At 39.6% G+C, this 1,153,433-nt stretch overlaps 3 protein-coding genes and 2 pseudogenes across 8 annotated transcripts; 2 read left to right on the forward strand and 3 right to left on the reverse strand.

Moving 5' to 3' along the window:
• Positions 1-16,087: 16,087 nt before the first annotated feature.
• SPR (sepiapterin reductase) lies at positions 16,088-21,795 on the reverse strand. The gene is made up of 3 exons (XM_067704726.1): positions 21,306-21,795; positions 20,445-20,735; positions 16,088-16,904 (listed from the first exon to the last, which is right to left on the reverse strand). Exons 1-3 carry the CDS (start codon positions 21,625-21,627, stop codon positions 16,714-16,716), a joined length of 804 nt encoding a protein of 267 aa, XP_067560827.1. The 5' UTR covers positions 21,628-21,795; the 3' UTR covers positions 16,088-16,713.
• Positions 21,796-103,314: 81,519 nt separating this feature from the next.
• EXOC6B (exocyst complex component 6B) lies at positions 103,315-815,500 on the forward strand. 5 transcript variants are annotated; one of them, XM_067704728.1, is made up of 22 exons: positions 103,315-103,631; positions 189,546-189,711; positions 193,834-193,881; positions 195,555-195,645; positions 195,758-195,803; positions 208,847-209,051; positions 378,731-378,907; positions 400,274-400,342; positions 457,765-457,848; positions 458,211-458,257; positions 459,615-459,735; positions 473,448-473,519; positions 474,221-474,318; positions 475,909-476,014; positions 476,891-477,000; positions 511,327-511,438; positions 524,308-524,442; positions 538,079-538,258; positions 621,042-621,183; positions 646,934-647,007; positions 807,637-807,749; positions 811,891-815,500. In XM_067704728.1, the coding sequence occupies exons 1-22, from the start codon at positions 103,519-103,521 to the stop codon at positions 812,015-812,017; spliced, it is 2,436 nt and encodes an 811-aa protein (XP_067560829.1). In that variant the 5' UTR covers positions 103,315-103,518; the 3' UTR covers positions 812,018-815,500. The 5 variants fall into 5 exon arrangements, with proteins under 5 accessions (XP_067560829.1, XP_067560831.1, XP_067560832.1 ...); XM_067704730.1 differs by having other exon boundaries at positions 208,847-208,901; XM_067704731.1 differs by lacking the exons at positions 807,637-807,749; positions 811,891-815,500 and adding an exon at positions 658,859-658,882.
• LOC137205623 (general transcription factor IIE subunit 1-like) lies at positions 165,731-167,128 on the reverse strand (annotated as a pseudogene).
• On the reverse strand, positions 223,123-224,957 carry LOC137206113 (dnaJ homolog subfamily A member 1 pseudogene; annotated as a pseudogene).
• A 27,923-nt stretch (positions 815,501-843,423) lies between the features above and the next one.
• Positions 843,424-862,373, forward strand: CYP26B1 (cytochrome P450 family 26 subfamily B member 1). Of its 2 annotated transcripts, none has more exons than XM_067704733.1 (6): positions 843,424-843,666; positions 847,160-847,384; positions 856,115-856,390; positions 856,636-856,791; positions 858,241-858,525; positions 858,908-862,373. In XM_067704733.1, exons 1-6 carry the CDS (start codon positions 843,463-843,465, stop codon positions 859,298-859,300), a joined length of 1,539 nt encoding a protein of 512 aa, XP_067560834.1. In that variant the 5' UTR covers positions 843,424-843,462; the 3' UTR covers positions 859,301-862,373. The 2 variants fall into 2 exon arrangements, with proteins under 2 accessions (XP_067560834.1, XP_067560835.1); XM_067704734.1 differs by lacking the exon at positions 843,424-843,666 and adding an exon at positions 843,812-844,192.
• The last annotated feature ends 291,060 nt before the right edge of the window (positions 862,374-1,153,433 follow it).

A 1,153,433-nucleotide genomic window follows, 5' to 3' on the forward strand; every position in this document is an offset into this window, starting at 1 on the left:
ATGAACAATGGATCATGTAACAACATGGATAGATCTCAGATATATTATTGGGTTGATAGAAGTCAGAATAATGGTTACCTCTGAGGGATTCCTGCCTGGAAAGTAGCAGAGTGGAACATTCTGAGGTCCTAGAAATGTTCTGTATTTAAATGTGGGGACTTCCCTGGTGGCGCAGTGGTTAAGAATCCGCCTGTCAATGCAGGGGACACGGGTTCAAGCCCTGGTCCGGAAAAATTCCACATGCTGTGGAGCAACTAAGCCCATGAGCCATAACTACTTAAGCCCGCACGCCTAGAGCCTGTGCCCCATAACAAGACAAGCCACCGCAATGAGAAGCCTGAGCAACACAACGAAGAGTAAAGCCCGCGTGCAGCAGCGAAGACCCAATGCTGTCAAAACTAAATAAATATTTAAAAATAAATAAATAAGTAAATAAATTTTGTGGTGTTTACATGGATACACACATATGTAAAAATTCATCATGGAGTACACTTAAGATTTATGCATTTTACAATATGTAAATTACCTCGGTATAAACAAAAGGGACCTAGTCAACTTGGAAAGGTATAAGGGAGAAATCCAAACTAAAATCACTGAAATTAGGGCTTCCCTGGTGGCGCAGTGGTTGAGAATCTGCCTGCCGATGCAGGGGACACGGGTTCGAGCCCTGGTCTGGGAAGATCCCACATGCCGCGGAGCAGCTGGGCCCATGAGCCACAACTACTGAGCCTGTGCGTCTGGAGCCTGTGCTCCGCAACAAGAGAGGCCACAACAGTGAGAGGCCTGCACACCACAATAAAGAGTGGCCCCCACTCGCCACAACTAGAGAAAGCCCTTGCACAGAAACGAAGACCCAACACAGCCATAAATAAATAAATTAATTAATTTTAAAAAATCACTGAAATTAGAAACTCAATTTATAGGAAATAAGTAGATTAGACATAGCAGAAGAGAGAAATCATGAACTGAAAGACCTAACGAGTTGAAGAAATACACCACAAAGAGAGGCAAAGATGTAAAAATTATTGAGAGGTTAAGAAATATGTAGGGTGGTCCATGAAGATTACATAATCAGGATTCTAGAAGTAGAGGATAGAGGTCATGGGGCAGAGGCATCATTTGAAGAGCTAATGGCTAAGAATTTTTCAAAATCGTTGAGTGACACCAATACTTGCATTAGGGAAGTCCATCAAATTTCTACAAGATAAATAAAAGAAATCCACACATAGACAATGTAATTGCAGAATACATAAGGAAAAGAGATTTTAAAAGTAGCCAGAGGGAAACAACAGATTATTACAAAGCGATGACGATAGGGCTGACAAGCGACTGTCAACAATGGGTGCCAGGAGAGAGTGGAATATATCTTCAAAGTACTGAGAGAAATTAACTTACAATCCAGAAATGTATTGCTGGCAAAAGTGGTCTTTCAAGAAAAGGAGTGAAATAAAGACATATTGGGGCAAATCAAAAATGAAAATTTCTACCAACCGACTTTCACTGAAGGAATTTCAGGCAGAAGGAAAATTATTGCAGAAGGAATGTCTGAGATGAAAGGATGAATGGTGAGTAAAGTTAATATAACAAATACTGGCTGATTCAAAAATGGGCAAAGATTTGAACAGACATTTCTCCAAAGAAGACATACAAATGGCCAACGAGCACATGAAAAAATGCTTAACTTCACTAATCATTAGGAAAATGCAAACCAAAACTACAATGAGACAGTACCTCATACCCATTAAGATGGCTACTATCAATAAGACAGAAAATAACAAGTGTTGGCAAAGATGTGAAGAAATTGGAAGGCTTGTGCACTGCTGGTAAGAATGTAAAATGCGGTAGCCTCTGTGGACGACAGCATAGCAGTTCCTCAAAAACTTAAAAAATAGAAGTATTATACAATCCAGCAAGTCTACTTCTGGGTGTATACCCAAAAGAATTGAAAGCAGAGTTGTGAAGAGATATTTGTACATCCATATTCATTGCAGCATTATTCACAATAGCTAATACGTAGAAGCAATTCAAGTATCCATCAACAGATGAATGAATAAGCAAAATGTGGTATATACATACAATGGAATATTATTAAGCCTTAAAAATGAAGGAAATTTTGCAATATGCTAGGACATGGCTGAACCTTGAGGACAATATGCTAAATGAAATAAACCAATCACAAAAATTAAACACTGCATGATTCCACTTCTATAAGGTACTTAGAATAGTCAAAATCATAGAGACAGAAAATAGAATGGTGATTGCCAGGGACTGGGGAGAAGGGAAAACAGGGAGTTATTTTTTAATGGGTAGAGAATTTTAGTTTTGCAAGATGAAAAGAGTTTTGGAGATGGATGGTGGTGGTGGTTGAACAACAGTATGAATGTACTTAATACCTTAATGACCTGTACACTTAAAAATGGTTAAGGTGGTAAATGTTATGTTATGTGTATTCTACCATAATAAAAATAATTTTTAAAATAAATAATAAATAAATGGTGGCATAGCAAGTAGTGTGTGTATATCCTAAAATATGTCTTTCTGGCAAAATAAAAACTTTGCAACACACCAATCTAAAATATAAATGTTGACTATAAAACCTTAATGTTCCTGTATAATTTGTAGGACTAAAAAAACTCTAAATATTGAACAATAAATAGCACATTAGTTGGGGTGGAGTGGTAACCAATTAAAGCATATTTGGATCATGTATTTTTCTGAAGAAAGGTAAAGAGAGTGATTAACTTTAGATATTTGGAAGTTACATATGCCTGATAAGATGTCTAGGGTAACCACCAAAAGAACAGAAACAGTGTATTATTTCCAAATTAGTAAGAGAGGAAAAAATAGAATTTTCAAAATCTAGGATGAAAGATAATTAAAGAACAATAAAACATCTTCTTAATAAAAACTGTAGTCAGTGGGAAAATCTGAAATCCATGGTTTCTAGGCTATTGCAGTAGAATGCCACTAGGCTGAAAGAGCCCTGCTTTGGGACATTAATCTGGTTAGAAAATAACTGAGAAAACATGGAAAGTGTCATAACAAGAAGTGTTAGAGAATCTGTCATTGGCATTCTCTTCTTGGAGATGGAACACAATCACTGAGCTATTCTAAATAAATACTTAAATCACAGGAAATTAAAACGTGATGTCAAAACAAAAGTTTGAGTTTCTATATTTCTCAAAAATTTCTAAGAGTTTACCATCAAATTATGATGCCAATAGTACTGTGAGGAGTAATCACGTATTTCACCATCAAGAGTTAATCAGGGTTGACATGAGGATTGGTATAGAGAGTAACACATTTCAAGCCAAGGTTCTGTACATGGTTTGAAATTTATGAAAGAAAGTAATAAACCTTTTCAATCTGAAACCACCTTCAAAGTACAAAAACTTCAAGGAGAATTAGAATATTCTTTTAAAACCTTTGTATCCAGACTGCTGATAGATGGGACAGAGCATTGTAAAAGATGTGCTAATTTTTACCCGTTCTATGGAATGGGTATTTTTTTTATTCTGCTAACAAGAATTCAGGAATGAAAAAACTTGAAAAAATTACTGGAAATTTCAGACAACCAGAAACAATGTGGTATAGTTTTTTAGTAAACATCTACTTTTTGGTGACACTGTCTCTTATAAACTTTTATTTGACTAACTGAAGCATAACGAGGAAAGTAGAATGTATCGACAGTTGAAAATGAAAACTGTGTGTATCAAGGGGATAGGGAATCTAATCTTGAACAAAAGGAATTGTTTTGAATTGGAAATCAAAGAGAAATATCAACTAATTTAAGCTGGTTTCTACAAACTGTGCACACTTAATATGAAACTTAGGCAAGTTGCTTAATCTTACAGTGCCAGCTTCCTTTTTTGAAAAATGGGAATAAATCATAGAACCTGCCTTGAGAATATAAACGCAAAGCACATAAAATAATATCTAGCACATAGCAAGTATTTAGAATTATTAATAAAATAATATAGACATTGTTTCCTTAAATTACTCATGAGATACAATAAGACAACTGATGGTATAATAACACTAAACTCTCAACCTGTGCAAGCTTCCTGCAGAAAATGTCCCAGGCCATCTTAATTAAGCAGATGTTCCTGGGTGCCACGGCTATAGATGACATCACGGGAAGGCTCTTACATGGGATTATTATGGAAGTTGATTTTAATAAAATGCGTGGCTATATCTACATGGGAGCTGCTGACACCAGTGAAAGATTTAATGTTGTTGCCACAACGTTTACGGAGGATGAGCCAAGAGCTTTATGCACATATTGTCATGCACGTCTTGGGGATTTAATGGTGTTGAGGTTTGTTGGGATATGAAAGAAGTCCGCAGTGATCTCAGTACTGTCAATTCTTTGCATGACAGTAGTCATGCATCTCTGAAAAGCTGGCAAATTTTCAAAACATTTGTAAGCGGAGTGAAGGCATAACATACAGGAAGTTCCAAGGTTGTTGAAAACATGTTGGATTGTTGGTTATGACTGAGGGACTTCTGCAGATTATTCAAACATGGGAAGTTGTATCAAGCTATTCTTGAAATGCGCAGGTGGCTGGTGCGGTGAGGTTGGCTTTGGTTTCCAAATCTGAATTCACCTTTGTTTACAAATTTTAACAAATTTTAAACAAAGGGATAAGCACTGCAGGCATTTTTTTTTTCCCTAAAAAGCGCTTCCAATGAAGCTATAGACATTTTTCTCTGCATCAAAGTTAGAAGCAAAATTTTATGGTTTATCATCTGAGAGAAGTGATAAATATTTCAAAACCATTTGGGATAGAATGGAGAAGTTATGCCAAAAAGTAATCCCCAAGGATTTCAAAGTGGGAAAAGTTGTTTTAAGAAAAAAAAGTTCACGGTAATTCAGGTAAGACGTTTCCGCTACTACATAAAAAAGTATAATAAGTGTTTATTTCTAATAAATAGTAGTCATATTGCTAAATTTGTATTTTTAAAAACCAGTAATAGCTGGTTAATAAAATGAAAGAAATTTCAGAAACACTATCTTGTGGAACAGTATATTAAATGAAGCTAAAAATGTGCAAGAATTTTCAGTGTGCCTGCCATGCCCGCCCTTCCATACATCCATACTGTCCTGGGTGAACCACGGGCCCTCCTGCTGGCCACAGCTGATTGGACTTAGGTGGTCACCATAAGCTTGCTCGTGACCTTGATTTGGAGCTGGGCTCAAACAATGAGATTGTCTCTCAGGCATTTGAGTTAAGTGACTCAGAGGGAAATGACACCTGGTAGTGGGCAGAGGGGCAGAGAGTACAGCAATCCGGAAGGTGGGGACAGTGCCTGGAGCCCCTGAAGGCTGGGCCTCCGAGTGAGCCCAGGGTAGCAGCCCATGCAGAAAGGCCATCCTGGCTTCAGGCCGAGGGCCTGTTGTACTTAAGGTCAGGAGCACAGGCGTATCGTGGGACTGCTCCCCCTGTGTCTGTCTCCTTTAGTCTTTGAGAGCACTCATGTTTTGTTATCTCGTGTCCTCCTACTGCAGATGTTCACCAGGCTTCTTGGTAAATGGATTAATTAGGATAAGAGGACAGTTAGGAAATTTGCTGGGTGAGTGATGTGATGAGTGTGATAGATACTTCAGGAGAGGACTCTCGACCTAGTACTGGATCCCCTGGCAGGTGGCCTTGAGTATTGGTGATATCAGTGGCAGGGAGGGGCCTGGAAGAAGACCGTGAGACAGACTTGAGAAGTCTCAGGAACCTGGGGCTGAGGATGGGGGCCTGTTAATGTAGACACTCATCCCCAGGAGAGCAGCCCCGTGTGAGCCCAGTGCCTCAGCCCCAGTGCTTCAAAGACATCGGCCATGTGGCCTCATCCACTCTTAATAGACCATGGGCCACCCAGCTAGCTGGTGTCCCTGTCCTCACACACCATACCCCTCGGTGCTTCTGCCTTCCACCTCCCATCGATGCGAACCCTGCTCAACTTTCAAGGCCTCTTCTAACCTCACTTCTCCCAGGCAGCCTTCCCCACCCTCCTTCCCCTAAATGGTGCCCTTTGGAGTCTTCAGGCCTCCACTCACACTTGAATTTGTTAACTCAGAAAAGGCATGTGGCACAAACCCAGGACTCCCCGGGGCTATAGCATGAAAAGAACAAGGCAGCCACTGCCCTTGATTCCCCCACCAGCCACTTAGGCCCTCCTCAACCCCCTTTTTGCCTCATTCCATGACTCGTCCCCCAACGAGATAGGAGAGCCAGAAGACGTTCTTTTCTCCCACATCCATGTCTGGGTTTCTGGACCTCCACCTCCCATGTCCAGGGGGCCTGTGGTTTGAGGTGTTCTCTCTCCTTCTGCCTCTGCAAAGGCACAGGATGCTTCTCCCAGGCTGCAGCCCATCCACTCACCTCCACCCAGCCCCAGGGACACCCTGTCTCTCCTTGATGCTGCAGCGTCAGCCTGGGTCCACCCCCAGCACCCGGTAGCCAACCACACTTTAACGAGCACATTAGCGCTCAGGTGTGGCGAGCCCACAACTCTCAGTAAGCTGGGGTGAGCCTCTCGTTATCCTAATGAGCTGGCTGGCAGCTCTTCTGGAGACCCCCTCTCTTTCTCAAGGGATCACAGACTTTGTCCTCTCAGTTACACCACTGGGTCTGCATTGCCCTTCCCACCCTGCTGCCACCTGCCGCTCAGGTCTCAACATTGCTGCTCCCATTCCCTGTGTTCTGGGAGGCTGATTCCAGACCTTGACCCGTCTGATGTGCTCAGTGCTGACACTGTGGTTGGTGGAATTTCTGGTTGCTTAGACATGAACCACGAAAAAGGCCAGGACATGCTAAGACAAGCTTTCTCTTGCTGCAGTGGAAGCCCTATCTCACTTCTTTCAGTGCAATGTGCTCTTCCTCCAGGAAGCCTCCCTGATTACTCTAAATCTAACTCAGCCTGGATCTACCACCTCTCTCCAGAGAAGCCTGACGCTCACAAATGATTCTGTAACACGTGTTCGCCTTTTGCATCTCTGTAAGACCTTTATAAATGTATATAATGGTGTGATTATGCACTTTCCCAATATTCGACAGATATTTACTGATCACCCACTACGTGCCAAGCATTGTACTTGGTGCTGAGAACAAAGCAGTGCGCGAAACAAAGCATGGTTGCCCTGTCATGGAGCTTAACTCGTAGCATGTTGGGTGAAACAGAACAGGCAACCAGACACTGATGGTACGGTGTGAGCTGTGTTGAGTGGGTGGCGGGAGGTGTTTTGGGAGCAACATGGTAGGAGCACAATATCAAAGATGCCAACCATTCCTTGTTCCACCCAAACCCCGATCTGAGGAAACTTTGGTCCAAACAATCATAGTCTGCACTGTGTGAGCCATACAACCCCAAAATGAAGGAGACCCAACAATACAGGCCCCTAGGCCAAGCTTAAGCAAGGAGTGGGATAGGTCAAGGGAGGCCGCCAGGGATGTGAAGAATCGGGAAGACTTAGTCACCCAGGAGAGGAGAGGGAGGGAGTTTCCTGGAGGTAAGTGTTTGTCACGGTGTAAGACCTCCAGGGGTCTTACAACTGCACTCACTGCAGCATGAGCAAAACAGTAGACATTTGATAGAAAAAACAGCAGAGCTGCATTTGTTTTGAACAGTATAAATCCTTCCTTCCCTCCTTCCTTCTTTCTTTCTCTCTCTTTCTGTTTATTCTCTCATTACATTTAATTCATATTGCCAAGGAAATGAATTTTCACTGTGGAAAATTTTTAATATATTGTAAAGCCAAAAGTGCTACATAAAAATTCTTCAAAATTCCACCACTCAGATATCATTATTGTAAAAATCTTACTGTTATTAATAGTAGCTAATATTTATTGAGCTCTTTCTAGGTACAAGGCCCTATTCTAATAGTTTCCATGCATTATCCTCACGACACGAGTAGATGAGTACTCTTTGTAACTCAACCTAGCAGATAGATGAGGAAACTGAAAGATGGTCTGAGTAGGAGACAAAACTGCGACATGAATCCAGGCAGCCGGTAAGCAACTTGAATGATAAGCAGTGTTAACTTTTTGTTGTACATATTTATGGTCTTTTAAAAAAGATCATAATCAAATATGAACTCCTTTTCTGTTTCTTCTTACAAATATACTTTGAAGAAATTTCAAGTGACATATAGTCATACTTAATATACTTTATATCGATCAAGTCATATATTTGTGTTGGAGAAAGTAAAAAATACAGATGATTGTAACACGGAAAACAAAAATCATTTGTGATCCTCCCACCCGAAAGACTGCTGTTTACATTTAGGATCTATCCTCCATTCCTGGAATGAATTTAGGATTAGGAACATAGCTGCAGCCTAAACCAGGCAACATCACCCAGGGAGCCTTTTAATGAGCTGGGAGGCCACGTGAGCCTTCGGCAGTCGGGCACGCACTGGAGGATGTGAATTATGTTGGAAACCCTGAAGAACACTTCTGTCTGATGCAGATGAGTATGTCACAGACTGTAAGGTTAAACGCTGCACAGAGTCTTTATAAACACCCTGGTGGCAGCAGAAAGGGAGCTGGGCCAGGGGTCAATAGAGCTGGACTCTCCTCCAGAGATGCACTAGCAGAAGTCATTTCCTGTCTGAGCCTCAGTTTCCTCATCTGTACAATGAGCTGCTACATTTCGAGGAATGAGTGAATGTCAGCAGAGTTTCATTTCTGGGTTATCTGCTGCGTTTTGGACGATTCCTGACACAGTTCCCACCCAGCTCTGGTACGAAAGAGAAGAGGGCCAGTATTATGAAAGAAGCTGGGGTCAGGGAACACCAAAGGCTTAAGGATGCCCAAAGGAGGGTGTGAGCTCTATTTTCCTGGAGGGCTGGGCCAGCCGAGCCGATTAGGGGCCCGGAGCAGCTGTGGGCAGAGGGAGGCTGCTGGGAGTGAGGGGATTCAAACGGCTCTTTCCCACCCTCTCCCCCACCAGCCTGCTCTGTGTAAAAATTCCAAACTCCCAATCAAACCCCCATCTCTTTTCTTCTTTCATTCACCTGCCCATCTTCCTCTCCTCTTCTCTCCTTTTCTATCCAAACTCATAATTAATCGCTCAAGGCAAAAGTAATGAATGTTAATTGGCCATCTGTAGGAAGACTAATTAAAATCTACCACGCTGGGGTTTCAAACATACCTATAGCAACGGAGTGAATCGGGAATGAGGCGAGGAGGGACTGAGGTAACAGCTGAAAGACTGCAAAACACCATTGGGCTTAGGTGTGAGGGAACAACGCCAGAGAGGGGCTGAGATGCTGGAGAGAGGGAGAGAGAGGAGGGAGAGAAAGAAAGGGAGAGAGAGAGAGAGAGAGAGAGAGAAACTTACTTGATTTAATCTTACCACTGCAGGACCTGGCATTTTGTTGCTTTCTGTTTTGTATTTAACAAACACATTTATACATTTCCTTCTCACTGGACATGGCTTAAGGGGTGGCTGGAGTTTGTGAGCACACAATTGTCCCTCAGTCACAGGCCCGAACACACCCCTTGATTCAAGTACACCTGCATTTGTCAAAATCACACACACACACATGCTGGTTAAATCTCATGCACAGCTTTGCCCAGGTTCAGGCTTGCAAGGTCATACCCTGTCTCATGTATACATACGCACACCCAGTTATAAGCTGAGAGCAACCAGGGACGTGTGGTTACACACAGTCACACGTAATCACGTCTGCACATTGCTGTAGGCATACATGGTTTAAACATACAAACCAACTGTGATGCAAATATAAATGCAGGGGTGCACTCACAGTGGTTTACACTTACACTCAAATTCATACAGTTGCCTTCTAGGTATGTGTGGACAGACACCCAGACCAACATTTGCATGCAAACATTGTTATCTGGCAAGTTTTACATCAAAACTTTTATACACAGGTATACACACAATTACACAAATTCCCCCTCCTCGCATAAGCAGAGCCAAATAGTCAAGCATCCATATAACCAATATTGATACTAAGGCGGCAAACAGTGACCACACACACGTTTGGCTGGGGCCAGGGCAGGCCCATGTGTCTTCATATGTGTCCATATGTGTGCATACAGAGACCCTAGCCCCAGGAAAGAACACACCCTGCATGATGACCACTAACCCTCCTGAGAACACAGGTCTGGAGCCACAGATGCAAGGGCTTAGGCCTCATGTCCTCTCTTGGAACACCCTGCTCTGAGCAACACAGGCACCTATAGCCTGTCTACAATGTCCCATCCAACCTTTGGGCAGAAAGGGTGGTGATCTGGGGAAAGAGGGAGAGATAACCTGGGGGTCATGATGGACTTTGATGAGGCAGGTCGCGGGTGAGGCTGCCGGTGGGTGGGATGGGTGGCAGGGCCTTTGGACTCCCCATATCTTGACAGGGTCAGTTCTGTGGGTCTGGGGAGGCTTCCACTAGTGGGCCTGGAACTGTGGGAAGAGCTTTGACCCAGGGGCTGGGTCCCTTTGACCAGGGTTCCTGTTTTCTTAGGCTGAAAAGGCTGCTCTCCTTTCTGAATAGTTTCTGAGGCCTCTTCCTCATTGCTGTAAAATCTCTTTACAATAAGTTTAGATGAAAGCAGGAGGGCGTGCAAACACAAAAAAGAACTTCCTGACGTAGCGGGCCGGGGATGAAAACCTGGAAAGGCTCAGCAAAGAGAAGGGAGACAGAGCTCCACCCGGGGGTCCTTACCAGAAAGGGGTAAGCCTCCCTCGGCCTTATGCCCACTCTCCCTGCTCAGGATCTGAGGTTCTCAGACCTCTGTAGCCCAGAGTCAGTGTCCAAGCACATCCCCGGGCCCAGCAGGGAAATCAGCTGGGAGAAGAGCCAGCCAGAGCAGGGCAATGGCCTCAGTGCTCACAGAGGGAGCTGCATGCTGGGTGCATCCCTGGAGGTCAGGAGTAAGCCACAGAAGGAATCCCCAGCTATAATAAGAGGCTGCAGAGGATCCCTGAGATCCCAGGAGCAACAGACACGCGTGAGGCCAGCACTCATCACCACCCTTGTGGGATCCAGGGAGCTTGGCTACTTTACATCCCCACCTGAAAAGTGAGGACACCCAGCTGCTCCGGCTGTCCAGGGCCATGTGGCTGTAAGAGGCCAAATCAGGCCACAGACGCCAAGTCTGGTGCTGGGCCTCTCCCCGTGCGGGCCAGGAGGGAGTGGGCCTGCTTCTCTGGGTGTGGACTTCCTGGAGAGCCTCCGGGCCCTTGGGATCTCCGAAGGCCTCAGCATCCTCTGGGAGGAACAGGCGCACACACATGCACACGCTTTCACACTCACACACACAACCCTATGACAGCTTCTACATTTGGAGCTGACAGATGTGCAAGGTAACAGCTCGGCACCGCCTGTGCAGCTGAGGCCCTGTGTCGGAGTGGGATTATTTCCAGCGAGGCTCAGGGCGGCTGCGTGAGCGCACGACCGGGTGTGTGTGAGTGTGTGTGGCTTCTCTTGCTCTCTCTCCCTCCATCTAAATCTGTCTCACTATGTTTCAAATCTCTCTGTCTCTGTCTGTTTTCCTCCCTGTGTTTCTCCATCTTTCTCTCACTGTCCTGTTCACTCTGCCTCCGTCTTTCACCCTCGCTGTGTGTCCTGGATGCTCCAGAGAGGAGACCTGCCTCCTCTCCGCTCCCTTGCTTAGCCTGGTCCCTTTCCTGTCACACCCGGCAGGCCTCAAGGACAGACCCTTAGAGAAAGCCCGCTTTGTTTCAGAGGACAATGCAGCTGCCCCTGCCCTGGGCACAGGGCTCCTGCCCAGGGGGACAGAGTGGTGGAATCTGGAGCCATCCCGAGGCCAAGAGAGCAGCTCCTCCCTCCCTGCCTTGGTCACAGTCTTCAGGCTTGGCCTTCTTCTCCTACTGAGCCAGCTTACCCTGCCATTCATCATTTATGTGCAGGCCTCTTTTGCTTCCCAAAGTTGTCAATCTCCCTCTTGTTATTCCCAACTCCCAGCACAAGCTAAGCCTAGCCATGGCCCTGTGCTGATCCCAGATCTGGACTCACAATGACCCTGACCTTGGCCATACGTTGCTCACTAGTTCTGACCTCAGACTAACCCCAACCCTTAAGCCTGACTCTGTCCCTTGAACTTCCCTTTCTTTGAGGGGCTGGCTCCTTTGATCTCTGCCAATACCACCTGGGTTTGCAAGGTTCACAGCTCACTTTTTAAATTAATTAATGACTTTTCACAGCTCACTTTGTAATGCTGTAGCGCAAGTGGGGACATATCTAGATCCACTGAATTGGAGTCTGCGGTAAAGGAGAAACAATGGGAGAGCGATTTTTTTTAACTCGCTGGGTGATTCTGACACAGGCCAGTCTTACCTTTGTCCACAATACATACATGCGGGCTTTCCTTTAGGGATTCCAAGGGGCAATCCAAGGGGGGCTTGAACCCCCGCATGGGATGCCTGGGCTGGGTGGGGGCTTGTCTGCAGGGACCTGACTCCCAGGCACCGGTCATCACACCCAAGCCCTTTCAAATGCTTTACTATACACCTGGCAGTGGGCCACTAGAGCACTGACTTGTTCACTCTCTCATTCATTTTTCATCAAACACTCAACAAGGTCCCAGTGGATTAAGTCTGGGTAAGGTCTGTGGGATACACACAGCCCGTTGAGCCTGAGACCTTGGATCCCCAGGGTCAAGCTGGGCCTTGGAAGGGCAGGGCCTGGCAGGAAAGACCTCTGCAGCAGCTGGACCAAGACCTGAACCAGAGTATGGGCCAGACAGACTCCTGTGGCCCCAAGAGGAGGCACCGGGCCTGGAAAGTGGGAGCTAGGCCCCTCTCTTCCCTTGCCCTGGGGGTGGGGTTGGGGGACATGGGCCTTGGGCTAAGAGACCACTAGACAGCTTGCAGGTCAGTCAGCTGAGGAATCATCTGAGCCCGTGGAGTCAGCTGGGGGTGGGCCTGAGAGGTGGATCCCCCAAAGGAAAAAGGAAACTTCCATCTCCCTTCCTTTCTTTTCCTGACCCCTTCCTGAAAATCAAAGGTCAGGGCTCTCCCAGCTCACACTAAGGACAGTTAGGGCTGACGGGATGGGTGAAATGGGAGACAAAGGGGGTGCTAGGGGAGTCTTTCTGTGAGTAACAATAATTTGGGTGGGGCTGGGGAGGTGGGCTTTACTTCAAAAGTCCCAGAGAACGTCCAGCATTAGCCCCATCTCCCAGCACTGCAGGCAGAAGACCTTGGGATCGGGGCAGGGGAGCACGGACGGCTCATTCCCTCCTCTCTCCAGCCACGCTTTGACCCTCCCCATGCTGGTCCCAGAGGCTCAGAGTGAATCCTCAGCTAACGTCCCTGCAAGCTGCCTAGTGGCTTCAGGTCCACACCCCTTCGCTCCTCTACCCCAGATCACTGTCAGTTGCTCTGGGGGCCCCACCCCGGCCACTGGCAGTGCCCTTCGCCCACCTTCCTGTCACCACATAGGACCCCAGTGGTGAGGGCGCATGGCTGGGCACTGTGAGTGGGAATTACTGCACACACATCAGCACAGGGGGCTCTGTTCTGTGGGGAGAGACTGGGGGAGGGGAGGCCGGAAGGCAGTAGCCCAGAGCCCAGCTCTGAGGTGAGACACGGAGAGAGCAGGGTGGAGCACCGCCCCACGGGGTTTTCCTGAGTGGTGAGGTAGGAGCAACTCTGCACCTCCAGCCTCAGCTAACAGTGAACTCAAGCACCAGCCTGCATTTTATTCAGGGGACAAAGGACAGGAATTGGGGGTGGGGAGGGAGCTTCTGACCAGCCCAGTCCCAGCTGGTCATGCTCACAGACAGAGGTGCTGGAGCTCCCTGGGGTGGGCCTGGAATATTCCCCTCACTCTCCTGCTCCCACAGGCCAGCTGCTGGCCTCCAGCTCAGGGATATTAAACACAAAACAGAAAAACTACCAGCTCGTTCACGCCACAGACAAAGAAACCTTGTTTGTCTTTCGGCTAATCCAAAGCCCTGAACGGCAAGCAGCTGAGCTCTGGGCACGTGCAGGCATGTATTGTGTGTGTGTTCGCGTGCACTCCTGTGTGTGGTGGCCGAGGCCAGGCTGTGCACTCTGAGAACACTCGTGGCTTGTCCCTGGAGGCTGGCAAGAAAGTCTCCCTGCCCCAGTGGTGCAGGACCTGGGGAGGCTGAGTCCAGGCTAAGGAGCAAGATCTGGGCCAGAGCCCATGGATCACTTAGGAGGCCTGGGAAGCCTGCCGGGGAGAGTGATCCCAGCTCTTTCTGCCTCCCCAGTTCCCTGGGGGCCCCTGAGAGTCCAGAAGAGAGACAGGTCCAGGGTCTTTTCCAAGGCTCTTAAATCTCTGAGCTCAGAGAGGCTATGTCAGGTGTGGGAGGGCCTCGCCACCTTGTGGGGACATGTGGTACTCCTCATGAAGTCCCGGCCTTACCTCCTCCGAAGTCCTGGCCAACCAGCCCTCTGGAGAGGGAGTCAACCCCACGGGACATCACGTAGGGTTGTGCTTACTTATAGCGCCCTTACACTCCCATGGGAGCAAGGGCCAGGTGAGGAAATCTGTCCCACACCCACCAGATAGAGGGGGTAGCCCAGGCTGCACAGCCCCACCTGCAGTGGCAAATCTGATGCCAGCAGATGCAGCCTGACCACACTTAGAGAAAGGTTTGTAGCAAAGAATCTTAGAGCTCATCTGTTCTACGGAAACCGAAGCCCAAAGATAAGGCCCTGCCCAAGACCCACAGTATCTCCGACACAGAGCGAAGTGGGGCTAAGGGTTCGACTCCAAGGCTCAAGCGTTTTCCTGAGGGTCTGGTGAATCCAGGACCAGCTGTCCACACTGAACCCCAGTCCCACTGAGGCCCGGATTAGAGGCGGCGCAGTGAGAGTTCTTGCCACAGGTCAGCAAGGGGGAGGGCATCTGGGCCATGTGGAGATGAGGCTATACAAATGGGGCTCCAGGACGATCTGGATCTTGATATTAAAAAGAAATAAACTAGCATTTATGGGCACTTACTGCAATGCCAGCACTGTGCTAAACATTTACAAACATGAGGTCATTTAATACTCACAATGCCCCTTTGAGGGAGGCACCAATATAATCCACTTTTTTCAGACAAGGAAACTGAAGCAAGGGGAACAACTTGCCCTGGGTGGCAAAGCGGGGATCTGAGAACAGTGATTTTGACTCCACTGAGGGCAAAGGCTCTGCTGGACGAAGAAAGAGCATGAGTTGCTCACTCTCTCCCAGGGAACCTAGCAGGGCACTGCCAGCTTTGGCCCAGGGCTTGCCTCCAGAGATAGGCCCTGCCACTGGTTCTCCAGGAGGCACGGCCTCGGTGCGCCCTCTGCCGTGCGTGAGGAGGAACAGAGAGTTCTGTCCTGCTATCTGATGCAGGGCTGAGTCCTGAGACGGCTGGCAAGGACCATGGTCTCTCTTTCCAAATAAGGAACAGGGACAATGGGCTGGCTGGCTGTAGACCACCACCACTGCAGAGCTCCCAGCCTGGCCCACATCTACTGATCCACAGAAGGATGGGTTTGGTCGCACCCCTGGTTTCTCAGGGCTTCTCCCTCTTAGAATCTTGTCCACCTCCCCCAAAGGCATGTTGGTCCTAAGTCCACCCCACTGAGGACCAGGACCGTGGGCCAGATGGACGTTACCAGGAGGGCCCACGAAAGGCCCCCTTAAGAGCTGGGATCCACTCAGAGCATTGCCATGTGGATAAAGGGCAGAGCTGGGAATCCAAGCGAGCCAGGGAAAGTACCCTTCCCCAAGGGCTGGGGTAGCTGCGAGTCAAGCCCTGAATGCTGGATACTCTTTAAACAGGTGAAGGGTGAGGAAAGGGTAATAAAGACTGGGGTAAGAATAGGCAAAAGCATAAAGGAGGAACAGGTGTCTGGGCAAGTCACCTAGGCCAACTTTGTTTGAACTTGGGCTTACTACTGAGTGGAGCTCAGTGAGAAAAGGCAGATAGCCCCAAGACAACGCTGCAGGACATAAGGGCAGCACCCCAAGTTTGGATTAACTGCTTCAGGAACACCCCTTGGGTCCAGCAAACCAGGGACTTAGTCATGGGACCTGTACCAGAATCGAAAGCAGGCATTAATAAAGGACAATCCAAAAAATAAAATAAAACAAAATAAAAAATAAAGGACAATCCATGTTTTATTTGTATCTGCCTTTAACATGTACATAAACTCTCGGGGCCCTTTCCCCCATCTGGTGGATACATGGTAGGTTCTGGAGGGAGGAAGCATTAGAGTTAGGATACAGAGTTCACCTGAAGGTCCTGCTACCCTGAGCAAGGAGCTTCCCTGTGGGCTGAGACTTGCGCTGTCCTCCCTTCCCTCCAGGCCATCTGTGAATCGACACAGGCCCTCCTATTTGGCCCTAGCTCATCCCCTCTTCCCCATGGACTCTTCCCTCCTGCCATGGGCAGAACCATCCTCCTTTTTTCAGTGTTTTAGCTTCTTGTCCTGTTTTTCCCATCCCTAAAATTCTATTCCTGGGGAGAGAGAACACCAGCAGCCATAACTTGTCTCTCCTAAGCCTACTCCTAACTCAAGGTGGTCAATACAGACTCCTGAGAACTGGGAACTCCAGCCCCCTGGCACCCTCACAGCTGGCTGGATCCGAGGGCAGGACAGTAAGCATGAGTGCTTATCTGCGTAAGGCAGTGTTGGCAGTGCCACTGTGGCAGGATGTGGGGAGGCACAGGACTCCTGGGCATGCCTGAGAGGGGAAAGAAAGTCCTAAGAACCAAGGACGTGGGCTTATTCATCGTAGAAATCGACATGGGCTCCAGACTTGAACTTGTCCTTTTGCAGCAAATTCAGAAGTTTCTGGGCTGATATCCTGCAATCCACAAGTTCCCCTTTTGTCTTCAGATCCTGCAGCCTTTTTCGCAAGTCTGGGTCCACAGAGGTCTCCCGGGCTAACTGCTGCATGTCTGTGTCCAGGGGACCTAGGGGATGAAGAGAAGAAGATGAGGCAGGGGCCCATGATGTATGTGTGGAGTTGGGTGGAGTCAGGTGTGGCCAGAGGCAACGCCTCATCTTGGCTGACACATGGTCAGGATCACCAAGGCTCCACACTGTCACCACTGAGCTCCAGACTCAAATTTCACTGTCCACTAAACATGGTCCCTCTAGACCACCAAATCTACAGATTCACACTACCCTATCACCCCTTCCCCAAGCCCCAGCAGCCAAGTGCAGAGAGAGACACCATCCCCATGGGAGAAGAAGACTGAAGTGAGCACCCAACTTCCTTGGGGGCTCCCGAGTCAGCCTGACTCCAGCACCAGGCCAACTCCCATGGCCCTAGGTGGCCCAGGGCCTGCCTCCAGAGATAGGCCCTGCCTATGAACCCAGGCCTCTAGCTCATCCTGACACCCAGCTCCAGTGGTCCCAGCAGCCCCAGGCACTTCCCAAAGCCCCAGGCAGCTCCTGGAACTCCAGGCTCCTAGAGGGCCCCTGAGAAGCCAGGCCCCTGATCCACTCCAGCACCAGCTGGCTCCCATGGCCTCAAGTGGTTCCCATGGCGCCAGGCTCCCATGAACCCAGGCTTCTGGCACACCCCAGCACTAGCCAACTCCCGTGGCCCTACATGGCTCCTGTAGGTCACAGTGTCTGTGAACCTAGGCTTTAGGTGGGCACTCTCAAACCAGACTCCCAGTTGGTCTAGTGCCAGGATGACTACTGTGGACCCAGGCTTTGTACCCACCCCAGCAACAGGCTGCCTTAGGACTCTAGTGGCAAAACTGCCACAGACATCACCAGATGGCCCACCCAGAATCACTAAAAGAGTTGACTGGTGAAGGGCTCTGCCTACTGAACTCAGTCTATAAAGACTGGAAGAGGTGTCTACTTCCTCAAATGTACAAATACCAACACAAGGCCACAAGATCATGAATAATCAAGGAAACATGGCACCACTGAAGGGAAGTAATACAACTCTGATGACGGACCCTAAAGAAATGAGATGTATGAACTGCCTGACAAAGAATTCAGAATAATCCTCTTAAAGAAATTCTGTGAACTCTAAGAAAACACAGACACCTAAATGAAATTAGGAAAACAATGCATGAACAAAAAGAGAAGTTCAACAAAGAAACAGAAACCATTTGGAAAAAAACAAACAAAAACAAACCAAAATCTAGAGTTGAAGAATACAATGACTGAACTGAAGAATTTGATAGAGTTCAACAGCAGACTCAACCAAGCAGGAAAAATTAGTGAACTAGAAAACAGGGCATTTGAAATTATCTAGTCAGAGGAGCAAAAAGGAAAAAGAATGTAAAAGAGTGAAGAAAGACTACATGAACTAAGGATTACCATTAAAAGAAACAATCTCTGTATTATGGAGTCCCAGAGAGAAAAAAGGAACAGAAAGCTTAAAGAAATAATAGTTGAGAACTTCCCAAATCTCTGAGAAGAGATTTGCACATCCAAGTTTATGAAGCTAATATTTCAACCCCAAATTATCTTCTCCAAGACACCAGGACTAGATAGTTTCACTGGTAAACTGTGTCTGTTTTTTATGCCAATACCGTAATGTTTTGATTACTGTAGCTTTGTAATATAGTTTGAAATCAAGGCGAGTGATGCTGGAGAACTTTGTTCTTCTTTCTCAAGATTGCTTTGGCTCATGAGGTTCCATACAAATTTTAGAATTGTTTGTTCTATTTCTGTGAAAAATGCCATTGGAAATTTGATAGGGATTGCATTAAATCTGTAGATTGGGTGGGATAGTATGGACATTTTAAAAATATTAATTCTTCCAATCCATGAGCATGGCATCTTTCCATTTTGTACCTTCTTCAAATTCTTTCATCAATGTCTTATAGTTTTCAGTTTACAGGTCTTTTACCTCCTTGGTTAAATTTATTCCCAGGTATTTTATTCTGTTTGATGCAACTGTAAACGGGACTATTAATTTTTCTTTCTGATACTTCATTATTAGTGTATAGAAATGCAACTGATTTTTTACATTGTTTTGTATCCTGCAACTTTACTGAATTTGTTTATTAGTTCTAACAATTTTTTGGTGAAGTCTCTAGGGTTTCCTATATATAATATGTCATCTGCAAATAGAGACAGTTTTACCTCTTCCTTCCCAATTTGGATGCCTTTTATTTTTCTTGTCTAATTGCTCTGACTGGGACTTCCAATACTATGTTGAATAGAAGTGGGAAGAATGGCTTCCTTGTCTTGTTCCTGATCTTAGAGGAAAAGCTTTTAGCTTTTCACCATTGAGTATATTAGTTGTGGGTTTGTCAACTTCCTCACGATGTCCAGGGCAGCCCCCTGAAATGTAACCCAGTCACATGGCACTCTAGAGTTTGCTCTGCTCCTGACTATGGTTTCCATTTGCTCTCTGTTGACTGAGTGAGTCCTAGGCTGAGCTCAGGGTGGGTGCTGAGTTGAATATTAGCTGCAAGAATAACTGTATTACGTTAGGGAGGGACAGAAGGAGGATTGGGTACTAGAGAGCATAAGGAAGTAGAAACTGCATTGATCATGGCCTTGGAGGCAAGGTTTGATCCTGGCTATGCTGCATCTGGACTTTGGTCGGGTTAATCTACCTCTTTGCCGCTAGGGTTCCAAGGGGAATAGACTACTGGATCTCTATCTAAGTTGCTCAGACATCATGCAACAGCTATGTCACCACCTTCTAATTCCAGCAACCTCAAGCTGAAAACAGAAGCCTCACTCTTAACAAAGGTGTACAGTGGCATCATGGTAGGATGATGAGAAACCAGACCAAGTACCACAAGACCCCCTACCCTTTAACTTTCATGAGGACGGGGCTCTATCTTATTTATCTCAGCATTCCCCAGTGTTCCAGCACAGTTCAGCATGGGATGGTCAGCATTCAACAATGTCTGTCTGCTCTTCATTCAGCTAACATTCACTGCGGACTGGCTCAGTGGGGTGCTTTACTAGGTGCTGGGGATATAAAGATGAATAGTGCATAATGCCTGCTTTCAAGGCTTTCCTATGCAGAGAGAGAAGTAGAGAAGTATATACAGATATAAAGATAATACAGTGTGATAAGTCCTATCTAACAATTACAAATGCTAACAATTAGATAGCCCTTCACAGTTTGGGATCACTTTTACATGTTTTACCTCATTCAGTCCTACAAACTGCCCTGTGAGACAGGTAGCATCTTCCCCGTTTCACACGAAGAAATGAGGTACAGGCCTGGAATTCAAATCCTAATCATCTCTCAAACTTTAACATCTCAGACTTTCTGGCCCCACCCCCAAGTTCAGGCAGCTGCCCACTCTCAATCCATACCTGATAACTACAGCTCCCTACCCCTGCCAGCACTAACTTTCTTGCAGCCTATATTTCCCTTAAGGAGTGATGGGTCATGATTCAAGGACAAAATATTCTATGGGTCCTTTCCTGGAGGAGACAGAGAAGGCTCCTTGCCCAGTCTCCAAAGGGTAACCAGCCGGTTCTGGGGACAGGGATGGCAGTAATGCTTCACCTACCTGGGGCATAGCTCAGCACCCTCACACTAGGTTCCTCTGCGGCCAGAACCTGGAACATCATGTTACGGGCAGCCTTCCCCGCACAGTACGGTGCCCAGCCCTTGAAGGGCTGCAGGGCACAGACGGACGAGATATTAACCACAGTCCTACTGAGCCCAGGACTGTCCGGGAAGGCCTTCAGAATGCTGGAAGTCAGACAGAGCATGGAGGTCAGGTTCAGAGCCCAGTAGTTGTTCACTTCAGCTGGGTCAGCCAGGTCTACGAAGCGTTTGGACACATCTCCAAGACTGCCTGAAAAAACAGACCTTAGGAATCACTCAGGGCAGGCGGGGTTTTCTCTTCTCCCAGCCCTCTTCAAACTCTTCCAGACACCTCCTTCCCATCCAGACCTAAAGGAGGAGTCTCCCTAGTGCTTCTGAAGACACCTCCCTCTTCCCAGCTCTGCAGACACGAATACCTGGGGAACCCACTCACCTGAAGCTTCAAAGTGAGAAAGCGCACGCCCTTCTCTGGGGCTGGGGTTCGGGGGAACTCTGGGGGCCATTTGGAGAAGTGGGGGAATTTACTTCTGCTGGGAGACCCCATGCCCTAACTCACGCCTCCGCCAGAGAGCGCTGAGCAAGACGATCAGAAAAGTTCTTGGCGTTGAAAGGTGAGGGGGGGAAGAAGGGGGAGAGAACGAGCCCCAGACATCACCAGGTCTTCCTCCACACCCCGCTGAAACTAGGGCTTTCAGGCGTCTTTTCAGACTTCTGGGAGTCACCTTTAAAGCTCTAAGAGGCGGGGGTGGTGAAAGGGAGGGAAAACAGAACTGGACGCTAAGCAGTATGCCAAGCGCTCACACGCCGGCGGGCGTCTTACCGGCATTGTTGATGAGCAGCACTCGCTGCAGGCCTTCGGGCCTGGGGAGCTCGCGCAGGGCACCGAGCAGCTGCTGCAAGCCGGCCTCGGCGCTCAGGTCGGCGGTCACCCGCACGAGGCGCAGGCCGGGCCACTCGGCGCCCAGCTCGGCCTCCAGCTGCCGCAGCGCCTCGTCACTGCGGGCGCTTAGGACCAGCACGGAGCCAGGCGACAGCAGCGGGGCCAAGAGATGGGCCAGCGTCCGTCCGAAGCCACGGGAAGCCCCGGTCAGCACGCACAAAGCGCGCCCCAGGCCTCCCACCTCGCCGACGCAGCCCTCCATACCTCCTACCTCGGCAATCTTGAGCCGCGTCCCAAGACCCGGAAGTGACCGGGGCGGCCTCGGTGGGAGGGGCCGCGGTGGGAGGAGGAGGAGGCCCCGCCCGGTGCGGGCGGGAACCTAAGGCTTCGGGCAGAGACCGGCCGCCCCTACTTTCTTTTGCAGTTGGCAGTGGAAGTGGAGTTGTCTGCAAACTCCGACAGAGCGCGAAAGCACTAAACCGGAAGGGCGGGAGGCGCGGCCCCCACCGGAAATCCTAGCCCAGTGCTGAGCGCGGGCCTCGTCCTTTACCCTGCTAGTCAGTTCAGTACCCCGCTGGGATGCATTCTCCTCCGAAGTCCAGACCCAACTTTCTTGCATAAGTGACTTCCTCCAGGTCAGGCCATCTTGCTCCTTGCTGGGCATCCCTGCACGTGGCACGTGCCAGTTTAGGGACTGGGGACCCTACTGGGCTAGGGAAACTCACCGCCCCCGGGAGCGACCTTTGGGAGAACACAAGTCTCCCCTCCATCAGATGTAAGAACCTCTTTTCCCTACTTGGCTCTGTGATCGCACTGATTCCCCTGCCTCTGAGATTTCTCACTCCTTCTGTCCCTAACGGTCTGTGTTCCCAGGGATCCTGCACCCACTCATGCTACGCTCTTCCTAGTAGGCAATTCCATCTACTCCCACATTCGAGTTTTCGCAAATGATCATCTAAGTCTGTACGTCCAGGCCTGTGCTTCAGAAAACGCACATTTCCAGCTTTTTTCAAGGAGAGAGGGAAGATGGGAAAGTTGGTAGACAGCCCCAGATCTCCTTAAAAAAGGAGTCTCTTAAGAGATTAGCAAGGGCAGCAAGCAACCTCCATAGCGCAGCCCAAGTCCTCACAGTGCTGTTCCTGTCCTGGGGACAGACAGCAAAATTGCCTTTCAAGGCTCCTAGCAAAATGCGTTTTGCTCCCTTGTTCTTTGGGCTGTCATTATAAACACCAGAACAATTTGAGGGAAGCTTTTCACTTTCCACTTAGGTGCCTTTACCACAAGCTTTTTGTAAAATGTACAGCCCAGACTGTACATCACTGTGGAACATATTCTAAGAAAAAATGAAACTGCAAAATTTAGTAGATTATTTGTTAACATAGCATAGTATTATTTTGAAACTATTTTATGTAAAATATGACAAAGAAAACAAGTGATTATGCTAACTGATGTTAGGAGCCAAGATTTTCAGTGTTAGAGAAAAGAGACCAAGAATGAATTCAAGAAAGTTAAGGGAACAATCTCTAAGTTGTTTGAATTGGAAACCAGAAAATTGTAGAATTTACTTTTACCATTAAATTAAAATTACTTTTAATGTATTACTTACATTAAAATTAAATTAATGTATTACATTAATTTAATTTTAATGTATTACTTACATTGTATTACATTGTAAGTAATACATTGTAATTACTTACAATGTATTACTTACATTAAAATTACTTTTACCCTTTTCTCTTCTGATGTGTTGGTTCTCCAATACCTACTGTAACAGAGAAAAACAAACCTAACTCCATATTGATTCTTCCTTTAGCTCTGACTTTTGTCCTCTGTTTGTTGCCTGTGCTTTTGTCATGCTGGCTCTGCACCTTTTGTAAAAGAATGTTGCCTGTAGCCTGAAATATACAGGATTGCCCATTCTCAAGACTCTGACCTTTAAAGGTATATCACTCTTATTCACATAGAAATAAAAAGCTGCAGAACAGAGAATAACATTTGTCTTGTTGGAAGTTTATAGAAACATTTAGACCAGACCTACTGGACACCCACAAGGACAAAGGATTCCAGCACCAAGAAGTTTGCAACAACCAGCCACACCCCCCACCCCTTTTAGTATAAATGAAACCTGAATTCTAACTCTGGTAAGATGGTTCTTTAGGACACTAGTCCACCATCTTCTCAGTCTGCTGCCTTTTTTCTTTTAAGTTTATTTTTATTTATTATTTTTGGCCGTGTTGGGTCTTCATTGCTGCACGTGGTGGGCTTTCTCTTGTTGTGGCGAGTGGGGGCTACTCTTCGTTGAGATGCATGGGCTTCTCATTGCGGTGGCTTCTCTTGTTGCGGAGCATGGGCTCTAGGCATGTGGGCTTCAGTAATTACAGAATGCAGCCTTCAGTAGTTGTGGCATGCAGGTTCAATTGTTGTGGCTCGCAGCTCTAGAGCACAGGCTCAGTAGTTGTGGAGCACGGGCTTAGTTGCTCTGCAGCGTGGGGGAATCTTCCTGGACCAGGGCTTGAACCAGTGTCCCCTGCATTGGCAGGTGGATTCTTAACCACTGCGCCACCAGGAAAGCGCCCTCTGCTGGCTTTCTGAATAAAGTTGCTATTCCTTGCTCTAACACCTCTACTCTCAATTCATTGGCCTTTTGTGCAGCAAGCAACATGTGCTTGGACTCGGTAACACTATGACAATCCTTTTTAAGAGTTCTCCCTGCAACAGTGGTAGACATTAAAGTGGTGCTGGATTAAGTCTACAATTGTGTTTTGTTTGGCCAATAGGGCTTTCTTTTTTCTTTTAAAATTTGAGGTGACATTTCTAAAGTGGAAGATTTTACATAGTATCAGAATCTCCAGCTTCTTTTGAGTAATAGGAATGTCTGGCAAACTGGGTTCTGATTGAGGTAAGCAATAGTGCCTCTTGGAAAGGAGACTGTCCTCCAGTTTGCCAAGATTTTCATCACTCATGGGTGTAGGCATTTTTGTTTCCCACTAATGATGCATAGCTGAATTCTTACCCAGTGGTGATGGTCAAAACATTTAACAGCCAGGGCATTGTGCTGGATTGTGGAGGGGTGGGTCTCAGGAGAGGTGAGGAGGCTTTTGATGTTTTAACACAAGTAGGACTATGTATAGCTGTATATCATTTGAGGCTTTCCTGCTTTTCACTTATCTATTAAGGATGGAAGATACAGATTTTAAATTTGATTGCTCCAAAGCTAAACTCTCCTGTACTGCCCCAATGGCCTACTCTTTAAATAAATTTTAATAGCTTTTCCCTGCTCTCAGGCCTCAGAAAATAGGTTGGTGAAAGCACAATCCCATCCATCCATTCATTGGGCATTTATTGAATTTCTACCTTGTGCCAGGCTTTGAAGAAAGGAGGGAACAATGAAGGGATGGCTAAAAGTCAAACCTAGCCTCTTCTAAACCTAGCTGCTTGTAGGAGGAACCATTTGGAAATAGCACCCGAAGAGAGTGTGGTTTGCCTTGACTGGGAGAGAGACTGGAAAATTTTTCTTTTCTGAGAAAGATGATTATCTGCCATACACCTCCTCCCACTGTCAGTCTTATTTCAAGTAATATTTCAGTAATTTGTGAATAATATTTCAGGGGCAACACAACCCATAGAATTCCTTTAACAGTAGCACAGTGGTTTCCAGATTTGTCTACACATTGGAGTCACTGGGGAACTTCAAAACACTGATGCTTCTGTCCCACAGGCCTGGATTTGGGAATTTTTTATTCAATTTATTTAACCTAAAAAAACAAACAAACCCAGTTCACCCATTTCTCCCACCTCCACCCCCAGCCTCTTGCAACCACCAATCTGTTCTCTGTATCTCTCAGCTTGGTTTTTGGTTTTGTTTTGTTTTGTTATTAGAGTCCAGATATAAAAGAGATCATATTGTATTTGTCTTTGTCTGACTAATTTCACTTAGTATAATGCCCTTGAGGTCCGTCCATGTTGTTGAAAATGGCAAGATTTCATTCTTTTTTTTACAGCTGAATGATATTCCACTGTATATATATGCCACAATTTTTGAATCCATCCTTGGACACTTAGATTGTTTCCATATCTTGACTATTGTAAATAATGCTGCAATGAACACAGGGGTGCATATATCTTTTCAAGTTAGTATTTTTGTTTTCATTGGATAAATACCCAGAAGTGGCATTGCTGGATCTTATGGTAGTTCTATTTTTAATTTTTTTGAGGAACCTCTATACTGTTTTCTGTAGTGGCTGCACCAATTGGTATTCCCACCAACGGTGCACAAGTGTTCCCTTTTCTCCACATCATCACCAACACGTGTTTCTTATCTTTTTGATAATAGCAATTCTAACAGGTATGAAGTGATATCTCATTGTGGTTTTGATTTGCATTTCCCTGATGATTAGTGATGTTGAGCATCTTTTCATGTGTCTGTTGTCCACCTGTATGTCTTCTTTGGAAAAATGTCTATTCAGATCTTCTGTCCATTTTTTAATTGGATTGTTTGGTTTTTTGCTTCTGAGTTGTGTGATAGTTTGTTTTAGCCCCTTATCAGATATATGATTTGCAATTATTTCTCTTGTTCAGTGGGTTTGTGTTTTTGTTTTGTTGATGGTTTCCTTTGCTGGGCAGAAGCTTTGTTTTTTGAGGTATGCGGGTCTCTCACTGTTGTGGCCTCTCCCGTTGCGGAGCACAGGCTCTGGACGCGCAGGCTCAGCAGCCATGGCTCACGGGCCCAGCTGCTCTGCGGCATGTGGGATCTTCCCAGACTGGGGCACGAACCCGCGTCCCCTGCATCAGCAGGCGGACTCTCAACCACTGCGCCACCAGGGAAGCCCCAGAAGCTTTTTTGTTTGATACCATCTCACTTGTTTATTTTTGCTTTTGTTGCCTTTGCTTTTGGTGTCAGATTTAAACAATCATTGCCAAGACCAATGTCAAGGACCATACAGCTTATGTTTTCTTTTAGAGATCTTATGGTTTCAAGTCTTACATTCAAGTCTTTAATCCATTTTAATTTCATTTTTTGTGTATGGTGTAAGATAGTGGTTAAGTTTCACTCTTTTGCATGTGGCTGTCCAACTTTCCCAACACCAGTTATTGAAGAGATTGTCCTTTCCCTGTTGTGTATTTTTGGCCCGTTTGTCATAAATTAATTAACCAAATTTATGGGTTTATACCTGGGCTCTCTGTTCTGTTCCATTTATCTGTGAGTCTGTTTTTATGCCAATACTATACTGTTTCAATGATGATAGCTTTGTGATATAGTTTGAAATCAGGGAGCATAATGACTTCAGCTTTGTTGTTTTTTTCTCAAGAATTTTCTCTAGAAATTTTTAAAAGCTCTCCAGGTGATTCTAATGTGCAAACAAGTTTGGGAACTACTGCAATAGCAATTGGCAGTAACATTTTTTTTAAGGGTACAAATGCCTGAAAGGTAAGAAATATGTTAAAATAAATTTAAAAGCTTAAACCTGATAAAGGCCTTTAGAAGAAAAATTAGTGAAATTTGAATAAGATCTGTAGGTTAGTTACTGATATTGTATCATTTCCTGATTTTGACCATTGAACTATTGTTATGTAAGAGAATGTCCTTCTTTTTGGAAATATACTAAAGTATTTAGAGGTAAAGGGCCCTTTATATATAACTTAGTCTCAAAAGTTTCAGAACAAAAATAGAATGAATAAAGCAAACGTAGTAAACCATTAACATTTGGGAAAGCTGGGTTAAAGGTATATGGTTCTTAACACTATTTTTGCAATTTTTAAAGGTCTGAAATTATTTCTAAATAGAAACTTAAAAAAAATTAACCATACTTACAACTCAATGTTAAAAAGACAAATAAAATTGAAGAATAAATTAACAAAGCAGGAAAATCCAGAATGTGAGACTTTCTGCAGACATGACAACTCAATTAAAAATATGGATCTTGTTTGGATTCTGATTCAAGCAAACCAATGTAAAATATATATTTTAAATAACTGAGGACATTTCAATATACTTGGTATTAGATGATGTCAATGATTTATTGTTATTTTTTAGGTGTAATAATGGCATGTGGTTACATAAGAAAATGATGACATTTTTTGGAAAATGAAGAAAATGATGAAATTTATTTTTATTTCTTCTGTGAGTTGATTACTCATGCTCTTTGCCATTTTTCTATTAGGTTTTCTACTTCTGGTCTTCTTTGTGGTTTTGTTTTGTTTATTTATTTTTCTTTGTTCCATTTTTTCCCCTATTGATTTGGACGTTACAGATTCTGTTTTTAGTCTACCAATAGTTACTTTTGAAATAAAATTGTAAAAGTGTGAACTTTTATTTTTCTATCAGTATTAAAACCAAAACATTATACTTTGGGGAAAACAATGTGACTGAATTTTGGAGGCAAACAGACCTGGTTGGAATCCCGGCTCTATCTCTTACTGTGAAAACTTGGCCAGGTCAAATGACATGTTTAAAGGTCGATTACTTTATAGACTTGTTTACTCAACATTGCACAAATATTTGTTAAGTGCCTAACATGAACCAGGAAATGGGCTAGGCTCTGGAGATGTAATGATGAGCAACTCAGACAATCTCAGTGTTCATAGTGGGTAGAATAAGGCAGCTAAATATAAAGCACTTAGTCTATTGCTTTATAATACAATAAATAGTAGATATTATTATTATTACATCTCCATATTATGAGAGATTTAACATATTTTAATTCCTCCACACCTTCCCATGCACCAGCTTTTCAAAAACAATTTATATGGCCTTTAGATTCAACTTAATAATATTTATTTCATACATTATGTCCTCTTCGGGAATTATTTTTGATATCTTTACTGTTTTATCAGCATGGAAAAGAAGTATTTAAACACTAACTCTGGCTGAGTCAAGATGGCGAAGTAGGAGGATGCAAAGTTCCCGTCTCCCCACAACTAGGGCACCTAGGAGATGCTGGTGGGGGACCTCGACACCCAAGGGGTTGGGAGGAACCCCGAATGACCAGGTAGGATATGGGGGGTTGGGAGCGAGGGGGGAGGAGAAGAGGAGGCCAGATGGGACCAGTGCCCCTGAGGGGTGGCTAGGGGAGGGGTTCCTGCACCAGGCGGGATCCTTGGGGATTGGAGGATCAGGGAGGGAACGCAGCTGTTTCCCCCGCCCATGCAGGCCCTGGGAAGCCTGCTGGGCTCCCGGGCCTGGTCCTCTGCCTTCCAGGGCCCCCTCCGGCCGTGTGGGTCCTAGGGTCATGGTTGGGGGGGGGAAGAAGAGGAGAGGTGGATGGGGAGGGACCCTCTGGAATCAGAGGATCAGGGGAACTGCAGCTAGCATTTCCCTGCCCATGGAGGCCCCGGAAAGCCTGCTGGGGTCCCAGGCCTGGTCCTCAGCCCTCCGAGGCCCCCTCCAGCCACATGGGTCCTAGGGGCGTGGGAGTGAGGGGGGGAAGAAGAGTAGAGGCAAACAGGGGAAGAACCCTCCAGGACCAGAGGATGGGGGGGGGGGAACATTTCCCTCACCCACTCAGCCCCCAGGGAGTGTGCTGAGGTCCTGGCCTGACCATCTGCCCTCAGAGGCTGGAGGCATTCTAGGGCCCCTCTGCCCACACTAAGACTAAGCCCCACCGCCAACCCCCAGGGCCTTTGGTGACCACAAGGGTCCTAAGCCTAGACCCCGCTCCCCACCTAAACCACCCACCCACCCAAGTCTCTCCCACCCACAGCCAAGGCCTTTTCTGGCCTTTATTTTTCCTTCTTTTTTGCTTTTGTGGCTCTGTTTTACCTTCCAGTTGTTGTTTCATCTATATTTTTATGTGTTTTTTTGACAAATCTGTTAGTTTTCTAACCTTATTTTATTTTTACTTTTTGTTATTGTTCTGCTCGTTTTTTCTTTTCTCTTTTTTTTCTTTTTTGCCACCCCCCTCCCCCAAGGCTTGCAGGATCTTGGTTCATGGGCCAGGGGTCGGGCCTGAGCTCCTGTGGTGGGAGGAAACTGGACAGCTACATGTAAAAGAATGAAATTAGAACACCATCTAACACCATACACAAAAATAAACTCAAAATGGATTAAAGACCTAAATGTAAGACCAGACACTATAAAACTCTTAGAGAAAAATAGAGGAAAAACACTCTTTGATATAAACCACAGTGAGATCTTTTTTGACCCACCTCCTAGAGTAATGAAAAGAAAAAGAAAAAGAAACAAATGGGACCTAATTAAACTTAAAAACTTTTGCACAGCAAAGGAAACCATAAACAAGACGAAAAGACAACCCTCAGAATGGGAGAAAATATTTGCAAATGAAGCAACAGACAACGGATTAATCTCCAAAATATACAAACAGCTCATGGAGCTCAATATTAAAAAAACAAACAACCCAATCAAAAAATGGGCAGAAGACCTAAGTAGACATTTCTCCAAGGAGGATATACAGATGGCCAAGGGGCACATGAAAGGATGCTCAACATCACTAATTATTAGAGAAATGAAAATCAAAACTACATTCTGACCTCACACTGGTCAGAATGGCCATCATCAAATGATCTACAAACAATAAATGCTGGAGAGGGTGTGGAGAAAAGGGAACCCTCTTGCACTGTTGGTGGGAATGTAAATTGATACAGCCACTATGGAGAACACTATGGAGTTTCCTTAAAAAACTAAAAATAGAAGTGCCATATGACCCAGCAATCCCACAACTACTATATACATACTACTGGGCATATACCCTTAGAAAACCATAATTCAAAAGGACACAAGGAGAGGAGCTTAAAGATGGCAGAAGAGTAAGATGCGGAGATCACCTTCCTCCCCACAAATACATCAGAGATACATCTACACGTGGAACAACTCCTACAGAACACCTACTGAACGCTGGCAGAAGACCTCAGACTTCCCAAAAGGCAAGAAACTCCCCACGTACCTGGGTAGGGCAAAAGAAAAGAGAAAAAACAGAGACAAAAGAATAGGGACAGGACCTGCACCAGTGGGAGGGAGCTGTGAAGGAGGAAAGGTTTCCACACACTAGAAGCCCCTTCGCGGGCGGAGACTGCGGGTGGCAGAGGTGGAAGCTTCAGAGCCATGGAGGAGAGCACAGCCACCGGGGTGCGGAGGGCAAAGTGGAGGGATTCCTGGTAGAGGATCCGTGCCGACCAGCACTCACCAGCCTGAGAGGATTGTCTGCTCACCCGCCGGGACGGGCTCGGGCTTCAGAGGTCGGATTCCAGGGAGAGGACTGGGGTTGGCTGCGTGAACACAGCCTGAAGGGGTTAGTGCGCCACGGCTAGCCGGGAGGGAGTCCGGGAAAAGTCTGGAGCTGCCGAAGAGACAAGAGACTTTCTCTTGCCGGTTTGTTTCCTGGCGCGCGAGGAGAGGGGATTCAGAGCGCTGTTTAAAGGAGCTCCAGAGACAGGCGTGAGCCGCGGCTCTGAGCGTGGACCCCAGAGACGGGCGTGAAACGCTAAGGCGGTCACTGCCGCGACCAAGCAGCCTGTGTGCAAGCACAGATCACTATCCACACCTCCCCTCCCGGGAGCCTGTGCGGACCGCCACTGCCAGGGTCCCGTGATCCAGGGACAACTTCCCTGGGAGAACACATGGCATGCCTCAGGCTGTTGCAACGTCATGCCGGGCCTCTGCGGCTGCAGGCTCGAGGCCTCTGCAGGCTCACCCTGCACTCCATACCCCTCCCTCCCCGCGGCCTGACTGAGCCAGAGCTCCCGAATTAGCGGCTCCTTTAACCCCGTCCTGTCAGAGCGAAGAACAGACGCCCTCAGGCCACCTACACACAGAGGAGAGTCCAAATCCAAAGCTGAACCCCAGGAGCTGTGCGAACAAAGAAGAGAAAAGGAAATTTCTCCCAGCAGCCTCAGGAGCAGCGGACTAAATCTCCACAATCAACTAGATGTACCCTGCATCTGTGGGATACCTGAAGAGGCAACCAATCATCCCAAATTGAGGAGGTGGACTTTGGGAGCAACGATATATATTTTTTTTTCCCTTTTTCTCTTTTAGTGAGTGTGTATGTGTATGCTTCTCTGTGTGGTTTTGTCTGTATTGCTTTGCTTTTACCAATTGTCCTAGGGTTCTGTCCGTTTTTTTTTTTTTACTTAAAAAATTTTTTTCTTAATAATTATTTTTTATTTTAATGACTTTTTAATTTTATTTTATCTTCTTTCTTTCCTTCTTTCTTTCTTTCTTTCTTTTCTCACTTTTATTCTGCACCGTGTGGATGACAGGCTCTTGGTGCTCCAGCCAGACGTCAGGGTTGTGCCTCTGAGGTGGGAGAGCCAAGCTCAGGACACTGGTCCATAAGAGACCTCCCAGCTCCACGTAATATCAAATGGCAAAAATCTCTCAGAGATCTCCATCTCAACACCAAGACCCAGCTCCACTCAACGACCAGCAAGCTACAGTGCTGGACACCCTATGCCAAACAACTAGCAAGACAGGAACACATTCCCACCCATTAGCAGAGAGGCTACCTAAAATCATAATAAGGCCACAGACACCCCAAAACATACCACCAGACGTGGACCTGCCCACCAGAGAGACAAGATCCAGCCTCATCCACCAGAACACAGGCACTAGTCCCCTCCACCAGGAACCCTACATAACCCACTGAACCAACCTTAGCCACTGGGGACAGACACCAAAAACGAGAACAACGAACCTGCAGCCTGCGAAAAGGAGACCCCAAACACAGTAAGTCAAGCAAAATGAGAAGACAAAGAAACACACAGCAGATGAAGGAGCAAGGTAAAAACCCACCAGACGTAACAAATGAAGAGAAAATAGGCAGTCTCACTGAAACAGAATTCAGAATTATGATAGTAAAGATGATCGAAAATCTTGGAAATAGAATGGAGAAAATACAAGAAACATTTAACAAGGACCTAGAAGAACTAAACATGAAAAGATGAAACAAACAATGATGAACAACACAATAAATGAAATTAAAAATTCTCTAGAAGGGATCAATAGCAGAATAACTGAGGCACAAGAACGGATAAGTGACCTGGAAGATAAAATAGTGGAAATAACTACTGCAGAGCATAATAAAGAAAAAAGAATGAAAAGAATTGAGGACAGTCTCAGAGAACTCTGGGACAACAATAAACACACCAACATTCGAATTATAGGGGTCCCAGAAGAAGAAGAGCAAAAGAAAGGGACAGAGAAAATATTTGAAGAGATTATAGTTGAAAACTTCACCAATATGGGAAAGGAAATAGTTAATCAAGTCCAGGAAGCACAGAGAGTCCCATACAGGATAAATCCAAGGAAAAACATGCCAAGCCACATATTAATCAAACCATCAAAAATTAATTACAAAGAACAAATATTAAAAGTAACAAGGGAAAAACAACAAATAACATGTAAGGGAATCCCCATAAGGTTAACAGCTGATCTTTCAGCAGAAACTCTGCAAGCCAGAAGGGAGTGGCAGGACATATTTAAAGTAATGAAGGAGAAAAACATACAAAGATTACTCCACCCAGCTAGGATCTCATTCAGATTTGATGGAGAAATTAAAAGCTTTACAGAGAAGCAAAAGCTAAGAGTATTCAGCACCACCAAACCAGCTTTACAACAAGTGCTAAAGGAACTTCTCTAGGCAGGAAACACAAGAGAAGGAAAAGACCTACAATAGCAAACCCAAAACAGTTAAAAAAATGGTAATAGGAACATACATATTGATAATTACCTTAAATGTAAATGGATTAAATGTTCCCACCAAAAGACATAGACTGGCTGAATGGATACAAAAACAAGACCCATATATATGCTGTCTACAAGAGACCCACTTCATACCTAGGGACACATACAGACTGAAAGGGAGGGGATGGAAAAAGATATTCCATGCAAATGGAAATCAAAAGAAAGCTGGAGTAGCAAGTCTCATATCAGACAAAATAGACTTTAAAATAAAGACTATTACAAGACACAAAGAAGGATACTACATAATGATCAAGGGATCAATCCAAGAAGAAGATATAACAATTGTAAATATCTATTCACCCAACATAGGAGCACCTCAATACATAAGGCAAACACTAACAGCCATAAAAGGGGAAACGGACAGTAACACAATCATAGTAGGGGACTTTAACACCCCACTTTCACCAATGGACTGATCATCCAAAATGAAAATAAATAAGGAAAAACAAGCTTTAAATGATACATTAAACAAGATGGACTTAATTGATATTTATAGGACATTCCATCCAAAAACAACGGAATACACATTCTTCTCAAGTGCCCATGGAACATTCTCCAGGACAGATCATATCTTGGGTCACAAATCAAGCCTTGGTAAATTTAAGAAAATTGAAATCATATCAAGTATCTTTTCTGACCACAACGCTATGAGACTAGGTATCAATTACAGGAAAAAATCTGTAAAAAATACAAACACATGGAGGCTAAACAACACACTACTTTTTTTTTTTAACATCTTTATTAGAGTATAATTGCTTTACAGTGGTGTGTTGTTTCTGCTTTATAACAAAGTGAATCAGTTATATATATACATATGTCCCCATATCGCTTCCCTCTTGCATCTCCCTCCCTCCCATCCTCCCTATCCCACCCCTCTAGGTGGTCACAAAGCACCGAGCTGATCTCCCTGTGCTATGCGGCTGCTTCTCACTAGCTATCTATTTTACGTTTGGTAGTGTATATATGTCCATGCCACTCTCTCACTTTGTCCCAGCTTCCCCTTCCCCTTCCCCGTATCCTCAAGTCCACTCTCTAGTAGGTCTGCAATTTTCTTCCCGTCTTGCCCCTAGATTCTTTGGACCTTTTTTTCTTCTTTTTTTAGATTCCATATATATGTGTTAGCATATGGTATTTGTTTTTCTCTTTCTGACTTACTTCACTCTGTATGACAGTCTCGAGGTCCATCCACCTCACCACAAATAACTCAGTTTCGTTCCTTTTTATGGCTGAGTAATATTCAATTGTATATATATGCCACATCTTCTTTATCCATTCATCTGTTGATGGACACTTAGGTTGCTTCCATGTCCTGGCTCTTGTAAACAGAGCTGCAGTGAACATTGTGGTACATGACTCTCTTTGAATTATGGTTTTCTCAGGGTATATGCCCAGTAGTGGGATTGCTGGGTCATATGGTAGTTGTATTTGTAGTTTTTTAAGGAACCTCCATACTGTTCTCCATAGTGGCTGTATCAGTTTACATTCCCACCAACAGTGCAAGAGGGTTCCCTTTTCTTCACACCCTCTCCAGCATTAATTGTTTGTAGACTTTTTGTTGATGGCCATTCTAACTGGTGTGAGATGATATCTCATTGTGGTTTTGATTTGCCTTTCTCTAATGATTAATGATGTTGAGGATTCTTTCATGTGTTTGTTGGCAATCTGTATATCTTCTTTAGAGAAATGTCTATTTAGGTCTTCTGCCCATTTTTGCATTGGGTTGTTTGTTTTTTTTGTTATTGAGCTGCATGAGTTGCTTGTATGTTTTGGAGATTAATCCTTTGTCCGTTGCTTCATTTGCAAATATTTTCTCCCATTCTGAGTGTTGTCTTTTCCTCCTGTTTATGGTTTCCTTTGCTGTGCAGAAGCTTTTAAGTTTAATTAGGTCCCATTTGTTTATTTTTCTTTTTATTTTCATTACTCTAGGAGGTGGGTCAAAATGGAACTTGCTCTGATTTATGTCATAGAGTGTTCTGCCGATGTTTTCCTCTAAGAGTTTGACGGTGTCTGGCCTTACATTTAGGTCTTTAATCCATTTTGAGTTTATTTTTGTGTATGGTGTTAGGGAATGTTCTAAATTCATTGTTTTACATATAGCTGTCCAGTTTTTCCAGCACCACTTATTGAAGAGGCTGTGTTTTCTCCACTGTATATTCTTGCCTCCTTTATCAAAGATAAGGTGACCATATGTGTGTGGGTTTATCTCTGTGCTTTTCTACCCTGTTCCATTGATCTATATTTCTGTTTTTGTGCCAGTACCATACTGTCTTGATTACCATTGCTTTGTAGTATAGTCTGAAGTCAGGGAACCTGATACCTCCAGCTCTGTTTTTCTTTCTCAAGATTGCTTTGGCTATTCGGGGTCTTTTGCGTTTCCATACAAATTGTGAAATTTTTTGTTCTAGTTCTGTGAAAAATGCCAGTGGTAGTTTGACAGGGATTGCATTGAATCTGTACATTGCTTTGGGTAGTAGAGTCATTTTCACAATGTTGATTCTTCCAATCCAAGAACATGGTATATCTCTCCATCTGTTTGTATCATGTTTAATTTCTTTCATTAATGTCTTATAAATTTCTGCATACAGGTCTTTTGTCTCCTTAGGTAGGTTTATTCCTAGATATTTTATTCTTTTTGTTGCAATGGTAAATGGGAGTGTTTTCTTAATTTCACTTTCAGATTTTTCATCATTAGGGTATAGGAATGCAAAAGATTTCTGTGCATTAATTTTGTATCCTGCTACTTTACCAAATTCATTGATTAGCTCTAGTAGTTTTCTGCTAGCATCTTTAGGATTCTCTATGTATAGTGCCATGTCATCTGCAAACAGTGAGCTTTACTTCTTCTTTTCCAATTTGGATTACTTTTATTTCTTTTTCTTCTCTGATTGCTGTGGCTAAAACTTCCAACACTATGTTGAATAATAGGGGTGAGAGTGGGCAACCGTGTCTTGTTCCTGATCTTAGTGGAAATGGTTTCAGTTTTTCAGCATTGAAGATGATGTTGGCTGTGGGTTTGTCATATATGGCCTTTATTATGTTGAGGAAAGTCCCCTCTCTGCCTACATTCTGGAGGGTTTTTATCATAAATGGGTGTTGAATTTTGTCAAAAACTTTCTCTGCATCTTTTGAGATGATCATATGGTTTTTGTCCTTCAATTTGTTAATATGGTGTATCATGTTGATTGATTTGCATATATTGAAGAATCCTTGCATTCCTGGGATAAACCCCACTTGATCATGGGGTATGATCCTTTTAATGTGCTGTAGGATTCTGTTTGCTAGTATTTTGTTGAGGATTTTTGCATCTATGTTCATCAGTGATATTGGCATATAGTTTTCTTTCTTTGTGACATCTTTGCCTGGTTTTGGTATCAGAGTGATGGTGGCCTCGTAGAATGAGTTTGGAAGTGTTCCTCCCTCTGCTATATTTTGGAAGAGTTTGAGAAGGATAGGTGTTAGCTCTTCTCCAAATGTTTGATGGAATTCGCCTGTGAAGCCATCTGGTCCTGGACTTTTGTTTGGTGGAAATTTTTAATCATAGTTTTAATTTCAGTGCTTGTGATTGGTTGTTCATATTTTCTATTTCTTCCTGGTTCAGTCTCGGCAGGTTGTGCATTTCTAAGAATTTGTCCATTTCTTCCAGGTTGTCCATTTTATTGGCATATAGTTGCTTGTAGTAATGTCTCATGATCCTTTGTATTTCTGCAGTGTCAGTTGTTACTTCTCCTTTTTCATTTCTAATTCTATTGATTTGAGTCTTCTCCCTTTCTTGATGAGTCTGGCTAATGGTTTATCAAATTTGTTTATCTTCTCAAAGAACCAGTTTTTAGTATTATTGATCTTTGCTATTGTTTCCTTCATTTCTTTTTCATTTATTTCTCATCTGATCTTAATGATTTCTTTCCCTCTGCTAACTCTGGGGTTTTTTTGTTCTTCATTCTCTAATTGCTTTACATGTAAGGTTAGGTTGTTTATTTGAGATGTTTCTTGTTTCTTAAGGTAGGCTTGTATAGCTCTAAACTTCCCTCTTAGAACTGCTTTTGCTGCATCCCATCGGTTTTGGGTCGTCGTGTTTTCATTGTCATTTGTTTCTAGGTATTTTTTAATTTCCTCTTTGATATCTTCAGTGATCTCTTGGTTACTAAGTAGTGTGTTGTTTAGCCTCCATGTTTTTGTATTTCTTACAGATTTTTTCCTGTAATTGATATCTAGTCTCATAGCGTTGTGGTTGGAAAAGATACTTGATATGATTTCAATTTTCTTAAATTTACCAAGGCTTGATTTGTGACCCAAGATGTGATCTATCCTGGAGAATGTTCCATAAGCACTTGACAAGAAAGTGTATTCTGTTGTTTTTGGATGGAGTGTCCTATAAATATCAAGTCTATCTTGTTCTTGTTTAATGTATCATTTAAAGTTTGTGTTCCTTTATGTTCATTTTGGATGATCTGTCCATTGGTTAAAGTGGGGTGTTAAAGTCCCCTACTATTATTGTGCTACTGTCAATTTCCCCTTTTATGGCTGTTAGCATTTGCCTTATGTATTGAGGTGCTCCTATGTTGGGTGAATAAATATTTACAATTGTTATATCTTCTTCTTGGATTGATACCTTGATCATTATGTAGTGTCCTTCTTTGTCTCTTGTAATAGTCTTTGTTTTAAAGTCTATTTTGTCTGATACGAGAATTGCTACTCCAGCTTTCTTTTGATTTCCATTTGCATAGAATATCTTTTTCCATCCCCTCCCTTTCAGTCTGTATGTGTCCCTAGGTATGAAGTGGGTCTCTTGTAGACAGCATATATATGGGTCTTGTTTTTGTATCCATTCAGCCAGTCTATGTCTTTTGGTGGGAGCATTTAATCCATTTACATTTAAGGTAATTATCAATATGTATATTCCTATTACCATTTTTTTAACTGTTTTGGGTTTGCTATTGTAGGTCTTTTCCTTCTCTTGTGTTTCCTGCCTAGAGAAGTTCCTTTAGCATTTGTTGTAAAGCTGGTTTGGTGGTGCTGAATACTCTTAGCTTTTGCTTCTCTGTAAAGCTTTTAATTTCTCCATCAAATCTGAATGAGATCCTAGTTGGGTAGAGTAATCTTTGTATGTTTTTCTCCTTCATTACTTTAAATATGTCCTGCCACTCCCTTCTGGCTTGCAGAGTTTCTGCTGAAAGATCAGCTGTTAACCTTATGGGGATTCCCTTACATGTTATTTGTTGTTTTTCCCTTGTTACTTTTAATATTTGTTCTTTGTAATTAATTTTTGATGGTTTGATTAATATGTGGCTTGGCATGTTTTTCCTTGGATTTATCCTGTATGGGACTCTCTGTGCTTCCTGGACTTGATTAACTATTTCCTTTCCCATATTGGTGAAGTTTTCAACTATAATCTCTTCAAATATTTTCTCTGTCCCTTTCTTTTGCTCTTCTTCTTCTGGGACCCCTATAATTCGAATGTTGGTGTGTTTATTGTTGTCCCAGAGCTCTCTGAGACTGTCCTCAATTCTTTTCATTCTTTTTTCTTTATTATGCTCTGCAGTAGTTATTTCCACTATTTTATCTTCCAGGTCACTTATCCGTTCTTGTGCCTCAGTTATTCTGCTATTGATCCCTTCTAGAGAATTTTTTTTTTTTTTTTTTTTTTTGTGGTACACAGGCTTCTCACTGTTGTGGCCTTTCCCATTGTGGAGCACAGGCTCCGGACGTGCAGGCTCAATGGCCATGGCTCATGGGCCTAGCCGCTCCATTGCATGTGGGATCTTCCCGGACCGGGGCATGAACCCGCGTCCCCTGCATCGGCAGGTAGACTCTCAACCGCTGCGCCACCAGGGAAGCCCCTTCTAGAGAATTTTTAATTTCATTTATTGTGTTGTTCATCATTGTTTGTTTGCTCTTTAGTTCTTCTAGGTCCTTGTTAAATGTTTCTTGTATTTTCTCCATTCTTTTGCCAAGATTTTCGATCATCTTTACTATCATTATTCTGAATTCTTTTTCAGGTAGACTGCCTATTTCCTCTTCATTTGTTAGGTCTGGTGGGTTTTGGCCTTGCTCCTTCATCAGCTGTGTGTTTCTCTGTCTTCTCATTTTGCTTAACTTACTGTGTTTGGGGTCTCCTTTTCGCAGGCTGCAGGTTTGTTCTCATTGTTTTTGGTGGCTGCCCCCAGTGACTAAGGCTGGTTCAGTGGGTTATGTAGGCTTCCTGGTGGAGGGGACTAGTGCCTGTGTTCTAGTGGATGAGGCTGGATCTTGTCATTCTCGTGGGCAGGTCCACGTTTGATGGTGTGTTTTGGGGTGTCTGTGACCTTATGATTTTAGGCAGCCTCTGTGCTAATGGATGGGTTGTGTTCCTGTCTTGCTAGTTGTTTGGCATAGGGTGTCCAACACTGTAGCCTGCTGGTTATTGAGTGGAGCTGGGTTTTGACATTGAGATGGAGATCTCTGGGAGATTTTTTGCCGTTTGATATTACGTGCAGCTTGGAGGTCTCTTGTGGACCAGTGTCCTGAGCTTGGCTCTCCCACCTCAGTGGCACAGCCCTGACACCTGGCTGGAGCACCAAGAGCCTGTCCTCCACATGGCTCAGAATAAAAGGGAGAAAAAAAAGAGAAAGAATGATAGAGGAAGATAAAATAAAATAAAGTTAAATAAAATAAAATAAAGTTACTAAAATAAAAATAATTATTAGGAAAAAAATTTTTTTAATGTAAGAACACCCCCAAAAAACAAAAAGAAACGGACAGACAGAACACTAGGCCAAATGGTAAAAGCAAAGCTATACAGAGAAAATCACACCCAGAAGCATACACATACACACTCACAAAAAGAGAAAAAGGGAATATATATATATATATATATATATATATATATATATATATATATATATATATATATATATATATATATATATCGTTGCTCCCAAAGTCCACCTCCTCAATTTGGGGTGATTGGTTGCCTTTTCAGTTATTTCACAGATACAGGGTACATCTAGTTGATGTGGAGATTTAATCCACTGCTCCTGAGGCTGCTGGGAGAAACTTCCCTTTCTCTTCTTTGTTTGCACAGCTCCCGGGGTTCAGCTTTGGATTTGGATCCGCCTCTGAGTGTAGGTCGCCTGAGGGCATCTGTTCTTCACTCAGATAGGACGGGGTTAAAGGAGCAGCTGATTCGGGAGCTGTGGCTCACTCAGGCCGGGGGTAGGGAGGGCTACGGATGTGATGCGGGGCGAGCCTGAGGCTGCAGAGGCCGGCATGACGTTGCAACAGCCTGGGGAAGTTGTCCCTGGATCACGGGACCCTGGCAGTGGTGGGCTGCACAGGCTCCTGGGAGGGGAGGTGTGGATAGTGACCTGTGTTTGTACACAGGCTTTTACGTGGCTGCAGCAGCAGCCTTAGTGTCTCATGCCCGTCTCTGGTGTCCGCGCTTTTAGCCACGGCCCGCGCTCGTCTCTGGAGCTCCTTTAAGCAGTTCTCTTAATCCCCTCTCCTCGCTCACCAGGAAACAAAGAGGCAAGAAAAAGTCTCTTGCCTCTTCGGCAGCTCCAGACTTTCCCCGGACTCCCTCCCGGCTAGCCGTGGCGCACTAACCCCTTCAGGGTGTGTTCATGGCGCCAAGCCCAGTCCTCTCCCTTGGATCCACCCGAAGCCCGAGCCTCAGCTCCCAACCCCCACCAGTCCCAGTGGGTGAGCAGAAAAGCCTCTTGGGCTGGTGAGTGCTGGTCGGCACTGATCCTCTGTGCGGGAATCTCTCTGCTTTGCCCTCCGCACCCCTGTTGCTGTGCTCTCCTCCATGGCTCTGAAAATTCCCTCCTCCGCCACCTGCAGTCTCCCCCATGAAGAGCCTTCCTAGTGTGTGGAAACGTTTCCTCCTTCACAGCTCCCTCTCACTGGTGCAGATCCCGTCCCTATTCTTTTGTCTCTGTTTTTTTCTTTTTTCTTTTGCCCTATCCAGGTACGTGGGGAGTTTCTTGCCTTTGGGGAAGTCTGAGGTCTTCTACCAGCATTCAGAGGTGTTCTGTTGGAGCTGTTCCACATGTAGATGTATTTCTGTTGTATTTGTGGGGAGGAATGTGATCTCCGTGTCTTACTCTTCCGCTATCTTGAAGCTTCTCTCCCCAACACACTGCTTAGTAACCAAGAGATCATTGAAGAAATAAAAGAGGAAATCAAAAAATACCTGGAAACGAATGACAATGAAAACATGACGACCCAAAACCAATGGGATGCAGCAAAAGCAGTTCTAAGAGGGAAGTTTATAGCAATACAATCCTACCTTAAGAAACAAGAGAGGGGGCTTCCCTGGTGGCGCAGTGGTTAAGATTCCGCCTGGCAATGCAGGGGACACGGGTTCGAGCCCTGGTCCAGGAAGATGCTACATGCTGCACAGCAACTAAGCTTGTGCACCACAAATACTGAGCCTGTGCTCTAGATCCTGCAAGCCACAAGTACTGAAGCCCGTGTGCCTAGAGCCCCTGCTCCACAACAAGAGAAGCCACCACAATGAGAAACCCGTGCACCGCAACAGAGAGTAGCCTCCACTCTCAGCAACTAGAGAAAACCCGTGCACAGCAACGAAGACCCAATGCAGCCAAAAATTAAATAAATGAATAAATAAATAAATTAAAATTAAAAAAGAAACGAGAAACATCTCAAATAAACCACCTAACCTTACACCTAAAGCAATTAGAGAAAGAAGAACAAAAAAACCCGAAAGTTATGGGCTTCCCTGGTGGTGCAGTGGTTGAGAGTCCGCCTGCCGATGCAGGGGACACGGGTTCGTGCCCCGGTCCCGGAAGGTTCCACATGCCACGGAGTGGCTAGGCCCGTGAGCCATGGCCGCTGAGCCTGCGCGTCTGGAGCCTGTGCTTCACAACGGGAGAGGCCACAACAGTGAGAGGCCCGCGTACCACACACACACAAAAAAACCCCAAAAGTTAGCAGAAGGAAAGAAATCATTAAGATCAGATCAGAAATAAATGAAAAAGAAATGAAAAAATAGCAAATATCAATAAACTAAAAGCTGGTTCTTTGAGAAGATAAACAAATTTGATAAACCATTAGCCAGACTCATCAAGAAAAAAAGGGAGAAGACTCAAATCAATAGAATTAGAAATGAAAAAGCAGAAGTAACGGACACTGCAGAAATACAAAGGATTATGAGAGATTACTACAAGCAGCTATATGCCAATAAAATGGACAACCTGGAAGAAATGGACAAATTCTTAGAAAGGCAAACCTTCCGAGACTGAACCAGGAAGAAATAGAAAATATGAACAGACCAATCACAAGCACTGGAATTGAAACTGTGATTAAATATCTTCCATCAAACTAAAGCCCAGGACCAGATGGCTTCACAGGCGAATTCTATCAAACATTTAGAGAAGAGCTAACACCTATCCTTCTCAAACTCTTCCAAAATATAGTAGAGGGAGGAACACTCCCAAACTCATTCTACGAGGCCACCACCACTCTGATACCAAAACCAGGTAAAGATGTCACAAAGAAAGAAAACTATATGCCAATATCACTGATGAACATAGATGCAAAAATCCTCAACAAAATACTAGCAAACAGAATCCTACAGCACATTAAAAGGATCATACACCATGATCAAGTGGGGTTTATCCCAGGAATGCAAGGATTCTTCAATATACACAAATTAATCAATGTGATACACCATATTAACAAATTGAAGGACAAAAACCATATAATCATCTCAATAGATGCAGAGAAAGTTTTTGACAAAATTCAGCAGACATTTATGATAAAAACCCTGCAGAAAGTAGGCAGAGAGGGGACTTTCCTCAACATAATAAAGGCCATATATGACAAACCCACAGCCAACATCGTCCTCAATGGTGAAAAACTGAAACCATTTCCACTAAGATCAGGAAGAAGACAAGGTTGCCCACTCTCACCCCTATTATTCAACATAGTGTTGGAAGTTTGAACTACAGCAATTAGAGAAGAAAAAGAAATAAAAGTAATCCAAATTGGAAAAGAAGAAGTAAAGCTGTCACTGTTTGCAGATGACATGATACTATACATAGAGAATCCTAAAGATGCTAGCAGAAAACTACTAGAGCTAATCAATGAATTTGGTAAAGTAGCAGGATACAAAATTAATGCACAGAAATCTTTTGCATTCCTATACCCTAATGATGAAAAATCTGAAAGTGAAATTAAGAAAACACTCCCATTTACCATTGCAACAAAAAGAATAAAATATCTAGGAATAAACCTACCTAAGGAGACAAAAGACCTGTATGCAGAAATTTATAAGACATTAATGAAAGAAATTAAACATGATACAAACAGATGGAGAGATATACCATGTTCTTGGATTGGAAGAATCAACATTGTGAAAATGACTCTACTACCCAAAGCAATGTACAGATTCAATGCAATCCCTGTCAAACTACCACTGGCATTTTTCACAGAACTAGAACAAAAAATTTCACAATTTGTATGGAAACGCAAAAGACCCCGAATAGCCAAAGCAATCTTGAGAAAGAAAAACAGAGCTGGAGGAATCAGGCTCCCTGACTTCAGACTATACTACAAAGCTACAGTAATCAAGACAGTGTGGTAACTGGCACAAAAGCAGAAGTATATATCAATGGAACAGGATAGAAAGCCCAGAGATAAACCCATGCACATGTGGTCAGCTTATCTTTGATAAAAGTGGCATGAATATACAGTGGAGAAAACACAGCCTCTTCAATACGTGGTGCTGGGAAAACTGGACAGCTACATGTAAAAGAATGAAATTAGAACACTCACTAACACCATACACAAAAATAAACTCAAAATGGATTAAAGACCTAAATGTAAGGCCAGACACTATCAAACTCTTAGAGGAAAACATAGGCAGAACACTCTATGACATAAATCACAGCAAGATCCTTTTTGACCCCCCTCCTAGAGAAATGGAAATAAAAACAAAAATAAACAAATGAGACCTAATGCAACTTAAAGCTTTTGCACAGCAAAGGAAACCATAAACAAGCTGAAAAGACAACCCTCAGAATGGGAGGAAACATTTGCAAATGAAGCAACTGACAAAGGATTAATCTCCAAAATTTAGAAGCAGCTCATGCAATTCAATATCAATAAAACAAACAACTCAGTCCGAAAATGGGCAGTAGTCCTAAATAGACATTTCTCCAAAGGAGATATAAAGACTGCCAACAAACATGAAAGAATGCTCAACATCATTAATCATTAGAGAAATGCAAATCAAAAGTACAGTGAGATATCATCTCACACCGGTCAGAATGGCCATCAACAAAAAATCTACAAGCAATAAATGCTGGAGAGGGTGTGGAGAAAAGGGAACCCTCTTGCACTGTTGGTGGGAATATAAACTGATACAGCCACTATGGAGAACAGTATGGAGGTTCCTTAAAAAACTAAAAATAGAACTACCATATGACCCAGCAATCCCACTACTGGGCATATACCCTGAGAAAACCATAATTCAAAAAGAGTCATATACCACAATGTTCACTGCAGCTCTATTTACAATAGCCAGGACATGGAAGCAACCTAAGTGTCCATAAACACATGAATGGATAAAGAAAATGAGGCACATATATACAATTCAATATTACTCAGCCATAAAAAGAAAGGAATTGAGTTATTTTTAGTGAGGTGGATGGACCTAGAGACTGTTATACAGAGTGAAGTAAGTCAGAAAGAGAAAAACAAATACCGTATGGTAACACATGTATATGGAGTCTAAAAAAAAAAACAGAAATGGTCATAAGAACTTCGGGGCAAGATAGGAATAAAGACGTAGACCTATTAGAGAGTGGACTTGAGGATACGGGGAGGGGGAAGGGTACGCTGGGACAAAATGAGGGAGTGGCATGGACATACATACACTACCAAATGTAAAATAGATAGCTAGTGGGAAGCAGCTGAATAGCACAGGGAGATCAGCTCAGTGCTTTGTGACCACCTAGAGGGATGGGATAGGGAGGATGGGAGGGAGGGAGACGCAAGAGGGAAGAGATATGGGAACATATGTTTAGGTATAACTGATTTACTTTGTTATAAAGCAAAAACTAACACATCATTGTAAAGCAATTACAGTCCAATAAAAATGTTAAAAAACAAAGGAAAAAAATCATACACATTTACTCTTGCTTCCTCCTGAAACATCACTAAAACTATCATAATGTTTTGTTGTTCTTTTTAAAGATACAAACATACTTGGATTAGGAGATGGGAAAGGGGCTCATTACAAAATTTTGGAGGCTAGAAATAATATGGATGACTTAGGAGACTCAAGGAAGCCAAATTGTTGGTAGCAGTGGGCAGAGCTGAGATCCAACTTAGTCTACTGGCAGAATTCTAAAAAGGATCAGGAATTGGCAACACCAACTATCTCTAGATTAAAGGTAAGGAGGCAGGCTACAATAACAAGTGGGTAAAAGCTATGTAAAACCCAGTGAGGTCCTAAATTCCCTCCCTCACTCCACACCTATAACTGATTAATTCTCCCTTTCCCCAGATGAAGACTTACGGACTGAAAGTTTTTTTCCCCCTAAAATTCATATGTGGAAATCCTAGACACCAATGTGCGATGGGAAGCTAATTAGATCATGAGGGTGGAGCCGTTATGAATGAGATTAGTGCCCTTCTCAGAAGATACTCCAGAGCTTGTTCTTTCTCTCTGCCATGTGAGATACAGTGAGAAGATGGCTGTTTGCAAACCCTCACCAGACGCTGGATCTGCTGGCACCTTGATCTTGGATTTCCCAGCCTCCTGAACAATGAAAAATGAATATTTGTTGTTTAAGCCACCCAGGCTATGATAATTTGATATAGCAGCCTGAACTGTCAAAGACAAAGACTAAAGGTTTATTTTCTGGAAAGGGAAAAACATAAGATCTCTGGACTAGAGAATACCAAGTACAGCTGAGGGCACGAACACCCTAATAAATGGGGAGGAGGGAATGAGGAGGCAAGATTAAGTGGATAAATGAGACTGAAGGCTGGGACCCCCAGGCTTCTTTCCCCACTGAGCCCTGAGAATGATGGCACCCAGACCTTGATACTTCACACTGCAGATTAGAAAAATCTGATCACCCCAAGAGGAAATACCTAACATCAGGAGTTCACCATCAGATGGCCTAGCCAGATCACCTATGATGAAGTTCAAAGTCAACAAGCCCCATTCAGTTACTCAGCGCTTTCAGATAAATTTTTAGTTCCCTTGCCCCAAATATAAAATATCCTATGAATGAAACAAGAAGAAGATACTAAAAAAGAATGTTCAGAGAACAGAGAAGTTGTTGGAAATTAAAAATATGATAGCAGAATTGTTATAAAAATTAACAGACTGTGTTTAACAGACTGTGTGATGAATTGGAAGATTGGGATTGACATATGTACACTAAAATGTATAAAATGGATAACTAAAAAGAACCTGCTGTATAAAAAAATAAAATAAAATTCAAAAAAATTTCTATTAAAAAAAAATTAACAGACTGGTAGGAAGATAAATTTGAGAATATTTTTCCAGATAGTAGAGCAAAAAAAGATAAAATAAGGCAAAAAGAAAGCAAGAATGTTAGTGGACCAATCCAGGAGATCCAAAATCTGAATGATATTTTATAAAGAGAGACAGAAAGAAAGGAAAAGAGAAAAGGAAATCATTAATGGAATAATTCAAGATAAATGTTCCGAATTAAAGCACATGAATTTCCAGATCAAAAAGGACATGAATTTTCACTGAGTACCCAGCACAAGGGATGAAAATAGGCTACAGCAAGGCTTATCATTATAAATTTTGAACAATGAAGGTAAAGGAAAGATCCTACAAGCTTCTAGAGAGAGAGGTAAAAGCAAAAAAAAATCATATAGAAATAAAGGATGGTAATCCGAAAGTCTTTGGACTTCCAGACAGCCACACCAGAAATTCTGAAGGAAAATGATTTCTAACATGAAGTCTATACCAACACAAACCATTAATTGTGCATGAGGGTAGAATAAAATGCCTTTCCAGATACACAGGTCTCAAAATATTTCTCTTACATACTCTTTATCAAGAAGTTCCCTGATGATTATGACACTAAAATAAGATAAACAGCAACAACAAAAAACGGCATAGGATATAGAAAAGAAGAGATAAAATACAGGAGAGAGGCAATAGGATCCCCCATGATAATGGTTGAATTACTTGACGGCAGATGGAAATGTATTTCTCTCTGTCAGAAGTAGGTGTGTTCTCCTGGGAAGGTAGGTTGCTCTCTCTTCCATAAGATTGTCCAGGGGCCCAAATCCTTCTATCCTGTTGCTTGGGCAACAAGATAGGATGTTGTCCTCATCTACATGGTCCAGTCTGGCTCACCAGCACTTCGTATACATTCCAGCCTTCAGGAAGAAGAGGGAAAACAGCTCTCACTCATATCCATTAACCAGAATTGATTACATGATATATGTGCTAGGAAGAATGGAAATCACATGCTCTTGAGCTGGGTTATGGAAGTGGACTTTCCTTCCCTAGAGCAACATTCCAACTTCACTGCTGTCATTGCCAGACAGCTCCTACCTCTCTTTAGTGGCTTGAGAAAAAGGGAAAGAAATCAGAGCCAGTCCCTCTGCCCTCCTCTCTGCCAAACCATGCTTGTCATTACTCTTCAAAACTCACCTTTTCTAGACAAATATCATATGATATTACTTATATGTGGAATCTAAAAAACATGATACAAGTGAACTTATTTACAAAACAGAAACAGACTCACAGGCATCGAAAACAAACTTATGGTTACCAAACCAGAAAGGTGGGGGAGAGGGATAAATTAGGAGTTTGGCATTAACATATACACACTATTATATATAAAATATATAATCAACAAGTACCTGATGTATAGCACAGGGAACTCTACTCAATATTCTGTAATAACCTAAATGGGAAAAGAATCTGAAAAACAATAGATATATGTATACATATAACCGAATCACTTTGCTGTACACCTGAAACTAACACAATGTTGTAAATCAACTATACTCCAATATAAAATAAAATTTTTTTAAAAACTCACCTTTTCTTTATTGCTTTCTTTGACCTGAGATTCCTTAATAGTTTGCCACCTGGTGACAGCTGCTCTATGTGTATTCTTTGGCTTCATTCATTCAGCAACTATTTATAGAGTGCCTATGAAGCATCAGCCTTCCAAGACATCACATCCACCCTGCATTTAGGTGCTGGGGATACATCAGTTTAAAAAATAGGCTGAAACAAATATGACATTGTAAGTCAACTGTACATCAACTATACTTCAATTTTTTAAAAAAAAAGGCAAAAATTACTGTCTTCCCAAAGCTTCCTGTAGGCTGGTAGGGAGAAACACACACACACACACACACACACACACACACACACACACACACACACACACACACTCATTCACACAAAGTAAAACCTGTAGTATGTTGGATGGTGATAAGCTTCAAAGAAAAATAAAACAAGGATGGTAAACATCAGTGCTGGGCTGAAAGGAGCTTGCAGTTTAATATAGAGTGACCCCAGAATGCCACACGGAAAGCACAATACTTGAGAAGAGAACTGCAGGAGGTGATAGAGTGATCTGTGCAGAAATCCAGAGGAGGAATATTTCAGGCATATATATTCCTTCATGTAAGTGCAAAGGCTTTGAAGTGGGAGCGTGCCTGGCTTGTATGAAAAACAGAAAACGGTCAGGGTAGTTTTATTAGTGTTAGAAAGACAGAGGGAATCTGGAAGGGAGATCAGAGGAATCATGGAAGGCCAGATTTGTATAGGACTTGTAGACTTTGTAGACTTTTCCTTTTATTAAGAGAGCATTGGAAAAGCACTGGAGGGATCTGAGCAGAAGACACCTGCTTGGACTCAGGATCATTCTTGCTTCAATTTTTAGAATAAAGTATAGATTCTAGGAAGAAGCAGGAAGACCATTTAGGAGATTATTTCTGTAATACAGATGAGTGATTGTGGAGTTTTGGACCAGGGTGATTTAGGAGGACGGTGGTGAGATGTGATCTATTTGAGGATATATCTTGAAGATAAAGGCAAAAAGTATTTGCTGAGGAAGTAGATATGGGGCATATGAAAAAGGGGATAATCAACAGTGACCCCAAGGTTTGGAGCCTGAGCAACTGGGAGGATAAAATCTCAGGAGATGGCAAAGGCTGCAAGACGAACAGGATTCTTTGCAGGGAGATCAAGAGTTTGGTTTTGCATATGCTAAGTCTAGATGCCTACTAGACATCCAAGAGGTAGATATTAAGTAGTGGATAATGTTTGGATTAAAGTGGAGAGGTCTGCACTGGTGATATAAATTTGAGAGTATTCAGCAGATAATTTTAAAACCTCAAGGCAGGATGAGTTCGCATAGAGAGTGAGTATAGATGGAGAAGAGAAGAAGTTGAGGAGATAAGGAGGAACAGCAAAAGGAAACAGAGATGGGGTTGCCAGATGAAATAAAGGACACCCAGTTAAATTTTAATTTCAGATAAAGAACATATAATTTTAGTATATTATTATCTCATGTAATATTTGGCAAATATTTATATAAAAATTATTTGTTGTTTATCTGAAATTCATCTTTAACTGGGGATCCTGTATTTTGTTTGCTAAATCTGACATTTCTAGACCACGTAAGGTAGGAGGGAAATCAGAGTGTGATGTCTTAGTAGCCTGGTTTAAAAAGTACTTCAAGGAGGAATGTGTGATCGACATGTCACAAGCTCCTGATAGGTCAAGTAGATAGAGAATTGGTGACTGGATTTAACAGCATGGAAGTCATTGGCGGCCTTCACATGAGAAGTTTCAGTGGAATGATGGGTACACAGGCTTAATTGAAGTAGGTTCAAGAGAGAACAAATGAGAGGAATTGAAAAATGCTGAGGACAGAATGTAGATTGTCTAAGACCTACTCATCATCCAGTTCTGTTATTGTTGAATCTTCATCTTCCATTTATAGATGAAATGCAACATAAAGTCCTTAGCCCCCAGGATCATCCAGGGTTTCCCTGTTTGTAACAGGCTTTCTCCTTATGGATCTGTTTGATTATGGAGCACCTTATCCTTCTCCCACTGTCTGATTCTATGAATCTATGGAATCTCTGTCCTTACTTACAACACTTTCTTCAGGGATCCCACATCCCAGATTAGAAGATGCCAGTGTTAACCTCCCTGAAAAATGTAGGTCAGCTTGACAACGTCAATAATACAAATGGAGCACATCATTTAGAACTATTGCAAAATTTAACTTAGAGTGGAAATATCATTCATTATATGCTTTATATGTTAATATTCTCTTACACTTTAAAGTATTATTGCAGGAGTAAAGTTCTGAGATAATTAACGGTGACTGTAAAAGCTGTTAATTTTAAATATCAAAACAGTTGTTACGAGATTTCAAGTAAAAGGGGGAATAGATTGAATTGGTACAACGTTAAGAAAGTGTGGGGCTTCCCTGGTGGCGCAGTGGTTGAGAGTCCGCCTGCCGATGCAGGGGATATGGGTTCGTGCCCCTGTCCGGGAGGATCCCACATGCCGCGGAGCGGCTGGGCCCGTGAGCCAAGGCCACTGGGCCTGCGCGTCCGGAGCCTGTGCTCCGCAATGGGAGAGGCCACAACAGTAAGAGGCCCGCGTACCGCAAAAAAAAAAAAAAAAAAGAAAGTGTGTAAGATAAACAATTTAGGTATAAAATTGTATCCTTTTTCGTCCAATAAATCTTTATTTAAAATGTAAGTATATACAGGCAAAACAATAGAGATTACAATCGAAAACTGCTAAAAGAATAAGAAAATTTTGTAAGGTTAGTAGTACAAAATAAATTTTCTGAAATCAATGGTTTTCATAGTTAAATGATAATTAGTTAAAAGACATAAATAGGAGACCATATATGATTGGTGCATAAAAGAGAATACATACGTATAAACTTGAACAAGAAATATGGAAAGCATACATAAAGAAAGCTAAAACTTTCCCCCCAAACACAAAAATAGACCAGAATAGAAAAGTATAAATTGTTCTTGAACAAGAAGACATCACAAAGATGTTAATTCTCCCTAAGCTAATAAAATATTTTAATAGAATCTCGATAAAAATACAAAGAAAAAATGTTTTTGAATGAAACAAGCAATACTAGTTAGAAAATAAATGTGTGCCTGATGCTAGACTGGATCTTGTACTGGAAGTGGGAGAAATGGGGGAAAGGGCATCATTAGGTCAAATGGCAAAATTGAAATATGAATGGTAGAACAGGTAAAAGTGTTATATCAATGTACATTTATGAAGTTGATAATGGTACTGTGTCTATCTAAGAGATTATTCCTATTCTTGGGAAATGCACAGTTAGGGACATCTAGGGCTAAAGAGCCATGGTGTGTGAAACTTGCCCTCAAATGGCTCAGCAAAAAAGATGTGTGAGGGAAAAAAGGTGAAATAATAAAGCAAATGTTAACAATAGGAGATTCTGGGTAAAGGATATATGTTTATTCTTTGTACTATTTTTATTTCTGTAATTATTTGTAAATTTGAATTTATTTACAAATACAGTTTTTTTGTTTTATTTGTTTGTTTGTTTGTTTTAAGGAAAAGAATGAACAGAAAGATACCGAGAAAAAGATCAATAGAAGGAACTTGGTCCTACCACAAACACACTACTGAAATTGTGTGCATTGGGCACCTGAATAGACACAGAAGAGGAAGTAGAATAGAGCAATCCAGAAAAAGATGAAAAGCATAGGAGAATTTAGTCTATAATAAAGAAGATATCTCAATGTTAATATGTTATGTTAGGACAACCAAATATCTTTCTGGAAAAGATAAATTGGGATCCATACCTCACACTATATACATCAAGACAAGCTCCAAATAGAGCAAAGATTTATGTGGAAAAAAGTAAAACTATTAAAGCAGTAGAAAAAATATGAACAAATTTCTACATTGGTGTGAGAAAGGCCTTTCTATGATTCAAAGTCCAGAAGCCAAATAAGAAGGGATTGATATATTTTATTACCAAAAAAAATCAGATGGCAAAAAGCATAGACAAAGCTACAAGGCAGAGAAATAGGAAATATTTGCAACTCAGAAAACTGACAAAGGGCTAATCTCCTCCATATATGAAGAGTTCCTTGATATCAAGACATAAAAGAACACAATATGAAAATAGGCAAAGCATATGAACAGATGATTATCAGAAAAAAATTATAAATGACTTTAAACACATGAAAGATACTCAATTTCACTTATAATATGAGAACTGGAAATTAAAACAAAATTGACATACCATTTCTCATGTATAAAATTAGCAAAAAAAATCCAAATTTTGATAGCACATACTTTTGGCAAGGAACCCTTATGCATTGCTGATTGGGGCCCAATATATTACAACCCTATGAAACGCAATTCGGAAATATCTTTCAAAATTACAAATGTTAGGGACTTCCCTGGTGGCGCAGTGGTTGGGAGTCTGCCTGCCAGTGCAGGGGACGCGGGTTCCATCCCTGGTCTGGGAAGATCCCGCATGCTGTGGAGTGGCTGGGCTCGTGCGCCACAACTACTGTGACCACGCACCACAACTACAGAAGCCCACACGCCTGGAACCCGTGCTGTGCAGCGGAGGGGGCCACCACAATGAGAGGCCCGCTCAGTGCATCTTAGAGTGGCCCTCGCTCGCTGCAACTGGAGAGAGCCTGCGCACAGCAGGGAAGACCCAACACAGCCAAAAAATTACAAAAAAAAAATTACAAATGTTTTTACTCTTTGACCAGTAATCTCACTTATGGAATTTTACCTCAGATAGACTTTCCATGTATTAAATAACTTACGTTAAAGGTTTTGCATGGTAGCATTGCTTATAACAACAAAAGATTGGAAAAGATCTAAATGTTATAAACAGAGACCTGGTTAGATACACTATGGTGCATCTGCAAAATGGAATAATATGCAGGTGTAAAAATGAATGAAACTTTCTCTATGCACTGATGTGAGAGGATCTCCAGAATATACTGAGTGAAAAAGGTAAAGCGAGGAACAGAAAAAAGTATATATTATGCTATCTTTTGTGCAATAAAAGGGGAGGATAAAAGTATATGCTTAGATTTTTTTTACAGTCACATATTAAATACTAGAAAGGTCCCCAATAAATTATAAAATTGGTTAACTATAGAAGAGGGAGAGGAGACTTGGGGTGGAAGTGAATATACTCAGAGTGCACCTTTTTTAAATTATTTTGATTTTTTAAACCATGTAAACGTATTCTGTACTCAGAATTAAATTAATTAAATAGATTCTTGAATGAAGACAAACTGTACTAGAAAAAAAGAATAAAGACAGATTATATCATAATTTGAATCTTTATAGACTTGATTGGCATTTTAGCATTCATAACATTAAACAAAATAATCTTTAAGAACTAAATTTAATTCTTAGTTATTCAATTTTATTTAGCTTTGAGTCTTTCAAGAAAACGGACTATTTGGGAATTCATCACATCACGTAAGAATGACTCACAAGAAGAACATCAGCTTTGCCACCACAAAACTTTATAAGAAGGAAAACTCTAAAATCCTGTAAAGCAACATCCATGCTGAAACAACTTTGACCCAGATATAACAAAGAATATAGACTATGAATAAAAGGAGAAAGTTTCAGAGAAAAATGTGATATCCCAAGCCCACTCTGCTCTTAACTAATCAAATTTCAAAACAACAGACTTTATAAAAACATTTCAAGAACATAGGTCCTTCTATTTTTGAGTCTATGCAAAACTTTAAACAGAAAGCTTAACAAAAATATTGCTATAGACTGCCAACTATTTTTAGTGCTAAAAGATGAAGAATTTTTGACAATTGATGAAGATAGAAAATTCCTTCTATAAAATATGTTACTAAAAACATTTTTTAGAATTAAAAGCTGCTGTGTATAAAAAAGTTAATGATATTATTAAATGTGCTTCTTTTGTATCCTGTACATCAGACACTTGAAAACGCAGAAACAACCAAGTCTTTAAAAAATATAAGATAACACTATGGATTGGAAATAAACAGAGTAGACCTTTTCCTTACTCTTCTCCAGATAAAGCAAACAATGTGATACACAAATACCTGGAATTGCTTTGTCATGTATTTAAGCAAGATGTTCAAACAAGGTGAAATAGCAGTTATTATACATCAAGAGGCTGTTGGACTGAAAGAAAGCCTTGACATTTTCTTTGCAGATAACAGTAGCAACACAGCAGCAATTCTTGGTAGCTTGAAGATAAAGCTCAAAGTTCATTTGCTGGAACCCGCCAAAGTAATCAACTCAATTGTCTTGTGAAGGCAATGCTCCTTTCACTGTCTGAAACCTGCTGTTGGAGTGGGAATTTACCAATAAACACAAGCAGGGGGGAAGGCTAGAATGAATCATGTGATAATGGATTAGCATTGGCGGTATCAGTTTGAACTCATATTTAGCATAATATAAACACAGAAGAATAAATAGACAAATAATTATAGATATGTGAGTATACGTATTTCCAAACTCTCTTTTGAGAGGGTCAAGAAGCAAAGATACCACAGTAGCAGCGAGTACACCCAGTGTCCAGATCTTGGTTTGTAAAGCCATTCTCCAGTAAAAAGAACGAGAGCTCCTTAGAGGAATGGCTGATTTTAGAACTTGTGCAGAAAATGGTCTGGAGCATCTTGTAGTGCCAGAAAGTAAAAAAAGTGCTTAAAAAAAATAAAAGCACTCACAATGATAGGGGTAGGTCAAAGAGACACAGGAAGCAACTGAAAGTGCTCACAGTGGCCAAAGTAGAACAAATTGAGCAACAAACCCAAGTAGACTGGATTGTGACTCAAAGCATAAAATAATTTTCCATGGGGCTTCCCTGGTGGCGCAGTGGTTGAGAGTCCGCCTGCCGATGCAGGGGACACGGGTTCGTGCCCCGGTCCGGGAAGATCCCACATGCCGCGGAGCGGCTGGGCCCGTGAGCCATGGCCGCTGAGCCTGCGCGTCCGGAGCCTGTGCTCCGCAATGGGAGAGGCCACAACATTGAGAGGCCCGCGTACCACAAAAAAAAAAAAAAAAATTCCATGAATCTACATGCTATAAATAAATGATTAAGTAAATAAACAAATGGAGGCGAACAGACAAATTTCTCATACAGAAGAATTCCAAATAATTCATGTAGATACTACCACCGTAAGGAGGTGCATCATAACTCCCCACTTCTTAAATGTGGCTGTGCATAGTGAATTCCTTCCAAATTGTATAGTATAGAAAAGGGTTGGGGGAGAAGACATTACAGTGGCGAAACCTGACAAAAACTATCTCAGCCTGGATATCAAGGGCAACATCAACAGTGATGAGTCATGTTGCTAGCATGTACCCTTGATAGGATGTGATGCAAATGTCACTTTACCACTAAGGTCTTCCTCCCCCAAGCCCATAATCCCAGTATAATCATGAGAAATATATCAGTCAAACCTAAATAGAAGGACATTCTACAAAATACTTGGCCAATACTCCTCAAAAATATCAAGGTTATCAAAAACAAAGAAAGTCTGAGTAACTGTCATTGTCAAAAGGACACTAAGTAGACATGACAACTAAATATAATATGGTATACTGGAAGGGATCTTGGAACAGAAAAAGAATATTAGGTAAAAACTAAGGACATCTGAATAAAGTGTTGATTTTAACTAATAATAATGTATCAATATTGGTTCATTTGTTGTGAACAAATGTACCACACTAATGTAAAATACTAATAATAGGGGAAGCTGCATGTATGTATATTGTCACAATTTATTTTGTCAATCTAAAATTACTCTTAGGGCCTTCCCTGGTGGTGCTGTGGTTAAGAATTCGCCTGCCAATGCAGGGGACATGGGTTCGAGCCCTGGTCTGGGAAGATCCCACGTGCCATGGAGCAACTAAACCCGTGCGCCACAACTACTGAGCCTGTGTACCACAACTACTGAAGCCCCATGTCTAGAGCCCTTGCTCCACAGCAAGAGAAGCCACCACAATTAGAAGCCCGTGCACCACAATGAAGAGTAGCCCCTGCTCACTGCAACTAGAGAAAGCCCATGCACAGCAATGAAGACCCAATGCAGCCAAAAAGAAATAAAATAATTTATTTAAAAAAATTACTCTTAGGAAAAAATCCACTCATCAACCCTTCTGTTCTTTTAAAAAATTGCTTGAACTTAGGTCCAAGTAATGCATCCAAAAAATTATATGGATTAATGGAAGGATAGAGGGCTAACTAGAAAAATAGGCATGTGATAAAAACAACTATAGTAAATTATTAATAATAGAATCTAAGTTGTTGAGCAGCAATTCCACTCCTAGGTATCTACCCAAGAGAAATGAAAACATATGTCTCCACAATGACTTGCATGCAAATGTTCACAGTAGCATTATTCACAATAGCCCCAAACTGGAAACAATTTAAATGTCCATCAACTAGTGAATGGATAAACAAAATGTGGTATATACATACAATGGAATACCACTCAGCAATAAAAAGGAACAGTCCTGATACATGCTACAACATAGGTGAACCTCATGAAAGAAGCCAGAAATAACTACATATTGTATGATTACATTTATATGAAACTTCTAGAAAGAGCAAAACAATAGAGACAGAAAGCAAATCAATGGTTATCTAAAACTGAAGGTAGAAGCAAGAATTAGTTGCAAATAGACACTAGGGAACTTTTTGGGGTGACTGAAGTGTTCTAAAACTGGATTGTGATGATGGTTGCATAATTGTAAGAGTTTTCTAGTTTTAGTTCTTAAATTTAAGTTTTTGATCCATTTGGAATTGACTTATGTGTATGGTGTGGGGTGATGGTCCAGCTTTGTTTTTTTTGCCTGTGGGTATCCTGTTTTCCCAAAATACTTTGTTGAGGAGACTGACCTGTCTCCCACAGAATGGTCTTGGTACACTTGTCAAAAATCAATTGACTGCAGATGCGAGAATTTATTTCTGTGCTCTCAACTTTATTCCATTGGTCTATATGTCTATCTTTATGCCAGTACCACACTGTTTCGACAAATATAGCTTTGTAGGAAGTTTTTGAAATTAGGAACTGTGAGTCCTTCAAGTTTGTTCTTTTCCTTCAAGATTGTTTTGCCTATTGAGGGTCTTTTGAGATTCCATATGAATTTTAAGATGGGCTTTTCCATTCCTGAAAAAAAAGACCAAAAAATGCCGTTGGAATTTTGATAGGAATTGCATTGAATCTGTATATCAGCTTTCCAACCCATGAACATGGGATATTTCCATTTATTTAGGTTTTCTTTCAGCAAAATGTTGTAATTTTCAGTATATGTCTTATGCCTCCTTAGTTAACTTTATTCCTAAGTATTTTCTTTTTGATGTTATTTTCAATGAAATTGTTTTCTTAATTTCCTTTTTGGACTTTCACTCCTGGTATATAGAAATACAACTGATTTTTATGTGTAGATTTTGTATCCTGCAATTTTGCTGAGTTTGTTTATTAAGCTCTAACAGTTATGTATGTGTATGGTATGTGTATTCTTAGGGTTTTCTACAGATAAGATTATACCATCTATGTACAGAGATAACTTCACTTCTTTTCCAATTTGGATGCCTTTTATTTCATTTTTGTAACAGAGAAGAATGAACCTGCCTCAATATTGGATCTATTCCTTTAGCTCTAAAGTTTATGCTCTGTTGCCTGTGCTTAGTCATGCTGGCTCTGTTGCCTATAGCCTGAAATATACATGATATCCCGTTCTCAAGGCTCTGCCTCCCAGGCTTGAGCTTTAAAGGTATAACACTTTTCCATTCATATAGGTGCAGAAAATAACATTTGCCTTGTTGGAGGCTTATAGGAACATTGTGGCCAGACCTACGTGGACAAGTGCAAGAATTCCAGCACCAAGAATTTTGCAAAAACCAGCCACACTCCATCCAGTTTCAGTGTAAAAGAAGCCTGAATTCTAACTTGGGTAAGATGGTTCTTTGGGACAATAGTTCACCATCTTCTCAGTCTGCTGGCTTTCTAAATAAAGTCACTATTTCTTGCCCCAATACCTCTTCTCTCAATTTATTGGCCTGTTGTGTGGCAGTACAGGCTTCGGCTCGGTAACATTTTCTTGTCTAATTGCTCTAGCTAGAACTTCCAGTACAATATTGAAGAGAAGTGGTAAAAATTGACATCTTTGTTTTTTTCCTGATGTTAGGGAAAAAGCTTTCAATCTTTCACATTGGGTTTTTTGTTTATGGCCATTATCATGTTGAAGAAGTTCCCTTCTATTCTTATTTTGTTGAGTGTTCTTTATCTTGAAAGAAAGTTGGATTTTGTCAAATAATTTTCCTGCTCAATTGAGATGATCATGTTGGTTTTTCCCCTTCATTCTATTAATGAGGTATATAACACTGATTAATTTTATATGTGGAACGAACCTTTCATTCTTGGGATAAATCCCACTTGGTAATGATTATAAAATCCTTTTATATTCATAAAGGAATATTAGTCTGTAGTTTTCTTGTAGTGTCTTTGGCTTTGGTATCAGGGTAATAGTAAAGGAGACTTGAACAACACAGTTACAAGTTTGACTTAAAAGATATATACTGTGTGCGTGTGTGTGTGTGTGTGTAGAGAGTCAGCGAGAGAGAATATTTTGTATCCACAACTAAACAACACCAATCTTTTTTTTCCTTTTTTTTTTTTTTTTTTGCAGTATGCGGGCCTCTCACTGTTGTGGCCTCTCCCGTTGCGGAGCACAGGCTCCAGACACGCAGGCTCAGCGGCCATGGCTCACGGGCCCAGCCACTCCATGGCATGTGGGATCTTCCCGGACCGGGGCACGAACCCGTGTCCCCTGCATCGGCAGGCGGACTCTCAACCACTGCGCCACCTGGGAAGCCAAACAACACCAATCTTTTAATTACCCAAAGAACATTTACAAAACTTCATCGTGAACATAGAAATCTCTATAAATCCCCTAAAAGTCTCTTACCACAATGTAACAAAATGAAAAAATAGCAAATGATATTTTAAAAATTCACTTGAATTTCTAAAAACATCTTGCCAGATAACTCATTTCAAAGTAGAAATAGGGCTTCCCTGGTGGCGCAGTGGTTGAGAGTCCACCTGCTGATGCGGGGGACGCGGGTTTGTGCCCCGGTCTGGGAGGATCCCACATGTCATGGAGCGGCTGGGCCCATGAGCCATGGCCGCTGAGCCTGCGCGTCCAGAGCCTGTGCTCCACAACGGGAGAGGCCACAGCAGTGAGAGGCCCGCGTACAGCAAAAAAAGTAGAAATAAAAATATGTTCATTAAATAATAACAATGAGAACACTACTTTGTATACTAGCAAACTCTTCTCAGAGGAAACTTTATATTACTAAATATTTTCTATTAGAAAGCAAAAAAGACTGAAATGAATGAAGTGAGTTTATTGAGTTAAGGATATTTGTTTGCAAAAAACAGAAATCAAATCAGACAAAATAAAACAAAAAAATAAATTTTGGTTTAGCTCACAGCACTGAAAGAGAAAGCTATAAAAACAGGTCCATAAAGGGCAGAAACCCCAGGTGGCTCTGGGGTTGCTTTCTGAACCAGGAAACAGAAAGCCGTGAACCAGTACAGAATGAATCAGCTACTAGATGAATCAGCTCCAGCTGTTTCCAGTCTTATCATTTTGCTTAAGATTTAGTTGCCATGGAGAGAGCATAAAATTACCCTACATCAGGTTTCATGTCTACTTCTTAACCTAGAAAAGTTCAGTGCATCTTCATTGATAGTTTCACCAAGCAGTATCCAATAGGGAAAAGTTAGTTCCCCATGAAAAATTGGAGTAGTACTATCAGAGGAAGGGGCAATGAATATGGGGTGGCAAAACAACAAATTGTCCATTACACACCCTTTGAGGGTAGATTTTTTGCTAGGATGTTCACTATAGCATTTATTTATAGTACCATAAAGTTATGAGTTCTCAATATTAACTGAATGGATAAATGAAATATAGTGTTGCGACTTCCCTGGTGGTCCAGTGGTTAAGACTCTGTGCTCCCAGTGAAGAGGGCCCAGGTCTGATCCCTGGTCAGGGAACTAGATCCCACATGCTACAACTAAGAGCCTGCATGCCACAACTAAAAGATCCCACATGCTGGCATAAAGATCCTGCATTCCACAGCTAAGAGCCAGTGCAGCCAAATAAATAAATAAATAAATAAAGAGAGAGAGAGAAATATAGTATGCTTAAGATGGTCTATGATGCATCCACTACAACTATATTTTGGATTAATATTTAAAGAACAAAAACACTCACTATGGAAAAATAGAATAAAATCTGTTTAGAGTCTATGAATTAAATTCAGTTTAAAAGTTTTATTTATGCATGTAACTAACACCTGAGAAAAATGGGAAATGTGTGTGTGTGTGTGTGTGTGTGTGTGTGTGTGTGTGTATCCATAACCTAACACCTGAACCTGTGAATACGCCCTTATTTGGGAAAAGGGTCTTTGTAGATGTAAATATAATTAAATTAATAATTTTGAGATGAGATCATCTTGGATTATCCTCATCACTTAAATCCATTGACCAGTGTCCTTAAAAAAGACAGAAGAGAAGACACAGACTCAGAGAAGGCCATGACCATGTGAAGACAGAGATTAGAGTAATGCAACTACAAGCAAAGGAATGCCTGGAGCCACCAGAAGCTGGAAGAAGCAAGAAACTATTCTCTTTTATCTTGAAGGGAGTGCAGCCCTGCTATAGACTGAAAGAAAAAATACACAACCTAAAAGTTGCAAGTTATGTTTTTCAGGGACCTTACTACTCAGGACTATAGCGCAGGAATGCAGTTCTCAAATAGCTCCGAGGAATTTTTCCCAAGAGGTAAGGGAGGAGCCAGCATGTATAGGAGTTTTTGCTGAAAAAAAATGTTGTTGAACATCAAAAGATTACTGCTAATCACAAAAAAGTCTTAAATTAATGATTTTAGTGCTTTTTTATGTATGGGAAGATGCAAGAGTCTAGGCTCATTGAAATTATCCTTTTGATATGCATCTTGACTATTGAGGGCCAGTATCCTGTTTTTTTCTCCATCCTGAATTCCCCTCAGGGTGGCTGCAGTGCCTGACAGCTCGATGACTGATGGCTTGATGGCGGACAACATCCTTTGTTTACTGAAATGGCAGGCAACATTTTTTTGTCCACACTGCTGACACCTTGATTTTAGACTTTGGCCTACCACAACTGGGAGAGAACAAATTTCTGTTATTTTAAGCCACCCAGCTTGTGGTAATTTGTTATAACAGCCATAGGAAACATACACACACACATACACACACATACACAAATAAGAGTAATCGCACTAAATAAAGATAGGTGGATAGATATAGAAAATATATAAAATATTTTCCCCAAATTTTCATATTTTTTTCACAGTAAGCTATATTGTTTTAAAATGTAAGTATATAGAAGGCTAGCAAATTTTACATCAGACAAAATAAATTTTAAGCCAAAAAATTAAATGTGCCTATATTCGCAGGAGCAATTCCCTTTGAAAATGCTAGCCACTGTAAATCAGGGAGCCCCTCCAGCCCTGTCTCCTGTTTGCTGCTTTGAATGCTTGGGCTCTTGTAGGGTCTTCCCACCTCCTTCAGGCATCTGTTTCTCTCTCCCTTCCACTCCTTCCCTTGGGCGTTAGGGTCAGCTGGGTAGACGGGTTGGGGTTGGGTCTTGCTCCTCTGTCTGCTGCCTTGGTTCCTGCCATCCCCACCTGTCTGGGAAGGGGGAATCAGATATTTACAAACAGGGGCTATTACCACTTTTCGGGTGCCTACAGCACATGTGGAGTTGTTAGGGGAAACACTGACTGAAACCACCCGCAGGGAACAAGCAAGATAGTAGCCACTTGCATGAGTTCGCTCACAGCAGGAGGTCCTGGTAAGGAACACAGAACTAACAAGCTACCACCAACTGGAAGAATTCCAGAAAGGTCAAGAGGAGAAAGGAGACGCCAGTCCACACGTCCTACCAACCTCCTAGAATCCTTCTAGCTGAAATCCATCTTGACTGAGTGCTGCATGCGCCACCAGGAAGAACCCTGAGTCAGAATGATTGGCCAGAGACAACCAGGAAACTAATCCCGTCACCATAAAACCCAAGACTAAAAGCCATGTGGCAGAGCAGGTCTCCTGGATTCCCTTACCCTACTGCTCTCTGCTTGGGCCCCCCTTCCCAATAAAGTCTCTTGCTTTGTCAGGACGTGTGTCCTAGGACAATTCATTTCCGAGTGTTAGACAAGAGCCCACTCTCGGGCTCTGGAAGGGGTCCCCCTTCCTGCAACAGAGCGATGATGAGGAAACCCCCACAGTAACACGCTCGCACTACAGTGTGAATTACAATATAGAGCAATGTGGTGAATGTTTGCTACTCTCTAAGGGCCAAGGTGGGGATTAAAGTTATCTTTCTTGGTAGGGTCGGGGAAAGGTCAGGCGGTGAAAACGCAGACCACCTTATTTTGGAAACCGGGAAGTGGAAGGTCGCGTCCTCAGTATTCTTGGTGCCCAGTGTCGCAGATCACCCAACAAAGCAGGCGCCATCTAACTGGGCAGATTCTGGGAAGACCCGTAGCTCTCAGAGATGTCCCAGGCAGGTGGAGGGTCATTTGCAAAAGCGCCATCATCCCAAACAGGGTTTAAGCCCGGCCTGTCACACCACCACTGGGTGGTGCCAAAGCGCAAGCAGACCTGGTGGATTTGGATCCAGCAGCCTCAGACTAGACATGTCAGTAAAGCAGAACCAGACACTGCTGTAGGTCTCTTGAGAAAGGGCCTTCCCTGCCCTCTGTCCGCAACCCCCAGGGTCGGAACTCCCCTTAAGGGGATATGAACACCCCCCCTTTGCAGCCCCCTGTTAGGGATGTGAGATCCAAAAGTGGAGATTCTCTGGGCAGAACAGGGAGGCAGCAAGTCTTGCATAAATGAGTCCAGGCAGCCTGGCAAGGTATCAAGATTGTCAAGGGACTAGAGAACCTGAGAATGCAAAGGTTCCACAAAGGTGGCTGGGAGAGGGCTGGAAGAATGGAAGTGGCCTTAAGGTCTGGGCCAGAAATGTATGTACCAAAACTGCAAAGTGTAGGAAACAGGCCACTAAGCTAATGTCTGCATAGTCTGTGGCAGGTGACAGGCTTGGGAAGGGAAGTCGATGTACATCTCAAGGGATGCCGAAGTGGGCAGGTGATGAACAGAGCATTCAGATGACCCTCCCGTAATGCTACAAAAGTTCCTCCTGACTTAGATGCAACCTCCTGTAAGAAGGTGGGAAGGGGAAAATTATAATTGATTGGGAAAATCCTGAAAAAGCAGAACTGGCTGAGTTTACCTAGAAATGACAAATATTTATGTGTGGTTGGTGAGTTTTTTTTTTTTTTTTCATGGCCATTAGGAGTAATAGATAACTCAAAATAGAGGAAAAGTTCTGTAACATAAAAAGTTACATATTGTTTTACCAAACCTGAATCTGCCTGTGAAATGCATATCAGCTACAAATATTCATCAAAGTGGATTGCATAAAAAAACCTTAATACATTCCAAAAGCAGAAATTGTATAGACTGAATTCTGTAGCCACTCTGTAACCAATAAACATGTCAAAACAAAACAAGAAAATCCAGACACTTGGAAATCATAAAAGGGGGAAAATATCCTAAACAGCACTAGAGTCATAGAGAAATCAAGATGACAATATAAGATTTTTTAGAGAAAGAATAAGTAAGAAAGCACAACATAATAAGTCTAAGTATATGGACAAAGTTGTGTTTTCACATATAAATTTGTAGTTTTAAATGCTTTTGTTAGCTGAGAGAGTCAACTAAATATTCCGCTTAGAATTTTAGAAAAACAAAAAATCATTTAAAAAGGAGTAAAGAAATAACTACAGAAATAAATTAATCAGAAAAAAGTACAGAGATAGGGTAAAAAAAAAACTAATAGACAAATTACACTAAGAGAAATGCAAAATACACACCTCCTACTTACCTTGTCCTTCAGAAAACACTAAGCCATCCAAGGGCCCTTTCGTCCCTCCAATTTGCCCACTGTGCCCCTCAAAGGAGAGTCACAATACACCCTTCCTTGTAGGTTAGAGCTTGCTCCCGCAAGGTTTAAAGTAATCTTTAAAATCCCAAAGTTCCCACACCTACAGAGCCCAGCTGAGACAGGGAACAGTCCTCCTGCAGGATGACAGCAGGATGATGGGAGTTTCCAGTTGGAAAGTGCTTACAACTTTGTATGTGTGCCCAAGTATGAGTGTGTGTGGTTTACTTTCACTCCTAGAATTATTCTAAATTGTTGAATCCAGATAGTCTCTAACCATACAATCCCAACACAAAAGTACATTTTTTTTTTTTTTTTTTTTTTTTTTTTGCGATACGCGGGCCTCTCACCGTTGCGGCGTCTCCCGTTGCAGAGCACAGGCTCCGGACGCACAGGCCCAGCCGTCATGGCTCATGGGCCCAGCCGCTCCGCGGCATGTGGGATCTTCCCGGACCGGGGCACGAACCCACATCCCCTGCATCGGCAGGTGGACACTCAACCACTGCGCCACCAGGGAAGCCCAAAAGTACATTTTTTATGTGTCCCATGACCAGTGATGAACATGCATTATAAATCAAGGATTCTGATCAATTCAAATTGTGCACCCAAAATTTTTTTAAAAAGACTCCCAGAAAGGAACTACCCTGATTTCCTTGGCTACCTATAATCAATCATCTGTAGCAACTGAGCACCATATACTAAGGACTCAGTGCCAAACAATCATTATCTCAGCTAACCTCTTATCATGCAGGAAATACTGTTATTATTACCATGCAATACACAGGGTTCATGGATGGGTTAAAGTGACTTGCCCTGCATCACATAGCTAGCCCAAAGTCAAGCCTAAATAAGGTTTGTATGGCTCTAAAGATACTGGTCTTATCATTATGCTACGAAAAGTATTATAAGTATTTTTATAATAAAAGTAATTTTAAAGTATTTTTCTCCCATGCTTTTAAAAGTGTTTTTTCTCCATTCTTGTTGTATGCATATACAAAATAATATGTATGTCTGCGTTGGACGTTTTGGCCCTAAAATCAGGAGGCCCAGCACAAGAGCTGGGACACCGTGTTGTGGTCTGACCGCCATAAGGTGGCAGCAGAATCTGAAGCTTTTTCACTGACATGCAGCCCAGCCCCTTCTTGCCCTACAGGAATCTGCCCAGGTAGAGGAGCCCTCCTTGTCCTCATTATCCTTTGATCACTAGTCTGGCTTCAAATTTTGCTTTTCATCATCCCACTGCGCTGCTCCTCACAAGTGAGCAAACACAGAACTGGCTTGCAATAAAACACCACTGTTGGACTTCCCTGGTGGCACAGTGGTTAAGAATCCGCCTGCCAATGCAGGGGACACCAGTTCGAGCCCTGGTCTGGAAAGATCCCACAAGCCGTGGAGCAACTAAGCCTGTGTGCCACAGCTACTGAAGCCTGTGCACCTAGAGCCCGTGCTCTGCAACAAGAAAAGCCACTGCAATGAGAAACCTGTGCACCGCATGGAAGAGTAAAGCCTGCATGCAGCAACGGAGACCCAACGCAGCCAAAAAAAAAAGACACCACTGTTGCTAACACACTGAATTTTCTGTACTTGAGTCCTATTCAAGATGTAACTTATAGGGCTTCCCTGGTGGCGCAGTGGTTGAGAGTCCGCCTACCGATGCAGGGGACACAGGTTCGTGCCCCGGTCCAGGAGGATCCCACATGCTGCGGAGTGGCTGGGCCTGTGAGCCATGGCCACTGAGCCTGTGCGTTCGGAGCCTGTGCTCCGCAACGGGAGGGCCACAGCAGTTTAGAGGCCCGCATACTGCAAAAAAAAAAGATGTAACTTATATAAAACCAAGGGACTTGGTTTTACCCTGGGACTTCCCTGGTGGTCGGTGGTTAAGAATCCACCTTTCAATGCAGGGGGCACAGGTTCAATTCCTAGTCGGGGAACTAAGATCCCATATGCTGCATGGCATGGCCAAAAAATTTAGAAAATAAATAAATAAAAGAAGCTGTATTGAGGACTGCTAGTCAGAACATCCTTTTAACACACAATGAAGCTGAACCTATGACAGTCCTGTGGAACAGCGAGATACTGAATTTGAAGGTTCCTGGAGCTGGCACCAGGGGCAGTGGAATGCTACCCCTCCTCCATCCCTCCCCACTGTGCTCAATTCTCACCATCTTCATGAAGGCAATGAGCTCTGGCTAGATACAAGTACCTGTGGCTCTGGAAAAGACTCTCGGGAGTGTAGCCCCAGAAGGAAAAAAAGCCAGAAGGGTTATCTAGACTGTTTCAGAAAAATTCTGCCGCTTCTCCTATGTTTGATTAGGGCAGAGGGTGAGTCTCCTTGTGGCCCCTTCTCTCCCATGGTGCTCTTTCTGACCAGGGCTCCTTTGGGTCTCTGCTCCTGACCACGATGCTCTTCCATAGCTGGGTGAAGCCCCACCCTACAAAGGTCCTTGTTGTCAATGCAACCACCCTCTCATGACACCTCAGACAAACATTTGAGAAATTATGCTCTTGCAGTGCGGGATGGACAGAGAGCGGGTGACCCGACTTTGAAGGAGGGGGGCCTCACTGTGGCAGCCCCTCCTACTACCATCATCTCCCCATAGCCCATTGTCCCAGCCCTTGACAAGCTCTAGGGGTTTTTCCCCTCTGAATTTGACTGTTGAGGGAAATGACCCCGCAATGTTACATTCATTTAATAGACCCCTTAGTTGGTCTGAAGGATGAAGGGGAGTGAAGAGATAGGTGTTGCAGTGGAGGGAGAAACACCCCAGGGTAAGGGGCCAGCGTGAGGGACAGCTGAGATGGCTGGAACTTTGACAGTAGGAGCAAGAAGCGCAAGATAAGATCAGGGGTTGATGGGGTTAAAATTTTTGATCTTTGTCATGATAGTGATGGAGAGCCATTCAAGAGTTTGAAACAGATTAGTGATATAACCTGATTTGTGTTTTAAAAGATTATCTGTCTGCAAAATAATGTGGAGCGGGGTAAGCATGTTAGAAGGATATAGCTGTGGCCTAAGTGAGAGATGATGGTGGCATGAGGGTGGTGGCAGCCTGGATGAAGAGAAGACCTATTTAGAATCTGGGGGGAGAGGAGTGAAAGATGCATTTACAACACAAAGATAAGGTTATTTTCCTGTGACCATGCTTACCCTTCCATACACACTCACACCTACATTTATACTTTCTCTCCACCTTGGAGGGAAGATTTTCTCTGTCAATCATCTCAGAGGGAGAACTCAGGGACCTGGTGGACTGGGGTAAGGAGATAAACATACAATAGGTGAGATGAGAAGAGTGAGACCCCAAGGTGTGGGTCACTCTAGGTCAACAAATCTATTCAACTTCATCTCTCCAGGCCCTCCCTCAGAACCCTGGAGAAAAGCCAGCCAGCTGCTTCCCAGGAAACCAAGCAGCTCCCTGAGTCCTGGTCCCTAGAGAAGCTGCACCAGAGTGCCATGGCAACAGCGGTCATGTGACACACATAGGCCCCCACCTCCATGTCCCCAGGACCCGGGGAGTAGGACCCAAACCTCCTCAAGCAGGGCCTCTTAACTATCTTGGTGACAGACACAGCTGAGGTGTGATGTTTTCTGACTTTAGCTCTCCACAAGGGGCTAATCTAGCCCAGCCAGAGGGAAGGGTTTAGGGGGGCTACAGGCCAAAGGACAGGAAAAGCTGGAGGCCATGGAGGAAGAAGCCAGGTGCCAAGAGAGGGAGGTTGGCCACTGGCCTCCAAGCAATAGAATCAAAAGTAAGAAAGTGCTCAAAAAACAACAGGATGGGGGCGTATCAAAAGGACACAGGGGGGCTTCCCTGGTGGTGCAGTGGTTGAGAATCTGCCTGCTAATGCAGGGGACACTGGTTCGAGCCCTGGTCTGGGAGGATCCAACATGCCGCGGAGCAACTAGGCCCGTGAGCCATGGCCGCTGAGCCTGCGCGTCTGGAGCCTGTGCTCTGCAACAAGAGAGGCGGCTATAGTGAGAGGCCCACGCACCGCGATGAAGAGTGGCCCTGCTTGCCACAACTAGAGAAAGCCCTCGCACAGAAATGAAGACCCAACACAGCAAAACAAAAAATAAATTAATTAATAAACTCCTACCCCTAACATCTGCTTTAAAAAAAAAAAAGAACACAGGAACTGATCTAAAGGAGCTCCCAGTGGTCAAAGCTGGAACAATGTGAGCAATAAAATAAATAATATAGTATTGAATTATTATCCAAAACATGAAATAAACATACATGTGTTCATAGTGATAAAAATATATGTTTGAATACATAAGTAAATGGGGGCAGGAGAGAAATCTTCCCCCTGAAAATTCATTTATCATACGCCAATTTTCCCTTCTCTAGGAGGCAGAGATTAGCTCCCCTTCCACACCTGAGGGTAGACTTGACACTGGCTGTATGCCAAAGAATAGAGTTTGGAAAGGGAAAAATAGTAACATTACTATCAGGGGAGGAACCTGGCAAACACTGCCTTAATCATGTGATCAAAGTAAACATCATGGGTGATGTGTGGATTTATATGTCCCCTACTGTGATGCAATGAGAAGCGACTTCACCACTGTGGTATTCTTTCCAGAAACTCATAACCTCAGTCTAGTCATGAGAAAAACATCAGCGAAACCTAAATTGAGTGGTATCCTACGAAATACCTGACCGGTATTGCTCCTCAAAACCACCAAGGTCGTGAAAAAACAAGGAAAGCCTGAAAAATTGTCACAGATTGAAAAAGACTGAGAGACCTGATGACTAAATGCTATGTGGTGTCCTGGATTGGATTCTGGAGCAGAAAGAGGTCATTAATGGAAAAACCCAGTGAAATCCAAATGAAGTCTGGAGTTTAGTTAGCAGAAATGTCCCAATATTGGTTTCTTAGTTTTGACAATGTACTATGTAATGTAAGATGATAACGTTAGGAGAAACTGAAACTGAGTGAGGAATACACAGGAACTCTCTGCACAATTTTCACAATTTTTCTGTAAATCTAAAATTACCCTAAAGTTAAAAGTTTATTAAAAATATGTATCTCAGTACATAGAGAGCTTCCTCACTTGTTTTTACTACTGTATAGTCTCCATTGATGGATTTACTGTAATTTATTTAACCATTTCTTTACTGATGGACATTTAGGTTGTTTCCAATCTGTTTGCTATTACAAACAACGGCACATGAATGATATCACACTTACACATGTGCAAGAATATCTGTAGGATGAATTCCTGGAAGTGCTATTGTTAGATTAAAAAATATTGGTGAAACAGGAGGGAAGGGGACAGGGCACAACTTTTAAAAGAATGACATAGCCATAGGACTTCCCTAGTGGCACAGAATCTGCCTGCTAATGCAGGGACACTGGTTCGAGCCCTGGTCTGGGAAGATCCCATATGCTGTGGAGCAACTAAGCCCGTGAGCCACAACTACTGAGTCTGCACTCTAGAGCCCATGAGCCACAACTACAGAAGCCCGTGCCTAGAGCCTGTGCTCTGCAACAAAGAGAAGCCATCGCAATGAGTACCCCACGCACTGCAATTAAAGACATCCTGAGCACAACAATGAAGAACCAGTGCAGCCAAAAACAAAATAAATAAAGAAATAAATTTATTTAAAAAAAAAAAAAAGAATGACATTGTCACAGTATATGATGAAAATTAGTGAGAACCAACTAGGTCCAAGAAGTTGGAAGATTCAACTTCCAGTAGACCTTGAGCCTCATTCATTGTACGCTCATTGTAATACACTGGCATGCTAAATGACACACCCACATGCTCAATGACAGTTTTGAAGGTAACCATAAAAGGTCAAAAAGTGGGCGGTGACCCAGTTCCTGGAAATCCCTGTCCCTTCCCCCAAATAGTTGGAATAATCCTCCCACTCATTAGCCTATGAGATTATCCAGCCCATAAAAACTAACCATGCCATATTTCAAGGCCTCCGAGATGGCATGCACTCTGCCTGTGGAGTGTTTCTCCCAAGCTCTCTCACCTTCCGAGATGGCACACACTCTGTCTGTGGAGTGTGCTTCTCTCTAAATAAATCTGATTTTTACCTATCACTTTGTCTCCAAATTCTTTTGTGATGAAGAAAGAACCTTAAGTTCACCGGCTGCGTTGGCACTTGTCATTTTGGTCAATACAGTGAAATTGCCTTCTCTAGATGTTGAACCAATTTATACTCCTGCCAGCAATGTAGGAAATGCCTCTTTCCCCACATCCTCCCAACATTGGTTATAATCAAACCAGCTACAGATCAGAGGTTCCCATAAACCCCTCCTCAATTAATTTGCTAGGGCAACTCACAGAACTCAGGAAATAAGTTTACTTACTAGATTACCAGTTTGTTGCAAGGGATATTAAAGGATACAAATGAAGACATACACAGGACCTTCCACCCCAGTGGAGTTTGGGGTGCACTGCCCTCTTGGCACATGGATGCATGCTGGTTCACTAACCTGGAAGCTTTCCAAACCCCATAGTCCAGGTATTTTTATGGAGGTTTCATTAGGTATGATCGCTGAAATCATTGGCCATTGGTGATTGAACTGTCTCCAGCCTTTCTGTCCTCTCTGGAGGTCAGAGGGTGGGGCTGAAAGTTCTAACCTTGTAATCACATGCTTGGCTCCTCTGGCTACCAGACTTTATCCTCAGGTTGCCTGGAGAGCCTTATAATAGTCACCTTTTAACATGAACTCAGGTGTGGTTAAAAGGGCTTGTTACAAATAATAAGATATCAATTTCACATTTATGTTTCAGGAACTGAGGACAAAAGATCAAATATTGGGCTTCCCTGGTGGTGCAGTGGTTGAGAGTCTGCCTGCCGATGCAGGGGACACGGGTTCGTGCCCCGGTCCGGGAAGATCCCACATGCCGCGGAGCAGCTGGGCCCGGGAGCCATGGCTGCTGAGCCTGCACGTCCGGAGCCTGTGGTCTGCAACGGGAGAGACCACAACAGTTAGAGGCCCGCGTACCTCAAAAACAAACAAAAAAAACAAAAGACCAAATATTATCACAAAAGATGATGTCATTGTTCCAATCATTTAGGAAATTCTAAGGATTTTGGGAGCTGTGAGCCAGGAACCATGGTGGAAGACCAAAATGTATATTTATTATAAATTACAATATTACAGGTTTATAATAGTGTGTGGTATGCAGAATAGTGGCCTCCAAAGATGTCCATGTCCTAATCCCTAGAATCTGTGAATGTTATCTTATGTGACAAAAGGGACTTTGTAGGTGTTATTAAGGATCTTAGATGGGAGATTGCCCAACATGTCCTAGGTGGGACCAATGTGAAGCTGAAACTGAGCAGGACCCTGTGGGGCCTTCCTGGGTACAAAATCCCCTCTGAGTCTCCCATTTCTTGCCTGTAGGAAAAAGGCTTTAGTTTCCTTGGTCTTTTCTGAGTTCCAAAGAGCAGGCACACAGGCAGTTACTAATTAGGGAAGTGAGGGAATGCAGAAACAAAGGAAAAGCAGTTAATCAAGAAAGGTAATGACAATAGTTCAGCAATAAGACAGAGTCCTAGTTTCTCCTCAAGGGATATACATAACAATCTGACACAAATCTTCAAGGTGTTCTGTAGGGATTAAGACTTGCCCCCAACCCATGCAGGTGGAGGATGGTGACCTCATGCTGAGCACAAGCACTAGACCCCAGACTAGCTGGAACAAGAAGGTTGATGATTAAAATTCCTGAAACATTACCCTGTTACCTCACCACCAGCCAACCAGAAGAAAGTCATGTATCCTGCAGCCCTCACCTCAAATGTTGTCTTTAAAAGCCCTTCTCTGAAATCCATCAGGTTGTTTGGGGCTTTTGAGCATGAGCTTCCCATTCTCCTTACTTCGTGCCTGCAATAAACACTGTACTTTCCTTCACCACAATCTGGTGTCAGTAAATTGGCTTTGCTGCCTGGTGGGTGAGTGGACCTAAGTTCAATTCAGTGACTTGACCCAAGTTCAACACGGTGACTTATAAGGGGCCTTATTGTAACAGGGAAGAGCCAATTCTGACTCCATGTTACATCTGTTTCTTTTACTTTATCCTTTGCTTTTTATTGTTTTTGTTATTATAATCACTGTCTATAGCTTTAAGCATACATAATGGCCTGCCACAGGGAACCCTGCCCCTCTGCCTGACTGTTAAACTAAAAAGCCTTTATTCAGTTTACAGAGAGACATTCTGATCCTGCCCACCTGTGAATGGCTGCAGAAAAGAAGAAATTAACACATTCCCTCCTATTTTGCAAGATAAATGGCCTTTTTTTTTTTTTTTTTTGGGCTTTTTGCTTTACTTCCTCACCTCCTCCCTGTCTCTGTTCTATAAAAGAAACTGGCATCCAGACCCTGATATGAGGACCCTAGTGCACCATCTTCTTGGTCTGCCTGCTTTCCAAATAAAGTTGCTATTCCTTGCCTCAGCACCTCGTCTCCAAATTTATTGGCCTGTCATGTGGCAAGCAGAGCAAGCTTGGACTCGGTAACAAATTGTGTTTCTACCTTATGACTTTGCACTCTCTGTACCCTTTGCCTGTACTGCTTCCCCTTCACCCACAATCTTTACATGGCTGGCTTTTTCTTGTTATTCAGAGCTCAGCTTAAGCATCACTTCTTCAGAGATGCCTTCTCTAATGATCAATGTAGAAATTACCTGTGTGGCCTCTGCTGTGTCACTCCACTTAAAAACATATTTATTTATTTTTATTGTAGTAAAATATACATAACACAAAATCTACCATTTTAACCATTTTTAAGTGTGTAATTCAGTGACATTAAGCACATTTACACCGTTGTGTAACCATCACCGCCATCCATCTCTAGAACTTTTTCATCTTCTTAAACTCTGTGTCCATCATACAAAAGGTCCCCATTCCTCCTGCACCCCCAACCCCTGGCAACCACTATTTAATTTTTGTTTCTATGAATTTGCCTATTTTAGTACCTCATATAAGTGGAATCATACAACGTTTGTCATTTTGTGTCAGCTTATTTCAGTTATCATGTCTTCAAGTTTCAGCCACGTTGTAGTGCATGTGTCAGAATCCCATTCTTTTTTAAGGCTGAATAATATTCATATATATAATGCATATATGTTATATATATATATATGTAAAACAGATAAATGGAAAAATAAAATGTGATACATTTTGCTCATCCATTCATCTGTTGATGAACACTTGGGTAGGTTCCATCTTTTGGCTAATGTTAATAATGTGACTATGAACATGGCAAGTATCTGTTTGAGTTCTTGGTTTCAATTCTTTTGGGTATATACCCAGAAGTGGAATTGCTGGATCGTATGGTAATTCTATGCTTAATTTTTTAAGGAACTGTTATACTGGTTTCCACAGTGGCTGCACCATTTTCCATTCCCATCAAGAGTCACAAGTGTCCCAGTTTCTCTGCAACCACACCAACCCTTGTTATTTTTTGTTTTTTGGTAATAACCATACTAATGTGTGTGAAGTGGTATATTATTCCATTTCAGTTCTCTACATAGCCCTTGTAACTAGCTGAGATTTTATACACACATACATTTTTGCCTCTACCAACTATGTTGTAATCTCCATAAGAACAGGGATCTTGTTTACCACTGTATTACCAGCACCTAAGAGTGCCTGGCAAGTAATATGAGCAACAACAATAATGACAATAGCTACAACAAATAAAATAGCCAACATTATTATGTGCCAGGCGCTATTTTATAACAATATAACAGTTCTATAGGAGAGGTATTATTATTATTATCATGATTTTACAGATAGGAAAATTGAGGCACAGGGAATTAAGCAACTTGCTCAAGGTCACACAGTGTCACTTTAGTTGCTCAAAAAATATTTTTTGAATAGAAGAGTAAAGGAATGAATGATGGGGAAGGAGGATTTTAGGAAAATAAGTTGGTAGACTATTGTCCCGGCACAAGTTGTTAGACCTTGACTTCTGGTACTAGCAGTGGTGATAGACAAAGGGTGGGCGGATTCAGGCCACTGCAGAAGGAGAATAAATGACAAGTTTCATGGTGTAAATGTGTATTCAGGAATGTCTCTTTAATGTACAAGAAAATTAGATTGTCTGGGATAGGCACATAGGTTGTGAGAGGGGGCTTAGAGACAGACCTCAAGGAGGTGAAGGGAAAACTAACCTCAAACACTCCTGATGACGCCATACATTTTAGTACTTGGTTATTTTCAATTTAGCACATTGTTGTATTCTGTCTTTATGAATTTTCCTATTTGATGTAGAGCAGAATAATGTAATTGAGCTTCTACTTTGTCTTTCATTCTTCTGATTTCCTTCTCCCATTCCTAGGGGGCAGTCTAGCTTTGGGTACCATTGCCTCAGAGCCATTTGTATGTCAAGACAGAAATGAAAGTAGTCAGAGGCAAGTTTAAGATCCTTGATGGTTGATACTAGACTACAGAAAGAGGGAGCATGTTAGTGTCTGAAGGGATAAGGCTAAAGTGGAGAGGGCAGAGGGGAAGAAAGAGTTCTGCAAGATTTTGGGGCTAACTTAGGGGTTCTTAAACATGTAAGAGCCCTGTCCCATTGGGGCATCCTGAAGCGGTGGTGAAACAGTGGAAAGGAATAGCACACAGTGCACCCCAGGCTCCAGGGTTGCCAGCCCTACAATGCTTCCTAAGGGGAAAAGTGGTCTGGAGGCTGTGGAGCTACTTCACAGGTCCCCCAGGGCTGGAACAATGAGCATCTCAGTGCTGCTCCCAGAAGGCCTCCTGGGCCTTTGCTCAAGACTGGATTGAGATTGAATTTTCACTAACCAGAAGGTTCAGAATTTGGAAGCAGATTTAATTTGACTGAAGGGAATTAAATTAATGCACTATTTCTTGCTTACCCAGTTTGTAAAGCAAAGTTTATGCCTGCTTTAGGTGTGCTAGTCAGTTTCCCCGAATAGAAGAGACACTCTCTAAATGCAAGGATCACTTTTTATCATTCATTTGGCCAAGAAAGATTTATTGAGCACCTTCTATGTGGTAGGCACTGATCTAGGTACTGGGTATACATTAAATTCAGACATGGTCCTTGCCCCCTTGGATTTACAGCCTAGTGAGGGAGAAAGAAAATAAACAAACAAACAAACAAGTATATAAGTATAAATTGGGATGAATTCTATGAAGGAAAAGAACAGGGTCTTCATCTTAGTAGCAAAGTATCTAACATAGAAGCTGGCCCCGAAGCAGCACTGTCAGGGAGAAGAACTTGATGCAGTAATGTAGCCCATGCATCAGCTCCTCTGCTGGAGCAGCACCTCGACTGAACCCCAAGTCCTCGGGACTGATGCTGCCTTTTGCAATGGACAGACCTGCCAGATATTTTAAATTTGAACTTTTAATACTCAAACACCATGCCCAAGTCATCAGTCACATTCTGTTTGCTACTCTCTCTGAGGGGTAACTAACCTAAGACCTACTAACTTTGACTCATCCTGCAAGTCTCAAACATAAATTGCAAAGCCTGAAGTGGTCAAGGTTTTGGTGTGTTTGAGGGACTGAAAGATGGCTGATGGCACTGGAGCGGTTGAACACAGGAAGAACAGGGCCAGATAAAGCTGGGGTAGCCGGGGGGAGGTGTCCCGGGCCATGGTTTAAGTTCGAATTTTTTCCTAAGTGCAATGGAAACAATGTGAGGATTTTAACCTGAGGAGTGCCTATCTAATTTTTCTTTTAAACCATATCCCATAGTGCTAAATATTAGGGGAAATGATTATCTATTTGGTTGTTTGATGATTCCTTGCCAAATTGAATTAAACTAGGGGTTGGTAGATGGAGGGAAAGAATCCCTTTATGGAGATGGCTTCCTTATGGCTAGCAAAGACTGGGAAGTTAAAAACCCAAAAGTTCAGTGTTGAAGCCCTTTTACGTTTCCAAGCCTGTGAGAGTCAGAGCCTGGAAAATTTGACAAGTTGTTCTAATTTTCTCTTCCTCAACTTTTCCATTTTCCAGTCTGAAGAAAACACTGAGGAGTGTTTTTTTTTGTTGTTGTTGCTGTTTTTGGATAATTCACTGTGTTTCCTGATTTATATTGGTGTGTCAGAGATTCCAGGCAGTGTGTGTGTGTGTGTATGTGTGTGTGTGTGTGTGCATAGCAAAGTATTGAGCGAAGCTTACAGTTTTAGGTGCAGGCAAGTTATGGTGAAAAACAAAAAGGAAAACTGTCCATACATAGAAAGAGACTTCTGGGCAAAGAAACGGATCCCTAAAATCATGGTTAAAAGTTGTCTTAGGCAGGGACGTGTGGGTCTGAGTTCCTAAGAAGCCCCATGGAATCAAGGGTGACGTCAGTGTGATTATGACCTTTGGGGCCTGGCAGAGCAGGAGGCTGACAACACCGCCCAGAGGATCCAGTGAGCTCAGATTCCAGGGAGGCCTCGTCACAGTCCCCAAAGATGCTGGAGCAGCAAACATGACCAAGGGGACCCAGGGGACTGAGCTGCTTTCATCTGCTGTGCAATTATTATCCTTTTCCTTCATGCTTCCACCAGTATAGAAGCCTACCTCAGCACTGGTGAGGGAGAAAGAAGGAAGGAACATTGATGCTCTGCTCCCTGTAAATTTTAGACCTTATGGGGAGACGTATTTTTTCCCATAAGAGAGCCATCTGCTGGGACAGGTTCCTGCCCACAAGGAGCTCATGGTATAGGTGATGAGACGGACTTGAAAACTAATAAAAGCAATAAAAGGAAGTGTATGAGCTTTGAGGTTAGGCCTGGCTACTAACCTCAGTCTGTCAATTAGTGATTAGCCATTTGACCTCGGGCAAGTTATTTAACCACACTGGGCTTCAGTTCCTTCATCAATAAAATGGAGACAACAATTTTTGTCCTATAGCAGAGTAACTGTGAAGATGAAATGAGAGAAATTGTATTATGTTCCTGGAACCCAGCAGGTATTAATAAACGATAGCTGTTATTACTGCCACTACTCAAGGTCACACCGTGTGACAGAGACAATATAGAGTCATCTATTAATACAAGATAGAGATGTTGACAAAGGATCCATTGTTCGACTGCCTGTGTTAGGAAGGGAAGGCTTCTCTTCACAGAAGAAGGTCACACAAGCTGGATCTTGAAGAATGATTTCAGCAAGTGAGCAAGGAGGAAGAAGGGGAAGTGTATTTCATATAGAAGGAAGAGAATTGCATATACAAAAACTGAAAAAAAGCACAAGCAGCTCAGTTCAGTTCAGTTCAGGTCCACTCAAGCTACATGAGCTAAGTGTCTTCTATTCCAAGTACTTAAAAGAAAATTTTATTGGAGTATAGTTGATTTACAATGTTGTGTTAGTTTCACGTGTACAGCAAAATGAATCAATTATACATATACATATATCCACTCTTTCTTGATTATTTTCCCATACAGGCCATTACACAGTATTGAGTAGAGTTCCCTGTACTATACAGCAGGACCTTATTAGTTATCTATTTTATATATAGTAGTGTGCATATGTAAATCCCAATCTTCCAATTTATCCCACCCCCGCTTACCCCCGGTAACCGTAAGTTTGTTTTCTACATCCGTAACTCTATTTCTGTTTTGTAGATAAGTTCATTTGTACCTGTTTTTAAGATTCCACATAGGGCTTCCCTGGTGGCGCAGTGGTTGGGAGTCCACCTGCCGATGCAGGGGACACGGGTTCGTGCCCCGGTCTGGGAGGATCCCACATGCCGCGGAGCGGCTGGGCCTGTGAGCCATGGCCGCTGGGGTTGCGCATCCGGAGCCTGTGCTCTGCAGTGGGAGAGGCCACAACGGTGAGAGGCCCGCGTACCACACACACAAAAAAAGATTCCACATATATGCAATATCATATGCTATTTGTCCTTCTCTGTCTGACTTACTTTGCTCAGTATGACAATCTCTAGATCCATCCATGTTGCTATAAATGGCATGATTTCATTCTTTTTGATGGCCGAGTAATATTCCATTGTATGTATGCACCACATCTTCTTTATCCATTCCTCTCTTGAAGGAGTTTGCTTCCATGTCCTGGCTACTGTAAATAGTGTTGCAATGAACATTGGGATGCATGTATCTTTTCAAATTATGGTTTTCTCTGGATATAAGCCCGGGAGTGGGATTGCTGGATCATATGGTACCTCTATTTTTAGTTTTTTAATGAACCTTCATACTGTTCTCCATAGTGGCTATACCAGTTTACATTCCCACCAACAGTGTAGGAGGGTTCCTTTTTCTCCACATCCTATCCAGCATTTATTGTTTGTAGATTTTTTTTAAACATCTTTATTGGAGTATAAGTGCTTTACAATGGTATGTTAGTTTCTGCTTTATAACAAAGTGAATCAGCTATACATATATCCCCATATCTCTTCCCTCTTGTGTCTCCCTCCCTCCCACCCTCCCTATCCCACCGCTCTAGGTGGTCACAGAGCACCAAGCTGATCTCCCCGTGCTATGTGGCTGCTTCCCACTAGCTATTTATTTTACATTTGGTAGTGTATATACATCCATGCCACTCTCTCACTTTGTCTCAGCTTCCCCTTCCCCTTCCCCGTGTCCCCACGTCCATTCTCTAGTAGGTCTGTGTCTTTATTCCTGTCTTGCCCCTAGGTTCTTCATGACTATTTTTTTTTTACACACTATATATATGTTTTAGCATACAGTATTGGTTTTTCTCTTTCTGACTTACTTCACTCTGTATGACAGACTCTAGGTCCATCTACATCACTACAAATGACTCAATTTCGATTCTTTTCATGGCTGAGTAATATTCCATTGTATGTATGTGCCACATCTTCTTTATCCATTCATCTGACGATGGACACTTAGGTTGCTTACATGTCCTGGCTCTTGTAAATAGAGCTGCAATGAACATTGTGGTACATGACTCTTTTTTTTTTTAACATCTTTATTGCAGTATAATGGCTTTACAATGGTGTGTTAGTTTCTGCTTTATAACAAAGTGAATCAGTTATACATATACATATGTTCCCATATCTCTTCCCTCTTGTGTCTCCCTCCCTCCCACCCTCCCTATCCCACCCCTCCAGGCGGTCACAGAGCACCGAGCTGATCTCCCAGTACTATGCGGCTGCTTCCCACTAGCTATCTACCTTATGTTTGGTAGTGTATATATGTCCATGCCTCTCTCTCGCTTTGTCACAGCTCACCCTACCCCTCCCCATATCCTCAAGTCCATTCTCTAGTAGGTCTGTGTCTTTATTCCTGTCTTACCCCTAGGTTCTTCATGACATTTTTTTTTTCTTAAATTCCATATATATGTGTTAGCATACGGTATTTGTCTTTCTCTTTCTGACTTACTTCACTCTGTATGACAGACTCTAGGTCTATCCACCTCATTACAAATAACTCAATTTCACTTCTTTTTATGGCTGAGTAATATTCCATTGTATATATGTACCACATCTTCTTTATCCATTCATCCGATGATGGACACTTAGGTTGTTTCCATCTCCTGGCTATTGTAAATAGAGCTTCAATGAACATTTTGGTACTTTTTTTTAATGAATTATGGTTTTCTCAGGGTATATGCCCAGTAGTGGGTTGCTGGATCGTCTGGTAGTTCTATTTTTAGTTTTTTAAGGAACCTCCATAATGTTCTTCATAGTGGCTGTATCAATTTACATTCCCACCAACAGTGCAAGAGGGTTCCCTTTTCTTCACACCCTCTCCAGCATTTATTGTTTGTAGTTTTTTTTTTTTTTTTTTTTTTGCGGTACGCGGGCCTCTCACTGTTGTGGGCTCTCCCATTGCGGAGCACAGGCTCTGGATGCGCAGGCTCAGCAGCCATGGCTCATGGGCCCAGCCGCTCTGTGGCGTGTGGGATCCTCCCAGACAAGGGCATGAACCCATGTCCCCTGCATCGACAGGCAGACTCTCAACCACTGCGCCACCAGGGAAGTCCAGTGTTTGTAGATTTTTTGATGATGGCCATACTGACCAGGGTGAGATGATATCTCATTGTACTTTTGATTTGCATTTCTCTAATGATTAATGATGTTGAGCATTCTTTCATGTGTTTGTTGGCAATCTGTATAGCTTCTTTGGAGAAATGTCTATTTAGGTCTTCTGCCCATTTTTGGATTGGGTTGTTTGTTTTTTTGATATTGAGTGCATGAGGTGCTTGTAAATGTTGGAGATTAATCCTTTGTCAGTTGCTTCATTTGCAAATATTTTCTCCCATTCTAAGGGTCATCTTTTCATCTTATTTATGGTTTCCTTTGTAGTGCAAAAGTTTTTAAGTGTCATTAGGTCCCATTTGTTTATTTTTGTTTTTATTTCCCTTTCTCTAGGAGGTGGGTAAAAAAAGATCTTGCTGTGATTTATGTCATAGAGTGTTCTGCCGATGTTTTCCTCTAAGAGTTTGATGATCTCTGGCCTTACATTTAGGTCTTTAATCCATTTTGAGTTTATTTTTGTGTATGGTGTTAGGAAGTGTTCTAATTTCATTCTTTTACACGTAGCTGTCCAGTTTTCCCAGCACCACTTATTGAAGAGGCTGTCTTTTCTCCATTGTATATTCTTGCCTCCTTTATCAAAGATAAGGTGATCATATTGCGTGGGTTTATCTCTGTGCTTTCTATTCTGTTCCATTGATCTATATTTCTGTTTTTGTGCCAGTACCACACTGTCTTGATTACTGTAGCTTTATAGCATAGTCTGAAGCCAGGGAGCCTGATTCCTCCAGCTCCATTTTTCTTTCTCAAGATTGCTTTGGCTATTCGGGGTCTTTTGTGTTTCCATACAAATTGTGAAATTTTTGTTCTAGTTCTGTGAAAAATGCCAGTGGTAGTTTGATAGGGATTGAACTGAATCTGTAGATTGCTTGGGGTAGTAGAGTCATTTTCACAATGTTTATTCTTCCAATCCAAGAACATGGTATATCTCTCCATCTATTTGTATCACCTTTAATTTCTTTCATCAGTGCCTTGTAATTTTCTGCATACGTGTCTTTTGTCTCCTTAGGTATGTTTATTCCCAGGTATTTTATTCTTTTTGTTGAAGTGGTAAATGGGAGTGTTTTCTTAATTTCACTTTCTGATTTTTTCCTCATTAGTGTATAGGAACGCAAGAAATTTCTGTGCATTAATTTTGTGTTCTGCTACTTTACCAAATTAATTGATAGCTCTGGTAGTTTTCTGGTAGCATCTTTAGGATTCTCTATGTATAGTATCATGTCATCTGCAAACAGTGACAGCTTTACTTCTTCTTTTCCAATTTGCATTCCTTTTATTTCTTTTTCTTCTCTGATTGCTGTGGCTAAAACTTCCAACACTATGTTGAATAATAGAGGTGAGAGTGGGCAACCTTTTCTTGTTCCTGATCTTAGTGGAAATGGTTTCAGGTTTTCACCATTGAGGACGATGTTGGCTGTGGGTTTGTCATATATGGCCTTTATTATGTTGAGGAAAGTTTCCTCTATGCCTACTCTCTGGAGGGTTTTTATCTTAAATTGGTGTTGAATTTTGTCAAAAGTTTCTCCGCATCTATTGAAATATGGTTTTTCTTCCTCAATTTGTTAATATGGTGTATCACGTTGATTGATTTGGGTATATTGAAGAATCCTTGCATTCCTGGGATAAACCCCACTTGATCATGGTGTATGATCCTTTTAATGTGCTGTTGGATTCTGTTTGCTAGTATTTTGTTGAGGATTTTTGCATCTATGTTCATCAGTGATATTGGCCTGTAGTTTTCTTTCTTTGTGATATCTTTGTCTGGTTTTGGTATCAGGGTGATGGTGAGCTCGTAGAATGAGTTTGGGAGTGTTCCTCCCTCTGCTATATTTTGGAAGAGTTTGAGAAGGATAGGTGTTAATTCTTCTCTAAATGTTTGATAGAATTCGCCTGTGAAGCCAAAGAAAGTGTATTCTGTTGTTGTTTTTGGATAGAATGTCCTATAAATATCAATTTATACTACAAAGACTATACTACAGACTATACTGCAAAGCTACAGTAATCAAAACAGTATGGTAGTGGCACAAAAACAGAAATATACATCAATGCAACAGGATAGAAAGTCTAGAGATAAACCCACACACCTATGGTCACCTAATCTATAACAAAGGAGGCAAGAATATACAATGGAGAAAAGACAGTGTCTTCAATAAGTGGTGTGGGAAAACTAGACAGCTACATGTAAAAGAATGAAATTAGAACACTACCTAGCACCATACACAAAAATAAATCCGAATGCTTTGCTGAACTGCTGGAGTCCCAGGGGTGAATAATAGTATGAATATTAATACTTATTTTAAGTGCTTTGTATATATTAATTAATTTTAACTCCATGAGGTAGGTAGTATTATCTTCCCCACGTTATGGATGAGGAAACTGAGGCATAGAAAGATGAATAATTTGCCAATCACATAGCTAGAAACAGGTAGAGTCAGGATTTTCATCTATACTGTCTGACTCTAGAGTGTCCTAATTACTCTGCTATAAGAGACTAAGTTATCCTGAGGGCAATAAATGGTAAAATCATGTGGTAACTCTTGGGACTGACAAATACACAGGAGACTGAGAGCCCAAATGGAGGGATGAGATCATAGAGTAAAGACTCCCCATAGGAGAAGGTGACTATGGAGTTAAGTCTTAAAGAATGAATGTGTTGTTCCTGGTAGAATGAACAACATTAACAAGAATGGGGGCAATTAGATTGGCTATAATAGTCCTGATATGAGGTGCAAGGACCTGAATTATGTAGGGCAGGGATAGATGCAATAAAGAGAAGTGAACAGATGAGTAAAATTAGCAGGGCTTGGTGCCTATTGGATGTAAGATATGAGGGGAAAGAAAGAATCTAGAATGACTCCTTAGTTTCTGGTGTGAGCACCTACTGTCATTAACTGAGATGGATTTGAGAAGGGAGAGAGTATAAAATCAGTTTTGAACAAATTGAGTTTGAAGTATGTGGGAGATGTTTAAGATCAAATATCTATTCAACAATAATAGTTGGAGGCTTCATTACCCTACTTTCAATAATGGATAAAACAGCTAGAAATAAGGGAAAAGAAAACTTGAACAACAGCAGAATACACATTTTTCTCAAGTGCACATGGAACACCCTATAGGATAGACTATCAGTAAATGTAAGAGGAAATAATACAAGGTATGTTTTCTGTACCGCAATGGAATTAAATTAGAAAATCAATTTGGGAATTCACAAATATGTGAAAATTAGACAGCATATTCTTAATAACCAGTGGGTCAAAAAATCTCATGGGAAATTAGAAAATAATTCAAGATGAATAGAAATGAAAGCACAATTTACCAAAATTTATGGGTGCAGCTAAAACAGCACTAAGAGGGAAATTTATAGCTATAAATGCCTATATTGGAAATGAAGAAAGTTTTCAAATCAATAACTTGAACTTTCACCTTAAGAAACTAGAAAAAAGAAGAGCAGACTAGATCTAAATCAAGCAGAAGGGAGGAAATAAAACAGAGTAGAAATAAATAAATAGAGAATAGAAAAATGATTGAGACAATCAATAAACCAATAGTTGGTTCAAAAGTTCAACAAAATTGAAAAACTTTTAGCTAGACTGACCTCTTCCCCAACTGCAAAACAAAGAGAAGACCCAAATAAAAAAAAAATACTTAAGAATAAATTTAGTAAAAGAAGTGTAAGACTTGTACATGAAAACTACAAAACGTTGTTGAAAGAAATTTAGAAAGACCTAAATAAATGGAAAGATATCCCATGTTCATGTGTTAGAAAAGTTAATATTGTTAAGATGGCAATACTCCCCAAACTGAACTATAGATTCACAAAAATCCCAGTCAAAAGCCTAGCTTCCTTTTTTTTTTTTTCTGCAGAAGTTGACAAGGTTATCCTAAAATTCAATTAGAAATGTAGGGACTGGAATAGCCAAACAACCTTGAAAAAAACAAAGTTGGAGGACTCACTCACCCTTCCTAATATCAAAATTTATTACAAAGATATAGTAACAAAGACAATGCTGTAGTGTCATAAGCTGGACCTATGGATCAATGGAATATAATTGAGAGTCTAGAAATAATTTATGGTCAATTGATTTTTAAGAAGAGTGCCAATACAATTCAATAGGGAAAGAATAGGTTTTTTTATATATGGTTCTGGGACAAGTGGATAACCACAGGTAAAAGAATGAAGTTGGAGCCCTACCTCACACCATTTACAAAAATTAACTTAAACTAGATCCAGACCTAAATAAAAGAGCTAATACTATAAAACTCTTAGATGAAAACATAGAATAAGTATTTATTACCTTGGGTTAGGCATGGTTGTTAAATATGATATCAGAAGCATGAATAACAAAAGAAGAAATAGATAAATTGGACATCATTGAAATTAAAAACTTTTGTTCTTCAAAGAACACTATAATGAAAGTGAAAAGACAATCCACAGGATGGGAGAAAATATTTACAAATCATATGTGATGAAGAATTTATAAAGAATTTTTACAACTCGATAACAACAGAAAAAATGTAAATAAACTAATGGAAATATGGGTAAAGGACATGAATAGACATAGCTTTAAAGAAGATGTATGAATGACCAATAAGCACATGAAAAGATATTCAACAGCACTGGTCATTAGGGAAATGTAAATCAAAACAGTAACAAGATGCTACTTCACGCCAACTAGGATTGCTAAAATGAAAAAGATATACAAAAACAAATGTTGGCAAGAATATGGAGAAGTTGGAACCCTCATATACTGCTGGTGGGAATGTAACGTGGTGCAAACACTTTGGAAAATAAACTGACAGTTCCTAAAAATGTTAAACATAGGGTTACCATATGACCCAACAACCCTGCTCCTAGGTATATACCCAAGAGAATTGAAAACATATGTCTGCACAAAAACATTTACATAAATGTTCATAGCAGCATTATTCATAATAGTTTAAAAATGGAAAACATCAGATGTTTATCAACTGATGAATGGATAAACACAAATGGTATGGCTATATAATGGAATATTATTTGGCTAAAAAAGGGACGAAGTGTTGATATACGCTCCAACATAGATGAACCTTGGAAAAATTATGCTAAGTAAAAAAAGCCAGCCACAAAAGACTACATACTGTATGATTCTATTTATATGAAATGTCCCATTAGGCAAATCTGTAGAGGGAGAAAGTAGATTAGTGGTTGCCCAGGGCTGGGGAAGTTTGGTTGAAATGCAGATTATTGCTAACGGGCACAGGGTTTCTGTTTGAGGTGATGAAAATGTTCTAAAACTAATTGTGCTGATTGTTGCACAATTCTTTGAATATACCAAAAACCACTGAATCAAGGAATCTGTGAGAGTAAGAAAACTGTTGCTTTATGCTGTTTTGTAACATAGCAATAGTAAATGGAACAAAGCAGTTCTAACCTAATAATGTCTTTTATTACCATATTTTTTAATGAAGGGGAGTTGTGGCAATCGTGTGTGTATGTGTGTGTGTGTGTGTGTGTGTGTGTAGTGGAGTTTTAGGGATTGAGAAGATTATTGAAGTGGCAAATGATTGCTGAGGAAAATGTGAGAATTGACTAAGGATAGGTAAAAGAGAATTGCGGGGTGGGGGGGTAGGCAACTCACAGATCTTTGCTGAGATTGGTACTTTGGGTTGGTGGCAACAACAGTTTGTATGTTTGCACTCTCTTCTCTAGTTGCCCTTGGCACTTCAGGTGTAGGAATGAAGGGTGATTGATTCACAGTTGGGGTTTGTAAGGCAGTACAGTGGACGAACGAGAGCCAGGCATGGAAGAATAGGATGGAAGAATAGGACTGTCAACCTTGCCTCAGGAAGGCTCTAAGGAAGGTAGTGTCCTCAGAGGGAAGTCAAAGCTTATTCAAGGCAGGAACTGGCAGGACTGTTCTGGGAAAACGTGAGGGAGTCTGACTTAAAGTAGAGGTCAGCACTGGGTAAGAATTCTAGAGAAGTAAGGGAGTGAGACAGTCCGAGGCTTATGCAATTTGAAAAGTAGTCAAGAGTGATTAGGATCGAAAGCAAAGAAGAAATTGTTCTGGTTCTACTCTCTGAATGAAGCTCAGAGGGTAAGCTTCTGGAGGTTGATCTCTGACCCAATCATGCTGGCAGAAGGCATCCAATCTGTGGGTCACCTTAGGTGCAGCTATTCACCCCAGGTGTCCTTGGCTTTGTCAGGACTGAGATGGACCTATACAAGTTTATTGGTATTGATTAAATAGTGGGTGGTTTTGTTATCTGTCAGAGGGAAGGTGGGAAAGAGTAAGAGCTGATTTTATCAAGAACTTTAGAAATTTGTTTAAAATATTGAGTTTGAAGTAGTAGGAGCATATTAAGCAGCAATATCCAGAAGGTAACCATAAATCTGGGTCTGAAGTTTTGAGGAGAGCATTAGGAGTCAATAGCAGAGATTATATTTGATCCTCGAGGATTAAATGAGATGACTCAGAGAGAGACAGTGTGAAAGGAGGTTGAGAAGGGTACCAAGAGGATACATAGAATAAAAAAAATTGGTGAAGAAGATTAAGAAAATGCAAGGACAGTAAGAGTGAGCCACGAGAGTTAAGTGTCCTACAAACTAACGGAGGAGACACTTTTATGAAGGAAGGTAGGTTGTATTACATAGCTATTGTCTCAATAAAGCTGTGTAACCAGCCAACCCAAAAGGCATGGCACACAACAAAAAGTATTTATTTCTCACTTATGAGTTTGTGGTCAGCTGCAGTGGCTCTGTTTCAGGCTACAGTGTGTAGATTAGCTGGGTAGCTCTGTTCTATATGTCTTTCTTTCTTCCTGGACCAGTGGGCTTTTTAGGCATGATTTTCTCATAGTCATGCCAGAAAGGCAAGAGGGTAAGCCAACCATGTAAGTACATTTTAGGCCTCTGCTTATCACTTGTTTGTCCCATTGGCCAAATCAAGTCCCATGGCTGAGCCCAAAGTCAAGGATCAGGGAAACACACTCTACCTGTAGTGGGAGGAATTGCAAAGTTACATGGAAAAGTGAAGCACTGGGAAGAATAATGCAATGAACTACATACAAGTAGTCAACTAGGCCTGCTCCCTAATATTTTGTGAAGACCTGAGATAAGGGTTTGAAAGGAAGTCTACTGTCCTCTCTTCCTATTTCCTGGCTCCACTCAGCACCTGGGGTCAACATTGTCAAATAACGGATAGAGACCAGGTAGGATGAAGGCTGGAAAAAGCCTTTGGATTTGGCAATTAGAAAGTTTACGATTTCCTTTGAAAAGCTATTTTCCAGGAATGATTCAAGACATTAAGGATAAGGGGGAAGTGGAGAGAAAGAGTGAATATAAAATACATTTCCAAGTAGTAAGGGAAATGGAGGAAGTGGAGTAGCTCAGGGATGCAGGACTGAAGGGAGAGACTTTCTTTTTAATTTTAATTTTTCTTCCAGCTTTATTGAGATATGACATTGTGTAAGCTTAAGGTGTACAAAGTGATGGTTTGATGCACTTGTATATTACAAAATGATTACCACCATAGATTTAACTAGTAACTGCATCATGTCACATAATTGCCATTTCTTTTTTGCCATGAGAACATTTAAAATTTACTCTCTTAGCAACTTTCAGGTATACAATATAGTACTATTGTTATCAAGTCCAAGCTCTTTCTGATCGTCACATGACAGGCTGATACATTGGGAGACAAGGTGTTGGAACAAGGAATAACTACTTTATTCGGAAAAGCCAGCAGACTGAGAAGATGCAGACTAATGTCTCAAAGAACCATCTTCCCCCAGTCAGAATTTAGGCTTTTTTAATATAAGAAAGGGGATGGGAGGGGGTGTGGTTGGTTGTTGCAAACTTCTTGGTGCAGAAATCCTTGTTCTTGTAGCTGTTCATGTAGGTCAGGTCATGGTCAGGTCACGATGTTCTTGTAAACCTCCAACAAAATAAATGTTATTCTCTGTTCTGCATTTTTTAATCTAAAAGTGTAATACTTTTAAAGGTCATAGCCTTGAGAATAGGCTATCCTGTATATTGCAAGCTATAGGCAGCATTCTTTTGCAAAAGATACAGAGCCAACAAGACTAAACACAGGTGACAGAGGACAAAGGTTAAAGTAAGGTTAAAATAAAAAGAACAGGTCTAGTGTTGTCAGATTTGTTCTTCCCTATTATATTATTAATTATAATCACCATGCTGTACATACTCAGAACTTATTCATCTTATAAACAGGAACTTTGTACCCTTTCACCAACATTTCCTCATTTTCCCCATCTCCCATCCCATCTCTGTTTCTATGAATTTCTATGAATTTGGCTTTTTAGATTCCACACATAAGTGATATCATATAGTATTTGTCTTTCTCTGTCTGACTTATTTCACTTAGCATAATGCCCTCAGGTTTTATCCATGTTGCTGCAAGTGGCAGGAATTCTTCCTTTCTCATGGCTGAATTAATTTTATATATATATATATATATATATATATATATATATATATATATATATATATCTCGATAGATAGATATAGATATAGGTATATATATAATATATAGATATAGATACATCTTCTTTATCCATTCATCTATTTCCAGACACTTAGGTTGCTGTTTCCATGTCTTGGCTATTGTGAACAATGCTGCAAAGAACATGGGAGTGTAAATATCTCTTTGAGATCCTCTTTTTATTTCCTTTGGATAAATACACAAAAGTGGGATTGCTGTATCATATGGTAGTTTTATTTTTAATTTTTTGAGGAACCTCTATACTGTTTTCCTTAAAGGTCATACCAATTTCCGTACAAACTAAAAGTGCACAAATATTCCCTTTTCACTACATCCTTGCCAACACTTGTTATCCATTGTCTTTTTCTTTTTTGCGGTACGCAGGCCTCTCACTGCTGCGGCCTCTCCCGTTGCGGAGCACAGGCTCCGGATGCTCAGGCTCAGCGGCCATGGCTCACGGGCCCAGCCACTCTGCGGCATGTGGGATCCTCCCGAACTGGGGCACGAACCCGCGTCCCCTGCATCGGCAGGCGGACTCTCAACCACTGCGCCACCAGGGAAGCCCCCATTGTCTTTTTAATGATAGAAATTCTAACAGTGTGAAGTTATATCTCATTGTGGTTTTGATTTGCATTTTCCTGATGATTAGTGATGTTGAGTGCCTTTTCATGTATCTCTTGGCCATTTGTCTGTCTTCTTTGAAAAAAATGTCTATTCAGAGTGGACTGGCCAATATGACAGAGTAGGAAGACCCTGAGCTCACCTCCTCCCAGATGAGCGCACCAAAATTACAACTATTTATAGAGCAACTATTGATGAGAGAAACTGGAAGACCAGCAGAAAAGATCTTCTACAACAAAAGATACAAAGAAGGAACCACAATGAGATGGGTAGTAGGGGCAGAGTTATGATCTACTTAAGACTCATACTCCTGGGTGGGTGACCCCAAAATGGGAGGATACTTACAATTGCAGAGGTTCTCCCCACGGAGTGAGGGGTCCAGGCCCCACATTGGGCTCTCCAGCACAGGGGACCTGCTCTAGGAAGACAAATACCCAGAAAGTTTGGCTTTGGAGGCCAGTGGGGTTCAGTTTTCAGAGAGCCATACAACTGAAAGAAACAGACACGCCATTCCTAAAGGGTGCACACAAAATCTCACATGCTCTAGGAGCCAGGGCCAAAGCAGTAATTTGAAAGAAGCCTAGGCAAACCCACCTGCTGATCTTAGCGAACCTCCTGGAGAGGTAAGAGGCAACTGGAGCTCACTCTGGGGACATAAACATTGGTGGCAGCCGATTTGGGGAGCTCATTCTGTCATGTGGACACTGGTGCTGGCAAGTGCCATTTTTGGACACTCCCTCTAGCTTATTAGCTCCAAGGGCCCAGCCCCGCCCACCAACCTGTCACCACCAGTATTGGGATGCCTCAGACCAAGCAACTAGCAGGCAGGAGACACAGCCCCATCTACTAGCAGGTCAGCTGCCTTAAGTCTCCCTGAGCTGACCACCACCCCAGGACTGGGTCCTGTCCACCAGAGGTCACAGGACCTGTCCCCACACAACAGTGTGCTTTCACTAGCCCCAGAACCCCCAGGGCCCTGTAGCCAGAGACCCTGGGACCCATCTCCACCGACCAATGGGCCAGCACTAACCCCAGGACCAGCCTCACCCACCAGCCTCAGGACTCCTGGGCCTTAGCCCCACCAACCAGTGTGCAGGCACAAGCCCCAGGACCCCTGGGCCCTGGCTCTGCACACCAGCAGGCCAATGCCAGCTCTGGAACATTTTGGGTCCCTCAGCCAGCTGCCCCAGGATCCAGTCCCAACCACCCACCAGTGGGGCTGACACCAGCTTTGGGACACACTAGACCCCACAGCCAGACATGTTAGGAATTGGCCCTGCTCACGAGCGGGATCTGGGATTTCTAGGGAACTGCAGCCAGAGACCTGGAAACATAGATCTACCCACCAGTGAGCTGGCTGGAGCCTCCAGATATCCTTGTCCCTGGCCGTGCCTACCAGCAGGCCAACACCAGCCCTGGGACCTTCCCCCATCCTAAGCCCTGCCCACCAGCCTGCTGAAACCAGCTCTGAGACACTTTGGACCACTCAGTTGGCCAACATCAGATTTGGGAAATACCAGACCCCACAGCCAACCATGACAGGAACCAGCTATGCCCACCAGCAGGCTGACACTAGATCTGGGACCACCAGTCATGCAACTACCCACTCCAGAACCCAGCTCTGCCTATCCGTGGGTCACCAGCACTGGCGCTGGGACACCTGGGGCCCTTCAGCCAGCAGCCTTATGACCCAGCACTGCCTACCAGTGGCCACCAGCTTCAGCATGATGCAAGGTTTGGCAACCAACTGGACTGGGAACTAACCACACCTACCAGACCACTCATAGTAGTCAGCCTACCACAAAAGAAACCACACAACTCAAATAGGGGTCACCCCTAGAGCATATAGCTCTGGTGACCAGAGGAGAGTGCACTGCTGGGACACACAGGACATTTCCTACAAAAGACTACTGTTCCAAGGTTGGGAAACATAACCAACTTACCACATATATAGAGTGAAAACAGCAAATTAGGCAAAATGAGGCAACAGAGGAATATGTTCCAAATGAAGGAACAAGAAAAAAAAAACCCAGAAGAAAAACTAAGTGAAGTGGAGATATGTAATCTACCTGACAAGAAGTTCAAGGTAATGATCGTGAAGATGTTCAAAGGACTTGGGAAAAGATTGGATGAACAGATTGAGAAGTTAAACGTTTTAAACAAAGAGTTAGAAAACATAAAGAAGAACCAAACAGAGATGAAGAATACAATAACTGAAATGATAAAAGAATCAACTAGAAAGAATCAACAGTAGATTAGATAAAACAGAGAAACATATCAGTGAGCTGAAAGACAAGAGTCATAGAAATCACTGAAGCTGAATGGAAAAAAAGATAAAGAATAAAAAGAAATGAAGACAGTTTAAGAGACCTCTGAGACAACATCAAGTTTACTAACATTCACATTGCAGGGTCCTAGAAGGGGAAGAGAGAGAGAAAGGGGAAGAGAACATATTTGAAGATATAATAGCTGAAAAATTCCCCAACCTGTGGAAGGGGACAGACATCCAGGTCCAGAAAGTACAGAGAGTCCCAAAAAAATCAACCCAAAGAGGACCAACCAAGACACATTGTAATTAACATGGCAAAAATGAAAGATAAAGAGAGATAAAAGCAGCAAGGGAAAAGCAACAAGTTATGTACTAGGGAACTCCCATAAGGCTATAAGTTAAATTTTCAGCAGAAATTCTGCATGTCAGAAGGGAATAGTATGATATATTTAAAATGATGAAAGGGAAAAAATCTATAATCAAGAATTCTCTACCTGGCAAGAATTCCATTCAGATTCAATGGAAAGATAAAAAGTTTTACAGACGAGCAAAAACTAAAAGAGTTCAGCACCACCAAACCAGACTTACCAGAAATGTTAAAGGGACTTCTCTAAACAAAAAAGAAAAGGCACCAACTAGAAAAATGAAAAGTATGAAAGGTAAAATCTCATTGTAAAGGCAAATACACAGTAAAGTAGTAAGTCAACCATGTATAAAGGTAGTAGGTAGGTTAAAAGACAAAAGTAGTAAAATCATTTATATCTGCAATAAGTAGTTAAAGGATATACAAAACAAAAAGATGTAAAATACAGTGTCAAAGACAATAAACATGGGGGGAGTAAAAATGAAAGGTTGTTAAAATATATTTGAAATTAAGAGATCAATAACTCAAAATAATCATGTAGATAGATAAATAGATATGGATATAGATACAGATAAATAGATAGGAGGATAGCTATGTATAAACCTCATGGTAACCACAAACTAAAAATCTATAATAGATACACACACAGGGCTTCTCTGGTGGCGCAGTGGCTGGGAATCCACCTGCCAATGCAGGGGACATGGGTTTGGGTCCTGGTCTGGGAAGATCCCACATGCCACGGAGCAACAAATCTTGCGAGCCACAACTACTGAAGTCCAGGTGCCTAGAGCTTGTGCTCCACAACAAAGAGAAGGTACCGCGATGAGAAACCTGTGCACCACAACAAAGAGTAGCCCACTCGCTGCAACTAGAGAAAGCCCACGTGCAACAATGAAGACACAACACAGCCAAAAATAAAATAAATAAATTTTAAAAAATAGATACACACACAGATAAAAGAAAAGAATCCAAACATAGCACTAAAGATAGTCATCAAATCACCAGGGAAGAGAACAAAAGGAACAAAAAAGGAACTACAAAAACAACCCCAAAACAAGGAAAAAAATGACAATGAGAACATACTTATCAATAATTACTTCAAATGTAAATGGATTAAATGTTCCAATCAGAAGACATAGAGTGGCTGAAGAGATATAAAAACAAGACCCATATATATGCTGCCTACAAAAGGCTCACTTCACATCTAAAGATACATACAGACTGAAAGTGAGTTGCTGGAAAAAGGTATTTCATGAAAATGGAAATCAAAAGAAAGCTTGGGTAGTAATACTTATACCAGACAAAATAGACTTTAGCACAAAGACTATAATGAGAGACAAATAAGGACATTACATAATGATCAAGGGATCAATTCAATAAGAAGATGTAATAATTGTAAACATATATGCACCAAACATAGGAGCACCTAAATACATAAGGCAAATATTAAGAAAATAAAAGGAGAAATTGACCATAATACAATAAGAGTAAGAGATGTTAACACCTCACTTACATCAATGGACAGATAATCCAGACGGAAAATCAGTAAGGAAGCACTGGCTTTAAATGACATATTAGACCATGTTGCTTAGTAGATATATATAGAACATTCCATCCAAAGCAGCAGAATAAACATTCTTTTCAAGTGCTATGGAACATTCTCCAGGATAGATCACATGCTGGGCCACAAAACAAGTCTCAATAAATTTAAGAAAATTGAAATCATATCAAGCATCTTTTGTGACTACAAAGCTATGAGACTAGAAATCAACCATAAGAAAAAAAAGGGGACTTCTCTGGTGGCACAGTGGCTAAGAATCTGTCGGCCAATGCAGGGGACATGGGTTAGATCCCTGGTCTGGGAAGATCCCACATGCTGCGGAGCAAATAAACCCATGTACCACAGCTACTGAGCCTGCACTCTAGAACCCACAAGCCACAATTACTGAGCCCGCGTGCCACAACTACTGAAGCCCGTGTGTCTAGAGCCTGTGCTCCGCAACAGGAGAAGCCACCTCAATGAGAAGGCTGTGCACTGCAATGAAGAGTAGCCCTTGCTGGCTGCAACTAGAGAAAGCTTGTGCACAACAATGAAGACCCAGCACAGCCAAAAATAAATAAATTAATTTATTAAAAAAAAAAAGAAAAGAAAAACACAAAGATGTGGAGGCTAAACACTATGCTACAACAAATGAATCACTGAGGAAATCAAATAGGAAATAAAAAAATACCTGGAGACAAATGAAAATGAAAATGCAATGTTCCAAAATCTATGGGATGCAGCAAAAGCAGTTCTAAGGGGGAAGTTTATAGTGATACAAGCCTACCAAAGGAAACAAGAAAAATTTCAGATTAATAACCTAACCTTACACCTAAAAGAACTAGAAAGAGAAGGACAAATAAAAGCTAATGTTAGTAGCAGGAAAGAAATCATAAAAATCAGAGCAGAAATAAAAGAAACAGAGACTAAAAAAAAAAAAAAGAAAAGGTTAATGAACCAGACAAAGATATCAAAAAAAAGAAAATTACAGGTCACTATCACTGATGAACATACATTAAAAGATCCTCAACAAAATACTAGCAAACCAAATTAAATAATACATTAAAAGGATCATACCATGATCCAGTGGGATTTATCCCAGGGATGCAAGGATGGTTCAATATCTGCAATGTTAATGTGATATACCACATTAACTATTTGAAAATAAAAATTGTGTATCATCTCAATAGGTGGAGAAAAAGCTTTTGACAAAATTCAACTTGCATTTATGATAAAAATTCTCAACAAAGTGAGTATAGAGGGAACATACTTCAACATAATAAAGGCCATATATGATAAGCCCACAGCTAACATCATGCTCAATGGTGAAAAGTTGAAAGAATTTCCTCTAAGATCAGGAACAAGACTAGGAGGCCCCGTCTCACTACTTCTATTCAACTTAGTATTGGAAGTCTTAGCCATAGCAATCACTGTTTGCAGACAACATGATACTATACATAGAACATTTTTAAAACAGTACCAACAAATTACTAGAGCTCATCTATGAATTTGGTAAAGTTGCAGGATAGAAAGTTAATATACAGAAATCTGTTGTGTTTCTATACAATAACAACAAACTATTGGAAAGGAAAATTAAGAAAGCAGTCTCTTCTACAATTGCATCACAAAGAATAAAATACCTAGGAATAAATCTAAGGTAGTAAAAGACCTGCACTCAAAAAACTGTAAGACACTGGTGAAAGAAATTGAAGACAACACAAACTGATAAAAAGATATATCATGTTCATGGATTGGAATACTTAATAATGCTAAAATGACTGTACTACCCAAGGCAATCTACAGATTCAATGCAATCCCTATCAAAATACCAACAGCATTTTTCACAGAACTAGAAATAATTCTAAAATTTGTATGGAAACACAAAGGACCCCAAATAGCCAAAACAATCTTGAGAAAGAAGAACAAAACTGGAGATATCATGCTCCCTGGTTTTGAACTATACTACAAAGCTCCAGTCATCAAAACCATATGGTACTGGCACAAAAGCAAGCGCACAGATCAATGGAACTGAATAGAGAGCCCAGAAATGAGCCCAAAGTTATATGGGCAATTAACCTACAATCGAGGATGAAAGAATATACAATGGGTAAATGACATCCTCTTTAATAAATGGTTTTGGGAAAACTGGACAGCTACATGCAAAAGAATCAAACTGGACTACTCTCTCATACCATGAACAAAAATAAATTCAAAATGGATTAAAGACTTAAATGTAAGACCTGAAACCATAACACACCTAGAAGAAAAAACATAGGCAATACTCCCTTTGACAGCTTACTAATATTTTTTTGATATGTCTCTTCAGGCAAGGGACTCAAAGCCAAAAAAAAAAAAAAAATCAAAAAAGAAAAAAACAAGTGGGACTAAAAAGCTTTTGCATAGCGAAGAAAACTATCAAAAAAACCAAAAGGCCACCTACTGAATGGGAGAAGATATTTGCAAAAGGTATATTAAATAAGGGGTTAATATCCAAAATATACAAGGAACTCATATAAGTCAACATCAAAAGAACAAACAACTGGATTAAAAAATGTGCAGAGGATCTGAAGAGACATTTTTCCAAAGAAGATATACAGATGGCACGTGGCCAATAGGCACATGAAAAAATGGTGAACGTCACTAGTCATCAAGGAAATCCAAATCAAAACCACAAATGAAATATCACTTCACACTTGTCAGAATGGCTATTATCAAAAAGACAAGAAATAACATGTGTTGTCAATGATGTGGAGAAAAGAGAAACATTGTACACTCTGGTGGGAATGTAAATTGGTACAGCCACTGTGCAAAACAGTATGGAGATTCCTCAAAAAATAGCAATTTCACTCCTGGGTATTTATCTGAAGAAAACAAAAACAGTGATTAGAAAAGTTATATGCACACCTATGTTCATTGCAGCATTATTTACAATAGCCAAGATGTGGCAGAAACCCATGTGCCCATGAATGGATGAATGGATAAGAAGATGTGGTATATATATATATATATATATATATATATATATATGAATAATAAAAAAGACATACACATATATATAATAAACACACACATATATATCTTGCTATTTGTGACAACATGGATGGACCTAGAGTATTATGCTAAGTGACATAGGTCAGACAAAGACAAATACTGTATGATTTTACTTATATGTGGAATCTGAAAAATAAAACAGAGGAACAAATATAAGAAAACAGAAACAGGGCTTCCCTGGTGGCGCAATGGTTGAGAGTCTGCCTGCCGATGCAGGGGACACGGGTTCGTGCTGCGGTCCGGGAAGATCCCACATGCCGCGGAGCGGCTGGGCCCGTGAGCCATGGCTGCTGAGCCTGCACGTCCGGAGCCTGTGCTCCGCAACGGGAGAGGCCACAACAGTGAGAGGCCCGCGTACCGCAAAAAAAAAAAAAAGAAAACAGAAACAGACTCATAGATACAGATAGATACAGAGAAGAAACATGGTTCTACCAGAGGGGAGGGGTATAGGGGAGGAAAGAAATAGGTGAGGGAGATTAAGAGGTACAAACTTCCAGCTGCAAAATAAATGAGTCACAGGTATAAAATGTACAGTGTGGGGAATATAGCCAATAATTTTAGTATGTTTTTATAATGACGTAGTGCAACTAGACTTACTGTTGTGATCATTTTGAAAAGTATAAAAACACCAAATCACTATGTCATTAAACAGGAACTAACATAGTGTTGTAAATCAATTATACTTCAAAACCAACCAAACAAACAAACTCATATTAAAGGGGATCAGATATGCGGTTACCAGAAACAGGGGATAGGGGGAGGGGGAATTGGATGAAGGTTGTCAAATAGCACAAACTTCCAGTTATAAGATAAGCAAGTAAAAGATATGTAATGTAAAACATAATAAATGTAATTAACATTGCTGTATGTCATATATGAAAGTAAATCCAAGAGTAAATCCAAGAGTAAATCCAAGAGTTCTCATCATAAGAAAAAAGTTTTTCTCTTATGTCTTTAATTTTGTATCTATATGGTATGATAGATATTCACTAATCTTATCATTTCATGATGAATGTAAATTAAATCATTGTGCTGTACACCTTCAACTTATACAGTGTTGTACATCCATTATATCTCAATAAAACTGGAAGAAAAAAAGTCTATTCAGATCTGCCCATTTTTCAATTGGTTTTTTTATTGTTTGTTTGTTTTGTTTTGTTATTGAGTTGTATGAGTTCTTTATTTTGGATATTAACCCCTTATCAGATATATGATTTGCAAATATTTTCTACCATTTGGTATGTTACCTTTTCATTTCAATGATAGTTTTGTTTTTGTTCTGCTTTTTTTTTTTTTCTGGGCAGAGAAAAAAATCATTAGTTTGATGTAGTCCCACTAGTTCATTTTTGCTTGTTTTGCTTGCACTTTTGGCATCACATCCAAAAAAAATTGTTACGAAGACCAATTACTCTGTGTTTTCTTCTAGTAGTTTTACAGTTTCTGGTCTTACCTTTAGGTCTTTAATCCATCTTGAGTCAATTTTTGTGTCTGATGTAAGATAAGGGTCCAGTTTCATTCTTCTGCATTTGGTTATCCAGTTTGAAAGGAGAGATTTTTATTTGGAAAGACTCAAGCATATGTATACTGATCAACGTAAAGAAAAGAAGGAACGTCTGAAGCTGTAAGAGGGAAGGTAAATAGTTGTGGGAACTTTTCCCAGAGGAGAAGTTGACTTCAGCAGGTGACAGTGATCCCCATTTCTCTTACACAGGAGATGAGGAAGAGTTGGATGAAAAGATGGTGAACAGTAGGGAAGTTGAAGTTTTCATAATGAATGGTGGTCATTTCAGTGAAGTGGGAGGCAAATGCCTTTTCTAAGAGCAAGAAGGATAGAAGCAGGTCTAGGATTTTAAGTAGAGAGGAAAGGATTATAAATGGGTGCTGTGAGCGGAAATAGAAGTCAAAGGATGGTTGAATAGCCTTGAGGGTCCAAATGATACTGAGCAACACAAATGTGCTGTGGTGCTAGTTGCCATGGTCACAACCTTTTGTCTCCATGACAGAAGGGGGAGGAATTGGCAGTGTTGGTATGATGAAGATCAAGATGTTAAAGGAAGCTAAAGATTTAGAAATGGTTTAGTCAAATTGGTGGCTCATGGAAGTATGGAAACACGGGGTGAGTAGCTTCTAACTTTTATTCTGCCAAGCCCTGTTTTGGGCCCCTTACATTAAGTATTCTTAATACTTACAAATGCCTAAGGTAGATATTATAAACTCCATTTTATACCTGAGAAAACTGTAGCTTATGGAAGCCACATAACTTACTCAAACTCACCTGCTGATTAATGGAGAAGCCAGGGATCAAACTCAGATCTCTCTGAATCGGAAGCTTAGATAGAAGAAAATTCAGGATAGAAGGGGAAAATGCCAACAGATTTTATAAAAATCAGAAATGAAGACAAGGATTAGAGTAATGTGTAGGCCCCATGGAAATTAAGCAGAGGAAGAGGTGGATGGAAAGGGGGCACAGAGAGGAATTTCAGAGCTTGTAGCCTTGCCAATAGAGCAATGTTAATAGAACGTAAAGGAAAAAGTGAGGCTGTGAATGCATTGCCTAAGTGGCATGAGGAACATGGTTGGCATAGTTGGGATCCATGAAGTCAAGGTATTGGGTGGGTTATCCATGTTGATGTTGAAGTGTCTCAGGATGATGGCAGAGAATGAGGTGGATAGGGAATCTGTGAGCCAAGTGGTTAAATTTCTGAGGAGCATGACCACAGCTCAATCTGGTGCCCTACTTCATCAGGAAGGCTGAGAAATTAGGGGGTCAGAAGAACAGTTTAAACATGGCAGTGAAGAGTATTGAGAGGCTGTAAATCTACTGAGGCAGGAGACGAAAAATCGGTTCATTTACAGTGAATGAGGAGAAAGAGGTAGTTCTTTGAAGAGGGCTTCAAAGTGATCAGGAAGGGGTCTGAGAAATGATACAATCCATTACACTAATGTGGAAGCAGATGCGGAGAGGCAGAATGATTTGCTTAAGTTCACACAATAAATGCGTGGCAATGGAGGGGGTGGGTGGGACAGTATGGTTGAATGGTCAGGAAATAGAGTTTGGAATGAGATTGACTTGAGTTTGAATATCAGTGTGATCACTTACACTGTGAGGCTTGAGGTATTACCTAATCTCTCAGCTTTCTCATGTGTAAAATGAGATATATAATATCTATAGCAAAGGATTGTTGTAAGGACTTAATGGTGAATATGAAGTGCTTACTTTCTGTATTGTGCTTGGCACCAGAAAGTGCCCAATACATTTTAACTGCTAAACTGGAACTGAACTAAAGGGCCCCAAGTCTTAGTCTGGTACTCTTCTGGTCATTCCACACTGACCTGACATTCTATTTAGAGGGCATTCATGTTAGGCCATCTTCATTCGAGTTTCCTACACTAGTCACTCCAAACTCACACACCCTTGCTGGTAAGAACTCATGTGAGATCTCTGGCTTCTGAGGGGGCTAAAAAAAACCCCTGCTGACAGTGGCAGAAGCTAGTTTAACCACTACTATACATTTCTGGTCTACATACTCGTCTTCTTCCTGTGATGTACACACAAAAAGCTTTTTGCCGAGTGAGACGCTAAAATTGATGATTGAAGGGATCTTCTTTCATATATTTCAAGAGGTCTTTAAAAATACGGAAGGCTCCATACTCTCCCTACCTCTCCTACGTCTGTCTGAAATTGTTTAAGCATGAGTAATGAAACAAGGTGAGGACAGCCAGAGATTATCTAGAAACAGACAGGTTTAGCCACTTGCTCAGTTCCTTGCAAACCAGGACTTGTAATCCATTCTCCTCACTACTGGTTTATTTTTAAAATGTATTTTTAATTAATAACTACAATTTTTTTTGTAGTTATTAACTACAAAAAGCAGTACATACATGAGGGAAAGAATTCCAAAAGTGCATACATAGTAAAAATTATCTTCCTCCTACTTCAGGACCCTTCCTCCCAATCTCTCTCCTGGCTGCCACTACTGTTGACAGTTCCTTGGATATCCTTTCAGAAATATTCTATCTGTGTAGTATTTTATGTATATATAGGCATATATATGAATTTTTTCTTTGTGATTAAAAAAAAAAATTATTTATTTATTTATTTATTTGGCTGCCCTGGGTCTTAGTTGTGGCACTTGGGATCTCATTGTGGCGAGTGGGATCTTTAGTTGTGGCATGCAGGATCTTTAGTTGCGGCATGCGGGCTCTTAGTTGAGGCATGCGGGATCTAGTTCCCTGACCAGGGATCGAACCCAGGCCCTCTGCATTGGGAGTGTGGAGTCTTAACCTCTGGACCACCAGGGAAGTCCCGTGATTTTTTAATTGAGGTATAAATGACTTACAACATTAGTAATTTCTGGTGTACAACGTAATGATTTGATATTTGTATATGTTGTGAAATAAGTGTAGTTAATATCCGTCACCATACGTAGTTACAGAACTTTTTTTTTTTCTTGTGGTGAGAATTTTTAAGATCTAGTCAATTAGCTACTTTCAATTATGCGATACAGTATTCTTTTTGGTTTTTTCCTTTTTTTTTTCAACAAATATATCTGTTCAGTTTTTTATTCAACCAAACAAAAAGATTCTACAATCAATTCCACTTGCATTTTTTCCTTGAAATATAGTTGATTTACAATGTTGTGTTAATTACTGCTGTACAGCATATATACATTCTTTTTTTAAAAAAAAAAATTTATTTATTTATTTATGGCTGTGTTGGGTACTCGTTGCTGTGCGTGGGCTTCCTCTAGTTGTGGCGAGTGGGGGCCACTCTTCGTTGTGGTGCGCGGGCCTCTCACTGTTGTGGCCTCTCCTGCTGTGGAGCACAGGCCCCAGGCGTGCAGGCTTCAGTAGTTGTGGCACGTGGGCTCAGCAGTTGTGGCTCGTGGGCTCTAGAGTGGAGGCTCAGTAGCTGTGGCACACGGGCTCAGCTGCTCCGCAGCATGTGGGATCCTCCCGGGCCAGGGCTCGAACCCATGTCCCCTGCCTTGGCAGGCAGACTCCCAACCACTGAGCCACCAGGGAAGCGCCTACGTTCTTTTTCTAAATATTCTTTTCCATTATGGTTTATCATAGGATATTGAATATAGTCCTCTGTGCTATACAGTATGACCTTGCTGTTAATCTCCTTTTCTCTTTTTCCTGAAGTATAGTTGATGTACAATATTATATAAGTTTCAGGTGTACAACAAAGTGATTCACAATTTTTAAAGGTTATATCCCATTTATAGTTATAAAATATTGGCTATATTCCCTGTGCTGTACAATATATCCTTGTATCTTATTCATTTTATACATAGTAGTTTGTACCTCTTAATCCCCTCCCCCATCTTGCCCCTCCCCACTTCCCTCTCCCAACTTGTAACCACTAGTTTGTTCTCTATATCTGTGAGTCTGTTTCTTTTTTCTTGTATTCACTAGTTATTTTATTTTTTTAGATTCCACATATAAGTGGTATCATACAATATTTGTCTTTCTCTGTCTGACTTATTGCACTTAGCATAATACCCTCCAGGTCCATCATCCATGCTGCTGCTAATGGCAACATTTCATTCTTTTTTATGGCTGAGTAGTATTCCATTGTGTATGTGTGTGTGTGTGTGTGTGTGTGTGTATACCACATCTTCTTTATCCATTCATCTGCTGATGGACACTTAGGTTGCTTGAATTTTTTTTTTAAATGAAAACATGCTCTATATACTGTTTCATGCATTTTTTCACTCTACCCTACAATTTGAAGACAGTTTCATATCTGAATATAGAGTCTTTTCTCTTTCTCCTTGATGATTGCATAATTATCCGTGGCATAAATTATTTAGCCTCAACTTCCAGTTTGGTTCTTACATGCCTTTTTTGGTTGATGGCACCATTCTCCCGGTTACTCTGCTCCAAACCTTGGAGTAATACCAAACATCCTCCTTCCCCATACCTAGTAAATCATGCCAATTCTGCTTTTACAATGCTTTTCCTACTTGTCCATTCTTTTTCATTCTCATTGCCACTTCCCTGGTTTAGGCCTTAACATTTTCTATAGCATTTTCCTGTCTCCAAATTTTCTATTTCTGTCCACCTTGCACACTTGCTTTAGATCAAGTTTCCTAAGGCCAAGATTTGGTTTGTGTCACTACTCTTCTTAAAAACCTTCAGTGGATTCCCAGTCATTGTGTTATATTTTAAAACTCAAGCAGTGATCAATAAATATGATTTAAAAATTCTAATCTGGTGAATTTATGAAATGCAGATGCCTGGATAAGAATGTCCATATGTAGGACCTTTGGTCTGTATTAAAAAAAAGGATCCAAGGTGCTTTTGATGCAGTTGGTTGTTGGACCAGTGGAGCCATTAGAATAAAGTACAAATTTCTCTTCCCAGTATTCCTTTTCCAAGATGCTTTTCCAGCCGCATCTCTTGCTACTACTTCTCTACACACCAGTGCAAATGAAGTTTTTGTTGGCCTTCTGGGTGCTCCTCACACCTTGCAATCACATCTTTAAAAAATGTTCAGGCTTAGTCTCTCAATGAATCCTTCGCAGCCAGAATTGATCACTGTGCTCGATTCTCTGAACTGGCTTACAGGTACATTATGCCTTATCTCTTAGTTTCGGATTTCTTAGTTTTGAGCTTTTCCTCCCTGTTAACTTGTAAGATCGCTGTCCGCAGAAACCTAGTTCGTCCTTTCTTAATATTCGTGCCTATAGAGGCTTTTGCACTTTGAGGCATGGGTCTTAAGAATTTGTAGGTTTAGTGCCATTGCCGGACTTAATCTCCGTTGCATATGAAGTCCTTAACTGTTCCTGCCTTAGAGCGGAGCTTTTAACACGTTTGCCGATTCAATGAATAACGTGTGGAACCCCATCTCCCAGAGAACTACAATCCCAGCGGGCATTGCGCGGAACGTCTGCGGACGCGGGGACGTTAGGGGGCGTGCCGCATGTGAGGGAGGGGTCGTCCTGCGGGTAGCAGGAGGCTCAGGAGGCTCAGGAGACTGGGGTGAGGGAGAGGAGGGAGAGAGAGAGAGAGAGCGAGAGAGAGGGAGAGAGGGAGAGAGAGAGAGCGCGAGCGAGCGAAAGGTGAGCCGAGCTGAAGGAGGGCACGCGCTGCCGGGCACCCCCAGTCTATGGAGCGGGGTAAGATGGCGGAGGCGGAGAGCCTGGAGACAGCGGCGGAGCACGAGCGGATCCTCCGAGAGATCGAGAGCACCGACACGGCCTGCATCGGGCCCACGCTCAGGTACCCTGGGTACCGGGGTCACAGATGGGCGGGCACGGGCGGGATCCGGGGGCAGGCTTCCTCCGGGCTGTGCGCCGGGCCGGCCACCCTCAGGGCCAGCGCCGGCCCCTCCCTTCGGAGAGCCAGGCGAGCGACCTCCACCCTCGGTGAGGCGGGTCCCCCTCCGCAGTCTCGCCGGGGGGTCCCTTCACGACCGTCGGCGCCGGCAGCCCCGTTACTCTGTAGGCTCCTGCCTCCCTTGGGGCTGGGGCAGCCGTCGTTCTCCCTCAGAGGCTAGACCGGCGCGGGCAGCGGGAGCGCGCCCGGCAGGTGGTGGCTTTTAGCAGAGCTTTCCCACTGAGGACATCACCCTTCTGTCTCCGACTCAAACCCCGTCCTGCCCTAGACCCAAGACCTGCTCTTCAGGCAAAACAGAATTCACCCCACCGTCTCTTGCTCGGAAATTAAACTCTTGCCTCAGAATCACAACCACTTCTCAGATTCGAGTTCTTGAAAATCCTAGGCCTGGAAGGAGGGAAGTTTCCTTCAGCGTCTCCTGTGAGCGGGTGCTCGCTGAGCCCTGTCAGGAGGACGACCTCCCCAAGTGTGCAGCCTCCGGGTACTCCTCACCGAAGAGACGTTATCTCCCCTCCGTTCCCTGTGACCATTACTTTGCCCACACACCCCCATTTTATTTGGAGTTGTCAAAACAAGCCGCCACCCACCTCAACTTATTTAACAAAACTTAGGTACCACTTACTATGTAAAGTGCAAGACATTTATTAAGCGATTTACAAGTATAACTTATTCAAACTGCACAACAGCCCTATTAGGAAGGTACTATTATTGCCCTCCTTTTACAGATGAAGCACAGAGAGGTTAAGTGACTTGCCCAAGGTCACAGAGAAAATAAATTAGGAGAGTCGTGATTCCTGCTCACGCATTCTGGATCCAGAGTCTGCATTCTTAATCTCTGTTTTTCTGCCTCAGTTGGGGATCACCATCTACCAGTACTTTATGTTAATTACTCACCAAGCGCAATTTCAAACTACCTTTTTCTTTCCCCTCAGTTTATTAGTGCCCTAGAACTGACTTATCTTCGTCCTTCCTGTGGCACCTTCTGGTCTCCATGCAGCCAACAGAGAGAATTATCTTACCCACCTTGTACAGTCTTGGGTCGCTGTTCCTCCCCTCAAAAAAGTTATTACTCACTACTTTGTTTTTTCATGGGGAGAGTTGCCTCATGAAAGTGTTTGAAGGAGGGGCAGGCTGGAGACTAGACTCCTCATTTCCACCCGCACAGCTTCCTTCTCCAGGGCATATTGTTAGCACAGTTTTACCAGTGCCATCCCTGGACGTGGGACATGACCATCCTTAGTAGTTTGCTTTTTGTCTCTTACTGCATTATGATCATGACCGTCATGCTCCTCTCTTTTTACATTTTCTTGAGTTCTTAGGGGTGAATGACCCTCATTTCATTATCTTTACTTTTATAAAAACTAAGGACTACTTACTGATATTCTATGTACATTATTAATGGTTATTAATATTTGGTTTTCATGAAACAAAATGTTATTAGAGTTACTGAGGATGCTGTTTCAGTGTTCTACTAAGAAATTTGGCTGCTGAGCTATATAGTTGGCAGCCAAGCAAAGCTCCTGCTGGAACAGTTGGGATTACCAGAGTTTTGAGGAAGGATTCTTCATCAGAACACCATTAATGTTGTCTTGAGTTGGTTGCGGTTTTTAATTGCTGTCGTTCTTGGTTTATAGGATAAATGACTTAATTTAGTGTTATCAATTTAGTTGTGATTTGTTATGTTAGCTCTCCACTGAATAGTAGTGCATATTTGTTCAACTGAATTTTGGCCTGTAATTTTCCATTATCTTGTCTGAAGAGTATACATATTATGTTTAAAATATGTTACCCATTCTCCCGCAGATTTGCCTCATTGTTATCACTGAGTTCTTTTTTCACTGGAAAGTCAGGTTTTGTTGGGGTATATGGATTAGGGATCTTTTGTCCTAAGGGGACATGGTAAAAAAAAAAAGTTTTGAAAACCGCTGCACTATCCTACTACTTTTAGTTGCTTTTCTTGACTCCCTTTTATCATTATTAGGGGCTTTTCATTTTCGGCCTCGTCTGGTCTTTGGTGGATAACCCTAAATCTTACTATCAGACCCAAGATTCAATTACTAGAACATCCTATAATACAAGTAATATACACTGTCTCTGTCTTTAGTCTAGCTTGTTCTTCCCATATTCACAGGGGACGATCTCATCTTTCTTTCTTATTCCATTCAGAGGCAGCAGCATGCACAGACTTGATGTTTCACATCTCTTGCTTTACCCTGGGTGCACTTCCATAATCATTATCTCCTGGTTTTCCATCACAGTTATTAAACAGGTTTGATAAAGGCAGTAGGCTCTCTTCCCTAACTTTACTCTTAACTGTAAATCTCAAACTCTATCCCTCTTCATAGTCTTTCCTGTTTCTTCTGAGGTAGCATTTTTAAGGCACCGGGTTCTTAGCTGTTCCTGAGAAAGGTTTTGTAAGTGAAGAGGAACTAGATAATAATAATTTGTGGTACCGAATTATTCTTCCAGTTTTATCCCTTTTTGTTTGAGGAGCCACAGTGGCTTGACTTTTTCATTATATAACTAACCTTATTTAAGCTTGAACAGTAAATGCAATGTTAGTTGATTCCCATGTATCATAAGGAGTGCCTTTCCTTACTTACTGTAATTCTGAAAGTCCCAAGCTTATCCATGCATATAGAGGCTGTTGCCTAGCAAATTCTTTTGGGAAAGCAGCCATCTCTTTCTTCTCTGTCTTCATCTCAAAAATTATTTTGTTAACTACAAGTCCTGATTTTGCAGATGAGGAAAGAGGCCCATAAGATGTTAGGGCATGTCTTGTTTTTAAAATAATATTGATTCTTGCCTTGTAGTGCTAATACTAAAATAGTGATCACAAATCACTCATGAACAATAGCTTCATAGTTTCATTTTTCAAATCACGTTTACATATCTCTAGTCTTCTTTCACATCAGTTATTCAGAATAATCCATTTCCTCACTTTGCTCTCTGGGTGCTAGCAATTAACATTCAGTTTTAATTGCTATTTAAGATTTTAAAACAGACTTTTAAATTTAACAGTGAAATACATTACCTTTAAAACAGTAGCTTTATTGGGATATAATTCATATCCCATACAGTTCACCCATTTAAACTATACAATTCAGTGTTTTTTAGTGTATTCACAGAGTTGTGTAACAGTCACCACAGTCTAATTTTAGAACATTTTCATCACCCCCAAAAGAAACCCCATACCCATTAGCACTCACTCTTCATTCTGTCCCCCTTCCCAAGGTAGTCACTACTTTCTGTCTTTATGGGTTTGCCTATTCTGTTCACTTTGTATAAATGGAATCATACAACATTTTGAGGAACTGCCGAACTGTTTAACAAAATGTCTGTACCATTTTGCATTCCTGCCAGCAATGTGTAAGTGTTCCAGTTTCTTCATATCCTTGTCAGCACTTGTTAGTATCTTTTTTATTTTAGCCATCCTAGTGGATACGAAGTTGCGTCTCACTGTCGTTTTGATTTGCATTTCCCTAATGGTTAATGTTTTCATGTGCTTATTATTATTATTTTTGCGGTATGCGGCCTCTCACTGTTGTGGCCTGTCCCGTTGCGGAGCACAGGCTCCGGACGCGCAGGCCCAGCAGCCATGGCTCACGGGCCCAGCCGCTCCGCGGCACGTGGGATCCTCCCGGACCGGGGCACGGACCTGTGTCCCCTGCACCGGCAGGCGGACTCTCAACCACTGCGTCACCAGGGAAGCCCATGTGCTTATTATTTATTTATCTTTTTTGGAGCAATGTCTATTGAGATCCTTTGCTCAGTTTTTACTTGGGTTGTCTTTTTATTATTGAGTTGTAAGAGTTCATTATATATTCTGGATATAAGTCTCTTACCAGGAATAGGATTTGCAAATACTTTCTTCCATTCTTTTGGTTTGTTTTTTCATTTTTCTTGTTGCACAAAAGTTAAATTTTGATGTAAGTCCAGTATATCTAGTTTTTATTTTTTTGCTTGTGCTTTTGGTGTTGTATCTAGGAAGCCTTTGCTTTACCCAAGATTATGAAGATTTCCTCTTGTTTTTTTCCTGAGTTGTATAATTTTATTTTTACATTAAGGTCTGTGATCCATTTTGAGTTAATTTTTGCCTATAGTGTAAGGAAGGGTGTTCATTTTCATTCTTTTACATGTTGATATGCAGTTCTAGCATCATTTGTTGATTGCCATTTTTCTAACCCAGATATGTTTCTGGTTGATTTATCTTGGTCTTTTTGCCATTAAATTTATATTCCTTATTTGTAGCAGAAATGTAACCTTCAAGACCCTGTCATTGTGTTTGTTTGACTTTGCTGTTCAGCTTGACCTCCCTTGTTGAGTGCTCTCACCTGGGAAGAAGTTTGCTCTAATGTTTTCAGGTAAAGGTTTTCTCTTTTTTAGCTTAGTTGCTGCCTTCCATTTCTGAGGTTCTTGTGTTATAAGAATGATGTGATTGCTATATTTGATCTTGGTAAAGCACTTTACTTTAGGGACTGATTCTTGTCTTACCTCATGGAATGGTTTTGTGTTATACTGCTTAGCTTTAAGATTAACATAAGGTGTATTAATGGTAGAATCTTATCTATTTGATCTTTTTCATTGTTGAAACATTAAAAAAGCTATTATATCAACATTTTAAAAATTTTGGAAGCTATATTAAGAATTACTTACACTCCTATAACACTGCTGCTGTTGTTTTGGTGCATTTCCCTTTAGACCTTTGCTTTATGTATTTTGTTGTTAAAAAGCTGTATTCTTGGTGCAGTAACAATTTTCTCTCTTGCTTATTTAATTGTGTGTAAAGCTGCCTCTTACAGAAAAGAAATATGGGAAATATTTTCAAAAGCTGTTTAGCTCAGTGTCATTTGATAATTAAATATGGGGAACTGGCTTCCCCATTACTACTTCTGTGCCTTTGGCCACATGGCTTTGTTTTCCATCCTCTGCCCTCCCCTGTTACCTAAGTTGTACAGAAACCAGTTAATCATAATCCTTGGTTTATGACACTGTCTCATTATTGGTCACCGCATGGACCTCTTTAAACAATTAATTACTTGTTTTTATAAGCAATTTACCACCCTAGTAGGCAAATTTTTCTCATCTTTAAAATGGGGATTATACCACCTACATTGCAGGAACAGTATCAAAAAAAAAAAAAAAAAAGAAGATAAAGCATTCTTCACTGTACCTGCTAGGTAGTAGTAACTCCGATAATGTGAATCATCTGCCTTTTACCCTTGAGTTTGCTATGTGGACTTAGGTATTTCTGTTTTTGGAGTTATGTTAATTACAAAACTTAGTGTTTGGAGTGGTTCTTGACTTTTTTTTTTCCCTTCCACTCATACAGCTGAGGGATATAATATTCATCAATAATCAGACCCTGGAAGTGGTTACTTTGATATAGACTGGAGAATGGAGGAGGAGATGGGAAACAATTTTATAAAGGCAGTTCAGGTGACTGATATACTCCGTCCTTGACAATCAGTGAGGGGAAAGAAATGATCTCCCATTGCTAATTGCTTATTTTTTAGTAGTAGCTCGCTTCTAAAAATAAAATTTTTATATTTTAATTTATAAATGTAAGGTAATGACTTGTAAAAAGAAGAAACAGACAACAAAAAACTTAATCCTACCACCCTGTCACAATCTTATATTTGTATATTTCTTTTAAGCTTTTTCCATATTTATTACATTAGAAGAATATTATCATGTTGTGTCTTGCTTTTTCAGTTAACATATTATATACAGTTTTATACATTGTTATATATTATATATCTATATTATTTTGGTGGCTTCATTCATGAATTAATTTATGCATTCATTCTACAAATATTTATGGAACAACTTCTATGTGCCAGGTACTCTTCCAGGCTCTGGGGTACAACAGGGAACAAAATAGACATGTCCCTGCCCTTTTGGACCTTACATTCTAGCGGAGCACTCACAGAATAAACAAACACATAGATACATAAAATAATAGTGTTATTTAGTTGTTAGTGTTACATATGATGGGGTATTAGTTTTGATTAGGTGATTAGAAAAAGTTATTCTGGCAAAGGTTTGAAAAGAGTGAAGGAGCAAGCCATATGGCTCTCTGGGGGAAGTACCTTCCAGACAGCAGGCACAGTGTGAAGACTCAGGAGAAGCATAATGGGAGGTGATGGTAGGAAATTAGTGAGGGTCCAGATAGTGTACACAAAGAAAGAGACTGATTTTATTTCTAAGTGTTATGGCAAGGTACAAGAGAGTTTTGAGCAGGAAAGTGACATGCTGTAACTTAAGTTAAACAAAGAACATTCTGGCTGCTGTGTGAAGATTGGAGTAAGAGAAGAAACAGGAAAACCAGTCAAGGGATATTTGCAGTAATAAGAACTAAGAGATGGTTGTAGCATGCAGTAAGATGTTGGGGAGGAGATGATGAGAAGTAGTTGGATTTAGAATATGTTTTGAAAGCAGAGCCAAAATATTGGATTAGTTATAGGGGTTAAAGAAACAGAGGAATCAAGCATGATTCCAAGGCTCTTGGCCTAAGTAAATGGGTGAATGGTGGTGCCATTTATTAGAATAGAGAATAAAGGGGGAGGAATTTTATTTTTCTTCGTGGCACTTACTATTGCCTGACGGATATAATTTTTAATTGTCTCCTTCATTAGAATGTGTATTCCAGGAGGGGAGGAATTTTGTTTCTTTTGTTTGCTGCTGTATCCTGGAAACCTGAAAGAGTGCCTGGCGTACAGTTGGTACTCAATAAATATTTGTTGAATGAATAGAAGAATAAAATAATTGTACCATGAACTGTTAATTATTTGGGGGTTAATTAAATGATTTGTAGATTAACTGTCTTAAAAAATATGACTAGGCTTTTGAGGAAAAAATAAAACTGCTGAAAATCTTGAAAACCTCGGCGTGTTGGAAGTGTTTATTTTTTGGAATTACGTATGATTTTAGAGTTCCTCTTTCTCTTCAACAAAAGCGTAATCTAAAATAATTGGCCTCTAATGCCTGTGAATCTTAAATATTTTTGCAGTATTGTTAAAATTTTTCAAATATAAGTATGATAACTTTAGTGACTAAAATGTTATGATCTAAGTACACATTGTATAAATAAAGCTTAACATTTGGTAATAAGTTAAAATTTTTGTACATTTGGGAAAAAGGGGGTGGACAGTGTTAAATAAGTTTCAATTACAATATGGAATAGGATAATGAATTTTTTGTGGTTTAATAAAGAAAAGTTAGGTTTTATTTTAATAACTTCATTGACTTGTCAAGCAAATTGAAAAATGAAAAACTGAAAAAGCCCTCTTGTAGCTGATAAGACAGTGCTGGTTTGGTTCAATCAGCATTGGGCTCCAAGTCTGATTTTATTCGAGCTAAATAAACAAAAATTTTCATTGAAGCTCTTCCAGTGGAAGGTTATTCTGGTGTGTTATCTGATCAGTTAGATTCAAGCCATAGAAAAATTAGTAGTCACAGAGGGAAATTAAATGGGAGAGTAGCATTTGGCAATCATTCCTATGTTGAATTTGAAGAATTTATTAGTTATCATTAGATCAAATATATAGTGCTGGTGAAACTCATCTGGAAATTTTACCTAGTATAATTCTGAAAATAAAATATGAATGGGTAAATTATCTTTATTTGTATGGGTTTGAAATATTTAAAAAGTGGAAAGAAAATGATATGAACCATAAATCTAGTATTTTTCCCATTCCCTCTATTCCTCATTTTATTAGTTTGTTGTTTATTCTTCCATTGTATTTTTAATGCAAATATAGGCATATATGATTTTATTTTCTCCTCCCCTTTTACAAAAGAAGCAGTGTACTGTATATGCAGTTCTGTAGCTTAGTGTTTTATATTATTTCATCAATATATTTTGGAGATCTGTCCATATCAGTATGCAGAGATTTCCCTTATTCTTTTTTACAGCTACATAGTGTAAATATACTATGGTTTATTCAGCCAGTTCCCTATTTCTGTATACTTGGCTTATGTCCAGTCTTTTGTTGGACAAAATAATGCAGCAGTGAATAATCTTGAATGTCTGTAATTTCTTATTGTACATTTCCTACTGTATCTGTAGGATCGATTCCCAGAAGTGGGATTGCTGGGTAAAATAATGAGTGTACCTGTACTTTGGTAGGTATTACTTTCTACAGGGGTTGTACCATTTTGTTCTCCTTCTAGCCGTCTATGAGATTGCTCATTTCTCCATAGCATTTTCAGCAAAGTGTGTTTTAGACTTTTGAGTTTTTGCTAATATGATAATGACAAATGGTATTTCATCGTTTTTATTTGTACTGTATGAGTGAGGCTGAACATCTCTTCATATGTGTAAAGACTGTGTGTGTGTGTGTGTGTACTGTCTGTCCGTGTCCTTTGATTATTTTTCTATAGGGTTGGTATTTTTCTCTTTGATTTGGGAGCACCAGTAAAGAACCTTTGATAATTATGCTTTGCTTAAATGCATCAGGAGTGTACAAACTAAAATGGGTTGTGATTACTAAAACAAAGAAACTATTGTTTTTTATGGAATGAAAGTTTCAAACCTGCCTTTCTGTTGTTTTAGTTATAAAGGAACATGAATAAACAGACATTTTAAAAGAATTAAAAAAAATCTTATACCAAGAGGCTATGATAATTTGAAATCAGAAGGTTTTTTGGGGGAATGCAGTAACATTATTAGATAATGCTGCTTCACATACAAATACAGTTCTTAGCAAATCAGAGGATGTCAACATTTTAATAAATTCTTTACGTTAAAATGTTCTGGTATGTATTCACATGTTTACATAATTTCCAGCATTTACCTAATTAGTATATGAATTAGTTGCAAAAAATTATTGATAAAGACAATTATTTAGTATGGTTTTGGAAGCAGTTTAGAATTTTAGAGGACTTTTATGACGTAGCTTTAGTTTGGAATATGATATGTATGAATATTGATTAGGTCATTGAGGAAAATAAAGATATTTTGATTCTTTACATCGTTGGATTTGATAGATTTTAGTATTCGCTAATGATGTAGTAATTTATTTACTCACATACAAAATCAAGCTTCCAGCTGAAAACAACTTGAAGAAATAAAATTAGTGAGTAGCTTCTCTATGAAACATGTTAATCTGGGTTGAGATGCTGAGCAACTATGACATTTAATATTTGCTTGGGGGAGATAGCAAAAATAATGAGGGGGGAGGAGTTAGTAAAAACTGAGTTAAAAATAAAGCTGAGCTTAAACCTGATGTGATTAATAGCTTATTTCTTAGAGATGTCTGCTATGGCTGTGGGAAAAAAGAGTAAAGCCTTTTTTTGCAGTGTAGTAGTATCTGCTGGAGTATTTAGAAAACAAGACAGTTTGCTGACTAGCTGATGTTACATGGACTTTGTTTGAATATTTGAGGTAAGGAGAGGTCAGTTAAGAGATAGTGATAATGAAATATTTTATTATTTTGGCTATTTTAGAAAGCAGTTTGTGATGTGTATCTGTAAGTTATATTTATGTTATATTTTACGTTCCTCGATGTCCTTGGAATGTTAAATGTTTTCTTTCAAATTGCGGGTAACATTAATATTTCCTTCACATTTTGACTGATTTTTTTGAAGGGTGATTAATTTTGTCTTAACTCTGTTTTGGGGTTATTCTCAGTCTCCTTCCCCTCTTATTCTGGTTGACAATTGACTGTTTTCTCTTTCTGTCTCTTTTTCTCTGATTTTCCCCTTGCCTTGTAGAAAGGAATTAGATGGTTTCCAAAAATCTACATGATTTAAAAAGATATTGTAATAGATACATCAAAGGTGGTGAGCAAATTGGGGGGAGGGAAAACAAAGGTAGGAAAGAGAATATGAAGTCAAGAGTGAGAGCTGTTAAAAGATTATGTTTGTTAAGGTAGGCCATCAGTTTGGCTCTAGGCTTTCCGGCAGCTAGTGCAAAAACGAGATATGCTTTGTTGTTTGAGTTATGGTGTAAACTTAAAAAGTAGTTACTTTGGAGAAGCACAGCTATTCTTGGTTCTGAGAACTGTTTCTCCCATATGTCCTCACAAAGAAGGCCCTGTATAATGTAACTTTAATAGCCATATAGTAAATGCAGCAATATGTGACAGGCTGTTTCTTATATTGTCCTTTAGTGAAAGCATATGGCATAACCAAAGCACAATTTAGTAAAAGCAGTTCTGCAGGGAGTCAAGGGAATGCAGTTGTCTGCTTGTCTTGGCTTAATCAAGGCATAGATTTTATAATACCTACAGTGGAAGTTCATGGTGCATTATCCCGCTTACCCCCTTTTTTGGATTATTGATCACTTTGAGAATCTTTTGAATGCTATACACCCTTTCCTTAGTAAAATGCATGTGACCAGTCTTCATAATTTCTAGTCTAGAAGAGTGTATGCCTTGCATGTACGTTAAGTCTTCATAAATACTGCTTTTAGTAGTCAAAGTTTTTGATAACTGACAAGTATCCGTGAGTTCAAGATTATATTTTTTTGCCTTTCTTTGTGAATGTATCACTTGCATGTGTTCTAGGTTAAGTAAGACCTGTATGTGCTTTAAAAGTAAACCAGCTGTGGGTTGGAATATTATTTTTTTATGAAAGTTGAAGAACCTGGATAAGCCACTCTATTCCTTCAAAAGAAGTAGAGTGAGAGAGAGTACTTAAGGATAGGGCCAAGGTTCTTTAGAAGTTATTTGGGTTGTGTTCTAGAAAGAAAGAAATGCCGTTAAAGCCACCAAAATTTTATTCCTAACAGTCTTAAATTTGATGTTAAAGACCAACCCACCTTGGCCATTTAAAAAACTGCCAACAAATAAAGTAACCATAGATGTTTTGTCTGTGTAATTTAGAGTATACTTCCTGGAAAATGTATGCCTTATTAAGGAGGTTATTTACCTGGAATGTCTGGAACCTACCCTGTTCTGGATTTATAATTAAAAAAAATTGAGATGTATAAGTCTCAAGAGCACAGAGATTGATAAAATAAAATTTAAGCGTGTAATATATATTTGCATAAAAAAACTTTAAAACATGCATCGCCCGGTTAAACATCTAAGTGAGCAAGAATTATCACATTGCAACCAACTAGGTTACCTTAATGTGATTTGTGATGATACATATGGACTAGGACTCTGTTAAAATACATGCCTCCCATTCACAGTCTTGGAGATCATCAGATTGACATGTATCTTGCACTGTAGTGAATTTACTTTCAGGTACTACTGTGATTTGATAAAAGCAAAAGCAAAAACAATGACAATAGCAAACTTTTTAAAAGAACAATTCTGTCATTTTTTGGGTATTTAGATGTTTCCAGTGTTTAGGAAGCTGGACAAATGTTCTGTTGTATATTAGATAAGTGACAAGGCCATTTGCCAAAAATGATGATTTGGATTAAAATAAGGCTCTTTTGCATATTTGTTTTTGATTAAAAAACTGTGGAGTAACACAGGCTTTGAATTTTGATTGTGTTTTTATATACTTGGAACATGACAAACTGGGACGAAAGTGTATCTTTTGGCATTGTGATTTTGTATAGTGGAGCACTAACGTCTTGTTGCATGTCAGAACCTTTGCTTTTATTGTTCTCAATATCTCTATATTTAAAAAGTGTTTCTTTATGTTTTTTTCCTTTAAAAATTGTGGCTTTGTTTCTTTCCTCATATTTGTGCTTGCTTTTTGTATCTCCCTTCTGCTTTCTGTGAAACATCTAAGCAAGCAAGAATCATTGCAGTGCGACTAACTTTCACTTTCTAGGGAAGCTCTGGTGCCAATAAACAATAACATTTTAAGGGTATTGATATGAAATGTGATCTTACCAAGAAATATGAATGAATAAAAACAGCAGACATTGAGCTTGACTGAATCCATGTTATGAAACATTTTTGGTATGGAGTTTGATGTTAGGAAAGACATGTTTGTATAACACATTAAAAAAAAAAAAGGAAAGAAATAAGGGAGCTAGCCAAACATTTTGTTTTTGATGAGGTAAAAGAATTACTTGACATTTGTAAGGGAAAAGTGTACAACAAAGATCTTTTGGCATTGGAATAGCAAAAGAAAGAGGAAAGTGAAATGAGAAGAGCTCTGGAAATAGAAAAATAGGCTATTGGAAGCATTTTTAAATGGTAAATATGGATCTGACTCTATACATTTATTATTTGATTTTTTTTAAATGAAACTTTGCATTTTGAAGTAATTGGAAGTTCACTTGTAAGAAATTATACAGAGATCCCCTGTACCCTTTACACAGTTTCCTCCACTAGTAGCATCATGAGAAACTGTAGTACAATATATCAGGACTAAGATATTGCCATTGTGACAGTCAAAGTACAGAATATTTTCATCATCACAAGCATCCCTCATGTTGCCCTCTTACAACTACAACTATTTTCCTTCTGTCCCTATCTGCTCTTTAGCCCCTGAAAACCACTAAACTGTTTTCCATTTCTATAATTTTACCATCTCAAGAATGTTATATAAATGGAATCATACAGTATGTAACATTTTGGAATTGGCTTCACTCAATGTAATTTCCTGGAGATTCATCCAAATTGTGGTGTATCAATAGTGTGTTCCTTTTTATTGCAGAATGGTATTCCATGGTATAGCTGTACCACAGTTTTTTAATCATTCACCCATTAAAGGACATCTGGCTTATTTCCGGATTTTGGCTATTAAAATGAAACTGCTATAAATACTTCTGTAAAGGTTTTTGTGTGAACAAACATTTTCACTTCTCTAGGGTATATAGCTAGTGATGGAATTGCTGGGTCATATGGTAACTCTATGTTTAACTTTTTGAAGAACTACTAAACTTGTTTTCTGAAGTGGTGGTACCATTTTACGTTCCCACCAGCAATGTAGGTGGGTTCGTTTTTCCAGATCCTTGCTAGCATTTGGTATCACTATTTTTTATTTTAGCCATTCTGATACAGGTGTAGTAGTATCTTATTGTGGTTTTAACTTTTTTAACTTATTGTGGTTTGTATTTTTCTAACTGCTAATGATGCTGAATATCTTTTCATGTACTTACTTGGCATATGTATATCTTCTTTGTTGAATTGCTTCTTCATGTGTTTTGCCCAGTTTCTAATTGGATTTTTTTAACTGTTGAATTTTGAAAATTCTTTATATTTTTAGATACTAGTCCTTTATTGGATGTGTGGCTTGTAGACATTTTCTCCCACTCTGTGGCTTGTCTTTTCACCCTCTTAACAGAGGTCTGTTACAGATCAGAAGTTTTTTATTTTGATGAAGTCCAAGTTACCAATTTTTCTTTGTATGGAACATGTTTTTGGCGTCAATTCTAAGAACTCTTGCCTAGCCCTAGATCTTGAGGATTTTCCCTGGTGATTTTTTTTATCCTAAAAGTTTATAGTTTTACAAAAATGAAAAGTCTGTGATTCATTTTTAAAAAAAATTCATTTATTTAATTTATTTTATTTTTGGCTGCGTTGGGTTTTCGTTGCTGCGAGCGGGCTTTCTCTAGTTGTGGCGAGAGGGGGCTACTCTTCGTTGCGGTGCGCGGGCTTCTCATTGCGGTGGCTTCCTTTGTTGCGGAGCACAGGCTCTAGGCACGTAGGCTTCAATAATTGCAGCACGCAGGCTCGGTAGTTGTGGCTCACGGGCTCTAGAGCGCAGGCTTGATCGTTGTGGCACATGGGCTTAGTTGCTCCGTGGCATGTGGGATCTTCCCGGACCAGGGCTCGAACCCATGTGCCGTGCATTGGCAGGTGGATTCTTAACCACTGAGCCACCAGGGAAGCCCCTGTGATTCATTTTGAAATGATTTTTGTAATTTTTGTATAAGCAATGAGACTTCAAAATTTCTCCCTCCTTTTTTTTTGGCCTATGGATATCCAATTGTTCCACCACCATTTATTGAAAAGGCTGTTTTTCGTCTAATGAACTGCTTTTGCACCTTCGCCAAAAGCCACTTGGGCTTATTTGTGTTGGTCTGTTCTGGGGTCTCTCTTTTCTGTTGATCTATATGTCTATCCCTCTGCCAGTATCACAGTCTTGATTACTGTAACTATATAGAATAAGTCTTGATAATGGGTAGACTGATTCCTTCCACTTTAATCTTCTTTATCAAAATAATTCTAGCTCATTTAGTTCCTTTGCCTTTCCATATAAATTTTAGAATAATTTTGTTTATATCTACAAAAGTATCTTGCTGAGATTTTGATAGGAGTTGTATTAAACCTGTATATCATTTTGTGGAGAATTGACTTCTTTACTTCATGAGTCTTCCAGTCACAAATATGGTATGTTTATCAATTTGTTTAGCTCCCTTTTGATCTCTTTTTATCAGCACTGTGCAGTTTTTTGCATACAAACTCAGTCCATATTTTGTTAGATTTACACCTCAGTATTTCTTTTTTAAAAAGTGATTGTAAATGGTACTGTATTTTAAATTTTGGTGTCATTATGTTCATTGCTAATATGTAGAAATACAATTAATTTTTGGATGTCTATCTTGTATCTTTGTAACTTTCTTTATTAGTCTAGGACTTTTTTGTAGATTCCTTGGAGTTTTCTATGTTGATAATAGTGTCATGTGCAATAGGGACAGTTTTAGTTTTTCTTTTCCAATCTGTATGCCTTTTCTTTAACTTTGTTTCACTGGCTAGAACTTTCAGGACTATGTTGAATAAGACTGGAAAATGTGGACATCTTTACCTTGTTCCGAGTCCCAGAGAAAGCATTCAGTCTTTCCCCCATTAAGTATAGTGTTAAGTTATAGAATTTTTGCAAATGCTGTTTATCAAGTTGAGGAAGTTTCCTTATATTCCTATTTTCTGAGAGTTTTTATCATGAAAAAGTGTTGAATTTTGTCCAGTGCTTTTAGTGCATTGATTGATATGATCATGTGATTTTTCTTCTTTAGTCGTGTGGATTACATTGATTGATTTTGAATATTGAATGAGCCTGCCTTCCTGGAATAAAGCTAACTTAGTCATTGTGTATATTTCTTTTCATACCTTGAATTCTCCTTGCCCATATTTTCTTAGGGATTTTTGTGTTTATTTTTATGAGGGATATTGTTTTGTAGTTTTATTTATTTATTTGCTGTCTTTGTTTGGTTTTGACGTTAGGGTTGCTTCAGAAAAATGAATTGGAAGGTGTTTCCTCCCTCTTCTATTTTTTTCCCTCTTCTATTTTCAAGAAGAGACTTTAGAATTAATTCATAATTAGATTAATTCTGCTTTAAACATTTTGTAGAATTCTCCAATTAAACCATCTAGGCCTGGAGATTTATTTTTTGGGAGATCTTACAAATTCAGTTTCCTTCATAGTTCTGGGGCTATATAAATTACTGTTTTCTAGTGGGTGAATTGTGATAATTTGTGATTTTTGAAGAATTGGTTTATTTCATCTAAGTTGTCAAATTTATGTCAAAAGAGTTTATAGTTCTCTTTTATTATCCTTTTTTTTTTTTTTTTTGCGGTACGCGGGCCTCTCACTGCTGTGGCCTCTCCCGTTTCGGAGCACAGGCTCCGGACGCGCAGGCTCAGCGGCCATGGCTCACGGGCCCAGCCGCTCCGCGGCATGTGGGATCCTCCCGGACCGGGGCACGAACCCGTGTCCCCTGCATCGGCAGGCGGACTCTCAACCACTGCACCACCAGGGAAGCCTTATTATCCTTTTGATGGCTACAGGGTGTGTAGTGATGTCTGTGCTTTCATTCCTTATCTTGATAATTTGTTAGGTATCTGTCAATTTTATCGGTATTTTCAAAGAATCAGACTTTTCATTGATTTTATGTATTGTTTTTCTGTTTTCCATTATACTGAATTCTACCCTCATATTTATTATTTCCTTCCTACTGTTTGTTTTTGCTCTGTAGTTTCTTGAGGTGTATGGGGGCTTCAAAGATTGATTTGAGGTTTTTTTCTCTTTTCTAATGCTATAAAATATCTCTAATGCTACATATCTCTATATTTATAATGCTGTAAAATATCTCTAGTGCTATAAATATCTCTCCCAGCACTGATTTACCTGTGTCCTATAAGTTTTGATATGTTGTATTTTCATATTCATTCAGTTCAGTGTATTTTTGGATTTCCCTTTAGATTTCCTGTTTGACCCATGAATTATTTAGAAGTGTGTTGTTTAGTTTCCAAGTGTTTGAATATTTCATGTTATCAATTTCTAGGTTGATTCCATTGTGGTTGGAGAGCATACTGTGTATCATTTCAGTTCTTTTGAATTTGTTGAGGTTTGTGTTATGGCCCACAGTATGGTCTTTCTTGATATATGTTCTGTGGACTCTTGAAAAGTATGTATATTCTGTTGGGTAGAGTGTTTTATGAATGTCGATTAGATTCCCATTGGTTGATGGTGTTGTATTTTTTCTGTATCGTTGCTGACTTTCTGTCTCAATTGTTGAAAGAGAGGTGTTGAAGTCTCTTAAGTATAATTGTGGAATTGTCTATTTCTCCTTTCAGATCTGTCCACTTTTGCTTCACATGTTTAGCAGCTCTGTTGTTTGGTACATATACATTTAGAATTGCTATGTCTTCTTAGTGGATTGAGTATTTCATTATATAATGACCTATGTTGTCTCTGGTAATTTGCTATGAAATCTACTTTATCTGATGATAATATAGTTACCCCTGTTTTCCTTTGATTACTGTTTACATGATATATCATTTTACATTCTTTTATTTTTAACCTGCCTATATCATTATATATTCATTTGAAGTGACTTTCTTGCTCATAGCATACAGGTGTGTTTTTTCATCTATGTTGTCAGTCTCTGTCTGGTGTAATTAGAACATTTGCATTTAATGTAATTATTGATATGCTAAGTCTTAATTCTATTGTTTCATTTGTTGTTTTCTGTTCTCTCTTATGTTTTTCTATTTTCTTTGTCAAAGTAATTCTTTGAATTACTTGAACATTTTTAGAGAATTCCATTTTGATTCATCTAATGTTTTTGAGTGTACCCTTTTTGGTGGTTTCTCTAGCGTTAGTGTTGTTTTTATTTAACTTCCTGCATTTTACTAGTGTCATCATTTTCCACTTTGAGTGAAGTATAGAAAACTTACTCCCCTTGGGACTTCCCTGGTGGCGCAGTGGTTAAGAATCCGCCTCCCAATGCAGGGGACATGGGTTCGAGCCCTGGTCCAGAAAGATCCCACATGCCGTGGAGCAGCTAAGCCTGTGTGCCACAACTACTGAGCCTGCGTGCCACAGCTACTGAAACTCGTGTGCCTAGAGCCTGTGCTCCGCAACAAGAGAAGCCACCACAATAAGAAGCCTGTGCACTGCAATGGAGAGTAGACCCCGCTCACCGCAACTAGAGAAAGCCTGCGTGCAGCAACGAAGACCCAACGCAGCCAAAAATAAATAAATAAATAGATCAAATGTTAATTGTAAAAAAAAAAGAAACCTTACCTCCCTTTATATCCCTTTATTTATCCACATTTTTGCTTACTGTGTCCTTTTTTCCTTTCTGATGTTCCAAGCTTTTCTTTTCTATCTGTCTCCTTTTTAAAAAAAAATCATTTCCTTTCCATTTAGAAAACATCCTACAGCCATTCTTTTAGAGTAGGCGTACTGGCAACACATTTTCTTTACATGGGAATGGCTTAGTTTTCCTTTATGTGAGAATGTTTTGATTTCCCCTTCATTCCTAAAGGGTATTTCTCCTGGGTGTAGGATTCTGGTTGAAAAGTGCTGTGCTGCTTCTTTTTGGCCTCCATGGTTTCTGATGAGAAATTTGCTGTCATTCAAATTATTTTTTCCTTGTAGGAAAGATGTCATTTTCCTCTGGCTACTTTCAAGATTTTTTCTGTCTTTAGTTTTCAGGAATTTAATTATGATGTGTCTTGGCATGGATTTCTTTGGGTTTTTCCTGTTTGGGATTTGCTGATCTTTTTTAATCTGTAGGTTTATATCCTTTGCCAAATTTGGGAAGTTTTTAGCCATTATTTCTTCAAGTACTTTCTTGCCTCACCCTCTTTCTACTCTCCTGGGACTTGGGTAACATGAATGTTAGATTTTTTGTTATAGTCCAACAGCCCTTGAGGCTCTGTTCATTTCTTTCACTTTATTTTCTCATGTTGTTCTGATAATGTAATTTCTCCTGTTCTGTCTTTCATTTCGCTTGAGTTTTTCCTCTGTCCCTTCCACTCTGTTCTTGGGTCCATCCACTGAGTTTTTAATTTCAGTTATTGTATTTTTCAGTTCTGAACTCTACATTTGGTTATCATTTCCTGAATTTCTTTGCTGAGGCTCTTTTTTTGTTTCAAGCACGTTCATAATTGTTTGTTGAATCATTTTTATAATGACGACTTTAAAATCTTCATCAGATAATTCTAACTTCTCTGTTGTCTCAGTCTTGGCACCTAGTGATTATCTTTTTTCATTAGTTTGGCAACTTCTTGGTTCTTGGTATGAAGAATGATTTTTAATTGAAATCTGTACATTTTTGTATTATGTTATGCGACTCTGGCTCTCATTTAAATCTATTCTTTTAGCTGGCTTTCTCTGACACCACTTTGGCAGGAGAAGATGTGGGTTACTGCTTCATTATTGCTTGGCAGAGGTAGGTGTCCACTTGGTGTCTGTTGACACCTGAGAGGGGCCCCTCATTACTGCTGGAGATAGCAGTTCTGATTCCATACTTGGTCTTTGCTGACACCGTGGTGTGGGTTGTAAACATCTGGTGGGGATGCAAGTCCCAGATCGCTTCTTGGCCTTCTCTGACACCCTGACTGAGGTGTTGGGTGCTTTGTTATTACCTGTGAGGGTGGAAGTCTAGGTTTTCTTTCTGCCTGTGGTGATGTGGGTATGGGCGGGGCACAGTCTCCCCCCGCCCCGCTCCCGCCCACTGTGGTGTTTATCTTGAATGGAAGGGTGATTGTATAAATATTTTCTGTCTTAGGCTGCCTTTTTTGTCATCTTTTGACTAGAGAGAGCAAGCTTTTGTTGGGGCTTTTTTTTATTTGCACCTGTTCGTGTTTCTGGGTTGCCAGCCTCTTCAGTTCCAAGTCTGGGATATGAGGCAAAAAGAAAACAGAGGAAACTCACCATTGTGTCATTCTTTTTGTCCTGAGGTCCCAAGCCAGTTAGTTTGCTGCCTTCTTTCCACCTTTCAGACTTTTTAATTTTTGTTTTACATATAATGTCTAGAGTTTTTAGTTATACTTATTGGGAGGAATAGGAAAAACTATGTCGCTGCATCTTTCCAGAAGTGGAAGTCTTATTATAAGCCTTTTAATTTTCAAATTATTTTTCTTTCTATAAGTATGCTGCATGCTTATTAGTAAAAATAAAATCAAGCAGTACAGAAGAGTATAAAGAAGACACAAGTACATATCTGGCAGAAATCTGTTTCTGAGAAATAACCATCATTAACTTTAGGTGATCATCATTCCAGATCAACATCACGTCACACAAATATACAAATAGAAGGATGAGAAGAAGAAAATAATTTTCATGAAAATTGGATATACTATAATGCTATTTCTAATAAAAAGTATTACATTTAATTTTACTTGAAAAGGAAACTGAAATGAAACATATAATTATTGAATTTCAGATAAATGTATTTTCATCACAAATAATGTTCCTTTTTAAAAGATCTTTTAAACTTAGAGTAAAAAGTCAGCTTCTATATTTGTGATTAAAAAATTACATTCAATTTTAGGCAGTATTAATTGATTTCCCATTATGGAAGAAAAGGAAAATTAGTCCTTTTTCTTTTTTCACAAGAGCTTTATTGAGATATAGTTCACATACTATACAATTTACTCGTTTAAACTGTACAATTCAGTGGTTTTAAATATATTCTCAGGCTACGTAATTTCTCCAGAGAAAAATCCCCTGATACCTTTTCAGGTGTTTGGCTGCTGGAATACCCATGTATGGGGTGCATGTGTAGGGGTCTGACTGTTCTGTATTAAGTCTTTCATTTAATCTGTTTGTTTTCAGTGCTTCCATTATTCTTGGCATTCTAAATCCTGACCTTCTCCATGGTTATGGCTGGTACCCAGACTCCCTTTTGGATTTCATTCCCTTGGCAAATACTCTAGGCTCTTTTTTGTACTATTCTGCTTCATCCTTACTGCCTTTGGACAGCTTTTCTTCCAGAAATTTGTTGCTATATCTTGTTAGCTACAGGTTCTTTTCTTGTTCTTTTCCTTTAATGGGGTCTCAGAAGGGAGGAAGATAAATGCATGTGGTTGTTTCATCACACTGAAATAGAATTCTGGAAGCCAGAGTTAACTCATGCTGGCTCAAGTTGTTATCCTCTAGGCTGAAGCCAGTATATGTTAAATAGTGGATATTCACTAGAGTTTTAAAAATGAAGGAAAAGTCTAAAGAAGATTTTCCATAGCTACTAACTGCCCTGTCCTGTCCTCCATCCCTCATTTTTCAATATTGTTTTCATACGATGTGGTGACCCTCTCCCATTTATGGAACTCTTTCACTATCTCCTAAGTTTCCTTCCACATATTTTCTGTCTTTGTTCCCTCTTCCCTTGTTTTTCACTGCTAGTCATTTCTTATCCAGTGTACCTCAGTTTTCTCTATCCATGATTATCCTGTAGAAGTCTTATTCATATATGTGTCCCAGTGTTTGCATTTCTTCTTTTTCTTTCATATTTTTGAAACAAACTTTTCAAAAGTTTATTGGTTTAAATGGTTTTCCTTTAAACTTTATTATTTCTATTTTATGTGAAATTATTTTGTCATATCTGTGAGTGTGCGACAGTCCCTAGGCAATTCTTTTAAAATTTTCTCTCATTAATTGAGTAACTTTTATGTTCCAGGTACTTTATTTTTAAACTGTAATGGCTTTTTTTTTTTTCCTGCATTGGGTCTTCGTTGGTGCATGCGGGCTTTCTCTAGTTGCGGCAAGCGGGGGCTACTCTTCGTTGCAGTGAGCGGGCTTCTCATTGCAGTGGATTCTCTTGTTGTGGAGCATGGGCTCTAGGCACGTGGGTTTCAGTTGTTGCAGCACGCAGGCTCAGCAGTTGTGGCACGCGGGCCCTAGAGCGTGCGGGCTTCAGTAGTTGTGGTGCATGGGCTCAGTAGTTGTAGCTCATGGGCTCTAGAGCACAGGTTCAGTAATTGTAATGCACAGGCTTAGTTGTTCCGCAGCATGTAGGATCTTCCCGGACCAGGGCTCGAGCCTGTGTCCCCTGCACTGGCAGGCGGATTCTTAACCACCATGCCACCAGGGAAGTCTTGTAATGGCCTTTAAATATTTTACAATTTTATAAGTTTATTATAAAAAAGTAACAATTTAGAAGTATATAAGTAAACTTTCCTCTCTTCCCCATTTTAAAGTTACCCCTTCAAAGCATTATTAGTAGTTTGATGGGTAGTATTCTAGACTTTTTTCTCTGCTTATATAAGCATGTGTATATACATACATTTATATATACATACATAGTCTTATAGTTTTTCTTTTTAGCTGGGAATTACCATATACATTTTGATACACATTTATTTTTTTCTACTTAACAACATATAAATATGTCTGGTATTTTTATGAATTGAAACTTCTGGCTCTACTTTTGTTCTTTTTAATGACTGCAGAATATTCTGTTGTAGGAATTACATACTCCTCTCTTGATGGACATTTAGATGGTCTCCTTTTCCCTCCCCACATTGTTCTTACAGAAAATTTTGTATTCTCATAAATATCTGTTTACATATTGATACTGGTATTTCTGTAGGATAGATTCTTAAATGTGGGCTTGTTGAATATAAGCTTTGTAAATTTAAAACTTTGATAGGTACAGTCAATTCTTGCCCTATTCTTTTTTCTTTCCAAATTAATTTACTGTGGAAAATTTAAAAAAAAATTGAGACAATAGTACAATAAATTCCTGTGTAACCTTCTCACAGTCTTAACAGTTATCAACACATAACAATCTTGTTTCATCTAATTCTGTCACTGCCTACCCCTTCTCCCCATGGCAACCTTGGCTAATTTTGAAGTAAATCCTAGACATCATATCAGTTCATCCATAAACATTCAGAATCAGCTGTATTACTTCTGGAAATTATTGCTTTAATTTACAAATATTTGCTTCATACATACGCTCCCAGGAACTTATTTATTAAGTGAATCAGGGACTGCCTGTAGTTGGTCTGAAATTATCCTTTCTGGCAATAATTAGGCAGCAAGGTCAGTTTTCTGAGGTCACACCTAAAACTGTTTAAGCATATAAGATACAGCTTTTGTTTCCATTCTCTTTGGGGGTGGGGATGGGGAAGGAAAGAAAGGGGAAGAAAGGCATACATTCAGCTCAACCAAGAGAGTTTTCAAATTTTTAGGGTATAAGACTAAATAACAATAAAAGAAGTCCTTATTTATCTCACTGAAAATTATCATCTGATGTTTCAGAAGACTTTGTCTATAGTTCCCAGCTCCTGTGCCAAATTTTAGGAATAGACTCTAACTACTTTTTTTTTGAGCTCATAAAGTTTTTACCGAGAGTCTTAAGGGTCCATAAAAGCCTCATGCAATTGATATTCTTTCTTATGATTCATTGCATTCATTGAGGATGCTGGCATGTAATTGTAATGAATTATTTAGTATGTATAATACTAATGGATTATTTAGTAATGTACTGCTTTTTTTTTTTTTTCTTTACTGAGGATGATCAAAATGTTGTTCTTTAAAATAGTGACTCAGGCCCTACTGTCCAATCAGAAAGACCATTGTGTGGAGGAGGTAAATTGGCAAAGTGGTTCTTAGATAATTCTGGAGGAAGAAAATCTTTCTAAGGCTTTATTTAGCTTGAAGTTTTAAATCAGTTGTACAGTATGGGGGCATGTGACCAGTACTTTGAAGTGGCCTCATTTCAGTACACAAAGTTCTGAGAATTTATAAAGCTGGGAAAACAACCTCCCAAAGGTATACCAGATTTAAACTGTCATTGTCTCCATTATCAAATTTGGACAGCATGACCCAGAATTTGCCCTTGTTAACCAGACTTGTTAAAAAAAAGTCAGAAGTTTATAATAAATTAATTCTTTAAAAAGTTCCCAGGTATCCTTTTTGTGGTTTTATTTCCTATGTCATTACGTAAACTTGGTCAGAAGTTTTACATTTTGCTATCTGGCAGTCTTTGACAAAGTAGGAGGACAAATTCCATGTCACTTCCAGTTAGTAGTAGTAGTATTTTTTTGGCCGCACCCTGCGGCATGCGAGATCTTAGTTCCTCAACCAGGGATAGAACCTGCGCCTCCTTCCTTGAGAGTGTGGAGTCTTAACCACTGGACCGCCAGGGAAGTCCCTCAGTCAGTGTTAAATAACCACAGTTTGTTGATCGAAGAAGCAGGGAGAAATTTCTCAAGATACTTGAGGTAGAGTTGTAAAAGTATCATTGCATTACAAGTTGCTAGAAAGACTTTGAAAGACTCCCTTGATCCTTTTGGTTTTCCTCAGTTTGCTAGTCTTCTAAGGCCAATCATACATGGAGATGGCTCTGGAATAGCTCTTTTAAGAGTTAAATGAAGAAGAAATGCTCATCTGTCTGGTCTGGAGTAAAGTGGGGCTGCAGAATACTGCAAATTGCTATATACCCGAGCAGATTTACTTTTGGTATTATGGTTTTGCACCATTAGGTTCTGTTCATCATATAAAAAATTTAAAGAATATTTCATTCAAGTTAGTATATTGTCAGTAAAATAGCTAGTTGCTAGCAATCAGACCACTCATTTCTCTGTGGCCTTAGGATGGGCTGTATCAGACCTTTGTCTATTGTGGTATTCTTGTTTTTAGAGATATAACAGACTAAATAGGCAGCCAGACCTATTAAAAAGTAAGTAAAAATTAAATAGACTCAGAAGCAGATGAAGAATATGAATCTGCAGCAGAATTCTCAACTAATTTTGCTTTTCTATGTACCAGAATCCATAGTCTAAGCAGCATCATCCTGTTTGTTGGAAAAGCAAAGCGTCAGAGAACTACCTGCTGTTCTTTATCCGCTTGAGGCTGGAACCCCAGAGCTATATAGTTTTATCATTAGTTACTTGGAAAGATGAGGTTATAGGTTATGTATGTAGTGGGGAGACTCCTGTCAGTCTGTCCTCTGTCAGCTTTATGGTCAGACCTCTTAAAGATTTCTGATTCACTGTGGAGGTTCAGATATGGTCTAAATTAGGCTAATTCTTAAGCGTGTTTGCTTTGCACACTTGTGCAGGTTGTATAGTGCATAGCTGGGCCATATCAACGATGATACCATTTATAGCATATATAATGTAGGTTTATACATTCATTAGGACAGTTTTCCAGCAGATGGCAGGCAAGTATCTTGAAGAGGGGAAAGATACCATATGGACAAATGTAGACCCTATTTTTAAGTATATAAAAATTTCTTGCAAAACTGTAAATGAGAACTCTTTTTTTAAATTGTATTTATAGATGCAATAATTTTAAGTGCACTGTCCATATATTTAACCCCTCTTTGCTGTATTTATTATTTCTCCCACATTTTCCTTATTTTAATACTGATGGTGTTTTTTTTCCCCCCCTTCTGCTGGAGAAATGAGCTCTTAAGTGAATTTACTGTGAAAGTGTTTCAGACTTATTTTTGATGTGTTTAGTTTGTTCATAATTAAGTAACTCTGAAGCCTTAATATGGACGTTCTTGACATTTTGAGATGACTTAATGCTTGGATCCTGTTAATAGCTCCATTGTATGTTGAATAAACCTTATATCTTTGCCAGAGGGCTGGGTATTACTTAGTTGTGATTCTATCAGTGTGTTGTCAGTTAGGATTCCAAGTCCATTTGTTATTGCTTAGAGTTTTCAGAAGGTTGCCCTGGGTAGCACTAGGCTTTTGATAGTATTCACCATCTGGAGCTGTTGTTTCTAATGTTGGGCTTGGAAGTTTTGTTCTGTTTGCAACAGGATTAGTCATAGCTCAGGTGGGATTGCTGCTTCATTTCTGATATTTCGAGTATTTTTCAGGTCTTTATTCCCAAATTTTATCAGCAAGAAGGCTCTCCTGGGGGCTTCCCTGGTGGCGCAGTGGTTGAGAGTCCACCTGCCGATGCAGGGGACACGGGTTCGTGCCCCGGTCCGGGAAGATCCCACATGCAGCGGAGCGGCTAGGCCCGTGAGCCATGGACGCTGAGCCTGTGCATCCCGAGCCTGTGCTCTGCAACGGGAGAGGCCACAACAGTGAGAGGCCCGCGTACCGCAAAAAAAAAAAAAAAAAAAAAAGAAGGCTCTCCTGATGGAGACATCGCCTCCATTTGTTTGGATTTATGTGGCACTAACAATACCAAGAGGTGTTTAAATTGGCCTTTCAGATCGCCAGGTTTTGAGTTCATCTTAAACACTGGTTCTCAAACTGGAGAATGGATCAGAACCAACTGGATACAGATGTGGGCTCCACCCCTAGATTTTCTAGTTCAGTATGTCTGGAGTGGGGCTTGAGATTTTGCATTTCTAACTAGTTTTAGGTGATGCTGATCAGCTGCTAGTCACTTTGAGAACCACTGCTCTAAGATAAAATTGTCTTATTCTTCTCTAAATTTATAGTACTTAGCATCTGTTATGAAAAGAAATAGGTTCAGGTCTTTGAAAAAAGTATCCAAATCTTAGAATTCTTTCTTTATAAGATGAAAAGGGATTTTTTTCTCTGATTTTGAAAATAATATATGTATATAGTAAAAAATTCAAACTAAAAAGAAACGTTTAAAGATAAAAGTAAAAAAATACTTAAAATCCCATTATCAATACAGTAAACTAATTTTGGTATACTTCATTCCAGATGTTTTTCAATCCATTCATATACATTTACAATCTCACTTAAAATGATTCAGTTTATACCTGGTATTTTGTAATCTATTTCTAAAATTCAGCAATATACATAGACACAGATGTACATCAAATTAGTATTCCATTATATAGATTGCACAATTTATTTAATCAATGATTGTGGTAAACATTTAGATTGTTTCCAATTTTCTAGCAGTTTTAAGTTTTTATATTACTTTTTTGTACATATGTCTAATCATCTTATGAATTATAAGAAATGGTATTGCTAGGTCAAAGGAGATGTACATTTAAAATTTTGATATGTATTGCCAAATTGCCCTTCAGTAAGGTAGTGAATTAACACTTCCAACAAGCTTCCACAGGTTTTGCCTGGAAACTGAAATGGTTTTAAAGATAGTAACTTACTTTATGCCATTCTTCGTATGGTAGAAAATGTTTTTTCTAAGATGGACAATGTCTATTCTTGGAGCAAATAAAAATTCTAATAGTTCTGGGATTGAGAGTCTTTAGTTTTCTATCCCTTCAAATTTCATCATAGTTCTGATAAGATTACTTAATGTTGGTGAGTGGCAGAACACTGTCCCAGATGTACCTTTATATTCATGATACCTTTATATTCATCCCCTTCTGGGATGACAACTGCATTATTTGTCCTTCATTCAAGTTTTGTTGAAAGTTTCTGAGAAGGACCTTTATTGCAGGGTAGGGACAGTCAACATGGTGCTTTAGGAATTCATCTGGTGACCAGTTAAACAACTAAAAATATCCTGAAACTTTAGGGTGTAAAAGGAAACCTTTAAAATAAAAGTCAAACCATCTTTACAGTGATGTAAAAAAAAATTTTTTTTGCTAGTTGTCTATTTTTTGACCATGTATTCCTATCAGTAAACAATGAGCACACTTACCCTCTTTAAGTATATTTATTTATAAATTATATGCAAGTACTAAAATATTGTATGTATATATTTTGTAAAACATACACAGAAAAATAGAAATTTAAAAGAATGAGATTAGGATATTGATAGTAAGGATGCTAATGTTTTTTTTCTGTACTTCTATAGAAACTGCTGCTCTATGCAGGGTTTATTTCTTAAGCATCATTTTCTACAGAGAACAAGGGGCTTCCTGATTTGAGGCATATACCTGAACTGAATTTTTATACCTATCATAGTCCTACCAAGCCCAAATACCTATTTTGATATTTTATTCCTGAACCTTATAATGCAATTTATGTTTCTTTAGCTACTTCTGAAAAACTGCAGTTACTTGTAATCACCACAGTGGAGAATGAGAAGGAAGAGGATTTTATTTGTTCCGTTAGGTAGATGGATTTAAAGTCTTTGATAAAGCATATGTTACTTTTTTTTGTTTGTTTTTGGTACGCAGGCCTCTCACTGTTGTGGCCTCTCCCGGTGCGGAGCACAGGCTCCGGATGCGCAGGCGCGGTGGCCATGGCTCATGGGCCCAGCCGCTCTGCGGCATGTGGGATCTTCCCAGACCAGGGCACGAACCCGTGTCCCCTGCATCGGTAGGCGGACTCTCAACCACTGCGCCACCAGGGAAGCCCAGAGCATATGTTACTTTGACTTTAGATCCAGTTCTATTCAAAACCATAGAGTTTATAAAAGTATTGTGGAAATCATCTCTTCTCATTTCTCTTTATTACCTGAGTTTTAGTGTGGTGGTTTAGAACCCAGTCCCAGACTCTGGAGTTAGACTAGTTGGATTCCATTTCTAGCTCTGTTGCTTATTCACTGTGTGATCTTGGGTGAGTTACTTTCCCTTTTTGTGCCTTACTTTCTTTACCTGTAAAATGGGGCTGTAAGAGCATTCATCTTATGAGGGCTATTGTGAGAAATAATGTAGTCAGGGCTTCTATTAAATGTTTGCTATTGTTACTACTATTGATTCATTGTTATTAAATTAACTTCAAAGTAATATGAAAAGGAATATTTAACTTAAAATTAAAACTTGACAAATTCACTTATAAATCTCCCACCAGATATTTTGGTATTTTATGACAGGCAGAATGGCATATCTTTCTGGAATTCTGCTTGGGTTTGAACCCTGGCTTTATTACTTACTAGCTATATCACCTTGGTCAAATCAACTTGTGTTTGCCTCTGGTTATTTATCATTTAAGTGAGTGATAATAATAGTGCCTTAAAGTTGTCCTAAGAATTAAATGAACTGTTACATGTATAGAGGTTAGAAGAATGCCTGGGTATGATAAGAGATCAATGAAATCTATATATTTTATTCTTTACAGTTACTTGAAAGCATATTTGTAAATTTCAATTTTTTTTTTTTTTTTTTTTTTTGCGGTACACGGACCTCTCACTGTTGTGGCCTCTCCCGTTGTGGAGCACAGGCTCCAGACGCGCAGGCTCAGCGGCCATGGCTCACGGGCCCAGCCACTCCATGGCATGTGGGATCTTCCCAGACTGGGGCACAAACCCGTGTCCCCTGCATCGGCAGGCGGACTCTCAACCACTGCGCCACCAGGGAAGCCCTGTAAATTTTAATTTTTAAAGCAAATTATTTCGTAAATTCTTTTTTTTTTTTTTTAACATCTTTATTGGGGTATAATTGCTTTACAATGGTGTGTTAGTTTCTGCTTTATAACAAAGTGAATCAGTCATACATAAACATATGTTCCCATATGTCTTCCCTGTTGCGTCTCCCTCCCTCCCACCCTCCCCATCCCACCCCTCCAGGCTGTCACAAAGCACCGAGCCAATATCCCTGTGCCATGCGGCTGCTTCCCACTAGCTATCTACCTTACTGCGTTTGTTAGTGTGTATATGCCCATGACTCTCTCTCGCCCTGTCACAGCTCACCCTTCCCCCTCCCCATAACCTCAAGTCCGTTCTCTAAGAGGTCTGCGTCTTTATTCCTGCTTTACCCCTAGGTTCTTCATGACATTTTTTTCTTAAATTCCATATATATGTGTTAGCATACGGTATTTGTCTTTTTCTTTCTGACTTACTTCACTCTGTATGACAGACTCTAGGTCTATCCACCTCATTACAAATAGCTCAATTTCGTTTCTTTTTATGGCTGAGTAATATTCCATTGTATATATGTGCCACATCTTCTTTATCCATTCATCCGATGACGGGCACTTAGGTTGTTTCCATCTCCGGGCTATTGTAAATAGAGCTGCAATGAACATTTTGGTACATGACTCTTTTTGAATTTTGGTTTTCTCAGGGTATATGCCCAGTAGTGGGATTGCTGGGTCATATGGTAGTTCTATTTGTAGTTTTTTAAGGAACCTCCATACTGTTCTCCATAGTGGCTGAACCAATTCACATTCCCACCAGCAGTGCAAGAGTGTTCCCTTTTCTCCACACCCTCTCCAGCATTTATTGTTTCTAGATTTTTTGATGATGGCCATTCTGACTGGTGTGAGATGATATCTCATTGTAGTTTTGATTTGCATTTCTCTAATGATTAATGATGTTGAGCATTCTTTCATGTGTTTGTTGGCAGTCTGTATATCTTCTTTGGAGAAATGTCTATTTAGGTCTTCTGCCCATTTTTGGATTGGGTTGTTTGTTTTCTTGTTATTGAGCTGCATGAGCTGCTTGTAAATTTTGGAGATTAATCCTTTGTCGGTTGCTTCATTTGCAAATATTTTCTCCCATTCTGAGGGTTGTCTTTTGGTCTTGTTTATGGTTTCCTTTGCTGTGCAAAAGCTTTGAAGTTTCATTAGGTCCCATTTGTTTATTTTTGTTTTTATTTCCATTACTCTAGGAGGTGGGTCAGAAAGGATCTTGCTTTGATTTAGTAAATTCTTTTAATGTTTTTATTTTGTTATATTTATAATTTTTAATGTCTACGTAGTATTCTATAATTTTGAGATACTATGAACCCTAAACAATAATTATTTTGCTTCTTTGTTAGAAGTAAGTTGTTTTTTTTTTTTTTTTAATTTATTTATTTGTTTTTATTTATTTTTGGCTGTGTTGGGTCTTCGTTTTTGTGCGAGGGCTTTCTCTAGTTGCGGCGAGCAGGGGCCACCCTTCATCGCAGTGCATGGGCCTCTCACTGTCGCGGCCTCTCTTGTTGTGGAGCACAGGCTCCAGACGCACAGGCTCAGCAGTTGTGGCTCACGGGCCCAGTTGCCCTGTGGCATGTGGGATCCTCCCAGACCAGGTCTCGAACCTGCGTCCCCTCCATTGGCAGGCAGACTCTCAACCACTGCGCCACCAGGGAAGCCCAGTTGTTTTGTTTTGCTTGTCCCATTTCTTCAAAAAGAAAAAATTCTTTGTTTTTTGCTGTGCCACGTGGCTTGCAGGATCTTAGTTCACTGACCAGGGATTGAACCCATGCCCCCTGCAGTAGAAGCGCGGAGTTCGGAGTTCTAATCACTGGACCACCAGGGAATTCCCAAGATTATTCTTCTTGTAAACATTTCAAAAATAGTTTCTTTTAGACTTCCCTGGTGGCACAGGGGTTAAGAATCTGCCTGCCAATACAGGGAACACGGGTTCGATCCCTGGTCCAGGAAAGTCCCACATGCCACGGAGCAACTAAGTCCGTGCACCACAGCTACTGAGCCTGCGTTGTAGAGCCCGTGAGGCACGTCTACTGAGCCCATGCACCACAACTACTGAAGCCTGCGCACACTGGGGCTCGTGTGCTGCAACTACGGGGCTTGCGTACTGCAACTACTGACCCGTGTGCTGCAACTACTGAAGCCCACGCACCTAGAGCCCATGCTCCGCAACGAGAGAAGCCACTGCAATGAGAAGCCCGCGCATTGCAACGAAGAGTAGCTCCCGCTTGCCACAACTAGAGGAAGCCCATGCACATCAACGAAGACCCAAAGCAGCCAAAAAAACAACAAAAGGAGTTTCTTTTACATACATTTTGACATTAAAATGCAATTTTAAACCTTAATTTAGAACACATTTCAAATGATATTGAATGTTAGGCCAAATGACTACATAAAATAATACTTGGAAATAAATTCATTGCTGTTTTTATATTACTGTCAACTTTTTCTCATTTACCTAGTTGCATAGGCTTTTATGGCAACATTTCATTCTTTTTTTATGGCTGAGTAGTATCCTATTGTATATATATGCCACATCTTCTTTATCCATTCATCTGTTGATGGACACTTAGGTTGCTTCCATATCTTGGCAATCGTAAGTACAGTAAGTCCCCTACATAAAAATGAGTTCTGCTCCAAGAGCCTGTTTGTAAGTCCAGTTTGTTTATAAGTCCAACAAAGTTAGCCTAGGTACCCAACTAACACAATAGGCTATATAGTACTGTACTGTAATAGGTTTATAATACTTTTCACACAAATAATACATTAAAAAACAAAAAATAAAACATTTTTAATCTTACAGCACAGTACCTTGAAAAGTACAGTAGTACAGTACAACAGCTGGCATACGGGGCTGGCATCAAGTGAACAGGCAAGAAGAGTTACTGACTGGAGGAGGGAGAGGAGGGGGGAGATGGTAGAGCTGAAGGATCATCAGCAATAGACAGAGGGCAAGCTGCAATTTCACTCACGCCTTATGTTGATGGCACAGGTTCTGGTTCCTTGCTGAATTCAGTTCTATCTGCCCTCTTGAAAAAATGATCTAGTGATATCTGGGTAGTAGCTGTTTTTTTCTTGTCATAGATGACATGGTAGCACTGGATTGCATTCTGAACGGCTGCTGCAACCTTCGTGTACTGTTCTACGTTCAGGTCCTGTGCCTCAGAAACTAACAGTGCCTCCTCAAATAGAACTAACTTAGTGATTGGACATGCGAACACACGTTCGTGTCTTTGAAAGTTCACAACTTGAAGGTTCGTATGTAGGGGACTTATTGTAATGCTGCTATGAACATTAGGGTGCATGTATCTTTTCGAATTAGTGTTTTTGTTTTTTTCAGATATATACTCAGGAGTGGAGTTGTTGGGTCGTATGGTAGTTCTATTTTTAGTTTTTTGAGCAACCTCCATACTGTTTTCCCTAGTGGTTGAACCAATTTACATTCCTACCAACAGTGTACAAGGGTTCCTTTTTCTTCAAATTCTCGCCAACATTTGTTATTTGTAGCACGTTGTTATTTTAAGTCAACGTGCTACAGATCTGAGTTTAACTTTTTAAAAGTTAAAAGTATTCAATTTTTATATGCTTTTTTTCTTTTGAATTTATGTAAGGTGAATTGATTCATAAATTAAATTTGTGATAAAGTTAAGAATTGTAAAAATCATATATACTTATTTTTCTTTGTTCCATAGAGTTACACAAAATGGGATTCTAATCTTTTATGTTTGTCTTTTCCAACAGGTAAATTTTTGGGGTGGAAAATGGCAAAGTTTACTAAGTTTACATCTCTAGAAGTGTTCTTTTAAATTTAATTGTTTGGTTTATAAATGTTTCTTAAATGTCTACTCTGTCAATTACTGTTAGTCCCAAGGGACATGAAGATAAAAATTAGAGAACATAGTTTATTGGGAATTTCTTTGGCAGATTCTTAAGTTGAAAAATTACGTTTGAGTAATTTTTTTATAATGTCAGAATTTTTTTTCATGGAAAACAACTGTTCACAAAATATAAATATGGGAAGTAAAATTAGTTTTATCATCCTTTTTGTGGTTAGTTTTTTTCTGTTGGGGTGGGGATGAGGATGAAACAAAATTCTCCATATGCTGAAAATTAACTGAAGCTGGATGATAGGTACATGGTGAGAGATTCAGTTAATCCAGAACTTGAATCAAATGAAATATTGTTTTGACAGATATAGTATTTTGATCCAGTTTAGTATGTCTAGAAAATGTATTGGTCTAATTTGTGGTAAATTTATTCTTTGTGATTTAGCATTTGACTCAGTTTGTGTTTTGGTAAAATTAATATTTAGTTCTGAATTAACTGAATAATGAGATGAGAAAATAGATTATTAAAAATGAACATGGAAATAATATGTTACTTAACATTAAGCATGTTTTCCTTTTTCTTTTCAATACACAGAATATATTAAGAATTCTTCTGGTGTTTTCTATTGGCAAAGTATATTGTTTTAGCTATACTTTGTATAGCCTTGAGTTTATGATAATTTTTCCTAGTGGTGCTATGTTGGAATGACTCCTTGAGAGAGTTCTTAAATTTCTGTTTTTTAACTTAGTCTTTTCCCTCCAAATTCATCTCAAACTTAGTCCCGCCTCCTCCTCTAATAAAATATTCAAATTCTAGACCATTTACCCTTCCTCTGCTTTTGTATTCTTCTATATAGAGACCTTCTCTTATCTTTTCTTGTCTATTACCCACATTGAGCTAAACAATTTTGGGAACTTCTTTATGTCTAGCTAGAGTTTCTTCCTTTAATGAGGGAATCAGAGAAAAAAGGGACATTTTTGTCAGGACCAGGTATAGCAAGAAACTGAGATATATAAACAGCTCTTCCCTTGTCCCTTCAGATAAACCACCCTTGCTGAGGAAGAGAACCAGACTAATGCTGCTTGATTAGTATGGGAAAGGATGTACCAAAGAAAATGATGGAGTGATCAGTGGTGCTGGTGGCGTCAGGCATGATGATACCAGTTTTGGGATTTCCAGAGGAAGCCATTCCTTTGACTCAGTTCATTCCTCCCATTGTTTATGTCTAAAGTCCCCTCCTACAATTAATTTATCCTCCCAGAAGCTTAATTTATCTACTCTATACCTCTTCTCCTTAGAAGTACTGTAGCCTGAGGTATATTTGTACATTATTAGACATGCTTTTTTGGGAAGTTTACTCTGCAGTGTAGCCTTATTCCCTTTTGGTAAATTATCTCCTCTTTATGGGTGCTCTCCTCCTGTGGTCTAAGTGAAATTGCTTCTGGTTGCAAATTGAGCTAGTTGTGTCCTCTGGCAATAAGAGACCAGTGGGGATGCCTGGGAGACTTCTTCCTCCAAATCTTGACCACGTAGAGTAGCATAGGGATTGTCCTGGTAGAAGGCCTATATGTACTGGTAGGGGAAGGAAGAGGAATACAGAGACATGAAAGTAGGGGTGAAGAGAGAGATTCATTTGTTAAACAAATAATTATTTAGTGCCTAATATGTGTTCAGGATGGAGAGATGAATAAAATAGGTCCCTGTTCTTGAAGAGCACATTGTCTAGTGGGGAAGAGGATTATGTAAACATCTAATTATGATATAAGTATATGTATTTATAAGGGAAGACAGATAAAATAGTAATTAATTCTTTGAAGGAGAGGTACTTTTTGAGCTGCACCTGAGATAATGAACTCAAATTATTTTTAAATGAGGAAGCATATTAATTTCCTATGGCTGCTGTAACAAATTACCACAGATTTAAAACAGCACACGTTTATTATCTTATAGTTCTGTAGTTCAGAAGTGTGACATGAGTCTCACTGAGCTAAAATCAAGGTGTCAGCAGTTCCTTTCTGGGGGCTCCAGGGGAGAATTCGTTTCCTTGCCTTTTCCTTCTTTTGGAGGCCATCTACATTCCCTGGCTTGTGGCCCCCTTCCTCTGTATTCAAAGTCAGCAACAGAGCCCCTCTCTCTGACCCTGCTTCCATCCTCATACCTCTCTCTCAGAGTCTCATCTTCTTTCTCCCTCTTCCACTTTTCAAAACCCTTATAATTACTTTGGGTCCACCTGGATAATACAGGTTAATCACCCTATCTCACAGCTGACTAGCAACTTCAATTCCTCCTTAGTTCCCTTTTGACATGTAGCCTAGTGTATTCATGGGCCTCTTTGGGGGGGCCATTACACTGCTTACCACAGGAAAGGATAGTTTTTTTGTTTTTTTTTTTTTGTGGTACGCGGGCCTCTCTCCACTGTGGCCTCTCCCGTTGTGGAGCACAGGCTCCGGACGCGCAGGCTCAGTGGCCACGGCTCACGGGCCCAGCCGCTCCGCGGCATATGGGATCTTCCCGGACCAGGGCACGAACCCGTGTCCCCTGCATCGGCAGGCAGACTCTCAACCGCTGCGCCACCAGGGAAGCCCGGAAAGGATAGTTTTTATGTCATTCCTCTGTTTAAAAACTTGGTTACCTTATTGCTAACAAAAGAGATTTTTTGGGGGGGGCAGAATCCAAATGTGATGAAATGTATGATTCCTTTCACTATAATAATGATCACGTAGAAATTTTGTAATAGTTTTGGGATGGCCTCTTAGAGGGCTAGTTTGGCTTTGAAGGCCTTTTCAGTCTAGCCCTAGTCTAACTCTAGCTCTCCCCTTCCTCCGACCCTATCTCCCAACCCAAGTAATCTTTCTAGCTTAGTGCTTCTCAAACCTGGCTGTACCTCAGAAACATCTGTGAAATGGTATAAAATTATATATCCAAGACTCAGTCCCTTTCCAGCCAGGGTTGAGAATCACTGATTCAGCCGCACTAGATTGTTATTCCTGGAGGATTTCGTCTTTTTCCTTTATTCCCCTCACCTCCACTGGATAAACTCCCAGTATTTTTTCGAGGCCCAAGTGAGATGGCGCCTCTTCTGTGATGTTTCCCTTACTTAGTTCCTATTAGAACTTCTCTGTTATTTCTTTTCACTTAGATTTCACACTTTTTATTATTTGTTATAGCAATTAGCTCATTATGGTTAGTTCACATTTGTTTCCTGAGCAGGTTATGAATTCCTTGTTTCTAGCACCTACTACTGTAAATGAGTCATGTTAGGTACTCAGTGTTTATTTTGATCATTTGTCAAATAAAAGTCACTGAACTCATTCATCTGCTTATGTTTAGGTCATAACATAGCAGTACCTTCTCTAGGAAGTAAATAAAGGAAAGAGATTTATAAAGTGGTAGGAAATGATTAAATTGTTTTTGATTATTGGTGTACTTTAAATGAATAAACTTTCTTTTTCTGTTTGTAGCTCCGCATCTCATCAAAGTATCTGGGTGACATTCACCAAATTTCAAAATTACCTTTGGTATTGTTTGACATTGACTTTGGGGAGCTCTGGAGGGAGGATCACCTGAAAACTAGATAATCATTGCAGAGCAGCTGATACTGAGTTAGGTTAAGAGGCCCATGTGACTGCCAGTTTGGAGAGTCATGTCATACATATTTAAGATGCCATACACAGAGAAACAATAGTTTCAAATATGAGCTCCAAATCAAAGGTCAAATGATGGGTTATCTATGTTTTACCAGAATTTAGCTGCTCCTAACAAGGGTGGATGTATATAGCATGAGACAGGATTTCTCTGTTTATATCACGGCTAATGAGTATACTGAGCAACATGGCAGTGGTCAGTGGGAGGGCAATTAGTTGTTCATAAATTAGTATTCATCTCTCATCCGTAATACCAAGGAATACCTCCCTTTTGGAGTGAGATTTAGAGCAGTTTCTGCTGGTACACCATGGCTCCAGTGAAGAGACTGAGGCTGAATTTAGTTTTCTCAGTGTTCCTTCTCTTCCATTTTATTAATATGCCTTACATACTGTCTACCAACTTTTTGTCCATGTCATATTTGTTGTTCTAGGTACAAATTATTCAGGCATCTTGTTTTCTAGTGTACCTTTTTGTTTCTAGTAGATCTTTATCTTCCCAGTGGCAAAAGGGGCTCATCTCCCAGTTGAATTATCCGCCTTTAAAATAGTTTTTCCTGATGCTCTACCTAATGACTTCCTCTTACATCTCATTGACTTGTTTGTAAGGGTTGTCCTTTCAACCATTTTCCACCTCAAAACCATACCTACTCTTCAAGGCCCACTTCAGGTGTGTCATCTCTTTTTTCCTGACTCCTTTAGGTAGTTAAGTAGTTCATTTTCTTTGCTTCTAAAGAACATTGTTCGTATCTCTGTTGTGGAATTTATAACATTATTCTAACCCGTCAATTCTTTCTTCCCTTCAAGATTAAACATTTTACCCTTCTGTGAGTTTTATATTTGGAACCAATGCATCATAGTAATATGTGGGATGGGTGAGGAGTAAGCCTTTATTTTCTAAGGTTACTGTATTATAAATGTAGCCTGTTATTAGGCAGATCAGTTTTAGGAAATAGCATATATGGGTGTTAGGGTCTGAGTTGGATTCTTGAGAAACAGTATGCCCATTTACTATTTGGAAAGTTTTTGTGTGTTCTTTGTGTACTCTTTGTGTAGGTATGTGTCTGTTTGAAGGTCACTGCATAAAAGAAAGTCTTTTGCATTTACATCAGGTTACATGTCAAGGAAATGATTGCAGCATCAATGTATATAATAACTAAAACATGGAAATGATTCAGATGTACAAAAACAATAGGGTTGTTTGGTAGAACATTATATAGTAATGAAAATTGATGACTCACAGGTAAGGTAGAACAACATGGATTCAGCTCATTATTTATGTAATATTGAAAGAAGTGGCACAAAAGAATAGTCTTATATGCCATTTGCATAATATTCAAGAATAAGCAAAACTAACCAATATTGTTTATAGTGCATATGTATATGGTAAAATATAAAGGAAAACAAGGAAATGATTATCACAAACTCAGGGTAATGGTTACCTTCGGGGCAAGGAATGTGAGGTAGTGATTAGGGAGGGATTCTCAGTAGGGCAAAAGTAATGATTCTAGTGACCAAGTGAATTGGGGCAAATTATCTAACCTTTTAACCTCAGTTTCTTTAACTGTAAACTGGAATAATATAACCACTTTATGAAAGTTGCAAGGATTAAGAGAGATAAACTATATAAAGCAGTTAGCTCAGTGTCTGGCTAATAGTTAACAGTAAGTAAATGATAATATTTTCCTTATTATATTTCTCTCACCATGACTTGAAGTAGATGCTATAGGCTTTTGGTAGGGAGGATAAAGTTCAAAAAAAGTGGATGGAATTGAAATAAGAAAATCTAGAAATAATGATAAGGACAAGGAAACTACATTTAGGTGCTACTGCTGCTTTGTGTCATATGTCTTGCTAGTTGGGTACATTATTTAATCTTCAAAATAATCCTGAGACCAAAGATTCAGTTTTAACAGCCAGTTAACCCATATCTTGTGGCTTTAGGTGTCATTATTACCAGTTTATGTCAGATTGGTTAGGTAACTTTCTCAGGGTTCTACAACTAATAAGTGGTAGAGCTGGGATTTGAATCAAGATTTTTTTCCACTGTGCTGTTATTAATGATTAAATTTGACTTGAAAGTTGCCAGAAAATAGTTGGTAGTCTACATTCATTGTACATGTAAATGCTCGCCGAAGTATTTAATGGAGATATATCCTGAGAAAGTTCTATTGAAGAACATTAGATTATATCCGTTTCCAGGGAGGGACTCCATTTTTCTATGGCTATGTGGCAGAGTCTGGTTAAACTACTGTAGTTTATTCTGGGCCTCCAGGATTAATTCTCATTTAACAGGGTCCATTCTGGAATGCCAAAACTGGGATTTGAGGAAATTATTTGGAATTTTCAGTGAGTTCAGGATTACAAAGCAAAAACTTACAGGGTTGGTTGCTGAAGACCGTCTCATGTTGAATTATTGTGTGCCTCACTGTCTTAGGTGTTTACTGCAGTGAAGCCAGATGTGATGCTGTGCAATCAGATTTACAGTATACTCCAAGGATTGAAAAGATGACTTCATCAAGAATTGCTTATCCTCCACTATGTACATATCCTTTGAGTATTGACTCCTTCCCAGCTGTGTTTGTTCTCTCATCATTATTATTTCTTAATAAGCATTTATTTAGCCCTTGGTTTTAAATTTATTTTTAATTGGCCTATTTTCAGTTCAGAAAGTATGGTTAGTATTGCTTTCAATTTAAGCAGACAGATAAAGTGGCTTTTAAAAACCACCCAGAGAGGTTGCAGTGATATCAATATGTACATCCCCAGCTCCAGATTGCTTTTAGTGCCAATACTAATCCTCTGATTTTCTAGACTCTTATTTTGTTTTCTACTGAGAAGTTTTGGATTAAAATGGGCCACTTTTGTCTTGCCTCCTACATTACTTAAGAAAGGAGCTATGAACAGTTTGTTCCCTATATTCAGCTTAAAGAATTCTGGAGACCAGAGTAAGCTGAAAGCATAGCTTTTGGTGGGACTGCTTTGGGTCCCAGAAACTATTTGACAGACCTTTTTAAAAAAAATTTCTTTATTTATTTTTGGCTGTGTTGGGTCTTTTTTTTTTTTTTTAAACATCTTTATTGGAGTATAATTGCTTTACAATTGTGTGTTAGTTTCTGCTTTATAACAAACTGAATCAGCTGTACATATACGTATATCCCCATATCTCCTCCCTCTTGTGTCTCCCTCCCACCCTCCCTATCCCACACCTCTAGGTGGTCACAAAGCACCGAGGTGATCTCCCTGTGCTATGCGGCTGCTTCCCACTATCTATTTTACATTTGGTAGTATGTATCAGTCCATGCCACTCTCTCACTTCGTCCCAGCTTACCCTTCTCCCTCCCCGTGTCCTCAAGTCCATTCTCTACATCTTTGTCATTATTCCTGTCCTGCCCGGTAGGTTCTTTATAACCATTTTCTTTGTTTTTAGATTTAATTTATTTTTTTATTTTTTAGTGAATAGGCCCCCAAAATCTCTCTTTTTATTTGGAAATCAAGTTGAACAAATGTTTTTGAAATACTTTTCAAATACTCTAAGGTACCTAATACTGTTTTTTCCCTTATATTTAATTTTATTATTTTTTTATACGGCAGGTTCTTATTAGTCATCCATTTAATACACATCAGTGTATACATGTCAATCCCAATCTCCCAATTCATCACACACACCCCCCCCCCGCCTTTCCCCCCTTGGTGTCCATACGTTTTTTCTCTACATCTGTGTTGCAATTTCTGCCCTGCAAACCAGTTCATCTGTACCATTTCCTAGGTTCCATATATATGTGTTAGCATATGGTATTTGTTTTTCTCTTTCTGACTTACTTCCCTCTGTATGACAGATTCTAAGTCCATCCACCTCACTATAAATAACTCAGTTTCGTTTCTTTTTATGGCTGAGTAATATTCCATTGTATATATGTACCACATCTTCTTTATCCATTCATCTGTCGATGGACACTTAGGTTGCTTCCATGTCCTGGCTATTGTACATAGAGCTGCAATGAACATTTTGGTACATGACTCTTTTTGAATTATGGTTTTCTCAGGGTATATGCCCAGTTGTCGGATTGCTAGGTCATATGATAATTCTGTTTTTAGTTTTTTAAGGAACCTCCATACTGTTCTCCATAGTGGCTGTATCAATTTACATTCCCACCAACAGTGCAAGAGGGTTCCCTTTTCTCCACACCCTCTCCAGCATTGGTTGTTTGTAGATTTTCTAATGATGCCCATTCTAACTGGTGTGAGCTGATACCTCATTGTAGTTTTGTTTTGCATTTCTCTAATAATTAGTGATGTTGAGCAGCTTTTCATGTGCTGCTTGGCCATCTGTATGTCTTCTTTGGAGAAATGTCTGTTTAGGTCTTCTGCCCATTTTTGGATTGGGTTGTTTGTTTTTTTAATATTGAGCTGCATGAGCTATTTATATACTTTGGAGGTTAATCCTTTGTCCGTTGATTTGTTTGCAAATATTTTCTTCCATTCCGAGGGTTGTCTTTCGTCTTGTTTGTAGTTTCCTTTGCTGTGCAAAAACTTTTAAGTGTCATTAGGTCCCATTTGTTTATTTTTGTTTTTATGTCCATTACTCTAGGAGATGGATCAAAAAAGATCTTGCTGTGATTTATGTCATAGAGTGTTCTCCCTATGTTTTCCTCTAAGAGTTTTATAGTGTCCGATCTTACATTTAGGTCTTTAATCCATTTTGAGTTTATTTTTGTGTATGGTGTTAGGGAGTATTCTAATTTCATTCTTTTACAAGTAGCTGTCCAGTTCTCCCAGCACCACTTATTGGAGAGACTGTCTTTTCTCCATTGTATATCTTTGCCTCCTTTGTCATAGATTAGTTGACCATAGGTGCGTGGGTTTATCTCTGGGCTTTCTATCCTGTTCCATTGATCTATATTTCTGTTTTTGTGCCAGTAACATATTGTCTTGATTACTGTAGTTTTGTAGTATAGTCTGAAGTCCGGGAGCCTGATTCCTCCAGCTCTGTTATTTTCCCTCAAGACTGCTTTGGCTATTCAGGGTCTTTTGTGCGTCCATACAAATTTTAAGATTTTTTTGTTCTAGTTCTGTAAAAACTGCCATTGGTAATTTGATAGGGATTGAACTGAATCTGTAGGTTGCTTTGAGTAGTATAGTCATTTCCACAATATTGATTCTTCCAATCCAAGAAAATGGTATATCTCTCCATCTATTTGTGTCATCTTTAATTTCTTTCATCAGTGTCTTATAATTTTCTGCGTACAGGTCTTTTGTCTCCCTAGGTAGGTTTATTCCTAGGTATTTTATTCTTTTGGTTGCAGTGGTAAATGGGAGTGTTTCCTTAATTTCTTTTTCAGATTTTTCATCATTAGTGTACAGGAATGCAAGAGATTTCTGTGCATTAATTTTGTATCCTGCAACTTTACCAAATTCATTGATTAGCTCTAGTAGTTTCCTGATGGCATCTTTAGGATTCTCTACATACAGTATCATGTCATCTGCAAACAGTGACAGTTTTACTACTTCTTTTCCAATTTGTATTCCTTTTATTTCTTTTTCTTCTCTGATTGCTGTGGCTAGGACTTCCAAAACTATGTTGAATAATAGTGGTGAGAGTGGGCAACCTTGTCTTGTTCCTGATCTTAGTGGAAATGGTTTCAGGTTTTCACCATTGAGGACAATGTTGGCTGCGGGTTTGTCATATATGGCCTTCATTATGTTGAGGTAAGTTCCTCTATGCCTACTTTCTGCAGGGTTTTTATCATAAATGGGTGTTGAATTTTGTCAAAAGCTTTCTCTTCATCTATTGAAATGATCATATGGTTTTTGTCCATCAATTTGTTAATATGGTGTATTACGTTGATTGATTTGCGTGTATTGAAGAATCCTTTCATTCCTGGAATAAACCCCACTTGATCATGGTGTATGATCCTTTTAATGTGCTGCTGGATTCTGTTTACTAGTATTTTGTTGAGGATTTTTATATGTGTGTTCATCAGTGATATTGGCCTGTAGTTTTCTTTCTTTGTGACATCTTTGTCTGGCTTTGGTATCAGGGTGATGGTGCCTTCGTAGAATGTGTTTGGGAGTGTTCCTCCCTCTGCTGTATTTTGGAAGAGTTTGAGATGAATAGGTGTTAGCTCTTCTCTAAATGTTTAATAGAATTCGCCTGTGAAGCCATCTGGTCCTGGGCTTTTGTTTGTTGGAAGATTTTTAATTACAGTCTCAAGTTCAGTGCTTGTGATTGGTCTGTTTATATTTTCTGTTTCTTCCTGGTTCAGTCGCGGAAGGTTGTGCTTTTCTAAAAATGTTTCCATTTCTTCCAGGTTGTCTATATTATTGGCATAGAGTTGCTTGTAGTAATCTCTCATGATCCTTTGTATTTCTACAGTGTCCATTGTTACTTTTCCTTTTTCATTTCTAATTCTATTGATTTGAGTCTTCTCCCTTTTTTCATGATGAGTCTGGCTAATGGTCTGGCTAATCAATTTTGTTTATCTTCTCAAAGAACCAGCTTTTAGTTTTATTGATCTTTGCTATTTCCTTCATTTCTGTTTCATTTATTTCTGCTCTGATCTTTATGATTTCTTTCCTTCTGCTAACTTTGGTTTTTTTTTGTTTGTTTGTTTTGTTTTTCTTTCTCTAATTGCTTTAGGTGTAAGGTTAGGTTGTTTATTTGAGATGTTTTTTGTTTCTTGAGGTAGGATTGGATTGCTTTAAACTTCCCTCTTAGAACTGCTTTTCCTGCATCCCGTAAGTTTTGTGTTTTCATTGTCATTTGTTTCTAGGTATTTTTTTAACTTCCTCTTTGATTTCTTCAGTGATCTCTTGGTCATTAAGTAGTGGATTGTTTACCTCCATGTGTTTGTAGTTTGTACAGATGTTTTTCCTGTGATCGATATCTAGTCTCATAGTGTTTTGGTCAGAAAAGATGCTTGATACGATTTCAGTGTTCTTAAATTTACCGAGGCTTGATTTGTGACTCCAGATATGATCTATCCTGGAGAATGTTCCATGAGCACTTGAGAAGAAAGTGTATTCTGTTGTTTTTGGATGGAATGTCCTATAAATATCAATTAAGTCCATCTTGCTTAATGTGTCATTTAAAGCTTTTGTTTCCTTATTTATTTTCATTTTGGATGATCCGTCCATTGGTGAAAGTGGGGTGTTAAAGTCCCCTACTATGATTGTATTACTGTCGATTTCCCCTTTTATGGCTGTTAGCATTTGACTTATGTATTGAGGTGCTCCTACGTTCGTTGTGTAAATACTTAAAATTGTTATATCTTCTTTGATTGGTTCTTTGATCGTTATGTAGTGTCCTTCTTTGTCTCTTGTAATAGTCTTTATTTTAAAGTCTGTTTTGTCTGATATGAGAATTCCTACTCCAGCTTTCTTTTGCTTTTCATTTGCATGGAGTATCTTTTTCCATCGCCACACTTTCAGTCTGTATGGGTCCCTAGGTCTGAAGTGGGTCTGTTGTAGACAGCATATATACAGGCCTTGTTTCTGTATCCATTCAGCCAGGCTGTCTTTTGGTTGGAGCATTTAATCTATTTACATTTAAGGTAATTATCGATATGTATGTTCCTATTACCAGTTTCTTAATTGTTTTGGGTTAATTATTATACGTCTTTTCCTTCTGTTGTGTTTCCTGCCTAGAGAAGTTCATTTAGCATTTGTTGTAAAGCTGGTTTGGTGGTGCTGAATTCTCTTAGCTTTTCCTTGTGAGTAAAGGTTTTAATTTCCCAGTTGAATCTGAATGAGATCCTTGCTGGATAGAGTAATCTTGGTTGTAGGCTTTTCCCTTTCATCACTTTAAGTATGTCCTGCCACTCCCTTTTGGCTTGCAGAGTTTCTGCTGAAAGATCCACTGTTAACCTTATGGGGATTCCCTTGTATGTTATTTGTTGTTTTTCCCTGCTGCTTTTAATATTTTTTCTTTGTATTTAATTTTTGAAAGTTTGATTAATATATGTCTTGGCGTGTTTCTCCTTGGATTTATCCTGTATGGGACTGCCTGTGCTTCCTGGACTTGATTTACTATTTCCTTTCCCATATTAGGGAAGTTTTCAACTATAATCTCTTCATATATTTTCTCAGTCCCTTTCTTTTTCTCTTCTTCTTTTGGGACCCCTATAATTCGAATGTTGGTGCATGTAATGTCCTGGAGGTCTCTAAGACTGTCCTCAATTCTTGTCATTCTTTTTTCTTTATTCTGTTCTGAAGTAGTTATTTCCACTCTTTTATCTTCCAGGTCAATTACCTGTTCTTCTGCCCCAGTTATTCTGCTATTGATCCCTTCTAGAGAATTTAAAATTTCACTTATTGTGTTGTTCATCATTGTTTGTTTGCTCTTTATTTCTTCTAGGTGCTTGTTAAACATTTCTTGTATTTTCTCCATTCTATTTCCAAGATTTTGGATCATCTTTACTATTATTACTCTGAATCCTTATTCAGGTAGAGTACCTGTGTCCTCTTCATTTGTTTGGTCTGGTGGGTTTTTACCTTGCTCCTTCATATGCTGTGTGTTTCTCTGTCTTCTCATTTTGCTTCACTTACTGTGTGTGGGGCTTCCTTTTCGCAGGCGGCAGGTATGTAGTTCCCGTTGTTTTTGGTGTCTGCCCCCAGTGGCTAAGGTTGATTCAGTGGGTTGTGTAGGCTTCCTGGTGGAGGGGACTGGTGCCTGTGTTCTGGAGGATGAGGCCGGATCTTATCTTTCTGGTGGGCAGGACTGCGTCCAGTGGTGTGTTTTGGGGGGTCTGTGACCTTATTATGATTTTAGGTAGCCTCTCTGCTAATGGGTGGGATTGTGTTCCTGTCTTGCTAGTTGTTTGGCATAGGGTGTCCAGCACTGTAGCTTGCTGGTCGTTGATTGGAGCTGGGTCTTAGTGTTGAGATGGAGATCTCTGGGAGACCTTTCGCCATTATATGGAGCTGGGGGTCTCTGGTGGACCAATGTCTTGAATTCGGCTCTCGCACCTCAGAGGCACAGGCCTGACACCTGCCCCAAGTACCACACTGCTCAGAAGAAAAGGGAGAAAAAAAGAAAGAAAGAAAGAAAGAAAGAAAGAAAGAAAAAGGAAGTTATTAAATTAAAAAATAAAAAATAATTATTCACAATAAAGAAAAGGACTTTCCTGGTGGCTCAGTGGTTGGGAATCCGCCTGCCAGTGCAGGGGACACGGGTTCAAGCCCTGGTCCGGGAAGATCCCACATGCTGCAGAGCAACTGGGCCCATGCGCCACAACTACTGAGCCTGCGCTCTGGAGCCTGCGAGCCACGGCTGCTGAGGCCCGCATGCCTGGAGCCCGTGCTCTGCAACGGGAGAGGCCACTGCGGTGGGGGGCCCGCGCACCGCAGCGAGGAGTAGCCCCCGCTTGCCTCAAATGGAGAGGGCCCTCGCAGCAGCGGAGACCCAAAGCAACTAAAAATAAATAATAATAAATTAATTTAAAAAATAAAGAAGATAAAAGAAAAAAGAAAGAAGAGAGCAACCAAACCAAAAAACAAATCCACTAATGATAACAAGCGCTAAAAAATATACTAAGAAAAAAACAAATCCCAAAAAACAAAAAAAACGGACAGACAGAAGAACCCTAGGACAAATGGTAAAAGCAAAGATATATACAGACAAAATCACACAAAGAATCGTACACATACACACTCACAAAAAAAGAAAAAGGAAAAAAAAATACATATCGTTGCTCCCAAAGTCCACTGCCTCAATTTTGGGATGATTCGTTGTCTATTCAGGTATTCCAGAGATGCAGGGTACATCAAGTTGATTGTGGAGATTTAATCCGCTGCTTCTGAGGCTGCTGGGAGAAATTTCTGTTTCTCTTTTCATTCACACAGCTCCCGGGGTTCAGCTTTGGATTTGGCCCCGCCTCTGCGTGTAGGTGGCCTGAGGGCATCTGTTCTTCACTGAGACAGGACGGGGGTTAAAGTAGCAGCTGATTAGGGCCCTCTGGCTCACTCAGGCTGGGGGGAGGGAGGGGTACGGATGTGGTGCGAGCCTGCGGCAGCAGAGGCCGGCGTGACGTTGCACCAGACTGAGGCACGCCGTGCGTTCTCCTGGGGAAGTTGTCCCTGGATCACGGGACCCTGGAGTGGTGGGCTGCACAGGCTCCGGGAAGGGGAGGTGTGGATAGTGACCTGTGCTTGCGCACAGGCTTTTTGGTGGCTGCAGCAGCATCCTCAGCGTTTATTTCCCGTCTCTGAGATCCGTGCTGACAGCCGCGGCTTGCACCCGTCTCTGGAGCTCCTTTAAGCAGCGCTCTTAATCCCCTCTCCTCGCGCACCCCAAAACAACAGTGTCTTGCCTCTTAGGCAGTTCCAGACTTTTTCCCAGACTCCCTCCCGCCTAGCTGTGGCGCACTAGCATCCTTCAGTCTGTGTTTGCGCAGCCAACCCGGATCTGATCTCCCAGCCCCCACCCGTCCCAGCTGGCGTGTGAGCAGACAAGCCTCTCGGGCTGGTGAGTGCTGGTCGGCATCGGTCCTCTGTGTGGGAATCTCTCCACTTTGCCCTCTGCACCCCTGTTGCTGCGCTCTCCTCCATGGCTCCGAAGCTTCCCCCCTACGCCACCCGCAGTCTCCGCCCATGGAGGGGCTTCCTAGTGTGTGGAAACCTTTCCTCCTTCACAGCTCCCTCCCACTGGTGCGGGTCCCGTCCCTATTCTTTTGTCTGTTTTTTCTTTTGCCCTACCCAGGTGCATGGGGGAGTTTCTTGCCTTTTGGGAAGTCTGAGGTCTTCTGCCAGCGTTCAGTACGTGTTCTATAGGAGTGGTTCCACATGTAGATGTATTTCTGATGTATTTGTGGGGAGGAAAGTGATCTCCCCGTCTCACTCCTCCGTCATCTTGAAGGTCTCCCTGCGTTGGGTCTTTGTTGCCGCGCACGCGGGCTTTCTTAAGTTGTGTTGATCAGGGGCTACTCTTTGTTGCGGTGCGCAGCTTTCTCACTGCAGCAGCTTCTCTTGTTGCAGAGCATGGGCTCTAGGCGCGCGGGCTCTCGAGCGCAGGCTCAGTAGTTGTGGCACACGGGCTTAGCTGCTGCATGGCATGTGGGATCTTCCCGGACCAGGGCTTGAACGCGTGTCCCCTGCATTGGCAGGTGGATTCTTAACCAGTGCGCCACCAGGGAAGCCCGATGAGAGACCTTTTAATAAGCTAATTATCAAGCTTTAAATAAAGTTCCCATTTTCACATTTTTAGTTTGTTCCCTGTTTAAGAGCATAATGTGGATTAGGTCTCCTTTGAAGTTGAGGTATTGATGGGTACTAAATACACAGTTCTTTTCTTATTTCTGTTTAATGGAAAAAAAAATCCCTCTTTTGCTGATTACAACCTACTTTGTACTTACTTTTTCTACTTACTTTTGCTGGTTACAACTTACTTTTTGTACTCTACAACCATAGAAACTCACTACTTCCTGCTTCTCCATAACTGCTTTTTCTTAGGTTTATTTGATTGTACTCAGCATTTTTTCTTGATTTTAAAAATTAAAAAAATTATCTCAGTAAAGGTTTCTAGTGCTGCCTTGGAGTGGAGATGTTATTCATGGTAGAAGCTTGGGAATACACTCACCAGACCAGTCCATTTCAACTGACTGTTAGAACAGATTTATGGCTGCCAGGTGGAAACTCCTTGTTCTAATTAGCCTTCTGCTGTTCCTCTGAGTGTGGCACTCTTAAGGGGGTCTGTGAACATCTAGGTAGATTGATATAAGAGTTAATCAGGAAAAAATCAGAGAGATTTTGCTTTCTATTAATTAGATGCTATAAAAAGTAATTTTTTTTTTCTCCCCTGAACTCTGGGAGTGTTAGTGTATGAGTGTGTCAAGTACTGCTCCTCTGTCCTCTGCTGTCCCAGCTTTTTATTCAGCAAAATTCCTAATTTACAGAAAAATAGGCCAATCACCTAGATTCAATAATTAACATTTGCCATTTTTACTTTATCTATACACATTTTCCTTTTTGGCTTTTTATTACATAGTTGAGAGAAAATTCAGGTTGATGTCCACCAGTTAGTAGTTCTGATTTTCACATTATTCCTGAAATGTAGAACATTTTGATTTCTGAGTCAGAAAATGGAGTCAGAAAGTGAAGTTTTCTTCTTGATGTTAATCATGATACAAACATTAAACATATAACCACACCTACCTTTTAGGAACTTTGGAGGCACACCTAAAATGAGGAAGTAGGAGATTGATATCATTAATTTACATTCAGCCCAGAAGATGTTGAGTTGTTGTCAAGAACCCCAGTGTCTCCAAGCTGTGCCTCAGCAAATTAACCATGCACACCCATGCTAGTCTGTCCTCCAAACTTTTTCACTGTATACTCCCTGGAGGTGGGGATTAAGTAGGGAGAAGGGTAGAAAGAAACTAGCATTTATTGATTGGAGCTAGATATATATCTTAGCTCATTTAATAATAATAGCAATGTTCTTATGATACTACTATCCGCATTTTATAGCTGAGGAGACTAGGTTCAGATAAGTTAAATAATTTGCCCAGAGTCACATACTGCTAGTAAGTAGAGAAGGAGTATTTTTGAATTAAAAAAAAAAACACCTGTTATTTTTAGGTCACTGTGATGACAGTATATCAGGTACATTTAAATTAGAGATCTCAGGTGAAAAATGGTTCTTTTAACATCTTGTAGTTGGATAAATTATTTGTCTGACATGATTGGCAGTCTGGGTGGGACTTAATACTGCTTCTGAGGAGATAGTTGACAAAGGTCTTAGTTCCTTTGGGATTTCAGGGGACTTGATAGTGCTAAGTGAAGAACTTGTAGTCATGTTTTGTGCTTTTCCTCACCCTGATAAAGAAATAGTGGATCAAAAGTACAATGAGGAATCACCTCACACCAGTCAGAATGGCCATCATCAAAAAATCTACAAATAATAAATGCTGGAGAGGGTGTGGAGAAAAGGGGGCCCTCTTGCACTGTTGGTGGGAATGTAAATTGATATAGCCACTATGGAGAACGATATGGAGATTCCTTAAAAAACTAAAAATAGAATTACCATATGACCCAGCAATCTGACAACTGGGCATATACCCAGAGAAAACCGTAATTTAAAAAGACACATGCACCCCAGTGTTCATTGCAGCACTATTTACAATAGCCAGAACATGGAAGTAACCTAAATGTCCATCAACAGAGGAATGAGTAAAGAAGATGTGCTTTAACATAGTAAATTTAACATAGTAAAAATTCCATATATACAATGGAATATTACTCATTTGTAATAAAAAGGAACAAAATTGGGTCATTTGTAGAGACATGGATGGACCTAGAGTCTGTCATACAGAGTGAAGTAAGTCAGAAAGAGAAAAAGCAAATATTGTATATTAATGCATATATGTGGACTCTAAAAAAATGGTATAGAAGATCTAATTTGCAAAGTAGAAATAGAGACACAGACGTAGAGAACAAAGGGTGCGGATACCAAGGGGGAAGGGGGGTGGGATGTATTGGGAGAGGAGGATTAACATATGTATACTGTTGATACTATGTATAAAATAGGTAACTAACGAGGACCTACTGTATAGCGCAGGGAACTCTACTTAATGCTCTGTGGTGACCTAAATGGGAAGGAAATCCAAAAAAGAGGAGATGTATGTATACATATAGCTGAATCAATTTGCTGTATGGTTGAACACAATATTGTAAAGCAACTATATTCCAATAAAAATTTTAAAAAATTAAGTAATTAATAAGGGCCTACATGTAAACCATACTATGCAATTTTAAATCTTTGCTTATAATAAAGTCCAATAATTTCTCAAAAAAAAAAACCAGTGGAAAATTACAAGCTAAACCAGCCTAAATACAGCTGAATTCCACCACATCAGCATTCTTAGAAGAGGTGATGCCAAACATGGCACCACACCCAGAATCAGCCCGGCACACCCCATTAAAGAGTCTAAATCAGGAATTCAGTGGAGAGGTTGTGACTCATCCCAGGATCCTAGAGAAAAAGCTGACGTTAAGATCTAAGGAAGATGGATGGACCTAGAGTCTGTCATACAGAGTGAAGTAAGTCAGAAAGAGAAAAACAAATACCGTATGCTAACACATGTATATGGAATCTAAAAAAAAAAAAAAAAGTCATGAAGAACCTAGGGGCAAGACGGGAATAAAGACACAGACCTACTAGAGAATGGACTTGAGGACACAGGGAGGGGGAAGGGTAAGCTGGAACAAAGTGAGAGAGTGGCATGTACATATATACACTACTGAACGTAAAATAGATAGCTAGTGGGAAGCAGCCGCATAGCACAGGGAGATCAGCTCGGTGCTTTGTGTCCACCTAGAGGGGTGGGATAGGGAGGGTGGGAGGGAGGGAGATGCAAGAGGGAAGAGATATGGGGATATATGTATATGTATTCACTTTGAATTTATATTATATTTGAATTTATATTCACTTTGTTATAAAGCAGACACTAACCATTGTAAAGCATTTATACTCCAATAAAGATGTTTTAAAAAAAAATGATCTAAGGAAGAAGCTCAGGCCAAGAATGTGGTTCTTGCTCAGGGCTTTACCGGTGGTAGCATTAGTAATGTGTGACACTCTTGATATTCCTGAAGGATATATGTTGTTAAGAGTCTCCAGTTCCAGAACACTGCTAATATAAATGTTGATGTAAGGTAGTTTGCTAGGCTCATACACAGGCTAAATGACTAGCCTTCACATTCATCTTAATACCTATATTTGTATTAGATATTTTAGATAATAAGAGCAGTTAACATTTATTGAGTACTTACTTTGTGCGGGCCCTATCCTAAGCAGTTTTACACATATTAACTCATTTAATACAACAACCCTATGAGGTAGATAAGGAAACAACTCAGAGAGTAATGCAGAGATCATGGTTAGGCAAAGGAACGGAAATTTGAATCTAAGGAGTCTAAGTGTAGTGTTTTTGCTTTTGACTGCTGTGCTGTATCCAAACCATTGTGCTATATTAGAAAAACACTGTAAGGTAGGTATTATCTCATTTTTCTAATAAATTATTTTTTAAGGTCAAACTTGAATAGGAAAAATGTGAATATCAAGTATTAAGAAATTCTTTTAGTCATATCTCTCTCTTTTTTTTTTTTTTTGACTTTTGGGCACGCCGCGCAGCATGTGGGATCTTAGTTCCCCGACCAGGGATCGAACCTTTTCCCCTGCATTGGAAGCACGGAGTCTTAACCACTGGACCGCCAGGGAAGTCCCTAGTCATGTCTCTCTTATCTAGCTCAGATGACTTGATGAGTCTTCCTTTTAGTCTTTTGAACTTGTAGTGCCAAATCTTAGAAATTAGACTAGTAGTCTCTTTCTGGATCTAAGCTAAAACCTTCTTGAAGTTTGTGTTATAATTAAAAGTAAATTAAAATCTTGAATTGCCCTTAAAACTGTTATGGAATATAAGAAAGAAGAAAACCTTAGAGATTGAGGCATGAAGGCTTTTTAAAGATCTTCTGAGATGAATTCGCAGTCGGTGCTAGTTGAGAGAATTGCTTTCTAATAACATGTAATACATTGTCAGGTAGTTGTTCCTAGAGTTCTTTGTGAGGCATCTTTGTGACCAGATTGCTTCTTTAGTCTCTATAACTGTTTTCTCTAAGTTCCTATAGTTCATAGGACATAGAACTTAGCATTTAAATAAAGACTAACTCAGTGTTGATGTTATACCTACCTCCCCCTGTCATTGGCCTAATTCAGGCCCTTATGTTTTTCTTGGACAACAGTTTCCTTACTGTTTCTCTGCTGCATGCTTCTTTATTTTTTCAACAAATATGTACTAATAATGTCTGCTAGGTGTGAGACGCTGTGCTCAGCATTGGGTATATCAGCAGTAAACAAGACAGACATTGTCTTGCCCTAGCAGAATGTATAGTCTACTAATTGGTCAGTCCGTTTTCCATACCATTGCCATAAACGTTTTCGAAAATTCAGGTCTGATTTTTGCTGGTTCTCTTTTGCCTACCTCAGGCTTTTCATAGTCAAGTTGTAGCATACCATAACGGTTCAAATGACTTGTCCAATGAAGCCATCCTTGATCACTCCTTAGAAGCAGAAATAATTATTTTCTTATCCTGGTTCCCGTAGCCCTTTATAAAAATCCTTATCAGAGTATTTATTATATTTTATTATAGTTGTTTGTATCAGTTTCCTCTAATTGTTTGTGAATTTCTTGAGACCAGCGATAGTATTTTATTTATTATTGTTTTATCCTCAGTGTCGGATATAGAATCTGGAATGTAAGTGCTCCATAAAAGTTTAAAGTATAGTATAGTCTTAGTACTTTCTATATCATGTCATGTATGTATGTTTTGTTCCTCCAACTATTAGGTTACAGACTGTCTTATAATTTCTTTGTATTCCTTCTGTTATCCAGGCTGATGCAAAGAACATCCTTAAAAAATATTTACTGATTATTATTAGCCTTTCAGTATCTTCTGCATGGTAGTTCTTTTTTAGAAAAGCATTTATTGGTCCCTTGTTTTACAGAATGTCTCACTATATTTAAAAAAATCCAAATATTTTATTTAAAGGGGCCTTATTTCTATGATATGCCTATCTTAAGCAACAGCTCATTGATACTGTGACTGGTAAGATGGATCTTGCTTGCTTTCTTCTGTTTGTCTACTAGAATACTTAGAGGTAAATTTGTGGTTCACCTTCAGAAAAGATATGATATGCATCTTGTGTATCATCTTCACTTCTGGTCTTATGTTGCTGCCCTTTGTATCGATTATTGCGCTCCTGTTTTTAATTTTATTTAATGTTGTATTGTTTATGTCTTTATATGCCACTTTAGATCCTTAAACTAACTAAAAACCAGACAAAAACCTAGAAACCAGTGGTATTTTCATTTATCCTCCAAGTACTTATTGAATCCTGAGTCCTATGCCTTAAGAGATAAATAATACATAATACCTATCCCAAGAAACTGGAATTTGTTAATGTAGAAAACACTTGATGTAAGAAAGGTTAGACAAGAGGGCTTTGGGAGGTGATGGGAGGCATAGGGTTTGGAGATTTAGGTGCTTCTGGAGAAGGTGACATTTGAACTGAATCTTGAGAAATGGCTAGTATTTTGATTGGTAAAAAAGGAGAGATTGGGCATTCTAGTAGGTGGAAACAGTAAGTGACCAAGAAAATATAATTTGTGTTATTCATTAGGGTTATCCACCCAAAATTTGTTTCTCTTCCCAGTCACATGTTATGATTGCATGTCCTTGCCCCTTGGAAGTTAGGTGTGGCCATGTAAGTTGCTTTGACCAACGATGTGTGAGCTGAAGTGATCTGAGTCATTTCCATATAGAAGATTTAAGAATCCGTGCATTCACTATGCTTTCTTTTCCTCTGCCACAGTGATCTGCAGTGCTCTGATTAGCCTGTGGGCCAAATATGGTCTGCCTGTATTTGTAAATAAAGTTTTATTGGAACATAGCCATCGTGATTTGTTTATGTATTGTCTATGGCTGCTTTTGCGCTACAACAGCAAAGTTGAATAGTTGTTACAGAGAGCGTATATCCCATAAGGCTGAATATATTTACTATCTGGCCATTTATAGAAAAGTCTTGCTGACAGCTGCTCTGGATATTGGCTGCTTAGAGTGAGGATTTTGTAGAGCAGAGACTCGTGCTGACCCACAGTGGACATATGCATATGCCATCAGAAAGAAATAAATCTGTATTCACTGATATTTTGAGGTTGTTTGTTATAGTAGTATAATCCAGCTCATCCTGACAGTCAGGCTCTTTATAGGAAAAATATTTCAGTTGCTCACAGAGGAAGAAACCTTATGGACAGGAGTAGTGTGGAACAAAGATGGATAGGAATGTTAGGGTACTGTTGTGAAAGTACGAGACTGTTAAGCTCAGGTGTTTAGATTTTATTTAGAATCCTCAATATGGAATCAGGACTTAACAATTTTTTTTGAGGGACTGAAGAATAGTATGGTGGGAGCTTTATGGTAAAAAGTTTAATCTGCCAATAGTTATAGAAAGGCTGGAGCATTCGTTGAGTCAGGAATTTGATCTCTGTAAAACAAAAGTCCCTGGAAACTGGACTGACAGTGGTTTAAATGGAGTTTTTTTTTTTCCTTAATAAGTTGCAGTGACTTAATTTCTTGTGCCATTAATGCTTAATAGCAACCTCAGATTTTTTGTAATTTGAGCTGTTTATACAAGTGAGGAAACATCATTGTAAAGGGAGTTGTGATAGTTGAGGGCCAGTTTTTTTATTTCCTTCTTTTTTTCTTTGATTTCCTCTTTTTTAGGTAAAGCAAACACATCAGACACTGCCATCAACTCAGTGAAATTTGGTGTCAGGTAGCCTAAGGTAGTTTAAAGTGGAAAAATGGTCACTTTAGAATTCGGTCTTACTGCATCTCCTGTTACTTCATCTGCTATATATCTGCTGAAGGAAACCTTTGTCAGTTTGCCAAGTTACATGAATGCAGCTGAGAGTATATAGCAGTTCCTCAAGGTTAAAATATAATATTTTAGGGTACTGAATCCTTCAGGCTTCCTAAAGCAGTTTCATCCTGCATATATGATGTTTTGAAGATACATAGAAGGAAAAGAAGAATGATAATAACAACGAAAAATGCTGTAGGAAATTCCTGTATAATCAGGTTATTTTGTAAAGTGATGGACAAACTTGTTCTTCTAATCCTTTTTGGCTTTAGTGAAAGAATGTTCTTTTTTACTTGTTTTGATTTTACTGGCATAGCGGCCTTTAGAAATTTGGAAAATTCATTGCATTGCAGGCCTGTTTTGTTATTTATTAAGCTGTTAATTATTCCTTTTCTCTTGGAGTTTATATTTTAATAATACAACATCTCACATATAGACCATTTCTTTAAAAGAAATAAACAGTACAGAAATATTTTTTTGCCTTTTTATTGATTATGAAAATAATACATGTTTATATTGCTTGGGACTCTGGTTGCAAGTTATAGAAACTCTATGTGAATTAACTTTAGCAGAACAGTTTAATATATTAGCTTACTGTGAGCAGGCATCTGCAGACACAGGGTGAGCTGGTATTAGGTAAGACTGCAACATGGGACTCTTGTGTTTTTCTCTTGGCAATGTGTTTTACATTTTTGTAAATGTTTTCTGTGTAGTTGAAAAATGCATACAATGTGTTTATATAACGTGTATATTTATAAAGTTATGTATATTTTGTATTGGGGCAGCAAGTTATAATATGTACATTTCATATATGTATATTATATATTCTTTTTTTAAAAAATTATTTATTTATCTTAAGCTGCGTTGGGTCTTCGTTGCTGCACGCGGGCTCTCTCTAGTTGTGGTGAGCGGGGGCTACTCTTCGTTGCGGTGCGCGGGCTTCTAGTTGCAGTGGCATCTCTTGTTGCGGAGCACTGGCTCTAGGTGTGCGAGCTTCAGTAGTTGTGGCACGCGGGCTCAGTAGTTGTGGCTCGCGGGCTCTAGAGCGGAGGCTCAGTAGTTGTGACGCACAGGCTTATTTATTCCGTGGCACGTGGAATCTTCCTGGAGCAGGGCTTGAACCCGTGTCCTCTGCATTGGCAGGCAGATTCTTAACCACTCGCCACCAGGGAAGTATCTATATATTCTTTTTTTATGGGCAGATAGAGAAATAGATGAGTGTGGGATTCCGTGTCAGTATACTTATACTTTAATCATGGCTCTGTGACTTGGCAAATAATTTATCTTATCTGTGAGTCAGTTTCTTTGTATGTAAAATGAAAATAATACTCTATATCATGGGATGGCTTTGAAATTAAGCAAGATAGTACATACAGAGTGTTTAGAACAGTCCTTTATAAGTAGTGAACATGGACTAAATGTTATTATAAATACTGTAATGTTTATATTATATTATTAATGTACACGTGCACTATATATATATTGTGTTAATACATGGATAGATACTTATGGACTTTGTATCTTGCTTTCTTCACTAAACTGTTTGTTTTCTTTATTATATTTTTGAACTTTAACACCTTTTAGAAAACTGACAAACCTAAAGGAAATAAACTTTGGAGTTCATTGGTGATCTTAACTTTCCTCTGAAACATGGCATTTTTGGAAAACCTTTGCTTGAGCATGCTAGCCTTTAACCCAAAGATGTGATGTGTTCAGAAGGAATAGGAGATGACTAATACCCATGAATGGCTGAACGTGTTGGTTATTGAAATTTGTATATCCCTTTCCTGAATTGAAAAGATGACTTTTTGGTATAAACAGACTAAAGATCAACCAGGGACTCTTTATCAATATATAAAATGACAGTTTTTTCATTACTAGTATGAATCATATTATGACTAGATTTTAAGTCTGTTTTTATTATTGTGCTCTGCAGAATGACCGATTTGTTATTTGCACTACTTGTGTGGAATTTACTATTGCTGCCTGTTTATATTATCAGATGTAGCCTGTCGCCCTCTTAAGATTGCCAGTACTTATAAACTTTTCTTATGGGACTGAGTGGTGATATAATGAATGTGATTTTTTGAATTGTATAATGAAATATATCAACATTTGCAAAACCTGCGAAACCCAGCGAACCAGTATTTTTCAAATGAACAATACCTGATGTTACAAAATCATACATGGGTAAAAGATTCATTTGAAGTATAAGATAGACCAATGAATTTTAATCTAGAACTCATCAAGTTTTGAGGTTGTATCATAAATTTGTGTGTGTGTGTGTGTGTGTGTGTATGTATATAAAGTTTTCTGAAAAGGCTTAAAAATACTTTCTCCCCTTTCCAACTACATATGTGCAAGGCTGGGTTTTCTTTATGTACTGTAACCAAAACCCCACATTTTAATAGATTTAATGTAGAAGTGGTTATAGAGTCCAGATATCTTCTGCAGACATTAAAGATATTTGCACAAATGCAAAAGACTCTTCCAACTATTTTTTATTTGTTTATTTCAGAATATAAAATTATTTTTCATAAAATATATTATTTAACATGTAAATATTATTGGGTTTTAATATTAATGAATTAATATTTTCTAATTTTCAGTTTTAATTTCTAATATAGTAAATATTGATATATATAAATCAATGTAAACAAAAGTTCTTTAGGGTTCTTAATATTTAATAGTATAAAAATTAAAAATTGTGTTTAAAATGCTGGAGAGCTGATAGTTTAGATGAAAGGAAACTGAAGAAACATGACAGTTGAATGTAATACATGGTACTGGGCCGGATACTCTCCAGGAGGAAATGAAAACACTCTAAAGAACATTATTGGGACAGTTGACAGGACTGGAATATGGACTATGGATTAGATTATAATTGTATCAATGTAAATTTTTTGAATTTGATAATTGTATTATAGTTAGGTAAGATAGGAAATACACATTGTAGTTTTAAGGGTATAATACATGCAACATATTCTAAACATACATGTACATATATGTAGAAGAGAAAGTGTTAAAACAAATGTGGCAAAAACATTACAAATTGGTGAATTCTGTATAACGGCTAAATAGGAGTTCTCTATTATTTGTACAATGTGAAGTTATTTCAAAATAAAAATTAAAAAATTATGAAGTAATATAATGAATCTCTTAGAAGTGGATTTTACAGATTAATTGGTGAGTGTCTTTTTGTGCTTGTGAATGACTGAGAGGTTTTGAGCAGTGGATAACTGGCTATGTAAGTCCTTTGGAGTTTTCACTGCTTTTCAGAGGACACTCCTTGTGCTCTGCTGCCCCCTAGTGACTTTTATGCTCATCAGCAGTTTATTCTGCAAGTACAAGTTGGGAATTTGGATCACTGTAGTCATCATTTAAAAATAATTTAGTATCAGCTAAAAGGATTGTTTTGGGGGGGTGGAGGAAGATACTACTGTGAAGATCTCATGATCTGTTTTGTCTTATAATTTTTAAAAAATTATATTTTTGTTCTTGTGGTTCCTTTGAATTGTATCCTCAGTCTCCCCTTCCCCCCCCTTTTTTTGAAGATAGTATTTATTGGTTCCTCATCTGACAGAAACAGTAGAATTTCCTGTATTTTCTTTCCCTCTCTTTTCTGTGACCACAAGTATTAGTCAATAATATTATGTTAGTGTTTTACTTTATAGTCTTAAAATGTTTAGAATTCTGCTAGCCCATAATCTCTCATTTGCAATATGAAAATTCCAAAGGCTCTGAAACCATTTGTCGTCAAAAGCTGTCTGAATTCATTTGGCAACAAAACTTGATGTGAGTTGCTGTGAGATAGTGATAGTCTTTATATTTACCACTTGTGTGAATATTCCTACATTTGCTGCAGAGTTACTAATGTTACTAAACTAAACCCCAAGGGTTTTAGATTAGGAATTGTAGACTTGTACCTGATTTGCTTAGCTTTGACTCCCAGTTATGAGATATGAAGCATCACCAGCTTATACTACTTTCTATCTTTTCTCTCTTCTTTTTATTAGTTGTATAATTTTTATATACTATTTTAAAAATTTTTATTAGAGTATAGTTGATTTACAATGTTGTGTTATCACATACTATTTTTTTTTTCTTTCTTTTTTTTTTGCGGTACGCAGGCCTCTCACTGCTGTGGCCTCTCCCGTTGCGGAGCACAGGCTCTGGACGCACAGGCTCAGCGGCCATGGCTCACGGGCCCATGCTCCGCGGCATGTGGGATCTTCCTGGACCGGGACACGAACCCGTGTCCCCTGCATCAGCAGGCGGACTCTAAACCACTGCACCACCAGGGAAGCCCACATACTATTTTTATATACCATATTTTGTCACTCTTAATCTGATCTTTTTGTCTTAGAGTTGCAGTTAAATATGTTCCCTTATTACTTCCAGTCTTTTTTGTTGACGTTTCTCTTGTTATTTAGTTTGGTTGGAGTTTTTCTCTACCAGTTACCTTCAGATGGACTTATATAAACAATAATTTTTGAGTTCTTGTATATTCAGAATGGCTGCTCTGTAGACTGTACATTCAAAGGACAGCTTCATTGAACTTAAAACTTTGACTCGTATTTTGTTTCCCTGAGTATTGTCTTCTGGTGTTCGGTGTTGTAGAAAGGTCTGATGGCTGCTAGATTTTCTTTTCCTGATTATTGACTGTTTTTTTTCTTTTGCTGTCTTTTGGTTCTTCTTTTTCTAATCTATAGGAATTACTCTAAGGATTACCACATGCATCTTTGACTCATTAAAGTATAATATAAATTAATTCTTTTATCATTTCCTTGATACTACTAGGACCATATAACACTTCATTTTCATTTACCCTTTCCCATCTGTTAATCTATTGCTGTCATGAATTTTAATTTTACATGTCATTTAGTGCCCCCAAGACATTATTATTTTGTAGAGTCAGCATTCATTTATGTTTACCCCTTTTTGGTTTCCTACATTTCTGTGCTTTATTCTGAGATTACTTTCTTTTTACATGAAGAACTCTCTTTAGCATTTCTTTGAATGCAAGCCTAATACTGACACATTCTCTCATTTTTTTGCTTGTTTGTATGAAAAGTGTCTTTATTTTACCTTAATTTTTTGAAATTGTCGTAAAATATACATAACAAAATTTACCATTTTAACCATCTTTAAGTGTATAGTTTAATGGCATTAAGTATATTCACATTATTGTGCAATCATCACCATCATCCATCTTCAGAATTTTCGTCATGTTCCCAAACTGAAATTCTGTGCCCATTAAACAATAACTCCTCATTCTCCCCTTTCCCTTCTCCTGGCAGCCACTATTCTACTTCCTGTCTCTATAAATCTGACGCTTCTGAGTACTTCATATATGTGGAGTCATACAGTATTTGTCCTTTTGTGACTGGCTTATTTCACTTAGGATAATGTCTTCAGGGTTCATCCATGTTGTAGCATGTGTCACAATTTCCTTCTTTTTTAAAGGCTGAATAATATTCCATTGTATGTGTACCACATTTTGTTTATCCATTCATCCTTCGATGAACATTTGAATTGCTTCCTCCTTTTGGCTGTTGTGAATAATGCTGCTATGAACATAGATGTGTAAATATTTCTTTGAGTCCCTGATTTCACTTTTTTTGGGTATGTACCCAGAAGTAGAATTGCTGGATTATATGGTAAATTATTTTTAATTTTTTGAGGAACTGCCAAATTGTTTTCTGTAGTGGATGTACCATTTTACATTGCCTGCCTTAATTTTTAAGGGACTTTTTTTTTTTAAACTAGTTTTAGGATTCTAGGCTGGCAGTTTATTTTTTTTCAGCACTTTACTGTATATAATTCAATTGTTATTTGACATATATTTCCTGTTAAAAAGTTAGCTCTTAATCTTAATGTTGTTCCTTTAATATTTTTTACTATGGTTTTGTTTTTCTGCAGTTTTACTATGAGGTGCTTACGTATAGTTTTCATTGTATTTATCCTGTCGGGTTTGTAGAGCTTGAAACTGTGGATTGATGTCTTTCATTAGTTTTGGGAAATAGTTGACTCTGATGTTTTAAATATTGCCATTTCCCCATTATAGAAAGACTAGACCTCTTTCTGCAGAGTCACAAATTTAAAACTATTTTCCTAGTAACACTAAGATATTGCTTTCTTCTTTTACTCACATTCTTGCAGGAGAATATAGTGAAGTACGCCAGAGGCTATATGATATGTGAAGACAGTCGTTGTTTTAATGGCTAATGTAATATATGCTTGTGTATTCTTATGTTTAAATTTTTATTCAGCTTTAATTTTTAATGTGATAAATGTCAATAAATATAACCAAATATACAAAAGTTCTTGGGGAGATCCATATTTTTTAAGAGTATGAAAATATCCTTAAGCCAAACAGTTTGAGAACTGTTGGGGTAGGCATTTTGACTCTATCCCATATATTTCATATTTTTTATAGTCTTCTGTATTTTATATATTTTTATTTTCCTCTGTATGCTTTTTTTTAAATGGGAAGAGTATTCATTTTAATTATGCTCCAAGGTGTTACAGAGCTAGATTAACAAATTTCAGTCAGTATAAAATAGACTTATTGTCAATATTCAGTCATAATACAACCCAGGTAAATGAATCATTACTTTATACAAGGCTCAGATGTTTAAAATCTATCTTAACTTTACACATGTACTATAAAATGATAAATACTTAAAATGACAATGCAAGGGAAATATTATAAAAATACAATTGTTGTAGACCCTTGTATGAAAGTTCTTTAAAGTTCTGCCTTAAGGAATAATACCATGCTGCATATCAGAACCAAAAATAAAGCATTTTCCTTGAGGTTACAATGCTCAGCGATATACTGGATGAACTCTAAAGTACCATGCCTGACAAGAATCAGAAGAGACAAGGCCTTCAATAATTTGAGAGAAAAAAAAAGAGAGAGGAGTAATCAATTGTCATATGCTGATTTCTGCTGGAATGGCCTCTTTAAACAATTATAGCACTGTGGAAGAACTGAAGAAGGGGACCAGTCTCAGCTTTATATAAAGGATTTCCAAGTCAGCACAAACTCAGACAGTGTTAAAAGGTACTGTTCCCAGTACTCTCCACTCTTCAACCCTTTACATGGACTCCTCGTCCTAAGTCCCTGTTTTTTCTCTAATTTCTTCCTAAGGGCTTACCAAACACACTTTCTGTTTTCTATTATCCAACATACAAACCAAAAGGCATTAAGCAAAACAATATCTGTCAGTCAAGTCAGTTCTAAAGACACCAATTTTGGTATAAGTATTAATCTTGAGATTTACACATAACCATCCTTCTTCCACAGACACTCCCACCTCCCCTTTACATATTGACTCCATCCTAAACTGTGAAGCAATATGAAGTCTTAAGATTTTTTTTTTTCCTTCATCAATGATTTGCCTGTTGCCAAGCTGCTTGGTTGGCAGCAATATCAGGAGCTGTTTGGAATGCTTGGTCAGAATATATAAGAAGGATGTGGTCAGTGAATTACTGTAACCTATCAAAGTGAGCTTCTACAGGCAGACATGAAGAATTTACCTTTAGACTTCTCGCACTCATTTCAGAAGGGAGAAAATGTGTCTTAAAAGGGAAAGGAAAAAAATTAGATAAGGAAATACAGCAAAATATTAATACTGTAGTAATAGGAAAGGGAATGCTACCTACATTGTGGGGAAGTTTCTGGCATAAAAATCAAACTTTCTCTCCCATTACTCTTTGCACAAGATTAACAGTTGATTTACATCAAGAGGGGCAGAAAGCCACTAAACACTTTCTTCAAAGGTAGGGAATTTCTTTTTGAAATGAGCATTAGAGAAGGGAGGAAAAGGTGGGGAAAGCTCAGTCAAAGAGGTCCTCAAACATGCGTTGTCTCATTGCTATGTACGCTTCCTTTTCATCTGGTGTCATTTGGGCCACCAGCTCTGGCTTCTGGCTCACTTCGCTGTAGGAGAACGGACGGCCAGCCACCATGACAATGGGGTCATCTGCTCCTTCCTCAAATTCATCCTCCTCCTCATCCTCTTCCCCATGATGTGCAGCCACAGCTGCCGCACAGGGTGGAGAGTCATTGTCTCACTCACTGGTCTCACTCTCAGAGTCACTGCCATTGGCAGTGGTCACAGGAGCAGCTGCCCCCACTGAGCCTGCTGTGGCAGAGGGGGTCTTCTTCTCATGAATGAGTAGTGCTCGCATGACCTCCTCGTTATCATCTGGCCCCGCACGGCCTTCCTCACGCTCCTGAAACAAGTCTATATCTAAGCCACCTTCCTTCATCTCTTCAGAACTATGTGCTCCTTCGATAGTGCTCTCTCTTAACCAAATAGTTCTCTCTTTGGCAGATTTTCCCTCCAGTGAGGCTCGATGAAGATCGTCTTGGTCATCCATGTTAATGACAACATTCTGAGTGTATAAGTACTCATAAGACGGACCTTGGTGGCCCATGCTTCCTGGTGGTGCCCACCTGCCAGGCCAGCAGCTGCAGCCGCAGTTGCTGCACGGTCCTTGCTCTGTTTCAGGGCTGGTATTCCTGTGGGTTCTGGCTCAAGTATTTCATAGGCCAAGTTCACATCCTCTGTCTCTCAAAGCAAAGCATAAATGGGCTCAGTTTGTTCATTAAACCTTGCCAAAAGTGTGTGTGCATCTTTTTTGGGCATTGCTGATTCATCTTCTTTGACCTCTGTGTGGCAGAAAATATAGCGGAAAGTTCCTGTCATGGGATCAAAGAGCTGATTATCTTCTAAATCTGTAAAAGTACCACTGCAGATGGGACATTTGAAGGAGGCCCGGTTGGTGGAATCTCTCTCATCAGTTTCAATCCTCCTTCTCATGTGGTCCAATTTATATTTTACCACATAAACAAGAGTACAATAATTGATAAAGTAGTAGTTGTGGTGAGTGGTTTTCCCATCTGCGGCAGTTTCCACCCTCATTCTGCACTTGATGAATTTGTCTCCCTTTAAATTATTCAAGAGTGATCGAAGTTGCTTCTGATCAAACTTGAGCAGCTCCAGCATGTCCTCCTCTTTCACACAGAGGTTTCGGATCAAGATGTCCAAGGCCAAAGCATGCTCAATGCCATAAAACCCCCGGATCACATACTTGGCTAACTGCTTCAATGCTGCAGGAACCTTGGTGAGGACATCTGGATCTGCCATCTTTAGCAGCAAACTTCAACTTTAAATGTACTGACCAAAGCACATCCTGCATGGGGAGGGCCCTGTGCCACATCATTTAGCCTGTTACCTTTGCCTGAAACACCTTAGGGGACCCAGAGTGAATCCTTGAACACTCCCACTGCAGCTTCCCTCAGTGCCTCCACTACTGGCTTAAACGAGCCGTGCCACTTGTGCGACAAAGAGAACGCCCTATTCCTGCGACCAGCTTTAGAAACCACGTGCTACTTTCCTCTTTATGCTTTAATCTGGATATTTTCTATTAGTTTATCTTCACTAATCTCCTCTTGCTGATAAACTATCTATGGAGCTCTTAATTTTAAAAATAACATTTTCACTTCTGAATTTTCTCAATTTTTAAATAGCATAGATTTCAAGGCTCTGGTGAATTTTCCATCTTTCTGTCTATTTTGTTCTTTTTCCTTTTATTTTTTTTATCATATTAATCATAGACATTTCAAAGTCCTTTTCTCATAATTTCAATATCTGTGTCATCTGTGGATCTTGATTTTCAGTTATATGGTCCTCCCCCTTGGCATGCTTGGTAATTTTGGACTGCATGGAGATAAAAAACTCTTGGAGGTTCTGGGTAACCTTCTCTTCCGTAAGAGAAGGTTAAACTCCCCCCAACCCCGTCTTTTTCGGTAAGGTGGATAGAGTGGCAGTGATCTGAATCCAGTCAGGGTCAGAGCTATGCCTATCTCTGGTTCAGTACTGCCTTTTGCTATAGTCCTTCACATTTTCCAAACAGCGTTGGAGTGATGATTAGGGCCCCTTTCCTCAGGTGGACACTGCATTCTAATCTTTACTCCATACCTCAAGACTACCTAAAACTCTGTTCTGCTTCTATGCTTGTCGTTTTAGCCTCTTGCCCGCTGTAGGTTAAGAATTCAGCGCATGTATTGAGGGAAAAACAGAAGAGTGTTGTGTTTTTTACCATTTTTCCTCTCTAGGATCTTTACCTCTTGTCTCTAATTTATGTCACTTCAGTGCCACAAAACTGTCAAAAGCTGATTTCTCTACCTCTTCTGCTTGATTCCTACACTGGAAACTTAGCCTCTTGTGTGCAGACTTGGCAAATATCTTGGGAAAAAGTGACTAAAGAATGTTGGCACACCCCTTCTCATTCTTCCCCTGGTCTCCAGCATTTTGTTCCCTTAATTTCTGATCATCTTAGCAGCTCTGTAAGTCAACCAAGAAAGAACATCAAAAATAGGTATGCAGAAAGCCTGGATAGGTGTCAGTTCAGATTGGAGCAGGGGAAATGGGAGCATCAAGAGAGAGTTTTCCAGAAAAAGGGGGGGAGATTCCCATAAGAAAGGAATGGTAATCTTAGTATACAACCTGGCTTAAAAGTGAAGAATATTTATATAGTTAAACTAATACAAATGTTGTTTATTGGTTTTAAAGACAAAGTACTGGTAAACCATAAAAGACAATTATGATTCTGGAACAGAATATATATGTTATTAACCCAACCCAGTCAATGTAAAATTCACTTCAACAGTTGGAAGAAAGTGAGGAAAACAAATGAAGAGAAAGTAAAGGGGAGCTAATGCCTCACTTTGCACAATTAGGGGGTCAAGGTAGTCATAGATGATGATGTAAGAAATAAAAGCATAAGTATATTATTAAGAAATAAAAGTACAATATTAAGCATAGTATATTAAATTACAAAAATAACCTTTAGAAAAACTAAAAGTGGTATAAGTATGTTGAGAGGAGAGGGAGGGGGAATGATATGGTATGATGAGGTAAATCTGCTCTGATTATAGCAGAAAGACAATATCTAAACTGATTAAAAAAAAAGCAATATTATTATATGTTTTACAGATATGGGCTTACCTCCACAAAATTAAGACCAGAAACATTTTAAAAAGCTCCAAGTGGTTTTCTCTGGAATATTAAAATGGAAATCCAAGAAGCTTAAAGATCCTCAAGCAGGGTAAACACAAGCAACAAAACTACAGCAAGGCACCACAAAAGGAATCACAATAATAGCTCAAAAGATGGGAAGGGGGAAATGGAATTATACTTAATTAATTAAAAAGAAAGCAGGAAAAGAGGAAATCATTTACATTAATATAATTACCTATTTGACTAGGTTTAAGTCTGTTATCTTGTTATTTATTATTCATTTGTCCTATCTGTTCTTTGTCCCTTTTTTTCTCTTTTCTTACTTTCCTTAACTAAATTAGATTAACTGAATATATTTTAGGATTCAAGTTTCCCCCACTATTGTCTTATTCAGTATACCTTTTTGTTATATATATATATTTAGTGGTTGCTGTACGGTTTACAATATGCATCTTTAACTTATTACATTTGCTATTGCCTGAATGTTTTGTGTCCCTTCAAAATTCATATGTTGATACCTTACCCTTCCCCCCCACTCCCCCTGCCAATGTGATGATATTAGGAGGTGGGGCCTTTGGGAGTTAATTAATTCATGAGGAAGTCATGAGAGTGGAGCCCTCTTGAAAGGGATTTGTGCCCTTGTAAGAAGAGACATGAGAGCTTGCTCTCTCTCTCTCTGTTCTCTGCAATGTGAGGATACAGTGAGAAGATGACTGTCTGGTAAACCAGGAAGCTGGCCCTCACCAAACACTGGATATGCTGTGCTTTGATCTTGGACTTCTCAGCCTACTGAACTGTGAGAAATAAATTTTTATGAAGCCACTCAGTCTATGTAATTTGTTATAGCAGCCTGAACTGATTAAGACAACAGTTTGCCTTCAAATGATATTATACCTATTCATATATAACATAAGATCCTTGTAACAGTATACTTTTATTTCCCCCATTGACCTTTGAGTTATAGTTAGCATGTATTTTACTTCTACATATGTTATGAATTCCACAATTCATTGCTATTATTTTTGCTTTAAACTTTCAGTTATCTTTTAGATAAATTTAAAAAATGATAAAAATCTTTATATTTATCATTTCCTATGCTCTTTATTCCCTTGTATATATCCATATTTTGACCTGATTTTATTTCTTTTCACCTAAGGAACTTACTTTAATGTTTCTTGTAGTGCAGGCATGCTGGAAACAACTTCTCTAAGATTTTGTCTGAAAAAAAGAAAATCTTTGTCCTTAGGTTTTGGAGAATATGTTTGCTGGCTATAGAATTCTAGGTCTACAATTTTTCCTTCAGCACTTTGGAGATATCTTTCCATTGTCTTCTTGCTTACATAATTTGGATGACAAATCTGCAGTCGTTTTGTTTGTTTGTTTGTGTTCTTTTTTCCCTCCTCTGTATCCTTTTAAGTTTTTTTTTCCCCCTCATTTTTTTTTTTTTTTACTGTTTTTCAGCAACTCCAAGAAGCCTTTTCTGATTAATCCAATTCCACAGCAAACATTACGTTTTTATAATGCTGTACAGATTTAGGTGTACAGATTTAAACATTATATTAATTTCTATACAGATTTATAATTACCTTCAATTGTGTTTCCTTGTGTGTTTCTTATTATAGTATGTGCTTCCTCAAAGGGAAACATTCTTGTCTTCATTTTAGTAAATTCTCAATAAATGCTTACTAAGTGAGCCTATGATGGTAAAATGTCCAAACCACCTGGTATAGCCAGTTTTCTTGTTTCTGAGAAAACAGTTTTTTTTTTTTTTTTTTTTTTTTTGTGGTACGCGGGCCTCTCACTGTTGTGGCCTCTCCCGTTGCGGGGCACAGGCTCCGGACGCGCAGGCTCAGTGGCCATGGCTCACGGGCCCAGCCGCTCTGCGGCATGTGGGATCTTCCCGGACCGGGGCACGAACCCGTGTCCCCTGCATCGGCAGGTGGACTCTCAACCACTGCGCCACCAGGGAAGCCTGAGAAAACAGTTTTTGTTTAACTTGCTGTGGTCATTTTATTTTATTATTTGGTTATTTTATTACTTAGTAGTCATATTTCTCTTGCCTTTTAAAAGTTTATTTCTTCTGGTTTAGTGTATCATGAACATTTAAGAAAATTACTCCCATTTCCCCTCATTAAGTAAACAATCAAGTTACTCCTTAGATTGGAGAACTGAAGTGTGATAAGCATATTCCATAGCTTTTGGAGAGTGACCTAAACATAACCCTATGGAGAAGTAATTTACTGGTAAGCAATATTTGTTTCTTCAGTGATGTTTGGGGCCATATTAGATTGTCATTTTGTTAACTGAGAATTGACCTGTGTAGGGTGTCAGATTCTCCAAAGAAGTCATATGATCTAGGCCAGATTAACTGATAATATATAATTGATGATAGATAAGTAATGAAAATATGCATTAGGCCTCAGGTAGATATCTAACGAATTATATAACAAACTTTAATCATAGGGTCATTTCTGAAAGGCAGGCAATTAATTTTTCCCAGTTACCCATTGTAAATTACTTAATTCCTTGTATTGAACCAATCATTTGGCTTTAGTGACCTCTGTTTTCAGAAAAATGTCTCTTAACATGTTAAGCTAGTCTGTCTCCAGTCTTTTTTTTTTATCGTGTGAGTTTTGGTATCACTCATTCTGTTAAATTTTATTTTGATTGTTTTAGAACCATTTTTCCATATAAGTCCATATAGATCAAGGTTGTTTCAGATCTTTTTTTATCTTTCAAAGTATTAAAAATAAGATCATTTTAGTGTCATTTATGTAGTTGAACATGTATTTTATTTCTTGGTCTAGGCATAAAGTAAATTTATTGACTAGAGTGGATACTAAAATGACTCTATGTAGAGAGAGTTAATGACAGAAGTAAAGTCTTAATCAAAGACAGTGACCAGCATTTCTAGCCCTATCTTGGAACACAAAGGACTGTATAGCAAGGCTGACTGTGATATGCCAGGGCAATGTTTTGGGAGTATGATCCAGATCATTGGTTCTGGATGCTGACATTTGAAAATGATTTCTTGGTGGTGCATATGTGACCTTGGAATTATGAATTGTCTTAGAATTTCTTTTCAAGGGAAGGAAGCATATAAACGGGAGGGTAAACAAATATTTTGTTAATAATTTGCTGTAAAGATGGTTTATTACAGTTTAATATTAAACAGCTCAGGAGCCCTAAAATTTATCTCACTTGGTTCTAACTGGTGTTTCTTGCTGACACATGGTGTGAATCAACTGTCCTTCCAACTTGAAAAAGCAGAGAGCTCGCTGACACAACTCCTTTGTTCTAGGGAATTGTTTCCACTGTGCCTTCAAAAAAGAGGGACATTAAAAGCTTTGGCTCATAGCAAGTTCTCTCCAAGTTGGACACAGTTGGGGGGCTGAATCTTGGCTAAAGAAAGTGGGGTTGGTGATTTCTTTTGTATCTTGGATTTTTTTTTTTTTTGAAATTGAACATTTACTTTTTCAAGCTCTCTACTTGACCTTATGTGATTAACAGTTCTTCCTTCCCCCTTAAAATGGAACCAGAAAATCTCTTATATGCTGGTGTTTTCCAGGGTTCTCCTTTCTTAGGTCCTAGAGTTGCTTGGGTTTCTGCCCTTCCTCATAGTTGAGTTTTCTTTTGTGAAAATATTCATGTACCTACTTAACAAAGCAAAACATGAACATGGAAGGTTTAATGACAAAATTATGTCTCAAAAGATCTCAGGGCTTCCCTGGTGGCACAGTGGTTGAGAGTCTGCCTGCCGATGCAGGGGACACGGGTTCGTATCCCGGTCCGGGAAGATCCCATATGCTGCGGAGCGGCTAGGCCCATGAGCCATGGCTGCTGAGCCTGCGTGTCCGGAGCCTGTGCTCCGCAACGGGAGAGGCCACAACAGTGAGAGGCCCGTGTACCGCAAAAAAAAAAAAAAAGATCTCAGAAGACTGGAAAAAGGATTATAATTGTAATAGATAGTAAGTAGTAGATTCAGACTATCAACTGAATGAATATAGCAATGTATTATAAAAACAAATTAAAAGATTTTATGTGACTTTAAGCTCAATGTACAGTATAACTGCCAGAAACACTAAAGCATTAGGCTGTTTTAATAAGGCCGAGTAACAAAGTTAAAGGAGATGAGTCTTATTTTCCTAGTTTGACCATGTTTGATCTGAAAATTGCTTATATTTATAGTGTGCTTTCTGTGTGCCATGTACTGTTTTGAATGCTTTACTTACATTATGCCATTTAATCTTTATACAGCAACTGTATGAAATGGTTTTTATTATTATCTACATTTTATAGACGTGGAAACTAAACTATAGAGAAGTTTAATAACTTTCCCAAGGTCACAAAATTAATAACCAAGACGAATCCAGGAAGTTTGACTTTGAAGCCTGTGCTCTTGCCTACTGTACTACACTGCCTGTTTTGTTGCATTTTAAGAATGTTGACTACTAGAATGTGTCTAGAGGGTAAAAGCCTGAATTGAAAGGCTGTATGTAGAATAGTTGAATAATTTGGATTGTTGAGTCTGGAGAAGGGAAAGGAGGGACCAAGGACTCGTTTTTGGTGGTCCTTTGAGGGCAAAAATAAGATAATTGGTGAAAATTATAGGAAGGCAAATTTTATTTTTTATAAGAACTTTGCAACAGCTATTGAAATGGGATTGGTTGCCTTGTAATGAACTTCCCCTTACTAGAGCTGTTTCAGTGGAAGCTAGACGCAAGTATGTGATAGAGATGTTTAAAAAAAATTGAACTTGTATTTGTGAATTAAGGCCAATCATTTCTGAGGTTCCTTTTTTTGGTACATTTCTATATTTCCATATTAAAGAGAGATCTTTAAAATGGCCTAGTGTATACTGCCCTTAAGCAAATGCTTCTGTGAAAAAAAGGCACAGTAATGATTCCTAATGGAAACATGGTGTGAGAGGAGGGGGTGTGTCCTCATTTATTTTCATCTAAAACATGAAGGGTTTTTTGTAAATAGCTTTATGATATTGGTAGGGAGTTCTTTGCATATCATGTTAGTGGTATAGGAAACAACAGAAAATAGCTTACTTTTCCAATTCACAAATCAAGTTACTTAAATTGAGTAATAGATCAGAGGTTCCATGGTAATAACCATTGAGGCCCCCCTCTTCCCCTCCCATTTGAAGGATCATGAAAGAACATTAATTGGTGAGGTTCATAGTTGCTATGGAAGGGCTCTAGGAAACTGCTGTGTGAGTTTTCGAATAAAAAATTTCAGTGTGTCAAATATATGTATGTTTTAAATACATTTTGAAGTTATGATCAGTAATGAGAAGGTTAGAATATAGAAGAGATACTGAATTTTTAAAATTCCAGAATTCCCTGGCAGTCCATTGGTTAGGACTCCATGCTTCCATTGCAGAGGGGCATGGGTTCGATCCCTGGTCGGGGAACTTAGATCCCACAAGCTGCGGCAGCGTGACCAATAAAAAAACACAAATTCTGATCAGTGGTGATTGCTTCTTGGGTTTGTAGGTGATAGATTGTGAGAAGAAATTCTTCTCTATTTTTTTACATAATTGTTTTTGAATAATTATTAAAAACTAGGCCCCAGGTTACTCTGAAGTGTTTGTTCTTGTTTGGTTTTTAATTTTAATTAATATTTTATTGAGCATCTACTATGAACCAGGTACTATTCTAGACTTTTAAAAATGCACTTCCTTTTCTCAATTATAAAAGCAATACATGTTTAAGAAAATAAAAAGTTAGAGAAGTAGAAGAAAGTCACAATTGCCTTATTCAAACCATTTGAACCATTCAAACCATTTTGCCATTTGTATTATTTGTATTATTTTGGTGATTTTCTCCTCTGCCTCCTCCCTCTTGTGCTCATCTTCCTCTGTCCCATTTTCCTTTTCTTCCCTCTCATCCTTTTTCTTTCATCTTTTCCTTGATATAACTAGCAACCTGGGGAAGGTAGATGTTTTTGTGTACTGGCAATGTCAGAAAGGTTGCTTCATGTGTGAAATGATGATATTGGTAACTACTCCAGTAGGATTATTTTTGAGCAGTAAGTGAGTTAGTGTATGTAAAATGTTCAACAGAGGGCTTGGTACACTATTTTTAAAATGCTTATGTTTCCTGTTGTAATTTTGAGCTGGATTTATCCTTTAATGTTCTGGGTGATATCGGTATAGTAAGATTTCCTAGACTGAGTTGCTGGGTGGTTGAATGATTGGCCTCTAATTTTCTTTGCTTTTCTTACGAATTGGTACTATACGTAACTTTCCCCCTCATGTTCTTGAGCCATCATTACAAACTCAGACTTGCACCTCAGAGTTTTTTCAAAACCATGATCAGGTATAAATCAACTTACCTGTTCCATATGATGTGTGGTAGGATTTCTCTGCATACCCCTGTGATAACCATTTAATAGAACACTTGATCCAGGTCAAAATAGAATAATGAAAATATTCTGCTAAATAGCAGGGCATTTAGCATTGCCCTTTGTTCAGCTCTCTGTGACTGTACATTATGGTGTCTAGTCTGGGTATGAGACTAATGTTTATCATTATGGTACAGAATTCTTGACTACTTTTATGTTCTACCAAATAAAAATCTTTAACAGACTCCACCCTGCCCTCCCCCTTAAATAAAGAAAGACTTTGCCAACAAATTTTTTTCTCTCCTTTGAGAGTTAGCTTGGTAATTTGGAGCATATAACCATGATGTTTGGGAGCTGTTTCCATTGTTGCAGTCTGATTGTCCATGGTTTAATCATCAGTAGTTAAGAAAGAAAGCAAAAAATGGCTCCAGGCTGCAGAGTACCATAAAAACTTTCCACCTGGAAGCAATTTTTTTCTAAAAGCCCTTAGGGACTGCTGTCACCCTTCCCCTTCTATTGGCAACAAGGGCCAGAAATACCAGTTCCCTTCAGAGCCAGGTCTTGTTGCAATTTAATCATCTTCCTTTTCCTAGCTTCCAGAGAAGGTTTGAGGAGAGCTAGGGAAATAAATTATTCCCAGACACTTCTACAGTAGATTTCCTTGAACCTTCTAAGTCCCTTCTTCCTCTAATTCCTTCCTTTTCTATTTAGCATTTTAGCTGAAGTACAAATTATTTGCACTGCTAGAACTTGAATTTACTTTTGAAGCAAGAATGTTTATTATTAACTCTAGTGCTTGTCTTTGGAGAAAGTCTAAATGTTGAAACATTTTTGGGCACTGCTTTAGGCCCTTTGTCACTTTGTCTTCTCTGTGGGAGGTGGGCATTGTTCCAGGTGTAAACCCTCAAGGAACTCATGGTCCTGTAGGGGATATAGACATGTAAATAAATCATTACTGTGTAGAGTGCTCAGTGTAGTACCCTTTCAACAATATGAACAAATAAACATTTCAAAACAAAAGAGTATCAATTCAGCTTTCCATCAGTGAATGTCAATAGTGGTGGTGCTCATTAATTTCTAGGCTATTATCATGCATTTGTTCAAGAACTTTAAGGCAAAACAGGATGATAGTACTTCTGGTGAAATTTACCTCAAATTACACATGGTTTCATAGGTTCAAGGATGGTTCAGATTTGCACAGTGTCAAAATGAGAGACAGGTGGTAAATGAGGATACTGTGACTGTAAAGGGGTACCATTTATCTTATATGACTTATCAAGGATAGGTCTAGGTGTTTTAACAGAATTTCTTTCTTCATCTTTTTAAAATAGAATTTTAAATATATTTCTTAAAAATAGGCTATTACATGCTGTAACAGGTTTTTTTTTTATAAACATCTTTATTGGAGTATAATTGCTTTACAATGGTGTGTTAGTTTCTGCTTTATAACAAAGTGAATCAGTTATACATATACATATATCCCCATATCTCTTCCCTCTTGCATCTCCCTCCCTCCCACCCTCCCTATCCCACCTCTCTAGGTGGTCACAAAGCACAGAGCTGATCTCCCTGTGCTATGCGGCTGCTTCCCACTAGCTATCTACGTTTGGTAGTGTATATATGTCCATGCCACTCTCACTTTGTCACAGCTTACCCTTCCCCCTCCCCGTGTCCTCAAGTCCATTCCCTAGTAGGTCTGTGTCTTTATTCCCATCTTGCCCCTAGGTTCTTCATGACCATTTTTTTTTTTCTCTTAGATCCCATATATATGTGTTAGCATACGGTATTTGTTTTTCTCTTTCTGACTTACTTCACTCTGTATGACAGACTCTAGGTCCATCCACCTCACTACAAATAACTCAATTTCGTTTCTTTTTATGGCTGAGTAATATTCCATTGTATATATGTGCCACATCTTCTTTATCCATTCATCTGTTGATGGACACTTAGGTTGTTTCCATGTCCTGGCTATTGTAAATAGAGCTGCAATGAACATTTTGGTACATGACTCTTTTTGAATTATGGTTTTCTCTGGGTATATGCCCAGTAGTGGGATTGCTGGGTCATATGGTAATTCTATTTTTAGTTTTTTAAGGAACCTCCATACTGTTCTCCATAGTGGCTGTATCAATTTACATTCCCACCAACAGTGCAAGAGGGTTCCTTTTTCTCCACACCCTCTCCAGCATTTATTGTTTGTAGATTTTTTGATGTAACGGGTTTTTAATGTAGTTGAAGTTGGCTTCTTTTGGGAAAAAATGCCTAATATCAGCATATCAGTAAGCAGGAGAAAAGTAGCCTTCAGTATGAATCTTCAAAGAATGGACTCACAGTCCTATTTGGTGTAAATGTCTCCAGAGAGTGCAAGCTTAAATTCTTGCTGGCTTTATGAACAGTTTCTTAGGTTCTGCCTAGTTTGTAAGGAGGGGAGTTTCTATATTAGGGTATAGTAGTTGTAGTAGGAAGGGAGGTTTTATAGTAGGGGTGTGTTATGAGCTGAATCTTGAAGGATGAGGAGGAATTTCCCAGATAAAGTGATAATAAGGAGATTCTAGGCAGAGGGACTACATAGCACACTCAGGGAACTTCAAGCAGAGTTGTAGAGTGAGTGTGGGGAGTATTCAGAGATAAATCTGTACATGGATGGGGTCTTACATACTATGCTAGGGACTTTGGACTTGATCCTGAGGCAGGACTTAATCCTAAATTGTGGTGTGCGTGTGTGTTTGTGTGTGTGTGTGGTGTGTGTGTTTCATGATTATATTTCATTTAAAGAAGATTACTGTGAGAGAAGTATCGAACATGGATTTTTAGGAAAGTAAGGAGAGGGAGGTGAAAACAGTTGCTTGGAGGAGAGATAATGACGCAGGGCAAGGCAGTAGCAGAGGAGGATAGAGAGGAAGAAAAACATAGAAAAGCTATTATGGAATTAGATTGGGAGGCCTTAGTGATTGATTGATCAGTTGGAGGGAGGTGTGAGGTTGAGTGAGGCGTCAAGGATAACTTATGTATTTCTAGTGTCGGTAACTGGGTGGCTCTGGTTGTTTCAATTGAGATGGTGAATATAGGAGGGATGTGCAGGTTTGGGTAGAAGAGTTAATGATTTTAACTTTTGACATGCACTGTTTGAGATGTATTTGAGGATGAATGGTGGTTGAATATTCAGGTTTACAGGATTTGAAAGATATGCCTTGTTATTGATTTGGGAACCAAAGATGTTTAATTAACAGTGAAAGCTGAAGTATTGGTGATATCTCCGAGGGAATATGAAGAATGAGAAGAGATGAAGTCCAAGCAGGTATTGAGGGCCAGAAGGACGAAGAATTGTTGGAGACTGAGAAGGGGAATGTAATAGAAACCCTGGGAGTAGATATTTAAGAAAGAGGAGGTGGTTAGTGATGGCACATATGAAAGAGGAGTCAAGTAAATGATTTGATTTGACAATTAGTAGGCTTTTATTGACCTTAGCAAGAATAGGTTCATTGGGGGGATGTGGGTAAGAAACAGGTTACACTGGATCGAAGAGCAAATCCAATTTGAGGAAATGGAGGAAGTGAGTATAGACTGCTCTTTTAAGAATCTTAACTGTGAAAGGAGAAAGAGGGAAAGAGAAAGGATACCAGATTAAAATTATTGGAAGAGAGATTTTAATTTAATAGTACTTCATTTAAAAAACACAAAAAAGCGCCAAGTTATTTTGTTAAGAGGGGACATGTTTTGTTAAGAAAAAGAAGTCAGTAGAGCTAAAACATGAAAAGTACAGACATTTAAAAAAGTGTTGATGGGGTACAGGGGAAAGGAGATTTTTAGAACATAGGATTAGTCTTATAAGTAAGGTAAGTTGTCTGTTTTATTGAGATAGGAATGCACAAATGTAAGGGTAGATAGAGATATAGATAGACTTGTATATTGGAATGCAGGGAATTAAGAAGATTCATGCCTAATAAGCTTGTATTTTCTTTATGAAATTAGGTGGCAAAAGTAAGTTGCTGGATCAAGGTTGGACTCTTAAAGAGAATGGCAATAGTTTGGAATAAATGTTCTAGTCGTGGAAGAATGAGTTGGCAAAAGACACACCAGATGTTTGGATGCTGCTAACGGTTCATGTATTTGTATAATTAGCTCCATCAGTATAAGGTTCTACACACAACTGTAGTTGAGTCATAAAGAGAATGGCAGCCAGTTCTAAATGTTGGTAGATAGAGCTGAATAGAGAAGAGTGCTCTTCCTCTGTTGGGGGACTTCTTTTGGTGAGGCTTATAGGTTTGTCTTTTTACTTTGAGGATAACAACTTCCTGTATCTTTCATCAATTCTGGGAAATCCTCAGCTATTTCTCCGAATATTACATGTTTTTTTTTTTTTTTTTAAATTATTTATTTATTTAATTTTTGGCTGTATTGGGTCTTCATTGCTGCATGTGGGCTTTCTCTAGTTGCGGTGAGCGGGACTACTATTTGTTGCGGTGCTCGGGCTTCTCACTGCAGTCGCTTCTCCTCGTTGTGGAGCACGGGCTCTAGGTGCACGGACTTCAGTAGTTGTGGCTCGCGGGCTCTAGAGTGCAGGCTCACTAGTTGTGGCACACGGGCTTTGTTGCTCTGAGTCATGGGGATCTTCCTGGACCAGGGATTGAACCCGTATTCCCTGCAGGCAGATGTCAGGCAGATTCTTAACCACTGCGCCACCAGGGAAGCTGTTTGTTATTTTTTACTAGAGCTCCCATTAAACCCATCCTATTCTCCATGTTCTTAACCTTTCTTTACTGTTTCCTGCTATAGGTTGAGTGTTTTGTGTCCCATCAATATTCATATGTTGAAATCCTAACCCCCAAGGTGATGGTATTAAGAGGATTAAGAGATGGGACCTTTGGGGGTGATTATGTCAAGAGAGTGGAGGCTTCATGGACAGGATTAGTTTTCTGGGCCATTATAAAGAGGCCCCAGAGAGTTTGCTTGCCCTTTCTGCCCTGTGAGGATACAAGTTAGCTGCCCAGAAGAGGGCCCTCACCTGACCATGCTGGCACCCTGATCTCAGACTTCCAGCTCCAGAACTGTGAGAGAGAAATTTTTGTTGTTTATGTTACCCAATCTGTGGTATTTTGTTATAGCAGCCTGACAGACTAAGACATTTTACATCTTTTGTCTCTGTGCTGCATTTTGTATAAGTTTTACGCATACTTCCTAGTTAAATATTGTCCCTTCCCATTTATTAAATTTTTAAATATCAGTAATTATAGTTTTTATTCAGAAAGTTCTATCTTTTCCAGTGTGTCTGTTTTTGTTTTGGTAATTCCCTCATGTTTCTTTAAATATATTACACATTTATTTTTAATTTATACATATTTATTTTCAAGCAGGTCTGATTCTGTTGTTTTTGTTGATTCTTGTTTATATGCTTTGTTTCCTTGTGTGTTTCATGGTTTTTGATACTTGAGTTCAGCTCAAAGGAATGTTATTATTTGTGAAAATAATTAGAACTATTGTTAAGATGTATTCCTCTAGAGAAGCTTTTCCTTTTCTTCAGTCAGTTTTCTGGGGTACTAACAACCAGACTTTTAAAATAAATTCTCAATTTGAGATATCTCAGACCACACAGGTAATATTAAGTATGAACATGGGCCCTCACTTTGGGTGAGAAGGCCAGGTTGTGGCTTCAAATTATCCCAGGAGTACGTCTCCCCGCTTCCCTGCCCAAAACAAGGAAGTTTCCTTTCAGCCACCTTTTTTGGGGAAGAATTTTTCTACATCTTTCACTAAGGGTGTAGCCCTTGGGTGTCTTGGCTTTATTCACTTGGAGGCCTCTCATTGGACTCCCCGTCTCTTGTGGGCCCTAGGTTTTGTCTCTTGTTCTCTATATAGCTATAAAATAGAAGCATTAGGGGCTTCCCTGGTGGTGCAGTGGTTGAGAGTCCGCCTGCCGATGCAGGGGACACGGGTTCGTGCCCTGATCTGGGAAGATCCCACATGCCACAGAGCGGCTAGGCCCGTGAGCCATGGCCGCTGAGCCTGCGTGTCCGGAGCCTGTGCTCCGCAACGGGAGAGGCCACAACAGTGAGAGGCCTGCATACAGCAAAAAAAAAAAAAAAAAAAAAAAAGAAGCATTAGGTTATAAGGGATTGGTAGAATCTGGAGTCCTGTTCTAGTTTTGTTTTAGCCTCTGGAAATTTTCCTTATTTTCTTTTTTGCTTAGCCACGCACTAAAAAAGATTTAGAAACTTAATGCAGCAGTTTTAGAAGTTTAGTAGTAGAAAGGTTTTTCATGGTATATCCGGTCTTACATATTGTCCATGGAACTTTATCCTGTTTTGCCTACTTAGTTCTCCATCATGTTTTAGGATGGAAACTATTCTCATACCTTTTATCCGTCCTCCTTTCAGGGTCTTCATTGCTTATAGACTTAAGGTGTCTTAAATTGTGATCATTTATGGCCGTGGGGTGTGAAATTAGACCAGGAATTGAATGTGATGTTGGCAAGTCTGGTTCTTTCTCAGAAAATCAGAAAAGTATGTGCGTGTGTGTTTGTTTCATGCATGTGTGTGTGTATCACAGATGCATACATATAGCATACACACTATATAACATACATATATGTGTATATAATGTGTACTTATGTAGGTACATACATACTATACACAACATACACATTTACAAATGACGTCACATTTATTATAGTTTGATTTAGTGATTCTGGGAAACTTGGCTGGTCTAATTTTGTTAGACCCACATTAAATCTACATGCATAAGGAGACCAGGACTATTCACTTAAGTGTTTCTAATACCTGTCCCCCATTGGTTTGTTTTTCTGTGTGAATACCTTTATGATCGCTGTCACTGGAACCATAATGATAATTTTAAGTGTGGAGAATCTGAAGCATTTCTTCAATTAATAGGCAGTCTTTTACAATATTTTCATAGCTCTTCAGAGCAATTATTTAAATTAAATACTTAAATCTTTTGTAAAGGATCTTGAAGAGTTCTACTAACATACACTAGATTCAGACACATTATGATGGTGGTGGATAGTAAGTGAATCAGTAGTTTCATTTTGTTCTAGCTTTACCTGTTTAAGTGTTAAACTTGACACTTTGAATTCCATGCAGTGAAACTGGAGCTAATCTACCAGTGTTAATTATAACCCTGTATATACCAACCGTATTAGATTCAGTCAGTATCACCAGGCTGTAGATGGAGTATTTCTTTTATTTGGCAGTAGCATCTGAAACCCAACTTTTAGCTGTCAGATTTTATGACCACCACTGAAAGCTGCAATGAAATAAATCTTATTGCACTTAATGCAAATTGATACAGAGGCCAAGATGAAGCCACTAACATATCTTGTAGTGCTTTTGTGCCTTCAGTTGCTTATGCTGATTAATTGTTCTAACAGTGTGACATTATCATGGTAGTAGTTAGAGCAGTCTTCATATCCTTAATTTGGAGTTTTCTTGCTTTCGTTAGTTTATTTCCTAATAGTCTGTTGTTGATTTGACTGATGTTTTGTGACAAGGTCCCCTTCTCCACTTTCCTGTGCTATTTAACCAATACCTGGGTTTTAGTAGGCTCTTTGGCTAGGTGCCATTTGAAACTTCTCTACCCTGTTTTTATCCCTTTGAAAATAGCCATCATGGAAGTGTGGGGTTCCCTTCCTGCCTTGAGGGAGAGTTCCATCACAACTTCTTTTGGTTGCATGGGCTATCTTAGTGAAGCCAGTTGGATACCTTGGTATTTGCAAAGTGGGAAAAGGATTTGAATGTATTTGGTCTCCTGTGGCAGTACAAAAACATTTGGGTGTAGTCTTCAGCTTAGACTTCATCAATTAGCATATGCTTCCCCTGTCATGGATGGTGATATACAGTGATCTACTTTCACATTTTGCACTCAGAGCATCCAAATTACCATAGTAAGGTCTGAATTAAATTGATAGACAAACTGAAGTAAGGAAGGGAAGGGGACTTTAAAATCCTCTTGACCTCCTGCAGTTTCTCTTTCAACATCCTGCTCAAATCTGTTTTTCTACTTTATTTTTAACTTTTGGAATAAACAGAAATACTAATGATGCTTTTATGGAGCTTAATAAGAAGAAAATGTTTCAGGACTAAAACCATGACAGAAGTTAAAAAACATATATGTGAAAAAGAAAAGAACAAAAGTTCTGGAATTTTTTCTTGGACTAATCAAAAACAAAAGCAAAATGTTCAGTCTTTTGTGTCTTGAAGTTCTCCTTGGTTCTGAAAACATCTCAACAGATAAACTGTGTTTGATATGATACTCTTTTGCATCCATCTTTGAGGCAGTCAGAAACCCACATGTTAGTTTCCTACCCTTACTTCTCTTTCTCTATCTTTAGCATACATGGAGGATCTCCTCTGTGCCAGGCTCTGTGCTATAAGCTGGAGATAAAATGGGTAAGACACAGTCTCAACACACAGGAGATTAACATTTTGGTGTGGGGAAACTGACAAGTGAATGGGTAATCAGAATATAGTTAAATAGATTCTGTGATGGCATTAATAACAAAGGAGGAACACATAACAGAGTCTATGTGATTAGAGAAGGTTTCCAGAAAAAGTAAGGTGCAGGCTGAGATTTGAAGAGTGGATTGAGAGTTAACTCTTAACTAAGAAGAAAACCAGAAAGAGCAGTCTAGGTCCTGGAAACAGGATTCCTTAGCCATGTTTAGACTTTGACTGGTTGCTGGTTGTTTCTTTGATTTGCCTGCTACCTTTGAAGAATGAACAGCGTTGTGCATTTAGGATACTTTGTTTTGAAAGTAGCAGACTATTGAGACAAAGTGGAAATAGGAAGTTTCCCTTAAAATAGGAAATTTATTAATGCACATAACATGAAGGCTGGAGATAGGACTGTTTCAGGATTGGCTCATCATCAAGGACCCAGTTGTTTTCCATCTTTCCCCTTTGCAATCTTCAGATTATTGGCAATATCTCCTCTCTTCTCAGGATGGTTGCTTCATCCCTAAGCATTGTATAGGACAATGTCCAAAGTAGGAAAAGCAGTTTCTTTTCCTGCATCCTTCAGGAAAGAAACCTTTCCTTGGATCCTCACTTCCAAAATTCCCTTTACTTCCATCAGTGACTTGTGTCATCTGTTAATTGGTCACTGACAAGGGGAATGGAATTACCATGATTGGTCTAAATTAGTATTTACCCCTTGCGGTAGGATGGAAAGGTGAAATACCAGAACAAATTGGAACTCTTCCAGCAGGAAGAATGGAATAGCTGTTGTGTAGGCACAACTAATAGGGAGCAAACTCATCATAAAGTGTGTGTGTGTGTGTGTGTGTGTGTGTGTGTGTGTCTTTTAAAAAACCACTTAGCTTTGTGTCAGGCTTCATATTGCATTAGTTTTTCCTGTTTTCTTTGGGAGTCAGGCCCAGGTGTATCAGTAACAAGCAATATAATTTTGATTAAGGTATTTAACTTTTCTTGGCTTCAGTTTCCTCCATTGTACAATAAAAGCTTTGTATTCCATCCCCGAGACCTCTTTCAACTCTAACGTTTTAGGGGTCCATGTGACTTTCTTACTTTCCTTTGCTCTAAAAGGAGACAGACTGATGTACTACAGAGAACACTTTCTAGCTGTGTGGATTTGGCAAATTACTTCATCTTCTTGGGTTTTAAGTTCCTCAGTTATAAAATGGGAATAATGTCTAATTTATAAGGTGCCTAGGATTTAAATGAGATAACACATGCTCATTACATTATTTATTTATTTTCTCTTTTGACAGATTGGAGCTGATGTTAAGTTCTTGCAAGTGATATAATCCTGTAATGATTCAGTACTTGGGAATCATAAATATTTTTGTTGAATAGAATTCCTGAAGTGTTTCATAAATTAAAATCTCTCTCTTAATCTAGGTGGAATGTTTAGAAGTATGTGTCAGATATGGACACTAGGGTAAAACATTTTACTTTTTGCAAAAACCTGTGGTTTACTTGGGATTTTTTGGAAATTAGACTCCACAAGGCAGCATTTATGTAGTTGAGTAAAAATTTAGGCTATTAAAAGTTGCTAGTTTCCAAACATATCTTATTGTTTACATTTCACTAGGTACCAGAATATTCTTTGGATTATCACAAATAGTTAAAGCAGTGGTGCAGTTTATTTTGTAGTCTTGTTTAACTGTGACATACCTATGGCACACATGTCAAAAGCATATGATGGTTTTCAAGATCCTGCTTTCTATTAGAAACGGATGTTTAAACATTAGAGTACTTTATATAAAATATCATTTAATAACAAGTTATAAGACTTTGGCTAGCAAGTGTTATAGAATATAGTTTTTAGATTTTTAAGCAGCCTCTCTTTGCTTGGTCACATCAAATTTAAGTTTCAAAGCATGTTGGAAATGGGCCATCACTAGATGGCAGTCTTTCTCCAGTTTAATCCATTTATTGTGGGGGAGGGAGATAACTGTTCAGGTGCAATGTTGATTACCAATATTAGGTTAATTTCAGGAGATCTATGACTTTTCCAGAATTAAAGACTTGTTTATTTTTGTTTTTAGCATTTTATATCTGATAGCTGGTTAGCACTAAGTCTGAGATACAGGTGAAATGCTGATGTGAGTTGAACTGTTAGGTACTAATTATAGTTGCCTTTTCCTGTTAGGCAGTTTGAAACAAAACCTTTAAATCAGTGGTTTTTAACCCTTTGATAACCAGATGAAAACTGTGGATGTTTCCCTTAAAAATTACACATATGTGCTTCTGCTTATACACATAAAATCTGGAAATTGTGGTTTTCCAAATGCATACTCATGGAACACAGGTTAATTAAATATAGTCCAAAACTCCTGTTTTAGATGTGTGGGTTTTACATTTTATTCTAACTTTTAAAATTCTCAAGATATTCAGGAGATTCACTATAAATCTTTCATGTTATTCAACATTATTATAATTGAAGAGACTATTAGAATCATAAAGACCCTAAAATAGGAGAAACAGGTGGGGCCTAGTGATAAGGATGTAGAAAATTCATTAACTTGTTTTGAACTACCTCTTTACACTGTTCTGAAAAATGTATGATCTTTACATTATTGCTGACTGGACTTGAAAGTGGAAGTGAATTGCAGAAATTTAGAGCTAGGCTGATGCTAAAGAGGATTTCTAATTGATTGCTTCCTATTTTCTAATGAGAAAGCTGAGGGTGAGAGAGATTAACTGAATTGACCAAAGACTCATAGCTAGTTAATTACATTGCTAAACACCAAGGCCATGCAGTCAGGCAGCAAAAATCCACTCTTCCTTTCTTTGATTTATACTTTTTTTTTTATAGAAAGTTCAGGGAGCTAGGATAAATTATGAATTTCTTAGCTATGAGATTTTCTTCTCCTTGAGGTTATCTTTTGTCATATTAATGTAGATCTTTGGAGGGAGAAAAATAAAAAGTTTTACATTGTAGAAGGAAGTATACTTACTACCTAACTTAAAAGTATTAATGGGTCAAGATATAACTGAATTTGAAACCAAGAGGCTTGTCTCAGTATTGAATAATAATCTTCTTATGCCATTTAGACTGATGAATTTTCCGTGGTTATTCCTCTTCTTCAAATGGCAAGGAATACTGGTGCCTTTACATGGAAATCTTTCTTTTCCTTTCCTTTGGAAGGGGAAAAGTTATGCTTTTTTTTGAGGTTAGTTGAAATGTCAATAGTAGATTCTGTCTTGTGTTTCCCAATAGCTCTTCTAGGCAAGTGGTTATGCTATAGTATGTCTTAGTTGTCAAAGCCGGGATTGTTTATAATTTATTTGAAGATCTTGTCCCTTTATTTGAAATGAAGGAGAATGAATCTGGATTGCTCTGGTTTTTCTGAAGTAAGTGTTCAGAATTCTTACCGGAATCCAAACTTGTATATATATTTTCTATGGTTACTGCTTGAGTTCTGGGTAGTGGAAGTGATCTGCTGAGGAGTGGGTGCTCTCTTATCCACAGGACCAGGGTGGTGATCTGGTACCTACAAATGATTATAGAACCAGAAAATGTTGGTAATGAGCAAATGTATATTTGTTGAATAAATATCAGAGATCAAAGTGTTCTTAGAGATAACGTTATTTATTTACTCAATGAACGTTTACTCACTGCCTATTACCTGTCTGGCACTGTTGTAGAGGTACAGTGGTGAATTGGCAGACAAAGTTCTTGCCCCGGAGTTTACAATCTAATTGGGATGGGTTGGGGGGAAGATAGATAACAAACTATGGATGATGAGAAGGAGAAAGTTGCTTGAAGATATAGGGGGTGAGTGTTACTAGCCTAAGAACAGTAAAAACAAAATTCTTGAGGCAGGAAGAGGCTAAAAAAAAAATCCTCTGTAGCAGGAGCATAGAGGATGGAGGAAGGCAAGGCTAGGGGGTGGGACCTAGAGAGAAGCAAGGTTAGAGAGCTAATCAGAGGTTAGATTATATGGTATGTTATAGGCCGTGGTAAGGATTTGTGATTTTTATTCCTTTTGTAAAGAGAACGAATTGGAGCGATTTAAGCATGAGGCTACATCTGAACTATTGCTTCATAAAGACCATTTTTACTGCTGTGTGGAGAGTATCTGCATTGGGACAGGGAGTAGAGGGGATGAAGAGTGCAGAACGGAGACTTTTACTTTTAGGAGGCTATTGCATTGATCCAGTGTGCCAATGATACAGGTTTAGACTAGGGTTTTAGTGGAAATGGAGGGATGGTGGTCAATTTTAAGATATGTTTTGGAGGTTGAGTTGTCAGGACTTACTAATGGATTGGATGGGGTGTATGATGGAAAGAGGTACATGAGGAGTGATTCCTGGATTTGCATTTTTGACTTGGGCAACTGGATAGTACCATTAGCTGAGATGGGGTAGCTGAGTGGTGGGGAGCATCAGGTTTGGGAGTGGAGATAGTTTGGTGATAGATGATTTTTTTGTTTTTCTATGTTAAAATTTGAGATGGCTTTTGAAAATCCAATTGGAGTTGTTAAATTATAGCTGGGTATTTGAGTCTAGTGCTCAGAATTGAAGGTACAGATTAGGAAGTCTACCACTGTAATAGATAGTATTATAAAGACATGGGATTAGCTGGCATTTCTTGGTGAGAGGGCATAGGTAGGGAAGAGAAGAGCTTTTACGAATATTTAGAAAAAGAATAGAGGAGGAGGAGCCCAGGACGGAGATTGAGAAGGCATGTCAGTAAAAGGATGAAAATCACTTAGTGTGGTATCATTGAAGTCTAGAGAAAATGGTGTTTTAAGAAGGAAGGTATATTTAAACCATAACAAATGCTGCCTTTAGGTACAGTAGGATGGATGCTAACTAATGGGGGCTGAGGAAGTAGAAAGAAGTTTTGCTGGGAAGGGGAGCAGAGAAATGAGATGGTAGCTGGAGGGAAATGTGTAGGTAAGGACAGGTTTCTTAAAGTCATGTTTAAATAGCCATGAGAATGACTTAGTGGAGTGGGAGAAATATATAATACAGGATAGGGATAAAAGGGAATAACTGCAGGAGTAAAGTTCTTAGAGACAACAAGAATGACTGTAGATAAGAGCTTGAAATACTTTTTCCATTGTTATAGGAGGGTGGACAGAATAGGAGTTTCAGATGTAAGTAGGTTGGTTGAGGAGAGGAATTTTTTTTTCCTGTGAAGTGCAGCTGAGAGCCAGAGAGAGGGTAGACATTTGAGGAGAGGAGAAGTAAGGTTTTCACACATTTTGGAGACTACAAAGTGATTTTTTGGTGGTGGTATTTGGCGGGATAATTTCATTATTTTTAACTGGTGTCTGGCTGCCCAATTTAAATTTGTCGTAAGATAGCTAAACTGAGTCTAGCAGCACAGTTACGTGATTTCTCTCCAGCAGTGTCAGGTTCTTGGGTATAATCTTGGAGTAAATGTATAGTTGGGTTTATCCAAAATTAAGTTTTTCTAGATTAGTTTAATTGAGAAAGAAAGGCACGGAGGAATTGTAATTCAGTCCTTTTATTTTATGATGAGAATTCTGTGATGAATACTGTCAAACACTTACATATTTTTCAGTAAATAAGGAAACAAAATTTTGGATTTTCCTAAAAAAAATACTCATCTAGCATTGGGGCAACATTAATACAATTGGATTACTCTGTGGTTTATGTAACTTAAATACCTGATTTCCAAATAAATTTGCTTCTGGGTTTGTAATTCTGTTTCTATTTCTTAGATGTAAATCTGGTATAATCTCCATGCCATTTTTTTAAAAGGTCTGTCTATGATGGTGAAGAACATGGACGATTCATGGAGAAGCTTGAAACTCGCATCCGCAATCATGACCGAGAAATTGAGAAAATGTGTAACTTTCATTACCAGGGCTTTGTGGACTCTATAACGGAACTGCTGAAAGTAAGAGGAGAAGCCCAGAAACTCAAAGTAAGGAGACTCTAAGACTTGTTTCTCTCTGTCTTGGGGTTTTGATGAACATTAAGAGTGGGGAATACATTGCAGGTGACATATTTGTACTAAACATTTTTGAATAGTAAGAAAGGAGTTTATACTGCAACATAGATAACTGGGATTATGGCTTTTAGCTGGAAAGGATACTGTTTTAAGTTAAAATTTATTTGGGATAACTATGTGTGGATGAGAACCAATGACAAGAATCAGTTTCTTTCACACAGAAACTCGGTTGACTCTTCATGTCATCTGTCTGCTTCCTTGCTAGATGAAAGCCATCACTATTGGATGACAGAATTGCAAGGCATGGCTGTAGAAGTCTTTGCAGCAAGGCAATCTGAGCCAAAGGAAATATAAAATTAGTGTTAGTTGGGGAATGTCTTCTACCAAAGCATGAAGGTTCTTTCTTGATATGACAGATTTAAGTTCAGGAAAGAGGCTAGCTATATTGGTTTTGTCCCTGGCATAGCAAATTCACGTATCTTGGGTAACTGACTTTGATACAGAAATATTACTGTATTTGATTATGGGATGCTGTCCTAGTGCCCATTGTTAAATAATAAACAATATATACCATATTATCTTTATAAAATTTCCAAAATTTTGAAGTCCAAAACACATTGGGTCCCAAGATTTCAGATAAGAGTTTATGGACCTGTACAACAACTATCCAATCATCATAAGAAATATAATATTGCCAACAAAATTAAATCTCTCTTTTTTATCCTTCTCAGTGACTCTCTCCACCCTCCCCTCCAAAAGTAACAACTCTTCTGATTTGTTGTTAATGTTCTTTAATGCTTAACTATTTTAATTGAAATTAACTTAGATTCCTTTCTCAGTCAATGTACCAAATTTAATTTCAGATGAACTAAAGAGTTAAATGTAAAAAAACCCATAAAGGAACTAGTAGAAAATATAGATGAATATTTATGTGATTTTTAGGAGTGAGGGATACATTTCTAAACACAGTTCCTAAGCCAGAAAGAAAATATTGATAGGTACGACAACATTAAAATGAAAGAACTTTCTACGTAGAAGTTAAAAATGTAAAGGTAAATAATAAATAAAAATATTTACAAATACACATGACAAATGATTGATATCCTAACATAGAAAAAGCCTACAAATTAATAGGAAAAATATGAACACTCTAATAGAAAACTGAGAAATACATGTTAATATACAGTTTACATAAGAAGAAATATAAGGGGACTCTACAATTTAGAATTAAAGGAATGCAAATTTAAACAATAAAGTGCCACCTAATAAAATGACAAAAATGAAACAAATATTAAGATTGGAGATGATACCTATCAACCTGGGAATGCCTGGTTGGAATGTAGACTGTTACAACTTTTAAGGAGAGCAATTTTATTTATCAATACTAAAAACACCACATAGTTTTAAGATTTATTCTACAGCTACAGGTGCATGTACAGAGATGTTCATGTGTTTTTTTTTTAATGACTAAAACTTTAAGATGTCCCTGAAAGTGATGTACTAGAGGATTAGTAAAATAAATCATGGTATATCCATTTAAAAGAGTAATAAACTACAATATATTGTAGAAGGATATCTGACATGGGAAAGCATTAGAAATGTTTGCTTAATGTATAAAGCAGATTAAAAAGTATGAACAATTTGATTCCATTTAAAAAGTTATACTGAGTTTTGGGGGGCTGAAAAGCGTCAGATGGACAGAAGTATCTGAAATATGTGAAAACAAAGATACGGGGCTTCTGCCAGGAGCTGTGTGTGCTGTTTGTCCTCACTCAGCCATCCCAGCTTCCCATCCATCTTCACCTTGGGCTGTTCTTGATGCCTGTATTCCAAAACCTCTCCCTCTGCTCCTTGGGCTCTTTGTCCATGATGGGCAACGGGGTGCTCTGTGTCTGGTTACTGAAGTAGTCATGTGGTTAAGTACCTGAATATTGCCCATAATGCTCACCATTAACACCTGGGAGACTCTGCTCTAGGGGACATCCATTCAACCTGTGTTAAGAGCCTGTGGAACTTAGAAATTCTTGAACTTGAGAAAAGAGTTTAGAAAATGGAAAAGGTTAAGTATTACCTACTGTCAGTACTATTTGAACATAACAATGAAAAATCCTACTCTCTCTAGGATGTCCATTATTTCTTTTGATTCACAGTATGTATGTTGGTACGTGTGTGTATATATATACACACATACATATATATGTTCTCTGAAGCAACAAGTAGCATCCTAGACAGGCAGTATAGATTTCCTCCCATTGTTATGTTCAAATAGTATTGAAATAGTAATTACCTTTCTTATCAGAAGCTTTGGTTAGGCTCCTATGGATGTTTTAGAACTCTGGTTTGCATGAAATCAATTTAGTGGGCCATGATCAGTATTTTTAATAAAAATTGAAATAGAATAAAAAAGGAAGCAACGAAGTGTATTACATGCAGTAAGTCCAAACATTGTTTCTTAAAAATTTTGTTTCTCTGTGTGTGTGTGTGCACGCGTCTGCATTCCCTATACTTGTGTACTGGGTTGCAATGTAAAATATATTTCTTACAATGAGTTTGAGGTAAAAAAAATTTCAGAAATGGTAAACAAGTTATTTTAGTAGAGACAGCAATGCTGAATTTAGTAGTATTTATGGAAGGTTGAATTTTTTGAAATCTGTTTATGTGAAAAAAAATCTATTCTTGAACAATGATCACTCAAGGCAACCCACCCCATTTTTATTCACATCGCTTAAAAGCTTTTTCTTGTATTGAGCTGATATTAATCCCATTTTTGAATAACATTCATTTATTGGTTTGAATAATAAACTTTTCAATCTCACTTATTCTAGACCAAGGATCAACAAGCTATATCTTGCAGGCCAAATCCAGCTTGCCTCCTAATTTTGTAATAAAGTTTTATTGGAACACAGCAATGCCCATTCATTTATGTTATGTTTATGGCTGCATTTTTGCTACAATGGCAGTGCATGTGGTAATCTGCTCAGAAAGTGATAGTCCAGGTATAGTGTATAGTGTATAGTTTAGGGCAAAGTTTTCAAAGGTGTGTTCCTGAAAAACTAGTTTCTTAAGATGATCCTCAGTAAAAGGATGTTACATAAAATAAGTTGGAAAACACTGTATGATATCTCCTTGGGCTTCAGGAAGTCCTGAATAAACTAACCTGTTTAGTGGTATTTCCCATACATATTGGGGTGTGTGTGTGTGTGTGTGTGTGTGTGTGTACAGAGTGCAGAGTACCTTTTAACTACCATTTCTTGGTGTTCCAAGAGACATAATAGGAAATGCTGGGTTAAGGTAGTGTCTTAAAAGCGTAAGGAGTCGCAGTTATTGGTGGAAGTATGGAAAGCTTCTATTAAAGAAAGCTTTAGAAGTTAATGTTGCTCATATTTTGATAATGTTTAAGAAAGTGAGGAAATTACTATTCTATATACTTAATTTTTTTATATCAGTTGATTCTTCAAAAGTGGCTACCAAAATAAGTGGTGCCAGTTCCTTTAAATTATGAACTGTACCTAATTTTAAAGCTTGTTCACCTGATTTTGACTGTGTGATCGAGAGATTAATTTAGAAAAATGGGAATGTGGAAGTGTTAGAAACTATTAAGAATTAATAATCCAAAAAATTAAGATAAAACGTTTTCTAAAATTAGATAAGTAGAAATATTTGACCTGAGTTAAAAAGTTCAATTTATACTCAAGTTTTCCAGGAATACATTGGTGAAGTGAGGACTATCTATGAAAAAATTTGTTCTTTGTACACATAGTAGAGATGGTAAGGTTCTTTGTGGGTTATTTTTTCTATTATTTTTTTTCTTTCCTTTCCAAATGAAAGTGTGATCTTTAGTTATGTTATTTTAGTTTGTAATATTTCAAACTGAACATATTTTTTAGTAATTTTTTTTATTGTTCAAAAGGTCATACAAATGTTCAGTAGAAAAGTTGATATAATTTCATCCCAAGAGAACACCACTAAACCAAAATGTGGTGGAATATGGAAACAATCTGAATACCTATTCTTAGTCTTTTCATTTAAAATTTTGATCTTATCCAACTATTATCTAAGTGTTTTTTATGAGTTTAAATTGTCTTCTCTCCACAGAATCAAGTGACGGATACTAATAGAAAACTACAACATGAGGGAAAGGAAGTAAGGCCAGTTTACCTTTTGAAAAAATCTTTTCTGTTTCCTGTCATTCTCTTTGATAACTGTGTTCTTGATTTAGTGGCTTGTAAGACCATAAGCAGCATGTTGGAGGAACTTGGACATTATCTTTGCTTCTCCTAATGTTTATCTGAAGTAAATGAATATAGCACTAGAAAGCTTAATGAGAGTATGTAGCCGCCTTCCTTAGCTGTGTTTTTAAATCACTTGAGTAGTCATAATATGGCCAATGCTGTTTCCTCTGCCTGGAATGTTCTTTCCCACATGTTTACCTACTTCAGACTTTTGCTCCTCACATGTTACCTCCTTCATGAGGCCTTTTCTAACCACCTTATTTAGAATTGCAGTCTCATGTTCACGCCATGTATTCTTTTTATCTTTCCTGCTTTATTTTTCTCCATTGCACCTATCATGCTTTGGTATTATACAGTTTTCCTTATATGTTTGTTTTTTGTTTGTCTCTTTCCATTAGAAATTAAGCTCCATGAGGTCAGGAATTTTTTTTTTTTTTTAACTGCATTGCCATATCCCCTCTACCTGCCTAAACAGTGACTGGCACAACATGAATATGCATAAGTATTTGTTTAAAAAAAAAAAAGAATCTTTGATTTTGTTAATTGATATACTCACCATTTAAATCATCATAGTTTATAAGATTATTTTACATCCATTTTCTCACTTAATCCTCATGACAGACCTATGACAAGGTCAGGACTGGTATTATCACTACTTTATTGATTAGGAAACTAAAACAGATGATTTGCTAAAGTTTACATAGTAATTGGAAGGCTGGGACTAAAACCCAAGTTTTCTGACTTACAGTCTATTACCGTTCTCTGTATCATATACCTTCCTCATTGCCTAATACTTACTTAATGTTTAATTTTAATAATCTTTAAGATTAGCCTTTGATTGTCTTATCAGTAACTTAATCAGGACCATTCCCTTTTTTCTTTTTTGCGTAGTATCTAAGTAGATAACTTTTAGGAAAGGGTATGGGATAAATACTATAAGAGGCCATGTAGATTATTGCTTTTTAAAAGTTTGTCTCACATATTTTAAGTTTTTGCAAAGAATGCAGTTTCTTCTAGTTTTATTGTGGTATGACTTCAGATGGAAGACTTTAAAATGTTGTGAGAAGAAAAGTGAGTTACTCTTCATTAAACTGGAAATCTTGGAAAAGCCACAACTTCTAACTGTGTGGTTTATTTGTTGAAATACAGATTTAGTTGCAGATTATTTTCAAGATTCATTTGAAGCTGTATAGGAAGAACTGTTTTCCTCTAGGAGTCTAGCACTGATGACAGAAATATAGGATCTTCTTAGAAGATTGATGAAATATAAATCATGAAGAGTCTGAAGAGGGTGTGGAGCAAATATGCATGCTTTTTCTTTTCTCCTGGATAGCCCCTGAATTTTAAGATTTCATTTCACCTAGCCTTTTCTAATGTAGTATGTATGCATCTTGGGGAGAAAGTGGGAAACCATACAGGGATGTTTTACTGGTTGAGAAAAGCAGTTCCGTAGTCCACTTGGCAGATCTTACTATGAAACTGTCTGGGATTTTCTGATGAATTGAACATAGGGTGGAAAAATGTGACTGAAAGCTTTTTATTTACAGCTGTTGGCATAATTCAGTTTTTTCCCCTCTTGCTAAGCTGGTAATAGCAATGGAAGAGCTGAAGCAGTGTCGACTACAACAGAGAAATATTTCTGCCACTGTTGATAAATTAATGCTGTGTCTTCCAGGTGAGGAACTGGAAATAGAGTAGAATTCTTGATGCAATTCCTTTAGCTTTAATTAGTCTTTTCACTTTCTCTAAATAATGCTTGTGTGCTCTTTTTCCCCTTCTCTTTCAAGTCCTGGAGATGTATAGCAAACTGAGGGACCAGATGAAAACTAAAAGGTAAGATATTTTTTTGTTGAATACTTTGTATTATCTAAAATTTCTGTTATTTAGAATTTTTTTAAAAGTCCATATTTAGCATAACCTTTCAAAAAATAATTAAGTCCATATAACATCTTCTCTTGCCTTTTGTATATCTATTGATTCATCCTGAGAGTTATTTACATATGCTGATGTATTTTGTCATGTATTATGTTTAATAAAAAACACTACACGTAGTTTGATTTTTAGAAGACCCAGCTTTTTAGGGGAAAAGCATGTAACTGTTTTAGTGATAGTTAATTTGAGAAACATGCTTTGGTTTTATTATAGTAGAAAAAATAGTTACTGGTTTTGCTGGGGTGGATCAGTCAGGGTTCTCCGTTGAAATAGAACCAGTGGGGTGTGTGTGTGTGTGTGCAGAGAGAGAGAGAGAGAGAGAGAGAGTGATTTTTTTAGCAAATTGGTTCACATGATTATGGAGGTCCAAATCTGCATAGTAGGCTGATAGGCTAGTGTCAGGGAAGAGTAAATATTGTTGCCTGAGTCTGAAGGCAGTCTGCTGGCAGAATTCCGTCTTCCTCTGGGGAGTTTAGTCTTTTTCCTATCAAGGCCTTTAACTGATTTAACGAGGCCCACCCACATTATGGAGAATGTTCATCTTTACTCAGTCTACTGATTTAAGTGCTAATAATCTCATGTAAAAAAATAACTTCACAGAAATATCCAGAATAATATTTGACCAAATCTCTGGGTACTATGGCCTAACCAAGTTGATATATAAAATTAACCATCACAAGGAACAAGGTCAAGGTTAAGTTCAGAGGAGTCTTTTCCTGTGTGTTATTTTCATCTGGTTTCATTCCACAGGAAACTTGATAGTGACTCTTTGGCTCTTCTTCCCAAACTAGAGTAAGCATCTCCACCCTCTCTGCCCTGGAGTACCCTGTGGTATGATGGGGGTATGTGAAGCTATAAGATAAACAGGACACATCTTCCTGGAATGTTAATTTTACCTAGTTTTGAGAGGAAAAGTATGGAATTAAAATGTATTTAATACTGAAATAAGATTAAAAATATTGTGAATAAAAATGATAAATTCTCAAGAATTTTAACATTAAAGCATGAGGCATCAATATTTTTTGAATTTCTTAAGATTATTTCCCAGACTGCCTTCTCCCTGGGAGGATACATTCATATAAGAGAACATAGGTTGAACAGTATGAGAAATTCTGTTCAGTGAGATAGAAAGTAATATTATTTCCCTGATAACCTTTTTGTGAAGTTCTAAAATTATAGAAAATTACAGAGATTAAAAAAAAGCTTCAGTATCAACTTCTCTGAATTAACAGATAGCAACAATTCCAGTTTTGATTCATATATATGTAAATATTTATGACATATATATAAACACATATGGACAGAAAGAGGTAAAATGTACATTTTAAAAAATTATAGATAAAACTCATATCCCCTTCCTCAGTCCTATCCCTTTCCCTACTCTGTTGGGGAAACTAGTATCATAAATTTGGTGTGTCCTTCTAGTCCATGTTTTTAATACCCATAAATCATATGTTGTATTTTGTGTTTTTAGAAACATTTACATGAATAGTTCTCAGTCCTTGTTTTTTTGAGAATCATTCATTCAATAAAAATGAATTGAGTACTTACTGTGTTGTTAGGCATTGCTCTTAGTGCTGGGAATATAGCTCTGAACAAAATAGACAAAAATATCTGCTGCTGTGGGGCTTACGTATTAGTGGAGAGCTTTTAAATTTATGTATAGAGATCTAGTTCACTTATTTTAATTGCTGTATAGTAGTCCCATTATATGAACAACCCACATTTCTCCTCTTAATTTGAGTGGCTGTCATAAGTACTGTTCACCAGTATTTCTAGCTCAACCTTTTTCTGGCACAAAGAGTAGGTTTATATGTCTTGGGCTCCTTTGAGCTGTATCAACACTGCACACTGAGTTGCCCTCCTATATTGTATCCTCCTTACTCTACTTGGGCTCTCATACCCTGTGTTATGCTTCTGTCTTCCCTGAATGCCCTCCTCATCCCTCTTTGGCTCTGACATTCCATGCAATGCTGCCTTCCTATACAGACAGTCTTACCTCACTAGGTCTCTTGTATCCCATGCTGGTCCATCTTACCCCTCACCCACCAGTATGAATGCTCTCATTTATTTAGGTCTTCTTTAATTTTTTTCAGCAATGTTTTTAGTTTTTAGTGAATAAGTCTTACATATCTTTTGTCATATTTATCCCTATTATTTTGTATTTTTTGATGCTTATTTTAAATGGTATTGCTGGGGCTTCCCTGGTGGCCCAGTGGTTAAGACTCTGCCCTTCCAATGCAGGGGGCATGTGTTTGAATTCTGTTCAGGGAACTAAGATCTCACATGCTGCAGCAGTGCAGCCAAAAAAATTTTAAAAAAATGCTGTTGCTTTTTAAATTTCAATTTTCAGTCATTAATTACTAGTATACTATTAAATTTGTATATTTATCTTGTATTCTGCAACCTTACTAAATCACTTACTAATTCTAGTAGCATTTTTGTGTATTCCATTGGATTTTCTATGTAGCTGATTATCTTGTCTACAAATAAAGACAGGTATATTTCTTTCTTTCCAATTGGGATGCTTTCTTTTTGGTTTGGTTTTCTTGTTTTATTGAACTGGCTAGAGCCTCCAGTACAATGTTGAATAGAAGTAGTGAGAGTAGATATCTTTGCCCTGTTCCTGATCTTAGGGGGAAAGCATTTAACCATTAAGTCATATATGTTAGATATAGTCTTTTTGTACATGCCATTTAGAAGGCTGAAGAAGTTCCCTTCTAATTCTAGTTGTTGAAAGTTTCTATCAGGAATGAATATTGTTTTTGTCAAATGCTTTTTCTATGTCAGTGAGATGATCATATGTTTTTTTTTATATTTCTTTTTTAGTTTATTAATATGATAAATTATATTGAATGTTAAACCAAACTTGCATTCATGGAATAAATCCCACTTGGTCATGGTAAATTATCCTTTTTAATATGATGTGGTATTTGATTTGCTAAAATTTTGTTGAGGAGTTTTGTATCTATGTTCATGAGAAATACTTGTCTGTAGTTTTCTTTTTTGTAATATCTTTGTTTTTGGTATCAGATTAATGCTGGCCTCGTGAATAACTTGGAAAGTTTTCCCTCTTTGGTTTTCCAGAAGAATTTGTGCAGTGTTGGCAATTACCGTCCTTAAATATTTGGTAGAATCTAACAGTGAAACCACTTGGCCTTGGAGATTTGTTTGTTTTTGGTGAGAAAGTTGTTAACTAAAAATTTAATTATAAAAATAAATACATGGCTGCTTGCATTTTGTGTTTCTTGAGTAAATTTTGCTTATTTGTATCTTTCAAATAATTTGTCCATGTCATCCAAGTTTTTGAATTCCTTAACAAAAGTTATTCATGATATTCCTGTATTATTTTAACAGTGTAGGATCTATAGTGATACTTTCTCTTTCATTGCTTATGTTGATAATTTGTCTTTTCTCTCTTTGTTTCTGTCTCTGTCTCTCTGATTATTTTGGCTAGAGGTTTGTCAATTTTATGATTTTTTTGAAAATAGTAATTTAGGTTTTATTGAGTTTTTTTTCCTTGTTTTTCTATTTTACTGATTTTCACTGGTATCTTTAGTATTTCCTTTCTCCTGTTTACTTGGGGTTTAATTTGCTCTTACAAATTGAAGTATAGTTGATTTACAATGTTGTGTTAGTTTCAAGTGTACATCAAAGTGATTCAGTTATATATCTCATATTTTCTTTATCCATTCATCCCTTGATGGACACTTGGGTTGCTTCCATGTCTTGGCTATTGTAAATAATTTGCTCTTTTTTTAGCTTTATTAGGTGGAGGCCTAGGGCATTGATTTTGGTTCTGTTTTCTAATGTAGCCGTATAAAGCTGTACATTTCTCTCTAAGCAGTGTTTTGACTGCATCTTACATGTTTTCTGATGTTGTGGGGTTTTTTTTTACATTTATTTCAAATATTTTCTAATTTCTTTTGTAATTTTTAGAATTTATTTCACCAACTTATTTAGAAGTTCATTGGTTAATTTCTAAATATTAGGGGATTTTCCAGATTTATCAAAATTGATTTGTAATTTCACTTCATTGTGTTCATAAATGTAAAACGTATGATTGCAACCTTTTATATATTTTGAGACTTGTTTTACGCCCCAGCATATGGTCTGTTTTGGTGAAAATTACATACACACTTCAAAATAATATATATTGTTATTGAGGAGAGCATTCTTTAACTGTCATTTAGATATACTTGGTGGTGTGCAGGTTTTCTCTATCCTTATGATTTTGTATTTGTTATTTGTTGATAGAGGAGTGTTGAAGTTGCCTATTATAACTGGCTTTGCATATGTCTTCTTTCTGTTCTTTCAGTTTTTGCTATGTGTATTTTGAAGCTCTCTTATTGGATGCATATACATTAAGCATTGTTGTATCTTCTTGACGAAAGGGCCCATTTGTAATTATGGAAGGTTCTTCTTTATCCCTGAAATATGTGTTGTTTTTCTTTTTTTCTTTTTTTCTGAAATATGTGTTGTTTGGTATTAATGCAGCCAGCCACTGCTGCTTTCTTTCTAATTTTTACATTGTCTGTTTTTAATATCCTTTTTTCTAAAATATTCTTAACAGCTTCATTGAGACACAGTTTACCTACTTTTCACTTCATTCATTTAATGTATACAATTCAGTGGCTTTTAGTGTAGTCAGAGTTCTGTGACCATCACCACAATCAATTGTAGAATGTTTTTATTCTTCACAAAAGAAACTCTGAGCCCCCTGGCCATCAGCACACAATTTTCTCCTGTCCCCTGCCCCCCTTGCCAGCTACTGGGAACTACTGATTTATTTTGTTTCTTCAGATTTGCCTATTCTGGACATTTCATATAAATGGAATCATATAATATATCGTTCTTTGTGATTGGCTTCTTTCATTTAACATGATGTTTCCAAGGTTAATCCATGTTGTACCATATATCAGTACTTCATTTCTTTTTAAAATTAATTAATTAATTAATTTTGGGCTGCGTTGGGTCTTCATTGCTGCACACGGGCTTTCTCTAGTTGCGGTGAGCGGGGCCTACTCTTCGTTGTGGTGTGCGGGCTTCTCATTGCGATGGCCTCTCTGGTTGCGGAGCACGGGCTCTAGGCACGTGGGCTTCAATAGTTGTGGCACGTGGGCTCAGTAGTTGTGGCTTGTGGGCTCTAGAGTACAGAGTAGTTGTGGCGCACGGGCTTAGTTGCTTTGTGGCATGTGGGATCTTCCCAGACCAGGGCTAAAACCCATGTTCCCTGCCCTGGCAGGCGGATTCTTAACCGCTGCACCACCAGGGAAGTCCCATCTCTTTAATTGCTGAATATTCCACTGTATGGATTTACCACATTTTATTTATCCATTCATTAGTTGATGAGCATTTGGGTTGTTTACAATTTTGGGTTTTTACAAATAATGCTGCTATGCATTTTTGTTTACAGGTTGTTGTATGGACATATGTTTTCATTTCTCTTGGCTATATACACCTAGGAATGAAATTTTGCTGGATCATGGTAACTCTGTTTATCCATTTGAGGAACTGCCAGCCTGTTTTCCAAAGCAGCTGTGCCATTTTACCTTCTCCCAGCAGCAAATGAGGATTCGATTTTCTGTACATCCTAGCCAATACTTATTACTGTCTGTCTTTTGATTATGGCCATCTTGGTGGGTGTGAAATGCTATCTCGTTGTTCACCTTCATTTTGAAATATATTTTTGGTGGGCATATAATTCTAGGTTTATAGATTCATTAGTTCTTAAGATATCATTTTTTTGTCTTCTGGCTCATGTAGTTTCTGAGGGAGAAGTATATGAACAGCCTTAACTTTTTTGTCACTCTACTTAATGTGTCTTTTCTCCAGCTGTTTAAAAACTTTTGTCTGTATAATTTGTTCTCAGCAATTTGATTTTGATATGCTTTGGTGTAAATATGTTTGTATGCATGAATGTGTGTGTATATTTATACTGCTTGTGGTTTGTTTAGTTGCTTGTTTTTTTTTGAAATTTTCATAAAATCTGGAAGATGTTCAGATATTATTTTTCCAAACATTTTTTTTGTCCTTTTTCCATCCTCATTCTGAGACTTCAGTTATATCTATGTTGGACAACTTCACATAATCCCACAGGTGACTTGAGGATCTTCTTTTTCTCCAGTCTTTTTTCTTTGTGCTTTATATGGGATAGATTTTATTGCTGTGTTCTTTCTTTTTCATTGTCTAATCTTTTAATCTTATCCAGTGAAATTTTCATTTCAGATGATATATTTTTCATCGTTAGGAGTTCCATTTAGTTTTTTATGTTTAATTTCTTTTGTTAGTTTTGCATCTTTAAAAAATACCTGTAACAGAGCTCTAATTTCTGTTTTTATGTACTTCTTTGCTAGTTCTGTCACTTCTGGTATTTTGGATTTCTCTGAAGATTATTTTGTTTTTCCTAGTTACATGTCATTTTTTTGGTTCTTATCATGTCTTATAAGTTTTGATTGGATAATTGTCATTATATTATGTTGTTGAGTGTCTGGATTTTGAAGAGCTTTTTTTTCTTAGAGGGTGTTGGTCTTTGTTTTGGCAAATAGTTTAGTTGTTTTCAGATCCACTTGATCCCAATCCCATCAGACCCCATTTTTAAGCTTTGGTAGGCCCTCCTTCATTCCAGGGGTTGCTGTGGGTAGTATTCATCTACTTTGAAAAACTCAGAAACCCCCAGGGACTCTTCACGTTGGCTGTGCAGAGTTCAGATGTTTCTCTGTCTTGTCTGAGTTCCTTGAAGTGTTTTTCTTACATCTTGCTGCTGTCTGTCTGTCTCTCCTTCCTTGCCTTCTCTCCCTCCCTTCTCTTCCTTCTCTTCCTTCCCTCCCTTCTTTATGCCTGTTCATGCAGAATTTCACTTTTCCTATGCCTGGCCTAGTACTTAGCAAAGACTCAAGGGAACCCTTATGTAAATTTCTGCATTGCTTCCTTTTTTTTTTTTTGGAATTCTGCTGCACAACCTTAAGGTGCACAAGCTTTCCTGAACTCCTGTCTCTGATGCTAACTCTGCTAAGTTGTTGGGCTCTGTTTGGGTTTTCTCTGACTGTGTCCATGATCTAGAAATCACATTCAGTCAGATAACCCAGATAACTATTTTTTATTTTACTTATTTATTTTTTGGCTGTGTTGGGTCTTTGTTACTGCGCCTGGGCTTTTTCTAGTTGTGGCGAGCGGGGGCTACTCAACGTTGCGGTGTACGGGCTTCTCATTGCAGTGGCTTCTCTTGTTGCGGAGCACGGGCTCTAGACGCATGGGCTTCAGTATTTGTGGCACATGGGCTCAGTAGTTGTGGCTCACGGGCTCTAGAGTGCCGACTCAGTAGTTGTGGAGCACGGGCTTTGTTGCTCAGAGACATGTGGGATCTTCCTGGACCAGGGCTCGAACCCATGTCCCCTGCTTTGGCAGGCGGATTCTTAACCACTGTGCCACCAGGGAAGCCCCCCAGATAACTATTAAATTCACCTTGTTTGTTTCTCTTTTTTCAGAGATCACAGTTCTGTGTTACTTGATGTTCACTATGTGAAAGCAGTTGTTTTATGTATTTTAGCCAGTATTTTACTTCTTAAGAGTGAGAGTTCATGTCTGTTCTTTGTTATTCCTTAATGGCTGGAAGCCTAGTTATTTTTTTTTTTAAGCTATAAATACTCATTATACTACTAGGTTTTATGTTCCCTGAGGAAAGATATCTGACCATCTTTCTAGCTCTAGCACATAGAAGGGATTAAATATTTCTTAATGATGCTCTTTAATTAGGAAAGACACTAATATTTTCTGTGCAGAAAGATTTTGTTTTATATTCTTATCATACTCTGAATTTTAAGAAATTTCTCATGGGTAGTTGTAATCCACTTTGAAAGATTACTTATTAGAATTTTAAAAACCATCATTGTGAACGAGTTCCATACCATGACAAAAAAGTTCCAAAATTTAATTTGCCTAGAATCAACATTCCTCTTCTCAGGATAGCATTCAACCATGTCTAAGTTATTCTGACCTTAAGTTATCCAATTTTTAGGATTATTTAGGCATCTTTTCCTGCCTTATTTTAAAAAATTTCTTGCTTTTATTTCATTTACTTTCTTTCTGCTCACATCTCTATTAGGGAGCCTGCATGCGGTGGGGGGAGGGGGAGAGCTAGCACATTTCGCTTTTGATTCAGTTTTAATGTTTAGAGGTTGTCAAAAGTAATGTCAAAATCTTGTTTTAGATTTCCATGGCCCCTGGAAATAGAATTCTTTTCTTTTGGTGTCTGCTATAGAGGTGTTTAATTGGCTGTCATTCTTTAACCTGTCACTGATATTGAAGTACACTAGAAATTTGAATGAATCTTATTGATCTGTTACAGTTGGAGTATGAGTGTGTTAGGGAAAGGACAATGGGGAAATAAAGTAACATTCTTTATTGCCAGAAATCACTGGGTTTTGTACTAATTAGCCTTGAAAAATGTGGAGTTATTTGACAGACCAGATGTTTTCACTGTGCAGCCATGTGTCTCATCAGTGAATGTGCCTTGTGTCTGCAGGCAACATTGTTAGATTTTTCTCATTCTATAAACAATGTTCCAAAATATAACTAAACCCTAAAGTGTGTTTATCTTTTTGGCTTAATTTCTAGGTTTATATCCATTCTAAAGTTTCTCTCTAGAGGAAATGCATTTTATTGCACATAGCTCTTCGTACCTAATTGTAGTATAAACACCATTCTGTTTATACTAAACCATGTGAATTGTATTGTTTGTGAGTCTGTAAAATTTTAATAAAAGCAACCATTTCAGATTAAACTATATTTGTAATTTTATTTCTTAATTTAGGGGAAATAATTCTTTCTTCCCTTCATTTATTTGGACTAAGATTTTGATTTTTGGAACACAGAAGGGAAAAACATAAGCAAAGAAAACAAGTAAATCCAACCTCTAATCTTTAGTGTTTGTGGTATTACGTGCATTGGAGTAAGAAGAGTTTAAGTATCTCCCATGGAATTCATTCTTAAAACCTGAAATAGAACTATAAGTCTTTTACTTACAGGATCAAAACTGAGTTTTTCCTATACTAAATATGGGAAATGTAGAAATTAAAAACGTGAAGACGAAAACTATTACCCATAATGTTCCTATCCAAAGGAAAGAAAAATCATGGTTAACATTTTTGTATATATTTTCTTAGTCATTTTCTATGTACTTATATTTGTGTGTGTGTTTATATTTAGTACTGTGTAGCTCGTACATACATATGTATACATAATTTACACATGTATAATATTTGTAATTTTGAAAAACATTATCATACTTGTAAGTTCAATTTTTTTGAAATAATTTTCACTCAACAATATTGTAAACACTTCGCTGTTTTATTATTCTTTGAATATACATATATACTACATGGATATATCATAATGCGTTTAAACAATTCCTTGTTAATAGACTTCTAGATTAGTTTTTTATTTGTTAATATAAATAACTACAGTTCAAGAGGCTTATACATATTTTTGTACATGTAATTTTTTTGTGGGGGAGAATGCAACTGCTTAGAATACTTGTTTGGTGAAATTTTTCATTGAAAACGTGAATCATTAATATAAATATGTTTATCAGCAGGCTGTGAATTCTCATTTATTAAAACTCCTGATAATAATATCCATTATTTTTTAAGAAATTGTTGGCAGTTTGAGTGACAAAATTTTATTTTTATTTTCATTTCTTCACATCAGTTCAACTTTTTTTTTTTCGTGTTTGCCATTTTGGGGGCTCTTTTGTGGCTTTTCTTTGTTCATTGCTTAAAAAAAAAATCCCTCAAAAAAAATCTAATGTGTCTGATATTAATATAGCCATTCAAGCACTTTTATGGTTACTTTTGGGGTATATCTTATTCTAGCTTTTACTTCAGTCTGTTTGTATCTGTGATTCTAAAGTGGGTTTCTTGTAAGCAACGTATAGTTGGATCATGCTTTTTTTTTTTTTTTTTGCGGTACGCGGGCCTCTCACTGTTGTGGCTTCTCCCGTTGCGGAGCACAGGCTCCGGACGCGCAGGCTCAGCAGCCATGGCTCACAGGCCTAGATGCTCTGCAGCATGTGGGATCTTCCCGGACTGGGGCACGAACTCGTGTCCCCTGCGTCGGCAGGCGGACTCTCAACCACTGCGCCACCAGGGAAGCCCAGGATCATGCTTTTTATATTATTTACTTATTTTTAATTTTTATTTATTTTTTTGAAGATGTTGGGGATAGGAGTTTATTAATTAATTTATTTATTTTTGCTGTGTTGGGTCTTCGTTTCTGTGCGAGGGCTTTCTCTAGTTCTGGCAAGCGGGGGCCACGCTTCATCGCGGTGCGCGGGCCTCTCACTATCGTGGCCTCTCTTGTTGCGGAGCACAGGCTCCAGACTCGCAGGCTCAGTAGTTGTGGCTCACGGGCTTAGTTGCTCCGCGGCATGTGGGATCCTCCCAGACCAGGGTTCGAACCCGTGTCCCCTGCATTAGCAGGCAGATTCTCAACCACTGCGCCACCAGGGAAGCCCTATTTTTTATTTTATTTTAGCCGCATTGTGAGGCATGCGGGATCTTAGTTCCCCAACCAGGGATTGAACCCATGCCCCCTGCGGTGGAAGCATGGAGCCTTAACCGCTGGAACGCCAGGGAAGTCCCTGTATCATGCTTTTTAAATCCTGTCTGACAGTGTCTGCCTTTTGAACATGTATTTTTTTTTTTTTTAATTTTATTTATTTATTTATGGCTGTGTTGGGCCTTCTCTGCTGCATGCAGGCTTTCTCTAGCTATGGCGAGCAGAAGCCACTGTTCGTTGCTAGGGCATGTGGGATCTTCCCAGGCCAGGGCTCGAACCCGTGTCCCCTGCATTGGCAGGCAGACTCTCAACCTTCACGCCACCGGGGAAGTCCCTGAACATGTATTTTTAATTTTTTTATTTTTTTGTGGTACGCGGGCCTCTCACTGTTTTGGCCTCTTCAGTTGCGGAGCACAGGCTCCGGACGCGCAGGCCCAGCGGCCATGGCTCACGGGCCCAGCCGCTCCGCGGCATGTGGGATCTTCCCGGACCGGGGCACAAACCCGTGTCCCCTGTATCGGCAGGTGGACTCTCAACCACTGCGCCACCAGGGAAGCCCCAGTGTCTGCCTTTTGATTTGCGTGCTTATTAGTCCATTTGCATTTAATATAATTATTAATATGGTTGGGTTTTGCTCTTTACTTTCTATGTTTTTCATGTCTTTTTTGTTCTTATTTATCTTTTACTCCTTTTTTGTATTAAATATTTTGTAGTATACTATTTTAATTCTTCCGTAAACCTTTTAATGTATTTTTTGAGGTTTTTTTTTTTTAGAGGTTACTCTGTGGATTATACTCTTCTTCATTTGTCACAGTCTACTTTAGGTCATTGCTCGTGTAGTTTTGATATTATATATAGAAGTAGTTTTGCTTCAACTTAGCTCCATTTCTTCCCTCTTCTTTTGTGCTATTATTGTCATTTATATTATATCTCTATATTTTATAAACCCAACAATACAGTGTTATAATCATTGCTTTAAAAACTATTGTCTTTTACTGATAGTAAAAGAAGAAAAGAGAAAAAACCCCACATTTATTCAGTCTTTTATATTTAGCATGTATTTACTCTTTCCTATATTCTTCATTTTTTTTCCTCTGAATTCAAGTTACTATCTGCTATCAGTTCCTTTCTGGCTTTCTTTAGTATTTCTTGTAAGGCAGATCTGCTAGCAAGGAATTCTATTAGTCTTTGTTTATCTGGGAATATAATTCATTTTCATTTTTAAAGGCTAGTCATCAGCTAATGGTTGGTCCTGGGTGCTCAAAGAAACTTGAGCTGAGAAAGGTGTCTACCCTTTGTTAGTGGACTTGTATGTGGGTTAGGGAGTGCGTTCAAAATTCAGGCAAGTTTTCAAGTCTGCTGAGCTTTTATATTCTGCCAAGCCTTCTCCTATGTGCAGGCCTGCAGTCTCCTAGTCAGCTAAGGATGTGTGGAGTGCTTAGGCCCTTTTAGGTGTCCCCTGCATTTGTGCACAGCTTCTCAGTCAGCTAGGGATATTCAGAGAGCTATCAGGTTATTCTATGGGTCTCTTATTTCCAGGACTTCCCTGTTAAGTTTTTGGTTAGTCCTCCAGTCTGCTCTTTGTTCCAACCTAGACGAACTTCAGCCCATTAGAGCTGGAGGTTCCCCCCACTCTCTTCCTTTTTTAAAATGAGTTTGCTACTTTTCCTAACAACACCACTCCATATAAGATTTTCACCCTCTGCTCCAAATCATGTCAGCCCCTAACTGAAGAGAAGCTGCTGATTTTCCTGACAAGCCATAACCAGTGATGGGGTGAGGGGAGGTGGAGAGGGTGATGGAGGTAGCCCCAGGCAAGAATACCACAAAGTCCCTCTCTATTTAGCAGTTTTCATGAATAAACCCTTCTCAATTTGTTGTTCTCCTCTGCAGAGTCCTTTCCAATTTCCGGAATCTTGAAATGGTTGTTTGGGACAGTTTTGTCTAGTTTATATTTGCTTTTTGGGTAGAAGATTTGCTAAGCTCTTCTGTGTGCCATAGTTGGAAGTCTATCCTTGGGTACTTTATTTTATGGGATGATTTTTGTGGCATTGATATGATCATTTTATATTTCCCTTTATTTATTTTTTCCTAGCAATGGCCTTTATTCTTTATGTAATGAGTTTCATTGGTGGATTTTCAAAGTTTTCTGTATTCTTGGGAAAAATCTTTTTTTTGATTATAATTTATTAAGTCCTGTAATATATATATTGATTTTTAATAATTTTACATTAATTTTTCCATTCATGTTTTTATTGAAACTTAATCCTGGATTTGTCTTAATGTACAGTGAAAACTAATTCAGGCTAGAAATTTTGCCTGAGGAATATATCTGTGGCCCTAAAGAAGACTGAGTTGAGCTAAAGGTGATGCAATTCCTTTTATAGGCATTATCCTGCACTGAAAACTCTGGAACATCTAGAGCATACCTATCTGCCTCAAGTAAGCCATTATCGATTCTGCAAGGTGATGGTGGACAATATCCCCAAGCTTCGAGAAGAAATTAAGGATGTTTCTATGTCTGATCTCAAAGACTTTCTGGAGAGTATCCGCAAACATTCAGACAAAATTGGAGAGACTGCCATGAAGCAAGTAGGTCTTGGGTTTATGATAGGTTGGCCAATGACTTTGCAAGTATTCTGTTAAACACAGATTTCTTTTTGCTAAATGTCTTAATTGTTTCTTGTCATTTTAGGGAAGTCCTTCATCTTTATGGGAACACATGATTTTAATATATCTTTTATTTTCTTAGCAGAGCAGTGAATTATTTACTAGTATATTGTTTTGCTCTGTGAATATTCAGTACATACTGATTGATTGTGATGGTTTATATTGGTGCTTTGAAGAGGCTTTTCTATTTTTTGAATACTTTTCTTGACTTTGGGTATGATTTGAAGCCCAAGATTTTTTTTCCCCCCAAGATTTTTAAAAGTTCTTTCTAGTTAATGAGCTAAATTGTGCTGCAGGTACCTTTGGTTGATTATTTACTATGTAATTAAGCAAGATGTCATGTTATATATGAATATTTCTATAACTGTTATTTCTGATATCAATGGGTATCAATGAAAAAAGACCTTTTGGGAAATGCTGGGAATTATGATCACAGAAAGGAATTTGTTTATAGCTTATAAATTAACAATGTGTTGAAAGTGTTTTGATTTTTTTCTTTCAATAACTTCATCTCTAAGTTATGAAAGCCACAAGGAACGTCCAGAAGTACTTTGTCGTTATGAATAAAGAACAGTAATAATTTGCAGTATTACTTGCTCTTTTGAAATTTAAGTCACACTGCTTTTATTAAAATTTCTCAGTATACCTTATGATGTAACCTGTAACAATAAGTAGAAGATCCAGCTGTTTATGGAAAGTCTTTTTTGGTTCTATAAACAACTGTGTTCTTGAATAAGTCATTTGTAGTTCTTAATTCTGTGAGGAATGAGGGAGTAGGTCATATTTTTGGTCTCAACTAGCCTTGGTAATCTTTTAGATATGTCTTTGATTCTGCAAAAGAGATCTGCCTCTTTGGAAATCCCTTTCCTAAGGGAATACACATATTCTTTTCCCAATTCTTCTTTTAATTTCCTTATTGTTATACTTTACGAAGTGGAAAGCTTAAAACTAGTTGATGATAAACCCTGATGGAAATAATCATATCATGTCATTTTTTTTAGTGGTGAAGAAACAAAATTAATCATTGAAAATACACTTTTGCCTTGCTGTGTATATTTTGAGTACAGGAATGAAGGTATCTTGTAAGACAAGTCTTTATTGTGGTTGACAAATTTTTACTAATTTTTCAAAATATACAAGAGTATAGTACAAAGTTGCTTTTTCTAGGCCTTTGCTTGAGAAATTACTTCCTTTTTGGTGAAAGAGAGGATTCCATGAAGAATATTGTTATTTCATTTAATGTGAGATATCTGGTCTCTCCCCTAATTATCTGAAGAAATTAAGGCCTAGGCCAGGGAAGTGATTTGCTCAAGTTCAGACAGCTTGTAAAGGTCAGATTCTGTAGTAGAATTCAGATTAGACTGAGATGAATTTGTCTGCTATGGCACTCAAAATGTGTAAACTGTTAACTGTTGGCTGTATTTTTGTCATTTAAAGAAACGGTGAAGAAACCTTTCGTGAATTCAGGACTTTTTAATTAACTGATAACCCTTTATTCCTCCTATAGCATTTTTCATCTCAAGTATAGCTCTTATTGCATGTATTACTATCCTATGCTATGGGATATATAAGATCATTGAATAAGGATATCTTACACATTTTAAAATCTTGTAGTACCTAAAAAGTAAGGAAAGTAGGAGGGAGAGAAACTACCATATACTTTGTACGTAGTAGGTGTTCAGTAAATATTTGTTTGAATTCATGGATGTTAGAAAAGAGGGAGCGATCTGGTTTATTTCTCACTTACGTCAAGCCCAAAATGATGTTTCTGATTTGTGATGGTTTTCTTTGCAATGGTGATTTAAGGAAAGTTTCCATTATATGGGTCTGTCATTTTTAATATGGTTTTGAAGATTGCTGCAAAAGGGGAAAGACCAAAGAGTATTGCATGTGGTAGGGTTTTTAAGGGCTAGGCATGGATGTGACACATCATCACTTTTCTGATTTCACTGGCCAGAACTTAATAACATGGCCATAGCAACCTGTAAGAGATGCTGGGGAATATAATCTCACTCTGTCTAAGAGAAGAACACAGTTTTGGTGCATAGTAGCTAGTCTCTGGCACAGTTCTACCCTTTTGGTCATCAAATATTTCTTCACTCCTTTTTTTTAAAAAAATAAATTTATTTATTTATGGCTGTGTTGGGTCTTCGTTGCTGCGCGTGAGCTTTTTCTAGTTGTGGCAAGTGGGGGCTACTCTTCGTTGTGGTGTGTGGGCTTCTCGTTGTGGTGGCTTCTCTTGTAGAGCATGGGCTCTAGGTGTACAGGCTCAGTAGTTGTGGCTCGTAGGCTCAGTAGTTGTGGCACACGGGCTTAGTTGCTCCGCTGCATGTGGGATCTTCCCGGACCAGGGCTCAAACCCGTGTCCCCTGCAGTGGCAGGGAGATTCTTAACCACTGCGCCGTCAGGGAATTCCATATCTGTTCACTCTTCCTCTCATCCATAGAACATACTTGTCCCTTCCCTAAGGAATACAACCCAATATCCCATCTAGTTACTACATCCATCTCAAAGTACGATATCTTCCAGGGATGCTCAGTACTCTCCATCAGATCCAGATGTGGCTCTTCAGTGGGCTGATGACCAGGAACTAAGATAGGTTATCTGCACCTGTGGCCCTCCCACCCTCAGTATACCATGGAGAAGCTAGAACAGAATAGCTACAACAAAAACTTCCATTTAGAAAAGGGAAGAACAGGAGATGTGCAGTATTACCTGCTTCATAGCAAATCATGTAATCCTTTTGGGCCATCATTGGGAAATCTTTCTGCCTTAGTAGTAGGGGAACTTCCTTGTCTAGATGTTGATTCTGTGGAAAGAACTCCTTTGCGCATTGTTCTCCTGGGCTCTTGGCTGCATCTTAGTTTTTCTTTCCCTATTTTTTTCTGTGTACATTTCTGAAGTGTGTGCTGGGGAATATACCTTCATTTGAAGATTTTTTTCTCTCTCTCTGTAGATATACACATACATCTACATTTACACTTATATCTACAACCACATTTATATCTCTATCTTTCAGTGCTTACTTTCTGCTTCTACAAGTTTAGGAGCCCAAGGGTTGTTTTAAGGTTCTGAACAAAGTTTTATTTAGTCCAGATTTGTGGGGTTTTGACATTACAGTTAACTCAAAACTTAGTAGACCTCTGATCTGTCTCTTTCCAATAGGTTCTATTTAGATACCATACCCACTGTTCTTTTCTAAATATAATTTTCAGGAATGATTTTTTTTCTTCTTCCCTGTTTGGGGAGGTAGTAGAGTTGGGGGAGCATAACCCTTGCCTCATGTCTCTTTCTTACTTAGGCCCTACTTGGAGGCTATATGAAATAACGGGTAAGAAAACCATACCTGAATCTAATTTTTGCCTCAGGATTAAGTCACTTTGTTCAAGAAGGTCTTCTTTGGACTTAATTGCTCAAAATTTACCATCTTTTTCTTTTACTATTTGGGATCTATATGTGTTCAGCTTTCTAACCCTCTGAGGCCCAAGTTTCTGGCCTTGTGCTATTCCCTGTAATTTCAGTTTTCAAAGTAGGAAATTCTGTGCTCATCGTTTTTGTGTAAAACCTTGGTAAAAGCAGAAAGCAAATGCCAATATACACTATAACTCTCTCTCTACATTCACATATAGAGCTACAGACCCAATAGACATGCGGTGTGCCTTTTCATTTATTACAGGTTCCAGTTTTGCCAGTTGTTTTGCCACAATATCACAGGGCTTTTCAGGCCTTTGACTTGCTAAATATATATTCTTGTGGCCTACTGCCTGACCTCTAAACTGATGTCATTTATTTTAGGTTTTTTTGTTATGGCAACACCATTCTTCCAATGCCAGTGCCTGTTTCTTTAAATAACGATGCCTGTTGTAATAGCTAAGCTCTAAAATCTCACCGTAGAAATTTTATTTTTCGCTCATGTGACGTCCAAAATGGATGTTCCTGGTTGGGTATCTCTTCTTTAAGTGACTGTGAAGGGATCCAGGACTCTTCCAACTTGTGGCTCTATCAAGTACTTCAACATGTGGCTTTCAATGTTACAGCAGTAGAGAAAAAAGTAAATAATGCCTGGAGATTTTTTTTTTTAATTGACCAGGCTTGTAAGTGATACATATGACTGCTGCCAACATTACATCAGCAGAAGCTCATACACTGCAAGCGAGGATTAGAAATATAGTCTATCTGTGTGACCAGGAGAAAGAGGAAATACGTTTGGTGAATACCTAGCTAGTCTGCTACAACCTGCTATTACAGAGCTTAGAAAAATACACATTTCCGTGTCTCTTGTCTGTTTTTCTTCACAATTTCATCTCTTTGACATTTCTCCCCCATATGTTTGCTTTCTAATTTACTAATCCAGTTTTTAGCATTGTCTATGCCACTATTCAGAACTTTATCATCATCATCAGTTTTAGTTCAGCAACTGCAGTTTTGGCCTTAAAAATGTGTTCTTTTCCTTAAAAAAAATTCTAAGTGGCCTTTAGAATCATACAAGAAAACAGATTTGAAAATATCACTTAATATTGATAGTTGGTCTGGGAGCTTCTGGAAATTATGTAAATGATTGTGCTTTTTCTTGGTGGACATCTCCCGTTTTCTTCTTCCACTTACCCTATCCTGAGTTGCTGCATTGACCCATGGATGGGGCTTTGTCCTTAGTACAATGAAATGATGGAGGCAGTTGGTAGATTGGCTTATCTTTGGGATATACCAGTTAAACTACCAGAAGGACTCCACCCTAATTAGGGTTTAATGAGCAAATTTGGCTCCAGACTTTTACCTGAGATTATAATCTCAAACTGTTAGTTGTCCAATTTTATCAAGAGATATGATGCAAAAAATACTATTTGAGGATGATGCAAAAATACTGTTTGAGGATGACCTGAAGGATATGTAGTTTATACATTTCTCTGTATTCCAACTATTATATTGTCTCTGGATAAAGCTTTATCTGTAGGAAGCTTTTTGCTTTGATTACATGTGGGAAGCAGAATTCTAAGATGGTCCCCAGGATTCCTGCCCCCTGGTCTGTGCATCCTGTAAAATCCTCTCCCTTGAGCGTGTGAACCTAATATGTAAGGTGAGAACCTTTAAAAGAGGGTCTAGAGGTCAGATATAATGTTAGAGAGATTAAAAACTGCAGCAGATGCTTTACTATTGGTCTTGAAGAAACAGAATGCCATGCTTTGGAGGGGGCCACATGGCAGGGAACTGTAGGCAGCCTTGAGTTGCTGAGAGCTATCCCTAGCCGACAGTCAGCAAGAAAATGGGGACCTGAGTTCTACAACCACAAGGAACTGGATTCTGCCAACAATATGAGTGAACTTAGAAGACTGTGAGCTCCAGATGAAACCACAGACCTGACTGACATCATGATTTCAGCCTGTCAAGACCCTGAGCAGAAGGCCCAGCAAAAACATGTTGAACTCCTGACCCATGGAAACTTAGATAATAATTGTGTGTAGTTTCAAGTCACTAAGTTTATAGTAGTATGTTACACAGCAGTAGAAAACTAATACTCTCTGTTACTTTGGTCTTGAATAGAATTACTTTTTACTAAACTGTACATTTTTATTTTAATTTTGCCTTTGGGTCTAGGAAACAATGGTATAGTCAGTCTGGTTTAAAAGGTGTCAAGCTAGAAGTTTCTGAGTCTTTCACTTGTCTTCCAATATACAATACCTGGGAAGCTGCAGAAAAGTAAGAAAAATGTATAAGTATGAAAACTAGGATAGAAGTTCAATCATATAGCAGAATCTGAGGAGGAATTTAAAAATTGTCCATTCTACTGTGTATTACCATATCGAATTTTAAGTCAAGCGGTCTTATTTTACAAAAAAAACCGTTTCATGTTCCTGTATATATCTTTTTAACATGGTATTGTAATGAAAGCATTTAATGGACTCACCTATGAGTCTGCCATGGGAAGTAGAGCCATAGTTAAAGCAAGTAGAAAAACCCTCCCTTTTATCCTATTCCATTTTCTGTGTTGATATTCTTACAGTGTGCTTCCAAAATACTGTGTATGTCTTATTTTTGAATAATCAACTTAGCTTGAACTGTTTTATAAAAAATGTCTAAAGTAGTTCTTCGTTAATTGTCTGCTGTTTTTTAGTTCTCCTTTTGAAATTGATTTCTGTAATTCACTTGTTACGGAATTGATTTGTGCAGGAGGGAAGTTCTGTATTTGTTATTTTGGTTAGTTTGCCTTAGGCTTTGTGGGACTAAATAACATTTGTAAGGTAAACATTCTTGGCTAGGTTGATTTCTATGTGGGGCCCTTTAACAAAGGGAAGGATTTACTTACTTTTAAAATTCTAACTTGGCTTTGCCAAATTATATAGGTTATATGACTGATGCTTAGAAAAGGAACTGCTTGCTTATAAAAGAAATGGAAGGCTCCCCAGGCATTCTTCCTTTAGTAACTAGTTTTAAAGAAACTGCTCCTTGGGTGAGATTAACTGTCACCGTGGTTCTTTCAGCCCTTGACTTTCTTTGATTAAGTCTTGACTAGAGCAAAATGTGTTGTTTTATTTATTGTGTAGAACATCTTTGACTTAGATCAGGCATAGTACTACCAACTGAGTTCACATAGGCCATGCAATGACTGCCAAGTAAAAGCATTATTGCTGTTGAAATCTCTTTTGCGCTGGATGCTATGCAAAACTTCCACAGAATATGGCCTTTGGAGTCAAAGAAGTTGGTGCTCACTTGGTTTGGTGTTCCTGGATTTACTTTTTCTTTTCTTTTCTTCTTGATTTTGGTATTTTTGTGTTTGTACTAATTCTTTTTTTTTTTTTTTGGTGGTACACGGGCCTCTCACTGCTGTGGCCTCTCCCGCCGCGGAGCACAGGCTCCGGATGCGCAGGTCCAGCGGCCATGGCCCACAGGCCCAGCCGCCCCGCGGCATGTGGGACCCTCCCGGACCGGGGCACGAACCCGTGTCCCCTGCACCGGCAAGCGGACTCCCAACCACTGCGCCACCAGGGAAGCCCTGTACTAATTCTTGCTCCTTATTCTTTGATGATATGGATGGCCTGCGGGTAAGGTGGGGGAATGTGAGAGCTGTGTTATATGGGATTCTTGAAGTAGGCAACAATCAGAGTAGCTTATGATAGATAGTACAATTTTAGAATCTGAGCTTATGATAGATAGTACAATTTTAGAATCTGAGCTTATGATAGTACAATTTTAGAATCTGAGCTTATGACAGATAGTACAATTTTAGAATCTGAAGAGGATAGTAGGGATTTAGTTTACTGTTCAGTAATATGATAGTTAACAGAATAGACTTTGGAGTTTGGATTAAACTCCTAGATTTGTCATTTGCTAGCTGTATGACAGTGGGCAAGTTACTAAACATCACATTCAGTCTTCACAACTGTACAGTTGGAATTTTTAATCTTCTTTGAAAAGATGTGGAAATATTTAGGGAAATCAAGTACTTAGCTTAGTCCCAGGCTTATAATACATGTTAAATTAAAAGAAAGAAAAAAAAAGAACCATCCTAGATGAATGGTGAACGTAAATAGATTCTAAGAGTATGGAGAAGGAGAAGATTAAAATTAGAGTTAAACTTGATGATTGAACTACTTTTAGTTTTATTCCTAAAATTCAATTTTCGGTGACAATTTTCAGCCTTGAATTAGATCTCATTTTTAATCAGTTTTTTTCTCCTTACCATAAAAATTATTTCTATTGTATACACTTCTAAAATATTTTGAACCTGAGTTCAGTTAAAAAGATGACAATTAAATTTAAAAGATCAATGACCCTTGATTCATGTTGAGTGAAAGAAGAAAGAGAATTTATTCCTTAAATCTAATTTGATGGCAATATTACAGTTTGCTTTTGAGTTTTCTTCAGGATAAAAAGGAAACTATATGGTGTGTGTATATATAATAAACATATTATTTATTTGCTTTGGCTAAGCAAAGCATACCAGCTTATCAGGAGAAATTTCCTTGTTATTAAATTTTAAGAGAAAATTGTCATATGGGTTCTCAGTATAATTTGTGAACATGGATTTTTAGTGTGCTCATCCTAAAATAGACCATTACGTTAGAGGAACAGCAGCTATTGCAATACTTACACCATCTCCCACAAATATACTACATATATGCATATATATATATGTTTCAGTTATTTTAAGATTAAATTCTTTTGAGAATATTCCTTTTACTGAGCCTTGGCTTGTACTAGAAAGCAGTAATACTTAATTTAAAACAATATGGTATCATAAGAATAAACTGCTGAGTAGAACAGAATACAAGTTCAGAAATTGACCCAAATGTATAGTATAAGAATTTAATAAGTGATAAAGGTAGTGTTATACAAGAGGCATAGACACACACACATCAGTATTATGCCATATAGGTATAAAGTAACTTTTCCTCAGTAAACCTTATAGGCAGAAAGGTCAGAACAGTGCCTGAGAATACCATCTTCCTGTCATTTTGTGGAGGGACCTGATGGGTTCAACTTTGCTGTATAAACAGTGGGACATGCCTCAGGAGAAGGACCCTGCTCTTGTAATATTGATAGGGAAGCTGGGAGAAGGGCAAGAACATCTAGTCAATATGTACTAGGTGGATCCTTGCTGGTCAGAGAAATGACTTGGCTAGGGGAATTCTATCAATGCCTCTTAGATTAGCTAAAGAGACTTAGTATTCTTCAGATGAGCTGACTCAGTCTATTGAGTTAGTAACTAGTTTTACCAGTTCATTGCTAAGCTTTGAGAATGGGGAAGGTAGAGAGCCACTAGGGCCCTCCAAGGTAGCATCTTATGGCACTAGGGAATGCTGTTAGCATGACTGCTGCTTTACTTATCTGTCTTCCCAACCAGTTTATGGTCTCTGTAAGGACAGAGGTATGTTTTTTACCTTTATATCTTCAGCACCTTGCTAGCATAGTGCTTGGTCATAGTAGATAGTTAATAAATCAATTAATTACTCTTAATTGTGTATTTAATTAAATTTAATGTACCTACACCTTAACATTTTTCAGGAAAAGCCATCCTTTTTTTTAATATTCTAAGGTATATCCGCTTATTCCAATTATATTCTTAAGTATATGAAAACATTAAAATTGCACTTTGAATGGATTTTTGAAACTATCTGAAAATACTGTGGAGGTACTAAGAAGTGATCAAATTAACTTCTTGTTAAAGATAGTGGGTCGAACACATATATTTCTATCTTCCACCTCTCCAAACTCATAAAAACAACAGCTAAGGGAATTTTTTTAAAAAACACGAGCTCCCAAACATAAAGACTCTAGGAGAGCAGGTGATAGCAACATTTTTTGGAAATTGGAAAGTAAAAAGATGTGTGATAATTGTCCTAACATATCCAAGAAAACTCAGTCCTAAACCAGTAGTAGAAGAAAATGAGAACAACCCAATTTTTAGTGTTTTGCAGAACCCCTATGTTTAAGAAATTGCTGGCATCAGGGAAAGGGGGTAAAATTGATGGCCAAACAGGAAGATTGGTTGAATGTCTATTTCAGAACCAGTTAGACATCTGGATTCCTTACCCAGCTTTTTCCTATCAGTTAACTACCTGATCTCAACTCTAGCTGAAGATCAGAGAACAATAGACACAAACTGAAAACAGTGAAAGTTTATATACTAAATACTGAGATTTATCCTAAATCTCACAGCCCTCTTTTCTGATTTGGTTCCCAGAACCAGGCTTATACCCTTCAGGTGTGAGATTGGAAGATGATCTGAATACTCTGAATAATATGATTAGCCCAAGAGAAGTATCCTAAAGATATGTCCACTGAGTAGTCCCTAGTAAAAAGGGCAAGTCAGATCACTTTGAAGGCCACAGTAGACTAGACTGATGTACATTCAGTCAGCTTTTTAGTTTCCCAATTTAAAATTTGAGCAGATGGCTAAGGATCAGGAGATATTTGAGAAAAGATTCTAACATGAAAGTAGAGTCAGAACAAACACATACAAAGAAGCAACTTGGAGAAGATAGGGACTATGCAAGAAGAGGAAAACCTAAAAGGCAAAAAAACCCAAACTATCGTCAGTAGCATTAGAAAGATAATAGAAAATAAATTACATGTAAAAAGCAAGATCAGAATGCTGCATAAAAGGAGAAGTGCAGAGAACAAAAAGAATTTTAGAAATTAAAAATATGATAGCAGAAAACACTTAAAGGAGGGTTTGGAAAATAAAGTTAAAAATATATTCCAGAGAGAAGAGTAAAAAGAAAAAGAGATAGAACATGGGAAATAGAAAAGATATAAGAATATTAAGGGGCAGTCTAGGCGATCCAGCATTTGAATACTAAGCATTTTAGAAAAATAAAGCAAAAATGAAGGGAAGGAATTCATCACAGAAATAATATGGGAAAATTTCCTAAAATTCTAAGACATGAACATGCAGATTAAAGGACCCACCAAGTATCCAACAAAAGGCATGAAAAGAGGCTTATATAAAGGCATATTGTGAATTTTCAGAAGCCAGAGGTCAAAGTGAAAATCCTAAATGTCTTTAGAGGTTAAAAACAATATCTTATGTGGCTTGGCTATGTATTGCATTTATACAGTTATAATAATTAAATGCTAAAAGTTAAGATAGGTAATTAATCCATTGGTTTATCTCTGTTGTAGAGGGATATGTGAATGGGCACTGCACAGATATTTAGTGCTGGTGTGTTAAGAATGTGAAAGAGGGCTTCCCTGGTGGTACAGTGGTTGAGAGTCCGCCTGCCGATGCAGGGGATGCGGGTTCGTGCCCCTGTCCGGGAAGATCCCACATGCCGCGGAGCGGCTAGGCCTGTGAGCCATGGCCGCTGAGCCTGCGTGTCCGGAGCCTGTGCTCCGCAACGGGAGAGGCCACAACAGTGAGAGGCCCGCGTACCGCAAAAAAAAAAGGAATGTGAAAGAGACCTTAAACTCCCGTCTTCCATGGTGGAAAGTCAATAGATAATGCTTAGAACTAAAAAACCCCACAATAACCAAAAGGCAGAAACAATCCTAGTGTCCATTGATGGATGGATAAACAAAATGTGGTATATACATATAATGGAATATTTTTTAGCCTTAAAAAAGGAAATTTGGACACATGCTACAACATGAATGAACCTTGAAGACATTATGCTAAGTGAAATAAGCCAGGCATGAAAGGACAAATATTGTATAGTTCCACTTATCTGAGGTTCTGAAGTAGTCAAATTCATAAAGACAGAAGGTAGAATGATGGTTTCCAGGGGCTAGCAGTAAAAGGGATGAGGAGTTAATGTTTAATGGGTACAGAGTTTTGGTTGGGGAAGATGAAGAAGTTCTGAAGATGGGTGGTGGTGATGGTTGTCCAACAAGGTGAATGTACCTAATGGCACAGAACTGTACAGTTAAAAATGGTTAAAATGGAAAATTTTATGTCATAAATTTTACCACAATTAAAAAAACCTACAGAAATAAGCAGTAGCACACATAAGCATGGTATGTACAGATAAAGATGTAAGCATCAAAAGAGTGGTTGCTTCTGGGGAGCAGGATTTGGGGAGAAAGAGGAGAGGAGGAAACGGTTGTTTCTCATAATAAACTCTTTATGTATAACTTAACTATGCATAGTTTTGCATGTATAACTTAGGGAAGATATATTGAACACACACAAAAAGAAAAGAAACTTAAGTCAGATTAGGTGTATGTGTATAACATGGGATTTGTTGGTGGACTGGATATGAGGTAGTAAATGTTCCAACTCTCAGGGTACAGAGGAAGCGTTCCCTTATTTAAGGGACTATTTATACCTATCTATGGCATTATTGATTTTCTTTTCTGTTTTATGTGGGTAATTGAGGAGTCTCCAGTCTTCAGATTCATAGCTGTAACAAGGTGGGAAAGGAATTATTTGTTAGTTGTAACTTAAACTGAGGTCCATTCAAATCTCTGTTGTATTGTGTGCCTTATTAAAGAAGTGAACAGGTAAATTTGATTTAATAGGCAACAAAGCAAATTAAAAAAAAATATAAAAATCTGAAAGTGATGATAAAGGTTGCAAATTTGTGATAACCAGAATGTTCTCTTTCCCTTGCCTTGAATTCTTAAGTTAAATATTTACCATTGTTCAGAAGAGAATATGAGTTCTTCAATACCTTCCTTTGGTTGCAAAATGTCACACTACCTCACCCCTGCCACTGTTGCAGGTTCACACTCATTTCATACTTGGGCATGTGTTCTGGTGAGTGAGTAGTCCCTGTGCTGCTGCAGGAGAAGATGGGGAAAGAGGGAGTTAAAAGAGCAGTGAAGGAAAGTAGTGCTGATAGGCTAGCTTACATATAATTTGACTTGGCCTCAGAGTTTTGTGGGAGAGAGCCAGTGTTAACTTTCTGTTAAATTTACAATAAAGGAAAATGACCTACACTATGAAGTTTTTCTTCGGTAGTTCGTACAATAACTGAACTTCATTCCGTTACGATATTCCTGGGATTTCCTGCAGCCTCCAAGTATCATGAAAAATTGTACCACACTAATGTGGAAATGAAATTCAGGTCACTGAACTCACTTTTTTTTTTTTTTTTTTTTGCGGTATGCAGGCCTCTCACTGTTGTGGCCTCTCCCGTTGCGGAGCACAGGCTCTGGCCGCGCAGGCTCAGCGGCCATGGCTCACGGGCCCAGCCGCTCCGTGGCATGTGGAATCTTCCCAGACCGGGGCACAAACCTGCGTCCCCTGCATCGGCAGGCGGACTCTCAACCACCGCGCCACCAGGGAAGCCCCCTGAACTCACTTTTGACTTGAACTTGAGACCAGCACTTTCAATCTAACTTATCAGGTGGAAATGAATTGATCTTATTGACATAAATAAGATGCTACCTGTTTGTGTTTTTATTATATAATTTAGCCTGTGAAATATGCAATGATATGAAAGGTTATTTAAAATGATGCCTTAAATATAATATGTAAATATACAGCCTAAGTGCTGTTAAATATTACTGTACAGGGGGCCAAGAACAACCACTTTATTGTCTTTATTATCAGATTAAGTTTATTATTATTTTTTAAAAAGCCTTTATTTTCAAATTTTATTTATTTATTTATTTTTGGTTGCGTTGGGTCTTTGTTGCTGCGCGCGGGCTTTCTCTAGTTGGGGTGAGCGGGCTTCTCATTGCGGTGGCTTCTCTAGTTGCGGAGCAGGGCTCCAGGCATGTGGGCTTCAGTAGTTGTGGTGCGTGGGCTCAGCAGTTGTGGTTTGCGGGCTCTAGAGCGCAGGCTCAGTAGTTGCGGCGCATGGGCTTAGTTGTTCCGTGGCATGTGGGATCTTCCTAGACCAGGGCTTGAACCCGTGTCCCCTGTATTGGCAGGCAGATTCTTAACCACTGCACCACCAGGGAAGCCCCAAGCCTTTATTTATTTGCTTATTTATTTTTGGCCGCACAGCGCAGCTTGCCCGGGCCCTTGGCAGTAGAAGCACGGAGTCCTAACCACTGGACCACCAGGGAATTCCCATTATCAGATGAAGTTTAGATCTGTTCAGACACAGCCTCTCTCTGCCTTTCTAAATGATGAATGGAAGCAAGATGTATTTTCATCTCATTGGAATGAACTATTAAAGTTTATGTTTAATAGGTAGTGATCTCTCACTACAGGTCTGAACGAACTAGTATTCTTTCTTTTTTTTTGCTTTGTAATCAGTATATTAAGGAGACATTCATACATTTCAAGAATTGCTTAATTCTGATATCCAGATTTAAGCTTGTGAGAATATGACTTTAAACATACAATTAAAGCTATTCATAGTTTGCTATACTACTAACATTAAATTACAGTTTCTTTGGAGCATAAGTTAAATGGTTTAAAGTAAGCCTGTAATATACCTGCAAAACACCTTCCTAACTCATACATGCAAATTACTTCTTCATGTAAAGGTCTTATCACTCCAGCCTCTAAGTTACCCTGCTCCAGAAGTCACTACTCTTAAGGCTTGCTGTGGTCCAAAGAGAAGGAAAAAAAAAAAAGTAACCAGGACCAATAACTAGATATATTAAAAAAAGATGGCCCAGCAGAAGGGAATGCAGTTCAACAAATGCAAGCCCTCAAGAAGCAGCATGTTATATGATAAACCCCTTCTTTAGAAAGGTATCATTTCTATCACTGATACCACAGGCTAAATTAAATTATATAGCATGCCATCTTCAAGTAACAGTTGAGGCAATAGAATAAAGGCAGAGGCATCACAATGAATCCCACTTAATACCACTGTACAGACCAACACTTCTCTACAAATTCTCTGACTGCCAGTTAAATCCAGTTTTAACTTCATAGCTGAACAATTAAGGGTCATACACTGAAGTCAATACATATACCTGGCATTTCAGTCTAAGCTATTCCATGTACATAGCTGAAATCAGTTACAAAGTATGGCCTAACAAATGCTAGGGGAAATTTTTTAAAGTAGTTTTTACAAGTATTCAACTTATCTTGCACACTGAAGTCATCATACATACAGGGCAAAGTCAGCGCTTTTATATTTGAGTTTATTCTTCATTTAACTTTTAAAACACTACTATAGTTGAATATTAAAACAAACAATAGCAAGTAGTGAGCATCTTATGATTATAGTTCTTCACTCAATCACTACTGCAAATAAAATGCCAGCAGTGAGTGTTATTCACTGGCCCCATTAGGAGGTCTGACACTGAACACCACCCTGAGGATGATGTTCATCATCCTCATATGCTTCTCCATTGTAGTGGCACTGTCTTTCCTGATTTGGATCAAAGTCCACTAGTTCTGCCTGGTCCATTTCATCAGTCTCTTCCACTTCCTTCCTCTCAGGTTGGAGTTTTTCCAGCAAAGAGAGTTTATCAGGGGAGAGAAAGCCATTCTCAGGAAAGTTTACCTTAAATTCATCGATGATGCGACCCTTTTAATGTGGTCTACGATAAATTGGCATGCCTTCATTTAGCACACACTTGATATCTCCACACTCGACAGTCTGACCTGGATGAGAAGTGATGACTGTGGTGCGGTTGTCAAGAGTAGATATTGGCTTTTGGAAGCCACACAATGCCTCAACCAGCTGTATGTCCATACACATGAGAAGGTCTTCTCCTCGTCGAGTAAAAACAGCATGGTCCTCCTGATCTAAAATGATGATAATATCTCCTGGCTCCAGTCCTGGTTCTTGGTGTCTCCTTCACCGTGGAATGTTATCTTCTGGTCATCTTTCATGCCTTTGTTAATGTGAACTTCTAGAATTTTCTTCTCTCAAACTACCTTCCCTCCATTGCAGCTTTTACATCTATCTTTAGGACTGATCTGCTCCCCATGGCCCTGGCACTCCATGCAGACAGACTGAATTTGCTGGACCATTCCAGGTCCTATTTGATGAATTCTTATTTGCATTCCAGTACCTCGGCAATTGAGACAGCACTTTACTGCTCCTTTCTTAGCATCTCGGCCTTCACATTTGTCACAAATCACATTCTTTTGCAGATCTAGTTTTCTTTTTGCACCATAAATCTTCTAAGGTTACTGTGAGTTGATGCACAACATTTTTACCTCTCCTTTCTCTTTGCATCCTGCCTCTTCCTCCAAAAAACATATCAAAGATGTCCATGGGGGAGCCCAAACCACCACCTGCTCCACCTTCTTTAATTGCCTGTTCTCCTCCTTTGTCATATAATTCCCTTTGCATCAGAGAGCACTTCGAAAGCTTAAGAAATCTGTTTAAACTTCTCTCCTGCATTTGGATTCTTATCAGGGTGGTACTTCAAGGCCAGTTTCCTGTAAGCCTTTTTCAGTTCTTCTTGGGTGGCATTGGGTTTGACCCCCAAAACATCATAAGTGGTTTCTTTCACCGTTTTCTACAGTCGGTGAGATGAGTGGGTCAGTGGGCCGGTGCCGGCGTGGGGGAGCGGGAAGGAGCGCGTTGTGGTGCGCAGCTCGGGCAGCCGCCACTCCTCCGCCTTTTCGAGGAGCGTACTATCTTACTCTGCTTGTGTATGGATGATGTTTTCTCAAGTCAGATATAACAACTGCATGATTGAAATATGGAATAGATATTTTAAAACAAAGACTTGCTTCTCTTTTACTTGCATCTCTTTATATGGTTGGGGTCCCCCTCTCCATTTCCTTTCCTTTTTCTTCTCTTATTTTTTCTCTATTTCTCTCTTTTTTTTTTTTCTCTCTCTCTTTCTCTTTCTCTGTTTGCCTCTCTCTTAGTTCTAGAAATCCTGCTTGTAAGACCTGAGAATTCAGCTTCATCTTGAGCAGCCTTACATGCTGACCACCCCAACTGAGAATCTTTATTTTAAAAAGTCAACCATGATATAAGATCTGAAACCATAATAAAGTTTGAGAATCGTGGTATTTGCTCTCTATTATGTGTATGTTTAGCTGTGTGGATAATGGTTCTTTGGTCTAAAGAACAGTTCCAAATTTGACATTTTTAAAGGGTTTAAATTCAAGGATAAGAACTCATCAGTTCTGGTTCTTCCCAGATCTCAGATTTTCTTGATGTTCTGATATGCTTTCACTATTAATTCTAATTAGATTCTAATATCTAATCTTATATTAACACAGTGAATGTACAAAGCAAACAAGGACACTAAAGACATGTTTTAAAATGGTTGTTAAGTCTTGCATATTTTTACTTAAATGTGATTAATCCTTGGGCCCTGCCTACAGATAGTAATTTATTCTACTGTTTGAACTGCATCTTAAATTTGGCGAATGCTTTCTCACATTTCGTGCTTCTTTACCCCAAGTTTAGATCTGTTTAATATCATTTTATAAAATAGATCTCATAGAGATCTGGTCATTTGGTCATTTCAACTGTCTTTTATTTTTTAATGCTTTCATTGGGCTAGCAGGGATCATTAATACCCAAGAAAATTGGTCTCATGTAATTGACTATAAAAATTACTGTAACGTTTTATAAGTAGGAGAATTATGAGTTATAAAATGTTATAATCAAAGAGGCATTAGCACCAATCAAAGCTACTTTTACTTTAAAAAGGTTGAGTTTGATTATATTGGTTATAAGAACACTTCGAGATAGTGGTCTTAGAATGTAGACCCTTAAATGGGAGAAAGGAGACTGGATCCATTGCTGACTCTCTCAAGGACCATAGGCATTTACTTATTATCAACTTGGCTTGCACTAATTGCAGACTAGGAGAGGTGGTGCCTTACCTTATCTTTGTCATGCAGTTATAGTGATAATAGAGAATACAGAGCAGCAGTCAACTCTCTTTGTAATAATTTTTAGAGAAAATTAGCTCATATCCATTCCTAGTCAAGTCTTTCTTGTAGAAAATTTCTTTTGTAGTGTCTTCAATATTAAAGAGCATAGGTTTGGAGTCAAGAAAGCTGGGTTGAAACTTCTCACTTATAATGGGCAAAACACTTAATCTAAGCCTTATTTTCCTCTTTTATTAATGTGTCTAATAAGATCATGTATGTAAAGTACTTAGACACACAGTAGGCACTTAATAAATATGGCATTTTTGGATTTTTTTGTTTTGAGATCTATGTGATTTTATCAGGCAATTAGTCTTCAGTTGGGGTAGCTTGGGTATTGATAGCTTAATACCAGCTGTCTTTCTGCCTCTCCATCTTCTTATTAAATGATTGCAACTACATTTTTTTCATAAGTAGTTTTAAACAAACTGATTTGGGAAAGCATGAGCCACTACTTTTAGAGGGAAAAAAATTTTTTTTAACCTGAAGGTTTTCCTTATTTTTTTCAGGCTTCAGTGTTAAGAAATGCAGGGTTTTTGTTTGTTTTGTTTTTTGTACTATATTGCAATAATTGCTTTAATGTCAGTGAGAAACCAAACCTTACATCTGCTTAAATGGGCAATTCAGACCTTAGAAATTAGTGAGACTTAAATGGATATCTTTATTTTGTTGATGGAAATTGTATTTTGGGTTCTTAGTCTTTCTACAGTCTCTTGAAGTAACTTCACTATGCATGTGGTGATCGTGTTTCTCAGTTACTAGATTGAGCTATACTCTGAGCTCAGTGTATTTTCTCATCTCCTGTGCTGATACTTCTTGGTATGAACAAGTCAGTTTACTGGTATGCTGTACTTCCCTTTTGACAATTCTAGATGCCTGCCACGTGTGCAGAGTGTAGTGGAGCCAAGTTTGAGGTTTGGATTTAGAGCCCTCCCCGAATCCCCGTGGTGTGCCCTTTGACCTGGGGGATAGTTCTTACTGGCCCTGGAGAAATCCAGTTGAGAATTCCTAGGATTGTTGTGCTCTCAGTGAGTGCTTTATTCTTGTCCTCTGCCAGATGTTTTCTTTACTGAGCAAAAAAACTCCATCAAAATAATGGTAAGGGAACTGGTATGTGAGGAAATAAAAAGAAAGGAAGAAAAAGAAATATTCAAATATATTCAGGAGGGCCAGAGATGTGGACCTAAGGATGTTCTAGAACAAGAGGAATCTATTTTCTCACATCCTACTAGATCTTCCTGCTAAAAAGTTTTAGCAAGTAACCCTAGAGTAGCTTCAAAATTAAAAATATTTACATACAATATATCTTTTTTTTGGTGTCCATAACTTTTTAAACATGCATAGATTCACGTAAACACCACCACAAACAGAACAATTCCATCACCTCCCCAAATTCCTTTGTGCTACCCCTTTGTAGTCAAACCATCTCTCTATTCCTAACCCTTTGGCCATTGGTCATGAAGTTTATCAAAAGTATAGGTTGGGAAGCATATTGAACAGGTGATGAGGACTACCAGAAACTTCAGTTAATTAATTATTGCTAATTATTATCTCACTGATTGAGAATGTGACACTTCTCTTATTCCCTCTTGTTTAGGATCTCAACAGAGAAATGAACCCCAAACTAAAAACGCAGAAAAATTAAATTTTTGCAATTGAATAGTGACAGATGACCACCTAAGTTGCTGCTTTTTTAGTCTATGTGATTCTAAGCTTTAGAGGCTTTATGACCTCCGAACCTGACTGTACTGGGATGAATTCTTTCTGTCTTCATTAGGAGGTGAATGGATAAATGCCTGCACCAAGATGGCTAGGGAATAAAACTCTGGACTGGGAAGTATGGGAAGTGGTTAGATCATTAGAGGTGAATTTTTCACTCATAGACTCTTTTGTTCTTTGTTCTTTGTGAGAGGCTATTGAACAAAGCAATGGCAAGAGTTTATACTGTGAGCCGGAAGTTTTCAACTGACTACAATTTATTTGTTTTGAAAGCTTGCAAAAAAGTTGTTTTGTTGACAAGTTCAGGCTACTTTACCTTCGTGACATAATTTTCTAATTGCACATCTACAGCAGATTTAGAACAGCTTTCAATTATTACTTTGTGTGTGCATGCAGAGGAGAAAATGCTCTGCAGATTGGGGCAGTTGTCTGGGGGGAAAGAAAAGGCCTTGTCATGCTGTAGTGCCTACTTGCATGTGTGTGTTTGCTTAAACTCAGAAGTCAGCCAACCATTGAGGCCTCTAGTGTGGTTAGCTATTAAAACAGAACAGTGATAATGGATCTTTATATAAATGTTTAAGTATTTGGAAATTTTTAAAATTGAGAAAATTCTGTTTTACAAATCAGGGTGGGCTGTCAGGGGAGATGATTACCCTATACCAGTTGAGATGTTAATGAGATTGGGAAGGAAGTAGGGAATTTAAGAGCCCTTATTTTTAAAGTCTTGCAATGCCAGTGCTTAAGATGTGTTCTGTGGCACACCACCATAAATCACAGAGGACTCACTTGTAGAATACTAGGTAATAAAAGGGATCTGGGACACTTGTTTGGAGGAGGGGAACCTATAGCTAGGATAGAGTTCAGGAAGTGGAACTAAGATGATAATCATTTACTGGCATTTTCTCGAGGGCATATGTCTGAATTGGCTTCATCTTATTGTTCGCATAGAACCTAGCACACTGCTTTGTACAAACTAGGCATTCAGCAAATTTTTGTTATATTATACATACATACACTTTTTTTTCCTTTGGCAGGGCACTTATGCATTTAAGGACAGAGAATTTCCATGGATATTTTAAGAGTTTTAATATTTTCCTGGTCTTCTTAGGCTCTTAATTTGCTGATGAAACCTGTAACTGTTATGTTCAATTTTGATATCTCGAGTTGCAAATTATCTTTGAAGAACCAGCTGAAACTTTTTCACTTAGGTATAATTTTATCTTGATTCTCCTCCAGTGAAACTTTCTCACTTCTGTATACCAGTGCTATTTTTTCTTGGTAAAATAGTCATAACATAAAATTTACCTTCTTAAATCATTTTAAAACGTACGGTTTTGTGGCATTAATCAGTACATTCACACTGTTGTACAGTCATCACCACCATCCATCTTCAGGACTTTTTCATCTTCTAAAACTGAAACCCTGTAACCAGTGAATTAAAAGCTTATGATTTGTGCTCCAGTACTGACTGAACAAATAAAATCTTTTATGTATGTGTTGAGGAACTTGCGATCTCTTTCCAGGGAAGAAAAAAAGGCGAAAAGCAAAACCGGAATTCACACAATAGCTTTTTAATTTAATAAGAAATAGATTGTAGTTCTTGAATTTTATAGATAGGTTTTTCTCTTCTTTAGTTTCCTTGAGAAATTTGTTCAGAAGCAACAACTGGAGTAGCCCTTATTCTCTGAAAGTATTTCTAGTCTGTGTGTGTGTGTGTGTGTGTGTGTGTGTGTGTGTATTTTTGTAGTCTTTGTAACTAACAAGACAAATAGAAAGCTATATTTTTACCTTAGGTTTTGTTTTTAGTGTAATTACTTGCTGGCTTGAACCGTGGTGGTCTTAATCTTCTTTTGAGGGTTGTGCCCTTGAGTATGGTGATTTTATTCTGGTGTCAAAGAATTTAAGGATAAGGAGTATCTTTTTTTTCGGTACTATAATCTTATTTTTTGACTTAGGCTGAAGTCTGTTATTAATTTGTACCTTTCCCTTACTTCCCATATAAGAAAACAAGCAAATGTCAAAAAATAGTACGGCCTACTTTCCAACAGAATGACTTCAGCTCTCCTCAGTTTGTTAAACATATGAATCTCTTAGCTGCCCTGATGAAGAGGCTGTGGTCTATCTGGGCATGTGTTATGTTTGTCTTTCTTGGTAAGTCTTTAAAGCAGAGTTGGTCTTTTGACAGTGGAGAGGAGAGATATCTATAGCAGTAGTTCTTAAACATTTTAGGGACGTAAACCTTTTGAGAATCCAATGAAAGTCATGAACCCTCTCCTCAGAAAAATTATTGTGTGGACACAAATTTTTCATAAAATGTCAGAGGATTTGAGTACTCTGTGAAATATATCCTTGTGGGAGCCATCTGGACTGTTAAGATCCAGTATGAGTATTAGATTCAGTAGTGTATTCTGAGATGCTCCTTTTCTAGTTTCATCATGGTTTGTGAAGAATACATAGTGGAAAAGCTTGAATAAAATTATAACAGTCTCACAGTTCAATTTTACATCATTAGTGAAAATGGATGCTATTTTTACTAACACACTGACAGGTAGATTCAAGATGTTGGTAAATTTTTCTGACTTGCCCAGTTTAGATAGTAGATAGGTGTCTGAGAATACGTTGACCTATATTGTATACTGTGAAAGTTGGATAAGGTTGTATTTCCAAACTTTGGTTTGCCTGTGATTTCTCCTGTGCTTTTGTTACTTCTTTTTTCTTCTTACTTCTGTTGTATAGGTACTACAGAAGAAATAGAGAAGGGCAAAATAACAATGAAAATAAATTTTAACTTGAAATAGCTAGTGATAGCATAATATGAGTAAACTTAAAATGGCATATTCAGTATGACTTACACTTAAAATTGGTCATATTCAGTAGACATAAAAAGGCATTTTATAATACTTCGGTGAAGATTCACCTTTTTCTTCATAGAGAAAATACTCCTTTTTTCTGTACCTTAACCGATGTCCTAGAGAAACAGGACTTTTAAGCAGAAATTTGCTTGGCTTTCAGTACTCTTACTGCTTAATTATATGTTTCCACCATTCTTTATTGCTTCAATTCCAGTTTCAGAGGAAGAGGCTATTCCTCCTGTTTAAGACTGTTTCTTCCACTTGTGCTCAGTCTTATTTCTTTGTTCTGTCAAATGTTCCATCTTTCTCTTCCTTCCTTTTTTCTTCAACCTTTCCCTTTCACTGACTCCTTCCACTTTACAGTTGACATGCTCAGGTCTCCCTTTCATTGGCTTTACCACTGTAATCCCTCTCCCTGTCACCAAACCATCCAATGCTTTTCTTCCATATTTCCTGTCTTATTGAAAGATATCACTGTTCATCCAAGATAGAAATCTGCGATGCTAAGGAATTTGATAGTTGGGTGGTAATCTAAGTGTAGTAAGTAGCATAGTAAGTAAAATATTGTGGGATGGGGGGAGGATTCATAATATTGTAAAGTAAAAATGCATTGTATTAGTAAAAGAATATTAGAACCATGGAGATTCTTACTTCCTGGGGTAGTTTGGAGCTTGTAATGTCTGGAAATAGAGGTGGACTAAATAGCTTGATGAGGCTCTTTTTTCAACTTTTACTACATGTACTAGAGCATGACAGCTCACTGAAACTTTTCCAAAAAATTTGACACCCTTATCTTCAAACGAAATTGAACATTTATACCCAGTAGCTGTATATTTGTATTTAAAAATTATATATGTATATTAATTTCAGTAGTAATACACATATGGTTCTAAACTTTTTTGATTATGGACTGCCTTCAGTAAAACATTTTTGTGCATATATACCTTATATATGTATATGTTATTTATTATAAGTGGTATACATATGTACTACTCTTATTAGCTACTGTCTCTGGGCAGGATGTATATTTAGGGAGAGAGTCATTGTTAATAATGCATTTAAATTCCCCTTTCAAATAGTCATTTTTATATTTCAAATTTGGGGTGTTATTTTCGGTCAGATCTGCTTTGATCATCCTTATATTTGCCACATGATATATTTGACAGGGGGCTCTTACCAGGTGTATCAGCTATCAATTGCTCTTAACAAACTACCTCAAAACTTAATGGCTTAAAGATAATATTGATATATTTTTTCTTTTTAAAAAATATTTATTGAGTGGCATAGCTGAGGCTTAAAAAAGAGGTTTGTTCATGTTAATTCTCGGCTTTTTTTTTTTTTTTTTTTGGCTGTGCCATGTGGCTTGTAGGATCTTAGTTCCCCAACCAGGGATTGAACTCGCGCCCTTGGCAGTGAAGGCGTGGAATCCTAACCACTGGACCACCGGGGAATTCCCTGATGTATTTTTTCTTATGATTCCATGCATTTGTCTGCTGTCCTCACCTTGAAGTCACTCATGTGGTTAGCTGACAGTTGGTGCCAGCTGTTGTCTTGGTTCTGTACCTGAACTCTCACCCCATAGTAGGCTAAACTGAGCTTCCTCATAGCATGGTGGTCTTCCTCATAGCATTCCTCATAGCATGGGCTCAGACAGAGAAAGAGAGCTGAAGCTGCTGGGCCTCTTAGGACCCAGAGTCCAGAATTTGGCAATGTCCATCACCTTCTGCTAGCCAAAAGCAAGTAACAAAGCCAGTCCAGATTGAAGAGCATGGAGAAATGGTCTTTACCTCTTCATAGAAGCAGCGGAGTCACATTGCTAAGGGGCATGCACACAGGGAGGCTTGATTCTTGGGGACCAATATTATAATGGTCTTACCACACCAGGATGAAGACAGGTGTTAACCCTATTTTTTAGTATTATTTCAAACCACAGTGTATATCTAGGGAAACATTAAAACCATTTGCCCATTTTCTACAAGTTTAACTAAAACTAGATAGTATAATCTAATTTTATTTAACTGAGCACATGTAGTCTGCAACACATCACAATAAACTGAAAGAAAATCAACAAATGAGGGTATTACTATCAACCACTCTGCACTGTTTTTCCTCAGTATATATATTGTGAATTCCATATCTGGTACTTGACTCTTTGTCAGAGAGTGAGGGTGTCAGTGTCATTTCTTAAATCAAATATTAGTAACTTAGTTTCTTTGTTTTTTTAAGATGAAAACAAATATAAGTACTAATGTATTGTTCTTGCATAACCTTCCAGGTAGACACCGCCCCACTCTGGAGACGATCAGTCTAACTGATGTGGAACAGTTATGTGCCACAAATCTGTGCCTGTTAGTGTCCACTCTGATAGAAATCAGTGATTCAGCATGGCAGTCTTGCCACGGTACTAGACTAAGTTAGAGTCCTTCTCAGTGGACTAAGCCAGCAGTGATCTAGGCCATCTTTCACAAATGGATCATAGATGGCACATGGGATAAAATGTGGCTGTTATTCTGGTTATAAGAGATTAATTGTACTTGTGGAAGAGGTAGAATATTCATATATTTTGTAGTTGGCATTTGGGGAAGATCTTATCAACAGTATGTGTGTGTTTTGGGGGTTTGTATGAGGAACTTGGGGAGATAATGGCCTTCCATCTCTGTTTTAGTAATTGTCTTTTTTGTTTAATCATCAGTGGTAACTTTCCTTTGGTTTCCATATTCAAAGAAACTTTAATAATATTTTAATATATTGAATATTTTAAACTTACGTTTAGATAGGAGATGAAAACAAGTGTTTATGTCTAATATATGAGGTTTGTTTTAATCCTTTGTTTCTACAAAACTCAGTTCACAGTTGAAGTTTCTTGATGTATGAGAGTTTGCTGATGTGAGTTCTTTAGCTTTTGATATATGATTGTCCTATTGTACTGCTGGAGTTTTGTGCTTTTACTAAAGAGTTTACTACTTGAAAAGCGTTGTTAAAATTCTGGTGTACTCACAGCTACTTCTCTTATAGTGTGCTTTTCTGTGTCTTGGTGACTGTGGAGAGTGCTTCTTCCATGCAGCCAGCAGGATTAACAAATAGCCAAGCTGAACCTAAAGCATTCAACCTTCTTTCCTGCTTTGACCCCATAACCTCTCTTCTGGTTGGCAGTGTGCTGGTGTTGACAGTTCTCCTGGTTCAGCCAAAGGTGAAAGATAATTGCTTGTGGAGTAGCGGCTGGGATGGTATGTGTTTTTGCAGCAAGCACCCCCACCCCCGTCCCCAGGCAAAGCTTTGGATCTGGTGCACATTTCAAAGCATGTGTTAAACTTTATGTGATACTGATTAAAATAGAGGGCTCCAGGGTGAATTGGCAGAGCCCCACAACTGCATCTGCCAAATGACATACAGAGAAATGTCTTGCTACAAATGGAAGGGCTGAATTCTATCTCAGCAATATGTAAGCCCGCAGAAGGAAAGGTGACTCTGGGCACGAATACATACACAGCCTGTGGAGCATCCAGGATTCTTTAGTAACTTCTTTGTTCCTATGGCATTTTAACAGGAACGAAAGCCTTTTTATTTTCCTTCTCCTTTAAACAACAAGAGCAAAATCCACATGGAAATAATAGTTCATATTACCATGTCCTTCACTTCGCCATTCCCATTGAACATTTATTAAAAACCTAACTTGGACTAAAGACAGAGGTGGAAGAACTATCTACCTTCTGAAGCTAGATTTATGGGTCTTTGGGATGAGATTTATGAATGTCATTGTTGAAGGAAGCAAACTTTTACAAAGCAGGTAAGTTTGTGTCCAGAGGTTTTTAGGTTCAAGATCTCCTCAGGATTTCTTTCTAAAAAGAAGTATGTATTTTTATCTTATGTGTAGATCAGCACTTCCCCAGAGGGAACATAAACAACATTAGTATCTCAGGTCACATTTCCTTAGACATCTTGCCCTACTTTTATGAGTTAGGATAGAGAGACCATCAGTTCTTTCAAGAGATTTAGACATTTTGTTAGGAAAAGGTAAGGAATTTAGGGGAGTAAGAAGGGTAAGTGGCACACATGCAGGAATAAAAAACGAAGAAGGAGAAAGAATTGAAGAAATCAGTAGAAAGAGGAGGGTGAATAAAGAGATCAGTCAGGCTTCTAATTCATGGGTGAATCAGAGGGAACAAATATTAGGGATTACAAAAGGTGGAGTGGGTATGAAATATCAACAAAAAGTAGCCACAATTATATCGATTTATGGATTTAAATAACCCCGCTAGACATTGATGTATTTCATCACATTCATTCCCTGCTCTAGAGAATGAAGAATTGTTTGATCCTTTGCAGTATCCTTTTGTTTCTCAGAATGGCCCAAAAGATGGCTTTGGGGACTTAGTATAGAACTTTGTTATCACCCAGGTTATATTTGAGGTGGGGAAGCATAAGTTGAACAACTTCACAGGCAAAGAAAAGCACTGTGTAGAGCAGATCCTGGGTTGGGAAAACAAATACATTTTATTGTTCAGAACTTGCTTTTATAAACTCTATATAAAAAACAAACACAAAAAAAGCAAACACTATACATATGGATATATTTCAGTTTTCCAGGTGAGACCATCAGATCTGTTTTGCTTTTAAGTGTTTTCTATCATGTATCCTATTTCTTTGTTAAATTTTGTCCTCCCCTCCTCCTCATGCTTCTCTTCCTTTGTACTCTTTTGAAACAAGGGTGGAGAATATGCAGGGAACAGAAAGAAAATGCTGGCTGTTTGCCTACTATTTTGGAGCTTTTGTTGAATTTCATACAGTTTCTTTGTTTTCCTTTGGTATTAAAGCTCACTGTTTCAGTCATGAAGATACTTATTTCTAAAGGATATTTTCCACAGAACTTTTGAGTGGTTTGGGGTTGGGAGATTGATAATCTGTTTTTCTCTTTGCTAGAGTTTTGGTAGGGTCAAATAGGATTTGCCCTGAGGATATTAGTATTGACTTCATGTAAAAGAAGTGTGAAACCTAAGATTCCACTTAACTTCCTCTCCTGGGCTTTTGTAGCATATTTTGCACAGGGAGAAAAATGCAACTGGAATGTAGTTAGCCACCAATCTTAGTGAATGCCATTTCTTTCCAAGGATCATCTTAGAGTTTCACTGGGTCAGTTACTAAATGGAAGGTTCATTTTATGTAAAGTAATCTTAATTGATAAAGAATTCTACGAAAACAGAAGAGGAAGATTCTACACACTTCTTTGTGTAGTCAGAGTTGTAAAACAGAAGGAAGAATAATAGAAAAGGAATATGGAACTTGTTAGTAATCACATAGTATTCTCCTTATATAACACATTCATTTCACTATTTTATGTGTCAAAGATTATCCTTATTTAGAAATATCTCAGAATTTGAATAGTTTTAAAGAAGTCAAGATTAATATCGAGTGCTTACCCAGTTCCCACAGTTGTATAACGTCAAGATTAATAGCTTTACACTTCATTTATTATTTCAGTCAATAAATACCTATTGAGTGTGTATTAAAAACAAGTCAGTTTAGTTTGTCAAATAGTGATATTTGCTATGCTGAGAAATCAAGCGGGGAAGGGGGAAGGTTTAGCTGTTTATTTTGAGATTGGATAAGGTGTTCTGTCCTTTAGTGTTCTATAGCTACTTAAAAATTAAATTTTGTATTTTCAAGATTCATTGCCTCTTCACATCAGCCAAAACTCATTATCTTGTTAGAGTTTAGGCTATCTTTGGGGGGCAGCACTTAATGCTTCTGCTTCTTCAGTAGCCCAGATTCTGACTATAAGCAGCTATTTTTAAGTAAATTGGTATAAAATTTTGTATTTGTCCGTGTTTTTCATAGTACCTTTGGCTAGTGTAAAGCCAAATACAACAGCAGGTCACCAAATAATAATATCCAATTTTTAAAAAAGAAGTACTTGAAACTTTAAAGAAGTTCTTATGCATTATAAATTTATATATTAGGTGAAAAGTGGATTTGGATGTATTTCCTCTTTTTGTTGTAGTTTTTAGATGATTGGTAGACACGTTTATGTTGTACTATTTTATTTCAGGGCTGAAAAGTTTCAAACCAGTCCGTCTTTTGGTTGATACTTGCAGTTTTTACTTTTCTACTCTGTAATAGGGTTTTTGAGATGGATTTGTTGAACCCCTTGAAGTGCCTTCAATATTTTGTCCTTGTGTGTGTATGTGCATTATCTTGGTTCCTAACTTTCATATCCTCTCAAAGCCGTCTATGTATCAGTCCAGGTTTAGTCAGAGGAGTAGAACCACTAGGAGAGTACTTACCCAGTTCCCACAATTGCATAAATCAGTCCCTAAGCAGAGCTGTTATCTTTGTGTCTGATGCTGGAGTTTGAAATCCAAAGGGAAGGTAGTCAGGAAGGGAAAGAAGATATAAAATAGGGGAGAGCAAAGACAAGCTGGAACTCACAGGTACGAGCTGGAACCCAGGAGAATGGACTGAAACCCATTAATTCTGGCTGCTTTTGATTTTGATGATCTGCATATACTGCAGGAGAAATGGTGCCCTTCATCTTGGAGCTAAACACACCTGGCCTAGGAGGAGCCAAAGGCAGTTCGGGGGGAAAGTGGAGTAACTGGCAGGTTTGGCTGCTGTCCTGTGCCAACAAGCTTAACTAGCAGATAAGTGTAACATGTGGGAGCTACAGAATGGCTGCTGCTCCCTTTCCACTCCCTACATCTTGCACAGGAATATCTTTTGTGCCTCACCTTAACTAGAAACACATAGGGAGGGCAACTGGGGGACATGTAGTTTGGCCTAGCCAAGTCGACTCATTACAACTATGTGTCTGTTTCCAGGACAATTAAAAACCATTACTCTGTAGCAAGGGTTGGAACTACAGCATATGGGTGAACCACCTGTTTTTTTAAGTAGAGCTTAATTGGAACACAGCCTTGCTAATTTGTTTACATGTTGCCTACTTTTGTGTTGCCAAGGCAAAGTTGAATAGTTGCAGTAGCCACTGTATGGCCTGCAAAGCCTAAACTATTTACTATCTGGCTATTTAGGAGCAAGTTTACTGACCCTCCTTCTGTGGGAACTAAGGGATTCTTTGGATCCCAGAGGACTCATATCTAGAAATGCTTCTCAGAAGCTCTAGAACATTTGTATTTATCCCTAGGAAGCCTTGCTAGTTTATATTTTCTTTTTGCAAGCATTCCTGTTAAAATTTTGTTTATCTTTACCCTTGCATTTTAAAGTTGTCTGAAATGTTAATCAGAAATAGAATAAAAGTTATTTATAACATATTATCAATTGACATTCTTTTTAGAGCTCTGTACATTTAACTGCATATTCATCATAGTTTTTCTATAAGTTTTATAGCTAAACTGTATTGTGTGTTAATTTTTTTTTTTCTTTTTAGTGTGATCCCTCAGTTTATAGTTAAATTTCTTAAGGTAGGTGTATTAGTTTCCTAGGGCTGTTGTAACAAAGTAACACAAATAAGGTGGCTTTAAAAAAACCAGAAATTCATTCTCTCACAGTTCTGGAGGCCAGACATCTGAAATCAAGGTGTGGGCAGGGTTGGTTAATTCCTTCTTGGGGCCTTAGAGAGTCTGTTTCATGCCTCTCCTAGTTTTTGGTAGTTGCCAGAAATCCTCGGCATTCCTTGGCTTGTGGCAGTATAACTCCAGTTTCTGCATCCTTCATCACATGGCATTCTCCCTGTGTGTCTGTGTCCCTTTTCCTTTTCTTATAAGGACACCAGTCATATTAGATTAAGGCCCACCCTGATGGTCTCATCTTAACTTGATTATGTCTGCAAAGAGACACTCTCCAAATAAGATCATATTTACAGGTTGGCAGTTAGGACTTCAACATGTATTTTGGGGGGGACACAATTTAACCCACGAAAGTAGAATTTAAGTTGATTGAGTGCCTGGCATGCCCTTGTTAGCAGCTTTCTCTGTATTGTCATGCCACAAGGAATGAGCTCTAAACACACCAGAAATTTTTAGCATAAGAAACTTTGTACTTTATGAAAAATGGATAAAAACTAAGTAGGTATAACAGGCTCTATATTAAGAAACTCAGGCTAATACAGTATACACAAAGATGTCAAATTGATTAAAAAGACTGATTCATGATTTGTTACTAGTGTTCATCAACAAGCTGTGCCTAACTTCAGTCAACAAATCAGTAGTAGTCATTGACACTTTTTGTGTGACCATTAAGTACAAGGACTTATATTAGGTATTGTCAAAAGGCTCAAAAGAAAGAATCCCTTGAGAACCTTTTCAGGGAAGATGAATTGATGTATGATCAACTAATAAAACTATTGAGGCAACTTGGGAATAAAGGAATGATTAGGTTAGTTTAATTTAGAAAATAAGATACTCCTCTTTATTTCTTGTCTCATGGAAATGAAATTATTGGAATATGCATGGGGATATGAAGAAAGCCATTTGTTAACTTGTCATTAGTTAATTATAATGTTGCTCTTCTTGGCTATCATGTACCCAGATGGTACTCAAATGATGAAAAGTTTACTGATGATATGAAACATCTGTTTAGAGGTTACTGTTGGCTATTTTTGTGAAGTAGGTCAGTGTTTTTTCCTTCTCTGCCTTAGGCTGTGGGGAAAAGCAACTTATCTGGGCAGGCTGGCTATAGAACTTGATAATAAACTGATTTGAATTGAAGGTTTAATTCCTGGGTTTTAATAAACCACCTCTGCCCCCCTGGCGCGAAGATTTCAAACTTGTATAACAGGTTGTCTTGGCAGAGTCAGAGCTAGAATGAGAAGTTAGGCAATATTCCCTTGGATGTCTTATATGTGTTTTGGGCAGACAGTCTGTTTAAGACTGTCCCAGAAATCTCAGGGACACTTAAGCAGCACCTAGCTATGTCCCCTATTTGTCTGGTACATTATGGACCACATGTGCACAATTGTGCATACTTAAACTGGGATAAGGTGATCAGATTGCAAGGAGAGACATTGGAGCCCCTAGGAGAAACAAGCATGTGCATAAGGATCCTGGCACAGTGAGCCAGACTTTGGTACAGGACCTGAATATTAGAAAGGAGCATTGATCCAACCATTCTGACCTAGTCTTCTTCCTAACCTTGCTCTAGAGCCAAGCAGTTGTATACCTTAGGATATGAAACTTTAAGATTATATCATTAGGATTCCCAGTTCTTCTACTGTGAGGTACCCATCTTTAAACAAACTAGATATTAAAAGAGAAGGCATTTCTATAAAGAATAGAGAGACTCCTACAAAGTGGACTGTGAGTGAGAGTATGAGTGGCAACTGAAGTTCCCACTTTGATAAGTGAAGTTTTTGAGCCATTGGGTTTAGAGATATAATATCTTTAGAATAGCCTAGTAGGATACTTCAGTTAATGGGCTTAGGGGACATTCAGGTTGCATTTACCTTTCAGAGTTTTTTATTTATTTATTTATTTATTTTATTTTTTTAATCCTTTTATTATTCTTTTTTAACAAACGGCCCCAGGGATAGGGGACCAGGGGAGGGGGGAGGAGGGGAAGCGAGGCCCCAGCCCCACAACCCCTCCCCCCCGCCCCTTTACCTTTCAGAGTTTTAATGTTGCAGCCAGGTGTACTTTTTAGTTTTTGTTACTTAATTGTGAAATAAAGTAATGGACCTTTCTGGCCAGCTAGCTGCTCTGGGCTAAAATTCTTAGAGCTGGGAATTGGCATAATGTGAATGTGAAAGTTAGCAGGCAGTATGTTTTGAAAGTTTAAAATGGGTGCCATATGAGAGAGAAGCATGGACATATATACACTAACAAACGTAAGGTAGATAGCTAGTGGGAAGCAGCCGCATGGCACAGGGAGATCAGCTCGGTGCTTTGTGACCGCCTGGAGGGGTGGGATAGGGAGGGTGGGAGGGAGACGCAAGAGGGAAGAGATATGGGAACATATGTATATGTATAACTGATTCACTTTGTTATAAAGCAGAAACTAACACACCATTGTAAAGCAATTATACCCCAATAAAGATGTTAAAAAAATAAAATAAAATGGGTGCCATGAGTTTAACTTTTAATTTCACCTTAATTTACTTTTGGACCTTAATTTAAATTTGGACCTTAAATTTCACCTTAATTTACTTTTCGACCTAATGTATCACATTGTTGATTTAGACTCATTTTCTCGTTGGTGAAGTAGGGGTGGTTAATGATTACCATACAGAGTGATGAGGTTAGTATCATTAACCAAAATAATGTACAGCTTTGACTAGATAATTTTGTAAAAGTGCTTGATAATTTTGGGACCCCTGTCACTTACTACTAAGTTATTAGCTTTCTAAAAGACAGTTAAGAAAAGGATTCAAGAGTGAACTTCCAAGAGACAGTGTTTTACTTTGGATAAGATAGTGACACAAATAAGCTCAGTTATCATGATGGATGTAGCAAATACAGTTGTGCCCTGTTTATATCCCTTTAGACCTTACGCTTTCAGTGTGTGCCTACTGAACCTCCAGTTTCAGCACCTGCATTTCTTTGCCTAAGGGTTTTCTTTGGATGCCAGAGACAGGGAATTAATGCCACTCCTCCCACCCCAATGTCCCTGGTCCCAGTAGCCCTCAATCAATAACTGATGGAAATTGGTGTGTAAATACGTCAGCTCCCTTGACCATCAGGTGGGAGGATGGTATAGAATACTTCTGAGGTAGGTATTCTATACTATATCTGAGTACTCCACGGAATTAAGTTTCAGTTTACCTAACTTGCTTGATAATAGACCCTTTATTGGCTTCTTTCTTTTCATTGTCTCACTTCTTCATGTCCCTACTAATCCTTCCCGGTGTCTTCTCCCAGATAAATTCCTTGGACTGAAAAGCTTGTCTCTGGGGGATCTTAAAATAAGACAATAATCAATAGCAATGAGAAGTCTGGACCCTGTTTCTATACATACTCAGCAATAAATGTGAGTTTCTAGTAGATCCAAGACAAAGCATACTTACATAGCCACTTAACTCCAACTCCCATTGAAGTTGTTCCCTCTTCTGTTCCCCCCACCTGTAGGGTGATCTGGATGGACAATTTCTCTGGGGAGAAACTTCCTTTGTCAGTATCTTTTGGTGATTTTTTTTTTTGGGGGGGGGGCGGCTGGTCAAATTATCCCAAGTAGGAGCTTCTAGAATCCTTCTTGCTTGCCAGCATTTTAAGGAGTCTAAGTGGGAGGAAAAGATTGGGGATCTCAACATTTAGTAAGTAAACTCTCATGCTTAATCTCCCATTTTCAGAATGATTCTTATGTTCTCAATTGTGACAGCTATTCCCCAGTCCAGAGACTTTCTAGCCTTTTGCTGTGATGAGGGAAGGATAGGTGGTGCCCAGATGAATTTAGAAAGGGGAATCTGAGAGTCTAATTGCTTCTTAAGCATACTTTCAACTAAGCCTATTCAAGCTTCATTTTCTACTCTCCCTTCCAGAGATACCTAGTGCTACTGATATGGTGCAAGTCAGGCTGCCACTTGGTTTTCCCCATTACTTACTTTGTCTGGTTACCAACTGGGCCCTCTACTTTCCAGCTTCCAGCATTTTGTTGCTGTTTGTTCTTCTGTACTCTTTGATTTTTGTACGTTTGTGCCTTTTAAAAAAAAGGCTGTTCAGTTTTATTTTAGTGGAGTTTTGAGGAAGGAGTTTAGCTCAGTGCATGCTCAATCTGCCATCATAGAAGTAGTTTTCACTAAAGAAAATATAATAAAAGAAGGCTGTATAGCCAGCAGTATTGAATAAAATGGTAGGTTGTGTATAGTGCCCCAGTAGTTAACAAATTATATATTTCTGAGCATCTGAGGGAAAACATTCCAAGCGATTATTTCTTTTCGGACTATTCATAAAATGCTCTTGAGTAAGAAAAACACAGAAGTGAAAGCTGGGGAAGAAACTAAGATCTTACAGTTTTAGTGGCATGGGATATGTGTTCTCTATTTGTGTAGGATATTTGTGCTGAGTTTCATTGTTTGGGATGTACTTACGTATATTGTACAGGGCCTCTTTTGTAGTCGGAAGAAAGGACTATAGCAGTAGTACTTATTTACTGTTACGTATATGAGAAATTCAAAGTCTTTAAACATAAATAACTTAGAAAGTTTGGTTAATTTTATTGATGGGGTGAATAAAGAATTCAGAATCTTGCTTTGGTTACACAGAAGTCTCCAAACAGGTTACATAGAAGTCTCTAATCCTTCATTTCTGAAACCTGGACTTTTTCAGATACTACTCCTTGGCAAAAAAATCTGTGCCATATGCATAAATTGTTTTACTTTAGTAGGATTATCAGATCATAATTGTACTTTCTAAGATACCTGTTGATTAGTAATTTTTCTCTAAGAGAATATCTTTCTTCCATCACCCATGGTATTGTGTGTTTTATTCTATTTTAGACTGTATTAACTCAGTGAATTTTGTATGTGGCATATTTGTTAAGTTACAGAATTCTGTGGGTGGTTTTTCTATCATGACTCTTTTGTCTCTTAGACTTAAAAGCCTGAGCCTTCCTCAGGAAACCCACTTTCCAAAACTCTAGCTTCAAGTGTGATGGAACTTAAAGAAAAGCTCTTGGCTGAGTTTGAATGCTGAGAACCAGCTAAGTGGTTTTCTCTGTCTGGAGAAAATTGGAAAAAGGGAATTATTAAGCCCAGCAAATGTAGTTATTGATGGAAATGCTGACAGACTGGTCCTGCTTGGTGCCACTGTTGTAAGAAGTCAATCAATATTAGATGTATTGTAAGAGCTGCTGCTTATGTACAAGTTGTGTCTTGTAGACCTTGTCACACATAAATAAACCCCTTCAAAAAATGTTAAGTGATCTCTATAAAAAACATTTATTTTGTTCTCCGTCTTAAGCCAAATTCTTGTTGTTTATGGCTTCCTGTACCCAACAGTTCCTGATTGTCTCAAAAAGCAAAACATGTCCTGCGTGGATTAAGCTGCTGAAATGCCTTTCAGGCATTGTTTATGAGTCTGTGCTCTTTATTTTCAGAGAGAAAGTGAATACTTTAATGTCTTCCGTATTCCATAAATCTGTCCCATGCTGCAATTCAAAGCTGTGTGTGTTTTTGTTAGAAGGTACTTCTGGTTGTACTTAGGGAAGAAAAGCTGCCTAAGAACGTTAGTGAATATTTGGGTGGTGGTGGCAGACTCCCCTAAAGAGGATTTGTACTGGTTGAAAGTGCTCTTGATTTTTTAGCGCAAGAAAGAAGTCACCAAAGGTGCTGTTACAGTTAGTAGTAGTGTAGAAGCTCTTTGATTGCTTTGCACCAGTGAGTTTCCTGTTTGGCTCATCCTTTGGGACTGGTCTTCCCTCCAGGCATGCTTGCTGATTTACCACTTTGACTCCACTACTAAGTAGCATATTGAGTGTGCCTGTCTAATGGTCTCAGTAGAGGGAAATTGGACTTTACTTGCCCCCAAATAAGGCTATCTCTGGAGACTGAGCAAAAAGTAATTTGAGTTGCAGGTCAAAGTTTACTTTTTTCTTAACATTTTATTTTGAAAAATTTCACACATGCAGAAAAGCTGGAAGAATTGTACAGTTGTACAGTTAACACCCATATTTAGATTCTACAGTTAACATTCTACAATACTTGTTTTGTCATCTATCTATTATTCCTCAACCCATCACATCTTTTTTTATGCATTTCAAAGTAAGTGTGAAACATCAGTACACTTAATCTCTAAATACTTCAGGATGCATAACATTAGCTAGAGTTCAGTATTCATTTGATTATTCTTTTTGAGGTAAATTTAAAATACCATAATATGCACAAATTTGAAGTGAGTTTTTGATAAGTATATCCACTTGTTTAACCTAACCCCTGTCAAGATATAGGACATTACCATCTCCCTAGAAAGTTCTCTCATGCTTCTTTCTGTTCGGTCCTCTACTCTTTTCTCCCCAGAGACAACCACTTTTTCCACTATAGATTAATTTTGCCTGTTGTAGAACTTGATATAAATGGATTCATACAATATGTACTCTTTTATATAAGGCTTCTTTCACATATAATGATTTTGAGATGCGTTTATATTGTTACATGTTTAAGTAGTTCATTCTTTTTCATTGCTGAATTTTATTCTTTTACATCAATTGAACAGTGTTTATTCATTCTCCTATGGATGGACGCTCAAGATGTTTCTGTTTTTGGCTATTATGAATAAAGGTACTCTGAACACTCTTATAAGTCTTTTGTGGACATGTTTCATTTCCCAGGGTAAATATACCTGGGAGTGGACTTCTGGGTCACAATTTTGTGAGAGACTGCCAAACCTTTTTGCAAAGTGGTTGTTCCATTTTACATTCTATTAATATGTGAAAGTTTCAATTGCTCTACCTCCTTGCTAACATTCGTTGTGGCCAGCCTTTTTAATTTTTGTCATTCTGATGGGTGTATGGTATTCTCATTGTGTTCAACATTTATTTTTGTTTTAATGTGGGAATGATAAATAAGAGATGGAAGGGACATAAAACCAAATTGTAACAGCTTACCTAGTGAATTTTCTGCCCTGCTGTTGGATGTGGATGGAGCTGTGAGTAAAGAAAACACAAAGGACAGTAAGACAGAAAGGTAGAGTGATAAGGCAGGTGACAAAGGACCTGAGGGCTACCAGGGCTGAAGTCACTTCAGGGATTTGGGAAAAAGAATAGTAGTTAGCTTAGAGAGATAAATTTAGTTGACTTTTTTTTCCAACATAAAAACATTTAAATTGTTTTGATATCCATGGGAGGGATTAATATTTGTTATTTAAAAATTTCGTATACTCTATAATGATGTATGTGACCAGGAATGTGAGAATCATTCAAAAATCCCACTACTCACAGATAATCTTTTGGTGAAAAGATTTTATATTTTTAATCTATGGATAAATGAGAATCATTTGTATAATACATATACATGTGAGTATATACATATTTGCAAAAATGAACTTAAGCTATATATACAAACTATATAGCCTTTTATTCACATCTTAGACATAATGTCCATAAGTATACCAAATCATTTAAAATATTTTATATAGTATTTATATAATTATATAATAACTATACAGTTAAATAGTTATTATATAATTATATAAATACCATAATATAACTTTTCCTCTGTTTCTGGACATTGCATTGTTTCTAATATTTTTAAAGTAGCATTTTTTTTCTTAATATGCAAAGCTTTATACTAGGCACTGGGTGGGCAAGGTTAAGGAAGGCAGAGAATCTAAAATGAAAAAGACATAGTTCTGCCTTCTAGGAACTCATAAGCCAGTGAAACTGAATCAGATGCTAAAAGCTTTCAAAGTAAGTGTTTTTCTTACTTTGAGTGTGTGGTGGTTTGTGCAAAAACTCTTTAAGTCAGGTTTAATATGACTCAATTGCTTTTCAGTCCTTTGTTGATATACCTGGGCAGAAAGATTGCCAAATTTTGATAGAGTTTGGTATTCTAAGAAGTATTGTAAAAACTAGTTGCAGTTAGGAGTAAAAAACTGTTCCTGCGATTTTCATATGTGGTTCCACAGAACCCTAGAACTGCATGAGAACTTTATGGGGGTTCATTGAAAGAAAGAACAATTTTAGAGGGTGTGTCTTTTCCCGTGTTTACATATAATCCCACGATAGTATTTGAAGATCTAGGTTATAAAACAATACCACAGAATAGCTTCATAGCCTTTCTACTTTAATATGGGATCAAGATGGATTTCTTCCTTATAGTTTTCTTCTTAGTTATGTTTATAAAGTCAGAACAAAACCAGTTCACATATTACTATTTGGTAACTTTGTTACCAGATCACATAAGTCTTTTAAAATCATTGAATAAGTGAACAGTTGGTTTTCTCCTGTGCTTTCTCCTTATCTCTTACGGTTAACCTGTGGTTTATTTTCGGGTCCACCATCTCTCCTTTCAAAAGTACTCCAAAACATGTTTTCTTCCAAGAATCTTCTTACAGAGTTTTCTTACAGAAGGGATAGCAAAGGAGGTGGAGAAAATAATATAAATAGAAAAAAGATAAAATATGTCTAGGAGTTTGTACACTTCTAATCTTACTACTGTCTGAATTTTATCTGGTTTAAATTGTGATCTTCAACTCCAGGGATCTTGTTTCTTGAATGGAATAAATAATGTCAGCCTGTCCATTTGTGAAAAAGGAATCTTAGGAAGAAAGAGCAGATGGTTGGAGCCATTGTGTTTCTTACCCAGCTGGGAAGAATACTATTTTCAAATGTTATTTCCATTGTGTTTAATACAGCTCAAGGGCCTATTTCCAGCACCTTTTTTATTTGGCCATGTGTTTTTCCCAACTCATTGTGCAAAAAGAACTCTGGTCAAGACTTTGATTATAGGAATTAACCAGGCATTGTGACTAGCAAGATTAAAAGGCTTCACAGACAAATTGTGTTAGTTCTCTTTTTTTAGATACTCTAGTTTTAGAAATAACTTTATGAACTGAAATTAGGCCATCCTGTTTCACTGCTAGTGGAGAGAAGGAACTTAGAAAGTTGTCATCTCATATGGTGTATGCCTCTGGCAGCAAAAGTATTTTCAATTATTAATATTGTTTTTAATAAATTAAGAACTCAATATTGTTTTACTGGTATATATTAGGAAATCAATGAACATGTTTTTAGGGGAAATGCCCTTTCTTACCAAACTACACTGCCATCTACTTTTCCTGAGATCTTGAGGCATGTAGCTGGTTTTTAAAGATGAAAACTTGCGTGGCTAACATTTTATATACTTGGTTAAAAGTATAGATTTTACTTAAACATTAGTCCTCTGCCTTGGACAAATGCTTTCATATGCTACTCAATAGATTATCCTTTGTCTACTGACATACTGGAATTTCTTGTCAAGATTCTTATCAAGAGATTAATTCACTCAACACTAATTGAAAGCCTATATTATATCAGGTTTTGTGCTTGGAATTAAAAAACTTAAAATACATAGCTCTTGCCCCTAAGAAGCTTAAATTTTTTTTTTTTTTTTTTGGCCATGCTATGGCTTGTGGGATCTTAGTTCCCCGACCAGGTATCGAACCTGGGCCCCCTACAATGGAAGCACAGAGTCCTAACCTCGGGACTGCCAGGGAATTCCCACCCCTAAGAAGCTTAGAACCTAATGAGCATGATAGACTAATCAGTGATTATAGTATGATACCGTGGTGGAGGTGTGCATGTAGGGTTTTGCGTGCTCAGAGAGGCATTTACATCATACTGAGATAAGTTTTGAGAGAGAATATGAGTTGGCTAGATGAATAAGGGTGAGGTCCTCTTCTAGGCAGAAAAAAATCATCTGTTTTAGGGATTGAAGGTTTGTATTCAGAGAACTACGCTGAGGCCTGAGTGAAGGGTATATTTGTGGAAGTGTGTTGAGAGATGAGAACAAAGAGGTATGCTGTAACTAAATCATTATGGGCTTTATATAATAAGTTAAAAGAGTTACAATTTTATTTAAAGCTAATATTGAAGATTTCAAGGACGGTATCAACTTATCAGATTGTATGTATAAAGAATTATATGTATAAAAATCCCGCTTGACAGCCATCAGAGAATAGGTTAAAGAATGACCAGCCTGGAGACAGGGAGCCCACACAAAGGATCAATAACCTTGAAGCTAAAGATGAAAAACCATGACTTTTCCCAGTTTGTTTCTTTTTTTCTGTAATTAGCTTAGTCTAAGGCAGAGAGTGGTGGGCTGAAATGGGGCAGGAATAAGAATGATGTTTGGAAAGGAATGATAACAACAATAGTGATTAAGATTTGAGTGCTTCTTATTTGTCAGATACTGTTTTAATAAACACTTTACATGAATTATTTCATTATCATTTTATTCTTTACAACAACTTGAGGTAGTATTATATTAATCCCTACTTTACAAATGAGGAAACAGAAGCAGAGACAAAGTTAAAAAACTTATTTGTCTAATGTCACATAGTGAGTGGCAGAGCCAGAATTTGAACCTAGACAGCCACGCTCAGAGCACATAGTTTTAAATACTTTTTAAAGTAATTTCAGACTTGAAAAGTTACAGAAGTTGTACAAATAAGTATATATACACTTTATCCATATTGCCCAAATGTTTTCGTTTTACCATATTTGCTTTACCCATCTCTCTCTACATATAATTACACATATTATTAGTTTTTTCCAAACGATTAGTTGCAGACATAACTCCTCCTCTAAAAATGCATTCTCTTATATAATATATATATATATATCTTATATATATTCTCTTTTAAAATCACATTATCAAAATCAGGGAATTAATATTCATATTATCCAATCTACAAACCTTATTCAATTAAAAAATTTTAAAGATCTTATTGGCTTTATTCAGCGATTCATGAATCAGGCAGCATCCAATCTAGCAGATAGACAGGAGCTCTCTAAAATTTTATAAAAGAAAAACATTTCTTTTGGCCCCAAATCCAGTCCACGATCACCTGTTCAGAGTTTGTGCTCTTAATCTCTATACTGTACAGCCTTCCCACGGGCTGTTCACCATTGCTAGTACTATCAGAATCATTGTCTCTAGCCAAATATTGATTCTATTCGATTTTTCTTTTGAAATCTTCTGTCACCATTTATATCAATTCAAAGATTTAATAATTTCAAGGTTCTGTTTTTCTCTTTTTCAGAATTTTTCTCCAATTATAAATGTAAACTTTACCTTTTCCATCCTTTTCTCCCACATTTTATATACCATCAGTGAAGTCCCATGAAATTACCTTTTTTTTTTTTTTTTTTTTCTCGGTACGCAGGCCTCTCACCGCTGTGGCCTCTCCTGTTGCGGAGCACAGGCTCCGGATGCGCAGGCTCAGCGGCCATGGCTCACGGGCCCAGCCGCTCCGCGGCATGTGGGATCTTCCCGGACCGGGGCACGAATGCGTGTCCCCTGCATCGGAAGGCGGACTCTCAACCACTGCGCCACCAGGGAAGCCCCACCAATGTTTTAATGTTAGAAATTTTATTCTTTCTCCTGAACTTCCTTTCTTCTCTCCTGGAAAATACACTTCTAAAAACATAATCTTGACAGATTACAACTAAGAGACCCACATTTCCTTTGTTTACCTTAAAATGTCCTTTTTTAGAACTGGAATTCTTTTTTTTTTAAATTGAAGTATAGTTAATTTACAGTGTTTTGCCAATCTCTGCTGTACAGCAAATTGACTAAGTTATACACATATATACATTTTTTATATTCTTTTCCATTATGGTTTATCACAGGTTATTGAATAAAGTTCCCTGTGCTATACATTAGGACCTTGTTGTTTATCCATTATAAATGTTAACAGCTTGCATCTACTAACCCCAGACTCCCAGTCCATCCCTCTCCGTCCCCTCCTCCCCCTTGGCAATCACAAGTTTGTTCTCTATGTCTGTGAGTCTGTTTTTGTCTTGTAGACAGGTTCATTTGTGCCATATTTTAGATTCCACATATAAGTGACATCATACAGTGTTTATCTTTCTCTTTCTGACTTCACTTAGTATGATAATCTCTAGTTGCATCCATGTTGCTGCAAATGGCATTATGTTGTTCTTTTTCATGGCTGAGTAGTATTCCATTATATACACACACACACGCATGCACGCATGCACACGTGTGCGCACACACACACACACAACACATCTTCTTTATCCGTTCATCTGTCAATGGACATTTAAATAGTTTCCATGTTTTGGCTATTGTGAATAGTGCTGCTATGAACATAGAGGTGCATGTATCTTTTTGAATGATAGTTTTGTCCAGGTATATTCCCAGGAGTGGGATTGCTGGATCATATGATAATTCTATTTTTAGTTTCCTGAGGAACCTCCGTGCTGTCTTCCATAGTGGCTGTACCAAGTTACATTCCCAACCAACAGTGTAGGAGGGTTCCCTTTTCTCCACAGCTTCTCCAGCATTTGTTATTTGTAGACTTTTTAATGATGGCCATTCTGACTGGTGGTACCTCGTTGTTTTGATTTGCATTCTTTGAAAATTAGTGATGTTGAGCATCTTTTCATGTGCCTACTGGAATTTTAGTCTGTGGTCCATGATCTGTAGGTCCATTAACCCTCTGCAATATTATATGTATTTGCAAATAATTTCTGGACAGAGTGATCTTACCTTCCATTGGGATTTTAAAGTAGTTGGTAGCCCAGAATGATTTTAAGAATTTTCCTGTTAGTTTGTTAATTTCTAGAGGAGAGAAATTACATCTTTGGGGGGTTTTTTTTGTGTGTGTGTGTCTTATGAAATCCTAGTAGACAACAAAACAGTAGGTCCTAGCAAATTTTAATCAAGTGCACTTTTTGAGAATTCATACTGCATGTCAATTTGATAGGTACACATGTACATGTTAGTATTTCTATGTTCCTAATTTAAACAGACTGCTATTGTGTATGTTTTAGCTGTTAGCCTGCTTCAGTTCCTTAATAAGCAGCACTGTCTCCTTCTCATTGCCACCTCTTCTAGGGAACCAGTGCCCAACCAGCCACACTGTTTTACTACTGGGCAGTGAAATCAGATTGTACACTAGTGGCAGCAGCATTTATAAGCATTGAAACAGAAATTGGTGATTGTGTTACAAATGTTCAGCAAGCCACATTTCATGACCAGCTTTACAAGAAAAAGTTGAAAGTGTAAACAGCTGTTGGTGCATTGCATTTGCATTTCTAAAATTTCAAGTGAAGATAAAACATTAGCAGCTGTGATAGATAGATTCCTGCATTTGACCTAGCGCCTCAGGGTGTATAATACATTGATGTCATCAGGCTGTCAGGGTCCTGGTGAGAAGTATGGAGAGAGGGAGAATCTAAGAGATGAAAATAGGTTTGTTGTTCCTTTAAGTTTTTTTTTTTTTTAAATCTAGATAGACCTACTGGAATCTAGCAATTCCCATAGTCAGTGAAAGAGCTTTTGATATAGAAATTCCAATAGTTGATTGTTCTCAGACCATGTATGCCTTAAAAATATTAAAGCAGTTATCTCTCTCATGGATTGCCCATTTTAAAATTTTGTCTATTCTGGATTGTATGCCTTTATGAGATTTTAATTCTCCTTTGAATGTGTTTGGGTTTCCTCCTCTGTCTTCACTTAAGGCACTGTTGAGGAACTCTTTTATGAGATCCAAATGCTTGAGGGCAGAATGAAACTTTATTGATGAAATTACTTTAAGCCCACTTCTCATAATATTTATTAATAAATTATATTTTCTTTCTCCTCTAGGAATTATGAAGTAAACTGTCAAGGAATATACCACTGTTTGACTTTCGGGCCCACTGAAGCTCAATGTGTAATGCTTTGGAGAGGGTCCAGATAAAACTGTTAAACAGGATTAAAAGTGTGAAGAGTAGGCTTGAAGGTGTTGAGTGCCTGAAGCTGTAAAAGAAAGAATTGGAGAGGGGCTGGAAAGGATCAGTTATCAGTGTTATAAGGATCTATTTCTTATAAGTTTGAAGGTACTTAATTATTCTTTACTCTTGTGCACTCATTGTCTCCACTTTGCTGAACTGCAGAAAGGAAGGTGTAGGGTTTGTGCTCTGATAGTTGAGAATCAGGTTAGAGATTAGGGCTGTATGGATTCTGAAACACTGGAATATATTCCAAAAGTTAGCAGATTTTTGGTCCAGGGATATTAATAAGAAAGGTAAATTTAATGTTTTGTCTGGAATGGTTTTATTTTAGAAGATCCTTGAAGATCTTTTAGTCCAAGATTCTATGTATTTTGATATTCTGGTACTAAGACTTAGTGGACCTTATGGTAAGAACAGTAAGTCATTTGAATTTTTTTGGTTTGTTTGTTTCTGGCTCATTTGGATCCAAAGCAAAACTCTGATGTGTCATCATGTGGGCTAACTCAGAACTTCTTTGTTTTGGGGTTATGTTTTGTTTTGTTTTGGGTGTTTTTTTTTGTATAGTTCTTTCCCTGTTTGAGAACCACGATAGTTTTGTAGTCAGTGGTATTATCTTTTTCAGTTGTCTAGGAGGCAGAAGATCTTGTGATCTGATTGTTTCTCTGAATACAGTTGACATCTGATTAGATAAAGATGCTTTTTCTTGCCTTCTTTTAGTTAGAGCTATTGCCTCTGTTTTGGAAATAGCATTTGGTGGTTCCCCTTTTACTCTCAACCACTAGACCTGTTAATCTTATTGAAGACTTGAGATTTTATGTGCAGCCTGTGCAGGTAGCCAGATGCCATATGCTGTTAATTTCTGATTCCATGAAGGCCAGATCATACAGCTGGAAATGATCGAAAGGAAAAGCCTGTTCTTTTGTTTAACAAGACAAAGCCTATTGTGTACTCTGCTTCTGATGCTTAAAAGATGTATTTTTTTTCTTACTGCATAGTACGTAGGGCTAAAAGTTTTGAACTCTTCACTTCAGAAATTACTTTTCCAGACAAAAGAGCAAAACAATGTTTGTTTAAATTGTTCTCTGGAACATGACTGATAGTGTTTACAACATTTCTATGACATTTTGATCCAGTGGGGAGTACTTGGAGAGGTATTTAAAGTGCTTTTCACTAAATCAGATGCTTTGTAGTGTTTGAACCTTTAAAAAAAATTATTTGAAAGGTTGAGTTGAGAGACAGAAAATGGCCAGGGCATTCTCTAAAGACTAAGAATGGCTTATCATAAGCAAAGCTAATTTTTTCCCTCAAAAATAGAAAACCTACTTCTTTTTTAACTAGAATGAGATGAATACATATTGGTTCAGAGCTTTGTTTATTCATGTCAGCCCTTTCATAAGGGTTGTTTTCCAGAGTGTACCTTCTAGTCAATGAGAATTTCTTTGGAAAAAGCCATTGAGGGTGTGTGTGTTTGTGTGTGTGTTTGTGTTTAAATTCTACTGCAGAGGAAGTTATAGCTTGATTCAGGTACTAGGGACATACTAGTAGAACATAGAGGAAAGCACTATGTAGGTGTCTGTATTGAGCCAAAGATAGAGTATACGTAGAGAAGTTTGTGTTTTGCACATTGTTTTTTCTGATCCTCATGTTTGACATGTGAGTTGAAGGCATTTAGCTGCTTGAAACTGCCTCAGGGGAGCTTATGAGCTATAAAAATTCCACAACATAAGTATTTAAGTAATTGACTCATTTTGCATAATCAGTTACTTATAGAGAATCCCAGCTTTTTTTAGAATCCCAGCTTTAGGATATCAGACTAGTGGAATGTTTAAATGCTATCTTTAAACTGGGAGAGATCATGTTCAGCTTTTATTTTATTCTATTCTATTCTATTCTATCTATTTAACTTTTTAATCAGCTATAGAAATTTTGCATTATGGAATTCCAGGTATGAAAGTCAAAACAAAGTTCAAAGAACCAGTTAGTGATATGCCCTGATCATATGACATTTATCAGTAACACTCCTCAGGATTGGACTATGCTCTGTACATATCTGTATAAATTATGGCAGAGCAAGATATTTTAGTTTTGCCTGTTTTGAGTGGTATATAAAGAAACATGGTCAACCTGATTTTGTAGATGGGATATACAACTGAAGTGGCTGTTAACCTAAAGATATGAAAGGAATATATTTAAGAAGCATTCAAGTATCATTATTAAACACACTTATTGTTGTGTATTGGGCAATTTAGATAGTTAAATTGACACTATCTGTTTTCTAGGCCTTTGTAAGCTAAAACAGATAAACATTGTTTAATGTTGGTTTTCAGTCAGATGCACAGCCATTTTAAAGGTACATGAATCATTACTATTGGATAGATATAAATGATTGAAATAAATGGGCATCTGTAGAAATGCATCTTTGTGTGTACAAGAGTGTGAAAAGTAAGTGGAGAACATTGGAAGTTGAGATAGCACTGGTTCCAAGACTATTAATTAATGAAATGCTTTGGGACTCTGCATTTGAAAGAATATTGAAGGTGGAGAGCTTGATCGTCTATAAGAGACAGGACTTTCCTAATTATATAACAAGATCTGAGAGAAATCTCAGAAGAAGGGTGATGTTGTTGAAGGGAGATTGGGAATATGCTTGATTGATAGAGGTACAAAGGACCAAACTCGGGAAATAGGGAATTGGGGTAACTGGGACTTCCTAGTGAAACTCACTGAAATAAAGAAGTCATAGTTTCATAAAATCAAAGTGGTAAAGGATATCTTTTAAGTCATATAATCTAAACTTTCTGCCAATGCAAAAGTCCTTATTCAGTATTACTAATGATTGAAGGGAAGTTTTAAATGTTTAAAAAAAAAGAACTCTTTTGGTCAGTCAATAAAGACTTATTGTCTGCTATGTGTCAGACACTGTATTATTAATGTAGTTGTGAAGGAAATACAGTCTTCTGCTCATGAATTTTACTGTGTAATTGGGTGTTGATGGTGTAGAAAGAATAATCTTTAGGAACTTAAAAACTAAATACATGCTTATAATTTTGTGATAAGAATTATTTTCTTTTTTTCTTAAATTTATTTATTTTATTTATTTACTTTTGGCTGTGTTGTGTCTTCATTGCTGCGCGTGGGCTTCCTCTAGTTGCGGCGAGTGAGGATTACTCTGAGTTGTGGTGTGCAGGCTTCTCATTGCGGTGGCTTCTCTTGTTGCAGAGCACGGGCTGTAGGTGCACAGGCTTCAGTAGTTGTGGCACGCAGGTTCAGTAGTTGTGGCTCACAGGCTCTAGAGCGCAGTCTCAGTAGTTGTGGTGCATGGGCTTAGTTGCTCCACGACATGTGGGATCTTCCCAGACCAGGGCTCGAATCCCTGTCCCCTGCATTGTCAGGCGGATTCTTAACCACTGCGCCACCAGGGAAGTCCCAAGAACTATTTTCTTTCCAGTAATAGAGAACTAACTCTAATTACCTTCACAAAAAAAAGGCCGGTGGGGAGGAATTTACTGGTGTACATAGTTGAAAGTTCCAGGAATGGATCCACAGATGGATCTAATGTGCTAATTATATCTGCTTTTCTTTGTGATGACTTAGGGAGATTTTTTTCTACCAGGTGGCAAAGATGGCTGCCAGCAGCTCTAGGCTTATATAATATTAAACAGCCAATACTTCTCCAGATAACTTCAATAAAAGCTCAGAAAATGACTCAGCTTGAGTCATATGCTCAGTCTTAAACTATTACCAGAAGAATGGGGTACTCTGGCTAGCCCGTGTCATATGGGCACCGTTGGGGTGGAGCATATCACGGACAGTCACTTCATTCATTCCATAAATACCAATACCCTACACTCCAGACCAGTTGAACCTGAATCACTGAGGATGGGGCCTGGGCAATGGTATATTTTAAAAGCTTCTCAACTGATTCTAAGTATCCAGTCTTGATTAATGCTGATGTAGGCCTTGAAAGTTAGTATAAAGACTTACTTTTGAGTGAGAAGGAAGCCCCTGGAGGGTTTTGACCAGGAAAGAATTGATCACTTTTTAAAATTTATTTTATTTTAATTTATTTATTTTTGGCTGCGTTGGGTCTTCATTGCTGCACGCGGGCTTTCTCTAGTTGCAGTGAGCTGGGGCTACTCTCTGTTGTGGTGCGCGGGCTTCCCGTTGCGGTGGCTTCTCTTGTTGCAGAGCACGGGCTCTAGGCACGCGGGCTCAGCAGTTGTGGCTCGTGGGCTCTAGAGCGCAGGCTCAGTAGTTGTGGTGCACGGGCTTAGTTGCCCCGCGGCATGTGGGATCTTCCTGGGCCAGGGCTCGAACCTGTGTCTCCTGCATTGGCAGGCAGATTCTTAACCACTGTGCCACCAAGGGAAGCCCTGATCACTTTTTTGACCCTTGGGTACATCACTCTCACTGCTGTGTGGAATATAGACAGAGAGGGTAAAAGTAGAATAAGAAGACCAGGTAGGAGGCAATTTCAATAATGAAGGCATGAGAGGACTGTAGCTTAGATAAGACTGTAGTGGTGGAGAAGGCTTATACTCTGGATTTAATATATTTTGAGTGTAGAACCAGTAGGTGGATTAAGTAGGGTTGTAGCATAGAGAGATATCAAGAATGACTGTAAGGCTTTTGTTTTGAATAGCTCCAAGAATGGAATCGCTGTTTACCAAGATGGAGAAGAATGTGGGTGGAGCAGGTTTTTGGTGGGGGAGGAGGAGTTGGGAGAGGGAGTCAAGAGTTTGATTTTGGGTATGTTAAGTTTGAGATGCCTGTAAGACTTATGAGTACACATGTTGAGTAGGGAGATTTATGAGTCTGCGGTTCAGGAGAGAGGCCTCAGCTTGTAATATAATTTTGAGACTCATCACAGAACTGGATGGAATCACCTGAAGAGAAAGGGTTGATAAAGAAGATGTCTAAGGACTAAGCACAGGAACTTCTCCAAAATTGAGAGGATGAGTAAAGGAGGTGAAGCTAGCAAAACAGATTAACTATAGCATTCAATAAAGAAGTAGGAGAGCCAGAAGAGAGAGGTGTTACAGGTTCTTTTATAATGAAGAAAGTTTTCAGTATGAGGGGAGAGAGAGAAAGTTCCTAAAAAAAAATATTGTTGGGCAAATAATAGTATCATATTATATAGGGTCTTGAATGCCATTTTGAGGAATTTGGGCTTTTTCCTTTAGCTCTGTAAAATGTTTATAAGCATCAGATGGGCATGACCACGTTTGTGTTTTGGGTAGGCTTGCTGGTAAGCAGCATGATGGCCAGGTTAAACGAAAAAGGAGAGACTTGAAGAATTTCAAGGGAGAGGTGGTATAGTTTAATATACTGGTTCAACTCTGTCAGAGCTAATGCTGCCTTTTTATAAGGAATATTTTGTAATGCCCCCTTTACAGTTCTTAATAAAATAAGTAGATAATGTAATCTACCTCTGTACATAATTCAAAAACTAATATAATACCTAACTGTAATATAAAGGAGAAATAAAAGGAAAGTAACGTAATAAAATATTATCATAACATAAAAATTGTATTATGATATAACTTATTGACTTGTAAAGTGTTTTTTTTTACAACCCATCCAGGTGTGCATGAGTGACTCTGGAGCAGGCACCATTAAGACTGTATAATTCCTACAGATATGAATCTGAGCCTGTGTATTTAAAAAAATGTTTATTAAGCAGTTTACTCCAGTGGGGCTCCTACCAGACATCTCTCCATTTTGTCTCTTCTGACACTACAACCTTGAGGAAACAATTAGTAATTGGGAGTTGAGTGTTTACAAAATGAGGGTAGGAAGTATTACTGTGGTGGATCCTGCTCCTCCCTCTGTGAGGTCTTTGCTTCAGGGACGGGGGTCTTATTTTTATCCCAGCAATCTGAAGCTGTTTCCTTTTCTTAGGTCTGTTATATATTGTTTCTATAAAATATTATGAATTCTGGACATGTTTGTAAAAGAATTGCTTAAGATTTGTATAAAATGTTGTTTATGGATCTTCTAATGAATAAACACAAAAAGTTCCATAGGTGAAAAATTATGTATTTTTATCTAAAAATGCTTGAAGACATAGTGGAATATATTGAAGGCATAATGAAATGGTTAGATACTTGTTAACCTTGTATGTTATATCTATAAATGCAGACTCATACCAGCACACTGTGTGTGCAACTTAAATACCATAAGCAGCATTACTATTGATGCTTAATTTTCTGAATTGGAGAACAACTCTTTGTGAGGTTCTGGACAAACCACAGAACACAGTTTTCCCTTAATTTACATGGTCATTGCATTTGTGAAAGTTCAGTGTATGTTAAAGCTGTTTAAAACCTTCAAGTTATGGGTTCTGATAACTAATTACAGTTTTTGCTTACGTGAATGTGATTGGGACCGCAGACATTGCTTTTGTAGGACTGTTTGACACATTCAGAATGTCTAGCATCTCTGACCCTGCTCACTGATGGCCAGTAGTGTCTGGATATAGTGATAACCAGACCTCCTCCACAGATTTCTTAAATGCCTCATCCTCAACACTCACACAGCATGGAGATCCCTAGTTTAAGGCATAATAGCATGTTTGATTTCTTTGTGTCTGGTGCTCTTTCTTTTTTTATAGAACTTTGAGGAGAAAGTTATGGGGAATTATAGTGTCATGTTGGAACTTCTTATGAATCATCAGGAAATGGTACTGTTTGGTTTGGTGTTTCTATAATTGTATAGATATACATTTAAATAGTTTCTGATCCCAGGGTTAATGATATATTTATTGTAGTATTAATTCCTCATATTTTGTTTTGAGCTCTGAAACATGTAAAAACAAATTGATGAAAACAGTACCCACTCTCTTTATAAATCAGAATCATTTCTTTGACTTAGTTTTTATCTCTTATTTTATTAAAAATTGAATGGTCTTTATCTTAGATTACAGTTACATTTGGGTAAGAGAAGCTTGACAGTGAACCTTCCACTTGTTTTTTGAGCGTTGTGAGGATTTCTTGGCCTCTTGAAGTGGTTGGAACTTTTGCCTGCTGCATTGTTCTTGATCACTCATGTTCCCAGGATTTATAACTGTTTTTCTGTATTCGAATAATGGGTGGCTTCTTCTCTTTTTTCTTTTTTAAAATAAATTAATAGACTTTATTTTTAAGAGCAGTTTTAGGTTTACTGAAAATTTGAACAGAAAATACAGAGAGTTCCCATATACTCCGTAAATTCCATCATGCATTAGTGTGGTACTTTTTTTTTTTTTTTTTTACAATTGATGAGCCAAATTTATACATTATTATTAACTAAAGTCCATAGTTTACATTAGTGTCACTCTTTGTGTTGTATATTCTATGGCTTTTTTCTTCAACAGTATAAATAACACATATATAATGACATGTATCCACCATTCACTATCGTACAGAAGAGTTTCACTGCCCTAACAATCTCTTGTGCGCCACCTATTCATCCCTCCTTCACTCCCTCTTCCAACCTCTGGTAACCACTGATCTGTTTACTGTCCCCATATTGCCTTTTCCATAATGTCATGAATTTGGAATCATATAGAAATAAACTTCCCTGTAAGCACTACTTTTTCTGCAGCATACAAATTTTTTTTTTTTTTTTTTTTTTTTGCGGTATGCGGGCCTCTCACTGTTATGGCCTCTCCCGTAGCGGAGCACAGGCTCCAGACGCACAGGCTCAGCGGCCATGGCTCACGGGCCCAGCCGCTCCGCAGCATGTGGGATCTTCCCAGACCAGGGCACGAACCCGTGTCCCCTGCATCGTCAGGCGGACTCTCAACCACTGCGCCACCAGGGAAGCCCTGCAGCATACAAATTTTGATAAGTTATATTTTCATTTTCATTTAGTACAAAATATTTTTAAATTTCTCTTGAGAGTTCCTCTTTGACCCATATGTTATTTAGACGTGTGTTTTTTAATCTCCAATTATTTTGGGATTTTTCCATCTATCTTTCTGTTACTGATTTTTAAAACTCCCTTGTGATGTTCTTTTATAGTCCTCCCCCCTGAGAGCACTATAGTTTCATCTCTTTGAGAATGTCATATAAATGGTATCATACATATGTACACTTTTGAGACTGGCATATTTCATTCAGCATAATGTCTTTGATATTCATCCAAATTGTTGCATGTGTCAGTAGTTCACTCCTATTTATTGTTGAATATTACCGCATTGTATGGATGTACCACAAGTTGTTTAGTCAACTTTTGAAAGAATTTGGGTTGTTTTCATTTTTTAAATAGAGCTGCTATAAACAGTTACGTACAGGATTTTATATGGACATAAGTTTTCTAGGATAAATCTAGGAAAAATGCTATAGAATGAGATTGCTGGATTATAGGGTAGGTGTATGTTTAACTGTTTAAGAAACGGTCAGACTGTTTTTAGAATATGCCCCACCAGCAATGTCTGAAAATTCCATTTTCTCTACATCCTCCACAGTACTTGATATTGTCAGCTCCCCCTGCACCCCACCCCCACCCTCAGAAGTCTTAGATATATAGTGATATGTTATGGTTAAATTTGCCTGTCTGTACTGGCTAATGATCTTGAATATCTTTTCATGACATCCAGGTGATTTTTGTTTGGTTTGGTTTGGTTTGGTGAAGTGTCTGCTCAAATATTTTGCCCATTTTTAAATTGGGTTGGTTGTTTTCTTATTTTGGATTTTGGGAGTTCTTTACGTATTCTGGAAACAAGGCCTTTGTCAGATACGTGACTTGCAGATATCTTCTCCCAGTCTGTAGCTCATTTAAAAGTTTTTTTTTTTAACAGTGTGTTTCACACAGCAAAAGTTTTTAATATTGATGAAGTTCAGTTTTTCAGATTAAACAAATGGATCATGATTTTGGTGTCATGTCTAAGAACTCTAGGCTGTGAATATTTTCTTCTATGAAACATTTCATAGTTTTAGGTTTTGCAATTAGGACTATGATTCATTTTTAATTTTTGTATAAGGTAAAAAGTTAAGTTCAAAGCTTTTTTTGGGGAGGGGGGGCGGGGTACATATGAATGTCCAGGAGTTCCAGCACCAGTTGATGAAAAGACTATGTTTTTCTCCAGTGAATTGTTTCTGCACCTTTTTCAAAAGTCAAATGGCCATATTGATATGAGTCTATTTCTGTCATTTCTGATCATTGATGTATGTGTCTATCCCTTCACCGATAATATACTGTCTTGATTACTGTAGCTTTAAAGTAAGTCTTAAAAACCAGGTAGTATAGTTCTTCTCACTTTACTCTTCTTTTTCCAAAATAAAAAAATATTTTAGTTCCTTTGCCTTTCTACATAAATTTTAGAATCAGCTTGTCCAATAGCTACAAAAAAATCCCACTGGGATTTTAATTGTAATTGCATTAAATCTGTGGTTCAGTTTGGGAAGGATTGACGTCTTTATATTGTTGGCTCTTTTAATAATACATGGATATGGTATGTCTCTCCATTTATGTAGGTCTCCTTTGATTTCTTTCATTAGCATTTTGTAGTTTTCAACATGCAGAGCCTGTATATGTTTTGTTAGATTTATACCAGTTACTTCATATTTCAGTTACTTTAAGCTATTGTAAGTGATATTAAACTTTTTGTTTTCCAATTATTTATTGATAGTTTATAGAAGTACAGTTGACGTTTGTGTGTTGATAGTACATTCTCCAAGCTTGCCAAACTCACTTTTTTGTCGTAGGAGTTTTCTTTTTTAAGGATTCTTTTTTTTTTTTTCGGTACGTGGGCCTCTCACTGTTGCGGCCTCTCCTGTTGCAGAGCACAGGCTCCGGACACGCAGGCTCAGTGGCCATGGCTCACGAGCCCAGCCACTCTGCAGCATGTGGGATCTTCCCGGACCGGGGCATGAACCCATGTCCTCTGAATCGGCAGGCGGACCCTCAACCACTGCGCCACCAGGGAAGCCCTTTAAGGATTCTTTGATGTTTTCTAGGTAGATAATCATGTCACCTGTGAATAGCAACAGTTTTTTTTTTTTCTTTCTAATCTGTATGCTTTTAATTTCCCATTCTTGTTTTATTGCATTGACTAGCTATTTTTCAGTTCCCTGGCTTTTGTTTTTAATCCTCTAGCTAGAAAGCTGGGGCTTTTCTTGTGGGACTTCCCCACCTGCCCTCTCATCCTGAGCCAAACAGTGGGAAGACAGAGAGAAAGAAAAAAGCACTTGGTTTGGCCCCACCCTCTAAGAACCACAGCTACACTGTATGGAGGGAAAGGTTCTTCTCGCTTAAGGGTTTTAGCTCCTGTAGGATCTCATTAGTGACCAGTGCCACTGTTGTTTAGAAATTGCTTATAGGCTATGGTGGGATGGAGAAAAGAAAGAGAAAAAAGATGGGATATTTCTGTACTCTCTGAACTTTAGGTAGTCCCTTTCCTGTTTCTTGGGCCAAAATCAGAGGGCAGATCCTGAAGCTTCGTGGCCCACTTCCAAGTTTATGGTACATTGAGTTCAGGCTAGGAGATACCAGAAGGGAAAAAAAAAAAAGTACAGCCTGCTACTATTTACTTTTCAAAGTCCTCAAATAGCTGCTGTATGCCTTCTGTCCATATTTTATAGCTATATGCAAGTAGGAGAGATAGGTTTGAATATGTTTACTCCATTTTACCTGGAACTGGACTCCATTAATGGAATTTTACAGAGATTGAGCTAAGCCATCTCTCTTGTGTACAGACTAAATAATCAAGAATGAACAAACTCATGATGTTGCCATAGTTATAACAAAATATTCTGTGATAGATCAATTAATAGGCAAATACATTGATGGAGACAAAGTTGTTGTTAGAAGACATTGGATCAGAATAGCATTTGTACATTGCTCCTGAGGGGAATTTCAAGGATACTGTAGATAATTCATCTTTGTTGCGCCATTAGAAAGAGCTACGTTTCTGTAATTTTTAAAAAAGATTTATTTATTTATTTTATTTATTTTTGGCTGCATTTGGTCTTAGTTGTGGCACACAGGATCTTCGTTGAGGCTTGCGGGATCTTTTGCTGCAGCATGTGGGCTTTTCGTTGTGACGCGCGGACTTCTCTCTAGTTGTGGCTTGCGGGTTTTCTGTTCTTCTCTAATTGTGGCGCACAGGCTCCAGTGCGTGTGGGCTCTGTAGTTGTGGCGCATGGGCTTAGTTGCCCCACGTCATGTGGGATCTTAGTTCCCTGACCAGGGATTGAACCTGCGTCCCCTGCATCGTAAGGCGGATTCTTTACCACTGGACCACCAGTGAAGTCCCCATAATTTTTTTTTACTAATTAAAGAGAATAGAAAAAGCCTAATTGTCAAAAGGCTGAGAAAGGAGAGTGTTTTCTGAATACCAGTCTACAAATGTCCCTGGAAGTATGTGCAATAAGTATGTATTGTTAACTATATTTAAGATAATTAAATTATTTCAGGCTTTTTCCTCCCAGCTTTTTGATTAGATTAGTCATAGTTTTTTTTGTGTGAATTTTATTTATTTTTTTATACAGCAGGGTCTTATTAGTTATCCATTTCATACATATTAGTGAATATATGTCAATCCCAATCTACGAATTCATCACGCCCCCCCCCCCCCAACTTTCCCCCCTTGGTGTCCATACGTTTGTTCTCTACATCTGTGTCTCTATTTCTGCTCTGAAGACTGGTTCATCTGTACCATTTTTCTACGTTCCACATATATGCGTTAATACATGACATTTGTTTTTCTCTTTCTGACTTACTTCACTCTGTATGACAGTCTCTAGATCCGTCCACGTCTCTACAATTGACCCAATCTCATTCCTTTTTATGGCTGAGTAGTATCCCATTGTAAATATGTACCACATCTTCTTTATCCATTCGTCTGTCGATGGACATTTAGGTTGCTCCATGACCTGGCTATTGTAAATAGTGCTGCAATGAACATTGGGGTGCATGTGTCTTTTTGAATTATGGTTTTCTCTGGGTATATGCCCAGTAGTGGGATTGCTGGGTCATATGGTAATTCTATTTTTAGTTTTTTAAGGAACCTCCATACAGTTGATACAGTGACTGTATCAATTTACATTCCCACCAACAGTGCAAGAGGGTTCCCTTTTCTCCACACCCTCTCCGGCATTGGTCGTCTGTAGATTTTCTGATGATGCCCATTCTAACCAGTGAGAGGTGATACCTCATTGTAGTTTTGATTTGCATTTCTCTAATAATTAGTGATGTTGAGCAGCTTTTCATGTGCTGCTTGGCCATCTGTATGTCTTCTTTGGAGAAATGTCTGTTTAGGTCTTCTGCCCATGTTTTGGTTGGGTTGTTTGTTTCTGTAACATTGAGCTGCATGAGCTGTTTATATATTTTGGAGATGAATCCTTTTCTGTTGATTCGTTTGCAAATATTTTCTCCCATTCTGAGGGCTGTCTTTTCACCTTGTTCGTAGTTTCCTTTGCTTTGCAAAAGCCTTTAAGTTTCATTAGGTCCCATTTGTTTATTTTGTTTTTATTTCCATTACTCTAGGAGGTGGATCAAAAAAGATCTTGCTGTGATTTATGTGAAAGAGTGTTCTCCCTATGTTTTCCTCTAAGAGTTTTATAGTATCTGGTCTTACATTTAGGTCTCTAATTCATTTTGACTTTATTTTTGTGTATGGTGTTAAGGAGTGTTCTAATTTCATTCTTTTACATAGCTGTCCAGTTTTCCCAGCACCACTTATTGAAGAGACTGTCTTTTCTCCATTGTATATCCTTGCCTCCTCTATCATAGATTAGTTGACCATAGGTGCGTGGGTTTATCTCTGGGCTTTCTGTCCTGTTCCATTGATCTGTATTTCTGTTTTTGTGCCTGTACCATATTGTCTTGATTACTGTAGCTTTGTAGTATAGTCTGAAGTCAGGGAGTCTGATTCCTCCAGCTCTGTTTTTTCCCCTCAAGACTGCTTTGGCTATTCGAGGTCTTTTGTGTCTCCATGCAAATTTTAAGATGTTTTTGTTCTAGTTCTGTAAAAAATGCCATTGGTAATTTGATAGGGATTGCATTGAATCTGTAGATTGCTCTAGGTAGTATAGTCATTTTCACAATATTGATTCTTCCAATCCAAGAACATGGTATATGTTAAAAAATGTTTATTTATTTATTTTTGGCTGTATCGGGTCATAGTTGTGGCACGCAGGATCTTTCATTGTGGCGTGCGATCTTCTCTCTAATTGTGGTGCATGGGCTCTGTAGTTGTGGCGTACGTGGGCTCTATAGTTGCAGCACACTGGCTCTCTAGTTGTGCCTCACGTGCTCTGTAGTTGCGGCCCGTGGACTTAGTTGCCATGCGGCGTGTGGGATATTAGTTCTCTGACCAGGGATTTAACCTGTGTCCCCTGCATTGGAAGGCAGATTCTTAACCACTGGACCACCAGGGAAGTCCCAGTCATAGTTTTAAAGAATTAGGATAGCACTGCCTATCGGCAGACTGAGTTTTAAAAGCTAATCCTTCACTCTTACTCTAAAAAATGTTTACTAAAAGGAGAGGGTGAGATAGTGTTTAGTAAAGGAGACCACTGTACCAGTTTATGCTGTGATTGCTCATTTTGGGGTTTGTCCAGACTGATCTACATGGGATAGACCTTTTGCTGTTTTCAGATTGCCCTTTAGTAAGCTGAGGCTTTTAAGAGTTTAACATTACAAATACCTTAGGTTCATTGGCATATGCAGAACAAATGTGAATCAAACACAAAATTGATTCTTTCAAGAATTTTATTTATTGATGTGGTAGTGAAATACTACACTGTTTACAATAGAGAACTAAGTGGGATTTTGGGTATGCTGAGAAGTTGACAGCTTGTGGGTCTTGAACAAAATACTTTCTTTTGTGGGATAAAAGAAGAAAAGATTATGTTCTTGAAATGATTATTTATAAATTATTTGAAATCTTGTTCTGCTTCCAGCTCAAGAGGCTTTTGCCAGCATTGTGGTCACTGCAATAGAGAAATTTTGGATGCAAAAAAAATCTTCACAGAATCTGTTTGCATTTGAGTAACAAGTTAAAGAACCCTTATGTAGGCTCAGGGCAGTAAAATATAGTTGTGCTCACAGTTCTTTCACTTTCTTTTTTATGGTAAAATAATTAGGAATTGGAATTAAAAATTGTAGCAATTCAGTGAAAAGTGAATCATGGGTATGTGGAAAGGATTTTGCTTGTTATACAGTGGGTAAGAGATTAGCAGTTGCTTCATTGAGGGGATAGAGATCCCATGGAGAGATTTGCTTCTTGTGTGACTTTATCTTCTTTAGATGGGAAGATAATATCTCATTTTAGGTTGTTTTTTGGAATTTGGGCTATAGTCAAAAGACTGCATGTTTTTCATATTGTGTATGTTCCAGTTTGTTTATTAATTTATTGTATGTTTCTGCCTACTTTCAAAAAAAATTTGAGGTACGTTTGGGAAAAGGCATAGACCTACAAATACTGGGGTTAAATGAACAGTAATATAGTAATGAAAATGGTGGTGGATAGGGGGCATAATGAAAAGGAAGAGGAAATAATTATACCAGGAAATTGATCTACAGGATCAGCTAAGGTTAAAAAAGTCAACATGGGCTGCATAATTTTCATCATTATCAGATAAAAAGTATAACTTTTTCCCCTGGAAGTTTCTAAGAGAATGGAGAGGGTTTTTTTTTTGTTTGTTTGTTTTTAAACTCTATATTACTCTTGATCATTGGGGGAAGGGTACACAATAACAGTGGTTAAAAATAGTAAAGGTATATTTGTGAAAAGAATGAAAATTACTAACTCTTAATAAAAATATATACATTTATTAGAAAGTGTTTTTTTTTTCTCGATCTCTCTCTTTCTTGCCCATCAGAATTGTAACCATCAAATGGCCATTCATATACGAAAGGCAAGCAAAAGCTCTTTCTTGGCTCTAGTACCGCAGTGTCAGGGCTATGAAGGCCAAGGGATTAGGTGATGGGAGAAAGGCAGTGGGAGGGAGGGAACCTTGCAACTGGAACTGGGTCTTTGCTTTTCCCTGAATCCATTATAATATTTGAAAAAAAGAGAGCTCAGCTATGAAACTAACAATTACAAATTATTTTAAAAGACAGAAACAATTTGTTGCACTTTGCCAACAGTTTTTTTTTGGTCCTTCTATATTGTTGAACCTTTATTGGTTTAAAAATTTTCAGTTGATTTTGTATTTTTTTTAAAAACGAGTTTTGCTTTTACTGTGATATCTTTGATTTTGTCTGTCTGCTGCTCCTTCCCTTCAGTTATCTCAGGGTACATTGATTTTTTAAAGGTCAAGAACATATCTGTATTGGTTCCTGGAAGATATTTTTGTGTGACCTTCAGTATAGTGAAGGTGACCTTCACCTTTATTTTTTATAGAGAAAGTTAGAACTAAAGAGCAGGACCGGATAGTTAACCTGCTCTTTAGATATTTTCCAATACTTACTGCCTTATTTTAATTGTACATCTTTTTTTTCAGATTATGAAAGTAATACTTGTTTAGTGCAGGACATCTGGGAAGTAAATAAAATAAAAATTGCATATAATTAATACTTAGATGTTACCACTGATAATATTCTCATAGTGTTCTTATGATTCTTTATACGTCCACCTTTTAAAATCTAGTAGTGTGAACATTTTTTAATGTAAGAAAATATTCTTCTGTAAAAATAATAGCTAATATTTCTTGAGTGCTTTATTTTTCTCATGTAAAATTCTTATGGTAGGCTTTCCAAGACTAATGTAATGACTTTAGCCCACAAAATCATCAGAGACCCAGTCTTTTTCTAGCTTGCTGCTCTGTCATCTGTCAGTGCTACCTCAGGTTGAAGATGACTATCTGAATTTTATTTGTCTTAGCCATATTCCAGCCAGGAGGAGAATTGTTGAAAATGGCAAAAGAAAAAAAGGAAAGACCTAATGTTGAACAGTCATGGTAATATGGCTAAATAGTTAATAAAATAGATATTGATGTATATTGTTAATTAAAAAATAACAGGTTATAAAATAATGCGTGTATATACAGTTGGCCTTCTGATTCAACCAAATTGCAGTTCGAAAGATTTGGGGGCAACAACCACAGAAAGTTTCAAAAAAAACCCTTGAATTTGCTGTACTCTAGCAACTATTTATATAGCTAGCGTTTACACTGTATTAGGTGTTATAAGGAACCTAGAGGTGATTTAAAGTATGGGCATATCTCAGAGATATTGTGAGTTTGGTTCCAGACCACCACAATAAAGGGAGTATCACAATAAAGCAAGCCACACGAATTTCTTGGTTTCCCAGTGCATATAAAAGTTATGTTTACACTATACTGTAGTCTAGTAAGTGTGCAAATAGCACTGTCTAAAAAAATGTACATGCCTGAATTAAAAATACTTTGTTGCTAAAAATGCTAACTATCATCTGAGCCTTCAGTGAGTCATAATCTTTTTGCTGGTGGAGGGTCTTGCCTTGATGTTGATGGCTGCTGACTGATCATGGTAGTGGTTGCTGAATGTTGGGGTGGCTCTGGCAATTTCTTAATGTAAGACAACAATGAAGTTGGCTGCATTGATTGACTTTTCCTTTCACCAACAATTTCTCTGTAGCATGCAGTGCTATTTGATAGCAGTTTACCCACAGTAGAACTTCTTTCAAAATTGGACTCAGTTCCCTCAAAGCTGCTGTTGCTTTATCAATCAACTAAGTTAATGTAATATTCTAAATCCTTTGAGGTCATTTCAACAATTTACACAACGTCTTCACCAGGAGTAGATTCTATCTCAAGAAACTACTTTCTTTACTCATCTATAAGAACAACTCTTCATCCATTAAAGTTTTATCATGAGATTACAGTAATTCAGTCGCATCTTCAGGCTCCACTTCTCATTTTAGTTCTCTTGCTATTTCTACCACATCTGCAGTTCCTTCCTCCCTTCAAAGTTATCCATGAGGGTTGGAATCAACTTCTTCTAAATTCCTGTTAGTGTTGATATTTTGACCTTTTTCCATGAATCAAGAATGTTCTTAATGACATGGAGAATGGTGAACCCTTTCTAGAAAGTTTCAGTTTACTTTGCCCAGATTCATTCTAGGAATCATTATCTGTGGCAGCTGTAGCCTTACAAAATGTTTCTTAAATAATAAGACTTGAACGTTGAAATTACTCCTTGATCCATGGACAGCAGAGTGGATATTATGTTAGCAGGCATGAAAATAATGTGAATGTCGTTGTCCATCTCCATCAGGCCCGTGGATGACCAGGTGCATTGTAAATGAGCAGTAACATTTTGAAGGAGTCTTTTTTTTCTGAGCAGTAGGTCTCAACAGTGGGCTAAAAATATTCAGTAAACCACGTTGTAAACAGATGTGCTGTCATCCAGGCTTTGTTGTTCCATTTATAGAGCACAGGCAGAGCAGATTTATCATAATTCTTAAGGTTTCTAGGATTTTCAGAATCCTAGGTAAATGAGTATTGGCTTCAACTTAAAGTCACCAACTGCATTAACCCCTAAGAGAGTCAGCTTGTTCTTTGAAGGTTTGAAGCAGGCACTGACTTCTCCTCTTGAACTATGAAAGTCCTAGATGGCATCTTCTTCAATTATATCTATCCAGACCAGTAAAACTTTCTCCATATCAGCAGTGAGGTTGTTTTGCTTCCTTATCATTTGTGTGTTCACTGGAATAGCACTTTTAATTTCCTTCAAGAACTTATCCTTTGCATTCACAACTTGGCTAACTGGCACAAGAGGCCTAGCTTTTGGCCTGTTTCAACTTGTGAGATGCCTTCCTGACTAAGCTTAATCATTTCTAGTTTTTGATTTAAAGTGAGAGACATGCGACTCTTCCTTTCACTTGAACACTTAGAGGTCACTGTAAGGTTATTAATTGGCTTAATTTCAATATTGTTGCGTCCCAGGGAATAGGAAGGCCTAAGAAAAGGGAGAAAGACAGGGAATGGCTGATGAGTAGAGCAGCCAGAACACACAGAATTATTAAGTCTATTATGGGCGCAGTCCGTGGTGTCCCCAAACAGTTACAATAGTAATATTATGGATCTCTGACCACAGATCAGCATAACAAATTTAATAATAACGAAAAGTTTGAAATATTGCTGGAATTACCAAAATGTGATACAGAGACACAAAGTGAGCAAATACTACTGGAAAATGGCACCCATAACCTCACTTTGATGCAGGGTTTGCCACAAACCTTCAGTTTGTAAAAAACATATTATCTGCGAAGCACAATAAAGGCATAGCTCAATAAAATGAGGTATGCCTGTATACGGAAGGACGTACATAGGTTTTATGCAAATACTACATCATTTTATATAAGAGACCTGAGCATCCATGAATTGTAGTATATGTAGGGGGTCTTGGAACCAATTCCTCACAGATACCAAGGGACGATTAAATTAGTATATGTATGTATGCAACTGTATTTGTGCACACACACACACACACACACACACACACACACACAGATTAAAAAGGTCTGGAAGGACATACACCAAAGTGATAGTAGTACTCATCTCTGGGTGGCAGTTTTATATATTAAAAAAATTTAAAAACAGTTCTATGATGAACATCCTTGAATGAAGATTTTTTAGTTTCATTAGTAGTGAATGAATGTGGCTGTTTATCTACACTGTTGGCAGACTTTTTTTTTTGCTGAACTATAGTTGATTTACAATGTCGTATTAATTTTTGCTGTACAGCAAAGTAATTCAGCTATACATATATATACATTTTAAAATATTCTTTTCCATTATGGTTTATCCCAGGACATTGAATATAGTTCCCTGTGCTATACAGTAGGACTTTGTTGTCCTATATGTAATAGTACATATTCTATATGTAATAGTAACCCCAAGCTCCTAGGCCATCCCCACCCCCAACCACCCTCCCTCCCCCTTGGCAGCCACAAGTCTGTTCTCTGTGTCTTTGAGTCTGTTTCTGCTTTGTAGACAGGTTCGTGTCATATTTTAGATTCCACATATAAGTGATATCATATGGTATTTGTCTTTCTCTTTCCGACTTACTTCACTTAGTATGAGAATCTCTAGTTGCATCCATGTTGCAGCAAATGGCATTATTTTGTTCTTTTTTATGGCTGAGTAGTATTCCATTGTATATACATACCACATCTTCTTTAGCCATTCATCTGTCGATGGACATTTAGGTTGTTTCCATGTTTTGGCTATTGTGAATAGTCATGTTGTGGCATACTGTGAATAGTCATTCTATGAACGTAGGGATGCATGTATCTTTTTGAATTAGAGTTATGTCCAGATATATGCCTAGGAGTGGAATTGCTGGAGCATATGGTAATTCTGTTTTTAGTTTTCTGAGGAACCTCTGTACTGTTTTCCATAGTGGCTGCACCAACTTACATCCCTACCAACAGTGTAGGAGGGTTCCTTTTTCTCCATACCCTCTCCAGCATTTGTTATTTGTAGACTTTTTTAATTTTGATCTCTATTTTTTAAAAATTTACTTATTTAATTAATTTATTTTTGGCTGCGTTGGGTCTTTGTTGCTGCACGTGGGCTTTCTCTAGTCGTGGTGAGCTGGGGGGCTGCTCTTCGTTGCTGTGCATGGGCTTCTCATTGCAGTGGCTTCTCTTGTTGCGGAGCACAGGCTCTAGGCACGTGGGCTTCAGTAGTTGTGGTGCACAGGCTTCAGTAGTTGTGGCTCACGGGCTCTAGAGTGCAGGCTCAGTAGTTGTGGCACACAGGCTTAGTTGCTCCGCCAAATGTGGGATCTTCCTGGACCAGGGCTCGAACCCGTGTCCCCTGCATTAGCAGGTGGATTCTTAACCACTGTGCCACCAGGGAAGCCCCTATTTGTAGACTTTTTAATGATGGCCATTCTGACTGGTGTGAGGTGGTATCTCATTATAGTTTTGATTTGCATTTCTCTAATAATTAGTGATGTTGAGCATCTTTTCATGTGTCTATTGGCCATTTGTATGTCTTCTTTGGAGAAATATCTATTTAGGTCCTCTGTCTGTTTTTCGATTGCATTGTTTTTGTTTTTTTAAATAAACATTTTTGTGATATAAGAAGGAAAAATTGATATCTTATTTTTTGACTTGCAATTTTTTGACTATTTTATTTCTTCTTTTGTGAATTGCCTTTTTTTGGTCCCTTAAATTTATTTGTAGATGTTTTAGTTTTACGTAATCATATTTGATGAGCTTTTCCTTTGTTTTCTCTTGTGAAATCTTTCTCCATTATGAGATGAAAAAGTTATTCTCCTTTTTTTTTTATGGTATGTTTGTTTTAGTATGAGATAGAAACCTGGCATTGTATATTTTCACCAACGTTTATTCATTTATTCCATTTATCAAATAATTAACCTTTTCTTCACTGATTTGAGATACTACCTTTATAATTTTAGGCTGTTTTTGGACTTTCTAGTCTATTCATTTTTTTCTACTGTCTATTGCACACTATTTTAACTATTATCGCTTTACGTATACTCTAACATCTGATATTTTAGCTTCCCTCTCATTATTATTCAGTTCAAGATGATTTTGAGCATTTTCATCTATTTATTTCTTCATTTCCAACATTGTCTTAGAAAACATTGTCATGTTTCATTAGGACTTTGTTAGAAGTTTGAAAAGAATTACCTTATATTTCTAATTTAACTTGTGGATGAACAGACTTTGCAGTAGAGGCATCACATCCAAGAATATGTATCTTCATTTATTCTGGACTTTTTATGTCTATTAAGTTTTATAGACCAAGATATTATCAGGAAATATGTAAGTTTAAACTGGGAGCCTTTGCAAAATATCTCAGGGATAGTTAACTAGCTCAGTATTACTAAATTAGAAAGGCACTTTATACATAAAAAGAAATTTGTAATTTTGGTCATCATGCTTTCAATAATTTTTTGGAATCTATTTTGTTAAATATTTTGGTGTTCACATTCAGACGTTGGATACTAGAGTTTCTCCACGTTGGGGTTCTTATTTTGATTAGTTTTTATATATGGGAGGGCATCTTTGAATACCTTTTCATTAAGTGTACATGGAATGGAATTTACATGGATGAAAATCTTTTGGAACTATTGTATAGCTGTATAATTTTTTTTACCCCTTTTTCTTTCTCTCACAAATAACAACTTTCTTGAAAACAGAATTTTTGTGTCACATGTTTTTTCCACCTCAGAAGGTATTTATTTTCCTCCATTGTCTCATTGCATTTATGGTAGAAGGCTTATATCTGCTTGATTTTTCCTTTTAGCTTGCCTTTAAAAATATCTATAAATGTAAAGAATTAAGAAAAGAAAAGACCCTGGTTAGTTTTGAATAAGTTAGCATACAGTTATTTGTAATATGTACTTCTAAATTTTTTATTGACCTTCATATTTCCCAGCTACTGAGGTGATCATAGTTACAGTTATTTCTGCATAAACTTCACTGCTCCTAGTAGTGCTTTGTGTAGAGCAGTTACTAAAATCTGCTTAGTTGTTTGAATCATTGATCCAGTAATTCTGGATACTGAGTCAGTAAGAAAACCAGATTTGTTTTTCAAAAGATAAATATACTTGTAAGTAAAAAAAATGAAGTAATTATTTCTTACTACTTATATGTGGTACTATTTGTTTTCAATCAGTATATTCCTGTTCTTTTTTGGAAAGTGTTTAAGGTAGTTCATGTAGAGTAAAACCCAAGAAAACATGTTCAACCTGTTTTCTGCTCAATTAACCTATAAAATCATACAGCCTGCTAACTTGCTGAGAGAGTTTTGTGGTTGGAGCATTTGTGGCTATATTGATATGTGGGTGATAACAGCTGTTGAGAATTATATTTGAGGGCTTTGAATTTAAAATAATCCTGGCATAAAGTTGGGTGGTCAAGAAAGGTAAAAAAAAAAAAAAAAAAAAAAAAGGAAGAAAGAAAACGACAGAAAGCGAAAGAAAAAGAAATTACTCATCCTTGTGTTCAGCATGTAAATATTTCATGTATTCAGAAAGGAAGAAAGGCACCTAGTTGTTTAATTTTCATCTCTGGAGGAGTCAAAAATAATAAGACAAAATCAGACAAACTCTATATGTCAGTTTAAAAATATTATCTCCCCCTCAACCCAAATGATTGTTGTTAAATCCTTTGGGTTTTTTTCTTCGTTAACCTAGCTAATTATAAACATGAGAGAAATTTGGAAACTGACTTCAGTTATATGCGATATATGAACCCTTTGGGAATAAGATAAGACTTGTTAGAAGACAGTTGTTAAAGACTTCTATGTAGATTGAAAGCTGGAAGAAAATCTGATGTCTAAAAGTGTTTTTTAAAAATTAAATGCAGGATGTTGTGCAGTGGTATGTTTTCAAAGATAGCCTTACAATCCTTTCAATGTTATTAATACTTAATATCCTTTTAGATTCATTTCTAACAATGCTACAACCATTGTTTATAGAAGCTTGGAATATCGCACTGAAGCACATATATAGGAAGATTTATATTTGATAAAGCCTCTGCCAAATATTAGGCTCAAATGTTAAGTATCAAATTAATAACTTTGCTCAGCCCATTAACGTTATTCCTTCTTTAGACAGTATTTATATATTCAGGATTAGGGAGTAAAATTAGATGATTTTTAAAGTGTCTTTCAACTCAGTGTCAGTTGAAAGGTATTGCTCTCACATTGCTTTCTAGAAAACAGATTATAAAAGAGTAAGTAATTTTTCCTTTTCTCTATAGAATTACGTACACTTATATGAAATGTTTTATAATTATATATGATATATACATAATATATGTATATACAGGTTCCCCCTACTATCTGAAAATACAGCGTTCCTATGAAACCTTTGTGAGCCTAAATGTTATAAAGTGAAGAATATGTACTCTGCTTTCTGAAAGTTCACATTATACCACTTTGCTTTTAGGAAAGTATGGTAATGGCTTTTTTCCATAAAAGTGAAAATCTTCCGGTTTCTTTTGGTTAGCGAAAGTGGGCCCTCCCCTCCCCCATCCCCACCGTCCCTCTGTACACACACACACACACACACACACACACACACACTACCCTTTTTCCTTCTCTCACAAATAACAACTTTCTTGAAAATAGAAATTTTGTGTCACATGTTTCTACCACCTCATAATGTATTTCTTTTCCTCCATTGTCTTCTTGCATTTATGGTAGAAGTCTTATGTCTGCTTGATTTTTCCTTTTAGCTTATCTTTAAAAAACCTATAAATTTAAAGAATTAAAAATTTAAAGAATATGTATACATATATATATATATATATATATAGATTGTTTTTGTGGAATTTTTTTCACTTAGGTAAGCAATAGAGATTATAATTAGCTTATTTGGTGTAGCAACAAATAAGAAAAATTTTATCATTAGGTCGTTGCTGATAATTGCAAAGTTTCACTTGATTAATCAGGAAAAATTATAGGTAGGAAGAATTCTTTTTCTATAGAAACTGTCACTCTGTGTTATAATTTCCCTTAGTTTTCTAACTTTAATATTTGCAGAACAAGCAGTAGCAAGGAGTTGGTAATCGTTGTGTGGTTGGTCGGTAATTTTGTTACTGAGCTAAATAAATGTAAGTATGATATCACATTGAAGAGGCTGGCAGGTCCATCACTGGATAATAGGATTTGAACTTATTATAAAGTCAGAACAAACTAGAAAGACACATAGATGCAAACTTAATAAGAATAGAGAGAAAGGAAATGTGTATAGGTTAGGCATAAGCTATATACAAATTCAATGGTTTATTAAAAGATGATTTCATTAAAACTACATAGGGTTTGTCATAGAATACAAATCCTTAATTTTATGAAATAAGACTGTGTACCCTTTTTCTCTTTTTGTTAACATCTTTATTGGAGTATAATTGCTTTTACAATGGTGTGTTAGTTTCTGCTGTATAACAAAGTGAATCAGCTATACATATACATACATCCCCAATCTCCTCCCTCTTGCGTCTCCCTCCCACCCTCCCTATCCCACCCCTCTAGGTGGACACAAAGCGCTGAGCTGATCTCCCTGTGCTATGTGGCTGCTTCCCACTAGCTATCTATTTTACACTTGGTAGTGTATATATGTCCATGCCACTCTCTCACTTTGTCCCAGCTTACCCTTCCCCCTCCCCATGTCCTCAAGTCCATTCTCTATAAGACAGTGTACTCTTTATCGTTACCACTGTTCAACATTTAATAGAAATTCGATCACTGCAATAAAAGAATAATATGAAATGAGTTGTGTAAAAAATGAAGAAGGAACAGGATGTTTTAAACTTGCAATGTAATGCCATTTATGGGATAGACCCAAGAAAATCAGTTGGAAAATGATTTGAACTAGTAATACAGAGTAGTAACTAGCTGTAAATATATAAAATTCTATGCTTTACCATATGCAAGAAATAACAGAAAAATAAAATGGGAAAAAAGATGCCATTTACAAGTGCACTGACAAGAACTATGTGTACTCAAGTATATATTTCCTTGGAAAAAATAAGACACAATTAAACAAATTAAACTAACAAAGAAGATGCAGAATCTATGTGAAGAAGAGAATAAAACACTATTAAGGGACATAAAATAAGACTTTAATAAATGAAGAGACCATGTTGATGGATGGGAAATCATAAATTAACATAGTTATAATGAAGATTGCAGTGAAATGTGAAATTCTTTTGGATAAAATGAAAAAGTGATTTCAGAATTCACTTGGTGGAGTAACTACAGTCATATTACTGGAATCACATTACTGAATAAGGATGTATGGCTTTTGTGGTATGTATTTGTGATTTGGTGCTAACATATGAAAATATATAATGCTATAACATACAGTAATGACAGAACATAAGACTAGAATAGAAAGTACATAAACCTTAGTACGTGTAAGAAGTTGATATATGATAGGAAGCATTTTAAATTACTAGTAGGAAGACTGAAGGAGTTCACTGTGGCACACAGACACTACACGTGGATTGAAAAAGTAAATATAAAATCCACCAAAGTGGACTTCTCTTGGTGGCACAGTGGTTAAAAATCTGCCTGCCAATGCAGGGGATATGGGTTCGAGCCCTGGTCCGGGAAGATCCTGCATGCCGCGGAGCAACTAAGCCTGTGCACCACAGCTACTGAGCCTGCACTCTGGAGCCCACGAGCCACAACTACTGAGCCTGTGCACCACAGCTACTGAAGCCTGCGTGCCTAGAACCCATGCTCCTCAACAAAGAGAAGCCACCGCAATGAGAAGCTTGCGCACCACAACGAAGAGTAGCCCCCAGCTCGCTGCAACTAGAGAAAGCCCGCACACAGCAATGCAGACCCAACGTGGCCCAAAAAAAAATTAAATAAATACATAAATAAATAAATTTATATAAAAAGAAGTCCACCAAAGTAACAGACAATATGATTTATTATTAGTCTTGGGGTCAGGAGGGGCTTCTAAACTTGATACCAGAGAAAGTATAACAACGTTTGGGGAAAATTTAGTAAATTTCATTATAAAATTAAAAACCTGTGTCTTATTTATTAAAATCAAAAGTGAAAGACAAAACACATACCAGGAGAGAATATTTCATATCCAATGAAGGACTTGTATCCATAATATACAAAGAACTCTTAAAACTCAACAGTAAAACAACTCAAAAAACTGGCAAAAGAGCTGAACAGACACCTCACTAAAGAAGGCATTCACACAGGAAAATTAGCATATGAAAAGATCCTCTACATCGTATGTCATTAGGGAATTGCAAAGTAAGACAACAATGAGACACCACTACACACCTAACAGAATGGCCAACATCCAAAACACTGACAGCACCAAATGATGTTGGTGATGTCAAGCAACAGGAGTTCTCATTCATTGCTGGTAGGAATACAAAATGGTACAGCCACTTTGGGAGACAGTTTGGCAGTTTCCTATAAAGCTACACATACTCTTACCATATGATTCAGCAATCATGTGCCTGGGTGTTTACCCAAATGAGTCGAAAACTTGTGTTCGCACAAAAAAACCTGCATGCAAATGTTTATGGCAGCTTTATTCATCCTTGCCAAAAATTGGAAGCAACCAAGTTGTCCTTCAATTGATGAATGGATAAATAAACTGTGGTACATCCATACAGTGGAAAACTATTTAGCACCAAAAAGAAATGAACTGTCAAGCCATGAACAGACATGGAGGAACCTTAAATGCATATTGCTAAGGGAATGAAGCCAGTCTGAAAAGGCTACATACATATGGCTACATACATCAACTATATTTTATTCTGGACAAGGCAAAACTATGAGGGACAATAAAAAAGATCAGGGATTGGAGCTGGGGGAGAGGATGAATAGGTGGAGCATAGGGGACTTTTAGGATAATGAAACTACTCTGTATGATACTATAATAATGGATACATGACATTATACATTTGTCAAAGCCTACAGAACTGTACAACACAGAGAGTGAAACTTAATGTAATCTTTGGACTTTAGTTAATAATAATTTATCATTATTGGTTCATCAGTTGTAACAAGTGTACCACACCAATGCAAAATGTTAGTTTTAAAAAAAAATGCCTCAGAATGCTCTTTGACATAAATCACAAAAATATCTTTTTGGACCCGTCTCCTAGAGTAATGGAAATAAAAACAAAAACAAACAAATGGGACCTAATTAAACTTAAAAGCTTTTGCACAGCAAAGGAAGCCATAAACAAAATGAAAAGACAACCTACAGAATGGGAGAAAATATTTGGAAATGATGTGACTGACAAGGGATTAATCTCCAAAATATACAAACAGCTCATACAGTTCAATACCAAAAAAGCAACCCAATCAAAAAATGGGCAGAAGATCTAAATAGACATTTCTCCAAGGAAGACATACAGATGGCCAAAAGGCATATGAAAAGATGCTCAACATCACTAATTATTAGAGAAATGCAATTCAGAACTACAGTGAAATATCACCTCACACTGGTCAGAATGACTATTATAAAAAGTCTACACATAATAAATGCTGGAGAGGGTGTGGAGAAAAAGGAACCCTCCTACACTGTTGGTGGGAATTTAAATTGGTATAGCTACTATGGAGAACAGTATGGAGGTTCCTTAAAAAACTAAAAGTAGAGTTGCCATATGATCCAGCAGTCCCATTCCTGGGCATATACCCGGAGAAAATAATAATTCGAAAAGATGTATGCACCTCAGTGTTCATTGCACCACTGTTTACAATAGCCAGGACATGGAAGCAACCTAAATGTCCATCGACAGAGGAATGGATAAAGAAGATGTGATACATATATACAATGGAATATTACTCAGCCATAAAAAAGAATGAAATAATGCCATTTGCAGCAACATGGATGGACCTAGAGATTATTATACTGAGTGAAGTAAGCCAGAGAAAGATAAATATCATATGGTATCACCTATATATGAAATCTAAAAAAAAGGAGATACAAATTAACTAATATACAAAACAGAAATAGACCTACAGACACAGAAAACAAATTTATGGTTACCAAAGGGGAAAGGGGGGTGAGGGATAAATTAGGAGTTTGGGATTAACAGATACACACTACTGTATGTAAAACAGATAACCAACAAGGACCTACTCTATAGCACAGGGAAATATACTTAATATTTTGTAATAACCTATAAGGGAAAAGAATCTGAAAAAAATAGATGTATATGTATGTATAACCGAATCACTTAGCTGTACACCTGAAACTAACACAACACTGTAAATCAATTAACTTCAATTAAAAAAATGCCTAAAAAAATGAAAGGCAGAACAACTGGAATACATTTATATTGTAGAATGTAAAAAAAATAGTTAATATCTTTAGTTTTAGAGAACTCTATAGACAAAGAGCCTCATAAAATGGGCAAAGAATATGAACAAAAGAAGGCAAGTTCAGTAGAAATAATGGAAATGTACTTTAAAGTTCTAATATGATGTTATTTGCCGCCTGTGGAGTTGGCAGAGATATTCAAAAAGTGATAATGTACTGTGACCAAAATATAGAGAAACAACCTTTTTTTTACATATTTCTGATTGGAGGAAGTATCAATATTAGTGAGTAAAAGAAAATTTGAGGACACACGTCAACGCTTTAAAGCCTTTGTCTAGAATTTAAAGGTTGACAGATTATCCCAGTTAAAATGATCAAGGGTGTGTGCAAAGATCTGGTTATAAGGTTATACTCTGCCCTATGTCACTAAAAATTGGAAACCACCTAAATGTCCCACCATTAAATAAATTATTGTATGTTTATACAGTAGAAAAATATGCTGAAATGGTTTTCTAGACCAGTGATTTTCAAACTTGAATGTACTTCAGAATTACTAGATCCCCGGAACGCCATCTTCAGAAATTCTGTTTTGGCAGGTCTGGAGTGGGGGCCGTGAGTTTGCAGTTGATCAGCATCTGCTGGTCTGGGGACCATATTTTGAGAACCACTTTTTAAGAGAAATATTTAAGGAAAGAATACAGATTATAAAAGTGTTTATAATGTGATTCCACTCTTATAAGTGAAATAAGTAACATTCATTTGTAAAACTGTTGAAATAATATACAGCAAAATGCTTGCTGTGGTTGTTTTGTATGACAGAGATATGGGTGATTATTCTTCTTTTGTTAATGTGTTTTTAAAACTTTACATAATGAAATTTTTAAATAAAGGAAAAAATTGAAACAACTTAAAAAACAAAAAGGTAAGGTAGAAGAAGACTTAAATTCTTTTCAGGTTCAACATGAGAACTAAAAGCTTAAGCTATAGGTGATTCCTTTCTCCTCTGTCATCTCCCACATGCTATCAGTTGTAAAGATGTATCAATTTTACTTTCTAAATGTTTCTTTAATCTTTCCTTTGTTTGCCATTCCTTCAGCCATTACTTCAATTTGGTCTGTTATAATCTCACTGTTCCGTTTCTGGAATAGACTCCTAATCTGGTTCCCCTCCAATCCATTCTTTACTCAACAGGCAGAATAATCTTTATAAAATTAAAAATTGAATCATTAAGCACTTAATGTGTCCTTAGCTGCCAGAGTAAAATCCAGACTCTTACCTCTCTTGCTTATCTTTCATAGTTCTCCACTTCTACTTTTCCAGACATTCTGAGCTCCTTTTATTTTAAATCATGTAAGATGTATTTTAGTTTCACCATTCAGGTCTGAATACTTTTTTTCCCCCCATGATTTTTGGGGCTTATCCTTCCACTTCACCCCTGACCTAACTAACTCCTAGTGACTTCAGCATAAATGTTTCCTCTGGGGAGCTTTTTCTAAGGTGCTTCCTCCCCTACTACTTCCTAATTCTACATTAAGCACTCTTTCTGTGTACTTACATGGCATTCTTATCATAGGACCTTCCGCACTGCATTTTAGTTGCCTCTTGTCTGTATTACCCATTTGACTATAAACCTTCAGAGGGTAGGGATCAGTGCCTGGTATAGAGTGGGAGCTTCAGAAATAATTGTTGATGACTGAGTGAATGAATGAACGGATGAAAAATGAAACATGAAGATGAGATGTAGAGATGCATTGATGTACGGTCCATTAAGTATAACTCATGTAACCTGCTCTGGTTAGACTAGAATTCTCTTTACTTCTTTGTGCTACCAGAAGTTAAACTTGGAAAGAATTTGGAGAATTACCCTGATATTTAAAGAGCTAGAAAGTAGAAACAATGAGGCAAAATTAAAGGAATTAGAAAATTATGAGTAGCCTGAATGTTAGCAGTATGGTCTAAAGCTGTATTTAAGTACATGCATGCACAATTAATTTTCTAAGAATATTGATCAACTATTTGCCACCATTTCATGAGGAAAAATAATTTGATTGATTCTGTAGCAGAATTTAAATTCAATATATGGGGGAAAACTTAATGACTGCTAGTAAATCCTGGAATTATTTACTATGTGAAGCAATGGGAAGTGCCAACTTTTGTTTTAATTTGTAAAAATCCTTGTAAGTAGAGAAGTATTGTAAAATACTTGTAAACGTGGTTTCTGGTGTTTATTTTGTCAGTCAATAAAATACAGATAATCATAGTGCCTCAGATACTATGGAAATTTAAAACTAAAATTTCTCCTCCAAAAAAGCTGTTCAGACTTGAATATTGTTGATACCGAATAGTTTTCTGACTAATCTCTAAGGTAGCCTCACCAATTTCCTCTCAAGATTCAAGAAATTTTAGTCTTAAATGTATGGAGAAAATTCTGTCAAACTCTGAGATGTTAATAATCAATATATAGAGAGCTATTCTGGGGGTAACATGAGCCTAGCAGTGTTGACTTGAATGTGAGTGAGTGATGTGTATCCTATATAATCAGCAGAATGTAAGGTTTAGCTTTCTCTGCAGCTGCAGGAGACATATTTAATTAATACTGAAGCAATTATCTTGACAAGTAAATCAAACTCAATTATATCTCAATTAGAACATTAACATTTTCTCAAATATTGTATGGTTGCCAGATGGTTACACTTTTTTTTACCCCCCCCACTCCCCTTTTCTTCTTTTAAAGATTGACTTTCCCACTACTGTGTTTATGAGGTATAATCGTTTTGTTTTCTTATTTTGGGGAACAGATTTGAAATTTAATATAAGTGTATATCAAAATTCTCTTCCTAGCAATGCGTGGTTTTGTTTTATAGAAATTTGCAAAAGTAACAAATATTTACTTATTTATAAAATTAACAAATTCTAATTATAGATTTTGGATCGCTTAGGAAGAGAGATTTTTAGAAGGTATTTAATTCATAACCTTGCCAGATGCAGCCCAAATTACAACTGGATCTATGTATCACTGTGTCATAGTTATATTTTGTCTTCGAGTAGAATGGAATCATAGTTTTTTAAGACTTAATAAGCATAGGCGTCTGATTACAAACTGTAATGTAATGCCCACTAAATAAGAAATTACTGTAACATCTTCTACTAACCAGTTAGTTATACTTATGACAACTGTATCTTCAGAGGTTTTCCTTTCTAGTTCCTTTTCAAAGGTCAACTAAATTTATATCAATTCAGGTCCAGCTATTTTACCTCAGTCTTAAATTTAATTTCTTGCATCTTACTTGGTTGTTCACTCCCAGATAAAAGTGGAAGGTAGTATAGTAGAGGTAGTATTGAATCATGGAACAGAACTGCAGGTTTTGTGATCAGATTACATGAATTCTGAGTCCTGGCTTTCCCACTTCTTAGTAGTGAGGCTTTGGGCAAGTGACTTAGCTTCTGTGATCCACAGTTTAAGGTAAAAAACCTAATTTAAAAGGATAGTTGAAGGTTTAAAGCAGATAGACAGTGTTTAGTGTAATTCCTTGTGCATAGTAACACTGAGTAAAAATTGGCTGCTGTTGTTATTATTCATTTACTTAATCATTGGTTTGATTCATTCACTAATACTTGGGTAATACTAGTCTTTAGATAACATTAATTCTTAAATTTAAGGATTCTGGATTTTATTGCTTAGCATATATGTAAGATTTTCAAGAAAGATGAAATACTCTCCTAAATTATTTTCTTGTTTCTGTTTTTGTCACTCTTCTATCCATTCTCCAAATATCCTACATCAGGTGTGGGCAAATATTTTGTTTCAAGGGCAAGAGAGTAAATACTAATAGTAAATATTTTAGGCTTTGGGGGCCACACAGTGTCTGTCATAAATATATATATTTCTAACTTTTTACTTTGAAATAAATATAGATTTACAGAAAGTTGTAAAGATAATACAGAGAGGTCTCATATACCTTTCACATACTTTCTACAGTGGTTACATCTTACATAATTATATTAATTTCACATTGTAATTCACCACTTCATATATTGGTGACATTGGTATGTGTGTGTAAAGTTCTGTGTTATTTTATCACATCTGTAGATTCCTGTACCTACCACCTCAATCTGCGATCAAGATACAGAATTATCTGATCAGTTGCAAAGAACTCCCTCATGCTACTCCTTTATAGTCATGCCCACCTCCTCATCTCAGTATCCCTAACCCCTGGAAGTCTCTAATCTGTTTATATTTTTGTCATTTTGAGAATTTTATATGAATAGAATGATATAGCATGTGATTTTTTGGGATTGATTTTTTCCCTTGTTCTTGAGATATAGTGTTTTATGTTATGATACACCACAGTTTGTTTATTGTGTGTAGTTTTCGAGGAATTGGTCCATTTCATCTTAGTTTCACCTTAGTTGTGTAGAGTTGTTTGTAGTATGGCCTGCATAGTGTGTGGTGATATCCCCCGGTTCCTTCGTGATTTACTCCTTTTCTGTTTCATTGTCAGTATTGTTAGAAGTTTGTCAGTTTTACTGATATTTTCAAAGAACCACCTTTTTGTTTCATTGACTTTTCTCTATTATTTTCCTGTTCTCAATTTAGTTGATTTGTGCATTTATCATTATTTTCTTCCTTCTGCTTGTTTTGGGTTTATTTTGCTCTTTTTGTTTCTTGAGTTTAATTTATTTGAGACTTTTCCTCTTTTCTAATGTATACATTTAGTACTATGGATTTCCCCACTACTTTATCCCACAAATTTTGATGCACTTTATTTACACTTTCATTCAGCTCAGTATATTTTTGAATTTCCTTTGAGACTTTCTCTTGACTCTTGTGTTGTTTAGAAGTGTTTTGCTTAGTTTCCAAGGTGTGGGAGATTGATTATTTTCAGAGATTACACCCTGTTTCAGTTCTTTTAAAATTGTTGACATGCGTTTTATGGCCCAGAATATGGTCTGTCTTAGTATGTGTTCTGTGAGTACTTGAAAAGAGTGGGTATTCTGCTGTTACTGTGAGGAGTGTTCTATGAATGTCAGATCTTGTTGGTTGATGACATTTTGAATTCTTCTATATCCTTGCTTATTTCCTGTCTACTTGTTCTATCACTTGTTGAGATAGGGGTGTTGAATCTCTAACTATAACTGTGAATTTGTCTGTTTCTCTTTTCCATTCTATCACATGGTCTCCATTGGCACCGTGCAGGGGTTCCTTATTACTGCTCTGGCTCCCTACTCTGCCTTTTCTGACAGCATCCTTAAATGAGGGAGGAGTTAGAGCACCTCATTATAGTCTGGAGGGGTGGGAGTCTTGGCTCCTCACTAGGCCTTTGATGAGGCAGTGATGAGTGGGACTGCAGTTTTTTCTGCGGTGTTTGGCTAGGGTAGAGTGGTTACTGTGTAAGTTTTCTTTTTCTGTCTTGGTAGACTGCTCCTTTCCTAGTCCTTTGGCTAGAGACAGGGAACTTTTTGGACTTCTTTTGATCAGCTTTCATTGGCTTTTCCAGGTTGCTGGCTTCCCTAGTATCCAGTATGGTATATGTGAGTCAAAATAAAACCCAGGGAACCCACTGCCATGTTGTTTGTTGGCTCCCTAGATGGTCTGCTGCTTTCTTTCCTCCTCTCAGAATCTGTATGTAATGTCTAGAATTTATAGCTGTACTTAGTAGCAAAAGTAGGAAAAATACATTTATTCTATCTTACTGGAAGTGGAAGCCTGTTTTTTTTTTGTTTTTTGGCGGTACGCGGGCCTCTCACCGCTGTGGCCTCTCCCGTCGCGGAGCACAGGCTCCGGACGCGCAGGCCCAGAGGCCATGGCTCACGGGCCCAGCTGCTCCGCGGCATGCGGGACCCCCCCGGACCAGGGCACGAACCCGTGTCCCCAGCATCGGCAGGCGGACCCTCAACCACTGCGCCACCAGGGAAGCCCGGAAGCCTGTTTTTTGTTTTGGTTTTTTTATTAATTTTTTAAGACATTTTTTGGGGGCAGTTTTATGTTCACAGCAAAACTGAGAGAAAGCTACAGAGATTCTCCATATATGGCGCTGTCACATATGTGTAGCCACCTCCATTATCAGCATCCTCCGCCAGAGTGCACATTTGTTTCAACTGATGGACATGTATTAACACATCATAATCACTCAATAGTAGTTCAGTAATCACTTTGAACTGCTATTACATTATAGTCCACTGTTGGTATTGTACATTCTGTGGATTTGGACAAATGTATAATGATATATATCTACTCTTATAGTATCATACAGGATATTTTCACTGCCCTGGAAATCCTCTGTGCTTTGTCTATTCTCCACTCACCCCTGCAAACCTTGGCAACCACTGATCTTTTTATTAACTTCATAACTTTGCCTTTTCCAGAAGAATGTCATATAGTTGTTATTGTAAAGTATGTAGTCTTTTCAGATTGGCTTTTTTCACTTAATAATATAAATTTAAGTTTCCTTCATGATTTTTCATGGCGTGATAGCCCACTTCTTTTTACTGCTGAATAATGTTCCACTGTCTGGTTGTATCACAGTTTATCCATTCACCTAATGAAGGACATCATGGTTGCTTTCATGTTTTGGCAGTGATAAATAAAGCTGCTGTAAACACTCATGTATGTTTTTGTGTGGACATAAGTTTTCAGCTCTGTTGGATAGAAACCAAGGAGTGCAATTGCTGGATTGTATGGTAAGGGTATGTTTAGTCTTGTAAGAAACTGCCACACTGTCTTCCAAAGTGGCTGTACCATTTTGTATTCCCATCAGTAATGAATGAAAGTTCCTGTTGCTCCACACCCTTCTCAATATTTGGTGTTGCCAGAGTTCAGGATTTTGGCCATTCTAATAGGTGGGTAGTGGTATCCCATTGTTTTATAGTGTTTTTTTGTACAATCCTTAAAAATGTTAAAAAACATTCTCAGCTCTAGGACTATATGAAAGACTATGGAGTGAATTTGGGTCATGGGTTGTAGTTTGCCAATATGATAGCTGCCTCTGTTTTTAAAGTCTCATCTTGAGTCTTTCTCCTGATGACTCAGTATATTGCAGCCACTGGATTTTTTTTTTAAACCTGCCAATTCTTTCCTGTCTTTGGACCTTCAAATATGCACTTTCTTAATGGGTCTCATTCTTACCTCCATTGTTCCCCTCCATATCTCCTGTTTATCCTTTAGACTTCAGCTTAAACATCACCTTTTAATAGCAATCTTTTTTGACCCTTAGCAGTCTAAGTTAGATTCCCTACACTACTTCATAAAACTTTTCTTTTATAGTGCTTATGACGATTCTTAACTTTTATAGTGCTTATGATGATTATTCTAAACTTTTCTTTTATAGTGCTTATGACAGTATTCTAAACTTTTATTTTATAGTGCTTATGATGATATCTTATTCTAAATTTTGTAAGTGTGACTGTTTGTTTAAACCTTGTTTTTATTTTTACAAAATTGTACGTTCTTCGGGCGAACTGAACCCCCCCCCCCCACTGCCGCCAATCTGTTTTATTCACCACCTTACACTGCCCTTAGAACAATATTTCAGTGCTTAACCCGGTAGTTGACACTTCAGCAGTTTATTAAGGGGAAGTTGAAATTTTCATTTGACTCAGCTCCAAGATATTGTTCTAGGTGTTTTACCTATGTTTGCTAATTTACTATTTATATAAATCTGTAAGGCAAACATTGTTATTCCTTTTTATAAGTGAGGATGCTGAACCTCTACGAGCTAAAGACATTTAAGGTTGGAGAGGTAGAACCAACCAGAGTTGGGTGGTAGCCTGAATCCAGACTTATTTTGTTTTTAATTACACCAGCGGTTCTCACTGAGGCCTCAGAATCTTGATGGCAATAGGAAATGGAGAAGTGATATTAAAATAACAACAAGAGCAAAACCAAACGCTATATGATCCTATTTCCTTCCCCAGTTTGGGGGCAGGAAGACAGGTGGCCAGGAATGTGCTCCTGTGTTTAGAATCCCTGCACCTCCACCTGCTGGCAGACAGAGTACTTTTTGTTAAGCGGCTTAATACTTGGTCTGAGAGACAAATTTTGTGTTTTATAATTTGCTAATGAGGCAGAGTTAAATAAATGCTAAAATAAAAAAGGATATATCAATGGATATACCGAGGAGGGTACAATTCATTCTAGCTGGACAGTTTAAAGAAGTTTGTTCACATCCCATTTCCTTCTTTGGGAAGCTAGGGTGTAAATTCAGAAGGTGGTGTCTGGGATTTACTTCCTGGGGGCCGGTTAGTGTAGTCTCTTACTAGATGTAACATTGGGTACTAAGAAGTAGGGGGTAAACTAATAATGTAAGAGACTACTGTTACTGAATTTTTGCTTATTTTCCTCTAGAATTTTTGTCTCCATGGCTGTGCTTTTAAAAGCATATTCTCAATCATACTGTATATGCAGTTGTGTATCTTATTTTATACATTTACTTATAAGTATTTTCACATTGTTTATTCCATGCAAACTTCACTTTCCATGAATGTTTTGTATTCATCTAGAGAGTCATTATGCTATATATTAATTATTTTTACTAAATGATGGATATTTAGATTATTTTTTGTTTTTTTGAATATTAAAATATCAACGATGTGCCCTAGCCTTTTCCATATTAAGATCATTTCATTAAGATAGATTCTGAGAAATGGAATTATTGAGTTAAACAGTATAAATATCTTCAAGGTTCTTGCTACATATTAAAGAATTGTGTTCTAAATTGATTTTTCTCATTTTATTGATATTTTCAGAGAGTTTCTGTTTCCTTGTACTCTTGTCGGTAGAGTGTATTATTATTTTTTCAGTATTTTAAAATTTAATAGGCATTGTTTTACTTTGCACTTCTCTAATCACTAGTAAGACTAAACATTTTAACATGTGTTTATCCACTAGTTATATTTCTCTTTTGTGAATTGTGTATTCATTTCCCTTGCTCATTCTTCTATTCTGTTGGGACATAGTACCTAGGTTTTTTGTTTTTGTTTTTTTAAAATCATCAATTTATGTTTACTCCATGTAGTATCTTCTATTTTTTCTTTGGGATTTCTTATTGTTTTTATGTTTGGATATTTATATTTGATCCTATTTTTTAAAATAGTTTTGAGTGTTTTTCTCCCTTAATTTAACTGTTTAATCCATTTGGAATTTATTTTGTTGTGCGGTTAAAGTAAAAATTATTGGATTATCCTTACATTCTATTATGAATTTGACTCCTGTACATGCCCATGTGTTTGTGCATTAACTTTTACTGGTTTGATGTCAGGAGTTAGAGTAGAGCAGTAGGGTTCTATATAATGGTGATGTGGGATTATGGATAATTCACCTTTACTCATTTACGTTACATTGTTTTACACACACACAGATATACATATATGCACATACATCCATAAACACACACACATAATTTTATGCTTTAGAACTCTGAAGGAATATTAACCGTGCTATATTACCTTTTCACACTGTGATATATTTTCCATTATAAATAAAAGTTAATTTTTGTCGGATGTTCTGATTAGTGATAGTAATGCAAAGTCATGATGAATGTGCTGTTATGTAGTTTGCTATGTTAGGGCACCACTTTGGGATTATTTAGTTTCGTTTGGTGATTAGATATGGTGCCAGCATTTCTCCTTTAGGGTTGACTAGTGTAGCATTATTAGTCATATTGCTACCTCCTCCTGAGATTTTCACTTGAGCATTAGAAATTTTTTTCCAGTGCAAAAATACAGTTAATATGCTTTAGGATTGCCATTTCTCCTACTGTAATTGTTTAATTAGCTAGCTTGGGAGTTCCTTCCTCTCTTATTTAGCTTGAGAAGTAATCCTATATTTCCTAACTTCTGACAGCATTATTATTTTCAAAAATGTAAAATGTTTTATTTATTTATTTTTTCTGTTTGGAAAAACATACACACATTTATTGTACAATGAAGAAGAGTATGTAAGAGTTTGGTGATCTCAGAATAAGATTTCAGAGGTCACAGTGGAAGGGTTGGGGGAAGAGGTCATGGACATGGATAGGACTAGATTGTACCAGGACAGATATTGCATATTCAGTTAACTCCAGGAATTAAGCAGGTGTGTAAATGAGTATGGTGAGGATTGTGTGGTTCTAAGGGGATTAGCTACTATTAGCTCTAGCTGATTGTTTCAGTGGGGCTCAGTGTTACCAGATGTTGTGTGAATTCTCTTAATTTCTAAATATTGGCAGGTCATACATTTGTGATCTTTCAGGAGATCTAGAGAGCGTTTGGGGATGACAGTCTAGAGGGAGATGAATGATTAAAGAAGGTTAGGCTTCATTACTGAGGTAAATAGATGTGAGGCATGATAGAATTTGTACATGAAGCCTATGAAATGATGGTGGGTAATTAGATTTCTTGCTCTGGTCTGGAATCTTTCTTTCTGAATTTGTTGGCTCTTTGAGGCTTGGCCTGATGTAATGATACCATAGCTAAAAGTGCTTCCAAATAAAGGCTTGCAGTCTGGTGAGTATGAAACACAAGTAAAGAAGAAATTATAACAAAGTACAGTGAATGTTGTAATAGGGGAAGTGCAGCGTGTTTCTGAATCTCAGAAGAGGGATAACTAACCTAGATTTGGGTGATCAAGGAAGACCTCCCATAAAAAGAGGTGTATTAACTGAGACAAAGAAGTCTGATGAAGGTGGGGTGGTAGGTAGGGCCTGTTGTGTGTAGAGGACGGAGTTTATACAGGCCTGAAGGCTAGAGAAGATGGTGCATTTAGAAACTGGAAAGTAGTTCACTTTTGTAACTATCCCTCATTTTTAACATTGCTTTATATCATTGGCAGTTTAGTTACTGTTTATACACAGTGAACTATGAGTTGCGTAAAAAGACCAATAAATAGATAACTGGTTGAATAAAAAGTGCAGTGATAAATGAATCTGTACAAATAGAAGATGGCTGCTATTGTATAGTAGGGTCCTTTGTGCTGAGTATTGGCTTTTTCATCAGAATAAAGATGTAATGAATAGGATGAATATGAGAAACAAGATTCTGAAGGCTCTTTATAGGGTGATGAATCTGCCTTCATCCAGTAGAGTAAAATTTTGTCTTGAGTTGAAATTTTATCTTGAGTACGTTGCACTGCTCTTAAATCTATAATAATTAACTGTTAAGAAAAGTATGAGAAAATTTTGTAAGCAATGTGTGTGTGTGTAGCAATCTGGTCATTCAGAAAAGCCAAGGATGCATGAGTAGTTTATTAATGAATGAGGGTATTCTGTTTGGAATACATCTGGAATGTTATATTCAGCTTTTGGTGCAGCACTCTAATAGGCTACAAGTGAAGTAGAACATCTTCAGGGAAATGGAAAGAGAGCAGCTATCCAACAAAACACTGTTGGATATGATGAGTAGTTAAAGGACTAAAAGGTGTTTTTAATTTGGAAAACAGAAAACTTTGGGGGCCATCGATATGGCTTTGTATTTTGAAAGGGTTAATCATGGAAAATTAATTAGAATCGTAATGTTTTGGCACCGATAATGGCATCATATCAGATGGATAGAAGCTTTGGGTTTGGGGAAAGATTAGGGTGCAGGAAGAAAGCGAAAGGATAGGAACTGACATTTCATACTTTAAATGTATTACATCATATAATCCTTATAACACCCTATACATTAAATATTACTTTAAGAATAATTTTGTGTATAAACATTTTTATAATATAAAATATTTTTACAAATTTGCTAATTCCACATTTGCATAAAATTACATTTAAAAGCTAATCCTCTACATCAAATGGCTTCTACATCCTGCTTTTACAAAACTAGCAAAGAACAAAAAATGCATTACAGGAATACATTTATCACAAAAATACCGCAACAAAAAATAAGAAACCAAGGAACCTCAACCTTCTATACACTACATCTTTGTGTTTCTTGTGAGCAGATTTTCCAATCTTGGCATTTTCTGATTACAAGGACCTAAAGTACCAGGGATATGCTATATCATTTTCTTTCAAAAAAAAAAAAGACTTCTGCCAGGCCTTTGCAGAGCACATGCTTCCAAGGTAGCCAAATTATGCGTGGCAATTGAATAACAGAAGCAGAAGCAACCAGTGCTTTTCATTAACAGCTCATGTAAGAGCTTTTATTAGTAACTTTAATGATTTTTTTCTTTGAATATAAAAACATAACATATTCTAAATACTCGAAGCTAGCTCCATCCAAAAGCTTTTCTACCTCAGGAATGTTTTTTGTGGATGGAGCACTGGTTGCATAAGAGTGTACAGCATAGTCTGTTAAATTACAAAGGTTCTGTTCTATGAGTGGCGAGTTATTATACAATTGGGCAGTGATCTCTAATGTGGCACCAGTAAAGGAAGCACTGCTGAAAAGGAGAGTGTTTTTAATATGTGCATTCGTAGGGTCTTAGACTCAATTAGAGAAGGAATTTAGTTTGTAGTTTGCCCTGACTTTTAGTAACCTGAGAAGCAGAGATGAAGAAAGGAACAATTTTGCATGCAGAACAGCTAAAGAGAAATAACAAGACTCTAACTTTTCATTTTGCTTACTAAAAGCCTGTGCATGAATTCTGTCCCCACCCTATCTTCATAATAGCTGAGAGCACAGTCTCTTCTTACTCAACTACAAAACATATGATATTCGTCTGATACTGCTCTCTTCCTTAAATCTTCAATCAGCCCACCCTGTGCAGTAGAATACTCCATCAGCCTCATTAAATAGAAATTAAAATTGCTTCTGAATATTAATAAGGCATAGATCAGAATCATTTTAATTAAGATCATTGCCCAGAAGGGAGCAAACGTTAGCCCACGTATTTAAAATAAACATATTTAAGGCTTCCCTGGTGGCGCAGTGGTTGAGAGTCCACCTGCCGATGCAGGGGACACGGGTTCGTGCCCCGGTCCGGGAAGATCCCACATGCCGCGGAGCGGCTGGGCCCGTGAGCCATGGCTGCTAAGCCTGCGCGTCTGGAGCCTGTGCTCCGCAATGGGAGAGGCCACAGCAGGGAGAGGCCCGCGTACTGCAAAAAAACAAAAATAAAAACAAACATATTTAAAAATAATATAAAAGCAAAAAGAGGTTTTCTCCCATTTAAGCAGATTATAGGGTATCAGGAAGAGAAAAAGCTCCTCCTCATACTTAGCATGTTTAATAGTATGTGTAAAGTATTGTGCAAGTTAGATGCCAAAAAATTTATTAAAAGGTCATGATGTTGTCTTTAATATTATTATAGTCTATGTGGGAAGACAAAACTATTATACATAGAAAGAAACTAAAATGGTAGTATATAAATAGCAAATAAATGTTATAGGCAATGTGTAGTAAAGGTTATCAGTACAGGGAGAGATCCCTGTTAGATCTCTCTAACAGTGTTGGTGGAATGGTCAAGGAAAGCTAAATCAGAGAATTCACAGTCTCATAGTTTGAAAGGACCCCAAAAATCATTTTTTCGAATAACCCACTTAAGCGTTGACCATACAGTCAGATACCTCTAAAGATTGGAAACTTACCTCTTTGGATGAGGCTAAATCATAAAATACTCCTCAAAATAGATTTCAGAGCTATTATGCCACCTATTTATTATCTTAAGAGGAACTATATACTATGAAGAGTCTTTGGTATTCTCTTTTTTATAACCATTTAGTGTTTATTCTCTTCTTCTCAGCTAGATAAATGCTGAAAAACCCAAGCATTTCTATTGTTGAATATGAATGAGTTCATCTATAAGAATGAACTTGGGATATTTTCATATTCCATCATGCCTTATTCTTTTAAAGTGAAAAAACATGTGTTTTGGAATTTTAAATTATTTTTTTCTAGATTTGGTGAGGTGTTCTGGGAGATGGAGAGAAGTATATCTTTAAATTACTTGATTTATGCAGTAGTCCTGATTTAGGAAAGGAAGGGCTACTGTTTAAATTCTGAATGAAGGTGAATTCAGAAGAGAGGGATAGATTAGTAGAAACTTTAGAGGGTAGCCAGAACATGTAAGTTTAGTCTCTGAAACCATGGAAGAGTTATAATTTTGTAAAATCCACAGTAAATTCATTTGAAACCATTGTTTACTGTAAATGATGACCAAATGTGAATTGGAGATGAGGGTATTCCTGAAGTTAGATTTGTAATGGATCTGCTGTGGTGGTCTTGAAGCAACGGAAGGAGAATAGGAATACCCACTGATATTTATACAATTCAGTAAGACTAAGAATCCCAAGAGAATGCATGACGTTTGGGATCTTTAACAAGACTGCAGGAATTTGGAGGTAATTGGTATGGCCTGGTGCCTTTCTTGGCATATGTTAGCAAATTATGGGGAAAAAAAAAGTCCTTTTTCCAGATGTGTTACATGGGAGAGTTTTTCATGAGCTGCTGGAATGAGGACAATAGGAGAAACAAGAAACTGACGTTTCCTTGCCCTCCTTTGATGGTTAGGAGAGGGGGCCAGTCCCTCTTCGGAATCTGGAAATAAATTTTGTGTGAGAGATAACTGAAATTAGTGAACCTAGCAGAGCTATATTCAGGGTTCTGGACATGTACTTGACTATATAATTACAGACAAATATGAAAAGACTGTCTCATTTGAAATTTCATAAGTGAACGAATGTTAAAACAGTCTTTTTTTTAATGTCTCTTTTTATAGAAAAGAAAAACTTTATATGTTCCTGAGCATGGAAAAAGATATGGAAAGACAGACCACCAGGCTGTTATCATTGATTAGGAGGTAGAAGAGTGTAGTGGTTAATGTTGTATGGACTCTGCAGCCAGACAAGCTGTTTCAAATCCTTACTCTGCCACTTACATTATGTGTGACCTTGGGGAAGGTACCTAACCTCTTGGTGTCTGTTTCTTCTTTCATAGGGTTGATATGAAAATTAAATAAGGTAATACTGTAAAGTACTTAGAATGGTGCCTTGCAAATGGTCAGTACTATATATAAATGCTTTTTAAAGTAAAATACAGTAAATAAGATTTTCTGACCTTGTTCTAAGGGGAGAAAATATAGAGTTACTCTTTATATCTTCAGTCTTCATTCTACTGAGGATTGAACACAGTATATTTTTAAGTGATTGTGTCATCATATTAATGTGCCACAATTTATTGAACCATTTCTCTACTATTGGGCATTTAAATTATTTCCAATCTAAATATTAGGGTCAAATGGCTCTTTCAAAGATCTTATAAATATATTACAAAGTTGTAAAAAACAGGATCTTAATCTGACTTAAATATTCATACAGATATGCTTTTAATTTAAAAGGGGTGGGGTGGGAGGAATTGGGAGATTGGGATTGACACATGTACACTATTGATACTGTGTATAAAATAGACAACTGATGGGAACATACAGTATAGCACAGGGAACTCTACTTAATGCACTGTGGTGACCTAAAAGGGAGGGAAATCCAAAAGGGAGGGGATATATGTATATGTATGGCTGATTCATTTTGCTGAGCAGTAGAAGCTAACACAACATTGTAAAGCAACTATACTCCAATAAAAATTAATTTAAAAAAGTATCTCTGATGGTTTTAATTGAGATTGAGTAAACAAAATCAATTTTTTTAACCTTAAGAATATCTCATTTTATATTCTATCCTATTGAACTTTATTCCCAGAAATGAACTGTGGTTTTTGAAAGAGCCAGTGAATTGCAAAATTAAGAAAAAATGATAGTTATTTCCTGTGGAAAGTTTTTTTACCTTTTTTGATTCAAAGACTAATGAAGAGGATATATATGAAACTGTAGTGTTGTGCCTCCTTTCTGGACTGTATCCAAATATTTAAGCAGATAATATTTAAATAGTACATTATCACTGTTTCCATTCCTATAAATGAGACAGTAAGATTAGAGCTTTTCCCCAAATTTTGATTTTCTATTTATGAGTCTAGGTGCAAGCGAAAGATAATTTGGTACACAAAACTCAGCCCATAGAATTTGGTTACCCTGAATAATGTTTGCATCTTTATATTAATTAACATTTATTAAACATCAACAGATAACGCCATCTTTATTGATATCTAGCTTAGACCTCTTTTGACCTTTGGCTTTTTTGACCATTTAAAAAAAATCACCCTAATTTCTTTTAGTTAACAAAGAATTTTCACTTTATTTCTTTTGTCCTTTAAAAATTTTATGGAGTTTATATTCATATGCCCCTTAGATTTTTTAAAACCTGAGTCATAAAAACATAAAGTATGCAGATGAAAAATAATACAGGCACTGAATTATTTAATTCCTTCTATGTGTTTGTTGCTTTCCACATAATTTCATTAACTTCACAGTGACTCTGTGAGGTTGATATTATCTCATTTTTATAAAGGTGAAAACTGAGGCTTTGAAAGTTAAACATTACTTGATCTAAGTCACATACCTGGTAGTTAGTACAGCAAGAATTCAGACCCATCTTAAACTGGTATCACATACTTCTTTCATCATACTAGGTTCTCTAAATATCTAGTATTTTCACTGTTATAATTATTTAAAAATATTTCTTGTTTTTTGATCTTTCTTCTTTGAGATTCTTATTATTTGGACACATATGTAGAAGAGACATAGGGAAAAGAAAAGGTTAATGCTACCTACTTTCTAGGGATATTACTGCTTTTATAGTAGAACAGGGTACTGCTTTATCACATTGTGAGTGTTCCTCAGATTTTCTCAGGCTGGAGTCCTTGCTTCTCTCAATCTTCAGTACTTACTGAAATTTGCCTAAAATTTGATACTCTGATATGTTTTTTAGCCACATCATTTATATTTCCTATATTTAGTGGTATTTTGCTTTGTTTTAAATCTTAGTTTTGCCATACTGTTAATGAAACTTTATTCATAAGTGTTTGAACTTATTCCTAAGATTCCTATTGATTATAGAATAGTTACATATTACATAGACCAGCCATCAATGCTGTCCACAGCTTGTCACAGCCTCTCTCTCTTATCTCATTGTCCTTTTCTCCTTTATTCAAACATTCTCTTCCCGCCCAGATTGTCCTGTGAACATCTCAGGACCTCAGCTGGCCTCCTAAATCCTTTGCTTGTAAGTAAAACCTAGCACTATATTCAGATCCCAGTCAATTGCTACCTTCTTCATATAGGTTTCTTGGTATCCTCAGTTAACTTTCTTAAAATTTTTAAACTTTAAAATAATTATAGAATTACAAAGGTTGCAGGGATAGTTTGAAGAAGTCCTGTGTACCCTTTACCCATTTTCTCCCATTGGTCACATCTTACATAATTATAGCACAGTATTAAAACCAGCGAACTGACAGTGGTACAGTGAGTATGTATGGATGAGTATGTGTCATTTTATCATTTGTGTAGGATATAGAACTATTCCATCACCACAGAGATCTCCTGGTATCAGTGTTTTACCAATTAAAGTGTAGAAATCTCTCCTCTCCATGTCTCTACTCTCCCTTGAAGATAGTATAGTTGTCTTAAAATTTTCCTCTCTATGTGTTGAAATCCCTACCAGACAATACAATATTATATTTTTGCTTTGATCATTGAATATAATTTAGAAAACTCAAGAGGAGTAGGAAAGTCTATTGTACTTATTCATGTTTTTTCTCTTTCTCTTTTTTCTCCTTCCTTCTTTCCTGATGTTCCAAGATTCATTCATTTATCATTTCCTTTCTATTTAAGAACATCCTTTAGGCATTTTTTAGGGTAGGTCTGTGGTGACAGATTCTCTTAGTTTTCCTTCATCTTTATGTTTTGAGACATTCTGATGACAATATCTGACATGATTTTCCCTTGACTTTTTTTTTTGCTATTTATTTATTTATTTATCTATTTATTTTTTATTGAGATGTAGTTGATTTACAGTATAAAGTTTCAGGTGTACCACATAGTGATTCACAATTTTTAAATTTTATATTCCATTTAGTTATTATAAAATATTGGCTGTATTCCCTGTACTGTACAATATATCCTGTAACTTACTTATTTTCTACATAATAGTTTGTACCTCTTAATCCCCTTCCCCTATCTTGCCCTTCTCCACCTTCCCTCTCCCGGCTGGTAACCACTAGATTGTTCTTGATATCTTTAATTTTTTTTTTAATATTCACTAGTTTGTTTTATTTTTTAGATTCCACATGTAAGTGTTAGCATATAGTGTTTGTCTTTCTCTGACTTATTTCACTAAGCATAATACCCTCCAAGTTCATCCATGTTGTTGCACATAGCAAAATTTCATTCATTTTTATGGTTGAGTAGTATTCCACTATGTGTGTGTGTGTGTGTGTGTGTGAGAGAGAGAGAGAGAGAGAGAGAGACAGACATCTTTTTCCATTCATCTGTTGATGGACACTTAGGTTGCTTCCATATCTTGGCTATTGTAAATAATGCTTCAGTGAACTTTGGGTGCATATATCTTTTCATTTCCCCTTTACTCTTAAAGGATAATTTCACTGGATATAAAATTTGAGGTTGGCTGTTCTTTTTTTTCAGCACTTGGAAGATATTGTATCATTTCCTTTGTCCTCCATAGTTTCTGATATACAGTAGTATTATTTGAATTGCATTTTGTGTCTCCTGCCAAATATGGGAAGTTTTTAGTCATTATTTCTTTAAATACTTTTCAGCCCCACTGTCTTTCTCCTTTCCTCTGGGATTCCAATGCTAAGAATATATTTCCAGGTGTCCCAGGGGCTCTATTTATTTGTTTATAGTCTATTTTCTCTCTGTTGTATATATTGTTTTCTTCTCAAGTTAACTAATTGTTTTTTCCTCTGTCTTCTCCAGTTAGCCATTGAGCCTATCCATTGAGACTTTTAAATTTCTTGGTTATTGTAGTTTTTAGTTCTGAAAATGTTTTTAGCTCTCCGTAGTGAGAGGAATTAGGAGAAGTGCATCCTTTTCATGAGTTAGCTTTTGGGTAGTACTTTACAGTTGACAGTCCATTTGTTTCAAGCATGTTTATAATTGTTTGTTGAAGCATTTTTATGGCTGCTTCAGAATCCTTGTCAGATAGTTCCAACATCTGTGTCATCTTACTTTTTTTTTTTGCGGTACGTGAGCCTCTCACTGCTGTGGCCTCTCCTGTTGGGAGCACAGACTCTGGACGCGCAGGCTCAGCGGCCATGGCTCACGGGCCCAGACGCTCTGTGGCATGTGGGATCCTCCTGGACCGGGGCATGAACCCGTGTCCCCTGAATCGGCAGGCGGACCCTCAACCACTGCGCCACCAGGGAAGCCCTGTGTCATCTTACTTTTGGTGTCTATTGGTTGTCCTTTTTTTTTTTTTTTTAAGTTCAAGTCAAAAGCTTCCTGATTCTTGATATTATGCATGATTTTTTATTTATTATGTGTGTTTTACATATTATGAGGTTAGATCTTATTTAAATTTTCAATTTTAGCAGATATTTTTAGCTGTGCTGGACTGTTTCAACAGAGAAGTTGGTTACATTTTGCTGCCAGTTGTAGTAGAAATTTGGGTTCCCCACTTGGCCTCCTTTGACACCCTGGGAGGAAGAGTGCTTTGTTACTAATAGAAGAAGGTAGGATTTCAGGTTTCCCCCAGGCTTTCACTGACACTTTCTTGGCTGAGAAGGGGAGAGACACCTTGATAATGTTCCTCAAGTGGCCTGTACTGACCCTGCAGTGGGAGAAGGATTTGTTACCACTGGATGATGGTAAAAGTGCTGACTTTCCCCACTGGGCCTCCTTTGACACTACCTTGTTGGGGTGCGGGAGAGGAATACCTCACTATTACTTTATTGGGGTTGAAATCTAGGATCCCCTCATAACCTCCACTGACACCATGGGGAGGGGCCTTGTTACTGCCTGATGAGGGTGGGAGTCTCTTCCCAACTTGGCCTTTTCTGTTGGGGTGGGAGTGGAATTTGCATTTTTCCCCCAGGGTGTTTGGCTGGAGTGGGATTCTTACTTTCTAAAAGTGTACTATCTTGCTAGATTGACCCTTTCCTAGTCCTTTGGCTAGAGAGAAGGGGCTTTTCTTTGACTTTGTCTGCTTTGGTTGGTTTTTCTTGGTTGTTAGTTTCTCTTATACCTGCTCTGGGATATATGAGACCAAAACAAAACAAAAACAAAAATAATAACAAAAAACCCCAGGGAACTTAACCTCTGTGATGTTCCTCAGTTTCTGTGGTCCCTAGGCAGTCTTTCTCCTTCTCTGTACCTTTCAGAATCTTCATGTTTGTTTTATACATAATATCCAAAATTTTTAGCTCTACTTATTTGAAGGAATAGGGAGAAGCATGGTCAACTTAATCTCCCGTTGGTTAACTTTTGTACATTACTTGCAGTTGGCAAAATACTTTTATATATATCATCTCACTTGATTTCTCATAAGAATTTTATGGGGTATAGCTGTTGGTATTATTTTCTACTTTTAATAGATTTAGATTTGGGCTCAGGGGTTTAAAAAGAAATTGAGGAACAGAGCTCAGGTTAGAAACTCAGCAATTCTTGTTCTACATTTCTTTTTCCTCCACTCTACTAGTTTGCTTCCCCGTCACTCCAGTCTATAGTAATCCTCCTTCATTTGAATGAGAATAGCATTTACTCTCTGATCATTAATTTGGTAATCTTCATGTGATTTTTTAAAAATTGAATCTTATTTCTTTATGTATTTGCCTTGACTCTATAATGAGGTTTTAAATTCTTTAAATGAATGATTATCCTCCTGAGCCTCATTTCATCTTTGGTTTCTTGTCCAATGTCTTGATCATAATTGGTATTTAAAAACGTTGCATTAAATGAATAGCTTGTGTCTCCTTCTTATGTTACTGCTTCAGATTGGCTATATCAGTGTCAGTGAGGAGTACATTTTGATTCTTTTGTAGGAGGTGTTGGCAGGAAAGATGGAAGGAGTAAAATGATGTTTTTGATAAGGGCAGTTGAATGGAAACAAAGAGTTATGGGCAGAAGTGGGCTTCCTTCTTTTCATCTCCATCTCTATCTTCATCTCTATCTATTCCTCCTTTCTTTTTTCCTCTGTCTCTGTCTATCTCTCTCTTTCTTCCACTTTCCATAACCAGCTTGGTTTGGCATTGTATATTGTTCTTAATAGTCTTGTGCTAGGTACTGCTTAGGGTTTCCTAGTCTCTCTCCCACTTATGCCCCTCTGGCTGCCATGTTTTCTATTCCCCCTTTTCATTGCCTTTCCCATCTTTCCATTATTTTCTCCATGATTTCCTAGGGGTTTAAGCTATTTTAAGAACATTTAAAAAAATATATAGGGCATTTGTCCCCCAAAGGGCTCTACAACCTGGTTTGATGCACTTGTAATAATGTCCAGGTTTTGTCCTTGGCCACTTTTTTGGTTTGTACTGTAGGCTTTCTGCCTAAGGAAACATGAAAACTGTCAGGACTTCAACTATTATCTATGTATGATTGACTCCTAAATATCTTTGTCTGCTCTGAACTCTTACCTGAATTCCACTCCTGTTTTTTGACTGCAGGACAGCTTCATCTTGATGAAACTCAAAACTCAAAATGGTGCCTAAGACTCAAATTGTCTGAAATTAAACTCATATTCATTCACCCTGTATGGCTGAACAAAGCTTTCTCTTCTCTTTTCTTTCTCATTTGGTAGCTGCACTAACTAGTCTTTCAAGTTAGGGACCTAGACATTCATCTTTCTCTCTTCCTCTTTTTACATGCACTTCATTATTACAGTCTGCCCCACCATTACTACTGCTGCTGCTGCCACAGTTGCCAAACCATTTTTCAGTATTCATGCTTTGGCATGCACTATTCTGAGCTCTTTACATGTGTTAACTCATTTAATACTCACAGTACACCTATGAAGTAGGTGCATCCCTATTTTACAGATGAAGAAATTGCCCAAGATCATACAGCTAGAGAGTGGAGGAGCTTGGCAGGTTTTAAGAGCAGGTGTCTGCTCTTACCAAGTCTTGAAGATATTTTTTGAATCTTCCACCTCATATCCACCTATACTACTAATGCCCCAGTTTAGACTAGGTTATTATCCTAGGTTAACAAACTTTACAGCCTTCTGTTGTTTCCTCCTTCAGGTCCATTCTCTACATAGTCATTAGGATGACAGCACTAAAGAGCAACGTTTTTCAAATAGCAGTAGTTCCCAACACTTGGGAATAATATCCAGGCTCTTAACCCAGTATCCAAGGCTGTCCATTACTGTCTGGTTCCTGTCTAGTTCCTGTTCTTCTCCTGTCACTTCTTGTGCCTCTTTTCATTCTAGCACCTGTAAAGTTGATGGTTTCTGAAGTTATTTAGACAGAAACTGGTTATGTGAGCATTCGTTTTTTTAACTCCTTCATGGGCTCCTTTGTCATCCACTTTTGGTGTCCTGCCTTAGCCCATGAATCTCCTTTTTCTGTGTTCTTGCCATTGTACCTTTCCTCATATTCTCTCTTGTGCTTGGTATATTCTTCCCTTTTGGCTGAACAAACCTAGAAGATTCAGTTCCAGGTCACCTTATCTTAGAAACCTTCCCAGAATTCTTTCTCCCATTTCCTCCCTTTGTGGGCTAGTGTGGTACCCTGTACATACCTCTGTCATTGCACTTAGTCTTCAGTGCACTGATTCGTTTTTGTTGGTCTTGCCCAGTCAGTTGGACTATTTGAGGGTAAGACCATGTCAGTGATATTGGCATATAGCATTGACAGGGTGCCTCACACACAGTAGGTATTTAATAGACGTTTGTGTGTTTGAGCTGAATTGTTATATTCACTTTTATATTTCTAGTATTAGCCACTGTATGTGTCATATACTTGTTGCTGTCTTGGTAGGTGTTATATGAATTCAATTTGTTGATATGAAGCTGTGAGTTTTTTCACTGCACACAGAAATGAAACTAAACAGAAGTACATGTGGACAAGTTCATTGCTAAAATAGCCCATTTTGAAATGTTTCATTTATTCTTCTAAATATGGAATCAGTAATTTTAAGGTAAGTAAAATACTTTTTATAGTATTTTACCGGAAGCATGGTATATTGGATGTGGTGGTTCACATCTTGTTTCTGCTTTTCTAAGTGATAGTGGACCAGTAATATGTATCTTTTAACTTTGGTTTTCTCATCTGGAAATGCTGGCAATTAATGCGGAGAGTCTCCATGGACCAATGTAAATACATGTTATTGGAAATTGCTAGGCCATCATCAATACTTTTATAAATATTTACCTTTTGTCCTGATCTGTTCTTCGTGTATTCTCTCATACTTTGCTTTTTCTTATGATCACCTGTTCATACCACTGGGTTTCATTAAGGTTTCTTGGGAATTCATTTAGCCTATGTTTTCTTTGGTGATTCTTTCTATTTTCTATACAGGCTAATTCTTGCCCCTGCCCTTGTATTTTTGTTGTTGCTGTTGTTGTTGTTGTTGTCAGTTTTCTCCCTTTGACATTGATGACGTCAGGACTTTATTCCTGTAGTCTAACAATATCGCTACCATATCCTGCCAAATTGTTTTACAGCTCTTTGAATCTGATCAAATATACCCCCTGGGGCTTCCCTGGTGGCGCAGTGGTCGAGAGTCCGCCTGCCGATGCAGGGGACACGGGTTCGTGCCTCGGTCTGGGAGGATCCCACATGCTGCGGAGCGGCTGGGCCCGTGAGCCATGGCCGCTGGGCCTGCGCGTCTGGAGCCCGTGCTCCGCAACGGGAGAGGCCACAACAGTGAGAGGCCCGCATACTGCAAAAAAAAAAAAAAAAAGAAAAAAAAAAGAAAAAGAAAAATACCCCCTGCATTTTTGGACACTTGGCAAGTAGAACTCTGAAAGCAACCCTACACATTTGTTACACAGCTGTAATCTACTAGTGTTCGAAGTGCTTTGCATTGACAGTTTAATCCCTGTCACATCTTTATGATTTATATTGGATAGGATGAAAAAATGACAGGATTAGCCTTGTGCTTACCAAATTTGTCAGTAAGAAGAAAAAAAAGTGTTTAGCTTTCCATTCTGTGCTTACTCTGCCTTCTTTGAGAGTGGTATTATCCAAGAGTGAAATTTTTACCATATTAATTTTTACTGTTTTTGTTTGCAGTCATTTCCAATTTTACTCACATGAGAATATGTGTGAGTCAGTATATAATAGAGATTGTGTGTAGATCCTAAGCAGTTTGCACTAACATGTGAAGGAGAATGTTATGAGTGTATTAGGTTCTAGTTTTGCCCTAGTCTTGCTTGTGACTTTAGTGAAGTCATTTAAACTTCTTCAATGTGTTTTCCCAACCATCACGTGATGTGGTCACCTTCTAGAATAGATCAAAATTATGAGAACTGCCAGCAGAATCAGCAATTCTGAGAATACTTGCTAAATACTTTGAGAGTGAGAGCCCTGACCTTTTAGATCTTTTAACAGTAGATTCTAGTATAAACCTTTAGGCTCAGTCTTCACTGTCACTTGACTTTGTATTCTATTTAAATTTGGCCTTCTTATTCTTTACATGTACCTGCATTTTCTTAACATGATTTTTCTTAGCCGCAGTCTTCTTCTTATGATAACTGACACTAAAATGATTGCTTCTGTGATTTTATCCCCTTCCATGACTATGAGAATATAACATACTCCAGGGGATAAAAAGAAGGAAGACAGGAAGATGTCAACCTCTGTTTCACCTTTTATCTCTTGAGAATACCTTAGTTTTAGTAAGTTGCCTACCTGTTTTTTGACCTTTGTTGGTCTTGCATGGAAATGATAAATGCTATGTAACATCTGTAGACAGTTAATTATAAATTTGCACAATATGTTCTTTGGGGTCATGTGTTTTTGGCTTTATAAAAGACAGAAGTAAAATTTTTTTTACATCTAATTTTTTTCTACATCCAGTTTCAGTTGTGGGTGTTTGGAATAGTTTGTTACCCACATCTTTTGGTTTTTTATGGGGCTCTTGGCCTAAGAACATTGTGACCATTTCAGTATTCCACTATTTTTTAAAGTGTTCCAAAGGCTACATTATTGGAACTTCCCTTATGTAGAACATAAAAGTGTCATTGTTGTTGTTTTTAAAATTGCAACCATATTTTTTTTATTAAAATCAGTTGCAATTCCAGTGAACAATAAGTCAGAAAATTTTCCAAACATTTGCCTTGAGCTGTTGTTTCTATTTTTAATTTTATGGAAACTAACTTTTTTTCTGATTATAAAAGTAATATATGTTCATTCTAGAGAACTTGGAAAATGTTAAGAGGTACAATGAATAAATACACATCAATAATGATGTATCAGCCAGAAAGAGATTGTTAGCATTTTAACAGATTATACTTTTTTGAGAGATATATAAAGACACATATTTATTAAAAACAGACATCATATTTTTAAATAGACTATTGGATGTCTAGAGTATATTTTTCATTTGTTATAAAATATATAATGCATTAAAGTATATAATATATGAAAATATATAATAAATGTATAATATATGAAAATTATAAAACATAAAAGTAAGATAAACATCTTTGTCCTGCTCTCCAGCTTAAGATAGATATTATCAGCAAGTTTGAAGCCCTCTGAGTAGATCAATTTCATCATATCCCTGCTTCTTCCTCTACAAGATATAACTAGTATGCTACATTTTGTGTACATCATTTACTTCTGTTTTTTGTAGTTATGTGTCTAACCATATATACTGTATTATTTACTTTTCCTTGCTTTTGATCCCTACGAAAAGGGTAACATATTTGAGGCTTGTATTTTATACTCAACATTATGTTGCTACAAATCGTCTGTGTCTTTGTGGCTCATTTATTTTTTTTGCTCTATCAAAATATCATGAGGTACTTCACCATTCATCTGAAGGTGGACATTTGAGGATGGCTCAAGTTTGATAATCTCAAAGTAGTATAGTATGGTTTGGTATATAAAATTATATATATAAAGGTTATGTGTGTGTGTGTATTATATTATAGTGCTTACTATCACTTTTTGTTTTATTTAGTTTGAAGCTGTGTTATTAGGTGTTCGAATCTCATTGTAATATTATTTTTATCTCTAGTAATGATTTTGCCTGATATTTTGTGTGATATTAAAAGAACTATGCTAGTATATATGTAAGTATGGTTAGTATTTTTATTATTTTCAGTTTTTTTGAAAATAAGTTTTTAGGTGTGTCTCTTGTGAATAGCATATGGCTGGACTTTTAAAACAATCCAGTTTGATCTATTATCAGTGCTATTTATATTTATTAACAGAGGTATTCAGTCCTGTTAGGTCTATAGTTATTAACAGAGGCATTCAGTTTACATTTAGTCTACTACTAGTACATTCAAAATTTTATCTATCATTTTAATTTGTGTTTTCTGTTTTTTGGCTCTTCTCTTTCTCACCTTTTCTTGCCTCTTTTTGGATTGATTTTTAAAAATCCTTTATTCACTGTCCCTCAATTGTCTCTCCCTCTTTGAAAGTTATACACACTTTCTGTTCTTTCAGTGGTTACCCTAGAAATTACAACATACATCCTTAACTTACGAAAATCTAAAGTTAATTAAACTTTTACTTTCCTCCTGGGTAAGGACTTCAGAACACCTAAATTCCGTTTACCTTCCACCTGATTTGTGGTATCATTGTTCTATATTTTAATTTTCTTTTTATTCCTGCTTGACATTATTATAGTTTCATAAAATAAATGTTAGTTTATATTAGCCTTCCATTTGAGATCACTTACCTTCTGCCTGAAGAATGTCCTTTATAATTTCCATTGATGGAAGTCTGTCTGTAGCTAACATTTTTAGTTTTGTTTTCTGCTATTTGGCTTGAAATTTATTTCACCCTTATTTTTTTTTAACATCTTTATTGGAGTATAATTGCTTTACAGTGTTGTTAGTTTCTGCTGTATAACAAAGTGAATCAGCTATATGCATACGTATATCTGCATATCCCTTCCCTCTTGCATCTCCCTCCCACCCTCCTTTTCCCACCCCTCTAGGTGGTTGCAAAGCACCGAGCTGATCATGGCACCCTTATTCTTAAAAGTAGGAATGTAATTCTGAGATTGCAGTTATTTTCCTTTAGTACTTATCATATAGTAGCGCACTGTCTTCTAGCTTCTTTTTTTGATGGTTTTAAATTAGCTGTCAGTCTGACTCCCACTTTGAATGTAATTTTTCTTTTTTCCCCTTGTCTTCTTTAAAATTTTCTTCACGTCTTTGGTTTTCAGCTGCTTCATTGTGAAATGTTTGTGAGTAAATTCCTTTTTATTTATACTGTTTTGATTTTATTGCATGTTTGATTAGTGTCTTTCATCAGTTCTGGAAAATTCTCAGCTGTTCTTTTTTAAAATATTTTCCTTGCCTCAATCTCTCTGTTTTCTCTTTCTGGAATTTTAATTAAACGCATATTAGATTAATTTCACTCTAAACTCCATGTTTGTTATTTCCTGCTCTATATTTTTCATCATTTTTCTCTGACTTGATTCTCTATAATTTCTTCTGATCTTTCTTCCAGTTAATTAATTCTTTCTTCTGCTGTGTCTTATTACCAGTGATATACACTGAATTTAAAATTTGTGTTTTTTTCCCATTTCTAGGATTTCTATTGTTTCCCCAAGTGTGGAATCTCCCCTCCTAACAGTTTTCTATTAAAATTTTTTTTAATTGAAGTATAGTTGAATTACAATGTTGTTAATTACTGCTGTACAGCAAAGTGACTCAGTTATACATATATATGTACATTCTTTTTCATATTCTTTTCCATTATGGTTTATCACAGGATATTGAATACAGTTCCCTGTGCTATATAGTAGGACCTTGTTATTTATCCATTCTGTATATACCAGTTTAATAGTTTTCTATTTTTATAAGATATTGTCAACAATTTTATTTTCTTAAAACAGATAAAGAATAGCTGTAATATCTGTGCCTATTAATTCTAATACCTGAAGTCTTTGTGGGTATTTTTCTACTTGTTCATACTCATGGATCTTGATTTTTGCCTAGTTTCCTTTGACTCTGTCATGACTATTACCATTGGAAAAATGTGTGTGTGTGTGTGTGTGTGTGTGTGTGTGTGTGTGTATTCCTTGAGGTCTGTCAGGTACCTAGTAGCACTGCCAATAAGGGAGTTTCTTAAACCAAACTCACGTGATCCATCAAGGTATGGGCTTCAAATTCTTGTGAGGCTTTGGCTATGATTACACCTTCCTCAGCATCTTGTTTTTGTTTTCCTCCTCTACTCCCTGACCTAACTCCCTGCCTTATTTTTGTTGTTGTTGTTAATATTGTGTTCTGCTCTGCACCAAGTTATCTTGCCTTTGACTCCCCTCTGGATGGTAAGGATTTAGTGATCTATCCTTACTTCTAGGGTGTAGTTGTCCTTTGAAGCTCTTTGTGGGGAGAATCTTGGATTCTTGGATGGATTTGAGTCATTCTGCCTTCCTTGCCCTTTCAGGCTCCCAAGATGAACCTCAAGTTTCTAGAATTGTAATTGGGAAATGTCTTCAGTTCAAAATCAGTTTGGTGCTCTGGTATTCTCCTTACTTCTCTGGGTATCAGGTTTCTTCTGGAATTTGTCCTGGTGTTTTCACAGTAGCTTATTAACACTTCATTGCTTTTTTACGTGATGTTTTAAATGTTTTAGCTAACATTTACTTGTCTAAGAAGAAATGTTGGTTTGAGCAACCAAGCTCTCTGGTACTAAAAATAGAATTTCTGTTGTGATTTGTTGTTGTTGTTAGTGCTAACTCAGTTTCTTTGGACCTTTATTTATGGATGCTATAGTCCTTATGAGAAAATTGTATTAGCAGCTGCTCGTGGGGTGAGGGACATTGATTATTTAATTCCAATGTAAATTAAATTTTCAACTTGGTATTTTTTGAGCCCCAGATCTATATGCAGGCTGTGTAGTGGCCACAAATGCTCAGGGAAAGTCCTCTTCTTATTCCCTGGTCCCCTGTCCATGAATAGTTATTGTGGAAGCAGGCATGTGTCCATGCTATATGATTTTGTGGGATATATATTTCTCTAGTTCACTTGTGATTAAGTGTGTAGCCCTTTGTTGTTACTGCCTTTTTACCACATCTCCAGTTTAGTTCCTTGCCCTGTGTGAGCCAGAGGCTTTCTTTCCTGTCCCCTTTGTGTATTTATTAAAAATGAAGCTCTTGGCCAAGGGTTGGCAAACTTTTTCTGTAAAGGGCCAGATAGAAGATATTTTAGGCTTTGCAGGTCATACAGTCTCTGCTGTTGTGATATGAAAGCAGCTGTAGACAATACTTAAATGAATGAGCATAGGTGTGTTGTAAAAAACTTCATTTATGGACACAAATTTGAGTTTCATAAATTTTGTTAAGATTTCTTCTTTTTTATTTTCAACTATTAAAAAATTTAAAAACTATTCTTAGCTTATGACTATAAGCTGGATTTGGCTTGTGGGCCATAGTTTTCCAGCCCCTGCTTTAGGCCATTAAGATAGCTTTCCTCTCTGCTGCTCTCATTCCTGGCTCTTTTAGAATTTTTCTCACTTCCAGGAAAGCTTAATATTCATTTTAATATGAAATTTAAAAAGTACATTTTCTGTTTTATCCAGCATTTTAGGTGTTTTGCAGTAGGAACATTTCAGAGTATATATATATATGGCCAGATTCATGTTTATTTTATCATTTCATATTTAGTAATACATAGTGAAATATGAACAAAAAGGCAAAACATTCCCTATTTGAGATTTTATGACCCTTTCTGATCCTTATTTTACATTATTCACAATCTCCGTACTTATTATTTAATGAATATATAATATTCTTTGTCTTACTGTACTACAGTTTCTTCAGTTAACTTCCTTATTTGGGAATTGGTTTTTTTTCCCCTCAGCTATTTGTTTTTGTTGTTGATTGTAACTGAGTAGTATAGCAAATAAAAAAAGTGGAAATAGTTTCTGTCTCCCATCATGGTTCATTTTGTTAAGACAGTTTAAAGCACTTAAAGGGAGGAGCTTCTTGAAGAGAAAATAAGAGAAGATCTTATTTTATTCTTTTTTCACTCCAAATGACCTCTGCATAACAAATGCCTGCTCAATAAAATGTTTTGTTATATAAACACTACTCATTAAGTTAAAGTAAATTGAGAGGTTTAACTCTGATTTTATTGTCATTGTTTTAATAATAAAACAACTCAAGTTGTTTGTCCTTAGCCTTCCCCCAAACAAGGATGGAACAGTTCCTCTTCTACCTATCCCAGGGAACCTAAGCCAGTATTTATTGTGGCTTGAAAAATACCAAATACTACTGAGCTGAATGACTTTCTTAAAAGTAGATTTTGTTCTCTTTTCAGGACATATAATAAGAAAAATTTGGGTACAGGAATCAGTTCTTTAATGTTTGGATTGTATACATGTGCTCAGAAGAGAAAACTTGAAACAGTGGTGCTTTAAAAAAAGGTGGGGGGGTTATTTTTGTTTTGTAACACAAAGTAGGGAGGTAGGCAGTTCAGGGCTGTTGCAGTTGGGGCCCAGGCTTCTTCTATCTTTCTGCTCAGAAATCCGTAACATGTAGATTTTACCCACATGTTTTCTTCTCATAATTTCACGATGACTGTTCTGTTACCAGTGTAATGTCAAGAAGAGAAGGGTAAGAGGTAAAGGGGAACACAAACTTAGCTGGGTCTTTACCCTTTTAAAGAGTGTTCCTAGATGATTTTTGTATACAATCAAAATGTAGTTTTTTACTTAAGCACACTGCTATTTTTAATAAAACTGGAAATCTTTTAGAATGGAAGGAGAGAATTGATCGCGGATAGGCAAATGTCAAATCTGCCTCATTTAGGATGATACTTTTGTAGTAACCTCAAAGGAGAGGTCATAGAATTGAAAATTTTATCTTCAGGCATGTGGTGCTCATCATACTTGGTACACCAAGAAGAGAATTTTTTAAAATCTATTATGTGGAAAATATATAGATTTCTTTAATTTACTTTGTTCCTTTTTCTGTGCATTATTGCCAGTGTGTGTGTACATTTTATAAGATTTAGATATTACTTATACAGTTTTTAATCTTGATTTTCACACTTGAAACATTATTTAGTAAGATTTTACCACATTGTTAAAATTCCTTATAAACATTTTTGAAGGTTACACATAGTATCCCATGATATTGGTGTACCATAATTTGTTTACCAGTTCTCTTGCTATTAAACATTTATTTAGTTAGTTTGATTTTTACTAATGTAATTATAATTTTGGGGAAATAGTTTGAGATTTACAGAAAAGTTTCATAGATAATACAGAGAGCTCTTGTATGCCCCTCACCCAGTTCCCCCATTGTTAGCATCTTACATTTACACTTATCAAAACTCAGAAACCAGCATGGACACACCACTGTTAACTAAATGCCAGAGTTTATTTGTATTTCACCAGTTTTTCCATTAATATCCTCTTTCTGTTCATTGATTCAGTTGAGGGTAGCACATTGTTTAGTTGACCTGTCTCCCCATATTCCTCTGATCTGTGATAATTTCTCACTCTTTCCTTGGTTTTCATGACCTTGGCAGTCTTGACACTTACTGACTAGATATCCTGTAGAATGTGCCTCAATCTGGGTTTGTCTGATATTTTTCTTATAGTTAGACTGGGGTTGTGGGTTTGTGGAGAGAATACCACATAAGTCAACTTCCCTTTTTATCTCATCATATCGGGGAATGTGTGGTATCCACATAGCATCACGGGTGATGTGACCCTTCATCACGTGGATAAGGTGATGTTTGCCAGGTTTCTTCACTGAAGAGTTACAGTTTTTCCCTTTCCTTCCTCTTCTTTGGAAGTGAGTCACTAAGTGTAGCTTACACTTAAGGTGGTATTGTGTGTTGGGGTGGGGTGGGGAAGAGCAGATTAAGCTTCACCTTCTGGAAGGAGTGTCTACATAAATTATCTGGAATTCTTCTGTAAGGAAGATTTGTCCCTCTCATTCCCCTATCATTAATTTATTGGTTCAATCCTTTATTTATATCAGCATGGACTCATGTATATTTTATACTTTGAACTGTAATCCAAAAGTGTATTATTTATTTAGTTTCTCAAATCATTCTGGTTTAGGTCATTGTAAATTCTTTAAAGGCTGTTTTCTATATCCTGTTGATATACTCCCATTAAAATTTCTTTTTTAGCAGTTTCTTACCTTTTAGTACCACAAGATGCTCCAATCTCATCTTTTATTTTTCCTGTCTTGTCCTAGAATCATCCATTGCTCTGGGTAGCCCTGGTTCCTTTTTATTGGAGAATGGCATTTAGAAACCAAGATCTGGTTGCTCATTGCTGCTAGGGTATCATTGCTTCTAGTCCCTCGGTAGAAAGAGCTGCACTGTGTATGTGTGGAACCAATGAATACACACATGTAGATTAAGTTTCATTATGTATTTTAATTGGTTTGACCATTTTATTATTATGAAATCTACCACTTTATCTCTGGTAGTAGGCTTTGTCTTGAGATTAATTTTGCCTGATAGTAATATAGACACACTAGTTATTTTTTAGGATTACTGTTTGTGTGTTGTCTTTTTCCATCTTTTTTTAGTTTATTTTTTATTGAGATATAGTTCATTTATAAAATTATATGTTTCAGTTATTTTAAAATATTGGCTATATTCCCTGTGCTGTATAATATATCCTTGCAGCTTATTTATTATACATAGTAGTTTGTATCTCATAATCCTCTAGCCCTATCTTGCCCCTTCCTCCTTCCTTCTTTCCACTGGTAACCACTAGTTTTCTATATAGATCTGTGAGTCTGTTTCCACATATAAGTGATAACATACAGTATTTGTCTTTCTCTGCCTGACTTATTTCACAAGCATAGTACCCTCCAAGTCCATCCATGTTGTTGCAAATGGTGAAATTTCATACTTTTATATGACTGAGTGGTATTACATTGTATATATCTACCACATCTTCTTATCCGTTCATCTTGGCTATTGTAAATAATGCTGCTACAAACATTGGGGTGCATGTGTCTTTTCAAATTAGTGTTTTTGTTTTTTTCAGATATATACCCAGGAGTGGAATTGCTGGGTCATTTGGTACTTCTGTTTGTAGTCTCTCTCTCTTTTTTTTTTTTGTTTATTTTTTTGGTCGTGCCATGCATCTTGTGGGATCCCAGTTCCCTGACCAGGGATTGAACCAGGGCCCTCAGCAGTGAAAGTGCAGAGTCCCAACCACTGGACCGCCAGGGAATTCCCTTGTAGTCTTCTAAGGAACCTCCATACTGTTTTCCACAGTGGCTGTACCAATTTACATTCCACCAACAGTGTACAAATGTTTCCTTTTCTCCACAGCCTCACCAGCATTTGTTATTTGTGGTCTTTTTGACGACAGCCGTTCTGACACGTGTGAGGTGATACCTCATTGTGATTTTGATTTGCGTTTCTCTGATGATTAACGATGTTGAACACCTTTTCATGTGCCTGTTGGCCATTTGTATATCTTCTTTGGAAAAATGTCTGTTCAGGTCTCCTGCCCATTTTTCAGTCAGGTTGTTTTTTTGGTATTGAGTTGTATGAGGTGCTTTTGTATTTTGGATATTAACCCCTTGTTAGTCATATCATTTACAAATATTTTCTCGCATTCAGTAGGTTGTCTTTTTATTTTGTTGGTGGTTTCCTTTGGTGTGTAAAGGCCTTTAATTTAATTTAATTAGGTCCCATTTGTTTATTTTTGCTTTTGTTTTCTTTACCTTAGGAGAAAGATCCAAAAAAAATTTCTAGGATTTATGTCAATAAAAAAGAAAAGTGTTCTGCCTATGTTTTCTTCTAGGTCTTTCATGGTTTCTGGTCTTACATTTAGGTTTGTAATCCATGTCGAGTTTATTTTTGTATATGGGGTAAGAGAACGCTCAAATTTCATTCTCTTGTATGTACCTGTCCAGTTTTCCCAGCACCACTTATTGAAGAAACTGTTTTTTCTCCATTATGTATTCACGCCTCCTTGGTCACAGATTAATTGACCATAAGTGTATGGGTTTATTTCTGGGCTCTCTATTCTGTTCCGTTGGTCTATGTGTCTGTTTTTGTGCCAGTACCACACTGCTTTGATTACTGTGGCTTTGTAGTATAGTCTGAAGTCAGGGATGTGATACCTCCAGCTCTGGTCTTTCCTAAGATTGTTTTGGTTTCAGGGTATTTTGTGTTTTCATACAAATATTAAAATTATTTATTCTAGTATTGTGAAGAATGCCATTGATATTTTGATAGGGATTGCATTGCACCTGTAGAGTGCCTTTGGTAGTATGGTCATTTAAACAGTATTCTTCCAATTCATGAACATGGTATATCTTTGCATCTGTTTCTGTCCTCTTTGTTTTCTTTCATCAGTGTCTTACAGTTTTCTAGTACAAGTCTTTTACCTCCTTAGGAAGTTTATTCCTAGGTATTTTATTCTTTCTGATGTGATTGTAAGTGGGATTGTATCCTTAATTTATCTTTCTGATAGTTCATTGTTAGTATATAAAAATGCAACAGATTTCTGTATATTAATTTTGTATCCTGCAACTTTACCGAATTCATTGGTGAGCTCTAGTAGTCTTCTGGTAATGTCTTCAGGATTTTCTATGTATAGTTTCATGTAGTTTTCAAACAGTGACAGTTTTACTTCTTCCTTTCCAATTTGAATTCCTTTTACTTCTTTTTATTGTCTGATTGCTTTGGCTTCCAAAACTATGTTGAATAAAAGTGGCGAAAGTTGGCATCCTTGTCTTGTTCCTGATGTTAGAGGAAATGCTTTCAGCTTTTCACCATTGAGCCTGATGTTAGCTCTGGGCTTATCATATATGACCTGTATTATGTTGAGATATGTTCCCTCTATACCTACTTTCTGGAGAGTTTTTATCATAAATGGATGTTGAATGTTGTCAAAAGCATTTTCTGCATCTATTGATATAATTATATGATTTTTATTTTCAGATTGTTAATGTGGTATATCATTAACATTGCAGGTATTTAAAACATTTTTTTAATTTGGGTATAGTTGATTTACAATGTTGTGTTAGTACATAGCAGATATTGAACCATCCTCGCATCCCTGGGATAAATCCCACTTGATCATGATGTATGATCTTTTTAGTGTATTGTTGAATTTGCTTTGTTAATATTTTGTTGAGGATTTTTTTTCGTCTTGTTATCTCATTTTATTTACCTTTTAGAACTCCTCCAAATATTAGAGGAAAGAAATCAATATCAATTTTCACCTGTTACGTTCCACACTTCAATTATTATTATTATTTTTACATCTTTATTGGACTATAATTGCTTTACAATGGTGTGTTAGCTCCTGCTTCATCACAAAGTGAATCAGTTATACATGTACACATGTTCCCATATCTCTTCCCTCTTGCGTCTCCCTCCCTCCCACCCTCCCTATCACACCCCTCCAGGTGGTCACAAAACACTGAGCTGATCTCCCTGTGCCATGCGGCTGCTTCCCACTAGCTATCTACTTTATGTTTGGCAGTGTATATATGTCCATGCCACTCGCTCGCCTCGTCACAGCTTACCCTTCCCCCTCCCCATATCCTCAAGTCCATTCTCTAGTAGGTCTGTGTCTTTATTCCTGTCTTACCCTTAGGTTCTTCATGACATTTTTTTTTCTTAAATTCCATATATATGTGTTAGCATATAGTATTTGTCTTTCTCTTTCTGACTTACTTCACTCTGTATGACAGACTCTAGGTCCATCCACCTCACTATAAATAACTCAATTTCATTTCTTTTTATGGCTGAGTAATATTCCATTGTATATATGTGCCACATCTTCTTTATCCATTCATCTGATGATGGACACTTAGGTTGTTTCCATCTCTGGGCTATTGTAAATAGAGCTGCAATGAACATTTTGGTACATGACTCTTTTTGAATTATGGTTTTCTCTGGGTATATGCCCAGTAGTGGGATTGCTGGGTCATATGGTAGTTCTATTTGTAGTTTTTTAAGGAACCTCCATACTGTTCTCCATAGTGGCTGTACCAATTCATATTCCAACCAGCAGTGCAAGAGTGTTCCCTTTTCTCCACACCTTCTCCAGCATTTATTGTTTCTAGATTGTTTGATGATGGCCATTCTGACTGGTGTGAGATGATATCCCATTGTAGTTTTGATTTGCATTTCTCTAATGATTAATGATTTTGAGCATTCTTTCATGTGTTTGTTGGCAGTCTGTATATCTTCTTTGGAGAAATGTCTATGTAGGTCTTCTGCCCATTTTTGGATTGGGTTGTTTGTTTTTTTGTTATTGAGCTGCATGAGCTGCTTATAAATTTTGGAGATTAATACTCTGTCAGTTGCTTCATTTGCAAATATTTTCTCCCATTCTGAGTGTTGTCTTTTGGTCTTGTTTATGGTTTCCTTTGCTGTGCAAAAGCTTTGAAGTTTCATTAGGTCCCACTTGTTTATTTTTGTTTTCGTTTCCATTTCTCTAGGAGGTGGGTCAAAAAGGATCTTGCTATAATTTATGTCATAGAGTGTTCTGCCTATGCTTTCCTCTAAGAGTTTGATAGTTTCTGGCCTTACGTTTGGGTCTTTAATCCATTTTGAGCTTATTTTTGTGTATGGTGTTAGGGAGTGATCTAATCTCATACTTTTACATGTACCTGTATAGTTTTCCCGGCACCACTTATTGAAGAGGCTGTCCTTTCTCCACTGTACGTTCCTTCCTCCTTTATCAAAGGTAAAGTGACCATACGTGCATGGGTTTATCTCTGGGCTTTCTATCCTGTTCCATTGATCTATCTTTCTGTTTCTGTGCCAGTACCATACTGTCTTGATTACTGTAGCTTTGTGGTATAGTCTGAAGTCAGGGAGCCTGATTCCTCCAGCTCCATTTTTCTTTCTCAAGATTGCTTTGGCTATTCGGGGTCTTTTGTGTTTCCATACAAATTGTGAAATTTTTGGTACTAGTTCTGTGAAGAAGGCCAGTGGTAGTTTGATAGGGATTGCATTGAATCTGTAGATTGCTTGGGGTAGTAGAGTCATTTTCACAATGTTGATTCTTCCAATCCAAGAACATGGTATATCTCTCCATCTATTTGTATCATCTTTAATATCTTTCATCAGTGTCTTATAATTTTCTGCATACAGGTCTTTTGTCTCCTTAGGTAGGTTTATTCCTAGATATTTTATTCTTTTTGTTGCAATGGTAAATGGGAGTGTTTTCTTAATTTCACTTCCAGATTTTTCATCATTAGTGTATAGGAATGCCAGAGATTTCTGTGCATTAATTTTGCATCCTGCTACTTCACCAAATTCATTGATTAGCTCTAGTAGTTTTCTGGTAGCATCTTTAGGATTCTCTATGGATAGTATCATGTCATCTGCAAACAGTGACAGCTTTAATTCTTCTTTCCGATTTGGATTCCTTTTATTTCCTTTTCTTCTCCGATTGCTGTGGCTAAAACTTGCAAAACTATGTTGAATAATATTGGTGAGAGTGGGCAACCTTGTCTTGTTCCTGATCTTAGTGGAAATGGTTTCAGTTTTTCACCATTGAGGACAATGTTGGCTGTGGGTTTGGCATATATGGCTTTTATTATGTTGAGGAAAGTTCCCTCTATGCCTACTTTCTGCAGGGTTTTTATCATAAATCGGTGTTGAATTTTGTCGAAAGCTTTCTCTGCATCTATTGAGATGATCCTATGGTTTTTCTCCTTCAATTTGTTAATATGGTGTATCACATTGATTGGTTTGCGTATATTGAAGAATCCTTACATTCCTGGAATAAACCCCACTTGATCATGGTGTATGATCCTTTTAATGTGCTGTTGGATTCTGTTTGCTAGTATTTTGTTGAGGTTTTTTGCATCGGTGTTCATCAGTGATATTGGCCTGTAGTTTTCTTTCTTTGTGACATCCTTGTCTGGTTTTGGTATCAAGGTGATGGTGGCCTCATAGAATGAGTTTAGGAGTGCTCCTCCCTCTGCTATATTTTGGAAGAGTTTGAGCAGGATAGGTGTTAGCTCTTCTCTAAATGTTTGATAAAATTCGCCTGTGAAGCCATCTGGTCCTGGGCTTTTGTTTGTTGGAAGATTTTTAATCACAGTTTCAATTTCAGTGCTTGTGATTGGTCTTTTTATATTTTCTATTTCTTCCTGATTCAGTCTTGGCAGGTTGTGCATTTCTAAGAATTTGTTCATTTCTTCCAGGTTGTCCATTTTATTGGCATAGAGTTGCTTGTAGTAATCTCTCATGATCTTTTGTATTTCTTCAGTGTCAGTTGTTACTTCTCCTTTTTCATTTCTAATTCTATTGATTTGAGTCTTCTCCCTTTTTTTCTTGATGCATCTGGCTAATGGTTTATCAATTTTGTTTATCTTCTCAATCAACCAGCTTGTAGTTTTATTGATCTCTGCTATCGTTTTCTTCATTTCTTTTTCATTTATTACTGATCTGATTTTTATGATTTCTTTCCTTCTGCTAACTTTGGGGTTTTTTTGTTCTTTTTTCTCTAATTGCTTTAGGTGCAAGGTTAGTTTGTTTATTCGAGATGTTTCCTGTTTCTTAAGGTAGGATTGTATTGCTATAAACTTCCCTCTTAGAACTGCTTTTGCTGCATCCCATAGGTTTTGGGTCATCGTGTCTCCATTGTCATTTGTTTCTAGGTATTTTTTGATTTCCTCTTTGATTTCTTCAGTGATCACTTCGTTATTAAGTAGTGTATTGTTTAGCCTCCATTTGTTTGTATTTTTTACAGATCTTTTCCTGTAATTGATATCTAGTCTCATAGTGTTGTGGTCGGAAAAGATACTTGATATGATTTCAATTTTCTTAAATTTATCAAGGCTTGATTTGTGACCCAAGATATGATCTATCCTGGAGAATGTTCCATGAGCACTTGAGTAAAATGTGTATTCTGTTGATTTTGGATGGAATGTCCTATAAATATCAATTAAGTCCATCTTGTTTAATGTATCATTTAAAGCTTGTGTTTCCTTATTTATTTTCATTTTGGATGATCTGTCCATTGGTGAAAGTGGGGTGTTAAAGTCCCCTACTATGAATGTGTTACTGTCTGTTTCCCGTTTTATGGCTGTTAGTATTTGCCTTATGTATTGAGGTGCTCCTATGTTGGGTGCATAAATATTTACAATTGTTATATCTTCTTCTTGGATCGATCCCTTGTTCATTATGTAGTATCCTTCTTTGTCTCTTCTAATAGTCTTTATTGTAAAGTCTATTTTATCTGATATGAGACTTGCTACTCCAGCTTTCTTTTGATTTCCATTTGCATGGAATATCTTTTTCCATCCCCTTACTTTCAGTCTGTATGTGTCTCTAGGTCTGAAGTGGGTCTCTTGTAGACAGCATATATGTGGGTCTTGTTTTGGTATTCATTCAGCCAATCTGTGTCTTTTGGTGGGAGCATTTAGTCCATTTACATTTAAGGTAATTATTGATATGTATGTTCCTATTCCCATTTTCTTAATTGTTTTGGGTTCGTTATTGTAGGTCTTTTCCTTCTCTTGTGTTTCTTGCCTAGAGAAGTTCCTTTAGCATTTGTTGTAAAGCTGGTTTGGTGGTGCTGAACTCTCTCAGCCTTTGCTTGTCTGTAAAGGTTTTAATTTCTCCATCAAATCTGAATGAGATCCTTGCTGAGTAGAATTATCTTGATTGCAGGTTTTTCTCCTTCATCACTTTAAATATGTCCTGCCAGTCCCTTCTGGCTTGCAGCGTTTCTGCTGAACGATCAGCTGTTAACCTTATGGGGATTCCCTTGTGTGTTATTTGTTGATTTTCCCTTGCTGCTTTTAATATGTTTTCTTTGTATTTAATTTTTGACAGTTTGATTAATATGTGTCTTGGCATATTTCTCCTTGGATTTATCCTGTATGGGACTCTCTGTGCTTCCTGGACTTGATTAACTATTTCCTTTGCCATATTAGGGAAGTTTTCAACCATAATCTCTTCAAATATTTTCTCAGTCCCTTTCTTTTTCTCTTCTTCTTCTGGAACCCCTATAATTTGAATGTTGGTGCATTTAATATTGTCCCAGAGGTCTCTGAGACTGTCCTCAGTTGTTTTCATTCTTTTTTCTTTATTCTGCTCTGCAGTAGTTATTTCCACTATTTTATCTTCCAGGTCACTTCTCTGTTCTTCTGCCTCAGTTATTCTGCTATTGATCCCATCTAGAGTATTTTTAATTTCATTTATTGTGTTGTTCATTGTTGTTTGTTTCATCTTTAGTTCTTCTAGGTCCTTGTTAAATGTTTCTTGCATTTTGTCTATTCTATTTCCAAAACTTTGTGTCATCTTTACTATCATTATTCTGAATTCTTTTTCATGTAGACTGCCTATTTCCTCTTCATTTGTTAGGTCTGGTGGGTTTTTATCTTGCTCCTTTATCTGCTGTGTGTTTTTCTGTCTTCTCATTTTGCTTATCTTACTGTGTTTGGGGTCTCCTTTTTTCAGACTATAGGTTTGTAGTTCCCATTGTTTTTGGTGTCTCTCCCCAGTGGCTAAAGTTGTTTCAGTGGGTTGTGTAGGCTTCCTGGTGGAGCAGACTAGTGCCTGTGTTCTGGTGGATGAGGCTGGATTTGTCTTTCTGGTGGGCAGGTCCACGTCTCTTGGTGTGTTTTGGGGTGTCTGTGAACTTACGATTTTTGGCAGCCTCTCTGCTAATGGGTGGAGTTGTGTTCCTGTCTTGCTAGTTGTTTGGCATAGGGTGTCCAGCACTGTAGCTTGCTGGTCGTTGAGTGAAGCTGGGTCCTGGTGTTGAGATGGAGATCTCTGGGAGATTTTTGCCATTTTATATTATGTGGAGGTGGGAGGTGTCTTGTGGACCAGTGTCCTGAAGTTGGCTCTCCCACCTCAGAGGCACAGCACTGACTCCTGGCTGCAGCACCAAGAGCCTTTCATCCACATGGCTCAGAATAAGAGGGAGAAAAGAAAGAAAGAAAGAAAGAAAGAAAGAAAGAAAGAAGGAAAGAAGGAAGGAAGGAAGGAAGGAAGGAAGGAAAGCAGGGAGGGAGGGAAAGAAAGTAAGAAAGAAGATAAAATAAAATAGTTATTAAAATAAAAAATAATTAAGAAAACAATTTTATTTTCAAAAGAAAAAACAAAACAAAACAAAAACGGATGGATAGAACCCTAGGACAAATGGTGGAAGCAAAGCTATACAGACAAAATCTCACACAGAAGCATACACATACACACTCACAAAAAGAGGAAATGGGGAAAAAATAAGAAATCTTGCTCTCAAAAGTCCACCTCCTCAATTTGGGATGATTGGTTGTCTATTCAGGTATTCCACAGATGCAGGTTCATCAAGTTGATTGTGGAGCTTCAATCCTCTGCTTCTGAGGCTGCTGGGAGAGATTTCCCTTTCTCTTCTTTGTTCTCACAGCTCCCAGGGCTCAGCTTTGGATTTGGCCCCGCCTGTGCGTGTAGGTCGTCGGAGGGCGTCTGTTCTTCGCTCACAGAGGACGGGATTAAAGGAGTAGCTGCTTTGGGGACTCTGGCTCACTCAGGCCGGGTGGAGGGAGGGGTACGGAGTGCGGGGCGAGCATGCGGTGTCCAAGGCCAGCGTGACGTTGCACCAGCCTGAGGTGCGTCGTGCGTTCTCCCGGGGAAGTTGTCCCTGGATCCCGGGACCCTGGCAGTGGGGGGCTGCACAGGCTCCCCAGAAGGGGGGTGTGGATAGTGACCTGTGCTCGCACACAGGCTTCTTGGTGGCTGCAGCAGCAGCCTTAGCGTCTCATGCCCATCTCTGGGGTCCACGCTTTTAGCCGCGGCTCGTACCCGTCTCTGGAGCTCCTTTAAGAAGCGCTCTTAATCTCCTCTCGTCAGGCACCAGGAAACAAAGAGGGAAGAAAACGTCTCTTGCCTCTTCGGGAGGTCCAGACTTTTCCCCGGACTCCCTCCCGGCTAGCCGTGGTGCGCTAACCCCCTGCAGGCTGTGTTCATGCCGCCAACCCCAGTCCTCTGCCTGTGCTCAGACTGAACCCGAGCCTCAGCTCCCAGCCCTGCCCGCCCCGGCGGGTGAGCAGACAAGCCTCTCAGGCTGGTGAGTGCTGGTCGGCACTGATCCTCTGTGCGGGAATCTCTCTGCTTTGCCCTCCGCACCCCTGTTGCTGTGCTCTCCTCCGCGGCTCCGAAGCTTTCCCCCTCTGCCACCCGCAGTCTCCGCCCGCGAAGGGGCTTCCTAGTGTGTGGAAACCTTTCCTCCTTCACAACTCCCTCCCACTGGTGCAGGTCCCGTCCCTACGCTTTTGTCTGTGTTTATTCTTTTTTCTTTTGGCCTATCCAGGTACGTGGGGAGTTTCTTGCCTTTTGGGAGGTCTAAGGTCTTCTGCCAGCGTTCAGTAGGTGTTCTGTAGGAGTTGTTCCACGTGTAGATGTATTTCTGGTGTATCTGTGGGGAGGAAGGTGATCTCTGTGTCTTACTCTTCTGCCATCTTCCCCTCGTCCGCCTGTTGAGGATTTCTGATGTATGTTCATCAGTGATATTGGCCTATAATTTTTTATTTTTGGTGATATCTTTGTCTAGTTTTGGTATCAGAGTGATGGTGCCCTTATAGAATGAGTTCAGAAGCATTCCTCCCTCTGCAATTTTCTGGAATAGTTTGAGATGGATAGGTGTTAACCCTTTTTTAAATGTTTGGTAGATGTCATCTCAGAAGTACTGGACTTCTGTTTGTTGGAATTTTTGAAAATTTCTCTTCAGTTTCATTGATGGTAGCTGGTCTGTTCACATTTTCTATTTCTGCCTGTTTCTGTCTTGGGAGACTGTACATTTCTAGGAATTCATTCAGTTCTCTAGGTTGTCCATTTTATTGACATATAGTTGTTCATAGTAATCTCTTATGATCCTTTGTATTTCTGTGATGTCGGTTGTAACTTCTTTTTCATTTCTGATTTTATTGATTTAGGCTCTCTCTCTTTTCTTCTTGGTGAGCCTGGCTATAGGTTTATTGATTTTGTTTATCTATTTAATGAACCAGCTCTTAGTTTCGTTGATTCTTTTCTATTGGTTTTTTAATTTTTTTTTTTTTTTTAGTAACTTTGAGTTTTGTTCCTTCTTTTTCTAGCTACTTTAGGTGTAATGTTGGACTGTGTATTATAGATTTTTCTTGTTTCCTGAGGTAAGCTTGTATTGCTATAAACTTCCCTATTAGAACTGCTTTTACTGTGTCCTGTAGATTTTGGAGCACTATGTTTTTATTTTCATTTGTCTCAAAGTATTCTTTGGTTTCGTCTTTGATTTTTTTCAGTCATCCATTGATTGTTTAGTAGCAGATTTTTTTAGCTGTCATATGTTTGTGTTTTTTGCTTTTTTTTTCTCGTAGTTGGTTTCATCTCATAACATTGTGGTTGAAAAAGTTGCTTGATATGCTTTCAGTTTTCTTAAATTTAAGGAGGCTCATTTTGTGGCCTAGCATGTGACCTATTCTGGAAAAATGTTCCATATGCATGTTGAAAATAATGTGTATTCTGCTACTTTTGGATGCAGTATTCCATATACGTCTATTAAGTTTGTCTGATCCAGTGTGTCACTTAAGGGCAGTATTTCCTTATTGATTTTCTGTTTGTGTGATCTGTCCATTGATGTTAGTGGGGTGTTAAAAGTCCCCTACTATTATTGTGTTACTGTCAGTTTCTCCCTTTATGTCTGTTAATATTTGCTTTATGCATTTAGGTGCCCCTATGTTGGGTGCATATATATTTACAATTGTTATATCTTCTTCTTGAATTGATCCCTTGATTATTATGTAATGGCCTTCTTTGTCTCTTGCAACAGTCTTTGTCTTAAAGTCCATTTTGTCTGATATAAGTATTGCTACACCAGCTTTCTTTTCCTTTCTGTTTTCATGATAAAACCTTTGTCCATTACCCTCACTTTCAGTCTGTGTGTCTTTACATCTGAAATAAGTCTGTTGTGGGTAGCATATATATAGGTCTTGTTTTTGTATCCATTCAGCCACTCTGTGTTTTTTGATTGGAGCATTTAGTCCATTTACATTTAAAATAATTATTGATATGTACCTTTTTACTGCCATTTTTAAAATTGTTTTTGTAGTTCTTTTTGGTTCCTTTTCTTCTTTTTGTTTTTTTCTCTTGGGATTTGATGACTGTCTTTAGTGTTTTGTTCGGATTCCATTCCCTTTGTGTGTGTGTGTGTGTGTGTGTGTGTGTGTGTGTGTGTGTGTGTATTATAGATTTTTGGTTTTTGATTACTGTGAGGTTCTAAGTTGCTTATCTCTTAACTTCAAATGCATTTTAACAGTCCTGCATTTGTAGTTTCCTCCCCTCATGACTGCTGTTTTTTGACATCATATTTTCCATCCAATTGTTTTGTGTTTCCCTTAACTGCTTATTGTGGATATGGATGATCTTACTCCTTTTGCCTTCCTACTAGCTTTGTATGTGGTTGATTTTCTACCTTACTGTATATTTGTGTGTACTGATGAGCTTTGTTCTTTTGCAATTTTCATGTTTCTAGTTTTGGCCTTTTCTTTTTTGCTTAGAGAACTCCTTTTAACATATCTTGTAAAGCTGGTTTGGTGATGCTGAATTCTTTTAGCTTTTCCTGGTCTGTAAAATTTTCATCTCTCCATGAAATCTGAATGAGAGCGTTGCTGGGTAGAGTATTCCTGGTTGTAGGTTTTTTCATTTCATCAATTTAAATATATTGTGCCACTCTCTTCTGATCTGCAGAGTTTCTGCTGAAAAGTCAGTTGATAGCCTAATGGGAGTTACCTTATCCATAACTTGTTGTTTTTCCCTTGCTGCTTTTAATAATCTCTTTATCTTTTACTTTTGCCATTTTAATTAAAATGTGTCTAGGTGTTCTTCCTGGACTTGAATGTCTGTTTCCTTTCCCAGGTTAGGGAAGTTTTCAGCTATTATGTCTTCAAATATGTTGTCTGCTCCCCCCCCACCCCGTTTTTGTCTTTTCTTTCAGGGACTCCGATAAAGCGTTAGTATGCTTGATATTGTCGCAGAGATCTCTTAAACTGTCCTCATTTCTTTTTATTTTTTTTCGTTCTTTCTGTTCAGCATCAGTGATTTCTGCTGCTCTGTCTTCCAGCTCACTGATTTGCTTCTCTATATTGTTTATTCTACTTTTGATTTCTACTAGTGCATTTTTCATTGCAGTTATTATATTATTCATCTCTGTTTGGTTGCTCTTTATATTTTCCTACTCTTTGTTACAAACTTCTGTCTTCTCACTCTGTGTGTCCACTCTTCTCTCGAATTCTTTGGTCATCTTTATGATCATTACCCTAAACTCTTTCTGCAGTAGTTTGGTTACCTCCACTTCACTTAGTTCTTCTTATGGGGTTTTATCTTGTTCCTTCGTTGGGAACATGTTTCTTTCTTGCATCATTTTTGCCTAACTTGTTGTTTATTTCGATGTATTTGGTAGGTTGGTCATGTTTCCCAACTGTGGAGGTGTGGTCTTTTGTAGGAGACATCCTATGTTTACCAGCAGCCCACTCCCCATTGGTTACCACAGTTATATGCTCTAGGGATGCCCCCATGTGGTCTGTGTGGGTCCTTCTGTTTTGTGGGACTGACTACTATGGGTGGTCTGGTGGGCTTGGTTGGCTCCCGGTCTGATTGGTTGCCAGGCCCTGCCTTGTGCAGAGGCTGCTGGCAGCTCATTTGCAGGACTGGGTCATACTGCAGCTGGCTGAGGAATCCTGGAGCAACCCAGGGCTAGCACTGGCTTACTGGTGAGTGGAGTTTGTGTCCAGGAGATCCCAGGGCTGGTGCCTGCCCACTGGTGGGTGAAGCCAGGCACTGGGGCTAGTGCTGGCCCACTGGCAGGCAGAGTTGGGTACTGGGGTCTGGCTGCAGGGCCCAGGGGTTCCAGAGCTGGTGTCAGACTGCTAGTGGGTGGGACTGGGTCCTGACGTAACTGGCTGTGGGGTCCAGGGTTCCTGAATCTGGTGTTGGCCTGATGGTTGGTCAGCTGTGTCCTCAGGTTTTGGGGTTGTAGTTGTCCTCTGGCTGGTGTACTCTTGCTGATAGGTGAGACTACTTCTGAGGCTAGAGAAGACATGCTGGTGGGTAGGGCCAGGAATTCTGGGGCTAGTGCCTGCCCACTGGTGTGTGTAGGTGGGTTCTGTGGTCTCTGTCAGCAGGTTCCTGTGGGTCCCAGGTCTAGTGTTTGTACAGTGGTATACAGGGCTGGTCCTGGGCCCTTCTGTTGGGCAGGGGTGGCTGTGGGCTCAGGGAGTCTTAAGGCAGCCTCTCTGCTGGTGGATGGAACTATGTGCCCACCTGCTCAGTTAATTGCTTGGCCTGAGGTGTCCCAGTACTGGTGTCTATAGGCCATTGGGTGGGCATGGATCTGGATTCTGAGGCTAATAAGCTAGAGGGAGGATTCTAAAATTGTGCTTGCTAACACCAATGTCCACATGGTAGAACAAGCTCCACAGAATGGCTGCTGCCACTCTTTTTCCCCAGGGTAAGCTCCAGTTGCCTTCTACCTGTCTGGGAGACTCTCCAAAATCAGCAGGTAGGTCTTACCCAGGCTCCTTTCAAATTACTGCTTCTGCCTTGGGTACTGGAGCATATGAGATTTTGTGTGTGCCTTTTAAGAGTGATGTCTCTTTCCCTAGCATTCTGGGACTCCCAGAAGTAAGCCCTGCTGGCCTTAAAAGCCAAATGTTCTGGAAACTTACCTTCCTGGTGTAGGACCCCTGGGTTGGGAAGCCTGCTGCGGGGCTTAGATCCCTCACTTTTGGGGAGAACATCCGCAATTGTAATTATTCTCCCATTTGTGAGTCACCCACTTCAGGGTATGGGACTTGACTATACTGTGACTCTGCCCCTCCTGCCCATTTTGTTGTGGTTCCTTCTTTATATCTTTAATTATAGAAGATCTCATCTAATAGGTTCCAATCATTTTCATCAGTGGGTTCTGGAAGTAGTTGTAATTTTGGTGTGTCGTTAGAGGAGGTGAGCTCTGGGTCTTTCTACTCTGCCATCTTGACTGATCTCTTCTCCATCTTTTAACTTTGGCCTCTCTGTGTTGTTTTATTTAAAGTGTGTTTCTAGTAGATAGCAAGTTTTAGTCATTCTTTTTTTTGTTTTGTTTTAGTAAATCCATTTTGACAGTAACTTTTACATGGTATTCTTAGTTCATTTGCATTTATCATAAATCCTTATATAGTTGTGTTTAAATCTTTGTTTTTTTCTTTTTTACTTGTCATATCTGTTTTTTATTCATTTTTTCCTCCTTTCTTAACTTCTTTTGGGTCCTTTCAGCATTTTCTAGAAATGCAATTCATCTTCTCAATGGGCTTTTTGGCCGTAGTCTCAATTTTTAGCTATATACCAATTTTTTATTGGTAAGTCTAAAATTTTAATATGTATGTTTCACTTATCATAGCCTATCCCATATAGTACTAGTTAACAATTTTTGTACCTTAGAACAGTATAATTCCACTTACCTGCACTCTCATTTTTTTGTACTATAGTTGTATTTTATTCCTACATATTTTACAAATCCCTTAATATGTTATTGCTATATTTCTTTTAAAGCCAATAATCTCTTAAATAAATTTTACAGGAAGTCTTTTATAGTTATCCACCTATTTAAACTGTTTGGTACTTTTTTTTTGTCCTTCATAACTGGGTTTCCATCAAAGATCATTTTTCTTCAGCCCGAAGAACTTAGTTTAATATTTATTATTGTGCAGGTCTTCTGGCAAGTTTCTTTCTGTTTTTACTTGTCTAAGTATGCATTTATTTCACCTTCATTTAAAAGTGTATTTTTCACTAGATATAAAATTCTAGGTCAATTTAGTTTTTTTCCCTATCACTTTAATCATGTTATTTCATTGTTTTCTGCTTCCATTGTTTTTGATGAGAAGTCAGTTGTAAACATCATATATGCTTATATGTGGGATCTAGAAAAATGGTACAGATGAATTTATTTGAAAAGCAGAAACAGAGTCACAGATGTAGAGAACAAACTTATGGTTACAAAGGGAGCAAGGAGGGGTGGGATGAATTGGGAGAGAAGGATTGACATATATACACTATGTGTAAAATAGCTAACTAATGAGAAACTATTGTATAGCACAGGGAACTCTACTCAGTGCTCTATGGTGACCTAATTGCGAAGGAAATCTAAAAAAGAGTGGATATATGTATACGTATAACTGATTCACTTTGTTGTAGAGCACAAACTAACAGAATGTTGTAAAGCAACTGTATTCCAATAAAAATTAATTTAAAAAAAGTTCTATTCTAATTATTCCTCCCCTGAATGCAGTATGTGTTGTTTTTCTAGCAGTTCTTAATATGTTTTTTATTGTTGATTTTGTGCAGTGTGCAGGTGAGGGTTTTTGGATGTGTGTGTGTGTGTGTCAGTTTTTTCATTCTTGGGGTTTACTGAGCTTCTTGGATCTCGGGTTTGAAATATTTTTTTAGTTTTGGGAAACTTTTCTACAGCATCTCTTCAGATATTTTTTCTGCTTCATATTTCATTCATGTCTCTTTTCTTTCTGGGAATCCAGTTATACATCTGTCATGCTGTTAGATGTTGATCATTGATCTCTGATCCTTTTTTTCACCTTTGATAGTTTGATTTCATTAGTGCTTTCTTCTGTTTCGTTCTGTCTGCTTTTAAGACCATCTAATACATTCCTCATTTCAGATACTGTACTTTTCATCACTAAAATTTCTGATTCTTTTTTTTCTTATTGGAGTAAAATTGCTTTAAAATGTTGTGTTAATTTCTGCTGTACAATGAAGTGAATCAGCTGTATGTATACCTATATTCCCTCCTTCTTGGACCTCCCTCCCCCCATTCCACCCATCTAGGTCATCACAGAGAACCAAGCTGAGCTTCCTTTGCTTTATAGCATGTTCCCGCTAGCTATCTATTTTATGCATGGTAGTGTATATATGTTAATCCTAATTCCCAGTTTGTCCCACCCTCCCCTTCCCCCGCTGTGTCCACATGTCCGTTCTCTACGTCTCCGTCTCTATTCCTGCCCTACAAATAGGTTCATCTGTACCAGTTTTCTAGATTCCACATATATGTGTTTTTTGTTTTTCTCTTTCTGGCTTACTTCACTCTGTATAACAGACTCTAGGTCCATCCACATCTCTAAAAATAAACCAACTTTGTTCCTTTTTATGGCTGAGTAATATTCCATTGTATATATGTACCACATCTTCTTTATCCATTCATCTGTTGTTGGACATTTAGGTTGTCCTGGACATTTACATGTCCTGGCCACTGTAAATAGTGCTGCAGTGAACATTGGGGTACATGTGTCCTTTTGAGTTATGGTTTTCGCAGGGTGTATGCCCAGTAGTGGGATTGCTGGGTCATATGGTAGTTCTATTTTTGGTTCTTTAAGGAACCTCCATACTGTTCTCCACAGTGGCTGTATCAATTTACATTCCCACCAACAGTGCAAGAGGGTTCCCTTTTCTCTACACACCCTCCAGCATTTCTTTTTTCTAGATTTTTTGATGATGGCCATTCTGACCAGTGTGAGGTGCTACCTCATTGTAGTTTTGATTTGCATTTCTCTAATAGTTAGTTATGTTGATCATCTTTTCATGTGCCTCTTGGCCATCTGTATGTCTTCTTGACAGCTTTTTTTGTGTCTATTGAGATGATCGTATGGTTTTTATTCCTTAATTTGTTAATATGGTGTATTACAGTGATTGATTTGCCTGTATTGAAGAATCCTTGCATTCGTGGGATAAATCCCACTTGATTATGGTGTATGATCCTTTTAATGTGTTGTTGGTTTCTGTTTGTTAGTATTTTGTTCAAGATTTTTGTATCTATGTTCATCAGTGATATTGGTCTGTAATTTTCTTTTTTTGTGATATCTTTGTCTGGTTTTGGTATCAGGGTGATGGTGGCTTTGTAGAACAAATTTGGGAGTGTTCCTCCCTCTGCAATTTTTTGGAAGAGTTTGAGGAGTATTGGTGTTAGCTGTTCTCTAAATGTTTGATAGAATTTGCCTGTGAAGCCATCTGGTCCTGGACTTTTGTTTGTTGGAAGATTTTTAATTACAGTTTCAATTTCATTACTTGTGAAAGGTCTGTTTATATTTTCTAATTCTTCCTGGTTCAGTCTTGGAAAATTGTACTTTTCCAAGATTTTTTCCATGTCTTCATGGTTGTCCATTTTATTGGCATATAGTAGTTTGTAGTAGTCTCTTATAATCCTTTGTATTTCTGTGGTGTCAGTTGTGATTTCTCCTTTTTTATATCTAATTTTATTGATTTATTTCATAAATCAATTTTCATCAATCAATAAATTTTATTTATTTCATAAATAAATAAATTTATTTATTTATTTATCTCTCTCTTTATTTCTTGATGAGTCTGGCTAAAGGTTTCTGTCTCATTCTTTGTAGAGTTTTCATTTCTCTGCTGAATTTCTTCCAGTTTTCTAAATTCTTTACATATTCGTAGTACTTATTTTAAAATTTTTGTCTGCTAATTTGGATAATTAAGTTATCTATGGGTCTTCTATGTGCATTAGTTCTGAATGTGAGGTCCTTTTTTTTTTTCTTTTTTCGTTATTCCATGTCTCGTAATTTTTGATTCTTTGCTCTTCTAGCAGGGCTCTAGGATGTAAGAACTGTGAGGCTCTAGATTTCCCTGTGTTTTCCAATACCATCCATGTCTTCCCACATGTTGCTTACTTAGTTATGTGAGTAACTCTGTGAGCAGAGGTAGGGTGTGAAGTGGTAATCATATGGGTGAGGATAACTAGCTTTGTGTTTGGAACATCTCTAGGTTCCAACCCCTCATATCAGCCTAAGTGTTAATATTAAAAATTTGAGTGGTTTTTCCTTGTTCCAGCAATGTGCCTCTATCTGTGGTAGGCTTATTCCTCTTCTCACCTGTGACCCAGACTTGACAACTTTCCCTGCTGAGGATAATGGATGCCATTGTTTGCTAACCTTGAGAAGAGCTTGTCTCTTTCTGGTACTTTGTCCATTTAGATGTTTTTCATGCACATCTCCTGTATGTTTTTAAAGAAAAAAATACATATTAACTTTCTGGTATGTGTTTTTACTCTTGTTATTGGTATGGTGAAAGCAGTGGTCTTTTGTGGCCTTCTATAGCATAACTAGAATTGAAACTCCTTTTTTTCTTTGAATTTAGTTTTTAAAAATTTCTTTCAGATTTCACATTGCTTGTAAAAACATTAATGTACAGGGAAAATAGCCCCAAATCTCATGGCTCCTGTGTGTGTGTGTGTGTGTGTGTGTGTGTCTATGTATATACAATAAAAAATGAAATTGTAAAGGCTCTTTGGTTCAGTAATGATTTTGAGCATATGTGACTATTTTGGGGAGAAGATACGAGGCTGGGTTTCACAGGAAGAACTAAACCATTAATCTAAGGAATACAAAGATCTTACTCAGTTGTTTCTAATGAGTGAAAATTCATTAGTCAGTAAAACTACTCAATGATTTCTAAGATCAAAGATTTTTTACTCCTTACAAGAAGGACTTTTAGAATTTAATTATCTTTAGTATCTAGAAATCTTGAGACTTTATTGTTTGTCCCTTATTCTCTGCTTTTTACACCTGTTTCCCTTTAATACCTTCTTTGTGATGGTACTGAGTAACTTATTAAGTCCTTAAGGGTTTTAAAAGTTCCTTAAAGCTCTGGGCTTTTTTGTACTAAATATTACTGCTCTACTCTGAGATACATGAAACTCAAGATTTCAGGGAGAGAATTTTTAGAATCTTTTATATTGTTTTCTGTTTTCATTTATTTAGCACTGTGCATTCAGGTCTAAATAGCATTGTTTAGTTAATTTAAACTTGTTATTTTTGATGATGCCCTTCTTTCATATTTGCTGAACCTATATAAACTGTCATTTCTTTAAATAATATTCCATTTGTTTTGGCTCTTTTCTGGTAATTAATGTGTTTTGTTCACTTTGAATTAGAAATCTTTTTCTTTCTTTATAGTAAAACTTTCATACTTAGTCTTTTCATTCCATCATCCAACAGTTATGAATATTTCAGTTTTAGGCTTTTGACCACCCACCAGAAAATCTTACGATAGTTCTATCTGATGTCTTCAAAAATTGGATGTGTTGGATGTGACCTGTCAGCTAGCAGGCTAGCTTTCTAACAGTATTGTAACCAGGTTTTCTTAGGTTGTCACATTGAATACAATCAAATATTTGGCTTATCATGTGTTGGCTCTTTTTTTAAACATATATATTTCTCTCTTCACAAATGGACATTTTTTTCAGCTTTATTGAGGTATAATTGTTAAACAGAATTGTAGGATATTTAACGTGTAAAACACGATGTTTTTATATACGTACACATTGTGAAAGGATTCCTTCCATCAAGTTAATGAACATATCCATAACCTCACATATTTACTTCTTTTTTTTCCTTCTCGTAAGAACATTTAAATTCTACTGTCTTAGGAATTTCAGTTATACAGTGCAGTGTTGTCAACTATAGACATGTTATAAATTAGATCTTCAGACCTTATTCATCTTACAACTGAAAGTTTGTACCCTTTTAACAACCTCTTCCTATTTCCCCCACCCCCACCATGCAGTCCCTGGCAACCACATTTCTACTGTCTGTTTCTATGAGTATGATTTTTTTTTTTTTTTTGCGGTACGCGGGCCTCCCACTGTTGTGGCCTCTCCCGTTGCGGAGCACAAGTTCCGGACGCGCAGGCTCAGCGGCCATGGCTCACGGGCCCAGCCGCTCCGCGGCATGTGGGATCTTCCTGGACCGGGGCATGAATGCGTGTCCCCTGCATCAGCAGGTGGACTCTCAACCACTGCGCCACCAAGGAAGCCTTTTGTTTGTTTTTTAAGTTACACATATAAGTGATACCAACACATGGGCATTTAATTGACTTAGTATGTTTGAAGAATCTTAGAAAAGTTAACTTATATATACATTTTTATGAAGTTAGAAAAATTTATCATGTTATTAATCATCCAATTACCATGTAAACCTCATTAAAAGGGAAGACTGTTTTTTTTTCCCATCTGTGGACCAGGGAATGACTGACTGCACTCTAAGGTATAACATATATTTTTCAAGCATCCACCTAAAGACTTGGATTGAGCATTATAATGTATTTGTAAAAATGTTAGGTCTTGAGAGAGTTTCTAAAACATAGGTGATTTTAAAAATTGGGTGGGGATAGTCATATTTTCAATAAGTTATGAGACACAAGACTGTCCTAATTATTTGGGGAAATAACTTGAGATTTAGAGTTAGATTTGGTTCAAATCTAATGGTATTTGGGAAATAACTTTTTTATACTGTAATTTGTGTTCAGTCTCTTTCCTTAATGCTGTTCTGAGAATGGCAATATGTTTAAAATAACATGAGAAAATAATTTCACTGAAATAAATTCTTGTTTTGTTGTGTTATATGTATTAGTCAAGAGGGTGATTTTGTTAAGTTTGATACTTGGAATATTTGGTAGATTAAATCTTGGTAACATTAGGTTAAAAGAATGTGAATGTACTGTATTTATATTTTTGGGAAGTGATTATCTTCTAAACTTTATATTACAGAATCATTACTAATATTTGGTTTATTTTGGAAGGAGGGTGGGTGGAAGGTTTTATTAATATGGAGTAGATTTTTAATGTTTAGTCCATAGGCCTGTCCAGTAGTATGTGTGTGTATTTATTTGTGGAATGTGTGTGTATATATGTGTGTGTATATACAGACACACACACACACACACGTAGTATATATAAATCCCTTTATCTTAATAGGACACTGAATTTAAGCTTGGTAAATTACCTGATTGAACCCTTGAAAGATTTTGTTTAAAGAGTTGAAAGCACATAGAATGTTTTGTTTGAAATTTATGTAGATTAAAAATGAGAGCAATAACTGTTGGCCTATCTAGAAAATAAAATTGTACTAATGCATAATAATCTGAAAAATCTTTATTTCTCTTTTTCTGGTTCATCCACTGATGGCCTGTAGAGGGCATTACATGAATAGTAAATACAGCTTTGTGTTTTCAGTTTTAATCTGAAGTCGTTGTACAAGGTGAATAGGCTCTGAGTTATTATTCACATATTCTACGATATAACATAAATGCCAATATTATTGTCTTTAGTGATATTGGATTGAGATAAAAGATAGTTATGAAACTGTGAATTAATTTAATTACCATGAATTTTTGGTTATGGTAATATTTTTCATTAACTGTGATTTCATCTTTTGTGAGGGCTAAATGAAAAAAGTAGGCTTAAAGGAATTTTGAGAACATATAAATAAAGCTTCCTAAGAGATGTTTGCCTGGAATGGGTTAGTTAATGAATCAGGCTTTTTACATAGGTGTACTAGTGTAACCTTTCCTGAAATGCCACCTGAGTGATCCTTCCCACTGAAGAACAACAACAAAAAGAGTAAAGGTTTTTTCTTATTGCAGACATTTTGTGAACTTAAAATGCAAAGAAAACAGTTTAGTTCTTCTTATTTCTGAGACAAGTTAATATGATATAGTGAGAACTAGTAAAAACTTACAATATGCTTTTCCTGTGTCCTAAGAGAACAATTATGTAATCAAAATAAGAATGGGAAGAGACTATTAGATGGGACTGGAAGTTGTGAAGCCCTCCCCACTTTCTTTTCACAATATAAATTGATTAAGTGACATGCTTTCTTATCTTGGGGTTTTAGTATTCCTCTCTGTGAATTGGAGATTAATTGTAACCTTTATAGGTAGTGTTTTGCTTTCAGATTTTATGAGATCCTTAAGTGCATTAAGAGATGCTTGTGTTTTTATACACATACCACTGAATAATTAAATACATAGGGCTACCACTACTTTTTTTATGGTGTCAGTGATTGGGAAATTGAGTAAATGAATGAGTGATTCTGAAGAAATAATTTGTGTAAAGGCTTATCTTTACAGAATGGAAAGACTTTTTTCTTTTTAAATAATTTCTCTCATTCTTTGGTATAATATATGCCAGATTTGGAATTAAATAATTTTAATATAAGATAGCCTGATATGATCAGCAAGAGATGTCCAATTATTATGCACATGAGAATATAGCTGTAATGATTAAGTATACAGCCATTATTGTTAGTTTGCCTTCAAATCTTGGTTGTGCCACTCTCTGGGATTTGTAATCTGTGGTCACTTAAAGAACCTTTCTAACCTTTAGATTCCTCTTCTCCAAAGTGGGAATAACAAAAGTATCTACTTTATATAGAGTTGTTTGTGGTTTAAATAAAATTATCCAGGTTATGAGTTTAGTATAATGCCTGGTGTATAAAGAGCATACATAAACATTTTTATTATCATTATAGGATTCCTGTTTGTAATTATTTTTTAAGGCAAAAAATGATGAGATTTTCCTCATTTTAAGGGTAGAGTGAAAATTTTAAAGTATTTTTGAAGGACCCGAAACCAGAGTTTATTCACAAGTTTTTTTGTAGTGAATTTAAGACTATGAATAACACTAACTCTCATGGGAAAATCTCCAGACGTCTATGAGATCTATTTCAGTAACACTGATTTTGCATTTTGTATTATACTTCTTCCTAAGAAGGTTAGAGTCAGTAAGTCATTTGGGGAATCTAGAAGATCAGTGTGACAGAAACTTACATCAGCACCAAGTGACCAGATACTAATAAGTCTAAGATTTTTTTTTTCTGGCACAATTAATAATTGTTCAGAAACTCTCTTGATGGAACATATAAATGTAAAGAAAACATTTTAACATATCAAGAATCCATTCCTGATATTAAGGAGGGAAAATAGTCCAAGACTATAAGGGAAAAATGTAGCGGGTGGGGAAGTCCTTGAAAAGTTGTTAACTTGGGTAAGGGAAATACCAGCATCTCTGTGGTCTTTCAGGAACAAAAAACATCTTTTGCAGAGGGCCTTGTATTTGAGCCAAGATATAAACTGACCTCCATGGCTGGCTGGCTCAACTTCAGGTTTTCCTAGGAGAGTCAGTCAGCATTGCTTTAGTGCTTGACAGTGGGCAGCATATCACTTATCAGTGGGAAGCAAGGAAATGATGGTTGAAGCAGGGAATGACTGTTATTTCTCACCAGCAGATAAGTACACATCACTTGCTGAAATGATTCAGCAGTTTAAAGTTGAGAGCTGTGCGACTTTGTGAGTTACCACATTGGAAACATAGGACTCAGGAGGGTCAGCTCCATTGGAATACTTCTGGGATTGCTCTATTCCCTTCTGCTTTGAATCACAGGCTGATGTACAGTTGTAGGCTTTTTCTTCTCACTCCTAACCCTACCCCCAAGGTTCCTTAACTATTTATAACAGAGTATTCTAGCCAGCAGCAGGTAAAACTTTTCAGGTGTGGGGGGACTTAAGGGGGCAGGGGAGGGATGGGAGGAGAAGGAAGTGCTTCATCTATCCCATTGGTGTTTAAGGTACTTCCATCTTTTAAAACTGACATAATTCTGTTCCACACTCACTCCCTGGAAAAAAACAGGCCTCTTGTCTGGATCTTTTCATTTTAATGATTTCCATGAAAAAGCTTTTACCCAGGCTCTGACATGACTGTCAGAACACACATTTAAATAAATGCGAGACTGCTTTAAAGGCTATTGATATTCCCTGGTGGAAAAGAAAGTGCTTAAAAAAAATCCATCTGTCCATGTACAAGTTAACCCTGACTATTTATTATTATTTCCTTTCTCTCATTCTTACTCCTTTTTTCTTTCCTCCCTTCTTTCCTCCCTCCCTCCCTCCCTTCCTTCCTTCCTTCCTCTCTCTCTTTCTCTCCTCCTTTTCTTCTCCTCCCCTCCCACTTTTTTGGTCAAAGACTCAGTTTAAAGCCAGATCCTTGTTCTCACAAAATTCATGTGCCACCATCTCTTAGAAGCTGTCATTTTTATACATTGATGTCTCTGATTAATTTAATCCATATTCATGGATGTTGAATGGGGAGGAAGAATGCTTAATTTTGATCTAAGGCTGCGTTGCTGTTTAGTCTCTGCAGACTGTTCTTTTTGAATATGGGGCTCATTTCTGTTTGTATGTCTCAGATATGTTAGCAGAAGTCAGTAATCTGTGTGATAAAAAGATGATATATACAACAGGAATTGTATGTAGTATTTATAATAAAAAACACACTGGGCATTTAAAAAAACCACATTGGGCCTGAATTTACTAAGAGTTAGTAGGAATTAAAGTTCCTATCAGAGTGCTATACTATATAAGCAGTCTTTTATATAGCAAATGGGTTCTGAAGTAACAACCAGTTATTTGATAAGATTTTAATTAATTGACAGGCATGAGAATCTGGAGCTGTCAACATGGTTTGTCTGTTCTGTTGGTGAGAGAATGTTCTACTTACTATTAACCACTATGTTCATTGTTGCCCTCTCTTCCTCACATGAGGTATGATGGTTTTATTGAACAAACAAGAGATTTAGGCAGGAAGTTCCATAACAAGAAAAAAATTACTGCTACTGAGAATTTATTCCTGGAAAAGGTAATATAATTATCCAGATTGTATCCATTATAATCATGCTACCTGAACTCACCTAGACATTTATGTCTACTTATAAATACTTATAATTATCTCACAAGTCCTGATTACTTTTCCTGGGGTGACTATTCTAAACTTCTCTCATGTTACTCAATCCCACGACTTTACCTCTATTCTGTATTTCAGCAGGTGAGCTTTTACCTAGAAAAGGGAGGTGATTAGGTAGAAGTTTAAAAGAGATCTAGGCCATTTCTCAAGTTTCTTTTTTTCTATTTCAAATTCCCTCTGGGTCATCACCCTTCCTTTCCTGTTTCAGAGAAAGAAGTGCCTGGCTTCCATAATGAGGCTAATAGCTACAAGCTTTTTGATCTTGCTTCTTCCTGATTTTTCTAAAACATTGTTTCAATAGTATATCCCTCTTCCTTACATTTTCAGTCCCTTAGTTGGCCCTTTTCCCTCTGCCCACAAACTTGGTGTTGTACTCTGTAATAATAATAATTAAAGAATAAAAAAAGAAAATTCTTCTAGTCATGCTTCCCTCTTGAATGAAACTTTAGCTTTATAGTTCTTTTTAATGCTTTAGCAGTGATACTTTTGATGTTTTTCAGTTCAATTCTATATTTACTGAGGCCTGCATACTGTGTGCTCAGCACAAAGGTGAACGAGTTATGGCCTCTGTCTTCTACGAGTTTATGTATATTCCAGTTGGTGAAGAAGAGTACGTCTAGTTATAATATTAAGTGATAGATGCTTTAATAGAGATATGTACTCAGTGCTACAGGAGTTTACCCTGGCATTCACAGTGTGCCCACAACTTGGCTTTTCATTTTTCACAACACTCTTATTGTTGAATATTTGATGACTGTCCCAATGCAGGATAAAGAAATTAATGCTCTTATACTATATCCTTTTTCTTTTCATCTCATTTATTCTTACCTTTTTTGTTTTGGAGGGCATAATCTCTGGTTATAATTAATTGTTCTTTTTATGTAATATGAAGTTTTAAAATATATTATAATCTTTATGTAATATAAAGCTTCTAGATATAGCAGTTTCATGTTGTTTTATCAATGTGTGGTAAATTATTTAGAGCTAATTCAATTTTAAAAGAATTAGTCTTTCTACTAATCCTTTAATAGCCAACTTCTTCAGTCACAAGTACTTTATTTTAAATCAAGATTAGTTGCATTTCTAACTTCAAGTAGGGTTTTCAAGAAGGACTCATAAAATGTGATTTTTCCCCAGGGATTAAAAAATATGAATACATCCCCCTAATATATGTGATTTTAAAATAACTTCTTGGCTTTTAAAAAAATTGATAGGCTGTATTATTTTGGTAAGTTTTAGGTTTATAGAAAAATTGAGTAAATAGAATGTTCTCATATACCCCTTCTCTCCCCATTACAGTTTCCCCTGTTATTAATATCTTTTATTAGTGGAGTATATTTGTTACAATTGATGAATCAGTATTGATTTTTTGAGATGTAATTGTGTAAGTTTAAGGTGTACAATGTGTGGACTTGATCCATTTATAATATTGCAGTATGATTACCACCATAGCTTTAGCTAACACCTCTATCATGTCACATAATTATAATTTCTTTTTTCGTGGTGATAACATTTAAGATCTAGTCTCTAAGCACTTTTGAAGTTTATAATACAGTATTGCTGACCATAATCACTGTGCTATGCTCTAGTGATTATGCTACAGTGATTATTTACTAGTTGCAAGTTTGTACTCTTTTCTTAAACAATATCTCCCGAATTTCCCCCACCCCCAGCCCCTGGTAACCACCATTCTATCCTCTGGTTTTATGAATTTAGATTTTGGTTTTTAGATTCCATATATAAGTAATATTATACAGTATTTGTCTTTGTCTGACTTATCTTGCTTAGCAAGGGTTTACCTAAAGGAAATGAAAATAAGATATCAAAAAGATAACTGTACTCCCATGTTTATTACATGATTTATTCACAGTAGCCAAGATATGAAAACAACTTAAGTGTCTGTCAGTGGATGAATGGATAAAGAAGATGTGGTATGTATGTATGTGTGTCTGTGTGTGTGTGTGTGTGTGTGTGTATGTGTGTATAAATAAAGTGGAATATTATTCAGCCACGAGAAAGAAGGAGATCCTACCATTTGTGACAACATGATATATTATTATTAAATAAGATTTATAATTTAAATTAGGGCTTATTCTTTGTGTTGTACAGTTCTGTAAGTTTTGAGACATGCATAATGTCACATATTCATAATTGTAATATCATACAGAATAATTTCACCAGGCTAAAAATTTTCTGTGCTTCACAACTATTTATCCCTTCCTCCACCTCCAAATCTCTGCAACCACTGATTTTTTTATTGCCTCCATAGTCTTGTTTTTTCTAGAATGTCATATAATTAGAATCTTATGATATGTGGGCTTTCAGACTGGCTTTTCTCACTTGGCAGTATGCCTTTAAGTTTCCTCTGTGTCTTTTCATGGCATGATAGCTCATTACTTTTGATTTTACAATAATATTCCATTGTATGGATGTACCACAGTTTCTTTATCCTTTCACCTATTGAGGGATATCTTGGTTGCTTCCAAGTTTGGGCAGTTATGAATATAGCTGCTATAAACATTTGTGTGTATGTAAATTTTAAACTCTTCTGGGTAAATACCTAGGAGTAAATTCTGGGTGGATCATATGGTAAGACTATATTTACCTTTGTAAGAAACCACTAAACTGTCTTCCAGAGTGGCTGTACCATTTTACATTACCAACAGCAATAGATGAGAGATCCTATTGCTCCCCATCTTCACCAGCATTTGGTACTGTCAGTTTTTTTTTTTTTTTTTTTAAATTTTAGCCATAATAGGTCTGTAGTGGTATCTTGTTGTTGTTTTAATTAGCAACTCTCCAATAACAGATGATGTTGAGCATCCTTTCAAATGGTTATTTGTTATCTGTATATATTCTTTGGTGAGGTGTCTATTCAGAACATTTGCTCATTTTTAAGTTGGGTTGTTTGTTTTTTTTGTTGAGTTCTAAGAGTTCTTTATGTATTTTGATACCAGTCCTTTTATTAGATATGTGTTCTGCAAAGATTTTCTCCTAATCTGCGAGTTGTCTTCTTATTCTCTTAACAGGGCCTTTCACAGAGAAGATGTTTTTAATTTTAATGAACTCCAACTTGCCAATTCTTCTTTCATGGATCATGCTTTTGGTATTGTTATCTAAAAAGTTATTACCAAGCCCAAGGTCACCTGGATTTTTCTCTAATCATCTAGTGGTTTTACATTTTTGCATTTTATATTTAGATCTACGATCCATTTTGATTTTTCTTTTCTTTTTTTTTTGTGAATGTTATTAAAGTCTGTGTCTATATTCATTCTTTTTGCATGTGGATGTCCAGTAGTTCTAGTACCATTTGTTGAAATGACTCTCCCTTTTCTATTGAATTACCTTTGTTTTTTTGTCAAAGATCAGTTGACTATATTTGTGTGGGTCTATTTCTGGAATTTATTTTCTGTTCTATTGATCTGTTGGGTTGGCCAAAAAGTTCCTCTGGTTTTTAAGTAAAAATAAAAGACGTTTTTTGTTTTCACCAAGAACTTTATTGAACAACATATTCACCATTTTGTTCCACTGCCTTCTGCCATTTTTCAGGGAACTTCGTAATTCCATCTTTTTTTCTTTTAATATTCTCTTTTCCCTGACCATCAATTATACCTTTAATTTTAAAAAATTAATTAATTAATTAATTTTTGACTGTGTTGGGTCTTCATTGCAGTGTGTGGGCTTCTCATTGCGGTGGCTTCTCTTGTTGCGCAGCACAGGCTCTAGGTGCATGGGCTTCAGTAGTTGTGGCATGCGGGATCAGTAGTTATGGCTCACGGGCTCTAGAGCTCGGGCTGAGTAGTTGTGGCACACGGGCTTAGTTGCCCTGCGGCATGTGGGATCTTCCCAGACCAGGGCTCGAACTCGTGTCCCCTGCATTGGCAGGCAGATTCTTAACCACTGCACCACGAGGGAAGTCCCATAATTCCATCTTCCCAAAACTTTTTATCTTTTTGAGCAAAGAGCTGTTCTAGGTGCCTTTTACAGTCTTCCAAGGAATTGAAATTGTTTCCATTAAGAGAATTTTGTAAAGACCTAAATAAATGGAAATCTGAAGGTGCAATTTCTGGTGAGTATGGCAGATGAATCAGAACTTCCCAGCCAAGCTGTAACAGTTTTTGCCTGGTCATCAAAGAAACATGAGTTCTTGCGTTATTGTAATGGAAGATTACACATTTTCTGTTGACTAATTCCAGACGCTTTTCGTTGAGTGCTGCTTTCAGTTGGTCTAATTGGGAGCAGTACTTGTTGGAATTAATCATTTGGTTTTCTGGTAGGAGCTTATAATAGAGGACTCCCTTCCAGTCCCACCATATGCACAACATCACCTTCTTTGGATGAAGATCAGACTTTGGTGCGGTTGGTGTACTTCATTTTGCTTGCCCCATGATGTCTTGTGTTCCACATTATTGTACAGTATCCACTTTTCATCGCCTGTCACAATTCGTTTTAAAAATGGAACGTTTTCGTTAAGTTTAAGTAGAGAATTGCACGTGGAAATATGGTCAAGCAAGTTTTCTTCTCTTAACTTATGTGGAACCCAAACATCAAAGTGATGATCATAACCAAGCTGGTGCAAATGATTTTCAACACTTGATTTGGATATTTTGAGTATGTTGGCTATCTCCCACATGGTATAATGTTGATTGTTCTCAATTAATGTCTCGATTTGATCGCTGTCAACTTCAACTGGTCTACCCAACTGTGGAGCATTGTCCAGCAAGAAATCTACAGCATGAAACTTTACAGACCACTTTTGACACATTCGATCAGTCACAGCACCTTCTCCACGCACTGCACAAATCTTTTTTTGTGTTTCAGTTGCATTTTCACCTTTCTTGAAATAATAAAGCATAATATGCCAAAAATGTTGCTTTTTTTCTAACATCTTCAATATTAAAATGGCTACACAAAATTTCACTAATTTTGATAAGTTTTTTTTTTTTTTAATGCACACTGATATGACAGCTGTCACAGTACAATCTAACAAAATTGTTTCGAATGAAGTTAAATACAACTTAAGTGCTACTAGAGCCATCTTATGGAAAAAAACCGAACGAACCTTTTGGCCAACCCAATATTTGTGTGTTCTTTTGCCCATACCACACTGTATTTATCACAGTAGCTTTATACTAAATCTTGAAGTTGGACACTATCAGTCCTCTTATACTGTTCTTTGTCTTCAGTATTATGCTGACTGTTCTGTGTCTTTTGCCTTTCTACAACTTTTAGAACCAGTTTGGTGATATCCACAAAATAACTTACTGGGATTTTTATTGGTATTGCAGTGAATCTATAGAACAAGTGGTAAAGAACTGATATCTTAACAGTATTGAATCTTCCTATCAATGAACATGGACTATATCTCCATTTATTTAGATCTTTCATTTCTTTCATCAGAGTTTTGTAGTTTTCCTCCTATAGGTTTTACATCGTTAGATTTATAGCTAAGTATTTCTTTTGGGTGCTAATGTAGGTAGTGTTGTGTTTAAATTTCTAATTCCAATTGTTCATTTCAGGAATTTATGAAGCAATTAACTTTTGTACATTTACTTCTATCCTGCAACTTTTCTGTAATCACTTATCTGTTTTAGGAGGTTTTTTGGTTGTTGTTGGTTCTTTGGAAATTTTTACATAGACAATCACGTCATCTTCAAACAAAGACAGTTTTATTTCTTCATTCTTAATTTGTATACATTTTATTTCCTTTTCTTGCCATATTGCATTAGGTAGGACTTCCAATATAGTGTTGAATAAGAGGGAACATGCTTGCCTCCTTCTTGATCATAGGAGGAAAGCATATAGTTTCTCAACATTAACTATAATGTGCTATGTAAGTTTTTAATAAATGTTCTTTATTAAGTTTAGGAAGTATGTAATTATGTAATACCCTCTTTATTCTTTTCCTTGTTCTGAAGTCAGCTTTAGAACATAATATAGTTATTTCATTTTTCTTTGGATTAGTGTTAGCATGGTATATCTTTCTCCATTTCTTTACTTTTTAACCTGTGACTTTATGTTTTAAGTGGGTTTCTTGTAGGTAACATAAAGTTGGGTCTTGTTTTTTAATCCATTTTTCAGTCTCTGTATTTTAGTTGGTATATTCAGACCATTCACATTTAAAGTGATTATTGATATAGTTGGCTTAATATCCATCATATTTGTGATTCTTCAATTCATTGCATTTGTTCTTTGTTTTTGAAAAACTTCTTCTAATTCTGCTTTCTATAGTTTTGAGTATTTTATGATTCCATTTTCTCTCTTCTCTCAACAAATAATTATACTTTCTTTAAAATTTTTTTACTGGTTGCTCTAGCACTTTCAATATACATTTATAATTAATCAAATCCACTTTCAAATAACACTTCACAGGTTGGGAAGATATCTTAAAACAGAGTATTCCTAGGTCCTCCTTCTGTCCCATATATCATCATTGCTTTTGTACATTTCCCTTACCCATTAACTGTAATAACCTAATACATTTACCTATTATTATAAAATTTTAAAAAATCTTTTTAAAAAATTGAAGTGAAATTCAGATAACAGAATTACCCATTTTAAAGTGAATGATTTAGTGGCATTTAGTACATTCACAATGTTATGTAACCACCACCTCTGTTTACTTCCAAAACATTTCCATTATCCCAAAAGGAAACCCTGTACCCATTTATTCCTCATTTTACCCTCTCTCTAGCAGACGTGATGTATCATATAATAGGAACTAAGGGAAACAGGATTTTAATGAGTGTTTATGTTTATCTGGGTAGGAGTTAGGCTGTATTTAATGTTTGCTCTAACTGTAGTTGTCAGAGGCTTCAATTTTTGTCTTGCTTTTGTTTGACCTTTTGTCTTTGGGTTTCCCTACTTCCTCCTTTTTTTTTTTTTTGCGGTACGCAGGCCTCTCACTGTTGTGGCCTCTCCCGTTGTGGAGCACAGGCTCTGGACGCACAGGCTCTGGACGCACAGGCTCAGCGGCCATGGCTCATGGGCCCAGCCGCTCCGCTGCATGTGGGATCCTCCCAGACCGGGGCACGAACCTGTGTCCCCTGCATCAGCAAGTGGACTCTCAACCACTGCGCCACCAGGGAAGCCCCCTACTTCCTTCTTTTAAAATAGAGTCTTTTTCTTGTAGTTCTCTCAGTTGTAATTCACTGTAAGTACACTGGAGCCCTGTTGATGTGGTGGTAAGGTATTGGGGAAGGGAAGTAGTTTGTAGTTTGATGATTAGATCTCCATTTTTGTTTTGTTTTAGATTGGACAAAATCTCTGAGCTGTGACCTTCAGAGTTTCTTACCCTTTCTTTTTAATCCCCTCTGTGATAAAGCAGGGCTAGAGGGGGCATATTTCAAAATGGTTACTTTTCCATTTCCCCTGTCATAAGTATGAGGGAGTTTTTCTTGGATGTTCTCCATGAGAACCTTGGACGGCTTCTGGAGGTAAAACTCATGGATGTGTAGGGGCCCTCCTATCACCGGGTCCCCAGGAGTTTCAACTCTTAAGCTATCTCAAACCCAGCCTCCAGGAATTCAATTATTATTTAAGTTTTCCTACCAGTTACTGGGTAGGCTTTAGGCACTTCTCCTTCTGATAAGCTGTGATTCTCTGTGTCTACCTCTCTAATTCTTGGGTGGCAGTCTGCCTTGTGACCTCAGTTCGCTAATGGATTTAGAAGAGTAGGTTTGTTTTCTTGTTTTTTAGCTTTTTTCTTGTTATGAGGACGGGAGTGACAACTTCTAAGCTCTTTGCCCTTCAGAGCTGAAACTGGAAGTCTATTCCATTTTGGCTTTTTATATTATCTTTGAACAGGCTTTCTCTCTCCTAATGCCCCCTTATCTTTTGTTATTGAGAAGAAGCCTGAGATCTGCTTGACTTCTTTTGACTTGATAATGATAAGATCTTTAGACTTAAACTTTTGGAATCTTACTAAGCTGTATCTTGGTATTGATTATTTTGGGGGGAACGTGGTAGTTTTCTTTGACGTAGAAATTTAGAACTTTAAAAATTTTTTATCCTTCAACATTTTTATATTCTACTTGTTTTTTTCTTAATCTGAAATAGTACTTACCATTTCGTTAGCGTTTCATTGTTAGTTCTTTATATTTATCGTCATTTCACTAATTTTTTCATATCTTTGTTATCTTATGTATATGTGTATTTGTCCTTTAATTTATGTCAGTTCTCTGCTTCTTGCCCCTAACATGGTGTATTGCTTCTGGCTTCTAATATGCTTTCAGTTCTGTAATGCTTTTAATATTTTACTCACTTTCTTCCACTAACACTCATCACTCTTAAAAAAAATATTCTTCTGACATTTTCCCTTTTTTTGGCATGTTGTTTCTCTTCTTTGAGCACTTGTTTTATAGTACTTATGTTTTCTTAATGTCTCTGTTATTGTTTCTTTTACTACATCAAATTATTTTTTGAAAAAATTTTCTTTTAACAAAATTATTTTTATTTTAAAAATTATATTATTAGCCTGTCTTTTGATTTTATGTCTTTTCTTTGGTTCACTTTAATCCAATTAATGCTTAGTATGAGTCTCTACAAGGGCCTGTCTGATCCTGACTTAACCTTGTCAAAGGGTTCAACATTCATTAAGAAAGGTATACCCAAGGCCATTCCTCCCTGATGGAACTTGACTTTTATTCCTGTTTTCTAATGTTTTGGTATTGCAAAGATTGCCATTTAGCCAGTCTGTTACCCTTTCAGTATTGGTAAATGCTATCAAAGGAAAAATGGCTGCAGATGTTGGTGTCTCTTCCTCATGCCACTTCCCTTTCCTGGATTCTGGCCTACCTAATAAGTTTTCACCATCATTTAGCTTTCTGAAGTCTTTAAGCAGATGGCTTTTATATTTTGTTTAGTTAATTTTATCTAAATTATCTAGTTTACCATTGTCTGAAGTGGATATTCCTTTACAGTTGTTTATATCCGCATCTGTCTTATAAAATCTTAATATTGTATATATAAATTATATATTGATTTTTTTAAGTTAACATAATATTAAGAATATTTCTCGGGGACTTCCCTGGTGGTCCAGTGGTTAAGACTCCACACTCCCAATGCAGGGGGCACGGGTTCAATCCCTGGTTGGGGAACTAAGATCCCGCATGCCTCACAGTGTGGCCAAACAAACAAAAAAGAATATTTCTCTGTGTAACTAAATATTCTTTAAAGACATGTCTTTAAAATATTTATTGAGGGGCTTCCCTCAACCACACACAGTGGTTGAGAATCTTCCTGCTAATGCAAGGGACACGGGTTCGAGCCCTGGTCTGGGAAGATCCCACATGCCGTGGAGCAACTGGGCCCATGAGCCACAACTACTGAGCCTGCGCGTCTGGAGCCTGTGAGGCCTGCGCATCGCGATGAAGAGTGGCCCCCGCTTGCAACAATTAGAGAAAGCCCTCCCACAGAATAAAATTTTTTCAAAAAAAAATGTTGAATAATATTTCTTCACATTTGTGCTATATAATTTCCCATTAGTTTTTCTGATCCAATTCCCTATTAGTAGACATTTTATATTCCTTCTTTTTATTTGCTACATAGTGCTATTTCTAGATTCAAAATTATTTACAGACCCTCTACTTTACACGTTATAAATATAAACTTGGTCATCCTTACTGGGATAGATGTGCTGTGATGTGTGCTGTGATAACAAAATTGAATTTTTGGGGGAGGATGCCTGGGAACCTTTAATATCTTGAGAAACACCTGGCTTTTAAGTTAAAACTGGAAACAGAAGCTTGTGTAAATGTATAGTTTTACACCTAGCAATAAGAGAACACATGTCGGTCTGATCTTAGGAAGATTTCATAAGTTTCAAATGGGTCTTTGGCCCTGAGCCATTCTTGCTGTCATTTTTTATTAACTTTGTTCTCTTTTTCTTCTTATAGAATGCCTGATTTTTGTACTATTGATATTTAAAAAAAAATACGATTCCATATATACTGTAAAATGGTGTCTTAAAATAGTGTGTCTCAGCCCATTAAAAAGACTCATAAAACATCGTAACACAAAATATGCAGTAATTAGAACCACAGAGTTAATCTTAACCCTCTTCTAGCTATTCATAGTAAATCATCTTGCAATGATCATCACAAAACAGCAAATTAATTTTTTTTTTAAACTAGCATTTCTAGCTTCTTTTGTGGGTAAGAATGAGGCATTTAAAATCACATTTGTTAGATGGACAGTCCAAATTGGAAATTTTAATAATGTCATTGAGATTAAATCTTACAGTTTACTACTCAGTTTTTGTGTAACATTTGTATCAGCCTTTAAATTTATTTTCATAAACTAGATCATATTTGTAATGTTTGGTCTTTCATAGATTGGCTAACTTGCAATTATTGCTATTCTTTTTCCTATGGCACTTTCTTAAGAGTAGGAGGTCGTGTTCTCTCTATTCCATAACACTCTGCCTACTGTGGTTTATCAAAACTAAATGTTGTGGGAAATTGGGTTAAGTTTTTTAATTCGTTTTTATGAACTAGCTCATGGTTGTTACGTTTAACCGTCTTTCTTAGGGTGACTAAATTGCAATTATGCTGCTTCTTTTCCTATGGTACTTCTTAAAGAAGTGGGTAGTAGAGATATGCTCTTGCTGTCCTGATATTCTTCGTACCTGCCTAGTGTGGTTCATGAAAAACGTATCTTCTGTGTTGATAGAAAGCAATTGATAAAGCAAGGAAATGTTACGTTATGGAAGGAAGAAAGAAACTGTTATTTTTCAAATGTCATTTCACATTTTACTGTGTGCTAGTTACAGTGCTAGGGACTCTCACATAAAATGAAGAGAATGATTTGCTTAGAACCTTTGACATTTTAATGAAAACTTTCAAAGTGGTTGAAGCTTAGCTTTGGAAAGTTAATTTGTGCAGTATTTTCTTTGTAATTTTTATTGTTTCCAGCAGATGTGAATCAAGTAGAGAATAGTAACTTATGTAATTTTTTGCAAATATTCCCATACTTCATAGATTGGATCTCTTAGTAGCTTTTCTTTAAACAGTCTTTGTGTTAGAAAATGGACTTATGTTTAGTATTTTCATAACTTTCCTATTTATATTATAAACTACATTGTTATCTGTATTATTTTTCCAGATTTGCTTTATTACCAGTCATTAATACAATGCATAAATTTTAGTAGGACCATAACCAAGTTTTTCCTTCTATGGAGTTTTTCTGTATGGGTAATTGTCCTATATGTATTTGCCTTCCCCCATCCTTGGTCTCATTAGCACTCCACATAGCCAATGAATTATATCCAGTAACTTTACTACAGTCCCAAGATCATGCCCCAAAGTCAAGGTAATTTACAGGATAGGAGAAGCATACCCTGGCTTTCCTAGTAAACCACACTAAAGGTATGGGTTTCCTCTGCTAAAAATTGGCTTCCTTCATCATTCTCCTCTCTTTAGAGGGCAGTTTGGAGTATTGCCCTTCACTTTGATGTGGTCTTTAAATTTCTTCTTTGCATTGGACTTCTTACAGAAGCCTTTATTTGAAACAGAATGTGTGAATCCAAATGTGGGTTTCTAACACATCATTTTTTTCTCATTCAATACCATGTCAAGTAAGTTATGTTGGATCTGCGAAATCATTTTCTTGATGCAAAGCCATGAGGAGAAGAGCATATGTAGGTAGACATGGGGAAGTAATTCTGGTAACTCAGTGCACGTACTTAGAGCAACTTGTTTTTAGACTTCTCTTAATTTTGCTAGGGGAAAATTAATTTTTAGGCAGGCAGTATGTCTTACTGGATCTATTGGGTACAAAGTAATTACAGATATACCTTAACATCCTGCTCCTTTCCAAAATTTAAAACTTACTTTTTAAACAAAAGAATAGTTTTCTTTATCTAGACAATGTGCTTAAGTTTTTCAAATTTTCAGTGTATATTATTGAATATTTTCCATTTTGATAATATTTAAGAAACTCAGAGCACTTTGTAATATTTTGTCGAAGAAGATGGAAGGGAGAAAAATTTGCCATTTACTTAGAACTATGGTGACTATTTTTGATTCAGATTTTTTAGATATTAATTATTACAGCAGTTATTAACTTTGTATCTTCTATCTTGTCAGAAAGAGTTACGGTACTTAAAAAAACTGATCCCTTTTAAAATTTTTTTATTTTCAAAGTTGGATAATTATTCTATCCCTTTTTTAATGAGCTTATGTTGTTTCAGGTGTTGAAATAATAAATGTATTTATAATTTTCAAGCTAGAATTATCTTTAGAGACTCAAAATTTTCATTTTCTTTTCAGCAAGCAAACCAAAATCATGTTAAGTCATACAAGTAATGAGTAGTGCTTAGAACTACAAGTTACATCTCATGACTCTGTCCAGTATGTTTTTTTTTTTAGTCATGCTGTTTTGTTGTTTTGTCTTAGTAATTCCTTAATTTTAACTTGTGAAGAAATCTATCATGAAGAATAATTCTTTCTGACAGACAATTAAAAACTGGGGCCTAATTGGATTCTTCTTTTTATGATAGGTTACTACAGAGAGAAAACCCTAATGGTACATTTGAAAGGAAGTATTATACTGGATTGGAATCTTCAATATAATGTTGTTAGAATGAGAAGCATTTGTCCTTTGGGTTCTATTAGTAGTGATATTAGATTTTTTGTTTTTTAGATTTACCTAACATTTCCTCTCCTCCTACTCCCTACCCTTCTCAGCTTCCTTCTTGCTCTCACCTGTACTCAAACAAATAACAAACAATCATTAGAGTTTGGAAGGGATGAAGAAATGTGGTAACAATACTTGCCTTTGAATAAATGACTTGTACCTCAGACATTTTTGAAAAATTGGTATCTCCTCTGTTTCTGAGAGCTCTTGAGACTCTGGATTTTATTACAAATGCATTCCAGAATTTAAAGGTATGGGCAAAAGGCAAGAATTACCTAGTTTCCTAGAAGGAAGACAGTGGCTAAAGATTGATAAAGATACATAAAGAATTTTTATTTTTCTGAAAGGTCGAATCAGTAGAAGAGATAATTTTGGAATAATTCTTCCTGTTCAGGAATAGATTTCAAGTTGCTATTGATTTTACTTTCTACCACTACAGTTCTTCATTTTATCCTTGTGTTTTTGTTTTCCTTAAGTGGCTTTTGACTGTAAGTATTGTAAATGGAATAGAAAAAAAGAAGACATTTTTTCCGTAAGCCTGTCTAATGTAGAAGAAATGAAAGGTTCATTGAGAATAATAGCTTATTGTCTACTTTGGTGATATACTATGACTGTGCTACCTAGTAACACTTTCTTTCATTGAAATATAATTGACATACAATATTAGTTTCTGGTGTACAACATAGTGATTTGACATTTGTATACATTGCAAAATGAACACTGTAAGTCTGGTTACAATCCAGCACCATAGAAAGTTAATACAATATTAGTGACTATATTCCCCATGCTGTACTTTACATCCCCATAACTTATTTATTTTATAACTGGAAGTTTGTACTTCACGATCCCCCCAACTCTATCCCAGTCCTTCCTCCCTCCCTCGCCATGGTAACCACCAATCTGTTCTCTGTAGCTATGAGTCTGGGTTTTGTTTTGCTTTGCTTGTTTTGTTTTTAGATTCCACATATAAGTGAATTCATGTGGTATTGGTTTTTCTCTGTTTTACTTATTCCACTTAGCATAACTTTATCCTCAAGGTCCATCCATATTGTCACAAATGGAAAGATTTTATTCTTTTGTATGGCTGAGTAGTATTCCATTACACACACAAACACACACACACACACACACACACACACACACACACACACACCATATCTTTATCCATTGATGTGTCATCCATCAATGGACACTTAGGTTGTTTCCATATCTTGACTATTGTAAATAATGGTGCAATGAACATAGAGATGCATATATCATTTCAAATTATATTTTTGTTTTCTTTAGATAAATACCCAGAAGTGGAATTGCTAGATCATACAGTAGATCTATTTTTTAATTTATGAAGAACCTTCATACTGTTTTCCATAGTGGCTGCACCAATTTACATTCCTACCAACAGTGCACGAGGGTCCCTTTTCTCCACATTCTTGCCAATGCTTGTTATTTCTTGTCTTTTTTATAGTAGCCATTCTGACAGTTGTGAGGTGATATCTCATTGTGGTTTTGCTTTGCATTTCCCTGATGATTAGTGATGTTGAGCATTTTTTCATGCACCTTTTGGCCATCTTTTTGTCTTCTTTGGAAAAATGTCTATTCAGATTCTCTGCCCATTTTTTTATTGGGCTGCTTTTTGTTGTTGTTGAGATATATGAGTTCTTTATGTATTTTGGATGTTAACCTCTATTGGATATATGATTTGCAAATATCTTCTCCCATGCAGTAGGTTGCCTTTTCATTTTTTTGATGGTTTCCTTTCCTATGCAGAAGCCTTTTAATAAATGTAGTCCCATTTATTTATTTTTGCTTTTGTTTCCCTTGCCTTTGGAGTCAGATGCAAAAAAAATCTCTAAGACTGGTGTTTAATGAGCTTAGTACTGCCTGTGTTTTCTCCTAGGGGTTTTATAGTTTCAGGTGTTATATTTAAGTCTTTAATCCATTTTGAGTTATTTTTTGTATATGGTATAAGGTAGTGGTTCAGTTTCATTTTTTGGTGTGTAGTTGTCCAGTTTTTCCAACACCCTTTATTGAAGGGACTATCCTTTCCCCATTGTATATTCTTGCCTCTTTTGTGTAAATTAATTGACCATATATATCCATGGGTGTATTTCTGGGCTCTCTTTTCTGTTCCATTGATCTATGTGTCTGTTTTGTTGCAAATACCATGCTGTTTTTATGATTATAGCTGTGTAGAATAGTTTGAAATCAGGGAGCGTGATACCTCCAGCTTTGTTCTTATGTCCCAAGATTGCTTTGGCTATTCAGGATATTTTATTGTTCCATACAAATTTTGGAATTATTTCTTCTCATTATGTGAAAAATGCCATTGGAGTTTTGATAGGTATTGTGTTAAATATGTAGCTTGCTTTGGGGAGTATGGACATTTTAACAATATTAATTCTTCTAATCCATGACCATAGAATGATTTTTACTTATTTGTGTTTTCTTCAATTTCTTTCATCAATGTCTTTTGGTTTTCAGATCTTTTACCTTCTTGGTTAAATTCATTTCTTGATATTTTATTCTTTTTGATGCAATTTTAAATGGGGTTGTCTGATTTCTGTTCCTGATAGTTCGTTATTTATGTATAAAGACAACAGAGTGTTGAATATTAATTTTGTATCCTGTAGCTTTAGTGAATTCATTTATTAGTTCAAATAGTTTTTTGGTGGACTCTTTAGGTTTTTTGACATATAATATCATGTCATCTGCAAATAGTGACAATTTTGCTTCTTCCTTTCTAACTTGTATGCCTTTTATTTCTTTTTCTTTCCTAATTGCTGTGGCTAGGAGTTCCAATATTATGTTGAATAAAAGTGGGGAGAGTGGGCATCTTTGTCCTGCTCCTGATCTTAGAGGAAAAGCTTTCAGCTTTTCAATGTTGAATATGATGTTAGTTGTGGGTTTGTCGTATATGGCTTTTATTTTGTGAGGCAAGTATTTTAGTACCATGTTGTTTAATTTCCATGTTTTGGTGGTTTTTCCAGTTTTCTTCTTGTAATTTCTATTTTCACACCATTGGGGTCAGAAAAGATACTTGATATGATTTCAGTCTTCTTAAATTTATTGAGACTTGATTTTTGGCCTAACGTGATTGATCCTGGGAAATGTTCTGTGTGCACTTGAGAAGAATGTGTGTTTTGCTGCTTTTGGATGGAGTGTTCTATATAAATCTGTTATGCCCATCTGATCTAATGTGTCATTTAAGGCTGATATTTTCTTACTGATTTTCTGTCTGGGTGATGTATCCATTGCTGTAAGTGGGGTGTTAAAGTTCCCTACTATTGTTATATTGCTGTTAATTTTCTCTTGAAGTTCATTAGTATTTGTTTCATATATTTTGGTACTCCTATGTTGGGTGCATACATATTTATAAATGTTATATCTTGCTGGATTAACCCCCTTATTGTTACATAGTGCCTCTCTTTCATTTATTACAGTCTTTGTTTTAGAGTCCATTTTGTCTCATATGAGAATAGCTATCCCAGCTTTCTTTTCATTCCCATTTGCATGGAATGTGTTTTTCCAACCTTTTGCATTCAGTCTGTTTGTGTCCTTATGTGTGAAGTGAGTCTTTTGTAGGCAGCATATAGATGGGGCTTTTTTTTTTTGATTGGAGAATTTAGTCCAATTTATGCTTAAAATAATTATTGATAGGTGTGTACTTAGGACCATTCTGTTATTTGTTTTCTGGCTATTTTTATAGTTTCTCTCAATTCTTTTTCTCTCTTTCCTTGTGGTTGGTGATTTTCTTTAGTGCTTTGTTTAGATACCTTTCTCTCTCTTTTTTTTTTTTTTTTGAATAGATCTTTATTGGAGTGTAATTGCTTCATAATACTGTGTTAGTTTCTGTTGCACAACAAAGCGAATCAGCCATATGCATGCACATGTCCCCATATCCCCTCCCTCTTGAACCTCCCTCCCATCCTCCCTATCCCACCCCTCTAGGTCATTGCAAAGCACCGAGCTGATCTCCCTGTGCTATGCTCCTGCTTCCCACCAGCCAACTATTTTACATTCGGTAGTGTATATATGTCGATGCTACTCTCACTTCGCCCCAGGTTCGCCCTCCCACCCCATGTCATCAAGTCCATTCTCTATGTCTACCTCTTTTTTCCTGCCCTGCAACTAGGTTCATCAGTACCATTTTTTTTTTCATTTTTGGATTCCATATATATGCATTAGCATACAGTATTTGTTTTGCTCTTTCTAACTTCACTCTGTATGACAGACTCTAGACATCCACCTTACTACAAATAACTCAATTTTGTTTCTTTTTATGGCTGAGTAATATTCCATTGTATATATGTGCCACACTTCTTTATCCATTCATCTGTCAATGGACATTTAGGTTGGTTCCATGTCCTGGCTATTGTAAATAGTGCTGCAGTGAACATTGTTGTGCATGTCTCTTTTTGACTTATGGTTTTCTCAGGGTATATGCCCAGTAGTGGGATTGCTGGGTCATATGGTAGTTCTATTTTTAGTTTTTTAAGGAACCTCCATACTGTTTTCCATAGTGGTTGTATCAATTTACATTCCCACCAACAGTGTAGGAGGGTTCCCTTTTCTCCACATCCTTTCCAGCATTTATTTTTTCTAGCTTTTTTGATAAGGGCCATCTTGACCAGTGTGAGGTGCTACCTCATTGTAGTTTTGATTTGCATTTCTCTAATAATTAATGATGTTGAGCATCTTTTCATGTGCCTTTTGGCCATCTGTATGTCTTTCTTTGTGAAATGTCTATTTAGGCCTTCCACCCATTTTTTAACTGGATTGTTTGTTTTTTTGATATTGATCTCCGTGAGCTATTTGTATATTTTGGAGATTAATCTTTTGTCATTTCATTTGCAAATATTTTCTCCCATTCTGAGGGTTGTCTTTTGGTCTTGCTTATGGTTTCCTTTGCTGTGCAAAAGCTTTTAAGTTTAATTAGGTCCCATTTGTTTATTTTTGTTTTTATTTCTGTTACTCTAGGAGGTGGGTCAAAAAAGATCTTGCTGTGGTTTATGTCAAAACAAGTGTTTTTCCTAAGTTTTCCTCTAAAAGTTTTATAGTGTTTAGTCTTACATTGAAGTCTTTAATCCATTTGGAGTTTATTTTTGTGTATGGTGTCAGGTAGTGTTCTAATTTCATTCTTTTACATGTAGCTGTCCAGTTTTCCCAGCATCACTTATTACAGAGGCTCTGTTTTCTCCCTTGTATGTTCTTGCCTCCTTTGTCGTAAATTAGGTGCCCATATGTGCGTGGGTTTATCTCTGAACATTCTATCCTGTACCATTGGTCTATATTTCTGTTGGTGCCAGTACCACACTGTCTTGATAATTGTAGCTTTGTGGTATAGTTTGAAGTCGGGGAGCCTGATTCCTCCAACTCCTTTTTTCTTTCTCAAGATTACCTTGGCTATTCGGTGTCTTTTTTGTTTCCATATGAATTGTAAGATTTTTTGTTCTAATTCTGTGAAGAATGCCAATGGTAGTTTGATAGGGATTGCATTGAATCTGTAGATTGCTTTGGGTAGTATAGTCATTTTCACAATATTGATTCTTCCAATCCAAGAACATGGTACATCTCTCCATCTGTTTATGTCATCTTTGATTTCTTGCATCAGTGTGTTATAGTTTTCTGAGTACAAGTTTTTGCCTCCTTAAGTAGGTTTATTCCTAGGTGTTTTATCCTTTCTGTTGCAATGGTAAATGGGAGTGTTTCCTTAATTTCTGTTTCTGATTTTTCATTGTTTGTTAGTGTATAGAAATGCAAGAGATTTCTGTGCATTAATTTTGTATCCTGCAACCTTACCAAATTCATTGATTAATTCTAGTAGTTTTCTGGTGGCATCTTTAGGATTTTCTATGTATAGTGTCATATCATCAGCAGACAGTGACAGTTTTACTTCTTTTCCAATTTGGATTCCTTTTATTTTTTTTCTTCTGTGATTCCTGTTGCTAGGACTTCCAACACTATGTTGAATAAGAGTGGCGAGAGTGGATATCCGTGTCTTGTTCCTGATCCTAATGGAAATGCTTTCAGTTTTTCACCATTGAGTATGATGCTTGCTGTGGGTTTGTCATATATGGCCTTCATTATGTTGAGGTAGTTTCCCTCTATGTCCATTTTCTGGAGAGTTTTTATCATAAATGTGTGTTGAATTTTGTCAAAAGCTTTTTCTGCATCTATTGAAATGGTCATATGGTTTTTATTACTTAATTTGTTAATGTGGTGTATCACATTGATTGATTTGTGTATATTGAAGAATCCTTGCATCTCTGGGATAAATCCCACTTGATCATGGTGTATGATCCTTTTAATGTGCTGTTGGAGTCTGTTTGCTAGTATTTTGTTGAGGATTTTTGCTTCTATGTTCATCAGTGATATTGGTCTATAATTTTCTTTATTTGTGATATCTTTTTCTGGTTTTGGTATCTTCGTAGAATGAATTTGGGAGTGTTTCTTCCTCTGCAATTTTCCGGAAGAGTTTACAGGGAATTGATTTTAGCTCCTCTCTAAATATTTGATAGAATTCGCCTGTGAAGCCATCTGGTCCTGGACTTTTGTTTGTTGGAAGATTTTTAATTACAGTTTCAATTTCATTACTTGTGATAGGTCTGTTTATATTTTCTAATTCTTTCTGGTTCAGTCTTGGAAAATTGTACCTTTCCAAGAATTTGTGCATTTGTTCATGGTTGTCCATTTTATTGGCATATAGTTTTTTGTGGTAGTGTCTTATAATCTTTTGTATTTCTGCAGTGTCAGTTGTGATATCTCCTTTTTCATTTCTAATTTTATTGATTTGTGTCCTCTCCCTTTTTTTCTTGATGAGTCGGGCTAAGGGTTTGTTAATTTTGTTTATCTATCAAAGAACTAGCTTTTAGTTTTATAGATCTTTGCTATTGTTTTCTTTGTTTCTGTTTTCTTTATTTCTGCTCTGATCTTTATGATTTCTTTCCTTCTACTGACTTTGGGTTTTCTTTGTTCTCTCTCTGGTTGTTTTAAGTGTAGGGTTAGATTGTTTATTTGAGATTTTTCTTGTTTCTAGAGGTGAGATTGAATTGCTATAAACTTCCATCTTATAACTGCTTTTGCTGCATCCCATAGGTGTTTTCATTGTCATTTGTTTCTATGTATATTTTTATTTCTCTTTGATTTCTTCAGTGATCTCTTGGTTATTTTAATAGTGCACTGTTTAGCTTCCATGTGTTTGTGTTTTTTACAGTTTTTTTCCTGTAATTGATTTCCAGTCTCATAGTGTTGTGGTCAGAAGAGATGCTTGATATGATTTCAATTTTCTTAAATTTTTCGAGGCTTGATTTGTGACCCAAGATGTGATCTTTCCTGGAGAATGTTCCATGTGCACTTGAAAAGAAAGTATATTCTGCCACTTTAGGGTGGAATGTTCTGTAAATAGCAATTAGAACTATCTGGTCTATTGTGTCGTTTAAAGCTTGTGTTTCCTTATTTATTTTCTGTTTGGATGATCTGTCCATTGTTGTAAGTGGGGTGTTAAAGTCGCCTACTATTATAGTCTTACTGTCAATTTCTCTTTTTGTGGTTGTTAGCATTTGCCTTATGTATTGAGATGCTCCTATGTTGGGTGCAGAAACATTTGTAATTGTTATATCTTCTTCTTTGATTGATCCTTTGATCATTATGTAGTGTCCCTTCTTATCTCTTGTAACAGTCTTTATTTTAAAGTCTATTTTATCTGATACGAGTATTTCTACTCCAGCTTTCTTTTTCTTTTTTTTTTTTTTGTGGTACGCGGGCCTCTCACTGTTGTGGCCTCTCCCATTGAGGAGCACAGGCTCCGGACACGCGGGCTCAGTGGCCATAGCTCACGGGCCCAGCCACTCCGCGGCATGTGGGATCTTCCCAGACCAGGACACAAACCCGTGTCCCCTGCATCGGCAGGTGGACTCTCAACCACTGTGCCACCAGGGAAGCCCTCCAGCCTTCTTTTGATTTCCATTTGCATGGAATATATTTTTCCATCCCTTCACTTTCAGTCAGCATGTGTCCCTAGGTCTGAAGTGGGTCTCTTGTAGATAGCATGTATATGGGTCTTGTTTTTGTATCCATTCAGTGAGTTTGTTTCTTTCAGTTGGGGCATTTAAACCATTTACATTCAAGGTTATCGATATGTTGTTCCTATTACCATTTTCTTAATTGTTTTCAGTTTGTTTTTGTAGGTCCTTTTCTTCTCTTGTGTTTTTTCTTCTCTTGTATTTCCCCCCTAGAGAAGTTTCTTTACCATTTGTTGTAAAGCCGGTTTGGTGGTGCTGAATTCCCTTAGCTTTTGTTTGTCTGAACAGCTTTTGACTTCTCCATCGAATCTGAATGAGATCCTTGCTGGGTAGAGTAATCTTGGTTGTAGGTTTTTCTCTTTCATCAGTTTAAGTATATCCTGCCACTCCCTTCTAGTCTGCAGATGTTCCACTGAGAAATCAGCTGATAATCTTATGGGGACACCTTTGTATGTTATTTTTTGTTTTTCCTTTGCTGCTTTCAATGCTTTTTCTTTGAATTTAATTTTTGTTAGTTTGATTAATATGTGTCTTGGTATGTTTTTCCTAGGGTTTATCCTGTACAGGACTCTCTGTGCTTCCTGGACTTGGGTGACTATTTCCTTTCCCATGTTAGGGAAGTTTTCCACTATAATTTATATATTTGCTCAGACTCTTTCTTTTTCTCTTCTTCTTCTGGGACCCCTATAATTCAAATGTTGGTGCGTTTCATGTTGTCCCAGAGGTCTCTGAGATTGTCTTCAATTGTTTTCATTTTTTTTCCTTTATTCTGCTCCTCGGCAGTTATTTCCACCATTTTGTCTTCCAGCTCACTTATCCGTTCTTCTGCTTCCATTATTTTGTTATTGATTCCTTCTAGTGTATTTTTCATTTCAGTTATTGTGTTGTTCATTTCTGTTTGTTCTTTTTTTTTTTTTTTTTTTTTTTTGTGGTTAACGGGCCTCCCACCACCACGGCCTCTCCCATTGTGGCGCACAGGCTCCGGACGTGTAGTCTCAGCGGCCATGGCTCATGGGCCCAGCTGCTCTGCGGCATGTGGGATCTTCCCAGACCAGGGCACGAACCCACGTCCCCTGCATCGGCAGGCGGACTCTCAACCACCGCACCACCAGGGAAGCCCTCTGTTTGTTCTTTAGTTCTTCTAGATCTTTGTTAAACATTTCTTCTATTTTCTTCACCCGTGCTTCCATTCTATTTCCGAGATTCTGGATCATCTTTACTATCATTACTCTGAATTGTTTTTCAGGTAGATTGCTTATTTCCTTTCCATTTATTTCGTCTTGTAGGTTTTTACCTTGCTCCTTCATCTGTGACATATTTTTTTTTTGCTGTCTCTTTTTTTTTTTTTTTTTTGAGTGGGATTGTGTTCCTGTTGTACTGTTTGTTTGGCCTGAGGCTTCCAACACTGGAGTTTGTAGGCTATTGGGTAGAGCTGGGTCTTGGTGCTGAGATGAGGAACTCTGTGAGACCTTACTCTAATGTCTATTCCCTGGGGTCTGAGGTTCTCTGTTAGTCCAGTGGTTTGGACTCAGAGCTCCCACTGCAGGAGCTTCCGCTCGAACTCATGCTTGCAAATCAAGATCCCACAAGCCGCATGGGGTGGCAAAAAAAAGATAAAAAACAATAACAAAGTAAAAAATAAAATTAGAGTAGGAAAATAACAGATATGTTAGCAAGAATATAAAAATAAAAATATAGATGAATCAGCAATCAGAAGGTACATCCGTACCACAATAGTAAAAAAGAGGAGGAGGGAAAAAGAAAAAAAAAGGAGGTGGGGGAAAAGCCTTGGCTGTGGAGAGTGGGGGCCTAAACAAGGGCAAGGTTTGGGTGGTGGGTGGGGCCAATGCTCAGGACCCACAGGGCTGGAAAAGGCTCTGGGGGCTGTGGGGGGTGGGGCTTAGGCTCAAGGAACAGAAGGGGCCCACACATGCTCTCACCGCACCCCCCCCACCTCCCCGCCCCCATCTCAGAGGATATGGGACCTCTCCTGGGAGCCAGCAGGCTTTCTGGCCTTGAGTGGGCAGGGCAAACTCCCTCTTTTCCTCTCCTGCTTCTCTGGCCTGGCGTCTGGGAGGGCCCCTCCTGCCTGCCTCTCTTGATCTCCCCAGCCTCCCTGTTTTTGCCCCCAGGATCCACATGGCCTGGAGGGGGCTTTAGATTGCAGGGTACCAGCCTGGGAGCTCAGCAGGCTCCCCGGGCCCCAGTGAGCAGGGTAATTGCCCTCCGCTCCTCTCCCGCTCCTCCTGGATGGCCCCTTCCACCTGCCACTCCTGATCTCCCTGAACTCCCTCCTATGCCCCCATGTAGGACCCATGTAGCCTGGATAGGGCTTTGTTGGGGGGGTGGAGACTGGCTTGGGAGCTCATCAGGCCTCCTGGCCCCTGTGGGACAGGTGATCGCCCTCTGCTCCTCTCCCGCTCTTTCCGGAGAGTCCCTCCCACCTGCCTCTCCTGATCTCCCCTGCCTCTCCTGTTCTCCCCGGCCTCAGGGACACCAATCTTGTCTGGCCTCCACTTGTCCTCCCCCTTCGGTCCCTCTTCAACCTACCAGTTCACTTGGGGGGGAGGATCCTCCCATCTCCTTGGGAGTTAGAGTCCTCCACCAGTAGCTGGCAGACGCTCTAGTTGTGGGGAGACACTAACTCCAGGTCTTCCCACACAACCATCTTGACTCCTCTCTCTCTCTCTCATTTTTATTTGTGTATTTACTATAAGTTTTTTCTTTGTAGTTATCATGAGGTTCACATGTATATCCTATGTATATAACAGCCTATTTTAAGTTGATAGCAACTTAGGTTTGAGTACATTCCACAATTCTACAATTTTTACTACCCTCCACCACATTTTATGTTTCTGACGTCACATTTTACATCTTTTTATTTTGTGTTCCCTTAACACATTAATGTATTTTTAGCTAATTTTACTTCTTTTATCTTTTAAGCTTCATGGTAGCTTTATGAATGGTTGGTCTACCGTCTTATATATTTACCCTTTCCCCCGAGGTTTTTACTTTCATAAGTTTTCTCGATATTAATTAGTGCCTTTTTTTTCAGCTTAGAGAAGTGACATATAACATTTCTTATAAGGCTGGTTTAGTAGAGACCTCTTTTAGCTTTTGCTTATCTGGAAAACTCTTCATCTTTTCTCCATTTCTGAATAATAACCTTGCCAGATAGAGTATTCTTGGTTGTAAGTTTTTTCATTTCAGCACTTTGCGTATGTTGTGCCACTCACTTTTGCCCTGCAAAGTTTATTCTCAGAAATCTGCTGATGGTCTTAACTTTTGACATTTTTATTATAATATGTTTTGGTTGGATCTCTTTGGGTTTATCTTATTGGAATTCTCTGGGCTTCCTGGACTTGGATGTCTGTTTCCTTCCCTAAGTTAGGGAAGGGTTCAGCCATTACTTTTTCAAATAGTTTTGCCCTTGCTCTTTCTCTTGTTTTTCTGGGACACCTATATTGCCTATGTTATTTTACTTGATCATGTTCCACAGGTCCCTTATTTTTCTTAAAAACATTTTTTTTTTCATCTTACTGTTCCTTCTGTGTGAGTTCCATTGCTTTGTCTTCCAGTTCACTGATCTGTTCTTCTATTTCATCTAGCCTGCCGTTGAACCCCTTTAGTGTAATTTTCAGTTCATTTATTGTACTCTTCAGCTCTGTGACTTCTGTTTGGCACTTTCCTGTATTTACTATCTCCTTGTTTGAAGTTCTCACTGTGTTCATCCATTCTTCTCTTGAGTTAGGTGAGCATGTCTGTGACCATTACTTTGAATTATTTTTCAGGTAGATTACTTCTGTATCATTAAAGTTTTTCTCCTGAGGTTTTTGTCTTGTTCTTTCATTTGGAGAATATTTCTCTGCATCCTCATTTTGCCTGACTTTCTGTATTTGTTTCTTTATATTAGGTGAAACAGATAACTCTCTCAGTCTTGAAGATGTGGACTTGTGGATGTGAGGAGCCTTCTTGTTCAACCTTGCCTTAGCTGTTCGTTGTCTTTCAAACCTTTGCAGTTGTCTGAACTGCCTGATTTATTCTTGATGTGTCCTCATTGATGAGAGTGTACCAAGGCCTGTAAGTGTGTGCCCAGGGGAGGAATATCACTTAGCACCTATTTTCAGGCTCATTGGCAACCAAATCTTCAGGCAGCGGCTTTTAAAGTATGCAAATGTATACATTCCTTTGGGGCCAGAATCGTAATCCCTGCTGGCCACCAGTCCAAGAGATCTGGAACATGTCCCCTGGGTGACAGTTGCAAAATTCAGGGCTCCAGATGAGTTTATAATCTCCTTTCTGGGAGGTCTTGTTGAGCTGTATCATGGCCAGAGGGATGCCCAGGGCTTGTGTCTTTCTGCTTACATTACCTGGGAGTGCCTTCTTATCCCTGGATGTATGTGAAATCTGAAACTTGTCCCTCAGACTGAAGCTCCAGGCTAAGTAAATAGACCTTTTTCACAGGAAGACTGGAGTTGTATTTCAGTTTGCTGTCTGTGTAGTGTCCTGAGAGTGGTGACCTGCCAAGAACTGTCTCTCTGATTGTTACTGTTCTGTGGAGCTCTGTAGCTCAAGTCTCTTTGGCCACCAAGGTCAGGTAATCAAGTAGTGTCCCCTGTGTGGATTGCATGCACCCGCTGGCTTTAGCAAAGGCAGCTAATAGCTAAAAGGGCTGAGTCATGCTAACCAGCTTCAGAAAAGCAGTGAGAAAATATCTTGACTGTGTGGTACTTGCATATGTTTCTGCAGTGCTGTGGGAGAATGCCTTGTCTGTGGATGTGTGCCAGTTTTAGGCCAGGAGTGGGAGAATGCCACAATTGCTTCTACTGTCCCATCCGAGCCAGGGAGTAGGGGTGTGCTACAACTGCCCATGCTTTTCAGCTTCAGGAAGGCGACAAAATAGTGCTGTGACCGCTTGCCCCTGCCTGTCTTAGCAAGGTGGTGGGAAGGTGCTGTCCAAACTTGCCTGCCTGTGCTAGCAGGGTAGGTGGAGAATACAATAATGGCATCTACCAGTTCCTTTAATTCCAGAGAGAGAGTTTCAAGCATCTCCTGCCCCTCCTGCAGGTGCTTTTAGATTAGTAAATGAGTATCCTTCACCTATAGTCCAGGTGCTTTTCAAAGTGCTGTTTTTTTGCTGGGTCTTTGGTGAGTAAGCCCATCTGCTAGCCCTTTAAAAGGGGAATCTTGGTTCCCTACAGCACTTTGTATCCCTTTGGTTTTCTAAGCAAGATGTTTTTAGTGCTTGTCTCTCTAGTGCAGATCCCAGGGATTAAGGTGCTTGATGTGGGGCACCAACCGCTTCCTCCTCCAGGAGAAGCACTGGACTGGTGAGATCCCTTCATCTTGTGTGTTGCTGCACTGAGCTGTGGTTTTTGCCAAGACTGTGTCTCTGCCTTTCCTATCCATCTTGATGTGGTTCTTCTATCCTTTATTGTGGAGAAAAGTTCATCTCATTTTCGGATCTTTTTCATAGGGAAATGATCCATATGTAGCTGAAGATTTGGTGTGTCCACGGGAGGAGGTGAGTTCAGGATCTTCATATGCTGCCAGGTTGGACTCCCTGTAATATATTTATTAGGTGTTTACTTTTTAGATCTCCTTTAGTTTGGGTTGACTGAGAGGAGTTATTTATAAGTTATGTGAGTTGTTAAAATTGACCACAGAATAGGTGTAGAGGGATATATGCCTATAATTTTCTCCCCCAATTTTAGCAGTTGTCTTCTGAACCAAAAATAGGTTCCATAAAAGTAATACTTTTTTGGTATAATTTTATTCTTTGTTGTAATGAAAGCCTAGAAGTCAGATGGAAAATTGGCATCTTTGTTGATACCATAGTTATAATTGAAACTATTGGTTCAGTTGAAAAATGGACTGAACCAGTAGTTTAAATTAGAACTATTTCTGGCCCTTTTCAATTGAGATGGGGTGGTCCTTGGGGGAAACCTTGCTTATATATGACTTATCTTTCTTGGGAGACTCGTTTAATAAAATACTAAGAAGCTAGTACTACTTCCTACCCTAGACTATTTTTCTTCCCAACTTTACTTACATTTTTGATATTTGGGGGTCATTTTTATAATCACCTAAAAATTGACATTGGTAAAGGATGTAAAACTCAAACTGATATGTGGTAAAAAATTGTGGAGAAAAGTTAATGCTATTTTCAAAAATAATGTTAAAGATTATCTTGAAATTTACTTTATCCATTGACCAGCCTATCTTAGAATGATGCATATATGATCTCGAGTGATCTTTTAGTGTGCTAGACATTTAGCAAGCCTACCATAATGCTCCTGTCTTAGGTTATTGGCGTTCTAAAAGAATGTTGTATTTGAAAATGACTGAGGGGTTCTTGAAATATTATTAACATGGTAGATATTGTCCTTCCAGGTATTAGAATATATTATAATGTTTACAATAGTATAAAATCTGTGTAAGAATTCAGGATTAAAATATTAACTACATGTATGTCTCTTAAATCTCTACCAGTATTAAGTAAATAAACACTAATGTCTGAAACACAAATGCCACTTTATGAAAGATACTCTTCTTGATCACTCTGTATTAAAAAAGCAGCTTCTCTTTTCTTCTTTTATAATTGCTAAACTATTTTCCATTTTCGATGCCATTCATTCATTTATTCATTCATTCTTGAGAATCTGAGTTTCCATCTGGAATCATTTCCCTTCAGCCTGAAGAACTTCCTTTAGCACTTTTATAGTGCAGGTGTGTTGGTCTTAAATTCCCTTAGTTTTCTTTTATCTGAAAATGTTTTCCTCTTGCTTTCATTCCTGTATTAGTTTTCTAGGGCTGCCATAACAAAGCACCACAAACTGGGTGGCTTAATAAAAAAAAAATCTACTATCTCACAGGTCTGGAGGCTACAAGTTCAAAATCAAAGTGTCAGCAGGGTCATGCGCCCTCTGAAACCTGCAGGAGAGAATCCTTCCTTGTGTCTTCCTTTATTCTGGTGTTTTGCTAGCAATCTTAGCATTCCTTGGCTTGCAGTTGCAGCACTTCAGTATATGGCTCCGTTATCACCTGATGTTCTCCTGTATGTCTTCTCCTCTTCTTATAAGGGGACCAGTCATTATTGGATTAAAGGCTCAGCCTGCCGCAGTATAACTTGATCTTGAATACATCTGCAGTGACCCTGTTTCCAAATAATGTCACATTCTAAGATGTTTAGAACTTCAGCATTTCTTTTTAGGGGACACAGTTCAGCACATAACAATTTCTGAAGGATATTTTCTGGATTTACAATTCTAGGTCGATAATTTTTCAATTTTGTTTTCATTTCTATTGCTTTCTGGCCTCTGTAGTTTCTGATGAGAGATCAATAGTCATTTGTATTGTTTTTCCACAGTATGTAATGGGTGTTTTTCTTTCCCCTATGGCTTTCAAATTTTTCTCTTGATCTTTGATTTTCAATAGTTTGACTATGATGTTCACATTGGGATTCACTGAGCTTCTTGACTCTGGTACTTTATGTCTTTTATAAAATGTGAGAAATTTTCACCCATTGTTCTTTCAGATATTTTTTCTTCACTATGTTATTTCTCCTTTTTTTCTAGGACTCTAGTTCTACTTAGGTTAGACTTTTTGATATTATCCCCCATATTCCTCAGGCTCTGTTTTTCATGTTTGTTTGTTTTTTTTAATCTGATTTTTTCCTAACTGGATAATTCTGTTCATATATCTTCAAGTTCACTGACTCTTTTCCTTTGTTATCTCTGTTTGACTGTTAAGTGCATTAAATGATGAATTCTTTATTTCAGGTAGTACAGTTTTTAGTTCTAGAATCTACATTTGGTTGTTCTACATAGTTTTTATTTCTCTGCTGATATTTACTGTCTTTTCATTAATTCATAATGAGAATGAAGAGAGCATAATAAATCTTTGGCAGAAAGAGAGTGGAGGTGCATCTAATATCAGAGAACCTAAATATGTTAAACAATGCTCACAGCTCTGAAGGGAGAAATAGACAACAATACAATAATAACAGGGGACTTAAATACCCCACTTTCAACAATGAATAGATCATCTAGACAGAAAATCAGTAAGGAACCACAGGACTTGAACTAAACCTTAGACCAAATGGACTTAAAAAAACATATGCAGGTTATTCCGCCCAACAGTGGCAGAATACACATTCTTCTCAAGTGTACACAGAACATTCTCCAGGGTAGATTATACATTAGTTCACAAAAGAAGCCTTAGCAAATGTAAGAAGATTGAGATCATATTAAATATTTTTTCTGGTCACAATGGTATGAAACTAGAAGTCAGTAACAGATGGAAAACTAGAAAATTCATAAATGTGTGGAAAGTAAACAACAAACTCCTGGACAACCTAGCCATAATGAAACAGGAAGAAATAGGAAATTTGAAAGGATCATTTATGAGTAAAGAGATTGAAACAGTAATCAAAAACTTCCCAACAAAGAAAACCCCCGGACTGGATGATTTCACCAAACATCTAGAGAAGAATTAACATCAGTTCTTCTCAAATTCCTCTAAAAATTGACGAGGAGGGAACACTCCCAAATTTACTTTACAAGGTGAGTCTTACCCTGATACCAAAGCCAGTTAAGGGCACTACTAGAAAACAGAACTACAGGCCAGTATTCCTGGTAAATAGAGGTGCAACAACTGTCAACAAAGTACGAGCAAGCAGAAATCAACCGTATATTAATAGTATCATGCATCATGATCAAGTGTGATTTATTCCTGGGATGCAAGAATGGTTCAACATACGCAAATCAATTAATGTGCTATACCGCATTAGTAGAAGAAAAGATACAAATTATATGGTCATCTCAATAGATTCTGAAAAAGCACTTAACAAAATTTATCATCTTTTCATCAGTAAAACTCTCAGCAAATTAGAATAGAATAAATATATCTCAACATAATAGAGTCCATATATGACAAATCCCCAGCTAACATCATACTCAGTGGGGAAGGCTGAAATCTTTCTCACTAAGATCTGGAAGAAGACAAGAGTACCCACTCTCACCACTCCTATTCAACTGAGTAATGGAAATCCTAGCAAGAGAAATTATTCAAGAAAAAGAAATAAAATGTATCCAAATTGAAAGAGAATAAGTAAAATATTCTCTATTTACAGATGATATGATCTTATATGTAGAAAATCCTAAAGACTCCGTAAAAAAACCGGAACTAATAAATAAATACAATAATGTTGTAGGAGACAAAATCAATACACAAAATCAGTTGCATTTCTATACACTAACAGTGAACTATCTGTAAAAGAAATAAAACAATCTCATTTATAATAGCATCAAACATAAAAAAATACTTTGGAATAAATGTATCCAAGGAGGTGAAATATCTGTACACTGAAAATTATAAGACATTGATGAAAGAAATTGAAGAAGCACAAATAAATGGAAAGATATCCCATGTTTATGGATCAGAAGAATTAATATTGTTAAAATGTCTGTAATACCCAAAGTGACCTACAGATTATATGAAATTCCTATCAAATTTCCAATGGAATTTTTCTAAAAAATAGGAAAAAACATTCTAAAATCTGTATGGAACCACAAAAAACCCTGGATAGAAAAGTGATTCTAAGAAAGAACAAAGCTGGAGGCTTTATTCACAGTAGCCAAGATACAGAAACAACCTAAGTGTTCATTGACAGATAACCAGATAAAGAATATATATCTATATATACCTATATGTATATCTATATATCTGTGTTTCAGCCATGACACAAGGAAATCCTACCTTTTGCAAAACATGGAATGACCTTGAGGACATTATGCTAAGTTAAGTAAGTCAGATAGAGAAAAACAAAAACTGCATGGTGTCTCTTAGATGTTGAATCGATAAACCCAAACTCATAGAAATAGAGTAGAATGGTGGTTGCCAGGGACTGGGAGGTGGAGGAAATAAGGAAATGTTGGTCAAAGGATATGAACTTACAGCTATAAGATGAGTAAGTTTTGAAGATCTAATATACAGCATGGTCACTATAATTAACAATACTTTATTATATACTTGAAAGTTGTTAAGAGAGTAGGTCATAAATGTTATCACCACATACAAAAATGATAATTATACGAGGGGATAGAGATATAAGGTAACTTACTCTGGTAGTCATTTTGCAATATATACGTGTGTCAAGTCAGCACGTTGTTTAATGTTAACTTCTGTATTAATTACATGTCAGTAATATAGCTGGAAGGTAAAAAAAGAAAGTGGAGGGAAGAGTGGTAAATATACATAGTTACCACTATATATAGCAGGGTGTATTAAGCCACAACTGAAAGTATAAACAGGTTCATTTGGAATGGAGGAAACAGTTCAATACAGACAACTCCAGACAAGCTGAATCTTTGGAGGTGTGAATTATTATAGATGATGTGGGTATAAAGCAGTTAATTCCTCTACTTCTCCTCTCCCTTGCATGGAATATTTGTACTTATATTCTTAAGTGGGAGATTGGAAAATTCTTTTCTAGAGAAATTAATAAAGGACTGCCACAAAGTGCCATTTGGATTTCCCCATCAAAGAGTTGATTTCCTTTGTAGAATTCCCTAAAGTGAAGCTTGCTACTTGACAAATCTTCCTATGCCCATAGACCTTCCTGTAAACTCTTAAGTGATTTATTATTAAATATGAATAACTGGCCAAGGATCAATAGATATTTGAGGAAAATATCCAACTGGAAAGAGAGAGATAAAAATACCAATATGAGAAAAGAAGTAACAACAATAAAAAGTACCTAGATGGAGCAAATAATGCAGAAAACAAAATAATATGTCAGAAAAATTCATTGGTATCCTCAAAAATTAAGTTTGTTATAGAAAAATATTACAAAGATCATCAGGAGGTGTACCAATGTTTTCTTAGGTCAGTCTCCCAAGACAATAGAAATAAAAGCAAAAATAAACAAATGGGACCTTATCAAACTTATAGGCTTTTGCACAGCAAAGGAAACCATAAACAAAACAAAAAAATCCTATGGACTAGGAGACAATGTTTGCACATGATGCAACTGACAAAGGGTTAATTTTCCATATATACAAACAGCTCATACAACTCAATAACAAAAAAACAAACAACCCAATCAAATAATGGGCAGAAGACCTAAATAGCCATTTCTCCAAAGACGACATATAGATGGCCACTAGGCACATGAAAAGATGCTCAACATTGCTAATGATTAGAGAAATGCAGCAAAACTACAACTAAAAGTAGAGTTGCCATATGGTCCAGCAATCCTACTCCTGGGCATATATCTGGAAAAGACGAAAACTACTTTGAAAAGGTACATGCACCCCAATGTTTATAGCAGCACTATTTACAATAGCCAAGGCATGGAAGCAATGTAAATGTCCATCAACAGATGAATGGTTAAAGAAGATGTGGTATATATACACAATGAAATACTACTTAACCATAAAAAAGGAATGAAATAATGCCATTTGCAGCAACAGGATGGACCTAGAGATTATCATACTAAGTGAAGTAAGTCAGAAAGAGAAAGACAAATACTGTATAATATCACTTATATGTGGAATCTAAAATATGACACAAATGAACTTATTTATGAAACAGAAACAGACTCACAGACATTGAAAACAAACTTATGGTTAGCAAAGGGGAAAGGGGATTGGGGAGGGAAAATTAGGAGTTTGGGATTAGCAGATACAAACTACTATACATAAAATAGATAAACAAGGTCCTACTGTATAGCACAGGGAAATATATTCAATATCCTATAATAAACCATAATGGAAAAGAATATGAAAACAAATATATATAAATATGTGTAACTGAATCGCTTTGCTGTGTACCAGAAACTAACACAACATTGTAAATCAGCTATACTTCAATTAAAAAAAACAAAGATCATCAGGAGGAGTTATATGAGAATTTAGTATCGATTAGGAGTTCTAGACAAGGGGAGAAAATCATCAGAGCATTAATATAAGAAAATCTCAGGACTTGCACATGTATTGCTTACTGAGTATAATGAATAAGTTAAAGACCTACACCAAGGTACATCCCCTGAGAAACTGAGAACATATACAGTAAAAGGTTTGAAAAGCTTCCAGACAGAAAAAGTAATATATAAAGGAATGAAGATCAATATATCATTGCTTTTTCCACTAGCAATAGGTGGTAATATAGGACAGTAGTGTGAGGAATGCCTTCAATAACCTAAGGGAAAATTATTGTCAACCTTGAACTCTATAGTTTATTTGGAGAAGGATTAAAGTCATTTTTAGAATGGAAGAATTCAAGAAATTTAATTCTTAATTCTTAAGAATTATCTGAAGATGCGTGCCAACAAAATGAGAGTCTGGATTAAGTGAAATATAGATATGGAATTATTGAAACTGAAATGAAAGTAAGTCCCCTTCAGAATGACTATTTATCTGCATAATTGCTAATACATTTATATTGGTATGCCAAAAAGTATCATACTTAAGTTGTTTTTTTTTTTTTTTTTTTTTTTTTGCAGTATGCGGGCCTCTCTCACTGTTGTGGCCTCTCCCGTTGCGGAGCACAGCCTCCGGACGCGCAGGCTCAGCGGCCATGGCTCACAGGCCTAGCCGCTCCACGGCATGTGGGATCCTCCCGGACCGGGGCACGAACCTGTGTCCCCTGCATTGGCAGGCGGACTCTCAACCACTGCGCCACTAGGGAAGCCCCCATACTTAAGTTTTTAAATCTGCTTTTTGCTCAAAAATATTTCGCAAATATCTTTCTCAACAAATAAAAATACTTAACAATAATATTTGCATTGTACTACATTTCAAAGAATGGATGTTTATTTGAATATAGACTACTATAGGACTTATAGGACAATCACCCCAAGTTATGCCTTTAGGAATAATAAGGTTTGGATAGAATGTCTATTATGATGAGCTTTTTGGAAAAAATCAAGATTGTTGTAGCTAGAATATTAGAGAATTTTTTGAAAATGTAGGCAATTTGAAACTCCAAGAAAAACAAAAAGCTGTACCAGAAAGGAACTATAATCAACTATGTAATCATTGCATATATACTTGACTCTGTAGTAAGATGGTTTGGTTACATGACATGATGATTAATATTGATTATTGCTTTTACTTAAAATACTTTGTTGAGAATATAATTTAAGAAGCAGTAGTGTAAGGGAGTCTATATTTTTAAATGATCTAAGTTTTTAACAGAAATTAAGAGTATTATTAGAAACGCGGGTATAAAAATATTAACTCTACAGAGCAGGATTGGGGATTGAAAAAGGCATAAGAGGGAGTCTACTGTTTTTTATTACAATACTTTCAGTATTACTAGATTTTTTAAACCATGAAATTATATTCATTTTGCAGACATTTAAAATAAAACAAATTGGGAAAAGATAAATTGTACTGAAAAGTTGAGTTGGGGTGAATAATCATATGAGGGAGTAGTTTTCTTCCTCTAATAAAATAATTAAGGATATCCACATAATTTTAGCTCTGGAGTTAGTCTTTGCAGCAGTTATTAAATAGCAAAATATTAGAAGCAATATACATGTCCTATAGTAGAATATATTCAAATAAATATCCATTCTTTGAAATGTAGTACAATGCAAATATTATCGTAAGTATTTTTATTTGTCAAGAAAGATATTTGGGAAATATTTTTGAGCAAAAAGCAGATTTAAAAACTTAAGTATGATACTTTTTGGCATACCAATATAAATGTATTAGCAATTATGCAGATAAATAGAAAATACAGATGAGCAAAAAGAGAAATCTTTATATATGTACAGAAAATAGGCTGGGTTGTAATTCATCAAGTAACTGATTATTACTGAATGGAAATTTTAGATTTTTTTTTCCATTTTTTTCTTTATGTTTATTTTGTAATTTACAGTTAACTACAATTAACATTGTGCTTGTGGTGTATATATGTTGACGAAAGAAAAAGATAGTATTTAAAAAGTTGGGATTATCCTAATTCACAAGAGAATTCTTTTAACTTTTACTATTGCTTTATACAAATTGTAATACACTACGTCTAGTACATCTTGTTGAAATGAATTTTTTTAGTGCAAAGACTTTTTCCCCTCTATGAAATATAGGTTTAAATTTATTTATTTATTTAGAGCTGTGTTGGGTCTTCGTTTCTGTGCCAGGGCTTTCTCAAGTTGTGGCAAACGGGGGCCACTCTTCATCGAGGTGCGCGGGCCTCTCACTATCGCAGCCTTTCTTGTTGCAGAGCACAGGCTTCAGACGCGCAGGCTCAGTAGTTGTGGCTCATGGGCCTAGTTGCTCCGCGGCATGTGGGATCCTCCCAGACCAGGGCTTGAACCCGTGTCCCCTGCATTAGCAGGCAGATTCTCAACGCACTGCGCCACCAAGGAAGCCCTATACGTTTAAATATGAACTGTAGACTTTCAAACAGCTAAGGATCTCAGTTATAATGTTGAAGACGATATAGTGAACACCTTTTTCCATTAAAAAAAAATTTCTATGAATATCATAATCCTAGATTTCTCATTCTACTGATGGAAATTCTTTGGAACCTGATTAAGTTGTATGAAAAACTTTATCTCTTTTTAAAAATATTACACAAAATACACATATATAATGCATGTATACACCCCTATGTACACTAATATGTAAATAACTTTTTGGATATGGTCTTGATATGTTCTATTTCCTTCATTTTAACTCACTATCCTTGTTTTGTTTTTATTTTGTTTGAACAAGATCTGATATTGGAGCTAGTCACCAAAGAATACTAGTTGCCAGAGCTAGTGCTAATAAGCATGAAGAAACCTTTTTGAAATTACAGGTCTTGTAGTTCTTTTGATTGGTGAGAAGTGAAGATGGTAGCTTTGGAGTCTTTATATCTTGGTCTTGCCAGTTATTTTCATGGACATCCTTCAGATATGGGGTCATAATCCTACTTCATTGTATTTTTGTATGGGATATTATTTTAACTTTGATTTCCTTGGAGAAACCTGAGGAGTTGGTGTTTGAGTGGCGTATACAAGCATAAGGGTCAGGAGGAGTGAAAAGAAAAATTGTAGAGTAACTACAGTGGTACACTGTAGGGCAGTCTGGTTCCTTAATCCATTAAGATGCTATATGGAGCTCACCGTGGGAGGGATGCAATGGGGAGCATTTATCTGTCAGTTCTTTGGTCAAGGTTTGCCTCACCTCTGGGTTGAGAATCATGAGTGCTAAGTAGTTCTGGTGGGATTCCACACTGTGATGTCTGAAAAACCTCTGGGCAGGAAGCTAGAGGTGTGGTGTAAATGCTAGAGCTGGTTTCAGTTTACACTATATGACACTTCCAGGGCTGCCCAGAACAGGTTGCTGATGTTCTACGTGGAATAAGAGCTGAGGCTGAGAAGATCTGAAATGGAGCACAAGAGGTGTGCAGTACAGATATCTAATACTTGGCATGTAGCACAAATACAAAATAGAATGGCAATGTGAAGCAGTATTAGATGCCATTAATGATTATGTATCTAAGTATTGCTAGATCTTCAATTCTTCCAGAATAGACGGTGAAACAAGATTCCTATCTCATATTCAGAGGGAAGACAGGTGGAACTTAAATTTTTAGTGTCTTTTTTTTTCTTTTGACTTATCTTTTAATTCAAGATAATTTACATGTATTATCTCATTTAATCCTTGTTGCAGTTCTGAGGTACATTTTATTAACCTTTTTTTTTTTTTTTAATAGATGGGATGTTGGTTTGAAAAGAACCTGCCCATGGTTATGGAATTAATATGTTGCAGAGCTTAGATTTAAAGACCCGTCTTACTCCAAGAAGGTTTTTTTTTTTCTTCTTCTTTTTTTCTTTTCTGGTATAGCACCCTGTAATTGAAGTCCATGTAGTTAATTATATCAGGTCTTGAACCTATAAGCCTACACCTCTCTCCCTTTTCAACCCGTTTCTGATTTTCAAGCTCAATTTTATGTATTCTTGTAGTCCACTAGAGGTCAGTATTGGGCTGATAAAGAAAGGAGCCTTTGGCTTTTGATTCACAGAATTTTAACTCGGAGTCTTATTGCTAGGAACCCTTGGAAGTTGTATTCACAACAAAACTTTATTTAATAGCATGTGTAATGACAGTTGTAAAAGTTTTAGTAGCTACATTTTTAGGTGAATAGTTCAGGTTAGGTAATTCTTATGGGTTGCCACCCCCGCCCCCCCATCCACCTTCTAATAGGTAGGAGAATATCCAAATCATGTCTTTTACAGATATCCCTCTCTTTTATTGGGCCAAATCTCATTCTTAAATAAGTTTCTTTTGTTATCTTTTGCCTTTATATAGTAAACATTTATCTGAATTTACTGTGTATGTGTCACTGTATCTGAGCTTGTGGGATTCTCATAATGGTGAAGTATGTTTCCTGTCCTAAAGAAGAGAAGAGTTATACACTGAAGTGCCATACTGTTATTTTTTACTTGGATATCTGACAGGTTTATTGAACTCATCTTCTCTATCCTACCTTCAACTAATTATTTCCACGGTTCCTATTGTTTAGAATGATCCCACCATCTAGTCATAAAGACCAGAATACTTGGAGTTATTTTTATTTCCTTCCCCTCTCCCATATACTACATTTAAATCAGTAAATTCTGTTGCTTCTACTTTTTCTGTAGCTGCTGCTACCTTAATTCAAGTCCTCATCATTGTTATTTGGACTCCTTTCATGATCTATATTGGTTTTCCTGTTTCTATTTTTTATCTTCTCCTAGTTGACCATTCCTCCGCTCCTAGGGGATTTGCCTAAATTGTAAAGCTGATCCTGTTCTTCCCCTGCTCACATTCTTCTGTTGTTTCTCCATTGCCTACTAGCTAACCTTGAAACTGCCTTGTATGGCATCTTTAACTTTATCTCTTGTTAGTCCTTCATAACCTATGTTCTTATACAAAATTATTTATTCCTTGTGTGGATAATGTTATTTCACATGTGGTGGTCTTTTCTCATCTGGTTTCTTTCTTCTGGAATGGTTACCCTTTCTATGTACTTCCCTTTGGAAAAATCATATTCATCTTTTTTTTTCGGTACGCGGGCCTCTCACCGCCACGGCCTCTCCCGGTGCGGAGCACAGGCTCCAGACGCACAGGCCCAGCGGCCATGGCCCACGGGCCGAGCTGCTCTGCGGCACGTGGGATCCCCCCTGAACCGGGGCACAAACCCGCGCCCCCCGCATCGGCAGGCGGACCCTCAACCACTGCGCCACCAGGGAAGCCCCATATTCATCTTTTAAGAGCACAGTTTGCTGCCTCTTCCTCTTACATCCCTACAAGCAGATATGATTACTTTCTCCTTTGTCTAATCACTGCACCTGTATTTATTTCTATCTTTATACTCTTTGCACTGAATTTCAGCCCCTCAATTGCTTACCTACTTCTTACAATAGAATGATGTGAGGTTCAAGAGTCAGAGAATCCATCTTATTCTTTGTATACTCAGTGCAATATCTGGTGCCAAGTAGATATTCAATACATGTTTGACTGAAAGTAGGGATACAGAGAGAAAACACTGTGAGTTAGAACAGTGAGAGGAGGCTTCCTAAAGGAAGAATAATTTTACTTGGGTTTTGGAGGAAAGGTTGGATACAGGCAGGGAGAGGTCATCTAGAAGGGAAATGGCATAAGCAAAGATACAGTAGTGGAAATATTTTTAGTATATTATGAGGTAGATTCTGATCCAAGTAGAAGATTCACGTTGGAGAGTATTGGATAATACATTGGAAAATTAAGTTCAGCTTCCATTATTGTGGAGTCTTAGTGATAAGATTATGGAGTTTGAATTTGTACTTGTTCAAATTGTTTTCCCCAGTTTACCTCATGTTTAATTGGTGTGATGAATGATGTGGTTTAAGAAGAGCCTGGCTGCAATATGCATGGGAATTTTAATGAGAAGGCGATGAGTTCCATTTTAGGTATGTTGGAAGTGAAGTGATGGTAGAACACACAGTAGTAATACGAAACTAGAGATATGCTATTGGATCTTGGGAGAGGGGAAAGAGTGGTAGAAGAGTAGGGGCTGAGGAATAAACCTTGCTTAATTTCTGTATATTAGGAAACCAGAGAAGAACACATGTGAGGAATCTTGAGGAAGAGGTGGGTAAATGTGTAAAGATTATTCACAAAGAGAATGAACAACCAAGAAAAAAAAAAGCCTAAATGCTTTCTTAAGCCTATTTGTGTGCTTGATACCCTTTTACCTCTACTCCAACCTAGGCAGCAGAAATCAGTAGCTGCTTCTTTGGCTCCAAGGTTGTCTTTGGAGGGACAGAATAAATGGTCCTGGTGAGGTGGCTTAGCATGTTAGAAAAGAGCTCTGAAGAGCTTTTATTATTATTATTTTTTTATGGACTTTAGAGTCACATGTTAATTTTAATATATATTGCATATATTTACATATTTATATCTACGTTTACTCTTCTCCACTTCCTGCCAGTCCCATAGTATACATTTTGAATAGATGGTAGTTTTCCTTTGCTTCCTAATGGGTTATAACTGAGTATTTATTTAGTTGTTCTACCTGTTTTAGTATTTCCAACTTGGCCAGTTCTTTCTTGGCAGATCTGCCCTGACTGCTCATTTATAGACTGGAGAAGCCTTGATAATTTTGACAGAGAGCCCGGGTTCTCATAGAGACTTGGAATAAAACTTGCCATGCTCTCATTTCTAGCATAGGGTTTGCTATTTTAATTTGCTGATTTGGCCTAAACTGCTTTGCGCTCCATCAAATTGATTGGTAAACCAGACACACCTAAAAAGAACAAATCATAGATGATCTAAAATTACTTCCATAGGATACTTTCAGATTTGTATCATTTCAAGTATAAATGATAGTGCTTAAGTGTGGCTCCTTTTGATTGCTTTTGGTACACTGATAGTATTTTAGTGATTGTGAAGGAAAAATATTTAACTTTGGATTCAATAAAATAAGACCAACTTATGAAAGCTTTTGGTTTTGCTGTACTGAAAGAGAGGATAAAGAGACAAGTGATTACTCTCTAGTTGAGAGCTTGTTTTTTTAAATATGAAAGCGTTAGATTTCTAGAGTCCTGGATCCCTTTTTGTGTGGTTTGCATTGGAAGTAAGTGGGGGAGAACTTCTTACTTTTGAGAGAAGTAGAGTGTTCTATCTAATTTGAGGTCTCAAATGTTTGGAGGGTATGTATGTCTTGTGTACAAACATAAATGTGCTTGGATACCTTCTCCCTCAGTTTTGTTACTGAAGCCATGTATTTTATGTAAGTCAAACCAAAATATCAACAAGTACTATGCAGAGAAACAAGTTAGTCCATTGATTCAAATCTCTGGAATGTAGATTCTTTTCATTTTCTTGGCAGAAACTAGCTCACATAGTTCAAGTTTTTCTCTGTCTTGTTATAATTGTCTCATTTAACCAGTACCTGGACTAACACCTTATACTGAATATTTATCTAGAATTCCTTAATCTCATTCAGAATATTTGGAGATTCTGATTTTTCTCCTGAACTAATTTCTACTTGTCACTGAGTAGAAATATCATATATTGATTAAGCAATGTATATTCTGGGAGGTCACATTTCTTAAGCTTTGTATCTTCATGATACTAAGTATTGATGATACTAAGTATTAGTATTATTTCTTCTGAAAAGGAAAGTTCCACTGTGAAATACTTTTGGAATGTGCTGGGTTAAACCATATTAAAGAAGTTTCCTTAAAATAGGACTTCTCCCAGTTTTTATTCTGTTAATGTGCATCGTATATCTACAAGAAGGCTTGTATAACCTGCAGTGTTTCCCGTTTATTTGACCACAGAACTCTTTTTTTTGGGGAAACATTTTCGTCATGCTTTGAGGGACTGTTGGTATAGTGGGAAGATCACTGATATGGAATTTAGGAGATCACACTTTGGGCTTCTGATTTATCACTTACTAGCCTTGTAGCTTCAAACAAATCCTTTGTCTTCTAGCCTATTTCCTGAGTGGTGACTAAGGTCCCTTCCAGCTCTAATACTTTGGTTTAGCTTCTTTTGTTGAGTCTGTATAGTCACACTTTCCACCTCTTTGGATCTATGGAAACCACACCATCATTTGAGTCTATTTTGTTAAGTTGAGGGAATTATACTTTTCTATAAAAGTTTAGAAAAAGAAATGCTTAAAACTCTGTTTTCCACAGACTAAGCTCATGAAATCCTGTTTAATTAGTTAGTTCAGATTACTCTATTAAGATATTTTATTATCCTGATTAAAATTTATTTGTCTCTTGTATCCACATATGTGTTTCTAAGAGTCCCCTAAGCTTAAAGGCTCCTGTCCCTCTTCTCCCAAACACAGTGGTTCTAGTATAGCACTTATCTTTCAAGAGATAAATATTCAGTCATTTTTACTAATCTTTTGGTTACTTAGGTACAAATCAGTAGATTTCTTTTTTGTGATGACTTAGTGTTTGTATTTGAAAAGTCTCATGATAATATTGACTGATTATCTCTTTTTCTATGGAAACTGGGGAAACGAATAAAGATAGGTAGCTCCAGGGTTAAAAATCTATACATTAATATGTTTGGTTTTATTTCTGGCACTAAAACTTTATGTATTAAGGGATTTTGTTGTATTTTTTTTAAGATACCAATTAGTTCAAAATTAGAAGTTCTTTGAATACTTAATTAAGTTCTGTTTCTTTTGTTTCTTTTTTTGTTTATTTGCGTGTATGTGTTTCTATCCTAGGCCCAACAACAAAGAAACCTGGATAACATCATCTTGCAACAACCCAGAATAGGTAGCAAGAGAAAACCTAAGAAAGATGCATATACAATTTTTGATACAGAGATAGGAAGCACTAGCCCCAAGTCTGAACAGGATTCAGGAATTCTGGATGTTGAAGATGAGGAAGATGATGAAGAGGTAACTAACATTTGAACCGGGGAAGTGAACCTGTTGTTACGTTTCAATATGATATGTTTGAGATGTGATGAAGAATTTATCCATATAACATAGCTGTGTTATCTTCTGGATATTAAATATCATTTTAAATACAAATGTTCCCTGATTTAAGGAAACTGAAGATGTACTAAGATATCTTAGATTCTAATTCTTTAGACTTTAAATATACTCATCCATTTTTTTTTTTTTTAAGTTTCAGGGTTTGTTGATTGTATACTGACTGGGTACTACATTAAGGGAAGAGTAGAGTTTACCTGACTTAGAGAAAGAGATCTATTGATAGATAATCTCCACTGAAGCTGGAACAAAGTTACTTCAGACAAATAAAAGATGTTACTTTAAACAGTAGGAGTAAACAGAGATTTCTTAGGCTTGAGAAATGGTTCAGATTGAAATTGTAAAAAGGTTCCAGAAAGTTGAGAACACATTTCTGGAGGAAATAAATGTATGAGTAATTATAGGGTATCTGGGAATTTTGTGATATATCCCTAACCTCTTAGTTCTATGACACTTTCAGGTAAAGAATAAGATTAAGTAGCTTAACTAGTACATTTTTTTATATCCTTCTTTGTTGTTGGAAATATGTTTAATGTGTTTTTAAAAATAAAACTACTATGACATTTGAGATTTCCAGTTAAAACATTTTTGAACTACTTATCATTTGCATAAACTGGATCAGTTTTTTGTGAGTATAGTGGTTAGGTGCATGAGCTTTGCAGACTTACAGACTGCATTCAGATATTGGTTTTGCCATTTTATTTTATTTTACTGTAAAAATTGTCATTAATGATCATATTATTTACATTATCAAATGCTCACTGACATGTGCAAGGAACCATTTACTCCTGTTCTCAGTAATCTGTTTTATCTTTAAGTATTTGTCTCCTTTTCATTGTTTCATTTCTCCAGATAAAACTGGGTTCAGTGTTTCTTCTCCATCATTGTTCTTTGTTGTGCACTTACTAACCTTCTTACTCTCCTCTCCATGCCAAAATACAGCCCCAAACTTTTCACTGTCTAACTTTGTAATCTTAGGGTAATCTTGATCCCCTGAATATTTTTTAGCATTCTCTCTTGCCTGGAATGACTGCTATGGTTGGATGTGGATCCACCCTAGAGATCAGATTGTCAGGGATTAGACCCATCACAGATGAAAAATTACAGTAATAGTACAATAAAACATCAGGATCAAGATAAATCCAGTTAACATTTTAAACTTACATTTTGGTTGCCCATTAAGGAAATTAAATTCTATCAGGCACTCTGGCTTAAGGAAACAAGTTAAACATTGTCTGTGCCCCTGGATAATACACACCCCAAAGAGATGGTTATGTGATAAGATGAAAGCATGAAACGTACACAGTTCTCATATATTAGTGAGAACCTTCTGGATATGAGCTACTGTTTATCATTAGCTCACTGAAGATCCTGGGCAAGTCCTTTTTAATTTTTGTGCCATATTTCTTCATTGTTTTGTCTTCTGAGGTCCAAAGAGGATGAAGAAAGTACGACTAGTAAAACATGTTGGGATCCCTCATAAAGGAAATATTGTAGGAATGTACTTGGAAGTTAACATTTTAAAATGGTTCTGTATCCCAAATCAAACAGAATTTGTATTAGAGATTTGCTGATTGAGCTCTTACAACAAGAATTCAGCACTTTGCTGTCATCTAATGGCATCCTATCTTAAAAAAAAAATCCTACCTTATATTTATTTACTTCTCAGTTTGAATCTTCTTCAAGCGCACATTCTTAATCTCAAACCTCATGTAGAGAATTATTTATTTAGATGTCTCCAAACTGGTTTCTTGGCATAGTTCTTGCATGGTGTGAATAAATTCTTCAGATAAGGTCTTCCGTGACCCACTGTGACGTTCTGACCTTCATTCTTGTCATTCTTCAACAGACCTCATTGAGAGTACCGTAAATAGTTTTTGAAATATTTTGACTTTTAAACTGTGCCATAGAATCTAGTAGTTCTTAATCTATTTGGAGATCGTTATATTCCTGTGAGAGTTTGATAAAAAATATGGAGCTTTTACCCAGTAAAATCTATGTATATTCACTCACAGAAAGTTCTGCATGAAATTTCAGGGAATTTGTGAAACTCATGTTGCCCTTAGGACCTGAGTTAAGAGCCATGTTGTAGAGAAAGTGCTTCTTGAACTTAAATGTGCATAGGAATCACCTTGGAATCATCTTTAAATGCAGATTCTGATTCTGCAGGTTGGGGGGTGAATCTGAGAATCTACATTTTTAACAAGCTCCCAGGTAAGGATGGTGCTTCTGGACCCTGGGCACACTTTGAGTTGCAAGGCTATAGTGGACCACGAGGAAGCATTTTTAGTACATAAAGCAAACAAACTCATGAATGTTTAGGTGTCCTATTGCTTTTTCATTAATATGTCCTAACATTTTTCCAGCAATGAATACAGTACTTGAAGAGAAAGTTATATTTTGTCTTCTAAAATCTGTTGCTTGTAATAGATTACCTGCATTATTTTTTATGAAATTTTATGATTCTGATTTAATATACTTAAGTTTAGGTATATTTTTCATTCTCTGAAGAACTTTTTGCCCTTTCCTGTGCTTTTAATGGAAGTGTACTTAATACATTCTTTGAGCCAAGTGACATTTGTACATTGTTTAGTATGTTTTTAGTTTGATAATACTTAATAGTAGACCATAGAATGAGATGGGTAAGGAAAACCAAACACCTAGAAAATAGCTTTGCACATAGTAAACAGATAGTTAATATATTTTTAAACTGAAATAAAGTTTGTGCCAGAGATGGGAAAAACTTAATAGCCTGGGGAACTGAAGATGAAGTCATAGAAGTGAATTGTCATCTTGGATAAAAAACTGACTACATGTTGAGCTGACTGACAGAGTCAGTCTCTTGATTGCTGAGAAGTGTTGCAGGAAAACTGCTCCCCTGTAAATTCTCTTCCTATTTGTATTTTATTTTTGTCTAAACTAATGAAAGGGTCGCCTTAGTTAAGGTAAGTTTTTTTTTAACTTGTCTTATATTACAGTTGAACTATATAAACTACTGATATTTGACCGTTTTTCATCAACAACTTAATTCAATTGGTTTTCAGTGGAAATATGTGTGATTTGGGGAATTAAAAAAAAATTATATAAGTTTCAAGTGTACAACATTATAATTTGAGATCTGTATATACTACAAAGTGATCACGCACCAAATGGTCACATCTGTCACCATACAATTGACCCCCTTAATGCCTTGCATCCCCCAGCCCCCTTCCCTTCTGTTAACCACCAATCTGTTCCCTGTAACTGTTTGTTTTTGTTTTATTTATTTGTTTTGTTTTGTTTTAGATTCCACATATGAATGAAATCATACAGTATTTGTCTTTTTACTTCTGACTTATTTCACTTAGCATAATACCCTCAGTTCCATCCATATCATCCCAGATGGCAAGATTTCATTCTTTTTATATAGCTGCATAGTATCATTGCGGGTATATCTGTATCTCTAGATCTGTATCTATACCTTTATCTACACCTATATGCCACATCTTTTTTATCCATTCATCCATTGATGGACACTTAGTTTTTTTCCCTGTCTTGGCTATTATAAATAACGTTCCAGTGAACATGGTGCATATATCTTTTTTTTTTTAATCCCTCTACTTTTTTTTTTTTTTTTTTTTTAGCAAATTGTATTTTTTATTTATTTATTTTTGTCTGTGTTGGGTCTTCGTTTCTATGCGAGGGCTTTCTCTAGTTGCAGTGAGTGGGGTCCACTCTTCATCGTGGTACACGGGCACTGTCGCAGCCTCTCTTGTTGCGGAGCACAAGCTCCAGACGTGCAGGCTCGTAGTGTGGCTCACGGGCCTAGTTGCTCCGCGGCATGTGGGACCTGCCCAGACCAGGGCTCGAACCCATGTCCCCTGCATTGGCAGGCAGACTCTCAACCACTGCACCACCAGAGAAGCCCCGTATGTCTTTTTGAATTAGTGTTTTCATATTCTTTGTATATATACCCAGAAGTGGAATAGCTGGATAATGTGGTAGTTCTATTCTTAACTTTTTGAGGAATCTCTGTACTGTTTTCCATAGTGGCTACACCAATTTACAATCCCACCAACAGTATGTGAGGGTTCCCTTTTCTCCATATCCTCTCCAACACTTGTTATTTCTTAACTTTTTGTTGAAGCCATTCTAATAGGTGTGAGGTGGTTACACCTGTTATTATGGTTTTCATTTGCATTTCTCTAGTAATTAGTGATCTTGAACATCTTTTTATGTGATTTTTGGCCATCTGTATGTCTTCTTTAGTAAATTGTCTATTCAGATCATTTCCCCATTTTTTAATAGGGCTGTTTGTTTTTTTGTTGTTGAGCTGTATGAGTTCTCTGTGTAGTTTAGATATTAACCCCTTATTGGATATACGATTTGCAAATATCTTCTCCCATTCAGTAGGTTGCCTTTTTGTTTTAATGATGATTTCCTTTGCTGTGCAGAAGCTTTTTAGTTTGATATGGTCCCATTTGTTTATTTTTGCTTTTGTTTCCCTTGCCTTTGGAGTCAGATCCAAAAAACATCACTAAACAGAAGTCAGTGAGATTACCACCTATGTTTTCTTCCAGGAGTTTTATGGTTTCAGGTCTTATATTCAAGTCTTTAAACCATTTTGAGCTAATTTTTGTTTATGGTATAAGATAATGGTTCAGTTTCATTCTTTTGTCTGTAGCTGTCCAATTTTCCCAATACCACTTATTGAAGAGACTGTCCTTTCTCCATAGTATGTTCTTTGCTCCTTCATCATAAATTAATTGTCCACATATGTGTGGATTTTTTTCTGGGCTCTTAATTATGCTCCATTGATCTGTGTGTCTGCTTTTGGGCCAGTACCATTCTGTTTTGATTACTATATCTGTGTAGTATAGTTTGAAATTAGGATCATGGTATCTCTGGCTTTGTTGTTTTTCAAGGTTGTTTGGGCTATTTGGGATCTTCTATGGTTCCATACAAATTTTAGAATTATTTGTTCTAGTTCTGTAAAATATTCCACTGGAATTTTGATAGGGATTGCATTGAATCTGTAGATTGTTTTGGGTATCATGAACATTTTAACAATATTAACTCTTCTAATCCATGAGCTTGGAATGTTTTTTCACTTATTTGTGTCTTCTTTAATTTCTTTCATCAGTCTTAGAGTTTTCAGTGTATAGGCCTTTTACCTCCTTGGTTAAATTTATTCCTAGGTATTTTATTTTTTTTGATGTAATTGTAAATTGGATTGTTTTCTTAATTTCTCTTTCTGATATTTCAATACTATTGTACAAGAAATGTCATAGATTTCTGCATATTGATTTTGTATCCTGGAGCTTTGCTGAATTCATTGATTAGTTCTAATGTTTTTTTGGTGGAGTCTTTAGGGGTTTCTATATATAGTATCATGTCATCTGCAAACAGTAACAGTCTTACTTCTTTTTTTTTCTAATTTGGATGCCTTTTATTTCTTTTCCTTGCCTAATTGCTGTGGCTATGGCTTTGAATACTTTTTTGAGTATAAGTGGTGAGAGTGGGCATCCTTGTTTTATTTCTGATCTTAGAGGGAAAGCTTTCAGCTTTTCACTGTTGACTGTGGTGTTAGCTGTGGGTTTGTCATATATCACCTTTATTATGTTGAAGTATATTCCCTCTATACCCACTTTGAGAGTTTTTATCATAAATGACTCTTGAATTTTAAAAGCTTTTTCTGCATTTACTGAGATAGTCATATGATTTTTATCCTTCATTTTGTTAATGTGGTATATCACATCAATTGATTTGTGGATGTTGAACTATCCTTGATCCCTGGAGTAAAGCCCACTTGATTGTGGTGTATAATCCTTTTAATGTATTGTTGAATTCAGTTTGCTAATATGTTGTTGAGGTTTTTACCTCTATGTCCATAAGAGATATTGGCCTGTAGTTTTCTTTTTGGTGTTGCCCTTGTCTAGTTTTGGAATCAGGGTAATGCTGGCCTCCTAAAAAGTGTATGGAAGCATTCCCTCCTATTCATTTTTTTTGGAGGAGTTTGAGAAGGATAGGTATTAAATCTTTTTTGAATATTTGGGATGATTCACCAGTGAAGCCATCAGGTCTAAGCCTTTTGTTTGCTGGGAGGTTTTTGATTACTGATTCAATCTCCTTACTAGTAATCAGTCAATTTAACATTTCTGTTTTCTCATGATTTAATCTTGGTAGACTGTATGTTTTTAGGAATTTATCTGTTTCTTCTAGGTTGTCCCATTTGTTGGCATATTATTGTTCATAGTATTCTCTTATCATCCTTTGTATTTTTGTGGTATCAGTTTTAACTTCTCTTTCATTTTCGATTTTATTTGAGCCCTCTCACTTTTTTTCTTGCTTAGTCTAAAAGCTTGTCAATTTTGTTTATCTTGTTAAAGAACCATCTCTTAGTTTCATTGATCTTTTCTATTGTCTTTTTAGTCTCTATTTCATTTATTTCTGCACTGATCTTATTATTTTCTTCCTTCTACTAACTTTGGGCTTTGTTTGTTCTTCTTTTTTTAGTTCCTTAAAGTGTAAAGTTAGATTTCTCTTGTTTCTTGAAGTAGTCCTGTGTTGCTGTTGACTTCCTTCTAAGAACTACATTTGCTGCACCCCACAGATTTTAGTATGTAATATTTCTGTTTTCACTTGTCTCTACGTATTTTTTGATTTTACTTTTGATTTCGTCAGTGACCCACTGGTTGTTTAGTAGCATGTTGTTTAATTTCCACATTTTTGTGGGTTTTTTTTTTTTTCAGTTTTCCTCTTGTAATTGATTTCTATTTTCATAGCTTTGTGGCCAGAAAAGATGCTTCATATAATTTTGGTCGTCTTAAATTTATTGAGACTTGATTTTTGGCCTAACAAGTGATTTATCCTGGAGAGTGTTCCATGTGCACTTGAGAAGAATGTGTATTCTGCTTCTTTTAGATGGAGTACTCTGTATAAATCTGTTAATTCCATCGGATCTAATATGTCATTTAAGGCTGATGTTTTCTTACTGGTTTTCTGTCTGGATGGTGTATCTATTGCTATAAGTGGGGTGTCAGTGTCCCCTACTATTATTGTATTGCTATTAATTTTCTCTTTAAGTTCGTTAATATTTGCTTTATATATCTTGGTACTCCTGTGTTGGGTGCATACATATTTTAAGTGTTGTTTCTGTAGTGTAGTGGTTATCACATTTGCCTCGCACATATTTATAAACGTTATATCTTCTTGCTGTATGAACCCCCTTATTGTTATGTAGTGCTTCTTTTTGTTTTTTATTACAGTCTTTGTTTTAGAGGCCATTTTGTCTCATATGAGTATAGCTATACCAGCTTTCTTTTCATTTCCATTTGCATGGAATGTGTTTTTCCATCCTTTTACATCCAGTCTGTTTATGTCCTTACTTATGAAGTGAGTCTTTTATAGGCAGCATGTAGACGGGTCTTGTTTTTTATTTTTTAATCTATTCAGCCACTCTGTCTTTTGTTTGGAGAATTTAGTCCATTTATGTTTAAAGTAATTATTGATAGGTATGTACTTATTGCCATTCTGTGATTTGTTTTCTAGCTATTTTTATAGTTTCTCTGTTTCTTTTTCTCTCTTCCCTTGTGGTTTGTTGATTTTCTTTAGTGCTTTGTTTAGATTCCTTTCTCATTTTCATTTGTGTATTTACTCTAAGTTTTTTCTTTGTAGTTATCAGGTTCACATGTATCATCCCATGTATATCAGGTTCACATGTGTCATCCCATGTATATAACAGTCTATTTTAAGTTGATAGCAACTTAACTTTGAGCACATTCCACAATTCTACATTTTTTACTATCCCACTACATTTTATGTTTTTGATGTCACATTTAACATCTTTTTATTTTATGTTCCCTTAGCAAATTATTGTATTTTTAGCTAATTTTATTTCTTTTGTCTTTTAAACTTCATGGTATCATTATAAGTGATTGATCTGCTACCTTCTTATTTACCTTTTCCTGTGAGATGTGAATTTTCTTATGTTTTCTCCTTATTAATTAGTGCCATTTTTTTTTCAACTTAGGGAATTCCCTGTAACATTTCTTATAAGTCCAGTTTAGTGGTGATAAACTTCTTTAGCTTTTGCTTATTTGGAAAACTCTTTATCTCTCCTTTAATTCTGAGTGATAACGTTGCTGGGTAGAGAATTATTGGTTGGAAAATTTTTCCTTTCAGTAATTTGAATATGTCATGCCATTCACTTATGGCCTGCAAAGTTTCTTCTGAGAAATCTGCTGAAAGCCTTATGAGGTTTTCTTTCTATGTAATAAGTTGCTTTTCTCTCATTGCTGTTAAGATTCTCTCTTAGTCCTTACTTTTACCATTTTAATTATAATGTGTCTTGGTGTGGTTCTCTTTGGTTTTGCCTTACTTGGAACTCTTTTGGACCTGGATGTCTGTTTCCTTCCCCAGATTAGGGAAGTTTTCAGCTATTACTTTTTCAAATAATTTTTCTGACCCTTTCTCTTCTTTTTGCCTTCTGGGGCTTCTATAATGTGAATGTTTTTCTGCTTGATGCTGTCTCAGAGGTCCCTTAGGTATATTCACTTAAAAAATTTTTTTTTCTTTTTGCTGCTTTTTCTAGGTGATTTCCATGCTTTTCTTCCAGCTCATTGATTCATTCTTCTTCATCCAATCTGCTGTTGAACCCCTCAAGTGTATATTTCAGTTGAGTTATAACTGCTGTTTGGTACTTTCATATATTTTCTATCTTTTTGTTAAGGATATCACAGTGTTCATTCATTCCTCTCCTGAGTTTGGTGAGTATGTTTATAACCATTACTTTAAACTGTTAATCAGGTTGATTGTTTATCTCCATTTCATTAAGGTCTTTTTCTGGGCATCTTTCTTACTTTTTGGTTTGGAATATGTTCCTTTGTCTCCTCATTTTGCCTGGCTCTCTGTGTTTGTCTATATGTTATTAGGTGAAACAGCTGTCTCTCTCAGTCTTAAAGGAGTGTTCTTGTATAAGGTATGATCCTTGGGGCCTGGAAGCACAGTCTTCCCTGGCCACCAGAGCCAGGTGCTCAAGGGTTGTCCCTCATGTGGGCTGCACCTGCCCTCCAGCTGTGGTGGGACCTCAGCTGCTTCATGGGGAGGATGGGGAGTGGTGCACTTGGCCGGCCTGGTTTTGATGTTGGAAATCTGTTTTGAATCTTTATGTCATACTGTGGTATATGCAGATGTTATTGCTTTTCTCTACATGTCTAGACAGAACTTAAAAAATATTTTTAGAAGTAGTGAACATTTTAGCTTGAGAATATATTAGATTTTTCTGAAATATTATTTTTGAAATATTGGAACACATAGTACAAAGAACCACTTAAGGTGATATATTATTTGTGAGAAAGGGGACAGTAATACCTTCTAAGGGTAGGGTTGTTGTGAGGATTGACTGAAGTAATTTATATGATGCTTCTGTCATAGTGCTTGGCACATACAATGCTACCAGTATATAATAGTTATTATTATGGCATTCTGACTGTGTGCTTTTTTTGGAATAAAGGTGAAATATATCTTGATGTAGTTTTTGATGATGTATATTTACATGGAGTGGTGACTACAATCTACTGTAAACAAAAAATCTACTGAAATAAAGCAGTATTGAGTAAGAAATAGCTTGAAGAAGCAGGACCTATGATTTCTTCTTTGTTTCTAGGTTACTTCAGAGCTTCTGTATTCTTAGAACACTTCGTTGGTGTCATATTTCTGGCACATATCTCTCTTAATTTGTTTACATACTGTTAGTGACCAGTGGTCACTGTGTTATCCACAAAACTCTTAATAGAGTATGGATCAAATAAATGTTTGTTGAACAAATGATCCATGTCAGGTTTAACTCTTAAGATTTTGGTGTCTTTTTTGAAATATGTAATTAACACGATGGAAGTGCTAAGTTAAATACAAATGTCATGTGTTTAATATAAAGCCTTCTGAGATGTCTTTTTGATTATGGTACTTTACTAATTTTGAGGTAACAAGTTGTATTTGTTTGCTAGAGCTGCCATACCAGAATACCACAGTTTGCATGGCTTAAACAACAGAAATTTGTTTTCTCATAGTTCTGGAGGGTGATACTCTCAAGATCAAATTGCCAGCAGGGTTGGTTTATCCTCAGGCCTTTCCTCTTGGCTTGCAAATGGCTACCTTCTTGCTGTGTCCTCACATGGCTTTTTCTCTGCTTGCACGCCCCAAGTGTGTCTTCCTCTTCTTATAGGGACATCAGTCCTATTGTATTAGGGTCCCACCCTTATGACTTTATGTTACTTTAATTACCTCCTTAAAGGCCCTATTTTCAAATGCAGTCACTATGGGGGTTAGGGCTTCAATATATGAATTTTGGGGGAGACACAATTCAGTCCATAATAAGGTGATTGTAAAAAAAACACAAGATTTGTCTATAGAAAGTGTAAGTTCTGTCAGCTTTTGTGCTGTTGGAGGAAGTCCTATAATTTCTCTAAGCATCTCTTTTCTCACCTATAAAATAGTGACAATAATTAATTAATGTCAAATTGCTTATGTAAAATTTTGGTTATGATATTTGATCCAAATTTCAAATTGTTTATTGCCGAACTTTCTATTGACGGGAAGGTAACAAAATGGGTTATTTCTCAACAAGTTAAAGTGAAATAAAAGATGCCGTTAGGACTTTAGAGTTTAAATTAGAGGTTGTATATTGGCAGCCCATGGGCCAGAAACAGCTTACAGAATGGTTGTTGGCTTGTACAGTGCTTAAAAGTTTTAAAATTAGTTTCAAACTTTTAAAAGTTAGTTGAATTCACATAAAAAAATCTGTATTTCCAACCTAGTCTCTTTCTAAGCATGGTAGTAATATACTAGTCCTGAGCTTCAAGGTTGCTACCAAGGATATGGTTTTTCCACTAAGCCACAATCCCGGTTGTGTCTGCACATTGGATATTGCCATTTATTATCATATTTGTGCAGTTGTTGAGGGAAATATTACTTTTACTGAGTGTGTATTAAAAAATGGCAAAATGGAAGATACACTGGCAGGACCACATGTTTGGAAAAAAAAGATGAGAATATACTCCATTGTAAAAATAAGTAGTAGTCCTAGATATTTCATATACAAAGTATGTCTGTTAAAAGAATACAGTTTAATATGCTGGCCTGCTTTGCTGGTTCCCTGTACCCGCTGACCCCTGTCTCCTTTGAGTTTTCCATTTCTATTCTTTCTTTTTTTTTTTTTTTTTTTGCGGTATGTGGGCCTCTCACTGTTGTGGCCTCTCCCGTTGCGGAGCACAGGCTCCGGACGCGCAGGCTCAACAGCCATGGCTCACGGGCCCAGCCGCTCCGCGGCATGTGGGATCTTCCTGGACTGGGGCACGAAGGCGCGTCCCCTGCATCGGCAGGTGGACTCTCAACCACTGTGCCACCAGGGAAGCCCTCCATTTCGATTCTTGATGAAAGCTGGTCTATTAAGGATAAATGTAGTCAAATGAAAAGTAGGTACCTGTATTTATAACCAAATGGCAATAAAGACAATTGAAAAAGTTGAATGAAAACATTATGACATGCTTAGATATTCTGTTTTGCTTTTCTTATTCCTATTTTTTGATCTTTTGGGTCTGTCCATTGGCAGAGATTTATTATGGCTCTCATTGATTTAAGATCTTTAAAAATTTTTCATTTTCTGATAGTATAAAGTTCTTGTTTTGAAATTATTTGCCTTAATTATAAAAGTCTACTTGCCTTTTCAGGTCTTCTGGAATTTCTCCTTTATGTGCTCATTGCTTATTCAACTACCACCTTCACTCTGTGCTAAGTTGCTAATAACCCCAACTAGGGAATGTACTCCCCCACCACTCCTTGTCTAAAATATCAAATTCTACTTTTCCCTGAGGACTAGGTCAATCTCACCTCTTCTGTAACATCCTCTTCTTACTTATTTATAAGAATTTTTAATTACAGTATAAGTGACATATAACATATTAGTTTTGGGTGTACAATGTAATGATTTGATATTTCTGTGTATTGCAAAATGATCACCACAGTAAGTCTAGTTAATCTATCACCATACATAGTTGCAATTTTTTTTTCTTTGGTGATCAGAACTTTTAAGATCTACTCTCTTAACAACTTTCAAGTATATAATACATTATTATTAACTATAGTTGCCATGCTGTACATTACATGCCATGACATTTATTTTATCATTGGAAATCTGTACCTTTTGACCTCTTTAACTCATCTTGCCCATCCCCAACTCCCACCTCTTGAGTAATATCTTCTTTTAAAAAGCTTTTTTAAAAGAAATTTTCAATCTTTAGAAAACTTACCAGAGTGGTAAGATGAACATACATATACCTTCACTTAAATACTTATTAGATTTGGAGATTTTTCTCTCAAAAAATTGATTTTGAAAGTCAATTTTATTCTCCACCCTCTCCCACTGCCCCAGCTAAAGTTGAATCATTTGAAAGAAAGTGGCATATTTCATCCATCATATTTGAACTCTCAATACAGAAACTTCTAGTTTTCTGAGAATGATATCCTTCCACATAACCACAATACAATGGTCACACTCAGGAATTTTAATTTTGATATAATACTACCACTTAATATGTCACTTGTATACAAATTTCCCCATAATGTCCTTTACAGCAGTTTTTTTTCTTTTATTTTTTCCTGCAACCACATCTAGACAAGTATCACACATTGCATTTAATTTTTATGTTTATTTATTCTCCTTTAATATCCCTTTATTTAGGCATATCTGGTGCGTCCTCATGATTAGATTCAGGTTAATCATTTTTGGCAGGAATATAACAAAAGTAGTATTATGTTCTTTTCAGTGCATCATATCAGGATGTACACAATTGGTTAAGGTGGTGTCTACCAGATTTCTTCACTGTAAAGGTGCCTTTCCTCCTTTGTAATTAATAAGTGATCTATAGAGTGATACTTTTAGATCATGCAGCTATCCTGTTCCCTGTTTTTCACCTGTTGGTTTAGAATTCATTGATATTTTTTTCCTGAATCATATGTTACTGTGGTGATTATAAAAATAGTGATTTTTCTATCTTTTTCATTTCATTCACATTGATTAGTTGACATTATTCTTTAAAGAACTTTACTTTTCTCCCTTTTTTTGTGTGTGTCATTGTTGTCACATATATTCTTTTTTATATACAAGGGTTATAGTCCATTCTTGTCTTTCATTTTGATTCTCCAGTTGTTCCAAATTTGGCTAGTGGGAGTCTCATCCATTGTCTTCATCAGTTTTTGAGCACTTCCTTTTTTTTCTGGCACAAGATATTCCTGGTCTACTCCAGGTTTTGCCCCAGCCCCCAGTATTAGCTATTTTGTCAAAGAGTTCTTGTTCCTTTTACTGGATAGTGATATTTAGAGACTGAGATGTGGGCATTAGGTATGCTCCTTTTGTGGACAGAGTTAAGAAATACACATGCTATACCAACATAGGCATTTTTATAAATTGTGAGTTAAACCTGATGCTTCTAATTTAAACCTGATATCATAGTTCTTCCTCTTCTTTTATTCCATATTTGTATCTCTGAGAATCCTGGTTCCCAGAGTATTAATATATTTACTCATTTGCCTAATCATATAACACAAAATAGTTTCAGAATTTCTATGCATGTGTCACTAAAAGCAGTAAACTTATTAAGTTCAAGATTTCTTTGCAGTTCTTCTCATCTTACAATACAGTAGAGCTATATAGTTCAGAGTATTTTGTTCAGATGTTTCTTGGCTATTTTATTTTCTCGTGTGTGATTGTTACCAAATTTATATATTCTTAGGTTCTTTTGTTTCTTTTGTGTTATTTTTGGGGTTCCCCATCCTTATTAATTTTTTTGACTATGTAAAATATGAACATGGTTCAAAAGGCAGAATTATGTAAGAAGATATGTTCAGTGAAATCCCATTTTCCTCTTTATCTCTCCCTTCCTGATCCTACCCACCCTTTGTAAATAATCAGTATTTTGAGTTTGTGTGTGTTTGTGGTGTGTGTACTTACCCTTTCTCATACCTTACACAACATTAATAGCATCATACATATATATTTTTTGTACTTTGTTTTTTCACTTGAAAATATATCCTGAAAATAGTAATATTCATATCACTTCATAGAAATCATTCTCATTCTATTTTTATTGCCAAATTGTACTCTATTATTTGAATGAACCATAGTTTATTCAGCCAATTTCTTATAGGTAGGCATTTAATGATTTCCAGTCTTTTCCTGTGAAAGTGTAGTGTCTCTACTACATAGCTATTTGAATTAGCTTAACAAAATACCGACAAAATCAAGTAATGGCTGGGTGCTGAACAAATTAAATATTGCTGTGAAAATGCAAAATGGTACAGTCAGTTTGGAAAACAGCCTGTTAGTGTATTATAAAGGTGAACATACACTTACCATATGACCCCAGCGGTCTCACTCCTAGGAATTTACCCATTATATTCACACAATAACCTCTACCTGAATGTTTGTAGCAACTTTATTCATACATTGCCAGAAAGTAGAAGCAACCCAAGTGTCCTCCAATGAGTGAAGGGGTAAATGAACGGTGGTATATCCATAATTAGAGTATCACTCTGAAATAAAAAGAAGTGAACTATAGATACATGAAACAACATAAATGAATCTCAAATGCATTATGCTAAATGAAAGAAGCAAGATTCAAATGCTACATATGGTATGAGTCTATTTATATGACATTCTTGAAAAGGCAAAACTCTAGGGACATAAAATGGATCAGTGTTTGTCAAGGGCTGAGCATTAGGGAACAATTTGACTACAAAGGGGCATGAGGGAAATTTTGGGGGTGGTGGAACCCTTTTTTAAAATCTAGATTGTGATAGTGATTACAGGACTATATGGATTTTTTTAGAACATACAGAGTTGTTCACTAGAAAGGATGGGTTTTACTCTATGTAAAACACCTTAAAACTTAAAAAAAGTTTCATAATAAACCCCAAAGCCTGAGAATTGTTTTCCATATAGTTGGAGATGTTTCTTCAGGGTAGGTTTCTAGATTGTTGATTCAAGGGGTAAATGCATATGTAGTTTTGTTAATGTCAAATTGTGCTCCATAGAGGTTGTAACATTTTCTATACCTCCACCCTACCAGCAATGTATGAGGTGCCTATTTTCTTATAGCTTCCTTGAGACCATTTTGTTAAGTTACTGAATTTTTCCAGTTGCATAAATGAGAAATGGTATAGTTTGAGTTTGCATTCCTTTTACTGTGGGTGAAATGTAGTATCTGATAAGTTTTAGGGCTATTTGTATCTTTTTTCCCCAAAAAACTATCTGCTCTTTTTTTTTGCCCATTTTTTTCTGATGATTTTGGGGTTTTTTCCCTTCAATTTTTATGATTTCCTTATATATTAGGGATATTAGTTCTTTATCTATAATATTATACTATTTTCTTCTACCTACTTTTGATCACCTTAACTTTTCCTTCTCTTAGAACTTTTTATATTTAATACCATATTCGTGCTAAATTTCCTTTTTGCCTAATAGTTTAGACTTTCTTAGCATATAGTAGACCATTGTTAAATAAAGACCAGTTGAATTTTTATTTCCTAAGTGTTCAGGTTCAAGCAGAGAATTCTTGAGGGACCCTCATTTAATTTTGGCCACAAGGTTTTTTGCAATGTCTCAGTAAGGAGAAATGCCGATATTTTTCCTGATTTCTTCTGTTTAGTGCAAGTACTTGAGTAAATTAAGTGGTAATCTACTGAGGGATTTCTCAGGAAGAATTCTAATAATTTGTGAGAAGCTCAATAGAAAAATACTGTACTTTTCAGGATAGGGCTCTGGTCAGGGTATTCTTGTATGTTTAAAAGCTTGGAAAATTTTTTATACTTTAGCCAATTCTAGTCACTTAGAATCCTGTGCCTTCTAGTTTGTGTGTCTGTGGTGTTTAGTCCAGCTTTATTAAAGCTTATGTCCAAATGAATTCTACCCTTCTTTTCTCTGAAATTTGGAAGTCAAGTAGTTCAGAAAAGTACACTGGTAAAAAATGTTTGACGGGTATTTCCTGGCTTCCAAACATAATATGGGCAGTCAAATTTGATCCTCTGAAATCAGAGGCAATGCCCCTTTAGCTAATCATTTGTTGTTTTCTCCTTTGAGAAAAATGCCTGGTGTATTTTAATGACTTGAGATCCAACTAATTTTCAGAGATAGGCACCAAGTCCCTAGATTCATTTACCAATACCAAGAAACCAAAATACCAAAATACTGTTTTAAGTGGTAATCAAAAGTATTTTCAAGATGGAGAATGATTCAAATAATTAGTGAGAAGCATATCTAAATTCCTTGTGAACTTCTATCATACTCTTTTTGGAAGATCCACCTACTTTAAAAGGGTTCGTAAGAGAAAAATAAATGGCCTCTGTGTGTGTGTGTTTGTGTGTCAGTATCTCCTCGGATAGCTGAGTGAACAACAGAACTAGAGCACCCTAATGCATTTCTGTTTTCATGTACTGTCTTTATCAGCAGCCTAGGTAAATCTCTCTTAGTACATTTGCTACTCTTCTTGAGTGGAAAGAGACAAGTGATGGTTTCTTGTACTCTATTCCCCTTTTCTAATGATGTGCTTACCCAGTAGTAAAGCAGGTAGATTTACCAGGTTGTTAGTGAGCCTTTAAAGGTAGTGGAAAGAACTAACTTCTAACTCCTTTTTTTTGGAAAATAAATATTAAATGAGTGTATCTGTTAAAACTTGAATGTCATTATTTTAAAATCAAAATCTCCTTTTTTAAAAAAATTAACATTTTCCTTATCATATATGAGATGAACTTACCCACTAACCTTTCCATTTTCAGAAACTTCCTTTGACTTGAACTAAGATGTATTAGAAAAGAAGAAAAACATATAAAAATCAGATCCTGATGTTTTGCAAGAATTTTCATAATCAGAAATACTCATGTTTCTTTTCTTCTTGACATCTAATATTCCCGTTTTTCCTCTGAATCTTTATATCTTCTCTAATGTATATTGTGTACAGAGGTTCAAAAGACTGTTTTTTTCAGGGTGCTTTTCATTAGTTCTATTTATAAATTTACTTTTCTTACTTTGCAGCATCCTCTGTCCGGACTCTTTTTGCCATCTATTTAGTGGCATCATGTGATAGCTGGTATATTGACGGATGTAATGCTATTTAACAGCAAATAGTCTATAGACAATAATTAGGGAGTATTTCTTTGACTGAAGCTGTTAATATTTATCATAGAAATATAAGGTTGAAACAGACAGATTAGCCATATATATTGGTATCTAACAGTACACAATCTCTAGTGGGTATGTGAATGTTTAATTGTCGAACGTAGTTGTTGCCTCCATGACATCTGCCTATGGATGTTGTAGGACAGTCACCTGCAAATTCTTTTAACAGCTTATTGTTATCTGTTATTTTAAAATATATCAAAGTTCTTTTAATTTATATAATATTATAATGCGCTCTCAGGCATAGATTTCTTAGGTACATAATCTAAAATTTTACCTACTATTTGCTCCTCCCTGAAAATAAAGAGGTTTGAGCTGGCAGAAGGTGCTCCATTCAGAAACCATATAGGGAATTAGGCAGCTGCTGTCCTTGGTGATGAAATCATTTCATGTGAATTCTTAAGGAAAACAACTAGTTAAAAAAGCAGGATAATCTTAAGTGTATTGTTTGTGGCTACTGTTGGTATGAAGATAGATCTATCTGAACTAGAAAAATACAGACTCCAGTATCTTAATGTCTTGAGTTCCTGACTGCCATGCAGAGGAAATGTTTAACTATTTTAATCATGTTTCTGTATCTCAGAAAGAAAGCCCTTATGAGAGGAAATGACAATGTCCTACCACAAAGTTATCTCTTATCAGTTATAGTCTCAGTCGATAATGATTTGTCAAACTTGGACATGTGTAAAATGCAAGGGCTGTGTTATTTACTTTGGAAAGGAAAAATTAGATGGAGCTGATAAAGACGGAGTCATGGCTTTTGTTAGGAGACAGAAACCATTAGAGGCAGTCATTGTTAGCTTAGGAAAGTGTCCTTGGACCCCTCCCTCTGCCCCAGCTGAAACCTAAACCTGCTTGGATCATTCTTTGCAACCTGAGGGGAGGCAGGGGCAATGGAGAAGAATGAAGACAGCTCTGACAGAGATTTAGCATTTTTTAAATAGGGAGCAAAATGTGGACCTTGAAATAGACTATTTATGTGAGTTAGGAAACATTGCCTTTTGTTCTAGTACTCCTTCCCCACTCCCATTTATTTAGGTTTTTGAAAGTTCATTTCTTATCCTTTCAAACGTGTAGCATTCCTTCACGTACAGTGTATGTTGCTCTCCTCCTTCCACCTTTCTGAAGATGTAAGTGATTCTTTTTCATTAGTGGAAGCAGAGAAAACACATCTAGCTCAAAGCAACATGAGTCAGTGCATGCTTTACATACCTTTCTTCTCACAGCACTCTTCTGGGTTCCTCACAGTGTTCCTAGTGTTCCTCACAGAAGGGAGCATGGAGGAAAAATGATTTCTAAACAGTAGGCTATTTGGAGGGTGGAAATAAAGTTTGCCCCATTCTGCTCCTTCTTGTCTAGATTTCTGTGTACCACTTTCAAAGCAGGAAAGCATGTGCTGCTTAGGAGGACTTAACTGGATTATGATTTCAGAGGCTAAGAAATAGCAGAGCCAGTACTTCCAGGTCAGAGTACTTTAAACAGTTTGAAGCTGAATATGATGATGTCAAGACAGCCTCATAGAAAATAGGTTTGATAAATATTTGGTGGAGATGACAGGAAAAGCCTTTGTCTCCTCTCTAATTGTATTTATTTTTTATTTGGCCCAGATAAACCAGTCTTCTCAGAACATTAGTAAAGGGCCCCATTAGGTTATTTGTCACAGATTTCTGGGGAAACTGTCCCCTAATGTGGATGTTCATTCTGTAAGGATGGGTCTGACTTGTGAAAGGACCAAGGCTCTGTCTGAGCAATGGTTAGAAGCAGTTTCCTTTTGAATGAAACCAGGGCTCTGAGTTCAAAGCAAAACAAAATAAATAAACTGCATGAAGAAGAGCATATAAACAAAGTTGTGATGAAATTTGTTTAAAATTAGGTAAAGTTTTCTTAAACTTTTTTAAAGTATATATTTCTAAAAAATAACTTTATAATTGTTAATTCTAAATAAAGGGAAAAAGTTTCATTTTCTATACAGATCAAAAAAAATTTTTTTATGCATTTCTTTCTTGTCTTTTTTTATATGCACATGTAATTTTTAGGTAATTTAAATACTATTGTAAATATAATTTAATGGAAATTTTCTATTGTTTCTTCTTTTGAGATTGTTTTCCACTTAGCTCTAGTTTTCACTAGTAGGCTCTGGTTTTTTGGAAAAATAAAATAACTTTCCTTGAAATCTCCACTTCATAGAGGAGTGACTGTAAACGTGCTTTAATATTGTGGTCATTTCAAATAAGAATGCCTGAAATGATCACCTGCTGCCTCTTTTTGTGTTAAGATGAAAATGAGTATCCATTCTACTCTTAAAGTTAGAAATTTTACATGCTTTTTAGTCGTACTTTTCTTTACCTGCATGGTGCCCATCTGTCCATAAAATGTTTTTCTCAGTAATTTGGCAATGCTCACTAACTGTTTCTTTCTCTTTTTTCTTTTTGGCCGCACCACACGGCATGTGGGATCTTAGTTCCCCGACCAGGGATCGAACCCACGCCCCCTCCATTGGAAGCGTGGTGTCTTAAGCACTGGACCGCCAGGGAAGTCCAATGCTTATTAACTTTTCTAAATGCGTTTTTTTTTTTTTTTAAAGGGAAACTACGCTTTGGCCATGGTGTAGGATCTTAAGCACCTTATCATCTTTGGATTCACAAAGAGTTTGTTTTGAGTGCTTACAGAGTGTACACTGTATAGAATGAGGTTCCCAAACATAGAGATTTAATCTCTACTCTCATGGATGCAAAGCAAATGAACAGAATAGTCAATAAACTTGAACCAATATATAGAGAGATGCGATGGTTTTGGAGGGAAGAGAAAGTAGGTATTGTACTGTTGAATTGCAGAATGAGTAGATTTCATTAGGAACAGCATCTTGATGAAGAATCTGTTACCTAAAGAAGATATGAGGCTTACTTTATGAAGTAAAGGAAACTGACCTTGTAATCATGAATCAGTCCAACCCAATTTAGATGTGCCTGCTGCCTATATTCTGATAAATGATACAGTTACTAGTGTTACAGTAAAAACTTCAGCTAGGTCTTTATTTTGACTACTGTATTTCTTTATGTGATTTTGTCCTTTTTGTTTTATTTTGTTTAATATTTGCTTTCAGTGTTTCCTTTTATTTTTGTTAAATTTCTATGGGTCAACTGGATAGTTTGATAGTTTTTTTTTTTTCAGATGAGGAAATTGAGGTCAAAGTAAAGTGTGACTTATTCATCGTCACGATTGTAACAAATCAGTTTTAGCACTGTGACTATACTGCAGTTCTTACCTGATGTTTTTTGTTTTACTTTCTCTTTTGATGTCTAGGATTAATCTGTACGCATTGTTCATATTACAATTTTTTGATATTACTCTAGGTTTGGTTTTCCATTCATTATCTTACTTTTAAAAATATAGGGACTTCCCTGGTGGCGCAGTGGTTAAGACTCCGAGCTCCCAATGCAGGGGGCCCGGGTTCGATCCCTGGCCAGGGAACTAGATCCCACATGTGTACTGCAACTAAGGAGCCAGCGAGCCATAACTAAGGAGTCTGCAAACCACAACTAAGGAGCCCGCCGGCTGCAACTAAGACCTGGCACAACTAACTAACTAAAATTTAAAAAAAAAATCATCTCCCCCTCTTCCTGGCATATTTCTGTATTTTGATTGCATGCTGACTTAAATATTCACTGATTCTTATGCCCTTCAGAAGTTGCCTGGCAGGCCATTCAAGTGGCAAGTTTTGTTTTTGACCACTGAAACTTAGTTTTTTTATGTAGGGTACCATGTATCTAAGAAGACAAAGTCAAGTTAGCAAAGTCACATTTCCACCTTTTTCTTTTCCTTCTTTTTCCTGCAGCCTCCAAATTGTCTCTAAAAGCAGATGCAGGACCAGTTACACCTGTTTCTGTTCTGTGTCCCAACATTGGTGATATCCTCATTGCTTATTAATGCCATGGCTGAAATGCCAAAACTAGGTGTCTGGAAGCATACTTTTTTTTTTAGCACTTGAGTATTAAAAATGAGTACAGTTGCTCTTAATAGCCTTGTTTGAATATTTTATGACAATCTTGGTTGTTTTGCAGGTACCTGGGGCCCAAGATTTGGTTGATTTCTCTCCTGTTTATCGATGTCTACACATATATTCTGTCCTGGTGAGTCTTTATCTGGCTCTGCCTAATAAAAATTTATATTGAATTCAAAACTCTGCATTCTCATATTTGATAGTTTTTCTGTTTAGTATTAAGAGTAAGGAATAAGAAACTGTTACTTAAGGAGTATCAATTATTAAAAAAATAATTCTTTTCTTCTTGAATCTTTTATTTGTGTTTGCCATGTGATATGCTATAGCTAGTAATGTTAATTTCTATCAGTCATCAATAGATTATTAGATTATACCTAGAAATAGTGACACACAAATTCAGATTTCTATTCTTAATTTAATAATGTAGTTATTTATACAATAGCCTATCTTTACATATTAAAATAATGTTTGTAAAAACTGTTTGCTTTATCATTCCTGATAATTCTTCCTTTGTCGTATAACACATATGGGAAGAGGAACCTCTCTGGGGAGAAATATTATAGGTATTAATGGGATTCTAAGAAAGGCGCTTTCTCCTTCTTGGTAGTACACCTACATGCAGACACACAGATACATACGCTCAATAAAAAAATTAAACTGTGAAGCTAAAGTATCATCAAAGACAAATTGATGAGAGAAGTCCATTATCGATATATTTTATAGCAAAGTTCAGTGAAACTTCTATCATGTTGTTTTTAGTATATTTGAATATGTCTTATTGCCCAGTGTGTTATCCATTTTCTTTCCTCATATATTTACCATAGTGTCACTTAGTCATTACTGCAGACGGTTTGGGTGGACGTTATGGCCTGAAGTATTTTTGGTGATCTCCAGTAGTTTGAGCAAAGAACTGATAGTTTCTTCTCTCCTCTCCTTCCTCCATTTCTCCTTGCTCTCTGCTTCCCTCTTTCCCTCTCCCTCTTTTCTCACTCTCTATTTCTTCTCTCCATTTATCATTCTTGCTATATATAGATGAAGCAAGATATAGATAAAATTGTATCAAGGCATCTAAAATAAGTCACAGTTTCTTTTCAATATCACGTACAGAGAGTTAAATAAATTATAAACATCTTGGTTTGTGACACACTCTTTTCATCATTTCATACAAGGCCCCTGTTGTATTTTATTTTATCATGTTTTTTCCATTCATCCCATGTCCATAAGCCCATTTGTCTCTCATCCCCAAGTATACTAACTCTAATATGTTTAATATATGATCATGGTTGTGTTTGTGTCCTTGAAAAATATATAGTGACTTGTATATGTATTTGTTTTTAACTTATTCAGATAGTATTGTCTTATGGACCTAGTTCTATTTCTTATATCTTTTGCTTAGCGCTATTTTTAATATCTGTCCTCCTTATAGTCTGTATATCTAGTTCATTGCCTCCCACTTAAACGTGATAGTTAATTGATGGTTTGTATTTGCTGTATTTAATTATCTATTACTTTAGTGATAACACTTAAATTGCCTATAATATTCTGCTGTAACAAATAGTACCCTCTTATGGACTGGTGTGTAAGTTTCTATGTTTTTTATACCTAGGCATGAAATTCTTGGGTTATAAGGTATATGTATCAATATAATATTTAATTTCACCAATTTCTAATTTCTGCTAACCTGATGGATATTGATATCATTTTAATTTGCATTTCTCTGATGACTGGTAACATTATGCTTCTCTCTATAGACTTACTAATCATTTAAGATTTTTCTTCTCTGAACGGCCTACTTTTGGTCTTTGTTCAGTTTTTTTAATTGGATTTCTTGTTTTTGTCTTTTCTGTTTGCCGGAAAGAGACATTTCAGAAATTCTTCCAATATTGTAGATATTAACAGTTTAAGATATTACAGATATCTTTTTTCCAGTTTGCCACCAGATTCTAAACTATGTCTGTGTTATCTTTTGTGAAACAGAACTCTTTGATTTTAATATAATCAAGTCAATCAGTATTAACCTTATAATCTGTACTTTTTGATTCTTGTTTTTAAAAAATCCCTCTCTCTTTCAAGGTCATAGAGCATTCCTCTTCCATTACCTTTAACATTGTATCATTCACATTTTGATTTTGATCCATCTTGTTTTCACTGCTGTATGTATAGGTATGAGGTAGGGGTCCAACTCAATTGTTTTCTATGTGAGGAATTCAGTTTTATTAATCCCATCTATTACATAATCTGTACATCACTCAGTAATTCCTGGTAGTACATCTGGCATACACTAAATATTCATATTTATGTGAATCTGTTTCTCAGCTCTATAGTTTGTTATATTTGGTTTTGTAATATATCTACATATATAGTAAAAGAAGTACCTTCTAATTTTTCCTCTTTTAAATTGCTTTCACTATTTATAGAACTTTATTTTTCCATATATATTTTATAGTCAGTTTGACTTTATAAGAAAAAATTTCTTAGAATATTTGTTTGAATCAATTGAATTTATAGATAAGATTTGGGAAGAAGTGACCACTTTATAATGGTAAGTTATCCCATTTGTGGAAGAATAAGATCTACTTTAAAGTTATTTAATTAAGATGTGTTTCTATGTTAATAGCCTTGGGCATTTTTTTTTAAGTTAACAAGAAAATGCTTATAGTTTTTGTTGCTATTTTCTACTTTATTTTCTAATATTATTACTGATATTGAGAAACACTATTGATTTTTGTAAGTTAACCTACATCTGACAACCTGCTCAACTCTTTTGCTAGTTATTGTAGTTTGTTTTTTTGGTTTATGATAGGTTTTCTGTGTAGTTGATCATAATATATGCAGATATTGACTTTGTTTCTTTTCTTCCTAGCCATATATCTCTTTGTTCTTATTGTGCTGTTGTATTGACCAGGATCATCATTACTTTGTTGTCTAGTAAAGTGATAGTGGACATCCTTCTCTGTTTTCTAATTTCAAAGAGAAAGTATCTAAAGTTTCTCCATTAACTTGATGTTTGCAATAGGATTTTGGTAAATATTCTTTAGTTATTCCTAGACTTCTTATAATTTTTTATAAAACCATAAATGAGTACTGAATTTTATTGATTTTGTTTTCCAAATATACTGATATAATGCTATGGTTTTTATCCTTTAATTCATGAAGGTGATGGATTTCATTGATAGATATTTCTGATATTAAACAATCCTTGCATTCCTTAGATAAATCCAACTTGATGAGGATGTATTACTGCCTTTTTTTTTTAACACCCTGTGGAATTCAACTGCTTTTTGTTTATTTATTTTATTTTTAATCTTTTTTGTGTTTCTGGCCATAGTTTCCTTTTCTTTTCTTCTCTCTCTTTTTTTTTTTTTGCATTGTCTTTATGTGGTTTGTAAGTCAGTGTTATTTTAACCTCATTAGAATTGTTGAACATTCTTCCCTTTTTTCTATTTTATAAAATGTTTTGTGTAAGATAGAAGTTATCTATTTATTGAAAGTTGAATAGAAATCACATATGCAGTAATACACATTTTTCCTTTGCCATGTACTTCCCTCTCCTTTCTCCCTTATTATCTTGCTTCCATGCTGCATGATTTTGTTTAGTCTCTTCAATAGTATGTATGGTTAAAGAACCATATTTGCTCATATAAAGTTTTATAAGCCTCATAATTGCAAAATCAAGTGCATATTTCCTTTCAAATAGTGTAAAGTCTTGAAAATGGGTAGTTTGTTTAGTTTAATGCTATATCCTCAGTACTTACAACAGTACTTAGTGTAGGTACTCAATAAATATTAGTTGAATGAATAGATAAATAAGTGGTACCTAAAGATGGGTAAGTCAAGGACTTATGCTTTTACAAAACTATAATATATCAGGAAAGAAGTTACAACCTTTGAATGACTGTAATATGACAGTACTATATCATCACTGTGTGTATGCTAGTTTTTTAAGCTTTATTAAGATTTAATGATATAGAAAATATAACAAATTTTCCTCAAGTGAGAATTCTAGTAGTGATTCATAAGAGTACTGAGGTAATTTATTTGCACACTAGTGGTGTTAAGCAAGTCACCCAAACCTTAACTTTCTCATTTATAAAATGCAATAATAATTACCACTTAGTGCAGTTATAGATATTGTATGAACGGTGCCTATCTCTGGCACATAGTTGGTATTTAATAAATGGTAGTTAATATGGCAAAAATTATGTGTCTCTGATGTGGTCATTAGACATGTTATTGGTATTTTTCAAAGTATATGACAAAGTATAGACATGTTGATAGAGGTTGTAGTTTCTGCCATCAACATGCAAAGTTTATCAATTATTTAAAATTCACACATTCTTAAATATACAAAGCCTATATAATCTTAAATTGTGAGGACAAAACAGGGAGACCTTAAACTGCCCACTTCAAAATAAATTCTATACACTGGTATTCAATAATATTAAAATATTTATTGTTCATAAATTTTAAAGCATTGTTTATATGGCAGAAACTGGCCTCTTCTCCCAATCATAACGTTTCTTGAGTTTTGAAGAAACACCCTGTCTCAACTAAGGTGATAAGAACTCAGCTCTATTTTTTCTGGAATACATGTTTATTTTTTAGATGTCGCTGTTCCATTCCTATAGGGAATTTAAATAACTCAAATATCTCATTTGCTAAAGCAAGGGCCACAGCATGTATAACTTCTAGGGTTGACTTTTCACAGCTTTTTGGGGGCAGTACTTTATCACTTTTCTGTATTTGTTTCCCCATTCTCAAATCACTAATTTGTATTATTGTATAATGAAAGATAGCTCCTCATAATGTTAATGACAAAGATATTTAATATCAATATTCATAATATTTTCTTATTTCCTGATGTACTTAATATTAACATTAGGCTTTAAGAAGAGATTTAGGAATAGAGAAATAGAGAAGCTTATTAGAGGACTGAGGAGAAAGTAGTTTTTCTCTCTCTCATTCCTTTCCATTCCTATACTTGTCTCTACTTCTTTACTCTTCATTCTCCCATCAAACCAGGATATTTATCTTTGTTCATACCACTACGCTGATTCTGTATCTTACTGGACTTTTCAGCTGCTTTTGACTTATGTTGACAGTTTACCACTTAAAACTCTTAATCCCTTCCTTTTTTCTCAATAACATATCCAGATCTCCAAATCTTGCAAATGTTACCTCTTAAATGTAGTTCTACTTCATCCTCCCCATCCTAAAATGATTGCCCTAGTGCAGATTTTCATCAGGATTATTGAAAACAGTCTCCTAAATGTTCTCCCTACCTTGTATCATAACCCCCTCACTCACTTCTCACTGTAGTGTTAATAATCTATCTATCACACAAATCTGACCAATGTTGTCTCCTTAAAATGCTCTAATTGGCCATCCGTGGAGTAAAATATAGAAGAAGATACAGCATATGGAAGTACGTATCCATGTCTGGTCTGCCATATTTCCTGCTGCTTACCACCGTGCTTTAATGATACTGAACTGCTTCCAGTTCTTTGAATGTACTGTGTTATTTCATGCATCTCATCCTTTTTTCATGCTAGTCCTTCTGCCTGAATTACTATTCCCATTTCTATTTTACTGATTCATATTTAATTCTTTTTTATGTCCTCTAGCAAATTTTCCTGATGTTTCACTTTGAGCACAGTGGACCCTCTTCCTCTTTGCGCTATTATAGGACTCAGTACATATTTACATTAGTGCTTACTGTATTATATCATTGTATTCTAAATAGGCATTCTTTTTCCTCAATAGACTATAAGCTTTTTTAGGGCAGGTACCATATTTTATTCATTTTTTTTAGTCCTAGCACTTTGCACTTAGAATTAGTAGTATATAATACTAAACAAATGTTTGTTTTTTATTTTGAAAGATAGCTACCCTCCTTTTGACCTGCAAATGAATCCAGCATTCTAGTCTCAGTCAGTGTTATACAATATCAGAGCTGGAACTTATACAAGGGAAAACAGTTCTATTGGTGTCCAACGGAAGGATCATAACAGAAGTAACAAAAAGTTCTAATATTTGTCATTGACAATAGTGTTTATCTGAACTTTTGGCCTGGAGGATAACAAGGCACACTTTGAATAAACATGGCAATATTTATTATTTTTAGTGAAACCGACCTTCCATTCACCCCCCTTTTATGGCTGTGCTGCTTATAAATTCCCAAAGGATTATTTGAAAAATCCTACTTATATCTGCCAGCCTTATCAGTAGGGCAGGAGTTCACGTATTGTAACAGGAGGTCAGATTTCGGTCATGGTCTTATAGATGGGGCAAGCACCTGTAAATTCTTCCTTTGGTGACTAAAGTGAAGTACAATATCAAACAGGCTGTGAGACTTTTCTAGGAAGTGCTGAACTTTGGCAGGAAGGGCAAACTTTGGCAGAAGGAGGGGAGGGAAGAAAGTGAACAAGGGTCAGATAGTGGTTAATTGAGACTTGGTCCTTGATGTAGTAATGCAAATGGAAGTGTGCAGGGCAAAGGTAGGTGTGTTTTATAGAATTGTTTTAAACAACTTATACTGTTTAAATCTTCCTGTACAGTTTGGAAATGGGCAGGTAAGGGACAGGATATGAAGCATTTTACAGTCATTATAGATAATTTTTTTAGGAAGGGAGAAAATAACATAAAGTAAAAATTTTATTGGAAGGGGAATGATGAATAATAATCTGAAGTTCTTGTACATAGTGTAGTTGTAGTTAAAAAGATGGATGGACTATCTGTCTAATGAAGACAGAAACCAGTGTGTCTTACAGGTTTTTAAAAAACTCTATCCAGTGATGTCAGCCATGTTTATGGGCTCCAAGCCTCGAACTCCAGTCAATTTGGACAAAGATTTGTATGTACTTTAAGCTTCTCTATTTACTATAACATTTTTCTGACTTTTCTCCAAATTTGCTGCTCACTCACCCTTCTGTCACTGAAAGGGTGTATATATGTCCCCTAACAAGGATCTTGGGTATCATTAAGAGATTGGGGGAGCAAACCTGTAAGTATAACTTTACCCCTAGTTTGTGCCTCATTTATGATCTTCTTGTGTTATATTGTTGTTAATGATCATCTGCTCATGAACAATTAAAAAAAATTCCCAGATTAAAAAATGTTGACAAATGTACACCTTTGATTATGTACTTTTCTGCACGTGTGTTATACTATAATGAAAAGTTTACTTTAAAGATTTCTGACATCTTGGGTCTAGGGATAGCTATTAGAGCAATATATGGATTTTTTCTTAGTAGGCAGCAACCCCTCAGTATTACATAAATCATCAGAACCTTAGTTTTATCTAATTCTCCTTCAGTCACTAAAGGACACTGTAAAACAGCCTAAGATATAAGGAAAGAAGAATGTTGTTGTTCCGTGAATTCATTATTAAAAAGGCAATATAATACTGCAAGTACAGTATTTCTTTTAAACTTTCTTCAGCAAGAGGCCTCTGAGAATTAGATGAGAGCTGTGAACCCTTTCTGCAGACAAAATGCACGTATATACATGCACCTGATATTTTGCTTCGAATTTCAGAGGCTTCCCTAACTCCTGAATCTTATCCATAGGCCTAGAAAGAATTCCTCGTCTAAAGGGAACTACAAGCTGAATTAGGTTTCAGGTATCTACTGACCATAGACCTATGCCCCAGAATGGTTTACCCCATTCCGTTTGAGTATCCCCTTTTATAAGCCTCCTAGGGACTCCCTACCACCTTGTCTTTTTCTTAGATTTGGAAACCTTGCAAAAATCTAAATTTAAAAGCCTATTTCAAAGTGACCTTATTTCTTTGTCCTAAATCTTTATTCCCTGGGACCATTATATATGGTCAAGCTCGTGACCTGTTTTTCTGGTAAGAGTAAGTTAGCCTCAGCATCTAAGCTAATAGTTTTGTCCCCTGAATTCTTCTGCTTAGAAGGGTTCAGAGCAGAGATTTATAAATAATTATGAGAACTGGAGTTAGTAGTTTATCTCCCCGAATATAACTAACTGTGTTAAATTTCAGAATATTTTACCTCTTACTTGCGTTTAATAATATCTCTTTTTAAGTACTTGGCTATAATTAGGAGAGGTGAATAAGCAGAAGAGTTAGAATTTACCCACAATTTCTTTACAGTCCTTCATGATTATTGTTGAGGCAGGGGATGGGGAAGGTTGGGTGGGCAGTAATATTCCTGGAACATATTTCTCCCTTTATAATCTGATATAATCCCTTTGCGATCTATTGGTATGGTCTGTACCGTCAGCTGGGAGAATTTACAAAATCCATCGTCATTAACTACAGATATAGCAAGGAAAGGATTTGGAGTGTGGAAAAAGGAAAAGATATTAGCAGTTCTAAGTGACATGAGTTTTCTGCAGTGTTAAGGGAATTAATGAAATTACTTAAAGAACTTTGTGGTAACAATTGGCTATTATATAAAAGTACTTGGGGAATAAATATTTGAAGGGTCTAAGACACTATTGAAGTTTTCAATTAAAGAAAAATGATTAGTTTTGGCATTCTCAAGGTTAGACTTCGAGATCCTTTTGAGTAGTGGTAGTTGAAGTGTTGTTTCTTATGCATGTATTTATAATAATATTATCTTGGATTTTATATAGTACTTTGTCCAGCAGTCTCATAGTGCTATATAAATTTGACTGCATTAAATGAGGAAAACATCTCAGTTGGTAGAGGCTAGCCTCACTCCAAAATAGTTCTTTTATTGCTACCAGAGGTAAGGTTTTAGGATTCTTATTTCTGTACTTTTATCAAAAGGCACTTTAGCTCTTTAATAACCAAGTAAATTTAGTAGCAAGAATTGGAACATAGACTTAAAGCAAATCTGAAGGATTGGGTGTATTTTTGATGGTCAGATTTTTTGTTGTTGTTGTTATTGATTTAAAAAAATGAGACCCCCTTTAAAAAAACAGCAAAACAACTCGGCTACATCTTGATTTTAAGATAGTTGATTGGCAAATAAAAAAAAGATATTCATACATCAACTTCACATAACTTTTGACAATGCTTCTCACAGACCATTGATCTGGCAGTGAATGCTAATAAATAAATAGAGCTCTGACTGATTTTTTTAGTGTTCTTTAGAATTGCACTTTTACCATAACCTGGTTTATTTTTTAAAGCTATCCTGATTCTACTTTAAACAGACTATTGATTTTTATTAATTTATATAACTGTAGTAAAAATCCATTATTTAAACTCTTTCAGTTTTTTACAAAGACACTTGAATGAATATTTAAATTTTGGTTTGGGTGTAAATACAAGTGGGATCACTTACTACTCCAATGGTAGAAATTAAGACAAATGAATAGGGCCTATATGCAAAATTCTAGATGCTTAGAGTTTGTGAATAAGGTGTTTTGTTTTTTTCCCCCTTATTTGACATTTCCAAAGATGGTGGTACAGAGAGAAGGAAACATCACTTGATTTTGCTGGTCACATGAAATTGGAAATTTTGGATATGGAATTTCAGCATAGCCAGAGGCAGATAGCTTAATGATCTAGGTCTCCTTAAAGTTGTTTCTGGAGCTGTATTTCTGGGGAACACCACTTTCATCAGTTGATCTGTTTTTTTCTGTTTGAAAAAAAAGGAGGGGAGCCCTACTTCAAATGTCATTGAAGCTGTGTGTACTTTATTTCTGTCTTGAGTTTTTTACAGTTCACACTAGTATATTCGAGTATGTTCTGAGAAGATCTGCAAAAAATGAACATGTTATATTTTATTCAAGCAAGCAGTTCCTAATACAGTGAAAGATGTAAAGATGATCAGAATGTTTCCTGATTATCAAACTTTTTGATGATCAAAAAGTTTATAATTTAATGGATCTAGAGCAAATCTCCTTTGTAAGAGACTCTGAAGAGGCCTGTTTTTTTTTTTTTTTTTAAATCTATCATGTTTATTTGGGAAATACGAAAAGAAAGATTGAACTTTTAATCAAAAAGCCTTCCTGAGAACCGTAATTTGAAATGAGTAGGTACTATTTTCAAATCTTTATGCTGTTAGAACAGAGCTAGAAGCTTTCCTGATTGTTTCCATGGTGACCTTGAGTACTTCTGAGCAATAAGAATGTATTTTAAGTATTTTCTTTAGAGATATTTTTTTTTTAATGTGGAAAGTTTTGCCCTGAAGTATTTGGTGACTCCTAGTCCATCTTTGACACTTAACAGATTGTCTCATCACTCTCCTGCCATATCTCACTGCCTCCTAGTTTTACTGACCTACCAGTGCCTGGTGAGGTTAGATAGGCATAAACATAGATCATAGAGAAAAGCTGAGGGTGAGATACTTTGTGCACTGCATTGATAAGGACACAGGAAAAGCCATTTATAGTGATAACTTTCCTGTAGTATGGGCTAATGGGCCCTGGTTTGTAGTAGCTGTAATCTAACTTTTTATAATTGTCATATTGCTCTTTTAACCTGGTGACCTTATTACCCATGGGCATACATATCATTTGGCTTTGAATAAAACAAGAGGCAAAAAAAAGTGATAAAAATTTTTTTTTTTCTAAACATGCTTGCATTTTTTTTTTCAAAATGCTTACTTTGGGAACGTTGAACTTCTCAAGTGTGCTTACTTTTTTTAAACAGGAATATCTCACGTTTTAAACAGCTTTAGATACCACAATAATATAACTATTTTTTAAGCCCTGACAAAATGAACAAGAAATAATTAACTTTCCGCATAATGCCCAGTAATCTTCCTAAACACAGTTGAAATCATGTCAAAACTGTGCTTTAAATACTTTACTTTCTTACTGTTCTCAGAATAAAGTAAACTTCTTAACTTGGTCTATATAGTTTTCCATATTGTATCCTTGGCTTATCTCTCTTACCTCCTTCCTAGTTGCTCCTTTCCTCCTTCCTGCTCATAGTCTATGCTCCAGATGTACAGCCCCAGTGTTCTTTCATAATGATGCCTTTGCACAGGCAGTTCTTTCCTGAAACATACTTCATATTTTCTTTCTTTCTTTTGATGTTCCTTCCTATTAATTATGCCAAATTTCTTCATTGCTATGATCTCTGGATTTGGCATTTACAGTCTTCTCTCCCTCATCTCATATATCCATCCAGATCTCTTACATCTTTTTCTTCCTTTTCCTTTCTTTCTCGGTTGTGCCTGCCAGGATTTTTGTTTGTTTTCAGTTTTTAAATTTAAAATTTTAGGGTTTTTTTTGTTTCCTTCTCTAAAATGACTTCTATACTAGGTACTTAGTTTAATACATTGCCCCAATAGTTTTGGATGTTTGTGGGGGGCATAAATAACTGTTGTCGGAACCTTGTGATCTAAGCAAAAGGGCATGTAGGGAAGGAATTTCCTTTTGTTTTGTAGGGGAAATTTGGTCATTCATTTATGTAAGCTGCATGTGCCAAAATGATCTTCTAATCAGAAACAAATACTGGAGCTTGTGTTTTTCTGTGGTTGGTTGTAGCAGGTGTAATGAAGAGTTTGTTTTTAACGTATGACTGTAAATGATTTATTTTAAATTGTGGGGGATTTGAAAAGCTGAGTTTGAAACTGAAGTAGATTCTCTAACTTTTTCTGATTCCAAAACTCAGACCACAATCTTGAGGTGAAGTAGTGTAGGACTTTAACACTGGCGTAGAAACTCAAACTCTTTGCCTCTCCACACCTCAGAGTTTCTCAGGGAATGTAGGCAGAATTCATTTTAGTTCCTTTCTTCAGAGTCTTTAACTAGAGCTTCTGGAAATCTCAGAGTACTGTGTCATTCCCACTTCATAGAAGGAGCTTAACAAATAATTGTGGAATGAATGAATGAACAAATGAATTGTCAAAATACCTCAAGAAAATACAGTAAAAAATAGAGACCTATAAAAGGACTATAAAATATGCCATAGTCTAAGAAGATTTAGTTGTTTTGATTAAGATTAATATAGTTAATTGATTTATTATATAGAGTGTTATTATTTAAGATTTGGGACTTCTTGCCCTGAAACAAAGTGTGAGATGTGTTAATGTATTATTTTAGATGTGAAAAATGAGGTCATGTATGATGTTTAATGGTGATGTTTGTAGCAGTTCAGATTGTATTTGGTTATGTGTAACTAAAACCCAACTATAATGGTTTAAATGAATACAGAGGTTTTTTAAAAAAATAAATTTATTTATTATTTATTTATTTATGGCCACTTTGGGTCTTCGTTGCTGCACGCGGGCTTTCTCTAGTTGTGGCGAGCGGGGGCTACTCTTCGTTGCGGTGTGCGGGTTTCTCATTGCAGTGGCTTCTCTTGTTGCGGAGCACCGGCTCTAGGCACGAGGGCTTCAGTAGTTGTGGCACGCGGGCTCAGTAGTTGTGGCTTGCGGGCTCTAGAGCGCAGGCTCAGTAGTTGTGGCACATGGGCCTAGTTGCTCCGCGGCATGTGGGATCTTCCTGGACCAGGGCTTGAACCCCGTGTCCCCTGCATTGGCAGGCGGATTCTTAACCACTGCACCACCAGGGAAGCCCAGAGTTTCTTTATATATGACAAGAAGTCCAGATGTAGGCAGTTCACTGTTGGTATGGTGGCTGCACACTGTCAGCAAAGACTTAGGTTCTTTTAGTTGTTCCAGTCCTCCTTCTTTAGCATGTAGTTAATTTGTCTTCATTCTTTCAAGGTGGATCATTTTCATATTTCAGAAAGAAAGCAGGTGGGAAGGCCAAAGTGCAGAAGCTGCATTCCATCTGTGTCTATTTCTGTTGTCAGGAAAACAGTAGCTTCAGTCAAAAAATAAAAGGTTTTGTAAAAATGTTGAATTCTTTTGTAATTTTAAAAACAAAATTAAAAGCCTATTGATTTCTAGTCAACATGGTGTTTTTTTAAAAATTGGGAACAAATCAGATAAGCTTGAATCTAGATCTTGATCTACATACATTACTTAACTTCTCATAGCTTCAATTTCCCCATTTAAAAATGCAAATAATAGTGTTTATCTCACAGTGTTTCTGTGAAAATGAAATGAAAGAGTATATGTAAAAACACCTGGCATACTAGCCAAATCTTAAAGAAATATTTCTCCTTCTAACTTGTACATGTTCTGCTCACCATCCCCCATCACCAAATTTTTATATTATAAAAAGGACTTTTAAAGAATGCAATGCAGAAGGAGTAAGGGACTAGGAACTAGACTAATGCATGTGTAGACATACATATGCAGATATAAGAAACAATACAAGAAAACCTGTACACTTCCTCCCACAGCCCATCCCCATTTAATGTTACATTTATAAAAATTCTAATCTAGAGATTAAAGGCCATGATATATTAGGGAGAGAAAGGCCTTTGTATACCCTTCCTTTTAGTCATCTCTTTTCACAGAAGGGGAAACCTTGGCCTAGGGCAGTTAAATTACTCACCTAAAGTCACCTAGTGGTAGATAGCAGAATTGGAACTAAAAATTCTCTGTCTTGCGTTCTTTACTCCATCAGTTTTCATTATCATTAAAGCAGTTAAATTTATCATACTTTGTGTGATGTCCTATTCTAAGCACTTAAAAGTGTTAAGTTAATCAGTATATGATATTGTACCCAAATATGGTATAGAATAGATATATGAACTTTATAAACCTAATTAACCCATGGTTTTTCTTATTCCACTACAGTAATGGACTAGACCTGGTTTCCTGTCAGTAATGATTGCAAATAGGGATGGAGGTGGGAAAGCTTTCTATAATATATTTATTAGTCTATCTTAAAAAGAAAAAAAACTTTTCTTTTTCAGCATTGCCTTTGGTATATACTTCAGCAGTTCTGTACTCTCAGTTTTTATGTGACTGTGTTTGTCAAAATTCTTACTCTGGTTGTCCAGAACCATCTTATGGGAAGGCCTGATGACCATAGTTGTTGTAAGGAAAAGAACAGGATTTTCCTTTCTTAGTAAGGTCAGTTACTTTTCGTCCATAAAAATGGTCTGTTTGCTTCCTAGTTCTCTTTTTTTTTTTTTTCTTGTAATATAAAAAGATGCCATTGAAACCGGTATCTATAATAGAGTGAATAGTCCACACCAGACCACAGTTGGCTGCAACTGGTTTGGGGCTTAAGCTATCAACAGCAACTACTTGTGAGTTTTTTTAAGCTATTATTCAGGTTTTTAGGAAGGCCTTGAGGACATTACCCTAAGTTTTAGTTGCATTTGGCCTATTGTCTTTCTAGGTTTTCCTACATTATTCAGAAATTATTCACAAGCATAATTTCTTCCATCAAATGACACAATAAAGTATAGTTGGGCTTTAAAATCTTAATGGAAAATAGAAAAATAGGAAAATTTGTGAGTATGGGTATTTTTACTGGGGAAAAAGTAGAAAACCGTGAATCTATACTAGTAGTAAACAGGTATATAAATGAATGATTACATATATACATTAAGTACATACATAAATAGAGAAGACGGCTGTGATCTTACTCATAGTAGGGTGCTGCATGTCGACTTTTGGGAGACAATTATGGGTGTCTTGTATCTCTCTACATCTTGTGAGCAGAGGCACTGACTTTGTTTTGGACCCTCTTTTCAAGAATGTGTAGTCAGTGGCTTTATAAGGTAGGGATAATGTCTTTCACCAGAGGAAAAAGCAGGTGCGCTTCCATGTTTGGAAGATTGAGATAGTGTTTTTCTATGGAATAAAGATATTTTGATTCTCTACCCTCAGGGTTCCTCACCTTTAGAGCAAACCACTGTGTGTGCAGGTGTCACCTGGATTCCTTTGCATTGCCATGTGGAAATTGGGACTCTGGGAATTGGTGCAAGTATAAATGCTGTTGATACTAGTAATAAAGTCCTTTGTCTCTGATCCGGGGATCCAGGGGTTTTTTTGCCTTCTGCTAGCATCCTTGAAACTGTGGCATGCTAATTTGTTGGCTTGCAAGTGGGTAAAATCTCAGACTCTTTATGGTTCTTCATTTTGCAGTCATTATAATAAAGACTTATTCAGGCAGGAATCATCAATAGATGCTAAATCTAGTGGTGAAATTGGTAAGAAGTAGTTTATTTGTGTGGTCTTAAATTGTCTTCCCAAGATTGCGTATTAATAACAAGACAAAAATTGTAACTGGACACCATCTTTACCAGGTGATCAAAATTAACATCACAATTGAGGATCACTGTGTGCCTCTGCATGAGAAGCCCTGAGAGGGATATGGCATTGCTTATGTACTATTCTGACCTGGAGTGTATAACCTGAATCTAATTTATGAGGAAACATAACAGAAACTTAAACTGAGGAGCATTCTATTATGAAAGAAAGAAAGAGTTGGAGGGAGGGAGGGAATATTTTTCAAAAATATCAGTCATACAAGATAAAAACATGCTGAGAAACTCTTTCAGACTAAAGGAAGCTAAAGAGGCATGAACTAACTAAATGTCCTAGACCTTGGACTGGCAAACATTTTCTCAAAAGGGTCTGACAGTAAATATTTTAGGCGTTGAGGGCCATAGGGTCTCTGTTACAACCACTCAAGTTTACTGTTACAGCGCAAAAGCAGCCAAGACACAATATGTAAGTGAGTGAGAGTGGCTGTACTCTAATGAAACTTTATTTGCGTAACAGGTAATGGCATTTGACCCATGGGCCATGGTTTACTGACCCCTTTCCCAGATTGAATCTTGTGCTTGAAGGAAAACATGCTATAAAGAACAGTTTTGGGTCCATTGACAAAATTAGAACATGGACAGTAGATTAGGAAAATGTTATATTTTCCAAAATTGATAAATATTCTATTGTTAGAAATTATTCTTAATCTCAGGAAATACACAATGAAGTATTTTAGGAGTAAAGAGATCTGCTGTATATTACATACTTTCAAATGGCTAAGGAAAAAAATATATGTAGAAAGAGCACATGATAAAGGATATGGGGCAAAATATTAACAGTAGGTGAATCTGGGTAGAGTATATGGGTTTTTTTATACTATTCTTACATTTTTCTATAAATTGAAATTATTGCCAAATAAAAAGTTAAAAGAGTATATGTGTTTATATATGTGAATTTATATGCATGCACATAGCCCATAGGGAGAGAAAAATATAAAAGCTTTGGTAGCTTCTTTATGCTCTCTTGATAGATACCTAAAAAGAGAAATTAACCAAAACATGAATTAAAAATGAAAATCTGTGGTTGATGTAACAAGGGAAGCCAGCAGACATCATCCTTGGCCTAATGTGAATGCACTTAGTTACCAAGCGGCTGTAGTCTAGGGGCCAGAGGCTTTAGTGTGGTCTGAAAATGATGGTGGGAGCCACATTTTCCAGACTGTGAAACACAGGTTACCTTGTTTAGTCAGCACAGTTTAGGTCAAATGTGGTTATGAAAAACAGATGAATTCTGGTGATCAAGTTGTACTTTGACAAATATTCCATTGTTTGAACATGCAGTAATTTCTGAAAAATGTGAAGCAGCCTGGACTGCAGAGATTGAGTTCTCTCTTCTCAACTCCCTTGCCTGCTCACAAAGGTCTTGTCATCATGGGGAGTAAAAATAACAGGGCGGAAGAAGTATGTTAGATACCCCCCCACACCTTTTTTTCCTTGCCTTTGCTTTACTGGTAAATCAAGCAGTTTTGGGCAGGCTGTTTTGTCAGCTGGAGGTCTTGCCCTACTCTGGGCTTTGGGGACAGCTTTTGTGCTTCAGTTTTATGCATAGTAGTGTGTGTTCTAGCGATTATGGATAGTGGTGTGTTCTAGTGAATTAGATACTTTGAGTTTATCCCATTAATAGAAAAATGGTATTTGGGGTTTAGTGAGACATCGTTATATTTCACTGGCTTCTCTGGTCATGACCTGGGAGTCATTATTTCATTCAGTGTCTACCCCTAACTCAAGAGGCTTATCCATAGAGCTCAGTTTCTATAACTTAAGAACTATAGTGATAGCATAACAGGCCAGAGATGCTTGATGCAGAGGACTCCACATAGAATCAAGTCCTCTTTGATGGCTTATTTTTCCATTTATATGCTTGTGTTGCATTTTTTTTGTTGCTTCAGGGTTTTGTCTCACTTTACTCATTTCGTTCATTTATCCATTTAACAAATATTTATTGCATACTTACTGTATGCAGAGCACATGATCCAGCTTTTTGCCTTTGGGTAGGATTTTCATTTTGGGTGATTTAGACTTGTGCTGTTCAATATGGTATCCACCAGCCACATGTGGCTGTTGAGCACTTGAAACAATGGATAGTCTGAATCAAGATATATGTATAAAATACACGTCAGATTTCAAAGACTTAGTACAAAAGAAGTGCAAAATATTTTATTAATAATTTTTATATTGATTACAAATTGAAATGATGATATTTTAGATATATTGGGTTAAGTATATTATTAAATATTAATTATATATCAATAAATTAAATTTTATATCACCTTTTTTTTACTGTGGCTTATAGAAAATTTAAAAATTGCATATGTGACTAACATTTATGGCTTGTATTGTATTTCTTCAAACATTGTTGCTCATCAAATATGAACCCTGAGTATTTTTTTTCTCCCGTCTCTTACATGAAGTGATTCTGGTCATTTCTAATATTAGTATGTTTAGCATTTTTATATAAAAGACTAATCAGCCACAATTACTATACCCTCATTTTTTTTCTTTCAATTTTGATGATGGTCAGTACATCTCAAAAATACCATTAGTTCTTGTCAAATTGGTATGTCATTTATGAATAAATTTGGAACCTTGATGAATGTTTCTGAGCATTTAAATACCTTAATAACAAGCTGACATTTGTAAAAATGATAACTATTGGTCAGAAATCTTGAATGTAGTGTTCTCATGAATTCTGTTAGAACTTTTATATAAGCTACTAAAACCTTAAGGAAAGTTTCCATTGTTTTTGTTTGTTTTTTTTTTTAACTATTCTAGCTACAGGGAAGTAAGGTCATGGTAGTTGCATGAGTTGTAAAATATGAAAGAAAGAAGAACTCATCTCTAGTCTTGAACATTTAGTAATTTATAAAATGATAAGTGAGTACAGAATGATGCAGTGCATGTTTAATACTTATTTGTAAAGATTACTTTTTGTTGCTGAAATCCACAGTGCATTCTGCTTTGAGGAGAAGAGACTGGGGAAATGTTTTTGATGGCTGCCTGGCTGCATCTTTGGAAATGTTGGTTCTTTAATGGCCTGGGAAGGCTGCCAAGATATAAGTATTTCATTGCCCTACAGATGGCTTTATTTTTTAGAAGCTTGAATCCAAATCTTCATTGTTTACATTACAATGTATATATACTAGTTTTGGAGCTCTGCAAATGATTGTGGCAGTATTAACATCTTTTGTCATCATAGACCCATGGTTTGGATTTAGTTTGTCTTTCATTAGGTAAGTCATATTTGGTGTTAGTGGCATACATGAACTTGGGAAAGTTTTTAACCTCTCGAAGTCTCAACTGTGGTATAGATACTTTTCAGGGCTGTAGGGACTTCTATGACTCGAGGCCCCAGCAGAGAACAGTTCTGATGAGGAATGAAGTTGTGGGCAACTTTAAGGGAGGGGAGAAACAAACAAACTTCTGCTGTAGAATTGCTTAAGCAGAGGGTAGAAGCATGGATTTTAGCCAAGGAGAATCATATTCATGTGGAGCTCTACAATAGGAAGCCAGAATGGGAATTATCATCCTTTTTTTCTCTTTCATTTTTGTTTTTGTTTATTTTGTTACCTGGTAGTGACATATCTTTGCAATGAGCTTACTGGGAAAAAGACCAGTCAGTCTGAGAATATTGTTTTTACTATGTTTTATACATTGAGGAGAGACAAAGAAGTATGAGACATATTCTTACATTCAAGAAAAATTGATATACTGGGACTTGCCTGGCAGTCCAGTGGTTAAGAGTCCATGCTTCAAATGCAGGGAGCATGAGTTCGAGTCCCTGGTTGGGGAACTAGCATCCCACATGCCGTGTGGTGCAGCCAAAAATAAAACAAAGTGAAATAAATTCCTTAAAAAAAAAAGAAAAATTGATATAGATAAGACAAGAGATAACTACCAGTATGTACGGAAGTCTTTTAATTTGGTAAAAGGCATCTATGAAAAATCCACAGCAGAGTTCATACATAGTGACTAAACTTTACAATGATTCCCAATAAGTCAAGAAGAAGACAAAGACAAATACTAGGGGAAAGATGCCGACTGCCAGCCATCATGATCATTATTCCCAAGGTTCTAGGCCAAGGAAAAAAGATAAAAAAGAGAAGAAGATAGATTTAAAAACTTGTATAGCATACCCAATAGCAGTTCTCTAAATCAATTATATCCATCAAGAAATTACAATTGAAAATAAATAAACCCTTTAATAGGTTATATAGAAATTAACCTGAAAAATGTACAAGGCCTTTATGATGAAAGTACTGAATAAATGAAGAGATAGATACTCTTTTAATAGATAGGATGTCTGAACTTTGTAAAATTGTCAATTTCTCCCTAATTTAATTAGTAAAATTAATGAAATTCCTATAATAATCACAATATAGGAAGTTTGTGGTAACTTTGTGGTCCTTCTTGTAATTCATCAAAGTTGCTGTGCTATATGTATAGACTAGTGGCTTGCTGTCAATACTTGAGGCCACATTATGATGGCCTCTACCCCACAAAAAGCTCTCCTTTATTTCCACAAGGATACATTTATGAGAGTGTTTATTTTGGCATTGTTTAAGGTAGCAAATAGTGGAGGCAATCTAGGTATTCATCACTAGGGGACTAGATGAGTAAAATTGGTATTTACATATGATTGAATGTAATATGAAACACATACCAAGCATTGTAAATGATGAACTATATATATATATTTGCGGTACGCTGGCCTCTCCCGTTGCGGAGTACAGGCTCCGGATGTGCAGACTCAGCGGCCATGGCTCACGGGCCCAGCCGCTCCACAGCATGTGGGATCTTCCCGGACCGGGGCACGAACCCGTGTCCCCTGCATCGGCAGGCGGACTCTCAACCACTGCGCCACCAGGGAAGCCCGAACAATATTTTTATATAACAATATATTGTAAAGATTTCAGAAATATGGTGCTGGGGATCGGAGTAAGAAACAGTATAATTGATGGCTTAATATTATTTATATAAATTAAAATTAATCCATAAACTAACTATACATACTTATATACTATACATACTTATTTCAAAGACACACGTAAATAACTATAAAAGCTTCATTTGAATGACATGTCATATGTAGTAGGATGGGTGCTTGTGTTGATAAAGGGAATGAAATTAGGAATGGGGTATAAAAGAAAAAAAATCAAAATGAATAATACTGCGTACTTCAACAGTATGTCTTGAGCTGGGCTAGTATTATAAGGTCAGTTCTTTGCAAGTGATGCCCTTAATAAAATGCTCTAAACTGCTTCTACCTGAATGTCACATTATCAGAGAAATTCCATTAGCATTTATCAAAAAGCTGCTGGGAATTTCCTGTAGAACTATTTTACCCTGAAAATCTTGACAAAATTGCCACAAAACGCAGGTGGAAGGTTTTGTATACTTCTTTTACTTTTCTGCAGCTTGAAAACCAGTAGTTCTTTTTAAGGTCATTAATGTACATGTCAGACCACAGAAAGTTGTTTTCTTTATCTATTTTGTAGAATCAAAATAGAAAAGATTTTGATGCTTACAGCAAAGAGTGTGTACACATCTGTATTCCTACAGTGATTTTTAGTCATCATATATTCTTTAAAGGTCAATCTTCAAAGGAAAACAAGTATACCAAAAAAATAAGTAACTAATGCTTTAATACAGTCTACTTTATTCATTCAACAAATATTTATTACAAATATATTTTATTCTTTAAGGGTGAGTTTTAAACCAATTAACACACCAGACTCTGAAGAGGTACATCAGGGATTTCTTGCTTTGGAAAAAAAAAAAAAGTTACTTGCTGAAAGTCTCAGCGCCTTTCTAAACGTAAATGACATTGAGAAGGTCCTTGTTCTTAAAGAGGGAAAGAGATGTAAATGATATGATTAGCAAGTTTTTCTTTTTAAGCTTTTCATCTCTAACCAATGGGTAAAACATTCTTTCACTAAAACGATTTGATGGAAGTTCCCTGAAACCACAATGGACCTGTCTACCTCCCCTGAACTTTAATGTGACTTAATCTGGAAAGTTTGATTTGGTGGAAGGGAGAGTTTCACAAGAAAATCTTCATCCATTCATGGAGGGGAAAAAAAAACCCTACCCTTATTAGGTTCCTGCAAGTAGAATCTATGGAACTAGACAGAAAAACCTGTATAGAAAAGGGTATATTGCAAACAGTATGAGCTGGTATCAGACAAATTTGTATTGCTATCCATGAATTTTGTAACTTTGGCTTTCAGTTTCCTTATAGGGGAAAGAAAATATACTTTTTTTAAACTGGAGTATAATTGTTTTACAATGTTGTGTTTCTGCCGTACAATGAAGTGAATCAGAACTATATCCCCTCCCTCTTGGACCTCTCTCCCACCCCACACCCCCGTCCCACCCATCTAGGTGGTCACAGAGCACCAAGCTGAGCTTCCTGTGCTTTATAGCATGCTCCCACTAGCTATCTATTTTATGCATGGTAGTGTATATATGTCAATCCTAATCTCGCAATTTGTCCCACGCTCCCCTTCCCCGCTGTGTTCACGTCTGTTCTCTGTATCTGCGTCTCTGTTCCTGCCCTACAAATAGGTTCATCTGTACCATTATGGCTGAGTAATATTCCATTGTATATATGTACCACATCTTCTTTATCCATTCATCTGTTGTTGGACATTTAGGTTGTTTCCACGTCCTGGCCACTGTAAATAGTGCTGCAGTGAACATTGGGGTACATGTGTCCTTTTGAGTTATGGTTTTCTCAGGGTATATGCCCCATAGTGGGATTCTAGTTCTATTTTATAGTAGTACTAAAAATAGTATTTCTATTTTTAGTTCTTTAAGGAACCTTCAAACTGTTCTCCATAGTGCCTGTATCAATTTACATTCCCACCAACAGTGCAACAGGGTTCCCTTTTCTCCACACCCTCTCCAGCATTTATTGTTTGTAGATTTTTTTGATGATGGCCATTCTGACCAGTGTGAGGTGATACCTCATAGTAGTTTTGATTTGCATTTCTCTAATAATTAGTGATGTTGAGCAGCTTTTCATGTGCTGCTTGGCCGTCTGTATGTCTTCTTTGGTGAAACATCTATTTAGGTCTTCTGCCCATTTCTTAATTGGGTTGTTTGTTTTTTTGATATTGAGCTCCATGATCTGTTTGTATATTTTGGAGATTAATCCTTTGTCAGTTGCTTCATTTGCAAATATTTTCTCCCATTCTGAGGGCTGTCTTTTCATCTTGTTTATGGTTTCCTTTGCTGTGCAAAAGCTTTTAAGTTTAATTAGGTCCCATTTGTTTATTTTTGTTTTTATTTTCATTACTCTAGGAGGTGGGTCAAAAAAGATATTGCTGTGGTTTATGTCAAAGAGTACTTTTCCAATGTTTTCCTCTAAGAGTTTTATAGTTTCCAGTCTTACATTTAGGTCTTTAATTCATTTGGAGTTTATTTTTGTGTATGGTGTTAGGTAGTGTTCTAATTTCATTTTTTTTCATGTAGCTGTCCAGTTTTCCCAGCACCACTTATTGAAGAGGCTGCCATTTTTCCATTGTATGTTCTTGCCTCCTTTGTCATAAATTAGGTCACCATATGTGCGTGGGTTTATCTCTGGGCTTTCTATCCTCTACCATTGATCGATATTTCTGTTTTTGTGCCAGTACCATACTGTCTTGATTACTGTAGCTGTATAGTATATTTTGGAATTGGGGAGCCTGATTCCTCTAGCTCCATTTTTCTTTCTCAAGATTGCTTTGGCTATTCGGGGTCTTCTGTGTTTCCATACAAATTGTAAAATTTTTTGTTATAATTCTGTGAAGAATGCCATTGGTAATTTAGTAGGGATTGCACTGAATCTGTAGATTGCTTTGGGTAGTAGAGTCATTTTCACAATATTGATTCTTCCAATCCAAGAACATGGTATATTTCTCCATCTGTTTATGTCATCTTTGATTTCTTTCATAAGTGTTTTATAGTTTTCTGAGTACAGGTCTTTTGCCTCCTTAGGTAGGTTTATTCCTAGGTATTTTATTCTTTTTGTTGCAATGGTAAATGGGATTATTTCCTTAGTTTCTCTTTCTGATTTTTCATTGTCAGTGTATAGGAATGCCAGAGATTTCTGTGCATTAATTTTGTACCCTGCTACTTTACCAAATTCATTGATTAACTCTAGTAGTTTTCTGGTGGCATCTTTAGGATTTTCTATGTATAGTAGTATGTCATCTGCAAACAGTGACAGTTTTACTTCTTTTTTTCCAATTTGGATTCCTTTTATTTCTTTTTCTTCTTTGCAATGCTGTGGCTAGGACTTCCAAAACTATGTTGAGTAAGAGTGGCGAGAGTGGATATCCTTGTCTTGTTCCTGATCTTGGTGGAAATGTTTTCAGTTTTTCACCATTGAGAATGATGTTTGCTGTGGGTTTGTCATATATGGCCTTTATTATGTTGAGGTAGGTTCCCTCTATGCCCATTTTCTGGAGAGATTTTATCATAAATGGGTGTTGAATTTTGTCAAAAGCTTTTTCTGCATCTATTGAGATGATTGTATGGTTTTTTAAAAAAAATAAATTTATTTTATTTATTTATTTTTGGCTGCATTGGGTCTTGGTTACAGTGTGTGGGCTTCTCATTGCGATGACTTCTTTTGTTGCAGAGCACGGGCTCTAGGCGCACGGGCTTCAGTAGTTGTGGCTCGCAGGCTCTAGAGCACAGGCTCAGTGGTTGTGGTGCACGGACTTAGCTGCTGCACAGCATGTGGGATCTTCCCGGACCAGGGCTTGAACCTATGTCCCCTGCATTGGCAGGCGGATTCTTAACCACTGCGCAACCGGGGAAGTCCCGATCATATGGTTTTTATTCCTTAATTTGTTAATATGGTGTATCACATTGATTGATTTGTGTATATTGAAGAATCCTTGCGTTGCTGGGACAAATCATACTTGGTCAAGGTGTATGATCCTTTTAATGTGTTGTTGGATTCTGTTTGCTAGTATTTTGTTGAGGAGGTATGCATCTATTTTCATCAGTGATATTGGTCTGTAATTTTCTTTATTTGTGATATCTTTTTCTCATTTTGGTATCAGGGTGATGGTGGCCTCGTAGAACGGATTTGGAGTGTTCTGCCCTCTGCAATGTTCTGGAAGAGTTTGAGCAGGATCGGTGTTAGCTCTTTTCTAAATGTTTGTTGGAATTCGGCCGTGAAGTCATCTGGTCCTGGACTTTTGTTTGTTGGAAGATTTTTAATTAGTTTCAATTTCATTACTTGTGACACGTCTGTTTATATTTTCTAATTCTTCGTGGTTCATTCTTGGAAAATTGTACCTTTCCAAGAATTTGTCCATTTCTCCAAGGTTGTCCATTTTATTGGCTTATAGTTGTTTGTAGTAGTGTCTTATAATCCTTTGTATTTCTGTGGTGTCAGTTGTGATTTCTCCTTTTTCATTTCTAATTTTATTGATTTGTATCCTCTCCCTTTTTTTCTTGATGAGTCTGGCTAAAGGTGTATCAATTTTGTTTATCTTCTCAAAGAACCAACTTTTAGTTTTATTGATCTTTGCTATTGTTTTCTTCATTTCCATTTCATTTATTTCTGCTCTGATCTTCATGATTTCTTTCCTTCTACTGACTTTGCGTGTACTTTGTTCTTTCTCTAGTTGCTTTAGGTGGAGGATTAAATTGTTTATTTGAGATTTTTCTTGTTTCTTGAGGTGAGATTGAATTGCCATAAACTTCCCTCTTAGAACTGCTTTTGCTGCGTCCCATGGGTTTTGGGTCATCGTGTTTTTGTTGTCATTTGTTTCTAGGTATTTTTAAATTCCTCTTTGATTTCTTCAGTGATCTCTTGATTATTTAGTAGCACACTGTTTAGCCTCCATGCATTTGTGTTTTCTAGAGTTTTTTTTTCCTGTAATTGATTTCTAATCTCATAGCGTTGTGGTTAGAAAAGATGCTTGGTATGATTTCAGTTTTCTTAAATTTTCCGGGGCTTGATTTGTGACCCAAGGTGTGATCTATCCTGGAGAATGTTCCATGTGCCCTTGAGAAGAAAGTGTATTCTGCCACTTTCAGGTGGAATGTCCTATAAATATCAATTAAATCTATCTTGTCTGTTGTGTCATTTAAAGCTTGTGTTTCCTTATTTATTTTCATTCTGGATGATCTGTCCATTGGTGAAAGTGGGGTGTTAAAGTCCCCCACTATTATTGTGTTACTGTCGATTTCCCCTTTTATGGTTGTTAGCATTTCCCTTATGTATTGAGGTGCTCCTATGTTGGATGCATAAATATTTATAGTTGTTATATCTTCTTCTTGGATGGATCCCTTGATCATCATGTAGTGTCCTTCCTTATCTCTTGTAACAGTCTTTAATTTAAAGTCTATTTTATCTATGAGTATTGCTACTCCAGAGTTCTTTTGATTTCCATTTGCATGGAATATCTTTTTTCATCCCCTCACTTACATTCTGAATATGTCCCTAGGTCTGAAGTGGGTCTCTTATAGACGGCATATGTATGGGTCTAGTTTTTTATCCATTCAGCAAACCTGTGTCTTTTGGTTGGAGCATTTAATCCATTCACGTTTAAGGTAATTATTGATATGTATGTTCCTATTCCTATTTTCTTAATTGTTTTGGGTTTGTTTTTGTAGGTCCTTTTCTTCTCTTGTGTTTCCCACTTAGAGAAGTTCCTTTAGCATTTGTTGTAGAGCTGGTTTTGTGGTGCTGAATTCTCTTAGCTTTTGCTTGTCTGTAAAGCTTTTGATTTCTCGGTCAAATCTGTATGAGATCCTTGCTGGGTAGAGTAATCTTGGTTGTAGGTTTTTCTTCTGCATCACTTTAAGTATATCCTGCCACTCCCAAGTTTCTGCTGAAAAATCAGCTGATAACCTTATGGGGATTCCTTTGTAAGTTTTTTTTTTGCTGCTTTTAATATTTTTCTTTGAATTTAATTTTTGTTAGTTTGATTAATATGTGTTTTGGTGTGTTTCTCTGGGTTTATCCTGTATGGGACTCTCTGCGCTTCCTGGACTTGGGTGGCTATTTCCTTTCCCATGTTAGGGAATTTATCCATTATAATCTCTTTGAATATTTTCTCACACCCTTTCTTTTTCTCTTCTTCTTCTGGGACACCTATAATTTGAATGTTAGTGCATTTAGTGTTGTCCCAGAGGTCTGTGAGATTGTCTTCAATTCTTTTCATTCTTCTTTCTTTATTCTGCTCCTTGGCAGTTTATTTCCACCATTCTGTCTTCCAGCTCACATATTCGTTCTTCTGCCTCAGTTATTCTGTTATTGATTCTTTCTAGTGTATTTTTCATTTCAGTTATTGTGTTGTTCATCTCTGTTTGTTTGTTCTTTATTTCTTCTAGACCTTTGTTAAACATTTCTTGTATTTTCTCCATCCATGCCTCCATTCTATTTCCAAGATTCTGGATCATCTTTACTATCATTACTCTGAATTCCTTTTCAGGTAGGTTGCCTCTTTCCTCTTCATGTATTTGGTCTTTAGGTTTTTACCTTGTTTCTTCATCTGTGACATATTTTTTTGTTGTCTCATTTTTTTTTCTTTTTTTTTTTCTATGGGTGGGATTGTGTTCCTGTCTTACTGGTTGTTTTGCCTAAGGGTTCCAGCATTGGAATTTGTAGGGTGTTGGTAGAGCTGGGTCTTGGTGCCGAGATGAGGAGCTCTGGGAGACCTCATGCTGATGAATATTCCCCGGGGTCTAAGGTTCTCTGTTGGTCCAGTGGTTCGGACTCAGAGCTCTCACCACAGAAGCTCAGGCCCGACCCCTGCCTCATGAACCAAGATCCTGCAAGCTGCATGGAGCCACCAAAGAAAAGGAGAAGAAACAGTCACAAAGAGTAAGAAATAAAGTAAGATTAAAAACTAACAGGTAAGTTAGAAAAAATAAAAATATAGATGAAACAACAACCAGAAGGTAAAACAGAGCCACTATAGCAAAAAAGAGGAAAAAGGAAAAGGAAAAAAAAGCCAGAAAAGGCTTTGCCTGTGGGGAGTGGGGCTTAGGCAGGGGGTGGGGCTTAAACAGGGGGTGGGGCCTATGCTTAGGACCCACAGGACCGGAAGAGACCCTGGGGGTGTCGGGGGTGGGGCTTAGGCTCAGCTTGGCAGGAGGGACCCAGGAGTGTCTCTGGCTTTGGAGGGCAGAGGACCAGGTCTGGGACCCCAGCAGGTTGCCTGGGCCCAAGTGGGCAGGTGAAATGTTAGGCACGTTTCCCCCATCCTGTGATTTTGGAGGGTCCCTACCCTTTGGTCTCTCTTCTTCTTCCCCTGCCCTCCTGTGCCCCTAGGACCACGCAGCCAGAGGGGACCCCAGAAGGCAGGGGACCAAGCCCAGAAGCCCAACAGGCTTCCCGGAGCCCAAGTTGGAGGGGGAAACGTCCACAGCAATTCTGATCCGCCGGTTCTGGAGTGTCACCCCCGTGTCTTCCTCTCCTCCTCTTCCCCCCTTCCTCCCTCCCGTCCATGCCCCTAGGACCCATGTGGCTGGAGGGGGTCTTGGAGGGCAGAGGACCAGGCCTGGGAGCCCGGCAGGCTCCCCAGGGCCCGAGTGGGTAGGGGGAGTTCTAGGCATGCTCCCCGCTGATCCTCTGATCCAGAAGGGCCCCTCCCTGTCTGTCTCTTCTCATCTTCCCTGCTCCATGCCCCTAGGACCAAGCAGCTGGAAGGGGTCCTGGAAGGTGGAAGACCCCAGCAGGCTTCCCGGGGCCCGAGTGGGTGGGGGAAATGCCCGTTGTGCCTCCCCTGATCCTCCGGTCCTGGAGGGTCCCCCCTCCACAGTCTGCCTGTCTTCCTCTTCCCCGCCTCCTCCCTCTCTCCCATGCCCTTAAGACCCACGTGGCCGAAGGGGGCCCCAGAGGGCCGAGGAGCAGGCCTGGGAACCCAGCAGGCTTCCCAGGGCCTGAGTCGGTAGGGGAAACACGCTCCCTGCCTCCCGTGATCCTCTGATCCCAGAGGGCCCCTCCCCGTCCACCTCTCCTCTTCTCCCCCGCACCCTCCTATGCCTCTAGGACCAACATGGCCTGGAGGGGTCCTTGGAGGGCGGAAGACCCAGGCCGGGAGCCCAGCAGGCTTCCCGGAGCCCTAGTTGTTGGGGGAAATGCCCGCTGCACCTCCCCTGGCCCTCTGGTCCCAGAAGGTCCCCCCCCCAACCCCTTCGCCTCTCCTCCTCTTCCCCCCTCCTCCCTGCCTCCTATACCTCTAGGACCTATGCAACTTGAAGGGGCCTCCTAGGGTGGAGGACCAGGCCCGAGAGCCCAGCAGGCTCCCCGGGGCCAATTGGGCAGGGGAAACACTAGCCACACCTCCCCCTGATCCTCTGAGCCCCTGAGGGTCCCTCCAGGCATGGGAACCCCTCCGTTCTCACAGCCACCCCTCAGGGCCACCGGTCCTGTCTGGCTTCCATTTCTCCTCCCCCCTCGCTCCCCACCAGTTCCTACCCAGTTGCTTGGGGGTTCCTCCCATCTCCTTGGGTGTTGAGGTCCCCCACCAGCGTCTGGCAGGTGCCCTAGTTGTGGGGAGACGTGAACTCTGTGTCCTCCCATGCTGCCATCTTGACTTCACCCCTGAAAATATACTTTAAAGAATTGTTGAGAATAATAAATGAGATAATAAAATTGTTTTTACAAAGCATATAGTAGGTGTAGTCGTTGCTCAGTATATATTAATTCTTTGTAATAAATATTTCTTAAAGCATCTTTACACGTGCCTCTTTCATTTCATCAAGTCTTAAATCCAACCCGTACCTCTTCAAGACTCTTAGGTGAAGTTTATTTTTATGAAGTATATAGTTAAAATATACCATCTTTAAGAGAAAATTTTATTATATGCTTTTTAAAACCTGAAGCATAGATTATTTCAGTTTTCAATTGTTGTTTTTCAAAATAATTAAAAATATTTGTTTCCTTGTGGCTTCTGTGAAATATCCTTTGCGAAAATGGCAAGCACAGAGGATCCAGTTTAACTTTTAGAGCGATATCTGTCTTCTCCTCAAACAGTGCTTGCAAGTATGAAAACAGAAAAGGATCAAACTGTAATCCTCATTAGAAGGAAGGATAGTTTTTGTTTTTTCTCCATTTGACAACATTAGCTGTATCCATAATGTGTTCTACAGTCAGCACCCCAAACTGCTGAGTTCTTTTGAGTTTAGGAGCCTTGTGTTTTTTCCACAGTACTTTCACACACACTATCTCATTTGAGCCTCAGAATACCACTCTGACATAGCAGGTTTTATAGTGAGCATCTTATATTGGCTTGGTGGTTGAGGAAACTGAAGCTCAGCAAGATTAATTTAGCTGCCCAATGGATCACAGCACTAGTGATTGGCAGAAATAGGAGCCAAGCTTGTTTTTGAGTTGTATTTGAAACCTCTTATTACTTTTCTGTATTATCAATGTTTCTGTTTCAGGGGCAAAATTTGTGCAGTAAGTAAAAAGACTTTTTCCATAACTATACATTCTGAACATACTACTAAAAAATAAACACGTTGGCATTGTTTTGCATTAATATCTGGTCTCTGAAGTTTGAGGAGAAAGAAAAATTTATAAAAGTTTTAATTAAGAAAGCCATGCTCTTGTAATTTATGGAAAAAAACTACTTTGAAAATAATAGTTATGCCCTTCCTTCTAATATTGACAAAGACCTGGAAATCAGATATAAGGACCTGGAGAAACTCAGTCATATAAACCACATAGGTTTTGACTTAGAAAAATGACTGGGGTGGAGAGAGAAGATGGACAAAGTATGTTTAATATTTTGCTCCTTAGATTAGGAGTATTGGCTTATGAGGAACTCTAATAATGTGTTAATGTCGTCATACAAGGTGTCTTTGGGCCTGTCAGGGTTCAGCAACTGTCATGTAAAACTGCAGCCTTGCTGGGATAGTTCTCCACAGTTCATCCTAAGGGTTTTTTTTTTTTTTCGGTACGCGGGCCTCTCACTGTTGTGGCCTCTCCCGCTGCAGAGCACAGGCTCTGGACGCGCAGGCTCAGCGGCCATGGGTCACGGGCCCAGCCGCTCCGCGGCATGTGGGATCCTCCTGGACCAGGGCACGAACCCGTGTCCCCTGCATCGGCAGGCGGACTCTCAACCACTGCGCCACCAGGGAAGCCCCCTAAGGGATTATTTTTAATTAGAAATTATCCTGTGCTCTCTCTCTGCTCTTTACTCTAAACCTGGCTTGGGAAAATCAAGAGGGGAGGGTCAGGTGATAATATGGCTGTTTTAAAAGGATCATTGACAGCCTTAAGTTAGGCAAAGCCGAACTCACTCTGGACTAGTCTTAGGGTAGATCATCCCTCCTTGAGCTGCCAAATAGCCCTTCATAGTGCCAGGTTATTGTGCAGTTTGTTCCAGGAACAAACTTCTTTTGGACCCTCCCATTCAGAAAAGAGCAAAAATTTCCCCTTTTTCCAGGCACAGCTTTATTACTCTCTTAAGGGAAGCTTTCAGATATTTGGCTATTTCGAAAAAGACCTTTTGTTGAAAGTTTCTACAGTGCAGGATGTCTTCTGTTGCCTGAGATCATCCTTGTAGAGTTGCATACTTGGTATTTACAGGGAGAAGTCTTCAGATAGCCAGGCACCTTGTCTGTAGTCACAAGTGGTAGATGACAGGGTCCATAAACTATCTGTTTTATGGTTTTCTTATTGGTACCAGGACAGTGAGTTCCTTTCCAGGTGCCAGCACTGTTACTCTAACTGTGTCGAAATCTAGGCGTAGCACAGGAGCCACTTTTATTCTCACCTATCAACTTTGGAGAAAGCACTGATTTTTTTCTCTTCTTGTGTTCTTTATCTTGGGATCTGAAAGTTTCTATACTTATCATTCCACTGTTGTCTGCTCTAGGCTCTTTCTGCCCTGACCTGGTGAGATCAGTCAGTGGACACTGTGATGCGTCTGATAAAAGGGAACTAAGGAAATATCTTTTTTCACCTAAATGTCATTGTTTAAAAAACTTGAAAAATTTGAAGAAACCAAATTACTTGCAATTTCACAAGTTGTGCATACCACAATTTTGGTATACTTCTTGCAGACCTTATTCTCTGGACACATTTGATATACTTTTTACATAAATTGAATTATACTATGTGCATTTCTTTATATTTTGCTTCCGCCTCCCCTTAACATACACCATATCACAAAAATCTGTACATGTCAATAAATATAGATCCAACATTATTGTTTTTGTTTTCACTATATAGGTTTACTTAATCTAATGTAATTAATCATGACAATCATGACAGCGATGATAATGATGATGGCTACCATTTATTGAGAACTTAGTATATGCTAGGCATCATATTATATGATTTGCGTACACTGTCTTATTTAATCCTCATAGCAATTCTGACAAGTATATATATTAATATCCCTGTTTTGCAGGTGAGGCAATTGACACTTAGATTAAATAAATTGCTTAGGATCACAGAGTTAGGAATAAGCCAGGATTCTAACCCATACTGTAAGAATATGAACCCAAGTTCTTTCAACTGTGTACATTTTAAGCATTTTTTAAAAAATCACTGGTCTGATGATTATTAAAGTGAGTTAAAGGGCATACACATTTTAAGCTTCCTGATACCTAATCTCTCAAAACTTCATAACAATTTGCATTCCTTAACAAAAGAATTTAGGAGTGTGGTTTTACCATACTTTCAATAATATTGAGTATTGTCCTTTTTCTTTTGCTAACTTGGTTGCAGGAAAACAAAGGATACATTGGTGGATTTCATTTGCATTTAAAAAATCACTATTGATTGTGGACATTTTTCTTTTTTCTTTTTTTTACAAAATTGTTTTTTTAATTGAAGTATAGTTGATTTACAAAGTTGTGACAGTTTCAGGTGTACAGCAAAGTGATTCCATTATACATACATGTATGTAGATATATACACATATATATTTTCTTTTTTAGATTCTTTTCCATTATAGATTATTATAAGATATTGAGTATAGTTCTCTGTGCTGTACAGAAGTCCTTGTTGTTTATCTATTTTATATATAGCACTGGATATCTGTTAATCCCTAACTCCCAATTTACTCCCCCCCTTCCCCTTTGGTAACCATAAGTTTGTTTTCTATGTCTGTGAGTCTATTTTGGTTTTGTAAATAAGTTCATTTGTATCTTTTTTAGACTCCACATGTAAGTCATATCATATAGTATTTGTCTTTCTCTGTCTGACTTACTTCACTTACTATGATTATCTCCAGATCCATCCATGTTGCCACAAATGGCATTATTTCATTCTTTATCTATTCCTCTGTCGATGGACATTTAAGTTGCTTCCATGTCTTGGCTATTGTAAATAGTGCCCCTGTGAACATTGGGGTGCATGTATCTTTTTGAATTAGAGTTTTCTCTGGATTTATGCCAAAGAGTGGAATTGCTGGATTGCGTGGTAGCTCTATTTTTAGTATTTTAAGGAACCTCCAGGTTGTTCTCCATAGTGGCTGCACCAATTTACATTCCCACCAACAGTGTAGGAAGGTTCCTTTTTCTGCACACCCTCTCCAAGATTTATTATGTGTAGACTTTTTGATGATGGCCATACTGACTGGTGTGAAGTGATACTTCATTGTAGTTTTGATTTACACATCTCTAATAATTAGTGATGTTGAGCATCTTTTCATGTGCCCATTGGCCATCTGTATGTCTTCTTTGGAGAAATGTCTATTTAGATCTTCAGCCCATTTTTTGATTGGGTTGTTTGTTTTTTCGATATTAAGCTATACGAGCTATTTGTATATTTTGAAAATTAAGCCCTTGTTGGTTACATCATTTGCAAATATTTTCTCCCATTACGAAGGCTGTCCTTGTTTCGGTTTCCTTTGCTGTGCAAAAGCTTTTAAGTTTAATTAGGTGAAGAGGGTCAAGAGGTACAAACTTTCAGTTATAACATAAGAAGTCCTGGGGATGTAATGTACAACATGGTGACTATAGTCAATAATATTGTAGAGCATACTTGAAAGTTGCCATGAAATTAAATCCTAAGAATTACGTTTGTATGGTGATAGATGGTAACTAGACTTATTGTGGTGATCATTTCACAATGTATACTAATATCTAATCATTATGTTGTACACCTGAAACCAACATGATGTTATGTATCAGTTATAGCTCAATAAAAAGCTTTCTTTAAAAAAAAATGTGTGGAATTGGAAAAGGGCTAGACAGATCAATGGGACAGAATAGAGAATTCAGAAATAAAAAAATATTTGACAAAGTTGCAGAAGCAATTCAACAAATGGTGCTAGAGCAATTGAACATTCATACACCAAAAAAGTGAACCTTGAGCTACTTCTCACATTTTGTACAAAAAGTAACTCAAAGTGGATCATGACTTAAATGTAAAATACAAAACTGTGAAACTTTTGAGAAAAATAGGAGAAGATTCTCAGATGCTAGAGATAGGCAAAGAGTTCTTAGACTTTACTCCAAAAGCACTTACCACAAAAGAAAAAAATCGATAAATTGGACCTCATCAAAATTAAAAGACCCCGTTAAGAGGGTGAAAAGCCAAGTTACAGACTGGGAGAAAATGTTTGCAAACCTCATATCCAACAAAGGACTAGTATCTAGAATGTATAAAGACTTTTCCAAACTCAGCAATAAAAAATAATCCAGTTAGGATATGGACAAAAGACACAAATAATTCACCAATGCAGATGTACAGATGGCAAATAAGCACATGGGAACATCTTTTGTTTAGCATCATTAGTCATTAAAAAGAATTCAGGGCTTCCCTGGTGGCTCAGTGGTTGAGAGTCCGCCTGCTGATGCAGGGGACATGGGTTTGTGCCCCAGTCCGGGAAGATCCCACATGCCGCGGAGCGGCTGGGCCCATGAGCCATGGCCTCTGAACCTGCGCATCCGGAGCCTGTGCTCCACCATGGGAGAGGCCACAACAGCGGGAGGCCCGTCTACCACAAAAAAAAAAAAAAAAAAAAAAAGAATTCAGATTAAAGCCACCATGAGCTATCACTACGCTCCTATCAGTGTAATGACTACACCAAATACCATTATGATTGCTGGTGGGAACATAATATGGTGCAGTCACTCTGGAAAACAGTTTGGCAGATTAAAAAACTAAGCATGTGACCCAGCAGTTGCACTCCTGGTCATTTATCCCAGAGAAAAGAAAACTTATTTCAGGTATTTTACATACCTGATAGCAGCTTTATTCATGATAGCACCAAACTATTATATCTGATATATTTCAGTAGGTGAATAGTTAAACTGTGGTACATTTATACCATATCAGCATGGCATATTACTCGGTAATACAAAGGAAAGAACTATTGATATATGCAACAACCTGGATGAATCTGCAGAGATTTATACTGAATGAAATAAGCCAATCTCAAAAAGTTGCGTAATGTAAAATTCCATTTATATAACAGTCTTAAAATGACGAAAATTATAGAAATGGAGAACACATTAGTGCTTACCAAGAGTTCAGTAGGAGGTAGAGACGGAGGGAAGTGGGTATGGCTATAAAAAGGACGCTTGTGGGATCCTTGTAGTTTTGGAATTGTGCACCTTGACTGACTGTCAGTGTCCCAGTTGCAATAGTGGCCTATAATTTTCTAAGATGTTTACCATTGGAAAACCTGGGTAAAGGAACAAGGGATCTGCCTCTATTATTTCTTTTTATAAATTTATTTTATTTATTTAGTTTTGGCTGCATTGGGTCTTCTTTGCTGTGCGCAGGCTTTCTCTAGTTGCGGCGAGCGGGCGCTACTCGTCGTTGCGGTGCTTGGGCTTCTCATTGAGGTGGCTTCTCTTGTTGCGGACCATGGGCTCTAGGCACGTGGGCTTCAGTAGTTGTGGCACGCGGGCTCAGTAGTTGTTGCTCGTGGGTTCTAGAGCGCAGGCTCAGTAGTTGTGGCGCACAGGCTTAGTTGCTCTGCGGCATGTGGGATATTCCCGGCCCAGGGATTGAACCCGTGTCCCATGCATTGGCAGGCAGACTCTCAACCACTGCACCACCAGGGAAGTCCCTGTCTCTAATTTTTTATAATTGTGTGTGAATCTACAATCTTCTCATTATAAAAAGTTTAATTAAAAAATTGGTATTGAAGCAAATTTTATTCAACTTTCAGTTTCCTTTTTTCTCTTAAGCTATATTCTTACTTTTTCTTTTCTACCAAATATCAGCTGAATATATGTCCTTTTTCTTGCTTTTAGATATTCTGTTTGTTTTTCTAAACATCTGAAGTTCAGTATGACAATTTTTTTTTATTCTTACCTTCTAAAGTTGTCTGTCTCTGTACAGTTTCTGTTAATGGGGGAGAAAAAGCATAGATTTATTTATATAGAATTTCCCCAATCCTCACTTAACTATATAAAGGGCTATTTTGGGGTGTGTGTGTGGCAAATTTTATTTTGAAATGCAAGGAGCAGCCATGTGTCTTTAATAAAACAGCCATTACATACATTTATATATCATAAAAATAACGTGTATAGCTCTTTCAGTTTATAAAGTACTTAGACTGAGCCTCAGATTTTGTGCTTTTCCTGGCATTGACTTCCTTTAATATACATGGGAAGTCACTTAAAAGCTATTTGTCTAGTTCTTCTTGTATAAAATCTTATATTGTGTCTTCTGTTAAGCCAGCACTTTCTATTTACTTATTGTTAACAGTGAGAACTATTAGTTCTCATTGCCTTTCATCTCCATGAAGTGATTGTGTGTAACAACTGTGACATCACGATATTTTAATTTACATTTTTAGATGTTACATTTTCCTGTGCTCTCTTTAGTAATTGTTCAGAGGTCCTATTCATTTTGGAAACATGAAACAGATTAAGAGGTTTAAACTTCCGAATTTTGAAGCACTTCAGCTGTTTAAAAGATTGACAAGTGTGAGTTAGAAGAGGCTTCTAAACATCCTAATCAAACCATCATGCTGTATGCCTTCAACTTATACAGAGATGTAAGTCAGTTATTTCTCAGTAAAACTGGAAAAAAATATGAAGAACATTCTCTTGCTAATTATCTACAAATTGATTAAATCATATTATAATATACAATTAGCATATTATTTGTGCATATAATTGTATGTGCACAGTTATCTGCAGCTTATGCAAGCTCAGTTTTTTCTAACAAAAGGGACACATCTTAAAAGTGAAATCCAAGTCTTTTCCTGATCAATTACCTTAATCATAGAGGAAGTCTGGGTTTTTGTTCTAGCCAGGTAGGTAGGTTGTAATTTTAAGCAGTTTGCTAAGCATGATTAAGACACCGTTCCCTTTGAGGTTTACCCTTTCACTTCTAAGGTACAACTGTTTATCATCTTGGGTCAAAGGTTATAAAAAGTAGTCATCAATTAAAGCTTTATTGGTTGTAATTGGTAATGCTATGAAAGGAGCCAGCCAAACTGAATCTGATAATAAAAGACTCTTTGTTAAAATATTTAATAAATTAACACTCTCTCATGGAAGGGGGGAAGCTAATTACAAAGCCCAAGATTGTTAATCATAATGTTTACTTTCTTCAAAAGCACAGACTCAACTACTCCATAATCATTAGGCATCAGATTTCTTTCTTTTTCTTTTTTAAAATTCTGCAGACTTGGGTCATTCCCGGAGGGGATGTTCTTTTCTATGGCTCAGGCTTGGGGTATGGCAGAAAGAGGAAATGCCAAGACAAACATAAGTTAAAAGGGGCATCTTAAAAATAAACAGGATTCTGTTAGAACGTCAGACTGCCTTTCCTCTTCAAAAAGGATCAGAAGTTTATGTAGATTTACTTTGTAGGCTAATTGAGTGATACAAAGAATTGGGGCATTTGGAAAGTAATGTGTTCTTTTTTCATAATAAATTATCTACCAGAGTAATTATCCTTTCCTCATACATAGATTTTTTTTGAGGTGTTTGACGTTGTTGTGGTTCTTGAATTTTAGACATTTTTCAGAGCCCTAATATAGGTAAGCAGAGCTGTGACACATACCACTTTCATGACTCTTGAATGACCTTGCCTTGGAAACTTTCTGAATGGGCTTTTACATCTGGGAATCAAATAAATGTTTCTAGATTTAAGCAATAGGGGGCATCTTGGGTTTGTGCTTTATATGTGTTTCTGTAGTCTGATCTTTAGGGCACGTCTAATGAAAGAAAGTCCTGCTTTGGGCCTGCTGTGCAAATTAGCCATATGGTGAAGTGTAATATCCCGTTGAATGTCATTATGGAGCCCTGTGATATGTGCTCCCCTTTTCGCATGGAAGCAAATTAAAATGGCCCTTTCAGATTTTTTTTTTTTTTTTTAAACACTCTGAATAAACCTGTCTTCACTTGGATGCTGGGACAGTTAAAAGGGAGTTCTCCAGCTGCAGTCAGGGTGGTGAAATTATAGGCTATGCCTAAGACCAAATGGAAATATTGCTTCCTGTAGGCAAAGCCGGAAGAACAATAGTGTGTGCTTCCCTCCTTCCATTTCCCTCTTGTCTTTGTGTACTTGTCCTTAGCTGTTTCTCAATCCAAGGGTTAACCTTCTGTTATTGTGATAGATGGGAAGGTCTCTGCCTACTTTCCAGCAGACCTCATATCAATCTCTACCAGGAAAGATACACTAGATGAGCTGTTTAGCCAAATAATGGCATGGTAAATGTTTAATGAAGAATATACAAGGTCTGTTCCTCTTTCCCTGTTATGTAGACATGTTGCCCATACGAAGTAGTAGTGTCCCAGCGTAAGTTTTTTTTTTTATTTCTTTGAAGCTAGACATGTAGATTCCACTAAGGTTTGGAGGCATGGGGGTCAATAATTGTATGAAATGTTCAGGATATTTGTGTACATAGGGTACATTGTTACCTTTTAAGAAGGAAAGAAATCCAGGAAAGGTCTTTTATCTGGTCTTCTCTTTCCCCAGGAGGAGCAAGGATCACATGATCCTGACTTACTTGATTACTGGTGCATGTTTGTGACCTGTAGCAACTAAAATTTGACTTTGAGCTTTGTTAGCAATGAATTTTAACACTTTTATGTACAAAAACAAAAGGCTTCACTCATTTGCTCACATTGAGTGGCAATACTGTGTTTGTTATCTTATGTTTATATCCAGACAAGTGGGGACTTCAAAGTCATCACTGTGTTTTTATTTTTATTTTTGAACATTTATTCAAAGCCCATGTTTGTTCCAGCATTTGTATGACAGTTTATAGCATGTGTGTGAAGAAAGGGAGTTGGAACAGTGTTGTGCAGTAAAAGTGGGTCATACTGAATTATGATGTTCTAAAAAAGATTTCTGCATGGAAAGGTTAGTGAAAAGAGTATGTATAGTATGATCCTATTTATATATGTGTATATGCACATATGTGTGTAGGTAAAATATCTGTCTATTTAGAATAGAAAAACATTTGTGAGGGAGTACACCAAACAGTAAGCAGTAGTTATCTCCAGGTAATGGGGATTATGAATGACTTTTTTTTAAATCGAAGAAGGTTGATTTATAATATTGTGTTAGTTGTAGGTATACAACATAGAGATTAAAAATATTTATAGCTTATGCTCAATTTAAAGTTGTTACAAAATATTGGCTATGTTCCCTGTGCTGTACAATATATCCTCGTAGCTTGTTTATTTTATATATACTGTAGTAGTTTGTACTTCTGAATCCCCACACTTATCTCTTGCCCCTCCCACCTTCCCTTTCCCTACTAGTAACCACTAGTTCATTCTGTATATCCGTGAGTCTTTTTCTGTTTTGTTATATTCATTCGTTTTATTTTTTAGATTTCACACATAAGTGGTAACATACAGTACTTATCTTCCCTTTTCTAATTCATTTCACTAAGCATAATACTTTCCAGGTCCATTCATGTTGTTTCAAATGGCAGAATTTCATTCTTTCTTATGGCTGAGCAATATGTATGTATTGTACATATTGTATATATGTATATACCATACATACATATTGTATGTATATACCATATCTTCTTTTTTTTTTTTTTTTTTTTTTTGCGGTATGCGGGCCTCTCACTGTTGTGACCTCTCCCGTTTGCTGAGCACAGGCTCCGGACGCGCAGGCTCAACGGCCACGGCTCACGGGCCCAGCCGCTCCGCGGCATGTGGGATCTTCCTGGACCGGGGCACAAACCCGTGTCCCCTGCATCGGCAGGCAGACTCTCAACCACTGCGCCACCAGGGAAGCCCTACCATATCTTCTTTATCCATTCATCTGTTGATGGACATTTAGGTTGCTTCCATATCTTGGCAATTGCAAATAATGCTGCTGTGAACATTGGGATGCATGTATCTTTTTGTTTTTGTGTTTTTGTGGGGTTTTTTTTAAACATCTTTATTGGAGTATAATTGATTTAAAATGGTGTGTTAGTTTCTGCTTTAAAACAAATTGAATCAGCTATACATATACATATATCCCCATATCTCCTCCCCCTTGTGTCTTCCTCCCACCCTCCCTATCCCACCCCTTTAGGTGGTCACAAAGCACCAAGCTGATCATCACGTGCTATGTGGCTGCTTCCCACTAGCTATCCAGTTTACATTTGGTAATGTATATATGTCCATGCCACTCTCTCACATCATCCCAGCTTACCCTTTCCTCTCCCTGTGTCCTCAAGTCCATTCTCTACATCTGCGTCTTTATTCCTGTCCTGACCCTAGGTTCTTCACAACCTTTTTTTTTTTTTTTAGATTTCATATATATGTGTTAGCATACGGTATTTGTTTTTCTCTTTCTGACTTCACTGTGTATGACAGACTCTAGGTCCATCCACCTCACTACAAATAATTCAATTTCATTTCTTTTTATGGCTCAGTAATATTCCGTTGTACATATGTGCCACACCTTCTTTATCCATTCATCTGTTGATGGACACTTAGGTTGCTTCCATGTCCTGGCTATTGTAAATAGAGCTGCAGTGAACATTGTGGTACATGACTCTTTTTGAATTATGGTTTTCTCACGGTATATGCCCAGTAGTGAGATTGCTGGCTTATATGGTAGTTCTATTTTTAGTTTTTTAAGGAACCTCCAAAATGTTCTCCATAGTGGCTACATCAATTTACATTCCCACCAACAGTGCAAGAGGGTTCCCTTTTCTCCACACCCTCTCCAGCATTTGTTGTTTGTAGATTTTTTGATGATGGCCATTCTGACTGGTGTGAAGTGATACCTCATTGTAGTTTTGATTTACATTTCTCTAATGATTAGTGATGTTGAGGATCCTTTCATGTGTTTGTTGGCAATCTGTATATCTTCTTTGGAGAAATGTCTATTTAGATCTTCTGCCCACTTTTAGATTGGGTTGTTTTTTTGATATTGAGCTGCATGAGCTGCTTGTAAATGTTGGAGATAAATCCTTTGTCAGTTGCTTCATTTGCAAATATTTTCTCCCATTCTGAGGGTTGTCTTTTCATCTTGCTTATGGTGTCCTTTGCTGTGCAAAAGCTTTTACATTTCATTAGGTCCCATTTGTTTATTTTTGTTCCCATTTCTCTAGGAGGTGGGCAAAAAAGGATCTTGCTGTGATTTATGTCATAGAGTGTTCTGCCTGTTTTTTCCTCTAAGAGTTTTATAGTGTCTGGCCTTATGTTTAGGTCTTTAATCCATTTTGAGTTTATTTTTGTGTATGGTGTTAGGAAGTGTTCTAATTTCATTCTTTTACATGTACCTGTCCAGTTTTCTCAGCACCATTTATTGAAGAAGCTGTCTTTTCTCCATTATATATTCTTGCCTCCTTTATCAAAAATAAGATGACCATATGTGTGTGGGTTTATTTCTGGGCTTTCTATCCTGTTCCATTGACCTATATTTCTGTTTTTGTGCCAGTACCATACTGTCTTGATTACTGTAGCTTTGTAGTATAGTCTGAAGTCAGGGAGCCTGATTCCTCCAGCTCCGTTTTTGTTTCTCAAGATTGCTTTGGCTATTCGGGGTCTTTTGTGTTTCCGTACAAATTGTGAAATTTTTTGTTCTAGTTCTGTAAAAAATGCCATTGGTAGTTTGATAGGGATTGCATTGAATCTGTAGATTCCTTTGGGAAGGTAGTATAGTCATTTTCACAATGTTGATTCTTCCAATCCAAGAACATGGTGTATCTCTCCATCTGTTTTTTATCGTCTTTAATTTCTTTCATTAGTGTCCTATAATTTTCTGCATAAAGGTCTTTTCTCTCCTTAGGTAGTTTATTCCTAGGTATTTTATTCTTTTTGTTGCAATGGTAAATGGGAGTGTTTGCTTAATTTCTCTTTCTGATTTTTCATCATTAGTGTATAAGAATGCAAGAGATTTCTGTGCATGTATTTCGTATCCTGCTACTTTACCAAAATCATTGATTAACTGTAGTAGTTTTCCAGTAGCATCCTTAGGATTCTCTATGTGTAGTAACATGTCATCTGCAAACAGTGACAGCTTTAATTCTTCTTTTCCGATTTGGATTCCTTTTTCTTCTCTGATTGTTGTGGCTAAAACTTCCAAAACTATGTTGAATAATAGTGGTGAGAGTGAACTACCTTGTCTTATTTTTATTTTTAATTTTTGAAGTTTCTTTTATTTTTTTATACAGCACATTCTTATTAGTCATCAATTTTATACACATCAGTGTATATATGTCAATCCCAGTTGCCCAATTCATCACACCACCATCCCCACCCTGCTGTGGCTTTCCCTTCCTGGTGTCCATACATTATTCTCTACATCTGTATCTCAACTTCTGCCCCGCAAAGTGGTTCATCTGTACCATTTTTCTAGGTTCCACATACATGCATTAATATACGATATTTGTTTTTCTCTTTCTGACTTACTTCACTCTGTATTACAGTCTCTAGATCCATACACGGCTCAACAAGTGACCCAGTTTTGTTCCTTTTTATGGTTGAGTAATATTCCATTGTATATATGTACCACATCTTCTTTATGCATTCGTCTGTCGATGGTTGTTTAGGTTGTTTCCATGACCTGGCTATTGTAAATAGTGCTGCAGTGAACACTGGGTTGCATGTGTCTTTTTCAATTATGGTTTTCTCCGGGTATATGCCCAATAGTGGGATTGCTTGGTCATATGGTAATTCTATTTTTAGTTTCTTAAGGAACCTCCATACTGTTATCCATAGTGGCTGTATCAATTTACATTCCCACCAACAGTGCAAGAGGGTCCCCTTTTCTCCACACCCTCTCTGCATTGGTCGTTCGTAGATTTTCTGATGATGCCCATTCTAACCAGTGAGAGGTGATACCTCATTGTAGTTTTGATTTGCATTTCTCTAAGAATTAGTGATGTTGAGCAGCTTTTCATGTGCTTCTTGGCCATCTGTATGTCTTCTTTGGAGAAATGTCTATTTAGATCTTCTGCCCATTTTTTGGTTGCGTTGTTTGTTTCTGTAATATTGAGCTGCATGAGCTGTTTATATATTTTGGAGATTAATCCTTTGTCCATTGATTCGTTTGCAAATATTTTCTCGCATTCTAAGTGTTATCTTTTTGTCTTGTTAATGGTTTCCTTTGCTGTGCAAAACCTTTTACATTTCATTAGGTCCCATTTGTTTATTTTTGTTTTTATTTCCATTACTCTAGGAGGTGGATCAAAAAAGATCTTGCTGTAATTTATGTCAAAGAGTGTTCTTCCTATGTTTTCCTCTAAGAGTTTTATAGTGTCTGGTCTTCCATTTAGGTCTCGAATCCATTTTGAGTTTATTTTTGTGTATGGTGTTAGGGAGTGTTCTAATTACATTCTTTTATATGTAGCTGTCCAGTTCTCCCAGCACCACTTATTGAAGAGACTGTTTTCTCCATTGTATATCCTTGCCTCCTTTGTCATAGATGAGTTGACCATAGGTGTGTGGGTTTATCTCTGGGCTTTCTAACTTGTTCCATTGATCTATGTTTTGTTTTTGTGCCAGTACCATATTGTCTCGATTACGGTAGCTTTGTAATATAGTCTGAAGTCAGGGAGTCTGATTCCTCTAGTTTCGTTTTTTCCCCTCAAGACTGCTTTGGCTATTTGGGGTCTTTTGTGTCCCCATACAAATTTTAAGATTTTTTTGTTCTAGTTCCATAAAAAGTGCCATTCATAGTTTGATAGGAATTGCATTCAATCTGTAGATTGCTTGGGTAGTATCATCATTTTCACAATATTGATTCTTCCAGTACAAGAACATGGTGTATCTCTCCATCTGTTGCTATCATCTTTAATTTCTTTCATCAGTGTCTTACAGTTTTCTGCATACAGGTCTTCTGTCTCCCTAGGTAGGTTTATTCCAAGGTGTTTTATTCTTTTTGTTGCAATGGTAAATGGGAGTGTTTCCTTAATTTCTCTTTCAGATTTTTCAACATTAGTGTATAGGAATGCAAGAGATTTCTGTGCATTGCTTTTGTATCGTCCAGCTTTACCAAATTCATTGATTAGCTCTAGTAGTTTTCTGTTGGCATCTTTAGGATTCTATATCTGTAGTACAATGTCATCTGCAAACAGTGACAGCTTTACTTCTTCTTTTCCAATTTGTATTCCTTTTATTTCTTTTTCTTCTCTGATTGCAGTGGCTAGGACTTCCAAAACTATGCTGAATAATAGTAGTGAGAGTGGACATCCTTGTCTTGTTCCTGATCTTAGAGGAAATGCTTTCAGTTTTTCACCATTGAGAATGATGCTTGCTGTGGGTTTGTCATATATGGCCTTTACTATGTTGAGGTAGCGTTCCTCTATGCCCACTTTCTGGAGAGTTTTTATCATAAACGGGTGTTGAATTTTATCAAAAGCTTTTTCTGCATCTATTAAGGTGATTATATGGTTGCTATTCCTTAATTTGTTAATGTGGTGTATCACATTGATTGATCTGCCTATGTTGAAGAACCCTTGTAACCCTGGGATAAATCCCACTTGATCATGGTGTATGATCCTTTTAATGTGTTGTTGGATTCTGTTGGCTAGTATTTTGTTCAGGAGTTTTGCATCTATATTCATCAGTGATATTGGTCTGTAATTTTCTGTTTTTGTAGTATCTTTGTCTGGTTTTGGTATCAGGGTGATGGTGGCCTCATAGAATGAGTTTGGGAGTGTTCCTTCCTCTGCAGTTTTTTGGAAGAGTTTGAGAAGGATGGGTCTTAGCTCTTCTCTAAATGTTTGATAGAATTCACCTGTGAAGCCATCTGATCCTGAACTTTTTTTTGTTGGAAGATTTTTAATCACAGTTTCAATTTCATTACTTGTGATTGGTCTGTTCATATTTTCTATTTCTTCCTGGTTCAGTCTGGTAAGTTATACCTTTCTAAGAATTTGTCCATTTCTTCCAGCTTGTCCATTTTATTGGCATAGAGTTGCTTGTAGTAGTCTCTTAGGATGCTTTGTATTTCTGCGGTGTCTGCTGTAACTTCTTCTTTTTCATTTCTAATTTTATTGATTTGAGTCCTCTCCCTGTTTCTCTTGATGCGTCTGGCTAACAGTTTATCAATTTTGTTTATCTTCTCAAAGAACCAGCTTTTAGTTTTATTGATCTTTGCTATTGTTTTCTTCATTTCCATTTCATTTATTTCTGCTCTGATCTTTATCATTTCTTTCCTTCTGCTAACTTTGGGTTTTTTTTATTCTTCATTCTCTATTTCCTTTAGGTGTAAGGTTAGATTGTTTATTTGAGATTTTTCTTGTTTCTTCAGGTAGGCTTGTATAGCTATAGAATTCCCTCTTAGAACTGCTTTTGCTACATCCCATAGGTTTTGGATAGTCGTGTTTTCATTGTCATTTGTCTCTAGGTATTTTTTAATTTCCTCTTGATTTCTTCAGTGATCTCTTGGTTATTTAGTAACGTATTGTTTAGCCTCCATGTGTTTGTGTTTTTTACGTTTTTTTCCCTGTAATTCATTTCTGATCTCATAGTGTTGTGGTCAGAAAAGATGCTTGATATGATTTCAGTTTTCTTAAGTTTACAGAGGTTTGATTTGTGACTCAAGATGTGATCTATCCTGGAGAATGTTCCGGGCGCACTTGAGAAGAAAGTGTAATCTGCTGTTTTTGGATGGAATGTCCTATAAATATCAATTAAATCTATCTGGTTATTGTGTCATTTAAAGCTTCTGTTTCCTTATTTATTTTCATTTTGGATGCTCTGTCCATTGGTGTAAGTGAGGTGTTAATGTCCCCTACTCTTATTGTGTTACTGTCAATTTCCTCTTTTAGAGCTGTTAGCAGTTGCCTTATGTACTGAGGTGCTCCTATGTTGTGTGCATATATATTTATAATTGTTATATCTTCTTCTTGGATTGATACCTTTATCATTATGTAGTGCCCTTCCTTGTCTCTTGTAACATTCTTTATTTTAAAGTCTATTTTATCTCATATGAGTATTGCTACTCCAGCTTTCTTTTGATTTCCATTTACATGGGATATCTTTTTCCATCCCCTCAGTCTGAAGTGGGTCTCTTGTAGACAGCATATATATGGGTCTTGTTTTTGTATCCATTCAGGAAGCCTGTGTCTTTTGGTTGCAGCATTTAATCCATTCTTGTTTAAGGTAATTATCGATACGTATGTTCCTATTACCATTTGCTTAATTGTTTTGGGTTTGTTTTTGTAGGTCCTTTTCTTCTCTTCTGTTTCCCACTTAGAGAAGTTCCTTTAGCATTTTTTGTAGAGCTGGTTTTGTGGTGCTGAATTCTCTTAGGTTTTGCTTGTATGTAAAGCTTTGGATTTCTCCATCGAATCTGCATGAGATCCTTGCTGGGTAGAGTAATCTTGGTTGTAGGTTCTTCCCTTTCATCCCTTTAAGTATATCATGCCACTCTCTTCTGGCTTGTAGATTTTCTGCTGAGAAATCAGCTGTTCACTTTATGGGAGTTCCCTTGTATATTATTTGTAATTTTTTTCTTGCTGCTTTCAATAATTTTTCTTTGTCTTTAATTTTTGCCAATTTGATTACTGTGTGTCTCGGCATTTTTCTCCTTGGGTTTATCCGATATGGGACTCGCTGTGCTTCCTGGACTTGGGTGGCTATTTCCTTTTCCATGTTAGGGAAGTTTTCGACTATAATCTCGTAAAATATTTTCTCTGGTCCTTTCTCGCTCTCTTCTCCTTCTGGGACCCCTATAATGTGAATGTTGTTGCGTTTAATGTTGTCCCAGAGGTCTCTTAGGCTGTCTTCATTTCTTTTCATTCTTTTTTCTTTATTCTGTTCCATGGCAGTGAATTCCACCATTCTGTCTTCCAGGTCACTTATTCGTTCTTCTGCACCAGTTATTCAGCTATTTATTCCTTCTAGTGTAGTTTTCATTTCAGTTATTGTATTGTTCATCTCTGTTTGTTTGTTCTTTAATTGTTCTAGGTCTTTGTTAAAGATTTCTTGTATCTTTTCGATCTTTGCCTCCATTCTTTTTCTGAGGTCCTGGGTCATCTTCACTATCATTATTCTGAATTCTTTTTCTGGAAGGTTGCCTATCTCCACTTCATTTAGTTGTTTTTCTGGGGTTTTATCTTGTTCCTTCATCTGGTACATAGCCCTCTGCCTTTTCATCTTGTCTATTTTTCTGTGAATGTGGTTTTTGTTCCACAGGCTGCAGGATTGTAGTTCTTCTTGCTCCTGCTGTCTGCCCTCTGGTGGATGAGGCTGTCTAAGAGGCCTGTGCACGTTTCCTGATGGGAGGGACTGGTGGTGGGTAGAGCTGACTGTTGCTCTGGTGGGCAGAGCTCAGTAAAACTTTAATCTGCTTGACTGCTGATGTGTGGGGCTGGGTTCCCTCCCAGTTGGTTGTTTGGCCTGAGGCAACCCAACACTGGAGCCTACCTGGGCTCTTTGGTGGGCCTAATGACACACTCTGGGAGGGCTCACACCAAGGAATACTTCCCATAACTTCTGCTGCCAGTGTCCTTGTCCCCAGAGTGAGCCACAGCCACCCCTGCCTCTGCAGGAGACCTTCCAACACTAGCTGGTAGGTCTAGTTCAGTTTCCCCTGTGGCCACTGCTCCTTCCCCTGGGACCCGATATGCACACTGCTTTGTGTGTGCCCTCCAAGAGTGGAGTCTCTGTTTCCCCCAGTCCTAAGTCCTGCAATCAAATCGCACTAGCCTTCAAAGTCTGATTCTCTAGGAATTTCTCCTCCCATTACCGGACCCCCAGGTTGGGAAGTATGACGGGCTCAGAACCTTCACTCCAGTGGGTGGACTTCTGTGGTATAAGTGTTCTCCAGTCTGTGAGTCACCCACCCAGCAGTTATGGGATTTGATTTTACTGTGATTGCACCCCTCCTGTCTCATTGTGGTTTGTCCTTTGTCTTTGGATATGGGGTATCTTTTTTGGTGAGTTCCAGTGTCTTCCTGTTGATTGTCCAGCAGCTAGTTGTGATTTTGGTGTTCTCACAAGAGGGAGTAAGAGCATGCCTTTGTACTCCACCATCTTGGTTCAGGGCCACAGTAAATCTGGACTGCCTTGTCTGGTTCCTGAAAAACTGAAATGGTTTCAGTTTTTTACCATTGAGAACGTTGTTGGCTGTGGGTTTGTCATATATGGCCTTTATTATGTTGAGGTAAGTTCCCTGTATGCCTACTTTGTGGAGAGTTTTTATCATAAATGGGTGTTGAATTTTGTCAAAAGCTTTTTCTGAATCTATTGAGATGATCATCTGGTTTTTATCCTTCAGTTTGTTAACATGGTTTATCACATTGATTGATTTGGGTATATTGAAGAATCCTTGCATTCCCAGGTTAAAGCCCACTTGGTCATGGTGTATGATCCTTTTAATGTGCTGTTGGATTGTTTGCTAGTATTTTGTTGAGGATTTTTGCATCTATATTCATTAGTGATAATGGCCTGTAGTTTTCTTTCTTTATGACATATTTGTCTTGTTTTGGGATCAGGGTGATGGTGGCCTTGTAGAATGAGTTTGGGAGTTTTCCTCCCTCTGCTCTATTTTGGAAGAGTTTGAGAAGATTAGGTGTTAGCTCTTCTCTAAATGTTTGATAGAATTCACCTGTGAAGCCATCTGTTCCTGGGCTTTGGTTTGTTGGAAGATTTTTTTTTTTTTTTTTTTTTTTTTTGTGGTACGCGGGCCTCTCACTGTTGTGGCCTCTCCCGTTGCGGAGCACAGGCTCCGGACGCGCAGGCTCAGCGGCCATGGCTCACGGGCCCAGCCGCTCCACGGCATGTGGGATCCTCCCGGACCGGGGCACGAACCCATGTCCCCTGCATCGGCAGGCGGACTCTCAACCGCTGCGCCACCAGGGAAGCCCTGTTGGAAGATTTTTAATCACAGTCTCAATGTCAGTGCTTGTAATTGGTCTGTTCATATTTTCTGTTTCTTCCTGGTTCACTCTCAGAAGGTGTTGCTTTTCTAAGAATGTGTCCATTTCTTCCACGTTGTCCATTTTATTGGCATGTAGTTACTTGTAGTAATCTCTCACGATCCTTTGTATTTCTGCAGTGCCAGTTGTTACTTCTCCTTTTTCATTTCTAATTCTATTGATTTGAGTCTTCTCCCTTTTTTCTTGATGAGTCTGGCTAATGGTTTATCAATTTTGTTTATCTTCTCAAAGAACCTGCGTTTAGTTTTATTGATCTTTGCTATTGTTTCCTTCATTTCTTTTTCATTTATTTCTGATCTGATCTTTAAGATTTCTTTCCTTCTGCTAACTTTGGCGTTGTTTTGTTCTTTCTCTAATTGCTTTAGCTGTAAGGTTAGGTTGTTTATTTGAGATGTTTCTTGTTTCCTAAGGTAGGCTTGTATAGCTCTTAACTTCCCTCTTAGAACTGCTTTTCCTGCATCCCATAGCTTTTGGCTCGTCCTGCTTTCATTGTCATTTGTTTCTAGGTATTTTTTTTATTTTCTCTTCGATTTCTTCAGTCATCTCTTGGTTATTAAGTAGTGTGTTGTTTAGCCTCCATGTGTTTGTATTTCTTACAGATTTTTTCCTGTAATTGATATCTAGTCTCATAGCATTGTGGTCAGAAAAGATAGGTGATACGATTTCAGTTTTCTTAAATTTACCAAGCCTTGATTTGTGACCCAAGATATGATCTATCCTGGAGAATGTTCCATGAAGACTTGAGAAGAAAGTGTATTCTGTTGCTTTTGGATGGAGTGTCCTATAAATATCAAGTCCATCTTGTTTAATGTATCATTTAAGGTTTGTGTTTCCTTATTTATTTTCATTTTGGATGATCTGTCCATTGGCGAAAGTGGGATATTAAAGTCCCCTACTATTATTGTGCTACTGTCGATTTCCCCTTTTATGGCTGTTAGCGTTATGTATTGAGGTGCTCCTCTGTTGGGTGAATAAATATTTACAATTGTTATATCTTCTTCTTGGATTGATACCTTGATCATTATGTAGTTTCCTTCTTTGTCTCTTCTAATAGTCTTTATTCTAAAGTCTGTTTTATCTGATATGAGAATTGCTACTCCAGCTTTCTTTTGATTTCCATTTGCATGGAATATCTTTTTCTGTCCCCTCACTTTAAGTCTGTGTGTGTCCTTAGGTCTGAAGTGGTCCTGTTATGGACAGCATATATATGGGTCTTGTTTTGTATCCATTCAGCCAGTCTATGTCTTTTGGTTGGAGCATTTCATCCATTTACATTTAAGGTAATTATTGATTTGTATGTTCCTATTACCATTTTCTTAATTGTTTGGGGTTTGTTATTGCAGGCCTTTTCCTTCTCTTGTGTTTCCTGCCTAGAGAAGTTCCTTTAGCATTTGTTGTAAAGCTGGTTTGGTGGTGCTGACATCTATTAGCTTTTGCTTGTCTGTAAAGCTTTTGATTTCCCCATCAAATCTGAATGAGATCGTTGCTGGGTAGAGTAATCTTGGTTGTAGGTTTTTCCCTTTCATCAGTTTAAATACGTCCTGCCAGTCCCTTCTGGATTGCAGAGTTTCTGCTGAAAGATCAGCTGTTAACCTTATGGGGAATCCCTTGGATGTCATTTGTTGCTTTTCCCTTGCTGCTTTTAATATTTTTTCTTTGTATTTAATTTTTGATAGTTTGATTAATATGTGTCTTGGCATGTTTCTCCTTGGGTGTATCCTGTATGGGACTCTCTGTACTTCCTGGACTTGATTAACTGTTTCCTGTCCCATATTAGGGAAGTTTTCAACTATAATCCCTTCAAATAGTTTCTCAGTCCCTTTCTTTTTCTCTTCTTCTTTTGGGACCCCTATAATTTGAATGTTGGTGCATTTCATGTTGTCCCAGAGGTCTCTGAGACTGTTCTGAATGGTGTTCATTCTTTTTTCTTCTCTGCGATAGTTATTTCCACTGTTTTATGGTCCAGGTCACCTATGTGTTCTTCTGCCTCAGTTATTCTGCTATTGATTCATTCTAGTGAATTTTCAATATCATTTATTGTTTTTCATCATTGTTTGTTTGCTCTTTAGTTCTTCTAGTTCCTTGTTAAACGTTTCTTGTATTTTCTCCATTCTGTTTCCAAGATTTTGGATCATCTTTACTATCATTACTCTCAGTTCTTTTTCAGGTAGACTGCCTATTTCCTCTTCATTTGTTTGTTCTGGTGGTTTTTTACCTTGCTCCTTCATTTGCTATGTGTTCCTGTGTCTTCTCATTTTGCTTAACATACTGCTCTTGGGGTCTCTTTTCTGAAGGCTGCAGGTTTGTAGTTCCCCTTGTTTTTGGTGTTTGCCCCCAGTGGGTAAAGCTGGTTCAGTGGAGTGTGTAGGCTTCCTGGTGGAGGGGACTGGTACCTGTGTTTTGGTGGATGAGGCTGGATTTGTCTTTCTGGTGGGCCAGACCATGTCTGGTGATGTGTTTTGGGGTATGTGTTATCTTATTATGATTTTAGGCAGCCTCTCTGCTAATGGGTGGGGTTGTGTTCCTGTCTTGCTAGTTTTTTGGCATAGGGTGTCCAGCAGTGTAGCTTGCTGGTGGTTGGATCTGAGTCTTAGCATTGAAATGGAGATCTCTGGTAAAGTTTTTGCCGTTTGATATTACGTGGAGCCGAGAGGTCTCTGGTAGTCCAATGTCGTGAACTCGGCTCTTCCACCTCAGAGGCACAGGCCTGACACCCGGTTGGAGCACCAAGACCCTGTGAGCCACATGGCTCAGAAGAAAAGGGAGAAAATAAGAAAATAATAAAAAAAATAAAATAAAGTTATTAAAATGAAAATTATTAAAAATAAACAATTTTAAAGTAATAAAAAAAAGAATGAAAGAAGAGTGCAACCAAACCAGAAAATAATCCATCAGTGATAACAAACACTAAAAACTATACTAGAAAACCACAAAAAACCAAAAACACCAGACAGAACCCTAGGACAAATGGTAAAAGCAAAGCTATACAGAGAAAATCACACAAAGTCCGCAGCCTCTATGTTGGGATGATATTCCAGAGATGCAGGGTACATCAAGTTGATTGTGAAGATTTAATCTGTTCCTCCTGAGGCTCCTGGGAGAAATTTCCCTTTCTCTTCTTTGTTTGCACAGCTCCTGGTGTTCAGCTTTGGATTTGGCCTGCCTGTGCGTGTAGGTCACCTGTTCTTTGCCCAGACAAGATGTGGTTAATGCAGCAGCTGATGAGGGGGCTCTGGCACAGTCAGGCCAGGGGGAGGGAGGGGTACGGAATGCGGTGCGAGCCTGTAACAGCAGAGCCCGGCGTGACCTAGCACCAGCCTGAGGCACGCTGTGTTTTCTCCCAGGGAAGTTGTCCTTGGATCATGGGACTCTGGCAGTGGCGGGCTGGACAGGCTCCCGGGAGGGGAGGTGTGAATAGTGACCTGTGCTTGCACACAGGATTCTTGATGGCTGCAGGAGCAGCCTTAGCATTTCTTGCCTGTCTGGTGTCTGCTCTGATAGCCGTGGCTCATGCCCATCTCTGGAGCTCGTTTAGGTGGTGCTCTGACTTGCCTCTCCTCATGCACCCCGAAACAATGGCCTCTTGCCTCTTAGGCAGGTCCCAACTTTTTCCCAGACTCCCTCCCAGTTAGCTGTGGCACACTAGCCCCCTTCAGGCTGTGTTCACACAGCCAACCCCAGTCCTCTCCCTGGGATCTGACCTCTGAAGCTGAGCCTCAGCTCCCAGCCCCCACCCGTCCCGGTGGCTGAGCAGGCAAACCTCTCAGCCTGGTGAAGCTGGTCGGCACCGATCTTCTGTGCGGGAATCTCTCCACTCTGCCCTCTGCACCCCTGTTGCTGCGCTCTCCTCTGTGGCTCTGATGCTTCCCCCCCGCCAGCCCCCATCTCTGCCAGTGAAGGGGCTCCCTAGTGCATGGAAACTTTTCCTCCTTCACAACCTCCTGCCAGAGGTGCAGGTTCTTTCCCTATTCTTTTGTTTCTGTTTTTTCTTCCTTCTTTTGCCCTACCCAGGTACATGGGGAGTTTCTTGCCTTTTCAGAAATCTGAGGTCTTCTGCCAGCATTCAGTAGGTGTTCTCTAGGAGTTGTTCCACATGTAGATGTGTGGAGGATGGTGATCTCCACGTCTTACTCCTCTGCTATCTTGAAGGTCTCTCTGCAAACCTAAGTGTTTCTTAACTTAGTACTAATATACTTTAGATATATTAAAGTCTGAAAATTTACAATACTCATTGATAAATAAGGCTGATAATTCACGACGTTGTCCAAATTGGAATAAATTTTCTCTACATTTAGAGCTGATAGAATGGATTGAGAAATCCACCTGTTGAGTGATGTGTGTTTTGCTGTCATCAACAGAGCAAACCTTAAAAGTCAAAAGACAGTTTATCCCTTTTCCATGGTATGCCTTCTGGATTGAAAATACAATCCTGAATTGATGAATAGATTGGTTGTTCACCCCTCTACTGCATGGATTCTCCTTTTTCGTGCTACCAGAATGTGGGATGAGGGAACCCTCTTACACTGTTGGTGGGAATGTACATTGTTTCAGCCACTTTGGAAAACAGTGTGGAGGTTCCTCAAAAAAATAAAAATAGAACTACCATATGAACCAGGAATTCCACTTCTGGGCATTTATCCAAAGAAAATAAAAACATTAACTCGAAAAGATAAATGCATCCCCATGTTGCAGTATTATCTACAATAGCCAAGATACGGAAACAACCTAAATATCCATCAGTAGATGAATGGATAAAGATGTGGTACATATATGCACAATGGAATATTATTCAGTCATATAAAGATTTCAAATAAGAGATCTTTCTATTTGTGACAACGTGAGTAGACCTTGAGGTCATTATACTAAGTGAAATAAGTCAGACAGGGAAAGACGGACACTCTGTTGTAACTCACTTATATGTGGAATCTAAATAAATGAACAAAACCCATCTGGACCCATAGTTACAGAGAACAGATTGGTGGTTGCCAGAGGCAGGGAGTAGGGGTTGGAGGAATTGGATGAAGGTGGTCAAAAGGTACAAACTTCGTTATAAAATAAATAAGTCCTGGGGATGGAATGTACAGCATGGTGACTATAGTTAATAATACTGTATTATATATTTGCAACTTGCTAAGAAAGCAGATCTTAAAAGTTCTCATTACAAGAAAAAAGTATGTATAACTACATGGTGATAGATGTTAACTAGAGTTATTTTGGTGATCATTTTGCAGTATACACAAATATTGAATCATTAAGTTGTACATCTGAAACTAATATAATGTTATGTCAATTATGCCTCAAATATTTTAAAAAAGCACAAAAATTTGAAAAATGTGGCACTAGATAGACCATGAAAAGAATAATTGTTTATAGTGTGTGAAGTGAAATAAGAAAGAAGAGTGTTGCTTTGTTCGGCCTCAGCTAGGAACATGTGCATCGGGCAACGCAAAATTTTCCCCACGCTGTGTACGTCCTTGAATGACTATGAAAGTGCCACGAGTATTGATTTTGAGGCTACACATAAATTTTAGCAGGTAGGCAAATTTGCAAATTAGGAAACCATGGGTAATAATCAACTGTATTTTCTTCTGATTCCTCTCTCATTAAATGACGCCACCAACCAAACTAGTTAACTAGGTTAGAAACCTCACATCAGCCTTCTTTCCTTCATGTCGTTTACCACATATATCCAATTGGCTTATGCCTCCTAAATATATATCAGATTCTGACTGATCTTTTTGTAGCTAATTTCTCCTTCCTTTATTCTGCTCACTATATTACAACTTCCAGGTGTCTAAACCTAGAGTTGAAGTCCAAATATCTTAACACGATTTGCAAAGTCCTCCAGCCTCGTCTCTTGTCATCCCTCTCCTTTACACCCTGAAGTTCCAGCCATGAAGAACTTCTTTCAATTCATGGGAAATGTGATACCTTTTTTCTTTGAACTTCTCTGTGTCTACAAGGAACATTTTTTTTTTTCTTTCTGTTTACCTGGCTTATTCTTCTGAGTCATTCTTCAATTATGGGTATAAATGTCATTTTTTTCCTGAGAATCTTTCTCTAACATTCCTCCCACCCCCTAGGTGCACGTGCGCACACGCATACACACACACACACTCAGACATACATCCCACTTCAATACATAGGATTCTAATATAATTTTAATAGGATTTTATATAATTGCTTGTTTAATTTCTAGTCTTCCACCATAGACTATAAATTCAGTGAGGAGATTCTCAGTGTCTATCACATGGTGAGCACTTTATATACACTGTGACTAATTTTTCTGTGACATTGTATTAGTTCATTAATTATTATACAGCCTTTGTAGCACTGTCATACTAATGACATAAAATGAAAAACAGAACAACTTTTGCTTGCCTGCCGATTGTTTTATATCTATTTGTTTATACCTTCAGTGGCTTTTGAGGTGGCTTTTTTGGTTTGTGTTTTGTTTTTTCATTTGAGTGATTAAAGGAGCTTGAGGCTGAAGTGGCAGAACTCTATAGTTCACTGTCTGTTGACTTATTTGTGAATAGGCACTTCGTCATTTACTCAACTGGATTGGTCAGACCTCTATTTCTCAAATTTCTCCAATAAGCATTGAGTTGACAAAATTGGCAAAGGAAATAGAATAATCAGAAGTGAATTTATTTAGCACCCACTAGGGAAAATCTAGCTCATTTTTGTAAATGGGGAAGCCAGACCTATTAGATAAATTGGTTTTTTCTTATGTTTTAATTTTATTGAAAAAGCAAAATGTATATACTTTAGAATTAAGTAGAGGTTCATGATTTGGTTTTTATATAGAATTTCATCTTGTTTATTTTCTACCATTTACAACAAATAATTAAGTTAATATAGTGTGTTCTAATTAGAAGGCTTTCCCTAAATTCTCAGCTAAGTGTATCTTGGCTAGAAAGCATGTTGAAAGTGTAACGTCACACTAAAATAATAAAGGGCCTTTAGGGCTGTTAACCTTAAAATGAAAAGCCATTCAGTGTGTATAGAATGTAATTGACATTTAATAATACCTCTATGCTGTGAAATGGTGACAAGTGGGGAACAGCTTTAACAAACCAAGAGGCAGTTTCCACTTTTTATTTCTTAAATAGAATTATTTGCTACCTCACTAACTTATAGACTAAGAAAGCCTTGAAATAGCTGTCTTAATGTTTGTTTTCATTTTTTAGGCAGAAAAATTCAGATGTGTACAGTTATAATAACTTTAGTGTTTTAAAACCTTTGTTTTTAAGCTACCCCAGGGGTCATCAAACCGTGACTTATGGGCCAAATCCAGCCTACTGCCTGTTTCTGTATGACCTGTGTGAACTTTTACATTTTTAAATGGTTGGTATTCATTAAAAAAATCATAAGAGGAGTAATGTTTCATGACAGGTGAAAATGATACGAAATTCTAATTTCAGTTTTCACAAATCAGGTTTTATTGGAACACAGCCACACTCATTTATGAGTTGTCTATGGCTGCTTTTGCACTACAGCAGCAGAGTTGAGTAGTAGCATCAGAGACTGGATGGCTCGCCAAAGCCTATTTACTGTCCTGCCCATTATGGAAAACATTTGCCCACGCCTGAGCTACACTATTGAGGCTGCATGATTTAGTACCTTAAACAGTTTTCCTGGTTTAGGGATCTAACAAAGAAGTCATATTGAGTAAAATTCTTCAGACTTTTGGGAAGGTGAAGAAAACTGAACCAGGTATTTCATGGAGTTTATGTTCACATGGGCTGGGCTTTCTGTTTCATCACTGATTTCATCTTATTTATGTTTTAAATAAGTACTTGCATAGTGGTTATTATTTATCAGGTACTATTCTAAAAGCTTTATAACTCTTCTAAATCCTTATTACAACCATGTGAGTTTGGCATCTCTACAAATGAGTAAACCATAGCACATCTATTAGTGAAAGGTAAAGAGTTAAATACTGGAAGTTAAAATAATGAAAGGGAAGCCGTATAGCTAGTCATATGAGTTATACAGCTAGTAAGGGGCAGAGCCATGGTTTGAATAAAATCATTTGGTTCTAAAATCAGTACTCTTAACCACTGTGTAATGCTGTCTTTCCCTTTCTACTCTTGTTTATTTAGAAAAGTCTTGGGTTGAGAGTAGAGTTTAATAATGGGAAGCATCATGTTTTAAAAGCTTTGAGCTTATATCAGTTTCTTACGGCTGCTATAATCAAGTAGCACAAACTGGGTGGCTTAAAATAAGAGAAATTTGTTCTGTCACGGTTTTGGAAACTAGAAATCCAAAATGAGGATGACAGAAGGCCATCCTCCCTCTCAGATTCTGGGTAGAATCTTTCCTTGCCTTTCTGTAGCTTCTGGTGGTGGCCAGCAGTCCTTGGTGTTCCCTGGCTTGCAGCTGCATCAGTCCCATCTCTGCTTGTGGCACCATATGGTGTTCTCCCTGTGTTTCTGCCTTCATATAGCATTTTCCTCTTCTTATGAAGACACCAGTTATATTGGATTAAGGGTCACCCTACTGTAGTATGACTGCATCTTAATTTAACTAATTACATCTGTAATGACCCTATTTCTAAATAGGTTCATGTTGTGAGGTCCTGGGAAGGACATGAATTTTGAGAGGACACTATTCAACCCTAGTTATAGAGCTCATGAGTTAGCTTTTGTTCTCTAGAGCACCTTTCAGTTTAAGCCCAGAAACCCTAAATGAAAAGTAGAAACTGTGTGCTAAGACTTTTCAGGGCTTTGTTTCTTCCTTTTTGGTATTAATCCTGTGCTAGATTATATTCTGTCTGAGAAGACTGACTTAATGTTCTCAGCTCCTGCCTTTTTCCTGCCTCCCTTTGGCCTTTTGGTCATGATTTATTTGAGACTAGTTTTTATTCTGGAATGTTCTGTGAGGTTTTTTTTTTTAAGAACCATTTTCTAAACTGTTGTTATAACCTATGAGAATGTTGGTTTGTCTTTCTTGTGAATTTGTGATAATTGATTCAGAAACCAGCTTTGGTGTGTTGGAGGCTGAGTTCTGGTAGTTTCCTCTTAAGAATTTTTTGTATCGATCTCTATTGGTATTTGTAAGTAAGGTTCAATAAGTTATTTTTATTTTTCCGAAGATTATCAGTGTTAAAATAGCAGATTTTGAGAAATGTGGGGCTGCCTCAATTCCTGACCTGGGAATTTCCCATAAAATACTAGAGTAATTGGTCCAAATGTATCAACCCATTTCCTTTTGTTTGTTTAACAGGGTGCCCGGGAAACGTTTGAGAACTACTACCGAAAACAGAGGCGAAAACAGGCTCGTTTGGTGCTCCAGCCTCCTTCTAACATGGTAGGATCACCACCTTTACTTTTCTCCCTTTTTCACTTTTCTTCTCTGGTATCTTTTAATTATTTTCCATTTGGGCTTCCCCCCACCTCCACCCCAAACTGTCACTCTGGGACCACTGGATGTGACTTGCATTAAGAAAGTAGCAACTAACATCTGTTGCTTGCTATGTGTCAGGCATTGTTCTAAGTACTAGATATGTATTATCTCATTTCATCCTCACTGTAATCCTATAAGGTAGGTACTATTATTATATTTACTTTATAGTCTTTGGAATTGAGCCTTAAGAAATTAATTAGCTGATTTTAACTGTCTTAATGTGTCAAAACAGAAACAATAACTTTTTTCTCTCTGCTTTGTTGCAGCATGAAACTTTAGATGGCTACAGGAAGTATTTTAATCAAATTGTAGGGTGGGTATGTGTGTGTGTGTTTTAAATTTATACACTTTCAATTGTTTATACACTTTTTGTGAGACTTGGAAAAGTATATCGTGTTCTTTGGGAAATTTTTTTTCTTTTCTAAATTCTTAAGACAAGATTTGTTTTGAATATCTGATGATTTTAAAGGAATGTCTATTCGTTTCATAGAATTATGTTGGGGAACATAATTCTATATTGTTGAGGAATCCTTTTTATGGATAAAGGGAGAAAAATATTGAATTGTAGTCATTATATGTGATGTTCTGTTTTTTCATTATTGTTAAGAGGGAACCAAATAATCAGCAAAAGTTGGCAAGTTTTTTTCTAAAAGGGCCAAATAGTAAAGTATTTTAGGCTCAGCAGGCCATACGGTTTCTGTTAGAACTATTCAGCTTTGTTGTGGTACAAAAGCAGCTATAGACAATATGTAAATGAAAGACAATGGCTGTGTTCCAATAAAACACTGTTTATAAAAACAAGCAGTGGGCCAGATTTGTTCCATGGACTGTATAGTTTGCCATGCTCATCTGGAGTATATATACTAGTATGGAATTGCAGTTCCCAAATAAACATCCCAAATATAGACAGCTTATTCTAATTGCAAAATAGTGACTTTGCAGTTAAAAAGAAGGGAAATAAGTTGGATTGTTCCATGAAATTTCTTTTTTTTCCAAGTTTAGATTGTTGCAATGTAATTGATACCTTTGATTAAAATGTATCATAACAATTCCCTATTTAAAGAATTGTTTTAATTTGTATGAATATTTAGGCAAGAAAGCTGAAGATACATTTTAGATGCATAAAAATTAAGAAGCCACAGAAGAATGTTAAAAAATACGTGTGTATTTTTTTTTTTACCTTTGTAAGATATCTTTTCAGCACTTTGATGAGAAAGTTTATATAAGCGGAATTATTTTGGTATTTTGTGTGTTGGATTCTTAAAAAAATGCGTGCTTTAACTTTCATTATCTCTTTAGATTCTATTCGTTTTTTAAAATGTATTAATGGGCTGTTGATTTTAATGTAGTGAAATTAGCCTTCTTTATCTATAAACATTTTTCTTCTTCCCTTTAAAATTTCTAGATAACATGATTAACATTTAATAGGAATGTAACTCCAATTTCTAAAGAAATTGGATGATATCAATTTGGATGATATCATGATCAGAGGTATAATTCCAAGTCTAAGAAATCTGATTTTGTTTGTGATACCAAACGGCTTTCTTTAAGAAAAAATGACTAGTATTAACTTCCAATTTGATGACAACTCTTAATGTTTGTCATCCCCTTATGATAGTAGTCAAACTGTAATTTCTGACAGCTGTGCTTTCTTTTTTCCTCAATCTTAGCTTTTTTGTGGTTGAAGATCACATTTTACATACAACCCAGGGTTTAGTAAATAGAGCCTACATCGATGAACTGTGGGAAATGGCACTTTCAAAAACCATCGCAGCACTCCGTACTCACTCGGTATGTAAGAAGCACGAGAGAAGTTCTTACTTCAAGCTAATTATCTATACGCTATTCAGTCTTCCACTGCTTTAAAATCATCATATGTGTATTGTTTGAAATCACCCATTTGGAGTCATCTTCTTCAAAGATGTATGGAAGTAGTCACTTCAAACTGCATGTTCTCTAACACTAAGCCCACTTTTGTGAATGCTCTTTGCAATAAGAAAACAGCAGCTAACATTTGATTGCTGTCTATGTCTCAGGCATTGTTATTATATTGTTATTGTGTACTGCATATATAATTCATCCTCACTTCATCCCTATAAGGCACGTGCTATTGTTATATTTACCCTATAGCCTGGGGAACTGAACCTCAGAGAGGTTAGGTAACCAGCCTGATGTCACCCAGTAAGTGGTGGAGCTTGGATTCAAACCGCGACTGTGTGACTGCAGAGCCCATGTTCTTAGCCACTACTCCATATTGCCTTCGTAATGCCTATTAATACTGATTTGGAGTTCACAGATTTATTCTTACTCTACAACATTTCAGTAAGTTGCTTAATTATGAGTTCCCATGATCTATTGATATATTTTATGATAGCATCAATTGTTGATGATAATCTACTTTATTACAAGCAGAGAATGCTGGCTCAATTATTCATTCATTCAATATTTCTTAAACAAGGATTACATGTTGGCAATGGGAATACAAGAATGAATAAGAATAAAGTCTTTGCTCTCAGAGAGTTATATTTTAATTGGGGAGATTCCCAATAAACAAATAAATAGGAATATCAGACAGTGATAATACAATGTAGACAATTAAAATAGAGTGATAGATTAGGGCAACAAGGTGCCTGCTTTTGACTGGTTGATCTGAAGTGGCATTCTGAGATCTAAATATCAAGGAGTAACTATTTGTGTAAAGATCAATTAAAAGATCATTCCAGGTGAAAGGAACAGTAGTACAAGGACTTTGAGGTACTTTTATGTCTGAAGTGTTTGAGGAATAATAGTGAGGAGTTAATAATAGAAGATAATTTGGTATTTAAAAAATTTCAAGAATAGTATACATCTAGTTATGCTAGCCAGAAACTTAAAAGTCATTCATAACCCTTCAACTCTCTTTATCTAGTCATTAGCAAGTGTTCTAGAGTAAATACCATGTGTAAAATCTATAATTGAAGGGATTGTAGCCATTTTAGGAAACTGAAAGATGTCCCGAGTGGTTAGAACATAAACATAGAAAGCTAGGCAACTAAGGTAGGAAGTGAGAATAAAGAAGTAGGTAGGTGTCATATTATTTAGGACCTGTTTGACCCTTTAAGCAGTGGGTTGAGTGAGTATGTGTGTGTTGGGGGCAGGAGTAGGGTAAATTGGAGTGAGAAAGTCAGATTTCTATTTTTAAAAGATTGTTCTGGCTAAATTACAGATGAGGGTTGAGAATGGATGTGGGGAAAACAGTTAGTAGGCTAGTCTAGTATTCCAGACAAGAGATGATGATTGCTGAACCAAGGTGATAGTAGATATAGAGAGATGTGGATGAGTTTGAGAGATTTTTAGGAAGTAAGATTAATTATACTTTCTGATGGTTTAATATACAAGAGGTAAGGTAGAAAGAAGTATCAAGCTAGTGCCTAGGTTTATAGTTTCCTTCCTTGGATGATAGTGTTGGTTTTGATGGTTTGGAGTGGGGAAGTCGTAAGTTATCTTTGGCTGTGATTACTTTGAGATACTTTTTGTGCTGTTCAAGCAGTAGGTTCTAGGAGATTGATTAACGTATGAGTTTGAAACCAAACAGGGTATGTCGTTATTGAATGTGTTGCAAATATTTTTCTCCTTTTATTTTTGTTGGTGGTTTCTTCTTTAGTATTTAAAATGTTAAATGTTTATGTATCTAATTATATTTATCTTATTTTAAAATGTCTCCCATTGCTTATTTGTGTCCAAGGACTTGACCTGACATTTTTACCATTAATATGCTTGTGTCATAATAAAGTCTGGAAAATTTAAAAATATTTTTTAAAAGTTCTGCCTGTTCTGAGACTAAAAAACAGTCTCAACTGTTTCATGGCTTGATTGTTACACATTTATATAGTTACTACCACCTATTCTTATTGTCATTTAGAGTATGATTAAAGATCTCGTTTTATTTTTTCTTGCAATAGTATATCCATTGTCCTAGGATCATTTTTTTTTTTTTTTTTTTTTTTTTGCGGTACGCGGGCCTCTCACTGTTGTGGCCTCTCCCGCTGCAGAGCACAGGCTCCGGACGCGCAGGCTCAGCGGCCGTGGCTCACGGGCCCAGCCGATCCGCGGCATGTGGGATCTTCCCGGACCGGGTCACGAACCCGTGTCCCCTGCATTGGCAGGCAGACTCTCAACCACTGCGCCACCAGGGAAGCCCCTAGGATCATTTTTTAAATGCTTTACTTTCCTCCATTGCATGGTGTGCTCTTACATAAAAAAGTTATACAAAGATAACATGGTTATTAAAAGATAGTTAGGAAATATTGATTATTAATAGTAACGAGTTTGGCCATGATCCCTGGCATGATTATTATTAGCTTTCTTATATGTAAATTTCAAGACCCCTTTTTCTGTGAATGAATACATGATATACAATATATATTTTACGTAAAACATGCTGTATTTTTCATTTAATATCTAATGAATTTGTATTAGTTTTAATGTGCATTTGTATAATATTCCATTTTTAGGAATGTACCATTTTAAAAAATTAATTCACTTGATATACTTTTTTAAAAAGTTTTTTTAAGCTGTTATAAACATTGAAGTAAATATTTTTATTAACATATCCTTGCACATTAATTATACTTAGGATAAATTCTTAGATGTGAATTTAGTGAGTTAAAGGATCTGTATATTTCTGAGGCTCTGGATGTGTATTGCTAATTTGCTATACAAAAAGATTGAACCATTTAGCATCACTAAGCATCATCTGTTAGAATTCCTATTTCCCTATTCCTTTTATTCCGCAGAAAGTTACGTTTAAAAACAATAAGTCATTCCCAATATAATAATAATGTCAGAAATTATATGTCAGAAATTAATTTAATGGTTTTCTTTAATACTGATATTAAAAATCTCTTCACATCTTTTTAGTTATTTGTATATCTTCTTAGAATTTCCTGTTCCTATGCATTGCCTTTATTTTGTATTTTAATCGTTTTATTTTATATTTATTAGTAACACATGGATGTTAATGTTTAACATTAACCTTAATCTGAATGTTAATCTCTAGTCTGATGTATAGGTTGTAAATATTTCCTTAGTTTCATGTGTTTCTAACCTTTGATTTTCTTTTCCATGGCTTTACAGAAGTTTAAAATTTTTAATGGAGTTAAATTTATTGATCTTTAACCTTACTATTTATGTCTTCCTTATTCCAAATAAATGTAATTATTTGCCTATGTTTAGTTTTAGTATTTCTGTAGTTACTTGTTTAACATATAATTCATAAACTAAAAGTTTATTTTAGTGTTGTGTGTGAGGTTGGACTTTATTTTGAAAATGACTCATCACCTCCAATAACATTATTGTGATAATCTGTTGTTTTATTCAGCTCAGGTTACCATAATGAAATATATAGATTGGGTAGCTTAAACAACAGAAATTTATTTTCTCACAGTTCCAGAAGCTGAAAGTCTGAGATCAAGGTGCCATCATGGTTGGTTTCTGGTAAGGACCCTCCTGGGTTTCAGATGATCACATTCTCATTGTGTTCTCACATGGCCCTTCCTCAGCATGTATTCTAGTGTCTTCTCCTTTTATAAGGACACCAATCCCATCAGATTAGGACCTTACCCATATGACTTCATTTGACTTTAATTATCTCTCCAAGGCCTCTTCTCCAAACAAGGCTACACTGGCACTAGGGCTTCAAAATAGAATTTCGGGGGGAATGCAGCATTCAGTTCATAAATGTCTGTCCTTTCCGAACCTATTTTGAAGGCCACATAGGCTCTGATTGCTGCCTGCCCCCTTCCTTCTCTCTATATGTCTTGAACCAGTACAACATTGTTTTGATTATTACATCTGATATAGTATGCTTTAATTTCTTATATGACATATATGTCCTATAAAATCCTCTTTTTAAAATATACTATTTACCTCCTTATTATTCTTCTAGGTTAATTTGAGAATCACTTTGTCACATCCCTTCCACCTCTTACCTCCCCCTAAAACTGACCTATAGTGTTAGTATGCAGTAAATCTGCAAATTTAAATGGAGGTAATTGACATATTTCAGCATCTGGTATTTTTCAACAGGAATATATGTATTTTTCTCACTTATTTGCTTTTTTTTTTTTTTTGCGGTACGCGGGCCTCTTACTGTTGTGGCCTCTCCCGTTGTGGAGCACAGGCTCCGGACGCGCAGGCTCAGCAGCCATGGCTCATGGGCCCAGCCGCTCCGCGGCATGTGGGATCTTCCTGGACCGGGGCACGAACCCGTGTCCCCTGCATCAGCAGGTGGACTCTCAACCACTGCGCCACCAGGGAAGCCCTGCTTTTATATCTTTTGGTAAAATATTTTATGTGCTCCCTATCTAAGTCCTATTTTTGGTATTTTATGGTTTATTTCAGGTAGTATTTTGAGGAAGGTTTGTTTCTGATTCATATTTATTAACTAGTATTACTGTCATTCTGTGGGAGAGAAGTCTTTGATTTTGTTTATTTTATATCTGTCCATTTCCCTGATTTCACCAATTTTATTTTTTTCCTGGGAAAAGGTGTTTTTCTTTTAGAAAACTTAGATTTCTTCCAAACAATTTCTTTTTTTAAAGCAGTGGTTTTTCACATTTGAGAATGTGACAAATCTATAGGAGTCTCTCAGCAGGAAAATATACTGTTTTCCTCATCATGCAACCATACTTATTGTCATGAAGAATAGGACACTTTACAATGTGCTGATTAAAGTGTATATCTATGGAGAAAATTAATCTTAATGGAATGTTTCCTTGTAGATCTACTGTGTATTCTTTTGAACTGAAGAATAAATAACAAAAATACCTTTAAAAAAATAGTTTAGCATCAGTCTACAGAGGCAGAAAGAAATTAGTGGTCTCCTAGGGCTGGGAATGGATACGAGGAATAAGTAGGTGATAGCTTAAGGGGCAGGGTTTCTCTTTGAGATGAAGAAAATGTTCTAAAACTGACTGTGGTTATGTTTGCACATGTCTGCAAAAATATTTAAAAAACTAAAAACTGTTGAATTACATACTTTAAATGGGTGAGTAGTATGGTATGGGAATTGTATTTCAACAGAACCATTAAAATAGAACTCAGCATCACGTACATTTACTGACTGAACCATTTTTATCCATTATGAGACAAAGTAGTTGATGCCACAGATACCAATTCTATTTTATGACACTATTTATTGTGTTACGTTATCAGCAAGAAAGAAAAATAAGAACAACCTAAACATCAAAACAAATCTCAAAAGGAAACATTATATCTGAGTGGTTATTTTTTATAAAAAATCTGTATATTTTTCTAACTTTCTATGTCACTAATTAAAACTTTTTATATTTTCTGATTGAATTATCAGTCATTGCATAAATTGGAAACATTTTGAAAGATATAATATTCTCAGTGCTGATTTCAAAACATGATAAAAATCTTATGCAATCTTATACAATCCATCTAACTTAGAATTCAAATTTAGCAGTACCTGTATATTAAAAGAATAATATTCTAATACAAAGAATTCATATCAGGAATGGTTTAATATTAGAAGATCTGTTAATATAATTGCTAGTATGACTGCCAATAGAATGATAAACAGATCATCTGATAATACTACAAAGGTATCTTTTTACTATTTAAAATTATGGAACAATATAATTTGTGTGGCCAAAACTCCTCATGTTTTGTAGCTATTAAATATTGGACATTTTTTCTTATTATGTGATGGGCAGACAAGAGTGTATACTGTAATAGTGGGGTTTTTGTGTGTGTGTGTGATTGATTGATTTTAACATCTTTATTGGAGTATAATTGCTTTACAATGGTATGTTAGTATCTGCTTTATAACAAAGTGAATCAGCTATACATATATATGGAATCTAAAAAAAAAAAAGGTTATGAAGAACCTAGGGGCAGGACAGGGATAAAGACACAGACGTAGAGAATGGACTTGAGGACACAGGGAGTGGGAAGGGTAAGCTGGGACGAAGTGAGAGAGTGGCATGGACATATATACACTACCAAATGTAAAATAGATAGCTAGTGGGAAGCAGCCGCATAGCACAGGGAGATCAGCTCCATGCTTTGTAATAGTGGTTTTATACACACCCACATCCATACCCACCCCCCCACAGACACACATATTTTAGATTTCTTTGAGTCAAAGGGTGTACTAAGCATATATGTCGTGCAGCTCTCTAACCAAATTGCTATTGAAATAACATGTAAGAAAAACTAAAAAGAGAAACACTGCAAAGTACCTCTATAGGCCAGAAGTTTTGAAAAATTTCTTTGAATTTAGAAAACAGAAGGAATCAGAATAATGACTCCACCTGAGAAAAGAAAATATTGCATTAAATATGGTGTAGAGGGTATTGTCAAAGTAGGAAACATTGTTCCAAATGGAATCTAGGAACACTCTAAATTCAGTCAGCAAATGTTATGAGCAGGAATGAGGCTGCGAGAAATCTTAAGGGAAATTATTTAGAGGTCTACCTTCTAAAAATCTTGGCTAGACAGCAGGTTACCCAATTCCTTTGGCCAACCTTACCATCAACATAAAGAGATGATAACATGATTAGTGAAGTTCTCTAGTACTACTTTTTGAGCAAGGTGATTCATCTGCCCCACCCACCTACAAAGAGCCTGTAGTCAGTTTTTGGAAAACAGACTTAAAAGCTGCAGAGGGTGAAACCCATACCGGTTATACATACTAGTCAATCTAGTCCTTCATTTCTAAACATAAACAAATGCCGAGTTGTAGAATATTTGAGGAAAACCAGTTACATCAAATAGAAGACAATAATAAACAAATTGCATAGCTATTCTTTAGCAAATACAAATAACTCATGGACTGGGAGATAAATTTATAAAGTAATAATTATTTCTCATTTTAGGAATATAGGAAGCTAGGTCATTCATAGCAGCTGTTCAGCTTGAAACAACTAAAAGTACTGCTTTATGTACTGCATGTAAGATGTTGTTTAAGTCTAGAGTGCTTAGTAAGGTTATTAAGGAATTACCAGGCCAAATCCAGGGGAGATTGAGAGTCCAGAGGTCCAGAAAGATAGACTTAAACACTTAAGTGTTTAAGTGCATTTGCCTTGAGGTTACTTGTTAGTCCAGGCAATTTGTACTCAGATTTGATAGTCTCTGGGGCCTATCTGGGATGGAGAGTCTAATATGGTGCCCTCCCCCACATTAAACTGGAAAGAACTATTCTTTTCAGGTTAAGACTGAATCAGAAGTAAACAAAAAGCAGTCAAAATTCTTCCCTTAAAGAAATCTTCAGGTCTAGGGAGTTTTTTTCTTGAATTCCTATCTTACATAAACTCTTGGAGAATAGAAAAGAGGAAACACCAACTCATTTATGAGGTGTGTGTAATCTTGATAATGAAGCCAGATGAGGATAGTATAAGAACTCATAAACTCATAAATATACAGGCTTATTCATAAATATAGATCAGAAATCTTAAATAAAATATTAGAAAACAGAATTCAGCAGTTTACAAAAAGCATTAATATGTTGAGTTTATCATTGCAAATGCAAGCTTAGTTCAATATTACAAAGTCTATTAACATAATTTAATGAATTAATAGATTAGAGGACAAAAATTATGTAATCATTTCAATAGATACAGAACAGCATTTAATAAAACACACCATAAATTCATGGTAAGATCTCTTAGTAAATTGAAAACATAAGAGAATTTCTTTAAACTGATAAAAATCTATCCTCAAAAACCTATAATAAGTATCATATTTAATTACCATTACTCCTATTTTGTATTGTATTTGAAGTCGTGCTTACTGTTGTAAAGATAGAAACATAAATAAATTAAAAAATACAACTTTGAAAGGAAGAAACAAAATTGTCATTTTTGCTGATGATATATTTTTGTACATTGAAAATTCAAAGAATTTACAGAAAATTTATTACAATTAATGGAAAAGGTTAGCATGTTCCCTGATACAAAATCATTATGCAAAATCAACTGTCATTTTATAAACCAGGAGTAAAAGTTGAAAAGTTAAAATTTTTAAAAGATAAAATTGATACGATAGCATACATTAAAAGTAGTAGAAATATATCTAGCAAAATATGTTCAAGACCTCCATGGAGAAAATTCTAAAATGTTTTTGAGAGACGAAAAGGAATTAAAGAGGACCTAAATAAAATTGAAATAGCATGTTCATTGATTGGAAGAGTTATTATTGTAGATATCTGTTCTCTTAAAATTGATCTATAAATTTAATTCAGTGGCAGTCAAAATCTCAATAATCTTATTTTTGGGAGGATGAGTACCTTTGCAATCTGATTGTAATATATTGGAGTGTAATTGCTTTACAATGGTGTGTTAGTTTCTGCTTTATAACAAAGTGTATCAGTTATACATATACATATGTTCCCATATCTCTTCCCTCTTGCGTCTCCCTCCCTCACACCCTCTGCATCTCACCCCTCTAGGTGGTCACAAAGCACCGAGCTGATCTCCCTGTGCTATGCGGCTGCTTCCCACTAGCTATCTATTTTACGTTTCGTAGTGTATATACGTCCATGCCACTCTCTCACTTTGTCACAGCTTACCCTTCCCTCACCCCATATCCTCAAGTCCATTCTCTAGTAGGTCTGTGTCTTTATTCCTGTCTTACCCCTAGGTTCTTCAGGACATTTTTTTTCCCCTTAGATTCCATATATATGTGTTAGCATACAGTATTTGTCTTTCTCTTTATGACTTACTTCACTTTGTATGACAGACTCTAGGTCCATCCATCTCACTACAAATAACTCAATTTCGTTTCTTTTTATGGTTGAGTAATATTCCATTGTATATATGTGCCACATCTTCTTTATGCGTTCATCCGATCATGAACACTTAGGTTGTTTCCATCTCCTGGCTATTGTAAATAGAGCTGCAATGAACATTTTGGTACGTGGCTCTTTTTGAATTATGGTCTTAAGCCAGTACAAAAGCCAGGAACAGCTAAGAGACTCCTTAAGACTGAGATAAGGTTGGTGGGTTTTCTCTGCTGGATATCAAGACTTAATTTAGAAATCTTATTAAATGAGTACCAGACACTCCGGTACTGTCATTGGATAAATAATGAAACAGAATATAGGGCCTCCAAAAAAGATCTTTGATATTTATAAAAGAGATAGTATCGCAGGTCAGTGGGTAGAGGACAGACATTTCAATGAATAGTACTGGGACAGTTGACTATCAGTATGGGGGAAATAATATACCAAAAAATGAGTTTCAGGTTGATAAAATATCAAAATGTAAAATGTAAGGCCATAAATCTTTCAGAAGATAGTATAAGAGAATATCTTTATGATTCAGGTTGGGGAAGGAATTCCTAACTAAAATACCAAAGGCACTAACCAGAAAGGAAAAGATTCATACATTAAATACTAAGCTGCGTTAAAGCTGTAAGAAAAAACAAAAAAATGAAAGATGTAGATAAAACAAGCTATATGATGAGAAATGATGTTTTCAACAAAAATCAGCAAAGAACTAACAAAAAATACAAAAATTTCACTATTCATCATGACAATAGAGACAGACAATAGAAAAAACAAGCAAAAGATTTAAACAGGTACTTCACTAAGGAAGGAATTCACTTGGCTGAGAAACATGTGAAAGATGCTCAACTTTAGTGCATCATTGAAATGCAAATTAAAACCAAATGAGATAACATTATGTAAGAATTAATAACACAAATGTTGATAAGGATATGAAGTATTCAGAACCCCTTTGAAAAAAATTAGCATCATCTTTTAAAATCGAAGATCCTCATGAACCAGAAATACTTTTCCTAACTATATTCCCTTGAGAAGCTTGCCCTAATGCACCATAATACACATGCAAGAATATTCATTCCAGCATTGTTGGATTTTCAAAATTAGAAATGACTTAAATGTCCATTGGTAATAAAATGAACAATCTGGGTTAAACTCCTAACATGCAATATTATACAGCATGAAAATGCCCACACTATAGCTGTATACAGTAGCATGGATGAGTTTCACAAGTATAATGTTGAATTATAAAAGCAAGACAGAAATTTATACATACAGATTTTTTCCACTCACATCATATTGAGAAAGAAAATATTGAGTAAGACTGAGTATTTAGATGGTTACAAAGCAATGAAATTAAGAGAATGAACTGACAGGCATATGTGATAAAGGTCTGGTACTGAAAATATATAGAGAATTCTTAACACTCAACAGTAAGAAAAAAATTTAAAAACGGGCCCAATTAAAAAACAGGCAAAAATTCTGAACAGATACCTCACCAAAGAAGATATTCAAATGGCAGGAAAGCATACAAAAGATGCTCAACAACATATGTCCTCAGGGAATTACAAATTAAACAACAATGAGCTACCACCACACACCCATTAGAATGGCTAAAATACTGACAACACCAAATGCTGAAGAGAATGTGGAACAGCAGGAACTCTCATTGTTGATGGGAATGGAAAATGGTACAGCCAGCTTAGAAGAGAGTTTGGCAGTTTCTACAAAATGAAACATACTCTTACTATATGATCCAGCAAGTACACTCTAGGTATTTGCCAAATTAGTTGAAAACTTATGTTAACACAGAAACCTGCCCACTCATGTTTATAACAGCTTATTCATAATAGCCAAAACCTGGAAGCAACCAAGATGTCCTTTAGCAGGTGAATGGATAAACTCTGGTACATTCTTATAATTGAATATTTATTCAGTGGCAAAAAAGAAATGGTCTATCAATCCACAAAAAGATGTGGAGGAAAGTTAAATGCATATTGCTAAGTAAAAGAACCCAATCTGAGAAGGCTATATACTCATATGATTCCAACTATATGACATTATGGAAGAGGCAAAATTATGGAGACAGTAAAAAGATCAGGGTTGCCAGGATTTGGGAGAGGGATGGAGGGATGAATAAGTGGAAGACAGGGAATTTTTAGAGCAGTGAAGCTATTCTCTACGATATTGTAATGGTGGAATATGTCATTATACATATGTTAAAACCCGTAGATTATATAACACAAAGAGTAACTCTAATGTAAACTATGGACTTCAGTTAATAACAGTGTGTCAGTGTTGGTTCATCAGCTGTACCAAATGTTACCGCACTAATGCAAGATGTTATAATAAGGGAATCTGTGCATGAATTTCTGTGTGAAGGGATATATGGGAACTCTGTACTTTCTGCTCAATTTATCTGTAAATACAAAACTGATCTAAGAAATAAAGTTTATTAAGTTAAAAAGTACAAAGAAGCAAAAACATGAAGGAAAGACATGGAAATGATTATCATAAATGTCATGATAATGTTTTCCTGAATGGAGAGGAAAGAAGTTGTTTTGGAGCTTCTGGCATGCTGGTGCTATTTAGTTTTGTTTGCCTGGTGAAGTTGTACATATAGGTTTTATTTATTATTTTCTTTATGTATACTATATTCACAATTTTAAAAAACGTGGTAAGGAGGAAAAGGAAGGAAGCAAGCCACAGAAGGATAGAAATCAAAGATAAACATTGCTTTCTTGGAAATTTATGACTACCATAATAGAGAAATTTAATTCAAAGATTAAATAGATAAAACGGCATATCATTCTGTGATCAAGAAGACAAAATCAAATATATATCCCCAAATATAGAGTGAAGACACAAAGAGATGGAAAATATGAATGGAAAGTTAAGGAACATGGATAATTGATGTAGATTTTTGGTTGTATCTAATAGGGATTTAGAAAGAAAGAACAGTCACAAAGCAGGGGACTTAAATAATTAAATAAAAGAGGGAAATTTCCCTGCATTAAAGAAAGAGTAGATTATTACAGTTGAAAGGATGCATTTTTTTGGTCAGGCAGGGTAAATTAGGGCAGACAGTTTTCTCGCATCTGAAATTGTGTATTTTAGTTTGAGTGCTGCAAAAGAAAGGCATTTCCAAACACATGAGGGTTCAAAGTTTACTTTTCACCCATCCTGTCTTACTGATGTTTTACCAAAGATGAAAAAGAAATTCTAAATGCAAGATGGGATGGGAGTAAATAAATGGGTGCAAAAATGAGAGTAAAACTCATAGATAAATCTAAATAACTGATTGTTTGATTATTTGTAAAGTTTATGCTATTAAGAATCCCTAAAAGAGGAGAAGCTTAAGTTTAAAACATTTTTTAGATGAAAACCCCAGATTATTTCAAATAAACAGTGGGCAGAAAGTATATAACATTAATAACCAGTATAAGATAATCTGAAAACACTGATCCAATGAAAAACAGGAAAGGAAACAAAAAAGAAAGAAGAAATCATTGAAAATAGAAAACTTAAAATAAGATGGCTAGAATAGGTCCAAATATGTAAGTATTCATGAGAAATGCCAGAGTTGGAAAGTATTATAGTTTGGTTACTAAGAGAGATTCATACATTAAGATTACACAGAAAGATTGAAAATAAAGAATGGGGAGCAAAAAGGGCAATATTCTTCAAGAAAATTGGATTGAAGTTAAAGACCATTAAATGGGAGAAGAGAGGAACATTTGTTTTGATATTATTTTTAACCCACCAAAAAGACAATAACCCATTTACTGGGGACAAGCAAGCATCAGTATGTATATAAACAAAAACTGTTAAGTAGTAGGAAGAGAAACCAAGGGACCACACCATTGTGGGAGAATTTAACACTCCTTCAGGAACTGAGCAATTAAGTAGAGGGCAAGTAATCAAACTATAATTAAGAGAATTTGACTATCAAAGTCACTGAAAAATAGTGCCATATACATCTTTGTAGCTTGTCCACAGAAGATATCTTCCATGTCATTTCAGTTTTCAAATTTGTTGATAAGAGATTATACATAGACTTTATTTGTAATTTGTATTTTCCTCTGTATTTATGTTTGTTTTTGTATTCTTTGTATTGTTTTGTTTTCTCTTTGTTGTTTAATTGGACTTAACTGTGATTTGTCTATTTTATTGATTTTATGTTTAACTTGAGCTTTTGGTTTCATTGATCAAATCTTTCATGTCTTCTCTATGTCATTAATGTCTGCTTGTTATTTTATCAGTTTTGTTCTCTCATTTATGGTTTATTTTGGCTTTTTTGGCCTAGCTTCATGAGTTGAGTGCTTAGTTTGTTTATTTTAAATCTTTTATGTTTTCTAATGTTCACATTTAAGATGTAATTTGTTTTTAAAATGGTGTTAGCTGCATTCCATAGGTTTTGATTTGAACTATTTCATTGCTGTTCATTTTTAAATAATCTGCAATATCAATTTTGATTTCTTCTTTAACCAAACAGTTATTTAGAAGTGTGTTTTTAAATTTCCAAGTGTTAAAAATGTAGATCATGGATTATTGGAGTCTTTACTCACTCTTCCCTGGCTGAATCTGGTGTTACTTTAAACCAGGAAGGTTTTCCAGAGAGCCTTTACCAGGTGCAGCATTAAGCAGTTGAGTAAATTAAAATTTACTTTTATTTTTAATAAAGGTGGTTTTCCTCATTGTCTTTTATTTCCTTTAGTCTTACTGCTCTGATCCAAACCTCGTGTTAGATTTGAAGAACCTCATTGTGCTTTTTGCTGACACACTTCAGGTTTGTGGTTTATGTTTACACAGACTTATCTAGATGACTGTTTCATCATCTCTAAATCTTTTCATTGTCTATCTAAGCTTGAGTAAGTAACTTTTAGTTTTTAGTTGTGTTTCTTCTTTTCCTAGAGCTAGAACTTTTTATCTCTTTGTAGCATTTCCTGCTCATCACCTTGACCGTTTATGTTCTCATAAATTGTTCTCATCCCCCTTTTTTTCTCAAGGCAAATCAATTAATTGAACTCACTACCTTAGTTCTTCAAAATGTCCTTAATTCAGATCTAATGTCTAAGTGATTTTGGAGTTTCATAACTACTGTTTTAAATAATGAACCACATATTATATTCAATAGAATAGCATTAGAAGTGGGTGAGATTGGTAGCATTCTCATTTTCTCTCCCTATTCCTGAAGGTTGCTAAGATTTACAGAAGGAGTTGTAGGGAAAACTTAGCTGACATTTATACCCAGTATATATTAATTTTAATGTTCATCTTTTAATTTTTTTCTGACTGGCTTATATTGGTATATATCTTTTAATTCTTAAGAATGAACACTAGATATTAGGTGGGAATGAAAGATTTTTCTTATCATGGTTTTATTTAAATTGTTGGCCAAAGAACAAAAACATCTTTCAGTGCCTAATCTCTCATGTTGCTTAAAAAAATCACCTTATGAAATGAAGCTATTTTCTTATTTTGTTTCAGGTGTATGGTTTTCCTGTAAATCAGCTTTTTGACATGCTGTTAGAAATCAGAGATCAATATAGTGAAACTTTGCTAAAGAAGTGGTCAGGTATTTTCAGGTGAGAAATTGTCTCTAGTTGTGTGTGTGTGCGCACGCACGTGTGTGCATGCATGTGTGTACACACGTCTTTATACATAAGGTTTTTCAGATGTAATAAGCAATAAGTATATGTGGCTTATTTTTTCTAGCTCTGATCCCAGTTATGATTAAGAATTCAAATAAGGTGTAGTGGTGTCCCAAATAAAGTTCCTGAGATATCCAGTCTCAGTATATTAGTACCTACTATGTGAGGAGTCCCCAGATCCCATTTTGGCTTTTTTGTTTTCTTGAATGAATGTCATATACCTTGGTTCATACCAACCAGATCACCTTGTGTCTTCTTAATCTGTTTTTTGATTTTCTCTTTGAGGATCATGCCCAGTCTATGTCTCACTTGTAAGGTAGTGGCTTTTGAGCCCTTTCAAGTAATTTAGTTTTTTTGGAACTTTTTTGAAGACTCACTCATGTGATTCCTCATCATCTTTATTCTCTTATACCCAGAGAAGAGATTTATTACAATCCAGTATTTGAAGCATATTATTTAAATAGTTACTGCAGCATGCATACAACAATAAGAAAATTATTGTATTACACCTCCACTTACAAATGTTTCCTTGCACTGTTTTCCTGGCACACAACTCATGTCAGCTCACTTGTTTCTTCTCCTTTTGCACCTTTACTCCTTAAAGTGATCTTTCTGCTTACTGTAAGACCTCTTCCCCAGATCAGCTTTCCCTACTTTCAGGTTCGTATAGCTTTAAGATATTACATTGTCCCTTTAATCTTACTCTTCACATTTTATGAACATGTCTCTGATAATCATGTAGTGCAACTCATTTATATATTAATATAAGCATTTGTTTCTAAAAGCCCAGTTTATTAATGATACAGTTTTATTTAGAGGAGGATTATCTCTTGAAAATTAGTAACATGATATATCCATGGTTTTAAGAGCATCTGATCTGATGCCTTCAGTAAATTTCTTTTTTGATTTTGGTAGTATGCTCTCTGCTTTTAGAGAACCCCCAGTCCAGTTAAGGAGGCGAAAGCTATGGATGAAGAAAAAGTCATTCTTAATGTAGAGCAGTAGATGAAGTAAATGAACATAATTTGGATTTATTATAGAACTTGCTTCTCCTCATCTGCCAGTTTTGAAAGTTAGATCTAGTACAGAATTAAAGAACATAATCAAAAATGTCTTATTTTTTAATAAAAGCAAATAAAACCTCTTTGCCTTCTCCAGAGCTCACATTCTTTTATTATTTACTTCTCACTTGCCTTAAGGCTTCAACATGTTGCCTTAAAATTTTCTGTCTGACCTGTAAATCTCAAATACTATGAGGTCATGTTTATAATTGTGTTCCATTTGTTTTAGAATGTAATTTTCCTTTTTTTTTTTTTTTTTTTTTTAAAGATGTCCTTTCCTGAGACCAAATAGCTGTATTATAAAAGGAATAGATTAGGGACTGGGAAATATTTATTTTGGGTTGAGGTGGATATACAACTCTTGGAGCTCATCTGAAAATTATTTGTGATCACTGTAGTGATCAACTAACCCTTCTTTCCTTTTTACCTCCTCCCTTCCTTTCTTCTTTTATTTTCTTTATAGAAACATACTTGATTCTGACAACTACAGTCCTATACCAGTAACAAGTGAAGAGATATATAAAAAGGTGGTAGGACAATTCCCATTCCAAGATACAGAGCTGGAAAAGGTAAGGAACACTTTAAAATAAATTTCTCTGATTTGGCATCCCCTTAAAACTTTCTTTGTATCAGTCTCATTAAAGGCATAACTTCTAACTCAATGGGTTAGAAATCTAAAACACCTTCAAAGGATGATTTTTGGGCTTAGAAGGGCTTAGAAGAGCAGAAGTTCCTGTTTGGGCAATCAGTAAATGGCTTTGGGGTATTGTCACCTCTGAAGTGTTTGGGGGATTTCTGGAAGTGTTCCATTTTGGCTTACACTTTCAAATACTTTCTTTTATTATACTTTTAGGACATTTTATCCCCAAAACATACAGTAGAATTTACCATACTATATAACTGTATTGGTTTTGACAATGCATTGAGTCATGTATGTGCTACTACAATGATGATACAGAACAGTTCCATGATTCCAAAAAATTCCCTCATGCTACACCTTCTTAATCAGTTCCTCCTCTAACCCCCAGCCTTTGCCAACCACCAGTCTTGTTGCTATCCATCACTTTTGCCTTTTCTAGAATGCCTTATAAATGGGATCATATAGTATGTAACCTTTTGAGACTGGCTTCTTTCACTGAACATAATGCTTTTGAGATTCATCTAAGTTGTTGCATGTATCAGTAACTCATTACTTTTTATTGCTGAAAATGTATCACAATTTATTTATCAGGTTTTGGAGGACATTTGAATTATTGTTTATTTAATTTAATCTTATTCTTTTTAGTATCAGAAAACTTTCACAAATATATTTCTTTTAGTTTGAGATTGTTAAGCAGGCAGTTCACAGTGTGGAAGAAAATTTCCTTTGCATTTTAATTAATTTATAGGTATTTTCAATGTATGTTGGTTTGTGACTTGGCTTTCATTAATTCTTGCTTTTACAGCAACCATTTCCAAAAAAGTTTCCATTCTCTGAATTTGTGCCAAAAGTTTACAACCAAATTAAAGAATTTATCTACGCCTGTCTGAAGTTTTCAGAAGATCTTCATCTAAGGTATAGTATGAAACAATGGAAATACAACAGATAGTGAGATTATGGCTCCATATACATAAATATTCTGGAATACTTTTGATGTTCCCTTAGCTCTTATTTTGAAAGTCTTAATATTAACCCTTTACAGTGTGGCACTGCTATATGTATATGGTCATGGTGAAAAGGAAAGTTGGAAACTCTTGAATAATTTCTTTTTGTTTATATTATTTACTTTATTCTCTGCTATTTTCTTTACAGATTTGCATTTCAACACTATCTAGTGAGAATTCACTAGAAAAGAATAGTATAATATACTATTTTTTACATTCTATTTGATGAAAATTTAAGGCCTGTAGGGGAGTAGCATGTAAAATTCTTTGGAAATACCATTCTTTCCAAATATTCTCTGGACTTGTTAAAGGAATTCTTATCTCCTTTAAGTTTAATTATTTCACTAACGTATATTGAGCCTGTTTATATACCAGAAGCATCCTGCTTTTTGGGGATGCAGGATTAACAGACAGTTTTTTGCCCTTAGATATCATCCGTATTTACTGAGGATAATAGACATGAAAATAGACAGTTAAAATATACCATGGTGAGTGTTGTAATATGTATAGTGTGCTTGCAAAACACTGAGAAGAACACTTAATTCATCTTAAAGAATTTGAAGGAGAATGATTGGCTTTTTAAAGGAGCCTCCTCCTCTCAGTGAGTATCACCGTTCGCCCATATTGGAAATCCGAGAATCATTTTCAACTCCTATTTTCTATTAATAACTATTTTTCTTAAAAATAAAGTTTCAGATATTGGTCTAAATTTTTATAAACCCTTCATGAATATGTTATTACATCTATAAAGCTCAAAATAGTACTTATCTATGAGGTACTAGGGAGCATACTCCATTGTTACAGATGAGGAATGTGAGGGAAAGAGAGATTAAGTAACTTCATGAAGGTCACACAGGGAGTAAGTATTCAAGCCAGGATTCAAATCCAATCAGCATCAGCATCAACAAAATAATTACTACCATGTTTATAAACCTTATTCTTTGGCAATCATATTGTGAAGTATTTTACATGCATTATCTCAGGAATTTATAATATTTCTTTGAGGTAAGCACTAATTATTACCATTTAACAAATGAGGGCAGTACTCATTTGTAAATGAGCCTCTCTAAATCTAATTGAGGACAAAATTACATCGATTTCTTTTTTTCAGTTTTTCTTTTTTTTCTTTAAAGTTTTCTCTTCCCAGTATGGCTGCTTTAATTCATGTTGTAGTCATATTTGTCTTGGACTATTTAAGTAGTCTCCTAATTGTTCTTTTACCTCTAACTTTACTTTCCCAACCATCTGTCCTTTCGTTTTCCTTATTCTATTCTGTATGTCCCCTAGAGTAAGTTTTCTAAAATCAAATCTTATCATTTAACTTTATTCTTCTCACCTTTGCAGAGATTTCTCACGGCATACTCTAGCCTGACATATTTGTCTGTCTGCCTCCTCCCCCATTCCTTGACCTAGTCCCCTGTACCTTTTCCAGATTCATATCTCAGGGTAATTTCCCTGTCACCCCATGCTTCAGTCATACCAGCCTGTTTGCTATTTTCTGATCATAACATGCTATTTTTAACTCTCTTAATTTGCTCATGATTTTCTCTCTACTTGAAGTTATTTCTTCTCTTCTGAAGCTCCTGACTCACTTCTAACCATCTTTCAAGATTCAGTTTAAATATCATGTGCTGAATGAAGCTTTTTGACCACTTCCACCCCTAATGGAGTTGATCTGCTGACTCCTTTGTGCTACTTCGGTAATCTCTGAATACTGTCATTATAGCTTATCTTAGATTTTATTGCTCTATGCGTTTATTGTATCTATGCGTTTCTGTGTGTGCTAGACTATAAGCTCCTTTGTTTATTTGTTTTATTCATCATGCATTGTGAGTAATCTATTATTTGTGAGATGGTGCTTGGTAGTAAGGACATTAAGTTGCTGAAAATGCATGTCTTCGAAGAGTACCTACTGTAATTGAGGAACTGTGCAATTATTATTAAGTGATGAAAATATACAGCAACAAAATAAGAACCGAGTCTGAGACAAATTGAGGATGTAAGAAAAGGCCTCTTGAAGGGTAGAAACATTTTAAGTTTTGTTCAGCACAATATCCTCTGCACCCAGCTTAGTAAATTTTAAAGGAAGGGAGGGAGGGAGGGAGGAAGGAAGGAAGGAAGGAAAGAAGGAAGGAAGGAAGGAAGGAACAGGAAAGAAAGAAGGAAAGAAAGAAGTGAGTGGATGTATGGTGTGCCACACAACTCTGAAAATAGACAATTGGAAAATAGTTTTGGTTACTTGCTTGATAGCCATTCTTACTAAGTAAAAAAATGAAACACAAGGTTTGTGTAATTAATTAGTTCTTTTCTCTGAAAATGAGATTGATTTCATAGAAATGTTCTTTTGGAAATGAGATTATCTTTGGAAATTATAAACCAAAACTTTTTTACCCTTCAAATGACCACCATCAAGTTACTTAGTACCAGAGAATGGTCTCTAAGGTACTTTTTGGTACGTTACTGTATGTAAATTATTACAAGTTCATTGCATAATGACTTCTTCTATCCTTTTTTGCAGGAAAGGTAATATGGTAAAGGGACAATCTGAGTAAATTGTTCAGAAGTCTTTTTACTGCTTAACTATATTAAGTTTTTGCCTGAAAACTCCTTTGATATGTTTAACATTGACAGTTTAAAAAAAAATATTCAGTTTGGCGGGGGTTGGTTTACAGATGCCTTTTACTCTTCAATTGCTGTTTATCTTATTTCCTGGGCTACATTTACATTATAACCTGGAGTGACAGAAATCACTTTGGCAATCGTAGCTGTCATTGTGGGGAGATTATATTATGAGGTGTAAGACATAATATGAATAAAAACAGTTAGTTTTCTTTAACACAAGGCTCTCAAAACAGCAAAAACTACTGTATTGAGATTCTTATGGGGACTTCCATGGTGGCACAGTGGTTAAGAATCCGCTTGCCAATGTGGGGGGCACGGGTTCGAGCCCTGGTCCGGGAAGATCCGACATGCCATGGAGCAGCTAAGCCCATGTGCCACAACTACTGAGCCTGTGCTCTAGAGCCCACAAGCCACAACTACTGAGCCCACATGCCACAACTACTGAAGCCCATGCGCCTAGAACCCGTGTTCCACAACAAGAGAAGCCACTGTGAAGCCTGCACACTACAATGAAGAATAGCCCCCGCTCGCCACAGAGAAAGCCCGCGCACAGCAACAAAGACCCAACGCAGCCAAAAATAAATAAATTTATAAGAAAAAGATAGATTCTTATGAAGCTTTAAGCATAATTATTTTCTTAAATCAAACTTTAATTTCTTTTCCTAGCAAGAATTTTGTCTTTTACATTGAACAGAGGATACTGAGAAAGATTACAGATATTGAATACATATGTAATTGTATGAATTCTGAGGACACAAAATTTATTTGAAAGTTTATTTTAAAAACAGCAAGTAACTGGCATTTCTATGGTAAAATAATGTTCTATCATTTGCACTTGACTTAAAAAATAGAATACACATATATATATGCAGATCTTTTTTTTAAGTTATAAAATTAGATCTCTGTAAAGAACTTGAGAGATATAGAATAGCACATAGAAGAAAAATGCAAATGACCCAAAAGTCTACCACATTAATAACCACCCTTTCTATATGAGAATTTCTTTCTTTTTTCTTTTTTTTTTTTAGTCTTTCTTCCTTGTGAATACATGCACAGCACTTTTTTTCTTTTTAAAGCTAATTGCTATGAGATACTTCTACTTATGTCTACAGTATAGAAAGCTGGAAAGAGTATTGCTTCTTCCCAATCAAAACAGATAAACTACAAAATGAAAACTTTTCTGGAACCCATTAGAGAGCTGGAGTTATGGAGTGGCCAAATACCTGGAAATCCAAGTTGAGACTAGCCCCTCTCAGGAGAGAGTGACAGGATGCCCTGATCTCCCTCATTTGTGACAGAGCAAAGAAGAAAGGCATAGCTATCACACAGGTGAGAAAGAGGAAATCAACTAACGAGTTAATGGATCAGTAATATCTTAGTTGGAGCTAAGATCTAGGAGGAATTTAACTCATTCATATGGCCTTTTCCATGGACCTCCACTGAGTGCTCATGAGAAAGACTGGGAGCTGGGTAAGAGATCAGAGAAGGCCATCAGTGATGTTACAGGCATAGAGGATGGGATCCGCCATTGCTCTGAGAAAGGCATGAAGGCCCCCCCGCCGCCCCCAGTTTGGACCCTTCACTCATGTAGACCAAAAACTTTGTGACACTGGGGGATGGGCAGCAAACTCTTTCTGCAGAACACAGGTAAAGACCAATTGTTAAAACCGTGGAGAAGGTAAAAGAAAAAAAGCCTTTCAACTCTTGGGAGAAGGACAGAAAATAGTCCTGGGCTTAGGGTCTTATACCAGTACCATTAGAGGTCTTCTAATACTGGAAGAGGGCAGAAAATTTCTGCATTAGACCCACCACATATACAAGGCAGAGTTTGGCTGCCACTGGAAGGAAGAACAAGGATGTTGAGCAAGCTCCATCCCTTAGCATCAGGACACATGACCAGTCTAAAACTGAAGCTGGCCAGGACAGCAGAGTAAGTCCTTTGATCTCCACTAATAGTCCAGTAAGAACTAAGTAACAAGTGGTAGCACCACTAGGTGATGGGCAAGAATGTAGGGAAAGAGAGATCAATTCTGTATTGTAGGCATGTAGGTATAGCTGAAAAATGTGGATGATGCAGAAACTTTTTGAAAAACTTGAAAAACCTTCTGGGACCCCAGTAATCACACGTAGGCCCATGCTATCATTAGAAAAAATTGAAATCTATGAAGCACTGAAGGTAATCATAGCAACAGTAGAACCCGAACCCAGTTCAACTACTTATACTAATGGCCCAACAGAAGGAGAGAGATATAGGAGCACCTCAATATGTGAGGCAAATGCTAACACCCATAAAAGAAGAAATTGACAGTAACACAATAGTAGTGGGGGACTTCAACACCACACTTACATCAATGGACAGATCATTCAGACAGAAAATCAATACAGAAACAGATCTTAAGTGACACATTAGATGGACTTAATTGATATTTATAGAGCATTCCATCTGAAAGCAGCAGAATACACATTCTTTTTAAGTACACATGGAAAATTCTCCAGGATAGACCACGTGCTGGGCCATAAAGCAAGCCTTGTGAAATTTAAGAAAATTGAAATCATATCAAGCATGTTCTCTGACCATAACACTATGAGATTAGAAATCAACTACAAGAAAAAAAAACTGTAAAAAACACAAACACGTGAAGCCTAAACAATATGCTACTAAGTAGCCAATGGATCACTGGAAAAATCAAAGAGGAAATCAAAAAATACCTAGAGACAAATGAAAATGAAAACAAGACAATCCAAAACCTATGGGACGCAGCAAAAGCAGTTCTAAGAGGTAAGATCATAGCAATACTATCTTAACTCATAAAACAAGACAAATCCCAAATAAACAACCTGGTCTTAAATCTAAAACAACTACAGAAAGAAGAACAAACAAAACTCAAAGTTAGCAGAAGGAAAGAAATCATAAATATCAGAGCATAAATAAATGAAATAGAGATGAAGGAAACAACAGAAAAGATCAATGAAACTAAAAGCCGGTTCTTTCAAAACATAAATAAAATTGATAAACCTTTATAGCCAGACTCATCAGGAAAAAAAGGGAGAGGGCTGAAATCAATAAAATTAGAAATGAAAAAAGGAGAAGTTACAACTGACACCACTGAAATACAAAGGATCATAAGAGACTACTACAGGCAACTGTATGCCAACGAAACGGACAACCTAGAAGAAATGGACAAACTCTTAGAAAGGTACAGTCTCCCAAAACTGAACCAGGAAGAAATAGAGAACATGAACAGACCAACCAAGCAATGAAATTGAAACTGTGATTAAAAAACTCTTGACAAACAAAAGTCCAGGACCAGATGGCTTCAGAGGAGAATTCTATCAAACATTGAGAGAAGAGTTAACATCTATCCTTCTGAAACTGTTTCAGAAAATTGCAGAGGAAGGAACACTTCCAAGCTCATTCTATGAGTCCACCATCACCCTGATACCAAAACCAGACAAAAATAGCACCACAAAGAAGAGAAAATTACAGGCCAATATCATTGATGAACATAGATGCAAAAATCCTGAACAAAATACTAGCAGTCCAAGTCCAACAATATATTAAAAGGCTCATACAGCACGATCAAGTGGGACTTATCCCAGGGACGCCAGGATTTCTCAGTATCCATATATCAATCAATGTGATATAGCACATTAACAAATTGAAGAATAAAACCCATGTGATCATCTCAATAGATGCAGAAAAAGCTTTTGACAAAATTCATCAACCATTTATGAAAAAAACTTTCCAGAAAGTGGAGATAGAGGGAACCTACCTCAACATAATAAAGGGCATATATGACAAACCCACAGCTAACATTGTACTCAGTGGTGAAAACTGAAAGCATTTCTTCTAAGATCAGGAACAAGACAAGGATGTCTACTCTCACCACTTTTATTCAACAAGTTTTGGAAGTCTTAGCCATAGCAATCAGAGAAGAAAAAGAAATAAAAGGAATCCAAATTGGAAAAGAAGTAAAACTGTCACTATTTGCAGATGACATGGTACTATACATACAGAATCCTAAAGATGCTACCAGAAAACTACTAGAGCTCTCAGTGAATTCGGTAAAGTTGCAGGATACAAAATTAACATACATAAATCAGTTGCATTTCTATATGTTAACAATGAAATATCAGAGAAATTAAGGAAACGATGCCATTTACCATTGCATCAGAAAGAATAAAATACCTAGGAATAAACCTACATAAGGAGGCAAAAGACCTGTATTCCAAAAACTATAATATGCTGATGAAAGGAATAGAAGATGACACAAACAGCTGGAAAGATATACCATGTTCTTGGGTTAGAAGAATCAATATTATCCAAAGGACTATACTATCCAAGGTAATTTACATATTCAATGCAATTCCTATCAAATTACCTATGTCATTTTTCGCAGATCTAGAACAAAAAATCTTAAAATTTGTATGGAAACACAAAAGACCCTGAATAGCCAAAACAATCTTGAGAAAGGAAAATGGAGCTGGAGGACTGAGGCTGCCTGACTTTAGACTATACTATAAAGCTACAGTAATCAAATCAGTATGGTACTGGCACAAAGCCAGACTTATAGATCAGTGGAACAGGATAGAAGGCCAAGAAATAAACCCACACACCTATGGCCAATTAATCTATGACAAAGGCGGCAAGATTATACAATGGAGGAAAGACAGTCTCTTCAATAAATGGTGCTGGAAAAACTGGACAGCTACATGTAAAAAAAAATAAAATTAGAATATTCTTTAACACCATGCACAAAAATAAACTCAAAATGGATAAAAGAGCTAAATGTAAGACTGGATACTATAAAACACTTAGAGGAAAACATAGGCAGGATACTCTTTGACATAAATCACAGAAATATCTTTTTGGATTCACCTCCTAGAGTAATGAAAATAACAAAAATAAATAAATGGGACCTAATTAAACTTAAAGACTTTTGCATAGTAAATAAACCATAAAACGAAAAGACAACCCACAGAATGGGAGAAAATATTTGCAAATGATGCAACTGACATGGGATTAACTTCCAAAATATACAAACAGTTCATGCAGCTCAATATCAAAAAAACAACCCCATCAAAAAATGGGCAGAAAGGGCTTCCCTGGTGGCACAGTGGTTGAGAATCTGCCTGCTAATGCAGAGGACATGGGTTCGAGCCCTGGTCTGGGAGGATCCCACATGCCATGGAGCGACTAGGCCCGTGAGCCACAACTACTGAGCCTGCGCGTCTGGAGCCTGTGCTCCGCAACGGGAGAGACCGCGATAGTGAGAGGCCCACGTACCGCGATGAAGAGTGGCCCCCGCTTGCCACAACTAGAGAAAGCCCTCACACAGAAACGAAGACCCAACACAGCAAAAATAAATTAATTAATTTTTAAAAAAATGGACAGAAGATCTAAATAGACATTTCTCCAAAGAAGACATACAAAGAAGACATACAGATGGCTGAAAAGCAGATGAAAAGATGCTTAACATCACTAATTATTAGAGAAATGCAAATCAAATCTACAAGGAGATATCACCTCACACTGGTTAGAAAGACCATCATCAAAAAGTCTACAAACAACAAATGCTAGAGAGGGTGTGGAGAAAAGGGAACCCTCCTACATTGTTGGTGGGAATGTACATTGATACAGCCATTGTGGAGAACAGTATGGAGATTCCCAAAAAATCTTAGAATAGAGTTACCATATGACCCAGCAATCCCACTCCTGGGCATATATCTGGAGAAAACCATACTTTGAAAAGGTTCATGTACCCCAGTGTTCATTGCAGCACTATTTACAGTAGCCAAGACATAGTAGCAACCTAAATGTTGTTCATCTACAGAGATGTGGATAGAGAAGATGTGGTACATACGGAATATTACTCAGCCATAAAAAATAACGAAATAATGCTATTTGCAGCAACATGGATGGACCTAGAGATTATGAAGTCAGACAGAGAAAGGCAAATATCATATGATATCATTTGTATGTGGAATCTAAAAAGCGATTCAGATGAACTTATTTACAAAACAGAAAAAGACTCACAGGCTTAAAAAACAAAGTTATGGTTACCAGAGGGGGGAGGTGGGGGGCAGGAGGGAGAAATTAGGCAGCTGGGATTAACATATACACACTACTATATATAAAATAGATAATCAATAAGGATCTACTGTATAGCACAGGGAACTCTAGTCAATACAGTGTAATAGTCTATAGGGTAAAGGAATCCGGAAAAGAATAGATACACATATATGTATAATTAAATCACTTTGCTGTACACCTGAAACTAACACAACATTGTAAATCAGTTATATTGCAATAAAAAATAAAGTGAGAATGATGCTGCCCTGGTGGGCCCCCACCCCTCCCTTCATGTGTGTTAACAATGGAGCTTCTATTATCAAACTTCGGCTTCGTCCTGTGCACACACCTGGTTGCAGCTCGGACCACACTCTAGCCCCTTTAGGGTATCTCTGCGCAGCCTACTCCAGTCCTCTTCCTGGGTCTCTCTGTTAAATCTGGATATTCAACACCCAGGCATCACACACACCTGCTGGTGTGTGCACATCTCTTTTGGGGAGTGCAGGGAGGTGGCCAGGACCACCTGTCATGGTCTCTCTATGTTCTACCTGCTGCCAGCTGGCTGCTACACTCTTCTCTGAGCCTATGTCATGCCCTTTCTGTTCCTGCTGATCTCCAGCTGGTGAAGGGGGTGCCCCAGGTGAGGAAACCTTTGCCATTTTACAGCTTCCTTCCAGAGATGCACGTTCCTTTTTTCCCTTTCCTCCTACCCTGTTACGTTACGTGGTCATCTTTCTTGTAGTTTTGATTGCGAGAGATCTTTTGCCAGAGTTCAGCAGATATTCTGTGAGAACTGTTCCACATGTCAATGTATTTTTGATGTATTTATGGGAGGAGGTGAGCTCTACATCCTTTTATTCCACCATCTTGATCTCCTTTCCCAATCATATATGAATTTTATTCTTCAGTTTGTTAATGTGGTATATCACGCTGAGTAATTTGCAGATGTTGAGGTAACCTTGCATCCCTGGGGTAAATATCACTTGATGATGGAGTATGATGGTTTTAATATATTATTGAATTCAGTTTGCTAATAATTTAATGAATATATTTGGATCTGTGTTCATCAGTGAAATTAACCTGTAATTTTGTGGGGGGTGTTTTGTGGTGTCTATGTCTTGTTTCAGTATCAGGGTTATGCTGTCCTCATAGAATGATATAGGAAATGTTTCTTCCTTTTCAATTTTTTTTACTAGTTAGAGAAGGATAGGTGTTAATTCTTTTAAAATGTTTGTTATAGTTTATCTGTGAAGCCATCTGGTTCTGCACTTGTGTTTGTAGGGGGCTTTCTTTAAATAATTGATTCAGTTTCTTTATTTGTAATCAGTCTGTTCATATTTCTATTTATTCTTGATTCACTCTTGGGAGATTGTACATTTCTAGGAATCTGTCCATTTCTTTCAAGTTGTTCATTTTATTGCTGTGTAAGTTTTTGTAGTAGTCTCTTATGATCCTCTTAATTTCTGTGGTGTTGGTTGTAAGATTCCCTCTTTCATTTCTGTTTTATTTATTTGTGCCTTCTCACCTTTTATTCTAATGAATCTGGCTGATGGTGTATTGTCTTTTCAAAGGAGCAACTCTTAAGTTTTATTGATTGTTTTTTAGTGTCTATTTTATTTATTTCTGCTCTAATCTTTATTATTTATTTCCTTCTGCTTACTTTGGGTTTTATTTATTCATCTTTTTCTGGTTTCGTTAGGTGTAAGGTTAGGTTGCTTATTTGACATTTTTCTTATTTCATGAGATAAGCTTTCATTGCTATAAACTTCCCTCTTAGAGCTGCTTTTACTGCATCCAATAGATTTTTGATTGTTTTGGTTTTGTTTCTGTTTGTTTCTAGGTATTTTTAAATTTCTTTCCTCATTTATTCGGTGATCCATTGAATTTTTAGTAGCATATGGTTTAGTCTCTAGATGTTTGTGTTCTTTTGCAGTTTTTTTCTTGTACTTGATTTCTAGTCTCATACCATTGTTATCAGAAAAGATTCTTGACATGATTTCAGTCTTCTTAAATTTATTGAGACTTGTTTTGTAGCCTAGCATGTGATTTATCTTAGAGAATGTTTCATGTGCAATTGAAAAGAATGTGTATTCTCCTTTTGGATGGAATGTTCTAAATATATCTATAAAGTACAACTGATCTAATGTGTTGTTTAAAGTAAGTGGTTCCTTATTGATTTTGTCTTGATGATCTGTCCGTTGATGTTAGTGGAGTGTTCATGTCCCCTGTTATTATTATTGCTTAATATTTGCTTTATGTATTTATATGCACCTACATTGCGTGCATATGTATTGAGAATTTTAAAATCTTGCAAGATTGACCCCTTTGTCATTATATAATGTTCTTTGTTTTTTGTTACCATCTTTATTTTACAGTCTCTCCTGTCTGATCTCTGTTGCTACCCCAGTTTTCATTTCCATTTGCAGAGAATATGTTTTCCATTCTCTCATTTTCATTCTGTGTGTGTCTTTAGCTCTGAAGTTAACCTCTCATAGGTGCCATATATATGCACCTTGCTTTTTTTTTTTTTTTCACATCTTTATTGGAGTATAATTGCTTTACAGTGGTGTGTTAGTTTCTGATTTATAACAAAGTGAATCAGTTATACATATACATATGTTCCCATATCTCTTCCCTCTCGCATCTCCCTCCCTCACACCTTCCCTATCCCACCCCTCTAGGTGGTCACAAAGCACCTAGCTGATCTCCCTGTGCTATGCGGCTACTTTCCACTAGCTATCTATTTTAAGTTTGATAGTGTATATATGTCCATGCCACTCTCTCACTTTGTCACAACTTACCCTTCCCCTCCCCATATCCTCAAGTCCATGCTCTAGTACGTCTGTGTCTTTATTCTCGTCTTACCCCTAGGTTCTTCATGACCTTTTTTTTTTTCTTAGATTCCATATATATGTGTTAGCATACGGTATTTATTTTTCTCTTTCTGACTTACTTCACTCTGTATGACAGACTCTAGGTCCATCCACCTCACTACAGATAACTCAATTTCATTTCTTTCTATGGCTGAGTAATAATCCATTGTATATAGGTGCCACATCTTCTTTATCCATTCATCTGTTGATGGACACTTAGGTTGCTTCCATGTCCTGGCTATTGGAAATAGAGCTGCAATGAACATTTTGGTACATGACTGTTTTTGAATTATGGTTTTCTCAGGGTATGTGCCCAGTAGTGGGATTGCTGGGTCGTATGGTAGTTCTATTTTTAGTTTTTTAAGGAACCTCCATACTGTTCTCCATAGTGGCTGTATCAATTTACATTCCCACCAACAGTGCAAGAGGGTTCCCTTTTTTCCACACCCTCTCCAGCATTTATTATTTGTAGATTTATTGATCATGGCCATTCTGACTGGTGTGGGATGATATCTCATTGTAGTTTTGATTTGCATTTCTCTAATGATTAATGATATTGAGCATTCCTTCATGTGTTTGTTGGCACTCTGTATATCTTTGGAGAAATGTCTATTTAGATCTTCTGCCCATGTTTGGATTGGGTTGTTTGTTTTTTTGTTATTGAGCTGTATGAGCTGCCTGTAAGTTATGGAGATCAATCCTTTGTCAGTTGCTTCATTTGCAAATATTTTCTCCCATTCTGAGGGTTGTCTTTTGGTCTTGCTTATGGTTTCCTTTGCTGTGCAAAAACTTTTAAGTTTCATTAGGTCCCACTTGTTTATTTTTGTTTTTATTTCCATTTCTCTAGGAGGTGGGTCAAAAAGGATCTTGCTGTGATTTATGTCATAGAGTGTTCTGCCTATGGTTTCCTCTAAGAGTTTGATAGTTTCTGGCCTTATATTTAGGTCTTTAATCCATTTTGAGTTTATTTTTGTGTATGGTGTTAGGGAGTGTTCTAAATTTCATACTTTTACATGTACCTGTCCAGTTTTCCCAGCACCACTTATTGAAGAGGCTGTCTTTTCTCCACTGTATATTCTTGCCTCCTTTATCAACGATAAAATGACCATATGTGTGTGGGTTTATCTCTGAGCTTTCTATCCTGTTCCATTGATCTATATTTCTGTTTTTGTGCTAATACTGTCTTGATTACTTGATTACTGTAGCTTTGTAGTATAGTCTGAAGTCAGGGAGCCTGATTCCTCCAGCTCCATTCTTTGTTCTCAAGATTGCTTTAGCTATTCGGGGTCTTTTGTGTTTCCATACAAATTGTGAAATTTTTTGTTCTAGTTCTGTGAAAAATGCCAGTGGTAGTTTGATAGGGGTTGCACTGAATCTGTAGATTGCTTTGGGTAGTAGAGTCATTTTCACCATATTGATTCTTCCAATCCAAGAGCATGGTGTATCTCTCCATCTATTTGTATCATCTTTAATTTCTTTCATCAGTGTCTTATAATTTTCTGTATACAGGTCTTTTGTCTCCTTAGGTAGGTTTATTCCTAGATATTTTATTCTTTTGTTGCAATGGTAAATGGAAGTGTTTTCTTAATTTCACTTTCAGATTTTTCATCAGTAGTGTATGAGATTTCTGTGCATTAATTGTGTATCCTGCTACTTTACCAAATTCATTGATTAGCTCTAGTAGTTTTCTGGTAGCATCTTTAGGATTCTCTATGTATAGTATTATGTCATCTGCAAACACTGACAGCTTTACTTCTTTTCCAATTTGTATTCCTTTTATGTCTTTTTCTTCTCTGATTGCTGTGGCTAAAACTTCCAAAACTATGTTGAATAAGAATGGTGAGAGTGGGCAACCTTGTCTTGTTCTTGATCTTAGTGGGAATGGTTTCAGTTTTTCACCATTGAGGATGATTTTGGCTGTGGGTTTGTCATATATGGCCTTTATTATGTTGAGGAAAGTTCCCTCTATGCCTACTTTCTGCAGGGTTTTTATCATAAATGTGTGTTGAATTTTGTCGAAAGCTTTCTCTGCATCTATTGAGATGATCCTATGGTTTTTCTCCTTCAATTTGTTAATATGGTGTATCACGTTGATTGATTTGCGTATATTGAAGAATCCTTGCATTCCTGGAATAAACCCCACTTGATCATGGTGTATGATCCTTTTAATGTGCTGTTGGATTCTGTTTGCTAGTATTTTGTTGAGGATTTTTGCAGCTTTGTTCATCAGTGATATTGGCATGTAGTTTTCTTCCTTTGTGACATCTTTGTCTGGTTTTGGTATCAGGGTGATGGAGGCCTCATAGAATGGGTTTGGGAGTGTTCCTACCTCTGCTATATTTTGGAAGAGTTTGAGAAGGATAGGTGTTAGCTCTTCTCTAAGTGTTTGATAGAATTCGCCTGTGAAGCCATCTGGTCCTGGGCTTTTGTTCATTGAAAGATTTTTAATCACAGTTTCAATTTCAGTGCTTGTGATTTGTCTGTTCATATTTTCTATTTCTTCCTGGTTCAGTCTTGGCAGGTTGTGCACTTTCTAAGAATTTGTCCATTTGTTCCAGGTTGTCCATTTTATTGGCATAGAGTTGCTTGTAGTAATCTCTCATGATCCTTTGTATTTCTGCAGTGTCAGTTGTTACTTCTCCGTTTTCATTTCTAATTCTATTGATTTGAGTCTTCTCCCTTTTTTTCATCATTAGTCTGGCTAATGGTTCATCAACTTTGTTTATCTTCTCAAAGAACCAGATTTTAGTTTTATTGATCTTTGCTATCATTTTCTTCATTTCTTTTTCATTTATTTCTGATCTGATCTTTATGATTTCTTTTCTTCTGCTACCTTTGGGCGTTTTTTTGTTCTTCTTTCTCTAATTGCTTTAGATATAAGGTTAGGTTGTTTATTTCCTGTTTCTAAAGGTAGGATTGTATTGCTATAAACTTCCCTCTTAGTACTGCTTTTGCTTCATCCCATAGGTTTTGGGTTGTCGTGTCTCCATTGTCATTTGTTTCTAGGTATTTTTTGATTTCCTCTTTGATTTCTTCATTGATCACTTGCTTTCTTTTTAAATCCATTAATTCACTCTGTGTTTTTTTATTGGTAAGTTTAGTTCATTTACATTTATGGTATTTAGTGGTAGGTTTGTATTCATTGTGGTTTTTTTGGTTTTCTGGTTGTTTTTGTAGTTTTTTTTATTGTTGTTGTTTCTTCCTTCTTTTGCTCTATTGCCTGTGATTTGATGAGTAGTGTTAGTGTTATGTTTGGATTCATTTATATTTTTTTGCCTGTGTGTCTATCATAGGTTTTTGGTTTGTAGTTTCCATGAGATTCATATGTGACTACACACACACAGACACACACACACACACACACACACACACGATTATTTTAAATTGAACATCTCTCACCTTTGAATGCATTCTAATAACCCTTCATTTTTCCTCTCCTCTACATTTAATGTTTCTGGCATCATATTTTATATCTTTTTGTTTTGTGTGTCCATTCACTACTTACTGTGTATATAGATGATATTTACTACGTTTGTTTCTTAATCTTTCTATGAGCTTTATAAGTGATTGATCTACTGAATTTACTGTATGTATGCCTTTATTAATGAGAGTTTTTCTTTAATAATTTTCATGTTTCTAATTGTGGTCTTTTCTTTCCTGCTTAAAGAAGTCCCTTTACTGTTTCTCCTAAAGCAATTTTAATGGTCCTGAAGTCTTTTAGCTTTTGCTCATCTATGAAACTCTTCATTTCTCCTTCAAATCTGAATTATAGCCTTGCCAGGTACAGTATTCTTTGTTGTAGTTTTTTTCATTTCAGCACTTTGAATATATCATCACTCCCTTCTGGCTTGCAAAGTTTCTGCTAAAAATATCAGCTTATGGTCTTTTACTAATTCTCTTGTAATAACTAGTTGCTTTTCTCTTGCTGCTTTTAATAATGTCTCCTTAACTTTTCCCATTTTAATTATAGTGTGTCTTGGTGTGGTCCTCTTTAAGTTCATCTTTTTTGAGACTCTCTTTGTTTCCTGGATCTGGATTTAGGTTTCCTTTTCCAGGTTAGGGAAATTTTCAGCTATTATTTCTTCAAATAAATTCTGTGCCTTTTTCTATTTCTCTTTCCACTCTGGGACCCTGATAATGCAAATGTTAGTATGCTTTATTTGTCCTGATGTCTCTTAAATTATACTCAATTTTTTTTTAAATTTTTTTGTGGTATGCGGGCCTCTCACTGCTGTGGCCTCTCCCGTTGCGGAACACAGGTCTGGATGTGCAGGCTCAGCGGCCATGGCTCACGGGCCCAGCCACTCTGCGGCATATGGGATCCTCCCGGACCGGGGCACGAACCCGCATCCCCTGACTCAGCAGGCGGACTCTCAACCACTGCGCCACCATATATAATTTAGGGAAGCCCTAAATTATACTCAATTTTTGCGAATTCTTTTTTCTTTTTTTCCTGTTCATTTTGAGTGCTATTACTTTCTTCCAGTTTACTGGTTTGTTCTTCTGTATTATCTAATTTACTGTTGATTCCTTGCATTGTATTTCTTATTTCAGTTATTTTATTCTTCAGTTGTTCATATATTTTTTTAACTCTTCATTAAATCTATAACTGTGTTCATCCATTCTCCTTCAGTGTTCGTTTAGCATTTTTATGACCATTACCTTGTACTCCTTATTGTGTAGATTGCTTGAGATAAGCACTTTGCTTTTTTTTGTTCTTTTGAGGTTTTGTCTTGTTCTTTTCTTTGGAACACATTACTGTGCCTCCTCAATTTGTCTTATTATCTGTTTATTTTTATACATTAGGTGGGTTGGTTACATTCCCAATCTTATAGTGGCCTCACGTAGGGGACTTCCTATGGGGCCCAGCAGCACACTCCCATGTGTTCACTTGAGATATATGCTCTAGGGCGGCCCCCTGTGTGGACTAAGTGGACCCTTCTTTTGCAGCTGACTGCAGTGGGTACTCTGTCAGGAAAGGCTGACCCCTGGCACAGTTGGCTGCTAGGCCCTGACTTGTCTAGTGGCTGCTGGCTTGTGATGGACTGTGCTAGGTTCTGGCAATGCTAGCTGTATGGCCTGGGATCTTACAGGGCTGGTGCTGACCTATTGGTAGCCAGGCCTGGTTCCTGGTGTCAGTGGCTGCTCAGCTTAAGCGTCTTGGGACTAACGCCAGCCTACTGGTTGGTGGAGTGGCATCCTGAGGCAGCTGGCTGTTCGGCCCCAGGGGTCCCTAGACTGGTGGGCTTGTGGGTGGGGTAGTGTCTCAGTGCAGCTGTCTTGAGGACTCCATGGCCCGTGGGCTGGTGCTGCTTTGATGTTGGGCATAAGCCCCCATGGATAATAGGTTAGAGGGAGGAGTCCAAAATGGTGCTTGCCAGTACCAATGTATTTGTCGTACAACATGCTTCCAAATATGGCTCCTGCCAGTGTCTCAGTTCCCAGAGGGAGTCCCAGTTGCCTCCTTCCTCTTTGGGAGATTCTCCAAGATCAGCAAGTATGTCTGACTAGGTTCCTTTCAAATCTCTGCCTCTTCACTGGGCCTTGGAGCATGAGAGACTTTGTGTGTGCCATTTAAGAGTGAAGTCTCTGTTTTCTATAGCCCTCTAGCTCTTCCATACACAAGCCTCACTGGCCTTAAATGAGACATTCTGGGGTATCATATTGTAAGTGCAGGACCCCCAGACTTGGGAGCCCAATGTGGGGCTCAGACCCTTTGCCTCTTTGAAAGATCCTCTGCACTTGTGATTATTTTCTGATTTGTGGGTTGCCTCCCTGTGGTTGTGTGTCTTGACTATACCAAGTCTCTGTCCCTCCTACCTGTCTCACTTCTTTATATATCTTTAGTTGTGGCAGATCTTTTCTGTTAGTCTTTAGGTAGTTCTCATAGATAGTTGCTTTATATATAGTTATAATTTTGTTGGGCTTTTGTGAGGATGTATCCTCAGGGTCTCCCCACTCTACCATCTTGGCCCCTCTATTTTTGATACTATTCTAAATGATATTGTTTTCTTAAGTTTCTTTTTTATATAGTTTCTTGTTAGTGAGTAAAATCTCAACAGACTTTTGTATATTGATTTTGTATCATTCATCTCTACTGCACTTGTTTATTATTTCTGATATTGTTTTGGTGGAGTCTTTAAGGTTTTCTATATACAAGATCATGTTATCTGCAAACAAAGACAACTTTTTCCTTTCTCTGTTGCATACCTTTTATTTATTATTCTTGTCTAATTGCTCTGGCTAGGACTTCTAAATTCTGGCTAATGACTCTGGCTAGGACTTCTGAATAGAAGTGGTAAGAGTGCACACCTTTGTCTTTTTTCTGATCTTAGAAGACAATATTTCAGCTTTTCTTTGTTGAATGTGTTGTTAGCTGTGAGCTTGTCATATAACGGCCTTTATCATGTTGAGGTATGTTCTTCTGTATCTAATGTTTTAAGAGTTTTTACCTTGCAAGGTTGTTGAATTTTGTCAAATACTTTTTCTGCATCTATTTAGATGGTACTAGGATTAAAAAATATTTTAAATTTTAATGTTAATTTTCCAATTTTCCTTTTGTTATTTCTCATTTCATACCATTGTGGCTGGAAAAGAGACAAGATTTCAGTCTTCTTAAATTTCTTAAAACTTGTTTTGTGACACAACATATAATATATCCTGGACATTGTTTCTTCTATGCTTTAGAAGGATATGTGTTCTGCTGCTGTTGGTTTAAATGTTCTGTGTATGTCTGTGAACTTTATTTGATCTTTAGTGTCATTAATGTCAACTATTTTCTTACCGATTTTCTATCTTGATTATTGATTAAAGTAAAATATTGAAGTCCTGTACCATTAATATAATGCTGTTTATTTTTCCCTACAGTTCTTTTAGTATTTGCTTTATATATTAGGTGCTCCAATGTTGGGTGCTTAAATATGTATAGTTCTTATATCCCCTTGATTAATTAATCCCTTTATCATTAATTAGTGATCTTCTTTGTCTCTTGTGACCGATTGTGAGTGAAAGTGTATATTGTTCTATATAAGTATAGTGATTCCTGCTCTCTTTTGGTTACCATTCACATGGAGTATGTTTTTCTGTCCCTTCACTTCAGCCTATATGTGTTAAAAATAAGGAAAATCTTTTGTAGGCAGCATATTGTTGAATCCTGTTTTTTTATCCATTAGCAATGATGTGTAGTTAGGTTGGAGAATCTAATCCATCTACATTTAAAGTAATTATTGATAGAGAAGAAGTAATTATTGCCATTTTGTTAATTGTTTTCTCATTGTTTTGTATTTTCTTTGTTCCTTTCTTGCTGTCTTCCTTGTAGGTTTGTTGATTTTTTGAAGTATGCTTTGATTCCTTTTCTTTAACATTAGTTTGGCTTCTTGAGGTTTTTTTTGTTTGTTTGTTTTTACTGTGAGGTTTATATAAGACATCTTAAAAAGTGTCTTTTAAGGGCTTCCCTGGTGGCGCAGTGGTTGAGAGTCTGCCTGCCAATGCAGGGGACGCGGGTTCGTGACCGGTCTGGGAAGATCCCACATACCGCGGAGCGGCTGGGCCCGTGAGCCATGGCCGCTGAGCCTGTGCGTCCGGAGCCTGTGCTCCGCAACGGGAGAGGCCACAACAGTGAGAGGCCCGGTACCGCAAAAAAAAAAAGAAGTCTCTTTTAAGCTGTTAACAGCTTCAATTGAATCCAATAACTCTACCCCTTTTCTCCCCCCGCAACACATTTTGTGCTACTGATACCATTCTGTATATTTTTTGGTAATATGTATCCATTAACAGACTGTCGTACTTATAATAATTTTTAATATTTTTGTCTCTTAACTTTTACAGTAGATTTCAAACTGACTTACGTACCATCATTACAGTGTTATGCTCTTAGGAATTTGTGTATTTGCTTTTACCAGTGTGTTTTATACATTCATACATTTTCATGTTGTTACTTTGCCTTTTAAAATTTCAATTTGAAGAACTCCGTTTAGCATTTCATATAAGATATGTGTAGTGGTGATGAAAATCCTCCACTTCTGTTTGGGAAAATATTTAGCTTTCCTTTTTTTCTTAAGGACAGCTTTGATGCATATACCATTTTGGTTTGGCTGTTTTTTTCTTTAAGTTCTTTGAGTATATCATCCCACTGCTTCCTTAGCTGCAGTGTTGCACGTATTTTCTTGCTTCTTTCAGTATTCTCTTTTTGTCTTTGACTTTTGATAATTTCATTATAATACTTTTGGCTGTAATCTTCCTTTGGTTGATCTTGCTTGAGGTCCTTTAAGATTTATGTATCTGTATGTCCATATTCTTGCCAAAATTTGGGAGGTTTTCGCTATAATTTCTTTCTTTTTTTTTAACATCTTTATTGGAGTATAACTGCTTTACAATGGTATGTTAGTTTCTGCTTTATAACAAAGTGAATCAGCTATACATATACATATATCCCCATATCTCCTCTCTCTTGCATCTCCCTCTCACCCTCCCTACCCCACCCCTCTAGGTGGTCACAGAGCACCAAGCTGATCTCCCTGTGCTATGCGGCTGCTTTCCAGTAGCTATCTGTTTCATATTTGGTAGCATTTATAACTCCATGCCACTCTCTCACTTCGTCCCAGCTTACCCTTCCAACTCCCCATGTCCTCAAGTCCATTCTCTATGTCTGTGTCTTTTCCTGTATTGCCCTAGGTTCTTCAGAGCCACTTTTTTTTTTAGGATTCCATATATATGTGTTAGCATACGGTATTTGTTTTTCACTTTTTGACTTACTTCACTATCTATGACAGACTCTAGGTCCATCCACCTCACTACCAATAACTCAATTTCATTTCTTTTTATGGTTGAGTAATATTCCATTGTATATATGTGCCACATCTTCTGTATCCATTCATCTGTTGATGGACACTTAGGTTGCTTCCATGTCCTGGCTCTTGTAAATAATGCTGCAATAAACATTGTGGTACATGACTCTTTTTGAAGTACGGTTTTCTCAGGGTATATGCCCAGGAGTGGGGTTGCTGGGTCGTATGGCAGTTCTATTTTTAATTTTTTAAGGAACCTCCATAGTGGCTGTATCAATTTACATTCCCACCAACAGTGCAAGAGGGTTCCCTTTTCTCCACACCCTCTCCAGCATTTATTGTTTGTAGATTTTTGATGATGGCCATTCTGACTGGTGTGAGGTGATACCTCATTTTAGTTTTGATTTGCATTTCTCTAATGATTAGTGATGTTGAGCATCCTTTCATGTGTTTGTTAGCCATCTGTTTATCTTCTTTGCAGAAATGTCTATTTAGGTCTTCTGCCCATTTTTCGATTAGGTTGTTTGATATTGAGCTGTATGAGCTGCTTGTAAATTTTGGAGACTAATCCATTGTAAGTTGCTTCATTTGCAAATATTTTCTGTCATTCTGAGGGTTGTCTTTTCGTCTTGTTTATCGTTTCCTTTGCTGTGCAAAAGGTTTTAAGTTTCATTAGGTCCCATTTATTTATTTTTCTTTTTATTTCCATTTCTCAAGGTGGTAGGTCAAAAAGGATCTTGCTGTGCTTTATGTCATAGAGTGTTCTGCATTTGTTTCCTCTAAGAGTTTTATAGTGTCTAACCTTACATTTAGGTCTTTAATCCATTTTGAGTTTATTTTTGTATATGGTGTTAGGGAGTGTTCTAATTTCATTCTTTTACATGTAGCTGTCCTGTTTTCCCAGCAACACTTATTGAAGAGGCTGTCTTTTCTTCATTGTGTATTCTTTCCTCCTTTATCATAGATAAGGTGACCGTATGTGCGTGGGTTTATCTCTGGGCTTTCTGTCCTGTTCCATTGATCTATATTTCTGTTTTTGTGCCTGTACCATACTGTCTTCATTACTGTAGGTTTGTCATATAGTCTGAATTCCTGGAGCGTGATTCCACCAGCTCCATTTTTCTTTCTCAAGATTGCTTTGGCTATTTGGGGTCTTCTGTGTTTCAATACAAATTGTGAAATTTTTTGTTTCAGTCCTGTGAAAAATGCTATTGGTAGTTTACTAGGGATTGCATTGAATCTGTAGATTGCCATGGGTAGTTTAGTCATTTTCACAATGTTGATTCTTCCAATCCAAGAACATGGTATATCTCTCCATCTGTTTGTATCGTCTTTAACTTCTTTCATCAGTGTCTTATATTTTTCTGCATACAGGTCTTTTGTGTCCTTAGGTACGTTTATTCCTAGGTATTTTATTCTTTTTCTTGCAAAGGTAAATGTGAGTGTTTCCTAAATTTCACTTTCAGATTTTTCATCATTAGTATATAGGAATGCAAGAGATTTCTGTGCATTAATTTTGTATCCTGCTACTTTAGCAAATTCATCCATTAGCTCTAGTAGTTTTCTGGTAGCATCTTTAGGATTCTTTATGATACTCATGTCATTTGCAAACAGTGCCAGCTTTACTACTTCTTTTCCGATTTGTATTCCTTTTATTTCTTTTTCTTCTCTGATTGCTGTGGTTAAAACTTCCAAAACTATATTGAATAATAGTGGTGAGAGTGGACAACCTTGTCTTGTTCCTGATTTTACTGGAAATACTTTCAGTTTTTCACCACTGAGTATGATATTGGCTGTGGGTTTGTCTTACATGCCTTTATTATGTTAAGTTCCCTCTATGCTTACTTTCTGGAGGGTTTTTATCATAAATGGGTGTTGATTTTGTCAAAAGCTTTTCCTACATCTATTGAGAGATCATATGGTTTTTCTCTTTCAATTTGTTAATATGGTTTATCACATTGACTGATTTACGTATATTGAAAAATCCTTGCATTCCCTGGTTAAACTCCACTTGGTCATGGTGTATGATCCTTTTAATATGGTGTTGGATTGTTTGCTAGTATTTTTTTGAGGATTTTTGCATCTATGCATCAGTGATATTGCCTTATAGTTTTCTTTCTTTGTGACATCTTTGTCTGGTTTTGTTATCATGGTAATGGTGGACTTGTAGAACAAGTTTGGGAGTGTTCCTTCCTCTGCTCTATTTTGGAAGAGTTTGAGAAAGATAGGTTTTAGCTCTTTAAAAGTTTGGTAAAAGTCACCTGTGAAGCTCTCTGGTCCTGGGCTTTTGTTTGTTGGAAGGTTTTTAATCACAGTCTCAATTTCAGTGCTCGTGATTGGTCTGTGTATATTTTCTACTTCTTCCTGGTTCAGTCTCGGAAGGTTGTCCTTTTCTAAGAATTTGTCAATTTCTTCCAGGTTGTCCATTTTGTTAGCATGTAGTTGCTTGTAGTAATCTCTCATGATCCTTTGTATTTCTGCAGTATCAGTTGCTACTTTTCCTTTTTCATTTCTAATTCTATTGATTTTAGTCTTCTCACCTTTTTTTCTTGATGAGACTGGCTAATGGTTTATCAATTTTGTTTATCTTTTCAAAGAAACAGCTTTTAGTTTTACTGAGCTTTGCTATTGTTTCCTTTATTTCTTTTTCGTTTATTTCTGATCTGAACTTTATGATTTCTTTCCTTCTGCTAACTTTGGGGATTTTTTGTTCTTCTTTCTCTAATTGCTTTAGGCGTAAGGTTAACTTGTTTATTTGAGATGTTTCTTGTTTATTGAGGTAGGATTGTATTACTATAAACTTCCCTCTTAGAAGTGCTTTTGCTGCATCCCGTAGGTTTTTGGTTGTCGTGTTTTCATTGTCACTTGTTTCTAGGTATTTTTTGATTTCCTCTTTGATTTCTTCAGTGATCTCTTGGTTATTAAGTAGTATATTATTTAGCCTCCATGTGTTTGTAGTTTTTACAGATTTTTTCCTGTAATTGATATCTTGGCTCATAGCGTGTGGTTGGAAAAGGTATTTGATACGATTTCAATTTTCTTAACTTTACCAAGGATTGATTTGTGACCCAAGATATGATCTATCCTGGAGAATGTTCCATGAGCACTTGAGACAAAAGTGTATTCTGTTGTTTTTCGATGGAATGTCCTATAAATATCAATTACGTCCACCTTGTTTAATGTATCATTTAAAGCTTGTGTTTCCTTACTTATTTTCATTTTGGATGATATGTCCATTGGTGAAAGTGTGGTGTTAAAGTCCTCTACTATGATTGTGTTACTGTCAGTTTCCCATTTTTTGGCTGTTAGTATTTGCCTTATGTATTGAGATGCTCCTATGTTGGGTTCATAAATATTTAAAATTGTTATATCTTCTTCTTTGATTGATACCTTGATCATTATGTAGTTTCCTTCTTTGTCTCTTGTAATAGTCTTTATTTTAAAGTCTGTTTTGTCTGATATGAGAATTGCTACTCCAGCTTTCTTTTGATTTCCATTTGCATGGAATATCTTTTTCCGTCCCCTCACTTTCAGTCTATATGTGTCCCTAGGTCTTAGGTGGGTCTCTTGTATACAGTATATATACAGGTCTTGTCTTTGTATCTATTCAGCCAGTTTGTGTCTTTTGGTTGGAGCATTTAACCCATTTACATTTAAGGTAATTATCGATATGTATGTTCCTATTACCATTTTCTCAATTCTTTTGGGTTTGTTATTGAAGGTCTTTTCCTTCTTTTGTGTTTCCTGCCTAGAGAAGTTCCTGTTGCCTTTGTTGTAAAGCTGGTTTGGTGGTGCTGAATTTCTTAACTTTTGTTTGTCTGTAAAGGTTTAATTTCTCCATTGAATCTGAATGAGATCCATGCTGGGTAGAGTAATCTTGGTTGTAGGTTTTTCCCTTTCATCACTTTAAATATGTCCTGCCACTCCCTTCTGGCTTGCCGAGTTTCTCCTGAAAGTTCAGCTGTTAACCTTATGGGGATTCCCTTGTATGTTATTTGTTGTTTTTGCTTTGCTGCTTTTAATATTTTTTCTTTGCTTTAATTTTTGATAGTTTGATTAATATATGTCTTGGCATGTTTCTTCTTGGAGTTATCCTGTATGGGACTCTTGCGCTTCCTGGACTTGATTGACTATTTCCTTTCCCATATTAGGGAAGTTTTCAACTATAATCTCTTCAAATATTTTCTCTGTCCCTTTCTTTTGCTCTTCTTCTTCGAATGTTCGTGCATTTAAATGTTGTCCCAGAGGTCTCTAAGACTGTCCTCAATGCTTTTCATTGTTTTTTCTTTATTCTGCTCTGCAGTAGTTATTTCCAGTATTTTATCTTCCAGGTCTCATCCATTCTTCTACCTCAGTTATTCTGCTATTGATTCCTTCTAGAGAATTTTTAATTTTATTTATTGTGTTGTTCATCATTGTTTGTTTGCTCTTTAGTTCTTCTAGGTCCTTGTTAAACGTCTCTTGTATTTTCTCCATTCTGTTTCCAAGATTTTGGATCATCTTTACTATCATTACTCTCAGTTCTTTTTCAGGTAGACTGCCTATTTCCTCTTCATTTGTTTGGTCTGGTGGTTTTTAACCTTGCTCCTTCATCTGCTGTGTGTTTCTCTGTCTTCTCATTTTTCTTTACTAACTGTGTTTGGGGTCCCCTTTTCTCAGGCTGCACGTTCGTACTTACCCTTGTTTTTGGTGTCTTCCCCCAGTGGCTAAGGTTGGTTCAGTGGGTTGTGTAGGCTTCCTGTTGGAGGGGACTAGTGCTTGTGTTCCAGTGGATAGGGTGGATCTTGTCTTTCTAGTGGGCAGGACCATGTCCAGGGGTGTGTTTTAGTATGCCTGTGACCTTATTATGATTTTAGGCAGCCTCTATGCTAATAGGTGGGGTTGTGTTCCTGTCTCCCTAGTTGTTTGGCATAGGGTGTGCAGCACTTTAGCTTGCTGGTCATTGAGTTGAACTGGGTCTTCACATTGAGATGGAGATCTCTGGGAGATCTTTCGCCATTTGATGTTACATGGAGCCGGAGGTCTCTGGTGGACCAATGTCCTGAGCTGAGCTCTCCCACCTCAGAGGCTCAGGCCTGACACCCAGCCGGAGCACCAAGACCCTGTCAGCCACGTGGCTCAGAAGAAAAGAGAGAAAAAAAGAAATCAAGAAAGAAAGAAAAAATAAAAATGAAGTAATTAAAATAGAAAGTAATTATTAAAAGTAAAAAAATGAAAAATTAATTTAAAAAAGAAAGAAAGAAAGAAGAGAGCAATGAAACCAAAAAACAAATCCACCAATGATAACAAGTGCTAAAAACTATATGAAAAAAAGGCAGACAGAACCCTAGGACAAACGGTAAAAGGAAAGCTGTACCGAGAAAATCACACAAAGAAGCATAGACATACACACTCTCAAAAAGAGAAAAAGGAAAAAAATTTATATACCTATATATATATTAAAAAAAGAAGTGAGCAACCAAATCAATAAGCAAATATACAAATGAAAATAAACTTTAAATACTAAACTAAGATAAACATAAAACTAGAAACAAATTAGATGCCGAAAGCAAACTCCAAGTCTACAGGTGCTCCCAAAGTCCACTGCCTCAGTTTTGGGATGAAATGTTGTCTCTTCAGGTATTCCACAGAGTCAGGTTACATCAGGTTGATTGTGGCAATTTAATCTGCTGCTCCTGAGGCTGCTGGGAGAAATTTCCCTTTCTCTTCTTTGTTCGCACAGCTCCTGAGGTTCAGCTTTGGGTTTGGCCCTGCCTCTGCGTGTAGGTCCCCTGACAGCGTCTGTTCCTCACCCAGACAGGACGGGGTTAAAGGAGCAGCTTATTAGGTGCCTCTGGCTCACTCAGGCCACGGGATGGGAGGGGTACACAATGCGGGGTGAGCCTGCAGCGGCAGAGGTCAGCATGATGTTGCAACAACCTGAGGCGTGCCGTGTGTTCTCCTGTGGAAGTTGTACCTGGATCACGGGACCCTGGCAGTGGCAGGCTGCACAGGGTCCTGGGAGAGGAGGTGTGGATAGTGACCTGTGCTTGCACACAGGCTTCTTGGTGGCTGCAGCAGCATCCTTAGCGTTTTATGCCCATCTCTGTTGTCTGCACGGCTCACACCTGTCTCTGGAGCTCATTTAGGCGGTGCTCTGACTCGCCTCTTCTCGTGCACCTCGAAACGTTGGTCTGTTGGCTCTTAGGCAGGTCCAGACTTTTTCTCGGACTCCCTCTCGGCTAGCTGTGGTGCACTAGCCCCCTTCAGGCTGTGTTCACACAGCCAATCCTAGTCCTCTCCTTGGGATCTGACCTACAAAGCCGGAGCCTCAGCTCCCAGCCCCCATCCATCCTGGCAGGTGAGCAGAGAAGCCTCTCTGCCTGGTGAGTGCTGGTCGGCACCGATCCTCTGGGCGGGAATCTCTCCACTTTGTCCTCTGCACCCCTGTTGCTGTGCTTTTCTCCGTGGCTCCGAAGCTTCCCCCCTGCCAGCCCCCGTCTCCGCCAGTGAAGGGGCTCCTACTGTGTGGAAACTTTTCCTCCTTCACAGCTCCCTCCCACAGATGCAGGTCCCGTCCCTTTCCTTTTGTCTCTGTTTTTTCTTTTTTTCTTTTGCCCTACCCAGGTACGTGGGGAGTTTCTTGCCTTTTGGGCTGTCTGAGGTCTTCTGCAAGCATTCAGTAGGTGTTCTGTAGGAGTTATTCCACATGTAGATGTATTTCTGATGTATTTGTGGGGAGGAAGGTGATCTCCGCGTCTTATTCCCCCACCATCTTGAAGGTCTCTCCCAGCTATAATTTCGTTAAGTAATCTTTCTCTTTTTCTTTCTTCTTTTTCTGGGATTCCCATAATGTGTATATTTGGTTTTTTAATGGTAATCAATAGGTCCCTATGCTTTCTTTATTTATGTTTTCTCTTTGCTCCTCTTTCTGATATCAAATGGCCTGTCTTCTAATTCCCTGATTCTTTCTTCTGTATGACTTAGTCTTCTCTTGAAGCTCTCTGCTGAATTTTTCAGTTCTATCATTGTATACTTCAGCTCCAGGATTTCAGTTTGGTTCTCTTTTATGGTTTCTATATCTTTATTAACCTTCTCTTTTTGTTTGTGCATAGTGTTCCAGATGTAATTTTCTTGTCTTTCTGTGTTTTCTTGCATATTATTGAGCTTAAGATGATATTTCAAATTCTTTGTTAGACAGTTTGTATGTCTCTGTTTCTTTGGGATTCATTACTAGAACATTATTTGGTTTGTTTGGTGGTGTCAGATGGGTTGTCAAGTCTTTGTGATCCATGTAGCTTTGTGTTGATGGCTCTGCCTTTGTGCTTGTCTTTGGGGGCATGGAGTTATGTGTCTCCCTCCAGGTCCCTGGGTTGAAGGACTATTCCTATACTATGTCTGAAAGGGTCTGGAGTCAAAACACAGGACCACTTCAGGTTTCACAATTAGAATGACTGATAGATTGCAGCTGTGTAATTGCATTGAGGGATTCATCTGGGGGTGCTTATGGGGATTCCTTGTGGTGCGTCTCTGGGCAAATAGGGTTTCTCTTGGACCATAGTTGGGAGTGGCTGGTGCCAGATTCCAGAGACACTTCAAGATCCACAGTGAGACTGAGGTCAGTGGGCCTCTCTCTAGGGGCACATATGAGCGTGTCTCCTGCTGGATCCCTGGGCAGGCAGGACTGCCTCCCATCCATGGCTACAAGGGGCTGGAGTGAGGTCATGGGGCACTTCAACATCTATGGTCAGATTTGAGGTTGGCAGCCCTACCTCCAGGTGCATGGAAGGGTATGTGGCCCGACAGGTCCTTGAGTGGACTGGAGTACTCCTGGTTTGTGGCTATGTGAACATGGGGTCAAGTTACAGGGATTTTTTTAGTATTTGCAATCAGACTGAGGTTGGAGAACTTGCCTAGGTTCATGGGCAGGCATGTCTCTACCCAGTCATATGCAGGCAGGGTTGACAGCTAATAGCGTCTGGAGTTGGGTCATGGAACAATTCAGTGTTTACAGGTAGAACTGAGTTTGGTGGGCCTATTACCCTGTTACCCTGGATGCCTGTTACCACATCCTTTGGCAAATGGTGACGATGGAAAGGCCAAACAGGCTGTGTCCATAGGTGGTCAGGGGCCAGAGTCAGTTCCTGTGTCCGTAGCTAGAACTATGGTTAGCAAGTATGCCACCTGCTTGAGTTTGGGCTTGCCTTCTGAAAGCAACTCTCCTTAGTCTTGGGCTCTGCCAGATTTTGCAGTCTTCCTTCCTGAATCCAGAGTTCCACAAGAGTACTTTTGTCTCTGCTTGGCTGCCAAATTATTGTTGCTGAGAAGGGATATATGTGCAGGACTTCCTGTTCTGTCATTTCTAATGTCATGCCTTTATTTTTAATTGCTCTTAAAGAAAATTGCTTGTGTAAAGGAAAAAAAGTAACAGTGTCTAGTAAAGGAAAAGTAAATGTAAAAGTAAATGTATGGTAATAATAGGACAAATGATATGAGAGAGGAATTTGATTTACTGTTTAAGGTTTTTACATTATACATGAAGTGGTATATTATTTGAAAATATATTCTGTTATATTCTCTCTCTATATATAGTATAACGTATAGCAACCACTGAAAAAATGGTCAAAAAAACATGAAACAGGTGAAAGTAATAAGCCAATAATGAGGATAAAAAGGAATCATAAAAAGAACACTCAATCTAAAAACAGTCAACGAGAGTTAAATGGGATATAGAACAGGTGGAACAAACAGAAATCAACCATCAAGGTGGTAAATTTAAATCCAATTACAACAGTGTTTCGTGTACACTTGAATAGAATGTGTATTCTGTAGTTGTTGAGTGTTGTATTCTCTAAATGACAGACTAAGTTTATTAATAGTATTGTACAAATTTTCTGTATCCTTCCCTTTTTAGGTCTACTTTTTCTGTCAATTACTGAGGAGTGTTAAACTATCCAGCTATGATTGTAGATTTGTCTGTTTTTTTGTGTGATCTCTCAAGTTTGCTTCATTTATTTTGAATATATCTTTTTAAGTTCATACACAGTTTGATTGTTATATCTTCTTATTGTATTCATCCTTTTAATTTTGTGAAATGTCCCTCTTTATCTGTGTTAAAAATTAAAATAGGGCTTCCCTGGTGGCGCAGTGGTTGAGAGTCCGCCTGCCGATGCAGGGGACGCAGGTTCGTGCCCCGGTCTGGGAAGATCCCACATGCCGCTGAGCGGCTGGGCCCGTGAGCCATGGCCGCTGAGCCTGCGCGTCCGGAGCCTGTGCTCTGCAATGGGAGAGGCCACAACAGTGAGAGGCCTGTGTACCGCAAAAAAAAAAAAAAAAAAAAAAAAAAAAAACAAAAAATTAAAATAATCATTGTCTTCTTTGCCTAATATTAATATAACCATTACTTTCTTTTATGGTATACGTTTGTCTGTTCTATTACTTATAACATTTTCTTCTTTTTTTATCATGTTATTTTCAAATAATTTCAACATTAAGGAAGAATTTCGAAAATGTTGTGATGAACGGAAATGCTTCAATTTTTGACTTTTTGCCATGTTTGCTTTATTACTTCCTCCCTCTCTCTTTGTCTGTCTCTCTGTATGTGTGTGTGTGTGTGTGTGTGTGTGTGTGTGTGTGTGTGTGTAGTATTTCAATCCCTTATGGTTTATGTTCATTTTGATTAACTATTTAAGATGTTGTCTGTTTTCTCCATATAGTTATAATTTTTCCTTTTGTAATAAGTACTGTTTGTTTTGAAATACGTTGAGACAATGTATTTATTTTGTTAGTTACCAGATGTCCTTCACTTCTTTACCTCTTATAGTATTCATTAGTGATTCTTGCCTGAAATCAGTTTTTTTCTCTAATAATCATTAATATATGATTTTAACTAATTTATTTTTCTTTATTCCTTTTATATGTATTACTTGGCATTCCATATTAAGGAGTCCTTCCCCATTATCTATCTATATAACTAGCTACCTACCTACCTACCTACCTATCATTTCCTATTATCATATCAGATTCATGGATTCTTACTTCATTCAGTTGGGTTATTCCTTTAATGACCTTATTCATTTTGATACTCAAATTGTCCCAGATGTAGCTAGTGTGAGCCACTTCATGCTGGCTCCTGTGCCTTGTTGATGTGTTCTTATCACTTTGGGGACATTTCCTAACTTAACCATGATATTACTCATTTTTTCAAGGAGCTCAGTTCTTTTTAGTGCTGAATGGCATCTTGACAGTAAGATCTAGACATGTTTCTTGTATTTAAATGTGTGTCATTTTGAATCAACAAGTAGTTTGGTATTGGTTTTTTATTCATTCTGCCTAATTGGAATGTTTATTCCATTACATTAATATATTTAGTGATTTGTTTGGATTTAAGCCTTTCATCTTGCTGTTGTTTTTCTATTTGTTCCATTCATTTTTATTTTTGCTCCTTTTTTTCCTTTTTTCCTTCCTGCTTCTCGATTAAGTTTTATTAGTATTATGACTTAGTTTCCGTATTGGCTTACTGGAGTATAACTTTTAGTTTTATTTATTATCTGTTTGTGTGTTTGCTCTGGGAATTATAGTGTGTATCCTTAACTTATCACAGTTACATGTAATTTAAGAATCTTACAGCAGTGTAGTGTAATTTATCTTTTCACTTCCTTTTCTGATATTGTTGGCATATACTTACTTATACACTTGTTTTTAAACACTAAAATATGTTATTGTTTGTTTGAACATTTGATAGTATTTTAAAATTCAAGAAAGAAAAGTAGTTCATTATATTTATCCTCATATTTGCTATTTCCAAGCCTTGTCCTTCTTTCTTACAGATCTGTGTTACCCTTTGGTATCATTTTCCTTCAGTGTGAAAAATTTCTTCTAGCTCTTCTTTTAGTATATATCTGCTGGTTTAGATTTTCTTAGCTTTTGTTTGTGTAAAAATCTTTTTTCATCTGTTTTCAAAAATATATTTTTTAAGATGTAGAATTCTCGGCTGGCAGTCCTCCCTTTCCCCACACTTTAAAGATGTTATTCCTCTGTTTGCTTTCATTGTTCCTGAAGAGAAATAAGCCATTATTCTTATTGTTGTTCCTCTAACTGTATTGCCTTTCTTCTCTGGTTGCCTTTAAGGTTTCCTCCTTGTCTTTGCATTTTGCAATTTAACTGTGATTTTCCTGTGTGAGGTTTTATTTGCATTAATTGTGTTGGGGTTTTGTTAAACTTCTGAGATCTGTGGGTTGAGATCTTTTATTAGGTTTGGAGATGATGTTGCCAATTTATCCTTATATATGTCTCTTTTCTCATTTCTTCCTCTTCTGCAATTCCTAGCTACTTGATGTATCATTCAGATTTCATCATTACTTGAGTGAACTGAATGTGAGTCTCAGTTTTTATTAGTTTCAAATTACTTCTGATTTCAATTCTACAAATGCCATGGTAGAAGTCTTTTTGTCTTTAAGACTCTGAAATTCCAAAGCTTTTATCCAGGGACTTATCTTTTATTTTAACAGGATTTGAGTTGGGCTGGGTTTCAGCTTTAGTTAGTTTTTACTCTCCTTTGGATTGAATTCGAGTAGAATCTAAATCCCTTTCAAAATTTGGAATCTAAATCTCTTTCAAAAATTGCAAAATTTGCAAATCCCTTGGAATCTAAATCCCTTTCAAAATTTGCAAGACTTCTCTCTGATTTCTAGCACTACCCCTACCATTTCTTATGGAACAGAATTCTTATAGGCAAGAGCTGTTGTGCAACTCTCTCCTATTATTTTTGTTTGGGGGCTCTTCCAAGATTCCAATCTGTAATAGCAGCCCACACTGTTAAGGGGTTGGATGATTTTTTTTTTTTGTCCCACCAGAGTCTCTCAGCCTATGAGTATTTCACTCCCTCATCTATGTGTACCCAGATTAGGCAATTGGCCTTAGATATGAAAGTAGCTGCTACTCTTTGCTTATCTTTCAAGGGCTTTATCCCAGTATGCAATTTAATTCAGTTATACATTTTTTGTGTTCATTATACTTCATTAACATTAAAGGAATATACAGCTTTTAGCTTAGATCTAGCTTTCTTGTGCTTTTGAAGGTAGGGACAGTTTTTCTTAATCTTCTACATCATATCCAAGAATGGAACTTCTACTAGATCTTCATAAAGCATAATAGAAATAAGTAATAAGTAGAGATGCCAGGAGAGTGATTAATATCGGGGCACCAGATTATTTTGGACACCTGTGTTAATCACTTTTATAGCAGCCTGTACTTATTCATAACTCATATTACAATTGATATGATATAATTATGAGTTTAACATATGAATGTAGGAACCATGACTATTTCTTCACCACTGTAATTTCAATATTCCATCAACACAATGCCCAGCACCTTATATATTTTTGGAATGAAGTTTTAAATTCAGTAATAGTTTTTGAAAGGGTAGCAATAAGCCAGAGGTTATTGTTCAATTAAATATATCTTTACATGGACCCTGTAAAAATATTTTGAGGTATCGTTTTTTCTAACTGAATTTCCTAACTGAATTCCTTGCATTCTGTAGTCTTATTTATTTCTAATATTTTTGTCTCCACATAGCATGACAATGTAGCTAGCCTGTATATTTAGTATTTTAAGATTTTTAATTGAACTATACTAAGCCTCTGATTTTATTCTGTAGAAAAAAATCAATGAGATAAAATTTGTGACCATTGTTCACAAGCAATAAATTATTGAAAAAGAACTGCTCACAAATCTTTACATTTATTTCTTGATAAAGAAGTATCATTACAATACTAACTTTATTATTGAAGAAATATTTGTCTCAAAAGGATATCTTTTATAGAAACCATCTTGAGTGATGCTTTCAGGGGCTTATGAAGGATGTATAGGTCTAGAATTTCATTTGTTGGTTGCAAGATTGTTGTTTTCTTTTTTAAACTTTGCATATAAAGATAGCTTTGGAATCATTTTTTTTACGTTTAGTTTCCTTTACTGAATAGAAAATGTCATTATCGATCATTTTTGGAATAGTAAGGGTTATAAAACATTTATGCAGAATTAAACTACTGGTTTAGTTTCAAAGTCAGTGGTTACCAGTGAGGAGAGGGGAGAGAGGAGGGGCAAGATAGAGGTAGAGGATTAAGAAGTACAAACTACTATGTATAAAACAAATAAGTTACAAGGATGTATTATATAGTACAGGGAATATCACCCATATTTTATAACTTTAAATGGAGTATAATCTTTAAATTTTTTGATTCATTATGTTGTACACTTGAAAATTATAAAATCTTGTAAATCACTTTTTTAAAAGTCCAAAAAAAGTAACTATTGGCTTGAAACATCCATTTTGGAATGACAGCTAAATAGACATTATATGAAAGATGATGACATAAGAGCAGAGATTTTTTTTGTTTTAGGGACTTTATCAGCTAATTGTGCAGAAAGTCTACAAAGAGATCAGGTTGAAAATTATAAATATTAACTGCGAAGGAACTTGAATGTATGGGAGAAATCATGGTTTCAGAATGCAGAATCATGTTAGAGAACTCTGTCCTGAGATGCAGTATAGCATAGTATTTAAATACTGTAGCCTTTAGAGCTACACTGCCTGTATTAAAATCCTTTTTTGCTATCTACTCACTGTGTGACCTTCAGCAAGTTACTTAACTTCTCTTTACCTTCATTTCCTCATCTGTAGAGATAATACTAAAACTAATTCATATGGTTATTATGAAGGTTAAATGAATTTTGATACATTAAAATACTTGGAATCTAATTTCTGATATACAATAAATGTTATTTCTTGTTGCCATTATTATCACTATTATTATTACCATGAGTACCACTGGCACATTGTTTGTTTGCAAAATAATTTTCCTACCTGGTATGATTGACTCTTGACATTTCCTTTTCAGTTCAACTGAAGTTGATGACATGATTCGTAAATCTACAAACCTGTTGCTAACTAGGACTCTGAGCAGCTCTCTGCAGAATGTCATTAAAAGGAAGAATATTGGACTTACTGAGGTAAAGCTGCTCTTATTGGAGGCAGCAAGGCAATTTGTGAACAGATGTCCTAAGCTCTGGGGCTTGTGTGTGAATTAATTATAATTTTCTATGTGCTCTATCATGTTCTTTCTGATGGACTCACGGTGAAAGTGCAAAATAAATTCCTTGTGTTTTTCATTCAGTGCCTTGGAGAAATCCATTATTTTTTGGAAAAGTCACTTTTTTTCTCTCTCTCATTGTCTTCTCTAGTTTAACTGGTTCTCCTTTCTGAGGTTGTTGGATTAAATTTGTATTATTTGCCATTGATTATATAAAAAAATTGTTAGTTGGAGAATAGAGTCAACATCAGTGTCCTATTTAAAATAATGGCAGTTCAAATACAACATACAGCATGAAATCACATTTTGCCTACGTAAGTCATTGATGCCAGGGATATTGGCATTCATAGTCACTGGTTAGCGTTAGATTTTGTTTTTGAGATACATCACATGTATGAGTGGTAAATTACTCTTTATTAGCATGTAAGTCTGGGGATTTGGGATTGAGGAAATGTGAGAGAAAGGCAGTCATTACATTTCTGTGGAAGCTTACACAATCTCACAAAGGGTGGAGGGTTATTGTACATAGGTTGAGAACAGTATCTTGGCAAACTGAAGATTTGACGTATTGGCTTAAGTCCTAAAACTTAGAAAGATGCGACGTTTCTCTTCTCTTAGAAACCCAGGTTTGTTTGGGAGCCTCAACCTCTCATTTTATGGAAATTAGAGTGCCAAGTGTGAGAGAGCTTGGAGGAATTTTCTTCACAGATGAAGGGAAGGGCTGTTGGTCATCTGTTTTTAGAGGTGGTATAGTTTCAAAGTCAGTTGGTCTAGGAAAAATTGACATTTTCAGATATACATTATCAAGGATGAATGTCAGTAAGTAGTTAACGATACTGACCCATAGATGAGTACAGCTGGAAGACAGGTGAACATCTACTTCTGATTTTGGAATGATTGTTTCTTTTCCTGTGTTAAGATTTAAAAACACTGTTAAATACTGTATTATAATATGGGACATTGGCAGTGATTGAATTCTACTTATAACCAACTTTTTTTTTTACAATTTAAAGTCACATTCGACATTATTTGGACAATCCCCTCATTTTGCAGAGCTTCGTTTCTCTTGCCTGGTATAGAAATATTAAGCATTGCCATTATGTGTCTGAGAATAGGCTAACTTCTTTTGTAATCAGGAATGCTACAGAAAAGCAAAGTTGGATTGAAAATTTGGAGGTTCTTATGCTTTTGTAGATTATTCTCTTCTCCTTTTCTGAATCCCAAGTAGGACAGAAAATTTATTTTGTGAACTACCTCTACATTAAAACTCTTGATATAATTCTTCTTAGGCCATTTGATTTATCAATCTCTTAAAAGCCATTTTATTTAATTAATTTATTTTTGTTTAAGTATAGTTGATTTACAATATTGTGTTAGTTTCAGGTGTACAAAAATAAATCTGTTTTAAACAAGTAGCATAGCAGGAACATGGTGTGATAGAAACAGCTTTGGACACAGAAGACTCTGGAATTTAGATGTGACTATGCCATTGTTTTACTGTAGCATCTTAAAAGAAGACCTAACTCCTCAGTTCTTCAGTTTTCCTGACTCCATTGTCCATTTCAAAGGCACTGTACAGATCAAGTAACAATAGGAAGAAGCAGTAGGAGCTTATCAAGAAGTACTGTATCATAGTTCTTGACATAATTTCAGTGAATGCTAAATGTTATTCCTAAGTCATTGGAGCTGTTTCGGCAAAAATACTTTTGTTATCAAAATTTTTACATATGAATGAAGGAACATCCACACAAGTTTATTTATTTTGGCTATGATGGTGGTGTGTACCTGTATAGACACGTACAAAACCAGTGATTTTTTTCATCACCAACCAGTAAATCTTTGACTAACTCTATTATTCACCTTTTATGAAAGGGAGGACATTATATCCTTCTTTATAGGTAACTAAAGTGATTTCACATCTGGAATCATCATCAGTAATGGGCAGTGTTTGTGTAACAATTTATATTCTTCAGTGTCCATTCACAGATAATCACCTTATTTATTACAATAACATTTGAAGCAGGCTGGGCATGTGTTATTATTTCCATTTTATAGAAGGTGTAATTAAAGTTCAAGGAGAACGCCCAAGCTAGCAAAATGATAGAAATGAGACCTAAGTTCAGGTTATTTTTTTCCCCAAACTTACTCACTTTTACTATAGTGTACTACTTTCCATATTGATTTAATTATTCTGTCATAACAAAGATAGAGATATTTACAGGAGGTCCATAGTAACATTGAAATTGTTCTAGTTAGAGGTGATTTTGTAACAGGGAGCAGATATCCACTCAAATGATAAAAGTATTATAAGCACTCAAAACTCACAGAATCCTATTTCTGGTTACCAGATAAACAATTCTTTTAGTATTTAAAAGTTTGTATAAGCTAATGTCTTTCTGCCTGTCTTGATTTGAGGTTATATGGTATCTTATCTCTTATTTTTTCTGTCCATATGCTCTATTCTTTTATCTCTTTCTCTCTATATACTGGCTTTCATGCTTTTCTCATGGCTTCTTTACTTCCCCATGTTAAGCCAACTCTGCATTACCTTTCAGTTCTACCACCTACTGTAACTTGAATGCCTTGTATTCTCAGACCCTAAGTGATGATCTCTAGTTCAGTCAGCAGACACAGCTGTTTTCCTAGGGCTGCTTCTTCCAAGTCTGTGAGAAGAAGGTCAGTCAAGAGTATATGTTCTAAAGCAGACTGCCCAGGTTCCAGTTCTGGTTCTCCCCTTAACAAATGTGTTCTTGGGCAGATTGCTTGTCTTTATGTGTAAAATGGGGACAATAGTAGCATGTATTTCATAGGATTGCTGTGAAGATTAAATGAACTTGTAAAGTGCTTAGAATAGTGCCTGGTTCACAGTAAATACTCAGTGCATATTGCCTATTACTAAGAAAGAGATCTGGGCAGGTAAACAGTGGTTGTTAGGGCTAGTATAGAAATGGAGTTTTTCAAATAAGAGAAGTCAGAAGATTAGAACAAGGTGTCCTGTTAATTAACTTTACAATATTTATTGAGTGCCTACTATGTGACAGGTACTGATCTAAGTCTTAAGAATAAATAAGTAAACAACAAGAACATCAACAAAAGAGATTCTTGCTTATATTCTAGTGGCAGAAAACAGGTAATAAATGGTACAGAAAATAAATAAGTAAATCATCTAGTATGATAAAAGGTCGTGAATGCTGTGGAGAAAGAGAAAGAACCTGGGTTAAGGAAATCAGGAATCTGGTGGAGGTTCAAGGTTGGTCTTATTAAAAAGAGCAACATCTTGACAGTAAGTTATTATTGAAGGGAAAAGAGCATTTTTGACAGAAGTTAGAACTAGAGCAAAGGTCTGAAGGTAGTTAAGTTATTGGCAAGTTTAGGGAATAATAAGGAAGCTGGGGTAGCTGGAATTGAGTGAGTAAGGGGAAGAGAAACAGATTAGATCAGAGAGGTACCAGGGGTTCATGGTAGGCCATTATAAAGAGTTTGGCTTTTATTTTGTATGAAGTGGGAGCCATGGCAGCATTTGATTAGTGGCATCATCTGACATATTCAAAAAGGATCACATTGACTGAGGTATTGAGAATAAACTGTAGGGTATAAGCAGGGAGACCAGTTAGGAAGCTATGACAGTAATCCAGCAAGACTTGATGGAAACTTGGGTGATAGAGGTGGTGACAAGTGGTCCTATTTGGACTGTAGAGCCAGCATAGTTTCCTGATGGTTAAAAGGAAAGGAAGCAAGAAAGTGAGGAATTGAAGATAACCCCCCAATTTTTTTTATCTGATCAACTAGAAGGCTGCATATACCATGTGCTATGATGGCAAAATCTTCAATTAGAGCTAAATTTGGGGTGGAGGAAGATTGGGAATTTGGTTTTGGACATATTCAATTTGTAGTGTTTATTAGACATACAGTTTGAGATACTGAGTTAACAGTTGTATATATGAGTTTAGAGTTTGAGAAGGCAGTTCGGCTGGGAGATAAAAAGTTGGGAGCATAAAAATGATATTTATGGGCTTCCCTGGTGGCGCAGTGGTTGAGAGTCCGCCTGCCGATGCAAGGGACACGGGTTCGTGCCCCGGTCCGGGAGGATCCCACATGCCGCGGAGCAGCTGGGCTCGTGAGCCATGGCCACTGGGCCTGCGCATCCGGAGCCTGTGCTCCGCAATGGGAGAGGCCACAACAGTGAGAGGCCCGCGTACCACAATAAAAAATAAGATCAAAAAGTCTACAATTAATCAATGCTGGAGAGAATGTGGAGAAAAAGGAACCCTCCTACACCGTTGGTGGGAATATAAATTGGTACAGCACTATGGAGAACAGTATGGAGGTTCCTTAAAAAACTAAAAATAGAGCTACCATATGATCCTGCAATCCCACTCCTGGACATACATCCAGAGAAAACCATACTTTGAAAAGATACGTGCACCCCAGTGTTTATAGCAGCACTATTTACAATAGCCCAGACATGGAAGCAAACTAGATGTCCATCAACAGATGAATGGATAAAGAAGATGTGGTATATTTATACAATGGGATATTACTCAGCCATAAAAAGAATGAAATCATGCCATTTGCAGCAACAAGGATGGACCTAGTGATTATCCTACTATGTGAAGGAAGTCAGACAAAGGCAAATATCATATGATATCACTTATATGTGGAATCTAAAAAATGAATCAAATGAACTTACTTACAAAATAGAAATAGACTCACAGACTTAGAAACTTATGGTTACCAGAGGGGAAAGTTGAGGGGGAGGGATAAATTAGGAGATTGGGGTTAACGTATACACACTACTATATAAAGAATAGATAATCAACAAGGACCTGCTATATAGCACAGGGAACTCTACTCAATACTCTGTAATAACCTATCAATATATGGGAAAAGAATCTGAAAATATATATATAAGTATGTATAACTTAATCACTTTGCTGTACACCTGAAACTAATACAACATTGTATATCAACTATAATTTTAAAAAAAAAGATTTGAAGTAAGTTTTAAAATAAGATTTCTTTTTTTCTAAACCTTTGCTTTTTCACCAGACTAATTTGAAAATGATATCATGGAGAGAAAGGAAATAAACCACTAGTTTATTAATCTCAGAATATCAGAGAATTAGTTAAATTTGGAAGGTTTACAATGAATCAAAGGATACTCTGGTTCTTTGTGAAGAATGTATTGATAGAAAGTCTTAAAATATAAATTAGATTTAAAAGAATTAATTTATTACAGATGATAGCAGAATACCTTCACTTAAGTCCCTACTCAAATGTTATTTCCTTAAGGAGTCCTCCTTGACCACCCTATCTCAAAATAGCTCAGATCTAACATCCCCATGTAACTCTTTATCCTCCCTTCTATTTCCAGTGTTTATTACCACCTGCCATCATACTATATGTTTAGATGTGTATGTGTTTACTGTAATATCCATGAAGCCAGGGACTTTGTCTTGTGTATAACTGTGGACAGCTCTATCCCAGTTCCATGGCACATAGGAGTTATTAATTAATGAAAGAGAGAAGAAAGAAAAAAAAAGAAGTAGGTAGGTAGGTTCTTAGGGCAAAGTTAAAGAAATTTAGAGGTCCTGGTAGTGACACCATTTTGAATACTTATATTTTTATGATTATAATAATGACCCAGAAGACCTGAATAAATGACCAATGATTTGTATTCACCCTTTGTTTTTATTATAGTCTGGATTGATGACCATATCTCCCACATACCATTTGTCTTCATCCCCAATTGTTAACAGCAGTGATGTTGCTAGTATTTTAAAACATTTTATACGTAAGTCTTTTCAAATATGAGCTCTGTACTAGACCTTTGAATTTGCAACCAGGAGTTCCAAGTATTTTAGCAGTTTATGTATTTGCCTTGGAGAGGGTATAAAATGAGTAGCTGACACAGCTTTTTATACCCTTGCTGGGGTGAAATGGAGATAAAATTCCTTGAAGTCTTATGGATAGCTTATTTTTGTGAATGAGAACCAAGGCTGTTATTTAGTTCTTCATCTTCCTGCAAATCACCATTTGAGAGGCATTGGTGGTGTGGAGAGGAGTCATTTTCTTGGTTTGGATTAGTCTATTTGGAGCTCCAATGTACTAAATTCTCTGATTTGGGAAACAATATAATACTGATCCTAATTACAAGTAGATGTGTATACCCCAGAAGTAATTTATAATTGGGAATGGACACCTAAATTTGTGGAATTTAGGGCTTAGTTTTGAACTATTGAAGAAGATGAAGTCTTTTTTTTCCCTGGAGTTGGTCAAAAATACGAATATCTTCTGTGATCATGGTTCAGACTCTGCTGTGGTAATCGGAGCAGGGTTGGAAAAGAAGTGACTTCCACAGTCTAGTCTGTGCCTTCCTTATTAGATTCTCTCTGATACTAGGAAGGAGAGACAAAAAATTTCTGCTTCTTAATGGTTTTTAGCCTAAGTGACTTCTATCATTTAGCTGTGAGAGGTGTTTGTTTGCTTTATAGTGTTTTCTTTTCTTCTGGACAGGTTTCACAGAACTCCACTTTATATAAGATATAACCAATATCTTAATACATTGTTAGTTCCATGTCCTTGAAACAATAAGGACAGTTTGGATGGCTACAGTGATATATTTTTGTAAGAGAGGGGGAAGTAGGGGCTAAAAATATCAAAGGAGCTCAAACTCTGATGGAAGTTGATACTTGAAATTGCTTCATTTCACCCTTAAGTTCAAAATTACCCCCAAAGCATCTGGCTTCACATTTGTAAATGCCGTTTTAAGGATTTTGGTTAGCTGTCATTCAGGAGTAGAGATCACTTAGACCTCATTAACAGACAATATTCCCTTTGAAAATGACATGGTATCTACTGTAATCCTAGAGTGTTTTAATAGTCTATTCTATGCTCAGCAATGAAACATTTCAAAAGTGACTGACAGCCAATTGATGTAATTCATGGTGATCTTTTGTGTTGACAGATCTTTAAAAAGTCATGGGAAATTACTACTGTACCCAGTGAAGCTGCCTCTTTATTTTTTTTTTTAACTGCCAATATCCTGCAAAACACGACAATTTTCTCTTTGACTGCCACTGTTTTTTATTTCTATAACATGACACGATTCCTCCTTATTATTAGGATTTCTTTTGATAGATAGAATGTGTTCCCTATAGGTAATGCTCATTTTAAAATAGAAAATTTTCAGTTCCCCAAATTAACTCTCTTACTTTTCTGGCTTCCCTATCATGACAACCTTGCCACTAGCCACCTTCCCACTCATGAAGAAGAGTGATTTAATGTAGACAATTTAAATTTTTAAATTTAAATATTAAAAATTTTGTCCTCCTCTGAAGGAGAAACATGTTGAAAGGAAGAAGGTGAGGAATTGCTTATTTTGGTGGGTGTTTTTTTATCTCTAAAGTTAAAAAGCTGATGTTTTGGGTAATTTTATAGGTGATAGAATTTGTGTCCAAAACTCAAAGTCTCTAAATTCAAACTATTTTTTTAACAGCTTTATTGGATTATAACTGCTTTACAATGTTGTGTTAGTTTCTGCTGTAAAACAAAGTGAATCAGCTATGTGTATACATATATCCCCATATCCCCTCCCTCTTGCGTCTCCCTCTCACCCTCCCTATCCCACCCTGCTAGGTGGTCACAAAACACCCAGCTGATCTCCCTGTGCTATATAGCTGCTTCCCAAGAGCTGTCTATTTTACATTTGGTAGTGTATATATGTAAATACTACTCTCTCACTTCGTCCCAGCTTACCCTTCTCCCTCCCTGTGTCCTCAAGTCTGTTCTCTACATCTGCTACTTTATTCCCGTCCTGCACCTAGGTTCATCAGAACCAATTTTTAAAAATTTTAGATTCCATATATATGTGTTAGCATATGATATTTGTCTTTCTCTTCCTGACTTACTGACTCTGAATGACAGACTCTAGGTCCATCCACCTCACTACAAATAACTCAATATCGTTTCTTTTTATGGCTGAGTAATAGTCCATTGTACATATCTCCACATCTTCTTTATCCATTCATCTGTCGACAGACACTTAAATTGCTTCCATGTCCTGGCTATTGTAAATAATGCTGCAATGAATATTGTGGTACATGACTCTTTTTGAATTATGGTTTTCTCAGGGATATGCCCAGGAGTGGGATTGCTTGGTCATATGGTAGTTCTACTTTTAGTTGTTTAAGGAACCTCCATACTGTTCTCCATAGTGGCTGTATCAATTTACATTCCCACCAACAGTGCAAGAGGGTTCCCTTTTCTCCACACCCTCTCCAGCATTTATTGTTTGTAGACTTTTTGATGATGGCTATTCTGACTGGCATGAGGTGATACCTCATTGTAGTTTTGATTTGCATTTGTCTAATGATTAGTGATGTTGGGTATTCTTTCATCTGTTTGTTGGCCATCTGTATATCTTCTTCAGAGAAATGTCTATTTAGGTCTTCTGCCCGTTTTTGGATTGGGTTATTTGTTTTTTTGATATTGAGCTGCATGAGCTGCTTGTAAATTTTGGAGATTAATCCTTTGTCAGTTGCTTTGTTTGCAAATATTTTCTCCTATTCTGAGGGTTGTCTTTTCGTCTTGTTTATGGTTTCTGTTGCTGTGCAAAAGCTTTTAAGTTTTATTAGGTCCTATTTGTTTATTTTTGTTTTTATATCCATTTCTCTAGGAGGTAGACCTAAAAAGGTCTTGCTGTGATTTATGTCAAAGAGTGTTCTTCCTGTGTTTTCCTCTAAGAGTTTTATAGTGTCTGTCCTTACATTTAGGTCTTTAATCCATTTTGAGTTTATTTTTGTGTATGGTGTTAGGAAGTGTTCTAATTTCATTTTTTTATACGTAGCTGTCAGGTTTTCCCAGCACCACTTTCTGAAGAGGCTGTATTTTCTCTATTATATCTTCTTGCCTCCTTTATCAAATATAAGATGACCATATGTGCGTGGGGTTCTCTCTGGACTTTCTATCCTGTTCCATTGATCTATATTTCTGTTTTTGTGCCAGTACCATACTGTCTTGATTACTGTAGCTTTGTAGTGTAGTCTGAACTCAGGGAGCCTGATTTCTCCAGCACGATTTTTCTTTCTCAAGATTGCTTTGGCTATTCGGGGTCTTTTGTGTTTCCATACAAATTGTGAAATTTTTTGTTCTAGTTCTGTGAAAAATGCCATTGGTAGTTTGATAGGGATTGCACTGAATCTGTAGATTGCTTTGGGTAGTAGAGTCATTTTCACAATATTGATTCTTCCAATCCAAGAACATGGTATATCTCTCCATCTGTTTGTATCATCTTTAATTTCTTTCATCAGTGTTTTACATTTTTCTGCATGCAGGTCTTTTGTTTCCTTATGTAGGTTTATTCCTAGGTATTTTATTCTTTTTGTTGCAGTGGTTAATGGCAGTGTTTCCTTAATTTCTGTTTCAGATTTTTCATCATTGGTGTATAGGAAAGCAAGAGGTTTCTGTGCATTAATTTCGTATCCTGCTACTCTACCAAATTCATCCATTAGCTCTAGTGGTTTTCTGGTTGCATCTTTAGGATTCTCTGTGTATAGTACCATGTCATCTGCAAACAGTGACGTTTTACTTCCTTCCTGAATTAGATTCCTTTTATTTCTTTTTCTTCTCTGATTGCTGTGGCTAAAACTTCCAAAACTATGTTGAATAAGAGTGGTGAGAGTGGGCAACCTTGTCTTGTTCCTGTTCTTAGAGGAAATGCTTTCAGTTTTTCACCATTCAGAACGATGTTGGCTGTGGGCTTGTCATATATGGTCTTTATTATGTTGAGGTAGGTTCCCTCTATGCCACTCTCTAGAGAGTTTTTTATCATAAATGGGTGTTGAATTTTGTCAAAAGCTTTTTCTGCATCTATTGAGATGATCATATGGTTTTTCTCCTTCAGTTTGTTAATATGTTTTATCACATTAATTAATTTGCGTATATTGAAGAATCCTTGAATTCCTGGGATAAACCCCACTTGATCATGGTGTAGGATCCTTTTAATGTGTTGTTGGATTCTGTTTCCTAGTATTTTGTTGAGGATTTTTGCATGTATGCTCATCATTGATATTGGCCTGCAATTTTCTTTTTTTGTGACATCTTTGTCTGGTTTTGGTATCAGGGTGATGGTGGCCCTGTAGAATGAGTTTTGGTGTGTTCCTCCCTCTGCTCTATTTTGGAAGAATTTGAGAAGTATAGGTGTTAGCTCTTCTCTAAATGTTTGGTAGAATTCACCTGTGAAGCCATTTGGTCCTGGGCTTTTGTTTGTTGGAAGATTTTTCATCACAGTTTCCATTTCAGTGCTTATGATTGGTCTGTTTATATTTTCTATTTCTTCCTTGTTCAGTCTTAGAATGTTGTGCTTTTCTAAGAATTTGTCCATTTCTTCCAGATTGTCCATTTTATTAGCTTATAGTTGCTTGCAGTAATCTCTCATGATCCTTTGTATTTCTGCAGTGTCAGTTGTTACTTCTTCTTTTTCATTTCTTATTCTATTGATTTGAGTCTTCTCCCTTTTTTTGTTGATGAGGCTGGCTAATGGTTTATCAATTTTGTTTATCTTCTCAAAGAACCAGGTTTTAGTTTTATTGATCTTTGCTGTTGTTTCCTTCATGTCTTTTTACTTCATTTCTGATCTGACCTTTATGATTTCTTTCCTTCTTCTAACTTTTGGAGCTTTTTTGTTCTTCTTACTGTAGTTGCTTTAGGTGTAAGGTTAGCTTGTTTATTTCTGATGTTTCTTGTTTTTTGTGTTAGGATTGTATTGCTATAAACTTCCCTCTTAGAACTGCTTTTGCTGCATCCCATAGGTTTTGGGTCGTCGTATTTTCATTGTCATTTGTTTCTAGGTATATTTTGATTTCCTCTTTTATTTCTTCAGTGATCTCTTGGTTATTAAATAGTGTATTGTCTAGCCTCCCTGTGTTTGTATTCTTTACATATTTTTTCCTGTAATTGATATCCAGTCTCATAGTGCTGTGGTCGCAAAAGATACCTGATATGATTTCAATTTTCTTAAATTTACCAAGGCTTGATTTGTGACCCAAGATATGATCTATCCTGGTGAATGTTCCATGAGCACTTGAGAAAAAAGCGTATTCTGTTGTTTTTGGATGGAATGTCATATAAGCATCAATTAAGTCCAACTTGTTTAATGTTATTTAAAGCTTGTGTTTCCTTATTTATTTTCATTTTGGATGATGTGTCTATTGGTGACAGTGAGGTGTTAATGCCCCCTGCTATTACTGTGTTACTGTTGATTTCCCTTTTATGGCTGTTAGCATTTGCCTTATGTATTGAGGTGCTCCTATGCTGGGTTCATTAATATTTACAATTGTTATATCTTCTTCTTGTATTGATACCTTGATCATTTTGTAGTGTCCTTCTTTGTCTCTTGTAATAGTATTTATTTTAAAGTCTCTTTTGTTTGATATGAGAATTGCTACTCCAGCTTCTTTTGATTTCCATTTGCATGGAATATCTTTTTCCATCCCTTCCCTTTCAGTCTGTATATGTCCCTAGGTCTGAAGTGGGTCTCTTGCAGACAGCATATGTATAGGTTTTGTTTTTGTATCCATTCAGCCAGTCTATGTCTTTTGGTTGGAGCATTTAATCCATTTACATTTAAGGTAATTATCGATATGTGTGTTCCTACTACCATTTTCTTAGTTGTTTGGGGTTTGTTTTTGTAGGTCTTTTCCTTCTCTTTTGTTTCCTGCCTAGAGAAGTTCCTTTAGCATTTGTTGTAAAGCTGGTTTGGTGGTGCTGAATTCTCTTAACTTTTGCTTGTCTGTAAAGGGTTTAATTTCTCCGTCAAATCTGAAAGAGCTCCATAACTTGAAGGTTGATTACTTGGATTTGAATCCCAGTTTTAATGTTACATGATCTAGAGTAAATCAGTTCATTTTTTCTTTTTTCTCTTATAGTAGAATGGAAGTAATAATTATGCCCACTTAACTTACTTCTTCTGGTTGCTGGGAGGTGATCTAAGAAAATGAATTGTGCAGTGCTTTATAGACTTTAATTCTATACAGACAGTAGTATTCTTCCTTATCCTCCTCTCAAAGTAATTTATAGATGAGTTTTTATCTTACCAGTACTGCCTTGTTTAAGGATCTACTCTGTAAGAAAAGGAAAATAGTATTAACTAAAGAATATTTAATTTTCATAATAAGTCTGTGATTTAGAAATTATTATTAACATTTTACAGTTAAAGAAAGAGGCTTAGAGAAGTTAAGTAACTTTCTCAATATCAATAATTTTATAAGTATTTGCTCCCTGGTTTCTTTGACTTCAGTGCTCATGTTTTTTTCTTTCACAAACTAATGTAGTTTGTTAATATACTGCAACCTGTTCCAACATTCCTTTGTTCATCATGCCTAATTTTGAAACTTCTTGACATTTCAGTCATTCTTGTTCTTTTAATTGGAGTTCATTTATTTCATGCATTTGGCAATTATTTATTGCCAGGTACTATGCTAAACACTCTCAGTTTTTGATCTTAGTTTAGTCTTTATTTTGAACAGAAGAAGACAAGTTTAAAATAGTGACACTTGCTCCTATTGTTCCCCCTATATTAGGGGGAAATACAAGTTGCTTTGGGAAGTCAGAGAAGTCTTCACAGAGGAAGTGATACCTAAGCCTGTGCTCTAACATTAACTTTTTATAGAATACAGATGGCCTCTGCCATTATGTCTTTTGTTTTTGTTGTACCATCAGATTCATACTGAGCCACTCATCGTAGGGTGAATAGTCAAATTACTCTTACATGTTCTTGTTATTTTCCAGCTTGTCCAGATTATTATCAATACAACACACTTGGAGAAATCCTGTAAGTACTTGGAAGAATTCATCACCAATATCACTAATGTGCTTCCAGAGACAGTCCACACCACCAAACTGTATGGCACCACGACTTTTAAGGTGAGAAAGCCCTACATTACTGTAGAAGTGCGTCTGGTGTGCTGGGGCATTCTACCTAACATGACTTTGTTTCTCCCATAAGTCATATATGGTCTTCCTTAGAAAAAGGATTTGATTATGATTTCCTTAGAAAAACAAATTTCAGTGCTAATTTTGGGGTGTTTAAACTAAAAATGGTCTACAGCTGTGTCCACTAAATCTTCCTTATATTTCATTCATGAAAATGACTGTTTCCTCAGTTGACCACCTGACAGGCAAGTATTTTTAAATATGGTCTAGAAAAGAGTGGTTAGAGTGGTTGCAGCTGAAATCAACAGCAATTTAAAAATTTTAATTTAGCTATCCTTTCTTTTCTGTGTCCTGGGTCCAGTTTTTTTTTCTTTTAACTTTACATTTCATTGTGGAATTTCTGTCCCTTGCTATTGTAGTTAGCAATTTTATAATCATCTTACAAGGCCACAGGACTAGTTTTGATGCAGTGTTGGATTAAATGAAAAAATGACGCTCTTATAGAGCAAAAGAAGACTTGATGGTAGATGAGTTTCTGGAGAGTAAAGAGCCTTAGGAAACTCATTTATATTGCCATGTGAGCTTTAAATAAATATTAAGCAGGGCAATATCTTAAACTAAAATGGTAGATTCTGACATAATGGCCAACATGTATGCTTTGGGAGTTTGTTATTGTTTGATTATTTTAGTTCTGAAACAAATCTATGTCACCCTTTTGAAATCTAGAAGTTGTTAATAGATATGAAGTGGTAGAGTTGAAATCATGATTTATGTTTATGGTATCTCCTTTTTTTGATCATTTTGTTCTCTTTGCCTATTTATTGGTACCTTCCCTTGAGAATGGATTTAACAGAAGAAATCCAATTTGATTCATATTGCTTATTATATTTTAAGACATATAAAAATTGTTGGTATGATCTGCTTTTTCTGTTCCAAGAAAAAAAATATGAATGATCCTGGCCAATGTAATCTTGAGAGAGAAGAACAAAGCTAGAAGCATCACACTTCCTGATTTCAAATTATATTATAAAGCTATAGTAATCAAAACGGTATGGTATTGGCATACAGACAGATACATAGATCAGTGGAACAGATTGGAGAACCCAGTATTAAATCCATGCATATATTGTCAATTAATTTATGACAAAGAGGCCAAGAATATACAATGAGGACAGGATAGTCTTTTCAATAAAAGCAAGTCAAAACTGCAGTGAGATAATACCTGAGATAAACACATGTTAGAATGGCTATCATCAAAAATACAAGAGGTAACATATACTGGCAAGGATGTGGAGAAAGGGAAACTTGTACACTGTTGGTGGGAATGTAAGCTGGTACAACCACTATGGAAAACAGTATGGAGCTTCTTCAAGAAATTAAAAATAGAACTGCTGTGTGATATGGCAATTCTGCTTCTGAGTGTGTATTAAAAGGAATCGAAATCATTATCTTGAAGAGTTATGTATACTTCCATGTTCACTACAGAATTAATCGTAATAGCCAAGATATGGAAACAACCTAAGTATCCATCAACAGATAAATGGATAAAGAAAATGTTACATACATATTCTCCATATATATATCCATATATATGTGTGTATGTGTGTATATAGATGTATATATGAATATTATACAGTCATGTAAAATGAGGAAATCCTGCCATTTGAATCCTAAAAAAATTCAAACTCATAGAAACAGAGAGTAGAAAAGTGGTTGCCAGGAACTGGGAGAGTGAGTTTGGCAAAAGAGAGAAGTTGGTAAAAGGGGTACAGACTTTCAGCTATAAGAGGAATAAGGTCTGAGGATCTAATGTAAAACATGGTTTCTATAGTTGATAATACCGTATTGTATAATATTTGCTAAGAGGATAGAACTTAAATGTTCTTACTAAAAAAAAAAAAGATAAATATGTCAGGTGATGAATGTGTTAAATAACTAGATGATAGAAAAGAAATCCTTTCACAATATATTTGTATATCAAATCACCACAATATGTATTTTAAATGTCTTATAATTTTGTTTTCAACTGTACCTCAGTGAAGCTGAAAAAATGGAAAAAGTGAGATGTGTAACAACAAGATATTCTTTGTTTATGATTAGGTTAGTTGCTAGATGAGTTACACATTCATGATGTGACCATGGGTTGTTTAAAACTCCCTATAAAATTACTTACAACAGAATTAATTATGCATGATATTATGTTGGTATCTTTACTTGTAAACTTTTCAGTGATGTCTCCTTGTAGTAATACTGATACAATTTTACTGAGGGAAAGACTTATTTCATAAAGAGGCCCCAATTATTAGTATGAAAATATGACAAGAGCTTTAAGAATTTCAGGATGACCTTCCTTAGATAGTTTAAAGGAATTATAAGTACTCTTAATATTAGCATTATTATGGAGCATGGGTAATAATTTTATCAAAAATATTTCTACATGATTTCTACATGTGGAAGCCAAAATTTCTCTAGGAAAGAAAATGAGGGAGACGCTTATAATTAAGTGTTCAGTAGGAAATAGGATTTAGAGAGTTAGAATATGATGTTCATTTATACTTGTTTATCCTATGGGGAATATGTAATATGTACTGCTATTCTTCCCCTAATCCATCTCAATTTTCTTATTTCAAGGGCTTTTCAAATTATGGTCAGAAATCCTCCCAAAGGGTGGCTTGTGTATTTTGTTGTTCCAGCATTAAAATTGCTGAGGGAAAATTAAAGGCAGACAGGAAGCCATAGAGGTTGAACAGCTAGTTAAATACTTAGTAAAGGAGAAGTTCTGGAGACCACTAAAGGTCATGTTGACAGTGCTTATTGGAAACACTGATTGCTTAAAACACATTGAAAGTTTATTTTTACCAGGACTGTTTCAGACCAACTAACCCAGAACTCAGTATAAACATGGCAATTATAACAGCTACATATTGTGTATTTTCCTAAGCTACTGTTTCCAGAAAACTTTCACTTGCAGATGGAAACCTTAATGCTGAAAAAGGGGCAAAAACAATCAGAAGGTCTTCAAGGTATTTTCTTGCAGAGTTCCTTCTTGTTTCTACCATATGTGACCTAATCAAGCTGGTATCCTTAGCTTTCCTTGTTTATAAGAATTCCCTCACTTACAAAATAGAATGAAGGTATTTATTAATTTACCCCATCACAAATATTGCTTGTGTACCTACTATAAAATATGGAAGAGAAAATACTTAGTCCTTGGATTTAGAGTCTATAATCTACGGGGAAGACAGACACTGTAAGTTCTATAAAGAACTGTGCAAAAAATGCTGGAATAATGTAATAAATACATTAAATCTCTCACTGATTCTCCAAGTTTTTATAAAGCATCTGCTACATACCAGGCAATAAACCAGTCTCCTGACTTTACACAGCATATATTCTCGTGAGGGTGATAGATGATACAGAAACAAAAAATTTAATATAATGTGAGGTAGTGGTAAGAGCTAGGAAGAAAAATAAATGACCTGAATGAAATAAGAAATTGAATCACTTGGATTTCTGATAGATAAGCAGTCCAGTCAGAGGTAACAATATGGTAGAAGGTATTGGTGTATTCAAGGTGATCAGTATGCAAGGGGGTCAGTCTGGCCGTGAAGTATTTATCATTGGTAAGGGTGGTAAGAGACAAGATCGTCAGGAGTCATATGATTTCTGGACTTGTAGGCCCCAGTAAATGCTTTCTATTTTATTTTGAAATGAAATATGAGGTCATTAGAAGATTAGAAATGGTGGTGGTAACCTGATTTATGATGGGTAACCCTAGTTGCTTTGTGGAAAATATACTATAGGTCAGCAAGAGTGGAAGAAGAGAATCCAATTTGAAGGTCATTGCAGTAGTCTAGGTAAGAGATAATGGTCACTTGGACTACAGTGGTAGGGTTTGAAGTGGTATGAAATATTTTTGAAGATAGAGATGGCAAGTTTTATTGCTAGATTAGGTATGAGATAATAAGAGAAAGAATGGAGTCAAGGATAATTCCAGGATACTTAAACTAAGCAAACTGGATTAACTAAGATGGGGAACAGCAAGAAAATAAGTTTTGGGGAGTGGCAGTAGAATCAAGATTTCCATTTTTCACATATAAAGCTTGAGGTATTTATTAGTCATTTATCATAGAGATTAAATTGACAGGATAAAGTCTTAGCTGGACATAAAAATTTAGAATTCATAAGTGTAAAGATGGTATTTTATGCCATGGAGCTGGCTGTCTTTTGGGAATTTAATATAGATAGAGAAAAGGTGTGAGGATTGAGCTCCAAGGGAAATCAACGTTGACAGGTCTAGAAGAAGAGGTGAGTGGTACTTATCTCAGTTCTGAGACCTTCAGGGAAGACTTACTGGAAAAGGCCCAGTAGGAGGTGTCCAGCAGGAGTATCTTGGGACCAGCAGGAAGTGTCCAGGTGGAGAAAGGATGAGGAGGGAGTAAGGGACATTTTTAGGTGAGGCAACTTCATGTAAAATGATGAAATAATGAAATAAAATCATACTTCTCTGGTGTAGAATAAGGGTAGCAATGACATAGAGAAGTAGGTAAATATCAATTGTGAAGCACTTTGTTTTATAATGATAGATAATTTGGACTTTATCCTACTAAAGTCTTTGAGAGACTTCAAGCAAGGATGTGTTGCAATTTTAAAAATAATCATTTACTTTGCCTAATTAGAAGGAAGGAAGGAATGATAAAAGCATGGAATGCAGGAAAGGAATGAGACAAGAAAAAAGAAAGGAAGGAATAAATAAATCACAATTACTTGAAATTCATAATCAGAGGAAATGAAATACCGAGAATACTTTGTATAACTCTGTGCTAATAAATTTAATGATCTATAGGAAAATATGTGATTAAAAAGGTGATTCAAGAAGATAAAGAGGACTCCCTGGTGGTGCAGTAGATAAAACTTGGCACTCCCAATGCAGGGGGCCCGGGTTCAATCCCTGGTCAGGGAACTAGATCCCAGGTGCATGCCACAACTAAGGGTTTGCATGCCACAACTAAGGAGCCTGCGTGCTGCAACTAAGGAGCCGGTGAGCCACAACTAAGGAGCCATGAGCCACAACTAAGGAGCCCACATGCTGCAACTAAGACCCAGTGCAACCAACTAAATACATAAATATTAAAAAAAGAAAAGATAAAGAAAATTGACATAACTATGAAAAAAATGAAAAAGTTGTTAAAGACTTCTTAAAACTGGGGAAGATTCACATGATTTTACCAGTGAATTCATGCAGGCTTTCACGAAATAGATAATTTCTGTATAATTTAAACTACTCCATACCGTAGAGAAAAATGGAAAATATCTCAGTTAATTTTTGTGAAGTCAACATAACAATGATTCAAAACTTAAAAAAAAAAAAAGTTCTGAAGACCCTAGGGGCTGGACAGGAATAAAGACGCAGACGTAGAGAATGGACTTGAGGACGTGGGGAGGGGGAAGGGTAAGCTGGGATGAAGTGAGAGAGTGGCACGGACATATGTACACTACCAAATGTAAAATAGATAGCTAGTGGGAAGCAGACACATAGCACAGGGAGATCAACTCAGAGCTTTGTGTCCACCTAGAGGGGTGGTATAGGGAGGGTGGGAGGGAGATGCAAGAGGGAAGAGATATGGGGATATATGTATATGTACAGCTGATTCACTTTGTTGTAAAGCAGAAACTAACACACTATTGTAAAGCAATTATACTCCAATAAAGATGTTTTAAAAAAGATAATAGCAATTGATAAAATAAATATTAGAGCAACAGAAAAAGAGAGATTTGGTCATAAAATGAGGTTAGCTAATATTTAATAAGCTCATGGTTCCCTCAGGTGTGCCAGGCTCTTTATGAAAGTTATTAGATTTAATAAAGGTGTTAAAACTATGGAAAAAAATATAGTAGCTGAAATTAAGTTTAAAAAGAAAACTACAGAAACCATAAAATCCCTGAGCAATTAAAGACAAATATTGATGTAAAAATCATAAATAATAAAATATCAAACAAAATCCAGAAGTGCATAGAAAGCAGGGATAAAGTAATGTTAAGAATGCAAGGATGATTAGTATTAGAAAGTTGTTTAAAATTATTCACTACTGTAATAGATCAGGTGAGAAAAAATGCATGAGTATTTAAAAAGATACTAAAAAGGTATTTTATGTAAGGCCACATCTCTTCCTGATAAAATCTCTTAGTGAACCCCTCTATCAGTAATTGACAGATCAAGGAGGCAGAAAATTAGTAAGGATATTGTTGAACTGAATGGTGCTATCAATCAGCTAGATCGAATTGACATTTATAGAATACTTCATCTAACAACAGAGTAATACATATTCTTCTCAAGCTCATAAGAACATTCACCAAGACAGACCATGTTTGGGGTATTAAAGCACATCTTAAAAAATTTTAAAGAATAAAAATCATATAAAGCTTGCTCTCAGACCAAATGGAATTAAACCCTGGAAATAAATAACAGAAAGATAGCTAGAAAATCCCCAAATATTTGGAGATTAACCAGCACACTTCAGAAAAACACTTGGGTCAAAGAAAAAGTTTCAAGAGAAATTAAACAGTACTAAATTAAAATAAAGTATAACTTACTAAAACTTGTGGCATCAGTGAAAGCACTGCTTATAGGGAAATTTATAGCATTAACTGCATAAATTCCAAAAGAAGAAATTTCATGATCAGTAATCTAAGCTTCTACCTTAGGAAACTAGGGAAAGAAGAGCAAATTAAATCCAAAATAATCAAAAGAAAAGAAAAATTAGAGCAGAAATAATTGAAAACAGAAAAGCAAAGGAGAAAACCAATGAAACTAAACATGGGTTTTTAGAAAGATCAATAAAATTGATAAACTTTGAGTTAGGCTGACCAATAATAAAAGACAGAAGACACAAATTACTAATATCATAAATGAAGAAGGGTCCATCACTACTGATTCCATGGACATTAAAATATTAATAAGGGCATATTATGAACAACTCTATATCCACAAATTAACAACCTACATAATTTTTTCAGAGACACAATTTACCAAAACTCACACAAGGAGTAATAATCTAAATAACCTTATATCTGTTGAAGAAATTGAATCAATAATTAATGGCTTTCGAAAATAGAAAACACCAGGCCCAGTTGAAAGAAGTTGAACAAGACACAAGTAAATGGAAAGATATTCAATGTTCATTAATTGGAAGAATTGATATTGTTAAAATGTCCAAGCTACCCAAAGTGAACTATAGATTCAATGCAATCCCTATCAAAATGGTACTTTTTTTTACAGAAATTGAAAAAAAAATATTAAAATTTGTGTGGAACCACAAAAGACTCTGAAAATCCAAAGCAATCTTGAGAAAGAACAAAGCTGGAAACAACACACTTCCTGATTTCAAATTATGTTATAAAGCTATCGTAATGAAGACAGTATGGTATTGACCTACAAACAGACACATAGATAAATGGAACAGATTGAAGATCCCAGAAATAAACCTATACATATATGGTCGATTAATTTATGACAAAGAGGCCAAGAATATACAATGAGGAAAGGATAGTTTCTTAAATAAGTGGGTTTGGTGAAACTGGACAGGCACATGCAAAAGAATGAAACTGGATCTCTGTCTTATACCATAGACACAAATCAAATCAAAATGGATTAGAGACTTGAATGTAAGACTGAATCCATAACACTCCTAGAAGAAAACATAGAGGGTAACTTCTTTGACATTGGTCTTGGAGATGATTTTTTGGAGTTGACACCAAAAGCGAAGGCAATAAAATCAAGAATAAACAAGTGGGACTTCATCAAACTAAAAACTTTCTGTACAGCAAAGAAACCATCAACAGAATGAAAAAGCAACCAATTGAATGGGAGAAAATATTTGCAAATCATATATCTGGTAAGGGGTTAATATCCAAAAAACACAAAGAACTCATACAACTCAATAGCAAAAAAACAATCTGATTAAAAAATGGGCAGAGGAACTGAATAGACATTTTTCCAAAGAAGACATACAAATGAGCAACATGTAAATGAAAAGATGTTCAACATCACAAATCTTTAAGGAAATGCAAATCAAAACTACAATGAGATATTACCTTACATGTAGAGTGGTATCATCAAAAAGATAAGAGATAGGGTATATATCCAGAGAAAATTCTAATTTGAAAATATACTTGCACCCCAGTGTTCATAGTGCACTATTTACAATAGCCAGGTCATGGAAGCAACCTAAATGTCCATCAACAGATCAATGTTTAAAGAAGATGTGGTATATATATACAATGGAATACTACTCAGCCATAAAAAAGAACGAAATAATGCCATTTGCAGTGACATGGATGGATCTAGAGATTATCATACTAGTAAATAAAGTAAATCGGACAGAGAAAGGCAAATGCCATATATCACTTATATGTGGAATCCAAAATATGATACAAATGAACTTATTTACAAAACAGAAGTAGACCCACAGACATAGGAAACAAACTTATGGTTACTAAGGGGGAAAGGGGATGGGGGAAGGATAAATTAGGAGTTTGGGATTAGCAGATACAAACTACTATATATAAAATAGATAAAAAAGTTCTACTGTATAGCACAGGGGACTATATTCACAATCTTGTAATAAACCATAATGGAAAAGAATATATATGTGTGTGTGTATAAAATATATGTATAGCTATACTTTGCTGTACACCAGAAACTAACTTAACATTGTAAATCGACTATACTTCTATTAAGAAAAAGAGACACAAGAGATAACAAATGCTGGCAAGGATGTGGAGAAAAGGGAGCCCTTGTGTACTGTTGGTGGGAATGTAAGCTGGTACAGCCACTATGGAAAACAGTATGGAGGTTCCTCAAAAAATCAAAAATAGAACTACCATATGATCCAGCAATTCTACTTCTGGGTCTATATTCAAAGGAATCAATATCTTGAAGAGTTATGTATACTTTCACATTCATTACAGCATTAATCAAAGTAGTCAAGATATGGAAACAACCTAAGTGTCTCTTAATGGATGAATAGCTAAGTTACACACACACACACACACACACACACACCCACACCCACCCCACATACACACAGTGGAATATTATTCAGCCATTAAAAAAAGAAGAAAATCCTGATCAGTTGCAAAAACATGGATGAACCTAGAAGGCATTATGCAAAATGAAATAAACCAGATAGACAAATACTTCATGGTATCATTTATATGTGGAATCTAACAAAAAAAGTTGAACTCATAGAAACAGAGAGTAGAAACATTATTGCCAGGGCTGGGGGGTAAAGAAATAGAGGTTGATAAAAGGGTACAAACTTTCAATTGTAAGATGAATAGTCTGAGCATCTAGTATATAACAATGTGACTATAGTTGATTACACTATTGTATAAATGATAATTGCTAAGAGAGTAGAACTTCAGTGTTCTCACCAAAACAAACAAACAAAAAAGTAAATATGTGAGATGATAGCTGTGTTAATTAACTTGATGTCGGGAATCCTTTTGCAGTGTATACCTATATTTAGTCATTATGTTTTTCATTTTAAATATCTGACAACTTGGCAGTTATACACTAATTAAGCTGAAAGAAATTCTACCTAATATTTAAGGATGAAATTTCACCACTTCTCTATAATATTTTCCAGGAAATAGAAGCAGAGAGAATACTACGTAACTCACTCTATGAGGCTAGCATTACCATAATACCAGCCAGACATCGCAGGAAAGGAAAGCTACAGACTAATATTTCTCATGAACTTAGATGCAGAATCCTCAACAAAATATTATGAAATTGAATCCAACAATGTATCAGAATTATATACTACCACCAAGTGGGTCTGCAAGACTTACTCAACATCAAATATCAAGTATTGTAATTCATCACATTAATGGGCTAAAGAAGAACAATTATAGAATCATATTAATAGATATAGAAAATGCATTTGACAAAATCCAACACCTGTTCATGATAAAAACCTCTCAGCTTACTATAATAGAAGGGGAATGCCCTCAACTTGGTAAAGAACATCTACAAAAGTCCTACAAATAACATCATACCTGATAGTGAGAAACTAGAAACTTTCCTGCTAAAATCATGAAAAAGGCCGGAATGTCCTTTTATACCACTCTTATTCAACATTCAGTAAGCCATGAAATAAAAGACTTACAGACTGGGAAGACAGAGATAAAACTGACTTAGTTTACAGATGACATGATTGTCTAAGTAGAAAATATGAAAGAATTAACAATAACAAAAAGACTGCTGGAAGTAATAAATGAATGTAGCAAGGTTCAGCATATAAAATTGGTATACAAAAGTTATTTGCTTTATCATTATACCAGTAACAAATAACTGGAATTTGTAATTAAAAACATAATGCTATTTACATTAATATTGAGAAAAGAAATAGATATAAACCTAACAAGATAAACAATATCGATGTGAGAAAACCTGTAAAACTCTGATAAAAAGTAATCAAAGAAGTAAGATCTAAATAAGTGGAGATATGTTCCATATTCGTGGATAAGAAGATTCAATATTTTATCAAGATATCAGTTCTTTTCAACTTAATCTAAAGATTCAGTCCCAGTCCAAATTCCAGCAACTCATTTTGTGGATATTGACATATTGTTTCTGAAGTTTATGTGGAGAGGCAAAACACCCAGAATAGTCAACACAATATTGACGGAGAAGAACAATGTTGGAGAACTGACACTACCTGACTTCAAGACTTATTATAAAGCTACAGTAATCAAGACAGTGTGGTATTGGGAAAAAAAAAAAAAAAAACGATAATTAGGTCAAGGGAACAACATAGGAGCCCAGAAATAGACTCTCGCAAATATAGTCAACTGATTGTTGACATGCAGTAAACTCAGTTTAATGGAGAAATGAAAGTGTTTTCAATAAATGTTGAAACAACTCGACATCCACCTGCAAAAAAGAAAAAAAAATGAACCTAGACACAGATGTTACACTTTAAAATTGAGTTAAAAATTTGAGTTTGAGTTAAACTCAAAAAAAATTGAGTTAATTGAGTTAAAAATTAACTCAAAGGGGATCACAGACTTACGTGTGAAACACAGCACTATAAAACTCTTAGAAGATAACATAAGGGAAAATGTTGGTAACCTTGGGTTTCACTATGACTTAAGGTACAGCAACCAGAACACAGTCCATCAAAGAAAATACTGATAAGATGGACTTCATTAAAATGAAAAACTTCTGCTGTAGAAAAGACACTGTTAAAAGAATGAAAAGAAGGAGAAAATGTTTGTAAAATGCATATCTAATAAAGGACATATCCAAAATGTACAAAGAATGGGTAAAAGTCAACAATAAGAAAATGAAAAAGTGGGTTTAATGTGGGCTCACTTTAAAAATGGGCAAAAGATCTGAATAGATACCACACCAAAGGATGGAGAGGGAGTTATAAGTTAAAACAACAGTGATACCATTGTACAACTCTTAAAAAGACTAAAACTGAAAACACTGACAACAAATGCTGGAGCAATAGCAGCTCTCATTCATTGCTGGTGCTAATACAAAATGGTAATGTTATTTTGGAAGACAGTTTGTCAGTTTCTTATAAGGCTAAACAGAAATAGTCTTCCCATGCAATTCACCAGTCATGCGTCTTGGTAACTATCCAAGTGAATTGAAATGTTAAGCTACACAAAAACTTACACATAAATCATTACAGTAGCATTATTCAAAATTGACTACACTTAGAAGCTATCAAGATGTCCTTCAATAGGTAAATGGATAAACAAACTATGATACATCCTGACAATGGAATATTATTCAGTGATGAAAAGGAATGAATATCAAGCCATAGAAAGACATGGAGGAAAATTAACTGCACATTGCTAAGTAAAATAAGCCAATCAGCTACATACATGGTTCCCAGTATAAGACATTGTAGAAAGGCAAAGTTCTGGAGAAAGTAAAAAGATGGTTTGTTTCCAGGATTTGGGGGATGAGCAAGGGAGGGATGGATAGAGTAGAGTGGATTTTTATGACAAGAAAACTATTCTGTACGATTCTGTAATAGTGAATACATGACATTATCCATTTATAAGTACCCATGGAACTGTACAACACAAATAGTAAACCTTGATGCAAACTGTGAACTTTAGTTAATAATAAAATATCAATATCAGTTCATCTATTGTAACAAATGTTCCACACTAATGCAAGTTTTTTTAAATAGGGGAAACAGTGGGAAGGGGATGGCGGGCAGTATCTGGAAATGCTCTGTACTTTCTGCTCAATTTTTCTTTAAGCCCAGATTTCTAGAAAATAATGTTTATTAATTAAAAGAAAACTTAGTAAAATGGGAATTCAAGGACAATATTAAATTATCATACAAGTAAGTAAATATGTAAGCAGAGAAATGCTCTTAGAACTGTGTTCACATAAGTAAACATAGTCAATGCCTATATTATAGTATGTAAATACCTGTAAAATTATGCAGCCATTAAAAAGGTGAAAATGGAGAGGCGGGTGTGAGTTCGAGTAAAGTTTTGGGGGTAGAATTTATAGGACACCGTGCCTATGAAGGAATGAATGGAATCTAATATGTTGCTTAAATCTCTGCCTTGGCCTGAAATAAACAGGTGAAGAGTGGGAATTATGATTATTCTTGTCCTGGACTTACAATATTCAAAGTTTCTGTGAGCCATAATGCAGGAAACAATCAGAAATATGGGTCTTTAAGAAGAAAGGGTTTGGACAGATATAGTGGAAGCCATAGGAGGTGATGAAATCATCCAGCGGAAGTGAGAGGATTAGAGGCCAGAAAAGTAAAAGTAAAACTGTGTCCTGAAAGCCAACAGAGAACAGGGTAAGATGAGACTGAAAAATGGATATTGGATATGGTAGCCTGGCGGTCATGGATTACCCTGGACCAGTCCATGTTGATGGATTGTTAGATTGCAGCGTAGACTGTTTTCTCCTAAAAATGTTTTTCTTGGAGCTTTAGTCCCATAACACTTCTTAGAGCCTTTTATATGCCAGTGTAAATCAAGACTCTTTTAAACTGGGGTTCTCAGACTTAATTGATCTAGGAACTTTTTTGCTGTCATTTAAGCATTTTTCAGGACTGTTGTTAATTAGAGCATATTTTAGGAAATGTGTGCCAATCTTTGAAGAAACTTGATTATAAAGAATCTAGAAAGGTAGGATAGTAACTAGTGGGAACATACAGCATTAAATTAGAAACTTCAGGATACTTAAAATAAGCAAAGTGAAGAGACTAGCAACTATAAGAGAGGTTGATATTGCAGGAAGGGAGGTTCTTGGAATTCCAGAAGAGAAGAAAGAGAACAGGATCCTGAGAATGAGTGTAGTTTTAAACATAGGTAAGAAGGTACAGGATGCAGATAGCTGAGGGCAGTGAAGGCAGTTTCTCTATTTGGTGAATCAATATAATAATTTGTCTTGCAGATACAAAATAGAAAGGACTCTACTGAGCTTTTGAAAACAAGAAAAATTAATGGAGACTGTGATATTACTTGATATTCTCAATTATGTTACTTAGTTTGAGATGTCTCCAAGCAGAGATTTCTGCTTTGCTTATACTGGAATTTTGAATGACTATTCAAATTTCGTATTTCACAGGATGCCAGACATGCAGCTGAAGAAGAGATTTATACCAACTTAAACCAGAAGATTGACCAGTTTCTACAGCTGGCTGACTATGACTGGATGACAGGAGATTTGGGCAACAAAGCTAGTGATTACCTAGTAGACCTCATTGCCTTTCTCCGTAGCACCTTTGCTGTCTTCACACACCTTCCTGTAAGTGACCATTGCTTTTACTTTGTCCATCATATAGAAAAAAGGTTTCTTAAAATCTAGATTGGTAAAATATGTTTGTTTCTGCTTTAACTAGCCAGAAAGCTGTGGATATAAAAGCTCACACTATAATTATCATCCCTTAACAAGATTTAAAGACCTCTTTCTCATTTTCTCATTGACATTTGCATTTTGTTTATTCTGGAAATGGTTCCTAATATTATGCTACTTATATCCCTCCTAACTTCAAGGTAATTAGTACAAACATATAATGAATGCCTTGGTAGAAGTAGAATAGAAAATTAGGAGTTAGAATTTTAGATATGTATTTTTTAATTCTAGAATGTCCATTTAAATTTTTTTATATCCTCAAATTTCTGGTGAAATTCTCCATCCTTTTTCCAATTTGTCTATCTTTTCTCTATTTTCTTGAGCATATTTATCACAGACTTTTAAAAATTGAAGTATAGTTGATTTACAATATTATATTAGGGACTTCCCTGGCAGTCCAGTGGTTACGACTCTGTGCTCCCAATTCAAGGGACATGGGTTTGATCCCTCGTCAGGGAACTAAAATCCCGAATGCCTCACGGTGCAGCCAAAAAAAAAAGTTACAATATTATATTAGTTTCAGGTGTACAGCATAGTGATTCAGTATTTTTACAGATTTTACTCCAGTAAAAGTTATTATGAAATAATGGCTGTAATTCCATGTGCTATATGATATATCCTTGTTGCTTATCTATTTTATACATAGTAGTTTTGTATCTCTTAATCCCTTTCTCCTGTCTTGCCCCTCCCTCTTTCCCTCTTTTCTGTTGTTTCTTGATCTTTATTTTATTTATTTCCTCTCTAATCTTTATTATTTCCTTCCTTCTGATGACTTTGGCCTTTGTCTTTTTCTAATTTCTTTAAGTGGTTGGTTAGGTACTTCATTTGAGGTTTTACATATTTCTTGAGGACGGCCTGTATTGCTATAAACTTCCCCCTTAGAACTGCTTTTGCTGCACCTCATAGATTTTGGAGTGTTGTGTTTCCTTTTTCCTTTGTCTCAACGTATTTTCTGATTTCCTCTTTGATTTCTTCATTGACCAGGTGGTTTTTTAGTAGCATGTTGTTTAGTCTCCACATGTTCATGCTTTTCCCCATTTTTCTTCCTGTAATTGAGTTCTAATTTTATACCATTGTAGTGGGGGAAAATGCTTGATATTAATATCTATCTCCTTAAATTTGTTCAGCCTTATTTTGTGGCCCAGTGTGTGATCTGTCCTGGAGAATGTTCCATGTGCACTTGAAAGGAATGTGTATTCTGTTTTTGGATGAAATGTCCTGTAGATATCTTTTAAGTTTAACTGTTCAAGTGTGTCATTTAAGACCACTGTTATATGATTGATTTTCTGTCTGGATCATATGTTCATTGATGTAAGTGAGGTATGAAAGTTCCCTATTGTTATGGTATTGTCATCAATTTCTCCCTCTATGTCTGTGAATATTTGCTTTATATATTTAGGTGCCCCTAATATTACACTGAGTGTAATATCCTTGTCTTGTATTGATCCCTTTATCATCATATAATGCCCTTCTTTGTTTTTTGTGATAGCTTTGTTTGAAAGTCTATTTTGTCTGAAGCGAGTATTGTTACCCCGGCTTTCTTATTGTTCCCATTTGCGTAAAATATCTTTTTTCATTTCCTCACCTTCTTTGTGTATGTGAGTTTCTTAGGCGACATATAGAAGGGTCTTGTTTTTTCATTTAATCAGCCACCCTGTGTCCTTTGAGGGAGCATTTGTCCATTGATATTTAAAGTAATTATTAATAGGTATGTACTTATTGCCATTTTGTCACTTATTTTCTGCTTGTTCATGTAGTTCTTCTCTGTTCATTTTTTCTTCTCTTTGTTTCTTCCCTTGTGGTTTTGTTGATTTTCTTTAGTAGTATATACCAGAGAACTCCTAGATGTTTTCATTTTTTACAATTTGCTCTTTTCTTTTGCTGTTCTGATTGGGTGATTTACATTATTCTACCAGATCATTATGCATTCTTCTGTATCGCTTAGTTTGCTATTCATTCCTCCTAGTGTGCTTTTAATTTCAGCTGTTGAATTCTTCATTTCTGATTGGGTCTTTTAAAATACTTTCTAGTTTCTTATTAAAGTTATTAGTGTATAGATAGATTCTTTCCCCTAATTCAGTTAACATTTTTTATAACCAATGGTTTGAATTCTTCTTCAGGTAAATCGTTTATTTATGTTTCATTTTTTTTTCAGCTGTTTTTTCTTGCTCTTTCAATTGAGAACAGTTCTTCTGCCATTGCATTTTGCTTAACTTTCTCTGTTTCTATGAGTTTGGTGAAACAGTTACCTATTGTGGTCTTGAAGGGGTGTTCTTATGTGGCAGCATCCCTATGTGTGCCCAGTGCCTTTGGTGGGAGAGCTGGATTTGGTGTGGAAACAAGTCACATCTTTCCTCAGGATGTGCTGGTAGCTATCAGCTTGGTAGGGAGTGGGGCTAGAGATGGAGGAGCTAGAGCTGGCACCAGGTGTGAAGTGGGACTTCCCCTCTGCTCAATGGCCATGACCACCCTATGAGGGGTGGGGTCTGATCCCAAATTCCTGGAGCAGAAGCCCTGAGGGTCTGGCCTGGGCCAGCTCTGTTTCCTTTGTGCTTCCCCCTTTTTCCACACTGAGAGCCTTGCCCAAGTGGCGGGAAGTGCTGAAGTAAGTTGGGTCCATAGGGTCTCTTGGCCTGTGTTGATTGCAGACAGAGGTTCAAGCTGTCTCTGATACACTGCCTGTATAGGTTCCCACAATTGTTTCCCTCACAGCTGGTTACTGCCCCCGTCCCTGCTGCCCCTGCCCTGTTGTGGAACCACACTATAGAGCTGTTGTTGTCTATGTGGACTTTCAGTATCAGGAGTTGAGCTATGTTCGAGTGCTGCCATCAGAGATTTGGGCTGCTTGTGATGTTCTGCTTGAGTAAGCATTAACAATGACCCCAATCCCACCCAGGCTCCGCCCAAAGACCAGGTTGTCTCTGCATCCCAAGATCGAGTTTTCTCCCTGGTCATGACCACCCCAGATTTAATGCCCTGCTGCGACATGGAGTGAGCAGCACTGGTGCATTGGCTCGGCTCAGGCTGAGGCACGCACTGAGGCGGTTGTGGGAAACCTGGCAGCCACTAGAGCAGAACTCTTTCCACCCTGCCTTGAGGGCAACCCAGCACTCATGTGCTCTTCATGAGCAGTGTTCAGGCTTCCCACTACCCCCCTGTTAGTCCCAGTGGTCCTCCAACCAGCCAAGGAGTCTTGTCTCTCCTGCACAGGACCCCAGACTTGGGCATCCAATCTGTGGCTCTCACCACTCACTCCCCAGGGCAGGTGTCCACCCATGTATTCTTCCTGTTACTCTGAGTCACCTCCCAGGAACACAGGGCCCAACCCGGTCACGTTCTTCCCATTCTGCCTGACTACCTGTGTATCTTTCTTACAGCCTTGTTTGTACCGGATTCCTTCTGCCAGTTTCCAGTTAGTTTTCAGTGAGAATTGTTCAACATGTAGATGTATTTTGATGAGTTCATGGGGAAATGTGAGCTCCATGTCCTCTTAATCCACTATCCTGATCCTCCTCTACAGTTCTTTTAAAGACATTTATTAATGCCTATGTGTAGTTCACCTACATATTGGTTCGATTTGTTTCTGAGGTTTTGGTTTTTCGGTTTTTTTGCTGTTGTTTTCAGTCATATGGTCCTATCTCTTCCTACCATTTTTTGGTATATATTAGACATTGTCTTTAAAATATGTAGAGGTTCCAAATGATATCAACAGCCACCAGAATCAATTCATCCTTTCCCTTACTAAGTAGCTAGAATGAGTGGGTGGGTTGTGGTTTGGGCCTTATCATCTTAATCCAATCATGGATTGATCAGGGTTGAGCTTGGGTTGCAGTTGTAATGTACCTTTGGTTTACCTTTTTAAAATTTAATTTAATTTAATTTTTTAACATCTTTATTGGAGTATAATTGCTTTACAATGGTGTGTTAGTTTCTGCTGTATAACAAAGTGAATCAGCTATACATATACATATATCCCCATATCTCTTCCCTCTTGCATCTCCCTCCCTCCCACCCTCCCTATGCCACCCCTCTAGGGGGTCACAAAGCACCAAGCTGATCTCCCTGTGCTATGCAGCTGCTTCCCACTAGATATCAGCTTTACATTTGGTAGTGTATATATATCCATGCCACTCTCTCACTTTGTCCCAGCTTCCCCTTCCCCTTCCTCATGTCTTCAAGTCCATTGTCTAGTAGGTCTGCGTGTTTATTCCTGTCTTGCCCCTAGGTTCTTCATGACCTTTTTTTTTTTTTTTTTAGATTCTATATATATGTGTTACCATATGGTATTTGTTTTTCTCTTTCTGACTTACTTCACTCTGTATGACGGACTCTAGGTCCATCCACCTCACTACAAATAACTCAATTTCATTTCCTTTTATGGCTGAATTATATTCCATTGTATATATGTGCCATATCTTTTTTATCTATTCATCTGTCGATGGACACTTAGGTTGCTTCCATGTCCTGGCTATTGTAAATAGAGCTGCAATGAACATTGTGGTTCATGACTCTTTTTGAATTATGGTTTTCCCAGGGATATGCCCAGTAGTTGGATTGCTGGGTCATATGGTAGTTTTATTTTTAGTTTTTTAAGGAGCCTCCATACTGTTCTCCATAGTGGCTGTATCAATTTACATTCCCACCAACAGTGCAAGAGGGTTCCCTTTTCTCCACACCCTCTCCAGCATTTATTGTTTGTAGACTTTTTGATGATGGCTATTCTGACTGGTGTGAGGTGATACCTCATTGTAGTTTTGATTTGCATTTCTCTTATGATTAATGGTGTTGAGCATTCTTTCATGTGTTTGTTGGGAATATGTATATCTTCTTTGGAGAAATGTCTATTTAGGTCTTCTGCCCATTTTTGGATTGGGTTGTTTTTTTGATATTGAGCTGCATGAGCTGCTTGTAAATTTTGGAGATTAATCCTTTGTCAGTTGCTCCATTTGCAAATATTTTCTCCCATTCTGAGGGTTATCTTTTCGTCTTATTTATGGTTTCCTTTTCTGTGAAAAAGCTTTTGAGTTTCATTAGGTCCCGTTTGTTTCTTTTTATTTCCATTTCTCTAGGAGGTGGGTCAAAAAGGATCTTGCTGTGATTTATGTCATAGATGTTCTGCCTATGTTTTCCTCTAAGAGTTTGATAGTTTCTGGCCTTATATTTAGGTCTTTAATCCATTTTGAGTTTCTTTTTGTGTATGGTGTTAGGGAGTTTTCTAACTTCATTTTTTTACATGTAGCTGTCCAGTTTTCCCAGCACCACTTACTTATTGAAGAGGCTGTATTTTCTCTGTTGTATCTTCTTGCCTCCTGTATCAAATATAAGGTGACCATATGTGTGTGGGGTTATCTCTGGGCTTTCTATCCTGTTCCATTGATCTATATTTCTGTTTTTTTGCTTGTACCATACTGTCTTGATTACTGTAGCTTTGTAGTATAGTCTGAAGTCAGGGAGCCTGATTCCTCCAGCTCCGTTTTTCTTTCTCAAGATTGCTTTGGCTATTCAGGGTCTTTTTGTTTCCATACAAATTGTGAAATTTTTTGTTCTAGTTCTGTGAAAAATGCCAGTGGTAGTTTGATAGGAATTGCACTGAATCTGTAGATTGCTTTGGGTAGTAGAGTCATTTTCACAATGTTGATTCTTCCAATCCAAGAACATGGTATATCTCTCCATCTGTTTGTATCATATTTAATTTCTTTCATCAGTGTTTTATAGTTTGCTGAGTACAGGTGTTTTGTCTCCTCAGGTAGGTGTATTCCTCGGTATTTTATTCTTTTTGTTGCAGTGGTAAACGGGAGTGTTTCCTTAATTTCACTTTCAGATTTTTCATAATTAGTATTTGGAATGCAAGAGATTTCTGTGCATTTATTTTGTATCCTACTACTTTACCAAATTCATTGATTAACTGTAGTAGTTTTCTGGTAGGATCTTTAGGATTCTCTGTGTATAGTATCACATCATCTGCAAACAGTGACAGCTTTACTTCTTCTTTTCCGATTTGGATTCCTTTTATTTCTTCTTCTTCTCTGATTGCTGTGGCTAAAACTTCCAAAACAATGTTGAATAATAGGGGTGAGAGTGGGCAACCTTGTCTTTTTCCTGATCTTAGTGGAAATGGTTTCAGTTTTTCACCATTGAGGATGATTTGGCTGTGGGTTTGTCATATATGGCCTTTATTATGTTGAGGTAAGTTCCCTCTATGCCTACTTTCTGGAGTGTTTTTATCATAAATTGGTGTTGAAGTTTGTTGAAACCTTTTTCTGCGTCTATTGAGATGATCATATGGTTTTTATTCTTCACTTCGTTAATATGGTGTATCACGTTGATTGATTTGCATATATTGAAGAATCCTTGCATTCCTGGGATAAATCCCACTTGACCATGGTGTATGATCCTTTTCATGTGCTGTAGGATTTTGTTTGCTAGTATTTTGTTGAAGATTTTTGCAGCTATGTTCATCAGTGATATTGGCCTGTAGTTTTCTTTCCTTGTGATATCTTTGTCTGGTTTTGGTATCACGGTGATGGTGTCCTCATAGGATAAGTTTGGGAGTGTTCCTCCCTCTGCTATATTTTGGAAGAATTTGAGAAGGATAGGTGTTATCTCTTCTCTAAATGTTTGATAGAATTCACCTGTGAAGCCATCTGGTCCTGGGCTTTTGTTTGTTAGAAGATTTTTAATCACAGTTTCAATTTCAGTGCTTGTGATTGGTCTGTTTATATTTTCTATTTCTTCCTGGTTCAGTCTCCAAAGGTTGTGCTTTTCTAAGAATTTGTTCATTTCTTCCAGGTTGTCCATTTTTTTGGCATATAGCTGCTTATAGTAATCTCTCATGATCCTTTGTATTCAGTGTCAGTTGTTACTTCTTTTTCACTTGTAATTCTGTTGATTCGAGTCTTCTCCCTTTTGTTCTTGATGAGGCTGGCTATGGTTTATCAATTTTGTTTATCTTCTCAAAGAACCAGCTTTTAGTTTTATTGATCTTTGCTATTGTTTCCTTCATTTCTTTTTCATTTATTTTTGATCTGATCTTTATGATTTTGTTCCTTCTGCTAACGTTGGGGGTTTTTTGTTCTTTCTCTAATTGCTTTAGGAGTAAGGTTAGGTTGTTTATTTGAGATGTTTCTTGTTTCTTAAGGTAGGATTGTATTGCTATAAACTTCCCTCTTAGAACTGCTTTTGCCGCATCCCATAGGTTTTGGGTCATCGTATTTTCATTGTCATTTGTTTCTAGGTATTTTTTGATTTCCTCTTTTATTTCTTCAGTGATCTCTTGGTTATTAAATAGTGTATTGTTTAGCCTCCATGTGTTTGTGTCTTTTCCAGATTTTTTCCTGTAATTGATATCCAGTCTCATAGTGTTGTGGTCAGAAAAGATACTTGATACGAATTCATTTTTCTTAAATTTACCAAGGCTTGGTTTGTGACCCAAGATATGATCTATCCTGGAGAATGTTCCATGAGCACTTTAGAAGGAAGTATATTCTGTTGTTTTTGGATGGAATGTCCTATAAATATCAAAGAAGTCCATCTTGTCTAATGAATCATTTAAAGCTTGTGTTTCCTTATTTATTTTCATTTTGTATGATCTGTCCATTGGTGAAAGTGAGGTGTTAAATTCCCCTAGTATCATTGTGTTACTGTCAGTTTCCCCTTTTATGGTTGTTAGCATTTCCCTTATGTATTGAGGTGCTCCTATGTTGGGTGCATAAATATTTACAATTGTTATATCTTCTTCGTCGATTGATCCCTTGATCATTATGTAGTTTCCTTTGTCTCTTGTAATAGTCATTGTTTTAAAGTCTATTTTGTCTGATAGGAGAATTGCTACTCCAACTTTCTTTTGATTTCCATTTGCATAGAATATCTTTTTCCATCCCCTCACTTTCAGCCTGTATGTGTCCCTAGGTCTGAGGTGGCTCTCTTGTAGACAGCATATATGCGCTTCTTGTTTTTGTATCCATTCAGCCAGTCTGTGTCTTTTGGTTGGCACATTTAATCCATTTGAGTTTAAGGTAATTATCGATATGTATGTTCCTATTACCATTTTCTTAATTGTTTTGAGTTTGTTATGGTAGGTCTTTTCCTTCTCTTTTGTTCCTGCCTAGAAAAGTTCCTTTAGCTTTTGTTGTAAAGCTGGTTTGGTGGTGCTTAATTCTCTTAGCTTTTGCTTGTCTGTAAAGGTTTTAATTTCTCCATCAGATCTGAATGAGATCCTTGCCGGGTAGAGTAATTTTGGTTGTAGGTTTTTCTGTTTTATCACCTTAAATATGTCCTGCCAGTCCCTTCTGGCTTGCAGAGTTTCTGCTGAAAGATTAGCTGTTAACCTTATGGGGATTCCATTGTGTGTTATTTGTTGCTTTTCCCTTGCTGCTTTTAATATTTTTTCTTTGTATTTAATTTTTCATAGTTTATTTAATATGTGTCTTCGAATGTTTCTCCTTGGATTTATCCTGTATGGGACTCTCTGTGCTTCCTGGACTTGATTAACTATTTCCTTTCCCATATTAGGGAAATTTTCAAATATAATCTCTTCAAATATTTTCTCAGTCCCTTTCTTTTTCTCCTCATCTTCTGGGACCCCTATAATCCAAATGTTGTTTCGTTTAATGTGTCCCAGATGTCTCTGAGAGTGTCCTCAATTCTTTTCATTCTTTTTTCTTTATTCTGCTCTGCAGTAGTTATTTACACTATTTCATCTTCCAGTTCACTTATCCGTTCTTCTGCGTCAGTTATTCTGCTATTGATTCCTTGTAGAGAATTTTTAATTTCATTTATTGTGTTGTTCATCATTGTTTGTGCTCTAGTTCTTCTAGGTCCTTGTTAAACGTTTCTTGTATTTTCTGTATTCTATTTCCAAGATTTTGGATCATCTTTACTATCATTATTCTGAATTCTTTTTCAGGTAGACTGCCTATTTCCTCTTCATTTGTTAGGTCTGGTGGGTTTTTACCTTGCTCCTTCATCCTCTGTGTGTTTCTCTGTCTTCCTATTTTGCTTAACTTACTGTGTTTGGGATCTCCTTTTCGCAGGCTGCAGGTTCGTAGTTCTCTTGGTTTTGGTTTCTGCCCCCAGTGGCTAAGGTTGGTTCAGTGGGTTGTGTAGGCTTCCTGGTGGAGGGGACTAGTGCCTGTGTTCTGGTGAATGAGGCTGGATCTTGTCTTTCTGGTGGGCAAGTCCACGTCTGGTGGTGGTTTTTGGGTGTCTGTGACCTTATTATGATTTTAGGCAGCCTCTGTGGTAATGGGTGGGGTTGTGTTATGTCTTGCTAGTTTCTTGGCATGGGGTGTGCAGCACTGTAGCTTGCTGGTGATTGAGTGGATCTGGGTCTTGGCGTTGAGACTGGGATGTCTGGGAGATTTTCACCGTTTGATATTACGTGGAGCTGGGAGGTCTCTGGTGGACCAATGTCCTGAACTCGGCTCTCCCATCTCAGAGGCACAGGCCTGATGCCCGGTCGGAGCACCAAGACCCTGTCAGCCACATTGTTCAAAAGAAAAGGGAGAAAAATAGAAAGAAAAAAATATTAAATAAAATCAAGTCATTAAAATAAAAAATGGAAAATAATTATTACAAATAATAAAAAGAAAGAATGAATGAAGAGAGCAACCAAACCAAAAAACAAATCCACCAATGATAACAAGTGCTAAAAACTTTACTTGAGAAAAAAAAAAATACGGACAGACAGAACCCTATGACAAATGGTAGGAGCAAAGCTATAGAGACAAAATCACACACAGATGCATACCCATACACACTCACAAAAAGAGAAAAAGGAAAAAAATTTATATATATATCGTTGCTCCCAATGTCCACCACCTCAATTTTGGATGATTCGTTGTGTTTTCAGGTATTCCACAGATGCAGGGTACATCAAGTTGATTGTGGAGATTTAATTTGCTGCTCCTGAGGCTGCATGGAGAAATTTCCCTTTCTGTTCTTTGTCCGCACTGCTCTGGGGTTCAGCTTTGGATTCGGCCCCGCCTTTGTGTGTAGGTCGCCTGCGGGCATCTGTTCTTCACTCAGATAGGACGGGTTTAAAGTAGCAGGTGATTAGGGGGCTCTGTCTCACTCAGGCCATGGGGAGGGAGGGGTACAGAATGTGGGGCACGACTGTGGCGGCAGAGGCCGGCATGACGTTGCACCAACCTGAGGTGCGCCTTGCTTTCTACCGGGAAATTTGTCCCTGGATCACGGGACCCTGGCAGTGGTGGGCTGCACAGGCTCCCAGGAGGGGAGGTGTGGAGAGTGACCTGTGCTCGCACACAGGCTTCTTGCTGGCTTCAGCAGCAGCCTTAGCATCTCATGCCCGTCTCTGGTGTCCACGGTGATAGGTGCGGCTCACGCCTGTCTCTGGAGCTCGTTTAGGCAGTGCTCTTAATCCCCTCTGCTCACGCACCGCGAAATAACGTGGCAAGGAAAAGTCTCTAGCCTGTTCGGCAGTTCCAGACCTTTTCCCCGACACACTCCCGGCTAGCTATGGCAGACTATCCCCCTTCAGGCTGTGTTCACACAGCCAACCCCAGTCCTCTCCATGGGATCTGACCTCCAAAGCCCGAGACTCAGCTCCCAGCACCCACCCACCCTGGTAGCTGAGTAGACAAGCCTCTTGGGCTGGTGAGTGCTGGTCAGCATGGATCCTCCTTGTGGGAATCTCTCCGCTTTTCTCTCTGCACTGCTGTTGCTGAGCTCTCCTCCATGGCTCAGAAGCTTCCCCCCTCCGCCACCCCAGTCTCTGCCAGTGAAGGGGCTTCCTAGTGTATGGAAACTTCTCCTCCTTCACAGCTCCCTCCCAGTGGTGCAGGTCCCGTCCCTATTCTTTTTTCTCTTGCCCTACCCAGGTACGTGGGGAGTTTCTTGCCTTTTGGGCTGTCTGAGTTCTTCTGCAAGCATTCAGTAGGTGTTCCGTAGGAGTTGTTCCACATATAGATGTATTTCTGATGTATTTGTGGGGAGGAAGGTGATCTCCTTCTTACTCTTCTGCCATCTTGAATGTCTCTTCTGGTTTACCTTTGTTGCTGGGATGTGGGTTTTCTGAGTTTTTAATATGAGCCTGGCACATTATTGTCTCTTCAGTACTGAGAGGACTACGGAAATTTCTCCTTTTCAGATAAACTTATCTCTTCAGCCTTCTGCTTTTTTCAATTTTAGAATTTGGCAAATATCTTGAATAGAAGTCTTACCCATGTCAGCAATTGCCCACAGGAAAAAATGTGGTTAGAGACTGTCAATATCAATTCATTACTCCCTGAAGAGCTTTCAAGCTTCCACCTGAGATTCTCATGAATCCTCCCACTAGTGAGTCTTTTTTTCTCAAACTCTGTGAGACTGCAGGAAATCTTACTTTGCTTTTGAAAGATTTTGGCTTAGACCTTTATTTTCCTCAGCTGTGTAGCTTTAGAATTCAGAAAATGTCTTGAGGAGAAAGCTGGCTCTGAGATCTCTAATTCTGGCACTTCAGCCCCATGGAAGCAACAAAAATTCAGTGATTTTTTTTTTTTTTTTCACCCTGGTAGCTACTCTCTGCCTGGACCTAACCCAGATTCTTAGTCTGTTTCTGTTCCTAGGTTTGCCAAATGCCTCCAGGGACAGCTTCAGATCCTTAGCTCACCTTTAACAGGTCTGCCTTCTTTGCAATTTTATTCCCTTTAGTTTTCATTGCTTCCCAGCCTTCTGGTGTCTTTAAATATATGTTTTCTCTATTTTTCTTTTACTACCTTTTCTAGTTTTGGGTGGGAGTATTGGCCTGTAGAAAACTAGGTCATTTCCTCAAGCTTCATCTTGATACCAAAGCCAGAGAAAGTAGCACAAAAGACAAAACTTACAAACCAATCTCACAATTATGGATGAAAACAAATTTAGCAAGTCAATTCCAAAATATTTTAAGAAAGTAATTTAGCATTAGGATGTAGGATTTAGTTTAGAAATGCAAGGATGGTTTGATATTTAACAATCTAATAATATCACAGTACTAGGTGAAGGAGATAAAGTATATGAACACTTTTATATATTCTAAAAAGACATTGTATAACATCCAGCCTGCATTTCTGATTTTTTAAAAAAGTTACTAAAATACAAGCAATATAATATTTCAATAACATGTTAAAGAGCATCTATGTGAAATTCAGCAGCCACCATAGACTTAGCAGTGGAAACTAAAAACATTTATTTGCATCAACTTCAGAAGAATGGTGAAGATTGTTCTCACCACTGCTTTAGAAGTTTTATCAAATAACTATGGTAAAAAAAAGAATAAATTACCAATAGTACAATGAGCCATGTATCTTATCATTATTCATAGGTTATTATTGTGTGGTTGGAAAACTCAAGAAAATCAACTGAAAAATAATTAGGACCAATAATACTTTTGGTTACATGGTACACTTAAAAAACAAATCAGCTTCTCTTATGTTAGCAAACCCTCATATAAGTATTGCCTTAAAAGTGCCGTATTTGCTCTTGAGGCATAAGATGTAAGATCTCTGTGAGTAGACTTAACAAGTAATGTATAACACAAATGTGAAAAACGTGTCACAGAGTAATTTAAAAGATACTTCATTATGTACAAATATATGCATATTATGTACAAATATATGTGTTCTAGGATGAGAATATTTCATATTGTACAGAGTTTCTCTGAAATTAATCTAACTGCAATGAATATGAAGTGGATTTGATGGTGGTGGGTTATCTTAACAAAATAATTCTACAGTTCATTCAGAGACAAAATTGGAAAATATTTGCCAAAAAAATATGAAAAAGAAAATTAATGAGTGTGGTCTTTTCAAATATAGAAAGGTTATTATGAACCAAAATAACTTAATATTCTTCTTACACTGGAATAGACTGGTAGATTAAAGGAATAGTTAAATACAAAATCTATAAATATTTCAAAGTATAAGTAAGAATTTAGTATATGATAAACATGGCATTTAGCAATTGCTGTTACCAATGCTATCTGCTCATTTGGGTAAAAAGCATATTAACTCTGTCTCATATATCAAAATGAATTCTAGATCAAATTTGTGTTCATATTTTTAAAAGAAAGAAATTATGGGGAAACCAATAAAAATATTAGCAAATATTTCTATAATCTGAAAGTGACTCACCATCATAAGGATGACACCAAAGACTGAAATCATTAAGGAAAAGGTTAATAATTTGACTATAAAAAATGATTTTTAACCAGTTAGGTTTAATGCACCTAAATGGTATTAATTAAGAAAATAGAATGTAAGATTATCAGTAAAAACAATTACAATAACTATTCCCAAAGGTTAATATCTATAATATATAACAAAATCACACATTCTTTCAAATTTAATAAGAAGATACAACTTGATGAAAAAGTTTACAAAAGTTGTATTAAGGCAGTCAGAAGACAAGAAAAATAAGACTAGTGATAACATGAACAAAGCATGTAATTCTAGTAATAAGATATATATAAATTTGTGGTGTATTTTTGCCTATAAACTTGCCAAAAGTAAATAAGAAAATGATAACGTTCAATATTTATGATTAATATTTCAGGGAATAGCTCTCCTGATACATTTCTGGTAGGTGTGTAAATGGGTATAGTCTTCTTAGTGGTTAGTTTTTCAATATCTCTCATCTTTTAAAATTTGTTTACCTTTTATCCTGCAATCACATGTATAGCAATCTAACTGAAGTAATCATAGGTATATTATAAAATTCAGATATAAATATGTTCATCATAGTGTTATCTTTTGTATAGTAAAGAGTTGGGAATAAATTAAAAGTCCAGTAACAGATTTATTAGCTAAATAAAGTATTATATATTCACATAATGTGATGTCAGTCATTCACTAAATTAATTTAGATGATATTTATTCATTTAAAAATATATTATTCATCTCTTAATTTGAAAAGCAGATTGCTTTTCAAACTGGTTGGAGGCAAAGTGAAGTTCAATGATGCTCTTGATTTTAATCCCCACATCACTCATCACCTTGTTCTTTTTTTTTTTAATATTTATTTATTTATTTATTGGCTGTATTGGGTCTTAGTTGTGGCACTCGGGCTCCAGAGTGCATGGGCTCTGTAGTTGTGGCACTCGGGCTTAGTTGCCCGGCGGCAGGTGGGATCTTAGTCCCCTGACCAAGGATCAAACCGTCCCCTGCACTGCAAGATGGATTCTCAACCAGTGGACCACCAGGGAAGTTCCCATCACCTTGTTCTTAAATAGAGAAGCCTGGGACCTAAGAAAATAAAAAAGGGAATTCCCTGGCTGTCCAGTTGTTAGGACTCAGCACTTTCACTGCCAGGGCCCAGTTTCAATCCCTGGTCAGGGAACTAAGATCCTGCAAGCCACTTGGCGTGGCCACAATAAAAAAAAAAAAAAAAACCCCGAACTGTAACAATATGATCTCATTTTTATTAATATACATATAGGAGCATTATTCATCTATATTATATATAGTAAAAATCTAGAATTAAATACTCCCTGATTTACTGTACTCATCTTTAGTCTGTAATTTTTCCCTTTTGTTTATCTGTGTTAAAAGTATTTTTTCCTGTCATGAAATATTTATAATCCTGGCTTGGGAGAAGGTGATGTTTAGAATCACTATTCTCTATCTCAAGATTATTTTGTCTTTGATAATTAATTTATATTAAAAAAAACCACTTTTATTGATGAAAGATTTTTTTAGATGTGTTTCATATTTTGAAAGGAAAATGGGCAGTAGTATTTTGGTCATTATGTCTCCCCCGGCATTGTACAGTTATTTGAGTGAGTAAGATTTTTAGAGTATCATAGGGTAAAAATGCAATACTGCAAGTCAAAATCATCCTGTATAGGTATTCTTAATATTCAAATTTCTTGTTTTTTTTTATTTCTCTATTCTTAAAATATGAAAACAACCCTCATACTAAGTGTTACTGTTCATACATGTCATATAATACAGTGGTTCCTATATATACAGGAGCTATCATATGTCAATACCATACTTACTTTAACATCCAGGCAATTTAGAAGTAGTCCTCTGAGTTAAACTCATGTTTGTCTAACTCCAAATACATGCTTTTTCCACCTATAGTGATGTGATCTTTGGTACAGGGTTATATTGTAAGTAATTAGTTGAGGGTTTTTTCCTTTTTTTTTTTTTTTATTCTAAGCTACCATTGCTACCTAAATACTATACAGTAACCTCTCAGTGTAGATTGAGTTGATCCTACCATTCATAATCACCTTACCACTTACCATTCAGAATTGAAGTCAGAGGTAATTCACATCCCTGAATCCTCAATATGGCTTTCATAATTGCCATGTTTTTGTCTTGTCTAATATAGAGATGTCTTTCTGAAACCACACGTTCAAAAAGTAGTCATATTCACCAACTATTGTATTCATTAGAATCAAATTAGTATGATTTCTAAAACTGTCCCTTGTTCTGGTTTTCCTCAGGGAGCAAATTAGATGACTCAGCATATATGTTCATGTTCCCCAGCATGCTAGATAAATTCTTCATGGAACCTCATTTTAGTAAAATGTATTAGCAAAACAGAGCTGTGTCTAAAATTCACTCTTGTACATTATTAGCGAAAGATGAGAGAGGAAGGAGCTAGCTATTTCTGAGAAAGAACCAGAGTCATTTGTCTTTTAATAAATATAAATACTTCTTTTCATTTAAAAAATTCCCTAGCAATAGTGACTCTCTGTCAAAGAGGATTGAATGATAGGAAATAGGGATATGGAAAGAACTGTAAAGAAAACAGCAAAGACTGTCTCGTTCTCTTACATTTTGAAATCCCCGGTTTTTCTTACTTCTCAGGGATGTTTTGTCACCACAATAGCGACAAAGCTAAAGGGGTATGTTAATGTGTGTGTGTGTGTGTGTGTGTGTGTGTGAGAGAGAGAGAGAGAGAGAGAGAGAGAGAGAGAGAGAGAGATGATATCCTAGATTACACTTTATTAGACCGTGAATGATTAGGGGAAAATTATTGAAATTTGTAACTATTTTCCCCTTGAAGTTTTGGTGACCAGGGTAGCTTAGCTCTTTTCATGAGGCACCCACAAATCATTGTAATAATAAGGTTTCCACAGTTAGACTTCTAAAATGTTGCTGTATCCTTTGAATTAACAGATGAGGTAAGCACACAAGCATTTTATCAGGCTCCAATTGTATAATTTACAGTTGCATGCATAGCTACTCATTTTGCATGCTCAGCATAAGAACATACTTTTGAGAGCTTATCCTTGTTATTCTGATAATTATCTTTCAGAAATGCTTGAGAGAGAGGAAATACTGTCTCAAGTAACAGACCCAGAGGAGGGAATCTTGAGTTAGTTTTCTTTGTCTGCTGTTAATGTTAATTTATATGACCTGGGGCAAAATCTCTGTTAACCCACCTTGTTTTGCCTTAGTTTCTTTGTCTGAAAATACAGTGATACCTGTCCTTGGTCATCCTTCCTGGGCAGTTACTTGATGGCTTATCTTTAAGGGAAAGTTATTTTCTACATACAAGTTCCTGAAATTTTTCCTGTCTAAAACCCTTTAAAAACAGGCATTTCTGGTGGCACACCATTTAATTCTGTGAACTGCTGCCATCTCAAGACTAACCAAATGATTCTGCTATTTAGAAACTGTCAGTGACTTCCATTAAGTACAAAATCTGCTCTGTAACCATCAAGACTTTCCATAATACGACCCCCACACTACCTTTTTGTCTTTGTCTCAGTTTTCTATTAGCCCAAGACTGAAGTATTGCTGTTTGTCAAGCACACTCTACTGTTTTCTACCCTTGGTGTTTTTTTGTGCTTTTGTCTACTTTTACTGCTTCTGCCCCTTACCTGTATCTGTTGAAATCTTACCCATCCTTCAAGACTCATTTGAAATCCCACACCTTCCATGAAGTCTTCTCCAGTTCACTTAACCAGATGTGACATCTTCCTTTTCTGTGGCACTTCTTTTACGGCACTAGCCTAATTCGGTCTTGGGTGGGTTGTGTCCTTCATTTGTGTGCTTACTTCAAGAAATGGGAGGGTGGTAATTAAGATGTATGTGTGCCAGATGCTTTACATGTGTTATATGTCATCCAGTTAATGAGGACTCAAAATGCCTCAATCAGATAAGTTTTACATTTTAGTAATGAGAACATGAACTCAGGGAAGTAATGTACTTTGTAAGAGATACAGCATATAGGTGTCAGGGTCAGGATTTAAACTGATTTATTTGAATTTAAAACTTTTCCATTTTACCATCTTACCTACTAGATTGATTGCCAGATGTAGGGCTGAACTCTGGATAGATGGAGACTTTGTCTTATTCATCTCTATCTCTGTGTACAGTTCAGCATCTCCCATGAAATGGTACACAGTAAGTTTTTGTAGAGTTCTTGTTTTGAATTATAAAATAAGTAAATTCCTACCTGGGGATCAAAAACCATTTTGGGATCATATACATTATTAAAAGCAATCATTTAATTATTAAAAATAAAAGTCATAAACTATTATTCTGAGATAAGGACCAAAGGTTTGTTTGGGTTAAAATTCTAAATTGGTCTTTTTCCTTCCATATTCTCTCTTGCTTACCCAAATAAAGAAGGTAATTGTTTTTCAAGTGACAGAATTTTAATTATTTTTATAATGCCTTGCATTTGTGTATTACTTTATTATATTCAAACTTCTTTTGCATATTCTCATTGTCTCATTTGGTTTTTTAAACAACCTCTATGATGTATGAATAGTTATTATTTTTCCTTGTGGACAGATATGGAAACTGAGACCTAAAGTGGTGTTGCGGAAGGTCAGAAAATGAATCATTAGTAGAGGTAAATCTTAGGTTTTTTTACTCTGAGTCATGCTTTCTCCACCATATAAAACTGTCTCTCAATATTTGATAATAGCTACTATCTTTTGAGTACATATCATGTACCAGGTACTATATTAAGCATGTTTTCTGTGTGTGTGTGTGTTTGTGCGTATGAATTTGTTGCAAGGAATAAATGAGAATGTATGTATATCATATATGTACGTGTATATATATATGTGTAGACATGTATTTTTTTCCTCTCTTGGAGCAAAATTTAAGATTTACTGATGATTTCTCTGTCTATTGAGAAATTGTTCCCTTTTTCTGTGCGGTTAAGATTTTGGCTATTTGAGCTGCATAGAGTACTTTGAAATAAAATTAGCTCATTATTAGTGTGGTATTGGAGTTGTGAGTTCAGTTAATCACTTACATTCCTTAGGAGTTTCATATTTCTACAGAGGTATCTTTGTATGAGCTATTACTTAGCACTTTCCCCCCATAAAACTACTATTAGCAATAGCCATAGCCGTTGTTTCCGGTAGTATTCAGCCAGTAGTCCTTTGCCCCTTTAATGATATTGGTCGCTGGGTTATCTCCTGCTCTTATAATTATTAAATAAAAGAGTAAGAAAGTTTTAGTCCAAATACTAATCCTTCTAATTCTTTATTTGGTGATGAGATAAAGTAGAAAATAAGGAGAATCTAGAGCTTAAAGGACTATAAAATCCTACAACTTTAATGCTCCATATCTGATATGCTGTTTAAGAGTCAGAGATACCAGTGAGAACATCTTGGCTACTGCTGTATCTGACCATCTTAATATCTTGGATACCTTTATAAAATGGAAAGGAGGCTGCTCTGATTTTTCTCATTGGTGCTGGGGTAATGGGAAACTGGATATTTTCTGAGGACAAAACAATTATTTCTATATAGCTTATAATAGCAAATAATTAAAAACAACTTTAATTGTATAATAGGTAAATGGTTATATAAACTATAATACTGTTGCTCAATGAACTATTATGCATTTATTAAAATGAATTTTATGAATATCAAATAACATTGCAAAATATTTATAATATAATGTTAAATGAAAGAAGCAGAATGAAAATTTTGTAAGCAAAATGATTACAGGTATGTAAAACTCTAAAAACATGTTAAAGTTCAGAAGGAACTATGTTAAATGTAAATATTTGTGTTTGTAGTAGGGCTTCCTAATCTTTTTCAAATTGTGTGTATATTATAATTTTTTGTTATTGGTATTTTCAAAAATATTTTTAAAAAATCTTGAGATTTCATAGCTCCTCTTCCAGTTCATATTTGCCATTGCTCATACAACAGTGAAAGAAAAAAAAATCCACATTTTAAAGTTTATTTATGTTCTGGTCTTCTTCATTTAGCTCATTTCAATCTGCAAATTTACCCCTTTTTACAGATTAAATTTAGGTATAGACAGTAAATCATTGCCCAAGATCATACAAGTAATACATGGTAGAACAGAGAGGCCTCTCATGCTGAAGCCCATGATCCTTTACTAGAGTAAACGCGTTGCTTTTTCCTAAAATTTCAGACTAAAGAAGATGTTTGGAATATGTAGGGTTGCTGTAGAGTTGAGGTATCCTAGTAAAGTTCTAGGCAAGAGGACTGAGAACCATGATCAAGATTAGATCAGGGATAATAAATCATAACTGAGAACAACTGAGGGTATGTGGTTGTTAAAGGAAGAGCATAAGGCAGAGTTTCTCTTTATGCCAATGTATTTCCAGATGTGTACTCCAGAAACACTGATGTCTGTCATGCCCTGTTTTCATCAATTTTTAGTGATTCGTATGCCTTCTAGTGTAACTCTTGTCCATACTATGTATATTTCCCATAATTCCTTTACATAAACCATTTGACTTCAGCCAAGTGTATCTATTCATTGTTCCTAAACATACTATGCTTATTCCTGGCTGTGGATTTTTGTTTATACGTTTCTTTCTCCTTGGAAGGACTTCTCATCTCACTTTAAAATATTTCCTTCCTTTGAAATACAATTCAAAGCCTATTTTCCCCATGAAGTCTTTCAGGACTGGTCCCCTTCCTCTCCAGAGGGAGAAAAATCCCAAGGGTTTGACTTTCTTGTAAACATCTATAGATCTTATTATGTCCATTCTCTATTTGAAATTTAAGATATATTATCTTTAATTATTACTTTTTCTATATATTCCCATTATCATCAACTCAGATTACAAGTTCTTTGAAAGAAAATGTCTTAGACTTTTTAATATATCGAACACTGAGTAAGTATCCAGTGAATATCATGAAGAGATTGGATATGTCTAAAAGGGACATCATGTATGGAACAGTGACCTCCAACTCAAATGACTGTTCGCCATCACATGACATCTTTTCTGATTACAGCTCTTTATTACAAATTTATTTTGCTTTACAATTCCATTTCATAAGAATGAGGTTGGGAAAGCAGTGAAAATGTATTTATCCAAGTTCCCAAGGAAGAAATTACCGCTGCTTAGGAATATTGCAGTTAGGTCATTATAAACTACATTTTTACTTCTTTGACAAGATGGTAAATTTGAGCCTGCCATTTGGTGCCAAGATACTCTAGCACATCTAGTGCACATACTATGGGGTGAGGAGTTCACAGTTAAATTAACAGGAATCTGGCACATGCCACTGTTCTGCAGTACTTTCATGGTGGTTTACAGCCACAGTTTTAATATGGTTTAGTAAGTGCTTGAACTTCTCCAAACAAATAACACACATTATTGGAAATCAGACACAGTGCATACTTGCCTCTGGGGACTCCTCCTACTTTGAATTAGGAATTGCAGGCTTGTTGCTTTTTAGCTCCCTGGTTGTAGATGAGGTCCAGGCTCTTCTTAGGGAAAAACTACCATCTTGAAAAATTATTTTTGTGACAAACATATACACACACAAAGCCAAAAAAATGAATTTTCTACCCTGAAATACTTCCCTGAATGTATTACAATATATTTTAAAAATATAACAATGCATTTCTGATTATGTTAAGATTATCTACTTTTTCTTTTCATTTCGTTTAGGATAATTTGATTGCCCTTACAATATTCCTGCAAATGAATTATTTACTACCTTTGTTCCAAGATGGAGACTTTTTTCAACACTTACAGTGACAATTAAACTAACAAAGTGAGGACGTTTTATGTCGTGTCTTTGAATATGAGTGTTTTGTTTTGGTGAATTGCTGGCTTTTGTTTTTATTTTAAGTTTCATTGTTTCGTATCTTGATAACTCCTTTGGAAGATAGTCTTAGGATCAAGAACTGACGAGGACCTGAAAATGGGAAGCTGTCTTTCAATAGACAAACAGGCCCCAACTCTGTAGGCTCAAGGAGTCTAACATGAACCCTTTGTGAAGGTAGTTTTCTTCTATGCCTGTTTCTCCTATATGTGAATATAGATCCAACTGGAACTGTGTAAAATCTAAGGATTGTTCTCTAGAACTGTATTTTTGGTGCCATGTTGACCATATCTATATTTCTGCTGTTGTAAAACAGACATGGTGACCCCTATAGCTCATTGTTTTATGTAAGAGGCCCTTGAAGATATGTGTTTTTTTAAAAATACTCCATTCTTGAGAAAAGGAAATAAGTTTACTTATTTTTAATTGAAGAATAACAAACATATAGAAAAGTAAACAAATCATAAGTACATAGTTTGATGAATTTTCACAAAGTAGACATACCTGTGTCATCAGCACGAAGACCAAGAAACAGAATATTACCAGTTTCCCAGAAGACCGTTCTAGCCTTTCCCCGTCAAATCTTCACCTTTCTCCCTGTGGGTAATCTTTATCTGTACTTCTAATACTATAGCTTGATTTTGCCTCTTTGTGGAATGATACAAATTCCATTCTTTTGTGTCATATGTATTCTTTTGCGTCATTTCTTAGGTTCACCATAATTAATCTGTGATAACTAGCATTTGTTCATTCTTATTCCTATATAATATTCCATTATATGAATATGCCATAATTTGTTATCTGTTCTAAAGTTTTTAGGCATTTGAGTTGTTTCCAGTTTTTGGTTATTAGAAATAGTGTTGCTTTGAAACTTCTTGTTTATGTATTTTGGTGAACATATTTCTTTTGAGTACATACTTAGGAATGAAATTGCTGTGTCATAGTGTATGAAAATGTTCAGTTTCCTGCCAAACAATTTTCCAAAGAATTATATGATCTGTATTTAGGTTTATTTGTCTCTATCATTTTAATCTTTCTATTGGATATATAGTGGTATTGCATTGATATTTCATTTGAAATTGAACAACATTTCACATGCTTATTGGCCACTTGTATATACTTGTATATACTTCTTTGTGAAGTGTTGTTCAAGTCTATTGCCCATTTTTTAACTGGGTTATCTGCCTTTTTATTAAAGATTTTCTGTTCAGGATATATTTAGTTAAGCAGCTGTGGTATGTTAATGGCAAAAGGAACTTTGAAGATATGATTAAGCTAAGGTTCCTGAGTTAGGGAGATTATTTTGTAATATCTGGATGGACCCAGTGTAATCTCAAGGGTCCTTATAAGAGGGAGGTAGGTGTGTCAGAGTCAGAAAGAGAGATGTAATGATGGAAGCAAAGGTCAGAGTGATATAGCCAGGAGCTAGGAAACGTGGGCAGCTTCTAGAAGCTGAAAAAAGCAAGGAACAGATTTTTTCCTAGAGCCTCCAGAAGGAAGTTGCCTTAATTTTAACCCTATAAGGCCTATTTTGGACTTCGGACCCCCAGAACTGTAAGAAGCCACTAAATTTGTACTGATTTGCTGCAGGAGCAGTAGGAAGCTAATACAGCTGCACTCAAACTTTTGGTCTTCAGACTCCTTTTTATTGAGGAATCCAAAGAGCTTTTGTGTATGCTCTTCATATCTATCAATATTTATCATATTGAAATTAATACTGAGAAATTTAAAAATATTTATCTATTTATTTTAAAATAACAATACACCTATTATTGTTAATGTGAATAATATATTTTTCAAGAAAATAATTCTGTTTTCCAAAACCAAAGAAATTTAGTCAGAGGAATGACATTACTTTTTTTTTAATATATAACTTTAATGTCTGGCTTAATAGAAGACAATTGGATATCACAAATCTACTTCTGCATCAGTTGATTGTGATACATTGTTCTGGTGGAAGTATATGAGAAAATCTAGCCTCGTAGATATGTTGAATAAAGGAGTATTTAACAGCCTTTTTCAGATAATTTTTTATACTTTTTGATACTATAGCAGAACTTGACATATAATAGATTCTTATAGGTTAGTTGCAATGTAGAATCTGAAACCTTATCAATGAATTTTTCATATTCTGTAACCTTAGAGTTCATTGGTCTATTTTGTACTTTGAATAGATCTTTTACCCATGCATGATTTTGTAGCATCATGCATTGTTGATTTAGAAAATATTGGTCCACTGAGTTATCCAGATCTTCCAAATGTTGACATATTTTAGTATATAATATAAAAAAATCACACTCAGTATTATTACTACCAGTCTCATTTAAAAAGTCTTTAAGTACTGGTGAGCTATATCATGATGGCAGATACTAGTTTTTCAAAATTCAAAATTTTGCTTGTAAGCTTGAATTGTGTCATTGGCAACTAATACTGTCAGTTGTTTTCTTTTAAGTGGCAGACTCATTCTGATCATTTTCAAGAAAATCCCTACCAAAAACCCAAGTCTGAATAACCATAAATTTTCTGTCAGCTATTTTTTCAAGTGAAAAGGATGTTCCCTGAAAAAGGGAGCTAGTTCACCTTGCAACTCAAACTATCATGCAAGTGCTTTTCTTTATCATACTTTAGTATGCAGCATAAATATTTTATGCATACTTACCAATTTGTCACAATATAAAAGGGACGTACGTACTCAAGGGTTGGGATTTAATAACATTAATAACTTTTACTGCTTCTTCAAGGACATTCTTACACAAAACTGGCATTTGTTTTATTGTGCATGCCTGGCATTGAAGAATACAAGAATTACCAGTACAGTTTGGTGCCATGCCATTAACTCATGTTAAGGCACCAGTTGTTTTGCCCATCATTACTTTTGCAAATGTCAACACGAGGGAAATGTCATCAGTGCAGATTTCAACATGGTGAAAAAAGCAAATAGCATGTTAATGTTATTGTGAAAATTGTTTTGAATTTGTGGACCCTTGAGAGAGTCTGAAAGACTCCCAGGCATCTGCAGATTACACTTCAAGAACTACTATTCTAGTTACTAGTCTTTTATACCTGTACTGCACATATTTTCTTCCAGTTTTTGGCTTGCCTTTTCACTCTCTTAATGATGTCTTTTGGTGGTACGTATTGCTCTTTGAGAAGTATACATTTCTTATTAAATATAATTTTCAAAATTAAACCTTTTTTCTCCCTAAGGGATTGAAGTATTGGTCATGACAAGTTGTTCATGTTATCATTTCCCTATTCTACTTCTCTGTGCCACATCTCTGATTCCTAGTCTCTCTGTTTTCTTGGTGATATTGAGTTTTCCATTCTGTACTGTTGATGTGTATGATCTCTCTTCTTATAGGTCTGCATTCTTTAATTATATGTATTTACTATATTTTACTTTATGGTTCAAACATCACAGGTAACCTGAAGCATTCATGATATTAACTGGTAGATTGGAGAGGAAAAGGGAAAGATTATAAAATTATATCTCAACGATTTATGTAAAGTTAGGTTCCTCTAGATCACAGATAGTTTTTCATTAACAGTTGTAGGCCTGCAGAAGTTTTATTTCAGGTAATGATTTATTCAGGATTATCCTAAAACCATGAAAACTTTTATGGAGTAAATAATATTGCTTAATATGTGGTAAACATTTAATAAGTATTAACTATAAAGTTTGTAATAAATAATACTAAATCTTATGTAATAGATGTAACATATTATTATTAAAACTTTAAAATTCTTCTATAGTATGTATATAAGAAACATCCATTAATTTGAGATTATTGAAGGAATAGTGTTGATATGCTACCTTGTCATAAAGGAAATATGAAAGGTCAGTTACTGAGGGGACATTTAATTGTGATCTTTCTTTAGGGTTTCCTTTAACAGTGGTCCATAGGGATGCATCCAGTGGTTTTTGTTTACCTCTTTACCTTCCTCATGGAACCTGGACTCCCATGTGTAGGACAGGGACTGAGTCTGATGAGCATAAGCTTTATAGCATGTTGAGTTTCAATAGTTCAGGTCTGATCTTAGTTCATGGCCCCAGTCTACTGCAAATGATATGGCAATGATTAGCCCTAATCATACCTATTCTACGATATTGAGGGAAGATTGCTAGACCTGGCATGATTTTATTACTGATGCTAACTGTGGAGAGTCATGAGGAACATCTAGTAATCTTCTGTCTGATTCAATGAATTCCTCTATTTTACATAGCATTTGATCTGCTTTTGAGTAAAAACTGCCACTACCGAAAACTACCGAACCACAATGTCTTTATGGATAACTCACAAATATTTACTTTTCTTATGACTTACCTTGACTCTGTTTTGCCATGAGTTAATAAGTCATCTCTGTCACTGTTTAATTCATTTGCTTTTGAAATATCATGTGAAAGTCCGATGATTAACTTTTAATATGTTTATACCATCTACAGTATATGATCTCTGCCTTTGAAGGCCCTCTGGTAAACGTGCTTTCTCTGATTTCATGGAACCTGAGCAGATATTTGGCTCAGTTGCTTCTATCCAAAAGCCTGGGGGCACTCTGAGAAAGTGATCTTGTCCAAACACCAGAGTTTAGCTTCTTTTTCCTCTTTACTTCAGATTTCTCTGCGGTCTGTTTTACCCTCTCTGTAGTAACAAAGTATGTGAATACTGAGGAGCCTGCCACAATTTTCTGGAGTTTATTATTTTTCCAAAGGATAGACTTTCACATTGTTTTAGAAATAAAGCAGTTTATAGCTTGCTGCTATGAATATTGTTCCTGACTCTTACCAGTAATTTGCTGCCTTTTTATTTTAGAATAAAATTTGGATAACCTCTGTTTCCTCTTCTAGAAATGGGAAATCCAAATGCTGGAAAAAGTGGTTGTATGGAAGATAGATTAGACCTGTTTTGAATGGATCTAAAAAGTAGAAGTTAGAGAGAAGTAAGTTAAATAGAGCATGAACTAGTTAATTCATGGTCAGCATTAAAATAGAGGATAGTATTTTTATGGGACACTTGCTGTAAAGGCAGTGCATGCATAGGACAGAGTGCTAGACTAGGACTCTGAGTCTTCCAACCCTGAGATTCCTGTGCTTCTACCTCTATGTGCTGGAACCACAAATGACGAATAACTTGGTGTATAATTTATCATGGTGTCTGCATAATGTTTAGAGGTCATCCAACCCAATAACTTGAAAAGCATATTAGAAATTATACTAATAGCAAAGATAAATTTTGATTGACCTGAATTTGGAGTTGCTTTCACCTTATATTTCTTGTATTACTCTTATTTAGTTATTAAATACTTATATTTGATCCAACATAGTTATAGAACTTCATATTGGGAGGGATCTCTTCTAAAGCTTCATTATAATTCTGTCCTCCAATAACTGCAATGGAAAAAATGCTATAAGACAAATTGGAAAGTGAAGTGAGGAACATAAACACCAAAGGTAAAGGACTGAGAACATAATGTATAGTTTACTGCTCTGGTATAAGACTTCCAAAATCTATATAATGTAAGCTGAGGATTATTTTCCTTTTAGACTTAAGTATAAGTGAAACAATAGACTTAAAATTGTATGCTTTTCTCTTATTTCATTTTTGGCACTATGGAATGTCATATAACCTTTTCAAATTTGTGAATATATAAAAGAATGCTGATGACACTTACTCTCTTCTCAAAGTCCTTAGCCATCTTCCCAGATGCAGTTGTGACAATCACAGTGTCCTTTCCAATACTGGGCAGAGCTTATCCTGAAGTGAACTGATCCATGGTTAGTCTCCTGTCCAGAAGTTCTAAGACAGCAGTGAATTCAATATTTATAAAGAACTTAGATTTGAGCAGTCTAGATGTGAACATATTATTGATTTAGCCAGATGTTTCAAATCAAGGGAATTGTTTTTATATCACAACATATTGTCATTTTGCTAATTTTTATATTCTACTTTCATTTTATATTTACGCCATTATTTTAGTTGTCTAGGATGATATGTTAGGTGTAACATTTTGTTCTTTTATTCTGTGATCCCAAAATAAAAATCCTTTTGTTAATTGAGAATCAATGATAATAGATGTCTAAACTTTTCTCCCACAAGTTATTGTTTTAAATATACCTCGGGAGCTTCCCTGGCGGTCCAGTGGTTAAGACTGTGCACTTTCACTGCAGGGGGTGCAGGTTTGATCCCTGATCAGAGAAATAAGATGCTACATGTTGTGCGACGTGGTCAAAAAAATAAAAATAAATAAATAAATAAACCTTAAGTGAAAATGCATTAAATAAAAAAATATTGAAAATATGTTGAAAATGTAGAAAATATATTAGTTGTCTCTTTGAAAGTTGTTACATCATGAGTTGATTTTGAAATGGTTGCCTAATCACAATTTGAATACCAGTTAGTTAAATTAATAGAGAATGGGGTCAATGTCGGGCCCAGCAGCTGGAGGCCAGGCTCACCACACACATTGCTCTCTTTTGAAAGGAAAAGAAAAAAAAGAGGAAAAGAGAGAAACTACAGGAATCTACATCAGTCTAAACTGAACCTGTAATGTCTCCAACATCTGCCTGTTCATACTTTAATTGATTAAAATTTCAAAAAAGAACCAGAAAGCAGAACAAACATAGAGTATGGGAATATTAGCCAGACAAAAGCACAGAAGAATGGAATGAAAGACAAAGAATTATAAAATAAACACTTTGAGAGCAAAAGCAAGAAGAACTACAATCCTGCAGCCTGTGGAACAGAAACCACATTCACAGAAAGATAGACAAGGTGAAAAGGCAGAAGGCTATGTACCGGCTGAAGGAACAAGATAAAACCCCAGAAAAACAATTAAATGAAGTGGAGATAGGCAACCTTCCAGAAAGGGAATTCAGAATAATGTTAGTGAAGATGATCCAGGACCTTGGAAAAAGAATGGAGGCAAAGGTCAAGAAGATGCAAGAAATGTTTATAAAAGACCTAGAAGAATTAAAGAACAGAAAAATACAGATGAACAATACAATAACTGAAATGAAAACTACACTAGAAGGAATCAATAGCAGAATAACTGAGGCAGAAGAAGGGATAAGTGACCCAGAAGACAGAATGGTGGAATTCACTGCCACAGAAAAGAATAAAGAAAAAAGAATGAAAAGAAATGAACACAGCCTAAGAGACCTCTGGGACAACATTAAACACAACAACATTCGCATTATAGGGGTCCCAGAAGGAGAAGAGAGAGAGAAAGGACCTGAGAAAATATTTGAAAAGATTATAGTCAAAAACTTTCCTAATATGGGAAAGGAAATAGCCACCCAAGTCCAGGAAGCACAGAGCATCCCATACAGGATAAACCCAAGGAGAAACACGCCAAGACACACAGTAATCAAATTGGCAAAAATTAAAGACAAAGAAAAATTATTGAAAGCAGCAAGGGAAAAATAACAAATAACACACAAGGGAACTCCCATAAGGTTAACAGCTGATTTCTCAGCAGAAAATCTACAAGCCAGAAGGGAGTGGCATGACATATTTAAAGTGATGAAAGGGAAGAACCTACAACCAAGATTACCCGGCAAGGATCTCATTCAGATTCAATGGAGAAATCAAAATCTTTACAGACAAGCAAAAGCTAAGAGAATTCAGCACCACCAAACCAGCTCTACAAAAAATGCTAAAGGAACTTCTCTAAGTGGGAAACACAAGAGAAGAAAAGGACCTACAAAAACAAACCCAAAACAATTAAGAAAATGGGACTAGGAACATACATATCAATAATTACCATAAACGTGAATGGATTAAATGCTCCAACCAAAAGACACAGGCTCGCTGAATAGATACAAAAACAAGACCCATATATATGCTGTCTACAAGAGACCCACTTCAGACTGAAAGTGAGGGGATGGAAAAAGATATTCCATGCAAATGGAAATCAAAAGAAAGCTGGAGTAGCAATAATCATATCAGATAAAATAGACTTTAAAATAAAGAATGTTACAAGAGACAAGGAAGGACACTACATAATGGTCAAGGGATCAATCCATGAAGAAGATATAACAATTATAAATATATGTGCTCCCAGCATAGGAGCACCTCAATACATAAGGCAACTGCTAACATCTCTAAAAGAGGAAATCGACAGTAACACAATAATAGTGGGGGATTTTAACACCTCACTTACACCAATGGGTAGATCATCGAAACAGAAAATTACTAAAGAAACACAAGCTTTAAATGCACAATAGACCCGATAGATTTAATTGATATTTATAGGACATTCCATCAAGTAACAGCAGATTACACTTTCTTCTCAAGTGCACATGGAACATTCTCCAGGATAGATCACATCTTGGGTCACAAATCAAGCCTCAGTAAATTTAAGAAAATTGAAATCATATCCAGCATCTTTTCTGACCACAACGCTCTGAGATTGGAAATCAATTATAGGGAAAAAAACATAAAAAACAGAAACAAATGGAGGCTAAACAATATGTTACTAAATAAACAAGAGATCACTGAAGAAATCAAAGAGGAAATCAAAAAATACCTAAAGACAAATGACAATGAAAACACAATGATCCAAAACCTATGAGATGTAGCAAAAGCAGTTCTAAGAGGGAAGTTTATAGCAATACAAGCCTACCTGAAGACACAAGAAAAATCTCAAATAAACTAAGCTTACACCTAAAGGAACTAGAGAAAGAAGAACAAACAAAACCCAAAGTGAGCAGAAGGAAAGAAAGAAAGATCAGAGCAGAAATAAATGAAATAGAAACAAAGAAAATAATAGCAAAGATCAATAAAACTAAAAGCTGGTTCTTTGAGAAGGTAAGCATAATTGATTAACCAGTAGCCAGAATCATCAAGAAAAAGAGGGAGAGGACTCAAATCAATAAAATTACAGGGCTTCCCTGGTGGCGCAGTGGTTGAGAGTCCGCCTGCCGATGCAGGGGACACGGGTTTGTGCCCCGGTCTGGGAAGATCCCACATGCCACGGAGCGGCTGGGTCCGTGAGCCATGGCCACTGAGCCTGCACGTCCGGAGCCTGTGCTCCACAACGGGAGAGGCCACAGCAGTGAGAGGCCTGCGTACCGCAAAAATAAATAAATAAATAAAATATATAAATAAATAAATAAAATTACAAATGGAAAAGGAAAAGTTACAACAGACACCACAGAAATACAAAGCATCCTAAGAGAGTACTACAAGCAACTCTATGCCAATAAACTGGACAAGCTGGAAGAAATGGAGAAATTCTTAGAAAGGTATAACCTTCTACGACTGAACCAGGAATAAATAGAAAATATGAACAAACCAATCACAAGTAATGAAATTGAAACTTTTAAAAATCTTCCAACAAACAAAAGTCCAGGACCAGATGGTGGCTTCACAGGCGAATTCTATCAAACATTTAGAGAACAGCTAACACCTATCCTTCTCAAACTCTTCCAAAAAATAGCAGAGGAAGGAACACTCTGAAACTCATTCTATGAGGCCACCATCACCCTGATACCAAAACCAAAGATACTACATAAGAAGAAAATTACAGACCAATATCACTGATGAATATAGATGCAAAAATCCTCAACAAAATACTATCAAACAAAATCCAACAACACATTAAAAAGATCATACACCATGATCAAGTAGGATTTATGCCAGGGATGCAAGGCTTCTTCAGTATACCCAAATTAATCAATGTGATACACCATATTAACAAATTGAAGAATAAAAACCATATGATCATCTCAATAGATGCAGAAAAAGCTTTTGACAAAATTCAACACCCGTTTATGATAAAAACCCTCCAGAAAGTGGCCATAGAGGGAACCTACCTCAACAAAATAAAGGCCATATATGACAAACCCACAGCAAACATCATTCTCAATGGTGAAAAACTGAAAGCATTTCCTCTACAATCAGGAACAAGACAAGGATGTCCACTCTCACCCCTATTATTATTCAGCATAGTTTTGGAAATCCTAGCCACGGCAATCAGAGAAGAAAAAGAAATAAAAGGAATACAAATCAGAAAAGAAGAAATAAAACTGTCACTGTTTGCAGATTACATGACACTGTACATAGAGAATCCTAAAGATGCCAGCAGAAAACTACTAGAGGTAATCAATGTATTTGGTAAAGTTGCAGGATACAAAATTAATGCACAGAAATCTCTTGCATTCCTATACACTAATGATGAAAAATCTGAAAGAGAAATTAAGGAAACACTCCCATTTACCATTGCAGCAAAAAGAATAAAGTACCTATGAATAAACTTACCTAGGGAGACAAAAGACCTGTATGCAGAAAACTATAAGACACTGATGAAAGAAATTAAAGATGATACAAACAGATGGAGAGATATACTATGTTCTTGGATTGGGAGAATCAATATTGTGAAAATGACTATGCTACCCAAAGCAATCTACAGATTCAATGCAATCCCTGTTAAATTACCAATGGCATTTTTTACAGAACTAGAACAAAAAGTCTTAAAATTTGTATGGGGACACAAAAGACCCCGAATAGCCAAAGCAGTCTTGTCAGAGAAAAATGGAGCTAGAGGAATCTGACTCCCTGACTTCAGACTATACTACAAAGCTACAGTAATCAAGACAATATGGTACTGGCACAAAAACAGAGATCTAGATCAATGGAACAGGATAGAAAGCCCAGAGATCAACCCACGCACCTATGGTCAAGTAATGTATGACAAAGGAGGCAAGGATATACAATGGAGAAAAGATAGTCTCTTCAATAAGTGGTGCTGGGAAAACTGGACAGCTACATGTAAAAGAATGAAATTAGAACACTCCCTAACACCATACACAGAAATAAACTCAAAATGGGTTAGAGACCTAACTGCAAGACCGGACACTGTAAAATTCTTAGAGGAAAACATTGGAAGAACACTCTTTGACATAAATCACAGCAAGATCTTTTTTGATCCACCTCCTAGAGTAATGGAAATAAAAACAAAAATAAAAAATGGGACATACTGAAGCTTAAAAGCTTTTGCAAAGCAAAGGAAACTACAAACAAGATGAAAAGACAACCTTCAGAATGGGAGAAAATATTTACAGACGAATCAATGGACAAAGGATCAATCTCCAAAATGTATAAACAGCTTATGCAGCTCAATATTAAAAAACAAACAACCCAATCCAAAAATGGGCAGAAGACCTAAATAGACATCTCTGCAAAGAATACATACCAATGGCCAAGAAGCACATGAAAAGCTGCTCAACATCACTAATTATTAGAGAAATGCAAATCAAAACTACAATGAGTTGTCACCTCACACCAGTTAGAATGGGCATCATCAGAAAATCTACAAACAACAAATGCTGGAGAGGGTGTGGATAAAAGGGAACCCTCTTGCACTGTTGGTGGGAATGTAAATTGATACAGCCACTATGGAGAACAGTATGGAGGTTCCTTAAAAAACCAAAACTAGAATTACCATATGACCCAGCAATCCCACTACTCGGCCTATACTCTGAGGAAACCATAATTCAGAAAGACACATGCACCCCTATGTTCATTGCAGCACTATTTACAATAGCCAGGTCATGGAAGCAACCTAATTGTCCATCGATAGACGAATGGATAAAGAAGTTGTGGTACATATATACAATGGAATGTTACTCAGCCATAAAAAGGAACAAATTTGGGTTATTTGTAGAGACGTGGATGAATAGAGACTGTCATACAAAGTGAAGTAAATTAGAAAGACAAAAACAAATATCATATATTAATGGATATATGTGGAACCTAGAAAAATGGTACCGATGAACCAGTTTGCAGTGCAGAAATTGAGACACAGATGTAGAGAACAAACGTATGGACACCACAGGGGGAAAGCGGCGGGGTGTGGTAGTGGTGGTGCTGTGATGAACTGGGAGATGGGGATTGACATGTATACACTATGTATAAAATGGATAACTAAGAAGAACCTGCTATATTAAAAAAAATAAAATTCAAAAAAAATACAATAAAAATTAAAAAAAATAGAGAATGGGATGTATTCTTCTGTAGCTAGAGATAGACAAACATAACTATGTTTTTTAAAAAGATGAGGATCCAAAAAATTAGGTACAGTTTCATATACTGTATAATCTTGTAGAAGATAAAGGAAAAGGCAACCTTACTTGTGTGTTAGATGTTGAGAATTCAGCAAAATATTGTCTTTTTTAATGTGGCAGCCTCTGTCTTTTCATATTACTATAGTATCTAGCATGATATTTAGCATATTTCATTTCACAGAGATAAGAAAATGAATCTCAAAGGCCTTAAGTGACTTATTCAAGCTATCATAATTGCTTATTGGCAAACAAAAAATATTAAAACCCAGATCTCCTGATTGTTACTCCAGAACTCTTTTTAGGTATTATACTGCTTCTGAGATTTTTTTCAGCTGTGATATGTGTGTGTATTCACACATATGTGTGTATGTATGTGCATATATGTATATGTGAAGAGAATATGTATATAATATGTGCATATATGTAGTATATGTATGTGTGTTTATGTATATAGATGTAGATAGATAGATAGATAGGGTCTAGGTGAAAGGAAAATAACTGATATGTTAAGTCCCCTGCAAGTAAACACTTCATTTATTCTTGGAGTGGTAACTTCAAAACTTTTTACCTCCATTTTCTGATTAAAATAGATGTGATTTTTCAGCAATCATTCAAATGAGTTCATTGAACCCCTACTATGTGAAAGGCACTACACAGGTATTTTAATAATGATAGGTCAATGTAAGATGTGATCCGTGCCCTAAGAGTGATACAGATAAAGCACAATGGAAGTCCAAGGAGACTTTAGCTGAGAAAGAGGAAGTTTGGGAATTATAAAGAAAATGCCATCTGCAGTAGGTCTTGAAGAATACTTAGAAAAGGTCTTTTAAGATAGAAGTAACCCCATAAAAAAAGTAATAATGACTGAAAGCTTGGGGTCTGTGTGGGAAATAATGAGCATTTTGATATTTCCTGCACTTAGGTTATGTAAAGGAAGACAGCAGGGAAAAATAAATCAGAAAAGCCAACGTCCAGGCTGTGGAAGACCCCAGCTAGCAAGTAAAGGAAAAATGGAGAATCACTGATAGGTTTTTAATAAGGAAGTGTTAAAATAATAGCTTTGTTTCTGGAAAATTAATTTGATAGCAGGAAATTGGATTGGAGGTGGAACAGATTACGGATAGGAAAACTAATTAAGTGTTAGTTTCAGGGACTTCCCTGGTGGCGCAGTGGTTAAGAATCCGCCTGCCAATGCAGGTGACACGGGTTCGAGCCCTGGTCTGAGAAGATTCCACATGCTGTGGAGCAACTCAGCCCATGCCCCACAACTACGGAAGCCTATGCACCTAGAGCCCTTGCTCCGCAACAAGAGAAACCACTGCAATGAGAAGCCCCCGCTTGCCACAACTAGAGAAAGCCTGCACAGCAATGAAGGCCCAACACAGCCAAAAATGAATAAATAAATATTTTAAAAAAAGAGTTAGTTGCAGAATGTCCTCCTAGTACATCTAGTTTAGACTGAAGAATGTTTGACTTGACAGAACAGAAATGAAGAGAGAATTAGTAACAGAGATATTATGGAGGTAGAATTAATATAAGTGGATAATGAGTGGATGTGTTGAGCAAGAGGAGAGTTATAGATGACTGAAAGCTTTGATCCAGTAGTTGAGATGGTGACAGTATCAATAAGATAGATAACCTATAAAGAAGAGCAATTTTAGGACTAGGTAATGAATTTATATTTGGACATAACTGTGAGGTCGTTTAATATGTACTTATTCTTAGGATTACAGTGTTATGCTTATGGCATTTTGTAAAATATTTGGAATAGACAGACCTAAATGGTTCCTTTTACTGATATGATTCTATGTCTTTCAACTTTGTCCTTTTACAGAAAAGCTAGTGGAGAGGTTATTGCCTTGTACTTAATGAAAGCATATTTTTGATATTGAAATTTCTTAAATGTGTTCACTCTGTAGGATGTGAGTAGCATCTATATTTTATATATTGTTGGTGGTAGGTTATATAGCAAGAATTACTAACCTTTGTCATTATGATTCCAGGTATCTTTTTTCACTTACAAGAGATGGGATAGGATTCCAAATCAGAATAGCACTCAAGGCTCTCATTTTTATTTTAGAAAAAGAAATATCTTAAATGAGGCCAAATGCAAAAACAGAAAGAGTTAAGTGGAAATGTTTTGATTTATAGATTTTACAATAATCTTTACATTGCTCTATCTGGGAAGTAAGCCTTTTGAGGTTGTTTCTCCCCAAATAGATTTTATTTATTTAACAAAAACATGTACACCTACAGTATACACCAACTGTTCTAAGTTACTTTACAAATATTAATTGTTTTAGAACCCTGTGAGATTGGTAGCATTTTACTCATTTAATGGATGAGGAAACTAAAGCGTAGAGAACTTAATTAAATTGCCCAAGGTCACACAGCTGGTAAGTGGAAGAGGTAGGATTTTGCTCCTCTAGTTCCTGAGTAAAAGCATCACCAACCTTTTACAGAATTAACCTAGTGTTTCTTAAAAACCAATGCTTCTCTAGACAACATTGTGGAAGTTAAATAAAATTAGGCTTTAGAAAACATTTTAAATGAAAATTCTGGTCCTTTGACTCTGTGTTTGTATACTTGCTTCAGATATCCATGTAGCAAAACTCTAAACTGTGATCTTTTTCCAAAGAAGACATACAGATGGCCAACAGGCACATGAAAAGATGCTCAATATTGCTAATCATTAGAAAAATGCAAATCAAGACTGCAATGAGGTATCACCTCACACCAGTCAAAATGGCTGTCATCAAAAAGTCTACAAATAATAAATGCTGGAGAGAGTGTGGAGAAAAAGGAACCATCCTACACTGTTGGTAGGAATGTAAATTTGTGCAGCCGCTATGGAAAACAGTATGTAGGTTCCTTAAAAACTGCACATGCATACACACACACACACACACACACACACAGTGGAACATTACTCAACCATAAAGAAGAATGAAATGATGCCATTTGCAGCAACATGGATGGACCTAGAGGCCATCATACTAAGTGAAGTAAGTCAGACAGAGAAAGACAAATATTATATCACCTATATGTGGAATCCAAAAAATAATACAAATGAATCTATATACAAGACAGAAACATACTCACAGGCATAGAAAACAAACTTATGGTTCCTAGACGGGAAAGGGAGGCGGGGGAGATAAATCAAGAATATGGGATTAACAGATACAAACTACTATATGTAAAGTAGATAAGCAACAAGGATTTACTGTATAGCACAGGGAATTATATTCAATATCTTGTAATAACCTATAATGGAAAATATTCTTAAAAATTATACATAACTTGATCACTTTGCCATACACCTGAAACTGACACAGTATTGTAAATCAACTATACTTAAATTAAAAAAAAACAACTTGGATTTGAAGTGTTAATGAGAAGAGAATGCATTAAATGTGAGTTGAAGGTGATTTCTAAAAGAGTAAGGAAAAAGTATATATACTGGTCTATAAGAACATATCTTTCTCAATATTGATAACTACAGACCCAAATTTCAGAATTATCATATTCTTCCCTCTGGTGTTTTTCCAATCAAGTTTTAATGTATCTTCATAGTCTAATGCCTTAGATAAATTACTAATAATGCAGTTCTAATTCAATTACCTTTCCTTTGCATTGTTTAGTCTATTTTATTATTATGTGCATAACTTTAGAATAACATGAGCTCCTAGAATTTGAAATTTAGCTCAACGAATATTTATTGAACACCTGATACGTGCTCAGTGATATGCTGTGCTGCCTGGTAATAAAGACGAAATCTCTTTTCCAAGGAAGAATATAGTGTAATGATTTGAGTATTGCTGATTTAACTGCACAGGATGCATTTGTAATCCAGTAATCCTAAAGATGCCGTTTAAAAGTAATTCATCACTAAGATAAGCTGATATCAGTAAATAAAGAGATTTACTTGGGGTTTAATTCTTTGCCCTCACTAAAGATCTAGGTAAGAGCACAACCTGATCCTGCTTCTGTTCTTACAGCCACATCAGAAAAGAGCAACTCCTTAATTCCATGTCCAGTATTGGTAGAGGTAATGTGCAGTAAAAGTTAAAGGACTAAGCTAGTCCTCAAAATAATTTTTTTAAATTTATTATGAAATTGTTGGTGAAACTTATTTGAAGCCATGATAATAATTCTGGAAAAGTATGTACAAAGTGAGAGTTTCTGTACTAGGTAAGAGTACTCAATAACTGAAAAATGGTATTGTGGTCTTCTTAATGCTCTAGGAAGTTAAATCAGGCAGGCTGAACTATTTGATCTTTTGGTCTCTACTATGATTTATGATTATAATAGTACACGACACCTGACAAGACAGATTTTAGTATCCCTCTTTTACAGTGGAGGAACTTAGGACACTTATGGTAAAGTACCTTGTTCCCATAGCTGTGAATTGGTTGGCCCCCAAATCAGTCTCAAATCTCTGGCTCTAAAGTTTGTTCTCTTAAGTGCACAATGTATTATAGTGCTCATTGGCAGGATTGGCATTATTGGCAGCTCAGTTTCTTTGAACAGTTTTACCAAAAGAGAAATTCAAGATTTCTTCTTGCTTTTAAAATTTTCCCTTTAATTAAGATTTTTCATTTCGTTCAGTGGACGTTGGTTGCTAGTGAGATGATATCTAAGTGAGTTACAAAGTTAAACTTCCCTCTGGTGTAACTTTTCAAGACTAAGGAGTTTCTATAGGTTCTATTTTCCATTTACATCTTTTTTTCTCAGACTTTATCATAAAGAGTATTCAAGACTTGTAGGGAGAAACATCTCTTCCATCCATACACTTGGAAGCAAAGACCAACTCTATAGATGAGCAGAAGATGTTGACTACATCAACAGTTTATTTTTGGTTTCTTATAAAACTCTACAGGTAAGAAGATGAAGAAATTTAACCTGATCTCAGGGGAGTGTGTGTGCGTGTGTGTGTGTGGTTTTTAAAGCAATCATATCATAACATACTTCTAAATAAATTTTGTCCTTCATTATAGTCTTCTTGGAAAGCTATTACAGTTTTCTCCAAAACAGTATATTTAGAGACACTTTGTGAATCGTGTCATTTTGTAATTATTATCCCAAAGAGTGTTATTCAGTTTAGTTATTTCTTCATCCATGAAATATTTGTTAAATGCCTATAGATTGCAAGGAACCATGCTTAAGCGATCTCCCATCTTATTCTTCAGTCTTGGCTCTAAACCACGGCACTATTGACATTTTGGGCTGGGTAATTCTTTGCTAAGGGGGCTGTGCACTGTGGGATGTTTTACAGTATCCCTGGCCTCTACCCATTAGATGCCAGTAGTCCCCCTGCCAATATTGTGATATCCAAAAATGTTTCCAGACATTGCCAAATGTCCCTGGAGAGCAAAATCATTCCCAGTTGGGAATCTCTGCTCTAATGTCTGAATTAAAAACTAAAAAGGAAAAAAAACCCCACAGACAGTGAGTAATTGCTACCACTGAAGATGATAAAAGCAATGGCCATGAAAACTGTTCTAAAAGACAAGTTTCAGGAACACTGGGAGAATGATGAGCACTATTGTATAACCTCCTGTCATTACCTAAGTTCTGAAACGTGTATTAAAAGAACTAGACCACTTTATGCTTGTATTGTATCATTACTTGTCCTCGATGCTTTATTCATTTCTCCTAATGTGGCCTGTTTGCTTTTAATCAGACTTGTTTAATCATCTAAAACAATCTTTAACTTAAAAAATGTTTCAGTTATCTTCCAATATCTTCATTTTTTTTATCTGCCTTTTCCATTTGGGGTAAGGGCAGGAATAGTCCACTGAAAACAATTGGGTGCTCATTTGACAGAAAGTACCAGAATATTTCTAAGCATCAAATGTAATGACATCAGGATATGTGACTCCATGATGATTTTTAGAAAAGTTCTTAGAATGATGACAGTGTCATTGGAACCAAACAAAAACTAAAAATAACTTTTTCTTGTTGTTTGCTTCTGCTCTTAAAGGTATGAAATTAGTGAAATTGTATTAAAACGCTCTAAATCAGCATAAAATTCAAATATAATTACCACTAATTACAAAGACCTATTATTTGATATCCTTAAATCTGGCTTCATCAACTTTTATGTGAAAATTGAAATTTGAGATTTCTAGGAAAGATGGCTGATTGAGCTGATGGCACTACCTGAAACACTCTGAAATGGACATAAAGAAGCAAAAATAGAGATGTAAGCTTCAGCTATAGATGAAACTATAGGAGTAACCTTAGCTCCATTCTATTTATTGCAAAGACTGTTTTCTAGATATTAACTTAGAGATAGAAGCATTACGGATACAAGTGGCAAATACCAAATTGGGGCTGATTTTCATACTTCAGAATATGAGATGACAGGGGGTGAAGCTGTTAGAGGGTCATGCTGTACTATGTTTTTCTCAACCTAACTTCCTTTTGTAGAAAAATCCTTCCACTTGTGCTGCTAGCTCTGAAATAGATAATGGCTAAAATCTGAACTACCCACATGTAATCAATTCAGGACAAGAGAGTTATCTAATTTGATAAAGTATTTGGAGATAAAATATTTGAGATTAGGTCATCTCTACTAGATTCACTCTTTTCTACGAACCTCTCGCCCCTTTGCAGGGCATATAAAGGAGTGAACACAGACATTATAGCCAATCAATTTCTAGCTTTCCAGCTCAGAGTATAAAGTATGTCTTAAAAAATGACTGAGAAGCAGAAGAATCCAACCACGCTAATCATAATAAATAGCAGATAGAATCAAATTGCTCCTTTTCTTAGCTAAATGACAGGCACAGCTTAGAACCTGTAGATGAGTGCTACCAAAAATAAATAAAATACATGGAACATAAAAGGCAAATGAGGAATATATTTTGAAAGAACTACCTCAAGAAACTAAAGAACACTTAAAGAAAAAATAATTTTCAACATTCTCAAGGGGATAAAAGTGACCATAGACTCTATGATAAGAGATCAAAGAAGAGATTTAAGAGATTAAGATACAGATAAAAGGACACCGAAGTTAGATTAAAAGAGAGCAGGCAGAGGGGGATGGGTAAAACTATAAAAATAATTAAAACCACATTAGATACAGGAAGATGTAGAGTCAGTGATGCAGCAGATGGACTTAATGACTTAAAGGAAATGCTTGAGAAAAATCACACAAAATACAGTGAGAAAGATTAAAAACTATTAGTGGAAATTTATTGATACAGAAGGGAAAAAAATCATCCCTGAAATAAAGGACCTCAACCTACAGGTTGAAAGAGTTTACTAAATACCAGGAAAAAGTAATAAAGACTTAGACTTCTCCGGGTAACGTTTAAGATTAAAAAAATTCCTTAAATGTTACTATAGTAAAAAAACAGGGCTTCCCTGGTGGCGCAGTGGTTGAGAGTCTGCCTGCCGATGCAGGGTACACGGGTTCGTGCCCCGGTCTGGGAGGATCGCACATTACCACGGAGCGGCTGGGCCCGTGAGCCATGGCCGCTGAGCCTGTGTGTCCGGAGCCTGTGCTCCGCAACAGGAGAGGCCACAGCAATGAGAGGCCCGCGTACCGCAAAAAAAAACCAAAGCCACCTTTTTAAAGTTGGCCTCATATTTTTTTCTCATACCCCAAATGACACTGTAATAATGTCTATAGAATGTTGAAGAAAAAAAATGACAATTTAAAAAGTAAGCAATTACAGCCTTTATGAACCCTTTCTAAAAATTTACTTGGAAGGTAAATCAAAAGAAGAAATCCATAAATGGTAAAATTATCATATAGAAAGACTGGTGGTGAACATGTTAAACACAGAATCAAACAGACTTGGAAAACAGGAATGAAATGTTTGAATTCTTAAATAGAAGATATATAATTTAGAAAAAATGTGATGCTAGTTAACAGGGATTAAAAGTTCAGAAAGAGCCAGCAAAATGGAGATTTTTTAGGGCATGGGGTTGAAAACAAAGGTCATATTAACATGCTAATTACTTCATCATTCCTAGGGCAGTTTATTTTTGAAGTATATAAATGGAAAAATGTGACTTCAGCATACTAGTGTATGTCATCAGTTGTAAAGAATATTTTTTTTTTTTTTACATTTTAACATATCTGGAATTGGAATATATCTCCTAATCAATAGTGAGTTAACAGTTATAATTGGCACCATATTTTCTTTCACGGTCATTTTAAAATAACAATGCATCTTATAGTTATTCACATTTTTGAGTGCATTAAATATATATTTTAAACGTTAAAGTCATCACTAATGGAACTAAAACTGACAATTTTTTGTACTATTTAAATTAATGATTAAAGGGAATAAGGGGAATAAGAGAATTAATAAAATACAGACCAGGGCTTCCCTGGTGGCACAGTGGTTAAGAATCTGCCTGCCAATGCAGGGGACATGGAGTTCGAGCCCTGGTCTGGGAAGATCCCACATGCCTCGGAGCAACTAAGCCCATGTGCCATAACTACTGAGCCTGCACTCTAGAGCCCATGCACCGCAACTACTGAGCCCATGTGCTGCAACTACTAAAGCCCGTGTGCCTAGAGCCTGTGCTCCACAACAAGAGAAACCTCTGCAATGAGAAGCTCTCGCACCGCAACAAAGAGTAGCCCCTGCTCGCCACAACTTGAGAAAGCCTATGTGCAGCAATGAAGACCCCACGCAGCCAAAAATTTTAAAAAAAGTATTAAAAATAAAACAAAATAAAATACAGACCATAAAACAAAAGATTGAAAACAAAAGAAATGCTGTTAAAGGAGACAATAGAAAATAATAAGTTGAGAGCTCCTTCTATGGAGTCACACTGACTTGTGTTTAAATTGCAAAGTAAATCAAATTATCTGTGTAATAATAACATGGACAATTAGAAAATTTTCTATTAAACAATTCTATGATTGTAAGAGAAATCAAAAATATAACTTCAGAATATTTTAAAACTAGTGATAATAAAAACAAAATATCTCATAGCCGATGAGCTACAATTAGAAGCATTCTTCAAGGAAAATTCATAACCTGACTGTTTCCAGTTTTAATCTAACAGGAGTTCAAAATGAATATTTTTTTAAATTAATTAATTTATTTATGGCTGTGTTGGGTCCTCGTTTCTGTGCAAGGGCTTTCTCTAGTTGTGGCAAGTGGGGGCCATTCCTCATCGTGGTGCGAGGGCCTCTCACTATCGCGGCCTCTCTTGTTGCGGAGAATAGGCTCCAGACGCGCAGGCTCAGTAATTGTGGCTCACGGGCCCAGCTGCTCCGTGGCATTTGGGATCTCTTCCCAGACCAGGGCTCGAACCCGTGTCCCCTGCATTGGCAGACAGACTCTCAACCACTGCGCCACCAATGAATATTTTTTTAAAAAATCAGAAACAAAAGGAAAGCAACAGGAACTAATTAATAATGACAAAACCATTAATTAATTAAATATCAATTGAATTGATAGATTTAATAGCTTTTTCGTTGATAATGTAAAAGTCATTAGTCTAAAGTTGAGGAAATGAAGAAAGCACAAAATATACAAAATTATAAAAGTAAGAATTGGGAGAACATTGAATGCTGCAACTTTGCACAAATCTGTCTACAAATTTGAAATTTTAGTTGGAAATAGATGATTTTCTGGGAAATTTTAAGCAAATTTAAAAGGAGATAGAATATTTAAACAGAAAAAAGAAACCCATAATGGTAAGAATAAAGCTGTTCTAAAGAATAGCTTATACCTCTTAATTAAAATGCCTTCTAGATGGCTTTGTGGGTGAATTGTCCTTAACTATCAAGGAACAGATAATATTAATGCTGTTTAAACTGTCCTTGATAATGGAGATGGAAGGCATAATTAATAATTACATTTATGAGACAACGTAATATTGATACAAAAACATGATGTTGAAAAGCAAAAAGAATCTGCAAGTCCACCTCACACAATATTGATGAAGATAATCTTTAAAAATTTTGCAAATGCAATACAGTGCTGTATTAAAGCAACATAGGCCATGGCCGAATAAGAGTCATTCTAGGATGCAGGGTTAGTTCAGTATAATTTTCAGGCTATATTGAAAAAAAAGATTAAATTTTTGGATACCTGAAAACACTTGATGTAATTGAATATTCATTTCTATATAAAACCCTTAGATTTTATATATTTCCATGGATGGATAAATAATACCTTAAAATAAATGTGTGTGTTTAATACAAGACAAACACTACTATTAAATGCTTTTTTTCTCTGGAGGTGCTAGCTAAAGCAATTATGTAATAGCAACTAATTTAAATATTGGGAAAAGAAGAGGTAAAATTATTACTACTTGTTGATTATATGGTCCAGTATCTGGACTACCATGAGACTTACCAAAGGAATAATTGATTAGAAACAAAAAATTACATAAATTAATAACACATTAATTTGTAGTTTTCCTGTGAATAAACCAAAACCTACAAAATGTAAGAGTGAAAGGATTGCATTAGTAAATGGCAACAAAATGATTGGAACATTTAGTAATAAACATGAAATATGTGAATAATAGGGAATTTATAAAACTCTGAGTATCGTAAAATAATCTTTTCATATGTGGTGAGATGTTTGTAATAATGTCTGTTATCCAGTAATCCAGTACAGTTCAATAAAAATTCTAGTGGGAATTGCATTGGAACTTATAATTAGGTAAAATTTATTTGGAAGAAGGAATGTGAGAAAAGGAATGATCAGTAGAATTCTAAGAAAGAAAATTAGGGAGAACACGATTTTCGTACCTAATCTGGAAGGTTAGAGTCATTCAAACATTAGGCACTTGCAAGGATATGAATATATAGTTCCTGGAAATAGAGTAGATAATCCAGAAATAGATCCAATACTATTCAGGAATTTAATATATGATCGAGATATCTCAGATCACTGGGAATAAGGATGGACTATGGAATAAATGTTGTAACAACCAAGTTAAGATGGGGAAAAATTGATTCCTTTCACTGCCCTTACACCATAGATTTAAATATATGTTTTTAAAAGTCATAACAGTACTAGAAGAAAATGGAGTGGAGATTTTCTCAGCATGGAACAAAACTCAGGGGCCATAAAGAAGTGTCTGTTAAATTTGATTATGAAAACTCAGTACTTCTCTGTCAAAATTACCATAATCAGTCAGAAGTCCGGTAGGGACAGACAGGGCTAATTTCCTAAAAAACAAAATACTCTTATATATTAAGAGCATGTAATATTAAGAGCATATAAGATGCTTTTACATATTAAATTAAAATATTACCAATAAAAATGTACAAGATCGGCTTCCGTGGTGGCGTAATGGTTAAGAATCCGCCTGCCGGGCTTCCCTGGTGGCTCAGTGGTTGAGAGTCCGCCTGCCGATGCAGGGGACACGGGTTCATGCCCTGTTCTGGGAAGATCCCACATGCCGCAGTGCAGCTAGGCCCGTGAGCCATGGCCGCTGAGCCTGCGTGTCCGGAGCCTGTGCTCCGCAACAGGAGAGGCCACAACAGTGAGAGGCCCGCGTACCGAAAAAAAAAAAAAAAAAGAAATTAATACACAGAAATCTCTTGCATTCCTATACAATAACAATGAAAGATCATAAAGACAGAGTAAGGAAACAATCCCATATATCATCACATCAAAAAGAATAAAATACCTAGGAATAAACTACCTAAAGAGGCAAAAGACCTGTACTCAGAAAACTATTATACACTGATGAAAGTAATCAGATATGACACAAACAGATGGAAGGATATACCATGTTCTTGGATTGGAAGAATCAATATTGTGAAAATGAGTGTACTAGCCAAGGCAATCTACAGATTCAGTGCAATCCCTATCAAAGTACCAAGGGCATTTTTCACAGAACTAGAGCAAAAAAATTTTAACATTTATATGGAATCACAAAAGACCCTGAATAGTGAAAGTACTCTTGAGAAAGAAAAACGGAGCTGGAGGAATCAGGCTTCCTGACTTCAGACTCTACTACGAAGATACAGTAATCAAAACAGTATGGTACTGGCACAAAAACAGAAATATAGATCAATGGATAGGAAAGAAAGCTCAGAAATAAACTCACACCCCTTTGGTCAATTAATCTATGACAAGGGAGGCAAGAATATAAAATGAAGTAAAGACTGTCTCTTCAGTATGTGGTGCCGGGACAACTGGACAGCTTTCATGTAAAAAATGAAATGAGAACAGTCCCTAACACCATACCCAAAAATAAACTAGAAATGGGTCAAAAACCTAAATGTAAGGCTGGACAATATAAAACTCATGGAGTAAAACATAGGCAGAACACTCTTTGACATAAATCATGGCAATATCTTTTATGATCCACTTCCAAGAGTGATGAAAATAAAAACAAAAGTAAACAAATGGGACCTAATTAAACATAAAAGCTTCTGCAAAGCAAAGGAAAACCATCAACAAAATGAAAAGACAGCCCACAGAATGGGTGAAAATATTTGCAAATGATGTGACTGACAAGGGATTAATCTCCAAAATACACAAACAGCTCATGCAGCTCAATATCAAAAAAGCAAGCAACCCAATCAAAAAATGGGTGGAAGATCTACAGACAGTTCTCTAAAGATGACATATAGATGGCCAAAAAGCACATGAAAAGATGCTCGACATCACTAATTATCAGAGAAATGCAAATCAAAACTACAATGAGGTATCACCTCACACCAGTCAGAATGGCCATCATCAAAAAGTCTACAAACAATAAACGCTGGAGAGGGTGTGGAGAAAAGGGAACCCTCCTACACTGTTGGTGGGAATGTAAATTGGTACAATTACTATGGAGAACAGTATGGAGGTTCCTTAAAAAGCAAAATAGAACTACCATATGGTCCAGCAATCCCACTCCTGGGCATATATCTGGAGAAAACCATAATCCAGGAGGATACACGCACCCCAGTGTTCATTGTAACACTGTTTACAGTAGCCTAGACATGGAAGCAACCTAAGTTTCCATCAATACATGACTGGATAAAGATGTGGTACATATATACAATGGAATATTACTCAGCTGTGAAAAAGAATGAAATAATGCCATTTGCAGCAACATGGATGGACCTAGCAATTATCATTCTATGTGAAGTAAGTCAGACAAAGACAAATAATGATTTCACTCATATGTGGAATCTATTTAAAAGAAATGATACAAATGAACTTATTTACAAAACAGAAGCCGACTTGTAGATATCAAAAAAAAAAAAAAAAACAAATGGTTACCAAACAAGAAACATCGGCAGGAGGATAAATCAGGCACTTGGGTTGAATACACACATACTACTATATATAAGAAAGATAACCAACAAGGACCTACTGTATAGCACAGGGAACTCTACCCAATATTCTGTGATAACAGAAATATAAGAAAGAATATATATAAGAAAGAATCTAATATAGAAAGAATCTAATAAAGAATGAATATAGTAGTGAAGTAGATGGACCTAGAGTCTGTCATACAGATTGAAGTAAGTCAGAAAGAGAAAAACAAATGCCATATGCTAACACATATATATGGAATCTAAAAAAAAAAAATGATTCTGAAGAGCCTAGGGGCAGGACAGGAATAAAGACACAGACGTAGAGAATGGACTTGAGGACATGAGGAGGGGGAAGGGTAAGCTGGGACGAAGTGAGAGTGGCATGGACATAAATACACTACCAAATGTAAAATAGCTAGCTAGTGGGAAGCAGCCACATAGCACAGGGAGTTCAGCTCGGTGCTTTGTGACCACCTAGAGGGGTGGGATAGGGAGGATGGGAGGGAGACGCAAGAGGGAGGAGATATGGAGATATATGTATATGTAGCTGATACACTTTGTTACAAAGCAGAAATTAACACACCATTGTAAAGCAATTATACTCCAATAACATGTTAAAAAAAAAAATGTGATCCATCCATACCATGGTATATTACTCAACCATAAAAAGGAATGATGTACTGATTTTTAAAAAAAGGAATGAATACATGTATATGTATTACTGAATCACATTGCTGTACCTAGGAAACTAACACAACATTGTAAATCAACTATACTGCAGTAAAATTAAAATATTAAAAAAATTAAACTTCATTACTAAATTAAAAAAAAGAGAAAGTGTGAAATAAGGTAATAGTAATAAGTCCAAAATGCATTAAAGATCACACTAAATATGAAAATAGTAAAATTTCCTTTCAACATAGAGGTTGCCAGATTTACTTTATACAAAAATTTGGCTTTGTGTTGTTTACGAGAGATACTACCAATAAAATAAAATAGAACAATATAAAATAAATGTGAGAAATAGTCGAGGCTGGTGCTAAGACAAAGAAAGCATATTAACATTATATGGTTAGCAGACATTTTGTCCTTTTCCAAATGTTCATACAACATTAGGTCCATGCCAAAAGGTCTTTGATATTTTGTCCTATTCAAAATCATTTGGCATGCTTATGGGTGTTTTGGATAGGATCATATTTCAAGGACCTTTTGGCGTGGACCAAATGTCTTATGGTCATTTTGGACAAAACCAGATGTCCTGCAAGGCATTATATAAAATAGAACTTAAGGCAGACAACCTCAAAATTAGATAAAAAAGGTATATAACGTACTTTAATCCTACCAAATCCTTGGATCACTACTATTGTTTGTCCTTTAGAGCAGCAGTTCTCAAAACTTTCTGGTTTCAGGAACTATTTATACTCCTAAAAATTATCAGGGAACCCAAAGAACTTTTGCTTATTTTTGTTGTATGTACTGATATATGCCATATTATAAATTGTCTTAGACATCTTTTGTGTTATTTTATTTTAAAAGAGCAATAATAAATCCAATGTGTTAACATAAATAACACTTTAATGAAAAATTACTATTTTCTAAGCAAAAATTTACTCTTGAGTAGCACTATTTTACATTTTTGCAAATCCCTTTACTTTCTGGCTTAAGAGAAGACAGCTGAATTCTTATACATCCTTTTACATTCAGTCTGTTGTGTTACATTGTTTTAGTAGATTGTATTATTTTCAGTTATTCAGTTCCCTTCCCTGTGTCAGGCTTGGCCATGTGACTTGCTTTGGCTAGTGAAATAAATACCTTACGTTACTTTTCAGAAGAAGTTTTAAGAGCCATTTTGTGGTTCTTCATCACTCTTTTCCCTCTGCTATGTGCATAGAATGTCCTAAAGAGTATCTGCTTCATTTCCAACTTTGTTCTAGAATAAAAATGTCATGAAGCAGAGCAGTTGATCCTCGGCCAACAATATTGAGGGAGGATTGAACCTTGGTTGTAAGACACTGAGATTTAGTGGTTATTTTGTTATTGTATCATAACTGAGTATAAGGTGACTGATACAGAAATTGATAACTGAATGAGATACTGCTGTAATAAACACACATACAAAAATACCTAAAATAAATGACATTGACTTTGGGACTAGGCAAAAGGTGATTCTCAGGATAAAACTTCTGGTGAAGTTGTCCCTTGAGATAGCCGGAAATCAGATAATGTACCAGATGAGTATGTAATATTGATACTGACCAGGGTTCTTGGCCTTCCCCCATCAATAGAAATTGACTAGAAGCCAGACAAGAAATTCAGGCAAGGCTTTATTGGGGCCCCTGCTGCAGCAGCGGGAAGTGAGAACAAGCGACAGGTTCCCTTGCTCGCTTGCTCACTGAGGGGGAAGCAGCTTGGTCCTTATATGGGGTGAGGGTAGGGGTGTGCCCAGGGGTCAGGCTGGAGGGATGGCTTAGGTGTTTTGCCCACCCCTTAGGTGGTGGTGTGTGCAGGGGACATGTACAGTACCCTGCTTTTGTTCCCAACACCCTGTTTTTGCTCCTGGCTCTTCAGAAGTGGCAGTTGGGTTTTTGGTCTCTTTGTATCTTTTGTCCAGAATTTGCCCCAACTGCGCATGCATGCAGTTATTTTTAGTCCCATATAGTTTCTTTGTATTTTGTTGCTCAAGGAGAGGTTTGTCCAGGTGCAAGCATTCAGCACTGCAGCAAATGGTCCCGGGTTCTAGCCTATCTCAATATTGAGCAACAAGAGTTTGGGAAACAAAATTCTGACGAATATTCTTTGGTTGCTATTGGCTTCATCTGATTACAAAATAGAGATGAGCTCAGGAAAGAATTGGCCTGTTTATAATCAGAGTGTAAAGGGAATGGGGAGAGTCTAGAAATTTCAAGAATTGAAGGGTCAAAATACATAACTTTCTCATTTTCAACTGGTAATTATATAATTGAAAAATTATTTGAATGGACAGAAGCCTATTATATTTCAGCCATCTATCAAAGACCACATGAGGGCTAGAAGCAGCATATTTTTTAAAAAAACCTTAGATTCAATTAAAGTAGGTACCCAGTAAATTGCTCCATTTGATTGAAATGGCTCAGAAGGGAAAAAAAGCACTGGGTGTGTGGTTATCCCATAGAAACTTGCTGACCTCAAGGAACTTGTAATTAAGTCTAGAGTAAGAGGTATATATATCCTTAAAAGATTTGTGAGTCTGGCTATTGGCCTAACAAGATGACTGCAATTAAATAAGATTTTGAGAGTGTTGTACTGCCAAATGAGCTAGTAGGTTCTACTAAAAGAGATTGTGATTGTTCATGACTTGTGTGCCTCCTACCTTCTGTGAATGGGAAGTAGCTTGAGAAAGCTGCTCACTGCTCAACCACCAAGGTAGTAGTAGTGAAGCATAGTCTTCAATACCTTATCTGTGGATCTAATGAGGATCAAGGAAAATGAATGACCTCCTAGAGGGCAGAGCCAGCAGCCTCAGAAAACAGTGAATTAGGAAGCTACCCCAAGAACGTAAAACCAGGGCCCAAGTAAGGAATGTTTGCTACTTTCAGGGCAAGTGTCCCTTGCAACTTCAGAATTCATATGAATAACTGCATATGACTGCCTGTGTCCAATGTAATGTGAACAGAAGGGATGGATGTCACCTCCAAGCAGAACTGTTAGAAGCATTACCTTGTTCTGCCATGGCTGTCTTCCCTTTGCTATGAAGTTAGCATGTCCCAGAAAGGGGCTGCTTCTTCAGCCTGATCCCCAGCTGACATGTAACATGAGTAAAAAATAAATCTTTGTAGTTGTCAGCCACAAAGATTTGGGAGTTATTTGTTATTGCAGCATAACCTAGTATAAGCTGTCTGACAAATCAGTATTGGTTGAAGTTTTTGTGTTTACTGCTAGAATCCTGAAGATGCTAAGACTCCAAAATCTCCTAGAAATTGCTTTTTCTCTGTACTTTACTAACAGAAGATATAGAGTAAAAACTATTACTGCTATTTGGCACTGTTTCATATATACCGTGTATACTATTGTTATTTTTTTATGGTTCCAATCTCTTACTTGCTTTAAGGTCAGAAGGCTGACCTTGCTTTAAGGCTACTTGTCATAAGGTCAGAAATTTCACTTTGTGCTACCTATTCCTTCTCATTAGTGGAGTGAAGCAGTGTTCTGCAACAGTTTTATTCAATTAGATTTTATACTGGCATGGTTAATTCTAGAAGCTGTGATCTACATTTGTTTGTCATACTTTGGACACTTAGAGACAGTGAGTTGTAGAAGCTGTCTATGATTGATTACAGTCAAAAAACACATGGAAATGTCTCCATACTTTTCAAACTACAGTGTCAGTACATTTTGAAGAGTTTTCAGGATCCTTTTCACACATAGTTTTTGTTTTTTGTACCCTGAGAAGACTTTGCTACTTTCCCCCACTGCTTTCTCTTGCCACAGCTACAATGATTTGGCTTTTGATCAGTGTATTCTTTGGAGGACCCCAGGCTCAGCATCTTTTTCCTTTTTGTTTGCTCTTTGACTTGTAAGTTTTCAGAACTCCGTAGCTGAGTTTGGAAGATTGGGGCAAAAGCTGCAGACAGGAAATTTGTTTCTTTAATTTAGCTGAATTGTAGAGCCTTAAGGTTCATTATCTTTCCTCACTTCAAAATATGAATGAATACCTGAGTTTTAAGAATCTTTCAGGGTTGCTACAGCCATTGATTATGTTTCATAAAAGAAAGGTATATAAAAACACAGCATGTTCATATCCTTTACAAAAACATTTTTACCAAGTGAGTGAGAGGGGAGTGTTTATTATCAGGCTAATTCAGCCAAGGCTGTGGACATGGAGTCTTAAATTAGGCCAGGAAAAAAGGACTGTCATAAAAGTTAGATTGTAGTATATGTATAACTGATTCACTTTGTTATAAAGCAGAAACTAACACACCATTGTAAAGCAATTATACTCCAATAAAGATGTTAAAAAAAGTTTAGATTGTAATCTAATAAATTGTCTGACTATTGATCCTCTGCTAACCAAAGCATCTTGAATTGAGGTAAGTATGAGCAGAGCGGGCCATTTCAATGAGCTGGTAAATTTTTATAGACTTGAAGATTTTGGATTTATCTTGGGATTTATCTTAAGTCTGTCAGACTGACTTGAATTGAACTTTGGTGCCCAAGATGTTGGCACAAAAAATAACTAAGCAAAGCTATGTGAAGGTCATTAATTTCTAAAGTTTAACAAATTGACACTGAGTGCATCTGGTCTTGAAAGGTTGTTTTCCGAGTATATTAATATCGCTGCCTAGAGGGCCTCTGTCAATATTATGTGGAATTGGTAGGGTTCTTTGTCTTCATGTCACATTACCTAACTGGGGTCAAGCGCTCAAATTTGAAAGTAATTTTTTTTTCAGTTTTGGGTAAGCATTTATAAAACTGGTTTTTTGGACGACTCATAATTAGTTAAACTATTCATATAGTTGTAAAGGAAACATTTATTTTTCAAGGGTTTTTGGAAAGCATTATATGGTTGATTCATTGTCTTTTGACATCATTAGCAATTCTGTTATGGAATTAAAAATAATTTGTAGAATGCTCAGTCCAGAGCCTTTGAGTTCTCTTAATGTCGGGTAAAGGACACCAAGAGATCTTAAAAAACTGGCTTGCTTATAAATTAGAGATGATGGAGGTCTGGAACTCCTCTTAGCTTGATGAACTAAAGCTAAAATATAAGAAAATAATATACTCTCCTTCATATATGAATGTCATTATTGGTCTACCATGTGTAACATGCATTTTGTTGATTTTCTCAATAGAGATAGAAAACAAGGAATGGGAATGTTTAGTTGGTTATTCAAATCAATTGTGCCTGTAAAAAAAGGCTCAAGAATTTAAGTTGACTACAAATTCAGCTTTAGTAAGCAAGATGACCTACCAAAAAGCTAAACCGTTCTAAGATATTGTTATAGAAGAATATTATCTAACAGTTTCCAAAATGTGGTACCTGGAACAGCAGTGTCAGCATTTTGTTAAAAATGAATGATCTCAGGCCCCATCCCAGACATATGGAATCAGAAACTTGACTTTTGCCCTAGCAATGGGTATTTTAATAAGTCCTCCAGGGAATCCTGATGTATGCTAAAGTTTAAGAACTACTGATCTAGAACAAAATCCTCTCTGATGCTAATCAGAGCATTTCTGGATCAATTATTTTGTAGTCTAAAAAAGATGCTGACCAGCTGGAGTCTTCTAAAAGAAAATGCTGTGGTATAGAAAGGACTAGAAACTAAATCCTATAGGGATATTTGAAAAAGATGTTTGTTTACTTAGCCTAGAGAAAAGATAACTTAGGGGCTTGAGGCATATAATTGTGACCTTCAGTTAGCTAAAGGGCTGTCTTAGCTCCAGAAGGTAAGACTTAGCTGAAAAAACATGGCAAAAGTTTTATTTGATGTCTCTGTGATTTAGTGACCTTCACTTCTCTGGAGGCATTTGTGTAAGTTCTGCACACCCTCTTAAGGGCAGTGCTGTAGTAGTCATTTGTGAAGTGGTTTGAATCGAATGCTGCTAACTAAGGTCTTTTCTATACTTAGTATATATCTATGACTTGCACTACGTTACCATATTCTCAGTGAGCTTCTGGTTATTACCTAGAGCAGTATTCTCAGATTTAAGTGATATATGAACCTCTCTTATCTGAAAATGTTATTATTTCACCTCTGTTCATCTCTAGCTAGACTTAGAATTATGAATTAAACCTTATTTTCCTTCTGCCTATTGAAGATATTATTTCACTGTCTTCCAGCCTCTTGCTGCTGTCAGTCTTATTTACTGTTCCTTTGTAGGCAGTTTGTCTTTTCTTTCTTGTTACTTTTAAGATTTTTATCTTAAAAGTATCTTTATCTTTTGTCTTATAGTCCAGTCTATTGTTTGTATAATCTATTTTAAATTTCAGTGACAGTATTTTTCTAGTAGTCCTATTTTGTTCTTTTTCATATCTGTCTGTTCCATAGCGTTCTGTTATTTTGTAATGATTTGAATTTCTTTTATCTTGTTTATCACCTTAAACATAGATATTTTATTTTAACTTCCAAAAAGTTCTTTTATCTCAGGTCTCTGCCTATTGCTTTTTATTCTTTTGGATCTTTAGACTCTACCTCATGAAAAATCAGTTCTTTATGCAGTTTTTAATTTTGACTGTGAGCTTATCTTTAACATGAATTGTTTTTCCTTGGGAACTCATTTATGTTTCTTAGATTATAAAAGTGTCCATGTTGAGCTCTTTTACAATTGTTTTTCCTGGTTTTCTCAGAGGTTTCACTGATCTAGGACCAGTTTTTTTGTTCATATTTTAGCCTAGGGCTTCCTGTACTACATTTGTATTGTAAATTCTAACAGCACATCAACACTTGGATTTTGATTTCTCATGGGAGACTATTTTTTTCCCAATGCCAAGTGCACAGGTAAAACGAAGCTTCCATGTCACTTTAATCTGATTCCATTTCACTGAAAGTATAGCCTTTTTGAGGTCTCAAAAATATGCACATGCTATGGACTGAATATTTGTGTCCCCGTAAAATACATATGTTGAAATCTAAATTCCAATGTGATGGTATTTCTAGATGGTCCTTTGGGAGGTAATTAGGAATGAGGGTGGAGCCTTCATGAATAATGGATTAGTGCCCTTGTAAGAAGAGACCAGAGAGCTAGCTTGCTCTCTGCTCACCATTTGAGGATACAATGAAATTGGCAGTCTGCAGCTTGGCAAAGGGTTCTCACCAGAACCCAATCATACTGGCATCCTGATCTTGGACTTCCAGTCTCCAGAGCTGTGAGAAATCAATTTCTGATGTTTACAAGCCACCCAGTCTATGGTACTTTGTTGTAGCAATCTGAGGTGACTAAGCAGGAGCCTAGTTTATATCCCTGTTCCTTCTGCAGAACCCAAGGCCTATCCCTGTGCTGATACTAAAATCCAACATGTAGCTGTTAGGTAATTCTGGCCTTATGTCCTCCTGAGATCAGGGCAACAAAATACTAGCAGAGTGAATCCAACAGAATATTGAAAGTTTCATGCACCTTTACCAACTGGGATCTTACCTAGGAATGCAATAGTGGTTCAGTGTAAGAGGGTCAATCATTGTAGTGTAATACACTACACGAATAGAATGAAGCAAAAATACCACATGATCATCTCAATTCTTGCAGAAAAGTGATTCGACAAAATACAACACCTTTTTGTGGAAAAAAAAAAACAATCAGAAAACTAGGAATAGAGGGGAACATCCTCAATATGATAAAGAGCATTTATGAAAATTCCACAGCTAGCATCATACTCAATGGTGAATGACTAAAAGCTTTCTTCCTAAGAGCAGGATCAAGACAAGAATCCCTGCTTTCACTCTTGCTGTTCAACATTAAACTGGAAGTTCTAGCCAGATCAACTAGATGGGAAAATAAATAAATAAAAGCCATCCACATTGTAAAGGAAGAAGGTAAAGTATCTCTATCAGCAGATGACATGGTTCTCTATATAGAAAAACCAAAGAATTCACAACAAAATCAGCAAAGTTTTAGGGTACGTGATAAACATACAAAAACCGGTTTTGTTTCTATACACTCACAGTGAACAATCCAAAATGGAAAGCAAGAAAGCCATTCCATTTACAATGTCTTTAAATATTTCACCCTTAGTATGATATTTTCTATATTTCTGCAGCTGTTGGTTGCTTGATTTTTGGTAGGAACACTTATCAGATTAATACATTTCCTGATACTCGAAGATTATGAATAGTTGTTATCATCAGTTGTTATTGAATTCTTCACTTTCTTTTCTTACATTTATTGAAAAAAAGTATGTGATTTTTTTCCCTTTATTCTGTTATAAGATGAATTACAATGAATGACTCTTGCAATCCTGGAATAAACTGATTGTGATACATTTTTATCTGAAACTAGGTTTCATTTGCTAATATCTTGTTTAGAATTTTGTTTCTATATTCATGTGAGAGATTGCCCTGTGCTTCTTCCCTGTAATGTCTTTATCAGACTTTGGTATTAGAGTTATTCTGCCTCACAGAACAAGTTAGGAAATGTTTTATTATCTGGAAGTATTTGTGTAAGATAGATATTATTTGTTTCTTTACTGTTGGAAGATTCAGGGAAGCCACCTGGGCCTTTGCTTTCAAGGAAAGTTTGATTAGGTGTAAAATTTTTAATTACAGTATCAATGTATTTTACACGTTAAGGCTATTCAGATTTTCTTCTTGTGTCAATTTTGGTAAGTTGTGTTATTTATTCATTTCATCTACCTTGTTAATTTTATTGGTGTTTATTTGTTAATAATATTCTCCTTTTAGTGTCAGTATTTATAGTGATGTCCTGTTTTTCAACATTACTGATACTATTGATGCCTTAAATCCTCTTGATATTATTTATGCCAGCCATCAAGTTGTTTATAACTCGATTTATGCTTTCAAAAGCCAACTTGTGGTTTTGTCAGTTTTCTCTATTGTATATTTTTCCATTTCATTTATATTTGTTCTTATTTTTATTATTTCCTATTGATATATTTTAAAATACAATTTCCTATTTTTTCTTAGCTTTTTGAGATGGGTTCTTAGATGACCATTGTACAGCCTTTTAAAACCTATATATGTTTATGGCTGTAAATCTTATAAACATATCTTTACTTGCATTCCTCAAATTTTGATACATTATATTTTTATCCTAGTTTAGCTCACAGTAGTTTTTAGTTTACATTGTGATTTATTTCTTGGCCAATAGATTATATGCTTGATTTTCAATTTTTGTTGTTGTTGCTGTCGGGAGGGGATTTCTTTTTTTGGTGTCTTTTTTCAAAAATCCATTTCTAGCTTAATTCCAGTATGGCCAGTGACCAAAATCATTATTAAATTTTAATACTATCAAATTCATAGGGATTTATGCTATGACCCATTACTTATATGAGCACTTGAAACACATGTATATTCTGCAGTTGTTAGGTGCTGCATTATTTTATATATGACAATTAGGTTAAGTTTTTTCATTGTGACATTTGAATATTCTATATTCTTCTGGTTTATTTGGATTAATCTTGTTTTTAGTTCTGTTATTTTTCTTTAATATTTTTGAAGCTTGTAAGTACATATAAATTTAGATTTATTATATCTTTTCGTTGGATTAACCCTTTTATCTCTGCGGATATTTTCATACCTTATAATCTTTTTCTGATGTTTGCTAAGGTACACAAACTTTCTTTTAATTTTTACATAGTGTATCTTTTTCCATCTCTGTGTCGTTACTTAAAGGTGCATCTCTTTCAAGTGGCATATTATGTATGTATTGCTATGTATTTTAAAAAATTATTTTGACAGTTTTTCTTTAAATTGTACTGTTTATTCAGCATACTTCTAATATGATTACTGTAGCATTTCTGTTTAAATTTACTACCTTACTTTTTGGCTTCTATTTGTCCCCTGTTTTTTGTTTCTTCATTTTCTTCTTTGTCTTCTTTTGATTTAATCAATTCTTAGTATTCTGTTGTACTCCTATATTAGCTTTTCACGTAAGTTTATTATTTTTAGTTGTTTCTCAAGAGATCACAACATGCATTTAAAAAATTGTTTGGGAACATCCCTGGCGGTCCAGCGGTTAAGACTTCGCCTTCCAGTGCAGGGGGTGCAGGTTCAATCCCTGGTCAGGGAGCTAAGATTCCCACATGGATGGCAGCCAAAAAACCAAAACATAAAACAGAAGCAATATTGTAACAAATTCAGTAAAGACTTTAAAAATGGCACACTTTAAAAAAAAAATATCTTAAAAATAAATAAATAAATAATTCTTTAAATGTACTACAAATAAGTAATTTTGCCAGTGCCTGAATAGTGCAAGAATGTTGTAATACTACTACTCCATTACCTTCCTTCTGCCTTTTGTGGTACTGTTGTCATGTATGTTAATTTTACATTTATTTCAAAACTTTTAAAACCTTATTATTACTATTTTTACAGTCTATGCACTAACCTCATTTTAAATTTCTTTTTGTAGTATCCTACTTCCCTCTTGGTATTATTTATGTCCTAGGGAATTCCCTTTAGTATTTTTTGTCTGTGTGGCTTTACTGGTAGCAAATTCTCTTATTTTTGTGTGTCAAAAGTTTTTTTAATTTTTTCTTCATTCTTGATTCTTTTTAATTAATTTTTGTTTGGATATAGTTGGTTTACAGTGTTTTGTTAGTTTCTGCTTTGCAGCAAAATGAATCGGTTATACGTATACATATATCCACTCTTTTTTAGATTTCCTTCCCATTTAGGTCATCACAGAGCACTGAGTAGAGTTCCCTGTGCTATACAATAGGTTCTCATTAGTTATCTATTTCATACACAGTAGTGGATATATGTCAGTCACAATCTCCCAGTTCATCCCACCTCCCAACCCCCTTGGTAACCATAAGTTTGTTTTCTATATCTGTGACTCCATTTTTGCTTTGCACATAAGTTCATCTGTACCATTTTTCTGGATCCACATGTAGGCAATAGTATACAATATTTGTTTTTCTCTTCCTGACCTACTTCACTCTAGGTCCATCCACGTCTCTGCAAATGGCACTATTTTGTTCCTTTTTATGGCTGAGTAATATTTCACTGTATATATGTACCACATCTTCTTTATCCATTCCTCTGTTAATGGACATTTAGGTTGCTTCCATATCCTGGCTATTGCAGATAGTACTGCAGTGAACATCAGGGTGCATGCATCCTTTCGAATTCTGGTTTTCTCCAGATATATGCCTAGGATAGGAGTGGAATTTGCTGGATCATATGGTAGCTGTATTTTTAGGTTTTTTTAAGGAAACTCCATACAGTTTTCCATAGTGGCTGTATCAATTTACATTCCTACCAACAGTGTAGGAGGGTTCCCTTTTCTCCACACCCTCTAGCATTTATTGTTTGTAGATTTTTTGATGATGGGCATTCTGACCGGTGTGAGGTGATACCTCATTGTAGTTTTGATTTGCATTTCTCTAACAATTAGTGATGTTGAGCATCTTTTCATTTGTTTGTTGGCCATCTATATCTCTTCTTTGGAGAAACCAAATTGGAAAAGAGAAAGTAAAACTGTCACTGTTGGCAGATGACATGATACTATACATAGAAAATCCTAAAGATGCTACCAGAAAACCACTAGAGCTCATCAATGAATTTGGTAAAATTGCAGGATACAAAATTAATACACAGAAATCTCTTGCAGTCCTATACAATAACAATGAAAGATCAGAAAGACAGATTAAGGAAACACTCCCATTTATCACTGCATCAAAAAGAATAAAATACCTAGGAATAAACTACCTAAGGAGGCAAAAGACCTGTACTCCGAAAACTATAAGATACTGATGAAAGAAATCAAAGATGACACAAATAGATGGAGAGATATACCATGTTCTTGGATTGGAAGAATCAATATTGTGAAAATGACTGTACTACCCAAGGCAGTCTACAGATTCAGTGCAATCCCTATCAAATTACCAAAGGCAGTTTTTGCAGAATTAGAGCAAAAATTTTTACAATTTGTATGGAAACACAAAAGACCCTGAATAGCAAAAGCAATCTTGAGAAAGAAGAACAGAGCTGGAAGAATCAGGCTTCCTGACTTCAGACTATACTGCAAAGCTACATTCATCAAAACAGTATGGTACTGGCACAAAAAAACAAATATAGATCAATGGAACAAGATAGAAAGCCCAGAGATAAACCCACACACCTATGGCCACCTAATCTGTGAAAAAGGAGGCAAGAATATAAAATGGAAAAAAGACGGCCTCTTCAATAAGTGGTGCTGGGAAAACTGGACAGCTACATGTAAAAGAATGAAATTAGAACAGTCCCTAACACCATACATGAAAATAAACTCAAAATGGATTAAAGACCTAAATGTAAGCCCAGGTACTATAAAATCCTTAGAGGAAAACATAGGCAGAACACTCTTTGACATAAATCATAGCAAGATCTTTATCGATTCACCACATACAGTAATGAAAATAAAAACAAAAATAGACAAATGGGACCTAATTAAACTTAAAAACTTTTTCACAGCAAAGGGAACCATAAACAAGACAAAAAGCCAGCCTACAGAATGGGAGAAAATATTTGCAAATGAAGCAACTGACAAGGGACTAATTTCCAAAATATACAAACAGCCCATGTGCTCAATATCAAGAAAACAAACAACCTAATCAAAAAGTGGGTGGAAAGGCTTCCCTGGTGGTGCAGTGGTTGAGAGTCTGCCTGCTGATGCAGGGGACACGAGTTCATGCCCCGGTCCGGGAGGATCCCACATGCCGTGGAGCAGCTAGGCCTGTGAGCCATGGCCACTGAGCCTGCGCGTCCGGAGCCTGTGCTCTGCAACGGGAGAGGCCACAACAGTGAGAGGCCTATGTACCAAAAAAAAAAAAAAAAAAAAGTGTGGAAGACCTAAATTGAAGGATTTTTTTAAATTTTAGGTTGCCACTTGTTCACACCTCATTCCCCAAAACCCCCACCCCCAGCAATTTAAAGTGGTAATCCAGTTATCTTCTTACATCAATCATTGCTATTGAAAAGTCAGCTGTCAATATTATTGTAGCTATAATTTTTTTCCTCTAGCTACTTTTATTATTTCTTTTTGTCTTTACTTTTCTGCATTTGTATTAAGATGCTTGGATGTGCGATTCTTCTTATTTATTTTGTTTGACATTCATAGAGCTTCTTGGATCTGGAGCTTAATGTTATTCATTAGTTTTGGAAAATTCCCAGCCAATATCCCATCAGCTATTTCTGTCCCTTTCTCTCTCTCTTTACTTTCTTTCAGGGACTTTAGTTACACACATATTTTATCTTTTACTGTGTTTTGTATGTTCTTACAATATTTTCTGTCTTTTACGTCTGATTTTCTATCTGTGCTTGAAGCTGAATATTTTCTTTGGACCTATCTTCCAGTGTTCCAGTCGTCTCTTATGCTATGGCTAATATGTCATTAAAAACATCTTTTGAGTTCTTAATTTCAGAAATTGTGGTTTTTAGTTGTAGAATTTCATTGATTTTATATTTATAGAACTCAAGTCTCTAGTGAAATTCTCTATCTTGTTACCAATTTTGTAAACATATTAAATTATTTTGTGTAATAATTACAATATCTGAATCACATTTTTTAATTGAACTATAGTTGATTTCCACTGAATCACATTTTTTATCTTGTTTCACCTCACCACCTTCCACATACCGCCAAAAAAAAAAAAAATGTATAGATGATTTTCTGTATTCAATAGACAAAATTATCAGAGTTCTTTTCTCAACTCTGATAATTTTGTCTATTGAATACAGAAAATCATCTATACATTTTTTTTTTTATTTTTGGTGGTATGTGGGCCTCTCACTGTTGTGGCCTCTCCCGTTGCAGAGCACAGGCTCCGGATGCGCAGGCTCAGCAGCCATGGCTCACAACCCAGCTGCTCCACAGCATGTGGGATCTTCCTGGACCAGGGCACGAACCCGTGCCCCCCGCATCGTCAGGTGGACTCACTCTCAACCACTGTGCCACCAGGGAAGCCCCTATAAATTTTTTTTTTTATAGTTCTAGATCATGTACTCTCCCTGCAAAGTAAGATATCCTTATGGCTTTGTAAAGATTGATCTATTTCTGGTTTACACTTAGTCATAGGGCATAGTTCTGCTGGGATCTCAGCTTGAATCCTGGGCTGTATACCATGGTCCTTGCTCCTTGGTAGAACCTGATCTCTAATTTTCTGCCCAGCTTTGTGAGTCTGCTTAAACTCTGCTTAGCTTTCTCAACTCTTAGCAGGTGCTTCCTTACTGTTGTTTCATACCTCATATTTCATTTAGGATTAAATAAAGGCAAACAATATAAAGAATATTCTTATTTCTCTACAATGCACTGTACTCCAGCATCATTTTATTTCTTTTTTTTTTTTTTTTTTTTGGCGCTACGCGGGCCTCTCACTGCTGTGGCCTCTCTCGCTGCAGAGCACAGGCTCCGGACGCGCAGGCCCAGCAGCCATGGCTCACAGGCCCAGCCGCTCTGCAGCACGCGTGATCCCCCTGGACCGGGGCACGAACCCGTGTCCCCTGCATCGGCAGGCGGACCCTCAACCACTGCGCCACCAGGGAAGCCCTGTTTCCTAATTTTGACTGCCTTTGCTGGGGAGAGGACCTGGGGGTGAGAGTACTGAACTCCATTATTCTTCAATTCCACATTATTGAAAGGCTCCTATTTTCTTCTCAGTTTCCATGGCCTGTGTTGGAAATAAGAAAATTCCCTGAGGGGAAGAAACATTGGAGAAATTCCAGGTCACCTCATGTTTAACTTCTGCCTTTTGTTTCCCTAAATTCTTATGTTTTTGATTGCTCTTTGATGCTTTCAAACAACTCTCTTTCTTTTGTTTCTGTTATTTTATCAAGTTTTACAGTGGGTCTTGGTGGGAAGATTTGTTTTATATAAGCTGCATTGTCAATGAAGGCTCTTTAAGTCTCTTTTTGTCTGTAGGTAGTCTACCTTTTTTTTAATGCTTTGCCAATTATTTGTTAAAGTAACTAAGTTATTTGTTTTATAAGGTTTCCAATAATGCATTCCTGTGATGTTACTTAACATATTCTTGTGTGCTCTGTATTTCCTTTAAACAGATGGTTAGATGTAACTTTGCAAAAATTCTTTATAGATATTTGTGTGTATTTCTAATTGCACTGAATTTGGAGACTCATGTCTCGTTTTTCTCAGTTTTTGTAATGTTAAAATTAATCCATGGGTTCAACTTTATTTTAATTTGCATTTGTGTCTTTTGGTAAATGTATATTTTTAACTTTTTAAGATACTGACAGTGGTTTTTGAAAGTATCTATACAATTTTATGTTCCCAAAACCAATGTATGAGAGTTCCGGTTGCTCAAAATTCCTGTCAACATTTGGTATTGTCATTTTTTTTGTTGTTAATTTTAGTCACCCTAATGAATATGTACTGGCATTTCCTTGTGGTTTTATCATTTCTCTAATACCTAATATGCTGAGCATTTTTCATGTGCTCAGTGGCTATTCATATATCTTCTTTTGTCGAGTCCCTGTTCAAATCTTCACCCCATATTTTATTTTATTTTATTTCCTTCCAGTTTTATTGATATATAATTGACATACAACACTGTATAAGTTTAAGGTATACAGTGTAATGATTTGACTTACATAAATCATGAAATGATTACCACAATAAGTTTAATGAACATCCATCATCTCATATAGTTACAAAATAAAAGAAAAAGAAAAAATGTTTTTTCCTTTTGATACAAACTCTTAGGATTTACTCTAACAACATTCATATATAACATAGCAGTGTTAACTATATATTTATTATGTACATTATATTCCTTGTACTTATTTATCTTATAACTAGGAGTCTGTACCTTTTGACAACCTTCATCCAGTTCTCCCTCCCCATAACCCTTATCCACAAATCTGATCTCTTTTTCTATGAATTTATTTGTTTTTGATGTGTATTTGACCTACTGTACTCTGTTAGTTAGTGGTATGTAACATAATGATTTGATATTTCTGTACATTTCAAAATGACCACCACAATAAGTCAAGTTACCATCTGTCACCATACGTTACATAATCATTGACTATATTCCCCATAGTGTACATTTCTTACCTGTACGTCATTTATTTTATAACTGGAAGTTTGTACCTCTTAATTTCCCTCATCTACTTCTGTTATTCTCCCACCATCCTTCCCCATATTTTAAATTATTTTATTTTTCTAATTATTGTTATAAGAATATTTTATATATACCAGTTCTATTTCAGTTTTATATATGGTGAGTCCTTGCCTTTTTATTGTGTCCTATCTAAGAAATCTGTTCCAAGTTCTAGAAATTTTTCTCCTACATTTTTTTTAGAAGATTTATAACTAACTTTTTGGCTTTACATATAAGATCCATTTAGATATTTACTTTTGTATAACATTGAAAAAATAGTTGAGGTTTATGTTTAGCTATGTGGTTATCTACTTGCTCAAGCATTAATTCTGAAAAATCCTTTAGTATTTCATTGGAAATTATCAGTTAGAAGACATATTTCCTGACCATGATATACAAAGTTCAATATATGTATATTTTTAAAATCCATATTGTTGCATTATTATTCAGACCTCACTTATCATTGTAATTTTTCTACTTGATCTGTCAGTCTCAGTATATTTTGTTAAGACCTTTTACTATCATTGTGCTACCCATGGTTATTGGTATTTTCTCTTACCTACAATTTTTTTCTTTATGTATTTTCATACAATATATATGTTGTCTTAGGGCTTGTGGTAGTCAGATCTTTGCAGAATCCTAATAGGAAATGACTCTTTTGTTTAATAACTTTTGCCTTGAATTTGAGCTTATCTATTATTAATATGTTACTGTCTCTTCTTTTGTATTTGCTTTTCTCTTTTATGCCTTTACCCATTATTTTGTCAGTTTCATCAGTTTTTTTTGTCTTGTCTTTCTTTGTCTTTTAATAAGATAATTTAAAGAATATACAATTATTGTGCTCTTTATTGGCTGTAACTGTGTTATTTTGTTTTACTCTTTCTCTCTTTAATGTTTCTTTTGTTTCCTTTGTTCTACTTCATATGCCATATTTTTTAGTTTTGCAAATCCCCAGAGCTTTGAGGGACATAAGTCCTTTAATTTTTTTCAAAGTGTTCTTCAACTTATAATTCTCTAAGCATTGGAATTAAACATGCAGAGTTTTATTTGTGACATAGTAAATAAGTGGTTTATAATACATTTTTATTCTCACTCTTCCTCTCCTATATTTTTAAATATATTAAGTTGTTTTAGATCAAGAGTGTTATTATTACAGCATTGTTTTCTCTGTTATATGTCTTTTTTCAACAGTAAACACTGAAACTTATATTTAGTTTTAAGACAGTTATTAAACTCATCTCACTTTTAATTAACTTCCATACTTTAGACCATGGCTTTTACAGTGTATTCCTTCAAGTAAAGATATTTGTTTATATTTTATGAGGCCTTTCTTATGTATTTCATAATGCTTTCTTCTCCCCTTTTAGCTTGATTAAAAATTTTTTATGTTACATTTTTCCTTTCAATACTCCGTACATTTTGTTTCACTGTCATCTAGGTTTTAGTGTTGCAGTAGAGCAATCTGATTTTGTTCTTTGGTTATCAACCCAACTTTTCTGCCTGAATATTTGTACTATTTTGTAAATTTTTTCCTCTGATATGTTGATTATTCTTGGTGTTTAATTTTTTTCTTGGCTCCCCTTTACAAACATCAGTTGACCTGGTATTAACTTAATCTTCTGTCTTCAAACTGATCATCTTCTCTATTATGATTTTTAGCTTCATACTAGTTTTCTAAGTTCTGGGAAATTTTTTCATGTTTGTTTTTCAAATAACTTGCGTAATTTTTCACAGCATAAATCCTAAACTTATTCTCTCTCATTTGGATCTTAAACTAATTACTATGCTTTTGGTTTTCTTAATGACTCTTATCTTATTCATCTCCCTTTACATTTCTAACTGACTTTTTGATTTATCATGCTGTCATTTCACCTCACATTATTTTCTCCTTATTGTTTTATGCTTCTCTCTTTTTTTAATGTAAATTTGTCCACTTTTATTTATTTATTTATTTTTAACATCTTTATTGTAGTATAATTGCTTTACAATGGTGTGTTAGTTTCTGCTTTATAACAAAGTGAAAGAGTTATACATACACATATGTCCCCATACCTCTTCCCTCTTGCGTCTCCCTCCCTCCCACCCTCCCTATCCCACCCCTCTCAGTGGTCGATGCTTCTCTTTTACTGGAAATGTTTTATTTTATACTCTAGCTGATGATGCCAAAGAGTTTTTTGAAAAAATTTTTATCAATCCTCTAATATACAATTTTCTGAGGCTTGATAATTCTCCTAGTCTTTTGGATATTGTATTAGTCAGGGTTCTCCAGAGAAATAGAACCAATAAGATATGTGTATATATATCTAAGAGATTTATTATGAGGGATATGCTCATGCAGTTATGGAGGTTGGGGAGTCCCAAGATTTGCCATGGCAAGCTCGAGGCTCAAAGTCGGTATAAGTTCCTGACTGAAAGGTGGCATGCTGAAGATCCAATAAGAGCCATGATTCAGTTTGAGTCTGAAAGCTGGAAAGACTGATGTGCAGGCTTACGGCAGTTAGGCAGAAAGAGTTCCCTCTTACAGGTGGATAGCCTTTTTTTTTCTATTCAGTCCTTCAGCTGATTGGATGAGGCCCACCCACAATAGGGAGGGCAATCTGTTTTACTTAGTCTGCTGATTTAAATATTAATCTCACCCCAAAATACTCTTACAGACACATCCAGTATAATGTTTGACCAAATATCTGGACAGCCCATGACCCAGTCAAGTTGACACATGAAATTAACCATTGCAGATTTTGTGCCCTTTCCTTTGTTTTGCAGTGTTTTTACTTGGGTTGTGTGCTAATTTTTTACTTTCCTCCTTACTTGACCTCAGATGTAGAAGTCCTTTACACACTGTATACTTGTCAAAAAACAAGGTAAGTAGGTATCCTTTTATCCTTTTCTCCAAACTATTTATGTGCATAATGATGTACACATCTCTCATCCAATTTCCTGATTCTACTGGCTTTCATTTGGTTATAAGTTATGAATAATAACAGCTAACCAACTTCAGTAGTTTGAATACATGAGAGTGTATTTCCTGATATAATAACAACTCCAGAAATGATAATGGCTTAAAGGCTCAGGAATATCAGGGCTAAGGTCTTTGCCTTTCTCTTGATCTTTTCCTCAAGGTTCCAAGGTAGCTAGAATTCTAGCTATCACATCCACATTTAGACAGCAGAAAGAAGGAAAGATCAGGCCAGAGGGCTTCTTGAAGACATTTCTACTTTTAATTCATTTGCCTTCCACATCTGACGAGAGGCTGAGCGATTAATTATCCTGTTTATATTGCCAAGTATTATTTTGTTAAGGTAGAAGGGAGCATGGATAATGAGTAGGCAACTAACATTCTGCAGGTATATTGTTTTCTTCAGTGGCGGCATCTTCTTCCTATCACCAATGTTTGGTTCTCTGGAAATTTTCTGAACTTGTGGAATACGATGTGAATGATCAATATCTAGCATGTCCTGTTATAGAGATCCTTCAGTTCTTTTTTTTTTTTTTATGGTACACAGGCCTCTCACTGTTGTGGCCTCTCCTGTTGCGGAGCACAGGCGCCGGACGCGCAGGCCCAGCGGCCATGGCTCACGGGCCCAGCCACTCCGCGGCATGTGGGATCTTCCCGGACCGGGGCACGAACCCGTGTCCCCTGCATCGGCAGGCGGACTCTCAACCACTGTGCCACCAGGGAAACCCCTTCAGTTCTTGTTCTTACTTTGCTCAAGGAACTTTACTCTGAGATCACATTCTATTCCACTAGTTTTTTTTTTTTTTCAACCAAACTTTATGCCATTGCCAAGATTTGCAGCTTCTGATTAAATAAGAAAGTAACCAGGCAGCAGGTAGTAGGTGAGGGTCTCAGTAGGAATAGGGAGAACCACATTCTAACTTAATGGCTAGGCATAGCAAAGTATAAAGAGGAACAGATGCCTAGCTCTGTATTAGGCAATGATCAGAGTCTCTGAGAGCAAGGGATAGATGGTAGAGGACTTTAAAAGAATGCTTGATGTCTTATATTCTGAATTTCTAAGAGGCTTTTTTAAGTCATCTTCTGCCTTCTACTTAGGATAACTTCATCTCTGGGTTTGTCAGTCTTGGTTTTAGCATTATTGTGGCTTTTCATCTTTTTCTGGGTCTTTACTATTGGAAGTGTTTGTAAAAAGCTATATTGAGGGGCTGTTAGCCAGGCAACCTTTATTCAGTGGGTATTTATTTTAATAGCCATTTGGTTTCATTACCTCTTAATGAGTTCTTTGATAGCAAGTTCCTTAATTAACAAGGCAGTCTTTCAGGTTTCCTCTTCTCTAATTGTTAACATATTTTGGTGCTTTCACAGATACACTGTGATGAAAAGTTTCCTCTTTTATAGCTCCTGTAGGGCCATTGAGAAGGGAAAAAGACAGGGATGGGAAGAATATGCAGCATGTTTCCTTGAGATATAAATGGTTTAAGAGCATTTATCCTCCCAAACTGAGACATAGTCTTTCTTTATGCTCAATTTCCTGCAATATGAGTAACTCGGAGTGAATTTCTAGTTGTATAAAAGTTGATTTAGTCCAGCTCACATTAGAATTTGTATGTTGAATTTTTATATAACCACTTTCCAAGAAATGTGGCACACTTAATTCTGCCTGGGACCCAAATAAATTTTCCTCGAACTATGGGCAGTGCTCCTCAAAATGACAGGAATATTTTATCATAAAGTACCTACCATTCATTGAGCCTCTACTATGTGCCAGACACTGTATAGGGTTCTATATTATATTATTTATAGCATACATTTTCTGCAAAGTTGATATCATTATATTCATTTTACTGATGAGGAAGCTGAGTCTAACCAAGATTAAACAACTTTCCTAATGGTCACTTAAGTGATAGGGCCAGGATTTGAGCCTAAGTTAATATGAACCAAAGTTCTTTATCTATGTCTCACTTCTACTCTAGTCCTATCTTGCTTTCACTACCACTTACCATAAAATGGATATGATGGTTCATGCACTTTTCTCCCAATAGTGAGGTTAATTATAGAGCTAATTAAATTCTTGTAAAGATGATCTTAAATTATCTTCGTCAGAGAAACCTAAGGTTTTAAATATTCTGAAATGAAGCATTGAAATGAAACAATTTGTTATTGGCACAAAATAAAGAACCAAAGTACCTACAGGATATGTTAGCTCAAAAAAGCAAAAAAGAAACTCAGGCTAATGAGGTGTTTGGGTGGAGAAATGCTTTTATTTAGGGTATTGACCAGTTAGAGAACTGAGTAATAAGTTGTATGTGGAAGTTAAAGCGACTGGCCGGCAGACAGTCAGGCGTCTGTAGCATTGTGTTTTGTAAACTTTCTCCTATGGCTGTGGTGTGTTTTTTCCAAGCCCACTTAATTTTTTATGAGGTTTGTAAAGGTCTTGAATAAACAATTGAGATTATAGAGGTTTTCCTGGAAGCTTTGGTTAATATTTTAATATGCTCTGCTTTGTCACATTATTAAATAGCTTATTGGAAGGTTTGAAAGAGAGGGTTTCTTTTTTATTTTTCCTATTTTTCTTTTTCTCTCTCTCTCTTTTTCTGTTCTAGTAGTTAAATATCAAAATTGGATGTAATTTTTAGCTGATTCCTGCTCTTCTTTTTATTTTAACTTTATACCTCTGCAAATCACCCTTGGACTGGGAATTCAGCATCTGGGAGGCCTCCACTTAAAATGCACTTCAAGTGAAATTACTGTTTAGAGGGTATATCTTGAAACTAAGCCAGTGACTGTAAATGTATGTAGTAAGAGAGGACTCTGGAAAGGGAGAGGGAATTGGATAGAGTCAGAAAACAGGAACTAATAGAACTTTGGAGATTACCTCATCATGACCTTTTGCTCATTAATATTTGAATCTGATTCTTTGGCATCTTGGTTGCAGTACGGTGAAATGTCAAGCATGGCAAGGACTGAATGCCCTTAAAGATATTTCTGTGTTAATGAGATGACTTGATGAAATTGACCTTTAACCTGAATAGCAGTTGAGAAAAGGGAAAGGAAAAGTTCTTATTTCTCATTCTGAGGACTTTTTATTCTATGGAAGTTTGCATAGTAATAATTGTTGTTATTTGTAGAGTACTGTATATTACCTCATTTCAAATTGGGAGTCACTTAAATAATTCCATGTTGTTGTTGTTGGGATGCAATGAAGGTCACCCAGCAAATCCTACCACTTTTGTGAAGACTTCTCTGATTATTTTGGCCTCATAAGCTTTTCTTCTAAAATCATATAGTACTTAGAGTTTATTCTGCTCTATTTTGCACTTAATTGCATGTTGTCCTTGATTTGCTATAGAATAGGAATACACTTTCCACTTTTTTCATGACAGAATTTTTGGCTTAAAAGAAGAAAATCATTTGACTCTATAAAATGCATAAATGGTTAGAAAATATTATGCACTCATGAAATACTTACATTTTAAGCAAGTATACCCAATGTTTTTTTCTACTGTTTTTCATATTCAGGCTCATAGGAATAAAAATTATAATAATCATAAGACATTTACTGAATACTTAATATAAGACAGGTACTGTGGTAAATACTACACAGGAATTATTTTTATTTAACCATTATAACAGTCCTATTTTACAGATAATGAAATTGAGACAAAGGTTAAAGTTACTGTTATGGGGCATTGTATTTAATGTGTATGTTGATTTTCATTAAACCACATATCTGTACTTTCTCCATTTACGTTTACATATTTTTCTTTGTTTTGCTCTGACACTGTTTTGGACTATGGCAGTAGAACATACAAGTTAAGATTTTTGCTGATGGTGGTATTGTTGTTTTGTAATGGGCATGTACTGATTATTGGCTATATCCATTATCCCTTGTTGTAAATTTGAGTTCAAAAGACACATATATGTATGCATTTTCTTTATAAAGCAAAAATGATTGACAGGCTGATAAAGGAAATCAAGACTAGGGCGTATAAAATTATTGGCTGGAGAGAAATTCTTTAAATGGCTATTACAGTTTTTTTCTCCTTGATATGTATTGTTAAATGAAGGTTGTTTGGGGGTTCTAGTTGTGATGCCATAGCTAGTATCAGACTTATACTCTAATCATAAACCCTTATAAAAACTGGACAAAATATAAAGTCAGGTATTGTCAAAAGAATGAATCAATGCTTGGGATGCCAATAAGAATAGGTTGTAGAGAAATAGAATATCAAAGAAGAAAGAAACACAGAAAAAGGACCAACTCCCACCCCACCCCACCCCCACCAGTGTCTTTATAAAATTCCCTTTCAGTCCTTGGTCAATTTCTAAGCTTCATATGATAGGGCACACTATGGGGCTTTAGAAGACATCAGTTGCTGAGATAGTGATAGCTGAACAAATATTCTAGAAGTTGCACAGCAGAGACATTGCAGATTGGACTCACAGAGAGACCTGATGAACATTGTGGCCTTTCGGTTTAAATATCAGTAAATCCGTTTTCAGGGATTAAGGACAATGTCCTAAGAGTAAGGGCAAAATCAGTGTAACTTTTAAAACAAGCCTGACAAAATCAGTATGGTCCACTAATAATTTAACTGCCTGCCTAAACAAAACTCAAAACGCTATTGAGGAAGATAAGATAATCTAGAGCCTCTATAGCTTCTTATCTACAATGTATGGCATATAAAACAAAATTTCTTAACATGATAATAAGCAGAGAAAACTGAACTATAATCAAAAGTTAAAACAGTCAATAGAAGCAGATAATTAGATAATCCAGATATTTATGCTAGCAAACAGTGATTTCAAAATAACTATGATTAATATGTTAAAGAGGAAAGAATGGACAAAATACCAAAAAAATTATTTGTACAGATATTAAGAAGCAAATGTGTATTCTAGAATAGCAAAATACAAAATTTGTAATGAAGAACTCATTAGGTGAAGTTTTAAAAATGCGTTAAATGGGTTTAGCAACAGACTCAACAAAGCAGAAGTCAAGATTAGTAAACTCAAAGATCTACAAAAAAAAAATCTAAACTTAAACACAGAGAGAAAAAATAAAAATTTTAATTTTAAAAATGACAAGGAGCATAAAAGAGAAATGGAACGTAGTTGAAAGGTGTAACATATGTGTCTTTGGAGTGTCAGAAGGAGAGGAGAGAATGAAAATGTTGCAGAAGCACTACTTAAAGAAAGAATGCTTGAGCATTTTCTATATCTAAAGAATTGCATCAATCCACAGATTTTGGAAGTTCGACAAGCATTCGGATCCCACTGAGTCTTTGGCTGAATACTAACTGTTCATGTTTAGGGTGAAAAATCCATGAGGTCAGGCAAAAAACAACTTCCAGGGCACAGAAGCTGAGCACAATTGCCAGAATTCACAGAAGGAAGGGAGATGTTCAAGTTCCAACTTGTAAGATGGGAAAGACCCCACTGAACTCCTGAAGCATTCAGTAGAGCTGCCAGAAGAGTGGCTAGTAGAGGGTTCTAAAATATCATTTATACTGGGCCTGAAGTAACTAGAGAAAAGATGATTCTAATCCCTACATAAAAGTGCATGCCAACAAACCTCAAAATTTCAAACTGAAACAAAAGAAATGGAATTGTTTGCCACAACAGAAGTCAACACTCTTTAAAGAAATTCAGCAAGATAGAGACTGCAATAGGTTAAAGATGCATATTATAAAGCCTAGAGTAACACTACATGTATAAAACAAGGAGCTGTAGTTAATAAGCCAAAAGTGGAGTTAGATTCATAAAAATATTCAGTTAATTCGAAAGAAGGCAGAAAAATAGGAAAATGGGAGAGCAGATTGGATGAAAACAAAACTAAGATCAAGGTAATAGACTTAAATCCAGCCAAAACAATAAATTGTTTCTATAATTTATATTGTATAAACACTCTGAATAAATGGCAGAGATTGATTATTCTGGATGAATGAAATTATTCAACTATATTCTGCCTATAAGAAACTCACTTTAAATTATAACGACGCAGATAGGTTAAAAGTAACAGGAAGGAATAAAGATATACCAAGTAAACAATAGTCATAATAAAGTTGAGTTTCTGTATTAATATCAGGTAAAGTAAATCTCAGAAGAATGAATATTCTAGGGATAAAGATTGACACTTCATAGGAATAAAATGGCCACTTCATCAAGAATATATTACAATCTTAACTGTGTCTGCACTCAGCAATGGATCTTGAAAATGCATGAACAAAAAACAGCTGAGGACTGCAAAGACAGACAAATTCACAATTACAGTTAGCTATTTTAACACTCCTTCAGTAACTGATAAAACAAGTAGAATATCAGTAAGGATATTGAAGACTTGAACAGCAATATCAAACCATTTGACTTAATTGGCATTTATAGGACAGTCCACCACCAACAGCAGCCTTGTTTTTTCCAGTGTAAACGGAACATTCACTAAGCTAGAGCATATTCTGGACCATAAAACAAGTCTCAATAAATTTAAAAGGAGTAAAATCATATTGACTATTTTGCCATCCACAACAGAAATAAATTGAAAATTAGTAATAAACACATTTATATAGATATAGTGCATCATCTTTTTTTAATATGATGCTGGATTTGATTTGCTATTATTATGTTAAATTTTTGTGTGCGTTTATGTGAGATACTGGTCTATAGGTTTCTGTTCTTGTTTTGTCTTTGCCTTTTATTTTGTTATCTGGGTAATGTTGATTTCATAAAATAAGTTTAGAAATGTTTTCTCCCCCATCTCTTTTGTGAAGGATTTTGTTTAGAATTGGTTTAATTTCTTCCATAAGTATTCAATAGAATTTACTAGGGAATAATCAGGGACTGGAGTTTCTTTGTGGGAAGGTTTTAAAATACAAATTCAATTTCTTTATTAGAAATAAGCTCATTCAATCTGTATGTTTGTGTGTGTGTCTGTGTGTACATGTGATCAACTCAATAGATGCAGAGGAAGCATTTAATTGTCATGAAAAAAACTATCAGCAGACTAATCTAGTCTTATCTAATCTGATAAAGGGTATCTATGAAAAACCTACCGCTGATATTTTACTTAATGGCAAAAGACTGAAATTTTTACCCCAAAGGCAAGTATGTTTGCTCTTACCATTTCAGTTCAGCATCCTATTGGAGCTGGTTAGTGCAATATGGCAAGTAAAAGGAATAAAAAGCATGATACTTGAAAGGGGGAAGAATTAAGCTTTATTCTTCTTTTTAAAGATAACACTGGTTTTTTTTTATTCTTACAAAATATTTATTGAAAAAATAAGTAAACCACAAGAAAAAGACTTACAAATTGGACTACATAAAAAGTTAAAATTTCTGCATTACAAAATACACAGTACAGGGGCTTCCCTGGTGGCGTAGTGGTTGAGAGTCCGCCTGCCAATGCAGGGGACGCGGGTTCGGGCCCTGGTCGGGGAAGATCCCACATGCCGCAACTGAGCCCGTGCACCACAACTACTGAGCCTGCGCTCTAGAGCCCGTGAGCCACAACTACTGAGCCCGTGTGCCACAACTACTGAGCCCGTTCGCCTAGAGCCCCTGCTCCACAACAAGAGAAGCCACCGCAATGAGAAGCCCGCGCACCGCAAAGAAAAGTAGCCCCCGCTCGCCACAACTAGAGAAAGCCCACACACAGCAACGAAGACCCAATGTGGCCAAAAATAAAATAAATAAATTTATTAAAAAAAAAAATACACAGTACACAAAGTGAAAAAAAAATCAAGCTACCAAGTCATAGAAGCCTTGCAGTACATAAAGCCAACCAACCAACAAAACAAAACAAAACAAAAAAAAAACCAAGAAAAACCCACTGTTGTCTATGTAGAAAATCCTAAGACATCTACAAAAAAAAGATATTAGTACTAATAGTTTAGCAAGATCAAAGAATACAAAGTCACTATGCAAAAAGCAATTCTATTTCTATGTACTAATAATGAAATAATTAGAATCTGACATTTAAAAAATCAGTATAATTTAAATAGCATCAAAAAACAGGAAGTACTTTGTAATAAGCAAAATATGTGCAAAACTTGTACGTTCAAAACTACAAAACATTGTTAGCAAAATTAAAGATCTAACTAAATGGAAAAGTATACTATATTTATGGACTCAATATTGTTAAAATGTCAGTTCTCCCAAAACTAATCTATGGCAGCTCTTCACCAGGCTTCTGGGTGGGAATTAAGCCTTAATGCTCTAAGGCATCCATTATATATAATAAATTAACATTTCTTATATTCATGTAAAATCATACTATCTATACCAATCTTGAGGGAATGAATGTAGATGTTAACAAGCTGATTTTAAGATCTATATGAAAATTCAAAGGGCTTAAAATAGTTAAGACTATCATGAAAAAGAAGAATAATGTTGGAGAACTTGATGCTGCCTGATTTCTATATCTACTCTAAAGCTTTGGCTATTAAGACAGTGAAGTGTTGGCATAAAATTAGACAAAAAGATCAGTGCACTAGAATGGGGAGTCTCAAAATAGACCCACATCTATGTGGTCACTTGATTTTCAACAAAGGTGCCTATGCAATGCAGTGGGAGAAGGATGAGTCTTCTCAATAGATGTGTTCAAGCAATCCAGTATTTGAATTGAAAAGAAAATTAATCTTGACATCTACCCTACACTATAAATTAAGATGGATTATAGAGCTAAATGTGAAAACTAACACAGTAAATTGTCTTAAAAATGTGTGAGAATATCTTCAAGACAAGTCGCAAAGGTCATGAGCCATGAAAAGAAAAGTTGATACATTGTACTTTATCAAAATTGTACATTTCTGATCATCAAAAAACACCATTAAGGAAGCAAAAAGGCAAGCCACAGAACATGTGAGAGTATTTGCAATACATCTATGTGACAAAGCAGTCATCCAGAAAAGACAAATATCTTGTACAAATCTCTAAAGAAATAGACAGTCTGCACTTTGACCCACTCCCAACATGGACAATAAACTTGATCAGGTACTTTACAAAAGAGGATATCCATTTGACCAATAGGCACATGAAAATATGCTTTTAACAGAATTACGCATAAGGGAATATAAATTGAAACTGCAGTAAGATGCCACTATACTCTGGTAAAATAGCAGGAATTAAAAAGACTTCTAGGGGCTTCCCTGGTGGCACAGTGTTTAACAATCCGCCGGTCACTGCAGGGGACATGGGTTTGATCCCTGGTCCAGGAAGATCCCACATGCTGTGGAGCAATTAAGCCTGTGTGCCACAACTACTGAGCCTGCACTCTAGAGCCCACGAGCCACAACTACTGAGCCCACGTGCCACAACTACTGAAGCCCGCGTGCTCTAGGGCCTGTGTGCCACAACTACTGAGCCTGTGCTCTTGAGCCCATGTGCCACAACTACTGAAGCCCACGTGCTCTAGGGCCCGCATGCTGCAACTACTGAGCCCACGTGGTGCAACTACTGAAGCCTGTGCTCTACAACAAGAGAAGCCTAGAGTCCATGCTCCACAGCAACAGAAGCCACCACAATGAGAAGCCCGCACAACGCAACGAAGAGGAGCCCTCACTCACCGCAACTAGAGAAAGCCTGCACACAGCAACGAAGACCCAACGCAGCCAAAAATAAATTAAAAAAAAAAAAAAGGACTTATAATACCAAGTATAGGAGAAGATATGGAACAACTCTCATACATTGCTGGTGGGAATATGAAATAGTATTATCACTCTGAAATTTTGGCAGTTTCTAATAAAATTAAGCATACAACTACTCTATGATCCAGCAGTTTCAATCCTAGGTATTTTTCCAAGGAAAATAAATAGTTCCACTTAAAGACTATTCATAATAGCACCCAATAGAAATAACCCAAATAGATATCAATAGGAAAAATGAATAAACAAATTGTGATTTATTCATACTTCTCAGCAATAGAAAGGAAGAAACTATGGATACATGCAGCAACATGGATGAATCTCAAAAACATACTGAGCAAAAGAAGCTAAGCATAAAAGAGGACACCACTGTAGGGTTCTTTTTATATGAAGTTCAAGAAAGAGGCAAAACAAATCTATGGAGCTATAAGTCAGAAAAGTTACCTCATGGTGTGGGTGGATCTACTGATTTGAAAGGGGCATGAGGAACTTTCAGGTTTATGGAAATATTTCCTATCTTGATCTGGATGGCAGTTTTATAGGTTTTTACATATGTAAAGGTCATCAAGCTGTATATTCTTAAGAGCTCCATATGTACTGTTTGTAATTATACCTCAATAAAAGCATGCATAGCAAAAAGTGTTTTTAAAAAGATTTCTGTGTTTCTTGAAAAATGACTGAATAAGAAAGCGAAACAAGTGGATAAGTCTGAGAACCAGGTTTATGCCATCTGTTACATCCCTCCTCTGACACCTCCTTCCATCTACATCCTGAGTATATACTTCCAGTTTTCTTTTGACTATGCTTTTTCCTTCGAGCTTCTTAATTTTTTCATGACAAATTAAGTAAGGATTGTTTACCTCTATTTACTTTTTTTTTTTTTTTTTTCCGGGTACGCGGGCCTCTCACTGTTGTGGCCTCTCCCGTTGCGGAGCACAGGCTCCGGACACGCAGGCTCAGCGGCCATGGCTCACAGGCCCAGCCGCTCCACGGCACGTGGGATTTCCCGGACCGGGGCACGAACCCGCATCCCCTGCATCGGCAGGCGGACTCTCAACCACTGCGCCACCAGGGAAGCCCTATTTACTTTTTGTTAGTTTTTCTTATTTTTGATTTATTAGAGGTTCACCATCTCATTGTAGGCTCTACTAAAGTCATCAAATAATACCAAATATCTTGCCCAAGATATATTAACTGTCAGCCTTGGGCTTCATTTTCTTTAGCTGTTAGGGAACATTTGTTTGTCTAAGATAGGGATTTGTGAATCTTTTAATGAGTGGATATTTGTATAAATTCTCTAATTTAAATTTAAGAATGTTCTTTAAGTAGGATTGTAATCCTTCCTAAGACATGGGTACAGTTGTGGGAAAATCAACTTGGAGAGGATATGTGATTTTTAAGGTTGTTTAGGTATAAAGATAAAGTAAGACTTTGTCGTAGGGTTTCTGCAGCACATGGGAACCAAAGTTCCAAGCATGGGTCCCAGATAACAGGAACATATGGGAAGATCCAGAACTCTATCCTCTGAATGTGGCTTATTTAATGTCCATCCTAAGTAAATAGGAGGCTTAGTACTATGGGAATGAAGTGGCCTCACCCATAGCCATGGGATATTGAGGAAAAAGGAACAAGACAGCTTCCTTGTTCAGTGAAGGAAGGGGCAGGCCAAAGAAACTGTCTACAGTAGTGGTCAGGGTAGAAGGTTAAGGAATTAGAGGTATAGGTACACAGAAAGAACTAGCAATTTATAGGGTGGCTTTACTTTACTTTGAGTAGTTCTTACTTGCCTTGCTAGATCAGTTTCTGTGTCTGAACTTTTCTCTATTTCATGGTGACATAACTCATTAAATAACTAAAGAAAGATAAAATTTGACACACCAAAATGTAAGCAAGGGAGTGTTACTCAGAAAGCAGAGGAGAAATTTGGTGTGAAAAGACAGCTGTCTTTCCTGGCTCTCTTTAAACATTCCTTACTGTGAAACTTGTTAAGATTATCCAGAGAAAGAGAAATTTGGCTTTGGCCCCTTAAGTCATTTAGTTAAGATTCTTGATGATCTGGAACTCAGATCTGACCCCAGTAGGTTGACAGAGAGCTGTGGTTGGAGTCCATTCTAAATATCTGCTGTGAATCCAGCATTCATCTGATGCTTCCTTAGATGGAGAAGGGAGAAAAAAAAAATGTTTTCTTCTCGTCCTCTTCATTCCCTTACCCAAAGTCGCAAAGCAACAGGACAATGTAGCAACTACCCCAAGGCCTTTTACTGGGAGGCAGGATCAAATGATTGTTAAGAGCCTTTGGAATTTGACAAGGCTGGATTCACATCCTAGGTCCACAACTTATAAGGTATATTCAGATGGCTTAACCTCTCTGTCCTTATGTATAAGTAGAGGGTTAAATACCTCATGGGGTTCTTGTGAGAATTATGGGAGAAAATACTTTCAAAACATTTGGCACATAGTCAATGCTCAATAAATGGAAGCAGCTGCTCTGGTGATGGTGGTAGAGTTTGTGGTGATACTGAGGATGATAATGCTTTCTCTAAGCTCTTCACCTCTGCTCACTTGTATTTAGTACTATGACATAACACTTAGTATTGTGTAATTGAAGTACGTAGTAATTGAAAGTAATGAATACTGAGCTTTCTGTATTTTGAAGAAGGAATTTATAAGATTCCTATTTGTCTTAATTGTGTTAAATTGTGCTTTTGTGTAAGAAACAATGGATGATATCTCCCTCTGTGTAGAAGAGAATGAGATACCTCCAAGGCGTAAAGTTGGGCGGCAGTGTGTACCTACTTTGCAGTCTAGAGCTATGCTTCATTTAGATATACCAAAATAAAAATGCAATAGTTTCTTTCCTTGCAAATCATGTACTTTTCAAGGAAACATAAATGCATGAAATGACAGTGCAGTAAATCATCTAGTGCAAAGTTTTATGGTACAAGTTAAGACAGTAAATAGAGAATAGGAGGTAGATGGAATAATTCAAATTAGAGGATATGAATCTGGGTATATTTTTGAAGTAAATGAGTTGATTACCAAAGAGGTACGTGGTGAAAATCAAAAAAGTATTTTCATAGATCTTGACTCATGCCCAGTGATGGTTCTCACTGTGGTCATAAGCCTGACTTTGAATTAACAACATGAATTTAGTCACCAATGTACTCTTCTTCCCTTCCCAAAACATTTTTTAAAAAGGTATTTTAACAGGCTTGAGAAGTAGTATGAATTATTTAAGTGCTTTGGTAGTTGACTTTCAGTTCATTCAGTTGATATTTATTGGCTGTCTTGGAATACAGAAATATTGTAGCTGCATTAAGAGGCAGTATGATGTTGCCTGTAGAGCTAGTTGTAAGATACTGTGACTCAGATCTCCCTGCATGCCAGGTTCCTCATATGTTCAAAATATGATGATAATACTTAGGTCATTTTTCACCTTTGGCATTCTGTTTCTATTTCTTGTGTAGTCTCTGTACACTGCGACTATCATAGCTTCATAAGATATAATCTAGTTGTGATTATCACTGATTTGAAACTGTTCCTGGAGGTATATGCAAAGGCGGTTTGGGTCAGTTTAGGCTTTGTTCCAAATTCTTACCCTGTCCTAGAGATTGGCAATTTGTTCCTAGAAAGAATCTGCTCCATGAAGAGGGTGAAACCACCAATTTTTATTGCTTAGTGTGTTGATAGTTATTGCCTGGGTCTCTGTTTATCCTTTCTTAGAAAATCTATGGATACCATGGTAGTAATGGAAACCAGAAGTGAAAAAGAGAATGGATAGCAGACTGTGAATTAGCAAAGCTCCAAAATGCTTTCTAGAATTAGAAAAATATTTAACAATGAAAATATACATTTCTGCAATTATCACTGTTTGGAAATAAAGAATTAGCTTGAGGGGAAGTAGGGTGGAAAATGATTGGAGGACAGTTAAGTAACTCAGTATGTTAGGGTAGTATAACATATGATCATGTATAAGTGCCTTTGGCTCTATTGATTGATATAGATTTGTTTCATGTTAAAGTTAATAAGCTGCTTAATATTTTGAGATGAATAATGAGTCTGAAGTGTCAACTAACTTACACTAAATTACACTTCTAATGAGTGGTAGAGATAAAAATTCAAACTTGGGACTTTCTGACTGTGAGCTATCTTATTTTCATTTTATTAGGCCAGTTTCCTTTCTCCTTGGCAATCTGTTTTGACCACTGGAAACAAGCCTTTCAAATGCTGTCTTCTCAGCCTCCAGCTTAATTGGGCTTTTAGCTCTTTGATTTTTACAACATCTCCATGTTCAGTTTGTTAGGACCTTTAAGTGTTGGCCTTGGCCTAGATAGTTATGCTGGACCACAGTTAAAAAGCATGCCCCAGCAGATACTCAGTATTTGAAGAGTTGGCTCCTGAACTACAACTGTCTTACCTGTTTGGACCTAGTTTTTATGTCTTGGATAACCTGTTAACCCTGTTATTATCTGGATCTGTTTTTCCCCAGCTGTTCCAGTATAAGGCAGTATAAAATTTAGTGTTGCTTTTTAGGTGATTGAGTTACTGGAAAGATACGGATTTAGGATTGGGTAGAAGTAACAAATAGCTGTATGACTTTGTCTAAATTTCTTAACCTTACGGAGAACCTTCGTTTATTCATCTACAGGAAAGGAATAATACCAACTGCTTGGGTTGATTGTGAGAATTAAGTGAAATAACATAAGATGTCAGCTGCCTAAGTATAGCACATCTTGGGCATATAGTAGTGTCCAAGAGACAGTAGTTTCTTTCCCCTTTTCTCTGCCTTCTGATCTGCAGTGTTGTCTCTGGACATCTGCTCTAGTCTATCCTCATTTCTTCATTGCACTCCCACTCTCACTGTTGAAAAGCCATAGGGCTTCTCACAACTTTGATCTGCCCCCTCTGATTCTTCTCATGGGGCATAGCCTGACAATTATGTTGAACTCTATGGCTCCTTGGTGATACCTGTTCCAGGTCTCCAATGGGTTTAGTTGAAAGCATGCCATTTAATATGGATTTCTTTTACGTAACTTTTCTCTTTAGGATTCTTTATGCTTCCATTGCCTCGTTTCGACTTGGTCTCTACGGCATTCCCTACTTAAGTATTTCCATTTGTTGTGTTAAATCACCCACAGAGTGTGGGTCTTCAGAACCTACAAACAGAACCATAGAGGAGAAACATTTTTAGAATGTGTAATATAATAGGTCATTGTTTATTACTGTTACTTTTATTCTATAAAATAATATTTTAGTCAAATGAAAATTTAGAAGATATTCAATCTCACAAAATAATCAAAGACAAAAATCATAAAGTATCTCTTGTTTAATTAGTAGAAAAATTTGTAATAGTACTCAGTGCTGGTGATTATGCAATTAAGTGATACTCTAGGAAATATCTAGGGACATTGTAAATCAGAATATACCATAGGCAAAGCAGTTTATAGTTAGATATTTGGAAATCTGGCTTCCACCTGTGTTCCTCTTCACGTATACACATGTGCATTCTGAATCACAGTACATTGATACCCCTCATTCTAGTAGATTTGAGAAATAATCTTAAAGGAATTATCCAAAGTATATAAAAAGTCATGCAAATTTTAAAATTCATTCTGGTATTATTTGTTATATGTTTTTCCATTTAAAGCCTGCTAACTTTTGTGGAAGGTCCTGGCCCAGTGAAACATATGAAAAATATATATATTAAAAAAAAAAAACTACAGTCAGAATCTGGCATTTTCATGAAGACTGACATTACTCTATGAGCTACTCTGTTTGTAATAGCAAAAGAAAAAAAAGAAAAGAAACAACCTAAATCTCCAACAACAGAAGAATGGACAAATAAATTCTGGTATACTCCTAAAATGGAATACTGTGGAATAATTAAAGGAATAAACTACAACCACATGTATTTCATTTATAAACATTCACATTCATAACATTGAACCAAAAAAGCAAGTTGTAGAAGGACATCCTTTGTAATACAGAAAGTTTCAAATACATAAAATAATAAAAATATTGTTTCTTATTATATACTTGTCATATAGTATTTTTATAATACAAATGGTATACTCAACACAAGAAACGGTCACCTCTGGGGAGAAGGAATAAAATGATTTAAGGAGGTCATATAAGGGCTTTAACTATATTTGTAATGTTTAGTATGTACATAAGTGTTCATCATATAATTCTATATATCTTTCTGAATGACTGAAGTATTTCATGATTTCAAAAAAGAAGGATCCACTGACTAATATGAGGACTCAAACTTTTTCAAACTTATCCTGTTTTTCAGACTAGATGATAACAAAAATAAAATGGGTATATATCTGGGGAAGAAATGGATATATCTTTCATGATGTATAACTCAGACCTGGAACTAAGATATAATTCACTAGTGTAAAGTGAATCTTTTAAAGAAGATGGTAAAATACTAATTTTAATATCAGTATTTAAAAAATTAGCTTAGAGTGTGTGTTCATAAACCTCAGTGTTTATTTTTTAAGAAAACAAAATTTATCCTTTTAATTATTTTTTTTCAGAAAACCATTTTGTTTTAAACCATTCTTTTCATTTTATATGTGTTGAATCATAAAGTAGTAAACACTTTGGTTTCAAGATAAGTTAGGAATTGTTTACATTCGCTTTTTAAGAATTATGGTATTTTTAGAAAGGACTCTTTGAAATTTATTCTCTGTGGAAACATTCCTTCTCAGTTTGATTAAGATTTTGAATATTGTTAATCTATTTTTGATTTAGGAAGAAAGCACTTCGTAAATAAATAGCTGGGCTTTATGAATTTTAGCTGAGTGTTATACTGACATGACTGATGGTAATGGAGCTAAATATTTAAGATGTTTGCCATGAGGTCCTATTAATTTCAAAGTTATTTGAATGCAAGGGTTATCATGATGGAGAAAACCTTCAAAGAAATTGCTAATTGAAAAATAAATGATTTTAATTTTCGTTGGAATTTGATTTTAATCCATCAGCCTTATGATTTACATTCTTGTATTTCAGGGAAAGGTGGCCCAGACAGCATGTATGTCAGCTTGCAAGCATTTAGCCACGTCCTTGATGCAACTTTTGCTGGAAGCTGAAGTAAGGCAGCTCACCCTGGGAGCATTACAGCAGTTCAGCTTGGATGTCAGAGAATGTGAACGTAAGACAGTAAACCATCTCTTCGCTTATTTGTTTTACCTGCATATTCACCTCTGTGGAAAAAAAAGTTTTAGGTCTGTGGGGTTTTGGTCCTAATGGAGTCAAAGAGTACTAGAAATAAGAGTCTGTCACCAAGCTAATTTGAACACCCAAGAGTGCCTAGGCCCATATGTAGAACAAAGAAGATCCCTGGCATGGAAGTTTGCAGTCTAGAGGGGGATACAAGGCAGACATGCATTTAATACACACCAAAGAAAACCTGATTAGTTCAAAGACTTCAAAGAATGCAGTTCTCAACCATTTCCTTTTTATGTTGTATTTGAAAACTATTTTTTCGTCTTATCTGCAAACTCTTCTTAGTCTAAAGAACAAATGGAGTATGCATTTATCAGTCAGAAATGCTTTCTATGACAGGTAGAAACAGAAAACCTTAGACAGAGTGGTTAAACTAAATAGGTTTTATTTTTCTTAGAGGCAGTGAGTTGCTGTATTAATTTAGTTGCTCAGTGATGTCATCAAGGACCCAGGCTCTTTTGTTCCCTCTCTTCTGTCATACTTAGAATTTTCCTCCTCATACATATTATAGTCAGAAGGGACTCACATTCAATGCAGGAGGGAGGAGGTGCCAGCATCACTTGTTTTTTTATTTAAAAAATTAAAATCTTTTCAGTAAACCCCTAACAAACTTCCCTGTGTGTCTCATTGGCCAAAATATAGTTGTGTGGTTGCCTCCAGCTCTCAGGGAGACTGGGAGGTTGAGTATCTGGCAAAGAGAAAGAGGAGCATCATTATTGACATAGTTGATTTATCATGAATTGTCTACTTGGAATTAAACACAAAATCAGGCTCTGGTTAGCAAGAAAGAAGGAACAAATGAAGAGTGTTGTGGTGCTCGTTGTGCCATCAGTGAGAAATGAAAATGAACAAAAATGATGACTCCTGGAAACTTTTTTCTGATTCTAGGAAGATTAACATAGTGGAAAATTACATGAGTCTGCTAATACTTCTGCCCCACCTTTTAATTTTTTTTACTGTTTATTGGTTTCCCTTGGTTGACTTTTTTTTTTTTTTTTTCTGGCCACACCACACAGCTTGCAGGATCTTAGTTCTCTGACCGGGGATTGAACCTGGGCCCCCTGCAGTGGAAGCACGGAGTCCTAACCACTGGACTGCCAGGGAATTCTCCCGCTTGGTTGACTTTTGATGGCTGGAAATTAAGGCTTAATTGGCTATACTATTTTTAATTAATTAATTAATTAATTAAGATTTCCAGTTCCAGCCATCACAGAGTAACAGGTATCAAGGTCACCCTTCTGCCATAAACAGCTATAAAACTGGATAAACTGTATGAAACAACTCTTTTCATGCATTAGACAGCAGAGAGCACAAGGCTATGATCCTTCAGAGGGGAAATGTACAAGGTAAGCTTGACATTTACTCTTGTTTTCTGTCTGGGGGCACTATCCAAACACAGCACAGGAAAGTACAGCTGGAATAAAAAGCAGTGTTTTGCACAGAAACCACCCCCACCCAGGAATTGGCTTATAAGGCTGTTGAGGCAGCTTAGGTTTGTGGAGAAAGGTACCTGAGAGCAAAGAGTTGTTTAAAGAAGTTGCTCCAGAAATCTGCATTGGAGAGCCCTTGAGTCTTTGATCAAAAACCAAGTTGCCATGTGTGGTGTGAGACTCTGGGAGGCTTAGCGGAGAATAGCCACTGAGGATCTATGAGCTGAATAGGAATGCCAGTGGTCACAGAGTGCTAGGAAACACTGGAATTCTGACCAACTAGAGTGGAGAGACCACCTTAACATATTGTGCTTTCAGTAATACCCCAGAAGGTTAGGCATTAAGAATGCTATTCAAGCTCTAGAGTAAGAGCTAATCTTGAGCCACCCTAATAAAGTCTAATAAGAAGACTTGACAAGATAAAGGTAATCTGCCAGTAAAATAACTGCCTGCCAAAACACTCAACAATCTTTGAAGGAAGAGGAACATGAAAAAGTTTTCAGATTCTCAACCGTATAGCATCTACAATTTCACATCAAAAAACTAAAATTCGACATACAAAGAAGTAGGAAAATATGGCCCATAACAGAAGAAAAAAATAAACAATAGAAATAAACCCACTGATTATACAAATGTTAAAAATAGTGGACAGGGCCTTTAAAAAACTGAATATAAATATATTCAATAACTTAAAGGAAAAAATGGATATAATGCATGACTGGAGGAAATTTTTTCCAGGTTTGATTTAAAAAAAGTATTAACTCACTGATTCAAAAAGCTCAACAAATCTTTAGCAAGATAAACATATAGCCACACCCAGGCACATTATAGTCAGATTGCTAAAAATAACAGCAATAAAAGAGAAAATCTTAATAGCAGAAGAAAAGACACATTATATAATAAAGAGCAATGATAAGAATTACTGCTAATTTCTTATCAGAAACAGTGCAAACCAGAAGGCAGTAGAGGAACATCTTTAAAATTCTGAAAGAAAGAAAAAAAAAGCCTGTTAACCTTAACCTGAAAACTCTATCTTGTGAAAAATATCCTTCAAACATAAAGGTAAAATATAGACATTTTCAAATAAACAGAAGTTGAGAAAATTTGTCACCAGAAGATCTATACCACAACACATTTAAAAGGTAGTTTTTCACATTGAAAGGAAATTATACTAGATGTCAACCCAGCTCTACAGTGCAGATTACATTGTTCAAAGATGTCTACCACAATATCTCTTTTCCTAGAACCGGGAAGCCCGGTTTTTCTTTTTTAATTTTATTTTTTATAGAAGTAATACCTGCTCTTTGTGGAAATTTTGGGAGAAAAAAGTAACAAAAAAATTATCTCATCATTCAGAAATAAGTACAATTCCAGGGCTTCTCTGGTGGCGCAGTGGTTGGGAGTCCGCCTGCCATTGCAGAGGACACGGGTTCGAGCCCTAGTCCGGGAAGATCCCACATGCCGCGAAGCAGCTGGGCCAATGCGCCGCGGCTGCTGAGCCTGCGCTCTAGAGCCGGCGAGCCACAGCTGCTGGGCCCGTGCGCCACAACTGCTGAAGCCCACGCGCCTGAAGCCTGTGCTCCTTAGCAAGAGAGGCCACCGCAGTGAGAGGCCCATGCACCACAATGAAGAGTAGCCCCCGCTCGCCTCAACTTGAGAGAGCCATCACGCAGCAGTGAGGACCCAACACAGCCAAATAAATAAATTAATTAAATAAATTAATTAATTTTAAAAAAAAAAGAACTGGTATCTGAGATTTAAAAAAAAAGAAATAAGTACAATTACAGGGATTACATCCAGACATGATAACATCCAACAGCCACAGAATTGTTTCTAGAAGCCATCCACTGGATTCTTTGCATCTAGTTAACCAGAATTGTTTTACGTGGCTCTGTCTTAACCAATTACTTCCCAGGAGAATGAAAACATAATGGTTGGCTAAACCAGTCAAGATTGATTCTTAATGTTGAATACAAAGTCATCATTTTCCGAGTCTTGAGGAATAGTAGAACCTCATTTTGATATAAATAAAAGGGAGAAAAAGGCTTTGGGGTAGGTGACCAACCATTACCAATGGTTGAACGGCAAAGCCTGATGAATGATTGGGAATAACTCAATCAAAGTGACTGCATTTTTGATAGAGCTAAAAGGTAAAGAGGGATGGAGGGTAATAAGCTAAAATATATGAGCCTTGAGGAAGAGGAGTAATGGTCTGAGAGAAGCACCAATGAATAAGGAAAATGCCCATCTTATAGCCTGATTCTGAAGTACATTTTTTATAGAAGAATGAACAGCTTCTACTTTAGAGAACTATAGGTGAATTGGCATCCTTAGCAGAGAGCCAGCTTTCAGTTGACTAAGAGGTAGAGAGATCATTTAATGAAAAGGTGGAAACTATGAAAATAGTTTGTTAACTATGGCAGAGGGTTTCCAGAGAGCCAGTGTCTTGCCTGAAAAGCCATTCAATATTTGTAATAGCCTTTCAGACTTAGGATCAGCTTGACACTAACATTTGTGAGGCATGGCAGTGTCTCTAATAACCATATTACCACTGAAATTTTTTCCCCATATATTTAGAGCCACTAAGGTTCATTGATTTAGAATTTAATGTTTCATTTCTGATTGGCATTAATTTGTCTGTCAAAAAACTTTCCATGGACATTTATTTTAATTTAAAAGAAAGAATTCTATGTCTTTTGCTATACCATCCCCCTCATTTTCTTCTTTACATGCTCAGTGGTCTATAAAAAATCTTAAAGAAATGATACATAAGATTCACATAACTATACAGAGGCGTATAAAAGCAGCCCCAAATGACAAGATAATTAACACTTACATCTTTCTACCCAGTGGTGTGTACGTGAGGTATTTTTGCTATTGTCTGTGAGTCATTGGAAGAACTGTGTATAGGTCCTGAAAGAAATAAAACTTTGGACAAGATAGACTGTGAATGTATCTTGAGTGTTTGACTCTGAGGCCTGGGCTGCCACTTTGTTAGATCCCAAATACATACAGGAATTATATGCATGCAAGCCTGAGATATTCAGCTAGTATAGTGTAGTCATTAAGAACACAGATTTGAGAGTCAGCTCAATCAGATGTTCAAGTCACCACTTCTTTTTAGTGTGACCATATATAAATTATTTAACCTCTCACAGCCCCATTTATGAAATAGGAATAATAATAGAACCTCATATTACAGGAATGGGGTCAGAATTAAATGAGATAATGCATAAAAGGGTTTATTTCATGGCTGGCAAAACATTAAATATGCAATAAGGAGTAGCTTCTCCTGTTATCATTATCAGCAGCAGTAACAACAGCAGTAATAAATATACAGCAACTCTCAGAAGGTCTTTTGCAGACCACGCAGACCTTTGTCTGTAGTTTGTGAATCAGTTAGGTTTGGAGATGCCCTTTTATTCAATGTAAGTTTTGCTTTTTGTAGTTATCTGTCGAACTTCTGTAGTTGTTCTGAAAGTTACCATCCAGAACTGATGATTTTCTAATTCTCAGCCTATGCTTTTGCAAGAAATCAATTAGTTAGCTCAGATGTTTACTAGAGATGGTAACTACTGCTTTGGATACCACTATCTAATAGGAGTGTTGTTGATTCTTACTGACAGGCTAATCAAACCAAGTACCTTTATGGTGAAGATTATTAGGATTTAGGAGATGTGAAGAAAATATTCCTTTCCCTTTAAAAATTGACAGTGACCTCTGGGTATTTCTGCTCTGTATGAATTTCATCTTATATCTCCATATGTTCGGAAACTGGATTTTAAATACTAGCAGGTCTTGATGACCTAATACTTACCTCCTTGATCAAACCTGGGCTACTGTAGCATTCATGTACTAGGATGTTCAGTCTGTGTCTGGATTTGGAATTTCCAAACCTTTTTCTTTGTATATTCTAAAGATAAGGAGGTCTAGGTTCATATTCCAGCTCACCTACTTGTTAACGGCACTTATTCAGTAATCTGTTCATTTATTCAGCAAATATATGTGGAGCCCCTACCCCTACTTTGCATGATACTACATGCAAAGTACCATGCTGGAAGCTTGAAAAAAAATGGGAAACCATTGGTGTTAAATAGGAGAGTGACTTGATTAGATTTGTGCTTTTGGAAGGAACTCTGCAATTTATCAGGGGCCTCAGAGATCAGTCATAAGGCTGTTGCAGTAATCCATGATGGAGATGATTGGAAGCTTCAGCATATTTATGCATCATAATTCAAGCCATTGGAGTGAATAAATCAACTCATCTATCCTCCCTGAGTCCATCAGTAAACTAGAAATATTAATCCCTGCTATAGTTTTCTCACAGTATTGTTATGAAGTCAAATAAGATACTACGCATAAAATCATTTGTAAACAGCCATGGAAATTTTATTTATTACAGTTATCACTTCTTTATGCACATGCTTTCATGTGTTTTTGTCTTGTTTTCTTTCCCACTTCCATTGTTATATGGTTTATAATGTTAAATATTTCAGTTTTTAGTTGTCTGCTCAGGTTCCTATATTATTCAAAAGATTGGCATATTAAAAATATAATATAATTAATCCAGATCCAGGGGACATTTGGTTGTGAGGAAATGCAGCAGCAATTGCATCTTTTAAAATTTAGTGTAATCCATCTTTTCGCAGGGCCCATCGCCTTTTGCACAGAATAGACCGAGTCCCTGTACAGAAAGGTAATAGAATGCATCTTGCCAAATTCTCAGTTCTTTGATGGTCAAGTTAATATGAGCTTGGGAACAAGGACTCCAAAGCCTTCCATTTCACCCTTCTTACCATAATAGCCCTTACTTTACAGGTCAGGAAACCAATGTGGAGAATCTGCCTAAACTCAGGATTTAATGAAACAACTTTAGAGTAGATTCATGATCTCACTGAGCCTACTATGATATAAAATATTAGCAGAACACCATTTGTCACTTAATTCCATAGACCCCACTCTAACTGAAAGATCAGATTGCTTTCTGCATCCCTAGAGAAGTAGTTTTAGCTCAAGGCTAAAAAAAAAAAAGTCAGGATCTAATAGTCCAGGACTGAGAAGTTTGAATTTTCCAACTCTTAGTATATACTCACTAAAAAAAATGGCTGCAAGTTCCCTTGTGTGGTATAGCAGGCTCTCCTCTGACTCAGATGTGAGATGTTTTAGCAAATCTTAATCGGGCAAACCTTAATAGGCTTGCTTATGATTTTGCACTGGGGCTTCTGAACTAAGGAATCTTTGTAAAGCGATCTCTCTGAACCTTAAGTACCAGGCCCAAACACCTGCCATTTGGGGGTGACTGTATTCACTTATTTTTATTTTCTCCATTACTTGATCCCAGCTATCTTTGACTCTCCACGTCCATATAGTTAATTATCCACCATTGGTCATTCCCCACAAGAGTCTGTCTTAAGCCTTCAGGCGTTCCTTTACCAATCTCTTCCTGATGTGAGGGAGACAGAAGAGAAGTGAGTCCTCAGGACCCTGGTCAGAAGCATAAGGGAAGCAAATGTGACAGGTCTTACTATCATTCTTCTCTTGCAGCCTTTGAAGTTTACCTTTTGCAAAAGGAGTTTTGGTCCTTAATAACTAAGCCAGTACTAAACCCAAACTGCATCAGCCTACCAAACAAACTGTTAAAGTGACTACCAGCTCGTACATTAAATCAAGCCTCTCCGATAAGATGCCCAATAGTAATTAATTTGTCATTCAAAATTATGTTTAGTCATCCTTGAATAACTAGTACAAAATGTGTACCCACACAGGTTTGTTTGTTTTTTTTTCCTGCAATTCCTTAGAAAACTCTTACATTCCCTTCTGAGTATAATTCTTTTCTCCCCTACTCTTATTTTGCTATCACCCTTGAGCCCATGTTGTGTTTAGGTCCTAGTCACAGGACAAGATTCAATAAGGGATAGAGCAGAGCAGAGTGCTACCCTTCTCTGGCAAGGGAGATACAATCGAAAGCATTCTGGAGAAGGCTGAGGGATCAAGCTTTCACAATTTCGCTTAGCACCCTTGCATTTATCAAGGGAATATGGTAAAAGTATGAAGACAGCTGGTGTATCAGTTCATAGATCAGTTTGTGCTCTTGATTTTCAGCTCACCCAGCTATCCAGCTGCAGACAGAAGGGGATTATTATAGTAGTGCCTCATGATGGTTCTGTGTTTTCTTGGATTTTTGAGCTATGCATTCTAGCAAGGACCAGAGTGCCCCATTTTCATTGTAAGTTGCCCAGTGTTATTAAAAGCTTTCACATGAAAGCTTTCCATATTCTTCAGTTTCTTTAAATTGAGCAATGGCAGGACAACCTAGTCCTCCAAAGCTTCGCCCTCAATGGGAACTTGTTCCCAGGTGACATAAGATAATACCTTAATTATGAGTTTGGCTGCCACATTCCACTGACTGTTGACTTCTCATCCTGGGAAATGAAATGATGTCTTAATGCCCTTTTCCCTGCCATCACCTGTTAACGAGTTCCAAATATTCTACATTTTCTCTGAAGTCTTTGTTTTGCCAGCTCAATCCATAATAATCTGTCTTAATTAAATTATGTTTATTTGCAAGGAACAAAAATTTATTCAAAACAGTTCAAGAAAAGAGGAGGGCTTATTTTGAATATATGGATTTCATAGGATCCAAGAAAAAGGTAAACAGCAGATCATGTCTGCACACTCCTGTCTCCTTAGCCTCTAGCACAGTGCCTGACATATGGTACTTAATAAATATTTGTTGAATGAATAAAAATGACTCAATTAGCAACTACCTAAGTTTCTGGATCTTTTTGGTCAGCTCTGAAGATGGAAGGGAGTAGAAGTAGGAAGTGGCTTGGGATGGAAGTCATGTGATATGAATAGCAAGGATGTAGTTGGAATCCTAAGGAATACTCTCTTAGGAGGATGTACAATTGGCAACTTGAGTACACGTATCCTACCACCAACTTCTATGGATTATCAAGCCATTCTTGCCACCAACAGTCAATTCTCAATATATCATCTGTATAATATATAATAATTAAAATCAGAGGTAATAAAAACAGATTGACCTTTGAAACCAATCTGTTTCTATCATCTCTGATTTTTGTTATCATATATTATATTTAGTAGTTTGGGCATACTTTATTCCTCTTCTTAACCGTATCTTTATTTATAAAATGAAGTTACAATTATACTGTCTCACAGACTTGTTGAGATGATTAAGTAACACATAACAAATGCTCAGTAACTGCTAGCTGCCATCCTCATTGTCAAGTGTCATCATCATCATCAGAAAGAGTACTAAGCTGGAAGGAAAGCTGTTTTGCCGCCAAGTTTTGCCACCAACTTGCTGTGTGATCTTAGGAATTCATTAAACCTGTTTGGGCTTTGGGCTTCTCATTTATAATATGGGAACACTTGGCTAGATGATTTCTGAGTTTCCATTTAGTTCTAAGACATTACAGTTTATCATGGGAGGGAAGATTGTGTGGATATTTTCATGTGTATGGAAAGTTGTTTTAAAAATTAAATGAGATAATGCATATGAAATGCTTTACAGATCCTAATACACATATATTTGTAACCACTAGTAAATATTAAATATGTTTATTATAGTTTTAATTATAGTTATTATGATAACATGTTCATCAGAGACTTAGAATATATGGAAGCAGAAAGCAGGCTTTGAGTGATTACCATCAGGAGCTCATAAATTTAATGACCATTGGAATAGGGTCAGTAATTTTTTTTCTCAAAGAAACTTTCTCTATAATTGTTCTCAGAGTCTGCTTTATGGTACTTACTTTTGGATAATATTAGTTTAGGAAGAAAGCAAGCTGTCTAGTGAAGACCTAAAGCACTATAGTATCCTGTAGAAATGTCAGTGTGGTTGTGGATAAGATCAGGGTTGCCATGATGAAACGTGTTACTTAAGCAGTCCTGAATTTCAGAAGAGTCTAAAGAGTATGAATACATTTCTTTTGGAAACTTAGTTATTAGGACATGAGTACTAATATAATACTGATATGACAGATAGATTTAAAGAAGACAAGTTGGCTTTCTGTGAGATATACTTCAATCTTAGAAATGTTAAATTGTTGTAGCAACTGGTATCATTACATACTGTGGGACTCTTGTGAAAAGTTTTGAATTTAAATACTTCCTTTCCAATTAAAGTATATATTTTATATTTTATCAGAATAACACTTTTCAAATTGTATCTTAATTATCTTAATTGTACCTCTGCAAGTCTTAAAAAGAGAGCCATTTTAAGAATATAGGGTTTGAAGAGAGACAAATGGAAAAAGTTGGAGCCCAGTAAAATTTTAAACCTCATCTCCTAGGTTATATCAAAATAACAGATGCCTCCTTCGTTTGAGGATATGTAATTCCTGAAGATGCAAATTTCCTGTTGTAGACTACTCAAGGACATTTTGTGTGTTTCAGTATCATTGATTTCAGATCCCTTAGCTTCTATCCTCAGCCTCATCTTTCTGAATTATAATTTTAAAACAAGCTTTCCTGTTCTGCCTTCTTCCATCTGAGAAACATTAAGGTAAAAAGATTGATGATAGACTTGGAGTTTGTATGCAGAAAAATAAACTTGCTTCCTATAATTTGCAGTGTTCTGCACATGTGAAAATCTAAGGATAATTAGTTATTGTTGCTTTAATGTGATGGAGACGATAACTTGTTCTATGAGACAAGCTCTATGGCTAATGAATTTTGTCTTTTGGTTGATTGACTGGTTAATGGAATCAGAAAAAATATTTTTTGTTTCTTCTTTACAAAAATGCTTTCATTCTCTATTCTCTAAATGGATATAGGGATTTGGGTAGCCAGTCTTTGTTAGAGCACATCCTTCTTTATTTATTTTATCATTTGTTTTCCCCTTTTCTCAGTTATGTTCTGTATTCTTGTTTCTAATTCTCATTTTGATTCAGTATTTGCAGTGAAACTTACAAATTTGGAAGGAAGAATCATTAAGTTGGCAATTATATATGTATATATATTATATATAGTTATGGTTATCAACATTTCATTCATTCTCTTCATTCCTTGTTTTCTCTGCAAGACCTGGAACACTGTAGATATTCTATACAAGAAACCAGATTTAAAACTCAAGTGCAGTGGGAATTTGTAGGATGAAAATAGAGGCCATAGTCTGGTACTTTCTCAGACACACAGCTCTCAGTCAATCTATGCAAAAGCTTCCCCAGATACTTATGGACTGTATGGCTTTGTCTCTCTCCCACTTCCCAGGCCCTTACCCGTTCTTTTTAAAAGCAGGATTGAGCTTGGATTCTCAGCTCTAAAATGGTGTGGGAAGAGCACAAACTGCAAATATCTTCCTTCTGTCAAAAACAGGCAGTAGTTGTCATCCTAGGTGCTATGCTATTATGCTATGTTATTATGATGTGCCTTTCTTATGCCATGAAAAACCCAAACAGAGGGCTTCCCTGCCATTTAAATGGCCATGTCACTTCTCTTTGACTGTGGATGATGGACCCTGTACCCTCCGGAAGGACTTTTCTCAGACATGGATCAGTGAGTAGTGCCCACTCAGCAGTTATTTTGGTCTGTGAGCTGAAGTTCCTTGAATTCCAGGAGATAAGGCAGTCATTGTCTCTCTGAGCCCATTGCCAGACACCCAGTCATTTGATAGTAGGTGCTGCCAACCTGAGCAGTGAAGGCGGGCAACCTGCTCTTCCTCACCATGGCCTAAGATGCCATCCTTGTCAAGCGAATGGAGATGGATCGTGCTGCTCTAACCTTGTTATATATCACTGTCAAACCCTGCTCTTGGCTTCCAGAGATTGGCCAACAGAGACAAAGTACTTTTTCTGGTAGCAAATGTTACCTTGGATTGTTTGTGAGGCATTTAAGTGATGAGGAAGTACAAAGGACCTGCTACATGAAGAATCATAATACCCAGTTAAGCTTCTTTATCTGAGGCAAACCTCCCAATACCCTAAATTCTGTTTGGCTCTTTGGTAAATGCGGTACTTATCCCAGCTCTAAATAAGGACAGTGGCTGATTCCTCTTAGAAACTGTTTAGATTTTTCTTTGAGACCTTACACACTTTGGAAGTTTCAGGGACTAGAAAGATTAAGAAATGCCATTTCAAAGAAGAAAAAGTTTAAAAATATATTGTGGTTATTGCTGTTTTCCTATTACTTAAGCCTGGTTCCAGACTTGGTAAAAAGACTTTTCCTAAAGTTAAAGGAGTATGTTATAACAATTTCATAATCTCCGAAGCCTTTTTACTATTCCTTTATTAGAAACTTTATAAAACAATTATTTAAAAATTTTCATTAATCCTCATGATTTGCTTGAAAACACCCAGAAGCATTTTCATGGAGAAATGAGCCCATTGAAACAATAGCTTGTCTTAATCATTGCAAACCAGAGACCTTACCTCACCATTAGCACCAGAGCAACGTATGGCCATCTCTTTCTGCTATATCAGCTAGCTACAAACATCACCTCAGCTGAAAATTATTTCCTTAGCACCGCTACCTCATTCCATCAAGCCATTTGCACCTCCCTTTTACTCACATAGGCTAAAATCCTAATGTTTGTAGTAAGCCAGACTCTCCCAGGAATATCTGATGCATTCACTGCTCTTGTCTCAAGGTGTTTACACTGGGACATTTTATACATTTTATATTTTCTTTGGCCCTCACTTCATGTCTTTGGGGCTGAGGCCAGTAAACTATTTATTTTAACTGGGCCATTTTATAAGGTGTAAACCAGGAAATCATATTAAATACCATGTCTATTTAAAAATTATTATAATAGTTGAAAGTTGACAGACTTCTACTCAAGCCTACAAGAAATTCCTGTAACATTCTAGCCATCTGCTGCCTTTAGGTGGAAACAGTACCTTATACATCTTAAAAAACTGACTAAAGTCCTAATTTTTATGAGACATTTTAAAAGAAATAAATTTCAGTCCTTTCCACTATTACCTGCTCTAGTATTTCAGCAGTTAACAAATTCTGATTTGAGTTCTGTTGTTTTAATTAAATCATCTATCTAGTCTACTTTTTCTATTACAAATGTTAGAAATTTATCCTTTCTCTCTTCCTCCCTTTTATGTGCGTGTGCGTGTGTGTGTGTGTGTGTGTGTGTGTGAGAGAGAGAGAGAGAGAGAGAGAGAGAGAGAGAGAGGCACCACAAAATCCCCTTAGCATTCCCAATTTCATGTTTCTAAGACTGGAATTTAGAAAACGTGAAGAAAATATCATTGCCAACACTTCCATTTAGAAAAGCTGAAGTCTTCAGAAACTAGTGAGTCAATTTATAGAATTTTTAAAGTCTTACCTATAATGTTCTATAATGATGGTTGATCTATATTTTACTTCTATATTCTACTCCTTTTCTGGGAGGAGAAGGTGGTTTATGGTAGGGTCTCTGGTAGGATAATGTACACTTGTATGGGTGAATTCAGGCCTTTGTCTTTGATCACTAAGTAGCTGTGAATTTGGACAACACACTTAATCTCTTTCAAAATCTTTTTACCCATTTGTTATATGTGAGTGGTTTGGACTAGGGTATCCCATTGGACTGCATGGCTAGGGATTAGCCATTCGAGTACGATGAGGTAGGCTGGGAAGGGTGTTCTGACAAAAGCAAGTATTTGTATAAATTCTGGGAGGAAATAAAGAACATGGCATATTAGGGAACTAAAACTAGTTCATTATGACTAGAGAATAGGGTGAAATGAAGTGGGGTAGCCAGAAGGAAATGTGGAGACATAATCATTGTTAGTGGATCCAAAGCAGATTTTAGAGAGAGTACTTTTAATGGAAGTAGGGTGATAGACCAGACTGCTGAGAGTTGAAGGATGAATGGAAGATAAAGAAGCTGAATCAGTGCTTGTAAAAGACTCAGAAATTGACATGGAAAGAGAGGAAAGAAAAGGTTGTTTATTTAGTTGCCTCTCTTAAGCCTAATAATTGGGACTGTTTAATTATAAATAACACCAAATATTTTATATAATGTAACCAAGAATAGGAGAAAAATAACACTTTATTTTCTTTGTGGGTGTCAGTAAAATTTGCCTGGTAATCTTTCTCTTCTTTTTGTCTTTCTCTGCCCTTTCTTCCTGAATGATGTGCCTTTCTGAAGAAATTCAAGGCTCCTCAGTTTTTCACCACATCCCAGCAGTCACATGGCTTAAGGCCTGCCCTTCCCCTCTGACTCACAGGAATCTCTTTGTCAGCTGTCTGCCTGTCAATGGATGGAAACAAGGTGTAGCATCAGCCCCTGCCCAGGCAATTAACCAGGGAAAAGGATGAGGTTCTGTACTCTTCTGTAGAAAAGCATTTTTGAGGGCTTTTAAACATTTTAAAGACAACATTTTAAAGACAGGAGTGCTTTTAATACTTGAGATGCTCATTTATCTCCTATACTTCCTAGTAGTTAAGATATTCCTTTAAAAGCACCCGTTTATCATGGAAAGAAGTTGCTTAGGTACCTTAAGAAACAACTATTTTCATTTCCTTTTTCTCCAACTAACCTAAATTCTCTTAAAACACTAATCTCCCCCTCTCTTACCAGTGCCTAGGAGTTAAAAATGCCTAATGCTTCCTCTAGCGTTCCTGTTGTGTCTGCAGGCAATTCCCTGATCTTGTAACTACCAGCTTAAGGTCTCAGGTTTCACTGACAGAGATTCTGTTTTTCTCCTTCTTTTGTTTTTGTTTGTTTTAGGGGAAAAAAAGAAAAGGAAAACACACCCCAAACTGAGCTCTTAGTGGCAAAGTTTATATTCTCTAGTAAGATAGATCTTGACCTCTGAAAATAAATTCATTAGTCTGTGTAACCATAATGGCAGACCAGTATTTATGTTCATATTGATCTTTCACAAACATTTAACATGGATGTTGACCATTGTTTTAATACTTTACATTATAATTCCATTGAGGGGGTGGAATTCCCAACTAATACTAGAATAATTATATGAAGCAAAGCTAGAGAATATAGAAAATATCTTTCTCTGGGCAAGATATGCAGAACTTTTTATTTTGCCATATCAAAAATGATCTCTTGGGGCTTCCCTGGTGGCACAGTGGTTGAGAATCTGCCTGCCAATGCAGGGGACACGGGTTCGAGCCCTGGTCTGGGAAGATCCCACATGCCACGGAGCAGCTGGGCCCGTGAGCCACAATTACTGAGCCTGCGCGTCTGGAGCCTGTGCTCCGCAACAAGAGGCCATGATAGTGAGAGGCCTGCGCACCGCGCGATGAAGAGCGGCCCCCGCTTGCCACAACTAGAGAAAGTCCTCGCACAGAAACAAAGACCCAACACAGCCATAAATTAATTAATTAATTAATTTTTAAAAAACGATCTCTCATAATGAAGACTTGCTTTAGTGTAATATCTTTAAATTTTTTGATTCATTGAAGAAGTGACCATGTAGGCAAAAAAAAAGCATAGTATTATTTTATTGTATCCAATTCCAGTAAATTTCACATTACTTATGCTGGGACACATCTGGCTATAACCTAGATATTAAAATGGACTCAATATCAAGTTGTAATGTGCTTGATCTGGATTGGACCTTGTGTTCCAACAACAGTTTTCCAACACCAACTGGGTGTTCTACAATTTAATCCAGTTCTAACACTAACTACCTGGAGTTAGTGCAGACTCCACAGGGTAAGGGGTCAGTCCCTCAAGACTGCCCCTCTTCAGGCATCAGCCACAAGTCACAGGTGACCTCAAGCCACCCGTACTTCTTCCTAGCTGACTACAGATTTGGGGCTCATCACATCTCCTTTCAGTTCAGTAATTCACTAGAAAAACTCACATAACTCACCAAAAATGCTGTACTTATGATTACAGTTTTATTATAAAGGCTGTAAGTCAGCAACAGCCAAATGGAAGAGATGCATAGGACAGGATCCTAGGGAGGAGGGGGCAGAACAGAGTTTCCATGACCTGTCCTTAGGATTCCAGGCATGTCAACCTTCCAGCACATCAGCATGTTCACCCATCAGGAATTCCTGATCCACTGAGCTTCAGTGTCCAGAGTTTTTGTATGGGGGTTTCATTACATAGGCATGATTGAATAAATAATTGGCCACATGATTGAAATCAATCACCTTCCCCTCCCCTCCCTGGAGACTGGGGGTGGGGCTGAAAGTTTCAAACCTCTAGTCACAGGCTTGGTATTTCTGGCTTGTCCAGCCCCTCCCTTAAAACTACCTAGGGGCCCACAGGAGTCATTTCAGCATAAACTTAGGTATGGTCAAAAGGAGCTGATTGTGAATTGCTCAGGAACTTTCCTATTGCTCAGGACCTTTCAAGGGTATTTGAAACTCTGTGTCAGGAGCTGGGACCAAAGACCAGATATATTCCTTGTTATACAATAGACCTCAAGAGTATATTTGATTCAGTCGCATAGCTTTAAGCAAGTGAAATATTATTAATTTCATTTTACAGAGGAGACATCTGGCACTAAAAACTTATGTGATTGGCACAAGGTCACATAAGTAAATTCTAGAAAGGATTGGAATCCCAGTTACCTTAGCTAGTATATCCATTTTCTGTGGACATCCATCAGCTTAGACTATGAGACTCAGTTTTCCTGGCAAATTGTGAGTCTATCCATGATATGTATACCAAAGAAGCATTAACTATCTGCTTTCAGTTTAGAAAGAATCATAATTGACTTTTTAAAAAATCTAGCTCTTTTAGCTTGGGAAACATCCTATGTGGAACCTACCTTAATCATTTCTCTTTAAGTATTTTTCATAGCTTTGTGTGACATACCTCCACCCTGTTCAAGCGCGCTGACAGTGTCTTGATACTTTTCCTTTTAATGAGTCAGCATTTGTTTTGTATTGTATACTTACAAAACATTTTGCAGTTACAGATCAGGATTGCTGCTGGTATCACTTGCTGGGGAAATGGAGAACCCAAGAGCTTTGTCCAGAAACATATGCTGCTCAACTATTATTATTTTTTTTTAATTATGCCCGAATCATTCCAAAAATGATTTGAGACCAGTTTCAGTAGGATAAGTTGAAAAAAATAATAAATTAGATATAAGAAAAGAAAATGGGATGAAGAGAAGAAAGGTGAGAATACTAGCATAAGAATTAATAAAGAGGTAATATAAAAATTTATTGACAGGCACAGTGAAGAGCATACAAAGTATATAGCTCTCTCAGAGGTTGACCTATTTTTAAAATATGGGCTGCATAGAAGACATTGTGTAGTGTCAGGAATATTTGCTTCAATACTAATTTCATAGCCAATGTAAAAATGGAATTCATATTGTTATGAATTTGGGGAGTGCTCTTTCCTTGTCATTTCAAAGTCTGAAATCATTCTTTGCACATTTCATTTTAGTTTTCATTCTTTACAGTCAACATCATCTAAAGCTGTGCTGTCCAGTACTATAGTTACCAGCCACAAGTGGCTATTGGAGCATTTGACATGCAGCTCAGAAATGAGTTGTGCTCTAAGTGTAAAATACATCCTGGATTTTGAAAAAACCTCATGAAAAATTTTTAAAATACTAATTTTATGTTGAAATTAATATATTTTAGGTATATTGGGTAAAACAAGGTATAATATTATTAATTCTAAAATTAATTTTTGTTTTCTTAACCTGTCTACTAAAAATTCTGAAATTACACATGCAGCTCACACTTCTATTTGGACAGTGCTTTTCTAGAGAATTGATTTTCACCGTTATGTTAAATGCCCTACAGAATCCTTCTCAATGTAAAATTTCAGATAGCTTAGCTCTGAGTCTATGTTCATACAGCAGAATAATCAGTGCTGAACAAACACACGGATAAGATTAAGTCATTGAAAGCAGAGTAAAAATATCAAGGATACAAAGTTACTACTTCAGAACACAAGTCTTTCTCATCTCTCAGGAAACCCGCGCCTTTCATGGCAGATCCTCAGTTTTCTTAGAGATGCACAGAAGCACTGCTGATTGCTAATTGGGAGAGGCTTCTTTTCACTATACTTTTAAAAGATCTATTATGAAATTGGCCCTTATTTTGCAAAATTGCAAAGCATTTGGGAACTTCAGAGGAATATTGTGGCTTTACACAGATCTATATATTTTTATGATTTTATTCTCTAAATGAAAAAGATATAGATACATACATATATACATATATGTGTGTGTGTGTGTATATATATATATATATATGGAACATGTAGAGTGAATATTTGCTTTTAGACATTCTAGATCAGGGATGCATATTGAAATAATAGAAAGACAGAGGGATTAGGTTCTATCTGGTTCACTGACTTACCTTTTTTGCTTTTTAATTTTTTCTTCTGTAAACGTCCTCAGTAATTACAAATGCTCCTTTCAGCTTTAGGATTCTAGGTTGTAAACGCAAGTGCTAGGACATCTTGTGCTATGTTTTTGGTGATTATTTGTGGAATATTAAGGGAAAGTCCAGTGCCATGTGGCATGACATTGTTCTGCCACTTGTTATGGTCTTGGCTTTCCTTAACCTTCTTCCTCTGCAGTGCAAAAGATACTCTGTTTAATTTGGTGAATACAGCTAAAGTATTCTTATCCACCATTTAAAATATTATTTCCTTAAACAAAGAACAGTACCCAGTGGCCTCCTGGACTCCATGACATGGTAGGAATTTATGTCATCTCCTTCTTTTAAATCTCGAATAAAATTGTTTTCTAATTTGCTTTGCTAGATTCAACCAATTAATTTCATTAAACTGTTTACAGATTTTTCTTATATGTTAGGTACGCTAGGCAAGGCATAGAAATCAGCTTCTCGAATTTTCTAGGTTTATTCCACATAAGACAGCTACTCTCTCCAGGGGAATGTATATTGTCATTGACACCAGTCACTGCCAGTACCTGAACCCTCATTTCCTCTCAGTGGTACAGTATAAGGGACAGCCAGATGGAGACTGATTGGCTTATTTACTCAGCATCATCATGAAAGTTCTTCATGCTTGTGGCCATTTCCTAGCTTATAGGGGATTAATCCCTTACTAATTAAAAAGCTATGTCTATCTGTCCTAGTTTTCAGTTGTCTTTTAGAGCAAAAGGAGTTAGGAGAATTAAACTTTGAAAACAATTTATAAATCTGTTTAGAGTACTGGTTTGGCATTTGCTATCAGACTTTGTTATTATCAGTTTTAATCATACTTCTCACACGGAAACTCAGAATAGGTTAGTTAGACTGGACTTTTCTCTGCCCTTCTTGAGGTAGGAGATCTAGTGAGTTACCTATTTAAAATATGTAAAAACAAAGAAAAGTTTACATCACAGAATTATACCCTAGATAATTAAAGGTAACTATTTTTTTTTTAAGGTAACTATTTTTTATGATCACGTGTTCATACAAGTAAACTTATACAAGTATAGTCAGCTGAATCTCCAAGGAACTTTTCCCTCCCACCAGTCCTCCCTCCCTTTTTCTGTCTCCTTGATAGCTCTCTCCTTAGTACTTACTTCCTTATGTTCTGGCTGACCTTCCTCTGACCAGCAGGGCCTCGAGTGAAGTCCCTGTGGAGTCCATCAACTCTTCTCTTTAATTAGCTTAGTGGAGCCACTGTGAAGTGATGCAAGAAGGTTTTAGCTTCCCCGGAGCCACACTTTGTAGTCTAGCATACTCCTTATCTGTTGCTCCAGGGACCCAGATACCAGGAAACCATTATATTAATACAGCAACAGCAGCTCTTACTTTTTTAATCCCACAAAAACCACATGTGACCTGACATGATCTTAAGATATAAACAAGTACCCAACATACTTTGGGCTCCAGAGTACTGACTTTTCTTTCTTACCTGACATTTTGGCCAAAAACCAAACCCTTAATCCATTCAGTGAAGGCTGGTGATGCTATCTTGTCCACTGTCTGACCTGGAACTTCACTGGGAGCAATAGTATATGATACTAACCAGGAACCTCTGGTTAAAATTTTGCCCACTACCTTTTCAACTTTCTCTTATTTGAGCAAATTAGCTTTTCCTCTAAGAATTGCTATTTTACCTATTTCCCAGATATTGTACTAGTTTTGATTTTCTGAAATAAATTTTACCTTGCTCATCTCCTTTGAAAATTATTCTTGTTCTATGGACAATTTGCAAAGATTCAGAAGAATTACTTTTATATTCTGTTTCCAACAGCTTGCTTTTGATAAATTCTCAAATATCCTGTCTAGATATACAGATTACAGACTCAGGCAGTCATTTTTTTTTTTTGAGAGTTATGTTTTATTTGGTGACCTTACTGAGAACTAAAGCCCGGGAGACACCTCTCAGATAGAACTGTTCCAAAGAGGTAAAGGGAGGAGTCAGGGCATATAGGAGTTTTTGCTGGAAACAAACAAACAAACATGGAGTCAAACATCAATAGATTATAGCTAATCACAAAAAGCAGACATCTCAAATTAATGATTTTAGTGCTTCTCTATGTATGGAAAGATGCAAGAGTCTGGACTCATAGAAATTATTCCTTTGATATGCATCTTAACTATCCAGGGCCAGTATCCTGTTTTCCTTCATCCTGAAATCTCTTCAGGGCACACTGTCTAGGGTGGATGCAATGGTTGGTGGCTGATGGTGGGTAACATTCATTGTTTACCAAAATGGCAGGCAACATTCTTGTTTACTGAAATAGCAAGCAACGTTTTTTTACCACACCAGTGTTAAAAGTCCTGTATTGGGCTTCCCTGGTGGCTCAGTGGTTGAGAGTCCGCCTGCTGATGCAGGGGACACGGGTTCGTGCCCCGGTTCGGGAAGATCCCACACGCCGCGGAGCGGCTGGGCCCGTGAGCCATGGCCGCTGAGCCTGCGCTTCCGGAGCCTGTGCTTCACAACGGGAGAGGCCACAACTGTGAGAGGCCCGCGTAGCGCAAAAAAAAACAAAAACAAAAGTCCTGTATCCTGGGAACCCTACATGCAAGTAGGGGCAAAAAAAAAAAAAAAGAGTGAGACGAACGCATAAGTCAAGCTTTTCCAGGTCCTCACCAGCCAACTTCACCTATAACCTTTTATTTTTTAAATTTATTTATTTTTTTAACATCTTTATTGGAGTATAATTGCTTTACAATGGTGTGTTAGTTGCTGCTGTAACACAAAGTGAATCAGCTATACGTATACATATATCCCCATATCCCCTCCCTCTTGCGTCTCCCTTCCACCCTCCCTATCTCACCCCTCTAGGTGGTCACAAAGCACCGAGCTGATCTCCCTGTGCTATGCGGCTGCTTCCCACTAGCTATCGATTTTACGTTTGGTAGTGTATATATGTCCATGCCACTCTCTCACTTCGTCCCAGCTTACTCTTCCCCCTCCCTATAGCCTTTTAACCTTTCTGAGTTTCATTCACTTCCCTCTTCTCTCTCAAGGCCTTGAACTCTGAAAAACCAGAGTACTTTTCTCTGGCTGTAAGGCAGTCATTTTGATTCCTCAAAGCCCCTTCTAACTCTGACTTTCCCGTTTTATTCTAATTAGGGTTCTCTGCTCTTTATAAAATTTATATTTTGTTTTCCTCAGCCAAATATGAATGTACCAGATAATTTTTAAATTGATTTAAACATTTTTTTCCTCCCCCCATCTAAGCGGCAGTTAATTTTAAGACCAGCCTTCAAGCAGTGTAGAAAGCATTTTGAAATTAGTGGAATCCCTCCTTTTTCTACTTTGGCAATTTTATTTCATTATTATATGAAGATTATTAGAAATGTAAAACTATAGGATACTTTTGAGAAATTAATATTGCTTTAAAAACAATTGCCACACCTCATCGATTTAAGTGTGTATGAGAATGTGAAGGAATGTTGGATATTTGTTAAGTGAGGGGTTTTTTCTTTCCCTCTTTATACCTTTATACCTCTTATTTTCTTTCCCTCTTTATACATTCACTTAACAATATGCCTTCTTTCCTATAACTTTGTACACCTCCTTTTAATTTTTTTAAAATGAAAATTTATCTCATTAAAAGATTTTTCACATTTGCAAATTGGATCTTGGAGGCAGGCCCTGATCCCAGCTTCAACTCTTGTCCATACTGTGATTGGACAAGGGCAGGGAAGAGCTGCTGGGGAGAGCCGAGCTCTCTGAAGGATGGCTGGGTGCTGGTCAGGGACTCCACTAACCTGAACAAGTTTTCCGAGAGGAAGCTTTCTTGCCAGCCTCATTGTAACCTTGATTCAGTCCCCACATAACATAAGGTAGTCAAAGGTAGGATTTGGTTCTGTGTTAAGTGGAGGGCCACTCTGTCAAACTCCAGCCTTTGGAAACTTTGGCACTGGCTTAAGCCACTTAGAGACTGAAAACATACCACAGACCTTGGAATCCAGAGACAAGTCCAGAAAGAGACTTTTTCACTGTGCCCCATATATCCATTGGTTCCACTTGGCCACTAGTACAGACATGTACTCCTTTTTATGATGTCAAAAGAAGGAAAGTTTTTATTCATGATTCTAAAGAAAAGCTTCTGTGTGTACATATAATCAGTTTGTATATGTGTCCGCAGACTTGGGGCTCCTTGTCCCCTCCCATGTGCAGTTTTCCTTCTCTCTATCAAGCAGCCTCTGAGGACATGGGTGTGCAAATCAATCCCAGCTGCCTATAATTCTAAATCTTGAACAAGTTCTATCTCTTATTACTAGAGAAAATAGCACTAAATAATTTTTAGGGGTGTGTGTGTGTGTGTGTGTGTGTGTGTGTGTGTGTGTGTCCTTCTATTTCCTTTTCTCTGATTATAAAAGTGGTCTCTACTCATTTTTAAAGTTTATAAAATGTAAAGAATAATAAAATCCCTTGTAATCTTCCTCTCTTTAACAGCCTCAGTTAATATTATGAAATAAATGCTTACTGTCGTGTTTTCTATTCATATTGTATTTTACATAGTTGACGTCAGACTAAATACAAACTTTAATTTAAAAAAATATTCACACTTTCTTACACTATTAACATTTTTCATATATGGAAAAAATTGGCTGTAGAATAACAGTCATGTTTTAAAGGAAATAATTGAATCACAAAATTATGGGAGACCTATTTCATGCATTTATTGATTTCTAAAATAATACCAGTGAAAATTACTGTGCTGTGGCTAATACACTAGTAATTAGTCATATCAGCTTCCTTTAAGTGAAGCACTTAAATATTTGCCTATAAATTTTCAATACCAACTCACTAACTCATAACTGAATAGTAGCTGAATTTCTTCTAATGTTTTGTCCTGGGTATAGAATAATGTCTCTTGACCTTTGTTTGGTCACCAACCCTCTGAGAAGTCAATAAAAGATATGAACCTTCTTCACAGAGAAACACATATTCCCACAAAAAACTAATTGTAATGATAATCAATTATGATATGCCAGGTACTCTGCCAACTGCTTTACATAGTTGTTTCACTTAATCCTCATAGCAGCACTATAAGGAATATACTGTTACCCTTATTTTTGAGATAAAGACATTGAAGCTTTAAGGAGGTTAAGTAGTTTGCACATGGCCTTAGAGCTAGTAACTGGAGCTCAAACTGATTTTTATGACCCAAAGCCCATCTCCTCAATCATTGGGCATCTAATTTTAGGGAGCTTATAAATTCCTAAAGCCTACTTATTGATACTCAGGTTAAAGGCACCCTACTATTGCAATCCAAAGATTTTCCTTGGCAGTAAAGAATATGTGTAATTAGTTAATCTTGTTATTTCTGTAAATTAATATATAAGTATTTGTTGGACATCTACTGTTTTTAATACTTGCTACGTTCTGTGATATGGTCCTTATCCCTAAGGACTTTACTGCCTACATGGGAAGACAAGAATTACATATATAAAACAATGAGAAAAAAATGTAAATATGAAGTTGAATATATAGTAATTAAACATTTCCATAAGCTATACACAAAAATTAATCTCTTTACTTTGTCACACATGATGTAATTTTCATTCCCTGATTTATAAAAGGAAAATCAAATCTAAAAGGCCACCATGTCCTCTGGGAACCTGGAAGGTTCAGTGTGTCATAAAATGAGGTCTATAAAGTACAGCTCTGACTAAATACGTATCACATCCAGATTCCTGAGTGGTTTCATCAGCATCATGTCAACCCCAGGGGGCATGCCCAATAAGGAGATTCAAGCATGTGTAGCCACCTCTCAAGCATTCGAACCATGTATCATAGGGCAATCCTGTTGAACTGAACATGTGTAGGGCAGCAGAACACCGTGATAGTTGCTGCATCTTGACTCAAGTAGGGTTCCTACTGACAGAGAGGACTTCAGATGATGCAGCATAGCTGTTATGTCATACGGGAGCAACAGTGATAATCTACCAACCTTGGATGAAACTACCAGGCATGGGAAGCTTATTTAAGCTGACCACCTGACAATCAAGACAAAAAGAGTGGCTGTGGCTATAATTCAAAGAACTGCTTTCTACAGGAGCATAGTATGGGAAAGTTGTACTTGTAATTGAGCAGTGGCCATATACAAGGTTATCACAGATAATGGCTGTTGTAAGATATGAAGGATGGATTCTGTCAAGCTTTTATTAACATGGCTCTCATCATGTATTTGTATAGTCTTAGAACTTTACTTTTTTAAAACTTTAATCATTTGGGCTATACATATAGAATTCATTTATAAATGGCATATAAATTTTCTTTCCAAAGTAAATAGAAACTTAATGTGCTAATCATTCTATATCGTTTATCTCCTTCCATTTGAGTCATTTTTATTTAAAATCTCTAGAAGAAGAATATTTTGTGTTACAGTTGTACAACACTTTGTGTTCTATACAATTCGTTTAATAACTTGTTTTAAATTTCATTTCACATAATGTTTTTGTGTTCCCTGCAACTTACCTTGATAACATTTTTTAAAGTAGGTCAAGGATTTTATGAAAACCTAGTAGACATTTCCTAGATGGAAAATATTTTTAAGGAACAGAAATTCCTGTCATTGTTCATAAATCATCATTTGAATCTATGCAGTTACTAGTTGTTTGAAGTAATTTTCCAGACATATATGCAAATATCTTGATGGATTTTATTTAATTTCAAAAGACTAATATGATACCAACTTTCTATAATTTCTTAAATTCATTCCTGAAGAAAAATATAATTGAAAGGAAAACATTCCTTTTCATATTTGCTTTGAGCAGATACTTGTTATTTTTGAGGTAAATAGTAGATTGATGTTAAATGTTTATCATACTTTGGCTTCACAGAGAGAATTCAAGGCATAGTTAGTAACTGTCCAACTTTTGAATTTGCTCTGTATGTACGTGTGTGTGTGTGTCTTGTGTGTATGTAGGGGCTTAAACAAGACCTTTTGATTGCATAATAAGCAGGGCTTAGGGACAATAAAATCTGACATTCTTAACTGTTACTAGTATTTGTCCCTATAGCCCTGTGCAGTTATCTTCTTATTAACAATGTAGAAGCCAGAGTCATAAGCTGAGCATGTACCCAAGGCGCTACTGTAAATTGCAAATAGCATTCATGTGGTCTCTTTTGACCTAAGACTAAATTGGGATAGAAGGAAGAGAAAAAAGAATTTTTGAGAGTGGAATAGAAGTAGAAGTCAAGAACAAAGAATACACTGGGAGGATGGACATGTACAAATGTTTTCTAAGTTTTTGCTGTGAGATTTATTTAGATGGGTCTTTTCATATCTGCAGTACTCTTTTACTGAAGAGCCAAGCACTAGATTGGGGCAGCCTCTGCTGCTGGTGTGTGTGTGTGTGAGTGTGTGTCTGTGTGTGTGTTGGCGATAATGCACTCATGAGATAATACAAATAATCAGTGAGGGAATAATTAATGATGTGGCAGGGAATATTTTTTGATAAATGCTTGGGGAATGAGGTGACAGGCGTGAAATTAGAAAATTCCTTCAGCGATCTAAAATATAAATAGCTTTCGGAACTGAAAAGAGTTTCACAGCTGAAGATTTTATTGTGTTGAGAGGAAAAACTTTTTTCTCTCCCCCATTCCCTCCTCCTTTGCAAGTTGTTTGTCCATTCACAAAACAAATACTCTGAAGCCCAGCGCAGCTCATGGGAATAAATTTCAGGTCGAATTAGTACAGTTTCCTTGCTGTCAGGATGCTGGAATTAATGGTGTTTTGATGACACGAATTTTGAAGGGCAAACAAAGAAGCTGAAGGGAGAGAGACATGACTCCTTAGAAGCTTGGTCCTCCTCTCCCCCAGCCTCTCTTGTCTTCCCTGTCATCCGTCTGCCAATCTCCCTGTCCATGGTTAGTTAAAGGCGCTTTTTATCCTCTTTTCTTTCCCACAGAGTTTGCCAGATCCGGCCCGGTGCCTGGGTTCCAGGAGGACACGCTGCAGTTGGCCTTCATCGACTTGAGACAAGTAAGTCTTTGTGTTTTTGTTTTTTGTTTTTCTTTTAAGATGTGTGACTGAAGACCATCAGGTCTTAAGGAAAAGGGGAGGGGAGGGGGATTGGCGTTGGCGATTCACACTGGAGACCTAAGGGTTTTTCCCTGTGTTTGAGGCCACCTCTTTTATTTAGCTATCTGGGATCCTTAGCTATGGTGGAGTTAAAGGTTTTGTGGGTGGAAGGGAAGGCAGGAGGTGGGAGGAGGGACCCAGAATGTAGAGGGACTCAAGTGACCCTCAAGTGATGTGACCCATTGTGCTATAGTTGGCTTCTGCAGACACAGCAAAAAGATAGCTCAGCAAACCAATGCTAAGCAGGTGCACTGATGCAGAGACTGCCTGCCCAGAGGACTTTTGTTTGCAGATAATGAGGGCAGTAGCATTTAAGAAAGATGAAATATTTTGCATTCTGGATTGTTGGTTTGGTTTGTTGACTTTTTTCTGTTGCCTTAAGTCTTCCCATCCCCTCCTTTGTAGAATGCGGTCAGCCATGAGTGACTAAGTGGTCATTTTAGATACTTAGCAAAGGCCCTGACCAGTCATGCTAACCTGACAGGCGACCCTACTGAAGTAATGTGATGAAAGCTGGTACTTAGGTATACCTGAGCTTTGCAAGCCCATTAGATAGAAAGAGTCGTGCGATAGAGCTGTTGCTTGCAGATTGAAAAGGGTGGGTTGGTAGGCCTTGGTGGATTGGGTATAGAGGAGCAGTATGGGCGGGGGCCGAAAAAGGGAGAGAGTTAACTGGGCTCTGTCATCTCTTCACTCTGAAGATGGATGGGGTTGGATAGAAAGTGTGAATGAAGTAAGAATCAATGACTGATGCTTCTCTCCTATTAAAACAATCTTTTTTTTTTTGTCTGTTTTTTAAAAGGGGGCTGGCTTTGTTTCTCCTGCCATAATGATGCAGTGCCTCTTGTTTTCAGAGCTGACAAAGTTTGCATTCTGAGAACTTTTAGATGCCCAGGGTATTTCTTAAAGCTGTAGGACCCCTTGTATTGGTAGTCTCCTTACTACTGTGACTCGATTCATGCTAGAACAGCTTTTAACCCATAATGGATGGCCTGAGCTACCCCCGAATCCTTGTGGATGGGTGGTGTAATCTGTCATCTGATGACAATTCTGGAAAGCCCTGTTAAGCAGAAAACAGAAAATTGTGTCTCTATAGACCCGCCAAAGTTTGAGGATTCAGGCCGCGTCCCAGAAACGTGTGTCAACTTAATATTTAGGAGTTGAGGTGGGGGTTCTCTTACACATAAAGGCTTTCCCAGCATGGTCCCAAATGCAGCTGAGTATCTCTTTCCACACTTAACACCTTCCACCTGTGGATTCAGCCACTCAACCGAGATGTTCAGGTTTTAACCCCTTGGCTGATGTAAACCTGAAAGATTGGGATTTTGCTTTATGGTTTTGTGGAGCGGTATCTGCTTGACTTTCCCAGCACTGTTTCTTCTCAGAGACTTCTGAGCCAATTGGCGTTTCTTGGAAAGCAGAAATTGAATTTCATTGGAAAAACACATCCAAGGAAAAATTTTTCCCTTCTCACTCTTCACGGAAAGGAAGTATGGTCATTCTCTCGAGTTTGTGGTTTTGGTCCCTATGGAAAGCAACTAGTGTTCACAGAAAATGTTAACTAAGGGAGTAAGTTAGAAAACACAGCCAAAATAAGGTGGATCTGAGCTGGGGATGAATGCTCAAGTACTTGTGAGCTCTCAGTGAGCACTGTTGCTTATGCTTAAGTTCCTATTTTCTGTTACAGTTTTGTTCTGAGGGTTCCGATTACGAAGTTTTAGTAGTAGAAACCAAAAATCCAAAATTTCACTGAGTCATGAAAGAATATGCCTCTTGCTATTCAGTCTATCACTTAATTTCTATTTATGTCTGTCTCTATTAAAGCAGCTTACATTTTTCTTAGATCATTTGAAAAATTTGCCTAGCTCATTATTAGCAGGCCTCAGGTAAGTTGAATCAGTGTGACAAAAATTACCTTTCCACATCCCGTGCTGAAAATATTTATCTCTTTGCAGTTCATCTTAGTCATTCTCATAACTTAAAGTGACCATTATTTTTAAAGTGAGCAGCTAATGAACTATAAGAGATGTGCCGATTATAATAGAAAGTCTGAAAGTGTGGTTTCAAAGGAGATAGCTTGACCTCAAATGAGACATGACTAGGTGTCCTTGAGTATGTGTCCTTTTGCCTGTACTCTTTGCAATCCTAAAATAGAGTTATGGAATTTGGGGGCTGGGTGCTAATCTTAAAAATCATGTAATATAACCTTTGGCTTGACACTTGGAATCCCTGTACAGCACCCTAGACTGTGCTTGAATATTCTCCTTGAAGAGAACTTGCTTCCAGAAAGCAGCAGGGTCCACCTCAAGACAATCTGATTATAAGAAACGTATTTCTTAAAAAAAAAAAAAAAGAAAGAAAGAAACGTATTTCTTAAGTTGGCTAAAATTTGTCTCACTTAACTTTGACCCTTTCACTCTTTGTATTTTTATTAATGCACTCCAATTTGGGGGACAGGCTTTCTATCCTGATTTATTGAGCTTCCATCTGCTAGTAATTGAGTCTTTTTCACGTGTAGCATTGTTACTCATTCCATATCTAGTCTTTATGTGGTTGATTTTATACACCACAATTGAAGACTTTACTCTCTTTGGTCTGCGTTTTCCTTTTTGACATTCTATTAACAAACCAGATTTTAATCATTCTTATTTATTTAGCCTGTCTAAACCTTTTAAGGTCCTGACTCAGTTATCCACCTTACTACCTGATTTAACCATTATGCCCTTTATAAGTCAAAGATAACAATATTAATCAGGAATGGCCGAAGTTAAAGGAAGAAGTTAAAGTTAAGGCAAGTTATAGGATACATACGCGCACCCATGCAAAAAGGGGATTTGTCCCCAGTTCAGTGCAGCAAGGATATTCTTTTACTGTCATTGAGTGTATTTTCTTCATTGGTTTATGAATATATTCATTCTGATCATGCTTTCATGTTCTTTTGCTTTACAGTGTTTCAGGCTCTATCAATTGAATGATAATTTTTAAAATATTCAAAACATGGAATATTTGATGAACTCATCTGTATAGACTATAATAGCAGAGTGTCATTTAAAAGCCATAGAATTTTATTAGGAAGCAAATTAGATGTGGATAGCAAAACTATTCATCCTTTCTGAGCCGTCCTGTCTATTCTAATTTTTCTACTTCTTAAGGAAAAAAGTGAAATGACATTTTGAATACACAGGCTTTCATGATATTTTACACTTTTATAGCACGTCAAAGTTAAAGTATATTTACCTACATAGCTCATTTGTCAGGTTTCTGGGTTTAGAAAACCAGCTGTTAATGTGAATTAGTGCAAATCAAAATCTTCTTCTTTGCCACTTTATAATTTCTATATTCCCAAGCTCATAAAAGTACGATTGCAGTACAACTTCACATTCATGTATCAAATCTATGTGCATATTTCTATGAAAATCCAAATTTGGGTTAATGCTAAATCTTGAGAAGGACAACTTAAAGGCTCATTTATTATCTATCTTGAAGTAGCATTTATATTCCAAGTACTGATAATTGCTGGCCCTTAATGGTTCATAATTGAGAATAACAACACAAGGCCAATAGTAGATCCTCAGTAGTTATTTGATTCTTAAGCAGTACTATGGTTTGTATTTTCTTCTGTTGTTAAACATTAAGTAAATTATGCTGATGAACACCGGAATTTGAACTTCAGATGATTTTCATTTCAGTTTATCAAACTCTGAGTGCCTACTGTGAACAAAGCACAACTTAGGTGTTGTGGGAATACACAAATGAATATAATACAGTCTCTGCCCTCCAGTAACAAAGAGGTGAACAGCAAATACTTGATTCTAATATAAGGCACAGTATGATTAAGTATTTCATTGGAATGCTAAAACAACTGTGTATGTTTCAATTATTGCAGTAGCTTTTGCTGCATAACAAATCACCCAAAAACATTGGCTTAAAACAAGAACCATTTATTTAGCTCAAGTTTCTACAGATTGGCTAGGTTCAGCTGAGCTCACTCATACTTTGAGATCAGCTGCCGGATGGGCTTTGGCTTGCCTGAGGTCGCGTGCCTTAGCTCAGTCGACTCTTCTTTGCTCCCTGTGATCTCACACTAGCCAGCAGCCCAGTCCAGGCTTATTCACGTGGCCTCCTGGCAGGGTTCCAGGAGAGCAAGAGGAAGTGTGAAAACCTCTTGAGGCCCATGCTTGAAATATCACTTCTTCCACATTCTGTTGGCTAGAGCTAGTCACAAGGCCAGCCCAAATTCAAGGAATGGGAAAAGAGACTCCAACTTACACTCTAGTTGGAATATAGGACTTTTATATAATCATGTGACATAAACAATGCAAATCAGGAGCAAGATTGAATCTCTAAGTACAAAAAATGGCCATGAAGTACAGAGGTCTTTGTAGGCCTGAGTAGTTATAAAATATTTCATGGAAAATGTGGAGAGTTAAACTGAGAAGAAGTTAGGTGTTGATGAGGGGTAAAGGTATTTCAAACATGGAGAAGAGCTGGATTTAAGTTTTGTTTGTAAAAATGTGTGTGCGTGTTTGTATGCATGTGTCTGTGTGTGTCTGTGTGTGTGTGTGCATGTGTGTGTGCATTGATTTAACCAGGATCTAGACTGTTTTGCCACCTTTAAGTATTAAGCTAATCTCTTTAAATCCCCTTTTCTTAATTCCTCTTCTTTGTTCTTTGCTTTTACTTTCCAGCTTCTTCATGGACCTCTCTTTTATGTTCTGTATCTCCTCATCAAATGCTGCTTATTACAGGCTACCCTGAAACACTTCACATTTCTGTTTTTCCATTCATTGTGAGAGAATCTTAACTTCCCCAGATAATTATTACATTATTTATTAAATTTTAGCTGTTCACCTTCCATGTCTGACCAACAGGAAGAGGTTTGAATATGTTCTTTAGAAACGTTTCTGTTCCTTGGCACCAACTGTTTTTTACTTCCAATATACGTAAGTTTTTATAAAGCTGAATGAATTAGGTTGTGACGTTGCATCAGATCTCCTGAATGGAGCTTGTTGGCAACAACTCTTATACAGCAAAGCCATCCCAAGATATCTGTGGCTTTTTTTAGATTGAGTTGGTGACATTCCCTCTAGGCCACTTATTCCCCAATTTCTAAACCTTCAGTCTAAAGTAAATGCAGTGCATTTCCATTGCAGGCACTTAAACTGCCTTAAAAACAGCTATAGAACCTAAGAGAAATAATTGTATATTTCTTTGGAGACGTTGAACAGATTCTGATGTTATGCCTATTAGAGGTATAAAGGTAAAATCAGTATTTTCAGTTAGTCAGCATCAGGTAGGGAAACCTGAGGACCACTCAAGAATCTGACTGTGTAGACACCTCCCCTTTTATTTCCCCTCCTATCTTGATCCTATTCAATAAAATTTTGGTTTTTGAATAAAATTGCCTTCCCTTCTTTTCGCCTTACCTTCAAGTCTAATGAACAGTATTCCCATTAAGAGGAACATGTCCCCTTTGCATGACTGCTGTTGGCGCTTATGGAAAAAATATTAACTGTGCTTATATTTTAGCCTCAGTAGAACATCCATTTATATCAAAAACTGATTTTGTCTGATATGGCACATATCAAAATGAGGCTCAATAGAATTTCTTTTATAATATTTCACCCTAACCAGGCGATTACATAGGAGGCTGGGGTGGGGGTAGGGCAGGCCCACATAAAAGGCCTCAGGGATCAGTCTTCATCACAACCCTTAAGCTATATTAAACTGGAAGAAAGCCATCCCCCACATGTACTTCTTAGTAGGGAAGGGTGGTGGCCTGTAGTTTTCCCAAGTATTTACTGAGCAGTTGTCAGTGAGTCATGGTAAAGAAGGGAGGTGTGGGTGTAGGTAGTAGGGGAAAGTTTTTATGAAAGGATATTCTTGGTGGAGGAAAATATAGTGGTATATGAACCCTCTAGTAGTGAAGTGTGTGGATCAGTAATGTTGTCAGTAGAAATACTCTCCAGGTGCTCAACTGAAATATTTTGTTGATCTTGAATAATGGCCTATAAAACTGGGAGTCATCTGCACCAGAGTTAGTAATCAAACAGTTTGATAACTCATGAAGTTAGAAGATGTCATTTCTATAACTGATGTTAATGGTGGGGTTAGAAGGAATGGTTTAAGCCATAAAGCACATTATCTTGGAAAAGATTATCTGCACAACTGATATGGTAGCATATATAGCATGTATATGTGGGTAGATGTCATTTCCGAAATGAAATCTGAGGTTATCATATCCCAAAGGCATTTGTTGATTAGAAGAGGATGTAGTAATATTAATATATTAGAACTCCTGCACAAATCTCTGCTGATACAGAGCCACTAAAAGTTCCTGCAGACTATAGGCCATGCCTTGACATAGGCACAGCAAGCGCTTGAATGTAGATATAGACCTCCTTAATCAGGAAGTATTCATTCATTCATCACTATGCCTAGCACTGTTATAGTGGGTACAGTGGCATAGAGGGTATCGTGTAGTGAATAAAATATGGTCCCTGCCCTTGTGGAGCTTACATTCTGGTGTAGTTTGCCCATGCTTGTAACATAGGCCTTTTTAACATTCTGCCCTTCCCAAAATCTCTCTTCAGGTGGCCCTGGTGCTTTGAGGAAATGCTACTTTGTCTAGATTTTTATTTTTTGTATTGATGCTCTATTAGTCAGTTTTAGGGACAGCTGCAGAATTTTCTGGAAAGATCCCCAGGACAAGGCCAAATGTGCTATATACTGATAAGCAGGCTTTCAGAAAAAACGTTTAGCTATGTTTGGCAGCCTGGCATAAATAAGATGGTCAGCTTGAAATACTTCCTTTCCAAAGGTAGTCCTTTGGTTTTTGAAAGCAGGTTTTTCTGGCTGTATTAACAAAATTGTTTTGCCCATGTTGTTTTGACAGACACTTATAACCTTCACAGTGATACCTCTAACCTTAAAGGAAGTTCTGACAGCAAATAATTCCTATTGCCAAGTAGAAAAGAGCTAACACCTTTGGGTCCGGTTTTGTAGAATAAGAAGAAGAGGAGGAAAATTGGGAACATTTCTGAGAATAGATTCCACTGAGCTAGACCTTTGACCTCATATAAGCCAACACTAGATCAGCATACACAAGGATAGGGCACAGGTGAATAAGGTCTTCAGCTATGGGATGTGGCTGCAGCTTCTGCAAATCAGATAGATCCCCTTACTTTGCTTGGGACATTATTAACTGGAGCCACCATAGAAAATTTATAGAAGGAATTGCCAGTAATATGTAACACATTCTGGGATTTACTGAGTGTTTTTGGTTGATTGGAGGAGAATTTATTCTAGAACTGCTGAGACTTTGTCTCACCTATACCAGCCTCTTAACTGGGGAGGAGGTGTGTCTGGAAATGCTGAATCATTAATGACAGGGTCTTTAAACTGAATTAATGGCAGCTAATAAGCGTAGCATAGTAAGCCACCTGGTTATTTCTACCTTAGCTCATAGACAGCATTTGTGATCCTCGTGCTAAACAATAAAAGACCTAGGTAGTCTGTGAGGCCAGCTGCTAGGCTAGCCTGAGCCACTGCACTGCTCTCTGCTTTCCCAAGAAGCCAAGCCTCAGAAACTCAGGACGTCTCTTTCTTACTTCCAACACAGCATGGATATGCATACCCATAAACCTGGAATTTGTGAATTTCTCAGATAATCACATCTTCAAGAGAAAGGACAGGAAAGTCATCACCAATGAATTTCCCTGGGAGTAGCAGTGGAATCAGAGGCTGTTGTGGTAGTGCTGGCTGAGTTAAAGCCTATTGGGTTCTGAACACAAATCTCATCTGCATTAACTACACTGTCTAGTGTCCTATTAAAGGACGCTCATAGGCCACAGAAAGGACAGTAGAGCCAGGCCTTGGAACTAATTTCTGACAAGTGTATCCTACTGATAGCCGCTGGAGGGCAGCAGAGAGTGACAACAAAGGGCTAGATGTAGGGAATTGGGGCATATTTCAGTTTGCCAAGAAAGAAGCCCCCCATAGCTGTAAGAGAGTTAGCTATCTGGGAGCCACCATTACAAGCATAGGCGCCTGGGGAACAAGGAACAAAAAGAGTGTCCAGAACCCTGATCTGAGGGTTAAAACCCTCCTACTAGGCAAGTTCAGAAACCAGTAAAGGAATGACGTAGAACAAACTATGAAAGGGGAACCAGACAGCATCAGTAAAGACAGGGAACCAAAAGGACTAAAGTATCAAGTCCCAAGGGGGCAAGCAAAGATGGAACAGGAACCAAGTGAAAGAAAGAACTACAGTGGGAAGCAAGCCAGAGTGAGTGAGTTGAAGAGGCAAAGGGACAATCCAGAAAGACTGATTCTGAGGCAGCCATACCCAGGAAGGAGTCTTTCTGTAGGACACCTATCAGCAAGCAGAGAGCTGCAAAGGAACAAGTTTCCTACACAATCACACAGCTATATCAATGGGACGCTTATCTCTTAAAGTAGTCCCTCCTTGATTAGCCAGGATTATTTCCTTCTTGGTCTTTCTTCATTTCAGGAGCAAAATAACTCTTTGCAAATATGGAGAGAGAGAGAGAGATGATACGGCATTTTAAGATGTGACTAAGGGATTCTTACACATGAAATGAAATTAAACTTGGGCCTGAAGCCCTTCTGGATAGCATTGGTGTCAAAGGACAGCTCACTTTCTTAGAATAGCTTATGATACTGCCTTTTGATATTTTACACTGTAACATTTGCTAAGAATATCCAGTGGAAAAGAAAAACTGGCTCTGGTGACTAGTTATATAGGCAAGATCCCAATCGATCCAAGGATTTAGGATCTGTTCCCAGTAGGTTAGCAGAGAGCTGTTTGGAGTCTCTTCTAACTGCTATGTAAGCAGTTTTCCAAACCCCTTAAGGATGGAGAAAGAAAACTCTTTTTTTGGCCTGTTAAACTTCTAGTGTCTCCCTTCTTTGTCTCAACTCCTTAAACATCAGGAAAATGGGACTCCTGTAGCTGCAAATTCCAGTAAATATTTAATGCTTACTCCAGGATTATAAGTCTTATAAGCTATAAAACCTTTATTTTTATAGCCTAAGAAATGTTTCCAGTAGGTTAGTTCATAAATATAACAGGTAAATGACTAAATAAATTATGCTATACCCATATAAAGAAATATCGCTCATCAATAAAAAGAATAAACTATTGATACATCCAGCTCTCAAATTTATGTAAAATTCCAGAAAGGGAATTTCATACAGCATAATGTTTTAAGATTCATCCATGGACAGATTCAATGCAATCCCTATCAAATTACCAATGGCATTTTTTACAGAACTAGAACAAAAAAATCTTAAAATTTGTATGGAGACACAAAAGACCCCGAATAGCCAAAGCAGTCTTGAGGGAAAAAAACGGAGCTGGAGGAATCAGACTCCCTGACTTCAGACTATACTACAAAGCTATAGTAATCAAGACAATATAGTACTGGCACAAAAACAGAAAAATAGATCAATGGAACAGGATAGAAAGCCCAGAGATAAACCCACACACCTATGGTCAACTAATCTATGAAAAAGGAGACAAAGATATACAATGGAGAAAAGACAGTCTCTTCAATAAGTGGTGCTGGGAAAACTGGACAGCTTTCATGTAAAAGAATGAAATTAGAACACTCCCTAACACCATACACAAAAATAAACTCAAAATGGATTAGACACCTAAATGTAAGACCAGACACTATAAAACTCCTAGAGGAAGACAGAGGAAGAACACTCTTTGACATAAATCACAGCAAGATCTTTTTTGATCCACCTCCTAGAGTAATGGAAATAAAAACAAAAATAAACAAATGGGACCTAATGAAACTTAAAAGCTTTTCCACAGCAAAAGCTATATCAGCCTCTTAACTGGGGAGGAGTTAACAAGACGAAAAGACAGCCCTCAGAATGGGAGAAAATATTTGCAAATGAATCAACAGACAAAGGATTAATCTCCAAAATATATAAACAGTTCATGCAGCTCAATATTAAAAAAACAAACAACCCAATCAAGAAATGGGCAGAAGACCTAAATAGACATTTCTCCAAAGAAGACATACAGATGGCCAAGAGGCACATGAAAAGCTGCTCAACATCACTAATTATTAGAGAAATGCAAATCAAAACTACAATGATGTATCACCTCACACCAGTTAGAATGGGCATCATCAGAAAATCTACAGACAACAAATGCTGGAGAGGGTGTGGAGAAAAGGGAACCCCTCTTGCACTGTTGGTGGGAATATAAATTAATACAGCCACCATGGAGAACAGCATGTAGGTTCCTTAAAAAACTAAAAATAGAATTACCATATAAGCCAGCAATCCCACTACTGGGCATACACCCTAAGAAAACCATAGTTCAAAAAGACACATGCACCCCAGTGCTCATTGCAGCAGTATTTACAATAGCCAGGTCATGGAAGCAACCTAAATGCCCATTGACAGATGAATGGATAAAGATGATGTGGTACACATATACAATGGAATATCACTCAGCCATAAAAAGGAACAAAATTAGGTCATTTGTAGAGACATGGATGCATCTAGAGACTGTCATACAGAGTGAAGTAAGTCAGAAAGAGAAAAACATATATCGTATATTAATGCATATATGTGGAACCTAGAAAATGGTACAGATGAACCGGTTTGCAGAGCAGAAATTGAGACCTAGAAGTAGAGAAAAAACACGGACACCAAGGGGAGAAAGCGGCAAGGGGTGGGGGTGTGTGTGTGATGAACTGGGAGTTTGGGATTGACATGTATACACTGATGTGTATAAAATGGATGACTAATAAGAAAATAAATAAATAAACATACACAGGTTAAAAAAAAAGATCATCCATGGTATTGGATGTATCAATAGTTCATTCCTTTTTATTGATGAGTGATATTCTTTATATGGATATGTCATACTTTATTTGGTCATTCATCTGCTATATTTGTGAACATTTTGTTGTTTCCAGTTTCACACTGTTATGAATAAGGCTAATGAACATTCATGTACAAGTGCTTGTGTAGATATATTGATATGTTTTTATTTCTCTTGAGTAATACTAGGAGTGGAATTGTTGAAGTATACATTTAACTTTTTTTTTAAATGTCAAACTATTTTCCAAAGTGGTTGTACCATTTTCCATACCTGTCAGCAGTGAATGAGAGTTCCAGTTGTTCCACATTCTCTTCAACACTTGGTGTGACAGTCTTTTATTTGTTTGTTGGTTTGTTGAGTCATAATTAACATATAGTAAAATTCATCCTTCTTAGACATACAGCTCTGTAAATTTTTGCAAACTTGTGCAGTTGTGTAACTACCACCCAAATCAACATGCAGAATGTTTCCATTACTCAGAAAATTCCTTTATGCCTCTTTGCAATGAGTCTCCTCTTTCTACTCCCAGCTCCTGGCAATGACTGTTCTGATCTCTGATGCTACAGTTTTGTCATTTAAATGGAATAATGCATATAAATGGAACCATACTCTTCATTTTGGCCTCTTTCACTTAGCATGATGCTTTTGAGGTTCATTCATATTGTTGCATATGTTAGTAGAGATTCATTCATATTGTTGCATATATTAGTAGTTTCTTCATTTTTATTGCAGAATAATATTCCATTATGGGGATAATTTGTTGACTCATTTACCAGTCAATGAATATTTGGATTGTTCCCAGTTTGGGGATATCATGAAAAAAAGCCACAATAAAGATTTGTGTAAAGGTTTTTATGTGGACATATGTTTTCATTTCTCTAGAGTACTTAGGAGTGGGATTACTGAGTCATATGGTAAGTATATTTTTAACTTTATAAGAAACTATCAAACTGTTTTCAAAGTGGCTTTACCACTTTACATTTTCACCAGCGATATATGAGAGTTGCAGTTGCTCTGCACCCTTGCTAATATTTGGTGTTGCCAATTTTCTTTTCATTTTTACCATTTTAGTAGGTATGTTGTAGTATCTTGTGGTGGTTTTAATTTGCATTCATGTAATGACTGTTGATGCTGAACATTATTTTTTGTGCTTATTTGACATCTGTATCTCTTCTTTTGTGAGGTGTTTGTTCAAATCTTTCATCCAGTTTTAAAAATAATTATTATTGAGTTGTAAAAGATTTTTATATATCGTGATTAACAGTTCACTATTAGATATGTGTTTGACAACATTTTCCCCCTAGTCTGTAGCTTTTAATTTTCTTAATAGTATTTCTCTAAAAGTTTGAGTGTTTTATCTTAATAAAATACAGTTCTCAGTGACATCATTTTTTTCTTTCATGGCTCCTGCTCCATGTGTCCTATGTTAAGAAATTTTTGCCTAACCCAAAGTCACAAAGATTATCTCCTATTTTTCTTCTAGGACTGTTATATATAGTGTTAGGTTTTTTTACATTTCATCTCTGTTGACACATTCTGAGTTAATTTTTCAATATAATGTACAATATGGTCAAGATTCATATTTTTATATAGAATGTATAGTTGTTCCAGCACCATTTGTTAAAAAGAGTATGTATTTTTATTGATTTGCTTTGACACCTTTATCAAAAGTCAACTGACTATATATGTATTGTTCTATTTCTGGACTCTATACTTTGTTCCGTTGATCTGTGTGTCTATCCTTTTGCTATGTCTTGATCTTACTTTTATATTAAATCTTGAAATCAGGTACTATGGTATGAGTCCTCTAACTGTTTTTTCTTTTTCAAAATTGTTTATTTACTCTAGGTCCTTTACATATATATTTTAGAATCAGCTTGTCAATTCCTACAAAAAAACCTTGATGGAATTTTGACTAGGATTTTATCCAATTCATAGATCACTTTGGAGAGAATTGACATTCTGACAATATTGAGTCTTCTAATCCATGTACATAGTCTATCTCTCCATTTATTTATGTCTTTGATTTCTTTTATCAGTGCTTTGTAGTTTTTCAGCAAATCTTGCAAATATTTTGTTAGAATTAATCAGAGTATTTCATGTACATTTTAAATGCTATTGTTCTATGTCAGTTTTTAATTGTTCATTGCTAGTATATAGAAACACAATTGGTTTTTGTATGTTGATCTTGAATCTCAAACTTTCTGAACTCATTTATTAGATCTAGTAGTATTTTATACATTCTTTGGGATTTTCTAGGTAGACAGTTATGACATCTGTGAATAAAGACAGTTTTACTTCTGCCTTTCCAACGTAGATGCCTTCTGTTTCTTGCCTTGTTGCACCAGGACCTCCAGTACAATGTTAAATAGAAGTGCCGAGAGCAGATATCCTTGCTTATTCCTGATCTTAATGGGAAAGTATTCAGTCTTACACCATTAAATATAATAATAGGTGTAAGTTTTTTATGCTCTTCATCAGTTGAGGAAGTTTCTCTTAATTCTTAATTTGCTTAGAGTTTTTATTATGAATGGTACATCAGTTTTATATCCCATCATTTAATTAGCCACTATTATTTTTGAACTTACAAGTTATTTCTAATGTTTTCTTTTTATATTTAAATTATAATATATGTGTTCATACTTATAGCCTTTTTTTTAACCTGAATTTTTCCTTAAGGTAATTTCTTTATGTAAGAGTTATAAAAACATTTTTATGGCTTTTAAATGTATTGTTGGTTCCTATAACAAAGGGTTATTATACCAATTAAAGTACACCTAGCAGTGTATTCGTGCACTAGTTTTACAGCAGCCTGACCAACACTGAGTCTATAAATTATAAATTTTAAGTGTTTGGTTAATACGATAGGTATGAGGGTACCTTTATTTTTTTATTCCATGTCTTTTTTTTGCTACACATTAAAAAAAATTGAGTAGCCCATGAACATCAGTAAGGGCATGAATTTATCAATGTCTGGTTTTCAGTTCTTATTGCCCTGTCCTGTGATAGGTTTTTTGCAATCTGATTTGATGCACCTCTAATTTAACGTTAGCTTATTACAATGTAGTAAGAAATACAAGACTGATATTTATAAACGTTAACTACTAGTAAAATGTATATGTTTAAGTAACAAATTAAGTATTGTGCAAGCATTGCATGAGTTTGAAAGAGGGAGACATTGCTGAGCCATTAGAAGTGATGATTCTTGCCTTTCTGGTTAATGGGTCAGTAGGAGCTGATTTTGTTTCTTTTGTTTATTTAGTTTTATAAAAGCATTCTGTGACCAAAACATTTGAGATTCACTCTTCATGATGTCTCTAAAATTGTGTGTGAAATTTAATTCCCTGCTAATAATAAAAAATGTTCAAACCATTGTTTGTCTCCAGTGTTACTATAGAAAGAGCAAATTAGCCGGCTATTGGCTAGAAGAGCTAAGGTGTGAGGTCTCTATTTTCCAGAGTATGCTAAAAAAATATGCTCTAGAGACTTAATCTGAAGATTGAGGTGTGGGTGTTCACCTAAGCTAAACATCAACCAGAAAGAGGCCTCCCAGATTCTTCCCAGAGTTCTGATGCTTTGGGCCTGATGAAGACAAGTATCAGGTTCTCTACAGCAATGTTCTGGCTGCCTTAAAAGCTACTGCTAGTATAGTCTGTAGTGTTCTGTGACTTAGCACCGCAAGAGACTTGGAGAGACAGTGGGGAGAAAGTGGTTCTCAGAAGCTACTGGTACACCAAGGCTATATTAAAAAGGACTATCTCAGGCAGTAGTAAATTAACAACATCACTGAAAGTGAATTGTGTGTTATGAGGCAAGGGGAGACATATCGTTCCTTTTAGAGTGTATACTGCTAATCATCTGTCAATATAGCATTTGTAGTGTGTGTGCTTCCCTGTTCTAAATCCAAGTGTGATTAGAGTTCCATATGATGCTCTTAATTTTTCCTTCCCTTAAAGCCTCTGATTGAAATCATTAAAAGAGAGAAGGTGGTTATACATGTGTTTTCTCTGGAATGCTGCCTTCCTACATCTATCTATCTGTGTGAACCTCTTTTCTTTCCCTGTCTGCTTGATGAAATGATAGTGAAAGAAGACAGTTAATTTCATTGGAGGAGGTAATGATAGGCTTGGGGAATGGGGAAGGCGAATGGAAGTGGATAGTGGGTATGTTCATGGTTCTTTCTATTAAGTATGAAACTATTTTATTCTTACTTCTTCTCTTGATCTGTCTTATGCTACTACCATTGAGCACCTTTTATTTCTTTTCTTTCATTCTGCTACCTACTGATTTTTAAAAACACAATTATGATTATGTCGTTTACTTGCTTAAAAAGCCTGAGAGCTCTCTGTTGCCCAGTGAACAAAGGACAAACTCCTAGCAAAGCAAGTCTGGTCCCAGCTTGTCTCTCTCATCTCCTTTTCCTGTCATTTTTCCCCCTGTAATCTCTACCAGGACCACTCTTTACACCTCCCTGATCCAGAAACTGGACAAGCTTTAGGCCCCCTCTGCCTGTCACAGAGTGCTCTCCCTTAATAAAGTGACAAACTCCTTCCCTTCCTAAACTGCTTGGCTCAAATGTCATCTCCTTTATAAATTCTTCCCAACCTCCTCAGACAGATTTAATTGTTCCCCCTTTGGATCCCTGACATTTTATATGTCCCTTCATTACTAATTCCTTTGTAATTACTTGTTTAATCATCTGCCTTCCCCATTAGATTCTGAGTTCACCAAGGGCAGGATCCCTGTTTCATTTATCCTCAAATTCCCCCTCCTCCAGTGGGTAACATAGTTCCTATTAGGTATTATGCTTTCATAACTGCTTTCTGAATGCATTGACTTAATATTGTTTTGTGTCATTTCAGAAGTAAATGGAATTAGATTGAATTTCTGAATAATATTTGTACTCAAACTCCCTTAAATAAATAGTGTTCATTATTTTCCTCCCACACCATGCTCTTCATTTTCACTTTAATCTTGTTAAATGAAGTGCAGAGGTCACAACCCTGAGGAAAGGAAGGAGCAAATATGGGGAAAGGGAACTTAGCTGGTAGTCCCTGTACCCTAGCATAGGGAGGACGTTCTATAGTGAGAGTCAAGAGGGAAGCCTACCTAGGAACAGCACCATGCAGCTAGAAGGTTCATGCTGAAAAGGAAAATAGCTCCTCACCTGGTAAATTATTCTCACTGCTTCAACAGGAGATAACTTCTCAGATGAAACACTTGGTCATATTCTTCCAACCCTGGTGAGCACCTGAGTTCAAGTATCAGGTGTTCCCTTTCTATGTCTGTGCCCAGATGGGGGCCATTTTTCTTAATGCATGTGCACCCTTAGAGTTCATCCAGCATTTCATCCTTGTTGTATCTGTCTGAGATGCATGTATCCCACCTAACTGAGCTCCAAAATTAGGCCAGAATGTCAGTCCAAACTCTGAAACCAATTCAAGATGTTGAAATCTTTTTTAGAATGACTTCTTGTTTACAAATAATTCCTGCTGAGGCAGTTAGGAATTTTGAATGAAAGTGATTAATGCGTTGAAAATGTAACATGGCCTTATTCTCCATGCCAGAAATATACTTATCTTCATCCTGTATAAATAATAAAAAAAATCTTAATGTGTTATATCCTATTATAATTTAAAATGTTCTAAAACTAAGTTCCTGCCTGTTCCTTCTGCAGTCTTCTTCACCTCAATTAATGGCAATTCTGGTCTTTCTTCTAGGAATAGAAATCTTGAAGTCATCCTTGACTCCTTTCTTTCTCTCACATCCCACATCCAGTCTATCAGCAAGCCGTGTTTTCCCTCCCTTCAAAATATATCCAGAAACCAGCCATTTATAACTATCATTTCTTTTCTCATGATTCAAGTAATAATTATTTCTCATTGTATTCTTGCAGTGGTTTCTTAACTAGTCTCCATGGTTGTGACTTTGCCCTTCTATAGACTGATCTCAATATGGCAACCAGCATGAAACAGTTAAAACAGAAGTCAGATCACATCAGTCCTCTGTCCACAACCTCACAATGACTTCCCATTTCACTCTAAGTAAAAGCCTAAGTCCTTTTAATGACCTACAAGATACTATAGAATTTTCAGGCACACACACATACTACCTCTTAACTGTCTGACCTCATCTCCTACTTCTTTTCTCCTCACTCTGCTCTGGCTCTGATAGCCTCCTTATTGTTTTTCAAATATGTCAGGTACAGGCCCATCTCAAGGCCTTTGCACTTGATATCGACTCTTCCTAGAAGGCCCTTTTCCAGATACCTGTAGTTCTTGCTCCTTTATCTTCCTCAGGTCTTTATTCAAGTCATTTAAAGTTCACCTTTTCATAGAGGCCTTTCCTATTTAAGGTTGTAATTTCACTCTCCCACTACCCCTGCCACCCCACCACCAAACCAAAACCAAAGCAAAACTCTATCCTTTTCCCTGCTTCATTTTTCTCTGAACGATTTATTATCTTCTAGTATATTATATATCTTACAGATCTTATTTAATTCGTTTTCCCTCCACTAGAAAATGATTTCATGGGGGTAGAGATTTTGCCCATTTTGTGAACAACTTTATTCTTAGTGCCTAGAACAATTCCTAGCATATGGTAGGCCTTCAGGAAGTATTGTTGAAGGAAAAAAATGTAATCTCTACATGTTTGCCTTAGTTTTAAGTATTTACAGGTTAATAGCCTTTAGACATGAATTGTTCTACAAAGCAACCTGATATACACCATTAAAAGTAGGGATTTCAGAAAGTTTTTAATCAGCGGTTTAAAAGTGCGTTGTACATGTTGGACTCTACCTTTCAATGAAGTAGAAAAAGGATATTTCCTAAAAGTGTTCTTGGTTATGGATTTCTTTGCTTCATAATATAGATTGATAGATACCTGCTGATAAGTGTCTCTCTCTAATCACATATTACCCAGATGTTGGTGATGATGATGATATTAAGTCTGGAGGGGTAAACTGTGAGCCGGGTGCCACAGTTTCTGATCACAAGTTGGCAGTGAGACTTGAGACAACCCAGCTTATCAAGAAATGCAGAAGTCACTTAAAAATGGTCAAAGTAAGTCAACAGAACATGTTGGGGAGCACTGTTTTGGTAAATGGAAAATTGACTCCTGATTGCAGAAGCGTGTTGTGACTTTTACAGAGGACTTTTAGTGTTATGAAGGGGCAGAGTAACCTCTTTTTCCAGCAGAGTACAGTAGAGTATGATGAGATATGGAGAGTTTGGGAAATCAAAGGAAACCAGGTGAATGTGACACCCTGGATAATGAGTGTGAATGTACCAAGGAGAGAGAGGCACTGTGGTAGTCCAAATACAGTATTTTGTATAACAACAACAGCAAGAGATATTTTAACTGTGTAACCTACAATTAGAATCTATAAATTCAGTAGCTCATCCTGAGAAGTGGCAGAGAAATCTGAAATAAGATATTCAAGGCTATTTAGTCCCTTTGTGGCTTTCTTCATGTCCTTTTTCTTCATGTCCTTTCTCAATACAGTTGTTTGTGTCTGGAGGGCTTTAGGCCCACAAAAACCCAGAGAAAGGAGGGTGATCTGTGGAGGATCTAGCCTGCTGAGATCTCCCACTTCTTTTACAAAAGGCAACTGGCAACAGCTCACTATCCTTAAGTAGCAAGTTGCCTGGACAGGGATCATAGGATTTAATAATAGGATTTAATAATAATAATAATAATAATAATAGGATTTAATTGTTAAATCTGTGACTGGCTAATTGCATAGATGCTAGATAGGCCAACTGACTCCTTAAAATGTGGTTTTTTTGTTTTTTTTAATTTCCCAGTCTGGAACAGAAGAAAATAGCTGTGGTTTTATGTTAGTTGTATCCTGTAGTGTGCTGGGGAGCATAAGTTTCAGAGATTTCTTTATTGTGGCTCCCGCTTTTTATGAGGTAATAGAACCAAAAAAATCTTGGCACAGATCAGAAGTGGCAGAGGTGAAACCATTCACCTTTTTTCCTACTTCCTCTTTCCCACTTTCATTCCCCAGAATCTAGTGGTAATTTTACATTCATACACACACCTCAAAATCTCTTATGCAGAGCTATTGAGTTTTGAGTTGTGTACTGTCTCCTGGTCTTCTAGGCATGCTAGCCCCTGGGAGCGACCTACAGTTCATTGGTTTTCCTAAGGCATCCCCTAATACATTTCAAAAGATGTTGTTTAGCCTCAGAGGTCATAGAACTGAGTTTCCAGTAGAGCGAGGCTAGAATTGCTCACAGTGTTAAAGCATTGTGAGTGGCAGTGCTTCACCCACATTTTTGTCATCCTCACTGAGGTCCCAGGATAAAGTGGCTGAGAAAAGAATCCATTTAGCAACTGATAGTAGAGCCACCCACTATGGACCATCCCAGGATGTAGAATATTGAAGGGGAAGTCAGGATATCTGTGATGTTGCCAGCAACCAGGTTATTTTGGGAAAGTCGCTTGCTTGTATTTTAATTTCCCCAAAGTAAAATGAAAAGATTAGGTTAATCTTCATGTTCTGTTTCATCTCTCGTGTCCTCTGATTTTGGTTCATCCTTACTAGCTTTAAACTTGTCCTCTTCAAGATGGTTTCTTCCTTAACTTCCCATATGTACTTGCTTAGAATTCCTATATGCCTATATTTCAATTTTAGAAGATAGCATGTATTTAATAGGAAGCTTTTTGGCTTTACTGTCACTGATTATCCTCAGCTTATAACACAGGATCCACTGAAATCTTTTAGTTAAATTAATACTTATCACTCCACAAGTCTGTATCTCATAGAACTTATTGACTCAGTTGGGGGGAAAAAGTATTGACACCAGGAGATTCCCTGCTTAGTTTCTCCTTTTGAAAACCTGAGGTCAGGATCTTACTTGCCAGCAGTGGAATCTGCCATCAAGGTATTGCAGCTTTCCACAGCTACCTTGCTTTAGGGAGTTCTAGCATCATCTATTATTCTATTGCCTGGAGCAAGATGTTCCTGGAAAAGAGGTCTCTGAATGTTCAGCCAATTTAGCAATTCATTGGCTCAGTGTTCTGAGATATTTCAGGATATTATGTGCAGAATTGAAATTTGTCTGGTCACTGCCCAAGAATCAGCACTATTAACGATGGCTGGATTAGGAGGTAAAAGACTGGGCAAAAGAGCTTTGAGAGAATTGTTTCCAAGTTTAAAGAGGAAATCAGTAAGTCAAGAGCAGGCAAAACTTCACACAAGAATCTTTAAGATACCTCTGGATCTGCCTCTTCAATTGCTTCTTCTCAGGCTCTTTTTTGCAGGGGCGGGAGTGGGTGGGTTTCTTTTCTTCTGCCTATCCCTTAATATTGTACTTCAAGGGCTCTACCAGTCTTCTGTTCTATCAGTTCTGTTAGTTCTCTGTTCTCCTTACTCTGTGTATTTACCTAGCTGAGGAAAAAATATAAGGGTGTGTGTGTGTGTGTACAGCAGAATAAATGCCCTGTTCCCCCAAAGATGTCCACGTATTAATCCCTGTGACCTGTCCATGCTACCTTTAGGACAAAAGAGATTTCACAGATGTTGTGATGTTAAGGACCTTGAGCAGATTATCCTGGAATTATCTGGGTGAGTCACATCTAATCCTGTGAGTCCTTAAAAGCAGAAGAGAGAGACAAGATGGAAGAAAAAAGAGAAATTCAAAGTGTGAGAGGGATTTGACCAACCTTGTTGGTTTAGAAGGTAGAAGAATGAGGCCATGAGCAAAAGAGTACAGGTGGCCTCCAGAGGCTAGGAATGACTAGGAATAGCTGACAGCCAGCAAGGAAATGGGGATCTCAGTCCTATAACCGCAAGAAACTGAATTCTGTCAACAACCTAAATGGGCAAGGAAACCAGTCCTCCCCTCAAGGCTCCAGAAAGGAATGCAGCCCTGCCAACACCTTGATTTTTGTTGGTGGAAACCCGTGTTGTATTTCTGACCTATAGAACTGTAAGATAATAAATTTGTGTTGCTTAGACCACTAAATTTGTGGCAGTCTATTATGGAGGCAATAGAAAACTAATACAACATGCATTTCCTCTTTTGTTGCCAAAATCAAAAACTTTATACTATGCTATTTAATAATGAAATGCAGTGCAGTAGAGAAAAAAGAGTAGGGTCTGTACAATTAGACAAAGCTGGGTTTGAATCTTGCCTCTATCAATATCCTACTGAATGACTTTGAGAAAATTCCCCTTTTGAACTTTTTTTTTTTCTCTAGAAAATGGCCCAATACCAACTAGGTCAGAGAGAGGGAGAATGAGAGTAAGAGCAAGAGGGGCGGGGGGGGGGGGGGGGCGGGGAGAGAAGGAACTGAAAGAGCACATATAAAATGCCTGGCATATGGTGGTAAGTTGATAATTATAGTGATTAATATAATAAAAATTAAAGCCAACATTGACATATTTTAGCTATCAAAAGAAGCACCATAGTTAAATATGATATCAAAGAAACAAGCAACAAAAGAAAAATAGATAAATTAGACTTCATCAGAATTAAAACTTTTTTGTTTCAAAAGGCACTATCAAGAAAGTAAAAGACAACCTATACAATGGAAGATAATATTTGCAAATCATATATCTGCTAAGGGACTAGTATCCAGAATATATCAAAGAATTTACAACCCAGCTAAAAAAAACCCAATTTTAGAATGGGCAAAGGATTTAAATAGATATTTCTCTAGAGAAGGTATGCAAATGACCAATAAGCACCTGAGAAGATGCTCAACATCATTAACCATTAGGGAAATGTAAATTTAAAACCACAGTGCAATGTTACTCTGTACCCACTGGATAACTTTAATCAATAAAATGGAAAATAACAAACGTTGGTGAGGATATAGAGAAATTAGAACCTTGTACATTGCTGGTGGGCATGTAAAATGGTGCTACCTCTGTGGAAAACAGTTTGGTGGGTCCTCAAAAAGTTAAAAAGAATTACCATATGACCCAGCAATTCTGTTCCTGAGTACATACCCAAAATAATTGAAAACAGGTGTTTAAACAAAAACGTGTACTGATTATGCATAGCAGCAATATCACCATAGCCAAAAGGGGAAACAACCCAAATGCCCATCAACTGATGAATGGATAAACAAAATGTATTATATATACAATGGAATATTATTCGGCTATGAAAAGGAATGAAGTACTGATACTGGTACAACATGGAGGGGCTTTGAAAACATTATGCTAAATGAAAGAAGTCAGATGCAATAGGTCACAAAGTGTATGATTCCATTTATATGAAATATCCAAAGTAGCCAAATTCATAGAGACAGAAAGCAAAAGGAACTAGGCAGGAACCAAAAATGTAAGGATGCATGTTCAGACTAATTTTCAATAACTCCACATTTTAGTGAGGGGTATATAACGAGAGGTTCACTTGAAGGCAACGTTTCTGAAGAGATTAGAAGATTATCATCATGTTGGCTCCAAATGGAGCCAAATGAATCCCCTATAGTAGCCAAATCATCTTCTCCTCCTTCCAACTTCTCTCTCCAATCTACCTGTTTTTTGTATGTCTTTTCTTCTATAAAAATCATTAGGTGGCCATTTAGGATCAATCACAGAAGTAGAGAAAAATGAAAGCAGGAAAACTTCAGGGCAGTTTTGTGTTGCTGTAGAAAGCAACATCACCTCTTGGTCAGAGGGAGTCTCGGTCTGTTAGGGCTGCCATAACAAAAATATCACAGACGGATCACTTAAACAACAATTTCTTTCTTTCTTTTTTTTTAAATTGCAGCAGCTAATACTTATTGAGCACTTGCTTTGTGCCAAATACTCTTTTGAGTACTTTATATACATTGACTCTTCTACAGGCTGTTAGTATGTCTCAACTTATAGGAAACAGCATACAGAGATTAAGCAACTTGTCCAAAGTCAGTCAGTGCTCAAAACAGGCTAGTTGAGCGCTTTCAAATTTATCTCAGTTGTTTTCTTACCAGTACGTATCTTATAAGTACTTTCAATTGGTATTAAATTTCTTGAGTAAGAGGTATTTTCCTTAGGTTGATGCCAATTGCTTGTTCTCACTCAGGGCCCTCCTGGGTTGTAATATATTTGTACTAGTAAGAGCTTAATCAGTGCAATTCATCTAACTTCAAATTGAAATTATTTCAACCTGTTTTTAGTGACAACTTTAGTAGATTAGATTATTGTACAATAGGTTCTGCAGTCTTAAAACACAAATTACTTGTATTTTTAAAAAATGAACTTCAAGTGTTTTTTCCTTTGTTTATATCTAATTTATGACCAATTTTCTCTCTCCTTTTTTAAAAACATTTTATGTCACTTTCTTGATCAGAATCCTCCAGTGGTTTCCCATTGCACTTAAAATCAAGTTTCAGTTTCTTAACAAGGCTAACATAATGTCTTTTTTTATTATTAATTTTTATTGTAGTGTGGTTGCCTTACAGTGTTGTGTTAGCCTCCACTGCACAACAAAATGAATCAGCCATGCACATACAGATATCCCCTCCCTTTTGGACTTCCCTCCCATTTAGGTTACCACAGTGCCTTAGGCAGAGTTCCCAAACGTTTATTTCTTACAGTTCTGAAGGCTGGGCAGTCCAGTATCAAGGCACTGGCAGATTTGGTGTCTGATGAGAGCCTGCTTCCTAGTTCATAGATGGTCGTCTTCTTGGTGTGTCCTCACATGGCAGAAGGAATGAGGGAGCTGTCTGTAAGGGCACTAATCCCATTTAATGAGTCCTCCACCATTGTGACCTAATTATTTTCCAAAGGCCCCATTTCCCAGTACCATCACATCAGGGGTTAGGATGAATTGACAGGGAGATGCAAAACATTCAGTCTATAATGTAAGGTTATTCTTTGATTCCCCATGATTCTGCTTGAGGTGACTTATTTCCTAAGGTTTTTTTTATTACTTTTCTTTCTATCAGATTTGCCATCTTTTTATGTTAGTAGAAATTATTTTTTTCTAATGACAATAAAAGCAATTTGATTTACGTACTTCCCTTATACATTTAAAGTCATCATTTTCATTTAAATGACAGAAACCACCTTTCTTTTCCTACTAATAAAAAATAAAAGAAGTAGACAAAAAATTTTAACTAAAATAGTTTTAGATGTTATGAGGAACTTCCTGCCTATTAGGATGGGGAAAGTAATAATGTTGGGGTATCAGGAACTTCCCTAGAAATGTACATATATAGAGGCTGTTGTCAGCCGTGAATAAACTAGGAGGTCTCTTCTTGGCCCAGAATGCTGGCCCAGGTTTTTATTTACTTAACTTACTTTATAACTTCTAGCTGCCTAATGAGAAATAAAAAAATAACATGATAGTAGTGCCAGACACTAAGCATTTCATGTGCGTTAACTCATTTATTTTTTATAATACCTCTGTGAGGTGAATACTTCTGTTATTGTCACTGTACAGATGTGCTTTTGGTAGCAGAAGTTGATCAGTTAGAAACATTGTTTTACTTTAATGTGTTCCCTGTTACTTACCTGTTCCATAGCCATCCCATTACTTATTTATTCCATAGCTGTCCCTCTTTTACCTTTTTAGATCTCTTTGTTTAGGCTTTCAGTGTATCTACAATAAATGAGAGTTGATTTTGAAAGTTAATAATGCCATAAAACATTAGAATCCAAGGATGAGATGTTTAAAGAGATGATCCACTGTCGTGGAAAGGAGGTAGTGTTTGGGGTTGATAGTTCTGGTTGGGCATATGCCAGTGGACACATGGGCATTTCCTGGAGACTTTAGGATTATTTGGACATAATAAAGCAAGTGGGAAAAGCAGAAAATATTTAGGTGTTGTGATCTTTGCTGGGTTTTTCTTCTTTGAAGTCTCTGCAGAGGAGATTTCTTCACTTCAAAGTATTTAAAGAACTTAACTTATTCAATTTTATAAGTCTTTCCAATGAGTCAACTACTTTAACTCAGCATTTCTGATGAATTTTCAACAAGGGACTCTAGAAGTCCGTATGGCTATGTTTTTGTGATGTGTGGTTGCCTCTTCTAATTATATTCTATTGTATAAACATATTTATAATGTTCTATGTTATAATATTAAGGAGTATTTGCCAGACACAGACTTTACTAAGTTTGCTCTTTGTATTACATGTTGATGTAAATCCGTTGAACTCTTAATTGAGTGTAAGATGCTGTGCTAAACTTTGGGTGCAAGATACATAAGAACTGGTCCTTATCTTTGGTATATACACTGGTAGGGAGACAGTATATACAGTATCAAGTTCTCAAACTCCTGAGATAAAGAATGCCTGCTTACTGCTCACCTGAGAAAAGGGTCTTTGCTCTTATAGTTTTTTCTGCAGTTTACCAGAGGGATCAGACATTCAATAAGTAATTTTGAATAAGGTGAGCTGGATAGTGAGGGAGCTCTAAATTAGTGGTGGTCTTCAGTGACATTTAAGAGTAGCTCCATAAAATTTAGCTGGGAGAGGGAGTGGCAGTCCCAAGGTGCATGCATTTGAAGACCCCAAAGTAGGAGAGAATGAGATATACATGGCCAGATGTTCCAGAACTGTATAGACCAAGTTAAGATTTTTGGACTGTATCATAAAAGTAACGGGATGGGAGACCATTAAAGATATTAAGAAAGGGATATAATGAGACTTGAGTTTTGTTTTGTTTTGTTTTAAACATCTTTATTGGAGTATAATTGCTTTACAATGCTGTGTTAGTTTCTGCTTTATAACAAAGTGAATCAGCTATACATATACATACATTCCCATATCTCCTCCCTCTTGCGTCTCCCTCCTTCCCACCCTCCCTACCCCACCCCTCTAGGTGGTCACAAAGCACCAAGCTGATCTCCCTGTGCTATGCGGCTGCTTCCCACTAGCTATCTATTTTACATTTGGTAGTGTATATATGTCCATGCCACTCTCTCACTTCGTCCCAGCTTACCCTTCCCCCTCCCCGTATCCTCAAATCCATTCTCTAGTAGGTCTGTGAGACTTGAGTTTTTAAAAGGTCGTTCTGATTGCAACGTGGAGGAATTGAAGGAGGGCTTGACAGACTTGGGAAAACAAACTAGGAGGTTCCTTAGTTATTATGTGAGATAAATTTGATCCTAAAATGTGTGCTAAAGTGAGCACCTAAAAAAGCGACATGAGAGGAATCTCATTTATAAACATAGATGTAAATATCTTAAATAAAATCAAATTCAGTTTTAATGGCATTATCTAGAAATTCATAACTAGTAATTAGGAACCATTATCACATTTTCCCAGAATTGTAGAGATTGGGAGCATATGGAAACTCACTACCAGCTACAAGAAAAGACTAGGATTTTTGGAGATGTAGGCTTAGACGTAATTGAGTAAATTGCCAGTCGTTTTGGAGAGGAATTTAGCAGTATACAATGAAGATCATAAAATGACCACTATTTTTGACCTAAAAATACTCTTTATTTTCATAAAATTACACACAGGGGGTAAAAGAGGAGTACTGTTATACGTTAAGATATTTGTAGCTGCACCATCAATATTTTTAATAAAGAAAAATGAGAAACAGTATAAATATCTAACAGTTGAGGAGTTAAACTGTTGTGTGTTAATCAAAATTGAATATTGTAACTAAAATCACAAAATTGTGGACTGTGTTAGTGCATGTGAGGGGAATAATACACGTAAAATGTACAACAAAGTAATTTTTTAAAAATCAGAAAATGGCACATCCATAATGATACAATTATATAAAATGTATTTTTAATAGTAAACATAGGAAACATTTATGTCATTTATGTTTCTTAGACTCAGTTCTGTTAACTGTGAAATGAGGATATTGGATTATAAAGGTATACATATTCTGATCTATGAATTATTTACCCCCTTTTTTGTAAATATATTTAAGTGGGCAATATATATGAATATATCTTGAGATATGTCTTAATATGAGTCAGCCTATTGGGAGTAGGAAAAGTTCTTCCTTTCCTTCAGCTGGGCCTGCTCTTCCCAAGAGGAAAAACATTCAGAATTTTTAGGTCTTTGGGACCCTGCTGCTTGCTCCACCTTTTGGAATAGAAGAACAAGACAGGCGGCCCAGTCATGTCTATATATAAAAATTAGAACAGATTTCTGAGCCCTAGAAATGTAATCTTTTTATTTCACTGGCTTCTTGAGATAGTTTGAATCTAATCAGCTAGTGTTCAGAGTTTTAACAAACCTAAATTAATTTGAAGAATCAGTAGAAATTAGTTTCCTAAAAATTAGGAGCATAATAATATATTGAAACTTGCTATTTATTAGAGCAGACAAGTAATTTGGTGGAATACATTAGAGGGAAGCTTTGTGTAACTATATGCTGGAAGTATCTTCTTATAGATCCTTCATGTTGAACACAGAATCTGTCTGTCTTAGCACTGTAATCTAGTTAACGCTGCAGTCTTAGGTGGATAATTTGACTATATAATTTTAGTATTCACATGAACACAGTTAACATTCCATGAAGACAAATCCCCTAACCTTTCTCCACAGGGTTCAAAGGGAACAACTGTATAAAGCATATAACCTGATCAAACATTGGAGAGGAACAAAAAAACATCATACACGTACCTACAAACACACACTCAGACACTCACTCTTACACCATATATTTTTTCAACTTAATTGTTTTAGGCATTCCCACGAAATCATTCCCCCACTAGCCTCAGAGCCAAAGCTAACCTGGCATTCACCTACATAAACTTAGCAATATAACTCTGAACAAGTTCATAACCTTTCTGTGCTTCGATTTCTTCACTTGTAAAGTATACATAATAACAGTAGCTACCTCACATGCTTGTTGTCATGATTAAATAAGCTAATCCATGCAGAGTGCTTAGCATACTACTTGTCATATGATAAACATTGAAAAAATGTTTGTAATTGTTCTGTTCAGAAACTCCTTCATCCTTTAGATATATGCACACATTGGGTTTATTGAAAGAAAAAAATGTATGATACATCTGCTCCCAGCCTCTCTACCAGGTGCCTCTGAACGCCTACTTTTCTTTCTTTTTTTTTTTTTTTTTTTGCGGTAAGCGGGCCTCTCACTGTTGTGGCCTCTCCCATTGCGGAGCACAGGCTCCGGACGCGCAGGCTCAGTGGCCATGGCTCACGGGCCTAGCCGCTCCGCGGCATGTGGGATCTTCCCGGACTGGGGCACGAACCTGTGTCCCCTGCATCGGCAGGCGAACTCTCAACCACTGTGCCACCAGGGAAGCCCCGCCTACTTTTCTTAAGAAACCTTGTTCTCAATCTCAGCTGCCTGATATTGACCCAAATAACCTAGCTTCAGTCTTACTGAATTTGTTCCTTGTTGTCTAGGAGCCCTTGCAACTTAAAAGCTGTCAGGTTCCAAAACAGTAGTTTCCCATTTTGGGTAAAGGAGGTTAATTATAATAGAACTGATGTGACCAAAAGTGAGCGTCCTGTTGAGTGCAGAGCTGACTAACCTTTTCATATCACAAAAAGGATTTTGTGTTAGAGGGTTCATCTTCAAGTTGACTTTCTGCTATGTAAAGTTCACTCCATCTACTCCATTCTATTTAGTTTAGCGTGACTTTTGAGAGCCCTACTTACTGACAGGCTAGAAAGAGATGGGTCGTAGGCAACAGACAGATCATCACATAACACTGAAAGGTATGTGTTTGTTTTAATTTTACCGCATTAGAAAAATGAGAAGTTACCTAATTTGTCCTAGTTTGGATCAGCTGGACTTAGGTCTTCTGCATCTCTCAGAAGCAGCAGTCTAGAACTCAAGGTGTGCTATGGCAAATTAGGGAATGAGATACACTCTTCGCCCACAGTGAAGTGAGGCATAACTGTTCTAGAGGTATGGTAGGTATTTTATTCTTTGTTTTGGTATTTTATTTTAATCTAGATATTTTTAATTTGGAGATAAAGGATCAATTTCTTGGTTACTGAACCTGATATTTCCACTACATATTTGATCATAAATATTTCCCCAAAATTATTGCTCAGAACTGCTTCCCACCCCCACCCTTGCCCAATACTCAGTTTTGGACCCGAATCACAAAGAAAACCTCCTGGGTGAGGAGGCAGTGACTAGGTCTTTGTTGTTCTCTCCTTAGTGGAAGGAAAGTACATGAATGACTAGCTTTTGTTATCTTGTTTTATATTAATATTTTTATATTTTCTTGCTATTTTGCTTGTTTCCGCTCTTTTGCTCTTTGGCCTACTATGTTTTCATTGTTTTTTATTTTCTCTAGTAAACAGAAGATATGTGTTATACTTTTATTTCTACTAATTTTTAGTTTTACCATACTTAATTTTATTTTCTCATTCATGTATGAGACATTATCTATTTATTCATGCTCCTCTCCCATCTGAATAAATAAGCATGATTTTTCTTCTCCTAGTCGTTTCCCTCAACCTTGGTTTTGCTATTGATACTTGTATATATACTACAGTAGTATACATATAGTAGTATACCGATATATAAAATATATATATTGTCAGTAAGAAACCTGGAGAGAGGAGGGGTAGGTAAGTGACAGTTGCTTAGTGAGAGAACTAGAAAGTTTAAACAGGAGATGACAATACAGTATGACAAATGCTATAAAAGGAAATCAGGGCACACAGTACACACCTAACCTGAATTAGGGATGGGAGTCCTTTCAGGAAATAGTATTGGCATTCGTGTCCTGTTTTATAGTTATATTTATAACAATTTTTAGATTTAATATGTTTGACTGATTTCTGTGTTCATTATCAGAACACAGACCACATTGATAACATGATTTTTCCATTCATGAATTCTTGGTAGACTAGCGGGTGTCTTTGCATAATATTTTCAGGAGTAGATTGAAGTAGATTTTGTACATATTTATTTACTTGAAAATCTCTCTTTTTTAGTGTCACATGGAAATAACAACTTGAAGAGTATAAATTTCTTGGGTCATATCCTTTTTTCCTCTTGGACATTGCTTTGTGGCCAGCCTGATTTTTGTTACTTGGTAATTTACCTCTTTTGCTGCCCACGTATTTATAAGCTTATTTCCTTATCCTTGAAGTTTAACAGATTCCCCAGGATATATATCCAGGTATTGATCTCTTTTCATTAAGTTTGCTAGTTATATGGTGAATCTTTCTACTCTGTATGCTTAGGGCTTTGCACTGCTCAATTATTTTTTCTATTTTATTAATTTATTTTCCATGCTCTTGTCTTCTTCATAGATTTGAATAATCTGTATGTCATCAAAACTTTATATTCACTATTATGTTCTTTCTGTCCTTTCCTCTGCTTTCAGAGGAAACATCTCCAACCAAATGGTTAAATCTATTGGGTTTTTCTATTTTCAATATTGATTCTACGCTTCACTTTGTAGGGCAGATTGTAGTTTTACTTGCATTTTTATTTCTTTACCATCTCTTGTATCATCTACCTCATTTTAGAATTCCATGAAACTAATACTCTTTCTGTTGTGTTCTGTATTTTTATTTTTCAACTCTTTCCCACATAGAATCTATCATTCCTTGAAATCTATTGAAAACATTAAAATTTTCTTCTGTGCTAAAGTTTATTTCTGTAGTTTACTTTCTTTTTATTATAAACTCCATGTATATTCTGTTAAGTTACCAAATTTTTCCATGTGTTCCATGTTTCTTTTCTTCCTTTTCCTTAAAACTATATACTTAACTCTGAAAAGAAAGGTCTGTTTGGATCTATTATTTGCTTGTGAACAGGTTGTCACATAATTACCAAAGCATGGTCTGCACACTTCTCATCCAGGAATTGTTAGAAATGTAGAATCTCTTGCCCTACTCTGGACTTACTTAAACAAGATACTCAGGTGATTGATATATATATTAAAGTTTAAAAAGCACAAGTCTACATTAATGCTATTAGAATACATATAATCTCAAGTTTCAGGGATGATTGATAGAAGCATCACCTAGACCCATTTGATTAACTGCTTGATTATTTTTATATAGGGAAGCAATCTGCAGTTCTTTTGCTATAAAAACTGGGGGAGGAGCAGGAATCAATAACCTACAGAATACACTACTCTCATGGGTTTTCCAGGCTCATCTCCTTGTTGACAACTTTTCACTCAGAGGTAAAGCTGTACCCCTTTGCTCTTTCAGCCTCAAACTATGTTGTATTACTGGTGTAGAAGAGGAAATACTTTTATTTTATACCCTCAGGTTCTGTTTGGGGGCCTACAAATTAAACTGACAAAAGACAGACTAACAGGAGAAAAGGCATTAACTTTTAATATTTTTACATACGTGGAGGCTTCACAGAAAAGAATGGAAAACCGGAAGAAGCAGCTAGATTCAGTGTCTTATATACCATTTGAACAAAGGGTGATAAGTTGTGGAGAAGTGACTAGATAAAGGAAAGGGAATTTGGGATCCTAGGGGTGGTGACTTGCGGAACAGTGATTGGAAAATGTATGATAGTTAAGGGTTGTTTAGCAAGGTTTGTTACGCAGACTCATCTGGTGTCGTATCTGGTCTTCTGGGTGTGGGAGAGGGGGGACACCTTTACAAATGGAAATTTATGTCATCTTTACAAAGGAAAATTTACGCCCTGCTCTGAGGCTGAAAGTGAGAGGGCAGAGTGTTCTTCCTGTGTAAGCTGTTTCTCATTTGCCTTCAGCTCAAAACAATCCTAAATAATACTAAAGTGGTATACTTTGGAGTGGCATATTCTGATCCGCTTCATTGGGAATCATAGTCTTGAAATGCCCTTGTCCATGCTTTAAGGCCGTATCCATGCTTTGAATATTGTGAATTCTTCCTGACAAATAAGTGTCTTAGTTTCTAATCAGGTTGAAACTTGTCATCACTTACTGTAGTTTCATGAGAATTTTAATGTGAAGCTGAGGAAGGGCAAATAGGGCATTGTTAACATTCCCATCATTGTCTGAGGAATCCTCACTATAAAAATGCAGGAGCCAGATGGCCATATTTGAGAATGCTGTATGAAGAATTCCTCACTGATGGAAGATTGCATGGGTGACTTGGAGGTATCCTCCCACCCAAACATATTATCATTTGATGGTCCTTTTGTTGCATGTAGTCCAGTTTATATACCTCTCTCTAACATGGAATCAAGTGAAAATGTGTAAATGCATACATCTTACAGTGTTTAACTATAAATACTGTTTTACTTTAAGATTTTGACCTTCTTAGAGAGATTGGGCTCAGTCCTTTTTTAATCATTTAAAGTGTTGAATCATTTCTAGTATTTAGTTTATAATTTACACACATTACCTTAATGTATATCTGCATGTTACTCTTTTGAGTCACATTTTACAATTAAACTAAAATGTGGCCAAAGAGATTAAGCAATTTGTTTAACATAATTTAGCTGATAATTGCAGAACCGCAGCTACCTACTGGCTGTGTAACCTTCTCAAATGACTAACCTCTTTATTTTTCAATTTCCTCATTTATAAAAAGGGCATTGTACCTTACTGCAAATAGTTCTTGTGAGGATTGAGCATGTCAATGTATGTCAAAGCGTCTAGCATAGTGTCTGGTAAATAGTAAATGTTCATTAACTGTTTATTTTTTCCCTTTTCTGCAGTTGTGGTTTCCCAGGCACACTTTGTGCCTTTCTGGTTTCATGTCTCTACTCTCTCTTCTCTCTTTGCCACTAATCTCAATCCATTGAAAAGGCACCCATTTAATTTAGACTAAGGAAATAATCACACAACTGCACAAAGCTGTATGTACCAAGAAGTTTGTCACAGTATTGTTTATAATGACAAACATTTGGAGTAATTTGATTAAATTTTGATTTAGTTAAATTAAAATTTGATTTATTAAATCCAAGTTTGGATTAAATTATTGAATCAAAATTTGATTTCTTTAATCTGATTAAATAAATTATGATACATATATACCATATGGTATGGCATGGAACATACCTCAGATGTAATGATTAAGTGGGTTGATATTTATAAAGCGCTTAGAACAGTGTCTAGTACATAGTAATCACTATGCTTTTATAAAATGGTAAATTCAAATCACAGAATGTGATGCACTTGTTAAAAATGATTTTTTTAAATCTACTTTTATTTATTTTCTAATTGGTCACAATATATTGTTAAGACAGAAAATAGGTCATAACACAATTATCTATGATGTCACTTTAAAAGGTCTGGAGAGATATATTAAAAATATTTGTTAAAAAGTGCAGAGCCAGATATACAGCCTGATTTTTCTAACGCCCGGCTTCCTTGGCAATAAGTCAGAATTGGGTTATATATGACCTTGGGAGATTTATTTAATGGTGGTGAGTTTTAAGGATTTTACCTCAGCTCCTCTTAGTCCATGTGGCTGTCAAAGTAGATTCTTATGGGCCTTGTTTTTATTCTGATTGAGTAAGAGTGATGAGATTCTAGAGCCCAAACTGATTAGGCTTGCTTACTTGGAATTAAGGAGCCTTGGGGTTAGAGGACAAGTGGCAACTTGCTTAACACACCTTAGGTGGGGGTGTTCAGATATAACTAACAGATTTCCTTAAAGGGGAAACTGTCAGAATCTCCTTTCTATGAGAATGCTATCTGGGGAGACTAATTCCAGTTATCCCTCATGGGGTTGTTGTGAGGATTAAATGAATTAATATATTTAAAGCACTTAGAAGAATACCTAGCATATAGTAAGCACTATATACATTTCTTGATGCTTGTGTGTTTTTTTTGAGCCATGCAGTATTTAAATGGAGCAGAAGTTCTAGTGAAGTATCTGTCAGCCTATGACTATTGTCATTCAACCAAAAGACTGGGAGAAATAATGGCTTTTTCTCAGCATTTTTTTTTTTTTTTTTTTTTTTTTGCCATACGCGGGCCTCTCACTGTTGTGGCCTCTCCCGTCGCGGAGCACAGGTTCCGGACGCGCAGGCTCAGCGGCCATGGCTCAGGGGCCCAGCTGCTCCGCGGCATGTGGGATCTTCCTGGACTGGGGTACGAACCCATGTCCCCTGCATTGGCAGGCGGACTCTCAACCACTGCGCCACCAGGGAAGCCCATCTCAGCATTTTTGACTAAATATAAATATGTATATATATATATATATATATATATATATATATATATATATATATATATTTGAAAGGAGGAAACAGAGGTGTCCTTATTAACAGAGTATATCATCAGCAGCCTAAACATATCAAGTGAATTGATTGAAAAATAATATGCTAATAAAAAATGGTGAGCAAGACGGTCAGACATAAAATTAATATACTAAGACAAATAGCTTTCTTATATAATGGAAAATACCAGTAGAGGGGAAAAAAGTCCCGTTTATAATAAGAACAGAATCCAGGGAATATGGGGATATATGTATACATATAGCTGATTCACTTTGTTGTACAGCAGAAACTAACACAACACTGTAAAGCAATTATACTCCAATAAATATATATTTTTAAAAATCAGAATCCATAAAAATCCTGAGGAATAAACCTAATTAGAAATGTACAGCGTCTGTAGGGAAAATATTATAAAACTTTGCTGAAGGAAAAAAAAGAAGAAATGGGGAGACACAGCATGTTCCTGGATTGGAAGATCTAGGAATTTTGTCAATATTTTTGTCAGTACTTTCTCCTTGAAACTAATCAGGAGATAGTTTTAGTGGAATATTAAGCAAATACCCTGTGGAATTTTTTTATGAAACTTGATAGACTGATTCTCAACCTTATCCTGAAGGTAAAATGTGTGAGAATAGCCAAAAAATTTGGAATAATGGCTTATCATATTTGAATTCTTACTATGTGTTAGGTACTGATTTAAGTACTTTACATATCTTTCCTTTTTTAATCCTACTAGTAATAAAATGTAGAAACTATTAGTATCACCATTTTTCAGATCATATCTACTAGAAAAGTACAGAGAGATTGAGTAATTTGCCCAAGGTCACCCAACTAGTAAATGACAGAGCTGAGATTTCAATTGTCTGATTCTAGCCCCTGTTCAACCACTACACTACTGCTTGTATACTAAGGGAATAGATTCATCACTTGATATCAAAACATCATATAAAGCTATAAACTAAAAATTATGATTTTATGCAAGAATAAAGTTAACACAATAGAATAAATTAGGTCCATGGGAATTTAACTTATTTATGATAAAGGGGCAATTTAAAATCAATCAGAAAAATGTTGGTAAGTGGTACTAAGACAACTCACTATCTCTTTGGGGAAAACCTTAAGTTAAATCCCTGCTTCATACCATTCCCCAAAATAAATCCCAAATGTATTAAAGACCTAAACATAAAAGGTATTTAAGAAAATTGGGAGAATATTTTTATATGCTCAAGGTGGGAAAAGACTTTCTAACTAAAATACAAAATCTAAAGCCATAAAATAAAAGATTGACAAGATTTAAGACTAATATGGCAGAAGACAGTGTAAACAAAGTTCAATCACAATCTGAGAGAATAATGGCAATATCTGTAATGAAACAATGATTAATATCCAGATAAAACTCTGTGGACTCAATTAGAAAAAAATGCTAACAACCTAGTAAAAATGATCAAAGGATAATCAACAGGCAGTACTTAAAATAGGAACTAAAAGTCCCCCCACCCCAAATGAAGATACTTATCTTCATTATTAATGGAAACTAAATAATAATGAAGTATCATTTTTTGATTATCAGATTAGAAAAGAAGTTTTAATTTATAATATCTAGCATTTCAGAAAGGAGTGAAGAAACTGATACTATTTGAAGCTGTAAATTAGGGTATAAATTGGTGCAGCATGTTTGAGAACAGTTTGGGAAGTAACTATCAGTATTTTATTTCATCTTATTTATTTTTTTAAACACTTTTCAATGTCCCTTTTTTTAAAATTTTATTTAATTAACTTATTTTTTTTGGCTGCGTCGGGTCTTAGTTGCAGCCCTCGGGATCATCATTAAGGCCCGCGGGACCTTTCGTTGTGGCAGGCGGGCTTCTCTCTAGCTGTGTTGTGCAGGTTTTCGCTTCTCTAGTTGTGGCGGACAGGCTCCAGAGCGCGTGGGCTCTGTAGTTTGCGGCACGCAGGCTCTCTGGTTGAGGTGCGCGAGTTCAAAAGTTGTGGTGCACGGGCTTAGTAGCCCCGCGGCATGTGGGATCTTAGTTCCCTGACCAGGGATGGAACCTGCATCCCCTGCATTGCAAGGTGGATTCTTTACCGCTGGACCACCAAGTCCCAACTATCAGTATTTTAAATTACACCTTCCATTTGGTCTCTAGTAATTTTACCTCTAAGAATCTATTCTAAAGAGAAACTGTCATGTATCAAGAATATAAGTATAAATTATTCATTAAGGTATTCTGTGTAAGAGTGAGAAATTAGAACAAATATCCATTAGTAGGAGAATGGTTAAATTATGAGCCATTTCTAATTGGGTTATTATATATCCCTTGAAAAAGTTGAAACAGTCATATATATACTGGCATGAAAAGATCTCCAAGACATAATCAAGTTTAAAAACATAAGTCACCAAACAATACTTAGAGTAAAATCCCATCTACACCTAAAAATCTGTTTATATTATGCATATTTATATTTGTTAACAGTTAAATTATCCTTTCCTCTTGAGGAAGGGAGAAAAGGGAGAATTTCAACTTTTACTTGTTATCCTTCTTTAAACTTTGGAGAATTTGTTCACATATTCCTTGCATACTTTTTCAAAATGCAATTAAGTATAGAGGATAAATTTAGAGGTGGAAAATTTCTGTAGAATAATTTTGTTCATCTCTTTTCTTTCTTTTTTCTGCAGGTGTATTCTCTGTAGAATAGTACGAAAAGAGCAGTCTTTCACATGACTGCAAACCGTGTTCCTCAGGGAATTTAGTTCACAAGTAGAAACTTAGGAAAAAACTTAGGAAAAATAAACATTCTGTTTATCCTACCTTTTCTTTTGCCTAATTTCATCCCATTACACCTAGTTAAAGTCTCTTGAGATGTTTTACTCTTCTCTCCTCCTTGACAGTCACGTTTTAAATACCTGGAGAATCATCATACGATCATGTCATTTCTATTTCCATTTTAAAAGCATTACTGTACACATATCTTTTTTTTTTTATTTTGAATTTTACTTACTTATTTTCTATACAGCAGGTTCTTATTAGTTATCTATTTTATACATATTAGTGTATACATGTCAATCCCAATCTCCCAATTCGTCCCACCCTACCCTCCCCGCCACCTTCCCCCCTTGGTGTCCATACGTTTGTTCTCTACATCTGTGTCTCTATTTCTGCCTTGCAAATCAGTTCATATGTACCATTTTTCTAGATTCCACATATATGCATTAATATACGATATTTGTTTCTCTCCTTCTGACTTACTTCACTCTGTATGACAGTCTCTAGGTCCGTCCACATCTCTACAAATGACCCAATTTCGTTCCTTTTTATGGCTGAGTAATATTCCATTGTATATATGTACCACATCTTCTTTATCCATTCATCCGTCGATGGGCATTTAGGTTGCTTCCATGACCTGACTATTGTAAATAGTGCTTCAGTGAATATTGGGGTGCATGTGTCTTTTTGAATTATGTTTTTTTCTGGGTATATGCCCAGTAGTGGGATTGCTGGGTCATATGGTAATTCTATTTTTGGTTTTTTAAGGAACCTACATGCTGTTATCCTTAGTGGCTGTATCAATTTATATTCCTACCAACAGTGCAAGAGGGTTCCTTTTCTCTACACCCTCTCCAGCATTTGTTGTTTGTAGATTTTCTGATGATGCCCATTCTAACCGGTGTGAGGTGATACCTCATTGTCGTTTTGATTTGCATTTCTCTAATAATTAGTGATGTTGAGCATATTTTTATATGCCTCTTGACCATTTGTATGTCTTCTTTGGAGAAATGTCTGTTTAGGTCTTCTGCCCATTTCTTGATTGGGTTGTTTATTTTTTTAATTATGAGCTGCATGAGCTGTTTATATATTTTGGAGATTAATCCTTTGTCCATTGATTCATTTGCAAAATATCTTCTCCCATTCTGAGGGTTGTCTTTTCGTCTTGTTTGTAGTTTCCTTTGCTGTGCAAAAGCTTTTCAGTTTCATTAGGTCCCATTTGTTTTTTTTGTTTTGTTTTGTTTTTATTTCCATTACTCTAGGAGGTGGATCAAAAAAGATCTTGCTATGATTTATGTCAAAGATTGTTCTTCCTCTGTTTTCCTCTAAGAGTTTTATAGTGTCCGGTCTTACATTTAGGTCTCGAATCCATTTTGAGTTTCTTTTTGTGTATGGTGTTAGGGAGTGTTCTAACTTCATTCTTTTACATGAAAGCTGTCCAGTTTTCCCAGCACCACTTATTGAAGAGACTGTCTTTTTCTCCATTGTATATCCTTGCCTCCTCTGTCATAGATTAGTTGACCATAGGTGCGTGGGTTTATCTCTGGGCTTTCTATCCTGTTCCATTGATCTATATTTCTGTTTTTGTGCCAGTACCATATTGTCTTGATTACTGTAGCTTTGTAGTATAGTGTACACATATCTTTTATCATGAAATACCTAGAACACTTTTTGGGAACAGACAAAATAGGTAAATAGCCATAATAAATCATGATATCTTCATCTATCTGCTCTACTCTCATCTACTATTTAAAGGGGCCCTCAATAAACACTGAATGAATCATCTTTAAATATTTAGGAGACTCTCTTGAACTCCCCTTCTTCCCTGTCCATGTGTGCTATAAAGAGAACAGTGGTATTGTTATTAGGAAGGTCAAGGAAATTTGACCTTATGGTTTTGGCAACTCAGAAAGCTTTTCCACTGGAAAAATCTGAAAGACACATGTTTCTTCTCCCCCAAGCATATCAAGGTATCATTTCAGCTAGCTCAAGCTATATTACATTAGAAACTTCCTGTTTTATATTAGAAACTGCCAGAATGAATATAATCTTATATTCAGCACTTCAGTAGTACATACTCATTTATTCTGAAGGAAATATATTTTATTTAATATATTTTTATTTAATATCATGTAAAATTGAGACATACATGTTCAGGATTCTGTTATGATTCTCTTTCTGTGTACCCTTGGACAAACCCATAACTGCTCTAATCCTTCAGTTCTTCATCTTTAAGAGGATATCTTTGTATTTACTTCACAGAGAAATTATGAAGCATAATTCTTACTACAAAGACTCCTTATAAAGATTTAACTTCTACCTTCTCCTTTATACAATATATTTCGCTATATTCTAGAAAAAATACATACTGTAAGTCTGCTTTTCTCTTCTTAATTTGTTTTATATTCAGGCATCTAATCTTTTAAAATAGATATACTAGAAGTGACTTCACAATGTCATCTGCTCTAATAATTGGGTAAGCAGGTGCTTCAAGAACCCAGGACAGTCATCTTTTCTCTTTTTGAAAAACCTGGGAAGATGAAAACTTCACATCTTTCCTTTTTCAGTCATTTAGCATGAGACCCCTGAGATTGAGGAAGTAGTTCTTTAAGCCCTGCCCCAGTTCTTACTGTTTTAATAAACACTTACTCAGGTGCTCCTTGACCATAGAGAACAGCTCAGTATCTACTCGTATGAACATTCCTTAGACTTAATGGACAATTTTAACTTACCCCTTAATCATTTCTGTTAGTTATCTTCTGCTGCATAACAAATTACTCCAAACTTAGTGACATGAAATAACACTTTTGTCTTACAGTTTCTGGGGGTCAGGAATGAGTGTGGCTTATCTGGGTTCTCTGGCTCAGGATCTCCCACAAAGCTGCAGTCATTTCAGAGCTCTGTTGGGAAAGATTTACTTCCTTGCTTACTTAGTAGTTGGCTATTGGAGGATCCATTTCCTTACAGGTTGTTGGACTGAGACCTCAGTTCCTCAAGAGCTGTTGGCCACAGACCTTCTTTAGTTCCTTATCACATGATCCTCTCCCTAGAGCATCTCACAGCATGGCAGCTTGCTTCATTAGAGCAAGCAAGTGAATGGGTAAGAGAGTATGATAGCAAGACGGAAGTCGGTCTTTTGGAACCTAATCACAGAATCCCCTCACTTTTCCCATATTCTACTTTTTTATTCTAGTCTGGGTTTAAGGAAGTACTAATAACCTACCTGCTGACATGACCAGACACATGACAGCAAATATCCAGTTGTTTCTTATCAAAAACAAAAAATTTCACCTCTAGCTATAGAGATTTAAGAACTATACCAATCTGTAGTCAGCCGAATTCATACCTAGGGCCAGGATTCAAACTAGGGATTGATTCAGCAAATCACCTGGCAGAACCTTGAAACCAAATATTCCTCATGTCTTCCTCTTTCCTCTAGACCTAAAAGGTTGGATAAAAGATAAACCGAGGCACACGTGTCTGAAAAGTAATACAGAAACTCATGTAGATGATGAAACATCTTCACTTTCAAACTAGATCAATACACGTTGAAAGCTAGGCTTATTTCTCTCCTACAGAAAGTTATCACCTGTAATGACCACCTGTAATAAACCAGGCAGTAACCAGGCAGTCCTGGAGCACTGTTACCATTGGAACACTGTTACCATTGGAAGATGTACATGTGAAACAAGAAAGCAAATCAGATCAGTTTTGGTAAGGAAGGGGGCTTCTTGAGGAATAAAGCAAGGGAATCTCTTTCTCTCTCAGTCATCCTGAAGTTTACCTATCTTAGAAAATTAGGGTGGCAGTTTATTAGGTGGGAGGGAATGGTTTTCACTGTCTTTGAGAAAAGAGATTCTGCAGTCTCATGGTAACTTTATTCCAGTATTTTCAACCCTTCACTTGAAACCTGTTTCTTGTTATTCTGGCCTTGATTGAGCTCACAAGCCATTCAAAACTATTATTGCTTTAATTTTGGATCACAATTGGAAATGGACACACATACCACTGTATATACCTAAACAGGTACATACACTTAGGGAATTTTCCTTTCATCCTTTCTTCTCAAGGTTCAATTCTCCCCAACTTCATTAGCCTTTCCTAGAATCTGTGTTCTATCTCTTAAACCTTGTGGCTTAAGGCATTCTTTGAATTTTTAGTGTAGTTTTTTTCTACCTCTGTGGTTCTGACAGCCTTAATTTCAGGTATTTTTACAGATATTTCATATAAAAGTTAGTTTTGCTTTTTGTTTGCAATCCATTTTATCCAGTCTCTCACTCTTTTTTTTTTTTTTTTTTTTGGTTAATACAGAGGGATTACAGGATTACATTTTTATAATATAGGTCCTAGACATCCCCTCAAATATATAAATAGATAGGTAGGTACAAATATATAGAGAGAAATATGTACATAGATATAAACACCTAATAAGAATTTTATTCTGGCAGATCTGCTATAAATTTAGGAGAGATGAAAAAAGAGGCAAACCAAGGATATCTGCTCTGAAAATCAAGAGAGTTTCCTTGTACTTTTTTTAAATGGTATTTTGAACTCAGAGGCGTTGTCCTGGCTGTGCATCCAGTTGCAGTGTACACTGGTCCCACTAGATTGTGATGCATCTTTCTCTGGATTTATTAGGAGTCCCAAAGCTCTACTTTCCTGATAACTGACTCCTTATCTCTCCCCCTTTCTCCTCCTACCATCTGGAAGACATACATCTCCTGATATAATTTCAATTCCAGTTTCTTTCTTACAGTTCCTATTTGGTGACAATGAGAACCCCACCCATTAGAATCATTGAAAGCTTCATACATATCATTATACTGCAAGATGCGTGCAAATCTTTCTATATTCCTTTTCCAGTCAAGTTCAGGAAGCAGACAAGATTGAAGTTATTACTCTTCATTCTGTATACCGGTCTGGGTTTGTCTTACTCATAAAGAATTACAGAACCTTTAGGATTCATCCTAAAGTAAAGCCCTGTTGTTTCTGTAGTCATCAGAATGGGACATGGGACAGACTCTTAGGCCTGCTTTTATTTTACAGAAAAACCAAGTTTTCTACTGATAGAATGAGCATGTCAAAAGAAATTAAGCAGACTCTCAGAGATTTTGTGCTTTAAAGAGAACATATTTGGTCATTTAGGTTTTAACTCATTGAAGCTATGGTTTTACTTTTTAAAAAAATCACAGTAAATAATGACAACATCTACTAGGCTTATGGTCCAGTCTCTATTATAAGAGAAACAGAAGAGTAGAGAGCATAGATAGAGCTGTGCCTCTCATTTCACGTACTATCATCTAACATTAGAGGAAGGTTGAACTCAACTAGACTGGTCCCACACCTTTTCTCTGTAGCAAGAGTTGGCAATCTGTGGCCCACTGCCTGCTTTTAGAAATAAAGTTTTATGGGAACATAGGAACTCACTCATTTGCCTGCTGTCTGTGGCTGCTTTCACACTACAATGGCAGAATTGAGGACTTGATACAGAGACTAAATATATGGCCCACAAAATCTAAAACATTTACCATCTGGCCCTTTACAAAAAAGGTTTGCCACCTCCTCCTGCCTTTACAGTATTAAATGCAAGAAAGTGAAAATCTTTACAAACTGGTAAAGGAAAAAAGTCTCTATAATAATAATCAAGTTCATGTTGTTGTTTTTTTAACATCTTTATTGGACTATAATTGCTTTACAATGGTGTGTTAGTTTCTGCTTTATAACAAAGTGAGTCAGCTATACATGTACATATATCCCCATATCTCCTCCCTCTTGCGTCTCCCCCCCACCCTCCCTATCCCACCCCTCTAGGTGGTCACAAAACACCGCGCTGATCTCCCTGTGCTATGCAGCTGCTTCCCACTAGCTATCTATTTTACATTTGGTAGTGTAGATATGTCTGTGCCACTCTCTTACTTCGTCCCAGCTTACCCTTCCCACTCCCGGTGTCCTCATGTTCATGTTTTTGATCAATAGAAATATGTGTGTGTTTTTTTTTTAAGTAAGAGGATGTAATTGTGTAAAAGGACTGGTAGGGAACATTAAAGTATTTTTAAGCATGATGTCTGAATAAATTTTGAGAGACATATTTTTAATATTTAAGATATTTTTATATGTAAATACTTAAAAATACTTTAAGAAACTGGTCTGAAATCCCTAATAATATCAATCATATTGGGAGAAGAAGAGTAGGGTTAATAAATGCTCTTTTATTCTTGACACTGATAATTATGTTTACATTTAAAAAATTGAATTGAGACTGTATACATTCTAAATCATTAGCAAAAACTAATCAAAGAATATTTCTGTGTAGCAAAGGAAACAACAAAGAAGAAAACAAAGCAGAGAGCACAAAAACAGATAATACAAGACTAAACATACTCATTATTATAATAAATGTAAATAGATTAAATGTCCCTACTGAAAGACTCAGACTGGCTTTTTTTAAATATCCAGATATCAAAAAGTAACTTGGAGATGTTAAAAGACAAATGAAAGGCAAAAATTGAAGCAAATACAATTTAACGGAAAGTGTAAGTTGTAGTCTTAAAATTGTTTAACTTGTTAGGAGTTAGTATATTGATTTTTACTTGAAGAAATTTAAGTGCAACTACATTTAATTTCACTGAACATTGTTACTGAGTTATTGATGAAGCAAAATTGTTCAGGCCTATCATTGTAGTAAACATGTAAATACTCTCTGGAGGTTATAGTATATTAGCTTTTGGGTTAGTGCATAAATGTGTGGAAGAATAAGAAAGTCTAGTAAAGAGCAGCAGAATATACCCAAGTTTCTGAGGAAAGAAAGTCAGACACAGGTGATTATTGCCTGTCTTCAACATGTGCCTTCCTAATTCCGAATGCCTTGAAATGAGAGCCACACTGGTCAGAATTCTAGAGCTAAGCAATTGTTAACAAATTCTCAATGGTCTGTTTCTATTGTGAAGAGTCAAACTGAGGACAGGAGAAGAGAATGACTCTAATGTTAACTTTGGAGAGTAAACAATAAATAATTGTTCATTCAATTTTTAGGTCTTGTCTCCCCATACAAATCATTTTCTCTTTCTATTTATCTCTTTTTTTCATCTCAGCACTCTTATGAAAGTTATTCAGGTTTGTCCTTCATATCTATTATTTAAATTGCTGAAGTTATGATCATTACTACCTTTAATATTTATTGAAATTCTACTATTGCATTTTTTTGCAGTTTCCACTATCTCCCTTATCATGATTACTTTCATTGTGGACTTCTGCTTCCTTGCATTATATTAAGAATGCAAATTAGCTTTTTAAATTTCTTTCTGGTTTCTATATTAAATCTTTTTTAGAAATATGCCTTTTCTCTTTACTTCAGAATGATAGTCCCTTCTACGATCCTAGAGTATTCTTCCGTAGTTCTTTTTTTCCCCTGATTATCCATCATGGAAGGAATATTTAGATGCATTCTGTATATCAACAGACAAGATACATAGTTCACTATGGTCCTGTTTACTTGGGTTTGTTTGCCATATAGTATCCCAAGAAATATCAGGAAAGAACGTTCATGCTCTTGTATCTAAGTTAGGAGTCAGCACAGTAGCATGTATTATAAGTCTAGAGGGAAAAAAATGTTGTCTCATAGGCCACATCACCATAAGTCATTTCTAGGCCAAAAGCTCAAATACCAGACTTTCAGTTTTAAAAATCAGACACCTGTTTACCCTGTTCTTGAGTGTGATTAGCCTCATCTCAGGTCCATAGCTGGAGAACACATTGATATACACAATTCCTATCCAAGTAACTCACCATTAGCAATTATTCATCAAATGCCACATGAATGGTTTATCATCAAATGCAACATGAATGGTTTATCATCAAATGCAACATGGTTTATCATAAGCCTATACCCACATTGTCTCTTTCTCTGACATTAACCAGAAGATGAAGGAAAATGCATTGCCCCAATGTGTCCTCTTACTGGGATCTTTAATCTGTATCCACATTGTGACTCCATAATGCTTTGCATCACTCAAGTCCTATTGCCTTCTGCCATGTTATAAAAGCACAAGTACTAGGTAGGGGCTGAGAAAAAAAGATATCCAGCTTTGCGCACCTCAGGAGGCCGCAACTGGTAAACGAACTGCTGGGAAGCATGCAGCACAATTGGATCTCTCATGTATACGTTACTGGTGGGAATATAAAATGGTACTGTCACTCTGGAAAACAGCCTAGCAGTTTCTTGTAAAATTAAATATATGCTTACCATATAAACCAGCAATCACACTCCTGGGCATTTGTCCTAAAGAAGTGAAAACATGTTTACAAAAAAACCTGTACATGAATGTTCATAGCAGCTTTATTTGTAATAACCAAAAACTGGAAATGTACTTCCAATGTACAGTCCAAATGTACTTCAAAGAATGAATGGATAAACAATCTGTGATACATCTATACAATGGAATACTACTTGACAGTAAAAAGGACTGATCTATTAATATATATTCAAAAGCTAGGATGGCTCTTGAGGGCATTATGCCAAGTAAAAAGTAAAAGCCAATCTCAAAAGGTTATATACTGTAGAATTTCATTTATATAACATTCTCTAAGTGACAGAGTTACAGTGATGGAGAACAAATCAGTGGTTGCCAGAGGTTGGGGCTGCGAATAGGGTAAGGTTTGACTCGTGAGAAGTAAAACAAAGGAGCTCCTTAATGGTGATGGAACAGTTTTGCATTCTTTACATAAATCTCCATGTGATAAATTTTTATGCAACTGTATACAACATACACACATACAAGTGCGTATAAAACACATGTATATGAGAATGTGTGTAAAAACTGGTGAAATCCAAATAAGGTCTACACCTGAATTCATGGTATTATACCAGAGTCAGTTTGCCGTGTTTGACAAAGTATTCTGGTTATATAAGGTATTATCATTGGGGTAAGCTTGTTGAAATGTTTATGGAAACCCTTTGTATTATTTTTGAAACTTTTCATGAGTCTATTTCAAAATTTTTAAATTAGGTTTTAAAAAAAGCAACAAGTATGCAACAGAGCGATGTCCACCCAATTTTTGTAATTCGTATAGACCAGTAGTTTTCAAACCTGGGAGATCATCAGATCATGTAAAGTGCTTTATAAAAAAAGTATTCACTTCTGGACAACTCCCCCTGCCCCCATCCCCAACACCAGACCTATGAATCAGGATCTCTAGAAATGGAGCCAAGGAATCTGTATTTAAAGAAAATTGGCCAGTTTTGGAAAACAGTGTTATAGAGCCTGGTTTCTGAGGCAGGGGTAGGTTTATTCTGTATGAGCCCTGTATTGTGATTCTCAATTCTGCTTTAGTCTTGTTAGTTTGAAAATCCTTCTGAATTTTGGCAATAGTTTAACCAATAGTTTAATTCATTGGCAATAGTTTAATTCATTTTAGATTTTAACATTGTTAAGAGTTTTTACCTTTTTCAGAGTTTTTATAGCCATTTCAATGGGAAGTGTCTTGAGGCTGTGTCTTTAGCTACTAATCAGTTGGCAGTTTAAACCAGAAGCAGGGCAGTAGTACTTTTTTTTTTTTTTTTTTTGCGTTACGCGGGCCTCTCACTGTTGTGGCCTCTCCCGCTGAGGGGCACAGGCTCCGGACGCACAGGCTCAGCGGCCATGGCTCACGGCCCCAGCCACTCCGTGGCATGTGGGATCTTCCCGGACTGGGGCACGAACCCGTGTCCCCTGCATCGGCAGGCGGACTCTCAACCACTGCGCCACCAGGGAAGCCCAGTAGTACTTTTATAGATGGTCCCTGTCTTTGCCTTATCTACATGTGAATGGTGACTTGCTTCCAGCTTTCCCCAGTTAGGCTACACAGTTCTACTTTACTTGATTAGATTTTCACATTGATGTGGCATCAACATAAATCATGTTTCCCCCAAGATTGGCTAGTGAGTGGAAGACAGCCAAGGCACACCACAGTGAAGACATCAGTTAGGAAAATTACATCCAAAACCTGAAAGCGGCTGTCACTGAAGTTTTTGTTTATGAAAATTGGAAGAGCCCTCTCCTCTCAGCCACTGACATCCCTGATTTATTGTTTCTTCACTGAAAATTATCCAAAGATGTTTTCAGACATTAGCTGGTGAAAGCCAAATTTACTGAAGGTGGAGGAAAATGTAAAGAACCATTATATTTGTGAATTTCTCAGTCAGACATGGCAACCTTTTAATAGCTAGAGTTGACCAGATTCTTTTTGTGCATGTAAAAAAAAAAAATCATTTGAGGAGCTATAATATGACCCATAGTGCTAGAAGGGACAGATATCTAATGCTGTGGTGCAAAGAATTCTGGCCCAATAATCAGGACACTTGAGTGTTTACCCTGACTCTGCCACTAACTAAAACTGTATTCTTAGTTGATTGCTTAACTGCTCTGGGTCTTGATTTCCTTATCTGTAAAATTTAGGGGTAGACATTAGATCCAAATCTACTTATATGATGTGTTGTTTGAAATTTTTAATTTTGAATATTAAAAACCGATTTTTTTAAATTTCAAGTTGTGTTTCTAAATAAAATAAGAAAAGCTATTTCATGCTAGTAAGTGCAAGTATTTTTCAAAAATAAATGTCACCTTGATAATCTTAAATCCTAATAAATACAGAGTCAAATTGAATTAAACACATTTCCTCTTTTTAAATATCAGTTTTTAAAAGACTAAGAATATTTTTAGGTACCTTATAAGGAGTTTGATCAATGAATGCAACTACAAGTTCAAGATCATATTTCAGACTTATTTGCAAAATTATAATCATTTTTATAGTCTATATATTTTTATTTTTTCAGTATTTCTCATGTTTTCTGCATTTAACAAATAATCTATTTTGGGCAAAAATTAAGCAATATATGAGTGTACTAGTCAGACTTCTCCAGAGAAACAGAACCAGTAAGGTGTATGTGTATGTATGTGTATATACTTATTTACTTATTATAATGAATTAGCTCATGTGATTATGGAAGCTGGCAAGTGTCCCAAGATCTGCAGTCAGCAAGCTGGAGACACAGGTATAGTTCCATAAGATGCTAACAGGCTTGAGACCCAAAAAGCTGATGTTTTCATTTCAGTCCAAAGGCCAGAAAAGACTGATGTCCCAGCTCAAGGCAGGTAGACAGGAGTTTCCTCTTATTTGCAGGAGGGCCAGCCTTTTTTGTTCTATTCAGTTCCTCACCTGACTGGATAGGGCCCACTCACATTAGGGAGAGCAATCTGCCTTACTAAGTCTGTCGATTAAATGTTGATATTTATCCAGAAATACTCCCACAGACAAACCCAGAGTAATGTTTGACCATACGTCTGATGCAGTCAAGTTGACACATAAAATTAACCATCACAATGAGTAAAAATGAAGACATTTTCAAATTTTATGATGGTAAAAATACATACACACACACTCAGATATCACAGAACCTAGCTGCATTCAGGGGAGGGGAAAACCAGCCAAGTGACTGGATCATGAACACAATCTTCTGAATTCCTTTTGCTGCTACTCGTGACTTACTCTACACCCACTTAGAGGATCTCAAGCAATACAGATTTAAAGGAAGAAAGTTTACAGATGAACTTACTTACAAAACAGAAATAGAGTTACAGATGTAGGAAACAAACTTATGGTTACCAGAGGGGAGAGCGGGATGGTGGGGAAGGGATAAACTGGGAGACTGGGATTGACAAATACACACTACTATATCTAAAATAGATAACTAATAAGAACCTGCTGTATAGCACAGGGAACTCTTCTCAATACTCTATAATGACCTATACAGGAAAAGAATCTAAAAAAGAGTGGATATATGTATGTGTATAGCTGATACACTTTGCTGTACAGCAGAAACTAACGCAGCATTGTAAATCAACTATACTCCAATAAAATTTTTTTAGAAAAACAAACAATTCACATCTACTTCTTAATAAATTCTACCTGTGAAGAAAAAAATAAAGGAGGAAAGTTTTATTCCTTTTATTGACATTTTAAAGTAAAGGTTATTGTAGAACACAAAAAGCTATAAATCATAATTATGCAACTTGATGTGTTTTTGTAAAGTGAATGAGCCCATGAAACCCAGGTTAAAAAAATAAAACATTACTAACATACCCTGAAGTTCCCATTATACCTACTCCCAGTCCCTAATACGTCCCATCCGATAGTAGTCACTCTGCTTATTTCTTTCAGCATTGAATAGTCTGACCTGTTTATGAGATTCATCTAAACTGTTGCATGAAGCAATAGTTCATTTTCTCATTGCTGTGAAGCATTCCATTATACAAATATGCCACAATTTATTCATTCCTGTTTGATTGTTGATGGACATTAGGGATATTTCTTGGTTGGGGTTTTTACGAAGAGTGCTGCCTTGAATAGTCTTGTAGATGCATTTTGATGTGCCCATTTCTGTTAGAAATATACCTAGGGTTGGAATTGCTGGTCATATGTTAGGATATATATGTCAGCTTTAGTAGATACCACTAGTTTTTCAAAGTGATTGTAATCAGTTTACACTAAGAGTGATGATAGTTCAACTTGCTCCCACATCTTCAACAACACATGGTATTGTATTCTTTCTAATTTTAGCCATTCTGGTGGGTGTGTACTGCTATTTCATTGTGAGTTTATTTTGTATAATATTATAATATATTGTATAACATGATAATTTGTATTGTTTCCCTAATACTAATGATATCGAGCAGCCTCTTCATATGTTAATTAGCCATTTTGATATCTTCTTTTGTGGAGTGCTAGTTCAACTATTTTGCCCAATTTTCTGTTGGATTTCCTTTCTTATAATGGCCTCTTGGGGTTTTGATATCAAGGTTATGCCAATCTACTAAAAACAGTTGGGAAGTTTTCCCTCATTTTCTTTCCTAAGAAGAATTTGTGTAAGATTAGTATTATTTATTTTTTTCCTTCAGTGTTATGAAGCTTTCACCAGTGAAATCATATGGACCAGGAAATTTCTTTCTGAGAAACATATTATAGACTCAACTTCTTTAATACACAAGTGACTAGTCAGATCTTCTATTTATTCTGTCAGTTTTGGAAAATTGTGTTTTTCTAGGAATTTGTCTGTTTCATCTAAATTTCCTAATGTATTGGCATAAGGTTGTTCATAATATTCTCTCATTATAATTTTAATATCTGTAGGATCTCTAGTTATATTCCCCTTTTCATTCTGAGTACTGGTAATCTGTGCCTTCTCTCTATTCTTCTTGATAATTGTTGATGCAGAGTTTTGTCATTTTTAGTAGTCTTTTCAAAGAGCCATTTCTGACTTTATTGATTCCACTTTTCATATGTATTCTACTTCTCTTATTCTGCTATGAGCAGTACAAGCAGCAGCAGTTTGCTATTCTTTAACTTCTTGAGATGCATATTTAGATCTATCTTCTTTCTTTTTCAGTTTTTCTTCTTTTTTAAGGTATTCATTTAGGGCAATAAAGTTCCCTTGAGACACCTTTGTCCCAGAGATCTTGGTACATAATATTTTCATTAATATTTAGCCCAAAATATTTTCTAATTTCCATTTTTATTGCTTCTTTGACACATGAGTTATTCAGTAGGGCATTATTTTCCATTTTTAGATTTCCTAGCTGTCTTTTTGTTGTTGATTTCTACCTTGATTCTACTGTGGTCAGAGAACATAATAGAATGACTTCTAGTCCTATGAAATTTGTTGAGACCTGACATTTGGTTCAGTGTTTGATCAATGTTGGTAAATATTCTACATGCCCTTTAAAAATGTGTGTGTTTACAGTTACTGGCTGCAGTGTTCTATAAACATCAATTAGATCAAATTTGTTCATCATAATGGGTAAATCTTCTATATTTCTACTGATTTTTTTATTTTATTCTAATTGTTCTGTCAGTCCTTGAGAGTTTTGTGTACCTCTCCAATTATTATTGTGGATTTATTTCTTTTAGTCCTTTCCATTTTTCCTTCAAGTATATTGAAGCATATATTACTGGGGACATGTAAATTTAAGATTGTTGCATCTTCTTGTTAGATTGACTTTTAACATTGTAATATGTCCCCCTGTATCTCTAATAATGCTCTTTACCTTAAAGTCTACTTTGTCTGATATTAACATAGGCACATCAGCTTTCTTTTTGGCTAGTATTTGCATGGTACATGTTTTTTCATCAGTTTACTTTCAACTTTTCAAGATTATGTTTAAGGTGTGCTTTAATAAGTGGCATGTAGAATGTTCTAACAAATTTTGCTATTTAATTGGAGTATTTTGTTAATTTGCATTTCAATTAATTAGTGAGATATTGGGATTTATACATAGCATTTTACTTCTTGTTTTCTCTTTTTGCCCTCTCTTGGTTTTTTTTTTTTTTCATGTTTTCCTTCTTTCTTGCCTTTTAAAACTTAATTATATTTTATTATTCTACTTTTTTTCTCTATTAGCTTGTTTGTTATAGTCTCTAAGTGGTTCCTCTAAACACTACAACAGGCACCTTTGACTTATTAAGAGTCTGATATAACTTAAACCCCACAAAAATGCTAGAACTTAAAGCAACTTTAATTTACTCCATTCCTACTTTTTTATTTTTACTATCATTTTAACTTCACAAATATTTTAAATCCAAAGGAACATTAGTATTATTACTGATAACATTTGTTTATATGTATCTACATATTTAACCTTTTGTCTCTTTGCACATTCTTTTTAATATATCTTTTAGTGTAGGTCTGCTGATAATAAATTATCTCAGCTTTCGTTTGTCTTGAAATGTTTTTTTTTGTGGGGGGGGCGGTTTGCCTTCATTACTCAGGAATGTTTTTACTGGGTAATGAATTTTAAGTTGCCAGTTATTTTCTTTTAACATGTCAATGTGCAGTTCCATTGTTTGCTGATTTCCATCATGTTTCTTGATGTAGTCAAGTGTAAGTCTTGTAGCTACTCCTTTGAAGATTTGTCTTTGGTTTTGGCAATTTTACTCTAATGTGCATGGTGGGGTTTCCTTTGTGTTTTTCCTCTATGGAGTTTAAAGTGCCTCTTGAATCTGTAACTAGGTGCCTTTTATAAGTTTATAAATTTTGCAGCTATTATCTCTTCAAATTTTCCTTCTCCCATTCTCTAGCTCCTGCTTTTTAGGACTCCAGAGACTCATATTTTGGCTCTTTTCACTATGTCCCATATGTTCTATCTTTTAGCTTCAATCTATGAATTTGCTTCAATCTAGATATTTTGTACTCACTACTATTCCAATTTATTAATCTTCTCTTCATCTATGTACAATCTGTTCTTCAATCCACTACTATATTCTTAATTTTAGTTATTTTTCAATGCTAGAATTTCTTCTTTTTTAAATATTTCAATTGTATGGTGAAATTCTGCATTTTCTCCTCTATTTTATTGTACATGTTAGTCACAGTTATTTTAAAGCCCATTTCTGATTTTGTTCACCTGTAGGACTGTTTCTATTGTCTAGTTTTCTCTTACTCCTGTTTTTGGCATATCTAAATTTTTATTGAATCCCAGCCATTGTGAGTGAAAAAATGTTAGTGGTTCTGGACGATGATATTCTACTCCAGAGATTCATCTTGTCTTTTGGCAGGTATCTAGAGTGTGGGGGACATCACCATGATCCATTCACAAACTTTGCAGACTTGTGTCTGGGATGCAGTTTTTATGAGGTTCAGCCTACACTTTGTTCATATCTACCATTATAGGTATTGCTCTTTGTGTCCTAACTGAGAGCCTAGGACATTTTAGTCAGGCCTCTCCTAGGCGGGACCTAAACTCTAATTTTTATTTCCTCAGCACCAAGAGTCTGTAGAAAACTCTTTTCTACTTCTCAGCCATTATCTGTTTGGCTTCTCAGCCCCCTGCCTTCTACAGCTTAGCATCAGCACATGCCAGTAGGTTCACTTTTCTGTCCCTCGCTTCCCTCTGCCATCTTGATTACTTAAATTCTTTCTCCCTTGGTAGCACCAGACTTCAGTTTTCATCTTTCCAGCCCTGTGAGTTTGCCGGAAGTTCTCCTGGCTTCTCTGCCTTTCTTCCAACACTAAGAACCTGGTATACAGAATTTTGGATTCATCTCAAAAAACTTCTTTTTCTTCCAAATCTTGTCGTCTGGATGCCTCAGTAGTTAGCTGATGCTTTTTTTTTTTTTTTTTAATTTAGCTTCTGGCTTTTCTAATTGTTTTTGGCAGAAGTGTTGGTCTGCTTCAAGTTACTTCATTATACTCAAAAACCTGTTTATTGATTTAAAATAGAAATTCTTAGTGATGCCATTACCACCTTGAACACTTTGAAGCCTCAGGGGTTCCCAGCCATGTCTCTGACTAAATGATTTCTGAGGTATATTTAATTTTAACTTCCAATGATTCTTTCATGTAAACGTCATGGACTTTAATGGTGTATGGGAAATGGTCATTTCTTTTGCTTAATTCTAACATCTGTTTTATCTTGGGGTACTTTATTAGAAAAAGGGTTATGAGCACAAGACATGTGAATAGAAAGAAAAAATAGTGAGTTTCCATGGTTGAAACATATTTGAATTAATTTGTGAACCAGTCATAGGCAATGAAGTCTCCCCAAAAAAGATTATGGGATGTAGTAGGGAAATAAAAGTACAAAAAGGAATGTCAGGATATGTTCTTTGATTCTATCTCATAAACAATTGCTGTGTTCTCATGCCATTTTTTTAAAGTACAGAAAGGAGAAAATAGCAAAATTGAACTAGAATGACAAGATGAAATTAATGATGACCAGAGGTTGTAATGACTAGGACCCTATGCAGATTAAGTACTTGATACATGCTTGCTATGAGACAAATGAAAAATGTACGTTTAGGAAGCATTGCTTGGTTCAGTAAAGCAGGGTTTTGTTGTTGTTGTTGTCGTCATTGTTGTTGATAATGACGTTGTTCCCCAGTCATCTGTTTCTCGATGACTTAGTACCTTTAGGAAAATTATCTATTTCACTAGTTCACTAATGTTGATCCAGAGGGAAAGGGTAAGCTTAGCTTAGCTAAAGTTCCTTTGTCATCAGAACTTTAAGAGGAATAAAAAATGGCTTCCAGGGCTTCCCTGATGGCGCAGTGGTTGAGAGTCCGCCTGACGATGCAGGGGACACGGGTTCGTGCCCCAGTCCGGGAAGATCCCACATGCCGCGGAGCGGCTGGGCCCGTGAGCCATGGCCGCTGAGCCTGCGCGTCCGGAGCCTGTGGTCCGCAACAGGAGAGGCCACAAAAGTGAGAGGCCCGCGTATCGCAAAAAAAAAAAGAAAAAAAAAAAAGGCTTCCAGCTCAGAATTATATTTTATCATATACAAAAAGCAATTCTTTAGCATTTGAACCCTAATATAATTTTTGTGTGGATCAAGGTCAGATTTTCTCAGCCACCAGGTCACTTACCATAGCCGTCTTGACTCTGATCTAAAGGACTGGGTCAGATTATCCCTGAGCGGAATCTAAAAATGTGACTTTGTGACTCCAGAAAGTTTGGCAGAGGAATAATTAACTAAAGGAACAGATCTTAACACTGGTAATAGGCCTATGACTTCTTCACTTCTGAGAATATCTAGACTGTGTTCTACTTCCAGGTCAGTCCTGATTCAGGTATAAAAGAAGGAAAGAGAGGGATTTCCCTGTCAGTCCAGTGGTTAAGACTCTGTGCTTCCACTGCAGGGGGCACAGGTTCGATCCCTGGTCAGGATGGGAAAGCTGTGGGGATTGAAATGAAAGTACTTTTCATATCGTGGAGCAACTATTAGTATGATTTCCCTACAAAGTAAATGTGGCTCTGCTTCTGCCTTTAATCTTAGTAATTGAACTGAATCCAGTTCAATTTGATATATCCTGAGGCTTACTTTGGAACAAACCCAGAGCTCTGGGTCCCTCCCACCCCCATCGCACAACTTTAATCCCCTAAAGCTAAACTTGTACCCCTGAGCCCCTTGGGTATTAAAATACAAATTGCCTGGATGTTCACCTTATGGCAGTTGATTTACAAAATCACAATACATTTCCTTCGTATCTCTCTTTTTACTCTTGACGTACTTAGGATCCTGCACAGGATCCTGAATCAGTTATATACCAGGAAAAGTGCTTGATATTGTCATAAATATTATCTTTTGTATCTTGAAAATAATCTTGTGAGGTAGCAAATGTTATTCTACTTACAGAGGTGAGAAAACAAATACTCAAGGTGCTCTCAAGCAGTATCTTACTGCTATGAAGTAACAATCTTAAATTTGGGCTCCAGTGTTCTAACGTCAAGTTCAGTGCTCTTTTTAGAAACACAAAGGATATCAGTAAATACTTGGTTGATTGTTGACTGAGAAGGAACAATTTTCCTAAAATAAAAGGCAGACTTCAAATGACTTCCTTGCTCCAGTTTAACACTCATTACCTCCTTTTGAATGCCAGCCAAGGGAAATGATTAGTTTGATTATTGCCATTTATAAATGGGAAAGTCGAGACCAAATAAGCTTTATTGAAGGCCTCAACTTTCAGTTGTCATTCTACATTTCTCAGTAAGGAAAGCTGAGATGTGTGGCGGTTGTCACCTTGTCTGAAGGTGAGATGGAGTGTTTCAGTGATGAAGAGAGTCTGATATGATGACTAGGATTTCTGGGTGAATACAGAGTGAGAGAGGGGGCAGATATCATTTCTGCCCCCTTAAAACATGTTCTGCACCGAAAATAATTTTTTCCAATCTGAGGCATTGTAGTGCAACATTTATTAAACATTTAGGATGAGCTAGGTATTGTGGGGGGTATAATATAAACAAGCCGAAGCTCTGGTCTTCAAGAGATAGTCATTTAATGGAAAAAAAAAGTTCTGACATCATCATTCACATAGTTCTGAGTTAATTAAGTTTGAGGAAATGATTTGCCACTTACAAATACCTGCTTTCTAATTCCTACCAACACCAAGTCTTAGTAGCTTTTAAGCTGTATTGCGTGGCAGCTAACGGTTCTGTTGAGCTCCCTTGGGTGTGATTCTGTGCTGTGATGGTAGAAGTTGGGGAAATGGGGGAGGTAGACAGGCTGAGCTGATAGGTTCCTGGGTGGTTTATCCTAAATTCGCCTAAGCAGCTTTGATATTATATGTTTTGTATTTTGGGCTTCTTCGTAAGATTCATTTGGGAGAAGTAAACAGGCTCTGCAACTAAAAAGTTTAAATCATATTGCTATGCAACAATAACAAAACGTTCAGGCTCTCTGGTGGGGCACTCATCTAAATTCTTTGTGGTCCTGCAGCAACCAGAAATTACTTCCCTCATTTGAAAAGCAGTATTGAGATAATCTGCGGTTAAGTTTTGAGAGTGAAAAGGGTTGTTTCACCGCCCACTTATTTGCCAAGAAAGGATCCTCTGAAGAGGGAATGAGTGAACATTATAGAAATTGTCCTTTCATTTTGTCAAAAGGGATTGACAAGATAGATCAAGCTGTAAGAAGGCAGATGCAGCCCAGCCAAGTGGGATCTAAATGCCAGGGAAGACTTCTCTTAAACGATTTGAGGCAGAGTACCATGCAACTAATAATTGTTTCAAGGGGAGTAAATGGCCAAGAATGAAATATGCTAGTGGGGTCTCTACTTATTTTTTGTCTCTCCAAGACAGTTCATAGTATGAAGAATAAACACTAAGCAGTTCAGTCATTTAGATAGTTTGAAAAGATAAAAGAATTAAAACAAAACAAACAAAACATGGCTAAGTTCTGTGAAATGGAAAACAAGATTTCCATGCAGATGACTGATGAGTTATGCATAAATCATTCCTGAGCAAAAGCTTTGGGGCCACTTGTTTTTGGTTTGGTTTGGTTATTTTTAAGTGGGAAAATGGGTCAGTTGGTCTTATAAAACATTCCCACAAAACTTGTCATTCTGACATGTGGTACAATATAGGCAGCAGAGATAAGAAAAATCACATCTGAAATGACTCCTCTCATTGATGTTACCTGGGCTCCTTCAACCTGATTTGTAAGAAAAAGAGCGCTTGTCTGTAGAAAACATTCATCCCTCTGGAAACTTCCTTTTCTGTTCCTACTCACTGAGGAAGCAAAAGGAAATCAGCATCAGTCCCAGTTGCCTCCAATGCAGAATCAAGCTTCCACCGTTGTGATCACTTAAAAATGAAAATACAAGGCTGCTTTTGACCCAGTTTTGTTTCTGGCAGTGATGTAATCATTAAGGAAATATCTAGAAACTCCTGTAAGGCTCCACCCCAAAAGTGCAGGGCCTTCCCCAACGAGCCAGAATCAGCTAAGATGACCATCGGTAGCAAACGTCTCAAAACTCCAGAAGGCAGGAGCCATAGCTCTGCTTCCCTTTTCTACCCTCTCCCTTCCTTATCCCCCACTCCCTTCTACCTTCATAGCTACTAAGTGCTCCCTCTGGAATGTTTGAAGGTGAGGATTTAGGTTTGAGCAACCTGTTAAAAGTATGAATTGTTACCATGAACTCAAAGTGGCCTTTCAGCTTTGCTGACAGAAATTTACTCCATGTAGACAACCCCCCACCCCCCAAAAAAAATTAAGCAGGTAAGGTCATTTGGAGTTGAAACAAGCATGCAGTCGGTGTGTTTGAAAATGAAATTATAATTAACCTGCTGATGGCTGTGAGGTGTTACCTTGAACTCTGTGTGGCCTCTTGGCACAGCGGCTGAACTTGCTTTATTGAATACCCAGAGACCTGAACAGGTGAAATCAGGATATGTCCAGGGCCAATTGTACTTTTAGAAAGAAGGTTATGTCTCTTTTAGTGCCTGTTTTAAGAGAGTTGAGGATTAATTGAGCAGCATTAATCAGAAAATAAAAATGAGTTTTGACCATCCATGTCTATGTGAAACATAAAATTTGTTACAACTGCTGAGGAAAATGACTTGCCCACTTGGTGAATTGATTCCTGAAGTGATGAAAGATTACTAAGCCAGATAGTGGCCTAGGAAGATTATTGCAATTTGGAAATCATATATTATCTACATGTTTAGGAAAACATTGTAATTACCAGCTGAGAGCTATGAAGTGTTGCTCAAAGTCCAAGTGGTCTGTTGACACATGGTTTGGACAACTTTATGGAACTATTCAAAATGAGGTAGGTAAAATTATACAGCAGTAACTTAGCGTTGTTAATGACAAGGAGGGATGGTGAGTTCATTTATGGTGTTGAATGAATGAGTCAGAGATAAACTTTAACTCTCTCTTGTCCATGAAATATTATTTTAAAGGAAGTGTGCAGCTTACTGCCTTATATAATCAACAGAATTGAATAATGGTACTGCAGTTGTCAAGTATGTCCTAGGTTAAGGGAATACCATAAACAATTAATTTATTGACAGAGTTGGTTATAAGGTGTACCCTGTCGTGCCTTTAAACTGGCAAGAAATCCATGTCATCCCTTGTCACACTGAGTAAAAACGAACTGCATTATTCTGCTACTTCTGTCTTCACATCTCTTCCCTCTCATTATACAATATCAGTGCATGGTAAAGTCACATTTTACAAAAGCAAAAATTTGGGGATCCTCCTTGTTTTAGCTGAGAGTACCTATTGTTAGACTAAACAAAGTGTTTGGTTCATTTTGTGCTTTTGACAGACTGGCTAGAATGAATGCTCTTGTTGGTTTATTAAACAAAGAATAATAATCCAAAATGGGGCTTTATTACTGGGTGGGATTACTCATTCATGGAATGATCTAATTGTTCACACCTCTGCCTAGTTTAAGCAATAAAGTATAGGTAACATGGAGGTTTTCCTATTTCAAAACAAGTTTCAGTTAGGACACATATAAAAACACTCTTGGCCTTCCCAACTTTTTTTTTTAGTAGGAGCCTATGTTATATACAGTTGTATTTCTTATAGTATACTTAAATGAAGAAGAAACTTCACAAGGTACAAAACCAGTAATCCAGGCTCATCTCAACTTAATGCATTTCACTTTGTTGGTGATTGAGGTTCAACATTGCTAACAGACCAGAGGGATCTATCTTTTTGAAAGAAAATGCTTTGTATTTGCCCAGCGTGTTTAATCTCAATCCAGTGCACAAACTTAGAAATAGACTAAACCCTCTACCATAGTTTTAGGTATGATCATGTCAGCTCAGTGTCAACAGAGGTTGACTGCCTCACTGTCCACAGTGATTGACTGCCTAGTCCCACTTTGGGGTGCCATATAGATTTTGATGGACTTTGGTGTAACTTGAAATACCTGCCTAAATGTATAAGGCCTCAGATAATTTTATTCCTCTTGTTTTCCCCAACAGTCTGATAGGTGTTCTCCAGTTCACAGGTACATCATGTTTCTATCCTGTATTTAGAAGCATCAGACTTTATTTGTGCTATTTCTGCAGTCTGGGATGCTCACCCTATCCTAGCTTCGACTGTATCTGTCTGCCTGCCTTCTCTGTGAAGCCTTTCCTTAGCATCCCATTCCAACCTCTGAACTCTTATATTGATTTTCTGTAGCACTCATAATGGTGGCAGATACATGACATAACTTATGCAAGTATCCACACTAATATCAGCACTTATAAACTTTATCGTAGTTATTTTACATATTTGTCTCAATGACTCCTCTGCTTTTGCATGTTAGCCCCTCCCTTCCAATTATTGCCAAAGTGACCTTTCTAAAATACAAATTTGATTGATCATTCTTGTGGATCTGCCCATCATCTGCAGGGAAGAAAGAGAAAGCCCAGAGAAAGCCCTTGCATATAACTATCTTTTTAGGCCAGCTCCTACCTGCCTTTCCAGCTGTGTCTTCTACCACTCCCTTGGTATACCCGCACAAAATTTGTTGCCGTTCACCCAACATGACATAGCAAAGTGTCTTCCTTTTAGCTAGGCACTTATACCCCTGGCAAACATTTACTCAACTTTTAAGACTCAGATGTCTCCTCCCCTTGGAAGCCTTCCCTGACTCTCCCAGGCAGGGACTGGCCTGCTCTTTGCACCTCCTTAACACCTTACACAATGCTCTGATACAGCGTATCTTACTATACTGTATTTATTTTCCTATATGTCTCCTCTACTGGCTGTGCACTGTTTAATTAAGATAGAAACTGTTGCCTTCCTCGTTTTTATATCCTTACCTTGGTTCCTGGCACATAGCAGCTGTTCAGTAAATGTTTGTCACATGAATGAATGAATGAATGAACAAATGAACTTTCTTAAATGAAAATTTTTTAAAAGCCAAGTAATCTCCAATGAGAGAGATGCTTTAAATTAAAGTTATTTTATATCTATAAATGTCCTTCTTTTATGTCAATATATGAACTACTTGCTAAGGGGCCTGGGGACACACCGCTCTATTGTATTTCAGCAGAGAATCCAGTCCCTTGAAATGTGTCTTGACCATGAATACTTCGATTGGAGAAAGTCTTCTAGTTTGAGTGGAAGTGATTATTACCATTGTTGTTGATCACACTTAGATTGCAAAGTAGGTCAGATAGGTGTAAGCACAATTTGACTGTAACAAGAAGGGTAGAGTCTTTAGTCTCACCTTTTACCTTCTGTTTAATGCAATGTGAGCTTCAGAAAATGAACACTGTTCCTTAGTGTTTTGAAATATTTTCAGCCAAGACCTTAACAGGAGGGAATTAGTCAATATTCCCACCTGCTTTGTAATTATTCTCCAGTAAGACCCAAGCAATGGCCAATTCTATCCAAAATTAGCATAAGAGAAGAATGCCACTAACATCCTATTCAGGGCCAACCACAGGGCTTCTCCATCAGCCAACCCTCAGCCCCCAGAACTGAAAGCACAAACTTGAAATTTGATCTTGTGTTTCTTTTTCTGTCACTGAGACTTAGTTCTACCCGCCAGGGCTCTCTAAGCAGGTAAGAGAAGCAGCTTAGGAATAAATAGTGAGAACTGCCATTTTACAGAAGAGTAGAACAAGGCATGCCAAGGTCATGTCGTTTGTGAAATGATGATGGGAAGGTTCAGGTACAGGTCAGTGCAGTGCTGAGGAAAGCACCCAGGTATCCTTGACAGATACCTTGGCTAAACACCCAACACTTCCACCCTGGGCAGTTTAACTTGTGCCAGTGATCCCACAGATTTTCTGAATGAATTACCGTAATTGGATTTAATTAAGGGGGGGATGTTTCCTGTACACACCAAACAAGCTGCACACTGGATTGTTTTGCCTAGATGACAGGGAAGAAGAAACCCAACAGGAAATATATCTTTGCAAATTAGAAAAGTTGATACGCTAAGTCCTGCAAACATTGGGCACTTATCCAAAGTGAACTTCTAGTGACCCCCTGGCACCTTGGCTCACCTCACCATACTTCATAGCCAGAAGCATACCAGGTTGGATTCCCGTTCTTACCTCCCTGATAAGGCAGCAGGACCTTGCCACACCCATCCTCACATCCAGTCTCCTTCCCTGCTTCCCCTGACCCCAGGTCTGTTAGAAATCAGGGTGATAATGCTATTGAGGTACAGGCTATAAACCATATCAGTATGTACGTAAGTAGAGGGAGGGGAAATCGGGAGGAAAAAGCACAAAAGGCAAATGGAGAGTTCAGCTTCACCTCTAGGTGACCTTGGCAGCATGTGGAGTAGAAGGGAAATTGCCAGGAACTTGCAGTCTTTTGTTGAGCATTGTTTTGACTTGGCTTTGCTACAGAGCAACTTTGGGGGACTGGGGCAAAAAATAGGTCATTGTGAACCGCAGGTGCAGTTTTGATCTTGAACTATAATCTGTTGCAGTATATGTGCAAACCCAGAAGTATTTATCAAGACGAAAATGAAGCTTTTCCTCATAGGTACACAGACCACTTTACATTGTAATAGCACCAACAACATAAGTGGGTTTTTCCCCCAAAAAATGGAAGGATAAAATGGCATTCTCTCCTTCCCTCCCCCTGCCCCTCTCCCTCCCTTTTTCTCTCCCTCCCTCCCTTCCTCCCTCAATCTGTCTCTCTTCCTCTCTCACCTTCTCTCACTCCCTCCTTCCTTCACCCCCTCCTTTGATAGACTATGCTTCTCTGTTGTGAAAAACCTCATTTGACAAACCAACTCTTGACTCTCAAGGTTCCCTCCTCAGGAGATACTGATTAATGTAGGCAGACTCACTCAAAGATTCAGTGACAGGCAAGATATTCAGAAGGCTGGGATTTTAACTCTTACTCACAAACAGTCAGCATTCACCACGATCTTTGCCTACTTAATTTAGACTCTTGAGAGTATGCACGCCAGTGTGCAGAAAGAACATATCCCAACGAATGAAAGGAAGAGAGTTCTAAAACCCTTACTCTTGGCCTCAATCATGTCACTTAATCCCTCCCACCATCTGTTACCTCATTTTCTAAACGTAATAGGAAACATGTCAAAGCACCTGGCTGCTAAAATGATAGGCACTGTCTCTGGACGAAGATGAAAATCTGGAGAGTATTGCTCGAGCAATTTTGTACTTGAGAATTACTAAAAAACATTGCTGGGTTGCTGATTTCTTCCTTCCAAAGTATTTTGTACACACAAAGACAATTAAGAGAGCAGAGGTTTAAATTTCAGCAAGAAATACTTAGATTAGCCTAGAAATGCCCTGCCACCTATTTGTCTAGGGAAGGAGCCATTTAGGTGAGGCTTAATACACAAGAAAGTAACTTTTATTCATTTTCTGATCACTGTGACTTTTGAAGATTAATAAATAGAGGAAAATAGGTACCTGCTACTGATAATTTTGGGGCAAAGTTGGATTCATTGACAGAAAATGTTGTTGAAAAATGTAAACAGCTAAGAAAAGCAGTTTTATTATGTTTTTGACAGTGGCTTGTGATGTGTTCTGGATAGCACAGGCGGGAAGGTGGAAAAGGAAGGATAGGTAGACAGATGGACTCCTTTGGAGGCTTCTTCAAATTTTGTGATTTAATATGTTTGAAGAGCTCAAATTTTTTTAGGTTTTTATTCTGAACCTTTATTGATATTTGGAGGAAAGAGGTATAGAGTATTGTCCCTTTTCAGGAGGAAAGCGAGACTTGGAGCGGACAGATATCTTAGGACAATCTGTTGGCCTTCATTTGGGATTCCTCCCCTGTAATTCAGGGTGGGATCCCCTGAGACCACTAGGCTGCTTAGAAGGAGTACCAGCCGCCATCACCTTCCAGTGCCCCAGAATTTTGTCCACCCAGGGGACTCAGCTGCTGCCAACAGAAAGTATCACATTTCTGTGATCTCTGGAATCCAGGTTCCCAGAGGGGAGCAGTGATCCAGAGTACCTAGCTACCAGCTACACCTCTGTTGTTCTAGAAGCCTAAAATTCCCAGGCCTGGATTCTGCTAAACTAGAATAGTGACTCTCAGTGATGATGGGTGGGGGTTGGGGGTTGGGGCACATCTAGAAGACTTCCTGTCTCTGGTCACCACCTCACATCCTATACTTACTTATTCACCCCTTCATATCTCCCACTATTATGATGGAAACCTCTCATATTCATCATGTATGTAAAATTAATAAAAGAATGGTTAACTTTAAAAAGCCCATATATTACAATAAATGGTCCCTCATCCCTTTCATTTTCACTGACCATTCTTTGAATATTTCCTATGTGCTAGGCAAAAACTTAGCAGTGTATCCATACATTAGCTTAGAAAATTTTCCAAAAACTATGTGAGATAAGAATTATTATTTCCATTTTATAGATGAGGAAACTGAAGCTCAAAAAGGTTAAGCAGCATAGCTAAAGTCACACTTTGTGTCCGAACCGGGAGTTGAGCCCAGATCTGTCTGATGCCAAAGCTACTTAATTGTTATGCTCTTCTGCCTCCTCTTGCCAATGACCTTGCCTAGAACTAGTATAGCTGAATGGCTGGCCCATGTCTGAAGTAGCAAATGTTCATTCAGATAGCCATGAACTCTCCACCTTTAAGTTTCAGAGGAAACATTAAACGGTATTAAGTTTTTACTTATGTTTAGAATTCCTGACATCCCACAGATGCATTTTTCCATACCTCAAAGTAAATACAGTCAAGTGATTGGCCCCTTTGAGACCTAATTTTTTAAATAAATTTAAATATAACAAATACTATATCCCTACTATCCAGACTGGAAAATTATCATTTTTGTTTGTTTGTGTCATTTTTATTTTTATTTAAAAATTTATACAATTGGTAAGAAATAGAAAAAGAAAGGAAAAATAGTTACATGAAAATAAACAAAAGAAAGCAAAACATTGTAGCATAGATAACATCCTACCAGATACCGAGGCAAGCCCATTCCTGCCATGAATTTGGCATTTATCCTTTCAGTTTTTTTTTAATATTTTTAAGCCATTTATGAGTGCCTGGGTATTATATGTAATGTTGCTTTGTGTGTTTTCTAAGTTAATGTATGTAGATCATGCCGTGTATCATTCTGCAACATTTTTTTCATTCAGTAGTATTTTCAGAATTTCTTCATGCTAATAATGGGATCTAATTTGTTCCTTGTATCTGTTACGTAGTATTCCATTAATTGCTATGCCATATTTTATTTTCCATTCTGCTATTGATGAACATTTCAATTGTTTCCACTTTATTATTTTTTTTCCAAATAGTATTTCATGGAACATTCTTGTTTGTTTCCTTGTGCATACATATGTGTGTTTCTTGAGAGTTTATACCTAAAAGCATACCTAGAAGTAAAATGACTGGCTCATTGAGTTGTCTTGTCTTGACGCACATGAGATTTTTATATGTTGAGATGAACCCAAGTGAAACCATCAGTGTGTGTTTACAGTAAGAGAAGAAAGGTGGGGATAGTGTCAATGCAGAGTGTAGAAACGAGAGACTGGCTCCTATGGCTGTCTATAGCATTGTTCCCATTCAACATGTAATGTCAGTCTTCAGCTCTATAGGCAGGAGAGATCAACGTGGTTCAGTGGATTATATATGTCATCTTTATTGGTCCATTATCCCTTTTTTATACACGTGGGGATAGGCCCATTCCTTAATTCAGGAAAAGGAAATAAAATGTTTTATGCCCCAGATTCAAACATCAGCCAGCTCTGTGGTGTTCTAAGCAAACTGCTTTCGGGATCTTCATAATATTCCAGCTGTCCATCAGAATGCTTTATTGTGGTGTCTGCAGCAGAACCTGAAAGAGAGAATTCCCCTTTGCAGGAGTGGCTGAGAAAGGCAAGATTGTGCATTGTCTGGGCATTCTGCTGCATTTATAAAGTATTTATTTACTTTATTTAGTGGCTGTGGCTATGACTTTATCTTCTTTTAGCTCATTTTCCAGCGTAACATGATAAGACCACTCCTGCCATTATGATTTACCATGCAGTAAACAATGAGGGCTTTTGGTTTGCATTTTATAGAATTACTTTATTCTGCTCTCCTTCCAACCCCTTTGGGAAACAATTGACGATTGATGTTTCTCTTTTGGATTTCTCAAAGTGAATTGAACATTCCTAGATTTGGTTTCTATTTGTTATTCAGCTTGTAAAATCCAGCACTTTGGGGATAAGAATGGCTTGTGTCCAGCATAATAGCTTTTTGCTTACTAGTCTACCTGGTGACAGGAGGGGAAGCACAACATGGCTTGCCCTGGCCCTATCTCTATTGTTCTTTTCATATTCTACTTCAAACATAGCAGTGCCCCACTCCCAAACAAACAAGGATTGAGTGTCACTTTTGACCATGGAGCATAGTCTCTTCACAGCAGCCCATCTTCAGTCATAGGAAGTTCAGGTATATCAGAGTCAAAGTACTGCAGAACTGACCATACTGGGATATGCAGGCCAAGTCTGACACTGGCTGCTGTCCTCCTGTTAACCGGCTCTAGCAGCCTGTTCTACAAACCTGCTCATCCTAGGGACCAGTTAATTTCATAAGGCAAGTTTATTCCACTGATAGAAGAAGAGCAGTTTCTGGATATTTTGTGTTCAGAGGCTTTCATGTAATTTTCAATCTGATGTCAAATATAAATTAATCCCAATTTTAAATTATCCCCCAACTTTGGATCTTGCTTTCAGAGGAGAAGCTTCAGTATAGGTGTGTTTATATTTTATGCATCCATTTTTTTCTCATATCAGCATAGCTTGTTTATTGTCTGCATGTTTGTCTTTTTAACATCAGTTGCTAAGTTCCTTTAAGGCAGGCCTCATTCTCTTTTTTGTGAGTTTCAATTCTCAGTGCCTTTTGTCTTGTTGATTTGCAGTAAGTATATATTGAATTAATTCCATATGTATTTTGAGGGATGAATTCAGAACTTATGGGAGGTAGGAAAGATAAAAAGAAAGCACATAAGCCAAAACCCAACCAGTATGCAACAGAATGCTATTTTGCCCAATGCTCTCAAACTTAATTTTAACTACTACCCCAGAGGTAATATACATCATTTCATTCTGCACCTTTGCTATATATATTTTATATTCAAAATTCTGATTAAAAGGTGAGTATAGTTTATATCCCAGGACTTCACCTATTACCACCTGGGCCAATATTTAATTGTCTTGAATTTCTTTATGATCTGTCTTTAATGTCGGGGAGTAAGTGTTGGGATTTCAGTTGGGAGGTGCAGGAAACCCATCTGGGCTGTACTGGACCTCTGAAACAAAGACCAGGGGATGCTCACTCAGATGTTTTGATCCTCTGCTACTAGATCCTTTAAGACCTCTATCCAGAGAGGTTAAGTAAGACTATATTTTCTTCTCCTTTGTGGACAGGAGTGGAGACCCAAGTAAGGAAATTAAACTGGCCTAGAAGAAGGAAGTTCTTGATCCTAAGACTCATTGTTTTCCATTCATTCCTTTTGTCATCACAAAAACTCTGTTATCCATGTTGAAGAAACATATTTTTTCTGTCCAACGGGTTATTTTCAATATGATATATGGAAAGAATTCTGACCTAAGAATAAATAGATTCATTTCCTATTTCTGTCTCTGCCACTACCTTCTTGAGTAAATGGGAACAAGTAATCTAACCTTTCTTGTCAATTGTCATTGGAGACAGTTAGCTGTGAGAATAAGCCCATACCTAAGGCATTGCATTTGATTTGGAATACCACATTTTAAGCAGGACACTGATAAAGTACATTTAGAAGAAAAAATTAATCAGGTTATCAAGAAATCTGGAAAACCTATTTAAAGAACTGTGGGTATTTCAACCTGGAAAAGAGAAGACTCAGGAAATTTATGATATCCAGTTTCAAATATATGAGGACCTAACTTGAAGAGAACTGTGAGTAGACTTACTTCTGTTTTGCTAACTAGGACCCATGATTGGAAGTTAAAGGGAAGCAGATTTCCTCTGAGAGAAAAACTTGTCAACAGCTAGAGAGCTCAAAAATTGTAGCAGACCACATTTCCTATAACTTGAGGCATGCAAGCAGAAAACAGATTCACATTTATAAGGGCTGTTTTATATTGGGTAGCAAATTATACTAAATGATTGCCAAGGTCCCTTCCCAAGCTAAAAGTCATGATTTTGTGAGTAGACAAAGTCAAACTCCTTCCACCCTTCACTTCTATCATCCTAAAAGATCCATATGTTTTAACAAACTTTTCTTGAAATCATGAGAAGAATAGATAAAACATGTTGTTTTATTACTTTTGAATCTGGCAGAACTTCTCAGTCTCTGATATGATCACATGTTCCCTGGAGGGGGTGCTCCAAGCTTGTTCTTCCTCTGCTTGTTCTCTCTCCCTCCAAGCACATCTGCCACGTTTTTTTTTTCTTCTTCTTCTTAGTGATTTTTGTATTTCTTTGAATCTTTACAGGTGGTAGCAATTTTGGTTCATCTGACTTGATGGTATGAAATTCTAAATAGTTGGGGGTCATTTGGAGTGATTACTTTTTTCTTTGTATTCTGGGTGCCTGGGGGAGTGTGTTTGGAGCTGTATTAGTTTATAGTCCTTGTCAACATAAACTCTTTATTCATCTTCACATCTCTCTGAAGAACAGACAGAGGAGGTTCATGATATCACAGATGTCATGCAGCAGACACAGAGTCAAGCAGAATTGTAGTAGTCTCTAAACTGGATAAATTTAGTAACATATTCTTAAGTCAGTGTTTTAAGGAAAAAAAATCTATGGATTATCACCAGATAGAAAGTAAGACTTTTGTTTTGGTGGACAGTGTCTCTAATAGGAAATTTGTTGGAATATGCTCTTGCATGTGGGAATATCTTCACCTCACCATCCCCCCAAGGATTAAGTTACCGAGAATTGCAGCTATTACAAGGAAATTGCCAAGATCTTCTCTGTTCTCTTATCAAATTATCTGGATGGCTGGGTTTTTCTTTTTTTTTTTTTTTACTTCCCCCACTCCCCTTTCTGAAATCTGCTGGAGCCCACATTTTATATGAGATTCTTTCCCATTACACTTTCCGGGTGTTTGAAATCCTGTCTAGATTATTGGCCATGGGGCAGGGAAAGGGAATCTTTGAACTTGATCTCTGTGGCAACATATTTTAAAACAATCTCTTCCAACTTCACAGAGGTTGTGCTAGTGACCCTCTGCTCACAATTGTTGCTTCACATAATCAAAACTGGATATGATTTCTGTCATCCTACAGACTTGCTCCAAAGCAAATTTTCAAAAGTAGATTGCCATTCTTTCATAATGCCCCAATCAGGCTTACCTCACCCTATGATATCGATGAAAGCCTGAAAGTCTCCATGGACCCCAGCATTCCCCTTGGATATGCACACACAGTTAAATTTCCCTTCATATATCTGCATTTCTTTAAGGTATAATTAAAGGTACTGCTTTATTATTATCTATAAACTTTATTAGCTATAAACTTAAGGGGGATCTCAACCACTGCTACTCTTCTAAGACAGAGGAGTCCAGAATGTCATACTGGGGTGACACTAGCTGGAGCTAAATTGTTCAGTAAAAAATGGGCTGATTATGGGCTTCCCTGGTGGCGCAGTGGTTGGGAGTCCGCCTGCCGATGCAGGGGACACGGGTTCGTGCCCCGGTCCGGGAAGATCCCACATGCTGCGGAGCGGCTGGGCCCGTGAGCCATGGCCGCTGAGCCTGCGCGTCCGGAGCCTGTGCTCCGCAACGGGAGAGGCCACAACAGTGAGAGGCCCGCGTACCGCAAAAAAAAAAAAAGGGCTGATTATAGCAACCAGAATGCTCCTACATTGTTGATGGGAATGTAAAATGATATTCACTTTGGAAAATGGTTTGGCACTTTCTTATGAAAGTAAACATGTACCTACTTTATAACCCAGCAATTCCAATCCCCCAGGTATTTATCCAAGACGAAAACATATGTCCACAAAAAGACTTTAAAAAGAATGCTCATAGCAACTGTATTCGTAATTGTAAAAACCTGGAACATCCCAAGTGTCCATCAATAGGAGAATGAATAAACTGTAGTATATTCATGTGATGGAATATCATTCTTCAGTAAAAAGGAACTGCTGATACATACAACAACATGGGTGCATTTCCAAAAGATGATACTGACCGAAAGAAATCCTATGTAAAAGAGAGAATATTGCATGCTGTTGTTTATGTGAAATTTCACAACAGATGACTATCTACTTTACAATATTCATGAATCAAGCAATACTAATAAGGTGGGAAAATAATCAAAACAGTGGTTGCCTCTGAGAGGTAGGGACTGAGTGATGGAAATATTCTACCTTCATAGGGATTGGGGTTACACAGGTGTTTGTATTTGTCAGAACTCATCTAAATTGTACACCTAAGATTTGTGCATTTCATTACTTGTAAATTTTATCTCATAAAAAAAAGTAGAATTGTAAACAAATGTCGAACTCCAATGAATGATATGCATGATGAAATTATCCACAAATACTTTGAAACACACCAAAAATAGAATAATTGATGAATATGTGTATGATAAAACAACTATAATAAAATGTAAATTGTAAAATTTAGGGGATGGGTATATAGTTGTTCATTGTTAAATTGTTTCAACTTTTCTATATGTTTGAAAATTTTTATAAAATGTTGGTACGGATAGTTGAGAAACATTAATAGACACAATGACAAGAAAAGCGAACCTTAAAATTTTCAGTGGAGTAATTACTGTCTCAGTCTGTATATATTAGGGCCTTCTAATACTATTATTGTTAATATTATTATTATTATTAATATTATTATTATATTCACTCATTCACTTATTCAACAAGCATTCGTAGAGTACCCACTCTGCATCAATCCCTGGTCTAATTGCTGGTAACACCAGAATAAAAGAAACAAACCCTGCCCTTAAAGAGCACACAGTCTAATAGGGGAGATAAGAGATGCTTCCATGCTGTTCATACTTAACTTTCTAAAAGAAAAACATCTTTGTTTCCTTGCTTCTTTGTCTTAGTAGTCTGAGAATTTAATAATAAATAATTGAAAGAATGCTAAGCCATTTAGGTTTAAAGAATGCATAAGTACCATTTTTTTTTTAGATTCCAAGACGTAGACATAGAGAATGGACTTGAGAACACGGAGTTGGGGGTGGGGGGGAAGGGGAAGCTGGGGCAAAGTGACATATATGTGGCATGGACATATATACACTACCAAATGTAAAATAGCTAGTGCAAAGCAGCAGCATAGCACAGGGAGGTTAGCTCGGTGCTTTTCGAGGACCCAGAGGGGTAGGATAAGGAGGGTGGGAGGGAGGCTCAAGGCGGGGGCGGGGGGAATATGAGGATATATGTATGCATATGGCTGATTCACTTTGCTGTACAACAGAAATTAACACAGTATTCTGAAGCAATTATACTCCAATAAAGATTTTTAAAAAAGAATGCATAAGAATCTAATCAAAGTAGGATTTTAGTTGTAAAGTACTTAAAGACTCTAAAGGTGAAATCTAGTGAGTGAACCAGCCTCCTTCTGAAAATCTCAGGATAGAAGTTCCCAGAGGGTGTCCATTTTGTAGGACTGAATACAGAACCGTGGGAAGAGTCCCAGTTGCCTGAATGAGATATTTCTGCGCCCATTTAACTTTAACTCTTCAAAGAGACTGGAGTTGTAGGAATCAGAATGCTGTCTGGGATGATGTGATTCCTCCCCATCAGCCTCATACTGTCCTGTGACTGTGTAGGTTTTGGTGACTAGCCCAGCCCTGGAAAATGGGGTGGTTGGAACAAACAGAAGAAGTAACTCCTGCTTTGATCTTCCTCAAGATAAGGAGGCATCTGTGTTTCATTGATCTTTCTAGGTCTTCCTAATTCTGCAGAATTCACAAATCCTGTGATCTTCTGTAGCTGACAGACACGTAGTTCAGGCTCTCTATGTTAACAGGCCTTGTTAACACATGGTATTCAGCAAATGGTAAACATCAGAATAATACATTTCCTTCCTTGTTGACTTAATGACCAGGGATTCATAGTGATTTTTCATTCTGCTAAGATTGGGTTCACTCAGGATCAACAAGCTTTAATGATTAATTTTAGGCTCTAAGACAAATATAATTTTTCCATACCTACTATTGCAGTTAGACATTAAGTTCAGGAGAAAAAAAAAATGTTAAACTTGAGAGCCAAGAAGATAACTCAAGCCTGGGTTTGAAAACAAACAAACAAAACCATATTTAGTCAAACTCGACCTTTTTTCTAAGAAGGAAGATGTGTTTTATTCTCTTTTTTAAAGCTGTGTGACTTCTGAAAGATGGAAAAGATTTTGTGAATATTCTTCTCAGATGTGACAAATCCATGTTGGCAGTACTAGTTTATATACAGACACTTTGAACAATACCTGTTTCACTTGGCCCGTGTTGTGTCACGTATGTACTTTCCCTTTGTGGAGAGAAAATACATAGTCATTTTGTTCACAGAACATGATGAGATGGGACAGGAGGGAGTCAGCCTAGGGACAGTGACTAGTTATGTAGAACAAAGGATATTAAGGGTTACTTTAGGCCCAAATTCCATGCCCCTGGAACCTGGAATAAATAGGTTCCAGATACTCGCTTTTACATTCAGCCTCTTTATGTTCACAGATACACACAGTCCACACCATCCGTACATTTAAGTGTTGAAAACTATGAGAATAGGTCTCTAATCCAATATAAAATTTAGCACTAGAAGGGATTTAATAATCATCTCTCCCTGTGATTCCCAAACTTAGTGGTCTTTAATTATGGGAACTTTTAAAAGATAGATAGATTTCAGAGCTTCAGTGATTCTGAGTTAGCAGGTTGGACAGGGGTGGTGTGATATGGGCTGGGAATCTATAGTTTTATGTAAGCTTCCCATGTGATTCAGTTGATCAGCCAGTTTTGAACTGTATTCACCAGTACTCATCATTCTCATTCTCAGTTTTTCAAATAGGCAACTAATGCCCAGAGAAGTTATGACTTTTCCAGAGTCCTACAGCTAAAGCCAGAACTAGAGCTCCAGTCTCCTAATTTTCATTCCAGTGCCTTTTCACTCTACCTTGAAGCAACAGTTGCAGAGACCATCTGTTTCATGCTTTTTCTTTAAACTGAAATCACTTAAGTTCTTTAATTTTAGTTACCTTATCTGCAGAATGTTATCTTATTTGCTGTATTAGTTTCCTGTGGCTGCTATAACAAATTACCACAAACTTGGTGGCTTAAAGCAACAGAAATTTATTGTTTAACATTTCTGGAGGCCAGAATTCCAAAATCAAATGTCAGAAGGCTCATGCTGTCTCCACAGCCTATAGCCTATAATCCTTCCTTGCCTCTTCCAGCTTCTGGTAGTTCAGGGGTTCCTTAGCTTGTGGCTTGCATTACTCCAATTTTTGCCTCTGTGTTAACATGGCCTCTCTTCTCCCCATGTATTCTCCTCTTTTGTCTCTCATAAGGATAATTGCCATTGGATTTAAGGCTCATCTGTTTAATCCAGGAATGATGTTTTCTTAAGACCTTTAACTAAGTTACATCTGCAAAGATCCTTTTTCCAATATGGTCACATTCACAGACACTAGAGATTAGGACCTGGACATACCTTTTTGTGGATCATCATTTAACCCACTAAATTTCACCTTCTGGCTTTAAAAACTTCAAATCCATCCCACATGTAAAACACATTCACCCTACTCCAACATCTCCAAAAGTTCAACCCATTACAACATTTACTCTAGGTCTGAAATCTCATTTAAATATTATCAGCTCAAAAGTCCCAAATTTCATCATCTAAATCATCTGTATCAGATGTGGGTGAGAATCTGGGTATGAGACATACTGGAGCAAAACTCCTATCTATGGCTCTATGAACCTAGAAAATAAGTTGTTTCCAGAATACTATGGTGGGACAGGCACACGATAAGCATTTCCATTCCAAAAAGAATACCAAAATTAGGAAATTTACTGTTAGGAAAGTGTGCTCTTGGGAAAAAGACAAGGGTGTGCCTGGATAACCTTTTGCTGAAGAGATTCTGTATGTGACTCATTGATCCATTCAACCATCTCAGCAGAAGCCAGCAGAAATAGAAATGGGTTAACCAGGAAAGATCTATGGTGGGCCCTCTTTTTCAATGGTATTTCGCCTCTGGCTAGTGGGTACAAATCTAGATTGAGCCAGTGGTAATCAAGAGTAGATGAGTTGCATGTTTTTTTGTGAAAATAATCTCTCCCCACCAGTCCCCCGTAACCAAAACACAAACATACACACACACACACACACACACACACACGTGCGCGCGTACACACACAGGATTGAGCAAGAAGAAAGAATGTCTACATAAGGCAACAGTGACAGACATTTCATCCTTGTTTATATAAATACAATTAAATAAAGTTGTATAACTTCCAAAAATAGCTAAAACCCCTTGTGTGGCTCCAATGCCCTTCTCCCCTTTCCTGTGCCCTAATATTACTCAGGAGTTATCAGATTGAGAGATAATACAACACTGTTTACATGGTGATGGGATTAATAAAGAGGGAAGAGTTGATTCTAGAGTGAAAGAGGGGATAATGGCAGGAACAAAGCTTTTTAGTAGACAAAAAAGAGTGGGATTAGTGTGCAAGTGAAGGAGCAAGGATAGTTCATTCATTATAACAGAGGAAGAAGCAGAAGGTATGGATACGGATGCAAGTGCTAATAGATTTGGTGGTGATAAAATGGTATAAATAAAAATAGTTGTCTAATGTTGATGTTGATCAGGTGTGAAATTATTTAAGCTTTACATTTGCTAAATGTTAAATGAAAAGTCAGATTTTATTTCAGTTATAGCTGTGTTAATCATGATTATGCTTAATAAATAAAGTTACAAAAGAGTAGAACTGAGGAAATGCTAAGTCAAGTGTTCGTCACACCCAATGACCAGTATATTTATACATTTCTCTGTAGGGAGTATCACAATATGGGTAAAGTATATTTTCCTGAGACCCAGTTATCTCAAGTGATTTTGAAGTGGTTTCAAACCTCATCCACGTCATTTGTCCTACTTAGAAAAATTAAAATTAAAATGCTATCCTCAAACTTACACATATATCTCATTAACTAACCTCTTGACACTTTTAGTTTCAAATGAATAACAGTGGGAATGGATTTGGTTCATATCTATGCTTACCAATGGAGAAAGAACCCAGTTCACATTTGACAGCAGGTATGTCATCATCATACTTACTCCTTTCATATAAGGCATTTAAATTAACTACTTCTTTTAGATTATTAGACTCTGGTGAAGAAGAAATTTTGTTACCTAAACATAAATTCCCATGTACACTTTGAACCATTCTTTGTGCCTAGAAAACCTATACTAAGAGGTTAGTTTATGATGAAAGGCTTGGAATCCAAGTAGGAAAAGTTCATCAAAGAATAAGATCAGGAAAAAGCATGCTAAGGATTAAGTAGATGGGTGAGGTGGAGGGGAGAGGCAAGTATGAAGACACTGGCAATATCTAATAGAAAGTAAGCATGTGAAATAATGAAGACCCATGCTTCTTTCATCTTCAGAAAACAAATTGAAATTGAGTCTTTAATAAGTGATAAGAGGGAAAGGAACCATAAAATTTCCCCCAAATCATAATAGATTTAAAACCAAATAAATGTATTCGCTTACAAAAATCTGACTTTTGCAGAGTATGCGCATATCTAGACAGTGTTGTCAAGATCAGAAAGGTACCAATCTGTTTGGTTCAACATAATAGAGACTGTATAGGGGCGACACATTCTGACTTCGATTGCCATGCTTATACAAGAATTTAGAGACTGCTTTTATCCCCAGAATTATAAAAACTGATTGAAGCTTGATCATCAATCTTTTTACTCTGTCATGTAAGCTTTATGTTACTTTGTGAATGGAAGATTTCCTTGAAATAACGCAAGGAGTAGAACATTCATTAATTCAACAAAGCATTTTTGGATACTTACTATATGCCAGACAGTAAGGATTTGGCAGTAAACAAGCAAAGCCAAATCATTATTTTCAGGAAGCTTACATTCTAAATAATATCAATCAAAATTGATCTTACTCACTCTTGATGTTTAACCTAAATAACTTGCTACAGCTATTATATTAGGTTGAACCATATAAAACCACCAGTAGTCAGTGAAAACACCAATTTCATGCAGCTTAACCAGCTATTAATTGGGTGAATGCCTACCTACCATACCAAAGAAAGTGTGCATTTTTTCTGTGCCATTAACATAGCTTTATTTATTTAAACTTTTGTTTCTTTAAACTTATTTAAGCTTTATTTATTTATTTAAATAGCATTATTTCTATAAGCTAGAAATGATTATAAGAAACAAGTAAAGCCATTGGCTAATAGTTAACCCACTTAAATTTATTTGTATTTTCAGCAAGCATTTATTGAGCACCTTCTCTGTGCCAGGCATTCTTTCATGAGGCAGTAATACAATGCTGAACAAAACAGACAATCCCCACTCTGTTTACAAGCTGATGGAAAGAGACAAACAAATGACCATACAAATAAACAATAAATTATCAGGTAGTGATAAGTTTTATGGTGAAAATAAACCATATACATTTGACTTTTGATGCTGATATAAGAAATATCCATTTGGAAACAATTTTACAAATCTTTTATAAAATTAAAGTCAGAAACCTTGTATACTTCTTTGTCCACCATGCAAAAAAATTTCTCTCCTAGAATTCAATACCATGAAAATGTTTGACTGTTCAGATGAACTCTACTGAAACTAGAAATTTAGTGTGTTTCTATTTGTTTGGCAACTAGGAAGCCAGTAAAGCTGTTTAATTCTCCATTACAGTGATAAATTTACCCAGATTCCCCGTTCATCTTTCTCTCCTATTTTTAAATTTTTTAAAATCTAACTCTTTTCTATTTGACAAAACTACTAGCCATCCTTCCCCTCTCTCCCCCCAAAAAGAATCTCACCTATGAGCCAATCATCATGTTCTGATAAATTTGCAAATTTCCCATATTTGCCTTCCAAGGCAGCTGTAGAAAAGGAGATGGGAGTTTACATGAGTAGTTACAGTCACAAACTTCAGCCTGCCAAAAAGTGTCTTAATTTCATAGCAGATCTAAGAGGGAGGACTTTGACATCTGGATGGAGTTGGAAAGGCCAGAGGCACACCATCAGGTCAGCACAGTATATTATCCTTGGGAAACCGTGGAAGAAGAGCTAGAGGAAGATTAGAAACTTTTAAAACGCACTAAGCAAACAACAGCATTTGTATGATAATGATAGCATCCTCAAGTGTCCTTGTTCTCTCAGACAGTAGCCTCTGCTGAATTCTTTCCCCTACTACTTCAGGGGAATCCTTCAAAGACTTCTGGCTTCTCACAGGAGGGGTCATAATTCCCTATCTTGTACACATGGTGGTATCAGTAGTACAACTCCTGGTATCTGCCCATGTCTTGCCTTTCCACTTCATTCCTGAGACAGGGGTAAGATTGACCAAATAATCACCCCGCAGAACAGAATCTCTTTCGTTAATTTTAAAATATTTATCAGACACATTCTCTTCATCTTCTTGATGACATCTTGATGTTTGCCTTACAGCCCAGAGTCTTACCTTCTGCATTTTTAGGTAGCAGTTTTTGCTACCCTCTTCTAGAAATGTGTGTTTGGTACCATGTGGGCCACTTTCCTTTGTAGGTAGATAACTGTTAAATTGTTCCTATGGGGAACTATGTTGTGGAAACTCAAAAGCCTCAACAAAACAGGTTTTTAGAAGGTCATATCTTTCAGCTCCCTGCTTTCATAGATTGACAATGGAAAATGATCTCAGAGAAATGTTGTTCAGTCTCTTACCCAGTATTTCAGATCTGTTTAGCTCTGTCCCCAGGAAGAGGGTATCAACTGCTTCCTAAATTAACCTATTCCAGAACGTCAAATCGTCAGTCAGTCAGTCAACCAGTCCTGAGTACCTACTGCTAGCCACTACAGATATAACAATGAGAGCTACAGGCCCTGCCTTCATGGAACTTACATTCTGGAAAATAAAACAGGCAATATGTGATGAATATGACAAATGCTATAAAAGCAGAAGTGTAAATTACAGAAGTGTAATTTATAATTACCTAGCCTAATCTGGAGGAGTTGGAAATGGCCTTTATGAAAAAGAGACGTCTAAACTGAGTCTTCAGAATGAAGGGTGACATAGACTGGTGCGTATGAGGAGCTAAAATAATGCAGTATCTTTAGAGCTCAGTGAGATGGATAGATGATGAGTTTATAGACAGCATACGGGTCATGGCTTTGTAGACCATGTTAAATTTTTAAAATTTAAAAAATCTTATCCAAAAAGCAATAAGCCCTTGATGAGTTTTAAGCAAGGCACTGATGTAATATGATTTTTTAAAAAAATCACTATAACTACAAATTGGGGAAATATAGAATAAATGTGGGGTGGTGGTGGGATGAATTGGGAGATTGGGATTGACATATATACACTAATATGTATTAAATAGATAACTAATAAGAACCTGCTGTATAAATAAATGAATAAAATTTTTAAAAAATAAATAAAAAAAACAAAAGGAATAAATGTAAGACACCAATCTGGAGGTTTTTGCAGTAGGTCAAATGTGAAAGAAAGCAAGAAAGAAAAAAAAGGAAGGAAGGAAAGAAGGAGAAAGGAAGGGAAGGGAAGGAGGGAGGGAGGAAAGGAAGGAAAGGGAGGGGAGGGGAGGGGAGGGGGAAGGAAAGAAAGAAAGAGGGAGGGAGAAAGGGAGGAAGGAAGGAAAGCTTGAACTGCTATAATAGCAATAGAGGTAAAGAAAAGTGGGTGGATTAGAAAGAAGTAGAATTGACAATATTTGGTGAAAGACTGAGAAGCAGGGAAGAAGAAAGAATCAAGGATGATGTATAGTGTATAAACCATGAGTTCTGAGAAGGCTCTGTTTTCTTTGTTAAGATGTGTTTAGTTTTTGTTGTATCCTTAGTATGTAGCATATATGAGGTATTTAAATAATGTTTGAATGAATAAATGAACACATGATCATACATCCAGGATTCTAATTTGAGCAACTGGATTAAAGGTGATGCTATTTATTTAGATAAGGAACAGAAAAGGAGGAAAATATTTAAGGAGAATGCGAGTTTGATTCCTTGATTATTCATATCTAATTATTAAAAAGAGATATGGTAGATATAAAACAGAAATATTTCACCTTTTAAAAAATGAAGGGCTTCCCTGGTGGCGCAGTGGTTGAGAGTCCGACTGCCGATGCAGGGGACACGGGTTTGTGCCCCGGTCCGGGAGGTTCCCACATGCCGCAGAGCGGCTGGGCCCGTGAGCCATGGCCGCTGAGCCTGTGCGTCCAGAGCCTGTGCTGCACAACGGGAGAGGCCACACAGTGAGAGGCCCGCGTACCGCAAAAAAAAAAAAAAATGAAGGCCATTTTTTAGAGTTTTATCTTTATAGAAAAATTTATTAGAAAGTACTGAGTTCCCACGCACCTCCTTCTCTCCTCTCCCTGCCATAGCTTCCTCTATTATTTACATCTTTTGTTAGTATGGTATGTTTGTTAAAATTGATGGACGAATATGAATACATTATGATTAACCTAGTTTACGTTAGGGTTCTCTTTGTATTGTACATTCTGTGGGTTTTGACAAATGTATAATGACATGTATGCGTCATTATATGTTATACAGAATAGTTTTCCTGCCCTAAAAATCTCCTGTGCTCCACCTGTTTTTTCCTTTCCTCCCTCCCTCCGAACCACTGGCAACCACTGATTTGTTAACTGTCTCCATAGTTTTGCTTTTTCCAGAATGTAATACAGTTGGATTCATACAGCATGTGGACTTTCCAGATTGGATTTCTTCGCTTAGCAATATGCTTTCAAAGTTGCTCCATGTCTTTTTGTGGCTTGATACCCCATTTATTTGTATCATTGAATAATATTCCACTGTATAGATGTACCACTGTATGTTTGTCCGTTCACCTATTGAAGGACACCTAGGTTGCTTCCGAGTTTTGGCAATTATGAATAAAATTCCTATAAACATTCATGTAGAGGCTTTTGTATAGACATAAATTTTCAACTCATTTGAGTAAACACCAAGGAGCAAAATTGCTGTATTGTATCCTAAGATTATGTTTAGTTTTGCGAGAAACAAACTGTTTTCTAAAGTGGCTATATGATTTAGCATTTGGAGCAGCCATAAATGAGAGTCCTTATTGCTCCACATCTTGTCAGAGTCTTGGATTTTAGCCATTGTAATAGATGTATAGAAACATACCTTGTTTTATTGTGCTTCACAAACACTGACCTTTTTGTATTTTGAAAGTTTGTGGCAACCTATGATGAGCAGGTTTGTCACTGCCATTTTTCACAGCATTTGTTCATTTCATGTCTCTGTCATATTTTGGTAATTCTAACAATATTTCAAACTTTCGCATTATTATTTTTTTTATGGTGACCTGTGATCAGTGATCTTTGATGTTACTACTATAACTTGCTAAAGGTTCAGATGATGGTTAGCATTTTTTAGCAATAGAGTACTTTTAAATTAAGTTACATACATTGGGTTTTTTAGACATAATGCTATTGCACACTTAACAGACTACAGTATAGTATAAACATAATTTTTATATGCACTGGGAAACCAAAAAACTTTTGTGACTCACTTTATTGTGATATTTGCTTTATTGCAGTAGTCTAGAACCAACCCCACACATCTCCGAAGTATGCCTGCATTGGTGTCTCATTATTGTTTTAATTTGCAATTCTCTGATGACATATAGCATCATTTTATATGCTAATTTTCCATCTGTTTATTTTCTTTGGTCAGGTGTCTGTTCATATCTTTTGTCCATTTCTAAATTAGGTTGATGGTGTTCTTATTGCTGAGTTTTAAGAGCTCTTCATATACTTTTTTTTTCTTTTATTTCTTTTTCATATACTTTAGATATAAGTCTTTTATCAGATACGCGTTTTGCAAATATTTACCCCAATATGTGGTTTATATTTTCATTCTCTTAAAAATGTCTTTTGCAGGGCTGAAGCATTTAATTTTAGTGAAGTGCGACTTATCAATCATGCTTTTGCCATTGTATCTAAAGACACTGGCAAACCCAAAGTCACTTAGATTTTCTACTATGTTATATCTTCTAGTAATTTTAGAGTTTTGCATTTTACACTTCGGTCTATAATCTATTCAAATTAATTTTTATAGAGGGTGTAAAATTTGTGTCTAGATTAATTCTCTTTCATGTGGATATCAAGTTATTCTAGCAACATTTGTTAAGAAGACTAACGTTTCTTTGTTAAATTGTCTTTGCTTCTTTCTCAAAGATCTGTGTTTATGTGGGTTTATTACTGGGCTCTTTATTTCATTCCATTGATCTATTATACTTGGGTATTCTTTTCTGATACCACACTGTCTTGTTTATTATAGTGTTAAAATAAGTTTTGAAGTCAAATAATGTGAATCCTCTGACTTTGTTCTTCTTTACTATTATGTTGGGTATTCTGGGGCTTTTCCATCTCCTATACACTTTAGAATCAGTTGGTTGATATCCACAAAATAACTTGCAAGAATTTGACTGGAATTACACTGAATCTATAGATCAACTTGGGAAGAACTGACAACTTGGCAATATTGAGTCTTTCTGTCCATGAACACGGAATATCTCTACATTATTTATATCTTCTTTGCTTTCTTTCATCAGAGTTTTATAGTTTTTCTTATTCAAATCTTGTACATGTTTTGTTACATTCATATGTATGTATTTCACTTTTGGAGTGCTAGTGTAATTGTAAGTGTAATGTATTGTATTTTTAGTCTGAAATTTTAATTCATCATTTCTGGTATATTAGGGAAAAAAATTGACTTTTAATTAGCCCTGTACCTACAACCTTGCTATACAATTGCTTATTAGTTCCTATAATACTGATTTATTATTCCTTTATTCCCAGCTTTATTGAGATATAATTGACGTAAAACATTGTATAAGTTTAAGATGTGTGATATGATGATTTGATATGCATATATATTGTGAAATGATTACCACAATAAGGTTAGTTAACACACATATCACCTCACATAGTTACTATTTTTTTGTGAGTGTGGTGGGAACACTTAAGATCTACCCTTGTAAGCAACTTTCAAGTATACAATACAATATTGTTTACTATAAGTACCACGCTGTACATTACATATCCAGAATTCATGCTATAACTGGAAGTTTGTACCCATGACCAACATCTTCCCGTTTCTCTCACTCTGCAACCCCTGGTAACCACCAATCTACTCTCTGTTTCTATGAGTTAGGCTTTTTTAGATTGCACATATAGGTGAGGTCATACATTATTTGTCTTTCTCTGTCTGACTCACTTCACTTAGCAAAAAGCCCTTAAGGTTCATCCATATTGTCACAAGTGGTAGTATTTCCTTCTTGTTTATGGCTGAATGATATTCCATTTTGTGTGTGTGTGTGTGTGTGTGTGTGTGTGTGTGTGTGTGTGTGTATATATATATATATATATACACCACATTTTCTTTATCCAGTCATCAATTGACAGACACTTAGGTTATTTCCATGTCTTGACCATAGGAAATGATGCTGCAATGAACATTGGGATGCAAATATTTTTTCAAGATAGTGGTTTCATTTCCTGTGGATATATACCCAGAGTGGGGTTACTAGATTGTATGGTAGTTCTATTTTTATTTTTTTGAAGAACCTCCATACTCTTTTCCATAGTGACTGTACCAATTTACATTGCCACCAAAAGTACACAAGGGTTCCCTTTTCTCCATGTCTTTGCCAGTACTTGTTATCACTTATCTTTTGGATAATAGACATTCTAGCAGGTGTGAGATGATATCTCACTGTGGTTTTGATTTGCATTTCCAGATGATTAGTGATGTTGAGCACCTTTTCATGTACCTGTTCTCTATTTATAAATCTTCTTTAGAAAAATGTCTATTCAGATCTTTTGCCCATTTTTTAATGAGGTTTTTGTTTGTTTTTGTTTTTGCTATTGAGTTGTATGAGTTCCTTATGTATGTCAGAAATTAACCCCTTATCATATAGATGGTATGCAAATATGTTCTCCCATTCCATAGGTTGCCTTTTCATTTTATTGATTGTTTCTGTGTTGTACAGAAGCTTTTTAATTTGCTGTTGTCCCACTTGTTTATTTTCACTTTTGTTGCTTGTGGTTTTGGTGTCATATCCAAAAAAGCATTGCCACAACCCCTGTCAAGGAGTTTTTTCCCTAGGTCCTTTCTAGTTCTATGGTTTCAGGTCTTACATTTAAGTCTTTAATCAACTCAAGTTAATTTTTGTGAGTGGTGTAAGGTAGGAGTCCAGTTTCATTCTTCTGCATGTAAATATCCAGTTTACCCAGCACTGGTTATGAAAAGACTTCCCTTTCCTCATTGAGTATTCTTGGCACCTTTGTCAAATATTAGTTGACCATATGTGCATGGGTTTATTTCTGGGCTCTCGATTCTGTTCCATTAGTCTATGTATCTGTTTTAATGCCAGTATCATACTGTTTCGATTATTGTAGTTCTGTAATATAGCTTGAATCAGGAAGTGTGATACCTCCAGCTTTTTTCTTCTTTCTCAAGATGACTTTGGCTATTCAGGTCTTTTATACTCATGCAGATTTGGGGATTTTTTTTATCCTCTGACAAAATGCCATTGGAATTTTGATAGGGATCTCATTGAATCTATAGATGGCTTTGGGTAGTACAGACATTTTAACAGTATTAATTTTTCTGATTAATGAACATGGGTTGGCTTTCCATTTATTTGTGTCTTCTTCAGTTTCTTTTATCAGTGTCTTGTAGTTTTAATGCTCTTGTAAATGGGATTGTTTTCTTTATATCTTTTTCAGATACTTTGTTGTTCCTTTATAGAAACACGACTTTTGTATGTTGATTTTGTATGCTGCAACTTTACTGAATTCATTTTCTTGTTCTAAGTCTTTTAGTGGACTCTAGGATTTTCTATTTTACCAGTGAAACCATCTGGTCCTGGGTTTGTTAGGAGATCTTGAGTACTGATTCAGTCTCCTTAGTTGTTACTGGTCTGTTCAGATTTTCTATTTTTCATGATTCAGTCTTGATATATTGTTTGTTTCTAGAAAGGTATCCATTTTTCTGTGTTGTCCAATTTAATGGCATATAATTGTACATAGTAGTCCTTATGATCCTTTGTATTTGTGTGGTATCAGTTTTAATGTCTCCTCTTTCATTTATAATTTTATTTATTTGAATTTGCTTTTTTTCTTCATTAGTCTAGCTAAAGGTTTGTCAGTTTGGGTTATCTTTTCAGAAAACCAACTCTTAGTTTCATTGATCTTTTCTAGTATTTTCCTATTATTTATTTCACTTATTTCTGCTCTAATCTTTATTATTTTCTTCTTCTGCTAACTTCGAGCTTGTTTTTTCTTCATTTTCTGGTTCCTTATTATGCCATGTTAAATTATTTATTTGAAATCTTCCTCTTTTCTTTTTTTATTTTTTTAACATCTTTATTGGAGTATAATTGCTTTACAATGCTGTGTTAGTTTCTGCTTTATAACAAAGTGAATCAGTTATACATATACATATGTTCCCATATCTCTTCCCTCTTACGTCTCCCTCCCTCCCACCTTCCCTATCCCACCCCTCTAGGTGGTCACAAAGCACCGAGTTGATCTCCCTGTGCTATGCGGCTGCTTCCCACTAGCTATCTATTTTACGTTTGGTAGTGTATATATGTCCATGCCTCTCTCTCACTTTGTCACAGCTTACCCTTCCCCCTCCCCATATCCTCAAGTCCATTCTCTAGTAGGTCTGTGTCTTTATTCCCGTCTTACCCCTAGGTTCTTCATGACTTTTTTTTTTTCTTTTTTCTTAGATTCCATATATATGTGTTAGCATACGGTATTTGTTTTTCTCTTTCTGACTTACTTCACTCTGTATGACAGACTCTAGGTCCATCCACCTCACTACAAATAACTCAATTTCATTTCTCTTTTCTTAATGTAAGCACTTATAGCTATAAACTTTCCTTTTAGAAGTGCTTTTGCTACGTATCATAAATCTTTGTATGTTGTTTCCATGATCATTTGTCTCAAGATATTTTCTGATTTCACTTTTGATTTTTTTCTTTGATCCATTGGTTGTTGAGGAGTGTGTTGTTCAGTTTCCATGTATTTGTGAATTTTCCAACTTTCCTTCTGTTATTGAATTTTAGTTTTACTATTGTGATTGGAAAAGATACTTGATATAATTTCTGTCTTCTTAAATTTGCTGAGACTTGGCTTATGGCCTAACATATGATCTAATCTGGAGAATGTTCCATGTGCACTTGAGAAAAATGTGTACTCTGCTCCTATTGGAAAAATGTTCTGTATATGCCTGTTAGTTTCATTTGGTCTGTAGTGTTCTTCAAATCCACTCTTTCCTTACGGATTTTCTATCTGGATGATATCCATTGTTGAGAGTAGAGTATTAAAATCCCCTACTCTTATTGTATTGCTGTTTATTTCCCCTTTTAGGTCTGTTAGTATTTGCTTTATATTTATATATTTAGCTGCTCCAGTGTTGGGTGAATAAAATTTACAATTGTTATATCTTATTGATGAATCGACTCCTTTATCATATATAATGACCTTATCTGTCACCTGTGACCATTTTTAGCTATAAGCCTATTTGTCTATTTTATCTAAGTACCTCTGGTCTCCTTTGGTTACCTTTTACTTGGGATATCTTCTTTCATCCCTTCACTTACAGCCCATGTGGGTCTTTCAAGATAAAGTGAATGTCTTGTAGGCAGTGTATTGTTGGATCTTGTTTTGTTATTCATAGGACCATTCTGTGTCTTTTGATTGGATACTTTAATCCATTTACATTTAAAATAATTATTAATAGATAAGGACTTACTATTGCCATTTTGTCAGTCGTTTCCCAACGGTTTTTGTAGTTCCTTTGCTCCTTTTTTCCTTACTACATTTTTCCTTTGTGATTTGATGACTTTTTGTGGCGGTATACTTTGATTCTTTTATCTTAGTTGTTATGTATATAATGCAGGTTTTTCCTTTGTGGTTATACAAATTATCTTATAGTTATAATGTCCCAATTTAAGCTGATAACAACTTACATTTGATAGCATACAGAAACTCTGTACTTTTACTTCTCCACCCCTTATATTTTAGGTTATTGGTGTTAGCATTTACATCTTTTTTATATTATTTATCCAATAACAAATTATTAGAGTAATAGTTATTTTAGTATTTTTTAAACTAGCGTTAAATGCTGTTTACACACCACAATTACAATGTCAGAGAGTCAACTTTGACTGTATATTTACTTTTATCAGTGAATTTAAACATTTCTATGTTTTGTTGTTGTTGATTAGAGTCTTTTCATTTTAGTTTGAAGAATTTCCTATTTCTTATAAAGGTGATCTAGTGGTAATGAACTCCCTTAGCTTTTGTTGTTTGGGAAAGTCTTTATCTCTTCTTCATTTCTGAAAGACAGTTTTGTCAAGGATAGTATTGTTGCTTGACAATTTTTTCTTTCGTATTTTGAATACATCATCATACTCTCTCCATGGCTGCCAGATTTCTGCTGAAGGAATCCACTCATAGTCTTTTGGAGTCTCCCTTTTTTTTTTTAATTTATTTATTTATTCATTTATTTTTTTGGCTGCATTGGGTCTTTGTTGCTGCACACGGGCTTTCTCTAGTTGCAGTGAGTGGGGGCTACTCTTCATTGTGGTGCACAGGTTTCTCACTGCTGTGGCTTCTCTTGTTGCAGAGCACGGGCTCTAGGCACGTGGGCTTCAGTAGTTGTGGCACATGGGCTCAGTACTTGTGGCTCACAGGTTCTAGAGCGCAGGCTCAGTAGTTGTGGCACACAGGCTTAGTTCCTCCGTGGCACGTGGGATCTTCCCAGACCAGGGCTCGAACCCATGTCCCCTGCATTGACAGGCAGATTCTTAACCACTGCACCACCAGGGAAGTCCCTGGAGTCTCCCTTATATGTGACAAGTTGCTTTTCTCTTGCTGCCTTCAAATTTCTTTTTTTCTGTCTTAACTTCTGACAATTTAATTATATGTCTCATTATATCCTTTTGGGGGGATACCTGTTTGGTGATTTTTGGGCCTTATGAATCTAGATGCCCATTTCCTTCCCCAAGTTTTGGATGTTTTCAACCATTATTTTTTTTAAATAGACTTTCTGTCCCTTTCTCTTTCTCCTCTCCCAGGATCCCCATAATGCATATATTGTTTGGTGGGTTTTTTTTGGCTGTGCGTGTGGGATCTTAGTTCCCCAACCAGAGATCGAACCTTTTCCCCCTGCTGTGGAAGCATGGAGTCTTAACCTCCGGACCACGAGAGAAGTCCCTATTGTTTGTTTTAATGGTGTTCTGTAAGTCCTGTAGGCCCTCTTTACAATTTTCGGGTTTTTTTCTTGCTCCTTTGACTATTTAATTTTAAATGATCTGGCTTTGAGTTCACTGATTCTTTCTTCTTGGTCCACACTAGCTTGGTCCAGTATGCTAGTGAAGCTCTACTGAATTCTTCAGTTCAGTCATTGCATTCTTCACTGACTTGTTTTGTTTCTTTTTTATGGTTTCTTTTACTTTGTTGAACTTTTCATTTTTGTTCATACATTGTTTTCCTAATCTTTTAGTTGTCTATCTGTGTGTTCTTATAGTTCACTGAATTTTTTAGAAGATTATTCTGAATTGTTAGTTCATAGATCCTCATTTCTTTAGGGTCAGTTATTGGAGCTTATTATTTTTCTTTGGTGGTGTCATGTTTACCTGACTCTTGGTGATCCTTGTATCCTTGTGTTGGTATACATACATTTGAGGAAGTGGTCTCCTCCTCCATACTTCATGTGTTCACTTTTCCGTGAAGAGACCTTCACCAATCAGCTCAGCTTGGTGTTCTGGACAGGTCATCTGATAGCATTTGTAAGCAGGCTAGGCTTGATTTTGAGGTCTACAGTTGGTTGAAGCCTCTACCCGTGCTCTGTGATTTCAAGGGAGGCGGGGCACTGCCTGGGATCCATGATTGAGAGGGTCTTCTGGCTGTGCTCCACATTCAATCAAAGCCACTATCTGTGCTCACTGGTTGGGAGGAGCTGTGCTCTGTGGTCAGATGGAGCCAGTAGCTAGCCTTGTAGTTAACTGTGGTTGGACAGGGAAGCAGGCTGTGCTCCCTGGCAGGGCAGCACCACTAGCCAGACACTGTGATTAGGCAGGCCTGCATTCTGTGCTCTGCAGTCATTCTTGGCCTCAGGCTGTTCTGCCTGTCCAGGTGGTGTCACAGGCTGAACTCAAGAGTTCAGGAAGGGCCACAGGGAGGGCTTCACAATAGAGCAGTGCTTCAGGCTGTGGTCTGTGATCAGGTGAGGTTGCAGTCTGTGCACTAAAATTGGGCAGAGCTGCAGGCTGGGTTCCATTATTGGAAGGGCTGTTGACTGTGCTCCACTGTTGGATGAGGTTAAGGCTGCACCCGCTGGTCAGGCAAGGACTCCAGCTATACATTGCAGTTGGGTGAGGATAGAGGCTGTGCTCCATGGTCAAGCAGTGTTGCTGTCCAGGTTCTCTGATCAGGTCGAACTGCAGGCTGTGCACGATTGGGTGAATCACTGGCTCATCTCCCCGCCTGAGTAAGGCTGCAGTCTGCTCAGCAATTGGGTGGGGCCATAGGCTGGCCTTCAAGGCTCCCCAGGATCACTCTTCAGTGTCCCTGGTCAGGTAGGCAAAAGGACAGCTGGTTTTCCTCTTTCGCCAAGAGGAGCTGTAGGATTTGCTCTTTGGCTGCCTGGGGTCTCTGGCAAGGCTTCCTGTTTGGGCAGGGCTGAGACTATATACTCAGAACTTGGGTGGAGCTGTTGACTTGCTTTCCTGTCCAGGTAGTGCTGTCTAAAGGGCTCCACAGCCTGTACGATGCATTTACTGGGGACTAAAACCAGGCCGAAATGCCACTTGAGTTCCCTGGCCAGACAGAGCCACCAGCACAGCTATGCAAATATGCAGAGTCACTGGCTGGAATCTCTGCTGAGTGCTGCCACTGCCAATAGGTACATGATCTGCCAAGATCAAAATGCTGGCTGCTTTAAGCGGCACCCTCTTCTTCATCTATATGTGATTCCCCCATAGTCCACCCTCCCAGATTCCCCAGGTGGGGTAACACCCAAGGGGGGGTCTCGTGGGAATCATCCATCAATGCTGGGGAAACTGGATGTCCATCTTGGGCTCTCTTTTTCTCACTGGGGAAACCAAAGGTCCAGGCAGGTCCTCTCAGGGTGGCACTGTGCCAGCCTGTGGCGGGAGGGTGATGCAGTCAAACTGAGACCACTCCTCTTACTCTTTTACTGCATTCCTTCTTTGTCTCTTTGTCCAAGGGGTTCTTCAGCCTTACCTTGAGTTCTGGGATTTTCACAAAGGTGTCTTGTCTTTGCATATTTGCCACTTGTCTTTACGTGAGGGAGCTAAAGTCAGAGACTACCTATTCTGCCATTTTGCTGACCTTTTTTTTTTTTTTTTTTTTTTTGCTGACCTTTTATTATTCTCTTAATGTCAATGGTATCAGTAGTGGTAACCTCACTTTCATTTCTTTTTTTTTTTAATTTTTATTTTATATTGGACTATAGTTGATTTACAATGTTGAGTTAGTTTCAGGTGTACAGCAATGTGATTCAGTTATACGTATACATATATCTATTCTTTTTCAAATTCTTTTCCCATTATTGTTAATAGGTTATTACAGAATATTGAGCAGAGTTCTCTGTGCTATACAGTAGGTCCTTGTTAGTTATCTATTTGAATATAGTAGTGTGTGTATATCAATCCCAAACTCCCAAATTATCCCTCCCCCTCACCTTTCCCCTTTGAAAACCATAAGTTTGTTTTCTAAGTCTGAGTCTGTTTCTGTTTTATGAATAAGCTTGTTTGTATCACTTTTTTTAGATTCTGCATATAAGCAATATCATATGATATTTGTCTTTCTCTGTCTGACTTACTTCATTTAGTAGGATAATCTCCAGGTCCATCCATATTGCTGCAAATGGCATTATTTCATTCTTTTTAATGACTGAGTAATACTCTATATATGTACCATGTCTTCTTTATCCATTCATCTGTCTATAGACATTTAGGTTGCTTCCATGTCTTGGCTATTGTAAACAGCACTGCAATGAACAATGGGGTGCATGAGTCCTTTTGAACCATGGTTTTCTCTGGATATGTGCCCAGAAGTAGGATTGCTGGATCATATGGTAGCTATATTTTTAGTTTTTTAAGGAACTTCTGTACCATTCTCCATAGTGTCTGTACCAATTTACATACCCACCAACAGTGTAGGAGGGTTCCCTTTTCTCCACACCCTCTCCAGCATTTGTTGTTTGTAGATTTTCTGATGATGGCCATTCTGACTGGTGTGAGGTGATACCTCACTGTAGTTTTGAATTGCATTTCTCTAATAATTAGTGATGTTGAGCAGCTTGTCATGTGCCTCTTGGCCATCTGTATGTCTTTCATTTCTGATAATAGCAATTTGTGTCTTCAATCTTTTTTCCTTAGCCTGGCTAGAGGTTTATCAATTTTATTGATCTTTTTAAAGAACCAAGTTTTCATTACTTTATCTATTGTTTTCAATTTTATTGGTTTCTTTTCCTAAATTTTATTATTTCTTTTTTCTGCTTATTTCAGATTTAATTTGCTCTTGTTTTTCGAGTTTCCTTTGGTGGAAGGTTTGATTATTAATTTTAGTTGTTTCTTCTTTTCTAATATCCTCATTCAGTGCTATAAATTTCCCTCTGAGAACTACTGTCACTGAATCCCACAGATTTTTAAAAGTTGTATTTTCCTTTAATTCAAAATATTAAATTTCTCTTGAGACCTCTTCTTTGGGTAATGTTATTTAGAAATGTGTTATTTAATCTCCAAGTATTTGGGGATTTTTCAGCCATTTTTCTGTTTTTGTTATGTTGTTTTTGATATCTAGTATGGTCTTGAAGCACTCTTTGTATGATTTCTATTTTTCTAAATTTGTTAAGATATATGTTTTATGGCCCAGACTGTGGTCAATATTAGTGAATGTTCTATATGACCTTGAGAAGATAATCTGTTCTGCTCTTGTTGGACGAATTTTTCTGTAAATACAAATTAGATCCACTTGATTGATGGTGCTGTTCAGTTCAACTATTTTCTTACTGATTTTCTGGCTGCTGGATCTGTCAGTACCAATAGAGGTATGTTGAAGTTTCCAGTTATAATAGTGGATTTGTCTGTTTCTTCTTGTAGTTATATTAGTTTTTGGCAAACATATTTTATGCTCTGTTGTTTGACACATATGTACTAAGGATTGCTATGTCTTTTGGAGAATTGACCTCTTCATCATTATGCAATGCCCTCTTTATTCTTTTTTTTTAATTGAAGTATGAAGTATAGCTGATTTCGCAAAATAAGTTCATTTGTATCATCTTTTTAGATTCCATAAATAAATGATATCATGCTGACTTACTTCACTTAGTATGATAATCTCTAGTTCCAGCCATGTTGCTGCAAATGACATTATTTCATTCTTTTTATGGCTGAGTAATATTCCATTGTGTGTGTGTGTGTGTGTGTGTGTGTGTGTGTGTGTGTGTGTGTGAGACATCTTCTCTATCCATTCATCTGTCCAGGGACACTTAGGTTCTTCCATGTCTTGACTATTGTAAATAGTGCTGCTATGAACATTGGGGTGCATGAATCATTTTGAATTAGAGTTTTCATCTTTTTCAGATATATGCCCAGGAATGGGATTGCTGGATCATATGGCAACTCTATTTTTAGTTTTCTGAGGAACCTCTATACTGTTTTCCATAGTGGCTGTACCAACTTACATTCCCACCAGCAGTGTAGCAGGGTTCATTTTCTCCACACCCTCTCCAGCATTTATTATTTGTAGATGTTTTGATGATGGCCCTTCTGACCAGTGTGAGGTGATACCTCATTGTAGTTTTGATTTGCATTTCTCTAATAATTAGCGATGTTGAGCATCTTTTCATGTGTGTTGGCCATCTGTATGTCTTCTCTGGAGAAATGTCTATTTAGGTCTTCTACCCATTTTTTGATTGGGTTGTTTGTTTTTTTATATTGAGTTGTATGAGCTGTTTGTATATTTTGGAAATTAAGCCCTTGTCAGTCATTTGCAAATATTTTCCCCCATTCCGTAGGTTGTCTTTTCATTTTGTTTATGGTTTACTTTGCTGTGCAAAAGCTTTTAAGTTTGATTAGGTCTCATTTGTTTATTTTTGCTTTTATTTCTTTTGCCTTGGGAGACTGACCTAAGAAAACATTTCTACAATTTCTGTCAGAGAATATTTTGCCTATGTTCTCTTCTAGGAGTTTTATGGTGTTGTGTCTTATATTTAAGTCTTTAATCCATTTTGAATTTATTTTTGTGTGTGGTGTGAGAGAGTGGTCTAACTTTGTTGATTTACATGCGTCTGTCTAACTTTGCCAACACCATTTGCTGAAGAGACTGTCTTTTCTCCATTGTATATTCTTGCCTCCTTTATTGAAGATTAATTGACCATAGGTGTGTGGGTTTATTTCTGGGCACTCTACTCTGTTTCATTAATCCATATGTCTGTTTTTGTGCCAATACCATGCTGTTTTGATTACTGTAGCTTTGTAGTATTGTCTGCAGTCTGGAAGGGTTATGACTCCAGCTTCGTTTTTTTTCCTCAGGTTTGCTTTGGCAATACTGGGTCTTTTGTGGTTCCATATAAATTTTAGAATTATTTTTCTAGTTCTGTGAAAAATGCCCTGGGTAATTTGATAAGGATTGTGTTAAATCTGTAGATTGCTTTGAATGACCTCTTCATTCTTGATAATTTTCCTTGACTCTGAAGTCTACTTTGTCTGAAATTAATATGTTTTATTCCATCTCTTTACTTTTAATCTGTCTGTGTCTGTATTTAAAGTGAGTTTCTTATAGATAACATATATTTGCATCTTTTAAATTCATCCACTCTGTTAATCTCTACCTTTTAATCGATATTTAGGTCATTTACATTTGAAATGATTATTGATATAGTTAGAGTAATATCTACCATATCTGTTGGTGTTTTCTACTCATTGCCCTTGTTCTGTATTTGTTTTTTATTTTTATTTTTGTGGGTTTTTTCCTCTCTTTCTGCCTTCTGTGGTTGTAATTGAACATTTTAAAGATTTCTTTTTCTCTCCTGTCTTATCATATCAATTATACTACTTTTTTTAGTGGTTGCCCTAGAGTTTGAAATATAAATTTACTATGACTCCAAGTCCATTTTCAAATAACAGTGTCCCTTCATGGGTAGTACAAGTACATCATAACAAAGTATTCTCAGTTTTCCCCACCTGTTTCTTGTAACATTTCTGTCAATTTATGTCACTTACCCATAAGGTATATGATGTTGCTATTACTGTTTTGAACAAACTGTTAGATCAGTTAAGGTTAAGAAAATAGATTTTATATTACCTTAATTTATTCCTTCTCTAATGCTCTATATTTAGAGCTGATTTTCTGATGTATATAATTTTCTTTCTTTTAAGAACTTCTTTTAAAATATCTTGTAAAGCAGGACTGCTGGCAACAAATTCCTTCCATTTTTATCTTTCTGAGAAAGTCTTTATTTCTCCTTCATTTTTGAAGGCCAGTTGAACTGTGTACAGGATTCTAGGTTGGTGGGTTTTTTCTTTCAATGCTTTAAATATTTCATTCTACTCTCTTTTTGCTTGCATGGTTTTTTGTTTTTTGTTTTTTAAGAAGTTCAAAATATTTCTTGTCCATGTTCCTCTATAGGTAAGATGTTTTTTCCTCTGACTTTTTTCAAGATTTTCTCTTTGTCTTTGATTGTTTGCAGTTTCAATATATGCCTAAGTGTGGTTTTTAGATATTTATCCTGCAGGTGTTCTCTGAGCTTCCTGTATCTGTGGTTTTATGTCTGTCTTTAATTCTCATCACTGTTACTTCAACTATTTCTTCTCTTCCTTCTTCCTTTTCCTTCTGGTGGTCCCATTACACATATGTTACACTTTTTGTAATTGTCCCACAGTTCTTAGATACCGGAACCCCCACCCCACTTTCTGAAAGTTCATGTTACACCACTTTGCTTTTACAAAAGACCTACATTAGAACTTGTTTTCACTAACCAAAATAAATCCAAAGGGAATTTTTGGTTTTACAAATTAAAAAACTGTTACCATACTACCATAGGTCTTTCATAAAAGTAAAGTGACATGATGCGAACTTTTGGCAAGCATGGGATGAGTCTTCACTTTATGCCATTTTGGCTTATAAAAGTTTTCATAGGAATGCTCTGCTTTCAGATAGTGGAATAGACCTATATTCTGTTCTTTTTCATTTTTTTTCTCTTTACATTTCAATTTTGAAAGTTTCTGTTGACATTTCTTCAAGCTCACTGATTCTTTCCTCAGCATATCCAGTATAGGGATGAGCACATCAAAGGCATTCTTCATCTCTGCTCCAAAGGGCTTTTGATTTCTAGCATTTCCTTTTGATTTTTTCTCAGAGTTCTTATCTCTCTGCTTACATTACCCATCTGCTCTTACATGTTGTTTTTGTCTACTTTCCTCACTAGAGCCTTTAGCATCCTAATCATAGTAGTTTTATTCCCTGTCTGATAATTTCAACATTTCTGTCATATGAGTCTGTTTCCAGTGCTTGTTCTGTCTCTTCATCTGTCTGTGTGGTTTGCCTTTCAGTATGCCTTGTACTTTTTTTGTTGTAAGCCAGACATTATGTACAGGGCAAAATAAACTGAGGTAATATGCCTTTAGTGTCAGGTTTTATGAATATCTGGATAGGAGTTAGGTTGTGTTTACTATTTGCTTTAGGTGTGTCAGAGGCTAAAATTTTCTCTGGTGTCCTTGTTTTTGTCTCCCTTGTCTTTGGTTTTCCCTAGAAACTTTTTTTTAAAATAACACCTGAGATATGTTATTCATTCAGTTATATTCCTCTTTTATTATGCAGGAGCTCTATTGATATGGTCACAAAGTGTGGGGAGAGGGTAAGTGTTCTATAGTCATGGAGTTTGGTCTTAGTCTTTTAGTGAACCTTTGCTCTTGGGATATTACCTTCACAAGCACATCTCAGCTCTCCCCACCAACTTTGATGGAACAGGAAGGCTAGAGAGGGCTGGAGTCCAGTATTTTCCTTCCCCCAGGCTGGAAGGAAAAGCTTGGAACAGTCTGGAGCATTTCCTTTCCCCAGGATTGTTAGGCTTTGATAAAACCCCAGTTAGGTTCTTACAAAATAGTTTTTCTTGAGAACAAGCCTTGCTAAGAACAGAATGCTCTAGGAGTATTTCAAAATGACTACTGAAAATAGCTACAAGGTTTCTTTCTGGACTGACGAAAATGTTCTAAAAGTGATTGTGGTGCTTGGCGCACGGTTATGTGAACATCCTGAAGACCATTGAGTTGTACACTTTAAGTGGGGGAACTTTATGGTGTGTGAGTTGTATCTTAGCTAAACTGTTAAAAAAAAAAAAATGTTTCCTCAAGTCCAAAAGTGAGAGAAATTTTTGTTTCCTTCTTTCTTTGGCCTTGGCTTTCTCCTGCCTCTTCTCCACCCATACTTCAAACCAGTAGCCTCCAAGGAGCACTCAGTTTACAGCCCCTGCTGCCACAATGTCAAACTCTGTAGAAATATGTCATGCAGATCAGAAATCAAAAAGTCATACTATGTGAAGTCCAACACAAACTGGCAATTGCACAGACACTTAGAGGTTAGGCCGGGGGCGAGGGTAAGAAGAAGGACAAGCTGACTCTGGAACGTGTTTAAATTCTCTTTGCCATGTAGCTTGCTTTATATTGTCTGCTAGAGGCTTTACTTCATTTATACTCCAGTTTCCAGTTTTTGTGTGTTTTGTTCCTAATCTACAAGTTGAGTTCTTTGCATATTTTTATTATGCATATCTATTGACTCTTTGTGCCCCTGTAGTATTTGCCCTCTTTTTCTAGGAAACATGTATGATTGAAATTTGCACGCTTATATTTTCAAATTCATGACTGTATTCTCAGAGAGCGAAGTGTATTTGGCCAATCATAAAAATATTGATCAGAAGTAAAGGAGATAGAGTCTCAATTACCAGCTGCCTGTCACACAGCACACATGTTTTCCTAGTTTGGTCTTGGCATTTACTCATCTTAGTGATATATTTAACTTTAGGAGCTTAATAGTTTCCATTTCCACTACTTAACAAAATGCCTAACCCCTGTTAATGTGCTCCATAAATATTTATGAATTAATGAATGAGCTACCTGGATAGCCTCTACCTAGTACTGATGCTTCCACTGTCTTCTTTTCTCTGGGCCACTATGCCTTTTTCATTTCCAAGCCTGCCTTTCTGCCTTGAAGTCTCAGGAAATATTGACTCTCTTTAGAGTTTATAGCCATGTCATCTGTCTACCCTGCAAGTAGAAAATCATTCTGGAAGAAAAGAAAAACATGATTACTACTCTTCTCTGTCTAAATATGAGACTAGTCATCTGCTGTTGATAGTGACCAGAGACAGCATTGACTTTGCCAAAGAGCAGTGGAATCACCTGAAATTGTATAGGAGGAATGGAGACCCTTGTGGTCTCCTGAATTTTGATGTCACTCTTTGCTGGCAATTCCACTGTATATCTGTTTGCACTAGATCTGGCTAAATGATAGTTAAGTCAAAAGTTGCCAGGAAAGTAACTACATCTTACAAGACTCTTCTGCTGAGTCACAGAAATCCCAGCCACTTTGCCATGGAATAGCATCACTAACTGAGTCATCATGGGCCAAACATGTCAAAACAATTCAAAGACAGGGACAATGCTGGTATGAAGTTTCCAGGGCATTCTGCAGAACCTAAGAATACTTGAATTTGTTGGTAGCTGTCTTGCAGGAAAGTGTGTTGAAAGTTACATTGTATTTGAAAGCCAAAATATTTAGTGATTTTAGAAGTCTAAGTTCAAGACAGTACTGACAAGTCAGTGCCAGGATGTGATTTACTTCCCCTTGCCGTCAAAATAGTGTATACAGAGAGTTATTTTCCAAGCTCAGAGAAAACCAGGATTCTGAATATTTCAAACCATTTCATCTCCTCTTGTGTATGGAGTAGCCTAATATTACAGACCTATTCTCCAACTGCCATGTGCCTGCAAACATAAGTCAATATCAGCTATGCTGGTAAGCAAGCAATGGTACTGAAGGGATCAGATACTTTGATTTGCCAATAGGCTGCCTGATCTGGTCAGGAGAGAAGCATTCTTAGTTCTTTTGGGTTCAGCTCGAGAATCTAAGGGAAGTAAGTTAACTCTTCTGGATGTTAATTTTCATTTCCATAAAATGTAAGTAGGGGGCTTCCCTGGTGGCGCAGTGATTGAGAGTCCGCCTGCCGATGCAGGGGACGCAGGTTCGTGCCCCGGTCTGGGAAGATCCCACATGCCGCCGAGCGGCTGGGCCCGTGAGCCATGGCCGCTGAGCCTGCGCGTCCGGAGCCTGTGCTCTGCAATGGGAGAGGCCACAACAGTGAGAGGCCTGTGTACCGCAAAAAAAAAAAAAAAATGTGAGTAGGAATCCTTTCTTCTCAGGAATGGTCAGAAATGGTTAATACAGTATTTCTTAGATGTTTTAAGCTGTGTCATCAACTGATACCTGTTAAGCACTTTTGTATGGCTGTGTTTACAGTCCTCTTGATGAAGGAGGTAAAATATACCTGTAAAAAGATAAGCCACAATACAAGGTGGTATATGATAAATGCCAAGTAAGTGGTACAAGCATTGGGAAGAAGAGGTGATAGCAAAGGCTGCAATGGTGTAGAAAGACTGCCTGGAGAGACCAAGGGCCTTAACCATGCAGCAAGTGGGGAGGAGAAGGACTGTGCTGTAGAAAGGACAACATACCCAAAAAACATGGTTGGGAAAGAGGGCTGGAGTAAAGGAAGTTATAAACCGAAAGCCCCATACACCTGTGAAGTGAGATTATCCTTATGTTTCACTCCGTTTCTAGATAGCACCATTTAGAAGCCATAGTTATCCATTCTGCCTAAATTTCCTAGTCCCTTTCATTTAATAAACAAAATATGATCCCACAGTCATTTGATCTTTTGAGGTTCTTGGTTCCATTGTCCTATTTTAAGTGTATCATATTTAGTAAGGTTTATTTCCCTGAGTATAAAAGTAATACATGTTTATTATAGAAAGTTTGAAAAATATGTTTACCCATGTTTCATAGGAGCATTACATTCTTATCAGTTGTAGCTCTTCATAGAGTAATTACTTCTTTGTCATATATACTGAAGACATTTTCCATGGTTTCTTTGCCTTTTATTTTTGTTATATACATATATTAAAGCTGTAAATTTGTATGTAGTAATATGAAATTTCTCTTATTTTATTCTTCAAAAGTCCTTCCACGATCAGAAGTAAGACTAATACCACCATTTCTTCATTATTGTTCCATTTTTAAAAAATTATATTGTAAATGCATCTAGAATTTATTTTGGGGAAAGGTCTGAAATTAGGATTTAATTTATTTTTGTTTCATGCAGTTAATTTTCCCAGCACCATTGTTGATTAATCCATTTCCCCAGATTTGGCAATCCTGTCTTTTAAATTTACAGTGCTACCTACTTAAAGAGTGTGTGTGTGTGTGTGTGTGTGTGTGTGTGTGTGTGCGCGCGCGCGCACGCGCGCGTGTGTGTGTGTGCTGTTTTCATGGAAGATAGGAAGTTGGGAAAATCTTCCACCATGTTAAACCAGAACTAGGTTCTATTTTCGGTGGGAACTTTTAAATCAAACATTCTCAGTGGGTTTGATTTTGTCAAATCAGTGTTATTCTTTATCTCCAGCTGTTCTCATTGATGGGAAAAGATTTTAACTGTTTCCGTATTGACTCCTTTTTTTTAACCTTTACTCTCTGACACATACCTGTAAGGCCTGTTTCTTCATTCTTAGGAATATGTCATTTTTATTCCTGCTTTCATTCATAGTGCTTTTTGCCTGAAAGGCCCTCTTTCTAGTCGTCTCCCAGTAGAACCTCAATACCCAGATCTTCTAATTCTTCTAGCTAGGTTTGTTTGGTCCTCTTAACTCCAGTAGCACTGATAATCTATACGTAACAATTGAACCCTTTCATTCATTTTATCCCATATGTAAATCTTGTTTTACCAGATATTGTAAACTTCTTGCAGAGACTATTTCTTATCTTCCTTCATACCTAGCACTGAGATTTTCTTTTAATCTCATTTAAATATATGGATCAGGTCAACAGCTAAAACATTAGAATGCAGAGAATCCATTGTTATGTATTTGCCACCTTCTCTGCCAGCATCTCACACAGCTAGTATCAGGGTCTCTATAAGACCAAGGCAAAATGAATTACTTTCCCCACTTGACACGAGAAAGAAAGAATTGTAATGCAAAAAAGTACCATGGGTTACTTAAAGACATCACTCAGAAGTAAGACCTCCCAAATTCAGTCCTTTTGTCTTTCTACTAGCTACTTTTGTCTTTCTACTAGCTACTAGCTACCTTTCCAAAGCTACTTTGTTGCCAAATAATTTTTAAGTTTAGCTTGTATTTATCAAAGTATGTTCAACAGAACCATAGTTCCATAGCATGCTAATAAGTATCTTGCAATGAAAGAGTTCCATAGTAAATAAATTTGGGACATGCAGAGTTAAACAAATTTCAAATGGGCTTCTTTACATCAGAAATTCTCAGAATCCTTAATATGGTACTTAAGGTAGTGAGTCAAACTTACTGCCTGCAGAACTTTTTTTTTTTTTTTTTTCCCCACAAAGAATCTGTGAACATACTTTGGGAAATAGTGCTGTTCTATTCCTTTCTCTCTGCACTCACCCCTTTCTTTCCTGCTTCTTACATTCCTTTTTTTCGTTTTCTATCTAGGGTATATTGTGCAGTAAGGTGATCCTGCCATTATAAGATGCCTTGAGATGGGGATGCTTGTCAGAAAGAATCTCTTGTCTTGATATAATTACATGTACTACCACAAAAATAGCCAAAGCTTTATCATTTTAAGGAATGTTATTAAGTGGCATGTGGTATCTATTGCTTTGAAACAGACAGCTTTTCTAAAAGAAATGTTTTGAGTTAGTATACCAAAATTTACCAATTTGAATCTTTGTTGGGAATTTAGATGATTTATCATTTTTGCTATTGCAAGTGACTCTATAATATACATTTTCATGCAGTATTAACTATAGAAGAATGAAAATGGAACAGATATTTGAATTTGTGAATTGTCTCTCTCCTCCTTTCTTCCCTTTGTGTGATGTTCCGCAGCCTCCATTGGGGAACTCCCTGCCTTGACCCCTCTGATAAATACCTGATTTCTTCCAGGCCTGGAAAGAGATGTCTTGCTTATCATTATAGACCATAAATTGTTGGACTAAACTTGTCCTGTTGTCATAAAGATTGCAAATGGCAGGCTGATTCTGGTTGCTCCGTTTCTGCCAACTTGAATCTTTCTAACCTGTAATCTCCACTTGCTTCCTCCGTTGCTTGATGCTGCTTCCTGTAAACTCTCCCATCACTGTCAGAGTTCGATCTTCTCCAGGATGTCCCAGTAGTACTTCAAATGCAGTATAGCCTAAATTTCATGCTTTATTTTTCCTTTTTTCTCCATTCCTTCTCCCCTTTGATGGCATCATTACCCAATCCATCACTCAAACTAAAAAATCTTAAATTTATCCTTGATTCCTCTTTTTCTCCCACTTACTACTCATTCTCCTGGGTATAGGGTAGATTTTCAAGTGATGTCAACGCTATGCCCTTACCACATCTCAAACCAATTGTTTACTCTGTATCTCTATTACTTCTAAACCCAATTAAAGCTCTTTCAACTTATCACTTTCTTCATTATTTCTTCAGTGTAGTCCATCCTCCACAATGGAGTAGAATGACCAAAGTTATCAACTCCACACTTAGACATCTTTGATCACTTCCCTTTGTCTAAATGATAAAATCCAAACTTCCTTCTCCTGTATAGAATCCAAACTTGCTGACTCTAGTCTACTTTCACAGCCTCTTTTCTACCCTTTCCCTCTCATCCTATGTATGCTTCACTCAGACTTTCACCCTGAATATCTTGCTCGTTCATATCTTTTTACCTTTAGAAAGTGTTCCTCCACCAGCAATACTCCTTTTGTTGGCGTGATGAATACTATTAGTGAGCAACATTACTTATGTAATGCTGAAATGATCAAGTTGTTTTTCTAAGTTGAGTAAAATTATTAGCTTCCTGATGAAAGATTGTCTTGTTTAAAAAATAAATACAGGCAGCTTCAAGTTATTCATGATTTTATTGCACTGATTCCAAGAATATGGTAGTTGTCGAGGTTTGCTTAAGGGCATCTTTGTGATCTATTTTTGTAAACACCCTACACGTGCTTGAAAAGAATGTGTGTTTTCTAATAAATAAATGCAGGGTTACATATCCAGGGAATCAAACTTAACAACTATGCTATTCAAATCATCTGCATCTTTACTAATTTGTATAAAACCTGCTTTATCCAATTACCAAAAGAAGAGTGTTAAAACCTCCCTCTATTATTGTGGTGTATCATTTTATTCTTAATAATAGTGTCAGTTTTTATTTTGTATATTTTGTTGTATATTCTGAGACTGTGCTCTGGATATATAAAAGTTTAGAAATTTTATGTCTTGGTGAATTATTCTTTTACCAGTATGTAGTGACCCTCTTTATTCCTGCATATTGTTTTTTTGTCTTATAGTCTATACTGCACCTACTTTCTCTTTTGTTTTTAGTATCTGCTCAGTATGTCTTTTTCCACTGCTTGACTTTGAACTTTCTGTGTCCTCATAGTTATTTTTAGATTTATCTCTTATAAGCAGCATACAGTTGTATTTGCTTATTAATACATGAAAACATCTATCTTTTAACTGATTAATTTAGATCACTGCAATCACATTTTTGTTTCTAACAAACATCTTATTTGTGCTATTTACCATGCCTTTTCCTTGTTTCTTTTTGTTTTTATCCTTTCCTGCTTTCTATTTTTTATATTTTGGTTTTAAAATGTTAGCATTACAAATATGAATTTATAGAACGCAGATTTTTTTAAACTATTTTACACCTGGAATCACTTTCAGTCTTTACACACATATCAAGGATTATATCTTTTTTTGCTTTTATATAATGGCTGTCAATTCTACTGCTTCCTATTTACTTGACAAATACACTGACAACTTGCTTCTAGTTAAGAAGGCAGAAAAATCCCTAATTTCAAGATATTCATTTTTCCTTTTGCCATTATTTATTTGACTGACAGAGATGTCAGATTTAATATAATCAACACCACTTGGCTGTTTACATAATGTGAAAACCAATTCACTGATGTACCTAGTCTGCTGACTTATTGAATGAAGTTAGTCCCTTTGCAGTTACTACCAGAATGACAGTGCTTTGGTGATGGTATTGAGAGCTAATCAAAGTGAACATAAAACCTAAATTCATATTTTTTCTTTAAAATGTGCGAACCAACTGACAAAGGATTAATCTCAAAAATTTACAAGCAGCTCATGCAGCTCAATATCAGAAAAACAAACAACCCAATCCAAAAATGGACAGAAGACCTAAATAGGCATTTCTCCAAAGAAGATATACAGATTGCCAATAAACACATGAAAGAATGCTCAACATCATTAATCATTAGAGAAATGCAAATCAAAACTACAATGAGGTATCATCTCACACCGGTCAGAATGGCCATCATCAAAAAATCTACAAATAATAAATCCTGGAGAGGGTGTGGAGAAAAGAGAACCCTCTTGCACTGTTGGTGGGAATGTAAATTGATACAGCCACTATGGAGAACAGTATGGAGGTTCCTTAAAAAACTAAAAATAGAACTACCATACGACCCAGCAATCCCACTACTGGGCATATACCCTGAGAAAACCATAATTCAAAAAGAGTCATGAACCACAATGTTCATTGCCGCTCTATTTACAATAGCCAGGACATGGAAGCAACCTAAATGTCCATCGACAGATGAATGGATAAAGAAGATGTGGCACATATATACAATGGAATATTACTCAGCCATAAAAAGAAACGAAATTGAGTTATTTGTAGTGAGGTGGCTGGACCTAGAGTCTGTCATACAGAGTGAAGTAAGTCAGAAAGAGAAAAACAAATACCATATGCTAACACATGTATATGGAATCTAAAAAGAAAAAATGGTCATGAAGAACCTCGGGGCAAGACGGGAATAAAGACGCAGACCTACTAGAGAATGGACTTGAGAACACAGGGAGGGGGAAGGGTAAGCTGGGACAAAGTGAGAGAGTGGCATGTACATTATACACGACCAAATGTAAAGCCGATAGCTAGTGGGAAGCAGCACATAGCACAGGGAGATCAGCTCGGTGCTTTGTGACCACCTAGAGGGGTGGGATAGGGAGGGTGGGAGGGAGGGAGATGCAAGAGTGAAGAGATATGGGGATATATGTATATGTATAGTTGATTCACTTTGTTATAAAGCAGAAACTAACACACCATTGTAAAGCAATTATACTCCAATAAAGATGTAAAAAACGATATTTTATATTATTTATTTACTTTTTATAAATTTATTTATTTATTTATTTACTTTTGGCTGCGTTGGGTCTTCGTTGCTGCGTGCGGGCTTTCTCTAGTTGCGGCAAGCAGGGCTACTCTTTGTTGCGGTGCGTGGGCTTCTCATTGCAGTGGCTTCTCTTATTGTGGAGCACGGCTCTAGGCGCACAGGCTTCAGTAGTTGTGGCACACGGGCTCAGTAGTTGTGGCGCACAGGCTTGGTTGCGCCACGACATGTGGGATCTTCCAGGACCAGGGCTCAAACCCGTGTCCCCTGCATTGGCAGGCAGATTCTTAACCACTGCACCACCAGGGAAGTCCCAAGATCAAGATATTTTAAAGGGATGTTATAGAAAAAGGAATAATTCAGTAACTCACACATTCAGGGATGCACCTTTACTCTCCAGCAACACGAGGCTACCTCTAGTTCCTTGCATGGATAGTGCTGTTTCCCCCTCCATGTCTTTGCTTTTACTACCCTCTTCCCTTGCTGGGATATCCTTCACCTTTCCCCTGTTTTTTATGTAAAGTATGGGGGGAAATATTTTAGATTTACAGAAAAGTTGCAAAGATAATACAGAGAGTTCCTGTATGCCTTTCACCCAGTTTCCCCTAATGTTAACATCCTTTCTCTTACCATTGTATATTTGTCACAACTAAGAAATCAACGTTGGCACATTATTATTAACTAACTATAGACTTTACTCAAATTTCATCAGTTTTTCTACTAGGTGTCCTTTTTCTATTTCAGGATCCAATCCAGGATACTGCATTGCATTTAGTCATCCTATCTCCTTAGACTCTGCCTTCTATTTGATTGTTTTTTTAAATCTCCTTTCCCTCTTTTTCCCTTTAGTTTGATGGTTTTGCATTCTACTTCTGTTCTTTTAGAACTTACCAACACACCATGTTTCCTGGGATATGGAGAGACTGTCACATATGTTGCTGTGGTGGTATAAACTGGTACAACTTATAAGGAGGGAATATAGTGTGTATATCTTCTAATCCAGCAGTTCCCCTCCAGTGACTCGGTCCTACAGATTTATATACTTGTGCACATGTACTAGGTTATTTACTACATCACTATTTATAATTGTTTAATAGGATACGAATGAAGAAGTTTTATATACTGATAGGAAATGATGCCCAGTATATTATTAAGTGGGGACGGGGAAGCAAAATTCAGAACAGTGTATTTAATATGCTTTGATAAAAGGTTTCCTTATTCCTACTAGATTTGTTTTCTGGCCTGCCCTTTCACTAAGGTTCAGCCTGTGAGGAGTCTTGTCTTTTCACAGCGATCTCAGTTCTAACCAGGCTGCATAGACAGGTCCAAGTCATTGTCTCCAGTCCCCATGTGGGCTTGAAAACCCAAGCTTCAGGCACTTCCCTGCACGCTAGGACAACCAAATGAATTTTTCATTACTCCCTGTTTCTGATAATGACTTTTTACGTCAATGTAAAAAACTACTCTGTCACCTAGGAATATGAAAATTAAATGAAGAATAATATATGCAAAGAATTTAGCTCAATACCTGATCCACAGTACCCAATAAACATTAACTATTGTTGTTGAATTGCTTTTTCTAGTTTTCTGTGTGCTGTCAGACCTACTATTGCTATTTAGATTGATAATGCAGATCACCAGACATTAATCTAAAAAAATCCTTATTTAGGCTTTTGCACTCTGAAAATATTTGGAGCTTAAACAAACTGAAAAAAGGAGAGAAATTAAACTAGAAAGTGGCTGTGTTTATAAACAAGCAGTCTTGAAACACAAGACCATTGTGGTAATTGGAATGGTCTGTATCCCAGAATGTCCTGCTTAATAGATGCAAAGCTCACCAACTAGCTGGGAAAAGGCAGAGCACTGTGTTTACCCCCAAGGTGGTCAGATGAGGCAAATCTGAATTCCTAAGCTCCACAATTACTCTCTACCCAAAAACTTACCATGGCCCTCACCATCTAAATGTTTACATTAAGGATTCTGTTATCCTGAAGTGTTACAGCATTCTGGCTCTTAAAAAAAACCAAAAAACAAAAAACAGGCATCTACTAGATCTGAGAACATTTTCTCTCTTTATAAATGTATTTAATAATAAAATAGAAACACATGTTCTTTTTCCAAATACCATGTTAATTCAAAAAAGGCCTTTTCATTAAATGATATATACACAAGGGCTAAAGATTACAAAGGAAAAAAATTAAATTGTAAACTATACAAGGATGCTTAGGAGAAGACCTTAACAGCGGCCGTAATCAAAGATGCTATCCCTTCTGCTTGCTCTGTTTGCAATCTGACATTCATGGGGAATACTGTCTAGGGAGAGCCTGAAATGGTTTCATAATCTGTAACCACAAAGGGATGACTCAGATCTTTATCTTTTATAAACTGCACTCATAACTTGGTGCTTTACTCACTTTCCCAAAGTTTAAATGTTTGGTCCAATGATTTAAAACAAGTTGAAGGCATCTCTTTGTTTTGGGTTCTTTTTTTCCCCACTGCATTTTCTGAATAGTGGTTTCTCAGTGGCTATTAGCTATTGCAGTCCGTTAACCCTTATAACTTTATCTGCCTATGGGGCTCTTTCTATCGTCTCACAAAATTAGAGTGGAGCCTGGTGACCAAGGAAAAGACAGTGGTATTCTTTGCCAGGAGGGATGCAGGGCAGAGGAGATGGACCTTAGACATACTGAACACAGATGCTGCTGCCACCACACATTTTCTGTGCTGGTGACTCACACAGAAAGCAGCTAGTCTCTGAAGAGAGAGTGAGTGTACTGCAAGGTCTCACATGAAAGTAAGTGTCTCTTCTCCTCTTAGTGTCTTAGCCACCAGCCTCATCTTATTGGTTGAGTTATTAAGGAATGGTAAATACATGAAGGGACCCCTAGCATGAAAGTCCCCTCTGCCCAGTTAGGGTTCAGAGTAGCTTGTGATGAGTTATTTGAAGTGTTGTACATATGTTCAATGATATACACAACTCATTGTGCAATAATAGCATTTTCCAGGAGAATTACTCATGTAGTCCAGGGAACCCCATGACCTCTCTCTGACATAAGCCAGAATCAGATACTTCTGAGAAAGTTACTAGTGTACCCGGAAGGACTCAGTTACAAAATACTCTATCACAAGAAGAAAGGCTGTGTGCTCTGCGTGCTCTCCCAGCTGATAATTAGCTCAGTTTCTAGCCTAGGGCTGTTTGTTTGTTTGACTTTGAGATTCTATAACTAGGTACAGTGCTACTCAAATATATCGTAACGTTTTTATATTAAAAATGATTAAGAAGCTTCTTGAATAAATTGTCCAATGCCTTAAAAATATAATTATTACATAGTTGTTCTCATGTCTGCACAGAAATATTTCCTTCCACACTTTAAGGCCTACCTTTCCTGTAGAAAGGTTTCTCTGATAAATTCTGGACACAAAGATGGCCTTTTGAACTTTTCTCATATATGGCATTTCCCTACTGCAGTGAGTAGGTGTTTGTCAGCTTGGGATATAGCACTTGCCTCTCTTTTTTTAGATCTGACTCTGTTTTCCAGTGGCAATCACAGAATTCTCTGTGTCTTATAGGACTTGTTATTCAAGTGCCCAGAACACACCAGGTAGTGGGGTCCAGACAACAAAAGGACAGAAATTGTAAATGTTTAAAAGAAATACCATCTTCTTTGGCTATTTCATTAGTGAATCTCCCAGATTCTGAGAAGCTCTTAATGACTTGTCTCATTATTGTGAGAATACCGGCTGTTTCTCAGTTATTCTGGATCTCTGCTCAGTTATCCCTTACCTTTTGCTTCATATCCCTTGCCTTTGCCCAGCCTCACCTCCCCAGCTTGACCCTCTTACCAGCTGGTTAATTCATAAGGGTTTCCCAAAACCAAGGAGAAGACAGATAAAGGAAGGCAGTCACAGAGTATTTATGGGTTTCAGATACATATGTCAAATAGGATGTGTTTTCAGACATCTTCTGGGCCGAAACGCTGAGTTGATTACAGTGACACTCAAAAGAAGGTAGCCTCGGGGGCTTCCCTGGTGGCGCAGTGGTTGAGAGTCCGCCTGCCGATGCAGGGGACACGAATTCGTGCCCCGGTCTGGGAGGATCCCACGTGCCGCGGAGCGGCTGAGCCCGTGAGCCATGGCCACTGAGCCTGCGCGTCCGGAGCCTATGCTCCGCAACAGGAGAGGCCACAACAGTGAGAGGCCCAGGTATCGCAAAAAAAAAAAAAAAAAAAAAAGAAGGTAGCCTCTGCCCTTAAGTACTTTAAAAGTAAGTTATTCTTAGAGGTTCATTCGTTCATTTATTCAATAAATATTTGCTGAGCCTCTGCTGTGTGCCAGGCACTTGCGATATATCAGTGAACAAAACAGACCAAGATTTCTGACCTCATGGAGCTTACAATTTAGGATAGAGGAGTGAAGAAATAAATAAGTAGAATAATTAATCAACTGTATACTTGCAGGTGGGTAATAAGGATTGTGGAAAGAATAAGAAAGTAGAACAAGGGAAAGGGGGGTGAAACTATGGAGATTTGGAGAGACAGATCACAGTATTAAATAAGAAAGGGTAAGCCTCCTTGAGGGTGAGATTTGAGCAACACCTTGAGGGAGATGATATAATTAGCCAAGCAGGTACCTGAGAGAAGAGCAGTGTTCCAGGTGACGGGAGAGCCATGATTTATCATTTAAAATTTGCAGGCATTTTTAAATTTAGCAATTTGATGTAGATTGTTTTCTTCTTCTTTTTCAAATGAAGAAACTGGATATACCAGCTGAATATCAGCTTTGGCTTAAAGCAACCGTCCGTTGAGGTAGATTTTAGACAGAGGCCGTTGTCTTGGTTTTACAGATTGGGAAAAGTAAAACACATAAAGGAAAGGGGAACTAAATTCCTTAGAGTCATGAAACTGAACAACATGGAGCAGGCCACAATCTTTTAGATTAGCACTGCACTAATATGTCATCACAGGGTTTGTCTTCCTTGGGACTGATAGATTTCTTCCCTTGTAAATTGATTTCAGATATTTTCTCTGATATATTAAATTGTCATCAGTTTCCCTACGTGATATGATGTACTTACACTTGTTATAAAGCAAGTTAAATGAATTTAAATGAAGAGGGGGAAACTATAGCATGGAGACCCTAGACATAAGTCTGGTCATTTCTTAGCAGCTTTGCCACACTGTACATGCTTTGAATGCCCTGGAAATTATTAGGATGTTTTCCTAGAGGTCAGAGTGCCCATCTGGAAGGTCTGTAGGGAATCTGCTTGTGATCATCTCTGCTGCCCCAGGGGGCATGAAGAGCCAGCCCTCCTCTGGTATTTTCTCACCGTCTTGGCCGGTTAGCAGGCAGCCATCTGCTTTGGTTCAAGTGAGGAGGGCCAGCAGAGAGAGGACTTGCAAGTAGCAGGGCCATCACCTAGCAGCAGTTTAGAAAGATCTGGGTGTATTCCCTAAGCTCAGTCCAGTTTATATACTTCGTAGACCCTGGAAAGTATGAGCACTCACAGATAAATTCATCTCATTTCCACACTTGGGTACCTAATAGAGCCTTAACATTCACCAGAGTTTATTAAAACATATATGTAACACTTGGAATCTCCACAACCCTTTACAACTATGTATTGGCTAATGAAGCTCTGCAGCTTCCCTGGGAAGCAAGTTGGTACCTTCATCCCCATTTTAGAGATTAGACACAAATAGGTTAAGTGGCTTACCTGAGGCTGTACCGTGAGTCAGGTCCCCAGTAATTCCACAGTATGTGAGCTAGTATTCAACCATGGTCCCACCAGCACAAATCACTTAACCTCTCTGAGCCTTAGTTTTTCATGTATGTATGAGACACTAATAATCTTCGTCCCACCCATTCCACAGAACGATTGTGAAAATAAAACAAGGCAAACTGAAAGTGCTATAATGCTCGTTATAATTAGGTAATGGATTAAGGCAGAAGGAATCAGCAACCTCAGTATTTAATATTTAGGGAGTGCTACTTGTTTGGGGCCAGAGTGGAAAAAATGGAAAAAGAGACAACCTATCGCTGACCCTTTAACAAAACTGAGTCCTTCTGCTTGTTTGACTCAGCTTAGATTAGAGTAGGGAAGAGAAGAAAAACAGAAAGTAGTAAACTAAAGATTAAAAGAGTGAGTAATGCTAGGAGGAGAGAAATGAAAGAGGTAAAATTACGAGTCTTCCCAAGATTAGCAGTAAACTGCTAATCTCGACCTAAGAATCATTATCTGAATTCAAGCAGTATTGCAGCATACAGGGAGAAGCTTCAAATTCCAGAGCAGAGGATGCTAGCTGGATTCTGCTGTCCAAACCATTGGTCTGTGTCCCAGATCTGGTAATGATCTTTCAAGATCATGTAGTCCTGCACTCTCTCCCTCCCAATCCGCTCCCCACACCACTCCCTCCTGCAGCTGCCTAAGCCAGACTTTAGAAAATGAGACCGTTACTTGGTTGTCAGTATCCACGCACTGGCTGACCACTTGATGATTGCAGCTGGCGTTCCCTTCGTCCCTCTCTAGTCTGGCCTTGAGAATTCCAGACCAGCCCTTTCTTTCAGTATCATCACTGGCAAATGCCAGTGCCTCTTGTTGCCTGTATAAAGCAAGGCCCCCAGATACAAGCAATTGCAGGTACAGTCAAGTTGCTAAAACAGCCTTCTTTTCATCCCCTCTGGTTTTTTTGTTTGTTTGTTTTTTTAAAGTTGGGCCATATAAGAGTAGAATTGAAGTTGTAAGGAAATATAAAAACTGGAGTAAGTGATGAGGGATAGATGCAAAAGAGAGGTCCTGGGAACAAATAAAAACTCAGCAAGGTGATGAGCAGTGTTGGAGGACAGTGGACAAATAAATCATTACTAATCAGGTTAATTTGTTATAGATGAAAATGCATACATACGCATGCATTTGTGCATGCACACTCACACATATGCCATGTTATGAGACCTTTGTTAGGTGGCCTCCTTATTCTAGGTTGAGTCCCTAGAAATTAAGATAGGATCGAAGAATTCATTCATATCCATAAAAGCTGAAGTGTAAAATGTCTTTATGCTTAGAATTAAAGCTCTATAGCTACTAGAGCAGGAAGCTGCCTGAAAAAATCACCTTGCTGAGGAGCTGAACACTAAGTAGCCATTCTATAAGCCTTACTGCGCACATCCACAAATAACAAACACATTTATGAGGTGTTTTCTTGGTTGACACAAGGCACACAATATTTTTGCTCTGAGTACACACCGACTTGTTAACGGCAAAAGTTTCTACCTTCATTGTTCCTAGTAGCATGCATTTTCCTTTTCCAAAGAGTCCTTCAGTGATTTAGAACAAGTTACTTAACCTCTCTGGCCTCATTCTCTTCAACTGTAAAGTGGGCTTATTAATAAACCCTGCCTCATAGGGTTGTTTTGAGGATAATTAAAACGAGATATAAAGATGCTTAGCACAGTGTCTGGCACGTAGTAACCGTATTAACACTTAGCACTTACTGAATGCCTGCTGTCTGCTAGGTCCTTTTCAAGGCAGTTGAGGCACAAAGAAAATAAAGCATAACCAAGGAACCTTCAAGATGCTCATCCTCTCTTCAATTCCTGGAAATTCCTAACTAAAAACGCCTGATATCAGTCCCTTGAAGCAGACCCAATGTGCCTGAGCACTCAGGCACCCATACTCACACTGTGATTGTCTTGTATCTCTTTCCCCATCTTCCACTCTTCTGTCTGGCCTCTTGAAGTCAAGTTCCCTCTATCCTACTTTGAACAAGGAATACCCCTACGGTAAAAGACTGTGTCTTGGCCACTAGGTCAGAATCTCCCCGGTTGGGGAACTTTGCCTTCCTCCACTGCAGGCACTTGGTACATCGTGAGTCTTGCCCACAGTGAGTCCTCTGAATGTAAACGGAGCTCACCCACTCCTTTTACACCAGCTCCATTTTGTAGCTGAGGGGACTACGTGCAGCAGAGATAATCAATACCTTCATTCCATGCCACTGAGTTTGCAAGTCCAACTTGGGTAGCCATGCTATACCAACTTCTTGATCCTCCTCTGTGTTTGTTGTATGCTCGTTCCTTATCCTAATCTGAGTAAAGAAAAAGTAGCCAGGAGGGAGAGATTGTGAGATTTAGGTACCAGAATTGCATAATGTTTTTAATCCTTAACTTCTCATGACCTGCAAATATCGGTATTATCCAAGGCATGCCTGCAGTGGGAAAACAGGGTATAATCGTGGGAGTCTATGGAGGCGCACAGTGTACACCTTTAATCCCCAAAGCTAGGCCTATTGGAGCAGAGAGAGACACCTCAGTTCAGGCCACCTTCTTCCCTTACCTCATTTGCTACAACTTTTCTTCATGATCTCCCTGCTGCCAGCCTTACTGTCCGCTGGATGATATGTTCCATGTTGCTGTCAGGTGGAAGTCATCTCTTGCTGATCAAAGATGCCATAACCATAGTTCTCTCTTTCGACAGTTATTGCGTTCTGCCTTGTACGTGGAACTGTGTGTGAGTATCCTGTCTTTGCCAGATTAGAAGGTTATAAGGTCACTGTGCTGCAATATCTTTCCCTCCTTTGATTATCAGGGTTCTTTCATTTATGAGCTGTGCGGTCTATAGTAGTCTATGGAATCAATTGCCTCTATTTAAATCCTGGCCCTGCTAGCTGTCTGATCATGAGCAAGTTAACTTTTCAGTGCCTCCGTTTCCTCATTTATAAGAAGAAGATGATAATAGACTCTTGCAGAGCTACTAAAGATCAAATAAGGAGATACATGAACAATACCTGGCATGTAGTTAATAGTCTATAAATGTAAGCTGCTGCTACTACTACTCCACTACTACTACTACCACTACTACTAGTCAGATGACAGTGTTTTTCTTCAGGGCTTCTGAGGTTCTGTGCTTGCTTCAAAGGTGACAACCTTCCCGTAAAGAAGACTCATTCTTGGTCATGGGTAAGAGTACCTGCTACGGTACCAGCTCTGAAAAAGCAGAATCTGTCCTTACTTAACTCTGTATTCGTTACAGTGCTGTGGAAATAGATGCTAATTAATGTCTTAAGATTTATTTTTCCAATTTTAAAGCTAATAAATACTCATTAAATAAACTTAGAAAATGTAAGTTGTGATTCAGAAAGAAAAAATATTACCCATTGTTTTACCACACAGAGATGATCACTGTAAATATTTTGGTGTATCTTCTTTCCTCACTAATATGTAATATGTATAATTGAGCTCATTCTGTATATATAATTTTATATGCTGGTTTTCATATACTGACTATTTTAAGAACATTTTCTCCTATATTTTTACAAACATAACTAAAATTGTCATGGCTGTACTGTAAATTACATTAACGTTCCCTTATTGTTGAATGTTGCCCATTTTAAGTTATAATGAATAAAATCTGTAATGATCATTTTGGTATATAATGCTTTTTTCAAAGCATGTCAGGTGATTTAGTACTATAAGCTATCAAGAATAAAATTATGGCGTCAGAGAATATCAGTGACAGTATATGAAATGTCAATTTTAGTTTTCAGCATCCATTTTCTTCCCTTTTTTGAAAAACGTTGAGACAACATTTGGTCAACTCCATGCTTCTTATTTTCCAGTAGTCCTTAAGCATCTGTATATTCAAAAAATAAAATTAAAGGTGAGGAGGCGTCTGCAGAGGACTGGCCTGGCAGGCATATCAGTCTGAGCAGGCTGAGAAGGCTGTCCGTTTGGAGGGTAGCCTGGCGCAAGGACCCGGGATGCAGGAGGGTGAGGAAGGCCTCCCCACAGAGAGCTGGCCTGGGGTGGGCTGTCAGAGCCCACGCAGGGTGAGGCAGGAGTGTGTGCATGGGGGCAGTCTGGCTCCAGGTGTCAGAACCCACGTGAGCAGGGGAAAGCACACACTTGGAGGAGTGGCGTGGCACGGGCAATCAGAGCACAGGGGCAGCATAAGGGAGTCAGAGCCCAACACAAAAAGGAGGGTATCCGCATGACGGAGAAGGTAGAAACTCATTATATAAAGGAAAATTGATTAAATAAGTGAATACATTAAGGATAATGAAAGCCAGTTTCTAACTGTCAGAGAAGGGGTTTACAGATATGGAAAGGGAAAAAAGTCAAATGAACCCTAAGGTGTGAACTCATGGTTTTTTATTATAGATAAATATAGAAATAAATATAGAAGTAAATAAGTATATGTGTTATGTATACGTACATAGGAACATATATAATACGTATGTTCCCTAAGTTGGTCTGGGAACAGTAATACCCCCATGGCAATGAGCAAGCATGTCTAGTGCTATATCTTGGCTTCTCAGTATAATTTACTAAAAGGAACCAGCGCATTTTGGACAAATGACTATTTCCTGGGAAGGTACAAGATGAGCCTAGAACATCTTTTTGTACCAGAAATCAAGTGCTCAAAGAATGATGGGGATATGTCAGAATGATACAGAAGCCAGCCTGAAGGGACCACCACTGGCTAAACTGGGGATAATTTGAGCACCAAAATAAATTATTAGAGTAACAAATTATATTGAAAAGATAAGAAATCACAAGTCAATACAGATACAAATAAAAAACTGAATACATTGAAAGTTTGATGAGGAATGGGATATTTCTGTAATTTCAAAGTATGTATCTCCCCACAAAATACTTATTAGTTAAGAGGGAGAAACTATGCTGTTACATTGGAGAAGCCTAGCAAACATCACCTTAATCAAGTGATCAAAGTGAACATCATCAGTAACAGGGCAGTTTGAAATCAGGTGCCGCTAGATAGGATGCACTGAGGAAAAAAGCAAGATCACTGGTATAGTATTGCCAAAGATGAATCTTCTGAATCTAATCATAGGAGAACATCAGACAAATCCAAATTGAGAGACATTCTATAAAGTAACTTGTCTGTAATCTTCAAAAGTGTCATGGTCATGAAAGTCAAGTAAAGTCAAGGGACTAACAGTTCCAAATTCAAGGAGTCTAAATAAATGACAATTAAATGCAACTTGTAATTCTCAGCTGGATGCTTCCGTTCTAAAAGACAGTGAGATAACTGGTGAAACTTGGGTGGGATTTGAGGATTAGATGATAGTAACCTATCATTGTAATTTTCTGAATTTGCTGGTTGTATTGTGCTTATGTAGAATAATGTCCTTGTTTATAGGAAATATATGTTAAAGTATTTGCTAGAGATAGGGCATCAGATTGGCATTTTACTCTCAAATCGTTCAGGAAATTAAAAAAAAATTTTTTGTACTGTACTTCCAACTTTTCTGTAAGTTTGTGATTATTTCAAAGTGTAAAATATTTAATTAATTCAAAAAGGGAAAAAATAAAGCAGATTCAAAAATTATATGAAAACCGAAATAACTTAATTGTATATTAAATTGATAACATAACCATGTAGAACAAATAATAATTTCAAATTACTTTTGAAAACAGTTCTGTTCTTTCCACAAAAGGACTGCAAAAAATCTTTTAAATTTTACTCATAAGTTCATTATAGTTGGTAATACTGATGTTATACTGTGAATCAATTTTATGTATATTATAGGTAAACAACTTAATAGATTAATGTTATTAGGAACAAAGATTTTTACTAAAAGAAAGAAACTAATTTAAAATAAGTAATAGAGACTTGAGGGCTGAACGGTGCTCTGATGAGGTTTTTTTCCTACATATTTAGTGAATAATTCTATTTAATGTACTCCTGTACAACACTATTTAAATTATATCAGAACTTAAGAAAAATAGAACATTTTCCCAGTTCACTTTATGAAATTAGCCTAATTCTAAAAGTTACATTTCCAAACAAACACACAGAAAAGCAAACTATCATTTTTAATTAGAACATGGATTTCTTTTAATCTCAAATAAAACAACACTGAGTGAATTCAACAGCATTTTAAAAGAATAATCTATTTTGACCAAATGGGATTTATCTGAGAAACACAAGGATATTTCACATTATCAGTAGATGGTACTGATACTTACTTCTTCACTAGGTAAGAAAACAAGAATGCCCACTGTCACCAGTACCATGGTACTATATATTCTGGTTAATGAATGTGACAAGCAGAAATAAGAGGCAAGGAAAAGAAAAAAAATTGTCCTCAATTATAAACAATATAATTGTATGCTAATAAAACATAAGAATAAATTGAAAACTAATTGAAGTTTGATGAGAACTTATAAAGCAGAGTTGAAATACAAGTAACAGACTAGAAGAAAATGTGTTCAATATCTGTAATTGACAGGTTAATATCCAGAATATATAAAGAGCTCTCACTAATCAATAGGAAAAAGTCCACAGAAAAGTGTGCAACAGATGTGAACAGGAAAGTCGCAAAATAAGAAGCCAAGAAGTATATGAGGTCCCTTATAATTGAGAAAGTAAAAATAAAAACAATGATAACATTTTTCTCTATCAAATTAGCAAATTTTTTAAAAGACAAACAGTATTTAATCCTGGAAAAGGTACAGAGACTGGCTTTCACATTCGCTACTACTTGGAGTGTAAATTGGCACAACTTTTATGTTGTCCTTTTTTAAAAGTATTATTGAGGTATATTTTACATACAGCAAAATTTAATCTTTGTACTGTACAGTTCTGACAAGAACTTAGGGTCATGTAACCACCACCATAATCAAGATATAGAACAGTTCCATCACCCTAAAGAATTATTTCATCTGCTTTGTAGTCAAACCCTTTCTCCTCCCGCCCCCACTTCCAACACCTAGCTTCTGAAAATCACTGCTCTGTTTTCTGTCCCTGTATTTGTACCTTTTCCAGAATGTTATATAAATGGAATTATACATGCAGCCACTATGGAAAACAGTATGGAGGTTCCTCAAAAACTAAAAATAGAGTTGCCATATGATCCAGGAGTCCCACTCCTGGTGGGCCTATGTGTGGACAATATTATAATTCGAAAAGATACATGCGCTCCTCTGTTCATAGCAGCACTATTTACAATAGCCAAAGCATGGAAGCAACCTAAATGTCCATCAATAGATGAATGGATAAAGAAAATGTGGTATGTTTATATATACACACACAAGCATATATACACATGTATATGTATGTGTGTGTGTGTGTGTTACATACACAATGCAATACTACTCAGCCACAAAAAAAGAATGAAATAATGCCATTTTTCAGGAACATGGATGGAGCTAGAGATTACCATACTAAGTAAAGTAAGTCAGAAGAGAAAGACAAATACCATATGATATCACTTATGTGTGGAATTTAAATTATGACACAAATGAACTTATTTACGAAACAGAAACAGACCCACAGATATAGTGAACAGACTTGTGGTTGCCAAGGGGGAGGAGAGGTGGTGGAGGGATGGATTGGGAGTTTGGGGTTAGCAGATGCAAACTATTATATATAGAATGGATAAACAACAAGGTCCTACTGTATAGCATGGGGAACTATATTCAATATCCTATAATAAACCATAATGGAAAAGAAAAACAAGGAATTATACACTATGGAGCTTTTTCATTCTGGCTTCTTTCACTTGCATATGCATCTGAAATTCATCCATATTGTAACATGTATCTGGAGTTCATGCCTTTTGTTGCTGGGCAGTATTCCATTGTATGGGTGTACCACTGTCTGTTTATCCACTCATCAGTTAAAGGAAATCTGGATTGTGTCCAGTTTTTTGCAATTATGAATAAAGCCATTTTAAGCATTCTCGTACAGGTTTTGCTCTGAAAATAAGTTTTCATTTAGCTTTCATAAATACCTAAGAGTAGGATTTGTATGTATGAATTGTATGTTAAGCCTTAATGAGAAATTGCAAAGGTGTTTTCCGAAATGGATGTACAATTTTGTTTTTAATTTGAGCTAATAGGTGTGTAGTGATCTTACTGTGGCTTTAATTTCTATTTCCCGAATGACTAATGATGCTGAGCATCTTTTCATGTGCTTATTGTCATCTGTGTACCTTCTTAGGTGAAATGTCCATCTAAATCTTTTTATCATTTTAAAAATCGGGTTGTTGGGCTTCCCTGGTGGCGCAGCGGTTGAGAGTCCGCCTGCCGATGCAGGGGACTCGGGTTCGTGCCCCGGTCCGGGAAGATCCCACATGCCGTGGAGCGGCTGGGCCCGTGAGCCATGGCCGCTGAGCCTGCGCGTCCGGAGCCTATGCTCCGCAATGGGAGAGGCCACAACAGTGAGAGGCCCGCGTACCGCAAAAAAAACAAACAAAACAAAACAAAAAAACGGGTTGTTTTTCTTATTATAGAGTTTTGAAAGGTCTTTTTTTAATTCTGGATACAAGTCCTTTATCATACATACGATTTGAAAATATTTTCTCCCAGTCAGTGGCTGTTTTTTCATTCTCCTTTGAAGAGCAGAGGTTCTTAATTTTGATGAAGTATAATTTATCAATTTTTTAGTTTTATGGATTATGCACTTTGTATTATATCTAAGAAATCTTTGTCTAAGCCAAGGTCACAAAGATTTTCTTCTAGAAGTTTTATTGTTTTAGATTTTATTTTTAGGCATTATCCATTTTGAGTTAATTCTTGTACATGGTGTAATAATGTATAGATTGGAATTTTCTCTTTTTTTTTGTATGCATCTGTGGTGGGCTGAATGGTGGTCCCCAAAAAGATATGTCCATGTCCTAACCCCCAGAACTGTGAAAGTTACTTTATGAGGCAAAAGATGTGTTTAGGTTAAGAATTTTGAGAGGAAATGTTTATCCTGTATTATCCAGGTGGGCCCTAAATGCGATCACATGTATCCTTATAAGAGAGGGGCAGAGGGATTTTTTTTTGAAACACACAAAGAGGAGGAGGTATTTTGACCACAGCAACAGAGATTGGAGTGATGTGCCCATAGGCCTATGAATACCTTGAGCCACCAGAAGCTGGAAGAGGCAAGGAACAGATTCTCCTCTAGAACCTTCAGAGGGAATACAACCCTGCCAGCAACTTGATTTTGGACTTCTGGTCTACAGAACTGAGAAGGAATAAATTTTTGTTGTTTTAAGCCACTCAGTTTGTGGTAATTTATTACAGTAGTCATAGGAAACTAATATAATGACTCTCCAATTCTTCCAGCAGCGTTTGTTGAGAAAGCTTTCCTTTCTCTATTGAATTGCCTTTGCACTTCTATCAAAAACCAATCACCACATGTATGTGTTGGGTCTATTTCTGGACTTTCTATTCTGGTCTACTGACCTGTATGTCTGTAATTTCACTAATACTACTAATACTACTTTGTCATGATCACTGTAGCTTTATAGTAAGTTTTGAAAATAGGTAGCGTGAACCTTCCAATTTTGTTCTTTTTCAAAATAGTTTTGGCTTTTCTAGTTTCTTTGCTTTTCTATATAAATTTTAGAATCAGCTTGTCAATTTCTACTGAAAAGTTCCTGCTGGAACTTTAATTGGAAATGTGTTTAACCTACAGTTTGGGAAAATTTGACATCTTACCAACCTTGAGTCCTCCAATCCATGAGCACAATATATCTCTACATTTGTTTGGGTCTTCTTTGATTTCTTTCATCATTTTGTAGTGTTCATCATACAGTTCTGGCACCTAAGTATTTCATGGTTTTTGGTGTTGTTTTTTAATAAATTTACTTCAATTTCCAATTGTTTATTGCTAGCATACAGCAGTAGGGTGGATCTTTTTGTATAGTGATCCTGTATCCTGTGATCTTACTGAACTTAGTTATTAGTACTAGTAGCTTTTTTGTAGATTTTGGGGAGATTTTCTATGTAGATAATCTTATCATATGTGAGTAGTGCTATTTCTCCCTTTCTCTCTTTCCCTCTCTCTCTTTCTTTTCCTTCTCTCTTTCTCTTTTCCTTCCTTCCTTCCTTTCCCCTATTGCCTTGCCAGAAACCTCCACTACAGTGTCGAAGAGAACTGTAGGAGTGGCCATCCGTATTCTAGGTCTTCGCTTTGTGCTTCATCTCAGAGTGTCTCTCCTCCAGCAGTTTACTGCAGGCATTGTGCAGGCATTGGTTATTCATTATTTGCTAGCTTGGTGATGAGGGGTGGAGGTGTTCACATTTTCTGTTCTCTGTAATCCTGTCCCTCCCTCAGCAGTAAGGAATCGCTAATGATCGTGGATACAAGATCCTTTTTCTCTCTCTCTACCCCATGGATACAGGGTGTTGTTTTTTTTTTTTTCTGTTCCCTTCCCTCAGCTGTACTAGATCTCCTGTGCCCTGGATGCTGCCCTTTCTTTCCTAAACAGCTTAAGGTTTTTGCTTTGTAGCGGAGAAAGGGTAGAAGCACCTAGGGCAGGGCTTTGTGCCTTTCTTGAAGTGGCTACTACACATCTTCCCCAGGCCTCCACCGTGAAAGAAACCTTTTCTAGTCTCTCCTGTTCTGCTCCCAATCTCCCTTGAGTGGTGAGGTCTGTGAGAAAGAGTCTCCTAAATTCCTCTTGCATATGTTGCTCCCAGAGGTTGCATACTCTCCTGCTCCTCCACACTCAGCCTTTAAGGATGTGTTAACAATTTTAGCTGACTTCTTACCAGCTTGCCTGGCACCCAGCATCTGCTCCAGGTAAGTAAATGCTCATGTCCGTGTCCCCCATCTTCTTGAAGGTGCCTGTCTTTCTTTAGGTTTCAGGTGAGTTGGTTCTGCAACCTCAGCTGTCTGATAGGTTCAAGAGTTTTTCCTTCCTTCGAAGTTTTTACTCTGCTTTGATTTTCTTGGTCATTTTTATGTAGTATAAGGGTTTCTTTCTTGGAAGTTAAGTTTAGTTAATAAGCACTGTGTTTAGTAGGGGAGTAAGACGTGTTGCATTAGGTGATGTGAGGCAGAAGATACATCTGCTTTGGTCTTCTTGGTTACTGGGTGATGGTAAGGTGGTAAATCAAAGAGACATGATGGAACCTGTGCCCAGCCCAGGGCAATCCCAGAGTGAAACAAGATTTCTCCTCCATAACATCTTACCTCAGAGGAGAAACATGATACTATAAGACTTATTAACTTGAACATCTGTGCCCAGCCAGGCCAGAGAGGTGTTCTTGAGTAGGCAAGTAGGAAGGAGATGAGGTTATTTGGCCTCCTCTCACTATTCAGCAAGAGGACACATGTGATGTCCTCATGAGTAGCTCTTGTTGCTCCCCATTTCCAATGTAAGCCAGACTCCTGTGATTAATGTGATAGGGCATTCACTAATGCTTTTAAAAGATGGATCATTGTGAAAAGGCCCAACCCTGTTTGCTGCATTTCCTCCCTAAAAGCAGTCAGTCTTGACAGAAGCTATGCGAGTCATCCTGTCTCCCATTAACAATGACCTCAACTGTTTGTTTTAAAGAGTTCACAACCCCAAAGCAAAATTTTCACATACAAAAACATAGCATGAACCAAACCCTTTGGGAAAGCTTCTCCTGAGCCCTCAGCCTGTGCTTCTGTTCATTAAATCAAATCAACCCTTTAGAGTAGGTGGGACTCTTCCACCTATGGCACTGGTATGATCTTAAAGAAGGAAGCCTGCAAGTGGCCTCCTCTCCATGTGCCTGATGCAGTCTAACTGCACATCAGGTGATGAGTGGAAAGTATGGCTAGCAGGAAGGAAATAGAAGAGATGATTCCATGGAAGCGGGGTTGATTGGCTAGGGAATCTTAGTCAGAAACAGAACTGAAAAGGGGCTTGGGCTACCACAGTGGTATGTGGTAACAAATGGTCATCAGGGATGGTAGTTGTGAGCACATCCTGTGCCCCAGGCACCAGTAACAATTCTCAATAATAGCAAATGACAAGATCAACAGAAATGACTCATTCTTGACTTAAGTTTTCCGCAGAAGGAAGAGGCTCTAGGGGGTGGTGGGCAAAAGAGCATTATTGGAGCCCCTTTTTGAGCAAGAATGAAGAGTTTCTGTTTCAAGAGCTACCAGCCTACAGAGAAAAGTCAATTTTCCCTTGAAGGCTTCCTTTCAGTAAGTGCCATTCAGAAATCCTAACAAGACTTACTATAGAGAATCTAAGGGAGTTCATTCCTCCTTTTTCCCCATGTTCAGTGGATTGTTAAAACCAGAAGGGTGAATTTGAGACTTCAGACTCTCTCTGACTGAGTTCCCAAAACTGTGACTATCTAACCTGTTGCTAGAATTTATCTAGGAGGGAGATTTCCACCTGTTTTGATTATCTTTTGCTAATGTTAACCAGCTACCCCAAATTTAGTGACTTCAGTAAACAATCATTTTATTTGTTCACCATACTGTAGGTCAAAGATTTGACCAGGGCTCAGCTGGGCAGTTCTTCTGCTTTACATGGTGTTAGCTAGTGTCTTTCATGAGGTTGCAGTCAGATGGCAGCTGGGGTTGGAGTACCGGGATGGCTTCACTCACAAGTGTGGCACCTTGGGAGAGCTGGCTAGGAGGCTAGGATGTCTCTCTACTTCTTCACATGGATAGCTTAACCTTTACATGGCAACTGGATTCCAAGAATGAGTATTCCAAGTGGTGAAGAGGAAGCTATGATCTCTTAAGGCCCAACTACAGAAGGTACATATATAGCATCATGGTAGTCTTTTGATGAAAACAAGTCCTAGGGCTAACCTGTATTCAAAGGGAGAAGAATAGACTCCACTTCTTCATGCAGGAGTGGAAAGGTTACTATTCAAAAGAGCTCATGGCATGGGAGATATTGTTGTAACCATCTTTTGAAACACAATCTGCTACACCACCTAATGCACTCCTTCCAGTGCCTCAGGTTCTGCTCTGGCAAGAACTGTTTTGTATGTAACCAAAGCATTGTGTACTGCAATTGGCATTCATGCTTTTTTGTTCACTTTTTACTGGAAATGGAGAATATAGGAGTCATTATCCCTTCATACGTCCCTGAAAGGCTGATTATCCAATAGGCTTGAACCCTGCTTAAGTAAGATTAGGAGTTGTGAGGAAAAACTTGGAAGGAAACTAGATGCAAATTCTTGGTTCATTTTCCCCGTTATTTAAGTCAAATGCATTTTTATTATTATTAAGTTAAAGGTGTTTTATTATCCACACAGGGATTTTCAGTTCAGTTAATATGCTTGATACTGACATTTAATTATTTTATTACCCTATTCTTTTATCCCTTCTCAGGACCAGCAACTCCAAGTCCTCTTTTATAGGGCTATTATTTTCTAGGGCTATTCTATTCCTGTGTGTGTTAGAAATTGGGTTTATCTCTATGACATGTTAGTAATTAAAGCAAATCTCTGCAACAAGCCATAAAACGGCCTGACCTGCCCCAAGAAAATGGAACTATGGAGAGCACTAAGAGCTGAATCAGACAAAGATAAAAAGCTGTGTTGGTAGCTGATACATCCAGCCCGTTACACCCTTTGAAACAGTTTCTGCTCCTTACATCTAGACGTGCTTCAGGTCCCCCTGCGGGCAAAAATGCCACCTTTCTACAAAGAGAGGCACCAACCTAGCCAGACAACTACCTTTGAAACAGCACTCGTTTGACTCAGCATTCTTGGGCCAAAGGGAGAAACATATTCCAAAGCAATGGAGCCTTTTTCTTTTTTTCCACCTCAACACACCTAAGGGATTCCACACACTCCTGTCAGTGGTAGAGACTCATTAGGGCAGTGAAGGGCTTTGTGGTTCGGGAAGAGTCCACCGTTGAGAATCACTGGGATAAAACTTTAAACAGTGTAAGGTAACACTGGATGGCAGAGAAAGCCAAACCAAAGGAACAGGTCAACCAAACTGATATACAACCTCCTAAATCCTTCACACAGCCTCTGAGGTTAACAAAACAAAAAATACTTTTATCCAAAATCACACTGGTTTCATAGTAATCCCTGATTATGCTACCTGACAACATAATAAATTTACAGTGAGAAGTGGGGAGTTGGATAATTAAAAATCATCCATAAGTCTGCACATCACCTTCTAGTAACCTTGCGATGCATGATGCCTCATTCAAATCTCCATAAAACCTGCCCTATGGTGGGTGTGGTGTAATGTTCCATCTTAAGCAGCGACCAGGTTTTTGTTTCTGTTATGGCTTTGCACTCTTTGGGGCATATGGTAGGCATTCATTATAGGTCTTCATTAACGAGTAGATGAGTAAATGAATGCATGTGTGGAAATAACTCTGCCAACCTTAGTCCTGACCTTGTACCTGACTTCTCTAAAGGCTTTACTTTCCCTGGCAGTACAGCTTTAGCAGAAGAGGAAGGCTCAATTTCCCACCTCAATCTCTCATTGGTGAATACGGCATATTTAAAGGGCCCTTAGAAATCAATTAGCCCCCAAACTTCATTTTACAGATGGGGAAATTGAGTCCAGAAATATTATGACTTTTTCCAGCATCGCCTGTCAGTACATCTGTAACTGAATCTCTGCAAGAGGGGCATGTAAACTGGTCCACAGAGGACTGAGTCTTAGAGGTCACAGGTGCCTGGGCATTTGGTGCAGACAGGACACATTTCAGGTAGAGAGGGAGGAGAGTAAAACTGCTAACCCTTTGCTGGATCAGCTCTGGCAAGAGGATACTGTGGCTGCCTCGGGAGGGTGAGAGGTGGTGTATTTGCCTTCTACAGAGATGATTTGACTCAGCCTGCTGCTCTCTTTCTTAATCAGCACCCTCAAATAAGTGCTCAGTGAAAACACTTTGAGAAAAAGCCCTCGTAAACTAGTGTGGCTGTCTTGTAACTCAGCTATAATATCAAAGATTTCATGGCTGAATACCCTCTCCCGGTCAGCAAATGGCTGACGGGTACAAGCCACAGGGTTTCTATGGGGATGTGTGCATGTTTTGCTGAGGAAACAAGCCTCACCACTGCAAACCTGTATCACCACCCACCAAAAATCCCAGTCTCATTAGAAGTGCAAACCAAGCTCCCATGGGCACTGTCCCCAGAGAAGCAGCATACACTGACTTGCTACGTGAGGCATACCCCCTCTGGGATGGCTGCCAGAAAACTGCACAGCCGTATGGAAATTGTAATGACTCAGGGGCCCTTTGGGGAAGGTAGATGTCCTGGGAAACATCTGGTCCCTTAGCTTTGAAATAGATGGCAGGTCAGGAGGGAGGGGAATTCATTCTATAAATACTTATTGGTTGTCTACTATGTGTCAGGCACTGTTCTAGGAAATGGGTATGTGGTATGAACCAAATAGTGTTATTGTCCACTGCTCTTTCTTCTAAACCTGTGGTGATCCATACCTTCCTGCACACCAATGTGCTCATTTTATTTAGCATCAATGGAAAATTAACAATATGCCATCCATAAAAATAGTATTTTTATTACTTAAATATGTTGGTCTGGATCCCCAATTAAATTGTAGCCTCCTTGAGGGCAGAGGTAGTACTTTTTCCTTTGAAGTCCTCATAGCATTTCACATGATGGTAAGTGCAGAGAAAATATTCAAAGGGTGATGAACTAGATCCCTATAAAATCATATCTGTAGACAACCAAAGAGAATTAGGGAGGAGGCTGATAGCAGGCAAAAGTTTAGGACCCAAAAGAGATGGCACCTCCAGATACCCACCAAAAGAAAGCTTTACTATTTACAGTAGTTTTTTAAAATGTAAGTCTGCATAATCCATGCATAACAGCATCATGAGGTGCACCGTATTTGAATGTGAAGAGCAGTCATAAAATACATTATCACTGAAGACCAAAATTAAATACCATGTATTTTAAGAAAGAAGGATTGCCTTGATTGTGGCCATTGTATTCAGATGCTCACAATTATATTTTCAGTGCACTTGTCTTGATTTTAACACTCGGGACACACGTTATAGCACTCATGCTCTAATGTAGACCTAAGTCTTTACTTCAGAAAATACTGTAATGATCAGAAATGTAACTAGAGCCCAGGTATTTTTTTTTTGTTTTTGTTTTTTTTTTGCAGTACGTGGGCCTCTCACTGTTGTGTCCTCTCCCGCTGCGGAGCGCAGGCTCCGGACGCGCAGGCTCAGCAGCCATGGCTCACGGGCCCAGCCACTCAGCGGCATGTGGGATCTTCCCGGACCGGGGCACGAACCCGTGTCCCCTGCATCAGCAGGCGGACTCTCAACCACTGTGCCACCAGGGAAGCCCTAGAGCCCAGTTTTTAAATGAGCCACTTGTTCTTTTCTGCTATGAGCTTAAGTCTGCATTGGGTCTTTGGCTGAAACACATATAGCTATTAGCAGGGGAGGGTGCTAAGGTGGAGATATTTAGAGAGGTCCTGAAGACACCAGGCTGAGCTTTGCTTCTTTAGAACCTGAAAAATTAAGAAAGAAGGGCTTTGGGAGGAGCAGGGAGCAGCAGGAGAGAAGCAACTAAGGAACTTTCACTTGTTAAATTCTAGTAAATGCTCACCCTTGATGAAGGGAGAGACAACCAAGTAAACTCAAATATTTCAAGCTACTTCAGGAAACAAGATTGTATCTTTTTTAACTCCTTGCCTGTGTGTCCCTTTGATATACGAGTTACCATGGAATAGAGAGAAATAGCTGTGGTTGCAAGATAAGATCCAAAGAGAAGACGATTCTGAATGCCTGATTAGTGGCAGTGAAAGGCAAGAGAACCCTAGAGAGCTTTTGATGTGAGGTGAAGGGCAGAGGCGCCCGGAGCCTATAGCATTATGAGGTGCAGGGCTGGGTCTTAAGATCTAGAAAACTGAGTTAAGAGGAGACTTGGCATCCATTTTATTTTGTAACTTAATCATCCCTCAGTTGTCCCAGTTGGAAAGTATGAGTTTTCATAGCCAATAACTTATTACTGTGGAAACGTATTGTTTTTACTACAAAATAAGAATATATTCGAAAATATTTTACAAATTATAAAGCACTATATAAATGCAAGTTAGTACTCTCCTTCCAAAATGTTCCAGGTATTTTCAATGGGTTCTTTGGATTTTCAGTACATTTATATGATTTAGGAATTAGGGCAAGGAAGCGTGGGATCTTATGGTAGATAAGAATCATTGAGGTCCCTAAAGCTTTTCATTCATCTAGGCTCTATTCAGGTATTTCCACTCAAAAAATACTCTGATATATGTTAATGGGAGAGTAAATTGATACACCATCCTGGAGGGCAGTTTAGCAATGGATATCAAAAGCTGTGACTGAGAATTCTGCTCCCAGGAAGTTATCATCCAGTATCATCATCAGCATCATTATGGCTAACGTTTGTCACGCATTTACTGTGTGAAAGGCACTGTTCTAAGTGCTTTGCATGAAGTAACTCATTCAGTCCTCACAGCAATGCTATGATATGTTATTATTATCCCTGTTACATAGATAATGAAACTGGATTATAGAGAAGTTATATAACTTGCCCAAGGTCACAAAGCTGGTAGGTGGAAGAGCTGGCAATCTAAGTTAGGCTGTCTAGATCCAGAGTCAACACTTTTAACCACTGTACTATATTGTAACTTGTGTTTTTTCCTAAGGAAACAATTGAAGAAACACACAAAGATGTATATTCAAGTATTTCATCAAGGTATTGAGTAATACAGGAAAGGATTGGGGGGAAACCAAAATAGCTACCAGCAAGGCATTTGTTCAACTTAGTATGGTGTATGGCCATTAAAAACAGATACTTTGGTGTCTTTAAAATGATTACGTTCATCTATATAAGTTCTCTTACATGTAAAAGATGTCTGTGCTGTATTAGTAAAAAAAAAATCAGCTTTTGAAAGTACGTATAATTTGCTCTATTTTGGTGAGAAAAAAGTCTTTAAGGCTAGTTACCAAATCATTGACAATTATTATCCCTCAGAGATGAGATTATGGATGATAGTTTTTCCAGTATGCTTTTTTGAGTTAAAGAAGTTTTTCTTCAATTTTTTTACAGAGAGCATTTTTTGCTTTTATGAAGAAATACACAATAAAGCTACATCATTTGGGGAAAAAAGTATACTCAAAAGAAGTAGGTCTCATTCTACTCTCACATACATATCCCTTACACCCTCCACTCCAGCACATTCCACTGACGAACAACTCTCTTGCTTATAAAATGCTTCCCCATTTTGTACATTGAGTTTTTTGTTGGTTTCTGGGGGCTTAGTCACAAATGTATTGAGGCCCCACTGTGTGTCCCTTGCTGTATTAGGCATTGTGGATCTCAGACTGCAAAGAATTGACTTTCTATTTATTCTGGGAGACTTTATCTCCCTTAGGTTTGGGTTTCTCTCTATATCAACATCTGGTTTACCGACATAATCAACTGTTCAGTTGTGAGGGACAAACAGTTGGAAGAATAGAAAAATATGTGATACAGTGCTTCCTGTGCACCATAAACAATACGTACAAGTGGAGTTCAGAGAAAGGATAAATCTAAGAAGCTGATAGCAGTATTCAAGCTCTCCTAAAGGAGATAAGGACTTAAGCAGGATCTTGAAGGATGGTAGGAAAAGGAGGAACACATTTTACTCAATCTTACCGGCATGAACTTTTGTATGTTTCCTTCCTGGTTCTAAGATTCTACTCTCATATTTAAAGATGCATTGAATCAAATAAACCTGGGTTCAAATTCTGACTTCTTTATTAGCAGTGAGCTTTCGAGCAGTTGCTTAATTGCTCTATGCCTCAATTTCCTTATCTTTAAAATGGGCATGGTAAGAGTATCTTCCTCTTAGAATAACATTAAATGAGACAGTGCCCCAAAAGCATTTAATATAGTGCCTGGCCCACTTTCAGCTTTCAACAAACGTAACTTTTATTATGCTTCCCACCCCTTCATCCCCCAGTTTCCACCCAGTGGTCTTATTTCCTATTTTCTATCTCTTGGCACAGATTTATTTGCCTTTCTTCCTCTTAGGTTTGCCTTTTCAGTTCCTAGCTGCCCTGTTGAGTCTGTCTCATCGCCCTTGGCTGGTATCTATGTGTTGTGCAACTGTTTGCCTGATTTCAGACTGTCAGCTTCAGTACAGCCCGCTGATTGCTCACTCCACTTTCCTGTGATTCTCATATCCCAGCCTCCATATGTTCAGACTCCTGGACTCACCACCAAACACAGAACTTGAATTGAGAGGCAGGAACCTATTTTCTTTCTTCTCCAAGTCCAGCCTAAAGCTTTGGACACCAGTTGCCCCCTGGGAACAGATGATGACTTCAGAACTCCCATGCCAAACTTAAATATCCCCAATACTGTCCTGGCTCCATGGCCATTTCACTTCCCCACTCAGCTCTGTGTGTCAGAGGCAATGCCGAAGCGTTTCCGAAGGCCTCATTCTTCTTACAAGCAGAGAGAGACCTTGCCTAGAGTAGAAGTTGAGCTAAGCCATCAGCTGCTTTTCTCATGTGATGGACCCTGCTCTTTGCTGCTTTTATGGTCAAGGCCTTGCCAACCGTAGAAACAATGAGCCTCTTTAGCACCCCTGTCTCTGCTGTAGGGTAACCAGAGACAGAACAACTCCTTTCCAAAGGTGAATTTGCTGGCCAGAGCCTATCGCCTCAGTCTGGGCTTCCTGACCACTTTTTACAATTCTTTTGGATCAAATAGAGTACTCCATGGCCTTTTCTGATTATAGAGGTCTCATTGTTTAATGGTTAGTACAGGCCTTTTGCAAGCATATCTTGGCTTTGGAATCCTAGATGCCAAACTTTACTTCAGTGGAATATCCATTTTGTTCTTACTTTAAGCATGAAACAGTGAATCATAGAAACAAATGTTCTTGGGTCATCTGGTCAGCCTCCCGGGTACAGCTACAGGGTGTTTCCATTAGAGTACGATCTAGTCTTTGTACAGTCGCCGTTTAAACGTCCCAGATGTTAGGGCATCTTCATCTCATAGCAGCTCAAAGAACAAAACAAGCAGTGTTTTCTTGCAGGCTTCTTTCTCCTGCCTGCTGCCCTGTCAGCTTGCCCCATACTTTATAGCAAACCCAAGGAAGAGCATCTCTCTCTCACAGGCAGAAGTATGACTTCAGGGATACCCTTCACGATGAGCCAGAGCAAGGGTACAACAGGTTTGTGTTCACCTGCAAACTTGCAGATTGCCTGGAAATGGGACCAAGAGCAACTCATCTCTTCTGTTGAGTTGGGGGCTTTTGAGCCTTCTAGAGCTTTAATTTCTCTCACATGGCCAAATTTCTTTCCCCTTCTTTCTGGGACACCTATGCAATGTTTTCTCCTTTGTTCAGAGCTGTGAAAAGGAACTGTTTGTTTGACTATGAGTTTCCCTTTTTTTAACTCCCTCCACCCTAAACCCATAGCTCTCTTCCTCTCCCAAAGAAGAAAGAGGAAAGCAAGCCACAATAATACTTCTGTAAATTTATGGCCACTCTGTAATGTTTAATCACAGCTACGTGACTGGGGGCTTCAGAGCAGGCGTACAAGTTCAGCGCAAGGTGAATCTTGTCTGAGATAATCTGAAAGTTCATTCAGAGGTGAGGGCAGCAGCCTCTTGCAGACGGGTGAGGTTAACAGGAGGTCACCTGCTTTTTTTTTCCTCTGGTCTTCTCCCGTTTAATGTGTAAACAAAGGGAAAATGTAACTTCCAATGAACTTGGCATATGTTGTGCTCACGCTAATCTTGGCCTGGCCAACTGTAAACAGTCCAATATCCTGTAGCTGAGTCTTTCCACCCATTCTCCGCCTTTTGGAGAGCATGAAGGAACAGAAAGCAGGCACTAGCACCTAGTGGAGGCAGCATCCAGTGCCCCCAGAGAACCACCAGGGGCCCAGGGGAGGCCCTGGAGAAGACCGCAGACCAAGGTGTTTGCTGTCATGCATGCAGGGCCTCCAGCACTCTGGCCTCTTGTGCTGCTTTCTGACAACCATCAGTCAGCATTCATTCACTGAGCTTCTTTTCTGCCCCGCTACACAGTGCTAAACACTAAGAAGACAAACACGGATGAGCCCTAAGGTGCTTACAGGCTGAAAGGCGAGAGGACCTATGATCTGGCCCTAGAGGTAGGAGGATGAAGGAGGGGACTTTGCTGGTATCCAGAGAAAGCTGACGACAGCTTCTGGATAGAACCCTGTCAGAAGTTCCCCTCCATTGTAGGACTGTGTTTGGTTTCCATCCCATTTGCAGACATGTCTCCAGGCCAGAGAATTCCAGAAGCTTACAGAGGCAGTATATGCGGGCAGTATGGGGGCCCATAGTCTGAGCATCAACAGCTTTTGGTAGAGCCGTGGCTGCTTGATGATTTGTGACCAACTCTCATTCACCATAAGCCCAATTCCTTGGGAGTCCAGAGCCTCTGGGCCAATGCAGATGTGCTTGAGGAACATACCTCTGCTGTACCCTCTTGGAATGTGGGAGTGTAATTAGTATTCCAGTATCCAGAGCAGGAATTAATAATTAGTGAATTATCTGTGGCAAGTGTTAAACCTCAAACCAGCTTTTAGAACCCCTTACTCATTTGAGGAGTATTTAGGGAAGGTGGACTTTCCCAGCTTTCAGCCAACATAGGACCATTTTAGTAGTATGAGGCAGTAAGGAGGTCCTGAGCCGCCAAGAAGATACAGTCTTCAGCTGTGAAATTCCCTTTGTACTGTGCTTGGGACCACTCTGTGACCAGGAAATAGAAACCTCTTTAACTACACTTGATGCTGAGTATTTCATAGCTAACATGGGCCCAGACCTGTGCCAGGTAGAAGCAGAGAGAAAGATCCTGTCCTTAAGCAACTTATAACCTCCTTGAGGAAGCAAGACAAAAATAATAATAATAATAATTAGGAGTTTAAGGTAGGCTTTGGTACTATCAAGTGAGATATTATACCTGGAGCACCTAATAATAATTAGGAGTTTAAGATGGGCTATGTTACTACCAAATGAAATATTGCGATAAAGCCTTCTTAAGGGTCTCTTTAGAAAGGGAAGGATCTGGATAGGACAAAGAGAAAAGGGGAGGTATTCCAAATCAGAGAACAGCATGAAGGCATTGTGAGGGCAGAAATGAGTTGGTCAGCTTCATTGTCATCATCTTCTTCTCCTTCTTTTGTCATTGTCATCATCATAACTAATATTTGCTGAGCATTTACTATGTGCCAGGCACTATGCTGAGTACTTTACCAAGGTAGGTATTATTATTTCCACTTTAATGAGAGGCTGGTATCTTCCCCGGGGCCATAGAAGTGAGAAACAGTGAAAATTCTGAACTATAGCTCCTAGGCAGAATGACTTGGATTTGCCTCAACACCACTCATCTTTATAACTCTGAAGATTTCCTAACCCCCTTCCCTCTGCCCCCAGCCCAGTGTTGTAAAGTGTTTGTTTTTGAGATCCACAAAGGGGACAGGAGAAGGTGTTGAGAAAATTTAGCTGTTAAAGAGGACACTTTCAAGTCAGGAAAGGGGTTAGTCCATGGAGAGGAATAATTAAGGGGTGACAAGATGATGGTGATTTGCCAGTGCACTGTGGTATCTCTTTTGGGGTTATTTTCTTATAGACATGGGAAAGAGCTCAGGTAAAAGAGTAGATTGTTTTTCCCACAGCTTGCCCAGGGTGTTTAAAATGTGGGTGGTCCCCTCCTAAAAACCATTGCTTATGATCTGGCCCTTGAAGGAACTCTGCTCCCAGGGAACAAGCCACATGGACAAATGCTAATCTGGAGAATGTCCATCTGCCCCTGGCTCACAGAGAATATGGACATGATGGCCCTGGGGTCAGGAGAAGAGAGTTGCAGCTTGAATGAAAGCCAGGGGCTCCAGCCAATGTTACATTGAAGCAGAAGTCAGACAATTGTTGTTGCTCTAAAGTTCATGAAGGGTAATGTTTAGTTGCTTTTTAAAAATGTCTTTGAATAGTAATGATACGCTGTGATAAGAGTGTTATTAACTATAACAATGTGAAATTTTCAAGTGTGTTCACATACTATATCTGTTTTCATACCTTTATGCAATAAATTGAAGAAGGTGTTTTTTTTTAACAAATTCACATCAATGATTGAGTCACTGAGTCAAAAAAACATAATGATTTGTTTGAGACCTCACAACAAGCCATACTATAACCCAGAGATGATAAACACAAAGATCTAGTGTTGGGTAAAGGCTCCCATGCCATCAAGGACTAAAGACGTTATTACTCTGGCCATACAAGGAATCAGAAGACTGAGTTTATCTTTGTAAAAATAAAAGAAGAAATTTTTCCATTCTAGGATCTCTGAGAATGACACCAAACTCTCCCACAAGGAGGCTTCTTTCTTCTCCTAATTTCTCCTTCCCACCCAACTCAAACACTAGCTAATGGGCATTCAGATGCTCCAAGTTTAAGGCGATAGAGGTTAATGGCTATGGAAGCAGAGTTTGCCATTCTCTACCATCCCAGGTCAACCTCAAATATCTTTGAAAATCCTGTGGAAACTTCCTGATCCATTCCCAAAGACTCAGAAAGGGATGTAAATTCCTGACATTACTATTCAGAGAAGGAATATTTTGTGTTTATCTTAATTCTAGTCACAGTGGGCGTGCTTCTTTCTTTATTCCTCTGCATGTTTTTTCTCAAGGAGAGATGGAGATCCTTTTAGTTATCTCTTTAAGAGTCTTAGCCTGGGCTTCCCTGGTGGCGCAGTGGTTGAGAGTCCACCTGCCGATGCAGGGGACACGGGTTCGTGCCCCGGTCTGGGAAGATCCCACATGCCGTGGAGCGGCTAGGCCCGTGAGCCATGGCCGCTGAGCCTGCGCGTCTGGAGCCTGTGCCCCGCAACGGGAGAGGCCACAACAGTGAGAGGCCCGCATACGGGAAAAAAAAAAAAAAAAAGAGTCTTGGCCTGGACTGAGTTTCCTCTGTGCCACTTGCTGTGGTATCAGATTCAGGGGGTATTTAAGTTGGCCCATTACGTGACCTGACACTTTTACATCATTTCACATATGGATGGACTGATAACTCCTTTCTCACTGTACTCACCTAGAATGCTGCCTACTCCCTGGGTACAGGCAAGCCACTGCAGGGATTCCCTATCAGCCAGAAACACAGTTGTGCAAATTCTCATCATTAATGAATTTGATAAATACAGTGTGTATATTTAAGTACACTTATACCGTGGAGAATACTGTTTAGCCATCAAAATCCATGAACTAGGTTTACATGGATCAACGTGGATAGATCTTGAAAACATAATATTGAATGAAAAAAGCAAGTTGCAGAATGTTGTGTACAATATTATAATATGTATGTAAAATAAAACACAAAACATTACCATTTCTCTAGTAAAAGCATAAAAACATGTAGGAGACACATAACCAAATCATGACAGTGGTCTGTATCCTCCAAGAAGGCAGAAGGGAGGGGGATTTCACCTTTATTTATAATGTTTTTTTTCTTAAAAACAAAGGGAGGATCTAAAGTAAATTAAATGCTAACAAAATTTTAACATTTGTTCACTAGGGCTAAGATGGACTTTATATTCTTTTTTACTTTATTTATTTATTTATTTATTGCGGTACGCGGGCCTCTCACTGCTGTGGCCTCTCCCATCGCGGAGCACAGGCTCCAGACGCGCAGGCTCAGCGGCCATGGCTCACGGGCCCAGCCGCCCCGCAGCATGTGGGATCTTCCCGGACCGGGGCACGAACCCGTGTCCCCTGCATCGGCAGGCGGACTCCCAACCACTGCACCACCAGGGAAGCCCTACTTTATTTTTTTAATTAAAAAAAAAAAAAGCCTCTCTTTCTTCTCCTTCGTCTCTCTAGGCATCTGACTTGCATTCTGTTCTCATAGGTTTTGGTTCTTCACCAGCTGGTTAAATTGCACCACATAGTAGAAAGAAAAGCAGACCAGGAGGCAAGGGCTTATGTTCTAATCCCACATCCATTCATAGTAGCTTTGCGTGTGATTATGAAATCTTTCTGGACCTCAGTTTCCTCCTCTGTAAGATGAAAGGACGGTCCCATTCTCTGCGATTACTCACAGTTTGCCATTTTAGCAGGCTCACTCCTGCTAAGTGATGAGAATTACTCTCTCTGTCCTGTAGCTATTTACTTCCTGATAAGGAATTATCTAGATTTAGAATCTTGGAGCTGGAAGGGACATGAATGTCGTTGGTCATCAGTAAGTGTGATTTTTAGAGGAGTCCTACTTAGTAGTAGGACTGTCTGCTAGTGGTAGATCCAGGGCTACAGTGCTAGGCGTCTGTCTCTTTTGGCAGTATGAAAACCCTTGAAAAGCCAAAGGAATACATCTAAAGCTGGCAAAGGAAAGCAGGGTGGCTAAAGTTATGTTTACTAACCAAGAGGCAGATAATATAGAACAAACCAAAAAGGTCTGGGATCCTGAGTGTTTTTAAAATGCCAGGCATAATTCAGGCAAAAATTGTTCCTCCTTCAGAGGAAAATTCTGAGAAGTTAACTTTGTGACAGTTTCTGACATGAGGACAGTTTTAGAAGGAGATTCTGTTAGAAAAAGGAAGGCCATTCATGGTTGTTGGGGACGGGGGTGGAAATGGAGGTGGAGAAGAGGCTCTCTAGGGTTTAGATAATTTCTAAGATTCCCCTGTCTCTCTCCGCCTTAACTGACTTTAGTCACACTGAAACCTGCCACAGGCCCCTGGCCAGCCTGACGCTCTTACCTGTAAAACTCGCAGTGAGCAAGGACGAAGGGAAATGCAGGGCGTGTATTTCCCTCCTCCATAGCTTAAGCAAAAGGCAGGTGTGAGAACTCAGAGACATATTGATTCATCTGCTTTTGTTTGGAATGAGAATGGTTATAGGAAGCACCTGCTTGATTCATTCATTTGTATTACTTGCCTGGTCCCTGGAGGATACCGATTTTGAAAACTCTGCTTTGTGATCACCATTTAGTCTGCCCTGTCCCCCTCCAACACTCAGCCAGCCTTCAGTCCTTCAGTTGGACCTGATAAAGTCAGTAGCCATCCTGTTGTCCTATTACTGCCATCTTAATCTAGATCCTCATTACCTCAGATCTTCCTGCCTGAAAATTTTCTCCTCAAGTCCGTTTAGCTTACTGATAAATTGCTACTGGGCTTCCCTGGTGGCTCAGCGGTTGAGAGTCCGCCTGCCGATGCAGGGGACATGAGTTCGTGCCCCGGTCCGGGAAGATCCCACATGCCGCGGGGCGGCTGGGCCCGTGAGCCATGGCCGCTGAGCCTGCGCGTCCGGAGCCTGTGCTCTGCAACAGGAGAGGCGGCAACAGTGAGAAGCCCGTGTACCGCAAAAAATAATAAATAAATTGCTACTGAAATGTTACCACTCCCCATGGCATATAAATTTTTTTAAAAATCCTTATAAGGGCAATCAGCACTCTTCGTAGTCTAACTCAACTACTGCCTCTTCAGTCTTCCCACTCCCGTTCCTCTATATGCCACCTCTGCTCGTCCAGGCCTTTGAGAGAAGCCCAAAAGGGAAAAGAGGGAAAGGCCCCATCTTGGGGGTCAGACTATCCTGGGTCTAAGTCTTGACTCTATCACTTACTGAATATGTTCCTTTTGGTCCATTCTTTTAACCTTTCGGGGCCCTCATTTCTTCATCTGTAAAACAGAGATACTAACCTCTTAGGCTGTTGATTTTCCTGGAAATGAAATGAAATAGATGAGTAAGTTGCCTGGCCCAGCAGAGTATCTGTCACGTAGTAGGTGTTCAAGAAATGCCCCATTCCTTCTTCCCTTGAGCACATCTCAGCTACTCCTCTTTCTGCACCTTGGCTTCCACTAGTCTCTTTGTTTCCTTCTGTCCTCTTCTCTGTTTCATCTAAATTGTGCCCATCCTTTTGAAAGACTAGAACTTGAAATCTTCTGGGCCTCTCCCATCTCTCCCATCTTTCCTTGTCCTGAATGCATCCTGCACTCGCTTCCCCAGGACCCTTCATTTGGCTCTTAAGCGCAAGTGCCATGCTCAAAGCACTTTTTATCAAATTTGTTTAATTCCACCTATTTCCAAAATGGCCTTGAGGTGACTCACTAAAATGGTACATAAAATATAATTAGGAAAATAGAACTGAAAGGAAGGAAAGAAATTTAATGAAAAGGGAACCAGCAAATATTTACACCAACCCCATGGGACTGAGTCTCTAGCCTTCCCAGGAGCTAGTAGTGTTTACTTAACACAGTCTTTGGGAGGCGGAAACCTTTTGAAGTTTGGAGCTTATAGAGGGGAAACAAACAAACAAAAAACAACCCTTGGTGGTTGAGAACCATTTATCATCAAATACCTCTTTAACTGGTCTATTGATTAGTTCCAAAATTTGACAGCGGAATCTGAGTTGCAGTTGTACTCAGTCTCCAACCCCTCACGCACAGAACAAAATAGATTTTAAATGGGTATCTGACTGGGCTAAGGGTCTTAAGAAGTTAGCCATCTAGTGTTGAGCCTTTTGTCCAGATGCTCGCTCATTTCCCGGGCCATGGAGAGTCTAGCTTTTTCTAAAGTTATCCAGGGTATAAGGATGTTCCCTGCTTAACTATCCTTTTGATGTCAGATATCTTTTCTTATGCCGATCATGAAGTTCCTGGACTGTAATTTGTAATGACTCATATTAGACAAGACAACTAATGTTTCTAATTTATCCATTTACAAAAAAGAACCCAAACCATTTTCATTATGCATTTGTGATCGTTTTTCCTGCAGATTATCTAACCAGTGTCTCCAGACTTTTTTGATTGGCCACTACTGATGACAAAGAAATCTTGAGGACTCACCCCCAATATATGTATATATATAACAATTTATTAACAAATTGTTAATAAATAAAATTGCTCTCCTCTGCTCCTCCCCTGGGCAACTCAAACAAATAGTCTAAAAACAATACTCACGGTAGCTCTACTTCTAATCTCATTATTGGCAATTAGCCTGGCCTATGAATGAACTCAAAAGGGACTAGAATGAACTGAATATGGTATTTAGTTTCAAACAAAACAAATGATTTCGACTCATTAGATTATGACTAAACTCATAACTACCAAGTGTCTTTAGTGTACACAAATATTATTATAGCTTTCACAATATCCCTCGTAGGACTGCTAATATATCGATCCCACTTAATGCCCTCACTATTATGTCTAGAAGGCATAATATTATCACTATTCATCATGGCATCCCTGATAATCCTAAACGTACACTTCACCTTAGCCAGCATAATAGCAATCATCCTATTGGTGTTCGCAGGCTGTGAAGCCACACTCAGATTATCCTTGCTAGTAATAGTATCAAATACGTATGGCACTATGTACAAAACCTTTACCTCCTCCATTGCTAAAATGTATTATCCCTACTATACTAATACCCCTGACTTGATTATCAAAAAATAATATAATTTGAATTAATGCTACAACCCATAGCCTGCTGATTAGCCTCACAAACCTGCTTCTTCTTAGCTAGTTTAATAGCCTTAATTTCTCATTAATATTCTTTGCCGACTCCCTATGTGCACCACTACTGCTCTTGACAATATACCCCTACCTCTGATATTAACATCCAGTCAGTCTCACCTGCTCAAAGAATCGCTGACCTGAAAAAAACCATACATCACTATACTAATCATATTACAAACATCTTTAATCATAACATTTACCACCACAGAAGTAATTCTATTTTACATTATATTCGAGGCCACACTAGTTTCTACACTCATCATCATCACTCGATGTGGTAACCAAACAGAACGCCTCAATTCAGGGCTGTATTTTCTATTCTATACACTAGTCGGATCACTTCCACTGCTAGTGGCATTAGTATATATCCAAAACACCACGGGCTCTCTGAATTTCCTAGTACTCCAACATTGAACCCAAGCATTCCAACTCCTGATCCAACGTCTTTATATGACTAGCCTGCATAATAGCCTTTATGGTAAAATTACCCTTCTATGGCCTCCACCTTTGACTACCCAAAGCACACATAGAAGCCTCTATCGCAGGCTCTATAGTCCTTGCAGCCGTATTACTAAAACGCGGGGGCTACAGCATACTACGAATTACAGCGATACTCAACCCCCAGACAGAATTCGTAGCATACCCTTTTCTTATGCTTTCCTCATGAGGAATAATCATAACCAGTTCAATCTGTCTACGCCAGACAGACCTAAAATCACTTATCGCATATTTTTCTGTCAGCTACATAGCACTTGTTATTGCAGCTATTCTCATCCAGACTCCTTGAAGTACGTAGGAGCCACCGCTTTAATAATCACTCGTGGCCTCACATCATCTATATTATTCTGCCTAGCAAACTCGAACTACGAGCGAGTCCACAGCCAAACTATAATCTTAGCCCGAGACCTACAAACTCTCCTCCCACTAATAGCCACTCTATGACTACTGGCAAACCTGACAAACTTAGCCTTACCCCCAACTATTAATCTAATCAGAGAACTGTTCGTAGTTATATCAACCTTCTCATGATCAAATTTTACCATTATCTTAATAGGAACTGACATTGTAATTACAGCCCTATATTCTTTTTTTTTAACATATTTATTGGAGTGTAATTGCATTACAATGTTGTGTTAGTTTCTGCTGTATAACAAAGTGAATCAGCTATACGTACACATATATCCCCATATCTCCTCCCTCTTGCGTCTCCCTCCCACCCTCCCTATCCCACCCCTCTAGGTGGTCACAAAGCACCGAGCTGATCTCCCTGTGCTATGCGGTTGCTTCCCACTAGCTAGCTATTTTACGTTTGGTAGTGTATCTATATCCATGCCACTCTCTCACTTTGTCCCAGCTTACCCTTCCCCCTCCCCGTATCCTCAGGTCCACTCTCTAGTAGGTCTGCATCTTTATTCTCGTCTTGCCCCTAGGTTCTTTATGACCTTTTCTCTTTTTTTTTTAGATTCCATATACATGTATTAGCATACGGTATTTGTTTTTCTCTTTCTGACTTACTTCACTCTGTATGACAGACTCTAGGTCCATCCACCTCACTACAAATAACTCAATTTCGTTTCTTTTTATGGCTGAATAATATTCCATTGTATATATGTGTCACATCTTCTTTATCCATTCATCTGTCGATGGACACTTAGGTTGCTTCCATATCCTGGCTATTGTAAATAGTTCAGCCCTATATTCTATATATATACTAATTCCGACACAACTCAGTAAATACACACACCATGTTAATAATATTACACCCTCTTGCACATGAGAAAATGCCCTTATAACCCTCCACATTCTACCCCTCCTACTCTTGTCACTAAATCCCAAAATCATCCTAGGCCCCCTGTATTGTAAATATAGTTTAAAAAAAACCCACTAGATTGTGAATCTAGTAACAGAAGACTGAGACTTCTTATTTACCGAGAAAGTATTGCAAGAACTGCTAATTCATGCCCCCATGCCTAACAGTATGGCTTTTTCAGGCTTTTAAAGGATAGTGGTTATCCGTTGGTCTTAGGAGCCCCAAAATTAGTGCAACTCCAAGTAAAAGTAATAAACCTGTTTTCCTCTTTTGCTCTGGTCACACTGCTTATACTAATCATCCCAATTATAATAACTAACACAGATTTCTACAAAAGCAACAAATATCCAACATATGTAAAAAATACTGTCTCATATGCTTTTATTACCAGCCTAGTTCCAACAGTAATATTCTGCCACACAGGCCAAGAAATAATTATTTCAAACTGACATTCAATCACTGTCCAAACCCTTAAATTAACACTTAGCTTCAAAATAGATTACTTCTCAATAATATTTGTACCAGTAGCATTATCTGTTACATGGCCCATTATGGAGTTCTCAATATGATACCTACACTTAGACCCTCACATTAATCGGTTCTTCAAGTACCTACTCCTCTGCCTCACCACCATGCTAATCCTTGTTACTGCCAATAACCTCTCCAACTTTTTATTGGTTGGGAGGGGGTTGGGATTATATCCTTCCTGCTTATTGGGTGGTGATATGGGCGAGCAGACACAAACACAGCTGCTCTCCAAGCAATCCTACATAACCGCATTGGGGGTATCAGGTTCATTATATCAATAGCATGATTCCTGTTTAACTCAAACACAGGAGACCTGCAACAGATTTTTATACTCGACCTAAATCCCTCAAACCCTCCCCCTTATAGGACTCATACTAGCGGAAGCCAGAAAATCAGCCCAATTTGGACTTCACCCTTGACTCCCCTCAGCAATGGAGGGCCCCACCCCTGTATCAGCCCTGCTCCACTCAAGCACAGTAGCTGTGGCAGGAGTCTTCCTACTTATTCGATTTTACCCTTTAACAGAAAACAACAAACTTATTCAAGCAATAGTGCTGTGCTTAGGAGCCCTTACCACCCTATTCACACCTGTATGCGCTCTCACCCAAAATGACATTAAAAAAAGTGTTGCTTTCTCCACTTCAAGCGGATTAGGCCTAATAATGGTAACAGTCGGCATCAACCAGCCCTATCTAGCATTCTTACACATCTGCACACATGCTTTTTTTTAAGGCCACGCTATTCATATGATCTGGGTCCATTATTCACAGCCTGAACGACAAACAAGATATTCGAAAAATAGGCCTATTCAAGGTTATATATACCTTTCACCACAACAGCCTTAATATCAGGTGTCTGGCATTGACAGGAATGCCGTTCCTCACCGGCTTGTATTCTAAAGACTTGATCCTTAACGCCTGAGCCCTGTTAATAACTCTAATTGCCACCTCCCTCACAGCTGTCTATAGTACCTGAATTGTCTTCTTCACACTATTAGGACAACCTCACTTCTCTCCCCTAACCTCTATCGATGAAAACAACCCCCTCTTAACTAACTCCATCAAATGCCTACTAATTGGAAGTGTCTTTGCCGGATTCATTATCTCCAACAACATCCCCCCAACCACAGTCCCCCTAATAACCATACCCTTACATCTAGAACTAACGGCCCTTGCAGTAACCATCCTAGGCTTTATATTGGCCCTCACCATTAACCTGAACACACAAAACTTGAAATTTATCTACCCCTCAAATACCCTTACATTCTCTAGTCTCTTAGGATATTTCCCCACCATCATGCATCGCCTACCTCCTCACCTGAACCTATCAATGAGCCAAAAATCAGCATCCTCCCTTTTGGACTTAATGCGACTAGAAAACATTTTACCGAAAACCACATCCCTTATTCAACTTAAGTTCCCCAAACTAATCTCAAGCAAAGAAGTCCTTATCAGACTATACTTCCTGTCATTCCTTGTTACTCTCACCTTTAGCACGCTTTTATTTAATTACCAGGAGTAATCATAATAACCACAACACCAATAAACAGCGACCAGCCAGTAACAGTCACCAACCAGGTACCATCACTATATAACGCCGTATTAGATACTGAACAGCTATGAAAGAATAGTCCTACACGCACCCTTCTCCCCACCTCAGTTTAAGAAACAGAACATTGGGCTTCCCTGGTGGCGCAGTGGTTGAGAGTCCGCCTGCCGATGCAGGGGACACGGGTTCGTGCCCCAGTCCGGGAAGATCCCACATTGCCGCGGAGCGGCTGGGCCCATGAGCCATGGCCGCTGAGCCTGCACGTCCGGAGCCTGTGCTCCGCAACAGTAGAGGCCACAGCAGTGAGAGGCCCACATACCGCAAAAGAACAAAAAAAAAGAAACAGAACATTATTATTACCTTTGGAAGTCGGCTTGTGTGTATGCCCATGTGCATGTACATACTCATGTTACTATCATTACTATTTCAAGGCACAATATGTACTTAAGCTAAGTAAAGTTCATTGCTCACAACAGTGGATGCAAAAAGTGTTTTAAATCGCCTTTTTATAATTTCAAGTTTGGAGGACTACTTTATCAAATCTAATGAGTCATCATTGTTTTTACTTTGTAATGTGGATGACGAAGAGCTTGCACGTGATGTGGAGACTTGTAAGTTCTGCCATTTTCTTAATGTTTGCTCATACTTACATTGTTAATATTGTCTTCAATTCATGGTGTCTTTGCAGGGGTATTTTTATTTTATTTATTTATTTATTTATTTTTAAAATTGGAGTATAAGTGCTTTAATTGCAGGGGTATTTTTAAACCACTTATTTATTTTGGCCAGAGAGGGAGGGAGGGTAGTTTAGTTAAAACTCAGTAGTATAGTCCCTAGTCCGCTCACCTAGCAACCTTTAACAAATCACAATATCCCAGAAGGAAACTGGCCCACGGCTCCCGCCTCCTTCTACCACATCTATGGCGCCAGCTCCATCCCAAACTGACACCTGCCTGCCTCCCCGCTTCCCCACCCCAACAAGGGGCAACTCAGTCAGCCCAGGGCAGAGGTCTCCCATCCTCCCCTTGAACATGTATGTACAGTATGGTTATTATCGCCCTGCAGCAGGATAGATGCTGTCATCAATGAGAAATGGCCTTATAGGACAGTCTCTGACACAATGGAATGCTTGGTGTTCGATTTTTTAAATTTTGGAAATCTTCCCTCAGACACCAACTGATGACAGTGGGAGAGCCTTAAGCCTCCCTATTTTTCTTTTTCTCTTTACCAGAGTAGTCTCAGAGGTGAAAAGTTTAGATAGCAAACCTATAAACCCACATTTATGAGGCAAATAAATATTTTTCAGAGCGACATCTCCTTTCAGGCAGAGCTGCCGATTTGCAATTGGTCTCTGATAAAGAGCTGAATGAACCCACCTGGCAGCTGGGCTGGAGGGAAATCAGGGATCAGCACAGCCACTGCTTACCCTTTGCCTGCCTGTACTCAGCCAGGGGGAAAAAGAGGAGGAGGGCAGAGCTTTCTGGGAGGCCCCGGTGCCAGCTTATGGAGTGGCCATTGTTGCAAAACTCAGGTATAAGCCAGATCCCTTTAACCTATAGAGATCCAGAGAAACTTGGAACCTCTCCCCACTCCAGCTTCATAGCCTGTGAAATATCCAAAGGCCTCTTTCAAATTTCTGTGAATCCCTAGACCTCCAGTCTTCTTGTTTCCTGGGCTCCCCTTTACACGGTGTAGTTTTTCAGCTTTCTAAGTGTGAAAATCAGCCTTTCTGAGTTCAGAGGGGGAAAAAAAATCATTCACCCAAGCAATTAAGAACACAGTAGATTTACCTAAAGAATGGGATTCAGGGCATGGATTTTTAGGGATTTATATCACATACTACACAGCAAACAGCTTTGAAAAAGTCACTTATCAGGACTTCCGTGGTGGCGCAGTGGTTAAGAATCCACCTGCCAATGCAGGGGACACGGGTTCGAGCCCTGGTCCAGGAAGATCCCACATGCCACGGAGCAACAAAGCCCGTATACCACAACTACTGAGCCTGCACTCTAGAGCCCACAAGCCACAACTGCTGAGCCCACGTGCCACAACTCCTGAAGCCCGCATGCCTAGAGCTCGTGCTCCGCAACAAGAGAAGCCACCACAATGAAAAGCCTGCGCACTGCAACAAACAGTAGCCCCCGCTCTCTGCAACTAGAGAAAGCCTGCGTACAGCAACAAAGACCCAATGCAGCCAAAAATAAATAAATAAATAATTTTTTTTTTTTAAAGTCACTTATCAGACATCCCAGATCTCCAAAGATGTTTGGGGCCATAATAGCAATAGGAATTCCCTTCTTAACCCTTCTCATACATGTTAGTTAAGTCTCCTCTCTTTAGATTAGCTCCCTGCCTCTCAAGAACCAGAGTAACAAATTCCATCCCCCTTCTCTACCATATATCTTGGCACCTTGGGGATCTTACAGAGCAAGATATTTCCCCCAAACAGGTTTCTCTATCCTAAAAGAATTCCAATGCCCGATGTTAAGATGATGAAGTTTTTGCCATCTCATTATAATCAGAATGGTCTCCTTGAAACCATTTTCTTTCCTTCTTTTCTTTAATTTAGTGGCTATTAGACATTTTACATCTGAGAGAATTTCAGACCACACTGCCCTCCCTGGCCTGGATCTAGAGGCAAACTTTTTCTGTAAAGGACTAGATAGTGAATATTTTAGGTTTTTCAGGCTATAATGGTCTCTGTCACAACTACTTAACTCAGCTGTTATAGCACATAAACAGTCATAGACGATCTGTCAACCAATGAGCGTGGCTGTGTTCCAGTACTTTATTTACAAAAACAAGTGGTGGCTGTAGTTTTCCTGCCCATGATCTAGAAGAAAGCACATAGCAGCTTTGATGAAAACAAGTGGAGAAGCCTCCAGGCTAAAATTCAATCTCCTTAGCTTGTTAGCATATGAGGCCATTTATCATTTGCTTCATTCGTACTGCTTATTCTTAAGGCAGTCCCCACCTACCTGACTCAAGCTTAGATGCCCTTCTTCTGAACTTTCTTTGCACCTTGTTAGAGTACATCTCAGAGCGCTCACATCACTCTGTTATTTACTAGACTGAGTTCCTCAAGACTAGAGATGTCTTATTCATCCTTTCATGTGCCTAGAAGAATGCCTGATACATTGTTGGTACTCAGTTTGTGTTTGTTAAAATAATTGCTGCTTTCTCTTTCCTGTGTTTGCCTAGATTTCTGTGTCAGGAAGTGCTCCTGAGGATACGTGGGAGGCAGACAGATGGTCTTCTCTGAATGAGAGTGACCCAGCACCAGGGACAAGGCGTTGGGGGAAACTTGGGCAATAAACACAAATGAGTCATTAGTCAAGTCCATATCTTTTGGTGGACTTCCCACAATTGTCCTCTTGATCTGTCCTCAGCTATTGATAGGAGCTGTTATGTTTCCATATCCGAATGAGAAAAACAGATTTGGTGACTTATCTGGGGTCACGCTGTCAGTCAGGGGACCCCCAGCCTGAGGGTCTTTTTGCTGTGCTAAACTGCCTCTTAAAAGGCACCTGTGCATTAGTGTTTATGAAAAATACTTTAAAATGGTGCGATTGGTTTCATCCTGTCAAAGACTGGGAGTGGACCAAAAAAAAAAAAAAAAATCTCCTGGCTTAGTGTTCTGTATGTTTACTGTTCTGTTAAGTAAGTAAGTAGACTATGCTTTATATGGTAGCTGTGTTCTGAAGAGGTAGCATATTTAGAATTTTGTCATTTAGATTATATGTTAAGTATTCCAGAGGAGCATGTTATTTGAAATCGTTCTGCCGTCTAACCTGTTTAACATGAAGATTTCTTCTGGAATGTATATAAAGTGCAAGTTCAGATTTCCGTAAATCAAGTTTACTTCAAGGACATACCTACTTTGGGAACACAATTCTCTACAGGACTCAGTGTGCCTGTTCAAAAGAAAACATGTAAAGAAAATCACCCCTGGGGGAAGGAGGTATGGCTATTGTCAGTGTGTCTTTGTGTCTGTCTGTGTGTACCTTCGCGCCTATGGTCCTTTGCTTCCCATGGCATCTTTAAGAGGTGGCTCTCCCTAACATGAGGTAGGCCCCATGCTGCCCGCTAGGAGCCAGCCCCGATGACTCCTTGAAGCCAAATATCTGCTGAATTCCCATTCACTAGTCATAGGATCTTCCCCGGGGACCTTAGAGCCAAATATCCAGGGCTGGGTTCCCACTCATCTGTCGTAGCTATTATCACTCCTGTTTGATGTTTCCTTCTTCCTCAGACAACCTTCCTTCTAGTGCTGGTCAGAAGGACCCTAGGTTTGGTCCATTTGGAAAGTTTGTTGCGAGAAACACAGATTATAAGTCCTTCCCACCATCTATCCAATGTTGTTCCTATAACATTGTCAGTTTACCTACTTTAATTCTATGTAACATGTTTTTACTGACTACCTGCTAGCAATCTAGCCCTATGCTGGCCCATGCTGTAGAGTAGTCGAAGGAGAAAACATGATCCCCATCCTTGGGAAGCTCCCAGTCTACATGGGTGATGAGGCTCCCATCTCAGGAATTAGTGGTAAAGGCGAGAATATATAAAACAATTCTCCTCACCAAAATTAGGCATGATATGAACTGCTTTGGTAACAAATACTAGTCTAGTAGTGGGAACAAGCTGGGCATTCTTCACCAGTCTCCATTTTTACTTTCTGAGTTCTGTGGGTAATCCTTTCTGCCTGTGAAAACACAGGGGCACCCTCAGGTTCATTTGCTTGCATATTAATCTATAATTCTCCTTTACCTGTGAACAACTCATCTATTTGAAATCACTTCTACATCTTCTGTTGGAGAAGTATGTATGTTGATATGCATGAACAAGGATCAATGAGTCCTACTTTATCTTAGTATCTCATTTCGAAGGTATTTCCTAGAAGTTTGCAATTGTTCTGCTATTCTAATGCTATCTGCACTCTGTCCAGTTAACTCACTCTCTGGTCTTGGACTAGTTTTCACTTTGACTCATTTGGATTTTGCTAGTCTTTCTTAGCTACCATTGCAAAAAAGAAAGTCTGTTCAGAAGTTTGACCTAGCCTTAGGCAAGTACCTTACCCAAAGGCTGAATCAATGAAGATTTTGAAAAATAAACAGCTATGGTATCTTGAGAAATGTAAACCATCAAACCATCTCTACCACTTGTCTACTTTGTGATTTTCAGCACTTTGCTCGTCCTTTCTGGGTCTTTGTCCTTCCCTCTCCCCCACCCGCATGAAATCAGAATTGTAATTTGAGTCCTATTAAGCCATGAGCATGTTCTGAAATAACAGAAATATATTAGAGACAGCTTTAGAACTGCCAAAGCCCTAGTTAGAAGTCATATACATAAAAGTCATAGAGGAGGCAAAAAAAAAAAAAAAGAAAACAGATATTCCATCATAGTAGATTGTTTAGTATAACCTGATTCAAATGTCTTTCCTTGTCCTATCCTTTCCTACTTGTACACATTTTTGTATAATAACCAATAATCACATAATTTACAATTTTTATTAACCTATGTAGTTTATAAGATGTCACGTCAACTACTACATGAGTTTAATTCTCCTGTTCCAATAAATACCGTAAACAAATAACCCTGTGTTTGAGGTCAAAGCATCATTAATGATTGGTTGAGTTTGCTTTTGATTGAAGTAGCCATAACATTTATCAGTATGTTCTACTCTGAAAATATCTAACACTCCTCTTCCACCAGTTAAATGATAAAATGCCCCCAAACATAATGTCTGATGTGTCCCTTGAAAATGACTTATCTAGTTTACAAAAACCACATGTATATGAATAAATCAAGAATACGATCATTAATAAGGAATTAGCATCTTTTGGAGTGAGTTCTAGGATGACGGTTAAGTGAAAAAAGTAGAAGTGCAAAAGAGTATCTATTGCATGCTACCCTTCAGGTGAGAAAGAAGAGGATATAAGAAAATTCACATGTATCTTCTCATTTGTACAAAAGAAGTAAAAGAAGGACAAACCAGAACCCTGTGAAGGGTCGATAGGAAAGATGTAGAAAGAAATGGGGAGAATAGAACAGCTTAGCTGGGATGAGGAGGGAACGATACTTCTGAGCATACTTTATTTATTTATTTATTTATTTTTGCAGTACACGGGCCTCTCATTGTTGTGGCCTCTCCCGTTGCAGAGCACAGGCTCTGGACGCACAGGCTCAGTGGCCATGGCTCACAGGCCTAGCCGTTCTGCAGCATGTGGGATCTTCCCGGACCAGGGCATGAACCCACATCCACTGCATCAGCAGGCGGACTCTTAGCCACTGCGCCACCAGGGAAGCCCCCTGAGTATACTTTTTTATGTAGCTCTAACTCATTCCCCAAAATAAATGATTTAAACCAACCAGTATGTGGTGGGGTGGGGGTCCAAATTGAATACAAGCAGTGAAAAATAAATCTAACTAAATTATGAAAGGATAGCATAATCACACTGAAAGGAGTGAGGAAGAAAAGAACTAAACTAAGTAATTTAAAAACCAGTATTCTGACTGACATAAAGAATCCTAAAGATGCTACCAGAAACCTACTAGAGCTAATCAATGAATTTGGTAAAGTAGCAGGATACAAAATTAATGCACAGAAATCTCTTGCATTCCTATACAGTAATGATGAAAAATCTGAAAGAGAAATTAAGGAGACACTCCCACTTACCATTGCAACAAAAAGAATAAAATACCTAGAAATAAACCTTCATAGGGAGACAAAAGACCTGTATGCAGAAAACTATGAGACATTGATGAAAGAAATTAAAGATGATGAGATGGGTTCAAGATGGCAGAGTAGAAGGACGTGTGCTCACTCCCTCTTGCGAGAGCAACCAAAATCACAACTAACTGCTGACCAGTCATTGACAGGAAGACACTGGAACTCACCAAAAATGATACCCCACATCCAAAGACAAAGGAGAAGCCACAATGAGATGGTAGAAGGGGTGCAGTCACAATAAAATCAAATCCCATAACTGCTGGGTGGGTGACTCACAGACTGGAGAACACTTATACCACAGAAATCCACCCACTGGAGTGAAGGTTCTGAGCCCCATGTCAGGCTTCCCAACCTGGGGGTCTGGCAACGGGAGGAGGAATTCCTAGAGAATCAGACTTTGAAGCCTAGTGGGATTTGCTTGCAGGACTTTGACAGGACTGGGGGAAACAGAGACTCTACTCTTGGAGGGCACACACAAAGTAGTGTGCACATCAGGACCCAGGGGAAGGAACAGTGACCCCATAGGAGACTGAACCTGACCTACCTGCTACTGTTGGAGGGTCTTCTGCAGAGGCAGGGGATGGCTGTGGCTCACCATGAAGACAAGCGCACTGGCAGCAGAAGTTCTGGGAAGTACTCCTTGGTGTGCGCCCTCTCAGAGTCTGCCAATAGCCCCACCAAAGAACCAGGTAGGCTCCAGTGTTGGGTTGCCTCAGGCCAAACAACCAACAGGGAGAGAACCCATCCCCACCCATCAGCAGACAAGCACGTTAAAGTATTACTGAGCTCTGCCCACCAGAGCAACACCCAGCTCTACCCATCACCAGTCCCTCCCATCAGGAAACTTGCACAAGCCTCTTAGATAGCCTCATCCACCAGAGGGCAGACAGCAGAAGCAAGAAGAACTACAATCCTGCAGCCTGTGGAACAAAAACCACATTCACAGAAATATAGACAAGATGAAAAGGCAGAGGGCTATGTACCAGATGAAGGAACAAGATAAAACCCCAGAAAAACAACTAAATGAAGTGGAGATAGGCAACCTTCCAGAAAAAGAATTCAGAATAATGATAGTGAAGATGATCCAGGACCTCAGAAAAAGAATGGAGGCAAAGATCGAGAAGATGCAAGAAATCTTTAACAAAGACCTAGAACAATTAAAGAACAAACACCTAGAAGAATTAAAGAACAAACAAACTGAGATGAACAATACAATAACTGAAGTGAAAAATACACTAGAAGGAATCAATAACAGAATAACTGAGGCAGAAGAACGGATAAGTGACCTGGAAGACAGAATGGTGGAATTCACTGCCACAGAACAGAATAAAGAAAAAAGAATGAAAAGAAATGAAGACAGCCTAAGAGACCTCTGGGACAACATTAAATGCAACAACATTCGCATTATAGGGATCCCAGAAGGAGAAGAGAGAGAGAAAAGACCCGAGAAATTATTTGAAGAGATTATAGTCGAAAATTTCCCTAACATAGGAAGGGAAATAGCCACCCATGTCTAGGAAGTGCAGAGAGTCCCAGGCAGGATAAACCCAAGGAGAAACACACTGAGACACATAGTAATCAAACTGACAAAAATTAAAGACAAAGAAAAATTATTGAAAGCAACAAGGGAAAAATGACAACATACAAGGGAACTCCTATAAGGTTAACAGCTGATTTCTCAGCAGAAACACTACAAGTCAGAAGGGAGTGGCATGATATATTTAAAACGATGATAGGGAAGAACCTACAACTAAGATTACTCTACCCGGCAAGGATCTCATTCAGATTCGATGGAGAAATCAAAAGCTTTACAGACAATCAAAAGCTAAGAGAGGGCTTCCCTGGCGGCGCAGTGGTTGGGAGTCCGCCTGCCGATGCAGGGGACACGGGTTCGTGCCCCGGTCCGGGAGGATCCCACATGCCGCGGAGCGGCTGGGCCTGTGAGCCATGGCCGCTGAGCCTGCGCGTCCGGAGCCTGTGCTCCACAACGGGAGAGGCCACAATAGTGAGAGGCCCGTGTAAAAAAAAAAAAAAAAAAAAAAAAAAAAAAAAAAGCTAAGAGAATTCAGCACCACCAAACCAGGTCTACAACAAATGCTAAAAGAAGTACTCTAAGTGGGAAACACAAGAGGAGAAAAGGACCTACAAAAACAAACTCATAACAATTAAGAAAATGGTAATAGGAACATACATATGGATAATTACCTTAAACGTGAATGGATTAAATACTCCAACCAAAAGACACAGGCTCCCTGAATGGATACAAAAACAAGACCCATATATATGCTGTCTACAAGAGACCCACTTCAGACCTAGGGATACATACAGACTGAAAGTGAGGGGATAGAAAAAGATATTCCATGCAAATGGAAATCAAAAGAAAGCTGGAGTAGCAATACTCATATCAGATAAAATACACTTTAAAATAAGAATGTTACAAGAGGCAAGTAAGGACACTACAAAATGATCAAGGGATCAATCCAAGAAGAAGATATAACAATTATAAATATATATGCACGCAACGTAGGAGCACCTCAATACATAAGGCAACTGCTAACAGCTATAAAAAAGGAAATTGACAGTAACACAGTAATAGTGGGGGACTTTAACACCTCACTTACACCAATGGGCAGATCATCCAAAATGAAAATAAGGAAACACAAGCTTTAAATGACACGTTAAACAAGATGGACTTAATTGCTATTTATAGGACATTCCATCCAAAACCAGCAGATTACACTTTCTTCTCAAGTGCACACAGAACATTCTCCAAGATAGATCACATCTTGTGTCACCAATCAATCATCATTAAATTTAAGAAAATTGAAATCATATCATGCATCTTTTCTGACCAGAACGCTATGAGATTAGAAATCAATTACAGGGGGAAAAAACGTAAAAAACACAAACACATGGAGGCTAAACAATATGGTACTGAATAACCAAGAGATCACTGAAGAAATCAAAGAGGAAATCAAGAAATACCTAGAGACAAATTACAACAAAAACACAATGATCCAAAACCTATAGGATGCAGCAAAAGCAGTTCTAAGAGGGAAGTTTATAGCAACACAAGCCTACTTGAAGAAACAAGAAAAATCTCAAATAAACAATCTAAACTTACACCTAAAAGAACTAGAGAAAGAAGAACAAACAAAACCCAAAGTTAGTAGAAGAAAAGAAGTCATAAAGATCAGAGCGGAAATAAATGAAATAGAAACAAAGAAAACAATGGCAAAGATCAGTAAAACTAAAAGCTGGTTCTTTGAGAAGATAAACAAAATTGATAAACCATTAGCCAGAGTCATCATGAAAAAGAGGGAGAGGAGTCAAATCAATAAAATTAGAAATGAAAAAGGAGAAGTTACAACAGACACCGCAGAAATACAGAGCATCCTAAGAGACTACTACAAGCAACTCTATGCCAATAAAATGGACAACCTGGAAGAAATGGACAAATTCTTAGAAAGGTATAACCTTCCAAGACTGGACCAGGAAGAAATAGAAAATATGAACAAACCAGTCACAAGTAATGAAATTGAAACTGTGATTAAAAATCTTCCAACAAAAAAAAGTCCAGGACCAGATGGCTTCACAGGTGAATTCTATCAAACGTTTAGAGAAGAGCTAACACCCATCCTTCTCAAACTCTTCCAAAAAATTGCAGAGGAAGGGACACTCCCAAACTCATTCTATGAGGCTACCATCACCCTGATACCAAAACCAAAGATACTACAAAAAAAGAAAATTACAGACCAATATCACTGATGAGTATAGATGGAAAAATCCTCAACATAATACTAGAAAACAGAATCCAACAACACATTAAAAGGATCATACACCATGATCAAGTGGGATTTATCCCAGGTATGCAAGGATTCTTCAATATACACAAATCAATCAATGTGATGCACCATAGTAACAAACTGAAGAATAAAAGCCATATGATCTTCTCAATAGATGAAGAAAAAGCTTTTGACAAAATTCAACACCAATTTATGAAAACACTCTCCAGAAAGTGGGCATAGAGTGAACCTACCTCAACATAATAGAGGCCATATACGACAAACCCACAGCCAACATCATTCTCAATGGTGAAAAACTGAAAGCATTTCCTCTAAGATCAGGAAAAAGACAAGGATGTCCACTGTCACCACTATTATTCAACATAGATTTGGAAGTCCTAGCCACAGCATTCAGAGAAGAAAAAGAAATAAAGGAATACAAATTGGAAAAGAAGAAGTAAAACTGTCACTATTTGCAGATAACATCTCTATACTCTACATAGAGAATCCTAAAGATGCCTCCAGAAAACTACTAGAGCTAATCAATGAATTTGGTAAAGAAGCAGTATACAAAATTAATGCACAGAAATCTCTTGCATTCCTATACACTAATGATGAAAAACCTGAAAGAGAAATTAAGGAAACACTGCCATTTACCACTGCAACAGAAAGAATAAAATACCTAGGAATAAACCTACCTAAGGAGACAAAAGACCTGTATGCAGAAAACTGTAAGATGCTGATGAAAGAAATTAAAGATGATACCAAGAGATGGAGAGATATACCATGTTCTTGGATTGGAAGAATCAATACTGTGAAAATGACTATACAACCCAAAGCAATCTACAGATTCAATGCAATCCCTATCAAATGACCAATGGCATTTTTTACAGAACTACAACAAAAAATCTTAAAATTTGTATGGGGACCCTAAAGATCCCAAATAGCCAAAGCAGTCTTGAGGGAAAAAAACAGAGCTGGAGGAATCAGACTCCCTGACTTCAGACTATACTACAAAGCTACAGTAATCAAGACAGTATGGTACTGGTCCCAAAACAGAAATATAGATCAATGAAACAGGATAGAAAGCCCAGAGATAAACCCATGCACCTGTGGTCAACTCATACATGACAAAGTAGGCAAGGGTATACAATGGAGAAAAGACAGTCTCTTCAATATCTGGTGATGAGAAAACTGGACAGCTACATGTAAAAGAATGAAACTAGAACCCTCCCTAACACCATACACAAAAATAAACTCAAAATGGATTAGACACCTAAATGGAAGACCGGGCACTATAATACTCTTAGAGGAAAACATAAGAAGAACTCTCTTTGACATAAATCACAGCAGGATCCTTTTTGATCCACCTCCTAGAGTAATGGAAATAAAAACAAAAATAAACAAATGGGACCTAATGAAACTTAAAAGCTTTTGCAAAGCAAAGGAAACCACAAACAAGATGAAAAGACAAACCTTAGAATGGGAGAAAATATTTGCGAACGAATCAGTGGGCAAAGGATTAATCTCCAAAATATATAAACAGGTCATGCAGCTCAATATCAAAAAAACAGACAACCCAATCAAGAAATGGGCAGAAGACCTAAATAGACATTTTTTCAAAGAAGATATACAGATGGTCAAGAAGCACATGAAAAGCTGCTCAGCATCACTGATCATTAGAGAAATGCAACTCAAAACTACAGTGAGGTATCACCTCACACCGGTCAGAATGGGCATAATCAGAAAATCTACAAACAACTAATGCTGGAGAGGGTGTGGAGAAAAGGGAACCCTCTTGCACTGTTGGTGGGAATGTAAATTGATACAGCCACTATGGAGAACAGTATGGAGGTTCCTCAAAAAACTAACAATAGAACTGCCATACAACCCAGCAATCCCACTACTGGGCATATACCCTGAGAAAACCATAATTCAAAAACAGTCATGTACCACAATGCAGCTCTATTTCCAATAGCCAGGACATGGAAGCAACCTAAGTGTCCATCGACAGATGAATGGATAAAGAAGATGTGGCACATATATACAATGGAATATTACTCAGCCATAAAAAGAAACAAAATTGAATTATTTGTCGTGAGGTGGATGGACCTAGAGACTGGCATACAGAGTGAAGTAAGTCAGAAAGAGAAAAACAAATACTGTATGCTAACACATATATATGGAATCTTAAAGAAAAAATTTGTTCTGAAGATCCTGGGGGCAGGACAGGAATATAGACCCAGACATAGAGAATGGACTTGAGGACACGGAGAGGGGGAAGGGTAAGCTGGGACGAAGTGAGAGAGTGGCATGGACATATATACACTACCAAATGTAAAATAGATAGCTAGTGGGAAGCAGCCGCATAGCACAGGGAGATCAGCTCGGTGCTTTGTGTCCACCTAGAGGGGTGGGATGGGGAGGGTGGGAGGGAAACGCCAGAGGGAGGAGATATGGGGATATATGTATATGTATAGCTGATTCACTTTGTTATACAGCAGAAACTAACACACCATTGTAAAGCAAGTTTACTCCAATAAAGATATTAATTAATTTTAAAAATTAAAAAAATTAAAACCAGTATTCTGACTGGCAATTGTAAGGCTAAAGACAAAAAAGAACTGTATGAAAATACTATACTCTAGTTAGTAAACTTGTTTTACTCACATGGGTGTGGATTAGCAATTCTGAAACTACTTTATACTGCACTAGGACTGAACCAATAAGTAAAATATAATGAGAGCCAGGTTTCTCATTGTCAGAGAAAGAAGTGATAAATAAGGAAAGAGGGAAGGAGAGAATGAATCCTCTGGTGTTTGGAATCATAGACATCAAATATGAACTCATGACTTTAAAATATATTCACAAAAGGTATAGATGTGTTAATAAACATACATATATTTCTTAGCTCTGTCCACTGAGAGGGCCTAGAGGCAATAACACCTCAGTAGAACTGAGCATGCTAAGTGCTCAGATCTTGGTTTCTAAAAACCATTCCCCAAAACAAGGAACTAGATAGAGCTCCTTGGAGAAGTAACTGGTTCCAAAGCAAGGGCAGGGAAAGTGCAAGATGAGCTTGGAACATTTTATAGTGCCAGCAAGTAAGGAATTGTTCAAGAAATGATAGGGACAGGTGGAAAATACACAGGAAAGCCAGTCTGAAGGCGTCCCTAATGGCCAAAGCCAGAATAAGTTGAACAATAACATGAATAATGATTGTATTAGATTATAACGCACGAAATAAAATAAATATCTGTGAGGTCATGCTGATATAAATAATTGGACAAATAAATAAATGGAGGAAAAGGGACAGCACTTTTCCTCACAGGAGAATTCCGTTTAATAACTACATATATTAAAATTATTAATATTTTCAATATTAATAATAAATATTGTTGTAGGCAGGATCCACCAATGGATGTTAAAGTTAGTGGACAAAAGTTTGAGGAGAAACAGGATATTTGCATAGTATTAAAGTATATCTCCCATAAGAAATGTATTAATTATTTACAAAGGTAAAAGTAATAACTTTGCAGTAGAGAAACTCACCACCTTAACCAAATGATCAATAATGAGATATGTATGTGGGCATCATTTATACCTGATATGATGCACTGAGAAGGGGGCAGTATCACTCCTTTTCTACAGTATTTTTGCAAGAAAAAAAAATGCATAACCTCAATCCAGAGTTTCTTAACCTCAACACTATTGACATTTGGGGCTGGTAATTCTTTGTTGTGGGGCTGTCTTGAGCGCTGTAGGATGTTTAGCAGCATTCCTGGCTTCTACTGACTCGATGCCAGGAGCATCACCTCCACTACCATCACCCAGCCTTGTTACAACCCAAAATGTCTCAGACATTGTCAGATGTCCCATGGGAGGCAAGATCTCCCCTAGTTGAGAACTACTGCCTCAATCTAACCATAAACAAATATTGGGCAGACCCAAATTAAGGGACATTCTGCAAAATAAATGACTGGGGACTTCTGCAGCGGTCCAGTGGTTAAGACTCCGCACTTCCACTGCAGGGAACACAGGTTTGATCCCTGGTCGGAGAACTAAGATCCTGCATGCTGTGTGGCACAGCCAAAAAAAAAAAAAAAAAAAAAAATTAAATGACTGAAAGTAAAGTGTAAGTATCAATGTCTTGAAAAATAAGAATGAGGAACTATAACACGTTGGAAGAGTCTCAGGAGGCATGATGATTAAATGAAATGTGGGATACTGGATTGGATCAGAAAAAGGACATTAGTAGAAAATCTGGTGAAAATGAAATGAAATCATAGTTTAGTTAATAGTATTGTACCAATGTTGATTTCTTGGTTCTGATCATTGTAATATAATATGTGAACATTAGAGAAGCTGGGTGAAGGGTATAGAGGAACTGTCTAAACTATTTTTGCAACCTGTATGTAAGTCTAAAATTATTTCAAAATAATAACCATTAAACACTAAATCATGTTATAGTCTTTGTGATGCCAAAGGGAACGTCTCATTGTGGTGCTAGTATTTGAGTTATCTTCTATTTCTGACAAGTATGAATGGTTTCCCATTTGTGAAAATGATGTAAAGTATTGTTTACAAAATTTTTATGACCAAAATATGAATCAATACAAACAAAAATGTTAAGTTAATAATAACACATGTGGCATGAGGATGTGGTAAAAACTGCAAAAGTGATACTCAATAAAGTTTGAGGAATAGTGATCTTAAGTTCAGTCTCCCACCTTTGATGCTCCTCTTTTTTCTTCTTCTCCATCCACCACCTACTTACAAACATCAAGAAGTAAGATGCCTTAAAATGCATATATAGTATGCTACTTTCTGTGAAAGAAAGAGGAGGGAATAAGAAAGCATACGTGTATCCGCATATCTTTACAAATAGAAACATAGGAAGGACAAATCCAAAAACAATGGAGTTGGGTACCTATAAGGCATGGTAGGAATTGGGGTGAAAGGGATACAACAAAGGAAAGAGTGACACTTTTCTGAGTTAACGTTTTTGTATTGTTTTGACTTTTGGAAGCATGTTAATGTCCTACATATGTAAAAAATTAAGAAGGATGGGAGGGAGGAGCCTAAAACTAAAAGCAAATGGAAACAAATGAACCCAGTTGTATTTAGATGAATACCATAACCAAACTGAAGGGAAAATTTAAAAAGGACTAATCCAAGTGGCTTACGAGCATAGGCTTTGATGATACACACTCAAGTTGGGAGAGGAAATTGCAAACAAATCTCAAACTCTTTTTAGCAGGCTTTTTTGTTTTTGTAGTGGTATATACAAACAATTCTGAACTGATTTTAGATATATTATAGGATTAAGCAAATTAGTGAATGAGATGATGTCGTTGAGAGCCAGGATTCTCACTGTGGAAGAAAGCATATGTGGGATAGAGGAAGGCAAAAAAGAACTCTGTGAGAATGATTAGAATTGGAGGTATTGGTGTAAACTCATGATCTCTAAAATGTGTGTGCATACATGCTTATATAAGTACACATGGATGTATGGATGTATGTGTGTGCGTGTGTATATGTGGATTATATGCATATATTTCCTAGCTCTGTCCGCTGAGAGGGCTTAACTCCCCATAGATTGTCCCCAAGTAGCAATGAGCACACCTAGCACCCAAATCTTGATCTCTAATAACCTTCCCACTAAAAGAAACCAGGGCTGTTCAGAGAAATGGCTGATTTCAGAGCTGGGCATGGTAGATACAAGATGAACCTGCAACACCTTATTATGCCAGAAAGTAAGGAAGTCCTGAAAAAAAAAGTCATGGGGGCATGTCACAAGGACACAGGCTGCAGCTTGACAGATCTCCCACTTGCCAAACCTGGGACAATTGGAGCATCAAAGTAATCAGGTATAGTAATGAATATAAACCATTGAAAAAATGGAAACCCATGAATCCATACCAATAATAAAACAGATAAATTAATGGGGGAGAAGGAGAGAGCACTTGCTTATGGTAGAATGCTGAGTGACAACTGATAAACGTGGAGGGAAGGATAGAATCGGAATGTCATCAGTGTGAGACCATCATAGTAAAGACCAAAGCGAAGAAGAATCCTCAATAGATGCTAAATCTAAGGGGAAATTTTAACCAGGAGCAGTATATTCACATGGTCTTAAATTGTCTCCTCAATTGCTTCCTAGTTGCAAAAGAAAATATAATACCTAGACGGTAGAGAAATCAGACAACGTCTTGACTGGGTGGTCCAAATTAATATCACCAATGAGAGGCAAATGAACACTGTATATTGTATACCTCCAGATGTGATGCCCTGAGGAGGACATAACATCACATGTGATATTCCGGCCCGAAATGCATGTCTTATATCTTATTATAAGCATTAGAAAAACCAAAACTAAGGGGGAAAAAAGGAGACAGGGAACTTTTGAAGAGTTGACATCCTTCAAAAATGTCAATATCATATAAGAAAGAGACAGACTGTGGAAACAGTCCAGATTAAAGTAGGCTCAGTAGATAACTAAATATAATACCTAATCCTAAATAAACAAAAAGGCTATGCAGGATTTTATTGGGTCAACTTATAAAATTAGGGTATGGACAGTATCAATATTAAATTTATTAAAGTTAAAAACCATACCGTGATTATGTATGAGAATAGCCCTAATTCTTAGGAACACTGAAATATTTGGGGATAAAGGGTCATGATATATGTAATTTACTCTCAAGAGACTCCAAAAAGAGATACTGTGTGTAAAAAGAAAAAGAGAGAGAGAACACAAATGATGGAGCGTATGGGGTAAAATGTTGACAATAGATGGATCTGGGAGGAGGGTATATGGTGCTCCTTACACTACATCTATTCTTAGAACTTTCTGATAAATTGAAAATTATTTCCAAATGAAAAATTTTAAAAATAAAAAAGAATGTGATCGTTAGTGATGACTGAATGTTCTGCATCCTTGAGAGAGACTTTATTGAGATTTAACAAGGCCATTGCATACAGAGAACTAGGCTGAGAGGGCCTGGTTCACCTTGGAAAGTCATAGTCTGGAGACCAAAGTGCTGTATTGATAAACAGGCCTGCCAGTTTTCTTGTTCTCTTATTCTAACACTGTTTCTAAGGAATCCAGTAGAACTGCACCCCAAGGCAGTTAACTTAGTTAAGTCCCACCCAGACTCTAGTATGTGTCCATCTGTCTCAGAGGAGGCCATCAGACCTAGGTACAGGCCACTGAAAAGGACTGTAGAAAGCAGCACAGACACAGAGTGTGAGCTACAGGCTCATACTGGTTGAGCTTAATAGAGTTTGTGTAGCTTCCATGCCTGGAGTGGGATAAATTAGGTAGCTTGTCATCCCAGAGCTCTTAGTCTCAGTACTGGCATTGAGAGACTTTAGCAAGAATTTAAAAATAGAAAACTTAGAGCTGAGTAATGAACTGCCCTCCACACCCCACTGGTGATTTACCCAGGCTTCATCAGCCCCAAAAGAAATGGTGTTCTTTTCAGTAAATCAGAAAATACTGATACCATTAATTCCATCACTGAAATTAGGAATTCGATAGTAGAGAAGGTAGTTTTATTAAATGCATATATATGTCCACATCTGAAAAGTAATACCTGAAATAGCTTTAAGAAATCATGTTTTCATGTTTTTCCAATTAAACTTATTTGTTTTTCTTTCACCTTTCTTTTGTTAGCTCCCTAGCATGCAAACAGTAAAAGGTTTTTTAAATTTTCTGAGAAAAAAATTTAATTAAGAAAATGCTATCTTTTTCATAGTTTTTTCCTTGGGATTTGGAGGAAAAGCGTAATCATATTTGTAGACAACCTTTAGAACAAGGGACACTCCAAGTGTCTGTCGCGCTCCCTAGGAGAAACTGTCTTGATGGGTCTTTGGACACCATAGGATAGAAATACTAAGATTAGAATAGGAAGTCAAGGAAATATTTCTTCTAAAGGAGAGCTCTGCAAGGCCTGGGGACAGCAAAAGGAAGTGGTAGAAGCCCTTTTACTTGCCAACTAACATAGGCGTGACCTAAAAGAGACCTGAGAGGGCCTTTTGGGGCCGTGCTGACCCAGGCCAACCGACGTGTCTGTCTCTCTCCGCCTCTCCTCTCATCTTTAGCATCCCTTTCCTGGCTGAGGGTGTAGGGGCTTTTCTCTGTTTTAGCAAAATTTTGGGGACTTCAGCCAATTCCCATCCTGTCTGAGGAAGTTCATAACAGCCATTCTAAGAGAGTGGATAGAAGAGGAAGCTTGGCCAAGTAGGGCAAGGCCCACACTGCCCATTTGCCCAGCTGGGCAGTGAAGACAGACAAGGGAAGAAGATGTGCCTAAGAGCCCAGGCTCTGGCATTGGATTGACTCTAGGCCTCTCTTTGTTCTGCACAGAGTGATAGCCATCTACAATCTTCATCAACTGTTATCTCTTGGAAAGGGAGAAGTAAAGAAATGTCTTGATCCAAAAGCACTTATATGTATCTCATTGCTAGAAAGCCAGCTTGAAGGCCCTTCTTCTATGTAGTGATGTGAGTCTGGGATGGTGACCCCTCTAGAAGTTTATAGAGGGGAGCTAGCACCTTCCCTTTCATCACCCTTACCTTTGAAAGGCACTGATTTCATTTTTCTTTTTTAGCTTTATTCAGTTACAATTTAAAAATATTTATTAGAGTGATACCTGAGGCTAAAGCTGGCTGGGAAAGAAAGCCTTTGACAAAATGTATTTAGTTAACAGGTTTCCATCTGTTCAGCCAGTGTCCACGTAGGTGTAATATATTGCCTCATGTAAATATTGCATGGCCCATTTATGCCTTGGTTCAGTGTTTCTGTGTTGTCTGTGTGTCTGGTTTGTTTCTGGCATGTGCATGTGTCTATATCAACGGAGTAATTTGGGCAAAGTCAACACAGCAAGTCATGAAACTCGTACTTGAACCCAGACCTTCCAACCTGAAAGCTCACATAGTTGCATATGCGGCACTGGACACATCCACCTTTATTTGTTCGTTGTTGAATTCTGAGCTCCTAGAATGGTGCTTGGCACATGGAAGGCATTTCACAAGTATTTATTAAGCAAATGAGTGATTATTATGGTAGTCTTGTGTTTCGATTCAGTCCAGTGTTCGTTTCATTACAGGCCTGCCTCTGAGAGCTGTCTGCTAGCAGCGTGTACTCTTAGCAACAATACAGTGCTTATGGAAGAGATGACTCTGCCTATAGTGATTACTCATTTATTTTCTTAATTGCAATACAGTCTGTAGCCATTCTTTCTCTTACTATGTTTTAAATTTTATTCTTCAAGTCTACTGTAGATGGTAGTGAAGGATGCGAGGGGCTTCTGAGATCCTGATTTGTCTTATCTGTCTGATGATATTTTACAGCTTTTAGATCTCTTCCTCCAGTGGGATTGGTCAACCTACCTTGCTGACTATGGTCAGCCCACCTGCAAGTACCTCCGGGTAAACCCTGTGACAGCTCTGACCCTGCTTGAGAAGTGAGTACCCATCCAGTGGTCTGTGTTGGGGGGTGGGGAAATGGGGATGGCGGGTTGGTATAGAGGATAATTTTCTCTTTGCCAGTACCTTGAAAAGACCACAAAGAGGCCCCATTCTTAAAGTCTCCATAGGTGCTCTCGGCAGTCTCCATCATTGGATTTGGCAGGCCAGTCTTCCTCTTGTGGCCTCTTAATTCCTGAGCCTTGACAAGCTAGGGCAAGTATGGGTCAATGGGGCTCTGACATTACCTCAGAGCTTACCTAGAGATGACAAGAGCAGAAAGGAAGATGCCTTAGTTTGGGGCTCAGTTCAGCCTGGTGGACAGAGTGAGCCTGGCCCCAGCCATCTGGAGTATGATGATGGATGGAGGACAGCCCCACAGAACAGAGAAGCTCCTGAAATTACTGAAACCTTCACCTGCCCCTCCAAGCCCCGCCCCTGCCAGACTGAGCTCTACTGTGCTGACTGTCCCAAGAAAGCTGTGTTGGAGGTGCCTCATTCTTGCCTTAGGCAGTCACTGGCCCGCAGAAGTCCTGCTACAGGGCTGTAGCATCTCTGACGGAGAGATGCTTCCACTGAGATTGAGTTAGCCAGGTCCGGAGCATCTCACTAACCAATAAGTCACCCAGATGCTGGAATCTGCTATTCATTGTAGCCTGGCTCTGGCTTTAGCTTACCTGGTTGAGAGCTGGCAGACCAGAGACTAAGACCCACGTAAAAGGGAAGCTTTTTCTTGTCATCAAACTAGATAACCGCTGGCTTCTTAGCAGCTTCCTAGGAGAGTGCCTTGCATCTCGACAGTGTAGCAAGTCTACGGATATAGCCAGGCAAGCAGGTCTCAAATCCTAGCAAGGCAAGGATCAGAGTCCAGGAGGCCAGAGTGGAGCCTTAGACAGAAGCAGAGGCTGAGGTGTACCTTCCTACTGTGCAATATGACAGGGGAGAGAAGGGGAGGGGCAGAGGTGTGTGTTTGGAGCCAAGAAACTAAGAGCCCAGAGTTGACTTTCTCCAGATCAAGACAGAGACTGATGTTTCCATTTTGACTTTGTTTCCCATGGTTCTCTCTCCCAATGACCTTCTTCCCTAGGATATCTAGAGAGTAAGTATATTATTCACTTGGGCCTTTTCCATCGCTTTGAGGCAAGTCCTTCCGGTCTCCTCGTTGACACTAATGACTACACTAATATCCCTACCCTGTGAGTTGTCCCCACCCTGACATACTAATCTACTAAACCAGTCTGGTGCCAACTGGCTGGCCGCCTCCTCTCTCCTTGGTCCTTAGAGTGACCCTTGGCTTCCAGTTCCTTTGGGGCTGGGAGTGGTAACAGGGATTTTCCCCCATCGGTGCCAGGTGAAGGGTTGTTCCCAGCCAGCTTCCTGGCACACGCAATACCCTTGCTAGTCCAGGGCCTAGCCCCAACTAGCCCTGGCAATTCAGCCCTGACACACGGGAGCTCCTCAGCAGTCTCCCCTCCCTCCCAGTGGTGAGGCCCATGGCTTTAAGATCTCCCGTCGAAGACCCTTTATTAGAGGCAAGGCCTCATCCCAGAGTTCTCAGTACCCAGCTGAAATGGCTTTTGAGTTGGTGCTTAGATGTCATATTCATTATGTGTCTAAACGGGCTCTAGGATTCCCTTTGGCCCGTTGCCTCTCCACCGTTCTTTACTCCTCTGTTCCTGAGAATCTCTGGATCCAAGAAGTACTGGCTCATCTACTTCCTGTGCATCAACAATAGGCTAAAATAATCAGCCTCTCGGGAGCATTCTGGAGGCCTAGCCAGTAATAGAGCCATGTGCTTAGCCCGAGCGATCAGCAGGGTTTAAAACCTCCCTTCCAAACACAACAGGGCCAAAGGCCACCCAGGTCACTAAAATCTGTATTTCCCAGCCTCATAGGAATCAGTCCCTTTACGTGACCCATTCCTGCTTTCCCCTTGACACTCTCTCCTTTTCAACCTGACACTTCTTAGCAGGGTGAGACATGGAAAGACCCAAAGACCTGACGAGGACATTTCAGGAAAGAGAAGAGGCCCCTGGTCACTGAGAGGTGGCCGTAGCCAAAGTAGACCCAGATCCTAGGCTTACAGAATGCAGTGGGGCGTGGGGAGGGCTCTCCTTTGGTTTCAGAGCGTTCCAGGGTACAAACCAGCAGGCCACCATCAGCCCTCAGGGCACCTGAGTTTCTCTTTCAAGTAATCCCAACTCCAGGTCTTCATGGCTAAAACATCCTGGCCTCTGGGGCCTGGAGACCACCCTCTTTTTCCCTTTCTCCTCCCTTACTTCTGGAACTTCCCTATGGGAGCTGAAAGCCAGCTCTGGCTGCCTATCTCTGGGCTGCTTTGAGGAGTCATGAAACTAATGATCACATAGGATGTTAAATGAAATGTCTTATAAAGGTAGGAAGTGTTTTTATTCCCTTATTGTTTCTTTCTGTTTTGCTTTGTGTTTGTTGTGTTTATAGTATATCCAGAAAAGGTAAAGGAGCTGTTCTCTGGGATAAATAATACTAAATCAAGCCAGTTCCACAAACATAATTGTGCAGTTAATGTTTAAGGGACCAAATACAATAATCATCATAGCCTTGGGGACCTTTGTGCTTTCTTTACAACCTAAACCTCTAAACCTCTGTCATCTCTCCTTCTTCCTCCCGTCCAAGCACAGGCCTCCACGTGTGGGTGGTTGTACCTTATTCACAGTGTCTAAGCATGCTTGATGAGTAATTCCAGGCTGACGGCCCTAAAGCTTAGGTCAGAGAGAGAAGTCTAAATTCGTTTGTGGCTGTCACTGTCAGCCAGAGCCATAAAGCAATGGTGCTCATTAGAACCTCCCTACCATATGGATATAAATGTCCTTATGGGCTCTCTGGCCTTTTGACTCGCCTCTAGTCTGTCCCTCTGCACATGGCCACCCCACAGAAAAAAAAAAAACATGGGCCAGGATTGGCCAAAAGCCCTGGGAAGTCTGCCTGAGAGCAGTTTACTCCCCAGTGCCAGGTTCCTTCCGTCCCCTCTCCTAGCCTATCTCCGTGCAGGCCAGGGGACTGTGAAGTCAGAGCTGGCCAAGTTCCTGGGGGACGGTGGTGAGGAACCGCCTAGCCTGACCCCAAGGAGAAATGAGTCTGGGCAGTGTCCTTAATTCTCTACCACTAGAACTAGCCGTGGGCTGGAGGTCCAGTGTGCAGAGGCTGGGGCCAGAGTTAACAATCACCAACAGATGTCAGGGGCTGTGGGCCCTTTTGGGGAAATAACAGATTCCTGGGATCTATCACAATGGCTTAGTCGGGCTTGGGGGCTGCTCCGGCGACCTCAGCCTGGCCTTGACTTTCTCCATCCATGCTTCCCAGTTAGGTCTCTCCATCTGGTGGAACTGGTGGCCAGAACTGCCCATGGTTTGTGCTCTAGGAATATTCCGTCCCTGGAGTTTTAGCATGAGCCAGTTAGAAAGTTTTCCAAAGGTCAAGATCTGAAGACATAGCAGCCGTTGAGAACTTAGGGGCTTGTCTTGCCTAAAGCCCCGGTTGGCTCAGTCTTCTGGCGCCTGCTCTCCTCAGCAGCATGCCCTCTGACCACCTCACTGCCCCTGGGCCCCTGCCCCGAGGCAAAGGAAGAGATCAGTCAAGCCCTTGGTTTTGTTAGCGGTAGGATAGACTAACAGGTAGAGTGGGTTTGGAAAGGCACAGTGGCTTTCAGTTACTCATGTTCTTTTGGAATTGCTTGTTAAGAGCAGCGTTCTGCTTTACCTTTCAAATACCAGCTGTAAGGTCCCAGCAGGATTTAGTAGGCTTGTGAGGTGATGAGAAGACCTTAGACATTCTCTAAGGTCCTGTTGACCGTCAGGGCTGCAGCAGGTGCCAGATACCTGCAACAGAGGCATACCTGGGCATAGAAGGGAAGGAAGTAGGTAGGGTGGGTATGGATGAGGAGGCGATCGGCCATGGCCGGCTCTTGACTGTTCTCCAAAGGTGACTGAAGTGGGGAGGCCTTTGGGTGCCAGGAGGGCAGCGTCGTGAACAGTAGTAGGTGAGCATGCGCCTGACAGTGGAAGTGTTCTGGACTCTCTCAACTCCGGGTGGTGGTTAAGACACACTGGCCACCATTGCCGCCTCAAACACTTTGCTCTCTTTCTTCCCTTCTCTGTTTAGGATGAAGGACACTAGCCGCAAGAACAACATGTTTGCACAATTTCGGAAAAATGAGCGAGACAAGCAGAAATTGATTGACACTGTGGCCAAGCAACTCCGGGGACTCATCAGCAGCCACCACTCATGAAGGCGGGCCTCAGGCCCACAGAGGCTGCTGGCTGCAGCCCCAGAGTCCGGACCCCAGCACTGGCTGGCCCTGCATTTGTGCATTCTTCTTCAAAGAGAGCAAATGTATTTTTTTAATAACCTATGTACAGTATTCGCATAACCTTTCCCTATAGTGAAAGAGGCACGAGGGTAAGCAAGTCCACGAGCTGTTGCTAGGCTTCGGGGGAAGTCACACTACACTGTCTGTATTTTCCCAGAGATGGCGGTGTCATCGGTCCAGTATGATAAACCACCTTTCATCTGTGGCTCTAGAGCTTAGATCTGGGGCTCAGAAACCACACAAACAAAATGGGTACTTGGCACTGGGAGGTAAGGTGAGTAGGCAGAAGGATAATAAAGTACATCCTGTTCCCTCCTTGGTGCCCCATTCACCGTGTAGGTGAGGCCGATTCTTCTTGATGCAGGGAAAGGGCCTGGAAAACATTACTACTTAGTCTATCAAAGACCAGCACACAGTTCTGGAGGTTCATCTCCTCAGTCCACTGACTTTCACTGACCAGTGAACAAGCGTGCTGTGTGGCAAGATGACGGCTTCGCTCCAGTCCCCACAAGGATGGCATTTTTTAGCCTAGATCTGACCCAATGCTTTTACTTCTAAGTTTTCTGGGGCCCGGTAGAGCTGAGTATGCAGCGGGAAGAATTGGACCTCATGACTAACTATAGGCTGCCCCACACCAGGAGGAGATCTTGAAAGCCAGTGCAGATGGAATCAGAGCCCCAGCCCTTCCCCATTCCTCTCATTGCCTTCTTTCAGGGTCAGGGTACTTGGTTCAGGGAATAGGTCAACAGTTATTCCATAGACAGAGAGTCTCAGACTTGGCCTCTTCCAGCAGTGTCATTGGGATAGTCAGATTCCAGAAGCCTGAAAATGGCCCTTACTTTACCCTTAGGTAAAACCTTGGAATCATTCCTTTGTGTTTTAAAGCCAACTTTCTGGCCACCGTCTTTAAAGGAAATGTCATCAACTCTGAACTGTGGGGACAGCTATAGCTGGACTGGATGCCTTTAGGGATGGAACCACTGTCACCGTGAAGTAGAGCGGGTCAGCCATGGCTAGTGGTTTGTTACCCATGGCACAGCTGTCCCTCACTAAGTCATATCCTGGATAAGCTCTTCTTGCTCTAGCCCAAAGCTTCCATCCCCTTTTGAGATTCCCCATAGCTATCTTTTGGCTTCATCTGAGAAGGATTGCCTGTAATCCTATCCCTCAAGCTCTGGAGTTTGCAAAGGAACCTGGACCAGCTAGCTTGGAGGCTGTGTCCTCTGTCCCAAATGGGCTCCCGAGACTTAATGCAAGGGCTGCACTATGAGGTCAGGCAGAGGAATCTGCCCTTTAAGACACTTCAGGAAGATGCTACTAAGGCTACTGGCAAGAGTGTAATTGTGCATCACCAAACGACGACAAATAAGCCACACAGTCATTTCCAGCTTGGGTTAGTGGAAGGAAAGACTCATCAGACAGAATTCTTCACTCCCTTTGTCAGCTGCTGAGTTGCTTCTAGGGAAGGCAGTGCTTCCTTTTTCACACACCCCCACCAAATATTGTATCACGACTTAAAAACCATGAGGAAGAGAATATGCACACCGACAGGCAGGCTTCCTCAAAGCTGGAGACCAGGCTGCGTGTGGGCTCTGCAGAAGCCCTCTGAGGCTCATCCTAGGGGCTCGGCAGTTTGCCCAGGTCTCAGAATTAGGCTCAGAGATGAGTGCTGCTACCCAGAACTTCCATAGCCAAGGAAACACAGGGGTCCATGGGAATGAGACCCAAACTACCATCTCTCCGGCTCTGGACTTTATTAGAAAAGAACGAGAAATGACCACACTAATCCCATTGCTTCAGAAGGGCCCCAAGCACCCTCCTTCACTAGATGCCAGTTTACGGCGCGATCTCTTCCGCTTTGCGTGCTGAGACTTTGAAGTGGAATGGAGAGAACCTTAAGCATATCACAATATTTTTCAACTGTTATCATTGCTGGCCTGGTCTCCAACCTGTACCCTGGGGCTTCCCTGGTGGCACAGTGGTTGAGAGTCCGCCTGCCGATGCAGGGGACGCGGGTTCGTGCCCCAGTCTGGGAAGATCCCACATGCCGCAGAGCGGCTGGGCCCGTGAGCCATGGCCGCTGAGCCTGCGCGTCTGGAGCCTGTGCTCCGCGATGGGAGAGGCCACAGCAGTGAAAGGCCCGCGTACCGCAAAAACAACAACAACAACAACAAAAAAAAACCTGTACCCTGGAGAAACAGTGCTATAGAAGAGAAAGTGGACAGGGTGGAGGAACGGGGGTTACTCTGCCCCTTGCACACAGAGGTCCCTCTACAGAGAAAGCTTGTTCAAGCCCAAGACTCACAGAGTGGATCCTTTGCTAGATCCCTTCTTCCCTCTCGGTCTGCCTCAGCCTTCCCTAATGAAACCAACATGCAGCCACTGAGTTGTCTGTGGGGACGCACTCTTGGTGAGCAGAGAAAGGTAAAACAACAGGGACCAGCAATGTCCAAGCTGTTTGAATTGGTGAAGTAGGAGTTTTCAGTTCTGTCTATAGGCCTCTAGCTGCGCCAGCCTTGCGAGGACTTGTGCAAAGCATGGGTGTCCATGCCCTTCAGACTCCTGACATCTGGGCTCAAATGCCCAGAGGTGTAGAAGTGCCCTGGAGGCCTCAGTAAGAGGCGAGAACATGGGTGCCTGGAGGTCTTTCCGTCTTCTAATTGGCTGAGTTCTTGGGAAAACCAGGTCCGTATTCCTGAAGGGACAGTCAGGTTCGGGACCCTAGTGGGTTTCAGTAGTACTTTAGGCAGCTGGTACAGTTTTAACGTATCTCATAGCAAAATCCCTTTGAGTAGACGGTAAATGAATCTCTTGGGGATGGGGAAGAACAGGACCTGGAAATTGGAAACAACAGAGAGTCCCCACTGGTAAAGGGAATATACAGGCCTACAGGGAGAAGTCCCCAGTATTTTCATTGTCTCCCAGGCCTCCAAGTCAGCCTGCACACCTGACAAGTGCTTGCTGAGCAAATCCCAGGCCCAGGGCCCTTTATCCCCAAGATTGGCATTGCCCATGACTCTCCCCATGAGGCCTCCGAGCACACTCCCTGGGGCCTGCTGCAGAAATCCCCCTCACCGTAGCCTCGCTTCTCCCGAGACTCCACCTGGCTGCTTCCATCGCCTCTTTTGTTTTTCTTTCTTTTGCCTGAGTTTGCAGTTACTTTTCACTAATGTGTTGGAAATGGCCTTTTTATTTTGCACATTTATGGGGGATATTTAGGAAAGTCCATTTTTAACTCTAAAGGGAACTTTTTTCTTTAAAACCAGTAAAGCTACTGATACAGATGGGCCTCAAGGTTAGTAGAAAACCTCTTACGTGGAAAGAGCATGTTTATTCCTCCTGTACGTTTTCCTCTTTTAACTGCTATTAAATAAGACAGCCTACGTACCTGTTCAAAAGCCACGGTGTCGTCTCACGGTGTTTTGTTCTCCCGCCCCTTTTGCACACTGCAGCCATGGTTGGCGATCGGGATGATGGCCATTGCGCCCCTTGAACCGGACTGAGGACTAGAGCAGGCAGAAGCCTGGTGGGGAGGAGAAAGCCTGCCTGCCAGACAAGGCAAGGAGTCGAATTGTGGCCTTGGAAACATTCCAAATCACTGGGCCAGGCTTTCCTGTCTCTACAGTTAACACTGGCATCATCATCAAGAGGAATAACCCTTGACATGCCTGGTTTGTGGGGAGCTGGGTTAGGCAACTGGGGGCTCAGTGTGTTTTGAACACCAGCCCTGCCGTGGAAAGGCTCCTGGGTAAGATGGAGCCAGGAGGGATTATCTAGAGGAAGGAGCGAAATGAGCCCGCCTTAGAGCTCGGTGGCGGAGAGGGACAGGCATCACGTCTGGTGTAGGAACGGGTCTGGTCAGGGAAGACAGCACAGGGAAATCAGGATGTTCATCAGCTGGGCCTTGAAGGAATTAAATTCAATATGGTGCCGACCACATGAGAGTGAAAAGTTGGCACAAGTCTGGTGTACGCTGGGAGGAGAGTGGGGGACCTGGTAGGCCTATCTGAAACCATGGTGAGTAAGGCCCGAAATGTCTGTGTAACAACACCCAGCCTTCTTGGCCCCGAGGCTGGCATGGAAGCCATGGGAATAGGCTGGAGAGAGTTTCTTCAGTTATTAACAAGTCTGACTACTGCAACTGGGCTTTGGTGCCTCAGAGACCTGGGCTTCACTTCCTGCTGTGCCACTTACTAGCTGGATGACTTTGAACAATTAACTCCCTAAATCTCGTAATCCTCAGTGAAAGCAGAACCTAGTGCCTAATTGACAGGCGTGCTGTGAAGTGTAAATGACCTATGCGTGGTCGATATGCCTAGCCAGTTCCTAGCCACAGCACACGAACTCTTTCAGGCCTTTCCCTCCCTCCCCTCAGATTCCACAACATGCTGTAGCTGAGCATTGGACAGAAGTGTCCACAGCTTCTCTGCCTCCTGGCTTCCACTCCCCAAGCCCATCACAGGCTTAATGGTACTGAGGCCCCTCGAGCACCCGTGTAGACACAGAGGAACAAGCCCTTCACATCAGCCAGCCAGTTGCCTGGCTCAGAGTTGAGCCAGTCCTTCGGGTAGAATCTGCCCCTGAATTCCACCTGGGACCTTCTCTGCCAAAATGTATTCCTCCTTTTAGAATTCAGGAGTTCTTGACCAGAGGTCCATGAACCCTTGGAGAGAGAGAGAGAGAGAGAGAGAGAGAGAGAGAGAGAGAGAGAGAGTGTGTGTGTGTGTGTGTGTGTGTGTGTGAATGCACATACAGGCGCGCAGGCTTGCATCCACTCATTTTTCTGGCTAGAAGGTACATGGCTTTCATCAATGTCTAAGGAAGATTCAGGACTGAAATCCTGAATAATAACCAAATCCCTCTGGAAGTATAGATCTCCCCGTGAGGAAAAGCCAGACTCCGAGCAGTTACCTCCTCTCCCTGCCTCGTAGAGTTCTGGCAAGGAGATTTTTCAAGACCTGCAGCCCTGCCGCCCCCCTCTTCCAGGAACCCTCACACGATCCCCAGGTCACACCTAAAGGCCGGTACAACCACCGTTCCTAAGCTTGATCTCCCCAGACCGTTCAAGGTACTGAGGGAGGCACGAGGACCCTGTACTTCTAAGAATACAGAGACTTCCACCTGGTTGAGGGGATCGCAAACCAGAGGGTCCAGTACAGAGGCCTGGGCTGTCAAAGCCAAACTGAACCCAACTCACCGCCCCCCCCCCCCCAATGTTTCCCACAGCTTCTGAGTCAGCACTGACGGGGACAATGTCTTGCCCAAGGCCTTGTCCAGAGAGGGCTCTGCGGGGAACCGAACCAAACCAGGGGCAGATGTGAAGCCGTCACCAGCTTGCCCCTCGTCTCATCTGATCACCAGGCAGATGAGGGTGGGGAATGGCTAGTGGGAGATAAGGGGAGGGAGGAGAAAAAGTGCCAGACCCTTTCCCCGGAGGCCTCAGCTTTGAATTTAATGGACAATATTTGCTGGGAATGAGAGAGACTCCAGGCCCAAGAGACCAGAAGACAAAGGCTCCTGAGGAAGTGCAGGGAGGAGGAGGGGTGCGGTGGGGCCAGGCATTGTGCGGGGGGCACCACCCCTCTATCTGTTTCCATCACTGCTGGGGTTAGGGTTACCCTGCATTTGGGGCCCCAGCTGCTCTGCGGGGTCTGTGACATCAGCTGTTGTGATGTTAATGCAGGGGCCTCACACAGGGTTACCCCTTCGTGCCGGCCAGCCCACATGGGCTCCTGGAGAGGATTCCAGCTCCTGTTCCCTCAGGGAGGGGGCAGTCTGTGGGCCCAGAACCGAGCCCAAGACAGCAGCCCCCCTCCTGGTCTGAGCCCACTGCTAAGTGTACCTTCCAAGCCCAAGCTGTGACCTTCCTCTCTCCAAAGCTCCAGAAAAGGAATGAAATCTGAACATTGAGACGCTTTTCTGGCCCTAAACAATCCTTCCATTCTCTAGGCTCAATGATGGGTCTATTTCCTCCTGTAAATGGGTCTCGTAATCTTCAACTTTTACCTTTGCTTCTAAGGGTAATTAATTGTATCTCCCTCTTGTTCTCCTCACACACTCCCCTCTCTGTTACAAGGCTCAGGTTAAGCTGGGTGGATGGCTTTTCTTTCTTTCTATTCCACGGAGTGCTTATTTTTAAAGCTGATGGAGTAACGCCCTGCCCTCTCCAGTGAACCTCTTTTCCAGAGAAGACTGCTGGGGAAACACCACTTCCATGGGCACAGGAAAGGGGCCTCAGACTGCCCAGCTATAGGTTTTTCAGATAGCCAGTTCTGAGCAACCATTTCACTTTTGTTCCCCCAGGTATGTTTCCAACGTTTTAGGGAAGGCATTTTCAGGTACCACTCAGGAGCAAAGAGGAGGGTTAAGTGGTGATCTGGACACTGGAGACAAAGGGAGGCAAAGCTGGGCACGGGAGAAAGTAAGACCAAAGGGTCAGAGTCTCTTTTTTTCCCAGGATGAGGAAAAACGGTAAGGCTTCAAGTGCAGGGCAGCTTGAGGGCGTCAAGTTAGGAAGGGTGAGGATAGGGCCCATCCAGGGCAGCTGGCAGAGAAGCTGTTTTGGGGAAGCAGGTCATACAGGCAGTAAATTGAACCACAGAGAGACTGATGGTTTCTAGTGTCTGAGTGCCTTTCTGGTGCCCCTGCTCTTCAAAGGCAGGAAAGACATCACACGCCTGTCTGAAACTCTTGCAGCACCTTGCCCAGCCAATGGCACATGGGCACTCATGACCACATCAACCACACTTGGTAGTGATTTGCTACCAAGGGAGGGGACTGTGCAAGCAGCACTCCTTGCTAGGAGGAATATTTTGTCACTGACGTTCTTTAGAAAGCATATGGTGGTAATAAAAAGCAAACCAACGTTAAGCCAGTTTTATTATCGTGTAAAATTCTCTGCAAATATGTACCACTCCACTCTTGGTATGCCATGGAATAAGGAACAGGTTGAAAACAGATTGAGTAAGGTGAGAAATCAGAGTAGCAGTTTAATTCCTGATGGGCAGAATGTGGTCCTGGTGGTGGTGTTGAACGTGTGTGTACACGTATATGTACGTGTGTACACAGGTATCTGACAGAACTACTGGAGGATTTCCCCGCTGAGCCCTAATCCCATTTTCCACATATAATCACTGCTAACAGGATGGTGATGTTCTTTCAGATCACTTTACTACATATATACTGACTTTTTTCTTTAAAAGAATTATAATTATAGTGTATTAAATTACAGGGTTTTTTCCACACTTAATGTATCTTAAACATCTTTAGTAGCAACATATAGGACATCTTATCCTTTGTGAAGCCCATAAGTATTTCCATTGCATTGGATATACCTTGAGTTTATTTAATTGTGAATCGATGGGTATTTAGGATGTTTCCAGTATTTCACAATTACAAACAATATTTCAAGACATTTGTATACATCTTTGCCTTCTTGCTTAGGTATTTCTATAGCATAAAATTTCAGGAGTGGAATTGATTGGTTAAAGCCTATAAATATTATAAATATTAATAAAAATTGTCTTACTCTCTTGAAATCTATCCACATGTGCACAAGGAGACATGTATAAGATTGTTCACTCTATCATTGTTTGTAATGACGAAAAGTTAGAAATAACCTAAATGTCCACCAAGGAGAGAAGAGATAAATTGTGATATATTCATCTAATAGAATACTATACAGCAGTTAAAATGAACTATAGCTACATGTGTTAACATGAAAACATCTTTAAAAAGTTGTTGAGTAAAAAAGCAAGTTGAAGAATGATAGTGCAATACAATTTAAACTTTGAAAACATGCAGGAGAATGATAAACACCAAGTTCCCTCTGCAGAGGGAACAAAATAAGGTTCACTGGGGTACAGAGGGTTTTTTTTTTTTTTTTACTTTATAAAGTCTAATTTCTTTTTTAAAAATCTGAAATGAACACAGCAAAATGTTGAAATGTTTTTACAAATAGATTTGTAGTCTACATAATGGTCTCAACCTTTTTAGTGGCTGCATAGTATTCTGTGGTGGGACTACCCCTTAATTTAGCCATTTCCTTATTATTTATTTAACTTGCTTTCACTTACTAATTATAACCAAAACTGCTGAAGCAAGCACCTTTGATATCTTTTTGCATATGTACAAACATTTCTATAAGATTCCTAGTAATTCCTAGTAGCGGAATTATTAGGTAAAGGGTATACATTTTATATTTTGCTAGACGATGCCAGCTGTCTCTCATAAAGGCTGTACTAATTTATATTCTCACCAACAACATAGGAGATTGCCTATTTCCCAGCACCCTCAGTGAGACTGTCAAACCGGAGTTGGGAGAAATGGTTTATTAATTTGCAATTGCTAATTTCTATTAGGCTGAATCATCTTTTCATGTCTCATCAGCCATTTATAGTATTCTCAAGAAATTGCCTGTTGACGCTTTTATCAGTTCGAAGTATGTTCAGCTGCAAGTAATTGAAAATGGACTATGAGTACCGTAAAGAATAAGGTAGGGTTTTTTTGTCGTTCTTTATTTGGTTTGGTGTTTTGTTTTGACATAAGAAGAATTCTGGAGGTTTAAGCACAAGCAATACAGGACTAGAGCATCTGAGGAGCAGAGACCCAGGCACCTTCTGTCTTCCTGTTCTGTCATCCTTAGCATGCTTATCACTTCACAGGCACAGGGCAGCTGCATCACCTCCAGACATCACATCCACTTTCCAGGCAGGAGGAAGAAGGAAAAACAAAGAGATAAAGGCCTGTGCAGGTCGAATCTGTCCCTTTCTTAGAAGCCTGTGATTTTCATCTTTCTTTAAGTTTGAATATTTATTACCCTGAGATTATGTATTCTCAGAATTATTTAAATTTAAGTTGCTATTTAACACTATCCCTTTATATTACCTCCACTTACATCTTTTTTTTTTTTTTTTAATTTGATTGTGCTGGGTCTTAGTTGCAGCATGCGGGAGCTAGTTCCCTGACCAGGGATCGAACCCAGGCCCCCTGCATTGGGAGCACAGAATCTTAACAACTGGACCACCAGGGAAGTCCCAACCTCCAGTTACATCTTACTGGCCAGAATTGAATCACATAGCCACCCCTAAACCAATCATGGCCAAACCAATCACGGCCAGACTATGATGTCTGATTTAGAGCAATGAGGGTTCATTCCCTGTAAGCTCCATGAGAGCAAGGGGTTCTGTTCACAGCTTTATCCTCACTGCCTAGAAGACTTTCTGCCACATAGAATATGTTCAATAAATTTTGCTGAATCAACTAACTGTATGCATGAATGAAAAGATAAATGAAGCTGGGATAGGGGCGGGAGATCAAGGGATCTGGACCACTATTTGAGCCAATCTGAGTCCTGATAGCAGGGAAGTCACGGGGAATGAATGCTGTCAAGAGAGGGGGTCTAATATCCTCAATCCACTGATCCAATTGATGCTCTGTGTTTGTTATATATAAGCAAATATTTTCTCCCAGCCTTTCACTCATTTTTTAAACTTAATTTTCGAATAATTTTAAGTTTACAGAAAAGTTGCAAAGTGGTACAGAGTTCTATATCCCTCACCCAGGTTCCTCCATAAACATATTACCATGTGCATTTGTGAAAATGTTAAAAACCAACAGAGTTTCCCTAGCTCCTTAGTCTCCTCTGGTCCGTGACAGTTTCTCAGTCTTGTCTTTCATGTCCTTAACCGCTTTGAGGAGTACTGGTCGAGTATTTTGTTAGAACATCCTTCAGTTTGCATTCCTCTGATGTTTTTCTCTTGATTAGACTGGGGTTATGGGTCTTTTGAGCGAATACCACACAACTGAAGTGTTCTTGCCATTATATATCAGAGGTTACTTGATGTCCATGTGACATCACTAATGATGTGAACCTTGATCACTTGGGTAAGGCAGCGTCTGCTAGGTTTCCCCACAGTAAAGTTGCTATTTATCCCTTTCCATATTCTGTTTATTAGAAGCAAGTCACTAATTACAGCCCACACTTAAGATGGTGACAGGGAGAGGTGGGGTGTTAAGCTTTACCTTCTAGAAAGGGTATCTAAATAAATTCTTTGGAATTCTTCTAAAAGGAAGTTTTGTCTCTTCATCCTCATGTATTAATTTAAATCATTTATTTATATCAGTGTGAACTCACGTACATGTGTTTGCACCGGTTTTAGGCTTTTTAAATTTTTTGTAATTTCTTGTTGTGATGTAACTCACACAACATAAAATTCATCATTTCAAAATGTACAATTCAATGTACGTTCGTCTTCTCCCAATGTTGTGCAGCCATCACTGTCTAGTTTCAGAATATTTCCATCACCCCAAAAGAAAAGCTGTATTTATTAACAATCACTTCCAATTCCCCTCTCTCCCTATCCCCCGAATCTACTTTCTTTCTCTATTAATTTGCCCATTCTGGACAATTTCATATAAATGGAAGAGTAATATGTGTCCTTTTGTGTCTGGCTTTGTTCACTTAGCATAATGTTTTCAAGGTTTATCCATGTTGTAGCATGTGTCAGTACTCATTCCCTTTATGACTAAATAATATTCCATTGTATAGATGTACCACATTTTGTTTATCCATTCATCTGTTGATGGACCTTTGTGCATCAACAAATGGACAGATAAGTCCAAAAAATATGAACAAATAACTTGTTTCCACTTTGGGGTTATTATGCACAATGCCGTTATGATCATTAGTGTACAATTTTTTTTGAACATGTGTTTTTAATTCTCTAGGTCCATACCTAGAGGAACTGCTAGGTCTCTATATTTAACTTTTTGAGGAACTGCCAAACTGTTTTCCAAAGTGGCAGCATTATTTACAGTCCTACCAGCAATGTATGAGGGTTCAAATTTCATCACATCTTTGCCAACACTTCCTATTTTCTGGTTTACTTTTTTTTTTTTTTAAATAATTGCCATCCTGGTGGGTATGAAGTGCTATCTCATTGTAGTTTTAATGTTCATTTCCCTAATGACTAACGACACTGAGAATCTTTCCATGTGCTTATTAGTCATGTGTATATTATCTTTGGAGAAATGTCTATTTCTTTGTTCCTTTTAAAATTGGTTCATTTGTCTTTTGATTTTGAGTTATAAGAGTTTTTCATATATTCTGGGTACTAGACCCTTATTATATTGCAAATCATTCAATGGAAAAAATCATTTGATACAAAAAAGTTTTAAATTTTGATGAAGTCCAAATTTATCTTTTGTTTTTGTTGTTGCTTGTGCTTTTTGTGTGATAGCTAAGACTCTAAGAAACTGTTGCTATTTTTAGCTTTTTAAGGAACCTCCATACTGTTCTCCATAGTGGCTGTACCAATTTACATTCCCATCAACAGTGCAGAAGGGTTCCCTTCTCTCCGCACCCTCTCCAGCATTGATTTTTTGTGGATTTTTTTTTTTTTTTTTGCGGTACGCGGGCCTCTCACCGTTGTGGCCTCTCCCGTTGTGGAGCACAGGCTCTGGAAGTGCAGGCTCAGCAGCCATGGCTCATGGGCCCAGCCGCTCCGCAGCATGTGGGATCTTCCCGGACCGGGGCACGAACCCGTGTCCCCTGCATCGGCAGGCGGACTCTCAACCACTGCGCCACCAGGGAAGCCCCTTTTGTGGATTTTTTGATGATAGCCATTTTGACTGGTATGAGGTGATATCTCGTAGTTTTGATCTGCATTTCTCTAATAATTAGCAATGTTGAACATCTTTTCATGTGCCTCTTTGCCATCTTATGTCTTCTTTGGAGAAATGTCTATTTAGATCTTCCGCCCATTTTTTTATTGGGTTGGTTGTTTTGATGATATTAAGCCGCATGAGATGTTTGTAAATTTTGGAGATTAATCCTTTGTCAGTTGCTTCATTTGCAAATATTTTCTCCCAATCTGTGGGTTGTCTTTTCGTTTTGTTTATGGTTTCCTTTGCTGTGCAAAAGCTTTGGAGTTTAATTAGGTTCCATTTGTTTCTGATTTCATTTCCATTACTCTGGGAGACGGATCAAAAAAGATATTGCTGTGATTTATGTCAGGGAGTGTTCTGCCTATGTTTTCATCTAAGAGTTTTATAGTGTCCAGTCTGACATTTAGGTCTTTAATCCATTTTGAGCTTATCTTTGTGTATGGTGTTAAAGAATATTCTAATTTCATATTTTACATGTAGCTGTCCAGTTTTCTCAGCACCATTTTTTGAAGAGACTGTCTTTCCCCGATTGTACAGTCTTGCCTCCTTTGTTGTAGATTAATTGACCATAGGTGCTTAGGTTTATTTCTCGGCTTTCTATCCTGTTCCATTGATCTATATTTCTATTTTTGTGCCAGTACCATACTGTTTTGATGACTATAGCTTTGTAGGTATAGTCTGAAGTAAGGGGGCCTGATTCCTCCAGCTCCGTTGTTCTGTCTTGAGATTGCTTTGGTTATTCAAAGTCTGATCCTGCAGCCCCACTCCTGGGCATATATCTGGATAAAAACATGGTGCGAAAGGATACATGCACACCAATGTTCACTGCAGCACTGTTTACAATAGCCAAGAAATGGAAGCAACCTAAATGTCCTTTGACAGAGGAATGGATAAAGAAGACATGGTACATATATACAATGGCCATTAAAAAGAATGAAATAATGCCATTGCAGCAACATGCATGGACCAAGAGATTGTCATACTGAGTGAAGAGAAAGTATTTCTCAGACTGAGAAAGAGAAATATCGTATTATATCACTCATATGCGGAATCCAAAAAGAAATGATACAAATGAACTTGTTTACAAAATAGAAACAGACTCACAGCCTTAGAAAATGAACTTATGGTTACTGGGGGGAAGGGTGGGTAGGGGGGAAGTTAGGGGGTTTGGGATTGACATGTACACACTGCTATGTTTAAAACAGATAACAAATAAGGACCTACTGTATAGCACAGAGAACTCTGCTCAATATTATGTAACAACCTGAATAGGAAAGGAATTTTAAAAAGAATGGATACACGTATATGTATAACCGAATCACTTTGCTGTATACCTGAAACTATCACAACATTGTTAATCAACTATACTCCAATATAAAATAAAAAGTTTTTAAAAAGAGAAAAGAAAATTGATTTTTATATATTGAAAAAAAAAACCTGTTGCTTAGTCCAAAGTCATGAAAATTTATGCCTTTATTCCAAGAATGTTTTAATTTTACCTCTTAGGTTTTTAATGATCCTTTTTTTTTTTTTTTTTTTTTTGCAGTACGCAGGCCTCTCACTGTTGTGGCCTCTTCCGTTGCGGAGCACAGGCTTAGCGGCCATGGCTCACGGGCCTAGCCACTCCGTGGCGTGTGGGATCTTCCCGGACCGGGGCACGAACCCATGTCCCCTGCATCGGCAGGCGGGCTCTCAACCACTGCGCCACCAGGGAAGCCCCTGATGATCCATTTTGATTTGGATTTTTTTATGTGGTATAAGTTAGGGGCTCCAAGTTCATTCTTCTACATATGAATATCCAGTTGTCCCAGCACATTTGTTGAAAAGACTATTCTTTTCCCATGGAATAGTCTTGGCACCCTTGTTAAAATCAATTGACTGTAGATGCATAAGTTTATTTCTGGACTCTCAGTTCTGTTCCATTGATTATACATCTATCCATTGGATTTATATATTTATTTTATCTTTTGTGTTATAATCCAGTGTTATTTATTTTATTGCTCAGATAATTACAGGTTTGGTAATGGGAGCTCTTTCACGTTGGCTCCAGTGTACCTTTGATAACCCCCCATTCTTTTGTTAAAAATATTTCCTCGCTTTATAAAACTACAAGATGTTTTAAGATTATCTTGTCCTTTCCATGTTCCAGCCCTAGAATTAACCAGTTCTTCATGGAGCCCTGGTTCATTTTATGAGAGAATGATATTTAGAAACCAAGATCTGGGTGCTTGGTGTGCTCATTGCTATTGAGATGTCATCTTTTTGGCTCTCAGCATTCAGAGCTAGATACTTTATTATGTATGATAACCCATATATACACACATATCTATAACTGTTTCTGTATCTATACATCTATGTGTATATGTGTGTACGGTATGATACATATATCATTGGACACAGGTTCAGTGAGAACCTGGCTCCCGCCATCTACCAGCCATTTACTTATTTATTCAACCCGAGTACACAGTTTCAGAATTGTTAACCCATACGCTCACTTTCTTCTATTTTTAATTGTTTATACTAGCTTTCCTCATACAGAATTCTGAAATTTGATTTAGTTTGTCAGTCCTTTCCTTTAACCTAGAAAGGCTTTCCTACCCACCGCCCACCCCCATATTATAAAAATAGTTTTGTTTTACATTTAGATATTCAACCTTTCTGGATTTTATTTTGGGGTTATATAACATGCTGATCTTACCTTTTTTTTTTTTTTTTCCTCAAATGGCTATCTGAAGGTCCTAAACACATATTATTGGTCAATCCTTTTCTCACTGATTTGCAATGCATGGGTCTATTCCTAGACTCAATATTCTACTGGTCTATTTGTCTATTTCTGTGCCGATAGGAAACATTTTAGTTTTTGTAACCTTAAAATGTGTTCTGATATCTAGTAGGGAAATTCTTCCATCATTGACCTTCTCCAAAAATTTCTTGGCTCTTCTTGTATGTTTATTCTCACAGATGAGCTTTAGAATTATTTTGTGAAGTTTTATTTTTAAAATCCCATGGGGATTTTGATTCAGATTACACTGAATTTATTCAATTTTGGAGAAACTGACTCCCAACATGGTGAGTCTCTGTTTCAGTCTTCTTTTATGTCTTACATAAAGTTTTATGTTTTCTTCCCGTAACTATTGCATTATTCATGAATTCACATTATTTGCATTACTCATATAAATCCACTTGAATATTCATATTATTTACTACATATTTTAAATTAAATTTTCAATTTTATTAATGCTAACATTCAAGAAAGCTATTGATTATATATTTGTCATGTGTCTGAACAAGTTACTGCATGCTTATATTAGATCAAATAGGTTTTCAGTTGATTATCTGGGATATGCTATTGTAGGCAGTCCTAATATCTGTAGGTAATGACAATTTCCAATTCCTTTGTCAATCAAAAACTTTATTGGTGGGGGAATGAAACACACAAATCACTAAGCAAACCTAATCAAGGAAAAACAATGTAAAAAAGTACAGATACTTTCTTGATTTCTAAACAAAATTAGGAATCAGAAAATGGAAACTACCACAGAAAAGGAAGTTTAAATAATAGTTTAAATATAGGTAACGTTGAGAATAATCTATGTAATTTTGTGGAAATAAGTCCATAAACCTAAAGAAAGATGGATGATGCTTCTAGAAAAATGTATATTACCAAGATGACCCAGGAAGTGAGAGTATTTATAAGAGTATTTATACTCATAATTTTTATTTACCCTTGCATGTCTGATTTTTTTCTTCATTTAATTAGCTAAGACAACCAGACAGTGTTGAATATTAGTGGTAATGGTAAGAATTTGTCTCTTTTCTTGCTTTAATCAAAATGCTTCTAATGTTTAGTTATTAAATATGAGGTTTGTTATAGGCTTATAAAGTTGAGGGAGTTTTCTTCTATTCTTAGCTTACTATAAGCTTTTACAAGAAATTAGTGTTGAACTTTACTAAATGCTTTTTTCAGCATTTTCCTTCACCTATTCATATAGTAAAGTCCTAACGTTGGAACATCTTTTTGGTTCATTTATGGGTTCAACCATAAATTGGTCATGATGTATTATTATTTTGGTGAACTTCTGAATTTTATTTAGTACCATCTAATTTAGGATTTTTGTATGAATATTCATAAGTAAGATTCGTCTGTACTAACACTGTGTTTGTGCTGCCTTCAAAATGTTTGTTTTTGTACTCAGGAAGAATTTTTTTTGAGAGCAATCTTATTTTTTTTTCTTTTTTTTGCTTTGGTGTATTAAGGGTTATCTGTTCCTTGACATAACTTGTAAAATTAACTTCATCTGGGGTAGGTGGAAGTAGCTAGAGTGCTGGTCATTGAGGTTTGTGATTCCTATGAGCCCTCAGATGAGTGTGGATGGGGAGAAGCAGTTAGGGTGGGAAGTAACCTGAGAAAATAGGTTACCAGCATACTTAGTTTGTATATATTGTCTCTAAACAAACTCTTAACCATCCTGAAGATTCCTCTACTCCGAGGACAGTGGAAATAGGAACAGAGATGAGGGGTAGATTCAGGAACCCACATGGAAGGTGAACCAACTGACTTTGGTTAACTAAACAGCCAGGGAGGTGGGAGATGTCAAGTTAATGTCTCCTTGATTTATTGTAAAAAAATGACAAGGTTGCTGGAAACAAGAGATTCCAGAGCAGGGTTGGTTTTAGGGAAGATGAGGAATTCAGTTTGGGACATATCCTTCAGAAGCCTGATGAAGGAAACAGATTGAGCACAGAGTGCTGTGCAATGGTGAATGTAATCCTCACAACTAATTTACCTCTGATGTACAGATCAGTAAACTGGAGACCTGGAAAGATTGAGTTCTTCAAGGTCTTTTAATTCTGATGATCATGTTCTTTCCAATGCGTGCTTTATAAGGTATCAGCCCAGAGTTCGTTGGCATCAAGCGAAAGTCTTTTCAGGCTAAGAGAGATATTGGCTTGGTCACAGGCAGAAGGAAAGAAATGTTTAGAAATGGCTAGAATAAAGTTGGTTGAAGTGAGTGAGGTCCTGGAGTACATAAGACAGGACTTATTCAGGAAAACACTTTTTGAGAGCACAGACACTAGGACCATGAAGAGCAAGAGTGCACAGTTTCTGTACTTGATATAATTTTAATCTATCAAGAAAAACGAGCATGTCGTGAATTGCCCGATTTCCCAGTTCCCACTGATATAGCCCACCCCTCCTTCACTCTTCTTCCTCCCTCTTTCCAATGGTTCCAAAAGGCAGGAACCATATCTGCCTTAATGGCCAAGGTAGAGGGTAGTGTGTGAATGAGGAAGAGAGAAAGGATTACAGTGAGATGATAAACGTTAGGATACAATGTACAGAATGTTCTGGAGCACCAAGGAAAGGGGAACAAACTGGAAAACCCCACACAAATAATATGATACTTGAATTGGGTTTTAAACGAGAAGTAGGAGGGACATCCCTGGTGGCGCAGTGGTTAAGAATCCGCCTGCCAATGCAGGGGACATGGGTTTGAGCCCTGGTCCGGGGAGATCCCACATGCAGCAGAGCAACTAAGCCCGTGCGCCACAACTACTGAGCCTGTGCTCTAGAGCCCGCGAGCCACAACTACTGAGCCCGCGTGCCACAACTACTGAAGCCCACATGCCTAGAGCCTGTGCTCTGAAACAAGAGAAACCACTGCAAGAGAAGCCCGCACACCGCAACGACCCTACTCGCCACAACTAGAGAAAGTTCACGTGCAGCAAAGAAGACCCAACACAACCATAAATAAATAAATTTATTTAAAAAAAAAAAGTTAAGTAGGAGTTTACCATTCAATGAGAGGAGGATATTTAAAGCAGGATATTCAAAACAGTGGTAACTGGTATGTGTACAGGCTTAGGTTACCTTATACCGATCAGACTGGCAAAATTAGAAAATGGAATAATGCAAGTGTTGGTTATGATGAGGGGAACCAGCCATCTTTGTTCACAGCTGATGAATGTGGACCAGTGCAGCCTGTCTGGAGTCACACAGCAGAACTTAACTTAAAAATGCACATCCCGTAGGACCCTGTAGGCTCATTCCCGGTTAAACGCCCAGAGAAAATGACACTCACTGCATAATGTTTGTAGAAATAGGGAGTTGGAGGAAATCTAGGCGTCCAGGGTAAAATGTGGTAGATACCTATTTTGGAATATTTTACAGCAGTCAGAGTGAAAAACTAGAAGTACATAAAGCAACATAAACAGATATCAAAGACAGTGCTACATTTTTAAAAACCCAAAACAAACAAGATCTATACTGCAAGATCTTTTATGTTAGTTAAAAATGCATACATACAAAAGATCGCACTATTTTCAAAGATACACACACATCACCTGCGCATATACCACCACGATGGATTGCGGGTCTGGAGGTGAGGGCTGGGGATCAAAGGGGAAAGAGAAACGAGTGAAGCCTGCGCTGACTGAAATATACAGCAACTGACGGGTATGATGATCAGTTTCCTGCCCCTGAAGTCCAAATAAAGGACCTAGAAGTGTAAGAGTGTATGTCATGCTTTTGCCACGGAAGAGGCTGGGTGAGTTGGAGGGAGCCCCAGAGCTGAGGCTGGGGGAGGGGCTGGAGTCAGAGTGCCAGCCCGGGGCCCCATCCTGAGGGCAACAGGGAGCTGCTGACAGCTTTTAAGGAGAAAAGAACATTTTGCTTTAAAAGGTCCCCTCTGGTGACCTAGAGGGAAGCTTGGAGACAGTGCAGTGTTTAGAAGACCACTTTAAAATGACAGGAGAAAGACACAGAGATCAGAACTAATGTGGGTAGGTGGGGTAGCAAGACCGTGGGTGGCCTGGAGTGAGTGCCTTCTAGGGGCCCCTGTGGGAACCCACGCCAGACCACCTGCTTTTTGAACTGAAGCAGCCACTGGCTTCCCTCCTTTCAGGAGAGCAGCTGGGAGGCCAGAGTAACATTGTATCTCCTCTCCTAGTTGCGTTCCCTCCTCCATCTCTGCCTACCCTGACACAGAAAGCAGGAGACTCAAGTGCTAAGTCCAGCTCTTCCCTCTGGTTCCAGAAGAGACCTTGGACAGGTCACAGCTTCTCTCTGGGCCTCACTTCTCCTCTCCCTTTTCCAGTCTGCATTTTCTTTGGTTCCATATTATTTCCCTAGTAATAGCCCTCAACAAGGAACTCTTGCCCCCTCTTGAAATTCCCCCCCTCCCAGGTGTCTCAAAAGTCCTGACATCCTCCTTAATCTTCCAGCTCCTCTGCCCCGCCCTGGTGAGGAGGACCAACAAATTGGTATTACAATGGCCCTGCTGATCGCATTATGGGTGTCTAATGCAATATGCCCTCGTGAGGACCATCCATCAGAGCAGAGCCCCTCCCCACGTCCCTGCCATCCCCAGTCACATTAGTCAGGCAGCCCATTCATCACTACCACACACCTCCATGGAGACCGGCCTAGACAGATGAGGGGCCGAATCAGATTTATGGGGAGGAATCGTGGAAAAAATCAGCCCCATCCATCTCCCAGACACTGAAGAGGGAGCCCTGTGTCCCCACTCCCTCCAAGGCTCCTTAGGGAAACGGGTACTAATGGAGAAGGCCAGCCAAGTTGCTTTTGTCTCCCTGAAGGCCCATTCCTGAGCGCCAGTGTTGCCTAGCACCGCCCTAGAACTGGCTTCTTGAGGAGTTCATAATTTTTGGAGCAAAGGCCCCGCCAGGACTGGGACACAGTGCCCGGAGTCAGCCCAACTTCTGAGAATCCAGGGAATTCATTCACGGGGGTCCCGGGTTGGGTTAACTGCTGTGAGCAAAGGCTGGGGAGCAGTAGGCACTAAGCCCAGCTCAGGGATGGGGCCAGGCCCAGGGTAAACATCTCAGGGAAGGTGATTGCACCCAGGCCTTCCATCTGGGATGAGGCCTTGCTCGGGGCTCATTGCAGCTCTGCCCGGCCACACCGGGCCCCTCTCCTGGGCACAGAAGTGGCTGAGAGGACTGAGGATGGAGTGGCGCAGGAAGGGGAACAACTGCCTTGCAGGTCCCAGGATCTGTGAAACCTGAAGCTTGTATGACTCAGCGAAGCCTCTTGAGGAAAATAATGCAAAGTATGAATTGCCAGGGCTTTGGAAGGAGACTGTACAAGTGAGAAATCCCAACGTTTTGGCTTCCTTGGCTTTACTTTGAATCTGTCCCAGCTCTGAGCCCCAAATGTCACAACTGCCAATTGCCCAGTAAGGCAAGACTTCTTCTCCCCCTTCTTATAAGAAAATTGAGCCTGAGACGTGAAGTGACTTGGCCAAGACTATACAGCTGATGAATGGCAGGACTGACTCCCTGACCTGCGCTAGCGTTGGCGGGTCCTATGGGGCGGGGCCTTCTCTCCAGGCCGTCCCCAAGCTGTGGACGGGGTGTGCCCGCTGCCCTCGGCTGCTCTCTACCCTGGTGCTGCAGCTGCCCTGGGGATCCTGACGAGGGACCAGTCACAGGGACAGGGGGGTGGAAGAAATCCTCGTACCATTAAGCCCTGAGGGATCAGTGATGGGTGCTCTGAGCTCGGGGCTGCCCCTGCCCTACAGTAGCTATTCTTGCTTCCCCTAAATTGACCAGGGTGCCATCGGAGATGGGTCCTGGTAGGGGGAGCTCAGGGGCTGAACAGCACTGGAGGCCTGGATCTTGGGCCCAGGCAGAGGGCCACGAAGGGTCCTTTTTATGTTTGTGTACCCTTCTCTGAGAAGCCTGCCCTGCCCCACCCCCAGTCTCATCCCCCAGGCCTTCCTCACTCCACCCGGGCTCTGGTGAGCTGTCCCTTACCCAGCAGGCCAAGCCAGTCACTGCTCATCTGGGTACTATGGTGCTGAGAAGACTGGGTGGCCCTCCTCCTGCCGGGCCAGAGGCTCCAAGGCCCTGAAGCTCCACCCTGAGCCAGCTTGTGGAGAATGGGGAGGGGTCTGGGCATGCGTAGCGGTCGGGGGGGAGGGGGGGAGGAGTGGAACTGGCGAGTCTCCATGAGCACGTATGAATGCACAAGGAGCATCTCTGAGAATAAGAACGTATGTATAAAGCAGAAACTAACACACCATTGTAAAGCAATTATACTTCAATAAAGATGTATATATATATATATATATATACACACACTAAGGTATTATTAAAAAAAAAAAGTATAGTTGAAAAAAAAGAAGAAAAAAAAAGAATGTGTGTGTCCACCCAAGAGAGGAAGCACTGCAAACGTTTCCCTGCTCATTTGCTCTCCCTGTGATGATTGTGCTGGGTAACTTCCCCACAGCTGCCACTTGCCCCTGAGGGCAACGCCATGCCTTGTCTCCCCTCAGAGGGCAGGCCTAGCCTAGGGCTGTCTGAGCTGCCGCTTTCTTAACTAGCGTGTGGAGACCTTACCTAAGTACCTCCATCCTCCTCCCCTTCCCTCACCAGTCTCTCACCCTTCTCTCCTGGGTTCCCCCAGCCCAGGCCCCTCCAGGCCAGCTCTGCACCCCTGCTTGCTCTTCCAGCATGTGGACTCTCCTGGATGGGTCAGAAGAGTGTGTGGGAAGAGAGTCCATCCCTCTCTCTTCATTGCCTGGTTTGCTTCCCATGTTTTCTGCATTCCCCATTCCCACATGGGGTTTCAGTGTGACCAGTCCATCGATTAGGTTTGGTCCTCCTTCTGACCTCACTGGATCCTCACACACCCTGATCCCACAGCGGCCCCCTTCCTGTCTCAGCCCTGAGCACAGAGCAGAAGGCTACAGAGTCAGGTTGTGTTCTCCAGGAACCCACAGTCTGCTGGAGCACACAGTGCAGTGAGGGAGTTCTCCTTTGACATGCAGCCCGGACGGAGTCTCAATCTGGGGCAGGCAAGACCCAGACCCACTTAGGAGGTGCCCCTAAAAGTGTTATGTCACCATATGACATGGTGAAAATCTCTGTGAAATAGATGGTTTTATATACAAGTATAAGATGCCAAAATTAACTCAGCAGCTGGATAAAGAATCCTACCGGGCTTCCCTGGTGGCGCAGTGGTTGAAAGTCCACCTGCCGATGCAGGGGACACGGGTTCGTGCCCCGGTCCGGGAAGATCCCACATACTGCGGAGCGGCTGGGCCCGTGAGCCATGGCCGCTGAGCCTGCGCGTCCGGAGCCTGTGCTCCGCAACGGGAGAGGCCACAACAGTGAGAGGCCCGCGTACCGCAAAAAAAAAAAAAAAAAAAAAAAAGAATCCTACCGATGGGAGTTCATAGGTCAGGAAGCTGTGTGTGTGTGTGTGTGTGTGTGTGTGTGTGTGTGTGTGTGTGTGTGTGCGCGCGCGCGTGTGTCCCTGGGTTAGACAGGGGTGAAATTACTAACCTGAGTTCCTTGGTAACCCTGAGATTCTAAGTGCTGAGGAGAAACAAACAAATAGGATAACCAGTCTCAGGTGAGGTTAACGAAGGCATGAGTTTTGGCCAAAGAAAAGAGGTCCCTATTTCCCAGACTCCTTTTCCTCCTCTTGTGCCTTAAATGTGGATGTTCCTTGGGGCTCTATCCTAGGCCCACTTCTCTTTCTGTGTAGGCTTCTCTACTCTCCTGTCTTCCTTTAGCACCTGAATGCCGATGATGTTTAAATCGCCTCTAACAGCCCACCAGGAAGCTCCATTGGAATATCCCTTAGTTATACAGGACCTTCCAGGGTAAAACCAAACTCATCATCTTGTCCCCTAAGCCTCCCTCTTCTCCTGAGCTTCTACTCAGTAGATAATCCCGCCATGCTTCCAGCTACCCAGCCTGAAATCCTAACACCCCTCCTCCCTGCCAAATATGTCACCTTTTTTACTGGAACTCTAAACACTTCTAAAATATGTCCACTTTCCTCCAGCCTCACTGCTGCTAGCTTGGTCTTGTCCTTAGTGTACTGGCTAAGAGCTCAGACTGATCCGGATTCCCTGGGTTTGAATTCTAGAGGAGGTTAAATCTAACACCCCAAATGCAGCAGGATTCACTTGGGCAAGTTTTCACATCACTTGGTGCCTCAGATTCTTCCTCTATAGCGTGGGAATACGGTATCTACCTCCTGGGGTGATGTGAGGATTCAGTGAAATAATATATGTGAAGTGCTTTCAAAAGCGCCAGACACATAGGAAGGGCTATTGTTACTGTGATGTTGTTATCACTCTTGTTGCTACGGTTATTGTTCCTGAGTTATCACCAGTCTCCTAACAGGAATCTCTGCCTCAACCCTCATTCCCTTCTAATCCATATACCACACTGAAGAAGCATCCGGGGCTCAAATGGGGAAAGCGCGGCGCTCACGGTAATGAGTGGCGGTGCAGATTTGGGGCCCAGGTCTCACAGATTCCAGACCCATTGTCTTCGCTGTAAGCCACTCTGCCTATGTGCTGTATGATGGATGAATGGATTTGGAATAGCAGGACATCGAGGAAAGAATGAAACCAATGGAGGAAAAACTAAAGAGAGCGTCAGAGGAGCTACAGATTTTCCATACAGAAGGGATTTCAGGGTGGCAATCTAGTTGCAGGGGGTGGGAGACCAGGGGACTTGTATTGAAACTTGCTTTGAAGAGGAAGCATAGAGCTTTGCTGATGGAAAGAATGTGTAGGAGGGGCCCAGGTCCTCCCAAGAATCTCCTGGTACCTCGGAGTGGTCAGGCTTAGGCAGTGAGGACCAGGGGAAATCCTGAAGGGGTCACAGGCACGTGCTAGAATAGCCTTGGCCGTCAGAACAAGCTGGACCACAGGGCATCTTGCTGGGAGTTCCTCCTCTGACCTGTGGCCACCCCCACGAGTGTCTGGGGCATCTGAAACTGAGTTAGCTTGGAGCTGGGGTGGATGGTGGTAAATAGGTGTGAGAAGAGAGGTGGGGGGCGTGCAGGTGGGCAGCCCCACAGCCTCCCTGCTCTGCATCTCCTCCACCTCCGTCTCCTGAGAGAGTCAGCAGGAGCCACGGTCTCATGCAAGAGGAAGGGATTTGGACTCGGGGGTGGGGAGCTCTGCCAACCAGCTTCTCAGGTTAGCTCTGCTCTCTGAGCTTTCTGAGCAGGGCTGCCAGTCAGTCGGCCGGCCTGCCTGCTGGGTGGCTTCTGGACCAAAGCCAGCTGGGAATGGAAGGCTGGGTAGGGGTGGACTTGTTTCAGGCACTGTCTCAGAACTCTGGTTAAGGGGATATTCTTCCTCACTCGTTCGTCTGCACCTGTGGCTGGGAACTTGGGTTGCTGCCCTCCCCTCTACCCCCAAAGAATGAAAACCTTTGGGAAAGCAGTCCAATGACCCCATGTACTTTGCTTCAGGCTCCAAACTGCCTTGACAGTTCATCCTTCTCCATCTAGCCATCTTCAGAGCTCAGGTGCAGGGCAGAACTTTGGCAAGGAAAAGTCTGCCCCATCCCTGCCCCAACCAGACCCCAGCAGAGAAGCTGGCTGCACAGGCTGAGATGGCGGGGGCGTGGGGGGGGGCGCGGAGGGCACTGTGCCTCTTTGAGTGACTTCTCTGAGAAGGCTTCCCTGGCATGAGGGGCTGGGAAGGGCAGCCCTGGAGGGAGGAAGCAGTGCTCCAGCTTGTCTGACTCAGCCCATGTGAAAATGAACAGTGTTCCTTTTAAAAATCAACAATCTTGCAATTTCTAGGCTCCCTGGGAGTTTTGCAGCTGAGGTTGACGGGTGGGGGAAACAGTTTGCAACACCAAAGAACATGAAGGCAAATTCACTCAGAGCTACCCGACCACATCCCCGCCTTTGACATCGGTGTTTTACCTTCCACAAAAGCCCTGGGTTCTCTGTCATGCCTTTCTTTTTTCTTCCTGGATCTCTAATTGTCAAGCCTTCAAGAAAATGCACTTCAGTCCTTTGTCACTGAGTGTAATTTGATAAACTGAGCAGAAACACACTGCTCTCCCCATCCTTTCAAAAACTGTTACTGCCAGAGAAAGAGGATGAGGGAAAGAGATCTGAGGTCTTTGAATGGAAGTTTAAGCACGAGCGGACGCGTGAGTGCGCGCACGCGCGCGCGCGCGCGCACACACACACACACACACACACACACACACACACACACAGAGTCTCATGCACATACCAGGACATGGAGTTGCCTGGGATGGGAGGAGGTGGCATCCCAGATTCCTGTGCGTGGGGCCTGGCCCTGGGGTCCTGGGGCGGATGCCCTCCCAGCTCCTAGCGACTCCCCTAGTTGCAGGCCTGGTTGCAACCGCCCAGTGGGCGGTGCCAGGGCAGGTTTCAGGCTATAAAGGGCTCTTGGCTCCCCGGGCCTGAGGGAACGCAGTCGCTGCGGCAGTGTCCCTGCCAGCCAGAGCCAGCTTGGGGCACTGCCGGTGTCCCATCGCCACCGGGCAGCCTACTCTTTTCCAGGCAGTGCCGACTTGGACACTGCCAGCTGCGTTCCTCATCCCTACCTCGTTCTCTCCATCGGCAAGTCCCTTTTGGGGTTGCTTTCGTGTGGGTTGGGTGTGGGATGGGAGGAAGGGGACTGGGTGTGGGAGCTCTGACAGGGGAGGGTGCGGGTATTTTCATTTCTCTGAAAAAATTCCTTCTGGGGCAAGTGTCTGAGGCTGCGATTTCTGAGATTGAGGTACGGGGTGAGGCTTGTTCCATATCCAGGCAAAGGAGAAAGCTACAGAGTTCTTTCCTGAGGGCCTCCCCCTTCCCAGGGCCGCAAGGGGGCGGGTGGGTGAGGGGCTCGGCCCCGGCTGTGGGTCTCTGAGCAGCTGGGAGTGAGGGGCCAGGCTGTGCCTGCATCTGGCCCTGCCAGGTATGGACGCTTGGATGGGGGTCGTCATGGATAGAGCCAAACGAAAACAAAAAAAGTCTAAAGAGCCCATGATGAGAGGATACTGGGGGTGGGGTGCGCGCAAGTCACACTAGGGGACAGAGAAGAAGAAGAAGAAGGAAACCTTTAAGTGATAAGTAACTGGCATCCAGAATCGAGCTCTGCTTCCGAAGCACCACCGATAGCAGGATGGCGGCTCCAAATGGGCGGGCGGGCTGGGACGCGGCAGGTGGTGGTTTTGAAGGGGCCAGAAGGTGTTCCAAACAACAGCCACGGAACCCTCGATGCTGCAAGGCGGGGGCTGGAGGAGAGCTTAGCCTCTGGGGGCTCTAGAAAGGCAGCATCCGTGGCACTGTGGTGATTTCCAAGCCGAGTTGGGTTAAGTCCTCACCCCCGACCGGCATGGACAGCGGGGTACCCAGCCCCGCTCAGAATCGCCAAGGCACAGTCAGGGACTGTCCTCTAAACTGTCCTTGAAGATTGGTCACCAGAGGGGCACTGCCAGCCTTGCGGTGCCCGATCTGGACGGAGGGCACAGCGTGAGAGAAGGGCAAACAGTCCTCGGGATGAATATCTGGGGCCACAGCTGGGATCCAGGGCCAAAGGGGCTCTGCTAATCTGCTGGGGTAGCTGTTTCTTCTCGAGTTCTGGAGAAGCAGCGGAGGAGCATGTCTGAGCAGGACCTGGTGGCACAGGGTAAGCCCTCTCCTCCACTGCCCCTCAGAAAGAAACAGAATGTTGCTTCCCCACTGGACTTGAAATTTTTCAGGCAAGGGGTCCCGCCACTGGCAGGTGTGTATGAAGAGGCCTCAGAATGAAATGGGGACCAGCCTGAGGCCCTGGGGAGGACGAGTAGCTGAGAGCTGATTTCCAAGGGTCCTCTGGTGCCAGCGAGGCAGGACAGGGCAGCTTCGTCCCTCAGGCTAGACTACCATGGGCCCAACGGGAGGCCGGCAAGACCCTGCAACCCCTGTTCGAGCCCTGAACACCAGCCCTGTTTCCTGCCCACAGCCTCCTGGGCTCTGCTCTGGCCACTGGCCACCCCTACTTTTTATCCTGGGCTTTTGCTCCTTTCCATTTGGCTATGGTTGGAGGAAGCAGAGGTAGTTTTAGGGGAAAGGAAGTAAATAAGCATCAATTTAAAGAATTCAGGGCCCCAACTATGCAAAATGAAGTGTAAAACTAACAGCTCCCCCCGTCGTCAGCTTTAACGGTCAGAAGCATGGATGTTAAACAAAGGGGCAGCTGCCACGTGGGACGGGATCTCGCGTCTCATGGGGCTGCGTGCTTGATGGGGGAGAGGATCTAATGTCTACAAATAGCGTTCTCTCACAGGGCTGTGTGGAGATGAAATAAAATAGTAGCTGTAGAAGACATTTGTTGGCCCTACAGGGCTGCACACATGTAAGGGATTTGGCAAGTGCAATGTCTTTATTCCGTTGGGCATAGAAAGGCTGGGATACTCCTGGGGAGCTCTGTGCCTCTATGAGGAGCAGATCTGTCCTTGTTGATGGGTGTTTCCTGAGCCCGGGAAGAGGGCACAGAGGCTGTGCCTTGCCCCACTGGCTACATATTCCAAGAGTGTCTGATACCTGCCCTCTGTATTCTCCCAGCCCCTCTGCCAAGCATTGCAAAATTCATCCAGGCAGAGCTCCACTTGAACCAGCATTCCCATGACTGATCCCCCAGTCTGTTCTGACTGATTTCAAGGTACCTGTAAGGCTACAGGGACATGGGAGGCAAGCTGTGAACCAAGGCTTCAGAGCACTTCAGGCAATAGCTGAAGCCCGGTGGAAAAAGGTTGTAGTCGGAGCAGGGGGTGGGAGGGAGATATTCTGTCCTACAGTCCAGTTCTGCTCCCAGAGCCTCACAGGTTGAGCTGTGCCCCATCTCTGGGGAGTCCACAAGGGGCCAGACATACTCCTCTCACCAAAGGTAGGGTTGGATGATGCTTGAGAAGGCTGGGGTTCAGTCTGGGGTCAGGGACAGGGTCACTCTATGACCAGGATTAAGGGTCAATCTGGGATTAGGCTCAGGGGTCTGTTTTAGGTCAGGGTTAGGGGTCAGACTGAGGTCTGGATCAGGGCTTGGTCTGGGACCAAAGTCGGAAGTGCAAGTGAAGCGGATGAAGGAATGTCCTCGGATGGAACCTGACGGGTGAAGTTGGCTGCTGACCCTTCTCTGTCCTAGCCCCACTCTTAACAAGGCTGCTCCACAGCCCTAGGATTCCTACTCTCCTCTGCACCTCCGGCAATGTAGAGAATTACAAGACCACGGCTTCTTTTCTTTTTTTTTCTTAAGTACTCTTTGGGATTTGAGAAGAGAGATGGTTCCAATCAGGAAATCCAGCGACTACTGCTGTGAAGCCATGCTGTCCCTATGGACATTCCCCAGGACTCCACTTGGTGGCTGGGCCATAAGAACTCAGAATGACTCCCCCAGGGCCCCTCACAACTCCCACCTGAACAGGAAGAGAGGATGAAAGTGCCCAAAAGCCAACAGTGAAGTAGGAGCGGGGGAGGGGAAGACAATGGTTCGTGGAGACTTCTGGGGCTGTGATCCCTGCAGAGCAGACACCTCCTGTGGTCTCTTGAGGTTGGAGGCAGGTGTTGTATGAATCTGTTGACAATGATTCTCTAAGTGTACGTGCCTGCGTCTTCCTGTGTGTGTGTGTGTGTGTGTGTGTGTGTGTGTGTGCGCGCGCGCGCGCACGCGCGCGTGCGCGCTTGTGCATGCCCAGGCTCTCTCAGTACTTGCCTGTGCATCTGTTTGCATCTCTATAAGGCTGTGTGTCCACCCATTCAGAGGTTGACGTCTCCACACATGGGTTCCCCAGGGTCACCTTGCCTATTCTGCCATCCCGGAGGAGTGCTGTGTCTGGGGGTCAGGCTATATTCTTAGGGCTCTTCAAAACAGCAGAGCCTCAACAGTCTCCCCCAGCCCCACTCCTGCCCACTGTCACCCCCCCCCCAGCAAAGGGAACGGTGTGGTTTTGGTCTCAGGGCTCCTGGGTACCCAATCCAGAGTTGATTGTCCTGTGAAACCTCCCTGTTGTGAGGATGTGCCCCAGCTCTCTATTTCTGGGGTCACGGTGGTCCTGACAGTGACTTTGTGAGGGTCTGGGCCCCAAGCCGCCTGAGGTGGAAGTCTGAGGGCACTGAAGCAGGAGTGGAGCCACTTAGGAGCCTGCAAGCAGGCCCTTTAGGGCTGATCTTCCCTGTGAATGGAGACAGAGGGAAGGGGGGGAGCAGGAATTGCCTCCCCCTGGATCTGTAGTGCTACGACTGTCCACCAGGTGGGGTTCCAGGGCAGAGAGTGAGAGCCGAGATGACCCAGCGCTAGAAGCAAGAGAGCTTTTAAATCTCCGCCCGCCACATCAACCTCGGAAGGGCTCACACGGGGAGGGACAGCACAGATGCTCGCCCCTTAGACACATACACGTTCTCTTCTGGTGAACTCTAAAATAGAACTCGTATTGGATGCAGGGGAGGTGTTAAAAGGGGAATCTAATTTCGTTTACACACACGCCATCCTAACTGAAGGTTAGGTCTTCTGTTCTGGGAGTGCAAGAGTGAACGACGGAGAAAAGGGGGCTGGGGGAAAACAGGACGCGCGGGAGAGGGCGAGCCAGGCACCAGCTAGACCGTGTCGGGGTTGGCACGCATAGCTCCATGTATCACAGACACGCAGGAGGAGAGCCCAGATGACAGACGGATGCACGACGCACAGACACACATACAGCACCAGAAAGAACACACAAACCCGCAGACACGCCACACAGCTCCACAGACGTCGGGCCGACCCGGGGACACACTCGCGCGCGCACACAGTTGCGGCCCCGGGCCACACGCACACCTCGCATAGGCACGCGCGCTGGGCCCTCAGCGGCCGGCTGGGAGAAGGTGGCCGCGCTCACCTGGCGTGTTTATTTGCTAATTTATCAATGAACGGTTGTACCCGACACCTCCTGCCTCCGGGTGCCGGGGCCGCAGCATTTGTCCTCTTCTCGGGACATTCACCGGACCAGCATCGGGGTTCCTCCGACGCAGCGGGGGGGGGTGGAGGGGACTACAAATTAGGGGGTCTCGAGGTGTCCGAAAGGAAGGCTGCGGCGTCAGCTGCCCGGCGCACGGGGAGAGGGGGAACTTCGGGGTCCTGTAGGGTAAGAGAGGTATGGGGGGGGAGGGAAGGGATCCTGGCCTCCGAGGTTTGAGGATGTCCAGATCCGGGATGGAGAACCCCCCGGCTAGGAGAGATTGGGAGTGGCAAATGAGAGGACTGAGGGGTTCCGGGAGATAGGAGCCAGCGGGGTCCCGCGGGATAGGAGCTGGAGACCCTAAGCACAGGTTTAGGGGCCTTTGGCGCCTCTCAGTCGAGGGGCAGTCCGCCTGAGACCTCAGCTGCTGGGGCGGCGGCCCACGCGGGACTGCCTGGGATGCGGGAAGGGGGCCGGGGGGGCCCGACAGGCAGGAAAAGAGGGAGGGAAGTAGCCTAGCAGCCAAGCGGGCACCGTGCGAGCGCACACCGTGTGTGTGTGTGTGTGTGTGTGTGTGTGTGTGTGTGTGTGTGTGTGTGTGTGTGTGTCTCATCTCGTCCGTCTGTAGGTGCCGGGCTCAGCGAGACGCCGGCGAGAAGGAAGAGGAGGCGAGAGGTGAACTGAGTTTGATCCTGCGGCGGCTACAAGTGGGTCCGGGGCGGGCGGCGGGCTGCGGGCTGCGGGCGGCCTGGGCGGGGCTGGAGGCCGGCGGGCGCTCACACGCTCCGGCCGCCGGCCTCTCACCACGCCTCCGGCTTCGAGAGCGCGGCGGAGGTGGGGGTGGGGGTGGGAGTGGGGGGTGCTGGCGGAGCGCCCACGGCGCAGCCTCCCGGCTCTATATAAACACACGCATCGCCTGGCTCTCAGAGGCACAAATTCACATTGAGAGAAGCTTTGAAAACCATCAGCCCTGAAATCCTGCCTCCTGCTTTTTCCCTTCTTTCATTCCTTTTGCCTTCCTTTCTCCCCCCCCCCCCCCTTTCTTCTCCCAGCAGCAACTCCTGAGCCGAGAGACTGCGTCCCGGGACGGACTGCCTTTTCTTAATTGATACAATAGCCCAGCTCGGGTTTTCACCTCCTCCCCCAACCCCACCCCGCCTCACCCCTCCCGCCAGCCGCCGCCGCCGCCGCCCCAGCGCCCGCCCGGGGCTCTGTCGCCGGCTGCGTCCCGTTCGGGCCGCGGGCCGCCGGCTCCGCACCCGCGCCCGCCGCGCCGCCTCGCCCGCCGCGCCCGCCTCGGGGGTGCAGCGGCGGCTCTGGGGCTCCGGCGCGCCGCCCAGGGCAGCACAGGGGCGCTGAGCTCGGCCTCTCCACTCGCCTCAGCCGGGGAGCCTTCCCTCTCGCACACAAAGTTTCTGGGTTCGTTGGAATTTGGGGATTCAGGATTTTTTCCTTTTTTTTTTTTTAACCTAGGAATTTGAGGGGAAAACTTTTGACAAATCGATCGCACTTTCTCTCCGCTAGTTCTCTGTCCCCACCTCTCCCCCCCCCCCACCCCGAGCAGGGGAAGGGGCTTACGAGAGAGGCTCCCGCTGGACAAAGTTTTCCAAAGTTTTCCGAGTGTGATGGTTGCGGGGAGAGCTAATCCACCAGCTTGATTCACGGCTTCGTCTCATCACCCCTCCAGCAGCCCCTAAGTCCGCTATAAGGGAACAAACAAACAAACAAACAAACAAAGTTACACTCCGAGTCGCCTCGTGTCTCCTCTCTCTCTTCTTTTAGGCGATTTCCCCCCACTGTCTCCGCTCCCTTCGCAGCCTCCACTTCCCTTCCCTTGGCTCCTTGCTCCTTTTCTGTTTCGGCCGGAGGTGCCAGGACCCCCGGCGGCAGCCTCCCCTCCCCCGCCGCTCCCGTCCCTTCTCGTCTGGCCCTCCCCTCCCCCGCCGCGGCCAGCACAGCCAATCCCCCGAGCGGCCGCCAACATGCTCTTTGAAGGCTTGGAGCTGGTGTCGGCGCTGGCCACCCTCGCCGCGTGCCTGGTGTCGGTGACGCTGCTGCTGGCCGTGTCGCAGCAGCTGTGGCAGCTGCGCTGGGCTGCCACCCGCGACAAAAGCTGCAAGCTGCCCATCCCTAAGGGCTCCATGGGCTTCCCGCTCATCGGAGAGACCGGCCACTGGCTGCTACAGGTAAGGGCGCTCTAGCTCCGTTGCTCTCCAGGGTCCGCTAGCGGCGAGCACCAGGCGGATGGAGCCGCGGGCCGGCCAGGGGGCGCCGGGAGCCTGAAGGCACGGGTCCCCGCCCCGCCCCTTCCCTCCTCTCTGCCTGAGCCGCCCGGGCTTCCCCTGCCCGCCTGCGGAGTGGTTCCGAGCCCGCTGGCGCCGGGCGCGCAGGTTCAAGGGGCTGGTAAGAGAGGTTCCCGAATCCGAGAGGGCTCCCAAGACCGACTTTTTCCAGTCGCGAGCGACTCAACAGGGGTGCATCGAGCGTCCTGGGGGCTCCCCGCGCAGCGCGAGCCGGAGGGGGCATCCAGTCGTGAGCCGCTTTCGCCTCCCCTTCGCGCTCCAGGCCCCAGTCACCGTCGACTTCCCGGGCTTTGGCGGTGTCACTGGGACCCGAAAACTGAGTCAGGGAAAGAAAGAGTGGGCCAGTGGCAGCCAGGATTGCCCCTTTAAGACCCGGGCTGTGTTCCCGCCGCGTCACCGGCCACGCCAGGTACTATAGCCCCGGTTCTACGGTCTGAGAAAGTGTGTGTGTTTTGTGGTGGGGGAGGAAGGAGGTAACCCAAGGAAAATGAGAAGCCTGAGACCCGAGGTTTCTCGGCTTTCGGAGAAAAGGGTCTATTTACTTACTGGGTGGGGACAGTTTAGCAGGGGAGAGTAACTTGGGAGAGGTGTGTGTGAGACCCATAGAGTGCGTTTGTGTCTGTTGTGAGACGCCACACAACCCGCACTGCTGGTGATAATGGGGGTGGGCGCGTCGGGGACCGGACCCAGGTAGGTAATGGGGAGATTAACCTGGAATTAACACCCTCAAGTGCTAGATAATCGCTTTTGCAATTCGATACACAGCAGGTTTTTCGTTGGGGGGGGGTCCTCTGGGTTAACCGCGGAAGGTGTGTTGTGTGGGCGTGTGTACGCGTGTTTGTCCGGCAGATGCTGTTAGGAGTTAGGAGAAGGTAGGCTGTACTGAAGCAGACAGCCTCGGCCCGGGAAAGCGGAGGCGGGAGGTGAACGCAGAGACCTGTGAGTTTAGAAGTGCGAAAGCTTGGCTTGAAATTAACAGACGCGTGTAATCCGCGTGCACACACACATACACCCTGCGGAGCCCCGCCCCGCGCCAATTGACAGCAGAGCTGGGGCGGGAGGGGCACGCGAGGTTCCTCTGCCCTGCGGTTTTCCCAAGTCCCGGTATCAGCCCATCTCTTTGGGGGCCTGTTCGTGCAACCAGGTGGGGTTCACTTCAACCAATGGGACCTCCCCCCGCCCCGCTGCCGTAAAGAAATCCCCAGAGCCTCTCCCGTGCCAACACACTTAAAGGGTTAACTGCAGCGGTGGTCTAGGCTTTTGGCCGAGAATTTAGGAAATAAAATATATTCACAGGGGCGTCGGCCCCCGCCGTATTAGAGCCAATTTGCAGAATTCGCGGTCTGTCACCGCCCCCCCTTCCTCACCGCCCCCACCCCACCCCCGCCACCAACGTCCCCTGACCGTTTCTCCGAATCCCACAAGGGCCTCTGGGGCTCCGCGTCCGACCCGCACGTAAGATGGGGAGGGGGAAGCAGGCCTACGCCACCCAATCCGTTCGCCCCCGGGGCCCTTGACTCTGAGGTGAGAAGGAAATGGGAGATGCGTGTAGAGAAGCACTGAAGGGGTTAATGGGAGCCCTCTGAATCCCAGCTTTATTTTTTCGGAGTCATTTATCAGATTTTACGGGGGGACCTCCAAGGGCTCTCCGTTTCCACCGTGCGCCATCTAAACAGAGCCCAGGGCTAAAAATACAACATTTTTGTATAAATTGGACTCGCGGCTCGAGCGGCCGCCCCTATGAAAGTCCTCTTTGTGAAGACCGTGGAAACGGCGGACAAATAACTCTTTATTAATGCCACAAAAAACGCACTTTAATTATAGTTAGGCAGATCAGAGGCGGGGGAGGGGGTGCCGCGGGAGAAAGGCGGCGGCGACCTCGGAAAATTCACAACCCAACTTTTGTGTCGAAAGAAAAGAAAAACAGAGGAAACGCAGGAGAGGAGAGTCAGACGTAGTGAGAGAGACCGGTACAGCAGACCGAGGGAGGGAACCCCGCTCTCTGCCCCCTTTTGTCGCACCTCCACCCTCGCCTTGATTTCTCTTAAAGGGGTAGACGCCGTCTAGAACCGCGGCAGGGTGGCGGGAGTTCTCCCCGACCCGCCAACCTGGGAGTGGGGCGGTGTCCCCCGCGACCCAGGCCCCCTCCTGGAGGCGCGGGCGCTCCGAGCTCGCTCCCTGTCGCGCGCCCGGGCCGGAGGCACACGTGGAAAAGTGATTAGGGCTCCGGGTTCTGCAGAGTCACTTTTCGGCAGGGCTGGGGTGTGTACACATCTAACTGGCGAATGCTTTTCCGTGGAAGAAGGGAAAGTGAGGAGGGGGACCAACCCGGGAAAAGAGGAAGCGGAGTGTCCCTTCGGGGAGTGCATGACCCCACAGGTCTGGAGCCGGCATCCGCACGTCTGCAGGCGGGCAGGCGGGACGGCCTGACAGGTGGCGCCCCTCCCCTTCTCACCGGCTGTTGCCCTGGCCGGAGAAAGGTTAAGGCAGGGTGGGGTGGCGAGCTACTTCGTCAAAGGTGCGCGGGACGCCCCTGCTCCCGCCCTTCGGAGGTCCCCTCTGTTTCCTGTACCCGCGTGGGGCCGACACAGCCAGCTCCTCCGAGTGCCGGGCCCGGGCCGGGGCCTGGCTCCGCTCTGCTCGCGCTGCCGCCACCGGGGATCCGGTTACCTGAGACGGCGGCCCCGCCCAGCCCTACCCCGCCCCTCGGGAAGCGTCTTCCTCTGCTCTCGCGTCCCAAACTCCAGGGCGACGACGAAAAGTCCTCCTCAGTTATTTCCAGGGCATATTGCATTAGGAAAATCGCGGCTCCCGGCCCATGACTCTACCCTGCGGAGCCCTCAGAGGGCCGCCGTGTCCCTTCGTGGCCCACATCAGCGAACGGAGGAAACCCCAACCCCCATCTGTAGTGATTGCCTCCGGGCACCGACCGCTCGCCGCTATAAATAATCTTTGGCCTGCGGCCACCCCGCGGGGTCTCGCCAGCCCGTGGCCGGGAGCCTGGAAATATTTATTCCGAGAGTCTCCCGAGCGCGAGGCGGGGGAAGGGGGAGGCGGAGGTTCTAGCTTCTGGTCCCGCAGTCCAGGATATCTTTTCCCTCCCGCAAGTCATTACTAAAAAACAACCTCCCGGGGGGTTGCCCTGGGCCTCTCGCCCCCTTCCTTTATTGATTATCCTCTAGGCCCCAGTTCTTATGCATGCTGTGAAAAATAAAACCTACGTGCGTGCATGCGTGTGTGTGTGTGTGGGGGGGTAGGGGACTGGTGCCCCGGGTGGGATCCTCCGCCCCTCCCCCGCGGGCCCTCGAGGCTGGGCCTCCCAGGTGTCCCATCTGGAGATGTGGGCCCTGAGAAAGTTTTTGCGTGGCACCCGCAGGGTTCTGGCTTCCAGTCGTCGCGGAGGGAGAAGTATGGCAACGTGTTCAAGACGCACTTGCTCGGGCGGCCGCTGATCCGCGTGACGGGCGCGGAGAATGTACGCAAGATCCTCATGGGCGAGCACCACCTCGTGAGCACCGAGTGGCCACGTAGCACACGCATGCTGCTGGGCCCGAACACGGTGGCCAACTCCATCGGCGATATCCACCGCAACAAGCGCAAGGTAAGAACTCTAGGCCAAGAGCCCCGCACCCGTGCTCTGATCCTCTTCTCTCGTGCACCTCCCTCGGGGTAAGGAGTTCTCGGAGACTCGGGGACGTCCCTACCAGAATCCGCGCCCCCATTTGCACACCATGTGGGAGGATCCCGAAGCTCCCTGCCTAGACGGCTGCGATCCCAGATCCAGGCCCTGTACAGGCCTCTTGCGGGTCTGCCCTCTTGGTAAGCCACCAAGCCGTGCGCACTACCAGGCCCAACGGGCGGCTAATTGGGGGTTGGTTTGGACAACTTGAACATGCGGCGACAGGGGCGTCCAACGCCTGTCATCGTCGTATTCCACAAACCTGGAAAAAAGAGAGGGCGGACGGTGGCCAGCGCTCCTCCTTTTCGTCCCCTGGAATTCCGAGGACTGTTAACGGATCGTTCTAAAATCACACCTAGCTTCTCGGCCACAGGTTGCTTAAGGGCGGCGCGGGCAGGCGCGGGGGCTGGGGGCACCTTGTGGGCAGCGGTTGCTGGGCCTTGCCTGGAAGGGATGAGGTGAAATTTGGGCCACTGCGCGCACCGGTCTGGACAGAGGGGGAAGGGCGAGGGGTGGGAGAACTTCGGCGAGCCGAGGCCCGGCGGGGGATCAAAGCGCACCTACCCCCTCCCATAAAGAGGAAGAGAAAGTGGGTGTTTATCCTGTGGATTTCCCGAGCGCCTGGAAGAGGCGCGGAGGAGGCGAGCCAGCGCGCAAGGGGCAAGCCTCCCCGCCCCCTCCCAGGGCAGCGCCGCCGCTGCGGCTCAGAGCGCGGGCGGCACGTGCTGTTTGAACTGCAGTAACCCGAAAGCTGAGCCGCCGGCGGGCGGGGCGCCGGCCCGCCGGCTTAAAGCGGCCGCGACTGGGGTGCGGGGGTGGGGAGGGGCAGCGCTGCACGACCTCCCCTCCCTTCACTTATTCCATTGGGTCAGAGGACTCACCCGGTTTGAAACCTAAAGGAAAGGGAGAGGCAGCCTCTGATCTCCGGGAATAGTGGCAGAGCCTGGGAGACAGGAGAGGGCCGTGGTGGGGCAGACCCCTCCTCCGGACGTCTGTGTGTGAACAGAGGAGTTCATCCTGTAGAATCTGTCGTCTTCCGAACTGCCTGCGAAGAGTAGTTCTCCGTAACAGATAAAAGGAGGAAAAATCAGAGGGGACTGGTCAGCACGTACACCACCCCGCCCCCCCGCTAAAGCACGTATTTCAGGGGCTGGGAAAGGGGCTCTTGAAGTGGTCTTCCCATCTGCTTCACTAGAGCAGGAAGCAGCTAACAGAGCCCGGGGGCAGATGGGAGGGTTCTTGGGAGTGGCTGGGAGGGGGCCCGTAGGCTCAAGAATGGGGGCTCATCAAATATGCCGAACACTCCTTTTTTTCTTCGTCTTTGTGACTCCACCAAAAGCGTATTTCAAAGAGTTAGGAGAGAGCCTGAGCCTCAGAAACCCAGCTCCAAAGAATGTGGCTGCTTCCTCATTTTATCTTTCTAAAGACTTTGACAAGAAAGCAATTACTGTCCCTTTCTCACAGAAGAGGAGCCCGAGGCTTGGAGAGATTGAGGGACTTGAACCAGGTCGGGAAAGGAAGCAAAGGCAGGGCAGGGCCTGCAACACGGGCATCCAAGGGAAGAGTTGTTTCTAAGCCAGCAAGTAGAGCCCTCCTCAGCCCTGCCCACCTGGGGCTGCCAGAAGCTGAGGGTCAGGGTGGAGGTGGGGAGGGAGTGCTGGCGGGAAGAAGGCTTGGTCAGGACCTGGGGGTGCAGAGGGCTTTGGGGAGAGGCTGTTGCCCTGCAGTTCCCTGCACCCTCTGCCTGACTTGGCTTTGGGCCTCCAGGTGGGGAAGGCCCTCCTGGAAAGCTCCAAGGTTTTGGCTTACATCGTCCATTTGGGAGGAAGGAGGGGGGTGCAGATGAATGCTGCTGGAGGAATACACCGGGGAGGAAGCTGGAGTGAGGGACAGGGTGAGGGGGTGGGACCTGGGTGGGGCCAGAAAGGAGGACCACAGATGAGGCATAGTCTCTCGCTTTCAGGCACCCTTGCCCTCTAGCACCTTGCGGATAAGGGAGCAGCCAGAAACCAGCTCATCCTGACAGAGGCTTGGGAACCCAAAGCAGGGTTTCTGTGTGCTAGTTGTGTGCTCGCTATGTGGCATGTGTGTGGGTCCTGTGTTAAATGGGCAGATGAAAACATCCTTCCCCCGCCAAATCTCTAATTGATGTTCCATAAACTTAAGTTTACTGAGTTAAGTAGCAGGCCTTAGATTAGATACAAGCATAGAAGCTGGAAACTTGGTCCTTGCCCTTAAGAAGTAGAATCTAGCTGGAGGGATGAGAAGAGAGTACTCAGAGGCGCACAGGTTGGTCCTGGAGAGAATGGCCAGTCTGCTGGACCCAATGCCCAGTGCACCCAACTTGGCCAGGGTGGGGACTGCCCTGTGCCACTCACACTGTCTTAGCCAGCCCACGCTGCAAGCAGGGACCTGGCTGGAGAGTGGGCTGCTGGGCCAGGCCCAGCCTGGTTAGGATGTACTCGCAGGAAGTGGGGGCCAGGTGTGCTGAGGCCCTGCTGGCGGGAAGCTAGGACCGTCACTATTTCCACTGGGGCTGCTACCCCACCCCTTCTCTGGAGGTCTGACCAGGTGTGCTGGGAAAGGGGTTCCTCACAGCCATCACTGCAGTCCAGGTGTTTGTCCAGGCTGCCCTGGTGGTCTAGGGCCAAGAGGGAGGGATAGGGTTGCCAGGGAGAACGTCCAGAATACCTTGCCCAATCTAACAGAATCCTCTCTGGAAGCCAGGCCTGTGTCCTTGTAGCTGCGACCTCAGATTCTGTCCCTCGTCCTTTGTTACCCCTTCCCTACCTGGGGCCAGGAGGTCTCTGGTTCATGGGAGAGGGACTGCATCTCTCTTTGTATGCAAAGAAGCTGGGAATTGCCCTGGAAGCGTGGATGGAGTCTGATAGGGAAGATGGGGCGGGAGGGTTACCAGAGAAGGGGGTGGTTGTCATGGGTAGTTCTGGAAGCGTCCAGTGCCCAACCCCACACACCAGGATCAGACATTTCCTCTTTTCCTCTGGAGATAGGGCTGGGCCTCTGTGCACCAAAGGGCCAGCATCTGCGGGGCGTTTCAGGCAGTGGCCTTGAGATTCTGTCAGAGAACTTGGAGTGCATCCCAAGGATGAACTTGGCTTTGGAACTCTGGACTGGAGAGACCCTAGGAGTGGTCTTCTTGCCCCTCCTCCCCTGACCCCTGGCTTCAGGGACTTCTGTGCCCGTGGCTGAGGTGGGGGAACAGCTCCAGACGTTTTGGGGATAGGAATGAAGAAGCCTGACCTGCCCACCCACCGATCCTCACTGACTTGGCCTTTGGGCCCCGTCCTGGCTCGGGGAGGAGCTCAGGCTCAGGGTTACTGCACTCGCCTCAGACATCCTCTGTAGGCTTGGGTTTATGTCGGGGTGGAGAGGCCAGGAGGTGCCTCAGCAGGAGGGCAGAGCCAAGAGGGCCCATGGTCGTGGGGTCCTGGGGGAGGCCGGCTCAGACTGGCTCCAGGTGGCCTTTGAACCACTGCACAGCCTCTGGCTTCAAAGTCATGTCTGCCAGGCTCAGCTCAGGGCAGAAGTTTCCAGCTGTGTGGGATGGGAAGGCGGTGGCGTGGCCAGGCAGCCCTGCTACTGGGAGCTCTGTCCCCACCCCCTGGCAGAGGCACGGAGCCTTTGTGCTGCCAGCGGAGGTCCTTCACCAAAAATTACTGTAGCACCAGGGGCTGCTGAGGGGGCAGGTGGCAGGAGCGGATGTCTCTGAAGGTCAGTGGGGGAGGGTGCCCACGGCCAGCCACCAGGGCGCCTGGGAGTGGGCTCCTCCCTCTGCGTGCCCTTGTGTCAGGCAGGGGTGAGTGGTGTGGGCCCTCCCTTTCACCCCCCTCCGCGTCCTTTTCCCAGGGCAGGGTGGGGTCCAAGGCTGTGATGCTGCGATGCTCGCTCTCCCAGCCTTGGGAGACAGTTGTGGCCTTGGCGGGAAGTGGGGAGGCTTGGCTGGGGTCTGCTCTGGCCCTGACCCCTCTAAGCCAGTTGTATCTGTTCCAGGTTCCTGGGGCTGAAGGGCAGGGCAGGTGTGCCTCCAGGGGCTGACAGAGTAGCCGAAACAGCTGGCCTTACCCTCAGAATAGATTTGGGCCCTAGAGGAGCGTCCCCTTCTAGCTCTTAGATACATCAAGAGCCCCCAGGACTGGTAGAGCGTGGCTCAGCGGGGTTTGGATTGGTGGGAGGCAGGGTGTTCAGGGACCCTGGTGAGTGTGGCCAGTTGTGCCCCAGACTGTGACCTTGGGAAAGCCCTTCCTTCTTTGGGCCTCAGCTTTCTCAGGGGTTTTTTCTATGGTTGGAGGAGGGATAGGAGGGTCTGGACAGAACTCAGAGCCCGGCAGGTATGTGCCAAGTGCTGCTCTCTCCCCTCAGCCACAATGTGGACAGTCAGAGCTGGACTCGAGTTGGGGACAGATACTCTGCCCACAGATTCTGGGGACCCAGAAGGGGCATACCCAGGCTGGGGGATCTGGCCAGCCTCTCCCAGTCAGAGGGGCTGAGTGGGGACTGGCTCGGGAGGCAGCCAGGGTGGAATGGAGGTCCAGTGGAAATGCCAGGCAGCTGAGGGATGACGTCCCTTCTTGTCCTCCCCCTACTTGAGCATAAAGTACGCACCTTGGCCTTACCCCTGCGCTGTTCGGACAGCTGCCTCGGTGGCTGTCCGCCCTCTGTTATTCTTTCCACTCCGCAGGCCGCGGCCCTGGTGGCTTGGCGGGGTGGCCTGCCTAGGCCCCCACCCTCCCGGGCAGCTGCCTCCATTCCTCCCAGTCTGAGTCACTGGACCGGGGAGTGGGTCCCCTCTCTGGCTCTTCCTGCTTCTGAGGCTGCCCATCCTTCTCTCCATCCATCCACAGCCGCCAGTTGAGAAGGGGAGGTTATCGGGCTGAGCGGGTCCGCGTGCAGGGTCATGGGGCTCCAGTGAGCGACTCCCCTCCCAGGGGCGCTGGCTAAGAGGCAGGAGTGGGGAGGGAGGCCTGGGGGTGTGGGGGAGACATTTGTAGGAACAATTATATGGAATTTGAGCCTTGACGAGCCCCCTGCTGGTTCCCCCAACGCTGGGTATGGATTCAGCTTTTATTACAGGGAGAGCGAGAACCCAGGATGTGGGCTCTTGAGCCAACTGCATTGTTGGGAAAACCCATAGAGGTTGGGGGAGGGCTTCCAAGCACATCCTTCAAGGCCAGAGCCCGTCCTGCTCGGGGTATGTGCCTGGAGTTCCCAGGTCTCCCGTGCACTTCCGCCCTGCTTTCCCCAGTGCCAACCCTCATGGGATGTCCATACCTGCTTCTCCCTGTGCAGGGCTCTGCCCGAGCCAGGCTGGTTCCCGGTGACCTTTGTCCAGCATTCTTGGCTCACTTGTGGGAATTCCAAGGGAAGCCCCAGAGGGAAACAAAGCAGCCCTGGCTCCTGCTGCAACTGCGGTCAGGCCGTGGGCTCTGGGGCCTCTGGGAACCCTTCCCCTCTTCACGATGAGCTGCTCCGCCGGTGCCTTCCCCTGTGCCCAAGTCCCGACCCTGATCGCCCCCACGTGCCCAGGCCTTCCTGTGCCCTGGGCAGCACCTCCGCCTCCTCCTGGCCTTTGTGGTGGGCGGTGGTTTCTGGGCTGCCCTGGCTTTGGGAAGTGCCCACGTTGTTAACCCTGGGCACGGTCCCAGGGATGAGGCCCTGGAGTTTCCCGGCGCCTGGGAGGCTCTGATGCCTGTGGAACAGCTGGGCGGGAGGCAGGAGCATGGACTTGGTGACCACTGAGCAAAGCCCCTTGAACCTGGAGTGCCCGCAATCTGCCTTTGCTCGGCTTCTCATTTGGGTAGTTTCTCCACCTCTGGGGGCCTCTGAGGAGAATCATGGGACAGCCAGGAGGAAAGGGACCCCAGAGCATCCAGTTAGACTCCTTTCTGGGTTAAGATAAGAGCCCTGGTCGTGGCTGAAATTCTTTCAGAAGCCCCACCCCGGGGGGCCTGCAGGTGCAGGCTTCCTGCGGTCATTTCAGCTCCTGACCTTGCTCAGGGCCCCTTCCCACCTAGAGGTCAGGTGTGGACCCCCTGCCCTTGGAGTCACTCTGCCCAGTCCCAGGTCCCCTTGGGTCCTTCCTGCTCTCCGTGGCCCCCAAGGCTGGAGAAGGAGCGATTCAGCCGGCCATCGCTAGAGGGCGCAGGGAATGTAACCTTTGGGACAGACGGGGCAAGGCTTGTCTCTGGGTCCTGTCTGGCCACTCCTCGGGGTGCAGTGGGGTCCCTCAGAGCTCCCCCTTTGGTAACCCTGGGATGGCCCTTCCTGAGCCACCGTAGCCCATACGAGGTGTGTGAGTGGGGGCCCGGCAGACACTTACACCAGGTGACGGATGCCGTGCCGGATTCTGGGCTTCTCTGAGGGGAGAGCGTTTACTTAGGGACACACGGATACTGGTGTTCGTGTGATCTGTGCATTGAAAGGGACCACAGAGATCCCCTGGTTCAACCTTACCAATTCACAGATGAGGAAACCATGAGGCCGCAAGGTGACGTGGCCGTGATCCCACAGTAAGCTGGTCGATGATCTGGGAATAAAACTCAGGTTTCTGGGTGCCCAGCCTGCCTTTTCCCACCACCCACTGCATCTTGGGAGCCTGGCTGGCTTTGACTTCGGCTGGTCCTGGTCGGCATGGGCCTCTGCTTGATTCCCCCTCCACATGCCCACCTTTGGGCCCAGGTGTCCTGTGTGCTGGGGACCCTGGCCAGCCCCTGCTACGTTCCCTCCAGGGCAGTGCCCTTGACTCTGCCCTAGGTTGGCTGGCTCTGGCCAGACGTGGCCCCCCTGCCCCTGCCTGCCCTACCTCCAGCCTCCCCACCAACACTTGGCAGCCACAGTTACCATCCTGCATCCCTCAGGAGCCTGCTTGGCTCCCACGGAGCACTTACTGCTCCTTCTGTGGGCTCTTTGCTGTTCATAAGGGCCCCTAGCAGGCCAGTGATGGACTCTGGGGCAGGGCCCCACTCCTACCCGTAAAACTCCTAGACCAAGAGTGGAACCTGGCATCCTAAGGACACTAGGGTCCAGGGGGGCGGGGCTGAGGCAGAGGGCACCCTGGCGGGAGGTGGCCCTGGAAACTCCCCAGGCCCTCACAGCTGAGCAAGGTGTGAGTGACCTGGCCAGGCCTGGGCTGCCCCTGGCCACCTCCCCTCATCCTTCTACATTTCAGCTGTCCCTTAGCAGCAGGAGCAGCCCCAAACAGTGCTGGCTTTTCTGCCCCTCACCGGCCTCCTTCTCTCCCTCCCTCTGCCCACCGGGAATTTCGGAATGAAAGTGCTATTGTGAACGCCTGGCTGGGCCACTGAAGGGCCAGCACTGTTATTTCTGCAAACCAGCCCTCCCATTAGCCATGCAGGGCTGAGGCCAGGAAAATGTTACCTTTTCCTCCTTGAGCTGACTGCAGGGGAAATTCTCACATTTACAGTTTGTGCGGTGGTTGTGTTTGGGGGCAGGAGGGGAGGGTGGGCGCGTGTGTGTGGTTTGCGTGGGGTTGATGGGGTGCGGCTAGAGGAGTACTTGTCTCCTTCCTCTGCGCTGCCCGCCCCCCCCACCCTCGCCTTCCCCGGTGAACTTTCCCTTGGCCCCGGTGGGGGTACCCCCTTCTGCTCTGGACTCTGGGGGTCGGGGCTAGACATTGTTGGTTGCCCGTGTGACCCACCGGCCAACAGTAAATAAACTAACATCTTACCCTGTGCCGTACACCCCGGGCAGCAGCGTGAAACTAGGCGCAGGGGCATCTGGGTGAGGAGGGGGCAGGGAGGCTGAGGAACTTGCTCAGGAATCAGGAGGACTGCAAGCAAGGGAGGTGGAAACAGGGACTCACTGGCTACTTAAAATGGACCGGGAAGATGCGGGAAATTAAAAGGCCTTCTGTTTGGCTTTCTGATCTTTTGAGGTGGGAAGTCTTGCCCCCATCCCCGTGCCTCCAGACCCGGCCACACTGAAGACATTTGGATGGCACAGTTAACAAACCCCCTACGATCTCTGCCCAGTAGGTATTTCCCAGGGAGTGAGAGCAGTCTTGGGTCTCAGGAAGTCCTGCTGCAGTCTAGCCTTGGACTCTCTTGCTCTCCCATCAGTGGAGGAAAAGAGCCACTTACTGCTTTCCACCTCTTCCTTGTCCAGTCCGTTCACCTGTGTTCTGTTCCTCCTGGGCACGTCTGCCCCGTGGCCTGGGCGTTCGGGAATGGCCCCTGCAGTGGAGGGGCAGCCTCCCCTCCAGCCCTGCCCAGCGCCCTCTTGTGTTGCCCCCCACTCTGGTATGGCCACATCGCCTGCAGACCTGTTGGCAGCTGGACTGCCCAGTCCCCGGGCTTTGCCATTATTTGGAGCACATGGTTTTCTGGGGTTTCAGAAAGGAATGCCAGCTCAGGTCCCCCTGTGAGTGATGTTGAATGTCCCGACTTTGTGAACTGTGTTTTAATCCCGTCCTTCCCCTGCCTCCGCTCCACGATGTGGGCAGTAGGAGGGGGGCTCAGAGTAGAGGAGCCAACAGAGGGACTGTGTCTGGAGACGGCAAGGCTTGGGCTTGGTCAGGGTAAGGACCTGGAGTGTTCCCTGATCACGGTCGTGGGAACGGTGCTTCAGCTGGGCCGAGCGGGCAGGCCAGAGTCCATCTGACCCTCTGCCTTCCAGGTCTTCTCCAAGATCTTCAGCCACGAGGCCCTGGAGAGCTACCTGCCCAAGATCCAGCTGGTGATCCAGGACACACTGCGCGCCTGGAGCAGCCACCCCGAGGCCATCAACGTGTACCAGGAGGCGCAGAAGCTCACCTTCCGCATGGCCATCCGAGTGCTGCTGGGCTTCAGCATCCCCGAGGAGGACCTCGGCCACCTCTTCGAGGTCTACCAGCAGTTCGTGGAGAACGTCTTCTCCCTGCCTGTCGACTTGCCCTTTAGTGGCTACCGGCGGGTGAGCACCCAGGGCCTGGGAGGAGAGGAGACGGGCATCCGTGAGGCCACCCTGAGGGAGGGGCAGCTGACTGCTAAGATGGTCACTGGTCACACACACAGAGGGGAGCCTTCACCCAGGGTCACTGCTGCTTAGATGGGAACTCTCAGAAGAGTCCCCACCCTGCCCTGCTCGGCCTTGGGAGGAGGCCCTCAGGGACCCTGCCCTTCCCCTTGGGTAACCAGATGGCCTCCTCCCCGCCTCAGGGCATTCAGGCACGACAGACCCTACAGAAGGGCCTGGAAAAGGCGATCCGGGAGAAGCTGCAGTGCACGCAGGGCAAGGACTACTCAGATGCCCTGGACATCCTCATCGAGAGCAGCAAGGAGCACGGGGAGGAGATGACCATGCAGGAACTGAAGGTGGGGCGCCCCTCCCCACCCGCCTCAGGCAGCACACACGCCTGCGCTCCGTGCTGGGGCTGCTCAGGGTGGGAGCACCCACACGGACGGGGCCTCCCCTGCCCTCCCCATGGCTTGCTCTGCACCCAGTCCTGGTGGTGAGTGGTCCTCACAGCAGCTGGGCCCCGCTGTCTCCATCCCACCCACAGTCCCATCTACCATGTTGGAAAAGATACCGAAAACTGGTTCTTAGTAACCCTGAACAGACACGGCGTCCGCGGCGTCGTTGACCCCCTCACTCTCCCCAGCCAGCCCCCCACCCCGGTATTCACTATTTCAGTGCATTTCGTGGTCACAGTAGCCCTAGGAGGTCACCTAGGGGAATGCGGGCCCAGAAGGAGAAGCCACTTGCAGGAGGGCAGCCTCAGCCCTTGGGGAAGAGCAGCCTTTTCAAGTGGGTGGCACTTGACACTCTCCCGGCCTGCCTGGCACTGGCGGTGCCCAGTTGGGCTGCTGGCCCCAAGACTGTCCACACTGGGCTCCAGGAAGGGCTTCCTGCCTGCCCTGTCTTAGGGTGGGTGTTCCACCCGAGGAGGGAGCATTAGTTCGTCCTCGTCTAGACTCTGCCACTCACGTGCTTGCCAGGCGCCTGTGGACACTTCACTGCCGACTGCTCTGTCCCTACTGTCTCTGCTTCCCTGTATTCTAGCCCCAGTTTTTTTTTCCTCATGAGCCAGGAAGGAGCCCCAAAGACTTTCCCATTTCATAAGAAGTTTTGTGACTTGTCGGTGGTGGCATGGCAAGTAAAGGACCTGTTCTTTCACTCCCCTCTCTGGGCTCAGCATTTGTAAAACGCAGGGCTTGGAACAAGATAACTTGGTGGGGCCTTTCTGTGGGGCCACTGCTCCCCAGAGGACCCTGGAGGGGCTCTAAGTCTTCTGGGGACCACCTTCCCTCAGCCTTCTCACTGCAGTTCCATCCCAGGTCCTTGTGGGTATGACCCCAGACTGCTTTCCCAACCCCTCAGCTCTCCTGACCACCTACCAGATGTCCTCCTGCGGAGGGAGGAAGGAGCTGGGGCTACCAGTCTGGAGGCCCAGGTTGAGACCCTGCACCTCACCCCCACTCGCCCGCACAGTGCCCGCTCCTTGGGATTTGCTCTCTTTCTGCTGTGAGCTCACTGCACTCATTAGGGCTGCTGAGGCCGGCCCTGGAATTCGGCAGTGAGTGAGAAGCAGCCCTTCCCCAAGGGACTTTTAGGCTCGTGCTTCTGCCCAGCCAGGGGACTGGACCTGTGACCTCTGTCCATCGTGGCCCAAATGGCTCAGCAACGTGAGGCTCAGAGGAAGCAGCAGGGCCCAGCTAGATAACCCTGGGGCCTGGGGGTGACACCGGCAGAGAGGGGCTGCCCCCAGGCTGGGGCCACCAAGCCGAGCCCAGGTTGCAAGCGGTGCCTCTTTGCTTCTGCAGGACGGGACGCTGGAGCTCATCTTCGCCGCCTACGCCACCACCGCCAGCGCCAGCACCTCGCTCATCATGCAGCTGCTGAAGCATCCGGCCGTGCTGGAGAAGCTGCGGGAGGAGCTGCGGGCCCAGGGCATCCTGCACAGTGGCGGCTGCCCCTGCGAGGGCACGCTGCGCCTCAGCACGCTCAGTGGGCTGCACTACCTGGACTGCGTCATCAAGGAGGTCATGCGCCTGTTCACGCCCGTCTCCGGGGGCTACCGCACTGTGCTGCAGACCTTCGAGCTCGACGTGAGGCTGGGCCCGTGAGCTGTGGCGTGGGGGGTTGGCCGACGGGAAAGACCAGCTCCCTGTGGGGTGCCTCAGCCTCATGGGGAGACGGTGCTCGCTTTCGGGGAGCTTTCAGGCTGACGGGAGGGACCCAGCAGGGACCTTGCCCCAGATGCTGGGTCAGATGCAGCCCAGCTGGGTGTGCTGTGAAGCTGCATGGGGACATCTATAAGTAGATGGACTGACATGCCAAAAGGGGAGGCTGGCCAGGCCCCCGGGGACCACAGTGGGGTGCCTCCAGGAACCTCTGGGTGGGGGCTGGCAGGCAGAAGGTCCTGGGTCCTCTCAGACCTCCTCTGGTTCTCACCACTGCATCCCACCCCTGCCCCCGCCTTGCCTCCAGGGTTTTCAGATCCCCAAAGGCTGGAGTGTCATGTACAGCATCCGGGACACACATGACACGGCGCCCGTGTTCAAGGATGTGAACGTCTTCGACCCTGATCGCTTCGGTCAGGCGCGGAGCGAGGACAAGGATGGCCGCTTCCATTACCTCCCTTTCGGTGGCGGTGTCCGGACCTGCCTGGGCAAGCACCTGGCCAAGCTGTTCCTGAAGGTGCTGGCGGTGGAGCTAGCCAGCACGAGCCGCTTCGAGCTGGCCACCCGGACCTTCCCCCGCATCACCTTGGTCCCCGTCCTGCACCCTGTGGATGGCCTCAGTGTCAAGTTCTTTGGCCTGGACTCCAACCAGAACAAGATCCTGCCAGAGACGGAGGCCATGCTGAGCGCCACGGTCTAGGGCGCCAGGCCTCGGGGCGGGAGGCGATGGAAAGGTAGAAACCTGTGTGTGGGAGTGGGCTGGAGCCCGGGGAAGAGGAAGGGCCCCCCAGGCCTTGCCCGCCCCTCTTCCCCTCCCTGGCAAACCTGCCCCAAGGCAAAAGGGCTCTCCAGGGTCGGGCGCTCCCCCTGGCCCCTGCTTCTCTCTAGTCTCTCCAGTCCCCAACAGCTTAGCTCCCCCGGGAAAGGGCCTGGCCCCCCGCCTCGCATGCCCATCACAGTGTTAGATGTCGGCTGTGCTGCAGCCTTTGCTTGTGATGTTCTGAACTGGTCTCTCCCCTCCCTTTTCTTTCGGACTCTTTTCGTGTGAGGTCAGGTGGTTGACATGGGGGGAGGGAGGAAAAGAGGTGCCCCCTCTGGCCCTCTCTTCAGCACCCCCTCCCCTCCTGCCTCGGCTCAGATGGGACGAGTGCCCCTCCCGGTGTGGCCACCAGTGCCCGCGGGGAACAGCATCCTGGGTAATAGAACACCAGTCCCCCTTGGCAGGGCGGGGCCAGGCTGTAACCAGCCTGGAGGCCCACCCCTTGCCGTTTTGGACGTTTGAAATTACCTATTGCTGCTACTTTTTCTCTCTTCTGACCTTAGGGCAAAGGAGCCCCAGGCCCTGTCCTCCCAGCATCCTCCCTGGTGGCCCTGGGCACGTGCACTGACACCCGCACCTTTCTGCCAGGCGGCCTGGAGCCCGCCCTGCTCCCTGTTACACATACACCCAAGGCCCTCGGCTCATGGATGGCCTGCCCCACCCCCATATTTATTCACTAATATAACCGAATCTTGGTGTCACTGGGACTGGAACAAGTGTCTCCTCCGTCCCCTGGCCTCCATCCCAGCTGTCCCCGGCAGGACTTCTGCAAGTGACCCAGCCACCACCCCCCAGCCCCCCGCCGGCCTAGGGTCGAGCAGCTCCCCCAGGCGCCAGACCTTCTGTGGGTTCAACCTCAGAGCCTCACTCCCGAGGTGAAATCCAGCACCTCTGCCTTTGTCCCCTGGTGGGGATGGAGAAACGGCCCACCGCCTCCCTCCTCGCTCTGTCAGAAACCTTGATCACCGGGGATTCGGAGGCCGCTGCCGTGTCCCACTCGGTCACTCTTCACCCCACTGCCCCCCACTCTGCCTAGTGAGTATAGGGAAGGATACGGGTTCTTTCTTCTGACGGGGAGCCAGGGCCTCCGTCTTCCCTCTTTCAACCCTCACCCTTTGCCTTTGCCCTTGGAAAGGTGTCCTTGAAGTCCCTCCCCCCTCTATGCCACTGTCTGCTTAGCCCAGCTCAGGGGTGCGGGGACCAGGTGAAAGCAAGGGGAGGTGAGTGCAGACGCAGCCCTTCCTCAGCGCCGACTCAGGCCCTCTGCTTGGTCTTGAGGCAGCTGAGGAGGGCGCTGCAGCGAGAGCTGAGGAGGGTACGTGTGATTCGTCAGAAGTGATTTGGTTGAAAGCCGGCTGGTCAGGGGATGAAAGAAGAGCAGCTCCTGCCGCTGGCATTTTGAGTGTTGGCAATTAGGGATGCCTCCCGGGGATGGTTTGGGGCCTTTGGTGAGTCTCTAAGTGATTGTGTCTGTTTTCAAGTTTTTCTTTGCTTTTCGTGTTTCTCTGTTGGCTTTTGATGTTATAAAAGCAGTGAATCCGCTTTAGGAGAAAATAAAAAACACACAGAAGAATGCAGGACGTGGATTCCCCGGTTGCCTCTCCGTAGCAGTGGCCCGTGTGAGCAGCTCAGTGGCACCCCCAGTGGTGTTCAGTGGGCAGGCGGCAGCCCCCGGCGCCCGCCCCCATGCACACCTGCCTTGTGGCGGGCTTTACAGGAATGGCTCGTGCCTGCGGACTGTTCTGTCTCCCCCATTCTCAAGTCTTTCATTTGGTTCCTACCTTTTCACTGTTAAAAGGCAAGTGCGGCACAGACGTTATTGGCAAAAGTTGACATTAATAAAATGAGTAATATCTCTCAATCTCCCCCACCCCACCGCCCCATTCTGAAAAACAGGCAAAAATGTGCAAAGGCTCATCAAAGCTTGAAAACAGCTGCACGGTGCACCAGAATCTGTTACCTACAAAAAAGCCCGGTGTCTGGAAGGTTCATGCTCCTCTCAGCTGACCCAGCTTGCCCTGAACCAAATGTCTTTGACTAAATATCGAGGATTGCAGTAAGGCAGCTTCAGACAGGAAGCCTGCCAGGCCTGGCCCCGGCGAGGGGCAGGGAGCTGGAAGGCTGCGGGAGACCTCAGTGGCCTTTGGTTTGGGTGACCAGCCTGGGAGGGGCAGAGAAGGCAAGGCCGTGGGGATCCCTGTGAGGGAGGGAAGAAGGATCATTTGCCCCGCTGGGTCTCAAAGGCAATAAGAAGGGAACTGAAGAAAGCTCTTGACTGGCTGACAGGAGGGTTCCAATGTTGAGACTCACCCATGTCTCCTCTTTACATCCATCCGTGTCTGTGTGCTAGCGTGTAGGTTTTATAGAGGTAGCATCAGATGGGTGATGTGTTCTCACTTAACCATTCCTACTATTGTAACTTGACATGAAAAAGACAAAACCCCACAAAACTCTTCCCGCCATGGGCTTGCAGATTGAAGCACTTTCAATGTTGGGCGTTGGCATTTGTGTTCTGGTCACCATCCTGACCCTGCCCAGATCGCTATAATATAATTTTATACACAAAACTTGTTTTTTCATAAATGTTATAATTTTGTGTCTGTCTTTATAAACTATTATAAGTACTATTTTTGTTATAATTCAAAATAGATATTTAGTATAAAGTTTTTGCTGTTAAATATTTGTTATTTAGTAAAATATGAAGTTTTTCCTCTATTGTAAACATGGTCCAAAATGTTAATATGTTTTTATCACAGTTGTTTTAATATTGAAAAAGCACTTGTGTGTTTTGTTTTGATATGAAACTGGTGCCGTGTGAGTGTTTTTGCTGTCGTGGTTTTAATCTGTATATAATATTCCATGTTGCATATTAAAAAAAGTTGTGCATTTTGTGATTTTGGAAATACTCAATGTGGCTCTTTTATAGGCTTCTATAATAAACCTTGAGGACTCACCCTCGTTTGGCTGTCTGGTCTCTGCCTTCCCAGCTCCCTGAAAGGATCCTCCCGTCCACCCACCTTCCCTTCAACAACACCCAGTCCCACCTGTCAGGCAGGAAGTTCTTCCCTGCAGTGTTTGCCCTGAGGGGCCAGCCCCCATTCCCTGCATGAAAGCACACAGAGGTCCCGTGACTGTATCCTGTGAGCGGTAGGTTCCCTGGGGAGGGGAGGATGGACCTGGAGGGCCACTGTCCCCAGAGACCTGTTGCAGCATGGGGGCAGCTGGGGGCCGCGTCCCTGGCCATGTGGCCGGGCCTGGCTGGGCCAGGTGTCTCGGTCCTGGACGCGGCAACCAGAGCACTGCAGAGTCCATCTTGTTCACACGAGTGAGGACGCGGATGTCCACAGCCACGTGGCACACATGAGCCACGAGAGCAGAATCCAGTTCTCCCAACTCCTGGCCTCATGCACCGTGAGGCACTTCTCAGAGCCTGTTTCGTGGGTGCTGCAGGAGCAAATGGATTCTGGGATCGAATCAGTCTGGGGAAGGGCTTAAACAGCGCTGGGCAGATTCCTTCACTGCGGGACTGCTCAGGACCTTGAGCCTGGGGTTGGGCGTGCTGAGGGACTGAACAGTGTAGAGCTCAGAGTTTGCAGGGCTCCCCGAGCCCACTTGACGACGGAAACCATGTCCTCTGCCCATTCTCACACTCTGTGAAAAGCTGCTCTGCCGCCTGACTGTCCCGGAAGCCCATAGGTGACCCAGCGAAGGGCGTCGTCCACTGCCAGACAAGGAACGTCCAGGGCGGTCCCCAGAACCTAGGGTGGGGAAGGAGGGCAGTGAGTGGCAGAGCCGTGGCTCCTGGAGCTGCACCAGGAACTGGGGGGTCCGGCCCTGGCAAGGGGAAGGCCTCACAATGCCCAGGCCAGTCCCAGCCCCTGTCTTACCAGGTCCCCTCCCCAAGCCCCCACTGAGCCAGCCTGAAAAAGCCCATTTTGTGGCTCCGGTGTTTCTTTTTGATACACTGTCAGACCCAGCCTCGACCCAGATACATCCCAGGACACAGGGCCTCTCTCAAAGAGCCTGGCACTCAGAGGGGCATCACCACCATCTCCTGAACAGTGCCACCGGGTGGTCTGCTCAACCTGTCCTTTTCCCTGTGCCATCTTTCTGTCCCACCTGACCCTCCCCAGCGCAGGTCTCCGCTCCCCGAGCCTTAATCTCCACCCTGGGGAGGGGAGAGCAAGATGATCTCCTGTTTTGCATCAGATGAAACAGAGTCTCAGCATAGCAGGGACCTTCTCACAGTCACACGGAAGCAGAGGCTGGTCCTGGGCCAGAACGGGGGCCACCTGGCCTGCACAGCACATGCTCCACCAAGGGGGATCCCTCCAACGGAGGTCTGCAGGGTCAGCGAGAAGCAGCAACGGACACCCCCAGCTTCCACTGGGAAATGTGCCAGTGGAAGGTAGTAGTTTTTCAGAGTGTAAATTCCATCTCTCCCAGTGGAATGTCCTGTGTGGCAGCAGAGGTGAAGGAAGCGTGGTCCTTGGGCTGCCCTTGGTCTGACCGCCCTGCAACGGGGTGGGAGGGCCCAGCCGGGCGGGTGGCTGGCTTGTCATCGCCCAGTCTGTCCTTGCCTCTCCCCCGTAGGCCCAGCGGGTCGGTGACGTCCCCCACACGGCTGCCTGCCCTCGGGATCTCCTGGCCTGGAAGGAGAACACAGGCCGCTGTGGACAGACCGACACGGCCGCTGTTTGTCCAGGGGCTAGGGCGCCAGTTTGGAGGGAACTCACAGACCGCACATTCTGCCGCCTCCCAACACTTTTCCAAAACAGCCTGGCCTTGGTTGGGCCTGGCTGCCTGGGGTGGTCGGGGGCTGGGAGCCAGGAACAAGGCAGGGGAAAGCAGGGCCTCAGGGCCGGCAGAGTGAGGTGACCAGGTGAGAGCAGAGACAGCACTCTGCCGGAGTCAGCCTCGTCAGCTCTGATGGGCCTTGGCGGGGAAAGAGAGAGAGGGAGGAGGACTGCGTGTATCTGGGTTGGGGGCTAAAGGAAAAACCAACCTGACTTGCCGAGTCCTCAGGCTGAGCCAGCCGGGCTCGTTCCTCACAGAGGCTCTAGAGCACTGATCGTGGCGTGGAGGCGGTGATGGCGAAGCAGCAGCAGGCCGGGACTCGGCTTCAGTTCCTCATCTCCCGCCCCACGTCCCTTTCACCAGACTGGTCTGCCCCAAGGTTTGGCCTCCACTGGCCTCACCCACCCCCAGGGACTGTGGCCTCCCAGGACACACTTATTCCAGGCCCAGCAACCTTGGCCTTCCCGTAAGGAGAATGCCTCCCCTCGATCCCCCAAGCCCTGGTGTCTAGGACTTAGATTCCCTCCAATTGATACCCCATTCTGTACAGCAGACGAGTGACAGGTGAGCCCACAAAGACTTCCATGGGAGTGTGGCACTGTGACACCGCCCTTGGAAGCAGCTGGGCCTGCCCTGGGGGCTGTCACAGGCACAGTAGGGGTTCCTTGGCTGGCGGTAGCCATGTGGCCGGATTGCTGGCCCACGTGAGGGCATCAGGCTCCCTGGGAGTGAACGTAGGTGGTCTGGGAAGCAGATGTGCCTGGGCGGGGCCTACCTACTTGGCTACAGTCCCCTCTTTCCTGGCTTGTTGGCGCCCAGAAAAGCCCTTCTTGCCTTGCCTGGTGTAGACTTGACTTTTGTTTTTTAGACTTGTCATTTTGGTAAGTCCTTCTTTCTCACAGCTTCTTCTTCTGGAACTCAGGCTTAGATTCCTTCTGAGTGTGATGTTTTGTAGAACACATTGTCAGTGGTGCCCCCAGAGGTATGCAGGCGAGAACGCATCACTCTGAGCCCATAACTGCAGCAGTCACATGGCAACCCCCGGCAAGGACTCTGATGGGTCCAATTTGAGTCACACGCGGGAAGGAGGATGGCTACCTCTGATTGGTTGCCCTGGGGTGGGGGCACAGACGTGGCATATGATTGGCAGCCCAAGGAGGAGATGTGAGGGAATTGTTGGAGGGGACAGATGGAAGTGAAGTTTACCCTAGAACCAGCCAAGGAGGGAGGGAAAGGAACTAGCAATACGGGAGAAGATTGGCTCTGCTGAAGTGATGTGCCAGGAGGGTAGAAGGAGGATGGATGATGGATATTTCAAGAGAAGAGAAGGTCTTAAGTGGAAGACGTGGCCACTTCTGGTGAGGATGTTTGCATTACTGTGATGTCAACTCTTCCTCCATCAGAGTAATATCTGCCATGCTTCCAAGGGCTTTGTGTGACTGTGCATGTGTGTGCTTTATTTTGAAATAATTATAGAGTCACAGGAAGTTGCAAAGATAGTACAAGAGAGGTCCCATGTACCTTTCATCCAGTTTCTCCCAATGGCTTCTTACGTAATTGTAGTACAATATCAAAACAAGAAAATTGACACTGGCACAATGTTTATGTATAGTTTGATGCCATTTTATCACACCTGTAGTTTTGTATAATCATCACTGAAATGAAGATACAGAATTATTCCATCACCACAAAGATCTCACTTATGCTTTATAGTCACTTGCTACCTCCCCACCACTCCCTACTCTTCCTAACCCTTGGCAACCACTAATTTTCCATGTCTATAATTTTGTCATTTCAAGAGGGTTATATAAGTGGAATCAATCAGTGTGTGGTCTTTTGGGATTTTTTTTCACACAGCATAATGCCCTGAAGAGCCATCTGAGTTATTGCATACATCAGTAGTTTGTTTCTTTTTGTTGCTGAGTAGTATTCCATTGTACAGATGTACCACAGTTGATTTAACCATTCACTCGTTGAAGGATATTTGGGTTATTTCCAGTTTGGGGCTATTACAAATATTATGTTGAGGTAACTTCCTTCTATTCCTAGTTTGTTGAGTGCTTTTACAATGAAAGGGTGTTGAATTTTGTTAAATGCTTTTTCAGCATCGGCTGAGATGATACTGTCATTTCCCCACAGTCATTCTGTTGACAAGATGTATTACATTGATTGAATTTTATATGTTGAACCATCCTTGCATTCTAGGAATAAACCCCACTTGATCATGGTGTATAATCCTCTTAATGTGTTATTGAATTCTGTTAGCTAGTATTTTGTTGTGATTTTTACTTCCATATTCATGAGGGATATTGATCTGTAGTTTTCTTTTCTTGTAGTGTCTTTGTCTGACTGTAGTGTCAGGGTTATGCTGGCCTCATAGAATGAGTTTAGAAATGTTCCCATCTCTTTAATTTTGGGGAAACATTTGAAGAGTATTGGTGTTAGTTATTTTCTAAACATGTGGTAGAATTTATCAATGAAGTCATGTAGTCCTGGACTTTTCTTTGTTGGGAGGTGATTTACTAATATTTTATGGGGGATTTTTGCATCTATATTTATGATAATATTTAGTAGTTTTCTTTTTTTGTATTGTCTCTGTCTGATTTTGGTTTCAGGATAATGGCCTAATAAATTTTTTAGGAGGTATTCTCTCCTATTTTTTGGAAGAAATTGTGTAAAATTGGTGTTGATTCATCTTTTTTCTTTTAATAGATCTTTACTGAAGCACAATTGCTCCACAATACTGTGCCAGTCCCCATTGCACATCAGAGTGAATCAGCCACATGTACACACGTGTCCCCACCCCCCCTCCGTCCCGAGCCTCCCCGCATCCTCCCCCTCCCACCCCTCCAGGCCATCGCAAAACACTGAGCCCATCCCCCCATGCCTTGCTGCTCCCTCCTACCAGCCAACCTCCCCACATCTGGTAGTGTACACATGTCCACACCACTCCGACTTCACCCCAGCTTCCCCCTTCCACCCTGTGTCCTCAAGTCCATTCTCTATGCCTACCTCTTTATTCCTGCCCTGCCCCTAGGTTCAACAGTACCATTTTTTTTTTTTTTTAGATTCCATATATATGTGTTAGCATACAGTATTTGTTTTTCTCTTTCTGACTTACTTCACTCTGTAGTAAGGTACAGACTCTAGGTCCATCCACCTCATTACAAATAACTCAATTTCGTTTCTTTTTATGGCTGAGTAATATTCCATTGTATATATGTGCCACATCTGCTTTATCCATTCATCTGTCGATGGACATTTAGGTTGGTTCCACGTCCTGGCTATTGTAAATAGTGCTGCAATGAACACTGTGGTGCATGTCTCTTTTTGAATTATGGTTTTCTCAGGGTATATGCCCAGTAGTGGGATTGCCGGGTCATCTGGTAGTTCTAGTTTTAGTTTTTTAAGGAGACTCCATACTGTTTTCCATAGTGGCTGTATCAATTTACATTCCCACCAACAGTGCAGGAGGATTCGCTTTACACAACACCCTTTCCAGCATTTATTGTTTCTAGCTTTTTTGATAATGGCCATTCTGACCGGCGTGAGGTGATACCTCACTGCAGTTTTGATTTGCATTTCTCTAATAATTAGTGATGTTGAGCATCTTTTCATGTGCCTCTTGGCCAAATGAAGACTGTATGTCTTCATTTGTGAAATGTTTGTTTAGGTCTTCTGCCCATTGTTTAACTGGATTGTTTGTTTTTTTGATATTGAGCTCCATGAACTGTTTGTATATTTTAGAGATTAATCCTTTGTCTGTTGTTTCATTTGCAAATATTTTCTCCCACTCTGTGGGTTGTCTTTTTGTCTTTTTTATGGTTTCCTTTGCTGTGCAAAAGCTTTTAAGTTTAATTAAGTCCCATTTGCTTATTTTTGTTTTTATTTCTGTTACTCTAGGAGGTGGGTCAAAAAGATCTTACTGTGGTTTATGTCAAAGAGTGTTTTTCCTCTAAAAGTTTTATAGTGTCTGATCTTACATTTAATTCTTTAATCCATTTGTAGTTTATTTTTGTGTATGGTGTTAGGGGGTGTTCTAATTTCATTCTTTTTCATGTAGCTTTCCAGTTGTCCCAGCACCACTTATTGAAGAGACTGTCTTTTCTCCATTGTATATTCTTGCCTCCTTTGGAGTAAATTAGGTGCCCATATGTGCATGGGTTTATCTCTGGGATTTCTATCCTGTACCATTGATCTATATTTCTGTTTTTGTGCCAGTGCCATACTGTCTTGATTATTGTAGCTTTGTGGTATAGTTTGAAGTCAGGGAGCCTGATTCCTCCAACTCCGTTTTTCTTTCTCTAGATTGCTTTGCCTATTTGGGGTATTTTGTGTTTCCATATGAATTGTAAGATTTTTTGTTCTAATTCTGTGAAGAATGCCATTGGTAGTTTGATAGGGATTGCATTGAATCTGTAGATTGCTTTGAGTAGTATAGTCGTTTTCACAATATTGATTTTTCCAGTCCAAGAACATGGTATATTTCTCCATCTGTTTATGTCATCTTTGATTTCTTTCATCAGTGTTTTATAGTTTTCTGAGTACAAGTCTTTTGATTCCTTAGTCAGGTTTATTCCTAGGTATTTTATTCTTTTTGTTGCAATGAATGGTAAATGGGATTGTTGCCTTAATTTCTCTTTCTGATTTTTCATTGTTGGTGTATAGGAATGCCAGAGATTTCTGTGCATTAATATTGTATCCTGCAACCTTACCAAATTCACTGATTAGTTCTAGTAGTTTTGTGGTAGCATCTTTAGGATTTTTTATGTATAATATCATGTCATCAGCATATAGTGACAGTTTTACTTCTTCTTTTCCAATTTGTATTCCTTTTATTTCTTTTTCTTCTCTGATTGCTGTGGCTAGGTCTTCCAAAACTACGTTGAATAAGAGTGGTGAGGGTGGACATCCTTGTCTTGTTCCTGATCCTAGTGGAAATGCTTTCGGTTTTTCCACCATTGAGTATGATGCTTGCTATGGGTTTGTCATATATGGCCTTTATTATGTTGAGGTAGGTTCCCTCTATGCCCATTTTCTGTGTAGTTTTAATCATAAATGGGTGTTGAATTTTACCAAAAACTTTTTCTGCATCTATTGAGATGATCATATGGCTTTTATTCCTTAATTTGTTAATGTGGTGTATCACATTGATTGATTTGTGTATATTGAAGAATTCTTGCATCCCTGGGATAAATCCCACTTGATCATGGTGTATGATCCTTTAATGTGCTGTTGGATTCTGTTTGCTAGTATTTTGTTGAGGATTTTTCCATCTATGTTCATCAGTGATATTAGTCTATAATTTTCTTTTTTGGTGATATCTTTTTCTGGTTTTTGTATCAGGGTGATGGTGGTTTCATAGAGTGAATTTGGGAGTGTTTCTCCCTCTGCAATTTTTTGGAAGAGTTTGAGAAGCACTGATGTTAGCTCTTCTCTAAATGTTTGATAGAATTTGCCTGTGAAGCCATCTGGTCCTGGACTTCCGTTTGTTGGAAGATTTTTAATTACGGTTTCAACTTCATTACTTGTGATAGGTCTGTTTATATTTTCTAATTCTTCCTGGTTCAATCTTGGAAAATTGCACCTTTCCAAGAATTTGTCCGTTTCTTCATGGTTCTCCATTTTATTGGCGTACAGTTGTTTGCAGTAGTCTCTTATAATCCTTTGTATTTCTGCCATGTCAGTTGTGATTTCTCCTTTTTCATTTCTAATTTTATTGATTTTTTTTATTGATGAGTCTGGTTAAGGGTTTATCAATTTTGTTTATCTTCTCAAAGAACCAGCTTTTAGTTTTATTGATCTTTGCTATTGTTTTCTTCATTTCTATTTCATTTATTTTTGCTCTGACCTTTATTATCTCTTTCCTTCAGCTGACTTTGGGTTTTCTTTGGTCTTCTTTTTCTAGTTGTTTTAAGTGTAGGGTTAGATTGTTTATTTGAGATTTTTCTTGTTTCTTGAGGTGAGATTGAATTGCTATAAACTTCCCTCTTAGAACTGCTTTCGCTGCAACCCATAAGTTTTGTGTCATTGCGTTTTCGTTGTCATTTGTTTCTATGCATTTTTTAATTTCTTCTTTGATTTCTTCAGTGATCTCTTGGTTATTTAGTAGCACACTGTTTAGCCTCCATGTATTTGTGTTTTTTGCAGTTTTTTTCTCTGTAATTGATTTCCAATCTCATAGCATTGTGGTCGGAAAAGATGCTTGATACGATTTCAATTTTTAAAAATTTTCCAAGACTTGATTTGTGATCCAAGTTGTGATCTATACTGGAGAATGTTCCATGTGCCCTTGAGAAGAAAATGTATTCTGCCATTTTTGGGTGGAATTTTCTATAAATATCAATTAGATCTATCTGGTCTATTGTGTCATTTAAAGCTTGTGTTTCCTTATTTATTTTCTGTTTGGATGATCTGTCCCTTCATGTAAGTGGGGTGTTAAAGTCCCCTACTATTTTTGTGTTACTGTCGATTTCTCCTTTCATGGTTGTTAGCATTTGCCTTATGTATTGAGGTGCTCCTATGTTGGGTGTATAAACATTTATAATTGTTATATCTTCTTCTTCAATTGATCCTTTGATCATTATCTAGTGTCCATCCTTATCTCTTGTAACAGTCTTTATTTTAAAGTCTATTTTATCTGATACGAGTATTTCTACTCCAGCTTTCTTTTGATTTCCATTTGCATGGAATGTCTTTTTCCATCCCTTCACTTTCAGTTTGTATGCGTCTCTAGGTCTGAAGTGGGTCTCTTGTAGACAGCATATAGATTGGTCTTGTTTTTGTATCCATTCAGGGAGCCTGTGTCTTTTGGTTGGGGCATTTAATTCATTTACATTCAAGGTTATTATTGATATGTATATTCCTATTAACTTTTTCTTAATTATTTGATCCATCTTTAACTGTTTGGTAGAGTTTTCAAGTGAAACCATCTGGGCCTGGACATTTCTGTTCTGGAAGAAATAGTGAATTCAATTTCTTTAATGGTTATAAGACTATTTTAGATGATCAACTTCATTTTAGTTGAGTTTTAGTAGTTTATGATTTGAGGAATTGGTCCATTTTTTCCAAGTTGTTGAATTTGTGGGTGTAAAGTTATTTATAGCATTCCCTTATTATCTTTATAATGGCTTCAGGATTTGTAGTGCTATCTGCTGTTTCATCGCCAGTATTGGTGATTTGTGACTTCTCTCTTTTTATTTTTGTAAGTTTTTATAGAAGTTTATCTATTTTATTGATTTTTTCAAAGAAGAGGCTTTTGGTTTCATTGATTTTCTTTATTATTTTCCTGTTTCAATTTCATTGATTTCTACTTTCCTCATATTTTAAAGATTTTTTTTAATACTTCTTTCTTCTAATTTTATTGAGGGATAATTGACATACAGCACTGTATAAGTTTAAGGTGTACAAAATAATAATTTGACTTATATAAAACAGGAAGTGACTATTACAATAAGTTTAGTGAACATCCACCGTCTCATATAGACAGAAAATTAAAGAAATAGAAAAACAATTTTTTCTTATAATGGAAGTCTTATGATTTACTCTCTTAACTTCCCTATATAACATACAACAGTGTTAATTATATTAATCATGTTGTACGTTGCATCCCTAATACTTATTTATCTTGGAATTGGAAGTTTGTACCTTTTGACTGCCTTCGTCAATTCCCCCTCCCCCAATCCCCTGCCTCTGGTAACCACATATCTGATGTCTTTTAATATGAGTTTGTTTGTTTGGTTGGTTTTGAAGTATAACTGATTTACAACACTATGTTAGTTCCTGTTTAAACAATATAGTGATTTGGTGTTTTTATACATTTCAAAATGATCGTCACAGTAAGTCTAGTTGCACTATGTCATTATAAAAAGATACTACAAAGTTATTGACTATATTCCCCACACTTTACATTTTATACCCATGATCTTTATTTTGCAAATGGAAGTTTGTACCTCTTAATCTCCCTCATCTATTTCTTTCCTCCCCTTACTTCCCTCCCCTCTGGCAGTCACCTGTTTCTTCTCTGTATCTATAATTCTGTTTCTGTTTTGTTTTGTTTGTGCATTTGTTTTGTTTTTAGATTCTATATATAAGTGAAAATATACAGTATTTGTCTTTGTCTGACTTACTTCACTTAGCATAATACCCTCTAGGTCCATCCATGTTGTTGCAAATGCAAGATTTCATTCTTATTTATGGCTGAGTAATATTCCATTATATATGCATACATAATATTGTATATATAATATATATGTGTATATATATGTATATATAAAACACATCTTCTTTATTCATTCCTCCATTGATGGGAACTTGGGTTGCTTCTGTATCTTGGCTCTTGTAAATAATGCTACAATGACCATTGGGGTGCATATATCTTTTCTATTTAGTGTTTTTGTTTTCCTCACATAAATACCCAGGAGTGGAAATGCTGGATCATATGGTAGTTCTATTTTTAATTTTTTGAGGAATCTCCATGCTGTGTTCAACAGTGGCTGCACAAATTTATATTTCCACAAACAATGTATGGGGGTTCCCTTTCCTCTACATCCTCACTAAACCTTTTTATTTGTTGTGTTCTTAATAACAGTCATTCTGAGAGGTGTGAGGTAATATATCATTGTGGTTTTGATTTGCATCTCCTGGATGATTAGTGATGTTGAGCATCTTTTCATGTTCCTGTTGGCCATCAGTATGTCTTCTTTGGAAAAATGCCTATTCAGGTCCTCTACCCATTTTTTATTCATTTTGTTTTTGTTTTGTTTGTTTGTTTGTTTTGAATTGAGCTCTTTGAGTTCTTTGTATATTTTGGGTATTAACCCCTTATAAGATATATCATTTACAAATATCTTCCCCATTTAGTAGATGGCCTTTTAATTTTTTAAAAAATATTTATTTATTTGGTTGCATGGGGTCTTAGTTGTGGCAGGTGGGCTCCTTAGTTACAGCATGCAAACTCTTAGTTGCGGCATGCGTGTGGGATCTAGTTGTCTGACCAGGGATCGAACCCAGGCCCCCTGCATTGGGAGCACAGAGTCTTACCCACTTTACCACCAGGGAAGTCCCTGGGCTTTTAATTGTGTTGACGGTTTCCTTCACTGTGCAAAAGGTTTTTAGTTTGATCTAGTCCCATTGGTTTATTTTTGCTTTAGTTTCCCTTGCCTGAGGAGACATATCCAAAAGACTATTACTAAGAGTCATGTCAAAGAGCATACTGTCTATGTTTTCTTCCAGAAGTTTTATGGTTTCAGGTTTTATATTTAAGTCTTTAACCCATTTTGAATTTATTTTTGTGCATGGTGTGAGAAAGTAGCCCAGTTTGATTCTTTTATGTGTACCTGCCCAGTTTTCCTTATGCCATTTATTGAAAAGGCTGTCTTTTCCCCATTGTATATTCTTGCATCCTTTGTCATAGATTCATTGACCATATAAGTGTTGGTTCATTTCCTGTTTTTCTATTCTGTACCATTGAATTTTGTGTCTGCTTTTGTGCCAGGACCACATTGTTTTGATGACTGTAGCTTTGTAGTATAGTTTGAAATCGAGGCGCATGATACCTCCATCTTTGTTTTGCTTTCTCAAGATTGTTTTGGCTATTGGGGGTCTTTTGTTTTTCACACAAATTTTAGAATTATTTGTTCTAGTTCTGTTAACTAGAACTATTAACCAAATGTAAAATAGATAGCTAGTGAGAAGCAGCCACATAGCACAGGGAGATCAGCTTGGTGCTCTGTGACCACCTAGAAGGGTGGGATAGGGAGGGTGGGACAGGGAGACGCAAGAGGGAGGGGATATGGGGATGTATGTATACGTATAGCTGATTCAGTTTGTCATACAACAGAAACTAACACAGCATTGTAAAGCAATTCTACTCCAATAAAGATGTTAAAAAAAAAAAAAAGAAAAAAAAAATGCCACTGGTACATTGATAGAAATTGCATGGACTCTGTAGATTGCCTTGGGTAGTATGGTCATTTTAACAATATTAATTCTTTCAAATCATGAACACAGTACATCTTGCCATCTGTTTGTGTTGTCTTCAATTCCCTTCATCAGTGTCTTATAGTTTTCTGAGTACAGGTCTTTTACCTCCTTACTTAGATTTATTCCTAGGTATTTTATTCTTTGTGATGTGATAGTAAAAGGGACTGTTTCTTAATTTCTTTTTCTGATAGTTTGTTGTTAGTGTATAGAAATGCAACAGGTTTCTATATATTAATTTTTTATCCTCCAACTTTACAGAATTCATTGATGAGCTGTAATAGTTTTTTGGTGGCATCCTGAGAATTTTCTATGTATACTATCATGTCATCTGCAACCAGTGACAGTTTTACTTCTTCCTTTCCAATCTGGTTTCCTTTTATTCTTTTTATTGTCTGATTGCTGTGGCTAGAAAGTCCAATAATATATTGAATAAAAGTGGCCAGAGTGGGCATCCTTGTCTTTTTCCTGATCTTAGACGAAATGTTTGCAGCCTTTCACCATTGAGGGTGATATTAGCTGTGGGCTTATCATATATGGCCTTTATTATGTTGATATATGTTCCCTCTATACCTACTTTGTGGAGAGTTTTTATCATAAATGAATGCTGAATTTTGGCAAAAGTTTTTCTGCATCTACTGAGATGATCACATGATTTTTATTTTCAATTTGTTGATGTGATTTATCACATTGATTGATTTGTGGATACTGAACCATCCTTATGCCACTTTATCATGGTGTATGATCCTGTTAGCTGTGTTATTGATTTGATTTGCTAATATTTTGTTGAGGATTTTTGCATCTATGTTATCAGTGATATTGGCCTGTAATTTTCTTTTTTTGTGATATCTTTGTCTGATTTTGGTATCACAGCGATGCTGGTGTTGCAGAATGAGTTCAGAAGCATTCCTTCCTCTGTGATTTTTTGGAATAGTTTGAGAAGGATAGGTGTTGACTCTTCTTTAAATGTTTGGTAGAATTCACCTGTGAAGTCATCTGGTCCTGGACTTTTGTCTTCTGGGAGTTGTTTTATTACTGATTCAACTTCATGCCTTGTAATTTGTCTGTTCATACTCTCTTCCTGGTTCAGATTTGGAAGATTGTACATGGCTAGGAATTTGTCCATTTCTTCTAGGTTGTCCACTTTATTGGCATATATTTGTATGTAGTAATCTATTATGATTCTTTGTAAACTTCTTTTCATTTTTGATTTTTTTTTTGATTTGGGACCTTTCTCTTTTTTTTCTTGATGAGTCTGGCTAAAGGTTTATCAATTTTGTTTATCTTTTCAGAGGACCAGCTCTTAGTTTCATTGATAATTTTCATTGTTTCTTTAGTCTCTATTTCATTTATTTCAGCTCTGATCTTTAGGATTTCTTTCCTTCTGATAACTTTGGGTTATGCTTGTTCTTGTTTTTCTGGTTCCTTTAAGTGTAAGACTAGGTTGTTTATTTGAGATTTTTCTTACTTTTTGAGGGAGGCTTGTATCACTGTAAACTTCCCTCTTAGAATTGCTTTTGCTGCATCCCATAGATTTTGGATTACTGACTTTTTATTTTCATTTCTCTCCAGGTATTTTTAAAAAATTCCTCTTTGATTCCCTCAGTGATCCATTGGCCGTTTAGTAGCATATTGTTTAGCTTCCATGTGTTTGCATTTTTTGCAGTTTTTTTCTTACAGATGATTTATATTCTCATAGCATTGTGGTCAGAAATGATGCTTGATTTGATTTTTCAGTTTTCTTAAATTTACTGAGACTTGTTTTACTGTGGCTTAGACTGTGATCTATCCTGGAGAATGTTCCACATGCACTTGAAAAGAATGTGTATTCTGCTACTTGGGATGGAATGTTCTATACATATCTATTAGTTAGAACTGATCTAATGTGTCATTTAAGGTCCCTGTTTCTCTACTGATTTTCTGTCTGAATGATGTGTCCATTCATGTAAGTGGGGTGTTAAAGTCCCCTACTATTATGTGTTACTGTTGATTTCTTCCTTTGTGCCTGATAACATTTGCCTTGTATATTGAGGTGCTCCTATGTTGGGGGCATATATATTTACAGTTTATATATTTATATTTCCTTCTGGGATTGATCCCTTAATCATTATGTAATGTCCTACTTTGTCTTTTGTTACAATCTTTCTTTTAAAGTCTATTTTGTCTGATATAAGTATTGCTACCCTGGCTTTCTTTTCATTTCTATTTGCATGGAATACCTTTTTCCATTCCTTCACTTTCAGTGTGCGTGTGTGCATGTCTTTAGACCTGAAGTGAGTCTCTTGTAGGCAGTATATATATGGTCTTGTTTTTGTATCCATTCAGCCACTCCATGCCTTTTGATTGGAGCATTTGGTTATTTAAATTTAAAGTAATTATTGTTAGGTATGTATTTATCGACATTTTGTTCATTGTTTTCTGGTTGTTTTTGTAGTTCTTTTTTGTTCTTTTCTTTATCTTTTGTTGTCTTCCCTTGTAATCTGCTGACTATTTTTAGTGTTATGTTTGTATTCCTTTCTCTTTTCTGTGTGTGTAACAATTATAGATTTTTTGGTTTGTGGTTACTGTGAGGCTTACATCTATCTATCTATCTACCTATCTAGGATTATTTTATGTTGCTGATCTTTAAAGTTCAAATGCATTCACCCCTGCATTTTTACTCTCTCCTCCCACATTTACTGTTTTTGATATTATATTTTGCATCCTTTTGTTTTGTGCATCCCTTAACTGCTTATTGCTGATATAGATGATTTTACTACTTTTGTTTTTAACCTTCCTACTAGCCATATATGTGGTTGATTTCCTACCTTAACTATATGTTTGCCTTTACCAATGAGATTTTTCCTGTCATAATTTTCATGTTTCTTTTCTTTTTCACTTAGAGAAGCCCCTTTAACAATTCTTGTAAAGCTGATTGGGTGGTACTGAGCTCTTTGAGCTTTTGCTTCTCTCTAAAACTTTTTTTTTTTTTTTTGTGGTACGCGGGCCTCTCACTGTTGTGGCCTCTCCTGTTGTGGAGCACAGGCTCCAGACGCGCAGGTTCAGTGGCCATGGCTCACGGGTCCAGCCGCTCCACTGTATGTGGGATCCTCCCAGACCGGGTTATGAACCCGTGTCCCCTGCATCTGCAGGCGGACTCTCAACCACTGCGCCACCAGGGAAGCCCTCTCTCTAAAACTTTTGATCTCTCCATCAAATCTGATTGAAAGCCTTGCTGGGTAGAGTATTCTTGGTTGTAGGTTTTTCCCTTTCCTCACTTTATTGTGCCACTCTCTCTGGCCTACAGAGTTTCTGCTGAGATGTCAGCTGTAAGCCTTATGGGATTTCCTTTGTATGGAACTTGTTGCTTTTTCATTGCTGCTATTAACATTCTCTATTTAGCTTTAATTTTTTCCATGTTAATTACAATGTGTCTTGGTGTGGTCCTCTTTGGGTTGATCCTGTTTGGTACTCTCTATACTTCCTGGACATGGATGTCTTTTTCCTTTCCCAGTTTAGGGATGTTTTCAGCTATTATTTCCTCAAAATGTTCTCTGCCCCTTCTCTCTCTTTTCTTCTTCTGGGACTCCCACAATGTTAATGTTAATAGGCTTGATGTTATCCCAGAGGTCTTTTAAACTGTCCTCATTTCTTTTTATTAAAAAATATTTTTTTCTGTGCAGCTTCAGTGATTTCCACTACTCTGCCTTCCAGCTTGCTGTTCTGTTCCTCTGTATCATCTAGTCTACTGTTGACTCCTTCTAGTCTGTTTTTCATTTCAGTGATTGTATACAGTACTTCATCTCTGCTTGGTTCTTTATATTTTGTAACTCTTTTAAAATTTCTAACTCTCACTGTTAATCCAATCTTCTCTCAAGTTCTTTGAATATCTTTATGATCAGTACCTTGAACTCTTTATCCTGCAGATAGCCTATCTCCACTTCACTTAGTTTTCCTTCTGGGGTCTTATCTTTTTTTTTTTTTTAAATTGAAGTATAGTTAATTTACAATGTTGTGTTAGTTTCTGGTATACAGCAAAGTGATTCAGATATATATCTTTGTCTATCTACATATCTATTTATATTCTTTTTCATATTTTCCATTATATTTTATTACAAGGTATTGAATATTGTTCCCTGTGCTATACAGTAGGACCTTGTTGTTTATCTATTTTATATATAGTAGTTTGTGTCTGCTAATCCCAAACTCCTAATTTATCCCTACCCCCATTTTTCCCCTTTGGTAACCATAAGTTTGTTTTCTATGTCTGTGAGTGTGTTTCTGTTTTGTAAATAAGTTCATTTGTATCATACTTTAGATTCAACATATAAGTGATATCATATGATATTTGTCTTTGTCTGACTTATTTCACTTAATATGATAATCTCTAGGTCCATTCATGTTGATGCAAATGGCATTATTTCATTTTTATTTTATGCCTGAGTAGTATTCCACTGTGTATATATATATATTCCACATCTTCTTTATCCATTTATTTAGGTTGCTTCCATGTTTTGGCTATTGTAAATAGTGCTGCTATGAATATTGGGGTGATGTATCTTTTCTAATTAGAGTTTTTCTCCAGATACATGCCCAGGAGTGGGATTGCTCGATCATATGGTAACTCTATTTTTAGTTTTTTTAAGGAACCTCCATACTGTTCTTTATAGTGGGTGCACCAATTTACTGTCCCACCAACAGTGTAGGAGGGTTGTTCTGGAGTTTTATCTTATTCCTTCATTTAGAACATATTCCTCTGTTGCCTCCTTTTGCCTCATTTGATGCTTTTATTTCTATGTATTTGTTAGGTTGGTTATGTTTTCTGACATTAGAGTAGTGACCTTTTGTAGGAGACACCATATGCATCCCAGCAGCAGACTCCTCTCTGGTCATCAGAGCTATATGCTCTATGGTGACCCTATGTGTGCTACATGGGTCCTTCTGTTGTGGTAGGTTGACTACTGTCGGTAATCTGTAGGCATAGCTGGCCCCTGGTCTGGTTGGTTGCAGGCCCCACCTTGTGTGGAGGCTGCTGGCCTCTGGTTATTAGGGCTGTGTCACTAGGCAGCTGACTACAGAACCCCAGCAGGTCCTGGGGCTAGTGATGGCCCACTGGTGGGTTGAGACTGGTTCTGCAGTGCATGGTTACAGGATCAGAGGTCCTGGATCTAGTCTTGGCCTGCTGATGGGTTGGGCTGGTTCTTGACCCAGCTGGCTGTGGGATCCAGGGTGCCCCAAATCTGGGGTTGTCCTGCTGGTGAATGGGGCTGGATCCTGGGGCTTATGCTGAGGCACTGATTTTTGGAGCTGAATTCTGGGCCCTGTGGTGGACAGGGCCAGCTCCTGGGGCTAGTGCCAGTACACTTTTCTTCTGGGATCTTATCTTTTTTTTTTTTTAAATTGAAGTATAGTTAATTTACAATGTTGTGTTAGTTTCTGGTATACAGCAAAGTGATTCAGATATATATCTTTGTCTATCTACATCTACATATCTATTTATATTCTTTTTCATATTTTCCATTATATTTTATTACAAGATATTGAATATAGTTCCCTGTGCTATACAGTAGGACCTTGTTGTTTATCTATTTTATATATAGTAGATGGTGAGATCCTGGGGCAGCTGGGGGCTCAGGAGCTTCTAAGGCAGCCAGCCTGCTGGTGGGTGGATCTGTGTCTCTGCCTGGCTAATTGCTTGGCATGAGGTGTCCCAGTTCTGGTGCCAAAAGGCTGTTGGGTGGGGCCAGGTTCCAGTGCTAATAAGCCAGAAGGAGGATTCCAAAGTGGTACTTGCCAGCACCAGTGCCCATGTGGCAGAACAAGCTCCCCAAAATGATTGTTGCCAGTGTCTCTGTCCCCAGGGTGAGCCCCAGTTGCCTTCTGCCTCTCTGGAAGGCTAAGATCAGCAGGTGAGGCTTACCCTGGCTCCTTTCAAATTACCCCTTCTACCCTGGGTCCTAGAGGTTGTGAGATTTTGTGTGTGCTCTTTAAGAGTGGGGTCTTGTCTTCCCAGTGCAGGATCCCTGGGCTGGGGAGCCTGATATTGAGCTTGACCACTCACTCCTTGGGAGAGAACCTCTGCAACTGTAATTATCCTCACTTTTTTGGGTGACCCACCCAGGGCTATTGGTCTTGACTATACCATGTCTCTGCCCCTCTTGCCCATCTCATTCTGGTTCCTTCTTTATATATTTAGTTGTAGAAGATCTTTTCTTCTAGTTTTCCATTTTTCCTCATCAATAGTTGCTCTGTAAAGAGTTGTAATTTTGGTGTACCTGTGGGAGGAGGTGAGCTCAGGGTCTTCCTACTCCGCCATCTTGGCCACTCTTTCTCTACTTTTCTCTTTATTATTTCTTTCCTTCTTCTTGCTTTGGGTATTTTTTGCTCTTCTTTTTCTAGTTTCTTGAATAGGAATTTAGATTGTTGATTTGAGGCCTGTCTTCTTTTCTAGTGTATTCTTTAGTGGTATAATTTTCCCTCTCAGCACTGCTTTAGCTGCATCCTACATATTTGGATACATCATATTTTTATTTGCATTCAGTCCTATTTTTTATTTCCTTAAGGTTTTCCCTTTGACCCTTGGATTATTTAGAAGTGTATTGTTTATTTACCAAGTGCTTAGACTTTTTTCTATTGTCTTTTGTTACTGATTTCTGCTTTGATTCCATTATGGTTAGAGAACATATTCTGTATGATTTCAATTCTTTTAAATTTGTTGAAGTTTGTTTCATGGCCTAGGGTATGGCCTTTTTGGTGAAAAGTATGTGTATTTTGCTGTTTTTTGAGTGGAGGATTTTATACATCTCAAACAGAACTTGTTGAGTGATTGGGTTGTTCAGATCTTCTATATCTTTGTTGATTTTCTCTCTAGTAGTTCTAATAGTTGCTGAGAGGGTTTTTTTTTAAGTCCCCAACTATCATCGTAGACTTGTTTATTTCTCTTTTCAGTTCTATACATTTTTGCTTTATGGAATTTGAAGCTTTGTTGTTTGGTGCATACACATTTAAGGTTATTATTGCTTCTGGTATACTGATCCTTTAATTATTATGTAATGTCTTTTTTTTCTAATAATTTTCTTTACTCTAAAGTGTACTTTATCTGATGTTAATATAACCACTCCTGCTTCTTAAAAAATTAATGTTTGTGTAGCATATAGGGTATATAACCCCTCCCTCTTGAGCCTCCCTCCCACAACCCCCATCCCACCCCTCTAGATCATCAGAGAGCACAGAGCTGAGCTCCCTGTGCTATACAGCAGCTTCACACTAGCTATCTATTTTACACATGGTAGTGTGTATATGTCAGGGTGAGGTGTAGGAAAGGTATCTGAATGTATTCAGAAATGTTTTGTCCTCGGCTCACACACACACACACACAATGTACTTATGTATAAAATGAATGTATCATCCTAGGCTCACACACACACACACACACAATGTACTTATGTATAAAATGAATGTATCCCCCACAACAATCCAAAGAAGTGGGTTATTCTTTCACAAATGAGGAAATTGATACCTGGAGAGGCTAAGTAACTTGTCTAAGGACAACAGAAGTGGCCTTCTGCCAACAGTGGAACAACCTTGTTTCCTTTTGAAGAGTGACCCCAAGAAACAGAACATAGAGGGATTCAGCAGGGGATTTATTAATTGGGGGTGGGAGGTGGCGAGTAGGGAGAGGAAGCAAAGAAAACCTCAGGAGCATTCTGCAGAGGCCACCATTAAGGGCAAGTGGCTGGCATGGTTTCCATGGTGATAGATAGCCACTACTGCCACAAAACCTCATCCTCGTCTAGGCAGAGAACCTGATTTGATGATTTCACTCAAGCTGTGGAATCAGAGCCACTCAATCCTGTGTCAGCTCAGGGAACTGCCTCTAGAAAAATACTTTTTATTTTAGTAGGTCATTATTAACAATTATTCTTTCTTCTCTCAGAAATGTTCTCCTGCTCAGTGATGTGCTGAGTGAATAAGTGTTTTCTGAAATTTTCCATATTCTTCAGATTTGGTTCATGTGAAAAAGAGTTGAGAAGGTGGAAAATTTCCTTTACCCATACTGAAATGTACATCACCAGTTGTCTCTATATACGTGAATCTGTGATGTGCTGTTTTCTCCTTAACATCCAATAGTAGTTTTGATGTCAGATGGTGGTTTTGGTTCAATTCCCAGACCCATCCCTCCCTAGTTCTGTGATTTGGAGCAAGTTAATAAACCTCCCAGAATTTCAGTTTTCTTATTTATATTGTGGGATATGATGCTAATACTTGTTTCATAATGATAAAATGGATATAAAGTGCTTAACACACAGCCAAAAGCTAAATAAATTATTAATCTCAAAAAAATTAATGTTTGTGTAGTATTTTACTTTTTCAATCATTTTACATTCAGTCTAATTATGTCATTGAATTTGAAGTCAGCACCTTGTAAACAATATTTAGTTGGGTTTTCTTTTTTCATTCCAAGCTCTGTCTTTTAATTGGTGTATTTAGATCATTTACATTAAAGGTAATTATTGATATGTTGAGGTGTAAGTCTGCCATTTTATTATTTGTTTTCTGTTTGTTTAATCTGTTTCTCATTTCTTTGTTTCTCTTTTGCTGCCTTCCTGTAGGGACTTGGAGATTTTAAAAGAATTCCATCTCGATTTATGTATAGTGTTTTTTTTTTTTTTTTTTTTTTTCGGTACGTGGGCCTCTCACTGTTTTGGCCTCTTCCGTTGTGGAGCACAGGCTCCGGACGCGCAGGCTCAGCGGCCATGGCTCACGGGCCCAGCCACTCCGTGGCATATGGGATCTTCCTGGACCAGGGCATGAACCCGTGTCCCCTGCATCAGCAGGCAGACTCTCAATCACTGTGCCACCAAGGAAGCCCTGTATAGTGTTTTTGACTGTATTTCTTTATGGTTTGCATTTCTTTTGGTTGCTCTAGGTATTATAATATATATGCCACTTATAAAAGTCTGCTGATATCAACATTTTAATACTTTGAGTGAAGCATGGATTAATTCTATTTAAGTCTATTTAAGTCCTTTTACCTAGCTCACTTTTAAATATTACTGTCTTGGGTTTCAGATGGTGTTATAATTTTTGTTTCAGTCATAAAATATGGTTTATAAAGCTTATAAAGAGAGAATAGTTTGTTGTATAAACACATATTTATTTTCTTTCTATTGTTTTATTTTCCTTCCTGATGCTCCAAGATTCTTCCTTATATTATTTCCTTTCCATTTGGACAAATTCCTTTTGCCATTCTTTAAGGCTAGCCTTAAATTCTGTTTTTATTCATATGAGAATGTGTATTTCTCCTTCATTCCTGAAGGATAGTTTTACCCAATGTAGAATTCACAGTTGATAGTTGTCTTATTTTTGCATCTGAAAAATATTATGCCACTTCCTTCTGCTCTCAATGGTTTCAGATGAGAAATTTGTTATTCAAGTTGGTGTTCCCTTACAGTTAATGTGTCATTTCTATTTGCCAATTTCAAGATTCTCCCCTCGTCTTTAGTTTTCACAAATTTAATTATGATGTATCTTGGCATGGATTTCTTTTGAATTTATCCTTTGGTGTTCATTCAGCTTTTTTGATCTGTGGGCTTTTGCCAAATTTGGGATTTCAGCCATTATTTCTTTGAGAACTTTTTCAGCATTTCCCCTCCTCTTCTGCTTCTTGGATGACAATTGTATGAATGTTGAGTCTTCTGTCATTTTCACATAGATCCCTGAAGCTCTGTTTATTTATTTATTTATTTTCTTTAGTCTTTTTTCTATCTGTTGTTCAGACTGAGTAAATTCTATTATTCTGTCCTCAAGTTCACTGATTCTTTCCTCTCTCATCTCCATTCTACTATTTTGCCTATCCAGTAAGGTTTTTTTTAAAAAAAGTTCTGTTATTATTATTTTTCAGTTCTATAATTTCTGTTTGCTTCTTTGTTATAGTGTCTATTTATTGGCTGAAATTTTCTATTTTTCATTTGTTTCAAGATAATTTATAATTGTTTATTGAAGCAACTAACGCTTTAAATAATTTTAAGATAAAATTAAGCAACTAACGCTTTAAGATAATTTATCTTATTGTGGGCATCAGTTGATTGTCTTTCCTCATTCAAATTGTGATTTCCCTGACTCTTAGTATGATGGGTGATTTTTTTTTTTTATTCTATCCTGTATGTTTTGGCTATTATGTTAGGAGACCCTGGGTTTTATACAAATTTTTAATTTCAGTACTCGGTCACCCTGTTTAGGTTTAGCTCAAAGGTCTTGGCTTACTTTTATGAGCTGTAGTTTCAATGAAAATTTAATTTTCAGAGTTATTGTGGTCTACTTAGTTTATCTAGTGCTAGTGAGGTTACCACTGGTCTTTCTGGTGCTGCTTGAGAGGACAGACTGGGTTGCCTGCTGCTTCTATTTGGGAGAAGGGAGTCTCCAGCCTGCAGGGATAAATTGCTCTTCCAGGGCTGGGCACTTGTGACAGGATAGTCCCTACCTTGAGCAAAGGAGAGCATTTCCTAGGCTGTGTGTCAGCTGTGAGGGAGTGGGAGCATCAGGCTTGCAAGATGAGGGTACTTCCCGGGTTGCGTGCTTGTCCTTCTTATTGTAGCTATCTTAAACTTGGGTAGAATGATTTCTTCCACATTATTCTTCCTTTTCAACATTGTTTTAGCTATTCCAATTCTTCTGCCTTTTGATACAAAATTTAGAATAATCTTATATATATCTACAAAAATTCTTGCTGGGATTTTGATAGGAATTTCATTAAATTTGTATATCAATGTAAGGATAATTGACATCTTGGCAGTCCAAGGTTAAGATGGGGAGGAATGGGGGAAGGGACAGATGGAAACTAATGTTATCCCAGAGGAAGGAGAAGGAGCTAGCAAGACAGTGAGTGGGCTGGGAGTAAGAAATGACATTTTAAGGGTAGAGAAGCTCTAAGATGAAGCTGCTGTTGCTCCATGTGAAGTTGTTGAGTTATTATGATGTCAAATCTTCCTCCTTCAAAATTAAGTCTACCACATGCCAAGGGCTTTGTGTGACTGTGTGTGTGACTGTGTGTGTGTGTGTGTGTGTGTGTGTATCTTTAAAAATTAAAGCAGGAGTGATTTTCACATCTGGGTCCCTGAATACAGAGGTGTTAAGATGCATAGAGACAGGAGTTCAGCGTCCAAGGTCAGAGGGTAGGCAGAATGTATGCCCCTGGGGACCCCAGGGCTTGTCACTTGTACAATCAGTGGGGATGGGAGATGCTGAAGTTTTTTTCCCTATCTCTTAAGAGCAGAGGAACCTAGCTGACATCTTTGGTTTGCTCCCATTCTGTTCTAAAAACAACCAGAATTGGAAATTCCCCCAATAGTCCTCTACCAGTTTAAAGAGTGAATGGGGAAAAAGAGGGTGAAATTAAGTCAGATGTGGCAGAATGATTTCTATTAGGGACAGAAAGGGCCCATGGATGAGTGTGGATTGTGAAAAAACCCTGGTCTCCTCACCTCTTCTCAGAGAGGCAAGGTCAACCCTTCCTATAGAGAGAATTTACCTCAGAAGTTGCCTCCACAAATGCTTTCTTGTTCCCATGTTCATTTTTTCACTCTCCACTTCAGGATTTAGAACCAGTTTCCCATCCCCTTGAAGGGATGAGAGATTAGAGAAAAAAGAGGAGGAGTTTGAACCAACCCAGTCCCATCTCTACCACCACTCCCAACTAAACTTCCAGACCACCCTGTCCTACCCAAAGGCACCTACATCCCAAGTAAAGCCCCACAAGGCCAGATCTTAATTTCATTAAAAAATTGGGGTATCTTTTGGAGTTGATTGCAAGAATAAAAAATCATCCTCAAGTTTGAGCATCTTCTGCTGTTTCCACCCTGCTTGGGGGTTAGAAGGTGCATCAACCCTCTCTGTGAGGGCTGTCACCTGGCAACCCCTCCCAAGGTGTTCAGACCAACAGATGCCAAGCTTGCCCCATGGACTTGAGACATAACCCACACATCTTTGCTTGACATGATCCAGGTGTCTCTTTAGTAATTTCATCATTCAAATCATAACTCATGAATAACTCAATACCCCAGTTAGCACAGGGGTTGGTTATAAAAAGCATTACAAATTTCTAAGTGCAAATATATGCTCTTCAGCCAGCCAATATGGCCCATAGATAGAAACAGTGCTGGCTCAGAGAAGAGCAGGGTCCAGACAACACTGCCCAGAACTCTCCCTTCTGCTTCCTTCTCCCCGTCCCCCCGTCAACCTTCAGGGCAAGTCCACAGCAGGTGGCCTGTGGGGAATGGAGAATGTGCAGAAACCTGGCCCCGTCCACGGGCACCTGGGCACTCTGATTCTAGGCAGGCAGTCCTGGGAAGATTGGCGTAGTGTGGAGAGAGGCTGAACAAATATTTGCCGAGTATAGAAAGGCCCAGAAGTGGAGATGCGCAGGCAGGGAGCCCTAACGACAGGGAGCTCAGTGGAGGTCACCAGCCTACCTGATCCTTCCTGGCTTCCGGGGGCATTTGACACAGGACACCCCCTCCCCTGCATTGCAAAGGGCTGAGCGAATCAGTGCCACAGGAGGGGTCGCTCCTGCCACCCTTGGACTGAGGAGGGGTGGTGTAGCTCCCTGGGCACACCGAGAAGGCCCAGCTTTCTGGCAGGATCCCCCAGTGCTCCTGGCTGCTGTGTAGGTGAGAAGCCACCCCCGTGTGCCCAGGACATTCCTGGATTTAGCACTGAAAGTCCTGTGTCCCAGGATATCCTTCAGTCCTGGGCAAATGGGGACAGTTTTTTTTTTTACCTGATTTCTGTGAGTGGCTGTGAAAGTCATTTCTAAGCCACTTGGGGGGCAGCCCTGAACACTGTCTGGCGCGCACAGGTTGGCTGAGTGCAACTTAGAGGACTTCTGGAGGAGGAAGGGTATTGAGCGTGATGGGCACGTGAAGAGTGTGCCCCTTCCAATCAGCTGCCTTCTAAAACAGGGGTCAGAGCATCCCCACCTGGGACACATTCCTGGGGAATCCATACCCAGTCTGCACCCATTCTAACCCAACCTCCCACCTCCTGGAAAGGCAGGCAGATATTGCCCACCTGTCACCAGGACACCAGGAGGCCCGGTGCCCTCTTCCACAGCCTCACGGGTTTTCCTCGGGAAGCAGCTACTGCTGGTTCCACCTCCCTGCCTCTGTACCTCCTGACACCGCTCCGAACTTCCATGCTGGGACGTGCTGAGGTCACCCAGGCAGGAGGACTGGCTAAAATCTGACAGCTGCAGCATGGCTCTCTGACGTCCTCACAGGCAGAATGTCAAGGGTTCCAAGAGACCTTCGCAGACCAGTGAAGTGTGTTTCCTCCCTCCCTTTTGCCTGTAAGGAATTCAATGCCAAAGTCACTTGACAGTTAGCGCTGGAATTACCATCCAGGATGCTGCATCCTTGGCTTTCTGTGCAGTTCCCGTTGTCCCTGATCTGGGCAGAGGCACAGGTATCTTCTCTGCATCAAGGACCCAGAGCTAAAAGCCAGATCTAATGTAACCATTGGGGGCCATGCCTTAGGGGTTTGAACTGGAGAGCCCCGACAGTGAGAGAGCTCAGGGTCTGCTCCAGGGGACCCTCCCACAGCCTCTCCCTGTGCTGGGTGCTGGAGGAGGTTGAACAGTAGCTACACGGGTGTTTGATTTATTAATGTTTTCTACTCTATACATTTATGTATTGCTGTGTGCTATTTCTGTTGGTCTGGTGTAGTTCACACACACAAAACTTAAAATTCAAAAGAACATGAGATTTGTCCCAGGTAAGAGATACAAGGGAAGTGATGAACAGGGCATGGGGCCACGTCCTTCTGAGGACAGCCACCCTGCCTGGAGGCATCTGGGCCAAGATGCTGGCGGGTGGCAGGGAGCCTGGTGGGAGAGAGACCCTGCAGGTCCCACAGGCTTCCCCCCTGCTCTGCCAGGATAGCTGCTGCCATCTCCAGGCCCTGATTAGAATGGAGCAGGAAGCCGCATGGAACTCCTGTCTGCCTCGCATGACCCTGAGAATGTGCTCCTGGATGGGTAAACGGGAGCAGAAAAAGCGCTTTGTTGCGGGCCCAGAGTGACCAGGAACAGTGGCCTCAGACAGCCCTGAGCTCCAAGCCCCAGCCCACACTGCATTTGTGGAACAGATTTCTAACCCAGGGTTCATGGATGGCTGCAGAGGCCTTTCCAACCCTGGTGTTATAGTTACAATGTTTGTATGATGTGTCTTCTTAGAGGTGAGAGGTCATAGCTTCCAGAGCTCCTCGAGGTGCTCCAGATCTAGAGAGAGGTTAAGAATTAGTGCTCCACATTTACGTCAGTAAGAGTAAAACAAGAAGAGACTATCTATTCGTTTTCTTCTATGTCCCAGGCCCCGTTCTCTCTTTTCTCAGATGAAGAAACTGAGGCTCAGAGTGCTACTCAATTTGTCCAGGTTCCCAGAGCTGGAAAGTTGGAGTCCTCAGACAGAGGCTATTTCTTGGGGTTTTCTGCTGACGAGGGGAGGAGCGGGGTGGGCCCCAGTGTGCAGCTCGCAGGAAGCCCGGGGCCTCTCCCTGCTCAGCGTGCGAACGCAGAAGTTGGGATGGCTGCCTGATGGGCCTGGGGTGTTCGTGCAGAGGCTCCACGTCGGTGCAAGAGCTGTCAGGCGTGGCCTCCTCCCTGCTCTCCGTATGGTGGCAGAGAAGGGGCTGAACAAAGGGGCAAGTAGGCCCCTCTGAGGGCTCTGAGATAGCGGGGGGAAGAACAGCTCCATGCAGCTCCTTCTCTGGCCTTTAAGGGGCTCTGGGGCTGGGGGTGACCCTGAGGGACTCCTCGGAGTGGCAGGCTGGGATCTGCACCTGGGAGGTTGGGAAGGGTGATGTGAACACAGAGAAGAGGCGGGGCATGTGTGGGCTCAAACAGGAAAAATAGCATAAGGTTTGTCCTGAGGGGCCAAACCGACAGCGTTAATACAGGGTGGGAGAAGCTGATGAGGCACACATTCTTAAGAAAACGACCTGGGGGTCAGGGCTGGCCCCAAGCTGGCACTGAGCAGCTCTTAGAGAGAGGGGGTTGTGGGGTGGGGCCCATGACAGGGTGCGGAAGGGTTGAGAGCCAGGAAGTGATCTTTCCTCAGCGCTCAGCATCAACCCCACCCTCCCTGGGGTATCCTGTCCTCTGAAGGGCAGGCTGATGTCTGGCCTGGAGTTGGGGGACCACTGGGTGAGTCTAATGCCTGTGCGTGGAAAGGGGGTGCCCTTCTCTGCCCCTCAGACTTCACTCACACGCTCAGTCTCTCAGACTGAGGAGGGGTGCTGGAGAAGGAGCGAGTGAGGAGGGATGAGGAGGGTCCCACGGGGCTGGGTCTGGAGGATGCCCTGTGTCAGGAGCCTGCCCTTGGCGCTGCCCTTTCCCGGCACTTTCACTCCCTCTTGTCTGTCAGTCCCCAGTCCCTGCAGGCTGAGTCAGAGATGCTCTGGGGGTGGGGGCCGCCTGCCAAAGGCCTGACTCACTGAGGATGGCTGATTGATTCCCCCACCTCTGTGCCTCCCGGTCCCAACACGCCAAGGGGTGAGGGCTGGGGGAGCGCACCGCATCTCTCTCCAGGGCGGCTCCTCCCACAGCGAGGGGCACTGGGCTTCTGTCCTGCTCAGGGCCACCCCCTGCCACCGGGACCCCAAACTGCTGGCAAGGCCCTCCCGTGGGGGCTTCTGCCCACTCCTGAGCCTGACACAGACCGTGCACGTGCTCAGAACACCCCTGGTGACTGAAAGAGTGAAGCCCTCTTCACTGCTGGCTGAAAGTGACACTCAAGCCCTCCCCGGCCCACACAGGATCGTGTAGACCCCCGGCTGCCTCAGTTCCACAAGATGGGAAACGCTCGTTTGTGTGCCATGGTCCAAAAAGACATTTTCCTAACATCCTACTTAGTCCCATCATTAGTTCTGATTTCACATTTTATTTAAATGAGAAATAGCTCACTAACTTTCAAGCTAAGGAGACAAATGGAATGAAGGGTCAGAGCAGGGAGTGAGCCTTGAGTGTACGTGCTATGGAGCAGCTCTTCAGAGCAGGCTGCATTTCTGCCTGGGGCTCCCGGCTGGGGCTCCCCGCTGAGGCCCGCCAGCTGTGCTCAAACGCCACCCAGCCCCCGGGATGCGTGGGCACCGTGCCCTGGCTCTGCACCTACGCTCTGAGCTGCAGAAAGGGACTGTCTAGGACCGAGGTCCTCATCGTGTTGAAGCTGAGGCTGCAGGGCCACAGGTGCTGCATGGTGGACTGAGGTGGGTGAGGGCTGCAGTGACAGCTGATGAGTGAAGGTCCAGGCGCACAGCACCCTGTTTGTTAGGGTGGCGTCAGTCAAGCCTCTTTCATTTACAAGCAACAAGGAATAGGACCCACTGGCTCCCAGAGCTGCCAAGTCCAGCTCAGGCACACCGGTCCTGGGGTTCAGATGCACCCCCCCATCTGATTGTCTGTGTCTGGCTCCATTCTGAGAGAGTAGGGGGCAGGTTGGCCATGGACTGCCCCGTCCATGCAACTCCGGTGGAAGGAGAGCTCTCTCTCTGTTCATACGACAATGCCAAGGAAGGCTCTGGCTGTGGGCAGGGTCCAAGTACGTGGTTGGGGTCACATGCTTACCCCTGTGGGGTGATGGTGGGAATGTGACTGTCAGTCTTGCCGTGAGTGCCTGGAGGGAAAGAGGAGCTTCCCAGATGACCGCAAGGAGGGTGGGAAGCATGCTTCCTCCAGCCCCTCTGGGATGCTTGGCCTGCGGTGCACACGGGCATTTGCAGCTCTGACCCTTTCTAGCTGTGTGACGGAGTGAGTCCTGACCTGTTGCGAGGCTAACGGTTTGGGGAGATAATAGGCCTGAGGGACTTAGTGGGAGACTGTAGCAGAAATGCTGTCTCAATGACAAAGAGAATTTCAAGCCAATTCCAGGCAGAAAACCTCCCACGGGAAAACTTTTCCCTTGTGACCAGCAAACAGAGACCTGTGATCAGGGCGCACACATTTGCGGGGTCTTCTGGAGGAGTTGATTGTGGGGAACTTCCAGCCCCAGGGCCAGCAGGGTATTTGGGTCCTTGTCACTCACCTCATGTGGGGGCTGCAGGGCCAGATGTGGTGTCTGGGAGAAGGACTACAGTTGTGGGGCTCCTAGGCTGCGTGGTCAGGATTCCGTCCCCACTGGGTAATGCAGCTCTCTGCCCCATCCACCTTCTTGTGGAACTAACCTCTTGGCACTGGGCTGAGGCTAGTTTTGGGGGCCCTGTAGGAGGCCAGCTCCCTTTTTGGGAGACCAGGCCACAGAATTCGTTTCTAATAAGATAACTCTCACCTCTCACCTCCCTCCCTTGGCCCGGCCACAAACCACCAGGTCCTGCACAATTATCCTCCAAACACCCGCCAACTGCAGATGGAGTGCAGCAGGTGTGGCGTGGAACCACAGGTGTTCCCTGCCACGGGCTCTGTCAGCCACCGAATGGGGTCAAACCCAGCACAGCTGCTGGAGGCCTGGTGTTAGAACATCCTGAAGCTTTCCTACAGACTGAACACTTGACACTGGGGAGTGTCTGATGGTGACACTGCATCCTGCAGCCGTGGAGAAGGCCTCACGCCTGAGGAGTGGACACGGCACCCCCTCCAGAAAGCTTCAAAAACTCCTCCACACCACGGCTCCCCACATTTCCATTCCCTGTTGGCCTGATGCTGCACTCACCCCATGGTCTACAGACCTGAACTCGTGACTTTCACTTCTCCCCCAACCCACCCTTGGTTCTGACCTCTTCAGCCTTTTCTGAACTAACAGGACACTTAGCTCCAGGGGACGTCCCCTGCTCCGCCCCCTCCCCTGCAACTTCTTTCAACTTCTCATTATTCTGTTTCCTACATTGGAATGTAGCCTTAAGCAAAACAATATCTCGTGTTGCCTACCATCTTGTAAATAGAATCATTCTTCTTTCACTCATTTCTTTTGCTCCATGTTACGAATTTTGAGATTCCACAAAATTATGTTGATATGTGGAGTTGTGGTTAATTTTTTTCACTACTGCATAATATTCTATTATATATTTAAACATACCTTGATTTATCTATCCATTCTACAGTGGATCGTTTCCATGTTTTTTTCTCCATAGGCAGTGCTACTATGAATGTTCATGTGACCTGATGAACAAACTCCAGAGGTTCTTTAGAAATAGGTTGTAGGATACATGAGTGGGAGTGTTCAGCTTTACAAGATGATGTCAAGACTGTTTCCCAAAGTTTGTTCTTCCTGTGTGGTTGTTCACTCCTGATACTGCCCTAATGCTTCCATCAAGAACATAGTCTAAACTCTATGGTCTGATGAGTTAATTTAATAGAGATTAATGGTTTCATGACAGGAAAGAGGGCATTTGTCTCTTGAATGCCTTGCAATGTGAACTTGCTGGGGCCTGTAGCAGTCCCTTGGAGACTCAACGTAGTTTCCAGGGAGATCTATACAAACAAGAAAGAAGACCATCACTGTGACCTCATGGTTGGCAGAGATGATAAAAAGGATGGCTGGGTAGCTTGCTGGCTCTAATGTTTGGGAGGTGGGAGAGGCCCTTGCTAACACTAGCATTCAAATATGCCCATACAGAAAGCCCTTCTGCACAGTGAGGAAGCCCCTGGCACCAGGCTTACTGAGCCATAGAAACTTTTGTATTCATCAAGAACAAATAGACCTCTTGACAGGAAAAGTAAAGTTACAGCAGAGCTCAACCTTTCTCTTCTCCCTCCTGTAGGATGAAAGTGTTGAACAGAGACCCACATGCTTTCTGGCACAACCTATCTCAAACTCCAATACTGGGTAAGTGGAGGGAAAGTAACATTTATTGAAATGACCAAGTAGTTCAAAAGAAGGGGACTATATCAGTTATGTATGGCTGCTTAACAAATTATCCTAAAACTTAGTAGTGTCAAACAACAATAAACACTATCTCTAAAATTTCTGTGGGTCAGGAGTTTGGGAGAGACATGGAGGGGTTGTTCTGGCCTGGGGACTGTCATGAGGGTGGTCCTCCAATATGTTGATTGGGCTACTGTCAACTGAAGGCTTGCTGGGTTGGGATGGTCTGCTTCCAAGGTAGCTCACTCACACAGCTGACAAGTTGGCACTGGCTACTGTTGGCAGGACTCCTTATTTCTTTTCCAGGTGGACCTCTCCCCAGGGTTGCTGGGGTGTCCTCATGACATGATGGTGGGCTTCCTCCGGAGTGAGAGATCCCAGAGCACAAGGAGGAAACCACAATGCCTTTATAACCTAGCCTCAAAAGTCATACACCATAATGTCTGCATGGTAGTGAGACACCATTGGTCTCACAGGTCACCCTGGTTCACTGTGCAGGGGGAACACAGAAGGGCAGGAATAGCAGGAGGTGGGGCTCTTTGGGAGACTTTTTAGAGGGTGGTTAGACCAAGGAAACTGAACAAATATTCTCCTATGGAGCAGAGTTACTTCAAGAAATAGGAGAAAAAAACACCAAAATGAAATGAAATAAAATACTATATGTCTCTTTATGGTTTCTACAATTTTCATTGTACCTGTGAGAAAAGAGTAATTACAATTACAAAACTTTCTTTTATATGAAAAATCACTAACATAAAATTATAAGATGTGAATAGTATAAAAACAAATAATATTAGAAAACTAGCTTGAGAATTTCTATTAAATACCAGAGGAAAAGTCTAAAGAGATGAAGGAAAACATAAGCGACATAGAGAATACAGGTGATACAACGTTTGTATAATCGGAAGATGAAGAGAACAAAGAAGAAGGAGAAAAAAAGATTCATTCTTTCATCCACTTGTCATTCATTCAGCATATATTTATTGAGTCTATTAGGAGCCAGCTATAGTGGAGATTTTTTTATACTCATTTAAAGTTTCTAGTTAAGACAGAGAAAGACAAATACTATATAATCTCACTTGTATGTGAAATAAACAACAACAACAACAAACCAAATTCATAGAAAATGATGTGGTTAACAGAGGTGGGGGTGGTGAGTGGGGGAACTGGAAGGAGGTGGTCAAAAGGTACACATTTTCTGTTATAAGATAAATAATCACTGGGGATGTAATGTAGAACATGATGACTATAGTTAACACTGCTGTATGGTATATTTGAAAATTGCAAAGAGAGTAGATCTTAAAAGATCTCATCACAAGAAAAAAACATTTTCTCTTTCTCTCTTTTTTGGCAATTATGTGAAGTGATGGCTGTTCACTAAACTTACTGTGGTAATCATTTCACAATACATGTAAATCAGGTCATTATAATGTACATTTTAAACTTATAGAGTGCTGTATGTTAATTATGTCTTAATAAAACTGAACAGAAAAAAATCCAAAAAACTTTCTAGTTAAAGATTTTGTTTAATTATTTTCTGTAATCTACTATTTCTATAATAAAAGGAATAACAGAAGAAATTTTCTCTGATGTGAAGGAAGGTGTAAGCCATCAGATTTAATGGCTGAAATTAATGTGAAGTGACACATGCATACTTGTATTTTTATAAAATTTCAAGTTTTAAGGATAAAGGAAAAACATTTTCATTTTTTAGGAAAGAAAAAGTTTACCCACATAGAAAAAATGGGCTTGTCCCAGACTTTACTAAGGTAACTCTAAATTCTAGAAGACCATGAAGCAATATTTGCTGAATTTTTAGAAGTAACAAATGTGAAGAATTCTTTAAGTAACTATGATGTCATTCATACATGGGTCAAGAGAAAGACATTCTCAGACATGTAAGGACTCACATAATCCGCCTGAAAAATAATGCCCCAAAAGGTCCACCAGTCAACTGAGAAATGAGTCAAAATAAAGAACCCAAGAATGGAAGAGGTGGTACAAAAGAAACAACCATGAGTAATTAAACCAGTAAAGAATAGTTAATGTCTAAATCATTGTTTGGAACATGGTTATGAAACCAAATACAAATGTCAAAAATAATTCTTGAAGGGAAAGAAATGTAAATCCCAACTATATAATTATTCTGACAAAAATTTAAGATGAGGGAAAAGCAAAGAAGGAAGTGCCCTAAATTTCTCAACCAATTTCAATGTGGTTATAGATATTGTTTAATTCTTGAAATTGGTAGAATATTTTCTTTTAAATATTTTGTTTTATTCTATATGTACATAACTTCAAATTATTACAGAAAATCAAGCCAAGAGAAATTGATCAACTAAGCAAAATTCAGAAAAAAGAAACAGCAAGGAAATAAAGCAAGCACAAAATATTATAACAAAAACAATGCCAAACATAAAAGTTTCATTCAAATATGAATGTATGAAATTCTACTATTAATAGTTGAAAACTTTTAGATTGTATAAAAAAATTAAAGTATTCTGTTTATCAGAAACATACGATGTTATGGAAAAGTGAAAAATAAATGAATGTGAAAGTATTATATTCAGGAAATGCAAACAACAACAAAAAAAGCAGAAGTAGCGATATTGAAAGTATATGAGGTAAAATTCAAGAGAAAATGCAAATAAGAGAGTGTTAATATTGATCAAAAGTGTCAGTCCACAATAAAGATACATGGCAAAACTTTCATGAACCAAATAACATCTCATTAAAAAACAGAAAGCAAAAACTATTACAAATGAAGAAATTCACAAATCCATTGTATTAGTGGGGGTTTAAAACATATGAATCCCTGTATTTGACAAATTGAGGGAACTAAAAAGAGTTGTAGAGGAATTGAATACCATGTATATAACAGTAAAGGGGAAAAGTGGAGACTCCCAAGGTTTTGTTTGAATAGTGCAGAATCACCTTCTAAAGCTGCTCTGCTCCCTTCAGAGTCTGTTGGGAGAGAAAGGAGCACAAACACTTCATCCTCAGCCTAGCCCAAGGTTTTATTCTGGGATTAGATCACACTCTCGTCTCAGTGCCTTTACACCAGCTTTCCCTTAGTTGGGGATAACCAGACCTCTGCCTCACCCATACTTACCTGACTCATCCTCACTTCATGTTTTTGAAAGTTAGAAAGTCACCTCCTCGAAGAGGCCTTCCTTGTCTCTTCATGACAGGATTTTCCCTGCTGGCTCTAGGCTATCACTATGTTCTCATCCTGCTTTCTTTGTTTATTTTCTGCACATAAAATTATCACTACTTGACATTATTATATAAGCATTCGGTTCGTTCGCTTTTATATCCCCAGTACGAGAACTCTGGCACACAATAGTATTGGCTCAGTAGTATAATTCATAAGTGAATGAAGTTCCAAATATAAAAATGTTTAAACTTCTGCATGTTCTTTGTGTTGCTATAAATCAGTGGTTCTTGACTAGAGGTGATTTTGCACCCACTCCACCCGGATATATTTGGTAGCTCCAGGGGACATTTTTGGTTGTCACGACTTGGTAAGGGTATTGCTACCTGCCAGCAGCTAGTGGGTAAAAACTGGGGATGCTGCTAAAATCCTATAATGCACAGGAAAGCTCCCACCACAAAGGATTACCTTGGCCCCAAATAATACTGTGGAGGTTGGGAAACTCAGCTATTAGAGCCATGATTGCCTTCTTTGTTCAGGAAGATACCTTCTTAGGATTTAAAAAATTGTAAATAGGTAATAAGGTTAAAAATCAGTTTTAAGTGTTTGCAAGAGGTTAGGGGGTAGAGAGAGATGAATAGGCTGAGCGCAGAGGACTTTTAAGGGGTGAAACTACTCTGAGTGATAGTCGTGAATACACGTCATTACACTTCTGTCAAAAATGTACAATGCCAAGAGTAATGTAAATTACGTAATTTACTAATTTAAATTAATTACTAATTAATTACTAATTTAAATTTAAATTTACTAATGTAAATTACGGACTTTGGGTGATTATAATGTGTCAGTGCAGATTCACCTTTTCTGTGGGATATTGATGCTGGGGGAAGCTGTGCATGTGTAGGGGCAGGAGGTAGATGGGAAAATGCTGTACCTTCTGCTCAATATTGCTGTGAATCTAAAACTGCTCTAAAAAATAAAGCCTATATAAAAAAAAAGCAGAGTTTTACCAAGGCACATAGGGATTCCAGCTCTTTGATGTTCAAATCGTGGTCTTCAGATGAGGTACATCGATGTTACCTGGGAGCCAGCTTGTTAGAAATGCAGACTCTGGACCCCAGGCCACGCCTGTGGAATGAGGACCTGCCGTTTAACGGCAACCTGGGCCCAGCACAAGCACACTTGACTTTGAGAAGCAATGGGCCAGGACACCCATTCCCATTCTTGGCCATTCGTTGGGACCACCTGGAGAGCTTTTAAAAATCCCAATGGCCAGGCCACACCCCGCACCGATGAAATGAGAAGCTGGGGGCTGGGGCCCAGGTATTAGTTTTTTGTTTGTTTGTTTGTTTGTTTTTGCATTACGCGGGCCTCTCACTGTTGTGGCCTCTCCCATTGTGGAGCACAGGCTCCGGACACGCAGGCTCAGTGGCCATGGCTCACGGGCCCAGCCGCTCCGCGGCGTGTGGAATCTTCCCGGACCAGGGCACGAACCCGTGTCCCCTGCATCGGCAGGCGGACTCTCAACCGCTGCGCCACCAGGGAAGCCCATGTATTTTTAAAAACACCTCAGGTGATTTCAGTGTGCGCCCAAGTGGTGAACGACTGCAGAGACCATATGCAGAAGTGACAACAGACTTAGTGAGAAACTGGTTTTGTGACTTGAGCCCTTTGTAAAACCACTGAGTAAGGGCCAGGTGGTTGGGGTTGGAGAGGATTTGAGAGGGAGGGTCTCCTTGGAGAATGTGGGCAGGAGTGAGCCTCAGTCTCCCCCAAACCTCAGGGCCTGGGAGAGCTTGGTCTCCGTGTCCTGGACGTGGGGATGCAGCGGACTGGGGTCTGACACCTTCCTGAGCAGAGGCTGAGCTGGCAGGGCAGAGGGAGCTTGGCCACACGGGGACTGAGGTGACTTCCACCGAGGGCTGCTCTGGGGGTGCCCATTTCTCATGGACCAGAGTGAGCCTCGTGGTTGAGAGCTCACCAATTGGCCTGAGGGCTGTGGGCCCTTCTAGTGACAGTGAAAATGGGAACGGGCCAAGGGAGAAAATGCATCTCCCCCTTCAAAGCAAGTGCAGCAGGGGGTTCCCACGGAGGTGCGCACTCAGAAAGTCATCTTTAAATCACAGAGTGTAAAGCCATTTTGTAACAGTACCTGTCAGGTGGAAACTCTTCTGTCGTCCATCTCTTTACTCCTTCTTCCTCTCCTCCCTCCCAAGACCCCCAGCCCTGGAGGGGCAGATGCCATAGCTACTGGCCAGGGGAGGTAGCGGAGTGCCAGGTAGTGAAAGAGAAAACAAGTCTTATGCCCAATGCCCACCCCCAGTTGCCCCCTATAGACACCCCCCTCACCCCCATAGGGGAGAAAATCAAAATCAGGTTTGAGGATTTTATTCTCACTCAGGGGCCTGGATGCTTGGAATTTAGTCACTACTTGGGACTTCAAGCAATTTTTATTATCTGAAAGTGAGATAGAGAAAAAAAAATAATGCTCCAATTTTTAACCCAAGGGTTGGGGATAAAATAACACTGCTCACTGAATAAAGCTTAAAGGGCTGATGATGGGAGACAGGAGTAAAGGAGCTTTCTGATGCCACTGTATGATCCAGGCCCAGTGTGCAGGCTATAGAAGAGGGCTAGATCCTTCCACATAATTGGGTAATGAAGAAGAGAAGGAAGGGTCTTGGGGTGAGGGGCAAAGAGAGAGAGAGAACTGGGAGAAGGGACTCAGAGAGCAAAGGCAAGGGTACGGGCTTGTCCCCGAGAGATGTGGACCAGGGTCCCTGCAGTGCTGGCACGTCCCAGTGTGCCGCTCTGAGAGTCTGTGCGGGTCACACATGTGCATGTCTGGATGTCTAGACCCATATCACTGCACTTTGTCTTTTTCTAAGCAAGACAAAGCAGTTAAGCCACGGGTAATTAGGTTCTCTTTTCTTTGAGTTTGTGTCAGGATTAAATGACTCGTCTCTTCCCTCAACCCGCCCCCTCCCCTCCCCTGTCACACTTGGGCGAGAAGGGTCAGTCAGGAGCAGAGCTGGTTCCAATGACACCTTGTGGCTCCACTTGGCCCCTCTGCCTTTTCCCGTTCAATAAGTGGGCCAAATTGGGACCGCAAGCGGCCAAACCGTGCTCCTAGAGGGGGCCCACACCCTCACCTGCCCCAAGCGTCCGGAGGGAGAGCTTCCAGGCCACCCTGGGTCCTGCCTCGAGCAGGAAAGGAGGACAGGGTGGGGTGCTCCTGCCATCCCCTCCTGGATGTGCCTTTGCCATCCACAGATCCACACCCTTGTTCTCTTTTCCTCTTTCTGAAGGAGCTGGTTGGATTGGCCCGGGGGGGATTTAAAGTCACGTTTTCTCCATCCTTCCAGCTTGCTCAGGGGTCATCTGAGAGGATCCTACAAGCAGGATATACATTCTCTTCAAACACTGTTGAGAACATTTTCAAAAATTGTTCTTATGCCAGGTCGCCCACACATTATCAATAACCTCTAAAATGTACAAATTGTACAGGTCTCATTCTCTGACCAGAATTAAGAAAACTAGAAGTGAAAAACCATATGATAAACAAACAACAAAAGCACTGAACCACTTGGGAAATTAAACGTCACTTTTCTAAGTCACTCTTGGGTCGAAGAGGGGGATACAGACATCCATAACGGGCAGTATAGAACATAATGATCATGATGACCACACAGAGAAATAAATGAGACAAACATTTATTTCCAGATGCCAGAAAGAGAGAAAAGCAAACTACCACCACCATCACCACCACAACCCAAAGAAACAAGAAGGAGAAGCTAATAACAAAACCCCCAGAAATTAATGAATTAGAAAATGGGAAACATAAATTGATAAATGCATTCAGAGTCTGGCTCTTTTAAAAGACCAATGACTTAGAGAAATCATTGGCAAGACTAATCAAGAAAAGGAAAATGTGATCGTGCAGAAATGAGAATTGGTATTCAGTAAACGAAAAATATAGAGGAACAGGTTTTATGACTTTATGCTAATAAACTTGAAAATCTCAATGAAGTGGATGGTTTTCTGGGAAAATAAAAATGATCAAATTTGACTGAAGAAGTGATAGAAAAGCTGTATAGATGAATAATCCTGGAAGAAGCTGAAAAAGATGTCCAAAAAAGTATTAAACCCAGACCATTTCAGAGGTGAATCAAGGAACAGATCATTCCCAAGTCATTTTAGTAAGTCAGCATTGCCCCGACACAAAAGCCAACCAGTCAGAAAGGTAAGAGAGAAACTGCAGCCCAGTGTCACAAATATAGAAACGAAATATTAGAAAATCGAATGCAACCAAATGCGTAAAATAACAATACACTATTATACCAGCAGGGCTAACATTAGCAAAGCAAATGTTATTCAATATCAGGAAATCTCTTAATGTGATCAATTATGTTAGTAGATCAAGGAGAAAAACCACATTATCGCTGTCTTAAGAGCTTAGGTTTTGAAATCAGAAAGACTGAGTACAAATCCTGCCTTTTTTCGCTTCCTAACTGTGGACCTTGGGCACTTTCCCTATCTTCAAGTTTGGAAAATAATGTCTAAAGTCAGAGACATGTACAGATTAAATTAAATAATGAATATAAAACTCTCGGCACACAGCTGGACACATAATCAGGGCTCAGTAAATGAGAGTTTTAGAAAAATTCCAAGACTTTGCTATCCATTCCCGGTGCTGTTTTGTAAATAAAATAAGAATGGAAGAACACTCCTTTCGTATTACAAAGATAGTCTCTCTCAAACCAAAGCAACAGCATAATTAACTGTGAAAATATTAGTGACATCCAGTTAAGCTCAGGAACAAGATAAGGATGCCTTTACCTCTCCACTATTATTAATGTTCTGGAAGTTCTAGCAATGGGATTAAACAAGAGGATAAAATAAGAGTCACAAATATTCCCGAGGTGGAAACATTATCATCCTCATTTTCAGGGGATTTTTTTTTTGTAATTTGAACCTCTCAGAAAAATCAATGGAAAAAGTTATGGAGCTAAGTAATGAGTTTAGTAGGGTAGCAGTCACAAAATACAGAAATAGAGATGTAAAACCGATACCTTTTTGATGATAATGAGCAAGCCGTTAGAGCATATTATGGAAATATATTGCATTTACAGCAGCAACAAAAGTCATGGGAATTAACTCAACAAGATTTATGCAAAGAAAAGAAAAAAATTTTAGAGAGAAACTCAAAATGAGACAAGAGGAGAGACACTCTTTTCCAAGAAGAATCAACAATATAAGTTTTCAGTTGTCCCAAGGAGGCTATAAACAAACAAATTCCAATCAAAATCTCAACGAGGTTTTTTTCTTAGGGAAATCTTGACAAAATTATGGTAACTTTCTCTGGAAGACTAGAAGTGTGAAGAGGGAAATGTTGCAGGTGGCTGGACTTGCCCTACCAGATATTGAATAAAATTAAGGATTCCAACAATTAAAACAGATTCACTGGTAAATAAAAACAGACAGATGGATTCATGGGACAGACTAGGAAGGCAGGAACAGATCCAAGTGTGCATGAGAATTTATTATTGATTACGAAGGTATTTCGTAGACCAGTCAATAAACAAATCTCAGCTTCTACTTACGTATATTTTTATTTCTGACTTTTTGTTTTGAAAAGAATTTCAAATTTTTAGAAAAGGTGCAAGAATAGTACAATAAATTCCATTTTCTTTCAAGATGATTCACCAATTGTTAGCATTTTACAATCGCTTATAACTTTATGCTAATAAACTTATAAATCTTATGAATTCAAATCCTGGCTTTTTTCCACTTTTTGACTGTGGAATTTACTCATACACACACAATTTTTTTTCTGTAACAACTGAGAGTAAGTTTCAGGCAATATGTATACTTTACCCTTAAATACTTCAGTGAGATTTTCCAAAGAACAAGGGCATTCTTTTATGCAACCACAACACAATGATCAAATTCAAAATATTTAACATTGAGACAATACTATATCTAATGGTTAGTCCATATTCAAATTTTGCTAAGTTTCCCGTTAATATCCTTGACAGACATTCCTCTTCCTCTATCCAGGACTGGAATCTGGAATCATTCATTATATTTAGCTGTCATGTCTTTAGTTCCCTTTAATCTGGAATAATTCCTCAGTCTTTCTTTGTCTTTCATGTTACTGATATTTTTGAAACATACAGACCAGTAGTTTTGAAGAATCTCCCTCCATTTCTGTATATCCAGTACTTCACAATTAGAATGAAGTTATGCATTTGTGCGGGAGCCCTACACAAGGCATGTTGTGTCCTTCTCGGTGCCACACTCTGGGAGACACATGATGTAGGCTTTTCCATTATTGGTGATGTCAACTTGGATTGATCACTTGGTTAAGTAGTGGTTAATGGATTTCTCCACTGTGAAGTTACTCTATTTCCTTCTGCGATTAATACAAAATCTATGAGAGGCTACTCTGAGGCTGTGTGAATATCTATTACCCATTTTGCCTAAATTAGTTGCTGCTAGGATTGTTGTAAGATGGTGGTTTTCTAACTCTGTTATTCCTTCTGTATTTATTAGTCAATCCTCTATTGTACAGAAGAGCTTTCTCTCCCTGCTTTTCTCCCTCCCTCTCTTTTCTCTTCTCTCTTCCCTCCTCTCTTTCCTCCCATCAGTATGAACTCATGAATTCTTACGTTACTTGATGGACCATCAGCCATTACCGTCATTATTAATTTTGATGCTGAAATTGCCCCATATTTGGCCAGTGGGTCCTTTGGCCTTGTGAACAATTCCCATCATTTGTAAAGCTCTCCTTCGCTTTCTGGCACAACAAGATGTTCCAGGCTCATTTTGTACTTTCTCTGCTCCAAACTTGGAGTCAGCCATTTCTCTAAGGAACTTTGGTTCTTTTTCTTGGGAACTGGTATTGAGAAATAAAGATCTGGGCATAATTAAATGTAAAAAGTTAAATCATGAAAGAACCATAGATGAAGAGTTGTATAATCTTTGGGTGAGAAAGAACTTTTAAATATAGTATCAAAGGCAAAACTCATAGATTTAACTGTGTACAAATTTAGGAACTTCTCTAGGAAATCATCATAAGCAAAATATTGAGAGGTCCAAGGCTCATTCCTTTAATTTCTTCTCTTCTCTTTTCACATTCCTTCCCTTGGTGATTTCATTTGATGTTATGGCTTTAAGGACTATGATGTTCTGATACTTAGCAAATTTGTATCTCCAGCCTGGACCTCACTTCTGGACCCCAGACTTGCATGCTCAACTGCACATTCAGCATCTTCACTTAGATGTCCACTATGGTTCCCAAATGTCTCTACCCCTTCCCAGTTTACTCATACCACATCATCCCTCTATCAGAACCGCGCCCCCGCCCGTCCACCACTGCCCGTAGCTCTCATAACACTTGGAAAAGAAGCCCAAGTCCTTATCATGGCCTCCACAGCTCAACATCATTGGTTCTTAACTCTGGCTGCACGTTAGAATCATCTGGAAACTTTAAAAGAAGTAGAGATGCCTGGAGCAGGGCCAATTAAATGAGAATCTCTGAGAGTGGTGTGTGGCCATTGGGAGCGTAGGGAAGCCCTCAGGGTCCTAATGTGCAGGTGGAGCGGAGAACTCCTGCCCTACACAATCTGCCCCATTACCTCTTTGTCTTCATCTCCTACAACTTCTCCTTTCTCCCTTTACTCGCTCCATTCCAGCTGAACTGGCCTTTTCACTGTTCTTGAGTACACTAGGAATGCTCCTGCCTCAGGACCTTTGCACAGGTGGTTTCCTCCTGCCTGGAACTTCTTTCCTCAGACATCTGAATGGCTTGGCTGCCTCATTTCCTTGAAGTCTTGCCCTGACTTGAAGATATGCCCTTCTCACGAGATCTCTTCCTTGTTTAGAGTTACAATCCCTATCTCCCTGCCAGCATGCTTTGTCCTCTTCCCTGCTTTATGTTTTTTTCTTTAGCACCTCAATAATCTGACATTTTACGTATGCATATATGTATGTATTTATGTATTTATTGTATATCTCACTCCTCTAGAGCGGAGCTTAGCAAACTACAGCATGTGGGTCAAATTCAGCCGAGCCTGTGTTTTTACAGGTCAGCACTGTAAGCTATGAAGACCTAGTCAGAGCACCCTCCTGCACCCATTTTCCCCTCAGCCTCCAGGGACTGCCTCCCTGTTCCACCTCCCAGGCTCCCAGGATCCTCTGGTTGCCATCTCTGTGCTGTGGGCAACTGCCAGGCACTGACTGGTGGAGTCTCAGTGCAGGAGACAGAGACTCAGCCAGCAGCCTCCTCTCTAAACAACTGTTCTGGTTGAAATGGCAGGCTTTCCTGGAAAAGCAAAGTGCGTTGGTGTTTGGTTGTCCCTGGGACAGAGGGTGAAACTGCCCATTGCAGCTGCACCTCCCTCCTGCCTGCTCCCCCACCCACCCGCCTTGGGATGGTCACTCCTCTTCCTAAGAATGTCTGCAATGGACGGCCACCAGTGCAAATTGCGCCCATCATCCCAGCAACTGAGGTGGGGCAGGGAGGAGTGGGAGTTTTCTCTCTTGTTACATAAGTACCTACCTCGAATATGCCTACTGACCTAAAGTATTTAGTATTATCTGGTCCTTTTACAGAAAAAGTTTATGGACTTTGCTTAAGCTTCATGAAGTCATGTTTTTTTAATCTTATTTTGTTCACTGATGATTTTTATGTATCTAATAGGGTGCTTGGCACATAGTAGGTACTCAACAAATATTTAATAGATGAATACAAACCAAATGATGAACTAGAAAAATATAATTTATAAAAGTATATTAAATATTATACATAACAAAAAGCCTTAAAATATAAAGAGCCAGCATATATCATTAAGAAAAACATGAACAGACTAAGAGAAAATCAGGTAAAGACAAGAAGACAAAGGTTCACAAAGTAGAAATACAAAGACCAGTAAACATGTGAAAACTTTAACACCAATCAAATAAATCCAAAATAGAAAAGGATAAGTTTCATTTATCAGGCTGGCAAAGACTAAAACAATGGAAATACCTGGTTTTAGGAAGGCTGTTTGAACTCGTTAGTGTATTAATTTCTGGGTAATGAGATTATGGATGTTTTTTTTTTCTCTTTATCTTACATGAATTTTTGAAGGTTTTACACTGAGCACATATTACTTAAGTAATGATCTAGAAAGTTATTAAAGAACAAGTGGAGTTGCTGGGACAGCAGGATATCTATATGAAAAGAATAAATCTCGATCCTTACCTCTCATAAAAATTAACTCTAAATGGGTCATGGACCTAAATGTTAGAGGTAAAATAATAATGTTTCTAGAAAATAACAGGAGAAAATATTTGTGACAGTGGCTTAGGTAAAGATTTCTGAAACAGAACACAACAAACATGAATCATAAAAGAAAACTGATAAAATGAATTTTATCAAAATTACAAAGTTTTGCTTTTCTAAAGACAACATTAAGAAAATGAAAAGGCAAGCCACAGAATGGAAGAATATATTTACTAAACATATGTCTGACCCAGGACTTGTATACAGAATATTTAAAGAACTCTTACAACACAATAAAAAGACAAATAACGCAATTTAAAAGTGAGCAAAATATTTACAGAGACATTTCACTAAAGGAGACACATGAATGACCAATAAGCACATGAAAATATGCTTGACATCACTAGTCTTCAGTGAAATGCAAATTAAACTCACAGTGAGAGACCATTATGTGATGCCTGCTTGAATTAAGTTAAAATGATTGACCATACCAAGCATTGTTGAGGACAATCAACTAGCATTCTGATTTCTTACTTTGGAATGTAAGGTGGTACACCCACTTTGGAAAACAGTATGGTCCACCTTATCATACCACCTAACAATCCCACTCCTAGATAGTTACCCAAGAGAAAGAATATTTGTCCACTGACCTACTTGTATGTGAATGTTCACAACAACTTTATTCATACATGGCCCAAACTGGAAAGAGCCCAAGTGTTCATCAACTAGCAAATGGGTAAAAAAATTGTGGAATTTCCATATAATGAACTTAACAATAAAAAGAACAAAATAGTGATATATACACAACAGAATGAATGAATCTCAAAAGCATTATGCTAAGTAAAAGAAGTAAAGCATAAAAGGCTACCTACTGTGTGAGTCCATTTATGTGTAGTTCTAGAAAGGGCAAGATTATAGTGACAGAAAGTAGGTCAATGGCTGCCTAAACCTGTGGGGCTATTGGAAGGGACTAATACAGAGAGACACCAGGAAACTTTTTAGGGTGATGAAAATGCTTTATATTTTGATTGTGACAGTAGTTACATGACTGTATATAATTTCCCAAACTCATCAAACTTTACACTTAAAATGAATATTAATGTGTGTAAATTATAACCTAATAAGGCTGATTTAAAAAATCACAGGGAAAAAAGTAGAAAAATAATAGGAAGGACATTCAAAAAAGAGGGAATGCAAAGAGATCTCCTTCTCATTCTCAGAGCGGGTGGGGATCACTGGAACCTGAGGGATATTGTGTCCTAAGACAGAGAACGCAGTGTTTTTGGTAAGAAAAGTGGTCTTAAGAGTAATGCTTAAATTAAAGCTGTCAGTAATTCTCAAGAAAAATGCTGGCCTAGACAGAATTTTCTCCATTCAAGGGTGAATAATAAACAGAAAGGAATCATCAAGAAAACTGGTACAACAGAGAAAGGAGAAAAGACACATAAAAGTAGAAAGCTGATGAAGAATGTATATTGGAAAAAAAAATTACCTCAGGAAACAGAGGAGCATGTCAGCAAAATACTCTGTCCTTGATCTCAAAGAAATTAATGAGAACATGAACTCTTAAGGGGGAAATGGAAGGAAGAGAAGAGATAAAAGAGATTGAAGAAACAACTTTAAGACAATGGAGAGAGATTAAAAAGTGAGCCAATAAAGATAAAAAAGCAGAAATGTAAGATAATAATAAGTGTGTTAGAAACATAAAAACCTTATTGGCAATCACAAAACTTGAGCATACTTTTGAAATCAGAGTAAGTAGAAAAATATGAGAAAAATCTCATAAAATGAAATGGAAAGAACAAATAGAAAAAATAGGTTAAATGTTCAAGATATACCAAAGAACTCCAGCATGTATGCGATTGTTGTTCCATTAGAAGTGACAGAGTAAATGGAGGAGAAAAAAATTCAAAAGTAAATGAAAACTGTCCTATAAAGGAAGACCTGGATGTACAGTTTGAAAGGGCACGTTTATGTTCTAGAAATAACATATCCTAGTGAAGTAATTAGGTATTAAAGTTAAAGAAAGAATCACATGGGCATCCAGGAAGAAAAAGCAAGTCACTCAAGGGAGGAAATGATATCAGCTGGCCTGAGCCTTATCCTCAGTGACATTCAGTAGCAAAAGAGAGTGGAGCAATGTCTCTAGAGTTCTGAAGGACATATGACCCAACAAGTTTTCACTCAGCCAAACTGTCACTCAAGTCTACAGGCAACAGTCATTCACAAACCTGAAAATATGCCAGGACCGTTGCATCTGGTACTTCTGGGAAAACTACTTGGGGATGGAATCTAGTTAATCAAAGGACGAATCTAAATAAAGAACCCTGGAATGAAGACACCATTATATTAAATGGCGGGTGATGAATCTTTAATAATAAATTTATGTGTAGAACTATTATGTTTATATTATAAATATAATATTGAAAATGTAAAAACTCTTCTTGTAAGGCACTGAAATTTTGGGATTGCTTGTTACTACAGGCTAAACTAGCACAAGCTAATTGATACAACAATATTGGTCTAACAAACCAGAGTTTATTTGAATGAGAGACTGAGGGGATTTCGGGGAAAGAATTTGTCCTAGGATTAGAAAGATCTTGGTTTTTCTTGGAAAGGCTAAGGGAGTCTAATACAGGGTGATGTCTTTTACTTAAATATGTTCTTGACCACATCCCATTAATTCATATCTTATCCTGGGGGAGAGAGAGCTACAGTGCAAGTAAAACCAAAATATCTGTTTCACTAAAAATCGAAAAGATAGTGTGGCCAGAACAATTAGCTTTGAGATTCTCTCCCACACTGTAACATGATGAGGGAAGAGAGAGTCTGTCTCAATGACCTGACCCTCTGGTGGCTTTGCATCTTGACGGTTCCAGGCCAGTGGTGGCTGTGCCCACTGGGAAGTACTGTATGTAGGAAACATGTTCAGGAGTGGAGATCAGAGCCCAGTGGGAAATGGCAGTAGTACACTGTTTGTTAGGGTGTGTTGGATGGTGTTAGATTGCGGATCTGGCCTGTACAGAGGATGTAGCGATGATGGTTTCAATTGCAGTTAACAGGATTGTTAACAATGGAAACAATAAAGGGAATTTATAGGCTGAGTATATGGAAATGTCCAGCAATGCAGTGAGATGAAGGTAATTTTTTCCAGAAGTCTAAGGATGTCACTGAGGACTTGATTTCTTTCCATCTCTCTGTTTGATTTCCATGAGATCAACTTCATCCTTCAAATGGGTCCCCTTGTGTTTGCAAGATGGCTATACCTCCAATTCCTCAGTTGACACACACAAGCAGGTGGGGAAACAAAATCACTGAACACAGCCCTCGATCTTCATTCTTTTGTTGTTGTTGCTGTTGTTTATCGCTGCGTAGCACGCAGGATCTTATTAGTTCCCTGACCAGGGATCGAACCTTTGCCCACTGCAGTGAAGTACAGAGTCTTAACCACTGGAACACCAGGGAAGTCTCTCTAATTCTCTTTTTTTTTTCTTAATTTTCTTTCTTTCTTTCTTTCTTTTATATAGCAGGTTCTTATTACTTATCTATTTTGTATATATTAGTGTATATAAGTCAATCCCATTAGATCTTCATTCTAATTGGACCAGTTTAAGTCATTTATCCAAACTAATAATGGAAAGGGAATGACATTATGTAATTGGCTTAGGCCAGCAGTTCTCAACCAAGGGCAATTTTGCCCCCAAGAGGACATTTGGCAATGTCTGAAGGCATTTTATCACAAGTGGTGTGTGTGTATGTGACTGGCATCTAGTGGATAAGGGCCAGATACACTGCTAAACATCCTACAATGCATAGGCCAGCCCCACTCCCCACTCCAAAGAAAGAATTATCTGGGCCAAAATGTCCACCGTGCTGAGGTTGAAAAACACTGGCTTGGACCAATCAGGATCCCCTTTAGAGTTGAGATGGGGTCAGGACCTTCAAACTGCCTGGCAGCTACACGCAGGAAGGATGAAATGGATGCTGAGAGGGCAGTGTGATACCTTCCACCAGGGCTGATGAACCTCTAGGTGGCAAATGGACTTGTGTGTTGACATGGGTAAGGCACTCCTGGGACCTCCCAGACATACTTGGAGTGCAGATGGTAAGATGCCACATTCTTGTACAATGTGGACCAGAGAAATCAGGGTTATTGTCAATAGGTTGACTTCATTTGTTCCCAGAAGCTAGTGAGGGCTTGGCTAGCCCAGGTTACACAACTGTAGGATTTTGGAATAAGACCTGGAGGCCTGGGTACCATTACCTGCTTGAGTTGGGGAGAAGGTCTAGGGATGAGGTCTGGGGCAGAGCAGGAGCTGTAGAAGTGGGCAGTTTCAGAACGGGAGGGCTGCAGGCCCAGCCAGAGATGGCCATCTCCTCCCAAAGATGATAAGTATCCCTTGAGAGATGTTAAAAAGGGGAATGATCACCGGGCTCGCATTTTATAAAAATTATACCTTGTGTGGAGGAAGAGTTAGATTGAGGGTAGACATGGGGTGGGCAGGATCGTCTCCAGTTAGGAGACTACAGCAGCATCCAGGGTGAGGCCAGATGACGCATGGTACCAAGAAGGAGGTGGAGAGGAGGACATGGGTTTGACAGTCCCTAGGAGAAGGCAGTTATAGGATCTGGAGATGTGATGAATAAAGGAGGTAAGGGAAAGGGGGTAGTCAAGAATATCTCCCACATTTCTGACCAAAACTGCTGGTTGGGTGATGGAACCACCATCAGAGACGAAGCACAGAGGAGGGGCTGGGGTGCTGGCGTGGGGAGGAGATGGTAGGTTGGGTTTTGAATCTGTTGGGTTTGAGGGCCTTGTGGGATTTGGATCTGGAGCTCAGGAGGACTAGAAAGAGAGAGCCTGAGGGAGGCCCAGGAGGAAAATCAGAGAGGGAGAGACACTTGGGAGAAGCAGGGAGTTGCCAAGTATCAGACACTACCAGGAATCATGTACGATAAGGCCTGAAAGCATCTATTGAATTCAGCACCAGGAGGCAGCTGGCGACCTTGGGAACCAGTTTTTCTGCAGTGATAGAGGCGGAAGTCAGATTGCAAAGCCCTGGGGAGAGGATGTGAGGTGAGGAGATAGAGGAGGTGAATCCAGACCCCTCTAAGGAGAAGGTTGATCAGGAAGGGAGAAAAAGGAGATGGTGGCAGGAGGAAGGGAAAATCGGATAGACAGAAAATTCAGAAAAACCACTGCTTCTATTAAATTTAAAAACCAAATGATTAAAAAAAGTTAACAGACAGTGAGCTAAATTGCATTAATAAAGGACTTCCACTGAAGGAAAAAAAAGTGAGTGTTAATACAAACTTTAAAAAAAAAATCAATGCTTTTAAGCCAATATGTTTAGCTTTTGTTAAGTAATATGATATTTTCTTATTATAAAAGCAATATAGAGAGCAGTCTCCTGGGTTCCCATACCCTGCTGCTCTCTGCTCGAGCACCCCTTTCCAATAAATTCTTTTGCTTTGTCATTAAAAAAAGGAAAAAAAAAAAGCAATACATGTTACTTAAAACTCTAATTTAAATTTTAATAGCAAAATTAAGTTAATTATATCATTTTACACTAAATATGATTTATGAATATATGAAATACATATACATTTAGTATATATTAAATCATTTTATAATTTATGTAACTGTTTCTCTTAGTGAAGTTATTTTTGTTTATTACGATGGTCAGAACTTTCATGCTGAGGGGAAGTGGAGGGGAAGAGAGAATGAGATGCCCTGTTCCAAGTTCACAGTCCCCCTAAGACCTTGAAGTATCCTGTTCTGACTCAGGGACTCCTTTAATTTCCCACATATTTGAGGAAGAGATAACTAAGGTCGAGGGACGAGCAAGCTCTTGCCAGCGGAAGTCACCATCCTTCTCCAATACCCAACGCCTCCGTCTCACCTTCCAAGTGAGATCATTTTCTGGAAATTTATTACGTCTGCTTTACATCCATGTTTCAAAATGTGCAGTGACAATACACTGAAAACCTATAGTAGTTGTTTCCTCGTGTGAGTTGGAGGAGTTTGGACTTGACCTTACAAAATGAGTGAGAAATAGGCTCCTATGCTAATCACCCCCTGGTGTAAGCAGGCCTCCTGCTGCCCTGCCTGAATCTTTCCTCCCCTTAGGTGAATGATCCAGAATGAATGCAAATGTTCCATTCCACCACTGCCCTTGTGAACCAATGACTCAGATGATACCCAACCATCGCCTCAGGGTAATCAATCCATGTGCCCATATCCTGTTCTAAGTGGGGGTCAGGACCGCAGGCTCAGAGACAGCCGCATGGTTGCACAACTTCAAGTCGTCATGGAAGCTGGGAAGGGATCAGGAAGCCTGGCCCAATGCCATTCTGAATTTAAAAACTGAAGAGAAGATGGATTACGGCAGAAGGTATCGTGCCCAAGTTGGCTCCTTGACTGGATGGGTGAAAAAGAAAGTGGTCGTGCCAGGAACCGCCCTGTCTCTGCTAGAAAAACCTGTGAAACACCTTCATGTTCATTTATGATGGATTATGAATTAAAAGGAGCGGGCAGGTGTGTCTATTTTACCCAAAGTTTCTCAGGTCACCCCTGTGGGTCAAATGGTGATTCCAGGGGCTAGGATGACCTAGCCCTTCTCTGACCCTGCCTCTTTCCTCCCTTTACAGCTGAGACCTGGTGGATGTCCAGCTACCTAGAAGGTTGATTCAGGAATAAATCCCAACCAGGGTTTTGGGAAATGTAAGGAGCTCAGTGTGGAATTGGTTAAGTCAGTACAGTTACCTCTTATTTTCAGCCTTGCTCTGACCTAAAGCCTCAGATCCAGAGATAGGGGTGGCCTTGAACTCCATCTAACAGAGGGTCCCTCTTGTCCCTGAGCCCTTTCAGGAACTCTGGTCTATCCAAGTGTTGGGTCTGTGTCTGCTGCATCCCCTCTTCCCAGAGAACCACAGCCTGTGCCATCCGGCCTGCCAGGATTGCCATTACCGTCTGAGGCTTAGTCCTCTCTCTGGTCCCTCTGGCCCCTCTTGCCAGGCCTCTCCAAGGATGACCCTGCCTTGGCAGTATCCGCTGTCAGTCTACTCTCTTTCCACTGGCCCAAGCTCACTTCCTGCACCCATGACAGCTGTGTGTCCCGAGCAATCGACTGCTCCACAATCATGTTTTGTTTCTGATCCTAGCATTCCCACAGCCTGCAAGCCTCCCGCTCCTGTTCTCACAGGTTGGAGCCAGAAGCACTAGTCTGTGGAACTCCAGGTGCCTGCAATCCCCACTGTCCCCTTGTGAAGACAGTGGCCTTGGGCATCTGCTTGCAAGTGAATGCTGGGTGTTATGGTCCAGGACTTTGCTCCTCTCTGCCCACAGTGAGCTGGCCCAGGAATTAGGACTTGAGCCCAAGGAAGCCATTTTTTGGCTGGATGCAGGTGAGACTAACATCTCATGAACTAGCTCAGCTGGGTGGTAAGATTTTGCACATAGGGCTGTTCCATGTTGGACAGTGACCAGCTGGTTCCAACAGATCTTCTCTCTTGGGAATTTTGAAAGTGAAATAACTCATAGAAGTCAGGCAGTGAAAAGGAGAAACAAAGGCAGAGGAAGGGCAGAAGGTCTGCCTGCTTCTGAGTTGGGGAAGACACACTCTGCAGCCGTGTTGAGCATTCCTGGGTACCAGATATCAGTCTGGTTCCCCGACCTGGGAGCCCAACATGGCTGAGCCCCGGCTGGGGCAGGTTTTTCTCACTTCGCCGTCTCCTAAGGTTGCCCTGAGCCAAGCTTTGGTCTTACCCAGCCTCTCCAGGTGTGAATGGCCACACCTAGAGAGCGTTAATTGAGGAAATGATTGAGGTCAGATGGAGGGAGTTTTCAGCAGAATGTCTGGGCTTGTTATTGATTCTAGTAGCTAAAGAGATGAAGACATAGGTGATGTGCTTATCAAATGAGTGTGTGACTCAGGATTGAGAGGGGTAGCGAATGGGTATCAGGGTCAAAGATCAAAGAGACTTAGTGTCAGGCTGGAGAGATGGGCCAAATCCAATGTGATGACACTCAAAGGATAAATAGGAACTGCTCCCTTCACCCACCTTGTAGCTCTACAGCTCTTTAAAAATACTTGGCATGTCTCATTGGCTGCAGGAAAGTAGCCCAGAGTGAGGGAGTTGCCCCAAAGGGAAACCAAAATGTTTGAATCCTATAATAATGAGAGTCTGGTCTCTTGTTCAACCTCCAGCTGGGACAAAATGTCATGAGGCCCCATGGGCTATTCTAGTAGTGGGTGGAGCTTTCCATGGGAGGGGTAAAGAGGCCGATGGTGCCCAGGGCATCACCCTAATCTTTCCTTCTTAATCCTTCCTTCCTTCTTAACCCTTCCTTTCTAAACCTTCCTCCTTCCCTCCCTTTCTTCCACCCTCCCTCCCTCCCTCCCTTCCTCCACTTCTTCCTTTATCAAACACTGACTGAACACCTCTTGTCTGGCATCATGGTAGGTATTTGGCCTCACAGGAGAACAAAGAGGCCAAAGAAGTTTTACACAGAAGCTTGTGTCTGGAGGAATGAGTAGGAGTTTCGTTTAGTCAAGCAGATTTAGGAGCAGGTGGGGGGGGGGGTGGAGGAAGATCATCCCAATTTGAGAGAATGGTGAGAAGTTTAAACTGCCTGGAGGTTGGGGAATGGAGGAAGAGAAGTTGTGATTCCCACAGTGGAAGACATTATATATGCTGCCTCAAGGACTGTGGCTTTTATCCCGAGGTTGATTATTAAGAGTTTTTAAGCAGGGACAACACAACCAAATCTGAGATTAGGAAGATCTCTCTGGTGGCAGGATGAAGGATGGTCTAGAGAGGAAAATGATCGAGGGCAGGTAATCCAGTTACCCAGAATGGCAGCCTTCCTTCTCTCGCAGGCAGAAACCACACCCTGGCAAAGGACTAAAAACGTCAGACACTCACTTTCCCAGCCTCCTTTACAGCTAGATGTGGGCATGTGACCTGGATTGGCCAATCGAACCCAAGGGAATACTCCTGGGGATGGGTTTCTGGGGAAGAAAATTCTTCCCTGATAAAAAGAGAAAATTGAGGTGGAAAATATCTTCTTCTTTGCCTTCAGACTTTACCTTGTGCGAATGTGATGTTGGATTCCATGGCTATTGTCTTACACACTTCAGGGGAAAGCCACGGGAATCAAGGCACGGCTGACCCCAATCCCTAACATCTGGGTGGCTGAGTTAGCCAGTCCTGGTTGCCTGCCTCTTGGCTACCTGTTGTGGAATAGTTGAGGCTAACATTTTTTGAGAGGTCTCCCAAGAACTTTACATGTATTGATTCTTTAATTTCTTATAATAACCTCAGGGAAATTAAAGAAACTATATATATATATATGATATATATATGATATATATAAATCTATACATGTTATATATATTATATAATATATATTATATATAATATCTACATGCTATGTATATAATATATATTATATATATAGCTATATATAACATGTATATAATCTATACATGTTATATATATTATATATATAATATACGTATATTATCTATGCATGTAACACATGTAGGTTATTATCCATACCTTAGAGATGAGGAAATGGATACACAGAGGACCAAAGTGACTTGGGCACAGAGAATGCAACAGCTACTGCATAAAAGAACCAGTATTCAGCATCATACTTGGTTAAGCCTCTGTGAGCTGGGCACCTTGTAACTGACGGGCAGAGGCATCCTGACTGTTGGAGGAGCCACTGCTGTGGTTTAGGGAAGAGAGGGTCAGGTGAGCCGGGGCACTGGCTCTGGCATGGGAAGAGAAGATGGATGAGAGAGACATTTGAGGCGTAGACGGTCAGCCGTGGTGCCCCATTGGGTGTGGGAAGTGAGGGAGAGGAAGGAGTGAAGAAACTTCCTGAGTGCATGGTGAAGTTGTGGGGTGACAGGGCAGGAGGGGTCTCTGGAGGAAGAGGAATTTGGTTGGGAACTGTCAAGTGGGGTGTCACTTTGGAGTTGTTAGGTAGCACTGGGGGTCCAGCAGGCCCTCAGAAACTCTCATGTGGGAGGAGAACTGGAGCTCTAGGTCTGGGAGCTGTTGACACAGGCAGGGAGCTAAGCCGTGCGGAGTGGAGTTGTGCAGAATCGAAGGTTTGGAGGTGGTGTGGTTCCTTGGGATGAACTATCTTCTCACCTCCTCCCCCGCTGTGCCTCTTCTCCCCTCTCCTCCTCCTGCCCCTGTCAGTGAGGGCTGCAGGGGCTTGAGGGAGCCAGCCGGCCCACAGTGGTGCTAGGAATGGAGCCTGGGCAAAGGGCAGCTTCCTCTGGGCAGCCTTCCCAGGTTGGTGGGGAGCTGGTGGGCTCCCACACAGCTTACAGCTTGCCCAGTGGCCTCGCTCCCCAGTAACTGGCTTGACTGCCTCGTGTCATCACTTTCATTGATCCTGACTCTTACCTTGGCCTTTGTGTAGCGGGCGAGTGTCTGTCTGTGAAGATGCCTTTCTCTGTCGAGACTGGGCCCTCCTTTCTCCCCGAGGCACACTCTGGGAGGCAGGTGGTCTTGGGGTATGGCGGGCTGGGAACCCCCCAGGGTTTTACTGGGGCTCCAGGGCAGAGTTCCCATGAGGAGGTATCAAGAGGGAACTTCAGGGGGCTTCCCTGGTGGCGCAGTGGTTGAGAGTCCGCCTGCCGATGCAGGGGACACGGGTTCGTGCCCCGGTCCGGGAAGATCCCACATGCCGCGGAGCGGCTGGGCCCGTGAGCCATGGCCGCTGAGCCTGCGCGTCCGGAGCCTGTGCTCCGCAACGGGAGAGGCCACAACAGTGAGAGGCCCGCGTACCGCAAAAAAAAAAAAAAAAAAGAGGGGACTTCAGGGAGGTGAGATGTCCTTCCAGGGCTGTGGGGTTCCTGAGTCCCACCTTCTGCCTCCAAAGCCTCTGGCTTGGCTGAGTTCCACACCTCTGCAGCTGTCCTGGCTTGGGGGAGCCCTTGCTGCTCCAGACCCCCAGGTACCTGCCTAGGGGAAGCCTTCGAGGGGGCAGCCCTGCTGGGTGGGGCACAACAGGTCACCCAGCTCTGGGGCTGCCAGCCTCTCCTGCCTCTCAGTCTGTATCCTCTTTCAAGGGAGAAGGAAGTCCTTGGGGCCACTTCCCTCTGTGGGCAGCGGTACCTCGTGCAGAATAAACCCTGCTCCAGGAGAGGCCCTGGAGCCAGGCTGCTTGGGTTCAAATTCTAGCTGTGCAGGTGCCAGCAGAACAACTTACGGGCACGTTTTTTAACCTCTCCGAACTTCCGTTTCCATTTGTAAAATGGGGCTAATAATGGTACCCACTGCATGACTTTAACGTAAGGATTTAAATGAGATGATCCACGAGCCTGGCGCTGTGGTGTTTTGTGCCTTGGCGTCCTTGTCAGCGGCAGTCCTGCCGCCTGCCTGCTGCAGGCACCCTCCATCCCGGGGGAGCAGACAGGAGACAGCGCCGTCTGAGGCAGGCTGCGCGTGCGTCCAAGAGGAGCGGATCCGTGAAGCGGAGCCTGGCATTCCCTACGCTCATCTGCCGGATCCCAAATGGAAACAAATACAAAGCCTCTCTATAAACAAAGACGGCGTCTTAAAAGGAGAACAAACCAATGAGCCGGTCTGAACTGCAACTGACCCTTTGGGTTTTCTATCTAAATCGAACATCGCCCCCACCAGCCCCAGACCTGACTGTCCTCCCGGCCTGGACGCCGGTGGCTGGTGCACCTCCTCCCACAGCCCAGCCACGTGCCGGGAACTCTCCAGCTGTGGGGACTTCTTCCAGCGGCTTCTCTTACAGTGCCAGCCAGCTGGGAGGGCAGGTGATGAGGCCCTTGCCCCTTGAGGGACTGAGTTTAGTGGACACGTTCTCCCCGACCCAGGACACGCGAGGCTGAGGGCTCCCATGCTCCACTCCGCCCCACCCCACCCCACCTCCGGCCCCAGCACCCACCTCGGAAGCGGAGGTCATCATGGACGAACAACGTCAGCGTTTTCGTCTGGTCTTGGCGTCACCTTTCTTTCACCTTCCCTGGGGCACACGGGTTGCCTCCGCCCACCTCCCAGCCCCAGGCCTCCCCACCCCAAGGCTCCCAAGGCCTGTCTCCCACCTTCACAACCTGTGCCACCACTTGTGTCCCTGCCGACCCTTCTTCACTGGCCCATCCCAGCTCCAGCCTGGCTCCCCCCACATCACACGGCTGCCGGAGGCTCTTCAGGCACCGAGTCACTGGACCCGCGGGCGTTTACTGGCCGCTGCAAAGGGCCCGCCTCCGAGCAGTACCTGGGAAAGTCGTGGCCTCTTCTCCCCGCCGGCCCCCTTCCCCGAACAGCTCTGACTGCATGCCTGTGCCCACGCGGCCCCCATCTCCAAGAGGAGAAAATCAGGGACCTTAGCAGGCGTCTGAGACTCTTCACAATCTTTCTTAATTTTCGCTTCGAATTCCTGCTTCCCTCTATGCCACCCACCTTCGGAGCTCAGCACACACCCTCTTCCAGCCATCAAGCTCCCCTGGCACCCTCAAGGGGTGACAGGTAGTGGGCCTGTGCAGTCAGTGCTTCCAAATCTGGCTGTTTTATGTCCATGCCTCCGCTCATGATTCTCAAAGTGTGGCCTTCTCGCACCTCTGCCCGCCCTCCCCCCGCTCCCCCCTCACATGGGACTCTCCTGGGAGACGCGGTAGACAAGCAGACTGCAGGGTTCCCGCAGGGCCCCCAGACCCCGTAGACTCAGAGCCCCTGGAGTCACCTCTTAGGCCAGCTGCCCTGGTGGTGTTCTGGTTCTTGCTGACTTTTGAGGAGCCCTGTGGACACTGAGGGAGACTGAAGTCTGGTGAGGGACTGTCTTTCTTGGCCCCACCCTGCCCACAAAGCCCAGCACAAAAGGAACTCGAGGAAAATCATGTTCCGTAGGAGGCCTGACCCTCCATGGGTTGTCCTGCCTTCAGGTGGGGACACTCATGTCAGCAGTGACACAGGAGGGAACCTCAAAATACCAGTTTCCTTTATTAAAGGGAGGGGAGAAAACAGACAAGAGGGCTTTCAGGCCAGGGTCCATGCTGGGAGCTCCCACCCTTGTGATGTCCCCAATCTGATGGGTAAAGGACACAGTCCCCATCCTGGGGCGCACACTGGAGGATACACCAATGAATCAATTTTTTCTGAGAAGGTGACAAGTGTGGGGTCTCAGGAAGGAAGGACCAGCTGCCCAGTGATTCCTGAGGTGCTCCTGATCGTGGACGATTCATCCTCCAAGCCAACCATCATTGTCTGTGAACAGGTATAATTGTACACCCTCATTGCACCCTGCACCTTAAAGGGAGGCTGCAGCCAGGCAGGTGTGAGGTGTTCTCCATGCCACTCGGGCCTGACACGAGGGCGACGCTGGCCTTCTGTCCTCCAACCGGTTTCTGACATCCAGTAGCCCAGGCTCCACGGGGCCACCACTCCCTACATCCCCTTTCCCCCGAGGCCTGGCTCGCTCTAATCCTGTTGTCAGCAGTCCATCGGGGCCACCGTGGGCACAGGCAGCACTCAGAGCGGCAGAAACAGAACAATGCATGACTCAGAGTTCCACGCTTCTGTTGTGGGTTCTAATTTTAGGCCATTGTTCCATTCCTCTCTTTGACTTTCCCAGAATTCTAATGGGTGGGGACAGGCCACCTTGCCAAGATGGAGACCAAGGAGGCGATGGGGTACAGGACCCAGAGGTGGCACTGAGGCACTTGCTCTGGGGGCTGAGCTGAGAGTGGGCTGTGAAGAAAGATGACCCTTTTAGGACGAAGGGTCTCTGCCACCCTCCGGAGAGCAACGTGAGGGTGGGGAAACTGGTGGCTCTGACCCTTGTAACCTCTCTGTGATTACTCGGAGATGCCATCTGAGCTAAAGGGAGGGAGACCTGGAAACCCCATAGCTCTGAGTCACTTGGGTTTGCAGGCAAGTCAAAAGCCCCACAAATCTCAGGGAGACGGCAGGCTCGTGCCCTGGTGTCTGAGCTGGGGGTGCCTTCCGTGGCTGCAGTGCGGGCTGAAGAGCGGCTCCATGGCCCCTGGCTTTCCCCACCCCACCCAAAGAGGGACTGGCAACTGCCCTGCTTACCGGTGGTCCAGGCATGAGGTGAACACTGGGTGTGGGCCCTCACTGCCAGGAATCCATCCAGGCACTCTTTCCTTCCTGGGCTCTCAGCATCCGTGTTGGTTATGAAGGGTGGACAGAGAGCCAGTCTGGAGTCTGACTGCCTTGTGTTCCCGTGTTTCTGGAAAGCTTTTCAGAGCCCACATTTCCCCTGAGCAGAATGTGGTGCGTGATTCATAGCTCCCTGAAGTCTGATACGTGTGTGTGTGTGAGAGAGTGTGCATGTGTGTGCGAGTGTGTGCATGTGTGTGTGAGCCCGCATGTGCATGCCAGCGCAGTAGACTCCCTCCCTTCCTGGAAACCAGCTTTGGGCTGGGATGTGAGCCCCCTCGCCTGACCTCCCCCCACCTTTCTGCTCTTCACTTCCTCTGAGGTGATTACTTAGGTGCAAGCAGGTGGAAAGAACAGGGGTGGGAAGCCAGGATCCCTTGCGTCCGGCTCCAACCCTGGACTGCTTGTGCAGCCCTGGGCAGTTTCTTGTTCACCCTGGCATATGTTCTCCCAGAAGCTGGAGCCCTGCCTGCCCTTCCTTTCCTCCTCAGAGAACTTGGGACGGTGGAAGGGCTCTGAAGGGAGCCGTGGGTCCCACTGCGTGTGGCTCTTGGCCCTGCGAGGGTTTCACTGGCAAATGAAGATGGCACTTCTGCTCCCTTGCTGACGCAGGCAGGGGACACAGCAGGCTGGGAGCCTAGAACCCCACGAGGGCTCAGGGGCTGGCACCTCCTTCCACATCCTTCCTGCTTTCTCCCCCTGGGTCCCCTGCCCCTTCACCCCTCACTCAAGGAGGCTCTTTTGGCCCACATGACTCCTCCACCAGCTGTGACCCCTCATCCCTTCTCATCCACTTTAGGGCTTATTTTCTCTCAATTCAGTGTCCCTTTTCCTTATCCCATTTTCTTTCCCTCAAGATCAGAAATATTTATTCTGTCTCTTCCCCTGCAGATTCCCTGTGCCCACTAACGTCAACACAAACCATGTCTTCATTAGCTCCAGTCCACGAAAGCTTTTTGCACTTCTCCTGGCCCTGAGTGGTCTGCCCCAGTAAATTATCGCCATGTAACAAACAATCCCCAAACTTTAGAGGCGAAAGACAACCACCATTTTATTACATGTCACAATTTTGTGGGTCAGGAATTTGGATGGGGCTCAGCTGGACAGTCCTTCTGCTCCTCGTGATGTTGGTTAAAATCACTCAACAGTCCTTAGCTGGTGAAAGGGCTGGTCTGCAAGATCTAGGATGCTTCACTCAGACGTCTGGTACTCCCAGTTGACTTTTCCCAGAGTGAGTGTTCTGAGAGGCCTGGGTGGAAGCTGCCAGGCGAAGTTCAGCTGGGGCTCTCACCTGGAGCGCTTACAGGTGATCTCTCCAGCATGGTGGTCTCAAGGGTAGGCATTTTGGGGGACAGCCTCAGCTGAGCCAGCCCACATTCAGGAGGAGGGATTAGACTCCACTCTCAATGAGGGGACTAGTGAAGACTTTCAAGCCATCTTTCATTTACCAGAACATCTTTCAAAGTCTTGCGCTGAGGCCTCTCACTTTGCCCTTGCAGGTGAGCTGTTGCTTTGTAACTCTTTCTTAGGTCGTTGATGGTCTTGGCTTTCCCAGCTGGGCTGTGCACTCTTCTAGGGAGGGAGGAGGGGGAGGTCTTGGCCAGATGCTGCAGGCAGAGGCTACACCCAGCAGATGTTTAACAAAGACAGCCGGAGAGGCCCCCAGGAGCTGGAAGATGAGTTGTATAGGTCGAGCATCATGTTGATGACACGTATCATCCATGAGCTGCCCTCCAAATACCAGGTACAATCATGGGACCATGAAATCCTAGCTCAGAGGACTTGTCAGGGAGCAGGGATGTGGGGTTCCAGGCAGATGAGGCAGCAACCACCTGGTCACAGTGCGCAGGGCTAGTGCTGTCCCGATGATGGCAGTTCTCACTCACAGGCTCTTGCCTGCTGCGGATTTGAAGCTGGCTGACACAAGTCAGACTGAAGCTTGTCATTTCCACCTGCTTCCGCAGCATGGAGCTGTGAGGCATGAAGTGTCAGTGCACAGGCTCTGGAACCACAATGCCTACATTCAAAACCCTGATCTACCACCTGGACTAAGTTGCTGCATCTCCCAGAAGCTCAGGTTCCTTTTCTTTAAGATAGAACAGTTAATAGCACCCATCTCATCATGCTGTCGCAAGGATTTAATAAGATAATGAAGGTTAGCCTCTGTCATTACTGTCAGTATTGTCCTCAATCACTAGGTTCCAACCAGGAGGAGAAGAGAAAGAAAATGTTCAGGAAAATTAATAATTGCAGAGAGAAAAACCATTAATTAAAACACATAAAGAGAATATAATTTATGACAATTTATATGGCTACAGTACTAGTTAATTTACAATATGCCTTCACAAATGTCATCACCTTACCTAAACCTGTGTTTTAGTTTGATAAAGTTATATATGTACATGGTTGAAAAAGTTTAGTAGTTCCACCTCTTCCCTCCTCTGAGTCCCACTTCCCAGAGAGTCATTTTTCACTTTTTCAGTGACATTAGTCTCCATATTTTTAAGTATCATACTTAACTATATCTTTTTGGTTGAACTAATATTTAATCTTGACATTTTGACCATTTAATCCATTCTTCACCGTTGAGCCATGTAGTGTACTATGATTACATTTCCTTTCTTATGCAACTTTTGTTTGCTCTGGGGTCAATAACTGTCCATTTTCGGTTGTTTGGTTTCTATACCTATCACTTATTAATCCCTTAACTTTCCGAAGGAAGTGAAATATCCTCTCAGTATGTTCAGACATATTGTAATTAACACTGGTAATCAATCAACTCCATTTTATTCTTGTCCACAGTCTTCATCTTATGTTGGTGATCCTTGGTTGTCTGCTTATATTTAAGAATGGGGCACTAAAAATTTACTTGCCAACTATGTGCATGGGTGAAGGTTTTGACTATAGGTGATAGTCTAGGGCAAACTTTCTGGGCTGATTTGTTGGGAGGTACCACTGAATGTCAGTATCTGCAGGTCTTTTCTCCTGGGCTAGTTGGTTTAATCAAAAAGGGATCCACCGTCTCTTGCCCAAGGGTGGGAGTGGTGCCTAAATCTTGCTGCAGGAGTGTGGGAGCTGAGTTGGGGGAATGGACTGCATGCCCTCTTCACTTAATTCCCCTGTTTACAGCTTGGAATCCTCCCCCTGATCCTTGGCTACTCCCTGTGCTTCTGAATTCAGAGCTTCTCCGTTTCAGTCTCTCTAGAGAGGTAAACTCTAGTCTTCTGCCAGGATGGGAGAGAGTACTGGGGGTCTAAATTACTCCTCATAAAGACTTTTAATCAAACCTCCTATTTTCAGCCTCATCTGCACCCCCCCTCAATTTAAAAGGTACCTGGTACTTCCAATTCTTAGATTTTTCAGGGACACTGAAGCCCAATTAGCCTATCATTGGTCTTTCTCAACAATTTGTTTGAGTTTCAGCTTTCCGGAGCCTATTGTCAGTTACCATTTGGTTATCCACTTTTCACCTTCCAATATTTTGTGACTGTTTTCTATTCTATTTGTCTTTGTGTGTTTGTACCTAAAAATTATTCACTTTTGTTTTAGTGGGACTTCCAGAGACAGTGGCTCAGTCTGCCATGTTTAACTGGAAGTCCCATGGGGCATTACTTAGTCACTTTAAAATGAGAAAACTCAAGCTCACAAAGGACGTGAGCTGTGTAAAGACACAAAAACAGTGAAGGGACTTGAACCCAGATCAGGTTCTAAATCTTATACTTTTTCTTGACCCACCCTTTGGTCATTTTTCTAATGATCATTTATCATAAGACAATTTTGTGCAGCAGGATCTGCTGAAGGTTCAAGGGGGTAATGGGAGGAGGGCTACATCACAGGGTATATAACTCAACAGTGAGTATTAGATGTTTTAATACTCAGTTCTTCCCACAACTGGGAATTTATTACTGACTACTCCTTTCCCTTTGGCCCCCAAGCTACTCCCCACTCTGGTCTTCTTTCCTCTCTCTATTTCTCTCCATATTCCAGGTGACTTCATTCTCCCTTTCTCAAGTTACCCATGAAAACTCAAAATTTCTCTCACAATATTCTGCACAACAATTTAGCTACTTCTTCTGTATTCTTTCCATGCCATGGAAGTAGCAAGAAGATAGGGAATGGGGAAGAATTGATTCTGACTAAATAAAAATTCCATTGTATTAGTTAGGGTAAAAGGGTAAATTTCTGGAAAAAAAGAATCCAAAATTATATGACTGAAAACAATTTATTTCTCTTGTGTTGGGGTAGTTGGTGGGGGTCTATGCTCCATCCAGTCTTTCAGGGAATCAGGCTGATGGCATCTCTGCCAACTTGAGCATTGGTTTCCAAGGATGTTCTAGTCCTTGTCATCTCAGCTGAAGGACTATGGAGAAATGAATGAGCAGGGCCCTCACCTGCCCCATCCTCCTGGGCAACTGGAAGCCACCCTTAACCAAAAACTAACAGAATGAAAGCAAAGAAAAAAATCTTTTTATCCAGGACTGAAACTTTGACTAGGATCCAATACCTAAACTATTGCTGATAGACTATATTGTAAGTCCTAGTCCTGGACAAATATATGTACCTTCTGTATGGGCAAACAAAAGTCACCAGACACATGAATAAATTCAGCATCTCTAAGCAAGTGATTCACTGAGAAAGATAAGGAAATATGTAAGAAAATATGAAACAAATGTATTCCTTTGAACCCTATTTTAAAAAGAAATTGTCTATATATTTCCAGTGAGATGAAGGAGGAGTCTGAAATTAGGATCCAGTGGTAATTGAACCTCTCTTTGGGATTTTTAGTTGTTAATCAATACATTTTCTTTTCTGGCAGGATCCAGGATCTGGGTGTAGATTCCATCTTCTGTCATCCCTCAGCTCTGCAGTTACTTTGGGCTGGCTTCTTTCTCAGGTAGGCTGTCTACATGGTGGTCCAAATGGCCATTAATTGCTCTGAGACTTTGCTTTTATAATAGTTCCAGCAAAACCAATCTCATTGGCCTGGCATTGGTCAATGCCCATTACTGTACCTATTATATGGCCAAGGAATTGCTATGCTTTTATTGTCATATATCCGTTCACCCCTGGGATCTGGGGATGGAGTCATCTCCATCCAGCCCACATGAATGGAGAATGAAGAAGAGGAGGTTCCTTAAAGGAAGAGATGGGTGATTGGCCACCAGAAACAATTGTTCACTTACCCAACCTAATTACTGTTCATGTGGAAGACAACACAGAGACATTCTTAGATGTGCTTGGATTCATCTATTATCCCTTCTGAAAAGTTGTTTGAAGAAATATAACTGAGAAATGAATCAAAACAAGAACTCCAATATGGAAGATGTACTATAAAAAAAATGGTGGCAAGCAATACAACTGTAAAACTTAATGTATATATTATTGCTAGTAACATAGTTAGAAATTTAATAAAATGAGAAAAAATTCTTTAGAGAGCTAACCAAAGTGAAAAGAAATTTGTAGTAATAACCAGCACCGAAAAGCCTCTGGTTATTCCAATGAAAATCCTCAGATTAGGTTAAATCAGGAAGGGAGATAGATGTGAAGTAGGAAAGAATAAGAGCAAACTTGAACCCATCAGGACAGACAGGAATGTGTGTCTATCTCTCACTGCTCTAGTAAGCTGGCATCAACTGTAGGTGCAACAGAGTCGGAATTCTGAGGAGCAGGAAGAGATCCAGTGGTGTTGAGGGCCTGGCTGCTGACCGCACCAAGATCAGCCAGCAGGTATGCAGCATTTGTGAACTGCAATAGTACCTGGCCCTACACTGACCTTTGGTGTAAAACAAATGACTGCTCCATCACTTCTGCCTTCCAAACCCCATGTAAATTTCCTTTGGAGGCCATTCTAATGCACAATCATATAAGGAAATGAATTCTGTGAAATGCAGTTCTTCCAGCCTAGCTAAGTGGTCAGAGTACAAAGCCATCACCATAACTAAATAAAAGCAAATGAAAGCAAAGTGCATTCAACAGTTAACTCAAAAACTTAGAGAAGAGTAATAAAACAAACCTAATGAAAGTAAAAGGAAAAAATTAATAAAGACAAAAGCAAAACTTAATGAATTAGGAAATGAAGACTCAATAGATTTATTAAACAAACCAAAGTGTTTATTTGTGCAAAGGCTAATAAAATAAGAAAATCTTAACAGTGCTAATAAAACAAAAAAGTGCACACAAAATGTTATGAATGAGAAATAGCATAAAACTCTGGAAAGAGTGACATAAAAAAAAGTACAGCAATATACAATTGGAAATTCAAACTTAAAACACCAGTTTCAAGAGCATTAAAACCTTAAAATAATCAAGGGTAAATATAACAAATTATGAGCAAGACATGTACACTGAAAATTACAAAACCTTGCTGAGAAATTAAATACAACTGAAATAAAAAGAAAGATATACCATGTTCACGAATTGGAAGACTTAATATTGTTAAGATTTCAGTTGTCCCCCTTTCTATAGATTCAAAACAATCCAAATAAAAATACCAGAAAGCTTTTATTTTTTGGAGGGGAGGAGTAGAAATTAACAAGCTGATTCTAAAATTTATATAGAAATGCAAAATGTCTAGAATACCCAAATTAATTTGGTAAAAAAAGACGAAGTTATAGGACTTAAATTATTTGATTTCATGAGCGTTAAAGCAACAGGAATCAAGATAGTGTGGTACTGGTGTGAAGACAGATCAATGGAACATAGACAGGCATTTTCTACACAGGTGTTAAGGTAATTCAATGGGGATACTTTCTTCCACGCATGGAACTGAAACAATTGGATATCCATATGTAAAAAAGTGAAACTTGATCCTTACCTCACATCATAAAAAATGAACATGAAATAGACTATAGACCTAAATGTAAGAGCTAAAACTATAAAGCTTCTAAAGGAAAACAAGAAAACCCTTGTGTTGTTGGGTTAGGCAGATTTCTTAGGACATAAAAAGCACAAAGTGTAAATTAAAAAAATGAACTTCATCAAAATAAACAGTCTTGCTATTTGAAAGACCCTGCTGAGAAATTGGAAGATTGGGAGGAAATATTTGCAAACATATCTGTTATGTAAATAATTCTTATACATTAATAATAAGAAGGCAAACAACTGAATAAAAAGTGAGTAGAAGATTTGAATAAAGACTTCACCATTAAAGGTATGGAATGGCAAAAAGTACATGAAAAGATGCTCAACATCATGAGTATTCAGGAATAATATACATTAAAACCACAATGAGATGTCTCTATGCACTTACTAAAATTAAAAAGACTGATCATAACAAGTGTTGGCAAGGATGTGAAACAACAGGAATTTATCCAAGAGAAATGAACAATGTGCCCACACCTAGATTTGTACACAGAGGTTTATACAGCAGCTTTATTTGTAATAGCCTCTGAACTGGTTTCCTGAGGCTGCTCTAACAAATTGCCACAAACGTGATTCCTTAAGACAACATAAATTTATTCTCTCACCATTCTGGAGGCCAGATGTCCAAACAGTTCACTGGAATATAATCAAAGTATAAACATGGCCATAAACATTTTGGAGACTATAGGGGAGAACACAGTTCTCGCCTCTTTCAGCTTCTAGAGGCTGCTAGCATTCCTTGGCTTGTATCACTCCAACATCTTCAAATTTCTCCCTGCTCAGTCTGCACATTACCTTCTCTGCTGTGTGTGTCAAATCTGCCTCACTCTTACAAAGATACATGGGATTGCATTTAGGGCCCACCCTCGTGATCCAGGATAATCTTCCCATCCCAAGATTCTTTATTTGATCACATCTGCAAAGATGCTTTTGTAATGTTTACAGGTTCTAGGGATTAGTATGTGAATATTTTTAGAGGGCCATTTTTTCAGCCATGGCCTCAAACTGGAAATAATCCAAATTTTCATCAACTGATGAACGGATAAATACATTTTGGTATATCCATACAATAGGATACTATTCACCAATAAAAAGAGCCAAACTCCTAATATATGCATGCATGAATCTCAAAAACATGCTAAGAAAATGAAGTCAAATATAAAACACAAATTTTATCTGATTCCATTCCTACAAAATTCTAGGAAAGGCACAGTTACAGTGATAGAAATCAAACCAGTAGTTGCATGGGGGAGGGGCTGGAGAGGGTATTGACTGCGAAGGGGCAAGAGGGAACTTTTTTGGCATGATGGAAATACTCTGTATTTTTGGTGGAGGTTACAAGAATGCATTCATTTGTTAAAACCCACTGAACTGGACACTTAAAATAGGTGAGTTTTTAAATGTTAATCACACTTCAATAAAGCTAATATTAAAAAGGAAAGACTAAAAGGCTGAGAAATTTGAAAATCTAGTTGAATTGGTTGAGTTTTAAGGAAACTATAACTAAAATAGAGTCAAGAAGAAAAAGAAAGTCTGAATAGAGCAATAAACATGGAATAAATCAAGAAGTTTGTGAGGAACTTTGCCCCCTTTCCCCATATCATCTAAACTGAACCATAGGAACAGAAGGTAGGCCTGCTTGCTGGTGATTTATTTCAAACGTGAGAGAACTTCTTTTCTTTTTTTTTCTTTTTTTTGACTGTCAATTTTATTGCATTATCAACTGTTTTCTTGTGTTTACATTGTTCTGAGTACAATGCTTGAAAAAGATTTCCTTTTAGAGAGTGAAAAAAATAGGTATCGAGCTAAACCTGGAGGTTAATTTTGTTCAACAAATGTCTATATATTTCATCATCCAACTATAAGGCAACAAGTAGCAATGAGAGAGATATGTACTCACGGAAGACTCAGGGTAGTGTTCTGTAGTCCAGTTAAATGTTGTCTCACACATTTGTCCCCTCAGACCCCTTACTTAGGACTGGTGAATTAATGATAGGAAGAAAAATCAAAGTCTTGTTTAATTTTTAAGTTAAGAGGACTGTTACCTATTGAAGTCTTTATTTTATTGGAGTATAACTGCTTTACAATATTTTGTTTGTTTCTGCTGTATAATGAAGTGGATCAGCTGTATGTATACCTATATCCCCTCCCTCTTGGACCTCCCTCCTCCCTGCCCCCCATCCCACCCATCTAGGTCATCACAGAGCACCAAGCTGAGCTCCCTGTGCCTTATAGCAGGTTCCCACTAGCTATCTATTTTACAGATGGTAGTGTATTTATGTCATACCTAATCTCCCAATTCATCCCACCCTCTCTTTCCCGCCCATATTATGTACCACATCTTCTTTATCCATTCATCTGTTGATAGACATTTAAGCTGTTTCCACGTCCTGGCCATTGTAAATAGTGCTGCAGTGAACACTGGGGTACATGTAACATTTTGAATTTTTTTCTCAGGGTATAAACCCAGGAGTGGGATTGCTGGGTCATATGGTAGTTCTATTTTTAGTTTTTTAAGGAACCTCAATACTGTTCTCCACAGTGGCTGTGTAAATTTACATTCCCACCAACAGTGCAAGTTCCCTTTTCTCCACACCGTCTACAGCATTTATTGTTTGTAGATTTTTGATGATGGCCATTCTGACGGTGTGAGGTGATACCTCATTGTAGTTTTGATTTGCATTTCTCTGTGATGTTGAGCATCTTTTCATGTGCCTCTTGGCCATCTGTATGTCTTCTTTGGTGAAATGTTTATTTAGGTCTTCTGCCCATTTTTTGATTGGGTTGTTTGTTTTATGATATTGAGCTGCATGAGCTGTTTGTATATTTTGGAGATTAATCCTTTGTCCATTGCTTTGTTTGCAAATATTTTCTCCCATTCTGAGGGTTGTCTTTTCGTCTTGTTTAAGGTTTCCTTTGCTGTGCAAAAGATTTTAAGTTTAATTAGATCCCATTTGTTTATTTCTGTTTTTATTTTCATTACTCTAGGAGGTGGGTCACAAAGGATCTTGCTGTGGTTTATGTCAGAGAGTGTTTTTCCTCTGTTTTTCTCTAAGAGTTTTATAGTGTCTGGTTTTACATTTAGGTCTTTAATCCATTTTGAGTTTATTTTTGTGTATGGCGTTAGGTGGTCTAATTTCATTGTTTTACATGTAGCTGACCAGTTTTCCCAACACCACTTATTGAAGAGGCTGTGTTTTCTCCATTGTATATTCTTGCCTCCTTTGTCATAAATTAGGTGACAATATGTGTGTGGGTTTATCTCTGGGCTTTCTATCCTGTTCCATTGACCTATATTTCTGTTTTTGTGCCAGTACCATATTATCTTGATTACTGTAGTTTTGTAGTATATTTTGAAGTTGGGGTGCCTGATTCCTCCAGCTCCATTTTTCTTTCTCAAGATTGCTTTGGCTATTCAGGGTCTTTTGTGTTTCCATACAAACCGTAAAATTTTTTGTTCTAATTCTGTGAAGAATGCCATTGATAATTTGATAGAGATTGCATTGAACCTGTAGATTGCTTTGGGTAGTAGAGTTGTTTTCACAAAATTGATTCTTCCAATCTCCAATTGATGGAGAAACAGATATTTCTCCATCTGTTTATGTTATCTTTGATTTCTTTCATTAGTGTTTTATAGTTTTCTGAGTACAGGTCTTTTGCCTCCTTACATACATTTATTCCTACGTATTTTATTCTTTTTGTTGTGATGGTAAATGGGATTTTTTCCTTAATTTCTCCTCCTGATCTTTTGTTGTTAGTGTGTAGGAATGCAAGAGCTTTCTGTGCATTAATTTTGTATCCTGCAACCTTACCAAATTCATTGATTAGTTCTAGTAGTTTTCTGGTGGCATCTTTGGGGTTTTCTATGTATAGGAACATGTCATCTGCAAACAGTGACATGATTTGGATTTGGATTCTTTCCAATTTGGATTCCTTTGATTTCTTTTTCTTCTCTGATTTGCATGGCTAGGGCTTCCAAAACTATGGTGAATAACAGTAGAAAGAGTGGACATCCTTGTCTTGTCCCTAATATTAGAGGAAATGCTTTCAGTGTTTCACCATTGAGAAGGATGTTTGCTGTGGGTTTGTCATATATGGCCTTTATTATGTTGAGGTAGTTTCCCTCTATGCCCACTTTCAGGAGAGTTTTAATCATAAATGGGTGTTGAATTTTGTCAAAAGTGTTTTCTGCATGTATTGAGATGATCATATGGTTCTTATTTTTTAATTTGTTAATATGGTGTATCACATTGATTGATTTGCATATATTGAAGAATTCTTGCATCCCTGGGATAAATCCCATGTGATTATAGTGTAAGATCTTTTTAATGTGTTGTTGGATTCTTTTTTTTTTAACATTTTTATTGGAGTAAAATTGTTTTACAATGGTGTGTTAGTTTCTGCTTTATAACAAAGTGAATCAGTTATACATATGCATATATCCCCATATCTCTTCCCTCTTGCATCTCCCTCCCTCCCACCCTCCCTATCCCACCTTTCTAGCTGGTCACAAAACATCGAGCTGATCTCCCTGTGCTATGCGACTGCTTCCCACTAACTATCTATTTCACATTTGGTAGTGTATATATGTCCATATATACACTACCACTCTCTCACTTTGTCCCAGCTTACCCTTCACCCTCCCCGTGTCATCAAGTCCATGCTCTAGTAGGTCTGTGTCTTTATTCCCGTCTTGCCCCTACGTTCTTCATGACCATTTTTTTTTCTTAGATTCCATATATATGCGTTAGCATGCAGTATTTGTTTTTCTCTTTCTGACTTACTTCACTCTGTATGACAGACTCTAGGTCCATCCACCTCACTACAAAAAACTCAATTTCTTTTCTTTATATGGCTGAGTAATATTCCATTGTATATATGTGCCACATTTTCTTTATCCATTCATCTATTGATGGACAGTTAGGTTGCTTCCATGTTCTGGCTATTGTAAATAGAGCTGCAATGAACATTGTGGTACATGACTCTTTTTGAATTATGGTTTTCTCAGGGTATATGCCCAGTAGTGGGATTGCTGGGTCGTATGGTAGTTCTATTTGTAGTTTTTTAAGGAACCTCCATACTCTTCTCCATAGTGGCTGTATCAATTTACATTTCCACCAACAATTTATGAGGGTTCCCTTTTCTCCTGTGTTGCTGGATTCTGTTTGCTAGTACTTTGTTGAGGATTTTTGCATCTATGTTCATCAGTGATATTGGTCTGTAATTTTCTTTTTTTTTGTGGTATCTTTGTCTGGTTTTGGTATCAGGGTGATGGTGGTCTTGTTGAACGAGTTTGGGAGTGTTCCTCCCTCCACAATTCTTTGGAAGAGCTTGAGATATATAGGTGTTAACTCTTCTCTAAATGTTTGATATAACTCACCTGTGAAGCTCTCTGGTCCTGGACTTTTGTTTGTTGGAAGATTTTTAATTACAGTTTCAATTTCATTACTTGTGATTGGTTTGTTTATATTTTCTAATTCTTCCTAGTTCAGTCTTGGAAAGTTGTACCTTTCCAAGAATTTGTCTTTTTCTTCCAGGTTGTCCATTTTATTGGCACACAGTTGCTTGTAGTAGTCTCTTAGGATCCTTTGTATTTCTGCGGTGTCAGTTGTAATTTCTCCTTTTTCATTTCTAATTTTATTGCTTTGAGTCCTCTCCCTTTTTTTCTTGATGAGTCTGGTTAAACAAAATTGATCAATTTTGTTTATTTTCTCAAATAACTAGCTTTTAGTTTTATTGATCTTTGCTATTATTTTCTTCATTTCTATTTCATGTATTTCTGTTCTGATCTTTATGATTCTTTCCTTCTACTAACTTTGTGTTTTCTTTGTTCTTCTTTTTGTAGCTGCTTTAGGTGTAAGGTTAGATTGTTTATTTGAGATATTTCTTGTTTCTTGAGGTGCGATTGAATTGCTATAAACTTCCCTCTTATAACTGCTTTTACTGCATCCCATAGGTTATGGATCATGGTGTTTTTGTTTCTAGGTATTTTTAAATTTCCTCTTTGATTTCTCCTGTGATCTCTTCATTATTTAGCAGTGCACTGTTTAGCCTCCATGCATTTGTGTTTTTTACAGTTTTTTTCCTGTAATTGGTGTCTAACATCATAGCGTTGTGGTCAGAAAAGATGCTTGATATGATTTCAATTTTCTTAAATTTTCCAAGGCTTGATTTGTGACCCAAGATGTGATCCATCCTGGAGAATGTTCCATGTGCACTTGAGAAGAAAGTGTATTGTTCTGCTTTTGGATGGAATGTCCTCTAAACTGTACCATAGGAACAGAATGTAGACCTGCTTGCCGGTGATTTATTTCAAACCTGGGAGAATTTCTATGCAACTTAAATTGCTCTAGTGAATAAATAAAGAAGGAAAAGATTTCCATTTGTTTAATGAAATTTGTTTAACCTTAATACAAAACCGTATAAAACAGCACAAAACAGAAAGCTACTAAATAATATGCACTTGAATACAACATTAATAATACATTAGCAAATCAAGTACATTCCTGTGTGAGAAGAATAACAGTACTAAATTAGAGTTCATTCAAGACATACATGGTAAATTTGAGGAACTAAGAAAAATAGGTAGAGATTAACTTTGAACTTTTGCTTCCAACCCCACCCTCTCCAAGTCCCTAGGACAGATGATTTCTATCTGCTGGGAAGGGAGGGGGGAGCTCCTCACAGTGCTTGCTGTTTCTTTCTGGGGTGCAAAGGGTGAATGAAGCCCAGCCCAGAGCTGTTTTGTGGGGGTGGGTAGTGATTGAGATGGATTTCTGGTGCCTTCCCTTTTCACCCCAGGTCTCTTCCACACTTACCCTGTCAGCTCTTTGGGACTCACATAGACAGAGGTCTGGCCTTCTCTTAGTTGCACTGACTCACAGAGCCAGCAACATCCCCAGAAGAAAATGAGCTGAGATCCAAATAATACAGTTTAGAATCATAGCCATTCCGAACAAAAAATAACACACAACTGGAGTACAGGTTACTTCAGAAGGAGAAATATTAGAATAGAGAGATGAACAATTTAGAATTAGAGTAATAAACTAAAAGTGATAGGGGAAGATATTTGCAATATCTAATATCTTAGAATAAGAATAAGGAAACATAAACAAAGACCAAGCAGAAATATTAGTATGAAAAGTATGGTAGTTAAAATAAATAATAGAACAGTTCAGATGAATAGCAGCCATGATCTATGTGGAGGGGATGCATTAGTGATGTGGAAGACTAAACTGAGATCATCTTAAGGAAGAGGGAAAAGACAAAGAAATAAAAAATATGAAATGAAAAGCCAAGACATACGGAAAATAAAGTTGAAGTACTAACATCCAGATAATAGAGGTGCCATAAAGAGAAAAAAATAGAGAGGAAGACATATTAGAAGAAATAATGACGATAAAGTTTCCAGAGTTATCTAGAGGGAAAAGAGGAGGAAAAGAAGGAGGAAGAGAAAGAGGAAGGGGAAGGGGAGAAGAAGAGAAAGAGAAGACAGAGGAGAAGAAAGGCTTTCGATTGAAAGATACTGCAGAGAATAGATAGGGAATACAGAATGCAAATGTGTAATTTAAGAATAGCAAAGTCTAAGAGAAAATTCTAAAAGTTTCCAGAGAGAAAGAATAGTTCACACACAAAAGAACAAGAGTTAGATTGACCATAAGAGATTTTTCAAATAAGCACTATATACAGGAAGTCATGAGTATCATTTAAAAAATATTAGAAGGAAAGAATTTAGACTCCGTAATTTTATATTTAGCCAAGACATTTACATATGAGGTCATGACAGAAATATTCTTAGTCCCATAAAGCTTCAGAAGGTTTGTCACTGACAAACCACACTGACAAAAATCCACACTGACAGCTGTTTTGGATGAAGTATATAATGAGGAAATGCAAACCCAGATTTGGCTACCATATTGAACAGCACAAGTGTAGATCCTTGCTCTTCAAAGTATGGTGTCTGAACCAGCATCGGCATCACCAGGGAGCTTGTTAGAAAAACTCAAGTCCCACCCTAAACATCCAGAATCAGAATCTGCCTTTTAACGAGAATCCTAGATGCCTTGAGAGTTTGAGAAACACAGTTCTAGATACATCAATATGATTGGGGTTACGAAGGAGGGAAAACTAAGGGAAGGTAAAAATGTGCTAAAATTCTTATCAAATTAGAGGGCAAATGATTGAAAAGAAGCATTAAAAAGTAAAACAACTGAAAAATTAAGATGGTAAAAACGAATCCAAATATATAAAAATAATTATAATAAATGTGAATGGACTTAACTCACAAGTTAAAAAGCAAATATTGACAGATGGGGTTTAAAAATCCAGATGTATGTTATTTACAAGACATACTTAAAAAGCTAAGAACAAGCCCAAGTTAATGGTAAAAGGAAAGAAAAAGATATATTGGCAAATATTAACCTAAACACAATAGCTATATTACTATCAAATAAGATTGACTTTAAGGCAAAGGGCATGACTAGGGATGGATAGAGCACTACATTATGTAACGATAAAGTGTTCATTTTTGCCAAGGAGACATAGCAATTTTAAAGATGTATGCATCTAACAAAATAACCTCAAATATCTATATAAAGCAAAAACCAATAAATAACACGGAGGTGATAAATCTACCTCCATACTAGGAGATCTCAACTTTCTCAATTGTATCGGCAAGGATATAAAAAATATGAATAATACAAATGATTAGCTTTACCTAATGGGCATTTATGAAATTCTGAATACAAAAATTAGAAAGTACACATTTTTCTCAAGCACATCAGAAATATTTACAGTTTCAAATAATAGATATAACTCAGAACATTATCTCTGACCACAGCATACTTAATTTTGAAGTGAGTAATCAAAAGATAAATAAGAAACCTTACATATCTGAAAACTTGAAAAATATACTGCTAATCAGCCCATGGATCAAGAAAAAAATCATAATAGAAACGTACAAATACCTAAATCTTAAAGATTGTGAAAACACTAAATATCAGACCTTGTGGAACTTAAAAAAAGTATAGCTTTAAATATGTATATAAGAAAATAAGACAGCCTCAAAGTTAATGAGCTATGTGTCTACCTTAAGAAGGTAGGGAAAAAAATAGAATAAAACAAAAGGAAGGAGAAACAGATAAACATAAGAATAAAAAATCAAGAAATAAGAAAAAAAATGCGGTAAAGAATATCAACAAAACCAAAAGTTGGATCTTTGAATGACTCATAAGATAGACAAATCTCTATTAAGACTAACCGAAAAAAAAAAAGAAAAGACACATATAAACACATACTATGAATGGAAAGGGAGGAATAACTTCACACAGAGATTTAAAGATAAGAGGATACTATCAGCAACTATATGCCAACAATTTTGAATATGTAGACAAAATAGGCAAATTCCTAGAAAATTACAACTGAAAGTGCTGCTTAAAAAGAATTAAAACAAAGCATCAGTCCCAGATGGTTTTACAGATGAGTTCTACAACACTTTCAAAGAACTCATCATTCCATTTTATACAACTTTCATGTAGCAGAAAAAGAAGGAATGTAACTTTTTCTATGAGGACTGTACTACCCTAATGCCAGAGCCAAACAAAGACATATTGAGGAAGGAAGAAAAAAGGGAAGGAAACAAAGAAGGAAGGAAGGAAAGAAGGAAGAAAAAAAGGTAGGGAGGGAGAAACGGAGGAAAGACTATAGGCCCATTTCACTCAAGGGTATAGATGCAAATATCCTAACAAAATATTTTCAAATAGAGTCCAAAAGAATCCAACAGTGTTTAAAAAAGATTAACACACCACGACTAAGATGAATTTATTCTAAATGAGCAAAGATGGTTTAATATTTTAAAACTCATAAACATTAACAGATTAAAAGAAAAAACTGCATAGTCATTCTAAAAGTTGTAAAAGAAGTTATTTGACAAAACTCATTCATGATTAAAGCACTTATTAACTCAGGATTAGAATGGAAATTTATAAACGTTGTAAAGAGTACTTATGAAAAGTCCCCCAAATGGGGAAATGATTTCATTTATAATCAGGAAAAAGATGCCAACAATATCACCACCATTCCTCATTTTATTGGATGACCTAGTCAGTTCAATAAAGGAAGAAATAGAAATTAGAGGTATAAGGATTGGAAAAGAGAAATTAAAACCATCATTATTTGTAGATGATCATGTAGTTACATAAAAACACCAGAGAAGTCTACAGATATATAATTAACAGAATAGATTCTAGCAAGATGAGTGAGCATAACAAGAATAAACACAAATCAGTTACATTTTTACATAGCAGCAGCAAACTAGAAAACACAGTTAAAGACATCATTTAAAATATCATCAGAGAATGTCAATTATCTAACAAATGGTGTATAAGACTTCTACAGGGAAAATTATAACACTTTACTAAGAGAATTTTAAAAGGTATAAATATATGGAGAGATACATTCAAGGGTAAGAAAACAATAGAGTGAAGCTGTCAATTCTCCCTAAATTAATTTACAGATATAAGGCAATTCCAATCAAAATTCTAACATGTGTGGAACTTGAGTACAAGAAAGAGGTGGCATATCACATAAGCAAAGAAGTGAACATAGCTGGAAAATAGTGGTTATCCATGTGGAAGAAGATGAAATTGTAATCCTGCTTTTCACCATGTACAGATATCAACTCTAAGTGAATTGAAGACTTACGCTTTAATATCCAAAATTTAAGACTCCTAGTAGAAAAATATTTTTAAACAAGATACAAAAATGTCAACTCTAAGGGAAAGATTGATAGATTTGTCTATATTAAAATTAAGAACTTGGTGCTGGAACAAATAGATATCCTTCACAAAAATTAACTCAAAATGGATCACAGACCTAAATGTATAATGCAAAACCATAAAACTCCTAGAAGATAAAACAGGAGAAAACCTACATGATGTTGGGTATGGTGATGACTTTTAGATATAATGACAAAGAAATAATTGATAGGATGGACTTCATTAAAATTAAAAACTTTTGCTTTACGAAAGACAGTGTCAAGAGAATGAGAAGATAGGCCACAGACTGAGAGACAATATTTGTAAAAGACACATCTGATAAAGAACTATTATCCAAAATATATAAAAAACTCTTGAAACTCAATAATAAGAAAATAAACAACCTGATTAAAAAACGGGCCAAAGACCTTAACAGACACCTCACCAAAGAAGATATACACATGGCAAATAATCATATGAAAATATGCTCCACATCATATGTCTTTGAGGAGATGCAAATTAAAATAGTAATGAGATACCACTACACACCTATTAGAATGGCCAGTACCACTGGCAATACCAAATATTGGTGAGGATGTAGAGCAGCAGGAACTCTCATTCCTTGCTGGTGGGAATGCAAAGTGGTACAGCCACTTTGGAAGACAGTTTGGTAGTTTCTTACAAAACTAAACATACTCTTATTGAACGTTCCAGCAATCATGTTCCTTGGTACAAATGAGTTGAAAACTTATGTCTACACAAAAATCTGCACATGAATGTTTATGATAGCTTTATTAATAATAATGCAAAACTTTGAAGCAACCAAGATGTCTTTCAGTAGGTGAATGGATAAACTGTGATACATTCAGACAATGGAATATTATTCAGCACTAAAAAGAAATGAGCCATCAGCCCATGAAAAGACATGGAGGAAATTTAAATGCATATTACTAAGTGAAAAAAGCCAATCTGAAAAGACTATAGACATATGGTTCCAACTCTATGATATTCTGGCAAAGGCAAAACTATTGACACAGTAAAAAGACCAGTGGTTGCTAGAGGCTGGGGGTGGGGGAGGAGGGATGAACAGGCAGAACACAGAGGATTTTTAGGGCAGTGAAAATAGCCTGTATGATACCATAATGGTAGATACACACTATTATGTTTGTCAAAGCCCATAGAATGTGCAATAGCAAGAGTAAACACTAGTGTATACTGTGGATTTTGGATGATTATGATATGCCAGTGTAGGTTCATCGATTGTAACAAATGGACCACTCTGGTAGGGAATGCTAATAATGGGGAGGTTATGCATTTGTGGGGGGATGGGGTATATGGGAAATCCCTGTACCTTCCCCTCAATTTCACTGTAAACCAAAAACTGCTGATAAAAAAAGTCTTAGAAAAAGAGAGAGAGAAATTAAAACACTATGGCAAAATTTTTAAGAATTAAGAATTTTAGCCATCTAAAGGACTTTTAGGGACTTCCTCGGCGGTCCAGTGGTTAAGACTTTGCCTTTCACTGCAGGGGGTGTGGGTTCGATCCCTGGTTGGGGAGGTAAGATCCCACATGCCTCATGGCCAAAAAACCCAAACATAAACAACAAAAGCAATATTGTAACAAATTCAATAAAGAGTTTAAAAATGGTCCACATCAAAAAAATCTTAAAAAAAAAGACTTTTAAAAGAAAGTAGAAAGTCAATCTAGAAACTGAGAGAAGATCTTTGCAATATCTACACATGATAATGAATTTGTATCAAGAATATATAAAGAACTCTTACAAAATAGTAAGAAAAGCACATATAACCCAACAGAAAATTGTCCAGAGATATGAGGAGGCATTTCACAGAAGAGGAAACACATATTACCAACAAATAGATGAGGAGATGTTCAACATCACTAGTGATAATGAAATTAGTGATTATTAGTGATAAGAAAATGCCAATTAGCACTACAATGAGACAGAATTTAATACCCATCTAATTGGCAAAAATGAAAAAGTCTGACAATATCAAAAGTTGGAGTGGATATGATTCCAGATGATCTCTTTCTTATACATTGCCAGTAGGAATTTAAATTGACATAAACATGGTGGAACACAATTTGGGATGACCACCTAAAGTTTATCATCTCTTTTATGCCAGCAATTCTACTCCTAGGTATATACCCAAAAGAAATTTGCACATGTACAACAAGAAGCAGCCACAAGAATGTTCATAGCAGCAATGTTCAAAATAGCAAAAATCTGGCAATTAAAGTGCCCATCAATGGAAGAGTGAATGATTAAACTGAGATATTTGCATGATAAAGAAGTACATGGCAGACAAGACAAATGAACTAACATGATACACAACCATATGGATGAATCTTAGTACTATAATATTAAGTGAAAATGTAAGCCCTAAAAGATTACACTTTTTTTAACTAAAATAAAAATATGTACAATTTTAATGAATATATATGCAATAAAATTATACAAAAAGAAAAGTTTAAAAAATGATGAATCCAAGATTATGAATGATGATTAACTAAAGTTGGGACAGGAAGGGGAATAAGATAGAGGGAGACCATGTAGCTAGATACAGGTTATTCTCAAGTTCCAAGCTTTTGTTTTGGATGTTGGGTTCACAGATGCTTATTTAATAATTAGAACTAACTAACCAACTAAGTAACTAATTTACTACCCCTTTCAATTATTTATTGTTACACAACAAGCCACTCCAAGGTTAATGGCTTAACAGAACATTTGTTATTATCATACCTCATGATTCTCTGTGTCGAGAATTTAGACAGAGCACAGAGGGGCTTGTCTTTGTTCCACAATGGCTGGGTCCGTTGGGACGAGTCCAACAGTAGGGGGCTGGAACAATGAAGGACTGGCCAGGCATTTCTCTCTTTATCTCCATGGGGCTAGGGTTTCTCACAGCATGGCAACCCCAAGGTAGCTGGACTTCTTACATGGTGGCTGAGGACTCTAGAGTGACTAGGTGGAAGTTGCAAGCCTTCTTGTGATGTTGCCTCAGAAATCAAGAGAAAGGGAGGAATAGACTCCATCTCTCTTCACCTCTGGAGAGGCAGGAAGAATGAAGAAGAGAGGAGTTGATGGCAACCATCTTTACATAAAAGCCAATGGGAAGACTCTATCATAAATAGATCTATTCTCCCCAAAATAACCTATTAATTTGATATGAGTCTCATCAAAACTCAAAGTTCTAAAATTTACAAAGATTCAGCGTGAAAAATGTTCTAAAGTTTATGCAAAGATTCAATAAGAAAGAACAGTCAAGAACATTATAAAAAAGAGGAGTAATAAGAAGATACTTTTCCTAGAAGGTATAAAATATATTCTTGGGGAGATGGAAGTGGGGAGGAGCAATATAGGGATAGGGGATTAAGAGGTACAAACTATTCTGTATAAAATAAGCTACAAGGATATATTGTACAACAAAGGGAATATAGCCAATATTTTATAATAACTAAAAATGGAGTATAACCTTTAAAAATTGTGAATCACTGCATTGTACCCCTGTAACCTATATAATATTATACATCAACTCTACTTCAGTTAAAAGAAAGTAAAGCATAAAAGTGGAAGTAAATAGAAAGTCCAAACCCAGACAGGTGTTTATAGGGGTTTAGTATAAGGTAGAAATGAGATTTACTTCAGTAAGGAAAGGACAGGCTATCTGATAAATGGTACCTGCATAATTGGCTTCTTTTATTAAGAAAAAATTATGGTTGGATTCTCTTCCTTATTCCTTACTTTAAAATAAATTTCATATTGAATACACATTTAAATGAAAAAATTAAAAGAGAATATAGAATATATGGTAGTTCTATTTTTAGTTTTTTAAGGAACCTCCATAGTGTTCTCCATAGTGGCTATATCAACTTACATTCCCACCAACCTAAGTGTCCATAGACAGATGAATGGATAAAGGAGATGTGGCACATATATACAATGGAATATTACTCAACCATGAAAGGAAACTAAATTGAGTTATTTGTAGTGAGGTGGATGGACCTAGAGTCTGTCATACAGAGTGAAGGAAGTCAGAAAGAGAAAAACAAATACCGTATGCTAACACATATATGTGGAATCTAAAAAAAAAAAACTGGTTCTGATGAACCAAGGGGCAGGACAGGAATAAAGAGATAGGCATAGAGAATGGACTTGAGGACACAGGGAGGGGTAAGGGTAAGCTGGGACGAAGTGAGAGAGTAGCATTGACATATATACATCATCAAATGTAAAATAGGTAGTTAGTGGGAGGCAGCCTCAAAGCACCTAGGCGGGTGGGATAGGGAGGGTAGGATGGAGACTCAAGAGGGAGGGGATATGGGAATATATGTATACATATAGCTGATACACTTTGTTATACAGCAAAAACTAGCACAACATTGGTTTACAATTATATGCCAATAAAGATGTTAAAAAAACGAGAATATAGAATATTATTTTTACTGTTTCAGAATGGGGAAGACTTTCTACTCTTGACGGCAAGAGCAATAAAGTTAAGATACCGATAGATTTGACTACATAGAAAGTACAAATTCATGTTGTAAAAATTATTATTCTGAAACAATGAAAAAATAAAGATATCAAAGTGGAATTTTTTGCAAAAGTACATTGAGTTAATATTCTCTATGTAAAGAACTCTTAAAAATCAGTAAGGACATGAATAGCCTAATTGTAAAAGATGGCAAATTACAAAAGCAATTTACAAACGAGCCAATACATATAAGAAAAAAGATGATATTCTTTAAAAAATGCAAAATGAGATATTTTCTCCCCCTATTAGATTGGCAAAGATTAAAAGGAGTAAAACTGCATAATGCTTATCAGAGTATAAAGAAAGAGTCACTTTCATACCCCACTGGTTTGAGTATAAATTAGACTTTCCTGGAGGGCATTTTGACCATCTCTACCAAAAGCCTTAAAATGCAAGCAAGCCCTCTGGCAAAGTAATTTCGTTTCTGGGAAGGAATTTATTCTAAGCAGATAATTGGAGAGCTTCAAGTTAAACATGGCGGATTGAAAAAAATTGGATTTAACCCTGCCCCTCTCCTGAAACCCCACCAGACTGATACAAAGTTAAAAGAGAAGTGTAAAGTAACAAGGAGATGACAGTGGGATAGAGTTGTCAACATAACTTTGGAAGATGAAAATGGATGAATGAGCAGAGAATGGCAAATTGAACACATGCGTTTAATTTTGCTCTCTTCCAAAAATCCCACTAAAACTACAGTAAAGAGATTGTTTAAAAAGGCTTGAACCCACAATGGTGTGGGGAGAATGGGAGAGGAGAAAGGAGGAACACAATTTTGTACGATAGAAAGTTGGTGGATGAGTCATAATTTACTTGGTGAACCTGAGAAAGCTGAGAACTCACCTGGTTTATACCACAGAATCTTCAAAGGACAGAAGAATTGGAGGCCCCAGTTCCTCTGGAAGGAAGTGGGGGAAAGGATGTGCGTGACTAACGTAGGGAAGATTGTTTGAAAGCTACTTAAGATCCCTATGCCCCCTATTCAACTCTGTGTCACTGAGTTCCTGCCTCTCCCCTACCCTAGCTGGTGACTGGAGGTTTATTGTCCCTGGAGAAGGCTGTTTGCATTCCTTTTTAAAAAAATTAATTCGTTTGTTTATTTGTTTATTTTTGGCTCCGTTGGGTTCTTCATTGCTGTGCACGGGCTTTCTCTAGTTGTGGCAAGGGGGGGCTACTTTTCATTGCAGTGCACGGGCTTCTCATTGCAGTGGCTTCTCTTGTTGCAGAGCACAGCCTCTAGGTGTGCAGGCTTCAGTAGTTGTGGTACACAGGCTCAGTAGTTGTGGCACATGGGCTTAGTTGCTCCACGGCATGTGAGATCTTCCTGGACCAGGGATTGAACCCATGTCCCCTGCAGTGGCAGGCAGATTCTTAACCACTGCACCACCAGGGCAGTCCCTGTTTGCATTCCTTGACCTGTGGCCATGTCATGCCAGTCTCTGCCTACATGGTCACATTGCCTCCTCCTCTTCTGTGTCAGTCTTTCTCTGCATAAGGACACTTATGTTGGCATTTGGGACCCACTTGAATAACCCAAGGTTATAACCTCACCTCAAAATCCTTGAGTTAATCTCACCTGCAAAGACGCTTTTTCCAAATCAGGTAACATTTATAGGTTCCAGAAATTAGGATGTGAATATCTTTTAGGGGACCATTTTTCAGCCTGCCAAATATGTTAAATTAAATTTATTGATTTTCAAATGTTAAACCAGCTTTCCATTTCTGGGATAAACCGTACTTTGTTTATACTGTATTACCCTTTCTGAAAATACATTGTTAGATTCAACTTACTAAAAATTTTAATAGATGTTTTCTAGGTCAAATGTCATGAATATCATGAAGGACATTTGTCTAAAACTTTTTGTACTCCCTGTTAGGTTTAGATATCATGGTTGTGATGTCAGTTTTTACTTCATGTATTTTGAATAACTAGTTTTTGGTTTCACTGATTTTTCTTTATTGTTTTTCTACTTCCCTTTTTAAAATTGATTTCTGTTCTTTATTATCTCCTTCCCTTTTTTTACTTGGGTTTAATTTGCTTTCTGTTTGTTTGTTTCTTTTAGTTTCTTAAACTTAAACCATTAGTTTGCAACCATTTCCCACTTTGCCCCCCCTTCATATATTAGCATTAAATGCTACAAATTCTCGTAAAGCACTGCTTTACTTGTAACCTATTTATTTTGACTGACTGTATTTTCACTTTTATTTAATTCAGAATATGCTTTTATTTTGTTTGTGAATTCTTTGAAGCATAGGTTATTTAGAACTGTTATTTAATATCCAAATATTTGGAAATTTCTCAGTATTTTTCTGTTACTGATTTATAGTTTAATTCTGTGTGGTAAGAGAACTTTATCTGCATGATTTCAATTCTCTTAAATTTATTGAGACTGCTTTATGGTCCAGAATATAGTCTATTTTGGTAAAGGTTCCACATGTCCTTGAAAAGAATTTGTATTTTTCTATAGTTAGATGGTGTGATCTATAAATTTCAGTTAAATCAGATTAGTTGACTTAAGTTGTCTTCCATATTCTTACTAATTTTCTACTTGTTCAATTACTGAATGAGGACTGCTGAAAAATTATAATTATTTCTTCTTTCAGTTATATGCTTTTACTTCATCTATTTTGAATCTCTATTATTAGATGCATACACATTTAAGATTGTTTTGTTCTTTTGATGAATTTATTCTTTTATTCTGTCTTTTGCCCTGGTAATATTCCTGTTATGAAGTCTACTGTATATGATATTAAGAGAGCTACTCTAGCATTCTTAGGAATAGTGTTTGCAAGATACATCTTTTTCATTATTTTACTTTTAATCTATCTGTGTCTTTGTGTTTAAAGTGGGTTTCTTGAAGAGAATATATTGTTGGGTCTTGCTTTGAAAGAAAAATCAAATCTGACAGTCTCTGCCTTTTAACTTGTATGCACAGACCATTTATATTTAGTGTACATTTAAATATTTTTCAGCTTAAATCTACCAACTTCCTCCTTGTTTTCTTTTAATTCCAATGCTATTTGTTCCTTTTTTCCTCTTTCCTTCCTTCTCTGGATTAAATTTAAACTTTTTAATTTTATCTCCGCTTGGCTTATTACTCTACCTCTTTGTTTTATTTTTTAGTTATTGCTCTATGGTTTACTATAAACATCTTTAACTTATATTATAATTACATTATAGTCTAATTAAAATAATATATTACATCACATATAGTTCTAGGAAACTTAAAATAGTATATTTTCATTTCCCTCTCTATCCTTTATATTAATTTTCCTTATACATATTTGTAAACTGCATAATAGATCGTTATTATTTTTACTTTAAATAGTCTATCATCTTCTAAAGAGATTCAAATGTGACTTTTAACATTTCTAGTGCTCTTTATTCTTTCTGTGGGCCCATTTTTCTGTCTGGTTTCATTTTCCTTCTGCCATATGATCTTCCTTTAACTTTTCTTATAGTGCAGGTGTGATGGCAATAAATTCTCTCAGCTTTTGCCTGAAAACTTCTTTATTTTCTTTTCAGTTTTGAAAATATTATTTTCTTCCTTTTTTTGGCCATGTCACATGGCTTGCAGGATCTTAATTCCTTTGCCAGGGATTGAACCTGGGCCCCAGCAGTGAAAGTGCAGAGTCCTAATCACTGGACCACCAGGGAATTCCCAAAAAATATTTTTTTGAGTAAAAATTCTAGGTTGACAGATTTTTCTTTTGTTCAGGACTTTAATTATATCTCACCTTTGTTTTCTGTCTTGCCTAGCTTCTAATAAGAAGTCAGTAAGCTGGTAAAATCATAGAGCCCATTTTGTTTGTTTCCCTTCTCTCAGTTATTAAAGTCCTGGGCAACTTATTCCAATGTCTAAAAACCATTATTATATTTTTTTTCTTGTTTTCTGATTGTGTAAAGAGAGAGTAAATCTTGTCACTGTTACTAAATGTTGGCTAGAAGCTGAACTCTACTGTTATGATCATTTTTAAGTTTCTATTATGATTTCTTTTTGAATCATTATTTAGAAATGTGTTTCTACAATAATCATAGTTTTGTTATTGAGTTCTCATTGAATTGCATTGTGATGAGAGATTGTGGTTTGAAGTTATAGCAATTTTTTGAAATGTGTTAAAGCTTGCTTTATGTCCTGGTGTGTAGTTAAGTTTGTAAATTATTCTTGTGTGCTTAAGAAGTATGTGTATTTTCTTTCTTTCTTTCTTTTTTCTTTCCCAATTAAACATTTATATGAAGGAGATTAATTCTCCTCCCCCTCAGAGAACCTGTTTGTAGCTGGGGCTGCTGGTGACCAGTGGGGGAAGTAGTGTCTCCAGGGAGGGGCAGGAGCAGGGGTGGGGTAGGGTGAGGGCTTGCAGTGGAGTGACTCCCCTCTGTGCCTGGGCCACAGCCAGCACCTGGTCAGCACCCCCTTTCCACACCAAGTCCCACAAAGGGGCCGCTGCTGACTGGTCATGACACCTGCAGGGTCCCTGTTTTCAGGGCTCCTGTGTTGGCTGCCAAGTCCGTGTCTTGAGTGATTTATCTGCAAGATCAGTCATGTGCACCTCACTGAGGTTTATTTGACAGAGGGGGTGCATGAGGGTCTGGCAGAAGAGGGCGAGCAGGCTGCCCCTTGGGCCCAGGCTGGTTATGCCCTGGAGCTGTCCCTGCAGACTCCAGGGGACAGTGGCAGGGTCTCCTCCTTGGAGGGTTTTGGGTGTTGATGTGGAGGTATGGTAACTGGTGGTCCTCAGTGCTCTGCTCTGTAAACCTGTCCACACTACATTCCTCCTCCCCCCAGCCCTGCCCAGCCCCTGCTCAGAACTCCCACTCTGAAAATCCTTGAATAAGTTGAGACCCTTGTACAAAGGCTGGGGCGGGCAGATGTGTGTGTGTGTGTGTGTGTGTGTGTGTGTTTACTCACAAATGCCATCTGAACGGCTCTCTGCATGTGGCTCCAGGAGCAGACCCCAGACTCCACACAGCGGTGGCATCCTGCAACTCCCTGCCTTTTATAAACCTCAGGGGTGGGGACCCTCCTGTCTGCCCTTCTGCAGGTCTGGCTTTCTGAAATGGTGATGCACATGACCCCCAGCAATGCACCCCACCCCCCCGTCAGCCTGGTAGGTGGGAACTGCAGCCCTTCCAAACACGTTGCTCTGATGCCCAGAGCAAACTGGGGCTCCCTGTTGGCTGCCTGTGGGCAGTCGTTCCCCATGTGGGCCGGTCCACATGATTCTCTCACACTCACCTTCACATCCACACCTGCGATCCATCTGGAGCCAGCTTTTTATAAAGACCAGCCTTCTCTCCCCAGGGATGAGCCATGTCCCCAGCACGTGTCCCCTGGTCGTTGGTCACTGGTCCCCTTTGGAGCCCACGAGTCCCCAGGCCCGTTCAGGGTGACCTTGCTACTTCATTGGCAGAGCTGGCCTGTCACTTATGTTATCGTAGCGACCACAGCTTTGGGGTTATCTCCATTCTGGGGGAGCAAGCGCTTTCTCTTTGCTCTTTTTCACTTCACATCCCCATTCCTGGGCCTTTATTCCTCCACGGGCCAATTTAGGAGGAGTTTCCTAAAAAAAAGCCTGCTGGAATTTGGATTTGCATAACATTGACCTAGACACTAACTTGGAGACTTTTGTCAGCTGTGCTGTCCTGACTGCAGCACTTTCTCCATTCTGTTGCTCATCTGCATCCTTCTGTGGAGTCTCAAGAAGGTCATGAGCATGTCTGCTCTTTGGTACTTAATTACTGGCTTCAGCTGCTGTTGTGAGCAGTGTCTTACTTTCTGCTTATTATTGCTGGTGTGGAGTCTTATGATTTCTGTAGGTTTATCTTGTGACCCATTAGTTCCAGTGGTTCTTGTGTTTATTTGGTTACACTTTCTATGAAGACAGTCACATTATTCACAAGTGATGAGGGTCTTATCTTTTCCTGTCCAATCCTCACACCTCTGACTTCATTTTTTTGTCTTGCACATTTCCTGGGACTTTCAAGATTATGTTCAACAGAGTAGTGGCAAGTGACATTCTTGATTTACTCCTGATCTTGAAGAGATTGTGTCTTAGATTTCTCTTTTTTTTCATTCTTTTTATCACATCTTTATTGGAGTATAATTGCTTCACAAAGTTGTGTCAATTTCTGCCATACCTCAAAGTGAATCAGCTATATGTATACATATATCCCCATATCCCCTCTCTTGAGGTTCCATCCCACCCTCCCTATCTCATCCCTCTAGGTCCTCACAAAGCATTGAGTTGATCTCCCTGTGCTATGCAGCAGCTTCCCACTAGCTATCCGTTTTACATTTGATAGTGTATATATGTCAATGCCACTTTCTCACTTCATCCCAGCTTCCTCTTTCCCCCCACATCCCGTGTCCTCAAGTCTGTTCTCTACATCTGCATCTTTATTCCTGCCTTGCCACTAGGTTCATCAGTACCACTTTTTTAGTTTCCATATATATGCATTAGCATACGGTATTTTTCTCTTTCTGACTTACTTCATTCTGCATGACAGACTCTAGGTCCATCCACCTCACTACAAATAATTCAATTTCATTCCCTTTTATGGCTGAGTAATATTCCATTCTATATATGTGCCACATCTTCTTTATCCATTCATCTGTTGATGGACATTTAGGTTGCTTCCATGTCCTGGCTATTGTAAATAGTGCTGCAATGAAAATGTTGGTACCTGAATTTTTTGAATTACGGTTTTCTCAGGGTATATGCCCAGGAGTGGGATTCCTGGGTCATATGGTAGTTCTATTTTTAGCTTTTTAAGGAACCTCCATACTGTTCTCCATAGTGTTTGTATCAATTCACATTCCCACCAACAGTTCAGGAGGGTTCCCTTTTCTCCACACCCTCTCCAGCATTTCTTTTTTCTAGATTTTTTGATGATGGCCATTCTGACCAGTGTTAGGTGATACCTCATTGTGGTTATTTATTTATTTATTTATTTATTTATTTGCGGTACTCGGGGCTCTCACTGTTGTGGCCTCTCCTGTTGCGGAACCCAGGCTCCGGACATGCAGGCTCAGCGGCCATGGCTCACGGGCGCAGCCGCTCCACAGCATGTGGGATCTTCCCGCACCGGGGCACGAACCCGTGTCCCCTGCATCGGCAGGCGGACTCTCAACCACTGCGCCACCAGGGAAGCCCCCTCATTGTGGTTTTGATTTGCATTTCTTTAATGATTAGTGATGTTGAGCATCTTTTCATGTGCTTCTTGGTCATCTGTATGTCTTCTATGGAGAAATGTCTATTTAGGTCTTCTGCCCATTTTTGGATTGGGTTATTTGCTTTTGTGATATTGAGCTGCATGAGCTGCTTGTATATTTTGGAGATTAATCCTTTGTCCATTGCTTCATTTGCAAATATTTTCTCCCATTCTGAGGGTTGTCTTTTCATCTTGTTTACAGTTTCATTTGCTGTGCAAAAGCTTTGAAGTTTCATTAGGTCCCATTTGTTTATTTTTATTTCCATTACTCTAAGAGGTGGGTCATAGAAGATCTTGCTGTGCTTTATGTCATAGAGTGTTCTGTCCATGTTTTCCTCTAAGAGTTTTATAGTGTCTGGCCTTACATTTAGGTCTTTAATCCATTTGGAGTTTATTTTTCTGTATGGAGTGAGAGAGTGTTCTAATTTCATTCTTTCACATGTAGGTGTCCAGTTTTTCCAGCACCACTTATTGAAGAGGCTGTCTTTTCTCCATTGTATATCCTTGTCTCCTTTGTCATAGATTAGGTGACCATATGTGTGTGAGTTTATCTCTGGGCTTTCTATCCTGTCCCATTGATCGATATTTCTGTTTTTGTGCCAATACCATACTGTCTTGATTACTGTAGCTTTGTAGTATAGTCTGAAGTCAGGGAGCCTGATTCCTCCAGCTCCGTTTTTCTTTCTCAGGATTGCTTTGGCAATTCAAAGTCTTTTGTGTTTCCATAAAAATTGTAAAATTTTTTGTTCTAATTCTGTGAAGAATGCCATTGGTAATTTTGTGTGTGTGTGTGTGTGTTACGTGGGCCTCTCACTGTTGTGGCCTCTCCCGTTGCAGAGCACAGGCTCCAGACATGCAGGCTCAGTGGCCATGGCTCATGGGCCCAGTCGCTCCACAGCACGTGGGATCTTCCTGGACTGGGGCACGAACCCGTGTCCCCTGCATCGGCAGGCAGACTCTCAACATCTGCGCCACCAAGGAAGCCCTGCCATTGGTAATTTGATAGGGCTTGCATTGAACCTGTAGATTGCTTTGGGTAGTACTGTCATTTTCACAATGTTGACTCCTCCAATCCAGTAGCATGGTATATCTCTCCATCTTTTTATGTCATCTTTGATTTCTTTCAACAGTGTTTTATAATTTCCTGAGTAGAGATTTTTTGCTTCCTTAGGTAGGTTTATTCCTAGGTATATTATTGTTTTTGTTGCGATGATAAATGGGATTGTTTCCTTAATTTCTCTTTCTGATCTTCTGTTGTTAGCATATAGGAATGCAAGAGATTTCTGTGCATTAATTATGTATCCTGCAACATTACCAAATTCATTGATTAGTTCTAGTAGTTTTCTGGTGGCATCTTTGGGGTTTTCTATGTATAGGATCATGTCATCAGCAAACAGTGACAGTTTTACTTCGTTTCCAATTCGTATTCCTTTTATTTCTTTTTCTTCTCTGATTGCTGTGGCTAGGACTTCCAATACTATGTTGAACAATAGTGGCAAGAGTGGGCACCCTTGTCTCATTCCTGATCTTAGAGGAAGTGCTTTCAGAGTTTTACCATTGAGAATGATGTTTGCTGTGGGTTTGTCATATATGGTTTTTATTATGTTGAGGTAGGTTCCCTCTATGCCCATTTTCTGGGGAGTTTTTTTTTTTTTTAATCATAAATAGGTGTTGAATTTTGTCAAAAGCATTTTCTGCATCTATTGAGATGAACATATGGTTTTTATTCTTTAATTTGTTAATATGATATATCACATTGATTGTTTTGCGTATATTGAAGAATTCTTGCATCCCTGACATAAATCCCACTTGATCATGTTTTATGGGTTTTTTAATGTGTTGTTGGATTCTGTTTGCTAGTATTTTGTTGAGGATTTTTGCATCTATGTTCATCAGTGATATTGGTCTATAATTTTCTTTTTTTGTGATATCTTTGTCTGGTTTGGGTATCAGGGTGATGGTGGCCTTGTAGAACGAGTTTGGGAGTGTTCCTCCCTCTGCAATTTTTTGGAAGAGTGTTAACTCTTCTCTTCTCAAATTTGATAGAATTTGCCTGTGAAGCCATCTGGTCCTGGACTTTTGTTTGCTGGAATATTTTAAATTACAGTTTCAATTTCATTACCTGTGATTGGTCTATTTATATTTTCTAATTCTTCCTGGTTCAGTCTTGGAAAGTTGTACCTTTCCAAGAATTTGTCCTTTTCTTCCAGGTTGTCCATTTTATTGGCACACAGTTGCTTGTAGTAGTCTCTTAGGATCCTTTGCATTTCTGTGGTGTCGGTTGTAATTTCTCCTTTTTCATTTCTAATTTTATTGCTTTGAGTTCTCTCCCTTTTTTTCTTGATGAGTCTGGCTAAAGGTTTATCAATTTTGTTTATCTTCTCAAAGAACCAACTTTTAGTTTTACTGATCTTTGCTATTGTTTTCTTCATTTCTATTTCATTTATTTTTGCTGTGATCTTTAGGCTTTCTTCCTTCTACTAACTTTGTGTTTTCTTTGTTCTTCTTTTCGTAGTTGCTTTAGGTGTAAGGTTAAATTGTTTATTTGAGATGTTTCTTTTTTCTTGAGGTGAGATTGAATTGCTATAAACTTCCCTCTTAGAACTGCTTTTGCTGCATCCCATAGGTTTTGGATCATGGTGTTTTTGTTGTCATTTGTTTCTAGGTATTTTTAAATTTCTTATTTGATATCTTCAGTGATCTCTTGGTTATTTAGTAGTGCAATATTTAGCCTCCATGTTTTTGTGTTTTTAAAGTTTTTTCCTTTAATTGATTTCTAATCTCATAGCATTGTGGTTGGAAAAGATACTTGATACGATTTCAATTTTCTTAAATTTTCTAAGGCTATTTGTTACCCAAGATGTGATATATTCTGGAGAATATTCCATGTGCACCTGAGAAGAAAGTGTATTCTTCCATTTTTGGGTGGAATGTCCTCAGAGTATCAATTAAGCCTATCTGGTCTATTGTGTCATTTAAAGCTTGTGTTTCCTTATTTATTTTCTGTCTGGATGATCTGTCTGTGTAAGTGAGGTGCTAAAGTCCACCACTATTATTGTGTTATTGTCATTTTCTCCTTTTATGGCTGTTAGCATTTGCCTGATGTATTGAGGTGCTACTATATTGGGTGCATAAATATTTATAATTGTTATATTTTCTTGGATTGATATCTTGATCATTATGTAGTGTCCATCCTTATCTCTTGTAACAGTCTTTATTTTAATGTCTATTTTATCTGATATGAGTATTGCTACTCCAGCTTTCTTGTGATTTCCATTTGCACGGCATATCTTTTTCCATCTTCTTACTTTAGTCTGTATGTGTCCCTAGGTCTGAAGTGGGTCTCTTGTAGATAGCATATATAAGGACCTTGTTTTTTATCCACTCAGCCAGTCTGTGTCTTTTGGCTGGAGCATTTCATCCATTTACATTCAAGGTGATTATTGATATGTATGTTCCTATTATCATTTTCTTAATTGATATGGGTTTGTTTTTGTGAGTCTTCTTGTGTTTCCCACTTAGAGAAGTTCCTGTAGCATTTCTTGTAAAGCTGGTTTTGTGTTGGTGAATTCTCGTAGTTTTGCTTGTCTGTAAATGTTTTGATTTCTCCATTGAATATGAATGAGAGCCTTGCTGGGTAGAGTAATCTTGGTTGTAGGTTTTTCCCTTTCATCACTTAAAATATATCCTGCCACTCCCTTCTGGCCTGTAGAGTTTTTTTCTGAGGAATCAGCTGATAAACTTATGGGGATTCCCTTGTATGTTTTTTGCTTTTCCCTTGCTGCTTTTAACATTGTTTCTCTGAATTTAATTTTTGTTAGTTTGATTAATATGTGTCTTGGTGTGTTTCTCCTAGGGTTTATCCTGTATGGGACTCTCTGTACTTCCTTGATTTGAGTGGCTATTTCCTTTCCCATGTTAGGGAAGTTTTTAACTATAATCTCTCCAAATATTTTCTCAGACCCTTTCTCTTTCTCTTCTTCTTCTGGGACCCCTATAATTTGAACATTGGTGCTTTTAATGTTGTCCCAGAGGTCTCTGAGGCTGTCTTCAATTCTTCTGTTTCTTTTTTCTTTCTTCTGCTCTGTGGCAGTTATTTCCACTATTTAATCTTCCAGCTCACTTATCTGTTCTTCTGCCTCAGTTATTCTGCTATTTCATCCTTCTAGAGCATTTATAATTTCAGTTATTGTGTTGTTCATCACTGTTTGTTTGCTCTTTAGTTCTTCCAGTTCCTTGTTAAACATTCCTTGTATTTTCTCCATTCTTTTTCCAAGATTTTGGATCATCTTTACTATCATTACTCTGAATTCTTTTTCAGGTAGGTTGCCTATTTCTTATTCATTTATTTGGTCTTGTAAGTTTTTACCTTGCTCCTTCTTCTGTAACATATTTTTTGTCATTTCAATTTTTTTTTTTTTGATGAGTGGGGATGTATTCCTGTCTTACTGGTTGTTTGGCCTGAGGTGTCTAGCACTGGAGTTTGCAGGCAGTTGGGTAGAGCTGGGTTTGGTGTTGAGATCAGCACCTCTGGGAGGCCTCACTCCAATAAATATTCCCTGGGGTCTGAGGTTCTCTGTTAGTCCAGCAGTCTGGACTCAGCTCTCTCACCACAGGAGCTCAGACCCAACCCCCAGCCTGGGAACCAAGATCCCGCAAGCCATGCAGCATGGCAAAAGAAAAGAAAACAAGGAGCAGTACAATAACAAAGAATAAAAAATAATATAAAATTAGAAAGATAGGGCTTCCCTGGTGGCACAGTGGTTGAGAGTCCGCCTGCTGATGCAGGGGACATGGGTTTGTGCCCCGGTCCAGGAAGATCCCACATGCCGTGGAGCGGCTGGGCCCATGAGCCATGGCCGCTGAGCCTGTGTGTCCGAAGCCTGTGCACCGCAGTTAGAGAGGCCACAATGGTGAGAGGCCCACGTACCACAAAAAAAAAAAAAAAAAATTAGAAAGATAAAAACTATATTAGAAAAAATAAAAATGTAATTGAAACAACTGCAAAAAGGTAAAACAAAACCACAACAGGAAGAAGAAAGAAAGAAAGAAAGAAAAAGGAACAAGCCCAAAGGAAAAGAACAATAACAAAGTATAAAAAATAAAATATAATTAGAAAAATAAAAGATTTATTAGAAAAAAAAAAATATAAATGAATCAACAACAACAAGGTAAACCAGAACCCCAACCTAAAAGAAGAAGAAAAAAAAAAGGCTGGAAAAGCCTTTGGGTATGGGGGGCAGATCTTAGGCGTGGGGTGAAATTTAGGCAGGGGTGGGGTTTAGGGTGGGGCAGGGCCTATGCTCAGCACCCACACAGCCAGAAAAGACTTTGGGGGTGGGCCTCCGTGGGCGACATTCAAGCATGGGGCAGGGCTTAAGCTTAGGACCTGTGCAGAAGGATCTGTGCAGAAGGAGAAAGGCAGCATGTCCAGCAGGGGGCCTTCAGAGCATGTAGTTCTGGAGTTTGGAGGTAAGGCCCCGGGTGAGGGTGAGTGGGTGGAGTTTAAGCCCAGCGCGGTTGAAGGGGGTCTCAGAGGGGTTCTCCAAGTGCTAAGTGCCACCTGTAGAGTTAGGGTCCTGGGTGTGGTGCGGGGGCGGGGCTTGGGCTCTGTGTGGCAGGAGGAAGGCTCCAAGGTCCGAGGATTAGGTTCAGGAGCCCAACAGCCTCCCCGTTGCCCAAGTGGGCAGGAAAAGTACTGGTGGCTCCACCTTCCATTCCTCCGCCTCCCCTGTCACCGCTGGACCCCCTAACCATGGATGGGTTCTGCCGGGTGTAGGAACTCCTCCCCTCCCCCAGCCACCCCTCAAGGGTGCTGATCCTATAGGTCCATCCTTTACTTTTGCTCCCCCTTCCCTCCCTCCCACTCCCTCAGGATCTGCGTGGCTAGAGGGGGCCTCGGTTGGCAGAGGATCAGGCCCGGGATCTCAGCAGGCTCCTGGGGGACCAAGTGAGCAGGGGGAATGATGGCTACACTCTCTTTTGATCCTCTGCCCTCCCAACGGTCCTCCCTTTCACCCTCTGGGCGTGGGATCCCTTCCCCTCCCCCAGCCACCCCTCAGGGTGGTCCTGTCCTACCTCCACTTCTCCTCCCCCCTCACCCCCCCATCCTACCTGGTCACTGAGGGTTCCTCCCATCCCCTTAGTTGTCCATGGTCCCCCACCAGTGTCTGGTAGGTGCCCTGGTTTTGTGGAGATGTGAATTCCACGTCCTCCTAGTCTGCCATCTTGACTATGCACCCTGTATTTTCTGACTGTAGTGAGAATATCCACTAAACCAAACTATAGTCAATTGTTCAAATGTCATGTATCATTACTGATTTTTATTTTCCTTTATCCATATGTACTTGAGTAAACTGTGTTAAAATTATTCATTATAATGGTGAATTTGTCCCTGGGTCTAGCACCTATTCTAATAAGTATAGACAAGTTGATGATTATTGTATCTTCCCAGTACATTAAATTTTTTCTCATTATGAAGTGATTCTTTTTATCCTTGATAATGCTTCTCATCTTAACATTTGTCTCTTATAGATAGCTGGCTATCTATCTTTTCTTTGTAAGTACTTGCTTACAGTATCTTTTCTTATCCTTTTACTTTCAGACTCTCTGTCTTCATGTTTTATATGTGTCATTCTAAACAACACATAGATAAAATTTTTAAGTCTAAACTGACCATATACATCCTTTAACTATTGGTGTAAGTCTATGCTACTTTATTTCTCTTTACTTTTTTTAAAAAAATATTGAGTTTTGGTTGATTTCCTTGTTATTCTATTGTAGTGCCAAAATTGGCATTTGCCCTCAGGATCACTTTTTCTTTTACATTTGTTTATGTTTCACTTCTAGTTTCCTTTTCTTTTTCAAGTTTTATTTATTTATTTATTTTTGATTTTTTTTGTTTGCTCTTGGATTTATTTTAAACCAAGCTGTAGATTTCATTTTATTTTTAAATCCCTGGAAATTGATTCAGTATGATTCAGTAATCCCCAGAGATGGGATTAATAGGGTTTTTAAAAACTAATATATGACACAGAAAATCCTTCAGCTGATGCATAAGCCATTGCTCTGGAAGAACTGTGGATTATTTATTGATAAAAAATATAAAGAAAAGTAATTATAATTCCCACTGAATAGCATATGAAGCAACTAATAAAGATGTTTTGAGGTTTTTAGTTGAATGACTTGGCAGACAAAGTAAATTCAAAGGCAAATGAAAGAACTTGGGTTCTTTGCTTCCATAGTCTTTTTTTTTTTTTTTTTTTTTTTGCAGTATGCAGGCCTCTAACTGTCTGTCGTGGCCTCTCCTGTTGCGGAGCACAAGCTCCGGATGCGCAGGCTCAGCGGCCATGGTTCACGGGCGCAGATGCTCCATGGCATGTGGGATCTTCCCGGACTGGGGCACAAACCCGTGTCCCCTGCATCAGCAGGCGGGCTCTCAACCACTGCGCCACCAGGGAAGCCCTTCCATAGTCTTTTTAATGTGAGTTACAAAACTCTTTGCCTGGATTGGAAGACTTAATATTGTTAAGATGTCAACACTACCCAAAATGTTCTATAAACTCAATGGGTCCCTATCAAAATCCCAGTGAAGTTTTCTGCAGAAATAGAAAATACAATTCTAAAATGTATATGAAATCACAAGCGACCCTGAGTAGTCCACAATTCTGAAAAAGAAGAGCAAAGTTGGAGGTCTCACAACTTTGTGATTGCAAAACTTACTACAAAGCTACAGTAGTCCAAATAGTGTGGTACTGCTATAAAGAAAGACATGTATACCAATGGAATAGAAATATACAGCCCAGAAATAAACCGTTGTATATATGGTCAAATGGTTTTCAACAGAATGCCAAGATTATGCAATGGGGAAATGTCAGTGTTTTCAACAAATGATGTTGGGAAAACTGGATATCCACATGCAAAAGAATGAAGTTGGACCCTTACCTTACACAGTATACACAAATTAATTCAAAATGGATCAAAGATCTAAAGGTAAGAGCTAAAACTATAAAACTCTTAGAAGAAAGCATCGGGTAAAATCTACCTGACATTGATTTGATAATGATTTTTTGAATATGACACCAAAAGCACAGGTAATAGAAGAAAAAATAGATAAATTGGACTTAATAAAAATCAAAAACTTTTATGCATCAAAGGGTACTATCAGCATAGTGAAAAGGCAACCAGTGGAATGGGAGAAAATATTTGCAAATCATACCTCTGATAAGAGACTAATATTCAAAATATATAAAGAATTTCTATAATTCAAAAATAAAAAACAGGGACTTCCCTGGTGGCGCAGTGGTTAAGAATACACCTGCCAATGCAGGGGACACAGGTTCGAGCCCTGGCCTGGGAAGATTCCACAAGCTGCGGAGCAACTAAGCCTGTGAGCCACAACTACTAAGCCTGTGCTCTAGAGCCTGTGAGCCACAAATACTGAACCCATGAGCCACAACTACTGAGCCCACATGCCACAACTACTGAAGCCCGTACATCTAGAGCCTGTGCTCCACAACAAGAGAAGCCACCACAGTGAGAAGCCTGTGTACTGCAACAGCAAGCCCCTGCTTGCTGCAACTAGAGAAAGCCTGTGCACAGCAATGAAGACCCAATGCAGCCAAAAATAAATAAATAAATTTATGGAAAACAAAGAATAAAAAACAAAGAATTAATTCTACTAAAAAACAGGCCAATAAGCACATGAGAAGATGCTCAACATCATTAATCATCAGAGAAATGCAAAACAAAATCTCAATAAGATATCACTTCACACCCATTAGGATGGCTACTATAACAACAATAACAACAGCAACAACAACAACAATCCAGAAAATTACAAGCATTGGTAATGATGTGGAGACACTGGGATATTTGTGCATTCCTGGTGGGATAAAAAATGGTGCAGTTGCTATGGAAAACAGTATGTGGTGCCTCAAAAAATTGTACATAGAATTAGCATATTCTAGCAATTTCACTCTGAGGCATATACCCAAAAGAATTGAAAGTAGAAACTCAAACAGATATTTATACCTCTATGTTCATAGCATCATTATTCACAGTTGCCAAAAGGTGAAAACAACCCAAGTGTCCATCAACAGATGAATGGATAAACAAAATGTGGTATATACACAGAATGGAATATTAAAAAGGAAGGAAATTCTGACATGTGCTACAATATGGATGAATCTTGAAAACATTATGCTAAGTGAAAAAAGCCAATCACAAAAGAACAAATACTATATGGTTCCACTTATATAAGGTACCCAGTGGAGTGAAATTCATAGAAACAGAAAGTAGAATGGTAGTGGCCAAGGGCTGGAGGACGGAAGGAATCAGGAATTGTTGTTTAATGGGTACAGGGTTTCAGTTTTGGGAAATGAAAACAGTTCTGGAATTGGATGGTGGTTATGATTGCATAACAGTGTGACTGTACTTAAAGCCACTGAACTGTACAGTTAATGATGGTTACATGGTGAGTTTTGTGTTATGCATATTTTACCACTAAAAAACCCCAGCATTTTGCATTGGACCAGGAGAGATTTCTCACTAAAAAACAATCTATGCCCATCCCCATTGAAGACCAATTAATTGAAGACCAATTAAATCAGATTCTGGGGTATCACTTTATATATATTTTAAATCTCTACCAGTAATTCTAATGTAAAGCCAGTATTGAGGACATCTGACCTGACTTATACATCTCAATGATGGAAGACTGTTTTCCTGACTTTATATTTATTTCCCTTATGTTTTTGAGTTTGGTTATAAAATATAAATTGTATTTAAGGTAATTTTTCTAGTATCTGGCTATATTTTAGTAGGAGGAACCTTTAAAATATAAATTTAGAATTTTATACCCAGCCGAACTATTCATCGATCTGGAGAGTAGAATAAAGGCAATTCAGACACGTAATCTCTCAAGAATTTTATCTCCTATTCTTTCCGAAGAAACTTCAGGAGGTTGTATTCCAACAAAATAAGAGACAAGCTAAGAAAATGAAAACAGTGGAACTAGGAACTAGGCTAGCCAACATAAGAGAGAAGCAAAGTGAGAATTCACAAGATGATGATGAGAGAAATATGAGAAAAAAAGAAGTATTAGGTGGTGTAGAAGTACGTATAGTGGTATGAAGTGCTTGAGAGCCAGACCAGATGAGAACAACAAGGTAAATAACTACTTGAGGTGTTGACCTTATTTAGAAAGGTTTCATAGTTCTGTCAGAGAGTTTGAGAAGAATTAGCAAAAAGTATCGATAAAGTGAGGTAAATTAAAAATGGAGGCAGTTATTAACTCCAGGAAGAAGTGAAAATTTTACAGGAAAGGAAATGTAATCATAGTATACTACATGGCTCAGACTTAAGAATGTTGTAATTTAACTCTATTGGAAGATCAAGGAGAGGGGAATTGTTTGTGTGTGGCAGTATAAGCACTCCCTTCTCATCTCCCATAGTAGGAAGTAAATAGATGATGTTTAAACTTGGTTAATTAAGAAAGTAGAATATAAACAAATTATTTATATGTATGCAGTTAAAAACCACTAAAGGAACTGTGAAGGTCTTGGCGGAGGGGGAGGAGTGAGACAGGGCACTGCTGGTTTTCATTATGAGATTTTTTGACTTTTAAAATTATGTTCAGGGCATTCCTCTGATTCGTGAGATGTTTTTCAAGTACACAAGTGCATAAAGGTGTATTGTAAGGATGTTCATCTCAGCATTGCTTATGATAGCGGAAAAATTACTATCTACTTGGGGAGATAATTTGAGTGTATATCTTACATGCAATCATTCTGCCAAGGAAAATAACAGTTGAAGAAGACAATAGAAGGAATGTTTGTGATTAGTGGCCAGATGGATTATTAAGGTACATGGCTGCAGGATTTCAGAAGAGGGAGAGAGCCTTCTGGCTGCGATTGGTTTTGGGAAGATGATGTCTGTGTTTGGCTGTTAAGATGGGACTCAGGGAGCTCTGAAACTGGGGCAGGGGGTTATCAAGGGCCCAGAAGAAGGCGGGAGCCCAGGGTCAGGGAAGAGTGGGCATACTTGCTTGGCAGGTGGGGGAGGGGATGGTGAGGAGGAGAAGAGACTCAGCTGTGTAGGGCGTTAAGGCCACGCTGGAGAACAAGGGCTGTGAATGGCTGGTGCAGTCTTTTCCCATGTGTAGCCAAGTGTCATTCCCACCAAGCCCTGCAGTGGGGTTCTCTGTGGTGTTTCTCCAGAAACAGCTACATGCTCTTTTCCTCTATCTCTGAGATCAAACATGCAGTTTTGAAGTGGCCAGTGGCCAAGATTAGGCTCAGTGAAGGTGGAGGAGTTGGGACTAGGGTAAGTCTGAGGACAGGTTTAGTGGTGAGTCTGTGGCCAGGGTTAAAGTTCGGTCTGAGGCCAGGTCTAGGGTTCAGTCTGTGATCAGTGTTAGGGTTTGTCAGCAGATGCTGGTTTCTGACTGGATCCCATTTTTTCCCATGTCAATAAATGTTGCTTAATTTCATGGGTGAATTGCAAATTTTAGCCAGCTATTCTTTTCAAAGCCTTTCAGCCTCTGCCCCTTCTTCTGGCTTTTTGTCTCCCTCTTACCATACCACACATACAGGCATCTCTCCCAGACCTCCCCAGGCCCAGCTGTCACTAAGTCTCAACGCACTACCTCCCCCTGTTCTCATTAGCTGGGGTCCGAGCCCTCAGGCAGCGGATGCCTGGCCCGTGCTGTGAGGAAGGGGCTGCATGGTGGGAGGTGGTGGTGTTGCTTTGGTCTCCTGCAAGACGTGGCTGGGCTCCCTGTCCCCCTGCCCACCTCACCCCAACCAGCGGCCAGTGGGTCCTCTCCCCCCATCATGCTGGGTTGTCTACCTTACTCAGTGCCCAGGAATCCTGGCCCACACAGTGCCTGGGTGCTTTCGAGGCAGGTTACTGAAACTTTTATCCCAGCGTTCCTTTCATTCCTGATCTTCCCCACAACTGCCATGGTCTCAGTCGGGCCACTCCCTTTCCTTGTCCCCAGTAGACACCCGAGTCAGGCCTTGGAGGAGGAGTTCCCATCCAGCCCAGCTCAGCCCTCTGGGTGAGGGACTGTCCCTTGGCTAGGTGGGGGTGGAGTGGAGGTATGATGGTGGGGGCCATGGGACGGGGCAATATCTCCTTGACTCACTGCCACCCCCCTGGGTGTATGCGTCCCTGGCATCTGGTGCTCGGCTGCCTTCCAATTTGACTGCCTTCTTCCTGGCCTTCGTGCTCCAACATGCAGGAGTTTCAGGAGTGGCTTTGAGGGTGCACAGCCCAGCCTGGCACTGAGGCAGCCAGGGAGGGAGGAGCACACGTTCTGGCTGCCCTTCTGTCTCTCTCAGCTTCTGTTGGCCTTCCTCTCTGTTGTCTCTGTTTGCTCTCTTTTTGTCCCTGCCCCACCCAGGCCCTGGCCTCTTCCTGTCTCTGCTTGCCCCTCTCCTCTTTCCCGGACCTGTCTGTCTGTCCCTGTCACTGTCTTGCTTCTGCTCCATATCTCTGCCTCCATCCCTGGCTGGGCTCCAGCCCCCGTCTTGCTGCTCCTCCCGTTTTCTGTCTGCATCTCTTGCTTGCAGACTTTTCACTCCATCATCACAGATTGGAGGGGCAAGTCTCATCCTTAATTACTTGGCAACAGAGACGTATGACAAATACCTGTTGGTGATGATCTTAATTTGAGGGAGGGACCCTTCCCCTAACCTCTCCCGACCCAATGATCCCCATATAGGAAACTTCCTCACCCACTCACTTCTCGGAGCTAAGGAATTCAAAACCACAGAATGTTCTCTGATCTCCTACCAGGCACGTACCAGCACTCTGCTGGGGGCTGGAATGTGTTAGTAAAACAGGTCTTCATCCTCCAAGAGTTTACAACAGAGTAGATGTGACGGTGGAGGCAAGAACGCAAATGCTGAAAAAAGGAACAACAATCTGAGATGAAAGTAATTGTTGCAGGCAATAACTGGGGGCTCTAGTGGACCATGCAGGCATATCTCCCCTACTGTTTTGAGGACTAAGCAGTCATCACGGGCTGAGGGAGCTGTGCAAATCCTTCCAGAGCTCGTGAGTGCTGGGTGGGATTCACAGATGAAGTGAATGCGTGTGGGGAGTGAAGCAGCCCTTCCAAGGTGGGAAACATAAACAATGGTGCAGAGGTAAAAATGTACATGAGGCCAGGGTCCTGGGAGGTTAGCCTGCTGAGACCTTGGTGTTGGTGTTTGTGAACAAATGGGGAAAAATTGAGAGGCCACTTGAGCCCAGATAGTGGACTCGGACTTGACCCATTGGGCAGTAGGGAGGCAAGGTAGCTTCTTGAGCACAGGCCTGATGGGCCTCAAGTGGCCATCAGGAAGCAACTCCAGGCTGCTGCATGCATCCTGCTTCCTCCCTCGACCCACAGGCACCAGAGGGCTTGGACCACGGACATTATCCATGTCCACAAAGGCAGCTGTGCAGATCCTGGTCTCCACTGAGGAGCAAACTCAAGACCACAGCATCTGTCTCCGGTGGCAGGTCTGCAGGGATGAGGACCGCTGGGCATATGCCCAGGCAGGTCAGGGAAAGTTGTGATGGCTGTGTGCCCTGTGCTCGTGCTCTACAGTGGCTTCCCTGGTGCCTAGAATAAAGCTTAGAATCTGTGCAGGGGTCGCAGGCCCCCCCTGGCCCGGAGCTTGTGTCCTGTAGTGTCTCCCCATGGTGGGGTCCTCTCACATGCTTCAACTGTCTCCCCACGCACCATCTCGCAGCCCACTCCTTTCCGCCAGGGGCTTCCACATGGAGGCCTGCCTTGCCCACTTCAGATGAGGTTTGGTCCTGCCCTTGTGTCACACTTAGGGAGCCCTGGATCCTCCGTGGTGGGGCACCTGGCTGCTAACTGGTGCCTATAAAGCACTTGAAAACATAAAGGATGACACCAGTGAGGAATGCAGCTTCTAATCTCAGTGTATCTTGAGTCAGAGGAGGAAACGGGGAGGGGACAGTCCTGAGAAGCTTCTGGACTGGTCTCCTTTCCATTTTCAGGAAATCTGCCCCTTCAGGGTCTGCACCCACGGGGAGGGTCCCAGAAGACCCTCTCTCCAGGAAGCACCCCTTAGCAGTGCCCCGGTCATGGTTGCTTCTCTCCCTCGGGATGAGGTAGAGTGCAGGGTCAGGAGACCCAGGCTCTGATTTCTAGAATGGCTGTGAGGTCATTAAAACACATCTTGTATTTGCAAACCCAGGTGACAAGTAACTGAAAGCCAGCCTCAAAGCAGCTTAAACAAGTGGGTTTATCTTCTCACACAGCAGGGAGTCCAGGTGTAGAGTGTTTCCAGACCAGCGGACCTAGCAGGCCAACTGTCCCTCAACCCTCAGGGATCTGGGACCTCTCATCCTTCCTCTGCCTAAAGCAGCTGTTGCAGTGTCTCCCTCAGGGTGGTAAATAGTAAAATTGCATCTCGCTTTTCAACAGTGAGAAAACTTTCCCTCCCTCCCAGGTCCTATTGACTAAGATTGGGTGACACACTCAGGCCAGGGGAGTGAGACCCTGTCATCAGCCTGCACCGCTGGCTCTCAGAGGCAGGCCATGGCACGTTGTGGTTGTCCTGGTAATGGGGGTGCTACGGCATTTGGAAGGGTGTGGCTGGAGATGGCCTGCCACGCATGGGATGGTTTGCATCCTCCATGACTTTTGACTGTCATACAAGCCATTCATGAAGGTGAAAAACCTTACTTTTATTATACAAGCATAGGCCCTAACTCCATGTTATAGAAGTGTTCTTGCCCAAAACTTACCACTTAAATTGGGGGAAAATTCTCCATGGTTTAGAGCCACCCACCGCTTTGGAAGATCCCAAAGCCTGGGTGAGGCTGCATGGGGCACGAGTGACCACTGCCCCTTGGGTCACTGCCTTTGCCGCTGTCCCAGTGCATCCTCTGGGGTGGTCCTACTTGACCATGTAACATATCAAAACACAATCATCTTATTAGGAATTGCTTTTCCTGTGTTCCTCCTTTATGTTAGGTATGGCATTGTGTTGAGTTTTTTCTTGAAACTACATTATCTACGGATTTCATTTCAGGATAGGAAGGGGGCTGGCTCACAAAGTCTGCGATCAAAAGCGGGTGTAGGGTTTGAGAGGGTTGTGAGCCACTGCCTTAGGCTAATAGAGTCCGTCCCTGGGGCCAAGAGGGGGCATCCTCCTTGGGCACCTGGGATGATAAACTTCAGGACAAAATTGGGGGTTCCCAGCAACAGAATCTTCTGTGGGGTGGGGTAGAAAGTCAGGTGGGAAGTTACACTTATCCCACAGTGGGAGGGGCCTCAATTTGCTCATCTGTGAAATAGGCTGTTAATTTCAGCTCTGCTCACCTCCTCCCTTGTGAGACTCTAATGCAGGGAACTGTGAACTTTCCTGGAGAGGGGCAAAGTGCGGTTGACTAGGAGAGCCCTGCTGTGTCTTTATGGATCCCCGTTCATGCCCCCAGGAGCCCATGTCCTCCCAATCCCATATTTTAGCCCCAGAATCATTAACACCATTAACAACAAACAGAAAGGCAGTTACCAGACACAGAGAACAAACTTGTGGTGGCCAAGGGGGAGGGGTATGGGGGAGGGATAGAGTGGGAGTCTGGGATTAGCAGATGTAAACCAGTATATATAGAACGGATGAACAACAAGGTCCTACTGTCTAGCACAGGGAACTATATTCAATATCCTGTGATAAACCATAATGGAAAAGGATATGAAAAAGGATATATATATATATGTATAACTGAATCACTCTGCTGTACACCAGAAACACAGCATTGTAAATCAAGTATACTGCAATAACAAAATAATTAATTAATAAAAAAAGAAAATACAAAAATAGATAAGTGAAAGACAAAAAAAAAAAAAAAAAAAAAAGGTTGTTACCAAAGCATCCCACCAGTCCACCAAAATATGGTGTTTCTTAACCCATCTCCCCAGGAGGCCAGCACATTCCATTGGACTGCCCCTCCCAGGGCAGGACTGCCTGCAGATGGGCCCTGTGTTCCATAGAAAAGAAACAAATGGAGATGGTGAAATTCCAAGCATCAGGAAGTGTGGAGATGGGGCAAGTGCTCCCCTGGAATTCACTCCTGGAGACTCAGATGCTGGCTCTCAGTTTCTTCCGGGAGACGGGGGTAGGAGGGGTAATGGGGGTGATGGGGGGCGGGGAGAGCTTTGGCAAAGCTGCAGCTTGTCTGAGTCAGGTGGGGTGGGGTCAGCCTCAGCCTTACAGGCATATCGTGGTTAAGAGCAAGGCCGACCACCTGGTTGAAACCACCCGGTTTAAAACCAACGCCTGGATCTAAATGCTGGAGCCACATGTTAACCTCTCTGTGCCTCCGTTTCCTCATCTATACATGGTATAGCAACGTATCATTGGATTCAAAGAAACAATGTCTATAAAGCTTTAGAACCGTGTCTGGCACGGTATGATTTTGCCATTAGCTGACTTGCTGCTGATGCGTGAAGTTCTGAGGCTGAGAGCAGCGTGCCGCTGAGGCATCCCTGTCCTTTGCTGGGCCAGTAGCTGTACTGCTAGGGATCATGACTCACAGGTACTCTGGGGGAGCTGCCTCGGAACCTCTGCTTCCCCTCCCAGGCCCGGGGTGGCTGGGCCCAGGGAATGACCTCATCCAGGAAGAGGAGTCTCTAGGGCTGCCTCCCCCCGGGGCCCTCCCCACTCCACGTTGTGCTGATCCTAGCAGCTGACCCACAGGCAGCAGGTCCCTAGGGGTCACTGCAGCGACTCAGTGTGGCCTCTCCATCCAGACCCAGTGCGTGGGACCCCTCGGCCCCTCGCTTCTGCAGCCAGCCCCAGTCTCAAACGCACCATTGACTTTGACCTCTAGCTGATACCTCAAGCCTGCTTCTGACTGATGTGTGACCCTGACCTTTGACTGACCTCTGACTCTGGACACAGACTGACTCCTGGGCTCAGACAATCCCAGTTCTGGTCTTTGGCCGAGGCCTGGCCTGGCTACAGACTGACCCATCTCCCAGGCATGGAAGGTAGTCAGGGGGCTTCTGGGATGAAGTCCTTCTCTTGTCACCACTCGTCCTTCCCTTCTGATCCTGGTTTCTGGGCTGGGGTGCTCCATCTGCCTGGCAGTCTGACTCCCTAAAGGCAGGGAGTGCCTGCCTGACCCCCCTTACTGGGAGTGGTCACCTGGAGAAGGGGCCTTGGCCTGGGAGGAGAAGAAGCTGGCTTTGTCACTTTTGTCCACTTCTCAGTGCTGCCCACCAAGGAATATTCTTCCTCCTGCCCCTTCTGACTACAGCTCCCAGATGGAAGGGACCAACCTTTCCCCACGCCCCCTACCCCCTGTTAGCCCAGGGGTTCCCTAAGAGCAGTGACAGAGCTCCCCAACTGGACCAGGTTTCCTAAGGAAGAACTATGTCTCTTCCATCAGACTGGGGCATCCCCCAAAGCTGGAGTTGTGTCTCAGTCACCTGAGGGGGGGTCCCCAAGAAGAGGATAAGGGCAGCTTGAGTGCTGGAGTTGTATATACTTGGATTCAAATTTTGACATCGTTCATTAGCATGTGTCCTTGGACCAGTCTCTTAACCTGTCTGAGCTCAGTTTCTTCACCTGCAGAATGGGGCCAGTGACATTACTTACCCCATAGAGTTGTGAGGATTAAATGAGATGAGCTTCAGGAAGCTCTGGGCATAGTGTCTGGCACTTGTAAGCGCTCTGCAGATGTCAGAAGTCATGGATATTGTATTGCCGTCTTGTTAGGGGTTCCGCAAAGGCAGGTAGGCTCAGCGAAGCTGAGATCTCTGCCCTCCACCACTCAAACCAGGTTGTCACTGGGGAGGGATCAGATGGCAGTGTCTGGGCTGGCCTCCCCTGCTACCCGCAGAGGCTCTGGGACTGCAGAGCCTGGTCCAGCCTCTCCGTAAAGCTCCTCTCTGCCCTTCACCCTAAGAAGGCTTCTCCTCCTTGGCTTCACCCCTCTACATCTACACATCCTTTTTGGGTTGCGGGCCCAGCCCGGTCTCTCCAGGAAGCCTCCTGGGTTTATGTCTTCCAGGGCCCAGCTCTCTAAGGCTAAGTCACAAAAGCCAGGGCTGATCCTCCACGGCTGATGGCCTTACCATGATCCTTGGCTGCCTGATTCTCCAGAGACAGTGAGGATCTGGGGCCAAGCCTGCCCTTCCCACCATGGACCCTAGGACAGGGCTGGGGTAGAGGTGGGGTGAGTCGTCTGAACATAAGCCACTGCGCTGGGGACATCTCTGGAGCACTTGTGACCCAAACAAGTACCCAAACTGTCCTTGGGAGGGTTTGGGGTCTTTTTCTCTCTCTTTTCAATTAAGCAAATCAATTAAGTCATTTTGAATCGCTTCAGTTGGACAATTGGGGCTTTCTCCTTAGTGAAGCCTGATTCATTAAGACAACAGGACAGGTGCCAAGGTCAGCTATGACTTCATGAGCTCAGGGCATACTTCCTGTGGGCAGGCTGGGGGGTCCTGCCCACAGACCATTACTCCGGAGAGAGAAAAGGAAGGCAGGCACCCCCAGGCATGCCCCATGACTGACCTCCGGGGAAAAGACCAAGAAAACAAGGATGTGATTGATGCCCTATGGGGTCACTTGGCCAAAGCAAGGTGTGAACTCAGGTTGCCCCAGAGACTGGGGCATCCATTTTTTTCAACCAGCGATGAGCATTCTTCAGTAGTCTTCTAGATGCAGGTTTGGGGGGAAGATCTTAAAAAATGGTTCTATGACTCCTGGAGACTCCCTCTTTACCTTGGCTGCTGGGGACCTCAGATATTAATTTAATCCTGAATCACAATGAGCTGTGCCACCCTCTATGTGTGCCATATTTGTGTCTTTTTCCTCTTGAATTTTTATTTATTATTATTATTTGGTAGTAGCAGCATAGTAGGATGCATGTATTTTATTGTAAGCTACGTTGTGTCCTCTCTGGAAGTAAGTAGAACGTAAATGGAAACTCAAATAGTGGGCTCAGAGGAGCTCACAGACCATTGAGGGGGGCTCGCGGGAACATCCTGTATATTTTCTTCTTGGTTGGAGGCAACCTCAAGCTAAAGGGTGTGGATAAAGTGAATTTTCTGGGGCCTGAGGACCTGGAAACAAATTTCAGCTACAGCCTCTGGTTGGGGTGAGGAGGCCCTTGGCCCAAACCATGGCTCTCTGTGGAGGGAAAGTGGTCCAGGTTTAGGGCTGCAAGCCCTGACTTTTGGCCCCAGCTCCACCTTTCTCTGGCAGTGGCAGCTCCTTTTGCCCCAGTGGGCCTCTGTTTACCTGGGTGTTAAGTGGGTATGATGGGGGGCCCGACTTTGGCTTTCATGGGGCTCCTACAAGGCTCCCCTGAGCCAGTGGGTGACTTGAACAATTTCTCTGGTCAGGACTGGATTACATGCTGCCCTTTCTACTCAGAGAAGGAACGGGGAGGGTTTGCCCAGACTTCAGAGCTAGAAAGGCTCCCTACTCGTAGCTCTGTGGCTCCTAGAGGAGGAATCCATGTGTTATAAGAATGGCTGCTTCCGTTGCCAGAAAGACCTGCTCCCCACCTGAGGCCTAGTGCCCCCTGGCCACTGCCTCTTCCACTGGCCTGGATCCCTGTGTGTCACATTCCCGGCATCCCGTGGTGATCCTGCGCACATGTCATAGCTGCTCACCTCCCTTGGAGCGGCAGCTGGCTTCTCAGCTTGGGGGTGCCCGCCTGAGGCTCTGAACAGGAGGAGGCTGCTGAGAGAGCCGACGTGAGCTTCCAGGGGCATCTCTAACCTGGAAACGCGCTGAGTGGGCCCTGAGCCACCTGCCTCCCGATGATTCTGTGCAGATGATATCATGGGCACAGACAGCATTTACTGAGCACACGTCATATGCCACCTGCTGAGCCGAATGCCTTCTTTAATCCACAAAACAATCCTAGGAATCAGGTACCATTATTAGCTTCATTTCACAAATGGGGAAACCGAGGCACAAAGAGGTTGTGTCACACAGTTAGGAAATCGTGAATTACCAAAGTTCTCTTAACCATTACAGTCTACAGACTTTCAGTCATTCATTCCACAAGTGTTTCCTGAGTGAATATCTCGTGCCAGGTGGTAAGGATCCATTAATGAATGAACCAGACTGGAAGCCCTGCCCACCTGGAAGTGACATTCCAGAGGGGGAAGAAAGACAATAAACAGTAGACACCGGTAGACAAGCAAATGATCTAATACGTTAGCAGGTAACCAGTGCTATGGGGAAAATAAAGGAGAGTAAAGGGGACTAAGGAGAGAGGGAGTGGGCACAGGGCGTGTTGCAGCTGAAGTGGAATGGCCAAGGAAGGCCTCATTTCTGGGAAGACTTGAGGGAGGTGAGGGAGGGAGCCCTGTGGCTCCCTGGGAGAAAGACACGTGTGGGCCCTGCGAGTGAGCCTGGCAGCAGGGGGCCGAGTGTGGCCGGAGCGAGGCTGAGGGGCATGAGGAGAGAGAGAAGGGGGGACCCGGACACCGTGTGCAGGCCCCTGATGGCCACTGTAAGACCTTTTTTTTCTCCAAAACCACATTGGTTTTATTATAAGAATAGGAGGATGGCCGCATCATCAGGGCTTTGGTTTCTACTTTGAAAATAATGGGCAGCCTTTGAAGAGTTCTCAGCACAGAGGGACCCGGTCTGACTTCATGTTTACAAAGGGCCTTCTGACTACAGAGGGGAGAGCTGGTGGCAGGGTTTCAAGGGCTGGACTCCAGCAGTCGTCCAGGGGAGACCCCAGGGCCTGGTCTGGCCAGGGAGGAGAGGTGCGGTGAGACACAGTGGGATTCTGGATCTATTTTGAAGGTGGACAAAAGATTTGCCCCTGAATTGGATGTGGATGGGAGGCAACAAGAGGCGTCAAAAGGTACGGCCGGAACAACTGGCGGGCTGGGCTGCCACTCACCCAGACACAGGGCGGAGAGTTCAGTCTCGGGCGTGTTGAGTTTGGGCTGCTTATCGCGCATCCCAGGCAGAGCTGTTGAACAGGCAGCTGGACCTATGGGTTTCGAGTGCAGGGAGAGGCCAGGCTGAGGCCATGACTCTGGGCATCCCAGCATCAGAGCTTAGGGGTTGCTGAGGACCGAGAACAGGGAGAGGTCAGGCCACGCAGTAGGCAAGTAGCAGGGCTGGGACTGGCACCCCATGCTAACCCTGGGGGAAAGGAGCCCCTGTATCCACTGCCTCCCAGCGATGCAGCCAGGGCAGGAGAGTGCTGTGGCTCTCTGAGCCCTCCATGCCCTGGAACAGAGAAGGGAACTGAGGCCCACGTGCCTTGCCTGGCCCGGCGAGGACAGGCGGCAGAGCTGGACCCTAGGCCTCCCTGACGCAGGGTTCAGAGACTTGTGCGTGACAAGATAGCACTCGTGGAAGCGCCCTGACAGGTCTGGAATGTGGGAGTGAGTGTGGTGCTGATTATTTGCCCCATTGGCTGGCCAGGGGTACCTTTCAGCAGGATTGCCCTCTCACCCAGTGAGCTCTGGGGACCGGCTCAAGCTCCTCCTGCTGGGAGAGGGCCGGGCCCCTGGGTGGGGGCCTCACGCTCAATCCCTGCCTCCTGATTCATTCCAGCTCTCCTGGTGGCCTGAGTCACTTTCTTTCCAGGTGAGAGCTGCTGCCTGTTTGGCAAATCCCTGGATCCCAGGGGGAGCAGTGGGAACTAGAGCCCAGGCTGGTCCTGTGTGAGGGAGGCAGCCACCCATACCTGCCCCAGATCCCTGCCCCAGCCTGGAATTCACTCACTTGTCTCGCTCTCCACCCAGCCAGCAAATCTTGAGTAACCATCTCTGTTCAGGTACTCCGTATTGTGCAGGTTACAAGCCACTTTCAAATGGTCCCGTTTTGCAGATGATAAGACCAAGGCTCAGAGAAAGGAAAAGTCTGGTTCAAGAGTGCCCAGCTAGTTCGTAGAGAGCCAGGGTCCAGCCTCGCCTTGTCTGACTTCATGAGCTTTTCTGTTTACAGTCACTACTGTCGCCAAGCCTGGCTGCCATTTTCCAAGTCTTGGCCCCAATTCTCCGCTCTGGGAGGCGAACTAGGACCTTGGGAAAATCTGTCAATTGGCCTTGTACTTTGGGTGATGGAAGAAGGAGACAGGGGCCAGTGAGGAACAGCCTCCTGGATGACTGTGCAGCTGTGGGAGAAATCCTGGTGGGTGGGAGCTTAGCAGCAGCTCTGCGGAAGCAATGAGAACATCAGAGGAGAAGCCAGCTGATAGAAGGCATTCTGGGGAGGGAAATAGCCAGAGGAAGGGAATGAAGTGTGTTCAGGGGCCAGGATCATAGGGTGTGTGTATGGGGTGGGGGAAGGTCAAATTGCAGACGTTTCTGAATGCCTATGGAACACTCTGGGCAGTACTGGTGAGGGGCTAAGGCACCTCTTCTCCCAGGAAGTCTTCCTGTGTAAACTGTTCCGGTTCCTCTGCCCCAGCCGGCTCTCCTTCCTTCCCTGGCATAGCCTGTACTGCAGAAGGAAAGCACAAAACTTCCTGGGTCGTGCCCTCTCTCCCAGGAAGCAGGGCATGGGGCAGCTCACAGGGTACCCACATTACTGATAGAAATCAGAGACTTTCCCAAGAAGGATCAAAGCTCCAAAGGAGGACAGGTGAACTGTGTTTTAGTTGAGAAATCTTCTCTCCAAAGAGCCCCAACCAAATGTTATGGTGCCTCGAAGTCAAGCAGTGAAGATTCAGCATTTTGGACAAGGGCACACCCCCTTATCATAGGCAGATTTCCTGGCAAAGAGTGTCATTGTTCCCATCACTGTGAATGCCACAATTTAACGCTTTCCTCCCTGGGTGGGTGGCGAGGGTGGGATGGGGGGCCCAGAGAGGAGGAGGGCGGCCTGAGAGCCCCGCAGGAAGGCCGGGTGACAGAGGCACCTCGGGCCACTTCACGGCTGTGCTGTGGGAGGCCCGGGTCCATTTGGAGTCTTCACAATAATCCATCCCCACGTTTTACCGATGCCCCGGCAGCTGGGTCAACTTTTGCCCTCTTTCAGTAAGACTCTTGGTGGGTGTTGGTCTTCCCTGTTATAGGTGGGTGTAGGGGCTGATTTAGGGGGACTGAGAAGGGGGCTCTTGGAGCCCAGTGCCCCTTAGCAGGCAGAGCCTAATTCAGGGAAAGCAAACCTGAGTACCTGTCAGGTAGCCAGTCTGTAGAGGGCACAAAAGAGTCAAGCTGTAAAATGATGCCATCTCAGGTTTCCACCTATGACCCCATCCACAGCTGCCCGACGCAAATTAGCTCCACTCCCAGTGAAATGGACAGCGTCCTTGAGCAGAATTAAGAAAACGTTAATGCCAACCTATCTTGACTGTGTATTTCTGCAATAAGTATTGCAGAAGAAGAGTGTCCTTGTTCCCATCACTGTGAATGCCACAATTTAACACTTTTCCTCCCTGGGCCATTGTTGTGGCCATGTTGCATGATGCATTTATATGCCACTCCTCTCACGTAAACCCAGAGTCAAAGCTGCAATCAGCCAACATCTTGCAACCAAACAATGTACGGTGCACGTGGCATTGCTTTTTGGGAAGGAGGGATTTGTTTTATTATATAAAGTTAAAGCTTTTGACGTGACCCTCCAAAGCAGGTCTGGTTTAGAAAAAGGAAGTCTGAGAACTTGAGGAACGTAGCCAGTGGATGACCATGAACCAGAATAAAAATAATGTTTAAATGTATTGTGGGCTTCCCTGGTGGCGCAGTGGTTGAGAGTCCGCCTGCCGATGCAGGGGACACGGGTTCGTGCCCCGGTCCGGGAAGATCCCACATGCCGCGGAGCAGCTAGGCCCGTGAGCCATGGCCGCTGGGCCTGCGCATCCGGAGCCTGTGCTCCGCAACGGAAGAGGCCAAAACAGTGAGAGGCCCACGTACCGCAAAACAAAAAATAAATAAATAAATAAATGTATTGTGAATAAGGCTTAGTAATGATAGGTATAAGGTTAAGAGTGTGCTTAATAGTGGTCAGTTATAAATAATAGGAAGATTGTGAAATAAAGACAGTTCCAAGTAAATTAAAATGTATTACATTTACCGCAAATAGTTGATTCCTTGTTTTGAACATAAAGAAAAAAGTATGTAATTTACATTATCTGAAAATCTGTATCTTCAGTTCCACTGACTAAAACTGAACAAAAATATGTTTAATGGTTTATTGGGACATGAAATTATTAGCTCTCTTGCGTTGAATGAGTGCTTTGTTCTTTCCTTATGAGAATGGCTGGCGGCATAGAGGCTACTTGTGGGGTATTTGGGAATGTTGGTGCTACAAATTTGTGATATAATAATACATGTGCTCCTTATTAGTGCTTTAAATAATAAGATCTAGCAGCAGGTTTAAGAATTATTGCAGTTTCAGTGTAATGATGAGCATTTATGATAATTGAGAATATTTTCCCAACCGGTGCGATCTGAAAATACCTGATTTCAATTGGTGACCAAGTCCCAGGTACTTTTGTTTTCTTCTGTGGTGTGTGGCCTATAACAATAATTAAAAGAGAATTCAGTTAGGGGTTAGTGAAGGTGTAATTCCCCCCACCACCACCACCCGCTCACCCAATTCCCAAACCCTCTACATTCAATCCATGGATTCCCAAGGGGTCTAGGGACCCCAGCGTAAGGATCCTGGCCTCTGAAGCTGCGCCTCCATCCCAGCCCACTGGGCACAAGCCTGGAGAGTGAGGTTCCAGGGCTGAACTCCCCTCTGACTCTTCCTTTGTGCTGGTGTCTTGTCTACCCCTCCCCACGCTCTCCCCTGGTGGCTGCTACTCGTGGCTCCCTGCTGTGCCCCCATCCGCCTGCCTGCACGTCCCCTCTGCCTGGGGGCCTCCTGCCTGGCCTGCTGCTCCTCTCTGCTGGCTTCTCGTTGCTTCTCTGCATGGCAGCCAGGGGGATGGCAAGATGCAAAGTTCATCATGTCACCCTCTGCTTAAAATCCCTCAGCGGCTTCCGAGCACACTGAGGGGAGGAAAAAGAGGCAGGCCTTGGCTCCCAGGGCCCAGCCCCGCTATCTCCACCTGCACCAATCTCATCTCCCACTGGCCCCTTTCACTTTTTTTTTTTTTTTTTTTTTGCGGTGCGCGGGCCTCTCACTGTTGTGGCCTCTCCCGTTGCGGAGCACAGGCTCCGGACGCACAGGCTCAGCGGCCATGGCTCACGGCCCCAGCCGTTCCGCGGCATGTGGGATCTTCCCGAACCGGGGCACGAACCCGCATCCCCTGCATCGGCAGGCGGACTCCCAACCACTGCGCCACCAGGGAAGACCCCTTTCACTTCTTGACTCAGGCTGGGTACCCATCCGTCTGACCTTGGCTCTAGCTGCTCCCTCTGCCTGGGGTGCTCCTTGCTCAGACATGACCTCCTCCAGGCGCCTTTCCTGCTCTCTGCAAGGCCCCTGTTCCACACTGGCTGCTCTGCTCAAAGCCAAGTTATTATAATGTGGTTTTACCTCTCACCTGGGAGATGCTTGGAGGTCCTTTGACATGACAAGGGAGGCACTGGGAGCATCCTACCACCTGGGAGGACTGAGCGGCCCTGGGAGGACCCTGGCTCGAGGCTTGTGCTGACTTCAGGGGCTAACGCAGCACTGGGACCCCGGGCCCATAAACCTGCGGTGTGGTGGGGAGAAAGGCTGCCCTCCCCATGGGCGACTCCCACTGTGTGGGCTCTCTTTGCACCCTGGTCTTTGGTCTAAAGCCCCGAATGCAGTTGCAATTTTCCTTTTCTTTGATGGAGATCATCTCCCCATCCAGACTGTAAGTTCTGAGGAGGCCCAGACGGCGCCTGTGGCTGGCCTCTCGCCTGTGCCTGGCACACAGTGGAGTTCAACAGTTACTACTGATTTCTGTTCCTGGCAGGCGGTCAGGAAGAGCCTTCGGACACTCGCAGCTCCCCTAGCCTCTTCAGAACGCGCACACTCCCAGCTGGGCTTACTCAGTATTTCCCCGCCCAACGGCTAGGTCATGGCTTACTCGTCTCGCGGAGGGTTGCCAGTGACTCAGACCCGGCGTGGTGGGGCCTGGCTCTGAGGGAGCTCCCCGGAGACTGGGTAGGTGCTCAGGAAACGTGTGCCGAGTTGACTGTCAGCCAAGCTTGGAGGCAGAGGGTTGGACAGGATGGCCTGGTTGGAGGAGGGTGGCCCCTCAGAGGAGGGGACAGACAGGACAGGTGCCCAAGGTCAGGGTTCGATTTAGGGTCAGGTGACGGGGCCCAGCTCAGGGGAAGGTGCTGCGGAGCCTGGGGAGTTCCACGCCCTGTGATCTGGGCTGGGTGCTCCAGATAGGATCCTGGCACACCCCCAGTGGCCTGCCCCCACCTGTTCCTGGGGCAGGGGCAGCAGGTGGGGCCCACTTATCTCCAACCAGGCCAGCAGGTGGAGCTGGCCCGGCTCTGGGGAGATGGCAATCAGCTGGCGCTCCTCAGTGGAAAATCACCTCATTGCACAGCCCCTTACTGGGAATGGGAACAGAAAGAACCTGGGAGACATGGGGGGCAGAGGGCCACCACCAGGTGTTGGGGTCTGTGGAAGATGCTCAGATTCCTTTCACACTAGAGGCAGGTGGGCCTCCTCTCTGCAGGACACACAGGTGGGCAGTGGTCAGACTGGCTCAGTCCTGGGCTGTGTAGATCTTGGCCTTCTGGGGTCTTGGAAAGCAATTGCAGCCTCCTTCTAGGCCCTTGGGGGAGGGTTCTCTAAAATCACCTCTAATCAGTAGGCTTGGACCAACTTCAGTCACGGTCTCCTGAGGTGTGACAGCACCCTTGGCCAGGGCCAGATTGGGGGCTGAGTGCTTGGGATAATTTTTTATGGGGGCTGGGGCTGCTGGCCTTCTTATGTTCAGGGTGGGCAGGCTGAAGAATGTCCACATCACTTACTAGTTAATCTGCTTCAACACAAAGACTTTTACATGACATGTGTGCACATACTCAGAGCATATGCTTTCCCACACATATCCACAAATGAAGACATGCTCTTGAGTGACCACAGACATAATCAGGCCCCGGTGCACCAGTGCAGAGACTCAGTGCAGTGGTACATGCGTATACCAGTCTCCACGTGCAGAATCAGTGCCCCGGTCCTGTTTGGGAAGGTGGGTAGTCAGGCAGATCTCCTTGCAGCCTCTTTTCTATGCACTTGGAAACCATACTTACAGGTGAACTGTTTGTACAATTTTGTAGCTCATGTCATGAAACACTTTTTATAAGCATCGCTTTAAATCATTGCATAATCTACTGTCACATGGGCGGACCATAATTTATTAAAACCAATTCCCTACTATTGAACAAGTAAGTCGTTTTCAGATTTTTCACAAGACTGTGCATAGATATCTCTCCACCTAACAGACAACTTCCTTGGGCTGAATTCCCACAAGTCACAATACTGTCAAAGGGTAAGACTTTTTTCCCCATTTTTATCGAGATATAATTGATGTATAAAAGAGTAAGACTTTTTTTAAAGGCCTTTGATAAATACTGTCAAATTTACTGAAATGGTCAATTTATATGCCCATTAGCAGTGTTCATTTTCTCATTCCCTCGCCAAGCCTAGACACTCCTATTTCAAAAACTATTTCAAGTGCAAAATTGTTTTTTGTCATTCTTTTAGTTTGCATTTGTGGATTATTAATGATTACAAACATTTTTACATGTTTGTTAGTCATTTATACTTCCAATTTTTCTGTTTAGGTCCTTTTACCATTTATCTATTTTGACCCTAGCTTTTTTTTTTCCACATTGATTTGTAAGAACTCTGTATATGAAGGACATAACTCTCCCTTTACTGGCCATATTTATTTCAAATATTGTTCCATGTTTCCTACTTGATTTTATATTTTGCTTATTTTTTTCTGACATAGTGAAGACATACAATCTAAACGATCAAAATTAAAATGTTTTTCTTCAGAACTGCTCCATTCAGTTTTAAGAATGCTCTTGCCTATTCTAGCTGTTGATGATCACTTCTGTTTTCTTCTTGTGTATGTGTGGCTTCATTTTACATACAGCTCTAAAATCATTTGGGAAATAAGGAAGAGATGACATTATCCCTGCCCCCAAGGAGCTTGCAGGGGACAGAGGAGAGGGAGTACCAGCTTGTGTTATCACTGCTTTCATCTGTTCAGATAAGGGTTCAGTGAAAGGAAAAGGAAGCTACATGGAGGAGATGGGACTTTACTCAAGTTTGCACTGGGCTGAGAGAGGTTTTATTTATTTATCAAACACATACCTAGGATTATCATGTGCCAGGCATTGTTTTAGTGCTTTATAAATTTTAACTGATTCAATCCTTATAATAATTTAGAATGATTATCTTACTATTAATATCCCCATTTTATAGATTAGAAAACTGAGCCCCAAAGAGTATAAATACCTTACCCAAGATAGTGTATGGAAGGGTCAGGATTGGAACTCATGAAGTCTGGTCGGGTTGGAGGGAAGCAGGGCTACTTAAGACTAAGGGACTGGAATGTTCAAAGGAAGAATTTAGACCAGCAGTTGGCTAGCAGTTGGCAAACTTTTCCTGTAAGGGGCCAAAGAGTAAATGTTTAGACTTTGCAGGCCAAGCTGGAAGACTGAGGATATTATAGGTACTTCTATAACTAGAGAGAAAACAAATTCCCACAAATTTTTATTGATGAAATTAAATATAATAATAATAATAGAGTACAATTTTAAAAAATAATATAGGTCTACAAATGTGAAGAATGGAATATTTCTGGAGAGATATACCATGTTGCTCAATTGGGATTTAAAGTTAGTGGTCCCAGTCACCTGACTGATTGCGAATGTTCATCTGTAAAAGCCACTCTCAGCTTGCGGAGCCTTAGGAACACAGACTTGGCCTTGCACGTTGTCGGCTGACCTCAGTGTGGACCTATTCCTGTAGGGCTGAGCTGCATTGAGAAATGATGGATGCCCTTGTGGAGCTGTGCACCAGCTACTGCTGGGGTCCAGGGGTCCACCTCAGGGTAGAGCAGTGTAGGTGGGGAGGCAGGACAGACTTGCTACACTTTTCTGAGGTGGGCTCCCAGGTGACTAGCTGTGAGGAGAGGGTCCCACAGACAAGGTGGGGTGGTGGGCATGACGTGGCACAGGGAAGCACAGTCCTGCCCACCGAGTCAGCAGTACCCTAGCACCTGCTTTCTCTCAGACGGCTCAGAAGAGCCCATCCGGAAGCCTTGGCTCAGGGCCGGTACACCAAAGAAGACAAGGACATTGCTCCTGCCACAGTGCAGTGGGGCAGTGCTGTGCAGTGGAGCCGCGCTGTGCTGGGGTGGGGGGAGTGCCGTGCTGTGGGCGGGGGGGGGGGGGGGGGGGGGGGGCGTGCTGTGCGGTGGGGCCGTGCTGTGCGGGGGTGGGGGGTGGCGGGCTGTGCTGTGCCAGGGGGCGGGGGGCGTGCTGTGCGGTGGGGCCGTGCTGTGTGGGGGCGGCGGGCGACGTGCTGTGCGGGCGGGGGTGGGGGGGCGGGCTGGGCGGTGTGTGTGTGTGTGTGTGTGTGTGTGTGTGTGTGTGTGTGTGTGTGTGTGTGTGTGTGTGTGTGTGTGTGTGTGTGTGTGTGTGTGTGTGTGTGTGTGTGTGTGTGTGTGTGTGTGTGTGTGGCGGGCTGTGCTGTGCGGGGGGCGGGGGACCGTGCTGTGCGGTGGGGACGTGCTGCTACCGGGCACCAGGAGGGCTCTGCAGCCAGAAACAGTCTCCACGTTGCTCCACATGGCTCTGACTTCAGAGCGACCACTCTCGGGCTCCAGCGCTGCCCCTTCAGACTCCTTTTACAGGCTGGCGGGACAGCCAGACCTTCCCTTTCAGGGCGGATGAGGGGAGGGGCTGTATGGTGGATGAGAGACTATTGCTGAAATGGGGGGAGGAACACAGAAAGGGAATGTGAGGCCGTCACCTCCGCGGCCACAGTTTTGACTGAGGCAGGTCCCACTATTGGGAAAGGCTCTGGGACTTCTCTCCCTCATACCTCCTCGAGGAGCACAAGCCTGCCCCCTCCTGTGCCCTGTGTCGGGGGCAGAAGGTGGCCACTTCCTGCGGCTGGGCTCTGTAATTAAGTCTGTAGCAATGGGCAGGGGTTAGGACACATCTCATCCCAAAGTTCTTGTTGTCAGTGGGCTTAAATGCAGACAGGTGGCTTCCGAAACGCTCCTGAGAAATCATCGCGGGTGAGCCCAAGCTGCGCCAGATGCAGATGAGCCCGAGGGACAGACACAGGGTGCCTCAGCTGTGGGTGTGGTCGCCCCTCCTGTCCTCAGGTCCAGAGGGGCCTCAGAGAGCAGGGTTAGAGGGCTGAGGGCCAGGGAGGGGGTGGTTCGGGCCCACGGTGGTCAGCATTGGGCTGAGAGAGTGTCACTCCCATGCGCAGGCTTGTCCCTTAACCCTGACCTCAGAGTGACCCTGTTCTAGCCTGACTAACCCTTGACCCTGGCCTCAGACACAGCTTTAATCCTCCTCCCTCTCCAGGCTGACCTTGAGCCCTATTCAGCTTACAAAGCAAGCATTCTTTATTCCAAGGGAGACTGGGCACAGCCGTGTGGCAGCTCCATGTGGATCCAGAGAGACTCAGCCCACAGCCCGAGGCTTAAGCCTGGAGGGTGGGCCATGGACAGTCTGGAAGGTCACCGGACTGAAAATCGGGCCCGGCCTTCTCCCCCGGCTCCCACTCAGCTGGATGACTCTCGGCAACTCTCTTAACCAAAGTGAGGTCTGGGTACTCAGAGAGATGCACTCATCCGTCCAGTGGCTATAACTACACCCCAATATCTGCTTTTGCCATCTCTTGAAGTAGGTGTGCATGTTCAATGGGGAGAAGTGGCAGTGATTTGGAACCATAGAGGATTACGATACAAACTTGTAGTATTAAAATGAGAAGGATTGCTTGCGTAGACTGCCTGCCGTCAATCAGTCTGTACTCTGTGCTTCCAAACCCTGCTACATATGGTAGCTTGGTTATACGTTCCTTTCCCCTAAAATTTTCTACTCTTTCCATTCCTTTTCCTTTTAATATTCATTGAGAAAAGTTCCAAACATACTCAGAAGTAAATAGTTTAATGAACTCTTTATGTGGTGGCCAAGAGAGCGTGCTCTACTGCAGGTGCCCTAATTGACCTGGGGTCCAACTGCTGGGCTCTAGTGGGGCAGGGGCTGCACCTCCCCAGGGCTGGACCCTGCTAGCATGGCCACCCCATCCTGGGAGATGTGGGCTCCTGTGCTGGCGACTTCAGCTTTGTGCAACTGGCCTCAGCCTCCAGGTCAGCCCTGAAGTCTCAGATGCATCTCCCCAGTCTTTCTCCTCCCTCCTTCATTCAGGGGCAGACTTGCATTTATCAATAGAATGTCAGCTCTCCCAGCCTTTCTGCCCCTTCTCTATTCTCTTTCTCACAGGTATTTCCTCTAATAAAATAAAAACTTTTAATCCCATTTTGGAGGACATGGACTGACAGACCTGATACTGCATACATCCGTCCTCCAAGGTCAACAGTTGTCAACATTTTCCCACATTTGCTTCATCTCCTCTTTCCTCATCCTTTCTCCCTCCGATGAAGTGATTTACAGCAAATCCCAGACAAAATGCCATTTCACTCTTAGAAGAGTTATTGCTCATTATTCACGAATTCTGAATTTGCAAGTTCACCTACTGCTAAATTTTATTTGTAAGGCCAAAATCAACACTGCTGTGCTTTTGTGGTCATTCACAGAGTGGTCAAAAATCTGAGTTGCCAGCTGTCCTCAGCTGAGGTCAAACAAGCCAATGTTCTGCCTGTTTCTTTTTTGTTTGTTCCAGCTTTATTGAGATATCATTGACATATAACATTGCGTAAGTTTAAGGTGTACAAGGTGTTGACCTGATAAACGTATATTGCAAAATGATTACAGCCATAGCATTAGCTAATGCCTCCGTTACATCACATAATTACCATTTTCTTTTTTGTGGGGAGAACATTTAAGATCTACTCTCTTAACAATTTGTTCTGCCGTAGCAAGCGGCCTTTACACAGTCTGTCTGGCGCCACATTTTTTGCATTTTTGTGCCTTTTTTGGGTGATTTTTCTGTTTAAAATGGTCCCCAAGCATAGTGCTGAAGTGCTGTCTTGTGTTTTGAGCTCAAGAAGGCTATGGTGTGCCTTGGGGAGAAAACGTGCGTTAGATAAGCTTTATTTAGGCTTATGAATTATTCACTTTCATGAATTATAGTGCTATTGGCCAAATTAAATGTTAATGAATAAACAATATATATTAAATAAGGTGTCTTTAAACAGAAACACACATAAAACAAGGCTATGTATTGATCAATTGCTGAAACTGTGACCAGAAACTCACAGGAACCTAACCTTGTGTATCCCCTGAGAACAATGGTTTAGTATTTAATAATTCAGTGTTTTGGTGATTTTATATAACTTCCAAAGATAATGAAAACCAACTGTTAACGTTGGTTAATGAAAATTTCCTTACAGGACCACAATGTCATTATCACACCTAACAAAATTAACACTTGTTCCTTGGTAGCATTTAATAGCCCATTATCGAACTGCTTCAACTGTCTCAAAAATGTCTTTTTATGGTTGAGTTATTCAAACTGGGCGGGATCCAAACAAGAGCCACATTTCATATTTGGTTGTTATTACGTTTTTGAATCTAGAGCATTTCTCCCTCTCCTTTTAATTTTTTTTTCCCATGCCACTGACTTGTTGAAGAAACCAGGTCAGTTGTCCTGTGAAATGTCCCACATTCTGTATTCTGTCTGTTTGCCTCCTTCTGGTATCAGTTATCGTATATTTTGTGGCAATGGAATTTATTTCTAGAGGATTCTATTACTGGTGGGGTCAAGGTATGAAAGGTGAATGGTGAGAGTTGGGAATGGAAGTTAGGGTTGTACTGAAGAGGGTGACATTAGGGTTGGGTTGGGGTGGAGTTTGAATTCAGGGCAGAGCTACATTTGGCAGGACGATCCAGTGGTTAGCAAAGACTCAGAACTCAGGATTTCTGGGTACAAATTGTGCTTTGCCACTTAATAGATATTGACCTTGAACAAGTTATGTAACCTCTCTGTGTCTTAGTTTCCTCATTTGTAAAATGAGGATAACAAGAATCCTTACCTCAGGGTTGTTGTGGGGTTTAAGTGAGTTACTATATGTAAAGCACTTGGATTGGTGCCTGGAACATGGTGATTGCTACATAAGTATTTGCTATTCTATTGTTCTTGGGGTTAGACTGGGGGTTGGGGCTGGCTTAGTTGCAGGGTAAGGGTGATTTCTAGTTCATGATTCTACCCAGTACTGGAGGTTCCACCTCATGGTCAGAGAGGTTTGGGGGTGGGGAGTACCAGGACCAGCCCTGCTTGGATGGCCTTCCCTCACTCCCTGTCTGGATACCAGTTTGGGATTGAACGGGTGGCCGGCAGGGCTCCATCTCACTTTCCCTTGGAAGCCTTCCCATTCCATAACCAGTTCCGACCCTGACCCTTCTCCTTCCTTGCTCGTGTGCCAACAGGGCGGCGGATGTTCTTTGATACCACCACAGTCCTGAGTGAGGTGTTAGAAGGGTGGGGGGAAATAGGCCTTGGCCTCTAACTCACTTCTGAGAAGGAAATGTTGCAGGGTGAGGACACTTGTGTGGACATTGGGATCCGTTGCATGAAGCTACAATGGAGAAGGGCTAATACAATTCTAACTCAAGAATAAGACAGATCATACAGTGGCCACTAGAGGTGTTGGTGGATATGGGTGTAGGACTCATCTGTCCATCTATATGTCAACCGTCCATTCATCCATCCATCCATCTGCTTATTCGTCTATTCATCCATCCATCCATCACCACAGCAAACACCAGGCACCCACTCTGAGTCAGGCACATCCTCCTGGCACTCAAGCAGCTCATTGTCTAGAGAAGAACGCCGTGTATTTAATGACTACGTGCTGTGCTAGTGGAGGAATGTACAATATGTGAAGAGATTTCTGGAGAGGGTGGAACCATCTATGGATGGGGCCAGGGGCTAGAAAGGAGGCGTCCTCCTTCTCTACCTTGTACCTGATTTTTCTGCCCTGGTGGCAATTCCTGTCCTAGGGTTGGGTCCACTGGCAGGCTATTTCTTCAGTTTCCTTGTTCTAAATCGCTGGGTTCAACTTGAGAAGAGAACTGTTCCTTCTGGGAAGGAATTTTGGAGTTGCCAAATCAATCCACCGTGCCTGGCCAGGCATCCTGGGGGTCATAGCCAAAGTCTCTGAAGATAGGCTCTCTTCCATGTGAAGGCTCCCTGGGGAGATGTCCAGGCCACATGGATACAGTGTCCAGGCTACCTCCACCCACAGGACTGGCAAGGCCATGGATACAGTAGCGTTGCCCCAGTTTGGAGCTGCTTCCTTCCTTGGGGCAGTGGACAACAAGCCAGAAGCCCCTCTTGTGCCCTTCTACTCTGCTGGCCCCCACCCGCTACCCCATCCAGCCCACCTCCTGGCCCTTGACTTAGGTCGTTATTAATGGCTCTCAATCTTGAGTATCCTGATAGGGAATATTTTGCCTCTCACTAATGGAAGGCTCCAGAATCAGAGTGCAGGAAATGTGATTCCCCCAAATAAGACCAGGCTCCCCAAAGCTGCTGCATGGTACAGGCCGTCTTTGCCATTGGCCTGGGGGTCAGATGGCAGGGGCTGTGTCTGGTCCACCAGCCTAGGGCAGGGGAAAAGGCCCCGCCCTTCATGTCTCCCCAGCTCCAGAGCAGCAGCGAGCCCATGGAGCCTCGCAGACTGGCCTGTTTGCGGGAAGAACCTGGCCAGGGCCTGAGGTGGTTTCAGCACACTCTCCCTCCCTCCATCTGTCTGACTAATGCTTCCATCTGCAAGTCCCAGGTGAGAGACGGCCGTGTCTCCCGCGGCTGCCCCAGTGAGTGGCCGTGTTTACGGTGTAACTGCCTGATGGCATCACAGAGGGTGGTTTGGGTGAGCTGTCTCTTGGGAGTGTCCGCCTGTTGTCTGCCTCAGCCCCAACCCGGACCCCACACCAGCCTCTGCCTGAGCTCATTGCATTATTCATAGAACCGTAGGCCCAGCACCCCTGCCCCCAGTGCTGTGAGACCCCTCCCTGGTTGATGCTGGTGTGTGTGTGTGTTTCAGAGTAGGGGGTCCTCTCTGCACATCCTCTTGAACTAGCCCCAGGATTTCTCCTCTGACATGTCCCTTAGTAGAAGCTCTGCAGACGTAACCGCTGCCAGGGTGTCTCTGGAGATGGGAGGCCTTGTTTCCATCTTCCGGCTCACAGAGAATCCCAGCAATGAGCCTGAGGTCTGGCTCCCCATTCCTGAATGGCCCCTAAATACCTTTTCCTGTACCAGTGGGCTCCCAGCTCCTTATACACGGAGATATTTTTCTCTGCTCCTCCCAGCTGAAGAGGGCCTCTTCCTGGCCCCAAGTCCCTTCCACAGTAAGAGAAGACAAGGGACGATGTCATCAACAGAACTTGGTTCCCAGCCTGCCTCAACCCCTACCACCAGCTGTGTGAACCACCACCACCAACCCACCTCTCGCACTGTGCCTTAGTTTCCCAAGCTGTAAAATGGGAATAATAGTATGAAGAGTCCCTTTGGGGTTAAATGAGATCATGTGTGCAAAAGTGTTGGATGCAGGACTCCAATTCTTAACGTTCTTCCTCTCCCTGACTCTGTCCCTGCAATACTGTATTCCCCAGGGACTGCCTCCTGAGCAGCAGTCATGCACAGAGAGTATCAGAGCAGAAACGAAAACACAAGAAGTAATGGAGGGAGAAGAGCCCCACCCTATAGGATCCTCTGAGCTGATGGGAGAGAGATACTCTCTGGCAGGGGAGCTGTGTGTGTGTGTGTGTGTGTGTGTGTGTGTGTGTGTGTTGGGGGCATTGTCCAAGCGCCCAGATACATGTATCTAGGTTAGACCAATGACTGTGGTATCTTTTTAACAGGCAAGACCAATGAGCAAATTCATTAAGTTCCTGTTTTTGCTTTTTTTAACATCTTAATTGGAGGATAACTGCTTTACAATGGTGTGTTAGTTTCTGCTGTATAACAAAGTGAATCAGCTATACATAAACATGTATCCCCATATCTCCTCCCTCTTGCGTCTCCCTCCCACCCTCCCTATCCCACCCCTCTAGGTGGTCACAAAGCACCGAGCTGAAAGTTCCTGTCTACCATCAATTGTCAAAGCTAATAATTTGATTTAACTAAGCTGATTATCTTCATTAAAAATCATTAGTTTCTGGGCTTCCCTGGTGGCACAGTGGTTGAGAGTCCGCCTGCCGATGCAGGGGACACGGGTTCGTGCCCCGGTCCGGGAAGATCCCACATGCCGCGGAGCGGCTGGGCCCATGAGGCATGGCCGCTGAGTCTGCACGTCCAGAGCCTGTGCTCCGCAACGGGAGAGGCCACAACAGTGAGAGGCCCGCGTACCACAAAAAAAAAAAAAAAAAAAAAAATCATTAGTTCCCATACGCAAATGTTCCTGTGTTTGCATTTTCATAATTATGTTGACATTTCACAACTTGCATTTCAAGGGAGTTCTGTGCTCAAATTCCTCTTCCACCCCAGCCCACAAGGCACTCTGTGTTGACCTCCTCAACCTGTGGGCTGTGCTAGTGTCGGGGGACAGTGGGAAACAAGACAGGCCTGGCTGTCCTTTGCCTGCAGCCCACACTTTGCATCCATCTCATGCTGCCTCTGGTGTCCTGGATGGTCCATGCCCTTCTGTCTGTGGGCAGGGCCAAGGTCAGCCTGACATCCAGTTTCAGGAACCTCCAGGTGCCCGGTTGCCTAACTGAGTCTCCTGCAAGTGGGACAGCACACAACACAGCCTCTCAAGGTCACCATTGGTCAACACGCCCACCATTAACTAGGGGAAGGGAGGCCCTCAGTCCCCCTTCAGGGAAGAGGAAGCAACCAGTGTTTGTTGAGCGCCCCCAGCTGCCAGGTACTGGCACTGAGGTTCCTTCTTTAATCCCTCCAGGAATGTATCAGACGATCTGTTTTACAGAGGATGAAACTGAGACTTGGGGAAGTTAAGTAACTTACCCAAGTTCACATGGCCAGGAAGAGTGTCGGTTCTGGGTCTGCACTCCAAGCCTGCGCCTTTTCACCCCATCCTGCCTTCCTTCCCAAGAGAAAGGTAAACGCAGCCCCAGGTGCCCCTTATTCCTGGCTCCCTAAGGTTTTCCAGTGCTGGCTTCACTGGCTCCATTGGGAGAAATGGGAGCCGACATGACATCGCACTCCACGAGGGTGGGTCTCAAGGACACCGGCCTTCCCCCAATGCCCTGTGATTTTCCCTTGTATCACAGGTCCTGGCCTGGCCCAGGAGGTATCTGAGTCCTAAAGAGTCTTGTGCATTTTGGGTCCTGGGCAAAAGAGTGCCTCACCTCCCTTCAAATCCCCTGCAGCCCACAGGCAGGCTGTGCTCAGGGCAGCTGGAGCCCACCATCTGTCCTCCCACCTCTCTCGGCTGGTGCCCTGGCGGGTTTTCCTAGATGTCCAGCCGCTGGAGCGAGGGCCAGGGTCTGGGTCGGGAAAGTGTGGAGACCGCACACCCTGGGAGGACTCCAGATGCAGCAGAGGAGCCCGGCTTTGTAATAACAGCCACCGGAGCTGACATCCATTGAGCATCGGCCGTGTGCCCAGGCCCCGTTCTAAGCACCTTGTCACCGACAGGCAGGAAGATGTGCCTCTTGGAGCCTCGGCCTCCCCATCTCCTTGTTCCCGCCCAGAGATGTGTGTCCTGTGGGAGCAGAGGGCTCTGAGCTTGGATTTCTGGGCTCTGTGGACACAGCCTGCCTTTGTCCCAGACTGTGAAGCAGGGGGGCTGTGTCTGCCAGGGTCTCCCTTGCTGGCCCCGTGAGTTGGGGCGAGTCTGAGCCTGGAGGAAGGAAGGGCCCTTTCCCAAGGATGGCATGAGGGCCCGGCCCCACACAGCCTCCCCCGCTCGGCCCCTTCCCTCCCTGTGTGCCCTGCTTCCTTTTCCTGTGTCCTGGCTTCCTCCCCACCTCTCTCTCCTCAGCCCCTCTCTGACTTGCTTGGCCCAGGCCTCACCTGGGGGTGCCATTCCCAAGGACACCCCTGCAGCCCAGGTGCAGGAGACCAGTGCCCCCTCCCCTCACACAGCACAACACGGTCCCTCCCTGGGACCCCGGGTCCTCCCGCCTGCTGTCTTTTCCCTCGCCTCCGGCCTTCTCCTCCCCTCTCTGCCATCTCCTCTCTTTCCCCTGCCTCCCCCTTCCTGCCTTCCCACGCCAGGAGCTGTCTCGCTGAGTGTGAACACCTCCCAGCCCTATTCTGCACCTCCCATCTCACGGTCCTGTCTCCCGCTGCCCCCCCACAACACCCCCAGACCTGAGATGGGAGCCGCCTCTACACTTGAGAGAGACAGAAGCTTCTAGACTCTAATGAAGGGAGACCAAGGGCCTGGATGGAGGCCTTGGGTCTTGGACTTTCGGAGGAGCCCGGGGAGCCCAGCAGAGGAGACACATTTTGCTCAGAAACCCAAGAGAGCCTGTGGTACGTTCTTTGGCATGTGTCCCTAAGGGAAATCTCCTGCTCTCTTTGAGGACAGAATTGACCTTTTAAAAAAAGTTTAGGCTTCCCTGGTGGCGCAGTGGTTGAGAGTCCGCCTGCCGATGCAGGGGACACAGGTTCGTGCCCCGGTCCAGGAAGATCACACATGCCGCGGAGCGGCTGGGCCCGTGAGCCATGGCCGCTGAGCCTGCGCGTCCGGAGCCTGTGCTCCGCAACGGGAGAGGCCACAACAGTGAGAGGCCCGCGCACCGCAAAAAAAAAAAAAAAAAAAAAAAAAAGTTTAAAGTTATCGCGACCCAGGTGGTGAGTGAGGTGAGTTAGAGAGGACCCTGTTGGGTGGGAACCCGGGCCTGGCAATACAGAAAGACTGCTTTTGCGCGCCTTGTCAGATCAGGTCTGCTCTCTGGGAGACAGCCGGCTCCACCTGTCCTCTGGAGCTCACATCCAGTGGACGGGCTACCTGAGGGCTGCTGAGAGTGCTTCTGGGTATGAGAGAGAGCAATGCAGTTCCTAGGGAGAAGGCAGATTGAGATGTGGGAATTCTTCTTGAAAACGTTTGCCGCTGGGACGTGAAGGATTGGGAGTCATGGTGCCAGGGAAGCAGGCCTGGGGCCCACTGGGTTTGTGTTCCAGCGTCACTGCTTTCTGTGTAACCTTGAACATGTGACTCTCTGGGGCTTGGTTTTCTCATCTTTAAACTGGGAATAATGTTCAGACCCATCTCATAGTGTTTGTGTGAAGCTTAGCAACTGAAGGGGCTCAAGACATTTTTGCTTTAAAAAAGGACATTTCTGGGCTTCCCTGGTGGCGCAGTGGTTGAGAATCCGCCTGCCAATGCAGGGGACACGGGTTCGAGGCCTGGTCTGGGAGGATCCCACATGCTGCGGAGCAACTGGGCCTGTGAGCCACAACTACTGAGCCTGTGCTCTAGAGCCCGCAAGCCGCAACTACTGAGCCTGCGCGTCTGGAGCCTGTGCTCCGCAACAAGAGAGGCCGTGATAGTGAGAGGCCCGCGCACCGCGATGAAGAGTGGCCCCCACTTGCTGCAACTAGAGAAAGCCCTCGCACAGAAACGAAGACCCAACACAGCCAAAAATAAATAAATTAATTAATTTTTAAAAAAAGGACATTTCTAAAAAGTGTCCCATTTCGAAAAACAGTTTTAAGTGAAGCATGAACAGCCTCCCAAGCAATTACGCAGGAGTCCAGCCATCCTTTGGTGTGCCCAAATGGAAAAGCTAGATGCTACTTTGTCTCTGCCACTCCCCTGCCTTGTGCCCATCTGTAAGATGAGGAGGCTATAAAAGATGTTTCTCAGTTCCTGCAGGTTTGACATTATTTCCTCAAGAATCCAGTGTCACTGTTCTTTTGGGGTTTTTTTTTGGTCACTGGCCCATGGCAGTAGAAACAGTCAGATGGGGGCTGGGTGAGGGGAGGTGGTTGGTGAGAAGAAGGCCTCCTTCCAAGAGCCTGGATCCAGGAAAAAGAGACCAGATAAGAGAAATCTGGTCTTGAGTCAACTTCTAGAAGGAAATAGGGTCCATGCCTGCCCTGGGGCCCCAAACCCAAATATTTGGAGGTTTCTGCAGCTGGGGTATGGTAGGGGTGAGTCACCCAGCAGGGGAAAAAAGAGGGAAAACATTCCTCTTGTCCTCCTCACTTCCCCATCCTGGGCTCACGAGCAGGGAGGCTGAGCAGGGTCAAAGCCACACATACCCCCAAGAGACAGACATATTTAGCCCCCAGGCCTGGGGGAGCGGGGAGGGTGGAACGGGAGGTGGGGGGGCTGTTTCAGGATGTAGCAACGAGAACATGCACACCTCCCTCCCCACCACCTTGCAGTGGCTTTAATGAGCTCCTTGCAAAGCTATGACCCTTTAAACAGATCACGTCTATCCACGTCAGGAAGAAAGCATTATTAATAAGTGGCCCTGGGCACCTGGTGATGCTTGTGAGTGGTGGTGAGCCGGGGTACACGAGGGCACTGCAACTTGAAAGGGAACATTTTCCAAAGGGAGGTGATAGGTCTTGATAATTGTTATAATAATAGCTCAGCGGGCCTGTGTTGGTTCCTTTCATCCTCTGAGGTCATAAATGGCTTTCTCTATCAGGGAAAGGACAGGACCTCCACCCACCACAAACACCCTCTTGCCTGCACTCACCCAGCTGGGGATTTGCCCAGCTGTTATTTCTGAGCTAGGAAAACTTTGGGATTGTTAAAAAAAGGTGAGCTAGGAAAACTTTGGGATTGTTAAAACAAGGTGAGCTAATCACGCCTGTGTGCACCATTCCCTCCAGATAGGAGTGGAAACTCCACTTGTCAAGTAGGTTCTAGAGTCCTCTGCCAGGAAGCCTGGTCCATTATACTGGCCCGGCTGCCCCTGTTGTCTCGCACACAAACCTGGAGTGTGTCGGTAGTCGACTCTTTGTTTGCTGCGTGAGCGACCACAGATGCATGGCTGATTTACTTTCCTCTTCTCCTCAAGTGTGCTTACACTTGAAGAGTTGACAGTTGTGTCCTGAGGATGAAAGGGTTAACACAACTCTGACTTACATCTTTGTTGGGCTCTGAGCATCTCTGTAAGGCTCTACCAGTGACCACTTCGCAGGGTCAGCAGCCAAAGGGTGGGCTGGCAATCAGAGTGCCAATGATTCATGTATAGATGTTATCCAGACCGCATATTTATTTAAGGCTCTTGGTCCTCTGTTCTCTTTTACGATGGTCTGAGATGGTGAGATGACAAGAGCATGGTCTAGTGTGTGCCAACCTGAGACCATGGTACCGTGGGGGCCCCCTCGCCCCACTAATTCCTATGCGGAGGAGGTGGCCACGTTCATGGTCTCTTGGTCTGGAAGATGATGGTGCCACCTCCACTTTGCTCCTGCCTTTGCTCTGGTTCGAAGCTGCCTGCGCTATGTGTGGCCTCTTCCCAGCCCTCAGGCCTGGCCAGGCCCCCTCCTCGGCCCTTCATAAAGGCCCCTCTGTGGTCTTTGGTCCCAAGATATTGGCCTTGCTGAGTAACCACAACTTCCCTGGGAGCCTAGTGGAAACACACATCCCTGGCTTTCCTGTGAATCTTGATTCAATGTTCAACCCTTTGTTATGCGCTGGGCCATGTTTAGAATTTGGGAAAATGGCCCTGTGATCTTCCACGCCAAACTTCATCACTTCGGCACTTAGGTGCTGTGTGGCACCACGGATGTTTTCACATTATGTTCTGTTCTCTTGTTTGACTACACAGACCTGGGCACAGAACAGGATTCTGGGAAATGCTGTTGAGATTGAATGGAGGATATCTGAAGATGGGCAGGTGTGTAGAGAGCTTAGGAACAAGGGTTCAAACTCTGATCCTGCCACTTGAGCAAGTTATTTGCCTTTGCTGCTTAGTTTCTTCAACTGTATAATGGGGATAAAACACGTACGTCATAGGATTGTGAGAGGATGAAATGAGTTAATGCAGGAAGAACATTTAGAGCAGTGCCTGGACCATGGACTGTCAGCTGCAGTAGTAATCATTATTTTTATTATTGTAAAAGTGGAGGAGCTGAACTCTGACCTTTCCAAGTCCCACTCCCCAGAACCGGGGCCTCCATGATTCACAGGTGTGGAGCAGGCTACCGGCCGCCAGCAGACAAGGATCTTGTTAAAGCCTCTGAGACCATCCTGAACTCTCAGCAAGCTTTAGGCTTCCCCTGTCGGGCGGTTCCCCTTAGGTCAGACTACTAGCCTGCGTGCTACAGCCAAACCACACCTCTGTGCCTCCCTCGTGCTTCATGTAGAGAAGGAGGCAGGCCCAGATTCCCAGGCTACGAGATATCCCAGTAGCCAGAGTCCAAAAGGTGGGGAGGATGCCAGAGTAGCTCCTGGGCATGCCAGCCTGCTAGCCCAATACCTGTGGCCCCATTTCCTTGGATCCAGCCCTTGAAGCGAGAGCAGCCACTCAAACACCCAAATGGAGTGCCCATAAAGGCTCTGTGTACAAATCCTCACCGTATCCACCCCTCACCCCAGAGCAGCGTCTGACTGCAAGGGCCACACAGATGTTCTGTCACCATGACTTTCCCTCCATCACCTACGACGCAAGGAAGGTATGTTCTCCCAAACATCAGTTCACCGTCCACACGGGTACTACCACAAAGGGTGTGCTCTTCACTCTGTGCTGACTCCTATCCATCCTTCACAGCTCGCTCACATGTCACCTTCCCCAGGAAGCCTTCTCTGACCCCTTTGGTCCATACCACGCTCTCCCTCTCTGAGTTCCTCTGGCCCTTGGCATTGATATGAGATAGGCCAAAGGTGTATCAGGGCCTATCCCACCCTCCCACCCTATGCCTCTGTGACGGCTGAAGTCTGTGGCCAGGATGAAGTGACAGGACATCACAAAATTTCTTCAGAAGCCAAGAAACAGACCTGCAATCCCGCCCTTGGGGAGGTGGATCTTCCCCTGCACAAGGCTGTGATGGAGCCCTGGCCACATCTGCTTCTGAAAGGAGGGGAAGAGTCATCGGACCTCACTTTGAACTTGCCGTGAGATGCATGCAGGATTCAAAGTTAAGGGCCGGGGCAGGAGAGGACGGGCTGGCCTCCCTCAGCGTTGGATTTGGAGGTCAAGTGCCAAGAGGTAGCTATCTGGGAAGCACCAGTGTCTCAGTAAAGACTGCTTTGCAGCTGGTGCGCCCTCGTCCTGCAGCCCTGATGCTTGCTCTTTGGATCTCTCTTTGCCCCTGTTGCTGTCTCTCGGTCTCTGTGCCACCGTTCCTCAGCCTTCTCTTAAGGCAGGCTCACACAGGCACCTGGACTGACCATCCTCACACGTCAGCAGAGGAGTGTGGAGACCCAGCCTTGGCACAAAGAGCCTTCTGCTCAACACCCCCCCTGCCCAACCCCCGCCAGCCTCCCGTCTAACATCAGCACACCGCCAAGGCAAAGACTGGCCAGCTGGCCCCCGGTATCCATTTTCCAGGCAGGCACCGGCAAAGTCCTGAGTCTGAAATGCCAACCTGTCATGGTTCCCCACACTCTGGATTATGCTGGAGTGAAGCCCCCTTGGCTCAGAGGTTACTTTTTTGTCTGAGATTATCTACATCACAAATGCAAAAGAGAGAAAATAAACTGCCTTCCAGAAGAGGGAAATGAGGGGGTCCAAGGCAGGAAACGACCATGACCCAGTGTCAGCCTCTGGGGTGGCCGAGCTCTGACCTCTGCTTCTCCTGCCACGGCTCTGACTCGGTAGCCGCAGGGAGCGAAGGAACCACGTTAGGTAACTGGTCAGGGTGCTGGGATAGTGGGGAGAAAGGGGTGGCCCAAAAGTCAAAGACCAGGAGAGGTGCATCCGGGACGAGACCGCCACCCTGAGGCAAGACTCCGCTCCCAGATCCAGGCATCACTCTTTGCGTCCTGGCCGGACACACCTCACCTCTCTCTGGGGATCTCCTTCCCCTCAGGAGTTTTCACACACAATGTTTGGCAGACTCTGACATTTATTTTCATCACTGTTTTTAAGGTGAATGGCATCTGTCACATTCCTTCCTGGCCGGCTTTGTTATGGGGCGATTTCCCACTCCCTAATGACAGGTAAGGAGCGAACACTCAGCACCTCTGGGCAGCCTCGCCATCCCTGCCGGATCTGGTTCCCACAGCAGCTGTCTCTATTCCCGGGATCTTAATTAAGATCCTCTGTAACGATGGCAGGGGACTTCTCCCGCGATTACCTCCTTGCTTTGCCAGGTCCCTCAGGCTCCCGCTCTCCATCCTCCTCCCAGCGCCCACAGGCTCCGCCCCTCGCCCGGATGTGACACAGCTTTTCCTGAGGGTTTTGGGGGTTCACGCAAGGGTTTTGGGAATGTTTAGACATTCCAGCGATGCTTGAGTGCAACATAATAATACCATGCAGATAGTTTTAATGCCTGTGCCCTAGAGAAACTGTAAACTACAATGTAGCCCAGAGCCCGATGCACAAACAGAACTCCTTACGTGTGGGGTTTCATGAGTGAAATGAATGAAAAGGTTAACGTGTGGGTGAGTTCAGTACTGAACACAAAATGTGGACAGTTGGGGCAGAACACTTCTGCTTTTCTGACCGGAAGCCGTCTTAGATTCCAAGCCTCTCTCTGAGAGCTAAGCGTTTACATTCATCAGGTCCGAGACATGGGGGTCTGCTCACGACGTGCTGAGGGTGTGCAAGGCCACACAGTGGGGACAGCACCGGCCCGGGCCCTGCCATCCCAGCTCCTGTCCCAGTTCTGCCCTGACTTCACTTTTCTGGCCTCCGTTTTCTGGCCTGCAAACTGGGGCTCTCAACCCCAGTTGCACAGGTAGATTGTGAAGCAGCGACCAGACCCTGCCTGTAAAAATGTCCGGCAAGAGCCATTCCAGGTTGATACAAGCTAAAGGTGGGCCTCGGCTTCTCCATCTGGAGGCAGAAGGGACTGGCCATTCGAGGACTCCGGGGCCTTGACCTGGGCTGCAGCCGCGGAGTCCCACATTGGCCCGGCCACAGCTCGCAGGCTTCTCCCTGGCCCAGGGCTCCTGCTCTTCTTTCCCCTCAGGGTCCTTCCTCCTCCCGCCCTCTTCCAGGCAGACTTCCTGCCCCCAGCTCCCACTGCAATCCGACGCTTAACCTGTTCCTTCAGACCCCCACGGGGTCTACCTCACTCAGCCACGTCTCGTATCTCCGAGGAGGTTACCACTTTCCTAAAGGAAGTTCTGGAATCGTATGACGAGCACCGAGGCCAGAAGGACGTACGACTCATTCAGGTCAACTCCTTTATGGTAAAGGCTGAGAATAGGCTCTCCAAGGTTAAAGGGCAGGGCCAAGGCCATCCAGATGGTCAGCTGTCCAGGCTGGAGGGAATTGATGCCCAACCCTACACTCTTCCTGGAAGACCTAGTAGTCAGGACTCATACAGGGTGGCACGGACACATGGGAGGTGGAGGGGAGGTATGTGTGTGTGAGTGAGAATCCCCATCCTCCCCCGATTCTGACTGAGTCTTGCACTTTGCCCGGCTCTGATCGTGGCGTGGACACTCTGCATAGGAGCACAGCTTGTTTCCCCTACCTCTCTCTGAGCCTCAGTGTTCCCAGCTATAAAGTGAAGGGTGGCACTAGGAAAACTCTTGAGTTGCCTCTGGCTGAGTCACTCCCTGGCACCATGAAGTGAAACAGGAGATGTGATGGCAATCGTGTCCCAAAGACTGCCCTAGCACCCCCTCTCGCATTGGTCGCCCTCACACGCCCCTGTCCACTGTGCGCTCCAGTGGCCCTGTGGGAGGCTGACCTGTCCTGAAAGGTGGCTGGCTTTGGGTAGGAGTGGTGAGTTGCAGGCTGGGAGCCTGGAGCTTGGAGCTCTGTCGCCCACCTGAACATTCACTCATAGCATAGCTGTGAGAAAACAATGGGATGATTTTTGAGCCTGATTATTTGCAAAATTGAGATAACAATTAGCTTCCAATCACCCACCTCCTTGTGGTTGTGGGGCAGATCAGGAGATCTCCTGCCCTGCCAGTAAGGGGCTATTATGACTAACCCCGAAGAGCCAGCGAAAGAGTGAGAAGGTGGAGAGAGTGAAGTCAGGTCAAGCCCAGAGGACAGAGGGGGCTGGAGGGATAGCTGAGAGGGGGAGGGCGGAGCCCCCATAGGGGCTGATTCTGCACAAGGCATTGGAGGTTGAAAGGCAGCTCTAGCAGAGCCAGGAAGCTGAAAGGTGGCCGTGAGCGAGCCCGGGCTTCCTAGGGCTCCAGATACATCAGACTTAGGCTGGTGGATGTGCTGAATATTTGTGGATTTGACAGAATGTTTTAATCGTGTCAAGAAAGATTTAGTGAAGATGCTAGAAGGACTGCCAACCCATTTCTTTGACCTGGTCCTAGAGCTGAGAACTTAGTTTTGGGAGCTGGGGCTCTGAGGGGTGTGGAGGTCTGGCAGGCTTGGAGCCTGCCCTGCCATTTAGGTCTTCCTCGAGCTCTTCACCCAGAGCTTGGTTTTTATTCGCCTAGTGCCTTCCTTCCCAGGAACTCAGAGGAGGGGCACTTTGTTATCTTGGAAACTTTCAACATCCGGGGGAGGCTGGGAGGTGGCTGGGATCCTTATCAGGAGTGTGGCCCAGGCCTGGGGAGGGGCCACCCCATCTCTGTTCAAACTCCTGGCAGCCCAGAGTCTAGATTTCCTGGGGCAGCTTGGTTTCAGCATTCGGACCCAGGAGACATCTGGCCCTGCTGTCTAATTGTTGCCAGAAAGAAAGACCTCAGATCAAATCCTTTATTCGCAAAATCATGATTTTTGGTGCTATCCCTGGGCTTTTAACGTCAGTGAATCATCCCACACAGGTCTTCTCCAAGCTTCCTTGCGTTGCACTTCACGAATGGTTTATCTTGGAAGGTTTAGCAGGAAGGAGACTGCTCAGAACTCTGCGTCCAGGAGACTTCACTGACACACAAAAAAGCGGGTTGGTGTTTAGCTAGCTCTGGTTTAAAATGTTCCCAGGCTCAAGTCACTCGCAACATATTTCACTGAGTCCATCATTATTTTCTGGGCCTGTTTGATTTTCACAAGAAGATGTCCAACCTTCCCCAGTTTGACATCTGGCGGCTCACTGGGTCTTATACAAAATTTCGTCACCTGGAAGGGCTTCAGGGAAGGCCAGTCATGAGAACTTCAAGTCCCCACTGTCTGCCTGAATCTGGCCCAGAGACACTTTCCTTCAAAAGCATTTTAGGGATCTGCAGACAATACCCTCCATCATTTGCTCTGACATCTACCGCTGGATAAATTCAGATCATCAGGAACTCGTGTAGCTGTACCGAACCTCACATCCCTAGCCCCTCAACTAACTGCATTTCACATTAGGCAGACTCTTCTATGCCCCGCTGATGAATGTAAGAAACAAAGCTGACAGCCGTGCCTGCTGCAAAGATGCCTCTGAGTGCTTTGCCCGCTGTCTTATCCGCTGTCCTCTTTGTGTGTGTGTGTGTGTGTGTGTGTGTGTGTGTGCGCGCGCGCTGGGGGCGGAGGGGAGAGATTAAGGAGACATTTCTTTCTGTTCTCTGGGACACCAGGAATGCTGGTGTTTCTCCTAGGCAAGTAGTTTGCTTTAATCTTGAGGATCCTGGGAACTGTGCAGCTGATCGTGTTTCATCTTGGCACTGGCTGTTAGAAGTTTTAGAGCCAAATTTTTGGCCCACCCCTAGCAAATGGATCAAAGTTTATGGTATGTTTATTTTGTATTAGTCCCATCCTTGGCTCCACTTTATGGCTTTACCCTTGCTTTTTCAGTTTTTTCTTTCTCACCTGCTTCTAATTTATGTCATCTCACTGAATTTTATGCATCTTTATAAGCTGCCTGAAATCCTTTTGTGAAACAAAGAGACAAACAAACAAATGAATATTCCCCATCACTAGACAACGCACCTTAATTTCTGATTTGGGAAGTCAGGTCCATAAACCTCCAGCTGTCCCCAGGGCCGCCATTCTTCCACAAGGCCGGCCAAACAGATCAACTGCGAAAGAAGCTCAGCATCTACTTTCCAAGGGATGGAGAGAAAAAAGCGAAAAAATAACAACACGAAATCAGGTGATGCTAAGGGCTGTGATGAAGATAAAGCAGGGCAGGGGGACTAGGGGACAGACAGCCTGGCGAGGGGTGATCTCACTGAGAGGAGACTTTTTTTTCTAACATCTTTATTGGAGTATAATTGCTTTACAGTGGTGTGTCAGTTTCTGCTTTATAACAAAGTGAATCAGTTATACATACACATATGTTCCCATATCTCTTCACTCTTGCGTCTCCCTCCCTCCCACCCTCCCTATCCCACCGCTCTAGGTGGTCACAAAGCACCGAGCTGATCTCCCTGTGCTATGCGGCTGCTTCCCACTAGCTATCTATTTTACGTTTGGTAGTGTATATGTGTGAGAGGAGATTTTTGAGCCGAGCTCAAGGAAGAGACGGAGGTACTCAGGGTGTCCATGGTGGAAGAGCATCCCAGGCTGAGGGACTGGCTAGCGCAAAGCTTGGTGGCACGCTGAGAATGTTGAAGAGACTCAAGAAGGCTGGTGTGCCCGGAGCTGGCCAGTGAGGAGCGTGGCAGGAGATGAGCAGCAAGTCCTTGACCCCAGGCCACAATAAAGACTTGATGATCTTCTGAGAGGAGGAGACTTTGATGGTTTTGAGCAGAAGTGTGGCATGTTCTGACTTAAGTTTCAGCACAACTACCGTGACAATCAGGGCAAGGATGAAGCAGGGAGAGGAGTTAGGAGAACACTGCGGTCCAGGCAAGAGCTGATGAGCGTTTGAAATACAATAGCAGCAAGAGAAGAGGTAAAAAGTGTTCTGATTCTGGATCTTTCTCCACACCATCACCAAACTAGAAATCTGTATTGTCTACTTTCTTTGTCTACGTGTCCTCGTCCTTTTCATTCTCAAACAGTGTGAGCCAGCTGCTGCTCCCAGCCCCTCACAGGTCGCTAAGAACTCCTCCGCGTGACGGTCACTCCGGAGTCCTCGCTTCTTTTGCTTCCACTACCCACTTCTCCTGTATCTCCTCCCACCTGGCACAGGCTTCTCTTGTACCACCCACCCCTTTCAGCTTGGTGCTTCAGAACATTTTGTCTTTGTCCTTCTTACCTGCAAAAATTGCTACATAATTTGTAGGGCCCAGTGCGAAATGAAAATGTGGAGCACCTACTCTGAAAATTAAGAAATCCAAGATGGCGACAGCAGAGCATTAAACCAGGCATGGGGCCCTTCTGAGCACAGGGCTCTGTGTGGTCACACACCCATGAAGCCAGCCTTGCTCACTCTGCATGTTCCCAGGACAATCCCATCCATGTTGCCATTAACTATCACACACTCTAATGACTCCCAGATACATCTTCTTTCTTGGGCTCCAGACCCAACTGTTGGCCCAACCTATTGTCACTCTACAGGCAACTTAAAAGCAGTAATTTCAAGGATGAACTCATTAACTTCCCCCCCAAACCGGCTTCTCCTCTTGTATTCTCTATCTTGATGAATAGAAACATAATCCTCTGAGTTGCCCAAACCAGAAATCTCTGAGTCATCCCTGACTCTACCCTCTGCCTTACCCCCATATCCAATAGGTCTCCAGGTTCGAGTGATTATAGTTCCCTATTATCTCTGGAATCCATCTCATGCTGTCAGTGTCTGGGGCCACTGTCCTAGTTCAGGTGCTCAGAAGCTCCTGCTTCCCTTCCTTTGGTGCAGTTGTTTCCTCCCCACCTCTTGCTTCTTAGCATCCATCCAACCTCCTCCACCTTGTCATCACAGTGATGTTTCTAAAACACAAAACCGAATTACCTCACTTCCTTTTCTACAACTCCCAGAGTCTGCAGAGCAAAGTTCAAACTCTTTGGCATCATATGCCAGCTCTTCGGGATCTGGCTTCTGCCAACCAGTGTCTCCCAACCCTGATTCAGGCCACACCTGTCCAACCGGCCAATGATGCCAATGGTCCAGCTATTCCTGTCTCCCCCTAATGGGCCATGAACTTTCATACGGCTTACCTTTGTACATCCTGGTCTCCCAGCACGGTACCCACTCCCTAGCTCCCTCTGAATGCTGTACTCCTTCTGGACCATCATGAAGCAGCTCCAGGATGGCACTTCTAACCTCCCAAAGAGGCACTGAAATGACCAATGAGAGACCATTGGGAGATGGTGACCAATAAGAGCAAGAGTTAGGAAAAGTCCATAGCAGCACTGATAAACAGAGGAGGCTGCTATGAAAAGAGAAGACATTTATAGAAATTTCTGGAAGAAATGAAGCAGATAGTGTCAGGTTGGAGGGACATCTAATCAGCACACAGGTGAGCATGCATTATAGGTGAAGAAATTGCCCCTGAAAGTGAGAGGAATGGCCTTCCCTACAAAACTTTGAAGGACCCAGTGCTTGCAGCAACAGGGTCAGCAAACAGGGGTGTGTGGCAAGACAGTCTTGCTGGCAAATTGAAAGGACATGACTGGAAACTGGGTCACTTCTCCATGGTGAGAGTGGTGGATTCATTTTACATGTGTTCCTTACCATGTCTCAGTGTGGACTGAAGAATAAAGTGGGTGTGGCAGGGCCACAGTACCACAAACTCTGAGCAGTACCACAAATATGGAGAATTGAAAGGAATCTGAAAGATGGTGAAATCCCCTAAAGCACCCACAGTGGCAACTCCTTTCCTTCTTCCTGTTGACATCATTGTCTTTGCTAAAGACACATGTGCCCTGAAGTTCTCTCAGTAGGAGGCCAGGAAGCTATCAGCAAAAACCTAATGGTCTTCCAGGGCTGCCCAGAGCTCTTCATCCCAGCTGTTGGCCAAGGCACTCTATAGCCCCCAGGCTATATACCACTTGAGGATGAGGTGGGGAGCTGTTACGGCCATGAGCCTTTTACTGAGAACTGTGGCCTGCTGCTCTGTTCTTTGCCCACCCAGCCTGAAAGGAAACCATTGTGGTTCAAGTCAGTCCCCACCCCAGGCAGACCCCACCTCTGAAGCCTGGCAGCCATCACTCACCTACCTTTACTAGAGGAAATTATGGTGACCTGGAAATCTATACCAGCCCAACTGACGTTCATAGGTGAGAGACAAAGAAAAGCATTTCTAGAACAGAGAAGTCAAAATACCTGCATGCCCTTTCTGGAAGGGCAAGGCAGAGGGGTTGAGGAGAAACAGCAGAAAATGAATCAGAGAAAAATAAATCCAGGTGAAGGAAGATCCAGGATATAAGAAATAGTTTAATCCAAATGAATGTGTTAGTAATGAGATTTGGAAATTTAATGCAAGTATTATGGAAGGATTATAAGAAGAAGAAAAACATAAGCGTAAAAATCTGGGAAGTAGGAAGACACAGGAAATAAATTTAAAAAAGCATATTCAAATTTTCATTTTGTCTTTTGAGACACTGTTTATTAAGGTGCATATTTTATTCAGATTTATTTGTTAAAAATTAGAGATAACAAATCATAAGATAGTAATAGGATGTAGGACTTTGAAACTACTGCAGAATAAAAAGAACCAAAAATTTATACAGTAAAACTTAAGAAAGGAAAATAGAACTTATTAATAAATACAAACTAGAAGATAAAATATCAGGAATCAGATCAAACATAAAAATGACAATAAGTGTAACTAAGTCAAATTCTCTATTTACAGAAAAAAAAATCTTAGATTGGTTGTAAAAGCCAAATCCAGTATTGTGCTGTCTATAAGAGAAACATGTAAACCAAACTGATATAAAATGTGAAAAGTAATGATGTGGATAAAGATATATTGGGAAATGAATGTGCACCAGAAAGGGAGAGAGAGAGAGAGGGAATTAGGAAAAGGATTGGAAGCAGGGATGGCAATATCAGTATCAGAGTAAATAGAATTCAGGGCAAAAAATTAGATTGGAAAAAATGGAATAACTTATATTTATAAAAGGTATAGGACTTCCCTGGTGGTGCAGTGGTTAAGAATCAGCCTGCAAATGCAGGGGACAAGGGTTTGAGCCCTGGTCCGGGAAGATCCCACATGCCGTGGAGCAACTAAGCCCATGCACCACAACTACTGGGCCTGCGCTCTAGAGCCTTTGAGCCACAACTACTGAAGCTTGCGTGCCTAGAGCCTGTGCTCCTCAAGAAGAGAAGCCACCTCAATGAGAAGCCTGCGCACTGCAACAAAGAGTAGCCCCCACTCGACGCAACTAGAGAAAAGCCTGCGTGCAGCAATGAAGACCCAATGCAGCCAAAAATAAATAAATAAATTTATTTTTAAAAAGTATAATCAATGAAAATATCCAATATTAATGAAACTTTGTGCTTTGAAAGCTAAGTAAAGAAAGGTATAAACTGCTAGAAATGCAAGAATTTAATGAAATCATAGCCATAGTGGGAGGTATCAGTACATCTCTGTCAGAATTGGACAGACGTTCAAAAGGATTTAGATAACACAGTTAATTTGATTTAATGTATTTGATAGAACTTTATACCCAATATATAGAAATACATCTTTTCAAATACCTGTGAATCATTTACAAAAATTAACCATGTATAAGTACATTAAAAAATTCTCAATAAATTTCCAAAACTGACCACAGTGCAATAAAACTAGGAATAACTGTTAAAAACCAAAAAGTTTTCTAAAAATGGAATCACTTAGAAACAATTTTAAAATTATTTTCTATTGAAAAATTAATAACAAAGAAAATAATATATCAAAACTTATGAGGTGAAACCAAAGCTGCACTCACAGTAGAATTCATTACCTTAATTATTTTATTAAAAATAAAACATTGAAAGGGAGTGCTTGAGAGTTTTGTTTCAGAAACTAGAAAAGAAACAACAAGACATCAAAAGAAAGTAGAAGGAAGAAATTGAAACATTAGAGAGAAAAGAAAAAAAGAATTTATATAGAAAGCCAAAACAAAACTCTATTGATTTACCTTGTCAGTAAATATTTATTGTGTGCCAAATTTGTGCCAGGTACTGCACAAAACCCCTGGGGATCCTGAGATGAACACTGCAGATGTGGTTACTATTCATGAGGAATTTCTTTGAAAAGTTTTATAAAATAGAAAAAAACTCTTTCAGGACAGGCAAGATAAAAAAGGAAAGGGTGAAAAAGAATACAAATACACAATTTTATAAATAAGAAAGTGGATATAATTACATATATGGAGGAAAAACTTTTTAAAGTTAGTGTCATATAGATTTATGTCTGTAAAGTTGAAATTCTAGATGAAATGGGCACTTTTCATGACAAATATAAATAGCAAAATTAGTTCAAGAGAAGACAGAAGACCTAAAAATATCAATAAGCACAGAAGAAAGTGTAAAGGTAATAAAATATGTAACCTCAGGCCAGATGGTTTTACAAGTGAGTTCTATCAGATCTCCAAAGGGCAAATATTTCTTATCTATACTTAGAGTTAAAGCCCTTCCAGAAAAATTTTATGAGACTCATTTAACCCTAATGCTAAAATCTGACAAAGAGAGCACTAAAATATGAACCAATTTATGGAAGTATAAAAATCCTAAATAAATCATTGGAACTTTCAATATATCAATACAACTTTTAAAAGAGAAAAATACCAAGCTTAATTATTCCAGACATTCAAGGCTGATTCAATGTTAAGCAATTCATTAATTTATGTTAATAGATTAAGGAAAAAAATCGTGATGATCTCAATAGATGCAGAATGTTATTTGGCTAAAGTTAAATTCTGGTCTTGATGAAAACTCCTTGTAAGCCAGGTGGGCTTCCTGAATACCAACAACAACCTGTTAGAAAATAAAATGTTAAAAAAAAAAAAAACAACTCATTCAAAGAGCATGCTTAACTACAAAATATCTAGTAACAAATTTAATAAGAAATGTATATGATGTATATGAAACAGATTATAAACTTTTTAAAAAGGGTATAGAAGAATATTTGAATTAATAAATGGAGAGACACAATAAGTTTTTGGATGGGTAGATTTAATTGTGTAAAAATGTCAATTCTTCCCAAATTGCTCTGTTAATTTAATTTAATTCCAATAAAAAACCCAATGCGATTTTAACATTTGAACATGGCAAATCAATTGTAGTTTTGTAAAAAAAATAAATAGAGAGAGAAAGAGAGAGTTTGTTTTATGAGCTATCAGAAAGTACTATAAAATACAGTAATAAAAATTGTGTGACAGAGATACAGAACAAGAAAACGATTAATCAAAGAGAATAAAGAGTGTAAAAATAGATGGATGTACATACACATATAAAAAGAACTAAGTATGTGAAGTACAAAAAAAGGTTGCAATCATATTAATAGAGGCAGAATCTTTTAAATAAATGGTGTCAGAATATGTAGATATTCATTTGAAAAAAATATGGTGTCTATAGCTTCTTGACACCATACACAAAAATAAATTTTATTAAGTAATTAAATGTAAAGCATCTTACCATTAAAATATTGGAGAGTACTTGCATAATCTTTCCATTTGTAACACCTCTCTAAGCATAACTTAAAGCCTAAAAGTTATAAAATGAAGCAATGTCAGATTTTATTAAACTTTTATGTCCAGTGAAAGACCTAAAAAGACTTGAAAAGACAAATGCAAAACTGGAAATAACATTTGTAATATATATACCAGAAAAAATCATTAATAATCACAATATATAAAGAATTTTTTAAAAATATTGATAACTCAGAAAAAAGGGGAAGGATTATGAAAAGCAATTCATAGAAATCAATAAATATGAGAAAAGATGCTCAAAGAAATTCAAATTAAAATTTATCAGCTTGATAGGAAGGATTAAGAGTATTGATGCGAATTGTTAAGGAGACTAAGTTTGCAGTGTCTGTCCCTTTTAGTCAGCAATTCCATTTCTGAGAACTAAAAAGTTATATATAAGGATGTTTATATGTATGGTTTGAAATAATGAAAAATTGGAAACAACCTGAAGGTTCATCAATTGGGGACTAATTAAATTAATTATGGTCAATTCAAGTGCCAAATTGTGCAAATGTGTACAAGAAAGGTGAGGAATTGGGAGGGAAAACCTGGCAGCAACATAGTTGAACATCATATGCCTAATTTTGTAACCCAGAGGCCATAATCCACTTGGATACTAGGATAGAACTTGGAGATCTAGATTTAACACGTTTTTCTGAAGATGAGGAATCTGATCCTGACAAATGTTTGTCCATCTTCTATTTGATAGACCTTGAGTGGAAACCCTGGTAAAACATACTTCCTTAGGTAAAGCAAATCTGACTCTCTGAAACCTACTTGTCATCAGAGAGCAGCTGAGGAGACTGGGAATGATGGATGGGAGTCAAAGGAGACAGAGTTCAGTGTAACGAACAAAATCTTCAGGATTGACTGAAGGTGCCCTGGTGGGATGACTGCTGGGAAGCACTGTAGAAGGAATGTAGATGTTATTTGTGGAAGTTGATTAATTGAACATCAAGCCTTAAGATCTCATGATTCTGTGGTTCCACTCATTGGATTCAATTTTGTCCTTTGGAGAAGCACAGATATAGCCTGATCTCTCTCTCTTTAACGCCCTTTAAGTAACTGTAGAGCACTCTCCAGTTCACTTCTCGTGTTTTCTTCTTCAGGCTCTTTGTCTCCAGTTCCTATTTTTTTAAACCATTTTTCATATATTATGACTTATTGACTCTTCCTCCTCCTGTCCAACTTCTTTTGGTCTTTTTCTTTTTTAACTTAAACTATGGAACCTATAATTTAACCAAGAATTCTAGCTATGGTCTAATACAGAATACAGTGAGATTTTTTACTTTCCTTACTTGGGACATACAGCTCCTGTTTGTAAAGTCCTAAGCTACTCCTTCAACTGCCATTTAACATAGCTGGATCATACCAGACTCACAGAAGGGATGCTCTAATGTATAGTGAGTTTACATACTGCACAACTCTAGGGGGCTCTATTTACAACAGATTGTAGATTTATATATTTCTTATAATAATTTCCAGCAGATGGCAGTAAAGTGTCTGAGGAAGGGGGTGCCTTTTCTAATTCATACAGAGACCTTCTATGGGCTAGCAATGACCCTGGATCATAGTCAATGAAAGCAATAGATATTTTTAATATGAGTATACAGTCTTTATGGCAGACTCCCCAATATTCAAATATTCATCTCTTCCCTTCTTCCTTCCTAACAAACCACAGGTTTGTTCACATATCCATCCCTCTCTCATGTGACTTTTGGGAAGGCAATCCCTCAACTCTCCCAGGTAAAGATTACTCTAAATCAGAGTTTCTTAGGACTATGGACATTTATGCCAGATAATTCTTTGTTGTGGAGGCTATACTTTGTAGGATGTTTAACAGCATCCTTGGCCTCTCTCTCTCCACTAAATACCAGTAGCACACACCATCCCTCCAGCTGTGACAACCAAAAATGTCTCCAGACGTTGTCAAATATTCCCTGGGGGAAAGTACCCCCACCCCCCACCCCCATTGGTTGAGAACCACTTTACTTTCAGAGAAGTAAAACTTTGACACTTGCAGATACTTTTCCTCTGTTTCTTTGTTATAGGAGATGATAAATTGCCTTATCCATCTTGAACATGTATTTTTGTTACATGCAGCCCAAAGCATGCCCATCTAATACAAGGAATTACTGCTAACTCATGTCAACTCTTCCTGTGCTTATATTATTGCTTTTTTGTTACCTAAATGAAAAACTTTTCACTGCTTCCATTCACTTTGTTACTGTTAGCTTTAGTCTAAGTTCCACTCTATCCAGAGACTTTGGAATTCCAGTTGCATCATCTAATTATTAGTTATTCCTGCCAGTTTGGCATTCTTGGCAAATCTGATAAACATGTCATAAATACTCTTGTCTTAGTTGCTGATTAAAAATATTTTATCAACATCCTTTAGGTATTGTTGTTTAGCCAGATACACATTTACCTAATGTATCAGTAGCCAACTCACATGTCTTTATCTCCTATACTAAAATTTCCAGAGAGGCCTTGGCAAATGGCTCACTAAAGCAAGGAGGAGCCATGCTCATACTGCTGTCTAACTCATAAATCAAATAACCAAGTGGAAATCAACGAGGTTATTTTGTGTGAGCTATTCATTCCTTGAGAATCCATGTTTATGCATAGCAATTTAGAGTACGGAATCTGTTTATTACTCCATTCTGGTGTTTTGCTGGTAAGAGGTGTCACACTCATCAGTCTGCAATTCCCACATGCCATCTATCTATCCTACATGAAAAATATTCACCATCTGTTGGTCTCCTGTTTCGTGGTCATCTCTAGTTTTCTAAGAACTCTCAAACATTATCAACTGTGGTTCTATAATCACATTTGCAATGGTATTTGTTGTTCTGAGACTTAATTCATCTAATACATGAATTCATTTAAAGTTACCTCTTGTGTAAAAGATACTAAATAAAGGAGCTTATACACTTAACCAATACCACATACGCAAAGGATTGTCTACTAAACACAGTGCTGATGGGCCTGATTAATAAATACCATAGGGCTTCCCTGGTGGCGCAGCGGTTGAGAGTCCGCCTGCCGATGCAGGGGACACGGGTTCGTGCCCCGGCCCGGGAAGATCCCACATGCCGCGGAGCGGCTGGGCCCGTGAGCCATGGCCGCTGAGCCTGCGCGTCCGGAGCCTGTGCTCCGCAACGGGAGAGGCCGCAACAGTGAGAGGCCCGCGTACAGCAAAAAAAAAAAAAAAAAAAAATGAAAAAAAGAATACCATAAAGAGTTGTCAGGCTCCACCTCTGTATCCAAAACAAATAGGATGTTTGGTAGACTAAGGGGAGAAGAGAGCCCTTGGAGAGCCCCTTGGGCATGAGAAAGGACTCTGTTGAGAAAGGAAAATAGAAAGAAATGAATCAAGCTGGCAACTTCCACTGAGTTGGATTGAATTCCTTTCTCCCCTTCCGGCTGACCAATTCCTTCCCCCAACTTACTCCTGCAACCTCCACAAAGACATTGTTGATAGGAAACTTCAGTGACAGCAGGGCCCACTTAGCTGTCAGAAGTGAGCATCTGCAGCAGATGCCAGCCCTGGGGGATGGGCCAGACCTGGCAGAAATAGCAATGTTGAGAAGTGGACCAAAGGAACCACACTCAGCGGTTCCCCTTGACAGTAGGGAAATGGAGGTCTCATCACAGAGCTATCTATAAGAACCATGGAGGGACATGGACTTATCATTCTGTACCAGGAGAATGTCATGGTACACACAGTCTGCTTATTGATGAGGAGTGAATCTTCATTGACTCTCCTCCCCCGCCTGGGCTCTCACTCCTTACCTGTAGGTCGCAGTTAAGGGGGCTGGAGCCAGACTGATTAGGTTCAAATACTGGATCTCCAAATTATCAGCTATGGGACCTTGGGCAAACCACTTAACCTCTCTGAGTTTCACTCTTCTTGTTGGAAAACAAAGGGGCACGCTTGGTATGGTGCCTAGCACACAGGATGTTAGCAACTATCACTTTTAGATCATCCGCTTTGGAAACTTCCTCCTTGCAGAGGTTTCCTCCCTTGAGGGAAGAGAAGGCCAAGGCATTCAACGCTTGATCCTCAAACTGAGAATTGGTCCTGGGGTTTACATAGTCCTGGTAAAGAGGGTGGAAGCTTCAAGTGATTTTCTTTGTTGCTAGAGGTGGGTTCTTGGATTCATTATTGGGCAATAGCCCTGTGATTAAGCAAAGCAAAGGGAATGGATTTCCAAAGAGCTAAGTATCTGCATAACAATGTTAACAGGCTATCTTGAACAAGAGTGATGGAGGTGGGGAGGGGTGGTTAGAGTTGCACTCTGCAGAAACATTTAAAGAAATGCCTCTTTCACAACTACTGGATTAGGCTGTCTTTCTTGGTATAATATTGCTTGTTCTCAGGAGGCATTTTTTAGAGGAGGCCCTGAAGATGACAGAAAGCCTGTCCAAGTCTGGTCAACACTTGTTGCTGGAGAAGAGAAGAAAGGAGTGGTTTAGTGTTGGCTTAGACTTTTGATAGCTCACAGATGGTATTTTTCAAGACTAAATAAGTTGGAGTCTGGGAAATGTCTTGATTTGTAACTTTGATTTCAGACATCTTTTATAGGTCAAAGGGCAAGATCGTATCCTTGTGGGTTGGGTTGGGCTTTTCTTGAAGGAAGCTGATTTCTCATTGTCATTCATCCTTGTCAAAGGTTAATCACAGGACTGAAAAATAAGACCTTGGAAGGTGGGCCGGAGAACTGAGTGAGGGAAAACTGCCTCCTGGCTGCCGGCCTTGGGATATGACTCAGTTGGATCTTGGGTTGGGCCATCATGCTCAAGGCTACTTCCTTTGGGGTAGACTTAGTAACAGCAGATGGGGGCAAGGCACGGAGGCTGACCTCTACCCAAGAGAGGCGGGCAAGTATCAAGAGAAAGAGGAGGGCAGTAGTGGGTCCCTGTGAAGGGGCCTGGGCCTGTTGACTCAGGGTAACCATCACTAACATTCAGTATAAACCCTTTGTGCAGTAATCCTGCCTGTCATAGCCTACCCCTCAGCCAGCCTGTGTTAGGTTCTATATCAACAGAGGAATGGCAGAAGTGTTCCTCTCATACTTGGGGAAGAGTTGGTTCCGGGAGAGCAGGAGCATCTTGAAGGAAGCTGACCTTGAGCCTACAAAGGCAACATTCAGAAGAACAAGCAGTGTTCCAGAGCCAGATGCTGCCTGGAGGTGGGAAGCACTCAGGAGGCGTTTGGAGAACTCACCAATATTCCCCGGGAAGTCCAGGCAGAGCTGGGGAGGGACAGTAGTTTAGAGTTCTATGAATCAGGGATTAAGGAGAAGTATAGCATGTGTGGCTTCCTGAACTTGTAAAGCCTGGGATGTCAGGGAATGCAACCATGTCACCTTCTGGCTGCATGGCTTCGTGCAAGTTACTTATCCTTCTGTTTCTTCATCAGGGAAATGGGGATAATAACACTGACTACCTCATAGGATTCTTGTGAAAATTTAATGAGCTACAGTAATAACCCAATTCATAGTAACTATTGATACTAACCCCAGGAGTGCTGGGAAAGGGGGATTAGCGCACTAAGCAAAAAACCATTACAACTAATTGACAGGAGAATTCATATAAGGTATATAGATAGAACTGTTGCTCAGAGAAGAGGTGCTCTCAACTCATCACTGAGATGAGAAAATAGCCCTGACCTAGGAATCTGATGTACCAATGGGCCTTCAGAAGCTCTCTTCAGCTGAAAACCAACAAATCCTGTGTCCTACAGTAGCATCTCAAGGCCTTGAATCTCACCTTCCCTAAGCAAAAATCTACTTGCTGAGGCCCAGAGATGATTCAAAGGAGAGTGCTAACCCAGAAAACTCTGCTGGAAATGGGTGTGGAGGATTCAGTACCAAGCTGTCTCAACCCATTCTTCTCAAGCTCAACTTTGGCAGAGGCAGAAGAACAAGAACTTTGCCATAATTCTACCTGGATCCCTCAGTGGACAGTCAGCCATGCCTGTATTGAGGTGATTTGATAATGAGCTTCCTGCTGACCCAGAAACTATTCCCAGCCCTTCCTTGTCAGCCTTCCTGTCCAGCTACTTGTAGCCAAGTTCCCTGTGGTATTCCCTTGAGCATTCTGGCTCCAGCCACCGGGCCCTGCTCTCTACCCCCAGAGCTGTTCCCTCCCAGGCTTGGTGCCTTCTCTCATGGGATTACTGTTTTCTGGAAGTTTCTGCACACCTGCACCACCAACTAGGCTGAATTAGGAGTGAAGTGCCCCTCCCTGGCACTCCATTAGTCCATCATGCTTAGCACTGTCATATCGTTCTATGTAGTCACTGACTTTCTGGTCTCTTCTCCAGTTGGAATGTTTGTTGCTTTGGGAGAATGGGCCATGTCTTCTTCCCTTGTTTGTTCCTATTTCTAGGTCAGTGATTATTCCTATTTCTAGCATAGTAAGCACTCTTTAAACATGTGCTGAATAAATTCTTCAGCATACGAAATGAACTCAAGTATAGAGAAGTCAAACTAGAAAAGGCATTCATTAATAAATCTGCTCAAGCATTGATTGAGCACCTAGTGTTTGCCAGACACTCCTCCAGACACTGGAGACACAGTGGTAGACACTAGACCCAAGCCCTGCCTCAGAGCATGCAAATTCCAGTCAGTGTGGAGGCCTGGAGGTAAGTGAGCAGATGGTATGCTCTCACTTGGCAATGTGTGCTATGAAAAAAATAAAGCAAGGAAAGGTGGGGCAAGCTCTAATTATTACACTGAACATTTTCAAGACAAACATTTTAAGTAAAAATGTATTAACCATTAAATAAAAATAAAAAAGAAGATAAACAGTTCAGTCATATTTAGAAGAAAATATTGGAGTTCATAACCCAGGATTAAGTTTTTTTAATGTCTGAAATTATTAGAAACATGGAAGATGCAAAAGAACTAATTTATTTATTCTTTCATAAAATGACTACAAAGTTATTATTTGGTCTTTGTCTTTTAAAGTTATTTAATTTCTTTGTGCATATACACAGGTAATGTTACAAAAAAGCATGAATGTGTTGCGTTTGTTTCCCTTTTCTGTTTGGCATCTCTTTCCCATCTCTTTCCCCCTCCCTCTATAATAGCACTCTAATCCATGTTAGTGAACTAGTATGTAATCTGTATTTTTCTCTATGCTAATATGATGATTTACATATGCATATACATACACACAGTCATATACATAATAAGAGCTTTTTTGTTTCTCTGTCATTTTTTATACAAATATAAAGAGGAAATATATTTACCCTTTTCTACATCTTGCTCAATAAAACCTCATGTAAATCTCTCTACGGCAAAAGGTATATTTCTAATCCTATTTTTAAAAAAAAGCTGCATAATATTCCATGGTATAGCCAAATCACATTTTCTCAGCTATTCCCCTATTTATAGGAATTAATTTTGCCTCCAGTTTTTCTTCCACAATAACAAAGCTGCAATAAATGCCCTTGAATATATGTCCTTATATACACTAGTGCTCTTAATGCTATGGTCAGATTCCCAGCAGTAAGAGCACTAGGTTATAGGTGTATATATATATATAGCTTAATTTCATAGATTGCTTTTCATAACAGCTGTAACTTTTCATATTGCCATCAGCAATATGTTAGAGTTCCTTTTCCTCCACATGTCCTCTAGAAATAGATGTTGTTGAATGAAGTGACATTTCATTATTACTTTAATCTGTGTTTCTCTGTCTACTGGTGATTTAGATTTTGTATTTGGGTTTTAGTAATTCAATGAATATCATTTTTAAGTAAACATTTTATGGAAGCACAACATGTACACAGAAAAGTACACAAACCCTTGTGTGCAGCTCAATGAACAAATCCTTAAAACCAGCATCCAGATCAAAAAATAGAACATCACCAGCTCCCCAAAAGTCCTCTCATGACCCCTACCAGTCACTAGCTCCTCCACCTCCAAGGGGAATCACTATTCTGACTTTTATCACCATAGATTATTTTTGTTTACTTTTGAAATTTGTATAAGTGAATCACATAGTCTATACTCTTGCCCAATATTATTTTGTGAGATCCATACTGTCGCATGAAGCAGTAAATCTTTTACTCTCTTTGCTATAAAGATTTCCATTATGTAAATAATGGAATTTATCTGTTTATCTGTTCAATTGTTGATGAACATTTGGGTTGTTTCCAGCTTTAACTATTATGAATGTTGCTGCCATAAGCATTTCAGTACGTCACGATATCCTGTTGATATATATCTAGCAGTGGAATTACTGGGCCATAGATATATCCATGTGTTCACTTTTAGGAAATACTGGCAAGGATCTACTGCCAAAGACCACTGCCAAAAACGATTCTTAACGAATTCACACTACCCCAGCAGTGTTTGAGAGTTCTAGGTCCTCTATATCTTTGCAAGCATTTTTATCTTTATAACTTTAGCCTGTTGGGTGTGTTTTTAATTTACATTTTCCTTATGACTAATGATACACACACATTTTCATGTTTATTGACCATTTAGATAATCCTGTTTTGGGGACATGCCTATTCAAGTCTATTGCTCTTTTCTCTAGTCATTTACCTGTCTTTCATGATTTACAAGACCTCTGTATATATTCTGGAAAAATGTTTTTTTCTTCTTTGTCAGATATCTGTATTTTAATGTCTCCTCCCATTTTGCTGCTTGTCTTTTCTTTCCCTTAATGGTGTTTTTGGATGAATAGAAGTTTTTAATATTAATGTAGTCTGATTTATCTTTTTTTTTCCTACTGTACTTAGTGCTTTTTGTGCTATTTAGGAAATCTTTGCCTACCCCAATATCATGAAGACATCCTCCTGTGCTATCCTCTAGAAAAATGTTTCTCAACCTTTTTTTCCATCTCTGTGATGAATAGACTCTAAGGTGGTCCCTATAATCCCCACCTCCCAGTATTTATGCCCTTGTGTAATCCCCCCACCTTGAGTGCAGGAGGGACCTGTGACTTGCTTCTAGCCAATAGAGAACAGCAAAGGTGATGGGCTGTCACTTCCACCATTATGTTACCAAAGATTGCTAGTGGACTCTGCTTTGCTGATTGTGAAGAAGCTTCCATATTGTAAGCTTCCCAAGGAACTGAGAGTATCCTCTAGATGACAGCCAGGAAGAAATGGAAGTCTTCAGGCCCAAAACCTGCAAATAACTGAGTTCTGCCAATAACCTTGTGAGCTTGGATGTGGATTCTTCCCCTAGGCAAATTTTCAGATGAACCGGTTCTGGTCAATGCCTTAGTTGCACTCTTTGGGGGACCCATCTAAGCCATGCCCAGACTCCTGGCTCACAAAAACTGTGACAGACATGTGGCTTTAAGCCACTGATAATTGTTTTGCAGCGATAGATAACTAAAATATTGTTACATTGTAATATTGTTTTGCAGTGATAGATAACTAAAATATCACACCTCCAAAGGAGATCTCTTTGACATTTTTTTCCTAATTACTACCCACCCCTCCACTGTGCAACTTTAATACTATAAATATACTATATATCTGTTTATGTACTATATGTATATCTGTATTTTATACCTAAAAAGAGTAAGATTTTTTTCACCTCCAGAGAACTATTTTCAACCCCCTGGGGGCAATACTGCTTTTGTTGACAATGCATAAGATGGTGTTGGCAAATTAAAGCCTACCACCAGTTTTGAAAATAAAGTTTTATTTAACACAGCCATGCATATGCATTAACATATTGACTGTCACTGCTTTTGTGCTGCAATAACAGAGTTGAGTAGCTGCAACAGAGACCATATAGCCTGCAAAGCATTGAGTATTTACCATCTAACTATAGAAAATATACGCCAACCACTGCTCTAGAAATTTCATAATTTTACCTTTCACATTTAGATCTATGGTCCACCTGGAATTTAAATTTTGACAATGCTATTAGGTAAAGGTCAAGACTCTTTTTATTTTCCATGTGGATTTCCAGCTACCCAACATTATTTACTGAAAAGCCATCCTTTCCCCACTGCATGGTAGTGTCACCTTTGTCTAAGTCAATGACTGTGTATATGTAGGTCTCTGTGTGTGGGGGACATAATTTGGAGACAACTGATAATTTTACAATACTGAGCTTTCTAATTGTTGACATGATATATACTTTCATTTATTTAAATTTTTAAAAATTTTCTCAATGGTATTTCTATTTTTCTTGTAGAGGTCTTATACCTATTTTATTAGATTAAGTCCTGGATATTTGATCAATCATAAGTAGTATCATACAGTCATTTCTACTCTTTAATTGTATGCTGCTAGTATATGGAGGTACAATGGCTTTTCCTATATTAATTTTGGTTTTAGAGACTTTGTTAAATCCATTACTAATTGTAATAGTTTACCTGCAAATTATTGCTGATTTTCTATGAACACAATCATGTCCTCTGTGAATAATGACAATTTTATTTCTTCTTTTGTAATTTTCAAATCTTTTAATTTATTTTTATTTTCTTGCCTTAACTTATTGACTAAAATCATTAATAAACATTAAATAGAAGTAATAGCAGATATCTTTGTCTTATTCCGGGTCTCAATTGGGAAAGCTTTCAATATTTCATCATTAAGTATGATGTTTTCTGTAAGCCTTTTGTTGATACTGTTTATCAGATTAAGAAAGTTTCCTTCTACTCCTAGTTACTAACAGTTTTTATTTATTTATTTTATCATGAATATGCATATTAAGCTTTATAATTTTTTCTACATCTACGAGATAATCATTTGATTTTTCTTATCAGTTATAATTTATGTAGTGAATTACATTGCTTGAGTTTTTTGAATGTTAAACTAACCTTTCACCTTGCATTCTTGGAACAAACCCACCTTGGTTTTTTATACATATCACTGGATTCACTTTGCTATAATTTCTTTAATTTTTTGCATCTATCTTCATAAAACAACTTGGGAAGTGCTTATTCTTTTTTTTTCTCATTCTTTGGAATAGTTTGTAAAACATTGGTGTTAATTCTTCCTTAAATGTTTGGTGAAAACTTCTGGACTAGAGCTTTCTTTGTGGAAAGTTTTCAAATTACAGATTCAATGTTTAAAATATATGCAGTACTATTCAGATGTTCTGTTTCTTATCTAGCAAGTTGTTTGTTTAATTGAAATTAAATATTTTTGGCATAAAGTTGTTAAAAATATGAGCTCATTAGCTCTTTAATGCCTATAGAAGTTGTAATAAACTACCATTTTCATTACTGAATTAGTCATTTGTGTGCCTCAATTTTTTATAAGTAAGTTTTGCTAAGGTTTTATTAATTTTTATTAGACTTTTGAAAGAAAAAACTGGTTTATTTTCTCTATTGTATGATTTCTTTCTCTTTCACTGATTTCTGCTTTCTTTTTTATTTTTAAGTTGAAGTATAGTTGATTTACAATATCATGTTAGTTTCAGGTACACAGCACAGTGTATAATATATGTGTGCATGTGTGTGTGTGTGTGTATATATATATATATATATATATATATATATATATATATATATATATACACACATTCCTTTTCAGATTCTTTTCCCTTATAGGTTATTACAAAATATTGAGTATAGTTCCTTGTGCTATACAGTAGTTCCTTGTTGGTTATCTATTTTATATATAGTAATGTGTATATGTTAATACCAACCTCCTAATTTATCCCTCCCCCTACTCTCATCTTGATATTTCTTTAAAAAATTTTTTTGTACTTAATCTTCTTTTCTTTCCTAAGTGCTTGAGATGGTTACTTAGTTCTTTAATTTTCATCCTTTCTTCTTTTTTAATATATGCATTAAAATTATCAATATCCTTTGAAGCCCGATTTTAACTGCATCCCACAAAAATTCAGTTAATTTTTTCCCTTAATTTTCAATGTTACTTCTTTTTTGATCTATCAATTATTTAGATGCATATAACTCAATTTCACAATATTTTTTTCTACCTTTTTGTTATTGATTTTTAACTTAACTGCAGTATGATCCAGAACATACTCTGTCTTATTCCATTTTTTGAAATTTGTTGAGGCCTGCTTTATGGCCTAGCATTTTTGGAAAATATTCCAAATGTGAATTCTGAATTTCTTTGGTACAGTGGACTCCAAGTTTATTAATGATGTTATTCAAATTTTCTAACTCCTTATTGATTTTTATCTGATTGTTCCATGAGTTACTGAGAGAGGCCTGTTAAAATTTCCAACTTACAGTTGGAGTTGTTTATTTCTCATTTTGGTTTTGTCAATTTTTGCCTTACATATTTGGTTGCTAATTATTGGATGTTTACATATTTAGAATTGTTATATCTTACTGCCATATTGACACTTTAATCATTATGAAATGTGTGTCTGGTAGTGCTCTTTGCCTTAAAGTCTATTTTTTTCTGTTATCATATAGCTACAACAACTTTATTTTGGGTAACTTGCATGGTATATCATTTTACACCATTTTACTTTCAATATTCCTTTGTCTTTATACTTAAGCTCTGAACTTGTCTCTTGTAAGAAACATGTTGCTATTGTTGCTGCTGCTGTTGTTTTAATTTGGTTTTATAATCTTTAGCTTTTGATTAGAGTTTTTAGTCCATTTACATTTGCTCTAATTTTTGGTATAGTGGGATATATATCTACCATGTCTCTGTTTTCTATTCATACCTATTGTTCTGTCCTTGTTTACTCAATTTTATTATCTTCTTTACATTAAACAAGTGTTTTTTAAAATTCTAGTTTCTCTTTAGCTTATTGGATATGCATTCTTTTATTATTCTCTTAGCAAATATGAAACCAGCAAGAATACAGAAGATTACCATATATATTATTATCATTGCCTATTTCAGGCAATGTAAGGGCTCTAAAGACCTCCCCATAAAGCTTTTGTTTTATTACTCCCATTTGCATTAATTTCACATATGTTTTATATCCCACAAGACTTTATTATTACTGTTATATAGGGTTAATATTATTGAGATTAATCCCAATATTTACTCCTTTGAAGGTAATGTGTCTTTCTACTTGGAAGCTTTTGAGATTTTATCTTTGATTTTCATTCTTAACAGTTTTACTAAGATATGCATAGGTGTGTTTTTCTTGGTAGTTATCATTCTTGCAGTTCATAATGATTCTTAAGTCTTTTTCATCAGTTTTCTTCCAATAGTGCTTCTGCTCCATTCTCTTTCTCCTCTCCTTCTGGGTCTCTAATTACATGCATGTTATATCTTTTCACTAGGTTCCCTATGTCCTTTATGCTCTTTTCAGTATTTTCTATCCCTTTTCTCTCTTCATGATTTAATCCAGACTTTTCTACTCACATATATTTCATTGTACTAATCCTCTTTTAAACTTGGCTCAATCCACTTATAAATACATCTATTGAGTTTTTAATTTCAGTTACTGTGTTTCTCCATTTTGATGGGTTTTTTAAAATGTATGTAGCTACAATAAGATAACAGAAACATAAAGGGGAGGGTAAAGAGCTCTATCTGGTGGTAATGTTTCTATGTTCTACTTAAAATGGTAAAATACTGAATCTAAGAGGACTGTGAAAAGTTGTGTGTTTATTAGAACCCTGCATGAACCACTAAAGAAACAACACACAAAGATATTTTCAAAGCAAAATAGGTGCATTAAAAAGGAATACTGAAAAATGTTCAAATAATTCAAAAAAATAGGAAAGTGACAGAGGAACAAAAAATTGGGGAATAAACAGAAAACAAATTATAAACATTAAATTAATCCCAACATAGCAATATTTATGTTAAATGTAAATGGTCTAAATACACTAATTAAAACACAGAGATTGTAAAAATAGATTTAAAAACATATGCAGTATAAAAATATTCATTTCAAATGCAATAATATAAGTTAAAATTATAAGTAACATAGCATAATAATGAATAGGCAATATATAAGTATATAAATATATAGACAAATATATAAATAATAAATAAATAGTATAATAATGTAGGTAAACAGTAGAAAGATAGAAAAGAAATGTCATGTAAACACCAATCAAAAGAAAGTTGGAGTTGTTTTTTTTTGTTGCTTTTTTGCGGTACGTGGGCCTCTCACTGTTGTGGCCTCTCCCGTTGCAGAGCACAGGCTCCAGACGCACAGGCTCAGCGGCCATGGCTCACGGGCCCAACCTCTCCGTGGCATGTGTGATCTTCCCGGACTGGGGCACGAACCCGTGTCCCCTGCATCGGCAGGCGGACTCTCAACCACTGTGCCACCAAGGAAGCCCTGGAGTTGTTTTAATAGTATCATGAGACGTAGACTTCAGAATAAAAGTTACCATAGATTAAGAGCAATCTTGCATAATGATAAAAGGGCAAATTCATTAAGAAAGCATATCAATCCTAAATGTATATGTATTTAAAAACAGAGCTTCAAATACAGGAAGCAGAAACTAATGGAACTGAAATGAGAAATAGACAAATTCAAAATTATAATTAAATTACTCTTCTCTGAGTAACTGATAGAACTGGGAGGTAGAAAATCAGCACAGAACTGAACAACACCATCAACTGTATTTAATTAATGACTATAGAACACTTCACCCAACAATATCAGAATTCACATTCTCTCTTTTTTTAAAAATTGAAATATAGTTGATGTAAAATACTATGTTAGTTTCAGATGTACAACATAGTGATTCAACGTTTAAATACATTATGAAATGGTCATAATAAGTCAAGTATTCATCTGTCCCCATACAAACTTATTACAGTCTGATTGACCATAATTCTAATGTTGTTTATTATATCCCAATGACATTTATTTTATAACCAGAAGTTTGTACCTCTTAATCTCCTTCACCTATTTAGCCCAACCCCCCAATTCTCCTCCCCTCTGCCAACCACTTATCTTATTCTCTGTATCCATGAGCCTGTTTTCACTTTGCTTTGTTTGTTCATTTGTTTTGTTTTCTAGATTCCACATATAAGTGAGATAATACAGTATTTGTCTTTCTCTGTCTGACTTATTTCACTTAGCATGATACCCTCCAAATCCATCTATGTTGTTGCAGCTGTTGATAGACATTTATGTTGCTTTCATGTTTAATATTTTGAGGACACTCCATACTTTTCTCCATTGTTGCTGCATTTGCAATTTGGAATTACAATCCTACCAACAATGTATAAGGGTTCCCTTTTCTCTACATCCTTGGCAACACTTTTAATTTGTTGTCCTTTTATGCTGGCCATTCTAACAGATGTGAGGTGATATTTCATTATGGTTTTGATTTGCATTTCCTTGATGATTAGAGATATTGAGCATCTCTTTATGTGTCTGCTGGCCATCTGTATGTCTTCTTTGGAAAAATGTCTTTTCAGGTCCTCTGCTCATTTTTTTTAACATCTTTATTGGAGTATAGTTGCTTTACAATGGTGTGTTAGTTTCTGCTGTATAACAAAGTGAATCAGCTATATGTGTACATATATCCCCATATCTCCTCCCTCTTGTTTCTCCCTCTCACCCTACTTATCCCACCCCTCTAGGTGGACACAAAACACCAAGCTGATCTTCCTGTGCAATGTGGCTCCTCTGCTCATTTTTAATGGATTTTTTTGCTATTGATTTATATGAGTTTTATATATTTTCTATATTAACCTCTTATCTAATATTAATATATTGTTTACACACCTCAATCTTTTCTGATTCAGTAGGCTGCCTTTTCATTTGTCAATGATTTCTTTCACTGTGCTAAGCTTTGTAGTTTGATGTACTCTTATTTGTTTATTTTAGCTTTTGTTTCCCTTGCCTGAGGAGACAGAGCCAAAAACATATTGCTAAGGCTTATGTCAAAGAGTGTAATACCTATATTTTCTTCTAGATGTTTTATGGTTTTAGGTCTTACATTTAAGTCTCTTTAATTAATTTTGTGTTTATTTTTGCATATGGTGTGAGAAAGTGGTGCAGTTTCATTCTTTTACATGTAGCTGTCCAGTTTTCACAACACAATTTATTGAAGAGGCTCTCTTTCCCCTGTTGTATATTCTTGCCTCCTTTGTCATAGACTAATTGACCATATAATCATGGGTTTACTTCTGAGATCTCTATTTTGTTCCATTCTATTCTATTGAGCTAAGTGTCTCTTTTTGTGCCAGTAACCCTACTGTTTTGATGATGGTAGTTTTGTAGTATAGTTTGAAATCAGGGAGCATGATTCTCCAGCAATGTTCTTCTTTTTTAAGATTGTTTTGGCTACTTGGGGTCTTTTGTCATTCCATACCTTTAGTATTATTTGTTCTAGTTCTGTGAAATATGCCATTGGTATTTTGCTTGGGATTGCACTTAGTCTGTAAATTACCTTGAGCGGTATAGACATTTTAACAGTATTAATTCTTCCAATCCATGGGCATGGTATACCTCACCATTTGTTTGTATCATCTTCAATTTCTTTCATCACTGTCATTATTTTCAGAGAACAGCTCTTTTCCTTCCTTGGATAAATTTATTCCTATGTATTTTATTCTTTTTGATGCAATTGTAAGTGAGATTTCCTTAATTTCTCTTCTGAGAGTTCATTGTTAGTGTTTAGAAACTCAACAGATTTCTGTATAGTAATTTTGTGTCCTACAACTTTATTGAATTCATTTATTAGTTCTAATAGTTTATTGGTGGAGTTTTTAGGATTTTCTACATATAGTATAATGTCATCTGCAAACAGTGACAGGTTTACTTCTTCTTTTCCAATTTGGATTCCTTTTATTTCTTTTTCTTGTCTGATTGCTGAAACTAAGGCTTCCATTATTATGTTGAATAAAAGTGGTGAGAATGGACATCCTTGTCTTGTTCCTGATATTAGAGGAAATGCTTTTAGCTTTTCACCATTGAATATGATGTTAACTGTAAGCTTGTCATATATGGTCTTTATTATGTTTATGTATGTTCACTCTATAGCCACATTGTTGAGAGTTTTTATCATAAATGGATGTTGAATTTTGTCAAATGCTTTTTGTGCATCTGTTGAGATGATCACAAGGTTTTATTCTTCATTTTGTTAATGTGGTGTATCACGTTGATTGATTTCCAAATATTGAACCATCCTTGGGATTAATCCCATTTGATTATGATATGTTATTCTTTTAATGTATTGTTGGAATTGGTTTGCCAATATTTTGTTAAGGATTTTTGGATCTATTTTCGTCAGAGATATTGGCCTGTAATTTTCTTTCTTTTTACTTTTTTGATGTCTTTGGTTTCTGTATGAAGGTGACACTAGTCTCATAGAATGAGTTTGGAAGAATTCTTTCCTCTTCAATTTTTTTGGGAAGAGTTGGAGAAGAATAGGTGTTAACTCTTCTATTTAAATGTTTGGTAGAATTAACCTGTGAAGATATCTGGTCCTGGACTTTGGTTTGTTGGGGCTTTTAAAATTACTTATTCAATTTTATTACTACCAGTTGGTCTGTTCAAATTTTCTATTTATTCTTGTTTAGTCTTGGAAGACTGTATGTTTCTAGGAATTTATTTATTTCTTCTAGGTTGTACAACTCATTGGCATATAATCATTTGTAGTAATCTCTTAGGATACCCTGTATTTTTATGGTGCCAGTTGTAACTTCTCTTTCATTTTTTGACTTATTTATTTGAGCCCCCCTCTGTCTTTTCATTAGTCTGACTAAAGGTTTATCAATTTTATTTATCTTTTCAAAGAAGCAGCTCTTAATTTCATTGATCTTTTCTATTTCTTAAAATCTCTATTCCATTTATTTTCACTCTGATCTTTATTATTTCCTTCCTTCTTACTAACTTTGGGATTTGTTTACTCTTCTTTTTCTAGTTCCTTTAGGTGTAAAATTACATTGTTTATTTTAGATTTAACTTATTTCCTGAGGTAAGCCTGTATCATTATAAACTTCCTGCTTATAATTGTTTTCACTGCATCTTATAGATTTTAAAATGTCATGTTTCCATTTTCTTTCGTCTTAAGGTATTTTTTATTCTTCTTTCATTTCTTCAGTGACCCACTGGTTGTTTAGTATCATATTGTTTAGAATCCCCATGTTTGTGTTTTTACCTACTTTTTTTCTTGTAGTTGATTTCTAGTCTCATACCTCTCCCATCAGAAAAGATACTTGATTTGATTTCAATCTTCAAATTTATTAAGACTTGTTTTGTGGCCTAGCATGCGATCTATACTGGAAAATGTTCTTTTTGCACCTGAAAAAATTTGGGGGACCTTCAAGATGGCAGAAGAGTAAGATGTGATCACCTTCCTCCTCACAAATACATCAAAACTACATCTACATGTGGAACAACTCCTACAGAACACCAACTGAATGCTGGCAGAAGACCTCAGATCCCCCAAAGGCAAGAAACTCCCCACATACATGGGTAGGGCAAAAGAAAAAAGAAAAAAACAGAGACGAAAGGATAGGGACGGGACCTACACTTTGGGGAGGGAGCTGTGAAAGAGGAAAAGTTTCCACACACTAGGAAACCCCTTCACTGGTGGAGATGGGGGGTGGCGGGGGTTGGGGGAAGCTTCGGGGCCATGAAGGAGAGCACAGCAACAGGGGTGCAGAGGGCAAATTGGAGAGATTCTCACACAGAGGATTGGTGCCGACCACCACTCACCAGCCTGAGAGGCTTGTCTGCTCATCCAACGGGGGGGGTGGGGTCTGGGAGCAGAGGCTCAGGTTTCGGAGGTCAGATCCCAGGGAGAGGACTGGGGTTGACTGTGTGAACACAGCCTGAAGGGGGCTTGTGCACCACAGATATCTGGGAGGGAGTCCAGGAAAATATCTGGAACTGCCTAAGAGGCCAGAGACCATTGTTTCAGGGTGCGTAAGGAGAGGGGACTCAGAGCTTCAGAGATGGGCGCGAGCCGTGGCTATCAGTGTGGATGCCAGAGATGGGCATGAAATGTTAAGGTTGCTTCTGGAGCCACCAAGAAGCCTGTGTGCGAGCACAGGTCACTATCCACATGTCCCCTCCTGGGAACCTGTGCAACCCGCCACTGCCAGGGTCCCGTGATCCAGGGACAACTTCCCTGGGAGAACACATGGTGCACCTCAGGCTGTTGCAACATCACACTGGCCTCAGGCTCGCCCCACATTCTGTATCCCTTCCTCACCTCCGCCCCCCAGTGAGCCAGAACTCCCGATTCAGTGGCTCCTTTAACCTCATCCTATCTGGGCAGGGAAGAGATGCCCTCAGGCGACCTACACACAGAGATGGGGCCAAATCCAAAACTGAGTCCCAGGAGCTGTGTGAACAAGGACGAGAAAGGGAAATTTTGCCATGTAGCCTCAAGAGCAGCGGATTAAATGTCCACAATCAACGTGACGTACCCTGCATCTGTGGAATACCTGAACAGACAACGAATCATCCCAAAATTGAGGCAGCGGACTTTCAGAGCAATTGTAGACTTGGGGTTCACTTTCTGCATCTAATTTGTTTCTGGTTTTATGTTTATCTTAGTTTAGTATTTAGAGCTTATTATCATTAGTAGATATGTTTATTAATTTGGTTGCTCTCTTCCTTTCATTATACATATATATATATTCTATTTCACTTTTTGTGGGTGTGGCTGTGTATGCTTCTCTGTGTGATTTTGCCTGTATAGCTTTGCTTTTACCATTTGTCCCAGGGTTCTGTCTGTCCATTTTTTGGTTTTTTTTCTATAGTTTTTAGTGCTTGTTATCATTGGTGGATTTGTTTTTTGGTTTGGTTGCTCTCTTCTTTCTTTCTTTCTTTTTTCTTAATTACTTTTTTATTTTATTATTTTTAATAATTTTTATTTTAATAACTTTATTTTATTGTACTGTATTTTTTTTCTGTTTTTCTTTCTTTTTTCTCCCTTTTCTTCTGAGCCATGTGGCTGACAGGGTCTTGGTGCTCCATGGGGGGTCAGGCCTGAGCCTCTGAGGTGGGAAAGGCAAGTTCAGCTCTCCACAAGAGACCTCCCAGCCCCACTTAATATCAAACAGTGAAAGCTCTCCCAGAGATCTCCATCTCAAGACTAAGACCCAGCTCCTCTCAACAACCAGCAAGCTATAGTGCTGGACACCCTATGCCAAACAACTAGCAAGACAGGAACACAACCTCACCCATTAGCAGAGAGGCTGCCTAAAATCATAATAAGTTCACAGACACCCCAAAACACACCACCGGATGCAGTCCTGCTTACCACAAAGACAAGATCCAGTCTCATCCACCAGAACACAGGCACCAGTCCCTCCACCAAGAAACCTACACACCCCACTGAACAAATATTACCCACTAGGGACAGACACCAAAAACAACAGGAACTACAAACCTGCAGGCTGCAAAAAGGAGACCCCAAACACAGTACATTAATCAAAATGAGATGGCAGAGAAACACACAGCAGATGAAGGAGCAAGGTAGAAACCCACCAGACCAAACAAAAGAAGAGAAAATAAGCAGTCTACCTGAAAAAGAATTCAGAGTATCATAGTAAAGATGATCCAAAATCTTGTAAATAGGATGGATAAAATACGAGAAATATTTAACAAGGACCTAGAAGAACTAAAGAGCAAACAAACAATGATGAACAATACAATAAATGAAATTAAAAATCCTCTAGAAGGAATCAATAGCAGAATAACTGAGGCAAAGAATGGATAAGTGACCTGGAAGATAAAATAGTGGAAATGACAACTGCAGAGCAGAATAAAGAAAAAAGAATGAAAAGAATTGAGGACAGTCTCAGAGACTTCTGGGGCAATATTAAATGCACCAACATTCTAATTATAGGGGTCCCAGAAGAAGAAGAGAAAAAAAAAAGACTGAGAAAATACTTGAAGAGATTATAGTTGAAAACTTCCCTAATATAGGAAAGGAAATAGTCAATCAAGTCCAGGAAGTGCAGAGAGTCCCATACAGGATAAACCTATGGAGAAACATGCCAAGACACATATTAATCAAACTATCAAAAATTATATACAAAGAAAATATACTAAAAGCAGCAAGGGTGGGCTTCCCTGGTTGTGCAGTGGTTGAGAGTCTGCCTGCCAATGCAGGGGACACGGGTTTGTGCCCCGGTATGGGAAGATCCCACATGCCGCAGAGTGGCTGGGCCCATGAGCCATGGCCGCTGAGCCTGCATGTCCGGAACCTGTGCTCTGCAATGGGAGAGACCACAACAGTGAGAGGCCCGCGTACCACAAAAAAAAAAAAAAAAAGAAAAGCAGCAAGGGAAAAACAACAAATAACATACAAGGTAATCCTCATGAGGTTAACAGCTGATCTTTCAGCAGAAACTTTGCAAACCAGAAGGGAGTGGTAGAACATATTTAAAGTGATGAAAGGGAAAATCCCAGAACTAAGATTACTCTACCCAGCAAGAATCTCATTCAAATTCGATGGAGAAATTAAAACCTTTACAGATAAGCAAGAGCTAAGAGAATTCAGCACCACAAAACCAGCTTTACAACAAATGCTAAAGGAACTCCTCTAGGCAGGAAACACAAGAGAAGGATAAGACCTACAATAACATATCAAAAACAATTAAGAAAATGGTAATAGGAACATATATATTGATAACTACCTTAAATGTAAATGGATTAAAAGCTCCAACCAAAAGACATAGACTAGCTGAATGAATACAAAAACAAGACCTATATATATGCTGTCTACAAGAGACCCACTTCAGACCTAGTGACACATACAGACTGAAAGTGAGGGGATGGAAAAAGATATTTCATGCAAATGGAAATCAAAAGAAAGCTGGAGTAACAATTTTCAAATCAGACAAAGTAGACTTTAAAATAAAGACTAAAACAAGAGACAAAGAAGGACACTACATAATGATCAAGGGATCAATGAAGAAGAAGATATAACAATTGTAAATATTTATGTACCCAACATAGGAACACCTCAACACATAAGGCAAATGCTAGCAGCCATAAAAGGTAAATCGACACTAACACAGTAATAGTAGGGGACTTTAACACTTACACCAATGGACAGATCATCCAAAATGAAAATAAATAAGGAAACACAAGTTTTAAATGACACATTGAACAAGATGGACTTAATTGATATTTATTGGACATTCCATCCCAAAATAATAGAATACACTTTTTTCTCAAGTGTTCATGGAACATTCTCCAGGATAGATCATATCTTGGGTCACAAATCAAGCCTTGGTAAATTTAAGAAAATTGAAATCATATCAAGTATCTTTTCCTAGCACAACACTATGAGACTAGATATCAGTTACAGGAAAAAAAATCTCTAAAAAATACAAACACATGGAGGCTAAACAATACAGTACTAAACAACCAAGAGATAACTGAAGAAATCAAAGAGGAAATCAAAAAATACCTAGAAAGAAATAACAGTGAAAACATGATGACCAAAATCCTATGGGATGCAGCAAAAGCAGTTCTAAGAGGGAAGTTTATAGCAATAAATCCTACCTAAAGAAACAAGAAACATCTCAAATAAACAACCTAACATTACACCTACAGCAATTAGAGAAAGAAGAACAAAAATATTCCAAAGTTAGCTGAAGGAAAGAAATCATGAAGATCAGATTAGAAATAAATGAAAAAGAAATGAAGGAAATGATAGCACAGGTCAATAAAACTAAAAGCTGGTTCTTTGAGAAGATAAAGAAAATTGATAAACCATTAGTAAGACTCATCAAGAAAAAAAGGGAGAAGACTCAAATCAATAGAATTAGAAATGAAAAAGGAGAAATAACTGACACTGCAGAAATACAAAGGATCATGAGAGATGCCTACAAGAAACTATATGCCAAAAAAATGGACAACCTGGAAGAAATGGACAAATTCTTAGAAAGGCACAACCTTCCAAGACTGAATCAGGAAGAAATAGAAAATATAAACAGACCAAACACAAGCACTGAAATTGAAACTGTGAGTAGAAATCTTCCAACAAACAAAAGCCCAGAACCAGATGGATTCACGGGTAAATTCTATCAAACATTTAGAATACAGCTAACATCTTTCATGCTCAAATTATTCCAAAATATAGCAGAGAGAGGAACATTCTCAAACTCATTCTACGAGGCCACCATCACCCTGATACCAAAACCAGACAAAGATGTCACAACAAAAGAAAACTACAGGTCAATATCACTGATGGCACAGATGCAAAAGTTCTCAACAAAATACTAGCAAACAGAATCCAGCAGCACATTAAAAGGATCATACACCATGATCAAGCTGTGGTTTATCCCAGGAATGCAAGGATTCTTCAATATACGCAAATCAATCAATGTGATACACCATATTAACAAATTGAAGGATAAAAACCATATGATCATCTCAATAGATGCAGAAAAAGCTTTCAACAAAATTCATTACTCATTTGTTATAAAAATGCTCCAGAAAGTAGACATAGAGGGAACTTACCTCAACATAATAAAGGCCATATATGACATACCCACAGCCAGCAGCATACTCAATGGTGAAAAACTGAAACCATTTCCACTACGATCAGGAACAAGACAAGGATGTCCACTCTCACCACTATTATTCAACATAGTTTTGGAAGTTTTAGCCATGGCAATCAGAGAAGAAAAAGAAACAAAAGGAATCCAAATTGGAAAAGAAAAATGAAAACTGTCACTGTTTGCAGTTGACATGATACTATATATATAGAATCCTAAAGATGCTACCAGAAAACTACTAGAGCTAATCAATGAATTTGGTAGAGTAGCAGGATACACAATTAATGCACAGAAATCTCTGGCATTCCTATACACCAACAATGAAATATCAGTAAGAGAAATTAGGGAAACACTCCCATTTACCATTGCAACAAAAAGAATAAAATACCTAGGAATAAACCTATCTAAGGAGACAAAAGACCTGTATGCAGAAAGCTATAAGACACTGATGAAAGAAATTAAAAATGACACAAACAGATGGAGAGATATACCATGTTCTTGGATTGGAAGAATCAACACTGTGAAAATGACTATACTACCCAAAGCAATCTCTAGATTCAATGCGATCCCTATCAAACTACCAATGGCACTTTTCACAGAACTAGAACAAAAAATTTCATAATTTGTATGGAAACACAAAATACCCCAAATAGCCAAAGCAATCTTGAGAAAGAAAAACAGAGCTGGAGGAATCAGGCTCCATGACTTCAGTCTATACTACAAAGCTACAGTAATCAAGACAGTATGGTACTGGCACAAAAACAGAAATATAGATCAATGGAACAGGATAGAAAGCCCAGAGATATAAACTTACCCACATATGGTCACCTTTATCTTTGGTAAAGGAGGCAAGAATATACAATGGAGAAAAGACAGACTTCAATAAGTGGTGCTGGGAAAACTGGACAGCTACATGTAAAAGAATGAAGCTAGAACACTCCTTAATACCATACACAAAAATAAACTCAAAATGGATTACAGACCTAAATGTAAGGCCAGACACCATCAAACTCTTAGAGGAAAACATAGGCAGAACACTCTATGACATAAATCACAGAAAGATCCTTTTTGACCCACTTCCTAGATAAATGGAAATAAAAACAAAAATAAACAAATGGGACCTAATGAGTCTTAAAACTTTTGCACAGCAGCAGAAACCATAAAGAATATGAAAAGACAACCCTCAGAATGGGAGAAAATATTTGCAAATGAAGCAACATACAAAGGATTAATCTCCAGAATATATAAGCAGCTCATGCAGCTCAATATCAGAAAAACAAACAACCCAATCCAAAAATGGGCAGAAGACCTAAATAGACATATCTCCAAAGAAGACATACAGATTGCCAATAAATATGTGAAAATCTGCTCAACATTACTAATTATTAGAGAAATGCTAATCAAAACTACAATGGGCTTCAACAGAAAATCTACAAACAATAAATGCTGGAGAGGGTGTGGAGAAAAGGGAACCCTCTTGCACTGTTAGTGGGAATGTGAATTGATACAGACACTATGGAGAACAGTATGGATGTTCCTTAAAAACTAAAAATAGAACTACCATACGACTCTGCAATCCCCCTACTGGGCATGTATCCTGAGAAAACCATAATTCAAAAAGAGTCATGTACCACAATGTTCAGTGCAGCTCTGTTTACAATAGCCAGGACATGGAAGCAATCAAGTGTCCATCGACAGATGAATGGATAAAGAAGATGTTGCACATATATACAGTGGAATATTACTCAGCCATAAAAAGAAACGAAATTGAGTTATTTGCAGTGAGGTAGATGGACCTAGAGACTGTCATACAGAGTGAAGTAAGTCAGAAGGAGAAAAACAAATACTGTATGCTAACACATATATATGGAATAAAAAAAAATGGTTCTGAAGAACCTAAGGGCAGGACTGAATAAAGATACAGACATAGAGAATGGACTTGAGGACATGGGGAGGGGGAAAGGTAAGCTGGCAAAAAGTGAGAGAGTGGCATGGACATATATACACTACCAAATGTAAAATAGATATCTAGTGGGAAACAGCTGCATAGCACAGCGAGATTAGCTCGGTGCTTTGTGTCCACCTAGACAGGTGGGATAGGGAGGGTGGGAGGGAGACGCAAGAGGGCGGAGATATGGGGACATATGTATATGTATAGCTGATTCACTTTGTTATACAGCAGAAGCTAACACACCATTGTAAAACAATTATACTCCAATAAAGATGTTTTTAAAAAGATAAAGATAACATATGACTATGCTTTAAAAATAATATATGTATTCTACTAGCTTTGGATGGAATGTTTTATATTCAGCTGTTAAGCCCATCTGGTTTAATGTGTCATTAAGGCAAGTGTTTCCTTATTGATTTTCTGTCTGGATGATGTGTCCATTGATTTACCAATGGGATGTTATAGTCCTTTACTATTACTGTATTACTGTCAGTTTCTACCTTTATGTTTGTTAATATTTGCTTTTTGTATTTAGGTGCTCCTATGTTGGGTGCATATATATTTGCAAGTGCTATATCTTCTTGTTGCAGTGACTCTTTTATCACTATGTAATATCCTTCTTTGTCTCTTGTTACAGTCTTTGTTTTAAAGTTTATTTTGTCTGATATAAGTATTGCTACTACAGCTTTCTTTTCATTTCCATTTGCGTGGAATATCTATTTTCATTCCCTCAATTTCAGTCTGTGTGTGTCTTTAAACCTAAAGTGAGAGTCTTGTAGGTAGCACTATATTTGGGTCTTGTTTTTTCTATTTGGCCACTCTAAGCCTTTGACTGGAGCATTTGGTTCATTTACATTTAAAGTAATTATTGACATGTATGTAATTATTGTACTTATTTTGTTTGTTGTTTTCTGGTTATTTTTGTAGGTCTCTGTTCCTTTCTTTTTCTCTTGCTCTCTTTCCTTGAGATTTGATGACTAGTTTTAGTGTTATGTTTGGATTCATTTCTCTTTATTTTTTGTGTGTCTCTTAATAGGTTTTTGGTTACCATGTGGTTAATAGATAACAACATATGTGTGTGTGTGTGTGTGTGTGTGTGTGTCTATTTAAAGTTGATGATCTCTCAAGTTTAAATGCATTCTAACAACTCTACAATTTTACTCTGCCCTCCCCACGTTTTTTTGTTTTTGATGTCATAGTTTGAATCTTTTTATTTTATATATCCCTTAACTGCTTAGAGTAGTTATAGATGATTTTACTACTTTTCTCTTTTAACCTTCCTACTAGCTTTATAAGTTGTTGATCCACAACCTTTACTTTATGTTTACCTTTACTGGTAAGGTTTCTTCTTTCATAATTTTATTTCTAGTTATGGCTTTTTCTTTTCTGCTTGAAGAAGTCCCTTTTTAGTTTCTTGTAAGGCCAGTTTGGTGGTAGCAATCTTTTCTAGCTTTTGCTTCTCTGTATAACTCTTTTTAAAAATATTTTCTTCAATTCTAAATAATAACATTGCCAGGTAGAAGATTCATGGGAGCAGGATTTCTTCCTTTTCAGCACTTTGAATATATCATGCCACTTCTTTCTGGCCTGCAAAGTTTCTGTTGAAAAGTCATCTGATGTTCTTATGAAAGTTCGCTTGTATGTAACTAGTTCTATTTCTCTTGCTGATTTTAAGATTCTCTATCTTTAGGGCTTCCCTAGTGGCAAAATGGTTGAGAATCTGCCTGCCAATGCGGGGGATACAGCTTCGAGCCCTGGTCTGGGAAGATCCCACGTGCCACGGAGCAACTGGGCCCATGAGCCACAACTACTGAGCCTGTGCGTCTGGAGCCTGTGCTCTGCAACAAGAGAGGCCGTGACAGTGAGAGGCCCGCGCACCACAATGAAGAGTGGCCCCCTCTTGCCACAACCAGAGAAAGCCCTCGCACAGAAACGAACACCCAATACAGCCAAAAATAAATATATAAATAAATAAAATTTTAAAAAAAGATTCTCTATCTTTAACTTTTTGCCATTTTAATTATAATGTGCCTTGGTGAGGACCTCTTTTGGTTCATCTTGTTTAGGACTTGCTTCCTGGACCTGGATGTCTGTTTCCTTCCCCCGTTTAGGGAAGTTTTCAGCAATTATTTCTCTACACATTTCCCTGTCTCTCTTCTCCTTCTGGGACCCCTATAGTACAAAGTATATTTAGTATGGTTGATGTTGTCACACAGCTCTTTTAAGCTATACTCATTTTTAAAAGTTCTTTTTTCCTTTTTCTGTTCAGACAGGATAATTTCCACCACTCTGTCTTCCAGATTGCTGCCTCCATTCTTCTTTATCATCTAATATACTGTTGATACCTAGTGTATTTTTCATTTCAATTATTTTATTCTTCATCTTTGATTGGTTCTTTTCTATATTTTCCAGTTTTTTCTTGAAATTCTCACTGTGTTCATCCATTCTTCCCTCAAGTTCAGTGAGCCCTTTACAATCATTACATTGAACTCTTTATCAGGTACATTGCTTATCTCCATTTCATTTCATTTAGTTACTTTCTGGGGTTTTGTCTTGTTCTTTCATTGGAAAGATATTTCTCCATTTCCTCATTTTAGTTAATTCTCTATATTTATTTCTATGTATTGGGTAGGTACATTATGTCTCCCGATCTTGGAGAAGTGACCTTATGTAGGAGACATACATAAATAGTCCAGGAGTATGCTCCTCTCTGGCCACCAGAGTTAGATGCTCCGGGACTATGCTTTATGTGAGTTGCATGTGCCCTTCTTTTATGGTGGGGCTGACAGCTGTAGGTGTACTGGTAGATAGGGCTGGCCTCTAGCCCAGCTGGCTGTGAAGCTCTGTGTCATGTGGTTGCTGTAAGCCTGCTGGTGGGTAGGGCATACCCTAGTGCTAATAGGCTAGATGGAGTATTCCAAAATGGTATTTGCCAGTGCTGGTCTCAGCACAATAGAATGGGATTCAAAAAATGGCTGCTGCCAGCATCTCTGTCCCCAGGGGGAGTTCCCACTGCCTGCAGCCTCTCTTGGAGGCTCTCCAAGATCAGCAAGTGGGTCTGACCCAGACACCTTTCAAACTCCTGCCTCTGCAATGGGACTCAGAGCATGTGAGATTTTATGCATTCCTTTTAAGAGCAGAGTCTTAGTTTCCTATAGCCTTCTGACTCTTCCAAAGATAAACCCTGCTGTTTTTCAAAGCCAGATGTTGTTTTCCTGGAACCCTGGGCTGGCAAGCCTAATGTGGGGCTTGAACCCCTTGCTTCTTGGGAAGGAACTCTGTGGTTGTGATATGCTTCCAATTTGTGGGTAGCCAACCCAGAGGTATGGGTCCTGACTAGACTGAATCTCCACCCCTCCTATCCATCTTGCTTTTGCTCCTTTTTTATATCTTTTTTTGTGGAAAATCTTTTCTGCTAGTCTTCAGATTGTTCTCATAAATAGCTGCTCTGCACACAGTTGTAATTTTGGTGTGTCCATGAGAGGAGGTGAGTACAGGGACTTTCTACTCCACCATCTTGATCCTACCCTTTGAGTTCACATCCTTTTCAAGTGTTCATGTAATGTGCACCAAGATATACCTATTCTGGGTGATATAATGTCTTAACAAATGTAAAAGAATAGAGATCATACAAAGTATGTTGTCTGACAATGATGGAATGTACTAGAAATCAATAATAGAAGGATAATAGGAAAATATCTGAATTCATGAGCTTTAATGCTTATACTTCTAAATAACACTTGGGTCAAATAAAAAGTCTCAGAGATATCAGAAAATATTTTGAAATGAACAAAAATGAAAATGTAACCTAGCAATTTGTAGAATGCAGCTAAAGCAGTGTTGAGAGGGAAATTCATTATATTATATGCTTATATTGATATTACAAAAGAAGAAAGTTCTCATATCAATAATCTAGTCTTATGAATTTAAGAACAAAAACAAATTAAGGGAAAATAAGCCTAATGTAAGCAGAAATAAAGACATGATAAAGATAAGAGCAGATATCAATGAAATTTACAAAAACAACAAAAATCAGTTGAACCAAAATCTGGTTCTTTAAAAAAAATCAATAAAATTGATAAAGTTAATAAGAATATCAACAAGATTGACAAAGAAAAAAGATAGAAGACAAGTTACTGATATCAGTGATGAAAAGGGTACAACTATAGACCTTACAGTCATCAAAAGGAAAATAAGGAAATAACTCTAAACACATGCATTTAATAACTTTAATGAAATAAACAAAGTCTTTGAAAATCAAAAGCTACCAAAACTCAACCAAGATTAAATAGGTAATATGAAAATTTCTGTAACTATTACATGAATTGAGTTTTAGTCTAGGACATTCTAGAAAAGAAATCCCTAGGCCCAAATAATTTAGCTAGTGAATTCTACTAAATGTTTAAAGAAGAAATAACACTAATTTTAAGCAATCAATTCCAGAAAGTAGAAGAGGCAGAAACACTTTCCAACTTATTTTATGATGTTGGCATTACCATGATACCAAAACTAAAGAAAGAACCCCCTCCCCCAATCCCCCAAAAAAAGAAAACTATAAATTAATATTCTTCATGAACATAGAGGCAAAAATTCTTTAACAAAGAATTAGCAAATTGAATCCAGAAATGCATAAAAAGAATAATATACCAAGGTCAAATTGGGTTTATCCCAGGGAATTTATATTTGTTCAATATTTGGAAATCAATCAGTGTAATCTACCACATTGACAGTCTAAATAAGAAAAATTATATGATCACATCATTTGATACAAAAAAGCATTTGATAAAATTCAACATCCTTTCATGATAAAAACTCTCAGCAAACTAGGATTAGAAGTGAACTTTCTTAACCCAACAAAGTTAATCTACAGAAAACCTACAGCTAACATTTCACTTAATAATGAAAAACTGAATGATCCCCCCCATGATCAGAGACAAGGCAGGAAGGTTCACTCTCATCACTCGTACCGAATAATCTACTAAAAGTCCTAGCCAGTGCAGTAAAGCAATAAAGATAAATAAAAGCCTTACCAATAAAGAAAGAAGAAATAAAAGTCTCTCTATTCACAGATGACACAGAAAATCTCAAGGCATCCAAAGAAAAACTTCTAGAACTAATAAATGATTTAGCAAGGATGGAGGATACTAAGTCAACACATAATTTATATTTCATATATACTAGCAATAACTAATTGTAAACTATTGGAACTGAAATTTTAAAAAAAAACACAGTAGTTCAAAAACTAAAACAAATCTTACAACATATGTACAGAATTTGAAAACTACAAAATATTGATGGAAGAAATAAAAATGTTCTAAAAAAAATTGGAAAAACATACTATGTCCACAGATTGGTAGACTTAACAAAGTAAGGATATCAATTTTCTCTAAATTGATTTATAGATTTAATACAATTCCAATCAATATCCCATTCAGATAATTTTGTAGACATAGACAAGCTAGTTCTAAAATTTTTATAAACTTCATACCATATACAAAAATTAACTCAAATGTATCAAAACTTAAATGTAAGAGCTAAAACTATAAAAACTGTTAGGAAAATATAGGGATAAATTTTTACGACCTTGGATTTGTCAAAGGAGTCTTATATATGACACCACAAACATGAGTAACGAAAGAAAGTATAGATAAATTGGACTGCAACAAAATTAAAAACTTTTGTGCATCAAAGGATACTATCAAGAAGGTGAAAAGGCAACCCACAGAATGGGGGAAAATATGTACAACACATATACCTGATAAGGGTCTAGTTTCCAGAATACATAAAAACTCCTACAACTTAATAATAAAAGGACAAATAGCTCAATTTAAAAATGGGCAAAGGATCTGAATAGACATTTCCCTAAGGAAGATATACAAATGACCAATTAAACACATGAAAATGTGCTCAACATCACTAGGTATTAGGGAAACACAAATCAAAACCACAATGAGATTCTACTTCACGTGTACTAGTAAGGCTACAATCAAAAAATCCTATAATTACAAGTGTGGGCGAGGATGTGGTGAAATTGGAACCCTCACTGACTGCTGGTGGAAATGTAAAATGGTGCAGCCTCTTTGTAAAACATTTTGGCAACTCCTCAATAAATTAAACATAGAGTTACCATATGACCCTGTAAGTCCACTCTTACGTATATACCCAGGAGAAATGAAAACGTATATACAAATGTTCATAGTAGCATTATTCACAATAGAACAAAGGAGGGAACAAACGAAATGTCCATCAACTGATCCAAACTGATGAATGGATAAACCAAATGTGGTATATCCATGCAATGGTGTATTATTCAGTTACCAAAAGGAATGAAGTATTGATACATGCTCCAACATGGATGGACCATGAACACTAAGTGAAAAAAGCCAGCCACAAAGGACCACATATTATCGATTTCATCCATATGAAAGTTCAGAACAGCAAAATCTCTAGAGACAGAAAGTAAATTTGTCTAGGTTGCTTAGGGCTGGGATAATAGATAAAAAATAGGGATTTCATTTTGAGGTTATAAAAATGTACTAAAATTGACTGTGGTGATGGTTGCACCTATATGTGAATATACTAAAACAATTGAATTGTATATGGAAAATGGGTGAATTTAAGTGATAAGGAAATTATATCTCAATAAAGCTGTTAAACATTTATATGGAAAACAAAGGAACTAGAGAATAGCCAGAACAATTTTGAAAAAAAAGAATAAAGTTGGAGGAATCACACTACCTAATTTTAAAATTTACTATAAAAATATGAAATTTACTAAATCTACAGAAATCAATAGTGTGAAATGAATGAAGTGGTAGACATAAATCAGTGACACAATGGAGAGTCTAGAAATCACACACACAAATGTGGCCAATTGCTATTCTTGTGTGTGGTAAAATACACATAACATAAAATTTACCATTTAAATCATTTTAAAGGGTACAGTTTATGGACATTTAATACATTCACAGTGTTATGTAACCATCACTACTGTCTAGTTCCAGAACAATTTAATCACCTCAAAAACAAACGCTGTTCCCATTAAACAGTCATTCTTCATTCCCCTCTGTCCCCAGGCCCTGTCAATCACTAATCTGATTTCTGTCTTTATGGATTTTCCTATTCTAGATATTTCATATAAATGGAATGATGCAATATTTAGCTTTTTGAGTCAGGCTTCTTTTAGTTAACGTAATGTTTTCAAGGTTTATCCATGTTGGAGCATGTATCAGTACTTCATTCCTTTTGATGACTGAATAATATATTGTCGAATGGATATACCACATTTTGTTTATTCATTCATCAGTTAATGGATATTTCCACCTTTTGGCTATTGTGAATAGTGCTGCTATGAACCTTTGTGTACAAGTTTTTGTTTGAACATCTGCTTTCAAATCTTTTGGATATATACCTGGAAATGGTATTGCTGTGTCACATGATAATTCTATGTTTAATTTATTGAGGAACTGACAAACTGTTTTATATAGTTGCTGTAACATTGTACACATATTACTTCCCAGTTTTGTTTTGTTTTATTATGGGCACCCTAGTTTGGGACTGAAGTGGAATCTCATTGTGGTTTTGATTTGCTTTTCCCAAATGACTAGTAATGTTGAGCATCTTTCCATGTGTTCATAGGCCATTTGTGTATCTTCCTTAGAGAAATAGACATTCAGATCCTTTGCCCATTTTTAAATTGGACTGTCTTTTTATTATTGAGTAGTAAGAGTTTTTTTATGTATCCTGGATACAAGACCCTTATCAGATATATGTTTTGTAAATATTTCCCCTCCTTCCAATTCTGTGGGTTGCCTTTTCACTTTCTGGATAGTGTCCTTTGATACAGAAAAGTTTTAAATTTTGTTGCAGTCCAATTTGTTTTTTGTTCTATTGCTTCTGTTTTGTTGTCATATCTATGAAACCAACGTCACAGAGATTTACAACCATCTTCTAAGAATTCTACAGTTTTAGCTCTTACATTTATATATATTTAGGTCTTTGGTCCATTTTATGTTAATTTTTATATATGGTGTGCGGTTAATAAATTGATTTTTGACAAAGGTGCAAAAGCACTTCAATGATGAAAGGACAGTCTTTTCAATTAATGGTTTGTAACAACTGGATATTCATATGCAAAAGATGAACCTCAACCTATACCCCATACCTTTACCTTAGGAGAGAGAAGACCATAGATAAGCTTAAAAAGAAATTTAGAGAGAACACTGGCGTCCAGAGTTGTTTGGAAGTCAAATGGCAAATCAACGGAGCAGGGGTCATTCTCTTCCTTTTTACATAAAACCCAGCAAAGCTTTGTTATCCCAAGGATTGGAAGGTTTGGCATATGCAAACCTTGGAATATGCATGTTGGCATGGATAATGGGAGCTCATGCTGGCCAATAGCAGTGACAACTTGACTATTTTTAGAGATGGGCTAATTTCATAGTACACCACGCAAAGTGCTGGTCCAAAGAAGCCCTCTGAAGGTAAGCCCAGGAAAGTATAAGTGTAGAGCCCTCGTTAAGTAATAATGACAACCTAATGATACCCAGGAACTGGATGCATTTACTAATCCAATTCATTTTCTCACAATCCTTGAGAAGTATTGAAACAATCCAAAGTTTCTACAATTCTTTTCTCCTGTTGCTCGCTCTTGGTATTTAGAGAGAAATGGGAATCCCATTGGGGAATGTCATTTTCTCTGAATTAAGGGAGTGGTAAGGATGGTGCCTGGCAATGGAATGAGAATTATAAATGTCTGACTCTGTGCATGATGTATCTTGGTCTTTCTTTGACAATAGGAGGCTGAAGTTCTTACATTTCCTATTACTCATAAATCCCCAAGGCTGAGGGCTCTTGGCCATTCCTCAGAATTGAAGAATGAATTCCAGTTGTAAACAACAGTTGCTGTGATGACAAGATGTTATGGTTTATCTATTTGCTTCTCAAAAGCACACAGAATATGAGGCAACTAAGGTCTTTACATAAGCTTGCTCTTGGTCCGGTTGGGAGTCTCTTTTCTGTTCACTCATCTTCAGGAGAGCAATGTGAAGGGAACCTGGGCTTTGGAGTCAGATAGATACACCCTGTTTCAAACCTCGATCTAGTCAGGGTTTTAGCTGTGTGACAGTGAACAAGTTTCTTAAGCTAACTGAACTTCAGTCTCCTCATGAGTAACAATGTGAATAACAGCACCCATTTCACAAAATTGTTGGGAGGAAATATAGGTGGAAAGATAGAGAAGGTGCTCAGAAAATGTTAATCTCTCTTCTCTTTTCTACTTTAAATGAATGACTGAAATTCTGCTCTTTGATGTCTGTAGCAGTTAGGTATTAGCATTGGTGTAACACCCCAAGTAACAGTGACTTAAATTTAAGAGAGAAGTTTATGTCTTTCTCATCTAGTGTCTGGAGATAAGCAATCCAGGTGGTCTAGGAACCCCATTGCTCCAGCAACCCCATGGTCCAGGGTGACACCACATCCATACTCCAGACAGCAGGGTGCTCCTTCCTTCAGGGAAATAAACACTATTGCCTACATCATTTCCCTGCACATCCTAGTGACCAGATCTTGGTCCCATGGCCACCTTAGCTATAAGGAAGGCTGGGAAATGTATTTATTCTGAGCAGCCATATGCCCAGGTGATAATTGAGGGTTCTATTATTGTAGAGGAAAGGGAAATGGGTATTAGGGGACAGCTTACAGCCTCTGTCCAGTGTCTATACACTTTTCTCTTGCTCTTGTCACAGAGTTGAAAATTTTAAGCATAAGTTCAAGCTATGTCAATAATAAGTAAAACCAAAATTAATCTTACACAATTAGAAAATGCATAGACTAAATTATATTAGAAAACATGTAAACAAGAAATCAGAAAAAGGAGAGTTAAAGACAGAGAGAATGATGAAAGGTCAGTTTCTATTGATGAGAGTTAAAACACATAGGGACTTTTTAACAGTGTGGAGTCTTTGTGCTGGACACCTTCTGTGTTGCCCTCTGGACCCACTCTTCACCTCCTTGCTGCTCTGGGGCCCAGGAGACAGACCTGTAGGAGCCACATTTACAGCTCCCTTGCCCTTTGCTTGCACCTGGGTTTGGCCAACAGAGAGCATCAGCAGGAGAGGGGACGTTGGAGGCTGCAACTGGGTGCCCAGAAGCCTTCCTGCAAGGGTGCCACAGGTTGTCTCTGTCCCTCCCCTGAGCCCACATTTCCCACAGGGGAGCTTGTTCCATATGGTGCTCCCTATTTCCAGGTTCCCATATCAGCTCTCACCCTTGCCCCTTCCAGCCTAAGGAAGATAATGGTCCCCTGATGTTTCTAGCCCTAGGGTGCTGTACTACCACTTTGGTTTCACTGCACCAGAACCACACCTTTGCATATAGTCTCTTTATTAAACCCTTAGAGTAGGCCATCTCTTTCCTCTTAGAACCCAATCGATGCTTAATGCTCCAAACACTATAGCATCAAAAGGCACAAAGCAAAACCTATCAGAATTGTAGAAAAAGACTTATAAAAGCAAACTTTCTTGAGATATTTTTAACCAACCACTATCCATCTAAACAGTTTAAGCAATAATGTAAAATTTGCATCTTAGCTAAAAGAATATGTACTATTTTCAAATGCCCGATTTAGAACATTGAACAATACCTCCAATAAATACGGCAAAAAGGTAATGTTCTTAAAATATAAAGAGTTTTGAAACAAAGTTATGAAAGGTTAATAAACACATTTAAAATTTTTAACATGGCTGGTAATTAAAATATGCAAATTAAAGCCATGAGGTGTCTTTTTTAGCCTAACAAATTAACGAAGATTGAAAAAAATAGTGCTTGCAAGAGTGTGATATGACACTGATATTCACAGCTGGTGGGAGTATGAACTGATAAAAATTTTCTAGAAAGAAATCTGTCCTCTATGTATCAAGAGCCTTATAAAGATTCATAGTCTTTCAACCAGTAATTCCACTTCTAGAAATTTATTCTGAAGAAATAATAAACAACGCAGATGTGTTTATGGATGCAGAGCACACACTATTTATAAGAGCAAAATAGGAATAGTCTAGATAATTGACCATAGTTGACGGTTACTTTAAGTTATATCTATGCAAAAATACAGAGACATTAAACTAGGGTTTTTAAAAAAAATAAATGAAATAGGACAATAACTCCCAAATAATATTAACTTATCATAATGGGACATAAAACTGTAGAAACAGTTTGATTCTTAAGTTTAAAATATACATAAAAGTATTAACAGTGTTCATACAAGTAGTGAATTGCAGATAAGTTTTACATCTCTCTCCACTTTTCTTCAAGTTCCAGCTGTTCTACACTGAGTCTGTATTACTTTCATCACACTGTGTATTTTTAAAGGAGAAGCAAAATTGTGAAAGGCCCAAGCTACTTAAGAAGTAAGTCATTTTCACAAACTGTAATGTTTCAGGAGCCCAAGTGATACTGAGGTAGAGCATACCCTTTCCACCTTCTCTGCTCCACACTGAGTGTACCATCTTGGAAAGGCGCATTCTTCTCACCCTGGAAGAGATTTGGAGCTATCTTAGTCCAGTTCAAACTGAGTGCTCTAATGTGACAATTCCAGAGCTCTCGGAGTCCCCCCAATTTAACATTGCAATAGCCCTTTGCACGCCTCCCTCCAGAAGCTGTCTTATCCATCTTCATATTCTCAACACCCATCCATTGGCAGGTGCAGAAGTTTTGGACTCGGAACAGAGAGACCAGGGTTGTACCTCTGGTTCTGCTAGCAAAAGCTGTGTGAGCTTGAGGAGAACCTTGAACCTATCTGGGTCTCAATTACTTCATCAATAAGAGGAAGGAGTGACTTCGATGGGGTCCAAAATTCCTTCCAGCTCTAACATCTTTTAATTTTCTGATTCTAAATTCTACATCTGTAGGCTGAATCAGTCAGAGCTCTGGTCCTAAACCTGCCTGCCCAGCATTTCCATTTGTATGTCCCAACATGATCTCAATCTCAAAAACTCTGAAACCAGTCATCATTTCCTCTCACAACATGGTATTTTTTGTTTCTACCAATGTGACTATTGTTCTTCCAGACACCAAGCCTCAAATATTTGGAATCATTTTTAACAGCTTACATGCTTTTATCACATATGTTTAAGTGATCGCCAATTACCACTCTCTCTTCCTTAAAAAAACTCTCGTAGTCTTCCTGGTTTGGGCTCTTACTGCCATTCGTTAAGATTAATCCAGGTCTATCTATCTCAATCTCTATCTCTGTTTTTCATATATATCTACATTGATAGTTGTATCTGTACTTGTGTCTACACCTACATCTACATTTATATCATCTGTATCCCCAGTCTCTGCCTTAAGTTTCAGCCCATATCTTCAAATATATACTGAAAATGTCTACCTGGCTTTCTCTCAGGCAACCCAAACTCATTATCCTCTCCTCAAATGCCTACTTCTCCTCTTGTGTTACATGTCTTGAGTGGAGTTGTCACCATGCACTGGATTTCCCAAGCTATAACCTTGGACATAACTTTAACTCCCCCTCTAATCCCATTCGGTCTATCTCAGAAATGGCTCTCAAACCTTCCCCTACTCCCTTGAACGTACCTCCTCAAATTGCCCTAGGTCAGGCTTTTGTTATCTTTCACTGAACTACTGCAACAGTCTCTTAACAAAATCCCTGATGCAATTCTCAGCCTACCCGATTCTTTACATTGATGTTAGAGAGTTCTTTTCAGGGCACTAAACCCACTTAGTACATCCACGGCTTGGCACCTTTCAAGGTTCACCCTTTTCCTATGGGATCAAATCCAAATGTTTTAACATAGCCTGAAATGACAAAATGATAAGAAGGTGTCCTAAGGTGGGTAGGAGGTGTTCAGAAACGATTTCAAATGGTAAAGCTCCCAAGGGAATTTTCTCATGAACACAGATAAAATAAGAGGTAAACAAAGATGGAGACCTGGTGCATCTAAGGAAAATCAGATTTCATTAAGAACTCAGGCTTGAAAAAAAAATGCAAAATGCTAACTTAAGTATTGGTCTCTAGTGGGATGACCAGGCTTCTATCTGATTTTCTCCTTCTTTCTCCCTCCTACGATGAGGATGCTCAAGGTTGAAGATTGGTCCATGGGACCAGAGGCGTGGTCTGCTTTCTCTCCTGAATTCAGTGATGACTTACTTTCACGGGGTTGGCAAGTTGGGTAAACCTGGTGATGCTCCCACTGCTGAGGTGGTCCTCCTGGGTCACTGCTGACCTGGGTTCTAGGGCCAACACCCTCTTCACTGCACACCCTCCTCTTCTTCCCCAGGACAGGAGTGCTTAGGATTGCCTTTTCTCACATGGCGACAGCTCCAGGATCTGAGACTGGGCTCAGCTGGAGAGGAGAAAGTCACCCAGGGTAGCCAAGGGAGAACTGGCTCAGCCCTGCACTGGGGTCTGGATGAAGTCCCCACTGGAAACAAAGGAATCCTTTGCTTAATTTTGTCTTCTGTGTTTATTTTCCCTTTGGGGGAGTCTGGGGAATGCTTGTTGTTGAAAGCCACATTTGGGAGCCCATATCTGGGCCACTTATGTCTCTCCATATACCCATCAGTACATCATTCTGATACAACTCAAAACCCTCATGATTACTTTGTGTCAGACAAAGCAAGAGGAATAAGGAAGGGATAGGAACACGTTTTCTAGCAGATGGTATCTGGGAACAGATGACAAAGAGAAGACAGGTCAGTCAACTCCTACTGAAAGGAAAAATTGGCTTTCTCTGCCTAAGACAGAGATCTTCATTCTCGGAAGTACAGAACAAATGTGCTTAGGAAGGAATGTGAATATATAAAAATAGAAGTAGGTGGTAAGAGAGCAATTTATTGCTTTTGAAAAAAATTTAATGGTAAGTTTTTTAACTTTAAAGAACAGTTTGAACCTGAAATGTAGAAAGAAGGAAAGCCACTGCTAGTCCCACAAGCCAGAAATGAACTTTATTATTATTATTATTTTACTATTTATTCAATCAGTTTATTACCACAAACAAGGAAATAAGCAAACAGATCCATTACCATCCAAACAATTTTTAAAGGCCTCCACAATAGATCTACATAAAGTAAGCTGTTAAAACAGACCTATACACAGAAGGCTGCCAAACTGATGCAAAGTAAGTTCAAAATAATGATACTAACATACTAAGGAAAAAACTCAAATCTGAAAGCAAGGATCCGGTTTATATTATCTCAGAACAGCAAGAGACTCTGTTATTTTTACTTGCCAATATTTATATGAATATTGTGTACCAAATAATCATGTTTTAGTTATATCTTCATCCAAAGGCATACAACTCCCTATACGCTTAAAGCATATTATCTGCCTTCGACTCATCTTTGAGAAGGATGGATATGTAGTACAGAGGTTGGCATTGTCACAACTCAGTGGCTTGGTGCCAGAATCTGTAACAACACTGCCTAGCAACTTCCCCATATCACAAATAACACAACAATGTACTGGTGGTTTGAGGAGAGCAAGACAGAATAAAAATTTACATATAATAAATGACATTATAAGGGACAAATATTCATCTATTTAATATACTATACTAAAGTGCATTAAAGATTTTCATAAGCCAATAAAAATGTAAATGCAATATAACAAATTCTGATGACTAGAAAGCATTTTATTGTCTGATAGTTGTACGTTCTTTTATATACAGTCATCTTTGTGTGTTTTATTTTTTTATTTATTTATTTTTCACACACACATTGTATTTTATTTTTACAAGAGGTAAATAAACTGACACCAAACATTGAAAATGGATGACAACAACAAAAGCAACAATGATTGCAATTACCAAACACGAAACACTCATACTATGTCATAATATTGACATTCAGTCCAGTAATCCTCCACTGTAACAGCTCCTTTACTTTGCAGTGAAAATTGATTTGTATATTTTTTGCCTCTGAGTCCTTGTGGGATTTTGTTTTAATTCAAACAGAAAGTCACAAAAATTATAATCATCCTCATCAGTTCACTCAGTCCCATGTAATTAATTTTTTTTTATCTTGATCTTTTGTTAGCACTTTTATGAATTCATCAGTTTTCCATTAGAGTTCTGAAAATGCTAATTCATTCAGTTCAGCAGTATAGTCTGTTACCAGAAACCTGTACTTGTCAGAGTCTTTTCCATGAATTCCTTGAAGATGAAACCCTTTTATAGGAATATTTTTGCAAAAGCATCAGAGTACACCCAGAACAGTCTGTAAATGACAAAAGACTTAAAAATAGCCACGGTTAAAGATTTGATGAAAGTTCATAATAATGCAATTGACAAGGAAATTTAGTTATTTCTGATATATACATTTTAAAGTAATAACTAGAATTATGACTTATAACATTATACCAGAACATATAAGATTTTTAGAAATTTCATGTAATGTCTGAAACATTTATATTAACATATTTCCAAACAAATAACCCAAAGAAAGTTTAGTATTAGTTGTTTTGTTTGTTTGTCTGTTTGTTTATACTGCAGGGCAGGTTCTTATTAGTCATCAATTTTATACACATCAGTGTATACATGTCGATCCCAATCACCCATTCAGCACCCCACCATCCCCACCCCACCGCGGTTTTCCCCCTTGGTGTCCATACGTTTGTTCTCTACATCTGTGTCTCAACTTCTGCCCTGCAAACCGGTCCATCTGTACCATTTTTCTAGGTTCCACATACATGTGTTAATATATGATATTTGTTTTTCTCTTTCTGGCTTACTTCACTCTGTATGACAGTCTCTAGATCCATCCACGTCTCAACAAATGACTCAAATTCGTTCCTTTTGCTGGCCGAGTAATATTCCATTGTATATCTGTACCACAACTTCTTTATCCATTTGTCTGTCGATGGGAGTTTAAGTTGCTTCCATGACCTGGCTATTGTAAATAGTGCTGCAGTGAACACTGGGTTGCATGTGTCTTTTTGAATTATGGTTTTCTCTGGGTATATGCCCAGTAGTGGGATTGCTGGATCATATGGTAATTCTATTTTTAGTTTCGTAAGGAACCTCCATACTGTCCTCCATAGTGGCTGTATCAATTTACATTCCCACCAACAGTGCAAGAGGGTTCCCTTTTCTCCACACCCTCTCCAGCATTTGTTGTCTGTAGATTTTCTGATGATGCCCATTCTAACTGGTGTGAGGTGATACCTCATTGTAGTTTTAATTTGCATTTCTCTAGTAATTCGTGATGGTGAGCAGCTTTTCATGTGCTTCTTGGCCATCTGTATGTCTTCTATTGAGAAAGAAGGTCTTCTGCCCATTTTTGGATTGGGTTGTTTGTTTCTTTAATATTGAGCTGCATGACCTGTTTATATATTTTGGAGATTAATCCTTTGTCCGTTGATTCATTTGCAAATATTTTCTCCAATTCTGAGATTTGCCTTTTTGTGTTGTTTATGGTTTCCTTAGCTGTGCAAAATCTTTGAAGTTTCATTAGGTCCCATTTGTTTATTTTTGGTTTTATTTCCATTACTCTAGGAGGTGGACCAAAAAAGATCTTGCTGTGATTTATGTCAAAGACTGTTCTTCCAATGTTTTCCTCTAAGAGTTTTATAGTGTCCAGTCTTACATTTAGATCTCGAATCCATTTTGAGTTTATTTTTGTGTATGGTGTTAGGGAGTGTTCTAATTTCATTCTTTTAAATGTAGCTGTCCAGTCGTCCCAGCACCACTTATTGAAGACTGTCTTTTCTCCATTGTATATCTTTGTCTCCTTTGTCATAGAGTAGCTGACCATAGGTGTGTGGGTTTATCTCTGGGCTTTCTATCTTGTTCCATTGATCTATGTTTCTGTTCTTGTGCCAGTACCATATTGTTTTGATTACTGTAGCTTTGTAGTATAGTCTGAAGTCAGGGAGTCTGATTCCTCCAGCTCCGTTTTTTTCCCTTAAGACTGCTTTGGCTATTCTGGGTCTTTTGTGTCTCCATACAAATTTTAAGATGATTTGTTCTAGTTCCATAAGAAAATGCCATTGGTCATTTGATAGGGATTGCATTGAATCTGTAGATTGCTTTGGGTAGTATAGTTATTTTCACAATGTTGATTCTTCCAATCCAAGAACATGGTATATCTTTCCATCTGTTGGTGTCATCTTTAATTTCTTTCATCAGTGTCTTATAGTTTTCTGCATACAGGTCATTTGTCTCCCTACGTAGGTTTATTCCTAGGTATTTTATTCTTTTTGTTGCAATGGTAAATGGGAGTGTTTCCATAATTTCTCTTTCAGATTTTTCATCATTAGTGTATAGGAATGCAAGAGATTTCTGTGCATTAATTTTATACCCTGCAACTTTACCAAATTCATTGATTAGCTCTAGTAGTTTTCTGGTGGCATTTTTAGGATTCTCTATGTATAGTATGAAGTCATCTGCAAACAGTGACAGTTTTACTTCTTCTTTTCCAATTTGTATTCCTTTTATTTCTTTTTCTTTTCTGACTGACGTGGCTAGGACTTCCAAAACTATGTTGAATAATAGTGGTGAGAGTGGACATCCTTGTCTTGTTCCTGATCTTAGAGGAAATGCTTTCAGCTTTTCACCATTGAGAATGATGTTTGCTGTGGGTATGTCATATATGGCCTTTATTATGTTGAGGTATGTTCCCTCTATGCCAACTTTCTGGAGAGTTTGTATCATAAATTGGTGTTGAATTTTGTCAAAAGCTTTTTCTGCATCTATTGAGATGATCATATGGTTTTTATTCTTCAATTTGTTAATATGGTGTATCACATTGATTGATTTGCGTATGTTGAAGAATCCTTGTAACCCTGGGATAAATCCCACTTGATCATGGTGTATGATCCTTTTAATGTGTTGTTGGATTCTGTAGGCTAGTACTTTGTTCAGGATTTTTGCATCTATATTCATCAGTGATATTGGTCTGTAATTTTCTTTTTTTGTAGTATCTTTGTCTGGTTTTGGTATCAGGGTGATGGTGCCTTCATAGAATGAGTTTGGGAGTGTTCCCTCCTCTGCAATTTTTTGGAAGAGTTTGAGAAGGATGGGTGTTAGCTCTTCTCTAAATGTTTGATAGAATTCACCTATGAATCCATCTGGTCCTGGACTTTTGTTTGTTGGAATATTTTTAATCACAGTTTCAATTTCATTACTTGTGATTGGTCTGTTGATATTTTCTGTTTCTTCCTGGTTCAGCCTTGGAAGGTTATACCTTTATAAGAATTTGTCCATTTCTTCCAGGTTGTCCATTTTACTGGCATAGAATTTCTTGTCGTGGTCTTTTAGGATGTTTTGTATTTCTGCAGTGTCTGTTGTAACTTCTTCTTTTTCATTTCTAATTTTATTGATTTGAGTCCTCTCCCTCTTTTTCTTGATGAGTCTGGCTAAGGGTTTATCAATTTTGTTTATCTTCGCAAAGAACCAGCTTTTAGTTTTATTGTTCTTTGCTATTGTTTTCTTTGTTTCTATTTCATTTATTTCTGATCTGATCTTTATGATTTCTTTCCTTCTGCTAACTTTGGCTTTTGTTTGTTCTTCTTTCTCTAGTTCCTTTAGGTGTAAGTTAGATTGTTTACTTGAGATTTTTCTTGTTTCTTGAGGTAGGCTTGTAAAGCTATAAACTTCCCTCTTAGAACTGCTTTTGCTACATCCCATAGGTTTTGGATAATCGTGGTTTCATTGTCATTTTTCTCTAGATATTTTTTGATTTCCTCTTTGATTTCTTCAGTGATCTCTTGGTTTTTTAGTAACGTATTGTTTAGCCTCCATGTGTTTGTGTTTTACGTTTTTTCCCCTGTATTCATTTCTATTATCATAGTGTTGTGGTCAGAAAAGATGCTTGATATGATTTCAGTTTTCTTAAATTTACTGAGGCTTGATTTGTGACCCAAGATGTGATCTATCCTGGAGAATGTTCCATGCACACTTGAGAAGAAAGTGTAATCTACTGTTTTTGGATGGAATGTCCTATAAATATCAATTAAATCTATCTGGTCTATTGTGTCATTTAAAGCTTCTGTTTCCTTATTTATTTTCATTTTGGATGATCTGTCCATTGGTGTGAGATGTTAAAGTCCCCCACTATTATTGTGTTACTGTCGATTTCCTCTTTTATAGCTGTTAGCAGTTGCCTTATGTATTGAGGTGCTCCTATGTTGGGTGCATATATATTTATAATTGTTCTATCTTCTTCTTGGATTGATCCCTTGATCATTATGTAGTGTCCTTCCTTGTCTCTTGTAACATTCTTTATTTTCAAGTCTATTTTATCTGATATGAGTATAGATAATCCAGCTTTCTTTTGATTGCCATTTGCATGGAATATCTTTTTCCATCCCCTCACTTTCACTCTGTATGTGTCCCTAGGTCTGAAGTGGGTCTCTTGTAGACAGCATATAGATGGGTCTTGTTTTTGTATCCATTCAGCTAACCTGTGTCTTTTGGTTGGAGCATTTAATCCATTCACGTTTAAGGTAATTACAGACTTGTATGTTCCTATGACCATTTTCTTAACTGTTTTGGGTTTGTTTTTGTAGGTCCTTTTCTTCTCTTGTGTTTCCCACTTAGAGAAGTTCCTTTAGCATTTTTTGTAGAGCTGGTTTGGTGGTGCTGAATTCTCTTAGCTTTTGCTTGTCTGTAAAGCTTTTGACTTTTCCGTCAAATCTGAATGAGTTCCTTGCTGGGTAATCTTGGTTGTAGGTTCTTCCCTTTCATCTCTTTAAGTATATCATGCCACTCCCTTCTGGCTTGTAGAGTTTCTGCTGAGAAATCACCTGTTAACCTTATGGGAGTTCCCTTGTATGTTATTTTTCATTTTTCCCTTGTTGCTTTCAATAATTTTTCTTTGTCTTTAATTTTTGCCAATTTGATTACTATGTGTTTTGGCATGTTTCTCCTTGGGTTTATCCTGTATGGGACTCGCTGTGCTTCTTAGAGTTGGGTGACTATTTCCTTTCCCATGTTAGGGAATTTTTCGACTATAATCTCTTCAAATATTTTCTCGGGTCCTTTCTCTCTCTCTTCTCTTTCTGTGACCCCTATAATGTGAATGTGGTTGCGTTTATTGTTGTCCCAGAGGTCTCTTAGGCTGTCTTCATTTCTTTTCATTCTTTTTTCTTTATTCTGTTCCAAAGCAGTGAATTCCACCATTCTGTCTTCCAGTTCACTTATCTGTTCTTCTGCCTCAGTTATTCTGCTATTGATTCCTTCTAGTGTAGTTTTCATTTCAGTTATTGTATTGTTCATCTCTGTTTGTTTGTTCTTTAATTCTTCTATGTATTTGTTAAACATTTATTGCTTCTTCTCGATCTTTGCCTCCATTCTTTTTCCAAGTTCCTGGATCATCCTCACTATCATCATTCTGAATTCTTTTTCTGGAAAGTTGCTTATCTCCACTTCATTTAGTTGTTTTTCTGGGGTTTTATCTTGCTGTGTCATCTGGTACATAGCCCTCTGCCTTTTCATCTTTTGTGTCTTTCTGTGAATGTTGTTTTTGTTCCACAGGCTGCAGGATTGTAGTTCTTCTTGCTTCTCCTGTCTGCCCTCTGGTGGATGAGGCTATCTAAGAGACTTGATGGGAGGGGCTGGTGGTGGGTAGTGCTGACTGTTGCGCTGGTGGGCAGAGCTCAGTAAAACTGTAATCCACTTGACAGTTGATGGGTGGGGCTGGATTCCCTCCCTGTTGGTTGTTTGGCTCCCAACACTGGAGCCTACCTGGGCTCTTTGGTGGGGCTAATGACAGACTCTGGGAGGGCTCACGCCAAGTAGTTCTTTCCAGAACTTCTGCTGTCAGTTTCCTTGTCCCCACGGTAAGCCACAACCTCCCCCCCAACCCCGCCTCTGCAGGAGACCCTCCAACACTAGCAGGTAGGTCTGGTTCAGTCTCCTGTGGGGTCACTGCTCCTTTCCCTGGGTCCCAATGCACACACTACTCTGTGTGTGCCCTCCAAGAGTAGAGTCTCTGTTTCCCCCAGTCCTGTCGAAGTCCTGCAATCAAATCCCACTAGCCTTCAAAGTCTGATTCTCTAGGAATTCCTCCTCCTGTTGCCGGACCCCCAGGTTGGGAAGCCTGACGTGGGGCTCAGAACCTTCACTCCAGTGGGTGGACTTTTTTGGTATAAGTGTTCTCTAGTCTGTAAGTCACCCACCCAGCAGTTATGGGATTTGATTTTACTGTGATTGCGCCCCTCCTACCATCTCATTGTGGCTTCTCCTTTGTCTTTGGATGTGGGGTATCTTTTTTTGGTGAGTTCCAGTGTCTTCCTGTCATTGATTGTCCAGCAGCTAGTTGTGATTCTGGTGTTCTCGCAAGAGGAAGTGAGAGCACGTCCTTCTACTCCGCCATCTTGGTTCCTCCCCAGAAATGAACTTTATTAACAATTATTCACACGTTCCTCCCATACCCCCACTTTTACTTTAACTGTGCATACATTTTTCTTCTACTTATTTTACAAACTGCAGTCTTCATATACACAAAATTTTTTATTCTTTTTACAGGACATTACAGAATAGTCATCCTTATGTTTTATTGCACAGCTCTTGTAAATGTTTGTTAGTTTGATGAATACTCATCAAATACTTGCAGTGCCCAGGTATGGGCCGGTCACAATGAGGCCTTTTCCCTCATGGCGTTCACAGTTGAGTGAGGCCACGGCACGAGGACGTCAAGCCTGCAGATGCCTGAGTATGAGACAAGGGCAAAGAGAGGAATATACAGGATCTGGGGGGAGCACATACGAGGAGCTCAGATGTCTGTGGGGCGGGTGTCACAGAAGCTTCCTGGAGGAAGGGTGAGATTTGGCCAGGAAAAGAAGGTGAAGGAAAAAGTGTGTCCAGGGGTCTGGGAGAGAGCGAGAGCACGAGAGAGTGGAGGAAGTTTGATCTATGGAGCATGTGGAGAGCTGGGGTGTAAGCACAGGATGGGGGCAGGTTCCAGAAGAGGGAGAAGCAAGAGAGGGGGCCTGTTGTGGGAGCGGAGGCAAGATGGGCCCTGTCAGCTTTGCCCAGGAGTCTGAACGCTGTCTGGAAGGCAGTGGGGTGCAGAAAGCGCTTTCAGAAAGGGAGTGACAGGTTAGGGCTTCATTGTAGAAAGACTGCTTAGGCTGTACCGTGACGGACACACTGGGACGAGATGAGAGTCCAGTCAGAGAGATGGTCTAGGACACGCTGCAGTACTCCGGGTGAGAGCCGGTGGATCTCTGAACCCGTCTTCTCTCCTTCCAGCCCTGCTCTCCACCAGGTGTAGAGGAAACAGCCTTCCACAGGCTTCTCCACTGACTTTCTTTGGGACCCACTCCTGGCTGGCTTCAGGGGGCTCTTTGGTGACTTTCTTCTGATCTTCCCCTTTAGGACTTCTGCTTTCCTAGCTTTCCCCACACATTTGTAGCGTCTTATTCCTGTAATATATCCCCCATTTCTTAATGCTCACAGCGTCTATGCTTCCTGACCCTACCCTCACAGATGCCGCCCTCTTGGCCTCCAATCATACCGACCCATGACTCTGTTGGCACTTATCCTGCATGGAGTGGCCTGGTCTCCCTGTACAGTGTTTGTCTCTGCTACACCGTGAAGCCCCCAAGAGCCGGGTCTTGATCTGTTTTGCTCCTGAGAACAGTTCCTGGTCCATGGTAGGTGAGCAATGTGTTTGAGTGTATAGGTGCAAAGCTCAGGGGAGAGCTCTGGGCTGTGGATGGAGATTCTAGTCACTGAGGCCATGCCAGTAAATGAGATCACCCCGGGGAGAGTGTGGAGTGAGAAAGGAAAAGGAGAGTCAAACCCAGAATTCTAAAAAAAGGCCCATGATGGAGAATGAGAAGACGCAGCCAGAGGTAAGAGTCAGTTCAGGGGCGCTGTGCCGAGACAGGCAGGGGAAGGAGCATGGTGAGCTGGAGAGGTGGGGCCACGTGCTGCTGAAATTGGATTTAGCAATAAGGAAGCCTTTGGCTGCTTGGAGAGAGAAGTTTCAGGAAAGTGGTGGGGACAGAAGCGATACTACTATGGATTGAGGAGAGAATAAGGGTGAGGAAGGAAGGCCAGCAAGCGTGTGTACTTCCAGGAAGTCGGCTGTGAACAGAAGAAGGGAGTGAGGGTGGCAGCTGGTGCTGTGTAGCTTTAACATGGCAGATGCTTGACCATCATAAATGCCGATGGGGGAGGGGTAATAGAGAGCAAGAGATTAAATCATGGAGGGGGCGCAGGGGTGCTAACTGCAAGAGGGATGTCCCCAAGGAGGCAGGAGGAGACATCTGTGTGGCTCTCACTGGGGATGGAGCCCAGAGGGGGCAGAGGCTTGGAGCAGACAGCTCCCCCATGTTACCTCGAGGGGAGGACCAAGGGAACCCTGTACGTCTGGGGATAGGAGATCCAGGGATTTCCATTCCGCTGCTTCTCCTCACGGGGAGGTGGGAGCCAAGGGCGTCTGTTCCACGGGCTGGGCAGTGGAGGGATAAATGATTTTGGCTCCTGTCCCATTAGTACACTGAATTCTTACTAAGGAGGACACCTCCTGGGGCCAGAATGCCACTGGTCCCTCAACTAGGCCCTGAAAGTGTTAATTCCCATCTGGAGTCTTTGACTAAGAAGAGTTTCCCCTTCTTTAGAAAAAGATCATTTCTTAAGCTCTTCTGAGCCTACTCCCCACACTTCCTCTGGGGGCAGCCGAGGGCCCGGCCTGCCCTCCCGCCCAGTGCAGTCCCCGAAGAGGACAGGATTCTCACAGGTGGGCCCTGTTCTAAGGAGCCCCCTTATAAGAAGACTCCACCTCTTTAAACTGGGGCCAATAAAAGAATTTGCCGAGAGGGTCTTTGAAGTAATGACCTCCCTAGTTAGTGCCTTGAAACATATTTTTACATCTTGGAGGAGAGATTATGGGCTGGGGGGCCCGAGAGCTGCGGGAGGGCAAAGACCCCGAGGGTGGCAGAGCCTGGCTGCTGTCCAGAGGCCCCAGCAGGCGAGCCGAGGCTGCTGCTCGGGGAGGGCCCTGCGGCCTGGGGAGTCAGCTGCACAGAATTCTAAGCCCAGCTCCTGGGCAAAGCGAGATTCATCCGGATTAGACCTGTTTATTCTCCACAAACCCAGCCCAGCCGGGCTCTGTGTGGGGCCCAGGCCAGCTGAAGCTGTGTGTTGTGGCCCCTTTCCCTGTGTCCCGTAAGAACGAGCAGGGTGTGGGCAGAGGACGGTGAGGGGTGAGGGCAGGAGTGTAGAGAAGAGAGAGAGGGGAGATGGGCCCAGAGGGAGGCTGACCCATGTGGTCGTAAGCATCTTTAGCATGATTTTAAAAATTGTCTCATTTTCCCATCCATTCATTCATTCCCCAAATCTTTATTGAGCACCTACTATATGCCAGGCTTACTGCTGAGTGAGATAGGCTTGGTCCTGGCCCAACGGAGCTTACATTCTGTGAGAGAGACAGGCCATAAACAAATAGGTGTGCCAATGTGTAATGAGGGACCGTGAAAGAGATACAGAGAGGAGCTCTCATAAATGTGGGCCACGAGAGCATATAACAGGGACCCTGAAGGGTAGAGAGTGCAGTGGCTGGGGTTCTGGGGAAGCCATCTTTGAGCTGGGACCTGCCGCCTAAGTGGGCATTCACCAGGGTTGTGTAGGATTTGAAGCCGAGGGAACAGCATGTGAAAAGGCCCTCAGGAGCCAGAAGTGGGCTCTTCTAGGAAGCAGAAGACCTTCAGGATAGTGGGACACAGAGATGGCGTGTGGGGTGTGTGGGGGGATGAGATGAGGGAGGTTGGCAGGGGTCAGATCACGCAGGGCCTTGTGGGTGGCGGTAAAGGGTTTGGATTTTATTCTGGGCATAAATTGGAAGCTCTTGGCTGCCATGTAGTGGACGGCAGAGGTTTGGTGTGGAGGCCTCCTGCAGGCAATGATGTGGCCCTTCTGGTCAGGAAATAGAAACAGAAGTCCACACCACCACTCCCAGCCTCCCTTTCCATTGGTTTTCTCTCCACCCAGGAATGTCCCCAGGGAACAGCTAGAAACAGAGGGACACCCGGCTTCTCCCTGCTCTGGACTCTCAGGCTTCCCCGCAGGATCGTGCCATTGCCTGCAGGAGGACGCCAGGTGTGGTGAAGGGCCGTCCTCCTCTGGTCTCAAGGACGTACAGACTGACGTGGGAGCAGGCGGGAGCTCTGCAGCTCCCACGGGGCATTCAAGATGCCAGAAATGCTTCACCCAGAGGCCTCAAGTACCTCCCACCTGCATCTTTGGTGAACCCTTATTGTGAACCAGATGCTGTAGGAGGGAAAAAAGCAGACAAGATGTGTGTGTGTGTGTGTGTGTGTGTGTGTGTGTGTGAAAAGAGGCTCAGAAATGCAATGTGATTTCTTTGGAGTCCTCTCAGCAGATTGGCCCACGTCAACATTAGGAATCTTGTATGGTGCTGGAATGCAGGATGAATTGATGGGGTGCGGGGTGAAGAGATAGCGGGCAGGGCCAGCAGTTCCGAGGCTGCTGTGGTCTAGGAGGGAAATAGTCAGGTATGATTATGGGGGAGGCAGGGAGGTTGGGGAGGAGTAGAGGCTGGGGTGCTGCCAGCAGAGGCCCCAGCGGGACTTGTTGAGAGATGAGCTGTGTGTGTGTGCTTGTGCACGTGTGTGTGCGTGGGTGGTGGTGCTGGTGTGAATCTCAAAGGATTCACAGCCCACTTCCGGTTCCTGAGGACCTTTTCACATGCTGTTCCCTTGGCTTCAAATCCTCTACCACCCTGGTGAATGCCCACTTAGGAGTCAGGTCCCAGCTCAAAGATGGCCGGCGACACTCTTAGATGACTGTGGCATTTGGTCCAGGTTGGGGTGCAGGGTGTGGGTCACTTTGGCCAGGCCCACGCTGAGGTGCTGAGCAGACACTCAGCTCAGGAAGCCAAGTGGAGAATTGGAGAGTTAAGCCTAGAACCCAAAACGGAGGAGCTCTGAGGTTAACCAGCTTCCGGTATGAATTCATCACCCATTAACAGATTATTCTATAAGCAAAATGCTGCCTCTGTGAATTCCCACACTTCTCAGTCAAACCCTGCCACCCCAGTTGTTGAATTCTGACTTGTCATCCCGGAGGTCAACCCCACCCTTGACTATCAGTAATGACAGCATTAGTTCATCCTTCATTCTCTACACCTCTACCTCCTCTTCCAACTCTGGGTGGAAACATACAGGGAAACTCACCTCTCAATTCCCATCTGACTTGACTTATCTCCTGAGCTTCCCTAAGGTTCCATTGCAACCCCAGGGCAAATGGCATGGCTCAGTCATTTGAGTTCTCACTGACATTTTTGCTCATGTGTTTGGCCCGTCCTGGTGCTCCTGCTGGGATGTCCACCCTTCTCCTGGCTTATCTCAGCTTTCCCAGGGGGGCAGCCAACAATTCTTGTAGGTTGAAAACCACAAGGCTACGTGAGCCCTGCCCATTTCCCAAGCCCCGTCCCTAGTTTCACCCCCTCCAGGGAGTCTCCCATGATTACGCTTCAGCCAGCTCCCCCTACAAGGCCAGCAAGGTGCCAACTCTGTATTATACGGATTGCTTGCATTGCATGTGGCATTTGCCCAGCAAGCTAGAACTTGGTCCTCTTCTGCCTGTTTCTGCTGCTCCCTGCTCATTTTGTGCAGGTGGGCTGTGCTAATCTGACTAGCCCGGAAATCCGGCCTCTGGGGAAGCAACAGGTTCACTGTGAAATCTCAGTAGCGTCACACGATGCAAGTTTATTTCTTACTGATGCTGATGCTCTGTGTCCCCTGTGGGCCACTGAGAGGCTCTGCTCCTTTCTCACTTGAGGATCTGGGCTGACAGTGACCTGAAATCTTGGAGCTTCACCACCTAGGATGCTGTTGTCCAAGAGAGCTTTCTGCAAGGATGGGGCTGTCCTGGATGTGCTGTGCAATGCCATCTCTGCCCACCCCATGTGACTATCAAGACCTTGAAATGTGGCTAGTGTGACTAAGAAACAGCATTTGAAATTTCACTTAAATTGCCACACGTGGTTAGTTGCTACCACATTCGGCAGTGCAGATCTGTACTATGAGGTCTTCGTGTTCACCTCCCAGGTGTCAGGAGGAAAGAGTATGTGGAGGATCGTGGCTGCCCTTCTATGCTCGGCCAAGAATTCATCATGGGTCAGAGCTGGACTCCAGGCCCACCTGACTGCAAGTCTTCTAGAAAATGTGGGGGAGCCCATGAATATTCAGAAAGCAAGAAATAGCTTTGCCACAGAACTCTTCTAAGTGCGGTTGAAACTGCCCGAGGCTAAGATGCATGCAACTTTGGGGTTAGGGGAGCAGATTGAGGTGGTCTGGATGGAGGAGGAAGGGCAGGGGTGGACTGAGATAGTGCAGAGGGGTTGTAGCTTAGAGATGTAGAGACAGGCCCAGAGAGGGCAAGGAGTACACACAGCCAGGCTGGAGTCTCGAAGTCCTGGCTCAGGGAAGAGGGAAGGGGGAAGGCGCGATGCTCTACCTGCCCTTGGGGAACAGCAGCCCTGGCTGCGAAGCATCTAGCCTTCCATTCTGTGTCCCTGGGAAGGGAAGAGCGCAGAGCTGCCAAAGGCCTGTTCTCAAAGCCCTTGGATGGAAAGGGCCCCACAGGGCTTTCAGTTTTCAAATGGCCTTGGCTCTCTCCCCCTGAGGTGATTCACTGAGCTGCCTGCTGAGAGATGAACAGATGAACAGCAGGGCAAGAGCCCAGCATGAGGTCATCTGGGCCACACTTCCCGCCTGACCCCGGCCCTGGGGCCAAGTTCAGGGAGTTTCCCAAGGCCAGTGAGGAAGGGGGTCATGCCCCGACTACTGCGGAGCTCCAGCCACTGCGAAGGGGATGGAGGTGGGCGGGGTAGGTGCTGTTGGGGTCAGGGCCCGAGAGCCACGAAATGAATCTCAGCTGGGGTAGGAAGCTGAGACCCAGAGAGAGGCCCCAAGACGCTCAGGAAGTCGCAGTGGAAGGCCCTTTGCACCGCACATGAAGGAGCCCCTGAAGCAGTGCTGCCCAGATTTCATCCTCACCGTCTCCAGGTTGGTGCCTATTCCAGCTGTTTCTGTTTTTCCTAGAGACCCACATAACTCAGGCTCTGTCCACTTCTGATTTAAATCTTTGCTGCTGTTGGAACCCATTTCTTTTCCTCTCATCCCCCCCAGGAGAGATGGGCAGAGAAAGACCAACGTGAGCAAAGGAAAAGGAGCCAGGGAAGTTAGCCTCTGCTTCCACTGACCAGGTGGACACAAATCCGTCTTTTCCAAAAAATAACTACAGTTGGAGAAATTCTTCACTTTACAAACGACTGCTCATTTTAGAGCAGACTTTACCATAGGTTTCCATTAAGGCAAAGAGTTCCTGGTGTATTTCGTATGGAATTTGCTTCACAAACCATCTAATTTCATCAGCAAAATGCTATTAACAATTACCATCTATAAGGCACCAAAGGTTTTTAAAAGTATGGCACGTCAGCAAAGTCAGGCCTGCCTGTGGGTTCCTCAAGCTTCAGGGAACCCCAAATCAATTTGGACTATGCCGGCCTCCAATCTGTTCAGATTGGGAGAATTTAACCCCCATTTCATAAAGGGAAAATGGATGTTGGAGTAAAGAATTAGAGCCAAGACCAGGGAAACTGTCAGGCCTCTACTGTGCAGCGGAGGGAGTGCTGGGAAGCTGGTCCTTGCAGAGCTTCTCCTTGCCCACATCCTCCCACCTATTCCCATGGGTCCTGCGGGCTGGGGGCTGCCTAACCAAGTGATTAGCTCCCACTGTGCCAGAGGCCAGTGTGCATTCCAGAAGCAAACCCTCTTCCCCTCTTTCTAAATGCTGTTCAGAAAGCCCAAACCTCAGCGCAATCTGACCTGCCCTCTGCTGGTTCGTGGCAGACGGTATTTTCCAGAGAGTTCCAAATACCTCTGATCCACCTGTTCTACAGCGTGACCATGCCATGCCCCCATGGAGGGTGGAGTCTAATTCCCCTTGTCTTGTTTCTTATTTCTTCCCCCTTGATTGCTTGAACAATAGAGCACAGTGGAAGTGATGCTTGAGGCTGGGTTAGAGAAGGTGACGCAACTTCTGCCAATTTTCCGTAACTTGGGGCTCATGGAAGAAATCCAGACACCTTGAGGCCGACCACCATGCTATGGTGCCTTCTCCACAGGCAAGCCATGTGGAGAAGCCACATGCAGGTGCTCTGGCCAGCGGTCATGGCCCAGGTGGCGGACTTGTGACCGAGTAGCCTTCAGATGATTCCAGTCCGCAGCCGTAGAGCCACTCCCAGCCTTGGGTTCTACCCAGCTGAACCCCAGACAGCGTGGAGCAGAGACTAACCATCCCCACCAGGCCTTTCCAATTCCCAGCCCACAGAGTCTGCGAGCATAATAAATGGTTGTTTGGAGCTGCAAAGTTATGGGGTCATTTGCTCCATGGCCATAATAACCGATTGATACTTCGTTCTCTTCCGTAGCACCCGGTGCAATGGTAATTAATGAACCCACTATCAGGCGATTCCTTCTTGACTGTCTTTCCCATTCAATTCTGAGTTCCAGGAAGACAAGGGATGCTGTCAGGCCCAGCACTGTACTCCTCGGGAGTTGGCCACGGAGACACTCAGTGAATATTTAATGGATGACTGATCTTAACACTGTCCTCAGACTGACCCCTAAACCTGACCTCAGAATGACTCTGGCCCTGCATCCAGACTGACTTTAATCCTGGCCACAGACCAACCTCTAATTCTGGCATCAAAGACCTAACCTTGGCAACAGCCTGAGCACAGCCTCTCGCTCTGGTGCCTGACCACTAAGCCCAGCTTCAGACTGACCCCTAAACTTGACCTCAGAATGACCCCTGGCCTCGCCATGGCCCAGATGGGCTGGCCCCAGCCTGGGTCTCCTGGCTCGCCTTTCCCAGCGTCCCACCTCTCTGTTCCTGCCGCATGGCCCTCCTTTCAGTCGCTTCAAGGAGCAAAGCTCCCTCGGGTGTCAGCACCCCAGCGTACACTTGGCCCGGCCAGGAACACTCTTTCCCTGCTAACTCTGCTCTTTCTTTCAATCTTGCCTAAATGTCACTTCCTTTAGGATCAGCTAATTTAAATGAGACCCTTATACATAGAATTAAGTAGACTGCCTGTGGCCCAATGGCCGGGGGTGGTAGAGATGTTTGTGGTATTTGTTCTATCTATTAAATATTTATACATTAAAAAATAAAAAAATAAATGAGACCCCTCTATAAATGCTGTTGGCATTCTCACACTTTATAACTATAGACGTGTTTGCTATCTGCTCGATGTCTTTCTGTTCCTAGAGACTGGCCTCCTTCTGTGAGTACAGGGACCACATTTGCTTTACTCACCACCCCATGCACAGTATACCCAGTGGGGGCCCTGGCACCTACAAGGGGGCTCCTGGTCAATTGTGAGATGACCGAATGAACCCATGACTGGGTATCCCATCTTCTAGGAAGCCATCCCTGTGGCCCTCCCGGCCCTGGTGGGGCTCCTGGTCTTTCCTGCTCTCTCCCCAGACCCCATGAACAACCAGGTGGGAGCGCTCAGCCAGGAGCTGGGTGATTTTCGTGCCTTCCTGTCTCTCCCACCGGTGTGTGGCCTCCTCCAGCCCCAGGCCCAGCTTCTCCCCTTGGCAGCTCCAGCACGCACAGGCCCGGGCAGCTCAATAAATGTTGGTTGAACTGTTGAACTAAACCAATCCTTCTCTCCAGCCTCCTTTCTGGCCTCAGCTCTCGACTGATTCATGTGAGGGGCCATCAGGAGCAGCGCTTCAAACAGAGAAGAAACAAACGAAGAAGCCGAGACATCAGCAGTAGGAGACAGGCGGAGACATCCATCTCCTCCTGCCCTCTGTCCTCATCGCCATCCCCCTGAGGGCTGCAGGCAGTCAAAAGTTCAGGCTCCACGTTTTCTGGAAGAGGGAGGGAAATCTGTGTGGGGGGGATAAAAAAAGTCCCCAAACTCAAATCACGCACACAGAACAACAAGCCATAAAACAGAACACCACTGGGAGAAGATGGGGTCACATGGTGGGAATCTGGATTGCAAGGGGGGGGGGGGTGGGCGGCACTTGAGAAAACGCAGCCCGCTCAATGGGAACCAGATGGGCTGCGTGTTCTTAAATAGAATCCCAGACTTGCAGCGCTGGCGGGAGCCGGGCCGGGGGGCTTTCCCCTTGGCCCCTTCGTGGGCAAAGGGTACGTGGAGACAGAGGGAGATGGTGGCAGGGCCCGAGGCTGCGACAGAGCTGCATCTAGACCCCGGCTCCTGGCTCCGGGTCAGGGCTCCACTCACCCTGCCACGCTGTCTCCCAGCCTTTTGCCAGGATCTCCAAATTAGAAGCATATCGAGAAGCAATACTATTTCCCCCTTTTCTGGTCTTTCTTCGAATTCCTTCTCTTTGCAGTATAATTTTAGAGGTGCCAGGAAGTCCTCCTTGTTCCAGTATCCCTGTTCCCACCCCCACCCCATCAACAGAACACACGACAAGACCTGTGACGGACCCTGGGGGGCAGGGGCTCGACAGCTCTCTGCTCATGAAATCTTCCCAACGCCTGCGAGGGAGGTGTCGGTCTCTTAGTTCTGCAGGATGGAAGGGAGGATGGGGTCAGATATGCCTTTTTGCCTTTTATTGACCACTTAAGATTTAGTATCTTAACCAGAGATCCTTGTGGCAAAAAAAAAAAAAGCAAAAATAAAGCTGTCCCTGCAGAAACCATTGTGTGAAGACACGAAAGTGGCCTTGCATTCCCTTTCCTCCCTGACCTCTCCTCCCAGGGCAAAGGCATCGCTGGTCTCTTTCCCCCTGAGAAACAGACTCTAGCAATAACCTCCGCGGGGCGCTGCATGTGGCCCTGTGCCCCGAACAGCTCCAGGGGCACCATTTAATGATGTGAATGACAGCGCCAGCCCCCTGCTGAGCCTTCCTGATGCCCACCCAGGCAGGAGGCAGGACCTCAGGCCTCCTCGGGGCATGGTGAGGAATCCCTGCTCCTCTGGGAACTCAGAGAAGTCTGTGTCTCCTAATAGGAGGGGTAACAAATTAAGCATCCACTTAGACATTTGAAATCTTTCCCCTCTGGGTGGCCCTGGGGCTGGAAACCCTTCCTTTTTAATCCTTCCAGGGGTGAGAGTGTCACCAACAACCAGTCACTCAGTCGTCCAACCAGTGGTGGCCAGCACCTTGCAGTGCGCTCCTGAATTGTAGGCGAACGAGCTGCGGACACGGGGAGGGTGTCCTGACAGAGGAAGAGCCAGAGCAGAAAGGCCCGGAGGGGAAAGGGCTGGAATACACGGGGGCTGATGCGGCAGTAGCACAGGGAGGGAGGAGGAGGGCAGCAGGAGAATCAGGAGGTGTGAGCTTGAAGCAGGGACCGACCCCAGAAGAGTCTGGAAGGCCGTGGCCGGGAGTCTGGTTTCTATTTGTAGCGTGGTGGGGAAACCTTTGAAAGGCTGTAAGCAGGGAAGTGGCACGACTGACACTTTTGCCGCATCACTCTGGTTGGAGTGGGTTAGAGGGAACAGAAGTGGAGCGGAGCGTCAAGAGAGGAGACTATTGCAGGGGTCCAGTGGGGGGAAGAAGGTGGCCTGGACAAGGGCACTGTCGGTTAGATGGAGAGAAGGGGATAGATTTGAATATAGGTTGGAGAAAGGCTCCTGGAGTTCTCGTGGGATTGGATGTGGGTGTGAGGGGCGAGGAGGGTCCTAACTGTGGAGCCTGTATAAGCAGCGGAGCTGGAGGGGTCATTCGCCGGGACAGGAAGTTTGCCTCCTTTCCTAACCCCCCGCCCCTGACTGCTGCAACCCGTGACTCCAGCAAGTGAGTCACACGTGCTGTGGCCTCTCTCTGCTCCCTTCCTTGCAAAACAGATGGCGAGAGAAGGAAGAAGGCCAAGCCTCCGCGGCTGTGACTGTACTTTCCACTTTTAGCTCAGCAGTTGGGAGCCCATGGCCTTGCCATTCCTTGCCTCCCACTCCTGGTTCTCCCAGCCCTGCTCTAAATCAAATTCGCCTCAGAATTATTTGTTGAGCACCTGCTGTGGCTCAGCCACATAAAGGCACCGTGGGCTAAATAGGAGAAGAAGCACATGGGGTCCAGCCGTCATGGCGTGGGGACAGCCAGGGGCAGGGGCAGAGAAGGGCCCGAGCAGCCAGGGAGGCCTTCCTGGAGGAGGCAGGTGTTTGGCTTGGCATGAGGGATGGCTACAAGCTGGCTGGTAGAGAGACCAGGAGGGGAATCCCCATGAAATTACTTTCATGGGAGAGAAAAAGAGTCCTAGAAAGCTGTGGACACTTATTTGAGGTCAAACAGTGGGACTTGGAGGAAGAGTCAGCAGTTCGGATGAGCCCCTGAGTCAGGGAAAGGCCAGCACCAGCTGCATGGCTTTCTCTCTCCCTCTGTCTCTCTGTCTGTCTGTCTCTCTGTCTCTCTCTCACACACGCACGCATGCATGCACGCACATACCCACATGCATACTTCCAGGAGGCCACTTCTGACCTCTCACCTCTGGCTTATTTCTCCCTCCTCCCTGATGGGGTGGAAAGAAGGAAGGAGACGGGCCATCATCTGTCCACTTCCCTGCCTCACCATCCCAGACCACCCCCAGAGAGCCAGCTAAGAGGCTTTTGAAGACAGCCATTTGCTGACCTTCTGTCCTGAACTTCCCCACATGGCAGGTCAGCTGGTCCATGCCTCTAGAAAGCTCCAGAGGTTCTCAAGGTGTGGACCCCAGATCAGCAGCGACAGCGTCAACCTGGGAACTCGTTAGAAACGAACATTCTCGGGCCCTACCCCAGACCTGCTGAATCAGAAACTCTGAGGGTGGGGCCTCAGAATCTGTTTTCACAAGTCCTCCCCCCGGGGAATCGGGGGCATGCTCAAGTCTAAGAACCTCGCTGTCCTGGGACAAAACTTTCCCAGAAAGCAGAGATGTAGCTCTTCTGCTGCCGCCCCGAGAGGAAGCTCCCACTCGGCCCCTCCAGGGTCTAACCCTGCTCCTCCCCAGAAGTCGTTTCCGCCCATATGGACTCTTTAGCTCTTCAAGTTTACGGCCCACTCCCACCCGACCAGGGGCTGTGGGAGTGAAGACCAGGTGGCTGCATCTGCCGCCTTCTCACCCTCCCACCCCACCCAGCCTGTTCTGCCACATTAATGCAGTGTCCTCAGAGAAGCCAGAGTCATCCATGGAGAACATTCTAAGCAGCAGAATAAGTGGCTTGGCTTGTGAAAAGGAAGGAGGGTACCCCAATGGCCCTGTTCCAGTGCAGTTTACCCGGCTCCCACTTCTTCCCCAGAACGCTCTCCCTTGCAGAGGGCCCACACCAAGCCGTTGGCACGCTGCTTGGCTCCTGTAGATGAAAGATGAAAGGCTGGTGTGCATTGCAGACAAAATCATTTGCCTGCTGGCTGCTTCCTGGGATGGGACAGTTTCATTGCCCCTAGGGAGCTCATATGACAATGTTACCTCCAACCAGGGGCCCCTGTTTTCTTTAAAACTACAAGCAGGAATCATCCGCTGAACAGTTACCCCTTCACGGAGCTCCTGTTTGGGGGGGCTCTCGGCTGAGCCCTGCGGGGGGCACTGGCTGGGGTGGGGGTCTTTGTTGCTGTACTGGGCAGGGCCAGAGAGAAGGGGTCACGAGCCACACAGGCAGAGAAGGCTGTGTGGGTGAGCACGCACGGTCCAGCCAGCCCCTGTTGGCAGAAGGGAGAACTGGGGGGTCTAGCCCAAGTTCCATTACCAACAGACTGAGTGGCACTGGGGGAGTCAGCTTCTTCGGGCCTCAGTTTACTTGACAGACAAATGGGAACAATATTAGCTCTGTCCCCCCCTCAGGACCATCATGTTATCCAAATGAGCTACCGTCTAAAATGGCCTTGAAAATATTGATACGTAAAGCAAGGCATCGTATTCACAACAAGGTCATTGCCTCTTCCACGCAGGCTGAGACTGCGGCTTTCCCACGTTTTATATTCCCCAGGGCACCTGATCCCACGTGTGGCAGGTGGTCAATCAATGCTTGTCGAATGGATGAAATAGAAGACACAGTCCCTGTCTCCATGGAATTGAAGATCTAGCTGGTGGACGGTGGTGGGGATGAGAAACACACAGTGGAAGAAAATTAAGAAGAGTAGAGAAGCCCGTGTTAGCGCTGACATGTCTAATTTAGAATTTGTTGACGCTTTCGCAGGGCCAGAGAGGAATTGGACCCTGCTGATTGGAACGTGCGCTGAGCAAACTCCTAGTGGGAACGAGATAATGATAACAGGAGTTCCCGGGCCTCCGAGTGCGGGGTGTGTTCCAGATGGCAGAGGGAGCTCTGTGCCCTTCGGCAACACCCAGTTGCAAGGGAGCAGTTAGCAGGCCAATCACAAGTGAACTCTGACCTCATCTCTGAAGAAGCCACCACCTTTCCTTGACCATGTTTTGTTAATGGCTGTTCAGGGTGACTTCATGCATTTAAGGAACATAAAATTTTATTTTGTTAAGACTAGACCGTTACTGGCCTCCCTCTGCCTCCTCCCAAGCATCTCAGATCCATTCACAGTTTTCAAATAGACTTGGTGACAAGGAGCCTGCAACCCATTCTAGCTCATCTTCCCTGGACAGGGGGACGTGGGCTCGCTTGGCAGCAATCAGGGGGGCTCGTGGGCCTGGCAGACAGCTCTTGTCTCTTGGGATTTGAGCCAGCCACTGGCCCTTTCTGGGCTACAGTTGCCCCAATAAAATGAGGAGGTTGGATCAAATGAACCTCGAGGTAGGTGCCTGCTGCGTTGGACTCCCTAGCTCTGAGGATTGCCCAGCCCTGGAGCAGTGTGAGAACACAATGGCTCCTCTCCTGGCCACTGCCTCCTGCTGCCTGGCTGGTGCTCTGGCTGGGAGGCGATGTGGGCTCCACGGGCTAGAGGCAGAGGTGGCCCGGGTTGTTTTGTCCATCCTTCTTGGTCCCAGATGCTTGGGCTAGGCTCCTAGTGGAAAGGGCCTCAGATGGGAGGAGTGTCCAGTTAAGCCCTGCCAACAGGGGTGGGAAAGAGCACAGGTCAATGCATGAGCACCCCTGTGGCAGCGGGAAGGTGAGAGCTCAGGTCCCTGCTGGAGAGAGGGGTGCCGTGGGTAGCGTGGAGATACAGCTCTAGGGAGAGGGGCTCAGTCTTAACTGGTAAGAGGGAGTCATGGCTGGCTGTGATCGAGGTCCTGTGCACTGGTCTGCAGCCACTCCAGTGAGACAGGCTAGAGCCCACAGGCTCTAGGTGGGAGACCTGGGGGACCGGCTGGCTGCAGAGGTTCAGCCCCAAGGGCCATGGGGCAGACAGTGGACTAGCAGAGCTGGAAATCCTTCTAAGATCAGAAGTGCTAACTAGGGGCAGTGAGAGGGGCCCTGGAGAGACCCCTCTGCCCATAAATATCTCAGATAATAGAGATTCAGTAACCCCTGACCCCAGCCTGAGTCCCACAAGGCAGCTACAACTCTACAGAATCCTCACACAGCCGCCAGCACTGTCGTTATTATCCTCATCTTGTGAATGAAAAACCCCCAACCGGAGGAACTGGCAACATAGCTGGAGGTCACAGGCTGGGAAGGGGCTGAGGCCGGTTTTGGAACCCCGCTTGTCTGACTCCAGAGCCCCTGCTCTATCCATAGTACTACCCCCCATCCCCATGCCTGCAATGGCCGCCACCTCCAGGCCCAGAGCTGGCTCCTGGGGAAGGTGCAGGCACCCGCTGGGCACAGGGTCTTGTCTCACACCCCAGCCCTGGAGGGCAGCTGGGCCTGATCTGTGGAGGGGGTGGGTGTGGTCCTGGCAGACTCCACTGTGGAGTTTCTGGGTCTAAGTGGCAGGGGAAGGCTGGGTGACATCCTGCCCTAAACACACCCCGTGTTTTCTGCCCAGAAAGCCCTTATTCGGACGCTTTTTCTCTGCCAGTACTGCCACTTTCTGGCTGGGTTTCCAGTCAAGTCTCCTCACATATCTTCACACCTCCATTTCCTCATCAATAAACTGGGGCTAATAACAGTATCGCGTGGTTGTGAGCGAATAAATGGAACAATATAGGCTGAAGTCAGTGGACTGCTTTATTCCGGAAGCCTTATCTGCAGACTTCTTCCCATTTCCCCTTGTTCACCTGTTACGCATTCCACTCATCTTTCAAAGCCCAGTGTAAGTGCCTCTCATCCCTCTTGGCAGAATCTGTTTCCCTGATTTCTGTCCTGCTAGAAGCTTGGTAACAGCTTTATTGCATGATCTATCGTGGTCTGGCTGTAATCAGTTGACGATATGTCTGTCCTTCCAGACAGCGAGCCCCCGAGGGCAGGGGCTGTACTCACCTCATTTGTTTGCTCCTCCCTGGCTCAGGAGGGGGCAGCTGTTAGGAGAGCTCTCAGCAGTCCCCAGACACATGCCCTCGGGCCATACCCACTCAGGCTCCCTCCTCTCAAAGGAGAGGCCTCTGGTCTCAACACTTGGCTTCCTTAAGACTTCCTCATCTCTCAGCCTCCACGACCTGCTTCCTGACTCCCAGGCCACCTGTGACCCCAGCTGCTATTCTTTATTTTGCTGACTTTTTCAGTGCCTGATAATGCAGAGTCCACCGCCTTTATCTAGAAACGAATTTCTCCTTTTGGCAGTGTCATTATTTTCCTAGGTTTTTCCTTGTTCCGGCCGGTCTTTTTCTCTATCCTTCATAACAAAGATGGATATTCATAACACTTCAAAGTGATTCCAACTCAAGGCAGTTCTGAGAAAGGTTGCCCTCCATGGACCTTCCACATGGTTGTCCTTCTACCATGTCTGCATGTGCTTCTGCTTTTCTGCTGTCAAGTTAACAGATCTAGATGAGCTGACAGCAAATGCAATCACACTGAGCCATCAACATAGAGGGAAAGACAATGTCAATGTGTTTATATCCACAGAATGGCAGAGATGCTAATGTGTTCTCCAAACCTCACTTCCTCTGCCTCCTGGACCAGGCATCTCCCACCTCCCTTGCAGGGACTAAATTCTGGCCAATGGGATAAGAGCAGAAGTGATAGACGGCACTCCAGGCCTGGCCCTGAGAACCTCCCCTACAATATTCCATCCTGGCTGGATATGGAGAATCCAGCAGAAAGCTCTGGAACTACGGAGTTGACAGATTCCAGGTCCCTGAATCACAATAGGAGGAGAGTCACCCAATCAGCAGTACTTGCGTTGGATTGCTACAGTAGAGAGAAACAAACTCTAATTTATGTTAAGCCATTTCAACTTGGGTTACCCTACCCTGATTACTACAACCCCAAGTGTAGTTATGCAGCTTACACAGATATTTATATCAAGAATATAAGTATAAATAGCTAAGGAAATCAAGATGGGGGCAAAACAGATTAGGGAGGTAAGATGAAGTCGAGGGTAAAAGAAAGTTGACAAGGTCTAGAGGTCTAGAGACAAAGGCTCTGAGCAGGTAGCTTCCAAGTGAGTTAACTCCAAAGCCAATGCGTATATGAAAAGATGCTCCTGAGTAATTAGGGAAATGCAGTTTAAAGAAAGAATGACATAATCACTCCTCCTTCGAGGAAATACGAAATTCCTCATCTTGGCAAAAACTAAACATTGTGATGATACCCAGTGTTGGTGAAGAGAGGGAGAAACAGCAACTCTGGGTCTCTTGATGGGCATGTTAATAACTCCAACCTCCTTAGACAGTAATTTGACAATATCTAGTAAAGTTGAAGATGAGCACCTCTACAGAAACTCTCACACATGCACAACTGATACAGAAGGGATGTTAATTTGCCTCTGATCTTCCTACCAGCCAACGCAAAGAGGAGCAGATGATTAATTACAAGATTCTCAATGCCCATATAATAATAAAAGGCTCTGGGTTTTTGGCCATGAAGTTGGAGAAAATTTTCTCCTCTGAATTGCTCCTGGGAGCAATGTGTACTTTAATAAACAAGATCTTGTGCAACCTTCCCATAAAAAATAGTAAATTGCATACAACTTACTAAGTTTCAAAGCACATATACAGTAATATGAAACTTAATATTGATTATAGGAATGGAATTCAAGCTGAGGCCCAAAAGACAATTCAGTAACAGCCGTTATAGGAGAGTTCAAAGCCATGTGGTCCAAGTATGAGCTCTCCTGTAGCTTAGGATAGCCTGGCTTCATTCAAGAATAAGATACTTAATATCACCAGGAACCCTCCCTCCCTGCCCCCATGATGACTATTCCTCCAAAGCAGGCGTTTGAATAGAGCTGAGTAACAGAGAGTTCAGGTTACAATATCAGGCAAGCAACCAGAGTGAAAATATCCTCTACTATTGATTTAAGACATGACTATGAGCTTTGTTGATGACATAAGCAAGAAAATGGCTGTCTTTTCATGAAAATGAAGGAGTCCTCACTGGGAACAGTAGCTAGCTAGATAGGCCCCAAATCCAGAGGTGTGTAGAGGGGGTATAGGTAAATAAGGGAAAATGATATCAAGAAATCACTTAACCACAAGCTATGGCTGGTTCTTGATCACAAACTTTTGATAGGAGCTTCCTTGTGGCCTAAAGGAAAATGGACAGTGACAGTATGCAGTTCTATCTTATATTGCTTCTCTGTGGGAGTTCATTGACATTTGTTCTGAAAGGTCCAGGTCATGGTCCACATGCCCAGTTTTGTGGTTCAGGAGCAAAGCTGGGAGCCCCTGGAGGAGCGAGTACTTGCCTTGTCCCTTAGCCCAGTCTTTCTGGTGATCATGGCAAAATCTGCACACCTGAACCAAATGTTTGGTCCCGAGCAAGGAGGGGCCTCAAAATCAGTCCTCCTTTATCCCATTTCGCAAAGGGACTCTGTCAGATGGTTACTCCTGGGACTCCCAGCGTCGTAGGGTGGTCATAGAGGTTCTCAGGACATACCTGAGCCTTACTAAAACCACACAATTGGCCCCAAAGTGACTCCTGTCTAGGAGTTAAAGGCCAGGACTGTGGGACCCAAACTGGGAAGAGGATACATGGTTTTCAGCTATTGCCTGTGTTGGGTAGAATAGTGTGATGGGCCTCAATGAGGGGATCATTGTCGTCCCAGATTTGAAGCTTACAGAAGAGGATCTTCCACCTCTTGCTAAGCTTGAAAGCAGCTGGCTGATAGGTCTGACACTTAGAGCAGAGGAGCTGCCCCTTCAGTGGTGACCCAAGACCCTGCTTTGGGTTCAGCCTTTGTTACCTACCCAGGAATAGGCAGTTTGCAGGAATTTGGACCCGCAGCTTAGGGCAAAAGTTTAAGAGCTCTGGGAGCAAAGAGACCCGTCAGTTGCATTCCTCAGCTCTAGGAGGCAATCTTTAATCCATGACGTCGCCAGGTGAAAAGGATGATTTTGGGCTCCACCCAGATGCCTTTTGCGGTTCTTTGTGCCCATCCCCCAGCTCTTGTGAGCTTCACTCCTAAGAGTTTGCACCTTTGAAGGCTACTGTTGGGTCACTAGAGCCACTTCACCTAGACTCCTGCAGATCTAGAAATGCTGAGTTTCTCTCTCCCTGGGGCAGACTGAAGCTACTGCCTAATTGCTGGAGGAATATCTCCTTATCTCTGTGGGGAGAAACTCTGTGATGTAATTTATGCCCCAGAGCTCCTTGCAGGGTCAGGTAGAGCCTGGGACTTCACCTGAAATCACACTGTTACTGAGCGTCTCCCCATCTCTGTCCTGCTTCCCCCACTTCCTTTGCTGGTTTTTCTCCTGGGAACATTTCCTTGATGAATCACTTGTACATGAATCCCCATCTCAGGTTCCGCTCCCGGGAGACAGCAGGTCCGCTAAGGGGGCTTTCTGGGGCCTGATGCGGAACGGAGGAGGAGACCTGGGCCTGCACTGACTTGTCCCCCGACACCTCATTCCTCTCGCTCCGCCTGGGTCAAGGGCAGCAGAGTCCTGGGGTCTCTATTCATTGTCAGCCTTTCACGATGCAGCCAAGGACCTCCTCCAAGACCTGTGACAACTGGCTGTATGTCGAGGCTTTTGAGAAACGTGTTGCTCATCCAGTGACTGAGATGCAGTGCATTCTGACCTCCTCCACCTTGCTCCTCCGGGGCTGCCCTTGTAGGCTTGCCAGGGGACTTCTGGCTTCCCAGAGAACCTCGTAAAACAAGAATTTTATAGCCAGAGTCTCTGCTGTCCAGATCAGGGAAGTCAGACAGACATCAAGCAGCCCCACTGGTGCTGTGTGGCCACAGGGAAAGCACCACCCAGAGACGCGGCAGTGACTATGCGTCCACCCCTCAGACCTCAGGGTGGTCCCAGCCCTCCCAATGTCTTCACAACCGCCCGACTGGACCTGTCCAGGTTCCCCAGAGTTTATCTGAGGCCACCTATGTGCAGGGGGAGTTTGTGGGTAGACAGGCTCCCTTTTGGAACCCTCTAGAACGCCCACGTCACAGATATGGCAGTTGCATCATCAAAGACACCAGCCCTTTGGCTGAACTGCGAGCCCATTTCCCATCAACGTGTGTGATGGGCTGTGTTGAGCAATAACGTGTCAGTTGGATCGGATGGCCCCCTTTAGTCCCGATGACTTTCCCAGACGTGTGGCCCATGGAGAGGCAGTCTTCGAAGACAGCTTGCCTGCAGATGGGGCCCAGCCCGGGCCTATTTGCCAGTATTCCTGGCATCCAGGTCACTTCCAATTAGCACGGCAATCAGTAGTGGGCTGGATGGGGAAGCTGGGACCCCGCGCCAGAGGAGCCTCCCCTGAGTCGCAGCAAAGGAACACAGATGGTGAAACTGGTCCTGTAGGGCTCAGTCAGGTGCCTGATATTCTCCAGGGGCAAGGCAGCCGGCCTCCAGCAGGTCACCTTGTCAGCCATTGGCCGGTAAAAGCCAAAAATCCAGGGTTCTTACAAAGAGCATCAGCTTGGAAAGAAGGGCCTGGGGCTCCACTTGGAGCTCCTCCCACATTCTAACCCCACCCACTCCCTGCCTTTCTCCCAGCTGGGCACAGCCCTCCATCTCACATCCAGAAGCACCTTCCCTCCCGTCTCAGAGGAAAAGTGTCTAGCATGCTCTCCAGGGCTGCAGAGGGCTTCTGCTCTGAGAACGAGCCCTCTGCTGACTTCTCTGAGACCATGTCCCAGCACTTAGTTTTGTGATCCCATGTCAGTTATTGTTCAGCCTGTGATGTTAATCCCACCCTCAGAGTGACACAGAGGACTGGCCCGCTCCACCTGCCGCTGAGGTCTGGCCTCTGCTCTGTCCCCTCATGCCACAAAGGCCATCCACGTCCTCTGCAACCAGAGACGGAGGCGTCTCAGTTGTCAGTGTGGTGTTCTCTCTCAGCCTAGGAGGCTGTTCGTCGTGTCCCCCTTCTTGACACCACCTTCGCTGTCCCCCCTCCCCCTGGCCGTGCCTTCTCCAGTCTTTTGCAGGCCCTTCGTCCTCTGCCTGTAGCCTGGGCCCCTCTCTCCTCACTCTTCTCACTCTCCCTGGAGAGGTATGGCTGGGCTGTTGCCTGGTGCCAGTGACCATCTCTGTGCTGGTGACCCCTGTTGCCCCTTCCTGATGGTGTCCCTACTGGACATCTCCCTGGGAATGCGGCAAAGTCTCGGCCAGCTCACTTGCCCCAAACTAAACCCATCTTATCCCCGCTTTCCCCCAAACCTGCTCTTCCTTACTAAACTCATCACGTTTTGCACCCACCTGCTTCTCTTCCTCCAGCACTTCCCATCACAGCCAACAGCATCACTGGCTATGTAGGCGCTCACACCAGAAACTGGAGCACCACCCCACTCCTTGCCCTTTCACTCCTTGGCCCTGTGTGGGGCCCTGTTGGGTTTCTCTACACGTGACTTGTTAGTTCTGTCTCTTGTCTCTGTGGCCAGGGCCTAGGCTCTGCTCAGACCTCATCATCTCCTTCCAGCCCCCTCCTGGAGTGCTTTTGCCTTGGAGTGCCAGGAACAGGAGGGAGAATGAGGGCAGGGCTGGGGATGGGCCACAAGCCTAGCTCCTTGCCAGGAGGATCTGAAGCCATATGGCTGGACCTAGGTTAAGGTCTGTCAAGAGTGACGGGAGCCTTCCCTTGTTGGCTGTGTGTGTCCAGAAGCCTCTCACCCAGGCAGACTCAGTCCTGGGGGCATCTTCACTCCACGGCCATGCAAAGCTCCATCTGCAGAGACTTGTCTGGTGGGTGGAGTAGGGGGTGGAAGTGCCCCAGCTGTGACCTCATCTGGCTGTACACTGCCTGCACCACGCTCCGGCAGCCCCTGTGCCTCCCCACGGCGTGGAAAGCTCTGCTCTGCCTGCCCCAGGACAGCAGCCCCTCAACAGCACAGCCCCCTCCCCAGATCATTGTCTCCTAGCCCAGTCACTCTGGAGTCTCCAAGTTTATTGTTTTAAAAATCCTGAACCACCCTGACCCAAACACCACATGTCCGACTTGGGGAAAAGCCTCTTTTGCACCCTCACTCCCAAATGAGGAAAAGTGGGACCTCAGGCGTGTAACGAGACCCCCTGGACCCTCAGAGGGGCTGCCTGTGGTGGTTTATTTCGGGGAAACTGCCTTGCTCCCCGCAAACCCTCTGACTTGGTGCAAAGGCAAGGCACTCCCGGGAATTCTTCATTTCTCTGGGGCAGATGCCGCTACAGGCTGAGAAGTCCCATCGGTTTATCAGCAGCTATGACTAGCCCCGCGGAGAAAATGGACAGTGGCCTGAGGGGTATGCGTGTGTCAAGGGGAGGCATGGAAAGGCAGGGGAGCACCCCTGGGGACCTGCAGGCTGAGGGGAGTGCCGTGTGGACACATCGGGGCCCCTGGGAAGTCGGGGTGCTGGAGAGAATCCCTGGGCCTGGCCGGCTTCGGGAACCCAGCGTGGTGGCCTGGGGGAGGGGTGGGGGCCGGTGGGAGAGAGGCTTTCAGACTTTCAGGGAACGTAAATTTTACCCCCGGCTACTTTCTCTGGGATTTATTTCTCGGTGAACTTGAGACTTTGCCTAATTACGTTTGGGTCTCTTTCAAAGCACATAAATTGCATCCAGTTCTTCTGCCTCCTTCTTAGGAATAAATTGTCCCCGTGCGAGGAGGGGTCCGGGGGAGAGAGTGAGACTTTATTAATTCGACACAGAACTCTGTTCCCCTGCCCTCCCCTCTGCCCCCTGTTGAATAATAAAATAATGAAGATTTGACTTGGACCAGGATGTGTGGATAAATATATTGGTGACATGAATGGGAAGGGATTTACTACATAAACAGGAGACTTCATCAATTTAAACCCGGCCTCCTTTCAATGGGCATAAATTACATTTTCTTTTCCTACCAGTTGCTGTTGTGTGTTTTTTTTTTTTAAGAAACTGGATTTATCGGAATTGAGATTTCAGTAATTTATTTCATGAAGCCTCATGCTTCCTCTTTCTGCCCAACTCATTAAAGACAGGTTTTCTTCTAGCCACCCTTCTCGGGTCTCCCCCATCTCAGGCCCAGAGCAGCTCTGCGGCCTGCTGGGACTTTGTGGTGAGCGGTGGCCTGCAGTGTGGGCTGTCTCGTTGGGCCTTGAGAGACGTTCATGCCTCTACTGCCTCTAGAGCCATTCAGTCCACCTTAAGAAGGTTGCTGCAACAGGGCGTCCAGCCCAGAAGCAGAAGAAGGTCCCTTTGCAGGCCCTGAGGACGGCCTAGGATGATCTCGGCTTGTCCCAGGATGGGTCAGCAGGCAACGGCAGAGAGATTGTGCCAACAGGATTGCTGGAAGAGGTTTGGGTGTGCTTGGCCAGGAGTCCCAGGTGAGGTGGGGTGGGAGGGGCACAGAGAGTGCTAGAAGCTTCCATCAAAGACCAGTGGCAGAATGCTCACGGCACAAGAATTGATTTCAGCGTCCAATTTATATAGACTCCCTTCTTTCCCCTCTTCCCCCTTCTTCTGCTGCTTTCTCTTAGCAAAATGGGCGTTCAGAGCAGCAATAACGAAAATGTTTGGTTGGAGCAGGAAAGGTAGCTGGAAACTGATCTGGTCTGACAGTAGACCATGTGGCCTTTGGAGTCTGACCCGGATTTTTCTGCATCTTTGCTGGCCTGTCAAGGTTACCTCCAGCCTGGGAATTGCATGTATGGAGCCTCCTATCTGCCTTGCCGCAGGAATCTCCCCTCCAACTGAGTGCTGAAAGTCTTGAATATTCTCATTGACTTAAAGTGCTAAGAAACTCACTATGTTGACACTCCTCAGATATACGGATGGCAAAGAAGTGTAGCTGCCATCTTATTTAGAGAACCTAAAGACAATGACTAACTCAGGGGGGTGACTTATGGGGGGCGTTTGGGGCACTGCAAGAACCAGCCAGTGAGAGATTCCTGTTCACTGACCCTTCCTGACCCTCGAATCCCCCGTGGCAACGGGAAGGGCGCCGCCTCGGCAACGCTGGCCCGGTGGGGGCTTAGGGAGGAGGGGAGACGGATGGAAGACACCACCGCCACCCAAACCCTCGCTCCCATCTCCCGACCCACCCTCTTCCCCAGCCCCTGGATGGGCAGGGGGGCCAGTGGCGGCTCTGCAAGCTGTCATTCACCAGGCCTCTGTCTGGTGCAGGTGTTTCTAATAAGGGCTGCTTCAGGCTTGCTTCATCCAGGAGGATGTTTACAAGAAGGTTTGATGAGAAATTGTCTCCAAATGCTGTCTTGTAAGCAAGACGTTGAGAAGGGATGGGGGTTAGTGCCTCAGGCTGGAAGCAAGCAGGGCTCCTGGAATGGGGCCTGGCCAGTGTGCCCCCCACCCCCAGTCCTCTTGGCCAGGACTGGCAGGCTGGGGCCTGGGCAGGTCTGGGCCCACTGCCAAGGGTGCTGTGTGCCATGGGGGTTGGGTTTCAATAAACAAAAGCAATAATGTTGGAAGAGCCTGTACCCTAAACAGAGACTGGGGCATCCCAATATTGCTACCCAAGCCCTAAGGCCTTTTCTCTGATCCTGTGATCTTTCTTCAGCCCCTCCTCCTGCCCCAGGTTGGGGGCAGGCAATCACAGGTTCTATGACCATCAGAATGAACAACCCACACATCATTAAGGAGCATCTTTTTGGAGAAGCCCAGAGAAGGAGGGGAGGTATGCTGTATCCAAGCCTTCACACACAGAATCTTCTAGTGTGATTAAACCCTCTGGGAGGAAGGTAGGGGATGCGCAGCAGAGGTGGCAAACTGTTCCTGCAAGGGCTGGAGAGTAAATATTTTTGGCTTTGGACCCCATATTGTTTCTGCTGCAACTACTCAAGTCTGTCACCGTTGGGTGAAGGCAGCCATAGGTAACAGGTAATTGAGAGGACGTGGCTGGATCTGATCCACCTGTAGTAGGTTGCTGACCCCTGACGCATAGCATCAAATGCGTCCCAGGGAGGTGAAGTGATCAGCTGACATCACACAGCTTGTGGGCAAGTGAGCAGGACAGTCACCCAGGCTCCTGACCCCTCGCCCAGCAGGCTGCACAGACTGCCGTGACCCAACGTGGTGTAGTGCCCGAGAGGGTTCCCTGGAGACCCGGACTTGGCATAAGGGAATTATAGCTCATGGAAGAGGTCAGTATGCTCCAAGTTGGAGTGGAATTTGAGACTTAGTCAAGCTAAACGTACAAATGAGAGGAGGAATGTAGCTGCTGGTCTCAGTGTTCCTGGGTAAGAACTGCTGGTACCTTCCCTGGGTCACGGAGCTAGGCCATAAGGAGAACATCAAGGTCCCAGGTCTAGGCGCTGCTGCCCACAGGAGTCTGGAGATGGTACTCGCTCTCTGAGTACCATCTCTGTGTGTGCTGCTTATGTAGGGTCAGAGGCTCCACAGGGCCAGGTTGTATTAGAGAATAGGGTACCGTTGAACTTGGGTGGTCTCTGTGAAGATGGAATTTCAGGTCCCTTCAGGTGTGAGGTTGAAGGGCACAGAGGGAGCCTGGGCTGGCAGTGTTCTGTGGTGGGTTGGTGTGTATACAGGATTTGAAGGTCCTGTGGGGCTGGGGGTTCAGTGCGGTTGGGATAACCAGTGAATAGGGAACAGTGGGTAGGCTTGGGGTTGCTATCAGAGTGCCCTCTGTCTCTGTGGAGGGCAGTGAGGTTTGGCACGGGGTGTTCAGCTCCCAGTCAGGTTGGGGGTGAGTGTGGTGTTTGGCTCTGGGGTCAGCATGTCTTTGCTGGCTTGGGCTGGTGGTAAGAGCACGGAGGGAGTGTGAGAGTCAGTGTATGCTTGAGACATGGTCACTTTGAGGTTAAGTCAAAGTCACTCTTTGTTGGGACTGAGAGTGAGGTGAAGTTCTGTGGTTAAGGATAAGGCCTTGTTTGGGGGTCAGAGTGCCTGGTTTTGGGGTAGCTGGGACTGAGGTCTTTGGTTGAGGTTCATGGCTGGAACTGAGGTCATTGGTTGAAGATCATGAGGTTAATGAGTGCTCAGCTTGGGGCATCTATGCTGGTGGCTCTAACTGGATGGTGGGCACCCATGTGGGGCTTGAGATGGGAGTGACAGGCAGTTATTGGGACTGGGGGTCAGCTTGTGGTTGGAAAGCTGGCTCTGTGTCTTGTTGAGTTGAGAGGGTTAGTGCATGTGCTGTTTGGGACTGGGGAGCTGGTGTGTATTAGGGATTGCAGCACCGTGTGTGGGACTGAGTTCAGAGATAAATGTGTGGGTGGGCTGCGTATTCCAGTGTGGTTGTGTCTGTGGGTCAGTGTGTAGGGAAGGGATGGAACTGAGGCGTCTGTGTGTGGTTGGCATTAGGGGCTCAGCATAGTTTGGGGTCAGTCGTGGTTGAGGATTCAAGATATAGTTGGCCTTGCAGTGTGTGGGTCTTTGCAAGTCATGTTATCAGATTGGAGGAGCAAGGTGCAGGCAGGTTTGGGTGGTCAGTGGGGGTTAGGAACCGGTTGGGCATTTTGAGGTTCAGTTGGAGAAGTCAGGATGTGGAGGAAACTGGGGATGGGGTTGGATGAGTGGTCTCCGGGGAAGACTCCCAGAGGAAGGGAACCCCGTAAGCAGAGGTCCCAAGGCTGCGTTGGCATCAGCTGGTGACTTGGGTGGTGGGTTCCACATGAAGTGGGGTTTAGAGGTCAGCTGGTCGGCATGTGATGATGAGGGTGAGAAAGAGTCATAGGAACTGGTGGAAAGAGTGTATTTGGAGAGTCAGTGCCTTGTTTGGGGTGGAGAGTTCTGGGTGTGGACTTTTGAAACTGGGCTTCTTAGAGCACGCAGAAACCAGGGGATATACTGGGGTCAAGTTTACTTGAATATTTGGGCAAAAACACTGTCATAGGGCTTCCCTGGTGGCACAGTGGTTGAGAGTCTGCCTGCCAATGCAGGGGACGTGGGTTCGTGCCCCCGTCCGGGAGGATCCCATATGCCGTGGAGCGGCTGGGCCCGTGAGCCATGGCCGCTGAGCCTGCGCGTCCGGAGCCTGTGCTCCGCAACGGGAGAGGCCACAGCAGTGAGAGGCCCGCGTACCGCAAAAAAAACCCCACTGTCATAAATTCTACTGTTGCTCTGCCCATACCCCCTTGGTACTCACCATTCCTTATATGCTGATTGCTTTTTGCACCTGCAACTCTGCCTGGGCGCATGGTCTGGCTGTGCAAGCAGGTTTCTTCCTCACCATGCAGGTGCCCTCAGTGACAGCCCAACACTCATGACGGGCAGGAAATGGTGGAGAAATACCCCGGCTTTGGGTCTTCAGCAGGACTGACCCCCTTTCCTAAAGAGTCCCTTGCTCATTAATCCCCCCTGTATGGGCTCCCTTCCTTGCCCTGGCTCGTGGCTTACGTGCCCACTCACCTATGGTGCTTCCTGGGATCACGGCCCAAGTAAACAACTTGCCCTCATATCCTTGTCTTGGGTTTGCTTCTGGGGAACCCAACCTAAGAGAAACATTTATGTAATAAAGCTAACGAAGATATATTATAGAGCGTGAATTCCACATGGTTTTTCAAGATAAAGCAAAACCATGATAGGGAGTGCATGCTCCTGACATTGGGGGCCCCTCTCTCACCTCACCAATAGGGGTTCTAATCTGGGAAACTGGCTGGAAAGCAGAGGGCAAGGGGGGCACGGTGCAGTCCCCAGAGGCCAGCCTCCTGGGTACAGACAGCGCAGAGAAGGGTGGGGCGGGAATTTGGGTGGGGGCTGGAAAGTACTGAGCAGAGCGGTGCCCTTGAGTTTGGGGGTGGGGGTCGGCATGTGGCTGGGGTACAGTAAGGGTGCTGGTGAGATTCCTCTTCTGTTTCTTCTATTATAGGGTCAGTGGCAGACTGAGGTAGCCCAGCCTAATGATCAGTTACGTTGGGGTGGTCTGTGTCCTGATGACTTTGTGGGAATCAATATGGAGTTGCTGTGGGGTGACCAGTTTAGAGCATTATATGCTGAGTGGACAATCAAATCACGCTCAGGATCGGGGGGATCAGCAAGTTACTTAAGTCAGGAGCTGACAATTGTCATGAATTTTGATGGTAGGAAGCCTGTGAAATTTGGGAGTACAGGGAGTCAGGGGGTCAATGTTTGAAGCAGTCAAGGTAGAGATCTAGATTTATCCAAGGGAGTCTGTGAGCACGGCTGCCAATCATAGAGCACCTTTGTGTGGGTTTTTAAAATGCCCCACTCTGAATAAAGACACAGACCTACTAGAGAATGGACTTGAGGATATGGGGAGGGGGAAGGGTAAGCTGGGACAAAGTGAGAGAGTGGCATGGACATATATACACTACCAAACGTAAAATAGATAGCTAGTGGGAAGCAGCCGCATAGCATGGGGAGAGCAGCTCTGTGCTTTGTGACCGCCTGGAGGGGTGGGATAGAGAGGGTGGGAGGGAGGGAGACAAAAGAGGGAAGAGATATGGGAACATATGTATATGTATAACCGATTCACTTTGTTATAAAGCAGAAACTAACACAACACTGTAAAGCAATTATACTCTGATAAAGATGTTAAAAAAAAAAAAATGCCCCACTCTGGGCAGATGTAGCCCTGCCCCAGGGGACAGGTGTGGTGGACAGAATGCGGGTGGATTTCAGCCCTCAATTCTGTCTGCATGGGTGCCTCCGGGCAGTGACCAACCTGCGAGATTCCACACATCAGCCTTAGGGTTGGTTGGGGTCTCTGAGCTGGGGATCCCCACTGACCCCAGCACCCTCCACCCCCCTCCCCAGCGTCTCCTCCAGCTGTCCTGATCTTCCAGAGGAGGCTGAGCAGGTTTCTGCAGCGTGAGCCCCTGCACCCTGTGAGGCTTGGGAGCTGGCTTCCTGGAGTGAGGGTCAGGGTCAGAGTTCGAGTCCTGGCCACGTCGTATATGTGTCAGAATGAGCAATGCCTTTTTAGGTCACATATACTTTGGACTTCAACACTGCTTTATGTAGGCCGTAAAATTAATAGGTGGGAACGAGATTTATGGGCCCCACTGGGCTGTTCTTTGCTTGTTAGGTTAAACACACTGATTTCCTGGTACAAAAGTGCTTGTTAAAATAATCTCCCCTAGCATGTTCAGAGGGGACATATCTGTCTTATTTGGGGGAGGTGGGGAGAAGACCGTGGCGCCCCATCCCTGCCTCCCGAATGGCCCACCTGTCATGGCCTCCCCCAGCCCCAGCTGTGTGTGTGATGGAATGAATGATGATGTTTCTGGGTGGGGGCGGGCGAGGAAAGGAATGTGCCTCTGTGCAGATAATGCCAGAGCCAGACGTGCACTCCCATCACCCGCCCCCTACCCTGAAGAGCCCTAGTCTTTGTTCCTGCCACTGCTTGAGAAGGAAGGCTAGAAGCACGGGGCATGGTGTTGTTGGAGCGGACAGAGGATGTCCGCTTCTGAAGATTCGAATGTCAGAAATGGAAGCGGAGAGGAGAGGCAGGCCCTGCTGCCTGAGCACTTTTCCTCTTCTTCCAGCTGAAGTAGCCTCAGGTGGCACCGTGCTCGCAGGCATATGGGGCTCGACTCTGCATCTCTGCCCGCTGTCCCTCATCTCCTACAACGCCCCGGGGCGGGCCTCCTCTGAATGCCTCAACTACACGAGGGAGTGACTGTCTTAGCATCTCCTGCCCTGATGGGGTATCCCTCTCCCCCTGGGGGTATGATGGTGGGGTCACAGGTAGAGTGGATTATGCAGACTATGTCGGGAACTTCTGACAGGTCCAGGCTGCTGACAGATGTTCAGGGCAGAGCTGGGAGGTGGGCCTGGGTGGGGCTTGAGTGGGCCTGATCCAAGTGAGGGCAAGACAGGGCAAGACGCTGCGGGACGCATCTGTGGTGCAGAAGAAGGGCCCAGGCTGAGCCAACACAAGACTGGTGTTTGACCCTCAGGTGTCCCACAAGATGCTCGTTGAACAGTGGCCTGCTGACTGGAGCACTCTCAGTCCGGCTCACTGTGAGACCCTCTGAAGATCACATTTCCCAACCCTGGCATCATGGAACAGAGGGGCGCTCCCTGAGTTCTTTTCCCGCTGGGAACCTCATCCTCCTGTCAGTCAACTGCTCCACCTGGGAAACTCATCTCATGGTCCCTACTCTGGACTCCCCTTGCCTTTCGTGTTTGACATTTGTGGGTGTTTCAGTAAAGCACACAGGCCACATTATGCCTGATTCTTCTCCCATTTGACCCTATGGGGTCTGTATTACACCTAATTATACACAGATAAAAAAACTGAAGGCCTGAGACATCTGTCAACTACCAAGGCCACCCCCCTGTGAGCAGAGGAGCTGGACTTGAGCCAGGTCTGAGGACTCGGTCAATGCCCGGCCCCTTAGCTGCTGCCCACCTCCATCATCCCAGGGCGTCAGAGAGCTCCCAGAGCGGGATACCGTCTAGACCACTTTTGGGTCTCTAGCCCCCAACACAATACTTAATGCATGATGGAAATTCAGGATAAGCTGTGGATTTAGGCATGATATTACATCTGTACAGAGTTTAAATCTGGATCTGGAGTTAGGGTGCCTGGGTTAGAATCTTGGTTCCAGTACTTCCTGGCTCTGTGGCTTTAAACAAGTTACTAAACCCTTCTCATGTGTAAAGTGAGGCTAATGATAGCACTTACCTCATTGAATTGTTGTGAAGTTTCAGTGAGATGCTCTGTATAAAACATTTATGACAATGCCTGGCACATAGTAAGAGCTCAGTAATTCCTCTATCATGGTCCTCGCTTGTCACCTTCTTGTTCTGAAATACTGCCACCTGCTGGTAGGCTTCTGGTGCAACCACCATGTACCATCAGTGCCCAGAGCAGCTGAGCGCCCCACTGGCAGCGCCCTGGATTCCTCCATTTGGACCATCCCCCTCCCCTCCACAGTAAGCCCTGATCCTCTTCTTCTTGCAGATGCTGCGTAACAGCACCTCCTTCTGGGAGCTTCCTTGATTATCAACCCTGCACACTGGGGAGCATAGAGCCATCTCCAGCTTTCCCCCTCAGTCTGCCCATCCTCTTATTTCTTTGGTTGCATGGATTTTAGAGCCAGGCAGATGAGGATTTTGCCCCTGGTGTCGACACCTAGTAGCTGGTGACATGGAGTAAATGACTGAAACTCTCTGACATGGAGTAAATGACTGAAACTCTCTGAGCTTCATGATTAAAGGAGCCCCGCCACCATAAAGGGTTACTACTGTCACTATTCATCTTCTACACCCTTGTCTCATTCAGCCCCTGGTGTCCCCCCTCAGGGCCCCACAGGGCACCACGTGCCTCCTGATTCCCAATTGCGTATACCCTTGTGGCAGGTTCTGAAGACTTTTCCCTGCCGGTAGCCAAAGGGGAAAGGGAGCAACGTGCACACAGAGAAGGAGGTTATTGTAACAGTTGCAGCCCATCGTGAGGGTGACACAAAAGGACCCGGTCCCCACTCTCTCGGTTCTGTTCTCACTCCCATGTGTTTCATCGTAGGTCTTGCTTGGAGGGGGCCCAGCCTTCCTTGTGTCTCCTGACCACACCCCATGCTCTCCCAAAGCAGCAAGCCAGAGGAGCTTGGCTTACTGCAAATCCTTCTGGAGGGGATCGGTAAACATGGGGGTTGGACCACAAAGTTCTCTGAGGTCTCTCCTAGCTCTGGCATGCGTTGCGTTTGAGACAACCAGTTTTGGCTGAATGACTCCCAAGTGTCTGCTTGGGAGAACTTGCCTTTGTACGAGTAATTGACACTGAGTACCACGCACATTGACCCAAAAGGAACCTGCTGGGCCTGAAGGTGGTAAGTAGGTGCTCTCCTCTTGATGGAAGACAGTCTCTTTGTTCAAATCCAATACATGCAGGTATGAGGCTGAGAAATAATGGGAGAGACAGGCTGGGGCAACAAGGCACATTGCTTCTTCCTCATCACTTACTCTGAGATGGGCACAGTGCCCACTGTGATGGGCGCCCCACGCAGGGCCCTTTGCCCCAAAATGTGCTTTCTGCACCTGGAATCTCACTATTTGTGTCCTTCCTTTGGGTTCTCCTCTACAGGCTCATCTCAAACCCAGCCTTACCCCAGAAAGGACGACATATTTGGTGCCCCTCCCCAGGCCATGTGAGTTCCCCAGACCCTTGCAGGCAGCCTGAGAGCTCCCAAAGAAATGGAAGGTGGTGGGGAAGGGCTCCAAGGGGGCCAGGCTGGGGAGCGCCATGCAGACAGCCCTGGTCGTGGCGGTGCAGAGCCTGCTCACAGGCCTGGTGGATTAGAAGCAGTGTTTGGTGAGCCCATAACCAGCCTGCAGTGGCGGGAGCTCTGCTCAGAATTTGTAGACCATCCAGTGGTCTCTTTCAAAACAGGATTTTGATGAGTTAAGTGTAAATGAATCAGAAACACATGGGTTGGATTTCCCTCCAAATGCAATGGGGTTTGAATACAGCTCAGGGAGGGAAGGGCGCGGGGTGGGGGGGGTCTGGGGAAGAAAGACGTGGCTCAATCAGACAGGTCTTTTCTTTTTCAGTTAACATTTGCCACCACTGCCCCAGGGCTCCCTGGCCTCCACCGTCTCCCCTACTCCACCCCCAGGAGTGGGAGGCCTGGACCTTTGCTGCCCGTGCTCAGCGTAAGATCCAGGGCCAGCCCTGCCGGCGTCAGACTCGGGGAGAGCTGGATGCTCCCAGCCTCCCTCCGGCGGCCATCCAGGATGCCTGGCAGAAGCAGCTGGAAGGCTTTTCTCTGGAGACTATGCTTTGCTGCTCATCCTAGACTTCTGAGGTGGGTGACCCGGGCGGGAGGGCAGAGCCAGGGAGTGTGCAAGGCCCTCATCAGGGTAGCCCCCTGGGACTCACAGGGACTAGACTCCTTCTTACAATGTGGTGTCTCATGAGGAGGCAACTTCTCAGGCAAGACTGTGTCTTCATCTATTTAAGTCACATGTATTCTTTTACTTTTTTATAAACATCACTTTTTTGGTGTAAATCTTAAAAGCACAGAAAAGCAAAATGAAATAAAAGCTACCTGTAACCCCACCCAGAGGTGACTTTGTTAACATTTTGGTACAGCTGCTTCCAGGTCCATATTGTATGTTTTTTTTTAAAAAATACAGATTCAGAGTCATGCAGGATGGAGACAGTAAAGTGTACTGGTTAGAATTGGGGTCTAGACTAGACTACCTGGGTTCAAATCCAAACTCCACGCTTTGCTGCATGTTATATCACTTTTCCTAAACTTCAGGTCCCGCATCTCAAATTGATAACAACAACAATGACAACAATAATAATATGGTAGTTGCCAGGATTGAGTGGGATAGCATACATAAATCATTTAGAGGAGTCCCAGTGCATAGTAGCCACTCAATAGTTGTTAGCTATTAGTGTTTCTATTTTGTGTCCTGTCTTTTCCTCTTATATGTATGACATCAACATTTCCATATGTCATTAATATTCTCTATGACATGATTGAATGGCTGTGTTCTTGTCATATGTTATTTGGCCAACCTTTTCCTTTAAACATCTGTTATAAATAACACTGTGATGAACATCCTTCTGCATTCTAATAGAGCACAAGCTTGAGTCTGATTTGTTCTCACACAAGTTTATTTTTGCATAAGTTAATTTGCATGAAGAAAATTAACTTGGAGAATATTTATGCTTATGAACTTGGAGGAGATATTGGAGATTTCTAATCCCTATAGTTTTGCCTTTTCTAGAATGTCAAATAAATAGAATCTTATTGTACGCATTGTTTTGTGTCTGGCTTCTTTCATTTTGCATAATGCTTTTAAGATTAATTCATGTTGTTGCATATATCAATACTGCATTTCTTTCTATTGCCATGTAGTATTCCATTATATGGGTATAACATAATTTACTTATCCATTTATTAGTTGATAAACTTTTGGATTATTTCCAATTTGGGCCTATTATTATTTTTTTTTAGATTTTATGGAAGTATAGTTGATTTACAATGTTGTGTTAATTTCTCCTGTACAGCAAAGTGACATATATATATATATATATATATTCTTTTTCATATTCTTTTCCATTACGGTTTATCACAGGATATTGAATATAGTTTCCTGTGCTATACAGTAGGACCTTGCTGTTTATCCATCCTATATATAATAGTATGCCTCTGCTAATCCCAAACTGCAATTCCCTTCCTCCCCTACCCCCCCCACCCCTTGGCAACCACAAGTCTCTTCTCTATATCTGTGAGTCTGTTTTTGTTTTGTAGCTATGTTGATTTGCATTGTATTTTAGATTCCACATACAAGTGATATCATATGGTATTTGTCTTTCTCTTTCTGACTTCCTTTGCTTAATATGATAATCTCTAGGTTCATCCATGTTGCTGCAAATGACAATATTTCATTCTTTCTGATGGCTGAGTAATATTCCATTGTGTGTATGTTTGTGTGTGTGTGTGTAAATATCACATCTTTTTTATCCATTCATCTCTCAATGGACATTTAGGCTGTTTCCATGTCTTGGCTATCGTAAATAGTGCTGCAATGACTATTGGGGTGCATGTGTCTTTTCAAAGTATGGTTTTCTCTGGATATATATGCAGCAGTGGGATCGCTGGATCACATGGCAACTCTAGTTTTAGTTTTCTGAGGAACCTCCATACTGTTTTCCATAGTGGCTGCACCAATTTATATTCCCACGAATAGTGTAAGAAGGTTCCGATTTGACCTATTATAAATAAAGCTCCTTAAAATTTACATTCCAGTCATTGGAATTCTTCTTGGGTAAATTCCTAGGAGTAGAATTTCTGAGTCATGTATAATAGTAAATGTATCTTTAACTTTATAAGAAACTGCCAAACGTTTTTCTCAGAGGCTGTATTATTCTGCATTTCCACCAGCAATGGTTGAGACTTCTGATTAATCATATGCCTCAGCAGCACTTGGAATTATCAGTTTTTAAAATTTTAGCCATTCTAATAGGAATGTAATGGAATCATATTGTGCTTTTAATTTACATTTTCCTAACCATTAATAATGTTGAGCCTCTTTTCATGTGTTTATTTGCTATCCATATATGTTCTTTGGTTAAGAGTTTAAATCATTTGTACATTTTTTAATTGGGTTAATTGTTTCCCTATTATTAAGTTGTAAGGATTCCTTATATATTATAGATACAAATTCTTTATTGTATATGTGTTTTGCAAATATTTTCTAACAATCTGTGTCCTGGCTTTTCATTTCCTTAACTGTGCCTTTTGAAGAGCAGAATTTTTTAATTTGATAAAGTCTAACTTATTGGTTTTTTTCTTTTATGAATTGTGCTTTTTAGGTTATAGTTTAAAAACTTTTCTCAACCCAAAGTCACAAAGGTTTCCTCCAAAGTTTTTTTCCAGAAGTTTTACAGTTTTAGAATTTACATTTAGGTCTATGATACATTTTGAGTTAATTTTTATATGGAGTGAGGTATGGATTGAAGTCAGTTATTTTGCATGTGGATGTCTAATTGTTTCAGCACCATTTGTTGAAAAGACTATCCTTTTTCTAATGAATTTTTAATCCTTTGTTAAAAATCAGTTAACCATATTTGTGAGGGTGTGTTTCTTGACTCTATTCTGTTCTGTTGATCTTAGTGTCTATCTTTTCACCAATACAACTATCTTGATTACTGTAGCTTTATATTAAGTTTTGAAATCAGATAGTATGAGTTTTTCAACTTTCTTTTTCAAAATTATTTTGGCTATTGTAGTTCCTTTGCTTTTACATATAGAGGCATGTAAAAGTTATGTTTACATTATATTGTAGTCTAAGTTATGTGTACACTATACTGTCATATGCAATAGCATTATGTCTAAAAAAACAATGTGCATACCTTGATTTTAAAATACTTTGCTGCTAAAAAATGTTCATCATCATCTGAGCTTTCAGCAAGTCATTATCTTTTTGCTGGTGGAGGGTCTTGCCTCAATGTTGACGATGTTGACGGCTGCTGACTGATCAGGGTGGTGGTTGCTGAAGGTTGGGGTGGCTGTGGCAATTTCTTTGTGTGTGTGTGTGTGTGTGTGTGTGTGTGTGTGTGGTAATGTCTTCAAATAAGACAATAATGAAATTTGCCACATCAATTAACTCTTCCTTTCATGAACAATTTTTCTGTAGTATGCATTGCTGTCTGATAGCATTTTACCCACAGTAGAACTTCTTTCAAAATTAGAGTCAATCTTCTCAAACCTGCCATTGTTTTATCAATCAACTAAGTCTATGTAATATTCTAAATCCTTTGCTGTCATTTCAAGTCTTCAGAGCGTCTTCACCAGGAGTAGATTTCCTCTCAAGAAAACACTTTCTTTGCTCATTGTTAAGAAGAAACTCCTCATCCATGAAAAGTTTTATCATGAGATTATAACAATTCAGTCACAGCTTCAGGCTCCACTTCTAATTCTAGTTCTCTTGCTATTTCTACCACATCTACAGTTGCTTCCTCCACAGAAGTCTTGAACTCCTCAAAGTCACCTGTGAGTGCTGGAATCAACTTCTTCCAAACTCCTGTTAATGTTGGTATTTTCACCTTGTCCCATGAATCACAGATGTTCTTAATGACATCTAGAATGGTGAACCCTTTCCAGAAGGCTTTCAATTTACTTTGTCCAGATCCATCCAAGGAATCACTATCTATGGCAGCTAGAGCCTTATGAAATGTATTTCTTAAATAATAAGGCTTGAAGGTCAAAATTATTCCTTGATCTATGGACTGCAAAATGGATGTAGTGTTAGCAGGTGTAAAAAGATTAATCTATTGTACATCTCAATCAGATCTCTTGTGTGGCCAGGTACATTATCAATGAACAGTAATATTTTGAAAGGGATCTTTTTTTCTGACCAGTAGGTCTCAACAGTGGGCTTAAAATATCCAGTAAACCATGTTGTAAACAGATTTTCTATCATCCAGGCTCTGTTGTTCTATTTCTAGAACACAGACAGAGTAGATTAGCAAAATTCTTAAGGGCCATGGGATTTTCCAAATGGTAAATGAGTATTGGCTTCAACTTAAAATCACCAGCTGCATTAACCCCCAACAAGAGTGTCAGTCTGTCCTTTGAAGCTTTGAAACTAGGCATTTACTTCTCTGTAGGTATGAAAGTCCTACCTGGCCTCTTCTTCCAATACAAGGATATTTCGTCTACATTGAAAATCTGTTGTTTGGTGTACCACCTTCGTTATTATCTTAGCTGGATATTCTGGATAACTTGCTGCAGCTTCTACACCAGCACTTGCTGCTTCCCCTTGCACTTTTCTATTATGGTGATGTTTTCTTTCTTTAAACCTCATGAACCAACCTCTGCTAGTTTCAAACTTTTCTTCTGCAGCTTCCTCACTTCTCTCAGTCTTCACAGAATTGAAGAGAGTTAGGGCCTTCTCTGGATTAGGCTGTGGACTAAGGGAATGTTGTAGCTGGTTCGATCTTCTATCCAGACACTAAAATTTTGTCCATATCAGCAATAAATCTGTCTCACTTTCTTATTATTCATGTGCTCACTGGAGGAGCACTTTTAGTTTCCTGTAGGAACTTTTCCTTTGCATTCACAACTTGGCTAACTGTTTGGTGGAAGAGGTCTAGCTTTTGGCCTATCTCAGCTTTTGACATGCGTTCCTCACTAAGCTTAATCATTTCTAGCTTTGATTTAAAGTGAGAGACATGTGATTCTTCTCTTCACTTGAACACTTAGAGACCATTGTAGGGTTATCAATTGACCTAATCTCAATATTGTTGTGTCTCAGAGGATAAGGGAGGCTCAGGAGAGGGAGAGAGATGGGGGAACAGCCAACTGGTGCAGAAGTAATAACACATACAACATTTATCGATTAAGTTCACTGTCTTGTATGGGTGTGGTTCATGGCACCCCAAAACTATTATAATAGTGAGAGTAAAGATCACTGATTACATATCACCATAAAAAATACAATCATAATGGAAACATTTGAAATATTGCAAGAATTACCAAAATGCAACAGAGACACTAAGTGAGCAAATACTATTGGAAAAATGGCACTGATACACCTGCTCAGTGCAGGTGTATCAGTGCCACAAACATGCAATTGGTTAAAAAATGCAATATCTGCAAAGCACAATAAAGCAAAGTGTAATTGAACAAGGTATGCCTGTAAATTTTAGGGTTAGCTTGCCAATTTCTATCCAAAACTTACTGGGATTTCTATTGGGATTTCATTGAAACTATAAATACAGGGAACAAGTCCTCCCCACCCCAGTATTTCTATTTGATTTTTTTTTTATCATTTTCATCTCTATGTTTAAATTCCCCATCTGTTTAAGCATGCTTTTTCCACTAGATCCTTTAATGAATTAATCAGTTATTTTAAGGTTCCTATTTGATCATTCCAAAATCTGGGTCATCTCTTGGTCTGGTCCTATTGACTGCCTTATCTCTTAATTTTTGATAGCTTTTTAAAAAGTATCTTGTAATTTTTTGTTGAATGTTTGACATGGTGTGTAGTAAAATAGCAGAGACTGACATAAATAGTACTTTTGCCCTGAAATGGATATGACTCTTTTTCTCTGAGACCATTTGTGTGTGTATGTGTGTGTGTGTGTGTGTGTGTGTGTGTGTGTGTGTGTGTGTGTGTGTGTGTCAGGGGAAGTTGCTGAGTTAATCTAGTCAATATTTGAACTGGGTTTGAGTATTGCTCTTGCTATCGTTATCTTCACAATATCACATCTTGCAAATTCCTCTAGCAGTGGGTCACTCTTACTTGTGCAACCACCCCTTTCTTCTGCCCTCTGCCAAAAGGAAATTGTTTGTGTGTTCCATTTCTCCTCAAATGGGCTTTTTACTCTTTGAAATCTAGTTCATGTGATAGCCTGTGACCTCAGCTCTCTGATGGGTTCAGGCAAACTGATAATTCTCTAGATTATCTGGCTTTTCTTAAACCATTTTTATGAGGGGAAACAGTGTTCCATTGTGATTTTCTGAATCTTAAGAGAAAGCAGATTTTTCTTGCCTTTTCATGCCTATCTAGATGATCATTGTGTTTTCTCCTTTTGCCTAAGGATGCAGTAAATTATATTAATGTAACTCCTATTAAATCATATCTACATTATTTTAATAATGCCCATTGCCTCATGTTACATTACTCTTTTACTGTAGTACTAGATTTGATTTTCTAGTGTTGTTAAGTAATTTAGTTTTGTTAGTTTATTTCTTGTGTTTTTGTATCATGATTATCTACATTTATAAAATCAACTGTGATCTTTCATATCTTTTTCTATTCTCTGTCAAAGTTTATGTAGCATTTAAATCCTCAATTCCATGAACATTTGAGTGATAAAACATTCAGGTCATTGCACCATTTTTGGAGGTAGTTCTATATGAACCTTCTCAATTTGTTCCTTAATTATTGGTCTTTTAAGGCTTTATATTTCTTTAATTCCTTGTGGCAATTTGTATTTCCCAAGAAAATAATTTACCTTATTGAATGCTTTAAGTGTAGACTTGACTGAGTTTGTAACCCTTGGATTAGCATGAGAAGGAAAGAGAGCCTAGAAAGAGGCTCTAGGAGCACCAATATTCAAGATCAGGGGAGGAAGAAGTATCAGAAAGGAGTGTAAGAAGGAACATCCTGAGAAAGAGGGAAGAGCAGAAGGCCTGGAAACAAAGGAAGAGAAATTTCTCAAGATTGACAGTAATCAAGCTGCGCTCTTATTTCTTTGCCATGTTACATAGCAGAAGAAATTAAAAGCAATCTATCCAGAATTTTTAAAGGAAAAGTTGAGATTCAAGAATTCTACAAGCAAGGTAAGGTGCCATTAGTGTATTAAGGCAATAGAAATAAATTCTCAGTTATATACATATTAAGGAAAAACACCACACATCTACATTTTCCAGAAAAAAAACCCACTTAAAAAGATAAACCAGGGCTTCCTTGGTGGTGCAGTGGTTGGGAGTCCGCCTGCCGATGCAAGGGACACGGGTTCGTGCCCTGGTCCAGGAAGATCCCACATGCCGCGGAGCGGCTAGGCCCATGAGCCATGGCCGCTGAGCCTGCGCATCCGGAGCCTGTGCTCCGCAACGGGAGAGGCCGCAACAGTGAGAGGCCCACGTACCGGGAAAAAAAAAAAAGATAAACCAGCTAACAAGGAAATAAAACACGAGTTCACAAATGGGTAAGTCATGATAGAAAAGAAAATGGTGATAATTGAAGTAATGTGGACACAAAACAGTCTAAATTATTGTAGTTATTGTTTTGAAGCAGACTGCTTTCTTAGTTGTATTTTTAAAAGATAAAAATGTAAAAACAATAATGACTGATAAAACTGAGGTAAAAATATCAAATCATTTTGACAAAAATTGAGAGGAGATATTTAGGGGAAGTCTGACATAAACATATACCAGTTGTTTATTTTTCATAAGGTCACCTTAATAGATATTCTTTTTAAATATACATTTTATTGGGGTATAGTTTACTATGGTAAAACACACACATTTTAAGTATATGGACAAATGAGTTTTGTCAAATATTTACAACAATGTGACCACCACTGTAGAAAAGGTATAGTACATTTTATTTGCCCTAGAAGGTCTACTTGTGGCCCTTCCCAGTTAATCACTGCCTTCCACCCTACCGTGACCTCAGAAAACCATTAATTTGTTTTCTATCTCTCTCTAGATTAATTTTCCTAGAGTTTAATATAAATGGAATCATGTAGTATGTACTCTTTTACACCTGGCTTCTTTTCTTCAGTATAATTAATAAGCTTTGACATCAAATATTGTAAGTTCTCCACCTTTGTTCTATTTTTTCAAAATCATTTTATCTATCCTACTTCCTTAACATTTTCATGTAAATTTTAGAATCAGCTTGTGAACTTCTATTTTAAAAGGCTACTGGAATTTTGACGGAATTTCCTGTTGAATCTATAGATTGATTTAGGTAAAATATGCATCTTAATGATCTTGAGTTTTCCAATACATGAATATGGCCTGTCTTTATCCACTTACTTAAATTTTCTTTAATTTTTCTCACAGTGTTTTATGTATTTTAAGTCTAAATGCTTCATATTTTTATGGTAATATAAATGGTATTTTTTAAACATCTTTATTGGAGTGTAATTGCTTTACAATGGTGTGTTAGTTTCTGCTGCATAACAAAGTGAATCAGCTCTATGCATACATATATCCCCATATCCCCTCCCTCCTGCGTCTCCCTCCCACCCTCCCCATCCCACTCCTCTAGGTGGTCACAAAGAACCGAGCTGATCTCCCTGTGCTATGCGGCTGCTTCCCACTAGCTATCGATTTTACATTTGGTAGTGTATATATATCCATGCCACTCTCTCACTTCATCCCAGCTTACCCTTCCCACTCCCTGTGTCCTCAAGTCCATTCTCTACATCTGCATCATTTTTCCTGTCCTGCCCATAGGTTCTTCAAAACCTTTTTTTTTTTTTTTTTAGATTCCATATATATGTGTTAGCATATGGTATTTGTTTTTCTCTTTCTGACTTACTTCATTCTGTATGACTGTCTCTATGTCCATCCACCTCACTGCAAATAACTCAATTTCATTTCTTTTTTTTTTTTTTTTGCGGTACACGGGCCTCTCACTGTTGTGGCCTCTCCCATTGCGGAGCACAGGCTCCGGACGCGCAGGCTCAGTGGCCATGGCTCACGGGCCTAGCCACTCTGCAGCATGTGGGATCTTCCTGGACCGGGGCACGAACCCGTGTCCCCTGCATCAGCAGGCGGACTCTCAACCACTGTGCCACCAGGGAAGTCCTCGCTTCTTTTTATGGCTGAGTAATATTCCACTGTATATATGTGCCACATCTTCTTTATCCATTTATCTGTCGATGGACACTTAGATTGCTTCCATGTCCTGGCTATTGTAAATAGTGCTACAATGAACATTGTAGTACATGTATCTTTTTGAATTATGGTTTTCTCAGGGTATATGCCCAGTAGTGGGATTGCTGGGTCATATGGTGGTTCTATTTTTAGTTTTTTAAGAGACCTCCATACTGTTCTCCATAGTGGCTGTATCAATTTGCATTCCCACCAACAGTGCAAGAGGGTTCCCTTTTCTCCACACCCTCTCCAACATTTATTGTTTGTAGAGTTTTTGATGATGGCCATTCTGACAGGTCTGAGGTGATATCTCATTGTACATTTGATTTGCATTTCTCTAATGATTAGTGATGTTGAGCATCCTTTCATGTGCTTGTTGGCAGTCTGTATATCTTCTTTGGAGAAATGTCTATTTAGATCTTCTGCCCATTTTTGGATTGGGTTTCTTGTTTCTTTGATATTCAGCTGCATGTGCTGCTTGTATATTTTGGTGATTAATGCTTTGTCAGTTGCTTTGTTTACAAATATTTTCTCCCATTCTGAGGGTTGTCTTTTCCTCTTGTTTATAGTTTCCTTTGCTGTGCAAAAGCTTTTAAGTTTCATTAGGTCCTATTTGTTTATTTTTGTTTTTATTTCCATTTCTCTAGGAGGTGGGTCAAAAAGGTTCGTGCTGTGATTTATGTGTTAGAGTGTTCTGCCTATGTTTTCCTCTAAGAGTTTTATAGTGTCTGGCCTTACATTTAGGTCTGTAATCCATTTGGAGTTTATTTTTGTGTGTGGTGTAAAGGAGTGTTCTAATTTCATTCTTTTCCATGTAGCTGTCCAGTTCTCCCAGCACCACTTATTGAAGAGGCTGTCTTTTCTCCATTGTATATTCTTTCCTCCTTTATCAAAGATAAGGTGACCATATGTGAGTGGGTTTATCTCTGGGCTTTGTATCCTGTTCCATTGACCTATATTTCTGTTTTTGTGCCAGTACCGTACTGCCTTGATTACTGTAGCTTTGTAATATAGACTGAAATCGGGGATCCTGATTCCTCCAGGTATGTTTTTCTTTCTCAAGATTGCTTTGGCTATTCGGGGTCATTTGTGTTTCTATACAAATTGTGAAATTCTTTGTTCTAGTTCTGTAAAAAATGCCATTGGTAGTTTGATAGCGATTGCATTGAATCTGGAGATTGCTTTGGGTAGTATAGTCATTTTCACAATGTTGATTCTTCCAATCCAAGAACATGGCATATCACTCCATCTGTTTGTATCACCTTTAATTTCTTTTCTTTTCTTTCTTTTTTTTTTTTTTTTTTTGCTGTATGCGGGCCTCTCACTGTTGTGGCCTCTCCCATTGCAGAGCACAGGCTCCGGATGTGCAGGCTCGGCGGCCATGGCTCACGGGCCCAGCCACTCCGCAACATGTGGGATCTTCCTGGACCAGGGCATGGACCCCTGTCCCCTGCATCGGCAGGCGGACTCTCAACCACTGCGCCACCAGGGAAGCCCTCATCTTTAGTTTCTTTCATCAGTGTCTTATAGCTTTCTGCACACAGGTCTTTTGTCTCCTTAGATAGGTTTATTCCTAGGTATTTTATTCTTTTTGTTGCAATGGTAAATGGGAGTGTTTCCTTAATATCTCTTTATGATTTTTCATTGTTCGTGTATAGGAATGCCAGAGATTTCTGTGCATTAATTTTAGATCCTGCTACTCTACCAGATTCATTGATTAGCTCTAGGAGTTTTCTGGTAGCATCCTTAGGGTCCTCTATGTATAGTATCATGTCATCTGCAAACAGTAACAGTTTTACTTCTTCTTTTCTGATTTGAATTCCTTTTGTTTCTTTTTCTTCTCTGATTGCTGGGGCTAAAACTTCCATAACTATGTTGAATAATAATGGTGAGAGTGGGCAACCTTGTCTTGTTCCTGATCTTAGTGGAAATGGTTTCAGTTTTTCACCATTGAGAATGATGGTGGTTGTGGTTTTGTCATATTTGGCCTTTATTATGTTGAGGTAAGTTCCTTTTATGCCTACTTTTTGCAGGGTTTTTATCATAAATAGGTGTTGAATTTTGTCAAAAGCTTTTTCTGCATCTATTGAGATGATCATATAGTTTTTATCCTTCAGTTTGTTAATATGGTGTATCACATTGATTGATTTCTGTATATTGAAGAATCCTTGCACTCCTGGGATAAACCCCACTTGATCATGGTGTATAATCCTTTTAATGTGCTGTTGGATTCTGTTTGCTAGTATTTTGTTGAGGATATTTGCATCTATGTTCATCAGTGATACTGGCCTGTAGTTTTCTTTTTTTGTGACATCTTTATCTGGTTTTGGTGGCCTTGTAGAATGAGTTTGGGAGTTTTCCTCCCTCTGCTATATTTTGGAAGAGTTTGAGAAGGCTAGGTGTTAACTCTTCTCTAAATGTTTGATAGAATTTGCCTGTGAAACCATCTGGTCCTGGACTTTTTTTTTAAATATTCTTTAATTTAATTAATTAATTTTTAACATCTTTATTGGAGTATAATTGCTTTACAGTGGTGTGTTAGTTTCTGCTTTATAACAAAGTGAATCAGTTATACATATGTCCCCATATCTCTTCCCTCTTGCATCTCCCTCCCTCCCACCGTCCCTATTCCACCCCTCTAGGTGGTCACAAAGCACTGAGCTGATCTCCCTGTGCTATGCGGCTGCTTCCCACTAGCTATCGATTTTACATTTGGTATTGTATATATATCCATGCCACTCTCTCACTTTGTCCCAGCTTACCCTTCCCCCTCCCCATTTCCTCAAGTCCTTTCTCTAGTACATCTGCGTCTTTATTCCTGTCCTGCCCCTAGGTTCTTCAGAACCCTTTTTTTTTTTTTTTTTTTAGATTCCATATATATGTGTTAGCTTACAGTATTTGTTTTTCTCTTTCTGACTTACTTCACTCTGTATGACAGACTCTAGGTCCATCCACCTCACTACAAATAACTCAATTTCGTTTCTTTTTATGGCTGAGTAATATTCCATTGTATATATGTGCCACATCTTTTTTTTTAACATCTTTGTTAGAGTATAATTGCTTTACAATGGTTTGTCAGTTTCTGCTTTATAACTAAGTGAATCAGTTATACATATACATATGTCCCCAAATGTCTTCCCTCTTGCATCTCCCTCCCTCCCACCCTCCCTATCTCATCCCTCTAGCTGGTCACAAAGCACCAAGCTCATCTCCCTGTGCTATGTGGCTGCTTCCCACTACCTATCTACTTTATGTTTGGTAGTGTATATATGTCCATGCCACTCTCTCACTTTGTCCCAGCTTACCCTTCCCCCTCCCCGTATCCTCAAGTCCATTCTCTAGTAGGTCTGTAGCTTTTTTCCTGTCTTACCCCTAGGCTTTTCTGACCGTTTTCTTTTTTTTTTGTTTTTTAAATTCCATACATATATGTTAGCATATGGTATTTGTTTTTCTCTTTCTGACTTACTTCACTCTGTATGACAGTCTCTAGGTCCATCCATCTGGCTACAAATAACTCAGTTTCATTCATTTTTATGGCTGAGTAATATTCCATTGTATATATGTGCCATACCTTCTTTCTCCATTCATCTGTTGATGGACACTTAGGTTGCTTCCATGTCCTGGCTATTGTAAATAGAGCTGCAATGAACATTTTGGTACATGGCTCTTATTGCTTTATGGTTTTCTTTTGTTTGTTGGAAGATTTATAATCACAGTTTCAATTTCAGTGCTTGTGATTGGTCTGTTTATATTTTCTATTTCTTCCAGTTTCAGTCTCTGAGGGTTGTGTTTTTCTAAGAATTTGTCCATTTCTTCCAGGTTATCCATTTTCTTGGCATAGAGTTGCTTGTAGTAGTCTCTTAGGATCCTTTTTATTTCTGTGGTGTCAGTTGTAGTTTCTCCTTTTTCATTTTTAATTTTATTGCTTTGAGTCCTCTCCCTTTTTTTCCTGATGAGTCTGGCTAATGGTTTATCAATTTTGTTTATCTTCTCAAAGAACCAGCTTTTAGTTTTATGGATCTTTGCTATTGTTTCCTTAATTTCTTTTTCATTTATTTCTGATCTGATCTTTATGATTTTTTTCCTTCTGCTAACTTTGGGGTTTTTTTGTTCTTCTTTCTCTAATTTCTTTTGGTGTAAGGTTAGGTTGTTTATTTGAGATGTTTTTTGTTTCTTGAGATAGGATTGTATTGCTATAAACTTCCCTCTTGGAACTACTTTTGCTGTATCCCCCAAATTTTGGTATGTTATGTTTCCAATTTTTGTTTTTCTCAAGATATTTTAAATTTTCTCTTTTGATTTCTTCTTTGACCCATTGGTTGTTCAGAAATGTGTAGTGAAATTTCCAGATATTCGTGAATTTTCCTCCTGTTACTGATTTCTAGTTTTATACCATTGTGTTTAGAATAGATACCTGATATGATTTCAATATTTTTAAATTTGTTGAAACTTGTTTTGTGACTTAATATATGATTTATCCTGGAGTATGTTTCATATGGGTTTGAGAAGAGTGTATTCTGCTGCCGTTGGTTGGAATGTTCTGTATATGTCCATTTGGTATAAAGTTTCGTTCAAATATATTATTTTCTTGTTGATTTTCTGTCTGGATGATCTATCTGAAGTGGGGTATTGAAATCCCCTAATGTTATTTCATTGCTGTCTACTTTTGTCTTTAGATCCGTTAATAACTTTTTAATAATTTTCTGGGAAATTCTTTTTCTCTCTTTCATTTCTGAAGGACAACTTTTCTGGGTAAACTATACTTGGTGGACAGTTTTTTTCTTGGTCACTTTGAATATACCATCCCACACTCTCCTGGTCTGCAACGTTTCTGCTGAGAAATTTGCTGATAGCCTTATTGGAATTTCCTTGTATGTGATGGGTCTTTTTTCTCTTGTTGCTTTCAAATTTCTCTTTGTCTTTGATTTTTGAGACCTTGATTATAGTGTGTCTCAGTGAAGATCTCTTTGGGTTAAACTCATTGGGAATCTTTGAGCTTCATGTCCTCTGAGGACCATATCTCTTCCCAAATTTAGGAAGTTTTTAGCCATTATTTATTTAAATAAGCTTTCTGTCCCTATCTCTCTTATCCTTCTGGGACTCTAATAATGCATATATTGTTTTGTTTGATGGTACCTCATAATTCATGTATGTTTTCTTTACTCTTTTTAATTCTAAATTATTTTTTCTCTGACTGGATAATATCAAGAGATCTGTCTTCGAGTTTACAGATTATTTCTTTTGCTTGGTTGAGCTTGTTGTTGAAGCTCTCTATTGCGTTCTTCATTTCATTCATTGTATTTTTCAGTACCAGAACTTGCTTGGTTTTTTTTTATGATTTCTAACTCATTGTTGAACTTCTCATTTTATTCAGGCTCAGAGCAGGAGTGGCTGGGGTAGTAATAATGGGACAAAGCAAGGGGCTGGGGCACAGAGAAACAGCAGTTTCATTTCCATATATGGTGAGGTGTTGTAGCATCCTGATCCTCAAGAGCAGGGCACAGAACCAACTGGGACCCCTGGAGTCAGGTCTCACCTCAGTGACAGCCCTGGTCCCTGGGAAGAGATTCAGTGACAGGAACTCTGAGCAGCTTCATCAGCTGGGATCAGTGTTGGCAAAGACAGTAGAAGGACTCAGTACCAAAGACTGCAAATGTCCACAAGGTGAGACTGGCTGGGATTTCCCCCTCTTCTTTCCCCCATGGAGCGAAATGCCTTTAAGGGTATCCCTCTTGGCTGCGAGCAGCTCTGAAATATGAGATGCGGTAATGCAGGTACAATGATTGCTATATTTTCTATGTGACTATCCTCAATTTTTGAGCTCTGCAGGGTTTTGCCTGATGGTTCTTTGTAATACAGAGCTTTCCCTGAGATATTTTCATCAGTTTGTAGTTGTTTCCTTATTGGTTTTATGGGAGCAGATGAGCATTGGGACTCTTTGCCCTCCATCTTGCTGATGTCACCCTCTTTATTCTTTCATTTACTGAGAAAGGCATATTCAAAATTACAAGTAGTTATGGATTACTCTATTTTTCCATTCATCTCTGTCAGCTTTGGCTTCATTTATTTTGATGCTGTGTTATTGGTCACCAGAACATTTAGGATTATCAAATCTTTTTGATGAATTAGCTTTCCATCATTATGAAATATCCTTTTTTATGTCTGATAATATTACTTGTTATTGAGTTAACCTTGTTATTAAAATAGCTAATCCAGCTTTCTTATGATTAATGTATGTGTGGCATATATCTTTTCATTCATTTACTTTTCATGTATTGGTAAATATATATATATATATTTTCACATCTTTATTGGAGTATAAATGCTTTCCAATGTTGTGTTAGTTTTGACTGTACAACAAAGTGAATCAGCTATATGTATACATCTATCCCCACATCCCCTTCCTCTTGAGCCTCCCTTCCACCCTCCCTATCCCATCCCTCTAGGTCATCACAAAGCATCAAGTTGATCTCCTTGTGTTATGCAACAACTTCCCACTAGTCATCCATTTTACATTTGATAGTGTATATATGTCAATGCTACTCTGTCACTTCATCCCAGCTTCCCCTTACCACCCTGTGCCCTCAAGTCCATTCTCTATGTCTGCATCTTTATTCCTGCTCTGCCACTAAGTTCATCAGTACTGCTTTTTAAAATTCCGTATATATGAGTTAACATACAGTATTTGTTTTTCTCTTTCTAACTTACTTCACTCTGTATGACAGATTCTAGGTCCATCCACCTCACTACAAATAACTCAGTTTCATTCCTTTTTATGTCTGAGTACTATTCCATTGTATATATGTGCCACATCTTTTTTATCCATTCAACTATTGATGGGCATTTAGGTTGTTCCCATATCCTGGCTATTGTAAAGAGTGCTGCAATGAATATTGTGGTACATGTATCTTTTTGAATTATGGTTTTCTCAGGGTATATACCCAGGAGTGGGATTGCTGGGTCATATGGTAGTTCTATTTTTAGTTTATTAAGGAACCTCCATACTGTTCTCCATAGTGGTGGTATCAATTCACATTCCCACCAACAGTGCCGGGAGGTGCCCTTTTCTCCACACCCTCTCCAGCATTTCTTGTTTCTAGATTTTCTGATCATAGCCATTCTGACTGGGATGAGGTGATACCTCACTGTCATTTTGATTTGCATTTCTCTAATGATTAGTGATATTGAGCATATTTTCACATATTTATTGGCCATCTGTATGTCTTCTTTGGAGAAATGTCTATTTAGGTCTTCTGCCCATTTTTGGATTGGGTTGCTTGTTTTTTGATATTCAGCTGCATGAGCTGCTTGTATATTTTGGAGATTAATGCCTTGTCAGTTGCTTCATTTGCAAATATTTTCTCCCATTCTGAGGGTTGTCTTTTCATCTTGTTTATGGTTTCCTTTGCTGTGCAAAAGCTTTTAAGTTTCATTAGGTCCCATTTGTTTATTTTTGTTTTTATTTCCTTTACTATAGGAGGTGGGTCAAAAAGGATCTTGCTGTGATTTATGTCATAGAGTGTTCTGTCCATGTTTTCCTGTAAGAGTTTTATAGTGTCTGGCCTTACATTTAGGTCTTTAATCCATTTTGAGTCTATTTTTGTGTATGGTGTTAGGGAGTGTTCTAATTTCATTCTTTTACATGTATCTATCCATTTTCCCCAGCACCACTTATTGAAGAGTCTGTCTTTTCTCCATTGTATATTCTTGCCTCCTTATCAAAAATAAGGTGACCGTATGTGCCTGGGTTTATCTCTGGGCTTTGTATCCTGTTCCACTGATCTATATTTCTGTTTTTGTGCCAGTACCATACTGTCTTGATTACTGTAGCTTTGTAATATAGTCTGAAGTCAGGGAGCCTTATTGCTCCAGTTCCGTTTTTCTTTCTCAAGATCCCTTTGGCTATTCAGGGTCTTTTGTGTTTCCATACAAATTGTAAAATTTCTTTTTCTAGTTCTGTGAAAAATGCCATTGGTAATTTGATAGGGATTGCATTGAAACTTTAGATTGCTTTGGGTAGTATAGTCATTTTCACAACATTGATTCTTCCAATCCAGGAGTATGGTATATTTCTCCATCTGTTTATGTCATCTTTGATTTCTTTCATCAATGTTTTATAATTTCCTGAGTACAGTTTTTTTGCTGCCTTAGGTAGGTTTATTCCTAGGTATTTTTTTCTTTTCGTTGCAATGGTAAATGGGGTTTTTTCCTTAATTTCTCTTCCTGAACTTTTGTTGTAGAGGAATGCAAGAGATTTCTGTGCATTAATTTTGTATCCTGCAACAGTATTAAATTCATTGATTAGTTCTAGTAGTTTTCTGGTGGCATCTTTAGGATTTTCTATGTATAGTATCATGTCATCAGCAAACAGTGACAGTTTTACTTCTTCTTTTCCAATTTGTATTCATTTTATTTCTTTTTCTTCTCTGATTGCCATGGCTAGGACTTCAAATACTATGTTGAACAATAGTGGCAAGAGTGGGCAACCTTGTCTTGTTCCTGATCTTAGAGGAAATGCTTTCAGTTTTTTACCATTGAGAATGATGTTTACTGTGGGTTTGTTGTATATGGCTTTTATTATTTTGAGGTAGGTTCCCTCTATTTCCACCTTCTGGAGAGTGTTTTAAAATTATAAATGGATGTTAAATTTTGTCAAAAGCTTTTTCTGCCTCTATTGAGGTGATCATATGGTTTTTATTGTTTAATTTGTTAATACAGTATATCACATTTATTGTTTTGCATATATTGAAGAATCCTTGCATCCCTGGGATAAATCCCACTTGATCATGGTGTATGATCTTTTTAATGTGTTGTTGCATTCTGTTTGCTAGTATTTTGTTGAGTTTTTTTGCATCTATATTCATCAGTGATGCTGGTCTGTATTTTTCTTTTTTTGTGTGATACCTTTGTCTGGTTTTGGTATCAGGGTGATGGTTGCCTTGTAGAACGAGTTTGGGAGTATTCCTCCCTCTGCAATTTTTTGGAAGATTTTGAGAAGAAAAAGTGTTTAACTCTTCTCTAAATGTTTGATAGAATTCGCCTGTGAAGCCGTCTAGTCCTGGACTTTTGTTTGTTGGAAGATTTTATTACAGTTTCAATTTCATTACCTGTGATTGGTCTGTTTATATTTTCTAATTCTTCCTGGTTCAATCCTGGAAGGTTGTACCTTTCCAAGGTCTTGTCCATTTCTTCCAGGTTGTCCATTTTGTTGGCATATAGTTGCTTTTAGTCATCTCTTATGATCTTTTGTATTTCTGCAGTGTCAGTTGTAATCTCTCCTTTTTCATTTCTAATTTTATTGATTTGAGTCCTCTCCCTTTTTTTCTTGATGAGTCTGGTGAAAGTTTTATGAATTTTGTTTATCTTCTCAAAGAACCAACTTTTAGTTTTATTGATTTTTGTTATTGTTTTCTTCATTTCTATTTCATTTATCTCTGCTCTGATCTTTATGATTCCTTTCCTTCTACTAACTTTGTGTTTTCTTTGTTCTTCTTTTTCTAGTTACTTTAGGTGTAAGTTTAGATTGTTTATTTGAGATGTTTCTTGTTTCTTGAGGTGAGCTTGAATTGTTATGAACTTTCTCTTAGAACTTTTTTGTGTGTGTGTCCCATAGGTTTTGGATCATTGTGTTTTCCTTGTCATTTGTTTCTAGGTACTTTTAAATTTCTTCTTTGATTTCTTCAGTAATCTCTTGGTTATTTAGCAGTGCACTGTTTAGCCTCCCTGTATTTGTATTTTTTCAGGGTTTTTTCCGTAATTGATATCTAATCTCATAGCATTATGTTCAGAAAAGATGCTTGATACGATTTCAATTTTCTTAAATTTACCGAGGCCTGATTTGTGACCCAAGATGTGATCTATTCTGGAGAACGTTCCATGTGCACTTGAGAAGAAAGTACATTCTTCTGCTTTCGGGTGAAATGTCCTAAAAATATCTATTAAATCTATCTGGTCTATTGTGTCATTTAAAGCTTGTGTTTCTTTATTTATTTTCATTCTGGATGATCTGTCCATTGGTGAAAGTGGGGTGTTAATGTCCCCCACTATTATTGTGGTACTGTCAATTTTTCCCTTTATGGCTGTTAACATTTGTCTTATGTATTAAGGTGCTCCTATGTTGGGTGAATAAATATTTAAATTGTTATGTTTTCTTCTTGGATTGATACCTTGATCATTATGTAGTGTCCTTCCTTATCTCTTGTAACAGTCCTTATTTTAAAGTCTATTTTATCTGATATGAGTATTGCTAGTCCAGCTTTCTTGTGATTTCCATTTGCATGGAATATCTTTTTCCATCCCCTCACTTTCGGTCTGTATGTGTCCCTAGGTCTGAAGTGAGTTTCTTGTAGACACCATATATAAGGGTCTTGTTTTTGTATCCATTCAGCCAGTCTGTATCTTTTGGTTGGAGCATTTAATCCATTTACATTCGAGGTGATTATTGATATGTATGTTCCTATTACCATTTTCTTAATTGTCTTGGGTTTGTTTTCGTGGGTCTCTTTCTTCTCTTGTGTTTCATGCTTAGAGAAGTTCCTTTAGCATTTGTTGTAATGCTGATTTGGTCATGCTGAATTCTCATAGTTTTTGCTTATCTGTAAACCTTTTGATTTCTCCATCGAACCTGAGTAAGGTCCTTGCCAGGTAGAGTAATCTAGGTTGTAGGTTTTTCCCTTTCATCACTTTAAATATGACCTGCTACTCCCTTCTGGCTTGCAGAGTTTCTGCAGAAAGATCAGCTGTTAACCTTATGGGGATTCTCTTGTATATTATTCCTTGCTTTTCCCTTGCTGCTTTTAATATCTTTTCTTTGTATTTAATTTTTGATAGTTTGATTAATATATGTCTCAATGTGTTTCTCTTTGGTTTTATCCTGTATGGAACTCTGCCTTTCCTGGATTTGATTGACTATTTCCTTTCCCATGTTAGGGAAGTTTTCGACTATTAACTCTTCAAATATTTTCTCAAACCGTTTCTTTTTCTCTTCTTCTCTGGCACCCCTATAATTCAAATGTTGGTGAGTTTAACATCCCAGTGGTCTCTGAGACTGTCCTTAATTCTTTCCATTCTTTTTTCTTTATTCTGCTCTGTGGTAGTTATTTCCACTCTTTTATCTTCCAGGTCACTTATCTGTTCTTCTGCCTCAGTTATTCTGTTATTGATTCCTTCTAGAATGTTTTTAATTTCAGTTATTGTGTTATTCATCAGTTTGTTTGCTCTTTGTTAGATCCTTGTAGATCCTTGTTAAACATTTCTTGTATTTTCTTCATTCTGTTTCTGAGATTTTGGATCATCTTTACTATCATTACTCTGAACTCTTTCTCATGTAGGTTGCCTATTTTGTCTTCATTCATTTGATCTTGTAGGTTTTTACATTGCTCCTTTGTCTGTAACGTATTTTTTTGTCCTTTCTTTTTTTTTTTTTTTTTTTTGCTGGGTGGGGCTGTATTCCTGTCTTACTTGTTTGGCCTGAGGCATCCAGCACTGGAGTTTGCAGGCAGTTAGGTAGAACTGGGCCTTGGTCTCAAGACGAGGACCTCTGGGAGGCCTCACTCTGATTAATATTCCCTGGGTCCTGACGTTCTCTGTTAGTCCAGTGGTTTGGATTCAGTGTTCCCACAACAGGAGCACGGGCCTGACGTCTGGCCTGGGAATCAAGATTCCACAAACTGCTTGGTGTGGTGAAAGAAAAAAAAGAAAAAAAGGAACAGTACAAACAAAGAATCCAAAATAAAATAAAATTAGAAAGGTAAAAAATATATTAGAAAATATAAAAATATAATTGAAGAAAACTGCAACAAGGTAAAACAAAACCACAACAGAAAAAAGAAAAAAAAAAAAAAAAAGAGTTGGGGGAACAATCCAAAAGGAGCAGAACAATAACAAAGTATAAAGAATAAAATAAAATTAGAAAAATAAAAGATTTATTAGAAAAAATAAAAATATAAATGAATCAACAACAACAAGGTAACTCAGAACCCCAACCTAGAAGAAAAGGAAAAAAAAAAAAGGCCATGGCTACAGGGTATGGAGTTTAGGCAGGGAGTGGAACTTATGCAGGGGTGGGCTTAGAGTGGGGCGGGTCCTAGGTGTGGGAGAGTGACGTTTGAACATGGGGCAGGGCCTAGACTCAGGACCCACACAGCTGGAAAAGCCCTTGGAGCTGGGGCCTAGGCAGGCCCAATGTTAAAGTGTGGGGTGGGGCCTCTGCTTAGGACCTGTGCGGAAGGGGAGAGGCAGCACATGTGGAAAGTGGAGTTCCCGAGTTTGGAAGCAAGGCGCTGGGTGAAGGTGTGTGGGTGGGGTTTAGGCCCAGGGTGGTTAAAGGGGGTCTCAGAGGGGGTCTCCGAGTGTAGCAGTAGGGCCCTGGGTAGGGGTGTAGGGGCAGGGCTTGGGCTCTGCATAGTAGGAGGGAGGCTCCAAGGGCAGAGGATTAGGCCCAAGAGCCCAACAGTCTTCCCAATGCCTAAGTGGACAGGGAAAGTGCTGGCCATATTTCTTCCATTCCTCTTCCAGTGTCTGGAAGAGGAATGGAAGTGTCTCCCCCATCCCCACTGGAGACCTAACCGTGGTTGGGTCTGGCTGGGTGTAGGAAGTCCTCCCCTACCCCAGCCACCCCTCAGCGATGCTGGTCCAGTAGGTCTGGCCTTTACTTTTTCTCCCCCATCCCTCCCTCCCATTCCCTCAGGACCCACGAGGCTGGAGGGGGCCTTAGTGGACAGAGGATCAGGCCAGGATCTCAGCAGGCTCACGGGAGCCTAAGTGGACAGGTAAAACCTGACCACACTCCCTTTTGCTCCTCTGCCCTCCCAATGTCCCCCAATTTCCCTCTTCAGGTGTGGGATCCCTTCCCCTCCCCCAGCCACCCCTCAGAGGCGCTGGTACCATCCTGCCTCCACTTCTCCTCCCCCCTCACTCCCCTCCATGCCCCACATGCTGCCAGGTTGCTGGGGGTTCCTCTCATCCCCTTAGGTGTCTGTGGTTCCCCTCCAGTGCCTGGTAGGTGCCCTAGTTGTGCAGAGACACGAATTCCACATCCTCCTAGTCTGCAATCTTGACTCCACCCCCGGTAAACTTATATTTTAAATGATTTAGAGCATATGGTTGGAATTTGCTTTTTTATCTAGACTGAAATTTTCTGCCTTTTTTTGGAGTTGTAGATTAGAGGTCAACAAATTATATTCTGTGGACCAAATATGGCTGTACCATTCAGTGTCATATTGTCTACCACTGCTTTTGCATGTTGACTAGTTGTGACAAAGATTGTATGGCCCACAAAAGCCTAAAATACATATAATCTGGCCCTCTACAGAAAATGTTTACCAAACTCTGGTTTTGACCATTTACATTGAATGTGATTATCAGTACAATTGTATATAAGTCTACCATCTTACCATTTGTTTTCTTTTTGTCCCATTTATACTTTTTATCTTCTTTTGATTTAATTCTTTTTTTTTTTTTTTTTTTTTTTGTAGTACGTGGGCCTCTCACTGTTGTGGCCTCTCCCGTTGTGGATCACAGGCTCCGGACGCGCAGGCTCAGCGGCCATGGCTCACGGGCCCAGCCGCTCCGCGGCATGTGGGATCTTTCCGGACCGGGGCACGAACCCGTGTCCCCTGCATCGGCAGGTGGACTCTCAACCACTATGCCACCAGGGAAGCCCTGTTAATTCTTTTTTATAATTCTATTTTGGCTCCACTATGATTCATTAGCTATACTTCTTTGTTTTATTTTTAGAAATTGCTCTAGTTTTGCTTTTGTTTTTTTTATATCTCTTTAACTAATCACAGTCCACCTTCAGATACCATTATACTGTTTTATGTATTACATAAATCCTTACAACATACTTCCACTCTCTCCATTCTTTGTGTTGTTATTGGCATACATTTTACCTCCTAATAGGTTATAAACCCCACATTTCATTCTTATTATTTTCAAACAATCAAATTATATTTTAAAGAAATTTATTTTTTCCTTCCAGTTTTATTGAGATATAATTGATATATAGTACTGTATAAATTTAAGGTATATAGCATAATAAGTTGGCTTACATGCATCAAGAAATTATTATCACAATGAGTTTAGTGAGCAACCATCATCTCATGTAGATACAAAATTAAAGAAATAGAAAAAATTTTCCTAATGATGAGAGCTCTTAGGATTTACTCTCTTAACAACTTTCATATATAACATACAGCAGTGTTAATTATATTTATCATGTTGTAATTTCATCCCTAGTACTTATTTATCTTATAACTGGAAGTTTGTACCTTTTGACTGCCTTTATCCAATCCCCACCCCCACCCCCCACCTCTGGTAACAACAAGTCTGATCTCTTTTTTTATGAGTTTTTTTGTTTGTTTTTGAAGTATAATTGACCTGCAACACTATGTTGTTTCTCGTTACACAACATAGTGATTCAATATTTCTATACATTTCAAAATGATGACCACGAAGAGTAGTTACAATATGCCACCACACAGAGATATTACAGTTACTGGCTATATTCCCCACACCATACATTTCATACCCATGACTCATTTATTTTGCAACTGGAGTTTGTAATATCCTAACCTAAGGTTAGGTTACCCTAACCCTAACCCATTAATCCAATCTACTCACCTTTTTTTTCCTCCCCCACTCACTGCACCTCTGGCAACCACCTCTTTGTTTTCTGTATCTGTAATTCTGTCTGTTCTGTTATGTTTTTCATTTGTTTTGCCTTTTAGATTCCACATATAAGTAAAATCATACAGTATTTGTCTTTCTCTGCCTGACTTATTTCATGTAGCATATACCCTCTAGGTCCATGCAAGTTGTTACAAATGACAAGATTTCATTTGTTTTTATGGCTAATATTCCATATATATATATATATATATATATATATATATATAAAACACATCTTTATCCATTTATCTATTGATGAACATTTAGGTTGCTTCCATATCTTGACTATTGTAAATAATGCTACAATGAGCATAGGGGTGCATATATCTTTTCTAATTAGTGTTTTTGTTTTCTTTGGATAAATATTCAGGAGTGGAATGGCTGGATTATATGGTAGTTCTATTTTTAATTTTTTGAGGACTCTCAATAGTGTTTCCCATAGTGGCTGCACCTATTTACATTCCCCCCAACAGTGCATGATGTTTTCCTTTTCTCCACATCCTCGCCAACACTTGTTTTTTGTAGTCTTTTTGAAAATAGTCATTCTGACAGGTGTGAGGTGATATCTCATTGTAGTTTTGATTTGCATTTCCCTGATGATTAGTGATATTGAGCATCTTTTCATGTGCCTGTTGGCCACCTGTATGACTTCTTTAGAAAAATGTCTATTCATATCCTCTGCCCATTTTAAAATCAGGTTGTTTGTTTTTTGATGTTGAGTTGTGTGAATTTTTTGTATATTTTGGATATTAACCCCTTAACAGGTATATTATTTGCAAATATCTTCTCCCATTTAGTGGGCTACTTTTTGTTTTGTTTCCTTCACTGTGAGAAAGCTTTTTAGTTTGATGTAGTCCCATTTGTTTATTTTTTATTTTGTTTCTCTTCCCTGAGGAAACATATCAAAAAAAATGTTACTAAGATTGATGTCAAATAGACTACTGCCAGTATTTTTTTCTTGAAGTTTTATGATTTCAGGTCTTACATTAAAAGCTTTAATCCATTTGTAATTTAATTTTGTGCATGGTGTGAGAGAGAAGACCAGTTTGATTCTTTTGCATATAGCTGTCCATTTTTCCCAACACCATTTCTTCAAGGGGATGTTTTTTTCATTGCATATTCTTTCCTCCTTTGTCATAGATTAATTGCCCATATAAGTGTTGGTTCATTTCTGAGTTCTCTCTTCTGTTTCATACATCTATGTGTCTGTGTTTGTGCCAGTACCATATTGCTTTGATGACTGCAGCTTTGTAGTAAAGCTTGAAACCAGGGAGCATGATACCTCCACCCTTGTTCTTTCTCAAGATTATTTTGGCTATGCAGAATCATTTATATTTCCATACAAATTTTAGAATTATTTGTTCTAGTTCTGTGAAAAATGCATTTGGTATTTTGATGGTGGTTGCTTTGAATCTGTAGGTTGCCTTGGGTAGTATGGTCATTTTAACAGTATCAGTTCTTCCAATCCATGAACATGGTATATTTTTCCATCTGTTTGTGTCATCTTCAATTTCTTTCAATAGTATCTTATACTTTTCTGAGTACAAGTTTTTTATCTTCTTAGTTAGCTTTATTCCTAGGTATTTTTTATTTTTGATGCAATTGGAAATGGATTCCTTTCTTAATTTCTCTTTCTGATAGTTCATTGTTAGTGTATAGAAATGCAACAGACTTCTGCATACTAATTTTGTATCCTGCAACTTTACCAAATTCATTGATGCATTCTAGTAGTATTTTGGTAGCATCTTTAAGATTTTCCATGTATATTATTATATCATCTGCAAACAGTGACAGTTTTACTTCTTTCTTTCCAATTTGGATTTCTTTTATTTTTTCTTCTTGTTTGATTACTATGGCTAGGACTTCAAATACTATGTTGAATAAAAGTGGTGAGATTAGTCATCCTGGTCTTGCTCCTGATCTTAGAGAAAATGCTTTCAGCTTTTCAATGTTGAGTATGATGTTAGCTGTGGACTTCTCATATATGGCCTTTATTATGTTGAGGTATATTCTCTCTATACCCACTTTGTTGAGAGTTATCATAAATGGATGTTGAATTTTGTCAAAAGCTTTTTCTGCATCTGTTGAGATAATCATGTTCTTTACTCTTCATTTAATTAATGAAGTGTATCACATTGATTTATTTTCAGATATTGAACCATCCTTGCATACCTGAGATAAATCCAAATTTATCATGGTGTATGATCCTATTGATGTATTGTTGGATCTGTTTTGCTAATGTTTTGTTGAGGATTTTTGGATCTATGTTCATCAATGATATTTTCTTTTTTGTGATTTTTTTTCTTCTGGTTTTGGTATCAGGATGATGCTGGCCTCAGATAATGAGTTCAAAAAGTGTTCCTTCCTCTGCAATTTTGTGGAAAAGTTTGAGAAGGATAGTTGTTAACTCTTCTCTAAATGTTTGGTAGAATTCACCTATGAAGCCTTTGATACCAGATTTTGTTTGTTGGGAGTTTTAAAAATTATTGAATAAATTTCATAACTGGTAATTGATCTGTTCATATTCTCTATTTGAGAATAGAAAATTCTCTATTTCAGTATTGGGAGATTGTAAATCTCTAGGAATTTGTCCATTTCTTTAAGGTTGTCCATGTTATTGGTGTATAATTATTCATAGCAATCTCTTATGATCTTTTGTATTTCATAGTGTAAGTTGTAAATTCTCTTGTAATTTTATTCTGATTTTAATTGATTTGAACCCTCTTTCTCTTTTCACTATTAGTCTGCCTAAAGGTTTATCAGTTTTGATAATCTTTTAGAAACAGCTCTTGGTTTCATTGATTCTTTCTTTCTTTCTTTCTTTCTTTCTTTCTTTCTTTCTTTCTTTCTTTCTTTTTTGTCTCTATTTCATTTACTTCTGCTCTGAGTTTTATGATTTCTTTCCTTCTACTAACTTTGGATTTTTTTGTTCTTCTTTTTCTAGTTCCTTTAGGTGTAAAGTTAGATTGTTTATTTGAGATTTTTCTTCTTTCCCAAGGTAGGCTAGTATCACTATAAACTTCCCTCTTAAAACTACTTTTGTTGCATCCCATAGATTTTGGATTGTTGTGTTTTGTTTTCATTTGCCTCCAGGTATTTTTTGAATTCCTCTTGGATTTCATCACTGAACCATTTGTTGTTTAGTAGCATATTGTTTAGCCTCCACACATTTGTAGTTTTTGCAGTTTTTTTTCTTCTCATAGTTGATTTCTACTCTCATAGTGTTGTGGTCAGAAAAGATGCTTGATATGATTTCAGTTTTCTTAAATTTACTGATATTTCTTTTATGAACTAGCATATGATCTAACCTGGAGAATGTTCCATGTACACTTGAAAAGAATGTGTATTCTGCTGCTTTTGGATGGAAGTTCTATACATATCTATTAAGTCTATGGTTTAATGTGTCATTTAAGGTCAATGTTTCCTTGCTGATTTTCTATCTGAATGATATGTACATTGATGTAAGTGAGGTGTTAAAGTCCCCTACTATTATTGTGTTACTGTCAATTTATCCCTTTATGCCTGTTAATATTTGCTTTATGAATTTAGATGCTTCTATGTTGGGTGCATATATATTTAACAACTGTTATGTCTTCTTGTTGAATTGATCCCTTGATCATTATGTAATGTCCTTCTTTATCTCTTCTCTTTGTTTTAAAGTCTATTTTGTCTGATATAAGTATTGTTATCCCATCTTTCTTTTGATTTCCATTTGCATGGAACAGCTTTTTCCATCCCTTCACTTTCAGTTTGTGTGTGTCTATAGATCTGAAGTGAGTTTCTTGTAGGCAACATATATATATATATATATATATAGATAGATAGATAGATAGATAGATAGATAGATAGATCTTGTTTGTGTATCCACTCACCCACTCTATGTCTTTTGAATGGAGCATTTAGTCCATTTACATTTAAAGTAATTATTGATAGATAGGTACTTATTGCCATCTTGTTAATTGTTTTGGGGTTGTTTTTATAATACTTTTTTGTTCCTTTCTTCTTTTGCTCCTTTTCCTTCTGATTTGATGACTATCTTTAGTGTTATGTTTGAATTCCTTTCTCTTTTTTGTGTGTTTATCTATTACAGATTTTTGATTTGTGGTTACCATGAGGTTTATATATAGTGATCTATATAGAAAAGTGATTATTTTAAATTTCTAATCTCTTAAGTTCAAACACATTTTAATAACCCTGCATTTTTCTCTTCCCCAACCATGTTTACTGTTTCTGACACAATATTTTATATTTTTTGTTTTGTGTATCCCTTAACTACTTGTTGTGGATATAGATGATTTTACTACTTTTGTCTTTTAACCTTCCTATTAGCTTTACACATGGTCGATTTACTACCTTTACTGTATATTTCCTTTAACAATGAGATTTTTCCTTTTGTAATTTTCATATTTCTTGTGGCCTTTTCTTTCTCACTCAGAGAAGTTCCTTTAACATTTTTTGTAAAGTTGGTTTTGTGATGCTGAAGTCTTTTAGCTTTTGCTTGCTGGTAAAGCTTTTGATTTCTCCATCAAATCTGAATGAGAACCTAGCTAACTAGGGTATTCTTGATTATAGGTTTTTCCATTTCATCATTTTAAATATATAGCGCCACTCCCTTCTGTCCTGCAGAGTTTCTGAAAAGTCAGCTGATAGCCTTATAATAGTTTGCTTATATGGAACTTGTTGCTTTCTCCTTGCTGTTTTTAATATTCTTTTAAAAAATATCTTTAATTTTTGCCATTTTAATTACAGTGTGTCTTAGTGTGGTCATTTTTGGGTTGATCCTGTTTGAGACTCTCTTTGCTTCCTGGACCTGGATGCTTGTTTCCTTTCCCAGGTTAGGGAAGTTTTTGGTTATTATGTCTTCAAATGTGTTCTCTGCCCCTTTCTCTCTCTCTTCTTCTTCTACTGGGTTCCTGACAATGCAAATGTTAGTACATTTGATGTTGTCCTAGAGGTCTCTTTGTCCTCATTTTTTAAAATTATTTTTTCTTTGTTCTGTTCAGCATCAGTAATTTCCTCTGCTCTGTCTTCCAGCTCACTTATCCATTCCTCTGTATCATCTAATCTACTCCTGATTCCTTCTAGTGTATTTTTCATTTCAGTGATTTATTCTTCATCTCTGTTTGCTTCTTCTTTATATTTTCTAACTCTTTGTTTAAAACTTTTATATTCTTGCTCTGTTCATCCAATCTTTTCCTGAGTTCTTTGACCACCTTTATGACCATTACCTTAAACACTTTATCAGGTAGATTGCTTATATCCACTTCACTTAGTTGTTCTTCTGGGGTTTTATCTTGTTCCTTCATTTGGAACATATTCCTCTGTCACCTCATTTTGCCTAGCTGTTATTATTTCTATGTATTTGGTAGGATGGTTATTTTTCCCAACCTTGTAGAAGTGGCCTTTGTAGGAGATGTCCTATGCACCCCAGCAGCACACTCCCTCTGGTCACCAGAGCTCTATGCATAGGGTTGGCCACCATGCACACTGCATGGGTCCTTTTGTTGTGGGTTGACTGCTATGAGTGATCTGGGAGGCATGGGTGGCCTCCTGTCTTGTTGGTTGCCAGGCCCTGGCTTGTGAAGAGGCTGCTTGCTCTGGTGGGTGGGGCTGGCTCATAAGGTGTCTGGCTATGGAAGCCAGGGTGTCCTGGGGCAAGTGCTGGCCCACTGGTGGGCAGAGCCAGGTTCCAGGTTGAGTGGTTGCAGAGCCAGGTGTTCTGGCTCTAGTGTTGGCCTGCTGGTGGGTAGGGCCAGTTCCTGACATGGCTGGCTGCAGGGTCCAGGGTGTCTCAAAGCTGGTGACAGCACTCTGGTGTGTGGGGCTGGATCCTGGGGCAGCTGGCTGAGGGGTAAAATGAGTCCCAGGACTGGTGCTGGCTTGCTGGTGGGCAGAGCTAGGTCCCAGTGTCTCTGACTGCAGGGCCCTGGAGATCTCAGAGCTGGTGTGTTAGCCAATTAGTGGACAGGACCAGGACCCTGGTGATGCTGGGGCTAATGCCTGCTTACTGGTGGATGAAGCTCTTCTTATAGCTAGTGCTAGCCCACTGGTGTGTGGAGTTAGGCCCCAGTTTTTCTGGCTGCAGGGCCTCGGGGGTCCCTGGGCTAGTGCCCATGCACTGGTGTGTGGGGTCTGGTCTTGGGCCCTCTAGTGTATATGGCTAAGTCCCAGGGCAGCTACTGCCTCAGGATGTCTTAAGCAACCAGTCTGCCTATGAATAGGGCTGTGTCCCCACTTGGCTAGCTGCTTGATCTGAGGCATCCCAGTACTGGTGGATGGGGCTGGGTCCAGGCACTAATAAGCTAGTGGGAGATTCCAAAGTGGTGTTTACCAGCACCAATGTCTTCATGGTAGAAAGAGCTCACAAAAATGGCTGCCCCAGTGCCTATGTCCCCAGGCTGAGCTCCAGTTGCTCCTGCCTCTCCTCCTGCCTCTTCTTCCATATGACCCAGGGTCCCTTCAAATTACTGCCTCTGCCCTGGGTCCCAGAGTGTGTTGGATTTTGTATGTGCCCCTTAAGAGTGTAGTCTCTATTTCCCACAACTCTCTGGCTCTCCCAAAAGTAAGCCTCACTGGCTTTCAAAGACAAACTTTCTGAGGGCTCATCTTCCCAGTGCAGGACCCCCAGCCTTGAGAGCCTGATGTGAGGTTCAGACCCCCTCACTCTTTGGGGAAAACTTCTGCATTTGTAATTATCTTCCTATTTGTGTGTCACCCACCTGGGGGTATGAGGTTTGGCTATGCCATGTCTCTGTCCTACCTACCAGCCTCACTGTTGTCCCTTCTTTATATCTTTAGTTGTAGAAGATCTTTTCTGCTAGTCTTCTGGTCTTTCTCATCAATAGTTGTTCTGTAAATAGTTGTAATTTTGGTATGCCCATGGGAGGATGTGAGCTCAGGGTCTTCTACTCTGACAACTTGGCCACTCCCCCTAAAGAAATTTAAAATAAGAAAAAAAAATTTATATTTATATCCTTTTCAGTGTTCTTCATTCTTTTGTATAGATCCCAATTTTCATCTGGTATCATTTTCCTTCCACTTGAACTACTTCTTTCTACACTCCTGTAACGAAGTATATAAATAATGAATTGTCTCAGCTTTTGTCTGAAAAAGGTTTAATTGTACTTACAATTTTAAAATGAATATTCACTGAATTTAGAATTCTAGTTTTACACTTTGTCTCAGTACTTTAAAGATGTCATTTTTGTTTTCTGGCTTGAAAAGTCTTTGATGAGAGGTCTGTGATTATACACTTATCCTTGTCTGTATATAATGTATGTTTTTTCACTTGATACCTTTAAGATTTTCTCTTCAACATCACTTTTTAGAAATTTTATAATGGTTTTCTCTTTCTGTTAACATTTTGTGGGGCTTGTTAAATTTGGGGGTGGTCCGTGGGTTTATAATTTTTATCAAATTTGGAAATTTTTTAGTTATAATAGGCTCTAATACTTTTCTGCCCCTCTCCTTTTTCCTTTGAGATTTTAATAGCATATGGGCAGATTATGCCCTTGATCCCTTGATATTATCTCACACGTCACTAAGGCTCTATAGCCTGTCCCCTATCTTTTTTCTCTCTCTGCTTCATTTGTATAGTTTCCAATGCTGTATCTTCAAGTTTGCCAATTTTTCTTTTGCTGGTTCTAATATGCTGTTAATCTCATTCAGGAAAATTTTCATTTCAAATGTTCCATTTGAAATATATCATCTATCTATCTATTCCATTTCTTTAAATTCTTGAACATATTCATAATATCTGTTTAAGCATCCATCATCTATACCATCTGAATCTCCTTCTATTGAGTGGTTATTTTTCCTGGTTATGGATCACATTTTATATTGGAGACTTCCCTGGACATTGTCAATGATGCATTCTTGAGAGTTGGGATTTTGTTGCCTTCCTCTAAAGAGCATTGGGCTTTGTTGTAGTAAGCTGTGAAATTCTAGTGGCTTAGCTCATCCTTTCAAGACTTGTTTTAAGCATTTTTCTGATGAGCCTTTAATCTAGGTTTAGTCTTACTATTAATGTTTGAGTCTTCTTATGTTCTCTGCTCTACATGTACAACAAGGACTCTTCCAGTCCTGTCTGATATCTTAAAATTGTTCAGCATATGACGCCCTGATTATTCTCTTCCCACCCTCATGGAACTTTACTCTATGCATAATCATCTTAGTATTCATCAAAAATACAGAAGACCCTCTGTATGCAAATTTCTCAAGCTCTTTTCTAAATAGCTTACTCCATCTGGGAATTCTTCTCAGCACTCAGCTGCCTCAGACTCCCTTAACTCGAATCTCTGTTTCCTCAGCCTAGTGAGACTGCCATACACAGCGTGGGATACCCCTCCCTCTTCTGTGGTCCAGAAGGTACCTCCAGGCAGAAGCCAGTGCAATCAGAGGGCTCTCATTATTTGTTCCCTGCCTCCCCAGGACCACAATGTTGAGCTGCCTGTTGTCCAACATCTGAAAGCAGTTGTTTCATGTATTTTTCTAGTTTCTAGTTGTTTAAGGTGGGAGGTAAGTCCTATCCCTATTAATCCATCACCACTGGAAGTGGAAGAGTAGGTACTCTTTTCCTTCTTGACTTGGATAATTATAGAACTATAGACTTAAACTAGTTGCAGAAATTATCTTTGTTGATTTTTTCTGATATACCAAAACACAGAAGTTATGACAAAGGTAATAACCACTGTTAATATTTTGACATGTGTCTTCACAACTACTCTCTATATTTGGTGACACTAATAGATATGGGTTCATAACTTTAACGTGGATGACAAAGCCTTGGTAATTAAACAAAATAAAAATCAGTAGTATAAATCTTGGAATAGAGTTAGAAATGTTATCATTATTTACAGATAATATGATTGATTGTCTATTTAGAAAACTCAAGAAAATTAAATATGACTGGAGATGGTAAGATTTTTGCAAAAAGGTTTTTATATGCCAGTATTAACTAATTAGAAAATATAATGAGAAAAAGATCTTGATTACAATAACAACAAATGTAAGTGATGTCACATATATATGTAAAACTCAAAGCTCGGGCTTCCCTGGTGGCCCGAGGGAAGGTTGAGAGTCCTCCTGCCAATGCAGGGGACACAGGTTCGTGACCCGGTCCGAGAGGATCCCACATGCCGCGGAGCGGCTGGGCCCGTGAGTCACGGCCACTGAGCCTGCGCGTCCGGAGCCTGTGCTCCACAACGGGAGAGGCCGCAACAGTGAGAGGCCGCGTACCGAAAAACAAAAAACAAAAAAACCCAAAAAAAAACTCAAAGCTCACTTGAATTTTTCATCAGTAAGAATATTGTGTTCTAATTTGGGACCATTTAGTACTGGAAAGTTGTCTATTGCCCACAAATTAAGCTATAAATTGTTTGTAATCCTCACCAAAATCCATATGGCAAAATGATTAGAACTAGGCAAAATTATTCTAAAAATCACTGAAAAAATAAAGTTTGAGAAGATCCAGAGGGGGGTTGAAGAAGGAGAGTAATGAAATGGGAGTTTCCCTACCAGATATTAAAATGTATAATAAAGTTATAATAATCAAAATCATATGGAACTAGTGCAGGAATAGGCAAAACAGGTCAGTGGAGCAAAAGACAAAGCCCAGAAAAAGTCCAAAAATATTCAAGAAAGTATTGCAAGTTAAAAGTGGCATTTTAAGTCGGTAGGGAATGGATGAATTTATTTAATAAATAAATTTGAATTTACTATCTAATGTATTTTGGGACAGGGAATAATTTATGTCAGAATAAATCCAGGTAGATTAAAGGCTTAAATGTATTGGGTTGGCCAAAAAGTTCGTTTAGTTTTAAGTAAAAATAAAAGACACATTTTTCATTTTCACCAAGAACTTTATTGAAAATTATTCATTCGCCGAACAAACATTTTGGCCAATGCAATAAAATATTAAGCTTATCAAGGGGGTGGGAAATAGGCACTCTCATATATTTTTGGTGGAGAGCAATTTGTATAACTCTTTGGAGGACAGTTTGGCAATACCTACTAAATAATAAATAGATGCTCATACACACCAACCCCACAATTCCTCTTCTGTTAATTCATCTGGTACTTTGTATAGATATACACAAATAAATGTCCTTGGACAAGAATACTAATGGCAGCATTATTTATGACAGTGTAACAAAATATTAAGATGCAACTCTTCTTGGCCCAGAACACCAAAGTGAATGTGCCATACACCCCGCCCTCTCCATAAACTGGTAATGGAATTTGGCCAAGAATCTGTTCAATGATTCTTGGACTGCTCAGCCACATCAAGGAGGAAAACAAGGTCTGGGACTACAAGGGTGGGGCATTTCAGGAGGGGATTCTTTAGAGAGAAATGTTGCCTTTCTGGGTCTTCACTGACATTTGGGGGACCAGTGAGGGAGGCTACTGTCAAGACTAGGAAGGGGGGTTTTAAGGAACCTCTCAGGGAGCTTCAAGAGGCTTTGCCAGCAGTGGGAGACACAGAAGACCAGTGCCTGGCCCAGGGTTGGGGGTACTAAGGGGGCCTGGGGCTAGGGGCTGACACTCCCAAGAAATTCAGAAGTCAGAGAAGGTCTACCTTGTGGCTTTGGTGGTGAAGCCCTGCAATCATCACTGTGTTGGGATCAGAGATTGTTAGGACAAGGGATACGTAAATGTCTCCAAGGCCAGATATGGGCCATGTACCAAAGAGAGCACCAGCATGGGGTTCCCCTGAGTCTGGTTTAGTAGAGCTTCCCAGAAAGCCAAGGGAGAACAAGGGTGGCAATACCTCCGTATACTCACACCAAGGATGGAGTCCCAAGGGATCATTAGGGACAAGCCAGGAGAACTTCAGGGAAGACAGGCCTTCTAGGGAACCTCCAACAACCCCTCAAAGCTCACCAAGAGAAAGAGGCAGCATGAGCCATCTGCTAGGGGCAGAGAACTCAAAATCGCCCCGCCAAATGGTAACAACCATCTCATTCCTTCACCTTTCCTTGTTCATTTACCCCTACGCCCATCTTGACTCTCATGGGGAGTAAAACAGCAACTAGCTGCGGGGGGGGGGGGTGATGAAAGGAAGAGAAGCAAATGGACCAAGGTCCCTTCTCCACTGAAGGCTTACTAACACTCTCAAGTTCAGGGAGTTGGCTCATTACAAGGGAATAGATATTATAATTTCTGAATTGAGGCTGTGTTTGACCAAAAATGAAAACCCATAAGAACTTCCAGTGTTTTCAGATAAACACAGGAAATGTTAACCTAAAGAAATACTTTTAAAGGAATGATGGAAGAAAAAAAATAAAGTTTTATTTTGGTTATGTCATGACACATGCTTGTTCAACATACCAGTTACAGCAGTAAAACACTGGGAAAACTTAAAGGTCCACCAGAAAGGGCTGGATAGGTACACTGATGTGTCCATTATACTAAGATATTATGTTATTGTTAAAAATAATGAGGAAGATATTTATGCACTGTTAAGGAATGATCTCCAATTAATGCATTCAGTGGGGACAAAAGGAAAGTATAGAACACTTTATGGAGTGTGCTACTCTAAGTGGGAAAAGAGGGTGGAGGGAACATAAAGTATATATATGGTTTATGCTAGAGTATCTCAGAAAAGTTACCTAAGAAACTGGTCACACAATTTTCTTCTGAAGAAGACAAGTTGGATACTGGGGAACAGGTATGGTAGGGACATCTATGTTCTACCATGTGCATTTATAAATAAATTGTAGAATTGTGAAAGCATTAGAAAAAAAAAACAGGTGGTTATTTATCCAAATAAAACCTGGGTAGTTTCATAGTTCAGTCTTACAGTTAAACAGAATCTATACAGAAAAATAGAACTGAAAAGAGTTTAAACCTTACTCTTGAGTAAACACCAATGGGCTGTAGTGACAGTATGTGCCTGTGTGAGAGAAGCACATATTTAATGAACCACAAAACATTTAAAAAATTCTCTCCCCATCTCTGCCATTCTCTATGTTCTCCACATGTACAACAGCTGGTAGCTACAAAATTTGGTATTTGTTCCACTCAAACTCCCAATCAAAATTCATTTTGAAACTGAGAATGTATGGCTCAATTCTCCCACTCCTTCTCTTCTGTGGATATACATTTTTCTTTTGCTAGAATCCTCTTTCCTAGGTAAAAGTCTCCAACCCCTCTTCTAGGTCCTTCTGATTCTGCATCTCTTTCTACCAAGTATTTGTAGATATAACAAAAAATCAGGGATCTAAGCAGACACAGAATATTCTTTGGCATGGAAGAAGGTAGGGAAGCTATCAAATATTCAAAAATTCTCCCTATGACATTTTTGTAATCTTGAGGTGGGGCACACTTTCCCAAATATAAGACTAAATATAAAGGGGGAAAATATTACACTTAACTATACTTCAAAAACAACTTTTGAAAAAACCTGATACAGGTACTCTTTTGATCATGTATCAAGACATTATAAAGGTATAATTAACATAATGTGTTGGTGGTGTAAGGATTGACAAGAAGACCCATGTAATATAACAGAGAGCACAGAAACAGACACACTCATATATAGAAAGGTAATATGACAAAAAGGGCAATAACAAACCAGTGGCAAAAGGATGAATGATTTACCAAATGGTGCTGGAATAGTAGGTTATCCATATGGAAAAAAAATTAGATCCCTACCTCACATCATATTAAAAAAAAAACACAAAACGCCAGGTAGATCAAATATAAAAAGCAAAAGTTTTTAACTTTTAGAAGAAAATATAGGACACTATCATTATGATCTTTGGATAGGGAAAGCCAAATTTAAAACACACACACACACACACATACACACACACACACACACACACACACACACACACACACACCCAAACCCTGAAGAAAAAGATTAATAGTAAGATTACATTAAAGTTTAAGATTTTTCTCAACAGAGACATTATACAGATTTACTAAGGCAACCACCAACTGTAAAACAATCTGCAACAGGTAAAACTATAAAGGCATACTAAAAGTTAATTAGAAAAATAAGTAGAAGAATGGACAAAATATGTGAGGATTGACAGAAGAGGGAACCCCAATGTCCAAAAAATGTGTGCAAAGTTAACCAAATTGACTCAGGATCAAGAAAATGTAAAAATATACAGTGAGATAACCCTTTTTATCCATAATATTTACAAGAATTAAAAGTCTGATAATACTATGAGTTGGACTAGAGAAACAATACCCAGGAGAGAGTAAAATGGCACCACTGCTTGGGAGAGCTATTTGTCACCATCTAGGGAATCTGAAAACATGCATACCAGCTACCAAGGCAGTCCACATCTTGGCATGTAAGTGGAGAAACTTGCACATGCACATAAGAGCCACATGCAATAATATTCAATGAAATGTTGTTCTTATAATGAAAATTTAGAAGGAAAAGCCCTAAATGCCATACAATAAAAAGATGGATAAATTGTGATCTATTTATAAAATAGAATACTATGCCTCCATTAAAATGAATTAATTACAAATACATTTTTAAAGCACAGTGTTCACCAGAAGCAAATTACAGGACACCTACAGTACAATTTCATCCATGTAAAGTTTCGAAACATAAAACATGCAGAACAATGTCACATACATCGTTTATGGACACACACCTGTAGCAGTGCTGTTAAAACATGTATGAGCATAATATATTTAAAAAATAGGTTAGTGATTAGATTTGGAGAAAGAGGAAGGGGGATGCAATTATGGAAAGGAACAGCGAGTACATCAAGTGAAATAGGAATGTTTTGTTGCTTTTAAAAATCTAAGGCAAATTGCCAAGTTGTTATTTCATAAGGCCACATGAAAGAATACACAGGTATTATGTCATATTTCTATATTTCATAATGAAATTTCTATATTTCATTATGAAACTGTAAAATATTTGCAACTGTAAAATAGTTGCAAACTGTAAATAAAATATTTGCAAACTGTAAAAATATTTGCAAAATATGTGACAAAAAAGGGGTTTGTACTTTTATATATATGGAATGCTTAAAATTCAATAAAAAAATTACTCAATCACCCCTCCAGAAATCTAAATCTAAACAAACTATGTAAGTATGCAGGTCTCAAATTATGATATGAAGACATAAAGCAATATAAAATTATGTTGTAGACATATTTTCCTGAAAATACTTTGATGATATAGAAAGTTTAAAATTCACATTACAAATAGTGTCTATTTTGTATCTATAAATTCATTTATGGTTTTATATAGATAGACATACACATAAACATATATATATATTTCCATAGAAAGCAGTCTAAAACGAAAATACCTGAAAGTGTTAAATAGGCAGTTACAATTCAGGTGTTTAATTAAAAAAAAATTTTCTAACATTTGTGCTATGCTTGTATATTACTTGCATGTGAAAAGGAAACAAAACTAACACAAGGCAAGAATGTGCTCTTCCTCTGAATCTTGAGGGTGGTGCTCTCCTCCTTGTTTGTCTAAATATTGGAGAGAAAGATAAATTATCATTATTTGAGAATATTACACTTTGCCTAAGAAAACCAAAGAGAATCAATTAGAAAAGTATTAAAACAGTAGGAGTGGACAGTGGCTTGATGAAAAACAGATATACAAAGCCCAATGGATTTCTTATACACCAGAATAACCAGCTAGGAAACATAATGAAGAAAAATATATCCCCAATAGCAACAAAAACCATAACATCTAGGAATAAGCTTAATAAGCATAGTGGAACCTATGTGAAAACACACACACACACAATATTTATTCATATATACCATCTATGCACCTAGCCATATCCAAAAAGAACTTTAAATGAGATTTTCATATATAGATATTTTGGAAGAACTGACATCAATATATTTAACACATCCCAATCAAAATCTCAGTGTGATTTTAGGAGGTGGAGCAATTGTCAAATTTAAAGTTACAAACAATTGTAAAATTATCCTGAAAGAATAAACTCATGACAATATCAAAAAAGAAGAAAAAGGAAAAGAGACTTGTACTCTCAGATATTAGAATCTACTTTAGATATATAATAATCAAAATAATGTGGCTGGGGTCCAGAACAGAATAGAAAGTTCAGAAACCAATCCAATTAAATGGTAGAATTTAGTACATATGTAAAGTTGTCATTTCAAATCAGTAGAAAAATAATTCTTTAAAAAAATAATGTTAGGACCATTGATGAAACATTGGTGAAAAGTGAAATTAGATCTCTATCTCACAAGGTATATTAAAATAAACTCCAGTTATATTAAATAATTAAGAGTAAAGTTTGAAATCATAGATGACCTAGAATAAAATCTAGGCATTTATCTCATCTCAGGATTTAGAAGGTTTTTCTAAAAACACTCACAAGAGCAGAATCCACAAAGGAAGACACTAATCGATTCACCACATAAGAAAACATTAACACGTTAACAAAAACACCATTTTCACAGGTGGGTTCTGAGATGGAGCGTGTAGGAGGTCTACTAGCAGTGTTCTTGAGAATATCACGTGTGCCAGCAGGACAGAGCAGTGAGAGGCTGGACTGTGTTGCATCTCAGTGAAGGCTATGCTGACTCCATAGGGAGCTCTGTAGCTGGGATGGCCCTTCAGAGTTGTCTCAGGTTGGGGAAAGGGGCCTGGCCTTTACATCCTCAGATGTGGGCTCCTCCAGGAATGGGGCTTTGCGGTGGTTTAAAAATATGTTCACGAATTATTTAACATTCATCCTTTTGAAAGGTGGAGCCTACTTCCCCTCCCTTTGAACAAGGGCTAGACTTAGTGAGTCACTTCTAACAAATAGAATGTGGCAAAAGTGATGGCAAGACCAGGTCATAACAGGCATCGTGGCTTCTTCTTGGACTTCCACTGAAGGAAGAAAAGCTGCCATGTTGTGAGGTTGCTCAAGCAGCTCTAAGGAGAAGCCCACATAGTGAGAAACCAAGGCCTCCTGCCCACAGCCGTTCTAGTGTCACCTTTACAAGCTGATTCTCTGGCCTCAGTCAGGTCTTCAGATGTCTGCAGCTTTGGTCACATCTTGACTGCCACCTTGTGAGGGACCCTAAGACAGAACCACAAGCTAAGTGGCTCCCAAGTTCCTAACCCACAGAAAGTATAAATGTTGTCTTAAGCTCCCATGTTTTGGAGTCGTTTATTATGTAGAATCAAATAACGATTGCACCTGTGATTTGGGGCAAGGTGGCTCTGAGAGCTGAGAGTGGAGGGTTTTTTGCTGGCAGCATTCTTTGCAACTGAGAGATTAAGCCCTACCGTCCTAAAGGGAGACCTGGGTGGTGCATCACAGTGTCCGCTCCAACCATAACAAAAACACACAGCCAAAAGGCAAACTGGGTTTAAAAAGGTGTGTGTAATCCAAATATTAACTCCTGGTCCTCCTGGACATCTTGATGGACTGGGTTTGCCAGTTCAGGGTCCAAAGGTGTAGCTGGCTCTGACGTCCTCTGACTTCAAGGCTTGAGATAGTCATTTCATGTCAACCAGGATGCAGAATTCAGACCAAAAGAACCATACGTACACCAAGTGTTTTCCAGTGGAATTCTCTGAGGGTCATGGGGAGGGGTCATATTCTGGAATCCACCCACATTTTTCCTTCACCCACAATGCCTCTTCTCTCACTTCCATCTCCCCTTCTCACCTTACATCCCAGAGTTCTTCCAACTCCAAATTCTTCTCCTTCTGTCTTGCAGAGCATTTCAGCTGTTCTGTACTCTGTCTTATCTCAAAAGCAAAGCTACCACAATCCTTCCAGAAGCTCAGCAAAGCTGAAACCACCATCCACCAGGACCCTCCAACATTACAGGGCAGTTGGTTTCTACTACATTTGTAACAAATGACAGACAAAGGGTCAATATCTTTAATATTAAAAAAAATAGGTCTCACCTGAACATGTATTATGTGCCAAATATTATTTAAATACTTTACATAGATTTTCTCACTTAATCCTCTCAACAGCCCTATGAAGGTAGTACTACTATTATTACCCCCATTTTATGTGCAGAGCAACTGAGGCACAAATAAGTTAAATAACTCATCCAAGGTTACACAGCTAATGAACAGGTGAGACAAGATTTGAACCCAAGCAGAGTGGCTACAGAGTATTTTCTCTTAACCACTGTGCAATATCATCTCCTGAATACATTTACTGCTAGGGAATTATACTTGAGCTGCAAGAATGAGAATCTTGAACCAAAAGGCAAACAGTCAAAGAGACAGCACAAAAGTGAGAGAACCTTTACCAGTCACTAAGAAAAGATGAAATATTTTGATAGAAAAAATGAGCAAAAATATAAACAGGCAGTTTACAAGAGAAAAACATATAAATGACCCTCGTGTTCATTGAACATAAAGCAGCAGCAAATAGGAGGGATTCAGGACAAGGATTCAAGTGTCAGAGAAGGTTTTATGAAGAACAGATGATGTGTCGCCACTGTGTGTTTCAGGCTGAGGGCTGTTAAGGGTCCACGTGGAAGACCGTTCAGAACAAGGATACTCCTCGAAGTGCGCCAGCCCTTCTGAAGGCAATGAGAGACCCCAGCTGCTCCATCTCCCCAGCAAAAGGCCATGGAGCTTCATCGCCCCCTTGGAGACCAGACTGGGTCTGCAGAAACCCATAGAATGTGGGGCACTGAGGGCTGTCAGGAGGGCTCAGGCCCATAACTGCCTTGTGAGATCCTGGTCAGGTGAATATCTGCTCCTCTTGAATACTCGCTCTGCCACTTACCAGCTACGTGACCTTGGGCTAGTCACTTCCCTCTTTGTGCCTCAGTTTCCACATTAGTAAAAGGGGCTCATAATAGTAATATCTATTTCATAGAGCTGTTGTGAGAATGCAATGGGCTAATTAATATGAAGCACTTAAAACAGTTGCTGGCACATACTTAGTGTCCAAAAACGTTAATTAATATTTGAAACTCTATTTTATGCTTCACTCATTTACAAGCTATTTCTGAAAAAGACACAAAGCACATTCCTGTCCCTAGCAGTCCCCCTCCCAGAGCTCAGCTGTCAGTCAAGAAGCTTAACCATGTTTAGCCATCCTGGGCCTACCTCCTGTCATTCTGTTTTCTCAAAGAAGAGGCCGATTTAATCCGAAACACCCCAACTGTGCTTTAGCCAGTGATGGTTTGACCTGGGGTGTTGATGAAGCCTGTGTGTGTGGGGCCCAGGGAGCCTCCACGTCCATAGGAGCTGCTCCATGGGCAGGAATGTGGGATGAAGAAGCTGGCTCCCCTAGAGCCAGGTTCACACAGGTTAGGCCCAGAGGCAGCTCCCGGGCTGGGGCAGGGGGTGGCAGACAGGGGTCGGGGGCATGGGTTCTGAGGAAGCTTCATCCTCAAGGAGAGCAAGTGTTTCAAGGAAGGGCCACACAAAACAAACGTCCTGACTTGGTTATTCCATTCTGCCTGGACCAAGCTGGGCGAGAATCCTAGTTCTATCATTTAATAGCTGATTTGACCTTGGGCATGTAAGTCACACTTCCAGAGTTTTTTTCCTTACAATTGAAGTAAAGGTACATCTATCGCCGGAACTAAATACGATAACATGTTTTAGTCAAACCTTGCCACACGGTACAGGCTAGTACCGTGAGTACAATGAGTTTTCAGGAAGCATCATGCCTCTGTCCTCTTCAAGACTAGCTGGGCTGTGGCCTCAATATCAGTAACAAAACTTCCTCCTTTTGTGCCTAGTACAGCTCTGACTTCACAACATTTGGTTTTTTGTTTTTTGTTTTTTTTTGCGGTACGCGGGCCTCTCACTGTTGTGGCCTCTCCCGTTGCGGAGCACAGGCTCCGGACGCGCAGGCTCAGCGGCCATGGCTCACGAGCCCAGCCGCTCCGCGGCATGTGGGATCTTCCCGGACCGGGCCACGAACCCGTGCCCCCTGCATCGGCAGGCGGACTCTCAACCACTGCGCCACCAAGGAAGCCCACAACATTTGTTTTTTAATGCTCTCTTTGTACGCCTTCCACCAGACACTTCTCTGGAGCAGGATGAGCTATTTCAACCCCTTCATTTTACAGAAAAGAGATCTGAGGCCCGGAAAGGCCAACCCAAGACCACAGGACAGAGCCATGACCAGAACCTAGGCCTGGGGCCTCCCGGGCCAGAGCGCCTTCTCCTGGGGGCTCTGGGTACATTCCTCACTGCCTTGCGCTCCATCCTTCCACCCCAAGCAGGCACTGGCTTTCATCAACACTCACTGAGCTTGCGCATGGGAGGGGAGGCTTGAACACAGCCAGGAGCATGAAATGCGGAGGGGGGAGGGAGTCATTCATTGGGAGGCCAAGGCCAGGCCCTGAAGCAGGTGCCAGGACAGGGCGGTGGGCAGCAGCCAGTCTCAAACCCTCAAAGCAAGATTACAGGATACTTATGTGGTCAGAGGTCAGCAGTCTTGGCCAGTAAAGTCTGACATTTGGGTGCAAGGCCAAGGAAAGTGTGGCTTGGGGCTGTGGGACTCCCTGCCCGGGCCCAGGACCGCACCTGGCTGTGCTCCTCCTCTGGGGCCTGGTTTCTTCTGCACTCTAACCCTGAAGAGGCTGAAAGACAGAAATGGCATCAGAACTGGGAACTTAGAGCTCACCTAGATATTTGAAACATTTACTACCAACCTTTCTTGGGATCCATTCTATCTTCTCTATTCCCTCCCTCTTCTTTTGCTAATCCCTCCAAGGGCCAATCATGATGAAGGGTGTAAGTAGTCCATTTGTCAGCCCATCACAGTGTCTGAAAAGCCACTGTTGGTACTTCCTTCCCTTGGAGCCACTATTCCTCCAGTTGGTGCCTGGACACCTCTGCACTCCAGCCAGCCCTCAATACAACTAAATCCTGCTTCATCAAAGAATCCACCTTCAGATGCTTCCCTGATCTTACCCCACTCTGAGAATGCATTAAACTCATTGCTCGGACTTCCCTGGTGGCGCAGTGGTTGAGAGTCGCCTGCCGATGCAGGGGACACGCATTCGTGGCCTGGTCCGGGAAGATCCCACATGCCGCGGAGCGGCTGGGCCCGTGAGCCATGGCCGCTGAGCCTGCGCGTCCGGAGCCTGTGCTCCTCAATGGGAGAGGCCACAACAGTGAGAGGCCCGCATACTGCAAAAAAAAAAAAAAAAAAAAAAAAAAAACACACAAAAAACCCCTCATCGCTCCACATGGCACTGGGCGATGGAACCAGATTTCCCCGATTAACCAGGGCAGCAGGGGTACCTCCTAGGTGTACCAGCCGCAACTCCTCCGTCTCTTCCCTCACACTGAAGCTGAACACGGGGCTCAGAGACAAGAGGGTTGGGACCTGGGGTGCTGGTTAAAAATTCAGAGTCCTGGGCTTCCCTGGTGGCACAGTGGTTAAGAACCTGCCTGCCAATGCAGGGGACATAGGCTCGAGGTCTTGTCCGGGAAGATCCCACATGCTGTGGAGCAACTAAGCCCATGTGCCACAACTACTGAGCCTGCGAGCTACAACTACTGAGCCTGTGCGCCACAACTATTGAAGCCCATGCTCATAGAGCTCGCGCTCCACAAGACAAGCCACTGCAATGAGAAGCCCACGCACCGCAACGAAGAGTAACCCCCGCTCACCGCAACTAGAGAAAGCCCGCACACAGTAACGAAGACCCAACGCAGCCAAAAATAAATTAATTAATTTAAAAAAATTCAGAGTCCCAGGCTCTACTCTGGACTTAACTGAATCAGTCACTGGGCAGAGTGCCAGGGAATCCACTTTGACAACAAGCCCCTCGGGTGATGACCACACCCATTTAGGCTTTAGAACAATATACCCCCCTCGTCACCTCATGCGCCACGTGAGTCAGAAGCCTTGAGGGAACCCTTATTCTGGGTGGAGTGAAGAAGAGGGGCTGGGAAGGGCTGTGGAAGGAGCAAAGAGAGAAAGAGGCAAAGATAGTCACGGGCCCCTCAGAAGCATCCAAGGCCCGGGGGCCTGCACGGTCTCCAGAGGAAACGGGGCTGCCCTGTGAGACTGCCAGAGCCCAGTAAGGAGAGGGTGGAGGCTGCCTCCCCGCTTTGGAGGCCGCCCTTTGCTCCTCCCCTGGGAGGCGAGAGAGAGAGAGAGGCTTTCAGGCACCAATGGAGTCCTTTGGGAGGCCCCTGGCTGACCAGGCTGGCCACAGATGAGGGGGTTCAGGAAGGAGAGTGAATTAAAGGGGACTGAGTCAGGGACAGATCTGCGAGGAGGATGACATTGTTCCCCAGCTCTCTGGAGACCTAAGGGAGCGAGTCAGAAGAGAACTTTTTTGAATGTAAAGGAGGAACAGCTCGGCTAGTGTCAAGGAGAGACGGGCCGGCTCCTGGTCCTGCACGGATTAGAGTTTTGCTCTCGGGAGGCAGGGAGCAGGGAGCCTCTTCTAGCCCCTCCAAGCACAAGGCCAGAGGGGTCCTGTCCAGGTGAGCAGAGACCTGGAGTGCCTGCAGACCAGCCCGGCTTCCGAAGCCCCTTCTCCCAACCCTGTGTTCATGTTTGGAAAGACTCGGATGCTGACAAGTGGCTCCAGACATGTGACCCAGTGGGGCTGGCAGCTGGCTACCTCTTGTCCTTCCCTGGAGCACACTGTGAACAAGATAAGAGATGATGGGGAGGCCCAGACACAGCTGTGGGAACCATCAGAGAGCAGCACCAGAGCACGGAGGGGTGTCTACTCTCAGGTCCCACGTCCACCCTCGGCCTGGCCACCAGCCTTGTCCAACACACTCATTTATGGGGGCAGTTTAGAATAGCAGCAGGAGGAACTGAGGAGAGGAAGGGGTTGTGCGCTGGGACAGTCAGGGAAGGCTGTATGGAATAGGGGGTGAAACTGGGCCTTGAAGTACTAGCCGGGTGTGATGGATGGATGGATGGAACTTCTTCCCCACCCCCCAGATTCTTATAAAACAGGCCTTCAAAAACCACCCTCGGGCTTCCCTGGTGGCGCAGTGGTTGAGAGTCCGCCTGCCGATGCAGGGGACACGGGTTCGTGCCCTGGTCTGGGAGGATCCCACATGCCGTGGAGCAGTTGGGCCCGTGAGCCATGGCCGCTGAGCCTGCGCGTCCGGAGCCTGTGCTCTGCAACGGGAGAGGCCACAACAGTGAGAGGCCCGCGTACCACAAAGAAAAAAAACAACCACCCTCATGGCGTCACTGTGTCCTTATTCCCCATAGGCCTTTCTGCGTTGCCCAGAAGTGCTGGCTGTGCTTGGGTGGAAGGGACGTTGGAGGAAACTGTGCATCTGAGCAGGCCTCAGTCTTGTGTTTGGGTCCATGGACGTGAGGGTCCCTGGGGAAGCCAAGGGGACAGGGAGGAGGGACTTTTCCAGCACAGAATGTGGCTCTCTTCCTCCCCATTCACCCTGCGAGGCCTTCCTCCTGGCAGGCGGCTGGCAGGCGCTGACTGGTGCCCGGCTGTTCTTGGCCTGCGCTCCCAGGCAGGGAGCGTGACAGTAGGGTTTCCCACGTGCTGTATGCCAGGGCCGGGCCTGCGACTGCCGGGCCTGGTGCTTGTGGCTGTGTGGGGCTGGGTGTGAAGATGAGTCTGTAGTGGAGAGGCAGGGAGGAGGCCAGGCTGGGCCGGGAGACCGCCGCGCTCCCCCTACTCCCCAGGGCAGCGCTGGGGCAGGGGTCCCCCGGCACGGCATGTCCTCCTTCCTCCTGAGGAGACTCGTGGTGTGTCAGTGGCTTGAGGAGAACGTGCTGACGTGTCTCAGGAGTTGCCAACCCTCTTGCGTTGGAGCCACGGCCACATCCTGCCCCTGAATTCAGACCCTAACTGACCTCAACTGAGCCTGACTCTGTCTTCAGACTGGTGCCTGGGGCCGGGGGCAGGGGGCTGACTGGGCATAACCAGTGGTAATGTTACACATCCCTTCCCCCCATGCTGGGCACTGCTCTAAGCAGGTTCTATGGATTTATTTATTTAAATCCACATGACAACTCATCAAGGTTAAGTACCACTGTCTGGGAGGCACCGTGAAGATTCCACAGTGAGCAGGCTGTGGTGAGGCTGGGGTGTGGGCTCAGGTGGTCTGGCACCCGAGGCTGGCACCTACCCGCGATGGTGGGGAGGAGGGGAAAGGCAGCACTTCTGCTGGCCTGGTGGGTGGTCAAGTGCCTCGTCTTCCTTGCTAGATGACAGCACAGTTATGTTCTTACCCAAGAGCTGACAGAAGAGGGGCAGAGCGAAGCTGGAAATGCTCGGCCCCCAATCCTGGTCTCTGGGCCTCACGTGACCCCACACCCTCCCTGGGAGCATTGCAGACAGCAGCGGATGAGTCATTCTAGACCCATGGGTATCTGTCCCAACTTCCTGCTCACCCAAGCCTGGCCCTCGACATCCATCCATTCATTCGTTAAGCTTTACTGCGTGCTCAGCTCTGTGCTAGAAATGAGGATGTCACAGTGATGGATATGGTTCCATTGTGCCACACTCTGATGGGGCAACGTTTAAATCAATCAACCAATCTATCTATCTATCATCTATGTCTTTATGTATCTATCATCTATGTATCTTCAGTAAGTCCCCTACATATGAACGAGTTCCGTTCCAAGAGTCCAACTTGTTCATAAGTCCAACGAAGTTAGCCTAGGTACCCAACTAACACAATTGGCTATATAGTGCTGTACTGTAATAGGTTTATAATACTTTTCACACAAATAATACATAAAAAACAAGCAAACACAAAAAATAAAACATTTTTAATCTTACAGTACAGTACCTTGAAAAGTACAGTAGTACAGGACAACAGCTGGCATCCAGGGACTGGCATCGAGTGAACAGGCAAGAAGAGTTACTGACTGGAGGAGGGAGAGGAGGAGGGAGATGGTAGAGCTGAAGGATCGTCAGCCATAGGAGATGAGGGCAAGATGCAGTTTCACTCACGCCTGACGTGGATGGCACAGGTTCTGGTTCCTTGCTGGATTCAGTTCTACCTACCCTCTTGAAAAAACCATCCAGTGATGTCTGGGTAGTAGCTCTTTTCTTCGTGTCACAGATGACACGGTGGCACTGGATTGCATTTTGAACGGCTACTGCAACCTTAGTGTACCATTCTGCATTTGGGTCCTGTGCCTCAAAAACTAACAGTGCACTAACAGTGCCTCCTCACACAAAGAAAATCCCCTCGCCATTTCCTGTGCCGTGAATCTCTTCAGGTCTTCAGTTACTTCTTCTTCCTCTTGTCTCTCTTCGTCTTTTCTCTGGGCCTCCGATTCCATCAGGTCTTCATTAGTAAGCTCTTGGTGTTGCACAGCAAGGAGTTCAATGAAGTCGTCCTCTTGCAGATCTAGGTTGAAATAAAGATACTGTATACAGTATACACTACTGTACAGCAAAGTACACTAAAGCACAACCACTTGTAGAGGATGCACGCACGTAACAATGTACGCTAACCACTTGAACTCATTGACGTGATTGGACCTACGAACGCACGTTTGCATCTTTGAAAGTTCACAACTTGAAGTTTCATATGCACGGGACTTACTGTCTGTGTCTATTAATCTATCCATCATCTAAGTATCTACAAATCATCTATGTATCTATCATCTATCTGCCTACCTAGCATCTATATATGTATGCCTCTATCTATCAGACACGGTGAACACAGCAGAGCATCATGGAGGGGCGAGCTGCTTGGGAAAAGTTTCCTGAGAGGAAGAGGTACCTTAGCTCAGTCTTGAAGGAGATGGGGCAGTTAGCCACTCACAGGCTTGGGGCCATGGGCGGTGCAGGAGGGGCTGCAGACCAGAGACTTAGGGCCAGGCAGCAGGGCAGGGATAACTCAAGAGCTGCCATTTGGAAAGCAGGGTGTGAGGGGAGTGGAAGGAGAGAAGCTGCAGAGCTAAGTGTGGCTAGCCACTGGGAGGGCCTTAGAGGACATTCTGGAACATGCTTCCCCATGCTGAGACAACTGGCCCCCTCCAGTGTTGTTCGGGACAGTCTCCAAGATTCTCTCCTGGCCATGAGCTCCCTCAGCAGCCCGCCAGCCTCTGTGAATGGCTGTCCTTGCTGAGGGGCCTGTGGGCTGCACCTCTGCTTCAGGAGCCCCTCAGGTGCTCCGGGCAGTTTTCCCAGGGAAGGCTGCCTGGGAGCCCTGAGGGTGCTGAGCATTTTGGCAAGAAGGTGCCAGGCTGCTGGGTGACCCACCTGTCTGGTTGAAAAGACCCCTTGCAGCTAAACCACAGATTGCAGCCTCTGTTTGCTGCTGGCTGAGCGTTCAGGCTCATCACAAAATCCGTGGACCACGATGGTGGCCTGTTGCTCAGCCAGCTAGAGTGAGGGGACCATCCGTGTGTGGAGGAGCCAGGGGCAGTACTTCAGGGGTACTTTCAGTTCCTCTGCTATGAGGAAGTGTCCGTTTCAGCAGAGCATGATGTCCTTAGGAATAGCTAGGGGACTAGAGGGAGACGAAAGCAGCAATCCCTTTAGGCTGCATTCACCACCTTCAAGGAGAGGCCTTCGAATGTTAAGAATCAGTATCTTTATGACTGCATAAAGAAGATGTTGTATATGGGAATTCCCTGGTGGTCCAGTGGTTAGGACTCTGTGCTCTCACTGCCCAGGGCCCAGGTTCAACCCCAAACTAAGATCCCACAAGCCTCATGACGTGGCCAAAAAAAAAAAAAAAAAAAAGATAGGGAATACTACTCAGCCTTAAAAAAGAATGAAATCATTCCATCTGCAGCAACATGGATGGTCCTAGAGATTATCATACCAAATGAAGTAAGTCAGAAAGAGAAAGACAAATATCATATGATATCACTTACATGTGGAATCTAAAATATGATACAAATGAACTTATTTACAAAACAGAAACAGACTCACAGACAGAAAACAAACTTACGGTTACCGAAGGGGAAAGGAAGTGGGGGATGGATAAATTGGGAGTTTGGGATCAGCAGATACAAATGACTATGTATAAGTTAGATGAACAGCAAGGTCCTACTGTATAGGGAACTGTATTCAATATCCTGTAACAGACCATAATGGAAAAGAAAAAAAGAATCAGTATCTTTATAAAAATTAGTATTTTTAGCAGGAGATTCTGATGATACTTCCTTAAAGCTGCAGAGGAGAAGGCGTCTGAGAAGAGAGAAAAGGAGAGGAGAGGGAGGGAAAGAAAGGAGGGGCAGAGGAGAAAGGCAGGGCCTTCCTGGGTACCAGACAGTCTTATTTTTGTAGGTCCCACCCCTGAGTGTATAAAAGAATTAAAATGCACCCGCATCCCACATTAAATAGAATAATTTTGCTATAAAATACTTGGAAAGAATTTTTATAATTTTGCTTTTGAAATTATTTGGCTGAAGTTTACGCGTTTAGTTTACGATTGGCTCCGACTTCCCAGCCCTCATCACGCATACTCAGGAATCTGTACAAAGCAAGAGAATCAAAAGTACAAATTGTTTTCAAATGGAGGGAGATTTTCATGATACCAAATTGGACAATTAATGACGTTTGTACTCATTAAAAATTTATTATTTCCAATTTTGCTCTTTTGTTATTTTGGAGCGACTTCACCTTTCCCAGCTCCAACATTTTCATGGTTAGTACATGGGTCCCAAATACTTGACTTTGTAAGATAAAGCCGTGCTGGGGAAGGGGAAGGGGAGACTGAGCTCCCTATTGGTGGGGCGGGGGGCGGTGCTGGGGCAGCCCCTTTTGGCTGGTCCTCCCTCCAGCTGCCCTTCCTGCTAGGCCAGAGCTCAGCCACTAGACCAGGCAAGGGAAAGGCGCCTCGGGAAACCTGGGTCAGCCTGGGTCAACCTGTCACACCCAGTTGTGGACCTGGGGCTAGGAGAACCTCATCCCAGGCAGGGAAACTTCTGAGGCCACGTGGGGCCAGGCCATGGGGCGCCTGTGCTTTGTAACTTGGACCCCTGGTAACTAGCCCTGGGGGGACAGAGGAGGAGAACAGAAAGCCACTTGATGGCCTCCTGCTTTCAGCCACGACAGAGGCTTTATGATCTGAGAGGTGGGCTGGGGAGCAGGCACAGACGTTTTAACCTTGGCCCTAACATACTGAAGGAAAACGCAGGCAAGCTGTTTGGGTTTGGGTTTAAAAAGCATTTTGTTTTTAAACAAAAAAGAAGTAAACCTCCACGCTCGCGCCAGGTAATGGTGCTGGGATTTTGCAGCCTTCCAGAGGTGGGTTTGCCCCTGACTCCAGGGAGCTCCCTGGAGGAAACCCTGCAGTTCGGGTGCAGTGACTTGACGAGAGACAGACGCTCGGGGGGTCCTACCTCTGGGGCCCAGAACTGGGGCTCAGAAGCCCTGCTGCGGTTCTGCAGGGTGCAGGCGGCTGTCCCCGACTTCTACCCACCGCAGGATGGCGGGGGCTCCCTCCCTGACGGAGTGCGGCCAAGGGAAATCACATTAGCAAATGAGGTGTCATGATTGATGGGGTCTCTTCTGGACGTCAGGATGATGAATGGGCTGCAAGAGTGGGCCTGACCACAGGATGGGGGCCATGAGGGGACCACACCCAGCAGTCCCGTCGCGCAGGGACTCTGTGCTAACACGGGGTAGGGACACAGGGCATGTTGAATGAATGGTCCGTTGATGAAAACTTCAATACGGTCAGCACTGTGTGGAGGGCTGGATGTTGTCAACTGTTTTCTGAGGCACCAGAATCTGACGGATGAGTGAGTCCCTGATCTTGCAGTCCCTCGGATGGCTCTGAAGCCCTCTTCCGTTTTGCCAAGCTCCCTCTACAGGCACCCTTCCCCCTCATGCCTCCCACACTGGCCATGTGTTTAGGCAAGGTGATGCTTAGGTGCCGTCATAAATTAACCCCTAAATTTCAGTGGCCTCACTCACGGGTGGTTTTTGGCTCACTTACGTGGCAGTCCAACGTGGGTGTGCCTGGCTGGCCCTGTGACTTTCCTCCAGGTGGTGATTCGGGGACCCTGGCTTCTTCCATCTTGTGGTCTCATCATCTCCCAGTGCCTCGAGGCCTGTCGTATGTCCAGCGGACCAGCATCACATGGAGAAATCACATGTGCCTTTTGAAACCCCTTAGCTGGGAAGTGATCATTTCTACACGATTGGTGAGAATTAGTCACACGCATATAGTATGTCTGGATGAAAGGAGAGCTGGTGACATTCTTCACTGGGCAGTTGATTGCCAGAAAAACAACAACAACAACAACTCTGTTCTACAGGGAGGAACAACGGAGAGCAAGCCGTCTCAGCATATCCATTCCTCAGAGGCCTTCATCCTTGCCATCCTCCTCCTTGTTGCCCAAATAGTTAACACACGCACACACGCACACACACACACACTCGCACTATGTTCTGGTCATTGCTCTCCATTCTTTGCATATTTTAAATCTTGTAATTCTCGCAACAACCCAGTGAGCAGATAGATACTACTCTATCCCATTGGTTCCAAGATGCACAATTTTTTTTCACACTCTAGCCTCTCTGAAATCGGAACATAGTCAATGGCATCTTTCGATCACTGTCAGTTAGGCAGCAGTCATGGTGGCTATGCGTGGAAAGCCTTCCTCTGACACTCTCTGAAAAGATCGGGGGAGTTCCAGCATCTACAGATTTGGAAACTTGTGCCCAGGCAAGTTTAGTAACTTGCCCAAAGTCACACAGTCAATGAGTGGTGAAGCCGAGGTTTGCAGCCTGGCATCCCCCTCCTCTCCGCTGCCAATAGATTGAAAGACTTGTTCTGGGGGACCAGTCACGTTTAACAACTCCCTCTCCCAGACCTTTCCTTGGAGGCTTCTATGGAGGGTGAAGGAGAAGTATTTCTCCACGTCCAAGATCAGGGCCCCCCAAACTGGCAGAAGCTCGGTTCTTGCCAGAGTGATGGGACTCCAGTTACAAGGACATCTGCTGAAGCCAGGATACCTGTTACATTCTTGTCTGGCTAATAATTTAATCTCTCAAAAAGCAGCAAGTGGAACCGGCAGGATACACCAACTTCTGATCAACTAAGAGGCGTGCAGTGGTAAACCGAAAGTGATAGAAAGCTGGGAAGAGAAGGACTTTATCATCCTGGCAGTGGCAATGTCACAGGAACGGAGTAGTGGGCAAAACCAGTTATGTAGGGTGGACCTTGAGAAAGTAGATAGTTTTCAAATAGAGGAAATGTAGTGGCCCCAAGATGACTCAAAAGATCAATGTGGCCCCTTGAAAAACTCAAAAGAAAAACAAAATCTATCACCAACAGCAACAGCAAGGAATAAGATGGTGGGAGAAGGGGAGTTCAGCATATTGCTAGACCAGAAACAAACACCTCCCCCATATTTACTCAGGTCAGATGGTACAAAGTGTGTCAGGACCACCCCAGCCAGAAAGTGTCAAAGCTGAAAAGGGCCTTTGATGAGAGAGATGGCTGAACGGTTGCCTCCTAAAAACATTCCCGGCTTGCTTGGAGAGTGAACATCCGTGGGAACTGTCCGCACGTAGGAGCAGCAACCTGATGCCCGGAGAGGTGGCAGCTACGTTGGCCCAGGTGAGCTGGGTTTCAGCTCTGGGAGAAATTGCTGCGAGCAAACCCCTTGATAAGAGGAGGAAAGATGAAGATCAGAGACGGATGAAGATTATCCTGATCTTCCAGATGGAATTTGGCAGATGGAGACTGTGAAGTCAGTCCAGCAACAGACGGCAGCAGGTCATGATTATAAATGGTTGGCGGAGCTGGTCAGACCCGCCCAGTGCAGCCCCTTGGGCTCTGAGTCCCACCCAGCTCTGCCCCCACTCCTGTTGCAGCGTTGGTGCTGCCCTGCCAGCCACGCTTACGTGGGCACCACCCGGTGGCACCTAACCCTAACCTCCCGCTCCCCACAGAGTGCTCCGGGGCACATCAGGAACCTTCTAGGTACCCGCCCATGCGGAATGGGAAGTGCAGGAGAGTGAGCTCCCAGGGGTGAAACTGGAGCAGATGGGTGTTCCCACTTCCCCCCACAGACAAGCAGCCCCGAAGTACATTTCATACGGCTCCTTGGTCAGCCCCGTGGAGCCCAGCGACCAGCAGTGATGGAGGTCAGCTCTCTCCCGCCCACTTCATTCCGTGTCCCTCCGTCCTGCTCCCTGGGCACAGTCCTCGATACGAGGACTTTTAACCTTTATCTCAGAAGCTGCTTCCTGTAGTGTTATGGAAAGTGTGGAAAACAGAGAGGTTAAATCACTCACAGTCCTACCTCCCTGACCCAACTTTGACAATATTGCGAAGACCCTCATGTGTGCACACTGTTTTACATATTTACCCTCATGGAGTGCACGTAATTTTATAGATTGTTTTTCTGAGTTCACACTATATCTAAATTTTCCCCCCTTTGTTACCACATATGTTTTTAAAAAATTATTATTATTTTAACGGTGCCAATGCTTTCCCACGGAGAGGATGTATCACAATCGACTGCCATTTTCCTGCATCTGGGCTCTTAGATCACAGCTGTTAACATTGTGGTGGGGTTATCAGGTCTAAGAATTCGAACAACTTCATGGTTCTTGATACATAGTGATAAAATAAAGAAATGTCTTTGACAGCCTATAAGAGAGAGCAAAGATGCCTAGGAGCCAGCATCACTTTGCGAAGAGCAAATAAAACCTGGCAGAACCTGTTCTCCCTTCAGGCGTGGGTACCAGAGACCAGGGGAATTCGGTATACTTCATTGTTGCAGCTTGCACGGCCTCTGGTCCTATTTTGTGGACAAAATGGATGAGGATACAGATAGGATGAGAGACGGCTAAATTATCATCCCTTGGTTCCATTGATTAAAAAGTTGATGTCCATAGCAGGGAGATTTTTGGTGGCCTGCTTTGTTCAGTATTTTTGTCATTGAACATGGGTGAAGAAGCAGATTGCCCTTGTGTCACAATCATGGATGAAACAACTCTAAGAGGGATGAACAATACACTGAGTTAAAAGTCAAGACTTGAATAAATCTTGAGAAGTTAGAAGGATAGACTATAACTCAGCAGGATGAAATGTTACATAAGGCATTTAGTTCAAAAAATCAACTGCACATGGACAGGATGGGGAAGCCCTGCCTTACTTAATAGCTGTTCATGTGAAACAGACCCAGAGACTACAGTTGACCTCAAGCTCAATATGAATCATCTGTGCTGTGTGGCTGCCAAGGAGACTAATATAATCTTGGGCCACGTTAAGAGAAGTATAATATTAAGACCAGGGGAGGGGGCGTTCCCACCAGGCTCTGATTAATCAGACCACACTGGGAACATAGAGTCGAGTACTCTGAGTCGGTTTCTCAGTGGAACACTGACAAATTCATTCCTTCATAAGGCATTTGTTGAATGCCTACTACATGCCCAACACTGTGCTAGAGGCAGAGGATACACAGATCAATGAGACATCCTCCTGGCACACATGGAGGTCACAACCTGGTGATATCGGTAGTGTTCAGATTTCACATAACATTTAATAATTTATGAAGCAAAATTTAGAAAGCAGAAATATATTCTGTCTACTGTGCTTAGGATCCTTTAAATGTTCTCAGGAATCAAAGGGATATCACACACACACACACACACACATTCAAACACACACACTCACAGCACTATAGTGGTCTTCAGTTGAGGTGGAAAGTTAATACAGACACTCTCTTCTCCATCCGCCCTCCCATCCAGCGCTGTTTGGTCCCACTATCACGTTGTAGATTCCTCTCACCCTGGCTTTGAGCTGGAGCATCCTTAGGGCTCCAGTATGAGTTTGCTACAGTAGGGGTGCTAAATTGGCCTCCAGAGTCAATCCTTTGAGAATGCTTTCCTGTATCGTAGAGGCTGGAAAGCTAAAAACTACATTTCCTAGACTCCCCTAAAGCTAAGACTCTGGATGCAAATTATGTTTTGCCAACTGGACGCGGGATTTGAAAGGTGGAATTGCAGCAAGTACCATCATCCCACCACCTCAGCTCTTGCTTTGGGCAAAGCGTAATCAGGACTGGCAATGTCCCAGTGTCCTGTGATACCAGTGAGAATGGCCTGTGCTCTGGTCGCCATGTCACAGGAGTGACTGGGGAACTGATCACTGCTTCCCGCACTGGGGGACCCAGGCTGGCAAAGAAACTAGAATGTGGAGAATGTGGGTCACTGTGACAAGGGAAAAAAGAATACAGAAAATTACACAAGAGCACTTAAAGCTTCCACTAGGAGGTGACACATAAGTTATTGAGTCACGAGATCACTTAACTCTGGGAGGCAGAGAAAGCTAATCTTACCCTTACTGGGGGAGAAGTGGAAATATTTGGTGAAACCCTAATGACCAGCACACCAGTCATCAGCTTCCTGAACACTGAAGTGCAGATGTGGTGTGGCCAGGGGGGACTTCTGGGTCCCAATCCCACAGCAGCCTCCAGATTCCTTGCCACCCTGGTTGTGGCAGACTACAAGCTCCCCTGGCCACATCCAGGAAGGATTTCTCAGAAAGTCAGCCTTGATCCTGCTCCTCTGACCCCTCCAGTGGTTTTATAATCACCTAACTACCTGTGTTCAATCCCTTTCTGCTTAACATAGCCGTGGTGTCATCTATTTCCTACTGAACACTGATTGACACAAGCCGCCTGCATGCCCTGCCTTGGCCTCCAAGACCGCCACCCTCAGCACTGCCTTCCTTTCACCCTGAGAGCAGTCTTGGGAGGCTGGTAGGGAGGTATTGTCAGCTCCTTGTTTACTGAGGAAAAAGTGAGGCCCATGAAACTCAAATAACTCATCCAAGGTCACAGAATCAGACTGTGGCAGAGCTGGGTCACAAACCGTTGAACCACATGTCCAAACCACATCATGTAGAGAAGCACATCACAAGGAGAGGACCTGTGAGGTCTAGACACAAGGTCTCACAAGGGAGGCTAAAGACAATTTAGGGAGAGTGGTAGACAAAAGAGTTGACTTAAAATACTTAAAACGTACTGAAGCAGACTGCATTTTCCAAAAAGTGGTCACAGCCATATTTCCAGTCCCACATGCTCTTCCTGAACCTTGCTGTTACCCCATCAGGAAATGGAGTCCACTTCCCTCTCCCCTTGAACCTGGGCGGGCCTTAGTGACTGCCTTGGTGGTCAGAATGGGATGATAGAGATGCTGCGTGGCTGTTGAAGTTAGGCCATAAAAGTTCATACAGTTTCCACCAGGCTCTTTTAAAGTGTTCTCCCTTAGAGCCAATCCGCCATGTTGTGTGGAAGCCTAGCACGTGGAAAGGCCACCTAAATGTTCCCTAGCTGACAGCCTCTGCTAAGGTCCCAGTCAACAGCCAGCAGACCTGTGAGTGAATGGGCCTGGGGACAGTTCTACTCTCCAGCCTCTGACCCAACCCAATTAATGCCAGGTGAGGCAGAGATGAGCCTTGCCCACTGTGTCTTGCCAGAAGTTTGGATTCGTGAGCAAAATACATGTCATTTTAAAGTTATTAAGTTTTGTTACATAGCAGTTGATAGCCAGGACAAGTGTCCACGAAGAAGTCCATTTATTCTACATAGCTGTTCACTTACGGGGTTAAACATTTCTAAGTAGCTACAGCCTGGCTTTCTTTGTTGGGTCCTGGAAGTTCAGAGGTGACTAGGACACCCTCCCTCACCTCAAGCTTCTTGCAGTTTTGTAGGGGAGACGTATGGGCAATGAGGTCATGACAACCTGCTGTCACAAAAGCACGTTCAGCTAGCTCTGACTGGGTGAGTTAATAAAAGGTTCACAGAGAAAATGACACCCTGCGCTGGTCTCAGTCTGAATCGGAGTTCTGTGACTATGGAGTGAGGACACCATTCCAGCAGAGGGAACAGCAAGTGCGAGAGCCTGGAGGTGTGACTAGCCTAGCACATCCAGGACAGAGAGACAAACACTCAGCAGAGTGAAATCAGAGTTGAGGAGAATCAGCAGGACATGGTCACCATGATCCTGGCAGGGGCAAGTGACCAAAGAGACTTTGGAAAGAGAGCTGAGGTGATTATTAGAACTCCTGGCAAAAGAAACTATTTGCTGAGATGAGAAAATTTAAAAGAAGAGTGATTTGGGAAGGAGTTGAGGAGCTTGTTAATGGATTTGTTGATTATGAGGTGTGCGTTAGAATGATTTCAGCTAAAGGGAACAAAATACCTAACCGGAAGTGGTTTAGAATAAAGATATGTGTTTATTCACATAGCAATAAGCCCAGAGATCCCAGGGTTAGGTCATTGGTTCAATCAGATAATCAATGATGCAAGATTCATCTTTACTTTTGGTCTGCAACCTCAGCACATCGGGTTTGTTCCCTCGTGGTCACAAAGTGGATGCTGGATGTCTAGGCACTACCTCTGGAGGCTAACTTCTGGCCAAGAAAGAGCAGAGTTTTCATTCGTGAGCTTATTTTAGTAGAGAGAAAAACTTTCCCGGAAGCCTCTAGGTCCACTGATCGGGGTGAGGTCATATGTCCATCTCCTAGCTGCAAGGGAGGTTGGGAGAACAACCACGTGGCCTTGATAGCCCCTCTGTGGGAGGTGGGTTTTGACAGAGAAAAGTGGGCAGTGAGGGAAGAATGGCTGTTGGGGAGGTTCCAGCCAGGTCTACCTGTGGAGCGCTCAGGTAGAGATGCCAAGCAGTCACATATGCAAGTCTGACATTCAGGAGAGCACTCCACATCGGAGATTTTAAAGATAACGTTGGTATGTATGTTTTTCTAAGATTTGTTGAATGCTGTGCTAGGCATCTTACATAATTGTTCCCTTAACTTCCTAATACCCTAGGGGAACTTGAATGCCCGGGCACTGGAGGCTCTTTAAAACCACCTGTTTTCCTGTGTGGAGTGGATGAGAAAGTTCTTTGAGGCGCCCAGCACTCCCATAGGGTCTCTCCTCAATTCTCCCTGAATGGGTGGGTGTGAACAGCCCCTCTCGTGCCTATGTCGTATGGGAGAGCAGAGCCTGATCTAGTGAAATTCTGGAGACAGCAAAAGGGAAGCCTCTGAGTCTGGGTGAAGTTCTTGGGGGGACAGCTCAGCCCTGGACCCAGGAGGAGATCTGGAGCCCAGATGCAAAGAATGGTGCTTTCCCAGGGATTTGGGCATCAGAGAAACAGCTATGGTGCTGGGCCAAGGGAGAAAGCAGAGACTGAACCAGGGAGAGAGGTATGAGAGTGTGTTCCCCTCTTGCTGAGGACAAGCTGAGTTGAGGCAGGGAGGTGGATTTCTCATTCTCCTGAGGTCTCTCCACACGGCAGCTGCCCGTGGTGGGGAAACCTGCTGGCCAGGCTGTTGAAGGGAAGGGACTAGAGGTCATGGTAAAGAGAAAGAGCTTTCATCCTGTGCTTTGGAAGTGACCCCAGTGGGTGGTGGCCACAGAATGTTACCTGGAGAAGTAGCCTCTAAGGAAGTAAGATTTTTAAATGGACTTGGAATTATATCATGGGTTCTTCTCGTCTCACCTGAGGCTGAGTCCTAAGCTCACACCAGCGGAAGGAGCTCAGTCTGGGTAGGGCCTGTGGCAGAACCCAGAGACCCTGGAGAACATTCATACTGAGAGCACTGCCAGGGAGCTCAGGAACTGTGTAGGGTCCAACATTGATGACTGAACCCCAGCTAGCATCTTGATGGCTGTAGAGAGACAGTGGTGCCCACCAGCATGCCACCTGCCCCACAACTGTCTCTACCCCCTTGCAGGGAAGCAGGACCATGGGGCTAGTTCTGACCAAGGCACTGGTGAACTGTCTCATCACCCACCCTGTGAATGTCTTCTGATGAGATGACAGAGCCCCAGGTCAAAGTAGCCTGCAACAAGAGTGGAAGATAGTTGCCCTGAAATGTCCAGCTGCAGAATTTTAGTGACAAAAAAATAAGGCTTTTCTGTATGAAGATTTGGGGCTGTTTGTTACTGCAGCATAATATCACATATTTTTACCAACACACAGTATGTGTTTGATACCCATCCATTTAAATTATAGCTACTGACTGGTTATATGACCTTGGGCCAGTCCCTTCCTCTCTAGGCCTCAGTTTCTCCATCTAAAAACTGGGAGTGGTTACACTTGCTTTACTTATAGGATCGTTTCAAGGACTGAATGTGACAGCACTTGTCTCATTATGAGACACATACAAATCTTGTTCATTTCACTTCCGCTTCCGTGAATGAGACATAAAGAGGTAGGAGGCAAGGACCCTGACCTGTAGGGTGTCCAGTTTCATTCATGGCACAAAGTGAGATGGACGGTGTGACTCCCTGCAGGTGGGAAACGATATTCCCTGAGAATCGGCTGAAGGTAGGGCTGGAGCTTCTGTTCAAGTTTTTCAGAAGGTGGGTTTTAAAAGTGGGGATGAAATAAGGTCTGCCCCTCCTGATTTGGCAGGGCTCCCCAAGCCTCTCCTTCCCCATCTCAAAAATGGGTCTAACTCAAGACCCATTGGGTCTTCCTAAGCGGTGCCCGCTTTGATCCTTTGCCTGCCCATCTCTCCAAGTTTCCTCCAGGAGGGAAGTCAGTGGTTCAGTGCTGTCCCAGCAGCTCATGTCATTCTGGAAGGCCATCCCAAAATGTGAGGGAGAGTTCCAGGAGAACTCTGCCAGCCCTGGGCCCTCTTCCCTGATTGGGCTCTGGAAATCTTGGCTCTGAGGCTGCTGCCGTTTCTGTGTGTCCAACTGTGGGCACGGAGAGTTAAGAGCGGCAGGCAACAGCTTGACCAGTCCCTGGTGGGAGAGGGGTACTTAGCGGGGTAGGCTGTGAGCTGGGTGGAGGCGAGGGGTCCCGGGGCAAGGCTGAGGAGGGGAGAGGCTGTCCTACAGGGCCAAGGGCAGGCCCATAGCCTGCCTCCATGTGCCCAGGGGCTTCTGAATGATTCTGGAAACAAGACCCTTGGGTTCAAGTTCCTTTCTGTGTGGCCCTGGACAAATCACTTATGACTCCTCTGTTGCCACCGGTGGGAAATGGAGCACACACCTGTCTCACAGGCCAGGTAGTAAAGGACTGTGCAGTGCTGTGCGTTCAGCAGTAGGTAAAGCCCGACGTCTGGTGGGGCATCCCCCTGGGAAGGGCAGCCCTGAGCTGGGGATGAGGACTGGAGATGGCTGACCGACGACCCTGGCGAGGACGCGGGGCTGGATTCTGAGGCTGCAGGGAAGCAGGGGGCAGGAGACAGGCATCCCTTCCTCACATCCCACTTGGCCTTGGAAAGCGGCGGAGCTGACCTCCCTCCCCAGCTGTTCCTCATGCTCCAGATAAACTGTTTCCGCCTGAGTTGCCTCCCCCTGCCCCAGTCCGCTTCCTGTTGCAACAGCTCGGCTGGGCAGTAAACACCGGCCCTATATGTCTCCACCACGTCCCTGGCTTCCTGCCGTCACTGGCTCACCCTCCTCCAGCCCAGCCCTGGCCAGATGTGCCCATGGCTTTCCCAGCTGTTCCCTTGACCTCTGAGTCAAAGCTTTCTATATCAAGGGATTGCCCTTGGCCCTCCCCACCCTCTCCCCTGCCCTCCCCCCTTATTATGGGGGCAGGAACTGAAAGGGCCCCGGGCTGCCTCTTCATTGCAGTTTTCTCTCTCACCCCAGCCCCTCAGCAGCCTCTGTAGACTCCAGCACTTGGCAACAATGTAAAAGATGCCCATCACGTCTTCACTGTGCCCCCAGCACGCTGCTTCCCAGATTCTCAGGGCTGGTCTCCCCCACCAGGTGGCCAGGCCCTCCAAGTACTCCAGGATCCTCCTGACTGGGAGAAGACAATCTGACAAGCCCACCCAGATGAGGTGCTCCAGACCTAGCCCCTCAACCCTCCCAGGCGCCACGTTCCTTTTAGGGTCTCCACATGGCCTCATCTTCCCTAGGGAGGGTTACTTCCACTGCTCCTGCCCTGGCCCTGGCCCCATCCAGGCATCCTGGCCCCAGGGCCACCCCCAGCCATTCTTTCAGAGCAAAGGGGGCTTCTCTTCTTTCCTGATCTCCAGGGGTGCTAAGGGGCAGTCCTGGATTTGGATAGGAAAGGAACAGGACCCTTTTCTGGCCTGGGTGGGAGTTTGGAGATGGTGGTCCAGCCTTTCCAGGCCTCCATGTCCTGACCTTACCATCAGAACACAGCTCCATGGCTGCCCCACTTCCCTGGTAGATGACAAGGATACCCATATCTGTCTCTTCTGGTGACCCAACAGGACACTGATGGATACTCCCAGACCTATCTCTCTCTGTGACACACACACACACACACACACACACACACACACATACGTCGGAAGGTCAAGAGGAAAAGTGGGGAAACATAACACCTAACCCTCTAGTAGCAGCATTTTAAACACACATTTGACACAACTGTGGTTAAAAGCATGATGAAAAGACCACCTGGAGAAACTGTGAAGAGATCCTTTTGCTGGAATTCAGTGGAAACCTGAGTGCCAGCCTGAGTGAAGGAGAAGACTTCCTCCCAGACGTCAGGGTCACCTAGGCTCCTGTCCCTGAGGTTCAGAACGTGACGGGCTTCTGCTCTGCACCGAGCCTCTCCAGAGCTCACCCTTGTTCAGTTGCAGGTCCTCTGTCACCCCTCATATCCCTTCCCTATGGCCCTGGAGATCTTTCCACACCTCACGGCTGTCCCATTCCCCACAAGTCCTGGTACCGGGACTGATGGCACAGGTGGATGAGCTGATTAGAGAAAAGGGCAGCTAGAAAAAGGGACTTGGAAATCATTCTTGTCGCCTCTCTTTCTATAAAGAGATGTAATTGAGGCCCAGAGGTAGTGGCTGATAGTGACCGTAGCAAAGATTTACTGAATATTTGCTGTGTACCAGCCCGTGAGCTGAGCATTTCACATCTATTACCTCATTTAATCCTCACAACAATCCCCTGAGAAAAATACTTTCATTATCCCTGTTCTACAGACCTGAAAACAGAGTCTTGGTAGGGTTAAATGCCTTGAGTCAGGGCACCCAGCTACTAAGTGTTAAAAGAAAGATTCTGACCCAAGTTAGTTCAGTGCTTTAACCACAAGCTCTATTGCCTTTGGTGTAGAAAAGGGATTTGGGAAGCAATTGGTCCAAAGTCACACAACAAATTTGGGGTGCAGATGGCCCCCCTACCCAGGTTGCCATCACTTGCTGCCCATCCTTAGGGGTCAGGTCCTTGGTGAACAATTGCTATGAAGAGGACAGGGCCAGACCTGGCCTGAAGGCCTCCTGCTGGCCCTGGGCCTCGTCCTTTCCCTCTCGGACCCCAGCTCAGCTGACCTCTGGGAGAACATCTAAACTGGGAGGACCTGGGAGCTGAACTCTTCACAGGGACCTGGTCACGGTCACAGGTGAGCTGGAGGCAGAAGCTAACACCCGGACCAGCCCCTCCCCACCCTGGCTCCAACTTCTGACCCTGCCCCAATGGACCGGGCCTTCCCAAGGAGACGTCAGCTCCAAGAGTACTTTGGTGGTCAAGGCTTGATGGCAAGTCCCAATAAGTCCCCTTTGAGGGCTTAAGATTAGCACAGGGACCTCAGCTATGATTGACGGAGGTGACTGGGGTCAGGTTAGCCTGGCTCCCATTACCGTTTTCCTCTGATTCACCAGTGGGAAAAAAAAAAGGTCCAAGACTTTTCCCTGGCTGCCATCTTCCTCCCTCCTCCCTCCTTCCTTCCTCCCTCCCTCTCTACTTCTAACCAGCTGGGCTGTGCAGAGCAGGGACGGGCCCCCATTTCTCAGCCTCAGAGCCTGGGTTACCAACAGCGACTGGGGATTCCCTTCTTTGGGGTCCACTCTGATGTTCCCCAAACCTTATTTTATGCATCCTCCCCAGTCTCCCCAGCTTTCATCCAAATGGCTTAAGCATACCTTCCTGCTTCACAGGGAAACCCGAGGTCAGGTGGTGTCCTGGTGCAGTCAGCTCTGCACACTCCCTGCTGTGACTGTTCAGATTTCACTGAATCTTTGGAGATGTGATGGCCTTAATGCAAGCATAAGAGATGCATCATTTATGTGTTTCATGTCACTCTCACAACCTTAAATCCACAAAGGGGTCAGCACCCTGTGAATTAGCTCTGTGTGTGTGTGTGTGTGTGTGTGTGTGTGTGTGTTTAGAGGGAACTCGGGAAGTGCAGGTCTGGATATCCCATAGGGATCCCAGGGCCCTGCCTTCAGAAATCCCAGATTAAGGCTGGCAGAATTCAGTTTTCCCATCTATAAGATGGGCGTTTGGACTTGATGACCCGTCAGTGTCTCTGCTTGCACTCTGGCTTTTCCAGTTCCGGCTACTTTTCAAACGCATTGCCTCCTGGACACAGCCTCAGCTTGTCTGAAATAGATATCCTATTCCTAAACTCCCTTCCCAATCTGCATCCTGGAAGCATCTGTGAGGGTGGAGCAAAGGCCACCCAGCATCCCTGGTCAACACTGCCCTCTGTAGAGGGCAGGAGAGGAGAAGCAGGAGGAAACGAGAGGTTGATTTCTTGTGAAACTGGGTGATTTCTGCCAACAACCATCAGAGGCGATCCCTGGCCCTGCCCCAGCTGCCCTCAGACTTTAATTCTGCTTGGATCTGTCCTCAAAGTCTTCAAAGTCCCTGGAATAGATGTAACGATAACCGTGACATTCCCTTTTCCTTCTCTCCTCGTCTTCCCTGAGAACGTTGGGGACATGGCCCCCGTGGAGCTATGAATCATGAATGCAATAGGCTGCAGGAACTGGGGCCTGGAACGCACGACTTCGTGGACACCCATGGAGACACTATGGAAAAAGAATGACCCAGTCCCTCCCCAGAACTGGAGAAGTGAACCAGGAGCATGAGGGAGCAGGCCTTTGGAAAGCTGTCCTCCAGGGAGGCGGGAGAGCCACGGGTGACTGGGCATAGGCCTGGGCGGGGGGGATGGGTACCTGCTCCTGCCCCTTGCCTGGCACTGGGCAAAGCTGGAGGCAGGCCGGGAGAGCTGAGAGCCATCTCTGCAGCTGCAGCATCCCTCGGACAGCCTGCCCTCCCTGGAGCCCAAAGGTTAATTAGACAAAACAACAAGTCCAGGAGAAAAAGCAGAGCAGTATGGCTTTCAAACGCTGCAGCCCTGGTGGGCACAGCAGATGACAGCTATACAGATCCACAGAGGATGTGAACAGATGCTCCAGCTGGTCAGGGGCTCATCACATGGAGTGAGGCTGGTGGCCACTGCTGGGACTTGAGCTGGGAGGGAAGAAGAAGCCATGGGGGGGCTTCCCTGGTGGCGCAGTGGTTGAGAGTCCGCCTGCCGATGCAGGGGACACGGGTTCGTGCCCCGGTCCGGGAAGATCCCACATGCCACGGAGCGGCTGGGCCCGTGAGCCATGGCCGCTGAGCCTGCGCCTCCGGAGCCTGTGCTCCGCAACGAGAGAGGCCACAACAGTGAGAGGCCTGCGTACCACAAAAAAAAAAAAAAAAAAAAAAAAAAAGAAGCCATGGGGGCAGGGAGTGGGGTAGGCGGAAGAGGCCTTCAGGTAGGGTCAGGGGTAAGAGGGAGTGCCATGTAGAAGGACGGATGATATGAGAACCATGGATCCAGAAGGAAGGTCAAGGGACTATGGCCTGTCAAGACAAATCCACTCCACGAGCTCTCCTCGCCCATGGGCACGTGGTCACTGCAGCCCCCAGTCACCAGGTGCTGGGGAAAACCAATCCTCAGGATGCGTGGCAGGGTCCAGCCTTGGTGGGTGGCTGCACCCTACACCCGGCTGAGCCGGGGTGCAAGGCAGACTGTGTACTGGGGAAGCGAGGCCACACACGGGGTGAGCTCGAGCCAGGGCAAGAGGTTACTTTTCTGGCTCAACCCCAGGCCTCAGGGCAGGTCTGGCTGTGCTGCCCAAGGACACCTCATGTGTGGAGAACACAGCTGGCCTGCCCAGAAGAGCCCAACGCAGTCTGCATCCTTCTCCCTTCATTCCTGCTGCCCCCAGGGACTGGTGGGGCCAGCCCAGGTCATTCCAGCTGACAGCCCTCAGCAAAGGACGCCTCCCTACCTCGCTCCTGCACCGGCCCTGCCTTGTTTACACTGCCGCTCCAGAGCTGAGCACGGCAGAATGCAGGGGAAAGCTTTGAGGGGTGCCTCACAGCACTGCCTAGGAGGAGACCCACCCCTCAGCCCCCTCCCAGAGTCACAGACTCTCTCTCTTCCAGTAAGGAGGACGGCAGCTGGGGGTGGGGGAGGGGGGTGTCCTTACAAACCCATGCATCCTTACCCCTGCTTTCGATGGGCTGGTACCTGGGTGGGCACATGGGTACTGGACCCGAGGGCCAGTTGGAATGGTAGAGGACTCTCTGACATCTGAAGGAAATCTCTGGGACTCCACTGTCACTTTCTAACCTCGTCTCCATACCCCTTTCATGACAGGAGCTCCCCGTGGCTTTGTAGACATGACCAACCCATCCATCCATCCATTAACAAACCCATCTGACATCCTGCTTCTCCCTTTTCCTACCCTGGTTCCCTTCACACTGAACTTCCTTAGTACATTTTGTTCTGTGAAGCTTCCGCACCTTGACACAAGCTGTATCCTCCACGTGGGACACCCCACCCCTGACCCAAGGCCTCTTTGCCTAGCAAGCCCCTACTTGCCTGTCCAGTCTCAGCTCAGATGTGACCTTTTCCAGGAAGTCTTCGTGGGCCGTGTGCTGCTCTTGTGTGCTCCCACAGCCCCCTGGGCTTCTCATGTTATAGCATTTCTCATGCTGTGCTGTCATTGCCAAGATGGACAAATGGACTCTTTACCGTGTGCCTCTGCATGTGAGCCCTCTGCAGCGTGCTGGGGACAGGGGTGAAGAAGCACCATCCCGTCCATCCCTGCAGTTTACAGGGAGAGGCAAATACCTAAACTAGTATCAGAAAGTGACGACCTCGTTCACGCTTGGGGTTAACTGTCAGCAACTTTCACTTCAGCTTTATCATCAACTCCATGAGCACCACTACCATCTTTTTTTCAGAGAGCTTTCTTGAGGTATAACTGATGTATAATAGGCAGACCTAGTTAAGGCCCACAGTTGGACCTTTTCTGACAAACGCATACACTGGTGAAACCATCACCATGGTCGAGGTAATGAGCACCTCCACCCTCTTCAGAAGTTTCCTCCTGCGTCTTATCGGCCTTCCTCCTGCCCCTCCCAGCCCCCGCCCTGTCCCTGGGCAACCCCTGCTCTGCCTTCTGTCACTACAGATTTGTTTGCATTTTCTAGATTTTTAGATAAATGGAATCATACAGCATGTGCTCTTTTTTGGCCTGGCTTCTTTCACTCAGTATAATTATCTTGAGATTCGTCCAAGCCGTGGCATGAATCAATCGTTCATTCCTTTTCACTGCTGACTAGTGTTCCACTGGATGGATTTACCAGGACTTGCTTATCCACACACCTGTTGATGGGCATTTGGGCTGTTTCTAGCTTGCAGCTACTCCAGGTAAAGCTGCCCAACCTCTGTGCGGAGTGTCCGTACAAGCCTTTGTGTGGACAGTTGCTTTCATCTCTCTTATCACTGCCTTCGTGCATGGACTCCTCCAGTGTCCTGCATGGACGCTTCCTGCACGGACTCCTCCAGGGTGGGCTGCCTGATCAGGAAGACATCCTGGGAAGGCAGGGGGCGTGGAGCAAAGAGAAGTGAACACAAGCTTGACCGGCTAAGGCCTTGTCACAGGTACCCAGGGGCAGTGAGGGGAGGACCTGGCTGCCTGGGAGGTGCGAGCTCTCACACAACCTACACGCCCCATTAGGGCTCCTGACTGGTCTTTACCAGGGTCGTTGTCTCCACACAGCTGATTATAGAAAAAGTTTAGAAGCTTCCTCACTCACACCCTGTTTAGAACAGAGAAGTATCTACCAGCACATTCTATTCCCACTGGGGTAGGGGACAGGAAATGTCCTTTCCTCCCCACAACAGATTCCTTTCTTTCTTAAGTGTACACACACACACACACACACACACACACACACACACAGAGTCCTCTGTAACCCATGCAGAAACAGAGGGGCTCGGGGCTGCGGGTCTAGAAGGTAAGAGGTCGCTCAGAGCCCAGAGGTGGGCCTCCTGGCAGAGATGGTGCAGTTGCCTTGAGGGCTCGTGCCCTCGTCTGGGACTAGCTGCTCTGGCTGGACCCCAGGTGACAGTGGGACTGCTGAGGGAGCAGCTGATATGGAGGAATTTGAAAAACCCCATCAGTATCTGAGCTGCTTTAAACACTGCAGCCTCATCCCCTCCCTCTGGACCTTGGGCCCACCATTTCTTTGTCCCCAAACCTCCCACTCGGTGTTCCCTGCTTTCTGCCCGAAGTTGAGGGTCACCACGTGGACAGGCGGTCTTCAAAGCCACTCTCTCCTCGGCTCACTCTGCCACAGGCCATCCCCTCCCTTCACCTCAGGGCCTCCCCAACTTCAAAGTGAGATGTCTACTCCCAAGGCCTTTCTCACTTTGTCCTCCTTTAAAAAGGTCCTTTGATCAGCTCAAGTCCCTCCCTCAACCTGAACTGCCAACCAGTTCTTTTTCCGCAAGGCCTGTGACCTGAAGTGATCCCCTCGCATAGCCTCAGGGGGAAGAGAATAGGATTGTCAGCATCTCAGAGACTGCTTCAGTTTCCCTGGAACTGTGCTGAGCCCCAGGTGGGGGGCTCACCTTTCAGTTGCTGCCGGGATCGGGCTGTGGTGTTAGAATAAGGGACACAGAGTCACCAGGACTTGAGGAAGCGAGAAGAGGCAGGAACGAGCTATTTCCATGTCTTTCCCATTGGAGGGGGTCCCCGGGAGCCAGGAAGGGGGCAGAGTGGGGCTAGAACCCAAGGACCCTCCCTTACTGTTGGGTGCTCATCCCATCCTCATGTCAAGCCCTCACAATTTTTTTTTTTTTTTTTTTTTTTTGCGGTACGCGGGCCTCTCACTGCTGTGGCCTCTCCCATTGCGGAGCACAGGCTCCGGAGGCGCAGGCTCAGCGGCCATGGCTCACGGGCCCAGCCGCTCCGTGGCATGTGGGATCTTCCCAGACTGGGGCACGAACCCGTGTCCCCTGCATCGGCAGGCGGACTCTCAACCACTGCACCACCAGGGAAGTCCCAAGCCCGCACATTTTAATAAACACTTCCCCACACTTAACATGGGGCACTGTTGCCTGAGGGCCAGAGAAAGACAAATCAGTAGGGGGTGGGGGGCGGGGAAAGCCATCTGTGAGGGCATCACAAAAAAATGGTCAGAATGGGTAGAATACAAGAACTCGTGTGTCTAATCCGAAATACAGAGGACACAGTCTGAGAGCCCAGCCAAGGAGGAGGGCCCTGCAGTCCCTGGGGCCTGGGAGGGCTTCCCGGATGGACGAGCCCGGGTGGGAGCTGGCCCAGAAGAGCAGGCGAGTGGTGGGAGGGCAAAGCATGGCTCCCTCAAAGGGCTCCAGACTGGGCCCTGGGCCAACCGGTTCAGCTCCCTCTCAGCAGCACTGCTGCCTCAGCCTCCTCTTCCTTTAGCTTTGATCCTCTGGGGGCCCCTCTCTGGGAAATCTGGGGGGGTCAGCATGGAGTCACATCTGGGCACCAACACTTCCCCTTTCCTCTTTGAGGTTGGTGTCAGGTCTTTATTGGGAAATGACCATCCCAGGCCTGGCTGCAACCCTGCACCCTGCCTCTCAGCTCCTCATACCATCCAGTCACCTGCAGCCTCCAAGACCCTTTGGGTGGGGAGGTGAGGATGTGATGAGACGGAGATATCATTGCTTTCCGCTATGAATACCCTGGTGGCAGAGGTTGGGGTGCTGAATATAATATCTGGTCATGGGTCCTGACGTGTGTGTGCATGTATGTTTGTATCAGCGTCACCTTGGGAGCTTATTAAAAGTACATATGCCCAGGTCCCACGCTGGAAAGAGTCAGAACACCCAGGACAAGTTGTAAGGAGGTAAGTTCATGTTTTTAACATTCACCAGCTGATCCTGATGCCCTTCACATGGCACCTTCCCCCAAGTGGAAAACAAAGAGGTTGAAGGACAAGAGAGGTTCACAATCTGGCCATCAGTCCTTCCCCATCCAGTCAACCCTGAGCAGCCCCGGACCCTCCAGCCTCCTCTGGACCTTCCGAAGGCATGGAGGCCACTGGGTTTCACTTTCCTCACCTTTGGCTTTGGGGTCATCAGACCCACCCTGGCAAGGGCTCCATCAAAGTGGGACTTCTCCCGTCTCAGGTGCACAGTCTTGGTCCTATGGGCTTCTCTTCTGCTTGTTTCTCACTCACATCTTGTAAAACCCACAGCTTTGGACTCTGTAACTGGTGTTCCTGTTTCAGGTCAAATTTTAGCCACTTTTTTTCAAAAGCTTTTTTTTGCGCTTTATTTTTTTTAAATTATGTTTTGGATCCTTCTTCCAGCTACTCTAGATCAATATCCTCCTTCTTTACCAACTCTCTACTCCCCTTGCTCCAGGACCCTTCCCTCTTAGGACAGCGGTGATGGTTTGAAGCCTCTACAGCCACCACCTCCAATGCCCCCCATTCTGTGGTCGCCCCCACTGAAACAACCACCATCAATACCATCTCCCTGGTTTTCATCACCTCCTCCATCACTGCCACTGCCACCATCACTGCTCCCTTAATTACCAATACCACAAGCACTATTATGTCTGCCCTCATTTCCTTTATAAAGTCTGCCAGGGCGTGGACTGACATCCTATCCTGACCTTCACGAGATCCTGACTTAGCTTCATGGTTGATGTCTCCATCTTGCTATGACTGCTCTTGTCCAGGAATTTGCAGGGGCTTCCCAGTCTTCTGAGGGCGATGACATCTCCCAGGGACCCCAGACTCCTGGGGGGAGATGTACTCTCAAGGGCTGCACACTGGAGAAGATCCTTCATTAATTAACCACACTGATGGAGAACCCTGAGGGAGATAACCTCTTAAGGAACCTCTAGACTGATGGAAGAGGAGTCTCCAGACAGGTGGAAGAATTTGCTCAGGGATACTCAGGTT

The sequence above is a fragment of the Pseudorca crassidens genome, chromosome 14 (genome assembly GCF_039906515.1).
Source record: "Pseudorca crassidens isolate mPseCra1 chromosome 14, mPseCra1.hap1, whole genome shotgun sequence".
Taxonomy (NCBI): domain Eukaryota; kingdom Metazoa; phylum Chordata; class Mammalia; order Artiodactyla; family Delphinidae; genus Pseudorca; species Pseudorca crassidens.

Excerpts from the sequence above, each read along its gene's own strand:
- SPR (XM_067704726.1), bottom strand. The coding sequence starts at position 21,627 with ATGGAGGGCTGCGTCGGCGAGGTGGGAGGCCTGGGGCGCGCTTTGTGC. Across the intron at positions 20,736-21,305 it reads GCTGCTCATCAACAATGCCG|GCAGTCTTGGAGATGTGTCC; the intron begins GTAAGACGCCCG and ends CTGTTTTTTCAG. Across the intron at positions 16,905-20,444 it reads GGTGCTGAGCTATGCCCCAG|GTCCCCTGGACACAGACATG; the intron begins GTAGGTGAAGCA and ends TTCATCCCCTAG.
- EXOC6B (XM_067704728.1), top strand. The coding sequence starts at position 103,519 with ATGGAGCGGGGTAAGATGGCGGAGGCGGAGAGCCTGGAGACAGCGGCG. Across the intron at positions 195,646-195,757 it reads ATTAATGCTGTGTCTTCCAG|TCCTGGAGATGTATAGCAAA; the intron begins GTGAGGAACTGG and ends TTCTCTTTCAAG. Across the intron at positions 209,052-378,730 it reads GAGAGACTGCCATGAAGCAA|GCCCAACAACAAAGAAACCT; the intron begins GTAGGTCTTGGG and ends TTTCTATCCTAG.
- CYP26B1 (XM_067704733.1), top strand. The coding sequence starts at position 843,463 with ATGCTCTTTGAAGGCTTGGAGCTGGTGTCGGCGCTGGCCACCCTCGCC. Across the intron at positions 856,391-856,635 it reads CCTTTAGTGGCTACCGGCGG|GGCATTCAGGCACGACAGAC; the intron begins GTGAGCACCCAG and ends TCCCCGCCTCAG. Across the intron at positions 858,526-858,907 it reads TGCAGACCTTCGAGCTCGAC|GGTTTTCAGATCCCCAAAGG; the intron begins GTGAGGCTGGGC and ends CCTTGCCTCCAG.